Source organism: Triturus cristatus, chromosome 2_2 (genome assembly GCF_964204655.1).
Source record: "Triturus cristatus chromosome 2_2, aTriCri1.1, whole genome shotgun sequence".
NCBI classification, from domain to species: Eukaryota; Metazoa; Chordata; class Amphibia; order Caudata; family Salamandridae; genus Triturus; species Triturus cristatus.
In genome coordinates, this window is record NC_140582.1 from 967,219,190 (window position 1) to 968,258,413 (window position 1,039,224).

At 45.1% G+C, this 1,039,224-nt stretch overlaps 2 protein-coding genes and 1 pseudogene across 4 annotated transcripts; 1 reads left to right on the forward strand and 2 right to left on the reverse strand.

Moving 5' to 3' along the window:
• Positions 1–106,373: 106,373 nt before the first annotated feature.
• Positions 106,374–622,295, reverse strand: LOC146863010 (ADP-ribosyl cyclase/cyclic ADP-ribose hydrolase 1-like). Of its 2 annotated transcripts, XM_085642393.1 has the most exons (8): positions 621,961–622,295; positions 453,417–453,546; positions 385,325–385,460; positions 320,930–321,012; positions 263,491–263,567; positions 155,980–156,072; positions 122,670–122,756; positions 106,374–106,602 (listed from the first exon to the last, which is right to left on the reverse strand). In XM_085642393.1, the coding sequence occupies exons 1-8, from the start codon at positions 622,188–622,190 to the stop codon at positions 106,536–106,538; spliced, it is 903 nt and encodes a 300-aa protein (XP_085498519.1). In that variant the 5' UTR covers positions 622,191–622,295; the 3' UTR covers positions 106,374–106,535. The 2 variants fall into 2 exon arrangements, with proteins under 2 accessions (XP_085498519.1, XP_085498520.1); XM_085642394.1 differs by lacking the exon at positions 155,980–156,072.
• On the forward strand, positions 457,825–468,044 carry LOC146863011 (calcium-regulated heat-stable protein 1 pseudogene; annotated as a pseudogene). Its single transcript, XR_014978624.1, has 3 exons — positions 457,825–457,863; positions 459,988–460,015; positions 467,434–468,044. The product of XR_014978624.1 is annotated as a calcium-regulated heat-stable protein 1 pseudogene (transcript).
• Positions 622,296–651,323: 29,028 nt separating the features above from the next.
• On the reverse strand, positions 651,324–665,596 carry LOC146863012 (G2/M phase-specific E3 ubiquitin-protein ligase-like). The gene is made up of 3 exons (XM_085643330.1): positions 665,585–665,596; positions 664,393–664,565; positions 651,324–651,674 (listed from the first exon to the last, which is right to left on the reverse strand). The coding sequence occupies exons 1-3, from the start codon at positions 665,594–665,596 to the stop codon at positions 651,452–651,454; spliced, it is 408 nt and encodes a 135-aa protein (XP_085499456.1). The 3' UTR covers positions 651,324–651,451.
• Positions 665,597–1,039,224: the final 373,628 nt, after the last annotated feature.

Genomic DNA, 1,039,224 nt, shown 5'->3' on the forward strand with positions numbered 1-1,039,224 from the left:
ACGCGTTTTGGGACCCCCCCCTTTTTTCTCAGCCCCTGCTTGACGAATCACCCCGAGACTTTCAGGGTAGGAGCTGAGCAGAGCGCCCCATCAGTTTTGAAAATTTCACGAAGATAAGTCAACCAGCGCCAAAGTTATTCAAAATAGAATTTTCAGATTTCCTATGGGAACTCGGTCCTAACTATAACTATCTACTGGCGACCGCCAGTAGATAATATATATATATATATATACTCTATTGTATGCAAATCAATTATAAAGAGGATGATTGGCGAGCAATTGGAGTCTTAAAATCGAAGTGGATGTAACAGCTGTCTATTCCTCTATGACCTCAGTAAATTTGAAATTGCATCAATTTAACCCCTTCGGCGCTCATGACGGAACGGTTCCGTCATGAGCGTCGGTTGAGCTGTGCTCATGACGGAACCGTTCCGTCATGACCACGCCCGCGCAAGAAACGGTCAGCGCTGAGCGGGAATCGGCGCCGCATCGAAGGGGTTAATACTCTCTGGGGCATATTTACAAGCCCCTATTGGCAACACAATGTTACTTTTTCAGATGTTGTGGTGGTGATAGGGGCTTCACCTTATTTACAAGGCAGGATGCAGCTTTAAGCCACTTAGCGTGGCTTAACGCTGCCTTGTAAATAAGGCACCCTTTCAATCTACACTTAGCCTGAAAGGGTAGGGCAGTGGGTGTTGCGGTGGGCATTCCACCACAGCACCCATCGATTTTGATGCTTCCCCCGATGTGAAAGGGTGGTGTAAATAGGAGACAGCACAAAAATTAAGCCCAGGGAAAACTTGGGTGAAACAAAGACAAATGCTTTATTTCTCCTCGTTTTTGCTGTTTTTGTGTGTGCTGTATTGTGCAGCACACATAGAAACAGAAAAGCGCCATTGATTGTTTATGTGCAGGAGGGTGTCCCTTTACATATCAACAGTCTCATCATAGATGGGCAAATTCAGCTTACTCAACCAGTCATTATTGGCCTTCTCCTAGTGCACTTGCTGGCCAAAATGAATGAGTGTAGACGTAGTAGGTTCTGGGGCAGCATTCCAGTAACTGTGCAAGCCTTGTACCTCCTTTGAAACCGCACAGACTTGTTGGCTTGTCTGGGTGGTATGCAAAGGTTCACAGGCATGAGTTAGCATTTGCTGTAATGTTACATGACATTAACCTGCTTTTATTTTTCAAAGCTAATTTTCCATTGCAATAATTAGTGTTGCCGGACAACAGTTACACCCTTTCTTGGTTCTGCAGCGAGGATAGATAAACGCAGTACTGGTTGCTTGACAACATTTAAACCATTTCTTGGTGCTGCAACAAGGATTGATAGATGCAGCAGTGCTCACCCACCTTGCAGCTCCACTGTCACATGAAACAACTCCCATTGACCTATTATTGTGTTGACAACCAATTTTAAATAAAGTTTAAAGTGAGCCTGTCTTGGAGACCATTAAAAATGGAACTCCAGGCCTGCCATTGTAGCCTGTGTAAGCTGGTGCTAGTACCACTTACTAAAGATATAGGTTTCCTAATTCCATGGTCACTGCACTTAAAAACTATGTCACCCCTAGAGCAGGCCTTATCAATCCTGAAGGCAGGGTGCGTTTTCCTAAGTGTGAGGGTGCCCCTGCATGAGCAGGACACCCCTACAGCCTATGGAGTCCATTCTGCCAGGTTGTAAGTGAAGCAGCCATATACTATTTAGAGGGCATTGCGTAACCTGGCTGCAACAAATCCTATCATGTTTGGCATCAAACATGTTGGAATCATACCCCCACACCATAAACACTGTGGGAGGTATGATTCCAAGTGCAGGAAGAGCCCTCTGTTAGCCCTCCGTTAGGCTCTCAGTGTTCCTGATACCAGCCTTCTAGACCCGAATGTGTGTCCCGGGCTCACTGAGCCACTGGATTCAAGCTAGCCTGGCTGATGAGGGGTGATGCCCCAAAATCTGTCCTATGATGCTTGTTTCCGCTCCAGGGAGGACCTGGCTTGCAATTCGGGCTGGACTGTTCCCATGAGGCACAGGGTCAAGGCTGATTTGCATATTGTTGGGTCTGAACTGGGATCGCAAGGTGAGCATAAGAACGATGGATTTAACCCATATCTCTTAACTGTTGTTTGATTCGCTATGCATTCCATCCATCCTCTGTGTGTCTTTTGCTTTCTTGCCCTAAGTGTTCCGGGTATGCTCAGACATTAGTCCTGGGCACACTGTGCCATTGGATTCAGTTAAGGCGAACCACTCTCTCTCCCAGCCATCACTAGTATGCATGGGGGTCTCCCAAGGGTCCGCCCTATCCCCTATACTCCGCTGACATTCTCTTCCATATGTATGCAGATGATACGCAACTTTATCTGAAAATCTCATCCTCGAATAACCTCATAGCACTCAACTCTACCCTAATAAAGACTCAGAACAGGTTAACTGAGAACCACCTCTAACACCTCCAAAACAGAATTCCTTCTCTTCCCATTTCTCCCCCGAATCACATCCCCAAGATAGACCTCTGGATGAACCATCTCACTGCCTTTAACTGCTCCCCCCTCATTGTTGACTCAGCCAAATCTCTTGGACTCACCTTAGACAAGCATCTGAACATGAAATCTCATATCAGCAATGTGTGTAAGGGAGTGAATCACCTTATGAGGATACTCAGGAATCTCAAACCTTTCCTACCACAAGCTGACTTTAAGCAAGTGGTCCAAGCACTTGTTTTGCCAAGGCTAGACTATGGCAGTGCTACACTCTGTGGCCTCCCCAAATATACCTTGGCCCCACTAAGGGCTTCACATAATGCGGCGGCCAGATTAGTCACGGGTCCTAAAAGAAACAAGCACATCGCCCCAGACTTAAAATCCCTAAATTGGCTGCCCTATGAAGCTAGAATTCAGCTAAAGATTGCCTGTCTATCTCACAAAGCCCTCCACTTCAAAACTCCCAGTTATCTAGTGCAAAAGCTAGAATTATCAGGAGGGGGCAGACCTTCTCGGAGTGCTAAATCTCTCCTCCTGAAACCTCAGATCTTTCGCAAAAAGAGAACGTGCCACAGATCCTTTTCTGGCTCTGCGCCAAAGATCTGGAACTCTCTCCCACCGGAAATACGCAGAATCTCCTCCAAGGCTACCTTCAAATTGGAAGTAAAAAGATTCCTCATGAACAAGTTCCTACCTTAAAAGGGTCTCTGATCCTCTGCTCTAATGCTTGGACATACACCCTAAATACCGCGTTTGGTGTTATTCTGCTTTACTGTTCACTTGCTCCCCTCCCAGTTCACTAGGTTCCAGTTTTCTTTTCTTACCCTTACTGTCCCTTTCGATTGTAACCTCTTGTTTGATATGCATATGTGATTTGTCCAGGTTGGTACCCCCTCTGACAAGTGTACTGCTACTATTACCATCCTCTCCCCCAAAGTGTAAAGCGCTCTGATATCCTTCGGGATCATGTTCGTGCTATATAAAACTTTATAAATAAATAAATAAATTCAAGCTAGCCTGGCTGATGACGGGTGATGCCCCGAAACCGGTCCCAGGATGCTTGTTTCCGGACCATGGAGGACCTGGCTTGGGAATTCGGGATGGTCTGTTCCCATGAAGCACAGGGTCAAGACTGATTTGCATATGGCTGGGTCTGAACTGGGGTGGCATGGTGAGCAGGGATGATGGATTTAACCCAGATCTCTTGACTGAGGGTGAATGTTTGATTTGCTCTGCATTCCACCCATCATCTGTATGCCGTTTGCTTTCTAGACCCAGACAGCACCAAATGGTTGCTGCCGACCAGAGACACGATTCTGCACCTCTGCCGCTAAGCCAAGCTCGAGCAGGGGAGGGCGGGACAATAGGCATCCTGTCACAGGGCGGTGTGACCACCTCCCAAACAGGATTCAGTGTATTGGGACAGGGTGGGTGTGCTTGCCAGTGCCACTGAGTCTGCATAAGGGGCACATTTGGTGTGTCCATGCATAGTCCAGTTCAAACCAGCTCTTGGTCAGCATGGGACCAAGGGGAGGTACTGGCACATACAAGAATAACTGTCGACTAACATGGGCAGACAGAAACTACTTGCTCATCAACGTGGGAGGAGACATAGTACAGCTTAGTCAGTTAAAAACAGCCTGACAGTTACACTCTAAGACAGGTGTATTAAAGCAGCTACAGGCCTTTCTGAGCATGCGCAGTGCTCTCGCTCAGTACTGAAAGAGTTAACTATAGTTGATGACTCAAGCAGAATACAAAAGCAGTCAACAATAAAGACGGAAGAAGCACATGGCTAACACATGGCTAACTAAAATGGATGCCACGAACAAAATGGCTTCAGCTTATGCTAATGATAATGTCAACAAAAGAAAGGAAGATGCACTCTATTAAAAGTCATACAGGACCAATACTTGTAGTTGAAATAGTTTTCTTCTTTTTATTTGTAGTTGCTTGATAAAAAACAGGCACACAGCCAACGCGTTTCGTTCCCTAGTGCCTTGGGAACTTCGTCAGGGCTGTAATAATTATAAAAAACTCACATAAATACACATGTAAAATACATATATATATATCACATTATACAATACGTAAATAAATAGACACAAACAACAGAAATCAAAAAACATTAGCCCAGAATCAATACAAAAAACAGCAAAAAATAAACATATAACCACAGACCAAAATCTTTTAAAATCAGAATGTACATACACTATACAACATATAAAAGCAAGAACATACGTATGGTTTTATACAAATAGTATGGCAAATGACCATCGTGCAAAGTCTAAAGGCAAGAACATATATATTGCTTTATACAAATAGTGTAGCACAGGACCATCGTGCAAAGTCTAAAGGTGGAAAAAAATTATTTTATAAATAAAAAAGAGAAAAAGGAAAAGGAGAAAGCGATTAAGAGAAAAGAGGCTCATCTATGTCAGACATCTCCAATACTACAATCAAATCAAAATATAACCAAGAATAACCGGATGTGACAAAGACCAGAAACATAAAAAACTGATTCAGTAGAAACAACACAAGAGTACCAAGTCACCGATAAGATCCACAGTGCAGAGTGGTGAGACCGCCGTGCAAAGTAAAAGCATAATAGTAGAGTGATCAGAAAACTCCCAAAGAGTTTGGGATAAAGATCAATTAAAACGCCCATCTCACCTTGCTACAATAGCAAGTATATTCAGAAAGACCAAGCTAAGGTAAGTAGGTCCAGTAACGGTAATAGATCAAGAGTCTGATGTATTTTCAACTTCATAAATGCTTGAGGTTCTAAAAGGAATAGTAGAAATGAGGAACCAATTTCCAAGATATATCTACAATGTCATAATTTAGTCACCTAGGAAGCAGCTAACACCCGCACCAACTGAGATACACTCGTCATGGTAGACCATGAGATAATACCCCTATGGTAGATATGACTGCCATTAATTGGGTTCAATATCTGAATAGATGAGCATATATGATCATATTGTATAGGTCTTAAAAGGGGCGAAGGGAATACTATTCAAAGCGATGGTAAGCATGCCTTCCATCTATAAACCAGAAATTAAAGTTGAAAGGGGCTCACCTATGAAATTTCAAAAAAGGTATTCACAAGATAAGCCGTCAGGACATAGTATAGCGCTCCTAAATCAAAATGACGCTCAGGTGTAAATCAAACCCGCAGTCGATACCTGTAAGCAAGAGGAGGAAACAATATATTTCTCTTGAATACCCCACAAGGTGTACTTCTGTTTCAGGAGAGTATAACTATGCGCCGAGAGTCGCGTTACATAAATAATTATTATTTTTTTAAATTTAGAAAATCTAGCACAAAGTCTCACCTTAATAGATATGAGGCACGCATCCGATAAGCAGCTACTTCAATATTTTAGCAATCACAAGCATAAAGAAAAATTCCCATTAGATATCTGTCAATAAAAATAAAAAGAAAACATCTTAAGCACCCAGGGAAGATAATCGTGCGCAACTGTTGTTTCAAAAAGACTGAGAGTAACAAATACGAGTGAAGAATACCACTTAAATATAGCCTCATTGCAAAATCATCAGTAGCCACATTGCGATATTTCCATGTCTATAATATTCACGACATGTTATCAAAATCTGGTGTTAAATGCCACACAGTCCTATCAAGACTGGAAAAGCATAATCTAAATGCATTCCTTTTAATTGCGCATAAGTAAAAAAAAACAAATGGAAGGTTCCCACAGCGGAAATACACGCCGAACACTAACTGGCAGTCACATAAGGTAAATAGCTGACAGGCGACGCTTACCTCTATTCAGATGTGTGTCAGCCAAACAGTTTGATAACGGTTCTCTAGGTCGATATCAACCAATAGAGACACAAAATATTGCCGACGCGCTGAACAATCACGTGATCACGGGAAACGCCGTGCACATTTGAATAGACAATGAAAACGGGCAATATCTAATGAATAATGTCCCAAAGTGGCGGCCATATTGGAATATCCACAGCCAGTATCGAGACACAAAACTCTATAGGTACTGAAATTTCATTTGAAAAGTCACAACATTAAGGTCCTATATATAAAATAGTAGAAGACGGTGATAAGCAAAATTTAAATCACCCGTCAGATTTCACAAGATTCAATTTACCACGAAATACAATTCGTATCCCAGAGTATTTTAGGGCCCATGTAGATAGGATTTGCTATCCCACAGGCTAACTCACATGACGCCGTATATATATAAAAAATGGCATCAAAAGAGTAGTCGATTATTGTGTTATAGCCAGAAGTGGCGGCCATATCTGAGTGCCTGATGCTACTGTAGGTATATTGTAAATAGGCATCAAATGTGGCAAAGCATTATATATAATATTCTGCGATGGTCAAGTATCTAGTGCCTATATCCATACATATGGCTCAATAGGTACCATTTTATATAAATCAATAGTTAAGTCACAAATTAAAATCCCGTATGTCGACTACATCCAAGACGGTGATCCGCAAAGGTAAGTGCACCAGTCAAGTTTTTCAAATTCAAATTAGCACGAATAAGATTAATGTCTGAAAATTATCTATGTACCAGTGTAACTAAAAATTACCATCACACAGTCATACTCATGTTATCACATGGACTGAATTAACAGCCATGTTCAGGTATCTAAACAAGATATTGACATGAGTATCAACGTAAATCAAATTGTGGCTACATATCAAAGGCGCGTCTTAGAATAGAATCCTATGCCAGCCTTAAATATAAGGTTTGATCAAAATGGGTTACATCACCAAATGAGTTGACATAGTACTAATTGTCGCAAATATGAATAATTGTACTTGAGAAGAGAAAAGAGAGAAAAAAAAGAGAAAAAAATAGAAAAAAGGGGAAAAAAAATTGACAAAGAAGAAGAAAAACAGTTACAAACAATTCCCTAACACCGTAATGTCTCCAAATTAGTTGTTAAATCAGTATATACAGTTTTCAGGAACATCACAGACATTGTTTCGCTTTATATACTCATCATCTTACTTCTATCCAAGGAAGTAATGAAACTCCCTATCAGTATTATGGCCCATTTGTGTTGCCTTCAAGCGACAAATCCATCTCGCCTCCTTCTGCCTGACCTGTAACTCTTTATCACTGCCCCTAGCGTTGATGGGTACATGGTTAATTCCATGGAACCAAAGGGACATATCATCTGGTGAGTTTTCGTGTAGTGTTCACTTACGGGATAGTGGGTGTCCCCATTAAGTATAGCCCTGTAATGTTCCTGAATTCGAACCTTAAGAGGACGCACAGTGCTTCCTATGTAAATGATATTACAGTTATATCCAAATACATAGACAACGTGTGTTGTATTGAAGTTGATAAAATGTGCAATTGTATGCATTTTCAGCGTGTTGAAAGTAAACTTGGTCGTTTTATTTTTTCCAAGCGGGCAAATACTACAGGATCCGCAAGTGAAAAAACCTTTCGGTTTTGGAGGTAGCCACGTAGTCTGTACATTAGTCACATGACTAGAACACAAGATATCCCGTAAGGGCCTCCCCTTACGATAGGTGATAGCGGGTCTGTTAGGCAGGTATTCATCAAGACCTGGAGTATCCTTAAGAAGCCTCCAATTTTTTTCTTAGGATCTTATAGACTTTGCCACTGTTGCTGTTATACCGAGTAATGAACCTGACTGCCCTCTCTTTTTTTATTGATGTAGATATCATGGGTTTATCGCGAAGGGTATCTTTTCTCGTGAGTTGTTGTGCTCTATTCACAGCTTTGTCCAATAGCCCGCTATCATATCCTCGTTTTAGGAATCTTTTCTTAGACTCCAAAACCTTCTATTTATATATGTCCTCCTCACTACAATTTCTCCTTATCCTAGTCATCTCTCCAAAGGGGATATTATTGATGATCGAACGTGAGTGTGCACTGTCTGCATGTAAAACTGAATTACACGCCATTTCTTTTCTGTAGAGGGAGCTTTGTACGGTTCCATCTTTAAGGTAAAAGTCAATATCGAGGAAATTGATCTTCTCTTTGTTGTATGTCATAGCAAGCTTCACATTAAAAGGGTTAGCATTCAAATATGTGTGATATTCATGAAGTGATTCCATGGGTCCTGACCATAAAATGATAATATCGTCAATATACCTCCCCCAGAGCATGGTGTATTCTGTCCAGGGGGAGGCATGTCTGTGCCAGGCATACTCCCTCTCGAACCACCCCATAAAGAGGCAGGTGTAAGAGGGAGCAAATTTTGAACCCATGGCAGTCCCGAGTATCTGATGGAACCATGTAGTGTCATGTAAAAAGAAATTATTACTTAAAATGATATCTATCATCTCAAGTGTCATTTCATTAGATTCATAATGGTCAGCAGGTTCTCTATCTAGGAATGATCAAACAGCCAGAATTCCAAATTTCTTGTGGATACATGTATATAAACTTTCCACGTCCATTGTGACAAAGCATAATTCCTCAGACCACTGGAAGTTGTTAAATTTAGCCAAGATGTCTTTACTGTCCCTAATGTACGAGGGAAGATCTTGGACATATTTTTGAAGTCTGCAAACCACAAACTCAGAAAGTTTTTCTGTTGGGGAATCAATCCCCGAAATGATAGGGTGGACTGGAGGAAAGGCACCACCCTTATGTTTTTTAGGTAAAATGTAAATGCTGGGGTATTTAGTTTTGTCAATTTTCAAGTATCTAAACTCGTCCTTAGATAATAAACCAGTATCCCTCCATTCACATAATTTCATGTTGATCGTCAGAGTAATGTTCTTAATAGGATTCATTGGAATTCGCTGGTAACAGCGTGTGTCACTTAATTGCTGCGCAATTTCAGACATATAGTCACAATGGTTCATAACTACAACATTACCGCCCTTATCTGCCTCTTTAATGACAATGGTATTATCAAGTTTGAGTCTATTAAGCGCTTTTCATTCATTGGCGGTAATGTTGTGGTTAATTCGTGACACGGATCTATTTGGTGTTTCTAACTTATACAAGTCTTTATTCACTCTATCATACAAAACATCTATATTTGAATGGTAATTAAGAGCAGGTATAAATTTTGATCTGGGTTTAAGACCACTGTCTATGTCACAGTTTTGTTCAATGTCAAAGTGGTTAAGTAAAGTAGACATATCATGATTCTCATCGTCATCCAAACTGAGTAACAGTTGTATATTTCGAATATCAGCCACCGTGTTGTAGTATGTTGTAGTACCTTCTGATCTGATTGAAGGGATTACAGTTTTGGGTGTTTGTTGCGAGAAGGAAGCTCTAAGTTTCAAAACGCTTATAAATTTATACAATTCGATATGTACTTCAGTGAGATCCCCCCCCGGGTTGTAAAAAAACTCAAACCTTTGCTCAGGACTGTCAATTCGTCTTTATCAAGAATTTTATTAGTCAGATTAACAACCTTTAAATCACAAATATTATCTACATCGCTGCGTCCCATAATATTGGTGAGTACACTGTCATTCATAGGTACGATTTTGCTATTGCATTCTGTTTCCTGGTTGGTCCTCGATAATGTCAGTGGTTTCCACAGACGGTCCTTTTAGCATTAGCTGAAGACATCACTATGCAATAGAGGATACATGAAGATTATCTTCCATATTAATTAGCATTAACTGGCTAATCTCTTGATCAGTTACTAGTTGGGCATTTACTTTCGGCACATTACGTTTAACTGGTGCACTAGAGGTGCAAGTGGAAATACATAGGGAACAGAGCATTGATCCACATTGAATACACAGGCAGCAGGAACAAAGAATTACTATAAATATACATAAGGCGGATAATAATATCCAGCCCCAAGCAGAGAATAGTGTCCAAAACCAACCAGTCCAAGTCCATGTCCCTGAATCAGGGTGGATTTCAGTGGCTATTTTGTGTACTGTTGTGTAATTTAGAAATTGCTTCAAAAACAGAAGGGGCGTGGCATGGGATGTACACACAGCAGCTGCTCCAAATGATGTGGTATGCTCCACCATGGTCGGCTAGGATGACATCAAGGACCATCCTATTTCGGAGCGTCACAATTCTCGCAATCTGTAGTTCTTCCGTGATGTTTCCAAGTGCCATGTCTGTCTGATTGGTTACAGCCTCCACAACACGTGTCAAGATTTTTCTGCTGTTTAAGACCGCAGCAACAAAGAATAGCCCCAAATTGAAGGCAACATATTGCTGTAGTGCAGTATCAGTTTGATCCACCTCATCATGATTTATTGTCCTCTTATATCGGTTCTTAGAAATGTCATAGTGGTAGGATGCAGGAGCCAAAAACACGGGTGGTATCAAAAAGGACACATAGCAGCTACCTGACCGCCCCACAGGTAGGTGGTAATACCCTTTACTTGCGCAGATAAAGTAAGTATTATGTGATGACAAAAAACTACTGTTGTTTATTCCAGGAATGTTCAGTGTTTTGGTGCAATCACTTTTCCCCACAGGAATCCTACAAATACTTCTCACACATAGGTCTGCTCGAGCTCTAGTAACAGCTATAACAGGAGATCCATTTCCTTTGGTTGTTCGAGTGTTTGAGAAAACATAACGTGCAGTGGAGTTTCCTCGACGATACTGCTCCATTTCCCATACAGTTCCTTTAGCCTGTGGATCTCCTTCCTCATCAGGGTAACACACCTTATTGAGCTGAAAATGTTGTCTTCCTACATCAGCATAAGTAATATTAGCAACTTCAGATGCCCATAACAGGGCAAACCAAACCTGACAAGAACCATTGTGTGAGAACGGTAGAGGAATGAAAGGTGTTCCTCCCTTTTTCTGATGAGCTGGCATCATTCCACACACCCAACAGTTGGTGACGTTCATAGCATTATAGGTGTGATGCAACATTTGAAGAAACGTATTGTTGAGATAGGACTGTCGATGCTTCTGCTCATGATAAGGGAGAGTGTAATAATGATGTTCAACGGGGACAGGAGTAGTGACAGTCAGTAGATTTCGAGCAGGAGTTACTCTCTCTATAATTCATGTAATCGTAGCAATGATGATAATAATGGAAGTGAGTCCAACAATAAACATGGCCTTTCTGTCACAAACTCTCGCAGCAGTTGATCTCTTCTCTGCAGACATATTCACTTCAATGTTGAAAAACAAAACAGATGGAGTCCTAAGGTCCTGGGCAGCCATTGATTTCTTCACTGAGGGTTGAGATGGGTATCACTACAAGGCTCCCCCTCTTTGTATCTCAACCAACCCAGGGCTGCAACTCAACCAGTCTTTTTCAGCAATGCGGTCTTTGGTTTCCGGGGTCGCAGCTGATATCGAGATGCAGCAGGGATCATATGGTACGAGAAGACTTCCTCAGGTTCTGTAGGTGACGCAGCTTGGCCTCTCTTTGTGTCCAGGATGTTGCGATGATCGGTCAATGTAGCAGGTTCCAACAAGGCAGACGGCACCCTCTTGCAATGCGTGGAATGCACCCAGTTCTTCTGATTGGTCACTCGGACTGCAGTTCTGGTGGCCAGGAAGATTTGTTCAGGTCCTCGCCATCTGGGTTCTAGGCTGCTCGACCGCTGGAACACCTTGATCATCACATAGTCACCGGGTTGTAGATCATGACCATCACCTTGTGACCTGTCAGGAAGAACTTCTCGAACCTGTTGATGAATAGAAAGCAAGCTGTCAGTCAACTGAGAAAAATCAACACATAAGGTACATCATGTATAGGGTGTGGCTTTGGAATCCCCCAAATGTTCATTGGCCTCTCAAATACCACCTCATACGGTGTGAGGCCAGATCATGTACGTGATATCGATCTAATGGAGAGCAGAGCAAGAGGCAGTGCATCAGGCCATTTCAAAGAGGTGGAAGCCAGAAATTTAGCAAGTTTCAATTTCAACATGAAATTGTAACTTTCCACCAAACCTCATGACTACAGATGAAAAGCTGCATGATACATTTGCTTGAAACCACAATCCTTTCAAGACATACCCAACAACTTGCCCAATGAAATGAGGTCCGTTTTCACTCCACAGGACTCGGCAAACACCAAACCTGGGGAAGAACTTCTTTAGGAGCACCTTTGCTGTAGTAAGAGCTGTATTATCTTTCATAGTAAAAGCCTCGATCCACTTACTAAAGGCACAGAACACCACTAAGACATACTTCAGATTATTACAGCATTCTAGCTGGATGTAATCCATTTGCAGAACCTCAAAAGGTGCAGTTGGTGTGGCAAACCCTCCTGTTGGAGTTTGTGTTCCCTTTCCAGGATTATACTGGAGACAAATCAGACAAGACTGGGCTATCTTTTTAGCTATGCCGGCAATATCTGGGTGGTCCCAAACCTGCAGAAGTAGTTTTGCTATTGAGGATGGTCCAACATGTGCTGGCCCATGTGCCATGTGAATCATAGGATGTAAATAGGCTGTGGGCAATCGCTACTTAGTCATGTCTTTATTCCTCCAACTGCCCTCATCATCCAATGTTCCCTCCTTAGACCATTGGTCTAATTCTTCAGCAGAGGCAGATCTCTGCATGTCCAGCACCTCTTGCCTGGCATCACGCCAACGTTCAGCCTTTGACTTAACCACGTACATAGATGTAGTGATTCGCTGCATTGCAGTCTCACGGGCTGTATGATCCGCAAAGGCATTTCCCAGTCCTATTTTATCAGTCACTTTCTTGTGTGCGCTACACTTAACAATCGCTATTTTTCTAGGATATGTCAAAGCAGTCAGGAGATTATGCACTAGTTCTCCATGCACTATTTGTGTCCCGTGTGATGTAAGGAAGCCTCTTTCCTTCCAAAGTAGCCCATAATCATGAACCACTCCAAAAGCATACCGGCTGTCAGTATAGATATTAACAGACAGATCAGTGCTAAGCTCACATGCTCTTGTGAGCGCTATCAGTTCAGCTGCCTGAGCGGACTTCTGTGGAATGCGAGTTGTCTCAACTACAGTCTGAAGTGTCCTAATTGCATAAGCAGCAGATGTTGTGCTATCGGGTAATTTCAAGCAAGACCTGTCAACCCACAGTTCCCCATCAACACTAGAAAGGGGCGTATTTTGTAGGTCAGCACAACCCTTTGTTTGCTCTCCAGTGAGGAATATACAGTCATGTGACTCTTGTGACTGAGGCTGAGTAGCTGGAAATGGCAATAGTGTAGCAGGGTTTAGGGTCGAACATCTTTTCAATGTGATATGAGGGGCCAAAAGTGTCAATTCCTAACCTGTCAAACGAGCACTAGTTAAGTGTTGTGGTTTTGTTTGGTTCAAAAGGGCGTCAACTGCATGGGGCACTAACACAAGCAATCTTTGAGACAAGACTATTCCCTCACTCTGACTTATGGACACAGCTGTCGCCGTTACCGCTTGAAAACAACCAGGCAACGCACGAGCAACTGGATCAAGGACAGCTGAAAAATAGGCACAAGGCCACTGCTTATCACCGTGTGTCTGGGTTAGGACTGAGAGAGCGCAACCATCCCTCTCGTGTACGTAGAGTGTGAAGGCCTTAGTGTAGTCTGGAGTTCCTAACACTGGTGCAGAGCAAAGAGCGTAATGTAACTATTGAAAAGCATTCTGGCATTCAGTAGTCCATGGGAGAGGCATCGGGGTGTCTTTAGTCAAAAGGGGCAACAAGGGTTTAACAATGTGAGAAAAGCTAGGGATCCACTGCCTACAGAAAGAAGTAAGGCCAATCAGTGCACAAACATCCTTCTGAGTACAAGGCACAGGTGTGTCCAAAATAGCTTGAATGCGATCTGGTGTGAGGGCACGTCCCTCCTTAGACAGGAGGTGACCTAAGTAAGTAACCGGCTGTCTACAATTCTGCAATTTCTTTCGAGAAACCTTGTGATGATGGGATGCAAGAAATGAAAGCAATAACAGTGTTCCTTCTTCACACTGTTCAGGGGTATCAGCTGCCAACAAGATGTCATTGTCATATTGAATAAGAGCCACCCCTTACAGTACAGGGAAAGAATCAAGCTGTCCTTTCAATGCCTGGCTATAAATGCTAGGACTCTCTGTATACCCCTGTGGAGCTCTACAGATTCTGAAGGATCGATTATTCAAAGTGAAGCCGAACAAGTAACAGCTGTCAGGATGAATAGGTATCGAGAAGAAAGCATTCTTCTAATCGATCACACTGAATGTAGTTGCTGTAGGAGGAATCATAGTAAGAAGTGTTGTGATGTCAGAGACAACCGGGTATTGGGGCACTACAATCTTATTGACTTCTCGCGGGTCAATGATAAATCTATAAACCTTAGAATCAGTGTCCTTATTCAAAATGGGAAGAATAGGGCTATTAAAACTATTATAGGGGACTTCCTCCACAACCCCCACTCCAATCAATTCCTGCACAATGTGTATCAATGCTTCTTCACCTTCTTGAGAGATTTTATATTGGGGTAATTGAGGCAATGAAGCACCTTCTTTTACTTGAATATGCACTGGTGGGATGAGCATTTGTCTCACATCGGTTTCAGATGTAGCCCACAAAGTGCTAGGTAATGATGCCAGAGCAACATCCTCTTTAATGCGACAGAGGAGACCTAGGAACCAATTCTTTAGACAGAGCACTACGAGTAGCTCCTGTATCAACCAGAAAGCGATCAATAGAACCCAAGACATTTGCATCGGCATAGGGACCCCTCTGATCTACTGGGACTTCAACCGGTTCCTTACCCCATCCTAGGCATTCCTATGCATAATCCGAATCCTTAGGGCCATCAGCCAAATAATCAGGCATTTGGTATTGATTTCGTCTGTCAAAAGTATTAAAAGATTAGCTCCAGCTGGCTCATATCTGGTATGATTACCCATGCCTCCCCTGTTTCCTGTGTTCCCTGGGCGGCCTCTCATACTGCCTCTACCTCGCTGATACTGCTGACCTCGCAAAAGGGGGCACCCAGAACGCCAATGTCCAAACTCCTTACAATACACACATTGATCAGAAGACAAAGTTGTTTGAGGGAAAGGGGGTACACCAGGGTGATACATCGCACGTCCACCTCTCGTGCTACCTCTAAATGGTGGACCATAGACTTGAGCCAACATAACTTTCGTTTTCAAATCCTTACCCTTTTTATCCTCCTTGCCTTTTGCTTCCAATTCCTGATACTCATAATGCTGGGCCATGGTCAAAAGGGAGACGGGGGAGGACGTAGTCCAGGAACTCTCACTGGCCTTTAGGCGATTAGCTATTTCTGGCAACCCAGATGCTTACCTGCGTCATCTGTCAATGACTAAACAAGCAATAGAAGGAGTACACCCTCAAAGGTAACTCAATACCTCAGAGATAAGGAGAGGTGCACTAAAAGGATAGATTTGTCCTTTTTTATAGAAGACCCCTCACCCACCAACCTAGTTGGTGACATGCTTCATCATCGGGGTCCCACCCGGATAGCCGAGTGCCATCCGGGTGTGCTACGACACCTGATTACAGTGGAGCTGGTATTTTTTTCTTTTTTGTGCAAGTGCAGGAAGTGAATTAAAAATTGGTCAGATTTAACTCTCTATCAAAAATTATTTAATCCTGGAGCAACTGAACTATATTAAAAAAATTAGGAGATACCGTGTGAGGTTTAATTGACCTGAGGTATCGATAAAAAGTGAGGTGAAGTAAAAAGTGAAGTAGGTCTACATGTTTCAACCTTTAGGGAAAACTATCCAGGTTTTCATCAGGACCGATGTTCATAACCAGGGCGGTCTACACACGCTAAGGTGTACTCTACCCTTGGTTAGAATAAAAACCCCTCATGTACTTACAGTGGGGTAATCCTTACTTGAATTTCTTAAGTAAATGTACTAGCGTTGCGGTGAAAGCGTGCCTCGAGGATGCCGAGGTCAGGTTGCAAAATCCTACCACGATTTAGTGTAGACACTGCTCAGCTATTAAGCCTAATCCGTGACCCGCAACGGCGTCCCGTCAATGAGCGAGATGACGCAGGTGCTCTTTCGGCATTTATTCCCTCTAAATTCACCCAAGTATCACCATAAGCTACATTGTCATCTATCTTCCGAATTGATCTCCACATATCAGGGGGTAAAATAAGGCCAAAGAACATGTCAATATCAGGCAATGTCAAAGTGCAAGAACTAATAGCTCCTTCTACCTTTTCATAAAAAGCGGCTGGATTTTTGCGTGGATCAGGCAAAGCAGCTTTAAGAGCCATAACGTCTGCTCTACTCCAAGGGGTACAGACCAATTATAAATAAAATATCCCTTTGCGTTATCTGAAGTTTTATGGTCACTCGTCCCCCGCGCCCTTTGGAGGAACATTCAGAGGCGCAGCTTCACGCATCGGTTTTACAGTGACTACAGGATTACCAGTGTCTGTATCTGTCCTTGTAGCTCCTTTTTGGTGTACTGGGATCTTTGCTCAGCTGCTGCTTTCTCAGCTGCCTTTTTCTCCTCTCATAATCGAAATACATCAGCGTGCAACTTAACCACTCGCCTAATTAGATCGGACACTCATGAAGGAAGAAAGGCTCACATCAATAAACAGTTTATAATCAGAATTTATATCAGCAGGCTCCAGAGTATCGGAATATTTTCTAAATCTGGCTACTATTTCGCAAGTAAATGTCTCTGAAAAATATACCTGCTCTAGGTCTGACCATTGTTGAATCATTGCAAGAATCTCTGGAGCGTCATTCATGCCCATAAGCTGCTTACGGGCAGCGGATCTAAGAGTGGCCTTACGATCAGTGGTCAAAGTAGAGCGAGTTGCCCGCCCATGTAATATATCCTTATCTTTCTCATCCGCAGACCATTGCTCTTCATCAGAAACTTCATTCTCAGGGGCACTAGGAGATTTATACAGGGGCGGAGGTCTATATAACAAAATAGAATCATCTTGTGGTCTATTAAGCATGGGATAAAGGGGTGCCGACTAGGGTACTGGCCAGTTACCTCTAAATGACACTCCCTTTCTTCTTTCTCTTTAGTTTCCCTCATCTCTTTATTTTTCAATTCCAAGGCCTTCTGGAAGATTGTCCTGCTCTGTTCTTTTTCTGCTATAGCTTCTTCTCTCCTCACGCTCTCATTCACCTCTTTCATCCACATTTGTACACAATCAAACATAGCCTGACGGCTTTTCTTCTTTAACAAACACTGCTCAACATACTGAATCTTCTTAAAGTCAAACAACCCATTTACTTGCCATCATAGATCAGGATCCTTTTTGGTGTATTTGTTCCACAGTGTACTATACATTATGGAAGAAATGCCGTATTTAATGTACATGTACCTATTAGGTGTCCCCTCTAGGGTAGCCGGCTGAGTACTTTCTAAATCCATATTGGTACCACCAAAACAGCAACACATTCTACGAAGTGTGCTAGGAGCAGGCATGCCAAACATATTACAATGCAATATAAAGTTATAGTCAAATCGTATTTTTCCTGAGAATTATCAAAAAGTAGAGAAAAATCTCCTCATTACCTGCCATTATTTGCTGCAGCAAACAAACAAACAAACCAGAATCTTGGCCAAGCTAATCCAAAACAAGAGTGTCGCTACAGCGCCTTACCAAACCAAAGTCTCCAACCTCCTCCTGCTCAAGATACTCACACCAAAGGAGATCTCAGTCGGGACCGGCCATCACCTGGAGGGTCAGATCAGGAAAACCAGAGAAACACGTCGGTCTGCAAAGACAAAGGGTCTCCTCGTGCAGTGTACCTCCTCAGTGGATTCCTGCCCTGCGTCACGACCACACTTTCAGATGGCCGCGTCTCCGATGAGTCGCTGTTCGGGCACCAATTTGTGGAAGAAATAAGCCTTTTTAGGGGCTCACTGCTGCAGGGGTTCACCCTTATCAGTCCACTGGTCCTTAAACCAACAAGATAAAGATTGGCACAGAGGCTGGAATATAAAAACAATGTTTATTAATCACTCATGAGTGGGACTACGTGGATACAGCACCCTCGGGCTCTGTATGAGATAGTACAAGGAGTACAGAAACCAGGGGCCTTTTCTACCATATTTGTTGCAATGGGACCAAGGGGACCAAGGGGAGGTACTGGCACATTCAAGAATAACTATCGACTAACATGGGCAGACAGAAACTACTTGCTGGGCAACGTGGGAGGAGACATAGTACAGCTTAGTCAGTTAAAAATATCCTGACAGTTACACTCTATGACAGGTGTATTAAAGCAGCTACAGGCCTTTCTGAGCATGCGCAGTGCTCTGGCTCAGTACTGAAAGAGTTAACTATAGTTGATGACTCAAGCAGAATAAAAAAGCAGGCAACAATGAAGACGGAAGAAGCACATGGCTAACACATGGCTAACTAAAATGGATGCCACAAACAAAATGGGTTTAGCTTATGCTAACGATAATGTCAGCGGTTTCCACAAAAGGACTAGGGAGTTACCTCTCCCCTGTCCAGACTCTCCCGTGGGAGGATCCTATGAATTGTCCCAACCCTTTCCTTAGGGTACTTAAGGGCTTACCTGTGGGTGGGTCCCTACATCCGTCGTGGGACAAGATTCAGATCAGACACCACTGCTTCTTCTACCCTCTGGGCACTCGAGACTTCCCTGGACTTTGTTTGGACTCAACTTCATCTCCTTTCCAGTCTGCTGCATCGTCTGTGCCAGTGCACCATACAGGAATCTTCCAAGGCCTGTGGGCATCAAAGACACCTGAAGGAACCTTCCTTGAAGTGAAGGAGTCACTTCCCTGACTTCGTAGGCACCACAACTAAGTCGACCAGTCTGCTGATCCTGAGCTCCACCGGACTCCTAAAGGTTCTGCAACACAGGTGGTGGTTCTCAACAGCTCTCGAGGCCTGCCCTGCCCTCTCACCAAGTTTGAGGCCAGTATCTCTCGCGGGGGCTGCAATAACCGAACCCCTGTGCACTGCGTCAGCTTGCAGTTGCAAAGGCATGTTGGCTTCCTTCCAAGAAGATCTTCAGGCTCCATGTTCGGCCACCCGCATCGTTTTGCATCACAGCCTGCATCTTTTGGTGAGCTGCTTGAGGTCCTCTCGCTACTCCAGTGCCTCCTGCCTGTGGGTCCATTAGAGGGTGACCCTTGTTTCTTCTGGGCTCCCCTGATTGCTTGGGGCCTGCCCTGACTCCCCTGCTTGTGGTGAGTCCCCTGGATCTTACTGGTCCCGACATTGCACCTTCTTCGACATTTGCATGGGTTGCATTTGCCAAGGCTTGTTGGTGCTCCCGCCAGACAGGACCCCAGAGCATTCAACATCCGGCGTGGGACAGCTTGTGCACAGCTCCTGGTCTTCCTCAGCGTCGCCTGGTCCTCACTGCTGCAGAGTCAAGGTCCTTGTTAACTCTCCTGCAACACCCAACATTGGTGGGCATTCGTCTTCCAGATCTTCTAGTCACCCCTCTGCTTGCAAGTACCTCTCAACTAAAATCCACCTTCGGATTCCACTGGACACTTTTTCCTTCTGCAACAGCAGCACTTTCCTGAAGTCCTTAATTGGGTGTGGCTTCCCTGGTGTAGGTAACGAGAGTACTAGGGAATCTACGGGTGGGGTGGCTCTCCAACCTTTTGTCTTCCACAGATTTCTTCAGGGTCCACTGGGAAGGGTCCTTAATCTTTCAAATTCCAACCGCAACTTACACGTTGATTTGTACGGAGCACACGGTCGAGTTCTCACACTGCTCACGCTCTCCGTGGGGTCCCTATCTACTCACCATGGATGGTGCCTTGGGTTCTCAGCACTTCTACCTCCTCTCGATATTGTCTTGACCCTAGTCGTGGTTCTTACACAACTTTCTTAGTATATGGTTTGGTTCTCTCCCCCCCCCCCCCCGGGTCCACTGTGTATTCTGTGCAATTTACTGTATTCTTTGCAAAGTATTGTGTGCATTGTGTTTATCTCTGGGTGGGAGATATCTAAACATGTTAGAGAGTATTATGTAATAAATACATTTGTAATCTATACTATAAGATTGCATTCTGGTAAAACAAACTGCTTTACTCTCCTTCTGGACTAAGCCTGAAGGCTGCTCTCCACAGCTACCACTTAGAGAGCTATCTAAGGTTGTCTAAGACCTCTTAAATCACCATAAGGGTTGTCTGGACTGGTGCAGGAGGCCCACTTAAATTAGTGGACATCATATACCAGGCCAGCTTCTCACATGGACTATGAAAAAAAGGTATTTCTAGTGATGGGTTACATAAGCTTAACAAAGTCTGTTGGTAAACACTGCTGTTCAGGTGAAATATATATTAACGTTCTAATATTTTATTCTACACAAATTCTGGTACCGATGAGCACTAACTGCTGCAAAAAGCAAATGAAGACCAGTACTATGCCCCTAATAGTACATTTAAGCTAATAAGCACAAGTCAATCAAACAGCCCTACTTTGGCAGTGCATGTGATCCTGTCACTGGTGTTATTCCTTCTCATGATTCTGAGATCATCCAGAACATGCTAATGTTCCCCATTCACAAAATGTTGATAACTTTACAAGCCACAAACATTTGCTTACAATTTTCATGATGTTAGTTGCCAAAATCGGACATACACCAAAGTGTCTCACAATGTATATTATTTCTTTTTCTACTTTGAAAATCCGGTGTTTTGATCTCTGGAGTGGTTGAAACTTGCTGATCAGCCCTCTGTTTCATTTGTTCTTCTTAAAAATGATAAACAAAATTAGTTTAGAGGTGCCATATTTGTTGCATTGAAAAATCAACTGTAAGTGTGAAGATGTTTTGCACAGCTGTACAAAGACAAATATGGGAGTAAGAGTGAAGGAAAAGCTTTCCCCACCTATGTGAAACCCACTGTCTCTGCATCTGATTCCGTATCATTCAATATGTTACACTTTGTGTTCCATCGCCTTCTTTCTTTCATCTCTATATTATTTAATGCTTCTCTCAGAGCTGGCATTTTGCATGCTTCTTATGAATCTAAAGTTGCATACTTTTCTCAAAATACTATCACTTGATGCCTCCAATCTAAGTTTTGCCATATTTCTCACCTTCGTTTTCTATGACAATGTTTTGAGAATGTTTATTTTTTCCAACTAACTTCCCTTCTTCACTCCAACCATCTCGTTTCCCTTCTTTAATCCGATGTTGTCCTTTCTATTATACTTAAACTGATTCACTGTATGAATCAGGTTTTCTTCATCAGACATCTCAAAACAAGCTTTTTTGCTTCTTTATCAGATCTCTCTTACTCTTTTGACATGGTGAATCAATCTTCTCGTCTGAATTATCCTTTTTCATTCAGCATCCTGCGTTTTAGTTATGACTGGGATCAGTGTTTTTTTCTGATCATACATCCTCAATATCCTAGTAGGGTTGTATGTCTGCATCTCCTGCTCGATTTTCTGTCACTTAGGACTCTGTTATGGGTTCCTTGCTTTTCGGCCTCTATATGTTTCCACTATCTTCTATTATACCTTTTGAGTTTGAACCCCACTTTTATGTGTAAGACTCCCCAAATGTTCTTTACCATCTGCTATTCACTCTCTATGTGAGCTCTGGCTTCAGCTTGACTGCCTGATGTAGATATCTGGATGAATTTTCATTTTCTGAAACTCAATAACAAAAAAACTGAATTTTTTTACCTAATTCATTGCACACTCCTCACCCGCTTTCTATTTTTTTTGCCCCTCTTAGCTGTCTTCTTTTACCTTAACTTGCTACTTGAGATTAGAATTTGACTTATTTACCACTCTTCACCAAATCTCCTCTGCCTCTAAAATCTGTTATCTTCACCAATACAACATTCGGGAAACTGTCACTATTTTTTTTCTTTGCTTTGAAATACTTGCAGTTTGCTTGCCACACCCTCACAGCAGTTGCCAACTGCAGCCTCAAAGATGACGCTGGACTCCATATCTCAATCTCACAGTTCCCTGGAAATGAGGCATCACCCCGACTGTGCAACACATCCTTGATGCCGGAATTTTCAACACAAGCCCTCGTCGACGGGATCCTCAACGATGACGCAGGACCTGGTATCACATATTCGCCGTGGATGCTTGCAATGTTCCATAAAACAGGATGGAAGGTACATTATTCATCAGGCCAAACTTGGTCCCTGTAGCCGGCTTGTGCTCCATCATAGTTGGCCTGAACTTATGACTTTGTCCCTGTCTTGTGCGACCAGATGTCTACAGTTGGTGCTGTGTGCTTTTTGGTGCTGTAATCACTAAAATCTTTGAAACTGCATATCTCTGGTTCTACTGATTTGAGTTTTGTAGTTTTGGTCTTGTTTTAAATATTAAATGTTACTCTGTTTTTCCAGTGTAGTGTGGGATCCTTCTTGTGTGGTGGTTTCACTTAATTCCTGTTTGAAGTGTTGCACAAATACTTTACACATTGCCCCTAACTTAAGCCTCACAGCTCTAAGCCAAGCTACTAGAAGGTTGAGCACAGGTTAATTTAGGGTTCGCTTATGCCTCCCTCTGACTAGGATTGTGGTTGCTGCTTGACCAGGGCTCACATCCCAGTCAACCAACAACCCAAGCATCCACCAAATCACCAGCATGCGATCTTCTCTAGAAGCAGAAGTCCTTCTGCCCAAACCACTGATGGATAAATATAAAATAAACACTATTTGTTACTGCTGACAGTGACAAATACTTAAATATATCCACAAAACACTGATGTAGAGAATGATAACTCTCTCCAATTTATCCTAGCTGTTTTATCTCCCAAAATGGAATGTATGTCATTACATCACATACTAATACCACGCATGCCATTACAACGCGGGTATTACTACACAATGTCAATGAAAACGACATGCCAGTACATCGCAAACTATTACCACGACTATGCCTTTACCACACATGCCATTACAACGCAAAGGCATGCGTGGTAAAGCTATACTCGTGGTTAAAGTTTGCAAGGTAAGTAACTACCCTACCCCTACACAACCCTCCCCGACCCCCAGTCCTCTCCCTACAATAACACTACACTACCCTGCATGACCCCCCCGACACTACCCTAAAACACTACACTACACACACACTACAACACTACCCTAATGCACTATTCTACACAAACACTACAACAGTACCCTAAACCCAAAAGCGCTACACAAACACTACAACACTACCCTAAACCCTAAAACACTACACTACACAAACACTACAACACTACCCTTAAACCTAAACCACTACACTACACAAAAACTACAACACTACCCTAAACCCTAAAACACTACACAAACACTACAACGCCACCCTAAATCCTAATGCACTACACTACTCAAACACTACAACACCACAATAAACCCCAAAACACTACACTACACAAACACTACAACACTACCCTAAACCCTAAAACACTACACTACACAAACACTACAACACTACCCTAAACCCTAAAACACTACACTACACAAACACTACAACACTACCCTAAAACACTACATTACACAAACACTACAACACTATACTAAACCCTAACACACTGACACTACCCTAATACACTACACTACACAAACACAACAACACTACACTAAACCTTAAAACACTGACACTACCCTAAAACACTGCACTACACAACTACTACAACACTACACTAAACCCTAACACACTGACACTACCCTAATACACTACACTACACAAACACTACAACACTACACTAAACCCTAAACACTGACACTACCCTAAAACATTACACTACACAAACATTACAACACTATTCTAAACAATAAAACACTGACACTACCCTAAAACACTACACTACACAAAGACTACAACACTACACTAAACCCTAAAACACTGACACAACCCTAAAACACTACACTACACTACACAAACACCCTAAAAATACCCTAAAACGTAAAACACAACCCCACAGAACACAAACATTACAACACTACTTTGACACTACCCTAAACCCTACAAAAGTAACCCGCACCCCAAGCGCAAACCCCCTTACCTCTCTTACCTCATGGTTCCTCTCCAGCATCGCCATCTCTGCTCCCGGTTCCTGCTTCCTGCTTCCTGCTTCGATGGGCGGTGCATGTCGTTGAGAGGAAACAGCCCCAGTTTCCTCACAACGACTTGGATAGCCATTACATCGCATGCGTTAAAAAGCGCATGCAATGTAATGGTATGCGTAGTAAGCGCTACGCGTTGTTACATCGCCTGCGTTGTAACGCATGCGATGTAATAGCAACGCGTAGTAAAAGTTGCATTGAAATGGCTGTAACCCACCAAAATGAGTGTAACTCCATTATATTAGTATTTATTAATGGTGATCCTCCTGTATCAGAAATGTAAAATTATTATTTTGAAAGCATCATGCTTTAAACACTGAACCGCTATTGTGAACATAGTGAATTTCATATGGTTCTGGAATACTAAAGGGTGATCTTATATTATAATTCTTCCCAGGTATACCTATTATTAATTATTAAAACAATGATACTTTAAAAACAAATATCCATAAAGTACATATGCTTTCAAACACTGAAAAATTACATATTTGTTGTTGCTGTGAATTGAATGCAGGGGGATATTTGAACCCCTTTTTCATACCTCATTGAGACCTATCTTACTGCCAATGAACAATTTAATATTATGCTATTTTGAATGCTTAGCCAAACCTTACTCCGGTTGAGTTGAAATCTGCTTGGTTCCAACTCCCTTGAACTCAATATCGAATAATTCAATTTGTTGATTTTTTTTATAATGTTCTTGTGATTCTATTATTCCAATAGAATATTCAAACCCCTATTTTATCCCATAATAGAGTGTATCATTCCTTGACATGGAACTGTATGTAGAAAACAACACCGTGTTGACTAGGATATTTAAAAAGCCACCATCTTTTAACACAATTTTACATGCAAAATCAGCTCATGCGAAAGCAGAAAATAAATATCCCCTATGCGGAATTTTTACAGCCAAAAACAAATTGCAGTGTGCAGTCAGTACACAGACGAGGGGAAAACACTATAGTCAACAAATTCCTTGAGTGAGGTTACAAGTTGGAGACAGTTGAGAATGGTAAAAAGACAGCCACTACTGTGTCAAGTTTGGAATTGTTACAGATGACTTGATAGGATGGCGATGTGAAAAATATTTTATTACTATGTATAGTATGGACAACGATTTCAAAGGAGTTTTGTAAAACATTGAACATTACTTACTGTTGATGAAGATTACCTATGCATGAGCACCTACTTCTAAATCGATTTTAGGTTGTGGAGATATATTAGATATGCATTCAAAATAGGGATTCACCAATAGGATCATAATGGCTTCCATCTTTACCTAATGGTTGTTACAGATGTGGACAATGTAACTGTTGCAAGTTTGTATTAGATGGGAGCAAAGAGTTTTCAGATACTGATAACACCAAGATACTATTAGATGCTTTATTATTTGTAAAATCATAAAGCTGTATTTATCTTGTGATATGCAGTTGTGGGCTGCAATATGTTCAGATTGATAATTAGGAAACTAAAGGACAGATGGAGGGAACATCTGAGGACTATAAAACATGACGATGGGAGATACCCGACAACAAAAGACCAACAGTAGGAAGGTATTGTTAGACCTGTAAGCCTTAGGGTGGTTTTTCCCAATTTCATTACAAGACCGGAGGCTGCCATTATGCATTTTCTTTTAATGCAACTTCAAGTACAGCCACTTAAAAGTTACATCATAAAGTATGGTTCTAGAATAAACAAGAGTAACTAGGCAACAAAGATACAGAGATCAGCCTCTTTTAAATGCGGCTTCAAGACAGATAAGTTATGCCTTCCTCTCTTCCTGTCACTGTATTACCTTTTTACAGTTTTAAGTATTACCTTTTACAGTTTTAAGTACTTTTTTTCCTTATTATATGGATTATCTATGCCAGTACCACTAATACTATATTTCCGCTATTTTAAGACAGTCAATTTTACTGTATCGAAAATCTTTTCCATGCTATTTTCTGACCTTTCGCGCTTCATTTCCAGTCTATATGTTAAAGTATCTCTGTCAACTATTGTATCTCCAACATCCTACTGTGCTTGTACCGTCATGACCCACGATCTTTAATTCGTATCGCTACTTAGGAAATAACTCTATAACATACCCCTCGCCGGTCCTCTCGTCGGCGCTTGGATTCACACACGCTCGCCGCCTTCGGAGCGGTTCCCCACATGCACAACTTCGGCGCTCATGCCCCTTCTTCAACTACCGGCGCTCATGCCCCTTCCTCCACTACGGTTCCATTAACCGCCTTCACTTGCTCACGGTACGGCGCAGCTGCCCCTACGCAGTCCCAATGCTCGGTAAGCTGTCCGCACCTCCCCTTCCTCTCATCGCTAATAAAATAAATAAAAAATAAAAAAAGGAAATCAGGAAGTGAATTCTGCAGGGCTCTCTGGTTAGAGGAGAGACCCTTAGCAACGACATTTTCAACGCTTAACGCACGCTAAGCTTCTTCTGTTACTTAGCAACACACACAACAGCTGTTTTTGCTTCGTTGCTTAACTCGGACTTCGTTTTCCTCCGGTTTTTTTTGCTTCAAATTCGACACTTTGACCTCATACAGCAATTCTTTTAACACAAATCATTATTAATTATTATCCATTGCCAGAAACAAATTTTTCCACTATATTTAATACCCCCAAAAAAACAAAAAAACCCTACGTATCCTTTTAACATGTCTGACGGCGATTCAGATGAATCTCCAATCCAAATACCCCCTTCCTTTTCTAATGAGGAAACTATTAAGAAAATAATTCATAAGGAGTTACACTCCTGTATGAGAGAAACTATAAACAAAATTGTTGCAGGCAAGAGGTCGCTTTCAGACCCCACGGTCTACCCTTCTCATCACCTACTAAACAAACCTGAAGGTAAAAGAATTAAAAAATGCAACAATTTAGAAAAACTAAGCACTACTGGAGGTCCAAGCACCTCAAACATATTGGGAGGTCTACGCGCCTCAACTAACGAAGGAGGACTAAGCTCCTCAAGTAATACGAGAGGCCTACGCGCCCCAACTAGACTACCTGCCAACAATGGAATACCTCGTTCGGATGCCCCGAGCGGCTCACATCGTTTAAGTGCTTCAGATCCCCTCTTATCCAACAATCTAGATACTTCTAACGAATCCCTGGATGAATATATTTTGGACCTAGACCAAATTGATGACGGTATTAACCTTGACTTATCCGATGAAGAACTTCCCTCCTCCTCTAAAGAAATTATTTTTGACCCACTCGGTGGGGAAAGGTTTTCTCCTGAGAATTTACAACACCCAAGGAGCTCACAGTGGTGGCCACAAAAACATGTCTCTAAGTTTATTAAGAGGTGGATCAAGAAACCCTTGGAAAATGAGACAAGAAACATCTTGAGAGCCCTCGCCCCATCATTGAAGATACATTTTGCCTAACTCCTAACTTAGACCCTGAACTCATCAAGTTCTTATTCAAATTGGGCAGGGATCCTCGAAAGGTATGGAACGCTCTCTAAAAACCTGCCAAGACCGCATGCTCGATATGCTTGGACCATTGTGTTGTTTGATCGATCTAATCGAGGAGAGCTACACCAATGCCTCACATCCTAATATTGACCTCCTTTGAGGATGGAGCCAAAGAACTCTAATCCTCCTCGGAAACGCTAGCACAGCCTTAAATACCGAGAGAAGGAAGGTAGTCTTATCAAAAATCCACCCTAAACTATGCGACATGGTAGATAAAGAATCTTCATCCAATCCCAATGGCCTACTCTTTGGGGAAGATATGATCAAAAGCCTGGGAAAATATGTCTCCACTTTTACTGCCCTGGACAGGGCACAATCAAACATCCGAAGAGTTTTTAATCCTAGTGTTTTTGCAAGGGCCGGCAGAAGGGGTCGCTCTACCGGCCGATTCTTCCAAAGACCCTTCTCCAGACAAAGAGGTTCCGGTCGTCAGTTCCAAACGAACAAATCCTTCTTTCCTCAAGGAGGACGATCTTCCCGTTTCAGAGGTTTCTGGACCAGAGGAGCCATTCCATCCAACATCTCAAGTAAGTACACTTCCTCCTCCTCCTTCCTCTTCTACTCAGAGAGTAGGGGGTCGCCTAAAACACTTCCTACACGTATGGAAACAAATCACTCTCGATCCTTGGGTTTTAGAAACCGTCCAAGGATTCAAAATAGATTTCTCGGAAATACCCATGCAAGTTTCAACTCCACAAGTTTTAAACCTGTCTCTAGAACAACACTCCATAGTCGCGGAGGAGATAAATTCTATGCTAACCAAGGGCGCAATCATAGAAGTTCCTTGAGAACACAAGAACTTTGTGAGCAATATTTTCCTCGTGAAAAAAAAGGACAAAGGGTGGAGACTGGTAATAAATCTAAGAGAATTAAACAAAAATCTCACTTACAATCATTTCAAGATGGAAGGTATCCATCTCCTCAAGGACATGCTCTTAGAAAAAGACTGGCTAGTGAAACTAGACCTAAAAGACGCAAACTTCACCATTCCCATGGCAGAAGAGTCCCAATCCTTCCTTCAATTTGCGTGAAACAACCAACTCTATCAGTTCCAGGCCCTGCCCTTCAGCCTATTTCAGCCCCTTGGTGTTTCACCAAAGTAATGAAGGCGATTACCACGGCCCTTCGAGAAAGGGGTGTCCGTCTCATAATCTATTTAGACGACATCCTTAACATGTCCCAGGACCATTCTCAAATCCTGAAAGACCTGAACACCACGGTGAATTTAATAGAGAGTACCGGTTTTATTATAAACAAGGAAAAATCCCTCCTGATCCCATCGAGATCTCTAGAATTCCTAGGTTTCACGGTCGACACATTAAAATCAATGCTTTTACTTCCCCGAAAGAAGATTTCCAAAATCGGGAAGGAAATCCGTCACATCCTAAAATTAGATCTCATAACCTTAAGGGAACTAGCCAGACTTCTGGGCCTCCTTTCTTCTTCTATTCAAGCTATCTTTCCCGGTCCTTTATACTACCGAGCCCTTCAAAGAATCAAGGGCAAGGCCCTCCGCTCCGGACTTTGGTACGGAGACAAGATTTGCCTAGACGTGGAAGCCAGAGAGGAACTGACTTGGTGGCTAGAGAATCTAGATGTATGGAACGGGAAAACCATTTTTGGCTCTTCCCCAGATTATGTACTGGAATCAGATGCGAGCCTTCACGGCTGGGGTGCCTGTTTTCAAAATCAGAACACGGGAGGTTTATGTTCTTGTTCGGAGAGCTTACACCACATAAACTTTCTAGAGCTAACCGCAGGCCTTTACGCATTAATGAGCTTCAAGCATTCCCTCCAAGGGAGATCAGTCCTACTCAAGATGGACAACATGTCAGCCGTCGCTTATATCAATCGCCTAGGCGGTACCAGATCCCCAGACCTTGCCAAGAAACTTTGGATGTTCTGCCTGGAACATCAAATTTCCCTAAGAGCAGAATTTCTTCCCGGTCTAAAAAATGTCTATGCGGACTGGAATTCAAGGTTCCTGGTAGATCACACCGACTGGAAGTTAGACCCAAACGTATTAAACAGTCTGGACTATCTTTTGGGTCCCCTAGAAATATATCTCTTTGCCAGCAGACTCACTTCCCAACTTTCCAGTTACTTCAGCTGGATGCCCGACCCGGTGCTCTGGCAGTGAACGCCTTTCTCCAAGACTGGAAAAAAAATCGGGGATACACCTTTCCCCCCTTTGCGATGATTCAACGCGTCCTTCAGAAGTTGAGATCAGAACATTCCTCAATAGTCCTAGTGACCCCATTTTGGCCGTCCCAAGCGTGGTTCCCGACGACCTTGGAGTTATCTTACGAAATTCCCTTTCTACTTCCAGCTTCACCAGGCCTCCTAAAAGACATAAACGGTTTGGATCACCCACTTCTTCTGAACCTTCTTGAATGGAAGGTGTCAGGCGATCCAACGAAGTCTCCGGACTTTCGTCACAAGCTTCTTCTCTCCTCCAAGAATCTTGGGCCCCCGGCACACACTATAGATACAACGGCATCTGGAAAAGATGGGTTTGTTGGTGCCTGGAGAGGAACCTGGATTCCGTGGAGGTTCCTATCTTCCATATAGCCAATTTTCTTGTCGAACAGTTTGAAAGAGGTCTTTCATATAGATCAATTAACTGTTATAGGTCTGCCATTTCTGCGGGTCACTCACTCTTTAATGGTAGATCTATCGGCAAAAATTCCAAAATTTGCAGAATTATGAAGAGTATCAGACTTAAAAGACCCCCCAAACCTAAATACGACACCCTTTGGGACGTTAAGTTGCTTCTTGATCTATTTTGTAAGTGGCCAAGTAATAACTTGTTAGATAATAAGTCACTCTCCATCAATTTACATTCTCTCCTTTGCCTAATATCCTGCCGTAGAGTTTCGGACGCTAAAGCACTGGAGATTTCCAACAGGTACTATGATGCATTCGGCGTCACTTTCGAAATCATCAATAGAACTAAAACTATGTCTGACATGATTTTTTACCCTAGGTTTGATGCTTGTAAAAAATTGTGTGTAGTGGACTGCATGAAGGAATATGATTGCAGGATGGACCCCGTCGCACCACTGGTGTTAACCAACTCCTTATATCCTTTGTTAAGCCCTTCAAACCTGTTTCTTCTTCTACTATAGCTAGATGGGTTAAGCTATCGATGCAATTGGCTGGCATTGACCTCCATAGATTCCAAGCTCACTCTTTAAGAGGGGCTATGGCTAGTCAATCCTTTTGGAAAGGAGGTAAGTTAAATGACATCCTCAAAGCAGCAGACTGGTCAAATTCCTATACCTTTGCAAACCATTACTGCAAACCTGTTGAACACATGTCTGATGTAGTTCTTCTTGACTACCAACATGCATAATGGCAGCCCCCGGTCTTGTAATGAAATTGCGATTCTCCTATTATTACCAGAGAATCTGGATTTCATTAAAGACAAGGAGGCTGACATTATCCCATCCCTCCCTCCGGGAGTGGATTTTAATATCTTATCTTATTTTACCTTGTGTAATGCCTTGAATTGTTTAACTTACCATTCAGTTTTAACACTGTATTTTTTATTTTCAAGTTAAACATCATTTACTAAGTCTCTTTTTCCTCTACATAGGGTGTTATTTCTTATGCTAATACTTTTTCAGATAATTCATCTTGACTGCTTCATTTTCACGATATGTTGAAGTCTTTTCCAGACTCTTCGTCTTCCTTCTCAAGACTGATCTTCACCTCATGACTCCAGAGTTTTGGAATTCATTACCTTCACAGAAATTTTGATTGACTTTCATTGCATTTAAAAGAGGCTGATCTCTGTATCTTTGTTGCCTAGTTACTCTTGTTTATTCTCGAACCTTACTTTATGATGTAACTTTTAAGTGGCTGTACTTGAAGTTGCATTAAAAGATAATGCATAATGTCAGCCTCCGTGTCTTTAATGAAATCCTGAGTCTCTGGTCATGGTAATAGGAGAATCACAATTCTTTTACATTCACCCTCCTATTTTTCTGAATTCATTTTTCGTGACCTTAGGGTTCTGTGCACTTTACCACTACTAACCAATGCTAAAGTGCTTGTGTTCACTCCCTAAAACATGGTAAAATTAGCTTACACCTAATTGGTATATTTAATTTACTTATAAGTCCCTAGTAAAGTTGTGAAAATTAAATGCCACTAGTGGGTCTGAAGAGTATATTGTGCCACCCACTTAAGTAGCTCCTTAAATCATGTCTGCCATTGTAACCTGAATGAGGTTTTATACTGCCCAATCAACTTGGCAAAATAATCCCCTTTCCCCGTTACACATTGCCTTTAAGTTAAGCCTGACTGCTTTTGTGCCAAGCTACTAGAGGGTTAAGAACAGGTCAATTGAGAGACTTTTGTGGTTCACCCTGACAGGGATTGTGTCTGTTGCTTGACTAGTGTTAACACCCCACTTAACCAACAACCCAATTTCTCACCATTATATACACATTTTTGCATCAAATGGACTTTACAACAAACATTGATGTAAGAAATTGTATTATTGGTTGAGGAGGGGTGAAACCTTTCTCGAGCAACATCCACAATCCTAGTTATGCTAAACCACAAAAGTTACTAAATTAACCTGTGCTTAACCATCTAGTAGCGTGGCACAAAAGCTGTCAGGCTTAACATGGCAGCAAAATGTTTTTATTCACCCGTCAAACAGAAATAAAGTGAAGCACAACACAAACAATTTGCTCTGGTTAGGTATTGTGGACAGTTGCTGCTGGAGATTCGCATTGGCGGGCACCAGAGGCTGTCATTGCTGTTGTGCGAAGTGCAAATCTTGCATTGCCATTTGTCACTGGCGCTCGCTGTAGTGTGAATGGACCTAATCCGGGCACAAAGAGCCCAAAACTTCAGAACTATTTCTTTCTCTATCTTCAGCAAGGAGTGCACCCTGATCCCAGCCAGGGGTCGAGGACCTGAAAAGGCACCTCTTGGGGTTCAGGGATTCACTGTAGCAGTGGCCAGAAAGGTTCAGGCAGGTCCATTTGCAAGTTCAGTTGCCACAGCTCGGCTGGGCAGCAGCAAATAGACCGCTAGAGCTTTTTGTGTCTTTGTAGCTCATAACAGGAGGTAAGCCAACTGAACCTTGGAGTCATTCAGGTTAGCCTGGGATGAAGGGAGCATGTCCAGTCTTCCTTCACTAAGAGTAGAGCAGGATTCAAGCAGCAGGGCAGTCCTCTGAAGAACAAGGCACGCCTCATTCACAAGGCAAGTCCTCTAGGGACAAGACAGTCTATCGTCTGTAGTCTACCAGTGTTGGAGTGTACTGAAGAGGTGAGTCTCGTACTCGAGGACACATAAAGATATACGTACAGGAGATCGCCGATGATACATACGGCTACAGACCAAGATACGGGATCTGGTCGATGGACACACATAGAGACTACTTTACCTAAAGGCCGTGTGGGTTGGAATTATTACCACACTTGAAAAAGAAACCGAATACAGGAGACAGGAGCCTTGAAAAAGTGGCGGGGTAATCCCCTTGCTGCCGACGAAACAGGTGTTGGCATGTAACCTGTATTAACATACTGAAAAACAAGGAGAAAAGAGAAGAATAAAGAACACAAGAAACTTATTTTCCATTTTTGTGATACTTAATTGACTAACTGTGGCTACTGCTGTCATGACAAAATACTAATTGGATGTGTGCTGAGGTTTTTGTTGTACTGTACTGAAGAGGTGGGACAGGAGGTTCAATATTTACACCTGGGTTCTGACTTTGAAGTGGGGGGTGACATCCTGGCTACTACCACATAGTGTTCTGGTCAGTTCTTCACCTCCCCCGCCTAGGCTCCAAGTAGTCCTGGGGTTACAAAAGACTAGTGTCAGTTACCTTTGTGTGTGTGCTGGAGGCAGCCCTTTAAAATGTAAGTGGGCCATTGAATAGATCCACTTCAAACCATCCTGGCAGGATGGCCCATGGTGCCAACACCCAGTCCCCCTTTGTCTCACTTTCTTGGAGGAATACGCAAAGTCGACCTGCCAAGCTATGTGACCCAGAACACAAGCAGCAGGCACCAAATGGTTAGGACATGAAAATGGCAACTGTCTAAAAGTGCCATTTTCAGAATCTGAGTTTACCATTAACAAGAATTATTATGTGTGGGGGAGGAGTCAAAATCAAATATCCACAGTTAGCATTTAATCAGCACATCTGAGAAGAGAGATACAAAAATTATTTTTAGTGAGTTGCAGAGAGATAATGCAGTTAATTAAATAGAGGTTTTATGATATTCTTGCTGTGAAAGTTGAAATGCTATAATAGTTGTAAGAAATTAGGTTGCTTGTTGGGAGGGGTGAAACTCTTCCAACTCAAGCAGTATCTGAAATCCTTGTCAGGGTGAAGTCAAAAGCAAACCCGAAATTAACCTGTGCTTGACTCTCTGACAACTTGTCACAGTGCAGTTAGGCTTACATTAGAGACAATGAGTCAAGTATTTGGGCAACACTTCAAATAGTAATAACATGAAAACACAACAAGAAGAATCCCACACCAAATTAGAAAAATAGCGTAAGCTTTAATAAGTTAATCTAGACCATAACAACAAAAAATCAATCATCATAACCAGAGATGTGCAAGTTTGTAAACTTCTGTGAAAATGTGTTGTGCAGTAGCGGTTTCGGGGAGCTGCAATGTATGATGTCCTTGTGTAGAGATGTCTCATACAGTGGTGGTTCTGATGGCCTCTGAGTTGAGCAATACGATGTCCTTGCATGGAGATTTGTTGTCTACCAGTGGTTCCATTAGGCTGCATTTGACGAGTAAATTACCTTGTGTGGAGATGTTATGCTCAGTTGCGGTTCCCGTGGACTGGGATGGGTGATTCAAAGTCCTTGCGTTGGTGACCTTTGCACAGAGTTCCGAGGGTGATGTGTCGAACAGCTAATCAATGCACTGGTTCTGCTGCAGATGTGCCGCATCGTGGATGAGATGCATTGGTTATGCCCAATCCACAGAGCAGCTGGCAGAGAACCCTTACGCCCACTTCCAAGGGTCCAGGACTTGGGTGGCACCAGTTGGGAGGGCAGGCCTCACAGATGGCCACGTACTGAGTTCAAGGTTGTTGGAAGCCTGTCTTGTCCCTGAGGCTTCTGGTCAGGAGGCCAGCCAACTAGCCTTTGAAGTCACTCTGGGGTTGTGGGATTAGAGATGCAGATCCAGTCCTTCCCATCCAGGCAAGAGGGCAGCGGGCCAGCACAGTGGGGCAGCAGTCCTTCTGGGCAGCAATCCAACAGAGTGGCAGCCCTTTCAGCAGCACAGCAGTCCTTCATACTGGCAAATTCCACAGGTCCAGAAGTGTACTGAAGACTTGTGTGTATTTATAGCTGGTGCCCACTTTGAAGTACAGAAACCTTCTAAAGGTTTCCACCTCCAGGAGGAGTCAGGCATCACCCCTCCTCCCTGTCCGAGCCCCAACTTGTCTGGGATCATAAAAGACAGGTGTCAAACACTTTGTGAGAGCGGTCAGACAGAGCCTTTGTGATATGCAAGTGTGGTAGGTGACAGCTTCTCCCCCTCGTTAGGTCAGAGTTCCCATCCTGCCCGCACCTCTCTTCCCTTTGACTCACTGTCTGGGATCAATCTACAAAGACCAACTTCCAGCTACACCTAGTCATGAGACTCAGGAAAAGGCTCCAGGCACCAATGGTTAGGACAAGAAAATGCCAACTTCATAAAAGTGGCATTTTCAGAATTGTGACTAGAAATCCAACTTTACCATTAAAGAGGGCTATAATTTCAATTTGTGACTTGTCTACCTGCTTCCAGTTAAAAGTTACAGATTATTAAATGAAATAAGGTAACACCAACGTTATCCTATGGTAAAGGCAGGCCTTGCAGTCGTGAACAATTAATTTGGGGGTTTTCACTACCAGAACATTTAAAACCTAAAAGTATATGTCCAACTTTTTAAATACACCATGCCACGCGCTCTCGGTTGTTCAGGATCTACTCTAGGGGTGACCTATATGTATTAAAAATATTTTGCCAGGCTGCAATGCCAGTCTAAAACTGCCCACAGAGGCTGCAGTAGCAGGCCTGAGAAAGGTTAAAAGACTGCTATAGTGGGTGAGACAATAAGAGTTGCAGGCTTACTAGTAGCATTCAATTTACAGTCCCTGGGTACATGTAGTATCACTTTACTAGGGACATACAAGTAAATTAAATGTGCCAATTCTACCATGCTTTAATAAAAGAGCACAATCACTTTAGCAGCGGTTAGTATTGGTAAAGTGTGCAGAGTCCTAAAAGCCAACAGGACGGTAAAGGCAAAATGTTTGGTGATGATCCTGCAGAAAGGTTCAAGTTCAGCACTAGTAATGTATGGTGTTTGTCATTTTCTGACTGCAGATATTTTTGATGTTCAGAGAGAGAAGATTATCAAACAAATAAGGAGTTCATTTTGAATATTTAGACCCACATTGCCTACCTTTACATTTTATAGTGAGGGTCTATAGTATTTTTTCAAGATGCACTAAGTGCAATCCAATGAATGGGAGTTTTGTTAGGCATATAATCATTTTAAACTGTGGCTCAATTAATTTTCAGGATTGCAATATTTTTACAAATAGATTAAAAATTTACATAAGGTTTGAAACAATTTGAGATGCCCTGCAATATGATTTCCATTTATACTGTTTTGGATTAGAATCTCCAATACTTGGTCGTGTTGTATCCAGTTTTCAATATTGGAATGCCATGTTAAGTTGTCATGATCCAGGGGCCGACGGCGCGGTTCCGAGGAAGGAGGACTCCAAACCCCAGCAGTCCCCGCGGCCATCCGCCGGAAGTAGACATCCCGGCACCCCGGTCGCGCATAAAAGGTGCGGCAACATGGTAGGCGGGGCCAATGATTCCCGTTCAAACTTGCAATTCCCAACGGCTCCGAGCAGACTCCCGCATCGTCCATCATCCTGTCTCCTGACCAGCCGGCGACCCGGCGTGGATCTCTCGGCAGCAGACTACCCGACGATCCTCAGGAGGTAAGAGCGCCGCGGTTTCTACCAAGCGCCGCCAGAACCAGTACTGTTCCCTGAGGCCCGGACCTGCTTCGGGACTCGGTTCTCCTTGCGCTCCCCTGCAGATTCCTCAAGCGCTACCTACACCTACGGACCTCCCGGTGCTCCTCCGCCCCAGGGATTCCCGGGCGTGAGTGGCAGCACCACCCGCACCCTCAGACCTCCCGGCGCTCCTCCGCCTACAGGATTTCCCAGGCGTGAGTGGCAGCGCCACCTACATCTACGGACCTCCCAGTGCTCCTCCGCCCCAGGGATTCCCGGGCGTGAGTGGCAGCACCACCCGCATCCACAGACCTCCAGGCGCTCCTCCGCCTACAGGGGTTTTCCAGGCGTGAGTGGCAGCGCCGCCAGCATCTTCTACATTCACCGAAAGCAGCGGCGGCACCGGCGCTCCTCCGCCCCCGGAGTTCCTGGGCGTGAGTAGCAGCGCCTGAGACCGCGAGCCGCTTCGAGTCTTTCCCTTCGCCTCCCCGTGAAGCAACGAGGAGCGCGAGTGAGGAGAGCGCCTAAACACCATCCGCATCTGCAAACATTCCGAGCAGACTTCGACGGGGGAGTAGGACCCTCTCACTCTTCGTCCCCTCCGTGAGGTAACGGATCAGGGACAAGTAGAGAGGAGCCACATTGGACTCATCTACACCAGAGACCCCTCCAGCGTCCCAGAGAGGACCCTAGCCGACCTTTCACTGTAGGAGGGAAGGAACCCCAGGTAGGGGGAAGAACTAGTTGGGTGGTGTTGGGGAGATAGAGAGGAGCCTGTGGGTAATCCGTCTTCTTGTCTTTTCCAGGTCTCTCTCCCCGCTGTTCCTTCCCTGCCTTCCCTCACCCACCTATCTTCTCGTCCGAGGGTATTACACGTACACCGGACAGGGGACGGATGGGCGGGGGACCCACACATAGCATCGACGTCATCCTGAGGAGAGGAATTACTGGGACCACGACAGAATCATTGGCCCACGAATATTTCTCCTCCTGATCTCGTTGGTGCGGAAACATGGCCTCGCTGGACGATGTAATGGCCGCATTGACCCAGGTTCAGCTAGAACTAGCTGCGTCCAGAGCAGACTCAGTCGCCCTGCACGCTCGTCTAGACCGTCTGCAATGTAATCCCTTTGACGTAGGAATGCCACCTCAGTCAGCCACTCCGCAGGTTTTAGTGGAAATGCCGGCTCACGTCCCCTTGGCCCCCCCGGAGCGGTTCCACGGGGACATCCAGAAAGTGCAGGTCTTCCTAACACAGGTACAACTCCATTTCCACTGCAAACCAAAGCTGTTCCTCACAAACCAGGCCCGAGTAGCGTTTTTAATCTACTACTTAACCGGGGAAGCAGCACAATGGGCGGTCCCCATAGTACGGCGAGATGACGCCCTCCTATACGATTGGGACTCCTTTCGGCAGGAATTTGAGAGAACTTTCGACCGTAGAGCAGACACCTTCTCCGCCAACCGTGATCTTCTGGACCTACGGCAGACCTCCTCCGATTTCCTGGGGTACGTCAACAGCTTCCGCCGCTTGGTGGCCGAAACCGATTGGCCGGAGACGAAGCAGTCCGCAATCTTCTACAGAGGGCTCACGGAGGAGCTGAAGGACGTCATCGCCCAGATCGACCCCCAGCCGCTCACATGCTCGGCCATGATTGAATTGGCTTCCAGGCTCGAATATCGCCTTCGGGAACGAAAAGGCGAACATAGAAGAAAGGACAAGACATCCTCGCCGCACGAGCAACCCCGCTTGTCGGACGCAATGGCATCCAGGCTCGTCCCCATGGAGATAGGGACGGTGAGAGCATCCCTGACCCTTTCGGAGCGGGACCACAGACGAAAACAGGGCCTCTGCTTATACTGCGGGAAGAAGGGCCATTTCTTGCGCGAATGCCTGGTGCGCCCGAAGACCGGTAGGCCCCGAACGGGTCAAACCACTGCCAGCCTCGTTGAGGGACCGGCGGAAAACCCCCGGGCTTGAAGGAAGGGAAAGGGATGCCTTCAAGCTGTCAGTTCATCCCTTCACTGGAAGCCGACATCACCCAGGAACCAGACCATGTGTTTATCCCCGCACAAGTGACGGTTGACAACCGCCCTCTGGACGTTAGAGCCATGATCGACTCAGGGGCCACGGGTTGCTTCATGGATGTCGAAGAAGCGGAGAGACTGCGAATCCCCCTCTGTCTCAAAGACGTTCCCGAATCGGTGTATGCCGTCGATGGCAAAGAGTTGGAATCTGGTCCCATTCGGCAGGTCACTCCGTCCCTGTGGGTGGCAATAGGGAAAGGACACGGAGAGTGGCTCACCCTGAATATTATACAAGCCCCTCGATGCAGGATCATCCTGGGGTTGCCTTGGTTGCGACGGCATGAACCCCACATACATTGGGCGACGAACACGGTTACGTTCGATTCTCCGTTCTGCCAAACCCATTGCCGTCCCAGAAAAGAACCACTGGGGAAGGAAGGCGGAATCACGCACCATGTGGCCACGGCAGCAGAGAAGGAGGTGGTTCTCCCCGACTGCTATGCACCCTATACCGGGGTCTTTGATAAGCAAAAAGCCGAAGAGCTGCCACCTCATCGTGACTTCGATTGCCGCATTGATCTGGTCCCAGGAGCCAGCGTTCCGTGCAGCAGGGTGTATGCTCTTACCGGTCCGGAAACCTGCCATCTGAAAGAGTACTTAGAGAAGTACCTGAAGCTAGGATTTATACGCCCCTCCAGCTCTCCGGCGGCGTCCCCCCTGTTTTTTATCCCTAAGGCCAACGGCGAGCTACGCTGCTGCATCGACTACCGCTCCCTCAATGCGATGACCATCAGGAATCAGTACCCCTTGCCGCTCATCCCCGTCCTCTTGGAACAAGTCCGGGGAGCGCGGATCTACACGAAGTTGGACCTTCGAGGGGCGTACCACTTGGTTCGTATACGCGCGGGGGATGAGTGGAAAACCGCGTTTAAGACCCGATTCGGTTTGTTCGAGTACCTGGTGATGCCGTTCGGGCTCTGTAACGCCCCGGCCGCTTTCCTATACTTCCTCAACGAAGTATTGAGGGATTATTTGGACAAGTACGTCGTGGTCTATATCGACGATATTTTGTTCTTTTCGTCTGATCCCAAGGAACACGTCGGGCACGTACAAACAGTGCTGGGAGCCCTGGAACGAAACCGACTATTCTGCAAACTCACAAAGTGCGAGTTCCACGTTACCACCGTTGAGTTCCTCGGCGTCCTGCTCACCCCCGAAGGACAGATCATGGCCGACCGGAAGGTAAAAGCCGTGGCCACATGGCCACAACTGACCACGGTGAAGGAAATACAGAGCTTCCTCGGCTTTGCGAACTTTTACCGGAGGTCCATTCACCATTTCTCCCAAACGGTGACCCCACTTACCAAGTTAACCCGCAAGGGAACCCCCTTCCTGTGGTCTCCGGAAGCCCAGACCGCATTCGAGCAGCTCAAGAATGCGTTTACATCCGCTCCAGTCCTACGCCATGCCCAGCCCAGCCGGAGCTACCGTTCCTGGTGGAAGCCGACGCGTCCGACGAAGCGGTGGGAGCTGTTCTTTCTCAGCGACAGCCGGATACCGGGCTGCTCCATCCGGTGGCCTTTATGTCCAGAAAACTAAGCCCGGCCAAACTCAACTATACCATCTCGGAGAAAGAGCTGCTCGCCATACGTGAAGCCTTCTTGGAATGGAGGCACTGGTTGCTGGGGGCTCGTCATCAGGTGACCGTATACACGGACCATCGCAACCTACAATTTCTACGGTCCGCCCGCCACCTGTCACCAAGGCAAAAGAGATGGACGCTCTTCTTCGCAGAGTACCATTTTGTGGTGACTTATCGTCCCGGGGCGCTGAACAGAAAAGCCGACGCCCTCTCACGCCAATATCCTCCGTGTCTCCCTACAGGGACTCCCGAGCAATCCATTCTCGCTCCAGAACAAGTCATAGGCAGTCTGAAGACCGAATCCTTTCTACAGGGGATAAAGAAAGGAATCCAAACCTTCGCCTGGTCGTCTTGGTTACGAAGCCACAAGGAATGGCGGCTTCACCAGGGTCTCCCCTTGTGGGGGTCCCGGGTATTGGTTCCCACACTACGGCTCCGAAAGCTCGTCTTCTCATGGTGCCACGACGTACCCAGCGCGGGGCACATGGGAGGGACTAAAACCCTGGAAAGGGTGTTGAGACAGTTTTGGTGGTCTTCCGTTCGACCTGATGTGTTACTATGGGTGAAAAGATGTGCGGTATGTGCACAGATGAAATCAGACCATCAACGACAACAAGGACTGCTGATGCCGCTTCCTACCCCGATGAACCCCTGGGAACGGATCTCCATAGACTTCGTGGTGGGGCTGCCGAAGGACCAGGGATGTTCCGCCATCATTGTCGTCGTTGACTACCTCACCAAGATGGGACACTTTATCGCCTGCAAACAAGTCCTCTCGGCAGGGGTATTGGTGTCACTCCTGTTGAGACACGTGGTGCGTCTTCATGGACTCCCGGTGGGGATCGTCTCGGACAGGGGGTCGCAGTTCACCGCCTGGTTCTGGAAGGTGTGGTGCGAACAGCTCGGCATCCATTTATCCCTTTCCACGAGCTTCCACCCCCAGACGGATGGGCAGACAGAGCGACTCAACCAAACCCTTAAACAATATTTGCGTTGCTACGCCGACAAGGCAGCGGACTCTTGGGTTGATTTGCTCTGGGTGGCCGAGGTGGCTTATAACAACTCACAACACTCCTCAACACACCACACTCCCTTCTTTCTCGCCTCGGGGTTCCACCCCCAGTTTGTTCCCTTCCTTCTCCCTAGAGAAGCGGTGTCCCTTCCTGATTTGCAGACAAGACTTAGCACCATACACTCCTCCCTCAAACAGGCCAGGGCTAGCTTACAGATAGCGAAGACACGTTATAAAGCTCAGGCGGACAAACGGCGGAGACCCGCACCGGTGTACCGCAAGGGAGAGAAAGTGTGGTTGTCCACAAAAAACATCCGCTTCCGCAATCCCAGCGTTTTTCACCCAAAATACATAGGGCCATACCCTGTGGTAAGACATGTGAACCCGGTGGCGGTGCTACTGCGGTTGCCCCCGCATCTGCGCATCCATCCGGTGTTCCACGTGTCGCTGCTCAAACCCTCTCTGTGCCCGGTGAAGAAGCCCCCGGCACCGGTTTGGGTACACCACGAACAGGAGTACGTCGTTCGCCGTATCCTGGATTCTAAGCTGGTGAGGGGCAAGCTCTGGTACCTTTTGGCCTGGAAGGGATACGGTCCCGAGGAGAACTCGTGGGAGCCGGCTGCGGCGGTGCACGCGGCCCGAATGGTGGCGGCCTTCCACCGCCGTTCACCCTCCAAGCCCGGGGGCTCCGGCGGTTCGGTAGCCGGGGTGAAGAGGGGTGTGCTGTCATGATCCAGGGGCCGACGGCGCGGTTCCGAGGAAGGAGGACTCCAAACCCCAGCAGTCCCCGTGGCCATCCGCCGGAAGTAGACATCCCGGCACCCCGGTCGCGCATAAAAGGCGCGGCAACATGGTAGGCGGGGCCAATGATTCCCGTTCAAACTTGCAATTCCCAACGGCTCCGAGCAGACTCCCGCATCGTCCATCATCCTGTCTCCTGACCAGCCGGCGACCCGGCGTGGATCTCTCGGCAGCAGACTACACGACGATCCTCAGGAGGTAAGAGCGCCGCGGTTTCTACCAAGCACCGCCAGAACCAGTACTGTTCCCTGAGGCCCGGACCTGCTTCGGGACTCGGTTCTCCTTGCGCTCCCCTGCAGATTCCTCAAGCGCTACCTACACCTACGGACCTCCCGGTGCTCCTCCGCCCCAGGGATTCCCGGGCGTGAGTGGCAGCACCACCCGCACCCTCAGACCTCCCGGCGCTCCTCCGCCTACAGGATTTCCCAGGCGTGAGTGGCAGCGCCACCTACATCTACGGACCTCCCAGTGCTCCTCCGCCCCAGGGATTCCCGGGCGTGAGTGGCAGCACCACCCGCATCCACAGACCTCCAGGCGCTCCTCCGCCTACAGGGGTTTTCCAGGCGTGAGTGGCAGCGCCACCAGCATCTTCTACATTCACCGAAAGCAGCGGCGGCACCGGCGCTCCTCCGCCCCCGGAGTTCCTGGGCGTGAGTAGCAGCGCCTGAGACCGCGAGCCGCTTCGAGTCTTTCCCTTCGCCTCCCCGTGAAGCAATGAGGAGCGCGAGTGAGGAGAGAGCCTAAACACCATCCGCATCTGCAAACATTCCGAGCAGACTTCGACGGGGGAGTAGGACCCTCTCACTCTTCGTCCCCTCCGTGAGGTAACGGATCAGGGACCAGTAGAGAGGAGCCACATTGGACTCATCTACACCAGAGACCCCTCCAGCGTCCCAGAGAAGACCCTAGCCGACCTTCCACTGTAGGAGGGAAGGAACCCCAGGTAGGGGGAAGAACTAGTTGGGTGATGTTGGGGATATAGAGAGGAGCCTGTGGGTAATCCGTCTTCTTGTCTTTTCCAGGTCTCTCTCCCCGCTGTTCCTTCCCTGCCTTCCCTCACCCACCTATCTTCTCGTCCGAGGGTATTACACGTACACCGGACAGGGGATGGATGGGCGGGGGACCCACACATAGCATCAACGTCATCCTGAGAGAGGAATTACTGGGACCACGACATAAGGTCACTTGATGGAAAATGTAATCAGGATGATCAATGAGCATGTAATAAGAAAGCCCAGCTAAGAGGAGAAATTGTGTTATATTATTCAAATATATCCGTTTTTATTTTGATATATTTTGTATATTAAGATAAAGAACTAATTGTATTACTCAATTTGAGAATTTTATTTCTATATATATGAATCCCTACTTTCTGATAAGAAACAATAAGGTCCATTGTGAATTGATTGTAAATTGTGATCTTCACTGGAATTAGGAACTCTGTGTAGAACTGTAAAGTGTTGTTTTTTTGTGGGACTCATGTTTTTCTGGTTTAAATGGTTTTTCAAAGACCTCTTATAAGATAACACTTGCGCCGATTCACAGAACTAATCTGAAACAAAATCCTAAACTTTCTACTTGTGGTATTCACAGAAGGCATTTAGTAATAGTAAAGATAGGATTACTAACTTTACAACTACTAAACTGAGACAAAATCCTATTTTTACGACTTTCAGTATTCACAGAAGGGATTTAGTAGTAGTAAAGTTAGGATTCCCAATTTTACTACTACTAAATGCCTTTTGTGAACCCCAAAAGTAGCAAAGTTAGGATTTTATCTCAGTTTAGTAGTAGCAAAGTTAGGAATCCTAACTTTACTACTACTAAATTCATTCTCTGAATACCAAAAGTAGTAAGTTTAGGATTTTGTCTCAGATTACCTTTGTGAATCGGGCCCACTATTTTTAAATATGTTCACTTATCAACTCTATTTTAGGTCTGGCTTTACCGCACCACTGTGGCCCGACCTTATGTATTTAACAAAAAAATAGCTTTAAAGGGCAATACTGAGACAGGGGTTTTGGTTCCTCCCAAATGCTGACTTTATTGAGTACAGATTTTGAATGAGCATAAATTGTGTGTTTCCCTGAAAATGAGTGCTGGTATTGAACGTTTTGTCTTGTGGGAAAGCTTATGCTCATTACATTCGGACTTGGCTGGTTATGGTGGCCTGATCTGTATATTAGGAAAAGTTATGAGAAAGGCAGTGGTCCTTACATATTTATTCTGAGAAGCATGTATTAAAGACAATAAACCTATGAGAGTGAATTGTCATTACACTGTGTGGAAGCATGTAAAAAGACATTTTTGGAACAGGAAATGTCACAGATTACTACTGTAGGGAAGTGTTTCTGGTGTTGATTGTCCCATGCAACAAAACTTTCAGGGTAGATTTGCACTTTATGAAACTGTAATAAGTGCTGTGCTTCCAGAGAATTGGTTGTAATTATATTTATTCAATAAAAGAGCAGAGCCATAAGTACAAGTGTTGCTGTCCCAGAGCATCAGCTCCAACTGATCCACATCCAAAAGATTACACATCTACAGTCTCTTAAAGAACATTGCACGAGCCAATAGCAAAACTCCCATTGTTACATTACATTTAAAGAAAACCCAAGTTTCCACATATCTCCCCTCATTACAAATAAAGACAATATGTCAACATACATAGAAAGACAGAAGTAAAGAACAAAATAAAAGAACAACTAACACAGAGCAAACATAAAACAAAATCTGGAAAAAGGTTATGCACAATAGAAAATAAACACAGAACCTAGAGGGAATTTTCTTAACTGTGGGACTTCTGTGTAATACTAACTGATGGTTATACATCTCATGTCTATTTAGACCTCTTCCCTCTTGTTTGATTTGATCATACCAGGTTTGTTTGTCCTTAACAGTGTCATTTACATGCATGTTAGCTAAACAAGACATATTCCACAATTGTCCATTTGATACTCTTACAGCTTGTCCTCTAATCTCAATAATATAAATGGGATCTCTACATTTCAAAGCTCTTTTTTGCAACAATACATGATCCTCGATACGTACAGAGTCACCCACATTGAATGCAGCCTTCACATTACTTTTTCTTTAGATTTCATCACTCTCTCTCGCATTTCTTGAGATTATGCTTATTACTAGTGTACTTAGATTCATATAACACTTCTGATCCAGTGCCTTGATTTTCCAAAATGGACTTAATGATGATCAAATCCTACTACCTCACATAAGTTCAAACGGTATCTTCACCATTACAGAATGTGGAGTAGTTCTGAGTGCCCAAACCAATTCTCTGATGGCATTCTCGCAACCAACCTTTGACTTGATCGCTCTTTGAATACACTCTACCAGCACTCTGCTGAACCTCTCCACTATACCATTTGCCTCAGGATGATATAAGGGTGTGCGTAAGTCTCTTATCCCAAGTCTATTAAAAAGTTTAGTCATACTGGTAGAAGTAAATTGAACACCCTTGTCTGTTAACAGCTCTTCAGGAACGCCCTCCTTATTGAACACATCTTGGAACTAATTACTGCTTTGGTGTTAGGTTCAGATACTCCTTTTACCTCCATCCATCTGGAGAGATAATCTATAACACAATACCATAATTCATGTTATTTGGTAAGACATAAAAGAGACCTAAAAAGTCCACAGCAACTCTCTGTAAGAATGGCAGGAGGTGTAAACGTGATCAAATGTTTGTTACCGTTACATTATGCACACCCTCTCACCAGAATCTTCACCTCCAGATCCAAACCAGTTCACTAGAAATCATGTCTTATTTTTCGGTTGGTGGCAGTCACCCCTAAATGACATAAATGTGCAGTCTCCAATATTCTGTCTAAAACACTCTGGTGGAACGATTTTGTCCACTTTTATCAACAACCTGGGGAGAGAATGTAGCTTTACGGCTAGAGCGGTCGACCTCGAAGCTGGGAACCGGGTTCGAGTCTCGGCAACAACACTTAACATCTTGTGATTCTGGGCAAATCACTTAATCTCCCCGTGCCTAACAAAAATGAATGTGTCCTCATGTAACGAAACTGGTGCTCATGTAAAGCGCTCTGATACCTGATGTCTCGGGTCTAGTTTATATAAAGCTCTAAAAAAAATAAAAGTTATTCTCTATAGACAATTCATCAGCCACTTTGCAAAAAGGGTGCAACACAGTCTCAACAGACTTGTCTTTTGGCCAACCTATGGTCACCAGTTTTATAACCTGACTCAGCACAACATCTTCATTCAGAGCATCATGTCATGAATCCATGTTCGGACAAATTACATGATTTTCAACACTGGCTATAATATACTCCTCTATTTCATCATATGCATCCTTTTCATCAAATTCTGCCCCTTTTTTAAAAAATAATCCTCTAAAACATTCTGTGAGATCTGTAAAATTCTTAATGAACTTTGAGTAAAACTCGCATTGACCAATGAACAAACGTAACTCATCTTTGTAAGCAGGATGAGGTGCATGGCAATATCATCAACAATACTGGGCTTAGGTGCAATTGTTACCTCCAATAATAACTCTATTGGCTTGCAAAATAGATAAAACGCTCTGCACAGTTTTATCATGTGTTTCTCACTTATCAGCATGGATTAAAATATCATCGTGAAAAACAACAACATGAGTTATGTCTGCAACCACCCTAGACATAACTTTTTGAAAAACAGAGGGTAGTAAAGATGTCAGCTGTGTCTTCTTAGAATAAGACCTAGACACTTCTTAGAATAACACCTAGACACAATTTGATCAGCAATTAGTTGGGACGTGAATCCTTCAAACTCACAATAAGATGCTAATATTGTAGGAGCTGTAACATATGAATTCATGGACTAATCAGATTTGAATGCATGTAAAATTTGTATCTATGAACCACCAGATAAAATGTTCCTCCAAAGTATGCATCCAGTTGTGTCGCTGCAATTTGAAATTTATCAAGACCTTTATCATCAGTACAAACATATTCTGGTAAATGATCAAGCACAATCTGACCATCCACACCTAGATGGAAATAGAGTAAATTTTGTTTTCGGTCAGCCCTAAATTTGAGACCATCTAGTGCGGCCAGGTAGGCATTGAATGATCTGAACCATATATGTCATTTTAATGGAGGATACCTGTGGTTCTTGTAGAAAAAGACTTGGGGGCATATCAGCAAGCTGGCGATGAAAAATTATCGCCGCTTTAGCGTCCGTTTTCGGACAAAAAGTGGAGATAATTTTATTGCTTAATCATCAAGGTCACGCTAACGCGTGATTCCTTGCTTTAGCTCCCTTTCCCATAACGCCCACCTTTGCATCTCTAATGAGATGCAAAGTGGGCGTTCCGTCCCAAAATAATTGGAGAAATGTCACTAAGCGACATTTCTCCAATTATCAAGGGAATCGCTAACAGGCATAGCGATAAGAAAAGTAGCGCTAACTACAGTTAACGCTACTTTCCTTACGCCTGCTTTCACCCTGACTTAGCCATTATATCCAATGTAAGGTGGATATAATGGCTAAGTATGCCCTGCCTTATCAGCAAGCTAACGCCAAAATGTGTGAGATTATCGCTGGATTTCCAGCGATAATCTCACTTTTGGCTGTTAGCGCGAGGAATTTTATCGCTTTTGAAATAAGCATTGCTGATAGCACGCTATCCCAGCGATAAAATTCCACGCTAGCCGGCGATAATTATCCTAGCGCTAAGTGCGCTTTGTGATAATTATCGCCGGCCCTTGCTGATATGCCCCACAAGTGATCTAACTGCTTGCATTTTTACACTGTCTAATCAAAGCTAGAAATGTTTAGAAAAATCAAAAATACTGAAACAAACTGTGTGAAATATAAACAATGCCTAATACATTTTAACAAAGAAAACAGTAAAAGCTAACTCAATAATAATCCCTTTCCTTTGTTAGTTCCTTTATATCGTGCCTGTCACTGTTGATACTGCCACACATACTTTCTTTGTATAATCCTTTGAAGTGTGCCAATCACTGTTCACACTTCCATTGAGTAAAAGCAAATGATGTAAAACTAAAACAGTAGATAACAGTAGATGGTGTTGTTCCTTTAAATCAAAACCAGAAGAGAATTCAGCTCCACCAGGAAGTATGGCCTGTGATCAGGAAATGACTCCACCATCGAGAACTTCCACATTAGCAGATGAACCAAGGGGCATATTATCAAGACAGGCGATAAAATTATCGCCGCTTTAGTGGCAGAAAACTGCCGCTAAAACGGCGATAATGGGCTTGAAAATATGCTTTATGGAATTCCAATTGAAGCCCATGTTAGACGTCCTTCACATCTAACATGGGCTTCAATTGGAATTCCAAAGAGCATATTATCAAGCCCATTATCGCCGTTTTAGCTGCAGTTTTCTTCCGCCAAAGCGGCGATAATTTTATCGCCTGTCTTGATAATATGCCCCTAAGTTTCCAGAGATGCACTGAATGGGTAACTCAAACCTTGTGTATTTAGTCCTGCACGCAACAAACACAGACTCTGAATATGTCTGAGCCATGCAACAGAAGCTCTGTGCTCCCTCATCTCTAAGGCCGGGTGCTAGTGGTGTGCCACAAAGGTGAGCACACATGAATCCCCGCGTTCCACGAAGGCGAGTGCTCGCGTTGCAGCGAGGCTGGTAGCTCGTAGCAATGTAATCCTTTGAGGCAGACACAGCTCAGCGCTCACATACTTGTGGGGCTGAACATGCATGGACAATTACCACTAAACAATACAAGCCGTGAAATTTAGGTTAATCCAAATATTCATTCGTTCATAAAGGTATGCAGTTTGCTGCTGTTGCATGCACATTCAGGTTCTGCAGCCTCGGAAACAATCTCAGGGCCTCTAAACAAACACACAACAGTACCTTGAAAAGTAAAGTAAGCTTTAAATCCAAAAGACCAACTCGAACAACCCGTCGCCAATCTGAAATAAATGCTGTCCATCCGGATAAGTTGTGAAATCATGTTTATTCAATAAAAGAGCAGAGCCATAAGTACAATTATATGCGGTCGAAAGAATCAGCTCCAACTGAACCACATTCTTAAAAAGAACATTACCTGAGCCAATAGCAAACCCCCCATTGTTACATCACAGCAACATTTAAAGAAAACCCAAGTCACTGTAGAATCCTTCCTATGCTGTTTTAGGAAAGGCTGTATACTGTTTTACCAGCTGTAGGTTTGTACTTATTTGTAATTTCATGACTGTATACTGATTGTTGCTTTGTGGCACAGCTTGTGCTCAATACAGAAGGCCTGAGTTTTTCGTGGTGGCAAGTCAATAATAAAGTCTATAGACCTGAGTGACTCATTGAGAAAAGCTATGTCAGACGCCATAGGTTTGATCTGTTTTTATGAAAAGTTGTGACAGAAGTAGTAAGCCTGACTTATTTATTGTGAAAAGGAGATATTTAAGAGTGGATTGTTATCACAGTATGTTAAAGCCTGTAGATAAGTGTTGTGTTACATGAATTCTCATAGATTCCTATAATGGGCTATGTTTCTGTTGTTGATTACCTCTTTCACAAAGCTGTGGTGGTAGAAGCTTTGCACTGCGAGAATACTTATTCTGCCCTCTTATTGGGGTTGGACATTGGTTTGCAAACTCTAATTGAGTACATTTGTCTAATTTTCAGACTGTATACTTGATAGTTACCTTTCAGGAAAGCTTTTTCTTGATATAGTTGGCCTGAGCTGATTATGGTAATGAGCCAGTGACAAAAAGGGTATAGGCCTGATTGGTTTGTTAGGCAAAGTTATGTCAGATGCCATAGGTGCAATATGTTTAATATAAAAAAAAATACAACTAAGGCACTAGCCCTGCATTATTTATTGTGAACAACATATGCTAAAACCAATAGGCCTGATGGATTATTTTTACAATATGTTAATGCCTATAAACCTGCATTTTGTGACATGGAATCTAACAGATTACTGTATGTGTGCAAAATATTAGTGTTGGTTACGTCCTTTGACAAACCCTGAAGATGGAAGATTTACATTGTGAAACTCACTGAAAGACCCTCTTAGGTGGGCCTGGCAGGTATAGAAGTTTTCCTGGCCCTTGTAATAAATAATACAACTCTACATATAAATATATGCATGCATACATAGAGGTTTTTGGTTGAGTCCTCTCATGTCTGTTATCTGTTCCAGTGTCATTCACATTCTGCTTCTCAACATGATAGCATATTGTATGGGGTAGTGGTATAGCCCATTTCTGCTATTGGTTCTATTACCCTGTGTGAAACAGCACATCCAACCGAAAACAAGTGTGCTTCTATGTGCAGGCTAGTGGCAAGACCTTTAGTTTTACATTATTCCTTCCCAGACAGTCATACTAGTCTGCTTGCTTGCTGCTTATTTTATCTGCCATGTGCTGCTTCCTGTGCAGCTACCTTTTCTAAAGTGGTTGGAAACGTGAATGGTGTTATCAAGAGCATATCATCAATTTTCTCTTCCAAGATGGGCACCATATTTATAAGCATTATGATGTTCACCGTGGATCAGTACAACAGTGATACACTATTCACTCTACCATTCGAAAAAGGCTGCTCTCTGCGATGTTCACTGAGTGACTGTTTTGGAATGGTATTGTGTATAGTTTGTTTGTTTTTTTTGCTCCAGTTGCTTCTAAATATGGGAGTAATGCTGGAGCTTTACAACAATGATACACTATGTACAATGTCATTACAGTGTGGCTGTCTACTAGTGTCTTTAATTTTCTTGGTATTGCAAACACATGCCTACCATGTTTAAGTGATGGAATGTTTTTTTTATCTACTTTTCTTATTTTAATTTATCTTAATATGCTGATTGAGTTTGTGTCTGTTTTAAATCACATGAGTAAGTGGGTGAATGCAAGATTGAGTCAAAGGGTGGATGAGTGAATGAATAACAGAGTGTGCATATGTTGACTTAATGAGTGCTGAAACTCAGCAGTTGTGGAAATCTGGAATAATTTATGTTAGCATAAGCTGAAGCCATCTTGGTTGTGGCATCTATTTGTTGGCTTTGTAATTCTCCCATCCTCTGCTGCTCGTCTTTTTTCTTGCCTGTGCTGTCTATCTTAGTTGATTTCTTGACTCAGCTAAATGCAATAAGCATTCTAAGGGTTTGTAACTGCCAGAACACCTGGTCTCAGATTCAACTGTCAATCTCTTACTGCTGCCATGAGCACTCCTGCTCCCCCTCCCACTTTGCTGACTAAGTGATTTCCCATCTGCCCATGTTTGATGGTAACTATTCTTGTGTAGGCCAGTACCTTCTATTTATATCCACATGCTTACCCGTGCAGAAAAAGCTGTATACAAGGCCTGTGTTCTGTGACTTCAATGTACTACCTCAGGCAGCACTTGAGAGTGCTGTGCGGACGTAGTCCCACTCATGAGTGATTAATAAACTTGTTATTTGAATTCCAGCTTCAGTGCCAATCTCCATTTTGTTGGTCTAAGGACCCGTGGACAGAGTAGGGTGAGCCCTGCACCGGTGTGCTCATTAAAAGGCACATTTCCACACAGTGACTGAAGAGGCCAAACCTTTTGGTATTGTCAATGCTTGTTAGTTACTGTTCTTTATTTTCTTTATATATTCCCAATCATAGTTTTAGCTCTGCTACCTTGGATTTCCTACAGGACCCCAAAACAATTAGTTGTGCTTATTATCTCTTTTGGTCATTTGTTCTCCATTCTTGTGTTGTCATATAAGCTTCATTTATGTGATTGACAGCTGATAGCGGCAGTTTCATTTACACATTTGTACTGTACTATATTACCTTGTTTTGTTTCAGGTTGGGTGGTAAACTCTGCTCTGCCGGTGGAGTCCACCGAGTTCTGGAAAAATGTCACTACCCGCTGATTGGCGAAGTTTTTCTCTTGCATAGCTTTCCAACGTTGGCGAGTGAGAAAACCAAGCGCTAGGACGAGTCCCGGTGCAATTTCTCCATTAGGCAGTCACAACAGTTTGCAACACTGCTCGCATTAAGAAAGCTGCTGCTCATGGTGAGAAAGCTGCCGCTCAAGTAAAAAATCTACTTGAGTGGCATTAAGAAGTAGCGCCCTCTGGTGCACCGCATATTGCCTTTCGTGCTGATTTTACAGCACGGGACAAGCTTTGGTGCTACACAACAGAACGAGCAGAGCGAAGTACCGAAATGACGTCGCTCGTGGAACTCCACGAGTTCCACCCACCCATAGTTTCCAGAAAAGTGCTATAGAATATTGAAAGTGAAAAATATAAAGACAACTAAGTGGTTCTATTTTCATCTGACTAGGTATGTTATTTTAGAGATTTTTATTTGCTGTATTGTTGTTGTGATGTTTCACAAGTGCATTTTCCCAAGGAAAAATATCTATTTTTTAGGGAAGGAGGAGGAAGGAATTTGTCGCAGAAACTAGCTTCCCATTTAGGGGCAGAGTTTTTGGGTCTCGGTCATGGCTCACAAAAAGGGGGGCGGCCTCTCCCATTTTTGGTTTAACAATCTATACATTTCCAACACCTAAAAATGATTAAATCCTTTCCTGTACACCTCCTAAAAGTATGAGGGTGTTGGGAAATTTTTCACTTCCAGTTTGCAAACCTTTTTTGCATTTAATGCCACCAATTGTAAGTGCTTGCTTAAGGTGTGAAAAATATTGAGAATGTTTCCCATATTTCCAGTGGTCAAACTCTTTCTCCTCAAACGGGAATGACTAGGGTCCCACCCCAAATCTTAAACATAAGGTGCAGAAAATCTGCCCTTCTTTTATAATCTTTTTTTAATTTCTTTTTATTAGACAGTCAGAAACGTAACAATCCTTGTACTAAGGGTAGTCAGTCATCATGAAAGTTTGAAATTCTGAGTTAACAGTACATTCTGCATTTTCAACCAATATTAAAATATACATCTTTTAAATATTGATGTGTTGGACTACTTCAGGAAACACAATGATAGAGGTGGATCATTCCATATTATACACATAATAGCACATACCACTTAGATTAAAATGATAGAGCATAGATATAGCTTGGGGGGGGCTAAATCTCTGAGCCTGAACATGGTCGAAAGTAATGTCACAGTGGTATCACTACAGAAGATTTGATCCCTAGTATCGTCGGTCAGTTCTGCACAGCGGCGCCATCTGCCTTGGAAGTGTAATCTGTGTCACTTATATAGGTGCCACCTCAGCACGCTGATATCAGTTCTTTTCTTTCCCTACCAGCGCTGATCTGAAAAAAAAGCTACCCCTCAGTTTTTGAGAGGATTTTTGCGACATTTTGTAGATGTTTTTTGTTGTTTGTCCTCTTGGTATGTTGAGGATGTTATCGAGGAAAACAGATTTCAAACCCCGTAACGCCTGTCACTGTGCAATGTCAGTGACGGACCCACACCTTGTTTGTTTGTGGTGTCCAGAGCATCACCATAACTCCAAGTCGTGCTCCTTGAGGGAGCGGTCCCTGAAGCTCCCAGTTATCCGGCATGCAACTCCCCTGAAGTCATAGATTCAGTTGAGAGGAAGGTCCAGGGACCATTTCAGGAGTCTGAAGTCCTGTTTGTCCCACTCGAATGCATCAGGGCATTCAGGTAAGAGTAAAAAAAAATACAAGAAGTCAAAGCATCCATCATCCGACCCAACGAAGGAGCATCAGCGTTCAAAGCCTGGTTCCTGGGAACCTGCGCCTGGGCTGACACTGTGACTCCCTAGCATGCCGGGAGCATGAGGTGCATCTTATATTTGAGTGTCCTGACCCCTCCGGTGTGCCTTGGTGCAGGAACAGAGGGGACCCCATCTGGTTCCGTGTTGGCGGCTCAGACCTGGCTCCGATGGGCCCCCATGGATCTGGTCATGGATTCAGACCGGCGCTGGTCGTGCCACTCAGACCTTCCCTGACATAATGCAGAGGGTACCTATCATGCACCCCCTCAGTTAGTGTGCTCATATAACATATAAGTATCACAGACTGTGTGGGTGCCTTCTCCTCCGTTACGTCAGCCATGTTGGTGAAGGTGGGTGCAACAGTCTAGCAGGATGGCAGAGGATCTTGCTTGGACAACTCAGAACGAACATAAAATGGCTACCTGCACTTCCCTGTATGGAAAGGGGTTGGGAGTGCTCTCTCTACTGATGAAGCACAAAATCCAGAAACACATATATGGGCCTGAGTCACAAAGGGCCCACGCAATCCGACTACTCATACTGGTGATTCTGCCCCAAGTGCAAAGACTCCCTCGCGACTGAGGGGCTTCCACCATGGGTGCACAGGACCTTTGTGAATCTGGCCCTATGTGTGTAGGGATAAACAGCACTATCAGGAACCAAATTTGGTGAAACACTACAGTCATCTTAGATGGAAACGCATTTGGTGAACTGCTTGCACCATGATACAAAGGTGCAAACTGTGCCTGAATGTGATGTAGTATATTCCCAAACCCTCTTCCCTTCCCAAAGCAAAGTTTCTGACTTTTTTAAACAATTTCATTGCACTTTCTGCTTATAACCCTTTGGTTCCAGTCCATTTTTGGAATCTTCACCATGAGTGCATGCACCCTGTATGCGGAGCAGAGACTTCGTACGCGAAGTGAAGACTCTGCATATGGAGCAGAGACTCTGAAGTCAGGCTGGAACCCAACAATATCATACAGGAGATGACAAACAGGAAATAAACAGCAGGAAGTCCATAACAGGAAGCTGATGGCAGCCATTTTATAGTCATTCTGAGCCATCCTTATCTGCTAACAAGATCCTTTGCCATCCTTCTGTTCTGTGTACCACATCTGTCCCCAATATGGCTGAGGGACTAGATGACAAGGTACCCTCTTTCAGTGAGTCTGAATTAAACATCTTAGCTGAGGGGATGCTTATAAGTACACTCAACTTTATGGGGACCAAGAACCTCATCTGAGCATTGCAGCATGCCACTTATTTTGGCAAAACATTGCAGCACGTGTTTACCATCGGGGGGTCAAGATGGGTAAGAAGCGCTGGGAGGACCTGCGACGCTGGGCCCGGATAAAGGCCTAGCAGCTAATGGGCCTGACCTCCCAGCCACATGTACATTGGCCCTGCCTAAGTCCACTGTACCGGAGGGTCCTGAGAACAGCCTGTCCGACCGTCCTTGCTCAGCTGGAGGAACATGAGCAGCAGAGACCTGGCCAGCGCATGGACTGCTTTATGTGTATGGTAGTATGTTGTGACTAGTGAAGCTGATGTTACTTCATCATTATGTTTCATCTTTCGCCCAATGTGCAAATTGGTTACTGTATTTATGAGGTCTATGTTTCCTTAGATCAATTTTAAGGCTGATTTATGAGGGCATTCTTGGACTTGTAGTGTAGTAAACTAAACTTTGCAAAAATTCACTCAGAGTTGCATTTTAATCAAGAAATGCACGTGCAAAACCATGACTAGTCTACAAAGGACCACATAACTGTTGCATCCAATGGGGAAGAAAGGCCTTTCACAATGTCCAGTGTTGGTATGTGAGTAGTTTGGGTACCACATCTTCAATGCAGTGGTGTGTATGTTATTCAGAATTACTAGGCCGAGGTCCTGACTATGCACATGTGGTTACCAGTACACAGCATACCCAAAGCAGTCTTGGCCTGCTAAATGAGGCACTTGCCATGTACACTGTCTAATGTTCCATGAGGATACTCAAATACTTAGATTCACACATCTTTGATTAGGTCAAATTCAAGGCCTTGTTTTGATTTGTACACCCTATTTTGCAGGTATGTAGTGCTTATGTATGCTACACAACAGATGACATTTGACATTATGCCGATCACGATCCGGTAAAAACCGGGTACGAACCGTCGGTCGGAGCGTTTTCCCCGTCCGACTCGTACCCGGTCGTAAAACTTTACAAACATGGAATTACGATTCGCACGGAAACACCATTTCCGTACGAATCGTAAAAAACACCGACCGACGAAAATATACATACGAATGTGAGCCGGGAATGCTGCGACGTGACGTCGGGACGCTTTCAGGCAGCGTTTCACGAACCAGGAATCACGATTCGAACCGACAGCAGTCCGGACGGCAATATTTTCACGGCACCCAAAAAGTGCTGCAAAAGCGAAGTACGGCGCGAATCGACCAGAGTAGGTGGCCCGGTACACACCGTACCCCCCCAGCCCCCGTAGGTACGCGCCGACCCCCCCCAGCCCCCGTAGGTACGCACCGACCCCCCCCAGCCCCCGTAGGTACGCGCCGACCCCCCCCCCAGCCCCCGTAGGTACGCGCCGACCCCCCCCAGCCCCCGTAGGTACGCGCCGACCCCCCCCCAGCCCCCGTAGGTACGCGCCGACCCCCCCCCCCAGCCCCCGTAGGTACGCGCCGACCCCCCCAGCCCCCGTAGGTACGCGCCAACCCCCCCCAGCCCCCGTAGGTACGCGCCGACCCCCCCTGTGTGTACACCCGTGTACGTTCGAGTCGAACCCCCCGTGTACGTTCGAGTCGTACCCCCGTGTACGTTCGAGTCGAACCCCCCGTGTACGTTCGAGTCGTACCCCCCGTGTACGTTCGAGTCGTACCCCCGTGTACGTTCGAGTCGTACCCCCCGTGTACGTTCGAGTCGTACCCCCCCGTGTACGTTTGAGTCGTACCCCCGTGTACGTTCGAGTCGTACCCCCCCGTGTACGTTCGAGTCGTACCCCCCCGTGTACGTTCGAGTCGTACCCCCACCCGTGTACGTTCGAGTCGTACCCCCACCCGTGTACGTTCGAGTCGTACCCCCACCCGTGTACGTTTGAGTCGTACCCCCACCCGTGTACGTTCGAGTCGTACCCCCCGTGTACGTTCGAGTCGTACCCCCACCCGTGTACGTTCGAGTCGTACCCCCCGTGTACGTTCGAGTCGTACCCCCACCCCCCGTGTACGTTCGAGTCGTACCCCCACCTGTGTACGTTCGAGTCGTACCCCCGTGTACGTTCGAGTCGTACCCCCACCCGTGTACGTTCGAGTCGTACCCTCACCCGTGTACACGGGGGGGTACGACTCGAACGTACACGGGGGGGTACGACTCGAACGTACATGGGGGGTACGACTCGAACGTACACGGGGGGTTCGACTCGAACGTACACGGGTGTACACACAGGGGGGGTCGGCGCGTACCTACGGGGGCTGGGGGGGGTCGGCGCGTACCTACGGGGGCTGGGGGGGGGTCGGCGCGTACCTACGGGGGCTGGGGGGGGGGGTCAGCGCGTACCTACGGGGGCTGGGGGGGGGTCGGCGCGTACCTACGGGGGCTGGGGGGGGTCGGCGCGTACCTACGGGGGCTGGGGGGGGGTTGGCGCGTACCGGGCACCTGTTTGGACGTCTCCATGGTTGTTATGGGAGTTCGGTGCGGACGGTCTTTTCACCATACGGTTGTACATTCGGACGCCCGGGATGGATCGTGATTCCCCGGTCGGACTTCACCTTTCACGTTTGTACGGTGAATCGTCCGAGGACGTGTCGGACACATTTTCCGACCCGAGGACGTGTGGGGAAATATTCCCAATGCGGTTCGTATGGACTTTTTAACATGCAAATCGTGATTGCCAGTTCGTACGGCACTTGTACGATTCGTACGGTAAAAAGACCGGATACGAGTCGCACGGGGATATTTTTTACCGGATCGTGATCGGCAGTGTATGACTGTCTAGACTGCACATTACAGGGCCAGTGGCGGCTCCTTCGCGTAGTAGCGTCGCCCAATGCTTTGCAGCAGTGAAATAAAGGGAAAAAGTAATAATAACTCAAGGTTATTATCATTTTATTTTGTCCTGCTGTGGCAGCTTTGCAGGGCTAGGCTGGCTGCTCTGACGACAGGAGCGGGGGGAGTGGTGAGCACACGTTGTAAGTGTGCATGAATGTTTGGCTGGCCGTCTCGGGCCAGCCAAACATTTATGCGCACTTTGCATGTTCTCCACTAAGGCTGCATTACATCCTGGGTGGAGAATATACCCAGGTACCCATTCCCTGGCTGGGCGCCGAACCATGGCGCTCAGACCAATCACAACGCTGAATTGCAGCATTGTGATTGGCTTAGGGGAACCTGGATGTGCATCCTGTTCCACTGGTGCAGAGGGACGAGGAGGAGAGAAGGAGGTTAGATGTGGCAGTAAGTTTTGTTTTTCATATTTTAGATCCCCTTAACCCCTTCGCTGCCAGGCCTTTTCCCCTCCTGTGCCACGCCCTTTTTTGGCTATTTGGGGTAGTGCGCGCTGAGGCCCCTGTAACTTTTTGACCACATAAGGTATCCACGCCAAATTTGCGTCCTTTTCTTCCAACATCATGGGGATTCTAAAGGTACTCAGGGTTTGTGGATTCTCCTAGAGGGGTCACAGAAATGAGCCAAAAAACAGCAAATTTTGATTTTTTTCGGAAAAATGGGAAAAACGGACTGCAAATGAAAGCATCTGGGTTTTTCCCTGCAAATGTTATCAAAAAATGGTTTGTGGGGTTGAAATCACCATTTTCCCAGCTTTTCGGGGATACCAGACTTTTGTCAGAAACCCAACATTTTTTACACAGTTTTGGCATTTTTCTGGGACATAGCCTATTTTTGCTATTTTTTGTGCTTTTGACCTCCTTCCAGTTAATGGCAGAAATGGGTACAAAAGCAATAATGGATCCTGGAAAGCTATACATTTACGAGAAGAAGACAAAATTCTGAATTCAGCAAGGGGTCATTTGTGTAGATCCATCAAGGTTTTTTTTATAGAAACTAACAGTTAAATATAGGATACATTGAAAATTAGTTGAAAAAAACAGCCTTTTGTGTCAACGTTTTCACCTGTAACTTCTTCTAATTATGACAGCTCTTTGAAAGCAATATACCATTACATCCGCTGGACATTACTGGTTGTGGGGATATATAGGACTTGTAGGTTCACCAAGAACCCGACAAACCCAGAGCCAAAAACTGAGCAGCAACTTGCAATGGTTTTTTATTATGTACCGGGTGTATAGTAATTATTCTGTAAAAATGTGTACATGGAAAAATCGGTATGAAAGACACCTATGTATTTCTGAAATGGGAAAAAAATATAGAGTTTAGAAACAGTAGATATTTGCACATTTCTGAAATTGGGAATATTCATACTAGCATGAGAATTATCAGTCATTTTTTTAAATGACTTCTTTTTTACACAATATCTTTCATTTGGAAGGCAGAAATGCATCGAGAGGCAAAATGTCTAGCTGTAGTTTTGAACCCTAGCTCTGCAGGCACCTTGGGAAACCTAGCAAACCTATACATTTTTGAAAACTAGACACCCAGGGGAATCCAGGATGGGGTGACTTGACTGCCTCCCACCAGGGTCTGTTACCTAGAATCCCTTGCAAACCTAAACAATTGACAAAAAAAACACATTTTCCCCACATTTCTGTGGTGGAAAGTTCCGGAATCTGCGTGGATCCACAAATTTCTACCCACCCCACGTTCCCCAAAGTCTTACGAGAAAAACGGTACCTCACTTGTGTGGGTCGGCCTAGTGCCCGCGACAGGAAACGGCGCAAAAACGCAACGTGGTCACACCTCAATTTCGCAGTGAAAAATGACCCTTTTTTGGCAAAATGTCTAGCTGTAGCTTTTGAACCCTAGCTCTGCGGGCACCTTGGGAAACCTAGCAAACCTATACATTTTTTAAAACTAGACACCCAGGGGAATCCAGGATGGGGTGACTTGACTGCCTTCCACCAGGGTCTGTTACCCAAAATCCCTTGCAAACCTAAAACATTTACAAAAAAAACACATTTTACCCACATTTCTGTTATGAAAAGCTCCGGAATCTGCGTGGATCCACAAATTTTCACCCACCCCGCGTTCCCCAAAGTCTTACGAGAAAAACGGTACCTCACTTGTGTGGGTCGGCCTAGTGCCCACGACAGGAAACAGCGCAAAACGCAACGTGGTCACACCTCAATTTCGCAATGAAAAATTTCCCTTTTTTGGCAAAATGTCTAGCTATAGTTTTTTAACCCTAGCTCTGCGGGCACCTTGGGAAACCTAGCAAACCTATACATTTTTGAAAACTAGACACCCGTGTGCTTCCAGGGAGGCATGGCTTGCGTGGATCCCCCAATGTTTCCTTACCCAGAATCCCCTGCAAACCTCAATTTTAGCTGAAAAAATCACATTTTTCAAACATTTTTGTGTGGGAAAGTTGTGGCATCACCGGGCTCACTCAAATTTCCCACCACCCAGCGTCCCCCCGGGTCTCCCGGTAAAAATGGTGCCTCACTTGTGTGGGAGGCCCAAGTACCCGCGACAGGCAAGGGCCCAAAACGCAGTGAGGCGACATCAAAATTGCCTATCTCAAAACCGCCAGGTCGTTTTGATGTAGGAAATTTTCATGTCGCCTCAATATGTTTTGGGCCCTTGCCTGTCGCGGGTACTTGGGCCTCCCACACGAGTGAGGCACCATTTTTATAGGGAGACCCGGGGAAACGCTGGGTGGTAGGAAATTTGTGTCAGCCCGGTGATGCCACAACTTTCCCACACAAAAATGGGTGAAAAAGGTGATTTTTCAGCTACATTTGAGGTTTGCAGGGCATTCTGGGTATGGAAACGTTGGGGGATCCACGCAAGCCATACCTCCCTGGAATCCCCCGGGTGTCTAGTTTTCAGAAATGTGTGGGTTTGGTAGGTTCCCCTAGGTGGCCGCTGAGCACCGGCCAAAAACCCAGGTGACCCCCCTTGCAAAACCAGGTCGTTTTGATGTAGGCAATTTTCATGTCGCCTCAATGCGTTTTGGGCCCTTGCCTGTCACGGGTACTTGGGCCTCCCACACGAATGAGGCACCGTTTTTATCGAGAGACCCGGGGGAACGCTGGGTGGTAGGAAATTTGTGTCAGCCCGGTGATGCCACAACTTTCCCACACAAAAATGTGTGAAAAAGGTGATTTTTCAGCTAAATTTGAGGTTTGCAGGGCATTCTGGGTAAGGAAACGTTGGGGGATCCATGCAAGCCATACCTCCCTGGAGTCCCCCGGGTGTCTAGTTTTCAGAAATGTGTGGGTTTGGTAGTTTCCCCTAGGTGGCCGCCGAGCACCGGCCAAAAACCCAGGTGAAACCCCTTGCAAAACCAGGTCCTTTTGATGTAGGCAATTTTCATGTCGCCTCAATACGTTTTGGGCCCTTGCCTGTCGCGGGTACTTGGGCCTCCCACACGAGTGAGGCACCATTTTTATCGGGAGACCCGGGGGAACGCTGGGTGGTAGGAAATTTGTGTCAGCCCGGTGATGCCACAACTTTCCCACACAAAAATGTGTGAAAAAGGGGATTTTTCAGCTAAATGTGAGGTTTGCAGGGCATTCTGGGTAAGGAAAGTTTGGGGGATCCACGCAATCCATACCTCCCTGGAATCCCCCGGGTATCTAGTGATCAGAAATGTGTGGTTTTGGTAGGTTTCCCTAGGTGGCCGCCGAGCACCGGGCCAAAAACCCAAGTGACCCCCCTTGCAAAACCAGGTCGTTTTGAGTTAGGCAAATTTCATGTCGCCTCAATATGTTTTGGGCCCTTGCCTGTCGCGGGTACTTGGGCCTCCCACACGAGTGAGGCACCGTTTTTATCGGGAGACCCAGGGGAACGCTGGGTGGTAGGAAATTGTGTCAGCCCAGTGATGCCACAACTTTCCCACACAAAAATGTGTGAAAAAGGTGATTTTTCAGCTAAATTTGAGGTTTGCAGGGCATTCTGGGTAAGGAAACGTTGGGGGATCCACGCAAGCCATTCCTCCCTGGAATCCCCCGGGTGTCTAGTTTTCAGAAATGTGTGGGTTTGGTAGGTTTCCCTAGGTGGCCGCCGAGCACCGGGCCAAAAACCCAAGTGACCCCCCTTGCAAAACCAGGTCGTTTTGAGTTAGGCAAATTTCATGTCGCCTCAATCGTTTTGGGCCCTTGCCTGTCACGGGTACTTGGGCCTCCCACACGAATGAGGCACCGTTTTTATCGGGAGACCCGGGGGAACGCTGGGTGGTAGGAAATTTGTGTCAGCCCGGTGATGCCACAACTTTCCCACACAAAAATGTGTGAACAAGGTGATTTTTCAGCTAAATTTGAGGTTTGCAGGGCATTCTGGGTAAGGCAACGTTAGGGGATCCACGCAAGCCATACCTCCCTGGAATCCCCCGGGTGTCTAGTTTTCAGAAATGTGTGGGTTTGGTAGGTTTCCCTAGGTGGCCGCCGAGCACCGGGCCAAAAACCCAAGTGACCCCCCTTGCAAAACCAGGTCGTTTTGAGTTAGGCAAATTTCATGTCGCCTCTCTACGTTTTGGGCCCTTGCCTGTCGCGGGTACTTGGGCCTCCCACACGAGTGAGGCACCGTTTTTATCAGGAGACCCGGGGGAACGCTGAGTGGTAGAAAATTTGTGTCAGCCCGGTGATGCCACAACTTTCCCCCACAAAAATGTGTGAAAAAGGTGAATATTTCAGCTAAATTTGAGGTTTGCAGGGCATTCTGGGTAAGGAAACGTAGGGTGATCCATGCAAGCCATACCTCCCTGGAGTCCCCCGGGTGTCTAGTTTTCAGAAATGTGTGGGTTTGGTAGTTTCCCCTAGGTGGCCGCCGAGCACCGGCCAAAAACCCAGGTGAAACCCCTTGCAAAACCAGGTCCTTTTGATGTAGGCAATTTTCATGTCGCCTCAATACGTTTTGGGCCCTTGCCTGTCGCGGGTACTTGGGCCTCCCACACGAGTGAGGCACCATTTGTATCGGGAGACCCGGGGGAACGCTGGGTGGTAGGAAATTTGTGTCAGCCTGGTGATGCCACAACTTTCCCACACGAAAATGTGTGAAAAAGGTGATTTTTCAGCTAAATTTGAGGTTTGCAGGGCATTCTGGGTAAGGAAACTTTGGGGGATCCACGCAAGCCATACCTCCCTGGAATTCCCCGGGTGTCTAGTGTTCAGAAATGTGTGGGTTTGGTAGGTTTCCCTAGGTGGCCGCCGAGCACCGGGCCAAAAACCCAAGTGACCCCCCTTGCAAAACCAGGTCGTTTTGAGTTAGGCAAATTTCATGTCGCCTCTCTACGTTTTGGGCCCTTGCCTGTCGCGGGTACTTGGGCCTCCCACACAAGTGAGGCACCATTTTTATCAGGAGACCCGGGGGAACGCTGGGTGGTAGAAAATTTGTGTCAGCCCGGTGATGCCACAACTTTCCCCCACAAAAATGTGTGAAAAAGGTGATTTTTCCAACTAAATTTGAGGTTTGCAGGGCATTCTGGGTAAGGAAACGTTGGGGGATCCACGCAAGCCATACCTCCCTGGAATCCCCGGGTGTCTAGTTTTCAGAAATGTGTGGGTTTGGTAGGTTTCCGTAGATGGCCGCCAAGCCCGGGGCCAAAAAATCATGGGACCCCCTTCGCAAAGCCAGGTTGTTTTGTGATAGGCAATTTTGATGTCTCCTCAATAGGTTTTGGGCCCTTGCCTGATGCGGGCACTAGGTCTACCTACGCAAGTGAGGTACCATTTTTCTCTGAAGACTTTGGGGAACGCAGGGTGGGTGGAATTTTGTGGACCCACGCAGGTTCCAGAACTTTCCACCACAGAAATGTGAGGAAAATGTGTTATTTTGGACACATTTTTAGGTTTGCAATGGTTTCTGGGTAACAGAACCTGGTGAGAGCCAGTGAAGTCACCCTATCCTGGATTCCCCTCGGTGTCTAGTTTTCAAAAATTTACAGGTTTGCTAGGTTTGCCTACGTCCCAACTGCGCTAGGGCCCAAAATCCACAGGTATGCACATTGCTAAAAAATATTCGGAGCCCAGTGGGCTTTCTGCCGCCCTGGGGGGAATCGGGGAAGGGGGTTCATCCCGATATGCCCCTAAAGGGGCAGAAAGACTGTGGCTATTCTTTGTGGGGGTGGAGGCATTGGTATGACCATTTTGGGCAGCCCAAAATGGGAGCGGCTTACCACCCCGCGCCGGATGCACAGCTTTAATTTCCGTTGCACTTCACAAATGCCAATAAACTTCATAATTTTTTCTCCATACTCTTTTTATTTTTTGTTGTAGTCAAAAGTTTGCCATTTCTTCATGTTTTTGCGCAAATCACAAGAGCGGCGCTTACATCTTCACTGAATTCTAAATGGTGCAGAAATGCTAATCCAAGCCTTATCCTGCGCCACGATAGTGTACGTAAGTTTTTTCCACAAACATAAATCTTGTTTACCCAATGCATTTCGGGCCTACTGTCCGGCCCTTCGTCAGGGGTTTATTAATCTACAAATGCAAGACACAGTAGTTAGATTATGCTTAACCCAATCCCACTTGATAATTAATCTGCATAAACGTTCATAACGTTCCCCCTAATCAACGTTGTCCCGCTAAAAAAATAGCTTAATGCTACCCCTTAGCATAAATGTCTCCATTTTCTATTCATAATCTAGACTACCTCTCTCCCCTCGTGCCTCTCATCAAATGCAACCACTTTAATCAAAACATAACCCCCACATCAGTGACGTATTACTCCTCTCTCCCAATCCCTCTAGTTAAGTGCCACTTCTATGTTCATTACACCTATACCCCACTTTTCAAACATCAGTTCAACTTCCCTTAGTCAAACATCCTGACTACCTCATCGTTATTAGTCATCCATACCTTTCAAAAATGTAAGTGCTCCCGTTCTTTCAGCTCCTCTCTCATCAAACCGAAATCATCCTGATGTTTAACTCTCTAAAACATGCTTCTTATACCTCTGTTTATCTCCGCCCCTTCACTGCACCTGTTACCAATCCAACATTCTCCCATACGTCACCTTGCTTCGTTCTTTCCCTCCCAACTTAATACCTGCCTACAAATCCCACAATGCACTCAATGTGTTCGTCAGTGTGAGGCACAGTTACCCTTCTGACACTTACACTCCTAGCTTTAACCACGTCATGTAACGAGATATCCACCAACAATTCCCCGCCACCCACAGATGTCAAATCCAACGTTGATTCACCCCACAATATTCCAATCATCTACCCTAAACCAAACTATAATGCAACACTGAACTTTCCATATGCAAATTATATTACTTTGAGACTTTCAAACATTAATCATCCTCCACGTGTAATGCAACAGATCAAAATCTTGTGAAAAATGCTGTGAACAAATGTTTATACAATTGTCTCTCTTGTGACGTATTCAAATTTATCACGTTTTGTCGAGTTCTCCAGCGGGTGCTACTTGTCAGTTGGGCCGAAAGTATTAACTCCATTGCAAAACTGACAAAGTGCACACCTTGTTTTTAAGGATTGTATCTTTCGTTGTTCCTTGATGTTCTCTTCCGCGTGCTACCCGGAAAACGTGGCCAGCCCAAAACCACGCTGTAAAATGATGCACAAAATGGGAGCGGCTTACCACCCCGCGCCGGATGCACAGCTTTAATTTCCGTTGCACTTCACAAATGCCAATAAACTTCATAATTTTTTTTCCATACTCTTTTTTTTTTTTTTTCTTTTTGGGCTGACCACGTTTTACGGGTAGCACGCAGAAGAGAACATCAAGGAACAACGAAAGATACAATCCTTAAAAACAAGGTGTGCACTTTGTCATTTTTGCAATGGATTTAATACTTTCGGCCCATCTGACAAGTAGCACCCGCTGGAGAACTCGACAAAACGTGATAAATTTGAATACGTCACAAGAGAGACAATTGTATAAACATTTGTTCACAGCATTTTTCATAAGATTTGGATCTGATGCATTACACTTGGAGGATGATTAATGTTTGAAAGTCTCAAAGTAATATAATTTGCATATGGAAAGTTCAGTGTTGCATTATAGTTTGGTTTAGGGTAGATGATTGGAATATTGTGGGGTGAATCAACGTTGGATTTGACATCTGTGGGTGGCGGGGAATTGTTGGTGGATATCTCGTTACATGACGTGGTTAAAGCTAGGAGTGTAAGTGTCAGAAGGGTAACTGTGCCTCACACTGACGAACACATTGAGTGCATTGTGGGATTTGTAGGCAGGTATTAAGTTGGGAGGGAAAGAACGAAGCAGGGTGACGTATGGGAGAATGTTGGATTGGTAACAGGTGCAGTGAAGGGGCGAAGATAAACAGAGGTATAAGAAGCATGTTTTAGAGAGTTAAACATCAGGATGATTTCGGTTTGATGAGAGAGGAGCTGAAAGAATGGGAGCACCTACATTTTTGAAAGGTATGGATGACTAATAACGATGAGGTAGTCAGGATGTTTGACTAAGGGAAGTTGAACTGATGTTTGAAAAGTGGGGTATAGGTGTAATGAACATAGAAGTGGCACTTAATTAGAGGGATTGGGAGAGAGGAGTAATACGTCACTGATGTGGGGGTTATGTTTTGATTAAAGTGTTTGCATTTGATGAGAGGCACGAGGGGAGAGAGGTAGCCTAGATTATGAATAGAAAATGGAGACTCTTCAGACACTCACCTCCAGTCACAGATCTGGGTTGAATCCATCATCGTTCTTTAGCTCACTTCGCCACCCCAGTTGAGACACAGCTATGTGCAAATCAGTCTTGATCCTGTGCCTCATGGGAACAGTCCATCCCGAACTGCCAAGCCATGTCTTCCCTGGAACTGAAGCAAGCATCCTGGGACTGGTTTCGGGCTAACAGCCCTAATCAGCCAGGCTAGCTTGAATCCAGTGGCAAAGTGAATCATTCAGCATTCTGTCCATCATTTGTTGCAGTTACACTTTTCGCCCTAAGTGGGATGGGAATGCCCAGACGTGGGTCCTTTGCTCACTGTGCCACTGGATTCAAGCTAGCCTGGCTGATGAAGAGTGAGATACCCTGAAACCGGACCCAGGATGCTTGTTTACGGTCCAGGGAGGACCTGGCTTGGCAGTTCAGTCAGGACTGTTCCCATGAGGCACAGGGTCAAGACTCATTTGCATATGGCTGGGTCGAAACTGGGGTGGCGTAGTGGGCAAAAGAAGGATGGATTTAACTCAGATCTCTTGACTGGGGGAGAATGTCTGAAGGATTCAGCATTCCGTCCATCATTTGTTGCAGTTACACTTTTCTCCCTAAGTGGGATGGGTATGCCCAGACGTGAGTCCCTTGCTCAATGTGCCACTGTATTCAGGCTAGCCTGGCTGATGAAGGGTGACATACCCTGAAACCAGTCCCAGGATGCTTGTTTCCGGTCCAGGGGGGACCTGGCTTGGCAGTTCGGTCTGGACTGTTCCCATGAGGCAACGGGTCAACACTGATTTGCATATGGCTGGGTCAAAACTGGGGTGGCGTAGTGGGCAAAAGAATGATGGATTTTACCCAGATCTCTTGACTGGGGGAGAATGTCTGAATCATTCGGCATTTCGTCCATCATTTGTTGCAGTTACACTTTTCACCCTAAGTGGGATGGGTATGCCCAGACTGGGGTCCCTAGCTCATTGTGCCACTGGATTCAAGCTAGCTTGGCTAATTAATGGTGACATACCCTGAAACCGGTCCCAGGATGCTTGTTTCCGGTCAAGGGAGGACCTGGCTTTGTAGTTTGGTCTGGACTGTTCCCATGAGGCACAGGGTCAAGACTGATTTGCATATGGCTGGGTTCAAACTGGAATGGCATGATGAGCAGAAAAATGATGGATTTAGGCCCAGAAGTCTGTACTGGGGTGAATGTATGACATTGTTCTGCATTCTGCCCATCAACTGTTGTTTTTTCATTTGTCACCCAGAATGGTATGGGTATGGCCAGACGTGGGTCCCGTGCTCTCCATGCCACTGGAGTCAAGCAATCCTGGCTGAAGAGGGGTGAAAACCTAAAACCGGTCCTACCATGCTTGTTTCCAGTCCAGGGAGGACCTGGCTTGGCAGTTCGGGCTGGACTGTTCCTATGAGGCACAGGGTCAAGACTGATTTGCATATGGCTGGGTTCAAACTGGAATGGCATGGTGAGCAGAAACACAATTGATTTAAGCCCAGATCTCTGTACTGGGGTGAATGTATGACATTGTTCTGCATTCTGTCCATCAACTGTTGTTTTTGCATCTGTCTCCTCGAGTGGTACGGGTATGCCCAGACGTGGGTCCTGTGCTCTCCATGCCACTGGAATCAAGCTATCCTGGCTGAAGAGGGGTGAAACCCCGAAACCGGTCCTAGCATGCTTGTTTCCAGTCCAGGGAGGATCTGGCTTGGCAGTTCAGGCTGGACTGTTCCCATGAGGCACAGGGTCAAGACTGATTTGCATATGGCTGGGTTCAAACTGGAATGGCATGGTGAGCAAAAAAACGATGGATTTAGGCCCAGATCTCTGTACTGGGGTGAATGTATGACATTGTTCTGCATTCTGTCCATCAACTGTTGTTTTTGCCTTTGTCACCCCGAGTGGTGCGGGTATGCCCAGACATGGGTCCCGTGCTCTCCATGCCACTGGAATCAAGCTATCCTGGCTGAAGAGTGCTGTAACCCCGAAACTGGTCCTAGTATGCTTGTTTCCAGTCCAGGGAGGGCCTGGCTTGGCAGTTCGGGCTGGACTGTTCCCATGAGGCACATGGTCAAGAATGATTTGCATATATCTGGGTTCAAACTGGAATGGCATGGTGAGCAGTAAAACGAGGGATTTAGGCCCAGATCTCTGTACTGGGGTGAATGTATGACATTGTTTTGCATTCTGTCCATCAACTGTTGTTTTTGCATTTGTCACCCCAAGTGGTACGGGTATGCGAGGACGTGGGTCCCATGCTCTCCATGCCACTGGAATCAAGCTATCCTTGCTGAAGAGGGGTGAAACCCCGAAACCGGTCCTAGGATGCTTGTTACCAGTCCAGGGAGGACCTGGCTTGGCAGTTCGGGCTGGACTGTTACCATGAGGTACAGGGTCAAGACTCATTTGCATATGGCTGGGTTCAAACTGGATTGGCATGGTGAGCAGAACATCGATGGGTTTAGGCCCCGATCTCTGTACTGGGGTAAATGTATGACATTGTTCTGCATTCTGTCCATCAACTGTTGTTTTTGTAATGTTCACAAGGGCACCCGCTGGAACTAAAGGGATTCTCATGGCTCTCTAAGTTAGAACTTCATGGGGGGAGTGTCCTGTTCATCTGCACAGAGTGCTTCAGATGCTAATGAGTACCAGAGGAAAGGCGTTGGGCAATTTGAGAGATGTGGATGCACATGCATTGGACAGTTTTGTTTTGATTGTTCCGTTTACCCTCTCTACCACTCCTGACGCTTCTTGTGTGTAACTGCAATGAAATCTCTGGTCAATTCCTAGGATTATGCATAACAGCTTAATCACTTTGTTCTTGAAGTGACTCCCTTGATCTGTTTTGAGGTGAACTGGCATGCCAAATCAAGGGATCACCTACCTCAATTGCAGCTTTGCAACTATCAGATCTCCTGGTCAGATACGCCACAACCCAACGATGGAAAAATCAAACAATAACTAATTTATACCGTAGCTGGTTGCATCAAGCATCTCCAAGAAGTCAATCTGGAGAAGATTGAATGTAACTCATGGTCACCACAACTTTTTTGCTAACACTTTGTTTCTGGCATACGATGCACTGTTGGCACATGCTGTTTGCAAGATTTCAGAAATAGGGCTTGAACCAATAACGTTTGAAAATTAGAACCATACCATCTCTACCTACATTGGTTGGGCCATGCATGTGTCTCACCATGGCAGTAGCATGGAGTCAGGTAACACAGATTGTTCATCACTTGACACCCTAATGTCAATAGCATCTTTTATACAGCCTTCCTTTTTCCATTTCTCTTTCTCAATTGGATGGACTTAATGTTGCAACTCCCTCAATTCAGTGAAAGTTTGCACTATGTTTAGGAGCATATTCGCAACTGTCTGTCCCTCTCTACATGCTGTGCCAAAGTTGAATGTGCTGGTCTCAAGAGCACAGTAGCAGGTTATTTCGTCTGCATATCAGTTCCTTGGGTGACAAAATCCTCACCACTCTTATGCTCTGCACATTTCACCACAGCAATCTGTTATGGCAATTGCAATGTATTTAACAGAGCGGTACAAAAGGGGTTGGTGATGGACGGAGCATCAGAACCAATCACTCACACCCAGTCAACAGATCTGGGTTTGATCCATCACCGTTCCTTAGCCCACTCTGCCACCCCAGTTCAGACATGGCCATATGCAAATCAGTCTGACCCTGTGCCTCATGGGAACAGTCCAGCCCGAACTGCCAAGCCATGCCTTCCCTGGACCGGAAACAAGCTCCCTAGGACCAGTTTCTGGCATTTCAGCCGTCTTCAGCCTGGCTTGCTTGAATCCAGTGGCAAAGTGAGCAAGGGACTCACGTCTGAGCATACCCTGCCAACTTATGGCGAACAAAGCGGTACAAAAGGGGGTGGTGATGGACGGAGCATCAGAACCAATCAAACACTCACTCCCAGTCAACAGATCTGGGGTTGATCCATCAACGTTCTTTAGCCCACTGTGCCACCCCAGTTCAGACATGGCCATATGCAAATCAGTCTGACCCTGTGCCTCATGGGAACAGTCCAGCCCGAACTGCCAAGCCATGCCTTCCCTGGACCGGAAACAAGCTTCCTAGGACCGGTTTCTGGCATTTCAGCCGTCTTCAACCAGGCTTGCTTGAATCCATGTGGCAAAGTGAGCAAGGGACTCACGTCTGAGCATACCCTGCCAACTTATGGCGAACAAAGCGGTACAAAAGGGGGTAGTGATGGACAGAGCATCAGAACCAATCAAACACTCACACCCAGTCAACAGATCTGGGTTTGATCCATCACCGTTCTTTAGCCCACTCTGCCACCCCAGTTCAGACATGGCCATATGCAAATCAGTCTGACCCTGTGCCTCATGGGAAAAGTCTAGCCCGAACTGCCAAGCCATGCCTTCCCTGGACCGGAAACAAGCTTCCTAGGACCAGTTTCTGGCATTTCAGCCGTCTTCAGCCAGGCTTGCTTGAATCCAGTGGCAAAGTGAGCAAGAGACTCACGTCTGAGCATACCCTGCCAACTTATGGCGAACAAAGCGGTACAAAAGGGGGTGGTGATGGACGGAGCATCAGAACCAATCAAACACTCACACCCAGTCAACAGATCTGGGTTTGATCCATCACCGTTCTTTAGCCCACTCTGCCACCCCAGTTCAGACATGGCCATATGCAAATCAGTCTGACCCTGTGCCTCATGGGAACAGTCCAGCCCGAACTGCCAAGCCATGCCTTCCCTTGACCGGAAACAAGCTTCCTAGGACCGGTTTCTGGCATTTCAGCCGTCTTCAGCCAGGCTGGGCTAAAGAACGGTGATGGATCAAACCCAGATCTGTTGACTGGGTGTGGCTTGGCAGTTCGGGCTGGACTGTTCCCATGAGGCACAGGGTCAGACTGATTTGCATATGGCCATGTCTGAACTGGGGTGGCAGAGTGGGCTAAAGAACGGTGATGGATCAAACCCAGATCTGTTGACTGGGTGTGAGTGTTTGATTAGTTCTGATGCTCCGTCCATCACCAATGTATTTAACAGATTCAGGATATAAAATCTGTTCCTAATCCGTGAGCTAGATGAAGTTAAGAAACTCTCCGGAATGGCAATTGGCGGAATGCATGCACAACCCCGGAGCCTTTCTAGGGCTCCGTCTGTGAACTTGGCTGGTGCTGCTGCCCATTGGAGGGATTCCTTGGATTTTCATCCCAGCTTTTTTGAAATCAACACCGCGCCTCGCGGCCCCCGCTTCGCGGGAGCCGCTCGAGGGACCGGGACTCTGCTGCTGTCACTTGGGGCATTGTTGGTGTGCTGACCCTGCAAGAACCGGCGTATTCAGGACTGCGAGGACCAGGGTGCTGTGCACGAAGCAGATCAGCCGCACCTGGTCCTCTTCCTGACTCCTCCCCCAACACCTTAAACAAGCGGTGCAGCCCCCGCATTGTGGGCTCCGTCTGTGAACTTGGCTGGTGCTGCTGCCCATTGGAGGGATTCCTTGGATTTTCATCCCAGCTTTTTTGAAATCAACACCGCGCCTCGCGGCCCCCGCTTCGCGGGAGCCCCTCGAGGGACCGGGACTCTGCTGCTGTCACTTGGGGCATTGTTGATGTGCTGACCCTGCAAGAACCGGCGTATTCAGGACTGCGAGGACCAGGGTGCTGTGCACGAAGCAGATCAGCCGCACCTGGTCCTCTTCCTGACTCCTCCCCCAACACCTTAAACAAGCGGTGCAGCCCCCGCATTGTGGGCTCCGTCTGTGAACTTGGCTGGTGCTGCTGCTCATTGGAGGGATTCCTTGGATTTTCATCCCAGCTTTTTTTAAATCAACACCGCGCCTCGAGCGGCCCCCGCTTCGCGGGAGCCGCTCGAGGGACCGGGACTCTGCTGCTGTCACTTGGGGCATTGTTGGTGTGCTGACCCTGCAAGAACCGGCGTATTCAGGACTGCGAGGACCAGGGTGCTGTGCACGAAGCAGGTCAGCCGCACCTGGTCCTCTTCCTGACTCCTCCCCCAACACCTTAAACAAGCGGTGCAGCCCCCGCATTGTGGGCTCCGTCTGTGAACTTGGCTGGGGCTGCTGCCCATTGGAGGGATTCCTTTTATTTTCATCCCAGCTTTTTTGAAATCAACACCGCGCCAAGCGGCCCCCGCTTCGCGGGTGCCGCTCGAGGGACCGGGACTCTGCTGCTGTCACTTGGGGCATTGTTGGTGTGCTGACCCTGCAAGAACCGGCATATTCAGGACTGCGAGGACCAGGGTGCTGTGCACGAAGCAGATCAGCCGCACCTGGTCCTCTTCCTGACTCCTCCCCCAACACCGTTGCCCTCCATTATATGTACGTCTCCCTCCCTACACACGCTAGCGGGACGCGCGCGGGTCTCAGCACGGGGCTAAGACCGGGCAAAGAGCGGGCCGTTTGAGGCCGTTCGAGGTCAGCGAGGTCAGGTCGGGGCTACTCTCTCTTCATATTTATTACAACAGTTCTGTCGTACCTTAATTGTTAATCAGTCATTATTTTATATCCCCAGATTAGCCAGGGGGTTGCTGTTGTTGTGGTTGCCAAGCCATGTCTACAAGGCAAACACGGAGTAAGGCCGCAAACAACGGTCCCTCAATCAATGGTCCTATGGACGATTTTATTACTCGTACTAACACAGCTATAGACCATGAGATTTCTAAACTCCAGACTCGTGTTTCCCTGGAACTGGCATCCGCTAGGAGATTGTCCCAGGTAATCGATTTGTCAAAAAAATCTTCCCTGGGCCATATAGCCACCGCGGTTACCCCGGTGCGTTCAGCTATCCCCCATTGTGTAGTTACACAGGTTGACGTTCATCACACCCCGGTTCTCCCTACGCTACCCCCCACTTTAGAGCCGTTGACTCAGGATAGTACAATGAATCTTCGCAATACGCCTTTCAAGCAGGATGCTAGTTCTAACAATTCTATCCCTGCAATGTTTCCACCTAGGCGCTCTATTAGTAAAAATTATCAACCCAAAAAAAGATGCACCTCTCGGTCTGCTTACTGTCGCAAGAAGGCTAAAATTGTAGTTGCACAACACCCGAATTTGACTAGTGCTCCGGTTTTAAATTCTATAGAAGGGTGTGTGTCCAGGGAACAATCACATCATGTGGGAGTTAAAGAGGGTCCAGTTTCTGCCCCCTTGACTGCCCCTACGGTCATGGAGTCAGAGGTTGAGGGCTTACATGTAGAGAATGGGGAAAGGAATGAAGGAGAATTTATAGGTTTAGTTTGGGAAACCCTCAAGAAACTTCTTACCCCTCTCGATCTTAGACTCTCACGCATTGAGAATAATCTGCTCGAGATGGAAAAGAGCATTATTGCTCTGGCCACTCTCGGCCTGAGAAGTCTAGAAAATCAGGGTTTTCCTGTCGATGAGCCACCTCCTCATGGTTTAACCCCTCAAGTCCCGCAAACCTCCCCTCCTGTCCCAGCCATTGCACGTTTGATTCCTACATCAGGGACTGTGGGTGTGTATCATAGTAATACCGCCTCCATACCTAAGGCTCCAAAGCGCCCTATCCCCCAACCATCATCTAAACCCAATGTAGGTGCACCGCATAGTCCCCCTCTTAGTGAAGTGGCGCTACATCCATCTAAGAGCCCTCCTGCTAAGAACAACTTTAGAGGGGGTTACATTGATCTCCCTCCAGAGGCCAATGATCATGTGGTTGTGCTGACGGGTGTCCCCGAGTTAGGAAGCGGCCATTATGAGAACTATGAGTCTCTGAAGAACAAGACAATCCATTGGCTTAACGTGAATAGACCAATCCCTATTGGACAGAGAAGTAGAATTTTGATGGTACGCAGAACCCCCTGGGTGGGCCCTTCAAAGAAATCTAGTCCCGGGGACTGTATAGTGGTGACCTTTGATGACCCCCACACGGCACATTACATCTGCTCCTGGCCTACTGGTGAAGGTTCTCTTGTTACACCAAGGCCATTGCCCTTTTTTTACCCACCGTGTCCTAGATATACACGGGAAGAGGACTGGTCTTTAGTACACCACCATAACTGGAGGAGCCATCCCAAAAAATTTCAAGATCCCTGTATAAACTGGAATGGCTTCTCCACCTCGAATCGATTTGCTGGGCTTGAGGAGGTAGATTGACTCGTATGCCAACCTGTTCCCCAAGTCCTTTTACCACAGGTTTTGGGGCACAATGGCTCTTTTCTTGTGGTGACTGATCCTTCGGTTGTTAGCCCCCCAAGTCTAGAGGGAACGTTTTCTGTTTTACCTATAGAGGCGAGTTTGTATACACCATGCATTTCTGACCCCGAAGTAGTAACGGACCAACTGAATCCATCTTGTATGATCCCCGTGCCTCCAATTCAAAATGTTTCGCCAATCCAAAATGTTTCATCAATCAGGAGATTGACTGATGTAGCAATAGCTCCCTATTACCATCAGTTTGAGCCACTGCCTAGGCTAAATAGATCTACTGTGGAGGGGGTAGGACCTGCGTCCATTCTGGCCACAGTAGATAACTCTCCGAGGCAGATTATCCCAGACGTCCCCTTGTTAAAGATTATAAGTTGGAATGTAGCAGGGCTTGCCCGTAATTTTGAAATCCCTGAATGGAATGCCTTTTTGGACCCTTATAACATCTGTCTTTTGCAGGAAACGTGGTGCCTTGAACCTAAGCACCGAGTGGGCTTTACGACCTACTTTGTTCCAGCTTCCCATCCATATGGATGTAAAGGTCGCCCGTCAGATGGCCTTCTTATATGGGTTAATATTGCTTTAGGTTTAAATGTAACCGAAAAGCCTACGCATTCTCCTGATCTTCAGAGGATAACCATCCTATGCCCAGGGGGCAGGAAGCTGGAAGTCTTTAACCTCTATTTAAGGGGGGCCAGGGGCGGGTCTTCCACTCTATCCTCCACAGGATTAAGCAACGATTTAGCCGCCTGCTGTATTGATTCTTACATTCTTCTCGCAGGCGACTTTAATTGCTGTTTTGAGCCATTGGCCAGGGAGGATATTTTGGATACTTGGGATGAGGATATAAGGAGAGGAATCCCCACCCTGTCCCTAGACCCGATCCCTAAATGGTCCCAGAGTGCGGTAGACATCAATGCACTCTGTATGGAATATGACTTAAGACCAACCAATGGTCGATCTAAATCGGATCCTTTGGGTGCGCACACCTATAACAGGATGGGACACACTTCTAGAATAGATTATGTTGTGTTGAATTATAATCTGTGGTCACTCCATTATGAAATGGAGGTTATTGCGTCTTGCGATAGCGACCACAATCCCCTCTCCTTAACATTGTTTGCCCCTTGGCAGGCTGGGAACCCAGTTAAGATCCCCCATAAGTGGAAAACCTCCCATGAGCTTGCTCCTTCGCGCTGTGGCAGGCGCCTAAAGTGGGCTAAAGTAGCAGCGGACGAGGAAAGGATGGCACAGGCAGGGACCACTATGGCAGCATTGGGCCCGCGCCTTGAAGCCCTGGGTACCACCAGCCAATCTGTTTCACCATTATTCACAGAAACCATTGCGTTGTTAAGTGATTTGTTTATTATACCCCAATCCAGCGTGAATGTTTCTGCGAAAGGTGCTCCTAGGGCAAGAAACAAGTGGTATTCCTCTAAATGTCGGGTTGCAAAGGGGGAACTTATTTCCGCAGTGAAAAGTAAGGATACAGGCAACATTAGATGGGCGAGGAAACTTTATAAAAAAGTTGTGGCAGAGGCAAAGGAGGCCCATGATTATAGTTTCTGGTGGGATCTAGTGGAGGCAAGCACCAGGAAAGACTCCAAGGGGTTCTGGGAGCTGTTGAGAGCTAGGGACAAACCTCTTGATTCCCAGTTTACTTGTAATATTCCTGGTGATCTTTGGTTTGCCCACTTTTCTAAACTGTACTCTGTCCAAAGTGGGGTACCCCATCCTAACATGGGCCCCCTCGCCAGCTTAACAGCCGAGATCCCCATTAATGCCTGCCCCTTCAGCACTGAGGAAGGTGCAAGGGCAATTAGTTGTATTGTATCTAACAAGGCTGCCGGACCGGACGGAATCCCGGGTGACTTGCTGAAGAAATATCCATTACCCTGGAGTAGGTTAATTGCCTCACTTTTGAATGAGGTTGTATCGGGAGGTTCTCTCCCTGACTCATGGAGGGGTGCTGAGGTCGTCCCTATTTTTAAAAAAGGCTGTCGGGACGACCCAGCTAATTATCGCCCTATTAGCTTCCTTGATTCAACACAAAAGGTTGCGGGCAAAGTGGTACTAGGTAGGATCCTGCAGTGGGTCGAAGAAAATCAGGTTCTGTCAGACTTTCAGGCAGGTTTTAGATCAGGGATGGGTACCATCGAGCAGACGTTTCGCCTTTTAATGATATATTGGAAAGTGGTTGTGCTGGGTGGGGGCAGCTTGTATTTAGTCTTTATAGACTTGCGAACTGCCTTCGACCTGGTCCCACGAGTCCAATTGTGGAATGTCTTAGGCAAGTTGGGTTTACCTCCCTACTTGTTGGCCTTGCTTATAAAGTTCCACGAAAGCAACTTTGCCCAGATTAGGTGGGGTACCCAGGGGGAGAAAACATCTCGTATCTCCGTAGATGGGGCGTCCGCCAGGGATGTGTGCTTGCCCCCACTCTGTTTTCTCTTTATGTTAACGGAGTGGTGGAGCATCTGCTTCAACAGCCGTCAGACGCACCATCCCTGGCTGGCAGAAAAGTACCTACGCTCCTTTTCGCGGATGATACCCTCCTAATTTCAAAGTCACCAGTAGGTATCCAAAAGTTGCTTTCTAGTTTTAAGGCCTTTTGTGATACCAAGGGCCTGTCCATAAACATAAGCAAGACCAAATTCCTTGTTCTTAACCCTCCCAGGAAAGCGGCTGTTCCTCCTTCCTTGGACTCTGTTCCCCTTGATAGAGTTAACGAATTTGACTACCTAGGTATCCGTCTGTGTGCCAATATGAGCTGGAAGGCGCACCACCAAAAGGTGTTTTTGACCCATAAGAGGGTCACAGGGGCCCTGCTCAAGGAACAACGTGCCTCAGTTTTAAAACCTATTGGGGCACTTCTTGATATTTATAGGGCAAGGGTGGTGAGTGCAGCACTGTATGGTGCGGAACTATGGGGTATACAAAGAGTTGATATTTTGACACACCTCGAAAATAATTTTCATAAAGATCTTATGAAGATACCCCACAGTACCCCTTCAATTCCCCTCCTGCTAGATGCAGGCACACGCTCAATCAGTGAGCAAGCTAGGCTACGTCCCCTTTTGTTATGGGCCAGGATATGGAATGTCCCTGAATTGAGTAGTTATGCAGATGCTCTCAGCGAAATCTTATCCTCATCCGGCTGGTATAAAGTAATCTGGCTTAGGGAGGTTAAGCGACTTCTCTATGACCTGGGTTTAGGAGATGCTTGAGTCAATAGAACAGCACCCACAAAACAAATGCTCAAGAAGATCTATTGGCTCTGGGTGGATAATGAGAGGTTGTGTAACCCTAATCATTGTAAATCTGTCGCCCAGTTTTTGTTAGTTAAGGAGATCCCTTTTAGAGAACCTTATTTGGATGTAATCTTCAACCCAGGTGATAGAGCATTATACTTTAAATTCAGGGTGGGTGTTCTTCCCCTAGGATTCTTTACGTCTACCTGGAAACCTCCATACCAAACTGTCCCTTACTGTCCCTTTTGTAATCTAAGTGCCGAGTCCATAGCTCATTTGTTGTTTGAGTGCCATGCTTATTCTGTGCCTAGGTCGAGATGGCTGAAGCCTTTATGTAGGAGCCTAGGTACAAGATCATACTTGGAAGCTCTACGCATATTGCGCTCAGACGCTCGTCCCTTCTTTGCCTGTTGTATAGCTAAATTTCTGGGTTGGGCTTGGAGGATAAGAACTGCAAGGAAACAGCTGTTACAGTAATATCCTTTTTTAATAATTTTTAGACATTCGACAGTATATGGAATTTAATAATTATTTTATCGTGTAACTGTATTGTATTATGTCTTATTTATTGTGCGTTATGTGTTGTATTGTTGTGCTTTTATGACAAACTGTCGAAATAAAGCTTTTGAACTGAACAGATATCGATGTGGATGGTAACTCACAGTCTGTCAGAGGTACAACAGACTCGTGTAAGACCAATCAATTTGTCCACTTTAGCGAAGGCTAAATGACACAAGTGGGAAGCTTCTACAACACCATTCAAGGGTTATATGATAGAATATCGAAGTTTAAAATTTCATGTGGACAAAATATTGTGCAAAAATAGCAAGGGTCAAAATATCGAGACGTAAGTGGAAATAGGTAAGTATAGATTTACTATTCTTAACTTCACATCTACATACCTTGAAGATTTATATACATATATTCCCCGTGAAGGAGTCCTTTAAAGGGTACTCCTTCACTGTCATGCCTGTGTCATCGCCATTCTCTGATGCATTTAATCAGTTCCTTCATCTGCTTTCTCAAACCCTTTGGCTTCAGTGCACTTAAGTCCCTGTCACCGACTGTCATTCTGGCATTCCTTTGCAATTTCTTTCCCTGGCTCAGATCATGTGCACACTCATCTGCTAACGTCTCTGTCTTTGCATACACCTCCTGTGCCAATCTTGTAGCTTCTTTATCTAAGTGGATTAATTTGTTCTCAGTGGAGTGTCCTTGAATGTCTAATCCCACACAGGGCCAGCTCTAAGGTGGTGTGACGCTGACTTTGGGAGGGGGCATGTGTTTGCAAGTATATTATGGTTTGAAAAGCACCTGCTGCTGTGTTCCTGGCCTTTAGCAAGTTTCAGGCAACAATAAAAATGTCAAGTTAATTCTGGTGATTAATGTTCTTCCTAGAGAGAGATCAGAGTTTTGTCCAGTGGAAGTTTTGACTCATGGTAAGGTACCACAGTAGGTTAACATGCCTACTGCAAATAATGTGTACCATGCAGATCACAAAGTGCATATGATGGACATAGGTCAGTTGGTTACTGCTTTTGTCTGAGAGATCCTTTTGTTACTTGCAGTTAAAATTCTAACATAGAACAGAGAGCTATGAACTGTCATCAAAGAGCTGCATGCCAACTACAAGGTATAGATTAGAGAGTTATGATATTTGCCCCAGTCTTTCATTATCCTAATGTTGGAAAAGGGTTCATTTGGATTTAAAACAATTTTGATTATTAAAGGGAACCCCCAACCATGGTGTTACGGTTTAAATTCTGAGTGTGTGCTTCTCCAGACCAAGCACTATTAAACTATGCTGTTTACCAGTATGGATGACATGTGACTCCTACACCTTGTAATCCTCTGTCTTACGTAAGATTTGCTATACACTGATTTACACACCTATGATTGATTGTCTTTGTGTAGTGTGTGCAATGTAAAGTGCTCTGACAACCTACACTGATATGACTGGTGCTATAAAACTAAGTGAATCCATCTGAGGGATTGGTTATTGAGACTTGAGCGGCAATGTTAAAGGGTGGTAGTAAGGGAATCCGTGGCAGAGGTGGTCATTGGGGAGCACCAACAAACATTGTCGTAATTCTCGCCCCCAGCGCTAAAGTTGGTCCTGATACCACATTTCCCTTGAAAATCTCTTCAGTTTCAGTTTTCGGTTGGGTGATGTTTATTCTCTGTGGAACTGGTCCACTGGGTGCTGGGGTAGTTCTGGGAACTGTGGCCTGTACTGGTGTCCCTATGATTTCTCCTGTCAGATCTCTGGGAACTAAGACTTTTAGGGGCCCTGTGACTACCTGACTACTGGGAGGGCTGATCTTGAGGGGCAGTCATGGTTATAGGGACCGACAAGGAGCTTTACTATTCAGGGCTTAGGGTTGTGGCTGAAGGAGTACTCAGGACAAATGGGGTCTGTGTGCTTCCTGCTTCGGTGTGGCGCAGGGCGCACTCGCCTCAGTGGAGCTGGTAAATGAATTCTCTGAAGGGTTTTGGGGCGTATTTCCTGCTCCTGGGGTGGCATTATATGGGGTGGTCTGGACCTCAGGCGTTTGTCTATGAAAGTGTCCTCCTCATCACTCTCAGGGTGTGATGTCCGTCTGACATCACACACCTGTCGGTGTTGAGTCTTCCCTCAGATCTCCAGATCAGTGCTCCTCTCCTTGTCACTTCCCTCAATTGCTCTGTAGGACCACATGATCCTACAGCGTGAGCGTCCGGGGCAGCCGCATCACCTCGCAGCCATTTCTGAGACAGGATGACGCCACCCCACCTGGAAATCCACCCTACTCAGTGCTTAATTTGAGCAGGTGCCCAGCATCGGCGCTTAATTGGTTTCCAGGGCTGGCACCCGCACCTAATTGTCAACATCATACTTAGAACAGTCCCCCACATGGTGGCGCTCATCATCTTATTTAGAGATGAGCACAACTACGGTAGTTTAGGACTACAATATACATTAAAGTTGCTAACACCTGCCTTCCCAGCCATTCCTTTAGCTTTGGGGACCTGGAATAATCTGCACTGCCGCATTTATATGCGAGAGAGATGGTTAGGGGTTGTTTCGGCAGCGATGACAAGGGCGATGGGTGGTGCAAGCTGCAATGCTCTCCTGGTCAGACCCCTGACCCTTAATATTTTACAAATTAAGCACTGGCCCTACTTGTGAGCTTGCGGTGGCCTTTAAAGCATTTTCACATTTAAATCCTGATTTCATGAAATCAGATAAGGAACTGGGGGGCATATTAACAAGGGCTTTATCTCCACTTTTTTGGCTTTAAAAGCCAAAGAAGCAGAGATAAAAATATCGCCCTATCAACAACAGGGTGCTAACATGCAAAATCGCATGTTAGCACCCTTTTTCACTACGCTTCCCTTTGCATCTCTAATGAGATGCAAAGTGGGCGTTCCAGAGCAAAATAATAGGAGAAATGTCGCTAAGCAGTATTTCTCCTATTATCAAGCATCACGCTAACCCTGTTAGAGACAAAAAAAGCAACGCTAACCACGGTTAATGTTGCTTTTTTACGTCTGCTAATTTTCAGATTTAGCCATGCAATCCAATGGGAGGTGGATTACATGGCTAAATCCACCATGGGCTATCAACAAGGATATTCTATAACCTTCCAAAATGCCGCTGTTGCTGGATTTTTTATCGCCTAGGCGATTAGCGTTGTTAATACCGATATTATCCAGCAATAGCGGGCGTTAAAAAAATTAATGCTAAGCGCTCTTAGCGTTAATTTTCCCTGTTCCTTGTTAATATGCCCCTAGATATTTTGGTGGACAAACTTCTTGTGCAGGTGGCCTTATGACTTTTCGGCAATCGCTGCTTCTCTTTGATGAGAGGTTATGTAATGCCATGTTGTAATTCTCTTACTAGACACTGTAAACCTCAGGACGGATTTTAATAGTAATTGCTGTTCTAGTTCTCATAAAGAAATTTTAATTACGCTCCATATTATTACGCATCCTGAGCCCGAGGCCAGGGATTGACTTTAGGCGTGTTTCCAACTGTGAATGGTAGGACATTTGTTAATTTATCAGCTACATTTCATTTAATTGAACTGAAAAAACATCTTGCCGGTATTTTATCTGAACGTCTCCATGAACAATCAGGTATCCTGGAAAGGCACAAGTCACGAAACCTACAATATCCAGAAATTGTCTTCGAATACTGGGTTTTATGGTAAACTAAATAAAATCATTGCATAAAATCTATTGACAAGGTTATACAAGTATATTCCAGCAGAGACAAACGCTCGGGTATCGCCCTCTACTGGCCATTGTTGGAATCGCATGAGAATGGTTTTATAATTTCCAGTGTCAGTTGGGCAAAGTAAAAGGAGAAATTGTGGAACAATCAGACATACTTGTATTTCTCTCAATTGCCTTGGAGTAAGCAGTATGACTGTAATCTAAACAATTTCTTCATATTCTAGTGAACTTTGCTGATTCTTGATATAAATCTTTGTATTTACATTAGTAAAGAAATGTACTTTTGCTCTAGCTTCTTTATTCGAAAACTATTTAGGAATATTTCTGTGTTATATAATGGGCTATTGCATCTGTAGGTGGTCTTACAGGTATGGCAGGTGTATTTATGACGTGTGCCGAAATATTTTCTTTAAGATTGGAAGCATAAGGAGGAATTATATCCGGGGCATCGCCCTGATACAACGTTTGAGATTTTTGGTGCAAAGTTAGAGGCTGCAATGGCACTGCTCAGTATCGAGCTTGTAAACCTTTTCGGACACAGCTTTCAGCCTTAACTGGCATAACCGTTTAGGTTTATAGGAAAGACGTATTCGAAATCACTTTTATCATACAGCAATAAACAGGGCCTTGATGACGCCTGGTGCGGCAGACTTTTTTAGCACTACCTCTCCTTGACCTCCTTTTCAATGGAGTCCTGATAATAATAATTTCTTAATAATGATAGTTGTTAGACCTGGTATTATTGGCGTGGTTACCCCTGACTTTTTGCCTTCTGATGACCTGTTTTTGCTCACTTCGTTTTTGCTGGCAGTAGGAATATGGGCACTTTACAAATGCTAACTAGTGCTACATGTTATGGTGATTTATAAAAGCGCACGATTACCAAGTAGGTGTCCTGGCGCTGTCCACAACTCCATGATCCTTAAGCCAGAATTAATTACTGAAACAGCCAGGTTTTTAGTGCCTTCCTGAAATGCAATAGGTTCTCCATGCATCTCAGGTGGATTGGTAATTCGTTCCAGAGCCTGGCTGCCCCGTAGGAGAAGCTGCGGCCTCCCCAACGTGCTTCTTTTATGACTGGAACCGTAACAAGACTGGTTTCCACTGAACGAAGGCGTCGAGCAGGAACGTACCTGGTGAGTCGCTTAGTGAGGTATTCAGCACCTTCTCCATTCAGGGCCTTGAACACCAGGCACAGAGACTTAAACTGGACTCTGCTTCGAATTGGCAACCAATGTAGGTTGCGGATGGCCTTGGATATGGGTGAAAATTTCGGGATGCCAGTTAGTAGTCTAGCAGCCGCGTTCTGCAACAGCTGCAGTCTGTGCAGCAAATTTTCCTGTATATTCAAATACAGACTATTGCAGTAGTCAAGCCTGGAAGTTACAAGGGCCGTGACCACCGTTTGTCGGCTTTCATAAGGAAGCAAAAACAGGATGTTTCTCAACATTCTTAAAATGAAGCCAGTTTTGGAAACCACTGCCTTAACCTGTAGTGCCATGGTGAGTTTGTCATCCAGCACCATCGCGAGATTTTTTACTTTCTTGACCGGGCTGGGAAGGGCCCCCAATTCCTTCGGCCACCATGATGGGGTCCAAAAGCTGGGATTATTCCCAAACAGCATTACCTCGGTTTTATTAGAATTTAGCCTAAGGCAGTTACTAGCCATCCAGCGGGCCACTTCCGACAAGCAGGCTTGGAAATTATGATCCATTCCCAATTCACGGCCGGGGTATAGAGACACGACGATCTGCGTGTCATCTGCATATGAGGTGACACTAAAGCCGTGGCTCCTGATGATGGGAGCGAGAGAGGCTACATAGATGTTAAATAGTGTGGGACTTAGTGAGGACCCCTGCGGGACCCCACAAGGCAGAGAAAAAGGACGGGATGAGCATATTCCCAAGTCTACTGTTTGACTCCTTTCGGAAAGAAAGGAGTTCAGCAGTTCCCATGCTTTTTGCCGAACACCCCCTCTCCTTAGTCGGTCCATCAACAGTCCATGGTGGACCGTATCGAAAGCGGCCGAAAGATCCAGAAGGATCAAGGCTGCTCTGCCCCCCTGGTCCACCGCTGATCTGATCTGTTCTGTGGCCGCAATCAGAGCAGATTCAGTACTGTGCCCCTCCCTGTACCCATGCTGGGAAGCATCCAGCACAGAGGATTTCTTCACAAAAGCTGTGAGTTGAAGATTCATTGCCCTCTCCACTAGTTTGGCCGGCAGTGGGAGACGGGAAATGGGTCGAAAATTGTTTGGATCCGAAGGATCCAAGCTGGGTTTCTTCAACAAAGGAAGAATGGAGGCCTCCTTCCAGACTTTAGGAAAGGTTCCTTCTTGAAACATGCCGTTAAAAATGGGCATTAAGTGGCTAGCTATAGGCACCGGTGCCAGTTTAATGATCCTCAGCGGGCATGGGTCCAGCGGGGACCCAGAGTTGGCTTTAGCAGGGTAAGAGGACTGAACGCCTCCAGGGTGACCGATGACATGGCCCCCACAGAGCTCCCTTGCTCGGACTCCAGTTCAGATCTAATAGAGTCGCTGAGGCTAGAAAAAATGTTACTAACTTTACTAGCTAAAAACAATGCAATTTTTTCGAAAAGCTCAGTACTAGATGAGATGGGGGCCGATACCGCTGTGGTTATCTTGGTGATGGTGGAAAACAGCTCTTTCGAAGAATTTTTAGCTGCTAAAATCTGGGCTGAGTAAAATTTTTGCTTTGCTTCTCGTAGCATGCGTTTGTAAATTGCTAAGCTTGCCAAATATAGCCCTTTTTCCTCCATAGTGTAATCCCTTCTCCAGTTGCGCTCCAATCTTTTACAAATACTTTTTTGCAATTTGAGATCGCTTGAGTACCAGGGGGCTGATGGCCCCAACCTTTTAAACGTGACTTGTCTAGGGGGAGCGAGGTCAGCGCATGCCTGCGTGAGCCATTTGGTGTAGGTCAATGCAGCCTCCTCTGTATTAGTGGAAATGGGTATGGAAGCGGTGGTGAGGGCCTTTGAAAGCATCTCCGATTTTACCCTATTCCATGCTCTGACTTCTTTCCGATTAGTGTGGTGCTGCCCATTGGCTATATGGGGTGTTGGCCTAAGATTAAAGCAGACTCCCGCGTGGTCTGACCAGGCCAGCGGTAATAAAGCGTCAAAAGATAGCTCGGGTGTGTTAGAAAAAACCCCGTCGAGGGTGTGTCCCGCAAGATGCGAGGGGCCAATTACGTGCTGTACCAGCTCAGCTGTTTCCATGAAGTTTAAAAGCCGAGCCGTGTCAGGCTCGTCGGCCTGCTCTAGGTAGAAATTAAAATCTCCTAGTATGGTGTGTGAGTTCCCCTGAAGCGCATCTTCCACAAGTGTTCCTAGCGTGGGAAAAAATAAATGTTTGTCCCCAGGGGATCTGTAGATGAGAATACCTTTAAACGAGAAATGATTAGTTAATATGATATTAAAGGCGAGAGCTTCGCAGGCTGGTAAGGAAAGTGCTTTAAAAGTTCCCGAAAGTGTGTTATGATAAATGATAGCCAAGCCTCCACCCCTTTTATTCGGTTGATTGAGGACTTCACAATGATAACCTGGTGGGGTGGCTTTGATTTTATCTGGACCGGATGCGTCATCCGTCCAGGTTTCAGTGATAAAAGCAATTTTTATGTCGAGATCCATCAACAAATTAGCACATTCCGTGCTGTGCTTCACCAGAGATCTGGCATTTAACAGAATGCAGGCCACAGCCTTTCCCACATTGCAAGCCGCGATCGCTCTCTCAGTGCAGTCCTTGTTGGTTCCTAGATTAATAGGTGGAAAAGGAGCAGCGCAATTAGGGCAGGAGCCAGTGGGTTGTGAGTAACCAAAATCGACCGCCCACCTAGTACAATTTCCCATAGTGTCTCCTGGGTTTAGCCGCAGCAATGCGGTTCTCGAGTACTTAAGACGTGCCTGAGTACCTGAATGCAATCGGGCAGGGGTTTGTGCGCTGAGCGCGACCTGGGCGCGGACGGGCGCAGATGGGCTTGCCTTGGGCGCGCAAGCGGCGCGCAAGCGGCGCGGTCGCGGCATTGTCCCTGATGTAGGCGTCCCGAAAAAAGACTAGAGCGCCGAGCAGCGAATGGCCTTCCAAGATGGCCGACGCTGCGCAGCACGCCCGTTCCACAGGTGTAGCCTGTTTGGGTCCGTGCCGCGATGAAGGGAAGCGAAGCAGGTAGCAGTGACTGCTAGCGCTAGAAGCTAATTCCCAAAGCGTAAAATCAGATTAGTGCATATAGGCAAAATAACAGTGTGCAAAATATGCAAGGCTCACAATGTTTTTAAAAGCGTGCAACGATTAAAAATTGATAACCTTGGGCTACTAGTTACCGTCAGATGCCAGTGAAGTAATATGCGTTAATCCTGCTCCCGGCTCAAGCCTCAGGAGTGTGTGGACCTCAGGAGTACATGGCATGTGCTCTTTACTTAAAACATGGTGACATTGGTTTATCCACAATTGGTTTAATTGAGTTACTTATAAGTCCATAGCAAAGTGCACTACATTTGTCCAGGGCCTGTAACTCAAATGCCACTAATGGGCCTGTATCATTGATTGTGCGACCCACTGACTTAGCTCTTCAAACAGGTCTCGGGCCTGTCACTGCAGAGCCTGTATGTGCAGTTTTAAAGTGCCATGTCGACTTAGCAAGTTAACCTATTTGTGAGGCCCAAACCTTCCATTTTATCACATATAGGTCACCCTGAGGGTCAACCATGGGAAGGCCAAAGGTAGGGTGCAGTGTGTTTAAAAATTAGGAAATGTACTTTTAAGTTTTAAATGTCATGATAGTGAAATACTCTTAAATTCGGTTTTCACTACTGCAACGCCTATCTCTCCCACAGGATAACAAGTTTATAACTACCAGAGAGGTGTTTCACTGTTCTTGAAAAGAGCATTGGCTTCAAGGGAATCTTTATTGATGGACAATCCGATTGATTTGTGATTCAAGGTCCCATAAAAAAAAATGTATAATTCGAAAAAATGTTTTTCTTTTCCTCTGGTATATGAAAAAATAACTCTATGGACTGGGATTAATTTATGAAAAGCTTTAATGTCAGTCATAGTACATATGTTAGTTTTTGTATGTAATCTTTGAAGTATGTCCTAGTTATGTAAATTATTGTTTAGTGTATCTGTTTGGAAAGGTGTCGATATGTTCATGTCTACAGCATTGTCTCAAAATTTATAGCCGTGATCAGCAAAAAAGTTATATATTAAGGTGTGTCAGTATTGGCTTTTTGGTGGTATTTGCATAGTTTAAAGAGTCTTAGCCTAGCCTTGCTGACAATAAATGGGTACGGACCCCATTTGTCATTTTTTCACTTTTAGAAAGTTGGCATTTCCTTACTTAAACCATTTGATGCTGTGGTAACTGGGTTATGTAGTCTGTGTGATGTAACCTGGCAACAATGGTTCTGCTTGAGCATGGAACACAATGGTGTCACCTGAGGTGTAATGCTTGGGAGATAGAATGTGTTATGGTTTGATGGTTGGTCAGTTACTCCAGTGAGCTTCAGACTGCAGGATGGATGGGATCTTCTTTTGTAATAAAGCATCTTAATTGGGCAACTATTCAGCTCTCCTAAGAACCGCATTGAGCCGAGTCCTTCAATTACCTCACTGGCGTAATCAGCGTAATCAGAGAAGATCCCAACAGCAGTGGGTCCCTGTGTTGTTCTCACCCATCATCACTTTGTAAGGACTTGGAGCTTCTCATCAGGACCTCTGGATGAGATCTACCCCTCTGGGAATCCTATCTGCTTTGCAGGAGCTTCCTGCCTGTTCTCGTAGTTTGAACTCTTTCAATGTGTGCCTCAAGCGTCTTTCATTAGTTTAATTGAGACGAAGAGTGCCAGCTTTCCCTCCAACTTATTACCATATTTGGTATTGACTTGTTTCTTCTTTCCTGGAGCAGCATTAAGGGAGGGTGTGTTTTTGAGCATTCCCTGGAGGTGTACAAACTGTGATTGAGGTATCTCCATTTGCGTATGTTTGCCAGAGCTCCACCACATGCCTAACAAGTGCTGTGGATCCTGGCGGGCTCAAATTGGCGCAGTGAGCTACTAGCCTTTGTCCTGTGGGAGTTTCCTTGCACTGTTTTTCTGGAGCTGGGTGAAGAGAGAGTTACACACTTCTTCCCTATCCATTTGTTTCAACAGCCCTCCACCGCTTCCTTACAGAGCCGGGTAAATGCGGCTGTCTTCAAGCTGCACTGCGAGCTGCTTTGTGTATGCCTCATCTGCAACTACATGAAATATGGCTGGCTCGAGCGATGCTGTGAGCTACTTTGGGCAGGTGCACTTTGGAGGCGGGCTAACCAGTTTAGAGCCTGCTGTGTGTGAAAGGCTTCTCACTCTGTGGTTGCGGTCTGTTCCCTGCTGATTTTGCCCATGCGTGCCCTGGCATGCACTTTCAGTGACATGCACACTAGTATGTTAGTGGAGGATTGGCATTTTCTGGCTGGAGCCCAGATTAGTCAGTGTGTAACTTCTGTGATAGGCACACTAGAGTGCTAACCTGTATCTGAAGTTATAACAGGTTTTCCTAGGCACCCATTTGCTGTCTGCGACCAAAGAGAAGCCTTCTATCGGTCCCACAGTAGCGTGATTTTCCATGACCAGCATACTTTAGCACAACACAAAGTACATTTACTGTTTCTTGTAGTTCTCTCAGTTATGGCAGTAGTGGGATGCTTACAAGGTGGTTTCTATTAAAACTGCAGCAGCGTTCTCTTTCAGTGACATGCACACTACAGCAGCTTTCAAATTCACCTTTTGTTTCAGTGTCCCATATATGAATTTGTGAGTCAATACAGGAGCATTGTGGGGTTCCTTTGCAGTGCTCTTGGTTAATGCAGTGACCCACACACTTCAATCCAGGGTACTGTATGGTGCTTGTGACTTACTGCGTCATTTGTCAATTGGTTTACAGTAATAAACACAGTCTGGTCAGACCTTCTGTATCTCTTTTGGGGTATCCTGCTGTGTGAGAAAGTGCCATCTTTCTTGCATGGTATGCCCCCACTTTTTGCTGAATTGCTGAATGCACTTTGAATGTGCCCTGGACTCCTGCCAATCAGGTGCCCAGGGACTATGTTCCATCCCTAAAAACATCAAACTCGAATTGGCAAGCCCTGGCCACATGTCAGCCCCTAGTAAATGGTACCCTAGGTACCCAGGGCCTTGTGACCAGGGAAAGCCTCTAAGGGCTGCAACACTTATTGTGCCACCTTTAGAGGCCCTGTACCCTAGCACAAACACACTGTCTGGGTACAAGACGAAACAAAGAATCGACAGGGCACACATCCTTGTGTGCCATGCCCACAACCTACATTGCCCTGGCATACATCAGCCACCCCTCTAGCTGGGTGCCCTATGCCAGTGGTGTGGGCACAGGAGCATGAGCCCTGTGCCCCTATAGTACCCAGGTCCATTCCTGGGCACTGTAAGTGCAGTGCTGCCATTTAAGAGTACATGGTGCTGAGAGCTCATCAAACACGAACTCCACAGCACCATAATGGCAACACTGAAGACTGAGAAGTTTGGTATCAAACTTCTCAGTATGAAACCAAAAGAAGGAGTACAGTCCATTCAAAAACAAAAAATAGCGAACTAATGGTTATTGTGAAGGTGTGTACGAGATCCTGCGAATAGTTGAGGCACCCCTGCAGGAGATAGGAGTCCATCAGCCCACCCTTACTGGCGGAGCATCGTCATCTGGAACTCCGAGGAATCACTGTCTGAGCCCGAGATAGCAGATCGCCCAGGTGCACAGGCTAGTGAAACCCAGAAGGAAAATAAACTCCTGCCAGGGTGTATACCCAAATAGTCGAGGGCTCCTGTGAAGTGCAGTGCTAAGAGAGTGATGTGAGGTTAAAAATGAATACTTGATCAAAAATGAGTTTAATATGGATTAATCAAGTTTCATATCTAAAAGAACCTATAGTCTGGTATGAATTTTACAGGCTAATTTTTGGTTCGTGTGAAAAAAATATGGTCGACATGTTTCAGCCGGAGCGGTCACTTGACCCGGCTTTCTTCAGGACCTTGAAATTGAAAAAAAGCTACTGCTTAAAGTAATCACATAAAGTGAAAGAACAACAATAAATAAACCCATGCAAACCAATTGTGAATGTGGGATATGTATGTGGCGTGTGCCACCCTACCAGAACAGCTCAAGCATTGAGCGTGAGGACAATGTCTTCATTCCTAAAAATAGAATACACACATAAACCTCATGCACATCAAAACAAAACCATCAGTTGAAAAACAGCAGGGCTAGAGTTAGCCGTGCCTTGATTATCAAACAAACTCTTAGCGATGTTTGGAAATACAATTTGTATATCAAAATAGTGGAAGAAAACTAGCAAAAAAACTCACCCAGCTTTATGTGGGAGTAAAGCCTCACCTCACCCGGCTGACTACTCGGAGAAGGAGGCACCGCTCTGTTTGAATGTGGAGAAAGAACCCAGACAGATTGCTGATTGATACCTGTCTGCTTTGAGCTCAAAACACGTATTTCAAACATATTACAAAGAACCTACAATAATTAAAATGTCCAAAACCTTAAAAAACTCCTGACTCTCAAGATGTATTAATGGTATAAATCTCTGCAGACCCTTGTCATTCTGGGGTCATGTCTCTTAGTAAGCTAGTAACATAGTAGAAACCAGTGATAGGTAGAAACCAGTAAGTGGTGAAATTGTTTATGGTTATTGCCCATATAAACTAGGGGAATACTGGGAATTAGTGAAGGATAATTATAGTGGCTATAAGTGTCCACTAAGCTCTACTTGTTATATCTGGGAAGATAATTCGTTTCTAGAGCAAAAATAGAATGAGCTCCCAGCCTCCACCCTTACCTGTCCGTCGATACCTCTGACTGACTCACGAGCCGTCTGGGAGGTATCGACCGGAACGGGAAGGGGCTTTTTATAGCGCTCGCGTGTGAAATTATAGTCCGTGAACGGGATCAGCTGTGTGTCTCGATCGAGACAAGCGAGCGTGTCCATACTGGAGCGCATGCGCCTCAATAATATGCTAGCGGAGAAACAATTCTCCACAGCGCATGTGTCAGAGCTTTTGCATTGTGAAAATAAATCCCCGTTTGTCGGGAAACTGGCCGTTGTAACCGTGATCAGGCAATGCCGATCACCAACATGATAAAACCGCACGTAGTGAGTGTACGGGGAGCATATTAGATAACGCGCCTCTAGTGAAAACATTGTTCGTCTATCGCGCATGCGCGAGGAGTAGATGGCAGTCACCAGCGCATGCGTGCGCGTGAATCATAATGACAATGAAGCAGCTCTCGAAAACAACTGAAACCAAGAGCAGGGTATAGATGTTGACCCTGATTGCTTTAGCAATTAAAAAGATAATTCGTACTGTTTGCTCACAGCGGAGTCAATAGTTATGGCGCAGTGGCTTGGAATCCTAGAGCCAATGTCATGCAGAGTAGGTGAAGGTAAAGTAAGATAAAGTCACCATGCGAACACGATGCCGGCCAATCACTCCTGTTGGGAAGGCTAGTAGTTACAGCCCCTCTAGTGCCAGTTAGGTACAGGACTGACAGCCAGGTTGTCAATTTGGGGGTCGAGTTGGTAGTAATGCCCAAAAGAGTAATCCAGCACCCTAGTAGTATACTAGTAAATCGTGTTTAGCCTTTTATGGTATGGAATGACTAGGTCATCAAAACTGAAAACCCCAAAGAAGACGGACATGGAGAAGTTCAGCACGTCCAGATAAATAATCAATAGATATGAAAGGGTGTGTTTATTAGTGGAATGCGACCCAGTCATTTAACTGGATATGCACAATTAGAAATTGCAAGTGAACATTCAGTATGGCAGTAAGGCTGTCTTAAGTGTAAACGGAGGCCCATGGTATGTTATCATTCAGTCCTTGGGTGTCAGTCTTCAGCTTATAAACCCATTTTTGTTCTTTGGCAAATAAGAATTGGGAAACGTCCGTTAAATGTTGGGGAATAAATGGACGTTCCAAGACAATCCACCTGAGGTCCTCAGCTTTGTGTTTCTTAGTTAGGAAATGCTCAGTCAAACAAGTGGATTGTCTCATGCAGCGGATGGTGCTTTTGTGTTCGCTTATGCGAAGCTTGACTTTCCGTGTTGTGTACCCTATATAATGTAGGGAACAGGGGCAAGTGATTCTGTAGATTACGCAATCCGAATTACAATTCGTGTGGTTGCGTAATATCCAGGGGCGTTCTGTGCCTATGTCCACAGATATAGTTTTAATGGTCTGTGGACAGACACTACACATGCCACATGGGAAATGGCCCCGAACAGGTGGTAAGGACCACAAAGTACTGGTCTCACAGACAGGATGTGATAGTGGTCTTGTGTGGACCAGACTATCTCGCAAACTAGGGCCCTTCTTGAAAGCAAATAGGGGAGGCGAGATACTGCCCGACGCTATGTTCAATATCGGCCAATGCTTGCGTACTGTCTTCTGTATTTGGTTGGACACAGTGCAGAATGTAGTAACAAAAGTGAGTCTCTCGCTGGTAGTCCTTGACACAGCGGTATCCAGTAAGGCATCGCGATGGTTATTAGATGCCCGTTTCCAGGCTTTTCGTACTAGATGTTTAGGATACTGTCGCGATTGTAGTTGTGTTGCTAGTACTCCAGCATGTTTATCAAACAACTGTCTGGTGGAGCAGTTTCTGCGGATCCGCAGAAACTGGCCAACTGGAAGGTTCTCACGGAGTGCCCTTGGATGATGGCTGTTGAATAACAACAAAGAGTTTTTTGACATGGGTTTTTTGTATAGTTCCGAACTCAATGAGTTTTCATGAACAAAAATGGAGATATCAAGGAAAGCCAGACGATGTTTGCTGTATTCAATGGTGAAACGTAAAAACGCATTCTGTTGGTTTAACCAAGAATGAAAGGCTAGAATTTCGTCACCTGTGCCTCGCCATACCACCAGGATGTCGTCTATGTATCTCTTCCACAGCACCACATGATGACGATAAGGGTTGCTGTGGTTGAGTACATAGTTCTGTTCGAATAAGTGGACATATAGGTTGGCGAGGCTGGGCGCAAAAACGCTGCCCATTGAAGTACCAGATGTCTGGAGGAAGATCTGATCTTCAAACTTGAAATAGTTCTCCATCATGGCCAGTCTGGCGCATTCCATGATGAAAGGCACAGGGGTGATGCTATCCAAAGACCGTGCTTCTAAGAGTCCTCTGATTGCATCGAGGGTCTCAAGCTGCGGAATGCAGGTGTACAATGACTCTACATCCAGGCTGACTAATAGATCGGTATCGGAATTAAATTCAACCTCAGGTAAAATATGGAGGACATCAGCCGTATCTTTCAGATATGTAGGCATCTCGGTAACCATGGGTCTTAAAAACACGTCTACAAATTTAGACAAAGGTTCCAATAATGAACCAATCCCAGAGATAATGGGACGTCCAGGAGGTGGTCGTTGCTGTTTGTGAATTTTGGGGAGGCAGTAGAAATAGGGTATGACTGGGTTGTTGGTCACCAGAAATTTCGCCTCATGTGATGTAATCCATCCCTCTGCCTCCCCTTCCTCCACCAGCTGTCTAATCTCTAGGGAGAGTCTAGATGTAGGATCTGACTCTAAAGCCCGATAAGAATTAGCATCTGACAACTGTCTCAGACATTCAGCCCGGTAGATGACAGTATCTTGTAGGACCGTAGCCCCACCCTTGTCTGCTGGTTTTATGATGATCGACGTGTCCTTGATGAGATTTTTTAGGGCAGTTTGATCCTTCTTAGAAAAGTTACAGAAGGAGTGGGGGCGGGTGTCATACAATGTCATTAAATCATGAACCACCGCCTTTTCAAAAGTAAACACTTGTGGGGGGACCTGATGAGGAAGAGGACTAAACGTACTTTTAGGACGTAATCCAGTATTGACCACATTGATCTCGTTGCCAACGGTTGTGACTGTTGGATCTTTCTCTTTAAAGAAGAAATGCAGCCTGATCTTCCTGAAGAATTTCTCGATTTCACATCTCAGGGTAAATGGATCCCCTGAGTGTGTGGGAACAAAACCCAAACCCTTGTTGAGGACATTTTGTTCATCGGTCGTCAGGACTTTTGAACTCAGATTGACTACCAGGTCATTTACTCGCTGGTCGAGTTCGTGGGTGGTTGTTGATTGCCCCTCCTGCTCCGAGTGTTGGGAAATGTCTGGTCTGGTTGCCAGTGCACCGTTGGGGTTCCTCTCCGTTTGCCTCTGTTGCGTCCCTGACCTTGATCTAAAAAAGACTGGTTAGGGAAGAATTGCTGCTGAGGTGGATAGGTGTGCATGTGTGGCGGAAAGGGGGGTGGTTGGTAGCCCCAAGGTGCCGGTGGCCACCATTGGCTCTGATTGGGGTAAAAGTTCTGATTACCCCTCCTTCGGTTATATCTCCGAGATTGACCCCTCCCTCTTCCTTGTGGTGCCCCTGACGCACCTGAATCAGACTCGTCAGATCCTCCTTCGGACCCAGATGAAGAGTAATTGGAACCGTAGCGTCTCCCTTTGTTGTTAAATGTTGGGGCTACATATGTGTCGCTTGTGTAGGGGTATATCTTTTCCCATGAAAATCGGGCAAGATCCTTCTTAAATTTATCGATTTTGTTGATCAGGATGTTGTCCCTATATTCTTTATTGGTTTTATTAGTCTCATCCATCTGTTTTTTGAAGAGGGCTGCTGTGATGGTAGTTTTAATTTGCCCCTCCAGAGTTTGGATCTCAACTAAAACTTCTCAGCACATTAAACCCACATTGTTGCCAGTGAGGGATTTAATGTACAAAGCACTACCGAGGGCATCTTAGAGGTGCCCCTGAAGCCTAACCTACAATCCACGTCTGGTCTGGGAGGCTGCCTAGGCTGCCACACAGCAGAAATGTTGCTGGACCCCTGGGTAGGAGAGCCCCTGCTCTCCTTGGCCTGCAACAATGCACATCCTGGGCGAGGTGCTAGGTCTCCTCCCCCAGGATGGACAGGGGGAAGCTTCAAATGCATGCCGCCTCTGTGAGCTTCTCCAGGCCACTTGCTGTACCCAGCAAACTGGCCCCCACCGGTTCTAACCCCCACTCTGGCGGGAAGATTGGCCGGAAACCCCAAATAAGGACAGGGGATGTGCCAGCCTGCCAACCCCACCCCTCAGGTGAGGGAGGCGAGGTGAAGCACATCTCAGGGCGCTCGCCATCTTGAAGATGGGAGGCCCTGCCCAATCAGGACTGGGCTACTGCCCCCCTCCTGCAGGAGAGTGGCAGGATAGGGGGTGTACCCACCCCAGGGCAGGGACCCATTGATCCCTGCCCTTTACCTACCTGTAACACCCCTAAATCTAGTATTTAGGGGCACCCTGAACCTTCCTTCCTTAGATTCCAGATTCCAAAAAAGCCAAGAATAGCAAGAAGAAAGAAGACCTGCCGTGCAGCTGCTAAGAACAGGAAGACACCAACTGCTTTGGCCCCAGCCCTACCGGCCTGTCGACCCCGGAACCTGTTCCTGTTGAATCCCGGCACCTCTTGTGGCCAGCAACCTCACAAACCCCGGAGGACCTGGCTACCTTGTGACTCTGAGCACCTGGGACTCCCATGAGCAGTGGTTCTGCTCAAACCAAGTTTCTAACCCCTGGCATCAGCCCGGAACTGCGAACCCTGCACACTCTGCAACCGCCTAGCCTGGCCTGTGCCGGAGTAAACAAAGACCCTGAGGACGTCCCCCCGGTGACTTTAACCCCGAATCCGGCACCCAAGGACTCACCTCGACGCTCCTGACGACGCCTGCAGCCTCAGAACCAGGTATCCCCCCAACCGCGATCAACAGCGGGTAAGATTTCCCAACATCAAAAGGCACCCCTGCACCTGGCGCCCTGCGGCCCCCTGTGCCCAACTCCTGGGTACCTACCTATCCTCCAACTACCCAACTTACCTCTCGAAGTGGTGGTGGCACCTGAAGAATCTTCGTCCCTGAGCTTGCAGCCTTTGTTCATCCAGGAGCTTTACCATTGAAATCCATTGAGCACCCGAAGGCTGAAAAGCACCCTGCACCCAGCCCTGGAAGTGTAACCTCTACTCCTATCTACTTCCCCATTTGCCCTGAGCAAGTGACCAGGAGCCCAGCTCCCACAGCCGCATGGGCTGCTAGTCAGCAGCCACCAACCAAGGCCCCCCTGCCTCCCATAGGATAACATTGGGCCTAACTCACTCTGCACCCGGCTGCCCCTGTGCCGCTGAGGGTGTAACAACTGTACCTACCTCACCCTGGGAGACCCCTGAGTCTGTGCCCAGAACCTTAACTCTGCCAGTCGAGTACTTACCCAAAAGCCGATAATCCAGTTTTCCTCCATAGGGTAACATTGACTGGTTTCTTCTGAAATGTCTTCGGTGTGTGGAGTTTCTAAAACTTAAAATATTCACCTAAAATCAACCGAGTAACGAAAACGAAAATACTCACCTGTTATTAGGAGAGATCCCAGTGCTGGATCTTGGTGCCCAGCACTGACCCTAAAAAGTACTCACAACCGTACTTACCATTAACCCAATTTTCTTCCATAGGAAATCATTGACTGTTTTTCTGTGAAATTTCTTCGGTGTCGATTTTTGCAAACTACAAATATTCTTTAAAAATCGTACCAACTGTGAAAACGTAATTGCTTACCTGTTTTAGATAGAGGTCCCAGTACTGAGCCTAGGAGCCCAGTACTGGCTTACAAAAGTAACGAGAACATACCATACCTATAACTTGAATTTTCTCCCATAGGGAATCATTGACTGTTTTTCTATTAAATTTCTTCTAAGTGTCAACTTTTAAAATAGCAAAATATTGCCTAAAAATCACAACAGTAACTATGTCGACTTTACTCACTTGTTTCCAAGAACTGTCCCAGGACTGAATCTAGGATCCAGTCATGGAGTTAGAAAAGTAATCCTGAAAGTAATCTATTGCAAATAACTTAAAACTTCCATTGAGCTCAATGTATTATTGTGTTTGAAATTGTGTTGCCTATTGCAACCACCTGTAACTACTACCTACAAAAGTCAATTGCATATTGCAAAAGTATTTAACTAAAGCATCTCATTCTGAGAAAGTATATTTTAATACCTATTGTTGGTTCTAAAATAAAACAAACATATATTTTTTATATAAACCATTGGCCTAGAGTTAAGTTCTTGAGTGTGTGAGACCATTTGCTGACTGAGGGCCTCATGTAGGTAAATAAATTTTACCGGTTCTTAAATACCGAGCCGTACCGAATCGGTAAATTAGAATCGGTAAGTTATATGTAGGTAAAAATTCGGTAACAGTTACCGATTCGGTAACATTCGGTAATCACGAATCGGAATTCACCGAATCGGTAAATACCGAGGTGGTATTTACCGAATCGGAAAATACCGAGGTGGTATTTACCGAATCGGAAAATACCGAGGTGGTATTTACCGAATCGGAAAATACCGAATCGGTATGTACGGATTCGGTAATTAAAATCACATGACTTGACGAAACAGCTAATCCTGTGCAACGACAGCCCACCCAACCAGGAAGTGCCCACACCCAGGCAGGTGTACATAATTAGCCGAAGTGGCCACACCCAGGCAGGTGTACATAATTAGCCGACCCTGGAGAGGCTTGGAGTGCAGAGGAGAGGCAGGGAGCCGTTGCATGTGCGAGCGGGTAAACGAACAGCATGTCCAGCCAGAGAACACAGAAAGACGGAGGGGAAAGGAGGAGGAAGCTGAAATTTAGCCCCAAGGAACTCCAGGTGCTGGTGGAGGAGGTGGTGAAGCAGCACCAGAAGCTGTTTGGAAGGCAATCCCTGCAAGTGCCTGAGGCTGAAAAGCGCAACATATGGCTGGCCATCCAGGCGCAGGTCAATGCTGTGGGAGTGACCCACAGGGACATTGAGGTCCTCAAAAAGCGCTGGTATGACCTGAGGATTGTAACCAAGAGGAAGATGGGCGACATCCAGAAGGAGGCCAGCCAGACCGGAGGTGGAACCAACAGGGCACCTGCCCTCACCGAACTGGAGGAGCTGGTGGCGGCCACAATCGAGCAAGAGAGCGTCGTGGGTCTTGGGGACGCCGACAGCTCTGCCAGAGCCGCAACACACCAAGGTAAGACGAAAGCACAGCAATGTAGCCCCCCCTACCCCTATCCCACATCCCCCATTGTGAAACGAGAATCACACTGCAGTCCACACGTGTCAGTGCAGACAGGCAATACATTCCGGGAGATGTAGTCAGGGCAACACTAACCATGACGTAAATGTTACAGGGCAACAAGGCATGTCACGCACTCGAGGCACAAGGAGACAGAGGACATATTGGAATGTGAAATGATTTATTGTGACGCTTGCAATGCAGCCCTTCGGGGACACTGAGCCAATGTTGTATTTCTGTCCACAGATGTGACATCATGCAGGACAGGGCATGCTGCAGGAGAGACGGCACACCGGCCACAAATATCACCTCTAGCCAGCACAAGTTCAGACCAGGGAGCAGGCCCACTGGCAGCCGCACCACCAACACAGCCAGCCTCGCCGCACACAGAGCCAGCATCACCTCACCGAGAGCCAGCATCACCACCACCAGAGCCAGCATCGCCACTCATGTTCGAATCACCGGCCACATCTCCGCTTGCAGGTGTGAGAATGAGGAGGCGTCCAGCAGCCAGGCTACGAGCCTTAGACACCTCGTCAGACGACAGCATGGGCCCAGAAGACCGCACCAGGCCCCAGGAAGGGAGCCATGCCACTGTGCCCCACACCTCACAGGCAGCACAGACGGAAGCAAGAGGGCGCCGCAGGTCACGTGTCCAGAGTCCACCAGCACCCACTGACGGCCATGGTGTCTTCTTGGGGCTCGAGGGCCAAATGTTGAAACAACAGCGCCTGCAATCAAAGGCAGTCATGTCAGTCCAGAGGCACATGCGGGTGATGAAGACAACATTAGTCAACATGGACAATAACATTAGCGGCATGGCTGCGGGCATTCGGGACATGTCCCAGTCAATCCAGCAGTTGTGCAGCAAATTAGATGCTGACATCGAAGCACGGCGCCGGGAACGCCAGAGAAGGGACACTACCAGCAGGGCACTCAACCGTCTGGCAACTGCGACTTCTCTACTGTGCCGGCGCTCTGTGACGATGCAGGAGGGCCTAACACAGTGCTGCAGCGACCTGTCTCGGGGGATGGTGCAGGTGACAAGTGCACTAGGGGTGCTATTGACTAGTCAGGCGTCGACAACTGCTGCAGGGGATGCTGCGGAGAGCATCGACACCAGCAGCAGCATCACACCCCCCGTCCCAGAAGCACGCAGGAGCAGCAGGCGGCTTGGGGTTGGCTCTAGTGAGGATGCACAGGCCGTGCAATCCACCACTGCAGCGCGTATGCGCAAACATTGATGTAGCCCTGCTTAGCCACTTCCCAATGGGTGACGTAACCCTGGACATACTATAGATGGTATATTGCCAGATTGGCCTGTTCATGTGTGCATGGCGTGGTGCCACATTAAAACTACGTCAGGACTTCTCACAACTCGCTGTGTCCCCTTACTTACTCAGAAATAGTTGCATGTGATCTCTGCCCGTCTCTCTCTCCCATCGATTGCAGTTGGCACTCTAGCTGCGTTGCCCTCTGGCTGGCCTGACTCATCCTCGTTGTCCTCAAAATATGTTAGTTCCACATCTGTACCTTTTTTCGTGGCAAGGTTGTGCAGCATTGCACAAGTGGCAATAATCTTGCAGCAGGTGATGGGTTTGTACTGGCGTGCGCCTCCGCTCTTGTGCAGGCAGCGGAACCTGCTCTTCAGTAGTCCAAACGTGCGCTCCACCACATTGCGTGTTGTTTTGTGTGCCACGTTGTATCGTCTCTCACTCTGGGTTGCTGGGTGTAGGTAGGGAGTGAGGATGAATGACCGGCATGCATATGCACTGTCGCCTGGATGAGTAAAAGGGAACCATCAGTAACATGCCTCTATACACTATGATTTGCAGGTTTCAAGGGGCGTCACTGTTACTTACCTAGCAGGTATCCCTCTCCGAATTCTCCGGCACTCAGTCGTGTGTAGATCCCACTATTCTGGAAGATGTAAGAGTCGTGGGTGCTCCCAGGAAACTTTGCAACAATATCTGTGATGATGTTCCCTGCATCACAGATCACCTGCACATTGATGGAGTGGGTGGACTTCCTGTTCCTGTAGATGTGCTCTGTATCAGCTGGTGGACAGATTGGGATGTGTGTACCATCAATGCAGCCGATGACATGGGGGAACTGTGCCATGTGATAAAAGTCAGTTTTTGTTTTCTGCAGTGCAGCCTGTGTGTTTGGGAAGCTTATGTAGTGGTGCATTCTCTGCATCATGGCATCCAGGAACTTCCTGAAGAAACGTGACAGGCAACTCTGGGATACCCCACCCACCGCAGCTATCACCACCTGATAACTGCCGGATGCCAACAGATGTAGGCTGCAGAGCACCTGCACATGTGGGGGTATGGCGTGCGCCCTTCTTATTGGATGGTCCAGGAGTGGGTGTAGGTCCCTGATTAAGTCCATGATGGTTTCGGGGTCTAGCCTGTACCTCTCATGTATCTCTGCATCAGTCAGCTGGAATAGTGTGATGCGCTGTCTGTAGATTTGTTCCTCCCGTCGCCACACCCTCAGTCCTGCTGCCTGTAGACGTAGGCGCCTTGCAATGACGTACATAGCGGCCATGTTGTCCATGCTGTTGCATTTTGGGATTGCTTATATGCATTGTTGATGGTTACCACCTGCTTTCAATCCGTGTTAATTACCGACTCTTATTTACCGATTTTCCTGGATTTCTTAATTACCGAGTGCTCAAAAATGTCATTTTAATTTTTACCACTTCATATTTACCACTTCATGTTTACCGAATCGTTAATTATGTATTCGGTAAATCTGATTCGGTATTTTGGAATTCGGTAAATATGAATCGGTATTTACCGCCTCATATTTACCGAAAAGTGGTTTTTGGACTCCTACATCTCACTTGTCTGAATACCGGTCGGTAACGGCATATTTACCGAAAATCGGCCGTTACCGACCGGTATTTGGCTACCTACATGAGGCCCTGAGTGTGTACAACAAATGCTTTACACTGTCCTCTGATACTGCCTTACTTCTCGACCAAGCTACCACTTTAGAAAGTAAGGTTATATCTAACTTTAGCCTCTGCCAAACATCTGGGGACTGTGGACTCTGTATACACTGTACCTATTTGGGAACAGTATATACAGAGCCACTTTCTCACATGCAGTGATCTTTTATTCTCATTATCATCATGCAAAATATTTCAGCACCACCTTTCATTCATTCCTGCCCAGGTACTCCATCATTGTAGTGGAAAAAGTGAAAAAATGTTTTCAAGAGGTCTGCGAAGGTTATGGTGCATCTCTGGGTGCTGTGAGAGAAAAGCTTCTCTACTATTACACTGTTTAGCTTAAGAGGGGCAGGACATTTTTGACCACCTTCCACAGCCTTTGCAATCTGACTTGGAGAATTTCAATGAGTATGAATTGTGCATTAAGAAACTTGATGATCACTTCCTGCCAAAGGTCAGCACTATCCATGAACGTTACCATTTTGCTAGAAGGTTTCAGAAGGAAGGAGAATCAGTAGAGGGTTATGTTATTGAATTGCGCAGACTTGCTTCTTTGTGCAAATTTGGGGGCATGGTAGATGGACATATTCGTTACCAGTTCATGGAGAGCTGTGGAATTGAAAGGGTTAGAGATGAGCTGTGACTGAAGGATGAGCCCACTCTGGATGAGATGTTCATTGGAGCAAAATGTGTGGAGCATTCCATGGGCTGCATTGGTGTGATTAAGAAGGAGAAGGAAAAGGATCAGGGGGTGAGTGTGGTTAAGGAAAAAGTTAAGAAGAGTAATGTGAAATCTGATGAGAGTGGCAGTAAAGGCAAAGACACCAATCATAGATGTTACCGTTTTGACAGAAGTGACCATCTTGCTAATGATAAAAATTGCCCCGCACTATAAGCAACATGCGCTAATTGTAAGAAAAAGGCTCATCTTGTTGCAGTGAGCAAAAGGAAAATTTCTAAGCCCAAAGTGTGGGTGGCGAATGATCAAGAAGAGGATGATACTGATTTTGTGTGTAGGCAAATAGTCCAAGTTGAAGATGAAAGTAAAGTCAAAACCAGCCCTGTTGATACAATTTCCATGGGGGTCAAGGGGAGCTAAAATAACCATTATTTCAAACCACTTCTATCAAACTAAATTGCTGAACAAAGTCACATTATTCAAACAGGAAATCAGACTATATGCATATGGAGAGGAGGCCATAAAACTACATTGGTATTTCATTGGAGTGATTGAGTATAAACAACACCTTACATCTGGTACGATTTATGCATCAAGGAGGGGTAACAGCATCATTAGTTGGGCTCATCAGGGTGACTTGGGTGTTTTGTTGGATCCTAGCAGCACCTCTCCCATTTGTTTTAAGGAGAGGGTTGCCTGTTGTAGTGTTGATGCTGTTACTTAAGGATAATTGTTGGAACTCCTCAACGATGATTTTCCTGAAATGTTTAGAGAGGAGCTGGGGAGTTTGAAGTAGCATGAGATTCACCTGTTCGCAGAAGCACGTCCTGTCTCTTTTAAGGTTAGTAATATTCTTATTGCTTCATGTAAGGAAATGCAGGAAGAAATAAAGAAACTCAAGTATGGGAGAGTTCTTGAGGAAGTGGAATGTATTGAGTGGCTTGCACCCATTGTGGCTGCCACGAAGGCTAATGGAAGCCTAGGCTTATGTGTTGACTTGAGACATCTGAATAAATGCATGGTTGTGGAAAAGTCTCCCTTTCATAACATCACTGAGTTGGTTTGGTTTTGTTGCTGGGGGGAGCTACCATGTTTAGTACTGTAGAGCTCACCTCAGCTTAGCACCAGATTGAATTTAGGAAGTCCTCTAGCAATTTGACAGCGTTTGTAAGCCTGTTTGGTATTTTTAGGTTTGTCAAATTACCTTTTGGGTTAGTCTCGTGGCCTCAGTGTTTCAGCGTGTGATGGAAAAGGTCTTGCAGGGTGTTAAAGAGGTTTGTGTCTACCAGGGCGTCATTCTTGTGTATGGTAAAGATTGAAGAACATGAATCCCGTGTGAGAGAGGTCTTGAGGAGGCTGGCAAACTCTAATTTCACTGTAATGCCAGAAAAGTGCAAATTTGAGACCTGATCAATCAACTATTGGGTCATACCATTTCAGGTGAGGATGTGTTTCCCAAGGCGCAACTTGTCAACACCATTTCACGCATGAGCCCTCTTATGTCCCGAGAAGAACTTATGACATTTTTGGGTATGAATACATTTTCGGTGAAATGTATTAAGGATTTTGCTGATCTGAGTGCAAACATAAGAAGTCCCCTGAGGAAGGGTGTTGACTTCTCCTGGCATGACCTCTGTGAGAAAGAATTACATTTGTTGAAGAGGCATCTTAGTACAGAACCCAATATTATCACCACTACCGGGCTGTGTAATAAACCAAAAAAAATGTTGCGGGGATCGCAGTTTGTAATAAGAGCCGATCACAAACCTCTGATTGAAGCTTTCAAGAAAAAGATTTTATTTTGGGTCCCATCACAAAATTTGTCATCGCCTTACAAGAATTCGACATTGAATACTTGCCAGGGGTATGTAACACGGTGGCTGACACTCTTGCTAGATTAGTCCCCATAAAGAACATGCTCTTGATGAAACAGTGGATTCGGAATTTGTATGTGCAGTCAGTGTCATTACAGAGGAACAGCGGCGTGAGGAGTTGATCAAGGATGAGGTGCTCACGGAAGCGATAGAATTGGTGTGACAGGAGTTAAGGTCCCCTCCAGGGGACCCGTCTCAGAGGTTCAAATCAGGGGGTCTCCCAGTGTCAGCCGAATGCTGCCCTATATCACAATATTTAAGATAAAAAAAAAGATAAAAACAGACTGAAACAATAGTCCCACCTCTCCCCACCCCCTGCAAACCTAAAGTCGGCACCTCTCCTTTTATTCTGGGCTCCTCATCACAGATGGGGATGAGTGCACCCCTCTCGTGCAGCAAGCCCGCCTGTTGGCCTCCGCACTCCCAGTCCTCTGGCCAATCCAGGGAGTCACTGCAGTTACTTAGCTCTGCTCTGGTTGCACTCCCCAGGGCCCAGCGAAGCAGAGGTCCCCAGATTCCTCACCTGGGGGGGGGGGAGGACCAGAGCCACCATACTCCCTCAGATGGAGATGAGCTCACCCCAGTGTCCCTCCAAGGGCACTCTTCAGGGGCTCGAGTCGGCTTAGGCTCCCGATCGGGAAGAGTTTCCTGGAAGAGTTAAGCACAGTAGTGCTTCCCAGATAGTGGGACATATTTTTGTTGCTATGATTCATTCTATATGTGTTGTTTTGAACGACTTAAAAAGTAGAAAGCTTTCCTCCTTAGTTGATAAGGTTGCTACCAGCAATCTTGGAGCTTTGTTAGATATTGATACAAAATTGTTAGCCATAATGGTTAAAGATTTGAAAAATAGGCTTGCTGCAGATATTTTACTCACAAAAGGAAACAGAGTTTTCAAGATGCTGAAAGTGCAGCAGTGATGCACATACATTCCAGACAAGAGTAACGAGATCAGGAAGTATGTAAAGAATATTACTGGAGTGTCGAAGTACGTGTTTGTGTGATTTATTTATTTGCTATCGTGAATGGATTTAGATAGATAATGGGGGAAAAAACATCCACAGAGAGTAAGGGTACTAAAAAAAGAGGGAAGATCTAGAGTTGAAGGATGAGCAATGTAAGATTTATGATGAGTTGAGAGAGATGGGGAACTCCACGCTTAAACAACAATGGGTAACAAAGTTCTAATGCAGTCATGTGTCTTTAAATGTCTTATGTGATGGATATTGTAGCCATTCAAGGGGGGGGTCTGACACAGCAAGATATGTTTGTTTTATAATCTTGAATAATCATGTCAATCCATGTGTTAATGCAAGCTCTATGTGTATAAAGGAGCTCCATTTTGTATAAATGAAGTATAACCATTGTCTCAAAGTAGAATGATGTAACTGCGAGTAGACCTCAGCTGTTCAAAGCTTTTAACAGTTAAACAATGCTGATTTCGAAATGTACTTCCTAAATTCCTTTTTGTTGCAGGAGCAAGATAAGATAACAATGTTAGAAGAGGAGATTATTGTTTTCTTTTAGAGAGGGTTAGAGCAGATAACTTTAATTGAAAGGAGTGATTTACATCATGTGTTGGGATGGGAAGGTGCTTCCTGTACAATGCCATCTAGACTGATGAAACATCTAAGGTTGTGCAGCTGTGTGTTCTTTTGTTCGATGATGGGAACAAGAGGAGTTTACTGTTCCAAGAAGACGGCACAACCTGATTGGTCCCAGCTTTATAGAGTTAATGGGAAGAAGTTCCGTGGAGAAACAAAAAGTATTTAATTGTTTCTTAGAAAAGTTGTACGGAGATCTTGGCCTGACTTTGCTGAGGGAAGACCTTTCCCTAACTAAGCTGCTCTCTCCTCCCTGAGATTTTATATTATGGTTCTTGGGTTAGACTCTTGACTGCTTATGCTTTCCTTTCCCCTAATCCTTTACTTGCTTCACTTTAGACTGACGAGTTCCGCATAGGAATGTATCACCAGCAAAGTATGTGCCTATTGGCTTTTTCAATGCTTGTTGTATTCAGGAAGCTATTTAAATCTGACATAGATCTGTGGATACTGTATTTATTGCAGCACATAGGGTGTTAACAAGCAGGAAATGTACAACTCCTTCGGATTTCAAAGTATCAGTGCAGCAGAAATTCATGTAACAGCTGCAAACTACAATGAAAAACGCAAAGATTTAAAAAGACACCTCAAACACCTGCCACATGTGAACTGCAGGTGTACAAAATGTAGACATACATCATTATAATTATGACGTGAAAATGAGTTTTATTGCATACCAAATATCTGTGTCTTCCCCCAACTTCCAAGTTTGTTTTATATTATAGACCCCAGCACCTTCCTTGTGAACAAATATGAAGTTCCCTGAAATGTCTTCATGTACTGAAGCTTGAATCAGTTTTCTTTATCTGGTGTTCAACTTGCAGACACTATCATCTGGGGTCCTCACACATTGCAAAATATGCACTGGCCTGTGAAATGACATGTTAAATCAAAATTAGGAGTGCAAACAGATCACTGGTGGGAATAAAATCATCTTTATATCTGGTTACATTCCTAAAGCAGAGGCATATCATAAATACATAGGGGCATATTTACGAGGGTCTTGCATCATGCTTGCACCACGCAATGTGGTATATGCACGACGCAAAACTACAAGTCATATTTATGAAGCTATACAAAGCCTCTTTGCTTGGCTTTGAATGGCTTCATAAATATGGAGTAATGCAATTCAGCACAAATCGCAAAGATTCTTGCATTCATACCAGAACTTACAGCTGAACCAAAAGGTAGAGATATTCTAATATCGCAAAACGATATAGCAGAAAAACACTCAGTATCTGTTAACAAAATGCTCTTCAGGATAGTGTCTGCCTGGCCAATGCTGCTGCAATTATTCAAAAAGAAATGTTTCAACTTGAAGGAGATGGATTTAATGATCAGTTTGAGCAAAATTGCCAACAAAAGTCAGTAGGGACTGCTATGCTAAATCCAATGTTAATGATGATGGAAGATTGTAACATTTCAAATGACAGCACAGTAAATGATAGGAGGAGTACAACTTTGTCAGTCTCACAGCTTGTTCGGTATCATATCAGTAAGTGTAAGAAGGCAAATCCTAAAGAAAACATCAGCCACAAAACAAATAATAAAACTCCACTGCCACTTTATATTGGTTTAATGTTGCATGCTAAAACTCGAAAATAATACTTAGTTGACAAACTGCAGAAATTGGGCATATGCGTGTCATATGAGCATGTTTGAGAAGTGTCAGCAACAATAACTAGCAAACAATGTAAGTGATTCTTCAATGACAGGGTTGTATGTCCAACAGACCTTCAACTCTTCACTTTCACTTGTGCTGCAATAGACAATATTGATCACAATCCCTCGGCATCTTCATCCACTCAGTAATTCCATGGAACAGCCATATCTCTGATACAGAGAAAATCAGATGCACAGGGTATATCATCCTTCTTAAAAATTTAAGAAAATGAGTGGACCAAGAAATTTACTTCATCCCTACCAGAGTGGTATTTGCAGTTACCATGTACAATGACAAAAAAACAGCCAAATGTACCTCTAAGTAATATTAATGCCTTCCAGATTCCTCCTATTCATAATGGACCTATGTGAGATGAATTGCTGCAAATGATTCAAACTCTTGAACTCCATAATCTAACCAATAAAAGCCACACCAGTTGGGCTGTGTTCCACTCCAACCAAAGTGGTTCTGTCCCAGAAAGCCATAGAGTATTGCTATGTTTATTAAATGATTCAATACATTCTCATTCTAAGGTATGCCATTGCTTTGATATACTAAAGCGTACAAGGACCACAATTAATCCTAATCAGACTCCTGTGGTGACATGTGATCAACCAGTAAATGCAACAGCTAAACAATTTCAGTGGTTACTTCCAAAATTGTATGGGGAAGACAAAATGGTAGTCATGAAGGGAGCATTACACATTGCAATATCATTTATTGTAGTTTTAGGAGATTGGCTTGATGGTAGTGGCTGGGCCAATGTTTTAGTTGAAGCCAATGTTACCAGTTCCTAAATATCTCATGATCAGATGCATGAGCGTGTAACAAGGATAAAAAAAATCAGACGGTGGGGCAGTTGGTATTCTTGATAATCCTAGTACATTGATTAAACGGACCTTGTCTGGAGCTCTAATTGCCAACTTACTGGGACAATTCCATACAGCAATGGGATTCAGTGAAATTGAAAATAACTGAGCTTACCATGAAGACAACATCTCTTGCAACATTCTAATTAGAAATTAAGTTAAGGAACTTACAAAAGTGTTTTTGCATGATAACAGAAATTCTTATGCCTGTGATATTGGCGAAACTCTTATGACTATTGCATCCAACTTGAACATGAGTAATAATGCTAATACATCTGTGTGCATTACTGACGACGTGGGGGTACCTCAATATGGTTCGTTTGTTCAAGAATGCCTGGTACATTACGAAAAAACAATTTTTGAACCTATTCCTAGAAACAAGCTATGTGTATTTCACAAGGTAGTCCCAAAATCAGTGAACCAAAAAGTATCCATCTTAAAAAGCGACTGCTCACTTTTCACTAGACTGTATATTGGTTGTCAAGCTAGAAAAGGAGATTTCAAGGATTTTTTTGCCCATGAGAATCTTGATTATCCTCCATCACTTTCTGAGGGAGGCATGCTAAGAAAAGGGACACAGACTGACATCATCTCTTGTTTGGAAAAGCTTAATGGTACTGTAGATAGCATGAATAACATTACAGCACTGCAAGTTTTGTTATTATGGATGGATCAGCAATAATACATTTATAAAAACCCGACAACATATGCAGTATTCAAGACTGCATCACCTATATATTCCAGCCTTATGTAATGAACATACTTAACAAATTGAAATGAGTAGGCATAGTATTTGACTTTCACATAGAGGGGTCTCTGAAAAAGGAAGAAAGAAATAGGCGAGGTTTTGATCCACACTATTGTGTAAAAGGTCCAACAAATATACCAAAAAACTGGACAACTTTTCTACAAAATGTAGATAACAAAAATTATTTGTTCCAATTCTTGGCTTCTAACTTTGTGAGGCTTGAGATACCAGAGGGTAAAATTGTAGTACTGACAAAGGATGATAACATGGTGATTATTCCCTAAAATCGGAAGGTATCTGAACTTAGATCAAGTTAGCAGTTACCAGCAAAACATGCTAGTGAAAGTGGTCGGAAGTCTAGTACTATACATACTGTTGATTCCGATGTAGCATGTATTGCTCTTTATGCATTTAGCTGCTTAAATCTTTCAAATTTTTGGATTGATTTTGGTATTAGGAAACATCAAAAGCTACTGCCTAGCCAAGGGTATGATAATAAACTTGGCAAAAGTGTTTGTGATGGTATTTATATTTCCATATATTTACAGGTTGCAAAACTGTATCTGTATTTGCAGTTCGTGGCAAGAAAAAAGGTTGGGAAACGTGGCAACATTTTCAGGATGTCATGAAAACATTTATTGAGCTCTCTCATTGCCCACCAGATATTTCAAATAATAGTTTCAGTCAGCTTCAGCAATTTGTAATTAGATTCTACATAAAGAACATTAAAACAGATTCTGTTAGCAAGTGTTAAACAATGATGGTTACCAAGCGTAATCGCTCTATAGAAAATGTACCACCAAGTGAGGGTGCTCTTTTACAGCACAGCAAGAGAGATATTTTCCAAGAGGGTTATATGTGGCCTCCGTGGTAGAATAAGTATCCTGATATGCCTGATCCAGCTCAGTGAGGATGGCAGAGGGATTATTCAGGATATAAACCTCAGTGGTCACAATTGTCTCTTGCATGTACTAGTCTTTGTGTTTGTGATGGATAATGCAATCAGGAGGACATGTTTTAAATGACTGACTAAATTGTAACCTTTGAAGAAACATGACTAAACTAACAATATAATTTGTATTTTCATTCTTTTTCAATAAAAAATGTTTTGATGTTTAAATGTTACAAAATGTGTTTTTATATTATAACAGAAAATATAGCAAAAATATGAAGGGTGTCATTAAGAATGTTATAGTAGACTTTTGGTACATCCTGTATATGGGGCCCAAGTGCCCCTAAAATAGTAACAAAATAATCTAGACATTTTTTGATGCACCATGATTTTTGTTTGAAATTTCTATCTTTGTTGTATAAAAGTTAAGGAGGTGACCAAGGTACGTGAAACACCATGTATATCGACGATAGATCTACATACTTATCATAGTGTATTATGAGTCAATTAGATTGCAAAAACTTTTAAATCCTTGGCTAAAAAACCATTACATTTATGTGCTGGAAGACTAATATTACATTTATGATAATTTACTGGCCCTTGTGGTGGCCATTTTGTATTATGACATCATACGCCTAAAATAGGGGATCAGATTTCTGGGGTCTGAATCAAAAATCAATCTTCATATGACTACCTAACACTGTGCCAAGTGCCATATTAGTATCACATTTTACATGATTCTTGTGGTTTTTGACTCTAATCTACCTCACTATTAAACCGTTTAATACCAATGACACCTGTATAATTTCTACTGATTCCAACAATTCGGTCTGGGAGCCATGCTTATGCAGAGGCCGAGCAAGGGTTGTGAAGAAATCATTATGTTTGCTTCAAGGGCCTTCGGAGGTGTTGAGTCCATTTATTCTACGACAGAGAAGGAAGCATTTGGTTTGTGATGGGTTGTGCAGTATTTCAGGAACATTGTGTTTAGCAACAGTTTTATCTTAATAACAGATCATAAGCCATTGGTAATTCTATTTAGCACTAGTGAGGGTGGTAGAGCTACCCCTGTATTGCAGGAGCCCCAGTACAGGTTAGAGTATGCTGCTGGTGTAAGAATATTTTTGCTGACTGTTTGTCCAGGTTACGGTTGAGTGAGCCTTGATTCTAGTCATAGATGGCAGGTGACTTGGATATGATGTGTGTAGTGAGTTCCATTAATGCTGCCATGAATGGTGCTCTTTTGGAAAAGCAGTGGATAGAAGTTTTGGCCAGTGACAGCAAGATAAAATGTGTAATGAAGTTTACTACTAGCCAGTGGCCATCTTCTAAAGAGGATCAGGTGAGTTTGATTCCTTATTTGGGGGTCTCAGATTAGTAGACGATAGTGAATAGTGTTCTGAGCAGGTGTGGGTTGTTATCGGTCCCTTCTATGTTGTGCAACAGAGTTCTAACTTAAATTTGTGAAGCTCATGTAGGCATCCATGCCATGAAACACAGAAAACGTGAGGATTTCTGGTGGCGGGGGTTTATAGGGCTTTAGAAGATCATGTCCATGAGTGTAGTACATGCATCATGAGCGACAAGACCCAGGTGACTTGTCCTAGTCCCATTACCCCCATAACCACAGTGACTTTGCCATGGTATAAACTGACATTTCTGGACCATTTGGTGTTTTGGTGAGTACACAGAAGTATGTTTGTGTATTAAATTTACTATTTTACCAAGTAGCCAGAGATCAAATTTGTTGACACAGTGAATTCTCGCGTGAGTACTGATTTTCTCAAAGAGGTGTTCATGAGAGAAGGATATCATGAGGATTTTTAAAATGATAATGGCAGCCCGTTAGTGTCAAGGGAAATGGAAGAATTTTTAGAAATGGCTGACATGAAACACATCAGAACATCATTATATCATCCTTGCAATAATGTACTAGTTGAGAGAGTAAATCGAGTCATTAAAGATCAGCTTCAGTTGACACTGATGCATGGATTGGAATGGAAGTCTGTGATGATGAATATGATTTGATCTATGAGGACCACACCTCATGTAAGCACTGGAATGTCACCTTTCACCTTGTTTAGGGGGCAGTGTAGCTGGAATGAAATTGAATAAAGAATGGATGGAGCAGAAAGATGTTGATGTTGTGAAGATGAATGGTGTTGTTGATGTGAGACGTGAAGTGCAGAGGTAGTATAGTACTGCGGACAAGGATTGTAGCATATTACGTGCTAAGGCGGGTGATTGGGTTAAGATCAAGAAACCTAGCCTTGTCCAGAAAGGGTTATTGCAGGTTCTCAAGGCATTTGCTGGACGTGAAGGAGCATGTGATTGTCCTCAAGAATAGAAGGGTCTGAAACAAAAGTTTCATTTAATTTGTGACTTGCTTTAAATACATGTATGTGCGTGAGAGGATGGGTGAGGTAGCAGATGAGTATGTGCAAACCGAGCGTGACCAGCACCAACCTAAGATTCCACATAGAATTAGAACCTGTCTTGTGAAGTTCAAGGATCATGATATGAAAAAACTATGCATGGTCTTCCTTGATTCTTGGTTATTAGTTCTTCCATATTTCAGAGAATGTGTTCATATTTATTTCGTAGGATGCAAAATGTAAAAAAAGAAAATATTAAAAAAATTTCAGTTGTGTATGCATGTTGTTCTATTTTTGTGACGTGCCACTGTCATGTTCCTGTTCCACTTGTGGGTACATTGTTAGCTCTTGGTTTACTGTTAATTAAGCGATGTCACATTTATACCATCCCCTTGGTGTTCATTTGTTTTTATGTTTGATTGTTAAGGAAGTGGTGTATATAGGGCTGTGAATAGGGTTGTGTGCGTGCTCCATGCGTAGATTGCTCTGTTTATGGTGTTCTACATTCCGTGTCAGGGGTTTGGGAAAAGTCGGTTGCTGTCGAACTGCGGGGACTGACGGTTTGAACAATAAAAGCTGTAAATAGTCACAGATTTGTCTTCCTTTCAACTGAGTAGAAGCACGAGGACCTATGTAGCACAGCTCTTCCCTGAAGCACTTTACCGTCCTTCGCATTGAATCTTCCTTTATGGATAATTTTTAGGAGACTGAATTTTTGTCACCAACCACTCAATTGTCTGTTTTCATACATAAGATTGGAAGGAATTGTGTTGTCTTGTAACAATCTGAAGACTATATCGATTTTTTTTAACTAAGTATAAACACTTCATTGATTTTGTTTTTAATGATTTTATTGGAAATGTTCTGTTTAATGCTTCAGGCGGAAATGAAATTATTTTTTTAAATTTTTTTATTTTATTATATACCCAAAGAATCAATTCATATTTTCACAGTTACATACGAGTAAGACAGTGCATTGATTTTACATGAAATAAATACATCAAAGCTTATATAAAAGTTAAAAACAGGCTTAAAAGAATCGTATTATGTTATTATAAAGATAATGCTTACAGTACAGATCAAACAGAGCATAGGTTAGGCCAAACCAATTAATTACATATGTGGTATTAAGTAAAATCATTTCCTTTTAATCATGACTCACGAAATATCCCATATTCCTTCACTACTTCTCCTATCAGAGCAGCCCACATTCCTTTTCTACCTTGCAATGGGTGACCAAATTGCCCACTCCAGCTTCCTGGCCTCCCTACCCCTACACGCATATAATGCACTCTTATGATTGTAGACCCCCAGGAGGTGAGCTATCCACATTTGAAAGGTGGGAGGGTCCACATCCTTCCACCTTGCTGATATCAATAATCTAAAAACAGCTGTGCAGATAAAAAAGAAATATTTCTCCGTGGTATCCAGGGCTATGCCACTATCATAGCCCATAAGCATCAAATTGGGGGATAGGTTAATGCTACGACCTAGCAGCCCCTCCAGGAAGCTTACCACCTCATTTTTTCTAGACAGCAATCTGCTACAATCATAAAACATGTGCACTATAGTTGCAGGTCTTTGCCCACATCTTGGACAACTGTCATCAGCTCTCGTGCCCCAGCTAAAAAGTTTAGCGGGGTAAAATACAGGTTAAATATCTTATAGCGTTGCCTTTAAGTTTGTTGCCCGAAAAAGTTTACCCGCTAATAGCAGAGCCGTATACACGTCCACATCGGGGCCGTTCAATTTCTCAGCCCTTTTTGTTTGAGTTTCCTCCAGATCATCCTGGATGCTACCTTGCAATATGGTATAGATATTCCTCTCCCTGCAGTAACCTCGAGAAGGGGTATCTTTCCCCAGGAAAGCCTACTTTCTGACTGATAAGATATTCCCGTATTTGAATATATTTAAAATAATGTCTGGTCGGGATCCCGTAATCCTGCTGTAAGGCACCAAATGGACGTATCTGGTCTATATCATATATATCGCCTATCATTGTTAGGCTGAGTTGTTCCCATTGCCTACCCATGAAATCAAAAAAGGAATGCGGAAGAGCTTGAGATCGCCACAATGGGGTATAATAGTTGATTTTAGGGATTGACATAGCCTTACGCATCTTAGTCCATACTTCCCAGGCGCTATACATAACCTTAGAGCGAGTCTTCTTAAAATAGCTTGACTTCCCCTGACGTAGAAATAGCCCCCCAGCCTCACTCCCTATGATAAGTTCATATATAGTTGGGGTCTTGCACTTTCTTGACTCCTCTATTTCTGTGGTTGTAAAAGACACGCCCAATGATATAGTATAATATTAGGGAATGCAAGCCCACCCTGTGCCTGCGGAAGTGCCATATATATTTCAAAGACCGTCTAACTTTCCCATATTGCCAAATAAAGTGTGAGAAAACAGTTTCAAGCCTTTTGTAAAATATCCGCCTCTATTACAAGCGGAATAGAGCGAAACAGATAAAGCGTCAGAGGTCAGATGACGCATACGTCGGGCGACGGCATTTTCAATTTTGGTAGCGCGGGATAGGATTTGTGCTTCCTGAGAAGTTGGGCTCTGGCAGTGCTAGAGAGATATCGGCATTTTTTGACGTTCATGCTGTGCGCTCATACCCCGGAGGAAGAAGAGAGACTGACGGATGAGCGAGCTTGAAACCCCACCAGGGCTGACACCGACAGCTAAGGGCGAGTGAGCATGCCAGAGTGTTCCAAAGAACAACTAGAGCGCTAACAGTCCTACTTATGATAAACGTATGGCACACCTGAAGCCATCTTGGTTGGTGTTTGGGAGAGAATGAACGCTTCCTGATTCCATTGGATTGGAAACCCTGGACACGTGACCGCAACCGCGGAGTCCACGAAGAACCCGGAAGAGGAGAACACCTAGAGACCGCGACCGGCGAACCAAGTGAGGAAGGGAGACGCGAACCAAGGAGGAACCTGAACGCCTGGAGTAACCCTGATGACCTTGTAGATCGGAGAACAGAAGGACTGCATGGAGGCCACCGTCCCCGCTTTCCGCCGAGCCACACTCCTCCGGGTACGCTGCCGAGTGCCTGGCTGGGTTGGGAGGAGAGGAGGGAGGAGGAGTGACTGCGTAGCTTGTAAAACCGCTACCCGGTTGTAAATCACCGCCGTCTCAAGTACCCCCCCCCCTCACGAGCACTCCCCACACCTTCTGGTGAGTGGCAGAAGAAAGAACTGCTGTATTCCTCACCCCCTTTTCCTTATGTTTGTGAAGTAAGACATACCGAAGGGCTGATACTCGTTTTCTTTTGTTTTTCCCGGCATTTCCTTTTTAACCCGTTTTGGAGTCCACAACGCCTATCCAGGGGAACCCCCGTGCACCAAGCCTCAAGGTCTGAAATACTAAAGCTGGGACGAACCTCTCAGGAGCCCAGTGACGAAAAAGGGACCTGTATCCACAAAGGCTCTAAACTTTTGTTTCATTGTTTGTAGTTTACTTTCCACGGCCAACGGAAAACTACATCTCCCAGCAGCCTCTTCCCTGGGCGCTTGCCGCTGACGTCATCAGGCAGCGCCTGGGATACATACTTAAGGGACGCTGTTGCCCCGCGAAGCCCGGGCCAAGGCGGGCCCGTTTCTGACCGTTAGTGGCCATGTGAGGCCGGGCTGGGCCACCCTTCTTGGCTCTTTGTATTCGTACTTTGGTTATTTGCTATCTGTTATTTCAAATCAGGGTTTTTGCTTGTGTAATATCAGCGGTAAAAAGCTATAAAAGTTACATATATTCTGTTTATAGTGTTACATGCAGTCTGATATCATATCATAAGGATAAGGAATGGGGAAGCGCAACCCTGTAATACCTGTCCCTGCTCCAGTCCCAAAGCATAAAGAAGTTATAAAACCCCAGCTCCCTAGCTTAACCGCTATAGATCGCATGCTCCAAAAAAGTATAGGGGTGGTGGCCAATGCCATCGAAAGTACTGAGCGTCGTCTCTCGCTTCCTGCTGGCTCTGTGCCCCCCTTACTCCCTGCAAATGTATCGTTGTTCTCTACCAATTCCCAGGACTCGCTACTGGCACCGTTCTTTGTTGCTCTTCCAGGTGGTGGTTATCCCCTGATGTTACAAAATGTAACCCCTACGGCGGTCAACTCATCCCCAGAGACTCCCCCTTCCTTTGTTAGACTATCGTTGACCCCTCCCATTTTACAAACCCAGGCTACTGTTGATTCCTCATCCCAGGTTGGGGTTCCTATCGTTATTGGGAGTTGTAATACGCCTGTTAATACTAGTTCAGCTTCTGATTCGCAGTCAAGTGTAAGCAGTGATAGTCTTAGTGTAAGAACTAGAGGGCAGATGGCTAGGCGTAAGTCTAAATATGCTGCTAAAGATTGTCCGACTGCAAGAAGCTGTAAGGGGTTAACGGAGGGAACCAAGAAAAAGAAAGCGCCCGTTAGAAATTGTGCAATAAGGGGCAAGATTACTGAGAACAATGCAGCTAGGGATGCTGCGGCTGTTACTGAGGCCCAAGGTCTATTTCTTGATGCATGCTTTCAGGAAAGAATAGAGACTCCCCTGGATAAATCCCTTGATATCCAGGAATGCAACAATCATGTTAGTGGTAATACCATCTTACCGTGCCCCCCCCCCCATTTTTGAGAGGGACATGCCCCCGATTGCTTGCATTGAGCATATTATGAAGTCTTTTATCTTGCCTTTGACTGAGAGGTTGAAAGAGCTAACAGCAAGACTTGAGCACTTTGAACAGGGAACTTTGGACAACTTTTTTTCCATAAAGGCCTTAATCAAGCTACATTCTAAAAATAGCCCAGGAGTAGATGCTCAGAAACAATCTTCACTGGTAGCCCCTTCTGAAGTGGTCAAATGCTTATCTATAAAGCTGGATGGCGCCTTAGAGACCCCGAGTGGAACTAATCCCCCGGAGAGAAAGGCGCCAACGAGCAAAGCTCCAGCGATAGCCATAAAATCAAATAAGGCTAGTAATCCAACGCTCCAGTTACCATCCAAAGGGGATAAGGGGACACGTGATAGCGCACCTACCCAGGTGCAGAAGGACAATCAGAATTGTAGTAATATAGAGAGACAAGGCAATGATCAATCTTTAAATCTTGACCTAGCTCATAGTAGTGAAATTAACCCTCCATGCACTAATTTGCCTCCAGCTTGTATGCCCTATGTAGCTATATTGGTAGGAGTCCCTTGTTTAAAGCAGGGAAATATGGAATCATACACTGAACTTAAAAACAAAGTTACATTTTGGCTAAACAATAATAGGCCACTTCCGAGGGGCTTAGATGGCAGGATTATTCTTGTTAGGCGAGTTAGCTGGGTGGGAAGAAGGACTAAGGACATCCAAGGGGATTGTATTCTAGTTAATTTTAAAGACAGTAGAGTAGCAAGGACTATTTGCAGCCAGCAGAACATGCATGGTGAGGGTGGAATTAGCACCCGGGATTTGGGATATTTTTACCCGCGGCCACTAAGCTGGTATCAGAGACAGAGCATTGGCAACCAACTGTGGGGAGGGCAAGTTGATAACTTTGGATTCTACCCAAACCCTGCTTTTGCTAGAGGAGAAATTCACCTCGGAAACAATACCAGGTATTGACGCAGAGACTACTTGCCTTTGAATCTCTTGTCAGCCCCAAATGATAGCAGAAGGCCCAAAGGGTGCAGGTCCCCAATTACTTCTCCTGGGATTTCTCCTAAACACCTGTTTTCAGCCCAACCTGAGGTACTTTATAGGGGGGATAGACTCGAGTTAGTACCTCGAGTAGAGGCAACCAGTAATTGCATAGCAATTGTGGGGGAGTGTGCCAATTATTTTTCCTCCGGATTTGGTCTATCGCATTGCAACAATACATCTGTTACCCCCCTGGGGACTTCCATCTTTCCAGCAGTTACTTCTGTCCGGAAGAGCAAGGCTTCTTCATCGCATCCTCTTCCGCCATTATTTATGGCAACTGATTCTGGAGGTGAATCACCAACACCACTTAGTGATCACTTTATCTGTCTGCAGAATAAGGTGGAGGCTGCTTGGCCCGATCTGAGGATTATGAGCTGGAACATAGCAGGAATTGCTAAGAAAACAGCTCTTCCAGACTGGAATACCCTGGTGGAGTCTTACACTATATGCATTTTTCAGGAAACATGGAGCCTTGAACCTAACTATAAGGTCGGCTAGTTAACGTATTTTTTACCTGCAGTTTTGCCACCATCGGGGAGGGGTCGGCCTTCGGGGGGCCTCCTCATATGGGTGAGCATTTCCTTGGGCTGCAGCATAACCCAAAAACATAGTATCTCACCTGATATCCTTAGGATTTCACTGAGAGGATTAGACAACGGAGGTCTCTTGACATATTTAATGTATATGCCAGGGGCACCAAAGGTAGCTCTTTATCCCCCACAGTAGCACTGCTGGAAAAAGCTCTTGGTGATACCTGTGATGGTACACAAGTATTGATCGCGGGGGACTTTAACTGTACGTTTGAGCCGCTTGCGGCTGAAGACATCTTAGATGTCACTGAGGATGATTCCAAGAGGGGTATACCTATACTAGCGATCCAACCAATCAAAAGATGGACACAGAGGGCGATTCAGTTGAACGCTATGACCCTGGAGTATGGCTTACGAGCACTAAATGGCAGAGCTACTTCAGATCCTTTGGGCGCCCACACATACAATAGGGCGAATCATACGTCTAGGATTGATTACATTCTCCTTGACTTATCTCTTTGGCGATTTGTCCTAGATATGGTAGTAATACCCACTGTAGACAGCGATCACAACTTCCTGTCTTTAACTCTAAAGCATCTTTGGGTAAAACAAAATAGTTTAGCTTCACCATGCAAACTAAAGTCCACATCTGTAATTAGTCCATCTAATTGTGGAAGGCGCCTCAAATGGCGTAAAGTTGCCCTAGATGAGGCAAAAGTTCGGGTTATAGGACAACTTGTGGATGCCTCGCTAAATGAGATGGAGATGTACTCTTTAGAACATTCTGATCCCTCTAGAGTTACGTCACTGTTCCAGGAGACCCTAAAATCGGTAGGTAATCAATTTGTGGCGTATATACATGGGGGTAGGGTAACAGGGCGCCAGAGGCCCAATTTGAAGCAGGGATGGTATACATTCAAATGTAGACAGAAGAAATCTGCCCTTATTGAGGCTGTCAAGGCGAAGTCACAACCCCTGATCCAGCAAGCCAGGAAAGAATATAACTGGGTGGTTGCAAAAGCCAAAAAAGAGTGGGAGGATGCATATTGGTATACACTTAGAGAGGCCAGTGCTGGGCGGGATGCTGGTCGCTTTTGGAGCACTATAAGGGCAAGGAACAGGCCCGATAGCGAGCTCATTACTTGTAATATTACTGGGCAGACCTGGTTTGATCATTTTTCAAGTCTGTATTCTTGTCAGCTAGGAATCGCTATTACTTCCGCTCCTTGCAGCTCCCTAATACTACCTGAAGAAAACACCTCATTCCCATTTACAGTTAAGGAGGTTGAATACGCGATTAGCTGCATTGTCCCCCAAAAGGCAGCTGGCCCTGATGGCATCCCTGGGGATCTGCTTCGATCTAATCTGCCGGAATGGGGGAAGCTTATTCATACCCTACTCACTGCAATTGATAAAGGTGCCGCTATCCCCGAATCCTGGAAGGGGGCTGAGGTCGTCCCCATTTTTAAAAAGGGCCAGAGGGAGGACCCAGCCAATTATCGCCCTATAAGCTTATTATATTCGACCCAGAAGGTTGTGGGGAAGGTGCTGCTTGAGAGAATCCTTCAATGGGCTAATGATAATGAGATTCTCTCTGATTATCAAGCGGGTTTTAGGGCTGGCACCGGTACTATAGAGCAGGCTTTCAGGTTATAGTCGATTTATTGGAAAGTGGTTGTCATAGGCAAAGGCAGACTTTATCTTGCATTCATCGACTTAAAGACTGCCTTTGACCTTGTGCCCAGAGGACAACTATGGAGTGTGCTAGCAGATATGGGGATTCCACCTAATATCTTGTCTATTCTAGTGAGGCTACATGAAGGTAACTTCACGCAAGTGAGGTGGGGCACCGAGGGGCAGAAAACGAACAGGATACCGGTGGGGAGAGGGGTCCACCAGGGATGTGTTCTCACTATATATGAATGGGGTTGTTGAGCATCTACTCGAAAAACCATCAGATGCACCATCCCTGGCAGGGGAGCGAATCCCCACCATCTTATTCGCCGATGACACGCTCCTAATATCAAAGACTCCGGTAGGCCTCCAAGGCCTCCTAGATAATTTTCAGGCCTTTTGTGACCAACGTGGCCTTGTCATAAATACTGACAAGACCAAGTTTCTAGTGCTAAATCCCCCGAAAAAACTTGGGCGACCCCCCGTACTTAACAATGTATCCCTGGAGAGGGTCACTGTATTCGATTATTTAGGTATCCGTATCTCAGATACCATGCAGTGGACCCCTCATCTCCATAAAATGCTGCTAAAACATAAGAGGGTTACAGGGGCGCTGTATAAGGAGCAGCGATCTGCCACGACCCGACCTATTGCACCTGTTATTGACATTTATAAGGCTAAGGGTGTTAGTTCTGCCCTCTACGGTGCAGAGCTTTGGGGCACATCTAACACAGATCTATTGACAAGGTCTGAGAATACATTTTTGAGGGGCATTATGTCACTTCCGCAGAGAACCCCAATGATACCCCTGTTGCTTGACCTAGGTTGCCAACCCATCAATGATCTGGCAAAACTCCAGCCGTTGCTTCTATGGGCTAGACTGTGGCGAGTCCCAGAACTTGCCAAGTATACGAAGGGCCTAGCGGAAGTAATGTCAATGGTGGGATGGCATAAAATAAAATGGCTTAAAGATGTTAAACATCTCCTTGGTAAGCTAGGTCTTAGTGAAGCCTGGGATAGTCGGTCCTCTCCCCCGAAAGCGACTATAAAGACCCTCTATTGGAACTGGGTTACCAATAGAGTTAGTACTGACCCAACTCTTGGCAGGCTAACGGAAGAGTTCCTAAGACATAAGGATGTTCCATCTCGGGAACTCTACCTAGATCTGGTATGGAAATCCCATGATAGGGCCCTATATTTTAGATTTAGGTTAGGGTCTCTTCCAGTGCGCGCTTTAACTCCCCATTGGAAGCCCCCGTCCCAGACAAGTCCTTTTTGTCCCTTTTGTCAAATTAGTGTAGAGACTGTACCGCATATTCTGTTTGTCTGTTCGGCCTATGTGCGCCCAAGGCAAGCGTGGCTCAAACCTATATGTCGGTGTATGGGCACTAGGCACTCAAGCGAGACACTCTGTATTCTAACATCGGACACCCGGAGATTGTACGTTTGTGGTCTTTCAAAAATGTTATCGTGGACATGGTCCATTAGAGCCAAAAGGCTAGCATCAAATGTTTAATTTGCTTTTTAATTGAAGCATCAACTTTAAATCTTAAATTTTTAACTTTGTTTTTATTCTCTTTGATATGTTTTGGAAAAAAATTCCATAATTAATGGTTAATTTAAATTTGTTTTTGTATAAATGTCTTTTTGTGTTAATGTGATGCTTTTATGATTTGATTTATCGAAATAAAGCCTGTGACAAATGACAAATGGATAAAGCATTTTTGGCAACATTGTCATTTTAAGAACGTTTCCCCTCCCAACAACAGACAGATGCAATCCATTTATCCTCTTAAGATCTGTTGAGATTGTCTCCATCAAAGGATTAAAGTTAGTCTTGACTATTGTATCAACTTTTGGACTGATGCAGACCCCAAGGTAAATAGCATTCATCTTTGAAGTTTATGTTATCAGTGCATATTATCACTGCTTTCCCTTCGTTCGAGAATAGCCAGATGCCTGCCCAAATTCCTTGGCAATGGCCGTGACCTCCCTAATTGCGTCATCCGGGTCAGTAGTTAAAATAGCTATATCATCTGCGTACGCTGGTACCTTGGTTTCAAAGCCTCTAGAGATGATTGGTTTGATAGCCTGACTGCCTAGGAGTTTTTCCATCAGAGGGTTTATTTATAGGGTAAATAAAATAGGGGAGCATGGGCACCCCTGTCAAGGCAGGCGGAAATGAAATTGTAATGACTTTAATTAATTATACGATAAATATCTATCTATCTCTGAGAAAAAAAAATATTTGGCAATTAGGGTTCACCCAACACAGGGAAATAAAGGCTTCCTTTGTCTTTTATACCGCTAACTCTGAAACCAACATGCAGGCAAATAACACTAATTAATACCTGCATTAAAAGTATTCTGCCAGCATCTAATACCGGATGGAAAGTGTAGAGTTATAAAAGTGATTAGAAAACAACACTAACGTAATTAAAATTGCTTGCCAAGAACTATCCCTGATTCTAAATTAGTGATGTCAGTAAAAGCTTTATATTTACCGATAATTATCCACACAGGAAGATGAAATGTTCCGTTCCTTTAGGGTGTTTTGTAATTCTGTTTGGTTCGGACTACTGCACGAGTCTCTGAAAGTAGAACAACAAGTAATGGTGAGCACCATTAAGCACCAGTTCAACAGATATTATTATCGACGCATAAAACATTTCTGAGGCTAAAATCCAGTTGTGAAACATTCGTAGTTGTACCAAAATGCCAACTGCATGTTTTAAAAAAATAAGTATTGCTTCAATGTATGAGTTTAGGACTTCCCCTGCCCCCCCCCCTCCCCCCCAAAAAAACCCTTTAATTATGCACAAAAAGGGATCCCTTTAAAGAAGTCTGGAAAGAAAAGCAACGTGGATTAAATCATCCATTGGGGTCTTGTTTTAGAGCTTCGATTGTACACAGGCGGGAACATTTTGAAGTCTTATATAGGAGTATCGATGTATGGTGGTCTTCATCTTTGGATTTTATTCAGCTGCCCCTTCCAGCTGCTCTGACGTTTCCTTCCCTGGTGCTCACCATAGGGATAGAATTAAAAAATGTGGATGCTTAAAAATAAAATGCTGCCAGGAGTCATGCCTAAGCCCATTTTAAGGAGCGGAGTTCTCTCTTTGTGATGCGCAGCAGTGGCACTGCCCTTCCGGCATCCTGAATCATGGATAATTTGGGGACAGTCTGGCTGGATGCCACACAGTAGATTGGACCACTCCCTTTCCATTTCTATCCTCCGGTCAACAGGCCAAAGTCAGTGCCTTTGCTTCCATTGTAGGCACTGCAGCTCTTGGTATTCTTCTTCTGCGCTGTCACATGAATCCTATACAGTGATCTTCACACATTTACGATACGAGTTTCAATAATGTTGACCTTGATTGGCTTCTTGTACCATAACGGCTCAGAGAGCAAGGGAGGTGTATCCTTCCCTGTTATGTTATGTTACCAGTTTTATTAAGCGTGCTGCTATACCTGGACAGAAGTCGTTGCCCTAGAACAAGGCAGGAAAAGAGTGCCCAGAAGGGACTCATTTGGCCTGGAGCCAAGTCTTCACTGCCTTCGTAAAATGCAGTCGATTCTGCAAGGTGTGCCGGAATAGCAGGAGGGCGTTCCAAAGTTTAGCAGCAAGAACCTAAAGGGCTTTGCCTCCCATTTAGGAATGTTGGCTTCAAGGTACTTGAAAAGGGAAAGCTTCAATTGATCCATGGGGCAGAGTATGAGAAGCTGTTTTTAAGACAGGGCGGAGCCAGCAGATGGTAAGCACGGTGGACAGGCAGTGACTATGAGGTGATCCTCCTCTCCACTGGTCCCAGTGCAGGGCATCCAGTGCATTTTGTATGTATCGCTATTTCTTCAATACTCCAACTGAGGCTCCCAAACACAAGGAATTGCTCTAATCCAGACGACTCAAAAGGGGTGCCTGGACTACTATCCCATGGGCGGCCTACTCATGATGAACTTTAACAGCAGGCAGCACCTGACGCATTCCAAAATGGATGTTGCTTGTGTGTGCAATCGCTCTCTGACACCCACGCATGGTTCTGCTACCATGCACACTTTACAGAAAATGCATTCAGAAGATTAAACAAGTTGGGTCAGTAGACGCCAAACTCGTCAATCAGAGAAAAAGGGCTGCTTAGTGCCAGTAATATAACAGTGGTGCAATGCCACCAACCCAGGACATGGACAGTAATCACATGACAGATAGAAAGAACTCTTTGCACACCTCTCTAGTGCACCCTTCTCGGTCTCAGAACCAGATCCTGGACCTCTGGGTCAAAAGACAGGCCTATGTGTTAGTGCACAAATACTTTAAGCTGTGCCACAAAATATCAAATTGGCAGATACCACATGGCAGAGGTGTACTTACCTTTACAGTGCAAAGAACATTCCTATCCCAACAACATCCCTTCTGGCCTCTAATTAAATCATGTTCATTTTGGTCTGGGCTTCATCTGCCACAGGGCTCCCTATGCACAGTCTGAATCAGACAACACTCATCCTTGCTTTGCCAACAGGTGTGCACTCATGTTTGCACTTGTATTTATGAGCAACCTTTAACAGCTGCACAACACCTGGCCTTTTTTTAAGAGGCGAGCACTGGAAAATCACAGTTCAAAAACATTTTACTACGAGTATTGCAGAGGGTGAAACTTCATCGCGGATCCAAAAGCGAAAAATAAGCGGGATTCATGGATTCAAACCTAACCGATATTTAAATCCGTCAACTAACCTCTGCTATTCCCCTTCTACCAAGAATGATTCTCTCCATTCCTAAGAACCATGGTATAAAATCAGCAATCTGTTCAACAGCTGTCTCGGTTTTGTTGTGGCCAAGTATAGTTCCTTCCAGAAATAAAGCTATGCCATGCCTTGTGCGTCTTACAGCCTCGACCTTTTTAGGTCGAGCCAGAGCCAGCGCAAAAGCGCGGCTCTGAGGATGATCTGTGGTAGTTCAGTACTGGAGAGAACCCCCATCCACTCCCCCTCCCATACTTTTAATTGGCTTGTGTCTCAGTCCTTCCTAAATGCTGGCTTCTGATTCAAGTTCAAGTTCAAAACACTTTATTTGGATACAGCCATATCCATAGAAGCACAGCAGACATAACAATTTAAAAACACTGGTACATATCACAATAAAATTTCATTAGCATTAGGCATGGATACACAGTATATAAAACATATATTTTGAATAAAAACTCTTATGTAAATAGGAGGAAACTACTCATGGGTTGCACATCATATTGCGGACCCGCACGGCAATTCTCAAAAAAGTGCCGACGCGGAAAACTAACTCTTCATCTGACAATGTGAGCATCCTCCTGTAAGCATCTGCCAGACTGGTGGGCATGTTTTGTTTTTTTAACGGAATTAAGAGCCAATTATCATATTTTGCATAAAATGTACAAAAGAATAAAAAGTGTAAAATGGTTTGGCCACTCTGTCCGTCACACGGGCAGGGTAGGGAGTCTAGGTTTGTGTTATAGCCGGGAGGGGAACACAGCAAACATTTTTCAGTGCCTGCCATTAAGTGTGAGAGAAGGCTTCTCTCCCAATGATTCAGCTGCACTTGGGCTTAAGAAGAGCCTTCTTAAATTGACTCTGCATAGGCTCCGAATCACTCTAGACAGCCACGGGATGTCCTGCCCTTTTTCGCAGCCAATGCAACCATCCATGATCTCTGTTATGAGTGACCCTGCATCTTTTTTCCATATAGAGAGCCAAAATAGAGCAAGACGAGCCCTTATGAAGTCCTCTATATAGTTTAAATTAAGTTCTATATGGCAAATGTACTGGGCAGTGGAGATTGGTGCACCTAAAAGTTTCCTGCAAAATCTGTTTTCTTCTTGTTGGATGCTATGACTGTTAGCAATGCCCCAAACCTCTGCAGCATAAGTGGCAGTTGGTAAGCATTGAGATGTAAACAATTTTAAAATAGCTAAAATGGCACCTGTTCTCTTGGGCCGAGCGAGGCTAAGAATGGAATTGGAGGCCTTTGAGAACTTGCTCCTGCAGAACGCCATATGTTCAGACTAGGAGCCGCTCGCACCAAAGACCAACCCTAAGTAGGGAAAAGTGCTAGTGCTTTTTAATTTGAGATCTCCCTCAGATATAAAATTTAGTTGGTGTTTCCTTGGCCCGCAAGACATTATAAAAGATTTTTTTTAATTAGTGCTTAGGTCCAAGCTTGCCATAAAGTCAACAAAGCCCTGCCCTAGAATGCGGAGGGCATTAGGTATGCGGCCCATGAGGACCCCATCGTCTGCGTATAATAGCATGGGGAGTGTTTTACCCGTTACTTTAGGAACGTCGTAGGTGAATATGGATAGAGATTTATGCAGACCATTAATATAAATAATAAAAAGGAGAGGGGCTAGAACGCAACCTTGTCTGATCCCTCGATTTACTTTGATGTCCTTAGAGACTTCACCCCGCTGCTAATCCTGGCCCGGGCTTTTAGATCTTTATGTAAGTGCGCTAGGAAGTGCACCAATGCCTCGTCCAAGCCATAGGACAAGAGAATAGACCATAGTATTGACCTATTGACGAAATCAAAGGCAGAAGTCAGGTCCATAAAGGCCAGGTATATAGGCGAGTGTCGAGCTTTGGTATATTTGCCGACGATTAAATTGAGGTTTCGGCATTGTTCATTAGTGCCTACTTTGCTCCTAAAACCCAATTGACAGGGCTCTAAGGTGCCACTGACCTCAGCCCAAACTAACATTTTATTGTATAAAACTCTGTCCAGAATTTTTAAGGTATTATCTATTAGAGAAATAGACCTGTAGCAGTTGGGTTGGGAGCGATCGCCTTTTTTAAAAATAGGGACAATAATACTTGTTGACCATTTTTCGGGTATCGGGACATGCACTAAGTTAATAAAAACATTTAAAAGAAGACGTGCCCAAAAGGCTGGCTTGTGTTTGATAAGGTCGATAGGTAACCCATCTGGTCCCGGGGCGTTATTGCCCACACTCTGATGGATAGCTTCCTCCACCACGGGCAGTGTAACCTGGATCCTGTGTTTGAAATGATCTACTTCTTGAATAGGGGCAGTGTAGATCCTTTAAAAAGGATTTTCCTATGCTGTGCATGTTATGGTGCAACTTATGGGAGATAGTAACTGCCCAGTTGCCCTCAGGTCATGACAGCTGCCCAAAATATATTCCCCTTTTTAATGGTGGCAGCTCTGGTTAGTGCTTCCCATCAATCTTTTAATATTTCCCCTTTTCTTTAAATGGTCACTTGCTTATAGCTCTGCCTTGCTAGTTTTTACGTCTGAGATACACTTTGGATTAGTTGTCAATGCCTTTCGTAGCTGTCTATTGGCCTCAGAGCAATCATGATCAAACCATTTGGGTCTGCGTTGCACAGAGGGGATAGGCTTGTATAGTAAAGTTCTAAATGCCAGGCAAAGTTTGGTAAAATCATGAACAGCCTCAGGGAGCGGATCAAGGGCTGATAGGCAAGATACATGTTAGCCTTCACTAATGTCTGAAACAGTTCGCTGTTGTTAATACCCCACCAAATCAATCTTAGATTGTCAGTAGAGGGTGACAAATTCCTGGCACCACATTCTGCGGCAAACATGGGCCGGGGGATAATCTCAACACTGTTTTAATTGGGTTATGATCCCCGTGAATTGTGGCAATGACTTTCAGTAAGTAATCCTCAAGGAGAGGGGAAATGAAAACATAATCTATGGTCGATGCGCAGCCCCTCCTCCCTCTGAATGTCGGCTCAGGATGGTTATTGACTAATGTTAAGCCCGCAATTTCCATAACATTAATGAGATTATATGTGTTCAGGTGTGCTGCCAATTCCATGGCCCTGCGACAGATTTGCCCACTGCAGTCTGCCCCTTTACTATGTATCATGTCTGGTATTTTAGCATTAAAATCACCTCCTAGGCAAATGGCTGTTTTATTAAGTTCTTTATGACAATCTAGGTTAGTGATAAAATCAAATAGTTTAATAAAATTCCCATTAGGTATTGATGGAGTAAGGACTCGTATAAAAGAGACTTGCTTGGAAGCAATCCTCTCATATGACTCGTAACACTGTACTAATTATGTATTGTATAAAATTAATATGCACCACACTACATATTTTAGCAAAATGAAGCTTGTGAATGTGTTTTACTAACAAGTAACCCGAGTGTCGCGGGGTCAGGATGCCTGTGGAGGTATTACCCAGAACGATGGACTGGTGGGAGGCGCAACCTGATAAGACACTTCTCTTTTCCACACAGCAGGATGACTGGCTAGCAACATCACATGACGATAGCGAGAGTCCCGCTGCCCCTGAGTACTGTACCTTTAACTGGTACAAAGTGGTATTCGACTCCGCCCCCAACCGTGACGTGGCAGGCTTCGTACCAACAAGATATGACGAACCCCGGAAGAGGGTGTGTCTCTACACCGGAGGAAGAGAGGAGAGCGAGGAACGAAGGCGCGAAGAGAGTGAAAGCCGAATCGAACCGGTAGGAACAGAAGAACGAGGAGGAGCGCGAATACTAGCTGGCGGAGAAGACGTCGGGAGGCCGAAGGCGTCAGGAGAGCCGAGGAGGGGCCAGGACCGTGCTTCTCCCAGCCACGTTCCGGGAGGAGCGTGGCTAACCCAGGTACCCAAGCGGTTCCTGGGCTGGGTGGGGAGGCGGGGGAGACCGGACACCTAGGGGAAACACACTCTCGCCTGAGTCCTGCACTCGTCACTACCCCCTCCCCGCACTATCACTACCCTGTTTTTGAGCTGACGTCACTCGTTTGGAGGTGCTCCTTCACTACCCCGCCCCACCTCATTTACACTGACCACGAAACTCACCCGCTGCCTTTCCTTTTGTTTTCTATATATTACTCGAGTCACCATCTGTTGTGAACCAAGACCTGGACCCCTGAAGGCCGCGAGGGATGCCCAGACGACTGAAGAGGACAGCGGGAGCCAAGGACTTATCCCTTGTTGTTGTTGGTTCTGTGTAATCGTCCTGGTATCAAGAAAGACACTTGTATCGTGTGAATAAATCCTCCTTACAACCACAAAGAGTCGTGCCTGTTCCCATTGACCCGCTAACACCGAGTGAACGCTGAAAATGGCTGCTAACGCGGGAATCTATTTTGCGCATGTGTCAAATGCATCTACGCAGTATGACGAGTCTTTGCTTGGAAGGAAATTTCTGCACCTGCGCAGTCGCTCTAAAAATGGCCGCTTGAAAGCTCACATGCTAAGCATTTGCTTTGCTGAAACTAAACTAAAAGCTAAACTTTTTGACCTCTCTATTAATTCGTTTTTGGGCCTTTGAGAGAAGCCAAGGTCTGTACATCACGTTATGCCTAAGCACGCGCAATAATAACAAGCCAGAAACCATAATGTGATTCTTGAATCCTGTCCAGGGATGCCTTTGCAACATGTTCTGGGAACCTGCTGGATATCCTGAAAATTGAATGGAACAATTGTTATATGTATACTTTTTGTGTGATAAAGATGTGAATGCGGGTGGGAAATAAAGTCTAAGAATAAAAATTAAGGGGCGGGAACATTACACAAAGAACCAAAGAAATATATTAAAACTTAGCATGGTGTGATGGTCATACCCCCTCCAATCAGAATTAGGGGTTTCATGAAACTGAAACATTAAGTGGTGGTACATGCCATAGAAAGGTATAACTGAGGTAGTCTAGCTAATTAGTTAGAACAGAGAGACCGGAATGCTGCAGAGCTCGGGATGCTGTCGGAGTAACGATCGAAGGCTGAAGAAGAATCATATTGCGGACTTAGAAATAAGTCAATTAATTAGAAGAAGATCGTGGAAGAATCGAAGAGGGAAATAAGACACTTAATTAGAAGAAGATCGCAGAAGAATCGAGGAGGAAGATAGTGTCAGAGAGGGGTGCGACGAAGACGTCGGATCTAGAAGATATCATCTTTCCTGTCCTGAATCCTGTCCTGAAACCTGTCCTGAAGTCTTTGTCACCTGATCTATCCCAGGGGACCCTTCCAGCTCCTTGGCCAAGGGGTTGGTTTCCACACCATCCTAGGTAATTATACTTCTGTGTAATATGTCATTATACTGCTCTCTCTCTATCCTCTCCTCTCTGAGTACTGTCATTGTGAAACCTCGTTCTAATATAGGTGACTGATTATTGAATTCATTGACTTTTCCTTCCTTGGAGAAATGGAGTTCATACAGTATTTTGATTTTGGCTCACATGAATAAAACATTTAAACTTTCCCCGAGTCTGTGTTATTTTCAATATAGTAAGGAATTTGATTTAATGTCATTTCACCATCAGCTAGTTTCAACTAATAGATCCATTGACCAGAGGAAAGAACATTTTGATCAGTGAAATATTAGTCAAGAATGACAGGTAACTAATCTCATAAAAAGCAAAACATTTGATCCCCAGTGGTATTTACTAGCCTATGTGAATGTGTGTGTGTTTATGGGCCCAGGTGAGTAAATGGTGTTTGAGTACCCGAGGCTGGTAACCCGCTGGATCAGTTTCGAGTGGAAATCATTGTTATAAAAACTAATTAGGTAGAAAGAGATGCCCCTTTTATATAATAGTACTTGGAAATTGTTGCTTTTGGAGCATAGGGCTTTAATACTCCCGCCTGCGGTGGTATTTATCCAAATAGATAGGCCCCCTGAGGGCCGGCCAGACTTGGGAATGGGAGCTACGATATTATGGCATTCAAACCTGTCAATATATAGTTCCTGAGTTGCAATGTCTCTTGGAACATAACTACATCCTGCTGTCTTACCAATTCTAACCAGTCTGGGTCCCTCAACCTAGACTGGAGGCCTGCCATGTTCCAACTCAGGATACTCAAGTCTGTGTCAACCGAGACCTTAGCTGGCGCTTTTAAATTATCGGTCTCAGTTACATACGGAGGGAGCACAAGCTCATAGGGAGTGTTTGTGAGTTCAAAAGGGGTGATAGTCAATCCTGGGTATCTAGATTGGATAGGGCCTGAAACCTATTTTGTAAGATACGGGATACACGTTAGTTTGCAGGGGGCCCGAAGATTGGTTTATAAAAATAACCCAGCAGGAGGGAGGAAATGTTAGTGCTGTGGTTAGATATTGACTCACAGGCTCGCAATAAAGATCGCACCATGAGTGGCTTGCGAAAATTAATTACGATACAATCTCCATCTATATTCTTGGTGGGCGTGCCAACCCACCCGACTCTGCGAACCATAATGATCTTGTTCATATCTGACTGGTGGAACCTCCTATTCTTTGTTAACCAGTCTACACATTTGTTAAGTAGGTCAACCCAGGACTCCCTCTGATCCCTCTTAAGAGTTGGAACGCCAGCCAGCGCTAACACATATGGGCAGGTGGCCGGTGGCAGGCTCAAGACATCTAAATGGGGCCTTGAATGATTTTTGTGCTCCTACTGAGGTTGCCTGGCACTGTTCCAGCAATAATGCGGTCGGGGCTGTTGGTACACCTTCGGTTGTGGTCGGGGGAAAAGTTTATGACGGGGTCGTCTCTCTCTAAAGTCACTTTTCCCATGCTAAAAATGATGCAAAAGTGGCGCAAGGGGCTTGTAAATCTGCCCCCCTCTATTTAGATTAGGATTTGGTGCTACATTGTCCCTAAGTGGAGAACGATCCCTGACTCGTCTGCATGTAAGGCACACGTTATTGCAGAAAGAACTAACAAGTGAGGGGGTAGCGAAAGCAGGAACAATAGCAATGGTAGTTGGAATTTGGCTTATACTAGCAGTGGTACTAGCCCCCGGGACAATTGCGGGCTAAGCTTCCTCACAGCTGTGTCTAGATGGTTTATACGTTCCAAGAGGGGGATAAATTTAGAATCTAGAAGGTCATTGATTCGCTTGAATACGGTATCAATAACAAAATTAGCAATGGTATCTCCACCACCACCCCATTGTCCGGTTGTGACTCAGTTTGTGTACTGATGTGCAATGCAAGGTCCCATTTCGTCCTTCCTCAGAAGTGCCGGTGCTTAGAGATGACTGCATCCATGCAGACAAACAGTTACGGGACGCGCCTAATCTAGGTGGTTGTTTCCTTTTGTCGCAAACAGGTTTCCCAAACTTCCTCTTGCATTTGGCTGCATGGTTTTCCACTATTCTGAGAGTGTCAATTGTGGGTGGGGGCTTAAGTGTGTTACTGCCAATTAAACTCGCGTTGGCGTGCAGGGTGTTAGTGGTGCCAGGTTTATGGGGCTGCTGGGAGCCCTGTGCAATTGCCAGACCCGGGTCAGATGAGAGGACAGAGTTGGATGATGCCTCTCTGAGATGTAGATTAGTCAGTGGACCCTCATTGCCCAGGGACAAACAGCTCTTAGTAAGTTCGATTTCCCCTGATACGATGTTAACTACCCTTTCGAGCATACTATTGATGCTGCTGGTAATGGGGCGTCGAGTTGCAGTCCCAGTGCGCTTCCCCATAGTAATATGTTCAAGGTCACTTTGTGGCAGACAGGGTAATACAGAAGTTGATATTGGGTTAGTATTGAAAAGCGCTAACCTGGATGCTGTGGGTGACTTGAAAAGTGGGTGGCCCTGCCCTGCCTTTCCCTGTCGCTGACGGGCGCAGACGGGCATGCCCTTGGCCCGGGAACGCCTGCGTACGTCCTGAGCTGCAGCCTGCAGGGGCTGCGAGTTGGTTTTATGGGCCTCCGGGCACGAAAAACAGGCTTCGGCGGCTCCAGGCGCAAAGCGTTTTGGGGATTGAAGTCCCCTACAGGCAAGTGTGTGCTCCTGGCTGGAATTGCAAATACTTTTAAATGATCCCTGTGCCACCCCTCCCATGAGGACACTGGCTTCTCGTGGGACGGATGACATTTGTCTACCTCTTCCAGTGCCATGGCTGGGGCTCTCATGCAGGCACAGAGTGGCCTCTGCCATCCGGGCGAGCGCAGAGGATATACGGGTGAGTGTAAGGTGAAAGCCTGTGAGCAGAAGAGTCCCCCGCTTGGAAGGTGCCTGCGGAATCACACTATGTACCCCAGGCCTGAGCCCAGCCTGGAAGCCTGCAGAAGCCCTGGCGGCATCCTATACGTGGCCCGGTCCAGCTGCCAGCCGGGCACGTCCAGTGCCCTTGTGCAGCCGCTCGGAACAGATCGGGTGTGGGCAGAGCCGGCAGGATGTGCTGATCGCTGCTGCTGCTCACGACAGGACTCACGAAGAGGGCTTTTGTGGGCCTGAACGTGTTCCTGTATCGCTGCTGACAATGAAGCAGCTGGGCCCGGCAAAGCCAACAGTGCCCGTGTCTGTTCATTTGATGCTTTCCTCGCTGTGCCTACCATACCTGCAGACTGATGTTCAGTCCTAGCCGTGCCCTGCTCCTCTCAGTACTGGGAAGTGAGTCTCCGGCACTGTGCAGGATTTGCAGATTGGGAGAGCTCACGTGCAGGCGTGTGTATTTTTTTATGCCTCGTCTGATATTTAACACGTAAATAGCGTATCATTGATGGAGGGGGAAATAAAGCTAAGCTGGCTTCAGGTGATGGGCAGCCCACTTTGGGCTGCTTTGCTCGGTTGAATAAGGTGGAAGTCTGAAAGTGAACTAGGAAAGTGTAGTGGAAATAGTGAGGGAGGCGAGACAGATTTTGGGTTATCTCTGAGCCGTTTATTAATTACATGTGTAGTTACGGCCCACGAGGAGCAGCGGGAGCAACAACCGCCGGCTCGCGTCCTCGCGCTCTTTTTTCCGTCCCCCAAACCGCCCCCTGACGTCACAGCCATCCTCGACATCGGATTGGCCAGTGACATCAGGCGGCATCCAAGATGGAAAGAGGACTATGGTTTGCCCTGGCAGACTAGTACGTTACTTCACGTACAACATCTCCCTTTCTTAACAAATAGAGAATTATACATAACAATCATCTCATAACAAAATCTTCGAACCTTTTTGGCGCCCTGATATGCCTTGTAGGTCTGCGGGTAGTGACATGCAGGTTGGCCCCCCCGCCGCGGTTGCCCGTACCACCTTGGCTTGCACTCATCACATTATGACTGTCATTCCTCACTGACATGGGGCTGCTGTCACTATGACCTTCGGCATCCCCTAGGCCGTGGCATGTACTCACACCATCCTCAGTGGTACCGTCATTATCTTCTTGAACCTGCCACTCGTACATACTATCATCGCTCTCGGTCTCATGCACCTGGCTGCCTCTCATGATGATTTCCTCTTGACCTGCCTTGAGCCTGACAACGTCGTCCTTGCTACGCCATCCCCCTCCTTCCAAACAGACAGCTCCCTTAGTCACTCCTTGCACACGTGCAGGGGTCTGGAAAACAGACTCTCCCTTCAACACTTTGGTTGGTTTCTTCACCAACACCCAATCCCCCTGCGCTACCTCTTTAACTTTGGCTCTGTTCACCATATCAGCATACCGCTTGTTGCTTTCTTGTTTAGCCACAATTCTTTCTTTGACCCTCAACCTCTCATCGGATACATCTTCAGGTTCCTCCCTCATGTCATACCACCTATCAAGTTTGGGAGTAAGCTCACTCATACACCTTCTCCCTCTCATCAGGTAGAACGGAGTGTGCCCCGTGACTGCATTGGGCGTGTTGTGAAATGTGTGCACCTTGTCCGCCAGAAACGCTTTTACATCCAAGTTGGAGGCAACTGCCTGTTGCACACCCTCCTTCAAGAACCTATTCATTCGCTCGACCTGCCCATTGCTCTTAGGGCTGTAGAGCGGGGTCTTCTCCTGCTTGATTCCCAATCTGGACAGGAAGTCCTTCATCTGCCTGGAGACCAGCTGTGTGCCGTTGTCGGACATCAAAATCTTCGGCTGTCCTTCACTAGCAAAGACCCTCTTAAGCTCCTTGATCACTCGTTCAGTGGTAACCTCCCTGACGAACTTGTAGTGGATCCATTTGGAAAAGTAATTCGTGAGGACAATGAGATGTCTGCAGTCGTCAGGCAGCAGGGTAAACGGGCCCGCGAAGTCAATGGCGACCTTGATCCATGGGCCGGCAGGAATGTCCACCAGCTGCAGCGTACCTTTCGCCGTCTTCCAGTGCTTGTCGGCCCTCAAGCATGGTCCGCATCGGTCGATAAAACTGCCGACATCGCCGCACATCCCTGGCCACCAGTAGTATTGTTTGAGTAGGTTCCTTGTGGCGGTAGCGCCCGGGTGACCCTTGTGAGCTAGCCTGATTAGTTTATCTCTCAACCCTTCCGGCGGCACAAACAGCTCATGCCTTTTCACGAAGCCGCCCTCGATGGAGAGTTCGGGGCTAACCTGCTGGAAACTCCTGAGCGCACCGTTCAAGTTCCGGATCGGGGGCCAGCGAGCCATTATATGATCCATCACCCTACGCATAGTCATGTCGTTCTCTTGGGCCGCCATCCACTCTTCCTCCGAAATGGATCCTTCGCAAATGGCCGTAGCGTCCACCAGCGCCACTACGCACTCCGTGTCATCCATGGATCCGTCCCCCTCGCCGTTGACCGGCAAGCGCGACAAGCAATCCGCCCTGCAATTGAGGCCGCCCTTGATGTGTCTGATGACGAAATGATATTCCTGCAGCCTGGACATCAGCCGCAGAAGCCTCGAGCTGGCCTTCCCGTTGCCGCGGCCTTCGCCGTCCATCATGTAGATTAAGGGCTTGTGGTCCGTGACCAGTTCGAACTCCATGCCCCACAGATAGTTCCTCAGTTTCTCCACGGCCCATACGCATGCGAGCGTCTCCCTCTCGATGGTGCTGTAATGCTTCTCGGCGTCACTCAGTGACCGGGAAATGAAAGCAACCGTGTTCTCCGTCTTCCCGTGGAACTGGCAAAACACTGCACCGATACCCTTGGCGCTTGCGTCAACAGTGATCAAATTCCGGAATGCCCTGTTGTATGGCTGTAGCACGGGAGCTGCCACGATGGCCTGCTTGACAGCATCAAAAGCAGCCTGTTGGGCATGCGCCCACGTGAATTTTTCGTTCTTCCTCAGTAGCTTCCTTAGGGGCTCCACAATGGTCGCATATCCCTGCATGAATTTGGAGTAGTATTCGCTGAGCCCCAGGAACGATCGTAGGGCATCTTTGTCTCCGGGACACGGGGCATCACGTATGGCCTTCACCAAATCATCTTTAGGCGCAATGCCCTCCGCGGTCAGCACGTGCCCCAAGTAGTCGATCCTGCCCTCCATGAACTTGCACTTGTCCTTGGAGACTGTCATCCCTTTATCGCGCAGTACCCCCAGCACTTCTCCCAGCAGCTCCAGGTGCTCCTCTTCACCCGCCGTGTGGACTAGAATGTCGTCCTGGAAGGCTTCAACGCCCTTCATGTCACCGAAGAGCAGATCCATCAACCTTTGGAAGACACCGGAAGCTGAGGCGAGGCCGAACGGAAGACGGACGTACCTGTACGCTCCGAACGGGGTAACAAAGGTGGTCAGTGCCTTGGACTCCTCCGTGAGGCATACCTGGTGGTATGCGGACTTCAGGTCTATCAAGGTGAAAAACCGCGACCCAGATGTAGAAGACAGGATCTCTTGGATGTTGGGCAGAGGGTGGCAGTTCACCAGGATGTTTCTGTTCAAAGATCGCAGGTCCACACACAGCCGAATGTCCCCTGTCCTCTTCTTCTTGGACACCACGATTGCGGACACCCACTCTGATGCGCCTGCTTCCTCTATCACTCCCTCCGACTTCAGCCTATCTAGAACAGCCTTTAGCTCCCCCCTGACAGAGAGGGGAACTGACCTGACCTTGTGTTTTATTGGCACGGCACCCTCCTTCAATCTAATGGCGTGCACGAATCCCCTCACACACCCTACTTTGTTTTCAAAAACAGACTCAAATTTGCCGATGACCTCAGCCAAACCCTCAGGCAAGTCATCCGGCTGCACGTAGCTGACCCAATCATCCCTCAGAACTATGGGATCGTCCGCCCCCGGGACTAGCATCACCCCCAGCTTGGCCAGATCCTTCCACCCCACCAGGCTCCTCCCTTTCTCAGCCACATAGATCTTCGTTCTCACTGTTCGCCCCCTGAAGGTGAGGGAGTCCCAGAAGTACCCCATCATCTCTATGTCTTGCTCCCCAAAAGCCTTCGGATTCACATCCGTCTCATGCAATTTCACACCTTGCCACTTCAACTCATACGTGGTGTCAGAAATCAGGGTAATGGGGGAACCAGAATCAGCCGTAAATGGCAGCTCAACTGTACCAATCAGGACAGAGCCAATAGGCCCCTTCACTCTACCATCTTCGGCATCAATGGACAATACAATGTCCGCATCTGTATCAGCATCGCAGTCGCTCACCGAGCTCACTTTCATGCCCCCACCAGGTCTCCTGGCTTTGCATACTGCCGCGAAGTGGCCCACTTTCCTGCACTTAGAACAACTTTTGGACAGTGCCGGGCATGTCCTGCTATCCGCCAGGTGGTCCCTCGACCCACATCTAAAACAAGCGAGCGGCTTCCTGCCCCCCCCCTTTCTCGCTCGCCACCCTGTCTGGGGTTTTAGATGCACCTCTATGTTTGTCCTGCACACAGAACACATTAGAAGCCTGACTCGTGCTCGCACGTTCTTTCGTGGACACCATGGAACGTTCAACGGCCTTCGCAATGGCCACCACATCCTTCAGCGACGGGTTCCTGCAAGAAAGCAACCGTTCCTGCACCTTCTTGGAATGGCAGTACAACACCACCTGGTCCCTGAGGTAAGTATCAGTCATTTCCGCGAATTCACAGTCTTGTGCCAAAACACGTAGACAGGCAATATACTCCTCGATAGTCTCACCCTCCTCCTGCTTCCGCAATGCGAATTTATGGCGCCCCACCATGATATTACCCTCCTCAGAGTATTGCAGTTCGAGCCGCTTAACCGCCTCCTGGTACACATCCAGAGGGGCAAGGGCCCCCGGAGGGTCCACATAGACGGGCAAGCTGTCAAAAACCTCCTGGCCTGATTTCCCCAACAGTTCGAATAGAAGCGACTTCTTGCGTGCAGCGCTATACCCCTCACCATCAATGGAGACAATGTAATTCTCAAATGCGCGCAGCCACCCCTTCCACTTCATACATGGCTTACCAGGGGAGTCCAGAAAGAGGGGCGGCACACATATGTTGATGGGTTGCGCCATAGCAGGCGAGCAGGCACACGTGGGACAGCGGCGCAGATCCTGGGCAGTCCCCACCAGCTCGGAAGGACACCCCGGTTGCAGGGAGGCAGGAGTCAGACGCAGCAGCAAGCAACGCAGCCTCAGGAGATTGGGAGCATCTAGGACCAGCAGAGACAGCGCTCCCTCCACAGCAGCTCACCAGTGCAGCTCACAGGGTCGTCGGGGCAGAACAGCACTTCAGTACGGCAGGCAGCATCAAGCAGCACACCAGGATCCACCAGCAGGGCCACGCGTGCAGGAGGCAAGGGCAGGCAGAAGTAATTACCAGCATGGAATCTGGAGCACAGGAACCAGCGAGGAGAGATCAGCGCGTCGTCTCAGCACATCGGGACATCAGGCATCAATGGAAGCACTCGTGGGCCGTAACGATGTCTTTAACCCTCGTCGCCATTTGTAGTGGAAATAGTGCGGGAGGCGAGACAGATTTTGAGTTATCTCTGAGCCGTTTATTAATTACATGTGTAGTTACGGCCCACGAGGAGCAGCGGGAGCAACAACCGCCGGCTCGTGTCCTCGCGCTCTTTTTTCCGTCCCCCAAACCGCCCCCTGACGTCACAGCCATCCTCGACATCGGATTGGCCAGTGACGTCAGGCGGCATCCAAGATGGAAAGAGGACTATGGTTTGCCCTGGCAGACTAGTACGTTACTTCACGTACAACAGAAAGCTGCTTGTTTGGTTATGGCACTCTTGCTTTATGCATTGAGCCATGTCCTCTCTCATTTAGCCTTCCTGTAGCATTCTGTTATGATGTGCCTGTGACGCAACAGGCACAACACGTAAGGGTCATGTGACCATGTACCAATAAAGGGGGTCGCGCACGCACGTACGCCAGTAGGGCTATGGCAGCGTGACCAGTACACATACTAAATTTGGCTCCCGAGTTTTCATTGCCCACGTGAGGCCCACAGGTAGTCAGTCACCCCTCGTGTGTCCGCACCGGCCGTGTCCCCCGGTCCGGTACGCGAAACAGCACCTTCAGGCCTGTGGGCCCCCTTGTTACCCGCCCCGTGCTGTCTTTTGGGTCCCGACTCTGCCTTCTCTCTTCTGTCTTCCCTTTTCAGTTCTTTAGAGTGTCTTCAGCTGTCATTAGCGCTAAACCCACATCCACTGTGGCATGTAAAGTGTTGGAGTTTGGGTTTTGAAGATGTTTCTTCTGTAACTAAAAGCTTTCTATGATTTTTTAAAAATATTAAAAACTCCAGGGCCCTTAATAAGTTAAAAGTCAATACGTTCCCAGTTGTACATTGTGTTGTGCGGCACACACTTCCACCAGTCATTGCCGGACGCTCCTTCTGTACCTGGGTGGTCGGACGCGACGGTCAAACAGCTCCCGCATAGGATGGCCTCATCCCGGCCAGCAGGCACCAGTGGCGCCCAGTCATGGAAGGTGCTCTCCATGGGTCACTGCCTCCCAAGGAGAGGCAGAGCATAAGGAAAGGTTACTGCAGAGAGACAGACTGCTGCCTGGAGGAGCACCTGGTACCTCTAAATATAAACCGGTGACTGTTTACAATTCTATGCTACAGTCGAACAAGTTGTGAACAAACCTCACTTACAACGAAGAAAAGAAACTGAAAGAAATGATCCATCTGCTAGAATGTGCGAAAATGAATGACCTTCATATTTTAAATATTTTCTTTTTCTGAATTAGTACTTAGAGGCATAAATCAATTTATAGTACACAAGCCCGTATGACTATCACGTCTGCGTTCAGGGCGGACCAGTATGAACACAATAACAATCAAATAAAAAGTCTAAAAGATAATTTAAAATCAATGACTGGTATATCCTAATTGATTCGTTTATCATAATTATGGATGTTCAACACGCTTAGAGATGTAAAAGAATTTGAGCCATGAGTGCAAGTGACTGGATCGTATCCAAAGATTTCAAGACCTGCAGCAACCATATTGTGTTTCAGACCCACACGTAAAGAATAGGGACAATTTCTTCAAAATTGTATACTATTTGTGACCCTTAGTGACTTTCCAGAAGGAGATAAATGTTTTGTTTGGAAATTGTACATATGAAGATAACTTCATATGTTCAACAGATGACGTGCTGACACAGATTATTTTGGTACATCACTTCTACATAACTTCCACCGAGTGACTTCTGTTTACTGCCTTCATGCTGTTGAGCACAGGTTTTTTTTAAACTAAAATGTTACAAATTGTTCTTTTTTTGCCCCATGGTCACATTTCAGTAAGAATAACTAATTTGTGACGTGCCGTCTCTCTCCTGAGCATCATTTATAGTATAGTTATCGTTTGTGAAATAGATTTTGAAAAAAATGAAAACGTGTACAAACAAAACTTCGAAACCAAACATCCAAGCACGTACCTGCATGACTCATTGAGTATTCGTGTCATCATTTAGAAAAGTAAGCCTCAATGGGAGTGAGGCCGTCGTTGGACTTCTCTGATATTGTGGTTAATTGCTGCATGCGCTATATTCCCCAAAACACCATTGTACATTTGCACATTTCTGTGCTTCTCTCAGCCAAATATTCTTCTTTGGTGGTGTTGATGATCTCCAGGACATAGCTATTCGTTTTACTATTACCAGGGCTATGTGAGAATTAGCATTTGCATTTCATCCTTTCTGTATCTTTAGTAGGCTGGGCAGGTATACTTTCATTGCACAGTCATGCTGTTGAGGATTGTCAATACAGTAGTTTCTGAACCCATTGCTACCCTGGGCCCCTTTTTCAGGGGTCTGGCTTGTCCTAGCTATTAAAAAGGTTTACGTGCAGTGCTCGACATTGATGGAACATTTATCCATGTGTGTTAGCTATGCAGCATCCGATTCCTTATTCTGTATTTGAGTGGACGGAGCTTTAAAACAACAGGCTCCATTGTTTGTGTTAGTGACCGACAGCCTGACAATTCTTTTTGAGGGGTACTCCATCCTTGCCCTCCCCTTTTTAGGTCAACCCTAGCAGCGCCAATGCGCTACTTTACGCGGCATGCTGGATCCAGTGAATGGGCATTCAGCACCCCTTTTACTTTTAATTGGCCCTTTCATGTGCTTTTCAAAAATCCTTTGTTATTATTGGTTTGTAGCTCACATTTTTCCCTCCTTTTGCTGGTTTGGTCACGCCCTGGAGACTGCCCCTGTTACATGCATTATTTCATAATGGGCCATATAAATTACTGTGTCATGCACTACTTACTTGTTTTGTTAATTTCTTGCTCTACGGCGCGCACTCCCTGCAGCCTTGCTGTGAAGCAAGTCTGTGCCTTCGACAAGCTGGTTATTACCAGAAAGCTGCGCTAATGCGTCAAAGGTGGAGGGAAGTTTTATATCACAGTTGATGTTCCTTTCTGTTCACAATGCTCCCCAATCCTTAATCTTTTCCAGGGCACCCAGTGCATCACAGCTGCTAGGACAGGGGAAGCCTCTATCGTCTCTACGCACTGAACTCGTATGAAGTCAGCAGCTAGCTGCTGGTCCCCACCTCGTCTGCCTCCTACAAGTTCTTCATGGTTTGGGTTCTGGGCCTCTATAATGTTGGCCTCTGTTGCAGCCGCCCCCCGGTCCTAGCTTTTCCAGCTCCTCTACGTCTTCCTGCTGCACATTCCTAGTCCTGGCTGCAACGGCTGGTCGCTTCGTTATGGTACCTTTTTCTGTAGTGCTGCTAGCTGCTTCTCTTGCCCCTTCAACAATTCCTCATTCTGAGTCCTCTAGGCAGTGCTTCTAGTTGCTTCTCTGGTCCCAGTGGTAATTCCTCATTCTAAGACATCTATACTGTGCTTCTAGCTGCTTCTCTGGTCCCGTCGGTAACACCTCATTCTCAGTCCTCTACACAGTGCTGCTAGCTGCTTCTCTGGTCCTGTCGGTAACTCCTCATTCTAAGTCTTCTAGGCGTGCTGCAGCTGTGTTTCTGTTCCCAGTGGTAATGAACCATTCTCAGTCGTCTTGGCAGTGCTGCAGCTGTGTCTCTGTTCCCAGTAGTAATTTCTCATTCTTAGTTCTCTAGGCAGTGCTGCTAGCTGCTTTTCTGGTCCCGTCTGTAATTCCTCATTCTAAATCCTCTAGGAAGTGATACAGCTGCTTCTCTTGCCCCATTGGTAATTTCTCATTCTAAGACCTCAAGGCAGTGCTACTAGCTGCTTCTCTGGTCCCAGTGGTAATTCCTCATAAAAATAATTCCAGACAGTGCAGCTAGCTATCACTCTGGTCCCATCAGTAATTCCTCATTCTAATTCTTCTAGACAGTACTGCTTCTCTGGTCCAGTCGGTAATTCCTCATTTTAAATCCTCTAGACAGTGCTGCAGTTATGTCTCTGTTCATACATACACTACACTCAAAACCAAAACAAATAGGTAAAACGCCAAAAACTCTAATTCTAAAAAAATGCGAGACCTGTTCTATTGCAAATGCTTGTTCTTAGAATGCATATAATTTGGCCATTTCATAACGAATGTCATGGGAAGATACAACAGACATTAACATATCACATAGATTTGGCTTTTTTATGGACCCTACTCATTCAGTCCCCATGTGCACAATGACACAGGTCTATTTACGTGTTCATCTGAAGACATAAATGTGTTGTGTGAGTTAGCATGACTCACACAACACAGAACACCCACCCACATACATTCATTTACTAATTAAGCTGCAGATGAATGCACACGACTAGCCAAACAGACCTGCAGAACACATAAGGGCTGTAAGATGGAACAATTCATGCAATGACGACGCATGCCTTTATAATGTGGTCACTACCACGCATGATCCAGCACTATATGTAATTAGCACGCATATCATTACAACTCACATTTATAGGGGTACTGTATAAATGCCTTTAGCACAAGATTCGATGTTGTTTTAAGAAATAGGTAGCCCCATAGCATAAATAAAGGTATGTCAATTATGACATCAAAATAAACTCAGCACTGCGGCAGTAAATCAGACAAATTCTGGAAGGAAGATAGCCCAAAAAAGTGAAACACTGCCACCTGGCGACTCAAGTAAGTACCCACGCACGGGCTTGCAGTCGCATAGACGTTTTAATACAAAAAGAAATGTCCTCTGTGGTAAAGACTTGCGTGGTAAGGTTTAATTCGTGGTGATATAATATGTGGTAAAGGATTTGTTGTAAGTGTAATGCAAGTTTCTGACTATGTTGTAATGGGTATTTCCCCCCATAACAGTACAGACATCCATATCTCTGAGCAGTGATAGAAGTAGAGGCAGATTTTGTGACTGCCCTGTCCTCTTTCAGGCACTTTCAGCCAGGGTTGGCTTGGGACCATAAATAGGCCTGGCCAATCTTTAAAAAGTGGGCTATATTTGCGGCTTGCACCTTCATGCAAAACGCTGTTTCAGTGTTTTAAGTATTATGAAATGAAAGGGAGAGAGTTGTCTAAAAGAGGCATGTTTTCTTAACTTCATTAAGATGAAAGAAAATACAAATGCTGCCAGGACTGTTTGTGCATGGATTAGTTCACAATAGTGAACACCACCTGAATATAAGTGAGGCCACTTCTGCTCAGACCCCTTGCCCCTGCTCACTCTGCATATATTAATGGGCAGGCCCAGGAGAGACTGGGGCCGACACCTCTGCCTCCCTGGTAAAAGGGAGGTACTAGAGGCCCATCAGCCCCCATAAGGCAGCTTGGGCACCAACTGGGCTGCTGGCAGTATCTGAAGTGCACAGACAGTCCAAATCGGCCACCACGCTGCCCAAAAAAAGCAGCCCATAGATGCAACAGAGATACCGGCCCATCGCCCTTTGCCAGAGTGCTCGCCTTACCAATCCGACCCTGCTTCAAGCCTGTACTGTGACAGCCCTCCCCTTAAGAACCACGCTCCAGAGACATAGACCATCCCATGCACGCCCACACTTGAAATACATTGCCAATCCTGTGCCAGGCGTTATCCAGACACCCAATTCATCCTGTGGAAGGTCCCTTTCCTGCTAAAAGGAACAGTGTAAGAGACAATCCAGAGAGAACCAGTGCACCCAATCGGCATGAGCAAAGAGTGCAGGGCTTATGATTGCCACAGCTAATTCTATAGGTAGCAGTCCCTGGCCACCAGACCTTTATTCTTCTTGCCTTTCCAGGACTATGTAAGGGCCTATGTCTGTGACCACTTGAATCTCACACTGCCCAGCATATCAACACCATTTAAACATTCTATGTGCATCTTACCCACTTCAGAATGCTCCATCTCCACCATTGCGCGCACGTGCACACACACACACGCGCACACACACACACGCACACACACACACCAACAGTAAAACCACTGACTCCTTTGAATCCTTCTCATTTTATACAGCAAAAGCACAGAACACACACACAATCTCACCAATGCTTATTCCACAGTCATGCACACAGCACACATCTCAGACCTCATGACATCACGTGACTTCGATTACATTTTTATTACAGAATCCTGGTTCTCGACAGTCACTACCCACATCCTCAATGCTTTGCTCTCTGAAACTAAAGCATCTAGCACATTGATCAGCCCTATGGAACAGGATGAATTATTGTTGTTCACCAGTTGCCATAGCCTTGAATTACGCAGAAACAGCCAAAAAATAAATAAAAACACAAATACCCCGAACCACGACTAAAACACTACAAGCTGAGGAGTACAACTATCATCAATTTCTTCTACAGAAAGATAAACAAAATCCAACATAACCAGCAAACATGAAGCACTGAATATCACCTCAACTATTCCACATAGCAGCTAAACTAAATATGCTGCCTTGAACACCCTCTCAGCTGACTAACTGTTGACTGCTTCACTCCACAAAGACCACCACTATCATAACAGCTTCATGATATCATCTATTGTAAGTGACATGGGATAAATTCTTATGTCACTAATTAAAGTTGCAAACACTTTCCTCACCCAGGACACCTTCTTGGATTCCCCTTAGCCTGTTGAGACCCTGTTGTCCTTTTTGAAAATATCTAATATGGATCAGGATGTTCTCAAACAACATGGCCTTACTTGAAGATTGTGTCAAAGATTCGGATGGCCATCTCCAGCCATCAACATGAGATGATCAAGAACAACAACCTTCTCCAGTGCTAACAATGTGGGTTGATAAGACAATGCGGTATAAAGGCAACAACCATTTAAGTGGTCAGTGACACACTTAAGAACAAGGACATTGGCAGCCCATGTCTACAGTCACTTCTCAACATCTAGCCTAGTAGGTGGATTTCCAAGAATTGCACCAGAGGACCCATTAGTTTGCCCTTCAGGGTGGACAGATGGGATTCTGGGGGGACCCATAATTTGACAACAGTAATAATAATTAATTAAAGATTTGTATAATGCAAACTTATAGCACCCCTAAGACAATCCAGGCACTTTGGGACATTAAGCGAGCTATTGCCCAGAGTCACATGATGTCAGCGCCAGGGATCAAACCGTAAGGCCCCGATCCGGAGCCAGCCGCTCTTGTGGCTGAGCCACACCTTTGCCTCCAACAACGCTCCCTTGAATGATTTACTAGGGCCATTTGTACAGCGCACGTCTGCCTCTAGAAGAAGAGCCCCGGCGCTAGTAATAAAAAAACAAGCATTTGCAATGCAATAGGTCTCGCATTTACGTGAGTTTAATCTATTGGCATTGTAAAGGACAATGTGTTTTATTATGTTTCAAAAACCAAAACATAAATAAAAGACATTGTCATTTACAATGCCAATAGCTCAAACTCGCGTATATGCGAGACCTGTTGCATTGCAAATGCTTGTTTAGACTTGTATGCAATACGTGCATGGCAGTGACACTGACTGAGGTGTGCATCTCTGGCCATTTACTGCGCTGCGATATCGTCATCTGATAAACCTCTCGGTCACATTTTTTGGGAGGGTTCGTCCTCTTTGGACTCCCCTTCAACAAACGCACATTTCAATGGGATCACCAACCCGAAAACCTTCTTCGCCCTCCAAAATATATTTTATCTCCATTGACTTCAACTGGATCACCCTCCAAAGCTTCTCGAGCTCACATTCTCTGCAGACTCAAAGGCGGAGGGTTATGTCCCAGTCATATCTATGCTCGAAATAAAACGGGTCGGGACTCGGGAGTCATGTTACCCCAATGCTCTTGAGGATGTGATTTGCTTTTCATCAGTGGTATCTAGTGTTGATTAAGAGCGGGTAAAAATAGACGTGTTATTTTTTACACATCATTTCTGCCTGAGAATATAAACGGCTTATTGCTATTTTAATTTCAACTTCACATTCCAGAGAACTAAAAAATGAATGTTTATTTGTATACTTATGACAGAATACACTTTTAAGAGGACCAACAGAAGAACATTAAGGAAAACTGCAATGTTGATGGTGCAATTGATAACCATAAAACTCATTAGGACTACCTCAGTATAGAAGCCCACCTACTTTGAATTAACATTCTCATATATGTACGGCCAAAATCGCACAATTTGAAATATACAAAAGAATAAAAATCAAAACCTTATTTTTTCTTGTGCATGACTATTGCTAGAAAGAAGTGGAAGAACTATATTTTGAAGACCCTAACACATAGGATGAGCACCTTTCGCTGGATAAACAGCAGCGCAAATTAAAATACATTCTGCTGCAAGCTACTAGACAAAGATAATTTTCCAAGGAAGAATGTGCAAATATAGAGAATGGCTGCAAAAGAAAGAAAACCAGAGCCGGTGCTCTCTAAGAAGTAGAGCTATTTAAAATCAATGTTTGTCAACATTTGTATAATTTGTTGTCGCCCTGTTCAGAGAAAGTCATCACTTTAATTATCGTTTACAGCACCGCAGAGTGGCTTACAGACGTTGTCTGCATTATCTGTGTGACCTGCTTGCATACAGCATGCGTGAAATATGACAGCCAAATCACATTTCTGAATCGCGGACGACTTTGCAAATCCATTATCTGTCTGATAGAGTGTGGGCGGATGTGAAAAGAGACAGAATGCATGGCCACAGTTCAGCAGACATTTTAACTGCACTGAGGCCAGCGAACTTGAGTTTGTGCTCCCTTCGGAGTCTGTTTTGCAAATTGTGCTCGGCGTCTGTGAGGCTACAAATGCCATGTTCTCTCCTGAAAACCTTCCAACATTCACATTCTTTGAACAGATACCAGCAAAGGCTGCTCGAACAGTGCACTGTCTGCGAAGATATTAAATAGAGCTGAAAATATTCAACCATAATTCACATCGTCAGGCCACTGACCTGAGGGGCCCAGAAGTGCCTGCTTGATTGGGAAGATTTACTGCTCACATTCTGTTTCTGCCCTAATGCATGTCTATCGGCTGCGCATAGTTTACTTTCCCATTGCAGAACTCTTAACGAGGCAGGGGGCCGAGAAGTCATGGACTAAAGGAGGGGGGGGAGACCCAGAAAGAAAACAGTGTTGAACGTAAAGGGGCCAGTAGCCATGGAAGGATACAAATGACGACATGCTCGTCATAAGGAGGGACTAACAAGCCTAAAACCAATCGGAAGGCAGCATTTAGGACCTAAGCCAGTAAAAAAGAGGGGCGGAAAGTGGGCGGAGCTTCCACAAAGCTTCCAAGCTATACTGAATACTGCATGCCTCGCAAAGCAAGCAGCGCATGCGCTGCAACGCTAGGCTCGACCTAATAAAGTACACCCACATTAAGGAAAATAAAAGATGCCTGGTCAGCGACCGCAAAGCTAGATATAGTTAGTAAACAGATAGGTTTTAGTGCGTTCCCTGAAAATAGTCAAGTCGATTCAGCACAAAGGGTAATAGGCAGGGAGTTCCATGCCTTAGCTGTCATCATCACCAGGGTGTGATGGATCATTCCGTTTTTTAAAAAACTTTTTGAGTATTTTAATGAAGAAAGCATGTTTAAATCCTCAGAGCTAGCAAAGGTTGGTAGTAAGCGAACAGAGAAGTCATATAAGTGTCTTGGCCATTATTGTAAATTGTCTTGTGGCAGAGACAGAGTGCCTTAAAGAAACATCTGTTCAAAACTGGATGCCAATGGAGTTTGGCCAACTATATGAAAAAAGAGGTACACCTTCTTAGTCTCTGAATACTGTCTCCTGTATTTTGGAGTATTTCCAATCTTAGCAAGACAAACAGTAAAGAATCGCAATAAGCTAATTTTGGACAAGATGGGAGAATGAGTTACATCTTTTCTAGAAACAGATGGCAAGGGAGGGAGAGTTTTTCTGATACTATTTAGAAGGCAAAAGCAAGTGATACAGATCGACTTAATGTGTCCCATAAGGACAAATTGGCACTAATCGTCACTCCCAGATCCTTAGCTTGATGCGAGGGGGAGGGCAAATGTGCCAGTGTCTCTGGGCACTAGTCTTTTGTCCAGGTCGCAGCGGATGCAAGTTCAATTACTTCTGTTTACCCACTCTTCAGTGGTGGAGAGTTTGGCTTTATCCATCCAGAGATTTCATTGAGACAGTTTCTATAGTTGGCCGCGGACACTGGTGAACTGTTGTCTAGCCTGACGATTAGCTGTGTGTCATGGGCATATGCATAGATTGAAATGCTGAATCAAACAATGAGACGTGCAAGAGGAGCCACTCTACAGGTTAAACTGAGTGGGGTTCAATATAGAACCGTGAAGCACCGCAGTGAGAATAACTTTGGAAAAAGATCTGTAGTTAGCTAGTGTCACCATTTGAGTCAGGTCTTGCAAAAAGAGGAGAACGATTTGTGGGCTTCCCCCAAAATCAGAGCTGATGCTGGATGGTGAAGTAAGGTGGAGTGAGATATAATATCAAAAGCCACTGACAGATCTATTAAAATGAGGGCCACCACTCCAGCTACATCCATGATGCTCCTAATATTATCCATTACTTTAGCCAGTAACGTTTTGGTACATAGGCCTTTACAAAAACCCGACTGTATATTATAAAAGAGCTTAGAGTTTCCAAAAAAATGCATCAACTGTTTATTAAAAAAAGTTTTAGACAGCTTGGCAAACTGTGTTAGAGCCAAGTCCCTCCATTGCAAGCAAGGTATCTACTCCAAGTCTACAACATAGAAGTCAAAATATGGCTACCAATCTTGGCCATCCCTTGTTGGGCCAGCTTCAGAACTCTGCTAGGGTATGGCGCTCAGGAATCTCTATGATAGTACCAACTGGCAAAAACCAACAAGCAGATGAGGGGGCACTGTGCTGTGCCTGGAGCTATGTCGATGACACATACACAGATGAACTATATACATCTGGCCACTCCCTTAAGATACATAACCATAGACAGTTGTTATGCTTCCACTCATGGACTCAAGGACTCTTTTCTATTGTGTGTTTAAATGCCATCAGTCTTAAGATTTGCATGTGTTTCCTGCGCTACCAGCTCTTCATCTGCTTGCCTTCTTTCCATGGCACATTACCCCTAAAGATGAGCCAGTGTATTTGTGTACTACCTATATCCAGCCCTTCCCATATACTGTGACCTTGAAATAAGGATTCTGTCTTGTTGGCAATATTTCCAGTTTCCAGATCATGCATGTCATCCTCCTATCCCACTCAGGCAATGATCCAGGTTCACAGATTGTGCTACTTAATGGGACTCTGTGCTCTCTATCTTCTTCTGATAGTACTGAAACTGGTTGTATGCCAGATTCTATTTTGCTTTATTGGGATTTCTTTTGTAAAGTGCTGCATGCTAACTTGCGGTAACCTCATAGTGCTTGGAGTAAATCGAGAATAATTATGGAAGTAGAGGAACATTCAACCTGCCAGCAAAAGATTGAATCTGCTGTGTCTGGCCCTCATCCATGGTTGTCAGGGTACAATTCTAAAACCAAGAGGAAGATTCAATGAAGTGCAGCTAAGACTAGAGTATCGAAGGCTACGGGCGTTTAGAGGGCATGACAAGCAGGACAACAACATCAAGTGATAGTTGACCAACTAAACGTTATGGTAGAAAGACTGGGCTACTCATAAGATAAGTAGAAAAAGTGGGTTTTGATAGATATCCTGAAAATGAGAACGTTGTTTTCTAGTCTACTCTAAATATTTCCATAGGAAGGACTCCTGTCCATGAAAGGTTTTCTCTACAAAATGTATCATTGCATATTGGTTGTACGGACCTGAGACCTGTGTGTAGAGTGTACGGATTAAACAGCTTGGCTAGGTAGGCCAACCAATGACAATGTCCCACTTTGTTGATATGTCAAAGAGTTTTGAATTTCAGTCTTTCTAATGGTAGCCATTATTTTTAATGGCAATCAATGGAGGGATTTCAAGGCCTGTATGTTGCAATCATGCTAATTTATGCCAAATAGCAACTGAGAAGCCTCATTCTTGACTCCCATAAATTTGTGACAAATATTCATTTGTTAGATCTGAGTAGAGGCTGTTTAGTAAACAAGTCTGCACATAACCAATCGACAAACCACGGCAATTTCTTGAAGAAGTGAAGGAATGGCAAAACTCTTCACAGTAAATGTTTAAGTGGTAGGCAACTGATTTGTAATAATTTGTGCTTTGAATAAGAGATCCTGGCCAAACAGCAAACCCTGGCTACTGACTTTTTCCACTGGGGGGCATGACTGGAAGAGTGGCCAATATATCAGGCCAAGTCAAGGGAACGGAATAGGATTAACATGGCAGGGACAGTTTTTCTGCACCTGCACCTCAGTTTTTCTGCAATTCAGATAGGCAACTAAAAATGTATGTCAGGTTCTCATCTCCGTCTTTCAATTTGAGATGACAACGTGCAATTGGAACCAATGCTGTGGAAATCCAGAATGACAGATGTATCAGTAACTAGGGGGCGTAGAAAACCAAGCCCATTAAGAGTTGAACCCTGAGGTCTACTAACCAGGGAACCAGTAATTCTGAGTCCAGTTTCTAACCTTTTCTCTAAAGGGTGGGCTTGCATAGAATTGTCTATGTCTCCGTTTCTCATGTCGTCACAGACTTTTACAGAGTGATTTTGGCTTTGTCAGGAACTGAAATCTCCATGTGAAAGTAAAGAGATTTGTGGTGTTTTGTGGATTTCACAATTCTGATTGGATTACCAATTGCTGTTGCTGGCCCCATCAGAATTAAGATGCCACTAATAATGAAGGCCAACATGTATTAAGGTAATCAATCAATCAATCAATCAGGGGTTTGTAAAGCACACTACTCACCAGTTAGGGTCTCAAGGTGCTGGAGGGGTGCATATCCATTGGGGTGATCTGAAGATCCAGGTCTTGAGGTCTTTCCTGAACTGGAGCAGTGTAGGGCTTTGCTAAAGGTGGAGAGGGAGGTCGTTCCAGGTCTTGGCTTCAAGGTAGGAGAAGGACTTCCTCTAGAAGTGTGTGATGGTGGCCAGGGAGAGGTTGACTGAACAGAGTTTTCTATTGGGGCGTGGAAAGAGAGATGGTTGTGGAGGTACCAACCTTTGAGTGGACATTTTTATCCTTATTGACTTCTAGTCTCTGTGATTGAGCATTTTAATCAAGCTGAAGTTTAGGATCAGTTATGTTGCTGCCCATTTAGAAATTAACTAGTGAACAGTGTTCCCTGAAAGTTACAGTAGATGCAAGCATGAAAAGTATTGAACATCCTCTGACTTAGGCTATAAAAAGTCTATGTTTGCAGATGATGAGAAAATATACACAGTGTATATTTACTCACATGAAGTAAGCCACCTCTTGTGAATGTCAAAAGTAAAATTGGTTTTACACTTGTAAAAAGGTGGTTTGCACATGTAAACTACATTTATATGGAAAATAGGCTCTAACATAATTTCCTACATTACTGACCAATTGGGACCCCGAGTACATACCTCCACTGAGATAGCAGAAGCATTTGCAGTGTACTCCTGCCAGCTATATACATCGCCACTCGCGACCGGACCGAGAACAGGCCAAACCACTTCTTACTGAAATATCTCTCCCACAACGTATGAGATCTCAACGGGAAGACCTACATGCCCATCTAATGGCAGATGAAATAGGGGATGCGATACAAGACATGATAATGGGTGAGTCCCCAACCCAATGGCTTTCCTCTTGAATATTACTGTAAATTTCAGGGCATCATTACCTCACATCTACTTAAGCTATGCACAGAAGTGGCCGGATAGGGCTTTTCCCCACCTGAATTAGACTTGGCTATCAAAGTAGTACTTCCCAAACTAGGACAACCAGCAGATAAATGTGTCACTTACCTTCCTATTTCCCTGATCAATACTGACATAAAAATCTTTGCTAAAGCACTAGCAGATTGAGTACAAAGAGTCCTGGCTACTCTCATACACCCTGACCAATGTGGTTTTATGCCTCATTGTTGCATTTAACGTGTCAACACTGCCATCACCCGGGCTGAAGATATACCCCACTCCTTTGCAATCTTACTTGTAGATTTCGAAAATGTCTTTGGCACAGTTGACTGGTCCCACTCAGCACAAGCCCTCCAATACATAAGATTTTGGCCTAAATACCTCAGATATCTCAAACTCCTATATTGAGAGCCCTTAGCACAAGTCCTCATAAAAGGGATGCTCTTGAGCACCTTCCCGTTCAGGTGGGGACCAGACAAGGATGCCCACTGTCCCTTTTCCTCTTTGCCCTTGCCATTCAGTCTTTGGCCAGAATAATTTGTTGTGATGCATAGGTGCAGGGCTGAAACTTGGGAGGATTGCAGGAGTACAGGATTGCTCTTTTCACAGATGATGTGCTCCTCTTTCTCTCTAAATCCCGAGGCCTCTGGGCAGGTTGTGGAAATCGTGGAGGTGTATGAGGAGGCGAATGAGACACATTTCTCTTTATTCTCATAAAGCGAGAGACTGAAACTACCATCTGGCAGACAAATATTCCTATTTGTCACCTGAGCTTTAAGTATTTAGGGATGCACCTATCTGCAATGCCAGACCTTATCGGCAATCTCGACCTCCTTCCTTTCCTGCATAGAACCAAAGTAGACCACCATAATTGGTACAAACTCCTGTTAAACATACTGGGAAGAGCAGCCCTTGTGAAAATGAAGGTGATCCCACGTTTTCTATATGTATTGCAGAATTTTCCATTTTACATCCTTAACTACTGGTTCACCGGGGTGGCAGCACTGATCCGCTCTTTCCTTTGGAAGGGCAGAAGCCCGGGTATAGCTCTGGATAATTGTCATCAATTGGTTTCTGATGACGGGCTGGCGGCGGCAGATATTAAGATCTATTAGAACATTGGAATGGTGGAAGCTCCATTGAAAACAATGGAGTAGCTCCGGGCTTATAATGGCTGGTATAAGCCCCTCGCGCTCCCTAAAGCCTTTGTTTAATTTATTAGAGCATTCTGCCCTCTAGTGGCAGAATGTTCTAATAGCCTTTTAGCCCTTCGTAGCTGGGCTATACCAGCTATTAAAGTCCCGCTGCCTTGTTAAAGTCCCTCGCCTTCGGCTCGGGCCTTTAACGCTGCAGCGGGCCTTTAATAGCCGGTATAGCCCACAACGGCGGGCTATAAAGCTATATTACTGGGCTTCTCAACTCCTGGTTATTAATGATTGGCTGACTGGGGGCTGAATTGATCCAGCATCCCAACTAGGAATGAATCTTTTGGGATTTGTTAATGTAATGAGTTTTTTGTATATCAACCCATCCCATCTCATACTCTAGAGATCACAAGGACAGAGTTCTTGGCCTGGCGAGCAGCAAATAGATTCAGGAGGAAAAATTGGCACAACAAACCCTCTTATGGAATGACCACTGGCTGAGATAGACTGCCTGGCTGGAGGGCTTCGAGAAGTGGGACAAAATAGGGATTTCTACTCTGGGAGACATCTGGAGTGGCTGACGCATGAAATCATTTCAAAATATGCAACCCCACTTTCAACTATTGCACACTCAATTTCACAAATAGTTACAATTTCGACATGCGTTAGCAAGCTATCAAACACAGCTCGGCCACTTAGCAGAATTTAGCCCGATAGAGGTCAAGTTTCTCAGCTTTACCGCTCACTGGTCTGTAATTGCCCCCAAAGCATTTGAGTCTTAGACATAAGTGGGAACGATGTCTAGGTACCGTAGAGAACACAGAATGGTGGGAGGAATGTATGTCGCCTAGAGAAATCGCAAATTTCTTCCTGACTGGGGTTGATTAATTTACAGTATTTGCATATATGACATACATCTGCCACAGTGTGTTTGGCATGTTGGCATATTCAACGAACCTAAATGCGCACAGTGTATGCAATCTGAGGCAGGCTTCTTTCACATGGTGTGGCAGTGACCAAACATTGCTAACTACTGGAAGTGAATCGCCAACACCCTCATGCAGGTGCTGGAGAGAACGGATGAATTGTCAACCAAACTGGCTCTACTGCGCCTCTTGGAGGACCTGGGTAGTACTCGGGGGGACTATGTGCTTGTAAGTATGGCAACAATCATTGCTAAAAGGCACATTACTTGCAAATGGAACTCCCCCAACCTGCCCACACTATCCGAATGGACAGCAGAGATGGACTGCTGCGGTAAGCAAGACAATGCAAAATATATAGCAGGAGGCTGGCATAGAAACATCAAGGGATATGGGAAGATGGAGGGGAATTTACTGACCGACGAATATCTCAGGTACTATACTTTGTAATGCTGCGGGTTTCTCAGAGTGTATATGAATCTGAGAGTGTGGAACGGATGCATTGTTCTAAAGTTGTATTGATGTACATGTTTCTATCAAAACCAATAAAATGCGACTATATATTAAAAAAAAAATTAACACCGCTTTACCTAGTTTTTATATGAGTAGCGAATTTCTGAAGCCATGTTTTTTATAGCTCAGGTCTAGGAACAGTGACACAAATAATGCCCTTTTTATTTACCAGGAAGGAAAGACTAGGGGCCAGATGTACGAACCGCCAATTAGCGAGTCGCAAATTGCATCGCATTTGCGACTTACAATTTGCAACTTGCTAATTGGAATGCACAACAGTGTCTCAAACACTGTTTCTGATTCTTAATGGGGTCACAAATTGCATGCCTCATTAATACTAACGACCCTGGGGACCCCTCCCCTTTTGCGAGTGGTTTACCACCTACTTGAAGTAGGTGGTAAACTGCAAGTGTTTTGCGGCCCCAAATGCGGCCACTAAACATTAGTACATAGCATGTGGACTCGCTATTAGGAAGGGACGCCCCTCCCTAATAGCGAGAGTCGCAAATGCTATTTTGCTAGTCAGTGACTCGCAAAAGAGCATTTGTACATGCTATTGCCCTTTTTTGCGGCCGCAAACGGGAGGTTGGTCCATCGGACCGTCAACCTCATAATAAGAACCTTATGTAGACTGATTTAGGGGAAAAGAGTTTAAAATAAGTGCATCATAAGAAGTTGAGGATATGGATTCATAACCTCATTTGGAGGATTTGTTGTTGCTCTCTGTTCAATGCAAGAGGAATGAACCATATACATCGTTTTGGGGTTTTCAGTTATGGTCACTTGCAACTGTCATGAAGTATTGAACTGCAATTTTTTCGGTCTGTAGATAATACCAGATTGTCCTTCTGGTATTCTATAGGTTTTGTGAAAAACGATGCTGAATCAAAATTAATTATTTTTGTTTTATTGTATGTCGTCAAGGCACCCATCATACAATAAAGATTTTATGAATAAAGGAAGGGCCATGCAGAGATCAAGCTGGTGCAAATAATTTGGGGCGATGGCGACTTTGAACGCACTGTGGGTTTAATAGTAGGAATACTAATATTGAGGAGCTTTTCGGTACAAATAATGTAAATTGATAATAATACCTGTCAGGACCATCGATGTTATCCATAACCCAGATCTGTACTTCCGTTATTTTCAGTGGGTCTAAATTAGGAACCTCAACACTCCAAAATATGCTGCAAATATAAGAAATATATATGTAAGTAATCCAATGTTTTGGATAAGGAAACAAAACTTGCTTTTCTAAATGCAGATACATTGTATGGTTCAGTAATTAAATTATACATCAAGCTACTTTTGGGACAATTAAATTAGACATAACACAGATAAAAATTCAAATCATACTTCACTAGTTTGAACTGTAATCACAGGAAGTGATGTGCTTGTCATCGATTGCAGCATTTATTGCTGGATTTTAAAAAATTTCTCTGGGGGATTTTTTACACCCAGGTAAGATTTTTGGAAACAGGTTGACTTTCTCACACGCCAAAGTCATCACATTGATCTTTCACATCACACGATGGACTCTTGCTGTACCTCTGTTCCAGTACAGTAACTTGTCTGCCAGCCCTTTGTGGACATTTCCCTTGTCTGTCATACGGTTGCACGCTCGTCATCTAAAATCTTTCCTGTTAGCAGCTTCACTAACCTCAGGTGATCAGTAAGAAAAACGCAAAGTTGGTGTGAAGGCTCCTCCACAATGGCAGAAGAGCGTCGCCCCACTGGCTCAGAGCCAGCAGCTGTAAAATAAAACAATATTCTATAATCGTCTTATTTTTCAGCAGCTGGTTCAACCAGAGTGTGTAGGGAGGGGCGGGCCGGGGCCATGGGAGGGGGAGGATGACTGGTTTGTGCACTTCTAAGTTTGCATGTGTTGTGTTGGCCGGCTGTCTCAGTCCGGCCAAACACACATATACACTCAGGTTTCTCCAACGCGGCTGTATTGAAAAGCCGGGTTGGAGAAACAGCACAGACTCGCTGTCCTGAGCAGAGTGTCAAACCAACCAGCTTAGGCCAATCCTCGTGCTGCTCTCATAGCAAGAGAGCAGCATGGAGATTGCACAAGGAGTCTTTGATCCTGTCCTAGTGTCTGTTGGGACCAGGAAGTAGAACACAACGAGGTGTGACGCGGGAGGCGGTCGGCAGCTTAGGTAAGTCTTCTGTTTTAATAAAATTATTATTAAACCTCAGCCGCTCCCTCTCCTGCACTCCCCACCCCCATGCTCCACCCTCGCACCCCCTCCACTCGCCCACCACTTTTTCTATGTGGCGACCACCAGTGGAAACATCTTTCTCTAATGCTATTAACCCTCATAATCTAAGCTATTGTCTCTGAGACTGTTGGCCAAAGCTGTTGCAAGATACAACAAGTATTTACAATGCAACGGTCTCGGCATTGTTAAAGTTAGAGCTATTGGCATTGCTCATGACATTATTATTGTTTATGTTTTTGTTTTTAAAACATTTAAAGAAACGGCATTGTTATTTACAATGTCAATAGCTTAATCACCGCTGCAAGATGCAGCGATCGAAATCGTCGGGGGCGCAACAATCATTCAAGGGAGTCGCCATGAAAACCACCGCCTTTCTCCGAGGTCAAGCAGAAATGCCTCGGAGAAACGCAGTGTCGTTTTCGGAATCGGGGGCGTGTTTTACTTTCTCTCCTCTTGCCATTGGCTGAAATATTTACATTCCAGAGGACAGAAAGAATCGAAAAAACACGCCCCCGAATCCAAAAAGGACGGGGTTTGGTTGGAGAGACAAACCTCTTCTCCAATGGCTGACCAGCATTTAAGAGGCCAGCCAATGGAGAAGAGGTAAAAAAAAGGGGCGGGTTAAATCCCCACTCCTAAACATTAAATCTCGGGGCGAGACTGCGCAAGCGCAGCCTTCGAGCCGAGACCTAAAAATCTCGGAGCGAGACTGCGCAAGCGCAACCTTCGAGCCGAGACCTAAAAACCATTCGTAAAGCCAACAGGTCCCAAAGGCGAGACCTTTTGGGTTTGCCAATGCTTGTTTTCTATGGCATACAGATTATCGTTTTGAAAAGGCTTTGGCTGCTATACTTGACTGCTAAATGCTATATTTTAAACATGCCTTAGACAAGATTTAGGTTGGAGAGTCCCGATCATCATCTTTGAAGCCAAAAATATCTTCATTTGGGTGGTCTCACGCCTGAAATTGCCTCTCTTTCAATATAAGTAAAAGGGAAAAATATAGAGGCAGCCGCGGTCGGTAGTAGGAGTAACCGCAGGGCGATGACGTGGGGAGGAGGAGGGGCAGGGTGGGGGGTAGTAAACTATGGATTACGGAGATTTACAGGTAAGTTAACATATAAATTAATAAAAACGAATTTCGTTGCGTGCATTGCATCGCATTTGGGGATGCAGTGCACGCAACGAAATTCGTTTTATTAATTTATATGTTAACTTACCTGTAAACCTCCGTAATCCATAGTTTACTACCCCCACCCTGCCCAGCCCTCTCCCCACGTCACCGCCCTGCAGTTACTCCTACTACCGACCACGGCTGTATAGAGTCCTGATTACTTTTAAAATTCTCCCACTTTACTTTTCTAAAAATGTTGGCATTGACGATTTTTGCTTGCTCATGTTCTTCCATGGCTTTTGGTGACGCTTTTTGCATATGGCTGCGCTCTAAGTATACTTCCTCCGTACAGCTTCTAAGATGGCGGCCTGCTGTGTGGTTCCATCGCATTCCGGTGACGTCGTATCCGTAGCAGCATGGCAGCCTCCACCGGCACAGCGGCGCCGCTTTCTCTACGAGTGCTAGCGGAATGCCGAGTATCCAAAGCCCGGGCATGCGAGCTGCGATTGCCTCATGGGAAGGTACCTACGCCGGTTTTTATGCCCGTAGGCACACAGGGCACCATGAAAGGAGTCACGGCGCATCCGTTGCGGGCGCTTGGATGTTGCATCTGCCTCGGGAATGAGTACCATCTGGGCATGCGCCCGGTAAGTGAGTGAGCCTCTTCCAAAATTGACAGTGGTGAGAGGTAGTTATGAATAAAACTACAGCAGACGAATAACTGAGGAATGCATTTTTAGTACGAAACCACAATAAATGTATATTAAGTTTAGATGCGGTTTCAGCAGTAGTGTGTAAAAATAAAATAAAAGACTTATTTCCGCCTGTTAAAAAGACGAGTTCGGACAAAAATTGTAACTAGCCTTCATAATAGAATGATCAGTGGTATTGATTTCAATTGATTTTAGTTTTATGAGAACAAATCGTGAACACTTACGGGCACTAATAGTATGTTAGGAACAAGAGAGCGACTTATTACTAAAAAAAGAACCACCAAACCAGACAGAAAAATAACAATGAATGTTATTCCGTGAGTCAGTACTGATACTTGTGGCATAAGAGATTTCACTATTCCTCTGGTCACAGGTATGGATGCCTCCAAATTATCTGTTGAAAATCAATGGCCATAGTTTAAGCTAGGCACCGCTTATCAAATTGTTTAGCTCTAAGGAGAAAGTAACAAGCACACCACTGCCTTTCTCCGAGGTGAAGCAGAAATGCCTCGGAGAAACGCAGCGGCGGTTTCGGATTCGGGGGCGTGTTTTCTTTTTCTCTCCTCTTGCCATTGGCTGGAGGAGAGAAAAACACGCCCAGCGAAAAGTATCGAAAAAAAACCAGCCAGCCAATGGAGAAGAGGTAAAAAAAAAGGGGCGGGTTAAAGCCCCACTCCTAAACATTAAATCTCGGGGCGAGACCTAAAAAGAGTCTAAATCTGAGCTGAGCTCATTCAATAGAAGGCTTCTGGACTGGAAGCATGCGGTTTACGGTGATCTCTGAAGCAACATTGGCCTTACCAGCTCTTGCTTAGGCAGTACTCATTCTTTTAGCAGGTCACCAGACATTGTGTCTACTCACACTGTACAACCTGATAGAACAAGGCTTTGTCACACTACAAGCGAAAAAAAACATTTTATATGCACAACTGGATGTTGTAGTTCATTTTCAATAAGTTGTCTCATACATGATTTCAGTCTTAGTGTTATATCCTGGCAACTGGTTCCACTTTTGGATTCTAGAGTGTTGAAATTCCAGGACGCTTGAGAAGCTGGCAGTTACTAATCAGCTGGCATGTGATCGGGGTCATTGTATGCTGCCTAATTAACTTCTTAGGGCCAGATGTATGAAGAAAACGTTTTGCAATTCCATAATTGCGAATCCCTGTGATTCGCAACTAGGAAATCATAAAAAGGCATGTATGAAAGTGTTTTGAACACTTTCTGCGATTCCCAGTGGGTCGTAAATGACCTCCCTCATGAATATTAATGAGGTTCGCAATTTGAGACTCATCAGGAATCACAAAAAATAACAGGTATGGTGGCTTGCAGAGGTCAGCAGACCACCATGTCTGTGATTGCTTATATATAAAGCAATCTTTTTCTTTTTGTAAAGCAGCCCGTTTTCCTTAAAGGAAGTCTGAAGGGGTACTAATGTCTTTTGTGAAGAAAAAGTATATAATTGAAAGCACAGGGGGAGTCAAGAAGTGGGTATTACATCTGTTAGTTGGCAGTTTCTTCAGGAGAAGGGTGGTGACAGTAGAGTCTGCTGGATCTGTTGGAAGCGATCCGCCCCTTATCTGCGAGATCATTGCATAGCGAAACTGTGCTGAAAGGTAGTTAAAAATACAAACTAGAATGCCGACTTGGTGTAGGAGAACAGGTGGAGTATTGTGAGGCTAGAGCGCCAACCTCCCTCAGCCGCGCTGTGCTTTGAAAGTCGCGTTCACAGCTGTGGAAGGATATAAATAACAAAGTGCTTGTTGTTGGAGCCACGCCGAAGCCCATGGCTGTTCTGGGTGTTAATCCTAAAGAATCCAAATGAATTGCATCCACAGCGGTACGGTACTGTGTATTTGAAACTTGCCCCAGTGTTGGGGAAATATAGGGTGGAGAAACTGAGTGTGCGTGCTAATACTTGATATTTCCATTGTTATCTTCCACATTTATTTTCAGAAGCTTTATGTTGGCGTATAGTCTTTTTTTGTGCTGGAATAGGATTTAAGGGAACTGTAGAGCTGACTTGATAGTAAAGTGTAACTATCAATATTGAAGAGGTTAGAGCGGAGGTGAGTGAACACTATTGTGAAGTGTTGTTCATTCATGGTAACACAATCAATGCCAGCACTTCCAGTCTTTTTATAATATGCAGGGCTTCCATGTATGGAATGGGAAGACTGAGAGGAAACGTTTGAAACCTATTTGGAGGCTATAGGGGAAGATATTTTTGTTGCTAAAAGATAATTGAACAACGGTCCCTATCATGGGGGGATGATTTAACCACAAAACTGTAATCAGTGTTGGGTATATATTTGTCCCAATGGGACTTATTACATTTAATTTACTTATTCAATAAACATGAAAGAACATACAATAATATAGGGTGAGCAACAAGTGAAGGGGTTGTGGAAATCCAAAGATTTCCAGATCCCAGGTATGTAGTGATATAGTGACTTTTCAAATGATATAAAAAAATTCAGTAGTCACGATAAGGAGAACACATCTTGTACTCCACAACATTCAAGGATTAGAAATCAGAGTTACAGTGTAGTTGTCGACGACGTTTCAATCCCCAACAATGGTTATGGGATCATCATCAGGACAGGGCAATCAAGAATGCCTGAGAGATAGCCTTAATAAGGCTAGGGGTTAGGGTAAGGAGAGAGGGAAATCGAAGAGGAAAAACAGGGAGGGAGGGGAAAAAAAGGGGGATGGAGGTTAAGGAAGGCTCTGGAGTTTGTCCATATTCCAAAGATGAGAACTAAGAGTAGTAGGGAGTGAGAGAGGCAGTTTGCGATCTATCACCACGTACGTGCAAACTTATATAACAAGTACCGAAGTTGTAATCATGTGGCGGTGGTAGCATGCCGTTGCCTGCCTATATAATTGTCATGCATTGCGTGATGGGGGTTCCTACTAGCTGTGGGCTCAGTCTACTGCATTGCATGATAGTGGTTTCCTGCTAAGTGTGGGTGCAATCTACTATGAGGGGAGCTAACTTACTGTGTGTATATTTTGAAGACCATAAATCAGGTACAACAAGGGGACGAATTCCCGCATGTCCCGGATGGTGAACAAGGTCCCAGTAGATGGGGGCAATGCCCCTGCCGGTGGACCTCTGTCTACAAGGAGATGGGATGAGAAGTTGCTGAAAAGTGGAGGGGATGCAATTTACACAATGAAGGGAAGTTCTGCCTATACCACTTTAGATACGAGCACGCGGTACAGTGGGGGCTTACCTGCCTCCGATGGCAATGGGTGGAGGGGTAGTTCTAGGGCCTGGAGAAATATAACGTGGCATATTGCTACCTCCAGCATGGTCCACGGGCAGGGGTATTGCCCCCATCTACTGGTATTGTGTTTCGATTTAGATGCCCGTACATAGGTTCCCCTGAATCATGTCCTTATATAGGCACAATTCGCATTGCCTTTATTTAGGCATAGAATCCCAGTCCTTATTTAGGCATTAGCCATGCTGTCCAAATACAGGCATGGTCACCTACATCCGTCCATCCCACGTCACAACGAGTTCTTAGAAACTAGAACCTTAAGCCATCGGCACTTTCCCTAGCTCGGATTTTTGATTTCTCCAAGAACCCATCTATTATGCATAAACTACTAGTCCTTAGGGGTTCATCTATGACGTCTTCCTCTGCTCGACTTTACGTCAATGCTAGCATTCCTAAGCACCTTCCAGGTATAAATATACCTTCCCTTACCATGGCAAACCACGGCACGGCTCGGCAAAACTTGACTGCACGGTTCTAGTGACCTCTGAGTTAGCTGGCACACACAAGTAATTAAGCTTAATGTACTCGATAGGAGCATACTGACCTTAGTCCTATTGAAAAACTATAGTGTATATTATTCCAATCCGCAGAGCTTATAAGGGAAATAGGAACTACACTACATGGCGTCCAACGTTTGGTAAGGCACTAATTTAACGCTAGATACTGAAGTAACTCAGTTGTGCTTTTCTCAGGGACCCCTACTGATAATACTCTATAAGACGTCTGGAGTGGGTAGGGATAAAATCCGCCATAGCTGAGTAGGACGAGAATCCTATGTATTAGCTGTTTGGTTTGTTCAACGTTGAAGGATACAGTGTTTCAAAATATTGTGCACCTTATCTTTGTTTCCTTGAAACTTGTTCTGCATATTTCCCAAAAAAAACAATGTCCCAAAACGGGGATAATGATACCGTGACCGGTGAGGTTGCGACTAACAAAGTCGTAACAGCTTTAGTCTTACAGGTTTAAATGAAACCGATGTGGGTATTATACACATCCCACCAAATTTAAGGAGAGCCATCACTCTAAAACATTTAAAACATGGCCTAACACCAAGAGGTGTTAGAGCAGTTTTTGTGATAGAGGCACATGAATCTTTTCAGACAGAGGTATTCTATTCATGGATAGTATTCCCAGAATCAAATCCAGTAACAAAAGATTTCACTTCTATAAAGAAGATGAACCACCTGATGAATATATTACTTTCGAGGACGTTGAAATTCCACTCACATACCAGGAACATAATCTCTGGTTTAAAGGCGCCCTAAAACATTACAATCACATTACCAGGCTCGGTCCACTAGGTTGACCAGGAGCAACATGGCCGATTTTAACCGGCTACACATCTCATCCTGATATCGAAGAGATGTCAGACGATGAATTACTCACTCAACTAAAGGAGTTAATAAAAATTTACAGACAATTAGTACAATATGTCATGCGGTCTTTAACAGTTCAACCACCAATAACCATTCCAAATCAAACCCCTCATCAGGGGAATACACAAAGGATTACTCCACAGACTTTACACGCAGTCATGGGTAAAATGCCCACAAAACGTGAACAAATTGCATTCTTGATAGCTCAAAAAATTACTCACATCGAAGCATGGGGCACAGTCTTTGCTGCCATCTATACTAAAACACATGGCGTTCCGTCTATTGCGGTAATACCCGATGTCCTGAAACAAATTGAAACAAATTCAAATTCAAAATGAATACGGGGCAGAGCCTGCTCTGAAGTTAGGTATGAAATTACTAAAAAACTTCGACCAGGTCCTAACAATAATATTATCTAGTATTAAAGGGGAGGCAGCAGCAGGGGCGATCCGCCAACGATTAAGGGAATTTGATGTAACAGAACATCAACAAGAACTTCCCAGAATAATAGAAAAATCCTATGAAGAATTAGGCAGAGACAGTTTAGGTGGAGAACCAGTTAAACCACAACTGTCTGAAGGTCCTGGGAAGAACTAAATTAAACACAATCCTACATCTTCTAAAAAGAAGTGGGAAAACAACAAACAACTTTCAAAAGAGAAACGTTCTCAATCCCGAGGTAGGTCTCCTCAAAAGGAGCCCTCTGAAAGGAGGTATAACCTCAGGAATATGGATAATTTGAGAAAACCTGACAGGTATCAAGATACTGATACATGTTCCTCTAGTACCTTTCAGACATCTTCACAGACATCCGAAAGAAGAGGACGGTCAGATCACAAAGAAGAACGCGTGAAGTCCAGAGACGATCAACACGTTCAGAAAAACAAACCAAAACCTCAATTCACTAAGAAAAAGGTAGCAGGTCTGAAGATCAGACCTGCCGAGAATTCTGAGAACACAACTCAAGAACGGAGAATGGGCTCAGACAATGCTGGACAGTGCAGCAGAAGTAACAATAGCTCGCCAGGACCTGAAGGAACATCTGGAGATAGTGGACTTGAATTAGTACATCACAGTTGAGACTGTTGACACCAGGGTTAGTTCTCCACAAAAGTTATATGAAATAACACTCCGAATGGAGGGAGACATACCAAGAAAAGTGAAATCACTCTTTTGGGAAAAACGTTCAAGGGGTTATGACATACTTCTAGCAGAACAAGACTGGCCACCAAAATTTGTCAGGGAGTGTCCACATGGCAAAAACATCATTATGCCAGCCTTCTCCAACCATGTTCCTATAGATTTGAAATATACTTATGCTAGGAAATGGGCAGTTGCCTAGGCCCCAGCATTATGCAAAAATCATGTAGGATGGGATGATGACTCACCTCACCTTAAAATCCAATTAAAATGTCAACCTACTGCACAAAGACAGTGCCCAATTAAGCAAGAAGCCAAAAAACAGGTCAGGGAGATCATATATCAACTTGAATGCCAAGGGGTGATTGAAACATGTACCTCATTGATGAACAATCCTTTGTTTCCTATTTCCAAACCAGACAATACATATCGTCTAGTTTTGGATTACCGACACCTGAACACTTGTTCTAAAACATTTGCTGTGCAAAATGCACACTGTACAGCATTAATGAATAATATTGTGCGTAAAACATATAAAACCACATTAGACATTTCAAATGGTTTCTGTTGTCAAAACATAGCACCTGAAAGTAGGTACTTGACAGCTTTCTAAATTATGGGGACTCAGCGTCACTTTTGTCGACTCTCACAAGGGTTCAAGAACAGCCCAGGGTTATTCTCAGCAACAGTAACAGAGTTAATACAAATTAAGATGACGAGGCATTGTCATATGTCGATGATATCTATCTGACAGACGAGGACCTGGATAGGCACTTGAACATTATACTGGGCCTTGCCTCTGAGGGCTACAAATTCAATCTTACAAAATCAAGAATTGCCCATCTCAATGTCCTTTTCCTAGGATATGAGCTTTTAAGTGAAGGCAAAAGCCTGACAGCTAACGTTTTAGAAAAGTGTGCGCTGCTCCAACCTCCAAAAATGCTGAAAAATGTACAGTCGATTCAAGGTTTCCTGAATTTTGGAAGAACTTACATTCTAAATTACGCACAAAGGGTTAAACCTCTTGTTAGACCTGTCAGCCCTTTGGGTGGTCCCTCCTCATTATTATTTATTTTGTCCCACTTCTGCCTCAAACCCTGTTATAATTTTTCCTTTTTGGGAACCACCAGACTTTTTAGTGTTGATGCAGGGTCAGGGAGCCATTTTCCCTACCCCTGGAACTTCTGTCTGAGGGCCTGAGACACAAAATGGTGGCCACCCATTGTCACCTGTGACATCACCAGAACCCACCGGAGGTTTCTAGAACCTTCTGTAACATTCTAGAACCCTGTGACAGTGGGAGGCAGTTTAGAATGTTGGGAGGCCATCTCAGAGTGGCAGTTGGCAACTGACTGGAGAAGAGAGAGGACAGAGATAGAAGGAGGTCGGAGTAAGGCAGCAGGGGTGGAAACCAGTGCTTGGAGTGGGGTCCAGAAACCCACCCTTGATGCTAGTCCCTACTGACCAATCCCAGCCTAAAGCCCTGTGTGGGACCAAGACCAAAAGAACCATCTTAAGGAACTGAACATTTGAAACAGGCCTTAAAAAGGAAGAACAGCAAGTTCCTGACCTGTTCAGTGGTGTCCTCCTGGAATCCTGACGTCGAGAAGCCTGGAGACCTGGGGCCTGAGGTAGAGAAGCGGCGCTGACAGAAGGCAGACGTCGTACCCGGAGCCACCCGAGGTCGAGTGCGGGCGCCGACGGAGGTCGTGGAGAGGCGCCGGAGGTCAAGTGGAGATTCACCCGAGGTCGGAGTGAGGGCGCCGACGGAGGTCGTGGAGAGGCACCGGAGGTCGAGTGGAGATTCACCCGAGGTCGAGGTGAGGGCGCCGACGGAGGTCGTGGAGAGGCGCCGGAGGTCGAGTGGAGATTCCCCCGAGGTCGGGGTGAGGCGTCGACGGGGGAGTGAAGTCCGCCCACCGGAGTCGCCCGAAACTGAGGTGAAGCGCGCCGGAGGTCGGGAGTGGAGATCGCACTCCGGAGACACCCGGAAGCGGGGAGGTCGTGTCCCTGCGACGCCGGAAGACAACATCGAGTCGAGACCGCCCAGCGACATCGAGTCGAGACCGCCCAGCGACATAGAGTTGAGACCGCCCAGCGACATCGAGCCGGAGCCGCCTCACGACATCGACACAGCGCCGAGCGGAGCCGATCATCGTGAAAAGGGCAGTAAGTGGTAGAGGGGGCGTCTGAGGCCCCGTGGAGCCCTAAAAGACCATTCTAGGGGCTAGAGGGGTGTTAGAACCAGCCTGGGAGTGCCAGGGGTGAACTGAGACTGGTGCAGTGACATCTGTGAGGGGCTGTGTAGTTTGGAGGGCCAGATCTTTAGGTTACCCTGGTTCTGCCTCAGCTTAGGCCCCAGCCTTGACCAATCTAGGTGGGACACCCCCATGCCATCCAAATGACCACATGCTGTGTATGAGCAAAGTAAGACCAAGTTACCTCATGAAAGTGATCTGATCTATACTGTCATTGATTGCTTTTCCTTATTTATTGAAGGTGCTTTATTTATTGTCTTCCACTAATTTATTCCTGCACTGTATTTATTGTCTGACTGTATTTATTTGCCATCTGTATTTATTGCACATCTATTTATTCCTTGCTTAATGATGACCTGAACCTATTTATTGAAATTCCAAAGTAGCATTATTTATTTGGCCTGCTCTTTTGTAGAAAAATCCTATTGTATTGTATTTATGTGATGAAACCTGCAACTAAGAGAAAATAAGATAAAGACATATATATTTTCAACTTGACTTGCATAATTTTTACAGTGTAGTGTCGTTTTTGGAACGGATGAACTCATGGTTATTGTGAGGGTGTGACGTACGCTTAACACGGTGCCTGACCCCCAACCACTTGAGCCAAGCTACCACTGTGCTGGGAACCTGGTGACTGCTAACCCGGTTGCCCGGTTTCCAATATAAAATTGGTGTTCAGTGGTGGGATAGAGCTGTGCTTGCGTCTACTCGACAATAACTGTGGGTAGTCCATAGGCCTACACCGGGAGTTTTCTCCAAGCGGACTTCCTAATTTTGAGTTTTGTTTTTTCCAAATTTACTTCTGCTGGTGGGAGGAGGTATTACAAAAGGTACCCCCCTGCATAGCTTCTGTAAGCAACTGTCTTCTATCCTGAGTGGGAAAAATGGAGTTTGTGTTGGAGGATGTGGAAACTTACACTGTGGCCCAACTCAAAGAGTTTTGTGAGAGAGAGGGGGTGTATTGTCCCCCAGGTGCAAGGAAGGGTGAGCTCCAAACCAGCTTGAGGGCTTCGGGGGAGGCACGACGAGAAAGTAAGGCTGAACAGAAGGACAGGGATGGAGAGACTGACTACGAGGGGGCTGGTTTGTACCAACCTGAGGTGGGGAACCTAGTATAGGGGCCCAGAACACTTTCAAGGAAGGGCAGCAGTGTCTCTAGTGGCGGCTTATCAGAAGCAGTATTAACTGACCGGAGGGAGAAAAGACGGCTCACATGGGAGTTGGCGAAGCTGGAGAAAGAAAAGGAGGAACAGAGGATGGCTCACGAGTTGAGGCTCAAGGAGATAGATCTCCAGATCCTACGGGTCGGGGCACACACTGTTCCTAATGGTGGCAGCGAAGAAAGAGAAATCACCAGGGAACCCAAACCCTATCTGCCAAAAGACATAGTAGCCAGCTATAGTGCGGGAGATGATATCGCCAAGTGGCTAGCAGCCTATGAGGTCTCGTTAAGAGCCCATGGGGTTCCAGAGAAATATTGGGGAGGGGGATTGTATAAATACATGCCTCCAGCTGGCAGGGATACATTATTGGCCCTAGAGCAGGATGAGCAGACCCACTACCCCACCATGAAAGTGGCGCTCGTGAGGAAGTTTGGACTAACACCCGAGAAGTACAGACAGAAGTTCCGGGGTAGCCACAAACTGGGCACACAGAATTGGGTGGATTTCCTGGACTATGCAAAGAAGGCATTAGAGGGTTGGATACAGGGCAGTGAGGTGAGGGACTACAAGGGGTTGTTTGATTTGATGTTGAAGGAACACCTGCTTGAAAAATGTTTCTCTGACCTGCGTCAACACCTGGTGGATAGCAAGGTGACCAATCCCCGGAGGCTTGCTGAGGAGGCGGACATTTGGGCTAGTACCCGGGTGTCCACGAGGGGGACTGGAGGGGACTCTCAAAAGACCGGACAGGGTGCCCCCCAGAAGAAAGAGGGAGGGGAAAAGAAAACGGAGTTCTCTAAAGGCCCCCAAAATAGTTTCCAAGGGAAGGGAACAGGATTCACCCCTAGGGCTAACCCACCCAGAAACCCTAATCCTGGCCAGAGTCAGCAGCCAAGGGTTGTCCATTGCTACGAGTGCGGTGGTGTCGGACACTATAAGGGAGATGTGAAGTGCCCGAAAAGACCACCCCCTCCCATCGGAGGAAAGGCCCCCAGAGTAGCTAGTGTAGTGCTTGGGGAGGAGATGCCTTTAGATAAGGGAAGGGAGTGGGCGGGTGTCACTTTAGTGTCCCTGGGAGAACAGGAGATGGTTCCTAAGATCCAGGTGCCCGCAAATACCACAAAGTATGGGCAGTGGGTCACCATCAACGGCCAAAGAGGGGAGGCTCTGAGAGACACAGGAGCCAGTATGACTATGGTACGTAGTCAACTGGTGTCTCCAGAGCAGGTGATTCCCAATGTACTCCACCCTGCCGCGATGGCTGACGGCAGAATGGGTCACTATCCGGTGGCCGAGGTTCCATTTGAATGGGAAGGGGTTGCAGGTTTACTTCGAGTTGCCGTAAGCCCTGCCGTGCCAGTCGATTGTCTGCTGGGGAATGACATGGAGCATAATGCTTGGAAGGAGGTGGAATACCGGACTCATGCTGAGATGCTGGGTACACCTGACTGGGCCTGTGTCAGCACAGGGCCTGCGACTACCCGGAGGGGGAGTTCGTTTAGGTGGGAGCCTGGAACAAAGGCACCGCCGGCTGCCGACCAAGGGAAGAACCGAGGGCAGGAGGAGCCTGCCTCGGCATCCGCGCCCCGTGTGACGGATAGGCCACCGGAGGTGGTGGACCAGGAGTCCGCGGAGGGGGATGTTACCGAACTGGAGAACCTACCCATCCCGGCCGAGTGGCACGTGGAGGGAGGGCCGACCAGGGAGGAATTCTGCAAGGGCCAGAAGGAGTGTCCTACCCTTGAGGGACTGAGGCGACAGGCCGAAGCCCAGGCAGCAGGGAACGTTGAGGGGAACTACAATATTTACTGGGAGGATGGCCTCCTCTACAGTGAACCCAAGGCACCCATGCATGGATCGTCACGGGCCTTGGTTGTCCCTCAACGTTATCGAGCCTTCCTCTTGGAATTGGCTCATGAGATCCCCTTGGCAGGACACCTGGGGCAACACAAGACCTTTGCCCGGCTTGTCCCACACTTTTATTGGCCTCAAATGAAAGTGTCGTCCGACACCTATTGCCGGACGTGTGTGTCTTGTCAAGCCAGTGGGAAAACAGGGGTGAAGCTGAAAGCTCCCCTGGAACCACTTCCTGTCGTTAGCACCCCCTTTGAAAGGGTGGGCATCGACATTGTGGGTCCGTTAGATCCGCCTACTACAGCTGGTCACAGGTTTATCCTGGTTCTGGTTGATCATGCCACACGGTACCCAGAGGCTATACCTCTGAGGACCATTACGGCACCTGTTGTGGCCAGGGCCCTGATGGGAATCTTTACCCGAGTGGGTTTTCCCAAGGAAGTTGTGTCCGACAGGGGGACCAACTTCATGTCAGCATATATGCGGGCGATGTGGAAGGAGTGTGGAGTGACCTACCGGTTCACCACTCCTTACCACCCCCAGACCAATGGTCTGGTGGAGAGGTTCAATAAAACCTTGAAAGGCATGATCAGAAGTCTGCCTGAAAGCCTGCGGAGGAAATGGGACGTCCTCCTACCCTGTCTATTGTTTTCTTACAGGGAAGTGCCACAGAAGGGAGTGGGCTTCAGCCCCTTCGAGCTTCTGTATGGGCACCCTGTGCGTGGACCTCTCAGCCTGATGAGAGACGGATGGGAAAGAACTCCCAGAAAGCTTCCCCAGGATGTGGTGAGCTACATGCTGGCCTTCCGGAGCCAAATGGCTAAGTTGTGGAAGCAAGCTTCTGACAACTTGGAAGCCAGCCAAGCAGTAATGAAGGCGTGGTATGACCACAATGCTCACCCGGTGGAATTGGAGCCTGGCCAGAAGGTGTGGGTGATCGAACCAGGAGAGCTTAGCGCCCTCCAGGATCGCTGGTCAGGACCCTTTGAGGTGTTGGAGAAGAAGGGTAAGGCTACCTACTTGGTGGATCTGAAGACCCCTCGCCAGCCCCTACGGGTGCTCCATGCCAACCGCCGCAAACCCCACCATGAGAGGCCCGAAGTCATATTGCTGATGGTGACTGACAGAGCAGAGGACGTGGAAAGCGAGCCTCTCCCCGACTTATTTGCGTCTCAAGAGAAGGATGGGTTGGTGGAGGGAGTGATTCTCTCCCCGTCCCTAACTCCTGAACAGCAGGAGGACTGCCGCCAGGTCCTGGGGCAGTACTCTTCGTTGTTCTCCCTTGTTCCGGGTAGGACTCACCTGTGCGTCCATGACGTGGACACAGGAGACAGCCCACCTGTGAAGTCAAAGATCTACCGGATGACAGACAAGGTGAAGGCCAGCATTCACAGTGAAGTCACTAAGATGCTGGAGCTAGGAGTGATTGAACCTTCTAGCAGCCCCTGGTCCAGTCCGGTGGTATTAGTACCAAAAGCTGCACCACCGGGAGCCCAACCGGAACTGAGGTTCTGTGTGGACTACCGGGGGACTGAACTTAGTAACCAAGACTGATGCTCATCCGATTCCAAGAGCGGATGAATTGATTGACCGGCTGGGAGCTGCCCAATATCTGAGTACCTTTGACCTTACTTCCGGGTACTGGCAGATCTCTCTGACTGATGGAGCTAAGGAAAGGTCAGCCTTCTCCACGCCGAAGGGCCACTACCAGTTCTGCGTGATGCCCTTTGGGCTCAAGAACGTACCTGCCACGTTTCAGCGTCTGGTGAACCAGATCCTCACTGGAATGGAGAGTTTCTCTGCTGCTTATCTGGACGACATTGCCATCTTCAGTAACAGCTGGGAGGATCACTTGCGTCACCTGCAAGCTGTTCTCCAGGCCCTGAAACACGCTGGTTTAACGATCAAGGCCAGTAAATGCCAGATCGGGCAGGGGTCGGTAGTGTACCTTGGACACTTGGTGGGTAGGGGAGCGGTGCAACCCCTCCAGGCGAAAAGCGAGGCTATCATGGCCTGGGAACCCCCCAAGACTCAGACTGAGGTCCGAGCTTTTCTGGGCCTCACCGGATATTACCGCCGCTTCGTGAAGGGGTATGGGACCATTGTGGCCCCCCTCATGGAGCTTACGTCCAAGAAGCAACCTCGACGGGTAGTCTGGACGGAGGCTTGTCAGCAGGCCTTTGTGAAACTGAAGCAAGCCATGTGCGAGGCCCCGGTCTTAAGGGCCCCAGACTTTTCCAAGGAGTTCATTGTCCAGACAGATGCATCAGAACATGGCATTGGGGCAGTGTTATCGCAACTCAATGAAGAGGGTCTGGATCAACCCGTGGTCTTCCTATCCCAGAGACTACTTCCCAGGGAACAGAAGTGGAGTGCAATAGAGCGTGAAGCCTTTGCCGTGGTATGGGCTCTGAAGAAGTTGCGGCCATACCTGTTTGGCTCGCACTTCCTAGTTCAGACTGACCACAGACCCCTTCGGTGGCTGATGCAGATGAAGGGGGAGAATCCCAAGTTGCTAAGGTGGTCTATCTCCCTACAGGGAATGGACTTTCAGGTGGAACATCGGCCTGGAGTGGACCACGCCAATGCAGACGGTCTCTCAAGGTATTTCCGCCTTAGTGATGAGAACTCCCAAGGGGCTGGGTAGCTCTCCCCACTTTCAGCTGGGGGGGACGCGTGTTAGACCTGTCAGCCATTATTATTTATTTTGTCCCACTTCTGCCTCAAACCCTGTTATAACTTTTCCTTTTTGGGAACCACCAGACTTTTTAGTGTTGATGCAGGGTCAGGGAGCCATTTTCCCTACCCCTGGAACTTCTGTCTGAGGGCCTGAGACACAAAATGGTGGCCACCCATTGTCACCTGTGACATCACCAGAACCCACCGGAGGTTTCTAGAACCTTCTGTAACATTCTAGAACCCTGTGACAGTGGGAGGCAGTTTAGAATGTTGGGAGGCCATCTCAGAGTGGCAGTTGGCAACTGACTGGAGAAGAGAGAGGACAGAGATAGAAGGAGGTCGGAGTAAGGCAGCAGGGGTGGAAACCAGTGCTTGGAGTGGGGTCCAGAAACCCACCCTTGATGCTAGTCCCTACTGACCAAGCCCAGCCTAAAGCCCTGTGTGGGACCAAGACCAGAAGAACCATCTTAAGGAACTGAACATTTGAAACAGGCCTTAAAAAGGAAGAACAGCAAGTTCCTGACCTGTTCAGTGGTGTCCTCCTGGAATCCTGACGTCGAGAAGCCTGGAGACCTGGGGCCTGAGGTAGAGAAGCGGCGCTGACAGAAGGCAGACGTCGTACCCGGAGCCACCCGAGGTCGAGTGCGGGCGCCGACGGAGGTCGTGGAGAGGCGCCGGAGGTCGAGTGGAGATTCACCCGAGGTCGGAGTGAGGGCGCCGACGGAGGTCGTGGAGAGGCGCCGGAGGTCGAGTGGAGATTCACCCGAGGTCGAGGTGAGGGCGCCGACGGAGGTCGTGGAGAGGCGCCGGAGGTCGAGTGGAGATTCCCCCGAGGTCGGGGTGAGGCGTCGACGGGGGAGTGAAGTCCGCCCACCGGAGTCGCCGGAAACTGAGGTGAAGCGCGCCGGAGGTCGGGAGTGGAGATCGCACTCCGGAGACACCCGGAAGCGGGGAGGTCGTGTCCCTGCGACGCCGGAAGGCGACATCGAGTCGAGACCGCCCAGCGACATCGAGTCGAGACCGCCCAGCGACATAGAGTTGAGACCGCCCAGCGACATCGAGCCGGAGCCGCCTCACGACATCGACACGGCGCCGAGCGGAGCCGATCATCGTGAAACGGGAAGTAAGTGGTAGAGGGGGCATCTGAGGCCCCGTGGAGCCCTAAAAGACCATTCTAGGGGCTAGAGGGGTGTTAGAACCAGCCTGGGAGTGCCAGGGGTGAACTGAGACTGGTGCAGTGACATCTGTGAGGGGCTGTGTAGTTTGGAGGGCCAGATCTTTAGGTTACCCTGGTTCTGCCTCAGCTTAGGCCCCAGCCTTGACCAATCTAGGTGGGACACCCCCATGCCATCCAAATGACCACAAGCTGTGTATGGGCAAAGTAAGACCAAGTTACCTCATGAAAGTGATCTGATCTATACTGTCATTGATTGCTTTTCCTTATTTATTGAAGGTGCTTTATTTATTGTCTTCCACTAATTTATTCCTGCACTGTATTTATTGTCTGACTGTATTTATTTGCCATCTGTATTTATTGCACATCTATTTATTCCTTGCTTAATGATGACCTGAACCTATTTATTGAAATTCCAAAGTAGCATTATTTATTTGGCCTGCTCTTTTGTAGAAAAATCCTATTGTATTGTATTTATGTGATGAAACCTGCAACTAAGAGAAAATAAGATAAAGACATATATATTTTCAAATTGACTTGCATAATTTTTACGGTGTAGTGTCGTTTTTGGAACGGATGAACGCATGGTTATTGTGAGGGTGTGACGTACGCTTAACACGGTGCCTGACCCCCAACCGCTCGAGCCAAGCTACCACTGTGCTGGGAACCTGGTGACTGCTAACCCGGTTGCCCGGTTTCCAACACCTCTCTACGAATTAATCAAACCTGATTTAAAAAGCAAAGATTGGACACAGGAACACACAGAAATCCTGCGTTCACTACAAGCTGACATGTTAGCAACAAATCACTTACAAACACGCGTAAATACACACAATTTAGTGATCCGAATAATTTTGGGTCAATGCGGATTCACCTACTTAACTTTTAATAAAGGTGAAAAAGTACCAATTGCATACAAATCACATTTGTATACCCAAGCGGAAATGTGCTTCACTTCGACAGAAAAAATTCTGACAGCTGTTCAAACCGCTGTTGCAAAAGAAAGAGCTCTAGCTCAGGGGAAACGCATTATTGTTGTGACTCCGGTACCAGCCTTAGAGGCAGTTACGAAAGCAAGCATTCCAAATGCAAAAGCTTTACATCCAAGATGGATACAATGGGCTAATTCTCTTGTTGCAACAGATGTTGAATATGTTTTTGATCCTAATTTAAAAACACAAGCATTCCTGCAATACAAACATGAGTGTCCTCTGCCTACTGAGATTCTCCCTCTTGACCAGTATGATTTATAATTTATACTGACGGTTCAGCACAACCCTCTATGGGGAGTAAGCAAGCTTAGAGTGCAGCATGCTCGATCGTTAAAGGTCGTATGCGTATTGGTAAATTCCGACCGATGGTCACTAAACACAATATCTAGGAGATTGTACAGCTCAGCGAGCTGAACTACAAGCATTCAAATTGGCACTTGAAAATACGGATCGCGAATTCCTCACACTTATAGTGTGCGATTCTTTTTACTGTGTTCAATCATATAATTAATATTTACAGAACTGGCTTCAAAATGGTTTCAAAGATGCAAAAGGTGGTACAATCAAGCATAAAACGCTTTGGGAACAATTAGTTCAGTTGCAAGACGGACTACAAAACACTCACGTGATACACACGCTGAGTCATCAACGTGATAGCGTTCACGTTGCAGGGAATTAATTGGCTGCCGAAGCCGCAAAGGGGGCTGTACAAACGGCTTTCGTAGCTGCGATCACTCGTTCAAAAACGAAAAGAGACAGTGAGATATTGTTGGCTGTCAATGCTTCAAGCAAAGGCAGTGGTGCAGCGTTATCTAAAACATTTCCACTCAAATATTCGTATATAATTGATGCGAACAACGTTCCGTTTGCTGGAATCCCTGGAGTGGGGGATAGGGTAATTCCAAACATGGGACATAGAGCGGCTTTGATATATGAAGCACATCTGGGAGAGGGTCTGTCACATCAGGGGATCTCGAAAACAATATTAACATTAAAGGAGATGTACTGGTGGCCTGGAATGAATACTCATCTTTATTTCGACGTTATTTCAGCCATAAAAGATTTACAAGTTAAAACAGACATTGCAACACATAATATAAAATTGTCAATTCATAATATACAATAAAATTCCATAAAAACAGAAATATACAGTCACCCCTGGCTACTATTCGCAATTATGAACCATCTCTTGGACCACATGGCTATCAGAAACTTCGATAGTGCAAAGACGATATGCCCTGAGGTGTCGGTCTTAAGAATTCTCATAGCAACCGAGCATTTGTCAAAGCCCAAGTTCTTACATAAAGGTACTAACCAATACTTCCTAGCTTTACTATAAGCAGGACAAAAAAAGAGTATGTGGAGTTCATCCTCTTGAACGGCACTGCATCCTGGGCAAGATTCATTCAAAGAGGAGGGCCATTTGCTTGTAAAGGCCCTTAATGGTAGTGTACCATACCTCCATTGAATATAGAGCTGACCTTGCTGCTACTGGATAGATACCATTCAGGAAGTCCTCGAACACATAGGCAGTCTTGTTATTTAAAAATAGTTTTGTCATGGTGCCGACTCGAGAATCATGGAGCCATATGTTGCGTTTATAAACCCTGAAACCTCCCTGCACGCCTGTTCTGGTTCATACCACAGGGCAGGTAGTCCCATATTCTCCAGTTCCTGTTTCACAAAAACAAGCCAGGGAATTTTTGCTGCCTTACTATGGCTCAGTACGTCCTTCAATGCAAGCCTGTAATTTAAGAGTTCTGGCGTTATCCAGAGCCTCCGCCAGAACCTGAGAGGTTTTAGGGCTAGCTCATCCTGGATAGGACTTAGTCCTAGATCTAACCTTAATGGTAGGAGGGGTGTACTTTGGGGGAGGGCCAATAGCTGTCTCATAAATTTATTCTCCGCGTTTAGGATTTCGAGCCTGCAGGAGTGCCCCCAGAGTTCCCCCCATAGAGGGCCACTGCCCTTGCCTTAACTTTATAAATCTCAAGCGCGGGACTCACTGGCTTGAATGTTGATGCATTTGACATCTTAAGGATGCCCCCGTTAGTTGAGACAGTTTGAGTTGGGACTTAACCTGTTGGGGGCCCACAAACACCATGTAGAGGCTGCCACCCTCTACTGTGACCGTCCTCCAGTATAACAGAATTAAACGGAAGATCTGGTCCATGGTGGATGTGTTCCTCCTAAATCCGGCCTGAAATGGGCTAAGAATATCGTGCTCGTTAATCCACTCCTGTAAACGATCTAGGATTAGTCGAGAGAAGATTTTTTGGGGGACGTCGATGAGGCTGATGGGCCTGTAGTTAGCTGGGAGAAGAGGAGAGCCCTTCTTGAAAATCGGGATGATCTCTGCTCCCAGCCAAGTACCCGGCACCTCCATGCCTCCCAGGATTGCATTAAATAGGGTACAGAGGTAAGGAGCCCAAATCATTGGCTGATCCCTAAAAAGGTCGCCAGGGAGTTTATCAAAACCGGGAGCTTTTCCCGTAACCAATTTCCCTATGGCAATATAGACCTCCTCTGGTGTAAATTCCAGTTTATCAAACTCAGCAACTGGCAGTGTGTATAACTGTATGCTGTCTAGGCCAGTAGCTGCTGCAGATAAGGTCTTAAAATGGAGTTCCCAAACCCCTGCCTCAATATTGGGTTCAATCGCAGATCTGGGCTCACCTGACCCCGTACTGACTATTGCCCAGAATCTGCGCGTATCTCTCATGTCTAGGGAGGAGGAGAGATTTAACCATCTTTCCATGTCCCACTCTTTCTTCGCATGATTCATTGTTTTTTTATATAATAACTTTAAAGAGCGGATTTTTGGTTTATCTCTACCATCTTTTACAGCCTCCATGAGCTTCGTTTTTACCTTCCTGCAAGAAACATTATACCAGGAAGATACAGGCACCCTACTCCTCCTGCTAAGGCTAAGCGGGTTAAAAAATTCGAAAAGACAGTCTACCAAATCCTGATGCACGGTCAACATGTTTCCAAGGGAATCTAGTGCCAAGGGCTGAGCCACTATATCACTGGCCTTCGTGAGGAATGGTAAAATTGCGCTGTATAATTTAGCTAGTGCATCTTGGGAAGCCACCAATTTCCCCCACTTGACCCTACGTCTATTATTGGTGGTTATCAACCCATCTACCATATCTGGGGCAACTTCATTTTCATTCGCCCTTGGGCGTGGGAAGTCCATCCTCAGACTCAATGCATTATGGTCGCTGTCTGGCCTTGATATCACCTCAAAGTCAACATCCTTCGACCATAGGCGTGTCTCCACCATAATGTAATCCAATCGTGATTCTTGATCTCTCTTGTTAAAGGTGAACTTTGAGGGGAGATCAGAGGGCATCGGACCATTGCAAGGCTAGATTGAGTTGCTTAGTGTTAGGGTCGTAATCTGCATGGCCAGTGGGGACCAGGACTTTGCATAGGGAGACTGGCATGGTGGGATTCCCTAATATTCGTCCTCCCCCGTCAACGCTCCCTCATTCAGCCCTCGCGCGGCTCAAAGTGACAGTTTAAGTCACGAGCCACCATATAGTGTATCATTACTGAGGGAGTCAAGAAAAATTGACAGCTCCCCAATGGTACTAGACTCTTTGGCCACACTTATCGGGCAGGAGTAAACGTTCACGATTGCGAATTTATAAGAGGTTGGCCATGTCAGGAGGACACACAGGATGTCATCAGAGTTGGTCGGGATAGACTCACCCTTGCAGCCTAGATGTAACCCAACCCAGGTTGTAAGGCCCCCAGATGGTCGCCCCTTACCTCCCCTTCCCTCCCCAGCGGGCAGCAATGTTAAAGGCCGCAAAGCCTACTCTGCATTGGTCCTCCCTAGCCCAAGTCTCCTGGAATAAGCATATATCATTACTATCCACAAAAGAGCCCCACTCCGGACAAGCTAGTTTATTTGGGAGACCCGCCACATTCCATGACAAAATAAGCATATGCTTCGTATTAGCAAGATTTTGATGTGCTATAACTACAGGAGTGTTGTCACTCCCCATAGGGATATTGGCACCGGTGATTTCTAATGGTAGTGATGGTTTCTGATCCTGTGGTGTCCTCCCTATATCAAGCATAGCACGACTCATACTGCTCCCTTGTGGGGGATGATGGGCTCTTTGTAATACTGTCACTGAGTGGCTTCCCATTAGAACCTTAGTAGCCTCAGTATTATCATCCCGACTTGAGGTTTTACCTAGAGATTCCAGCCTGGTTACGTTCAGTCAATCAACCTGTTCCAGGAATGAATACACTGATTCACATCTTCATCAATAACTGCATAGACTGAAATAAAGATCGCAGTGCAGAACGCCACCAGACACCAGACTACGAAGTAGCCTGCCCAGTACAGACACCATTGTTGACAGCATTAGACTATCTACGTGCAGGCGTCCTTTTGGACAAATGCAATCCCACAAATACTAAATCAAGGTTCCCATGGATGTGGCCTCAGCGCTCGGCTTACGCTTGAACTGTTATAAAAGATTTGCGAGTCTTTATCGGCACATAAGCAATAGGCACGCTACACTCTGACCAGGGCCCTGCGTTTAGCTCTTGGGCTTACAAAGAAGCCATGTCCAGTCTGGGCGTTGCTTTGTTGTGGAAAGGAAAATCCGAGACATAACAGCTAGGGTATTAGGTTCGGGTGATGGGTGGGTCAAACATCTTTATGGGGTCCAACGCTCATTAAACAATTTCCCAAGAAGTTCTCTAGGAGGGGTCACTCCATATGCGGTCCTATTTAGGACAAGAATGTGGGTTCCTAATCTCAAATGTAAAGGCACAGTGGTGGAAAATAAACCATTTGATATCAAAGATCGTTTGGCTGTTTTACAGGACTTAAATGAACTAAGATCGAAACATAGCAACGTGTTCCTGAAGCCAACCATCATTGGGGAAAATCCAGCCGTCCCAGCAAGGCCTGTCTGGATCCCAAAGCTTGGGGATCTAGTCAGAGTGAAGATCGCGGACAAGAAGGAATTTGGGCCTTCTTACAGACAACCGGTACCTGTCCTAGCAATCCACGGATCAAGAACAGTACTTCTGCCTCCCCTTGCTTGTAAAAAGGAGCAAAGATTTGTGTCCATTAACCTCATCAAACCACACTATGTGGCCGATACTGAGCAGTAGGCCATGTGGACTCCGACCAAGTAGCTGACACACTCCTCTTGCTACTATCCAAGAGGTTCAAACTGAAAGACTCATCACCATTGAGAATCCAACAGTAAGAAATGAAGGACGAAGCAACAATGCTATGGAACTCATTCCTCTTGAAACCCAAATAACAGTTCGTCCTGATACACCTGTCTACACCAACGTAGCAGGTGATCCACTGGTTCCAGCAATTTCAACGAATTCTGATGCAATTTCAACCATTGACAGAACTGCCTCTGGCTATTTCATTAACTTTGATACATTTTCTGAGGATCCCAGCGAACCGGAAATGATGCCAGCCAAAAGAACTTTAAAAAACACTAGCTCAAGACTTTTTTCATCTCCTGGAAAAGACTTATCTGGTTTCACTATGGATTGAACTATGGATTATTTCTGGAATATTTTTCTTTCTACTTTGGCTAGCTTTAGTAATGACACTGAGCATGCTGATAAATGGAAGATATATTCATTTGGACACAGAAAGTAAAAATGTGAACTTACTTTTGACACCACACAAATCATCCCATCGTGAAGCAAGAGACTTGTCAGCAGTGAACATCACAGCCGTTCCTATACAAAATGGTATAGTTTGGGACAAAACGGATTATGATATATTCGGTCCGTTGGAACTTTTGAAGATTCCACACTTATTTAAGATATCATTAAGTGACTTTATTACCGTTAGTACCTATTCTGATGATTGTGACTTTGAGACTGTTAATAACATGATGTCTGATCTAGAAGGTCTGCTGCATTCTCTAACCATGAATACTTAGAGGGTTCAACAGACTATGAACAGCTTTATTGTTACAACCACTATGGTCATCATTTCTTGCATAAATCTGCAACACCTTGAAATGTATTGATGTATAACCAATGGGAACATTGTCCTACACCACCAAGGGGTAGCTCAAAAATGTTTGCAATGAAGTTTCCATAATTTTCAGGGTAAAATACATGCAATCCGGAAACGTTTTCCTTTAAAAATATGAACAAAACAGGAACAACAAATATGTTAACTAATACAAAACAGATTTATTCTGCAGCCTTTATTGCCCAACTGTCTAGACAGGGTTTTGACTTTTGGAAGACAGAATTGACACCAAGTATGTCTGGGGAACAAAAGATTGGCAAGTGCAGGGGATAGAAGCTTTGTTTAGAGCCTGCATCATCCCACAGCAGATAATGTTTATGAATGACACTTTCCAACAGACGTCTTGCCTTGGGTTACCCAAGATCAAAGACATGAACACACCATCCATACCTACACCTACAGCATACAGTGTAGGAAAACTATGCCTTGATTGGCTACAGACATCTACACTAGAGGATGTGAAACAACACTTATCTTTACTTAAAGAAGGTGCAAACCTTAGGGAATTCTTGCTAGGTCCAAGAAAACCACGTCAAAAACGTTTCATATATGCCGGCATCTATGCTGCTTATAATGAAATATGGAAGGTTACCCAAGCAGACGCTGCAGAAAGAATACGAGAAATTGATCCTATTAATTTAGAGAAATCTCTTGCTGTGGTTGACAATGGGTTAACGACTCTGTCATCCAGGATATATTCATTGGGCAACATTGTATCCTCTGCTATAGACATTGTGGAACAAATTTGGTCTTGCTGCGTCATGACCAGTCTCAATTACGTTCTATTCTGTTATTAGGATGGACGCTACAAAACTTGTGTACAGGCTATGTGCCTTGGCGTTTCATCAACACGTCTTCTCTGTTTACTGATTACAATCTCACTGATAAACAGATTGAACTGGCACAAAGGGGAGCAAAGTATACAATGCTGAGCATTGAAAAACTGGAAAAATTGCCATTTAAGGTAGCAGAAAAAACAGCTACAGAATGGATCATACATGGCAAAATAACTCTGCCTGTTACAGCTTTCCATTTTCAGTACTGTCTTAAACACATGCCAGTAGGCAGATATGAAAGGTTGGGTAAAGAATACATCAGGACATCCTGGGATTTACCTTACACACACAGATGTTGGAGTGGGGGGCGTGAAGTGTTCATTAGCGGTTCACACTGTGAAAATGCACCGAGCGATTCACTCATATGTTGGGATATTAGTTTATATATATCCTGCCACCTTCCAGACTCATCAGTCGCTGTGATTAATCCAACGTTTGGACAACTTTCAAATGGGAGTTACCTCATGTTGAGTGATCAGAGCTGTTGTGACATGTTGCCAGGTATCCCATATCTAGTAACGGTTACTTCCAGGGTCACTTGCTGTATGCAAGTCTTGTTCCTCCAAATAGACACAGTCAGGGAGTCGCCTTTATGGCCTTCACTAAACATCACTTCTATATGAATTGATACTTTAAGCAGAATAAAAAACATTCTTTTATAACAAGCAGTGACTTTGGCCTCGGCCAAAGAAACCTATGATCTACAAATTGCAAGGACTTCGGCTGAGATACAGGCTCTGTTAAGGACAAACTGCCCTACACATTTCTCAGAAATGTTGGGACTTATCTTAAACATGTCTGATATGAGCGGTTTTGTGCACCTTTTCAAGCAGTCCTCAGAATTATTCCAAACTTTGTGCACTCGGTGTTTGGTGGTCTGCCGCTAATTCTAGCAATCGTCGCAGGAATCCTATTTTTATTCCTACTGCTACAGTATGGCCAGCCACTCCACCAGCGTCACTCCCTGCGGCTTGGAGAATGCTCTCCTGGAAAGGAAGTGTCGTGAGCGCATAGTGCAACTATTGGGTTTCCTCGTCTACGAGAACTAAATACCACATGGTTTCTGTCGTTCAGACCAATCTGGCAAGATTGCATCTTACCTGTTCTACGCTGCCTGCTTTGCGGTGAAGAATGCGTGCTAGACATCTGTCTAACACTCCCATCAGTCATGCCAATGGATATCGATACTCTGCTGGACCCGATAACGGCCCATGCTCTGTGTTGTCCCCAGAGGCTACCGATCCTGATGACAGCATTAAATAAGATCTCACAGAAGCAAGATGCTACTGCTGAGGTACGAGATGGATCAACAGGCACACAGGTAACATTAGCAACAAACACTGCTACTGACGATGCATCACATCTATGTGCAGTTAGTCTTTTAAACGAGGTAATCGACCTTTCACCGACAACGGTAAACGAAGTTTTGTCTACAGGACTAGAGGATTTCATGTTTTCTCGAGCATCTTCAAATAACTTTTGATTTGGCTCACAGTGTACCATGTAATCTATGAATTCGGCCTTCAATTTTTTTTTCTCTTAAAAACGAAAGGCAAAATTTGGAACTTTCCTACGATCACTTTTGTGAATTTTGACTTTTCATTTATGGCTAACAACTCTGCTTACAGTAGAACTATTCATAGAGAACAGACTTCTTTGAAACATTTCCAGGGACACATTGTCACCTTTCTTCGCATTTATGTAACGATAACATGAAATGGCTCTGAACAATTTTTTACCTTTCTGTTAAACTAGACCATTTCATTAGATATATGTGTATATATTTCTGTTCATTCTCTTAGCATTCACTGTAAATATATTGCTTCAATATGTACAGCATCTTTGCATTTCATGTCTAGCTAAGTTTTTTAACTCAGACTTCTTTTAGTATGCTTTTACAATTGTTTTTAGTGAACATGTGATACTCAATTTTATGTGTTTAGCATGTTTAGCATTTAGCAATATCGATCATTTGTCAATGGAGTGTGTGTTGTGTTTCGATTTAGATGCCCGTACATAGGTTCCCCTGAATCATGTCCTTCTATAGGTCCTTATTTAGGCATTAGCCAGGCTATCCAAATACAGGCATGGTCACCTACATCTGTCCATCCCACATCACAACGAGTTCTTAGAAACCAGACCCTTAAGCCATCGGGACTTTCCCTAGCTAGGATTATTGATTTCTCCAAAAACTCATCTATTATGCATGAACTACTATTCCTTAGGGGTTCATCCATGACGTCTTCTTCTGCCCGACTTTACATCAATGCTAACATTCCTAAGCACCTTTCAGGTATAAATATACCTTCCCTTACCATGGCAAACCACGGCACGGCTCAGCACAACTTGACTGCACGGTTCGCCACGGCAAGTTCGGAAGAGACCACATCCCGTCCTGACGCACTGACCAGACGCTGTCATCCCTGCTCGCAGAGAATCCAGCTTCCAGTGTTCTGACTCCCTTCGCGGGGTGTTAGAGCTTGAGACCCGGAAAGAGATTCCCATCTCTGTCATTCTAAAGGTATGGAGCGGACTAGAACCTAGAGGGACTCTTGGCATACAATCTTAGTATATACCATACTATAGAAAACTGCACCTACTCTTACCTCGTATTACACTTAGGTTAGGTACACCGTCGTAGAACTATTTAGAAGCACCCGATGAGTATTCACTTTTTAGCCTGTGTTATTTATGTATGTATATATGAATATATGTCATAGCTAAAAAACAATGCTATTGCAGTATTGTTTCTTCTTTCTGCTTACGCTGTGCGTATTATATCTTGCTTACTGTCTAACGATTGTAACAGCTCATATCTCTTACACGAGAAACAAGACTGTTCAATAAATCCCTTTTATTGAAACGCCCATCTATCTATTTCTGTGTAACTCTGAAGAAACTAAGCATGCACGATTGACTGAGTGAAACTGTTATTTATTGTTTCCACGATTCTGAGACGCGTTCCGATTCTAAGGGAAACAACGTTGTCATGTTTATGCAGTTGTCAGAAACGAAGCCCTTCTTGTTTATTCAAGAAGTTTCTAGTGACCTCTGAGTTAGCTGGCACACACAAGTCATTAAGTTTAATGTACTCGATAGGAGCATACTGACCTTAGTCCTATGCAAAAACTATAGTGTATATTATTCCAATGCGCAGAGCCTATAAGGAAAATGGGAACTACACTACACTGGGACCTTGTTCTCCATCCGGGACGTGCGGAAATTCATCCCCTTGTTGTACCTGATTTATGTTCTACAAAATATACACTCAGTAAGTTAGCTCCCCTCATAGTAGACTGCGCCCACACTTAGCAGGAAACCACTATCACGCAATGCAGTAGACTGAGCCCATATCTAGTAGGGACTCCCATCACGCAATGCATGACACCGGCATGCTACCACCGCCACATGATTACAACTCCGGCACTTGTTATATAAGGTTGCACGTACGTGGTTATATATCGCAAACTGCCTCTCTCACTCCCCTACTACTCTTAGTTCTCATCTTTGGAATATGGACATACTCCGGAGCCTTCCTTAACCTCTCTCCCCCTTTTGTTCCCCTCCTTCCATGTTTTCCCTCTCCGATTTCCCTCTCTCCTTACCCTAACCCCTTGCCTTATTAAGGCTATCTCTCAGGCATTCTTGATTGCCCTGTCTTGATGATGATCCCATAACCTTGTTGGGGATCAAAACGTCGTCGACAACTACACCGTAACTCCAATTTCTAATCCTTGAATGTTGTGGAGTACAAGATGTGTTCTCCTTATCGTGACTACTGTATTTTTTTAAATCATTTGAAAAGCCACTTTATCACTACATGCCTAAGGTCAGGAAATCTTTTGATTTCCATAACCCCTTCACTTGTTGCTCACCCTATATTATTGTAAGTTCTTTCATGTTTATTGAATAAGTAAATTAAACGTAATAAGTACCACTGGGACAAATATATACCCGACGCTGATTACAGTTTTGTGGTTATAACCTCCTCCCCCCATGATAGGGACCGTTGTTTCTAGTAATACATTGGACCCTTGGTCCCTTCTGACTTACAGTGTTCCCTTGTGCCTTTTCACAGACAGCTAAAAGATAATTGGCAATTTTAAAACATAGTTTAGGGCTGGAAGGCAGAAAGGTTCTCAAGACTCTGCCAAGACCTGTAATGGAAGAACGAAATGCAGGCCTGATGTGGAGGAGGATGATGAGTACGAAATTGCGATGAAAGCGCTGGAAGAGAATTTAAGCAGGAAAATTAGCATTGTGGTCGAAAGACACAAGTTCTTTTCCTGTTCACAGGTGCAGGGGGAAACTGCTGAGCAGTATATGGCAGCTCTGTGAAGGTTGGCTGTTTCATGTAAATTTAGAGATGTCCTAGGTTAGATTATTATAGATCAGATGATTAACAAGAGAATCAATATTAGGATCCAGAAGAATCTGTGAGACTAAAAGACCCTACATTAAAAGACTATTGAAGAGGTTAGAAATATGGAGAAAACCTCCCGCTATGTCAAAGAATTGGGAGGTACTGCTGTTACGGGAGCAGGTGAATCGGAGAATGCATGTGGTTAACAAGGTGAAGAAATACTTGCAAATGGGGTAACAAAGGAGAGAAGAAAGAAGGGAAAACTGAAAAAGTTGAGAAAAAGAAAGTGCTATAGGAGTGGAAGTGAGCGGCACAAGGCTGAGGCAATAAATTGTCCTGCTGCTGAGAGTAGGTGTTTCAAATGTAAAAAAATGGGTCACTTCTTCAAAGCGTGCAAGAGGGTGGACAACATGAAGTCCAGGAGAGTGGTGAATTTAGCAAATGGGCAAGAAGTAACCAGGGGACGATATGGACTTGAAGTTGAGTAATGAGGGAGAGATTGAAGTGATGGTGATGAGTGAAAAGGAACCACAATCTATGGGTCAGTCAAGAGAGACTAGTGAGGAATATCGTCCACCTAAATGTGCAATAACGCTGAAGGAGGAACATGTTTGGGCTGATTCATGCTCACCGTTTGCCATCATTGATAAATTGACATGAAAAGGATTGGATACATGTGAATTGGGTTCCCCAGATGTTGAACCAAAAGGGTATTGTGGGGACAAATTGACAGTTTTAGGATATTTCCGGACAGAAGTGGAATTTCAGGATAGGAAGGCAATAGGAAAGATTTATATGGTTGAGAAGAGAAGATCTTTGTTGGGGTGGAAGGAACAATGATCATGGGGCATGAATTTGAACCCTAATCACCCGAAACAAGTGAATGAAACCCCATATCACCAATAGCCTTTCCTGAGCAAGAATGGACAAATTTAGCAATGGAAATATGTAGTGCCTTTAAGTGTTTGGGTATGGTTGAAAGGTATGCACTAGTGAGGATGGATTGTTTGCCGTAATGGCCAGAGGTGACATTTATGAGAGAAGTAAAGGCATCAGAGGTGGTTGCTTTTTGTGAGGATGTGTTCTGATGGGAGTTTTGTCCTGCCTCCATACTGACCGATAGTGGTTCCCAATTTATTTTTAGAGAGTTTGAGTTTTTCCTGAAGAAGAGGTGGATTAAGCATTGTAGGACAACGTTGTACCATTCAAGCGGAAAGAGTGTAATGGAGTGCTTTGACCACATGTTGAGAGGAAGCCTAGGTTGGTAGTGACAAGTTAGGTTTATTGGAGGAGTCAAGTTAAAGATGTGTTGTGGAACTTTCGGACCACACCGCACTCTTTGACAGGTGAGTCTCCATTTCACCTACTGAAAGGGAGAGTGCCCTGCACTTTGAAAGGGCCAGCAAGGAGGGTCAAGTCTAAGTATCTAGTGTTGGATGTTGAAAAATCGACTAAGAAAATGGAGAAGTGTCAAGCTCCATATGTTCAGAGACATAATGAAAGGAATGAAAAGAAAGAAAAGAAATTGGAGAACAGTGTGCATGAGTGGGTGTGTCCAGATAACAGGGTGATGGAAGGTTATGCCAAGTTGTTTGAACTGAGTAGAGTTGGTAAAGGGTGATGAAAGGTTATGTCAAGTTGTTCGAACCAAGGAGAGTTGTAGAGTTAGGAAATGCACCTGTTGAGTGGAGAGTAAGGCATAGACCTGTAAGGAGGAGCATGACACCTGTAGGTAGGTGAAGTCCAAAGCTTTTTAAAGTCAATGTATGCACTTAAAGTATGCACCTAAATGGTGAACAAATGTTTGCTGTTTTTCTAACTCTTGTATGTTGGTTATGAAGAGTTCAGTAGCTCTATAATTGATTTAGATGTATGAATATATTAATTATACTGCAGCAGCTATTAGAATTTTTGTTATTGTATTAAGGAAGCGGGATGTGTTGTGTCCTGGCAACTTGATGCTTCCACTGCTGTCTTCTAGAGTGTTGGACTCCAGGGGGCTTGAGAAGCTGGCAGTTTCTGAGGAGCTGAGATGACACAGCCGGGTCTAGTGGCTCAGTGGACTAATGTATCCATTAAAGGGGCCTGTGTTCAACCTCATGTTCACAGGTTCAAACCCTGGCATGTTCACTCAGCCTTTCATCCATCTGAGGTCGATAAAATAAGTACCATTGAGTTGGGTAACAATAAACATCTGTTATTCAGCGCCAAGATACCTCCAGCTGAATGTGTGCTTTACAAATACACCTGTTATGTCTAATAACATTCTTAATATCTATAATTGCCTGTGTCCTGCATCATTATACTAAGATTTGGCCTACCTCCAGTTACCATGTTAAAAGGTGGTAGCCATACTTTTTGAGGATCTTAGTAGGAAAGGAGAGCAGAGTTATTGATTAAAAGTTTGAATGGATGGAGAGGCCAGCGCTTATTTTTTTCAGCAAACTGCACAGGTGCCTGTCCTTGGTGTTTAAGGTACAAGAATTGTAATATTGTCACTGCTTGCTGGTTCTAAAGACAACCATTTTGTTTCTATAGATCAGATCAAGTTACATCATGTGGGTAATTTTAAACAGTAGTCCAGAGGAAATTACTCTGCAGCTTGTGAGCACCACCAAGGCTGTTTCTCCCCACCTGTGGGGGGGTGTATACCGCACTTCAGTTCATTCCCGCTGCCGCTACAAATTCCAGCCGCATGACTGAATTGAGGACTGTAGTTACTCCTGCGTCTTCTACAGATGACATTTATACTGATCCACCCCTCATGAAACCAACCAGCTCGTTAACTTCACCTGTGGCTTCTGTTTTTCGATTAGCTGCTTCTGGTTATTATGTGGGAACAGATGATTTTTTATCTGAATCTTGACAGTTCTTCCGTTCTAGATCAGGCCTATGTTTTCTTTTCATGGATGAAATGCACTTATCTGATCCCTTCTGGGATATTTGCTTGGATATTACTTTCCTTGGTTTTTCTATTCATTTGGATTGGATTTATGACTGTTTCCTTCTTGCCAATAAATGGCCATTATCTTCCAGAATACTCTGCCACAGAACTGGGTGTTATTTCTTCATAAACTAACCAGAGACCTGTGCCTTGGAACATTTCAACTGTCTCAGTAACTGATGGGATTGTTTCGGATAAGGTCCCCTATGATATCTTTGGTCCTACAGAAATACTGCAGATTCTTTATGATTTTAGGGTTTCTCTGGGTGGTAATATTGTACCTGGGTTACATTCTGATGATTGGGATGTTGAGACTGTAAACTCCATGCTCTCAGAGCTAGAATAGTATACTGTTTTCGAGAGTGAAGGCTTGTATCTAAATTCTGCTAATTACAGTGAAATGTTCTGTTACCATCATTATGGACATCGCAATTTACATTGAGGTTATGTTAAATGCACACTTTTTAATTTTACACAATGGGAACATTGCCCTACTCCCCCACAAGGGAGATCCAAAACATATAGGGATAAATTCACATATTTTTCTGTACACAATTAATTAGACCCGAAATCTTTTTATTTTACAATTGTCCCTACACCAACAAAGAAATATATGCTTACACAAACCAAGATAATATATACAGGCTTGTCAATTAGCATTGAAAGGCTATGATTATTGGAAGGATACCATTGACATGAAATCAATTTAGGATACCAAACCTTGACAAGTTTAGGGAACAGACACCTTGTTTCAAGCCTCCTTAATTCCAACACAGGTGATTTTCTGAATGATACAGTTCTGCAGACTACTTTTCTAGGACTGGCGAGAATTAAAGGCATGCTTTCACCAAATATTCCTTACATTGCCTGATTTAACAATTGGCAACATTTAATAAATTACAGTGAAGAACACCTCAATAGTTTGCTAAAGAATGGTACATTTGACTTCATACTTTCAGGTCCAAAAATGAGATTATTGTGGCCAGTGGAAACAAATGGTTGTGATGCTTATTTTTTTAATTAAACACCAGGGTTTAAGGCAAGCAGACCCAACCCTTATTAATCCCATTCGCAACACCCAGGTATAGTCACCACCTATTCAGTAAGGAAAGTGTGCCAAAAATGGTTGGAAGATTCCACACTGTATGAAACAACATATTCCTCTCCTTTCGGAAGGCGTGGACCTACCTGATTTTTTATTGGTTTCTAATTCTCCATGATCAAAAAGGAGTATTTATGCCACATATAATGACATTTGAAAACTATCACAAATGGAAGCTGCTACACGTTTATTTAGAATTATAAATATAATTGATAATTTATAATATTTATTTATAATTGATCATGATAATTTAGATAAAGTGCTTGCTGTTGCTAATAGTATTCATACGTTGTCTTCTCACATTTACAACTTGAATAACATTGTGTTGTCTGTTAACGATATTATGCAAAGTGACATTTCTTTATTGTACCTTGGGCAAAGTCAGCTTGGATCTATTATGCAGTTTAGTTGGACACCAGGTCCTCAAAGTGACATATAAACAACGACTCAGGGCCAAGAAGGACATCACTTACACAATGTTACATCTCGAGAAGTTAGAACATGTCCCATTCACAATAGCAGAGATACCCTCTGCAGTGTGGTTAACTCATGGCGTAATATATTTGCCAAATTTCAGCATTTCAGTCACAGCTTGCATGAAACATTTTCCGGGCAGTAGAAATGAAGCCATAGAAGGGAGCTTAATTCATAAGTAATGGTCTTTCCCATTCCCTCACTGATGAGAGCGGGCTGAGAAAGAGGTATTTCTTACTAGAAAGGAATGCAACTCTTCTATTGGTCACTCACTTGTCTGTAAACACATTACCATTCATGGCACATGCAATGCTTTGGAACAGGTATTTCTTCAATTGTCCCCCTCATTACTGTCCTTTCAAATGGAAGCAATTTGATTTCAAGCGACCAGGACTGTTTCGGAATGAAGGCTGGGATTCCATATATTTTATCGGTCTCCCAGATAATTACCTGCTGCAATAATGTGCTTTTTCTACCTACGCATACAGACTCTGATAGTTCCTTGTGGCCTTCAATTCCAAATTTGAATGCAGACTTTAACAAGCAAAGCCGACTCAAAGCCTTATTGTTTCAAAAAAATGTGGCATTAACCTCTGCCAGGGAAACATTTGAACTAAAGGTTGCAAGGACATCCAGTGAAATACAGTCTTTGTTGAACACAAATCTTCTATTACACTTCGGCGAGCTTGTGCACCGAATTTCGAATGCTTCCAAAACCGCTGGTATAGCACACTTTTTAAAATAATTGGGAATGACTTAGTCAGTACCTTCAGAATATCTTTGGAGTAATAATGGCCTTTATGCATTCTCTGTTTTCCAGTGTGTTCGGGGGCATACCCTTGCTATTATTCCTCATTTGTGGCATTTTAGTTCTATTTTTGCTGCTTTGCAATGGATGTTCTGTTGAAGCCCATTGGTAATGTGACTACCATCAGTCTAGCTGTGCCGTGAGCACATAATATAACTATTTAGGGCCCCTTTACTCCAGGAACTGAACAATGACTGATCATTGTCATTCTGACCCACCTGGTTCACCTGCGAACAACCTGTGTTTCATTGCTTGTGATGCCCCTTGGAATGGGCTCTGGATGTCTGCTTGGCTCTGCAATTCCCTGTTCCTGTGGACATGAACCTCCTGATGAGTCCAAAAATGACTCATTTTAGGAGTTGTCCCATGAACTTGCGGCTGCTTCAAGATGCATGGCACAAGCCACTCCCTCCGGGGGAGATGGGAGCTTCAGCACTAGGAATATTGAACTCTGGCTCTAATAGCACTGATGCAGGCCACCTGGCAATTTCCTCAGCACCAGCTGACAATGAGGATGATGTCTGTGCCTTAGAACTTTTAAATGGGCCAATTGCGGAATTATCGACCGTGGAGACGGAATCCGTTCTGGATTCTCTAAACATGAGAAACAGCCTTTGTGGCCCGAACCACGTTGTGCCTTTACAGTGTCATCCAAACCACAAGTAGGCCTTTACAATGCATTCCTTTCCCCAACGCAAGTCATTACAACTACTTACCTTAGGGGAAATGTTGTTGGACTTTTAAGTACAACACTTTCCCTCCTGTTGTGCAGACAGGAGTTAGAATAGTGTACAACACTTTCCCTCCTGTTGCGCAGACAGGAGTTGGAATAGTGAATCATACTATTCCAAAATCCAAGGCTTTCCCTAAGGCAAGATGTTGTAATGACTTGCGTGGAGTTCATGTGAGGCACTGTGACCTAGTCGTAGTTGAACCTATAGGTACTGACATGGTAAAGAGTCTCAGTCCCTACATTCTGACATCCTGTTATCCCAAGGTACAGTTCTGCTTCGCAGCAGAATCACTGCATCAGTGCTGATAACAGGGAAAGGTTGCAGAGGGGGCCTTGCACTTTCCCCCTGACTTGCTTCTTGTCTGGTGGTAGTACAGAGCCTACAGAACGCATCTGAGGCCATTTACATTTGTGGCAAATAAACGCAGGTGACAAGCCAGTCAATGGTCTTGTTTTGCCCCAAATGACCGTCATCATGAGTCAGACCCAGTAGGAAGGCCCAAAAGCACTGGGGTACCACCAACACATGTGTTGCACCAGGATCATGAACCTTAGGCTCATTATATAGGAGACCATTCTCCCAAGAAATCAGGTGCTTGCCAGAGGTATTACCAGGGAACTGAGTCTCAGCCTGCTGCTGAAGACCTACAACAGTAGGGCACTTCGGTGCTTTGGAGAATTCCTCCCTGGTGTGACCCCCGTCCTGCTACCAGTTGAGCAGCTCAAGCAGGTTCCCCAGTTCAGCCACATCCTCCCCTGTAGGCAGCAGGGTGTGAGGAAATATGAATTTTGTGATCAGTTATGTCCCCTATCGTAGACCCCAACGGCTCCATGTGCATGTTATAAGTACATGTATGTTCCCTCCTGCTCCAGTTTTGAAGACGCAAATATATGTGCGTCCACCGTCAACATGTCCTCTTTCAGATTCGCCATGAATGGGTCAGATATTCCATTCCTAAGTATGAAAGGCCACCGACTTTATGTGGTTCACTTTCCACATTTTACAGATTCAGGCGAGTAGGCCCCGAATTCTGTCATCAAGCCTTTTCCTGCCTTCTGCTTCTGAAAGCTTCAGTCTGAGCCTGCATCTGTATCCATGAACTTTGTCCTACTCCCTGCGCGGCTAACGGTGCCTGATCCAGCCTGTCGCCTGCCAAAAACTGTATTTCACCTTCAAGATTATCTACTCCGCTCCTCATCCGATGCATTCCTGTCTAGTAGTTTAGGTAAACATTCCTCCAGCTACCGTGCAAAGGGCCAGGCCTCGCTGTCCTCATGCAAGTAATTCATAGCCCCGTTACCATGGAATATTCCTACCCCCTCGCATCTAGTGTAGACACTTAGACGCTTGTACACGCACTAACAGTCAGTATAGAATAGATTCTATCCTAGAGACCTCTCCTTTTGGATAACACAGTTCTTTAAACATAGGATATTAGATATGATGTGGGATTAGGTTGACATGACCCCAGACTTCTGTCTCCACATGTAGAGCTAAATGTCAAATCCCCTTCACCCTCTAGTTGCACGTCAATCACACGTCATGCGGCTGCGCGCGCATCTCTGCCAAATATTTCTGCTGACATTGCAGGATTCTCTTATGGATCCACCCACTTGTGACATCATGTATGATGACGTTTATTAAATTACGCCCATACATCCGCCTCCATTAGTTACGTATGCACCTTTTATCTGTACTATCAGCTGTTACGCCTCTTGCATCTGTTTCATTGTAATGTATTTTCTATAAAACTGCCTATCTGTCAATAATGTATGCCCTTCCTTCCTGAACTTTCGTGGTGATGGAATAGAAAGCCTACAATTCGAATTGTATTCCTTTGTATAGGAATAAAGCCTTTTAAAACCTCTAATACCACGGATTCTGCCTCTTATATTTACTGAGTTATTCTTAATAGACTTTACCGCATAAAAATAGTACCGGTAATGAAATATTTACCTCATAAATTAGCGCCCGAATAGGGACACTTTCTCATCTCACGCGCCGGCGGTGCGTTGCAGGCCCGGTCTCCTGCCACAGCTGAACGGACAAAAACGCGTACCTGCAGGATTTCCTGTATCTCCCTCCGGCCAAGCGGGGACGACTGAGGCTGCGATCAACACCCAGACGAGGCGGTGAGAAGTGCAAAGTATCCCGACCAGAGCCTAGCTGAGAGAGCAAGATCCGAGGTATACAGAGGCCCACCAGGTTCCGAAGTTCCGAGTCCAGTCGAGTCGAGTCCAGTCCGGTCCAGTTTCAGTTCCGTTCCGAGGCCTTCCGTTCCGAGCTACCCGGTGAGTACCATTACCGGGGAGGCATTTAACGTGCACATAGTCTGTGCCGGTCAAGACGGGTTTGGGTACACAAATCCGGTCTGCACTGTTTTAGCAGTGTATCTGTACTGTTTAGCAGTATATATAGTATGTCTTGCATATAAATAAGTACTATCTAGTGTCAGTATTATGTCAGTAACTAGTTTTCTATTAGTTATCATTGTTCGTAAAACTGTTAAGTGTTAAATGTTTTAAATACGTTCTATATATTGTGGTGTGAATGACTGTTCATTATTGTGTTTTCTTGTATAAAGTGTGTTCTAGTAATAAGGTCTAAAAATGCCGCTCTTTTCGAAACTAAGACAGATCAAAACTAGAAAAGGTGTACTCGAAGAAGCTGTTCCCATCCCACCTAGGGACACTCCAGGGTACTTTATGTATCATAAGCATGGCCTAGATGCCGTATTATTTCTTGATTTATGGGTAGACTACACCAAAGAATTACCAGAGAGTCAGAGATGGCCCGCAGCGGGGACCTGGGATGCAGATTGCATCATGAGAGTAGAAGAAGAATTATGGAAAAAGAAAGCCAGACAGTCACAGAAAGATGCCATTGAATTATGGCGTAAAGAATCATATAGACGTACAGAAATATGCACTCAGACAGGAAGAGAAAGGTAGAGAGAATTCAAATAAAACCCGAGAAAATCTATTACTTGAGGAAGGTACCCGAGTAAAATCAGAACAAGTAGATAGACAAAGAAACACTCTTATGAATGGTATGTATCCTCTTCTGGCCGAAGGGTTACCTAAGGCTACCCCGGAAATACCAAAAGACTTAACTCCTCCATTGCTCCCGATAAAAGCACATCCCAAAACACATCCCAAAACAGCAAAGGACGTTTTCCTTTCCTCCTATTTAGATGACGCAGCTCCCGAGTATGCTAATGCCATACCACCCACACCGCTTGCCGATGGTGTTCAACACCAAGAGCATTCGTCTGTATCCCCGCAACTACAAACTCCTACACAAGTTCCAACAGGCCCGTCCGTTTCTACAGTCTTTCCCGCATCTACAATCTCTATCCTACGCCCAACGAATCCTTTCGTGCCTAGCACCTCAGATGGTGCTACAGGAGGTACGACAGACATGTTTGCCACACCGCCGCGAAATAAACAGACCCTTAGAGATTTAGCACTCCAACGTACACCCCAACTAGCGACATCCGACATGTTTAAAGAACAGCTTGTGGATTGTAGATACGACCCAGTACCAGGTAGACAGGATAAATTGCTCATATCATCACTACGTATAAGACGAGCTACATTATATTTAATGACGATACCAGGAATGGGTGAACACCTAGACGAAATATATCGCTTTGTCCAAACAGGGCGAGGTCCAGAAAGTATTAACGAAGCTATGGAATACCAGAAAGTGGATGTCCAAAGACAACTACTACGTTTTTTCATAAATTGTGTAATTAGGAATCAAGACAGGCCTGGGGCAGATCACGATACCATGCAAAGACTTGCCAAATGGGGTCAGAACATATCAGAAGAGAAACATGATAGACAGGCGTGTATAATCGCCATGTGTCGAAAGATCCGCAAGGAAGTAGAACGAATACATAAAGAAAGACGAGAAACAGACAGAGTAGAATCAGAAGAAGAGGAGGAGCAAGAATCAGAGCAATTAGAAACGATAGCTTATGTAGGTAGAGGAAGACCCCATAATAATACCAGAGGTTTTAACGACCCGATACGTCCGATACGTCCAGAATATAATAGACATTTTCCAAACCCTATGTTAAATACAAAATCCCCTGAACACCTATTCCAAGCCGCTGATAAATTACTCCGAGATCGAAGGGGGTACCACATGCTCGATTCCATGGACGAACAAGAATTAGCCAGGTCAGCAGTACAATGGGCTGACAGTCCCGGCGAATACAATGATGATGTACTTGCACACACGTTTCTGAATCTTGACCCATACGAACAGCGTTTAGCTAGTATATACATGATTCAACACCTCCTTATATTATATAAAAGCCAACACTCCGATCCAGGACCTTTACCTGACATATTGACAGAACTACTCACGAACATATGGAGAGGGTCAGGTACCGATTTGATTAAGGAAATTCTAGAATCCCGAAACCAATATTTAAATTTCGTATGCCCAGAACACGTTCCAGTTCCCATCATGGGAAGAAGAATGTATCACATAGATAGACAGAACCCGTTACGCGAAGTACACCCAATCAGAGGTGACGGTAATAATTTTACACGCGTGTTTGTGTACACGCCTATAACTAAACTGGAATTATTAGAAATGAAGAAAGTAGTACCCAGCCATGACAGGGACCCAGCAGGTTTCCACCGTGAAATAAAGGACATGTTACTCATGGGAGAGTATACCTACCCCGACATTATGAAAATATTAAAAGTCCTATTACCCGCCGGTGTTTACGAGAAACTCAAAGAAAAGGAATGGGAGGTGGGAGACCAAAAGATAGATTGGATAGCATTAGAAAACGAAGAAAGGGCCCGAGCTGCAGGAGCAGGGCTTGGGGAAAAGACTACAGCACTAGCAGGATTACTAATACAGGTACTGCCACGTTTATTAACTACGAAAAAGGAAGACTGGGGGGCAATCTCAGCCTGTAAACAAAAGCCAGATGAAGACACTAGTGATTTCTATTCCCGATTTGAAAAATGTTTTAGTATAAATAGTGGCATAAAAGCCAGTAGTGAGTCATATCCACATCTGTTTGTGACAAAATTAGTTGAGAATTCTCTGCTGCAAGTCAAGAATAGAGTATTGAAATTCGAAAGCACCTGGCAAGGTAATACCCCATCACAGATGTTACAGATGTTACAATATCACCACAATAGAATTAGAGAAGAACAAGAACACGAACAAAGACGTATGAAAGATACAAAAATGAAAATGCTTGTTGCACAGTCAGTTCCAGCCGAGGGTCATCAAAGGGGTGATTCCGCAGGTCCTGCGAAAGGGACATGCAACTATTGTAAACAACAAGGTCATTATATACACGATTGTCCAGTCCTGAAACATAATATTGCCACAGGTAGAACACAGGAGAGACCACGTCCACCTAGACAGGATCAGAATCAACAACAAATCCCTCAGCATGCACAACCTAGGTTAGCTCCGCAACAACTAGCTCCGCAACAGGCGGCTCCACAACAGATCGTAGCACCACCACAAGCGCAGCCTATTGCTGCAACACAAGCAACGACACAACAGATGTATCAGTACGCACAAACAGATTATCCCGATTATCAGCGATACTCATGAGATAGCCTAGAGAGGGAAGTTGGCTTACCCCTTATTGAGGTTCCTGTAGACCAAGAGGGACCTTATGTACATAGTGAACTATTAGGGGAAGACAGAAAGTTTTTACTTGATACAGGGGCAAGCAGAACAACTATAAGACGCAGTGAAGTTCCAGGGGCACCCCTCTCAGGCTCACAGAATATTTCCCTTGGATTCTCAGGAAAACCTATAATAAATGACGTAACACAACCTCTTCCACTTACGGTCGGTCCATTGACATGTACTACAGATTTATTGCTTACTAAATCATGTCCAGAAAACTTGTTAGGCATAAAAACATTGAAAGCTCTAGGAGCCATAATATGTTGTTCTCCGGAAGGAGTACGACTATTTTTACGTGACTTTAAAGGTCACTACGTGTCCAGAGACATGGATCACCGACTGCAGAATTTACCTACACATTTATGGGCACAAGGCCCCACTGATGTTGGTTGCATGAACATTACACCATATCGAGTCACACTGAAAACAGGAATAGTACTACCACGAATGCGACAATACAAGTTACCACCAGATGCTGTTGTGGCTTTACTGCAAATCATTGACGAGCTCATTGCACAAGGAGTGGTTGTCGAAACCGACTCCAATGTATGTAATTCCCCGATAATTCCGATTCTTAAAAGAACGGATCCAAAAGCACCACCAGTATATCGATTAGTTATTGATCTGCGCGAATTAAACAAATGTATTGTACCACAATACCCTGTGGTCCCAGATATCTCTTCATTACTAACAGCTATTGATTCAGAAGCAACGTTCTTCACTGTAATTGATCTTAAGAATGCTTTCTTTAGTGTCCCAATAGATCCGGAAAGTCAATATCTGTTCGGATTCAGTTTAAATGGACGAAGTTTTAAATTCACACGCGCACCTCAAGGATTTACAGAAAGCCCCAGCATCTATAGCCAAGCACTGAAACGAGAACTTGACAGTATCCACATGCCAGTTAACACTGCCTTGCTCCAATATGTCGATGATCTGCTGATCACCGCCCGAAGCGAACCTGAATGTGAGACAGCGTCACTGACGGTTTTGAAATTTCTGGCCGACAAGGGGCACAAGGTGTCCCCTTCTAAGCTGCAATTCTGTGTCCAGCGAGTTGTTTACCTTGGGCACTCGCTGTCCAAGGAGGGAAGGCAGCTTACACCCGACCGCATCCAGTTAATTGCTAACATGCCACCACCCAAGACACAAAAGGAGGTACGGGCTTTTATAGGCCTCACTTCATACTGTAGGCAGTGGATCCCTCAATATGCATTTCTAGCAAAACCACTCATCCAGTTGACAACACAGGAGGCAGCCACATCGACTGTCCTCCCTTGGACTCCAGAACATACACACGCCTTTGAAAGCTTAAAGAAAGCTTTATGCCGAGCACCTGTTTTAGCAACACCATGTTACAGTAAACAGTTTACACTTTTTGTTACAGAACGCGAAGGTACTGCCTTGTCAGTGCTCACTCAGGAACAAGCAGGATCACACAAACCATGTGCTTATTTCTCTAGTACATTAGATCCAGTAGCTCAGGCACTTCCTGCGTGCCTGAAATCGGTGGCAGCAACAGCTTTAGCCATCAGACAAAGCGATGCCATAGTGTTAGGACACCAATTGACAGTACAAGTACCACACGCAGTAGAGGTTCTCTTGAACCGCACACAAACACAACACTTGACTATAGCGAGACTCACCGGTTACGAATTAACATTGTTTCAGCCACATATAGAAATCAGACGTTGTAATACGTTAAATCCTGCCACACTGTTACCAGTAGGCGGAACAGATCCATTGGCACATGATTGTGTCGAAGTCATTACTATCACGACGAAACCCAGACAAGACTTGACAGATATCCCTTTGTCAGACCCAGACTTGACATTGTATGTAGATGGGTCATGTATGAGAACAAGTACAGGAGAGTTAGTGGCCGCTTACGCAGTTACAACAGACACTGAAGTCATTGAAACAAATTGTATTAACACTTTGTCAGCTCAAGCAGCAGAGCTCACCGCTCTGACACAAGCCTGTATTCAAGCCAAAAATAAGAAAGTCAATATATACACAGTTTCCCGTTATGCATTCGGAGTCGTCCATGACTTCGGCGTACTGTGGCGAGAGAGAGGTTATTTAACTTCTCACGGTGCCCACATCCAACACGGACCACTCATTCAAGCCCTATTAGACGCGATTCATCTACCTACTGTAATATCGATTATGAAATGCAAAGCCCACACAAAAGTTACCGATATCATTTCTCAGGGTAATGACCTAGCTGACAGAACAGCTAAACAGACTGCTCAGAATCAGACTCACACAACTGACACGACAAAGACAATAGTTCCGACACCAACACATTGCATGACAGTTAAGGATCCCGCCCTTGATGTAATTGACATACAGACACATGCTACACCAGAAGAAATAAAGAAATGGACTGAATTAGGAGGGATCCAAACGGATCAAGGATGGATGACGAAGGAAAAATCTATATGGTTTCTTCCCGACTCAATGGTTCAAGTCATCATTAACACTATACATAGTCCAGCGCACCTAGGAGAAAAAGCTATGCTAGACAGCATTCAACACATTTGGTTCAACAAACACTTGCGAGCAGCAGCTAAACAAAAAGTTCGTACCTGTATGATATGTTGTCAGTTTAATCCAGGTAAAAGCATCCCCGTAGAGCAGGGTGGATTTCAAACTCCCGATCATGCTTTTGAAGCCCTCCAGATGGATTATATCCAGATGGAACGATGTCGAGGATTCAAATATGTTCTCGTAGTTGTCTGTGCTCTTTCCCGTTGGACAGAAGCATACCCGGTTTCAGATTACACTGCCCCGACTACTGCCAAACAGTTAGTTCGAGAATTCTTCCCACGGTACGGTTTACCACGTGTTGTCTACTCAGATAATGGCCAGCCGTTCTCATCCGAACTAATGAAACATGTTTCCCTTCTGTTAGGCTACCAATGGAAATTCCACTGTGTCCGACATCCCGAGGCGGCAGGTCTCGTGGAACGCCATAATCAAACTCTGAAAATTAGATTGTCCAAAATATGTAGAGAAAAAGGAGTCGATTGGATAGTAGCCTTACCAGTTGCGCTCTTTTACATGAGAATGGTAGCACATTCTCGAACAGGGCTATCCCCGTACGAGGTGATCTTCGGTAGACCACCAAATATGTGGGGGACGCCTATACCTCGCAAAATCACTGATGTTGACTGTAATATGCTGACAGATTACCTGGCTTCCTTGATGTCTGCACTACAATCTTGTCGTTCACAGGTAGCCGCAGCTTTTCCCGACAATACTGAGGTGAAGCCCCATGACGTGGTTCCTGGCGACCTGGTTTTGATCAGGAATTTTGATCGAAAGACCCAACTGGAGCCTAGATGGACCTCGCCAAAATTGGTTCTACTTACTACAAGGACAGCCGTGAAGATTGAAGGACGCAAAGGGTGGTTGCACTCGAGTCATATCAAGAAATTTTATGGACTACCATCTAGTGTGAACGTTCAGCCCTGCATTCCCTCACAGACAGACTCAAAGCTCCCCTTGGCTGAATTAACAAATTCAGAACTTTACAAACTAAAATTAAGGTCTAGTAAGTCAGACAATTTGATTGTTTAAGTCCTCTCCAAGGTGAATCGGTTGAATTTGTCTCTGACATGTATCCTCTAGACCGGAATAGAGAAAGAAATCATCAGATGCAGCTTAAGAAGCATGCGTATTGTAAATCATTTCGTAGTCACTGCACAGTAACATTATTAATTTTGTTTTTTCTAAGTCTTCTGATCATCATTGTCAGCATACTATTGCACATGTATTACCCCATTCTTAAGCGTACTTACAATGTAACTGCAGAACATTCTTTTAGCGAATTACCTCCGCATGAGTTGTCCTATAGATTTGCGCTGCGCAACAACACATTCATTAGTATGTTACATCATTCCCATCAAACTAGCAATGCCACAAATTGTTGGATATGTGGCCGACTCCCTCCCTATCAGAACTATAAAGGAGTTTTGCCCCTCTTTCCCTATCCGTTCACACACAATGGCTCCTGTGGAGCATGGTTTGGTTTGATTAATTCCCTAGATTCAAATTCCGCAGTTTATCAAGACAACTGGGTATGGGGAAACCTGAACTTAGTTTTGCTTAAAGTCTGCTACCCTAACAATGAGGGACTTCCCAGAAGAACAGGAACTGATCTAGAAAATGAAGTATATGGATTAGGTAATTTTACACTTAACCTTATGATCCTGAACGTTGAATCTGAAGCTACACCAATCTTGCCCGCCATGTCAGTATTCCCAGTAAAAGGGGAATTATGTGTAAGAAAGAATGGTTCCATACACATGGGCCATAGTAAATGCACCACTGTAATAAAATTCAGTGATCAAGGCAAGTCTACATTTAGAGCTTCTCGCCATTCCTACTTTATATGTGGCCAGACCGCATATATACGTCTACCTCTAGATTGGGATGGTACCTGTTACATAGCATTCCTTCTACCACCTGTTTTCCTAGCTCCTCCTGATTATCATAGAAATACCCATTTAGTACACAATAGACAGCAGAGAGATCTCCCAATTGTCGATTACACTGAAACAGCATGGGAAAAATACACCGATTTCAATAAAGGTTTCTTTCCCTATATAGGTACAGTCACTAATAGTAAGCTGATACGTAGATTAACCAGAACCCTTGAAGCAGTAGTGAACGAAACTATTTCCGCCTTAGGCAATTTAACAGAAGAGCAGTCTGCTATGCGGATTGTTGTGCTTCAAAATCGTCTTGTCCTTGACGTCATCCTGGCCGATAGGGGCGGAGCTTGTAGGGTCATCGGATCAAGTTGCTGCATTTTCATACCAGAAAATTCGCCGTCAGTATATAAAGCCATAACTCGCCTTCATAAGATTGTAAGCCAGATACACCAGAGTCCAGGCACCTGGACTTGGTCCGGTTGGTTCTGGGGCGTGTTGTCAGCCTGGGGATGGAGAATCCTATCCTTCCTAGGTATTGGCTTTCTCATACTATTCAGTTGCTGCTTATGTCTACAATGTGGGCCAGCGATTTGTGGTCTGTGTGCCACCTCGTGTATCCCACATCCAAGTTTTCGTTCAAGATCCCGGAAGAAGAAAGAAGAACAAATGATGCTATATGAACAGATCGATGGATTGATGAAGATCGATATCTCCTGAGGGTCCGTAGGGGACAAGGAGGGAATGAGGAAATATGAATTTTGTGATCAGTTATGTCCCCTATCGTAGACCCCAACGGCTCCATGTGCATGCTATAAGTACATGTATGTTCCCTCCTGCTCCAGTTTTGAAGACGCAAATATATGTGCGTCCACCGTCAACATGTCCTCTTTCAGATTCGCCATGAATGGGTCAGATATTCCATTCCTAAGTATGAAAGGCCACCGACTTTATGTGGTTCACTTTCCACATTTTACAGATTCAGGCGAGTAGGCCCCGAATTCTGTCATCAAGCCTTTTCCTGCCTTCTGCTTCTGAAAGCTCCAGTCTGAGCCTGCATCTGTATCCATGAACTTTGTCCTACTCCCTGCGCGGCTAACGGTGCCTGATCCAGCCTGTCGCCTGCCAAAAACTGTATTTCACCTTCAAGATTATCTACTCCGCTCCTCATCCGATGCATTCCTGTCTAGTAGTTTAGGTAAACATTCCTCCAGCTACCGTGCAAAGGGCCAGGCCTCGCTGTCCTCATGCAAGTAATTCATAGCCCCGTTACCATGGAATATTCCTACCCCCTCGCATCTAGTGTAGACACTTAGACGCTTGTACACGCACTAACAGTCAGTATAGAATAGATTCTATCCTAGAGACCTCTCCTTTTGGATAACACAGTTCTTTAAACATAGAATATTAGATATGATGTGGGATTAGGTTGACATGACCCCAGACTTCTGTCTCCACATGTAGAGCTAAATGTCAAATCCCCTTCACCCTCTAGTTGCACGTCAATCACACGTCATGCGGCTGCGCGCGCATCTCTGCCAAATATTTCTGCTGACATTGCAGGATTCTCTTATGGATCCACCCACTTGTGACATCATGTATGATGACGTTTATTAAATTACGCCCATACATCCGCCTCCATTAGTTACGTATGCACCTTTTATCTGTACTATCAGCTGTTACGCCTCTTGCATCTGTTTCATTGTAATGTATTTTCTATAAAACTGCCTATCTGTCAATAATGTATGCCCTTCCTTCCTGAACTTTCGTGGTGATGGAATAGAAAGCCTACAATTCGAATTGTATTCCTTTGTATAGGAATAAAGCCTTTTAAAACCTCTAATACCACGGATTCTGCCTCTTATATTTACTGAGTTATTCTTAATAGACTTTACCGCATAAAAATAGTACCGGTAATGAAATATTTACCACAGGTGTCCCCCGCAGGGTCAGCCTCCTCCCAGACTGTGGGAGTTTTGGGAGCAGGTTTCGCACGCCCCTCTTATTGGCAATTACTTGAGCCATTCTTCCAGGCTTCCGGTCCTCCTGACCACCCTCTTGAGCTGCCATGGACTGTGTGGGCAGGCACTAACCACTCAGGCAACCCCAACCTCTCCAAGTGTGGCCTGAGGCCCACCTCCTTCTAAGCGGTAAGCTCCAGGTCATTACCAAACAGACAATCCACAGGCATCAGTGGACTCACAGCTACCCTCAAGAAACCTGAGACCCCGCCCATTTAAAGGGAACCAAAGCTACAAGGTAGAAGCTCTCATGGTTGTCAGCAGCAAATACTTGATGGAACACATTAGGGACTACCTGCTCTGAAAACACCAGATTACACCTGACTGTTGTAATGGTGGCTCCTATGTCTCTCAGAGCCTCCACCCTCTGCCCATTGATGGTGGCCTACTGATTGTACTTCCTATTAGTGTCAGGCATCTGGGTTCTCTTCACTCTCTCTCTGTCCCCCAGGGACACTAGAGTAACCTCTACTTTCCACAAAAGTATCTCATGAGGGGCTGTCGCCAGTTGGGACACTTGGCATCCCCCTTGCAGTGTACTTGGGACACTTGGCATCCCCCTTGTGGTGTCCTTTCTGTTGATACTCATAAAACTTAGGGGTTGCCTTTCCCGCTGACTTGCTGTCTGAGAACAACCTATTTTTCTTCGGAGCAGGGGGATGGGAATTCTGACCTGTGGAGTTAATTTGGGGCCCTTAATAGAGAGCTCCTTGCTTTTGTCCTCCCTCTGTTTTCTGGTGATGATCCTACCCACCCTTGTGGTCATCCCACCCCCAGATACCTTCTTATGGAACCAGGTACTGAACCAGCAGTCCGCCTCCTTAGCAAGCTCCATGGGGTCAGAGATCTTACTATCAATCTTACTTTCAATCAAGCGCAGATTGTAAAACAAAAATTAAACATGTGCTCTTTTGCAATCAAGTTATAAATCCCCTGATAATCTTTAACATCACTGCCCTTCACACAACCATCCAGTGCCTTGCAAAAAGAATCAACACAATCCATACAGGTCTGTAGGAATAGTTTCACACTGTCCCTAATCTTTTGCCTGAACGTCTCTGGGTTCAAACCATATTTCTTGAATAGAGCTTCTTTCATGGAGGGATACCTCCTCATGTCACTCCCCTCTAGGGCCAGTAGGGTGTCCCTCCCCTAAGTAGGGATATGCTTCCACAGACTAGCCCCCCCATCACTGTCAGGGAACTTGTGCATCTGCAAATCAATCTCATACGCCTCAAACCATCTATCTATGTCCGCTCCCACTCCATAATCAGGCACCAGACTCTTGAGTATGTGCACTCTCTTGTCGGAGGACACTGATGAAATGCTGCCAATAGTTTGGCTGGACTCAGCCCTCCTGGTCTCTTAGTCCAGCTCTCTCAAGCTCCTCTCATGAGCCAAGCGCTCGACAGTCATCTTCTCCTCCATTTTGAGCTTAGCCAGCTCCACTTTTAATTTTCACTCCGGTCCTCCAGCTCCTCTGGGGACAGGCCTCTGGATGATATACTGCTCCCTGTCCTGTTGGAGACCACTGCTCCTGGCAGGATGTTGCCCACATGCCCCACGGGCAGTCCCAGACTCTGCAGTGAATCCTGGTCCAGCTCCTCATCATCATCCAGTTCTGCGTCCTCCTCCTCTAGGTTCACAGGTACTCCATCGCAAGCTTCTATCCAGGCCCTCAGCGCCTTTTGCAGCTCCACCTTCCTGGTGAAGCCTTTGGTAGAAAGTCCTATATTCACCGTTGATCTCCAGAGGTTTTCTGGTTGAGAAAGGTATGTACCCTGTCCAAGCAGGAACCACAATCCTAGTTAGGGTAAGTCAGAGACACACTTTAAATTAACCTGTGCTCACCCTCTGGTAGCTTGGCACAGAGCAGTCAGGCTTGGCTTAAGAGGCAATGTGCAACATAAAGTAACACAGTAAAAACACCACAAAAAGACTCCACACCAACTTAGAAAATAAACAATATTTTAATAAATAAAACAAGCAAAAAACGACAAAATTCAATCACTAGAAGTCGAGACATGAATTTTAAAAGATTAAATGCAAAAGTAGCTCTTGAAAGCAAATATTGTCCAAGGAGTTAATTGGTCACACTTAACCAGGACAAAGTCAAGAGTTCTGGCCACCCGCGATGGAGCGCAGGCCGGCTACAGAACTCATGCAGCACCCGCTGAGCAAAAGCACCTTGATCCTTGTCGCAGCCCAAGATGTGTAGATGATTCCCACACAGTTGCTGTGTTGCACCGGATTTCTTCATGCAACTGCGGTGATGTCTCAATTCCGTTGAGCAGTGCACCAGTTCCGAGTGCAGCGGTTCCGAATAAGATGTTCCGGGGTAATCCACACTGCAGGGACGATGTATTGATTTTCTCCATGCAGTGGCAGCGATGCGCTGTTTCCGAAGCGGTGGTCCCGAAGGCAATGCAGAGGTTCTGAGTGCGATAGGCCGGTCTGGTCGCTGCAACAATGGTGATGCATTGATCCTGATCTCACAGCATGAAATGCATTGATTACAATCAGCGCAACGGCATTGATATGCAGGTTCTGGCAGATAAAGCAATTTAAACTTACTTCCAAGGTCCCTGGACTACATTGGCACCACTTGGCAGAGCCAGACTTAAAGCAAATAATATCCAGGTGCTGAGTTGAAGATGAAAGTAAAGTCTTTGATATCCCTGAGACTTCCGAAACTAGAGGCAAGCCAACAAACCCTTGGAGAGTACTTAAGTTCTAGGATATAGACATGCGGTCCAGTCTTTCTCATTCCCAGGCAAGATGCAACAGGCAGCAGGCCAACATAGCAAAGCAGTACCTCCTGACAGCACAGCAGTCCTTCTTTCTGGTAGAATGTCCTCAGTTTCAGAAGTGTTCTGTTTTGGCGGTGTCAGAGGCCCAGTACTTATACACACTTGGACCTTTGAAGTGGGCAGATTTCAATAAGATGCTCTCAAGTGCACAAGACTCTGCCTTTCCTGCCCTGGCTGCAGACTCACTCCAGGAGGGTATGCAATCCTTTATGTGGTGAAAGGATACATTCCTTTCAGGTGTAGAGTGTCAGCTCCTCCCTCCCATCGTGCTCAAGATAACCCAGAAACATGCAGATGGCTACTCAGTCAAATATACCTTTCCTGGTATCTGTCTATGGCTGTCTATGCAGGAATGCAAAAAGGAACAATTGATGGACAGAATGCAGAACAATGTCATACATTCATCCCAGTACAGAGATCTGGGCCTAAATCCATAGTTTTTTTGCTCACCATGCCATTCCAGTTTGAACCCAGCCATATGCAAATCAGTCTTGACCCTGCGCCCAATGGAAGCAGTCCAGCCCGAACTGCCAGGCCAGGCCAGGTCCTCCCTGGACTGGAAACAAGCATCCTAGGACCGATTTTGCGATTTCACCCCTCATCATCCAGGATAGCTTAACTCCTGTTGCAGTGAGAGCACGGGACCCACGTCTGGGCATACCTGTCCCAATCAGGGTGACAAATGCAAAAAGAACAATTGATGGACAGAATGCAGAACAATGTCATACATTCACCCCAGTACAGAGATCTGGGCCTAAATCCATCATTTTTTTTCTCACCAAGCCATTCCAGTTTGAACCCAGCCATATGCAAATCAGTCTTGACCCTGCACCCAATGGGACCAGTCCAGCCCGAACTGCCAGCCCAGGTCCTCCCTGGACTGGAAACAAGCATCCTAGGACCGGGTTTGGGGTTTCACCCCTCATCAGCCAGGATAGCTTGACTCCAGTGGCATGGAGAGCACAGGACCCACGTCTGGGCATACCCATCCCACTCGGGGTGACAAATGCAAAAAGAACAATTGATGGACAGAATGCAGAACACTATCATACATTCACCCCAGTACAGAGATCTGGGCCTAAATCCATTATTTTTTTGCTCACCATGCCATACCAGTTTGAACCCAGCTTAAGCAAATCAGTCTTGACCCTGCGCCCAATGGGAACTGCCCAGCCTGAACTGCCAGGCCAGGTCCTCCCTGGACTGGAAACAAGCATCCTAGGACCAGTTTAGAGTTTTCATCCCTCATCAGCCAGGATAGCTTGACTCCAGTGGCATGGAGAGCATGGGATCCACGTCTGGGCATACCTGTCCCACTCGGGGTGACAAATGTAAAAAGAACAATTGATGGACAGAATGCAGAACAATATAATACATTCACCCCAGTACAGAGATCTGGGCCTAAATCCATTGTTTCTTTTGCATATGTCTATGCAGGAAGCCAGCTGTCGCACATCCCAGACATGTATTGCAGAGACAGGCAGAAGGCACCAAATGGTTTCAGTAGGAAAATGTTATGTTTTAAAATTGTGAGTCCAGTGACACTGAATTTGGGTTTCCCATCTCTTTCCAATTGGAAATTACACTTATAAAATGTAATATAGCAATCCCAATGTTAACCTGTGGGAGAGATGGGCCTTGTAGTAGTGAAAATGTTTTAAAAGTGTATTGCACTACCAAGACATGTAAAACGTAAAAGTACATGTCCTACTTTTTTAAATACAGTTGACCCTGCCCATAGCCTACCTTAGGGGTGACCTATATGTAATAAAAAAGAAGGTTTGGGCTTGGCAAGTAACTTGCCAGTTTGAAATGGCAGTTTAAAACTGCATGCACAGGCTTTGCAGTCGCAGGTCTAAGACATGTTTAAAGTGCTACTAAAGTGGGTGCCACAATCTGTGCTGCAGGCCCACCAGTAACATTTAATATACATTCTCTGGGCACATGTAGTGCACTTTACTAGGGATTTATAAATACATAAAATATGTTAAATATGGATAAAACCAATGTTACCATGTTTAAAGTAATGAGCACATGCACTTTAGAACTGGTTAGCAGTCGTAAAGTGCTCAGATTCCTAAGGCCAGCAAAAATGAAGCCAGTAAAAACAATAGGTCAGAAAGCAAAAGGTCAGGGGAAACCACGCCAAGGATGGCAGGTCTAACACTCATATGCAAATAATGTGAATCAGTCCATAAAAATTGATGATTCTTCATTCAGTCCATTAATACGCAAGAGCCATGGTCTTGAGTCCCATATTATTATTATTATTATTATTATAACTTTATTTCGACCAATTTTGGCCATAAAAGTCACATATATACATTAAGAAATCAAACTGTTAACATAGCAACAATTTAAAAGAATAGTGCACAGAGAATGAATACCTTCTACAATTCATTTCATTTCAATTTTAAAAATATATAAAAATATTAAAAATGTATGAGTTATGTAAACATATACACATTTCCAACTCAAAGTACCTGTCCTTGTTTTTTACGAGTTATGTAGGCAGAGTATAGAAATTTACTTATGCTAAATACAATGTACTGGGTTGAATTACTTTTCATGATCCTAAAGGCTATAGTGCAGGACCTAGTTCCCAAAAGGTTACACATTGGTTTTAGCCATTTCTTTCTAGCATTCATGTAGGCGCTACAAACAAAAAACATATGAGCCTCATTCTCAGAACAGACATTGGAACACATGGGACAACACCCCTTTTTAACATTCACTTCTCCCAATCTTTTATGTGCCCATCTATCGGTGTTGTAATTAAGCATAAGTATCCCATATCTGAACTTTAAGTAAAGGGTTTTTGCAATGGGAGGCTCTATCTCGTCCAGGAATGGTTCAAAACGGAACTCATCCTTAAATGATAAAAAGAACTGGACTGCGGAGCCTACACTAATTCCATCCACTAAATTTCTATTCATGTGGGTCCAAAAAGCTCGCTTAACTAATAGTTTAGAAGAGGTGGGCAATTTGTCAGGAGCCTCCCACATGAAATATAAGCCCAAGAGTGTAAACCATTTTTTAATATGCACTAGCCATTGGATGGAATTAAAAGAATCTAGAGTCATCAGTTCATGTAGACCATTTCTATATTCTATCAATTCCGGGGTGGACCAAAGCCTAACCCAGAATATTAATGGTCTTAAAATAGCTAGATGGTCTGTTCTCTTAAAGTTCAGGTCCAGTTGGAGGGGTAAAAGAGGTGTACTATTAGGGACCCTTACAGAAGCACGCATGAATTTGTTGTCCAGATTTTGAAAGCTACTCTTGGCCCATGCGCCCCATATCTCTGCTCCATATAGCACAGCAGATTGTGTTTTAAATTTTAAAAGTTCTAAAACCGGGGTTACACTTTTACTCGTGCTAGTATTCATTTTACATAAAATTGGCTTAGCATTTTGGGCATATGTTATCTTGCTTTTCTCGATTTGGGCTTTCCAACTTAATTTGGAATCGAGCACAACACCCAGATAGGAGAAATTTTCCACAATATCTAGTTTTTTGCTATTCAGGGTTAAAGACCCTCTATCTGGCATACTGGGATTTAATAACATGCATTTTGTTTTGTCAGCATTGATTTCCAGGCCCTTTATCTGACAATAGCGACTGAAGGAATTAAGGAGTGCCTGGAGGCCCTTTTTTGTTTGAGATATAAGTAATGTATCATCTGCGAAAAGCAACGCAGGCACCCTTTCACCATTGAGCTGCGGCGAATCGTTAACACAGACATTCAAATAAGCAGGGACATCATTAATAAACAGCGAAAACAAGGTAGGGGCCAGGACACATCCCTGGCGAACCCCACGTTCAATGGGAATATTGCGTGTCAACTCGCCATTTGGGCCCCACCTGATGTTTGCAAATTTATCAGCGTGCAGCTCAACTATTTGGGCTAGGAGGCATCCCGGTAGACCCATTTCTCTTAGAGTTTTCCAAAGTAGACTGCGTGGGACAAGATCGAATGCCGCCCTCAGGTCAACGAAGGCAACATACAGGTGACCTTTTTTTATGTGCACATACTTCCAAATCAAACAACAAAATCGAAAAATTTGATCAATAGTGCTGGTCCTACTCCTAAAACCAGCTTGAAATTTGGAAATTATGTTCGAGTCTTCCAGCCAGTCGTTGATCCTGAATAGCAAGTGTTTAGCATATAATTTTTGGAGCGTGTCCATCAGACTAATAGGTCTGTAGTTAGAGGGTATCAATCTATCCCCCTTTTTAAATATTAACACAACCTCCGCTGCACGCCAACTATCAGGAAAGTTGCAGTTTGATGATAAAGCATTAAAAAGGCGGTTCACGTATGGGGCCCAGACGTCAACTTCATGTTTGTAAAGATCCCCCGGTATTTTATCAGGACCAGGGGCTTTGGTATTTTTAAGTTCGTTGATCGCCCTTACTGTCTCGTCCAGTGTAAAATTGAGGGGTTCAATAATGGGAGAATCAGTAAGGGGGGGGCACCATACACTCCCTTTACTATCGCCATCGTATTCTTTATAAAGATTTGTAAAATGAGTTACCCAGGTCATCTCATCCAGGAATACGTCTTTCACTACTCTCCCAGCATGCCCCCCATTAGCCACCAGCCTCCAGAAGCCAACATTATCGTTAATTTTTGCTGCAGCTAACATTTCAGCCCAAATTGATTCTTCCCATTGTCTTTTAGATGTTTTAAGTATACGTTTGTATTCAACCCTTGCAAGATTAACTTCTTCTTTTGCCTTGTTTTTAATGGCTAGCAATAAATTTCTTTTAGCAATCCTACACGAGCGGTCATACCATAACTTTCCGTGATTAGCCGTTCTTATAATTTGTTGTTTTTTCCTCGGCATATCTGATAGATACGTTTTTAGTTCTGAAAAGAAGATTTTGTGGAGATCAATGAAATGATCAAAATGTTCAGGTAAGAAGGCATGGTCAACTGTGTGTGCAAACGTTTGCTCAAAGAGAGAATATACCAACGCTAAGGCCTTACCATCCGCCAGAACACGTGGCCATCTTACTGCACGTCTGTTGTTGTTTATATGGACGTCCTCACACGTGCTTACAGTTGATGTTATGGTAGTATCACTAATCAAATTCATATTGATGTAAAGTTCCAAAGGATAGTGATCGCTTTCCCCCCTGCTTACTACTTTCAGATCGATCAAAAAATGCCAGATGCTAAGAGAAGCAAGTACAAAATCTAGATTGCTTTTAGCTTTAGAGAAGGTTGGTTGTTTTTGCAAGTCTGATGGGAGACGGCCATTTCCTGCTCTAAGGCCGTGGTCTGCGGTAAGTCTTAATAATTGGCTAGCCAATGTGGAGTATTTAACAGATTTTGAGGTACCAAGCTGGGGGATATTATACGCTTGGTCCTCATCTTCGAACACATCCAAGATGCCCGGAACAGGTTCGTAATTACAATTTAAGTCTCCTCCCAAGATAACCGGGATGTCTCCAACTACGTTTTTCAAGAGGAGATCTAGGGCTTCAAGTGTTGGTGAAACCTTGGAGTGGCCGATCGGTCTGTTATAAACATTAATGATGTAACATTTGTTTCCACGGGGTGGAGTAACCCTTAGGGCCAGGATATCGGGAGAGCCTGTGTCAACAAGATCAACATGCATAGCCAAGGTGATTTTTAGCCAAATTAATAGGCCCCCCGATGGTCTTCCTCGATCGGACTGTACTGCCTCAATACCATAAGTTTTAAATCCTACCCGATGTGGAACTTCTGTCGCCCAAGTTTCTTGTAGCAGGCAAATATCACAGATGTCAATATAGTCTGCCCAGTCAGGGTCTTTTAAGTTCTTATAAACACCTGCGATGTTCCAAGATAGAATTAGTAGACGAGGTGATAGATTCTGAGTGTCATGGGAGGGATTGACTACACACTGTTTAGATAAAATGCCTAGCTGAGGATTTAGCATGTCTTTCTCTGCATCCCTGACTCTTTCTTTCACTACGGTATTAGATCCCCCAACCGGACCACCCTTAGCTTTACTATAACATACATTTCCGGCTTTGTAAGATAATTCCACTTTCTGGGGATTTGAAATGGTCCTATACATCCTAACCTTGATGGTCTGACCTTCGTCATGCAAATGTAGGACATTTTTTAGTTTGGTGTTACCTTTGACCATGCTACAGAAGGTGTCATACAAATTAGAGATACAGTCAGGCATAGTGGCAAGTCAATCGACAGCGTCAAGGCAACTGAATCTATTGAAGGTGGTGATGCCAGACCACACATTATAATCACCATGTCTAGCCAAATTGGGAGCACTGCCATAATAATGGTTGACATGGTTCCACTTGGGGACATGATGGGTAGGTCTAGGTAAAGGATAAAAAAATGATAGGGGTCTAGCTTCGATGGGAGGATTCACACCATACGATTTCCAATTGCATATTAGTTCAGCACTTTGGGGTTCTTCGAAGGATATGACAATGCAGTCACCCGTGGTTGATTTGGCCGTTGGCCCTACCCATGGTACCCTCCTAACCATAAGGATCTTGCTTTTCATCTGGTTAGGAATGGGTTTATATTTGTCTAGCCAAAAAATCACTTTGTTTTTTAAAGATTGAAAATTTTCTTCATATTGGCTATCCAATTCTGGTACCCCTGTGAGGACGACTACAAATGGACTAGCGTCTGGGGGCAGATCTATATACCCTCCTCTAAAATTACTGTACATATGGCTAGACTGGTGATTTGACTTATGAGTGGTATTTATAGAAGATTTATCTGCCAGGGATTGATTACTTACAGAAGTAATATGGGAAAATGCAGGCGGATTAGATCGAGATTTATTTGGGACTAATACGCTCTGGTTGGAAGAGTGGGTAGAGGGAACAGTTGGCAATTGAGAAGTACCTGCTTTTTCTGTAAAGGTTTACTAGTAGCATTTACAGCAGTAGAAGATGAGGGAGTTGGATTAGGTTTATCTTTAATACTACTGGTTGGTTGTATGACATTAGTAATCCCTACTATCCCCTCCTTTTTTTGCTGCACAATCGATGAGTATGTGTTTATTGTTAAGACCGGGGCGGGAACTGGAGTTTGTTGGATGGCTCTAGGCACATCAGTACAGTTAAGGCTTAAACTTGACAAGGTGATAACACTTTTCTCAACTTCAAGTAGTTGGTTCTCAATGTCAGTAAGCCTGACTTCTAGTGGTTTGAGTAGTCTCTTTAGCGTCTCCCACACTATTTTTAAAAATTCTTCTCTTCCACCATCTTGTTCTGCCATATCAGACGGGACTCTTTGCCCCTCACTAGCTGAGTGATCAGACATGCTGATAGAGATTTGTTCATCCATGATAGCATTAGTATTTTCTACAATTACTGGGGCTACATCGTGTACAATGTCAGTTGTTACAATAGGCGTACTTGGTGTTCCCCCCGTGATATTATGGCTAAGGGCTACTTTTGCTTTTTTTCTAGCGAAAGCAGTTAGGTGTTTGCGTTTTCTTTTGTGCTTTAATGCAGCCTTGACAGATGACTTGCCTTTATTAGACTCTATCTCAGCTAGTAGCTGACAGGGCTCCTCATTTGCAATAACCTCAGCACTCTCCTTTGGAAAATTCAGCAGTGGTAGGCTTCCAGTTTCGGCTCTAGCAGAAGGCCCAGGAGGTTCTTGATAAATAAGAGAAGTTGTTTCATCTACTGTTGAGTGAACCTCGGCCGAAATTATAATTGGTTTTGTGCCAATAATGCGTTCAGGCGTTTTGGAGGTTGCAATGCTACCTAGAGAAGATTTTTTTCCAAGTGCAAATTCAGATGAGAGCCTCCTAGCACTCTCAAGTTCTATTGAGACTCTGTGCTGAAGTTTAGTTATTTCATTGTCAATTGAGAGATTGGTCCTCGTGATAAAATCATCTAGGGTGCCTGTGGCCTTTTTGGTGTTCTTAGTAGCCTTACTCCTAGTTTCACGCGAGAACATTGTGTGAGAGGGATTTTACGATTATATGTGAGTAGTGCAGGAAGTCCAGCTAATATAACACACAAATTAAAAGCCAAGAGGAATGGCCCGGTCCGGTCTTACACGGTCTCTAACGGCCTAAAACGGCCCTGTCTTTGCCCCGTCTTCGCCCGCGCTGCGGGAGTAGGATGTTGTTATGAAGCCTCAGGAGGGCGGGGGGCGGGCCAGCAGGGAGAGCGGACCGGAAGCTCTCCGTCGGTCTAGCAGGGGCTTCTGGTAATTGAAGTCCCCGCACACTCGCAGCCCCGCTGCAGCCACACGCCTGATGCCGCTCCTCCTCCCACTGCCTCGATGCTCCTCACAAACGCCAGGTGTGCAATCCCCTCCTCAGCACAGGCGAAGGGGCACCCGCGAAGCGGGTGCGCCGAGATGTGGAAGTGCGCCGAGATGAAAACGGGTAAGCTGCTGTAACACACTGGCTGTGTTTAAATCCTCCGTTTGGCATTAAATAAATTATAAAAGTGTCCCACACGCTGGGCTGCAGACTGATGCTATGAAGCCTCAGGAGGGCGGGGGGCGGGCCAGCAGGGAGAGCGGACCGGAAGCTCTCCGTCGGTCTAGCAGGGGCTTCTGGTAATTGAAGTCCCCGCACACTCGCAGCCCCGCTGCAGCCACACGCCTGATGCCGCTCCTCCTCCCACTGCCTCGATGCTCCTCACAAACGCCAGGTGTGCAATCCCCTCCTCAGCACAGGCGAAGGGGCACCCGCGAAGCGGGTGCGCCGAGATGTGGAAGTGCGCCGAGATGAAAACGGGTAAGCTGCTGTAACACACTGGCTGTGTTTAAATCCTCCGTTTGGCATTAAATAAATTATAAAAGTGTCAATAAGATGCTCTCAAGTGCACAAGACTCTGCCTTTCCTGCCCTGGCTGCAGACTCACTCCAGGAGGGTATGCAATCCTTTATGTGGTGAAAGGATACATTCCTTTCAGGTGTAGAGTGTCAGCTCCTCCCTCCCATCGTGCTCAAGATAACCCAGAAACATGCAGATGGCTACTCAGTCAAATATACCTTTCCTGGTATCTGTCTATGGCTGTCTATGCAGGAATGCAAAAAGGAACAATTGATGGACAGAATGCAGAACAATGTCATACATTCATCCCAGTACAGAGATCTGGGCCTAAATCCATAGTTTTTTTGCTCACCATGCCATTCCAGTTTGAACCCAGCCATATGCAAATCAGTCTTGACCCTGCGCCCAATGGAAGCAGTCCAGCCCGAACTGCCAGGCCAGGCCAGGTCCTCCCTGGACTGGAAACAAGCATCCTAGGACCGATTTTGCGATTTCACCCCTCATCATCCAGGATAGCTTAACTCCTGTTGCAGTGAGAGCACGGGACCCACGTCTGGGCATACCTGTCCCAATCAGGGTGACAAATGCAAAAAGAACAATTGATGGACAGAATGCAGAACAATGTCATACATTCACCCCAGTACAGAGATCTGGGCCTAAATCCATCATTTTTTTTCTCACCAAGCCATTCCAGTTTGAACCCAGCCATATGCAAATCAGTCTTGACCCTGCACCCAATGGGACCAGTCCAGCCCGAACTGCCAGCCCAGGTCCTCCCTGGACTGGAAACAAGCATCCTAGGACCGGTTTTGGGGTTTCACCCCTCATCAGCCAGGATAGCTTGACTCCAGTGGCATGGAGAGCACAGGACCCACGTCTGGGCATACCCATCCCACTCGGGGTGACAAATGCAAAAAGAACAATTGATGGACAGAATGCAGAACACTATCATACATTCACCCCAGTACAGAGATCTGGGCCTAAATCCATTATTTTGTTGCTCACCATGCCATACCAGTTTGAACCCAGCTTAAGCAAATCAGTCTTGACCCTGCGCCCAATGGGAACTGCCCAGCCTGAACTGCCAGGCCAGGTCCTCCCTGGACTGGAAACAAGCATCCTAGGACCAGTTTAGGGTTTTCATCCCTCATCAGCCAGGATAGCTTGACTCCAGTGGCATGGAGAGCATGGGATCCACGTCTGGGCATACCTGTCCCACTCGGGGTGACAAATGTAAAAAGAACAATTGATGGACAGAATGCAGAACAATACAATACATTCACCCAAGTACAGAGATCTGGCCTAAATCCATTGTTTCTTTTGCATATGTCTATGCAGGAAGCCAGCTGTCGCACATCCCAGACATGTATTGCAGAGACAGGCAGAAGGCACCAAATGGTTTCAGTAGGAAAATGTTATGTTTTAAAATTGTGAGTCCAGTGACACTGAATTTGGGTTTCCCATCTCTTTCCAATTGGAAATTACACTTATAAAATGTAATATAGCAATCCCAATGTTAACCTGTGGGAGAGATGGGCCTTGTAGTAGTGAAAATGTTTTAAAAGTGTATTGCACTACCAAGACATGTAAAACGTAAAAGTACATGTCCTACTTTTTTAAATACAGTTGACCCTGCCCATAGCCTACCTTAGGGGTGACCTATATGTAATAAAAAAGAAGGTTTGGGCTTGGCAAGTAACTTGCCAGTTTGAAATGGCAGTTTAAAACTGCATGCACAGGCTTTGCAGTCGCAGGTCTAAGACATGGTTAAAGTGCTACTAAAGTGGGTGCCACAATCTGTGCTGCAGGCCCACCAGTAACATTTAATATACATTCTCTGGGCACATGTAGTGCACTTTACTAGGGATTTATAAATACATAAAATATGTTAAATATGGATAAAACCAATGTTACCATGTTTAAAGTAATGAGCACATGCACTTTAGAACTGGTTAGCAGTCGTAAAGTGCTCAGATTCCTAAGGCCAGCAAAAATGAAGCCAGTAAAAACAAGAGGTCAGAAAGCAAAAGGTCAGGGGAAACCACGCCAAGGATGGCAGGTCTAACACTCATATGCAAATAATGTGAATCAGTCCATAAAAATTGATGATTCTTCATTCAGTCCATTAATACGCAAGAGCCATGGTCTTGAGTCCCATATTGTTATTCTTCAAATACCATGTTTTCAGTCCATCCAATATGTTTTGTTCTTTCCAAGAGTACTTCATCAGTCTTCATTGAGTCAAGATGGAATGGACCCTACCAAGTGATTTTGGTGACGAAGACCACTGTGAAGTGTGGGGGATTGCCATATTGTATCCAAGCATCTCACACCCGGTGAGTGTGTGCTGCTGATGAACAGATGGTGAAAGAAGCTGGTGATTCAAAAAAGAAAAATCAAGTTCGGTACAGAGCAGAGAGAAAAATAACCTAGAGCAACCCAGCAAATTCCAGCATTCCAAGAAGATGGAAGATTGAAGCAAGCTTATCTGTTTGAAGTTCATATGTCTGAATGTGAAAGAAAAAGAAAAAGAAGCAGAGCAGTACAAAGGGTTCCTAAACAAAGTGGTATGAAATCAACTGAAACGAGAAAAGGAGGAACTGAGAAAAATTTCTGATGTGAGCACTAGAGAATCACCGGAGGGGAGTATAACAACATCTGATGTGAGAAGAACATCAACAAAATAAAGAGAGTTCCAAAGAAGACGTACACAGCTCTGGAATCGGCATACCTGAAGAAGACTGAACTGGATGACGCAGACATTGACTTTAAAGATGTTGGCTTATTTTAGATTCCCAAACACTACAGTGAGGGATGTAAAAAGACTAAGGGTCTGATTTAGATCTCGGCAGACAGGTTACTCAGTCAGAAAAGGGATGGATATCCCCTCTGCCGAAATCTATATCCCATAGGATATTATGGGATTTATATTTCGGCGGACAGGATCTCCATCCCTGTTGTCATAGAGTAACTCGTCCACTGATATCTAAATCATGCCCTAAGAATTTATCAATTCTGAATGTGTTTTGATTAACAAGTGGCCTGTTATCTTGAAGTTTTTGAAAGACTGCGTTTCATTCTTCTGAGAATTTATGTTTTTTATAGGTTTGAATATTTCAAAACGAATTATACATTACTTTGATTTCTCATGACTTTTTTAACTTTGCCACATTTTAGCATTTTGAAGATTGAATTAAGATATTGATTGAAATGACAGAAGAAAATATCTTCAAGAGAGAATTTACATGGCTATTCAATTCATTTTAATAATTCTTATTTCAGCTGCACTTATTTGTGTGCTAGTATTTACATGTCGTCCTGGGGGTGGTCTCCCAAGCACTATAAATAGTTCAATATTTTGGACCGCTACTAAACATTAAAAGATATATATTTAACAGCAAATTAAAATAATGTGCGAGTAAGTGTTTCTTAGGGCCAGATGCATGAAACTTCCAGTTTGTATTTCCTAAATAGCGATTCCTAAGAAATTGCTATTTAGGAAATGCAAATCGCTATTCAGAAATCACTTTTTTGGAAATGCTAAACCATTTGTTACTATGGGCCTACAGGCAATAGGGAATGGCAAATTAGGGAATGCAAAACCAAGGGTGCCTATGGGCCTAAAGCCCCCCCCCCCACCCCCCCCCCCCCCTTGATGCACCCCCCAAAAAAGTGGCGCCCATGTAAAGTGCACAAATGCCCTAGGGGCATGTGCTCTACATTGCACTTTAAAAAATGCACTTTGGGTGTATCTTTTTTAATTGTGCATGGTTACCATCATATTGGAGTTGATGGTAGTAGCATAAATGCCCATTTTGCATTTAGGAAATGTTTTGTACATGTGCTTAGAAATCGCAGATAGAAAATCCCTATATGCGATTTCCTTGTTAGGGAACTGCAAAATGCGATTTCTACTGGGTAAAAATCACATTTTGTGACCACGTTTAGGCCTTTGTACATATTGAAAGTGAATAATGCATTTCTTTGCGATTCGGGCCATTAAGAAATGCAATTTCTTTTCATACATCTGCCCCTAAATGACTAATCTGCTTCATCAAAGTTCAGTTTCCTGCAGTTAGTTCTCATTCAGACAGCTACATTGACCATGCATTTGGATAAGTTGGCTCTGGTGTTGGTGGATTTGTTGGTCAGGGAGAGGATGAGCTGGGTGTCAGCAGTGTAGGATATGATGGACAAAGCCTTGGAATCTGATAATGTTAGTGAGCGGGGTCATGTAGTTGTTGAGAAGGGTTGGGCTCAACTATGGAACGGGGGGGGGGCTCTACAGATCAGATTCTTGGATTCTGATGTCTACAGTGGTATTCTGGCTGTGTTTTTGCTATGAGGAACGTGGTGATTGTTCACACCTCCACTTTTTTCCTTCTGAAAGCCCTTGTCTGTCGCAGATTCTTACCAATGACTGTGAAAACAAGCATTGGCATAGCCAATAGGTCTCGCCTTTGGGACCTTATAAGTGATTAGGCATGCAGTACATTAGCCTGGGTGCTTGGTCGCTAGGAACTGAAGAGCGAAACAATTGCTACACACTGGGTCATGCAGTCTGATTCAGGAATACATGTTGTATCTCATGTTAAAAATAGCTTGGTTCTCAAATGCCTAATATGGCAGATTCCAGACATGCAAAGTTTTCATGGCCTCACTCGTGAGGTGTGAAAACCTCACTCAGTTTTGTTTTTTCCTTTTGCATTCTAAAATTGGTAGCCCAGAGCAGTAATACATGTTATTGTTGCCCCATGTAATGTTCAAGGGGCAACAAGCCAGGCTCATGCTGCAATGTAGAGGCATGCTTTTTAACATTTAATGTTGACACCCCTAGTAGGTGGTTAAAGCCAGGAGATGGAAGAAGGCCACAGCTAAGATTCATGCTGCTTAATTGGACCCCTGTTGGATCAACGACAAAGAAAGGCTGAAATAACAAAGCACAAAGTATATGAACCATCAGCATGGTACCACAGCAACAGCTAGGTGGCAGGTGGAGACCCCTTACCCCAGAAATGCAACTGGCACCATGGGAGGGAACAGTTCAGTCTACTAACCATTCTAGAATGTTGGGCATCACCATCAGTGTGGAGGCATGCGATATCTCACAAGCGGATAAGAGCACAAAATATATAACATAACACATTCACCCATTATTGTACGTATGACATTAAAATGGGCCTACTGAGGGCGGGGCAGAATCCGCCATGGTCTCCTTTCCAGTGTGCAGAGGATATCATGGGAAAACGCCAGCCAAAGCACATCCTACACATTTCAGTGCAAGATTTAAGCCATATGCAAAATAGATAAGGTTGCAGTTATGGATAATGCAAAATGTAGCACTTTCCAACAACCTGCCTAATACAATGGTTGTATGGTATCATTTTCCAAATGCACATTCAAGAAAATGTCAGCTGTGTGCAGAGGATGCTCAACGCTCTAATGCACCAGCAAACTGTAAAAGAAATGTAGGGTTGGGTGAAATAGTACAACCCAACTTTAAGCTCAATGCAGGGTAGATGAGGGTTTAGATGTATGTAGCAGGCAGACAAGCAGGGAATGTAGGCATGTGAGGAATCTTGAAAGAAAGGAGAGGGTGATGACAAAGGACTTTAAGCTCGAAGGAGGAAGGATTATGGAAGATTATAGTGGCACCAACGTGGCAGGGACTAGAGTAGTGTGGGTGAGGGGAAGTAGTGCTCCTAAGAGAGAATGGCATTTGCCAGTCAAGCATAGATGTAGGCACAAGATTGCTAGTAATGGGTTTATTCGGAATAAAACAGTTTTGTAAACGCACCTGAAAAGCATTACGATCATCTTGAGCTGTGTGTGAAGCCACAATAATGGGATAATATGTGAGAGCATACAACCTATGTCACAAAATCAGTAGCCAACCAAAAATCATGCGCAATAGCGCTAAACCCATGTTTTGTGCTCCCCCACATGCACGCCTCCACAACACTTCATGTATGGCCATATGGGTATAATTATTGGACTGGTGACACTGAGGCGTCTTCACCTATCTGACTGCACCATAACTTTTAAGAAAGGCAAGTTTGTGGTCTGTTGTGGCTCTACTACGTGCCATGATACTAACAGACAGCATTCCTGCTATGTTAGCACGTCCCAACTGTTGACCCCTCCTCCACCACACACACTAAAGATTCTCACTGGCACCCTTTTGGTCAGCAGTTATAAATAAATTATAAACAATTCATTACGCTCGTTCAGATAATTATCACCACTTTGAAAGAAAAGTATCTGGGCATTTAAAAGACGCACCAGCGAGACTCTCTCTTAAACAGCAACATTGGCGGACTTGTAATTCCACATCCATCACTAGACAATGAACCCGCTTCTTCGATAGTTGAGGTGCCCACGGAGGTGCGCGCTGTACATTTGGTGCATGAAGCAGATCACTGGCGCAGTCGATGCTTTTCGATAAAAGAAAACTATAGCCTCAGTTCTAAATTTTCAGACGTTCTGCAGCGAAAGCAGAAATGAATGCGCCTAAATGACCCACAGGTAGTGAGGGATCCACGGCTCATTAGAGCACAGCCTAAGCCTCACCCTACCACAATAGTGGCCCTATCTGAAGAAATGTTAACAGACAAGAAGAGCACCTTTTCAAGCACGTCACGGTAAAACATCACTTCCCAGAAACAAAGGTTACTTTATCAGGCCAAGGAACAATCGCTCCACTGCCCCCGGACAACGCGCTCAATGTTTTTTACGCTGAGGGCATAGCGTCAAAATATGTTTTAGCCTTGGTGGCAAGAGTGGGACAAGGAGTGAACAGAAAAGCACACAAATTGAAGTATAATAGGGTGAGTTTGAGGGCCGGGTGGAATAGCCAGACGCAGAATATAGACATGGAGGGAAGTCGAATCCCAGATTACTTCTCACATTTGTTTTCTCATACAAGTTTTTTTTATATTATTCACAGAACAACTTTAATGCGCAAGGTCAACTCGTATTTATGTATCAAATGTGACATATTACTTCTATAAAAGAAACTTGTAACATTTCGCCGTAGAGAGTGTCAACATTGCTGTACAACAGATGGGCACGGGCAAGACTGTGTTGGTCATGCATTGGTTTGTTACACTACCACGAACTTAAAACACCTCAAGCTCTCAAACCTGCACTGGTAAAAAGAAACAAACGCGCGCGCCTCGCGCTGACAGCAGCGGGAGGGGAGAGAGGAGGGGGCCTGCGCCGGATTCCCTTGCGGGAGCGAGCAGCAAGGCGCCATAATTGCTAACATATGGCGCCGCTGCTCGCTCCGGCAAGGGAATCGCCAAACATGCACGTGTTGCCATTCAAGGCAATGCAGCGCGTGCACGTTTGTGACTGCAAAACTAAATCGATGGCTAAAGGTCTTTTTCCTATGCAGCGTAGGCGAGACCTAAAAATAGAATGTGCCTCAAAATATCTTTGTCAATTGATTGGGTTTGGCTATTATAAAAGCATTTTTAGAAGTAAAATGGAGAGAATGAAAGAAAAATAGAACGGAAAAAATAAACACAATTTTGACTTTGATAGAGGAGATTGAAATGTATTGCGTCCACATGGAATGTACCGACTGTCCTGTAAAGACAGTTCTAGTCACAATTAATCGTTGGTTGTAAGAAAGTTTCCTTTACATCACATTCAGAGTTCTTAGATAGCCTTGGTTGTGTTTTTGCTATCCTTAGTATTATGAAGGTCTTTGGATGATTTAGATGTAAATGTTAGCTTATGAAAACCACGCAACCTTATCAGCAATTGCTTAAAAAAGACATTTTAGGTGGCGCTGCTTCACCTTAGCCAATTTATGGCCCATTGTCCATTCACTGCAAATTTCTTAAAATATAAAATTACAAATATATATTCAAGGATTCATGCATGACCTTGGGACACACTATCCCCCAAAATAAGTTTTAATAACTATGTGCAATCAATTATGAACATAAGTGTCAATAGGCAGATCCACCCCATAGGAAATACTTTGCTATGCCTGATTTAATCTAGATAGAGCTGCATAAAGCATCTTTGTCGTTCAGAACAATTATTTGAATAGAAGACTACAGCTCTATTCACAATAATACCCAAACAAGCACTGGCAAAGCCAATAGATCTGGCTTTTATTAGACAAAGTGTTTGACAATAGATGAGCAACTTAGTTTGTGTTATCACCGACTGTCCTGGAAAGAAAATACCATAATGAAGCAGCATCTTGCAATACAGCAATTAGGACACTGGTGTTGGAGGCCCTTTAATGAAGAGACTCTAATAGCAGATTTCATCTGTACCCTCAAAAACGACTGTTATAGAAATAAGTCAGAAGATGAAGTTTTTGAAGTAAATCGTGAACTTGAAAGTCACTAAGTGACAAATGGCCAGTATTTTTGATGCACCTTTAATAAAGCCTATGCGCACCAATGTCTTTCCTTCGTGAATAAAAAAGCCAAAACTCCAAGGCAAAGTAAAACAAATTAACATGCAAGGTTGATTAGTGAATAATATTGTGTCTTAATGACAGACTAAGGCATCCAAAGAGCATGCATTCTCAAAACACCAATAAATTGGCAATACAAATGTAATTTTACCAGCAAAGTAAATACATCCTAGACCCCCACTGGGTTTCAATTACAAACTATATATAGTAATGCATTTACAGGCTGAAAAATAATTGATTGATTCCCCCATTACCTAATACTAAAGGGAACACAAATGGGACAATGCAGCCATCATTAACGTGCCAAAGCCTTTATGGAGAGTCTGTCAAAGAAATGACAAACCATGAAAAAACATGGAAGCCAATAAATCACGTTGGCCAACCGAAACAACACTTTAACAGCCCGTCTTCTAACTAAACATCCAGATTGATAAACTGTATGTAGCCAATCCCAGAAAGAGAGGCTGGGGAATGGATGGTAGTTCTTGTTTTTTAGGTCTCGCTGAGCCAAAGGCTCGAAGAGACATTTTATATGTGGGATTTTCAAAGTGCTACCCACAGTCTTTTGGCTGGCCTAAACCTTGAGTGCACGATCACATGCATGTGCACAGCTGCTCCTCTGCTCATTGCATTCCCCCCTCCCTTCTCACCCAGTCCTTTGATGCTCTGCTCGATTACTTTTACTTTCGCCGCTTTGACCCTTGCATTCCCCCCTCCCTTCTCACCCAGCCCTTTGATGCTCTGCTCGCATCTCCCTCCTCCCTGGGCTTGAAGGGAGACAGAGCCATCCTGCTTGTTTACTTTTGTGTTGTGGCTCTTAACCATACCTTTGATCCGCAAACTGGGCATCAACTTTACCCCTTGACCCTCATGCTAGAGAGGCAAAGCACCCCAAGGTTTACTCGGATACATTGTGTGCGATTTGAAACTTATAGCTCAATAAACCAAGCACTATCAGTCAATAAATCATTGTTCAGTCAGCTCTTTCACTTCTGCACAAAATACAATATGATCGGTAATAGAGGGCATTTCATGTAGCACACTGATCTCTCATGTAACAATCACATCTGTGGTTTCCCAAAAGCACCAGAACTAAGATCATTCTGGTGATTTGTCCCAGTGCAAACAAGCATTTTTAATGCATTAGGTCTCGCAATTGCGAGGGTTTGAGCTATTGCCATTGTAAATGACACTTCCTTTTATTTATGTGTTGGTATTTAAAACAGATAAATAAAAGGCATTGTCATATACAATGCCAATAGCTTAAACTCTCGAAAATGCGAGACCTATTGCATTGTAAATGCTTGTTATGTTTGCCATGGGTTATGAAGTGCCTTATGAAAAGTAAGGAAAAATTGATATCAATATATTATCAGAGAATAAAGCACATTTCAATAGAGCAAATAAAAGGGAAAAGTCAGAAAATACAAAGTGGTTGAAATAATTCTATTTGGAATGTAAATAATATAATCACCTGAATAGGCAGATAGAAATAAAAATTGTCTTTAATAATGCAATTAATGCTTAATGCAGACCTATCTTGATCAAGGAAGGACTAGTGAGTGTAGAACGATTTTGCCTAAAGCTGAGAACATTGGGTAAAGGTCAATTGTAAATAATTCCAGAGGTGAGAAAGGGGTGCTGAAAAGCTTAACCCCTTCCATGCTCATGACGGAACGGTTCCGTCATGAGCATCGGTTGAGCTGTGCTCATGACGGAACCGTTCCGTCATGGCCCCGCCCGCGCTCGAACCCTTCAGCACCGCGGAGGAATCCGCGCAGCGCTGAAGGGGTTAATCTGAATGTGTAGAAGATTGGGATGTTCAAACAAAATAGCCCGAAATCTGTATTTTTTAAAACAGGTAAGAAGCTTGCTCTATGGGAAGTTACTTACACTTTCTGCTCCAGACCTAGGCCAACTAATTTATGTACAAAGAAATGAGGCAGTGTCCTCAAAGAAACAAATGCCTTTTAAGAAAGGAGAAACACACAAAAGTGATGGGTGGAATGCTTGAATTATTGTTGGTCTAAACCTGAACACCAGTAACCCCAGACCAGTTTTGACCTATGTGGCCATCTTCAGTAGAGTGCTGCTGGGTTCCAGTGGCACAGTGAGAATGGGACACTGTTGTGGCATACCAGTCACACTTAAGGTGTCACACTGAAGAAAAAAAAAAAGTGATGAGTCAAATGCTTGAATTAATCTCAGGCTCTGAAAATTACTTGGAACTACATTCCAGTCCATCGTTTTTTGCACACCATGCGACGTCAGACAGTAACTAGCCATATGTAAGTCAACCTTGTGCCTCCTCCAAAAGAACCAGTCCAGCTGGAATAGCCAGATCAGGCTCCCTCCGACCTGCGAAACAAGCAACCCCAGCCTGGGTTCGGCCGAGTTTGTGTCTCTCTGGTAGGATGCAGCTTGGTTCCAATTGCACAGTGGGCACAGCACCCACGCCTGGGCAAACCCAGGGCACTTAGTGCTACACTGGAATGCGTCCCAAGCAATCACTAGTGGTTGACATTAAAAATCAATTAAAGCATTCCACCCATTAGCTAGTTCCTTGTTTAAAGTCATAGGATGGCACACAATCTTCCAGCCTCGAAAGTATCACAGGCTAAATCTAGATTTGTATTAACAACAAATGTGATATATTCAGTGTATCTATGTTACTTTCAATGGCAGAGACTGATCAGTAATACAATTTAGCTATTTCACCAAAGGAAAATGTGTATTTAAAATACCAAGGTCCCCACCTGGTGTCAAAATCCTGGGGTGGAGAACTGAGCCAGCCACTGTATTTAAAGTTTTAAAGTTTAGCGCCATGTCAGGTTTTTCTGCTGAAGATTTTCCCCATCGCGTGGCAGTAGTGATTGTGGTGAACAAAAGAAAACAACGATGGCAGCTCCACCATGCATTGACAGCTTGGTGAGCCTGTCAGTCCTTTCTAAATTTATAAAGAAAATGAATGTCCCTGAGGCGCCAGAAGTTTAAGCCAATGAGTGGGTGACATTTGATATTTTTTGCTGTCTGGTCCATCATGTACATGACTATCAAGAACAGGAACAAATCCGGCATATATGTCACGGGAAGGCCTGTCCTAAATAGGGTTTTCCTTACAGGTGAACCATTGTAGGCTTTACTTTTAGTCTGTGGTTGGAACAGGAACTTCCCATTCATCTTGTGGACCATGCACCACTGCTCTAATTTCCCTTTGTCTTCAGTGCACACAGCAATCATGCATGTATGCCGAGGACCTGTGGCAAAAAGAATGGAGGCCTAGAGCAGAGCACTGCTGTATAGAGTGGAACACCATATGAACCCCTACTTTTCTGAGAATGACTACTGTCCTCAGTGAGCTGAGGCGCGCTGGCAGTAGTGGCAACAATAGAGTAGAAGGTGCAGGCCTTTTTTACCTTTACTTTTCATGACAGGGGTGCCCAATGGCCTCTTCTGGCTAAATTAGTCTGCCAGTTCCTTTAAGCAAGGCCCTTCGCTCCATCCTCTTAGGATGGATGTGGAGGTACTTTTGCTCTGTACGTACGAGGCCCAGTGAACAAGGAGCATTAATTCTGTGTTAGACTGCGCAAAGACAGGATCCCATTTTGCAACTCCTGTAGGTGAATGGCTAACAAGATGGAGGATGGAGAGGGGTGTGACTTGAAAGAAGAACCCAGAATATGTGCGAGGCTCCTGTGAATAGAGGGATGGTGAAGTGCAAGGATAGCCCCTGCCACTTCTCATTTCATAATTCCCAGAGGTGAGCTATTGTTTTTCTCCTAATACTTTACAGTCCCTGATATGAAACATGTAGCTCCAACCCCTTCCTGCCAAATCTGCATGCCAAAGAGATATAGCTGGCCAACCTGTGTGAATATAAACCAATTCCCCTGAATCCTGATAGCACTTGCATCTGCCAGTAAGCTACAGATACTAGGTATAATTCTCAAGACATTATAACAATGGCAAGATATGCTACACCTAGCAGGTGACAACCAGCAGCATGCACAGAGATGTCTTCTGAGCTACAAAACTAGATTATTGGGCCACCTGCCTTCCTATCACACCAAGAACAGGCTTATAGAATCATAAACCTTGTTTGAAGTGCTGTTGGAGCCTGTTAAAAAGTGAGCTCCAGAAAGAAAGTGAAAGGGGGGCGTGGCTAGCGCCCGAGGAGAATGGCGGTGCCGGCGTGAGGGCTCCGTCCGAGACGGAGCGTACTGGCGGTTCGCGTGTCCTACACGAACCTTGAAGGGAAGCCTCCGATGCCTGAAGATGTCGGGAATGCCCTGAATCCACTTACGCCGCTGGGGCGGTATCATTTCTAACGTTGCTGTTCCTCTTAGTTTCGGTCGCGGCTCGGTAACGGCCACGGCCGCCATTTTGTTTATGCAGAATCAGGCTCTCTTCAGTAACGCGCTTCATCGCGCATTGGCATTCCGACTGTCTGGATGAATATACAATGCTTCCAGCTTTACCAGTGACGCGGATGGCACACTCTGGCATTTTTTTAGGTGACTTTCTTATCAAGTTATGGCTCTTCTGTGACTAAATGGTTATTTCCTACCCTCCTCAAGCTTGGCAGCCATTTTAGGAATTCACTTTGCTTTTCTCAGTTCCTGATATGTTTTGTCCCTGGCCTGGCATTTCTACCCATCAACTCCTTTTATCTGCCTCTTTTATTTTTATTTCTTTGCGCTCTTGGAATCCTGCAAAACGTCTGCTCTGCTTCAAGCTGTATTGTGTGCTCCCAGTGACCTGGTACTTTATAGTCGCGTCGATGGCTGAGTGTTCCACCAAAGTCCATAAGTGCAATTACATTAAGAACTCCAAGCTTTTTACGGAACTGGCCCATCTAGAAGCTTCTCATTCCCTTTCCTCCACTGAGATGACGACGCACATGGAACCCTCCTCGCAGCCTTCCGCGAAAACCATGCCTAAGAGGTTGAAAAAAGATCCACCTTCGCCTCCCAAGTCCTCTTCGACTATGTCGATGGAGTTACTCCTTGATGAGATACAGGCCTTGCGTCCTTTTATGGAGGAAACCAACGCCAAACTGCAGGTTCTTACTGACAGTTGGACTATGATGGATGAAAGAGTGTCGTCAGTGGAACGTGATGTCTCCTCCCTTCAAGACTCTGCTGCCAAGGTTACCCATCTACATGCGCAAGTCTCCTCTCTCCAGAAGCAGGTGGAGGACTTGGAAAACCGAAACAGATGCAACAATCTTCGCCTTTACGGCCTGGTGGAAGGTTGCGAGGGGAATGACTCTATCAATTTTTTCAAGTCCTTTCTTCCCAAGCTTTTGCACCTGCCCGAGGACACCACACTAAATATCCAGCGTGCCCACAGGCTTGGGCGAGTTCCTTCTTCTCTTCCTGCGCAAGCAAAGCCCAGAGGTGTAATAATGTATTTCCTGGAATACACAGATCTACTGAAAGTTCTCTCCTCAGCTAGAGCCTTTCCTCGTCTCACGTGGTCGGGCTCCACTCTATTTTTCGTGCAAGATTATGCCAGAGCCACTGCAACTCGCCGTAAGGCCTTCTTGGACATGAGACCTGACCTTCGCTCCATTGGCGCCAGATACGGTCTCTTCCATCCCTGCTTATTCAAAGTCACCTATAATAATAAAACTACGACATATGAAGAGCCCACACGACTTCGGAGCTTCCTGAACTCTTGCGGCCAGACCAACATGGAGCTCTCTGAACCCTCCTCTTCTCACCCACCGTGACTTTCTCCGAAGTTGTATCACAACATCCCAGTTGTGCTTGCTTGTTGATTTTTCTAACTCAAATGTTCTCAGACATATATATTCTCCTGATGAGTTTTTGCTGTTTATTGAATTACTTGTTGTTCGCGTTATAGTCTCTTGTTCCATTCTATCCATTGCTTATTTTGTGTTTTTGTAGTTTGTTCTCGCCTAACTTTGTTATCTTTCTTCCCCCATAGCTTATTGTCCTGCGTTCCGCCTTGTTCCTCTGCTCGGACGTCCCACCGACCCCGAGTGCCTTGCCTTCTTCAGTTGGCTCTACCTCCCTCCCCTCGTCTCCACGTGCGTCTTGTTTTGTTCCTGTTCCTGATCGTATCTCCCCTGGTTTACCCTTTGTAAGTATTCCTTTTACCTTTTTGGGAATGTTTGTTTTTGTAGGTTTATTGGTGTCAATACCTTTTTTACGACCTTTTTCCTCTTCTCTCTTACTTTACTCTTTTCTCTTCACCTTCCATTGGCTCCCTCGGTCATGCTTCCTTCTCATTATACACTCTGTTCCCTTGTCACTTCACTTCCTCTTTGACTTATATTTACTTTTCTCTCCCTTTGGCCGTTCTCTCTCTCATCCTGTTTCTTTATTGGTCTTTTTGCGCATGTTCCTTTTTCTCTTTCATTGGACCTTTACTAATATTATCTCCGGACTTTATTTTATCGTCTCATTGATCTTAGTAACACCTTGGCTTTCCTCTACCTTTATGGTATCTCTCAGTCTTCTCTTACTTTTCTTGTTCCTGTCCACTCCATTTCTTCTCTATTCTTTTTCTTTCTTTCTTTTTCCTACGTTTTTTGTTTTTCACGAGGCTTTCTCTCAATGTTTTATTCCCTCTTTGCACTATTCTTTTAATAATCTTTAATGTCAGTACACATTTTATCCTGGAACGTTAAAGGTCTTCACTCTCCCATTAAGAGGCAAAAAATTCTTTCTCATCTAGCCAAGTTGAATGTAGACATTGCCTTCTTGCAAGAAACGCATTTGTCTGATGTGGAAGCTGCTAAGCTCAAGAGAGGTTGGGTTGGTGATGTTTTCTCTGCTCCTGGGGATTGTAAAAGAAATGGTGTGGCTGTGTTAGTTCGCAAATCTCTCCCACATTCTCTCCTGTCTTCTGAGTCAGATCCCGAAGGTAGATGGTTGTATGTCAAACTTTCCTCGAAGGGTATTTCCATTTCCCTTTTCAACATTTACGCACCTACTGGCGGTGACCCCGCTTTTTGGCGCACAATGGCTTCTCGTATTTCCGAATACGTTGATGATAATTTTATTATGGCAGGAGATTGCAACTTACCTCATGACCCCTTTTTAGATAGGCATTCCAAAGCCTCCTATGTCCCTAATAAGTCTCACAAATTGTTTGTTCAGGCAATATCCCAGCACAAACTCATTGATGCCTGGCGTTTGTGCAATCCTACTACTATAGAATTTACCTTTTACTCCCCATCTCACCAATCACAGTCCCGTATTGATTACATTTTTCTTTCCCATCATATATCTCAGTCCCTCACTCACGCTGATATTGGCCCCATCTTGTTTTCTGATCATGCCCCTGTTCTGGCCAACATTGATGTCTTACCCAAGTCCACTGGGCCAAAGCGATGGCGCTTTAATAACACTCTCCTTCTTGATCCCAAATTCACAACCTCCTTCGTTGAATTTACCACAGAATTTTTTGCCATCAATGATACGCCCAATGAGAGGTTTCATCATTGATTTTGTGGCTAAAAAGCGTAAATCCGCTCGCAAGCGTACTTGTGATCTCCTCCTTACGATCAAAAAACTGGAGCACGCTTTTTATACCTCCCACTCGCAGGAAAGTTTGACTAATCTTGTTGAAGCTAAGATGCAATTTAACAAACAATCCACTGAAGATGCTTCGTTATATCTGTTGAAATGTAGCTCAAAATTTTATGGGGGTAAGAACAGAGCGGGGAAGGTTTTAGCCAATTATTTAAAAGTTAAGCACCATAAACTGAATATTGAATCCGTTTTTGATGATAATTCTGTTTTAAGGCACACAGATGCTGATATTTTAGAAGAAATTTCCCGCTTTTATGCCAAGCTTTATTCATCTGAAACTCACCCAACTCCCCAATCCCTCGCTACCTTCTTCTCCAGCATTCAGACTCCCCCCAATTTTCCTGTTGACTTATCCATTCTTGAAATGCCCATCTCCAGTTCTGAACTACACATTGCACTTCAGTCACTTAAGAAGGATAAAGCCCCGGGTCCGGACGGATTTACAGTTGAATTTTATTTGCAATTTTCTAAATTATTATTACCCAGATTACATTCTCTTATTGATTCTTTTGTCCTTAGTGGCACCTCCTCTGGCACTTTCTCAGATGCCCACATATGCATAATACCCAAAGAAGGAAAAGATACCCAGTATTGCAAAAATTACAGACCAATCTCTTTAGTTAACATTGATTATAAGATATACGCTAAGTCCCTTGCTATAAGACTAGACCCCTTTCTTCCCGAATTATTGGGCCCAGAGCAGTCCGGATTTGTTAAGGGTCGTTTCATCACAGACAATACTAGACTTCTGTTTAATGTCCTGTCCAAATCCTCACGATTTCAGGATTCGTTAGCAGCAATTGCTTTGGATGTAGAAAAAGCGTTTGACAGAGTAGAGTGGACTTTTCTTTTTTCCGCCCTCAGATGGTTTGGGTTTGATCCCAATTTTATTTCCCTTGTTTCTTTCCTTTATTCCAATCCCAGAGCGGCGGTCTGTGCTAATGGCCTGGTCTCTTCTTTCTTCACCCTAGGTAGAGGAGTTCGTCAGGGCTGTCCCCTTTCCCCATTCCTATTTAATCTGGCCTTAGAACCCTTCCTCTCAAAACTCCGCCAAAATCCTAATTTGCACGGTTTCCAATTTTCTCAAACGAATATTAAACTTGCTGCCTACGCAGATGACATCCTTCTCTTTATCTCCAACCCTGCCATCTCCATTCCTGCATTTCTAACTGAAGTTCATGAATACTCCCAAATTTCCGGTTACAAGTTGAATAACGACAAATGTGAAATTTTACCCCTTACAAAATTTACCTTCAAACCCGATTTTGTTACGTCCAATTTCACTTGGTGTACCTCACATATCAAATATCTTGGATTACACATTGCCCCCTCCCTTTCAGGCACTGTTTCGTTATGCCTTAGCAAATGCACCCAGAGATTGTCTGACCTTACTTCCCGGTGGCACCCGCTTTATCTTTCCTGGTGGGGTCACCTTGACACGATTAAAATGATGCTCTCCCCAATAGTTCTCTACACTATTTCCAATATCCCAGTCCCTATTCCAGCTAAATTTTTTAGGAAAATCAACACTATTCTTTCTTCCTTCCTCTGGTCCGGCAAAAAAGCGTGTATGTCCCTGTATAGATTACGACTCCCCAATCAGACGGTGGGGTCAATTTTCCAGATTTTCCCACCTATCACAAAGCTTTCCTTCTACGACAAGCTTCCCTTTGGTTGCGGGATCCTGCTGAATCTTCCCCTTTATGGCTTGTTATTGAGCGTCTTTCTCTATCCCCCTTTACTTTCGCTGAATATCTTTCATTTTCTCGTAAACCCCAGCTCACTTCCACTCCCATCCACAAATTTACCACCAAGCTTCTTCTTTCCACTTCCCCAAGCCCTCCTTCTTCTGTAGCCGATTTTCTCAACACCACTATTTGGTATAACAATAGCATCCTCATTAATCACAAGCCCTTCTATTGGAAATCTTGGAGACAAAAAGGATTGATCTGGGTATCCCACCTCTTTTCTGGCTCTGACTTCTTACCTTTCTCCGTTCTTTGCCATACTTTCAATCTACCCTCCTCCTTTGCCCGTAAGTACCTCGCGCTCAAGAATGCAGTTATGTCTACCTATACCCAACTTTCCAACTCTCCTGTCCAATCCGATCCTCCCAACCCTACTCTGCGCCTCCACTCCGTGCTTCGCACTCATAATACTGCTTCCTTCATTTACCACTCATTTCACAAGACTCTCACCCCCAGGCCAAAATCCACGGTAGAGGAACAATGGGAGTCTGATTTTGATATCTCTTGGCCCACCTCTCTTTGGGATAAAGTGTGGACCAAACTTTGCAAATCATCCAGGGCTGCATCCCTTACGCAAACCTTTTTTTTTAATCTACAATAGACTTCTTTTTTCACCCCATATGCTGAATAAGAGAGTTCCTTTAACTCCTGACCATTGTTGGTCCTGCTCGACACCCAAGGCCACTCTTTTTCACATGCCTTTTTTATGTACTGCTGTGAACAATTTTTGGAAACAAGTATGGGCTCAGATTAATGCCATTTTTCACACTACATTTCCCTTCTCCTTTGTTAATGTTTTTTTAGGAAGTCTCTCTTCCTGCTGGGCAGATGTTGATTTTAAAGTGCAGATTGTTGACTTGTTGCTAGCTGTTGCATTCCAGCAAATCACTGTAAATTGGAAAAACTTTGCTAATATCTCTTTTAAAGCATGGTGGTACAATGTATGCCACAATCACAGGCTAGATACCGTTTTTATCCATCCTCTTAGTTTGGCTAAAAAGCGACATGATCTTTGGCAACCTGTGACTTTGTACCTTGATGCTTGTGCTAAACGCTCATCTCATTTGCCTCCCTCTCAGCAGGAGGTTTCCAAGCCTCCCTGATTGACCTTTTTTTTGTTCCTTTGCATTTTCTATAATCCAGTTTATTGCTTATTATTTCCAGCACTGCTTTCTGTTCTATAGCCTCAATTATTTGTTATCTCTCAATTTCATGTTTATTTCCATTGAAATGTTTACTTTCCCTGCTATATTGGTGTTATGTTTTGGTTTTTCTTATGTATCGACACCTTTATTTCTCTAATAAAGATCTTTCAAACTTAAAAGAAAGAAAGTGAAAGAGATACCCATGCAGGAGAAGAGGTATTAAGAAGAGCAAGTATATTGCCCAGTGACTCGAGTTTAAAGGAAAGCTCTGCAGAGAGATTCAAGATCTGCACTGTTCTTAAGGTGCGGGGGGGGAGCAGTGCTGCAGGGCACTGTGGTTAGCTCTCTGCTATCCCTGAAAACCCCAGAGTATGTGCCACTGGTTGCCCCGTGGTTTACCTTGAAAAAAGACGTTTCGCAAAACACGATCAAGTTGGTTTTAATTAAACACAGTGGCTGGGAGAACATCAACAGAAGTTTGTGCCGGTAATATATACAGTTCTTGAGGTACAATAAAACAATTACACATTCTTGTAAAGCATGCAGATCTGGGCCTAGTCATGAACCATAAATATAACCAACTGATATGGGGAACACAGGTGGCTCTCAACCTTGTGGAGAGCGAGTGTGGGCCAGCGTGTATGTGTCCAGATGTCAGGCATGGGGAGCCCGTGATCATTTTGATGTGGTGTGCATGCTGTGTTCTGATTGGCTGAGTGTTCCTAACTACTTGTGGCATCCGGGAACGTGTGCCTTTGGCCAAATGTGTTCTACTGGGGCCAATCTTCTTGAACCTGTTTGTGGTATAACTGTCTATCTGTAGGATCTATCAGGGTTTTCTCTGTTTGCGCATTTGTCTTTGGGCTAAGTGTAACCTGTGATCTATCATTCGGTAGGCTTGGGTTTTGGTGGCAGGGCCTGTCTGACCATGTATCTCTGACTCTGAGTTGACAGGGAGCTCATCTAAGGTGAATTCACCGACAATGATACGAGTTTGGTACTACTTGTACATATAACATGGTGGTTATTGATATCATTTTTACTATCTCATTATTATTTGTCATAGCATCTATCGACGGATGTATGACGTTACAACGCATGCTATTACAACGCCTACCTTTACAACGCATTTTTTACAACGCAAACACTACTACAACGCAATACTTTACAACGAATACTGTTACAACGCCAAACTTATTAAAATACTTAAAAGTGCTTTTACAACGAAAACCATTACAACGCATACCATTACAACGCAAAAAAAATATATTTTTTATTAAAAAGTTCAATAAAATCTGGCACGGGATGCAGGGAAATTAGGGGTTTTAGGGTGGGGAAGTGTATTAAAATGTGGAGCAAAAATGAACGTAAATCTACTGAAATGCATTACAAAATGTATGCTAGAGTATTAAAATTAATACTCGAGTATTACAATTAATACTCCTATTTCCCAAAAAAATCAGTTTTCACACATTTCAAAGTTTTACACAAATAACGAAAAATTAAACAACATTTCATACACATTTAAATCATGAATATATCAGAAAATAAGTCAACGGATTAAAACAGAAGACACATACACATAGTCGCCATTTTATCCATCTCACTTCTAAAACTTGTCCTACAACACTTTCTATGAAAACAATAGCAAAAGACATGTTCCAAAATGGATGCCAAAACGGAGCAAATAAATGAAAACAATACATCTTTTAATGATTTTTTAAATTATCATTTTCCACAGCAAAATTAAATATACTAAAAAACCCAACGAACGCTGTTTTAAAAAAAATTAATAGTGACACTGACTAAAACTAATAAATACCAGGAAGACACCATTTTGCAATCAGTTGATTATCAACTACCAGAGAGACCAGACGTAAAAACCTGACCCTCTGACACCTAGACTGTGACCTCGACTGAGAGAACACTGCAATCCTTTGGAGAAGCATTGTTACTTTCCAACTACTAGTAAGTCACTAATATATTTTAACACCTTGTTTTGTCCTAAATCATGTTTTATTTCCATACAAAATGTGCTTTAAAAATATTTATATTAATTTATAAAATGTACTGTATCAAATGTTTTTTCTCTGAAGAAACTTTAATATATACCAACTTAAAACATCTACTTGTTTTTCCTAAAACAGAAAGTTGTTTTTCTATCAAAAGCAAGATATCGCTTGCCTAATTTTCCTTCACCTCAACGTAATCGACTCACCTTTGCTATTGTGAAGGTAAATGATTTATTTTTATTTTTTTAATTCTTTTTTAAAAAAAATATATTTTTAGCATTAGCAAAAGTGTTGTATGGTATAGGGGTAAATATTATATTTATTGAACATCCACGCTGCATCATAAACGAAATTGTGCGATGGTGCAGGGGTAACAATTACTAATATTACTGCACTTAGGTACATCAGTAGAGAAAGCGTTTGATGGTACAGAGGTAACTATTACTATTCTAAGTCCCGGAAGGTGCAGCAGTAGGGAAACTGAGGGATGGTGTAGGGGTATCCATTACTACTCTAAGTTCATAATGTATTGAAAGTGTAGTATGTGTTGGTGTACCAATTATTTTTCAATCTCAGGTGTGATGCAGCACCATGGAAAATATGATTTGTTATGTAGTTGCTCTGAAATAAAATATCAGACTTACAAACAATTTGTCACATTTGTTTTTTTTAAGCAACGTTGTCAAAGTTGTTTTAACTTTTATTTTTTATTTTCATTTTCACAGACAATCGGTTGCAACTTTGTGGATAAAATCTGTAAAACAAATAACTAAAACCACCAGCCAGCAGTCCAATTCCACAGCAGCAGCCAAACCAAGAAAAGAAACAGCTAAAGAAAAAGGTATTTTAAATTTACACTGTTATAAATCCAACAATGTAATAGTCATACCTATTACTATTGTAACTCCTTGAAGGTGTAGAAGTAGGTTAAGTGTTGGATGGTGTAGGGGTATAATTTACTATTCTAACTCCAGGAAGGTGCAGCAGTAGGGAAGGTGTTGGATGGTGTAGGGGTACAATTTACTATTCTAACTCCAGGAAGGTGCAGAAATAGGGAAAGTGTTGGATGGTGTAGGGGTACAATTTACTATTCTAAGTCCAGAAAGGTGCAGCAGTAGGGAAAGTGTTGGATGGTGTAGGGGTACAATTTACTATTCTTACTCCAGGAAGGTGCAGCAGTAGGGAAAGTGTTGGATGGTGTAGGGGTACAATTTACTATTCTAACTCCAGGAAGGTGCAGCAGTAGGGAAAGTGTTGGATGGTGTAGGGGTACAATTTACTATTCTAACTCCAAGAAGGTGCAGCAGTAGGGAAAGTGTTAGGGAAAGTGTTGGATGGTGTAGGGGTGCAATTTACTATTCTAACTCCAGGAAGGTGCAGCAGTAGGGAAAGTGTTGGATGGTGTAGGGGTACAATTTACTATTCTAACTCCAGGAAGGTGCAGCAGTAGGGAAAGTGTTGGATGGTGTAGGGGTACAATTTACTATTCTAACTCCAGGAAGGTGCAGCAGTAGGGAAAGTGTTGGATGGTGTAGGGGTATAATTTACTTTTCTAACTCCAGGAAGGTGCAGCAGTAGGGAAAGTGTTGGATGGTGTAGGGGTATATATTCTTAAGCTGCCAAAACAAATGAAGGACAATTTAGCACATAGACTTCAATGCAAAAGCGTGGGAATTTTTTAAAACTAAGTTCTATATTCTTATTTCATTATTTGTTTGTATTCATTTTATGTTTAGTTTATTTTTAATAACTCTATGATTATTTTAGATATAATATATTTTTAGTTTTAACATTTTTCATTTTTCTTATTTTAATACTCCAAATGTACTTTTTTTATTTTAAAATACATTTTTTCATTAATTTAATTTAAATTTTGTTGTCTAAAAATACTCAAGTATTAATTATTCATAATAATACTCATTTTTCTTATTTTAATACTCCAAAAGTACTTTTTCTTTTATAAAATACTATTTTTCATTAATTTAATTTTAATTTTGTTGTTTAAAAATACTCAAGTATTAATTTTTCATAATACTACTTACTTTTTAATTATTTGTTTTTGTTTTATTTTTTAATTTAAAAAACTCTTTTTGATTTTAATATTACTCAAGTATAAATTATTTTTAAAACTATCATATATTTTATTTTTTCATTATAAATTAAATAATTTATACACAATAATTAATTTTAAAATATAGCATTTAATATTATTTATAAAATATTAATTAATTATTTTTATCATAATCCAAAGGTACTTTTTATTTTTTGTAATATTTTATTATATAATTTACATTTTTATTAAGAAAGATAAAAATACTCAAGTATTAAACTCTCATAATACTACTCATTTTTAATTTCTTTTTAAAAATACTTTTTCAAATGTTAAAAGTACTCCAGTATTAATTTTTTAAAGTACTACTCATATTAATACTCAATAATTACTCTTTCATATTTTTCTATTATAGTATTAAATATAAATAATAAAATATTAATTAATATTATATTATATTAATTAATTAATTTATAAAAAATACGTTGTAATGGTATATGCGTTGTAAAAGTACTTACCATATAACAGCATGCGTTGTAAATGCATGCGTTGTAAAAGTTTTTGCGTTGTAATAGCATTACGTTGTAACAGTTGCGTTGTAAAGGTTGTTTCCCTCTATCGACATTGTTTTTACTGGTATTGAAATTGCTATGCGTGCATAAATTATGGCATACATTGACATCGCATTCACCGAGATTAACATTCCCCCGTCGAGTTGAATTTTCAATGATATAATTTTTCTCATATGTCATGACAGTCACATTATTCAAGACTGTGTGTGTTTCTGCAGTGTCTGCTATTCTTTCTCTAGCTATTTCCATACTAACTAATTTGAGGACTGCATTTTTACAACAGGAAACCCCCATTTGTAGGAAACAACACAACAGTACCACACAAGAGTAGTACAAAAATGATAACTGGAAGCAAAGACGTAAGCAGTTTGGACACTCAGAGCGGAAGCCAGGAAAAAATATTATGAAACCAGCCCTGCTCAGGGGCACCTCCCTCCTTCTTCACGTCAGCTTGTAGATGATGCAGTGCTTGGATGGCAAGAGTGAGAGTTCCATTTCTTCGATCCTTTCCAAGAATAAACAACAATAGGATGCACCAATATTGGCACACACTCCACTCTCCATCATGGTCATCAAGTCCAACACATAACGATGTTGCATCACCATGAGTCGGAAGGCTCTTAGTTCTTCCTTGATATCATTTAGGCCGAGCTGAGCTTTGATCAGCGGGCGTTCGCCTTCATTTCCAAGGTAAAGAAGGGTATGGACCCTATTGCATTTACTTGAGTTTCAACAGAGTTAGTTTACTTCTCTAACGGAGGTTGGGACAACTCACCAAGGATGACCAGGGTTGGGTTGTGTATGGTCACAAGGGTGTGGAGGCTCCACCATCCAGGGACGAGCTGGGTTTCGGCAAGCTTGCCATTCTGCTAGTAGATATCAATCCACATGGAGGTGCCCCATTGCAGGTCCGATATATACAGTATTGCTTCACAGTTCTCATTTGAACCAGCAGTATGGTTCCTTTGCCTCTGAAACACAAAAAATACAATGTAAGTTTCCGTACAATTAGGGGTTGCCCCTTCCCTTCCAACCATGTGTGCCTAATAATCTCTGTATCCCAGTTTCCTGGGATGTCTGTGCTTTCGTTTGGCCCCCCTCCCATTGGACTCATTTCCCCTATCATTCTCAAGGTGAATTGCCCTTCCATATCAGGGGTCCATTTGTCATTTAAAAAAGGTGGCCCCCTGGATAGGATCGCACTTGCCTTGGGCTTTAAGATTAATGTACACAAGTCACAAGCCCTCAAAATGTCTTTAGGGTCCGAGACTCTGGGGCTATTGCAGTGCACTTACCCAATCCAGTGGGCCCGCGATTCCATTTCCTACCTGGGGCTGCAGGTATCCGCTACTATCAAAGTCACCAGAACATTGAACTACACGATGATCCTGTGACACGTCCGTGATTCCCTCAGGAAATGGAGACCACACTCCATTTCATGGTTGGGCCGTATAGCAGCAGTGAAAATGGTGATACTGCCCCAAATTCTCTACCTGTTCCATATGCTTCTGCTGACGGGGGTCATACGTTCATTGTAACGTGACATTGAACGCTTTGTCTGGCGGGATCAGAAAGATCGGTTGCGTCGGGTACTTACCTATAGGGACCCGGAGGAGAGGGGGGCTGGGAATCCCCGACCTTCTAGCTTCCTGGCGGGCGGCTCAGATGAGGCGCTGGTGGAGTGGTCCCGCTCGGAATCTGAGAAACACTGGTTGTTTATGGATAGGTCCCTTGCTGGCCAGCCTTTATGGGGGGGTTCCCTTTCTCACGCACATGGGGCGACCTCGCAACTTACACCTCTCGGAGGTGACTCGTCCTACTTCGATAGCATGGGACAAGACTGCGACTTCTAGGGGGCGTATGATGTTCCCGTCCCCGATTACGCCTATAGCACAAAACCCTGATTTCACACCAGGCCTTGACCCCAGGGAGTTTCACAATTGGACTAAAGAGGCCTGCCGCTCCATAGGTCATCTCTTTGATCTTTCAGGACCCCGTTCTTTTTCTGCTCTCCGTACTGAACAAGGCATCCCGGAATCGGAGCGGTATCGCTACTTGCAGGTCTGACACTGGGTTCTCCATAGTAATGTGCAAGGGGGTGCGGAGAGACATCTCACCTCGTTCGAGAAGTGGTTGCTCACACGACATAGCGACGCACGATTGACATCGGACTTATACAAATTTGCACGCTACACTTCTGACACCAGGAAGTCCCCCGGCCAACTACGTTGGGAGGGGGAGTTGGGTAAGGCCCTTACACAGGAGGAATGGACTGATATCTATTAAAGGGCCCGACGCACAGCACACACTGTCGCCTCTATTGAGACTGCCACTAAAGTGGCCACCTATTGGTACCTAACCCCTGTAATAGTACATGGGGGTAACCCTTCCCACAGCCTGCAGTGCTGGCAGGCCTGTGGTTCACTGAGCACCCTTACCCACCTGCTGTGGGAGTGTCCATCCCCGGTGACATATTGGCTGCAAATCCTCGACGGCGTTGATTCCCACTTTGACACCCAGATTCCCAGATTCCCAGTCTATGTTCTTCTGGGGCCTATCAACGCCATCACCTTCCCCGTTAAATCCCGGAGGGGTAAGCAGATGGCATTATCCCAAGGAGCGGCGGTCCAAAATGTTCTGACGCACTGGGGTACTGAGACTTTCCCTACACGCCTAGGATGGCTTCATAGGTTGTGGGCCATTTTGGGATGTAAAAGATCTCTCTCTCCTTGACTTATCCTGGGGCCTCCTTTCACGATCTGTGCGCACCCTTTCTTACATTATTGACATCAGAGTTTACGGAGCTCCCCTCCCCCAAATACCTACAACTACTGAGACTTGCAGACCCTCCTAAACAGACTGCCCCCAACATTTTCACAAGTTAGTATGCTCTGGACGGTCCTTTCCTAGATTGTTCCTCATTCTCTCATCTAATAGGGGTGTGTTTTTTTTTTCAGGGAGGAGGGGGGAAGGAGGGATGTTTCTTCTTTCTTTCACTTTGTTTTTGATTGTCGAACATAGCAATATGACTACCGGGTTGTACCCCGATAACTATAGAGCACAATGGCTCATTCGTTCTTTCTCTATGTTGAAATTAGTATTTTTTTTTTGATAACCTGATTTATTAGCATTTGAGGAAAAAACTAAATCACAAAGACAGCAGAATCATGCACAATGTATCTGAGTCCATTGTCAGTAACAGCAGTGTCATAGACCTGAGCACAGGGCCCCAGAGTAGGCCACCTCATAGTCGTAGTAAGATGGAAGAAGGCATGCACAGCGATCAAAACAACAGGTTGAGCCTTTTGCCCCAGACCTTTTCAAACATTTCAGGACAGCCCCGGGCCTCAAAGAGAGGTTCCTCCTAGGCAGCGCACCAGTCCTCCGCCCTTCGCCACTTCCGTACAGTAGGGGGTTTGGCCTGAGACCAGGCAGCCCCAATGTCTCGTTTTGCCACCGCGACCGCAGTGCCCAAGAAACGCTTATCAGCTCGAGAGCCATCCAGTTCAACGAATACTCCCAGGAGGAGATGCAATGGGTCATTTGGGACCAACCAACCCAGGGTCTGTGTAAGCTACGATTCCACACCTGCCCAGAATGAGTTAAGGGTGGGCACTGCCAGACCATATGGTAAAAATCAGCTGGGGCATGGTCACACCGCGTACAGGCTGGGGAAGAGCGCAGCCGAGCTCTATACAGATGTGCAGGGGTAAGATACGCTGTGTGGAGATAGTAGAGTTGGATAAGGCGTAGTCTAGAGGAGGTCGTCAAAGTTTTGGGAGCCATGAGAGCGTCAAGACAGTCTACTTCCTCTAGGGGACCAAGCCATCCTTCCCAGCGAGCGCGCAGTGCATCCAGGGTCACAGGGCCATTGTTCACAAGGGAGCGATAGATCCGTGACACCCCTCCTCTGCTTAAATTCCCCATCATGACCTGGGCCTCTAGGGGGCTGAATTCGGGAAGGGAGGTGGCCGGTGGAATCTGCACCGTGAGAGCGCAGTGAAACTGCAAATACTTGTAAAATTGAGTGGTGTGAAGGGAGTGGCGCTGCTTCAGGTCCAAAAAGGCTCTGATGTGGTCTCCCACTCAAATGTCACAAAGGAGTGAAATCCCAATTTAATCCCACTGCCGAAAGCCCCGGAGGGTCAAAGTCTCACTTAGCCAGGTACCATGTGTTGAAGATAGAAAGTCTACAGGAGACCAGGTTGTGGTTCCAAGAAGTAACTTTGTTGAGGTTGAAGTTACAGAAGCTTTAGGTTATAGCCAAGATGATAAGTAGGCCAATAAGTACACCCCACCAGGAGCAGCCTCCTAGCTGCTCAGCCTGCTGACACCAACTGACCCACATCAGGCACCCAACATTCCATGACCTCATCAACATTCCACACATACTCAGGCTGAACAACAAGGGGAAAGAGGGAGCACAGAAAGAAGAGCAAAAGTACCACTACCACATATCCTCTTTTTTTACACTGAAAAAAAAAATTAAGTAAGAAGATATGCAAAGAAGTAAATACATCATTTGAGCAAATAAGTACAGAAAGAGATAAATCTAAAGTACAATATAACAATGGAACAATATCATAAAATGGGCAGAGAAGAGATAAGTACAATGGTAAAAATATAAAAATGACATGAAGAAAGTAGGTGCGAAATAAGAACAAACATAACAAAAATATAAAGAGAACCACACCCATCCCCTATTCTCACACAGAGAGGGCAGAAAAGTAAAGCGTATGCCACAAAAAGAGACCACTAGACAGGCAAAAACATAAGCACTGAGTAGTAAAGTAAGAGAAATAAGAAAAAAATGCAAGCACACATACCACAACACCCGAAGGGACGTAAGTCTCAGGTAAAACATGTGGAATGGCACAACGCACACAATGCAAATCCTGAAAATCAAAAAACAAGCACACAGTATCACAATGCAAACAAGTAACGGAAGTAAGCAAAAACATACCAGATATAACAGGTACCTGAAAGGACTAACAGTCTCAGGAAGTAAACAACACACATAAAACCTGTATGCCTGATGTCAAGGCACCCCTACGTTCTGTGAAAAGGAGCAGAAAGCGAACCAGCGCTGAAAACAGAAAGGGACCAGAACACAGAACGTAGACAAAAAGAACATGCGTGTAAAGTAGAAAGTAGGCAACCCTATGAAAAACACAAAAGAAGAATAGTACGCCTACACACAACCCGCAACTAAGGGGTAAAAAACTAAAATGTAAAAACTTCGCAGTGAGTAATGCAATACTAAAAAAACAACAAGAATACCAGAAATTAGGCCTATAAAAGAAAGGGTAACACACCCCAGTCACAGTAAAGTATATAAATATCACTGCATACAACACTTTCCACGAGAGTGGAAGAATTATTGGTATGCACCAATAAGCAATAATGAACAGGTTAACAGGAACTATCCGTAATGATGAGTAATCACACTTGCATAAAGGATAAAATCATCAGATATGAAGCAAATAAGAACGTTGACCCTAAGGAAATGAAGACTGAACATTAAAGCATTAATGTATTATAAACATTAGGAAATAAGTACTGTCTCAAGAAAACAATCAACTAAAATATATAAAGTAGTCACCGTAGTCATGCTCAAGCTTGGAAACGTGTGGAGCGCAAACATGGAAAAACAGTACCTTTGTTGAAGATGAATCACTGAAGAGCAGTGCGCAGTAGCAAAGGGCAGCAGAAATACAACTTCATTAAAATTAAACAGGAGACAAAAATTATTAGTCAACTGGGATCCAAGTACGTTCCAAAGACATCTGTGGTGAGACCCAATGCTCCGATAAGATTCGAAGCGTGAAAGATGTTGATGTATACGGAGGCAATATTGAAGTAGCGCCTTTAGGAAAGACGTCATCACGGTAGCACTCAACTGGCGGGTTTCCGCTTTAAGGAAAGGTACAAATGGTGTCGTGGTAATAATGGTTGCTTTAATTCATGTGTCACAACGTATGATAATTCTCATACTAAAGAATTGGATTAAAATGATGGTAAACATCGCTGTTACATATTTAACGGTTTGGCTAACAACTTTTTCAGGTGTCCCGATGCATTTCGGGACTCGCCCTTTGTCAGGGGGATGTTTCTACAAGAGAAAAAGGGAAAATAGGCATAGATCCAGGATGTAGGGTAACAATGTCATGTGGTGTGAATTAGTGTATAAAAAGAACCAAAACGTCAAGATTTGAGGGTAACGAAAAGGGTTTAAAGTCCAAACGTGCTGTTTGTTAAAACGCCGATTTGTGATAGGGTTATAAGTTGAAGGACGCCACTAGTGGACCGTAGACTAACTGAAAGAATGAAATCCGTAGATAAGACGGTACGCGTTGTAATTATACAAGAAAAATGAAATGTGACGGGGTTTACGCGGCTTAGTGCAGTGAAAAATAGAGTACGGAAGTACCCGAGTAAGGAACACGATAAGGTGAAAGGTATTAATTACATAAACCAGAAAAATGAAATGTGACGGGGTTTACGCGGCTTAGTGCAGTGAAAAATAGAGTACGAACACGATAAAGTGAAAGAGATTAATTGCATTAACCAGAATCCCGGTGAAAAACGTGAGAAAAAAAATTCATGATAGTCGCTGGTGAAATACCTGAGAGAACGCCAAAGCGCCAAGTGCGAAGTCTCATCGAAAGGGTGGTAAAGTTACCCAGGTGAACTGCAGAGTAAATATCCCGTGTAACCCGGAAGTGATACAGACGTAACGTGCGAGGTGTATCATGAGACTGAAGGAAAGTGAGAAAAGACTGAGGTTTATACAAAGAAGTCATGGAAACTCGAAGTTAAATCCGTGTGTAGGTGTATGTGAAAGAGAAGAGTGAGAAAGAAAGTACCAGGAAGGGTTCTAATGGAAGCGTAAGCACATGTAAAATACATTAAAGCTATTAAACAAAATACACAAGAGTATTCTAAGAGAAGCGTGAGCAAATGTAAAATAAGTTAAAGCTTTTAAACAAAATACACAAGTATATACAGAGTAATAAAGAGAACACAAAAAGGTTCAACCAAATTGTAAAAACGCAGGGGTCAAAAGATTTTTTGAAAAAAAGTTAAAAAACGAAACGTAAAAAAATAAATGTAACGGAACAGGTACAATGAAATAATAAAACATTTAAGGATTATAACATAACCAGATGGAACCTCGATATGACCCTTATAGGTAACAACTGTATTCGAGACGTTCGTTCAATCCGAAAGGATGAACGGAATTAAGTCTATTAATCCAGAACAGTTCTCGTTGCAGTAAAAAGGCGCTGTTGTCTCTTCCCCGTAGTACCGGGACTTGTTCTAGAATAAGAAATCTCAATTGGCTGCAATTGTGTCTATTCTCAAAAAAGTGTTTAGCAACTGTAGACTTGGTATTAACCCCTTCGGTGCTCATGACGGAACGGTTCCGTCATGAGCCACGGTTGAGCTGTGCTCATGACGGAACCGTTCCGTCATGACCACGCCCGCGCAGGAAAAGATCAGCACAGCAGGGGAATCCGCCCAGCATGGAAGGGGTTAAGGGTTCGTATGTTGCTTTTATGTTCGATGAGGTGAGTTTTCATTTTTCTTTCAGTTTTGCCTACATATGGGAGTCCACATGGGCATTTGAGAAGGTAAACTATGTTACTGGAATCACAAGTCGCCGTGACTTTGAGATTGATTGGAATACCTTTAGAGGGATGCATTAGTATGGTACCCTTAATGATGTTGTTACAGCCACCACAATTGTGGCAAGGGATAGTTCCTTTGTATGTTTTGTTAGATTCGGAGGAGGTCTTGTTCAAAAGTTGTTGTACGTTAGGTGTTCTTTGATAAGCAAAGATAGGCAATTGGTCGAAAATGCCTTTAAAATCTGGTTCCGACTGAAGTAGTGGCCAATATTTTCGGATCGTGTTTTTGATTTTGTAACTTTGTTTGGAAAACTTAGACACGAACACCAGTCGTTCATTAGGAGTCTTGCTAGTTTGTTTTTGTAGTAGATCTGATCTGTTTTTGGTTTCAGCTCGGTTTAAAGCATCTTGTAGAATGGAAGCAGGGTATGCTCTCTTCCTGAATTTGTCAATTAGGATACCACTTTGTTTTTGGTAAATCTCTTCTGTAGACGAAATCCTTTTAATTCTCAGAAGTTGAGAATAAGGAAGGTGTTTCTTCAAGGATTTTTGATGGAAGCTTGAAAAATGTAAAAGATTGTTGCGATCAGTGGTTTTGGTGAATACTGAGGTAATTAATTCGTTGTTTTGTACGGTAATGTCAACATCCAGAAATGTGATGTGATTGTGATTGATTTCATAGGTGAATTGAATGCGTTCATTGATGGTATTGAGGTGAGTAATCTCTGTGAGTAATTCAATTTGGGTGCCTTTCCAAATTAGGAAAATATCGTTAATGTATCTGTAGAACATTAGTAAATTTTTTGACCATGTTTCTTGTGATAAAATGTGGTCTAACTCGAAACGGTGCATAAAGAGGTTGGCATACGCCGGAGCAGCACAGTTGCCCATAGATGTTCCGGACAGTTGGATGTAGTAGTTGTCATTCCAAAGAAAATAGCTATGATATAAAGAAAAATGCATAAATTCAAGTAAAAAGACTTTCAAGTCATCATCCATGTCAGCATTGATGAGGAAAGATTCAATCGCTTGTATGCCCAAATCATGTGGGATGGAAGTATAAAGGGATTTGACGTCTATGGTACATAGTAGGATTTGACCATGATCTTCCACTTTGATTTGACTGAGTTTGATTAAGAAGTCTGTGGTATCCTTAAGGTATGTAGACATTGCTTGAACTATGGGTTGTAAGTGTTTATCAATGTATTTTCCGATGGGCTCATGAATTGAATTTCTTGTACTCACTATTGGTCTAAACGGTGGTTTCTCTAGATTCTTGTGAATCTTGGGTATCATGTATAGGTACGGTACGTTAGGATTGTCTGCAATGAGAAAACGTTTATCTCTGTCATTAATGGTGCCTTGTTCAAGCGCTTTATTGACAATCTTCAGTAAAACAGAAGAAAATTCTTGAGTGGGGTCTGATGACAATTTAGAATATGTATCTCGGTCATTAACATGTGCTTCAACGTTTTCTGTATAAAAAACAGTGTCCAATATGACAAGCGCTCCTCCTTTATCAGCCTTACTGAATGTGATATCTTTGTCCGTTGCCAACTGTTTGATGATCTTGCGTTCGTTGCGGGTCAAATTACTAGATTTAGCTAGTTGCTCTAGAAGTAAATTAGTGATCTCTTTTCCAACGATGACTTCAAAGGTGTCTAGAACTTTATGGCTCGTGGGAGCCATGAATTTGCTTTTTGGTCTTAGGTCCATTAATGTGCCATTGCCTTGTGTCGTGGATAGTTCAGCAATGTTAGTGAAGAAATGTTTTAAACGAAGATTGCGCATAAACTTAAATAAGCACACTTGAGTTTCCAAATCATTTGTGTTGTAAGTAGGTACAAATGAAGTGCCTTTCTGTAAGGTGTGAATTTGTTGTGGTGTTAAATGCTTTTGGGAAATATTAATGACTAGGTTCTCTGGCTCCGTGTTGACTTCGCTATGGGTGTATCCTTTGTTCTTAAGTTTTGCCCTCCTGGTTCGTCTGGGGTATTTCGGCCTATCCCTAAAAAAGGAGTTGCTTCATTGGTGCTCCCTGTGGAAGTTGAAGGTTGACTGTCAGTAGGGCCATCAGATGGTTTAGGTGTAGGTCTTCGGGGTTGAGTCTGTGAGTCATCGGATGAAGATGTTTCACCTTGTGTAGAACGATTATACCGTCTCTGTTGCCTGCGTGTAGCATATATGTCCGCCCATGTATACACCTCTCCAAGTTTGTAATCCACGGTGTCTCTTTTAAATTTGCGTAGTTTTCTGTCATTAATTTCTTTTTGGTATTTATCAAGTTGGCTGTTGATGTCATCAAGTGTTTTGGTCATTTCTTCTGGGGTCATTTTGCCGCTTAGATCTGTTTTTAACTGCGTGACTTCTTTTCCGAGTTCCTCTAAAGAATGGACAGTTCTTCCACAATAAGAAGGATGAGGTCCAGAGAACATTTGTTTAAGATAGCATACCAGCGTTCTGTGAATCTCGTGTTATTTTTGCATAGAGTAGACTTCAATGGAATACGTAATCCTCTGGGTATTCGTTGAACTTTGTGATAGCGGATCAGGGTACTTGCATGCAGTCTCTGATTAATCTCACGTTTGGCTGTGAATAATAATTGTTTGATGATTGATTGAGTTGAAGCGGTATTTGTGGTAAGACATTCTGTGTCCTGGATCAACGCATATATCCTGTTTGTTTCTTCTGTTGAAAAACCAAAGGTATCCGCTCTGTTCGCAGTGAGATTTGCAATGTCATCATAAGACATATTTGGGTGGGTGCAAACCGTGTAGGTTAGAGGGAGAATAAATGAAGTTCAAAATACGGTTGCACTCGCGAGTGTAGGATGGTTGTATTATTAGGTAATCCTTGTAAAAACAACTTTGGTGCTGGTGAGACCACCTCCTAACCATAGAGGTGTAAGTGAATCAATATTGAAGTAGCGCCTTTAGGAAAGACGTCATCACGGTAGCACTCAACTGGCGGGTTTCCGCTTTAAGGAAAGGTACAAACGTTGTCGTGGTAATTATGGTTGCTTTAATTCATGTGTCACAACGTATGATAATTCTCATAGTAAACAATTGGATTCAAATGATGGTAAACGTCGCTGTTACATATTTAACGGTTTGGCGAACAACTTTTTCAGGTGTCCCCGATGCATTTCGGGACTCGCCCTTCGTCAGGGGGATGTTTCTACAAGAGAAAAAGGGAAAATAGGCATAGATCCAGGATGTAGGGTAACAATGTCATGTGGTGTGAATTAGTGTGTAAAAAGAACCAAAACGTCAAGATTTGAGGGTAACGAAAAGGGTTTTAAGTCCAAACGTGCTGTTTGTTAAAACGCTGATTTGTGATAGGGTTATAAGTTGAAGGACGCCACTAGTGGACCGTAGACTAACTGAAAGAATGAAATCCGTAGATAAGACTGTACGCGTTGTAATTATACAAAAAAAAAATGAAATGTGACGGGGTTTACGCGGCTTAGTGCAGTGAAAAATAGAGTACGGAAGTACCCGAGTAAGGAACACGATAAGGTGAAAGTGATTAATTACATAAACCAGAAAAATGAAATGTGACGGGGTTTACGCAGCTTAGTGCAGTGAAAAATAGAGTACGAACACGATAAAGTGAAAGAGATTAATTGCATTAACCAGAATCCCGGTGAAAAACGTGAGAAAAAAAATTCATGATAGTCGCTGGTGAAATACCTGAGAGAACGCCAAAGCGCCAATAACATGAGCCATAAAGTTCTAGACACCTTTGAAGTCATCGTTGGAAAAGAGATCACTAATTTACTTCCACAGCAACCAGCTAAATCTAGTAATTTTACCCGCAACGAACGCAACATCATCAAACAGTTGGCAACGGACAAAGATATCACATTCAGTAAGGCTGATAAAGGAGGAGCTCTTGTCATATTGGACACTGTTTTTTATACAGAAAACGTTGAAGCACATGTTAATGACCGAGATACATATTCTAAATTGTCATCAGACCCCACTCAAGAATTTTCTTCTGTTTTACTGAAGATTGTCAATAAAGCGCTTGAACAAGGCACCATTAATGACAAAGATAAACGTTTTCTCATTGCAGACAATCCTAACGTACCGTACCTATACATGATACCCAAGATTCACAAGAATCTAGAGAAACCACCGTTTAGACCAATAGTGAGTACAAGAAATTCAATTCATGAGCCCATCGGAAAATACATTGATAAACACTTACAACCCATAGTTCAAGCAATGTCTACATACCTTAAGGATACCACAGACTTCTTAATCAAACTCAGTCAAATCAAAGTGGAAGATCATGGTCAAATCCTACTATGTACCATAGTCGTCAAATCCCTTTATACTTCCATCCCACATGATTTGGGCATACAAGCGATTGAATCTTTCCTCATCAATGCTGACATGGATGATGACTTGAAAGTCTTTTTACTTGAACTTATGCATTTTTCTTTATATCATAGCTATTTTCTTTGGAATGACAACTACTACAGCCAACTGTCCGGAACATCTATAGGCAACTGTGCTGCTCCGGCGTATGCCAACCTCTTTATGCACCGTTTCGAGTTAGACCACATTTTATCACAAGAAACATGGTCAAAAAATTTACTAATGTTCTACAGATACATTGACGATATTTTCCTAATTTGGAAAGGCACCCAAATTGAATTACTCACAGAGATTACTCACCTCAATACCATCAATGAACGCATTCAATTCACCTATGAAATCAATCACAATCACATCACATTTCTGGATGTTGACATTAACGTACAAAACAACGAGTTAATTACCTCAGTATTCACCAAAACCACTGATCGCAACAATCTTTTACATTTTTCAAGCTTCCATCAAAAATCCTTGAAGAAACACCTTCCTTATTCTCAACTTCTGAGAATTAAAAGGATTTCGTCTACAGAAGAGATTTACCAAAAACAAAGTGGTATCCTAATTGACAAATTCAGGAAGAGAGCATACCCTGCTTCCATTCTACAAGATGCTTTAAACCGAGCTGAAACCAAAAACAGATCAGATCTACTACAAAAACAAACTAGCAAGAGTCCTAATGAACGACTGGTGTTCGTGTCTAAGTTTTCCAAACAAAGTTCCAAAATCAAAAACACGATCCGAAAATATTGGCCACTACTTCAGTCGGAACCAGATTTTAAAGGCATTTTCGACCAATTGCCTATCTTTGCTTATCAAAGAACACGTAACCTACAACAACTTTTGAACAAGACCTCCTCCGAATCTAACAAAACATACAAAGGAACTATCCCTTGGCACAATTGTGGTGGCTGTAACAACATCATTAAGGGTACCATACTAATGCATCGTTCTAAAGGTATTCCAATCAATCTCAAAGTCACGGCGACTTGTGATTCCAGTAACATAGTTTACCTTCTCAAATGCCCATGTGGACTCCCATATGTAGGCAAAACTGAAAGAAAAATGAAAACTCGCCTCATTGAACATAAAAGCAACATACGAACCCTTAATACCAAGTCTACAGTTGCTAAACACTTTTTTGAGAATAGACACAATTGCAGCCAATTGAGATTTCTTATTCTAGAACAATTCCCGGTACTACGGGGAAGAGACAACAGCGCCTTTTTACTGCAACGAGAACTGTTCTGGATTAATAGACTTAATTCCGTTCATCCTTTCGGATTGAACGAACGTCTCGAATACAGTTGTTACCTATAAGGGTCGTATCCAGGTTCCACCTGGTTATGTTATAATCCTTAAATGTTTTATTATTTCATTGTACCTGTTCCTTTACATTTATTTTTTTACGTTTCGTTTTTTACCTTTTTTTCAAAAAATCTTTTGACCCCTGCGTTTTTACAATTTGGTTGAACCTTTTTGTGTTCTCTTTATTACTCTGTATATACTTGTGTATTTTGTTTAAAAGCTTTAACTTATTTTACATTTGCTCACGCTTCTCTTAGAATACTCTTGTGTATTTTGTTTAATAGCTTTAATGTATTTTACATGTGCTTACGCTTCCATTAGAACCCTTCCTGGTACTTCCTTTCTCACTCTTCTCTTTCACATACACCTACACACGTATTTAACTTCGAGTTTCCATGACTTCTTTGTATAAACCTCAGTCTTTTCTCACTTTCCTTCAGTCTCATGATACACCTCGCACGTTACGTCTGTATCACTTCCGGGTTACACAGGATATTTACTCCGCAGTTCACCTGGGTAACTTTACCACCCTTTCGATGAGACTTCGCACTTGGCGCTTTGGCGTTCTCTCAGGTATTTCACCAGCGACTATCATGAATTTTTTTTCTCACGTTTTTCACCGGGATTCTGGTTAATGCAATTAATCTCTTTCACTTTATCGCGTTCGTACTCTATTTTTCACTGCACTAAGCCGCGTAAACCCCGTCACATTTCATTTTTCTGGTTTATGTAATTAATCACTTTCACCTTATCGTGTTCCTTACTCGGGTACTTCCGTACTCTATTTTTCACTGCACTAAGCCGCGTAAACCCCGTCACATTTCATTTTTCTTGTATAATTACAACGCGTACCGTCTTATCTACGGATTTCATTCTTTCAGTTAGTCTACGGTCCACTAGTGGCGTCCTTCAACTTATAACCCTATCACAAATCGGCGTTTTAACAAACAGCACGTTTGGACTTAAAACCATTTTCGTTACCCTCAAATCTTGACGTTTTGGTTCTTTTTACACACTAATTCCCACCACATGACATTGTTACCCTACATCCTGGATCTATGTCTATTTTCCCTTTTTCTCTTGTAGAAACATCCCCCTGACGAAGGGCGAGTCCCGAAATGCATCGGGGACACCTGAAAAAGTTGTTCGCCAAACCGTTAAATATGTAACAGCGATGTTTACCATCATTTGAATCCAATTCTTTAGTATGAGAATTATCATACGTTGTGACACATGAATTAAAGCAACCATAATTACCACGACAACGTTTGTACCTTTCCTTAAAGCGGAAACCCGCCAGTTGAGTGCTACCGTGATGACGTCTTTCCTAAAGGCGCTACGTCAATATTGATTCACTTACACCTCTATGGTTAGGAGGTGGTCTCTCCAGCACCAGAGTTGTTTTTACAAGGATTACCTAATAATACAACCATCCTACACTCGCGAGTGCAACCGTATTTTGAACTTGATGTATACGGAGGCACAGCAGGGAGACCATGCAGGAGACTTGGTGGTTAACAAGAGACACTGGAAATCGATGAAGCACAGAAAAGGCTTGGTGCAGCAAATCTGAAGCTTTAATGTACTGAATGCAAAACCAAAATAACAAACATGGTTGGCAAAATCAACACAGTACAGAACTCGTGTACAAATCCAAACTGGCGGCACGCTAGTTGACGGCATGCCGGGTGGCTCAGGGCGCGTCTAGGGAGCAGGACGTCTATAAGCAGTCCTGAGTTGCTGGAATACACACGCGTCAGCCGGAGTCCATGGACCACTACTGCAGGGCTCAAGGACACACACAGGTAGGAGCATGCGCTGCGTCTGTTTGAAACTGCAGAGACAGCAGTTAAACTGTCAAAATAGCCAGCCAAATTGCAAGCGCCAAAGCTTTATGTAAATACAAAATATCGGCTAACCGTTAAGGTTAATGGCAACCGTGGAAGTCCCTTTCCTTAGTAAAGCAGGCAAAGATTTAAAAAAATGATTGCCCTTCCCTTTGAAATGTCTTTTTTCAAAAAAACGGGCTCTAGAAAGAATAAGGTACAAGAGTCACAGTATCCCACAGTCTCGCACAGCTCACTGATAGGAACAGTAGGGAAAAGGTCATTAACACATTTTACACTCTCCCGGACAGGTTCTGCTGGTGAAGACAGGGTCAAGATGCACAAGTTAACACTCCATTCACAAACTCTCTTTGTAAAGCCAGATGTAATGCCGGTGACCATAACTGAAATAATAATGCTGTGACAAACATTGAAGGTCACAAGTAAAGGTATAACCAATCGTTTAAGTATATTGCCAAATTCTGATGGTTGCCAGCCTTTGTGGTAATTGCGTGAAAGTATGCCAGTATTTGTTTTCATTGTTGACACTGGGTTGACACCATAAGTGGCTAAAAAAAAAAGCAGTGTCCACGAAACACAATGTACACATCTTTGGTTAGCCTCAAAATGGCACAGGAAGTGGAAAGTCAAGAAAAACAAGGTGCATGAGATTTTAATGCACTTGAAAGGCAGAGGCTGGTAGTAGCAAAGACGCTGGGCAGGTAATACAGCATAAAGCACAGACAGTACATAAGTCATCAAGCTTGAGTGAGGTGGAAAACTGGCACGCCCGAGTTGAGGCTGACCGGTGTCAAATGGTCACTGGTGGGGCTGCCACATTCTTTAAATGGAAAGAAGTAGGTACACAAGCTTGAGTTTCTGTAAGTTGCAGTATATTTTAGTTCCAGAAGTTGCAGTTTAAGCGTTCCTTGAAGATCACGCAGGTTTGAAGACCAAGTAGTCGCCAAAATGTTGAAGATAGAATCTCTACAGGAGACCAGGTTGTGGTTCCAAGAAGTAACTTTTTTCAGGTTGAAGTTACAGAAGCTTTAGGTTATAGCCAAGATGATAAGTAAGCCAATAAGTACACCCCACCAGGAGCAGCCTCCTAGCTGCTCAGCCTGCTGACACCAACTGATTCACATCAGGCACCCAACATTCCATGACCTCATCATCATTCCACACATACTCAGGCTGAACAACAAGGGGAAAGAGGGAGCACAGAAAGAGGAGGAAAAGTACCACTACCACACCATGCCACAAGGGTGTGTGCTGAGTGAGCTTCCTATCCCATCTCGTGTAGCGCAAGGCAGAGCGCCAAGCCGGTAAGACTGCTCTAGTGACAGGAGGGATGACTTGTGGTATGGGGGCCCCGTACAAGTAGGCTTGAAGCTTCAGAAAGTCCATAGTCCTGAGCTCGATCCAGTACGCTGGGTCGTACCAGCTGCCAGCGAACCAGTCATGAATGACAATGAGTCTAGTGGCCAATTAATAGAGGTGGAGATTAGTCACGCCCATGCCATCATCTTAGGGGGGGAATCCGATAGTGAGCCAGGACCATACGTGGCCTCCCACCCTGCCACAAGAACCGAGTGAGCAGACCATCAATTTCGCTGAACCAACTCCCCGGAAGGTGAAAAGTTATGTTTTGAAGAATATATAAAAAACGGGGGAGAATCATCATTTTAAAAAGCGCACCTCATCCTAGGGGTTGAGTGGGAGGGAGTGCCTGCGTTTGAGGTCAGCCTTAGCTTTCGTGACCAGGGGTGTAAGGTTGAGGGCCCACTCTAGCTCCGGGAGCAAGGTCATCCAAGTACTTGAATGATTGCCTGCGCAAAGGGATGGTCGACTTCCAATCAAAGCAGGCCCGCGATGGATGGAGGGGTCCAGGGTAGACTTTGTTGGGTTGAGCCGTAAGCCTGAGACCTTTTCAAAGTCGTGGAGGACTTCCAAGCAACGTGGGGCGGAGTTCTCTGGGTCGGCTAGGAAAAGTAGGACATCCTCCGAGTATAGGGCGATTTTATCTATGTGATGGGGAAGCCAAGTCCATCCGCGGATGTGGGGATCATTGCGCATGAGACAGCCCAGGGGCTCCATCGCCAGCGCGAATAAGAGCGGTGAGAGGGGGCAACCCTGGCGGGTGCCTCTCCAGATGGAAACGCCTCCGAGAAGGCACCGTTGGTCAGAACCCGCGCTTTAGGGTCGGAGTACAGGACGAGACGCCTATATGGGGGGCTGAATCCCATCATAGTGAGCAGTTCCAGTTCCACTCCGAGGGCCTCATTGATCTCCACATCCTGCAAAAAATAGGCGTTTGACTGCCAGACCGTACACACCCCACCGGAGGCATGTCCCAGACGGAGAGAGATAGGGCAGTGGTCCAAGATGCCACGTGGGAGGATAGTGACACCAGCTGGCAGTCAGTGGCCGGCAGTAGGACCAAATCAATGCGGGAGAGGGTATGGTGGGCCGCGGAAGTGTGTGTATATTGTTCTCAGCGGGGGTTCCAGAACCTCCAGGTGTCACGTAAACCCAGGGCAGAGGACCACTCCTAAAGCCATTTAGCAAATGTGAGGCGTGACTCAGAGGGAGTACCTGTTGTGTCAAGGGTTGGCTGCATAACCGCGCTGAAGTCACTCCCGATTATCGTCTGACCCTTAGGGAAAGTGGAGATTACCGTTGTGAGGTGATGAAGGGTAGAGGGCAGTGTGGCGGGAGGGATGTATGTAGATAGGAGGTTGAGAACCTGTCCTTCGAGCCTACCGGCCCTGTGCGTCAGTTGCCGCGTGTACCAGTGTGAAGGGGAGACCCCTACGAATCAATATGACCGCCCCCCGGGAGCCCCGCGTGAAACCGGAGTGCCATACCCTGTCAAACCCGTAGCGGGCGAGGAAAGTGCAATGGGTTCCCAGGAGGTGTGTCTCTTGAAGAAAATGGACATCAGGCATCTGGCGTTGGGCACTCCGAAGGACTGCGGCTCGTTTGATACGATCTAGTAGGCCGTTGACGTCCCACGACAGAACGTGGAGGGGTCTACCATGTGTAGGCATCTGAGGAGTAGGTGGCGCAGGTGTGAGTAAGTGTGGAGGGGCCTGGGTCCCGCAGCTAGAGTAAGAGGATATGGCCTGTGCGGTAGGTCTCCTGTCAATGGCAGTGGTGTGTGTGCGCGATGAGCTGTCATGGAAAACAAAAACCATTGGCTTGAACGAAGCCAAAAAATAAAAGATCCAGAGGGCAACAAACCTCCCACCCTCCCCCGACCCCCCCCAACATCCCACACCCTATACTTCTGGAAATGAAGCATCTGTCGCCCTGAAAAGGAAAAGTTAACAATAACAGTAACAGAAAGCTAATCTAAAACGTTTTGCTGGGTAGTTCGTGGCAATGATGGACCCCTCCATATAGACGGATATCTTCGTGTCACCAGCATATGTGAAAGGAAAATCAAGCAAAGAGTTTTGTCTCAAAAGCCAGTTCCTCAGGCCTCCGTCATCAGATTACCGCGTCGTCACTGGATCCCCGGAGTGCAGGACTGCGAGATAGGTCGGAGTCTGACAGGACGGGCGCATCATCTGAGACGTTTCAAGATCATGATTTAAGTCAATCAGGGAATTGCCTCGGGTTTGGCCGTCAGGTGCCAGGGGGGAATCAGAGGAAATCAGCAAATGGAAGCTTGCGCCCGGTGAGTGCGAAGGGCCTCTCTTGCGATCCCCTCTCTTGTGAGAGCGATGAGGCCGTCGCTGAGGCTAGGAAGGGGATGATTGCAACCGTGAAGATGTCGACAAGGCGGTGAGGGAGGGGGCACGGGTCCGTAGCGGGCGCTACGGGCGCTCCTCCATGAGCCAAGTCCAGGCTGCTTGCGGAGTATCAAAGAAAATGGCTTTGCCTTGAAAAACGACACAGAGACGGGCCATAAAGAGAAGTCCATATCGTAGCCCCAAGTTGCGGAGTTTCTGTTTAACCTCAGAGTAGGTGTGTCATTGGGCCTGCACTTCCCTCATATAGTCTGGAAAGACCATTATTGTATGGTTCTGATATTTCCGGGGGGCGTGGGCCCGCGCCTCCCAAAAGATTGCGTCTCTGTCTCGGAAGTTGAGGATCCGGATGATGAGGGGGCGAAATGGTGTCCCAGGAGGAGGTTTGGGCGCAAGGGAGTGATGGGTGCGCTCCACCGCGAACCACACAGAGAGAGCGTCTTTGGGCATCCAGGACTTCACCCAAGTCTCCAAAAAGGTGTCCATCCGGCCCTGATCAACACCCTCAGGGAAGGGGGGGGGGAAGGCCTCTTCCTGCCGCTCGGTGAGTGCAGCCGATCTGTCCCCAAACCCAGGTCCAACCACAAAATAGAGGCGGCTCGCACGACAATTCTCCCAGGCCAGTGTCCGGTGGATTCCAGCGGTTGTTCAGCGGGGGCCCACAGAGGGGAGCGACAAGGCCTCCAGGCAGGGGGGGAGGGGGCCAGTGCCGGGAGCCTCCTGTCGCTTGATGGGTGCGGCCGATAGCATCGGGCAGATGCCCACCCGCAGGGCGCCCCCGGGCCAGGACCCTAATCACTCGGCCAATGCCACCGCACCCCCACCAGAGTGTCTGTAGGTGGAAGGCAGGGGTAAGGGGGGTTCAGGGCAGAGGCCGCGTCCCAGTAGATCACAAGTGGAGTGGGGGGCACAGACAGCACCGGGAGTCCCCCTGCATGACCTCTGTTGCAGAAGCAAGCGACACCCACCTCCTTGTAGGGTTGTGGAATTCCAACAAAGTTCAGGCTTGAGGAGGAGTCGTCCACCTCCGTCCGGTCTCACCGCCACGGGGAAGCGCCACCTCCGGAGGCGAGGCGGTTTCAGCACCCAGAGGCAGTGGGCCTCGGGGCAATCGGGAGGACGGGGGAGCATCTCCGCAGCTCCACAGCACCAGCAGCTAGGCCTCTTAGTGACCAGCAAGCCCAGGGGCCCCCGGGAGGGGCGCTGCACAGTCAGGCCATGAAACGGAGCCGTTGCAGAGCACCAGGAAGGCTGATCCAGGCCAGGCAAAGGGGGGAGGGCAGCAAGGCCGCAGCGGCAACCCAGCAGGGCCCGACCGGGGAAGCAACCCCAAGAGGGCCCGGTCCGCAGTTGGGCCTCGGAGAACGGGCACCGCGGCCCTGAGGGTGCAGGAGCGTCTGGGATGCCAGGCTGAGGCCAGATGAAATGAAGGGCGGGGCCGCTTGTCGACAGGGGCCCAGGCAATCAGGCACTGCCACCCGAACTGGTGGCCGATACGGCCCTCAGGCGGCTGCACCCCCAGACGCACCCCCCGGTGTCACAAGGAGAACCGGAGGCAGCAGCAGGCCAGGCCAGGCAGAGAAAGGGGGCGACCCCCCGGTGACCCAGGTGCCTGTCTCGCTGGATGTGGGAGGTCCGCTAGTGTGTGCAGGTCGGCCGCAAGGCAGGCATCGGGACATCAAAGGAGGCCACGAAGGACCGCCGCCACCATCTTGCGGGAGAGGTGTTGGAGCAGCCGAGGCCAGAGGATTGATCACCAGGGCAGGTAGGGCGGCAGCAAGCATCTCGTTGGGAAGCATGAAGTAGGACAAAGGCTTCGGGAACTGGCGTTGAGGTATATCTTGTGCTGATGGCAGTAGATTGTTGCGCGGATGACACAAGGGGTCCAGAGCACTCTTAGAGTGCGACAGCCATCTTGACGCGCCAAGCCACGCCCCCAATAAAAGAAATGTAATCAAAAAAAGGTGGCCCCAAATATATTAAGGGCCACCCTGGGACCGATCGTGGTTTTCCCCGTTTGCGCATTTGTCTTCTGGTTAAGTGTAACCCCACCTGTGGCCCATCAATGGGAATGCCTGAGTTTTGGTGGCAGGGCTTGTCTAACCACATATCTCTGGGTTGATGGGGAGGTCATCTCGGGTGAATTAGACAGCAATGATATAAGTTTGTTATTATGTGTACATATAAAATGGCAGTCAATGATATCATATTTACCGACATTCTCATTATTATTTGTCATAGCGTACTTCAACATTGTTTTTACTGGTATTGACATTGCTATGTATGCATAGATTATGGTGTACATTGACATTGCATTTACTGGTATCGACGTTGTTATGCATGCATATATCACACCATACATTGACATTACATTCACTGTTATTAACATTTGTTTATCTGCTTTGGAGTTGCACTTCCAGCAAGATGTACTTTGAGAAGCCAACCCTATGTGGAACAGGGACATTATAAACAACTGAACAACTGTAGTGCTGTGACATGTTGCCCAATTATTTGCAACCTTCACCTTGCCCTCTAAGATCATGCATGTTCAGTGAAATCTACCAGGCCTAGGGATCCATGTTCATAGACACCGGTGGACATTTTTAATCTCCCAATGAGGATTCCCACTTACCAGTGCAGTCCCCTCCCCCAAGTAAATATGACTTGAGTTATGGTTGGTCTGCCATTCATTGCGATGGGGTATTTTGGGATCAGGAAGACGCATGAGGGCAAGCAGAATACTAGAGAAATTCTGTGAAGAAAGGATTGTGGCAAGCATAAGTCTGTGCCCATCTGATGGACATATCTCTCTGTCTCTCAGCTTGACTACCCATGACTCCTCCGTGTTGCTGTTAAAGTGTGCCTTTGTGCACTTGGACATCAGACTGCAAGATGACCTGAATAGAAGGACTATGCTAATACATGAAGTGCATAACCAACACTTACCAGAGACTAAAGATTCAGGAGGTTGTTCCTCATAGGGAAAAGAGATTCTCACAAAGATAGGTAGGGGAACGCAAAGGGTTGGAAGAATGCAAAGTGTTGCCTAAATAGACCTTTATTCTGAGGAAATAAAAATGTAATATCTACAAAAATGTGGAGTGTCAAGACCCATCAAAAGATTTGTCTCTTCCTGAGTGATTGGACACTTCAGTCTCCAAGGCCATACATTGGATAAAGTGTGAAGTGAATAAAGTATTGGAATTGTGAGTAAGAGAAATCATAGGGAAGGAGCTACCTCTAAGTTACTTTGTATGTCACGTGATCCCAGTTAGTCCATACTCATTAGAAACACTCTTACAACACTCAGGCGTTACCAATTGATGGGTGATAAACCTGAGCATGCCCTCAGAAACCTTAAGTGGGGCAGTTTATATTTGGTGGACCCACTGTGACTTTTGCTTTTTCCTTAAAAGCAGACCCCTAAGGTCTGATACGGAATTCATTGGGTGGGGCTGTCCTTAAGACGATGGCTTCTGTTGCAATATCACCCACACAATCTTCACAACAGTATTCCATATGGTGGAGCATACAACTGTACTGCCACGAGGAAAAATAAGTTCTGGCGAATTATGTACAGCACATCTCAACATTCTCTGAGGGTAACTAAATGATGGTAGATATGGACAGTCACTGAGGACTGCTGAGTGATGGAATAGAAATGTACTGTTGATTATCACTCAGTGGTAGCTACAATATGGAAGGCTGCATTTTAATTAGCTGTGCATTGATACAAATAGATAGTACAATACGGAACAGTAGGAGGGAGGTTCAGAACTAACAGTGGAATTTTTTTTCAATTAAGTAATGATGAATGTGTTCTTCAACCTAACAACTGCAGTAGTAGAAAAATAGTAAATGATATCTTTAATACTGTATATTGCAATATTGGAACAGTATTTCTTGTATCAAGAGCAAACAAGTAATGGGCCGACCAGATGGGATCCATAGTTTCTATCTACATCATTTCAGTATATACTTCAATGAGCCACCCCTCGTGTGTTAAGGCCCTTGGCAAAGTTATAATTTACTTTTTCATGAATAATATTGCTGCTAGAAGATAGAAGGATGAAGAAGTGTGCACACAGATAAATGCTTAGTATGCGCTAGATAGGGTTACGTTTCATGTCCACTTAATTATCTAGACCCTTTGAAGAGGAATTCATGTTGGAGATGGAGATAGTAAAAGTAATCTTAATGGCGTGTCAACAAACTTTCAATTGTTGGCCTCTACTTGGAGAAATCCCTTGAAAATGCAGTCTGCATGTGCATTGTATTCTCATCCTGTATGCCTGGCTTTGCTATAATCACTGACATTTAGGGCCCGATTATGACGTTTTGTCGTAGTCGGGCAAACCGCCACACCAAAGCTCCTCTGAAGGTCACCACCAACCTGCTGCCAGATTATGACTTTTCAGTAGTCTAGCAGGCGGGTGGCGTGGAGATTCCATGCCATTGCCTCTTTTAAAGGCCGCAGTGCCTTTGAAAAAAGGCACCACAATGGGCCCGCACTACAAGGTTCCTGCACAGCATAGATGTATGAATACAGGGGTGCACATGTTATGCACTCCATGTCCATCCATAACATGCGGTTGAGGCAGAGGAGCGCCATGTCGGGCCTCCTTTGTTTCCTCTCCTCCAAAGTTTACATGGTGGAAGAACCTCCATGTAAACCCTGGAGGAGAGGAAACTCGTAATATGCTTGGTGGGACCACTGTGGTCCGCCGAGCATATTGTGGCCTCTGACTGCCACTCCAACACCAGGGAATGGTGGTTCCCTGGTGGAGCCGGCGGTTCCAAGATGGTCTCACAGGTTAGCTCCTAATGGGGCGATCGGACAGCCGGTGCGGCGGTGGCTGAATCTGCCACCGCTGCGCCATCACGAGTCTGGTGGTTCTCAGACCGCCAGACTCCTAATAGGGTCCTTAGTGTTTGTATCTCTCTATGCTAGGGGCGTGTCAGATATAGGCTGCCAAATTCTCTATTTATATTGAACAACATGTACCTAGGCCAGGGCTTCCATTTTACAAAACATTGTTACGGATGTGTTAGTTCACTTAAACATGTATAAGATATTTCAGTCCCAGTTGCAAAATGTTATTAAATTATGGACATAATTGCTAACATAGACAACGATGGTTACTACTAGCGGCGTACCTGTTTGGCTGGATCGTTCCATTAGCCGTTGATCCGTTCAGCATCACATGCACCACGCCACAGGCCTGTTTTGCAAACTGATGAACAAAATTTGCACAGCTTACTTTGCAATCATTCAAATCAACTAAAGCTATATTTTCCTTTGATATTACTTTCAAACCATGGCAGTTAAACATTTTACAATAATCATTGCTGATCCTGTGGATTACCTTTCATCATGTTTTGCATGTACCGTTTACATTTGTATTGCATTCTCCACTAAGAGGGAACCGATAAAAAGGAAGGGATTGTTTAGGATTAATTTCAACTGTGTCTCTTATGTTGCATATATAGGTGCTTACATGCTTGTGACCATATACTTGACAGCACTTTGGAAATGAATCCATAAATTTGTTAACACAATCATATACCCAGATTTAGACTATTTTTTTTCTACTCAGATAATAGGAATTCAATCTTGGTGGATATGAGCTTCAGGTATGTGTCGAACATCCAAGTATGGATGAGAAGCAGGCAGTGGTTAAGATATTGAATGTCTGGAGCAGAGGCGGCTTTCGAGGAAAGTTGCATATCATTCAAATTTTGGGGAATTTGATGTTGTTACTGGTGAGTAGAGCTCTAGTGGGCTTAATGTTGAGACTGAAGTTTGACAGGGGACAATATTGAATCCTTGGGGACTCCACATTGGTTTAAATATTGGTTGACAAATGTTATAATTTCCTTCTGTTTCTGGTTCTTTTAGTTATCAGATGAATTTTTTGAGATCCAACAATTAAATACAGTTTTCCCCCAAAAAACACAGTATTTGTCTTTCAATGATCTGGAAACATGCCTTTTGTATTTGATTCTAAATTTTAAGAAACCTTCATGATTTCTACATTGAGTACTGTCTCGAGTTGATTTTCCTGATTGAATTTTATTCGTCCTCTGTGTAAATTATATGTTAAATGTAGGACTCTCGTCTGAAAACGACTCAGACACAACCCCAATCAATCAATCAGCCCCTTAATGCTGTAAAGTACGAACAGGTTTACCAGAAACTTGTTTATGATATTTTACAGCATATGCTATGCTGAACTATTTACAGCTCTCTACAGCTCTCTACGTGTAATGGCGGTATGATAGTTGAAATATGCAGCTGTGGTTTAGGAATATAGTTTGAAAGATCAAATGGCTGCTAATAGTTATGATAGCAATAGAGTGGTGACTATAGTGAATATCCCTCATCTGTCTGCAGATATCATATTATTTATAAAGGGAACTGGGTTCTGAAGAAGGAGCCAGGAGCTCCGAAATGCACAGAGAAATGTTCCTGGTATAAAGCAATTTGAAATGTTAAAGCTTATGCATTAATACAAAAAAAATGCATAACATACTTAGGGGCCAATTTTGATGTTGGTCGTAGTTGCCTCTGACCAACATCATCGCGGAATTAGGATTGACCAACCTCTGGTCAGCAGTCCGACCATATAATTACGATACGACCGCACATGGTACAGTCGCATACTCACATTTCCCTATGGGATCCTGTGCTGTGGCCATAAACCGGCCATAGCACATGCTTCCATAGGGAAATTGAAGATTGTGTTCATTCCTGCACTGCGTGGCAGGCACCTCAGGGTGGCTGCCACACAGTGCAAGGATCAACAGGGAGCACCATAGCACCTTAGACCCCACCTGAAGGCCGCAAGGAGAAGGGGGTCATGCTAGGTGACCCCAATCTCGCTTTCTCACAGGCTTTCCATGTCGGAAAGCCCAGCATTGAAAGCCTGTCGGAAACCGAGCATTGTAATCCCAACGGCGGAAACACCGTCCCTTGAGATTACGGGCCAGTCTCCGACTGACCAACTGGCTCCTTGAGCCCGTCGGAATCCAGCCTCAGTGACTGGCTGGTTTCAATTTCTACCGCCTACATTGAAATTAGGTCGTCGGAATCGAAACCGACGATGTCGGGTGTGAGGCCTCCGACCTGTGGTCAGAGGCTTTCCGACCGGCATCGAAATAGGCCCCTAAATGTTTGGAAGGATTTCTTTTTAACCATGTTTTGGACATACAATCTAAAATTAGTTCTAGAAGGTAAAGTGTTAATTTCATGTCATATTGCCTCACGTTTGGTAAGGTAAACCTTCCATACCACATGCCACATTTTTACAAGCTGGGTGGAGCTTTATTTGTGAGATGGAAGAAACTGGACAAAAAAAGAGAAATAAAATAGATTCAATTGAACAGATTTTATGTATTTAAATGAGAATGTGGAACAGACATTATGTAACAGTATGTTGTCCATGGAAAACATCAGTTTGTCTTCACCAGCAGCCATTTGTCTTCTTGTTATGTTTCAAAATAGTTTATTGGGTGCCATCAGAAGTTCGTGGTCAGCCGTTAACGGAGATTTAGAGGTGCCAGGCAGTCGCCTGAGAGGTGTCTCACATGTTGCTGAAAAGATGCATCCACAGGTCACTTGGACGATCAGGTTCAAATACAGCCACTTTACCTTGGCAATGAAGTCTGGCCTGATACAGTCCCTTTTGAATTCTTGGAACAGGAATCCAGTTGAATGCGTTCTCTGCATCCAGGGAAACGCTAATTTGCTGTCCATGTCGCCCCTCACCTGCTGCAGTATCTGAAGTAGTGCACACATGTTGGTCCTGGAAGAACCACCAGTGACAAACACCACCAGACTATGGTGGATGAAAGCTTATCCGCCAGTATCTTTGCCAAAGTTTTAATGTCTATATAGATCAATTGTGTCACACGAACGAGTGACGGCTGCCCTACAGACCTGTGTCCGCCTTATGTACTACAATTGGTCCCCACACAATTGCGACCCACCTTGTCTCACTTCTAAATTAAGTACTTAGTTAGGAGCACTTTCCAATAGTCTGGAAAAAAATCTCTGGTTCGCCCTATCTTGAAAAAAACGTCACAAGATCCTGCAGAGGTCAAAACCTATCGGCGTATTTCCTGCCTACCACTCCTTCTAAGATCTTAGAAAAAGACCTGATGGCCTTCCTGAAGGCAAATGATCAGTTGGATTGATTTCAGCACGGGCTTAGGCCACAGCATTGCACAAAATCAGCGTAAATTGCAGCTACAGAAGATATTTGACTGCAGATAGACAGGGGAGGGAAGGCGGCACTTATTTTGTTGGACCTCTCAGCCGCATTCGACACGATTAACCATGAAGTACTTGTCAACCGACAACAGAATTTGGAGATCAATGGTATGTCGCTGAGCCTACTCAGTTCTTTTTCGGCAAACAGAGAGCAGACTGTGGTGTTGGGAGGGCATGTATCAAACTCTTTTGCTCTTTTCTGTGGCTTGCCAAAGGGATCATCATTATTTCCAACACTATTCAACATCTATGTCACCCCACTGGCACATCTTATTGGATCTCACAGTTTCTCTGCAAATTCTTATGCAGATGATACACAGATAGTGGTATAATTTTCATCTGAGTCAGACGGTGTGGCCAAAGAATTTAACAACTGTGTGGCACCCATCACCAGTTAGATGCAGGAAAATTGTCTCATGCTGAATGCTGCGAAATCAGAGGTTTTACTCTTTGGAAACAACACCTTGTTCTGGAACGACTTGTATTGGCTGGTCGTCTGAGGGCCGTGCCCATCCCCAGTTTGAAAAGTAATACTTTTGGGAGTTATGTTTGATGATCAATTGTGTTTCTCAGAACAGATCAATCATATTACATCTTCGTGGTTTTATATCTTGAAGATTTAAAAAAAATCTTTCTATTCATTCCATTAGATTTACGAAAAATGGTTATAGTTGCATTGGTTCTATTGAAGATAGACTACTGTAATGCTCTCTATTTGGGAGCACAAAAGCATTTGCAGTCAAAGATTCAGTCTGTGCAGAAGGCGACAGCCCGCTTATTACTAAAATGTCCAAAATGTTATCCCATATCAAAGAACATTGGGGATCTACACTGTCTGCCTGTCCAGTCTTCCAGTCTAGGGTAAAATTTAAGGCCTAATTCATCGTACACAAGGCCCACTGTGGTTCTGGCCCTTCCATCTTTCAGAAGTCACTTAGGTGGCATGTCCCTTGACGTGACTTAAGATCATCCACCACCCGATTGGTGGTTATCCCTATGGTCAATGTTAGATTTGGGGGTCTCTAGTTGGCATAGGTAGGTACCTGTGACAAATAGGGACACTTGCGTCTAGTCAGGGTAAGGGGCTACACTCCTAAAATAACCCCTGCTCACCCCCTTGGTAGCTTGGCACGAGCAGGTAGGCTTATCTCAGAGGCAGTGTGTAACATACAGTAATACAGTGACAACACTACAAATGGACACCACACAGGTTGTATTATAAAAATTGGTGTTTTTATATAGACTTAACACAAGACCAGATGACAAAAATCCACAATACTGTACTCACAAATAGTTTCTTAAATGTTATAAAATAGCTCAGTTCTCTCCAGTTGTAACTGTGACACTTTACTTACAATGTACCTTAGATGCGTAGCGCAAAGAAAACAAAAGGGTTGCAGGGAAGGTGATGCGTCGGTTCCTTACACGCAGGGGAGTGGATGCGTTGGTTCCTTAATGCTGTGCAGGGGAGTTGATGCTCGCTTCCTTACTTTGTGGGGAGTTGACGCGTCGGTTTCTTACTGCTCTCCGGTGCGATGCGACACGGTGGCACCTCGATGCGATACTCTTCTCCGGTGCGATGCGACAAAATGGCATTTGGTTGCGATGCGACAACGTTGGTGTGATGCGACACGCCCGATGGCTGTGCGGCGACTCGATGGTCTTTGGAGCCATGACAGGCCCTGCGACGCGCTTCTCCGGTGATGCGACGATGACCTCTGTGGCAGCATCCCGCTTCTCCGGCGATGCGCCGCGCTTCGGCGATGCGATGATGACAGCGGCAGCGGTGGCTCGTTTCCTCTGCGATGCGATGACAGTGGCTGCGGAGGCGACACACTTCTTGTTGTTGTGTCGCACTTCCAGCTCCCAGCGACACGCAGTCTTTCAGAAGGCCCAGCACAACAGCAGGCACTTCAGTTCCCAGCAAGGGAATTCAAGGGGGAGCTGGTTGGTGAAGTCTTATTACCCTGAGACTTCAGGCAGGAGGCAAGCTCTAGTTCAAGCCCTTGGAGATTCTTCTTCAAGTTGATAGAAAGCACACTCAGTCCTTTTTTCCTCTCTTTGGAAATGAAGCAACCACTGCAGGCCAACCCCCAAGCACACAGCACAGGGGTAGTCTCCTCCTTCAGCTTCCTGGTTCTTCTCCTCAGCAAAGGTTCGTCTTGATTCCCAGAAGTGATCTAAAGTTCTTGGGTCTGGGTCCCAATATTTACACTCCTTTTCCCTTTGTTCTCTGAAGGCAGAGAAGTCTTTGCCTAGTCCAAACCAGTTCTGGTCAGTCCTGGAGCACTTTGTTGACATGTCTCCTTCTTTCCTTTCACAGTGCAGGGCAGAGACATCAGACCCACCACAGGAGGTGGAGCCAGCATTGTGGAGGGAAGGCACAGCCCTATTCCGGTCCCAGGTGCTACTTCTCCCACCCATCTAGATGCAGATCTCTTTATTCACCACTGGGCTACCTCACCCTGTCTCCTGGAATTCTCCAGCCCTGTCACTCAAACTCCAGACAAGGAATACACAGCCTAGCAGAGGCAGGTTTGAATGGTTAGACAAGAAAATGGCTACTTTCTAAAAGTGGCATTTTCAAACACAGAATGTTAAAACCAACTTCACTAAAAGATGTATTTTATCATTCAGGCATACTAAACTCGAATTTCTACCATGTTCTCTGAGTCAGTTAGGATTATAAAATGTAATAACCAAACTGCCCATTCTGGCCTATGGAGAACAGGTAGCCTTGCAATAGTGAAAAACGAAAATGGCTGTAATTCACTATTAGGATTTGTCACACACACCAGGGCATGTCCTACCTTTTACCTACACACCCTGCCCTTGGGCCTACCATAGGGGTGACTAATATGTATAAAAGGGAAGGTTTCGGGACTGGCAAGTGGGTGCACTTGCCCAGTCAGCATGGCAGTACCAGACTGCACACAGGCTCTGCAATGGCAGACCTGAGACACACTTTACAATCTGATCCGGTGGGTGGCACAATCAGCGCTGCAAGCCTACCAGCAGCATTGGTCACGAGCCCTGGGCACACGCAGTGCACTGTACTAGGGTCTGACAAGTAAACCAATCAAGCCAATCATGGAGTCACTAATCCATATATCAATTTACGATAGGAAGCACTTGCACTGTGGCACTGAACAGCAGTGGCACAGTGCCCAAAGCATCTATAACCAGCAAAAACACATGAGGCAACAGCAGAAAATGGAAGGGAGACCCATGCCAATGGTGCCAGGTCTAATAGTCAATAAGGCAAATTGGGGGACAGAAACTTTTTCTACTTGGCCTGTAAGATGTGGAACACCATGCCATTCTCATTGAGGTCTCTAACAAGAAGGCTGGTCTTCAGAAAATCCTTGAAGACTTGGCTCTTTGTTTCTAGTGTCTATAGTATGTCTCTCGGTCTCTTGATTAATGATAGCACTTATTAGCGCTAAGACGCCTTGGCATTCACACACTTTAGAAAAGTATTGCTTACTTACTTACTAGAAGTCGGGTTGCACTTATACACCCTATGCAACAATGATGGTAGCTTGGCCCTGTTGGATTTGTAAATCTCAATTGGGAAGCAATCTGCACCTAGTGCGTTCCCAGTTTGAATGTCACCAATCAACTTAGAAGTCTGTTACCAGTTTTCTGGTCCCCAATCACCTTTGATATCTCTTCCACAATGTTACTGCCCTCCAAGGTCTGTCAGGCTTCCAGAGTCAGGCAAGGATCATTGCATCTCCTCAACACAACCTAATTCAGTTGAAAGCATGTCTGCTCGGAGCCATTCTGCTGAAGGAAGAAAGATGCAGATTATATTTTTTGCTCACATGGAGCATGACACTTTTGACTGCATCATTGGGAAGTGTAGTTATACCAGTCAAAGATTCCTTCTGTTTTAGTTTGAGACGTGACAAAATGTATTGGTAAAAGGAGTGAAGAATGAGTTCAAGTTAAATGAATGCTTCTCCAAAGACCTCTGAAGGAATGGGTTTGGTAACACCAAGTAATTTTTTCTGAGACATGTAATGTTATTTTATTTTTTCATTAAGGTCTGAACCTCTTTGGCTTTCTGAACATTTTCATTGTGGGTCCTCTACGAACTGCCTTTCGGGTGGCTCACAATGTATGATCGGACATCACCGAACTAACATTACTGGTTTGTGGTAAATAATTCTTCCCCTGTGATCTATACTACTAATTGTTCATCAATCAATGCTTCATTGACTGTGAAATTCGTCTGGAGTCAAGAAGTAGCTCGCGAGGAGCCGATGAAAAATTGTACACTGCCCTGAAGTGTTAAGGAAAAAAAATGTATTAAGCATCCAGATATGCAACTGACAGGGAGAAAGTTCTGCAGCAACTGCCCTATATGTCATGGTTCTGGGCTGCGGCTCTAGGGGCATGGGCAGATGCTCATGCAAACTCTGTGTTAAGAGGCATGGCGCCACTCCCAAGCCCCGCTATTGGTGGTTCTGTTATCGTGCATTGCATTCTTAAGTTTGCATTGACTCAGTTGCTCGCAAACCCATACTGCAATTGTCTATGCTCCTTAAATGTCGTATGCTTCAAGTGCAACTGTGTTTCTATCAGTGCTTTAAATGGAAAAAGAAAAGTGCCGGTACTCACCAAATTGATTGGGGTGAGCCTGGGAGGGGCATGTCTGAGGCGTGGCTTCAAGGCAGCCTTGTACACTATCAGCATTTTCTTCTTCAATGTTCAAAGTGCCTTTGGCCAAGTTCTGCCCATAGCTGCAGGGTGTAATTGGTGTTTGTTGTAATTATATATAGCGTGAACTTAGCCCGAGGGCATTAACGTGAGATGCAGAAGTTTTATGCGAAAGCAGACTTTTTTTTTTTTTAAGGCACTTTGACAGACAATGGATCTGCAAAACATTCCCTATAACTGACAGCGCGACAGTTCCAATGTCGAGAGCTCTAGCTTAGAAAACCACAGGTGTCTTCCTGTCCTGTCGCGCTGTCAGGGTGTGAGCAGGGCCGGCCTGTTTTAACACCTCATTGCCCCTTTCTTCGCGCTCCTTTCACCATCTCACCCCTGTTGATACACACACCAAGAAACACATCACCGTGAGGCAGCTAAACTATCGGTGATTTAGGTGAGCTGGGGAGGTCCCGAGGCATTTTAGGTCAGGGGCAGTCAAGGCTCATCCAGGGACTGACCAGTCAACTCAAAAATGACCCCCTGCTGCCTCATTTCAGTCTCTATTAGCAAGGGCGCCAAATTTCTCTCCGCCTAAGGGGCTATCTTAACAAATGCCGGGCTGCAGCCGCAACCTAGCATCGCAATCCACTCGACATTAACGGTCAAGCGCCCATAACCTAGAGACTGACCACAGCATGCCACTAGGAGTACCGGTACTCTCTTAACACAAGGAGAAGTCACGGTACTCAATGGGAGAACACGGAGAAGTGCCGGTACTCAGTACAGGTGAGTACCGGCCCATTTAAAGCACGGGTTTCTATGCATTCCTTTAATCACAGTATTCGTTATGTAAGCACTGTTGCTTATTCTTTGTTTACAGGATGGCCTTATATTTATGCAAGCTCTGGTAGTAATGTTTTCTTGTGCATATTAGGGCCTGAAATGCAGCTGTCATGTTTCTGCTGCAACCGATCTATACATTGTCCTTGTACAAGCTTTTGTGTCCCTAATGTCGTGTTTGCCGGTAAAAGGTGAAGCCACGCCCCTTTTTACGTCATCTCGCTCCTGCGAGCGTGACACACACCTGTAGTCTGCAGGGCGGGCCCCGTCTATAAAAGCGGACCACGCCCGCATTCAACTGCTCACTCTTCCTCCGTTTGCCGCATCTTCATCGGATCAGCTGTTCCAGTCTCCCGGCGGCTAATGGAATAATGCGGTCAGCGTAAAGGCTTCGGAAATCCTGAAAGAAAACTCCTGCCAGAAAGCAGATGCTCCGGGGAAAACAGAGTGCATTAGGGGTAAAACGGTGATGCTCTTTCTTCTCGACAGAACAAGGGTAAGAAGCATCATTAATAACATTAAAGACACCGCAAACAAATGTTCTTGATTCTATTGAGGCTTTAGAAGTTGAAGAAATGATATTCTTTCTGTAAGAACAATCCTTAACTGGAAACTTGTCTGGAACCATTTTAAAAACCAGATTCTACAGAGACTCTTGTAAAACATTGCGTGGCAGGTCCAGCACAATAATTCGAATTGATATTTTTTTTTGAAGACAGAACTTTGTCAAAACTATAAGGAAAGGAGATTGGTGCGTATTACTTGGATTTCTTAAAAGTGATCATTACACTTTGCCCAGAACTGCCGTAGTAAATGAATAATCTTGTTTATTCTTTTCCTAGCTAGTCTACTCTCACTCGCAGATTAAGCACTCGCAGATTATGCAGTAGAGAAATACAGGTGAATATTTCTTACTATAAACCATCTTCACAGTCATTTTTTAATTGACGCATATTGCATTTTTTTTTACAGATCTCCTTCCCCGCTGTTCCTTTCCCTCACCTGGCCACTCTAATACTGTGTGTCATACCGACAATTCAGAGTTAGAGCTGCCTGGAGGTGGACCCTTATATCATCGTGCAAGCCCCGAGGAATAACGTCTTGACACTATAAGCTTTAAACATCAACACTCCACCATAACATTCCATTACATCATAGTAAGACCCAAACACCCACTCTCCAATATGCTAAAGGGCTTGTTATCCAGGAGGAAAGAGCCATACTTTGATGAGTGCATGATGTTACATATTGTCCCTTAAGAACCCCCTGTTATTCTTTGTAACTGCATAACACAGGCCCCCGCAGACCCCAAGCTCCACGGGGCCCCCTCGGCAGAGTACTCCGGCTGGAGAGCTCCTCCACGTACCTTGCTGGGGGGCCCCCTCAAGTTTTGTTACGCCACTACTCCTGGAGCTGTCCAGAACTTCAATCTACTGCATTCTTTCAATGTTCTGGAGATGTTTTAAAGAAAGTGAGACGTCATTATTGGCAGCTTAGACCTATCCCAACAATAGGCTGGTGTCCTGTGAGGAGAATGTGGTGAATACAAAGTATCCAGATGGATAGACCCTTGTTTGCTGCATACATATAGGTATGTAAACAGGATAGTTACAGCATTCTTCTTGAATGCAGACTAGACACAGGTAGAAGCAGGTGAAACATTGGGAGTGTAGAGAACGTTTCCCATCCAGTCTCTTTTTTAATGACTTCATTTAACAAACATCCTAAAAGCATGGCATAAGAGAAGGTGTCAATAACGAGCACAGATAATAAAAACAAGGAGGAGTCCACATAAAACCAACAACAATCCTTAGTCGATCAGATCATCTTCGGCTTCTACAGAGCCCTCCAATAACCCCCGGATGCCTGCCACGGCGTCCACACTTTCTCCCATTTCTTTATGCATCCTCTACTTTTATAGACTGTTTCCTCTGCTCTTTGGCACCAATCCATATCTTTTTCACAGTCAGTTACTGAAGGTGGGAGTGCCGCCCCCACCCCTAGCAATATTGCGTTTCGTGATCCCGGCCGCCAGGGTAAGCCAAATGGTGACATATTTGGGCCAAACTGTCACTCCCTTGATGATAACTAAGCACCATTTTGCGTCAAGCGGTGTGTCAGCACCCACCACTCTGACCATAATTGCTGAGACCCTAAGCCAAAACTGCCCAATTTTAGGACAATCCCATAGAATGTGGAGAAAAGTACCCTCACTCTAGCAGCCTCGGATATACTGTGCTGTTGGAGCTCAGCCAATCTTATACAGGAGTGTTGAAGGGTAGTAGGAGTGATGCAGAATCCATAGCTGGATTAAACGGAAACACATTCACATCCCTTGGGACCTGGAGCGCCTCTTGCCACTCCTCATTGTCTATACTGTCCAGGTGACCCTTAAGGCCGTCAGCTTGTCCGGCAGATTATTGATGAGCTTCCTGTATATTTTTGAAGTTGCTTTCTCAAGGCTAGGGATATTAATAATCAGTCCTCTAGGGGAGAGTAGTCAGGAAGAAAGGTGTCGCCCTTCAGCTGAGTCAGTGGTGCATGCCTCAATCTCAAGTAATTGAACCTCTGGGTCTCAGCCGAGTCAAACTCCCGCTGTAGGTCCTCAAACGAAAGTGGGGCTGGCCCCCTCCATGCATCCCCAAGTCTGTCTATTCCAATCGCCATCAGGCCGTGAACACCTAGAGCGAGGCTAGTTCTGTCAACTCTGCACTAGCCCACAGCGGCGTTCTGTTGGTCACTCCAGCACATCACAACAACTGCCACATGTGGGGGCCAACTGGGAACATTCTTTCGTGAATGCAACAAAGGCTCACAATCACCGCATACATCGCATCTCTGTCTACTCTAAATGCTGGCTCATCTCTGTCCGAGTATACCCAATCATATACTACTAGTAATTGCGATGCCCAATAGTAGAGACATATGTCTGGTACCGCCAGGCCTCCATCATATACTCCTCTCTGCAGCTTATTTAATGCTATTCTAGGCGTACCTGCCTGCCAGAGCAATTCCCGAGTAGCTTGGGCGATCTTCTTAAAAACCGTTGGCGGGACGGGACGGGATAGGGGGTATTCTGCAGAATATACAACAAGGGTGGCAGGGCAATCATCTTGAAGAGGGCCGCCCTGCCTGCTAAAGACAACGGCAGGAAATGCCACTGTAGTGTATCGCTATGGAGACCCTCCAGCTAGGGGTCAAGATTCTTTTCCAAAAACAACTTCTGATTTCGCACCACCTGAATTCCCAAATATTTAAAATCCTACGTAGCCACTAGAGCCGTACACCGCACCGGCAGTCTCGGGAGGGGGGGGAGGGGGGACTCCCAGCGGAAACACCACTGACTTTTCCCAATTGATAGTGTAACCCGAGTAGCTTCCAAACAAGTCAAAGAGATGAAGCACCCTGGCAATTAAGTGGTAGGGCCTCGTGAGATACAATAAAATATCATCCGCGGTGAGATCCTTCTTGAGCCCTTGTGCAACAGTAGCTCTTTAGCAACCAAGTGCTTTGTGCTAATAAAACCAGGACACTGGTCCAATGTAAAAAGGGGAGCAAAAGTGTTAGTGATCGGAAGGAAGTAAAGAAAAAAATGTGTTTAAAGATAGACATACGGATCTACGGAGTAATGAGGGTGTCTATGTGGAGGTATGTAGTTTATGAACATCATCATGCAGTGACTGGATAGCAAGAATGAGTGCAAAGCAATCCATTGGCAGCTGAGCCATTAGAGGACAACAGAGCAGACCTATTCCACAGTTCTCATGTTAAAGTAGTGAAGTTTTTCGAAGGTGATGTGGACTTGTCCTTGTCTTTGTCTGTGGAAGAGTGCCCTCCTCAGTTTCATCTTTTATCGCTCAGATAATATTGATCACTCAGCATCTGTCTGCAGTCAGTGGGAGGCAGGAGGTTTCCTGTTGAATCCTGGACCTCTTTCAATTCCTTGTTCTATCCAATATAGAGTCCATTGTCTGAGACTCAAATGATACAAAGATGTACTCCAAGTCAGAGTTTTTTTCTGATTCTTTATATATATTATCTAAAGTTACCTGTTTCTGGCTGATTCCAGCAGAACAACAAGCATTTACAATGCAATAGGTCTCGCATTCGTGAATCTTCGAGCCATTGGCACTGTAAATGGCAATGACTTTTATACAAAATTAAAAGGCATTGTCATTTACAATAGCAACAGCTCAAACCTTCGCAAAAGCAACACCTATTGCATTGCGGAGCGCTGTGTCCGTTAAGCCTTATCACTCTCAAATTTCTCCAGCACTCAATAGAGACAACATTGTTATTTCTACTCCTGCCCTCCAGTTTCAATTTCTTCCAGTTCATTTGATTCTCCTGCGCCTCTAGTTGTCATTTTGTGGAGTCAGAACAAATGAGCTTCGCTTCCTTCAAAACTTCAATCGTTTTGCCCATAAAAGTGGGCACAGAGGATGTTACTGGAGGCGAGTTCCCTCATCAAAGTTTCAAGAGCAATCATGCCATGACTTTGTAGGCTGCTTTGGATTTCATGCTTCCCACTGATGGCCTAAAAGAAGAGCAGCTGTTTTTCATATCTACTAGAAATTTTCATAAACATCATCAGCCATAGCTTTACCTGGCTGCACTGTCTAACTAAATTGTAGTATGCCAGATCATGTTACTTCACCACATACCTCTCTATTGGGCCTGCAGTCAGAAATCAATCATTCCGCTTGTCCACTCAGCAACTAGTCCGTGTGATCTGCCCTTCCTTATATCTAGCATTTCTGAAAAACCTTAGCCTACCTATGAATTTCTATGTAGAGGGAAGGGGGTACTCAGATCATATGTTGCTACTTCTGTACACTAACAGCTTTTGCTTCCTTTAAAGTTATATCTGAACAAGGTGAGATGGCCTTGTAGTAGTAACAGCATGCAGACTAAAGAAAGGGGAGAAACCCTCCTGTGCTTTAATTTTGCGACAATGGAGTGTCTAAAATAGAAGTATAGTGATTGAGCACACATTTCTTAACGTCTTTAACATTTCTTAAAGTATAATACTTTATAGACACACTATAAAGTATTAGTGCATTTATATTACTATGCAATCAGGCCTGGCTTGCATATAACATGTGCTTTGTATAAAAAGCCCTGCCACACACACCAGAGGTGCTCTCAACCCTTCAGTTAGTGATGTAACCACTTGAGGTCGAAAACATTGATATTGTGCAAAACAGTTTAAATCTTGCTGAGAGGATGCAACAAGTTGAGTGTGAAAGGATGAAACTAGTACAGACCGAAAATTAGTCAAGATGGTCACATGTATAAGAGGTAAGTTGTATCTACTCAACACAGAAAACAAGTAGGTATTAGGAACTGTTAAAAAGAAACACACCAATATATTCTAGTGATGAAACAAATGCTGAAATTAACGAGGATCAAGAAAACGCACCTTATTTTATACTATCGATAGGGAGAAGGTACAACTTCAATGTTTCCTCCGTATGCTACTGAGCAGGTTTGGAATCCTACAGACCCATCAAAAACAACAGCATCAGTGTGTAGTTGTGAAAGATCATCCAAACAACCACACAAGATATGAGTCTTAAAAGCACTCTGAAAAAAAAGGTATACCGTATGGAGCACTGCTAAGCTTTCATATGAAGTTAACATGTACTCACAGTTTCACCTTGAGCAGCAGAATCCTGTGATTCTTTGGATCTCTTTGGATCAATGCAGAGCTGACCAATCCCATTAGGATAATAGTTTAAGCTGAAAATAGCTAATGGAAGTGGTCTCTTGAAATAGAAGTTAAGAAAGACAAGCTACCAGCAAGGGATACAATTTGGTAATGCATGTTTTACTCTTGAGGCATTGAAACACAAGGAGCACTATATATAAGTGTACAAATCTTAAGCCTGATGAAAACAGTATATTTGTTTACACAGACTTTTCGAGGTCCCTTTCTATTAGAAGATGTGCTCTGAGCAACTGTGGACTTGTTTCAACTGAATCATACAGAGAAACTGAACTATTTACAGCTACATTTTTATTAAGCCAAATGCAGATATACAGAGCCCTTTTGAACCATTCGCCTAGGCTGGTACTATCCGGCAGGATACTGCCTCAGTCAATTTTTAGTGGCCTGGTGTTTACGTTCCTGATATTATAAGTGGAAAGAAATTAGTGGAAATGCACCCAGAAATATCAATTGTGTTTAAGGGGGAAGCAGATGCCTTTGGCACAGCCAGCTCAGCCACAACCCCTTCTTACAACACCAGAGAATATACCACAGTCCCCAGGGTAGCCTTAGAGCCTATGCTCCCACACGTGTCCCACTGTAGCCCTCCACTCACAATAAGCACCTTTCTGGGGCAGGTGGAAAATAGGGGCATGAAAGTCCCAAGAATCAGACCTGGTTAGTATTGTTCAAAAGATTATTCCTCATTCCAGGAACTTTTATTCATGATACCCAGTATTAGGGGTTGAGATACCACCAATAATCTATAACTAGGACAGCAGTATCACCTTCCCTTAAATCTCTCCCATCAGGAGCACCATAGTAAGTCTTTTAAATTCCAAATTTATTTGCATTACAGAAGTACATAAAATAGCCTTTTAGCCCACTGCAGCGGGCTATACCGGCTATTAAAGGCCCGAGCCGAAGGCGAGGGCTTTTAACAAGGGAGCAGGACTTTAATAGCCAGTATAGCCCAGCTACAAAGGGCTATAAGGCTATTAGAACATTCTGCCACTAAAGGGCAGAATGTTCTAACAAAAAAAACAAAGGCCTCTCGGAGCCCGAGGAAGTTTAAATCCTCTTGGGCTCCGAGAGGCCTTTGTGAAAACAACATAGGAATGTTGCTTTGCAGGCTTTCACCAGCCAGTAGAATCTTGGAGCACTCCATTGTATTCAATGGAGTGCACCACATTCCAATGTTCTAATATAATGTACAAATATACAAAAAATATGCATATAGCCTGCAACAACCTTCCCCTGCACCTCTGTACTGCCCCATTGCTCCAGCAATTTAGGAACAGACTTAAGACCTGGCTACTTGAATGAAAATATCACCATGCCGCAGCTAGGAACCCCAGCGCCTTGAGACCTGTAAAGACGCAGTCCATCACAAGAGAGTTGAAGCAGGAACCTTTATTCCAGTAACAGGTACACAGGTCTAACGGGCCCAGAGGATCAGCACCACCTGAAGTTGATGTTCTAATCCACTGTTCCCATACATTCTAATACAGCATTACACTAGGTAGAGGGACAGAATAAACCCAGCATTCTGTACCATAAAGAATACAACAGGGGGGAACACAGAAATACAATATGCAGCAATATACAGAACACCGCATACCTTCCCCCTTAAAAAAACAAGAAATAAAAAACAACAAAACAAAAATAACAAAAAGCGATGACAAAAACAGTGACTAATCACAAAGTTTGCTTGGAATTCTTCTTACCCTACAACTCCTCCGTAAATTAACATCAGAAGAAATTGTAAGCTGCAGACCAGAAGCATTACCATGCTGTGTGGCCTTGGACAGACGAGAAACATTCCACCATTGACCATCGTCAAGGCAAACAGCGTGGCCCTTAATCTCGGCAATGTAATGAGGTTCTCTGAATTTTGACTTCCCTTTTTGTAGTAACAAAGGGCCTTTCATCCTGACGAAGTTTCCTATAGTAAACTTAATCACTCTCCTTTTTCCTGAGTGACTAAGCTTTTCATTTTTAGAGTGATTGAAATTGTCAGAGGCAATCTTAGCCTTAGAGGCCTCAGCGAATACAGAACAATCACCTTTGATAGCATTGAGTTTCCAAAAGGGGCACAGAGAAGATAAAACCTTTCTACCTCTCATCAATTCAAAGGGAATAGTACCAGAAACAGTGTGGGGTGTGGTCCTATACGCCCAAATCATGTTTCTAAGAGCCGTCTCACAATCACCAATGCTATTGAGAGTCCTTTGCACACATTCAATTAGAACCCTATTAAACCTCTCAACTTTACCATTGGATTGAGGGTGATAAAGAGGAGTGCGTAGGTGTTTCACGCCCAATTTGGCCAAAAACTCTTGCATAGATACTGAGGTGAATTGCACTCCATTATCAGTTAAAAGCTCCTCTGGGACACCTTCTCTGGAGAAAACATCTTGCAGAAAACAGATGACAGCTTTAGAATTGGGATCAGAGACGCCTCTTACCTCCACCCACCTGGAAAGATAGTCAATGAGGACAATAAAATACCTCATGCAGTTGGGCAAAACGTGAAAAGGACCAAGAAAATCAACAGAAACTCTTTGCCAAACTCTAGCTGGACATGGGACAGGTTTGGATATAGGAGTGCAGGTGGTAAGATGCTTGTCACTGTAACAGCACTGCACACAATTCTTGACTAAGTTATCAATATCTCGGTCCATGCTGGGCCACCAGAAATCATTTCTAATCCTGCGCTTGGTGGCATTCATCCCCAAGTGACCAGAGTGAGCAGTTTCCATTATTCTCACTCTGAATATGTCTGGGGGAATGAGCTTGCTATCTCTAACTAACAAATCATTTTCAATGGAACGTTTGTTTGAAATTTTACAGTATGTTTGTAATTCAATGGGAAGGGATCTCTCCTTGGGCCAACCTTTGGCTACAACATCCATTATTTGCCTCAAGGTGGCGTAATTAAAAACAGCATCTTGCCAAAGTGACATGTCAGGACAAATGACAGTGTCATCAAAATTGGCAATGATAGAAAATTGATTAACAACATGGAAGACCCATTGCTAACCCTCAGCGAGAAGTGGAATGGGGACGGGTTAGAGCTGGATGATGAAGGTTGGCAGGAGGCGATTTCCTCCCCACGAGTAGTCGCAATCCAGGCCAGGCTAAGATTAGTGCAGCTCAAAATCCTGCATAGAATCTATGTCACGGGACCCAACCTGGTTCACATGGGACGGGCGGAAAGCGGAGAGTGTAGAAGGGGGTGCGGGGAATTGGGAACATTTATTCACATACTGTGAAACTGTCAACAGGTGCAGCTGTACTGGAGAGCCATCCACCGCACATTGCGGTCTGTGCAGGGGGTCGACATGCAGCCAGAAGCTAGGAGGTGCATATTGAATGTTTGGGAACCCACAGATCACAACACATACACCAAGCAATGGGCAACATTAGCATATATGATAGCACAACAAAACATTGCACAGCAGTGGGGTGCTAGTCAGCCGCCCCAATTGAGGAGGTGGTAGGAAGATTTAGACTGGTGCATGTACAGGGAGAAGTCGGTTTACATAGCTAGAGGATGCCCCGGGAAATGGCTTAAAGTATGGGGAGCTTGGAACAGATACAGAGGCGACATCTGTCTTCCACCTGGTCCGCAGCTAGATGCTGACGATCTTGATACCCCTTGATCTACGCAACTATGCAATATGATAACTGTAACAATCTTGTATAATATACGATGTCGCTGTAAGAGATGAAGTTGCCTGCTTGTATTCAATTGATGTGCTTTTGTTGAATTGTTCAATAGGAAGAAATATAAAAAAAAAAATTGCCAATGATACCCTCTTCAGTATCATCCGGAATGTCGGGAGTAGTTTGAGAATTGTCCATTGGAAGTCTGGATAGAAAGTCCGCCTTGACATTCTTTCCACCGGCTATGTGAAGCACATTAAAATTGAACTCCAGAAGTTTGGTGGACAACCTGGTCGGTTCTTAACCAAAACTTCCCTCCCCAAACGTAGGATTTACATTTTTCAATGCCCCACACACAAGCCAACATTTCTTTTTCTATTACAGAATACCTCAACTCAACGAGCTTGATTCACAGAACTAACTTAAGACAAAATCCTAAACGTACTACTTTTGGTATTCACAGAAGCTAAGATTTTGTCTTAAGACAACCTTAAGACAAACTTAAGACAGACTTAAGACAGGCTTAAGACAGGCTTAAGTTAGGATTTTGTCTTAAGTCTGTCTTAAGTCTGTCTTAAGACAAACAAAGACAAAATCCTATCTTCTGTGAATACCAAAAGTAGTAAGTTTAGGATCTTGTCTTAAGTTAGTTCTGTGAATTGGCCCCATTATCTCTCTGGGATAACACCGCACCCATACCATAGGCATTGGAGTCAACAGTGATAACCGTGTCATGGTCCTCCACGTAAGCTTGGAGAGCTGGAGCAGACAAAACACATTCTTTGATTAGAACAAAACGTTCCTGACATGTGGCTGTCCAAATGAAGTCCGAACCTTTTTTTTAACAGATTCCTAAAACACTCAGTAAGACTTGAAAAATTCTTAATGAACTTGGAATAGAATTCACACAGACCAAGGAAAGAGCGTAACTCGTCTTTATCGATGGGATGTGGAGCATTGACAATACCCTCAATGATATTGGGCTTAGCTTTGACACCATCCTTGGTAAGCACATGACCTAGGTATTCAATTCCATTCACTAAGAAAAAATACATTTATCTTCTCTCAAGGTGACACCATTGCTTTGGATAATTTGTAAAACAAGATCTAAAACCTGGTTATGTTCAAGTTCTAAGTTCTGTGTCCGTATGCACCAGAATATCGTCCTGAAAAATTACAACATTGGGAACATGCTGAAACATCATAGTCATTACTTTCTGGAACACAGAAGTTGCTGAGGCCAGTCCAAATGACATTCGGCAAAATTGAAATGCACCATCAGGTGTTACAAAAGCTGTAAGGTCGTGAGAATGTTCATCAAGAACTACCTGATGTTACGCTGAGCGCAAATCCAATTTGGAAACCATTTGGACTGACCCACAGCAGAAATTAGGTCATCAATGCAAGGTAACGGGAAGTTCTCCACCCAGATTGCTTTGTTGACTGATCTTAAATCAACACATAAGCAAAGTTCTCCAGTCCTCTTTTCAGCTGAAACGATGGGAGATAACCAGAGGGTGGCATTGACACGTTAAATTACATCATTAAGTATCATGTTAAGAATAATGGTAAGATCGCTTCTTATACTGTGAGGAACATTCCTTAATTTGTACTTAACTGGGGATACACACTCTTTGATCTTCATAGAGTGTGTGAAATCTTTGATTTTTCCAATCTTATTTTCAAAAATCTGTGCATATTTTTCTTTCCATTGAGAGGAATCGGAAATAGAACCAAATAAACCGGGATATTCTGACCAGGTCTAACGATCATTCCAAATTCAGCCTGGTGCCACCATCCTAGTACATTAATAACTTTAAGGGCAATATAAACTTTGCCATGGATGGTTTTGTTTTGGAAAGAGATATCGGCCCAAAACTAGCCAGCAAGATCAATCCTGCTACCCTCAAATGCAGTAGTGATGACATCAGGGGGTATTAAGACCATATGAAACCAGGATTGTTTATATTTATCAATGGAAATAATGGTAATTCTCGCACCCGAGTCGATGAGTAGCGGAATATCGTGGCATTGTATGGATACCTGGACAAAAGGATCGCCAATTTGTTTCTCTCTGTGTACATTATTTATGTCTAAATATTTAACAGAGACAACAGATAGGGACAATTATTTGACTTTCTTATCTAACTCCTCTGCAGTCCTTTTGGGAACTAGTTCTTGAATGCATCTAATAGGGAAACGTTTGCCCCCTCTGCACACCTTGCCAAAATGGCCAATTTTTTTTACATTTATACCACTCTTGGGCAATAGCAGGACAGTTTCTGAAATTCGAAAGGTGAGAAGACGAACCACATCTATAACAGTGGAAACCAGAGAGATTACGTACAGGAAGTGTGTTCTTATTGTTCCTATCTGGTAAGTCTTTACCCTTTTTAGGTCTCGCCCAGGCAGCACGCATGCAGTGTCTCTCCGAGACATCTAGTAATCTATATGTGTGGTGAAACTCCGTCTATTGCTGTGTAATTTCTCGCCGCTTGCCATTAGTTAACTTTTGCATTTGTTTTGTTAGTGGGCTTATTATTGGCTCTTCATCACATACGTAACTTCCGTTTATTCCGGAAGCAGCACCGCCTAACTGCAGTCTGCTAACGCTTACATGGATCCCACTCAGCAACTCTGGGCAATAGCTTGCTTAATCTCCACTTATGGCCCCAACAGCGCCGGGGATGCTTGTCTTCACCTTGGAGATGCCCAGTAGGGACCATCTCACAGGGAAAGCCAGGATGGGTTCCCCAGCGGTATACAGTGCCGGGACGCCCCGTTGCTGGGGCAGCTGTGCGCTTTACAAGTCTACAACATTTACATTTACAGCGTAATTGTTTTTTTTCAAAATAGTGCGCATTAACATGTGTGCGCTACCTTGCATTATATGCATGCGCCAAAACATTATCCCAGACGCCGAACGCACATTTCTACCACCCCGCACCACCCCCCGCATCACCCGCTTCTCCAACTCTCAGCTTGTAACAGCCCTGGGCTCTTTTCCCAAGCAGTCATCCGTTCCCTGGCGTGCATTCACAGAGCCCGGTATATGTTCTTGTTAACTTGCCCTAGATACATAAGGCATGTGGTATTAAGTCCACAGACCTCTCAGGATACCATCCCCCCCCCCCTTTCCCCGACCGAAGGCCGGCTCCGAGGCTGCCTCTGCGGCTGACACGTCCTTCAGCACTGACTGGCACACGAGATTCTGCTGCATCCCGTCGGCTCGAGATGTCTATAAAGGTAAGAGCCGCTGGGCTAAAACTGGACATCATTTCAATCAGATATGCACAGGTCTTGTTTACGGTGCAGTAACGGGAAATGAACGGCACTCAGTACAAAGGACAGGCATTGTCTGGTCTACATCAGGGGGCTGTGGGGCATCCCTCAGCCTGGAGGGGACTCCAGCAGGGCCTGTGGCCACTTCCCCTCTTTCCCTCGAGGACGGGTGTCTGTCTGTTACTGACACACTCCCCTCTGCAGGTACAGATGACAGTTCTACATCTTCAAGATCTTGGAGTGTGGTCTCTATTTCCTTCTTCCCCTGTCTGGTGTCTGCTGTGTGCCTTATATTTCATCGTACTTCTTTCTTATTCGGATGGAGGTGTCTGGATTTCCTGATATGTCTACCTATGCCTGGGAGAGATTTCTGTCTTGATCATGTTACTTCATTTTGTGCACAAGGGAGGTGTCTGACTTTCACAGTACTTCCAATGCCTGAGAGGGGTGTGTCTCCATTTCATGTTACCTCATTCTTCTGCTGAGAGGGGTATTTGTCTGTTTCATGTTCCTTCATCCTATGCTTGAGCGAGTGTCTGCTTCATTGTTATTTCATCTGATGCTGTGATGTATCCATTTGTTGCCACGTCATATTTCTAGGAGAGGCGTTTGTTTCATGTTATTTCTTTTGCTGTTTGGAAAATATGTCTGTTTTATGTTACTTGGCACTAATCCGACCAGCAAACCGGTGCAGCCTGAGTGAGCTCCGTGTCCGAGGGAGCCTTCGGCATTAATCCGACCAGCAATCCGGTGCAGAGCAGCACACATTTGCGGTGAGCATTGGTCCGGACACCAGCGGAGCAAATTGCGGTGCTCCGGGACTCCGAGGGAAGAGTGGCTGCCTCGATAGCTCGACGCTGGCGGGCCTGCCGGCCCCGTGGAAGACGGGACTTGGAGTGACTGACTGTCCGGAACCGCGTGGAGAGCGACGGCGCCGGCTTTGAAGCTGCAGCAATTGATGGGCGGGACCATTGGCAGGAGGCCACCGCGAGTGTTGTGCAGCCAGGCGGAACAAAACCAAACAGGCGGCCCACAGTGTCAAATGAGCTGAGCTGCGCCTACTGAGACGCTGCAGTTGGGGCTGGATGCCGTGAGCGCACTTGTTATTGTGACGCTGGGACGAACGCGGCGGAGTAGAGCCGCCAAAGGCATCGTGAGTACAGTGGCCCCACTTAGATATTGCATGGTGGTTGGCCCCTCCTGTGCCCCGTGAGGTACTAACTGACTGGCGGGAGCGAGCAAGAGAGAGGAGCGAGAGAGCAGCCAGGCTGGTGGCGGGCTACGGAGCTGCGGAGCCGCAGAAAACTACAGAGCGAGCAGAGCAGAGTGGGGTGAACGGGACAGGACGGATACGAATGGTGAGAGGTGGAGAGAAGTTGAAGTGCCCGTCTGGGCAAGCGCAAGCGAGGAAAACTTGCAGCGCTTACTGCCTCCCCCTCTGACTCTGCGCTACTCCGCCAAAAAACCTCGCCTGAGCCCTGCCTGACCCCGTAACCGACCACAGCCATCTGCTTGGTAAGGGAAAGACTTTGTTGTAGTCCACTGGAGGCAGAGGGTGCTTGTAGAAGCAGCCTGACAGGTGTGCAAGGCATCTGGCATCGCCCACGAGAGCCCGCTCAGAGCCTGACACCGCCAGCTCGAAAATGCCATCCTAGTGAGGTCCTCTCACGCTACATTGGGTGGGCAACCGGAACCCCCGGGGATTGCAAGGCAACACCCAGTGTACACGGTGGAGGAGGTGGAGGTGATCGTGGGAGGCTTGGGAGGCTTGTGCCTCTACGACCCGCGAGTGGTGTGTCGCTGCGCCCTTTTGGGTGCTGTGCGTATGCCCGTTACGCTTGCGGGGGGGTCGAGACGACTGCCTGACACAGAGGCTGAGTGGAGAGCACTGGGGGCCCGCTGCACGAAAGACAAAAGAGGCGCATTATTTAATTAATTAATTAATTAAGGACTCGAAGTCCCAGGAATCTTTTTTGCTGTACATACCTGCCCCTGGGATAGAGCAACGCCTCCCCTACTGACGCTATTTATTCCACCACCACTTCCGCTGCGTGTGAGAGCAGCCTGGGGAGAGGGCAGCCACTCCCCTTTTTGCCTGTGGCTCTAGAACTGTACTACATTGGCCACAGTAAGTACTGCTGGGGGTATCACTAATATGGCTGCTCGGGGAACAAGGAGCAATACAATGGCCAGTAGAGGGTTGGTTACTGGCACTTTAGACAATTTTATCACTAGAGCAAACTCAGTGATTGACCAGGGTATTATTCTCATGGAGCGCAGAGTATATCAGGACCTAGCAATGGCTAAAAGATCTTCCTTGGGCCACTTTGCCAATGCTAGGACACCTGTGCACAACAATCATACTAATACCACCTGCGCTCCAGCCCTGGTACATGCTCCCCAGGATGATGGCCACGCCTCTTCAACTATAGACTCCCCAATTCCAGAGGCAACTGTGGCAACTGTGGTACAAGAGGTCTCATCTTTGCCTACCTCGCCCGTGAAATCACCGGCAAATCCATCAAAGGGGGATCAAAGAGCGGCAAAATGCAAGAGGAAGCGGGCTGCCACTAAAGTGATTTGTCACAGGAAGATTAGAACAGTGAAGGGCCAGACAGGCAGTGTTACATCTTTAAAACCCAAGGGAGGTCCTACCTTGATTGGCTCGGACACTGACTTATCCCTGTCATCCCCAGCATCAAAAGGGCCCACGACTCTGGAGCAGGTTCAGCCCATGGGGGAGGCTAAGGGGGAGGACGATATCTTCATAGAGAGACTGGGGTCCTTATTAAAGATAGCGCTTGATCCGCTAGATCAGAGACTAGCTCGCATGGAATCTCAGCTCTCCCAGCTACAACAGGCTATGGCTGGGAATGGGGTAAAAAGAAATAAAAAATGCAGTCGGCGGAAACAGCCCAAACCAGTTCTGTGCCCACTGGGGTTGCGAGTCTTGTTCATTCTCCTACTGCCGGGTCTTCTATCACAGCTGCAAACATGACAGCTGCGGCCGCAGGAGTCGGTGCTGGGGTAGTACCGGCAGTTAATTTGAGACCTTAGACGTGATAGCACCAGAGGAGGGAGAGTCTCTATCTAATTTTACATCCCAGGTTGTGAAAAGAATTGATTTACCGCCTGAAACCAGCCCGTATGTAGTGGTATTGACAGGTATTCCTGAAATTAGCAATCCTTGTCAGGAATCATTTATGTCCCTAAAAAATAAAGTGACCCACTGGCTCAATCATAATAGGCCCTTACCCCACAATGTCAAAAGTGAAGTACTGATGCTACGTAGGATAGCTTGGGTGGGACGCAGTAGTAAAACCATCCCAGGCGATTGTGTTCTGGTTAACTTTAGGGACCCGCGCATAGTAGAACATATTTGTAATTGGACTCACGACAGTGCAGCCTCAAGGATCAAACCCTATCCCCTGTCCTTCTTTTACCCCCGACCTGTAACGCCAGTTTGCGCATCGGATTGGTCACTGGTGATGCAAAGGCGGGGTCAAAGGGTGAACAGGGGCGGTCACAGAGACCCAATCACCCATAATTACCCTGTGACCTATAATAGGTTTAGTTCCCTTGAAATGGTGGATTGACTCCATGGGGATAGGGAGCTGAGGATGGGTAACTCCCAGATTATGGATCCTAAAAAGTCTATTGAAAGCGCAGAGGAATTTGAGGGTGGTCTAGAAAGTGCGTTCTCAATTATCCAGACCCGGGCACCTAACACGGCAGAGGGACTTGTGACCCAAGAAAATGTGGTGCTACAGCACCAAGCTCAACCTGATTGTGGGGCACAGAGTATAGGTGAGACACTAGGAAGTGCTGTAGCAACCAAAGCTGCCATGGTACTGTCATCAATTAAAATACTGTCTTGGAACGTGGCGGGTATAACAAATAAGCTACATTGCACAGAGTGGGGTGCCCTGGGTGATCAGATGGATTTATGTTTGTTCCAGGAGACTTGGGCCAGGGAGGAACACTCAAGAGTGGGATTTTCAACTTATCATGTTCCTGTAAGGTGGGGAGGGAAAGGAAGACCTTCTGGGGGATTGGCTATATGGGTTGCTCTCCACTTGGGTTGCATGGTGGAAAATATGCACACTCATTCAGAGGACATGCAGTGTCTAGTGCTAAAATGGCCCAATGGGTATGGACTGGCGGTTGTGAATGTTTACTCGCGGCCAGCTTGGACAGGGTTGGAGTCACCCACAATTGATGATTTATCCCAAGTCTTGAATACATTGCCAGGGGATTCTAGGCTTTTGGTGGTAGGGGATGTGAATTGCCAATATGAGCCTTTTTTAGGTAGTAGCGAAGGTGCGCTTATGGGAGAGGACGATTACTGGGCGATCCCCCAATGTCAGTCCCCATGTCCTAAGGTGTGGTCCCCATTGGCTACTCAGATTACAGCCCTTGCATTAAATAATTCCCTTAGGGCTTGTAATGGCCGTTCAGCGTCCGAAAGCCCGTCAGTATGCACCTATAACAAGAAGGGGCAAGAGTCCTGAATCGATTACATCACGGTGGAAACCCAGATGTGGTCGATGCTCATTGATTTCAGGGTAGTTGAGAGGGCTGATAGTGACCACAACGTGTTATGCCTGGAGTTGGTGAATCCAGGGCAACAAGATACAGACTTACTTAATGCAGGAGGAGATGGCGAGGGTACTGGTCTGATCTTAACAAGTAACAGGCGTAGGGTAAAGTGGGGGAGAATAGTGGGTTCGGAAGAGAACTTAGCTAAAGTCTATAACATAGTTCTATCACGACTCCTGGAGGTCGAAACTTTAACCTCCCAAGATGCTCCCAGTGACTTCAATGGAGTACTTAGTGTAATCCATTCAGATTTGGCCAATAATTTGGCTGAAGTCTTCTACCCCCAGGCACCCACGAGAAGGCCAAGACAACCTGTCTCATCCTGGTATAATTCAGCATGCAGGAGAGCAAAGAGCAATCTTGTTACAGCAATTAAGGCAGGGCACAGCAAAATGGCGATTCGAGATTGCAGATTGCAGTACAAAGAGGTCATGGGGCATGCAAGAAAAGAATGGGATTTGGAAAGGTGGTTGAATTTAAAGCTAGCCCTGGACACAAAAGATGCGCGCAGATTTTGGTCACTTGTTAACTATGGTTCGGGTGACCCAAAATCTGCCATAGAACCGAAAATTGCGGCATCAGCATGGGAGGCCCATTTTAAAGGTTTATATGGGGGGGAAGCCGCGTTGTGTAGTTTGCCCGACTCACAAGTCCCAGAAGATCAGCAGGAGCCCCGGGAGTTTACCTTGGGGGAGGTGATAAGCGTAATAGGCAAACTTTCAGTGGGAAAGGCCCCGGGACTTGATAAACTACCAGGGGATCTCTTCAGACATCAACCTGGAATCTGGGGCCCCTATCTCCATGTCGTATTTAACGCTATCTCGAGAGGCATGGAAATTCCCAGTACTTGGCTGGGGGCAGAGATAGTCCCGATGTTTAAGAAGGGGTCACCTCTGCTCCCAGTCAACTATAGGCCAATCAGTTTAATTGACGTTCAAAAAAAATATTTGCAAGACTGGTCTTGGAGCATTTGTTGACGTGGATGGAGGATCACGACGTACTGAGCCCCTTCCAGGCGGGATTCAGAAGGAATACGTCCACTATGGACCAAATTTTCCGACTGATCCTATTGTACTGGAAGACGGAAAAGGTAGAGGGTGGCAGCCTCTATATGGTCTTCGTGGACCTCCGGTCCGCGTTTGACCTAGTTCCTATGGGGAGACTGTGGGCTGTCCTTCAGGATCTGGGCCTCCCCCATCAGATTTTAGTGCTACTCATGAGATTGCATGAGGGGAACTTCGCCCAGGTTCGTTGTGGTAAGAATGGGACGCTGTCACCAAGGTTCCCCGTTGCCAGAGGGGTGAGACAGGGTTGTGTCTTAGCACCGACCCTGTTCTGGCTTTATGTCAATGAGGTAATCTCACATCTGGACAGTGTCCCTGACAATGACGCACCAAGGCTGGCTGGTAGGAGGGTGCTGGCAATCATGTTCGCGGACGACACCCTCTTACTTTCCAAATCTCCCATGGGGATCGAGAGGATATTGAACGGCTTTGGGGAATTCTGTCGGAGCAGAGGCCTTGAGATCAACGCCGACAAGACCAAATTCATGATTTTCAACCCGCCAGTGTATACTCGCGCAAATCCATCACTGGGCGATGTATGTCTGGAAAGGGTTACAATTTCCAGTATCTGGGTGTTACAATTCATGAAAATTTGTCATGGGGTCCGCAAAAGGCCAAATCCCACATGAGACTGTTACAGCTGTCGGGTGCTATCTCAAAGGTTTTCAATTCATCTAGCTTTAGACCAGTGAGTCCAGCCCTGGAGGTCTACAAGACTCAAGCAAGGGCAACTGCTCTCTATGGGGGTGAGCTTTGGGGTCACAGTGCTGCCCCTGAAATCACTAAAGTTGAGTCCAAATTTGTAAGGCGATTACTATCGCTTCCTCAGAGTACTCCACTAACACCGCTGAGGTTAGACCTGGCATTGACGCCTATTGCAAACGAGCTAGCAGTAAAACCCCTAAGGTTCTGACACAGACTATGGACTACTCCAGGTCTTCTAAACTACAGGTATGAACTTAAACAGATTCTTAGTTTTAATTGTGTAAGTAAAATCCCGTGGCTTGCATTCATTAAGCGTGAACTTATAAGTCTAGGCCTACAATCCATGTGGGAAGACCCAGATAGGGCATGCAGCTGGATATCACGAAAGATGCTCCCCAAAATTTACAAAGGGCAAAAGCTGGAAGTTTTAATCACGGCCACCAATGCATGTTCCCTTACTAACTCTTTTTTAGAATTCAAAAATTCTTACTATTTTGAGGACTTCATGGATCTTGTCTTCCCGATTTTTAGCGCGTAAACTTTTTATCCAATGGCGCCATGGCACTTTACCCCTCAAGGCCGTCACAAGTAAGTGGACAGCCTCCTCTAATAAGTCTTGTCCGGGCTGTAGCTGTGACTTAGAGGATGAGCTTCATGTTCTCTTCTTCTGTCCAGCATATACCAAACCAAGAAAACACTGGTTGATACCATTGTGCAGAACTCTGGGTTTTAAACATTGCTTGAATGCTTTTAGAATTTTTAAAACCAATACATCGAGCCCTATTGTTTTTGCACTTTCTAAATTTTTGCTAGCTATGTGGTGCAAGCGGCGTAAATTAATTGATATTGATTGCTAGCTCTAATGTTTACGAATGAGCGTTTGGAACCTGATTTATTTTTAAATATTTTACAGATGAGAGGGTATTTCTGCCTGTACGAAAATATTGCCATGTGTATATAAATGAATTTTAAATGTTATTTGCCTTCCCTTCCCTCCTTTTTCCCTTTTGTCTTTTACTTTGTACTCTTTTATGGCCAAATTGGCCGAAATAAAGAATTTTTGAATTTGAATTTGTTACTTAATCCTGTGCCTAGCAGAGGTATTTGCCTGTTTCATATTCTTTCATTCCATGCCTGGGATAGATGCCTGTTTCGTCTTACTTCAGCCTATGCTAAGGAGAAGTGTCTGTTTCATGTTAATTTCTAATATGACTAGGAGAGATGTCTGTTTAATGTTACTTCATCCTACTTATGGAGTTGTCTGTCTGTGTTCTGTTACTTATACCTATTTCTGGGACAGGTGATTGTCTGTATCATGTTCCTTCACCTGTGCCCAAGAGTGGCGTCTATATGTTCCATGTTACTTTATTCCACACTTGAGAGAGATGTCTCTCTGATTCATGTCACTTCACTCTATGCCTTGGGAAAGTGTATGTTTCATGTTACTTCATCCTATGCCTGGGAGAAGTGTCTGTTTGATGTTAAGTCACCCTATAAAGAGTAGAGTTTTTTTCCTCCAATGTCATGCTGTACCGGGGAAAACATCTTTGTTTCCAGTGAATCCTCATATATTTTTTAGCACTGTATGTCTACTTAAACTACTTTTTCCTACCCGAGAGTCAGGTGCCTGCAGCTTTACCTCCCCTCACTCGAAGCTGCCTGTTTTCGCTTTTATTTGGAAGGACATGTGCCCGTTATTCCATCGTGTACCCCATGCGTAACGTGTGGATCCTTTTCTACTGTACCAGGACACTGCTGTTCCACCATTCATTCTGCACCTGTGTCTACCTCGTGTGCCTCGTCCTGCTGTCCCCAGCATGGGTCCCGTCGCTTTCAGTGTCTCTCATAGATAGAACAGATGTCTGCCTCAACATCCCTAACAAGCATTTGCAATTCAATAGGTATCACATTTACGCGAGTTTGAGCTTTTGGCATTGTAAATAATAATGCCTTTTATTTTTGATTCCGTTTTTAAAACATAAATAAAGGCATTGCCATTTACAATACCAATAGCTTAAACTTGCGTAAACTCGAGACCTATTGCAATGCAAATGCTTGTTTAACTTGACATCGATTACAGACTGACGAGTGCAGTGAGAAGAACTAGTGGCAGCAACCGTGGAGTAGGTATTAAGCTCCAATTATTTAGAATCCAACTCTTGAGCGTTTGATACTCTTTGCGATGTAAATCGCTTCATCGAGAGAAGAATTTTCGCAGGAGAGTAATTTCTGTTGGATTTTCTTGGAAAAACACCTGGAAACAATTTGGTCTTTTATTAACTGAGAAGTAAAGCCATCAAAGTCGCAATACCTAGCTAAAACCTTTAAAGCAGTGACATAAGTGTTGATAGATTCACTTGGAGCCTGAACACAAGTAAAAATGCATGCCTGTGCACAACCAAATTGACTTTGCCTTCGAAATACGTTCCAAGGGGCATATTCATATGCAGTTAACTCCAATTTATCTCCACCTTAACTCAGTAAAAGTGGAGATAAATTTAACATCCCATTCACAAGCTGGTGCAAACTGCAGACAACACCAGTATTCCCGCGATAACTGCCCCCAAATTTATCTCCACGGTGGACATCACCAACTAACACTAATGAGATGCAGAGTAGGTGTTCCCGTGCAAAAACACACGAGAAAACCACAACACCACATTTATAACGAACTGCCAGATCTGCGAAGTGAAACAAGAACAGGGCTAACCTGCGGTAGCACCAGGGATTTTACACCTCCCTTTTGCTGGTGCTAAGCAGGACGACTACTCACAGCATGAAAGGGAGCCCAGCCAAGAGCCACACCTGAGGACCCACAGATGCCATGGATGCAATGCTCATGCAGCTCCGATACCATGAGGGTCACAACACCCACCGCCACAACCCCCAGGCCCCCCACCATATTTGCCTTCTGTTGCCAACCAAATACACAAAGCCAGCCAGGGCAGACCCAGAAGGAGTAAACAAACAATGCTGTGCTCATTGGTGCATAGCTAGTACACGTTTAAAAACAGCTGCTTTATGTATTTGTTTTCAGGAAAACGGAATATTGATCCTTTTCAAATAACCTGCCAACCCCTCAGCAGTCACCCGTGAATGCATTTTCAACTATCACTTGTAGGTGCTGGCTGGCAGGTTCATTCAATGGAGCGGGGGTACAGAGGTCAGGGAAAGGGCCTCTGTTTACACAGCAATGCGATATCGCCTGGGTTGGGATGGGAGTTTTCTGGTGCTGATGTGGCGATCCACAGGTATCACCTGCTAACACAGGAATAGCTATCGCCATTGCGATGGTGTTGTCGCCTGTTTTCTCCGACGTTCACTGTTTTCATTGCCATGTAGCGCGGGCTTGAGAATACCACGCTAACATGGCGATGAAAAACAGGGTTAGGCGGCATTAACTTTTCTGGCTATGACTAACGTTGTCGATCGTTATCGCATGTGCTCGTAAATATACCCCTAAGTTGTTTAAGAGCTAGTTGGTATTCATCCATGTTCCCACTATCATCACCACTGTAAGTGGGTAAATAATCAAAAACATTTTGCCCCTCTACGCCTAAATAATAATATGGAAGACTGCGTTTTCTATCATGTTTGAACTTCATACCATGACTCCCAAATAAGCATTAAATGATCTGAACCATAACCGCCACTTTAATGGTGCTTCACCTGGATCCTGTAGCTGGGAGGGGTAACAGTTTGCATGGTGAAAAGGGAAAATGAACGAAGTGAAGGAGGAGAAACGTAGGAAAACAAAGAATAGAACATATGAGAAAAGGAGAGGAAAAGAGAAGATTTTTTTATTTAATTCACAAAAAATATGCATATATAGTTAATGTGATGATGTAGACCAAAAACAATATGTAGAAAGGTAAGTGAGTGAATCACTGAATTCACACGCACTGGAAACGCAGGTCAAGTAGAAGTATATTACTGAATCCACATGGTGAAAGCAACGTAAAGATGACAGGTCGTATTGCAGGACGAATTTGTGACTGTATACCAGGAATTCTGTGGATCACTGAATCCACAGGTTGTGGAGGTTGACATGCTACTGTTTGAAAAATGCACTTCCTTGTGCACAGGAAGTGAGACAACGATGTCAAGAAAAGGACCGGAGCTATGTCCCACAGTCACAGAGACGAGTTGGCAGTTACGGAAGCATCCAGAGCCTGAGAGAACGATGAGGTGTGCTGTAAGAGGTGAAATCAGGGAAAGGCTGGTTACACCAGGAACAATGGATAAAACAGCACGCAGTTCATAGTTGAGACAGGTGAAACGTCAGAGCCGGAGCGGTATCACACGGCTAGACGTGTGAGAGAAAGTCAATGCAAGAGCACAAATGCTGTGAAGAGGCATCCTAGGAGACCAGGAGTTGTGGCGTCAGCCAGCATGTCCCAGGAAACCCAGAGGAGTGACATTGGGGTAACCAGGCAGGGCGCATGAGAAAGCGCTTGAGCAGTGGCACGCAGAGTCATTTAAAAGTCAATACTAGAGCGTGTGAAAGCGCGTGCGGGGCTTCTTTTTAGCAAAATGCATGAAAGAAGGAGCGCAAGAGGAATATGAGTGCCAATCCCAGAAATGAGGAGCAAGGCAGTGCGAGCGGCACAGAGTCCTCCAGAAATAGTAAAGGGAGCAGGGTGGAAAAGTAGAAGAAAAAACGATCTCTGGGCCCGTTGGGGAAGCAAAGACAAAGCACAGTACATTAATAAAGCTGAACAAGTAGAACTTGAGCAGCAAAGCACTTTCCAGGCAGGACAGGTCCAGATCCCATGTCAGTTGCCAATTGTAAAGACGCAGTCCATCTAAGAGAGTTGAAACAGGAACCTTTATTCCAGTAAAGGTACACAGGTCTAACGGGCCCAGAGGATCAGTTCCCATACATTCTAATACAGCATTACACTAGGTAAAGGGGCAGAACAAACCCAGCATTCTGAACCATTAAGAATACAACAGAAGGGAACACGGAAATACAATATGCAGCAATATACAGAACACCACAAGACCCTCATCAGTGATTTGCCCCGCTTTACAAATACTTGATTGGTTATTAGTTTCCACATGAAATGCCCTTTTTGTATTACTTATACCGTTAACACTGTTTGACAAATCTCCACTAAACTTTCCCCAAAAGTGCCTGTTTTGTGCATGGAAAGGTTCAGGGTAATCTGTCAAGTGGGGCCCGGGAAAAAAGAAAAGGGAGTTATCAAAGTGCAAAATACCCAGCAATTTTCCATAGGCTTCTGTAGGCAGTGCTTCCGCAAAAGCTGCTGAACGGAATTACACCAAATTTGGCAGAAAGCTAGATCTTGGTTTGAGATTGTGCTTTTTGTAATTTTTTTGAGAAATTAAGGTTTAAAAATGTCTGTATAATTGGGGCCCTGTAATCGAAGTGCCCCGGGGGAGCAATGGGCGTTTTCGCCCGCTCTTCACGCCCCGGAGTACTTTGGTATTACAGAAGGGTCTGCAGAAGCTTGTGTGTCCCTGTCTGAAATACCGCACTGGCACACATAAAACAACAGTGCGATCTTCAGAGGGTGTTCCCTCATTTGCATGGGGGCATGGCCCCATGCAAATGAGGGAATCCCTTTGCCTCTGTGCCTGCGTCATATTACAGACGTGGGCGCAGAGGCAAAGAAGCTGTCAGGAGTTGCACTGACAGTGCGCCATCTAAAAGGTGGCACTTTGTTAGTGCATCCCCTGATGGTAGCCCTCTGGAGGGGGGAAAAGTCCATACATCCCCTTGCAGGTGGGTGCTGTCACTCACTGAACCCACCTGCAAGGGGATCTATATTCCTCCATCAAAGTACAGGCTGGTTACCGCCTGCACTGTAAAAACACAGAGCAGCTTCAAAGCAGCCATTCTATTTTTCACAAGAATGTGCTGACCCCAGGGCAACGCGAGTTCGCAGTTGCCCTGGGGTCAGCGCAATCACCATAATGTGGTGCATTTTCATTATTTGTGCCGGACGCACCTTTTAAAAGTTTTGCATAATACAGACCCTGGATGCTTAGGTTTGATGCACTCTCACAAAAGTCCCTCATACCCGATTTAAAAGAAATCAAGTTTTCTGATTGACCAAGGGAGTTTTTTTTACTTGGGTCACTTTGCTTCTATTGGAGACATGCTCCTGCAGGAGGGTGAACTCTTATTGGCTGTCAGCAACATTAGAAAAGTTTGCTGCCAGCCATTACAGGACTTGGGGACTCAGTCCTCTGTCCTGGGGCCACAATTAAAAAAACTCTGGAATTTTTGCCTCAATCCCTGCTATTTTATATTAACTATATGGGGAGAGGGCTGCAGTAGGGCCGTTCCTCCCACAGCCCTTGAAGGGCCCCAGGAACCCCATCCCTTGAAGCCAGGTAGATTTAATTAAGAAGAAAGGGCATGTGGGCCCCCTCCCCCAGCTGATGGTGGCCCTCAGGGTCCCCATCCCCAGAGAAGAATTTGCAAAAAAGGGCATAGGAGCTGCGGGCCCACCACCTCAAGCCTGTAAAGGCCCTAGGGACCCCATCCGCAGTGGTCACTTAAAAAAAAAAAAAAGAACTCCCTGCACCAACTTAGGCCCCCAGGACCCCATCCCCATGGCCAAAATGTATAAAAAATGAGATGTGGCCCAGTGTCATAAACAATATCCCCAAAAACTGGAATGTGTGGCCCCTCCCTGAGGCCTTAAAGACCCCAGGGCTGGCTCACTTACTGTGTTTTTTTGGGAGCTCACCCTTGGGACACAGTAGTTGACCTGCCGGCACTAGCACGGGCAGGAAAACATATTTGCTCACATCTAGCGGGAGATATCAAAATTCTCCACTGGCTAGGAGCAGGCTTGCAATCTGTTTCCTTGCATGCAATGATGTGGGCAGGGATACAAAACACATATTGTTCTCTCCTGGAGGGAGCATGCAAAAAGCAGCTGCTCCCTCCGGGTGGGAGCAATGCCAGCTCACGCACCATGTGGAGAGCCAGCTGGGATCGTGAGGGCCATGGGGCTCCCACCCCCCAGCCCCAAATGTGTTTTAGTTGGTGCGTGTCCGGGGTGGCCACCGGGGCACATGCCTATATTTAGGTAGGCCCCAGGGGATGGGGTCCCTGGGGCCCAGGATGGCTCCCCTCCATGTTTACAATAGAAGTAGCCCTGTGGGATGGGGTCCCCAGTGCTCAACGAGCATCAGGAAGGGGGCCATTTACCCCCTCTTCTTTTTCATTGTATTTGGCCCCGGGGGATGGGGTCCCTCTGGGGCCTATTAAGGCTTGGGGAGGGGGGGCTTCACACTCCCTCACCTTGATTTTGACCCCAGGGATGGTGTCCCTGAGGCCGACGAAGGCTTGGGAAGAGGGGCACACACCCGCCTCCCCTGTTTATTGGAACTTGCCCTGGGTGGTGGGGTCCCTGGGGCCAAATAAGGCTTGAATAAGCGGGTACCATGCCCCCTCACTCCTTTTAAAATAGATATGGCCCAGGGACTAATAAAGTTTAGGGGAGGACCACGTAGACCCCCTCCCCTTTTTCCATTGTATTTGGCTGAGCCTTATAGGGCTTGGGTAGGGGGGCTGAATGCCCCATTCCATTAGATTTTGACCATGGGAGATGAGGTCTCAGGGCCCAAGAAGGCTCAGAGAGGGAGGTCACGCATACCCTCTCTCCTTTTTTTAAAATCATATTTGGTCCAATGGTATGGGGTCTGTTGGGCCTAATAAGGCTTTGGGAGGGGACCACATGACCCCCTTTTTTAATTGTATTTTGCCCTGGGGATAGGGTCCAGAGGCCTACTAAGGCTCGGGAGGGATGCTGTATGCCCCCCCTTTGATTTTGGCCCCATGAGATGTGGTCCCTGGGGCCCAAGAAGGCTCAGGATGAGTGCCACACTTCTCTCCTCCCCTTTTTATTAAGTTTGGCTGTGGGGGATGGGGTCCACGGGGCCTAACAAGGCTTGGGGAGTGGGGCCACATGTCCCCTTCCCCTTTTTTTTATTGCATTTGACCCCAGGGGATGGGGTCCCCAAGGCCATTGAGTCTCGGGGAGGGGGGCAGCATTTCCCCTCCCCTTAGATTTTGGCCCCAGGGTAAGGGGTCACTGGGACTCAAAAAGGATCGGGGAGATGAGCTGCATGTCCCCCTCCCCTTTTTTATTAGGTTTAGCCCCAGTGGATGGAGTCCTCAGAGTCTATTAAGGCTCGAGGAGGGGGCCACTTTGCCCCCACCACATTTTTATTCTATTTGGCACTGGGGGATGGGGAGGTGTTATCAATGATTTCATAAATGTTGTCATAGAACATGTCATAAGTGATGTAATATGTGTTGCCATAAGCAATGCATGGCAGGCCGCAAGTTATAGGTAGCTGTGCTAACTCTACCTGGTGACCTTCTGTGGTTTTTTTAGTACAAAAAATGAATCCGATATTCACCTAACTATAACGTCACTTTATCCTTTGTTTTTTTGTGAGTTTCTAAGGTTTTTAAAAAAAACACTTGTTTGTATCACACCGAACTATAACATTACTTTAACTTTCATTTTTTCAGTGAAAACAAATACATATATATTACCTTCTGGTGGTTGCCAGTAGGTAGTTATAGTTATATTGTAGTTACCTTGGAAAAGCATTTTTTGTTTTGCTAATAACGTCAGCGGTGTTTGATGAATCTTAAACAAATGTTAAAAACGAATTTGCTGCTGTTTGGAAAGTGTTGTGGTGATTCGAAAAGCGGTGGCTTAGAAAAAGTGGGGGGTCCCAAAATGCCTTTTCCCCATTCAATTTCCCATAGGGATTTTGAATACGACTACATCCAGAACTGCTGAATGAAATTGCACCAAATTTGGCAGAAAGCTAGATCTTGGTCCAGAAAGAGTGTTCTTTGTAATTTGGTGTAAATCTGCTCAGTATGTTTGGAGTTATTAAAAATACTGATTTCTGCATATCTAGGGATGCGAAGCCTCCGCAGATCCAACAGATCTCATGCTTCAATCAGTAAGCAATGACAGCCATCTTGAGACTCACGACCGAATCCTAAAAAAGACACAAAAAAACCCTGAAGAGGGCAGAGTAGGAATGCCATTTGAGATGTCATCAGTGATGTCACTGACCATGTCATGAATGATGTCATATGTGACATCATCAGCAGTGGATTGCGGGTGCGCAAGATGTAGTTAGTACAACTAACTATATCAGAGGAATTTCAATGGTTTTGTTCTAGTGAAATGTCCAGCTAGCTATAACACCCCTAAAACCTATTGTTTTTTCAGTGAATTTCTAAGGTTTTTTAAATGCGAATTCCTCACTATATCAGGCCTGAAACCTATGGTTTTTTCAGTGAATTTCAAAGGTTTTTTAAATGCTAATTCCTAACTAAATCTGGCCTGGAACCTATGGTTTTTTCAGTGAATTTCAAAGGTTTTGTAAATGACAATTTTTAATGTATTAATTGTTATGCTGATTATTTTGATACTGATTTACTATATTTTGTAAACTGTTTATTTTTTAGATATTTTATTGTTTTAATTACATTATACATTACAATAAAAAGATATACTTTCTCAGAATGAATTACTTTAGTTTAAATACTTTGCAAATGGCAATAGACTTTTAAGTACAGTAGTTACAGTTGTTGCAATGGGCAACACAATTTCAAACACAATGCAACATTGAGCTCAATGTGAATTTCTAGTCAAATGCGATTAGTTACTTTATGGATTACTTTTCTAACCACAGGACTCAATCCTAGATTCTGTCCTTGGACATCTCCTGTAAACAGTTGAGTAAAAGCCTTTTGGTTACAGTAGTGATTTTTAAGGAATATTCTTGTATTTTAAATGTTGACACTTAGAAAACGTTTCACATAGAATAACCAATGTTATCCTATGGCTGAAAATTCACTTAGCAGGTAAGTAGTGTTATCGTTACTTTTTCTTACTCAGTAGTAGATCCTGGATCCAGCACTGGCCAATCTCCTGTAAACAGTTGAAAGAATGTGTTTAAGTCATACAGATGATTTTTTTGAATATTTTTAGTTTGTGAAAATAGACAGAAACTTTTCTGGTGAAAACCACACAATGGATTTCTAAGGAAGGAAATACAAGTTACTGGTAAGTACGCTTAGAATTACTTTTCAGGGTCAGTGCAGGGCTAAAAGATGCAGCCCTGGGTTTTCTCCTGATAACAGGTGAGTAAATCGGGATTCGTAGTTCAACTGATTTTAGAGGAATATTTGTACGTTTCAAAATTGGCCCCTCGAAACTTTTCTGGTGAAAACCACACAATGGATTCCTATGGAAGGAAATACAAGTTACTGGTAAGTACGCTTAGAATTACTTTTCAGCGTCAGTGCTGGGCTAAAAGATGCAGCCCTGGGTTCTCTCCTGATAACAGGTGAGTAAATCGGAATTCGCAGTTCGGCTGATTTTAGAGTAATATTTGTACGTTTCAAAAATGGACATTTAGAAACTTTTCTGGTGAAAACCACACAATGGATTCCTATGGAAGGAAATACAAGTTACTGGTAAGTACGCTTAGAATTAATTTTCAGGGTCAGTGCTGGGCTAAAAGATGCAGCCCTGGGTTCTCTCCTGATAACAGGTGAGTAAATCAGAATTCGTAGTTCGACTGATTTTAGAGGAATATTTGTAAGTTTCAAAAATGGACACAGAAACATTTCTGGTGAAAACCACACAATGATTCCTATGGAAGGAAATACAAGTTACTGGTAAGTACGTTTAGAATTAGTTTTCAGGGTCAGTGCTGGTCTAAAAGATGCAGCACTGGGTTCTCTCTTGATAACAGGTGAGTAAATCGGAATTCGTAGTTCGGCTGATTTTAGAGGAATATTTGTAAGTTTCAAAATTGGACACTAAGAAACTTTTCTGGTGAAAACCACACAATGAATTCCTATGGAAGGAAATACAAGTTACTGGTAAGTACGCTTAGAATTACTTTTCAGTGTCAGTGCTGGGCTAAAAGATGCAGCTCTGGGTTCTCTCTTGATAACAGTTGAGTAACTCAGAATTCGTAGTTTGGCTGATTTTAGAGGAATATTTGTACATTTCAAAATTGGACACTTAGAAACTTTTATGGTGAAAACCACACAATGGATTCCTAGGGAAGAAAATACAAGTTACTGGTAAGTACGCTTAGAGTTAATTTTTACGGTTAAGGCTGGGCTGAAAGATGCAGCCCTGGGTTCTCTCCTGATAACAGGTGAGTAAATCGGAATTCGTAGGTCGGCTGATTTTAGAGGAATATTTGAACGTTTCAAAATTGGACACTTAGAAACTTTTCTGGTGAAAACCACACAATGGATTCCTATGGAAGGAAATACAAGTTACTGGTAAGTACACTTAGAATTACTTTTCAGTGTCAGTGCTGGGCTAAAAGATGCAGCCCTGGGTTCTCTCTTGATAACAGTTGAGTAAATCAGAATTCGTAGTTCAACTGATTTTAGAGGAATATTTGTACGTTTCAAAATTGGCCCCTCAAAACTTTTCTGGTGAAAACCACACAATGGATTCCTATGGAAGGAAATACAAGTTACTGGTAAGTACGCTTAGAATTACTTTTCAGGGTCAGTGCTGGGCTAAAATATGCAGCCCTGGGTTCTCTCCTGATAACAGGCGAGTAAATCGGAATTCGTAGTTCGACTGATTTTAGAGGAATATTTGTACATTTCAAAATTGGACACTTAGAAACTTTTCTGGTGAAAACCACACAATGGATTCCTATGGAAGGAAATACAAGCTACTGGTAAGTACGCTTAGAATTACTTTTCAGGCTCAGTGCTGGGCTAAAAGATGCAGCCCTGGGTTCTCTCCTGATAACAGGTGAGTAAATCGGAATTCGTAGTTTGGCTGATTTTAGAGGAATATGTGTACGTTTCAAAATTGGACACTTAGAAACTTTTCTGGTGAAAACCACACAATGGATTCCTATGGAAGGAAATACAAGTTACTGGTAAGTACACTTAGAATCACTTTTCAGGGTCACTGTGCAAACACGCCCCGTGGCATGTTTTAAGTTGGGGGATTAAGTCCCCTTGAATCCTGAGGTCCCCTGGCGGCCAACTAGCCCACCAGGTACCTCCAGTATGCGCCAGGGAGCTGCATTGCAGAGAGGTGTTCAGAGACCGCGTGGCCCCCCTCCCACATTGAAAAGTTGCCCCGGGGGGTGGAGTATCCCGGGGCTGGGGGTCCTGAGAGCCCCCCATCTCAAATTATTTCAAGCCCCGGGGGTGGCATTCCCCAGGGCTGGGGGGGCTGCGAGCCCCCCCCACCCATTTTCAAGAAGCCCCAGGGGGTGGAGGTCCCCGGGGCTGCAAGGGGGGCCGTGAGCCCCCACTCCCTATACTATCTTTGAGCCCTGGGGGTGGTGGTCCCCGGGACAGTGTGGGGTGTTTGGGACCCCCCACACTTCTTTTTTTAAATCTGCCCCCAGGATTTGGCCCCCCGGGGGCCAATTACCAAAGGAGCGCGCCAAGTACCAAAGAAGCGCGATTCTTTTTTTAAAATTGGGTGCGCAAATCTCACAGATTTTAAAAAAAAATGCTTTTTTTGGCCCTGGGGGGTCCTTGTGTGTTTCTACCCTGCCCCCTTTTCCTGTTTTTCGCGTTTGTTTTCTAGGTTTCTTGTGCCTCAGTTCTACCGAGGCACAAGATGGCTGCCAACACTTCATGATTTGGAGTGTTGACAGCCAATTAGAATACAGCTCGTGCTCGGGAGGGTGCGGGGAGGGTGCACGGATCCTCTGAGGCCATAGATATATATGTACTTTTACCTCTAATTTTCTCAGGAACTACTGAACGGATTTACACCATTTAGGCACGAGTCTGAATTGAGGACTACCTCTTTGCCAAATTTGGTGTAATTCCTTTCAGCAGTTCGGGCTGTAGCTGCGTCAAAAGGTCCTATGGGAAAATGCATGGGGAAAACGCGTTTTGGGACCCCCCTTTTTCCTCGGCCCCCGCTTGACGAATCACCGTGAAATTTTCAGGAAAGGAGAGGACCGGAGCTGGCCAAAAGTTTTGAAAATTTCGCGAAGATTCGTCAATCGACACCAACGTTATTCTAAATAGATTCTAACTATAGCTAGCTATTGGCGACCGCCAGTAGGTAATATGAACATGGGGTCAGATTACCTCTATTCTGACCTCTTATGTTAGCATTTTCAGAAATATTCTGACACGAGGACCGTTCCTGAGCAATAAACTGGTGGCTGCAACTTTGTGTTCAGGTTCCATCCATCCAATCAGAGCATTCCCATTGGCGCATGCCTTCGCGATTCATCACAAAACCACCACAAAATATATGCGGCCAGAGATATCACTATAATTTTAAACTAACATTTCTCTACAACTACTGAAAGGATTTACACCAAAGATGCAAAAGGCACTTCCTTTAACAACTTTTACCTCCCTGTCAAATTTGGTGTAAGTTCATTCAGTGGTACGGACTGTAGCTAAAGGTTCCTATGGGAATTAACATTACAAACGCGCCCTTATTTCTCACCCCAAATTCTCAAGCTCCACTGTGTGGATCACCCCCAAACTTTCTATGATAACTAGAACTTACCTTGACACATTGAAGATTGGTCAAATGACGCCAAAGATATAGCCAAGTCAAAACATCGTTTTCCTATGAAAACTAGGTCCTAACTATAACTACCTACTGGCGAACGCTAGTAGGTAATATATATATATATATTTATATATTACCTACTGGCGGTCGCCAGTAGGTAGTTATAGTTAGGACCACGTTTCCATAGGAAAACCTCAACATTCTATTTTGAATAACTTTGGCGCCGGTCGACGAATCGTCGCGAATTTCTCAAAATAGGTGGGGCGCTATGCTCCGCTCCTACCCTGAAAGTCTCGGGGGGATCCGTCAAGCGGGGGCTGAGATAAAAGGGGGGTCCCAAAACGCGTTTTTCCCATGCATTTTTCCATAGGACCTTTAGAACGAGCTACAGCCCGAACGGCTGAACAGAATTACTCAAAATTTGGCAGAGAGGTAGTCCCTAGGTCAAGGAAGTGCCTTTTGTAGGTTTGGTGTAAATCTGTTCAGTAGATTCGGAGAAAATAGCCTTTAAATCAATATATATATCTGAGCCCGCTAACGGTACGCTTACCGTACGCTTACGGTAAGCGTACGGTGGCGTGCGCGAGCGCGATTCTGATTGGCTCTTAGATCTTAGTAAACATTCGAATCGGCCGAAACCAGGAAGCGGCGGCCGCCATTTTCTGTGTTTCACTCTGAAAAAAAAAGAGTGAAAACAAGAAAAGGGGGCAATGAGGAGAGTTACAGACCCCCTTACATTTGTGAGGGGGTCAAAGAAGGACTGTAAAGTACAAAACAAACATTTATTGATTTTTAAAAAAAATCACGGGGTACGCGTACGGTAAGCTTACGGTAAGCGTACGGAAGAAACATGGCGTGCGCGAAGGAGATTCTGATTGGCCCATAGATCTTAGTAAACATTCGAATCGGCCGAAACCAGGAAGCGGCGGCCGCCATTTTGTGTGTTTCACTCAGAAAAAAAACAGAGAAAACAAGGAAAGGGGGCAAGGAGGAGAGTTACAGACCCCCTAACATTTGTAAGGGGGTCAAAGAAGGACAGAAAAGTACAAAAAAAACATTTATTGATTTTAAAAAAAATCACGGGGTACGCGTACCGTAAGCTTACGGTAAGCGTACGGTAAAAAAAATAAAAATAAATAAATGAAAAGCAGATTTAAGAGTTTAGAAATTAGGGAGCTCTAAAAAGAGCTGTTGTGTTTATGAAGTCATTTTTTTTAGTGGTACCTACAAGTAAGTACCGATGCAGAGTCTAAGGTTCAAGAGGAAGACTCTGTTCCCTTCATCATTGAAGTGCACACCATCTCCTCTATAAATGTCTTGCATGTCATAACGCAAGTTGTTGTGGTAAATGGCACCCATACCATAGTCACGGAGGAAAGCAGAAACAGATTTGTTGACGTGCTTTCTTGCTTTGTCAATCTGCGGACAGAAATGATTGGACCAGTTCCATTTTTGCCTTTGGCATATGTTGGAAAACACAAAGGCAGTTTTAGGGAAAAGTGTAAACAGTTGTGCAAAGGTGTCCTTCATAAGCATTTCCAGACCTACCCCAGTCAAAGTGCCTAGGTCATTGCCACCACAGTGCACTATTATGAGGTCAGGGTGTTGGATTTGAATGAAGGATTTCACCAATGGCATCAATTGGTGCCACTTTAACCCTCTCTGACCAATCCATTTAATGTCTACATTTGGCAAAGCAAGGTCTCTCACCATACCTGTTTTCTCTGCAAACTTTTCACTCCAGAAGACATAGCTGTGCCCTACAATCCACACTGTGAACATCTTCAAAGGAGAACTGGATGCACTCAGGAGGTGTCTTTCAGTAGAATGGCAATATGAAAAGAAAGACAGTTTGGAAATGGAGGCATACATATTTTTTTCAAAACAAAAAGAACTGATTGGCTGTTTCATACCATTCTAGAATAAAAACTAGGCTGTATGTGTAAATTAATAGAAGCATGTTTTGTATAGGTACAAAAAAATGTGTAACCAAAGAACAGTACTATGGATTTGCTGTAAGGTTTGAAAAGTCAAGCACTCTTGCTCTGTGGAATTGAAACATTGTGTGTCGAACTTCTGACCTAACTCTACACAGCAGTGTTCCATGAGCTGTTGCTATGGTAGCAGGCAGAAGTCAAGTTGGGGGAAGGGTACTAGGCAGAAGTCAAGTTGGGGGAAGGGTACTTTTGGAAAAGGGTTGGTTTTCAACCAATAGAAATGTGTGATTACATTTGAAAAAAAGGGGGAAGCACTGAGATTTGAAACTTACATGTATATGTGTGGAAAAATAGAGGGAAAGTTTGCCATTATCTGGTTCTGCTGAGAGGAGAGAGGTGAACACAACAGAGATCCTGGCTCTGATAATCTGCTGTTTGAGTGTCACATTTCTTTCACAACTAACTAATTTTAAAGGTGAGTTTACAGTTTGAGAGGGGATGTATGTGGTAACTTAAGAAATGAATAATAGAAATGGGAATTGTTTTTGTTGTAGTTACACATGGTGGTTTCATAATGTGTCAGTCTGTAAAAGTGATTTACACTTGCCCCGAAAAAAAAAAGAGCAGTAAGTGTGCTTTCAAAATGGCAAAGAAATTTCGTTTTGGGACTAATGTGAAAACATGACTCTGTGTGCATAGAGGAATTATAGGCAGAGATTTATTGCGTCTTGCTCTGGTGATTTCACAGTTGCATTAGATGGAAAGGGGGGCGAATTTTTGGGGGAAGAAGCAGAGTCTTAGCACACACCCATGTGCTTGCCATGTATAGTCATGCACAGTATTTAGAAGCGAGTGGGGTTTTCAGGTTTAAGTCTGTAATGCAAATACATTCAGCATCACTAAGGCTGGTTGCCCTTGCTGGAGTGTAGGCAGTCACAGAGAATACACATGGTGGTGGTCTGAAAAAACAGCTTGGACATGTGCAATTAAATAAATTAAAAAAAAAGGTTTCATAATGTGTCAGTCTGTAAAAGTGATTTTCACTTGCCCCGAAAAAAAAAAGAGCAGTAAGTGTGCTTTAAAAATGGCAAAGAAATTTCGTTTTGGGACTAATGTGAAAACATGACTCTGTGTGCATAGAGGAATTATAGGCAGAGATTTATTGCGTCTTGCTCTGGTGATTTCACAGTTGCATTAGATGGAAAGGGGGGCGAATTTTGGGGGGAAGAAGCAGAGTCTTAGCACACACCCATGTGCTTGCCATGTATAGTCATGCACAGTATTTAGAAGCGAGTGGGGTTTTCAGGTTTAAGTCTGTAATGCAAATACATTCAGCATCACTAAGGCTGGTTGCCCTTGCTGGAGTGTAGGCAGTCACAGAGAATACACATGGTGGTGGTCTGAAAAAACAGCTTGGACATGTGCAATTAAATAAATTAAAAAAAAAGGTTTCATAATGTGTCAGTCTGTAAAAGTGATTTTCACTTGCCCCGAAAAAAAAAAGAGCAGTAAGTGTGCTTTAAAAATGGCAAAGAAATTTCGTTTTGGGACTAATGTGAAAACATGACTCTGTGTGCATAGAGGAATTATAGGCAGAGATTTATTGCGTCTTGCTCTGGTGATTTCACAGTTGCATTAGATGGAAAGGGGGAGCGAATTTTTGGGGGAAGAAGCAGAGTCTTAGCACACACCCATGTGCTTGCCATGTATAGTCATGCACAGTATTTAGAAGCGAGTGGGGTTTTCAGGTTTAAGTCTGTAATGCAAATACATTCAGCATCACTAAGGCTGGTTGCCCTTGCTGGAGTGTAGGCAGTCACAGAGAATACACATGGTGGTGGTCTGAAAAAACAGCTTGGACATGTGCATTTAAATAAATCAAAAAAAGTGGTTTCATAATGTGTCAGTCTGTAAAAGTGATTTCCAATTGTAAAAAGTGATTTTCACTTGGCCCGAAAAAAAAAGAGCAGTAAGTGTGCTTTAAAAATGGCAAAGAAATTTCGTTTTGGGACTAATGTGAAAACATGACTCTGTGTGCATAGAGGAATTATAGGCAGAGATTTATTGCGTCTTGCTCTGGTGATTTCACAGTTGCATTAGATGGAAAGGGGGAGCGAATTTTTGGGGGAAGAAGCAGAGTCTTAGCACACACCCATGTGCTTGCCATGTATAGTCATGCACAGTATTTAGAAGCGAGTGGGGTTTTCAGGTTTAAGTCTGTAATGCAAATACATTCAGCATCACTAAGGCTGGTTGCCCTTGCTGGAGTGTAGGCAGTCACAGAGAATACACATGGTGGTGGTCTGAAAAAACAGCTTGGACATGTGCATTTAAATAAATCAAAAAAAGTGGTTTTATAATGTGTCAGTCTGTAAAAGTGATTTCCAATTGTAAAAAGTGATTTTCACTTGGCCCGAAAAAAAAAGAGCAGTAAGTGTGCTTTCAAAATGGCAAAGAAATTTCGTTTTGGGACTAATGTGAAAAAATGACTCTGTGTGTATAGAGGAATTATAGGCAGAGATTTATTGCGTCTTGCTCTGGTGATTTCACAGTTGCATTAGATGGAAAGGGGGAGCGAATTTTTGGGGGAAGAAGCAGAGTCTTAGCACACACCCATGTGCTTGCCATGTATAGTCATGCACAGTATTTACAAGCGAGTGGGGTTTTCAGGTTTAAGTCTGTAATGCAAATACATTCAGCATCACTAAGGCTGGTTGCCCTTGCTGGAGTGTAGGCAGTCACCGCGAACACACATGGTGGTGGTCTGAAAAAAACAGCTTGGACAAGTGCAATTAAATAAATTAAAAAAAAAGGTTTCATGATGTGTCAGTCTGTAAAAGTGATTTTCACTTGCCCCGAAAAAAAAAAGAGCAGTAAGTGTGCTTTAAAAATGGCAAAGAAATTTCGTTTTGGGACTAATGTGAAAACATGACTCTATGTGCATAGAGGAATTATAGGCAGAGATTTATTGCGTCTTGCTCTGGTGATTTCACAGTTGCATTAGATGGAAAGGGGGAGTGAATTTTTGGGGGAAGAAGCAGAGTCTTAGCACACATCCATGTGCTTGCCGTGTATAGTCATGCACAGTATTTAGAAGCGAGTGGGGTTTTCAGGTTTCAGTCTGTAATGCAAATACATTGAGCTTCACTAAGGCTGGTTGCCCTTGCTGGAGTGTAGCACTCTGGACATGGGCTTTTTAAAAAATCTGAAAAGTGGTTTCATAATGTGACAGTTTGTAAAAGAGATTTTCACTTGCCCAAAAAAAAGAGCAGTTTGTGTGCATTCAAATTGGCAAAGAAATTTTGTTTTGTGACTATTGTGAAAAGAAATGTAGTAATATATTTAAATACAATAAAGGATTTTTTTTTAGTTTTTTTCAGGTATTGCTGAAGAACAGTGAACAAAATTTAAGATGCCTACAAAATCTCGAGTTCAAAAAACGCTAAAAAAAAAACTATATTTGAAGACAACTGGAGGACCAAAGTTAGTAGAAGATGCTCATGTTGGGAAAAAGAAAAAATCTTCTGGTAAGCAGAAAAAAGAATTTCTTAAAAAAATATTCAAAACAAAGAAAAATGTACAAAATGTCTGTCCTGGGAAGAATGTAACAAAACGAAGAGAACAGCAAAAAATTGAGAATTTAGTTAATGCAAATATACCTTCTGCAACTGAAAAGTTTTACATAAACAGAAAAACAGCGTTTAAAGAGATACGTAGAAAAATGTTTCAGAGAAGAGTTATGTCCAATTTGATAAAGGATGTGAAGAAATATAAGCAAAAGGCAAAATATTACAAGAGAAAAAAAGAAATTGAAGCCATTGCTGCAAAAGCATTAGAATTAAAAAGGAAACTATTCATATTAATTTTGAATAGGATGCGTACATTAGATAAAATGGTTAATGTACTGAAATCACAAAGCAAAAGCAAAAGAGTAGTGAACAGAACAAACTTTTGTAAAGTGTTTTTAGGAAAGTGGATGCATAGTTCAAGTAGTGAACCTTTTTTTAATGAAGAGAGCTATTTTCAAAGTAATAGTTTGCTGCATGCAGTTGACACCAGAGGTCGTTCATACGAAGTAAAAAATGGTTGCATAATGGAGAAGGAGATAATGGTTCCAAGAGATGAGGTACAAGTGATGGCAGATGAGGCAATGGGGAGACGTCCTAAAGCCCCAGTGTACACTTGGAATTGTAGTAGTATTTGCACTGTGCGTCAGGAATCTATTGACAGATTTCGAGAGTTTCTAAGAGAATATAGTAAAAAAAGTGTAAAACAGAAGATTAAGGTGCTTCAAAGTCTGGATCCATGCAGAGTGAGAGAGAATACTGGTTTGCAGGGTCATTCTCTGGCTTGTCTATCTAGAAAAGTGTGCAATAGTGTTTTCCATCATTTTAGGATGCTGGCTGTTCATCATACTGAAATGAGAAAGTTTGTGAGACGGTTGTATTTTGCCAAAAGTCCAGCAATAAAGTTAAATGAATTGAATAGGGCTCTGTTCCGAGGAACGGTATCAGATGTAGAGAAGGTTGTTGATGAAATTCAGTTTTGTTACTTTGGTCCTGAACAAAACAGTGCAGAGAAGGACACAGTAAATGAGGAAGAAGTGGAAGAGAATGTAGAACCTTCTGTAAGTAAGACATTTAATGATCACATAACAAAATTTGCAATAGTCTCTAATGAAAGACCAAATGTTACTTGTATTTGTTGCCGCAGAACTCATTATAGAAAACAAACTAGGAATGTTGATCTCTACAGAAAGAGTGAAAATGAAGATAATTATAAGTGGATGGATTTTGCCACATATATATTTCTTGAAAATTGTTTTGAATTGGGTGAAGATCAGCGTATTTGTAAATACTGTTACAACAAGTTAGAGGAAAATAGAATGCCGACCAGAGCTGTACATAATAATTTAGAATTGGATGCTATTCCTGCTGAACTTTCTGAATTAAATACATATGAGTCTATACTCATTCAATGTGTTCATCCGTTCCAGACCATAGTACGTATGGAGCCCAAAACTGGTAAATTACCTCCTTCAGATTTACTGAGAGGTTTAAAAGGTAGAGTGGTGTATTTGCCCTTGGATTTGAAAAAAAATATGGAAACTATTGATGCGGATACTTTGGAAACTGAACCATTAATTATTCTGGTTAATGGTGTACCTACAAAGAATAAGAAGATTTGGCAGGAGCTGGTAGATGTGCGGAAAGTACAAAGAGCAAATTTGTATTTGAAAAAAAATAACAAATGGTATGAATCAATTTATATAGAAGAAGAAGAAGAAGACGAAGATTTTCAAGAAGACACAGAAACACCAACTGGACAAATTGAAAAAGTGGACAAGACAAAGGAAGAAGAAATTTATGAACATTTTAGCATACATCCTCTTCATTCGAAAGAAGTTATGGGAGACAATATTGATCTCTTTCAGATGAAGAAAGCAAAAGGAACTCCTGTGAGTGTATGGGAGGAGAGCTTGGAAGCTCGATGTTTTCCCCAGCTGTTTCCTACGGGAAAAGGAGGACGATACGATGAACGTCCAGAACAGATTCCAGCTTCAGAGTATCGGACTACAAGACTATATGCTGAAGATCCCAGATTTCGACAAAGTATTCCTTATTTGTTTCATCTTTTATTTGAAAGCGACTTGTCTGCACTGTCTTATGCAGTAAATCACATTTTAAAAAGTGGAGTACATTTACAAAATGTGTCTGCTAAGGATTTTATGGAGAAAGTGCAGCACCGAGATGATCATTTGGAAACACAACTGATCAATCTGATGGCTTGTCAGCGTGGGACAAATGAATATTGGTACCGACGCCATGGTGAACTAAAATGCATGTTACGCAATTTAGGAACACCAACATGGTTCCTTACCCTAAGCTGTGCCGAGTACGCTTGGGATGATTTACTGGATTTTCTACGAGAGGCCAATTCAAACATTAAAAACATCGAATACAAGACAGCAGGAGAACTGTGCTCATTGGATCCGGTTAATGTTTGCAGATATTTCAATCATAGATTTGAGGCTATGATGTCCTTCATCTGCAATAAAAAAAATCCACCCCTTGGAGAAGTAGTGGATTTCTTTTGGAGAAAAGAGTACCAGGCAAGAGGTGCTCCTCATATTCATATGCTGTTGTGGATCAAGGATGCCCCAAAGTTTGGAACAGATACTAATGAAGCAGTGTTATCTTACATTGAAGAATATGCAACATGTGGTATACCAAAAAGCACAGAAGAGAACAAGTTAAAGGAGCAAGTTTTACGTTTCCAAAGTCATCGGTGTGGAAAATACTGTCGACGGAAATACAAGAGCAAAGAAAAATACTACACTAAATGTCGATTTGGATTTCCTAGACCTGTTCTTTCAAATGGAAGAGTAAACAGTTTTATGTCAGCTGTGAGACATACTATCACAAGAAAATCACCTAAGAATACCTACAACCTTAAAAGAAAAGAAGAATCAAAAAATATAAATGACTACAACCCAGTCATTTTATCCATGTGGAACGCTAACATGGATATACAGTATGTAGCTGACAATTCCATTGCTGTTGCACGATATGTAACGTCTTACATTACGAAATCAGAAAAAACAGAATTGAAGGAAATGTGGGAAGAGATTTCTCACGAGAAGACTGTCAGTAAGAAGCTGTACAGTTTCAGTTTGAAGATGTTATCGCATCGAGAAATTGGATCCTACGAATGTTCAGATAGGTTATCTTCTGCAAGTCTCTACTCGAAGTCAAGAAGAATAATTTGGGCAAGTTTAGGCCTTGCAGCAATGAGAAATCGGGTACTGAAATCTGTTGGAGAAATTGAATATTTGGCCGAGAATGACCCAGAAAGTACAGATATATTGAAAACAAACATGTTGGACACATATTATCCCAAGAGAAGTCATCATCTGGAGAACATGTGTCTCTATGAAGTGTTGCAGAACTACATTTATTCACGGAAAGCTGCAGAAGACATTAATAATGGAAAATATAAAGTTGTTGGTGAAGAAGGATGTTTGGTGAAGCAAACCAAAGGAAGTTTGATAAATCACCGGAAGCTGAGTTGCGACACTACCGACAAGAAAGAATTTTACTATTTGGCTCTTTTACAGTTGTTTAAACCATGGCGTACAGAGGATGAACTACTGGGAGAATTTCAAAGCTATGAGGATTCATTTAATGCTTGCAAAGACAGCATACAATGCAATACATTCACAACTTATCTGCAAATGTTAAATGAAGAAATTGAACAGGAAACTACAATTGCAGCAGAAATAGCTAGAGACAGTTCTCAGGACAGCCAAAGTTCAGGAACACACAGTCAAGATCCCCTAGGACAACCAATCGTTGAAAATGAAGCATCAATAGCCATGAATGAAGTGGAAACAGCTATGAATCAAGCTCAAGAAGAATTTATAGACTTAGAAAATTTGGAAAGACAACTGAATCAAGAGCAGCAACAAATTTATGAAGAGATCAAAAACAAAATTGATCACGGATTTCTACATGTAAAAAAAGAGTGCTCATGCACATCATTTCATCCAATCAGGATGTATGTAAGCGGACAAGCTGGCACTGGAAAAAGTTTCCTAATTAAAGTCATCAGAAGCTACCTAAAGCAAAAAACGGATTCTACTTTGTCTTGTGTGGTTACTGCTCCAACTGGGTTAGCAGCATATAACATAAAAGGAATCACCTTACATCGTTTGCTAATGTTACCAGTGGAGCATGAGAACAAAATACAATTCAACAAGCTAACTGGAGAAGCATCCTTGGAAGTTTCACGAGTATTGAAGAAGATGCAAGTTCTCATTATTGATGAGGTGAGCATGGTATCAAACTTAATGCTTGCCTTTGTGCATTTAAGAATGCAGCAAATTTTGAAGACAGACTATGACGTGTTATTTGGTGGAAAACACGTCATAGTTTTTGGGGATCTTTTGCAACTTACTCCAGTTAAAGGACAACCAGTGTTTAATACTGTGACACATGAAGACACGAAGAAGTCATTGGGAAGTATCGGTAATACAAATATTTGGTCCTTCTTTGAGTACAAGGAACTTACAACTAATATGAGGCAAGCAAACGATGAAGAATATGGAAGTATTCTGAAAGATATCAGGATTGGACTACTCACAGAAGCTGGCAAAAAAGCATTACAGACTCGGCTGCTACATAATTTATTTCCAAAGGAAGAAATAGTTGCAGAGAAGATATACAAGAACATTGCAGAAAACAAAAGTGTCATCTGCTTAATGCCTACTCTACGTGAATGCTCAATATTCAATGAGGAGCTTTTGAAATTGGAAAAGGAAGAGATCAGGAAATTGGAAGCAGTGGACAAAATTGAGGATGGAAGAATTACTGTCACAGTAACAGGCAAACTGAAAAATAAATTGGACTCACTAGAGAAGAACATCTCCAAAACAGCTGGATTAGAAAAAAATCTATATGTTTGCATGAACTGTAGAGTGTTTTTAAGGAGAAATTTGGATGTTGAGAAAGGTTTAGTTAATGGAGCGATGGGAAGAGTTGTGGGTTTTATTAATTATCAGAAAAAAGAAGGAATTGAATGTTTAAAAATAAAATTTGATCAGATAGATGAAGTTAAAGATATTTGTCGTTGTACAGTTCGTTTTATGCTTGTGAAAGACTTATATGTACGTAGGAAGCAGTTTCCGTTTTCTCTAGCATATGCTGTAACTATTAACAAGTCTCAAGGATTGACTGTAGATTGTGCATTTGTGAACATTGGTTCAACTGTGTTCAAAGAAGGTATGGCATATGTTGCTTTGTCACGAGTCAAAACATTATCAGGTTTATTCATGATAGACTTTGAAGAATCAAAAGTTAGTGCTGATACAAATTGTGTAAAGGAGTATAATAGATTAAGAAGAAGCTATGCTCCTCATTTAGGTCAGTATCCTGTGTTGGAGAAACGTGTAGTTTCTCGTAAAAGAAAAAATGAGAATATCTGTAGTGAAGATGTAGAGAAGAGGAAAAAAAAGAGGAGTGATGTAATTGCAAGCAAAAAGAAAAAGGAAAATGAAGAACAGGTTGTAGGATGTCATTTTGAAAATAGCTCTGGTGTCAACTGCTACGCAAATGTAGTGCTGAATGTTGCATTTTATCTGGAAAGTTTGCAAGAGCAGATAATAGTAAATCAGGGAAAAAGATTCTGTTCAGAGCTGAGTCTCCTTTTTCAAAAGTTGAGTAAAGATAAAACTCAAATAGAAAGTGCTACTGACATTAGAAAACTTTTAGATGTATGTTCAGGACGAACACAGTTTTCTCAAAATGAACAGCAAGATGCACATGAATTTTTGATGTATTTTCTTCAGGTAGTGGAAGAAGAAGGAGTTCCCATTGACATTTTTTTTGGTCTCTCTTATAAATGGGAACATAGTTGTGATAATTGTTATAATATATGTGGCTCTATTGTTGATAATGAAAGGTTTATTTATTTGACATTGCCAGAGAGTAAAACAGTCACTTTTGCAAAATTAGTTAAAGATGCTAATCATAGCATGAAATGTGGTGAGTGTAATTCTGACATGTTTTCAACATTAATTTTAAAGGAATACGGACAGTATGTAATTTTAATGATGCAACGATGTAGAGCTGATGGTTCAAAATTGGATACTTTAATAAAGAAGTTTACAGGACAGCAATTATCAATTTCAGGAAAAACTTTTGTAACTGTTGCAATAATTTTCCATGATGGACCTACTGTTACTTCTGGACATTACACAGTTTATCTAAAATGTGAAAAAGGCTGGACACTGTGTAATGATTCCCAATTGATTTTCAAACAACGTTTGCCTTTTGATTTAGCAAATTCCTATCTAATCTTCCTGAAACCTAAATTTTAGAGAGACTTGGCAAGATCTGGACAAAATAATTTTACCATTTTACTGGATTACCATTGCAATTTTGTAAAAAAAAAGATTTTTAAAATTATCATTTGGCCTAATGGAAAGATAACCAATTGTAATGTGGACTTTTTTAATTTTTAATGCAATTTTGAAAAACCAATAATTTAGAGATTATCGGTAACTTCTGCACATTTTAAATTTTGGAATGTTATTGGACTGCCATTGGAAATTTTTTCAAAAATGATTTAAAAAATTACTATTTGGCCATGTGGAAAAGTAACCAATTCTATTGTGGACTAAATAAATTATTCAAAAAATTTTCGTGAACCAAAATGTTACAGAGAATCGGTGAGATCTGGACAAATTAAACTTTAGAATTTTATTGGATTTCCGTTGGAAATTTATTCCAAAAAAAAAATTAAAATTACTATTTGGCCTAAAGGAAATGAAATCAGATGTATTTTGGAGTTATTTGAGATATAATATTGTGATTATAGTTCTGAAACAAACATATCAGACGGTATTTTAAAGAAATAAGTATTGGTATTAGATGATATTTTTTTACAATATTATGCATTTCTATAATGTTAAGTTTAATTAAAAAAAGAATCAGGGCTTTTTTAATACAATCTTTGTGATTGGTATTTTTTTTTGCCCGCTGTAAAATGATGAATGCAATTGCTTTCACAATTTATAGTGAAATGCAATATATTCTGAAAACAGCAAAAATAAGGCAAAAAGATTTTTTGGTAAAAAATGTAAATATGTGTACTGTATTATAAAATGTTTAAAAAATATTAATACTTTTTTCTTTTTTTCCAGATAGATATAGAAAATTTTCGAAAACTACAAACATTTTTAAAACTATTTTTAAAAAAAAGAAATGAATAAATATTTTTTCAGTGAGTATGGTAAGTCAATAATAATAATTGTAATCTCTCAAGGACAATGTAATGTGATAAATGATTTTTAGTGTTTTTTTTAAAAAATAAAAAAAAAGTACGCGCACCGTACGCGTACGGTAAAAAAAATAAAAAAAAGTTTTTAAAAACATATGTAAAAAAAAGATGAAAGATAAGGTTGGCTCTTAAAAGAACCGTTGTGTTCATGCAGGGACAGAGGAAAGGAAGCATGGGAAAATTATTCAAAGCGACAAATGTGCTGATCTATTTTGTTGTTCACTAGGGAAACACTGGTCTCCCTATGGCAAATTAGATCTTTACAAAATGTGCAATGAATATCAACCTTCCGAAATCGAGGGTTCATTTCCAGAGGGCCAGCAAAAGGAGATTCTCCCCCCACAGATGAAGGGCTCACCTGACCTGCAGAAGAAGGAGTAAGCCCTGCAGGTGATGGTCCAGGCTGAGCTGCTGTGGATGTACTGGCTCGTCTTTCTGAAGAGTTACCTCCAAAAAGATGACCATGTGTCCTTCTGTGTACATCCTGGAGGTGTCGCTTCATGGTGTGATTCCCAAAGGAATACTTCCTGTTAGGATTACCTCTAGAAAGTACACGCTGACACAGCTTGCAAGTAACTAAGGGTGCATTCACCTTTTGCTGGCCTTCTGGAAAAGTAAAATAATCCCAAACATAAGAAGGCTTTTGTTTCCTCGATCTCTGCCTCAAGACAGTGCTGCTAGTGCTAGCCTCACTCTCAGAAGAGCTCTGCTGTTCTGCCATCGTATCCCAAAGACAAACCAGCTCCTTCTCCCAAGGGATCACAAGCAGAAATGAGGGGAATGGGTGTGGTGTAGGAGAGTTCTAGAACTGAAAGTAGTTTCAACCAATCAAAAGTTGTGTTTCAAGATCACATGACCTACCGTACGCTTACGGTACGCTTACGGTACGCTTACGGCAAAAAGTACGCGTGCGCGTAAAAAAGACACGCGCTTGCGCGCATGCGCATAGCAGTCACTCCCCGGCACTTCCGCGTAACGTGCGCGTGTGGCGTAAGCGCGCACGCGTCCCACGCGCAGTACGCGCGGCTACGCAAAGTGCGTAACTATACGCAAGCAGCGTAGATAGATTACGGACGTTGCGTAAACCGTACGCTTACCGTGAGCTTACGGTACGCGTACCAAAAAAAAAAAAAAAAAAAAAAAAAAGAACTGGAAATAAATTTTACATGTTTATTTTAAAAAATATATTAAAAAAAAATATTTAAGGATTTTAAAAATTAAAGCATAGTCTTTATAAAAGGTAAGTAAATTAAATTAAAAATATGTTTGAAAAAATTGAAGAATAAAAAAAAAATTAGCATTTAAAAAACCTTGCAAATTCACTGAAAAAACCATGGGTTTCACACACGTTATAGTTAGGAATTAGCATTTAAAAAACCTTTGAAATTCAGTGAAAAAACCATAGGTTTCACACACGTTATAGTTAGGAATTAGCATTTAAAAAACCTTAGAAATTCAGTGAAAAAACCATAGGTTTCACACATGTTATAGTTAGCTGGACATTTTACTCGTAAAAAACCAATGAAATTGCCCCGTTATAGTTAGTTCAGCTAACTATAACTCGCGCGCCCGCAATGCACTGCTGATGACGTCACATATTACATCACTCATGACATGGTCAGTGACATCACTCATGACATCACTGATGACATCTCAAATGACATCACTGATGACATCATCCTTGTGATAGAGTGGCAGACCTCCTCTTCCCCTAATATAACCTTTGACACACACATTCAAAAATAGAAACTACAATGTTCAAAACAATGGACATACCAATACCAGTTAAAACAACCTTTTCAGTAATTCTAAGATCCACATACACATCCACTCATTCACCAACAGTCCAATTCAGTCACTCATACATGTACTCACTCATCATATGTACTCATACACCTATACATCCTGTTACACAATGCCACTCATCCATAGAGTTACTCACACACATAGTCACTCATGCTAACAAAGAATCAAACATACATTTACTTGCATATACAGTTATACACACACCACCACACTTACTTCTACGGAAACTTACACATACTTAGTCTTTTAAACAATCACTTATAGAAACACATACTTATTCATACAAGAACTCTTTCAATCTCTCACTCTCACATATACTCACATATATACACCAATAGTCACATATACTAGTTTAAAACATATGTAGTTACTCATAAAGACACTATTGAGACAGTCATTCACTCAATAACACATCCATGCACACACTCATCCACCCATACAGTCCTGCACACATGCTGTGTTCAACACATACAAACAGTGAGTCACTCATTCATACACCTATGCACTACGTAATACCCCCCACCGAACCATGCAGACACTCAGACTGATACTCAAAAAACCAACTAATAACCTATATAGACACCCATGTATCTACTCACCAACCCATGCAGCCACTTATACACAAAGTGAGAGACTGATACAGATATATACATATTTAAACATTGCTCACTAAAACATGTATTCACTATGATACACTTAATCAGTCAGTTAAACAATCAATTTTTCAAAAACAAATCATCCATTTAGACACTTATATACCCATTTATTCTTCCATTGACCTTGAGATATACATATATAAAACATATTTAATTTTCAGAAAAACCCACATTCACTGGATGATGTCATCAGTGATGTCATCAGTGATGTCATTTGAGATGTCATCAGTGATGTCATGAGTGATGTCACTGACCATGTCATGAGTGATGTAATATGTGACGTCATCAGCAGTGCATTGCGGGCGCGCGAGTTATAGTTAGCTGAACTAACTATAACGGGGCAATTTCATTGGTTTTTTACGAGTAAAATGTCCAGCTAACTATAACATGTGTGAAACCTATGGTTTTTTCACTGAATTTCTAAGGTTTTTTAAATGCTAATTCCTAACTATAACGTGTGTGAAACCTATGGTTTTTTCACTGAATATATATATAGATACATATAGAGATATACATATATATATTTATATATGGAGTAATGTAATGTTTTGTTTGATGTATTTGTTTAATTTGTGTTTTCATTTAAAATTTACAGCTGAATGTGTTATGCAGACAAAACTAAATGTCCCTGTCCAGTCATGATTACTTTTACGATTGACAAGGTAGAGTCACTGAACCTATAAATTACTATTCAGTACTGCTTACGGAAAAAGTCTCACACCCGATATCCCACAAACCTAGGGCCTATATTTCTTTACGCAAACTGTAAACTCAATCTTAAACAAGTAACCACCACAGAACAAGGGTACTCAAAACCAGTTTCATATGTTTTTGGCTACTATCAATAACATATTTTTAAGATAAATTGAGTTACCAAAATCTGCAAATAAATCAAAGAAAAGGAAAATGGGAGAAAGATCATTTGTGATCACTTCATTTTATTCAATATTGTTTGGGCAGCTCTACAAAATCACCAGCCCCACTTAGCGTCCCACTTACATGCTCAGATGCTGTTTTCCAGAAAACAGAAAGAGGATTGCTTTCACATTCATTTTTTGATGGGCACGATTGATAATTCAATTCTGTAACAAAATATTACATGTCTGTGAATTAGTTTTGATACTGAAGATGCAAACGTTTCTAGAAATTCATTTGGCAGCACACACATTCACATTTTAGCCAGTAAACACAGAAACACATGTATAATGAAAAAACAACATTTATGCACTGTATGTGCCATCAAAGTAGAACTACATTACTGTGCAAATGTTAATGTATTATAATTTAACAAGATATGCTGTCACTGTAAATACAAATTGCTCTAGATCAAGAATTTTATATTTGGAAGATAAACTCACAGTGGCGCACTAGTGGCGGTCCACTGTTTGCCAATTACGATTTTGTAGGTCGTAGCGGCGGTGGACCGCGCAGGAGCACCACAACACATTATGCTGAGCAGGGACTGACACAGTCTTGCTCAGCATATTTTGAGTTCCTGGACCGCCAGCCTTTTTAAAGCGGAGCTGCGCCATGAAAAAGCTGGTAGTGCAGGAACAAAGGGGCCCTACAGGGCCCCCATGTCCCCCCTGCCATGGGGATACATTCAGGGGGACACAACATATGCCCCCCTATCTGTATTCTCCCCGGTTCCAGCACAGCATGGACGTCATCGTCCATGCCGCGTTAGAACTTGTTGGTCGTTCCCATTGCGGTGCCTGTTTTCAAGGCACCACCATGGGACAGGCTAAAGGACCGTCGACCTTATTACGAGTTGTACTTTTACAACTTGTAATACGGCCAGCGGTCCTTGCGCAGATTTGGCGCAGCGCCAAACTTGTAATGGGGCCCTCAGTTTGAAGATGAAGGGAAATTTTCTGTAAATAAGTTTCAGAAAAATCAATACTGGGAATGATCACAGTATTTTGTTGTGTATTCCAGGAATTCTTTGATTTGTTTGAATCAAAAATATACTAGCCTTACACATTTTTTAGTGCTTCTTGTGATGGCGTAATTGTTGCAAGGGGGGGGATTTGACCATGTAGTGGTATGATTAGTGATGGGGTATTAGGTCCAGGAATGTGACTTCAATAGGACTAATTGCTTTGAAACTAGCTCAGCATTCTTGTGATGTTGTGGCTGTGCATGTTTTCCATAACTCCTCCTGATCAGATTCCTTAGTGCATTTTTCTAACAGTAGGGTTCTTAAATCACTGTGTAATCTGTTTCTTTTCTGCAGTCATACACTAAGGTACCGATTCCGATCCGTTAAAAAAAATTACCGTCCGACTGGTATCCGTATTTTTTTACGTACGAATCGTACAAGTCCCGTACAAACGGCGAAGTACCGTTCGTACGTGAAAAGTACATACGAATAGCGTCAGGAAAAGTGTACGAGAGGGAGCCGGACATTTTTACATGCAAATCGAAAAACACAAGTCCGAGCACGCAAGTACGATCCGTACCGCCCGTCCAAAAACACAACTGCATGTAAAAGGCCCCGTACGGAGCGAACGCTGTAGCACACATGTACACGGGTAAACTTGTGCCCGGATACGAGTCATACAGCCCCCCTCCCCTGACATATGTCAGCACCGTACCCCCGTATGTCAGCACCGTACCCCCCCTCTGCACCGTACCCCAGGACCGTACCCCAGCCCTGCACCTGTACGCACCGCACCCCAGGCCCGTCTCCCAGCCCCGCACCTGTATGCACCGTACCCCAGCCCCCCACCTGTACGCGTGGCACCCCAGCCACGTACCTGTACGCACGGTACCCCAGGACCGCACCCCAGCCCCGCACCTGTACGCGCCACACCCCAGGCCCGTCTCTCAGCCCTGTACCTGTACGCACCGTACCCCAGGCCCGTACCCCAGCCCCCCACCTGTACGCGCCGCATCCCAGGCCCGTATCCCAGCCCCGAATCTGTACGCACCGTGCCCCAGGACCGTAGTGCCTGTACACGCCACACCCCAGGCCCTTACCCCAGCCCCGTACCTGTACACACCATACCCCAACACCGTACCCCAGCCCCCCACCTGTACGTGCCGTACCCCAACACCGTACCCCAGCCCTGTACCTGTATGCACCATACCACAACACCGGACCCCAGCCCCCCACATGTAGGCGCCGCACCCCAGGCCCGTACCCCAGCCCCGTACCTGTACACACCGTACACCAACACCATACCCCGCACTTGTACGCACCGTACCCCAGGACTGTAGTGCCTGTACGCGCCGCACCCCAGGCCCGTACCTGTACGCGCCACACCCCAGGCCCCTATCCCAGCCCCGTACCTGTACGCACCATACCCCAACACCGTACCCCAGCCCCGCACCTGTACGCACCGTACCCCAACACCGTACCCCAGCACCCCACCTGTACGCGCCGCACCCCAGGCCTGTACTCCAGCCCCGTACCTGTAAGCACCGTACCCCAACACCGTACCCCAGCACCCTCACCCAGCATCGCGTATGTACGGACCTTACCTACACGAAAAAGACTCGTACAGGACCAGGGCACTGTAAAACAGCACAAGAGGGTCAATTCGACTCGCACAACACCACAAAACACGTCTACATGACAAAATACATCTCAATGACTGACCTGGCACATCCAAACAGGCAAACAGAGGCCCTAAATCACAACCACCTCTTATAACACACCCACCACAAATTCAAACCCAGCCACACCCGCAAATGGACCAATGAAAAGGGCCCACACACACAACCCATGAGCCTTTGCAACAGACCCACTGCTGCCAGACCCCAAAGACAAACAACTGCACCTTACTTACACCTTAACTACACCTTAACTTACACACCTTCACACAACCTCCTTCACAAACACCCCCTCTTCACATTTACACACACACCGTCACATTCACACCCACACACCCACAACCATCCACACCCACACCCCACACCATGCCCACAGACAAGAATCCAAAGTTCACAAGGGTGGAACTAGACCTCCTTGTCAACGAAGTCATCAGAGTCGAGCTGTTTGGAACATTGGTCAGACAGACCAGCATAGCCCAAAAAACTAGCCTGTGGCAGAGGATCGTCGATAAGGTGAATACTGTTGTGCCCATCCGAAGGACCAGGCATGAATGCCAAGACAGGTTGTACGATCTGCGCAGGGCAGTCAAGCGGAAAATGAACGAGGAATACGCCCAGAGCAACATCACTGCAGGTGGGCTGCCCCGCAGACCCGTACATTACCATCCCTGGGAGGAGAAGGTGATGGCCCTGCTTCCGCCGGTGGGAGTACACGGAGTCGAAGGAGTTCGAGAGCCTGGTGAGTACACAAACTACTTACGTAACATGGGGGCAATGGCATCCACACTCCAAATACACCAAATGCACGCAACTAGCCCCAAGCCCTCACCGGACACAACCACACTCAAAAACCACGCTCATGCCACTAACATGTCATGCCCCATTCACTAAGCAAGGCCATGCCTTATCCCAGGCTACACGAACCACAAACCCAAGACTGGATGTCCGGGATGCTGGGAGGGTGGGCCTCACAAAACACATTGTGACACTCAGAAGCAGACACCAATGCCCTCAGCCCATATGGCCTAGGTACATACCCATGCACCATGCCCAAGGCTCAGGGAAAGGCAAAGTACTGACAAGGTAGCTGACACTTGGCCCCGCTGTGTGCAGCACAAGGCCCTCCTATGACCACTGTACACTCAAACACTAACTCCACTAGCTCAGATATCTAGCACAGGAACTTACACTCACTGTCATGCCAGCATGCACCATGAGGGGACAGACACATCACCTGGGAGACCCAATGACAAATCACACTACACACAACAGCAGGCCCGGTCACAACCCCCCTACCTTACACAAGCACACACCCCTGGGGCAGGCAACGGATTCATCCACTCTCACAATGGACATGTGACACAACAAGATCAATCCATAGCCAAATAAGCATTCTAGCCACAATTCTACAGGTCAACCACTCAGGAGAACATATCAATGCGTCCCCCGCAACATACCCATACACAAGTGGACATTGAGAGGAATGCTAGGCACATCCAACTACCTGGAGGAACTGTGCCAACTTGAATATGTATGAAACATGGATGTCGCATGAAACAGCATTTATTTATTTATTTATTTTTCACATTTATAGAGCGCACTGTTACCCGGAGGTGTCCTGGCGCTGATTGCCAAAGTGTGAAGGCCGAGAGATTACTGTGTGAAGAGCCACGTCTTAAGCGGTCTCCTGAAAGACAGGAGGTCGGGGAGTTGTCTGAGGTTCAGTGGCAGTGCATTCCATGCCTTTGCTGCACCCAGGGAGAAGCTCCTACCTCCCCACCGAGCCTTCCTAACTCTGGGGACAACTGCCAGGCTCTGTTCAGCTGACCTCAACAATCTAGTCGGTCTGTGCCATTGGAAAAGTTGGGTCATGCAATGGGGCCCTAAGCCATGCAGAGCTTTAAATGTTACGCATAGAGATTTGAAAATAATTCTTTTGCGTACAGGTAGCCAATGTAGCTTCGCCAAATCCCGCGATACCGAGGCAGATTTGGGTGTGCCTGTAATCAGACGAGCTGCTGCATTTTGCAGAGTTTGGAGCCTATTGAGGAGCCCCTTTTGGGCATTCAGCAGTAGGCTGTTGCAATAGTCCAGACGGGACATCACCAATCCTGTCACCACTGTCTTCTTGTGCTCGTTGGCAAGAAACGGCAGCACTTTCCGGATGGTTTTTAGGACGAAATGGGTAGCCGAGGTGAGTGCATTGATATGAGGCCTAAAAAACAGTGAATCGTCCATTAGTACGCCCAGGTTTCTAACCTTCGAGACCGGAGCTGGGGGGGGGGGGGGGGCATTTCCTCCGGCCACCAACGTGGAGACCAGAAGTTGTCTCTGGATCCAAAGAGTAGCACCTCAGTTTTAGCTGTATTTAATTTAAGACAGTTTTCCGCCATCCAGTTACTGACTTCCCGCATACAGCCTCTGAACCTTTCTGCCGTACTGTCTGTTTCCCCCGGTAGCAGTGATACCACTATCTGAGTGTCATCTGCGTACCATGTTAAGTTGAAACCAAAGGATCTAATAATTGGTGCCAGGGTAGAGACACATACGTTGAAAAGAGTAGGGCTCAAGGAGGACCCCTGAGGGACTCCACAGGGGAGCACGAATGAGTCTGATTCAAAATCACCTAGTGCCACCTTCTGCGTCCTGCCGGAAAGGAAGGCGTGAAGGATTTTAAGCGCCTTTCCTTGAATCCCGCAAGCCCTTAGCCGGTCCACAAGTATCTTATGGTGGACCGTATCAAAGGCCGCTGACAGATCCAGCAGGATCAAGGCGGCTCTGCCCCCTGTATCCATCACAGTTCTTACATCTTCTGCTGATCTAATCAAAGCCGATTCAGTGCTGTGCCCTGCCCTGAATCCATGTTGAGATGTATCCAGGTTATGGCCTGTCCCCAAGAAGGCACTCAACTGAGTGTTCAGGATGCCTTCGAAGACTTTTGCCGGCAGGGGCAGCCTGGCGATAGGCTGAAAGTTGCACAGGTCCGTTACATCTAGTTATGGTTTCTTCAATAGTGGTAGAATGGAGGTTTGTTTCCAGCGCAGAGGAAACTCCCCGCAGGCCAGCATCATGTTGAACAGCGGGGTGAGTCCTGCGGCCATGGCCGCCGCGGCTAGTTTGGCTACGCTAGCCGGACAGGGGTCATTAGGGTAGCCAGATTTTATCCGTTGTAATCTGTTCTCGACCTCCTCCTCTCTAATGGGAAGGAAATTGAGTAACCTCGCAAGGTTCCTATCTGCCTCCAGGTTAGTTTCAGGAGCGGCAAACTTGACTTGGGAGTCAAGTGCCCGAAAGATGTTTTCTACCTTTTCCTGGAAGAATTTCGCCAGATCTTCGCATAATTTGCGACTGGGTGGTATCTCTGCTGGTTTAGGGGCAGCCAGGGATGATACTGTGCGAAATAATTCCTTGGAGGAATTACTGGCATCCTTGATGCGTTTCGTATAATGCTCCTGTTTGGCCTCTTGAATTACGAGTTTATACCTTTTCAACTCTGCATTGAGACGCTTTCTGTCCTCCTCTTTGTAGTTTTTTCGCCAGAGTCTTTCCAGCTTTTTGCAGAGCATTTTATGGTCCCTGATTTGTTCTGAGAACCAGGGAGCGGAGGGACTAGCGCATGTGGAATGATATGTTTTGGGGGGGGCTAGTTTGAAGCAAGCAGCCTCTAGCCAGTTCGTATATAAGGTGGCTGCATCTTCCACATTAACTGGGCAAGGCCCCATGGAGGATCTAAGCAGGTTCTCTAGAGCCTCTCCTTCTATATTTTCCCACTTCCTGATCGTTCTGGGAGGATTCGTGACCTTATTTAGTCTAGGAGGCGGATCCAGCCTAATATCAAATAGAATTGCCGAGTGGTCGGACCAGGAAACCGGCCGAACTACGGTAACTTCTAAATTAGGGAGGCTGGAGAAAATCCCATCAAGCGTGTGTCCTGCTCTGTGGGTCGGGCCGTTGACCCTTTGGTTTAGCTCGACCCCGTGCATCAGATCTATGAGATTCCGGGTGTCTGGGTCAGAGTCATTCTCTAGATGAAAGTTAAAATCTCCCAGCAATGTAAACGTCTTAGCGCAAAGTGCTTCCTCTAGTAGGCAGCAGAGTTCTGGGAGAAAGGGTGCTTTGGGCCCAGGGGGCCTATAGATAAGGGCGCCCTTAAGGGTTTGATGATCAGATAGGGTGAAGTTGTAAATGAGCGCTTCGAAAAGATCGGTGGTCCCCGACTGAAAGGAGCCTCTGATCGAGTTGTGATAGATAATGGCCAGACCTCCTCCCCTTTTATTTACTCTGTTCTGGACCGAACACTCGTACTCCGGAGGGATGGCTTTGACAATGTCAGGACCTGAGGCAGCATCTGTCCAGGATTCCGTTACGAATGTTATCAAAGCTTTGGTTTCCAAAATGAGGTCCGCTAACTCTATACTATGTCTTACCAGAGATCTGCCATTGTCTCTCTCTCACACACAGGGCAACGTCATGGATCTCCCCCAACAATGGGGGGGAACAATCACAGTCCCAGGCTCGGCGTGAAGATGATCCCACCGGCAGCGACGACTCTCACCACTCCGTGGATGACCCCGACCAACCTGGACCCTCTGGTGCCCAAGCCCCTGCAGCACCTGCTTCAGGTACATCTGTGCCAACCACCACCCCCATTCCTGCCACATCCCAGGAGACACCCAGGAGCCCTGCTCAAACTGAACAACACAGCCAGTCTGACCAGGAGGGACAAGGTTCTCCGGGCACCCAGGAGGAGGCAGGCAACCCCGCAAATGCCATCCCTCAGGGGTCCCGTAGACCCGATGTGCCCACAACGGCAGGCCAGGCTCGTGTGGGCAGGGGTGGTGGGAGTGGAGGCAGGCGGAGGCGCGAACCTGACCAGCCAGCTGAGGGAACCGGTATGTCACACATACGCCACATCCTGGATACATACCGGCATGACACCAGGGGCATCAGCCAGGTAGTGGGTAGCCTCACAGAGATGAAGGGGACCCTCGACGAGATGAAGAACCTGCAGGCCGAGCAACACGCCAGTCAACAACAACACCAAGTACGGATGGAGGCAAGACTGGGTGACCTCCTGGCGGTGCAAAGGGGCATAAGCCATTCACTCCGTCGGATCGCCGACAACATGGGCAACCCTCCCTGTGACACCAGGTGCAGACCAGCACCAGCCACAGGGAGGGAGGAGGAGGAGGAGGAGGAGGAGGATTCATCCAACGGAGTGTCCCAAACATCGTCAAGGCCTGCATCTGAGGGTCCCCGGAGGAAGGTGGGTCGTCCACGGAAAAGACCGTGAGAGGCAGCGGACAATCCACATCTCCCAGGTCACCTGGCCTGGCACATGGCCCTCTGGCGCAACAGCAGCACCACATCCAATGACATTCTCTGCCACATGGACTTGCTGGTCACAGTCTGACCAATGATGACCAACACTGTGGTCTGGACTCTGATGACTTCTAATGCCAAGGATACCATCTCCCCCTGTGAACTTTGGATTCCATGCACCCGGTAGAGCACCTCATTTTATCTACCAAAACACGTAGCCCACCGCAAATAATTTTTTTAAATTTGTATCATGAGATGTTGCAGTCATTTTGCATTAGTCCACAACATATGTGTATGCCTCAGTGTTGAACTAACTCCACCCATCCATACCCTTTGATCTGAGTCTGGTACAGGACACACATGGGTCACAATGTATCATTCAATGCAGACATGGAGCACAATACTCACCTGTGATGGCCTCAAGCTGCTGAGGGGGGGCTTGCAATACTGTGCGGACAAACCTATTTGGAAGAGTATCATTAAGGCGTAGAGGTCATGCCTCATTTGGAGGTTCCCGGGGAGAGAGTCTCAGGTATGTTTTCCCAGGTGGGAAAACTATGTCCTGCATGCTGGAGTACGGTGGATGTGAAGAATGGTGGCCAGGGCAAGGTTGGATGCACGGAGATGGCACAACGGGGTCTCGGATGACAGTGGTACGAGGTTGGTTTTGGGTCGGGCTTGTGGCCTGCCTCCTGAGTGTGGGTGGGGAGTCTGAAAGTCATCCTGCAGCACACAGTGATCCATTGAAGCTATCTCTGGTGGACGGTGATGTGGCTGGGGCACCGGATGTTGAAGCAGAGGTGTGCAGATGCACCCTGGATGTGTACTAGTTTCCAGGGAGTGTGGATGTACTTGCTCCGTAGAGGGCGGGGCAGTAGTTGACACGGCTGGTGTCGTGGGCCTGGGGGATGGTCTGTCTTTCCTTGGAGTGGATCTATCTGTGGATCATGTGCATAATGCAGAGGGTGTTGCAGCCTGAGGTACAGATGCTGGTGATTACCATGGCAAATGTGAGCGAGCAATACATGATGCACACCATCTTGTGTGCGTGCCCACTCGGTGCCTGTGCAGGGCTCTTGCGGGTGGGACACAAGCAGTTGTCCCAGCTGTAAGGGGACAATCCGCAGATGATTACCTCAGTCCTGTACAAGTCTAGCCTCGGGTGGCTGATATTCAGCCATCCATCAATGGATCTCATGCATTCTTGATTATTTGAACTGGCAATGTCGGCATCTTTGGTGAGGGTGAGGAGCACCTGGCTGTCAATGGCATACGAGATGATGATGAGGTGCTGTGCGCATGTGATGGTGGTGAGGGGGGTCCTGGACACATTGTAGATTGACACGCTGAGAGATGATACCTGTGCCATGTGCCAGATGACGACACCATACTACATGCCGAAGCCTTGAGTCCCACGCACATGGCCTTGCTGGGGTACAGAGCCGGTGGGGAGTAGGAGGGACACGACCTGGTTAGTGTAACAGGGCCTGGAAGGCGTGGCAGCGCTGTGTAGGCAGTCGGAGTTGCACACTGATCATGCAAAGGTGTTGTGTGTGCGCTTAGTGTATTCCTGAGAACAGCCGGTAGATATGCGGATGGACATTGCATGGAGGGTGGCTGCAACATCAGACTGTAGTGTGATGTGGGTCATGCAAGGACATGATGGTCATGCAATGTGCACGTTGCATGTGCAGACGGTCCAGCCTTTGGCACCGCGTGGCCGCAACAGTGGCACAGACAAGCTGATGCCAGCCAAATGAATGGGTGGAGGGAGGAAGGGAGGAGCATCTTTGAGGCGTGTGTGTTGCCACATCCGGAAACTCTGTGTGCCCTTGCTGCAGGGGCTGCAGCAGCAGGCGGCATGTCCTGGAAAATATGCCACAAGTTGCACACAAAGACAAGGATGTCAGAAAGTCCAACTGCAACAGGTGTATGTAAAGGAAGGAGTGTCCGGTTTTCAATGGCACACCCAGAGACAAAGGATGCACAATCACCAAAGATGACTGACACCGGATCATGAAACTGAAGGCCGAGCTGTGCACAGGAAACACACCCTCAGCAGGTGTTGAGGGCCCGTTGTGGGGACCAACATTGCCAAATACATATACAACCATGAACTTCATGCACAATAGAGATTCAAATCCATGAAGAACACCATGCATGTTGCTCATCTACACATAGACTCATATGCACAATCTTTGACAACTATGCCAGAGAGGCCGCATGCACAGTGGCAAGACTGCATTGACAGAGATGAGGCACCTTGGAGGGTGAGGAACACCTTTATTACTCAGGCCAGCAGTAAGGGAAATGCATCAATATGAACAGACTCACAGGTCATTTGGCTGAACATGTGGGACCTACACTGGATACCCCCTTCACACCACAGATGCTGTAAATCCATTGAACTGGCACACAAGTGAAGGGGGTGAGCCAAACAACCCCTGCTGCACACGGAGAGGCTGCAATTCCCCATTGAGCCTCTTATGTGGATGTCCCACAGTATGTCCACCCGTAGCCTCCCGTATGTTTCAGAGGGAAGTTTCACACACATTGATGCCTTCCTCACAATCCACAATTCCATTACAGATGACTGCCACGTTGGGTGACTATCAAGTCATGGGAGTCATGCTACATGTCAGGTGCCCCATGGTGAGTCGACATGTATGCATAGTAACAAAACATGCACAGGAGCAGTGCCCACACATTCCAAACAACTACCACACCCAAAATGCCTTGTTGCAATCCTACCCAAAGGAGAATTTTCACCATGTCCGTGCATGTAACGCTGATTCAGCACACGTTGCAATACTCATGAGGAATAGCAGGAGCCCAACGATGCCACGAGCAGACAGCATGCGCAAATACCTGGGGATGACAGACACACAAGAAGTCACTGAAAAGATACTCAACCGCATGCATGGTCATTGACTCTACAGAAATAAGGTTGTCACCATGCTAGTTTTAAATTTACTGTCTCATCCACAATGTGTGGAATGACATCATCACTCGAGTGACACATCAGAACACACCTCTAAGTAACTCAGCATACAGTCAGCTGGACACACACATCGCAACACATGTCACACAAGGCTAAAAGCGTGCACACTCAGACCCAGGGACTCACCATTATGAGAAGAAGTTGCGTATGAGCTGACTCCGGATGTCCTCCTCCTCCTCCTCTTCCTCCTCACTTGCCTCGTGACCAAGCCCTTCATCCTCCACGGGTGGATGTTCCTGCTCATCCAGATCAAGGATGAGTGGCACAGCTTTCTCCACTGCCATGTTGTGCAGCATGCAGCACACGATGAAGATTTTGCAGACCTTGACCGGTGCATATGGGAGGGATCCGCCTGTCTTATGAAGGCACCGGAAACGGCTCTTCGGGAGGCCAAAAGTACTCTCAATCACTTGCCTGGTCTGCCCATGGGTGTTGTTGTAACGGTGATCTGCAGCTGTTCTGGGGTTGCGGAGAGGCGTCATCAGCCATGGCATGTTGGGATAGCCAGAGTCCCCTACATGGAAACATCATGTACAGAAGTGGGTCAGGAGATGCTGTAAGATACAAAGATACAGCTAAATACAGGAAAAAAGTAAGTATACCCACCAACAAGACATGCTCGTTCGTTGTGCAGCCGCAGCATCATTTCTGGCACCCTGCTACGCCTCATGATGTAGGCATCGTGTGCTGACCCTGGAAAACGTGCACAGACATGGAAAATCAGCATGTTAGCAAGACACACCACAAGGGCATTAATGGAGTGATAATGTTTTCGGTTTCGATAGGCTACCTCCTGTGCCTGTGGTGGCACCAAAGCCACATGTGTCCCATCAATGGACCCAATTACATGGGGCATCCCTCCCAGGGCATAGAACTCACCCTTGACACCCGTCAACTGCTCACAAGTCGGAAAATGGATGAATTCATCCAGGTGCTCCAACATGGCTTCTAAAACATCATGCAGGACACAGCTGAACATGGTCTGGGACATGCCACCCACATCAGCTATGGTGAATTGAAAAGTACCGGTGGCAAAAAAATGTAGGGCTGCCATCACCTTCATCTTGGGGGTCAGCGCAGTAGGATAACTGTGTCGCGGTTGGAGGTGTGGTGCCAGCCTGTTTATCAGGTCCTCAATTAACTGTTGGGTGAATCTGTAATGGCGTATGCAGTCAAGTTCCCCCATGGCACCCAAGTCTGGCATTGGTCGGGGGAGAGGCGGTGCCCTGCAGAAATTTGGAAGGAATAACGAAGAGTGAGTACATCACAACACCAATGTCAATAAACTGAGCACATGTTCAACTGCTAATACACATCTGCGAAATACAGAGTCTGGTCTGTGCAATACATCCAGGACACGTGTGCCAGCCAGATGAGACTCCTACGAAGAGCCAGTTACAACCGTTGATTGTCAAGTTCAACATTACATGCCCTGAAACAAGCTGTGGACCAGTGTAAGTGAACAGCCAGAGACATCACAGGAGTGACATACATCCACATATCTGCATTTGAAGGATATCATCTCATACAGACAGCTGGCGGCAAGCTAGACGCACAGGGCACATGTCATTAAAAATTAGCAGCTCACACACATTGCAATGAAGGGGTACACGTGAAAAAAGAAAACACAGACATGGAGACGATGCAGATATGTCCTTATGTCAAAACAACATGTTCGAAGCATCCAGACACACGTAACGTGTGAATCCACATGTGGCATGTTGTGCGTATATGTGTGCCATGGCCATCTACGTACAGACACATGTTGGATGCAGCAACAGCAGATGCAGTTGACGGAACACCAACAGCAAGCTCATGGGAACACATGACACACGCGACATAGTCACATCGGGCCACTCTGGTAGTGAGATGTCAGGTGTCAGTGTCCCTGTCCCTGGCATCAGGGGACAGTTGCGGGTGTTGGTGACTGTGCCATACCAGTGATGCAGTGCTTGACACGTTTGTACTACATGCACACATGTGCAAAATGTGAAGGGGAAGTGTGCCACATAGTGCCCCATCACACATGCCATCTGTCCAGAGGTCTGCAAAAACAACAATTGATGGACAGAATGCAGAACAATGTCATACACTCACCCCAGTACAGAGATCTGGGCCTAAATCCATCGTTTTTTGCTCACCATGCTATTCCAGTTTGGACCCAGCCATATGCAAATCAGTCTTGACCCTGTGCCTCACGGGAACAGTCCAGCCCGAACTGTCAAGCCAGGTCCTCCCTGGACTGGAAACAAGCATCCTAGGACCGTTTTCTGGCATTTTAGCCATCTTCAGCCAGGCTTGCTTGATTTCCAGTGGCATGGAGAGCAAGGGACCCACTTCTGGGCATACACTTCCCACTCGGGGTGACAAATGCAAAAACAACAATTGATGGACAGAATGCAGAACAATGTCATACACTCACCCCAGTACAGAGATATGGGCCTAAACCCATCGTTTTTTTGCTCACCATGCCGTTCCAGTTTGAACCCAGCCATATGCAAATCAGTCTTGACCCTGTGCCTCATGGGAACAGTCCAGCCCAAACTGCCAAGCCAGGTCCTCCCTGGACTGGAAACAAGCATCCTAGGACCGGTTTCTGGCATTTGGCAGGGTATGCTCAGACGTGAGTCCCTTGCTCACTTTGCCACTGGATTCAAGCAAGCTTGGCTGAAGACGGCTGAAATGCCAGAAACCGGTCCCAGGAAGCTTGTTTCCGGTCCAGGGAAGACATGGCTTGGCAGTTCGGGCTGGACTGTTCCCATGAGGCACAGAGTCAGACTGATTTTGCATATAGCCATGTCTGAACTGGGGTGGCAGAGTGGGCTAAAGAACGGTGATGGATCAAACCCAGATCTGTTGACTGGGTGTGAGTGTTTGATTGGTTCTGATGCTCCGTCCATCACCACCCCCTTTTGTACCCCTTTGTTCGCCATAAGTTGGCAGGGTATGGTCAGACGTGAGTCCCTTGCTCACTTTGCCACTGGATTCAAGCAAGCTTGGCTGAAGACGGCTGAAATGCCAGAAACCGGTCCCAGGAAGCTTGTTTCCGGTCCAGGGAAGACATGGCTTGGCAGTTCGGGCTGGACTGTTCCCATGAGGCACAGGGTCAGACTGATTTGCATATGGCCATGTCTGAACTGGGGTGGCAGAGTGGGCTAAAGAATGGTGATGGATCAAACCCAGATCAGTTGACTGGGTGTGAGTGTTTGGTTCTGATGCTCCGTCCATCACCACCCCCTTTTGAACCGCTTTGTTCGCCATAAGTTGGCAGGGTATGCTCAGACGTGAGTCCCTTGCTCACTTTGCCACTGGATTCAAGCAAGCTTGGCTGAAGACGGCTGAAATGCCAGAAACCGGTCCCAGGAAGCTTGTTTCCGGTCCAGGGAAGACATGGCTTGGCAGTTCGGGCTGGACTGTTCCCATGAGGCACAGGGTCAGACTGATTTGCATATGGCCATGTCTGAACTGGGGTGGCAGAGTGGGCTAAAGAACGATGATGGATTAAACCCAGATCTGTTGACTGGGTGTGAGTGTTTGATTGGTTCTGATGCTCCGTCCATCACCACCCCCTTTTGTACCGCTTTGTTCGCCATAAGTTGGCAGGGTATGCTCAGACGTGAGTCCCTTGCTCACTTTGCCACTGGATTCAAGCAAGCTTGGCTGAAGACGGCTGAAATGCCAGAAACCGGTCCCAGGAAGCTTGTTTCCGGTCCAGGGAAGACATGGCTTGGCAGTTCGGGCTGGACTGTTCCCATGAGGCACAGGGTCAGACTGATTTGCATATGGCCATGTCTGAACTGGGGTGGCAGAGTGGGCTAAAGAACGGTGATGGATTAAACCCAGATCTGTTGACTGGGTGTGAGTGTTTGATTGGTTCTGATGCTCCGTCCATCACCACCCCCTTTTGTACCGCTTTGTTCGCCATAAGTTGGCAGGGTATGCTCAGACGTGAGTCCCTTGCTCACTTTGCCACTGGATTCAAGCAAGCCTGGCTGAAGACGGCTGAAATGCCAGAAACCGGTCCCAGGAAGCTTGTTTCCGGTCCAGGGAAGACATGGCTTGGCAGTTCGGGCTGGACTGTTCCCATTAGGCACAGGGTCAGACTGATTTGCATATGGCCATGTCTGAACTGGGGTGGCAGAGTGGGCTAAAGAACGGTGATGGATCAAACCCAGATCTGTTGACTGGGTGTGAGTTTTTGATTGGTTCTGATGCTCCGTCCATCACCACCCCCTTTTGCACCGCTTTGTTCGCCATAAGTTGGCAGGGTATGCTCAGACGTGAGTCCCTTGCTCACTTTGCCACTGAATTCAAGCAAGCCTGGCTGAAGACCGCTGAAATGCCAGAAACCGATCCCAGGAAGCTTGTTTCCAGTCCAGGGAATACATGGCTTGGCAGTTCGGGCTGGACTGTTCCCATGAGGCACAGGGTCAGACTGATTTGCATATGGCCATGTCTGAACTGGGGTGGCAGAGTGGGCTAAAGAATGGTGATGGATCAAACCCAGATCTGTTGACTGGGTGTGAGTGTTTGGTTCTGATGCTCCGTCCATCACCACCCCCTTTTGTACCGCTTTGTTCGCCATAAGTTGGCAGGGTATGCTCAGACGTGAGTCCCTTGCTCACTTTGCCACTGGATGCAAGCAAGCCTGGCTGAAGACGGCTGAAATTCCAGAAACCGGTCCCAGGAAGCTTGTTTCCGGTCCAGGGAAGACATGGCTTGGCAGTTTGGGCTGGACTGTTCCAATGAGGCACAGGGTCAGACTGATTTGCATATGGCCATGTCTGAACTGGGGTGGCAGAGTGGGCTAAAGAACGGTGATGGATCAAACCCAGATCTGTTGACTGGGTGTGAGTGTTTGATTGGTTCTGATGCTCCGTCCATCACCACCCCCTTTTGTACCGCATTGTTCGCCATAAGTTGGCAGGGTATGCTCAGACGTGAGTCCCTTGCTCACTTTGCCACTGGATTCAAGCAAGCCTGGCTGAAGACGGCTGAAATGCCAGAAACCGGTCCCAGGAAGCTTGTTTCCGGTCCAGGGAAGACATGGCTTGGCAGTTCGGGCTGGACTGTTCCCATGAGGCACAGGGTCAGACTGATTTGCATATGGCCATGTCTGAACTGGGGTGGCAGAGTGGGCTAAAGAACGGTGATGGATTAAACCCAGATCTGTTGACTGGGTGTGAGTGTTTGATTGGTTCTGATGCTCCGTCCATCACCACCCCCTTTTGTACCGCTTTGTTCGCCATAAGTTGGCAGGGTATGCTCAGACGTGAGTCCCTTGCTCACTTTGCCACTGGATTCAAGCAAGCCTGGCTGAAGACGGCTGAAATGCCAGAAACCGGTCCCAGGAAGCTTGTTTCCGGTCCAGGGAAGACATGGCTTGGCAGTTCGGGCTGGACTGTTCCCATTAGGCACAGGGTCAGACTGATTTGCATATGGCCATGTCTGAACTGGGGTGGCAGAGTGGGCTAAAGAACGGTGATGGATCAAACCCAGATCTGTTGACTGGGTGTGAGTGTTTGATTGGTTCTGATGCTCCGTCCATCACCACCCCCTTTTGTACCGCTTTGTTCGCCATAAGTTGGCAGGGTATGCTCAGACGTGAGTCCCTTGCTCACTTTGCCACTGGATTCAAGCAAGCCTGGCTGAAGACGGCTGAAATGCCAGAAACCGGTCCCAGGAAGCTTGTTTCCGGTCCAGGGAAGACATGGCTTGGCAGTTCGGGCTGGACTGTTCCCATTAGGCACAGGGTCAGACTGATTTGCATATGGCCATGTCTGAACTGGGGTGGCAGAGTGGGCTAAAGAACGGTGATGGATCAAACCCAGATCTGTTGACTGGGTGTGAGTGTTTGATTGGTTCTGATGCTCCGTCCATCACCACCCCCTTTTGCACCGCTTTGTTCGCCATAAGTTGGCAGGGTATGCTCAGACGTGAGTCCCTTGCTCACTTTGCCACTGAATTCAAGCAAGCCTGGCTGAAGACGGCTGAAATTCCAGAAACCGGTCCCAGGAAGCTTGTTTCCGGTCCAGGGAAGACATGGCTTGGCAGTTTGGGCTGGACTGTTCCAATGAGGCACAGGGTCAGACTGATTTGCATATGGCCATGTCTGAACTGGGGTGGCAGAGTGGGCTAAAGAACGGTGATGGATCAAACCCAGATCTGTTGACTGGGTGTGAGTGTTTGATTGGTTCTGATGCTCCGTCCATCACCACCCCCTTTTGTACCGCATTGTTCGCCATAAGTTGGCAGGGTATGCTCAGACGTGAGTCCCTTGCTCACTTTGCCACTGGATTCAAGCAAGCCTGGCTGAAGACGGCTGAAATGCCAGAAACCGGTCCCAGGAAGCTTGTTTCCGGTCCAGGGAAGACATGGCTTGGCAGTTCGGGCTGGACTGTTCCCATGAGGCACAGGGTCAGACTGATTTGCATATGGCCATGTCTGAACTGGGGTGGCAGAGTGGGCTAAAGAACGATGATGGATTAAACCCATATCTGTTGACTGGGTGTGAGTGTTTGATTGGTTCTGATGCTCCGTCCATCACCACCCCCTTTTGTACCGCTTTGTTCGCCATAAGTTGGCAGGGTATGCTCAGACGTGAGTCCCTTGCTCACTTTGCCACTGGATTCAAGCAAGCTTGGCTGAAGACGGCTGAAATGCCAGAAACCGGTCCCAGGAAGCTTGTTTCTGGTCCAGGGAAGACATGGCTTGGCAGTTCGGGCTGGACTGTTCCCATGAGGCACAGGGTCAGACTGATTTGCATATGGCCATGTCTGAACTGGGGTGGCAGAGTGGGCTAAAGAACGGTGATGGATTAAACCCAGATCTGTTGACTGGGTGTGAGTGTTTGATTGGTTCTGATGCTCCGTCCATCACCACCCCCTTTTGTACCGCTTTGTTCGCCATAAGTTGGCAGGGTATGCTCAGACGTGAGTCCCTTGCTCACTTTGCCACTGGATTCAAGCAAGCCTGGCTGAAGACGGCTGAAATGCCAGAAACCGGTCCCAGGAAGCTTGTTTCCGGTCCAGGGAAGACATGGCTTGGCAGTTCGGGCTGGACTGTTCCCATTAGGCACAGGGTCAGACTGATTTGCATATGGCCATGTCTGAACTGGGGTGGCAGAGTGGGCTAAAGAACGGTGATGGATCAAACCCAGATCTGTTGACTGGGTGTGAGTGTTTGATTGGTTCTGATGCTCCGTCCATCACCACCCCCTTTTGCACCGCTTTGTTCGCCATAAGTTGGCAGGGTATGCTCAGACGTGAGTCCCTTGCTCACTTTGCCACTGAATTCAAGCAAGCCTGGCTGAAGACCGCTGAAATGCCAGAAACCGATCCCAGGAAGCTTGTTTCCAGTCCAGGGAATACATGGCTTGGCAGTTCGGACTGGACTGTTCCCATGAGGCACAGGGTCAGACTGATTTGCATATGGCCATGTCTGAACTGGGGTGGCAGAGTGGGCTAAAGAACGGTGATGGATCAAACCCAGATCTGTTGACTGGGTGTGAGTGTTTGATTGGTTCTGATGCTCCGTCCATCACCACCCCCTTTTGTACCGCATTGTTCGCCATAAGTTGGCAGGGTATGCTCAGACGTGAGTCCCTTGCTCACTTTGCCACTGGATTCAAGCAAGCCTGGCTGAAGACGGCTGAAATGCCAGAAACCGGTCCCAGGAACCTTGTTTCCGGTCCAGGGAAGACATGGCTTGGCAGTTCGGGCTGGACTGTTCCCATGAGGCACAGGGTCAGACTGATTTGCATATGGCCATGTCTGAACTGGGGTGGCAGAGTGGGCTAAAGAACGGTGATGGATCAAACCCAGATCTGTTGACTGGGTGTGAGTGTTTGATTGGTTCTGATGCTCCGTCCATCACCACCCCCTTTTGTACCGCTTTGTTCGCCATAAGTTGGCAGGGTATGCTCAGACGTGAGTCCCTTGCTCACTTTGCCACTGGATTCAAGCAAGCCTGGCTGAAGACGGCTGAAATGCCAGAAACCGGTCCCAGGAAGCTTGTTTCCGGTCCAGGGAAGACATGGCTTGGCAGTTTGGGCTGGACTGTTCCCATGAGGCACATGGCCATATGCAAATCAGTCTGACCATGTCTGAACTGGGGTGGCAGAGTGGGCTAAAGAACGGTGATGGATCAAACCCAGATCTGTTGACTGGGTGTGAGTGTTTGATTGGTTCTGATGCTCCGTCCATCACCACCCCCTTTTGTACCATCTGTCCAGAGGTCATCACACATCTATTGTGTAATAACATGAGGAGAAAAGTGCCATATCACTGTCTGACACACACAGGCCCTGCACAAGAAGGACTGCACTGACAATGACTTGATGTTCAGCCTTGTGCGAGTGTGAGACCTCCATTCCTGTCCTGTGCACCTCCTATCACCAGTGGAAGATGTGAAACGCACCGTACACACGCTCTGAGGGCGTGTGTACGGTACAAATCACAATATTGGTGTTGGCGTAGGAGTACGTGTGTGTGTAAGGACCGTACACACATACGTGTACGACCAGTGTGTACACGTACGTGTACTACGGTAGTACACGTCCGTGTACACACTGGTTGTACACGTACTTGTACGACCAGTGTGTACAGCCCAGCAAGGCAGATATAAGGCAGCCAGAACCCATGACAGGGCACTTGCCTGCACAATACGTCATTGGACACCACTGCTGCTGTCATTGCTTCCTCTGTCACCATGTCCAAGTCTGTGGAGAGGGCCCAGCCATTCACCCAGGAGGAGAATGAGGCGTTGATGGACGTCATCCTCCCACAGTACCCCAGCCTGTATGGGAGACCAGGGGAGCAGATGAGTGCTGACTCCACTAGCTTTGACTGTGCCCCTTTTTTGTGACTGTCACTTTTGGCATTGTGTCCAGGTGTGACAGATTTGCAATGTTGTTTAGAGTGGGTCCCGGGGGGGGGGGGGAATGCCTTATGTCTCCCATGCAGAGCATGATGTAGTTCATGTCTGCACTCCTCACTTGCATTGTGCTTACTGTGACAATCACTGCATGGTGCATGGCACATTCAGCCTGGCTAATCCTCTTGGGCATTTTAGTTCTATAGTCCTGATGTGATTCTGTGGTCCCCCCGGTGTGACAGGTGACTGTACCCACAGATGTGTGTGAGTTGAGTGTAGCTGTGGTGAGAGTGTCCAAATGATGTGTACGCCCCCTGGACATTGATGTGTGTGAATGTTCCCTGTCATGTGGGTGAGTGTCTATGTGAAGTGTTGCACCACAGCTGCATGGATGAGGCATATGCTCTACCCATCTGATGTGAGAAGGAAGCCGTGCTGTGTGTCTGACGTGCTGAGCTAGCCCCACACCTGTGACACCCCCCAGTCAAGTGGTACATGTGCAGAGTGAGGTTTGTATCCGCTGTTGCCAATGGCAGGTGATTGATCTGTGCCTGTGTGTGTCTGTCTACTCTGCTGAGGTTGCGTCAGTGGCCTGGGGCATGTGACTGCTTTGAGGTGCTGTCCATCATCCTGGTGTTGCTTGTGATGCACAGTGTGAGCCATGATCAGTGAGTTTGTCGCACCCCTCATGCCACCTGTGTACTTTCAATGCCATGTAGTGCATTCGGGCTTCCCCAGAGGCTAATGTCCCTATGACAAAGGTGCTATTAGTTGGCTGCATACTATGTCCTGTTCAAAAAATCTAAGTTGTTCAAATGTGTGTCTCTGTGACATGGAGCAGGTGTAGTGATGTTGTCTCACTTTGTCATCCTCACAGGTAACCGCCTACCAGAAGGGGAGAATTTGGAAGCGGGCCGTCAGGGCCGTGATGTCGGGGGAGGGTCGGTGTCGGCGCCTACCCCAAGTGAGGAAACGCTGGCAGTACATCCGGTGCTGGACGAGGAGGATCACCCGGATCCTGCTGGGGGACTCACCTCCACGCCCCCACGGCGGGCATCGACGACTGACCCACCAAATGAAGCGTGTCCTGGCGGTGGTCTTCCCTGACATGGATAGGCGGTTACAGGAGAGACAGCAGCAAGGAGGGGGTAGGTACATGTGTGTTTGTTGTGTGTCACCAGCTTTTGGAAGTGCTCAGTCACCTGGATACACTGCCAGGGTTTATATGTGCATTGCATATCCTATTCCCCCAAGTCAACCGGTACTGTTCTTTCTCCCTTACCCTCCTTGACATGTGTTCCCTGGTCTGTGTGTAATCACTCTTGCACATGGTCATCTAGGCTGCCAGTTAATCCAAGTACACAATGCTTGCTGCATCATGTGTGGGGGTGGTCTGTGACATGTGTTGGTACCTTGCCTGTGCCCTGTCCTGTTCAGTCATTTGGGGGTCCATAATTGTTGGCACTGATGCTGAGTCTCAACATAGGAGTGTGAGGCTTAAAATGAACAGACTTGCAGCATGCATGACTGATGTAGTGGCCTCAGACATGATGTGCATGAGTGGGAGATAGGCATAGTGCCGGGACGGTTGCTCCTGTTGCAGTCAGATCATTCCAGGACCATGGAGCAGTGTTCCCACTTCAGTCCCCTGAGATACCTTTTCCTAGGAATCATGTGTTTCATCCAACACTGTGGACATTCTCGGTGTGTACAGCATAGGTTGGCCTCTGTGGCATTGTTCCCTGGTCTCATTTGTATTTACGTAAAGTGTGCTACATGTGTCTACTGTACAGGGTGACCCCATTTAGCTTGTGCATACTCACACTGGCCAGTGCCTGTGTGTCTATGTACAACTATCTGATGATGGTTGTTTGTCACTAATTTGTGTGGTCAGCCTCACGAGGTGTTGTTGAGTACATTTAGGAGTTCCTGATGCACATTTTAGTAAACCCAGATTAAGAGGTGTAAGTACTTGCTCTGTCTCAATCACATTGTCTCAGGTATGGGGGGTTTGTGCGGGCAAGGCCTACATGTCCAAACCTTATGTCTCCTTGCCAGGTCCGACCTGTGTGTGATAATTGTCTGGACAGACACTCAACATGCAGTGACCCAGTCATGTTGTGCAGGGTTTAATGTTTGTGCTTTGCAGCATGTGTCAAAAGTTAAAAGACATGGTTCCTGCTCATCCATTTTTGGCAATGGTGTGTGGTCCAGATTCTACGTAGTTTGGTCTGTGTGTGCTGACATCTGTGTGGACAATCTTGGTTCCCATGAGGGTGTCTCCTCAGTGCAGGTGCTCCTTGTTCAGACACAATTGCAGGGCCATTAGCTCGTGCATTGTCCTGTGTTTGGACATGTGTGCCACTACACATGACAGGTAGTGGGTCAGATGTGTTGCCAAATGTGTCATGATGTTACAGATGGCCATGTGACAGGTGGCATGATTCAAGTTGTTAGTCAAGCAGTCTTGGACGTTGGCACTCACTACACTTGTCAACATGTCTCAATAGTTGATATGCATGACTTTGATGTTTTGTGGTGAATGACAATAATGTGCCTGCATGACAGATGTCTCCCAAGGAATTGCACAAGACACCACCTTTACACTTTTCTTGGACACGCTGGCACATTAAAAACGAAGGCACAGATTCGAAAAATATTTGTTTACAGATTATACATATACATGTTCCCACTGTGTGGTTGTATTTGGGTAAGTCCTTGGTTGTTGATGATACCAACTTACGAGTGTCAAGTCATCCAGACCACCATGGTGCCATGTATATGTACTTACTGATACCCCATTTCTTCTTTACTGAGGATTATTTTATTTGGGCTGTCAGCTCATACAATGACTGTGTAAATGTAGTTTTCTGTGCACCTCCTTGTGTGACTTCTGTTATACAGGCACATGTGTGTTCTGATCAAAAAGTAGCACATTCACATATTCCAAACATGTTGATTGTGTAAAGTGTTGTGATTCCCAAGGGTTCACAATGTATTTATTTTGGCTTTCCTAATTACTCACAGGTCTCTGAGTGTGGGGACGCCTTCAGCATTGGCGTCAGTTATTTGCCCTTGGGTGCACCAATACTGTTTCTTCCACAGTTAACAAGAGGTGGCATGCTTTCATAGTCTGGCTGTGCTCAACAATTCCCAGACACCATATCCTCTGTCTAATTGGATATCGAGTTATTAGCTGTTGTGTCCGGATTTTCATTGTTTCCAAGGGGCATGATGGGTCAACCAACTGGGGAGTGCAGGGCTTACATATGTGCGGAGTATTGTAGATGTTACTCAGGATGCTTTTCATGATATGCACTGTGACCTATTTTGTTTGGACTCATGTGTCATATGTATACAGGTGTCTGATTATTTCCTGTCTCTTCACCTTGCCCACAGCATCGTCGGGGGACACCGAGGGAGACACCTGCACGGAAGTGGAGGAGGGATCCAGCACCGGTGCCACCAGTGCTGGCGAGTCTGGCGCAGCAAGTGGCACGGAGGGCGAGGGGAGTCAGGCAGAGGACTTGTCTAGTACCAACACCGACTATGACGCTGCCGGGCCCGAGGCTGAACTCCCAGAGGGGGCGGAGGCTGCTCCAACAGCTGGCAGCAGCACTACATCTATCACCGCCCCCTCCATTCCCATCACCGCCCTCCCAGTTGCTCCGGTCCCTTCTGTCCGTGTAGGGCAACAACATGTCTCCTTCCTGCCAGGCACCGCACCCCCTGCCCCTGTCTCCCCTGCTGCCCTCACTGCCGAGTCTGTGGACATTCAGCGGCAGTTGCAGATTGGACAGACATCGCTGCTGAGTGTCCTCCATAGCCACACCAGGCTGCTGACACAGATGGTGTCGTACATGGAGGGCATGTCATCAGCGATGTCTGACCAACGGATGTTGCTGAGGTCCATGGACTCGTCACTGACGGCAGCAGTGAGTCTCCTGCAGTGCTTCGCCCCCCCCTACCCCTGCACCATCCACACTTCCCACTCCCATGCCTGTCCCAAGCACACCCAGACGTTCCCAGGCACGCACCCCACCAGACACAGGCAGCACACCAACACGGAAGGGCAAGCGCACACCTCCTGTCACGCACACTCAGGGGGAAGAAGGCACACCCACTGGGTCTGGGGCACACAGGCAGACACGCAGCCACAGTCGGAGTCCGCATTCCTCACTCCCCAGTCCCTCCAATGTCACTCCCCTGTCCCACAATCTGAGAAGGACGCCTACTTGGCTGTGCTGGGCCTCAGCCCCACTGGTTCACCAGCCTGCAAACGGGCAAGGCACTCCACGGGTAGGGGAGTTGAGTCCCCCCCCTGTCCACCACCTCCCCCAGTAGCGCTGCAACCCATCCCTCCGACCCCCCCCCCTCCATGGGGCCTGTGGTTTCTTCGGGTGCAGGGGAGACGCTGGCCGAGCTTGCGGACGTGTGCAGCGCCCTGCTAACCACCACCTTTGGCGCTGCCCCACCCCCTGTGGTGGAGTCGTCCGTCCCTGCACCCACAACACCTACCCTTCCCCCTCCTGTCCCTGCGGTGCCGGGTCCTTCCCCACATGATGCCCCCCCCCCCCCCAGTGGATGAACATGAAGTTTCAAATGTGCAGGCAAGCTAGGGGAGACTCGTGGCCATGTGTCCCCCCCAGGACTTTGCATCTGGACTGGCCTATGGCCTTTTTAAATAGTGTCCTTTTATACCTTTTAATTTAATGCTGAATAAAGCATTTTGTTTTTCCTTTGCACACTATTGCTTTTCTGGTATTGATGTTGGTGCTGATGCTCCCTGAGTTGGGATGGTGATAATGTGTAAGGTGTCTGGGAAATGTTGTAGTGTGCTGCTCATGGGGTGGACCCTGGTATCTGCGTGCCATCACAAGGTCTCTGCAAATAATCTTTGGTCATGTATGCTCTTTGTGTTTTGAGACATTGTCCCAAGGAGTGTTCCTTCCTCTGTGGCACCTGACATCTTCCCTGCAGGGAGTTGCACAATTGTTGTGCTGACCTGTGTCTACATTTCCTTGGTGGGTGACGGATCCCTTCAACTATGGCCATGCCTGCTGAGCAATGTCTCCGCCTGCATTGTCTGTGCCATCCTTGGTAGTCACTGTACTTGTGTATAGAGTATGTTGCAATGCCTTCATGTAGAAATGGTCCCTTTTATGCACTATGCATGTGTGTACTCCCAGCCTAGCACACATATGTTACTTGTTCTGCATGGGATTTGGGCACCTGACTCACAATTGTGGGCATTGTATCTGTGGGAACTCCACCCTATTCCTTCCATGGGAGACAACAACTTGGTGGCTATCCCAGCAACTGTACATTCCTATCAGTCCTGGAATGTGCGTGACAGTGTGTGTTCCCTTTGGCTCTCTTAGTTTAGTAGGCTTTAACATGACTATACAGTCTTGTGGCATGATCTCAGTGTGTGTATTGTGCTGCATCCGCCAGGGGTGTGTATGCATGTGTCATTTGTCATCACACACACATGTGGTGTGTCATGCAGTGGGGGAAGGACATCCATCCTCATGGGAGTGGGACACTGCTGTCAGTGATGTGTTGTTATGGCACTCTCAACATAGTCGCACATTGTGGATGCGTTCATACACCCATGGAGTTGTGGTCATCTGAGGATGATTTACACACCCCCACTGCTGGGAGTGACAGGCACCCACCCCTCATATGTCTGGGCACTGCTGGGAGTGATAGGCACCCACCCCTCATATGTATGGGCACTGCTGGGAGTGATAGGCACCCACCCCTCACATATCTCTGTCCACTGCTCGGAGTGATATGCACCCACCCCTCATATATCTGGGCACTGCTGGGAGTGATAGGCACCCACCCCTCATATGTCTGGGCACTGCTGGGAGTGATATGCACCCACCCCTCACATATCTCTGTCCACTGCTGGGAGTGATAGGTACCCACCCCTCATATGTCTGGGCACTGCTGGGAGTGAAAGGCACCCACCCCTCATATGTCTGGGCACTGCTGGGAGTGATAGGCACCCACCCCTCATATGTCTGGGCACTGCTGGGAGTGATAGGCACCCACCCCTCATATGTCTGGGCACTGCTGGGAGTGATATGCACCCACCCCTCACATATCTCTGTCCACTGCTGGGAGTGATAGGCACCCACCCCTCATATGTCTGGGCACTGCTGGGAGTGATAGGCATTCACCCCTCATATGTCTGGGCACTGCTGGGAGTGATATGCACCCACCCCTCACATATCTCTGTCCACTGCTGGGACTGATAGGCACCCACCCCTCATATGTCTGGGCACTGCTGGGAGTGATAGGCACCCACCCCTCATATGTCAGGCACCCACCCCTCATATGTCTGGGCACTGCTGGGAGTGATAGACACCCACCCCTCATATGTCTGGGCACTGCTGGGAGTGATATGCACCCACCCCTCACATATCTCTGTCCACTACTGGGAGTGATAGGCACCCACCCCTCATATGTCTGGGCACTGCTGGGAGTGATAGGCACCCACCCCTCATATGTCTGGGCACTGCTGGGAGTGATAGGCACCCACCCCTCATATGTCTCTGTCCACTGCAGGTATTCCTCTGCACCCACCCCCATGTCTCTGTCCACTGCTAGGAGTGATAGGCACCTACCCCTCATATGTCTAGGCACTGCTGGGAGTGATATGCACCCGCCCCTCACATGTCTGGGCACTGCTGGGAGTGATAGGCACCCACCCCTCATATGTCTGGGCACTGCTGGGAGTGATAGGCGCCCACCCCTCATATGTCTCTGTCCACTGCAGGTATTCCTCTGCACCCACCCCCATGTCTCTGTCCACTGCTGGCAGTGATAGGCACCCACCCCTCATATGTCTGGGCACTGCTAGGAGTGATATGCACCCACCCCTCACATATCTCTGTCCACTGCTGGGAGTGATAGGCACCCACCCCTCATATGTCTGGGCACTGCTGGGAGTGATAGGCACCCACCCCTCATATGTCTGGGCACTGCTGGGAGTGATAGGCACCCACCCCTCATATGTCTGTGCACTGCTGGGAGTGATATGCACCCACCCATCACATATCTCTGTCCACTGCTGGGTGTGATAGGCACCCACCCCTCATATGTCTGGGCACTGCTGGGAGTGATAGGCACCCACCCCTCATATGTCTGGGCACTGCTGGGAGTGACATGCACCCACCCCTCATATGTCTCTGTCCACTGCAGGTATTCCTCTGCACCCACCCCCATGTCTCTGTCCACTGATGTGAATCCTAGGTAGACACCCACCCACCCGCCTGCACCCTTGGTGCAGTACCCTGCTCTCCTGGGCATACACCCCCCCCCAATACACTGGTTACATGCTGCACCAGGCCCTATGACTACATTTGTGGCGTGTGCACGCCTTGTATCACTGATGTGCTGGTGCCCTAGGGGTACGCTTGATGCGGTCCGTACCCACGCTCTGAGAGCGTGTGTACAGTCCGTATCCCTACATCACCACAACTATGGTGGTACGGGCTGTACCCACGCTCTGAGGGCATGAGTACGGCCCGTACCACTATTGTTGGGGTGACGTAGGGGTACGGCCCGTACCCACGCTCTGAGAGCGTGTGTACGGTCCGTACCCCTACATCACCACAACTATGGTGGTACGGCCCGTACCCACGCTCTGAGGGCGTGTGTACGGCCCGTACCACTATTGTTGGGGTGACGTAGGGGTACACCCCGTACCCACGCTCTGAGAGTGTGTGTACGGTCCGTACACCTACATCACCACAACTATGGTGGTACGGCCCGTACTCACGCTCTGAGGGCATGTGTACGGCCCGTACCACTGTTGTTAGGGTGACGTAGGGGTACTGCCCGTACCCATGCTCTGAGGGCGTGTGTACGGCGACGTAGGGGTACGGACCGTACCCACACTCTGAGGGCATGGGTATGGGCCGTACCACCATTGTTGGGGTGACGTAGGGGTACGGCCCGTACCCACGCTCTGAGGGCATGGGTACGGGTCGTACCACGCGTACCCCTACGTCACCCCAACAATGGTGGTATGAGCCGTACCCACGCCCCCAGAGCGTGGGTACGGGCCGTACCACCATTGTTGGGGTGATGTAGGGGTACGCGTGGTACGACCTGTACCCACACTCTGAGGGCGTGTGTACGGGCCGTACCACCATTGTTGGTGTGACGTAGGGGTACGGCCCGTACCCACGCTCTGAGGGCGTGGGTACGGGCCGTACCACCATTGTTGGGGTGACGTAGGGGTGCGGCCCGTACCCACGCTCTGAGGGCGTGGGTACGGGTTATACCACGAGTACCCCTACGTCACTCCAACAATGGTGCTATGGGCCGTACCCACGCCCCCAGAGCGTGGGTACGGGCCGTACCACCATTGTTGGGGTGACGTAGGGGTACGCGTGGTACGACCCATACCCACGCTCTGAGGTCGTGGGTACGGGCTGTACCACCATTGTTGTGATGACGGGACGCGTCCACGTCCACTTCCGTTGTGGTGGGATGCAGGACTTGGTGGACCGAAGTGACCAGACCCTGGAGGTACTGTATGTACATGATATGTGTGGTATAATTTGGGTAGGGGTTAAGTTGCATGCCCCTCGCCCCCCCTTTGATCATGGGTGTTGTTCTGACCTTCTGCGGCGTCTGTGGCGGTTTCTGTGCACCAGGTCGTAGGCTAGGAGGGCCGGGATTACACGTAGGATGGGGTCCATGGCTATCCGTCACGTACAGGTGCTCCTTCTTCATGTCGTCCTCAATTTCCCGGGAGTTTTTGGCTGCCGTAAAATTTTAGCCGTGCGGAGTGACGTAGGCACGAATTGTACTTGCTGGTCCGTAAAACGCTGCCTGACTCTGTCCGGACGTCACGTACGCGATGTCCCGGATCGGAATTGTGGGTATTTTTTAGCCGCACGTAGTTTTGTACGATTCGTACGGAAATGGTATTTCTGTACAAATCGTACTTGCTAATTTGTAAGGAGGATTTCCCGGGTACGAGTCGTAGGGAGAAAACGCTCCGTACGACCATCGGTACCCGGGTTTTAACAGATCAGAATCGGCACCTAAGGGTCTTATTACTATGTCGGGTGGAACTGCGTTTGCCGAACACTAATGCGAAAATGGAACTGACCGACCTCCGGTTGCGACTGCCTAATTACAATTTGACCGCACATGATGCAGTCGCATACTCACATTTCCCTATGGAAGCATGTGCTATGGCCGGAAACAGGCCGTAGCACAAGATCCCATAGGGAAATGGAAGGTTATGTTCATCACTGCGCTGAGTGGCAGGCACCTTAGGGTGGTGACTGAGGCCATTAACGCACTGAATGGTTCCAAGGCACCAGGACTCGACGGGTTCATGGGCTGCTACCATAAAAAGTACAAAAGCCTACTCACGCCTCATGTCATTGACCTGTACCAGGAGGTAATACAGATAGGAGAGCTCCCACCCACGTTGCGGGAGGCAGTCATAATCTTATTGCCCAAACCTGGTTAAAAAGGTTCAGAAAAGTGGCTCATACCGACCTCTTTCCCTCCTAAATTTTGATAATAAAATCTTAGCTAAGATACTGGCCACCAGGTTAGCCTTAATTGTTGAAAAGTTGATTTCTCCAGCGCAATGAGGTTTCATCCCCCATAAATCGGCGACTCTCAATCTCCGTATGCTGTTTGGTACACTACATCACATATCGCCACTGGTCCCGGCAGCCGCCGTTCTCCTAGATACTGAGAAAGCATTTGACTTCATTGAGTGGTCCTTTTTGTATGCCACTCTGGGGAGGCTGGGAGTACAGGAGTGATTCCTGGCAGCAGTCAGATTGTTATACACTGCCCAAATAGCGCCTATTCGTCTCAACGGTACCCTAACCAGTGCATTCCAGCTCTCACATGGAACGCGTCAGGGTTGCCCACTATCCCCCCTGTTGTTTGTAATTACGCTTGACCTCCTAGTGAGACATCTGTTGGAAAGGCAAAGCAACTGCAGGCTACAATTCAACACTGGGCCCCTATTACTTACTTTGTATGCCGACGATATTATTTTATACGTACATAACCCGGATGATAATCTGGCTTCTTTACTCCGGGAAGTGACTAGATATGGTACCAAATTGGGCCTGTGCATAAACTGGGAGAAGTCGGAAGTGTTTCAACTGACCGAGGCAAGCTGTTGTAGGGTGGGGGACAATCCACTGTCCTGGTGCGATGACTCCGTGAGATACCTAGGTGTCCATGGGAGGCGCTAGAGGGCGCAAAGCAAGATGGCCACTCCGTAGAGCAGCTCCACCGGCCGAGTCACCAATCCGCCCATTATCCTGATTACCTGGTGTAATCGACCCCTCATCTGCTGCAGCCAAGTGGTGGAGTGCTGTGGGTGACTTTTGGAGTGCTGAGACGTCCTGCTGGCAACCGGGGAGCCGAGAGAGAGGCTGGCAAACTTTTGGGCCTGCAGCACCAATATGGCGGTCCAGGACGGGCCCTAGATGGAGAATTGCGGTGAGTGCTGCACTGTACCGGCTGTGGCCTAAATCTTGTGAGGGGCGATTCTCGCCGCCTAGCCGGTGCCGAGTGGGCCACGTGGACTGTGCTGGTGGGTGTGGGTGCCCGGATGCGGTTTCCTTTACTGCCTGGGCCATGCCGACTTCTGGCTTAGCCCTGCGTGGCACCCTGGTTGCGGACTGGGACCGGCGGCATTACTCTCCTGCTGCTTGGTGCTTCGGCTCCGGTCTGTGGCGGTGCGGTCGTGGCATACTGCTATCTGTGCGATGGTACGCTGGGCACGCATTGCGGTGTGTGCCTACTCCGTTTCACGGCCACCCCGCTGCTGTTTCTTCCGGGCCCCTCTCCCCTATGTCGCTTGGGCTCTCGTTCCTGCTGACCCTGTAGCCTGCCATTTGCTTACCGGACGTGAAGACTCCTGCTGCATCCAGTCCTGCGTTCGCCTGTGGCCTGCAACGGATGCCAGGGTGGCGAGCTCTGCCTGGTGACTGGTTGTGCCTGACTGACCCTGTGGCCTTCCTGGGGGCCCCCCATACTCTCCTCCACTGGGCTGTGACATAAGGCGGGATCCTACGTTGGGCAACACTCCTGCACTCTAGGGCATCTGTCCTCGCCTACATCTAGAGGCTACTCCCTGCCCCATCCACCTGCTGTCACAAGATAGACTGTTGCCTCAATCTCCTGCTCATTGCCCTTGCATACTCTGGACATAGGCTCTGCTATATGAGGCACCTCTCCCCTGTGCTCTACTACAAGCCTGCTCCTCGCCTTTGCACTCTCTGTTCTTGACCACTTCTGGGCCTGGGTATCGGATTGACTGCCAGCGTACTGTCCCTGCATGTTTGGTATCCCATGTGGCGGCGGTTAATAGCTGCGGAGACGCCGTGCAAGTGATCGACCGAGTGAGAGCAAGGAGGCTCCTCTCCCTTACGGCCTCACCGCTCTGCTGTTGCCGCCGTTGTTGCCGGGGACCCACCGATCCATCGACTCTCATCTGAGCTCTTTTGGGGGGCTTCTCACTTTCTTTACGCTGAGCTCATTGTTGTTGCATTTTGGGTCTTGAACTGTTCTGGGTCTGTGTTGGAGTCTCTCTGCCCCAGTGGATTGGGTCGTTCTGTTGACTGGACTTGGTGTTTCTTTGGGGTATTAACGTCGGTGGGACTGCGAGGTCCAGCAGCCCGCATTCATTCTCACTCTCAGCTGTGCCTCTTCCCGCCCGCCTACCTGGACCAAGGGCGGGCTCGTTTAAGCTCGGAGGAGACCAGACCGGACCAGATCGGCCAACCCCCTTTTATCTGCTTCCCCGGGACCTAATCTGTAAGTACTTTCTCTACAAGGATTATTTACCTACATTATCATGGCCCGGAGGGAGAGCAGAGGCAGAGCGGTTAATGGAAACCTAACTGGGACTTTGGACAACTTTATCATTAGAGCTAACTCTGTAATAGCGGTACAAAAGGGGGTGGTGATGGACGGAGCATCAGAACCAATCAAACACTCACACCCAGTCAACAGATCTGGGTTTGATCCATCACCGTTCTTTAGCCCACTCTGCCACCTCAGTTCACACATGGCCATATGCAAATCAGTCTGACCCTGTGCCTCATGGGAACAGTCCAGCCCGAACTGCCAAGCCATGCCTTCCCTGGACCGGAAACAAGCTTCCTAGGACCGGTTTCTGGCATTTCAGCCGTCTTCAGCCAGGCTTGCTTGAATCCAGTGGCAAAGTGAGCAAGGAACTCATGTCTGAGCATACCCTGCCAACTTGTGGTGAACAAAGCGGTACAAAAGGGGGTGGTGATGGACGGAGCATCAGAACCAATCAAACACTCACACCCAGTCAACAGATCTGGGTTTGATCCATCACCGTTCTTTAGCCCACTCTGCCACCCCAGTTCACACATGGCCATATGCAAATCAGTCTGACCCTGTGCCTCATGGGAACAGTCCAGCCCGAACTGCCAAGCCATGCCTTCCCTGGACCGGAAACAAGCTTCCTAGGACCGGTATCTGGCATTTCAGCCGTCTTCAGCCAGGCTTGCTTGAATCCAGTGGCAAAGTGAGCAAGGGACTCACGTCTGAGCATACCCTGCCAACTTGTGGTGAACAAAGCTGTACAAAAGGGGGTGGTGATGGACGGAGCATCGGAACCAATCAAACACTTACACCCAGTCAACAAATCTGGGTTTGATCGATCACCGTTCTTTAGCCCACTCTGCCACCCCAGTTCACACATGGCCATATGCAAATCAGTCTGACCCTGTGCCTCATGGGAACAGTCCAGCCCGAACTGCCAAGCCATGCCTTCCCTGGACCGGAAACAATCTTCCTAGGACCGGTTTCTGGCATTTCAGCCGTCTTCAGCCAGGCTTGCTTGAATCCAGTGGCAAAGTGAGCAAGGGACTCACGTCTGACCATACCCTGTTGACTGGGTGTGAGTGTTTGATTGGTTCTGATGCTCTGTCCATCACCACCCGCTTTTGTACCGCTTTGTTCGCCATAAGTTGGCAGGGTATGCTCAGACGTGAGTCTCTTGCTCACTTTGCCACTGGATTCAAGCAAGCCTGGCTGAAATTCTTGCTATCCTTGAGAGCGATCGTAAGGCTGATTACATTGCGAAGGATTTTATATCTATTAATAAAGTCATTGAAAATAAATTTACTAAAACGGCCCCCGGAAATTAGCTCCCAGGAAAGGTTGGTTCGATCATGCCTGTACCGCAAAGCTATCAAAGCTTAAGCAGGGCTTGGCCGTCAGGCCAAGAGATATGAACGTTGTTAACTAACTCAGGCAGAATTACAAGATAGAGGTTAAACGGCGCAAGAAGGAGTTACAGCAAGAGGCTTGGGACAAATTGACACAGGCAGCTGAGACATCTAACTGTGCTCTATTTTGGGCAACAGTTAACTGCCCTTTTCTTAAAGATAATATGGTCCCAGAACTTAACTCTAATGTCAACAAGGCTACATGGGTAACTCATTTTTCCACCATTTTTAACACTAATATACCGCCGGATAATAGTAGTGGACCTTGGTCCTCTATCCCGTTGGATGTTACCACCGCAGAGGTTATATTGAGTATTAATGCTAGCAAAGGGGGCAAGGCACAGGGACCGGATGGGGTCCCTATTGATGTTTATAAATCTGTGCCTGAGATGTGGGGACCTCTGCTAGCCAATGTATTTAATGCTGCTGTAAGCGATGGGGTGCCACCAACCTGGGAGGAATCTGTTATAATTCCAATTTATAAAAAAGGTGATAGAGGGGATGTTAAGAACTACCGCCCTATCTCCCTACTAGACTCCTCGGTCAAAATTATGAGTAGGGTTCTATTGGTATGGCTGGAACAATGGGCAGAAGATAATGGGATTTTGGCTAGTACTCAATATGGTTTTAGGAAGGGGCGTGGAACCGTGGACCAGTGTTTAAATTTAAACCTCCTTATAGGGAAGTACACGCAGGCCAAAACGGGTTCCCTTTATCTCTGCTTTGCAGACTTAAGTAGTGCCTTCGATTTGGTTGATCATTCGATTCTTTGGGCCAAATTGTTAGAAATGGGCGCGCCAGAAGGAATCGTCTATTTTCTTGCCCAATTATATACCAATCTCCGAACTAGTATACGATATGGTACTAATGGGGAGTGTACGACGAAGTTTAGGCTTCGCCGTGGGATTAGACAAGGATGTGTTCTTGCCCCACTTCTTTTCACACTTTTCATTAACGAGGTAGATGTTGTTTTAAAGGGGGTGAGCGCTGATGTTCCTAAGATTAATGGCCTTGACGTACCGGTACTGTTATATGCAGACGATGCCGTGTTACTGGCAAGGACCCCTTTAGGGCTTCAACGTTTGATGGATAGTTTCTCTATTTTCATTGAGAATAGGAAACTACTCATCAACAAAACTAAAACTTTTATCATGACTTGTGGGGCAGGGTCTAGGAGACCTCAATCCTATTTTTTAGACGGGTACAAGGACCAACAAGTGGATAAATTCTGCTATGTGGGAATCATATTTGCAAAGGACAGTAGATGGACCCATGAAACCACCAATGTGCGGACAAAAATGGCAAAAAGTGCCCATGGAGTTTTTAAATTTGCGGCTAAATTAGGGGAAAGACGTATATGGGACATGCTACAAATTTATCAAGCACGTAGCGTGTCCACTGCCCTTTATGGAGCAGGGGTTTGGGGATATACATCGAACAGTACTTTGCAAGTGGAGGAAAATCTTTTCTTAAAAAGACTCCTGTGCTTGCCTAAGTTAGCCCCTAATGAATTAATTCATAGAGAGCTAGAGATCCACCATTTGTCCGATTTGATCTCCTTAAGGCCACTCATGCTGTGGCGATCTGTATGGTTGAAGGAAGAGACCTCTTTAAATAGAGCGGTTGTAACTGATTGTCTCTCCCTTGATAACTATCTCAACATCCCGTGGCTAAAATATGTTGTCTCCAGTTTCCGAGATATCTATGGTATAGATATTACTGTGGATTGCTATGCTGCTTCAGTTTTGTCAAAACCTGAGATGAAGAATATATTTATGACCTACCAGGGGGAGAAACGGAAGGAAAGCACTGGTCAACTAGTTACGCGTATATTTTATAACAAATTCGTGGATGGAGATGGCTATCAAATCTATCTCAGTAATGTAACTAGAGCATCTCACCGGTTTGTACTGACCAGATTAAGGTTGGGTATTGTACATAATCTGGTAGCCTTCCCCTCCTCTAAATTACATCCTGTTGGTCCCTGTCCCTGCGATGGCATCTCAGCACAAAGCACTTTACATCTACTTTTGATATGTAAATTGTACCATCATTTACAAACACATTTTTTAAAACCTATTTTTGTAAAATATGGTGTACGTACCGTGCACAATTCAATGAAACGGCTTTTTAATATGTATGAAGTAGATATTTGTTTTTTTACTGCTACCTACCTTCTTAAATGTATCCAAGTAAGGAAAAGCATGATGTTTTAATTATTCGGATGGCTCAGTTATATTATTGTACCCTGTAATTATTCTATATGGTGATGTTATGTAGTTTACATGTGCTTTTATGGTCATTTTTGCAATGTATCGAATAAAGCTTTATGACTGAGCTGTGGAGACCTCGCGATCGACTGTAGCGCACTTTGTGGGCCTGCTGACAGCCTCTTGGGCCGTTGCTGTGTGTGTCTCCTTGTTTTTCATGTTTATCCTCCCTTCCGCTCTTTGTCCCTGACTTCACAGCCTTTGACGCCGGGGACGAGTGCGTCCTCTGGGCTCTGGCACTTTCCACGCTAACCTGCGTCCTGCTCCAGGTGCAACATTATAGGGAAATCGGAGCACAGTCAACTGCGCCTCACCTTCGAGCCCCGCATATCCACCAAGACATCTCAGCAGGCCGCCTCAGACTCGTAGGTTGATGCACCTTGCGACCATTTGTCTAATATCGATAAAACTCTCCTCGCAGTTCAAACCGGTCTGCAGTCCATCGATGGGAAGATTGACAATTTGAATCTCCGCATGGATCATATGTCGCAGAAGCTGGATAAACACGGACTGAGTCTGGGGGAGGCAGAAACACGAATATCAGACGTGGAGGATGGCCTGCAGCAAGTGACCACGAAGACGACATTCATGGAGAAGGTGCTGGCCATAATACAAGCTCATAATGAGGACTGGAGGCCAGATCGAGACGCAATAATGTGCGCCTTACTGGTCTGCCGGAATCCACTAATATGGGCTGCCTTGAGACCTACATAGAGAACCTACTCTGTGAAATATTTGTCACGAAACACCTGTCTTAGGTGTTAATTGTAGAGTGGGCTCATAGATCTCTGGCTGCTTGCCCTCCTCCGGGCGAGCCACCAGGCCCCATTATTGCCCGTCTGTTAAATTACCGGGACCGAGATGCTATCCTCCGTAGGGCTCGTGAGAAAGGCACTATCACCCATGAGGGCAATACCCTTGCTTTTTATCCTGATTTCACAGCACCTGTACAGGAGGCTCGAAGAGAATGCCAGCCTGTTAAGAAACTTCTCATGTCGGCAAGGATACCCTATGCCATGCTCTACCCTGCGCGTATGCGCATCAATGATAATAGGAAGCCTAGGATCTTCACCACTCCTAAATCTGCTATGGATTTTGTGAAGTCTCTGACCAGGTGCAGCCGTTCCCCCACTGAGGCGGCGGGCGATGCCAGCGGATCTGCTGGAGAACTAGCAGATGAATGATGACATTATCAGGGCACGTGAGTAGAGGACTGACGTTCACCCCCCTGCTGAGCTTTGATTTGTTTTGGGGGTGCCCCTGCATATGTACTGTTGCGGGACTAGACAAGCGGGTTCTAGAACATTTATAGGGGCTTGACCTGTACTATTGTTAACGCCTTGTTTTCCACGGACTCTAATGTTACCATGTCGGTTACCTGTTTACTACTATTGAGATATTGTGTAATAATAGCCAGGTAACACTATCTCTCTTGCTCGGCCACCTCCCATCAGAAAGGGAGGGGTATTGTGCTCCGGCGCTCCCCCATGGGTGTTCCCCATTACTGTTTTCTGCTTTGGTATTGCATTTGAGGGCCAATTTGGGAGGTTCGGGATGGCTTTGGCATGTTGGGGTCGCTAAAGTGGGTGGGGGTGATGGGGGTCGGGGGTTTTCGAGGGGTTTGGTTCCGTGACTACCTTTATTGCTAATACTGTGATTACTGCAAATGTACCTTCATGCATCATCGTGCTTTCACGCTCATTGTATAATATGTTCCTGCATTGCATACTACTCACACTGTAGTCACCTGTCTCAACTGGTATGTATGGGGGCTCAATTCTCCAAAGAAAATTCGTCAAGTTCTGGTGTATTTGGATCGCCACGAGGTCGCAATTGCCCTGCTGAGGGAGACACATCTAATCCTGCAGTCGGACAACCAGGATGGGTCGAAGTGAGCTGTCTATGGCTTGGCGTCCTCCTACTCCTCCTATTCATGAGGTGACCTCACGTTAGTCAAGAAGCACCTTTCTTTCATCATGCTCAAAACCTGTATCGATGACGCTAGCCGATACGCCATAGTGCATGGGAAGTTAGCGGGCACTCTAATTACCATAGTGAACACTTATGGCCCAAATATAGACGACCTGGGTTTTTTCAGCGCATCACCTCCACACTACGCGGCCAGAGGCTGTGATACTGTGTGGGGGGGGTGATCTCAACACACATTTAGATCCTACCTGGGACAAGGCAAGTGGTAGAGGTGGTCAATCTCCTAGGGCGGAGCAGGTTATTAAGGAAGGAATGTCCGAGCTGGTTTTGATAGATGCCTGGCGACAGCGGAATTTGGCGGCGCGAGAGGGCACGCAGATTTCCACAATAACTGGTCTCGGCTAGATTACTGGCTTCTGAGTGAGACGGCTGGAGGTTGGGTATTCAGAACAGCAGGGTTGCCTCGCACACTTTCTGATCACAGCCCAGTTTGCATGACACTACAACTTTGAGGCGCCGCACACCGTGCTTTCACCTGGCGCCTCCGCACAGAGGCCCTCCTTGACCATCTCCCTGCCACCACCATTTGTGATGCCGTTACACAATACTTTACCCATAACAAGGGCTCGGTGGACAATGCGCGGAGCCACTGGGAGGCCTTCAAGGCCACTATCCGAGACACGTGCATTAGCACTTCAGCTGGTATTTTACAGAATTTGCGGGGACAGCTTACTAAACTTGAAAACACATTACACGATCTTGAACGTGATTATGAGGTTTCGCTTTTTACCCAGATACTGGCGTCGATTAAAGAGGTCACACTAGAATATGCTGAACTAGCTGAGAGGGAGGTTAAATATATTTCTCGGCGACATGTTGCCCGCGCATACGGGGAGGGTGGACGGCCGAGGTGGCATTTGGCTCACAACATCAGGGATTGCATGAACCAACATACTATTTCTAAGATCACTGATACCACTGGCCATGACCACTACACTACCCCGGAGATCTTAGAACAGTTTAGATCCACACACAAAACATTATACACTACACTGAGTGTGGCTGACAGTGATGAAATGGATGCATATTTCGCCGATATTGCCATCGCTTGGTTGAAGGATGGACAGAGGGAGTTTCTCTGTCAGCCGATTACGGAAGAGGATGTGCGCGCAGCCATTAAGGCTCTCCCAAACAACAAAGCCCCAGACCCTGATGGCTTCTCTAACGAATTCTACAAAGACGTACACAGAGGAGCTAACTCCCCATATTCTAGAAATGTACGCCGAGGCCTATGACTCTGGCCAATTGCCACCCACACTTCGGGAAGCTCTGATTATTACGTTACTTAAGTAGGATAAACCACCCCACCGCTGTGACTCATACCGGCCGCTCTCGCTTATTAATACAGACACCAAGATATTGGCCAAAATATTGGGCACCAGACTACACCCGCTAATGCAGGGCTTGGTCCTCCCGGACCAGTCTGGCTTTATTCCCACTCGTTCTACTTCGCACAACTTGTGTGCTCTCTTTGCTACATTTCACATACTTGATCCCGGGCTGCAGGCGTCAGCTGTCATGCTCGACGCCGCCAAGGCATTTGACTCTATAGAGTGGAGCTACTTGTTTTACATATTGAGACGTATGGGCTTCCCACATATGTTCATCCACTGGATAAGCCTGTTGTACACTAATCCAACGGCACGTGTCCGAGTGGAGGGCAGGACGTCGGATCCTATCTGCATTACCAGGGGGATGCATCAGGGATGTCCCCTTTCGCCTCTTCATTTTGCACTGACAATCGAACCTCTTGCCTGCATCATCAGACAGCGACATCGGGCCGCGGCCCTCTGCTTTGCCCACCGCCCAGTCAGCATTTCACTGTATGCGGACGACATGTTACTTTTCATACGAGAACCGCACACTTTCCTGGCATCAGTACTGTGGGAATATATTCGCTTCGGCTTGTTCTTAGGCCCACATATCAACTGGACTAAATCGGTGATAGTGCCACCTACGGAATGCACCTTGCCTCACGAATTAGAATACCCACTTGAGTGGTCCGTGGACCCAGTGAAATACTTGGGGATATGGGTACATAGAGACCCTGCAAAAATGTTGTAAGAAAGAACATCTTCTCACTAACGAGGGCGCACTTAATATACGATGAAACTCGCTGGTTTCTTCATCAGTTTTCTTTTATTATTCAAATTTTTTTAACTCCAAATGAATTTCAAAACTTTGTCAGTTCATATTGACAATCATATTCATCGTTCATTTCCAATCAGGTGAAAATAAATTTTCATGACAACCTTAGATGTCCACCCAATGCATTTCGGGTCAAATAAAGGTCTGACCCTTCTTCAGGGGTCTAAAAGTAAATGAGACAGGACCATTAGCTTCACTCAAGCATACAGTCTAATACATGTGAATTAATCATGAATTTTAAATGCATATAACCACAAATTAGATTACATTACACATGATCGTTAACTCTTAAGGTCTAACCGCTTAAAAATATAATAAAGAATGCCTAGTGGCTACAATTTTTTTTTTAAATGAAAGCAAAAAACAGGCGACATTGGTAGTGCAACAACCTTCATCTGGTAAGGAAACATCAGCGAAAATGGTGGTGACAACTATACTCAGCGAGATTATGACTAACAAGGTGTAGGGCAAAGAAACAAAATCTAAAGCACTAGAAACGATCACTAAATAAACTTACTCGGGACACAAAAGGTCTCTGTAGCTGTTGGAATTACACACTCGGCGTGTAGCTTTCATGCCGAGATAAGTGGCTAGTTAAATCATGCAGGATAGGTCTATTTATACCACATGGTGCAAAGATAAGAGTTACGCTGTCATTGGCTCCCAAATGAACCAATGAGAATAGGAGGCTGTGAATAAACCAATGGTTACGCGCACAAAATGTAAAGCTGTCATTGGCTCCCAAATGAACCAATGAAAATGAAAAGCTATGAGTGAACCAATAGTTACACGCACATTAGGTAACAAATGAACTGGGAATTCTGTGCTTACACGAAAAGTGTGTATGCGAAAAGTGAACAATAAAGTTAAACATACGAAAGAGAAAAAATTGAAAAAATTCGATAATACATATCAAACAGAGTTAACAGATCCATGTCAGTAGAAACATGATGTAAGGACCAAAGGGTGCCTATTACCAATGCTGAATAATGAGAATTCAAATTATAAAAAACACATATATTCAATACGATCGTTAATCCCAAAAGGATGGGAACAGTTCAATTTCTTAATCCAAAAATATTCAGCTCGTAGTCTTTGTTTAGTGGGATCCATGTCGCGGCGTTGTGGAATCGTTTCAAGTATAGTGAAGCGTAGTTGTGATATTTGGTGACCCGCTTCTGTCCAATGATTTGCTACAGATGATTTTAAATTCTTCATCCTGATATTGCTCTTATGTTCAGTAATACGAACTTTCACTTTACGCTCAGTTTGTCCAACGTATACTTTGCCACATGGGCATTTAATGGCGTAGACGCAATTCACTGTATCGCAAGTGCTTGTGTGATTGAGGGCTATGGGGTAACCCTTAGTGGGATGGGTGAATTCTTTACCAATAATGACATTGCCACAATGAATACAGTTTTGGCATTGAAGCATGCCACGCCAATTCTGTGTAGATTTCTTAGGGACACTCAACAGTTCTTTGAGATTTTTAGAGCGTTGAAAGGCAAAAGTGATTTTATCATCATATAGATTATTTAGATCTGGTTCCATTTGTATAATTCTCCAGTGTTTGGTGATGGCTTTCTGTATTTTTTGTGACTCAGTGGAGTATTTTAATACACATACTGTTTTCTTCGTTTCTTTAGAATTGGTGATGCGTTGTTGAAGAAGGTCATCTCTTGATTGCAACGATATTTTGTCAAGGGATGTTAATAAAACACTTTCAGGGTAACCTCTCATTCTGTATTTCATTGTTTGTTTCTCAAGGGTGGTTTTTAAATCTTCTTGATTAGATACAATACGTTTCATTATTATGAACTGGGAGGTAGGTAGATGTTTCTTCAGTGATTCTGGATGAAAACTTTGGAATAGTAGACTAGAGTTTTTGTCCGTTTTTTTAATATGAAGTTGGGTGGAGATTTGATTTTGATCAAGTTTCACAATGACATCCAAAAATGCAATAGATTTTTCTTCAATACAATGAGTGAATTTAATCCGATCATTATGCATATTCAAGTTGGTGATGTTATTTTCAAGTTGTGTACGAGATCCCTTCCAAATCACAAATAGGTCATCAATATACCTCTTGTATATTACAATGCCTTCTTTCCAACCAGAATTCTCAAGTATATGATCTGTCTCAAATTTACTCATGTAGATGTTAGCGTACGAGGGAGCCCCCCCGAATCCCATGGATGTACCACTGGCTTGATTATAAAAATTACCTTGCCATTCAAAATAGCTGCAGTATAGTGCAAACTGCATCAGTTCCAAAATTAACAATTTTTGAGAATCCTCTAAGTCACTCTTTAACCTCTTCGGTGCCCGTGACGAGCTGGACCCGTCATGGGCCGCGGTGGCGCTGTGCCCATGACGAGTCCAGCTCATCACAAACCCCGCCCGCTAATGTAACGGCCGGCACAGGGCGGGGAAAGGGGCGGGCACCGAAGGGGTTAATAAGCTCCACTCCAAGGCTTCCAAGCCTTCATTATGAGGTATTGAAGTGTACAACGCGATGACATCGATAGTACACAAAAAGTATGTCTCATTTTCATCAAGTACAGTTGATTTCAACAGATTCAAAAATGCCGTGGTATCTTTGATATAAGTGACACTTTTTTGTACAATGGGTTGTAGAAACTTATCTACGAATTTTCCAATGGGTTCTGAAATCGACCCACAAGCCGATACAATGGGTCTAAATGGTGGACAAGCCATGTCCTTGTGTATTTTAGGCAGCATGTACAATTGTGGCCTTCTGGGAAACTTAGTCACAAAAAATTATTTTGTTTTTTCGCAAATCCAATTAATTTCAAAAGCGTGTATTATAATTTTGTCAAGGATTTGTTGATATTCAGATGTAGGATCAGATTCTAAAGGAAGATAAATGTCTTGATTCACAACATGTTGATTAACACTCTTAATGTAAAATTCTGTGTCCATAACAACAAGGGCACCGCCTTTGTCGGCTTTTTGGAAAGTAAGTTGTTTTTGTGAACTTAGATTTTTGAGAGTGTTCCATTCTTTGGAGGATAGATTCATCTTTTTAGGTTTAGTGAACTTGATGTTTTGAATATCTGCTAATACTGATCGTTCAAAGGCTTCAATCGTTTTGTGAGTAAATGGCGCACAAAAGGTACTTTTTGGTTTGAAATCTTTATCCCAAGTTTCAATAAGTTTAGGTGGTTGTGAATCTTTGAAAAAGAATTTTAATTTTAAAGGCCTGAAAAATTTGAACAAAGCGATTTCAGTTTCTGCTAAGTTGGAGCGATAAGTGGGAACAAATGTGATGCCTTTATTTAACAGTTTGATTTCAGCTTTAGTTAAAGTTTTTGAGGAGATGTTTACTACGAGGTTGTTTTCGACATCTGGCTCCTGGTCCTTACCGCGATATTTTGATCTGTTTCTTTTGCCCCTTCGTGTGACTCTTCCACTGTTGGTGGAGAGTTTGCGGCAGGACTGATGTCTAAAAAAGATGATTGTTGGGTGATGGTGCTTGTGGACGGTTTTCTTGAAGACGTGGTAGATTTGTTAATTGGGCCTCTTGATGCTGAAATCTCCGAGTCAGATACTACGCTTTCTTGAGATGAGGGTGTTGTTGTCTTTTGTGTTTGTTCTTTTGGTTGCCATTTCCTTTGATTGTATACTTCTGCCCAAGAGTAAACTTCTTCAAGTTTATAGCCTAATGTATCTCTTCGATACTTTCGGATTTTTCTTTCATTCACTTCTTTGGCATATTTGTCCAATTTCAAGTTGATTTCTTCCAAAGTTTTAGTTAAGTCTGGGATTTTGTTAATTTCTGTTTGTAAAGTTTTGATTTCTTCTTCTAGTTCGATTAACGCTTTAGATAGTTCTTCCACAATCAGCAAAATCAAATCAAGTGAACATTTATTTAAAATCTGATACCATCTTTCAATGAATTTCTTGCTGTTTTTGCAAAGCATTGGTTTCAGGGCTATCCTGAGGCCCCTAGGTATTCTCTTGTTTTTGTGATAATGGATTAACGTGGTGGCATGCATCCTTTGATTAATCTCTTTTTTGCTCAAATATTCAAATTGTCGAAGTAACTGTGTTGTAGTAGTTTTTTGTGGAGTGAAACGTCTGGTCTCCTGAATCAGATCATAAATTTCTAAGGCTGCTTCAGGCGAAAAGCCAAGAGTCTCCGCTTTATTAGTGATAAGTTGAGCTATGTCGTCTAACTGCATTGTTTCAATTTGGTGCAATCAGGGATAAGGCGGACTGAAAATGCAAAATTATAACTGTGTGATCCCCGTGCACTCTAAGGTATGTGTCCACATACCTTAGAGTGCACGGGGATCACACAGTTATAATTTTACATAGAGACCCTGACACGGTGATTCATGAAAACTACGGTCCGGTGTGTGCAAAACTGGAGCGCCAGCTGGACAGTTGGGTGAGGCTTCCCCTGTCCCTGGCTGACCGTATCGCGTTAATTAAGATGATAGTGCTGCCACAACTTGTATATCTTTTAGTCAACATACCGATCCCGCTCACTCAACATTTATTTAAAACTGTGCGCTCCTAGCTCCTTAAACTCGTCTAGTGGGGGAAACAGGCCCGTGTGACCTGGGACACACTTACCCTGGACTACAAGCACGGGGGCTTTAGCGTTCCCGACTTATATTTGTATTACCTATGCGCTTACGCACAATATGCGCACTATTGGGTTGACGCGCATTAATTCATCCCGCATGTAGCGATAGAGGATGGGGATGGCCAACCTGTCCCCCTAAGCTCCATACTGACGCACTTTAAGAGACAGGCCCCCACGCACAGAAATCAACATGGTTGATACCACTATAAGGGCCTGGCATGCACTAGGTCGCATGGCTGGGAAACTATCACTGTACTCCCCTCTTCTACCACTTGCGTTTCACTCGGATCTGTCTGTGACACATGAGACAGGCGCCATGCGCGCTTTCCATCAGGTAGGGATCGTTAAAATGCAAGATTTGTTTCCGGAAGGCGTTTTTTTATTATCAGATAGCGATCTCAGTTACATACAGAATAAAGCGTGACTATTTACATTCCTCTTCCACAGTTCCACAGATTAAAAAAAGCGATACAAACCCACTATCACACCTTCCCTGCGTAACCCTTACCATTACAAACACTCCACACCTTGCTTATTAGTCCAACACAACGTAATCTTCTCACCAAACTGTATCACGCTGCTAGTGAGGAGAAGCCGCAGTCCCACAACAAAAGTTTAGAGACATGGAATGCTTGTTTGGACCCGCCTTCGACAATGCAGGATTGGGAATATTGCTGTCAACTCACAGGGGCCCTAACCTCCAATGGTAATCTTCGCATAATTCATTTTAAGTATCTACATCAAGTGTACTATACTCCACGTAGGTTATTCAAGTATGGGCTTCATGACACCACACATGTAAGAAATGTGGAGCTGCAGATTCCAACTTTTGGCACTTGTCCTTGGAGTGTCACGGAGTATCGCAGTTTTGGGAGTGATTCGAACATTGTCCACAATGGTTGATCTAGAATTGCAGTGTTCACCACATGTCTGCTTGTTGGGATTGGTGCCTTCTGTGAAAGGGGTCACAGGTAAACTGGTGAAAGTGGCTCTACTCATGGCCAAGAGACGGGTGGCGATGACGTGGGAGAGTACAGCTGTGCCAACGACTGCCTGGTGGTTCCAGGATCTGGCGAGCTGCCGGGATCGGTTGGTACTATATGCGGAGGAACTCCCTTCTTCCTCTAGACCTAACGATATATGGGAACCACTATTACAATACTTGCGATCTGCAGTGTAGGAAGAGCCCCCAGGTGGTACAGAACACTAAATGTATAATGAATATTTTGATAAGCATGATACCCTGTTACACTTTGCAGATTATTATCGCATGATTACTATTTGATATATTTGCCAGTGCCACGAGTTGTTGCATTGTTTATTCGATTTATATGTGCTCATTGATACTATCGCTGTACACTGCATATGCTTGATTAAAACTGCAATAAAAATAGAAATTAAAAAAAATACCTAGGTGGCCATATCCACGGAGACAAAGACCATATCCTTCAACTGAACTTTGGCCCAGTGATGGAAAAGTTGAAATGCAAAGTAGAATGTTGGCTAAAACTTCCCTTATCGATGGCTGGAAGAATAGCCTTCATTAAAATGGTGGTACTTCCACAATTTTTATATCTTTTCCAAAACATTCCTATTCCACTCTATAACAGCGTTCTCGCCCACCTGTGTACCTTGCTGATACGGCTGGTGTGGGGTGGCAAACAGCCCGCATTTGCTGGGAAACCTTGTTACTGCTGTATGAGAGGGGCGGGTTTGGGGTGCCAAACTTCCAAATGTATTACCTAGTGGTGCAGGCTAGCTTTGCCCGCCACTGGTACCATGCAGACAATGGGATCCCATATCATCGCCCGGAGGCTGACTTGGCATGTCTTGTGCCTCTCCACACATTGCTACCGTCAGGGTCCCCGCGAGATCCGCAAGTCATCCAGACACTGTCCACAACCAGTTGGGCATGGCATAAGCTATTACGAGTAACAGGATCTTGGGTTTTGTACTCCCCTGCGCTACCCCTTGCAGGAAATGGCTGGATGCCTATCCTTCAGGAGACTTTAGTGAGGCGCACACTGGCAAAATACTATCTCATAACATTTGGAGATTTGTTTCCGAACGGGCACATTTTCTCTCACACGGAAGACCCTTGTTTTAGAAACACCACCATAATGGACCAATTTGTATTGCTTAGGCTACAAAGGGCGCTGTGCGCATGCTTGAGCAGTTACCCCCTGGAACCTTCTGAATTCACCGTTCTTATGGGGGTGATTAAAGATGGGGACGGGAGTCATTTGATGGCCCGTATGTATAATGCGGTGGTTGTGCTACTTCCGCGTCATGATACGGATGTGCGCGTGGCATGGGAGCGTGATCTTGGTCACCCGCTTGCTGATGGGCAGTGGAGTCGCTGCTGTGCGCAGATACGTAGAGTGTCTCCTAATCATCGGCACAAGTTGCTCTATTTTAAATTTTTATGGAGGGCATATGCAACACCCAGCAAACTGCATCGCATTGACCCCACCTGGTCAAATGCCTGCCCAAGGTGTCATTCCCCGAGGGCCGACTTCGCACACATGACATGGACCTGTACCAGACTAGGGCGCTATTGGAGGTCGGTTTTTGGGGAACTATCCAGGATGGTTGAGATGGAGATTTCACCCTCACTCTTGATGGCCCTACTGGGGTACTAAAAGACCTATGCAAAAAGAACAATTGATGGACAGAATGCAGAACAATGTCATAAATTCACCCGAGTACAGAGATCTGGGCCTAAATCCATTGTTTTTTTGCTAACGATGCCATTCCAGTTTGGACCCAGCCATATGTAAATCAGTCTTGACCCTGCGCCCAATGGGAACAGTCCAGCCTGCACTGCCAGGCCAGATCCTCCCTAGACTGGAAACAAGCTTCCTAGGACCGGTTTCAGGCCTTCTACCCTCATCAGCCAGGATAGCTTGACTCCAGTGGCACGGAGAGCACGGGACCCACATCTGGGCATACCCGTCCCACTCGGGTGACAAATGCAAAAATAACAATTGATGGACAGAATGCAGAACAATGTCATACATTCACCCCAGTACAGAGATCTGGGCCTAAATCCATTGTTTTTTTGCTCAGCATGCCATTCCAGTTTGGACCCAGCCATATGCAAATCAGTCTTGACCCTGCACCCAATGGGAACAGTCCAGCTCGAACTGCCAGACCAGGTCTTTCCTGGACTGGAAAAAAGCATCCTATGACCAGTTTCGGGCTTTCAACCCTCATCAGCCAGGATAGCTTGACTCCAGTGGCATGGAGATCACGGGACCGACGTCTGGGCATACCCTGTCAAGAATCGCAAGGTTTTGGCACCTACATAGCCGCAAGGACTACATCATCCAGAAGGCTGAAGGAGGAGGGGCGAGCATCTACTTATTGACGAGACGCACGCTAGTGAAGCGTGCATAATTCTGAACACTTCACTGGCTCTCGGCTGAGAGCGGTTTCCGAATGGAGTGGGCTCTGTGAACGTTCATCATTGGATTATCCAGTTTCGCGGTCGCCACTGCTGATATGTGCTTGGCTGAGCACGTTTCGTATCCTGCTGGTTTCTGGAGGTTTTGTTTGGCGTCCCGCGGTAGGGATACTGGGTCCTGCGGGAATGCCGAGACACCGGACAAAGTATTGCTGCCTATACACTCTGCGGGCAGTGGAGTGAGTCGAAGACCAGCAGTGCGGGCTGCGGTGAGGTTAACCGCTTCTCACGTTACTATATGCTATTACTGAGGTAGGGATAAAACTGTCTTTTGTTCATGTCTGTTTTGTTTTTACAATGGAGGGAACAGCTCAATCAGGGCCATATTCACAAGGAGCTATCGCCAAATTAACGGCACTTTATCGCAGCCAAAGTCGTGATAAATTTACCTCCCTATTCACAAGCTGGTGCTAACAGTCCACAGCACCAGTTTGCCCGCGATAGCAGCCGCAAAAAACATCGCCACAGAGGATCCCCACAACTATCGCTAATGAGATGTAGAGTAGGCGTTCCCGTGCCAAAAGCCGTGACAACACCACACCTCAATATTCTCAACGACCAGTCCGATCGGCAATAAGAACACAAAACCGGCGATAAGGTGCGTTAGCACCAGGAAATCTACACCTGCTCTGACCTAGTGTTAAGTTGGACGGCAGGCAGCACCACAAAAGGGACACCAGCCCAGGGCCACATCGGAAGGGCAACAGATGCCATGGAGCAACACATCCTGCGGCCCGGACACCCAAGATGGCCATAACACCCACCGACACCACCCCCGGGACCACCCCTCCCTGGCACCCCCCCAGCAAAGACATGCCACATCAGCTACACAAAAACATGTACAAAATATTCTGCATGATGTCGCACAGTGACAAAAGTTGAAATGCATGTCATCACAGAAATGAGCATCACACGTTCACTTTCGAAGCAACAAATAAAACTTTATTGAAATGAACATCGAAATTAAATGAAGACACCTGGCCGCTAACCACAGGACAGTCCTTAGGTCACAACCTGCAAGACAAAAAACATGATGAGAAGGTGTGTCCTGTGCACATCAAAGGACAGAGAGAGAGTGAAGGAGAGAGAGAGAAGAAGAGAGGGAGAGAAAGAGAGAGAAGAAGAGAGAGAGAGAGAGAAGAAGAGAGAAAGAGAGAGAGAGAGAAGAAGAGAGAGAGAGAGAGAGAGAGAGAGAGAGAGAGAGACAGAGAAGAAAAGAGGGAGAGAGAGAGAGAGAGAGAGAGAGGGAGAGAGAGAGAGAGAGAGAGAGAAAGAGAGAGAGAACCGCCCCTGCACAACCAGCCCACACTGCTCACCTCCTGTCACCGGTATGTCTCCAACCACGCGCCGGTATGTATAGCAGTACACCAGGACACAGATCTGATTCAGAGCCGTCATCTGAAACAGAGTCCAGATACATGACTGGCACAGTACACACACTTGCACAATATAACATCGCCTACCTGCCCATGGACACCCAGGCAGAGGCATCACAAAGGCACCCGCCGCCCACAGAGCATGCCCGCCCATGCACACCCAGGCCTCACTGCTCACCTTCCGCCACCAGCGTGTAGACTGGGTGTCCCACCACATGCCGCTGCCAGCCACAAGCCCGGGCCCACAGACATGGCACCCTCCAAACCATGCAGCGACGCTCCTCAGGCCAACAGGTCTCACGTTTGGTGCTGTGCCTTGAATACTCCATGGCAGAGGACATACCAGTGCACCCGGCAACATGGCATGCTGCACACCCGCTCAGTTTTGATTTGTTCGGCATTACGTATATCAATTGTGTGTCTTTTGCAGACCCGATCAGCCCAATGGGTGCCACTAAGTCTGTGACCCGGAAGCGAGGCCACGTGGCGATAGGCCTGCGCCGCCTGCTGGCTCTGGCCTACACTGCGTTCCAGCAGGGCATACAAAACCTAAGTTGCCCAGACCGCCGGGACGGGGCATCATCGTAGGGTGCCCACCCACTCAGCAGCTTAAGGTGCCACTGACTCAGTGCACCCAAAGTCACCGTCCCGTGGCGGGGTGCCTGTGCCTGCCGCATTGCACAAGGTGCGACTAACCCTGTGCAACCCCAGTCAACGCCACATGGTGGTCTGCCCGTGCCGTACACAGGCCTGGGTTGAAACTAACCCTGTGCAACCCCAGTCAGCGCCACATGGTGGTTGGCCCGTGCCGTACACAGGCCTGGGTTCCCACTAACCCTGTACGCAACAAAACTCTTGTGCCCTTCATGATTGGGAACCATGGTGTCCGTAATCCAGCCACCATGGGCAGAGGAGAATGTGACATTGTCGGCCCCTTATGTTGGCGGAGTCACATGGCCTGTGATGCCTGTGGCTTCTGGTTGGCAGTGAGTTTCTCCTTGGTCTTCCGCTTGATGTCATTCCATCGCCTCTTGACCTCGTCTATTGTCCGCTTGTGCTCTCCAACGGCATTCACCTTGTCGACGATGTCCCCCCATATTGCAGTTTTGGTGCCCAGTGACACGTTGAAGGTGACGAAGAGTTGTTGATGGTTTTCCATCACCTCTGTGACTATGATCCTGTTCGCCTGCGGACTGAACTTAGTCTTCCTCGTCTTCTTGTCCTTGCCCTTCCCTGTCCCCGAGATCCCAGGCTGGTCGTCCGCGGTGCTTAAGGAGTTGCGCTCGTCCTCTGCACCTGCTCCGTCTGCCTCCATGGTGCTTGGGTGTAGGTCAGTTTGGGTGTGGGTGTTTGTTCTGCTTTTATGGAGATTTTTCCCACCTGCCAGGTGTGTGTTGCAGGACTGGCGCTGCTTACCGCTGATTTCCTCATCGCACTTTGGCCCATTGCAGGTTTTTTGGTGTTGTGGTTTGTGTTTTTATCTCCATCGAGGTAGTTTTATTGCAGACATTGTCCGCGGTTTTGGCAGACTATCGCATGCTACCACCTTGTTGTGAATCCCACGTTGTCACGGGGTTATATTCCCGCTATGGGCTGCGATATCGAAAGTTGTGTTACTCTACTCTTGCGATAGTTATCACACGTTTTTGTGAATATACCCCTCAGTGTTTTCAGCGTGATGTCAGTATCGAGAGATATGATCATTAGATCATTAAGACTCTGCTGTGTTCTCTTGAGGATAATTCATTCTGTTGAACTAAAACCGCTGGATTGAGACTCTGTATATCCTTTATATTTTCTTTTCACTTTTGGGTTGGACAAACTTACTTTCCCCATTATCCGTTTGAGAACTGGTACGGAAATGGGTTCACATGTATGGAGGATGCTGTGGTGTTGTATTGTCCGTATGGATTATAACTTGTTGGGAGATATTCTCAAGAACGTGTGATAACCACTGCAAATTTAGCTTAACGCAACTCTTCACATCGCAGTCTATCACGGGAAAATAACACCGTGGTAACGTGGTATTCCCAAGCCGGCGGTACCATGTGATAGGCGCATGATAAGGAGTCAAATGTCCGCGATAAAGTTAACACGACGCCGAAAAAATTTGAAACACAAACGTAAAAAAAGTTGCGATGAGGCCAATTGCGACACAAAAAACAGCGAAAACCAACCACAGGCCTGCAAATCTCACACATCCTGTGGGAAAATGCACTATAAAAGCAACTGAAATAAAAGGGAGGAAAAAAGAAACTGCGAAGCACCATGGATGCACCCGGACCAAGTGCAGAGGCCAACGTGAACCCCACAAGCCCCACAGACCACCAGCAAGGAACAACGGAGTTGGGGAAGGCCAAGGAGAAGAGTGAGAGGAAGATGGGTTGCAGCCCGCAAACCAGATCAGCGTCACGGAGGTGACAGAACACTACCATCAGCTGACACACAATTAGACCAACGTGAATGCACTTGGAGTGTCGACGAGGGCAATGGAGGAGGCACAGGAGGTGGGAGTCCTGTGCCACATGAGGAGCAGGAGGAAACGGGGGCCACATTCATCAGTGTGGAGACGGGGCAAGGAGGTGGGAGTCCGGACACGGCTCGAGAGGACCTGACACAACAGCAACAGGGTGAGGAACGACCAGGTACTTGGTGACCAGGGGAAGATGGGCACAATGGCACACATGCACAACGATGTGTAGAACACTGCACACCCACAATGACCCTGGATCATGTCCCTGATCCCCGTGGCACACTGCAGCACACACACATAGCAATCACAGCACATCCACATTGACAACAATGTGGTACAATGTGCAGATCCGACACTGCAGAACAGAGGACACAACTGGCCGCGCTCTTGCGCTGAAACAGGCCAACCACATCTAACAGAGCAGGAAACAGTGAGAAGGAAAGGTATGCGTACAACCTCACATCCGTCATGTAGTCCAAATGTCCACTGTCCCGCATCAAAATCCAGCACCTCCCAAACAGTCACAATGTACATAGTCATACAGTCTGCCTGTAAACAAGAACAATGCACCAACATACATGTCAACACAATGTCAACATGCACCTCCACTTCACATTGCATAGGGACAAACAACACCTCCAGCAGAGCAGACCAGACAACTCATCAGTGATGCTGGAGAGGACCACCACACCTTCGACATCAACGCCCCACAACAGCTCATGGACATCCCAGGCAACCCATCACCAGGACCAGGGCAGCCAAGCTACATAGAGGAGAACCCACCCCCTGCACAGACCACACAGCAGGAAGCACCCGCCAGCACAGCCGGCTCTTAACACCTCACCGAGCCACACATGGCATTCCAATGCCAGGTGTCAGCATGCCAAACGGAGGTGGCGGAACAGGTGCAGGTGGGGTCCAAACCCATGGAATACGAACTAGATCACATGTGTGGTTGTCTAATTACCCTCAGGGACCACCTACACCACACAAAGGAGATCCACACTGCGACAGAGACACATGCATTTGGACATTTCCAGTACTGAATCACGCCCAGAGGCACGCAATTATCATTCACACACCCAACCTGGACCTGCATACGACGGCCCAGTCCACTCCTCTTACGTATTGAGTTGGTGACGATAAAGCTACATGTCCAAGGTCTAACACGCTGCCTGCGGTGACATGTTTGCGTCCGCTGTACACAACAGAAATGTAATGTTGTCGGGCCCGGGGCCCTCATGCATTATGACCACACAGACACAGGCAGATAGTTTGTGGAACTGACTACGGGCATGTGCGCCTGGCCCCTTTATTAGCAGGGCCACATGTACAGTGACTCCTGTGCTGGATGTGTGTGGGGTGAGTGTGAGCCAGCCCTCACGGAGTGGTTGGTGCTGACAACAACTTGAACAGTGAACACCAGTAAAACGGAAAATGAAAACACCAGCATAACAGAGACAACTGCGGAGCATCATGGAGGTAGCTGGAGCAAGTACAGAGGTCACCCAATATACAAACAGAAGTGTCCGTGAGTTGCAGTGCACTGAGGTTGGGGCACCTGGAGTGCCGAGCACGGTATCAGGCAGATGATGGCATCCACCACAGGTGTGAGCAACTCTGTTAGTCTGCCAGTATGACCAGCCACAGCCCGTATAGGGCGTGTTAGCGGGGCGGTGACGTGGGACAGAGGAGGGGCAGGGTGGGGGTTGCAAAATACGGCATTAAGTTACGAAACAAATAAATAAAACGAATTTCGTTGCGCGCGCTGCATCGCATTTGGCGATGCAGCGCGCGCAAGGACATTAGTTTTATTTTATTTTTTCGTCACTTACCTGAAATCAGCCGTATGCCGCTTTTGCCACCAAGTCAGTATCACCAATATGATGGTGACGCAACCCCCAGTCCATGGACTCAGTCACCACCAAAGTTCAACCAGAAAGTGTCCATGATCTCGGGGAACAGACTTAGTGGCACTGGAGCTGAAAGGGTATGCTGTCTGCGATGAGGCCTGTACAATGACATCAAGTCTGCCATAAATAAATCAAGACTGAGTTTGAAATGTGTGACCTACTCAACCGCAGTGTAGGCCCAAGGCAGCGGTCAGCGCAGGCGAACCGCAGTTCAGCGAGCTCCTCCTGGAACTCTAACACATGATATTGACATGGCATTTGGGGGTGACTTGTGGTTCACGGAGATAAAAGTACCAGAGCTGAGCGGGTGTTCAGTCAGCGATGATGATGTTTCCTGCCTGGTACGGACTGGATTGGATTGGTGTGAGGCCTGCTGGACCACAGTGTAGGCCGAGGACATAGTCATCAAGGGCCTACAGACACGTGTGGTTGGGATGCTTTGCACATACTTGGTCTCACCACATCGAAGGACGTATAGTGATTGAAACTCTGCATTCATGTGTGTACTCAGACATTGTATAATCAAGACTCAGTCCCAAATGTGTGACATACTCGACCGCAGTGTAGGCCGGAGGCAGCGGTTAGCAGGGGCCCACAGCCACATGTTGTTGGCTTGCGATGCACAGAGTTAGTGACACCAGGGCAGTTGTTGGTAGTGTTCGATCACCTCCATAACGATGATCCTTTTTTCCTCCTGACTGAAACACGTCATCCTCTTACACCTCTCCTTGCATGCAATGATATGTACTCTGCCATTGAAAAATCAAGACTGAGTTCCAAATGTGTGACCTACTCAAGTGCAGTGTGGCCCGAGAAAAGTAGTCCGCGTGGGCCCACAGACACGTGTGGTTGGAATGCTATGCACAGACTTGGTTGAACCAAATCGAAGGGAGTATAGTGACATAAAATCAGCCATAAAGAATGTTCTCCACCATAGTGTAATGAAGACTCCAAATGTGTGACCTACTTGCCCGCTGTGTATGCCGGTGGAGTACGTCTACGAAAAGGGAGTACTGCGGGCCTGTGTCGCGAAGGCCGCGATGGTCTGAGGAGGCTGCCAAGGTCGCGGCACGCTGACTTGGAGCTTGCACCAGCACGTGGTGGGCCCTCTTTGACATATGCCGGTGTCAGCAGGTGTGCATTGACGCCAGGGTGCACAGGGCCAGGCAGAACTGGTACATGGACTAGCGGCCAGTGGTGCAGCAGGCGCACAAGATCGCAGGCAACACCGCTCACGGCAACGGCGTCGGCCTTGTGGCAGGGTGAGGGCACCGTACTGGCAGAGACGTTGGGCATTCCGGAAGAGAACCACACCCAGAGCTACGTGCTTTTTATTCACAGCCCTACACTGGCCTGGCATACGCCGGGCCAGCCCACTCTGCTCATGCTTACAGGGTGATAATAACAAGCTACATTTCTGGCATCTTCTCCACTGGCTGGGGTGACATGGTTGCTTCCACTGTCTACTACACTCCAAACACCAGCGGTGTATGTCGACATGGATATGTGGTTGGTCTGCATCCTGCAGTCTGGCCATCACATCCACGCCACACTTGGCATTGTGTACATTCTCATTCATCGGTCACTTGCCTCCTTTGCACCTGCCTGGTCCCCATCTCTTCCCACAATCTGCTATTGTGTGGCTCAGGTGCCATGCCGTTGATGGCTTATGTGCATGGCTGGCCCAGGTTGCCACAGTAAGTTGTGCTGTTGTGTCTGGTGGGTGGGCATGTTGTATGTGAGTTTGTGACATGTGCATTCCCAGTGTTGCATGATTGTGGAGTTGAGGTGTGTGGTGTGTTCATTTGGTACTTGCCAACGAGCAGTGCATTTCCATAGGTGCCAGCTTGGAAGCGCTGGTTGATGAAGGACTGTCGGAAGATGTAGGAATCATGCACTCTGCCTGGTTGGCGTCGACGTTGGTGGAAATTCCCTGGTGGTCCACTATTGCCTGCACATTGATGGAATACATTTGCTTTCGGTTGCGGATATTGTGTGCAGTGTTTCCAGGGGGCAGAAGTAGGACATGTGTGCAGTCAATTGCCCCCTGACACGTGTGGGAAGCCAGCTATGGTGTAGATGCCTAGCTTGGTCTCCAGCCGTTCCTGTGCAGTGTGGGGGAAGGATAGGTAGTGTGGTACCATGCTGATGATGGCATACAAGACAGTTGTGGGAAACTTGGATTGGGCTGGCTGTGAGACTCCTCCGACTCTGGCAGTTGTTGTTTAGAAGGTACCAGAGGCCAACAGATGCAGCACAGCCAGCAGCTTTGTCTGAGGTGGGATGTGGGTTGTCTGCTGTGTTGGTACCGTCCGCCTGTGGGCAGTAGTGGTCAGGATGCGTGGGATGGTTGTCCTTTTGAGCCTGTAGAGAGCAATGACATTCCCTGGTGTTGGGTCTGTGAGGTTGGTGCGTTTTCTGACGATCACTGTCTTTGTCTACGCTGCCTCAGTTTTGGTCCAGGAGGGGGGCAGGAGGGTCAGGGGGGTCCTGGGGGTGGTGGCGGTGGGTGTTGTGGCCCTGTTGGGGCTCCCAGCTGCATGATCAGTGGCTCCATGGAATCTGTTGCCCTTCAGGTGTGGCTGTGGTCTGGGGTCCCTTTTCTGGTGCCAGTTGTAGTCCGACTTTGCACCAGGTCAGAGCAGGTGTTAATTTCCTGCTGCTAACGCGCCTTATTGCCTGTTTTGTATTCTTATCGCAGATCAGGCTGGTCGTTGAGAATGTTGAGGTGTGGTGTTGTCGCGGCTTTTTGCTCGGGAACGCCTACTCTGCATCTCATTAGCTATAGTTGCCGAGGTCATCTGTGGCAATGTTTTTTGAGGATGCTATTGCCCGAAAATTGGTGATATCGGCTGTTTGCACCAGCTTGTGAATGGGGCGATACATTTATCGCCAATTTGGATCCAATAAAGTGACGATAACTTAGCGATAGATCCTTTATAATATGCCCTGTTGTGTTTTGTGCCTTGTCGAATTATCTGTTCATAGGACTGGTTCTTTCCTGGGGCAAGGAAACGCTTGGAAGTTTCACACAAGTAGAACAGGTAGTTAGTATACCAGTGAGAGTAGTATTGCATGTTTTGTGTACTCATGTTCATTGTTCTTTGTTTCATAGGTTCTCATCCCTGCTGTTCCCAACCTACCCTTCCCTCACTTGATCGCCCTAATACTCCGTACATTTCAGTTGGAGTTGGGGATGTCAAGGGGTGGACCCCTTATTGCATCATCTGGAACCTGAGGAGCGATAGATCTCTGGTGGACAGAGATCCTTGCATACCCGTCCCACTCGGGGTGACAAATGCAAAAATAACAATTGATGGACAGAATGCAGAACAGTGTCATACATTCACCCCAGTACAGAGATCTGGGCCTAACTCCATTGTTTTTTTGCTCACCATGCTATTCCAGTTTGGACCCAGCCATATGCAAATCAGTCTTGACCCTGCGCTGAATTGGAACAGTCCAGCCCGAATTGCCAGGCCAGGTCCTCCCTGGATTGGAAACAAGCATTCTAGGACCGGTTTCGGGCTTTCAGCCCTCATCAGCCAGGATAGCTTGACTCCAGTGGCATGGAGATCGTGGGACCCACGTCTGGGCATGCCCGTCCCACTCGGGGTGACAAATGCAAAAAGAACAATTGATGGACAGAATGCAGAACAATGTCATACATTCACCCCAGTACAGAGATCTGAGCCTAAATCCATTGTTTTTTTGCTCACCATGTCATTCCAGTTTGGACCCAGCCATATGCAAATCAGTCTTGGCCCTGCACCCAATGGGAACAGTCCAGCCCAAACTGCCAGGCCAGGTCCTCCCTGGACCGGAAACAAGCATCCTAGGACCGGTTTCAGACTTTCAGCCCTCATCAGCCAGAATAGCTTGAGACCGTCGGAAGCCAGTCGGAATGACTGATCGGATTCCTTTCCGACCGCCTCCATTGTAAAGAGGCGGTCTGAAAGGAATCCAGCCGACATATTACAATTCGGTCGAAGCCATTTTTGACCGCATCATAATAGGGCCCTATGTCGTTTTTCTGGAGCTTTTTCTCTCGACGTCGAGCAAGGCTCCTCTTCAGACCTGATTTGCGTGAAAGTCATTGGCTTGATTTTCTGCTAGGCCATGATTAGATCATGGAAGTCTGGAGCGCCAGAGCTTTCAATGGGACGAATCTGAAATCCAGGCTAGGTAGCGAGTGAAGGTAGCTGGCTTGATACTCGATGTTGAGTTGGTCACCTTATGGAGCTTTTGCCCCAAAAGTTCCCAAACTTCACCAAACTTCTGGATCTTGTTCCAGGACTTCTGCTTGAGGGTTCAAAGTGGCCAAAACACCAACCCAGGGGTTTAGAATCTCTGAGATAGGCGTTGAGATGTTTGGACTACAATTCCCACAATGCACCTGGCCAAAACCTGAAAAGACCACTGGACTCACTCCAGGATGGGGATTTCTTGATGGAGATGATGCAGGTTGGCTTAGTTAACCAGTGGCTTGTAGGTAATCCACTCCTTAATCCTTCTTAAACCAAGGCAAAGTCCTTAGGGCTGTAGTCCCTGAATGTGCAGCAAGTGCAGCCCTCCAGAGTGTAGACCTTTGGGGTGCAGATCAAGTTTCCAGCAGGGCAGTCCTCCTTCTCTTTGTAGTTTCAGGCAGGAAATCTGAGTTGCTAGGCAACTCTTCCATAGTTATGCAGGGTTACTGGGTGTCAAGCAGTGGGGTACCCCTGACCAATGGGTTACAGGGTGCCACCCAGATGTATGACCACTTCCTCCAAAGTGTGGCATATTCTTGCTCCAGAAAGCAGTATCCTTCTAAAATTCAAAATGGATACAATCTTTCCTTGGAGGTTAGATCAGGCTAAGCCAACCCACTGGCATGGCTAAGACTCCCTAACCCAACTGTTCAATTCCATTCCCTAATTAAAGGGGCTCCTGTGTTACTGGGGTTGCAGGATGTGAGGGTGAGCCTGGGCTGTCCCAAAGTGTCATCCTCCCTTTGAATACCAGTTTGGCTACAGTTCTCCTCCCACAGAAAATCCATTGTCTCTCTAGCAGGCTAATTCACACCTCATTGAGCAAGCTTGGTTTAGCCTGGCAGAGGCTAGCCAATCAGGAGAAGGCAGCTGGAAGGCTGGATTTTGGCTTCCAGAAAATAAACTTTAATAACTTCTTTTTTCTGATAGTTACCATGAATCTACAGTGGCAAGTTGTGGGATTTATCATAACTAACATTTTGATACCTTGAATGATATCTTTCTCTCACTCTTCCCAGTATTTATACTTAAATAAAATGTTCCAATGTTAGCCTATGGGGCTCATTATCTACAATGGGGAAAACGAAATTGGCAGTGTTTATCCCCACCAGGGCATATAAAACATCTTTATAATATCCTTGCTTATAGTTACATGCCTCCCTACCCCTGGGGCACCTAGTGGGGACGTTAGGTGTGACTTATATACACAAATAAGTTGGATTATTACTTTAGAAATATGTTTAAATACAAAGCTGGATTTGCATATAATTTAATTTTAAAGACAGCCTGCAAAACAGGGCTGCCTTTAAAATGACAGCAGGTACAACAGCAGTGTAGGAAATCTACTGGGGATCTAACCCTCTCTGCCTTAGTATATACTTTTAACTTACAGGTAGGTTGAATCCCCCTTGCCTTATTATATGCTATGGACCTACAAGGTTCTGTCATTGGCAATTGTAATAATACCTAACCACCATATACCTTTAAAGCAGAGCCCAGGGCACAATCGAAGTCAGTTACTACCAGTATCCATCAAAAAATGGGGATGATCTGGGCCAAAAGGATGACTTTCTGACAATGTCCTTACAGTGAGTAGCCCCTCAAAGCTATATTTCACTGTAGCAGGGTTGGCTGTTTCATTGGAAAGAACTGGGATGCAATATTTAAAAAAAAATAAAACACTGCATCTTGTTAATGTAAATAACTAAAAAAATAATGAAACAACTATTTCTAATAGTTATTTATTGCCAATTCAATGGTGAAGTCAGATTTTTTTTAAACTACAGAAAAGTAACGTTTAGAAATTACTTTGCCCTGCCTGAAGTTCCTGGAAGCAAAATCTGCACTTTTGCTCTCCCACATCGGCCAGCCAGTAATTAGTATTTAAATTGGCGTGAATGGGTTGTGAACGTGCTCCCAGGAGCAAACAGTAGATCGCCCTGAATAGGCAACGATGACCCATCTGAACCTGACAGAATATGCAGGGGAGGCTGTGAGGATCCTCTTGACATTAAAGTGTCAAGTCCTACTTCAATGTGACATCCTGCTTGACATGTCTGCTGAGGATTTTCAAATGACACTTGGGGCACACTTCAGATAGGTGTCCCTTGCCACAGGTAAGTGTTAGCCAACACTTGGGTAAGGCCCTTTGTTTGTACTCCCCTCCAGCCAATCAGGACCCAATCACAGTCTGCTGGGTTTACATTTAGCATTTGGGGCACACTTATAAGGAGGAAAATAGAATGCCAAAACAATGTGTGTATATCCACTGTCTGTTTGCTGAAAACAGATTTCTGTCCCTGAGTTTGCTTAGGGTACAAGGACTGCCTAAGCCAGGAGTTTATTGTTAGATGTGGGAGGGCTCTAAGATTACCTTGGTACACTCAGTGCACACACCCCTGCACTCAGAGCCCAGGTTTAGTGTGGCTAAAAATGTCAGTTATCTTGAAAATACCCAAAGTGGGAACGGGTATCCCCTGGAACCTTTACCTCATTGGTTAGTGTGTCTCAGGAGTCATTCCCACTCACTAACTTATGCCAGGCATAAATGTAGCATCTCCAGGCACCACTTCAGATCACTCCTGGACCTGAAGAAGTTAAGTTCAGAAGATGCCTTAACCTTCTGTCTGCAACCTGAGAAGAGCCCTGGAGGACTGAATCTGCCCTCTCGCTAATACCCAGGACAAAGAATCAGACTCCAAGGGTCATAAGGCTGACCATCTGTTAAAGATACAAAGTCACAACAAGATACAAAAGGTCTTTTCCTGCAACTGCCCAGTTGACCTGTGGCAACTGGACTTGCACTTGGGCCTGCTGTTTGCTCTCTGCCTGACACCTTGTGAGTCTCTAGGTGCCTCCCCTGAGCTCCTGCAGGGAGTAGGAGTTTAGAAGTGTACTCCTGTGGTGAATAAGAACTTAAAGGACTAAAGTCAGAAGGTAAAATCTTTCACCTGTTGGTGTATCTGACCCTGTCGTCATTCGTGGTCAGCGTCACATTGGGCTTATCGCTGTTCTATCGTAACCTTTGACTAGCATTAGCTCTTTGTGCTTCTTACCTTACAAAGGTTTCAAATTAAATAGACAACTGATGTATGTTCTTGTAAAAGGACACAGGCAGATGGTCATATGTTATGCTTTTCAGAAGCCAACTGATTGCTCTTGCGTGACTATAAGGTTCTCCTTTTTCCCATTTCTGTTTATAAGTCTTATATTCAAACATCCATTTTCACAGTCATGGATTGTGAATACAATTTAATGTACAATATAAGCAGATTTATTTGCATCATTCAGGCGAATTGGAGATGAAAGCAAAAACAGAGACTTGTGCCAGAAATAGCAATAAACTAATTAATAAATGTATGTTCATAATGTGGCTTGTCAAAGTAGAACACTGAAAATAATTTCATAGTGTAAGAAGTGACTATGCAGATATTTGAGAGAAGATTACTCAGGGATCAACTTCATTGTAGATATTCATGTGGAGCACATTTCAAAGTCTAAGATAATGAACAGCAAATTACTGCCTTCTTTACAGGCAGCAATATATTTAGGGATCTGATTCATACTTTTGAATGAAACAATGGATGTTCAAAGGTTTATTATATGTTTGTGTGTGATGTGAGTGGCGCATGGGATCTTGAACCCACTTTGGGCCTAGACAGAAGACAAGAATAGTGATTTCAAAATCAGTGTGCCGGTTGGGATGAAAGTCCCTGACAACATATGCAGCTGTGCCATCCTCTTAAACATTGAAAAGTCCACTGGCTTTTGCTTTTTGACAACTGTTTGTGGGGCCCTGGTCTTGAGGGACCCCTCAAACTGAGAACTGGTCTCCTGAGGGTAACGTTATTGGTTTTGACTAAAAGAGAGAGCCCTCCATTTCTGTATCCAACTAGTAGTCTGAAGAGTGTAGCACTACTGACCCCACCTGTACTATCCATTATCACCATCTGGTGACCTCATCGTGAGATTCGCTGTTTTTGAGGTGCATATTTGCACTGAAATCAGCTTCTTACTGGCCTTCCCTTTAAATTAAATCCAGACACTTGGGGTAAACGGGATCTCTTCATATTTATTAATTTTGTGGTTTGAGATGCTCAGGAGCATCATATTAATGACTTTTTCAGTAATAGACCGCTGTCACCTGATTAAGTGCACCCAGGAAATGCTATGCATATACTATTGATGCTCTGGCCAGCAGCAGTTCATGAACATTTATTTTTATAATCCCATCAGTTGCAATATGGAGAATGCATGCAACCCAACAAGGGCAATTCCACCCCCTATGTCTTCCTCTTTCAGTCTTTGTTTTCAAGGAAATTTCCGAGGGGGTGTGGAAGGTTATCTACAACTACCCATTCTGTGGAGAGCCCTTCGCAGACTTCTCTTTCAGGTGAAAACTGTGCTGCAGCCTGGCTGGTGCTGTAGTATAGAGCTACATCTATTTGAATCCCTTTGGAGGATGCACTGACTGATTGGTAGTGAGACTTTCCCAGCTACCTGTACCTGCCTATATAAATTAGGGTTTTCCTCTAGCTTGCTGAACAACTTTTGGGCGTTCAACTGCATGGACACTTCAGCTGTTGGTTTCCAGAGAATGGATATTAGTGATGCTTGGCCCTGTAGGATCTGATCTCCACCCCTGTCTTCTCCTCCCTGTGTTGATGCAGAGCTGTCTTGCAACAGTGAATCCTGCTGTTACTGTGACACATCATCTTGAAGACTCCACACAGACTCTATTGTGGTATCTGTCTGTCACCTACATTACTTGCACTGTAGAAGATACCAGAACATTGTAGAAGAGACTAGAAACGTGAAACCTACTAGTCACGAAGTTCTAGAATGTAGAGTGAGAAGCCTGCACCCTTCTGAACTACTGGCAGTTGGTATGCTGTGGCTGCGGTGTATGGAATACACCTGATGCTTCTCTTCCCACACATGCTTTTGTTCTTCCTCTCACCAATGTTGCAATGAGAGGAACGGCTCTCACCTGGTGTCCTATTTCTAGCTCTTAGCGTCTAATTGAAGTTAGCTAATGGTCTAGAGGAAGTGTACTTGTGGGAGTTCCTACCTACGGTTCCACATCTGACCTCTCACTAGCCTCCTACTTAATAAAATTATTCCTTATCATGTAGATAAATGAATCCTATTAATCTGCTATTTACAGTAAATTAAGAGCCTATTATACCTTTATTGATTATATTGTGGGTACGGAATAGTGAAGAAAAATTGACTTTGCAAAAATACCCCGACATTATTGAATGTTGATGAATAGCATGTTGGGGCTGACAACAGGGGAGTTATAAATGTTAAGTAGGCAGATGATGTTTGGATAATGTTTTCAAAAAGCCATCTTCAATTTTAAAATGTTACAAAGAACATAGGTGATCGCATACCATTTGATACCCCAAATTGGATAGGCTATTTTCTTAATTATTAAATTAGGTCATGATAATGATGGAATTCTGTATATGCTGGGCAACCAAAACAGGGAACCCCTCAGAACTCTAATGTGCATTATTGGTTGTGGGGCAACAGTAGACTAAAAATGCAACTTTGGGGCATATTATCAAGCGGCAGCGATAATTATCACTGGCCGCGCTTATCGTAAAATTGTTTTTCGCTGGAAATTATCGCCATGCTAGCGCTGTATTAACAACGCATAGCGCAATGGCGATAATTATTCCAGCGATAGCGATGTTTTCCATGGAACATCGCTGGTTTTCAGTTTTCCAGCGATGTTCCATGGAAAATGGCGATAACCTTGCTGATACAACCCTGTGGTCGTATCAGCATAATCCACCCCCCAATGTTAAGTATAGGTCAGCATTTTAGCACACCTTAGCCAAAAACTAACACCGCTAAAATGCGTGAGCCTTCTTGTAATTATCGCGATGTGCACATCAGTGATAATTTACATGCAGTACTGCCCAGTGATGCCCACTTTGCATCTCATTAGAGATGCAAAGCGAGGCGTCGGGAAAACGGGTGCTAACATGCGCTAATGCATGTTAGCACCCACTTGTAAATAGGGCGATAGTTTTATCTCCGCTATTTTGGCTTTTAAAGCCAAAAAAGCGGAGATAAGGCCCTTGATAATATGCCCCTTTGTCTCTTACAGTACACGTTAACAATATGAGTGCATCCAAAAACAATATAGCAGAGTAACAAACAAATATAAAAAATATGACTTGGGATTTATTTTTGCAGGTCTCTGATAAAATGTACTTTTTTAAAGTATTCTTCCCTTACACATGCCAAGTAGTTTAAATATACCTAAACCAATTTAATGAAATCTGTAGATGCTAAATTCTGTAACAGTTCATGTGCATAGATCATAATTATTTTTTTTTGCTTCATGAAACTTTAGTTTGTGTGTATTAACATTTGAATGTCAATTATAAAAAGTAAACATGCTCATCCTTCCACAGAAAGTCAGTTTTTGCAAGCAAAGAAGCTCAGTCGGTTGAGAGGTTGACACTGCGAAGATGCCCTTTTTAGAGGTCATGCGTTTCAGTCCTGGCATTGGAGACTCTGCTTTTATCCTTAAACGAAATAAAGCTGAAAAAGTGCTCTCTCATTTTCATGAGAACATTTACTTTTTATGTTTGTCTTAGTGTTTATCTGAGGGAAAAGAATACAATACGAGAAAAATAACACTAATATGGTTAAAAAACGTTTTTGGCAAAGTTTAGGGAATGGTTTGCCATACCCTTTTTTAAATATATGTCTATAATTGGCACACAATTCTTCTTTCACATTTTTCTTGTGCATATAAGGATAATATGCATGGCCCTGAAAAAATCTTTCCAGCACCAAAAATTGTTTTTACATTATCCTACCCATACCAACATTCTTATGATCATACCTGAAGTGTAGGATTTGCCACACCAGGAGAGGCCATTTGTGATGTATCCCAAGAGTGTGTCTTCCAAGGTGATTATGTTTTGTGCCGCATTCACATAACGATGCACTAGATCAGATGTCTTGCTCCAAAACAGTGACTGCAAGAATTAAAAATCGATTGTTATCATGGTAACTAATGTATAAGGACTTTAACACTTGTGTATGAAGATTTCGGATCAAATTACTTCTTAAAAGTGTGAAAAGATTCATCTCTATCATCCCATTTTGAGAAGCAGTAAATGCTGCATGTGAAACAGGGTATGCGCAGTGCCAGAACCCCTTTCAGAGGGTTACGGGACAAGAAGGGGTTACTGGGCCCAACTGTGGGATTGAGGCCTTTTTACTCCTGATTTACAGTGGTGGCTCCTCCGCTATGGCAGAGGAGCGTCGCCCCACTGCTTTTAAGCAGTGTCAAGTATAAACATAAAGGGGCTCATGACAATGTCGGGCGGAAAGCCTCTGCCCGACACCGACTCGGAATTGTGACTGACCGACTTGTGGTCTATGGTTCCGACCGCTGGATTACGATGCAACCGAACACTGCTCTCTCGGTCAGAGTGCCATTGTTCCCTCTGAGAGCTCGTGTTACACCCAACAAGTGGCCATAACACAGGCTCCTATGGGGAAATGGGGTGTTTGTGGGAAACCCTGCACCCTGTTGCAGTCACTCCATGGTGCCTGCCTGTTAGAAATGTGGGTCTCTAGTTGGCAAAGGTAGGTACCTTTGACTAAATAGGGACCCTTGCTTCTAGTCAAGATAAGGGGGAAACACACTGTTGATAACTTCTGCTCACCCCCTTGGTAGCTTGGGCCGAGCAGACAGGCTTATCTCCAAGGCAATGTGTAAAGTATTTGCACCAACACCCACAGTAACCCAGTGAAACACCACAAATGGACACCACACAGGTATTTATAAAAATATAAATATCTTTATCTGATTAGGCAAGACCAATAATGACAGAAATCCAACATGCATAAATAATCCTTCCTTCAAGAAGTGTTCTTTGGAATGCTCTTTGGAAAAATAAATGAACTTGTAAAAATAAAGGAACTTTTAGAGTTAGTATGGCTGTAAACTCTGTTTCCAACGTGGGGAAAGTCACTTTAAAAATGTGCTCCTCTCAACATTGGGCACTTGTACCTTGTGCGCAGGGCCTCTCTCACCCTTCGATCGGGTTTAGGCCAATTGTGGCATTCACAGCCGAAATGCTGCCTCAAAGGTTGTGGTTCTAACAACACTGGCCCGGCTGTACTTGTAGCCAAAAATGCTGCCTTTCAGGTTGCGTTTCTAGCAACAATATGCCCCCGCTGTAATTGTCTTCAAAATGCTGCCTTTCACAACCACGCGCACCCGCACAGTCACTTGCAGTCCCGTCGGCTCCCAACCCACTCCTAGCCTCACACAGACACCAGTGCGGCTAGGAGCGTATTACCTGGGGCTGCTCTTGCGGTGACGTCTACTTCCAGGTGATTCCCCGACGGAAGCCCTTCTCCTCCGGCGGTTACGCGTTGGCATGGACGGGACTTCCTTCCGGGCAGCCCTCCGCTCTGTGTAGTGGTGACGTGGGCGCTGGCATCCTGGTTTCTAGGCGTCCCTCTGTCTCCGCTCCAGCTGCAATGTGGCTCCTCTCCTCAGTGGACCCGGCCTCGGGCAGTCGGCTCGAGTAGCGGTGGTGAAGTAAAAGCAAGCACGCGGCATTTCTGGGAATCGGGGGCTGGTGGTGATGAAATACCAGCCTCAGTGCTTCTCTCCGGTTACGGGCCGGCGGCGGTGATACACGCAGTGTTCTCGATGCTTCTTGAGAGCAGATAGGCGTACAGGCAAGGCGGGCTTCACGGCGGCACCAGCGACATCCTGGGGGCACACAATTATCCCCAGAGGCAGTAGAAACAGCGGAGCACGGTGCAGGGGGTGTGAGCTTCAGGAGCTTTGGAGAAACCTTTGTATCCCTGAGTTTCTAACAGGAGGCCAGCTCTTCTCAGGCCCTTGGAGACAAGGCACACAGCACAGTTCCTCTTCAAGTAGGGGGACATAGCACACAGCAGAAAGTCCCTTAGTCCTCTTCCTCAGCAACAACAGCAACTGCAGGTCAGCCCCCAGACACACAGCAATGGCAGCACTTTTCCTCAGTCTTCTTCAGCTGTTCTTCTTTGGCAGGGATTCCTTCTTCATCACAAAGTTCCCTGGTCCAAAGTGTAGGGGTTTCAGCTCTGGTATTTATACCCCAAAAGTCTGTGTTCTTCATGTGTGAGGGGTCCTGGACCCAGTCCAAACCAGTTCTGGGTGCACTCTGCCAGTGCACATTTTCTTCCTTTGTGAGTGTGGGCCAGGGCCATCAGACGCACCGCATGAGGTGGAGCCAGCATTGTGGAAGGCTGGCACAGCCCTATTCAGACCCAGGTGCTACCCTTCCCACCACTCCAAATGCATATAGGTCTATTCAGCCTAGTGCTGACTCACCCAGCCTCCTGGAGCCACCCCAGCCCCTGTCACTCACAAACCAGACAGTCAATTCACAAATAGGCAGAGGCACACAGAAAGGTTGAGCACGAGAATAGCCACTTTCTAAAAGTGCTATTTCCAAACACTGAATTTAAAAACCATCCTCCCTAAAAGATGTGTTTTTAAATTCTGAGTTCAGGGATACAAGATTCCAAATTTCTATCTTGCTGTTATGGGAAGATATGCAGGTAAACATGTTACATGGCATTCCCCATTCTGTCCTATGGGCAAGTTAGCCTTTCAATAGTGAAAAAGGAAATTAGCAGTATTTCACTATCAGGACATGTTACCCACGCTAGTATATGTCCTACCTTTCACATACACTGCACCCTGCCCAGGGGGGTACCTTGGGCCTACCATAGGCCCAAGTTAACGTCCAGCTGTCCCAGTTTCTGGAATCTAACAATTTGCTGCGACGTTCCCAAACGGGGTTTCGCCCTGGCCAGGGTAAGGACACTGCCCTCCTCGCCGTCATCGAGGAGGCAAGGTGCATTTTGGATTTGGGGGGGTCAGTGGCAGTGATCCTCCTGGACCTTAGTGCAGACTTTGACACGGTGAATCACCGTGTCTTGCTCCACCGGCTGGCCAGGGCAGGACTCGGGGGCACTGCGTTGGCCTGGATAGAGTCATTTCTGTTGGGCCGTTCATTCCAGGTCTGGGATGGCAATTCCCGTTCTGACTCTCTTCCTTTGACAAGTGGAGTTCCCCAGGGTTCCTCACTTAGTCCCACTCTTTTTAACGCATATATGGCCCCTCTGGAGGATGTAGTTGCCCCCTTCGGCATCAAGATTGTGAGCTATGCGGACGACACGCAATTGGTCGTCTCTCTCTCACATCTTGATCAATGCCCAGATAATCTCCTGCACTGCCTCCAGAAAATCCATCTCTGGATGTGCGAGTCCTCACTCAAACTTAATGGGTCCAAAACAGAAGTTATGCTGATGGGCAAGAAGTGGTCAGCAATTCCATCATCTGTTTGGCCCGACATTATGGGTGAGGTACCCGCCCCCAAGAAAGAAATCAAGAGTCTTGGGGTCTGGCTTGAACCGGACTTATCAATGAAAACCCAGGCAACTAAAACAGCTGGAACCTGCTTTGGACTTATGCGGTCAGTCCGCAAGATCCTTCCTCTGCTTCCCCTTCAATCCAGGAAACTCCTGGTTCAAGGACTGGTCCTTGCACGATTGGACTACAGCAATGCTGTCTATTTAGGAGCCCCTGAAGCTACTCTGGGCAAGCTACAACGTACCCAAAATGCGGCTGCCCGGATGCTGATGGGTCTTTCTTCCAGAACCTCTGCCAGACCTGCGCTTAAGGCTCTCCACTGGTTGCCAGTGCGAGAGAGGATCGAGTTTAAGGCAATGTGCATCGCTCACAAGCTCCTCCATGGACAAGGCCCTTCGATCCTAGGAGATATGGTTACCCCGTACAAAGCTTCGAGATCTCTGCGCTCGGACAATGAGCGACTGGCAAATGTCCCCAAGTTTAGGAGGGTGCGTACTGGAGGCCGTCGCTTCTCTGTAAAGGCAGCCATACGCTGGAATTCGCTTCCCCGCAGTTTGCGGTTGGAACCCTGCTACTTGCGTTTTCGCAAGCAGCTCAAAACTCTGCTTTTCCCTAAATAAGTTTTTTCCTCCCCTCTTGGCCAATTTCAAGCTCTCACAGCGCGGGGATGCCTCCGGGTCACCAGGCGCTTTACAAATCTTTAAATAATAATAATAAATAATAGGGGTGTCCTATGTGTAAGAAAAAGGGAAGGGTCAGGCCTGGCAAGTGTGTACACCGGAAAGGTCAACATGGCCGTTAACAAACTGTGGGTGGCACAATCAGTGCTGCAGGCCCACTAATAGTATTTGAATTACCAGCCATGGCACACGCAGTGCACTTTACCAGGAACCTACTGGTAAAATAAATATGCCAATCATGGATAACCAATTACAATAATAATTTACACAGAGAGCATATGCACTTTAGCACTGATCAGAAGTGGTAAAGTGCCCAGAGTCCTATAGCCAACAACCACAGGTCAGGTAAAAACAAGGGAGGAAGAAGCAAAAAGTTTGGGGATAACCCTGCAACAAGGGCCATTTCCAACACTGCCACACAGTGCAGGGTTTCCCCCTCGGACATCAACCGTAGACCGCGGGCCAGTGGGGGACTTGCCAGGGGCCACAAAGTCACTTTCCAACAGCCTTTTCTTGTCGGACAGGCCAACATGAAAAGGCTGTTGTAAATCGGCATCATAATCCCGAGTGTGGAAACGCTTTCCATAGGGGTGTACTATGCAGTTCCGACCAGCAGGAATACTCTACGGGTTGCTTGGAACTGATTTGGAATGAACGCGCGGTTTAAATTCCGACCACGAACATCGTAATTGGGCAGTCGGAATATAAACCGATCGAGTTGGTCGGGAGGGCTACGACAGGGTAGAGGAGATTCCAACTGTCGGTAGGAGGCTTTCCGCCCGACATCGTAATGAGCCCCAAAATGATAATAGCTTAGAGTTATTCTCATTTCATGCTTCGTGTCCTGCTTTTTTGCAGGTGGGGGGGCTGCTCTGGGGGAGGTGTGGTTTGCCCACTCCCTCTCAGGCCGCCTAAACCAGTCATGCGCACTTTCCCCGTTTTCCATGCAAGCTGCATTACAGCCTGCATGGAGAACATGCCCACCCCTCCAGCCGCTGGCTGAGCGCTGTGTCATGGTGCTCAGACCAATTACACTGCATTGCACTGTTGTGATTAGCTTAGGGGAGGGAGCCTCGCTGCCTGCTTCCTGTTCCTGGAGTCAAGGGCAGGAGAGAAGGGGCAGAGACTCGGGACCCAGACTCAAGGTAAGTTTATTTTATTTTTTCTCCTGTGACCCCCCTGCAACACCCCCCTGCAGCCTCCTTCGCGAACCCCAGTGCACGCCCATCACCCGCGAGCCATGCCGGCCATCACTGCTCATGTACCGGGGCTCGACTTACTATGGATTCTGAGTAACTGGGCCAAGTACCCCTTCTGCACTTGACTCTCAGGATAGCAGGCCCAAGCTGTCTAAGGCTCAAAACTCAAAATGATTGGAGCAGCAGCAATGAATCAATGTGCAGAAAATGAATCGCTTTTATTAAAAAAGTGAGTTATTTTGTTTTCTACCACTACTAGTACAAAGGAAAAATATTAAATTCACAATCAATCACACAGTCCCCCTGAGGTTGGGGCTGTAGTGTTTCTTTGGCATTTCCTTGTCCCACTGCCTCCTTTTAGCAGTGCAAGTCTCAAGAGTAAACTTTAATTCTCAAATAAGTCAATATTGGGCCCTGCTACTAGTCCCCCTGGGGCCGACAGGTCTGAAATCAGTCTTACTCCCATCAGCAGGGGCCACGTCTGTGGACGCTCGTAGCAGCTGCAGCTGAGTTCAGGTTAATCTCCTGCACACGGCCCAGGCAACTGCACTCAGTGGGTGGAAACTCACTCACTCACAGTTGTGCTTTTCACGGGATTGGAGGTTCTCTGCAGCTCCTCCTGCAGGGTGTCTAGTTTGTCTCTCGGTGAGATACAGTTGCGATGACGCTGGTCCCCTGCCTAGGTGACTAGTTCAATGCAAAAAGAAATAAACTCTACCCTTTATATGAAAGAAGTACACAGTATCAATAAATATTTTTGAATGCAAGCTAGAGACACACAAAAGGAAAGGAACACAAAAATGTATGCATACATATGTACACAACCACTTCAATTAATATTTCATACAAATTATTTTTATTTCGTTAATTAGGATAATTGATATATACAAATTTAACACATTAGAAACATTTAGTACGACAAAAATCAGAGAAAACAGGTTCCCACTCGAAAAAAACAGAGAAAGAAAAAGATCTAATCACATATATATTCATTCACAACCAACACACACATTCATCGAAATTCATGCAACTGTACTGTTTATGCTGGAACTGAATAAGTGGTACATTTTGAAAGCTTCCACCCCAGGAGTCAGAAAGATGGGATCCCCTTCAGCCAATTTCTGCGTCTTCGCAGAAATTGCACTTCTGTTAAGGATTATCTCCTCCATGCGGAAACCATGAAGTTTAAGTTTATCAGCAGAGGGTATCCCCCAGGATGGTGAGAAATGCATCTAAAAGGGCACGTTTCTACAACCGCGATGCCATGTTTGAACCCAAACCGCAAAAAAAAGTAGACAAACTTGTTTGTGTCACAAAACACTCTCCATTCAATAACAAGTTAAGACAAATTATCAATTCAGAGTGGCACCTATTAAATCTAGGTGAACAAACTACCTCTATACCAAAACCAATTTTTGCATTTCGCAGAAATAAAAACCTCAGAAATCTTTTGGTGAGAGCAAAGGATTCAGATCAGAAAACCTGGGTGCAAAAATCCATTGACGGTCCATCTCCTGTAAGAGGCAACCATAAATGTGGCACTTGCCATGCATGCGCTAATGCTATTGTTGGCACCTCCATATGTATCAATGGATATACCGCTGATTTGAGGGAGATGACCAATTGCAGGACATCCAATTGCATATATGTTATTCAATGTCCCTGTTTGCTCAACTATGTAGGTGAAACCTCTAGAGAAGCCAGGGTTCGGATTGGGGAACATAAATCCAACATCAGACGTTCCACACATACTGCACCCATTGTGACCCATTGGATGGAGAAAAATCATAAAGATGATGAACTACGCTGGTCTATCCTTGAGAAAATCCGCCCCCAAAAGGGGTATAACCCAGACAGCATTCGCAAGAAACGCGAGGTGTTTTGGATTTTTATCATTAACACGAAGGAAAGGGGACTGAATGAATCCCTCCCATGGGAAAATGCACTTCTGTAATTATATTTGGCCTTTCTGCTGTTACTTATGACCTGTTCTTCATAAGTTTTTGGCATCTATCTGTACAGATATTTATTAGATTAGATAGATTAGTTTTTAGTTACTTTTTCTCCTCTGTGACCTTTACAATGTGGTATTCGTGCACCTCCCATTATGAGCGATTGTCAACGGTAATCTTCATCACTCACTATATTGAGGCTGTCCCTTTATCATTCTCTGGTATTCCTTTAGACCCTTATTTTTTATTTATTTATTTTATTTTTTCCCCCTTTTTTGAACTGTATCTAATTCGTTAACTATTAGATTGTCACTTATTTTTTTCTTCGTGTATTTCAGCGCGATGTGGTTATTTTATCTTATGCTTATGGGTTGCTTCTCCTTTAAATCTGACGGAACGGTCCTTCAACACACCCCCGATCGACGTTCATTCGATTGGAGGGTTTAAATAGCCTGACTAGAGCGGGCTTTTTTCTCGCAAGCGACCGCTTTTCCAGTACGCCACCTTCAATACGTCGGTTTATCTGTTCGGACGCTCTTTGAACATAAAAGGTATTGCTGCCCTCTCCTACCTCTCTGCTTTTGTTTAAAGTTACTTACTTGCGTTAGACGTATCTGTTTGTCGGCGCTTTGTTCATTATCCCACGCCCTTATCCTCTCCTTGTTTGTTTGTTTTTCCAGCTTATCCCCAGCTTTCTGCTGTCCCGCCCGGTCCTCTAATCATTCGACGAATCCGAGTCTTATCATTTGGCACTTCTGCCTTCTCTGACACCAATTATCTGGCGTTTTTCGTTCTTTTTGGATTGGGCATTGAAACTAGGTGAGTTCGATAATCTTTACCTCTTTCAAACTTGATCTTTCTATGTAAATCCTGTCTGATGTTTTAGACTTGAACATTTCCTTTGGTCTAAACTACTTCTTTCAATAGTTTGATTCTTTTCTCCCTTTCCTGCTCTACCTTTGTTTTCTTTGCATTAGCGGTGAATCTGCTGGAAGTGAGGTGTCCTCGCCGCTCCCCACCCGCAAAGATCGAATTTTTGGCGCTTGGGCTTCTCTCGGTGCAATAATTTTTGAGATTCCACTGCATTCGTATTTAATTTAGGTAAATTCCTTTGGAGATGCAATCGTATTATATTTAATGCTGGTCTATTTGTATATATATCCTTATACTACATCTATTATTTTTCTGTTGGTTTAGTATGGCATCCTTCGGCCGCATTGAAACATTTTAGAAGCTATTACGCTGAATTATTTCTCTCCTATTGATACAGGTAACTTAGAGTTTGAGTCCTAAATGATTTTCTGTCTATTATTCTTGGTCATACGAAGATTCGCCTTTGTTTTGTCTGTGCATATTTCCCTAATTTCTTTTCATTTTTTCATGTTTTCATTTTTCTTAATTTTAATTCTCCGTCATCTCTTGACACTTTTTCTGTTATTCTCCGGTGCGCACGATCAACCTCCTGAATTTAATGTTATTATATGTATCCGTCTCTTTGATGCAGCTGAGTTACACTTTGTGAAAATAACACATATGAATTTGTTTTTATTGGTCTGATACAGGTTTTCTTTTCATGTATATACGTTACTTCCCTCTTTGTTGGTTTCAGGTCCCTATTTTGATTTGTATGGTTCTGTTTCGCCCTGAAGAAGGTGGTACTCCGTCCTTCGGAGTTGTTTCACCGAAACGCGCGTCGGCGTTTTGCACAAGGGCCCCTCCCTCTTGAGTCTCCATACCGGATTTAACATCAAGTCAAACTGTTTTCCTTTGAAATCCCTATTCCACCAAGGCCCACATACTCACTTGTGGTCTTGAGTATTTTTGTGAAGACCCTTCTGAGGGTTGGGTTTCCCCTTGTACCACTTATTCAGTTCCAGCATAAACAGTACAGTTGCATGAATTTCGATGAATGTGTGTGTTGGTTGTGAATGAATGTATATGTGATTAGATCTTTTTCTTTTTCTTTTTCTGTTTTTTTCGAGTGGGAACCTGTTTTCTCTGATTTTTGTCGTACTAAATGTTTCTAATGTGTTAAATTTGTATATATCAATTATCCTAATTAACGAAATAAAAAGAATTTGTATGAAATATTAATTGAAGTGGTTGTGTACATATGTATGCATACATTTTTGTGTTCCTTTCCTTTTGTGTGTCTCTAGCTTGCATTCAAAAATATTTATTGATACTGTGTACTTCTTTCATATAAAGGGTAGAGTTTATTTCTTTTTGCATTGAACTAGTTTCCTCCCCATAGTCTCTACCTTTATTTTGATTTTGGGGCCCCCCTTTGTTTATTGGCCCCCTGCCTAGGTGATGCTGTGCAGGTGCTACCACAACATCTTCACTTCTCTGTCCGGAGATGGCGAGATCACAGTTCTTAATGCTCCTGGTGACCCCCTCTGGAATAACGTGTAACTGTGTCTTACAGCACACAGGCTCCACCCAGTAGGCAAAGTAAAATCTTTAGTGGCGGCCCCTCCAGCTCTCCTCTTCCTCACAGGGCACACTGGTTTTGGCAAGCAGGCAGGTGCTCCAGGTGCTAGGGCAGGTGACCTTGGAGTCCCTGGGTGATGTGTCTTCACCCTGCAGGGAGACTAGCAGGCCTTGGCCACCAGTCCTAGTCACAGGCAAAAGTCCTGAAGAGCTTCACCTTCTCACACAGCCCGTCTGGCTGCTTGGCAGATGACAATTTGTAGGCTCTCCTCTTCGTATAATCGATTTCCAGACACCATGGGCCTTATTACGACGGCGGTCGGAAAGCCTCTGATTATGAGTCGGTCGGAATTGAAATGGCAGGTCATTCTGGGTGCCTTACGACAGGTTCAAGAAGCCCGCCGGCCAGTTGGAGGCTGGCCCATAATCCCAAGCCGTTCTTTCATTCCTTGGGATTACGATGCTCGGTTTCCGGCAGGGATTCCATCCCGGCCTTTCCGACATGGAAACCTTGTTAGAAAGCGTGTTTGGGGGGCCCCATTGTGTATGCAGCCTCTAGTTAGGCCCTGTTAATCCCTGCACCCCGTGGCAGGCCCCTCAAGGAGCCTGCCACGGGGTCCAGGATAGCATCTCCCATTTCCCTATGGGAGCATGTACTACTGCTGGTTTACGGCCGCAACCCATGCTCCCATATGGAAATATCGGAATGCGACTGAACAGTGTTCGGTCACATCTAAATCAGACAGTCGGGACCGCTGACTGGAGGTCAGTTGGTACCGTTTACGAGACGTGTCCGGCAGACGAAGTTCGCCCAACATCGTGATTTAGGGTCGGAGTCTTTGAAGTTTACGTTGGAGTCTGCTTATTTTAAAGTGTCAGTGTTGAGATAAAATAACAAGCTTGAAAATATCAACTTGCAGAAATATTGAGTCAAAAGTATTGTGACATGGAAATATCGTCAGCAAGAATTTCGTTGCCAAAAATATCGATGTTAAGGTAAGTAATATCGATTTCTTAAAATATCAAAGTCATTAATATTGATAACAAAAATATAGCTGTTTATGATATAGTTTTTTAATTATTGTTATGTATTTTGGTATTTATTTTAGATGTATATGATATAATATTTTTGTATAATTATTGTTTATGTTTTTTTATGTATTTGTGAAATTTCTAGTAGTTTTTATATTTAATGTAAGCAATTTTTTTTATTTTTAGTACTGTAGCAGGTTGTGGGTGTTTTGGGGCACAGGGTGTGAAGTAGTTTAATTGTAATTATGTAATCATTCATTGTTAATTAATATTAACGCCCGTTTCTTCACTTCCGCACTTTGTATTTGTTTCCTGGCCTGAGGGAGACACACACTACCGGTCCCAGCCTTCAACGCAGCCAGAGACGCTCGTGTCAGTTTCCAGCCCCAGGAAGCGCTTTAAAGAGCACCCCACAGTGCGGGACACCCATTTCTTCACTGCCGCACTTTGTATTTGTTTCCTGGCTTGAGGGGGATACACACTACCGGTCCCAGCCTTTGACGCAGCCGGAGCTGCTCACGTCAGTTTCTAGCGCCTGGCGGCACTTTAAAGAGCAGCGCGGGCTCCTGCAGCATGGGACGCAGGCTCCCGCAGCACGGGACGTGCGCAGGCGTGCCCGGGCAAAGGGCAGCCCCGTCTGCGCTCGTCAGCGAACAAGGCCGGGCCGGGCCTATGAATGTTGGGGTTCCACAGGGCTCAATTTTGAGCCCAACTTTGTTCAATTTGTATATGGCCCCTCTTGCACTCCTCGCTGAGAAGTATGGTGCCAAAATAGTATCGTATGCGGATGACACTCAATTGTTGTTCACTTGCGAAAAGGGCGCTGAGTTCAAAAGCAATGCAATCAACACTTGTCTCTCAGAGGTTTTCTCTTGGCTTAGACATAACCAATAGAAGTGGAACTCTGAAAAGTCAGAGATTATCTTCTTCGGCTCAAGCCCTTGTGAAGCATGGCACAATTGGTGGCTGCATGACATGTCTACCCCCTCATCACCAGTTACTACTGTGAAAAATCTTGGGGTCAAATTGGACGCTGCCCTCTCCATGAAGTCTCAGATTCAATCGGTGGCCAGGACCTGTTTTGGGGTATTGAGAATGCTGAGAAATTTTCTGCCCCTGCTTCCAGTCTCTCACAGAAAAACGGTAGTCCAGGCCTTGGTGGTCTCGAGACTGGACTACGTAAACTCCCTGTATCTGGGCGTCCCGGATTACTTACTGAATCGTCTGCAGGTGGTCCAGAATGTGGTGGCCAGGGTCATCTTTTGTCAGGACACACACGACCAATCTTCTGTCTTCCTTACACTGGCTTCCGGTTCGGAAACAAATCCAATTCAAGGCATTGGTTTTGGTCTTTACAGCCTTTCAAAAGATAGGGGCCCCTTACCTCAGGGAAACATTTCAACACTATGCACCTCAACAAACCTTGAGGTCATCTGCTCAGCTCTTGACTTCTACTCCTAACGTCTTGTTGTCCCGGGTAGGGGGAAGATCTTTTCAAGTGGTGGCCTCTCGTTTGTGGAACAGCCTACCTCTCTTTCTTAGACAGGTGCAGGGCCTCCTCACCTTCAGGAGGAAATTAAAAACTTGGCTTTTCCAACTTTAGGTTCAGGCCGGCTTTTTGCTTTGGGTGTTTTTCTGTTAGCTGTTGCGTGTTTTTTTTCTTACCGCCGCGACACTCCTGGGAGTAGCCGTGCACTTTATAAATACCATATAACATAACATAACATTCTCTAAGTCCGTGGATAGCTAGACCTGGGAGAATTCCCCACTTCTGAAACAGTAGGTTAGCGCAGTCCTTGCTGTTTGGCTATTGGACACGGTCTGCATTCCTCTGACAAGCGGCGATTAACTGTCAAAAGCGGATATTCTACCTCGGACCATATGTGGCCACTGACCATTGTCTATTGACTGTGGACCTATTCACACATACTCAGCCGCGCTCGGGTTAACGATTTATCAGATTAATATTCTTGCTTAGTAATTTAACTTATTTGCTTGCTTGTTTGTTTTTTGTGCACGTGTAAGAATTTAGACCCGGATGCTTAGTCCACCTTTTCTTATAGTACCTATTGTGTTTTTTGGGAGGAGTCTAGGGATCTAAGAATGGGAAAGAGAAAGGCTTCCACTGTTCGCCCCCAATTTGCTAAAAAGGTAGTAGCAAAAACCCATCACATGCTAATGAGCTACCTCACGGGGGAAATGGGGGATATTGAGAAACAGATATCTACTGTGGAGGAGTCACTGATTACAAGACCACTAGGTGTAAAGGCTGTATTAAGTGATGAAGTCCCGGAAGTTTCCATAGTGGCCCCTTCAACGTCCCCACGAGATATCGTTCCTCAGAACAACTGCATTGTTAATACGTCAGATCATATAACACTCAGTGAAGTAGATTCCACCATTTAGCCGCCATTAAAGCACCACAAAATACCTACTGACGTAAGACAAGCACAATCCCAGATAAGGATGTGGTAATTAGCATGACACCTAGGCATATTTGATCTAATACACGCAAAAAAGCGCCCAAAGTTAGGTCGAAACGTATTCCGTCTGAAGCAGGAAACAGGGAGAAGCCTAAACCCCTGTCTCATAACATGGGCAACTTAACCTCTTTAGTGGAAAAATTAGATTTCTTCATACAAACCTCAATGACATCTCTGGAGCAACGAGTTGCCCAGATAGAAGTGCGAATGGCCAGTTGTTTAGTTAACCAAGGGTGGTCAATTAGAGAACACATCACAGTAATCCAGGGCAGGTACCTTGTTGCAACCAGAGGCCAGTAAACCATCCTGAATCTCATGTTGTATCGCAGACCGTAAAAGCTAGAGAGCTCAGTACTGCTAACTACCCCAGGACAGAACCAACGACGCTGGGAGCTATTACTACATCCTTTCTAAATAATCCCCAACTGAAAGAAAAGTCATAGAGGGAAAATAAGGACACCAATGCATGCGTAGGAAACTCAGGGCTGGTACAGAATAACTACAGCTCCGTACCCATACCCTCTAGGCCAGATGAAGCTGACCCGGTCTGCTTGGACTTGCCCCCAGCAGTAACACCATACACAGTCATCTTGGCAAATGTACCTAGACTGAGGTTACAAGAGACAGAAGCATGGGACACTTTAAGAAACAAATCCTTGCACTGGTTGGGAACAAACATAGGGCTTACGGAACAACTTTTTATGGAATTCAAGATGGCCTGTAGGGTTAATTGGATCGGTTTAGACCATAAAACCCTCCTCAGGAACTGCGTGATATTGACATTCAAGACCCCGCAGTTACTGGAGAATATTTTTTGGAGGGAAGGCAATGACACAATAACGCCAACTGGCATCAACATACTTCCTCTGGGCATCTTTTACCAGCCTCTATTTAGACATTGGAGGGACAAGCCAGAAAGAGCCACTAATGACCGTAACAGCTCTGTTTCAATGTGGCAGTGGAAAATCACTTTCAACTCCTCCCTTCTCTTGAATAAATAGACGGACTCACGCCTGCTAACGATAGACCGCATGATTATATAACATCAGCTCCGGGTACAACCGGTCCCAGTCCAAGGACTCTAAGAACTCTCGGAGCAGGCATTGAAAGTGGGGATATTAGCGCAGAAGCACCCATAGGGGACAGACATCCATATCTCAGGTAGGGATATAGGACCTTCTCCAGCAAATAACCTGAGAGATGAGGTTTCTGCCACAACCACATCGCAAGTTTTGGAAAATGGGGATTTTAATATACTCTATCTCCAAGAAACATGGTCTGTGGATCCACTTCACATAAACGGTTTTAAGACCTTCCACACACCTGCCACTCCGTCAAGTCACAGAAGGCCTAAGGGGGGTCTTAGCATCTATATTTCAAATATGTTGAGCACACACAAAACATTACTCTCGAAGTCAGAAACGCACTATCAAATTGTGATCTTAAAGTTGGATAACAGGAATTGTTTTGCGTTGATCAATTTCTATAATAATGTGCCAAGGAAAAGTGTGGTGGTTATTCTGAAACAACTCATGAATGATGTATATGAGATACAGAACAATCAGGCAGATGATGTTTTTATTGTTTGGGGGGGGATTTTAATATTGCACTGTGCTCATTGGTCAATGATATTACTTGTGGATTATTGGACGATAATCCTTGTAATCTACCTCATTTCCCACATTCTCCATATGGGGACTTTCAAAACAGAATGATATTTGCACTAGACCTGAATTTTGCTAATTTACTATGTTCACCATCGATTCCCTTCACTCAGACCTTCAATGGAAGAGGCCTGAGTTCCATTATAGATTTTATACTCATCCCAAATAGATATGCAAACAGACTTCTTGATTATAAAGTACACAAGAACGTTATGAGTGACCATTTTCCCCTGAGCACGATTATATCTAAACTCACCAAGTTGCGCTACTCTCAGAGAAAAAGGGTTTATGTGGTGATGCAGACACATCTAAGCAAACTTTAAAGTTTGCTTAGATGAGTCTGCATCACCCGAAGGAATCATGGAGTCTTACATGCAGATCGCGGAGACAATCAGAAGTACACTAAAGGTCAAGATCAAAGGTAAGGGTAAGACTCTAGGGTCGTTTGACCACAAAAGCATACTCAAATCTAAAAGAAGCCTTACATAAAACTAACAGGGACTATAAGGAAATTAGGGAGTGTAGAAGGGAATATAAGTATGCCCTGAAATTACGTAAAAGTGAACTTAAAGATAAGGCCTGGGCTGATTTACAAGAGGCTATTAAAAACAAGGACAGTACCGCCTTTTGGCGGGTTGTGAAATCCCCCTTTCTTGAAACCAATGAGAACTCATGTATACAAATTGCCATTGAGGAAGGACTTTGGGTGGAGCACTATTTTAGTATTTATAGACGGGCTGAGGAAGTGGAGGGCATGGATTCTAACCCTACTTTACAGGCCCTAACGCCACCGATAAATTTTCCCATAGCCCTGACCTTTACCCTGGAGGAAGTTCTCCACACAATAAATGTCAGCAAGGGAGGAAAGACACCAGATGGGGTACCCATAGATCACTTTAAGTCTAACACCAATCTATGGGGCCCACTTTTAACGCAAGTGCTTGCAGCTTGCTGTGAAACTGGCCTCATTAAAACCTGGACAGAATCCACGGTGGTCCCTATCTTCAAAAAAGGCGATAGGCAGAATCCAGCCTGCTATCGCCCTATTTCATTGCTTGATTCTCTGGCTAAAGTGGCAGGGCGGATAGTACTCAATCGGTTGCCAACGATGTTTTACCCGACCTGCAGTTTGGGTTTAGAGAGGGTCTGGGCACATTATTTTTGGCATATGTAGATCTCACGGCCGCTTTCGATTGTGTTGTCCATGAGAAGTTATGGTACATTTTAGCCAGCTTGGGAGTGGAGCAACCGCTAATCCAATTTTTGAGGCAGCTGTACACTAATGCGACTGCTAGGGTCCATTATGGGTCCAAGGACGAGTGTTCGGCATCCTTCAAGGTGGAGAGGGGGTTAGGCGTTTTGGCTCCCTTTTTGTTCACACTATACACTAATAGGTTCGAACAGGCGATGGTAGAAAAGTGCCGTGATCTACCACAAATAGGCAGCCGCCCCCTGCCTGCCCTCCTTTACGCAGCCGCAGCCGTAATAATGGCTCGCATACCGCTGGACCTAAAACGAGCCCTTGACATATATAACGAGTTTATGAAAAATCTGGGCCTGAGAGTGAATACCAATAAAACTTGTAGGAAAGGTAGTATGAAGACTAGAGACATCCACATCGATAGTAAAAAGGTAGAAACTACCACCACATACCCATACTTAGGAATTCTATTTGATTCTAAGGGATCTTGACGCCAGGCTATTAAAACCAGAAACCTGCACTTTATGAGAGCAACTTCAGCCTTGGTCAACTTTTCTAAACAATTCTGCAAAAAAACCACGGCTGAGTTGCTCCATATTTATAGAGCAAAATGTGTCAGTACAGCTAAATTTGGTGCAGGGATTTGGGGCTATTGTGATGTAAATTTAATCCAAAAGACTGAGAATGCATTTTTAAGATTGTTGTTGGCAATCCCACGTAGCACCTCGTCTTACATTTGCTACGCAGAATTGGAAGTCCCATATATAACTGATATAATAAAAGCACAACCGGTCCTCCTTTGGCATCGGATCTGGTCTACAGCCAATACAGCATTTAACCGTGAAATCTTAACAGACAGACTAAAATTAGATCATGCATTAGAAATACAATGGTTGGAATATATAAAAGATTTCATGAATGACTTCGGGCAACCGGGCTATTATGACGCCCTCTCTATGGGCTCTATCTCCAGAAAAACTTTCAGAAATTCATGTATGACTCATCTGGAGGCACTTAGACTCGCTGGGGAGGCTTCAAACCTAACGGTACTGTCAAACCAAATGCTGCTAAGTACTCCTGGTATCCAGTTATACTTAACTAATATACCAAGTGGGTACGACAGATTCGTTTTGGCCCGTTTTAGACTGAGTTCTTTTCACCACCTGGTCAGTTTCCCAACAACAAACGATTGGTCTGTAATTGTCCGTGTGATGACGTCTCCCAGGAAACCACAATGCTTGTTGTTCTTTTTTGTAAGTTTTACAAGGTAACAAGGAGGAGATGGATCATACCTATTTTAAGATTATGGGGCTTGAAGCAATGTCGTCTATTGCATTGCAGATTTTGGAAAATGAATGTGTTAAAAGAGAGATAGCTCTGTTCTTAAAAAGTATCATTAAATGTAGAAAAAATATTGAGAATTGTATCTATATGTTGTAAAATTATTTGATGTAGAATTAATTGATTTTAGTTTTTTAATATTACAACAAAATGACACATTTGTATTTATTCAATTCTGTATGCTTTTGTGATTTTTATGAAACAAAAATCAAATAAAGTTTGATTTGATTTAATTTGATTTAATATTAAGTATTTAATTGATAATTAATAATGTTAAAAGTGTTAAGTATTTTTATCAATATAAATGTTATGTTCGGGTTGTGGGGTTTATAGGGGTACAGAGTGGGAAGTAATTTAATGTTAATTAATTATTTTTTAATCGTTAATTAATATTAATTATTCTTTTAATTAATTCTGTTAATTGTGTAAAAAAATGTTTTATGTGTGTTGTGGTGTGTGTATGGGTACAGGGTGGGAAGTAAATTAAATGTAAGTAATTAATATTCATTTTTTTTAATAATGATTATTTAATTCATAATTAATTATGTTAATTGTGTAATTAAAATCTCTAACTAAAATTTTAGGTCTGTGTTTGGATTTTGTTGTGGTATATAGTATAAAGGAAACTCCATTTTAATTAGGTTAGAATACATATTATTATGTTAGTTGTGTAATTAATTTTTTATTACATTTTAAGATTGTGTTGTATATTTTGTGGGGGTATATTGGAGAAAGTAAATATATGTAATTAAATAATAATTAATTTTTATTTATTGATAATCAGTTTGATAATTATTTAAGTTAATACTGTGAATAATAAGTTTGTTGGGGTATATGGTGGGTGGTAACTAAAATTAATATATCATTTTTTATATGACAATTATGATTGGATTTACATTTTAATGATGTTTGTAAATATTTATGAGATATAGTTAACATTATAATATGTATTCATTGTAAATATATTTTTTATATGTAATATATTTGTGTATTTTTAATATTTATATCTTAATTTTTGTGTTTTGTTTTTTAAAATATCTTATTGTTTTGCAGAGAATTGTTTCTAATGTAGTACTAACTGCAGTGGGAATATTAGATTTGTTCCTTTCAAAATCCAACACTTTCCCTACTGTTGAACTGACTGGAGTGGGAATAGTAAATGTTACCCCTCGGCAATCCAACACTTCCCCTACTGTTACACCCAGTGGATTGTGAATAGTAAATTCTACCTCTTCGCAATCCAACAATTTCCCTACTGTTATACACAGCGGAGTGGGAATAGTACATTTTACCCCTCCGCAATCCAATACTTTCCCTATTTTTGCACTCATTAGAGTGGGAATAGTAAATTGTAATTCTCCGCAATCCAACACTTTCCCTACTGTTACACTCAGTGGAGTGGGAATGGTAAAGTTTACCTCCCCGCAATCTAACACTTTCCCTACTGTTACACTCAGTGGAGTGGGAATAGTAAAGTTTACCTCCCCGCAATCTAACACATTCCCTACTGTTGCACCTATTGGAGTGGTAACAGTAAATTTTCCCCCTGCTCAATGCACCATTTCCCTACTGTTGCATTGACTGGAGTGGGAATATTAAATTTGACCTCTCTACCATCCAACACTTTCCGTACTTTTGCACTCATTGGAGTGGAAATAGTCAATTGTATCCCTCTGCAATCTATCACTTTCCCTAGTGTTACACTCAGTGGAGTGGGAATAGTAAATTTTACCCCTCCGCTATTCAACACTTTTCCTACTGTTGCACTTAGTGGAGTGGGAATGGAAAATTATTTATCTCTGTAATCTAAAATGTATTTTAGTGTTGTATTAATAGTAGTGATGTGCAATGGTGGGCGTGGCCTGACTGAGGATAATGGCGTGGGCGGAGAGCTCCTTATCAGCCCACAATTTAGCCAGTCGTACCTGGCGGCCGGGACAAACTGAGAGGTGCCAAACTGTCCCCCGGGGCTTGTGAGGCATTCGTTTGCCCAGGGGGTGAATCTGAGATGGCTGAAGACCTCCAATGGGAGCGGCGTTCTGCTGTGCTGGGTGTGCTCCCGAGGCCTACATGAATGCAGCTGGGAAGTCTTGCAATGGCGCACTGAGGTGCCTGCGAGTGTGGGCCCGGGATCTGTGCGACTGACTGCAGCTGCCCATCTGCCTAGGATGTGGCTGGGAAAATCACGCAGCGAGAGGCACGGCGGAGGATCCAGAGTCACCGGTAGGAGCGGTGGCTTGGAGCCACGATCGAGAGCTGCGGGACCGGCGGAAGCGGGCCAAGCCTGACGGACCCGACAGACGGGTGAGAGGTGCGGCCTATGTTCTGCCCTGGTGAATCTGGTGGTCAAGACAACCCGGGATCTATCTCGAGGCCTCCTGGGACTGGTGTGGTGGCTGTGTGCCCCCAGGAGTGAAGCTGTGGTGGCTGGGCCCCGGGTGGGAGTGGCGGGCTGCTGTGTGGGGCGGGCCACGTTGGCCTGAAAGTGACAGAGCCTGGTTTGGCTTGTGGGTACGGGCTCAGCATCGGCGCTTGAGATTGTAGCTGCCCCCGGCCCTGGATTGCAGTCAACGCCAGTACACAGCGGGAGGAACAGTGGCACACCAGGAGAAGCCTGTGGGAGCAGTGGCTTGGTGCTGCGTAACAAGGACCAGAGAACAGGAGGCGCGGACCCGACCTGGTGGCACTAGAGAACAGGTGAGTGGCAAGCACGGAGTAGATCCGATAAGGGAAAGTCACAGACAGACGAGAGGAAAATATATTGAAAGTAGAGAATAAGGGCACCACTAGAGAGCTGCTGGTCCTTGCTGGGTCACCTGGAGGAGAGAGGAAAGGCTCAATGGTGGTTCTGTGCCAGGCCACATAGAAGTGAATGGACCGGGGGAAGTCTGCGACCATGGAACAGCTCGGACCCACCACGTAGGGAAACACAGTGGAAGCTGCACCTGTGGACCCTGAGGCACCTGAGAAGATAAAGAGATAGTCCTACCTGAAGGGGCCAAAGAAGGAGGCGGACATGGCCGAGGTGTGGTGGGCCAAACGGAGCATGGCTTGAAAGTGTGGAAGTCGAATTGGCACGGCAAACCGGAGCTGCCTGACATGTAGTGGTGCATCACAGGGGCACTACCTAGTGCAACGAGGTCGGCCTGTAAAGGGGGACTGGGGCCAAGTGGGAGCATTTTTGCCAGGTTGTGACGCAGTCCCGCAAGAGGAGCGAGAACCAAGACCAGTGCCAAGTATCGGCTGAGGTAGTGATGTACAGGTTAATACGAATCGCCAAAGCGCTTACTGGAGCAAGATCCCACTACCCTTGCAGTGAGTGAGACGGCGAGTGAGACCATGGGCAAGCACAGGACAAAATCTGTGGGAGCCCACACGCTACAAGAAGAGGACCCCATGGCCCCATAACAGCCGAACGGCCAATCTCACCCTTCAGTGGACCCGGTGCAGCAACAGCTTGCCAAAATCCTAGCGGGCATAGTGGACACTAAAGCTACTCTGCACCAGGATATTAGTTCTGTCTCGGTAGGTCTAGGGGCTACTTCGAAATGAGAACCATAAATTGTCTGAAAGGGTCAAAACAGTGGGAACAACAATAGCAGCCTTATCCCCGGCACAGACGGCGATGTTGCACCAAGTCCTGGACCTTGTAACAAGAGTGAACATGCTTGAACGCAGAGCAGAGGATGCCGAAGGACGTAATAGGAGGAATAATATACGCGTGGTTGGCCTGCCTGGAAGAGTGGAGGACGGGGATATGATCAGCTACCTGGAAGCTCGGCTCCAGATGGTGGTGGCCCCGGAGGGGCCTTCTAAATTATATACTCTAGAGAGAGCACACCGGGTACGTGGGAGACCGCCGGCCCCGGGCCACCCTCCGCGCCTGGTGGTGGCCAGGCTATTGCACAATAAAGACAGGGACCTGCTGCTGTGAAAGCTGAGATCGGATGGTCCGTTCACAGTCAATAATAGCAAGGTCTCCATATTTCCAGATTACACACTTGAAGTGCAGAGAAGGAGAGCGTCATATATGGAAGTAAAGAAAGCCCTGCGAGACGAAGGGATCCAGTATTCACTCATGTTTCCTGCTCACCTGCGCCTAGTACACAATGGACAATCCCACTTATGTGACGACCCCAAACTGGCCTGGGACTGGTTGGAAGGCTACAAAACGAAGAGGCCAATGGGAGAAAGAGGCCAGCCACAGAGGCCAACGGATGGAGATAAACAGAAACGACCTAGGAGAAGACCCAGACAAAAGCAACCGAAAAGACCAAGTCCTTCCAGAACTGAAAAAGAGAGATCAGCAGCATTGCAAGCAGTGGCGGAAATCGTGCATAGTGCAGACACACCTCCTGAGGCCTCTGGAGTGTGGCCATGCTGATAGTCACCCCGGGGACAGCATAGGAGATTATTTAACAAAGAGCTACCACGACGTCAGAAATTATTGGCTGCAAAGGAGGGCCTAACATATACTGACTCTCTGGAAGCAGACCCGGCCCGGAAGGGATGCTATAGACAGGTGCAACAGGGAGCAATGCTGAACTTACCTTAATGGCTGCACCCCCCCCCGATGGGGGGGCACCTTTCAGGTTCCTGCCCTACATTGGTGCCTACTGACTGAGTTATGGTTTGGGTGGTTGATCGTTGTCGAGCTGCTTCGGGATACAGGAGTTTTAAGTTATTGGGAGTTGTTGTGTTTTATTTTAAATGCTGATGCCTTTCCTGCCAATAGTGCGTGGTCATTTCACCATGGTAGGTGTTTGGGGGTCTGTGGGGAGCTGGGTGGGCGCAAGTCATTATCCACCATGACAGTTGACCCAGGTACCATTAAATTCCTCACTTGGAATTTGAGAGGATTAGGATCAATGATGAACCGATATACAATACATAGCTACCAGAGGAGAAGGGGGTCCAGATTGCCATGCTTCAGGAAACACACCTAACGCAGTGTAAAATTAAGAAGTCGCACAACGCATGGAGGGGGCAGATGTATGCAACGAGCTATTCAGTCTTTGTCAGGGGGGTCCTGGTGTGGGTAAGAGAAGGGGTACCCTTAGAAGTCACGAACGCTAAGATTGATAAGGAGGGAAGATACGTGCTATTAACCGGGAAACAAAGTTGTAAAGACATAGCTATTGGTAGTATTTATACCCCGAACCATGATCAGCTACCTCTCCTGAGGCAGCTATCGGCCCAATTGGCAGACCCGCCCCAGAATACTAGGTGGCGATTTTAACTGTGTCCAGGATATAATAATGGACCGCTCACACCCCCCCCCCACCCAGGAACACAGACACTCCGCACAGCAGCAGGTTTCCGAGATTGGATCAGTCACTGGGGCCTGGTTGATACTTGGAGGGTCCAACATGCAGCATATAGAGAATATTCCTTCTTCTCCCCCTCCACCAGCTACACACGAGCCTGGATGCCTTCTTCTGCTCCCCACTTTTAAACGAGACAGTTACTCACACCAAGTACCTGGGGCGTACATGTTCGGATCATAGCCCGCTGTTACTGTTTCATCGGCCCCGAGAACTAGGCCTCCGATTCCCATGTGGAGGTTCAGGCCCGATATGCTGGAGGATGGCCTCTTCAGGGAGTCACTAGCTGGTTGCATGAACACATATTTTGCCACAAATGAGCATTCTGCCTCGACGGAATTAATAGAATTGTAAGCTTTTAAGGTGGTGGTATGAGGGCACTGTCTGGGTCAATCGGTAGAAGTGCGTAGAATCTTATGTAGGGAACTAGACAAACTGGAGGCACGCCTTCGCACAATTGATCATAGGCAAGAAACAGACATGACAGTGCTGGTAGATCTAGCAGAGGTTAGAGCCCAGTATACTGAGGCACGGGAACGTCTCCGGAAGTTTCACTATAAAGGCTACCTGGCCAGGGCCCACGATGAGGAGGGTAAATCAGGCCAATTACTGGCACAGTTGATTAAACCAGAAATAAGAGGGCTTCACATAGCATACATTATTAATGAGATGGGCATGGTTTTGCACGATCCGGAGATCAACACCCTCTTCAGGGAATATTATGAAACTCTTTACGCTGCCCTACAGTCACCCCCACCAGATGTAATTAGGGAATTTCTGGAACGCCTACAGCTACCAAGCCTCAATAGAGAACACAGGGAAGAACTGGGAGGGCTGGAGACATTGACATAGATACGACAAGCCATAAAGTCAATGGCTACAGGGAAGACGCCAGGTCCGGACGGCCTACCAGCCGATTTCTACCCAACATTTGCTTCCCAGTTGGCACCCAGACTGGAACCTCTATATGCCACATGATTAGAGCTGGGGCACCTTCCTGTAATTCCACTCCTCAAGCCGACTCCCTCAGGGCCCCACGTTGGAGATTATCGGCCGTTATCTATGCTCAACATGGACTTTAAAATCCTGAGTAAGATATTAGCAATGAGACTGCTCCCATACATGCCCACGCTGATACATGTGGATCAAAATGGGTTTATCCCATCACGAAACACCTCGTACAATCTGAGGGGGCTATACTCCATCCTTTTCCACCCGGAGGCCAAATCCCTCGAACATGCTGCAATACTGTCGATAGACCTTGAAAAGGCTTTCGATATAGTTAGTTGGGACTATCTCTTCGCATACATGGAAAAGATGAGACTCGGGGAGGAGTGGATTACCTGGGTTAAAATGTTATATGCCCACCCGACAGCTAGAGTTAAAACAGGTGCAGTGGTTTCTACCCAACATGGGATATTCCAAGTCATGACGCAGGGTTGCCCGCTGTCGCCGGTGCTGTTTGCACTGGCGATGGAGCCCCTGGTGGGGCTTTTTTGCCAACGCGGGATGGGACTGAGACTGGCATTGGACTAAAGACTACATGTTGTTTCCTTATATGCAGACAACCTGCTGATTTACCTACAAGAGGCGGTGAGTGGGTCAGAGACGGCTCTGAAGCTCCTAGACAGCTTTGCTGCCCTGACGGAGCTACAAGTAAACAGAGCAAAGACTTCCCTTTTGCCACTGCCAAAACCGTCTGCGCTCCTGGGGGACCTTAATTGGGCACAAACCACGTTTAAGTATCTAGGCATACATGTTTATCACTCATTAGTGGATATGCATGAAAGTAATCTTGATAGAGCGCTCAGATCGCTTAGGTCTTGTGTGGCTTGTTGGAGCTCACTGAAGCTGCCGGTGATGGTGCGCATATCATTGGCCAAAATGGTAATGTTGCCCAGATTATTATATTATTTTGTGAACCTCCCTTTGGTGTTGCCCAGAAGTTGGTTTGCCCCACTAGATTCTTTAGTGCGGGACTTGATATAGGGTGAGGGGCGCAGAATTATCTCACTGACAACACTGCAACGTCTGGTCCAAAATAGGGGTCTGGGGGGGGGCCCAACTTTGAATTTTATTATTCGGCCTCTCAACTGCTGTGGTTGGCCCAATGGCTGGGGGGTGCCAATATGGAGGCATATTCATGGGCGAATTGAGTGCCCACTCCACTCAATTGTTGGCCAGGATACTAGATCACAAAGTGGTGACCAATTACAGGTCGACGCTACAGACCACGGCACTGCAGTTTTGGAATAAAAGACTAGCTAAGCTACCCGTGACCCCCTGGTACTCGCCAAGACTCACCCTGGTGGACCTCCCTCACGGAATCCCACGCAAAATATTCACTTCAGACCAGTTGTCAGAATGGGAGGAGGTGGGTCTCAGGACGTTTGGTGAAATCTACCAAGAAAGGACTATGATCCCCTTTGTGGAACTGGTGGAGCAATATGGGTTGCCAGTGGGTCAGTTTTTACAATATGCGGCCCTGGTCTGCACCTTTGGAGGAGGAGGAGAGGAACTGGATATACAGCCCTTACTCCATTCATTGCTTAACCTGGGAGCACTGGCCACCAGGTAAAGTCGCTATATAAGACACTGGTGGAGGCAACGTTGTCAATGTTACCTAAGATCAGAGAGCGCTGGGAGCAAATACTGAACAAACAACTCATAGATCGTGAATGGGGGAAAGTCTTGATGTCCCCCAAAATAATATCGTGTAACACCAGACTGTAGTATATTCAGTTCAACTACATTCATATGATGTACTTGACCCCATACAGAATCCGTAGGATCCATGGAGGAGAGGCGCGGACGAGTCTGAGATGCATCCAACAAGATGCAGACATTCTCCACGTGGTTTGGTCCTGCCCACTGCTGACCACCTTTTGGACTGAGGTGGTCCGGAGATCAGGGGCGACTTTGGATAGAAAATTAGACACCACTGTGGAGCTGTCCTTTTAGGCCTCTTTCCTCGCCCATCGAAACAGAAGGTAGGAAATAAATTAATTGACTTAGCCATGGCCCTCACACAAGGACGAGTATCAATGGCTTAGAAGTCCAGAACAGAAACGCGAATAGAAAGCTGGAATAGAGACCTCATGAACTGGGCTGAAGCAGAGTCGAGGGCACTCTTAAGGGAAGAAGCGAGGGGGATGCAAAGAAAGGGGGAACAACCTTTACAACGCAACTTTTACAACGCACTACCATTACAACGCATTTTTTACAACGCATAATCCATTACAACGCATGACATTACAACGCATGACACTACAACGCATTTTTAAAAACTACCTTTACAACGCATTCCATTACAACGCATACTACCATTACAACGCATACCATTACAACGCATAATATTACACTATACTATCCAACACTTACCCTACTGATGCACCCCCTGGAGTTAGAATAGTAATTTTTACCCCTACACTATCCAACACTTACCCTAATGTTGCACCCCCTGGAGTTAGAATAGTAATTTTTACCCCTACACTATCCAACACTTACCCTAATGTTGTACCCCCTGGAGTTAGAATAGTAATTTTTACCCCTATACTATCCAACACTTACCATACTGATGCACCCCCTGGAGTTAGAATAGTAATTTTTACCCCTATACTATCCAACACTTACCCTACTGATGCACCCCCTGGAGTTAGAATAGTAATTTTTACCCCTATACTATCCAACACTTACCCTACTGATGCACCCCCTGGAGTTAGAATAATAATTTTTACCCCTATACTATCCAACACTTACCCTACTGATGCACCCCCTGGAGTTAGAATAGTAATTTTTACCCCTATACTATCCAACACTTACCCTACTGATGCACCCCCTGGAGTTAGAATAGTAATGTTTACCCCTATACTATCCAACACTTACCCTACTGATGCACCCCCTGGAGTTAGAATAGTAATTTTTACCCCTATACTATCCAACACTTACCCTACTGATGCACCCCCTGGAGTTAGAATAGTTATTTTTACCCCTATACTATCCAACACTTACCCTACTGATGCACCCCCTGGAGTTAGAATAGTAATTTGTACCCCTATACTATCCAACACTTACCCTACTGATGCACCCCCTGGAGTTAGAATAGTAATTTTTACCCCTATACTATCCAACACTTACCCTACTGATGCACCCCCTGGAGTTAGAATAGTAATTTTTACCCCTACACTATCCAACACTTACCCTACTGTTGCACCCCCTGGAGTTAGAATAGTAATTTTTACCCCTACACTATCCAACACTTACCTTACTGTTGCACCCCCTGGAGTTAGAATAGTAATTTTTACCCCTATACTATCTAATACTTACCTTAAATGTAATTTAATATTATGCGTTGTAATGGTATGCGTTGTAAAGGTAGTATGCGTTGTAATGGTAATGCGTTGTAAAGGTATTTTTTAAAAATGCGTTGTAGTGTCCTGCGTTGTAAAGTCATGCGTTGTAATGGATTATGCGTTGTAAAAAATGCGTTGTAAGTGCATGCGTTGTAAAAGTGTGCGTTGTAACGTCATACATCCCAGGTTGAGAGGGAAGCATTGAACACATGGACCAAAACACCGGAACATACCCAGAGGACAGGAAGAAAGAGGCAATAAACAACAGGCTTTAAGAGGAGGGGGTGCACACATAGTGGCCTATTAGGATGGCGGGTGGAGGCACCACCACGGTGCTGGTGGAGACGGAAAATGCAATTTTCCGCATACCAGCAGCGGTCCTCACGCCCGCCATATTAGTATGGTCAAACATAGCCCATTTCCCGTCCGCTGCGGTGCGACGTGAACCACCATAAAAATGCGCCTGCCACCGCGGCGGTGGGAGCCAATAGAGACCCACCGCCGTGCGGAATGACGTCCCGACTGCCGTGCAAATCAGGATGCCCCAAACAGCCAATCACACCGCAGCGGAGAAACTGCCCAACCAGAGACAGCGGAAGCACGACTGCGGAGCACCAAACCACATTCCCGGTCCCTACCACCCGGTCCCGACCACTATGGATCCTGCTTTCAACATCTTCCCGGTGCTGTACTTGATACACTACCAGCAAGTTATGCACCGTCGCGGATGGCGCCGCAGGCAGGCAACCACACAACTCCGCACACAACCACAACACACAACTCCAGGGCTAATATATGGTTCCTGTCCACACCAGACACCCTGGTGGGGACAGGAACACATCCCCAAGTGTACCCACCCATGTCCTACCTGTCACTAAATCCCCCCTTTGCATCAAGGTCACCCATCTACCGTGATATCAATGCAATCTCCCGGTCATGTCACCGCAGCGGTGAAGACGCGGAAAAACATGCGCACAATGTAGAAGGCAGGGCCAGCACCAGGCATGGGCAGTCCACAAAGATCACACCTCCACCCTCCACACACAAGGCCCCCCACGCCCATTAAGGGACATGCTATGTGCCCCTCCTGTGCTCCCCCATGCGCAATAACAAGCCAGTTGAACCCACACCCTGCACCACACATCAAACAACAAGGGAGACTCAGCAGGTGGGGCTGCAGAGGAACACACAGCACACAAGCTCAGGGCCAGGGCAACCCTCACACCACACCCACTCTACACTCATGTCAAGCAGACTGAGTCCACTCCTGAGAGACGGGTCGGTCAGGGATCTGGTTTGAGACCGCACACTGCGAGCATTGTGTGCCCTGCCGGCAGGGGACCGCTACAAAGGAAATCTTTTCAAAGCAAAATGATTTTGTCACCTGTGTGACACATGGACTCAGCTGCCTCCGAGGCAAAGAGCGGCAACCTTCCCTTCAAGCTCACCAGCGTGTAGGTCAGGGGGCACATCTGGCAGAAAAGGGCTGTCAGCTGAATGACTTCATTGCGAAAAGCCCCTTCTCAGGAACACATTTCTGCAAATCGAATGAATACCTTTTCTTGTAGAGAGCGTGAAACTCTTTACGCTGCCCTACAGTCACCCCCACCAGATGTAATTAGGGAATTTCTGGAACGCCTACAGCTACCAAGCCTCAATAGAGAACACAGGGAAGAACTGGGAGGGCTGGAGACATTGACATAGATACGACAAGCCATAAAGTCAATGGCTACAGGGAAGACGCCAGGTCCGGACGGCCTACCAGCCGATTTCTACCCAACATTTGCTTCCCAGTTGGCACCCAGACTGGAACCTCTATATGCCACATGATTAGAGCTGGGGCACCTTCCTGTAATTCCACTCCTCAAGCCGACTCCCTCAGGGCCCCACGTTGGAGATTATCGGCCGTTATCTATGCTCAACATGGACTTTAAAATCCTGAGTAAGATATTAGCAATGAGACTGCTCCCATACATGCCCACGCTGATACATGTGGATCAAAATGGGTTTATCCCATCACGAAACACCTCGTACAATCTGAGGGGGCTATACTCCATCCTTTTCCACCCGGAGGCCAAATCCCTCGAACATGCTGCAATACTGTCGATAGACCTTGAAAAGGCTTTCGATATAGTTAGTTGGGACTATCTCTTCGCATACATGGAAAAGATGAGACTCGGGGAGGAGTGGATTACCTGGGTTAAAATGTTATATGCCCACCCGACAGCTAGAGTTAAAACAGGTGCAGTGGTTTCTACCCAACATGGGATATTCCAAGTCATGACGCAGGGTTGCCCGCTGTCGCCGGTGCTGTTTGCACTGGCGATGGAGCCCCTGGTGGGGCTTTTTTGCCAACGCGGGATGGGACTGAGACTGGCATTGGACTAAAGACTACATGTTGTTTCCTTATATGCAGACAACCTGCTGATTTACCTACAAGAGGCGGTGAGTGGGTCAGAGACGGCTCTGAAGCTCCTAGACAGCTTTGCTGCCCTGACGGAGCTACAAGTAAACAGAGCAAAGACTTCCCTTTTGCCACTGCCAAAACCGTCTGCGCTCCTGGGGGACCTTAATTGGGCACAAACCACGTTTAAGTATCTAGGCATACATGTTTATTACTCATTAGTGGATATGCATGAAAGTAATCTTGATAGAGCGCTCAGATCGCTTAGGTCTTGTGTGGCTTGTTGGAGCTCACTGAAGCTGCCGGTGATGGTGCGCATATCATTGGCCAAAATGGTAATGTTGCCCAGATTATTATATTATTTTGTGAACCTCCCTTTGGTGTTGCCCAGAAGTTGGTTTGCCCCACTAGATTCTTTAGTGCGGGACTTGATATAGGGTGAGGGGCGCAGAATTATCTCACTGACAACACTGCAACGTCTGGTCCAAAATAGGGGTCTGGGGGGGGGCCCAACTTTGAATTTTATTATTCGGCCTCTCAACTGCTGTGGTTGGCCCAATGGCTGGGGGGTGCCAATATGGAGGCATATTCATGGGCGAATTGAGTGCCCACTCCACTCAATTGTTGGCCAGGATACTAGATCACAAAGTGGTGACCAATTACAGGTCGACGCTACAGACCACGGCACTGCAGTTTTGGAATAAAAGACTAGCTAAGCTACCCGTGACCCCCTGGTACTCGCCAAGACTCACCCTGGTGGACCTCCCTCACGGAATCCCACGCAAAATATTCACTTCAGACCAGTTGTCAGAATGGGAGGAGGTGGGTCTCAGGACGTTTGGTGAAATCTACCAAGAAAGGACTATGATCCCCTTTGTGGAACTGGTGGAGCAATATGGGTTGCCAGTGGGTCAGTTTTTACAATATGCGGCCCTGGTCTGCACCTTTGGAGGAGGAGGAGAGGAACTGGATATACAGCCCTTACTCCATTCATTGCTTAACCTGGGAGCACTGGCCACCAGGTAAAGTCGCTATATAAGACACTGGTGGAGGCAACGTTGTCAATGTTACCTAAGATCAGAGAGCGCTGGGAGCAAATACTGAACAAACAACTCATAGATCGTGAATGGGGGAAAGTCTTGATGTCCCCCAAAATAATATCGTGTAACACCAGACTGTAGTATATTCAGTTCAACTACATTCATATGATGTACTTGACCCCATACAGAATCCGTAGGATCCATGGAGGAGAGGCGCGGACGAGTCTGAGATGCATCCAACAAGATGCAGACATTCTCCACGTGGTTTGGTCCTGCCCACTGCTGACCACCTTTTGGACTGAGGTGGTCCGGAGATCAGGGGCGACTTTGGATAGAAAATTAGACACCACTGTGGAGCTGTCCTTTTAGGCCTCTTTCCTCGCCCATCGAAACAGAAGGTAGGAAATAAATTAATTGACTTAGCCATGGCCCTCACACAAGGACGAGTATCAATGGCTTAGAAGTCCAGAACAGAAACGCGAATAGAAAGCTGGAATAGAGACCTCATGAACTGGGCTGAAGCAGAGTCGAGGGCACTCTTAAGGGAAGAAGCGAGGGGGATGCAAAGAAAGCCAATAGCAGACCAGTGGAGGGAGTTGGTGAGAGCCCGGAAAAGTTTGGATTTAGCAGCAGAGGAGACAGGTTGAGAGGGAAGCATTGAACACATGGACCAAAACACCGGAACATACCCAGAGGACAGGAAGAAAGAGGCAATAAACAACAGGCTTTAAGAGGAGGGGGTGCACACATAGTGGCCTATTAGGATGGCGGGTGGAGGCACCACCACGGTGCTGGTGGAGACGGAAAATGCAATTTTCCGCATACCAGCAGCGGTCCTCACGCCCGCCATATTAGTATGGTCAAACATAGCCCATTTCCCGTCCGCTGCGGTGCGACGTGAACCACCATAAAAATGCGCCTGCCACCGCGGCGGTGGGAGCCAATAGAGACCCACCGCCGTGCGGAATGACGTCCCGACTGCCGTGCAAATCAGGATGCCCCAAACAGCCAATCACACCGCAGCGGAGAAACTGCCCAACCAGAGACAGCGGAAGCACGACTGCGGAGCACCAAACCACATTCCCGGTCCCTACCACCCGGTCCCGACCACTATGGATCCTGCTTTCAACATCTTCCCGGTGCTGTACTTGATACACTACCAGCAAGTTATGCACCGTCGCGGATGGCGCCGCAGGCAGGCAACCACACAACTCCGCACACAACCACAACACACAACTCCAGGGCTAATATATGGTTCCTGTCCACACCAGACACCCTGGTGGGGACAGGAACACATCCCCAAGTGTACCCACCCATGTCCTACCTGTCACTAAATCCCCCCTTTGCATCAAGGTCACCCATCTACCGTGATATCAATGCAATCTCCCGGTCATGTCACCGCAGCGGTGAAGACGCGGAAAAACATGCGCACAATGTAGAAGGCAGGGCCAGCACCAGGCATGGGCAGTCCACAAAGATCACTCCTCCACCCTCCACACACAAGGCCCCCCACGCCCATTAAGGGACATGCTATGTGCCCCTCCTGTGCTCCCCCATGCGCAATAACAAGCCAGTTGAACCCACACCCTGCACCACACATCAAACAACAAGGGAGACTCAGCAGGTGGGGCTGCAGAGGAACACACAGCACACAAGCTCAGGGCCAGGGCAACCCTCACACCACACCCACTCTACACTCATGTCAAGCAGACTGAGTCCACTCCTGAGAGACGGGTCGGTCAGGGGTCTGGTTTGAGACCGCACACTGCGAGCATTGTGTGCCCTGCCGGCAGGGGACCGCTACAAAGGAAATCTTTTCAAAGCAAAATGATTTTGTCACCTGTGTGACACATGGACTCAGCTGCCTCCGAGGCAAAGAGCGGCAACCTTCCCTTCAAGCTCACCAGCGTGTAGGTCAGGGGGCACATCTGGCAGAAAAGGGCTGTCAGCTGAATGACTTCATTGCGAAAAGCCCCTTCTCAGGAACACATTTCTGCAAATCGAATGAATACCTTTTCTTGTAGAGAGCGGCGAGCGAAGCAGCGGGAGCCACAGATGCGGTGCAGCAGAGCTGCGGAAAGGAAACGGGCAAGTGGAACGAACATCGCTGGAGCAGAGATGAGCGGTGAGAGTCAGCGGGTGCCCGGGTGAGCGCAAGCGAGCGGAGAAATCTGCGGAGCTAAACGCCAACCGCTAACCGCCCCTCCCCCTCCCTCTCTCTCCGAATTCCGGCTCCATTCCACTCTGTTAAACCCCGCCAAACATAATCATTTACACTCAGCAGGTTTGCTGTTGAAAGACCCTTGCTGGACCCTCATTGGAAAGATCCTTGCTAGCAATTGCAGGAGACTGCTGGTGATTGTTACTGATTGTAGTTTACTATCGCCAGAATCCCCACCTGCCGCCTGAGAGTTTGGAATCTGTTGCCCGACGCCTGGATTTCTCCTTGTGACCACATCTAACGCTGCCAAGGTTGCTACGCTGTGTTCATCACAGGGGAAAGGGCGCTATTGACACTTGGGCCGCTGTGGGATTTTTGCGCACTCAGGACTGCGAGGACCAGGGTGCTGTGCGTATTGCTGACCAGCTGCACCTGGTCCTCTTCCCGACTCTTCCCCCAACACCTTCATTGCGACTCGCGGCGCCCGCTTCCCGGGTGCCGCTCGAGAGTTTGGAATATGTTGCCCGACGCCTGGATTTCTCCTTGTGACCTCATCTAACGCTGCCAAGGTTGCTACGCTGTGTTCATCACAGGGGAAAGGGCGCTATTGACACTTGGGCTGCTGTGGGATTATTGCGCACTCGGGACTGCGAGGACCAGGGTGCTGTGCGTATTGCTGACCAGCTGCACCTGGTCCTCCGCCCGACTCCTCCCTCATCTCCGTCCCCCTTCCTCGTTATCAACACACCGCCGCCCATACGTGCTAGCGGGACGCGCACAGGGCGAAGACCGGGCAAAGAGCGGGCCGTTTGAGGCCGTGCGAGGTAGGGCCTGGGCCCCCTTGGGTTGCTTGTAGTCGTTCCTATATTTCGGAGTTGTGTGTGAGATCATGACAACCAGAGAAACAAGGAGCAAGAGCGCGTTGGCAACCGGAAGGACTATCGGTACGCTGGACACGTACTTTGCCAAAGCTGGGTCCCTTCTCGTTGATGAGATCTCCATTCTTGAACGACGCATTTCCCAAGAAATTGACTGGGTGAGGAGATCTTCATTGGGTCCTCTTGCCCACGCCACTACTCCTGTAAAGTCACCTAACTGTATATTATCAACTGTAGGGGGGGGAAATGGTATGCATGTTACATCAACTTTACCTGACACTAACTGCTCTGTTAGCTTCTCAATTGACTGTGATAACTCAGGTAATGCAGAGCTTAGCATCCATCTGGTAAGGCTCCCACATCTCAGACCACTGTTGAAGGAGTTGTCTCTAATATGAATTTAAGTATTAACAGGGATTCGATGCATTTATTTCAGGGGGTGAAGGAGGGAGCTATCCCAAAAAAGCAAAAAAGGGCTTACACGACAGGGGGGAAAAAACGTAAAGTCTCTAAATCCAATTCCAGGTCCAGGGGAATCCAACAGGATCCAGCCAGTAAAGGGTCAAATTTATTTTGTAGATCCGGAGCCCTGCACCACCAAACCCCGCCCAAAATTCTTCCTAGTCAACATAGACCCGCAGGAGTGGAGGATCTCATCCTTTCAAGCCTCCGCACCCTACTGAGGGAACTGCTTACTCCCCTGGAAGATCGTCTTGTTAATATGGAAATTTGTTTAATGGATTTACGTAAGGGACTTTTAGGTTTAGCTTCAGGTACAAAAACCGGCATGCATGGACTAGCTGGGAATTCTGTAGGGACTTCCAATCTAGATATAAACCCTGTTACTCTGTCTTCCCCATCCTCCATAGCCATTCAACCAGAAAATATTATTCCAGTCCCCCTGTTAAAAGCTGTTCCTGTAATACCTTGCAGCCAACCACCTTCGATAGCAAATACCAGTAGGTTGAATCTAGCCGGCCTGGCTCCTACAACTGGCCAGGAGAAATTATCAAACGATGGAATTAACTCTCCAACTAGGCAAGCTAGCACTCAAAACTGGCGTAAAGTGGTAAATCTGCCCCCTGAGGCGGCAGCATATTCTGTCGTCTTGAAGGGAGTCCCCATGCTCCGTGGAAACACGGTGGAATCTTATGACTCCCTACACAACAAGGTCATCAGCTGGTTAAACATTCACAGGCCACTTCCACCTAGTCTTACTGGAGAAATCCTTATGGTTAGAAGGGTTCCATGGGTCGGTTCTACCGACAAGAAAAGTGCTGGGGATTGCATTATTGTAAACTTCAGGAATCCCAATATTGTACCTTACATCTGCAACTGGACTGGGCATATAGGAACTACATCTATCGAAGTGGTCCATCTGTCATACTTTTATCCTAACACTAGTAAATTATTTATGAACAATGATGACGGTTGGACCCGGGTTGGATCTGTTGTTCATGGGTCTAGATTCAGATCCATTTGTAATGCCCCTACCAACTATGGCAACTACATACACCCCAATATATATAGTTGTCTTGACCAGGTAGATTGACTCTACCAGGGACAGGGGTTCGCGAATGGCAAAACTGATAGCACTACTCAAGAACCCTGTGCCCTTCGATGGGAGAATTTGACATTCATTAACCCCCATGGTCAACCAACTGATCCACTTAAGTGTGTACCAGGCCTCATTAATAATAACATATTAACGCTAGCCCCACCCGCTTCTAAAGTTGGCTCTATTGCCCCATCGACCTTGGAAATACCTTTGCATGTGTCATTGGCCCCAAGGATGGATGCTGTACCAGAGAAAACTGGTGGGCATGGAGTAGAACTGCCTGATGATGTTCTAAAGGTTCTCTCTTGGAATGTTGCTGGCATCGCCAACAAATTAGATACAAGTGAATGGGATTCCTTAATAGGTAATAGTGATATTTGCCTATTCCAAGAGACTTGGGTGAGGGAGCCACTGTGTAGAGTGGGTTATGCAGTGTTCGAAATAAATGCGATCTGGTCTGGCAGAGGGAGGCCATCTGGAGGATTTGCCATTTGGGTAGGTAGTCACATTGGGTGTAACGCGGAGAGTCTACCGACTCTCTCGCAGGACATACAGTGTGTCCTACTCAAGTGGCCTAATGTCTTAAATCTAGCAATCATTAATGTGTATTCCCGCCCTACTGGTGTGGCCATGGAATCCCCCACATTAGATTATCTCACGTGCTTCTTGAGTCGCCTCCCCAATGATTATAAGGTAGTGTTGGGTGGCGATTTTAATTGCCACTTTGAGCCCCTGGAAGGTTTAAAGGAAGGTGCTCTTATGGCGGAAGATGATTCCTGGGGTGTTCCCCCATGTCAATCACCTCATGTCAAAGCTTGGTCCCCTCTGGCTGTCCAAATTATGTCCCTAACATTAAACTTTTCTCTAAGGGCATGTAATGGTCGTACCATTTCTGATACTCCCTCTACATGCACTTTTAATAGAAAGAATCATGAATCCAGGTTAGACTATATTTTTGTAGAAATTAGTCTTTGGCCTAAGATCTTGGATTTCAGAGTAATAGCAAGAACCGATAGTGATCATAACGCACTTATAATGGATATGGTGCACCCTATGGGTGCTGTTCGATCACTTACCGCTGAACCCAATTATGATCCTGGGAACTTGGTTCTTAGTTCTAATAGACGCAGGGTCAAATGGGGGAAATTGGCGACTTCAGAGGAGTCCATAAGTAAAATCTACCAGTTAGCACTCCCCAAGCTAAAAGAATTGGATATATTAACTATGCAGCCAAGAAACTTGGAATTTAATAAGAAGTTAGCTTCAATCCATGAAGATCTAGTGGATGTTTTGGGTGAGGTTTTCTATCCAGTGGCACCCCTGAGGAAAAAAAAAACCTGTATCCCAACCTGGTATAATTCACCCTGTAAAAAGATTAAGTCTGAACTAATAAACAGTGTTAAAATAGGTTCGGATAAGGGCAAAGTGGCTGAGCTCAGACGGAATTACAAGAAAGCCATGGCATTGGCGCGCTCAGAATGGGACTGGAATAGATGGCAAGATCTCACATCAGCACTTGAAGCGAAGGACCTGAGAAAAGTTTGGTCTCTGGTAAACATCGGTTCAACAGAACCCAAAGCCGCAATGGAGCCAAACATTGCAGCATCTGTATGGGAGGCCCATTTTGGCCAACTCTATCAAGAACCACCTCAAAATGATAATGATGGGGACACGTTTTCCACTGTTGTCTATGATCCAGCATTCAAATTGGAATTCACTCTTGTTGAGGTGCTCACTGCAATTCAGGGTTTGGCGAGGGGGAAGGCCCCTGGTCTTGATAGGTTGCCCGGCGATCTTTTTCGTCTCCATCCAGAGATATGGGGCCCTTACTTTCTCATCCTTTTTAATGCCATTTTGGGTGGGATGGAGATTCCCTGTACTTGGCTGGGGGCGGAGATAGTGCCTATTTTTAAAAAGGGCTCCCCTCTTCTCCCAGCCAACTACAGGCCGATAAGTCTCATAGACGTCCCCCAAAAAATGTATTCACGCCTCCTCCTGAACCACCTTACTCAGTGGATGGAGGAAAATAAAATCCTTAGTCCCCTTCAGGCTGGCTTCAGGAAAAACACGTCCACCATGGACCAGATCTTCCGTCTCGTTCTCCTTTACTGGAAAACTGTGAGTATCGAGAGGGGAAGGCTGTACATGGTGTTCGTGGATCTGAGGTCAGCCTTTGACCTGGTTCCCAGGAAGAAATTATGGGAGACTTTAAAGGAATTGGGTGTTCCGATCCATCTATTGAATGCCATCATCAGGCTCCACGAGAACAACTTTGCGCAGGTCAGGTATGGGAGGTTGGGAGCACTGACATCAAAATTTCCAGTCCTTAGAGGGGTCAGACAGTGTTGTGTCCTCGCGTCAACCCTGTTTTGCCTCTATGTTAACAAAGTCATAGAACATCTCGACATTGTCAAAGACAATGATGCCCCATCTCTGGCAAGCAGGAGGATACCCGCTATTATGTTTGCGGACGACACCCTCCTGCTGTCCAAATCTCCGATGGGGATACAATGGATTTTAGATGGATTTGGTCTTTTCTGTAGGCAATATGGCTTAGAACACAGGGAAGACCAAGTTAATGATATTTAATCCATCACCTAAAACCAGACCTAATCCAATTTTGAGCTCAGAAAGACTGGAGAGGGTGAAAACTTTCCAGTATTTGGGGGTAACTCTTCATGAGAATTTATCTTGGGAACCCCAGGTTATTAGAAGCCGGCTAAAGCTGTCCCAACTGACGGGGGGAATTTTGAAGGTGGCAAATTCCTCTACTTACAAACCTATCAGCCCTGCAGTTGAGATGTACAAAACCCAAGCGAAAGCAGCTACAACTTATGGAGGAGAACTCTGGGGGTATAAAGCGGGTGTAGGAATTGCCAATGTAGAAAATAATTTTCTAAGGCGCCTTTTGGCCCTCCCTCGTGGCACACCCCTTCTCCCCCTCAGATTAGATATGGGTCTACCCTCAATAAGAGATGACTTGGAACTAATGCCATTAAGATTCTGGCACAGGCTCTGGTCTACTGCTGACCTCATATATTATAGGCAAGAGCTCCTTCATGTTATGAAATTGAACCTTTGCAATAAAATCCCGTGGCTGGCCTCTATAAAGAAAGAATTTTATCGGCTGGGGCTCCCTGAGTTATGGGAGTCCCCTGAACAAGGCTGCCACAGGGTCTCACGCAAACGCCTTGTGGGTATATATAGGGAGAAATGCTTTGCTTCCCTGGTCTCTGCCTCCAACAAAGGTATTCTGACTGATCGATTCTTGGAATTCAAGGATTTTTATCAGTTTGAAGGGTTTATGGATATCATCTTCCCTATTTTAGCCAGAAAACTGTTTATCCAGTGGAGGCTAGGGACTCTCCCTATTAAAACCTTTACTTATAATTGGTCAAAAAGGGCTGATAAAATCTGCCCAGGTTGTTGTATCCACAATGAGGAAGAAACTCATATTTTGTTTTTTTGCTCAGCCTATAATAGACCTAGGAAATACTGGATAGTACCACTATGTAGAAACCTTGGCATAAGGAGTCATTTGCACTCGTTTAGAATACTGAAAACGAGCACTGCCCCCCACATAGTGTTTGCAGTTGCTAAATTTTTAATGGCTATGTGGCAGATTGGGTCTACTCAAAGTTTGACTTTTGTGGCAAGGAATTCAAATTTTCCCCTGTAATCTGATATTTTTTATATATTGCTTTTATTAATCTTATCCATGGTTTTTATTATAAGTGTCTGTTTTATGATGCTATTGTATATCTGTATCTTTTATGGCCTAATTGGCCGAAATAAAGAATCATTTGACTTTGACTGAGTCCAATCACAAAATGAACACTCACAATGAATATGAACAATCACCCAACTAGACACACCCCACACTGACACACAGTCACATACACAGACCAGAGGTCAGCAGCAATGGACAACAAGAAATGGGCAAAGCTAAAGTGAGGTGGACACAAATGTAAAGCCAAGGAGCTAGCCACAAAGCATGTGTACATCACATGCAAGAGAAGGAACATATAACAACACCCTTAGCCCATCAAATCACACATGACTGGTACTGTGAGTGAAATTAAACCGCAGTCACCTCTGCAACAACTCAGGGAGACAGCAAGGCAACCCATGCATAGGCACAGGGATGATAGGAAGTCTCTGAAGTCAAACAGTGATCAGCCACACATATGTATCCAACAACTTTACAGGTGTGTGTCATCAGCACAACACACAGGGCCCATTGTCACACTCCATGACTGTCAAACACAACTTGGATCCTTCACACATACCCCTCCCCTACCCACCTCACACCTACAACACTCAACACCAGTGTCAAACACACAGAATGGTGCCAATAATGTCCTGTAAAGACACTGACAAACAATCACACTCCATGGGGGGCATCCACAAACATCACACACACACACACTCAGGGATGCCTGAACCAATGCTGGCACAAAAACAACAGCCAAACACAAAACTCTCTAATAACATACACAGAGGTACAACAAGCCCAGACATGTGCAACAAAACAGTGGCAAGGCAATGGGAGCCTAGACAGAACAGGAGTACACAACATCGTCACTCAGGAACAATGCACAGACAACACATCCCAACACAGACAAGAAGTGCATCATCTCTAAACAATCATGTACACAAACTGGAAGCAATGGGCCAATAAGAAAACACTGACAGACATATCACACCACACATCAAGTCAACTTGGTGTCATAGTGTATCACATGCTTGCACATGTACAATCCTGAAAAGTGACAGGTCAAATATAAGAGGAGTAAACTCCAAGGATGCACTCAAAACAAGCCCAGGAACAAGAATAGCCCTAAGTGCATGTGACAGACACACAAGTAATGCACACTACACTTGCAACACACATCTGAATGTATCACAATGCACAAACAAATCACATCCGACATGCAAATAGAACATCACACACAGAGCATCTGTCAGCTGAGACAACACAGGCCAAACACTGCACACATCCACAGCAAACACACAACAGATGCACATGCCAATTCATCACATTGCAAACACAGCTGGACATCAGGGGATGCACACCAGGCAAGTACAAGGCAACATACACTCACAGCACTGCATGCACGACAGGCAGTGGGTGCACACCAAACATACCAGTTCCACACAGATATGAGTGCCACACCATGAACCCCCACAATACAAATCACCATAGCACACAGACAACATCACACGCAGGAAAGGGAAGAAGTACCTCAGCAAACACACATACAGCTCACCCATCACCCACAGATGCACAAGTCTGGGACACCCAGGTGAAAACAACATGACCAGAGGACTGTTCAGCACAAACAGTTGAACTGCATATGAGCAACCATGACTGCAAAACAGTACAAGAAAATCACATTTAACCAATTGGGAAACTGTCCTGAGTGGCACATTGGTCCTGTGCACAGATCAGCACCACAAAGTATAGTGTAACAAAGAAGTGGTGGGGAGGCACACACACAGGCAACCCAAGGGGATAGGTGACATGAGAGTGAAGTGGTGTGTACGTCAGTAGTGGACATGTTAGGAGTGCACCATACACAAATAGATGGAGTGCTCACTCACAATGAGTAGGGATCAGAAGCACAGATAGGGGATGTAATAACTCCACATCCCACATGCCATACTGGAGCCCAAAAAGCCTCAAGTGACAGCAATCCATGAGAAAACACACCCACAATGTCAGTGTAGCTGAGCAGGTCTGCACAGCGAGCACAAACTGTATCAAGACACATGGCTGATCAACAAAACACCACACTGACTTGCCAGTCACACACTCTGCATACTCACAATTGGCACCAACAACAAGTAGGTGTCACATAGAAGTGCAAGGACACACCAACACACTGCACGGTGCACAACCTACAACTCCCACATGTGCACACAATCACAAGCACAGGGCTGACCAATCCAACGAACAGGCACTCAAATCCAGGTTGACACATGTGTGCAGTTTCCATCACAGGGGCACACACACATCAACACTACTGACAAAGTCACCCCCTCACACTGCACACTTCCTGACTACCCAAGTGCACACATTGAAATCTGCCCATGTGACTGTGATGACTGGCCATCACAAGATGACCATACACCAACACTACTGGTCACACATCAAGAAAGATCACACAGACATGATGGACCCTGGCCAGCCTGCCTGCAATACTGTGGATAGAATTCCTCTCTGTGCTGGCAGTGCATCCAAACATGACGTGTACAATTTAGCTAACATCACCATATATTGATTAGGATAACAGTAGCTCATCACAAACAACCATCATTGCACCCCCAAGCCCCACAGTCAATAAGAACTGAAGTGCCTGTTACCTCTGTAAAACCCTGGAAAAAGGTAAAACAGCCATTGGCAATGTTAAAGTGGCATACAGAGCATGTGTCACATTAAAGCATGTCCACAGAAAAAACCCTTTATTTAGCAAGGACACAGACAAAGCAGACAATAGGAGTAACTGTCTTTATTCACATATGACACAGATAGGCATCAAAGATAGACAAGAGCAAGACCAGTGGCCAGTCCAAAGTGCAGAGTAGGTACATGAGAGGCTGCACAGGGAATGGGCAAACACAGCAAGGCCAGTGGCCAGTCCAAAGTGCAGAGTAGGTACATGAGAGGCTGCACAGGGAATGTACAAACACAGCAATGAACATCAAGGCCAGTGGCCAATACAAAGTGCAGAGTAGGTACATGAGAGGCTGCACAGGGAATGGGCAAACACAGCAAAGCCAGTGGCCAGTCCAAAGTGCAGAGTAGGTACATGATAGGCTGCACAGGGAACGGGCAAACACATCATGGCCAGTGGCCAGTCCAAAGTGCAGAGAAGGCACATGTGTGCATTAGATCCTGCACAGGGAATGGGTGAGACTGTACACTGCCATGGTCAGCAACACAGTTAGGGGGATAACACTGGGCAGTACAGGCACCACTGTGGGAGAGACAGGTGGGTGAGGGGGACTTTGACTCAGACTTGGCTATCAGTTGGACTGGGAGGTGGCTGAGTGTCGGGGCCAGTTGGAGGACTGGACCGGGGAGAAAGAGGACCAGCTGAGGTAGAGGCATCAGTGGCTTTGGAAGCCAGAGGGCTGCTTGGACCTGGTGGTGTGTTAGCACATGGAGGTGGAGTCATGCTGCCGTGAGACACATTGTGGGAGGGAGAATGTGGAGGGGTGCCTTTCCACTTCTTGGGGAGTCTAAATGGAGGTTTGTTCTTGAGGGGAGTGGTAGGTGTTGTGGCCACAATAGGTACACTCGCCACCAAAGCTGCACCAGGTGCAGCTGGTGGCCCACCCTCTGGGGACCTGCTGGATCCAGAGGTACGCTTGGCCTGGCCTTGCCGTTTCTCCCCCATCACCTGTTGAACAGGTGAACCCCCTACATGGACCACCTTCCCTTGCTTCACAGGGCTCTGATTGGGTTGTGGCTTAGCGGGCTTTTTCTGTGGACCCTTAGCTGGCAACAGCTTCGCAGCAGGAACGGGAACTGGCTGCTTTTCTTTACAAAACGCTTTTGGGACAGGAGAGTCCTTGGCTGGGGATGCCTGAGGCCTGCTTCTTGGCCTTATGCCTCTGGGTGTCGCCTGAAGGGCTTTTGCCTTTGAGATGTGGGGTGGCTTTAGTTTTTTGGGGGGATGGTGTCTGCGTCCTGGCCCGCTTGGGCTGCTGCTGTTGTGTGCTGCATGTGCTGTATCTTGAGCCTGAGGTCTGTGGTTTGTGGTCACTATCGTCAGATGTAGCCACTGGCAGGGGGTGGCCAAAGGGACTGAGGCTGGACTCTGAGACTGTGCCAGCTGAATGGCTGCCGTCACTGTGGAGGACAAAGCCTGGACAGTCCGGTGTAGCCCACCCACATCTGCATGAATGCCCTCCATGAAAGCAACTACCTCTGCCAACGTTTTGTTGTTGTCTAGGAAGGCGTTGATGAGAGGTGTCTGGCCCACATACAGCTGGCGCAAAAGGTCCACAGACTCAACACTGATGGCAGCAGGGAAGACAGGGGCAGTGGCAGCAGTGCCTGGGATGAAGGACACTCTTCACTTCATACTGGTGCGAACACGGGCAGCACTAGTTGAAGTAGCTGGGAGGGTGGGCACTGGACGCTGTGTGGTGGAAGAGGGGGCAGACATCCCGCTCCCTGTGCCTGGCAGCATAGATGTGTCACCGCTGGCGTCAGATGACGTTGAGGTTGGTGTCTCTGGCTGTGATACCTCAAGCAGACTCCTGTCCCCCTCCGAGGCGCTGGTCACATCAGTGTCAGTGTGCTCGTGCGTAGCAGTCATGCTTGATGCCTCACCACTGGTGTCAGTCCCCTGTCCTTCAGTGGCCACGGTAGATGCTGCAAGAGACAGAGATGTAGGGTCAGTTATGTGACATTAACACAACCATCATATGCAAGCAAAGCAAGAAACAAGATGATGATATCCCCATGTTGCACACCACCCTGTGCAGTAACACCGTGCAACCTCAATTCACAACTCGATTTTTGTGTGTCATCATGCAAACTTGGCATATGTGACCCATGAGATGTCCACACAGCCAAATAGCCTGTCGGTGGCTCCATGTAACCAGACACACAGATCCCTCTGAGCACACCTAGGGCCCTGAGGGGGGAAAAGATGTAACTCCCAACATGTTGCCACGGTCCCATCTGGAGGCAGCAGAAGGGGACAACACAGATACAGACTCCAACATATCAGTCCACAATGGCCATGAGCTCATGCCATCCACCATGTCGTAGTTTAGGGCACAACTACAGTTGCACATTGGTGTCAGATGTGTAGTCCTCACAATTCTGACGTCAGGCAAAGCACACATTGATGAAAGCACACTCAGATGATGCACACTGCCGTTCCCTTCCATGGGATGTCCCTGAATGCCCCAATTTAGACAATGCCAGAAGGCCACAACACCAACTGCAATGTCAAGGGCCATTACTCCAATGACATGAGAAAGTACAGGTAGGGAAAATGCATGACAGCTGCACCCAACACAGAGGCCACTTACATCACACTAGCAACATCACAGAGCCCAGCACTGGCCCAGGCTTGGAACACATGCAGCCACTCACAACCAAAGTCACCCTTCCCAGAATACTCACCCCCAGCTTGCTGCTGATGCTCCTTCAAACGTGCATCCAGCTCAGGCTGTGTCACATCTAAGATGTGGGTCTTTAGTGGTGTCATGCTCCTGCGCGCCAACCTACCAGTCCGAGTGAGCAGCCCCAGCGTCATCTCTGCCACGTTTTTGCTCAACCGGCAGATGTCATCCCACCTCTTGTGACAGTGTGTGCGTCGTCAGTTGGAGACACCCAGAGCCCGCACCTTGCGTGCAATGGCCCTCCACATGGCTTTACGCTGATGGACTTTGAGCTGCAGGCATGGGAGATAAGAGGGGGACAAATCAGTGACACAGGGTTATGTACCACTATCTCCCAGTACAGGAGCATGATACTAACTCAGCACTACTTCGCAGATATGTCTACCAGAGACAATACAGCATCTCACATAGTACATTAGCATGGGAGAATCATACAAAAATACATGCAGGTTTGAGGGTGGACACAGTACCTGCCCATCTCATACACATGCAGGATGCCAGCACAGAAAGCTATGTGTAGGCTGCCCACATCTGCTATCCAGTTTGTGGGTGAGCAAGACATACATTACATTGGAAATTATGTTTTGGGGCAGACTCACTGTGTCCAACACTGCGCAGCCCTCAATATCCTTGCCCTGTGAATGGCTCACTGTGTCATGGAGGTCACATTTAGGGACATGATCTCACAATCTCACACCCTTCTCACAAGGCCTGTTGTGTGCAATCTACAAGGCTGAGATGGCTCTTTGATGGATAGTCCAGCAGACAACCCAAATGTTTCACTCTTTACATTCAGTGATGTGCCCTTCCTCAGACTGGGCAGTGACTGTGCAGGGCAGGTGGGCTCACACTGTGGTCCAACGTGGGGCATCAAAAATGTCACATGAAGGGACAAATTGAGAGTGTAAACAGTGCCTACACATGTGAGTCAGTACACATGCTGGTGGAAATAGAAGGGGCTCTGTACAAAAGTACAACAATCTGCTGTGTCATAGGTGAATGACCACCAAGAGTGTCATCCTCTGGCATTTAAGTCCTGAGCATAGTGCTGACCTATACATGAGGTCAATTTTGAGTCAGACACACTTCCATCAGTACCCTCTTGGCGTAAACCCTTGGTAAGGCCACATATGAGCCTGTGAAGAACATCAGGGACCCACACATCCATTCACACAGACAATTTCTGTCCTGACTCCTGCATGACCAACTTGCTGCGTCAGTGTATGGCTGACAAAACAATACATGTCCCTCCAATTTTGATGTGCAGGCAGGGAAACATGCGAAATATGTTACACACCCCTTTCCCCTGGAAACAGCATGCTAGGCAGTGTATGACACAAACCCACACTCTCAGGCACATACTGCAGCAGATCAACTTCATGTGTGCACTCCCTGCACTCTCACTTCCACTCTGAAACACATACCATGGCATCTGGAGCACCATATAGCCTCCCATACTGTGCGAGCACCTCGTCCACCATGACCTCCAGATCCTTGGTGGTGAAGGGACAGGCCCGGATCTTCTCAGTCCTCACTATCACTGGGTCCAGGAGACAGGAGCAGCAGCAGTTGGTGGTGAGGGGTGTCAGGCAGCAGACTCTGGAAACAGGAGCAGCAGCAGCTGGTGGTGAGGGGTGTCAGGCAGCAGGCTCTGGAGACAGGAGCAGTAGCAGTCGGTGGTGAGGGGTGTCAGGCAGCAGGCTCTGGAGACAGGAGCAGCAGCATTCAGTGGTGAGGGGTGTCAGGCAGCAGGCTCTGGAGACAGGAGCAGCAGCAGTCGGTGGTGAGGGGTGTTAGGCAGCAGACTCTGGAAGCAGTGGAAATGTGAGGCTCCCTCCCACACATATATAGCCCCCTGGGGTAGTTTCAGTGGTTCCGAGCTCCTGCAATTGGTGTACCAGGTCAGCTTTTTTCAAATGCATCCAATGACCGGCTCCGCGGTGGCGGAGCATGCCTACTGCGATTTTCGAAATTGCATTAGGCTACCGCAATTGCGGTTCCCATTGCTGTAAGGGCTTGGGCATTGGCGGTGACACACCGCAGGGGCCAGGCGGTCACTACCGCAATCGTGCATTTTTCAATTGCATCCAATGACCGGCTCCGCGGTGGCGGAGCGCACCTAACGCAACTTTCAAAACTGCACCAGGCTACCGCGATTGCGATTCCCATTGGCTATAAGGGCTCGGGCATTGGCGGTGACACACTGCAGGGGCCAGGAGGTTGCTACTGCGCTATGGGTGCCATACATTGAAAAGAATGACTGTGATTTGTGTGGCGGAGCAAGCCAACTGCCATTTGACCATGAGTATATATCAATCACTACCGCAAGTGTGGCTTTAGCATTGGCAGTGACACACCGCTGGGGCCAGGCGGTCGCTACCACAATATGGCTGCTATACATTGGTGCCAGTGGTGCCAGTCACCGTGATTTGGGTGGTGGAGCATGCCAACCGCCATTTGACCATGAGTATATATCTATCATTACCACAAGTGTGGCTTTGGCATTGGCAGTGACACACCACTGGGGCCAAGTGGTCAATACCGAGCTATGGGTGCCATACATTGCAAAGAATGACCGTGATCTGTGTGGCGGAACATGCCAACCGCCATTTGACCATGAGTATATATCTATCACTACCGCGAGTGTGGCTTTGGCATTGGCAGTGACATACCGCAGAGGCCAGGCGGTCGCTACCGTGGTATGGCTGCTATACATTGGTGCTTAGGACCGTGATTTGGGTTGCGGAGCACTTTGACAGCACCTATGGACACATCATGCTGTGCGAATGGCCAATGGCCAGTTCTCAACAGTGCACAGTAGACACATGATTCATGGCACAAGATTGTGCACACAATGCCAATGTAACATTTACCCCATTGCTGAATGCAGATGCCATGTTAGTGTATATGATTGAAAACATTGGCATGTACTCCCTCACATGTCACTTGTAATATCGCTGGGCATGTACACAGAACAGTGTTGTGATGGACTTTCCAATGGGTACAAATGTCAATGTGTGATAGGGCTGAGCAACTCACAGTGATGAATGTCTGCCTACACATTATGCATATGTCACTGTCTACTTTTCTTTGCTCATGCACATACTTGTTGTTTACGCACAGACTGTGATCAGTGTGTTGTTGATGTGTGCCCTGGTCGACTTACGCAAGAAGGTGTGGCAGGTACAGCAGCTAGGTAGGAGACAGTAGTGTTGCAGTTTCACACATATGCTGTATTAACTACTCTCAGGGATGCTCATGCAAGATGTGGCCATATCCCTTTGGGCATTCACATGGTCAGATATTGTTTTGGAGGGGCTAGCTGTGTGAAAAGTGGAAAGGTGTCCAATGGGTGTAGCTGAAGGTGTCCCCACATGTAAGTTGGGCTGTAAGCTTAACAGTGATGCCAGTCATTATTGGCATTGTGTCAGTCAAAACGTAAGATGTCAGACACATCGCATGGTGGATTGCATTTACATGTGTCCCCTTTCATCTCACTTAGGAGGAGACCAAATGTGCATCGTCCCTTCACAGTGCTGGCAGACATGGAGGATGAGGAGGTCATACGGAAATTCCATCTGGATCGACCCACCCCACAAGACCTATGTCCTATGTTGGAGCCCCACCTGCGGCCTCTCAGAACATATCCAATGGCTTTCAACACCAACATCTAGGGTGATGGCGGCCCTGCATTTTTTGCCACTGAAACCTTCCAGTACACGGTGTCCAGCGCAGGTGGGATGTCGCAACATATGTTTAGCATGGTGCTACATGATGTCATGTCCGCTATGATGATCTACAAGGACAGATACATCCATTTCCCCAGAATGCATGAATTGGCAGGTATGAAGGGTGATGTTTATGCCCTTGGGTACATCCTCAATGTTGTTGGGGCCATTGACTGCACACATGTTGGACTTGTTCCACCACAGGCATGTGAGCACATCTACAGGAACAGGAAACATTTCTATTCCATCAATGAGCAAGTGGTGTGCCAGGCGGATATGATCATCTCACACGTCTGTGCCAAATTCCCTGGCTCGGCCCTTGACTCGTACATCATGCGTAACAGCATTGTGCCACAGCTGACGGCTAATCTGCTTCCGGAGCGTGCATGGATTGTGGGTGAGTATGCAGAGTCAAGTAGCGTGCTGTGTGTGTGACATGCTGTCCTCTGCCACAGTTATATTACAAAATTGGTCTGTGTATCTCACACCTAGGTGACTCTGCATATCCCAACCGTCCTTGGTTGCTGAGTCCACTGCGGAATCCCAGGACCCCAAGTGAAGTCCGCTACAATGATTAAGCACCGGGTGGGACTGAGAACTGAGCCTTGAGGAACCCCTCATTTCAGCTCTATATAGCTTGAGCTAAAGGGGGGTGTTGGACAGCCTGCATCCTATCTGTCAGAAAGGATTTAAGTAACTGATTGGCTGTGCTTGCTCCACCAGCCAGCTCCCAACATTCCAACAGAATACAGTGGGAAATGTTATTAAAATCAGCCGATAAATCTAAAAGAATCACAACAGCTTTCTTCCTCAGGTCAAGATTGTACTTTATAAACTCTGAGACCTCCAAATCCAAGGTGGAAGCCCGACTGCGAAGCATGCAAGATGTTGTTGCTCTTTATAAACGGGTAAAGCTGTTTGTTTATCAGTTTATCTAATATTTTTCCTAAAGCTGATAGCAGATACATTGTCCCAAAATTTCTCAAGATGGATGGGCTAGCATTTGGTTCTTCAAGAGATGCAGTCCTTGCACTGTTTTCCAATCAAGAGGCACCGTTTTTATCGGGAGACTCGGGGGAACACTGGGTGGTAGGAAATTTGTTTCAGCCCGGTGATGCCACAACTTTCCCACACAAAAATGTGTGAAAAAGGTGATTTTTTCAGCTAAATTTGAGGTTTGCAGGACATTCTGGGTAAGGTAACGTTGGGGGATCCACGCAAACCATACCTCCCTGGAATCCCCCAGGTGTCTAGTTTTCAGAAATGTGTGGGTTTGGTAGGTTCCCCTAGGTGGCCGCTGAGCACCGGGCCAAAAGCCCAGGTGACCCCCCTTGCAAAACCAGGTTGTTTTGAGGTAGGCAATTTTCATGTCGCCTCAATACGTTTTGGGCCCTTGCCTGTCACGGGTACATGGGTCTCCCACACGAGTGAGGCACTGTTTTTATTGGGAGTCACGGGGGAACGCTGGGTGGTAGGAAATTTGTTTCAGCCCGGTGATGCCACAACTTTCCCACACAAAAATGTGTGAAAAACGTGATTTTTTTCAGCTAAATGTGAGGTTTGCAGGGCATTCTGGGTAAGGAAACGTTGGGGGATCCACGCAAACCATACCTCCCTGGAATCCCCCGGGAGTCTAGTTTTCAGAAATGTGTGGGTTTGGTAGGTTCCCCTAGGTGGCCGCCGAGCACCGGGCCAAAAACCCAGGTGACCCCCCTTGCAAAACCAGGTCGTTTTGAAGTAGGCAATTTTTATGTCGCCTCACTACGTTGTGGGCCCTTGCCTGTCGCGGGTACTTGGGCCTCCCACACGAGTGAGGCACCGTTTTATCGGGAAACCCGGGGGAACGCTGGGTGGTAGGAAATTTGTGTCAGCCCGCTGATGCCACAACTTTCCCACACAAAAATGTGTGAAAAAGGTGAATTTTTTGGCTAAATTTGAGGTTTGCAGGGCATTCTGGGTAAGGAAATGTTGGGGGATCCACGCAAGCCATACCTCCCTGGAATCCCCCGGGTGTCTAGTTTTCAGAAATGTATGGGTTTGGTAGGTTCCCCTAGGTGGCCGCCGAGCACCGGTACAAAAACCCAGGTGACCCCCTTGCAAAACCAGGTTGTTTTGATGTAGGGAATTTTCATGTCGCCTCAATACGTTTTGGGCCCTTGCCTGTCGCGGGTACTTGGGCCTCCCACACAAGTGAGGCACCGTTTTTATCAGGAGACCCGGGGGAACGCTGGGTGGTAGGAAATTTGTGTCCGGTGATGCCACAACTTTCCCACACAAAAATGTGTGAAAAAGGTGATTTTTTCAGCTAAATTTGAGGTTTGCAGGGCATTCTGGGTAAGGAAACGTTGGGGGATCCACGCAAGCCCTACCTCCCTGGAATCCCCCGGGTGTCTAGTTTTCAGAAATATGTGGGTTTGGTAGGTTTCCGTAGGTGCCGGCAGAGCTAGGGTTCAAAAACTACAGCTAGGCACTTTGCCAAAAAAGGTTGATTTTTCACTGCAAAATTGAGGTGTGTCCACGATGCGTTTTGCGCCGTTTCCTGTCACGGGCACTAGGCGGACCCACACAAGTGAGGTACCATTTTTATCGGAAGACTTTGGGGAACACGGGGTAGGTGGAAATTTGTGGATCCACGCAGATTGCAGAACTTTCCACCACAGATGTGTGGGGAAAATGTGTATTTTTGGCAATTTTTTAGGTTTGCAAGGGATTCTGGGTAGCAGAACCTGGTGGGAGGCAGTCAAGTCACCCCATCCTGGATTCCCCTGGGTGTCTAGTTTTCAAAAATGTATAGGTTTGCCAGGTTTCTCTAGGTGCCGGCAGAGCTATGGTTCAAAAACTACAGCTAGGCACTTTGCCAAAAAAGGGTCATTTTTCACAGCGCAATTGAGGTGTTCCCACGTTGCGTTTTGCACCGTTTCCTGTCGCGGGCACTAGGCCGACCCACACAAGTGAGGTACCATTTTTCTCGGAAGACTTTGGGGAACGCGGGGTGGGTGGAAATTTGTAGGCCTGGGCGAAAATTTCGTTCCGTTCGCGGAAATTACGATAATTTGACATTTTCGCGTTCAGCGGAGAGCGCGAAAATGTCAAAAATTCCGGTTTCTGCAGCTTGGCGATAATTTGTTTCTTGCTCGCACTGTAAAATAATACATTCTCGCGCGCGCGCGATCGCCTTACCTGAATCCCTGCGTTCGCCGACAAGTTTTCTTCATCCGGTCGCGTTCTCCATGAGATGTTGTATTGTTTTTAGCCATTTGCGCTGTCTCGCGACAGTTCGCGCCCGCAGTAACGTCATGCGTCGCGCGATCACGTCTTTCTTCTCGCGATCATGCACCACGAGACAACTCAAAACAAGATGGCCGCGCCCGCAAGCAACCACATGGGTAAGTTGGCGACCCGCAACCATGCAGAAAATCTCGCGAACATGCCGGAAAAAAGCTTCTGCATCTTCGCGATATTTCCGCTTGTTTGCGATAATTTTAAACATTTTCGCGATAATTTGCGAAAGTTAATTTCGCAAATTCCGCCCACCCCTAGAAATTTGTGGATCCACGCAGATTCCAGAACTTTCCACCAGAGAAATGTGGAGAAAATGTGTTTTTTTTGGCAATTTTTTAGGTTTACAAGGGATTCTGGGTAACAGAACCTGGTGGGAGGTAGTCAAGTCACCCCATCCTGGATTCCCCTGGGTGTCTAGTTTTCAAAAATGTATAGGTTTGCTAGGTTTCCCTAGGTGACGGCAGAGCTATGGTTCAAAAAATTACAGCTAGGCACTTTGCCAAAAAAGGGTCATTTTTCGCTGTGAAATTGAGGTGTGTCCACGTTACGTTTTGCGCCGTTTCCTGTCGCGGGCACTAGGCCGACCCACAAAAGTGAGGTACCATTTTTCTCGGAAGACTTTGGGGAATGCGGGGTGGGTGGAAATTTGTGGATCCACGCAGATTCCAGAACTTTCCACCAGAGAAATGTGGGGAAAATGTGTTATTTGGCAATTTTTTAGGTTTGCAAGGGATTCTGGGTAACAGAACCTGGTGGGAGGCAGTCAAGTCACCCCATCCTCGATTCCCCTGGGTGTCTAGTTTTCAAAAATGTATTGGTTTGCTAGGTTTCCCTAGGTGCCGGCAGAGCTATGGTTCAATAACTACAGCTAGGCACTTTGCCAAAAAAGGGTAATTTTTCACAGCGAAATTGAGGTATGTCCACGTTGCGTTTTGCGCCGTTTCCTGTCGCGGGCACTAGGCTGACCCACACAAGTGAGGTACCATTTTTCTCGGAAGACTTTGGGGAACGCGGGGTGGGTGGAAATTTGTGGATACATGCAGATTCCAGAACTTTCCACCAGAGAAATGTGGGGAAAAAGTGTTTTTTTTGGCAATTTTTTAGGTTTGCAAGGGATTCGCATCAAGTCACCCCATCCTGGATTCCCCTGGGTGTCTAGTTTTCAAAAATGTATAGGTTTACTAGGTTTCCCTAGGTGCCGGCAGAGCTAGGGTTAAAAAGCTACAGCTAGGCACTTTGCTAAAAAAGTGTAATTTTGCATTGCGTTGTGTTTTGAGCCATTTCCTGTCGTGGGCACTATGCCTACCCCTACAAGTGAGGTACCATTTTTATCGGGAGACTTAGGGTAATTCAGATTTGTAAAGGACCTGTTATTACCTATTGGCTTTCGATGCATTTCTGCCTTCCAAATGAAAGACATTGTGTAAAAAAGAAGTCATTCTAAAAAATGACTGATAATTCTCATGCTAGTATGAGTATTCCCAAATTCGGAAATGTGCAAATATCTACTGTTTATAAACTCTATATTTTGTTCCCATTTCAGAAATACATAGGTGTCTTTCATACCGATTTTTCCATGTACACATTTTTACAGAATAATTACTATATACCCGGTACATAATAAAAAACCATTGCAAGTTGCTGCTCAGTTTTTGGCTCTGGGTTCGTCGGGTTCTTGGTGAACCTACAAGTCCTATATATGCCCACAACCAGTAATGTCCAGCGGATGTAACTGTACATTGCTTTCAAAGAGCTGTCATAATTAGAAGAAGTTACAGGTGGAAACGTTGACACAAAAAGCGCTTTTTTTCAACAAATTTTCAATTTATCCCATATTTAACTGTTAGTTTCTATAAAGAAACCTTGATGGATCTACACATATGACCCCTTGCTGAATTCAGAATTTTGGCTACGTCTCTCAAATGTATAGCTTTCCAGGATCCATTATTGCTTTTGTACCCATTTCTACCATTAACTGGAAGGAGGTCGAAAGCACAAAAAATAGCAAAAATAGGCTATGTCCCAGAAAAATGCCAAAACTGTGTAAAAAATGTTGGGTTTCTGACAAAAGTCTGGTATCCCCTAAAAGCTGGGAAAATGGTGATTTCAGCCGCAGAAACCCTTTTTTGATAACACTTGCAGGGAAAAACCCAGATGCTTTCATTCGCAGCCCATTTTTCCCATTTTCTCCCCAAAAAACTCAATTTTGCTGTATTTTGGCTCATTTCTGTGACCCCTCCAGGGGAATCCACAAACCCTGAGTACCTTAAGAATCTCCATGATGTTGGAAGAAAAGGATGCAAATTTGGCGTGGATACCTTATGTGGTCAAAAAGTTACAGGGGCCTCAGCGCGCACTACCCCAAATAGCCAAAAAAGGGCGTGGCACAGGAGGGGGAAAAGGCCTGGCAGCGAAGGGGTTAAACAATTACTTATAATAACAATAGCTGTAAGCCAGCAACAATCCTCATATATTTATTTAGAAAGCAATAACATAGAGAAATGGTTAGATAAGGCATCAATCCTAAATGGCTGTGCAGTTGTTTTGTCCCCAAAGGTATGTTAGTCTTCAGTCTTAAACTCTCGTATTTTATGCCTGATGATTTGCTACTCAATTCTTGATTTTATCCATCAAAATATTTTGTAATTTGTCATATATTATTATTTTTGTTGTTGTTGGCATCATCAGTTATAGCACTGGGTCCATTTCACATATTACCAATGCATTTGGAAATATATATGCCTCATCTGGATATTGCCAGAACAATATTCCTATTCATTTTGTCACATTTTCACCTAAAAACAATGTACAGCTATTAGCAGTTCATTAATATCCAATCCATTGTATGTGATAATGGATCACTGACAGAATATCAGAAAGGGAAATATTGTGTGGACATATTATCATGTAAAAAATATCAAGGACCACAATAACAAGAAAGTAAGAGGAAAAAGGTAAGTATAGATTAACTATTCTTAACTCCGCATCTACGTACCTTGAAGATATATATATATCATCACGGTACATAAATGTGGAATTAAATATATAAAACTTTGTTTACCTATAGAAACTTACCTTCACAATATTTTGTTCCACGATATTTATGTTTCCGATATTCTGTCTGATTACCTGTGATCATTAATAAACATACATCACATCCTTCCAATGTCTCATTTCTGATTCACAATGAAAACATGAATTCTGACAGTTTAGTCGTACAACAAAAATTGGTTTCAAAATAGACATGATCTTCTGCAGTTAATGCTTCCTATGCCTATTATACAAGACCTACCAGTGTGAAACAACATAGTCCTACTCCATTTTGGCATAGCTTCTCTAACTCAGGATTCCGCTATCGCTGTCTTACTAACCTTGTGCCGTTAACACCTTTTTTACACCTGACAGTGCCTTTTTTCTATCATAACCCAATTGTTCTCACTTCTTTCATGCCCATCGTTTCAAATCCTCATTCAAATTAGCCATTTCTTTCAAAGTTTACATTCACAGTGACCTTCTATCCCAAGCTCAAAATCATTAAGTATTACCACTGACCCGGACTGCTTCACCAAGAACATTGACAGCTAACAAATACAGACAGGTCCCAGCAGTGAAGTCAAGTAGTGTTTAATCTTATCTGCAAGAAGAACTGTGTCATCCAAAGTAGCAACTGGTGAACTTTGAATGTGTTGGAACATTAATTCCTTCTTTAAATCAAAGTAAACATGGAAAAAATTGCAGAAAAATATCTAAATAGAACATTGCATAGCACCATTTTTTATATAAATTGTGTAGAAAACTGGGGATTTTGATTGGACACTAAGAAATATTCCATTAAGTGTGTAGTTTGGCAGACAAACCTTATATTTTGCACTGTTGTCACTATTCCGAAAAAGGTTTGAAACATTGTTGGAAAAATTTGACTTTTTAAATGTCATCTCTCCAAATAGTTGGCTGAAGAATACATGTATCGGGCAATTAAACAAGTCTGATGTCCGAAATGCTTCTTACCATCAACATGAGTTTGTGTGTGAGGAACTACTACTACCCTGATAAGATTGGTACTGACGGCCTTTCAGCAAAGGGGAGCGATCACTGGATCCAAGATACATGTATGTTGGGAATTAGTAATGTCAGCCATCTTGGCTCTTCAGGTGTAGCTTACCTCATTGTGCTCAGCATCCTTGCTAAGCTAATTTACTACAGAGTTGCTGCAGCCCGACCTCACTGCATGGATGTTGTTTTTCAAGTATCAAGTCTTCCAGATTCCTAAGGACTTGATTATGGACATTGTAGATTTCAGCAAAGTATTCCGAAGTCATGTGTGATTTAAAATGAAATTAAACTATTTTTGCATGCTTGTTTGAATTCTAAAAGGCTGTGCTCTGGTATAGTTCTTGTGAACAACCAGGACTAATTGTAAGAGGACATTTCATATGAACATAAATATTAATAGACACAGTGTATAAGTATGCATATACATTGCTGTGTGTAGGGAATCATACGATGTTTATGATGTTTCTTAGTTTTCCAGTTTTGTAGTCAAGTAGAAATATTATACATCACAAACAAGCAGATACTGGCAAAGCTTGAGATATTTATTCTAAATATAGAGAGATGAGTAAGAATATATGTCTTTAGCAATGAATCTAAGTTTCTTTGTTTTTAGCTTTCTGGAATAGGCAGTAACCTGTCAAAACGAGTTAGTGATACAAAAATATCATTAAGGCATATCATTTCATATTTACAGTAGTTATGTTCAGTGTCCCAATGTCAAGTTACTTAAGGCATCTCTTTGTCTTGTAGAGATTCTCCACAATCGTCCAACCTCGTTGACTTCAGAAGTGACAAGATAGTGTGTGGAGGAACGTGTCTCTGTTTTCTCTATTATCCCATTTCCTTTTTCTCACTTGTAACTCTGGCTCTCATGTTCCAATATACGTGGTCATTAGTTGGGACAGTCTGATATAGAAAAGAGAATCTCTTCTATTGGATCTTGTGTACATGGTTAGTGCAAGGCCTGATAGATTGCAAAGCCCATGTTATCATTTAGCCCAAAAAATAGATTGCACACAACTGAAAGCCATAAACAAATTATAGGAAGATATCATTTTAAATTAAGACACTTTATTTAGACCTAGTAACTATTAAGCAGGGGATAGGCATCTTGTTGAAGACAGAGAAGAAAGCAGCAAGTCAAATTTTCCTGCCTGCAGCTGATAAAAGCTGGAGTTTATAAGCATTTGTTTTAACTTGGAAAGTAGTCTTAAATTAATGCAAAGTAGTGCTACATGCTACTTTGCTCTTCTGGTCAAGGGGGCATACATTGGGTGGTAGATAGGTGTTTCCCTGCACCCAAGCATGGGTTTTGGTGCAAAGCTCTATCAAAAAGGTATACAGGGCTTTGTGCTAAAGAGTTAAGCCTCCTCAAGACAGGCTGAGAAAGGTTTTCTTTTCTCCAAACATTTCCAATTTGAGGTCCCTGCCACACGGTGCAGGGATGTTTCAAAACATCCATTTTACAATGTCAGCTTCTGCTTCGGGCCTTTTCCGCCCTCCACACAAGCTAGCATTATAAAATGGATGTTTCCAACCACCTATAGGGCATTCACATCCTAATACTGAGGTCGGAGCTACCGACCCAAGGTTGGGCAGTTCCAGACCGCTACGTTACGTCCGCCTGACTTAGTAATGAGCCTGAGATTTGTTCAATTTAAAAGGAGCTATTAAGACTTGAGTTAAATAAGCACAATCAAATGATTGGTTATTAAGACTTTTTTTAAAAGAAGTAAGAAGAGAAAAGGGTGCCTCTAATTTAGCAAGCCAATTGTTGTGAATTAAAGTATGCCTTATCACAAGCGGTTAATCGTTTTACTAAGCTTATAGAAAAGTGATACAGTTGGATCATCATATGTCTGAACAGAAATGTCATATCAGAGGGCCCATATATAAAGAAGAATTAAATATAAGGTGTGTGATACGTGTGTGGGGCATAAGGGCTGGCCATTTTATAAAAGATTGCAAATGTAAATCTAATATCTTTAGAAGTCAGATGGTGTCAGTGCTGCCTACCATTGAGTTACAGATAGCAGTTAACTAGTATCCTTGAAAATGAATGAAGGTGCCTTGGTGAGTTAAGAGCTTAAGTCAGCTCGCAGGTGGGTTGTGAATACTATGCTGTCACCTGTGGCACAAATGAGAATTTCTATGAAGACGATTTTGTCAGAAGGTTAGGAAATGGTGATATTACAACTTTTCAATTCTGTAGATTCTGGAAATTATATGCATATAAAACTTGCACAATCTTAAAATAATCCAGCCTTTAAGAAAACAGTTCCTGAGGAGGCTGAGGTTGTGGGTGGTTCCTATTTAACCTCAGGTTTAGTGAGGTCTGCAACTCATGATTTCAATGGTTTGCTTTGGAACAGAATATCTCAGAAAGTATCTAGATGAAAATGTAGCTAATTGTTCTATTATATCTGCTCAGTTTCCATCATCTTCTGCAGTATTGTTCGTACCCAACAATGGGGGGAGGGTTGAGCATGTGTGCAAATTACAGAACCCTCAATAGAATTATAAATCATAAATGCAAAAATATCCAATAAGTTGAATTTAAATGGAAATTATCATTGAATCATGGTCTAAGAGGGTTCCACGTGGAAGATGGCTTTCTGTATTTCATTTTAATACTTCAACTACTAGGGACATACCTTTTGGGCTCTCCAATGTTCCTGCAGCATTTCAGTATTTTATTGATGTGATATTGAGGGGTCTCTTGGTTGAGTTTTGTGCTGTTTATATAAAAGATATTTTGATCTACTCTGATAACTTGGAAACTCATATATTACACATTAAAGCTGTATTGTACTTTTGCAATACATCCGGTAAAAAGAAATTGGGGGGGGGAGGGGGGAACTGACAAATGCATTTTCCACACCACTACTTTGAAGATTTAGGAACGCATTAGTACATCGAAGGGTATCACAATGGATGAAACAAATCTGCCATATTGCAATAGCCTGCACCCACTTCGGTTAAGGTATTTCAAAGGTAAGTTAGTAGAGAAAAGAGTAGGTTTCTTTGGTTATCTGAAACAGATTATGCATAGAGGGCCTTATTCACAAAGGTAAAGCTACACTTGAGGTGCAAGTTTACTATTTTTCTACTATTCACAAACTACATGTGTAATTTTACGTGAAGTAACTTTACAAATGTAGAGACTGTCCTATCCTTTTATGTGGTAAGTTTACAGCAGTTGTAAAGGTGCTACACGTAAAACCACACTTTTAGTTTGTGAAAGGCCAAAAAATAGTAAACTTACACCAAAAGTGTAAGTTTACCTTTGAGGATAAGGCCTTTAGTTTTTTGAAAGAATGTCTTTCAAGTGCTCTAATTTTGTCATACCTTAATATAGACTGCTTTTTCATTGTGTAGAGAAATGCTTCTTATCATGAATTGGAAGTGTTTTATTTCAGAGAATTTCAAATACTGGCCAGGTTCACCTTGTATAATATTTCTCTAAGAAACAGCAGATTTAAATTATACCATCCTTGACAAAGGAACTGTTGGCCGTAACAAGATCTTTTGAAGGTCCAAATCTATCCATTTTGCATTTTCTTATTTGCCTTGCATAACAAAGATGTCCTGCTTCATGTCCTATGCCAGTTGAGTTTAATTCAGAGAATGAGTATGAGTACAAGGATGTATGAGGGAAATTGCCATATTTGGTTTCTTAAAAGGTTTGTGGTCCTGAAGAAAGATCATGGGAACCACCTTCCAATCTTCATGCTAAACAACTGTTGAAAGACTGAGATGCAAGATATCATGATATACTAGGAGTCCCACTCCTGAGACACTGACCTTTGGTGTCGGGGTAGTACTGTCAGGATATCCAGCTGGCAGTGCTGCTCATTGTCAAGTCCGGTTCATGTGTGAAGAAGCAGTACCTTGAGACCATCTAAAATGGATCATGCTCACAAGCTTAGGGAAAAGCTTGACAATAAGCAAGAAACAGGGGAATAAATTAAATGTTATACAAATCTCACAATCAAAGGCCATAAACAGAAGAGGTAGACAAATCTTAGAGGCTTAGATGTCAATTTTGCTGCTCAGATGGAGACAGCAGACAAAGTACTCATGCCTTGCAAGCTCAGGGCTTAGACTGGAACGGTGATAAAAGCTTTCTCAACATAGATGATAAAAGGCCTCCAACCAGGTTATGAAAAGACAACTATGTCAGGAAGTGCCATTTAGTATTATGAAACAAAAATCAGCAATAATTCTCTTGAACGTAGCATTAATTATCACTCAAATGTCAGCTTAAAGTAGATTTCCCAAATGCAGTAATTTCTGAGAGAACAGGCATTTCAACACGAAATGCAACATCTTCATTTTGGATACATAAGCTCAATTCCCTCAAACAGAAGATTGTCGTTTACAAATAATAACTATATTTTTGCCCCTAAATACACATAACCATGTGTTGGCTAAATATGTTTTTGCTACCCAAATATCTACTTGTCATTTTTACAAAGTACCTGTATATTCTACTATCACATATGAAAAGATTCTGAAATGTGATGTCAACTTATCATTATTAAATACCAGGGAGCTTAATTATGCAGTAGAGCAGTTAGACACTATTATCCTAGGGTTAGTCAGATGTATATTTTACTCTGTTCAGGGGTCGCAGAGAACCATCAGATTGACTACCACCCTCAAACTCCTTCAGGTGACCCGACATTCCTCACCCAACTCCCTACCCTCAAGAGGTGCAGACTTCGGTGGCCAAGTTTAACCAAAGTGCATTCCCTACCACCCCCCAGACAGGCAATCTAAGAGGTTGGAGACTTTTAGGAAGCTAATTTCCTCCTTCACAAGACTGGTCTTGTAATTGGTGAACACCTCATGTCTACTGGCTAAACTAACCCACTGGGGCGGATCATTTACCTTAAAACTCCCCCTCCACCTCCTGCAAATTCCATTACCGGGCTTGTCATCTGGCTGGGGTTACAGGAAGAGGGGTAGGCCTGGCTGGCATTCCTTTGAAGCCCAGTTTGATTTACCCAGCCCCTGACCTGGCCTGTTCTTTGCAGCTGCAGAGCTCCTCCCACTAGATGACGTCTACTCTATGAAGGCCACTTATCACCTCATCAAAGCAGCTTGGCTAAGCCTGTTAAGGCTGAACAATCAGGGCAGGCTGTTAGAAGGCTGGATTTTGGCTCACAGTAAAGAAAGTTCTATAACTTCCTTTCTGTACTAGTTATAATAAATTCAACAGTGCAAGTTGTTGGATTTATCATTGCCAATCTTTCAAGTCCTCGATTGATATTTTAGCCTCTTCTTCGCAATATTTATACTTACATAGAATATTCCAATGTTAGCTTATGGAGCTTTTTTATCTACATTGGGGAAAAATTAAATTGGCTGTTTTTTTCCTCACCAGGGCATACAAAATACATTTTACAATGTCCCGGCTTATCGTAACATGGCACCATATGCCTGTGACACCTTATATGTAAAATTAATGTAAATTACCACTTTGAAAGTACCTTTAATTCCAAAGTCGAATTTTCATTTAATTTACTTTTAAAGACAGTCTGCAAATCAGGGCCTTTAAAAATGACAGCCAGCAACACAGTAGTGCACACTCCAGTGCAGGAAATGTACTGGGCCCCTAAACCCCCTGCCCTATTATATACTAGGTACTCATATGTAGTCGAATTCCCCCTTGCCTTTTTATATAATAGGGCCTTACAGGGGTCTATCATTGACAATTGTAATTATACCTAATTACCTTATAACTTTTTTGTCAGAGCACTGGCCCTGGGCCTAGTTAGCAGAGCCCAGGGCACAGTCAGAGTCAGTTACCACCAGTAGCAGTCAGAAAATGGGGGGAACAGGGCAAAAAGGAAGACTTTCTCACACTTTTGGGTTTGGGGGGCCACCTGGGAGAGGTGGAGATCAGATCAGAGGACTGGGGTCTCCTGCAGAGACCCAGCTCCACATTAACCTGTTGGAGCTAATGGCCACCCCCTGGGTGTTGACAAACTTCCTGCCATCCATCAAAGGGAGGCTGTTTTAGGAGTTCACGGAAAACACCACAGCCATGTGGTACTGCTACAAGCAGGGCATGATGTGGTCATGGACACTGTTCTAGGAGGCCCTGCGCCTCTGGACATTGCTGGTGGGATTTCTGAAAGCCTGGGCAGGAGATCTCAACCATCAAGCGGGCCTTGAATCACGTCTACATCGTCGCCATGGGCAAAAATGCGCAGTTTCAGCACTTCTTTGCACTGGAGATTCCAAAGTGGCTCTCGCTCGGAGATGCATTCCGCTTGGAGTAGATCTCGGGACTCTTGCACGTCTTCCCACTGACACCACACCTGCCCTGAGTGCTCAAGAAAATACGGACCGACCAGGCCCAAGTCATCTTAATGGCTACGACCTGGGCACAGAGAGTATGACATCCAGAATTCCTGAGCACAGAGAGTATGGCATCCAGAATTCCTGGGCACAAGCATCTGCCATCCAATCTTGCTGCCTCTGAGGGAAGACTCCTGTCACAGCAGAAGGGCAGGGCGCTGCATGCTGTACCTTCATGCTTGGAGATTGAGCGGGGACAGATGAGTGTTTTCGATCTTACGTTTGAGATTGATGATGTCATTTTGTTAGTCAAGTGTACTTTGACAACATCTGCATGCACCTGCTGTTGGGACAAGTTTGTGGCTTGGTGTTCAGCCAAGCATGTTGACTCATTTCAGGCCAAACTGTCTGGGCACTGTTAAGGGGTATTTGTCAATTTTCTCTGCCTTTCTGCAGTTGTTGGATCAGCCCTCACTGCTTAAGACACCTGTTGTGACTTGTTTCTTGAAAGGTGTCCAGCACATGTTTCCACCTTCCTCTTTCATTATGACCAGTGGGATTTGGATTTAAATTTAGTCTAACCTGTTCAATGTGCTCTCCCTTTCAACCCATGCATAGGTGTCATCACAGAATTCTGACTCCTTAGGTGGTCTTCTAGGTTGCCATTACATCTACACTGAGGGGAAAAAAGCTTCAGTCCCTTTACGTTAACCTTCCGTATACCAACATCTGCCCAGACAAACTGGTTCTTCAGACTTGTGCCTCCTTTCTTCCAAAGGTGGTGACTCTTTTTCACATCAGTCAGACCATCAACCTTCTGATGTTCTTTGGTCCCTCTCTACCTGCTAAAGAGCAGTAGAAACTCCAGATCCAGTCTGACTCTTGGGGATATTTCTAAGATGAGGAATCTGCTCTTAGACAGAGGGCCTGATTACATGTTTGCCAGTCCATTGGACTGCCAAACTCATGGTGGAGTTGGGGTCGTGGGCAGGGACCACCGCACCAGGGGTCCGACTACCGTATTACGATTACACGGGTGGAGCTTTTGGTTTCACCGCAACTGCCAGGGATCTGTGATCCCCGGTGGTGGCGTGGTGATCTAGGAAGCAATATGCATGGCAGTGCCGCTGCAGCACCACCATGCATATTACAAGTTTCCCCAATGCCTGCCTTTTCATGGAGGTGAGCCGGCCATGAAAAGGCCGCCAGAGAGGCCCCATGTTTTCCCTGTGCATGGGTGTGCAGGCAGGGGGGCACATGTTGTATCCCCCAGTGTGCACGCACCCCTGTTCATGCACAGCATGGACTGCTCAGTCCATGCCGTGCAGGAATGTGCATTCGCAGTCCCGCAGAGGTGCAGTTCTAAGGCTCACTAATGTGACTTTAGACTGCAACGCCACACAGCCTGCCCATCAGACAACTAATTAACACGTAATCTGGTGGGCGGTGGTCGGGTTTGGTGGTGTGGGAGCGGGCAGTGGCGTGGTGACCCACACCACCAAACTCATAATCAGGCCCTGAGTCTCTACCAGAAAAGTCATTACCGAAAGTCAGTAGCTTGTTCATCAAAACACAATTCCAGATTTGATAAGTATGCAATGTAAGACGTGAAGAATTGGAGTAATGTGGAAACTGGATATGCCAGATATTGTTTGGTACCTTCTGAAGTCTATTGAGTAACACATATGAAAAGACATACACAGGAGTGAATTAGGAAGCTTGCATAAGAAATGGCATCTCATGCTTGTTGGTCAGAAAATTGTTAGACTAACACACATGGCATTCCTTGTACAGAAAAAGGCCAGATTTCATCTGTCTGAGAGTTGCAATCTGTGTAATGGTATCATCTATAGGATGCAGTTGGAGGTTGGGAAAGAAAAAGGATTATGCTTAGAGTGGCATATGAATTTCTGGTGTTTTGTTAGAAAGTAGGGGACGTTTTGAAGTAAAATTTCAAGTTATAGGGTCTGCCACAAACATAAGAAAATAACTATTCGAGAATGTAGGAAGAAACATGGAATGGGACTTAGCAGTGCTTATAAAGTGAGGGCTCTAGCAGTGGTCATTATAGAGATGAAACCTTATTTTTCAGATAAAATAAATGAGTAGAAATCAATTTATATAATTGATAATCAATTAAGAAATATTATTTTAATTAATTATTACTTAGTTAATGTCCCACCCTATACCCCTACAAACCTTGCAACCCACAACTTAAAATATAACTAAAATAAATCAATATGAAATAATGTACTTAATTATCAATTAAATCATTAATTATAAATAAATAATCGATAACAAAGTATTACTTAATTAACTTCCTACCCTACATACCCACAAACCAAAAAGAATGCACCCAAAATGTAACTAATATCAAAAGTTATTACACAATTTACATAATTAATAATCAATAAAAAAAATCTTAATACATTCTGAATTAATAGTTACTCAATTATTACTAAATTAACTTCCCACCCTATACTTCTACAAACCCAACAGCTCACACCAAAAATATGACTAACATGTAACGTTTTTTACACAATTTAAATAATTAATAAACAATTAAATAATTAATAATACATTAATAGTTGATTAATTTAACTTTTCACACTATAACTCTACAAACCCAGGCACTCACATATAAAATATAACTAAAATAATTATTACACAATTTTTAATCAATTACATATTTAATAATATGCTAATAAATATTTGTTAATCAATTATTACTTAATTAGCTTCCCACCTTATACCCCTACAAACCTAGCAATCCACTACAACACTATAAATTAATATTAGCAATTAAAGTAAAAACTTATAAATCACTTAAAATTACAAACTATATTTAGAAATATTATCAACAAATATTCAAACAATAATAACACCTAAAATGTATATCTGAACTAAAACACATTTTAAGATAATTAAAAAACAATATTTTTTACAACTATATTATTGAAAATTATATTAAAACAACGATATTAAGAACAACAATACTACTGACCTGGAAAAAAATGATATTCTTGGCAACAATATTTCTGATTCACGATATTTGTGTATCCTGATATTTTTTGCATGATATTTCTGTATCCCGATATTTGCAACTCAATATTTTGTCCAAATACGGCAGTTGGAGCTGGGATGCTTATACAAGGGATACAATTAAATCCCACATAACACCCTCCAACAACCATTTACAAATCAGGAAATGGGTGGCATGACAAAGAGCAATATTAGGACACCACCAAAGTACACCTTATCAAACTTTCAAACAAAAGAGATAAAGAGACAGCTACTATAATCAACAGTGGTTATATACATTACTAGTAGAAAAATAAAACAGGTTATTGTTACTGTTTTGCATGAAGTATAATATTGTATTATAAGCTTTTGTCTATTTAATGACAACTGATAGAGCGCCATGTGATTTTGAGATTTGTAGGGGTGCATCATATTCACCGTTAGTCGGCACCCGCATATAATCGATGTATGTCTAGAAGCGTCATAGAAACGTATTTGCTATAACCATTTAACATAGAAGTGTTAGACATGTAATAACCTTTTGCGAAGTTTAACGTTGCAAGTTATCATGAATGTATTTGGAATAATGTAGATGATTAGGTTTCACAATTCATGTAATGGATTAAATGTGTGCCACGTTAGAATTAAAAAGTAGGTTGCTTATTTACAATATGATTATGTTGAATTAATGCTTAGAATGTGATTTCGTAGCATGTTTAAATTTGTTAGGCCTAACTGCATATGTAGAAGAGAAGGCCTGTTCATTTCTTATTTTAGCTATATTTTACAGGCTGACAGGGATTTCTTGGTTAAGGCTTGAGTTGCCGTGAAATGTAAAACTTCAAGATGGGAAGAGCTTTCCTTTTCGTTCCCATGTTTCTGTTGCAGGTGCAAGGACATTTAGCTTGTTAGTGAGAGTAAGTCTTTCTTTTAGGAGTTGAGATACGGCGAGAAGCCTACAGGGGAGTGCATTGGAATGTGCAACTGTAACTCTTAGTATGGAAGGTGCCTGGGACCCAAGGTCAACCTAACGGACGATGAAAGATGGAAGATGGACAGCTCTGGATGGAAATTCACCGCTGAAGAGGTGTGCCGAAGGGCGTGTTCCTGCGATTTTAGGGTTTTGCATTAGGGACAGACTCCCGTGGGTTGAGCAGATGAGGTTTAGGCGGGATGCTAGAAGGAGCATCATAGATCGAGCTCTCACTAAGTGAAGACTTCTTAGGAAGTTTCACTCCTGACACCTTTTCCATGATTCTCTGGTTTGGGAGGGAATGCTAAGGAGGGATGCCACTTTAGAATAGAGTAGGGACAGAAATGTTTTGACTAATGATTCCAAAAATTTATATCAGTATAACGATATCTCTTGTGCCTTGTATTGAGGTGCCTTTATGTTCAGATGTTTTTGCTCATAATAAAATCTCTGAAATTTTAGATCCTGAGTCCTCCATCCTTTAATGATGTCAACTTGCGGTAGTTATATTCTGATAATTGTGTTTACTCCCTCTACGCTATTTGGCAAGTAAAAAGATCCTGGCGACCTGAGAGGGTTCTTGCAGATAATTGGTTAGACAAGAATCCAACCACATATATCAATGTTTGCTCAACAAGTTCTGCATGTTTTCAAGTACTTTTCCCCAGTGATAAATCATCAGGTTTCATTTGCAAAACGTTTCTGGAGAAACACTGAAGTGTCTGTATATTCCTCGAACACTTGTAGTACGAATTTGAGAGGGAATTTTTTAATCAGGATTAATACTAAACTTGCAATATCAGACTTAGGAGGGCTTTGGCAGTAGACAAAAAGATTGTGTGATTCTGGGCAGATTACATTATCTGCAAGCCACATTTTCAATATGTGTCATACAATATCAGTGCATGTAAAGTGCTGCTTGAATTGCATGTCTTCCCCATCGCCCCCAGTACTTCCCACCCTCCCCCACCCTGATCTCTGTCCCTGGTATCCTGGTTTTAAGACTGCACACAATATTGTTCTATGTACAGAACCCTGGGCCCGAATTAGATCTTCGCGGGACTGGGTCTGCCATTGCTCTTTTGGCGGTTTTGTTGTCTGCCAGCTTGGCGGTCCGTCTGTCCTATTTAGATGTTGGCGATTCTATAAATGAAAGACCGCCATGGTCCCCCCAACTCTGCCAGGATTTCTGGAGAGCGTCGCTGGCTGCAGAGGCTGAAAAGGCTGGCGGCGGAACTTCAGGCAAGATTCCCACCAAGCTGATTGCGATCTGCATCCCTTTCCGGCCTCCCACTTCCGTTTCCTTCTTCTATGCCTTCGTCCAGGTCCACCCTTTTCTGCACTGACATCAACATCATGCCAAACGAGTCCGTTGTCACCAGTATTGAAGGTAAGCCACTCGTACATTATTCCTATGTATCGGATGGGGGGGTCAATCAGTAATGTGTGAATTATGTGTGAGCGGCATGCAAACTGTGACACAAAGGATCATACCACATTGCCTCCATATGCATTGCATGTTAACATGACACATGTATTTAGACCCATAAATAAGTTGTACTTACCTGTCTTCACTGCATCAGGACTTCACTCCACTGAGAGACCGCCACTCGCAGACTGCCAGCCCAGTGGGAACATCTAAATAGGGTTGGCGCGATCCCGCCTGATGGTGACAGAGTACTGTCAGCCAGCAGAGAAGACCGCGGTGGCAGGAAGCTTGCCATAGCCGTAACCTCTAAATACGGCAGCCAGACTACCATAGGCTTGATGAAGTACTTAGGACCACTGCGGCAGTGCGACGGCGACAGGACCGCCAAGACCTAAATCAGGCCTCCTGTGTTTGAAATCTTGTCACAGCAATGTTTATGATATATCAAGCACGTAAAATAATATTGGCTGCAAAATGAATATTATTTCGTAGAAAGAGGCATTGTTTATTTTAACCAGTTTTTAATATGTAAAGTAATAAGTGCAGGAATACCTAGTTTTATTTGGAGTCTGTTGCCAGCACTGCTCAACGCCTGGGTTGCTGAACATCAGAGCTTCCTGTTCTTGATTTCTCCTCATTCCACCACCCTATACTTCCTGTCTCTGTATCTCAGTGTAGCAGGTTATTCTTTCTGCCTGCTTTCTTCCTTAATATTTTTCTTATTTTAGTATTTCTCCTTCTTTCTCCCTATTGCTCTAGATCAAAGCCTGGTGGGGAAAATTGAGAGCTGGTTGCAAGTAGGGGCACAATTAGGCACTGATTTTAATTTTAAAAAGAAAATAAGCTTTCATATTTTCATATTTAAGTAACAAAATGTTAATGTAAATACAAGTAAATGTTACCCTGTTGCACAGGATGGGATAACTTGAGACTTCCATAAATTGTTGATAGTCTACAGCTGTAATATCACACTGATTCTTGTTCATCACTGACATTTCTAACATCTGTAACATTTTTCTGCAGTCCTTATTCCTGCAAAAAGTAAAGAAATATGATTACATTTAGCTTAAACTACTCAGAAACATATAGCAAGTGCATTTATTGCAGTACATAAAATATACCATTACATTTATACAAATAAAATGCTATATATAACCAAAGAGGGACATTAGAACGGAATTTGAAAAAAACAGATTAGTCACAGCACAAAGTAAACATGCAATGGTAATGCTTGTAATCCCATTGTGTTGGTAACTGTTACTGAATTCCTCTTTTAGAGCAGCTTGGTGCCTCTTGTTTTTGTACCTGCTGCTGGGAAAAAATGTTTGGAATGGGGCAAGCTGTCGGTGCATTGTGCATCTTTTACAAGTCTTTGAAAGTGGTCTCTCGATTATGCCATAACTAGCTGTGCGGTCAGGCTGTAGCGAGGTTAATTTCATCACACAACCAGAGGCTAATATGCATTTTCTTTTCTTACTGTTTATTGCACACAGCACTAAAATGAACTAAAATACCCACAATCCTGCAGACCTAGCAGGAAGTGACACAAAACATAACTAATCCAACACAGTATAAATAGCACCAATCCCCAAATGACTTCCTCTTTTCTTGCTGTTGAGATAGGTTTTGATGTTTTGCAATAAGAAGAAGACATCTTGAAGGTAGTACCTGGTTCAGAGACCTACTACTCAGGTCTTTTTCGAGAGGAAGGGGAGCTTGAATCTCCTTAACAAAGGTATCCCTCGCCTCTCTGTCTTTTAAAGTCATCACTGAAAAAGTCCTGCAATGTTTACAGTCCTTCGGCTTATGCTGAGGATGAAACCAGTATAGACATTCTTTGTGTGGGTCTTCAGAAAATAATTTTGGTTTATGGCATGATTTATATGGCCTAAAAAGTCTTTTCTCTGATATGATGGATAGTCAGCAATAAAAACCGCTTGCAGAACACATCTGAAGTCAAAAGGTCAAAAGTTGACTGGATCCACTTTAGAACCAGGGGTGGCTGGCAAGTTTATGCATCGGTGGGGTGGGCAACAAAGTGTTGGGTGGGTGCATGCATGCAGGCAAGGCGAGTGGCAAAAAATAAAGTAATTTACCTTGCCTGCTGCACGTCCAACGTCCTCCTCGGTCCCTCTTCTGGGCTCCAGCCTCCAGGAAATTCCATTAACCAATCCTGGCGCTACTCTCACCAACATGAGAGCAGCGCCAGGATTGGATGGAGCATCCTGGCTGGACGCTCCTTCAGGCCCTTTAGGCCTGTGCTTGGTCTCCACCCAGCTGTCTTATACAACTGGGTGGAGAGCTTCAAAGTGCACATGTCACTTTGGCCAGCACAAGTCAGCCGTCCAGAGTGACATGCCCAGTGTGGAGCGTCCAGTCAGCCCTGCTTCAGTCCTCCTCTGCTTCCAATCGGCAGCAGAGGAGAACACGCCCCTATTTTTCCCGGCTGGATCAGGCTGGCAGCTGCTGCATGCTTAATGTGAAAAATAAAATGCCAATGAAATCATTTGATTACCATTTTATTTTTCATGTTTAGCGCCGCTGCAGCGAGAGGTAGGGGCGACGCGCCCTGCCCTCATGAAGAAACCGCCACTGTTTAGAACTGAGCAGAGCTCAGGGAGACTCCCTCACACACATGATGTGTGGTTAGAAATCTGAAGGATAGTGGCCTTGCAGGGGAAGAGTGCTCAGGGAGCTGCGCTCTGATTGGCTGAATTTTGATTCTAGCAAAACAATGCAAACTGGTAAAAAATTCACTTCATTTTGGTGTTGCTTTCAATGCTTTTCTGTACAAAAGGGGGTGGTGATGGACGGAGCATCAGAACCAATCAAACACTCACACCCAGTCAACAGATCTGGGTTTGATCCATCACCATTCTTTAGCCCACTCTGCCACCCCAGTTCAGACATGGCCATATGCAAATCAGTCTGACCCTGTGCCTCATGGGAACAGTCCAGCCCGAACTGCCAAGCCATGCCTTCCCTGGACCGGAAACAAGCTTCCTAGGACCGGTTTCTGGCATTTCAGCCGTCTTCAGCCAGGCTTGCTTGAATCCAGTGGCAAAGTGAGCAAGGGACTCATGTCTGAGCATACCCTGCCAACTTATGGCGAACAAAGCGGTACAAAAGGGGGTGGTGATGGACGGAGCATCAGAACCAATCAAACACTCACACCCAGTCAACAGATCTGGGTTTGATCCATCACCATTCTTTAGCCCACTCTGCCACCCCAGTTCAGACATGGCCATATGCAAATCAGTCTGACCCTGTGCCTCATGGGAACAGTCCAGCCCGAACTGCCAAGCCATGCCTTCCCTGGACCGGAAACAAGCTTCCTAGGACCGGTCTCTGGCATTTCAGCCGTCTTCAGCCAGGCTTGCTTGAATCCAGTGGCAAAGTGAGCAAGGGACTCACGTCTGAGCATACCCTGCCAACTTATGGCGTACTGGGGTGAATGTATGACATTGTTCTGCATTCTGTCCATCAATTGTTTTTTTGCATTTGTCACCCCGAGTGGAAAGGGTATGCTCAGACGTGAGTCCCTTGCTCTCCATGCCACTGGAATCAAGCTATCCTGGCTGACGAGGGCTGAAAGCCCGAAACCGGTCCTAGGATGCTTGTTTCCAGTCCAGGGAGGACCTGGCTTGGCAGTTCGGGCTGGACTGTTCCCATGGGGCACAGGGTCAAGACTGATTTGCATATGGCTGGGTTCAAACTGGAATGGCATGGTGAGCAAAAAAACGATGGATTTAGGCCCAGATCTCTGTACTGGGGTGAATGTATGACATTGTTCTGCATTCTGTCCATCAATTGTTTTTTTGCATTTGTCACCCCGAGTGGAAAGGGTATGCTCAGACGTGAGTCCCTTGCTCTCCATGCCACTGGAATCAAGCTATCCTGGCTGACGAGGGCTGAAAGCCTGAAACCGGTCCTAGGATGCTTGTTTCCAGTCCAGGGAGGACCTGGCTTGGCAGTTCGGGCTGGACTGTTCCCATGGGGCACAGGGTCAAGACTGATTTGCATATGGCTGGGTTCAAACTGGAATGGCATGGTGAGCAAAAAAACGATGGATTTAGGCCCAGATCTCTGTACTGGGGTGAATGTATGACATTGTTCTGCATTCTGTCCATCAATTGTTTTTTTGCATTCAATGCTTTTCTGTGCACTACTTGTCTTTGTTACTATGGGACTCCGACGACGGGGAAGATTAAGAAATGTGAATCTACACAAGATATAAATACTGGAGAAGCACAGTGTACAGATAAGTCACTTGTTTTTTCCTAAATTAGTACCTCTGTTATGTCTAGTTGCTTTGAGAAGGGTGTCAGATGTCAGGCATTGGCTGTTACTGCCATGCAATTCACTCCAGGTGGTGTTCATTTTCATATTTTAAGGAAGACTAAGAATGCCTCCACATATGTGGAGCTTCCAAGTTTTTCATCACATCCAAAGCTATGTGTAGTGAGCTAACTCAAACAGTATATCCATCTAACAAAAGTGGTGAGGTCATCTGCACTACAGCTATTGAGAGCTCTAGGAAATCTTTTACCCCGATACCATCAACTTTGAGTAGTTGGGTGAAGGACATAATGTCCATGGCAGGTGTTGATACAGGACAATTGCAGATTCTCCTAGTCTGTTGTGAAGGAAAATCTGAATCTATTTAAGACAACATAGTCGAGGATTATCCCATCTGTATATTTCACCCTCCCAGAGAGTGGTTGGTAATAGCTTTATTTTGTTTGCTTATTTTCTATGACAGCTAATGAGGTGGCAGTCTGAGGTTTTCCACAATGATTGGACTACAAGAGTGGACCAAATGGACTCTGCCTTTGGGTTGTAAGAGAACATGCACAAGGCCAAGAGGACTTAATGTGGCTGCTACTGGGATTTCTACTGTTGTGTTTGATTTTTCACTTTATGCACGTACTTTGAACCATTCTCTTGTAAGGATCAAGAAAGGAAGAAGCCATGGGGGATTGGTCCTATTTATATTGTACATAGTAACAGTGTAAAAAGAAGTATACAATAGACAGTATGATATGTGAATGGTATAGCAGCAATTACACAAGAGATATAAAAAAAAGAGAAATACATAGTAAACGCATAAAAAGTGTACGATAGACAGTAGGATATGCCAACGCAGTAGTTCTGAGGTAAGGCGCTGCAAAGGTGGGGAGAGTAGAGTCACAGTTTTTCCCCAAGGCAGTGGTAGTAAAATTCAAATGTAAGGTGAGGGATAGGAGCATCAGGCCAATCGTATATCATAGAAATACATAGTAACCATATATAAAGAAGTATACGATAGACATGAGGGTAATGAAACGCAACAGTTCCGAGGTAGTTATGGTAAGGATGTACGAAGGTGGGGAGATTAGAGTCACAGTTTTCCCCCAAGGTGGTGGTACTCAAATTTAGATGGAGGGTGTGGCGTAGGTGAGTTTAGAAATACAGAGTGGCCTTATAAAAAGAAGTGTTCTATAGACAGTAGGATATGCAAATGCAATAGTCACAGTTTTTCCCTCAAATTTAGATGGAGGGTGTGGGGTAGGTAAGTTTACAAAAACAGAGTGGTTTTATAAAAAAGAAGTGTCCTATAGAGAGTAGGATATGCAAATGCAACAGTCACAGTTTCTCCCCATGGTAGTGGTACTCAAATATAGAGGAGTGAGGTGTGAGGTAGGCCGGCCAATCAGATCGTTTAGGGGAGAGGATTTAGGAATTTATTGAGAAGCAGTTTAAGTTTCTTTTGGAAATAAGGGAATGAGTGATTTTCACGTAAATCTTGAGGTAATGAGTTCCAGATTCTGGTAGCGTTCCTGGAAAAAGGAGCAGGTGCGTGATTTTTCTTTCTTCGGTTTTGGATCGTTTGTGTGCAAGGTAAACTGGTTTTCCACTGTGTAGAGCTTTGTGAGTTATGTAAGCAATTTTGAATATACATCTTGCCTCAACTAGTAGCCAGTTGAGTTTCCTAAGAGTGGGAGTGATTTGGCTGAAACAACTCTCTCCTGACAGTAGTCTGACCGCTGCATAGGGTGAAGCTTTAAAAGGAGCTACGTCTGTTTTTGAGAGTCCTGTGAGCCTTGCGTTACCATAGTCCAGATTGAAGAGGACTAAGGCTTGTATCACAATCTTTAGATTTTTGTTGGGGATGAAGGGTTTGATTTTATTTTAAGGTGTTTCAACGTGTAGCAGGCACTTTTAGCTGAGACATTAATATGCTCTTTTATGGTCAGGTTTTCATCAAATGTAATCCCCAGAGATTTTGCAGGGTTGGAGATGGATAGTTTGCAGTTTAATACAGTAAGGTCGTATAGCCAACTATCAAAGGAAAAGGGCTTTCCTTTTGGTTGGGCGAACACGATTTTGTTTTTTCTGCGGTTAAGCTTAAGATGTTAGTCAGCCAGGACTGAACCGTGGAGAGAGTGCTGTTTAGGTGCTGGATGTCATATGCATAGAGATGATAGGCAATTCTGGCTTGTATCATGACCATTGCAAGGGATTCCATATAGAGGTTGAATAGGGCAGGAGACAGGATTGACCCTTGAGCAACTCCTTGAGAGACTGGTGTTGCTTTTGATTAACAGTGAACGTTCGTTCAGGAAGGAAGCAACCCACCGAAGGACAGTTCCACTAATATCTGCACGATGTGAGAAGATGTTTAGGAGGATGTCATGGTTGACAGTATCAAAAGCAGCAGAGACGTCCAAGAGGACTACGAGGCAGTCCTGGCCTTCAGCCAGGGATCTGTGTAGGTCGTCTTTGATGTTCAGTATTGCAGTATCTGTACAGCAGCCCTTCCTGAGCTCATATTGGAAGTTGGTGTGCAGGTTGTATTTTTCAATGTGGTTGTTGAGTTGTGCCAGCACACATTTTTCAATGCTTTTGGCCTGGAGAGGGAGGTTAGTTTTAGGTCTGTAATTGTTCATGTTGTTCTGGTTGGTGTCTGGGTTTTGTTGAGGTGAAGACTTGGCCGAGTTTGATGGAGGCCAGCATGGAGCCGCTTGATGAGGGGGAGCTGATGATTTTGGTCCATGCAACTGAGATTTTTTACAAGCGCAGCAGGGAGGGGATGCAAGCAACTAGTTTGAGGACTTCTTCTTGCGGGATATAATCAAATTAGTTCCAATTTGTATCGTTTTTCAATTGCAAAGGGTTGAGGTTGGTGCTCTGGATTGCTGAGAGGGGGAGTTTGGGGAGACAGCCATTAGTAGGAGGTAAGGCTTTGGGTGGACCCTCCTTGTAAGGGGGATATCCATAGTGTAGGGTATGGAGGTGGGTTGGTCAAGAGAGAGTTCAATAGTTGCGAACTCTTCACAAAGATCAGTAGAGTCATTGATTGAGTGTTGTAGGAATGAGGAGGCTTGCTGTTTAATGATGTTGAAAAGGTCTTTAGGTCTGTTTCTAGACTGGTCAAGTTGGTCTCGGAAGATGGAGCTTTTTTTCTCTGAAAATTTGTTTTTTGTATTTTAGGCGTTCAGCTCGGAGGAACAAGAGATTGGTTAGGGAGGGTTTTTGTCTCTAGTTTCTTTTGACATATCGGAGTTGTCATCACTCATTGTTGAGGTCTTTATTAAACCAGGATCTGGAAGGGATACTAATTGTTGTCTTGAGTTTCAGAGGGGCGACTGTGTCAAGGAGTTCTGCCATTTTTGTGTTGTGGGCGGTGAGGTCCTGAACAGAGGTGAGGTCGAGTGGCGGTAGAATTTGGGAAATTACTAATGCTTCTAACTCTCCCCGGGGGATTTGATGTGTGTTCCTCACCTAGTGCTTGGAACAGATATTTGGGGGGGGGGGGGGCTTAGGTTGGATTGCATTGAGATTGAAAAGGATTAGATGGTGGTCAGTCCAATCAGAGGAGAGGATAGAGTGGAGAGATAATGTGTTATGCTTAGTGATGATTGCATCAAGGGTAGAGCCCTTGTCTTGAGTTGGTTTATTGCAGTGTTGGGTGAGATCATTCGCTTCCAAGAGGGTGGATAGGGCTTGTACTGTTGGATCATCTGCATTGTTCAGGTGCAGGTTCAGGTCACCTATTATGATGTCTGTGTTGCCTTTTAGGGAATTTTACGATATTAGGTCAGTTGAGTCTTCACGGAATTGTGAGTTTTCCCCTTTGGGGTGATAGATGAAATGACATTTGATGGGGCTGGGGCCTTTACAGGAGAGCTGCACTTCTAGATATTCAAAGGTAGGGTATTTGATAATTGGGAGGGAGTTGAGCAAAGATTGTTTTTGTGTAAAATGGCTAATCCACCACCCCTGCATCCTTGCTGTCGCAGCAGATGATTGAGAGGAGCTCCATGAAAGGGCATGAATGGTCATTTAGCCAGGTTTCAGTTTGAAAGTAGATGTCAATGTTGTGCCTTAGGATAGTTTCAGCTATATCAGTGGCATGTTTGACTGCTGACTGACAGTTTAGTAACATTCAGCAAAGCGTGGGTAGTGATCTTGGACCAGGCTGACTGGGTTGGATGGTAGTTAGTTGGGCAGGAGGCCTGGGGTGGCGAGGGGTGCTCCAGGTCCTGCTGCTGCCATAGATGACCGGGAACTTGCGATAGCAGAGTTGGCAAGGAGCATTATCACATGTGTTGCTAAGCATTTCAGCTTCTCGCTGCGTCAATCCAGACGTGCTGCATCACGGTTTCAGGTGGTGATGAATATAGGGGACAGTTTGCCTAGGAGTGAGGGATGGGTGGTCAGAGTGTATGTTTGTGGCAGAATCGGTGCTCACTGTAGATGTTTGAGGTCGGGGCAAGATGTAGTAATTGTATTGTATTGTAATTGCATTTATATAGCGCTTATTACCCCTGATGAGGCATAGAAGCATTTTTTCGGTGAATAGCACGCTACTCCGGAACCCAAGGAGGATTAGTGTTGAGTTAGTCTAGTGAAATATGAAAGTAATTTGAGTGGTGAATAGGTTAGTCAGTTATTTGGATTCAGAAGGATAGCGGAGGGATAGAAGAGGGAAAAAGGTTTGCATTTATTTAGTGCTTGTTACCCCTGATGGGGTGTTAAAGCACTTTTTTCGGCGAGTAGCACACTACTCCGGAACCCATAAACGATTAGTGGTGAATTAGTATAGTGCAATATGAAAGTAGCTTGAGCGGTGGATATTAGTCAGTTATTTGGATTGAGAAGGATAGCGGAAAAATAGAAGAGGGAAAAAAGGTTAGCATTTATATAGCGCTTGTTACCCATAATGGGGTGTTGAAGCACTTTCTTGGCGAGTAGCACTCTACTCCGGAACCCATAAGGATTAGTGGTGAATTAGTATAGTGAAATATGAAAGTAATTTCAGTGGTGGATATTAGTCAGTTATTTGGATTGAGAAGGTTAGCGGAGGAATAGAAGAGGGAAAAGGTTTGCATTTATATAGCCCTTGTTACCCCTGATGGGGTGTTGGAGCGCTTTTATTTTTGGCGAGTAGCATGCTACTCCGGAACCCATTAAAGGATTAGCGTTGAATTAGTATAGTGAAATATGAAAGTAATTTGAGTGGTCGATGTTAGTCAGTTATTTTGATTGAGAAGGGTAGCTGAGGGAAAGAAATGGGACAAAGGTTTGCATAGATATATATATATATATATATAGCGATTGTTACCTCTAATGGAGTGTTGAAGCACTTTTTTGGCGATTAACATGTGACTCCGGAACCCATAAAGGATTAGTGGTTAATTAGTATAGTGAAATATGAAATTTGAGAAGTGGACACGTTAGTCTGTTATTTCGATTGAAAAGGATAGTGGAGGGATAGAAGAGTGGAGGCTTTAGACTTTTTTTTGGAGGTCATAGCAATAGTGGAAAGGTTGGGATGACTAAAAAGGGATGTGGAGGGAAAGAGTCAGAGGGAAGAGTTTAGAAAGGCTTGTTTTGGGGGATCATAGCAGTGGTATGAGGTTTGAGATGAATGAGAGAGTGGAGGTAGTGGCTATATTGATAGAGGTATAGGGTGAGAAATTGGGTGAGAAATAGGCTAGTGCGTTGGAAAGAGTAGAAGAAAGAGGTTTGAGATGAGTCAGAGAGTTGAGGTAGACGATATATTGAGAGAGGTTTAGGGTGAAAATAGGGTAGTGCATTGGATATGCTGAATTAGAAGAAAGTAATAAATATATAGATCCATAAGTACATGGAAAGTGTTTAGATGCATAAAGGAAGGAAGTATATGTAGATTAAAGATATTGATAGAAGTGTAGGGTGAGAAATAGGGTAGTGCATATAATATAGTATATTTTTTGTAGGAAAGTACTAAATAAATAGATCCAAGTACATGGAAGGTATAGAGATGCATAAAGGAAGTAAGTATAAGTAGATTAAAGATGCATTTGATTAACTCTGGTTATGAAGTGCTGTACTTATTTTTTTTTTTTTTAACATAATTATTCTACATGTTAATACAAAGCAATACACATATATAGGTACATATCTATAGTAAAAATAAATGCTCATATGAAGAGGGATATGCTGTATATTTCTGTTTGCGTATGGTGCTTATGTGGGAAAGGGCCAATTCTTGAGTAGTTTTATGAAGATAAGGTGGTTGTCGGTGGATCTTATGTTGGGTGGTAAGGAGTTCCATATTTTGTGTGCTTGAACAGAGAAGGATGTGACACCCATGGTTGTTTTCTTGCATTTTGGGATTTTGAGGTGAGGTGCCACTCTAGAGAGGAGGTTCCTATGATGAATGTGTTTGGTGATTTTATTCCTGATGAAGAGCGGTCCCATTCCATGTATGGCTTTGAAGGTGATACAAAGCAGCTTGAACGTGGATCTTCTGGCAACCGGTAACCAATGCAGGGCTTTCAAGGCAGGGGAGATGTGGTCTCACGGTTTGAAATGCAAGAGTAGTCTGGCAGCCGAGTTCTGAATCCGTTGTAGTCTTTTCATGGTCGTTAAGGTTGATCCGTGGTAGAGGCTATTGGAGTAATTGAGTTTGGACAGAACAAGGGAGATGGTAGCTTGGACCTTGTGTGGGAATCCCAAATGAGGGAAGATTCGTCGCAGAGTTTTTATAGTAACAAAGTTTGATCTTGCTAGTTTGCCCACTTGGGCATTCATCGATAGCTTGGAGTCCATGGTCCTTCCGAGGTTTCTTACTTCCTTCGATACTTTAGGCTGTGATCCCAGTTCATCAAGCCAGGCGGCAAGCAGGTCATAATGTTTCCAATCACCACATGTGAGTGTTTCCGTTTTGGAAGCATTCAATTTGAGATGGCTCCAAGTCATCCATTGATCCACAGCTCTGAGACAACTGAAAATTGGTGAGTTTCCAATGTCTTTGGGGCATTCCAGTTGAGGAGTATTTGCGTGTCATCTACATAGTTATAGCACCTGAGTTGAAATTGATTGATCAGTACCGATAATGACTTCATGTAAATGTTGAAAAGCATGGGCGAGATGATAAAGCCTTGAGGGACCCCAGCTTTCGTGCAGTATGATTTGGATGAGAAAGGTGGGGTATGGATTACATTAGTTCTGTTTTGAAGGTAGGACGTGATCCAGTCTAAAGCAGTCCCCTCTAAGCCGGCTTCGTAGAGTCTTTGTATTAGAGTGTCATGGTCAACCGTGTCAAAGGCAGCCAAAAGGTCTAAGAGGAGTATTGCAGCAACCCCGTTGCGGTCAAGTATGTTCTTCAGGTCACCCCTGATGGCAAGGAGGGCAGATTCTGTGCCTCTTCCCGGACGAAATCCTGTTTGGAAGTCTGAAAGTATGGCATTCTGTTTAATGAATTGTGACATCTGGGCGAACGCTGCTCTTTCTATCAGTTTGCCCAAGAAAGGTACATTAGTAATGGGTCTGTAGTTGTCAGGGTTCAGTGCGTCCAAATTTGTTTTCTTCAGTAAAGGGCGTATGTATGACTTTTTGAGTTCTTCTGGAAAAATTTCAGTAGTTATAGGAATTGTTGATGATTCTTCTTACTTGAGTGGCAGCAGAGGTTCTTAGAAGAATACTCTTGAAGGTTTGCAGTGGACACGGGTCAGAAGAGCTGCCGGCAGGCCTGCTTGCTTTGAGCTGGTCCATAAATTCATCATGTGAAATGTGTTGGAAGGAACGGTTAGGCTCAGTTAGAGTATTCTTGGATTGTTGTTTTGTAAAAGGGTTAGTGCTTGTGCTTTGTCTCTGTTTTAAGCACGAGTCCAACGTGTCTGCTTTGTCTGTGTAATGATTTGCCAGTTTGTCAGTGAAATCTTGAGTAACAGGATGAGTTCCTTCTAAGGAATTTGGTTTACGATATGTATTGAGTATTTTATATAATTCTTTATTTGCACCTTTAGCATTTTGAATTCTATCTGAATAGTACTTTTGTCTTTGCTTTTTTGATAGCTGACTTGTATAATCTGTTAATTTTCTGTAGGTGAAGTTTTTCTTGTTTGTTTTTTGTTTTGAGCCAGGCACATTGCAGCTTTCTAATTTGTAGTTTTATGTCTTTTATCTCTGTATTTCTCCAAGGTGCTTGTTTTCTTATGTTCTGTTGTGTGATTTTGAGTGGTATCAGGATATCAAATGCTTTCTGTAGCCACTCATATCGTTTTTGAACAGAATTTATTGATTCCAGTTCTATACTGGATGTTAGTTGTGTTTCTAAGTGTTCCAAATTGAGTTTGTTCCACGGTCGATAGGTGGATGCACGTAGGGTGGTTTTTAGTGAGTCGCTTAGTGTTGTTTTATGTTTGAAGCAAGCATATGGTGGTCCAACCATGTGAAGGAAGTTATAGTTTGAAAGGTAACTAGTTCGATATTAGCAAAAATGACATCTAGGATATGTTCAGCGATGTGTGTGGGTTTGTGGACAATTTGATGCAGGTTCAGTGCGTCCAGGCCAGTGATTATTGTTTTTGGATGGGTCACATTGGATTTGTCAAACCAAATGTTGAGGTCACCCAGAACGGATAGGTTGGAGTGTATTGTTATCAGGTTTGAAACCGTGTCTAGAAGTGCGTCTGGGAATGTCGCCTTGCTAGGTGGAGGTCTGTAAAGGAGCAGGAAGTTACAGGAGGAAGACGGTGTAGGATTGCATCTTGCTAGAAGAGCCTCACAATTCTTTATGGAGATGTTGTCAACTTTAGTGACTTGTAATGTTTGCTTAAACACAACAGCTAGACCACCTCCTTTTTGCGTATTGAATTGGGGTGATCATTTGATAGCCTAGAGGAACAGCTTCATGCACGACTGGAGCCATGTCATCTCCCAACCATTATTCAGTTATGAATAGTATGTCTGGTTTTGCATCGGTGAGAAGGTCCTAGATGTGATGTATGTTTTTAGAGAGTGATCGAGCATTTATTAGTAGACAGTTTATAGAACGTGTTTTGCTGACAGTGAGACTTTGTTTTGTAGAAGAGTGATCAGTATTGTATGGGTTAGTAGCAGGTGTGTTTTTAGTGCTGGTATTAGCTGTATGAGGATAGCAATTGTGTAGCTGTTCTGTGATGTGTTCCTCGTCCAGTAGGCTAAGACAACATTTTGATGGGTCTGCGTGCGTAGGTGGGGGGTCAGTGTGTGAGAGTGAGTTGGTGTGCTGTGTTGTTTTTGTGGTGTAACCTTGTTGTGCTGTAGACATGGAGAAGCAAAGTTGTGATGTGTGGCATGTTGTTTATATTGTTTGCGTATGTGTAGGGCTGAAGGTGTATGAGTCAGTGGTGGTGGTTCAGCATGTGGGACATGTAGTAAGGTTCTAAATTGTCCAATGGATGAGAGGCGGTTGGAAGAGAGGTGCTGTGTTGTTTTATGTGTGTTAGGTGTGGTGGAAGAGAGAAAGCTTGGCATTAGAGTTTGTTCATTTGTGTAGTTTGAAAGGTGGGTTTATGATTGTATTTTGTGACTGTAAGTATTATGAGGTGTTGTGTTTGCGAGATTTTGTTGTGCTGATGTGCATGATATGTTTTGTTTTTGAGGAGTAGTGAAAAGAGGTGCTGATGTATTTGTTTCATCAGATGGATTTGTTTGTATAGTATTGTTTGTGAGTGGAAGTTGTAAGGTAAAGGGGGCGTTGATGGGTTTGTGAGTAGAGTGTATGTTGTGTGCAGGAGGGGATGAAGTAGATTTAAGACTGTTTGTTTTAGACCTGTTTGCTGCAAGAGTTAAAATGTGTGGTGCTGTGGCATGTAAGTGTTGTGTTATTGTGGTAGAACGAAGAGGCGGTGTTGGTTGGACAAATGATGGAAGGCTGAGTATTCGTTTGTTAATGATAAAAGATGGTCTGTTAGGATAATTAGAGTGGGGAGTGTGTGTCTGGATGGTTGTCATTAAGTATGGTATGGATTTTGGTTTTGTAGTAAGTGTGTGGTGTACATTTGGTGTGTGTGTGCTACTCTGTTTGTGAATGTGGATGGTGTGGGGTGGGTATTCCTGAATGAGTAAATGGGCAGCATTTCTGGCCCTAGTCCCGACCAGTCTAGAACAGGGTCAAACAGGCAACTGCCCTTGTCCTCTCCGCCATTAGCCTCGACACCCGGGCTGAGACGCCCTAAGCCTTGGCCTTTTATAGCCGTAGTAATCAGGTGACCCCTTCAGCCAATGGGAACCCTAGCCCTAACACTATCCAATCACAACACCAGCCCTTATATCTAGAACCAATATGAGACCAGGACCTTACAGTCAATCTGAGCCCTGGTCCAAGCACTCAATCAGGTTCAAAAACCCTAATCTCGATATCCAATAGAGCCCCTAGCCCTAGCAGTAGTCCTAACCCTGATCCTACCAACCAATAACACAGGAAACTCTAGTCCCTATTTCCAATAGAAAGCCCAACCCTTGTCTTAGTCCCACACCTAATCCAGCAACCAATCACATAAGGAGCCCTAATCGCTACTTCCAATAGAAAGCCTAACCCTAGCCCTAGTCCCAATCCTAGTCCCAGCAACCAATCACACAGGAAGCCCTAGTCCCTACTTCTAATATAAATCCTAACTCTAGATGAGACAGGAGGAGTCAGAGGACTGTCCTTACCCCAGCAACACAGTCAGGACGGCACCAGGGTAGTATGTTCAGCGCTCGGTGTAGAAAAGCGGGTGATAACTTCGGGGTCAGGCCAAGGTGTAACCACAAGTGTGTCTACTGAATCGACAACTGACATCCCTGCACAAGCAAATGGCTCTCCAGTGTCTTTCTCACCACCAGCACCACCAGGAAAGCTCCATCTGCCAGGGAACCACAGACCCAGGGTTCGCTCGCACTCACCCATGAGGGGGCTCCGCTTTCCCAGCCCAATACCTACCCGGCGGAACAGGACATTCTCCATGCCGATGCATGCGTCAGAAGGGCCAGTGTACAATGGTGTCTGCAAATGTTTCTGTCATTCCAAAGGTCATGGCTTTATCACTCCTGCAGATGGTGGACCTGATATATGCCTTCACATTTCAGACATCGAAGGTGAATATGTTCCAACAGAAGGGGATGAGGTCACCTACAAACTCTGTACTATTCCGCCCAAAAATGAGAAGATACAAGCCGTTGAAGTTGTGATCACTCACCTGGCCCCAGGAACAAAGCACGAGACATGGTCCGGACATATTATCAGCCCCTAAATCCCAATGATTCCTGATCCATGAGAGAGACTGTGGGCAGATTCAAAGATACTTGTAATTTGCCCTAAATACCTCCATTCCCCCCTACCCCTCCCCATGAATATTTGACACAGACTGCCTTTCACAAGGAGAATATATTGCATTTGTCTATCATTTTGTATAAGTGTGAGAGGGAAAAAATATTTTTAAAATAAGCCGAAATTTACAACATTAAAGAGCTTAAATCAAAAAAAATTCCTAACTCTGTAGCTATAGTCTCAACCCTACATTGATTGAGTTACAGACCCAGAAAACAATTTGAACCATCAAATAACCAACCAATGAGAACACTAACCCTAATCCAGTAGAAACACCGGATATAACCACCAATCAGTGCACACATGTACCAACCAATAGCAGACTATATAAGGTCCCAGCGACTTCAGACAAGGTTTGCTGGCCAGGGAGTTGGAAGCTGCTCCTCTATTCAGAATCTCCTAGGAGACAGACAGGCTCAGTTCACACTTTGAACTTCTGCAAGGCCTCACAAACGTTGTCCTCTAACAATACTGTTTGTATCAAACTTTAATCAGTCTCCTAGACAAAAAGCTAGTGCTCAATCCCTATAAAACACAGCTCAAACAGCTCACAGCAGATTACTGCTGTCTCAGAGCACCCTCTGCTCACTCTCTGATGAAGAATATCCCTGTTGCTACGGGGGCAAAGGGGGGGTTGGTTTCACTCACTTTCTAACAAGAAATGGGAGCTGGGGATGTAGTGCTCGACATACAGGTCTGAGCACAGAGCCAGGGAGAAATTAGGAGGGGAAACAGAGAGTCACAGGGAATGAGAGGGAACAACAACTATAAGGTATAAACTTTTAATAAATTTAAAAAAGAGACAGTGCTAGTCTGCCTCCTTACCACGTCCTGGACTTTGGTTCACTGCAATCTGGGGCACAGGGAAACTGCTTCCTTACACAGTGACACATTTTCATTCAGAACAGTGTTGATTTTGTGTTCTAGATGAGCTAGTATAGGGATCAGATTGGGTCAGTGGTGGGGTGTGAGTATGCTGGTGCTCACCAGAGTCTGGGGTGGGGGTTAGGGTTGAATCCTACCTGCTGAGGTTGATGGGCTGAGAGGATTTGGATGCGATAGATAAATAAAGCTGGGTAGTGGCGGTGCGCCTTGGAGAGGGGGAAAGTAATTCTGGTAATGAGACCAAAGTTCCCGGGCATCTGGATGTGGAAGATGCTGTGTGGGGGGTGGAGGTGTAGACAGTGCGAGGAGTACTAGGGGTAGACGGATCAGATAGTAGTGGAGGGGGTGGCTGGGTGAGTTCTCTGGGAGAGGGTGGAGAAGTGGTGGTGGGAGCGGATGGCATGGAGTCGCAAGTGGTGATCAAAAATGGATAGTTTTGTTCAGAGGATTGGATTAGAATGTTCCCATTTTTGTAGATTGTTATGGACAATTATCCGCTAAAGTTCTGGGATGGTGATATCGTTAGTTTAGATCCATAAGAGATGTTAGTAGTATTAGTTACATGAAGCTGTTTAAGGAAGTTCTCTTTCCATTTGGCAGGATTCTTGGTGTAGAAGATGAAGTCTGTTTTAAGGTCTCCATGTGTTGGATTGTAGAAGATGTCTGTTATTAGTGTCTCTTGATGTTCTCTGAGCACTTTGTGTTTGAAGTTTTTCGTGGCATGTTTGGAGAGGTTTTGTGAAAATGTAATGCAGTATGAGTTGGGACCGTACCTATTTCTGACTGCAGTGCTTTACATCTGACTGAGTTTGTACTAATGCCTTTGCAGTAATTTCTTGCCAGTTAGCCCAGTGATTCTTTCTGTTGTCGGATCTTTGATTTAAAATGTAAACGTTTTGGAAAGACTGGAAAGTCACTTAAATAAAGTATTTCACCAAATGCCCCAAAGTTGCAGGACAGAAGAAAGAAAATCAGGGAGCAGTTGACAGACTAGGGACTCTACTGTAGTTTCATCCCAGGAGAGACCAGAACGTCACTTTATTAAAATATTCCACCAGATGCCCCGGTGTTGCCGGGAGTGGCAGACCTGACCGCACTGACCCTGTGGACACAGTACCTTGTGGCTGGAACTAGTGCCCAGTACATCAGCGGGACATTTGCTTTTTGTATGTGATAGGAAGATCCAGCAGTGCTGTACAGAAGACTGGGCTTGTACTATGTCCTTTATGGTGATTTCCTCCAAGTTGGCCCAGCAGTGTCTTTCCATTCTGAACTTTGACTTAAAGGTCTAGGCAAAACTGGAATGGCACATTAACAAAGTTTTCCCCAAATGCAGTCTCGACCACGCGAATCCTATAGGCCCAGTACTTTGGGGCTGGAGCCCATGGCCAGTACTTCAAAGGCATTTTGCTGTTATATGTGATGAGAAAATCTAGTAGCGCTTTGCAGATGGTTGGGCTCATACTAGAGCCTTTCTGGTGGTTTTACCAAGCTACCCAAGACAACTCTTTCCGTTGTCAAACGATTATTTCAAGGACTATTGGGTTGTTTACAGGTCTATTAGGTGTAGGATTATTTCAGGGTATGTGGCTGAAACCAGTGGGCAGTACTTCTGAAGGCATTTTTCTTTTTTATGCGATGAGAAATCTAGTAGTGCTTTGTAGATGTATTGGACTCATACTAGAGCCTTTACGGTAATTTCCCTCTTTCCGTTGTCGAACACTTATTTCAGGTCTAGGGAAGACTAGAATGCCAAATTAACAAAGTATTCCCCCCAAAGCCCCGATGCCGCGGTAACCGGCAGTCCCAATACCTTGTGGCCAGAACCAGTGGCTAATACGTGTAGAGGAATTTTGCTTTTATGGTTTAAATCTGTTCTTCGTTTTTAATGCATAGATTAAACAGAAGCCACTACCTACATCCATTGGCCGGTGAGAAGTAATGGAAAATACGAACATCCTGGATGAGGTTAGGGAAAGGAAGGTAAAGAAATAAAAAAGATCAGAGGTCAGAAGCAAAAATCTAAGAATGGTCTATATCCCAATTGTGTGAGCATCAAACCCCAGGGGGAACAGACTGTTCTGCTTGGGTGCGTTCCTCTCTGAGGGGAGTCACAGTGGGGAGTCTGAGGACCCATAGTATGTTGGGCACGTGAGTTCCATGAATTCGGAGGATAGATATGCAATGGTGGTGCCCATGTTTTATCAAATCTGGGTAGTGTGTGGGAGAGGCCTGCCCTGATCTTCTCCATGCCCACCACCTCCCAGACCTTATGTAGCCAGTCCAACTTCATTGGGATCTCCTCCGTTCCCCATCTGGACAACAGCACTTGCTTAGTGGCGCCCAATGCTAAAGTAATCACTCCACCCCGGCAAGACTTCAGGGGATATGTAAGGGGGTTGGGGAGTCCCAGTAAAATATAACTGAGAAATCTGGGTATTTCTGTGTGATAAATGGTGTCAATGCCTGGCAAGATGGATTCCCAAAAGGTCTGTATCTTATGGCATTGCCATAGGATATGTGTGAGTGTGCCAGGTTGTCCACATCTACGCCAACAGAGGTCTTCCTCCCAGTTTTCCATCATGCGAGTCAGACAGGAGTGTAATACCAATAATGAGCTATGTTTAAGAACATTTATTTACCAGCAGTGCTACAGGAGGAAGGTCTTAGTGTTGTTCTTAGCCTTATTCAAAAAGGTGTAGATATCTGACAGTAGATGCTTGTCTGAACTACGGGTGATGCACCAGAGCTTAAATTTAGTGAGGGGGCAGCTTCCATGGGGGTATACCTGGGTTTGGGTCACCCAGTGACATAATGCCAGGTATTGCCAGTGCACGCCTATGGGGATCCCGAAGCCTAATACCAGTTGAGGGAAGTCAATGACCCCACCCACGCCACTCCCCCCACGCTGCTCCTCTATTTAAACGTCCCCCATGTGTCAGCGCAGCGGACGAGCGCAGCGGGCGCGTCGTAGGCTCGCCGGAGTCAAGCCAGAGTCCTGCCCGTCTGCGCCCGTCCGCGGCAGGCCGGGGCAGGGGGCTCTCCCTTATGCCCTCCCGCTGTCATACACTTCCTCTGTGCTTCTTTCTCACTGGATCCCTGGCACCATTAGTCCTACTGTGTCTAACACATTACAACATTTAAATCTCCTTACGAGCCCCCCCGCTGCACCCCCCGCCGTTATTCAAAGTTGTCTTCCTCGGCCTCGGGCCGCTGCGCCTACTCATCCCATCTTGCCTGTTCCCCACACGCCGTCCTATAATACCACTGCCACGCTCCTTAATACCAGATCTGTCGTTAGCCATCAGCATGAGCTACACGATTTTCTCGACAGCCACAACCCGGACCTCTTGTTCTTAACAGAGACCTGGCTTAAGGCAGACTCCCTCCCCAACGTCCTAGCCGCACTCCCTCCCTCTTACTCCATCATTCGTGCGGATCGCCCGGAGGGCAGGAGAGGCGGTGGAGTAGCCCTGATAACACATACTGACTCCCACTTTCAAATACTCCCCTCTCCTCTTATCCCTGAGGTAGACTGCCTAATAATTCGTGCTAGCTCTTACTCTACCCCCCTTACTGCTGTTCTCATCTATCGACCCCCTCACACAACTTCCAATTTTGTTTCCTGCCTTCAAGACATCCTCGCCACACTGGTTATTAACAACTCCTCAGTGTTGGTGTTGGGCGACTTCAATTTTTGGCCCAACGATCCCGCTGAAACCCCCCTTTCCAAAGAATTCACCAGCCTCATGACCAGTCTTAACTTTTGTCCCCTCGTTCACAGCCCCACCCATGCTCATGGCCACTCGCTCGACCAGGTTTGGACCCTAAATATCCCCACCACTTCTCCTGTCATCTCCCCCTGTTCTTGGTCGGACCATTTTTCAATCTCCTTCTCCCTCGCGCTAGCCCCAGTGCCTAAACCTCTTCTCCCAAAGAACACCTGGGCTAGAAAATGGGGTAAGGCAGACATGCCATCTTTTTGCTCATCCCTGGCCAATTCCTGCCCTGACCTCTCGGGCCTCGCCGCCCCGGACCAGCTGACTACCATCGATGGCTGGCTGACCCGGGCAGGCGACGATTTTGCTCCCCTGAGACGGATCACGGTGAAGCGTGCCCATGCTGCCAATCGCTGGTTTACCCCCGATCTCAAGGAGAGGAAATTAGCCGCACGCAGAGCAGAGCGCGCATGGAGAAGAGAATATAGTCCCGCCAAAAAAACCATCTACCTCTCTGTGCTCAAAGTATACAAACAAAGCATACTTGATGCCAAGACCCTGTTTTACTCAAACAGGATACTAGCAGCTGAATCTCAATCTAAAGAGATTTTTGCCACAGTACATGAGCTTGCCTCATCTAATAGAGCCACGGCCTCGATCCCCCCTTCTCAACCGCTTTGCGACTCCCTCAACGACTTCTTCGTTGATAAGGTCGCAACGATCAAGGCTAATATCTCCCCCCCTTCCCCCACCTTCACTAATCCCTCCCCCCCTGCCATCACTTCCAAACTCACTTCCTTCCCCCCTCTGACCACAGTTACACTTCCTTCCCTGCTCCAAAAGGTAAAGTCAGGTTCCCCCCTGGACTTTGCCCCTGCTCGTATCTTGCGAGAAGTCTTCCTACACTGCCCTACCCCTCCCCTTACACTTTTAAATGACTCACTCAAATCTGGAGTGGTCCCCACTGCCCATAAATTTGCGGCAGTCATTCCCATTCTAAAAAAACCCGGTGCCGACCCTTCATCCCCTTCCAATTACCGTCCCATTTCCCTATTACCCTACCTGGCCAAGGTTTTGGAGACCCATGTAACCAGCACCCTGAGCACCTATGTGGAAGCCAACCACTGCCTCTCCCCCCGGCAGGCGGGCTTTCGCCCCCTCCACTCGACGGAGAAGGTAGTGATCTCAGTGATGGACAGCCTACGCGAGGGCATTGATACCAACGTCCCCCAGGCCCTCATTCTTTTAGACCTATCCGCCGCATTTGACACGGTGGACCACTCCATCCTCCTCACCCGTGTCAAGGCGGCGGGTATAGAGGGCCTGGCCCTCACCTGGCTTAAGTCCTTCCTGAGTGACAGGGCTCAGGCAGTCCATCTTGCTGGTTTCACCGCTGCCTCTCGTAAGGTTGCATGTGGAGTTCCCCAAGGCTCTTCCCTCTCCCCTCTTTTGTTTAATTTATACATTTACCCCCTCATTTTTATGTTACAGCAGCTCGAGGTCACGGTGTTCAATTACGCCGATGACCTCCAGCTAATTTTTGACCTCTCCCACTCCTCTTCCTCTGCTTCAAATGTCCAATCCGTCATGCTGTTCATCCAGGATTGGATGAACTGCAACCACCTCAAACTCAACCCGGACAAGACGGAATTAGTCCTGACCAGAGGTGGTTGCAGTCCCTGGTCCCCTTCTCACTGGCCCTCCTCACTTGGTGTTCCCCCGCTCCCAGTTCCTAAGGTCAAGACCCTTGGCATCCTCCTGGATCCCTCACTTTCTGTTCACTCTCAGGTTAATTCAGTTGTTTCCTCCTGTTTCTTTTCCCTTCGAATCATCAGGAAGATTTCTCGTTTTTTTTCTTTACCCGCCCTAAAAATTATAGTGATGGCCATGGTGCTTTCGCGCCTCGATTATGGGAACATCATTTACAATGGCGCTCCAGCCTACGCCATTCGCCGTTTGCAGCTAGTGCAGAATCAGGCTGCCCGCCTGATTCACGGCCTGCCTAAATACCATAGAGCTACTCCCCTATTGCAGGCCTTGCACTGGCTGCCGGTGAAAGAGCGTGCTCTGTTCAAGCTTGGCTGCACCACTTTCCAGGCTAAAACAGGCACTGCCCCGGAATTTATCTGTTCTGCCATCACCCCCTACATACCGGGACGAGAGCTTAGGTCTACTCATCAGGCTTTGTTAACCATCCCCCGCTTCAGCAAGAAAAAGACTGGCGGTACGAAATTGGCAGTGCTTGCTCCTGCATTTTGGAACTCCCTCCCCCCGGAACTCCGTATGTCATCTTCCTACATTGAGTTCCGGAAGGGTCTTAAAACTTTTCTTTTTCCCCGAGCCTACAATGCTTAAACTCCCCTCTGCTCCTGCCTGCTTCTCACAATCTAACAGCGCCAAGAAACCGCATGGTAAAAGTGCGCTATAGAAATGTTTTTAAATTCAATTCAATTCCTTCTCATCGAAAAAGTCACCAATTCTTTTGCAGTTGGCCTCTTGCCATTTTAGATAATCATTCCCGTTGTTAGCTGTGGGGAAGTCCGGCTTGCCTATAAATAGAGTCAGGGGTGACATGGGAGTCGAATGCCCGCATGCCTCCTGTACTCTGTCCCACACCCCAAGGGTGGCCCTCAAAACCAGAGAGATATACACCCCGACCGCGTGGTGTCGTTTAGGAAGCCATGGTACTTTCCAAATGTGCATGCCTGCGATAGCACGATCAATAAAGCACCAGTGCTTCTCCAATTCCAGTTTGTACCATTCTGTCGTGTAGCGCAATTGCGCTGCCTGGAAGTATCACCCCAGGTGTGGGACCCCTAGATCCCCGTCTTCCTGCCTCAGGTACGTCTGGTGTCATGCCATGGTTGCGTTCTTCTCTCCCCATATAAAGCCCTCAATAAGTTGCTGTAGTTGGGCCACCAGTCTGGGCGGGGGATGCAACGGGAACGTCTGCATTACATGTAAAATGCGGGGTAGGAGAGTCATTTTAATAGCCGCCAGCCAACCCAGCCATGACATTGTATGCTTCTTCCAGTTAAGGAGCTCTCCCTGGACCTTGGTAAGAGCTCTGAGTAATTCACCTGAGCTATCTTCTCGATTGAGGGGAATATTTGTAGTCCCAGGTAAGTGATGCCCCTGGGAGCCTACGCGAATGAGAACTGCTTTGCCAGCTGTTGCTGGTCAGCCTTGGGAAGGGTTAAGCTGAGGGCCTGTGTCTTCCGGATGTTAATTTTGAAGCCCGAGACCAGGCTAAAGGCCTCTATTTCTTCTAAAAGGGGGGCAAGGAGCGTGACGACTATGTGAGGAAGAGTACCACATCATCTGCATAGAGCGAGATCCTGTGTTTGCTGTCTCTCATCCAAATCTCAGTGATGGTGGGATAGAGCGCGAAGAGAAGGGATGAAAGCGGACACCCCTGTCTAGTCCCCCTCCCAATCTGGACAGGTCGAGAAGCAACCCAGTTCACTCTGATAGGCACCTTTGTATATACAGTTCACCCAACGCAAGTATCGCTCCCCAATGTCGAATCTATACAGGACTTGACACCAATAGGGCCAATGGACCCGGTTGAACTCCTTCTCAGCGTCCACGACAGGAGCACTGCAGGTTACTGAGTGCGCTGGGTTTTATCTCGAAGGTGGCACAGTCGCCGAGTCCCATCACTGCAGTTACGTAATGGGATAAACCCCGACTGGTCTGGGTCCACCAATCCCTGCATAAAGGGAGCCTGACGAGCTCCTAGGATACTGGTAAAAATCTTTAGATCTACGTTTAAAAGGGATAGGGGATGATACGAAGCGCAGTCCAGTGGGTCTTTTCCCGGCTGGGGTATCACGACCACCTCCGCTATTGACATCGATGAGGCCAGACTACCAGTATCACTAAAGGTGTTGAACAGTTGGGCAAGTAGAGGGATGAGGTCAGAAGCAAAGACGTTATAAAAATCAGCAGAGAAACCGTCCTTTCCTCTAGCTCTCCCAAAGTCCCTAAATGGCCCGCAGAACCTCTTCAGGGCGGATATCCGCTTCAAGCTTGGTTGCATCCAAGGGGGAGGAGAGAGGACACCGGCACCCAGCGAGTGTATTCCTCAGCCACCGATGAGTATAATTGGTCCGCAGTGTAGAAGGTCTCAAATTCAGCTGCAATATCCTTGTCAGATCGAAGCATCTCTCCTCGAGAATTCCTAATCCCTGCAATGCGACGAGCATTTGTCTGGGATCGGAGCAGGTGTGCTAAGAGTTTCCCTGCTCCCCCTCCTTCTTAGTGCGCAGCAGGGCGTATAAGGCCCGATTGTGGTCTAGGGCCCGCAGTTGCTTTCTCGCTGTATTGAGTAGCCGTCGTGTCTGGACCGCACCCGTCTGGCAATGCACCCCCTCTAGTTCCCTGATCTGTGCTTCCAAGTGCTCCCGTTTGTCCCTGCTATCTTTATTCAGGCATGCTGCAATGGCCAGGAACTGCCCCGTTATGACAGCCTTTAGTGCATCCCACACCATGGAAGCGACAACCAAACCATAGTCATTGGTTGCTAAATAGGCTTGTATGGCAGTCTGTAGCTCGGTAACATTGGAATCGTATGTGAGAAGTTTGTGGTTCAATCTACAAACTCTCTGGTGTGGAGATACCCTGGGTAGAAGCAACGTAAGGGACATTGGGGATTGATCCGATCCTATCATGACATCCCCTGTAGCCCTCGTGACTCGCGGGGAGGTCCAAAACAAATCTATGCGTGCATAGGTTTGGTGCGCCACAGAAAAGAACATGTACTCCCGAGCCGTAGGATAGCGGTGTCTCCAAGCATCCGACAACCCAACCTCCCTGAATCTCTGTATCATGGAATCCGAGAGAAACCCGGAGTGTCCCACACATTGGACAGGTCTGTCCACCTGGGAATCCGGAACTATGTTTAAATCACCCCCCACCACTAAGTTCTCATCCGGGGATTCAAGGATAGAACTCAGCGATTCCCAGAAAAAGGTTTCTTGATGTTCGTTTCAACTGTAAACAGAGGCTATTGTGTATGTGTGAGTTCCCAGTGATACCCTCAGTGCTAGTTTCCTACCTGGTGTTTCTGCGTGCACACCCCGCACAGTCCCCTCAAACTGGGTGGCTAAAAGGATGGCAACCCCAGCCCTTTGCCTGGCCACAGAATACCTAAAACACTTCCAGTTGGCACGCATCAGATGAGTCTCTTGTAAAAGGCAGATATAGCATTTGGCGTCTCTTAGCATCGTAAGGATCGCCCTTCGTTTAATGGGTGAATTAAGTATCCGGACATTAAAACTCACAATCAATATTTAGGGAAAAGCCATGGGAAATCCCAAGTGGGCACCTGCGAATGTGAGTTGTCGCCCCATCCCGCCCCAAATTCCCCTCGGGACATGGCAAGTGGTCCTAACACAGCAACGAGGGCCCTTCTCCCCATCTACCCCATTTGCAGTCAGAGAGGGGGCGACAACCATGTACAAATATCCCTCCTGTGCATTTATGCTCAAGCAAAGCGACCTGGGATTACCATATTGTACTGAAAATTAACAGAATGCTAGAGAGGGCGGTGGGAGAAAAGCCTTTCCTACACCAAATTACTACATACCACTGTGTCTCCTTACTAAAATGGTGACACTGTGTGTGAAAATGGCTGGTTCAATCAATCAATCAATCAGGCTTTTTGAAGCGCGCCACTCACCCGTGAGATTCTCACAGCGCTGGGGGGGGAGGAGGACGTAGGTGGTTTGGGTAGCTCGGTGGTCATTCAAAGAGCCAAGTTTTGAGATCCTTTCTGAATAGTTGTACTGTTGGGCTGCATCTGATGCGGAGGGGGAGCTCGTACCAGGTCTTGGCCACGATGTAGGAGGAGGATCTGACCCCCGCTCTGGCCCTGTGGATGCAGGGGACCATGGCCAGGGCTAGGTCGGCAGAGCAGAGGTTTCTCTTGAGGGTGTGGAAGGAGATTCTTTTGTTGAGGTATTTTGGGGGGCTTTGTAGGCATGTGTGAGCAGTTTGAAGGTTATTCTTTTTTCTACGGGGAGCCAGTGGAGGTCGCCGAGGTGTTGGGTGATGTACTCATGTCATGGGATGTCAAGGACAAGTCCATTTTGGATGGTCTGGAGTTTGCGGTGGATTGTTTTGTTGATTCTGAGTAAAGCACGTTTCCATAGTCCAGTCTGCTGGTGATGAGTGCGTGGGTGACGGTCTTCCTGGAGTCGGGGGGATCCATTTGAAAGTCTTGCTGAGCATGCAGAGGGTGTTGAAGCATGTAGAGGATACAGCGTTGATCTGGCAGTTCATGGTGAGCAAAGAGTCGAGTATGATGCCGAGGTGGCAAGCGTGATTCGAAGGGTGGGTGGGTTTCCAAGGGCGGGGGGCCACCAGGTGTTGTGCCATGCAGAGGGGGTGGAACCGAGGATGAGGAATTCTGTTTTCTCTGAGTTGAGCTTCAGGCAGCTGCTGCTCATCCAGGTTGTGATTTCCTTCATCCCTTCTTGGAAGCTGTGCCTGTTGATGTCGGGTTCCTTGGTGGGGAAGAGGATGAGCTGGGTGAGGAAGAGGATGAGCTGGGTGTCATCTGTGTAAGAGACTATGTTGACCGTGTTTTCTGAAGATGGTTGCGGGGGGGCTACGTAGACATTGAAGAGCGTGGGGATGAGGAAGGATCCTTGGGGTACTCCGCATCTGATCTCTGTAGGTTCGGAGAGGAAGGACGGAAGTCTTATTCTTTGTGTTCTACCTGAGAGGAAAGATCAAATTCAGTGTAAGGCAGTTCCCTGGATGCTGGCGTCATGGGGTCTGGGGCTAGTGTGTGTTGGGAGACGGTGTTGAAGGTTTCTGAGAGGTTTAGGAGGATGAGGGCTGCTGTGTGACCTTGGTCGAGGAGGGAGCGGATCTCATGGTGCTGTGGTTGCTGCAGAATCTGCTTTGAGAGGTGTCGAGGATGTTGTTGGTTTCTATGAAGTGCGTTAAGTGGGTGTTGACGACTTTCTCAATGACTTTGGCGGGGAAGGGGAGAAGAGATATGGACCTAAAGTTCTTGAGGTCTGTTGGGTCTGCGGATGGCTTCTTGAGGAGGGGTTTGACTTCGGCACGTTTCCAGTCATCTGGGAATGTGGCAGTTATGAGGGAGCAGTTGATCATTCGTCGTAGTTCGGTTGCAATGGCGGTGGCGGCCCTGTGAAAGATGTGCGGCGGGCAGGGGTCAGTGGGTGCTACGGAGTGAATGCTTTTCATAGTGTTTGCGATGTCTTCTGTGGTGAGAGGGCTCCAGGTGAGGGGGGTCAGCTGGATGGCATCGCTGATGGAGAGGATATTGATTAAGTATTGGTCTACCAGCCCAAATTAGTTATAGCCCAAAAAGAGCACAATTAGGCCTGGGCTGCACCACTGGCCTAAAAACCCCAGGGGAGGCACACCTCCCTGTGATCGCTGCCCCCCCCAAAGCCCCATTCGCTCTGTAACAAAACCCATCTGCTTCATTTCTATACGCAGACCCAGAGAGTTGCGCAGTGCATTAAAAGAAAGAGCTTGTTTTTAGTGAAAAAAGCATTTCATGCAGAATGATATGAAGAAAGATAAAATAATATCAAAAACAGTAAAAAGTGTCTCAGTTTATAAACAGAGCTCAATTACATAATCATGCTGTGCACGACACATCCTCGGCTTGATTGTGAAATCCCTCCCTCTCTGATGTAAAATAAAATGCATATACATGGCGCCTGCATCCAGACACTGCTGCAGAGAGTGGCAGCAGGCAACTCTGGAGAATGGAAAGGACAGAAGGGTAAATTAGGATTTTTAAGGATGGCCACTGCGTGTATCTATTTACTAATTACTGCAGTAATAGTAGTGCCGATGCAACCAACGCCATCATAAAAGGTTGTTGGTGGTATTTACCAAGAAATAAAAGTTAATTCACAATGCTAAAAATGTAATTAAATATATTTCATAACTGTCAATTAAGCAAAATCGATTTACTTGATGATGACATCACCCTTCCAACAAGCCACTTCAAGTCTGCATTCAGAGCAGGATGGATGACAAGTGTACTTACAGTGAATCCAAAATGCTCCTATGGGCGAGTCAAACATAGAATGGGAGGAGAGCCAGCTATCAGAGCAAGGCGTCTGAGAGTGACAAAAAAGTCATATAATCTTCAGCAAAGATTGACTCTGTGGAGTACTGTACACAGTTCAGTCTGTGCGTAGAGCTGCCTGTAGAAGTACCAAAAACATGTACAGTTAAATATACAAATGCTGTATTCGCTACCTTCTTTACTTGCCACAGTTAATGTACCAAATCCGAGAATTCAGTCCCTTCTAGTGATGCTGTGTTATTGAGAACAGATAGACAACCAAGGCAGGCCTCCTTCAAGATACAAACCTTATTTTCCCATAATAGTGGCCTGAAATATTTATTTCTGTAGCGAACTAGAGCAGGACGGATGCAGACAGATGCACACTTTATGGGGAAAGATTGCTTTGTCTCAGCCACATAACGTCCTTATTACGAGTGTGCCAGAGTCCAACACTGCAGGGATCATAATTTATTGGGTGCAAGTAATAGCACCTATGACAAGTTTATCCTCAACAATGGGTACTAACAGGTGCATTTGGAGCTCCAGTTACATGTTCTGCCAATTCTACATGGCAATGACCACTTCTCTCCATTTCCTTGTTGCAGCCTGAAGCAGACACATTTCTACCTCATAACCAGTCTTATTATCATTTGGAAGTAATCAGTGGAGCGTAGCTTTCCCTTTAGAAGGAATGAACAGAGTACTTAAGACCTGCACCTCTTAACATTTCGACTTCTGTGAGCCCCCATTGAATCTCCACTGGAAGCTGGGTACTCCAGCCGAAGTAATTATTATGATTTGAACCTCAATGCAGTAGAAAAAAATAGGCATAAAATAAATTCGCAAACCTATACAAACATACCTTTTGATATTTTGTTCCTGAACATCTGGTTAGGATATTGTGACGCTTCAATATTCTGGGCACTATTATGTAAGTCAGAAAGCCCACAACCACAGGTAGGAGGCTTTCTGACTCGCATTGCTGGTTTAAAATCTGACAGCCTTATTACAATGAAGGCTGTCAGACTTGAAAACAGCCGGTTGGACCGGCTAGCTTCCGACGGGCTCAAGGAGTCAATCGGCCAGTTGGAGGCTGGTCATAATCCCCTATGTATGGTCTATATGCTGTGGGGATTATGATGTCGGTATACGACGGGCTTTTCATGCCTGGCTTTCCGACATGAAAAGCCTGTCGGAAAGCGACTTTGGGGGCCACTAGCAGGGCCCCCTTGCCACAGGGGCCTCCGGTTGGAGGCCTGGGGAGGACCATAAATGTTTCGAAGTCTTGTTATATCAGCTCTGCTTCTGGAACATTTGATTGCCAGAACATCCTACGCCTATTGGGGATTTTCCTATGTCCCATAGAGTCAGTCGAGACTTGGTCATGCTATTATCACAATTACCCAAAACAGGCTTATATTTTGTCTGCACTCATGGATTTATCTGATTTATTTAATTTGTGTTAACCTTCTCATGTGCACTCATATTCATTATCTTCCCTTTAAGGGAGGATGTTAGAAGATGTTACATCAACATCATGCCATATTTAGAGAGCCGTTAGTAGTTCACTCTGTTATATTTAAAGTTGAAAGAGTTTTGAATACAAGGTTTAAATAATAAACCCCATTTTCGAAGAATGACAAGCCACTACTGGTTCAAGTTGTTACCCCAAGAACTATCTTAGCTGTTGGGGGGAATTCATTCCCGTATGATTAAATGTTTGGCAGTGAATGTTGGAAAATGCACCTCTCTGAAGGGTCACCCCAAGCTTTTTGCCTCCGTTATCCTTTTTTTCTGACCTTGTTTCTGGTGGGTTTGGGACTCTGAACATGTTACCACTGCTAACCAGTGCTAAAGTGCCCATACTCTATCCCTAAATTGTGGTATCATTGGCTTAGCCACAGTTGGTATATTTAATTTTCCTATCAGTCCCTGGTAAAGTGCACTACATGTGCTCAGGGCCTGTAAATGAAATGCTAGTTGTGGGCCTGCAGCGCTGATTGTGCAACCATACAAATACCCCTTTAAACATGTCTCAGGCCTTCCACTGCAGAGCCTGTGTGTGCAGTTTCACTGCCACCTCGATTTGCCACTTAAAACCCTTTGCCAAGGGGGGCGTGGCTTCCCCAGCTGCGAAATGGCCGCGCACTAAAGCGGCTCCGCCGGCCGAGAAGAATCAATCCTTCATAAATCCGTCATTGCTGCCCTGGGTGGGTGCCCACTGATGTCCCATAGTCTGGTGGGTGCGGTGCCCTTCCTGGAGAAAGTTTGCGGGAGCGTTTGGTGCCAGTAAAGACAGCGATGCTTGAGAGGCCTGCGCGCGCCAGCAATCTGAGAAGCCGGGACCTCGAGTGCCTTCGCGTCCCCGAGTGGTGGCTAGGCGGAGCGGCCATGTACGAGCGGTTACGAAGAGCCTACATACGGAAGATCAGCAGGTGCCGGCTTCCGTCTAATTGAAGCAAGCGGGAGGCCGTGGAAAAGCCGGTACAGGAGCCGGGAGGAGCGGTGAACATCGTGTCCACGAGGAGGTAGCGGTGAGAACAGGGGCCAAGACGGGGCGCGCTTCAGAGGAGACCAGGGAGCATTGGTAACGGCCCACACACAGCACGGGTGGGGTGAAAGGAGTCCGCCCCCCGCTGTGGCAACTAAGAGTGGAGTTTGCTAGAAAAGATCCCCGCCGGGCCGCAAAACTATAGCTGGGCTGCACATGACTGTGGCTTGCCGACATTAGAGCACTCCCAGAGAGGGAAGCATTGCGCGGTGCCGGTGGACTGCTGTGTTGGTGGAGTGAGCTGGGGGAAACCGCGGTGAATGACTGGCCCGATCTAAGGCGGTGGCACATAGTCGTTTGGTGTGTGGGAAGACCAGCACTCAAATCAACGTGAGAGGCATAAAGAGCTGCATAAAGGGTTGTGGAGGAGTGGAAACTTGCTGTTGCTGACTGGTGGCTGCTCTCCTGTTGGAAGAGATCGAGGAGTGACTCAGCAATGGTGCAGACACTGTGATTGAGGGGGCCAGATACCACTGCGCGACGCTCCAGTGGGTCCAGGGGTGCGGCAGAGACGGCCCCCGCCTAGCATAGACATCGCTACACACTGCCTGAAACGGCTCGACAGTGTAAAGTTAGGCAGATAGCGGTTGTTCAGTGCCACGTCAGCAGAGGGAAGAGCTACGAAGGCAAAGTTGTGACGCCTGGCGTGCGTTCTATGGGGTAGCAGCGACGGAGATGAGCGTACATGCCCGGCTGATCTACTGAAGGGATAGCGGCGCAGGTCAGCCCAGGCTCACTTTCGACAAGAAAGCCAACAAAGCGACGGAAAGTGAGACCAGCCAACAGAGTCCGCGGGAGGAGGGTGCTACTTCGGTGCCACCAGCAGAGGGCATTCGATCAATGTTTAAGGACCTCAAGGCCAGCCTTCAGGCCCTGGATTAAAAAATGGACTCCCTTGCAGAGCGTATGAACCGGATAACACAGAGGATGGACAAGCAGGAGGGGCAAATGGGTGCGTTGGAAACTAGAGTCACGGAGACGGAAGTAGGGCAGATGGAACTAGCCAAGCAGCTACGTGAAATGGACGGAGTGCTGCAGGTAATTCGATTGAAGAATGAAGATTTAGAAGCAAGGTCGAGGAGAAACAACGTACGAATTACAGGCATATCGGAAACCACGGATATTCAGAACATGGAACGGTACGTGGCGGCCTTGATGAAAGACCTCTTTGGCCCTTCCTTGTCCCCCATGTTCCTAATAGAGCGGGCTCACAGAACATTAGGTCCACGGCCACGACCAGGTGCCCCACAGAGACCTATCCTGGCAAGAACCTTTAACTACAGGGATCGGGATGCGATCCTCAGAGCAGCGCGGGAGAAAGGAGATGTGCAATACAATGTAAACTCCATTGCCTTGTATCCGGACTTCAGGTTGCAGGCTCAAGCGGCCCGAAAAGAGTTCCTGCCAGCTAAGAAGATCTTTCAGCAGACAGGAACTAAGTACTCGCTAATATACCCAGCCAAGTTGAGGGTGCAAGGCCCTGGTAAACCGGCATTCTTCACTGACGCGAAGGCTGCGCTGGCGTATGCTAAACAGCTGGCTAAGCAAAGAGGCAAAAGCCACAGCCAGGGGACCCAAATGAGGCAAACAATCTGAGCGATAATGACTGAATGAACTGGAGTGCTACACCGTTTGGGCAGATAAGTCCATAACTTTGCGATATAGTGTTGTGATGGTTGAACTGAAAGGCGCGCTCACTGAATGTTGAATTTAATAGCTAGGTGTTATTGAGTTATCTGGTGTCGCTAGGGCTATAACAGTGCATGTGTGGATATAGACAAATAACCATAATGCAACTACTCTTGGGGCAGTAAGTGACAAGCTCGGCCACCCTGCCATGAGTCCAGGGGTGTCATGCCGGCGGACCTGCGTTGTCCATGGGATGATTCCCTTTGGGCTCCTTTTATGGGGTTACTGTTTACATGTTTTGGTAATGGGGGGGTAATCACAACCTGATTGGGGGGTTGGTGTGGGTGGGGAAGAGGAGAAAGGTTAAGCCAGTTTTGGGGTATCTGCCAAATGATAAATACACACTCAGAGGTCGATGTTGGTTGTTAAGAGACCGGTACAAAAGAGAGTGGTGACGGACAAAGCATCAGAACCAATCAAACACTCACACCCAGTCAACAGATCTGGGTTTGATCCATCACCGTTCTTTATCCCACTCTGCCACCCCAGTTCAGACATGGCCATATGCAAATCAGTCTGACCCTGTGCCTCATGGGAACAGTCCAGCCCAAACTGCCAAGCCATGCCTTCCCTGGACTGGAAACAAGCTTCCTAGGACCGGTTTCTGGCATTTCAGCCATCTTCAGCCAGGCTTGCTTGAATCCAGTGGCAAAGTGAGCATGGGACTCACGTCTGAGCATACCCTGCCAACTTATGGCAAACAAAGTGGTACAAAAGAGAGTGGTGATGGACGGAGCATCAGAACCAATCAAACACTCACACCCAGTCAACAGATCTGGGTTTGATCCATCACCGTTCTTTAGCCCACTCTGCCACCCCAGTTCAGACATGGCCATATGCAAATCAGTCTGACCCTGTGCCTCATGGGAACAGTCCAGCCCAAACTGCCAAGCCATGCCTTCCCTGGACCGGAAACAAGCTTCCTAGGACCGGTTTCTGGCATTTCAGCCGTCTTCAGCCAGGCTTGCTTGAATCCAGTGGCAAAGTGAGCAAGGGACTCACGTCTGAGCATACCCTGCCAACTTATGGCAAACAAAGTGGTACAAAAGAGAGTGGTGATGGACGGAGCATCAGAACCAATCAAACACTCACACCCAGTCAACAGATCTGGGTTTGATCCATCACCGTTCGTTAGCCCACTCTGCCACCCCAGTTCAGATATGCAAATCAGTCTGACCCTGTGCCTCATGGGAACAGTCCAGCCCAAACTGCCAAGCCATGCCTTCCCTGGACCGGAAACAAGCTTCCTAGGACCGGTTTCTGGCATTTCAGCCGTCTTCAACCAGGCTTGCTTGAATCCAGTGGCAAAGTGAGCAAGGGACTCACGTCTGAGCATACCCTGCCAACTTATGGCAAACAAAGCGTTACAAAAGAGAGTGGTGATGGACGGAGCATCAGAACCAATCAAACACTCACACCCAGTCAACAGATCTGGGTTTGATCCATCACTGTTCTTTAGCCCACTCTGCCACCCCAGTTCAGACATGGCCATATTGAAATCAGTCTGACCCTGTGCCTCATGGGAACAGTCCAGCCCAAACTGCCAAGCCATGCCTTCCCTGGACCGGAAACAAGTTCCTAGGACCGGTTTCTGGCATTTCAGCCGTCTTCAGCCAGGCTTGCTTGAATCCAGTGGCAAAGTGAGCAAGGGACTCACGTCTGAGCATACCCTGCCAACTTATGGCAAACAAAGCGGTACAAAAGAGAGTGGTGATGGACGGAGCATCAGAACCAATCAAACACTCACACCCAGTCAACAGATCTGGGTTTAAGACATCACTGTTCTTTAGCCCACTCTGCCACCCCAGTTCAGACATGGCCATATGCAAATCAGTCTGACCCTGTGCCTCATGGGAACAGTCCAGCCCAAACTGCCAAGCCATGCCTTCCCTGGACCGGAAACAAGCTTCCTAGGACCGGTTTCTGGCATTTCAGCCGTCTTCAGCCAGGCTTGCTTGAATCCAGTGGCAAAGTCAGCAAGGGACTCACGTCTGAGCATACCCTGCCAACTTATGGCAAACAAAGCGGTACAAAAGAGAGTGGTGATGGACGGAGCATCAGAACCAATCAAACACTCACACCCAGTCAACAGATCTGGGTTTGATCCATCACCGTTCTTTAGCCCACTCTGCCACCCCAGTTCAGACATGGCCATATGCAAATCAGTCTGACCCTGTGCCTCATGGGAACAGTCCAGCCCAAACTGCCAAGCCATGCCTTCCCTGGACCGGAAACAAGCTTCCTAGGACCGGTTTCTGGCATTTCAGCCGTCTTCAGCCAGGCTTGCTTGAATCCAGTGGCAAAGTCAGCAAGGGACTCACGTCCGAGCATGCCACTGCAATCAAGCTATCCTGGCTGAAGAGGGGTGAAACCCCGAAACCGGTCCTAGGATGCTTGTTTCCAGTCCAGGGAGGACCTGGCTTGGCAGTTCGGGCTGGACTGTTCCCATGAGGCACAGGTTCAAGACTGATTTGCATATGGCTGGGTTCAAACTGGAATGGCATGGTGAGCAAAAAAACGATGGATTTAGGCCCAGATCTCTGTACTGGGGTGAATGTATGACATTGTTCTGCATACTGTCCTTCAATTGTTGTTTTTGCATTTGTCACCCCGAGTGGGACGGGTATGCTCAGACGTGAGTCCCGTGCTCTCCATGCCACTGCAATCAAGCTATCCCGGCTGAAGAGGGGTGAAACCCCGAAACCGGTCCTAGGATGCTTGTTTCCAGTCCAGGGAGGACCTGGCTTGGCAGTTCGGGCTGGACAGTTCCCATGAGGCACAGGGTCAAGACTGATTTGCATATGGCTGGGTTCAAACTGGAATGGCATGGTGAGCAAAAAAACGATGGATTTAGGACCAGATCTCTGTACTGGGGTGAATGTATGACATTGTTCTGCATTCTGTCCATCAATTGTTGTTTTTGCGGTTGTTAAGAGACGGCGGGTCCGCATATGGGCACGACCTAGATGCTGGTGCAGAGTGAGTTGGACTGGGGATGCTTTGCGGGGGTGACCTGGAGGGCCCGGAGATTGTGGTGGGGTGTTGGTGTGCCTGGTCTTTAATGCAAAGATGTCACATTTAATATGTATTACTTGGAATGTGAGAGGTCTAAATGATCGTCGGAAGGTGAGGCTGGTCCATTCATATCTCGCTAGACACGATATAGACATATGTCTGCTGCAAGAAACACATCTGACGGACAGCACTGTGGGTATGCTTGGTCACAAAAGATGGGGGGAGACAGTGGCCGCGGGTTACTCTAACTACTCACATGGGGTAGCAATACTGATGCAGGGGTCTACAATGGCGTACTCATCGCTCAGGGATAGACAGGGAATGATGACACATTCTGCTGCAGGGTACATTATACAACACACCCACGATGATCATAAACACCAATGGCCCTAATACAGATGACCCAGACTTCTTTCGGCATATAGGGCACATGATGCAAGCAATTAATTACACGTCGGTCATATGGGGGGGGCAACTTTAATGCGGTCCTCTCGGACGTAGCCGACAGGCAGGGCACATCACATGAGCACCACCCGAGGGCAACGGCACTGCTGCACGACATTATAGCTGACATGCAACTAGTAGACTCTTGGAGATTGTTACACCTCACACTGAGAGAGGGCACCTGTGTGACACACTATCATAGCGCCTGGTCTACGCTTGACTTCTGGTTGTTGTCTAGGGATATGCACATGTGAGTAACAGAGATTGAACATCTCCCGCGTACATTATCAGACCAGGCACCTGTATAGCTGACATTCAAAGTGCCAGGTCCCTATATACCTCCGTTCAGCTGGAGATTTCCCTCTGGGGCATTGCAAGACCAGGTCTTCCGAGAAGAATTACGGGGGAAAATTGAGGATTACTTCGCACTGAATGAGGGCACCGTGGAATCACCTGCCACTGTATGGGAAGCATTCAAAGCTGTGATACGTGGTGACTGTATAGCACTCAAGACAGGGGTACTCAAAGACATACGAACCACATTGAGGAGATTTGAGATGGAGATTGGGGAGCTGGAGCGAATGCAGGGCTGCTTCCAGATCCTACTAATTTGGCGGAGATCCGGTCTAAAATGTCAGACTATCAGGTGGAAGCGGAGAGAGAAACAGCGTATCTATACAGAGCTGCACAGGCAAGGCGCTATGGAGAGGGAGACAGAGCAGAGAAAACATTGGCGGGACTACTTAGACCACCTAGGGGGGCGGATTACATAACTGAAATAACTACGGGAGACGGGGACTTGGTTAGGTCACCGCCAGAAATTTTGAATATGATGTTCCGGTATTATGAAACACTATATGCGTCTAAGACTAACCCTTCCCAGTCGGACATAGTGGACTACCTGGATACCATGGCATTGGCATGGTTTAGCAATAGTGCTAGACAGTACATGGAACTTCCCATAACGGTAGCAGATGTAAGGCAAGTAATAAGTAGTATGCCAGCTGGGAAGGCTCCGGGGGCTGATGGGCTAACGGCGGCCTTTTATAAAGAGTACTCAGATATTCTGGTGCCACGCCTGTTGCAGGTATAGCTAGAGGCCATGGACACAGGTATCATTCCCCCGACCCTTAGAGAAGCTACCATTATAACGCTGCTGAAACCTGATAAAGATCCTAAAGTGCCTGAATCGTACCGCCCGCTCTCCCTCATAAATTTGGATGCTAAAATCTATGTCAAACTCATAGCGAATAGGTTGCAGCCCATGTTGCCGCAGATAGCACTGCCAGACCAGTCTGGTTTCATACCGGGCCGCTCGACTGTCCACAATCTACGTACACTGTTTGGCATCCTGCACTATCTGGCCCCACATGTCCAGGCCGTTGCCGCATTGCTGGCCGCCACAAAGGCATTCGATTCGTTGGAATGGCGATTTCTTTTTGTCCTGCTGCCTCGTATGGGATTCAGCCCCTTGTTTATTAAGCAAATACAGCTGCTGTATAAGAACCCTGTGGCACGGGTACCAGTAAATGATCAGGTGTCGGCGCCCTTCACTATAACTAGAGGCATACGACAGGGCTGCCCACTGTCGCCAATGCTGTTCGCTATCGCTACAGAACCATTGGCGGCGCGGCTCTGCCAACACAACACGCAAAGAAGCATTGGGTTCACGTCCAGGGGACTGCTGATCTCAATGTACGCCGATGACATGACAATATATATCACAAATCCTAGTGACAATTTTGTGGAAGTTATGCAAGAGATTGTTCGTTATGGTGGCCTTACAGGCATTCATGTGAATTGGTCTAAGTTCGTGATGTTTCCGCTCACTGATGGCACCACCCAGTTTGACGCAGAATACCCCATACAGTGGGCAGGTGAGGAAGTCAAATACTTAGGAATATGGGTGAGCAGATCGGTGCAAGACGCATGGCTGGCAAGCTATGGGAGGGTGATGGACTGGATAGAGTGCAAAATACAGAAATGGAAACACCTGCCGTTGTCATTAATGAGGCGTATAGCCATCATCAAAATGGTGATTCTGCCTAAGCTCCTATATTTGGTCGTGAACATTCCAATGCCGTTAAACACACACTTTTTCAGAAAGCTAAGGTCCCACGTCCTTGATTTGGTATGGGCAGGTAAGCAGCCGAGAGCATCCTGGAAGCTGCTGACACTACCCTTCGCCCAGGGGGGTCTAGGGGCTCCCGACTTCGAACTATATGCTTATAGTGCTCAGGCGCAATATTTGGACTTTTGGCAGCACCCCACGCCTTTCCAACCTCATGTAGCGATAGAAACTGATAGAGTAGCTCCCACTCCGCTGAACACGGCGGTCTACCAGCCTTATAAAAGGCCTCATTTAGAAATTGATACGGTGGAAGCACTGAGGTGGGCATGGACAGGGATTGCTAAGAGGGCCAAACTCGAGGAATTATACGCACCATCTATGCCGCTGGAGGGAAATCCGCTCCTAACTCCACTAATGGACAAAGCAGTTACACTTCGAGCAATGGCACACGCACTGGTGAAGGGCGTGGATCTTTACCCGGACAATACCTTCCTTATGTTACAACAGATGTGTAAGGCCCAGGTACCCACTGCATCAGACACACTTTTGTATTATCAGCTTAGAGCCGCATGCCGCGCAAGATATGTGTCCTTCCCGCAGGCACCGCCCGCGCTACCTGCACTTGAGAATGTGTTGGCGAATCCGTCTCCTCGCAAACTGATTACACGTATATACAGTATAACACAAAAAGAATTGCCGATAATGGTGTGCACGGCCAGGGCAGAATGGGAGAAAGACTCAGGCGTGGACATCGCAGATAAACAGTGGCAATATTGCTGTTCACAGCTAGAACATTTATCACCTAATTATAGATTGCGGCTAATCCACTTTAATTTTTTTGCATAGACTATATCGCACGCCCTCCCAGTTGCACTGCATGGGCATTCACTCGGACACGAACTGATGGAGATGTGGGGCTCCTGGTGCCACATTCTCACATCTGGCATGGGACTGCAGCCCGATAGGAAGGTACTGGGAAGAAGTGTTTGAGCATGTCCGACAAATCACGAAACATGGGACACCTGCCCCTCCGCTGATAGCGTTTCTGGGGTTCATATTTGAAGTCCCAAAGACCTCTCATAAACTTACGGCCATGCTGTTGCTGCTGGCGAAGAGGCAGGTGGCAATTCACTGGAAAAAAAAACAGGCCCCTACCATAGCAGCATGGGTAAATGCAGTGGTTTACTGTAAAGACCAATTGTCGCACTATTGGGAGTTAATGCCCATCAGATCTAGGCCGGCGAATATCTGGAAACCATTTGTGGCCTGGCTGGAGGCGGGGGGCTCACACTTACAAAGGGGATAAGAAGGGGGGCACGGGTGGTGTCGTCATAGACTGGAGCCGAAGATCAATCCGGCGGAGTACATTGCAAATTGGGAGATTGAGGGGGAGAGCCTTGATGATTTCTGTAGTACTTGGGGGAACATGAAAGCCTAATGATTTACGACAACCACGTAGACTGCAAGACCAGCTGAGTAAGATCTTGGCTGATTAGTGTAAAGCAGAGGGAGTGGGGGGGAGTGGTAGTTGTTTTGGTTAAGTTAATTAAGTACAAATATGTGCCATAAGTTGTAATGAGACGACGAATAGATATAGCGGAAGTTGTAAAGCGGTTTTATTGCATCGCTGCCGGCCCGTTGGGTTGTAGGCATGTAAGTTGTACATGGATGGCAATGCTGAAGTCAAAAATTAGTTGCCGGCCTCCGTGTTGTGTGCAATAAGTTGTGTCAACCTACTTTTTCACAGTAAATAATAATATTATAAAAAAAACCTTTGCCAAGCCTCAAACTCCCCTTTTATTACAAATAAGTCGCCCCTAAGGTAGGCCCTATGGAGCCCATCGGGCACGGTGCTGTGTAAGTAAAAGGTAGGAGATGTACTTGTAGGTTTTGCATATCCTGGTAGTGAAAAACACCTACTTTAGTCTGACGCTGTAATTCATGATTAAAAAAGAGTAGCTGTGTCATATTTCACATCTTTGAAATGGTAATTATTAGTCTCTTTTGCTGGTAAAGTTGGATTTAACATTACTATTTTAGAAATGTCACTTTTAGAAAGTGGAAATTTCTTTTGTTCTTACTGCTCTATGTGCCGGCAGCCTGTCTCCAATAGAAGTCTGGGGTGGGTGACAGCTACACTTTGTGCATTCTCTCTAGAAAGCCACACACACAGGAAGGTTGGGTGTGTCTGAGTACTGATCTGCATTCTGATGGCTATTCCTGGCCAGGAATGGAGGGACGGGCTGACACTTACACCGGAACAGGCAGTGCCCTGTCCAGACACAAAGGGCTGTTTACCCCCTACTGATAGTCTGGAGCCAGGGCTTGGAAGAGAGGGCTTCTGTGCACTTCAATGCCCCTTCTTAGAAGTCACCCCCACTTCAGAGGCACAACTGGGTATAAATATTGGGGCTCTGAACCCACCAAATCAGACACTTCTGGACCTACGACTGGACTCTGTCAGAAGAACTGCTGTGCTGCATCAAGGACGGACACTCTGCTGGACTGCTGACCTTGACGGCGTGCTTTTCTGCTGTGCTGCCCTGCTGCCTGCTGTTCTCTGACCCTGTTGAGGGAAAGGTAGGCTCAGCTTTGCGCCCCAAAGTGTTCTCCAAGGGCTTGTTGGCTTGCCTCCTGTTGCTTGAGACTGAGGGATATCAAAGTCTCTAACCCTGCTCCTGTGCCTGGTTCACTGGAAGTTGACCAAAATACTTGCATCATGGAAATCGACGTATCTCCGTCTTCATGTAGCAGAACCAGTGATTCAACCTGGTTATGGGAGTACAATTGGTGCATTGCTCTCAGAACGCCTTGAGAGCCCAAATCATTGGAACTATGATTTGCCACGGCTGCAGTGTGGAGAGATTGACGCATCCTTTGACTGCATGGAGAAACCCAGTGCATTGCACTTCTGAACCAACGCATCTCGGCTCAACGCTTCATCTATGGAATCGATGCATTACCACCACTGTGGGATTGACATCAATGCATCGCTCTACTGCACCCTGCATCTCACTTTTGCGACCAGGGTAAGGTACTTTGTTCACAGGGGCCTGCGTGGTGTCCTGTAGCCAGCCTGTGCACCACCGCGGTCAGCCCAAACCATTAACTTCGTCCGGGGTAGTGCGACCAGATAACCCCCATTGGTGTTTATTGCTTCTAAGTGCTAGAACTCTTTTTATTCTTTAAAAATGTATAACTTAATTTCTATTTATTGGATTTCTGTCAATCTGATCTTGATTTATTTAAATAATTATTGTATATTTTTCCTAATCGGTGTTGAGTCTTTTTGTGGTGATTTTGTTGAGTTTTCATTGCGGTACTGTGTGTGTTGCACAAATACTCACATATTGCCTCTTTAGATAAGCCTGACTGCTCTGTGCCAAGCTATCATATGGTGAGCATAGGTTATCTTTTAGTGTGTATCTGACTTAATGTGACTAGGATTATGGTTCCTACTTTGACAGGATGCATACCTCTGCCAATCAGAAACCCAATTTCTAACAGTGACTCCCTCCATCAGACACTCGATGTTAGTTTTCTGTAGACAGGCAGGATTTCCAATTTGTTGTATCCAGCATCACTGTTCATTAGACACAATCACATATATCACTCAGCATCCTGTAACAACAAATTATTGCCCAAAATGCAACATATTTAATAATGTTTTGTATACTCATACAACTGATAACTTTTTCAGATATTGCCCAACGTCAGGTAGTTTAAACTATTTGTATAGAAATGTATAAACTTGAGGCTTCAAGAATGACAAGAGTCAGGAAATCTTCCCAGGTGACATCAAGCATTCTGTTTATGATGTCCTGGGTACCCCCTATGTAAAAGGGTAAGTTCCCAACATGACAATGAAAAAAGATGACAAAATATTTCACATTTTATAATGGATCTTCTAGTTGAAGGGTTTACCCTACTTATTTTTGGTACATTATAGATACAACGTATCTTAGTGTGGGTACATGGAGGTGTATGAACTTATCTTTAGAATTATTTTGTGTTAACTTTTCAATTTGTCATGGAGATTTTAGTGATTGTGCCTAATAGATTATTGGGTAATTTGAGAAAGGGGCCACTGTCAATAAGATGCATTTGCATTTCAATGGTGTACTCTGTCACCTTCGTTACCAAATTTCGGCATATAAAATGCCTAAATTTGGTATTAATGGTTTTATTGAGTCTTCTGTGACCATTGCGTAACCCGTTTTTACTGTCATATTATTGGTTTTATTGAGTCTTTTGTGGTCATTGCGTAACCTGTTTTTAATGTTATTTTCAATTTGCGATGTTCTATATTCTTCAATGTAGCTGAGTACGATAGAATTACATGACTACGGAGAGATTTTAAAGGTACAGAAGTGAACTTGGACTTCAGTCCACTGTTCCTACTGGCTTTGCCAGCTATTTTCTGGTCTGATAATAGCTGAAAAAAAACCCAGTTGTTTATTCTTTATTTTCTGTGAAAGAAGTCTATGTCTTGGATGTCCAGGAATAGAAAATGTAGTCCTTTATAAGCAAAGTACATGGTATTGTATCTTGTTTTCTTTGTTGCGAAATCAGTTTGAGCTTAATTTGAAAATGTATGCGCATATGTTCATTTTCAATGAATTAACATAAATACTTTCAGGTCACCAGTTAACAATGTTTTCTCAGATAGATTTATCTCAAAAATATTGTGCATGTATTTGCACATGCAGTGTTGTCATTATCAATATTGATGTATTGCATTAGGATCAACAAAAGCAACATACCTTCAAAACATGTTATATTCTACTATATGTGCCTTGTTTTGGGGTATATGAATTACATTTTTTGAAACCTACACCGGAATCTGAAGTGTGTTTGATTAATGTTCATATGTGGTTCTGTGGTAAGCTTTACAGCACTTCACAAAACTCCTTTGCAACGTATCTTATTAATAAAGTCTGGCACTGTGGCATGATTAGATGTTTTATGAAGTTGTATTTACAGCTGTCAGAAAATGTAGTTAAAAGCATGTTGCCCATATAGACCGCAGAAAGCTACAGAGAATGTAGAAAAATATTAGTGCAGTAATAAGTTCTTTTTTTTAAACTCTTTTAATTAAACAATTGCTTAGTAAACAGCAAATACAGTGGGGAAATCAATCATACAGTGTAAACGTTAAGCATAGCAGACCCTCTCACATACATGAAGGTAGCAGTTGTCATGAGCAGAATCTTCCCAATTTACAATGCCGCCCCTGCAGCTACAATTAGCCAAATAGTTTGGTAACTAGGCCATTTCTACTCGCCTGTAATATTCAGGAGGTGCCGTTTAGCAACTAAAGTAAGTGCAGTAATAAGTTGTACTAACTGGCATATTATGTGGAAGAATACATTGGAAATGATGGTATGCATTTAACCTGGGCCACATCGTGATAGACTGTGTCTGAATCCCCCGTGGAGAATGTTTGCTCATGGAGACCAACTAAAAAACTCACCCACTTTTAACAAACCTGAGGTGTTGTGAATGTATAACTGTGAGAATCTTTTTGAAATTTATTTAATTTATGATAACAGTCTTTGCTTGGTTTGGAGAAAATGGAAATCGGTGTTGCTGTTTAGAGAGAAGAAAATAGACTGCATTTGTTCTATGTTTCAACATTGCTTTTGCACATCTAATATTATACCACATGTTGACACAAATATGTTTATAGTCTTTTGTGTAGAGACTGATCCACTTCTTGGAAGGTACCGTGGTTATTTGACTAGAGCATTCGTTCTTAACCTTTTCCCCAAGGACCCTGGGGTTCGAAGAAGCCTTTTCATTACTCTTGTGATTGTTACACAAAATTAAATAAAATTCAAATTATGAAATTAAAATAAATAAAGTATGTAAGCCACTGGGTTATTGGTTGAGAGAGGTAAAAGTTCTACTTGAAGAACAACTGCAATCCTTGTCAGGTTGAACCACAAAAGTCACTAAATTAACCTGTGGTCAAAAGCAGTCAGGCTTAATTTAGAGGCACTGTGTAAAGTATTTATGCGGTACACCAACAGTAATGAAATAAAAACACAACACCATAAAATCCTAAATCAATTTAGAAAAGACTAACATTTAATAAATAAAACAATACCAAAACAAATTAAATTCATGCAGCAGAACTGGAGATATTGAATTTCAAGGTTTTCAGTAAGTATAGTGTCGAGAAGCACAAAGCACTAATCGAGGTTCTTTGGTCATGCTAGACCCGGGAAAGTCACAAGTTCCGGCTGTCAAGATGGCACGTAGGCCAGACACAGGGAAAATATTAGTCCCTCTGAAAAGGTTACCTTCTCAAAGTCTGGCCAACGAGTTCCATTTGTGATGGAGGATGCAGTAAGGAGCAGGGGGAGCGTCTTGGATGGTTGTTGCTGGAGCGCAAAAAGCAGACCGGACACCTTGGACTGTAGCACGAAGTGCAGGTCTCATGTTGCTGGTCGTCACTGGCTGTCACTGTAGCGTGAAGAGTTGGGTTCACTAGAGTTATCAGTTGGCATTTGTCGTGGACGGCAGAGTCTCGGTGCAAACGGGCGCATTCACAGTTGCAAAGAGCCCATAATTTCAGGATTAATCCTTTTCTTGAAGCGGAGTGCACTCTGATGCCTGCCAAGGGTCTAAGACCTGGGGAGTAATCATTTGTGGATGAGGGTCTCACTTTAGCAGAGGCCAGCAGGGCTCAGGCAGGTTCAGTTGCAGGTCCATGCAGATGCAGTTGCAGCAGGTCAACTGAGCAGGTTCGTGGAGGCCTCTGGAGCTTGTTGTGCTGCTGTGCCTCAGAAAAGATGATCATCCAACTGACCCTTGGAGTCACTCAGGATAGCCCGAGATGAAGGGGGAAGGTCCAGTCTTCCTTGTCAGACAGCAGGGTAGGCCTCAAGCAGAATGGTAGATCTCTGGGGAACAAGACAGGTCTCAAGCAGCAAGTCAGTCCACTGGTAACAGCAGGGCAGGTATCTGGGATATGAGGCAGGCCACAAGCAGCAGGGCAGTCCTCTGTGGCAACAAGGCAGTCCTTCTTCTGTAATGTCCACAGGTCCAGGAGTGCACTGAAGAAATGTTCTGAGTGTCTAATATTTATACCTGGTGCCCGCATTTAAATTAAGGTTATTTCATATGCTACTCCCAAATCTGGATCCAGAAAGATCTACCCTTCCCATGCCAAGGCTTCAAGAAGACTGGGGTGACAAAAGACTAGTGTCGGGTTTCTTGGTGTGCACTGGAGGCAAGCCCTTTGAAGTGCAAGTGGGGCATAGAACATCCCTGCTTCCAGTCACTCTGGCCGGACGGCCCATCCTGCTAACAGCTAGTCCCCTTTTGTCTCACTGTCTGTGAGGAATACATAAAGACCATAAGCAGAGATATTCGCACTCATGTGACACAAGACACCGGCAGTAGGCACCAAATGTTTAGGACAAGAAAATACCAGCTTTCTAAAAGTGTAGAACAACAATGTCTCAACCGGTATTATTGAGAGAGCTAATTCATAAGTATGTACAAGACATTACAAAGAAAAGAAATAGGGAGACTCGTTTTCAAAAGTGCTCAAAGCATCATGTATATTTGGAAAAGGAAACAATAGTTACAGAAGCAATAAGGAACAGTTGTATCAGCACTGTAATCAATAATTGCAGGGGCAACCTGAATACTTTGTGCACGCAAGTGCTCGTGACACTCAAAGGTGAACGGCACAGGTGACAAGTGTGAAAAAACCAGCGAAAGTTCAATAATACCGGTTGTGACGTTGTTGTTCTACACAGATCTGAACCTGGTCTATGGGTTTACTCCTGTCGTTTTTTTGCTAGCTTTCTAAAAGTGACATTTTCAGAATTAAAATCTAACATTAAAGACAATTTTAAAGTACAATTCATTTGAGTCCGAACTTGACATCACTATCTGTTCCCAATCAAAAGTTAGTACTCATTAAATGTCAGAAGGTAACTCAATGTTATCCAACGGGAGAGATAAGCCTTACAGCAGTGAAAAACTAAATTGTTTACTACTAGGACATGTAAAACCTTAGGGGTGAAGTATATGTATTAAATAAGGAGTTTAGGCCTGGCAAAATAATTATTTTGTCAGGGCATAATGACAGTTTAAAGCTGCACTGCAGCCTGTAATGGGGTTCTAAGAGATGTTTTAAAGGGTTACTTTAGTGGGTAGCACAATGAGTGATGCAGACCCATTTGTAGCATTTCATTTACAGGTCCTGGGTACATGTAGTACCGTATTCTAGGAACCTATAAATAAATTAAATGTGCAAATCAGGCCAATTTTATCATGTTTTTGAGACAGCACAATACCTTTAGCACTGGTTAGCAGTGGTAAAGTGCAGAGTCCTAATGCGCAAAACAAAAACGAATGCGTAAAACAGGAGGAAGGCAAAAAGTTTGGGTGGAGACAACACCAAGGATGTCAGGTCCAACAAAGTTTATACAATAAAGAAGAACTTTTCTATATTTGATTATGAAATAAACAAAATTTTCCAATATTTGAGCATTTGTTTGGTGTGTATTTATTTATATATTTCTGTGTATTGTTTTGAGGTTCAAATAAAAGAAATTGCTGAGACTAGGGTCCTCAGCTTCCAATTATGACTAAGACAGGGTCCTCAGATTCCAGTAAAGATTCAGTGGAGATCCACAAAAGTCAAAAGGTTAAGAAGAGCTGGACTAGAGAATTCAAGCCCTTGCAATCATATTCTAATGTTGTTCACTAGAGACCTTTACACTTTCAAATTTTGAACAATGAAGGGCATGGATTGTAAAGGATACTTAATAAGGTATAGATCTGTTCTGACAGTTTGCGGCACTTCAGTCTGTTACAATGATAGGATATCATAGATGGAATATGCGGGTGCCTTCAAAAGGTTGTTAGTGACTTTAAAACACTGATTTATCATTTTAAAGGATGCTAATAAATAAGCAACATTCCCTTAACCTGTTCATTCTCTTTCCATTTTCATGGATGTTGGAAAATGGCCCTCCATGAACGGTCACCCCAAATTTTTTGCTTTACTCCTCTCCTTTTTCTAACCTTGTTTTTGTTGGCTTTAGGACTCTGAGCACTTTACCACTGCTAACCAGTGCTAAAGTGCTTGTGCTCTCTCCCCGAAACATGGTAATCCAAATTGGCTTATTTAATTTACTTATAATTCCCTAGAAAAGTGCACAACGTCTGCCCAGGGCCTGTATATTAAATGCTACTAGTATGCCAGCCACTTAAGTAGCCCACTAACCATAACTCAGACCTGCCATTGCAGAGCCTGTATGTGTTCTTTTTACTCTGGCACTTTAATGTGGCAAGGTAAACCTCTTGTCAGGCCTATGTCTTCTCTTTTAATACATATGTCACTCCTGAGGTAGGCCCTGTCTAAGGCAGGACATATACTTTTAAGTTTTACATGTGTTGGTTGTGAAAAATTCCGGATTTCGTTTTTCACTACTGTACGGCCTATGTCGCTCCCATACAATAACATTGGGATTACCTTATTATATATTTTAAGTGCAATTCCCTATTGTGAAGAGAGAGACTTTTTAATTTTGGTGTCACTGGACTCCTAATTGAAAATCACAATTTAAGGATGAAGTTGGATTTTAAATTACAATTTAGCAAATGCCACTTTTAGAAAGTTGCCATTTACTTACTTTAGCCATTTGGTGCCTGCCTCTATTCAGTCTGGGATGAGTGAAAGCTGGGCTTTGTGTATTTCCTCTAGACTGCCACCCACAAAGGGAACTTAAGTGTGTCTTGATGGGCCTTCCTGGGAGAAGAGAGGGAGGAGTTGGGTGCAGCCTCACACCTACCCTGAATTGTCTGTGTCTTGTCCACACAAAGCAGCAAGCATTGTAACGGCTAATGGGTCTTGCCTTTGGGACCTTATAAGTGTTTTGCCATGCAGCACATTAACCATCTACCATTTCACATATCGCAGAATTTCAATATATATGTAGATGCGCTCTGTGAGCAAGTGATTTTTTTTCTTCCTTTTTTAAGGAGAGGGGCACAGAACAACATCTTATGTTCTGAAAATAAATGTTGCTTCCCTACTTCCTCAATGCTTACTCATTCAAAATATTCAGAGTGATCTGCATATGAAACATGGCTAGGTTAAGATAAATTAGCATATGATGTAAACAAAGAAAATTATGCTGTAAGTTCCCTTGAGGGCTGTGCTTATTATTGATTGGTTAAAAAAATATATATATAGCCACAGGGGAATGGAAAAATGCAACTCTAGAAATACAGGTAGTATTGGTATAAGGTGTGAGTGTGTCCTACATTTAATGAAAATAGATTTCAAAACAGCGAAAACAATGAAAATTCTAACACAATTTCCTGTATGAATTTAAAAGGTCACAGTCTAACATGCTTTGACTGTGGATGAACAATCATGACAAACTCTCTAGCTATTAGGTCACACGCCATGTAATTGGTGCATGACAATAATATATTTATCCCAAACCCACTAACTGTGTCAGCAATAGCATGCTGTAAGCATGTGTCCCGTTTTAGGAAAGTAAAGCTTTGAATGCCAAATCACATCTGCATTGTAAACTTGGTCAGCGTGATCACATAGCATGGTAATCGAAAAGGTGTTGCAAGTAAATAAGCAAACTCTCCGTATGTGAGATGTTTAAGGGGCGTATCTATCTAAACGAAAATGAAAAAAGACAAATACACCGAAAGCCATAAGAGTAGGTCTCCATTAACTGTCCGTGTTGAAATGGCCATGAAATAGTGAATTTTAGTTAAATGATTGAACAGAGAATAGGCATTTCTAAATCAAGTTAAAAAAAAACTGCCTGTAGCTAACTGAAAGTAAAACTAAGGAAATCTAAAAGACATAACAAAATATCACTGGTGGCACAGTCAGTTAAAAACACGAAACAATTCTATAAATAGCCACGTTTGATCCCTGTAAATACCAAATTCGAAGAGGCAACCTAATAAATGAAGAAAGACGAGCTACCTGAGTTTTCTGTGCGTGACATTAACCAAGCAAGCTGCAAGGGTGGGAGGTGTTGTGGGGGAAGAAGGCCCGGGAGACTAAATGAACTGAAAGGAGTGCCAGCAAGCAGCAGGGAGAGGGCAGAAAGAAAAAGTAGTGCTCTCAAACAAAACATATGACCACTAATAAAAGGATCCCTGTAGCAGGAGAAGAAGCCAGGGCGGTAACAAAACAGCCACAAGGTGGGACAAATGTACACTATTGACCAACAAAAGGAATGGAATTTGTGAAGGCAGACCAAGCAAACAATGAAAAAGCAGTGGGCATGTTCAAACTTCACAGAGGGAATACAGCATGCCTCGCAGAGCAGACATGCGCGCTGACTCTAGTCTTGACCTAAAAAGGAGGGGGGCTAGGAACCAATGAAGGTCCAGTACCAAGGTTCTGAAAGCAATAACCCATCCATGAACGGTCACCCCAAATTTTTTGCTTTACTCCTCTCCTTTTTCTAACCTTGTTTTTGTTGGCTTTAGGACTCTGAGCACTTTACCACTGCTAACCAGTGCTAAAGTGCTTGTGCTCTCTCCCCGAAACATGGTAATCCAAATTGGCTTATTTAATTTACTTATAATTCCCTAGAAAAGTGCACAACGTCTGCCCAGGGCCTGTATATTAAATGCTACTAGTATGCCAGCCACTTAAGTAGCCCACTAACCATAACTCAGACCTGCCATTGCAGAGCCTGTATGTGTTCTTTTTACTCTGGCACTTTAATGTGGCAAGGTAAACCTCTTGTCAGGCCTATGTCTTCTCTTTTAATACATATGTCACTCCTGAGGTAGGCCCTGTCTAAGGCAGGACATATACTTTTAAGTTTTACATGTGTTGGTTGTGAAAAATTCCGGATTTCGTTTTTCACTACTGTACGGCCTATGTCGCTCCCATACAATAACATTGGGATTACCTTATTATATATTTTAAGTGCAATTCCCTATTGTGAAGAGAGAGACTTTTTAATTTTGGTGTCACTGGACTCCTAATTGAAAATCACAATTTAAGGATGAAGTTGGATTTTAAATTACAATTTAGCAAATGCCACTTTTAGAAAGTTGCCATTTACTTACTTTAGCCATTTGGTGCCTGCCTCTATTCAGTCTGGGATGAGTGAAAGCTGGGCTTTGTGTATTTCCTCTAGACTGCCACCCACAAAGGGAACTTAAGTGTGTCTTGATGGGCCTTCCTGGGAGAAGAGAGGGAGGAGTTGGGTGCAGCCTCACACCTACCCTGAATTGTCTGTGTCTTGTCCACACAAAGCAGCAAGCATTGTAACGGCTAATGGGTCTTGCCTTTGGGACCTTATAAGTGTTTTGCCATGCAGCACATTAACCATCTACCATTTCACATATCGCAGAATTTCAATATATATGTAGATGCGCTCTGTGAGCAAGTGATTTTTTTTCTTCCTTTTTTAAGGAGAGGGGCACAGAACAACATCTTATGTTCTGAAAATAAATGTTGCTTCCCTACTTCCTCAATGCTTACTCATTCAAAATATTCAGAGTGATCTGCATATGAAACATGGCTAGGTTAAGATAAATTAGCATATGATGTAAACAAAGAAAATTATGCTGTAAGTTCCCTTGAGGGCTGTGCTTATTATTGATTGGTTAAAAAAATATATATATAGCCACAGGGGAATGGAAAAATGCAACTCTAGAAATACAGGTAGTATTGGTATAAGGTGTGAGTGTGTCCTACATTTAATGAAAATAGATTTCAAAACAGCGAAAACAATGAAAATTCTAACACAATTTCCTGTATGAATTTAAAAGGTCACAGTCTAACATGCTTTGACTGTGGATGAACAATCATGACAAACTCTCTAGCTATTAGGTCACACGCCATGTAACTGGTGCATGACAATAATATATTTATCCCAAACCCACTAACTGTGTCAGCAATAGCATGCTGTAAGCATGTGTCCCGTTTTAGGAAAGTAAAGCTTTGAATGCCAAATCACATCTGCATTGTAAACTTGGTCAGCGTGATCACATAGCATGGTAATCGAAAAGGTGTTGCAAGTAAATAAGCAAACTCTCCGTATGTGAGATGTTTAAGGGGCGTATCTATCTAAACGAAAATGAAAAAAGACAAATACACCGAAAGCCATAAGAGTAGGTCTCCATTAACTGTCCGTGTTGAAATGGCCATGAAATAGTGAATTTTAGTTAAATGATTGAACAGAGAATAGGCATTTCTAAATCAAGTTAAAAAAAAACTGCCTGTAGCTAACTGAAAGTAAAACTAAGGAAATCTAAAAGACATAACAAAATATCACTGGTGGCACAGTCAGTTAAAAACACGAAACAATTCTATAAATAGCCACGTTTGATCCCTGTAAATACCAAATTCGAAGAGGCAACCTAATAAATGAAGAAAGACGAGCTACCTGAGTTTTCTGTGCGTGACATTAACCAAGCAAGCTGCAAGGGTGGGAGGTGTTGTGGGGGAAGAAGGCCCGGGAGACTAAATGAACTGAAAGGAGTGCCAGCAAGCAGCAGGGAGAGGGCAGAAAGAAAAAGTAGTGCTCTCAAACAAAACATATGACCACTAATAAAAGGATCCCTGTAGCAGGAGAAGAAGCCAGGGCGGTAACAAAACAGCCACAAGGTGGGACAAATGTACACTATTGACCAACAAAAGGAATGGAATTTGTGAAGGCAGACCAAGCAAACAATGAAAAAGCAGTGGGCATGTTCAAACTTCACAGAGGGAATACAGCATGCCTCGCAGAGCAGACATGCGCGCTGACTCTAGTCTTGACCTAAAAAGGAGGGGGGCTAGGAACCAATGAAGGTCCAGTACCAAGGTTCTGAAAGCAATAACCCATCCATGAACGGTCACCCCAAATTTTTTGCTTTACTCCTCTCCTTTTTCTAACCTTGTTTTTGTTGGCTTTAGGACTCTGAGCACTTTACCACTGCTAACCAGTGCTAAAGTGCTTGTGCTCTCTCCCCGAAACATGGTAATCCAAATTGGCTTATTTAATTTACTTATAATTCCCTAGAAAAGTGCACAACGTCTGCCCAGGGCCTGTATATTAAATGCTACTAGTATGCCAGCCACTTAAGTAGCCCACTAACCATAACTCAGACCTGCCATTGCAGAGCCTGTATGTGTTCTTTTTACTCTGGCACTTTAATGTGGCAAGGTAAACCTCTTGTCAGGCCTATGTCTTCTCTTTTAATACATATGTCACTCCTGAGGTAGGCCCTGTCTAAGGCAGGACATATACTTTTAAGTTTTACATGTGTTGGTTGTGAAAAATTCCGGATTTCGTTTTTCACTACTGTACGGCCTATGTCGCTCCCATACAATAACATTGGGATTACCTTATTATATATTTTAAGTGCAATTCCCTATTGTGAAGAGAGAGACTTTTTAATTTTGGTGTCACTGGACTCCTAATTGAAAATCACAATTTAAGGATGAAGTTGGATTTTAAATTACAATTTAGCAAATGCCACTTTTAGAAAGTTGCCATTTACTTACTTTAGCCATTTGGTGCCTGCCTCTATTCAGTCTGGGATGAGTGAAAGCTGGGCTTTGTGTATTTCCTCTAGACTGCCACCCACAAAGGGAACTTAAGTGTGTCTTGATGGGCCTTCCTGGGAGAAGAGAGGGAGGAGTTGGGTGCAGCCTCACACCTACCCTGAATTGTCTGTGTCTTGTCCACACAAAGCAGCAAGCATTGTAACGGCTAATGGGTCTTGCCTTTGGGACCTTATAAGTGTTTTGCCATGCAGCACATTAACCATCTACCATTTCACATATCGCAGAATTTCAATATATATGTAGATGCGCTCTGTGAGCAAGTGATTTTTTTTCTTCCTTTTTTAAGGAGAGGGGCACAGAACAACATCTTATGTTCTGAAAATAAATGTTGCTTCCCTACTTCCTCAATGCTTACTCATTCAAAATATTCAGAGTGATCTGCATATGAAACATGGCTAGGTTAAGATAAATTAGCATATGATGTAAACAAAGAAAATTATGCTGTAAGTTCCCTTGAGGGCTGTGCTTATTATTGATTGGTTAAAAAAATATATATATAGCCACAGGGGAATGGAAAAATGCAACTCTAGAAATACAGGTAGTATTGGTATAAGGTGTGAGTGTGTCCTACATTTAATGAAAATAGATTTCAAAACAGCGAAAACAATGAAAATTCTAACACAATTTCCTGTATGAATTTAAAAGGTCACAGTCTAACATGCTTTGACTGTGGATGAACAATCATGACAAACTCTCTAGCTATTAGGTCACACGCCATGTAATTGGTGCATGACAATAATATATTTATCCCAAACCCACTAACTGTGTCAGCAATAGCATGCTGTAAGCATGTGTCCCGTTTTAGGAAAGTAAAGCTTTGAATGCCAAATCACATCTGCATTGTAAACTTGGTCAGCGTGATCACATAGCATGGTAATCGAAAAGGTGTTGCAAGTAAATAAGCAAACTCTCCGTATGTGAGATGTTTAAGGGGCGTATCTATCTAAACGAAAATGAAAAAAGACAAATACACCGAAAGCCATAAGAGTAGGTCTCCATTAACTGTCCGTGTTGAAATGGCCATGAAATAGTGAATTTTAGTTAAATGATTGAACAGAGAATAGGCATTTCTAAATCAAGTTAAAAAAAAAACTGCCTGTAGCTAACTGAAAGTAAAACTAAGGAAATCTAAAAGACATAACAAAATATCACTGGTGGCACAGTCAGTTAAAAACACGAAACAATTCTATAAATAGCCACGTTTGATCCCTGTAAATACCAAATTCGAAGAGGCAACCTAATAAATGAAGAAAGACGAGCTACCTGAGTTTTCTGTGCGTGACATTAACCAAGCAAGCTGCAAGGGTGGGAGGTGTTGTGGGGGAAGAAGGCCCGGGAGACTAAATGAACTGAAAGGAGTGCCAGCAAGCAGCAGGGAGAGGGCAGAAAGAAAAAGTAGTGCTCTCAAACAAAACATATGACCACTAATAAAAGGATCCCTGTAGCAGGAGAAGAAGCCAGGGCGGTAACAAAACAGCCACAAGGTGGGACAAATGTACACTATTGACCAACAAAAGGAATGGAATTTGTGAAGGCAGACCAAGCAAACAATGAAAAAGCAGTGGGCATGTTCAAACTTCACAGAGGGAATACAGCATGCCTCGCAGAGCAGACATGCGCGCTGACTCTAGTCTTGACCTAAAAAGGAGGGGGGCTAGGAACCAATGAAGGTCCAGTACCAAGGTTCTGAAAGCAATAACCCATCCTACAAGGAATGTACTGTTCCTATCAGAAAGAAAGGAAGTCAAAGCGGGGGCGAGACATGGGGTGGGAATCCTAAGGGTTATATCTTGGTGCCCTCACACATCCCTGGTGTTGTCATGCTTCATCTTTGAGCGTTGCTCTTCGTAGCCTAAAGGCCCCATGAAGGGTTGCTTTGGTGGAGATCTTTTATTGCTGTATGATGAAGGGTGCAAGTGAGAGGATGTCATGAATGTGTGGAGTGGAGTGATAGTTAATTTAGGAGTGAGGAAACACTAGATAAAACTGTCTGAGAGATACCAAGATTGTTTTAATGTGATGGTTCTCTTTTCAATCAATCATTAGGTCTTGTAGAGTGTGACTTGTCACCCCAGGGGGTTCTGCAGGCACTGGGGTTATGTGAGCCTCGGTCGGTTGGCCGTGAAAGTCAAATAGGCGGGTCTTGAGCTTCTTTATGAAGGAGATGTGCGTAGGTTAAGGTCGTTCCAGGACTAGGCGGCAAGGTAGAAGGAATTACCTCTGAAGCATCTTTGACGGATGCAGGTGATGTGGGCCAGGGCAAGGATTGAGGAGCAGAGCTCCCTGGTCGGTTGGTGGAACATCAGCCGGTTGTTGATGTAGACGGGTCTGAAATTGTGGAGGGCTATGAAGGCATGAGTGAGGAGTTTGAAGAGGCTTCTCTTCCAGATGGCAAGCCAGTAGAGAGCCGTGAGGTGAGGGGAGATGCTGGTTCTTCTGGGAAGCTCAAGGATGAGTCTTGCTGCTAAGTTCTGGATGGTCTGGAGGATATCAGGAGCTGTTTGGTAGTTCCAGCGTGGAGTGCATTGCCGTAGTCAAGTCAGCTGGAGACGAGGGCCCGGGTGACTGTCTTCCTGGTCGAGACAGTGATCCATTGGAAGATTTTGTGGAGCATGTGGAGGGTGTGGAAGAAGGCAGAGAAGACGGTGTTGATCTGCTGCTTCATGGTCAGTTGACTGTCCTGGATGATTCAGAGGTTACATGCGTGGAGGCTGGGGGTGGGTGAGGGGAGAGTGCAGTGGGCCACCATGTGTCATCCCAAGGGGAGGTCTTCTTCTGAAGATGAGGACCTCTGTTTTATCCAACTTGAGTTTTAGGCCTTCACCCAGGTGGCGATGTCGGTCATGGTGTTATGGAAGTTGGCTTTGGTGGTGTCAGCGTCTTCTGTGAGGGAGAGGACGAGCTGTGGATCATCGGCGTATGAGATAAAGTTGAGTCCATGGGTGCGGGCATCATATAGGTGTTGAAGAGGATGGGGCTGAGGGAGGATCTCTGGGGGACACTGAAGATTATATCTTTGGGTGCGTTGGCGAAGGAAGGTAGATGGATCCTCTGTGTTCGGCCGGAAAGGGAGGTGATTCAGTTGAGTGCGCTGCCTAGGATACCGATGTAGTGGAATCTGGTGACGAGGGTGTGTCGAAGGCTGCAGAGAGGTTGAGGAGGATGAGGGCAGCTGTTCCACCTATTTTGAGGAAGTGCCTGATGTCATCTGTTGCTGCAATCAGGGCAGTCTTGCTGCTGTGATTGGGCCGGAAGCCAGATTGGGAGGGGTTGAGCAGGTGTTTTCTTCGAGGTAGTCCATAAGTTGGCAGTTGATGGCTTTTTCCAAGACTTTGGTGGGGAAGGGGAAAAGCAAGATGGGACGATAGTTCTTGAGTTCATTGGCGTTGGTGGAAGGTTTCTTCAGGAGCGGCTTGGCTTCCGTGTGGTTCCAGGCATCAGGAACAGTGGCTGTGGTGATGGATGTATTGAGGATTTCCGTAAGGAGGCTGCTGACTACCTCCTTTCCTAGGTTGTAGATGTGGTGTGGGCAGGCGTACGTGGGGGCTCTGGAGTGGATGGAGTTCATGATGGAAATGGTGTCTTCGGTCATGAGTTTTTTCCAGTCGGTGGTCTGATGGGAGTGGGAGGCCTTGTTTTGGGTGCAGAGGTGGTTGAGGTCATGGGTTGGGGGTTGAAGTTGCTGTAGATGTTGGTGATCTTGAGGTGAATGTAGTCTGCCAGAGTGTCGCAGCGGGCTTGTGAGGGGTGGATCATGATTTCAAGAGCGGAGGAGCAGGAGAATTCTCTGATGATGCTGTGACCAGTTCCTTGGTGTGATTATGCATATTTATGTAAATGTCACTGATTTGCATTTCACGTCCATCATCCATGTGCTGCTCAGTGTTGGGATTAGTAAATTATTGCTAACGACTTGAATAATGAGTCTTTTGTCATTATTTTTTTGGTTTGACATTGAATAACACATCTTGGTTATCATGCATTTTTTTTATTTGTTGGGGGATTTCTGCTCTGTCATATGTTCTGGACACTTTTGGTGTTTCTGTAGTTATTCTCCTTGTTCTACCCGTTGGTCTTTTTATGTTTTTATGGCATAATTACTGTGGCCTCTTGTGAGCTGGTGTGTTCCTGTACAGTTTCAACAATACCATCTTAGTTGGTGGCTCTAACATAGCAAGCATTGTGATAATATTTAGTGCATTTCCAATGAGTCCTTTCCCTAGAAGTACCTTCTGTGCTATAGGCGTGTCCCCTATAACTTAATAATAGTTTCCCTTTTTATGATTTGATGTATGTTGTAGTTTCTAATATTATATCTACAGATTGCAGAACTATTAAGATACATGTATAATATATATTGTTTAAAAAACAAATCTAATTTTTTACATGATGTTTTGCATAATATGCTTAAATGTTTTGATATCTTTCTTAATTTTAAGGTTGTTTGTTCGGTGTTATTTGGAGGGCTGTTCATTTTCTTCTTGCTGTTTTTCATTTTAATGTTGAGAAACAGAAATATTTTAGTTACTGTTGTTTATTTAATGTTGATGTTTTATGCATCTTTGTAGTTTTTATTGAATTAAAAGAATGACATGGTCAGTGACATCACTGATGACTTCTCAAATGACATCACTGATGACATCACTGATGGCATCATCCACGTGAAAATCAGATACACCTCATCATACACTAGTATAACCTTTCATCACTCACTGTAAAATACAGAGTGCCAGATTTAAAACCATTGACACACCAATACAAGTTTCTAAACACCCACTCAGTGATTCCTAGATCTATACACACATCTAATCACTTACCTATAGATTCACTCATACAAGCTGTCAATGATCAATAGAACACTATCACTTATACACCTATATCGACATTACACACCAGCACACATCCTAATCACTTATGAATTCATCCTACTCACTTATGCAAACAATGGATCATACGTACTTTTACTTACCGATACACTTATAAAAACACCACTTCATCTATTCATATAGATAATAAATCATACTTAGTGTGTTATAAAAACACTTTTACAAGTATACAGTTATCCATACAGTCACTCATACAATCACTGAGTCATATATATACTTATTTATATACAACAACTGACACATACACTGGCTTTTATTTTCCTAGTTTGTTGGACATGTACCATTGAGACATGTATTGGCTCATCACCACACACATAAAGATATTCACTCACCCAAACAACTGTTATAACATGTAGTTTTAACTTCATATACCTACTGAATCAACTATTCACACATTTTTGGGCTGTCACCCCCCCACCGAACCACACACACATTCACTCTCCCATACAAATACTCAGATAACTAATCAATCAATAATATAGACTTTCACGTAGCTAGTAACCAACTGATGCAGCAGTTTACACAACAACTTACAAAGTGATACAGATATTCACACAGTTTAGTCACTACCCAATATATTTAGTGAGACACTATAAATTAGTCAAGTAAACAGTCAATCACACTGCTAGTAAATCCTCCATCCAGATATTTATATTTATATATCCACTCATTCTTCAATGCAAATTGCTATATATATATAATACATATTTAAATAACAAACCAAACCACATTCACTGGATGATGTCATCAGTGATGTCATCAGTGATGTCATTTGAGAAGTCATCAGTGATGTCACTGACCATGTCATGAATGATGTAATATGGGACATCATCAGCAGTGGATTGCGGGAGGGCGAGATGTAGTTAGTACAACTAACTATATTGGAGGAATTTCAATGGTTTTGTTGGAGTGAAATGTCCAGCTAACTATAACACCCCTAAAACCTATTGTTTTTTCAGTGAATTTCTAAGGGTTTTTAAATGCAAATTCCTAAACTATATCAGGCCTGAAACCTATGGTTTTTTCAGTGAATTTCAAAGGTTTTTTAAATGCTAATTCCTAACTATATCAGGCCTGAAACCAATGGTTTTTTCAGTGAATTTCAAAGGTTTTTTAAATGCTAATCCCTAACTATATCAGGCCTGAAACCTATGTTTTTTTCAGTGAATTTCAAAGGTTTTTTAAATGCTAATTCCTAACTATATCAGGACTGAAACCTATGGTTTTTTCAGTGAATTTCAAAGGTTTTGTAAATGACAATTTTTAATGTATTAATTGTTATACTGAAGTTTTTGATACTGATTTACTACATTTTTTAAACCATTTATTTTTAGATATATTGTTTTTAATTACATTATAATTACATTATACATTACAATACAAAATATACTTTCTCAGAATGAATTACTTTAGTTTAAATACTTGGCAAATAGGCAACAGACTTTTAAGTACAGTAGTTACAGTTGTTGCAATGGGCAACACAATTTCAAACACAAAGCAACATTGAGCTCAATGTGAATTTCTAGTTAAATGCAATTAGTTACTTTATGGATTACTTTTCTAACCACAGGACTGTATCATAGATTCAGTCCTTGGACATCTCCTGTAAACAGTTGAGTAAAAGTGTTTTGGTCACAGTAGTAATTTCTAAGGAATATTTATGTATTTTAAAAGTTGACACTTAGAAATGTTTTCATATAGAATCACCAATGTTATCCTATGACAAAAATTCACTTAGCAGGTAAGTATTGTTATCGTTACTTTTTCTTACTCAGTGGTGGATCCTGGATCCAGCACTGGCCAACCTCCTGTAAACAGTTGGAAGAATGTGTTTAAGTCATACAGACGATTTTTTAGGAATATTTTTAGTTTGTGAAAATAGACACTTAGAAACTTTTCTGCTGAAAACCACACAATGGATTCCTATGGAAGGAAATACAAGTTATTGGTAAGTACGCTTAGAATTATTTTTCAGGGTCAGTGCTGGGATAAAAGATGCAGCACTGGGTTCTCTCCTGATTACAGGTGAGTAAATCAGAATTCGTAGTTCGGCTGATTTTAGACGAATATTTGTACGTTATAAAAATGGACACTGAAAATTTTCTGGTGAAAACCACACAATGGATTCCTATGGAAGGGAATTCAAGTTACTGGTAAGTACGCTTACAATTACTTTTCAGAGTCAGTGCTGGGATAAAAGATGCAGCCCTGGGTTCTCTCCTGAGAACAGGTGAGTATATCGGAATTCGTAGTTCGGCTGATTTTAGAGGAATATTTGTATTTTTCAAAATTGGACACTTAGAAACTTTTCTGGTGAAAACCACAAAATGGATTCCTATGGAAGGAAATACAAGTTACTGGTAAGTACGCTTAGAATTATTTTTCAGGGTCAGTGCTGGGCTAAAAGATGCAGCACTGGGTTCTCTCCTGATTACAGGTGAGTAAATCAGAACTCGTAGTTCGGCTGATTTTAGACGAATATTTGTACGTTATAAAAATGGACACTGAAAATTTTCTAGTGAAAACCACACAATGGATTCCTATGGAAGGGAATTCAAGTTACTGGTAAGTACGCTTACAATTACTTTTCAGAGTCAGTGCTGGGATAAAAGATGCAGCCCTGGGTTCTCTCCTGATAACAGGTGAGTATATCGGAATTCGTAGTTCGGCTGATTTTAGAGGAATATTTGTACCTTTCAAAATTGGACTCTTAGAAACTTTTCTGGTGAAAACCACACAATGGATTCCTATGGAAGGAAATACAAGTTACTGGTAAGTACGCTTAGAATTACTTTTCAGGGTCAGTGCTGGGCTAAAAGATGCAGCACTGGGTTCTCTCCTGATTACGGGTGAGTAAATCGGAATTCGTAGTTCGGCTGATTTTAGAGTTATATTTGTACGTTTCAAAAATGGACACAGAAAATTTTCTGCTGAAAACCACACAATGGATTCCTATGGAAGGGAATTCAAGTTACTGGTAAGTACGCTTAAAATTACTTTTCAGGGTCAGTGCTGGGCTAAAAGATGCAGCACTGAGTTCTCTCCTGATTACAGGTGAGTAAATTGGAATTCGTACTTCGGCTGATTTTAGACGAATATTTGTACGTTATAAAAATGGAAACTGACAATTTCTGGTGAAAACCACACAATGGATTCCTACGGAAGGGAATTCAAGTTACTGGTAAGTACGCTTAGAATTACTTTACAGAGTCAGTACTGGGCTAAAAGATGCAGCATTGGGTTCTCTCCTGATAACAGGTGAGTAAATCGGAATTCGTAGTTCGGCTGATTTTAGAGTTATATTTGTACGTTTCTAAAATGGACACTTAGAAAATGTTCTGCTGAAAACCACACAATGGATTTCTATTGAAGGAAATACAACTTACTGGTAAGTACGCTTAGAATTACTTTTCAGGGTCAGTGCTGGGCTAAAGGATGCAGCACTGGGTTCTCTCCTGATTACAGGTGAGTAAATCGGAATTCGTAGTTCGGCTGGTTTTAGAGGAATATTTGTACGTTTCAAAAATGGACACTGAAAATGTTCTGGTGAAAACCACACAATGGATTCCTATGGAAAGGAATACAAGTTACTGGTAAGTACGCTTAGAATTACTGATTTTAGAGTTATATTTGTACAATGCTGAAGAAAGGGGGAAAGGCCTGAGCGTCCTGTGGTGCATTTTAAGTTGGGGAATTAATTAATCTTCAATCCTGAGGTCCCCTGGGGGCCAACTAGCCCACCAGGTACCTCCAGTATGCGCCAGGGAGCTGCATTGCAGAGAGGTGTTCAGAGGCCACAACCCTTTTTACAACACTCTGCAACGCAGCTCCGTGGTGCTTAGTGGAGGTACCTGGTGGGCTAGTTGTCCCCTAGGGGACCTCTGGATTGAAGAGCAATGAATTCCCCAACTTAGAACGCACCACAGGGCGTGTTTGCACAGTATCACCTCAGGCCCCGCCCCCTACCTTCACCACTGTGCAAATGCGCCCCCTGGCACGTTTTCAGTTGGGAGATTAAGTCCCCTTGAATCCTGAGGTCCCCTGGCGGCCAACTTGCCCACCAGGTACCTCCAGTAAGCACCACAGAGCTGCGCTGCAGAGAGGTGTAAAAAGGGGCGTGGCCTCATTACACCTCTCTGCCACGCAGCCCCCTGGTGCATACTGGAGGTTCCTGGTGGGCTAGTTGGCCCCCAGGGACCCCCAGTATTCAAGGGGAATTAGATCCCCCTCTGCAAATGCGCCAGGGGGCGTGTTTGCAGAGTGGTGTAAGGAGGGGGTGTGGCCTCTGGCCTGATCCCGGTCTTTTTTTTAGAAGGGGGGCTGTGTAGCCCCCTCTCTTTTTCTAATTTATTCGCCCTGGGGACCCCATCCCCCAGGGCCTGCCCCAATTTCTTTTTTTTTTAAATAAAAAAACAAAAATCGGGAAGGGGGCCATGTGGCCCCCCTCCCGAGGCCATATTTTGCCCCGGGGACCGCATTCCCAGGGGCCGTTTTATTTTTTTTAATAATTATTAAAAATTTTAGGAGGGGGGCCACGTGGCCCCCCTCCCGGGCCACTACTGGCCCCGGGAACCCCTTCCCCCAGAGCCTGGCCATCTCGTTGAGGACCGTGGGGGGGTCCCAATCCCCCCACGGTCCCGCTGGCTCCCTGCTTCCTGCGGGAGCCGGCATTGCTTTTCCACATGGGAAGCAGCTAACAGGCTGCTCCCCATGTGGAAAAGCAATCTGCTTTGCTTCATTGAAGCAAGAGCAGGTTTCCCTGCTCTCGCTTCAATGAAGCAAAGCAGTTTGCAATGGCAGGGTGGAAGCCGCGAGGCTCCTGCCCTGCCATTGCAAACAGCAGTGTCCACGGGGTGGGCACCCCGGGACACTGCAGGAGCCGGCCCTGGGGGGTGGCGGTCCCCAGGGCCATCATTGGCTCCAGAGGGGGCCGCGCGGCCCCCCTCCCACCTTTGTCAAAGCCCCGGGGGGTGGTGGTCCCCGGGGCTTGGGGGTCCGAAACAGACCCCCTATTTTAAATAATTAGCGCCCCAGGGAGGTGGCGGTCCCAGGGGCTTCAGGGGCCTTGAGCCCCACCGCAGACATTAACATAAAGCCCCGGGGGGTGGCGGTCCCCGGGACTGGGGGGCCCCTCTGGGCCCCCATTATAATATCATTTTGTCCCCGGGACATGGCCCCACCGGTGCCTAAATAAAAACGAAGCGCGGGGGCCGCGCTTCGTTTTTTTTTTCATCAGCGGGAAGCGCATCGTTTTTATTTAGCATCCCCCGATTTAAAAAAAAGAAAAATTATGATTTGGGCCTTGGGGGTCCTTGTGCAGGCCTAGGGGGTCAGGGTGTTTCTACCCTGCCCCCTTGTCGCATCTTGCACATTTTTTTTCGGTTTTCTTGTGCCTCGGTTCTACCGAGGCACAAGATGGCTGCCAACACTTCCTGATTCAGAGTGTTGGCAGCCAATTAGCATTCAGCTTGTGCACGGCAGGGTGCGCGCTGGGTGCGGCGAGAGTGCGCGGATCCTCCGAGGCCATAGATATCACTAACTTTTCTACCCTAATTTTCTCAGGAACTACTGAACGGATTTACACCATTTAAGCAAAAGGCACGAGTCTGAACTGAGGACTACCTCTTTGCCAAATTTGGTGTAATTCCGTTCAGCAGTTCGGGTTGTAGATGCGTCAACAGGTCCTATGGGAAAATGCATGGGGAAAACGCGTTTTGGGACCCCCCTTTTTTCTCAGTCCCCGCTTGACGAATCACCGTGAAATTTTCAGGATAGGAGCGGACTTTACTAATCCAAAGCACAGCATGGATGGAACTTGCCATGCCTATCCTTAAATAGCAAAAGGCTTTGTCGCTCTCTAGTTCAGCATGGATGGCACTTTGCTAATCCTATGGTTAATTTTTTTTCTAGGGAAACAGACATAGAGGGGAGCAGATTCAAAGTGTTGGTAGTGTTGTAGGGCATCCAGAGTTCCCTGCTTCCTTTTTTATACATATCTATACATATGTGCGTCTTTGTGTGTATATATATATATATATATATATATTCACTGAAAAAACCATAGGTTTCAGGGGTGTTATAGTTAGCTGGACTTTTCACTTGTACAAAACCATTGAAATTCCCCCGTTATAGTTAGTTCAGCTAACTATAACTCGCGCGCCCGCAATGCACTGCTGATGACGTCACATATTACATCACTCATGACATGGTCAGTGACATCACTCATGACATCACTGATGACATCTCAAATGACATCACTGATGACATCACTGATGACATCATCCAGTGAATGTGTGTTATTCTGAAAATTAAATATGTTTTATATATGTATATCTCAAGGTCGATGGAAGAATAAATGGGTATATAAGTGTCTAAATGGATGATTTGTTTTTGAAAAATTGATTGTGTAACTGACTGATTAAGTGTATCATAGTGAATACATGGCTTAGTGAGTAATGTTTAAATATGTAAATATCTGTATCAGTCTCTCACTTTGTGTATAAGTGGCTGCATGGGTTGGTGAGTAGCTACATGGGTGTCTATATAGGTTATTAGTTGGTTTTTTGAGTATCAGTCTGAGTGTCTGCATGGTTCGGTGGGGGTATTACGTAGTACATAGGTGCATGAATGAGTGACTCACTGTTTGTATGTGTTGAACACAGTATGTGTGCAGGACTGTATGGGTGGATGAGTGTGTGTATGGGTGTGTTAGTGAGTGAATGACAGTCTCAATAGTGTCTTTATGAGTAACTACATATGTTTTAAACTAGTATATGTGACTATTGGTGTATATATGTGAGTATATGTGAGAGTGAGAGATTGAAAGAGTTCCTGTATGAATAAGTATGTGTTTCTATAAGTGATTGTTTAAAAGACTAAGTATGTGTAAGTTTCCGTAGAAGTAAGTGTGGTGGTGTGTGTATAACTGTATATGCAAGTAAATGTATGTTTGATTCTTTATTAGCATGAGTGACTATGTGTGTGAGTAACTATGGATGAGTGGCATTGTGTAACAGGATGTATAGGTGTATGAGTACATATGATGAGTGAGTACATGTATGAGTGACTGTATTGGACTGTTGGTGAATGAGTGGATGTGTATGTGGATCTTAGAATTACTGAAGAGGTTGTTGTAACTGGTATTGGTATGTCCATTGTTTTGAAAATGTTAGTCTCTATTTTTGAATGTGTGTATCAAAGGTTATATTAGGGTGAGAGGAGGTCTGCCACTCTATCACAAGGATGATGTCATCAGTGATGTCATCAGTGATGTCATTTGAGATGTCATCAGTGATGTCATGAGTGATGTCACTGACCATGTCATGAGTGATGTAATATGTGACGTCATCAGCAGTGCATTGCGGGCGCGCAAGTTATAGTTAGCTGAACTAACTATAACGGGGGAATTTCAATGGTTTTGTACAAGTGAAAAGTCCAGCTAACTATAACACCCCTGAAACCTATGGTTTTTTCAGTGAATTTCTGAGGTTTTTTAAATGCTAATTCCTAACTATAACGTGCCTGAAACCTATGGTTTTTTCTGTTAATTTCAAAGGTTTTTTAAATGCTAATTTCTAACTATGCCTACAGAGATAGGACATGTGAAGAAAGAAGAAAAAATGCACAGAAAGAAACAAAAGAAGTGCAGAAAGAAGCAACAGAAGTCCTCAAATACGAAGATAAGTGCAGGAAGAAGGATAACGTGCAGAAAGAACAAAAAGAAGAGCAGAAAGAAGCCTTGTTGCAAAATCATCCTGTACCCTCAACTTTTTCAGACGGATACTGGTGGTAACTGAGTCTGACTAACCAGTCCTAGAGCCAGTGCTATGTTAAAAGACACTTAGAATACAGTGAAAACACCTACATACACTAGGGAACATTATGCGTTGGGGTCCCCCTGTGATTAGCCTTACCTCCTCTATAAGCCCCTAGTATATAATAGGGCATGGGGATTAAAACTACCTCTTAAAACAGGCCACAGGGCGTTTTTGCACACGTTAACTCAGGCCCCGTCCCCTCCTTTCACCATTGTGTAAACACGCCCTGTGTCCGTTTTTAGTTGGGAGATTAAGTTCATTTGAGTCCTGAGGGTCCCTAGGGTCCAACTAGCCCACTAGGTACCTCCAGTAAGTGCCACAGCGCGGCGTTGCAGAGAGGTGTAAAAAGTGGCACGGCCTGGACCACCTCTCTGCAATGCAGCTCAGTGGCGCTTACTGGAAGCACTTGGTGGGCTAGTTAGCCCCCAGGGGCCCTCAGTATTGAAGGGAAATTATATCCCCAATTTAAAACGTGCCATGGTGCGTGTTTGCACACGTCACCTCAGGCCCCGTCCCCTCCCTTCACCACGCGCCCTGTGGCTGTTCTAAGTTGAGAGATTAAGTCCCCTTGAATCCTAAGGGTCCCTAGGGTCACACTAGACCACTAGGTACCTCCAGTAAGCGCCACAGAGCTGCGTTGCAGAGAGGTGTAAAAAGGGGCTTGGCCTCAGAACACCTGTCTGCAGCGCAGCTCCCTGGCGCATACTGGAGATGCCTGTTGGGGGCGCGTTTGCAGAGTGCTGCATGGAGGGGGCATGGCCTCCGGCACGATGCCAGTCTTTTATTTATTTTATTTTTTTAAGAAGGGGGGCTGTGTGGTTCCCCTTCTTATTCTAATTTATTGGCCCTGATGACCCCATCCCCCAGGGCCTGTCTCCTAATTATATTTTTTTGACCCCAATCCCCAGGGCCGGCCACTGTTTTTTATTATTTTTAAAAAATATATATTTATAGACACACCTAGGACATGCTGGACAAACCGTACGTACCTATCACCATGACGATTTGCGTGATATTCATTAAAAGGCGACTATGCATGCAATTAATCCACGTGGAATGTATTTACACCACTAGTGAAGCTCTGACATGTCTGATGCTCTACCGTGCCTAATCCCGGTAGACACCCTTGTCGTTTATTTATACAAACATGGGTAGCTATTGACGGGCACATTTAATACACATGCACACCAAGCCATTCAAAGGGGATTCGACAAAAATTCGACCAAAACTATGCAAGAAACCCCCCTCACAGTTAATAAAACACACATCCACTGCCGGATGTGTAATACTTTTTATTTTACTCTCTGGAAAGGGGACGAACATCACTTGCGAGTCACAGCGCGCTCCTGACAGAGCCCAATGCTGTGTTACACCCACCATTGCCTGCCGAGTGCCACACACCTCTGTATTGTATTCCACTAGCTAGTGCATATGCTATGACACTCTCTAGCCCATGTGCACTGTAACACCACCCCGTGAAAATGTCATGCCACACTTGTCTTCGCACGGGTTATATTGCCCCATCTAACGTGCCTTCCTCGATGCCTATGTTATAACGCACAGTGCTATGCCATACATATTCCAATTTGGGATCCATATCTTTGTCACAGTGCATATGCAACGTTACACTCCCCAGCACATATTTTATATTACAACTTTAGAGACTAGTTAGGTTACACAACACTGCCCTGTGCATATTACACTCCAAGGCGCATATCGCATAGCACACGCTAGTGCCTGTGCTATCTCGCGCTCTCCAATGAATCTGTCATTGCGCAAAATGTATTGCATATTATATTTCACGCCTGGTTCATCTTATATCACACTTTTTGGTGCATAGTTTATACCATACACTATATCTAGTTTTCATTTTCAATCGTGCTCTCAGGACTATGTTCTATATAACACTGTGTTCACCTACCCTTTTCACGGGCATTACATTTTGCGATAGGGGGTGGAGGGTCAGGGGGTGTTTTTGCCAAGTGAGCCCGGAGTCACAGTCACTAACGTCTTCTTCTTCCTGAATAAAAGTGAGATTATGCTGCATACTTGTTCATATTTTAAGTAGTTTGCACAGACAAAATGTTTTAAAAACAATAAAGTTTCTAATACCCGCCTTCTCTGAACAGTTAGCTTGCTGCCCCATCCCCCTCCTCCCTATCCTCTGTTGTGTGAATCCATGGACTAGCCTCCTCCCTCCTGCCATGCATGGTCTGATGTGCTGCCACTGCCCTCAATTTAGTATGATGTACCAGTCCACTCCTCCTGCCCTCCATTGCCCAATTCTATGCCCCATCATTGACCTCCTGCTTAAACTCTGTGCTTAGCTTGCTGCCCCTATTCTCCTTCCCCCTGCCCTCCGATGTCTTTGTGCATGCCCCTGCTCCATCCTTTTTGCCCACCATGTCCCATGGACCTGCCACTCCTATCTACTCTGAGTGTTCTGTTGAGCTGCCACTCCCCTCCCACCTGCCTAGCATTGTCAGATGACTGTAACCTGTCCCTGCCACCTCCACCCTGCCTGTCCACATGCCATGCCTCTATCCTCTTCCTCCTATCCTACATGGTCCATTGTACTGCCACACCCTTCTGCCCTCCCTGGTCTGTTGTGCTGCAACTGCTCCTCCTGCCTGCCCCGTGTGGTCTGTTGTGAGGCCCCTTCCCCTGAACTTTCTTGTCTGTGCACAGTTCCTGACCCTCCCTTCAATCCTCCATCGTCCTTTGTGCATGCCCCTGCACCCTCCTTCTTGCCCATCATAGCCATTGTGCTGCCACTAACCCTCCCACTTGCCATGCATGGTCTTCTGTGCTGCCATGGCCCCTCCCACCTTCCCTGTGTGGTCAGTTAGCTGCCCCTGACCCCCTCCCACCTTCCCTCCATGGTCTGTGTGTATGCCATCACAGTCTCACTGTTGCTCTTCATGTTGTGTCTTGCTTCTAGTGCCCATCCTGCCTGACCTCCATGGCCATCTTGCTGCTCCTGCCCTGCCCCCTTGCCCCCAGCCCTCTGTTTACATGTGCAGACCCCTACTCCCTCCCTCCTGGCTTGTCTGTTCCATTGTAATGCCCCTGATCCGTCCCTCCTGCCCTTTATGGTCTGTTATGCTGCAGCCTTCTCTCCTGTCTGTCCATTATGGTCAGCTAGCTACCATTGCCTCTTGCCCCTCTGTTCTCTGTTGTCCATGTGCATGGTCCTGTCCCCTCCCTCTTGCTTTCTATGGATTGTTTTTTTTTTTTTTTTTTTTTTTTTTTTTTTTTTGAAAAAGTTTTTATTGAACAATAATTCGGTTACAAGTACGGGCCTACAACCACCCGGGCCGGCCGCTAGGTACAGAAGGAAATCTACACATATCAAGGCTGCAATCAGTTCCCAGGGCGCTGCCCCGCAGTGGCTCCAGATAGTTCTCGAGGAACAGGAAGCGTAAGTCCAACAATCACAAAAACAAAAGGAAAAACAATAAAAAACAAAAGGCGAGTTATGAGGGAAACCAGTGCGGATCAGGCTCCCCCCGGGAAACTCCCGTCAGGACAATTGAGCAATCCGCTAAAGAGAGGAGTACCGGGAGGCCGGGGACGGAGGGGGGGGGGAGGGGGTCAAGGGAGATGAACGTCCATATGTAGTTGTTCCAAAAGGCGCCAGGAGCCATCAAGGGTCAGGGGGACATGGCGATATCAGTGTCTACCAGGGGGGGCGTACAAATGCCTCCGCGATACGCGTTCCATTGCCCCCAAATGCTACCCCATGCCCCCGGCTTGCCACGGGCCACATACACTGTCTTCTCCCTAAACATACACCAGTCCATATTCTCCTTCCATACTGACACGGTGGGCGGCCGTTGAGCGCCCCAAAGTTGCGCTATGTCCCTCTTGGCAATCATGTTCCCTAGGGCCGCCCACCGAGTCTGAGCCGCGCTGTAGTCATTGGGCTCCCACACATTCAGGACACAGCGACGCACCTCCGGCAGCAGCACAACCCCAGTAACCTGTCCCATTACCGTGTGGACCCGGCGCCAGTAGTCCGCCACCTCGCGGCACTCCCAAAGGATATGAAGAAAGGTGGCGCTGAGCCCACAGCCTCGCTTACAGAGCCCGTCGTCGGAAAATCCCATCGAGACCAAGCGCGGACCCGTCACATACACCCGGTGGAGAATCTTGAGCTGTACCAACCGGAGACGAGCCGGAATGGCAACCTCCTTGGGGGACGACAGTGCAGACTGCCAATCTTCGTCGTCCAATTCCACCCCATCCCCAGTCCAAGCCTCCCGAAGGCGCACAAAAAGGTCCGCCCGGTGATTAATTAATTTTTTATAAATTAAAGAAATAGTACTATCAGGGACATGTCCGTCAAGTATGCGGTCCTCGAGGGGCGAGGAAACAGGGATCTTGGTCCCCTCCCCGAAGACCGAGAGCAGGGCGTGTCGAACCTGGGCGTAGCGGAAGAACTCCCTGTCGGTCAGCTCGTATTCTGCCTGGAGCACCGCGAAAGTCTTGACCGCGCCCTTGTGCCACAGGTCTCCCACTTTGCTGATACCAATCGTGTCCCACTGGTCAAACCCCTTCGCGGTCCACAAGCTGCCCAGGCGGTCGGAGGCAAACAAGGGAGTAGCACATGTTAATCGCTCACTCCAGCCCATGGCCGCCGTGGCAGCCCTCCAGGTCCGCACAGCAATCTTAGTAGGACCCGTAAGGGTCCGGCCAGCCAGGCGGGAATAAAGTGCCCTGTTGTAGTTCCCGCCGGGAAGCAGGAACTTGTCCATCTCATACGCCGGATTCAAGCCGGGCGCATACGTGGCGTGGTTAATGGCAGATAGCTGCGAGGCCCAATAGTACCTGCGAATGTCAGGAAGCGCGATGCCCCCGTCATACCAGGGGAGAGTGAGCTTGGCAAGAGCAATACGCGCCCGCCCGTCCCACACCAGTCTCCTCTGCAGGCTCTCCACCTCCCGAAAGTAGGCCACTGGGATAACGTCGAAGGAGTTCTGGAGTGCATAGAGGAACCTGGGAAGGGACATCATTTTGAACAGCGCGGCCCGACCCAGCGGGGACAGGGGCAGCCTGCACCACCGGGCCGTGTCCTCCCGCAGTCGCCGAAGTGGACGCAGGAGATTCTGCTCATAGCGAGCCGCCGGGTCCAGCGAAACGTATATCCCCAGGTACTTAAAGCCGCTCAGAGATATTTGAATCGGGAGCCGAGGCGGCAGGAGAGGAGGACCACCAGAGATGGGATAAACGCAGGATTTAGACCAATTGATCGTGAGACCCGAATTGTTCCCAAAGGAGGTCAGAACGTCAAAGAGGACGTTGAGCGACTGCCGTGGTGAGGTGAGATACAGGAGAATGTCGTCCGCATACAGCGAGACCCGATCTTCAAAGCCCGGGCCCCACCGGATCCCTCTAAGCGAGGGCTCCCAACGGAGCCAGGCAGCGAGTGGCTCCAGGGCGAGAGCAAAAAGCAACGGGGACAACGGGCACCCCTGCCTCGTGCCCCTGCCAAGGGCAAAGGGCCGAGAGACCCGCCCATTCACCACCACTTGAGCCATGGGTCCCGTGTAAAGGAGCCTCACCCAGCCAATAAATCCCTCTCCAAAGCCGAATTTATCCAAGACGGCCCAGAGGAATGGCCACTCAATAGTGTCAAAGGCCATCGTGGCATCCAAAGAAACCAGCACGGCCGGTTCGGAGAGGAACTCCGCCCTGGCAAGGGCACCGTGAAGACGCCGCAAGTTAAGAGCGGTGTTGCGGTGCGGGATAAAGCCGCATTGGTCCGGATGTATAAGGTCGCACACGACACTCAACAATCGATTGGCCAGGACTTTCGCCAGGATTTTAGGCTCCGCATTGAGCAGTGAAATAGGCCGGTAAGAAGTACAGCGGTCTCGCGGCTTGCCCTCCTTGGGGATAACGACTATAGTGGCCAAGCGCTGGTCGGCCGGAAGGGAACCCGCCGCAAGAGAGTCGCGAAACATGCGGCTGAGGAAGGGCGCAAGCTTATCAGGACGCAATTTGTATAGTTCAATGGGCAGACCGTTAGGACCCATAGCCTTGCCCGAGCGAAGGGAACGAATCGCGGTCGCTATTTCATCCGACGACAAGGGGGCGTCCAGCCGCTCTCGGTCCTCAACGGACAGGCCGGGCAGAGCTATATCTCTCAGTAAGAGGCGAGAGTCATCCTCATCCCTGTCAGTCACCGGGGAGTACACCGCCCGGAGGTGGTCGGCGAAACATTCCACAATCTCATCTGGCTCAGTCACACACACACCATCCGCAGCACGCAACTCGGGGACCACACGATTCACTCTCTCCTTTTTGTCCAGCCACGCAATCAACTTTCCCGCCTTGTCCCCCGCGTCATACAATCGGCCCTGCTGCTCCCTATACATAGTTTTGGCCGCGTCAGTGACCAGGGACCTATATTCGAACTGTTTCAGGCTAAGGGCATGTAGCCCGTCCGGAGTAACATTCGCCTCCAAGGCCGACTCCAGCCCCGAGATGTCAGTCTCCAGCTTCACCACCGCCTCGCTCCTAACCTTCTTGGCCACCACTATTTGGGCGAGGGCGTGTCCGCGTATCACAGTTTTAAAGGCTTCCCAAAGGGACAACGCAGACGACACCGACCCCTCGTTTTCACTGAAATATTGGTCCATGGCCTTAACCAGGCTGTCACGAGTCACAGGGTCCCGCAAGTACCAGGGGTTAATGGGCGCTATCCGCCCTGCGGACCGCGACCCGGTGTCAAAGAGAAGCCACAGCGGAGAATGGTCGGAGATACCACGCGCCAGGTGTCTGACCTCTCGAATCCTACCAGTCTGCGCCGCGGGCATAAGGAAGTAGTCTAACCTGGAGAGACTCCCATGCGCCCCCGAATGAAAGGTGAACTGACACTGGGTCGGATGCATTAGTCTCCAACTATCCACCAAGCCGAAGGTCTCCAACATCCCACCCAGCCATGACTGGGCAGCGGGGAGGGTCCTTGGTGGGTGACGATCCAGTTCACCCGAAACCACAGAATTAAAGTCCCCGCCCATGAGCAGGAGGCCGTCCGGAAGGTCAAGCAGCATTCGACCCAAGTCAATAAAGGTGGAGTTCTGGAGGCCCGGGGGGACGTAGACTGAAACCAGGGTAAGGGGCTGCCCCTCCCACCTCCCAATCAAACACACATAGCGCCCTCTGTCATCCGAGACTATCCTCGTGATCTCCACCGGAAGGGAGGTTCGCAGGAGAATGCCCACCCCCCTGGAGCCAGTTGTGAAACCAGAATGGGCTACGAGGCGGTATCCCCCCCTATTCATCGCATGGCAGACATTGCCGACCAAATGCGTCTCCTGGAGAAACACCACATCAGGAGTCAAACGACGCAAATATTGCAGTACAACACCCCGCTTAATACGGTCCCCCAACCCATTGACGTTCCATGACATAAGCCTCAACCCGTCTCCCCCCATCCCCTCCAATAGATCAAGAGGCCCCCAGCCCGCCGCACAGTTCCCAAATATGGACAAAAATCAATACCTCGCCCTGTAAACAAAAAACACACAACAAAACAACCCCTCTTCCCCCCCAACCCCACCCCAAGTCCAACTCCCCCCACCCTGCACCCCTGCGGGCCAAAGACCCCCCCCAACTTGCAGTGTGCCTGTCGCCCCACTAACCCCATTCTACAAAAAGACCCCGGAGGAGGAAAGGGACCCGAACCCGCCCGCACCCCTCACGGGTCCTGGTAAGACACAGTATGCAAAAGAGTAAGACCCAACTGTACAGTGCAAAACCGCAAAAGCAAGGACCAAATGTCAGTCTAAGGGGACCCGTCACCTGCGGTGCCCCCAGAGGGCCCGGGCCGGCCACCCCCGTCCGGCAGCGAGTCCAGCCAGTCACTTGCGGCCACAGGAGAGTCAAAAAAGGCTGTCCGCTCTCCATGCTCCACTCGTAGTTTCGCCGGGTAGATCATCGAATACTTCAGGCCTAGCTCGCGGAGACGGCGCTTCACCCCTTGGAATCCCATCCGCTGTTTCTGGACCAGTTGTGTGAAGTCCGGATAAAAATTGATGGTCGAGTTCTCGTAGCGGACCGGGCCACGGGTCCGTGAAGCCTGCAGAATAGCGTCGCGGTCCCTGTAGTGGAACAGTTTAGCCACGATAGGCCTCGGGGGGGCCCCCGGCCGCGGCCGGCCGCCCGGCACTCGATGGGCCCGCTCCACGGCGAAGAATTTGCTTAGGCCAGCCGGGGACAGCTGTTGCATGATAAGTTCCTCGACCACGAGGTCCACCGGGCAGCTGTCGGAGGACTCCGGTACACCAATGATGCGGATGTTGTTGCGTCGGGCCCGTCCCTCGAAGTCCTCAAGCCGCCGGGCCATATGGTCGTTGACCACTCTAATGTCCCCAAGCGCGGCCCGCAGATCCGACACCTCCGCACCCAGGGTGGAGGTCCGTGCATCAAGGGCCTGGACCCTCTCGTTAGTTTTGGAGAGGTCGGCCCGAATCAGGGTGACATCGATCGCGACAGTGTCGATCTTACGGGCCAGGGCCTCATATTGCGTCGCGATGGTTTCCCTGATGCCCTCGATGGCGCCCATAATGTCCTGCAGGGAAGGTTCCGCAGAGACGGTCGTGCCTCCCCCTGCAGCATCCGGGGAGAGGCCAGCAGCGCCAGGGGACCCCCTGCCCTGGGTGTAGCGGTCCATGTTGTTGCTCTGGACCGGCCCCCCGCGCAGAGAAGCCTTGGTCTTGCGCCCCTCCGGACCCCCTTTGCCCGCCATGTGAGCGCAGTCTCTCAATGGGACCTCCGATCAAGAGGTGTGCGGGCGCCAGCAAAAGGACCACAAACTGTCGGTGTAGGGGTCGGAGGCGTCAGGCCCACCAGTAGCAGAGGGAAGCAAGCCTCGGGCAGAGGCCCAGGAGGCACCTCGCCACCCTGAGCACGCACGCCAGCTGATCTCCTGAAGGCCAAAACCGAAACCGAAAGTGCTGAATCGGCAACTGGCACCGCGCTGAGGCCGCTGTTGTTCAATTGCAGCCCGGCCCCACGGGTCCCCTTCACCCCGGCCACCTCCGTCGGGTGGGTCCCAAAAGTTCCGACGACGACAACTCAGGATTCCCAGGTCCGATTAGAGTTTTAAAAAGAGATATAAGATCAGCTGGTCTTCATCTCCCAGATTCCATAAACCAAATCAGGATAGTCTCAGGATATATTCCGAGGAGCAGAAAGGGTCCGGGGAGCCCTGTGCTCACGCGACCATCTTGGATGCGCGCTAGGCTCCTCCTCCCTTTCTATGGATTGTTGTGCTGCACTCCCGTCCTGCATGCCCTGTGTGGTGTATTGTGCTGCTGCAGACCCTGATGCCTGCCCTGCAGGGTCAGTTTGGTGCACCTCTCCATGTCTCTCCTGTCCTCTCTTATCCAAGTCCATGTCCCTATCCCATTTCCTTCCATGATCCAATGTACCATACTTGCGAACATTTTGAACTTGGTAAGAGGGAGATTTTGAAAAAAAACTGGGGTATTGATTTTCCCCTTTGAGTTACATTGAAAAAGAGGATATTGTAGACAGGAGACAGATCAAATAAAGCCCATTTGAGCTTAAAAACATTGGACGTTTCCTGGCTGAATCGGGTCTGTTGGCATGTATGGTTGTACTACCATTGCCTCTTCCTTCTGCCCACAATGGTCTATTACATTGCCACAGCCTTGAAGGAGGGTAGATTTTGTATCACAGGGGGCCCCTGGCCCGTTCTGTCCACACCTGAAGTATGAGACCCTTGTCCTTGCCCTGCCAGCCGCATTTGTAGGCCGTATTAAATTGACCAGCGGGTCCTGTGTTGCTATATAATTATCCTGAGACATCCTTACCACTCAGCCAGCATAAAACCCCTGTGTAGGCCCTTCTGTTCAATATGTAGGCCTCTTTGTTAAATTGACCATAGCTCTGCAATTTTAGTGTATAGCAGTCTGAAGGCAGGTCTGCGAGGCCTTCTGCTCCAAACTAGTAGCCCCCACCCTACCCGAGTGCTCCGTGCTCGGTATCAAAGTTCAACATCCCCCTGAAGCTGTCGACATACAGTAGGCTGCATCCTGGACTGGTACTTGCTTCCTGGGCAGGTTTCCCGCTTTTAAGGAAGTGGCAACCGCAGAGCGTCAAGTTAGGAGAACTGAGGAGATTTTATACATGAATATATTGAATTCCTGTACAATACCCATTATTTTCTGCTTGCTCTATGGAACTTACGATAAGCGATTGGCCTGAGAGACTGACCTTTTCACCCAGTCCATTGTCAGCATTAAGTGGGTAAATGACGAAATGTCTGGTAAAATCTGCAGACGAAGCTTTTGGGTAGCATACGTAGGTAGATGTAGCGTGCAAAGGAGCCCACAAAATGATATAAAAAGGGAGCACCCACAGATATCGACGGACAACCTCGCCGTCTGTATGTAGGTTAACAGGCTGTGCAGGTTTTCCCCAAGAACTGGGAGCTCTTGTCTTCCTTTGCTTAAAATGTCTTGCTCGGCTTTGCTTGAAGTATCTTATTCTATTTTACCTATATGAAATGTCATGTTATGTTTAACCATTGTTCTCTTTACTTTTGCATTTAAAAGATGTTGTATTGTAATTGCAGGAATGCTTGCTCTAAGAGTAAATGTGAGTGTCCCTAGGTAACATTTTCCTTGGTGTAACTTGTTTCTCATGATGCATTTATAGATGTGTTTTCTCTCTCTCTCTGTCAGTCCGTTAATTGAGATACAGAGAATATCATGACAGCTGTATGATTATCTGGATTCTGTATTTTGTACTTTAGGTCTCTATTCTGCGGTTTCTTTGAAGTTGCATCTTCTCATTAAACTGGCATTGTATTCTGCCTCCAATTCCATGTCTCATATGTCTGTTTTCTTCATTTTTGGAGCAAGCGTTCCTAGGCACCCCGGCTCAAATTAAGGTGCCCCTTTTGTCCCTGACTCACTCTCCTGCTCAGTTCTGTGGTGGCTCCCGGGGCTCTGGGGACCGCCCCTAGCTTCCTTGACCCGTAATAGATCTTCCCTCCAACAGCCTCTCTTGCAAGTCCTGTATTGTTGGTTTGTTGCCCCTGCCCCCCTTTCCACTGCCCTCCATAGTCTGTTGTGCTTCCACGGCCCTTCCTGCCTGCTCAGTGTGGTTAAATTGTTGCCTTTGCACCCTCCTACCTGCCTTCAATTTTCAGAGTCCGTGCCCCTGGCCTCTGCCTCTCAACAGTATCCTAATGAACAACTAGATTGCTAACATTCTATATTTATTACAAAAGTGTGGAGCGCCTGACATCATCTTGATGTAATCAAAACTGTAATACCTAGAGCATTCCTTTAGAAATTACATATATGAGAGGGTCTTATTGGCATCAAAATTATGGTTAGTGCTCTAAAAGACTAAAATAAGGACATATTTTCTGAGTTTTCAAATAGCGACAAAGCACTTTTAAATTATTTGTTATCTTTATGTTTTTTTATCTAGTTGACAAATTGATTAAATGTTGCACTTAGGGGAGAGGATGTGGTGTTACTTCCAGAACTGCAGACTTTGCAACTGGGGAACCAGGTTGAAGTTTCTGCTTCAGCTCGACATTCTGTGATTCTGGTCAAATCACTTAGTGTCCCCATGTCTACAACCAAAATGAATTTGTTCTTGTGTGATGTAACCAATGCTCATGTAAAGCACTCCAATACCTGACAAGTCTGCACTATATAACACTGCAAAAACACAAAATAATAAGTGTTTTGCACACTTCTGTCATTGGGCTATATTTGGGCTATATCTGGGTGATTTTGGGCTACATTTGGGCTCTTTTGTCTCCGGTGGCCATCTTGGGAGATTTATTTGTTATGAAGTTTCCTAATTTCCTCATGTACTGCAGTCTCCTCAGTCGGAAATGCTTTCAGTTTTTTACTTTGATTCCATCATGAAGGTATTCAGATATGTCACACATTTGCCATGAATTCTGAATGTTAGCACTCTAGTTGCTCATTAGATCACTGTAGTAAAACTACTGCTCACCATGGAAGTCTGCTCCTGGTATTAAAAGTGCATGTTTCAGTCTGCATGTCAGAATTTTTTAATGAAATAGAAGAGGATTTGAGAAGTCACTCAAAATGTGCCCTCATTTTCTTTCTTCAGCATTAATCATAATTTCTATGGCAAAATGAACCCCCTCATTGTGTTCCTTTTTAAATTAAATGTTTTAAGTGTTACCAGTTTATTCCAATCAAGATGGCTTCAGGTGTGCCATACTTTTGTCATAATGAAGACAGTAAGTGCTCTAGTTGTTTTTATGGACATTCTGTCATTGGGCTATACTTGGGCTACATCTGGGTGATATTTGGGCTACATTTGGGCTCTTTTGTCTCTGGTGGCCATCTTGGGAGACTTATTTGTTATGAAGTTTCCTAATTTCCTCATTTACTGCAGTCTCCTCAGTAGGAAATACTTTCAGTTTTTTACTTTGATTCCATCAAGAAGGCATTCAAATGTGTCACACATTTGCCATAAAATCAGAATGTTAGCACTCTTTTTGCTCATTAGATCACTGTAGTAAAGCTACTGCTCACCAGGGAAAACTGCTGCTGGTATTGAAAGTGCATGTTTCAGTCTGCATGCCAGGATTTGAGAAGTCACTCAAAATGTGCCCTAATTTTTCTTTATGCAGCACTAATCATACTTTTTATGGAAAAATGAACCACCTCATTTTGTTCCTTTTTAAATTAAATGTTTTAAGAGTTACCACTTTAATCCAAGCAAGATGGCTTCAGGTGTGCCATACATTTATCATAAGTAGGACGGTTAGCGCTCTAGTAGTTCTTTGGAACACTCTGGAAAGCTGCAGTAGAACACAAAGGAATCAACTGACAGTCTCTGCCCTTGTTGGATGTACATGTTTTACTGAGAATGTCAGACTTCATTCTCACATGACTGAGAAAGATAATGTGAATTTACCGAAAATAAGCTCTCAGTTTAGCTTATAGATCACCTTCCAAACCTCTGTGGTAAAAGCATGAGAAAATATTTTTCTCTCAATCATGATATCCCAGCAGAAGGCTTTTTCACATGGTGAAATCACCTTAGAACATACCACAATTCCTAAAATGAGTATGGTACCATCAACAAATGATTTATAATGTAACTAAAGTCTTAAAATCTTCTATTAACTGCAATGCTTTTTAATGAGGTGCTATCATGTATATTGGTCCCAAGATGGCTGCCAACACTTCTTGGATGAAGTGCTGACAGCCAATCAGATCTCAGGATGAGATGTGTGGTTAGGCTCCGCCCACATATATATATTGATTTAAATGCTATTTTCTCAGGAACTACTGAACAGATTTACACCAGACCTACAAAAGGCACTTCCTTGACCTGAGGACTACCTCTCTGCCAAATTTCAAGTAACTCTGTTCAGCCGTTCGGGCTGTAGCTGTGTCTAAAGGTCCTATGGAAAAATGCATGGGAAAAACGCGTTTTGGGACCCCCCTTTTTTCTCAGCCCCCGCTTGACGAATCCCCCCGAGACTTTCAGGGTAGGAGCGGAGCGTAGCGCCCCACCTATTTTGAAAATTTCGCAAGGATTCATCGACCGGCGCCAAAGTTATTCCAAATAGAATGTTGCGGATTTCCTATGGAAACAGGGTCCTAACTATAACTATCTACTGGCGACCGCCAGTAGATAATATATATATATATATATATATATATATATATATTCACTGAAAAAAACATAGGTTTCAGGCCTCATATAGTTAGGAATTAGCATTTAAAAAACCTTTGAAATTCACTGAAAAAACCATAGGTTGCAGGCCTGATATAGTTAGGAATTAGCATTTAAAAAAATCTTAGAAATTCACTGAAAAAACAATAGGTTTTAGGGGTGTTATAGTTAGCTGGACATTTCACTCGAACAAAACCATTGAAATTCCTCCAATATAGTTAGTTGTACTAACTACATCACGCACGCCCGCAATCTACTGCTGCTGATGTCACATATTACATCATTCATGACATGGTCAGTGACATCACTGATGACATCTCAAATGACATCACTGATGACATCATCCAGTGAATGTGGTTTGGTTCGTTATTTAAATATGTATTATATATATATAGCAATTTGCATTGAAGAATGAGTGGATATATAAATATAAATATCTGGATGGAGGATTTAGTAGCAGTGTGATTGACTGTTTACTTGACTAATTTATAGTGTCTCACTAAATATATTGGTTAGTGACTAAACTGTGTGAATATCTGTATCACTTTGTAAGTTGTTGTGTAAACTGCTGCACCAGTTGGTTACTAGCTACGTGAAAGTCTATATTATTGATTGATTAGATAACTGAGTATTTGTATGGGAGAGTGAATGTGTGTGTGGTTCGGTGGGGGGGGTGACAGCCCAAAAATGTGTGAATAGTTGATTCAGTAGGTATATGAAGTTAAAACTACATGTTATAACAGTTGTTTGGGTGAGTGAATATCTTTATGGGTGTTGTGATGAGCCAATACATGTCTCAATGGTACATGTCCAACAAACTAGGAAAATAAAAGCCAGTGTATGTGTCAGTTGTTGTATATAAATAAGTATATATATGACGCAGTGATTGTATGAGTGACTGTATGGATAACTGTATACTTGTAAAAGTGTTTTTATAACACACTAAGTATGATTTATTATCTATATGAATAGATGAAGTGGTGTTTTTATAAGTGTATAGGTAAGTAAAAGTAAGTATGATCCATTGTTTGCATAAGTGAGTAGGATGAATTCATAAGTGATTAGGATGTGTGCTGGTGTGTAATGTCAATATAGGTGTATAAGTGATAGTGTTCTATTGATCATTGACAGCATGTATGAGTGAATCTATAGGTAAGTGATTAGATGTGTGTATAGATCTAGGAATCACTGAGTGGGTGTTTAGAAACTTGTATTGGTGTGTCAATGGTTTTAAATCTGGCACTCTGTATTTTACAGTGAGTGATGAAAGGTTATACTAGTGTATGATGAGGTGTATCTGATTGTCACGTGGATGATGCCATCAGTGATGTCATCAGTGATGTCATTTGAGAAGTCATCAGTGATGTCACTGACCATGTCATGAATGATGTAATATGGGACATCATCAGCAGTGGATTGCTGGCACGCGAGATATAGTTAGTACAACTAACTATATCGGAGGAATTTCAATGGCTTTGTTCGAGTGAAATGTCCAGCTAACTATAACACCCCTAAAACGTATTGTTTTTTCAGGGAATTTCTAAGGTTCTTTAAATGCTAATTCCTAACTATATCAGGCCTGAAACCTATGGTTTTTTCAGTGAATTTCAAAGGTTTTTTAAATGCTAATTCCTAACTATATCAGGCCTGAAACCTATGTTTTTTTTCAATGAATTTCAAAGGTTTTTTAAATGCTAATTCCTAACTATATCAGGACTGAAACCTATGGTTTTTTTCAGTGAATTTCAAAGGTTTTGTAAATGACAATTTTTAATGTATTAATTGTTATACTGAAGTTTTTGATACTGATTTACTACATTTTTTAAACTATTTATTTTTAGATATATTGTTTTTAATTACATTATAATTACATTATACATTACAATACAAAATATACTTTCTCAGAATGAATTACTTTAGTTTAAATACTTGGCAAATAGGCAACAGACTTTTAAGTACAGTAGTTACAGTTGTTGCAATGGGCAACACAATTTCAAACACAAAGCAACATTGAGCTCAATGTGAATTTCTAGTTAAATGCAATTAGTTACTTTATGGATTACTTTTCTAACCACAGGACTGTAGCCTAGATTCAGTCCTTGGACATCTCCTGTAAACAGTTGAGTAAAAGCGTTTTGGTTACAGTAGTAATTTCTAAGGAATATTTATGTATTTTAAAAGTTGACACTTAGAAATGTTTTCACGCAGAATTACCAATGTTATACTATGGCAAAAAATTCACTTAGCAGGTAAGTAGTATTATCGTTACTTTTTCTTACTCAGTGGTGGATCCTGGATCCAGCACTGGCCAACCTCCTGTAAACAGTTGGAAGAATGTGTTTAAGTCATACAGACGATTTTTTAGGAATATTTTTAGTTTGTGAAAATAGACACTTAGAAACTTTTCTGCTGAAAACCACACAATGGATTCCTATTGAAGGAAATACAAGTTACTGGTAAGTACGCTTAGAATTACTTTTCAGGGTCAGTGCTGGGCTAAAAGATGCAGCACTGGGTTCTCTCCTGATTACAGGTGAGTAAATCGGAATTCGTAGTTCGGCTGATTTTAGACGAATATTTGTACGTTATAAAAATGGACACTGAAAATTTTCTGGTGAAAACCACACAATGGATTCCTATGGAAGGGAATTCAAGTTACTGGTAAGTATGCTTAAAATTACTTTTCAGAGTCAGTGCTGGGCTAAAAGATGCAGCCCTGGGTTCTCTCCTGATAACAGGTGAGTATATCGGAATTCGTAGTTCGGCTGATTTTAGAGGAATATTTGTACCTTTCAAAATTGGACACTTAGAAACTTTTCTGGTGAAAACCACACAATGGATTTCTATGGAAGGAAATACAAGTTACCTGTAAGTATGCTTAGACTTACTTTTCAGAGTCAGTGGTGGGCTAAAAGATGCAGCCCTGGGTTCTCTCCTGATTACAGGTGATTAAATCGGAATTCGTAGTTCGGCTGATTTTAGAGTTATATTTGTACGTTTCAAAAATTGACACTTAGAAAATTTTCTGCTGAAAACCACACAATGGATTCCTATGGAAGGAAATAAAAGTTACTGGTAAGTAGGCTTAGAATTACTTTTCAGGGTCAGTGCTGGGCTAAAAGATTCAGCACTGGGTTCTCTCCTGTTTACAGGTGAGTAAATCGGAATTTGCAGTTCGGCTGATTTTAGAGTCATATTTGTACGTTTCAAAAATGGACACAGAAAATGTTCTGCTGAAAACCAGACAATGGATTCCTATGGAAGGAAATACAACTTACTGGTAAGTACGCTTAGAATTACTTTTCAGGGTCAGTGCTGGGCTAAAAGATGCAGTACTGGGTTCTCTCCTGATTACAGGTGAGTAAATCGGAATTCGTAGTTCGGCTGATTTTAGAGGAATATTTGTACATTTCAAAATTGGACACTGAAAATTTTCTGGTGAAAACCACACAATGGATTCCTATGGAAGGCAATACAACTTACTGGTAAGTACACTTAGAATTACTTTTCAGAGTCAGTGCAGGGCTAAAAGATGCAGCCCTGGGTTCTCTCCTGATTACAGCTGAGTAAATCGGAATTCGTACTTCGGCTGATTTTAGACGAATATTTGTACGTTATAAAAATGGACACTGAACATTTTCTGGTGAAAACCACACAATAGATTCCTATGGAAGGGAATACAAGTTACTGGTAAGTACGCTTAGAATTACTTTTCAGAGTCAGTGCAGGGCTAAAAGATGCAGCCCTGGGTTCTCTCCTGATAACAGGTGAGTAAATCGGAATTCGTAGTTCGGCTGATTTTAGAGTTATATTTGTAAGTTTCAAAAATTGACACTTAAATAATTTTCTGCTGAAAACCACACAATGGATTCCTATGGAAGGAAATAAAAGTTACTGGTAAGTACGCTTAGAATTACTGATCAGGGTCAGTGCTGGGCTAAAAGATGCAGCACTGGGTTCGCTCCTGATTACGAGTGAGTAAATCGGAATTCGTAGTTCGGCTGATTTTAGAGTTATATTTGTACGTTTCAAAAATGGACACAGAAAATGTTCTGCTGAAAACCACACAATGGATTCCTATGGAAGGAAATACAACTTACTGGTAAGTACGCTTAGAATTACTTTTCAGGGTCAGTGCTGGGCTAAAAGATGCAGTACTGGGTTCTCTCCTGATTACAGGTGAGTAAATCGGAATTCGTAGTTCGGCTGATTTTAGAGGAATATTTGTACATTTCAAAATTGGACACTGAAAATTTTCTGGTGAAAACCCCACAATGGATTCCTATGGAAGGGAATACAAGTTACTGGTAAGTACGCTTAGAATTACTTTTCAGAGTCAGTGCAGGGCTAAAAGATGCAGCCCTGGGTTCTCTCCTGATTACAGGTGAGTAAATCGGAATTCGTACTTCGGCTGATTTTAGACGAATATTTGTACGTTATAAAAATGGACACTGAAAATGTTCTGGTGAAAACTACACAATGGATTCCTATGGAAGGGAATACAAGTTACTGGTAAGTACGCTTAGAATTACTTTTCAGAGTCAGTGCAGGGCTAAAAGATGCAGCCCTGGGATCTCTCCTGATAACAGGTGAGTAAATCGGAATTCGTAGTTCGGCTGATTTTAGAGTTATATTTGTAAGTTTCAAAAATTGACACTTAAATGATTTGTTGCTGAAAACCACACAATGGATTCCTATGGAAGGAAATAAAAGTTACTGGTAAGTACGCTTAGAATTACTTTTCAGGGTCAGTGCTGGGCTAAAAGATGCAGCACTGGGTTCTCTCCTGATTACGAGTGAGTAAATCGGAATTCGTAATTCGGCTGATTTTAGAGTTATATTTGTACGTTTCAAAAATGGACACAGAAAATTTTCTGCTGAAATCCACACAATGGATTCCTATGGAAGGAAATACAACTTACTGGTAAGTACGCTTAGAATTACTTTTCAGGGTCAGTGCTGGGCTAAAAGATGCAGCACTGGGTTCTCTCCTGATTACAGGTGAGTAAATCGGAATTCGTAGTTCGGCTGGTTTTAGAGGAATATTTGTACATTTCAAAATTGGACACTGAAAATTTTCTGATGAAAACCACACAATGGATTCCTATGGAAGGGAATACAGGTTACTGGTAAGTACGCTTAGAATTACTTTATAGAGTCAGTGCAGGGCTAAAAGATGCAGCCCTGGGTTCTCTCCTGACTACAGGTGAGTAAATCGGAATTCGTACTTCGGCTGATTTTAGACGAATATTTGTACGTTATAAAAATGGACACTGAAAATTTTCTGGTGAAAACCACACAATGGATTTCTATGGAAGGAAATATAACTTACTGGTAAGTACGCTTTGAATTACTTTTCAGGGTCAGTGCTGGGCTAAAGGATGCAGCACTGGGTTCTCTCCTGATTACAGGTGAGTAAATCGGAATTCGTAGTTCGGCTGGTTTTAGAGGAATATTTGTACGTTTCAAAAATGGACACAGAAAATGTTCTGCTGAAAACCACACAATGGATTCCTATGGAAGGAAATACAACTTACTGGTAAGTACGCTTAGAATTACTTTTCAGGGTCAGTGCTGGGCTAAAAGATGCAGCACTGAGTTCTCTCCTGATTACAGGTGAGTAAATTGTAATTCGTACTTCGGCTGATTTTAGACGAATATTTGTACGTTATAAAAATGGAAACTGAAAATTTTCTGGTGAAAACCACACAATGGATTCCCATGGAAGGGAATTCAAGTTACTGGTAAGTATGCTTAGAATTACTTTATAGAGTCAGTGCAGGGCTAAAAGATGCAGCCCTGGGTTCTCTCCTGATTACAGGTGAGTAAATCGGAATTCGTACTTCGGATGATTTTAGACGAATATTTGTACGTTATAAAAATGGACACTGAAAATTTTCTGCTGAAAACCACACAATGGATTTCTATGGAAGGAAATACAACTTACTGGTAAGTACGCTTTGAATTACTTTTCAGGGTCAGTGCTGGGCTAAAGGATGCAGCACTGGGTTCTCTCCTGATTACAGGTGAGTAAATCGGAATTCGTAGTTCGGCTGGTTTTAGAGGAATATTTGTACATTTCAAAAATGGACACAGAAAATGTTCTGCTGAAAACCACACAATGGATTGCTATGGAAGGAAATACAACTTACTGGTAAGTACGCTTAGAATTACTTTTCAGGGTCAGTGCTGGGCTAAAAGATGCAGCACTGGGTTCTCTCCTGATTACAGATGAGTAAATCGGAATTCGTAGTTCGGCTGGTTTTAGAGGAATATTTGTACGTTTCAAAAATGGACACAGAAAATGTTCTGCTGAAAACCACACAATGGATTCCTAAGGAAGGAAATACAACTTACTGGTAAGTACGCTTATAATTACTTTTCAGGGTCAGTGCTGGGCTAAAAGATGCAGCACTGGGTTCTCTCCTGATAACAGGTGAGTATATCGGAATTCATAGTTCGGCTGACTTTAGAGGAATATTTGTACCTTTCAAAATTGGGCACTTAGAAACTTTTCTGGTGAAAACCACACAGTGGATTCCTATGGAAGGAAATACAAGTTACCGGTAAGTACGCTTAGAATTACTTTTCAGAGTCAGTGGTGGGATAAAAGATGCAGCCCTGGGTTCTCTCCTGATAACAGGTGAGTAAATCGGAATTCGTAGTTCGGCTGATTTTAGAGTTATATTTGTAAGTTTCAAAAATTGACACTTAAATAATTTTCTGCTGAAAACCACACAATGGATTCCTATGGAAGGAAATAAAAGTTACTGGTAAGTACGCTTACAATTACTTTTCAGGGTCAGTGCTGGGCTAAAAGATGCAGCACTGGGTTCTCTCCTGATTACGGGTGAGTAAATCGGAATTCGTAGTTCGGCTGATTTTAGAGTTATATTTGTACGTTTCAAAAATGGACACAGAAAATTTTCTGCTGAAAACCACACAATGGATTCCTATGGAAGGAAATACAACTTACTGGTAAGTACGCTTAGAATTACTTTTCAGGGTCAGTGCTGGGCTAAAAGATGCAGCAATGGGTGCTCTCCTGATTACGGGTGAGTAAATCGGAATTCGTTGTTCGGCTGATTTTAGAGTTATATTTGTACGTTTCAAAAATGGACACAGAAAATTTTCTGCTGAAAACCACACAATGGATTCCTATGGAAGGAAATACAACTTACTGGTAAGTACGCTTAGAATTACTTTTCAGGGTCAGTGCTGGGCTAAAAGATGCAGCACTGGGTTCTCTCCTGATTACAGGTGAGTAAATCGGAATTCGTAGTTCGGCTGGTTTTAGAGGAATATTTGTACATTTCAAAATTGGACACTGAAAATTTTCTGATGAAAACCACACAATGGATCCCTATGGAAGGGAATACAAGTTACTGGTAAGTACGCTTAGAATTACTTTTCAGAGTCAGTGCAGGGCTAAAAGATGCAGCCCTGGGTTCTCTCCTGATTACAGGTGAGTAAATCGGATTTCGTAGTTCGGCTGGTTTTAGAGGAATATTTGTACGTTTCAAAAATGGACACTGAAAATGTTCTGGTGAAAACCACACAATGGATTCCTATGGCAAGGAATACAAGTTACTGGTAAGTACGCTTAGAATTACTTTTCAGAGTCAGTGCTGGGCTAAAAGATGCAGCAATGGGTGCTCTCCTGATTACGGGTGAGTAAATCGGAATTCGTTGTTCGGCTGATTTTAGAGTTATATTTGTACGTTTCAAAAATGGACACAGAAAATTTTCTGCTGAAAACCACACAATGGATTCCTATGGAAGGAAATACAACTTACTGGTAAGTACGCTTAGAATTACTTTTCAGGGTCAGTGCTGGGCTAAAAGATGCAGCACTGGGTTCTCTCCTGATTACAGGTGAGTAAATCGGAATTCGTAGTTCGGCTGGTTTTAGAGGAATATTTGTACATTTCAAAATTGGACACTGAAAATTTTCTGATGAAAACCACACAATGGATCCCTATGGAAGGGAATACAAGTTACTGGTAAGTATGCTTAGAATTACTTTTCAGAGTCAGTGCAGGGCTAAAAGATGCAGCCCTGGGTTCTCTCCTGATTACAGGTGAGTAAATCGGAATTTGTAGTTCGGCTGGTTTTAGAGGAATATTTGTACGTTTCAAAAATGGACACTGAAAATGTTCTGGTGAAAACCACACAATGGATTTATGGCAAGGAATACAAGTTACTGGTAAGTACGCTTAGAATTACTTTTCAGAGTCAGTGCTGGGCTAAAAGATGCAGCCGTGGGTTCTCTCCTGATTACAGGTGAGTAAATTGGAATTCGTAGTTCGGCTGATTTTAGAGTTATATTTGTACGTTTCAAAAATGGACACTTAGAAAATTTTCTGCTGAAAACCACACAATGGATTTCTATGGAAGGAAATACAACTTACTGGTAAGTACGCTTAGAATTACTTTTCAGGGTCAGTGCTGGGCTAAAAGATGCAGCACTGGGTTCTCTCCTGATTACAGGTGAGTAAATCGGAATTCGTAGTTCGGCTGGTTTTAGAGGAATATTTGTACGTTTCAAAAATGGACACAGAAAATGTTCTGCTGAAAACCACAGAATGGATTCCTATGGAAGGAAATACAACTTACTGGTAAGTACGCTTAGAATTACTTTTCAGGGTCAGTGCTGGGCTAAAAGATGCAGCACTGGGTTCTCTCCTGATTACGGGTGAGTAAATCGGAATTCGTAGTTCGGCTGATTTTAGAGGAATATTTGTAAGTTTCAAAAATTGACACTTAAATAATTTGTTGCGGAAAACCACACAATGGATTCCTATGGAAGGAAATAAAAGTTACTGGTAAGTACGCTTAGAATTACTTTTCAGGGTCAGTGCTGGGCTAAAAGATGCAGCACTGGGTTCTCTCCTGATTACGAGTGAGTAAATCGGAATTCGTAATTCGGCTGATTTTAGAGTTATATTTGTACGTTTCAAAAATGGACACAGAAAATTTTCTGCTGAAATCCACACAATGGATTCCTATGGAAGGAAATACAACTTACTGGTAAGTACGCTTAGAATTACTTTTCAGGGTCAGTGCTGGGCTAAAAGATGCAGCACTGGGTTCTCTCCTGATTACAGGTGAGTAAATCGGAATTCGTAGTTCGGCTGGTTTTAGAGGAATATTTGTACATTTCAAAATTGGACACTGAAAATTTTCTGATGAAAACCACACAATGGATTCCTATGGAAGGGAATACAGGTTACTGGTAAGTACGCTTAGAATTACTTTATAGAGTCAGTGCAGGGCTAAAAGATGCAGCCCTGGGTTCTCTCCTGACTACAGGTGAGTAAATCGGAATTCGTACTTCGGCTGATTTTAGACGAATATTTGTACGTTATAAAAATGGACACTGAAAATTTTCTGGTGAAAACCACACAATGGATTTCTATGGAAGGAAATATAACTTACTGGTAAGTACGCTTTGAATTACTTTTCAGGGTCAGTGCTGGGCTAAAGGATGCAGCACTGGGTTCTCTCCTGATTACAGGTGAGTAAATCGGAATTCGTAGTTCGGCTGGTTTTAGAGGAATATTTGTACGTTTCAAAAATGGACACAGAAAATGTTCTGCTGAAAACCACACAATGGATTCCTATGGAAGGAAATACAACTTACTGGTAAGTACGCTTAGAATTACTTTTCAGGGTCAGTGCTGGGCTAAAAGATGCAGCACTGAGTTCTCTCCTGATTACAGGTGAGTAAATTGTAATTCGTACTTCGGCTGATTTTAGACGAATATTTGTACGTTATAAAAATGGAAACTGAAAATTTTCTGGTGAAAACCACACAATGGATTCCCATGGAAGGGAATTCAAGTTACTGGTAAGTATGCTTAGAATTACTTTATAGAGTCAGTGCAGGGCTAAAAGATGCAGCCCTGGGTTCTCTCCTGATTACAGGTGAGTAAATCGGAATTCGTACTTCGGCTGATTTTAGACGAATATTTGTACGTTATAAAAATGGACACTGAAAATTTTCTGCTGAAAACCACACAATGGATTTCTATGGAAGGAAATACAACTTACTGGTAAGTACGCTTTGAATTACTTTTCAGGGTCAGTGCTGGGCTAAAGGATGCAGCACTGGGTTCTCTCCTGATTACAGGTGAGTAAATCGGAATTCGTAGTTCGGCTGGTTTTAGAGGAATATTTGTACATTTCAAAAATGGACACAGAAAATGTTCTGCTGAAAACCACACAATGGATTGCTATGGAAGGAAATACAACTTACTGGTAAGTACGCTTAGAATTACTTTTCAGGGTCAGTGCTGGGCTAAAAGATGCAGCACTGGGTTCTCTCCTGATTACAGATGAGTAAATCGGAATTCGTAGTTCGGCTGGTTTTAGAGGAATATTTGTACGTTTCAAAAATGGACACAGAAAATGTTCTGCTGAAAACCACACAATGGATTCCTAAGGAAGGAAATACAACTTACTGGTAAGTACGCTTATAATTACTTTTCAGGGTCAGTGCTGGGCTAAAAGATGCAGCACTGGGTTCTCTCCTGATAACAGGTGAGTATATCGGAATTCATAGTTCGGCTGATTTTAGAGGAATATTTGTACCTTTCAAAATTGGGCACTTAGAAACTTTTCTGGTGAAAACCACACAGTGGATTCCTATGGAAGGAAATACAAGTTACCGGTAAGTACGCTTAGAATTACTTTTCAGAGTAGGTGCAGGGCTAAAAGATGCAGCCCTGGGTTCTCTCCTGATTACAGGTGAGTAAATCGGAATTCGTACTTCGGCTGATTTTAGACGAATATTTGTACGTTATAAAAATGGACACTGAAAATGTTCTGGTGAAAACTACACAATGGATTCCTATGGAAGGGAATACAAGTTACTGGTAAGTACGCTTAGAATTACTTTTCAGAGTCAGTGGTGGGATAAAAGATGCAGCCCTGGGTTCTCTCCTGATAACAGGTGAGTAAATCGGAATTCGTAGTTCGGCTGATTTTAGAGTTATATTTGTAAGTTTCAAAAATTGACACTTAAATAATTTTCTGCTGAAAACCACACAATGGATTCCTATGGAAGGAAATAAAAGTTACTGGTAAGTACGCTTACAATTACTTTTCAGGGTCAGTGCTGGGCTAAAAGATGCAGCACTGGGTTCTCTCCTGATTACGGGTGAGTAAATCGGAATTCGTAGTTCGGCTGATTTTAGAGTTATATTTGTACGTTTCAAAAATGGACACAGAAAATTTTCTGCTGAAAACCACACAATGGATTCCTAAGGAAGGAAATACAACTTACTGGTAAGTACGCTTATAATTACTTTTCAGGGTCAGTGCTGGGCTAAAAGATGCAGCACTGGGTTCTCTCCTGATAACAGGTGAGTATATCGGAATTCATAGTTCGGCTGATTTTAGAGGAATATTTGTACCTTTCAAAATTGGGCACTTAGAAACTTTTCTGGTGAAAACCACACAGTGGATTCCTATGGAAGGAAATACAAGTTACCGGTAAGTACGCTTAGAATTACTTTTCAGAGTCAGTGCAGGGCTAAAAGATGCAGCCCTGGGTTCTCTCCTGATTACAGGTGAGTAAATCGGAATTCGTACTTCGGCTGATTTTAGACGAATATTTGTACGTTATAAAAATGGACACTGAAAATGTTCTGGTGAAAACTACACAATGGATTCCTATGGAAGGGAATACAAGTTACTGGTAAGTACGCTTAGAATTACTTTTCAGAGTCAGTGGTGGGATAAAAGATGCAGCCCTGGGTTCTCTCCTGATAACAGGTGAGTAAATCGGAATTCGTAGTTCGGCTGATTTTAGAGTTATATTTGTAAGTTTCAAAAATTGACACTTAAATAATTTTCTGCTGAAAACCACACAATGGATTCCTATGGAAGGAAATAAAAGTTACTGGTAAGTACGCTTACAATTACTTTTCAGGGTCAGTGCTGGGCTAAAAGATGCAGCACTGGGTTCTCTCCTGATTACGGGTGAGTAAATCGGAATTCGTAGTTCGGCTGATTTTAGAGTTATATTTGTACGTTTCAAAAATGGACACAGAAAATTTTCTGCTGAAAACCACACAATGGATTCCTATGGAAGGAAATACAACTTACTGGTAAGTACGCTTAGAATTACTTTTCAGGGTCAGTGCTGGGCTAAAAGATGCAGCACTGGGTTCTCTCCTGATTACAGGTGAGTAAATCGGAATTCGTACTTCGGCTGATTTTAGACGAATATTTGTACGTTATAAAAATGGACACTGAAAATTTTCTGCTGAAAACCACACAATGGATTTCTATGGAAGGAAATACAACTTACTGGTAAGTACGCTTTGAATTACTTTTCAGGGTCAGTGCTGGGCTAAAAGATGCAGCACTGGGTTCTCTCCTGATTACAGGTGAGTAAATCGGAATTCGTAGTTCGGCTGGTTTTAGAGGAATATTTGTACATTTCAAAAATGGACACAGAAAATGTTCTGCTGAAAACCACACAATGGATTGCTATGGAAGGAAATACAACTTACTGGTAAGTACGCTTAGAATTACTTTTCAGGGTCAGTGCTGGGCTAAAAGATGCAGCACTGGGTTCTCTCCTGATTACAGATGAGTAAATCGGAATTCGTAGTTCGGCTGGTTTTAGAGGAATATTTGTACGTTTCAAAAATGGACACAGAAAATGTTCTGCTGAAAACCACACAATGGATTCCTAAGGAAGGAAATACAACTTACTGGTAAGTACGCTTATAATTACTTTTCAGGGTCAGTGCTGGGCTAAAAGATGCAGCACTGGGTTCTCTCCTGATAACAGGTGAGTATATCGGAATTCATAGTTCGGCTGATTTTAGAGGAATATTTGTACCTTTCAAAATTGGGCACTTAGAAACTTTTCTGGTGAAAACCACACAGTGGATTCCTATGGAAGGAAATACAAGTTACCGGTAAGTACGCTTAGAATTACTTTTCAGAGTCAGTGCAGGGCTAAAAGATGCAGCCCTGGGTTCTCTCCTGATTACAGGTGAGTAAATCGGAATTCGTACTTCGGCTGATTTTAGACGAATATTTGTACGTTATAAAAATGGACACTGAAAATGTTCTGGTGAAAACTACACAATGGATTCCTATGGAAGGGAATACAAGTTACTGGTAAGTACGCTTAGAATTACTTTTCAGAGTCAGTGGTGGGATAAAAGATGCAGCCCTGGGTTCTCTCCTGATAACAGGTGAGTAAATCGGAATTCGTAGTTCGGCTGATTTTAGAGTTATATTTGTAAGTTTCAAAAATTGACACTTAAATAATTTTCTGCTGAAAACCACACAATGGATTCCTATGGAAGGAAATAAAAGTTACTGGTAAGTACGCTTACAATTACTTTTCAGGGTCAGTGCTGGGCTAAAAGATGCAGCACTGGGTTCTCTCCTGATTACGGGTGAGTAAATCGGAATTCGTAGTTCGGCTGATTTTAGAGTTATATTTGTACGTTTCAAAAATGGACACAGAAAATTTTCTGCTGAAAACCACACAATGGATTCCTAAGGAAGGAAATACAACTTACTGGTAAGTACGCTTATAATTACTTTTCAGGGTCAGTGCTGGGCTAAAAGATGCAGCACTGGGTTCTCTCCTGATAACAGGTGAGTATATCGGAATTCATAGTTCGGCTGATTTTAGAGGAATATTTGTACCTTTCAAAATTGGGCACTTAGAAACTTTTCTGGTGAAAACCACACAGTGGATTCCTATGGAAGGAAATACAAGTTACCGGTAAGTACGCTTAGAATTACTTTTCAGAGTCAGTGCAGGGCTAAAAGATGCAGCCCTGGGTTCTCTCCTGATTACAGGTGAGTAAATCGGAATTCGTACTTCGGCTGATTTTAGACGAATATTTGTACGTTATAAAAATGGACACTGAAAATGTTCTGGTGAAAACTACACAATGGATTCCTATGGAAGGGAATACAAGTTACTGGTAAGTACGCTTAGAATTACTTTTCAGAGTCAGTGGTGGGATAAAAGATGCAGCCCTGGGTTCTCTCCTGATAACAGGTGAGTAAATCGGAATTCGTAGTTCGGCTGATTTTAGAGTTATATTTGTAAGTTTCAAAAATTGACACTTAAATAATTTTCTGCTGAAAACCACACAATGGATTCCTATGGAAGGAAATAAAAGTTACTGGTAAGTACGCTTACAATTACTTTTCAGGGTCAGTGCTGGGCTAAAAGATGCAGCACTGGGTTCTCTCCTGATTACGGGTGAGTAAATCGGAATTCGTAGTTCGGCTGATTTTAGAGTTATATTTGTACGTTTCAAAAATGGACACAGAAAATTTTCTGCTGAAAACCACACAATGGATTCCTATGGAAGGAAATACAACTTACTGGTAAGTACGCTTAGAATTACTTTTCAGGGTCAGTGCTGGGCTAAAAGATGCAGCAATGGGTGCTCTCCTGATTACGGGTGAGTAAATCGGAATTCGTTGTTCGGCTGATTTTAGAGTTATATTTGTACGTTTCAAAAATGGACACAGAAAATTTTCTGCTGAAAACCACACAATGGATTCCTATGGAAGGAAATACAACTTACTGGTAAGTACGCTTAGAATTACTTTTCAGGGTCAGTGCTGGGCTAAAAGATGCAGCACTGGGTTCTCTCCTGATTACAGGTGAGTAAATCGGAATTCGTAGTTCGGCTGGTTTTAGAGGAATATTTGTACATTTCAAAATTGGACACTGAAAATTTTCTGATGAAAACCACACAATGGATCCCTATGGAAGGGAATACAAGTTACTGGTAAGTACGCTTAGAATTACTTTTCAGAGTCAGTGCAGGGCTAAAAGATGCAGCCCTGGGTTCTCTCCTGATTACAGGTGAGTAAATCGGATTTCGTAGTTCGGCTGGTTTTAGAGGAATATTTGTACGTTTCAAAAATGGACACTGAAAATGTTCTGCTGAAAACCACACAATGGATTCCTATGGCAAGGAATACAAGTTACTGGTAAGTACGCTTAGAATTACTTTTCAGAGTCAGTGCTGGGCTAAAAGATGCAGCCGTGGGTTCTCTCCTGATTACAGGTGAGTAAATTGGAATTCGTAGTTCGGCTGATTTTAGAGTTATATTTGTACGTTTCAAAAATGGACACTTAGAAAATTTTCTGCTGAAAACCACACAATGGATTTCTATGGAAGGAAATACAACTTACTGGTAAGTACGCTTAGAATTACTTTTCAGGGTCAGTGCTGGGCTAAAAGATGCAGCAATGGGTGCTCTCCTGATTACGGGTGAGTAAATCGGAATTCGTAGTTCGGCTGGTTTTAGAGGAATATTTGTACATTTCAAAATTGGACACTGAAAATTTTCTGATGAAAACCACACAATGGATCCCTATGGAAGGGAATACAAGTTACTGGTAAGTACGCTTAGAATTACTTTTCAGAGTCAGTGCAGGGCTAAAAGATGCAGCCCTGGGTTCTCTCCTGATTACAGGTGAGTAAATCGGATTTCGTAGTTCGGCTGGTTTTAGAGGAATATTTGTACGTTTCAAAAATGGACACTGAAAATGTTCTGGTGAAAACCACACAATGGATTCCTATGGCAAGGAATACAAGTTACTGGTAAGTACGCTTAGAATTACTTTTCAGAGTCAGTGCTGGGCTAAAAGATGCAGCCGTGGGTTCTCTCCTGATTACGGGTGAGTAAATCGGAATTCGTAGTTCGGCTGATTTTAGAGTTATATTTGTACGTTTCAAAAATGGACACAGAAAATTTTCTGCTGAAAACCACACAATGGATTCCTAAGGAAGGAAATACAACTTACTGGTAAGTACGCTTATAATTACTTTTCAGGGTCAGTGCTGGGCTAAAAGATGCAGCACTGGGTTCTCTCCTGATAACAGGTGAGTATATCGGAATTCATAGTTCGGCTGATTTTAGAGGAATATTTGTACCTTTCAAAATTGGGCACTTAGAAACTTTTCTGGTGAAAACCACACAGTGGATTCCTATGGAAGGAAATACAAGTTACCGGTAAGTACGCTTAGAATTACTTTTCAGAGTCAGTGCAGGGCTAAAAGATGCAGCCCTGGGTTCTCTCCTGATTACAGGTGAGTAAATCGGAATTCGTACTTCGGCTGATTTTAGACGAATATTTGTACGTTATAAAAATGGACACTGAAAATGTTCTGGTGAAAACTACACAATGGATTCCTATGGAAGGGAATACAAGTTACTGGTAAGTACGCTTAGAATTACTTTTCAGAGTCAGTGGTGGGATAAAAGATGCAGCCCTGGGTTCTCTCCTGATAACAGGTGAGTAAATCGGAATTCGTAGTTCGGCTGATTTTAGAGTTATATTTGTAAGTTTCAAAAATTGACACTTAAATAATTTTCTGCTGAAAACCACACAATGGATTCCTATGGAAGGAAATAAAAGTTACTGGTAAGTACGCTTACAATTACTTTTCAGGGTCAGTGCTGGGCTAAAAGATGCAGCACTGGGTTCTCTCCTGATTACGGGTGAGTAAATCGGAATTCGTAGTTCGGCTGATTTTAGAGTTATATTTGTACGTTTCAAAAATGGACACAGAAAATTTTCTGCTGAAAACCACACAATGGATTCCTATGGAAGGAAATACAACTTACTGGTAAGTACGCTTAGAATTACTTTTCAGGGTCAGTGCTGGGCTAAAAGATGCAGCAATGGGTGCTCTCCTGATTACGGGTGAGTAAATCGGAATTCGTTGTTCGGCTGATTTTAGAGTTATATTTGTACGTTTCAAAAATGGACACAGAAAATTTTCTGCTGAAAACCACACAATGGATTCCTATGGAAGGAAATACAACTTACTGGTAAGTACGCTTAGAATTACTTTTCAGGGTCAGTGCTGGGCTAAAAGATGCAGCACTGGGTTCTCTCCTGATTACAGGTGAGTAAATCGGAATTCGTAGTTCGGCTGGTTTTAGAGGAATATTTGTACATTTCAAAATTGGACACTGAAAATTTTCTGATGAAAACCACACAATGGATCCCTATGGAAGGGAATACAAGTTACTGGTAAGTACGCTTAGAATTACTTTTCAGAGTCAGTGCAGGGCTAAAAGATGCAGCCCTGGGTTCTCTCCTGATTACAGGTGAGTAAATCGGATTTCGTAGTTCGGCTGGTTTTAGAGGAATATTTGTACGTTTCAAAAATGGACACTGAAAATGTTCTGCTGAAAACCACACAATGGATTCCTATGGCAAGGAATACAAGTTACTGGTAAGTACGCTTAGAATTACTTTTCAGAGTCAGTGCTGGGCTAAAAGATGCAGCCGTGGGTTCTCTCCTGATTACAGGTGAGTAAATTGGAATTCGTAGTTCGGCTGATTTTAGAGTTATATTTGTACGTTTCAAAAATGGACACTTAGAAAATTTTCTGCTGAAAACCACACAATGGATTTCTATGGAAGGAAATACAACTTACTGGTAAGTACGCTTAGAATTACTTTTCAGGGTCAGTGCTGGGCTAAAAGATGCAGCAATGGGTGCTCTCCTGATTACGGGTGAGTAAATCGGAATTCGTAGTTCGGCTGGTTTTAGAGGAATATTTGTACATTTCAAAATTGGACACTGAAAATTTTCTGATGAAAACCACACAATGGATCCCTATGGAAGGGAATACAAGTTACTGGTAAGTACGCTTAGAATTACTTTTCAGAGTCAGTGCAGGGCTAAAAGATGCAGCCCTGGGTTCTCTCCTGATTACAGGTGAGTAAATCGGATTTCGTAGTTCGGCTGGTTTTAGAGGAATATTTGTACGTTTCAAAAATGGACACTGAAAATGTTCTGGTGAAAACCACACAATGGATTCCTATGGCAAGGAATACAAGTTACTGGTAAGTACGCTTAGAATTACTTTTCAGAGTCAGTGCTGGGCTAAAAGATGCAGCCGTGGGTTCTCTCCTGATTACAGGTGAGTAAATTGGAATTCGTAGTTCGGCTGATTTTAGAGTTATATTTGTACGTTTCAAAAATGGACACTTAGAAAATTTTCTGCTGAAAACCACACAATGGATTTCTATGGAAGGAAATACAACTTACTGGTAAGTACGCTTAGAATTACTTTTCAGGGTCAGTGCTGGGCTAAAAGATGCAGCAATGGGTGCTCTCCTGATTACGGGTGAGTAAATCGGAATTCGTTGTTCGGCTGATTTTAGAGTTATATTTGTACGTTTCAAAAATGGACACAGAAAATTTTCTGCTGAAAACCACACAATGGATTCCTATGGAAGGAAATACAACTTACTGGTAAGTACGCTTAGAATTACTTTTCAGGGTCAGTGCTGGGCTAAAAGATGCAGCACTGGGTTCTCTCCTGATTACAGGTGAGTAAATCGGAATTCGTAGTTCGGCTGGTTTTAGAGGAATATTTGTACATTTCAAAATTGGACACTGAAAATTTTCTGATGAAAACCACACAATGGATCCCTATGGAAGGGAATACAAGTTACTGGTAAGTACGCTTAGAATTACTTTTCAGAGTCAGTGCAGGGCTAAAAGATGCAGCCCTGGGTTCTCTCCTGATTACAGGTGAGTAAATCGGATTTCGTAGTTCGGCTGGTTTTAGAGGAATATTTGTACGTTTCAAAAATGGACACTGAAAATGTTCTGCTGAAAACCACACAATGGATTCCTATGGCAAGGAATACAAGTTACTGGTAAGTACGCTTAGAATTACTTTTCAGAGTCAGTGCTGGGCTAAAAGATGCAGCCGTGGGTTCTCTCCTGATTACAGGTGAGTAAATTGGAATTCGTAGTTCGGCTGATTTTAGAGTTATATTTGTACGTTTCAAAAATGGACACTTAGAAAATTTTCTGCTGAAAACCACACAATGGATTTCTATGGAAGGAAATACAACTTACTGGTAAGTACGCTTAGAATTACTTTTCAGGGTCAGTGCTGGGCTAAAAGATGCAGCAATGGGTGCTCTCCTGATTACGGGTGAGTAAATCGGAATTCGTAGTTCGGCTGGTTTTAGAGGAATATTTGTACATTTCAAAATTGGACACTGAAAATTTTCTGATGAAAACCACACAATGGATCCCTATGGAAGGGAATACAAGTTACTGGTAAGTACGCTTAGAATTACTTTTCAGAGTCAGTGCAGGGCTAAAAGATGCAGCCCTGGGTTCTCTCCTGATTACAGGTGAGTAAATCGGATTTCGTAGTTCGGCTGGTTTTAGAGGAATATTTGTACGTTTCAAAAATGGACACTGAAAATGTTCTGGTGAAAACCACACAATGGATTCCTATGGCAAGGAATACAAGTTACTGGTAAGTACGCTTAGAATTACTTTTCAGAGTCAGTGCTGGGCTAAAAGATGCAGCCGTGGGTTCTCTCCTGATTACAGGTGAGTAAATTGGAATTCGTAGTTCGGCTGATTTTAGAGTTATATTTGTACGTTTCAAAAATGGACACTTAGAAAATTTTCTGCTGAAAACCACACAATGGATTTCTATGGAAGGAAATACAACTTACTGGTAAGTACGCTTAGAATTACTTTTCAGGGTCAGTGCTGGGCTAAAAGATGCAGCAATGGGTGCTCTCCTGATTACGGGTGAGTAAATCGGAATTCGTTGTTCGGCTGATTTTAGAGTTATATTTGTACGTTTCAAAAATGGACACAGAAAATTTTCTGCTGAAAACCACACAATGGATTCCTATGGAAGGAAATACAACTTACTGGTAAGTACGCTTAGAATTACTTTTCAGGGTCAGTGCTGGGCTAAAAGATGCAGCACTGGGTTCTCTCCTGATTACAGGTGAGTAAATCGGAATTCGTAGTTCGGCTGGTTTTAGAGGAATATTTGTACATTTCAAAATTGGACACTGAAAATTTTCTGATGAAAACCACACAATGGATCCCTATGGAAGGGAATACAAGTTACTGGTAAGTATGCTTAGAATTACTTTTCAGAGTCAGTGCAGGGCTAAAAGATGCAGCCCTGGGTTCTCTCCTGATTACAGGTGAGTAAATCGGAATTTGTAGTTCGGCTGGTTTTAGAGGAATATTTGTACGTTTCAAAAATGGACACTGAAAATGTTCTGGTGAAAACCACACAATGGATTTATGGCAAGGAATACAAGTTACTGGTAAGTACGCTTAGAATTACTTTTCAGAGTCAGTGCTGGGCTAAAAGATGCAGCCGTGGGTTCTCTCCTGATTACAGGTGAGTAAATTGGAATTCGTAGTTCGGCTGATTTTAGAGTTATATTTGTACGTTTCAAAAATGGACACAGAAAATGTTCTGCTGAAAACCACAGAATGGATTCCTATGGTAGGAAATACAACTTACTGGTAAGTACGCTTAGAATTACTTTTCAGGGTCAGTGCTGGGCTAAAAGATGCAGCACTGGGTTCTCTCCTGATTACGGGTGAGTAAATCGGAATTCGTAGTTCGGCTGATTTTAGAGGAATATTTGTAAGTTTCAAAAATTGACACTTAAATAATTTGTTGCTGAAAACCACACAATGGATTCCTATGGAAGGAAATAAAAGTTACTGGTAAGTACGCTTAGAATTACTTTTCAGGGTCAGTGCTGGGCTAAAAGATGCAGCACTGGGTTCTCTCCTGATTACGAGTGAGTAAATCGGAATTCGTAATTCGGCTGATTTTAGAGTTATATTTGTACGTTTCAAAAATGGACACAGAAAATTTTCTGCTGAAATCCACACAATGGATTCCTATGGAAGGAAATACAACTTACTGGTAAGTACGCTTAGAATTACTTTTCAGGGTCAGTGCTGGGCTAAAAGATGCAGCACTGGGTTCTCTCCTGATTACAGGTGAGTAAATCGGAATTCGTAGTTCGGCTGGTTTTAGAGGAATATTTGTACATTTCAAAATTGGACACTGAAAATTTTCTGATGAAAACCACACAATGGATTCCTATGGAAGGGAATACAGGTTACTGGTAAGTACGCTTAGAATTACTTTATAGAGTCAGTGCAGGGCTAAAAGATGCAGCCCTGGGTTCTCTCCTGACTACAGGTGAGTAAATCGGAATTCGTACTTCGGCTGATTTTAGACGAATATTTGTACGTTATAAAAATGGACACTGAAAATTTTCTGGTGAAAACCACACAATGGATTTCTATGGAAGGAAATATAACTTACTGGTAAGTACGCTTTGAATTACTTTTCAGGGTCAGTGCTGGGCTAAAGGATGCAGCACTGGGTTCTCTCCTGATTACAGGTGAGTAAATCGGAATTCGTAGTTCGGCTGGTTTTAGAGGAATATTTGTACGTTTCAAAAATGGACACAGAAAATGTTCTGCTGAAAACCACACAATGGATTCCTATGGAAGGAAATACAACTTACTGGTAAGTACGCTTAGAATTACTTTTCAGGGTCAGTGCTGGGCTAAAAGATGCAGCACTGAGTTCTCTCCTGATTACAGGTGAGTAAATTGTAATTCGTACTTCGGCTGATTTTAGACGAATATTTGTACGTTATAAAAATGGAAACTGAAAATTTTCTGGTGAAAACCACACAATGGATTCCCATGGAAGGGAATTCAAGTTACTGGTAAGTATGCTTAGAATTACTTTATAGAGTCAGTGCAGGGCTAAAAGATGCAGCCCTGGGTTCTCTCCTGATTACAGGTGAGTAAATCGGAATTCGTACTTCGGCTGATTTTAGACGAATATTTGTACGTTATAAAAATGGACACTGAAAATTTTCTGCTGAAAACCACACAATGGATTTCTATGGAAGGAAATACAACTTACTGGTAAGTACGCTTTGAATTACTTTTCAGGGTCAGTGCTGGGCTAAAGGATGCAGCACTGGGTTCTCTCCTGATTACAGGTGAGTAAATCGGAATTCGTAGTTCGGCTGGTTTTAGAGGAATATTTGTACATTTCAAAAATGGACACAGAAAATGTTCTGCTGAAAACCACACAATGGATTGCTATGGAAGGAAATACAACTTACTGGTAAGTACGCTTAGAATTACTTTTCAGGGTCAGTGCTGGGCTAAAAGATGCAGCACTGGGTTCTCTCCTGATTACAGATGAGTAAATCGGAATTCGTAGTTCGGCTGGTTTTAGAGGAATATTTGTACGTTTCAAAAATGGACACAGAAAATGTTCTGCTGAAAACCACACAATGGATTCCTAAGGAAGGAAATACAACTTACTGGTAAGTACGCTTATAATTACTTTTCAGGGTCAGTGCTGGGCTAAAAGATGCAGCACTGGGTTCTCTCCTGATAACAGGTGAGTATATCGGAATTCATAGTTCGGCTGATTTTAGAGGAATATTTGTACCTTTCAAAATTGGGCACTTAGAAACTTTTCTGGTGAAAACCACACAGTGGATTCCTATGGAAGGAAATACAAGTTACCGGTAAGTACGCTTAGAATTACTTTTCAGAGTCAGTGCAGGGCTAAAAGATGCAGCCCTGGGTTCTCTCCTGATTACAGGTGAGTAAATCGGAATTCGTACTTCGGCTGATTTTAGACGAATATTTGTACGTTATAAAAATGGACACTGAAAATGTTCTGGTGAAAACTACACAATGGATTCCTATGGAAGGGAATACAAGTTACTGGTAAGTACGCTTAGAATTACTTTTCAGAGTCAGTGGTGGGATAAAAGATGCAGCCCTGGGTTCTCTCCTGATAACAGGTGAGTAAATCGGAATTCGTAGTTCGGCTGATTTTAGAGTTATATTTGTAAGTTTCAAAAATTGACACTTAAATAATTTTCTGCTGAAAACCACACAATGGATTCCTATGGAAGGAAATAAAAGTTACTGGTAAGTACGCTTACAATTACTTTTCAGGGTCAGTGCTGGGCTAAAAGATGCAGCACTGGGTTCTCTCCTGATTACGGGTGAGTAAATCGGAATTCGTAGTTCGGCTGATTTTAGAGTTATATTTGTACGTTTCAAAAATGGACACAGAAAATTTTCTGCTGAAAACCACACAATGGATTCCTAAGGAAGGAAATACAACTTACTGGTAAGTACGCTTATAATTACTTTTCAGGGTCAGTGCTGGGCTAAAAGATGCAGCACTGGGTTCTCTCCTGATAACAGGTGAGTATATCGGAATTCATAGTTCGGCTGATTTTAGAGGAATATTTGTACCTTTCAAAATTGGGCACTTAGAAACTTTTCTGGTGAAAACCACACAGTGGATTCCTATGGAAGGAAATACAAGTTACCGGTAAGTACGCTTAGAATTACTTTTCAGAGTCAGTGCAGGGCTAAAAGATGCAGCCCTGGGTTCTCTCCTGATTACAGGTGAGTAAATCGGAATTCGTACTTCGGCTGATTTTAGACGAATATTTGTACGTTATAAAAATGGACACTGAAAATGTTCTGGTGAAAACTACACAATGGATTCCTATGGAAGGGAATACAAGTTACTGGTAAGTACGCTTAGAATTACTTTTCAGAGTCAGTGGTGGGATAAAAGATGCAGCCCTGGGTTCTCTCCTGATAACAGGTGAGTAAATCGGAATTCGTAGTTCGGCTGATTTTAGAGTTATATTTGTAAGTTTCAAAAATTGACACTTAAATAATTTTCTGCTGAAAACCACACAATGGATTCCTATGGAAGGAAATAAAAGTTACTGGTAAGTACGCTTACAATTACTTTTCAGGGTCAGTGCTGGGCTAAAAGATGCAGCACTGGGTTCTCTCCTGATTACGGGTGAGTAAATCGGAATTCGTAGTTCGGCTGATTTTAGAGTTATATTTGTACGTTTCAAAAATGGACACAGAAAATTTTCTGCTGAAAACCACACAATGGATTCCTATGGAAGGAAATACAACTTACTGGTAAGTACGCTTAGAATTACTTTTCAGGGTCAGTGCTGGGCTAAAAGATGCAGCAATGGGTGCTCTCCTGATTACGGGTGAGTAAATCGGAATTCGTTGTTCGGCTGATTTTAGAGTTATATTTGTACGTTTCAAAAATGGACACAGAAAATTTTCTGCTGAAAACCACACAATGGATTCCTATGGAAGGAAATACAACTTACTGGTAAGTACGCTTAGAATTACTTTTCAGGGTCAGTGCTGGGCTAAAAGATGCAGCACTGGGTTCTCTCCTGATTACAGGTGAGTAAATCGGAATTCGTAGTTCGGCTGGTTTTAGAGGAATATTTGTACATTTCAAAATTGGACACTGAAAATTTTCTGATGAAAACCACACAATGGATCCCTATGGAAGGGAATACAAGTTACTGGTAAGTACGCTTAGAATTACTTTTCAGAGTCAGTGCAGGGCTAAAAGATGCAGCCCTGGGTTCTCTCCTGATTACAGGTGAGTAAATCGGATTTCGTAGTTCGGCTGGTTTTAGAGGAATATTTGTACGTTTCAAAAATGGACACTGAAAATGTTCTGCTGAAAACCACACAATGGATTCCTATGGCAAGGAATACAAGTTACTGCTAAGTACGCTTAGAATTACTTTTCAGAGTCAGTGCTGGGCTAAAAGATGCAGCCGTGGGTTCTCTCCTGATTACAGGTGAGTAAATTGGAATTCGTAGTTCGGCTGATTTTAGAGTTATATTTGTACGTTTCAAAAATGGACACTTAGAAAATTTTCTGCTGAAAACCACACAATGGATTTCTATGGAAGGAAATACAACTTACTGGTAAGTACGCTTAGAATTACTTTTCAGGGTCAGTGCTGGGCTAAAAGATGCAGCAATGGGTGCTCTCCTGATTACGGGTGAGTAAATCGGAATTCGTAGTTCGGCTGGTTTTAGAGGAATATTTGTACATTTCAAAATTGGACACTGAAAATTTTCTGATGAAAACCACACAATGGATCCCTATGGAAGGGAATACAAGTTACTGGTAAGTACGCTTAGAATTACTTTTCAGAGTCAGTGCAGGGCTAAAAGATGCAGCCCTGGGTTCTCTCCTGATTACAGGTGAGTAAATCGGATTTCGTAGTTCGGCTGGTTTTAGAGGAATATTTGTACGTTTCAAAAATGGACACTGAAAATGTTCTGGTGAAAACCACACAATGGATTCCTATGGCAAGGAATACAAGTTACTGGTAAGTACGCTTAGAATTACTTTTCAGAGTCAGTGCTGGGCTAAAAGATGCAGCCGTGGGTTCTCTCCTGATTACGGGTGAGTAAATCGGAATTCGTAGTTCGGCTGATTTTAGAGTTATATTTGTACGTTTCAAAAATGGACACAGAAAATTTTCTGCTGAAAACCACACAATGGATTCCTAAGGAAGGAAATACAACTTACTGGTAAGTACGCTTATAATTACTTTTCAGGGTCAGTGCTGGGCTAAAAGATGCAGCACTGGGTTCTCTCCTGATAACAGGTGAGTATATCGGAATTCATAGTTCGGCTGATTTTAGAGGAATATTTGTACCTTTCAAAATTGGGCACTTAGAAACTTTTCTGGTGAAAACCACACAGTGGATTCCTATGGAAGGAAATACAAGTTACCGGTAAGTACGCTTAGAATTACTTTTCAGAGTCAGTGCAGGGCTAAAAGATGCAGCCCTGGGTTCTCTCCTGATTACAGGTGAGTAAATCGGAATTCGTACTTCGGCTGATTTTAGACGAATATTTGTACGTTATAAAAATGGACACTGAAAATGTTCTGGTGAAAACTACACAATGGATTCCTATGGAAGGGAATACAAGTTACTGGTAAGTACGCTTAGAATTACTTTTCAGAGTCAGTGGTGGGATAAAAGATGCAGCCCTGGGTTCTCTCCTGATAACAGGTGAGTAAATCGGAATTCGTAGTTCGGCTGATTTTAGAGTTATATTTGTAAGTTTCAAAAATTGACACTTAAATAATTTTCTGCTGAAAACCACACAATGGATTCCTATGGAAGGAAATAAAAGTTACTGGTAAGTACGCTTACAATTACTTTTCAGGGTCAGTGCTGGGCTAAAAGATGCAGCACTGGGTTCTCTCCTGATTACGGGTGAGTAAATCGGAATTCGTAGTTCGGCTGATTTTAGAGTTATATTTGTACGTTTCAAAAATGGACACAGAAAATTTTCTGCTGAAAACCACACAATGGATTCCTATGGAAGGAAATACAACTTACTGGTAAGTACGCTTAGAATTACTTTTCAGGGTCAGTGCTGGGCTAAAAGATGCAGCAATGGGTGCTCTCCTGATTACGGGTGAGTAAATCGGAATTCGTTGTTCGGCTGATTTTAGAGTTATATTTGTACGTTTCAAAAATGGACACAGAAAATTTTCTGCTGAAAACCACACAATGGATTCCTATGGAAGGAAATACAACTTACTGGTAAGTACGCTTAGAATTACTTTTCAGGGTCAGTGCTGGGCTAAAAGATGCAGCACTGGGTTCTCTCCTGATTACAGGTGAGTAAATCGGAATTCGTAGTTCGGCTGGTTTTAGAGGAATATTTGTACATTTCAAAATTGGACACTGAAAATTTTCTGATGAAAACCACACAATGGATCCCTATGGAAGGGAATACAAGTTACTGGTAAGTACGCTTAGAATTACTTTTCAGAGTCAGTGCAGGGCTAAAAGATGCAGCCCTGGGTTCTCTCCTGATTACAGGTGAGTAAATCGGATTTCGTAGTTCGGCTGGTTTTAGAGGAATATTTGTACGTTTCAAAAATGGACACTGAAAATGTTCTGCTGAAAACCACACAATGGATTCCTATGGCAAGGAATACAAGTTACTGGTAAGTACGCTTAGAATTACTTTTCAGAGTCAGTGCTGGGCTAAAAGATGCAGCCGTGGGTTCTCTCCTGATTACAGGTGAGTAAATTGGAATTCGTAGTTCGGCTGATTTTAGAGTTATATTTGTACGTTTCAAAAATGGACACTTAGAAAATTTTCTGCTGAAAACCACACAATGGATTTCTATGGAAGGAAATACAACTTACTGGTAAGTACGCTTAGAATTACTTTTCAGGGTCAGTGCTGGGCTAAAAGATGCAGCAATGGGTGCTCTCCTGATTACGGGTGAGTAAATCGGAATTCGTAGTTCGGCTGGTTTTAGAGGAATATTTGTACATTTCAAAATTGGACACTGAAAATTTTCTGATGAAAACCACACAATGGATCCCTATGGAAGGGAATACAAGTTACTGGTAAGTACGCTTAGAATTACTTTTCAGAGTCAGTGCAGGGCTAAAAGATGCAGCCCTGGGTTCTCTCCTGATTACAGGTGAGTAAATCGGATTTCGTAGTTCGGCTGGTTTTAGAGGAATATTTGTACGTTTCAAAAATGGACACTGAAAATGTTCTGGTGAAAACCACACAATGGATTCCTATGGCAAGGAATACAAGTTACTGGTAAGTACGCTTAGAATTACTTTTCAGAGTCAGTGCTGGGCTAAAAGATGCAGCCGTGGGTTCTCTCCTGATTACAGGTGAGTAAATTGGAATTCGTAGTTCGGCTGATTTTAGAGTTATATTTGTACGTTTCAAAAATGGACACTTAGAAAATTTTCTGCTGAAAACCACACAATGGATTTCTATGGAAGGAAATACAACTTACTGGTAAGTACGCTTAGAATTACTTTTCAGGGTCAGTGCTGGGCTAAAAGATGCAGCAATGGGTGCTCTCCTGATTACGGGTGAGTAAATCGGAATTCGTTGTTCGGCTGATTTTAGAGTTATATTTGTACGTTTCAAAAATGGACACAGAAAATTTTCTGCTGAAAACCACACAATGGATTCCTATGGAAGGAAATACAACTTACTGGTAAGTACGCTTAGAATTACTTTTCAGGGTCAGTGCTGGGCTAAAAGATGCAGCACTGGGTTCTCTCCTGATTACAGGTGAGTAAATCGGAATTCGTAGTTCGGCTGGTTTTAGAGGAATATTTGTACATTTCAAAATTGGACACTGAAAATTTTCTGATGAAAACCACACAATGGATCCCTATGGAAGGGAATACAAGTTACTGGTAAGTATGCTTAGAATTACTTTTCAGAGTCAGTGCAGGGCTAAAAGATGCAGCCCTGGGTTCTCTCCTGATTACAGGTGAGTAAATCGGAATTTGTAGTTCGGCTGGTTTTAGAGGAATATTTGTACGTTTCAAAAATGGACACTGAAAATGTTCTGGTGAAAACCACACAATGGATTTATGGCAAGGAATACAAGTTACTGGTAAGTACGCTTAGAATTACTTTTCAGAGTCAGTGCTGGGCTAAAAGATGCAGCCGTGGGTTCTCTCCTGATTACAGGTGAGTAAATTGGAATTCGTAGTTCGGCTGATTTTAGAGTTATATTTGTACGTTTCAAAAATGGACACAGAAAATGTTCTGCTGAAAACCACAGAATGGATTCCTATGGAAGGAAATACAACTTACTGGTAAGTACGCTTAGAATTACTTTTCAGGGTCAGTGCTGGGCTAAAAGATGCAGCACTGGGTTCTCTCCTGATTACGGGTGAGTAAATCGGAATTCGTAGTTCGGCTGATTTTAGAGGAATATTTGTAAGTTTCAAAAATTGACACTTAAATAATTTGTTGCTGAAAACCACACAATGGATTCCTATGGAAGGAAATAAAAGTTACTGGTAAGTACGCTTAGAATTACTTTTCAGGGTCAGTGCTGGGCTAAAAGATGCAGCACTGGGTTCTCTCCTGATTACGAGTGAGTAAATCGGAATTCGTAATTCGGCTGATTTTAGAGTTATATTTGTACGTTTCAAAAATGGACACAGAAAATTTTCTGCTGAAATCCACACAATGGATTCCTATGGAAGGAAATACAACTTACTGGTAAGTACGCTTAGAATTACTTTTCAGGGTCAGTGCTGGGCTAAAAGATGCAGCACTGGGTTCTCTCCTGATTACAGGTGAGTAAATCGGAATTCGTAGTTCGGCTGGTTTTAGAGGAATATTTGTACATTTCAAAATTGGACACTGAAAATTTTCTGATGAAAACCACACAATGGATTCCTATGGAAGGGAATACAGGTTACTGGTAAGTACGCTTAGAATTACTTTATAGAGTCAGTGCAGGGCTAAAAGATGCAGCCCTGGGTTCTCTCCTGACTACAGGTGAGTAAATCGGAATTCGTACTTCGGCTGATTTTAGACGAATATTTGTACGTTATAAAAATGGACACTGAAAATTTTCTGGTGAAAACCACACAATGGATTTCTATGGAAGGAAATATAACTTACTGGTAAGTACGCTTTGAATTACTTTTCAGGGTCAGTGCTGGGCTAAAGGATGCAGCACTGGGTTCTCTCCTGATTACAGGTGAGTAAATCGGAATTCGTAGTTCGGCTGGTTTTAGAGGAATATTTGTACGTTTCAAAAATGGACACAGAAAATGTTCTGCTGAAAACCACACAATGGATTCCTATGGAAGGAAATACAACTTACTGGTAAGTACGCTTAGAATTACTTTTCAGGGTCAGTGCTGGGCTAAAAGATGCAGCACTGAGTTCTCTCCTGATTACAGGTGAGTAAATTGTAATTCGTACTTCGGCTGATTTTAGACGAATATTTGTACGTTATAAAAATGGAAACTGAAAATTTTCTGGTGAAAACCACACAATGGATTCCCATGGAAGGGAATTCAAGTTACTGGTAAGTATGCTTAGAATTACTTTATAGAGTCAGTGCAGGGCTAAAAGATGCAGCCCTGGGTTCTCTCCTGATTACAGGTGAGTAAATCGGAATTCGTACTTCGGCTGATTTTAGACGAATATTTGTACGTTATAAAAATGGACACTGAAAATTTTCTGCTGAAAACCACACAATGGATTTCTATGGAAGGAAATACAACTTACTGGTAAGTACGCTTTGAATTACTTTTCAGGGTCAGTGCTGGGCTAAAGGATGCAGCACTGGGTTCTCTCCTGATTACAGGTGAGTAAATCGGAATTCGTAGTTCGGCTGGTTTTAGAGGAATATTTGTACATTTCAAAAATGGACACAGAAAATGTTCTGCTGAAAACCACACAATGGATTGCTATGGAAGGAAATACAACTTACTGGTAAGTACGCTTAGAATTACTTTTCAGGGTCAGTGCTGGGCTAAAAGATGCAGCACTGGGTTCTCTCCTGATTACAGATGAGTAAATCGGAATTCGTAGTTCGGCTGGTTTTAGAGGAATATTTGTACGTTTCAAAAATGGACACAGAAAATGTTCTGCTGAAAACCACACAATGGATTCCTAAGGAAGGAAATACAACTTACTGGTAAGTACGCTTATAATTACTTTTCAGGGTCAGTGCTGGGCTAAAAGATGCAGCACTGGGTTCTCTCCTGATAACAGGTGAGTATATCGGAATTCATAGTTCGGCTGATTTTAGAGGAATATTTGTACCTTTCAAAATTGGGCACTTAGAAACTTTTCTGGTGAAAACCACACAGTGGATTCCCATGGAAGGAAATACAAGTTACCGGTAAGTACGCTTAGAATTACTTTTCAGAGTCAGTGCAGGGCTAAAAGATGCAGCCCTGGGTTCTCTCCTGATTACAGGTGAGTAAATCGGAATTCGTACTTCGGCTGATTTTAGACGAATATTTGTACGTTATAAAAATGGACACTGAAAATGTTCTGGTGAAAACTACACAATGGATTCCTATGGAAGGGAATACAAGTTACTGGTAAGTACGCTTAGAATTACTTTTCAGAGTCAGTGGTGGGATAAAAGATGCAGCCCTGGGTTCTCTCCTGATAACAGGTGAGTAAATCGCAATTCGTAGTTCGGCTGATTTTAGAGTTATATTTGTAAGTTTCAAAAATTGACACTTAAATAATTTTCTGCTGAAAACCACACAATGGATTCCTATGGAAGGAAATAAAAGTTACTGGTAAGTACGCTTACAATTACTTTTCAGGGTCAGTGCTGGGCTAAAAGATGCAGCACTGGGTTCTCTCCTGATTACGGGTGAGTAAATCGGAATTCGTAGTTCGGCTGATTTTAGAGTTATATTTGTACGTTTCAAAAATGGACACAGAAAATTTTCTGCTGAAAACCACACAATGGATTCCTAAGGAAGGAAATACAACTTACTGGTAAGTACGCTTATAATTACTTTTCAGGGTCAGTGCTGGGCTAAAAGATGCAGCACTGGGTTCTCTCCTGATAACAGGTGAGTATATCGGAATTCATAGTTCGGCTGATTTTAGAGGAATATTTGTACCTTTCAAAATTGGGCACTTAGAAACTTTTCTGGTGAAAACCACACAGTGGATTCCTATGGAAGGAAATACAAGTTACCGGTAAGTACGCTTAGAATTACTTTTCAGAGTCAGTGCAGGGCTAAAAGATGCAGCCCTGGGTTCTCTCCTGATTACAGGTGAGTAAATCGGAATTCGTACTTCGGCTGATTTTAGACGAATATTTGTACGTTATAAAAATGGACACTGAAAATGTTCTGGTGAAAACTACACAATGGATTCCTATGGAAGGGAATACAAGTTACTGGTAAGTATGCTTAGAATTACTTTTCAGAGTCAGTGGTGGGATAAAAGATGCAGCCCTGGGTTCTCTCCTGATAACAGGTGAGTAAATCGGAATTCGTAGTTCGGCTGATTTTAGAGTTATATTTGTAAGTTTCAAAAATTGACACTTAAATAATTTTCTGCTGAAAACCACACAATGGATTCCTATGGAAGGAAATAAAAGTTACTGGTAAGTACGCTTACAATTACTTTTCAGGGTCAGTGCTGGGCTAAAAGATGCAGCACTGGGTTCTCTCCTGATTACGGGTGAGTAAATCGGAATTCGTAGTTCGGCTGATTTTAGAGTTATATTTGTACGTTTCAAAAATGGACACAGAAAATTTTCTGCTGAAAACCACACAATGGATTCCTATGGAAGGAAATACAACTTACTGGTAAGTACGCTTAGAATTACTTTTCAGGGTCAGTGCTGGGCTAAAAGATGCAGCACTGGGTTCTCTCCTGATTACAGGTGAGTAAATCGGAATTCGTACTTCGGCTGATTTTAGACGAATATTTGTACGTTATAAAAATGGACACTGAAAATTTTCTGCTGAAAACCACACAATGGATTTCTATGGAAGGAAATACAACTTACTGGTAAGTACGCTTTGAATTACTTTTCAGGGTCAGTGCTGGGCTAAAAGATGCAGCACTGGGTTCTCTCCTGATTACAGGTGAGTAAATCGGAATTCGTAGTTCGGCTGGTTTTAGAGGAATATTTGTACATTTCAAAAATGGACACAGAAAATGTTCTGCTGAAAACCACACAATGGATTGCTATGGAAGGAAATACAACTTACTGGTAAGTACGCTTAGAATTACTTTTCAGGGTCAGTGCTGGGCTAAAAGATGCAGCACTGGGTTCTCTCCTGATTACAGATGAGTAAATCGGAATTCGTAGTTCGGCTGGTTTTAGAGGAATATTTGTACGTTTCAAAAATGGACACAGAAAATGTTCTGCTGAAAACCACACAATGGATTCCTAAGGAAGGAAATACAACTTACTGGTAAGTACGCTTATAATTACTTTTCAGGGTCAGTGCTGGGCTAAAAGATGCAGCACTGGGTTCTCTCCTGATAACAGGTGAGTATATCGGAATTCATAGTTCGGCTGATTTTAGAGGAATATTTGTACCTTTCAAAATTGGGCACTTAGAAACTTTTCTGGTGAAAACCACACAGTGGATTCCTATGGAAGGGAATACAAGTTACTGGTAAGTACGCTTAGAATTACTTTTCAGAGTCAGTGGTGGGATAAAAGATGCAGCCCTGGGTTCTCTCCTGATAACAGGTGAGTAAATCGGAATTCGTAGTTCGGCTGATTTTAGAGTTATATTTGTAAGTTTCAAAAATTGACACTTAAATAATTTTCTGCTGAAAACCACACAATGGATTCCTATGGAAGGAAATAAAAGTTACTGGTAAGTACGCTTACAATTACTTTTCAGGGTCAGTGCTGGGCTAAAAGATGCAGCACTGGGTTCTCTCCTGATTACGGGTGAGTAAATCGGAATTCGTAGTTCGGCTGATTTTAGAGTTATATTTGTACGTTTCAAAAATGGACACAGAAAATTTTCTGCTGAAAACCACACAATGGATTCCTAAGGAAGGAAATACAACTTACTGGTAAGTACGCTTATAATTACTTTTCAGGGTCAGTGCTGGGCTAAAAGATGCAGCACTGGGTTCTCTCCTGATAACAGGTGAGTATATCGGAATTCATAGTTCGGCTGATTTTAGAGGAATATTTGTACCTTTCAAAATTGGGCACTTAGAAACTTTTCTGGTGAAAACCACACAGTGGATTCCTATGGAAGGAAATACAAGTTACCGGTAAGTACGCTTAGAATTACTTTTCAGAGTCAGTGCAGGGCTAAAAGATGCAGCCCTGGGTTCTCTCCTGATTACAGGTGAGTAAATCGGAATTCGTACTTCGGCTGATTTTAGACGAATATTTGTACGTTATAAAAATGGACACTGAAAATGTTCTGGTGAAAACTACACAATGGATTCCTATGGAAGGGAATACAAGTTACTGGTAAGTACGCTTAGAATTACTTTTCAGAGTCAGTGGTGGGATAAAAGATGCAGCCCTGGGTTCTCTCCTGATAACAGGTGAGTAAATCGGAATTCGTAGTTCGGCTGATTTTAGAGTTATATTTGTAAGTTTCAAAAATTGACACTTAAATAATTTTCTGCTGAAAACCACACAATGGATTCCTATGGAAGGAAATAAAAGTTACTGGTAAGTACGCTTACAATTACTTTTCAGGGTCAGTGCTGGGCTAAAAGATGCAGCACTGGGTTCTCTCCTGATTACGGGTGAGTAAATCGGAATTCGTAGTTCGGCTGATTTTAGAGTTATATTTGTACGTTTCAAAAATGGACACAGAAAATTTTCTGCTGAAAACCACACAATGGATTCCTATGGAAGGAAATACAACTTACTGGTAAGTACGCTTAGAATTACTTTTCAGGGTCAGTGCTGGGCTAAAAGATGCAGCAATGGGTGCTCTCCTGATTACGGGTGAGTAAATCGGAATTCGTTGTTCGGCTGATTTTAGAGTTATATTTGTACGTTTCAAAAATGGACACAGAAAATTTTCTGCTGAAAACCACACAATGGATTCCTATGGAAGGAAATACAACTTACTGGTAAGTATGCTTAGAATTACTTTTCAGGGTCAGTGCTGGGCTAAAAGATGCAGCACTGGGTTCTCTCCTGATTACAGGTGAGTAAATCGGAATTCGTAGTTCGGCTGGTTTTAGAGGAATATTTGTACATTTCAAAATTGGACACTGAAAATTTTCTGATGAAAACCACACAATGGATCCCTATGGAAGGGAATACAAGTTACTGGTAAGTACGCTTAGAATTACTTTTCAGAGTCAGTGCAGGGCTAAAAGATGCAGCCCTGGGTTCTCTCCTGATTACAGGTGAGTAAATCGGATTTCGTAGTTCGGCTGGTTTTAGAGGAATATTTGTACGTTTCAAAAATGGACACTGAAAATGTTCTGCTGAAAACCACACAATGGATTCCTATGGCAAGGAATACAAGTTACTGGTAAGTACGCTTAGAATTACTTTTCAGAGTCAGTGCTGGGCTAAAAGATGCAGCCGTGGGTTCTCTCCTGATTACAGGTGAGTAAATTGGAATTCGTAGTTCGGCTGATTTTAGAGTTATATTTGTACGTTTCAAAAATGGACACTTAGAAAATTTTCTGCTGAAAACCACACAATGGATTTCTATGGAAGGAAATACAACTTACTGGTAAGTACGCTTAGAATTACTTTTCAGGGTCAGTGCTGGGCTAAAAGATGCAGCAATGGGTGCTCTCCTGATTACGGGTGAGTAAATCGGAATTCGTTGTTCGGCTGATTTTAGAGTTATATTTGTACGTTTCAAAAATGGACACAGAAAATTTTCTGCTGAAAACCACACAATGGATTCCTATGGAAGGAAATACAACTTACTGGTAAGTACGCTTAGAATTACTTTTCAGGGTCAGTGCTGGGCTAAAAGATGCAGCACTGGGTTCTCTCCTGATTACAGGTGAGTAAATCGGAATTCGTAGTTCGGCTGGTTTTAGAGGAATATTTGTACATTTCAAAATTGGACACTGAAAATTTTCTGATGAAAACCACACAATGGATCCCTATGGAAGGGAATACAAGTTACTGGTAAGTACGCTTAGAATTACTTTTCAGAGTCAGTGCAGGGCTAAAAGATGCAGCCCTGGGTTCTCTCCTGATTACTGGTGAGTAAATCGGAATTTGTAGTTCGGCTGGTTTTAGAGGAATATTTGTACGTTTCAAAAATGGACACTGAAAATGTTCTGGTGAAAACCACACAATGGATTTATGGCAAGGAATACAAGTTACTGGTAAGTACGCTTAGAATTACTTTTCAGAGTCAGTGCTGGGCTAAAAGATGCAGCCGTGGGTTCTCTCCTGATTACAGGTGAGTAAATTGGAATTCGTAGTTCGGCTGATTTTAGAGTTATATTTGTACGTTTCAAAAATGGACACAGAAAATGTTCTGCTGAAAACCACAGAATGGATTCCTATGGAAGGAAATACAACTTACTGGTAAGTACGCTTAGAATTACTTTTCAGGGTCAGTGCTGGGCTAAAAGATGCAGCACTGGGTTCTCTCCTGATTACGGGTGAGTAAATCGGAATTCGTAGTTCGGCTGATTTTAGAGAAATATTTGTACCTTTCAAAATTGGGCACTTAGAAACTTTTCTGGTGAAAACCACACAGTGGATTCCTATGGAAGGAAATACAAGTTACCGGTAAGTACGCTTAGAATTACTTTTCAGAGTCAGTGGTGGGATAAAAGATGCAGCCCTGGGTTCTCTCCTGATAACAGGTGAGTAAATCGGAATTCGTAGTTCGGCTGATTTTAGAGTTATATTTGTAAGTTTCAAAAATTGACACTTAAATAATTTTCTGCTGAAAACCACACAATGGATTCCTATGGAAGGAAATAAAAGTTACTGGTAAGTACGCTTAGAATTACTTTTCAGGGTCAGTGCTGGGCTAAAAGATGCAGCACTGGGTTCTCTCCTGATTACGGGTGAGTAAATCGGAATTCGTAGTTCGGCTGATTTTAGAGTTATATTTGTACCTTTCAAAATTGGACACAGAAAATTTTCTGGTGAAAACCACACAATGGATTCCTATGGAAGGAAATACAAGTTACCGGTAAGTACGCTTAGAATTACTAATCAGAGTCAGTGGTGGGCTAAAAGATGCAGCCCTGGGTTCTCTCCTGATTACAGGTGAGTAAATCGGAATTCGTAGTTCGGCTGATTTTAGAGTTATATTTGTAAGTTTCAAAAATTGACACTTAAATAATTTTCTGCTGAAAACCACACAATGGATTCCTATGGAAGGAAATAAAAGTTACTGGTAAGTACGTTTAGAATTACTTTTCAGTGTCAGTGGTGGGCTAAAAGATGCAGCACTGGGTTCTCTCCTGATTACGGGTGAGTAAATCGGAATTCGTAGTTCGGCTGATTTTAGAGTTATATTTGTACGTTTCAAAAATGGACACAGAAAATTTACTGCTGAAAACCACACAATGGATTCCTATGGAAGGAAATACAACTTACTGGTAAGTACGCTTAGAATTACTTTTCAGGGTCAGTGCTGGGCTAAAAGATGCAGCACTGAGTTCTCTCCTGATTACAGGTGAGTAAATCGGAATTCGTAGTTCGGCTGGTTTTAGAGTTATATTTGTAAGTTTCAAAAATTGACACTTAAATAATTTTCTGCTGAAAACCACACAATGGATTCCTATGGAAGGAAATAAAAGTTACTGGTAAGTGCGCTTAGAATTACTTTTCAGGGTCAGTGCTGGGCTAAAAGATGCAGCACTGGGTTCTCTCCTGATTACGGGTGAGTTAATCGGAATTTGTAGTTCGGCTTATTTTAGAGTTATATTTGTACGTTTTAAAAATAGACAAAGAAAATTTTCTGCTGAAAACCACACAATGGATTCCTATGGAAGGAAATACAACTTACTGGTAAGTACGCTTAGAATTACTTTTCAGTGTCAGTGCTGGGCTAAAAGATGCAGCACTGGGTTCTCTCCTGATTACAGGTGAGTAAATCGGAATTCGTAGTTCGGCTGGTTTTAGAGGAATATTTGTACGTTTCAAAAATGGACACTGAAAATTTTCTGGTGAAAACCACACAATGGATTCCTATGGAAAGGGAATACAAGTTACTGGTAAGTACGCTTAGAATTACTTTTCAGAGTCAGTGCTGGGCTAAAAGATGCAGCCCATGGTTCTCTCCTGATAACAGGTGAGTTAATCGGAATTCGTAGATCGGCTGATTTTAGAGGAATATTTGTACATTTCCAAATTGGACACTGAACATTTTCTGGTGAAAACCACATAATGGATTCCAATGGAAGGAAATACAAGTTACTGGTAAGTACGCTTAGAATTACTTTTCAGAGTCAGTGGTGGGCTAAAAGATGCAGCCCTGTGTTCTCTCCTGATAACAGGTGAGTAAATCGGAATTCGTAGTTTGGCTGATTTTAGAGTTATATTTGTACGTTTCAAAAATGGACACTTAGAAAATTTTCTGCTGAAAACCACACAATGGATTCCTATGGAAGGAAATACAACTTACTGGTAAGTACGCTTTGAATTACTTTTCAGGGTCAGTGCTGGGCTAAAGGATGCAGCACTGGGTTCTCTCCTGATTACAGGTGAGTAAATTCGTAGTTCGGCTGATTTTAGAGGAATATTTGTACAATGCTGAAGGAAGGGGGCGGGGCCGGAGGTGAGGTGTGCAAACACGTCCTGTGGCGCGTTTTAAGTTGGGGAATTAATTCCTCTTCAATCCTGAGGTCCCCTGGGGGCCAACTAGCCCACCAGGTACCTCCAGTATGCGCCAGGGAGCTGCATTGCAGAGAGGTGTTCAGAGGCCACTGCCCTTTTTACAACACTCTGCAACGCAGCTCCGTGGCGCTTACTGGAGGTACCTGGTGGGCTAGTTAGTCCCCAGGGACCCTCAGGATTGAAGATGAATTAATTCCCCAACTCAAAACGTGCCACAGGGAGTGTTTGCACACATATCATCTCAGGCCCTGCCGCCTACCTTCACCACTGTTCAAACGCGCCCTCTGGGGTGCTTTAAGTTGGGGGATTAAGTGCCCTTGAATCCTGAGGTCCCCTGGCGGCCAACTAGCCCACCAGGTACCTCCAGTATGCGCCAGGGAGCTGCGTTGCAGAGAGGTGTTCAGAGGCCACACCCCTTTTTACAACACTCTGCAACGCAGCTCCGTGGTGCTTAGTGGAGGTACCTGGTGGGCTAGTTGTCCCCTAGGGGACCTCTGGATTGAAGAGCAATGAATTCCCCAACTTAGAACGCACCACAGGGCGTGTTTGCACAGTATCACCTCAGGCCCCGCCCCCTACCTTCACCACTGTGCAAACGCGCCCCCTGGTGTGTTTTAAGTTCGGAGATTAAGTCCCCTTGAATCCTGAGGTCCCCTGGTGGCCATCTAGCCCACCAGGTACCTCTAGTAAGCACCACGGAGCTGCGTTGCTGAGAATTGTAAAAAGGGTATGGCCTCATTACACCTCTCTGCAACGCAGCCCCCTGGTGCATACTAGAGGTTCCTGGTGGGCTAGTTGGCCCCCAGGGACCCCCAGTATTCAAGGGGAATTAGATCCCCCTCTGCAAATGTGCCAGGGGGGGTGTTTGCAGAGTGGTGTAAGGAAGAGGCGTGGCCTCTGGCCTGATCCCGGTCTTTTTTTTTAGAAGGGGAGCTGTGTAGCCCCCCTTCTTTTTCTAATTTACTGGCCCTGTGGACCCCATCCCCCAGGCCTGCCCCAATTTCTTTTTTTTAAATAAAAAAACCAAAAATCGGGAAGGGGGCCGCGTGGACCCCTCCCGAGGCCATATTTTGCCCCAGGGACCCCATTCCCAGGTGCCGTTTTTTTTTTTTTTAAATAATTTTTTACATTTTTAGGAGGGGGGCCACATGGCCCCCCTCCCGGGCCACTACTGGCCCCGGGAACCCCATCCCCCGGGGCCTGGCCATCTCATTGGGTACCGTGGGGGGGTCCCAATCCCCCCACGGTCCCGCCGGCTCCCCGCTTCCTGAGGGAGCCGGCATTGCTTTTCCACATGGGAAGCAGCTAACATGCTGCTCCCCATGTGGAAAAGCAATCTGCTTTGCTTCATTGAAGCAAGAGCAGGTTTCCCTGCTCTCGCTTCAATGAAGCAAAGCAGTGTGCAATGGCAGGGTGGAAGCCGCGAGGCTCCTGCCAAGCCATTGCAAACGGCAGTGTCCCCGGGGTGGGCACCCCGGGACACTGCAGGAGCCGGCCCTGGGGGGTGGCGGTCCCCAGGGCCATCATTGGCTCCAGGGGGGGCCGCGCGGCCCCCCTCCCACCTTAGTCAAAGCCCTGGGGGGTGGTGGTCCCCGGGGCTTGGGGGTCCGAAACGGACCCCCTATTTTAAATAATTAGCGCCCCGGGAAGGTGGCGGCCCCCGGGGCGTGTGGGGGGCTCGAGCCCCCCACACAGGTTTTTTTTGTTTTTTAAAATAAAACAAGCCCCGGGGTGGCGGTCCCCGGGGCTTGGGGGGCCTTTGAGCCCCCCGCTCATGTATATTAAAGCCCCGGGGTGGCAGTCCCCAGGGCTAGGGGGGGCTTAGAGCCCCCCATAATTCAGATCAGCCCCGGGGGTGGCGATCCCCGGGGCTGGGGGGCCCCTCTGGGCCCCCCATTATAATATCATTTTGCCCCCGGGACTTGGCCCCCCCGGGGGCTAAATAAAAACGAAGCGCGGGAGGTTCGTTTTTTTTTCATCAGCGGGAAGCGCATCGTTTTTATTTAGCATCCCGTGATTTAAAAAAAAAAAAAAAAGTGTTGGGCCTTGGGGGTCCTTGTGCAGGCCTAGGGGGTCAGGGTGTTTCTACCCTGCCCCCATGTCGCGTTTTGCACATTTTTTTTCGGTTTTCTTGTGCCTCGGTTCTACCGAGGCACAAGATGGCTGCCAACTCTTCCTGATTCAGAGTGTTGGCAGCCAATTAGCATTCAGCTCGTGCACGGCAGGGTGCGTGCTGGGTGCGGGGAGAGTGCGCGGATCCTCCGAGGCCATAGATATCACTAACTTTTTTACCCTAATTTTCTCTGGAACTACTGAAAGGATTTACACCATTTAAGCAAAAGGCACGAGTCTGAACTGAGGACTACCTCTTTGCCAAATTTGGTGTAATTCCGTTCAGCAGTTCGGGTTGCAGCTGCGTCAACAGGTCCTATGGGAAAATGCATGGGGAAAACACGTTTTGGGACCCCCCTTTTTTCTCAGCCCCCGATTGACGAATCACCCCGAGACTTTCAGGATAGGAGCTGAGCGCCATATTAGTTTTGAAAATTTCACGAAGATAAGTCAACCGGGGCCAAAGTTATTCAAAATAGAATTTTCAGATTTCCTATGGGAACTCGGTCCTAACTATAACTATCTAACAAACAACTAGAGCGCTAACAGTCTTACTTATAACAAAAGTATGGCACTCCTGAAAATATCTTGAATGGAATAAAGTGGTAACACTTAAAACATTTAATTTACAAAGGAGCACAATGAAGGGATTCATTTTGCCATAGAAATTATGATTAGTGCTGCAGAAAGAAAAATTTGGGCACATTTTGACTTCTCAAATCCTCTTCTATGTCATAAAAAAATTCTGACATGCAGACTGAAACATGCACTTTCAATACCAGCAGCAGACTTCCCTGGTGAGCAGTAGCTTTACTACAGTGATCTAATGAGCAACTAGAGTGCTAACATTCAGAATTTATGGCAAATGTGTGACACATCTGAATGCCTTCTTGATGGAACCAAGTAAAAAACTGAAAGCATTTCCTACTGAGGAGACATCAGTAAATGAGGAAATTAGGAAACTTCATAACAAATAAATCTCCCAAGATGGCCATCAGAGACAAAAGAGCCCAAATGTAGCCCAAATATCACCCAGATGTAGCCCAAGTATAGCCCAATGACAGAAGTGTGCAAAACACTTATTTTTTGTTTATTTGCAGTTTTATATAGTGCAGACTTGTCAGGTATTGGAATGCTTTACATGAGCATTGGTTACATCACACAAGATCAAATTCATTTTGGTTGTAGACATGGGGAGATTAAGTGATTTGACCACAATCACAGAATGTTGAGCTGAAGCAGAAACTCCAACCTGGTTCCCCAGTTGCAAAGTCTGCAGCTCTGGAAGTAACACCCCATCCTCTCGCCAAGGTGCAAAATTTAATCAAGTGGTCAACTGGATAAAAAAACATAAAGATTACAAATAATTTAAAAGTTCTTTGTCGCTATTTGAAAACTCAGAAAATATGTCCTCATTTTAGTTTTTTAGAGCACTAACCATAATGTTGATGCAAATAAGACCCTCTCATATGTACTTTCTAAAGGAAATACTCTAGGTATTACAGTTTTGATTACATCAAGATGACGTCAGGCGTTCCACACTTTTGTAATAAATATAGAATGTTAGCAATCTATTTGTTCATTGGGATACTGTTGAGAGGCAGAGGCCAGGGGCACGGACTCTGAAAATTGAAGGCAGGTAGGAGAGTGCAGAGGCAACAATTTGACCACACTGGGCAGGCAGGAAGGGCAGTGGCAGCACAACAGACTATGGAGGGCAGTGGAAAGGGGGGCAGGGGCAACAAACCAACAATACAGGACTGGCAAGAGAGGCTGTGGCAATATAATAGACCATTGTGGGCAGAAGGAAGAGGCAGTGGTAGTACAACCATACATGCCAACAGACCCGTTTCAGCCAGGAAACGTCCAATGTTTTTAAGCTCAAATGGGCTTTATTTGATCTGTCGCCTGTCTACAATCTCCTCTTTTTCAATGTAACTCAAAGGGGAAAATCAATACCCCAGTTTTTTTTCAAAATCTCCCTCTGACCAAGTTCAAAATGTTTGCAAGTATGGTACATTGAATCATGGTAGGCAGGAGGAATTGGGGTAGGGACATGGACTCGGATAACAGAGGACAGGAGGGACATGGAGAGGTGCACCAAACTGACCCTACAGGGCAGGCATCAGGGTTTGCAGCAGCACAATACACCACACAGCGCATGCGGGACGGGAGTGCAGCAAAAAAATCCATAGAAAGCAATAGGGAGGGGACAGGACCATGCACATGGACAACAGAGAACAGATGGGAAAGAGGCAATGGTAGCTAGCTGACCATAATGGACAGACAGGAGAGAAAGCTGCAGCATAACAGACCATAAAGGGCAGGAGGGATGGATCAGGGGCATTACAATGGAACAGAAAAGCCAGGAGGGAGGGAATAGGGGGTCTGCACATGGAAACAGAGGGCTGGGGGCAAGGTGGCAGGGCAGGAGAAGCAAGATGACCATTGAGGTCAGGCAGGATGGGCACTAGAAACAAGACACACCATGGAGAGCAACAATGAGACTATGGTGGCATACACACAGACCATGGAGGGAAGGTGGGAGGGGGTCAGGGGCAGCTAGCTGACCACACAGGGAAGGTGGGAGGGGCCATGGCAGCACAGAAGACCATGCATGGCAAGCGGGAGGGTTAGTGGGAGCTCAATGGCTATGATGGGCAAGAAGGAGGGTGCAGGGGCATGCACAAAGGACCATGGAGGATAGAAGGGAGGGTCAGGACCAAACTGACCCTAGAGGGCAGGCATCAGGGTTTGCAGCAGCACAATACACCACACAGCGCATGCGGGATGGGAGTGCAGCACAACAATCCATAGAAAGCAATAGGGAGGGGACAGGACCATGCACATGGACAACAGACACCAGAGGGGAACGAGGCAATGGTAGCTAGCTGACCATAATGGACAGACAGGAGAGAAAGCTGCAGCATAACAGACCATAAAGGGCAGGAGAGACGGATCAGGGGCATTACAATGGAACCGACAAGCCAGGAAGGAGGGAATAGAGGTCTGCACATGGAAACAGAGGGCTGGGGGCAAGGGGGCAGGGCAGGAGCAGCAAGATGACCATGGAGGTCAGGCAGGATGTGCACTAGAAACAAGACACACCATGGAGAGCAACAGTGAGACTGATGGCATACACAGAGACCATGGAGGGAAGGTGGGAGGGGGTCAGGAGCAGCTAGCTGACCACACAGGGAAGGTGGGAGGGGCCATGGCAGCACAGAAGACCATGCATGGCAAGCGGGAGGGTTAGTGGGAGCTCAATGGCTATGATGGGCAAGAAGGAGGGTGCAGGGGCATGCACAAAGGACCATGGAGGATAGAAGGGAGGGTCAGGACCAGGGCACAGACAAGAGAGTTCAGGGGAAGGGGCCTCACAATAGACCACGCGGGGCAGGCAGGAGGAGCAGTTGCAGCACAACAGATCAGGGAGGGCAGAAGGGTGTGGCAGTAAAATGGACCATGGAGAACAGGAGGAAGGGGATAGGGGCATGGCATGTGGACAGGCAGGGTGGAGGTGGCAGGGACAGGTTACAGTCATCCGACAATGCTAGGCAGGTGGGAGGGGAGTGGCAGCTCAACAGAACACTCAGAGTAGATAGGAGTGGCAGGTCCATGGAACATAGTGGGCAAAAAGGATGGAGCAGGGCCATGCACAAAGACATCGGAGGGCAGGGGTAAGGAGAATAGGGGCAGCAAGCTAAGCACAGAGGCTAAGCAGGAGGTCAATGATGGGCCATAGAATTGGGCAACGGAGGGCAGGAGTAGTGGACTAGTACATCATGCTAAATGGAGGGCAGTGGCAGCACATCAGACAATGCATGGCAGGAGGGAGGAGGCTAGTCCATGGATTCAGACAACAGAGGATAGGGAGGAGGTGGATGGGGCAGCAAGCTAACTGTTCAGAGAAGGTGGGTATTAGGAACTTTATTGTTTTTAAAATGTGTGTCTGTGTGAACTACTTAAAATATGAACAAGTATGCAGCATAATCTCACTTTTATTCAGGAAGAAGAGGACGTTTGTGACTGTGACTCCGAGCTCACTTGGCAGAAACACCCCCTGACCCTCCACCCCATCGCAAAATGTAATGCCCGTGAAAAGGGTAGGTGGACGCAGTGTTATGTAGAACATAGTCCTGAGAGCACGATTGAAAATGAAAACTAGATGTAGTATATGATATAAATGCACCAAAAAGTGTGATATAAGATGAACCAGGCGTGAAATATAATATGCAATACATTGTGCGCAATGACAGATTCATTGGAGAGCGCGAGATAGCACAGGCACTAGCGCGTGCTATGCGATATGCGCCTTGGAGTGTAATATGCACAGGGCAGTGTTGTGTAACATTACTAGTCTCTAAAGTTGTAATATAAAATATGTGCTGGGGAGTGTAACGTTGCATATGCACTGTGACAAAGATATAGATCCCAGATTGTAATATGTATGGCATAGCGCTGTGCGTTATAACATACACATCGAGGAAGGCACATTAGATGGGGCAATATAACCCGTGCGAAGGCAAGTGTGGCATGACATATTCACGGGGTGGTGCTACAGTGCACATGGGTTAGAGAGTGTCATAGCATACGCACTAGCTGGTGGAATACAACACAGAGGTGTGAGGCAATCGGCGGGCACTGGTGGGTGTAACACAGCATTGGGCTCAGCCAGGAGCACACTGTGACTCTCAAGTGAGGTTCGTCTCCTTTCCAGAGAGTAAAATAAAAAGTATTACACATCCGGCGGTGGATGTGTTTTTTATTAACCGTGAGGGGGGTTTCATGCATAGTTTGGTCGAATTTTTGTCGAATCCCCTTTGAATGGCTTGGTGTGCGTGTATATTAAATGTGCCCATCAATAGCTACCCATGTTTGTATAAATAAACGACAAGGGTGTCTACTCGGAGAGTACCCACCGGCGGGGGCGCCGGGATTAGGCACGGTAGGGCGTCAGACACGTCAGAGCTTCACTAGCGGTGTAAATACATTCCATGTGGATTCATTCTATGCAAAGTCGCCTTTTAATGAATATCACGCAAATCGTCATGGTGATAGGTACATAGGGTTTGTCCAGCATGTCCTAGGTGTTTCTATAAATATATATATTTTTAAAATATTAAAAAACAAAGGCCGGCCCCGGGGGATGGGGTCCCCGGAGCCGTAAGTGGCCTGAGGAGGGGGGCAACGCAGCCCCCTCCTAAAAAATTTTAATAAAAAAAAGGCCATGACCCAGGGGTTGGGGTCCCCGGGGCCGATTAAGGCCTTGGGAGGGCCAAATTATTTTTTTTCAACAAAAAAAGTAGGGTGCAGGCCCTGGGGGATGGGGTCCCCAGGGCCAGTAAATTAGAAAAAGAAGGGAGGCCACACAGCCCTCCTTCTTAAAAAAATAAAATAAATAAAAGACCGGCATCGCGCTGGAGGCCACGCCCCCTCCTTGCAGCACTCTGCAAACGCGCCCCCTGGCCAGTTGTAAGTTGGGGAATTAATTCCCCTTCAATACTGAGGGTCCCTGAGGGCCAACTAGCCCAACAGGTATCTCCAGTGTGCGCCAGGGAGCTGCGTTGCAGACAGGTGTTCTGAGGCCATGCCCCTTTTTACACCTCTATGCAACGCAGCTCTGTGGCGCTTACTGGAGGTACCTAGTGGGCTAGTTTGACCCTAGGGACCCTTAGGATTCAAGGGGACTTAATCTCTCAATTTAGAACGGCCACAGGGCGCGTTTACACAGTGGTGAAGGGAGGGGACGGGGCCTGAGGTGACGTGTGCAAACACGCCCTGAGGCGCGTTTTAAGTTGGGGAAATAATTCCCTTTCAATCCTGAGGGACCCTGGGAGCCAACTAGCCCACCAGGTGCTTCCAGTAAGTGCCACTGCTCTGCGTTGCAGAGAGGTGGTGCAGGCCGTGCCCCTTTTTACACCTCTCTGCAATGGCGCTTACTGGACGTACCTAGTGGGCTATTTTGCCCCTAGGGATCCTCAGGATTCAAGGGGACTTAATCTCCCAACTTAAATAACGGCCACAGGGCATGTTTACACAGTGGGGAAGGAAGGGGACGGGGCCTGAGGTGACGTGTGCAATCACGCCCTATGGTGCGTTTTAAGTTGGGGAAATAATTCCCCTTCAATCCTGAGGGCCCCTGGGGGCTAACTAGCCCACCAGGTGCTTCCAGTAAGCACCACTGAGCTGTGTTGCAGAGAGGTGGTCCAGGCCGTGCCACTTTTTACACCTCTCTGCAACGCAGCTCTGTGGCGCATACTGGAGGTACCTAGTGGGCTAGTTGGACCCTAGGGACCCTCAGGATTCAAATTAACTTAATCTCCCAACTAAAAATGGCCACAGGGCGTGTTTACACAGTGGTGAAGGGAGGGGACGGGCCTGAGTTAACGTGTCCAAACAAGCCCTGTGGCACGTTTTAAGTTGGAGAAATAATTCCCCTTCAATCCTGAGTGCCCCTGTGGGCTAACTAGCCCACCAGGTGCTTCCAGTAAGCGCCACTGAGCTGCGTTGCAGAGAGGTGGTCCAGGCCATGCCACTTTTTACACCTCTCTGCAACGCAGCTCTGTGGCGCATACTGGAGGTACCTAGTGGGTTAGTTGGACCCTAGGGACCCTCAGGATTCAAATGAACTTAATCTCCCAACTAAAAACGGCCACAGGGCGTGTTTACACAGTGGGGAAGGGAGGGGACAGGGCCTGAGTTAATGTGTGCAAACAAGCCCTGTGGCGCTTTTTAAGTTGGGGAAATAATTCCCCTTCAATCCTGAGGGTCCCTGGGGGCCAACTAGCCCACCATGTGCTTCCAGTAAGCACTACTCTGCTGCGTTGCAGAGAGGTGGTCTAGGCCGTGCCCCTTTTTACATCTCTCTGCAACGCAGCTCTGTGGCACTTACTGAAGGTACCAAGTGGTCTAGTTGGACCCTAGGGACCCTCAGGATTCAAGGGGACTTAATCTCCCAACTTAAAACGGCCACAGGGCGTGTTTACACAGTGGGGAAGTGAAGGGACGGGGCCTGAGGTGACGTGTGCAAACACGCCCTGTGGCGTGTTTTGAGAGGTAGCATTAATCCCCTGCCCTATTATATACTAGGGGCTTACAGAGGAGGTCATGCTGATCACAGGGGGACCCCAACGCATAGTGTTCCCTAGTGTATGTAGGTGTTTTCACTGTATTCTTTCTGAGTGTCTTTTAACATAGCACTGGCTCTAGGACTGGTTAGTCAGACTCAGTTACCACCAGTATCCGTCTGAAAAAGTTGAGGGTACAGGATGATTTTGCAACAAGGCTTCTTTCTGCTCTTCTGTTTGTTCTTTCTGCACGTTATCCTTCTTCCTGCACTTTTCTTCGTCTTTGAGGACTTCTGTTGCTTCTTTCTGCATTTCTTTTTTTTCTTTCTGTGCGTTTTTCTTCTTTCTTCACATGTCCTATCTCTGTAGGCATAGTTAGAAATTAGCATTTAAAAAACCTTAGAAATTCACTGAAAAAACCATAGGTTTCAGGGGTGTTATAGTTAGCTGGACTTTTCACTCGTACAAAACCATTGAAATTCCCCCGTTATAGTTAGTTCAGCTAACTATAACTCGCGCGCCCGCAATGCACTGCTGATGACGTCACATATTACATCACTCATGACATGGTCAGTGACATCACTCATGACATCACTGATGACATCTCAAATGACATATCTAATGACATCACTGATGACATCATCCTTGTGATAGAGTGGCAGACCTCCTCTTCCCCTAATATAACCTTTGATACACACATTCAAAAATAGAAACTACAATGTTCAAAACAATGGACATACCAATACCAGTTACAACCTATTCAGTAATTCTAAGATCCACATACACACATCCACTCATTCACCAATAGTCCTATACAGTCACTCATACATGTACTCACTCATCATATGTAGTCACACACCTATACATCCTGTTACACAATGCCACTCATCCATAGAGTTACTCACACACGTAGTCACTCATGCTAATAAATTGTAAATTGATACTTGTATAGCGCACTACTCACCCGCAAGGGTCTCAAGGCGCTTGTACGAATACCGCTGTGGAACCCATCCTGGCTTTCCCTGTGAGGCGTCCACTCCTAGGCACCCCCAAGGTGGAGGCCAGGCATCCTTAGCGTTGTGGGGGCCGTTGTGGAGATTAAGCAAGCTATTGCCCAGAGTTGCAGAGTGGGACTCCATGATTAGAATGGCACCGAGGCAAGAATTATCAGGTCCGTGGAATTTTTGAGCCCAAGACCCACCGAGGCGGGGAATTGAACCCTGGTCCCAGGCTAGACCTCTGCATCAGGGTCTGCCGCTCTAATCATTGAGCCACACTTCTCCACCTAATTCTAAACCTGATTCTAATAAAGAATCAAACATCCATTTACTTGCATATACAGTTATACACACACCACCACACTTACTTCTACAGAAACTTACACATACTTAGTCTTTTAAACAATCACTTATAGAAACACATACTTATTCATACAGGAACTCGTTCAATCTCTCACTCTCACATTTACTCACTTATATACACCAATAGTCACATATACTAGTTTAAAACATATGTAGTTACTCATAAAGACACTATTGATACAGTCTATTACTCACTAACACACCCATGCACACACTCATCCACCCATACAGTCCTGCACACATGCTGTCTTCAACACATACAAACAGTGAGTCAGTCATTCATGCACCTATGCACTACGTAATACCCCCACCGAACCATACAGACACTCAGACACTCATACTGATACTCAAAAAAACAACTAATAACCTATATAGACACTCATGTAGCTACTCACCAACCCATGCAGCCACTTATACACAAAGTGAGAGACTGATACAGATATTTACACATTTAAACATTACTCACTAAGCCATGTATTCACTAAGATACACTTAATCAGTCAGTTATACAATCAATTTTTCAAAAACAAATCATCCATTTAGACACTTATATACCCATTTATTCTTCCATCGACCTTGAGATATACATATATAAAACATATGTAATTTTCAGAAAAACACACATTCACTGGATGATGTCATCAGTGATGTCATCAGTGATGTCATGAGAGATGTCACTGACCATGTCATGAGTGATGTAATATGTGACGTCATCAGCAGTGCATTGCGGGCGCACGAGTTATAGTTAGCTGAACTAACTATAACGGGGGAATGTCAATGGTTTTGTACGAGTGAAAAGTCCAGCTAACTATAACGCCCCTGAAACCTATGGTTTTTTCAGTGAATTTCTAAGGTTTTTTAAATGCTTATTCCTAACTATAACGTGCCTGAAACCTACGGTTTTTTCAGTGAATATATATATAGACATATATATATTATCTACTGGCGGTCGCCAGTAGATAGTTATAGTTAGGACCGTGTTTCCATAGGAAATCTGCAACATTCTATTTGGAATAACATTGGCGCCGGTTGACGAATCCTCGCGAAATTTTCAAAATAGGTGGGGCGCTCCGCTCCGCTCCTACCCTGAAAGTCTCGCGGAGATTCGCCAAGCGGGGGCTGAGAAAAAAGGGGGGTCCCAAAATGTGTTTTCCCCATGCAATTTTCCATAGGGACCTTTAGTCCAAGGTACAGCCCGAACGGCTGAACAGAATTACTTGAAATTTGGCAAAGAGGTAGTCCTCAGCCCAGGGATGTGCCTTTTGCATATATGGAGTCAATCTGTTCAGTAGTTCCTGAGAAAATCAAAAGTAAAATCATATATATTATCATCACGACCTTGGAAACTGCAATACCTGGCATTAGCCGAGACTTAAGAAATCTTCGGGTTATCAAACCCTTGTCACTAAATACTGAATTACCTAACAACCCGCCCTGAGGAAGCCCCAGGCCTGATGGCCGATTAGGGGGCGAAACACGTGTTGGCTGTGCCATCCTTTTTCTTGCAGCTACCCAAAAAAGAATAAAAAATACTTATCTCACCCGGATCTGCATGTCGCAATTGGAATTTATTCCCAAAAACTGAAACTAAAACTCTAGCCCGGACACACCTTTTCAAAACCAGTTTCATTTTAGGGGGAAAGGGGTATCTCCCCCTGTCTCTGGGCAAGAACCATTACTTGAAAGCTTCATGCTTATTAGATGATGAGTAAGGGATGAGGATCTCTTTCCCCTCACACTCTTTCAATAAAATCATATATATATCTGGGTGGAGCCTAACCACACATCTCATCCTGAGATCTGATTGGCTGTCAGCACTTCATCCAAGAAGTGTTGGCAGCCATCTTGGGACCAATATACATGATAGCACCTCATTAAAAAGCATTGCGGTTAATAGAAGGTTTTAAGACTTGAGTTACATTATAAATCATTTGTTGATGGTACCATACTCATTTAAGGAATTGTGGTGTGTTCTAAGGTGATTTTACCATGTGAAAAAGCCTTCTGCTGTGATATCATGAACCATGTTTTAGAGAAAACTATTTTCTCATGCTTTTCCCACAGAGGTTTGGAAGGTGATCTATAAGCTAAACTGAGAGTATATTTTCTGTAAATTCACATTATCTTTCTCAGTCGTGTGAGAATTCTCAGTAAAACATGTACATCCAACAAGATGGCATACCTGAAGCCATCTTGATTGGAATAAACTGGTAACACTTAAAACATTTAATTTAAAAAGGAACACAATGGGGGGTTCATTTTGCCATAGAAATTATGATTAGTGCTGAAGAAAGAAAAATTAGAGCATATTTTGAGTGACTTCTCAAATCCTCTTCTATTTCATAAAAAAATTCTGATATGCAGACTGAAACATGCACTTCTAATACTAGCAGCCGACTTCCGTGGTGAGCAGTAGCTTTACTACAGTGATCTAATGAGCAACTAGAGTGCTAACATTCAGAATTCATGGCAAATGTGTGACATATCTGAATACCTTCTTGATGGAATCAAAGTAAAAAACTGAAAGCATTTCCTACTGAGGAGACTGCAGTAAATGAGGAAATTAGGAAACTTCATAACAAATAAATCTCCTAAAATGGCCACCAGAGACAAAAGAGCCCATATGTAGCCCAAATGTAGCCCAAATATCACCCAAATGTAGCCCAAATGTAGCCCAATGACTGAAGTGTGCAAAACACTTATTTTTTGTGTATTTGCAGTTTTATATTGTGCAGACTTGTCAGGTATTGGAGTGCTTTACATGAGCATTGGTTACATCACACAAGATCAAATTCATTTTGGTTGTAGACATGGGGAGATTAAGTGATTTGACCAGAATCACAGAATGTTGTGCTGAAGCAGAAACTCCAACCTGGTTCCCCAGTTGCAAAGTCTGCAGCTCTGTAAGTAACACCACACCCTCTCCCCTTGGATGCCACATTTAATCAAGTGGTCAACTGGATAAAAAAACTAAGATTACGAATAATTTAAAAGTTCTTTGTCGCTATTTGAAAACTCAGAAAATATGTCCTCATTTTAGTTTTTTAGAGCACTAACAATAATTTTGATGCAAATAAGACCATCTCATATATGTAATTTCTAAAGGAAATGCTCTAGGCATTACAGTTTTGATTACATCAAGATGGCGTCAGGCGTTCCACACTTTTGTAATAAATATAGAATGTTAGCAATCTAGTTGTTCATTGGGATACCGTTGAGAGGCAGAGGCAGAGGCCAGGGGCACGGACTCTGAAAATTGAAGGCAGGTAGGAGAGTGCAGAGGCAACAATTTGACCACACTAGGCAGGCAGGAAGGGCAGTGGCAGCACAACAGACTATGGAGGGCAGTGGAAAGGGGGGCAGGGGCTACAAACCAACAATACAGGACTGGCAAGAGAGGCTGTGGTGATGTAATAGACCATTGGGGGCAGAAGGAAGAGGCAGTGGTCATACAACCATACATGCCAACAGACCCGTTTCAGCCAGGAAACGTCCAATGTTTTTAAGCTCAAATGGGCTTTACTTGATCTGGTTCCTGTCTACAATCTTCTCTTTTTCAATGTAACTCAAAGGGGAAAATCAATACCCCAGATTTGTTTAAAAATCTCCCTCTTACCAAGTTCAAAATGTTCGCAAGTATGGTACATTGGATCATGGTAGGCAGGAGGAATTGGGGTTGGGACATGGACTCGGATAACAGAGGACAGGAGGGACATTGAGAGGTGCACCAAACTGACCCTAGAGGGCAGGCATCAGGGTTTGCAGCAGCACAATACACCACACAGCGCATGCGGGATGGGAGTGCAGCACAACAATCCATAGAAAGCAATAGGGAGGGGACAGGACCATGCACATGGACAACAGACACCAGAGGGGAAAGAGGCAATGGTAGCTAGCTGACCATAATGGACAGACAGGAGAGAAAGCTGCCGCATAACAGACCATAAAGGGCAGGAAAGACGGATCAGGGGCATTACAATGGAACCGACAAGCCAGGAAGGAGGGAATAGAGGTCTGCACATGGAAACAGAGGGCTGGGGGCAAGGGGGCAGGGCAGGAGCAGCAAGATGACCATGGAGGTCAGGCAGGATGGGCACTAGAAACAAGACACACCATGGAGAGCAACAGTGAGACTGATGGCATACACACAGACCATGGAGGGAAGGTGGGAGGGGGTCAGGAGCAGCTAGCTGACCACACAGGGAAGGTGGGAGGGGCCATGGCAGCACAGAAGACCATGCATGGCAAGTGGGAGGGTTAGTGGCAGCACAATGGCTATGATGGGCATGAAGGAGGGTGCAGGGGCATGCACAAAGGACCATGGAGGATAGAAGGGAGGGTCAGGACCTGGGCACAGACAAGAGAGTTCAGGGGAAGGGGCCTCACAACAGACCGCGCGGGGCAGGCAGGAGGAGCAGTTGCAGCACAACAGACCAGGGAGGGCAGAAGGTTGTGGCAGTAAAATGGACCATGAAGGACAGGAGGAAGGGGATAGGGGCATGGCATGTGGACAGGCAGGGTGGACATGGCAGGGACAGGTTACAGTCATCTGACAATGCTAGGCAGGTGGGAGGGGAGTGGCAGCTCAACAGAACACTCGGAGAAGATAGGAGTGGCAGGTCCATGGAACATGGTGGTCAAAAAGGATGGAGCAGGGGCATGCACAAAGACTTCGGAGGGCAGGGGGCAGGAGAATAGGGGCAGCAAGCTAAGCACAGAGGCTAAGCAGGAGGTTAATGATTGCCCATAGAATTGGGCAATGGAGGGCAGGAGGAGTGGACTGGTACATCATGCTAAATGGAGGGCAGTGGCAGCACATCAGACCATGCATGGCAGGAGGGAGGAGGCTAGTCCATGGATTCAGACAACAGAGGAAAGGGAGGAGGTGGATGGGGCAGCAAGCTAACTGTTCATAGAAGGTGGGTATTAGGAACTTTATTGTTTTTAAAATGTGTGTCTGTGCGAACTACTTAAAATATGAACAAGTATGCAGCATAATCTAACTTTTATTCAGGAAGAAGAGGACGTTTGGGACTGTGGCTCCGGGCTCACTTGGCAGAAACATCCCCTGACCTTCCACCCCCCATCGAAAAATGGAATGCCCGTGAAAAGGGTAGGTGGACGCAGTGTTATATAGAACATAGTCCTGAGAGCACGATTGAAAATGAAAACTATATATAGTATATGGTATAAACTATGCACCAAAAAGTGTGATATAAGATGAACCGGGGCGTGAAATATAATATGCAATACATTGTGCGCAATGACAGATTCATTGGAGAGCGCGAGATAGCACAGGCACTAGCGCTTGCTATGTGATATGCGCCTTGGAGTGTAATATGCACAGGGCAGTGTTGTGTAACCTAAGTAGTCTCTAAAGTTGTAATATAAAATATGTGCTGGGTAGTGTAACATTGCATATGCACTGTGACAAAGATATGGATCCCAGATTGTAATAAGTATGGCATAGCGCTGTGCTTTATAACCTAGGCATCGAGGAAGGCACGTTAGATGGGGCAATATAACCCGTGCGAAGGCAAGTGTGGCATGACATATTCACGGGGTGGTGTTACAGTGCACATGGGCTAGAGAGTGTCATAGCATAAGCACTAGATGGTGGAATACAACACAGAGGTGTGTGGCACTCGGCAGGCAATGGTGGGTGTAACACAGCATTGGGCTCAGCCAGGAGCACGCTGTGACTCTCAAGTGAGGTTTGTCTCCTTTCCAGAGAGTAAAATAAAAAGTATTACACATCCGGTGGTGGATGTGTGTTTTATTAACCGTGAGGGGGTTTCTTACATAGTTTGGTCGAATTTTTGTCGAATCCTCTTTGAATGGCTTGGTGTGCATGTGTATTAAATGTGCACGTCAATAGCTACCCATGTTTGTATAAATAAACAATGTATAAATAAACGACAAGGGTGTCTACTTGGAGAGTACCCACCAGCGGGGGTGCCGGGATTAGGCACGGTAGGGTGTCAGACATGTCAGAGCTTCACTAGCAGTGCGAATACATTCTACGTGGATTCATTGTATGCATACTCACCTTTTAATGAATATCACGCAAATCATCATGGTGATAGGTACATACGGTTTGTCCAGCAACACAGCCCCCCTCCTAAAGAATAATAAAAAAAAAAGGCCTTGACCCGGGGGTTGGGGTCCCCGGGGCCGATTAAGGCCTTGGGAGGGCCAAATTAATTTTTTTCAACAAAAAAAATTAGGGTGCAGGCCCTGGGGGATGGGGTCCCCAGGGCTAATAAATTAGAAAAAGAAAGGGGGCCACACAGCCCTCCTTCTTAAAAATAAATAAATAAAAGACCGGCATCGCGCCTGAGGCCATGCCCCCTTCTTGCAGCACTCTGCAAACGCGCCCCCTGGCCAGTTGTAAGTTGAGGAATTAATTCCCCTTCAATACTGAGGGTCCCTCAGGGCCAACTAGCCCAACAGGTATCTCCAGTATGCGCCAGGGAGCTGCGTTGCAGACAGGTGTTCTGAGGCCACGCCACTTTTTACACCATTCCATGCAACGCAGCTCTGTGGCGCTTACTGGAGGTACCTAGTGGGCTAGTTTGACCCTAGGGACCCTTAGGATTCAAGGGGACTTAATCTCTCAACTCAGAACGGCCACAGGGCGCGTTTACACAGTGGTGAAGGGAGGGGACGGGGCCTGAGGTGACGTGTGCAAACACGCCCTGTGGCACGTTTTTAAGTTGGAGAAATAATTCCCTTTCAATCCTGAGGGACCCTGGGGTCCAACTAGCCCACCAGGTGCTTCCAGTAAGCACCACTGCTCTGCGTTGCAGAGAGGTGGTGCAGGCCATGCCACTTTTTACACCTCTCTGCAACGCAGCTCTGTGGCGCTTACTGGAGGTACCTAGTGGTCTAGTTGGACACTAGGGACCCTCAGGATTCAAGGGGACTTAATCTCCCAACTTATGACCATGTCATGAGTGATGTAATATGTGACGTCATCAGCAGTGCATTGCGGGCGCGCGAGTTATAGTTAGCTGAACTAACTATAACAGGGGAATGTCAATGGTTTTGTACGAGTGAAAAGTCCAGCTAACTATATCGTCCCTGAAACCTATGGTTTTTTCAGTGAATTTCTAAGGTTTTTTAAATGCTAATTCCTAGCTATAAAGTCTATGGTTTTTTCAGTGAATATATATATATATATATATATATATATATATATATATATATATATATATATTATCTACTGGCGGTCGCCAGTAGATAGTTATAGTTAGGACCGTGTTTCCATAGGAAATCTCAAAATTCTATTTTGAATAACTTTGGCGCCGGTTGACGAATCTTCGCGAAATTTTCAAAACTAATGGGGTGCTCCGCTCAGCTCCTACCCTTAAAGTCTCGGGGTGATTCGTCAAGCGGGGGCTGAGAAAAAAAGGGGGTCCCAAAACACGTTTTCCCCATGCATTTTTCCATAGGACCTTTAGACACAGCTACAGCCCGAACGGCTGAACAGAATTACTTGAAATTTGGCAGAGAGGTAGCCATAAGGTCAAGGAAGTGCCTTTTGCAGATCTGGTGTAAATCTGTTCAGTATTTCCTGAGAAAATAGCATTTAAAAGCGTATCAATATCTATACGCGCGTAGGGTGCGCGCACCGTGCGAGCACCCTAACGTGCGCGAGCGTAATTCTGATTGGTGGTTACATGTTAGTCAACGTTCGAATCGGTCGAAATCAGGAAGTGTCGGCCGCCATTTTGTTTGTTTTCAGTGCGAGAGTTAAAAAGGAAGGTGGCGAACGTGAAAAGGGGGCAGGGTAGAGAGTTCCTGACCCTCTAGCCTTTGTCAGGGGGTCCCTGAAGGACCCCGAAGGGAGAAAAAATAAAAATAAAAATTAAATCGCGGGGGTGCGCGCACCGTGCGCGCACGGTGAAAAACCCCCCAAAAAAAAAAAATTATTATTTTTTTTTTTTGAATCGCGGGGGTGCGCAATCCACTGCTGATGACGTCACATATTACATCACTCATGACATGGTGAGTGACATCACTCATGACATCACTGATGACATCTCAAATGACATCACTGATGACATCACTGACATCACTAATATGTGACATCATCAGCAGTGGATTGCGGTCGCGCGAGTTATAGTTAGCTGAACTAACTATAACAAGGTAATTTCAATGGTTTTGTACGAGTGAAATGTCCAGCTAACTATAACATGTGTGAAACCTATGGTTTTTTCAGTGAATATATATATATATATAAAGTTAATTTGACCAAGTCCACTACAGATCACTTCAATTCATTATTTTATTAATGAGTTCATGCAAAAAACTCCACCCAATGTGTTTTGGCATAACTCCTTCCACTGGGCCTATCTCAATCATGGCGGCAACACATTAAGTAAAACAAAAGTCCTAATTCCATTTCAATCATATTCAGAACACAAGACCACATAGTTATTTTGCCCTTGGGACAACACTTACCCCCTTTTTATCATATATTGATCAAGACACCTTCAGTTAGTGTATATAAAGGATTCTGGATGAAATCCATTAATATAGTACTGTTTATAAATGTGAGTAATTTGCACCTATTCTCAATATCAATAAAGTATGAATTGAGTTTTTCTTCTCCCACATGATCTCTCCCATAGGATAAATAACATTTTTAAGAGTCATACAACAAAGCATTTTAAAACATGCTTGATTGATATCAAGCACAGCAGACTCAATTCACTTGATATGACTCCCGAAATGCAACAAAAAAAATCAGTTAAATAATTAAGGCCTCATTCACCAAAAGTGCCATAGTGCAAAGGATGATCAATTCAAAGGCTGTCCCAGGTCACATTTCTAGAGATACATAGAGTCAGTTCAATGGTCACTGTTAAAGTGCTAGATGCTAAAGTCCTGTGACAAAGTATATACAAGTAGCACATTCTAATTCTCTACAACAATCTCATTAGTTGACATCCATTTCTCAAGGTTGATATATATCATTTCAAACAAGGCCCACAGGCCCAATGGGAAAAACAAAAGGACTGGAACTGCTTAGAGTAACACCGTATTTGCATCCATTTATACCAATAAAGTGCTTAAGTGACTCCCATATCGCTTTAAAGAGTCCTGTAGTGCATAGGATGATCAGTTCAAAAGACTCTCCAAGGTTACAATTACAATTGTGAAAATCCATAAAGACAGTTTGATGGTCACTGTTAAAGTGTTAAATGCTAATGTGCCGTAGCTGAGTATATTTAAGTGGCACATTTTCATCTGTGTGACATCTATTTCTCACAATAGGTATATCACTTCAATCAAGGGCCACGTGTCAAATATAGGGGTGGGCGGACAATTCCGCTCTGCCGGAGGAGTTTGCAGTTTTACCCACTCCGTGCAACATGAGTATCGCAGAGCTCCAGCAAAACTCTGCCAAGCACAATGTGGCAGTGTTTTTTCTCATGTGTGGCTCGCCAACGTTAGGTTAGTGAGAGCGAGTGCGAATTTACGTCCCCTATTTTCAGGTGCTAGAAAGCTGCCTTGTGAGATTTTCTCAATGCAAGCAGTTGTGGCAGGTCATGACCGTTCACAATGAGAAAACTGCTGCTAAAGTAGAAAATCTAGTAGAGCATTAGAAAGAAGCACCAACCTCGTACTTATTTTACAGCGCGGAACAAGCTCCTGGTGCTAACAAGCAGCACAACATGCCAAATTCCACCCACTCGCAGACCTCCGAGGAATCTAGCTCAGTTTTTATGAAACTCCACAGAATTACACAGAGTGAAACTCCGTGAGCTCCACCCACCCCTAGCCAATTTTGAACCACAAAGGAACTGTATCTACTTAGAACATCCATGTGTTTGCATCCATTTACGTTAGGAAAGTGCCTAAGTGCTAAAGTGACTCTCATATACATTAAGATTTCCCAATTTTTAAATTAACCATCATTTTAGATTCTGGTATATACAAATGCGTAATGGAGAGAGCAAATCGTAATTAATTAGTCATCATCCAAACCTCTAAAATTTCAAACAATGAAACAGAAAAGGCATATAATTAATATGCTGTATAACCCAGACATATAATATAAACAAACAAAGTAACCATGTCACTGTTATAATTATCCTAAAGATTCACATGGAGCTCAGTGTCAAGATTGTGTCCTCAGGGATTTTCAGTTCTCAACAGTAATTTAATTTCAGATTCACTTTTCCTTAGTTCAAGTTCTCGATCACCAACTCTAGGGTGAATTTTCACATGCTTTATTGCTTCGGACCAGATTCACAAAGATAAAATTATACTGATGTGTATGTTTACGATTGTTTGCTATTCACAAAGGTATTTTATTAGTAGTATCTTTACCAGTGCAGAGTCTCCATACATAAAAAGATTGCACAACCCTATCTTTTTATGCACTGGGACCCCGCAGATGTAAAGATACTATCAGTAAAATACCTTTGTGAATAGCAAATAATCACAAACTTGCACAGAAGTGTAAGTTTACCTTTGTGAATCAGGCCCATAGTGTTCAAGACAATTAAGTGAACCTTCATGTTTCTCCATAAAGTACTTGTCACAGTTTCTTGTAGGTCTAGCATGCTGCAGAATTTTGATCCTGTTTTTTTTGGTCTTTCCCTCATATAATTTCCTGTAGCCACATTCAAGGACATAGACAATATATTCAATATTACATTTGGCTCTTTCTTCTTGTGTGATTCTTCGACCTTCCAGAATCTCATAATATTTTTTATTCATAGCAAACGTGTAAACTTTGCAAAAGCTGCATTTTACAAAACCTTTATTGTCGCTTTCTGACAAATTCCCTGATGTCTTGATGGAATTAAAGAAACTGCTTTTTAGGAGGTCATCCAGAGTAGGTGTTCTTTGATAGGTGATCCTTGGGATTGGGCCCAAATAATTCTCCAAAAGTAGATCATGGAGCATTGGATGGCAGTTTTTACGTAGGATGAGTTGTAATAACTTATACTCCATAAAGAATCTTCACATAACATCTTCTTGCTCACCTTTTTCCTTTCCTCTCCTTTCCATTGCACTTTCCTTATACAAGAGGGATGCTCTATCCTTCAATTTAACTCTATTCAAGACATCACTGAGAGCTCTAGTGGGGCAGCTATGATAAAATAATCTCTATCTAATCATTTGTGACTCATCCTTGAAGTCCTTGTGTTATATTCCATATAGGAACCATAATATAGGCACGGTAACTTCTTTACCCTTCATCTATATTCTTCCCTACATTACACTTGTAATGGTTTTACAGGGACTGACCTTTTACCTAGATACAACACTGCATTCAGAACGCGGGTTTTCCCTAGTTCGAAATCTCATACATTATGCATGAGTATTCTTGGAAGCACAGCAGGACAACCATCTCCTGTATAATATCTATGTATAAAGTTCATGCCCGACATCATCCTTAGGCCGACACAGAAATACAACGAGTTAGGACCCCTGGGGAGACCTATGGGTATATATACATCACATCTTGCTAAGATAGGACAAAGGAGACCGAGACTTTCCGGCAGACGTACTGACCAGAGATGCGGGGGTTCCTGCATGCAGACTCTCCAGCTCGCAGTGGTCTAACATCCCTCGCGGGGTGTCCAACTCAAGACCAGGATGGGGTCCCATAGTATCTAACTTCGGGTAATGGGGTTGACCAAATCCTAGAGGGATTCTTGGCTTAACACCTATACACATGCTAGGTACATTTAGGTACATCTAGTTAGGGAAGCATCGTAGGAGTACGCATCTTTTTTATCATGTATTTTATATACTCATATATATTCATGATTATTGTAAGATGGTAGAGCTATACCATCCCTTTAGCTTTTTAATACTGCTAATCATTTATATCTTATACTGACTTACGGTTGTTGCAGCTCATCTATTCTACACAAGGATAACAACTGTTCAATAAATACTTATTGAAAACGCCCAGCCTATTTATTTTGTGTATATATCTAAGACAGACTAAGTAACCACGAGAGACCGAGCGAAAAGTAGTATATTGTTTCGACGGTCGATGGTTGCTAAGAACTATTCTCTCCTTGATAAGAGGAGATTCTAGTGGCACTGTGAACGAATTGGTACAAAAGGCCAACATACCGGTGGGGGGGTTCAGAATCAGTCTGTCACCAATCCTACAGTGTATGTTGTCTAAACGCGCAGATCCTATATAGATATTATAGGAACTACACGACATGGCGCCCAATGTTGGTTGGGTACTTATTTAACAGTAGAATTGTGCTATTCTCAGAAACCTCTATTCACAAAACACCAGAGACGTGTGGAGTGGGTGGGCAAAACTCTGCCACAGCTCAGTAGGTAAAATATCCTATTTATTGGCTGTTGATTAATCAAGCTTGAAGGACACAGAGTTCCTAAAATTGTGCAAAACACCTTATCTTAGTTCCCTTGAAAAACTCTTCCTTCCCTTTTTAAAACAATGACAGAGGAAGGGGATAGAGTTGTGCAAGAGCTAAATCTCTCAGCAGATGAGCAAAATGCAGATGCAATTCACATTACAGAGAATGTTAGAAATGCAGTCACCGTGAAACTGCTTGCGCATGGTCTAACACCTTGGGGGGGCATAGCAGCTTTTGTAATTGAGGCACACGAATCATACAAAACAGAGGTATTTTATTCGTGGGTTACATTCCCAGCAGCAAACGCAAGAACAAAAACATTTAATTTCTACACAGAAGATGAACCACCAGCAGAATATTGTCTGCATGAGGACATTGAAGTTCCGCTCACGTACCAGGAACATTTATACTGGGTTAAAGACGCCCTTCCCCATACAAGAAGTACAGTAAGACTCAGTCCGCTCGGAAGAGAAGGAGCAACAAGGCCAATAGTAGCGGCCTATACACCACATCCTGACATCGAAAAAATGCCAGGAGGAGACTTACTGATAATTAACAAAGAATTAATACAAAATTACAGAAACATGGCACAGTTTGTCATGAGGACACTTACAGTCCAGCCGGCAGCAGTTACAACAAATACAACTTAAGTTCAAAGTACAGCAACTAAAATAACACCACAAAAGTTACAGGCAGTAATGGGCAAATTGCCTGCAAAACGTGAACAAATGCCTTTCTGGGTAGCTCAGAAAATAACACAGCTAGAAGCAGTATTTCTGAATAGTAGCCCATATGAAAAACACAGAATGCTGACAATCTGCTTGCCCATGGGGATAACACCAAAGATAGAGGATTGTACTTCTTGGGGTGCAGTTTTTGCTGCCATATACACCAGAACACATGGTATCCTGACATTAGTAGTAATACCAGATGTATAAAGAAAAATACAAACTGAGTATGGAGCAGAACCTGCTCTGAACTTAGGGATGAAATTATTAGGTAATTATGCCCAGGTATCAGCTTTAATATTAGCAAATAATAAAGGAGAGGCAGCATCAGTGGCTATCCGCCAACGCCTAAGGGAGTTCAGTCCTTTACAACAGGAGCACAAACTACCTAAAATAAATGAAACTGCATATGCAGAATTAAACTGGGACAGTTTGGGTGGAAAAGTATTAAAACCACAACTGATGGGTAGTCCCGAAAAGGAGACCTTCAAGCAGACACCTACTTCCTCAAAAAAGAAGTGGGACAATAACAAAAAACAAAAAGTTAAAGAAAACAGATCACAATCCAGAGGTAGATCTCCTCCACATGACCCCTCCGAGAGGAGGTATAACCTTAGGAATAGGGACAATATTAGGAAACCTGACAGGTATCAGGATACTGATATACGTTCCTCTCGTTTCTTTCAGGGTTCAATGAAAATCTCAGAGAGGGAAAGACGGTCAGACAGACAAGAAGAGCATACAAAGTCCAAGGAGAAGCAGCACGCTCAAGAATATGCTTCCAAAAAAGAAGATAAACCAAAACAAAAACCACAGTTCAAAAAGATGGCGGTTGCAGGTCTAAAAATCAGACATGCCCAGAATTCTGAGGACTCAACTGCTGAATGGGGAATGGGCTCTGACGATGCTAAACAGTGCTGCAGAAGTAACAATAGCTCGCCAGAACCTGATGGAATTTCTGGTGACAGCGGACTTGAATTATTATATCACGGTGGAAACACCTGATACTAGGGTAAGTGTCCCATATAAATTGTATGAAATAACACTCCAAATGGAGGGGGATAAATGCAGGACAGTTAGAGGTCTCTTTTGGGAGAACCTGATGTTTGGCTATGACATCTTTTTAGCTGAATAAGATTTGCCATCAACATTCGTCATGAACTAGGGGAGAAATTGTATTTTTACCAGCATTTTCAGACCATGTTCCCAAATATCTAAAATATACATATGCGCGGGAGTGGGTGGTAGCCCAAGCTCGGCAATATACAAAAACCATGTTGGATGGGATGAGGATTCAACCCACCACATAATTCCATTAAAAAATACTCCGGCTGCACAGAGGCAGTATCCAATAAAGCAAGAAGCTAAGAAAAAGGTCATGGAGATCTTAGATCAACTTGAATACCAAGGGGTGATTGAAACTCGCACCTCTCAAATGAATAACGCTTTGTTTCCTGTATCAAAACCTAACAACTCATATCGTCTAGTTTTGGATTACAGATATTTAAACACTTGCAAAAAGACATTTGCAGTACAAAATGCACACAGTGCTGCATTAATGAATACCATTGTGCGGAAAAAATACAAAACCACGCTTGATATCCCAAATGGATTTTTCTGCCAGAATATAGGGCCTGAGAGCAAGTATTTAACCGCATTCTCCGCATTAGGTTCTCAGCGACAATTTTGTAGACTCCCCCAAGGGTATAAGAACAGCACAGGGTTAACGTGATAGCTTCCAAACACTTACTGACACACGTAAACGTATGGAACCTGATGATCCATATAGTTGCAGGTCAATCAGGGTACACCTACCTACCATATAATGAAGGTGAGAGAGTATGAATAGCATACAAATCACATTTGTACACAAATGCTGAGATGCTCTTTGCATCAACAGAAACAATTCTGACAGCAGTACAGACTGCTGTAGTGAGAGAAAGAGCACTTACTCATGGAAAGCGTATAATAGTCGTTACCCCGGTTCCAGCCCTCGAAGCTGCAACAATGGCAAGCGTTCCCAATGCTAAAGCCTTACATCCAAAATGGGAACAATGGGCTAATTCTCCGACTGCAACAGATATAGAATACAGGTATGACCCAAATCTAAAAACACAAGCATTTCTACGAATATGAATATCCTCTACCAAATGAAATAATGCCTCTAGATCAGTATGAATACATAATTTACACTGACGGTTCTGATCAACTGGCCATAGGGAGTAAACAGCAATACAGCGCCACGTGTGCTATCGTTAAAGGGCGCATGCAGGATGGAAAGTTTCATCCGAGTTGTACCATAACCCAGTCTCTAGGAGACTGCACGGCACAGCATTTTCGGAATTAAAAGCACTGTTATTGGCACTGGTAAATACTGATCTAGAATTCCCCATACTAATCGTGTGTGATTCCTTTTACTGTGTGCAATCATACAATGAATATTTACATCACCGGGGACAAAATGAGTTTAAAGATGCACAAGGTGGAACAATTAAGCACAAAAACGCTATGGGAACAGGTAGTGGAGTTGAAAAACGAACTACCAAGGGCTCACGTGATACACACATTGAGTCATCAATGTGATGGCATTCACGTTGATGAAATTTCATTAGCTGACAAAGCCGTAAAGGGTGCTGTACGCCCGGCTTCCGTAGCTGCAATCACTCATTCCAAAACGAGAATAGATGCTGAGATTATGATTGCGATTATTGCCACACGCAATAACTCAGCAGTACCGAAAAGATTTACACTTGAGTACTCCTACAAGTTAGATGCATGCAACGTTCATTTGCTCAGATTCCTGGAGTGGGGGATAGAGTAATACCAAATAAGGATCGCAGGTTAGGTTTAATTCTAGCAGCATACAAGGGGATAGGTTCTGCACATGCAGGAGTTACAGAGACTGTTTCTCTATTGAAACAGCACTACTGGTGGCCAGGACTAAGAACGCAGACTAATGACTATCAGCCTCATGCATCAAGCCACAATCCAGTCGGTAAAATACCGAATCGCTAATAACACCCGTTAGCGAGTAAAAAAAACCGAATCCCAATGCATCAACCAAAACTGTGACCAAATAACGAATCGCTAAATGAAATCCGGTAAAATACCGAATCGCAATTAACCAACATGCAAAAATACAGAATCGCTAAATACTGATTAGCATTCACCGAAATCACTAATAGCTCCCGGCAAGTGCCAATGGCTAATAACGAATCGCTACCCAATGCAACAACAGTCGCAAATACCGAAAATCCCAAAAATCGCTTATTAGCATGAGCTAAATAAGGGGAATCAGAACCTGGAGGTAAAGTTAAAAAAAAAAAAACAGTGAATAAAAAAAAATGATTCCACAGGTGCAACTGATTGTGGTAATCACCAACCCCTTAAATGTGGCCAAGGAGACCCTGTTGGCAACCACAAAATGGCAGCCCTCTACGTGCTTGCAAGGAGGATGCGTATCAATGCGGCAGGACAGTGCAGGAGAAGGGTCCAGGAGAGAGTTTTCAGACTGCGCATCACCTTGCTCGGCCAGAATGAGGACGAGGTGTACGAGAAGTATCGACTCAATCGTGCCATGATCATGCGCCTCATTGCAGACCTGGAACCATTACTGCAGCACCAGACACACCGGACCAATGCAATCCCTGCGCACGTCCAGGTCCTATGCAGCCTGCACCTACTGGCCTCAGGAAGTTTCCAAGGGGTAATTGCGGTAGCCGGAGGCGTATCGCAAAGCACACTCTCACGCTTCTTCCAGAAATTCCTAGATGCCATGCTGACAATGCTACACTCCCACATCAGCTTCCCCACAACCCCACAGCAGTTGGACCGCAACAAACAGGCTTTCTACCAGGTGGCACAATTCCCCTATGTAATTGGATGCATCGACTGTACGCATATCGCCATATGTCCACCGGCAGCAAATGAGTACATATTCCGTAACCGCAAGTCATACCACTCAATCAACGTGCAGGTTGTGTGCGATGCCAATCACATCATAACGGACCTAGTGGCACAATTCCCAGGGAGCACACACGACTCCTACATATTCCGCAACAGTGGAATCCACAGGCGTCTACTCAATGGAGAATTTGGAGAGGGACTCCTGCTTGGTACGTACAAATCCCGCTTCCCAACATGAACACCACACATGTATGAACTACACCATTGCTAAGTCTTTGCTTCTATCTTCTAGGTGACAGTGCTTACGCCCTGCGTGATTTCATACTCACCCCATACATCAATCCAGCAACCCCACACGAGCAACGCTACAACGCAGCACACATTAGCACCAGGAATGTCATAGAGAGGACATTTGGGATACTGAAGAGTCGCTTTAGAATCCTACACAAGACTGGCGGCGCCATGCTATACAAACCAAAAACCTGCTGCCGGATTATTGCCGTATGTGCAATGCTGCACAACATTGCGACCAGAAGGGGGATACCCATAGAGGTGGACAGGAATGGGGACCACCGGGATGACCAACCACCCGCCCAACACCGACAGGCACACGTCCCTAACACAGCAGAGGGCCATAGGAGGCAGACATACATCATGCAACATCATTTCTGAATCAGGTGAGAATGATACATACCTAATTTGTTGGGGGTGCAACTGTTTAATGCACAGTAGCACTGCGGTATGTGCAACATAACAAGCAATGGAAATAATGCACCACATGTAAGAAGTTAAAACAAATGTGCGTTAAAGTCACGCCTGTGCAGACTCAGGAAGGGGAGGACCATGGTTGCCCCACCACGGTCAGGTAGGCCTGTAATTCTGTCTAGTGGCGCTTGCCACGTACACCAAGTCTCCGCTCAGGTGTCTCCGACGCCTCACCACACCCTGTCCCTGTGGAGGCCCGCGAACTGCGTCGCCTGGTGCTGGCCTCTGCCGCTGACACACTGCTGACACTCGAGGCAGCCTCACTGCCATCTTCCCCTCCCAATGCACCAGCACTGAATGTGCCGCTCTGTAGGTGTTCGACAGCAGCGGTCATCTGCCCTAGTGCCTTTGCTACATCCCCGCAAAAGTGCCCAAGGTCCACCTGCAAGGACACAGAGCGGTGTGCCAACACTGCGGTGCTGTTGCTGAGACGTGTGATGGCCTTTGTAGAGGCCGCGGACCGCAACAACTGCTGATGGTGCCTCCTTCTCTCGCACTCATGGCCCTCCCTCACGGCACGGGTGAGCTCTTGGATGTCCTCCCTGAGGTGCCCATTGCCCTCTGCCACCACAGTGGACATGTCCCTAACTGCCGCGCTCATGGCACGGATTTCACGAGCAAGGCACACGATATTAGAGCTAATTGTTGCCATGTGTCGTCCCTGCAGGCGCTGTACACGTAGCATCCTCTCCTCGATGGCAGAAGTGTGTGGGAGATCAAGGTCGCCTGAGGAGACAAACCTTGGCCGAGCCCTGCGCTGCTGTTGGGGTCTGGCGCGTCCAGGTGGTGCAGCAGGTGGTGTGATGGTGCGCAGACTTTGTCCCAATTGTGTGGAGGGTGTTTCCATCACCTGCAAGGGCGCTACTTGGGACCTGCGCCTCTGCGCTTTAGTGGCTGTTGTTGCTGCAGCTGGTGTGGATGGTGCAGGTGCTGGTGTGGCTGGTGCTGGTGGTGCTGGTGGTGCTGGTGGTGCTGGTGCTGGTGGTGGTGGGGTGGCAGGTGGAGGTGATGGATGCGCATCCTGCGCTGTCTCCATGTCGGAATCCACCGGTGTCTCAGATATGATCAGCTGGCTGCTGTCGTCCGATTCCCCAGGAGATGCATCTGTGTGTGAAGCAGTGCATGGTTAGTGGGATAGTTACACCTCCGTAGTGTTGTACACGTACATGTCCCTCTGTGATCCACTAAATAAACAGTCTATATCCATGTTCAACTGATGTGGTGATCCGTAATTGTATTTACGCCTGTACATGCACACTGGGCTGACTAGACTACAACTCCCATGATGCACTAGTGTTAAGAGTGAAACTGTGTGGCCCAATGCTGCATACACACTCAGGTCCTGCTGGGGGCATGGGAATGGATTTACCCTATGCTGGGTATGGGCACAGGCAGCATGCATCTTACCTTGGGCACTTGTGGCTGCGCCGGACGTGTCCATCTGGGTCACTCCCACGACGGCTTCCCGCTCGATCGTCCCTTCCACCAGGTCCTCCAGGGCAGTGTTGGATTGTACTGTTGAAGGCCCGCCTCCGGTCCTGCTCGCCTCTCGGAGCCTCTCCGCAATCCTCTCCTTGGCACGCTTCCGCAGGTCGTACCACCTTTTCTTGAGGTCGTCGATGCTGCGGGGCATTACACCAACTGCATTCACCCTCTCCCGGATGCGCAGCCATATGCGCCGCTTCTCCTGCTCAGGCACCTTGAGGGACAGCTTACCGAAGAGGCAGTCGTGCTTGCTGCTGACTCCCTCTATAAGGTACTCCAGCTCCCTGTCAGAGAACTTGCGCTAGCGCTTGCGTGCTGACTCAGCGCTGGATGGCACTTCCTTCTCCATGATGAATAAGTTTTGCGAATTTCCCAGTCGGTGTGGCTTCACTCTGCACAGGCAGTCTTCACTCACAGCTCCTGTTTGCTCCTCTGTCGAAGCAATGAGGGTGGGGCTGCAGTATTTCCTGGTTGGTGATGTCATCTGCACGTTCCCGGTGCGACGCGGTCAATTGCGATTTCGCTAATACCGAATTCGCTAATAGCAAATTCGGTATTACCGAACTCGCAAATAGCTATTCGGAGTTTGCATGCCCCGCTATTGATTATTCAGTAAATACAGCGATTTTTAAGGAATCGCTAATATTTACCGAATCTGTTGATGCATGCTCAAAAGCGATTCCTTAATAACGATTCCTTATTTCTCGCTATTAAGGAATCGCTTTTGGTTTGGTTGATGCATGTGCCCCTAAGTCTTGAAATGCGACATCTGCCAGTAGATGAAAGGCTTCACCGTAAAATGTCCAGTGCAGACAACATTGCCAATATCAGACAAATGACTAGCATGTGTTTATTTGGACCACTGCGGCCCCTTAAAAAAGTGATAGGGCTTAGAATTATATCATGGTTGCAGTGGATTCCTGCTCTAGATTTCTATGGATGTGGCCCCAGTGCTCGGCTGACGCTTGAACTGTTATAAAAGATTTAAAAGTCTTTTTAGGGACATATACCATAGGCACATTATATTCTGACCGTGGCCCCGCGTTTAGTTCTCTGGCTTACAAGGAAGCCATTGGAGTTTTGGGTGTAGCATTGTGGTACTCCTCTCCGTACCATCCTGAGGGAAATTTGGTTGTGGAGAGGAAAAACCAGGACTTAGAGCAATCTTTAGCAGCAAGAGTATTTGGCTCGGGTTGAAGTTGGTAAAACATCTGTAGGGAGTTCAAAAGGCATTGAATAACCAGCCAAAAAGTTCTCTAGGGGTATGACTCCTTATGAGGTCCTGTTTGGGACGAGAATGTGGGTACCTGATCTTGATTGTGAAGGCACAGTGGCGGATGAAAAACCTTTTGACATCCATAAATGTTTGGCTGTTTTACAGGATCTAAAAGAATCCAGGGCACTACAAAGTAACGTCCAGGTGAAACGGATTGCCACTGGGGAAATCAAGTCTGTCACGGCAAGACCTGTCTGGATCCCTAAAGTCAGGGACCTGGTCAGAGAAAAGATAGCGGGGAAAAAAGAATTTGGGCCATCATACAGAAAGCCTCTCCCTGGCCTGGCAGTTGAAGGAATGAGAACAGTACTTCTGCCGCCTTTTGCCGATAAAAAGCAGAAAAGATTTGTCTCAATAGACCTAACCAAACCACCATATGTGGCTGATACTGAGTAGTAGGCTGCGTGGACTCCGGAGTAACAGATACGCTCCTCTTGCAACTTTACAAAAAGTTCAAACAAAAAGACTCATCACATTTGAAGAGTCACCTGCAGGGAATGATGGACTATGCAACAATGCCATGAAACTCGTTCCTCTTGAAACTGAGGTTCAAAATCAGAACTCAAATTAAAGATAAATTTCATTTGGACCAAACACAGATATCTACGTCAACATGCCCCAACAAGAGCAAGCTACAGTTTCCTCAAGACCGGCGGAATTTCCGAAAATTGACCAAACTGCATCAGGCTATTTCATTGATTTTGATAAGTTTTCATTGGATCCAAGTGAACCTGAAATGATGCCAGCCCAAAAAACTCATCTACAGCGATTTAAAGACTTTCTGAACTTTCTGAAAAAAACATACCTATTATCATCCTGGGTAGAACTCTGGGTAATTACCGGGATACTGTTCTTTCTCTTCTGTATAGATTTAGTAACTGTCTTTAGTATGCTTATAAATGGAACTTATCTTCGTAAAAGCTCTGCAGCACAAACAGTGAATGTCATTCTGAAACCGCATCTATCATCACATCCTGAAAAAAGAGACCTATCATCAGTGAACATTACAACAGTTCCTATACCTGATGGTATAGTGTGGGACAAGGTTGATTACAATATATTTGGCCCGACTGAACTTTTAAAAATACCACATTTATTTAAAATTTCATTGAGTGATATAATTACCTCAAGTACATTTTCCGATGATTGGGATTATGAAACTGTAAATAACATTTTGTCTTATTTAGACAAATCTGCTGCTTTTTCTAATAATGAAATGTTGGAAGACACATCAGACTTTGAAACAATGTATTGCTATCAACATTATGGTCATCATTTTCTACATCAATCTGCTAATGCTAGAAATGTGTTCACATATCACCAATGGGAACATTGCCCAAATCCACTGAGAAGCAGTTCAAAAACATTTGCACAAAAGTTTCCATATTTTTCAGGGTTTAACACGTCTGACCCAGCCTCATATTATAATAAGGTTGCACCAACACCAGCACAGAAAAATATATTGACAAACACCCAACAGATTTACTTTACTTCTTTTATTGCCCATTTGTCTGAACAAGGTTTAGACTTATGGAAAGACATCATAGACTTAAAATCTGTCTGGGGTACTAGAGACTGGCAGGTCCAGGGAACATAGGCACTATTTAAAGCATGCCTTATTCCTCAGAAAATAATGTTTTTGAATGAAACAGTGCAACAAACGACTTGCCTTGGATTAGCCAAGAACAAAGATTTGAATACACCTCGGATGCCCACATCATCACACACTGAGGGTAACATAACATCACAAGAAGGGATTATGCTAGATGAGATCATGCAATATAATTGATCAGACCCCGATTGGAAGGGATGGTTGATTTGGCCCACAGACAGTCAGGAAAGATTCATGGGTAAAACCAAAGGATTTGGTATGAACAGGCCAGATCCATGCTATGTGCAAAGACAACACCCAGTGGTAGTGACATCATACAGTGTTGGGACGTTATGCCTCAATTGGCTGAAGACCTCAACACGTACACATATGAAACAACATGTATCCTTACTTACAGAGGATGTGGACCTACGGGATGTTTTATTAGGTCCTAGGAGCCAGGTTTCGATTATGCTTTCTATAATGAGATTTTAAAAATATCACAACAAGAGGCTGCGGAAAGATTATGAGAAATAGACCGTATAAACCTAGAGAAGGCTCTAGCAGTGGTCAACAATGGGTTAACAACACTAACCTCCAGGATATATTCACTGGGCAATATTGTATCTTCTGCCATTGATGTACTAGAACAGGATTTGTCCATATTACAACATGGACAATCACAATTGCGTTCTATTATGTTCTTAAGCTGGACGTTGCAATCTTTGCACGCAGGCTATGTGCCCTGGCGTTTCATAAACAGCATGTCTCTGTTTTCTTCGTACAATTTGACAGAAAAACAGATAGAAATGGCACAGAGGGGAGCAAAGTATACAATGCTGCATATTAAAAAACTGGACAGATTAGCATTTACAATGGTGGAGTTACCATCCACAGAATGGCTAATCCACGGCCACATCACTTTTCCGGTCGCAACTTTTCATTTCCAATATTGTCTTGAACAAATGCAGGCAGGCAGATATGAAGAAATGGATAGAGAATTCATCAAGGAATCTTGGGAATTACCGTACAGATTTCAATGCAGGAGAGGGGAAAAATAAGTGTTTCTTAGTGGTACAAACTGCGAGAATACATTAAGTGGATCCCTCATATGCCAGGATATAATGCTTCATGGGGCCTGTAACGGTTCGGTAGTGAACTTATCCTGTCACTTGAGGGGTGCCCCTGCTGCCGTGATCACTGCAGTGTTCAGGCTACTTTCGAATGGTAGTTACTTGATGCTGAACAATCAAGGCTGCTGTGGGATGCTTCCAGGCATCGCATATCTGGTAACCGTGAGCTCCAGGGTTACTTACTTGTTGTATGCAAGTATTGTTTCCGCCAACACATACAGTCAGGGAGGCGCCGTTATAGCCTTCACTAAATGTTTCATTAATACAGTTTGAAGCTTTGAGCAGAATGAAAGCCATGCTTGTACAGAAATCCTTTCCCTTCACCTCTGCTCGAGAAACTTTTGACCTTCAAGTCGCAAGGTCTTCGGCAGAGATACAGGCTCTCATACGTACAAAGTGCCCCTTCCATTTCGCAGAAATGGTGAATCGTATCTTTAACATGTCTGATACGACAGACATTGTCCATCTATTTAAGAGCTGAACTACTAAGCATCTTTCAGACGGTCCTCGGAGTGATACCAAACTTTATACACTCTGTATTTGGAAGCATATTTGTAGGGCTGCCGCTGATCCTGTTTCTAATAGCAGAGATCCTTATTGTCATTTTTCTGCTATGCAATGGACGTCCCAGTAATCAAGGAGATAGAAACAGTACTACTGGAGCAAAAATAACGTGATCGCATAGTACAACATTTGGCATACCTCGTCTAAGATAACTAAGTGCATCTTGGTTCTGTCATTTAGACCAGTCTGGATGGACTCCATCTTTACTGTCCTCCGATGCCTGTTTTGCGGAAAAGAATGCATGTTAGATCTCTGTCTGACACTCCCATCATGTGTGCAACCGGACATTGATGCTTTACTGGACCCGAAAACAGCCCATGTTCTGCAGTGTCCCCAGCGTGTTCCGATGTTGATGGCTGCATTCCTAGAGCCACCACAGGCAGTATCAGCTCCTGTTGGTATGGACATCGCCTCCTCCTTGTACGCTGGGTGTCAGACCCAGGCTTTGAATGGCGTACAAGCTGCCCCTTCACTGGCTGTGGACAGTACAAAAGATCATCTTTGCTCAATTGACATAATCTGCGAGGTGTTCAGGGACCGTCGTCTGCGGAGGCAGGCAACGAGAATGTTTCATCTACCAGCCAGGACACATAAACATTTGACTCATTTGACCTGTCGTGTGCTGGGAGAAATTCGACCTTTTATTTTGAGAAACAAACTGAAAATTGGAAATCCATACAAATGGACATTCTTTTGAGCATGCATGGCTTTCAAATGCTTATAGTAATTCGAACTATACCTTCGACATATTAGGGCTATTGCTTGAGTGACAATTTCCTTTAAAAAAAACTTTTAGAAGATATTTTAAAACTTCTAAACATTGTTTTTACAACAAAAAGAAACAAATGTTTTTTCACTATTGGCGTACCAGTATCTAGTCTGCCTAGTAGTACGTTTAGAATTTAACTATGTCGTCCAGTCGGAAGAGGAGTGGGTGTTATATTCCATATAAGTACCATAATATAGGCCCAGGTAACTTAATTACCCTTCACCTATATTCTTTCCTACATTACTGTAACGGTTTTACAGGGACTGACCTTTTACCTAGATACGACACTGCATTCAGAATGCGGGTTTTCCCTATTTTTTTGAAATCTCATACATTATGCATGAGGATTTTTGGAAGCACAGCAGGACGACCATCTCCTGTATAATATCTATGTATAAAGTTCATGCCCGACATCATCCTTAGGCCGACACAGTAATACAGCGAGGTAGGACCCCTGGGGAGACCTAGGGGTATATATACATCACATCTTGCTAAGATAGGACAAAGGAGACCGAGACTTCCCGGCCGACACACTGACCAGAGCCGCTGAGGTTCCTGCATGCAGACACCCCAGCTCGCAGTGGTCTAACATCCCTGGCGGGGTGTCCAACTCAGGACCAGGACGGGGTTCCATAGTCTCTCACTTCAGGTAATGTGGTTGACACCTATACACATACTAGGTACATTTAGGTACATCTAGTTAGGGAAGCATCGTAAGAGTACGCATCTTTTTTATCATGTGTTTTATATACTCATATATATTCATGATCATAGTAAGATGGTAGAGCTATACCATCCCTTAACCTTATTAATACTGCTAATCATTTATATCTTATACTGACTAACGGTTGTTGCAGCTCATCTATTCTACACAAGAATAACAACTGTTCAATAAATACTTATTGAAATCGCCCAGCCTGTTTATTCTGAGCATATCTCTGAGACAGACTAAGTAAGCACGAGGGACTGAGCAAAAAGTAGTATATTGTTTCCACGGTCCTGAGGGATCAAGGTTGTCATGTTCGATGGTTGCTAAGAACTAGTCTCTCCTTGATAAGAGGAGACTCTAGTGGCACTGTGAGCTAGTTGGTACAAAAGGCCAACATACCCGATGGGGGTGTTCAGAATCAGTCTTGCACCAATCCTACAGAGTATGTCGTCTAAATGCGCAGATCTTGTATAAATATTATACAAACTATACAACACTTTCCCACAGAACAAGTCCAGTGTGCCCTAAGAAGTTGCCCATATGGTATGCTCCACTTTAGAGCCTTGGGATAGCTACTATCTGTATGAACAATAGAGTTTGCCACTGTTGTTTATGCTTGTACCCTTGTTTGGAGTTCACTGTTTCCAACATATAGACTAACATCTAGGAATTCTGTAGAATCTTTACTTTGGAGTTCCAGAAATATAATGTTGAACTCATTGGTGTTAAGAGCCTCTAAATACTGTTGAAGAGTCACCCTATCTCCATCCCACAGAATAAAGTAATCAATGATTATTCTCATCCACATAATGACATGTTCCATAAAGTTGTCATTTGTCTCTGCCAAGGTGACCTCCTTCTTCCACCACCCAATAAACATATATTCACATGTGGGGGCAAATGAGGTCCTCCTGGCTGTACATTTTCTCTGTAATTGCAACTTGACCATTTGTGTATGCTCTAAAAAGTCAAGCGGTCTTGTTTTAAAGGTGTAGTAGCATTCTGTAAGAAAGCCCATGATCATGATTGCTAGATGTTTATAAAGAAACAACACCAAGAGTATAAATTAAATAGCTTGATTACCAAGGGATGTGATACATTTTCCACTGGTAAAATGTTGTGTCTTATATAAAGGATGTTAGATTAGTAACACAAGGAAAAAGGACAACATTTGAAACTAAGGTGTATTTGCCAAAGAGCCCCTACCAAACTAACAATATGTCTTCCAGGACCACGGTGCAGGCCTAATGAACCTTCAGTAGGAAGTATCAGGTTGAAATGTTAGCATTAGTCATTTTCAAATAACTGAATTCTTCCTGTTGCAATATGCCAGCCTCCATCTAATTCTAGAGCATACTATTGTATTCCTTTTTAGTAGCTTTCAAGGGATTTCTTTTCAACACCTAGTAATGTTCAGTTTTACTGAGCTTTTTATAGGCTTCAGTAAGATATGTTGTTTTGTCTAAGATGATTATCTTTCCTCCCTTTTCTAAATGTTTGATCACCAGAGATTCATTGTTTCTTGGGGCGTTAATGTCCATCCAATCTTTACTTGTGAAGTTGCCTCTATGCCAGCGTTTTTATTTCTGAGTCTGTTAATATCCTCTACTACCAACTCATAGAATACATCTATGGTATTACTTGGGGCTAATTGAGGGCAGTATTTACTATTCAATTTACATCCCCTTGGGACGCTAATATCTATTGTGACATCCATCCTTACAGTAGGACCAGTTTCATCTTTGGTGATCTGTTCCCCATATATCCCATATTTTATTTGCTCAGCTCATCTATAAACCTCAGATCAGGAATATACATAATAGTAAAACCAGAAGCTGCTTCTTGCATATGTGATCTATTCTGCCTGATTCATCTTGTACCAAAATATTTATTGAATCTTAATTTTCTTGTAAATTTGTATAGTTCAGTACATAAATTGGTATAGTCAGGGCTGGCAGTAGGACACATTTTCAAGCAATAACTGAGCAACTTTTTATGATTGGGAGATAGCCTCAGAGATGAGATTTAATTACCAACGTGCTTTTAGCCATTGGACATTTTGTGATACTCACACCATCCTTCATTTCTTCAACAGCCTTTTCTGCTTCCTCTGTTCCTTCTCGACCAATATTTTCGCTGGGCCGATTTCCCCATCCTCCTCTTGCTCCCTGCCACATAGTCATATTAAAGAGATACATTTAAAAAAAAAAACTTCTGAGCAGGTGCCTCATTAGCGGAAGAGCTGACTTCAGAGCTCTGATCAGTTTTACTATTTATTCCTGAGGGTAATTGATCAATCTTATCCTTCATCCAAAAGCCATCAAACTGTTTCACAAACCTTTAAACCCGACCATATTGATGTTTGAGTTTGTCACATGTAAAGGTCCTTGATTTCCTTTCACGAATGTCATTATAATTTCTCTCCAATCTCTTCCATTTTCAGCAGTAGGTCTTTGACCACCTCATCATCCTATGGGGCTCAAGTTCTTTTGTTAATTCATCAATATTTGCTGTCTGAGAGTTCATCTTCCATTTACCATGCTTTACCAGGGTGCCCATTAATTTAATTGAACATTTCTCAACATCAGTGCACCACTCCTTCATTAAATCAAGGCCAATTAAATCATGTGATGGCATTTTCATAATTCGTAGGTCCTGTGGTATTCTGCTGCATTTTCTATATTTCGTCAGGGAGGTCACCACTGCTTGCATTCCACTGTTCATGCTTTTTCCAATTTCTTTATGATCTGTGCATATGATCTTGTCAATGAGTTTGCACCTCCAGGATTACTTAATATAGGGTTGATCGAAAAACCTTGCTTTGTAGCTAGCTCCCATTTGCCATGTGTACTTGCCATTATCATATATCTCACTTTCAATGCCTCAAAAAGGACTAATCAAATCTCCAATAGAAGATGCATTAAACTATCATTTTACAACTTCCAAATAATTACGTGCCATATAATTATACTAATTCATATGGCCCCTTCTTAATATTGTTCCAGGACCCATATTTCTGAGCAGGCTATTGCCCCATTGGAATTAATATTAGAAATTCTAGATCCAATGGAACAATATGCTTATAAACAATATTTAGAACATAATTTATGAGTCAGGCGATATTTTTGCAAACAATATTTTGACACTCAGCCAAGAGAATGATTTATTGATTGTCCTGAACATATTTTATTTCAAAATTCACCCTAAATCTCTTTTATATCATAGATACTTCTCCCAAAGCAGCTGCTTTCTGAGGAGGGCATTAGGCATTTTGTAACTCTTGCAAGGTCTTATGTCTTGATTCGTTAAGTGTCTTCTCACGAAACAAGTACAAGATACAATTTTTAAATGTATAATATTGTTCTCCAGAACTTTCTGTTAATGGAAGAGGTGCTTCCTGGGGCTTTATAAAGTGAACACTGCATAAACTAAATATATGTTTTAGAACATAACTGCAATGAGAAGAATACATACATTTAATTACAACAATTGCATCCATGTAGGTGTGTAGAAGAGCATGGGAGGAAGAAGAGGAAATGGATGAACGGGCGTGAAGACCTTTTACCCCTGGCAGAGGTCTGACTCCACTTAACATCCCTGGTGCAGTTTTTCCTCTTAATTTATGGGGGTAGATAGACACATTGCTCCTTCCCTTCAGGGGTGAATAAAAGGCAATAGGCAGAAGGGTTTTAGTTAAATTGCATCACCAAGGGCATGAATATAAGCAGAAGGTGCACCATTGGAAAGCAGATACTCTCCTCTGTCCAAGGATAGCCCTTTAAAAAAGACATGAAGGTTACCAGCTTGGTTTTGCTGATGTGCGGCCCTATCTTGAATACAATGCTTAATTTGAGCCAGTGGTTTCCGATGCTCAGCACCAGCACTAAATTGTCAACACAGACACTTATTACAGGCGCTGTTTCTCCAATTTTGAGATGAGTCCAAAAACAGGTGTTTAGTAATTCAACATACATTAAAAATAACTAATACCTGGTGCTCAACTGTCCTTATAGCTTTGGGTGGCCTACAATAGTCTGAATTGTCACACTAGTAGGAGTGTGATGGTTAGTATTTGTGCTCGTAATGTCACTGGCAATGCTAGCAGGGGCAATGGGTGGTGCAAGATGCAGTGGTCACCTAATAAAGGCACTGGCACTTATTTTTTGCAAATTAAGCACTGCCTGAATACCCATGAAGTATTTTTGGACTTGACGCACACAACAATATTTTGTTTACACCAAAGTCTGCTGCAGGTATGATTATGACACATACACTGTGGTCTGTAAGAGTGTGCTGTCACTACAGTCCGCTCATCAAATTGGCCTAGACTAAAAGTAAAGGCATCCCTGATTTTAAGCTGCAGGATAAACGTTTCTTGTTACCGTTGGTGGCCTAGTGACTTACTAGTCTTGGGTGCTTAAACAGTCTTATTAGACGTTAGCATATGGAACCTTTGCCGTATCCAATATAAATGGATACTGCATATGTGCGCGGTGCTGTATATGCATAGCAGGATGTATCAAAGCAAATATATAATGGATGGCTATGGGCACAGTTGAATCCGGATAGGGTGTGAGAGGACTTACAATGGCAGCTATTTAGAAGCTCAGATGTGGCCCTTTGTCATGCCCTGTTCTTTATTCCTTTTGTGTTGTTGTCAGCATCAGGTTGATAGGTTATGTGAGAGGGCTGAATATTGTAATCTCCTTAAAAGTAAATGGATATCCTTTTGCCACGCCCTACTCTTTTGTTCCTTTAAGCTGTTACCCCCCCCTCCCCATTCAGGTTTATACATGGTGTTGAACGTCTCCAAACAGTGGCCTTTTTAGAAGTGCAGGTGTTGCTCTTTTGTTGCTTTCAGGAGTTACGCCCATCAGATTGACAGGTGGTATGGGCTGACTGGAGACAGTGGTATCTTTAGAAGTGCAGGAATGGCCATTTGACTTGTCCTGCCATTTTGTTCCTTTCAGGTGTTACCCCATAGGTTGACATATGGTGTGGGAGGACTAGTGACAGTAATTTCTTTAGAAGGGCAGATATTGCCTTTTGTCATGTCCTGTTCTTTTATTCCCAAAGAGGTGCTAGTTGGAAATGGCCTTCTTTTTATAGTGTATCCCCAGATGTTTGCCTTGACTGTTTTTGCTGGCTGCAGAACTCTGCTAACTGCTTTCTCCCTTCCTTCAGAATGAAATTGGCATACATCTGATGGACATATTTATCTTACCTGTTCGTCCTTGGTATATGGTACACAAGCGTCCTAGCTCCTGCAGTTTAAATGTCACTAGTGAACTGCAGTACCCATTGCATGATCCATTACAGTAATAGTGCAAACCTGACTGCAGGCCTGCCATTTGTAGCCTGACTGTGCGGGTTACAACTGCAAATCCGACCTGTCAAAATAACTCCTTTTGACAGGCCTAAACCCTCCTTTTAAATATTAATTGCTCATCCCTAAGTAGGCCTTACTGCCCACAAGGCATGAGATTTAAAAACAGAATATGTAGAAGTTTAATGTGAAACATGTCCCTGCATTGAAAAGGCCATAAATTACATGTTCACTGTAGCAAGATTAGCTGATCCATGGCAAAGCATTGGACTACAATATTAAATTTAATATTGCTATCACCAGCTAGGAAAGAGCCACAAAGTTTATGTTTGGACTTATTGAGATATTTATTACAAGGCCAATTAATTTGGAAAGGGTGCTTTTCGAAAAGTTAAATTGTTTCTGTCTAAAGCTTCTAGAGTCCCATTTATATGACCTGCAATTGCCACCCAGCAGCTGAATAGTTCCTTTGGTGAGATGTGAACTTGTTCCCAGAGCTAAGAAAATGGTATTGGGTGTGGGGAGGTGTTCAGTTCCTCAGGCAGGATGACCAACTGGGGATGTGCCCAGGAACTTAATTAACTTCAAAGTGGCCTACCATGTCACAGGCAGATGCAACTAACTCATGGGCCTTGTCCCTCTAGTCAGCCAGGCAACAATCCCAAAGGGAGAGGAGCTGGCCCCAATACTGGTTTTGAGTGGCCACTAGGAGGAGGCGCTCATTTTCCTGAACACATCTCTAAGATGGACACATAAGAAGGAAAGTTCTGCCATCTTTGTTTTGGGGAGAGAGGGGCACAGTAGGATTGTTTCCAGTAGAGAACATGGTAAATGTTGTAAAAATTGCACTCCCACCCACAGGTTGGTGGCAGGTATAAATGTGGCATCAAACACACAAATGATGATGGGAGGAATGCTTGCAATACGTCTAACCACTGGCAAACACTTGGGGTAGCAGTCCAGCCCATCAGGAATGGGCTAAACTGCAACTGGTGTGCAATCTGTGGAGGCATCTGAAAAGAACAAGACCTGGTGTCAGCACATCTTCAGCCAGGCAGCTGTGAGAGGAGACTACCTTCAATGGACTAAAGAGAGCAGATCAGAGATCTCAAGATGACATTGCCAGGGGCGTGGTCTGGCCACGACTGAAGATGCAGCATTCTGGAGGTCATAAAGTCAACGAGGAGCAGATGAGCCGGTTTTCTTCAGTATGAGTGACTTGGTTCCTGAGGAATGTAAACTGACACCGGAGCTCTGTGCTGAGAGGAACCCTGGACAACACTATTTCTAAACTGAAGCTTATTTCTGCCGACAACAATGCCTAAATAACTGTGCTCACTGATGTGAGACTTAAAGGAAACTACATGAATCTTTTCAGAGGATATGTGGATGCTTTTATTTTGGCGGGAACACTTCAGCCTCTGACAGAAGCCAGCTGCACCTGCTCTGATCTGTGGAAAGGCACCAACATTTCAGCCTCTGACAGAAGCCAGCTGCCCCTGCTCAAGGCCCTTGGAATGTGCAATGCAATTCTGAAGGAAGAGAAAAAAGCTGACTGGATTTTGAAAACAGAGTTTTGCTAATTCTGGAGGAAGAAAAAAGCTGACTGGATTTGAAATACAGAGTTTTGAAAGAGAAACACGGACTCCAGCTGACTTCAATTAAGGTAAAGTTCACTGGGAGTTCATATACTCGCTCTCTAAAATAATTACCTCAAGAAGCTGAGAGGGGCTCCAGCTGTAGTTATGCATGTGAAGTTTGCATTCTTCTGAGGAATTACATGTGGCTGTTTTGTGGTGCTGAGTTACGTAATTAAATTGAACAAAGGCTTTACCCTTTCATGAGGAAAATGTGTATAATCTGTGCACGGGCTGAAACAGTGTACACCAGGGCTTGTCCTTTTTTGCTGTGAAGGGTCTGATATGTCGACAGGAGTTCCTTGATGAGAGAGATGGTGGTGTCTTTTATCAAAATGAACAATCCCAGCTGAAATATAATTGACATTGGAGAAGTTTATGCGCTGTTTTGGAAAAGTGTCCTCTTCATCTTTAACTAAATTACAATAAGGATTTGTAATTGAACAAAGGCTCTACCCTTTCATGAGGAAAATGTGAATAATATCCGCACAGGCTGAAACATTGTACACCAGGGCTTGTCCTTTTTTGCTGTGAAGGGTCTGATATGTCGACAGGAGTTCCTTGATGAGAGAGATGGTGGTGTCTTTTATCAAAGTGAACAATCCCAGATGAAATATAATTGACATTGGAGAAGTTTATGCGCTGTTTTGGAAAAGTGTCCTCTCCAGCTTTAACTAATTTACAATAAGGATTTGTGAAGTTTATGTGGTGTTGGGAAGTCTGCCCTATGAGACTGAGCTGTAGTGTTGTTCAGCACACAGTTAAACTGTTTAAATGCACCAACTGTCTTTAAGGTAATTCTCTGGATATATGTGCAGGACGCAACTTTGTATAATAAGCCTTGCTTTTTAACTTATGTGCTGAAAGACTCTAGTCCTGTCAGCCAGCCTACAAACTTGAGCCTGGAGTTCCACAGCTTCCCGATCGCAACGTTCCACTGGTCACACCTGAGCTTCCTGGCTTTTCCTCATGCGCCTTGGTCTGTCCACCACACACGCTTATTAGCTGACAGCTGTGAAGTGATTTGAGGACACAAATTAAACCAAAATTTTCAAAAAACAACAGCTTTACAGCGGGTGAGTGCTTTGTTTGATATTAACTTCAGCACCCTGCTAATTCATTCTGGCTATTGCGAAGCGCTATTTCAGAGGGAATTTTGTTTTTGGGCGCATTAGGGCCTGCGCGTCACACACATTTGCTCATTGCCACTTGAGATATGTTTTCTTGGCCCGGTGTGGTCTGAATTTAAAAACATGGCAGCTTTGTAGCAGATAATTGCTGTATTTGCTGCTAGCTCTCATATTCTGCTTAGTTTTTTTATAACAACTGTGAAGCAACACTTCTAAGAAACTCTGAGAGACTTCAGGCTTGTGAGCCTACCTGCAACACCAAGCTCAGAGTTTGAAGGTATCCTGCGTGCAGTGTTCAATTTTTTACAATTTAACTTCCCGATCTCTCTGTAATATACCTGGGCTGTGCGCCACATAATTCTGACACTGGCAATTGTGTCATGTTTTGTTGGCCCAGTATAGTCTAAATCTTGCAGATTAGCAAATTAAAAGTGGAGCTTGTTTTACCGGATGGAGAGGAACCAATCCTTGATCGTCTACTTCATTTTATGTGACTGAGGTATATTGGAGTTCTTCTCTACATTATCTTGACACAGCTTGGACCTTTAATTTGAACTCTCTCCAGTGTGTTATAAAGAAAATACTCTAGTAAATCCTGGACATTGAGAGTCTGATAATTCAAGGAAATAAGACGCATATAACAACTTTTCTGCTTTGTGTTTCTACACTGCTATACTGACTCAACACATTGCTTTGCCATCTTTCTATAAAGCAGAAATCAAAATGTCTACTGCCAAGTATGGAGATAAACACTCTAAACAGCCTCTTTTTGTGGATGTAGTTCAGCAGTCACAAAATTCAGATGCCAACAGCTCTTCCTCTACAACAGACAATTCTCTACAAACTAACATTAAAATGCAAGGGCAAACTATGGACCGCATTCTACAAGAGATATCAGCAGTCAGTCATAGACTTGAAAGCATGGATTCCCATATTTCCTCATTAACAGCAGAAACTAAAACAATACGAGCAGACATTGCAGGATTTCACGCCAAGACAGAGGAGCTTGATCACAGGCTAATAAATGTAGAAACTCGCCTAGACTCAATACAAAACAGAGATCAAGAGCTGTTATTTCTATGAAGTAAGACGATAGATTTGGAAGATCGAAGCAGGAGGGATAATGTTCGCTTTTTCGGTTTTCCGGAAAGGATTGAAGGTTCAAATGCTAGAACATTCCTACAAAATATCCTTTAAAAAATTATGAACATCGCTTTTGACCCTCCATTGGAGATACAGTGCGCACATCAAATTGGTCCATTACACAAGGAATCTGCAACAAACTCACGTCCCCTCATTGCTTGTTTTTTAAGGCATGAGCAGACAAGGCAAATATTACTATCAGCACGTACTCATGGTCCGTTCTCATACAATGGGTATGAAATCCGTTTTACAGCTGATTTTTCCAGAGAAACTAACGAGAGACGCAAGGCCTTCCTTTCATTTAAACCTCAATTACATCAACTAGACATTAAATATGGTCTGCTTGATCCTGCTCGTTTCCGAATTTCTAAGGATGGAATATCCAAAGACTTTTATAACCCTGAGGATCTCCGTCTATTTTTAGACAATTGGAAACCGCAACAAATGGAAACTCAGCAGACCACTCCAGAACTATCACATCACAGTTCTTTTCCTCAAGCATCAAGCAATCCACGACATAATGTCAGCAGTCCTCGACAGAGAGGCAGGGATTTTGAAAGGACTATTCGTAGTCATGAGGACAAGAATGCTGCTCTTCAAAATGTATCCACCTTCACTAAGGCACAACATAGAGATAAATCCCGATCGCCATTAAATTCTACTTTGGATGCAGAATGTGGGTGATTCAGTACCTCTCTACAATTTTGATCACCATTAATCTATGCTCACACTTGCATCCTTTTAGATGATTAATCATCCTTAATGAACTCATAACATACAAGAAACGAAGATGATACCTCGCCTGTGGACAGATGAGTATTAAAATCTACTTAAGACGCAGAATGTGGATGATTTAATGTTTAAATATACTTTTGTTCAGATTTAGCTTTGTCTGCACACCCATTTTCTTTTAGGTGTTAGATCAAATTTAAAGAACTCATGATACAAATGGGGAACAGAAGGTATATCGTCATCAGTTTGTTTAATAATACAGTTATTGTACTGTTCTTTATTGTTATTGCTCTTCCTATCTTTTTTCTCCATTTTTTTTTCATCACATTTATTATATTAATTATATTGCCTTTAAACATTTGGTCTATCCCTCTCACTGTTTTACACATATTTGATTGACATTCTTGGTACTTATTAATTTACTTTAGGATTGTGACTGTTACAACTCTTCATGCTGACTATCTCAATCTCTTAATTCCTCACATATTACCTATTTATCTACAAGGTTACAACACCCTCTTCCCTTATTTCATCTTTATTTTATTTTTTATTTTCAATTCAATATTCTAATGGTTCAATAATATGTCTCACAATTATACTATGAAGTTATATTCTTTAATAATACTTTGATATGTCTTCATATGAATTATAATAATTTTCCTGCTTCTACATTTTACATTCGATACGTGAGACTTATGATTAATGATAGGTCTATATTGTTTAGTTCTTCTCTTTTATTGATTCCGTAATGTTAGTAATACTGTTTTTAAATCCAAATTTACTGTTATACCTTTTCCCATACATATAGTATATATTCTCTGAATGTATTAATGCTTTTTAAGATTGTTATTATTATACTTTTCAATCAAATAATTAATTTTAATCGTTAGTAGTGTTACTTTTTTATCTCTATGTATTATTTATTTATTTATTTTTTATAAGCATAGTAATCCTCCTTAATTCAAGAGATCATCCATAGCTTTTAATGTTACAATATTACAATATATTGTTATATTTCTTATTCATAATAAGAATATCTGTTATTATATACATTTTAAGGACATATTTGGATCTATATTTGTCAACCACTGTTTCACTCTCCTAATGGGGCCCCTCCTCGTGGCAGCAGTCCATTAGTGTTTGGACCCGTGGTTAAAAGTTCTGAGGTCCCTTGTGCCATTTTTTATATTTGGCACTCTTTCCTCCCTACCTCTCCCTTTGTCATTTATACTACATACTATTCTTTCTGTTGAACACACCACTAGTTATCTCCACACATATATTCTCTCATCATCAAACAGCATTACCCATGTGGTTCATTTATTATTTACCTGATCTTTGTTACGGTCCAAGGTCCTTTCTCTTTTTTTTTTTTTTTTTTCTTCTTCTCTCTTTATCCCTCTTTTTATCCCCTTACCTCTCTTTTCTTTTTCTTCTCCTTTCTTTCCCCTCTTCTATTTTCCTTTCCCTCCTTTTTCTTGTTTTTTCCTTTCTTCATATCTTATTTCACTCCTTTCACTTATACAGCAACATTATATCAATTTCTTAATTTACTATATCACATTCTGGCATCTTTATTAAATTCGTATCGCTAATCTTTCCTATTCTTATCTGACATGGCCACTTCACACGATCTCCGAGTAATAACATGGAATGTTCATGGATTGACACATTATATTAAAAGAAAAAAGACACTCTCTTATTTACAGTCCAAACATGTGGATATAGCTCTCCTTCAAGAAACCCACCTTGACGCTAAAGAGTCTGAAAAATTAAGAAGAGACTGGGTGGGAAAGGTTATACACAGCAGCATACAGAAGAGAACAGATCCAGATGCGACACCTACCCGCAAATGTGGAGTTGCGATTCTTATCCGTAAATCCTTACCAGTGATAGTCTTGAAATCCTGGATAGATCCAGATGGACGATATTTCTTTGCCAAACTTCGCATTGGTGAAACACATATATGTGTTGGCTCAATTTACGCTCCCACGGGGGCAAAACGATCATTTCTCCTTCAACTAAACCGCCATTTAACTGAAATAGGTGCTTCCCAGTTTCTCATCGGTGAAGATTGGAACCTAGTACGTGATCCAGTCCTTGACAAGACAGGCCCTCTAGATAAGACAAATGCGGCAGATAGAGCTCTAATGAACGATGTGGTGGCAGATAATGGTTTGGTAGACCATTGGCGACTTTCTCACCCGATGGATAAGGACTATACCTTCACTTCCCCTACGCATGGCACGCTCTCTCGTTTGGGCTACTTTTTAATCTCCCAGAATGTAGTTCAAATAACACAGGACTCTCAGATACTGGAGGCAGCGATCTCTGATCATTCTCCAGTTCTACTTTCCTTACAAACTGGTTTATCTAAGCCAGGTCGCAAACCCTGGCGTCTAAACATTCAACGTTATAGGATACCCAAAAACAAAATGTTATTACAATCCCATTTTCAAGACTTTATGTCAGTCAATCAAGGGTCCGTTGACTCCAACAGAACTCTTTGGGCGGCGGCAAAAGCTACTATACGCGGGCAGCTTATGAGAGATGCAGCGCTTAATCCAACGATCCCACATCGTAAATCACTGGAAAAAGCTCGTATGGCTTTAAATAACCTTTTTACCTCTAAGGCAGAATACGCCTTGCATAGAATGAAAGGGAGACATTATGAGCAGGGGGAAAAAGCAGGAAGATTAATAGCAGCCCAGCTACGTCAGCAGCAAGCAGCTATGGCCATACCGGCCATTAAGTCAATGAGCGGTGTTACTCTAACTAAACCCCAAGATATTGTTAACGAATTTGCCCAGTATTATCAGTCTCTTTACACTGCTGAAACTCAACTTGATAGTGACAAATTGGATTCTTTTCTTACAAACGTAAACTTACCCTGTTTGTCAGATGAAGGTAGAATCTTATTGGAAGGTGAAATTACCAGGGAAGAAATATCGCATGCAATTGCTGGATTGCCATCTCATAAGGCCCCAGGAGAGGATGGCTTTCCTGCAGAGTTTTATCGTTGGGCAGGAGTGCATGTGCTTGACTCTCTTTTACTCGCGTTCCAAGAGGCAGAGGGTGAGGCCTCCTTGGGCCTTATATCTAATAAAGCTATTATTGCTGTGTTACCTAAACCTGGCAAAGACCCTTTATTATGTAGCAGCTATCGTCCCATATCGTTATTGAATTGTGACATCAAAATTCTAGCTAGCATTCTGGCCTCTCGCTTGCGTAAGGGTATCCCATCTCTCATACATCATACCCAAGTAGGATTGGTTCCGGGGCGTTCCTCTAGGAACCATCTTCGCACTCTTGCCCACACACTATGGTATGCCAAGAATCTTCCGGATGACGCTTTGGCCGTGTCGCTTGACACGGAAAAGGCGTTTGATCGAATTGAATGGGATTATCTTTTTAAGGTGTTACAAAAATTCGGCCTGGGAGATCAATTCATAAACAAAATACGCTTGTTGTACAAAAATCCTTCGGCACAGGTAAATTGTGGGGGCTTTATCTCAGATCCATTCTCTATCAATCGAGGTACTCATCAGGGTTGCCCCCTCTCCCCGTTACTCTTTCTTCTAGCCATGGAACCGTTGGCTGCCTCCTTAAGACAATGTACTTATATTAAGGGCATTTCTCTTCCGACAGGAGAATCTAAAATGTATCTCTATGCAGATGATATACTCCTTACACTCACAGATCTCTCCATCTCTTTACCATCTGTGTTAAAAATAATAGATGACTTCTCCATTTCTGGGTACAAAATTAATTGGAACAAAAGCGAAGCACTGCCCATCTCGAATGGGACCACAATAGCGGCCATTCAAGGTTTTCCTTTTCAATGGAAATCTTCTCATCTCAAGTATTTGGGCATACTAGTGAACAAAGGCCTAGAGAGTATGGTTACGGATAATCTCAATCCTCTCATCGCTCAAATGCAATGTGATTTTGAAAAATGGAAGGCACTGGGTCTCTCAATGTGGGGAAGGGTTCAAGCTGTGAAAATGGTTACTCTTTCCCGTTTTCTTTATGTCCTCTGGATGCTTCCTATTCAAATCCCTTTAACCACGCTACGTTCAATTGATTCTAAGATAAAATCCTTTATATGGAACTCTGCCAAACCCCGTGTCTCAGCTTCAAAACTAAAGGCTCATCGCTTCTATGGAGGAATAGGTCTACCCTCAGTGGAGCATTATGCTTTGGCATTACAGCTTTCTCAAATGTCATATATGCTTTCACATTCATCGGATACACCACAGTGAGTACATCTTGAACGCCACCTTTCATTAACAAACGCAGGTCTTTCTGTTTTATACGGCTCGGAATTTCGTCCCCGAGACTCCACCACTAATCCTATTTTGTCGGCTATGCGTGCTGCTTGGCAAAGGGCACACCGCTTACTGAGCTCACATCCTCGTCTTCATAGAAAAGCCCCATTATGGAATAATTCTGCAATTCGTATTAATAGACAATCAATATCTTGGCCTATTTGGGAAACAGCAGGTGTTTCCACCTTAGATCAACTTTTTTCAAACGGAGATATTAAATCATTTGCTCAACTGCAGGAAGAATTCCATTTGCCTGATATACAAGTCTCAAAATACAACCAGTTACGACAATCCTTACGGAGGAGTCTAGGACCTCCACCATGGCTCTTGCCTGACTCACCAATTGTAACATATCTCCACACTTGGGGTAAGATGAAAGGAGCTACATCTGGCTTTTACCAAACTCTCACTTCGCATCTTTTTTCTCAACCCTTATCGCAAACTTTACGTACTAAATGGCAAACCTTATTATCAGTCTCTTATACTGATAATGAATGGTCTGACATTCTTAACAATCTCAACAAGGGTGCACGTGAAGCACGATTGAAATTTTGCTTATTCAAGATCTTACATGATTGGCACTGGTCACCAACAAAACTGCATAAAGCTGGCTTGCTTCCCCATTCAAACTGCTGGAGATGTGATAGTACGTCTTGTAACATTTCTCATATCATTTGCGGATGTCCAGTGATCCAACCCTTTTGGAATTATATAGGTAAAACCTTACATTCCACCATGCCTCTACAAACTCCACTTTCGCATGCTACCATTCTTCTGCATGATACACGTCAATCACAATCACTCTCTAAACCACAAGCCCGACTCTTACACACAGCCTTAGCTACAGCCAAAATTTGTATACTACGGCAATGGAAGTCACCTCAACCACCATCACAAGAAATATGGATGGTGGCCATGATTCAAACAGCTTCCTACGAACGTATTATATACAACATACAGGATCAATCTGATCTCTTTCTTTGAGTATGGTCACCTTTTCTAACTTTAAATACCGATGCTAATATTAATGACCCATCTACGCAGTAATTTAATTCTTATCCCTTTTCATTCTCATTCATCATTCATTATTGGTGGTTAATAAATCTTAATACATATTGTGTCTACCTATTATTTGTTGTTGTTTTTAATAGCTACTCACCAGAACACTTACATATAATTCTGTATCTTTTAATATATATATTTATACATCAAGTGAAATTATTATCCCTTATATTCATCTTTTCTCTATTCTTATTGGTTTTCTAGAGTGTCTTCTTTTCTCAGGAACATATTTATATAGCTTTATATAGCATTATGTCTTATATTTGTGTACATTTTCATTTATCGTTTTCTTTTGTGTTCCCTTCTTTACCTTCCCTTTCTTTCTCCCCCCCCCCCCCTTCCCGTAATTCCATCTTTTATGGCCTCAATATAAAGTCAAATATTTGTTTTTGCATGGATCTGTTTATGTATTTATTAAATTATATAATATGATTAATTATTCAGAAAGTTTTATTATATGCTTATATATAACAATGTTCTTATATATTTATTGTATGATAATGCAAACAGTTATTATACTATATGTATTCTTTTGTAAATTTCAATAAAAAATTGAAACACAAAAAAAGATGACATTGCCCTTTGGTTTCAGAGAGACATTAGAGACATGGGGCATAGCTAGGCACTTCAGATTTTGCCATGAGAATACTGCAGACACACGAGTGAGCATCAGCGTCTTATTGAATGACTGGTTGTGCAATAGGGAATGAGCCAACAGAATTTGCTCTTGGCCACATTACATAAATAGTATTGCATAGGGGCAGAAATTATTAACATACTTGTTAAACAAATACACAGGATATATATGAAACATTGAGTATTGACAAACTGTTATAAAAACGTAACCAACTGCTTTTTGACTATTTATGATTCATGCATAACAAGAAACACACCAAATCAATTTTTCCCTTAGCTCATTACACATTTTTCACCTTTCAAATTTAAAAAATGCAGACAACTGTGTTTGTTTCATTGGCTGCAGAATGAACGCGGTGAAAAGGATGCAGATGCAATTCGCTCCAGTTTTCTGTGGTGCACACATTTTGAAATGGGCTCAATTTCACATCTGTTCTCCATTAACGCGTATGCAAGCAGCAAGTACGGTGCAAAAGGCCATTTGCTCTATATTATGCTCCTCTCTACAATTCATGTAAACTGGCCCATAGATTCTAAAATGGCACCAGCTAAAAGCATTAACATATGTGACAGAAACTCTAGTTATTTACAGTGCTTGGAAACTGCAGACGTGTGCTCTGAGGCTCGCGATATAAAATATTCTCGTCATTGCTATGGACACACTCATCAGCGGCCATCATCATCATTTTTATCATCATAAGCACCAACATATGTGCTCTGCTCTCCTGTCGGTCTCGCGGATACTGCGATGGTACTCACCCGGCGTCAGGGTTTATCATTGTGATGTATTCGTAGCATCTGCCCAGAAAAATCTCGTACAGGTTTTCAGTGGTTCCATTTCCCTGCCAGGTTTCTGGTGTCCGAGACGTGTGGTGGTTTTTGGCGAGCAGGAAGGCGAGCACAACGACTCCAATTAAGAAAACGACGGCAGACAGCACAGCTATCATCCGGCGGTTCTGAGTGCACACCACGGCGTTCTGACAGGCCATCTTTTCGCAGCGGTGTTTTTGTGAAGAGTAAAAGAGAAGTGCGGAGTGAGCCAGGCCTGGGACCACTCTGAAGAGATTCTGCTTTCTAGTGTATCTCCTTGTCCCGCCCCCTTCTTCCGTTCTTTCCTCTTTTGTGATGTATCGTTATGACTAAGCAGCTGCTAGCTCGAAATAGTTTTGCTGCCAAGATCGAAAGCAAAGCGACAGAGCCCGTTTGTTCTGGAGAGGAGATTGTGCCTGGTCAGGAGTTGCACAGAAAATGTGCTGTAGACGTGTTTGCGCCTTACTACTGTCATTCCATCTTGGTATAAGTTGGAAAAATACATCGACATAGATGGCGTGTTACATGAAAGGAGGAATCCGATGTCACATGGAAGAATCCATTTTCTTACAAGGATTTGAAAAATCTAAAAAAGGGAGAAAATGTAATAAATATATATATTTTTTTTAAAAGGATTTGAAAAATCTAATATTCTGTACAGAGTCATGCAATTTTCAAACACATCAACCCTCCTAAGATATTGAGGAAGAAAATATAAAATGCAGAACACAATTCTATGTTTTAAACGTTCGCAAAGTTTATAAATAACATAACATACAAAACTCGGGGTTAACACAGACTGTCATGGTTTTTGTTTTAACACATAAAAATGTGACCAGCTGAGTGGCCTACCAGCTTAGAAGTCTGTAGCGCTTGCGCGGGGTCTTTACCTTCCTCAGTGAAGTTCCAGTTTGTCCTGTCTTCACAGCCTCTTTGCTATCTGTAGAGTCAGTCTGGGGTCCATGCTGGAGCTGCTGGGCCCTGTCGTGACCTAGAACTTACTGTCACAGGTCAGTAATACCAGTGTGGCCCTGCCTTCTCTCAGCAGGCCCATGCATTCAGTTTACACTTTACTTCTGTGTTTACTGCATTGCAGGACTGCAGAACCAAGTCACTTCTTGAACCTAAAGCAGTGATGCAATCCTGTCATAATGGGGTAGGGTATTTATACCACTTATAATTATCAGAACTGTCTCTGTCGTGCGTAAGCGGACAATCAACACATTAATTCATAGAATAGGATGAAATGCATCGCGGTTATTGTAAGAAATTGGGGTTATCGTTAAAGGGGTTGAGCACTCACCACAAATAATAACCACAATCCTTTGTCAGGGTGAACACCTACAGTCACTAAATGAACCTGAACTCAACCTTATGGTACAGAGGAGACAGAGGCAATGTGTAAAGTATTTATCTAGTACTCAAATAGAAATCAAGTCAAAATATAATACACAAAAATCCCAAATTAATTTTGAAAAGTAGAATGCATTTTAATAGATAAAATGACACATAACCCACAAAAAAATCCAATAATGGGAATCAGAGTTATGATTTTTTAAAGTTTAAGGTTTAAATGGCACCCAAAAATGTTAAGCGCGAACTACAGTAATCTAGTTGCTCTTGACCAATACCTAGGCGCGAGTAGAGGTCGATCACAATGAATCGCGGGTCAGATACAGAATGCATTTTCGACCCGGTTGGAAGTTTTACCTTCGGACTTAGCCTCTGTATTGGAAGTCAAAAGTCTTTTGTGAGGTAAGGCAGCAGGCTGTAGCCAAGGAGGGCTCCACATCATCGGATATCCACTTTGGGAAGCAGCTGAATATTAGTGGGATAGCTGCAAGTGGAGGAAATTTTAATTGCACAGGTAGAGAAGGCCCCTGACCGGTTAGATACTTTTCACGCTTTTGCCCGCTGATTTCTACCTTTGTACTTAGGGCTTGAGGTGACAGATATTTCATCCGCTGTATTAATTGTGCCAAAGGTTATAATGCACTTGTAAAACGACAGATGGGATATCCGTCACATTTGTGACAGAGTATCCCATCCACCAAAATCATGCTCCCAGTCACTTTTTGCAGCTTAGATTCTTCCAGCTAGGCAAAGCTGCAGGCTGTAGTCGAGAGTTTCATGAGGCTGAATAACTTGTTCGCGAGATCACGTTGGAAAGTAGTTGCTGCTGAGTAGAAGAATGTAGCGGGTAGTACGGGGATCTTTGGCCCAATGGCAATGCACACTTGGCGGATTGGCTTGGCAAGTTGGTACCGGTCCCCCACCAGTTCACAGGGCAAGAATTTGGGACACAGAGTCCCAGATTTAAGGAGTTTTTTTAGGAGGAATACACTTTCATACCAGCCAAGGGTGCAGTACTTTGGGTACAATACTTGGGGGTCAAGACTCAGTCCAGCATAGGCTAGCAGCAGTGTCCAGAGCCTGTCCAGTGGAAATTGGTCAGCTGGGAATGCAGGAAAAGTGCAGATTGAAGCATGTTGAGTCCCTGTAGCTCAGGCAGGAGGTCAGCCTTTTGACGCTTGGAGTCCACTTCTTTGTGCAGGGTAAACGATGGAGAGCAGGTCCAATCTTCAGAACTTTTCTCAGGTTACTGGCATCAGATCTAGCCTCCACTCTACCACATGAACAGAAAGTGTTCTTAGAAGGGTAGTGTGGATGCCACATTTATGCTTGGCACTGGCCTGCGAGTGGGGGAAACTCCTTTCCACTTCCTAACCAATGGGGTAAAAGTTCCTAGGGATAACCCTACTCACTTTTGTAGCACAACCGGTGTGTCCTACTGCAAACAATCTCACTGTGCGATCTCAGCCCAAACCAATATGGCAGAACCTTCTTTCCTCTGTGCAGAGCTCTTGTGTCCACCCTAGAAGTGTAGTCAGGGGTCGACTTTACCAACGTATTAGGATTATAATAAATAGTTTAAAAAGTCCAAGAATTAATGTTTTAGCTGATTCCTAGACGCAGATAACAATATTAAAGGTAATGGTGTTTCCCAACGCTTTCCTATGAAATAGCCACCCTTGCTACATTGAAAATAACCTTTTGGGGCTTTTCACTGTAAGAACATGTTTTACACTAAATTTCATCATGTTCTACTTTTATATACTATCCACCAGCCTTATGGGCTGCATGGCCTACTTTCTAATGACAATAATATTTAGAAGGAGCATTTAGGCCTGTCAAAAGATGCTATTTTCACAGGACAAATGTGCAGTTAAAACCTGCTCCTTAGTTTGCACGTGGCAGGCCTGCAGTCAAGGTTACATTGTCCCAACAGTTGGTGGAACAATAGGAGTTGCAGCCCACTGGAGAGATTTAACTTACAGGCCCTAGGTCTAATTTGGGTTCCATATACTAGAGACTTAGAGGTAAACTAAATATGCCAATTAGGGGTGCATCAATTTAATCATGTTGAAAGGGGAGGGGGCACAATCATTTTACTACTGGTTAGAAGGGGTAAAGTACACAGAGTTCCAGAGGCAACAAAAAAGCTAAGGCAAAACTCTTTTGAGGGATACACCATGCAAAAGATGGCTATACCAACAGTTATGTTTGAAAAGAGTGCACTGTTGGCAGCCATTTGTCCATGCCTCCTGGAAGCATCTGTATTTCCATATTTCCACTAAAACTCGGTTTAGAGACAAAAATATTACCTAATATTCAAGGGCAGGTTGATTTATTCTTCTAATCCAGTCCTCAAATGTTTGTAGAAATTGTTTGTGGGCAGTGCCATTCTTTCAGCAAATGGGGAGATTGAAAAAACACATGCATAAGCCTGCGTTTGGCACTCATATTACACCTTTTATCCCCACACTGTTGTGGGCCATTGTCTGGATGCTGTTTCTGTGATTTTCCCTGCTGTCCCTGTGAGTCATATCACATCATTCTGCACATTCATCCTGGTTGTTAGGTGCCATTGCTGGCATGGAATGGGAGTTTGTGACCTGACACCTACAGTCTACACATGTTGTTTTGATTAGTGCGTCTATTTTCAAGATGTGTGTATGCTTTGTGATGGTCACTTCTGCTCTTGTGTCATTGTACACTGTATGCATTGTCAGCCCCCATGTGTGGTGTTGTCTGCACGTGGCCGAGAGTATGTTTTGTTTTCACAGCACTGTTAGCATCACCACATCTCTGTGGGTATGGGACACAACCACTAGTTTGTGTTTCATGTGTTGGGAGCAGGAATCATACATGCTGTTTGACATTTGCAGCTTTGACCATGATGACACTTACCTTTTGGTCACTGTGATGAGGGGGGGTTTATACCCCATCACCACAATGCTTGACATTTACTGCAGTTTGGAACCCCACTCTTAACTTTTGTTCTACACAGTGAGGGGTGTTAGTTTTACATTGACACAGTGCTATAGTGATGCTTGCCTTGTGTAGGCCACACTCATTTGTTGGTCACATGTGTTCTGTTAGTTACATTGTATGTTCGAAGTCATAATCACTGTTGTGGGAATTTGTCACAGACTACACACTGTTGTCATGATGTTAGGGGGGATGTATTTTGCTGACATACCTAATGTTGGAGTATGATGGATGTGTGGTGCATCACCCATCCTATGGGTGGGGGTGGCAGGGGTGATGTGCAACAGGTCCCCTATGGGTTGGGGTGGCAGGGGTGACAGGCAACAGGTCCCCTGTGGGTGGGGGTGGCAGTAGTGATGGGCAACAGGTCCCCTATGAGTGGGGGTGGCAGGGGTGATGGGCAACATAAGCCCAATGGGTGGGGGTGGCAGTAGTGATGGGCAACAGGTCCCCTATGTGTGGGGGTGGCAGAGGTGGTGGGCAACAGGTCCCCTATGAGTGGGGGTGGCAGGGGTGATGGGCAACAGGTCCCCTATGTGTGGGGGTGGCAGGGGTGATGGGCAATATAAGCCCTATGGGTGGGGGTGGCAGGGGTGATGGGTAACATATGCCCTATGGGTGGGGGTGGCAGTAGTGATGGGCAACAGGTCCCCTATGTGTGGGGGTGGCAGGGGTGATGGGCAACAGGTGCCCTATGAGTAGGGGTGGCAGGGGTGATGGGCAACAGGTCCCCTATGTGTGGGGGTGGCAGGGGTGATGGGCAACATAAGCCCTATGGGTGGGGGTGGCAGGGGTGATGGGCAACATAAGCCCTATGGGTGGGGGTGGCAGGGGTGATGGGCAACAGGTCCCCTATGTGTGGGGGTGGCAAGGGTGATGGGCAACACGTCCCCAATGAGTGGGGGTGGCAGGGGTGATGGGCAACTGGTCCCCTATGTGTGGGGGTGGCAGGGGTGATAGGCAACATAAGCCCTATGGGTGGGGGTGGCAGGGGTGATGGGCAACAGGTCCCCTATGAGTGGGGGTGGCAGGGTTGATAGGCAACATAAGCCCTATGGTGGCCTGTTAGTGACCAGGACGTGGATCCCCTGTGTGTGTGTCCCATTTTGCGGGTACGTGTCGTTTGTTTGTGTGGTAGGTGTCCGACTTACCGTCTGCGCCGTCCGCGTCTGTTCCTGATCCGGTCATAGATGTAGAGTACTGGTATGACCTGCGCGATGGGATTCATGATGTGTTCATCTCGTACACGCTGCTTGTTGCTCCGGCTCGTACCCGTTGCAAGCTGGTCCTTCTCGTAGCCGTAGATTGAGTTGTGGTGCGAATCGTAGCTGATATGCTTCTTTTCCGGATGCTGTGGCGAGCCGTCTGGCATGTAGGAAGTACGCATCGTACTTGTCAGGGTGGAAACTGCTATGGATGCTGATTCTGGGGGACTCGGTTCGGCGTTCGGGGTTACGGCTCGGACGGAGAATGAAGCTTGAATCACATCCTACATGTCGGTCGGGTTTTTGGCAGTTATGCGCATCGTACTTCATCAACAGGACTGACCGGCTACGGTACGTGTCGGTCGCACGGTAAGGCTGCGGACAGCTCTCAGAGAGCTGTCGGATCCGGATCGGAATCGACCCCTTAGTGGACAATAGGAATAATACACATTCTGAATTGGATAAAAGGTATACCAAGATGTATGGCAACTACGCTGAAATTATTATGACTGTTGCTGAAAAGAATACAACAAGATCTCAAGTGAATATAAACCTTAATGAAATTATATAGACTGGTGATAAAATGAATATGATACACAACGGAACGAATATGGCACATGTTAAATTGAATTTGACACTCTTTAAAATGACTGTGACACACATGAAATGAATGTCAGACGTACAGCAATGAATACAAGATGAGGTGAAATAATTATGACTAGTGTCAGAATGAATATGACTAACACTGAACTGAATATGAAACATTAATAAAAATGTGATTCCAGTTGTAATAAATTTGGTGTGCAATTTAAATGAATATGGACCACACTGAAATGAATAAGAGAAGCTTTAAACTGAATATAACATGCATTGGAATCAATGAAACATGGCAGAATAAACATACTATCCATTGGACAATATGAATAATACACATTGAATTGGATATAAGATAAACCGAGACATATAGCAACTACGCTGAAAGAAATATGACTGTTGCTGAAAAGAATGCAACAAGATCTCAAGTGAATATAAACCTTAATGAAATTATATAGACTGGTGATGAAATTAATATGTCCCACATCGGAACAAATATGGCACACATTAAATTAAATTTGACACTCTTAAAAATGACAGTGACACACATAAAATTAATGTCAGACATCCAGCAATGAATACAAGCCATGTTCAAATGAATAAAACACATGTTCAAATGAATACAAGATAAGGTGAAATAATTATGACTAGTGTCAGAATGAATATGACTAACACTGAACTGAATACAACACGTTAATATAAATAGGATTCCAGTTGAAATACATTTGGTGTGCAATTTAAATGAATATGGCCCACACTGATATGAATATGAGGAGCTTTGAACTGAATATCACATCCATTGGAATCGAGATGGTACATATTACATTGAATGTGACATGTTTTCAAATGACTGTTAAAATAATATGACCTAGGCTTGGATGAATATGGCCTGGTTTAAGATTAACATGACACACATTAAATAGGATGCCTTGAAATAAATATGACCTAATTGGAAATGAGTATGACACATTTTGAAATTATTATGACCTACATTAACATCAGTTTGACACATCTTAGAATTAGTATATCACACTCCAAAAAAATAATAAAGTCAAATGAAGTAAATTAAATCTGGTCTGACATGATTATAGCATGGACTGAAATTAATGTGTAGTTCACCTAATTGACTATGACATCCTATGATAAATATGATATGCACATAAAATAAAAGGGACTGCTACAGTTAACCAACAACTGCCTAGATAAATATATATTACTGAGGTGCCTGATTCAGTAGCACTGGAAGGCACATGGCATTGTGGCCCAATCAAAATGCAGGACAAGTCAAATAGGAAAACCAACTTCTGAAAATGCTCAGTCCTTGAGTTTTTATCCCTTAGTGAGCATGGCTTTAACAAATGCCTCTACATTTAATTTTTTGCTCATTTTACTTGTTTGTTTCTTAAATGAGGCATTATCAGATGATCTTGTAGACTATCTCACCTCTTTAAAATCATGTTTTTTTGCTTTAGATAGAGCTTTGTTGTGTGTTGATATTAATTGTTTGGAACACCTGCAGAGAAAACTGGAGAGCCATTTGGAAATTTTAATTGCCATATTAACGGCCTACAATCTTTCTGGAAGTGCGACCATCACTGTGAGCTTCATTTTGGAAGAGTTGTGTAGGCTCACTTCTGTTTCCATTACAAACATTGAAAACAAGATCACCAGTTTGTCAACTGTTTCTGCGAGTACTTTCCATACACCTGCAGCAAATCAAGGTGTAGGAAGGCCAAGTTCAATTTAATTATTTCAGTCACACTGTTTTGCAACTGGCTTTTCACAGTCTATTATTTTAATTCTGTTTCTGCAGGTTTCTTGTTTCAAAAGAAAATATGGAGTACCCATGGGAGATTGGATTTTCATGGGCATCGATTGCATCATGTGTGAACATAAGTTCCTCAACTCTTTACAGACGAAGAGTTGAAATGGGTTTGTGCACACCTTCTGAAAATAGATTTACCAATATAAGTGATGCAGAGCTTGATCAACAAATCATAAACATTCTAAGTTCAATGCCTGATTCGGGAGAAAGTTATGTATGTGGAAGCTTGAGAGGTAGAGGACCAAGAATTCAAAGATGGAGAGTGAGAAATAGACTTCATCTTCCTGACCCTGTTGGTAGAGCAATTGGACAACATAATAATCCACATTTGTAAAGCGCGAACAATCACCCATAAGGGTCTCTAGGCGCTGGGGGCCGTCGGGAAGATTAAGCAAGCTATTGGCCAGAGTTACATACAGCTATTCGACGAAGGGTGTACCATGTGCAAGGTCATTTATGGTAAAGCATTCCTATCTATCTATCTATCTATCTATCTATCTATCTATCTATCTATCTATCTATCTATCTATCTATCTATCTATCTATCTATCTATCTATCTATCTATCTATCTATCTATCTATCTATCTATCTATCTATCTATCTATCTATCTATCTATCTATCTATCTATCTATCTATCTATCTATCTATCTATCTATCTATCTATCTATCTATCTATCATGTATAGGTTACTTCTCTCTCTAAGAGTGTCAGTGATTCCCTTTAACAATGTTTGATAAGTGATATATTTAGGCCAAAACTAGAATATGCTATCCAAACTCTTTGCCCTTCAGCAACAACTATGAGCTTCAGACCATGCCCTGTGTCCAGAGATTTTGCACTAAGGCCATATGCCCCTAGTAATTTCTAAAATCCTCCAAACCTATTGCACATGGCTGTGTTGAGTGTTGTTTAACAGTATTGAATTGTGTAGTATTAATGTTTTCTGTTGTGTTCGTGTAGTTTTGTTCGGTGTAGTGTTGCTGTGTTGTTATGTTTGCTGTTTTGCTTTTATTTTGTATTTTTGTGCCCTCTAGAGCTTTTGTTGTTTTCTGCGGTGTTGCTGGTTTTCGCTGTGTTCTTGTGTGGTTCAATTGTTTTTATATTTTGAGACTATTCAAATGGATGGGTCTGGTCAAAGGCACCACTCCTGCAAACCAAAGTGAGGTTTTTCAAAGTTGAAGGCAATTTCCAGTAGGCACTCAGGCTTTGAGGACTGGCTGTACACTGGGGCCCAGATTTACTTTTCTTTCACAGAACGCTGACACAAAGACAATTTTCTGCACTGCGTTGTGCGAAAGGGAGAAAAAAAAATGCTCGGTATTTACAAAGATATGGAGTATAAACCCCTTGAGCTTCCAGCCCCACTTGCAACCTATGCACCCCAACTTCCTTTATTCCACAAATCACTTCATTCATTGATGGTGCAAAAGGCCACAGCTGTAATACATATTGTCATATACAAACATCATAACATTTCAATCAATCATGTAATTCCTGCCTCCTTGCTTCAATTTTGACAGCACAACCCTTTTTTGACAGTGCCCTGAGCGAAAGCCTTTTTTATTGCGGCCTCTAGGCTACACCTTGCTGGCAAGTGTTTAAGGGCGGCCCTCATGCCTGACCCGGGCTGCAAATGCCATGTCCGCCCTCTGCTGCCCCATGCTCCCTGTGCCCCTGCCGTAAGACATCCCAAGGACACTGGTTTGAGCAGCTCCTCTTTGGCTATTCAGCTTTGACTGCTGTCCCTCTGTGCAACTCCGCCCTGCCTGAGCCCTACATCTGCCTGTGGCTGTGACGCCCGCATTTCAGGTGTGGGTGGGTGGATCAACGGCAAATGCACATGTTCTTGGTGCATCCCAGGGGGCTCCCTAAACCTCTCACTGCCCCTCCCTAAACTCCTCCCTAATCCCTCCTCTTTAGTAGTAAGTATGCTGTTCTCTCCATCCACTTCCCTGTCCCTTTCAAATTTACAACTAAAAGTTATACTTACCTGTGCGGAGACTTCACTCTCAGGATGGAGATCTATGCTCAGAAAAGTTAAGAGCAGTAGAGGTGGAAACTATGCACAGAGGTTTGTGAATACCATTGTCAGTATGCTAGTAGTGCTACTGTAGTACTACAAAATGCAGTTAATGACTAGCGCTCAGGGCAGTGGCTTAACCCAGGCTCCCGCAGCCCCGTGGGGGACCCCCTCAGCACAGTGCTCAGGCCTGAGAGCTCTGGGTTAAATTCGGAGAGTGGGCCCATCCATGTACCTTGCACGGGGGCCCCTCAACCTTTGTTACGCCACTGCCTCCGGGTGTCTAACATAGCTGAATCTAGATAATTATTTGTAAACCCTTTGAGAGAGGATCACCTCACATACCTATCCTGTTAGATATAATTTTGAAATTAGGATTTTGAGTTTTTTTTTAAGGCATTAAAAGATGGAATAATTCCCATAGAGGGGGATTAAGTTTCATACTCTAGCACCACTCTCTGAGAAAGCCTGGGTGAGACTTCTGGTTTTCTTGAAGGCTAGAGTTTACAGTAGGAGAGAGTCTGCACTCTGTAGTATACTTGATCGCCAGAGATTACCAAATTGTCGGCTAGATAGCTGGGTGGATGTGTTGAGTATAGACTTATGGATAATGAGGGCCATTTTGTAAATACTTTTGTTTTCTACGTAAATCTGTTTTAGTGATGTGGTATGATCAGACATCAACCAATCTTCAGTGTTGACGGCTGCTTTTAATAGAGAAAGGTGAATTATCAAAATTCAGAAAGTAAGGAAAGATTATAAGAAACTCTCGAGAGGACAAAGGTTTGCATCACAGATCTAATGGTATTTTGTGGAATGATGGATTTAATGCCTCCTACGAGTCTGTTTTGGTGGTTAGCGTTTTGAGCTTGGGCATCGATGTGATCCTTTAGTGCCTTTATTTCAAGGGTCAAGCAATCATTACAATTGTTTGCAGTCCTGCATGTTTAGTTTCATCTAACCATGTTTTCACTGGAGTGGTGCATGTCAGTGTAGAGAAGAAGCGGAGCTAAATGTTTGTAGGGGTGACAAAATGACTTAAGGAAATTTAGGGTCTCACCCACTTCAAATAATATCTTCTAGTGAGGAGACTCTCAGACAGCAACCCGGAAGTAGTTCCTAGCTGTTCCGTTAATCACCATAATAAAGCCCTTCCCTCTTTAAGGGAACAGGGCTTGACAATCACTTCACTGCACCTGAAGCGGATGGTATTCCCCGCTGGAGACGCACACGTTACGAAGAAGCCTTGAGCCGAAGGACCTGCAGCGGCAACACCAGCACGCCGACAGCACCGTGCGGAACGTCTCATTACCGCTAATGGACCCAGAAAGAGATCTGCCAACGTGTCCCGCCAAGAACTCCCCTCCGGTTCCAGAGTCGTGAGTAGTGCACGAATATCGTTTCCCTGTTGTACCCCGTTCCCCTTGCTACCGCACAGACTCCCAGCACTAGAGACACTTGTCGGTGCTCGGACCAGCGCTTATCTATTTTCATCCTCGTTTGTATCCTTCCTCAAGGACTCCAGGTTCTAGACACTCTCGCCTATATATTCCAGTTCTTGTGAACCGTAAAGACTCCAAGTACCCAGAAGGTGGGGATATTCCCGGACTGCGCCGCAACAGTGTGGGGTAGTCTTCCCGCCTAAATTCCCGAAGAGCATTGCCACGCACAACCCTTGAGCCACCATCAAAGAACCCTTGCATTCCTAATCCTGAACTTCATTGCGTGTGCTGCTACTGTTCCTTGTAAGTATCTGGTGCTGTGGGGGTCGGGAACATAACCTGGAGAGCCTGAATAGAGAGGGGGTGGGAAGTGCTAACTTACCGCTCTGTTATTTGTCTCCCCTCTATAGTTCCCTGGGAAGTTCCTCTGCCGTTCCGCAGAATCCTAATTCAGACGCAGGACCAGAGATACCTTACCACTCAGCAGCCTTTTCTTATTTTCTCCACTTCCCTTTTCCCAGGGGGGCTTTCCCACGCAGTAGCGTTTCCATTGCTCTGCGGGGGTCTGCGCCTCAGGGTCGAGGGGGGATAAGCCACGTTCCATCGCTCCCAACGGCTTCCTTCCGAGGTTAGTGGAAATATTGTGCACATAGCCACTAACGTCACGACAGCTGACAGTGCCGACGGTTCAACTAAGGTCCAAGCACAGGCAACACTGCCAACTCGTAATACGGCGGATGGACCGCCGCCTTCAGACTGCCACCACCAGCTCAGAAGTCTACGGACCACCAAACTCGTAATCAGGCCCTAAGTTTTTTTACAGGAAGTTTACTAGTTTTATTCTCAGGGATCAGTTTTTCTTAGGGTTGGGGCACAGAGTCCCAACCACTGTTCAAATGTTTTCAAAAGGATGGCATGATTTACTATATTAGGTAACTCTGACTATGATAAACTGGGAAGAATGAGTAAACATCATTAGAGTAGGATTTTGACAGCATCATCTACTATTTGTACCATAGCAGTTGTTGAGTTACAGCCTGCAAGGAATGTTGATTGAAGATCATAGAGGAGCTGGTTTGTGTTTCATTGCTAAAAAGCATTGATTATTTCATGATGTAGCTTTCCAAAACTTATCTAGGAAAGGTAGTTTGAAAAATGGTCAGAAATTATCTTGATTTTCTTAATCGGATCACTGTTTTCTGAGCAGAAGAATGACTTAGCTGATTTTTAAATTGTCCTGGCACTATGAGCTGCCTCCGGGAGGAATTGGCAAAGATTGTTATGTATGGAATGGATTATATGCTTTATTCGCCTCACTGGCATGTAGTGGCAGAAGTGACAGGAGGGTCTTAGATTAGCAACAGTCTTTGTCAATACTGCCTGGTTTATCTTATTTTATAAAACAAAGATCAAATCTGTGCGGACTTACAGACTAGTAGGAATGGGAGTATCTCAGGAGTGTCAACTATGAGAGTTCTACTTCTCTTATTTTGTACTGGAAGAAGGTAGATACTTTTTCACACTGTCTCTTGGATTCTTTGATGGCATGTAACAACAGTTGGGGTTTTCTATTGTTTTTAACAATTTCAAAAAGTTTCTTGCATTAATGTTTTACAATATAGATCCCTTATTAATAAAGAAGGTGTTGGTCTCCAATATGTGAATATAGTATACCTTCCATTTTTATCTTACCTTTTCCTATTTAAAGTGGAAGTGTATCTCCTTCATATTCTGTCTGTTGTGCTAAGAATTTTCCTTTCTTCATATTCAAATTAGTACAAAGAAGAGGGATTATTTTGCCTTTTTTTAAGTGAAACAATTTCACCTGCCATGTCAATCATGGTTTCATTATAATGTGCTGTGAAACAAGTAATGTTGGGTTCATTTATGTTGTTGGCTAATTTTGTAATGATCTTCTATTCAAGATAGAGCAGTTTGTGTCCCTGCAATTTTTCGTTCAGATCATCTGTTTGTTTAATTGACCCATGACATACGATTTGGTACATAAAAAGGTGAAAGATAGTGGGAGGTGAAGAGAGCAGTCAAGCGCCATTGGGTTTTCGCTTTTGATGCAGACTTTTTTGACTATTGGGAAGTTGATTGTCAAATTTTCACATGAGTTTGTGCTGAACAAAAAGGAATGAGTTGTATGTTGTGTTGCCAAGTATTTCTAATGTGCACGTACACCAAAAAGATTTCATGGCGCTGGGGCAAAAGAGGCAAGGGACTCGGAGCTTATCCATAAGCCTGTCTAAAGAGCCATGTTTTTAGCGAGGTCCTAAAGCTTCCATGGGAAGTTGTGACTCTAATGAGTCGGGGAAGAGAATTCCACATGTGTGGAGCAGTTACAGCAAACCTTAGGCACTCAGTCTCTTTTTGTTGTACATTACGTTTGGGGGTATAGTCCTGGATTCTGGAGTTCGCAAAGGTAGGATAATCACCATTATGCGATTTAAAAATAATGCACCCAGTTTTAAATAAGGACCTTTGGCCAGTGTAATTTTGCCATCAGAGGTTTAGTGTGGAGCCATACGAGCCTGGTTTGGAACCAGCTGCAGCTTCTGTCTCAGTCCCTTAGGAAGTCCCAGATAGAGTGAGTTTGCATAGTTGATGGGGACATGACCAAGGCGATTATAATCTGAGTAATAGCCTCGAGTGATAAGATTAAGTTACTGCACTTACCTGAGGCTTCATAGATAGATTTTCGTCTATCATGACCCCAAGGCTCTTGACCGCTTTTTTAGGGAAGGAGGTTCACCCATCTTCACTAGCCAAATGGAAGGATTTCAGCTATGCATTTCGTTTTCAGGCGTCACAATTTCAGTCTTATCTGAATTCAACTTTAACTCATTACAACTCATTCAGTCACAAATGTATAACATGGTGCTTCAGAAACATTCTGCAGATTCTGTTGTGTCATCGATGTTGAAAAGCAACTGCATATCATCGGCGTACTTGTATATGTTCACCATCTGTTCCTTTAGGGTGCGGACTAGGGGGCGAATACCGAGGTTGAAAAGATGGGGGGACAAAGAGGACCCCTGTAATACTCCTCAGTTAAGTTCTACCTTTGATGAGGAAAAAGGAGTGAGATGTGCTGATTTTGAACATCCAGAATGGAAGGACTTTATCCAGTTTAATGCCGACTCCTGCACACTTGTGACCCTGACATATTCGATTAAGATGTTGTGCGCTCTACTGTGTCAAAGGCCGCAGATATGTCTAACAGGACCAGTGCCTGGGTCACTCCTGTGTCTGTTTCTTCTTTCATATCACTAATTACGGAGAGAATAACAGAGTCTCTGGCATGGGCAGGGCAAAACCCTGACTGATGGTGATTGAGAAAAGAGAAGTCCTCTAAGAATGTGCTTAAAGGTTGGGTAATGTGTGCCTTTAGTAACCTGGCTAAGTAAGGGAGGAGTAAAATGGGCTGTAGTTTTTCAATATGGAGGGATCGTCCTCAGCTTTTTTTTAAAGTGGGATGACTACTGCCTCCTTGAAGGTATGGGTGACAATGCCTTGACTTAGGGATAAGTTGAGCAGAAAGATCACAGGATCGGGAACATGTGAGAAGAGTTCTTTGAGGATCCGTGGGGGACAGGTGTCTTTTGGAGAGCCCGATTTGACCTTAGTCATCAATTTCCACTTATCATCTTTAGAGATGGCCGGTAAAACTTGGAGCGTTATAAAATTCACATCTTCCGAGCCAGTAGTGCTAGTTAGGAGGCTGGAGGAATACTGTCTTTAATCAACTGTGTTTTGTCAATGAAACAGAAGCCCAAGTAGTCATACTTGAGCGATCAGGGTTAGAAAGTTTGCTGACAGTATCAAGTATTTCTTTCATTTTGTTGCCAGAATTTAGGATTTTATTTGATAAATAGGCATATTTAGCCCCCCAAATTGATTTCTTGTAGGCTTTTAGATGCACCATGAAAATGTCCTTATTCTCCGGAGTAGATGTTTTCTGAAATTTTCGCTATAACTGACATTGCTCAAGTTCAGCTTTTGTTAATTCCTCTGTGTACCATTTTGATGGTTCATGGCGGTGAATTGGTTTTGTTTTCTGTTTCAAGGCATATACGTTCCTGGCTTCCTTGAGCCAGGAGGATAGGGGTGAATCTAGTTTAATGGTAATGTTCTCTACCGTTAAAATTGGTAGGGGAGTAAGTTTGGTAAAATATAGTGAGTCACTTAAAATGTTTCATTTGTATCTCTCTACTTGTGACTGAAGCTACCTATGAAGATGTATTTTGCTGTTGAATGGATTCAGCCCCCTCTTTTCCGTAAACATCTTTTCACCTCTGAGCCTTCCCTGTCTTCAAAAACATTTCTTCCTATTGGAGAAGTTATAAAAGGAGAAGGTTTGATTTGATTTCACCTTTACTCATGTCATGTTGATAATCAGCAATCAGTGTTTCCAGTAATTGTTTATGGGAATTAAAACACATAATCATTGATTTTGGTATGGGGATAGTGGCCACAAGAGAAGATCCAACCCTTAGATATGCACCTAAATCCGTTCAATTCATAATGACGGTCTTAGTGCTGTGTTTTTGCTTTACACTAATGTATGAAATATTTATTCACCATTATAAAGTTTTTTTGTTTTATTTATCAGGCATATTGACAGTAATCACAAGGCACTCTACTCAGCATCTTGACGCTCGCATTGCTGCCAGCGCTATCTTTTTAATAACGACCCTGTTTGTATTTGTTTAGTTATTTTCTTCGTTTTTCCTGTTTTTTAAATTGTACTTGGGTGCTAGTGGGCTGCCAAATTCCCCCCCCCCCTCTCACCGCATATAATTTTGTTGTTTCACCGCCGCTTTGGTGGGTCCGGGTCACGGGGATTCCCGGGGTGGACGCCATCTTGGATTGGGCAGTCGATCTCTGTGGCGGGCGCCATTTTGAGCGATACAGCGCTCGGGTTTGCATCGCCGGAAGCCTATTTAAGGCGGATTTCTCCTTGGAATCATTAGACAAGGCACTCTACTCAGCATCTTGACGCTCGCATTGCTGCCAGCGCTATCTTTTTAATAACGACCCTGTTTGTATTTGTTTAATTATTTTCTTCGTTTTTCCTGTTTTTTAAATTGTGCTTGGGTGCTAGTGGGCTGCCAAATTCCCCCCCCCCTCTCACCGCATATAATTTTGTTGTTTCACCGCCGCTTTGGTGGGTCCGGGTCACGGGGATTCTCGGGGTGGACGCCATCTTGGATTGGGCAGTCGATCTCTGTGGCGGGCGCCATTTTGAGCGATACAGCGCTCGGGTTTGCATCGCCGGAAGCCTATTTAAGGCGGATTTCTCCTTGGAATCATTAGACAAGGCACTCTACTCAGCATCTTGACGCTCGCATTGCTGCCAGCGCTATCTTTTTAATAACGACCCTGTTTGTATTTGTTTAGTTATTTTCTTCGTTTTTCCTGTTTTTTAAATTGTGCTTGGGTGCTAGTGGGCTGCCAAATTCCCCCCCCCTCTCACCGCATATAATTTTGTTGTTTCATCGCCGCTTTGGTGGGTCCGGGTCACGGGGATTCCCGGGGTGGACGCCATCTTGGATTGGGCAGTCGATCTCTGTGGCGGGCGCCATTTTGAGCGATACAGCGCTCGGGTTTGCATCGCCGGAAGCCTATTTAAGGCGGATTTCTCCTTGGAATCATTAGACAAGGCACTCTACTCAGCATCTTGACGCTCGCATTGCTGCCAGCGTTATCTTTTTAATAACGACCCTGTTTGTATTTGTTTAGTTATTTTCTTCGTTTTTCCTGTTTTTTAAATTGTGCTTGGGTGCTAGTGGGCTGACAAATTCCCCCCCCCCCCTCTCACCGCATATAATTTTGTTGTTTCACCGCCGCTTTGGTGGGTCCGGGTCACGGGGATTCCCGGGGTGGACGCCATCTTGGATTGGGCAGTCGATCTCTGTGGCGGGCGCCATTTTGAGCGATACAGCGCTCGGGTTTGCATCGCCGGAAGCCTATTTAAAGCCGCTTCCTCCCGCGCAGCGGTTCCGCGCAGTGGGACGCCGTCGCTTAGCCGGAGTCGTGCCAGAGTCCTGCCCGTCTGCGCTCGTCCGCGCAAAGGCCGCGCGGGACGTGACGGGCTCAGGCTCGGGTCCGTGAGAGTTGAACAACGTGTCTGTGGCCATGCTGACATATTCTAGGGAGAGTTTGTTGTCCATCAACCAGGTGAGTCGTTGCTGTGCACGCCCGCCTGTCCATCCTCTCTGTGGTCCGTACCGTTGTCAATGCAATGGCCTGATGCTTGACCCCCCAATGCCTCTCCCGCGGAAACCTCCCTCTGTTTCCCATCATAGCAGGGTTTCCTCTTCCTCTTTGCGGATAATGAACCTGAATGTGAGGTCGATTGTGAAACATCAGCAAAATCTGTACGATCTCATTGAGGATGAAGTCCCGGACATTCTGGCTTTAACTGAAACATGGCTTCAGGAAGCTGACACTGCCATTCTCAATCTGGCATGCCCCTCTGGCTATTCGATGTACACCTTGAATAGAGCATCTCGAGGGGGGGGGAATAGCGCTGATAGTCAGGTCTTGTTTTCCCTGTGTGTGGAATAGCCTTAAGATCGCTGGCTGTGAAAGCGCCTCTTTCAAAGTCTCTGTCAATCCTGAGTTCACACTATCTGGGATGGTGGTATATCGTCCGCCAGGCAGTGATATGTTGTTTAGAAATGCTTTTTCGGATATTGTCGGCACTTTGACCTCTGACTGCGCCAATTTTTCTATACTGGGCGATTTAAATCTGCATTTCGACACACTGTCCAGTTTGACAGCTCGTGCCATCGCTTTGGACCTAGAGGCTTTTCAATTGTTCCAGCTGGTTTCACAGCCTACGCACATCGGGGGACATACTTTGGACCCTTTCTTCACCAACTTGACTGAGGCCAAAGTCACTGCAGTGACCCCAGTAGAATGGTCTGACCATTTCCTGGTGTCCATTCAGTGTCCCGTATCAGTGACTCTTCCCATTTCTTCAGCTAGACGGGTACTCAGGAGATCTTGGAACAAACTCAGGTTGGAAGACTTTCACCATCTTTTGTTGGTGGAGCCCTTGGGCCCATTGAACAATGTGGATGAAGGGTACGATCTCTTCTGTTCCTGGCTGACTAGGGCTCTGGATGCTTTGATACCTATTGTATCAACTAAGATCAACCCTCGCGAGTCTAGTCCTTGGTATGACGGGGCCTTACGCGCCTTGAAGGGAGCCTGTAGACGGGCGGAGAGGGCCTGGCGGAAGACATATGGGGCTGATTTAAAAGCCGCATATGCTGCTTCGGTAAAGCTCTATCACCGGGCCATATGTCGTGCACGTGCGGCCTTCTATGCCGAAGAATTCCGGAACAGCACCAACCCGTCGAAGGCCATCTTCAAGGCGGTTAAAGATCTTATGGCCAAACGGACTATCTCTTTAGCCGAGAGCTCTGTTTCCCATTGTGAATCCCTGGCTTCCTATTTTTTGGGAAAGGTCCAAGCCATTTATCGGGCTTTCCCTAGCATTGGGGTTCTGCTGGGAAGTTCCAATGAGGCACTACGTCAGGTCGACCTGCCCTCATTTCCCCCTTTTACCTCGGACGGGTTTGACAAACTTGCTTTGCAAGTTAAATCAGGATCTCCATCTGATCCGGTAAAGCCTGCTCTCTTTCGAGACCAGACTTTCGTGGGGCGCCCTGTAGTGCGCTCCCTTGTCAACCTCTCTCTAGAGTCGGGGGTAGTTCCAACTAAATGGAAGCAGGCGGTAGTGTCTCCGATCATTAAAAAACCCTCCTTAGACCCGTCTAAGCCTGAAAGCTTCCGCCCCATCTCGCTGTTGCCTTGGCCGGCAAAGTTGGCAGAGGCCCATGTCAACCTGGCCCTGTCGGAACACCTAGCCCGGACCAACGCTCTGGACCCCACACAGAACGGTTTTCGTGCTGGTCACAGCACGGAGACCGCCCTCCTCGCAATGGTGGAATATCTGCGTGCTAGGTTGGATGCGGGTCAGACGGCGGCGCTGATATTGTTAGATCTCAGCGCCGCCTTCGACACTGTATCTCATGGCATCCTCCTGCATAGGCTTGAGGAGATCGGTGTCAGTGGTCTGGCGCTGCAGTGGTTCCGCTCCTTCCTGGACAATCGTTCCTTCTGTGTGGCCATCCCTCCCTTTTCGTCCAGTTTCCAGCCTCTGGCCATGGGGGTTCCGCAAGGGTCTTTGCTAAGTCCCACGTTGTTCAATCTTTACGTGAGACCGCTGGCTGATGTCGCGAGGCAGTGGGGCCTTACTTTGGTCTCATATGCCGATGACACTCAGCTGGGGGTTACCCTTAGCGGTGATGTCCATCTAGATGCCCCCAGGTTTCAGTCCGGACTGAAGGCGGTGGCTTGCTGGTTGACAGAAAACTGTCTCCAGCTTAATGCCACTAAAACAGAGGTGATGGTTGTTGGGAAGGGAGTGGAGCTCTGGGGCGATCAGTGGTGGCCTTCTGAGCTGGGCCCCACTCCGACCCCAGTGTCGGAGGTGAAAAATCTTGGGGTCTGGTTGGACGCTGGCCTTACCTTCATAGGACATACTAAAAAAACGGCAGCCTGTGGTTTTGGTCTATTAAGAGGTCTTAGACCAGTCCTTAAATATTTTGATGCCCCTACCAGACAGCTTGTAGTCCAGGCTACTATCATCTCTCGCCTGGACTACGCTAGCTCTCTTCTGGCTGGGCCTAATCAGGCTGAGTTAACTCGCCTACAGCGGGTTCAAAATGCTGCGGCCAGAGCCATTGTTGGCCTCCCCAGATTTTGCCCGGTGGCGAATGTCCTTCGCTCTCTGCATTGGCTCCCTGTAAGGAAACGTATTCTTTTCAAGGTCCTTTGCTTGACTTTTAAGATTTTAAGAGGTATAGGCCCTGAAATCCTGTCCAATCTTATTTCTTTCTATGTCCCCACTCGTAGCCTCCGATCTCAGGGCCAGGCCCTTGCTGTGGTCCCTAGACTTAGACTCTGTCGGATGGGGGGTCGTTCCTTCAGCGTGAAAGCTGCATTAATTTGGAACACCCTCACAGTTGAAATCCGTCAGTTAGAGGATCTGCTTTCCTTCCGGAGAGCCATTAAGACCTTTCTGTTTTAGTTGTCCATCTTAGGCGTTCCCGTTTCTGTTGTGTTGTGTTTCTCCTTGTCTTTGCGCCGGGACGCTCCTTGGCTGGAGTAGCTGTGCGCATAATAAATCAATTTAACATAACATAACATAACATATGGTGGAGGTTTGTCTTCCTTGGCTGCATCGATAGCTTCAGTAGAGCAATTATATATGTGAAATATTGCACCAACAATCGTGCAGGCATTGTTCTTAAACTTTTCAGTGATGGAATATCCAGATTTGGACTGCCATTGAGGGTTAGAGGCGACATTGGTGTTGAAAATGTTGATGTTGCACATTACATGATATGTAGAAGAGGATTAAACAGAGGCAGTTTTATTTGTGGTTGAAGTGTTCACAATCAACGTATTGAGCGATTGTGGCCAGAGTTAAACAGAGTTGTTGTTCGTTACTTCAAGGATTTGTTCTTTTGGATGGAACAAAATGGAATATTAGATATTCGAAATGAAGTACATCTTTTTGCACTGCACTTTATTTACCTAAAAATACTAAATAAAGCAGTTGCTGAGTTTGTGAACCAATGGAATAATCACCATTTGCGTACAGAAGGGCACTTAACTCCTTTACAGTTATGGACTGGTGGTATGCTCTGTGCCACCTACATATTAGACACCTTTTGTGTAGGAGATGATTATGGTATTGATAACTATGGGTACACGTTTACTGCTGAAGTAAACGATTCTGTACAGGTCCCTTAAAATGTTTTAATTTTAAGAGAAGAAGACGGGGTGGCACTAGAGAATTCAATGGACCCAGACACAAATAATTCTAATCATACAGTAGCACATGTAATTTATTGCAAATCTAATTACCAATGTAGACAATGCTTAAATTCTAAGTAGTTCGTTTTGCTCTCCGATATGCTCCAATGTTTTGTTTTCTTAAAAAAAATACTTTTCCTATTTTTATGCATCATTGAGCAAGGTATATAGCAATTTCTTTACTAATGTAAAAATGACATATTTTGTACAAAACTTAAGTATTTGTTATGTCAGTGGTTGCATTCCACACTGTGGACTTACAATTACTGGAGCAAAAAATATATTTTCATTAAACATGGCCTTTGTTGGTCTCATTATTTAAAATAATAAACTGTGGGAACCCTGAGCTGGACAGCAAGTGGAAACTGTTTTAAACTTTAAAGTGTTGGTGCTAGTTGCAATTGTGTGTTTCAATGACCACTAAACACGCAGTAATTTTAAATATGTTCTGAATGCAAAATCAGTTTCAGAATATTGTCAGCAGAGGATGTAAATTAAACATATGCCTTTTATGATAAAATGAGCGATGACACATTCTACCCTTGCAGAGGTAAATTTAAATAGATTAAAATGAGTGCTACATAAATCATTAAAACTACTAGGATAATGTTCAGGCACTGTAAGTTAAAATAAAATACACAAACATACAAATATCATAGTGAACATTAATAGCTTAATGTATTGGCTTAAAAGGACAGGATTTGATATAGTTATACCATGGAACATATGGAAAAAAAGCAAATTCTTGGTGAAAGATTAGAGGCACATACAGGATATATGAGCACATAGACAGTTGGAATTATTTCTCTTTTCCTCATGGTTGATTTTAGAAACTGGTGTTTGTAGGCTCAGTTGCAGAGATTATGTTGTTTGGATACATATTCATACTTCCAAATTGTCAGCAGTGGAGCATAGATTCAGAGCTTTACTTTTGTAAGGTTATGTTCGTATTACACTATACTTGAAATTATTTTTTTCTGATTGTTTCCTTGTTAATTGTTGTCAGAAATGCCCATCTTAAGTGTAAGTGATACCTTGTTTTGGCCTCTCCAAAATGAGAAGACGCTTCGCGCACAATACCCATCAGCCAAGAAGACACTGTTTACCGTTACCTATGAAAAAACACATATACCAACATTATCCATATACCCATTGTTACACATTTGTAATTTACATGACTGTCTATCTTCATTGGTATCATTTAGGTGATTGCTTTTATTTGCTGCCTGATACAGTGAAAGAACACATTGTTAATACTTTATACTGGGACTGAACTGGAAAAAACATTAAAAGCAGTGGTCGAGTGATCATCAACTAAGGTGACACTTTCAGCAATGTCCTCATAAAGTGCTTACATGTGCATTAGTGTACCTAGAGTGTTCAAATTCTCATTTTGCTGCAAGAAAAAGTCTCTTGCAACTCTTCTCCTTGAGTCAAATGAATATCTGATCTGAATCAGTGACCAACATGGTCCTTATTAACGTTGTTGTAGACGACAGGGAATGAAATAAATTAGCCCTTGGTCCAAAGACGTACGACTTTTACGAGATGCATCCTCCGTGGCCGGCAGACTTGACTCAAGAAGAAGAGTTGTATTTGAGGAACTCAAGCCTCAAACTGTGCTGTCTACATCTACCATTTAGCCTTGAGAAAGACCCGCCTTGACATCTATGAATTCGTCTGTCTTCAGGGTCGAAACGTCGGCGTTACATTTTGGTTCAGCAATATCGAGTCTCCTGGTTTTGAATAATGAGCATTCTTGCCTGTCGCTAGAGACACCGATTATTTTTTGTTCTGGCCACTGTTGTTGTCAATTTATTGTGAATATTTGTACATATTTTATCTGCACCTGTATATAATGCATTCACCACACCACAGTCACTGAGCACCTATTTCACTTGACTATATGTCACTGTTTATTCTTGACAGCCTGAGAAATGTAACTAAATAAATATTATGATTGAATTTGGCATAAAGAAAAAAGCTTTGAATGTGTTCCTTTTGGATGTTTACATCAAGTGTATAATGTTTTAAAGAAATCAGCTTGCACCCGATGGACCCACTGTAATTTTGTGGCATCTTAAACAGGGCCAGGCTTTTCTTTCACAGGTGATTAGGCCAAAAGAACAAAAGGAAGATGTCTGTCTCGTTCTTCAATGACAGTAGAAACAGAACCGAGACCAAATTCTTCCCACATTTTCACATATAGAAAAAGAAAAATGCCTCTTTGACGGGTTTTTCTGTAGGATCCTGCACATAACAGTACTGGCTGTAATGCAGGTACTCTTTTAGCATGAAGCAAGGGTGCCTGCATTGTTGCTAAACAGCAACAAGTGTGCTAGCACCGGAACAGAGTGCCATATATTTTAAATATGGCTCTTCTGAGCTCTATCCCATTCATGTAATGCACCACAGAAACTTGCCTTGCTGCACTGCGTTCATGTATTCTTACTAAATTTCTCCCTAGACGTGAGGCTGCTGATCTCGTGGCACAGCTGTGTCTTCCCCTTGTCAACCCTGGATTTTGGGGTGTGATGCTGTTTGCAAGGTGCACCCTATTATCTAGATCCGTGTTGGGTCCCATGACATTTTTGTTTGCAATCTACTTGCAAGGTCACACAGCCTACAGCTTAGCCTACGGCAATTTATTTAATAGGTATTGCAGACAGTTTCGAGGGGTGACTATGGGAGTATTCTGTTACTTTAGCCTCCAGCATTCAATTTAGCATGTAGTATCTGTATGCTTGTGCTACATCATCCATTCAGTCCTTTTCCCTACAAAGCCTTGACCCCTTTTATTTGTCTATTCCCCCACCTTTTTGCACACTTCAATGTACCATTTCTCCTTAGATCCCATTCCAACCTGGATTCATTTCCTGAATTTAGTGTACTCCATCCTGGTGTTCTCATCTCATCCCACCTCAACAGGGCATGAACTATAGTAGACTTCTCTTCCTGGCCTACTCTTAATATTGTGTAAATTCTTTCTTCCACATACTCGGAGTATCCCATGCAGTCTGTTTTTTTCCTTTCCTTTCTTTATTCTTTGCTTGTGCCATTTTCCGCCCTATTTACATTCATGCTTTGTTCTTTCTTTGCTGTGTTTTTGTGACTGGACTCCTAGACACGTTCATGCTTCCTACCTTCCTTTTGCACAATAATGCAATTTTCATCACTTGGTCCCAATCAGATCTTACCTCCCTATCTATCTCTCCCCTGCCACACCCATCTACTTGTGCAATTGCCTACCTCGTCCCTCTAACCATTGCGGTCTGTTTCTCACAAGAAGTCTCTTACATTCGGTAATGCTTTATCTGGTAGAGACTCTATCTAGCTGCAGATTCCTAACCATAGAATATTCCCCAGGAGTCAGACTAGATCCAGAAGTTTTCAAGCAGTTCGCTTGAGATGGCCTCGTCCGGCTCTGTATTGTGGGGTCTACGCCGGCAATGCAATGCGTGTTGCCTAAATAAATGCCACCCTGAAGCCTGATGTTAGTTCCTTTTGCGACTTTCCATGTCAAGCACGCAGCCATGATGAAGACTGACAACTGAACTGAAATTCTAAGGCCCTTAGAATGGTGAGCCTTACACTGTGATCAGTTCTGCGAGCATGGAGGATGGAATGACCAGTAAGCAATCTGCGTCTACATAGGTACTCAACCAGATAAGGCATTACCAAAGGTAAGTGACTTGTTCATCTGATAAGAGACTTCTAGCTGCATATTCCTTATCTTAGAATACTAAACCCAAGCAAAGCCTCCCAAGAGGTGGGCATGCGAAGCTGATTTAAACCAGGAAGTCCTACAAGACTGAGTGAACCAAGTGCCCGTCATGACGGACCTAACTGTTCAGGCAGTAGTGTTCGGTAGACATCTGCAGAGATGCCCATGTTGCTGCTTAACAGATAAACAGGACAGGGACTCCTTACGCTAATGCAATGATCATAGCCTTGGCTCTGGTGGATGAGCAAGCAAGCCCTCAAGAGGTTGCTTCTTGCCCAATACGTATCAGTTATTTATGCTGAGCACTATACGTCTTGAGATGGTCCATTTCTGCACAGCATTCCCTTTCTTAGCCCCTTTGTACACCACAAAGACTTGATCATACACCCGGAACTCTTTTGTGTGATCAAGTTAGAAACAACAACTCTTTTTGGTTCCAGACAATGGAGTCTCTCTTCCTCCTTTGAAGTGTGAGGTAGAGAAAAAAAGTTAGGCAATGTGATGCTCTGGCCTACATGGAAAGGAGTCACAACCTTCGGGAGTAAGGAGGCATGTGTCCGGAGTACGAGATTGTCCGGATAGAAGATGGTGTAGGGAGGGTTTACATAGAGTGGCTGCAATTCGCAGACCATTCTGGCCGATGTAATGTGCACTAAAAAAGCAGTCTTGATGGTTAATCAGTGACCGGAGCAATTATGCAAAGGCTCAAAGTGTGCACACAATAAGACACAATGAAGCATGCTAAATGGCCTGGAAGGAAATGTATGTTGCAAACCTTTGAGGAATCTAGCCACAAAAGGTGTCTTGAACAAAGAAGATTGTCTGCCAACCAAAAAATGGCTGAAATGGCCTGAAAGTAATTGTGCCGAAAGCAGGGCCAGGCAGAGACAAGAATAGACCAAACAGGAGAAACTGAGAAAGAGGAGAAGTTAGAGGACTAATGTTTCTAGATAAACACCATGCAACAAATGTATCCCAGTGGGCTGGTGTATACCCAATTGGTGGAGGTACGCCTGGGTGCCAGAATAACATCACATACTTTGTGAGAAAGTTTGAAAACTGTCAGCTGTTAAAGCTCAATCTTCAAACCTAAAGGTGAAGGGTGTGCAGGTTCGAGTGTAGGACCCTGCCATTGCTGCAAAAGAAGGTTCTCTCGATGAGACAGCCTGATCGGGGGACCGATCATTCAAGTCCAGAAGCGGGTTCATAGATAGCCGAAGGCCTGTGTCTTCACTGGAGTCCATACTTCTCCAAGTACAGCGGCGGAGGCCCTCGGCTGCTACCTGCTGTGTCCTCAGCTAAAATGTTGGAACCCCCTGTCAGCATGTCAGCTCTGGGAAGAGGGAGCAGCATGTCATGGGAACTGACATGCACGGCAGGGCTTTCTTTTCTGAAGACGCATGCATGTTTCTCAGTAGAGTGTGTACCTGCTAGGCTTAGTGTCTAGAAAACGAATGCTTTGAATGGTGATAATACTTAACAGAGTGTGCAAGATGGTTATATTATTTTTCAAGCAGTTAGGTTTTACTTACACCAACAAAAATAACAGCAACACAGCATATGAAACTTCCATTCAGCTGTTCAAAGAGCAATGTGTTAGAAGCAGCATTACAAGGTCATTCAACCCAGGAAGGAGCAACTTTAGAGGCATTTTTCGATACATTTGCTTACCGTTCATACATGCTTCTAACTGAGGCATTGTTTGTTCTGTGATACAGATACGTCAGACTTAACAACAACTTCCACAAACATTTCCAAAGAGAATTATTGATGAGAAAGTTGTAAACAGACCTACAAATTTGGGAGAGGAAGACAAGAGGACTGATTGCTTGGGGGAAATGCTGGTGTCCAACTACAAGCTTCAAATGTATTCAGTGGTATGATATGAATTGGCGTAAAATAATTAGGGACAACACTACTCACACACCAATATAATAACTGTAAAACTGCTAATATTTTCAATATAGGCTGTAGGTATGGTTTAAGCTAATTCATTACCAATAGTATGGAAGTGCAATAAAAAATATGTTTTTGGTTTTTCTAATGTTCTTTTTATTTGATAGTATGAGTACTAGAATTATTATAATTTATTTGCCATATTCTGATACACAAGGTTTTTAGGTGCACATTGTCCATATTGCCTATTCTATTATTTAAAAACACCAATAGTTGTGATGTTGCTTGCTTTCAGGTTGAGGCTCCACACATCTACAAAGACTCTTTGGGCGCAGGGTCAAGACTGATTTGCATATGGTTGGGTCCAAACTGGAATGCATTGTGAGCAAAAAAATGATAGAGTTAGGCCCAGAGCTCTGTACTGGGGTGAATGTATTACGTTGTTCTGCATTCTGTCCATCAATTGTTCTTTTTGCATCTGACCACTCGTGGTGGGATGAACCAAGTTCACTCGGTTGGAAACTTGTCACACGGGTCTTCTTGAGACCATTCAAAATGATAATCAGCACCTACCCTTGTTACTGGCACTAGAGAGCTCAAACCCAGAAGGATGGGAACACCTGGGAGAGGAGGACTAGGACACAAGGCACAGTAGCTAAGTAAAGAAATTGTAGCTATAGCCTGTTCTGTGAAGCATTAAGTTTTACATTTGTATAAAGTTATTTTTCATAAGCAAAGTAAAGCTATGGGTTAGACGATCAGTTACTGCTTTGTAGGCCAATGGATGACTTCTGAGTTTACGACCCTCACACTACCTCACTGAGAAGCGTGCAACTGCTTGCCATTGCTACAACTGAGTGAAGTGTTAAAGAGATTGTACATAGCCCAGTTTGCACAGCCAAAGGTTCACTGTACCCCTTTACATCAGAGGTACATTACCACAGGCCTCAGGCCCAGTAGCCCCTGCTTGCCCAGTGGCCATCGAAACAGGGTCTGACACAAGACACACTAAAAACATGAAACCAAGAACTCCGTCAATCCGAAGAACTTCTAATTATTGACAACCAATGTAGATTTATTGGTAAAGATAGTTTAGAAAAAAACTTTTTTCATCATTGCAACAAGTTTCAGGAAAAATATTTTTTTCAATAGAATTTTCTAATATGCCATGATAAAGAAGACAGGAAGGGAAAGAAATGTTCTATTCTCAAGGCACAGAGAACTGCCCTGTGGCTATCACGTGATTTTACAAAAGCCTAATGCCCTTGCATTTCTTAAGCTGCCACAAGACTCACACCTTCCGCGACAACAGCATGATCAATCCTTTGTATCCATAACTACTTTGTTATATATGTATACATTATACCCCTCATTTCAATATGATCATTAGGCTCATCCAAATCCTGGAGAATTCAGTATCCCAAAGTCCATGTTTGTTTCAAATTCTTCATAAGATATTGAAAGGGGGAGGCGCAACACATTTCCACAGGTGTTTGCTTCTGGAAACATAGACATTTCAACTTGGCCATCGCATGCATGTAGAAAATCTATTGATGGTTGAGGATTAAAGCCAAGTGGTGGAACTGTGTTAGCACCAGTCACAAAACACAGAATGTCCTTTAATTTGGCTTCACATGCAAGCTCTAAAAGAAAAAAATATGTATGAGTCAAACTAGTAAAATTGTGATAACTGCAATGATTGTGATTGTTTTTTATTTCATCTGCTAAATGAATGCTTCAGTAGTGGTTGACATGTGAATAATAAAACCCCTGATGATTTGCTGTGCTTCATTTCACCAAAAACTCATCAAATCGAGATTATCTGTTGCTAACAACAGATAACACTTCGAGATCTGGTGTGAGGGTATTTTACTATTTCCACAATCCTGCTCGCCTTACTCTTCCTTTAATAGAAGTCTTCCCATTGTTCAACATGGAGTAAGCATAGGTATTCCATGCTGGTAGACCTGCATCTGACACTCTCTCTGAGTCTTCACACACACACACCACTGTTTATACAAACAATGCCGATAAGCCAATAACCTTATCTTAAAGGCTTGGGGCTGGAGGTAGCTGCAATCTCCACTGTGCAAAGGCTTTACTCTGTTAGAGACCCTCACAGCAGACCCAATCATGCTCCATATCGATTTGTATTACTTTTCCATGATGCAGTACATGAAGCATCATTCTAATGGGGTAGCTACCATTTTACTCCCAGGACACTACAATTAAGCTTGAACAACATTAATAATAGACATATCGTGCAAAATGAAGATTGAAATAAAGCAGGCAATTTTTGATGCATTATCCTTTTGTTCTTATTATAGATTTTACTCTGTGCAAATAAAACAGGTTGGTATGTCCCTCCATAACTCTCTTTCTCTACAGTATCTTTCGGAAGTCTTTGACACCATGTTTGTCATAATAGGCTGGTTTAAATTATAGTTTCAACAGATGTGGCTCATCAATAGTTGAGCTATAACATAATGAAACAATTTCACTTGCCTTCACAATCTTGGAGGTAATCTCTCCAGTAACCAATGATGTGTTCTTCCTGTAACCGATGGTTACTGCCTGATGAACTGAATTTAATGTTAAACATTCCATTAATGATATCAGTGGTGATTTCGTGTTCCATCAAAATGAATGCCTCTTCACAAAGTTGTTTATGAATTTCCATGGCCTGAAGTACTTCCAGAGTTGTTAACCCCTCCTTTAATCTGCAATAAAGAATAAAGAATACCTAACCATGAATAGTCAGACTATTGGTCAAATTATAATGTAAAAGTTATTATAAAATTAATATATGTCTATGACGCATCTAAAGGTCCTTCAGTGCCCTATGTTCAAACTGTTCGTAAAACGTTCAGTATAAATAGAAAATTCTGAAGCTAGCTGTTGAAGACCACTGACAAAGGCTAATTCTGTTTCTCCTGTGGTCTTGTGATGATTTTCTAGCAGCAAGGTAGCACACGACCTGCAGCTTTTTTAAAAAAAACGTAACCAAACCCAGCAAGTACATTATTAGAGGGCAAACTGTTGATTATCGGAGCTTTTTGGCTGCCAATTGTTGACTTCAAACTGCTGACCCGGTGGAGAGTGTGAATGGGACCTTAGATACTGTGCTTGGACTTTTAGCAAGGCCTGGCCAACCCTGCATAATAAATTGTTATTTTATGCATTAGATGAAAAGACCACCTGGGCAAGGTGATTTGTAGCTGTTGATGTCTGCAGGCTTCACGCTCACATCAACCGTGGGAGTTCCCTGGAAGGTAGGGGGCTGGAGGTGGCAGTAGAAGTCAAAGAATAGATTTTGACTCTTAATTCATAAGCCATCTACTTTATGAGGAGTAGAAAGGGTTGTATTTCCAAAAATGTTTTTCAACAAACTGTAAAAATGTTATCTAGAATGATGAAATCTAAAATATAGTCAAGGTAACCATATACAGGCAAGCGCAAATTTACTATTCTTAGCTATGCATCGAATTACCTAGACAACTTCTATTTATTGATATTTTTGCAGTTGGATAAAGAAAATACTCGTTAGATTGATAGAACACCTTACAGAGTTTGCTAAGCAAATGTTTGAGGCAAACAAGCACTGCGATACCGATAGCAAATTCTGTTTTTGAACATTAGAGAATGGCCTCAATGAACACTTATTAGGGCAATTGCACAAATCATTGGCAGCAAAACACTAGTCACAATTTGTGATCATTACATTTATGATTTTCTGATCTATATGTTGGTTTTTAAAATTCCACTTTGGAGTGGGTCTTAATTCGACCTACATCATGACTATTAAGGAGTTAAATTGAAAACTGCAACTTATTACAGTATGTAGCTGTCAAACCATGTCTCTGATCACCTTTAACTAAAATAAACTTTAAAAAAAATAGCAGCCCATTTTCACTAAAGGAACAGGTAAGTTATAAAAAGGGTTAGTTTTTTCAAAGTCTCTTCGAGATTTAGCAGTTGATCTTCAGCCCACAGTCTACTCTAGAGCAAACCTTTTTTTAACTTTCACAAAGGTAATGGAGTATTCCCTTTTGTGAATAAAATGCTACCTCTATTTAGGAGCCAATAATGTCTCAATGCTTTAAACATGATTTTAGTCATAAAATGTTGAATTATCTCATATTGATTCAGTATTTTTGAAGTGACACCTACAATACACTCCTTCAAAATATCTAATTTGTATGGAGTCACAAAACCATTTTTGGAACTTTTACAGACTGTTTTATGATATTGTAAACAGTCACTCAGACAGTTTGTGACCATAAAAAATGTACATCTTACTTTTGGTTAGTAGAGAAGCATTCAAAATAATCAACACAGATTTTATAGTATTTTAACCATATAATTGAAATTAAATCAAAGTAAATTCGAAGGGATGGGTTTGGCATTTTAGCCAAATGAACATGAGCCTCTGTGGGCCTAAACTCATCTGCATGTTTTTGGGAAGCGACTAAGACTACCAGCGTTTGAACTGACTCCATCAAGGATTGGCAAAAGCAAAGGGTTCGTGAATGTATCTGGATCGAGAACGATGACACATTGATGGTGAAGAACCGGAGCAGGACACACCATATCGTATTAAAAATGGCGGCCGCCACAGAGAGAGTGCCTCACTAAGCAACATTATAATGCAGCCAGAGCATGGACAGCACCTTAATACCTGGCCTTCATTCTGCTGACAAGTGATAGTTAGTCACCCTGTCTACTGCTGGAAGGGGGGACAAGGTGAAAATACCTCAGCTGTAGGCTGCCTATCTCCGACCCTGGTAAGATGGCACCCTGTGGCTGAGTAATGCAGAAGGCTCTCTGAGGCAGTATGCAGGGGAGAGCCTGTTGCTCATTAGAGACGCTTGGTGGATTGAGGGGACAGATATTTAGCATGGCTGGGATCAGTAGTGACCCGAATTGGCTGAGCAAAGATGTTGTGATGAGGCAAGACAGCATGGCACAGTGATTGCCCTGAATTAAATCTACAAATTCGTGCCTGCCTGATGCTCCCCTGTAAACAGAACGTACACATTTTAATGAAGACATCTGCTTCTGGTGCTGGAGCAAGGGCTTCCCCTTAAACACAAGCACAGACTGGGATCCGTTTTGTACGCTGAACTCCCTGAGATTGCGGACCGACAAGGGATAGCTAATCAGTGGAGAGTTAACACACCTGTCTTCAAATATAGAACCGCTTGCCACCTATTAAGGCAATTAAAGAGCTTAAAATGCACATGACCGGGGGGCGTGGCCAAGCCGAGCACCAAGATGGCCGCCTAATCTGTCGGCTCCGCCGACCGAGCTCTACATCCAATTAACTATCCGCTCATTACTCCCCCAACTGCAGCGAAATTGCCACAGTTAGTCTCCAGAGGGGCCAAGCTGCCGACTGATGCCAATTGCGGTCCGGACGAGGCTGCGGTGACTTGGCAACGCTAACTGCGACAACAGACCGCGTGAGCGGCCGTGCAGCCAGCCGGCAGGGAGCACTTTCGGTGGCGGAGACCCTCGACGCAACTGGAGGGCTGAGGAACATTGGAGACTCCCTTACTAAGACTGGCGTGAGACCCTGAACTGCGGCTACTGCTCGCTGCGACCCTCACCGGGCCGTGTGTGTGGCGCTGAAGATCCTTTGACTGAGGCGGCCTGGAGTCCGGAGAGGCATGTGGGAGCATCTGGGCAATATCGGCGGAAGCGCCAGCTGTGGCCCCCATCATCGTGGCCGTGGAGAGAGCGGAGTGAGGTGGGTGCCCTGCCTTGAGCCGGCTGGGGGTGCGGTGCGACGCTGGGCCGTGCTCCCGATTTCCTTGGGGACCTCGCGTGGCCCCATGCAACCGAAGTGGTGAGGAGTCGGAACCGTGACCAGCGGCATTGATCCCAGCCTGTGCTGCATGCCCGTGCCAGTTGGGCAGTGGCTGGTGTTGCACGCCTCTCTCTGGCCTGGAGCCCACTGCGTGACTGGAGAGTGAGTTGAGGTGCTGGGGAACTCGCCGTGACTGTTTGGCAAAATCATGCTGCGATCAGTGTCCATTGGCTGCTGCTGAACAGCTCCTGTCGTGTTGACCTCATCTCCCCCGGAGCTACCGCTGGTGCGTGGCCGCGGTGCATACCTTGTGCGGCCCGGACGTTGGCTTGCACACGCTCTGGGGCTGGAGAGACGTCGCAGAGTGGCATTAGCGACCAAACCCCATTTCAAATGGACCAACTAGCGCGAAGGCAGAGTACCAGTCACTTTGTTCCCAGCCATTACGGGCTGTTATTCACGTCAGGGGGTGTGGTATGGAAGACCTGCACCCAAAATGGCGGGGGGTCACAGCTCAAAAGCAGCCCTCCTGACCAAACTAACTAAATTAGCATAGGACGGAGGTCCCGGCTCTAGCCCAAAAGGAGGGACCGCCACGTCCGACAGATCTGAGCCTGGAGGTAAGAAAAAGAACCAGATGTTACAGGACATTCTTGATGCCATTACTACCGTCCGCACGTCCCTGGAGTCACAGATAGACATCGTCTCCACCGAGGTGTCCCTCATCAGGGAGGATATGCGCACCATGAACTCCTGATTGAAAGACGTCGAAATCAAGGCGACCTCCCTGGCGGAAGATGCGTCCGAGCTGCAGAAGAAGGTGGAGGACCTGCAAACACATGCCACAACGTTTGAGGCATAGTTGGATGACTACGAAGGGCGCTCCAGGCGCAACAACGTCTGCATAATTGGAGTGCCGGAACGCATGGAGGGGCCATCTGCAGTCCTCTTCGTGGAAGACTTGATCACTAACCATCTTAAGCCACGTGGGCTCTCCAACTTTTTTCGGTGGAGCGGGCGCACAGGGTGCCCGGGGGCCGACCGAGACCTGGAGCTCTCCCACGACCGCTCCTTGTGCGGATCTTTAACTACCGCGACAGGAATGTTATCCTGCAATGTGCCCGCTCGGCCCCGCCAGTGGAATTCCAGAACAGCCGCATCACTTTTTTTTCAGACTTCACCATCAAGGTGCAGCGGCAGCGACGCAGTTTCCTGGAAGTCAAGAAGGCGCTCTGAGATAAGGATGTGAAGTATGGATGATGTTCCCGGCCAGGTGAAAGGTGGAATCGGAAGGGAAATCCTGGTTCTTCACCACACCGGAGGAAACCTGGGACTGGCTTGAGGGATGGCAGCCACCATGCCTGGGGTGCGAGGATGGACGATGATGCCCGGGCTTCCAGTGGTGGCTCGCCGCAGGCGGACTTGCTGGATGCCGCGGCTGGTGTTGAGTAAATGGTCTGTACTCCTTTGGGGGGTGTAATGACTCTAAATGGGGTCTGATCTACCCGCTCATATTGCATCTGACGCCCTTTAACCGGATAGGGACTGTCATAGCTGTTCTAGTTAGTCTGAACTCTTTGAGCCTTTCCTGTCTCCTTGATGCTCATGTATGGGGATGTGGGATGTGTGTTTGGCCCTTATCAATACTCCTACTAGAAACATGTCTGGCTATTCTGATTTAATTTTGGGACAGAATTTGATTCTTTGGGGAGGTGTGCTTGGCTTGGCCATATGGTCCAGTAAGTTTTTGGAAGGGTGGGCGATAGGCACTCTGCTAGTTTGGGGGATGGGAGGTTGTGTTACCGCCGAGCAGGGAGGCAGGGTGGGGGGGTTTGGGGAGGATACGTTGGGGATGTGGGGAGGGTGGGGGGGTTTCGGGGTGTTTCTGTTTTTGTTTTGTTCTACACCGGTACACAATATTGTTCACCTCTCCTCTCTCATGCTCCATTCATTTGTCATTGACGTAAGGGGCATCCACCTAGGCTGTTCACACCCCTGCTTGACTATCTGTCACTGCTCGATTCTCACCTGGCGATTGAGATGACACGCGGTCTGACGCTTAATATGTCCACTTGGAATGTTAATGTATTGGGTGACAAAATTAAGAGGGGCATTGTGTTGCAGTACGTTAAGCATAACGAGCTTGACCTGGTGTTATTACAGGAGACGCACCTGATTGGGACCTCTTGTAGCGCTCTGAACAGGAAAGGGTACAAAATGGTTGTCCACTCCGGCTTTACATCGTGCTCCAGGGGGTGGGGGTTTTGCTTCGGAGGCGTTGTCCCTACATCATTCTTAACTCCTGGACTGACCCCCAGGGCAGGTACGCTGTGGTTTCGGGCTCCTGGCAAGGGCGCATTGTTAACGTCATCTCTGTTTATGCCCCCCCAGGACTGCAGCGCCTGACGCTACGTGACTTCGGGACCCTGCTACTGGACCTGCCACTCAGGGTGTTGGTGTTGGGAGGGGATTTCAATCTCATGATGGATGGTTCTCTAGACCGCCTTCCGCCCCGAGGGGACCCATCGAGGAGATCACAATTGTCTGAGTTTGCGAATGCTTTGGGGGTGGTGGATGTCTGGCGGTGGTTCAACCCGTCATACACCCGCTTTACGTTCCAATCCGGGGTACATGGCAGTCAGTCGAGGATCGATTATCTTTTCACTCATGCCCAAGATGTTCAGCTTTTCACGAGGTCCGGTTGCCTGGCCCGTGGGATATTTACGACCACTCCCCCGTCCTGGCGACTCTGGGTTCTCGCAGTGGGGGACGCCCCTGCTCCATTTCCGTACACCCATGGGCATTGAAAATTCCACATATCAGGGACGCTCTCCGTAAGGACACTGAATATTATTTCACAGAAAATGTTGGCTCAGTCGAATCCGCAGTGATGTTGTGGGGGGCCTTTGGGGCGGTCATTAAGAGCAGGGCTTTGTCGCTCATGGTGGGACACAGAGCTGAGCGCACCAAGAGAGTATTGGAATTGGAGGCTGAGGTCTCGAGTTTGGAGGAGTCGGTCGCTCGGGATCCCGACCTCGTCACTCGTCACAGTCTTGCACTCAAGAGGCAGGACTACCTTCAGCTTCTCTTTGAAGATGGGGCGACGCGTTCGCTAGCCTCCCGACACAGTCTTTATGGGCAGGGGGAACGGACAGGTAAGCTTTTGGCGTGGCTTGAGCGACGGGAACAGGCTGCTCGATGTGTCCGCGTGATAGCGAGCTCGGAGGGTACCATTGTTACCGATCCCCAACACATAGCTGACATATTTGCTAGTTATTACGAGGAGGTATACACTAGTTCTCCCACGTCTCAGGCCTCCTTGTCCGCTGACCTTTTGGTTGCGCTCGATATTCCTACTATTTCTCTGCAAGACAGTGAGACCTTGGAGGCAGACATCATGGTGGCGGAGGTTCAAAAGGCAATACAAGATGTCCGCTCCGGGAAGGCCATTGGCCCTAACGGGCTTCCCATCGAGCTATTCAAGCCTATGCCAACACTATTGGCTCCCCATTTGCTAAATCTATACGCTGAATGCTTTGAGTCGGGCGTTCTGCCCGTAGAGATCCGCACTGCCGCTATTGTGGTCAGACATAAGCCGGGCAAGCCTGTCGAGGAGTGCAAATCGTATTGCCCCATATCCCTTTTGACAGTTGAGGCTAAGATTCTGGCAAAACTCCTCGCGAATCGCCTCCTCCACTATATTGCTGACCTGGTCCATCCAGACTAATCCAGGTTTATGCTGGGGAGGAACACGGCCCGGAACGTACGTCGGGTACACGGGGTCCTCTGCAGACTTCACACCATCGAGGAAGACGCGATTCTTTTGTCGTTGGATGCCTCAATGGCTTTCAACACCATTGAGTGGGACTTTCTCTTCGCTGTCTTGGCCCGTCTGGGTTTCGGAAAAAAGAGAGAATTCCCTTGATTCAACAAATTGAAGAGCATAAAGTATTATGTCAAAAGAAGGGGGGGGGTTTCTATGTGAAATTCTTTTATTAAAAAACATGTTTCTCATTATAAAACATACAAAATCGCAAGACATTTTATGGTACATCAAATCAAATTGTTAAAAACCTCATACAGTACATATCAGTTCAATCCCAATCACATAAAACAGTATAATACGATTATGACCAGCATAACATGGAGACAGACACAAAATGTAAGATCCAATTCTTCTTCTTTACAGATGCACATCACAATGAACTCTAAAATACAGCTTATTATACATGGATGAATCAGTATATTGTTTATCTGTATTGGTCCTTTGATTGTGCTTGTCCACAGCGTCGCCGCGTTTCGATGGCTTAAACTGATAATACCATCTTTGTCAAGACCACATAATTCTGTCTCCTACCACAATTAGTGTTTTTCCTTTGGATAGGGTGACGTTTATGTGTGCTCCTGGCTCTCTAGATAGAGAGATTTGCACAAACTTTCCTTCTACTGCCTTCGCAGTTTACTGGGTAGCGTGTTACACCTTATCTTTACGTGATTTTGGGGGGCTTCTTTGCTATGAATTGCTTCTTCCTTTAAATTTAGTCAGAAGTTCCCACACCACGAGGCTAAAATCCTTTTCTTGTTTGCAGCGGATCTATATTCCGCTGTTTTCCCTCCGTCGTGTGTATTTCCGGATCGGAGCAAAATCCTAAACTTATTCGTAGGATTCGGCTATTGTACACTCACCCTACGGCTCATAATCATCGCTCTGCCACTTTCTCGCTTCATCGGGGCACGAGGCAAGGCTGCCCCTTGTCACCACTACTTTTCGCCCTTGTCTTGGAACCACTTGCGGTGTGGGTTCGGGGTGATCCGGAGATACGGGGCTTAAATGGACGGCATGTCACGAGGATCGCATCTCGCTGTATGCCGATGATATCTGCTTATACTTGGCCTCCCCTGAGCGGTCGCTGCGACGGGTGCTCCATATTTTTCACATTTTCTGCACCCACTCTGGGTATCAGATAAACTGGTCTAAGTCCCATATGTATGCGCTATGGGGTTACCCCCCCCAGCGAGTCCTCTGGGCTTTAATATCCCGGTTGCCCCAAGGGGTTTCCGATACTTGGGCATTTTCGTCCCTCCTGACCTCAACCTCTTTTTCTAACACAACTTACTCGGACCTCTCCAGCGCTTCAAATCCACTCAAATATAGCTCTCTCCCTCTCACTATTCTTGGACGTGCGTCCCTGTTCAAAATGTAAGCACTCCCGCGCTTTCTCTATGCCCTACAGAATACCCATATCCCGATCCCAGATTCTTATTTTTCCCAAATTGACGAGGTATTGCAGGGACTGCTATGGGAGGGTTGTAAGCCGCGCATCGCAATGAACAACCTCACCATGGGCTGGTATGACGGGGGCATCGGTTTACCGGATCTCAGACTATATTACCAGGCGTCCCAGTTGGTTGTAGTCAATTGCTGGGTGTTTGAGTCTCACGATGAGCTCAATTTCCGTACGGATTATTGGCTCCTGGGACGAGGCAGGTACAACAGAGCACTCTACGCCAACCCCAGCAAGCTTAACTTAACAGGCCCCATGGCGCGCACGGTCAAGATTTGGCATGAAGTTACCAGAAAATTAGGATGGCGCAAGCGCCTGACAAAGGTGACCCCCCTATGGGAGCCCGATATTTTAGGTCATCTCAGCAGTTGTCCAGGGTTTGACAAGTGGGATTTAATCGGTATCTCCATGGTTCGGTACATCTGGGTTAAGGGGAGACTAGCATTGTTTCCGAAGCTCCAGGCCAAATATCAGCTAGCTCCATCGGAGACGTTCAGGTACCTGCAAATTCATGATGCGGTGTCCTCCGCCCTGCCAAGGGATAGTCCTCTCCCTGACTTGTCCCCTCTGGAAGACCGCCTGTTGTTGGATCCCATGGACCATAAGGCCATCTCACTCACCTACAAGAAGCTGGTCAACAATCGCCCCGACCCAATGTTGAAACTTAGAGAGGGGTGGGAGAGAGATGTGGGAGAGATGGAGAATGACATGTGGCGGGACGCTCTAGCTTCACCCCGAGAAATAGCCATCCCCATGCAACTTCTCCAGCTCAAGATCCTCCACCGAGCATATTTTGATGCCAAACAACTGTTCAGGCTTGGCAGACGCCCCGATCCACTCTGGCTCCTGCATTGCAATCAGGAGGGTACTTTTTTTCACATCTTATGGGACTGCCCACATATTCAAGTCTACTGGGTGACAATCGGTCGTCAACTTGAGAGGGCGGGAGGCAAATCCCTGAGTTATCCCCCCAACTCTGCTTACTTAATATTTGGGGGGTGGCCGATCTCACACAGGCTGAACAGACATGGGCCTCCATGGGCTTTGTTATAGCCAAGCGGACTATCGCACGACACTGGGGGGTGGCGACGGTCCTGTGCCTGGTTGACTGGGCAAAAGACATGGATACCACCATGGTGGCTGCAAAGTCCATATTCAAAGGACAAGATTGCCCCAAGAAATAGGACCAGAAGTGGGGGAAATGGAATAAGTACAGAGGGGACATCTGCATCTCCCCTACAGTGGAACTCCGGAGAGAGAGACCGTTGCTGATGGCCCAGTTGATGGTGGAGGTGCTGGCTTCTCCCTCTATGGAGTGGCGTTCTCGATCTCTCCATCCCCCGCTCCCTGTTGCTATCTGTTTGTCTTTTATGTACACTTGGGTCTCTTATTATTGCCTGGGGAACGTATAATTACTATTGCTCTTTGTGGACCCCCACTACACCACGGGGTGAACGGCACTATGACAATGCATGTATGTACTGGAGGGGGGATTTTTTACAGTGACTTTACCTTGTATGTATCGGTCTTTGGTTGGTGTTAAAATGCAATAAAAAGTTTATAAAATAAAAAAATGCATTACAAGTGATTTCTTTAAGACATACTCAGCGGTGTTGGTACCAGACTTCACAACCTTATTTAATAGTATCCCACAAAATAGAAAACTTTCAAAAACAATGAGTGAAGCCCTAATTATAGTAACACCTTAACCAAAGAAATCTCACCAGCTCTGCTTCCTACAGACCGATACCCTTGTTAAATCTTGATGTTAAACTTTGATCTTGAATTCCAGCAGTAAAGCTGACTAGCACTGTTTCACAGCCCAGTCAGTATTTTTCTAATTAAGACAGACATATGATAACAGCTGCTGGAAAATGTCAACATAAATAAGATCCTGGTCATATAGTGGCCTTGGACACGAGAAAGCTTTCGACTGGGTGGACTGGGTCTTCCTCATGAGGACTATAGAGAGGTTTGGTCCCAGATTTACAGCACTGGTTTGGCTGAATTACAATAATCCTACGTCACACATCCTAGTGAATTGCAGAAGAAAGAGAGGGGACCAATGGGTAGAGAGACAAAGAAGGGCTACCCACTCTCACTGCTTCTTTATGCTCTTAGCATAGAACCCTGTGAAGCACATTAGAGCCGACAAGGAGGTCGGAAGCATAACCTTTGGGTAGGAGTTTCATAAAGCATTCTTGTTCGCTGATGATGTCCTCTAATCATTTACTGATCCCTCAAGATTTTTCCCTTGAATTCAACACCTTCTTACTCGCTTTGAGGGAGTATCAGGCTTCATTGAAAACACAGCAAAGTCAAGAATTTTCAGGCCTACACTATCTTGCGGAAAGGTTGTGGAACTACCACTAAACACCCAGTACCAATGGACAAATAAGGCAGGCACATACCTGGGTGTTATATTAACTCCTAAGATTGAGGACCTTTACAAAGCTAACTTTCCACCGCTTCTTCAGGTTATATGAGAGGACTATCGGAGGTGGTCCTCTCTTTACCTATCTTCATTGTGGAGGCTCAATTCCATTAAGATAAACTTGTTTCTCTAGTTCTCTTTCTTTTCCAGGCACTCGCTATAATGGTCTGCAGGAAACTGTTGGCCTCCCTTAATCAGTTGAACAGTTGGTTTATTTCGCAGGCAGAAAGGGCTACACTCTCCGATAAACATACATGACTATCGAACCATGGGGGGTGACTTGCCCTACCCGGACTTGCCCTTATACTACAGGGTAGCCCAAATGCGGGCGATAGTATACTGGTTGCTCTGAGAAACAAAGAAGCATTGGCCACATATGGATAGGTTTGTGATAGGATGCTACATTTGGGACCTGCTCTGGAAGTCAAAATCTGATCAACCCTTGAAGGCTTACTTAAGCACCCCCACAAAGACAACTTTCACAGTCTAGACATGGTTATTAAGAAATCTGCATTGACAACATTCCACTCTCCAACCACGCCATTGATTTTAATACATCATTTAAACCTGCACTAGAACCAGGTCCCTTTAAAAACCGGTGGGAGAGAGGGGCTGCTACACTCGATGATCTAATTGGTCTCTCAAACCCTGAACAAATAAACAGCTTCCAGAGATTTAAAGATCTCCTTCCAGTTAAAATGTCTGTGCAGGAGGGCTTATGGTTAGGATCACATTTCTAAATAATATGCTACTTACCTCGGTCCCAACTCATACTCTGCCTCTGCAAGCATTTTAAGATAACATTGAGGGCCTTAGATGGTATTGCACCGGTGTACCCAATGGCGCAATTCCCAAACAATCTTGCACACGCTAGCAGGAAGGGAAGCTCATTAGAATGTGATATTTGATTGAGATCTATATCCTCCTAAGTTTGAAAAATAGGGCAACACTCTTTGTGGGGAGTTTGTGGATTATTATGAGGCTTTAAACTCATATGGTGGGAAACTCATCATGTCCCCCGTTCCTCGAAATCATTACAGAATTTAAAGTAATACTTGGATAGACCAGGTTTTGCTTTGTTGGGACTATGCTGTAACTTGTTAAAATATCAAACAATTGCTGATCAATTGAATATGTGGAATTGTTTGGGGACAGATAAAACAACACGGCGGCGGATCGGAATGAAGTGGACCCTCCACCAGTGTCAATGTGACATCTCAGACTATTCGGACAACCGTGAGACTGTTGATTGTCCTGGTGGATGCATTTAAAAACGTTGAGGAAATGTGTGGCCTGCTGATCAAGTTTTTATTCACGGGGCTGCCATTACTTTTCTATCCCACACACATGCAAGCCCTGAATCTGTTACATTTTTAGAACTCCTTTTGGGCTGCCAAGACTTGAATATGAGAAGTCCAATTCCTCTGATGTTCTGCTGTTTATGCTGATGCCCATTGTGACTATGAAGGGAAGGTAGTTGTTGCATAATTTTTTGTGCAATTTCTATTTGGGGAAGTTGGGGCGGTGGGAAGGCCTTTCTTTTTTTAATTCTTCTTGTTTGTTTTCTCTATTTTGATTTGTGTTGCATGGGCTGAACCTATAGGATTGTTGGGATTCCTGTAATTTTTGTTAGCCTTCTATTTATGCCCCCTAGAGGAAGGACTGCACAAGTTGTAATGTAAAATGCCAATAAAAAACTGAAACAAACTAAATTAAAAATATATTTGAGAACCATGATGTGCTTGATTTCACATTCTGTCACTGGGACATTTCTGACAGTGTGAATATGTATGATACCATTAGGATGTACAGTGATTTACAGTAACTACTTTTTAAAAATAGACATACATGTATTGCAAAGTCAAAATTATATTGTTTTATAATGCATATGCACATAAATATCACTGTACCTAACTAGTGAAGGAACAGTCAACCCCACAATGTACCAATTGATGATATCTTCCAATAGTTCTTTTTTGTCATTCAGAGATTTTAATGGACGGAAACAACCTGCTACACTTAGAATTGTGCTGTTTTTTTTTATCAATCCTTGAAGAGTTTCAAGAGACGAAGCATCCTCAATCTATGGAAAAATTAAGATTGTGATATTTTGATTAAATAGAAACAAAAAACATTTTAACTGTAACAAAAAAAACTGTAATTAAACCATGATGATGCAGAATAATTTGTCTTGGCCATCTGCTAAATAAACATATTTGTTCAGTAGGTTTAATGTTTATAAAGGTTTAAAAGACAATGGACTAAAACAGTATCAACTGCTACTGTAGTTAATGCCTCTGTAGTTTTACACTAGCTACACTCTCTCGCTGAATGGAACACCAACTGGGAAAGAGTGCGAGAGAATTAGACAAAGATGACTGGCAAAATGGCCTAATGTACCTGAAAGTGTTTGGCAGTAGGTTTTCTGTTACTTCAATTGCAAAATTCCACACTGAGTGTATTAATCCAGAATACAGATATTTAGGTCCTCTCCTATAACACATTGTTTGCAGAAACATGGTCAGGAAGGACCCTTCTATTATGTTATTAGTCAGTGTTGAAAAACTGTAGCAATTCCAGGGGAGTCTCATGGGGCAACTACAAGTGGTAGATGGTATGACTGTAGTTATGTGCCTGAAACTTTGTCGTCTTGTAATATGAAGACTCTGACATATCAAGAACATATCACATACTTTTGATTTGGTGGTATCACCAAGACATAGAGATCAAAATTGGGTTAATAGTAGGATGTTCTTGATTGATCACTGGTGCAAGAATGTGGATTTGTGTATGGCAGGTGAGAGAGTAGCAAATACGTAGAGGTTGCTCTGGAAACTTTAAAAAAGTGTGGAGGCCCGGGAATAGACATTCAGGATTGACCCAATTCCATGTCAAATAGATGAGTGTCATTTCTTTTCATATTCCTTTATAGTACATATGGCAATTATACATAAATCCAAGATACATAAATAACTATTAACCACAAAATTAAACCCAAATGATTTGCATGTTTTTGTCTAACAGACCCTCAACTAAGTGAAAACAAAATAATAAAAATTGGTAAAGATTCATCAGCACAAATGTTTAGTATCTATTGCTTACCTCTTGCAACATGTATCGTGTATCTGGATCTACCTCATCTACCAAACTGCAATTCACATTTTTTTCATCAGAACCTAAACATCGATACAAAACAGGAGACACAAAATTTGGAGCAGGCCCCCCGTGAATTAGGGAAACAGCCAGGGCTTGGCCAGCAAGGTAATAGTCATCATTTCGTATACCTTAAACAAGAAAAAAGAAATTAAACGTAATGTGTTCTGCTTATCTATAAAACATTTATTATACACTAAATAAACTAAATTTATTGCAAAAAATCTAGAAAACATATTCTCCAAGAATGTACAGCCCGATTCACGAAGGTACTTACGTGCAGTAAAGTCAAGCATGCAGAGTCTCGGCATTCGTAGAGGAGCCTTCGCACTCGGGGCTTAATCACTGTACTTGGGACAGAGTCTCCGTAAACTGTGCAGAATCTCCACACTGCAGTTCACAGTGCGGAAATTCCGCCCAAGTACAAGATTCCGCACTCTTAACAGTACCTTTATAAATCAGGACCCCAATATATTTAAGAGAGACTAAGATATTTAGACGGATGGCCTGATTACGCGTTTACCCATTTAAGCACCTGATAAATAATTTTACCACAGGGTACTTTAAATATTGGTTGTGATAAATAACACTTATTGCTAGTTTGTGGAGAATAGCATCCAGATCTTGGTGTTTAAAGTACCATAATCTGAATGATACAGTAAATACCCTGTTTTTCTCTCCCATTATCTTTCGACAGGTTTCGCATGCCAAAATGTAATGAAGGTTGAGTTTTTTTTTATATCCAATAATGATCAAATGCAAGATCCTGAAGAAAGACTGCTCCACCTGCCCCACTCGTCAGCATCCACAAAAGCTCCCTCCGCATGACAACCACTGACTTGGACGACGCCTCGCCCCCATGGAACACATCCACTTCCAGACCAACCCCAGAATAACGCTCCGCGGAACCCTCGCCTACAGACTGCCTGGCTGCATTCACCAATGTCATTGCTGACCTCATCACATTCCACGCACTCGCCTCCACAGACTACATACTAGTTGGAGAACTAAACTTCCACCTGGATAACCACCACGACCCCAACACCACCGCCCACCTAGAGAACCTGAGCAACATAGGTCTGAAGCAACTTGCCTCTGCCCCCACTCACACAGCAGTACACAAACTTGACCCTGTCTTCGCAGGAGGAAATAGCAGCTTCCTCTGGCACATCACGGAACTGCTCACGGCTGACCACCATTGCATCCACTTCTCCTTTAGAAAACCCACAACACACAAGCACACGCGTCCCCTCCCATGCAGAATCTGGAAGAAAGTCTCAGAAGAACACATCATCTCCACCTTCACCTGCACTCCATCCCTAACTACAACAGATGCCAACACTGTGGCAAGCAACCTCCACCAATGGATTGCCAACTGAACCAACACACTCGCTCCCCTCCAGAAGACTACAAGACGATACAACAAGAAAGCAAACTGGTTTACCACAGCACTCCAAGAATCCAAGCACGCCTGCCGATGACTGGAAATGACTTGGAGAAACAGCAAAACTCCAGAAACAAACACCACCTACAAAACAGCCACCACGGCATACCACCAACTCATTAAATCCACAAAGAAGAATTTTCTACAGGACAGAATCCTCTCCAACACCCACAACTCCAAGGACCTCTTCTCCATCATAGAGGAATTTGCTAAACCCAACAGCGAAACAACAGACGCCCCTCACTCCCAAGACCTCTGCAACAGACTCAGCTCCTTCTTTCACCTCAAGATCAAGACGCTCTATTACAACTTGGACGACCAAGACCTCTTCACCGCCTCAACCCCCACCCCCAGCGATGCCACCCAACAGACCCTACTTACTTGGACCCCACTCACGACAGAGGACACCCTGAACACCATGAAGAACATCCACTCTGGAGCCCCTTCAGACCCTTGCCCGCCACACATCTTACACAGGGCTGCCACAGCCATCGCATCTGAGCTACATTGAACCATCAACTACTCCATCGTGACTGTCACATTCACCGACAAATGGATGCGCACCTAAGTCAACCCCCTCCTAATGAAATCCTCCGCAGACCCGACGGACGGGAAGAACTTCAGGCCCATCTTGCTGCTTCCTTTCGCAGCCAAGGTCCTCGGAAAGGCCATCAACACCCAGCTAACATACTTCATTGAAGCCAACAACATCCTAGACATCTCCCAATCCGGATTCTGCAGCAACCACAGCACCAAGACCACCCTCCACACCGCAAAAGATGACATCCGCGCACTCCTTGACCAAGACCAAACTGCAGCCCTCATCCACCTGGACCTATCCGCAGCCTTCGACACTGTCTCCCAATGTACACTAACCACCAGACTCCACGACGCCGGCATCCAAGGAAAGGCCTTAGACTGGATACGCTCATTCCTCATAGGCAGAACACAAAGAATAAGACTTCTTTCTTTCCTTTCAGAACTGACAAAGACCAGATGCGGAGTACCCCAAGGATCCTGCCTTAGCCCGACCATCTTCAAAGTCTACATGGCCCCCCTCGCAAGCATCATCAGAAGCCATGGGTTCAACATCGTCTACTACGCTGATGACACCCAACCCATGCTCTCCCTCACCAAGGAACCCGACATCACCAAGCACAACTTCCAATAAGGGATGAAAGCTGGCAAAGTTATATTCCTTGGAGGATGAATGTTGGGGACATGTCTTAATAACCCAGATTAAATGTCTCCACCTTGTGGTTATATATGTAGTACCTGATTAAAATGTACAACTCATTCCTGCCCAAAGAGATTTACAACAGGGTGTTTAACCAGGAATAGAATATTACATACCATTTTTGGACCTTCCAGCTGTTTCTTTCTTTAAGCTGCAACATATTCGGAACTTTACCATAAGTAAGTTGCTGTACCCAAAACGTTCTGCTTTTTCAACACTCCTAGAAGATGTCTTGATGGGCTCCAGTGGAGGAAAGAGTCTATCTTAAGAACTTGTTTTTTAAGATCTGCATCTACAATGGACCGGAAGACTTTAATTTCTACGTACAACAGGAACTCCTACCGTTATGACCCGACCAGTGTCTCAAGTCTCATGTATCAAACTAACCCACACAGTGGGTTATTGCCTGTGATATTCGGGCCTAAGCAGGATGCATCTGAACAGTTTGGGTGATTATTTCATACATACTGCTGTACCAGAGCATCAACTAAGATTACCTAATGCAGAATCTCTAAAGTTAGCCATTATTTTAAGTACTTGTCAGAGGATTTTTCTCTAAATTGATAACAGTAACTACAGCAGGAAAACCTTAGCCCCTCATTTAATGTAAAGCACACATAAAATATATAATGGAGTACATGCTAGCAAGGTTGTTTTACAGGCTACAAGGGATATATTCAGTGGGTGGAATTGAATCCAGTCTGCTCTTGCTGCATAAATGAATAGTATAGTGCAGTATTCCCTTCACTATTCCACTTTTAGTTAAAATTCTTTGAGAATTCCTGATCAGTGGTATCAAACAAACTTTGAAGAAGTCAGTAATATAATATAAACATTATTTACACTTCAAATAATTATTCTATCCCTCCTCTAGAATTTGAGCAGTTTAGGAAGGTTGGAACATAATAAATGTAAGGTACCTTGGGCATCACAACTGAGTGTCTTCCTGTTTTCGGGTCCCTCAAAGAGTTTGCTGTGTTGTAAATGATGCATTATCAATCGCAAAAAATCCCGTGTTGGACCACCAAAATCAACAGCTCTTTCAGAGTTACCAGAGGAATCAGTAAACATAACAGATATACGGTTGGTTGCTTCATAGGTTTTGCAAAGGAAGGCACGACGTGCTCCATCCCAAATGTTTCGCCGATTTATGTTGAACTTGGATGTCTTTTCAGAGTCAATTTGTAAAGCAAGGTTTGATAGTAGATCCTTCAAAGGTATATCATGGCTCTCACTCAAATACAGGAAATAAAGCTAAGCTATCAAATGTAGCAGTTCAAAATTAAACGTATAAATTCTGAATTAAACCTTATAAAATTAACTTTCGTGCGCCTCATTTTGTTCAGCAATATTGATATTTGAGGTATCAAACTCTTCATCGTCAGGAATGTGCACATTATCAACCAACAGTTCAGTGTAGCATCTCAAACAGTAAGAATATTGTCAACTATTACTATGTTAAAAAAACAACCAATGTATCATTCTATAGCTTCCTGTTACAAGTCAACTTTAAACATGACTTATAGGGCTACATGTATGAAAGTTAGAAATAGCTATTTCATAATTGCGATTCCCTGTGAATCACAATTAGGAAATCGCTATTCCTAAATGGACGTCTTTTGAGTATAATTACTGATTTGTAGTGGGTTGAGGTAGGTCGCAATTTGCAGCCCATTAGGAATCATTGCCATCACAGGGATGGTGGCCTGTTGGCGTCAGCAGACAACCATGTCTGTGATTGCATTTAAATAAAGAAACTATTGGTTTTTTTCTAAACGCAGCCCATTTTCCTTGAAGGAAAACAGGATGAGTTTAAAAAAGAAATACATGAAACTTGAAAGTTTCAGTTTTTAAGAGCAGGCCAGTGGTCCCTTGTATATTTTTTCAACCATTCTCAGAGGTGAAGGGCTCTCTTGGGGACCTCTTCACATTTGTGAATGGGTTACCAATTGGTGGTAATTTGCTAATGTTTTTGCCACCGTATTTCAGTCGCAAAACATTCGTACATACCATTCCAATTTGTTATTAGGAAGGGATGCCCTCCTCATGCCCCTTCCTAATACAGAATCACAGAACCTAAATTGCCATTCTATAAAAGCATTTTTGCGGACGCAAACGGCCCGACTCTGTGAATAGGGAGGTTTGTGACTACATGCACATGTTCCTAGGTTTGGATTATGAACGTTTTACCAAATTAAACAACAATCATGACTAGAGAACTCATTATCTAATTTGTGCACTCAAGGTATGATCATGTAACCAACCTGAGTATGTTTAATGATTAATTATGCTTAATTGTGTAAGCCAATTACTTTAGACTTGTAGAAATTGCCAGTCTTGTCTTTGTCCTACACATTTATTTAGCATAGTAGTGCAGATTACAATATTACCATCAATGCATTTTAATAGACAGAACATGGGTTAGTGGTAGCATATAGTTAAGACCCATACAATATGTAAAACAAGAACAAACTACTAGCGCCATGCCACACACCAAGGGTGTTATAGTTCAGAAGTACTTACCAGTGGTACTCCATATTGACTACTAGGTCCCTAGACATTTGGTTTTACATTTGTTAAATTAAGAATTTTGTAATTCTGTCTACATGCTAAGATGCCATGGCCACCACACTACATTATGCCACACAACTACTGCTTGGGATTGTACATTTTACATTGTTGTATTCCTGCATCATTTCAGTGACTGCTGTAGATACCATTACCTGCCTTGATATACGGACTATTTTTTCTTTAAAGTATTTGACCACTTCAGATGCATTGTACATTAACTGCATGATACAATAGCCTTACATCACGGGAAAGAGCTGGGAAAACAGTTCTTCATGGTCCTGCATTAATGGGCTGGTCATGACAAAACTTGCAAGAGAATAGCTTTCTTTATTAAAGCCAAATACTTTCAAAATGATATGACAATATCTAAAAAACAAGCAAATCTCAAATTGAGTATCTGGGTTGAGAAAAGTGGTACTGATAATGGTCATCAAATCCTTCGCTAATGACAGTGGGAGAGGGCGATATCTGAAATGTATGTTCTTCTGTCGTGTTAGCAGAAATTGGATTTGCTGTAATGTTGTCAACTTTCAATGCATCTGAACTACTCAGGTATTCTGTTTCAGCAGAATTATTGCTGAAAGGTTCTTCACTTTCCAGCCACATCACCATGTCCGTTTTTTCATCTATGCCTTTATCCTATAAAAACATCAATGGCACATCAAATGAATCTTTATGAAGATTTACAAGAAATGTTAGTAATCAAACAATTTACAAATAGCCAGTGTGTAGTAGCCAGGCAAGAACTACTCCTTCAGGACAGCATCACACTAGCATTTCCAGTGCTCACTGGCAGCTGACCATACACAAATCCTACTCCTATAAGTTGATTTAAACTGCCTACCAGATCATCCATAGCACAACTCCATATTTTTCAAATATAAATTCCGACATTACATGTGTAATAGAACTCTCAGCTGAAGGCACTTACCATTTACTGACCATCTTGTACTTAATGGAGGCTTGAAAAAATGGGACCCCTTATTTTCTTCACACACAATATATGAAACATAGTCAAATGTAATTGAGGAAGGCAATAATAACCAGACTATTCTGAAACAGATGCCATCCTTTCCTTAAAGTAAAGCCAGCACACCTGCATTCCAAAAAGAATATGACCCACTCACAAGACATTAGGCATGAACAAAGGCACATATATTTCTCACTATTCTTTTCTGACCTCCCTGTAAGAGCATCTTCAGAATCAGCACAATATGGTAATAATTCTTCTCTGGTCATCACCCACTATTCCAAAGCTCTTGCCACACAGGCTACCAACCTAACCCATTTGTAGATTTCTGTATTTTACTAAATATGTGTAGTGATTACACTTAAACGAAGTAGATGTAGAAGTATAATTTATTGAATACTCAACCGGACATATGCATCCTGTCCGTAGTTCAATTCCCGTTACAAATGCCTTAATGTACACTACGCTTTGAACACAAACATCAGTTTCCCAACAGCTGTATCCTCGTGAAAACATCCATGAGCTTGTTCTATTTAATCGTAAACATGCTCTTGTTCTGCTTTGTCCTCGTGATGACCAACTACAGCACCACGCGACAAAACAGAACGAAGCATGCAACACTACACATCTCCTCCTTTATATACAACAAAACGAATTAATCACATACATAGTCTTTCAGAGAAACAGGACGTTTGATGACTCTTTTTGCTCTAGTGTTGATGTCCCCACTTTCTGACGAAACAAGCTGACCACTTATTTTCTTATCAGTGTGAGGTTGACACGTATCTTCATCAAAGTCAACCTTCACGCTGGATTGAGCAGTCATTGAACTGTTAACCTTGGGTGCATTACATATTGCAAATCTCTTCAGGTTCCAACACCTACCATCCTCTAAGACCACAGCATTTTTTTTAAAGCAAGTACTCGCTGAGGAAGAAAGAATTTGCTGACACCTTTCTTTGTAAAACCAGGTTTCCTGATCCTGACCCATTGACCCACCAAGATTTTGACATCCTTGGTGCTATGTCTAGAGTCATAGAATTTTTTATACTTATCATGTTTAATAGCTAAATTCTTCTTAACCTCCCCAGAAGACCAAAACACTTCGCCAGAATTTTTAAACCAACCCGGGTACCACTTAGCCCTTGGTTTCCTGCCCCTCATGAGCTCAAAAGGGGAACATTTTGTCGAATCAGCAATAGCAACTCTGTATGCCCATAGTGTTTTGAAGACTTGAATTTCCCATGGAACATTGTTTTGAGATGCCAACTGGATTGCACCTTTTAAAACCCTGTTATACCTTTCAACCAGACCATTCCCACTTGGATTATATAAAGAAGTGGTTTTGTGTGCAATACCACACTTAGATAAATATTGAGTCATAGTTCCTGAAGTAAACTGTACTCCATTGTCGCTGATAATGCTTGCCGGAGTACCCTCCGAAGTGAAAACTTCATCAAAGAATGTGATTACAGTCTCTGTATCTATTCTTTTTATAATCTTGAGCCCAGGCCATTTTGAAAACACATCCATCATGGAGATGATATATTTTTCAGGACTACCAATAGGGCCCATGATATCTACCGCAACACTCTCCCAAGGTGCATTGGGGCATAAAAAATCACTCATAGGGGGTCTGAAAGTTTTAAGGGTCTTGTCAGCAGTAGAACAAAGATTGCAATCCCTTACTAACCTCTCAACAGAGATATCTAACCCCGGCCACCAGAATCTGCTTTTCACTATGCACTTTGTTTTTGAAATGCCCAAATGTTCCTCGTGGCACAATGTGAGAATCTTGTCTCTCAATGCTGAAGGAGGAACGACCTTATCACCTCTCATTAGGATTCCCTCTGAATTAGACAACTCATTTCTGACTTCCCAAAAAGGTTTAATGTCACAAAGATCTAACTTACGGGGCCATCCACTGGTGACACATTCCAAAACTTTCTTTAAGCAATCATCAGAGGACAGGGCCTGATCCCATTCATCTTTCCCAAATGAATCTGTACCGTGATCCCACAGAAGTGCAACTTGCACACTGTCCATAAGATCATCCTGGTTCTCAGTCATTTGGACAGGCAATCGCGACAGAAAGTCTGCGACTGCATTTTTTCTTCCAGGAAGGTATTCAATATTATATACAAAGTCTAAAAGTCTCATAGATATCCTAGCTAACCTGGAAGACACATTTATCATTTTAAAACTTTGACCAAAGGTTTGTGATCGCACTTGACAGTAACCTCATTTCCCCAAACGAACTTTCGGAAATGTTCTAGTGCCCAGGCACAAGCAAGTGCTTCTCGTTCGATCACTGCGTACCTGGTTTCAGCTGGAGACAACGATCTTGAAGCATATGCTACAATGGATTCTACCCCACTATGGTTCACTTGTGTGAAAACAGCACCTATACCTGTACCACTAGCATCTGTGGTGATTATGTTTTTTCCCTGAGGATCAAATCCTTGAAGTGCATGAGCTGAAATTATCGCATTTTTTAAATCAGTGAATTCTTCTTGGCACTGACTACACCATGTGAAACTCTTCTTTGTTTTTAAGAGTTCTCTAATATGGAATGTTCTCTTTGAAACATTTTCTACAAATTTAGAAAAAAACTCCACCAATCCCAAAAAGATTTGACCTCATCTTTGTTCTTTGGACTAGGAGCATCAGTTATTGCAGAGACTAGTTTGGTCTTGGGGAGAATCCCAGAGGCGCTAATTTCATGTCCTAAATAAGTTACAGTATTGGCAGCAAACTTACACGTGGACGGTTCAATGGTTAGACCATACTTTTGTAGCAAAGACAGTACAATAAATAACTTTTCTTTGTGCTCTTGATTGTCCCTAGCCATGATCAAAATGTCATCTTGAAATATTAACACATACTTTAAATGACCAAATATCTTGAACATTAAGCGTTGGAATACTGCAGCCACAGAGGCTAATCCGAAAGGCATCCTAGTGTACTGGAAACATCCTATGTGAAATAAAAGCTGTTAAATGTTTACATAAATCTGCCAACGGAATCTGATGGTAAGCTTGAGATAAATCAATTGTAGAAAAAACTTTCATCCCTTTACACTTTGTAATCATTTCATTAATCTTTGGTAAGGGAAACTTATCAATCAAAATATTATCATTTAAATGTCTCAAATCAATGCATAACCTGAGTTTTCCATTGGATTTCCTGGCTGCGACCAATGGAGAAACCCACTGAGAGGCTTCAACCGGTTCAATTACACCTTTTCCTACCAAGTTTCCAAGTTCCTTCTCCACTTCTTCCCTAACTGAAAAAGGTATATTGCGTACCTTGTGAACCTTTGGAGACGCATCAGGTTTGAGACGAATAAGGTGTTCAAAACCTTCTAATTTCCCAAGCTTGCCTGAACACACATCAGGAAACTTTTTATATAACATTTTTTTAAGAGATTCCCCTTCATTCACAACAAGAACCTGTTCAGTTCTATTGGGGTCTAAAATGATATCAAGTTTCCTTTGGTCCTTCGATCCTAACACCGAAGTACCCTTTTTTGATACATAGAGTTTACACAGGGCACTTCTGTTCTTAAATCTGAAAATCAAATCTCTGCAACCCAAAAGCTCAATTGGTTCACCGTTGTAACTTAAAGGTGTAATATCAGCTTGATATAAATTAGAACCCAACTTCATAACAAATTTTTCTGACCACACTGATTCGTTCACTATGGTGAAGGGAGAACCTGAATCAGCTGCGATGTATACGTTTACACCGCCTAACCAGATATGACACATAGGTTTGCTAGAAACACTGTCATGGATGATGTTAAGTACCACATTACTCATGGGGTTCAGAGAATCATCTTCACTATCATCCTTATTGGAAGAAGGGTAACTTTCTTCAATACATTTAACCTGTTCCCTTTTAAAATTTCTAGCATGACAAACTTTGCTGAAATGACCTACTTTTTTACAAATAGAGCATCTTTGCTTAATAGCAGTACAACTTTTGTCGTTAGCTAGGTGATTCTTGCTATCACAACGATAACATTTGAAATTTTTGTCCTTTCTAGACATTATCAGTTTGTTTTTTACCGAGGCTTTGGATGACTTCTCTTGACTCCGATTATAAACAATTTTTGCTACAGTTTCTTGCTGAGAGCTATCAGTACACTCTTTTTTAAGTGCTTTAGCACATCTTCCTGACAATTCTGCTTTCCTAGCAATGGCTAGAACATCCTTAAGATCATTATCACCGTTAACCCACAGCCTATCTTGAATAGAGGAATCATAGGCATGCATCACTACCTGGTCTCTAATTAACTCCTCTTCAATAGCCCCAAATCTACAATCAATGGCTAACTTTTGGAGAGCGGTTACAAAATCATCAAATGTTTCATCTTTAAGTTGTTTTCTCTTAAAAAATTTAAAACGCGTGACACCAATGCAAACTTTTGGGGAGAAATAATTGTCGAGTTGTCTGATAGCCTGGTTAAACACATTATCATCCCCTGCCACAATTTCCTTATTTAACTTATTGTATATCCTTAAACCTTCAGGGCCTAAACTGTGCATCAATAAACCCTTTTTCCTGTCCGCAGACAATTTGTTAGCATGGTCAATGGTGAATAAGTAATTGATGAAGTATTCCTTCCATTGTAACCATGGAACAGGAGGATCACCAGGAACACATAAGAACTCTTTTGGTGGGTTAACTGTTATATTGGTGACTGGAGTAGCCATGACAGCACAGCCTTAAGAAGTTTACCCTTTGAACCTGTTGAAAAAAATGTTACACAGACAACAACCACATATAATTACTGTATGAATCTTAGGACATGTACTAATTATTAACTTAAAGTCTAGTTCGTAAATATTGCTCATTAAGATCTTGTGGGACTGTTCATAGAGTTTCCAGGCTATAACATGAAGGTTTGCAGTGCGATCTTGTAGGCTGAGTTGTTAACAATCTTGTGATTGTGAATGAAATTAACTTTGAATAGATGAGCACTGAAATTGTCTCTAATATCTACATAAAAATAGCATAAAAACTGTTGAATATACTACTGGAGTGTTCTGGATTATATTGCTTCCAATATTAGTCATTCAGAGAAGTGTAATCCTACCCTTTTAAGTTCCACCAATGCGCTTTGAAATCAAGTACTCTGACATACGCGCACGCTTGCAAAAATACGCCACTTGTAAGGCAACCAACAACAAATCCAAACAGTGGTACAGTCAGCTGCGCTCTCAGTAATGCGCGCGTTTGAAACGATATCAATAGTGCTTAGACGAATGTTGAAAGGAATTCCACTATTCGGGTGATACTGTTCAAACCCCTCGTACAATGAAATGCCTCTTACCGCTTCCTCCGTGTGAAAGTTGAATAGTAATCTCTTCACCATAAGCGTGAAAGTGTTGGAGGAACACGTCAGAGGAAAGGAAAATCGATCCGCCGGCCAAAACCGCTTCAGCTTCACTCCTGTGATTGACGAGATGCAAATCCGACTGGTTGCAGACGAACAGGAAGTGAAACAATGCGTGGAGATTGGCCAGTTGACTCGTACCAACCCGGAATGAATTTCGTAGAAAAAAGGCGGGTCTTTATTGCAGAACCAATCAGGTTGGGACGCACAGACGGCACCACCGAAGAGAACAGGATGCAAATACTTCCTCTGGGCTGGAACATGAAAGTGACGAAAATGAAGAAAACGAAGAAATACGCGTGGTTCAGCTCCGGTTGAGTCCCAAGTCGCCAAAATGTATGTGTAGTGATTACACTTAAACAAAGTAGATGTAGAAGTATAATTTATTGAATACTCAACCGGACATATGCATCCTGTCCGTAGTTCAATTCCCGTTACAAATGCCTTAACGTACACTACGCTTTGAACACAAACATCAGTTTCCCAACAGCTGTATCCTCGTGAAAACATCCACGAGCTTGTTCTATTTAATCGTAAACATGCTCTCGTTCTGCTTTGTCCTCGCGATGACCAACTACAGCACCACGCGACAAAACAGAACGAGGCATGCAACACTACACAAACCATACTTGTGTCGATGTGCCGTTGTATTTAATTCATCCCTAACTCCATGACTTTGGTCAAATTCACCTCTGCATCTTATACACACATACAGACTTTAACTCACTCACACACTCCATATAGGCAATAAATTGTTCACATTTGTTGGCAGTCACTCCATATAGAGTAAGAGAGAATCGCATAGGCTGGTGATACATAGCTTTATGAATATAGTTAAATATTGGACTATACTGTTTAATGCCCAAATTAAAACAAAGTGGATCATATTGAATTATGTTAAAAAGTAAAGTTGTATATTCCTATCTAAATATTAAGTAATGTTCCTCCTTTTTATTTTCGGTAACAACATAGTACAGTATTTTACTTCCTGCTTTAGATAAATATTGCTATGCTATAAAAATATTTTTCTATCTAACTGCACTAGAAAGAAGATGCACTATAACAAATATTATGGGAATATGGAAATGCATGCATATTTATTAATAGACCTGTTTCCTATACCTTTCAAAAGAAACCACAGAGCATACTTTATGCAAGTATTACTTACAGGCACCTGTGAATCAGGAAGTTGAAGAATTTGCCTTGATGGTTGTAAATAGACTGATTTCTGTTTGAAGAGTTTTGAGATTATAAAACCTGACAGACTCTGTTTGTCCATTAGCAATGGCTACACTAATTTGCTATGGCATGGCATCAGAGATTTTATGCTATAAAAACAAAAAGTGGAGAGTTAGTTTAACTACACATGAACTTTAAAATTATACATTTCAACATATCTCAAAATATCAGAAATGTTAAATCTGTATCACTCAGAATATCATCCATGAAGGGAGAAGTAAACCTGTTTGTCAATAAGCTGACCAACTTTTATCAATGCTGACAATCTGTTATACCTGCAAGCCTTAGAGTGGTCTTCCCCCAGACTTTTTGCTTATTTACATACACTTTTTAATGATTGTTTTTGTTGGACTTACGACTCTGACCACTGCTGACCAGGGCGTAAGTGTGTCTGTGCTTCTGCCATGAACCTGGTTTATCCACAATTGGTATTTTTAATTTACTTGTAGGTGCATTGCAAAATGGTATTCCATATACCCAGGGCCTGCAAATTAAATGCTACTAGTGGATCTATAGCACTGATAGTGCAACCCACTCAAGTAGCCTATCAGACCTGTCTTAGGCCTGCCACTGCAGGGCTTGTGTGTGCAGTTTCCTGCCACTCCGACTTGACATTTAAAATCCAAGCCTTAAATTTCCCTTTTATTACAAATATGTCACCCCTAATATAGGTCCTAGGTAGCCCATAGACCTGTAACAAAACTCTGTCAGAAGGACTGCTGTGAGGCTTCAAGGACTGTCACTGTTCTGGACTGCTGATCTTGAAAACCTGATTTTCTGCTGTGCTGCCCTTCTGCCTGCTGCTCACTGGCCCTGCTGAATGACAGCTGGACTCTGCCTTGCGACCAAAGTGTTCTCCAAGGGCTTATTTGATTTCCTCCTGTTGCTTGCGACTCAGCGATATCAAAGTCTATAACCTTGCTCCTGTGACTGGTCCATTGGAAGTGGACCCAGATACCAGAGAAACGATGCATCCTTTGCTTGTATGAAGCAGAACCTGATGCATCGTACCTGTGACAGGAGTAGAATTGGCATATTGCTTCAGAACCAATGCAACGCCTGTGCAGACTGATGTTCGGAACATCGCACTCAAAACCAACGCATCTTGTTTTTGGCACTTCATCTTCGGAACCAATGCATCGCCACCCTTGGGGAATCGACATGCCGCTCCCCTGCACTCCGCATCTTGCTGTTGCGCCTAGGATCAATGTACTATGTTCACTGGACCTGCTTGGCTCTTGTCCCTGGTCTCTGATCTATCACGTCGGCCTGAACTGTTGACTTTGCCCCAGTCCAACGTGACCAGATAACCCCAATTGGTGCATATTGCTTATAAAGACTAGTCCTCTTTTTATTATTTATACATTCATAACTCCATTTCTATTCTTTCAATTTATGTTGGTTTGTTCTAGATTAATTTATAATATTATTGCCTGTTTTTCAAAACCTATGTGGAGTATTTCTGTTGTGTTTTCATAGTGTTATTGTGTGTTGTGTAGCACAAATGCTGTACACATTGACTATTTTGATTCGCCTGACTGCTCTGTGCCAAGCTACCAGAGGTTGAGCATAGGTAATCTTTTAGTGTGTATCTGAGATACCCTTAATAGGATTGTGGTTCCTGCTTAGACATGGTGTATGTCTTTGCCAACCAGAAACCAGGGTCTTATTTACAAGTCCCTTGCGGCACAACTGCGCTGCCGGAGCATCACTTTTGTGACCTTCCAGAGGCGCCATGTTCAGATCTAGCTCTACGAGACCATTAGAAGCCACTTTACATGGCTTTTCATGGATGGCTTCGTAGATATGGAGTAAATCAAAGAAGCGCAAGTTGCTGTCTTGCCTTACTCTGTATCAAAGAGACAGTTCATTCTCTAGAGCATGCGTAATGAGGAGAAATGTTGACATTTTTTCCACTTTGCATGTGTGCTGCATTCTGCAGCAAACATAGAACAAGGAAAATGCCTCTAATAATTGTTTTTATCCAGGAAAGTCCCCCTTTCTGCACCAAAAAAATCACACTAATAACGCAGACACCCTTGCACCATGATGCGAGGGTGCCTGCGTTGGTTTATAGCTGTAAAGTGTGTGCCGGCGTGGGCTGAAAGGACAGGATATTCACTGTTTCTTGCAAATACAGGGCATTTCCTGCCCTTTCGAATTGTCGTAGGGCAGTGCAGCAAAATGACTTGCGGCACTGCCCTACTCCTAATCTTTAAAAATATGCCCCGCAGCTTCAAACACCATCTATATATTGGATGGGAGGTAGCGCTGTGGATAAGAATTGAACAGATGGAACTGCTTATCTTACAGCATTCTAATTGTCACTATATTGATTGTACAATGTGCTATGCTTTTCATTCACGTCAGTGGTCCCGTGTCCTCCGGATCTGAATGTAGTGATGATACGCATCTATATTTAAGATCACTAGCTCAATTATTAAATTATTTGTACTCCTCCTTTTAAGAACATCACTCCATTAACTATTGTGATCTGTGTAAAAAAGGAGTTATTATTAATTGACACCTGCAGTTAGTTTCTTTCCCCCGTCTATCTGACCATTGACACTCATTATTTCTTAAATTTCTATGTATTAATATGTTATTTTCCATACACATAACCAAAAATCTCTTAATACATTGAAAGTATATGGCTTTGATTTACAAAATAGATTAAATGCAAGACTGTTACCTAATTAAGTGGAAACAGATAACAATTCCATATACAACTTGCTGATATTTTTAAAATAGTATTGCATAAAAATATGCGAAATGAAAATTGTCTTACTCAATATTGTCAATTTCGGGGCTAAAAGCCACACGGAGTTGGTCCTGCACCTCATGGTTAGTCCATAATTTGTTAGACTCAAATGTTGTGATGATATGTCCACTTTCATAAAGAAATTGCTTTGTTCCTTGCTTCACAACAATCTCATCTTGAGGACCAGATAAAATATTTACTTCCTTAGTGAATGTAGGAGGCCCACGAAAATGCCTGAAATGCAAAGTCATGTCCAGATGTCAATTATATATTTAGAAATTGAATATAATTCTACACTTTGTACTATATCACAATTCAAGAACCAGTTGCTGTGAAGGACCAAGAAAAAACTCTCATTAGATCAGAAAAAAGGAACATTTGATTGGCACAATTGTCCTGAAAGAGCAAAGCGTTCATAAAAGCATAAAATAACAAGTTTAAGATCTTATTTTTAGAACTGTTGCACCACCTCTTGCCTAATCAGGGTGCGTGTTTATTGAGTAAAACATTTTTGGGGAGTTCTTATATATATATATATTGATCTTCTGCATGCATGGACGCACCGCCCAAAGACCAAAGAAGGGCCCGCAAGGGAGGTAAAGAATCCTCTCTGGATGGGAACATCAGGACTGTACTTTTAAACATGCAGGGGTTTGTCCTGGGGCCCACCGGAGGGCTGTAAAACAATGTGTCCTGGATCAAACAGCAGAAATCAACCCACCAAAGGGCGAAAAAGTGCATAAATTAACTACACCTCCCAGCATGCATTTAGAGGATCAATACAGGCACACCGGAGGACAATTGTAGAATGAAGACATGCGGAAGGGAGAGGTAGCTGCAGGAAAATGATTCTCTGCTACGGGCCTCTGACGAGAAGTGCAAATGCTTCGAAACGTACGTAAGGCCAAGGACTCAATAACTGGGATGAAAAACTGCGTGTTTTTAAAATAAATGGTCTTTGACTAACCTGATGTGGAGTGCGGCCTCAAATCGGAGCAATCTGTGGGGGTATGTATATATATATATATCTATCTATATATATATATATATATATATATATATATATATATATATAGATATTACCTACTGGCAGACGCCAGTAGGTAGTTATAGTTAGGACCTATTTTCCATAGGAAATCCGCAACATTCTATTTGGAATATTTGGAATAACGTTGGCGTCGATTGATGAATCTTTGCGAAATTTTCCAAACTTTTGGCCAGCTCCGGTCTGCTCCTATCCTGAAAATTTCACGGTGATTCGTCAAGAGGGGGCCGAGAAAAAAGGGGGTCCCAAAACGCGTTTTCCCGATGCATTTTCCCATAGGACCTGTTGACACAGCTACAGCCCGAAGTGCTGAACGGAATTACACCAAATTTGGCAAAGAGGTAGTCCTCAGTTCAGACTCGTGCCTTTTGCTTAAATGGTGTAAATCCGTTCAGGAATTCCTGAGAAAATCTAAACTAAAATCACATATATATCTGGGCAGAGCCTAACCACACATCTCATCGTGAGATCTGATTGGCTGTCAGCACTTCATCCAATATGTTGCCATCTTGGGACCAATATACATGATAGCACCTCATTAAAAAGCATTGCAGTTAATAGAAGGTGTTAAGACTTTAGTTACATTGTAAATCATTTGTTGATGGTACTATACTCATTTTAGGAATTGTGGTGTGTTCTAAGGTGATTTTACCATGTGAAAAAGCCTTCTGCTGTGATTTCATGAATCATGTTTGAGAGAAAACTATTTTCTCATGCTTTTCCCACAGAGGTTTGGAAGGTGATCTATAAGCTAAACTGAGAGCATATTTTCTGTAATTTCACATTATCTTTCTCAGTCATGTGAGAATGAAGTCTGACATTCTCAGTAAAACATGTACATCCAACAAGGGCAGAGACTGTCAGTTGATTCCTTTGTGTTCTACTGCAGCTTGCCAGAGTGTTCTAAAGAACAACTAGAGCGCTAACAGTCCTACTTATGACAAACGTATGGCACACCTGAAGCCATCTTGGTTGGAATAAAGTGGTAACTCTTAAAACATTTAATTTAAAAAGGAACAACATGAAGGGTTTCATTTTGCCATAGAAATTATGATTAGTGCTGAAGAAAGAAAAATTAGGGAACATTTTGAGTGACTTCTCAAATCCTCTTCTATTTCATTGAAAAATTCTGATATGCAGACTGAAACATGCACTTTTAATACCAGCAGCAGACTTCCGTGGTGAGCAGTAGCTTTACTACAGTGATCTAATGAGCAACTAGAGTGCTAACATACAGAATTTATGGCAAATGTGTGACATATCTGAATACCTTCTTGATGGAATCAAAGTAAAAAACTGAAAACATTTCCTACTGAGGAGACTGCAGTAAATGAGGAAATTAGGAAACTTGATAACAAATAAATCTCTCAAGGTGGCCACCAGAGACAAAAGAGCCCAAATGCAGCACAAATATCACCCAGATGTAGCCCACATGTAGCCCAATGACAGAAGTGTGCAAAACACTTATTTTTTGTGTATTTGCAGTTTTATACAGTGCAGACTTGTCAGGTATTGGAGTGCTTTACATGAGCATTGGTTGCATCACACAAGATCAAATTCATTTTGGTTGTAGACATGGGGAGTTTAAGTGATTTGACCAGAATCACAGAATGTTTAGCTGAAGCAGAAACTCCAACCTGGTTCCCCAGTTGCAAAGTCTGCAGCTCTGGAAGTAACACCACATCCTCTCCCCTAGGTGCAACATTTAATCAAGTGGTCAACTGGCTAAAAAAAACATAAAGATTACAAATAATTTAAAAGTTCTTTGTCGCTATTTGAAAACTCAGAAAATATGTCCTCATTTTAGTTTTTTAGAGCACTAACCATAATTTTGATGCAAATAAGACCCTCTCATATATGTAATTTCTAAAGGAAATACTCTAGGTATTACAGTTTTGATTACATCAAGATGACTTCAGGCGTTCCACACTTTTGCAATAAATATAGAATGTTAGCAATCTAGTTGTTCATTGGGATACTGTTGAGAGGCAGAGGCCAGGGACACGGACTCTGAAAATTGAAGGCAGGTAGGAGAGTGCAGATGCAACAATTTGACCACTCTGGGCAGGCAGGAAGGGCAGTGGCAGCACAACAGACTATGGAGGGCAGTGGAAAGGGGGGCAGGGGCAACAAACCAGCAATACAGGACTGGCAAAAGAGGCTGTGGCAATATAATAGACCATTGTGGGCAGAAGGAAGAGGCAGTGGTAGTACAACCATACATGCCAACAGACCCATTTCAGCCAGGAAACGTCCAATGTTTTTAAGCTCAAATGGGCTTTATTTGATCTGTCTCCTATCTACAATCTCCTCTTTTTCAATGTAACTCAAAGGGGAAAATCAATACCCCAGTTTTTTTTCAAAATCTCCCTATTACCAAGTTCAAAATGTTCGCAAGTATGGTACATTGGATCATGGTAGGCAGGAGGAATTGGGGTAGGGACATGGACTCGGATAACAGAGGACAGGAGGGACATGGAGAGGTGCACCAAACTGACCCTACAGGGCAGGCATCAGGGGTTGCAGCAGCACAATACACCACACAGCGCATGCGGGACGGGAGTGCAGCACAACAATCCATAGAAAGCAATAGGACAATGCACATGGACAACAGAGAACAGAGGGGAAAGAGGCAATGGTAGCTAGCTGACCATAATGGGCAGACAGGAGAGAAAGCTGCAGCATAACAGCCCATAAAGGGCAGGAGGGACGGATCAGGGGCATTACAATGGAACAGACAAGCCAGGAGGGAGGGAATAGGGGTCTGCACATGGAAACAGAGGGCTGGGGGCAAGGGGGCAGGGCAGGAGCAGCAAGATGACCATGGAGGTCAGGCAGGATGGGCACTAGAAACAAGACACACCATGGAGAGCAACAATGAGACTATGATGGCATACACACAGACCATGGAGGGAAGGTGGGAGGGGGTCAGGGGCAGCTAGCTGACCACACAGGGAAGGTGGGAGGGGCCATGTCAGCACAGAAGACCATGCATGGCAAGCGGGAGGGTTAGTGGCAGCACAATGGCTATGATGGGCAAGAAGGAGGGTGCAGGGGCATGCACAAAGGACCATGGAGGATAGAAGGGAGGGTCAGAGCCTGGGCACAGACAAGAGAGTTCAGGGGAAGGGGCCTCACAACACACCGCGCGGGGCAGGCAGGAGGAGCAGTTGCAGGACAACAGACCAGGGAGGGCAGAAGGGTGTGGCAGTAAAATGGACCATGGAGGACAGGAGGAAGGGGATAGGGGCATGGCATGTGGACAGGGAGGGTGGAGGTGGCAGGGACAGGTTACAGTCATCTGACAATGCTAGGCAGGTGGGAGGGTTGTGGCAGCTCAACAGAACACTCAGAGTAGATAGGAGTGGTAGGTCCATGGAACATGGTGGGCAAAAAGGATGGAGCAGGGGCATGCACAAAGACATCAGAGGGCAGGGGGAAGGAGATTAGGGGCAGCAAGCTACGCACAGAGGCTAAGCAGGTGGTCAATGATGGGCCATAGAATTGGGCAATGAAGGGCAGGAGGAGTGGACTGGTACATCATGCTAAATGGAGGGCAGTGGCAGCACATCAGACCATGCATGGCAGGAGGGAGGAGGCTAGTCCATGGATTCAGACAACAGAGGATAGGGAGGAGGTGGATGGGGCAGCAAGCTAACTGTTCAGAGAAGGTGGGTAGTAGGAACTTTATTGTTTTTAAAATGTGTGTCTGTGCGAACTACTTAAAATATGAACAAGTATGCAGCATAATCTCACTTTTATTCAGGAAGATGAGGACGTTTGTGACTGTGACTCCGGGCTCACTTGGCAGAAACACCCCCTGACCCTCCACCCCCATCGCAAAATGTAATGCCCGTGAAAAGGGTAGGTGGACGCAGTGTTATCTAGAACATAGTCCTGAGAGCACGATTTAAAATGAAAACTAGATATAGTATATGGTATAAACTATGCACCAAAAAGTGTGATATAAGATGAAATATAATATGCAATACATTGTGCGCAATGACAGATTCATTGGAGAGCGCGAGATAGCATAGGCACTAGCGCGTGCTATGCGATATGCGCCTTGGAGTGTAATATGCACAGGGCAGTGTTGTGTAACCTAACTAGTCTCTAAAGTTGTAATATGAAATATGTGCTGGGGAGTGTAACGTTGCATATGCACTGTGACAAAGATATGGATCCCAGATTGTAATATGTATGTCATAGCGCTGTGCGTTATACCATAGGCATTGAGGAAGGCACATTAGATGGGGCAATATAACCCGTGCGAAGGCAAGTGTGGCATGACATATTCACTGGGTGGTGTTACAGTGCACATGGGCTAGAGAGTGTCATAGCATACGCACTAGCTGGTGGAATACAACACAGAGGTGTGAGGCACTCGGCGGGCACTGGTGGGTGTAACACAGCATTGGGCTCAGCCAGGAGCACGCTGTGACTCTCAAGTGAGGTTCGTCTCCTTTACAGAGAGTAAAATAAAAAGTATTACACATCCGGCGGTGGATGTGTGTTTTATTAACCGTGACGGGGGTTTCTTGCATAGTTTGGTCGAATTTCTGTCGAATCCCCTTTGAATGTCTTGGTGTGCGTGTATATAAAATGTGCCCGTCAATAGCTACCCTTCTTTGTATAAATAAACGACAAGGGTGTCTACTTGAAGAGTACCCACCGGCGGGGGCGCCGGGATTAGGCACGGTAGGGCGCCAGCCACGTCAGAGCTTCACTAGCGGTGTAAAAACATTCCATGTAGATTCATTCTATGAATAGTCGCCTTTTAATGAATATCACGCAAATCGTCATGGTGATAGGTACACAGTGGTTTGTCCAGCATGTCCTAGGTTTTTCTCTAAATATATATTTTTTTAAAATAATAAAAAACAAAGGCTGGCCCTGGGGGATGGGGTCCCTGGGGCCATAAGTGGCCTGAGGAGGGGGGCAACGCAGCCCCCTCCTAAAGACTTAAAAAAAAAAAGGCCATGACCCGGGGGTTGGGGTCCCCGGGGCCGATTAAGGCCTTGGGAGGGCCACATTTATCTTTTTTCAACAACAAAAAATTAGGGTGCAGGCCCTGGGGGATGGGGTTCCCAGGGCCAGTAAATTAGAAAAAGAAGGGGGGACACACAGCCCTCCTTCTCAAAAAAATTAAATAAATAAAAGACCGGCATCGCGCCAGAGGCCACGCCCCCTCCTTGCAGCACTCTGCAAACGTGCCCCCTGGCCAGTTGTAAGTTGGGGAATTAATTCCCCTTCAATACTGAGGGTCCCTGAGGGCCAACTAGCCCAACAGGTATCTCCAGTATGCGCCAGGGAGCTGTGTTGCAGACTGGTGTTCTGAGGCCACGCCCCTTTTTACACCTCTATGCAACGCAGCTCTGTGGTGCTTAATGGAGGTACCTAGTGGGCTAGTTTGACCCTAGGGACCCTTAGGATTCAAGGGGACTTAATCTCTCAACTTACAACGGTCACAGGGCGCGTTTACACAGTGGTGAAGGGAGGGGACGGGGCCTGAGGTGACGTGTGCAAACACGCCCTGTGGCGCGTTTTAAGTTGGGGAAATAATTCCCTTTCAATCCTGAGGGACCGTGGGGGCCAACTAGCCCACCAGGTGCTTCCAGTAAGCGCCACTGCTCTGCGTTGCAGAGAGGTGGAGCAGGCGGTGCCCCTTTTTACACCTCTCTGCAATGGCGCTTACTGGACGTACCTAGTGGGCTATTTTGCCCCTAGGGATCCTCAGGATTCAAGGATTTGCAGAGTGATGAAAGGAGGGAGCGTGGCCTCCTCCCAATCCCGTTTTTTTTGTGTCTTTTTAAGAAGGGGGGCTGTGTAGCTCCCCTTCTTTTTCTTATTTTTTGGCCCTGGGGACCCCATCCCCCAGGGCCTGTCACCTATTTTTTTTTTTAAACTGTGGAGGGGGCTGCCTTGCCCCCCTCCTGTGGCCTCTTTTGGCCCCGGGGACCCCATCCCCCGGGGCCTGCCATCCGTTGGGGACCGTGGGGGGGTCCCCAATGCCCCCACAGCCCCGCCGGCTCCCCGCCTCCTGCAGGAGCTGGCATTGCTTTTCCACATGGGGAGCAGCTAACATGCAGCTCCCCATGTGGAAAAGCAATCTGCTTTGCTATTTGGAAGAGAGAGCAGGTTTCCCTGCTCTCTCTTTCAAATAGCAAAGCAGTTTGTAATGGCAGGGTGGGAGCTGCGAGGCTCCTGCCCTGCCATTGCAAACAGCAGTGTCCCGGGGGTGGGCACCCCGGGACACTGCAGGAGCCGGCCTTGGGGGGCGGCGGTCTCCAGGGCCATGACAGGCTCCAGGAGGGGGGCCGCGGGGCCCCCCTCCCACTTAAGTTAAATTCCCGGGGGGGTGGTGGTCCCCGGGGCTTGGGGGTCTGTAACGGACTCCCTACTTTAAATATGCAGTGCCCCCGGGAGGTGGCGGTCCCCGGGGCATGTGGGGGGCTCGAGCCCGCCCACACAGGTTTAAAAAAAAAAAAAAACAAGCCCTGGGGGGTGGCGGTCCCCGGGGCTGGGGGGCCCCCCATAACTATGAAAAATTCCCCCCCCACGGGGGATAATTGTGAACGAAGCGCGGGAGCTTCGTTATTTTTTTTCCTCAGCGGGAGGCGCATCCCGCGATTTTTTTTTTTTTTTTTAAATTTATTTTTGGGACCTTGGGGTTCCTTGTGGGACCCCCTGAGCAGGCCTAGGGGGTCAGGGTGTTTCTACCCTGCCCCCTTTTAGCGTTTTGCGATGTTTTTTGGGGGGCTTCTTGTGCCTCGGTTCTACCGAGGCACAAGATGGCTGCCAACACTTCCTGATCTGGAGTGTTGACAGCCAATTAGCATTCAGCTCGTGCACGGCAGGGTGCGCGCTGGGTGCGGGGAGGGTCCGCGGATTCTCCTCGGCCATAGATATCACTAACTTTTAACTCTAATTTTCTCAAGAACTACTGAACGGATTTACACCATTTAAGCAAAAGGCACAAGTCTGAACTGAGGACGACCTCTTTGCCAAATTTGCTGTAATTCCGTTCAGCAGTTCGGGCTGTAGCTGCGACAACAGGTCCTATGGGAAATTGCATGGGGAAAATGTGTTTTGGGACCCCCCTTTTTTCTCGGCCCCCGCTTGACGGATCACCGCAAAACTTTCAGGGTAGGAGTGGAGCAGAGCTGGCCAAAAGTTTGGAAAATTTCACGAAGGTTCGTCAATCGGCGCCAGACTTATTGGGAATAGAATGTTGCGGATTTCCTATGGAAAATAGGTCCTAACTATAACTATCTACTGGCGACCGCCAGTAGATAATATATATAGATTTAGATATAAATAGATATATACACTCTTATATATATATATATAATATACACTATATGTGTGTGTGTGTACATATAAATATATAAATTAAAAAAAAAAAAATAAGAAACCACAAATTCAAGTGTTTCTTTCAAATAAAACAAAAAAATACTGTACGGTAACTATTGCATAGCACCCCATTGCATTTTTGCCAAATGTGCTCCTCTTCAGTAAGCTCTTTTTGCAAATTATCACTGACACAACAATAAACTCTACATTTGGCAAGTGAGACATTCTGGGTCTGAGGAAGGAGAGCAGCCACCACCCCAGTGGTTTGTAGGCCACACACCCAATTTAAAGTGAAACTCATAGTGAAATTTATGTGAACAAAATTATTTGGGAGACAATGAAGGCAATGAAATAGTATATCATATGTAATCTAACCTCCGAGTATATTTTGGCTGTTACATCCTTTCACCATTCTGTCTTCAAAAGTTGCGTGTAAAGTGAAATATTGGCGATTGTGTCATAGAACTTTGCACACGTGTTTCTGACTGTTCTTGGGCTGATTTAACAGATTCCATTGGGTTTGAAGAACACCTTCGTCTCGAAAAAACGTGTCTTACTTCTTCGTCCACCTCTTGTCCTCTGTTTCTGTATCGTGTATTGTAGTTTGACCTAGATATGCTTAGACTGTTAGTATTGGCATTACTACTTCCCGAAAAGGTTTGATTGGACCTAACATGGGTCTGAGGATTCCTTGATATATCTAGAGTTTGGCTTATTGCCTCTAAAATTGATGGCTGAGCTAAAAGGCTATCAACAAGGTCACACACTACCTTTGGCTCAGCAGCCATCTTTTTAGTGAGATCTGGAAAAAAGAACATATCAGTTTGTAATAACACTGTAAAAAACTCATATCATCTGACAAATAGCAAGCTAGATAAGGTATGGACATTACCCCACCCAAAAGGATTTTCCCTGCACAATTTTCGCCAAGTATATTAACCTGGCAAAATTTGTGCAAGAGATAAGTACAAATATTTTGAGGTTTGAACATGTAATGTGGGAAAACACATGGTATTGCCTTCCTTCATTCACCATTGAGAGGCGTGGGACTTAGAAAGATGCAGTTATACTGCACCCTTCATAAAATAAACACTGCATTCTCCAGAATTCCATGTGTATTCAAAATGTATACATTTAATACAAGAATTAAAGTGCGGCCCTCCATCTGTCAAAAAATACTGTAGGGACACCTTTAAGGAATCCACTTTATTCACATCTTGTTTCCTAGCAAAGCAATTCAGAATGGCTGTGAATAAACCTGAAATAAATATTGAACCTGCTAACAATACTCTGTGGAGAAATGTGCTGTACTGCGCTGCACATTTTGAATTTATTTGAAAAAAGTCTAAGTAAGCAGTTGCTTCCATTTATTTTTTTCTTTTATATTATTGTGACTTAGGTGCACTGCATATTACTGGAAATGTAGGTAGTAGACAATCACTTGCTTTGAAAAATAAGAAAGAGGAATTACAATGTGAAGAATTGTAACTACTAGCTTTTCAATTGGCTGTATCATAAGTGTCATGGTTCAGAAATAAAGGCTATTTACCCTCTCCACCATTTTCTTTAACTGTCATCAGCTTTTTTCATTAGTTTGACCCTGGCAGAAAGCAAGCATTGCCTTTGTCAATGTATCGTTTGACGTTTGGCATTTGATCTAATATGCAATATACACCCATTGTTTTATGAGCTTACATAATGACAAAGTAACATATCAAGTTAGAACCTATTTCATAGAAGCCTGGAGTGGGGTTGCTTGGGAAGTACCCAGAGTTCCTTGCTTCCTTTTTTGGCATGAATTATCTGGCACTCTAAGCATGAAAGGCTATTTTTTGCCTTATACTGGGTGTTCCCTTGAATCTGGATAAAGTTATACCTTTCTGAAGAGCTCATAGTAAGAGCTGAACATGTGTTCAGGGTTTGCTTTTATTAATTCCAGGTTGGCTTGGGAAGTATTTTACCAATCCAAATCTGTAGTACTGTACCTGGAGTGGTAAACGACTTTGGCCATTTTGGATCTTGGATGGCAAAAGCTAATCCTATGCTTAAAGACTTTGCTGTAAAAATGGCAAAAGACTTTGTCACTTTCTAGCTTGGCGTGTGTGGTACTGTGCTAAACCTATGCCTAAAAAAATTGATAGAAAAACTGACATTTGAGGTGATCAGATTCAGTGTTGCTGGTATTGTCAGGTACACTATATAGGGGCTGCACTCCAGCTAATCTTTGGAATTACCGATAATTCCCATTTTGCACATATAATACACACACACACATATACATATATACATATATATAATCTACTGTCGATAGCCAGTAGGTAGTTATAGTTAGGACCAAACTTTCTATAGGAAAAGCGTAATTTGTTTTACCAATAACTTTGGCGCACCTTCACAAATCTTCGCAAAATGTTTAGAAAAATTCACATTTTGGTTCAGCTGGCGTGTTGAAAGTTTCGTGGTGATCTGTCAAGCGGGGGCCAAGAAAAACAGGGGTCCAAAATGCATTTTCCCAATGTTCTGTCGATGGGGATTTTTCATTTTTTGAACACGACTACAGCCCAAAACGACAAACGGAATTACACCAAATTTGGCAAAAAGCTAGATGTTGGTGCAGAAAGTGTGCCTTTTCTGATTTGGTCTAAATCCGTTCAATCGTTTCAGAGAAATTTAAGTGAAAAAAATATAGATATCTGGGGACCCAAGTCCATGCAGTAGACTCGCAGAGCCTACTAAAATTTGATTGGCTGCCAACCCTTCAACCAGGAAGGGTTGGCAGCCATCTTGGGACTGACTTGAAGCTGAGTCCCACAAACAAAGTAAAAAATATTGAAAAAGGGGCAGGGTAGGAATACTCTGACCTCCCAGATATGGTGGGGGGTCCCACAGGGACCCCGCTGGGAGTTCAATGTGGTCCTGAGTTTGAAACTGGGGAGCAATGGTCAACCCTCTGCATCTGTTCAAAATGTTATGATTTTGGGTAAATCACTTAATCATCCCTTTGCCTATAAAAAGTGTGCACTGTAACTGGTACTAATGAATAAAGCTCTAAATTTGCGCTATATGAAAAATGATGCAAATGCACTGAGGTAAACACAAAGCTTTGAAATAACGAACGACAAATAGATTTCCATTTACTGGCTGATTTGCATGAAGTAAATCCAGAAAATCTGGATAAACCGCGGCTTCCACGCTTAAACTCTGTGATGTTAGGCAAATATTTTCTTTTACTAAAACTTTTTTTCTTCATACTACTTTTATTTACATATAGACAACACCTCCTTCATATTTTAAGCAAAGGAGAAAGGATATGGCATTACAGATACAGCCATTGCTTCAAAGCTGGGGGACCTGGGTTCGAGTCTCGGCGTCAGCTCAACATCCTCTGACTCTGAGCAAATCACTTAATCTCTCAGTTTAAACAATACATGTGTACGTGTGTAATGCAGCTTGTATAATGTGATTTCAATCTATATTTCACAGCAATACTTATGTTATTGTAAAAGGAACCTACAGGTTATCGTGCTTATTTTAATAACAGAAGCATTCAGGTTTAGATTTTGTACAAAAATGAAACAGATTTAACTTTCAATATGGAAACGTGATGGCAGAGAGAAACAGTGAGCCATCTAATCATTATATAGTGCAAAAAACGGACCAAATATTTGTGAAATGAATGACACTTGACTAGCCTGCTTAAAGGGGCGCTGAGAGTTCCTTCCCTTAGTTATTGGTCTCTCCGCTGAAGGCTTGTCTGATAAAAAAGACAACAGAAGTGCCAGTTCCAGAGCTCTCAAGTTTCGCAAGAAACTCACAGAGACCAGGAGTTTTCATCACCGGATCTGTAGCCCTGTTTTATCCTCTATAAAATCGGAACCACGATTCTAGAATGCAGAACCAAGACTGGGACTAGATGAGCGCCTCATAAGTGGACCTGAGAAACATGAGCGCTCTTCACTAGCAATTGTGTATGCATGTGAACTGAGAGGGTGGAGGGGGCGGGGCGGACTCTACTGTTCAGCATTACGAGTTCTCAGCACACTGGGTTTTGTAAACAGCAAACTTTTTGAAAGGACGTTGCAGGATTAGGCATAATCTAGAATGGCAAGCAGGAAGCAAGTTTTTGAAGGATAGTGGGGAATGGCTGGAGTAGGAAAGGAGTAGATACGGGGTTGCTGATGGGTCTGTATCCTAAGTCAATGAATGTCAAAAGAAATGAAGGTGTCTGTCAGCCGTGTCCACTCTGCAGCATCTCTCCCTGTGATCGGGTTGGAGACTATAAATGCTCATGGGGACAGCATTTTCTTGGCTTGTAGTAGGACCTATGGCAGCCTAAATAGGCCCCAAAACATTCTGCACTTTATTACAATTGGCCTGAAATAATACTTAATAATTATCTGTCCCACCCCTGCCTACAACAGCCCCTGGAATTACTGGTCTAGGCTGCTCCTAATTCAAGGGCTTGGCGGAATGACAGAAATTTCCCACGACAGTGAAAAGCAGTGCCTATAGACCTACTATCAAAAGTAGGATTCCCCTTTAACTCTCCCACAAGTCTGGATTCAATTGAGGGCATCGCTTTAAATAGACAGGCATAGCTGGTACTAAGTATACCTGCACTTCTTTCATTCCTTCATTTGGAAGAGATGGCACCGGCACTTCTCATCACTGCTACAATGCTTTTAATGGGTGAGTACTGGCACTTCTCAGCATCAAACAAGTATTTCTGCACAGATTGAGGGCCAAGAGCTTCTTGCTGAATGGCAGTTTCTTTCATTTCTGTGTGGCCTGGACAAATTATGTGAGTTCTCAAGTAAGGTTTTGAAGTTAGTGTATGACTGGAAGGATCCAGGGGCCTAGTGGGCAAAGGCTAGCTAAGGCAGGAATTAATTTAATTGTTTTTCAGCTGGACTGCTCAGTTACACTACCAGGAGGCTGAGAAGAAAATGTTGTTGGGGCCTCACATCCTGTTTGGGCTGGGTCCCACGTGGGACAGAGAGGCCCTGGAGTACACAGTGTCAGTCTAATGCCCTGCAGCTTTAAGATCTTCTTAGAGTTTCTTGTTGCTTAAATCGGTGTCATTCCTGATATTTATATGTTTCCCTCATCTTCATTGCTGGATTTTCCTCGCGAGAAAGTCTCACTCATAGTCATTGAAATGTCACTCATAATAACACTGAAATTATGAAAATGTCACACATAGCAATCTGAAACCTTGGCAGCTATGCAGCCCCTGGACACCACAGGCCGGAACCGGGGCCTCCCTCTAGATGTGCCCATGGAAGCCGGCCTCCCTTCGCTACGTGTCCAGGAATGCCGCGAACACCTCAAGGCACCAGCACAATGCCGTAACTCACCGCGAGGGAGGAGGGGTTGACAGGGGCTCACGATGTCTGCCCTGCATGGGGGGGCAGGGAGCACGCACTGCGGCCACATCTCCGGCCGAGAGGCAGCACTCATCTCAGCAATGCAGCCCGGCTGGGCGCCTGGCCCCTCCCCTCCATGTCCCAATGCTCACAACTCACCCGAGCCCCCGTGCAGACTACACAAGAGTTCAAAGGCTCACCAATAGCTCCCCGCCATGTCCCAATAACTCACCCAAGGGTTTCGGACACTTGCACACCACACACCCTGCTGCATGTGGTGCCGCTCCACCCCCACGAAAGGACCAGGCTGCATTGCCCCTTAGTTGAACGATGGGGCCTCCCGGGGTGGAGAAGGCCGAGGTGGGGAGGGGATCCGCACATGGAGCCACCCCAGCGACTCACCGTCGAGTCCTGAGCGGTGGTGCACAGCCCGCCAGTGTTGCCCGCCCGAACGAGGAGCACAGCAGGTCACTTGGGGAGGGCCACGCAACCGACCTTCCCCGAGCGACAGGGGTAAGGGCTCTTAGGCAGCAGGCCCGCGGCCCTCCAACTGGCCCCCCCACAGGACTGCGCCGCTAGGCCCCTGGCAAACGGCTGATCTGCCGAACTGTGTCCCTTGCGGTTGGAGGACCCGTGACCCTGGCGCCACTGGGATCATGATCAGTGATCATGTGCACTCGCAAGCAAGAACCCAGGGACTCCGGCAAGGAAGCCAGTGCACCAATGGCTGACCCACTCGCGCACATCGCGGAGAGCAGGGAGCCACGCCACCTGGGTAACGCTGTGCCGGCTCACCGCATGGCAGCTGAGGCCGACCTCCAGTTGCGAGTCTACCCCTAGCGATTGGGCCAACTGCGCTGCTTGCTGCCCCCACAGCATCGCCTCTGGAGCCCTCAGGGCCTGATGCGGAAAGGGGGGTTGTGCGTGGAGGATAGTAAGAGGAGCCAGCAATGCTCCTCTGCCTGCGGCTGACCGGGCAGGCCTGCGCAGCGGAAAGACAGATCATTGGATATAAACAAATTGTCTGACCACAAAGACAGGTATTAAAGTCAGAGCTGGAATTTATTTGTTAGGGGACCCCACTACCCCCACACACACACTTAGCACTGCGCCCCTGCTCAAGGGCTGTATACCATCTATACAGTGCTTAATTTGTAAAATAAGAAGTGCCGGGGCTCTCGTCAGGAGGGGACCGCAGCTTCCACCACACATTGTCCTGCTATGCTACAAATGATAGTAACAACAAAACTACTAACAGTCACACTCCTACAAGTGTGACAATTCGGACTATTTGATGCCCCCAAAGCTAGAAGAATGGCTTGGGTGGCAGGTAGTAGTCATTTTGAATGAATATAGCATTAATATTTAACTGTTGTTATGGTTATCTCTAAATTAGCTAGACAGCGCCACCTTGTGGCAGTCTGTCACAAGCAGCGGGGCTGACAATTTAATGCTGGTGCAGAGCACCGGAAAACACCGGCTCAAATGAAGCACTGCAACCCACCCAGGGCAGAACCAAGGAAGCAATCCACTCAGGGCAGAACCAAGGAAGCAACCCACCCACGGCAGAACCAAGGAAGCAACCCACCCAGGACAGAACCATGGAAGCAACCCACCCAGGGCAGAACGAAGACCACAATCCACTCAGGGTAGAACCTAGGAAGCAACCCACCCATGGCAGAACCAAGGAAGCAACCCACCATGGGGAGCACCAAGGAAGCAACCCACCCAGGGCAGCACCAAGGAAGCAACCCACCCAGGGCAGAACCAAGGCCGACAACCACCCAGGAAAGAACCAAAGAAGCAACCCACCCAGGGCAGAACCAATGAAGCAATCCACCCAGGGCAGAACCAAGGAAGCAACCCACCCAGGGCAGCACCAAGGAAGCAACCCACCCAGAGAAGAACCAAGGCAGCAACACACCCAGGGTAGCACCAAGGAAGCAACCCACCCACAGCAGCACCAATAATGCAACCCCACCCAGGGCAGAACCAAGGAAGTAATCCACACAGGGCAGCACCAACTATGCAACCCACCCAGGGCAGCACCAAGGTGGCAAAGAACACATGAAAATACTATGAAGGCAACACAGGAAAACAACATCCACCGAAATAGTACCAAGGACGCAACCCACCCGCACCAGTACCTAATAAGCAATCTCAAGTGTGCATTAGTTTAGCAGCAGGCCACTCCCGCCGTGTGGGTGCAGAAGACAGACGTCCTGCCCTCTCCTTCCTCCATCCCTTCCCTTCCTCCATCCTGGCCCCCTCATGAATCTAAACGACACCTCATTTCTAACACGCACAAGCGCTTTCTCTTCTAGGCGCTGACAGGCCCTGTCTCCCCGGACAGCACCCCCAAATGATGAATAGAGGGGCCATCCTCAGCTCGGAGCGTCGATGCACTTCTGAACCCCCCCTGCCTGGTGGGGGCTCAGGCATGACGCAGCTTCAAAGGTGGGCGTCTAAGGCCCGGACAAGGGGTGGTGCAGCACAGATGTGCAGCACACCAGCCAGCTGTGCAAACCACGGAATGATAATGGTGAACGTTCATACCATCCCCAGTTCCCCACCACAAACTGAGTGATCTATCAGCACTTTACATGAGGTGTTATTGATCCGAAATTAAGTAAAACTGACGCCGAGCTTTGCAGCTGAAATGCTGCTTTCTGCTGTAGCTTCGGGTAAGGGGCTGCCCCTTGGCCAGTATGGCAGGTATCATTTCATACGTAGGTATGCTACGGCTAATAAACACTAAAAACCATACCACAGATATAGCAAATCACCGTCACCCCTCAGCACAGACAACGACCAGTCCCTGCGTCCGTCCGTCCGTCCGTCCGTCCGTCCGTCCGTCTGTCTATCTATCTATCTATCTATCTATCTATCTATCTATCTATCTATCTATCTATCTATCTATCTATCTATCTATCTATCTATCTATCTATCTATCTATCTATCTATCTATCTATCTATCTATCTGTCTGTCTGTCTGTCTATCTGCCTCTCTGTCTCTCTTTTTTGTCTATATATTTAATTACTGACCCCTTCTAAAGGGGGACCAACGTGTCTATAGCCCCATACACCGGGCTTTAAGTGGGAAAACAACTGGGGGTGCTCTAAAAGGGGCGGGGCAAACCTCTTAAAGGGGTGTGGCCTATCCAAGTAGGGCATGGCCTAAATCAAGATAACTAGCATTGTGTGCTTAAGAAAATCTCCTCCAATTATCCTACCTTCGGAAAACACTCTCTTTAAAGGATTTAACTTCCTCCTACAATGTGGCTCACCTAGCATGACATCTCCACAAAATGAGCACGCTCTCGCTGCAGTCCAATAAAACAAACAAAGAAAACAGACTACCTTTGCGAGGCTCGAAAATAGAGCCCGATAGAGACCTGTTTCGAGGCCCCCCGAAAATAACTGCCGGTGCTCAGACCCGGTCCACTTAAAGCCCTGCATACATCCATCCTAAGCACTGCGCCATCCAATCATCTTTCAATCCATCCATACATTCCTACCTACATACATACATACATCTGTTCCTGCAACTGTCCTAAGCATCTATCAGTCCACCTGCCTATCCTAAGTACTGGTCCATTCATCCTTCCATCCTTCCATCCATCCATTCATCGAGCCAGCAATCCATTCATTCATTCATCCATCCAGCCATCCAGCCATCCATCCATACATACATGTGTCCCAGAACTTATCTTAAGCATCTATCAGCCCACCCGCCTATCCTAAGCACTGTGCCATCCATCCATTTATCCTTCCATCCATCCATCCATCTAGCTATCCATTCATCCATCTGGCCATCCATCCACTCGCCCTTTATTCACCTATCCGTCCTTCTTTCCGTGCACCCTCCGCACGTTCCTAAACACCCCGTATTATACTCATCGACCCAGCCTCTTAATGGGCCGAAAAGGCTGGTGATAACCATTGACAGGCAGATGTTTCTGATAAAGGACAAGGAAGCTTTCAGTTGCTCTTTGTGGACCATAGTTCACCCCCCTTCTCTGGTGGTGTTTTAAACAAAGGTTGATCTAGCGAAAGAAATGTAACCCAGCTTTTCAGTGTAAGACGCTAATTCAGAAACATAAACTTTTGTCCATTTCTATATAGGAACACTGCTTTAAATTGGCCGTGACTGACAGATACTGAAAACCTGTAGTTCTTACATTTTAGAGAGTATACCAAACAGCTAATTTGGGGTGGTGAGAACCTGCCCTTCTATATTTCCATGTGAAGCACAGTATAGGAATATAAAGGTAATTCCAACGCTACTATCTTCATATTAAAGAGGGGTGTGAGAACTAAGTGAGCTGGGCAAAGCGTGTGTTTTCGTAGCACTAAAACAAGTCACTGTGAAAGGTCAGAGCAGGGTCGGCTGCCTGTGGTCGTCTCCAGAGGCGCAACTAGAGCCAAATTTCGGGGGAGGCTAATTCTCTCAGCAATAGGCAGAGTGGGGATGCAGGGGCTCTAAAAAGGGGTGAAAAACAACAGAGCCTCATTTACAAGCAAATGGTCTTTTAAAGACCTGTGAAGTACTCGGGTGCGTGTGTGCCCGGGAAGCTGTCTCAGCCCGGGGCAATGGGCGTTGCGCGCCTGGTCGTCTCTCTCCTAAACACCCCACAATGATGTTGCTCCTGCGCTGCAAAAAGAGAAGGGAAGAGAAATCCTGAGAGAAAATGGCTCTCTTTAAAGGATTTCCCTTCCCCTACAACGCGGCTCACCTGTCATGACGTCTCCACTTCTCAGTAGTGAGCGATGTGCATGCTCTCACTGCACTCCATCCATTTATCCTTCCATCCATCCATCTAGCCATCCATCCACTCGCCCTTTATTCACCTATCCGTCCTTCTTTCCGTGCACCCTCCGCACGATCCTAAACACCCCGTATTATACTCATCGACCCAGCCTCTTAATGGGCCGAAAAGGCTGGTGATAACCATTGACAGGTAGATGTTTCTGATAAAGGACAAGGAAGTTTTCAGTTGCTCTTTGTGGACCATAGTTCACCCCCCTTCTCTGGTGGTGTTTTAAACAAAGGTTGATCCAGCGAAAGAAATGTAAACCAGCTTTTCAGTGTAAGACGCTAATTCAGAAACATAAACTTTTGTCCATTTCTATATAGGAACACTGCTTTAAATTGGCCGTGACTGACAGATACTGAAAACCTGTAGTTCTTACATTTTAGAGAGTATACCAAACAGCTAATTTGGGGTGGTGAGAACCTGCCCTTCTATATTTCCATGTGAAGCACAGTATAGGAATATAAAGGTAATTCCAACGCTACTATCTTCATATTAAAGAGGGGTGTGAGAACTAAGTGAGCCGGGCAAAGCGTGTGTTTTCGTAGCACTAAAACAAGACACAGTGAAAGGTCAGAGCAGGGTCGGCTGCCTGTGGTCGTCTCCAGAGGCGCAACTAGAGCCAAATTTCGGGGGAGGCTAATTCTCTCAGCAATAGGCAGAGTGGGGATGCAGGGGCTCTAAAAAGGGGTGAAAAACAACAGAGCCTCATTTACAAGCAAATGGTCTTTTAAAGACCTGTGAAGTACTCAGGTGCGGCTGTGTGTGTGCCCGGGAAGCTGTCTCAGCCCGGGGCAATGGGCGTTGCGCGCCTGGTCGTCTCTCTCCTAAACACCCCACAATGATGTTGCTCCTGCGCTGCAAAAAGAGAAGTGAAGGGAAATCCTGAGAGAAAATGGCTCTCTTTAAAGGATTTCCCTTCCCCTACAACGCGGCTCACCTGGCATGACGTCTCCACTTCTCAGTAGTGAGCGATGTGCATGCTTTCACTGCACTCCAATTTAAAAAAAAAAAAACGGACTACCTTTGAGAAGCCCGAAAATAGGGCCCGATAGAGACCCGTTTCGAGGCCCCCTGAAAATAACTGCCGGTGCTCAGACCCGGCCCACACCGCTTGGTTGCCCATGTCACATACAGCCATGAGGTGTACATGCGTCATCAGTTATGGGAGCAAGTAATACCGACTTGTGACGGTCTTGATCCAAACACCCACAGGGTTGGCTACCTAACGACGCCGGTGACCTGCTACAACATGAAAGGCGGTTCAGCTGCCAAACCTAAGCATCCCTGGGCACCTGCAGGGGAGCGCCAGGCCTGCGCTGAGTTTGAAGTACACTGGGATTATTTACCCAATAACATAAGGGAGGTGTGGGCTCTAGCGGATAATTTATAGTCCGAGTTTGGAATTTCTCTGCATTGAGAAGACCCATGATGTATACAATTTATTGAACCCCTGGGGCTCTTTCGTTTTTAGTGTCATACGCCCGTGTTAGAATCCAGCCTAGGTCCAGTCCTCTTTAATTAGCTCTGGGGCAAGTGAAGAGCATTTCAGTTTGGCTATAACAAGGAGTTTCGCACTCCCAAACAACCCTGGGTGGTTCTAACCAATCGGAGAGCTCAATATGGACTTCTCAGTCCCATACTCTGTACAGTAGAGGGAGTGATATGAGCAGCCGCGGTCGGTAGTAGGAGTTCCTGCAGGGCGGTGACATGGGGAGGGGAAGGGGCAGGGTGGGGGGTAGTAAACTATGGATTACGGAGGTTTACAGGTAAGTAAACATATAAATTAATAAAACGAATTTCGTTGCGTGCACTGCATCCCCAAATGCGATGCAGTGCACGCAACGAAATTCGTTTTATTAATTTATATGTTTACTTACCTGTAAACCTCCGTAATCCATAGTTTACTACCCCTCACCCTGCCCCTCCCCCTCCCCACGTCACCGCCCTGCAGGAACTCCTACTACCGACCGCGGCTGGATATGAGCTTGGCCACCCGGGTGCAACAGCTTATTCCTATCATTGTTACTTGAATTTCCAAATGGCATTGCTTATTTTAGGGACCAACGCCCACTTCATCACGCTACCGGGCAGAGCGAGCGTCACACGTGGATCCAGTACTTACTGGACTTTTTGCCCCCACTCTCCTTCAAAACATAACATTGGAGTTTGAGCTGGAAACGTAATAGATCTTTACACATTTAAAATGCATTGCAATTGTACAAGTTCCTTAACCTTATTTTCAAACCCCATTAATTTTACTGAGCAGCATATAGGATGTATATGTGTTGCGCAGTGCATGTTAATGAGGCCTCGCTGTTGTTTCACCCCTTCAGCTCCACTCTGCCTATTGCTTAAAGATTCAGCCCCCCCCTGAAATTTTTTCTTAGCCCCCCCCGTAATTTGGCTCTTGTTGCGCCCCTGTTGCGCACACATACAGTGAAAGATTCACATTTGTAAATGGCAAAGGTAGGTATTCAAGGTGATAAGAAATGGTCACTTCCCTGGGGTCATCTTTACATATAATACACACATTTTCCCAAGTAACAGAACATGAAATCGGAGGGGGTAAAGACAAGCGCTCACCAGCATTCACTGCCTAAGTGTTAATATTTCTTTGTAAAATAGTATTTCTCTTAGTTTGGGCTGCGGTGCTGAATCATCATTTTTTCTTCGACCCTATCCCCCACACAACACACAAACCACGCTCTTGGCCTTTGTGCTGAGTTGCAGAAGGTAATATTTGCTTGCCTCAGGGAATAAAAGTTCTTTGTCAAGCCAGGGTGCCCGTTTATTTTGAAATCTGTATATCCAGTGTACGATACAGTGACTTCGAAATATATAATCGTGGTTCAGGTAATAGTGCATAAAGAAAACATGGCTTTTAATGCAAGTATACGTGTTATGTTATTTCGAAATGTACATTGTCTTGCATTCTCTAGTTCCAGGTACTGAAATACTCTCCCTTTAGGAATAATCGGCGTTTATTCAAACACAGATGGCGCCCAGGGCTTTCTTTCTCACCGACCTGTTTCACCCCAGTAGTCTCACGTTAAAACATGTAAAAGAAACCGATTCACTCCGCCCGAGGTGGGCTGACAACAAATGCATATTTTTATAAAAACAACTGGCGAAAAGCAGGGTTTGTTCACTGAGAGGGCTCCGTGGCTTGATGCTTCCTCCCACAAGAGGAAGGGAAAACCTCCTGGCTCCCGGTCATCGAATATTGAAATGCCATGAGCCGAGGTTCCTATTTATTACGAGTGTATAATTCACTGCACTGCCGACCTTGGTGCTGGAAACTAGGGTTCGAGCCTCGAGGTCGCGTCCACATCCTGTGATTCTGAGCAAATCACTTAATCTCCCCGTGCCTGAATATGTAATGTAAATATGGTGCTCATTTACAGCGCTCCAATACCTTCGGGTCGAGTTTGCGCTATATAAAAGATGCACACAAAAAACCCGATAAACTCCGCAGGAAAAGCATGCGAGGAGCGCAGCTTTATGGCCAGCCACCCTTATCGCTATAATGACCTTTCGGTCAAGAAAGAGGGTCATAACTCACTTCATCGCGAGGGCCTTAAATATATCGCCGGCCCTCCCCTGCCTCTCTGCCTCACCCGCCCAGACTCACTTGCGCAGGCACCGGTCCTCTTCTTCGAGAGCCACCGGAGGGACCTGCAACAGAAGTTCGGCGGTGGCCGGGAGCAGGATGGCGCTTTCGGCGCTGTCCAGTCGAACCAAAATCCAGCTCAAATCAGTGTCCCACGGCCCGCCCACCGGCATGTGGCAACATTGACTGAACTAAGGGCCACGGCCGCCATCAGCAAATAATATTTAATTTATATGAATTAATCTCCTCTTGGGCTCAGGGCAGGCTAAGTGACAAAGGGGCATATGTATGAAACTAATTTTTATTTGCAAACGCTGCGAATCGCAAAAAACAGCATTTGCGAATAAAAATTCGCTATTTGAGATGTATAAGACACATTTGCAGTGCAAATCAAGAAATCGCAAAAATAGCAATTTCTAATACTGCAAAACCAAAATTCTGCGAATATCCTTTCTAATTCCTAAATAGCGATTTTTTCAGTTTGCAAAACTCGCAAACAGGGTATCGCAATCTAAGAAATCGCAAGGACATATATGAAAAATTCACAAATTGCGAAATTAATAAATTCTCAAATTAAGAAATCGCAATTAACACTGAGTGCATGCAGGTGGTAACCAGGTGCAAGGTACTTAAACCAGCCCACAATCCAACAGATCCTTCCACAATGGCAGCATTGTTCGTGATAGCCAGGAGGCTGCGTATTCGGGCTCTTGCACAGAGGAGAATGAGACAGGAACGTATCTTCAGGCTGCGCATCACTCTGTTCCAGCAGACTGAAGAGGACATCCATGACAAGTACAGGCTGCACCCACAGACCATCTTGGACCTGATTGAGGAGCTGAAACCCTATTTGGAACACGCAGGACACAAACAATTCCCACCCATGTGCAGGTCATGTGCTCCCTGCACCTCCTGGCCTCAGGGAGTTTTCAAGGGGTCATAGCGGAGCTTAGCGGGGTGTCACAGAGTGCCCTGTCGCACTTTTTCCATGCCTTTCTAGATGCAATTCTACAGAGGCTATCACATCACATATACTTCCCCAGCACCCAACAGGCATTACAGCAAACAAAACTTGACTTCTACCAGATTGCACGTTTCCCCCACGTCATTGGCTGCATTGATGGGGCCCATGTGGCCATCACACCCCCACCAGCAACTGAATATGTCTACAGAAACCGTAAATGCTACCATTCCCTGAATATACAGATTGTGTGCAATGCTAAGTATATCATCAATGACATTGTACCCAAATACCCTGGCAGTACACACAACTCTTTCATCTTTAGACATAGTGGGATACACAGACGTCTGAGTGCTGGAGAGTTTGGCGAGGGATACCTGCTAGGTAAATACATCGCACGCATCCATACATCCACTACATTTCCTGAGGGGGGGGGGACATTGACTTACCTATTGTGTCTATCCCTGCAGGTGACAGTGCCTATGCAGCGCAGGACTTCATCCTGACCCCGTACCTGGATCCAGCCAATGCAAGTGAGAGGAGATACAACAGGGCACACAGATCTGCACGCTGCGTCATAGAACGTACGTTTGGAATCCTAAAGAGCCGGGTCCGGTGCCTGTATAAAAGTGGAGGTGCACTGCAATACAGCCCTGAGACCTGCTGTAAAATCGTGGCAAGCTGTGCAATGCTCCATAACATGGCTATGAGGAAAGGCACCACAATTGATGTGACCGATACAGACACATCGGATGATGATTGCCCTGCTCCCCCTCGCAGACAAGCATCAGGAGTTGGGGCAGCTGCTGGACGTCAGAGACGGACTGAGATCACGCAAAACTATTTCTAGGAGTAATGATGACATGAGCCAAAATAATGATTGAAATCTGTGCTGTGTTTATTCACACTTCAAGAGCATTCACTGTTGCTGTGCCCAGCACATGTTATGCACACAGTGCAGGTAGTTCCCAAGAAAGTGTTCAATATGCATTGCTGGGTTGCATCACCCATTGACGCAAATGTTTCACTGTACAGTTCACCTCCTCCGGTGACGGATTGGTGCTGTTCGGTATCCAGGCCCTCCGTGGGGTTCCTAGGTACTGCACCCTGTCTGCCACTGTGCCTTCTTGCTTCAGGCAATGTAGGTGTGATGCTACTCCTACTTGAGGTCTCCTCGCTCTCCCCAGAAACCATGAGTGCGGTGCCACCTGAGTTGGCCGTCTGCATTTGCTCAACTGCACTGGTGACCTGTTCCAGCCCTCTTGCAATGTCCTGGCAGCAGTGTGACATTTCCAACTGCATGGTAATGCTGTGACGTGTCAAATTGCTGGTGGTGGTGCAGAGACGGTTCACCGCCTTTGTGTAGTTATGCAGCCGTGCGTTGGCACGTTGGGCAGCCCTGTCACTGGCGTCTTGGTTTTGCTTCAGGGTGTCACAGAGGTCACGTATAGCACATGCCATGGCCATGATGCCCTCCCCCATGTAGCGCTGATTCCTGTTGAGTGTGCTGAGCGGCCTATTAATGGAGCGCAATGATTTATGTTGCAGGCGCTGTACCTGCAGCATGCTGTTTTCAAGACCTGCAAATACTGTGTGCTCCTCATCGGTGGCAGTGCTGCTCCTGGGCCTTGACCTGCATGTTTCCGTTGCTGCCACACTCATTCGTGGGGTTTCCTGCCTCCCCATGTGTGACACACCCTGCCTTGCCTCTCTTTGCTCTCTCTCCTCCCCTGTGGCCTCTATGTCATCCTCCAATGGAGGCAGTGGGGGCACATGTGTGCGCTTACTGCGCATGATTGTTGTGTGCTCTGGCGCCTCACTTGAGTCCCCATCATCATGCTGGTCCTCAGGATTTGCAAGGTCATCTCCCTCTGCACTGTCATCAAGTGCCCTGGATTGTGCTGTGGATGTAAAGGGGAATACATGAGTTTGTGTCATTGTCTGCATTTTGCACTCAATAAAGTTTCTACAGTTTGTCTTGGCTAACTTCTGACACTGTCTTATTCTCTTATCACTGAACCACATGTTGCATTTGATTTCCTATGTGTCATGGACACACTATCATACATCTTACTACAACTCCCATGATGCATTGTTGGGTGTGCTATAAGAAGTGGACCGGAGTGACATGTGTTGTGTCTATTTTGCGCATTCCTGAAAGTGTACATGGGATGGGGATCTGGGCAGATATATTTGACATGCATCTTACCTTGGCTGCTGGATGCAGGGTCTGAGCTGTCAATCTCAGTCACACCACTGACGCTCTCAGGCAGGAGGGTGGACTCCACCAGCTCCTCATGGGGTGTTGGCTCTGCTGATGTGGATGATCCTCCCCCCGTCTTGTTGGCCTCCTTGAGTCTGGCTGTCACCCTCTCCTTCGACCTTTGTCATACCACCGTTTGCGCAATTCTTCTACAGTGGGATGAGTAACACCCACAGCATTGACTTTCTCTTGAATGTCCAGCCAAATCTTTCTTTTCCTTGATTCAGGGTCTCTCAGTGCCTTTTTCCCAAAGAGGAGCTCATGGCTGCATACCATCTCCTCTAGGAGCACCTCCTGTTCCTTGTCAGAGAATTTGTGTTTTCTCTTCCTCTTTTCACCCTCCTTGCTCTCATGTTGCTTCTGGGACTCCATTGGGGATTTTTCTCTGCTGTGCTGACTCCTCACACTCTCCAAACAGCCTCTGACTGTGCCTCAGGCAATCAGGTGCAGCAAATCACTCCCACTTCCTGGTTGTGATGTCATCAGGCTGCACCTTTATAGCAGATTCCCGCTTTTGCGATTTCTTAATTTGCGAATTTCGCAATTAAGGAATCGCAAACCATGTTTCTGAGAATTTTTTGCGAATTTTAGGTAATCGCTAATCATTAGCGATTTTTTAAATACATCCCGAATTGCGAATCTCAAACTGCAAATCGCAAAATATTGCATTTTGAGATTCGCTAAACGGGATGTTCATACATATGCCCCTAACGACCATATGTATCAAGCCTTTTTCCCGTTTGCAAATGGGCTGATTCTCAGAATCAGCCCATTTGCGAATTGGAAAAAGCCTTTTGGGATGTATCATCCCAAAAGGCCATCGCAAAATAGGGAATTGCAAAATTTGCGATTCTCTATTTTGCGAATGCTATTAAGGAATTACAAATTGCGATTCCTTAAATTCAATTCTGGAAGCACCTGAAATTTGCTATTTGGCCTTAAGGAATTGCAAATTACCACCAACTTCAAGTTGGTGGCAATTTGCGATTTTCTTTAAAAAAGCACTTTTTTTTAAAAAGTGCCATATGTCGCACATACATGCCCTTAGGGCATGGGTGTGCGCAAAATATGCACACATGCATATTTCAGGGGTGCAACAGGGTGTCCTTTTGGCACCCTTACAACCCTGAAATTGTATTCTCAATTTGCGATTCTCTAATTGGTAATCGCAAATTGAGCATGTCTTCCCGTTCATTCCTATGGGCCTCCTAGCCCATAGGAATAAATGGGAAGGTATTCCTTATTTGCGAATCTCAATTTGCGATTCGCTAATAAGGAATATGTAGGATTCGCAAAATTTTTAGCAAATCCTACATACATTGCATTTTGCGATTCTCTAATTGCGATTCGCTAAAAATCATAATTAGAGAATCGCAAAACTCTTTTTTGATACATATGACCCTAAGTCTCACAGCTGCAACACTGTTAACCGCCGTGACTCACTCGAGAGACGTGAAAAACACGCTGAGGCTGCACTGAGTACAGAAGTAAGGTAAATTAAAAAATACATAAATGCAATATGTGACGGGAGCAGCAGATGCGTGTAGACCCGGCCAAATTAAGCTCTGTGTCTACATACCCGTTGCTTGCAGTCAGAATTTCTGTTCTTGCTGCTGTGACGGAGCACCGGGGCTGCAGGGCTCAGAAGTCAGGGTGGGGCTGGGTTTGTTGGCTGGAGTGGCTGTTGGGCACTGGCACGCAGTTGATCAGTGCCAGTGCCAAATTCGACCAAAAGCCTCTGCACAATTAGCGAGGCCTACAGCTTCAGCTTCAGCAACGAAACTCGTGCTGCATGCACAGAGAAGGCCTGCAAAGAATTATGGGAAGGAGTGCAAGGGTGGGGGCAGGACCACATACAAGGCCATCATTGGTAGGGCTTGCCCCTCTAGGAGATTGACTGCTCTGTGACACAAACAGCACAGGAAAGAAGGGTGTGACTGGGCTTTGTGCTACTGTTTCTGCACATTTTATTCAATGTGCTCCTGTCCACAACCCCTCCTCTTGCTCAACACCCTGTTCAGTGTCCAAAGTGAGCTCTGCAACTTGCATTAAAGTCCACTGTGATTGGCTGTCAGTGTTATTTGCTTTTCAGTACATGTTATACACAGAGCTCACCATATCCAATTCATTCACGTCCTTATCCAGTTCATTCAGTACTCTATGCAACTCAATGTGATTCATATCCTATTTCAGTGATGCCCATATTAATGTTGACAACAGTATTATTTGCTTCATTGTTAGTTATATCAATTTCAAGATTTGTCATATTTAAACCATTTGTAACAAAAATGTTTTAATTCATTTTTAAATTAGCTTTTGTGTTATATCAACTGTATGCAAAACAGTACACTTTCCTGTAGTAAATGACAGCACCTTAACACATGGGACAGCATGTAATTTAATACATTAACAGTCCAGCAGGATCCTTCTTTTCCCAGAACATCTTTTTCACACATAAGGATGGCACATCCAAAGCACAGTGGCATTAATCAAAGCTGTAATGGGGCCAAGATGGCGCATTGGCTACTATTACATTTAGAGCTTTTATCCAGGAATCAATGTGTGTGTACATTCCCATCACGCATCCATCCCTCCCCCATTCTGCATGTTGGGCAACATTTTTAACGGGTTTCGATGAAATTGATTTCATGAGTTAACAAGTAAGCTTGCAATGGGCCCCAAATGTTGTTGGGTTGGACTCAATGGAGAATAGTGGAAGATTAGAGTTCCAGTTGGTCATTGTAGTATATCATATCATGCAACCAGGTCCTCACAGTAGGTATGTGATCCCTACCCATCATACATGACACACGCCTCTTTGCCAACAGTAGTGCCATCAATGTGAACCGTCACACGGCATGACCTTAGTATAGCTCCTAGAACATGAAATACTTTGCCCCAGTAGCTAGCCAGCAGTGGGCATGCTCAGTTCAGGTGCAGGAAGCCCACTTATAGTGCATTACATCTTACACACCTGGAGTGGCCTGTAATTTGTGAGTAATCAGTTTGAGGAGAGTATGGAATGTCCGATGTAAATATGCCGATGGAGATAGCTCCTAAATTTTGCTACAACAGTAAGGCCACTCCTTATCCGTAATTAGATCTCCCAGGTCCACATCCCACCGCACCTTGGTACTAGGACTTAGTGTTGAGAGCTCGGCCTGTATGGAGGAGTAGAGCTTGGTTACCAGTTGTCTAGCCGTCTGTGCATTTAAGACAGGGGCGCAACTAGACCCAAACTTTGGGGGAGCTAAGACTCCCAGCCAGGGCCAGCTCAAGCACTGGTGGCGCCCGTTACCACAGGCTTTTTTGGTGCTCTCCTATAACATCCTACTCAATGTATTCCCTCACTACCACTCTCCAATACTGCACTTCATCTCTCATTAGCCTTTCTCTGATTTTTATAGTGTTACTCACAGTTCACTCACACCCAGTTGTGTGAGCTGCATGGTACACATTATTTGCAGCAGGCACATTAACCCTCTGTGCTACTTTTACAGTGAGTCAAAACAGCCACTAGACAAAAAATTCAGCGCCCCCACCAGAGTTAACGCCAGGTGCGGATGCACTAGTCGCTTCGCCCTAACCCCAGTCCTGACCCCAGCAATGGTGCAGGACAAGCATTTCCAGAAATGGGGTCAGAGTTAACCTCTAAGCCATTATATGAGGAAAAAGATCTATGTAACTGGTGAGGTGTGATACTTTCCCCAAATTCCAGTAAGCAAGAACAAGTCAACAGATTTCTTGTAGATGATTTAAGGGAGAGTAGATTTCTCCTCTGAGAATGTTTGTGAAATGTTTGGGATAAAATTTGCTAAAACGCCACAGACCCATATAGGGCATTCATGAAATATTCCAGTACTTTCATGGTGCAGCAGGGAAACCTGCCTTTCCTCATAGCAGATCACATTTTTTTCAACTGTCTTAAGTTATGTTATGTTACATTATGTTATATTAAATTTGTATAGCGCACGTACACCGGATTGGTTTCTTGGCGCTTCTTGGGTAGGTGAGGGAGGTAATATGAGTCAATGGTTTAATCGAAAGCTTGTTTGAAAAGCCATGTTTTTTGCAATCTACGGAAGATCGTGAGATCTGTACAGCTTTTGATCTCTAGGGGCAGAGAATTCCAGTATCTCGGGCACAGGAGGGCGAACCTAGAGCCGGCGAACCGTTTCTGTTTAATAGAGGGTATTGTCAGAAGATGCAAGTGAGTAGATCTCAAGTTTCGATTTGGGATGCATCTGGTAATTAAACTATCGATGAATTTAGGGTTTTTGCCATTTATAGATTTGAATATGATGCAGCCCATCTAAAAGGCGCACCTTTGTGATATAGGAAACCAATGTAGTCTTCTGAGAAGGGGGGAGACGTGTTGGCGTTTGTTTTCCAGCAGGATCAATCTAGCTGCTTGGTTCTGTATCAGTTGTAAACGGTAGGTGAGATAAGCTGGGATGCCGAAGTATAAGGAGTTGGCATAATCTATGTGCGAGATCACCATGGCGAGGATAGCTTGTAATTTTGCTTCCTGTGTTAGGAACCGGCTAATTTTCTTTATTTTCCTTAGTTGGAAGAAGCATGTCGAGGACACTGATCCTATTTGGGTTTTCATGGAAAGATCGTTACAGATTGTAACTCCTAGAGTTTTGGCATGCTTGGAGGGAATTGGTGGTTGTCCCAATTCATTAGGCCAGAATTGGGGGCTCCAATGGTTTAATGAACCACCTGTGAGGATCAGCTCAGTTTTATCTGGGTTTAGTTTCAATTGGTTGCTGTTCATCCAGTCGCGTATGAACCGCATAGTGGTTTGGAATTCGAGGATGGATGCTGGAGAGTCTTTTAAAGGAAATATCAATTGAAAGTCGTCTGCATAATTAAAGGTTTGGATATTTCTTTCTTTTAGTGCATGGATCAAGGGGAGAAGATATAGGTTAAAGAGATGAGGAGATAGAGAGGATCCCTGGGGGACTCCGCATGTATTTTTAATCATAGGAGTTGAGAAGCCGCCAAGGTGTACAGCCTGTGATCGGTTTGTCAGGAAGGATCTAGTCCACTCTAGGGCTGTTCCTTCAATGCCCGCATCTCTGACACGGTCGATCAGGATGTTATAGTCGACCGTGTCGAAGGCAGCAGAGAGATCCAGCAACACCAATGCTTGGGGGGAGCCCTTGTCAGCCTTTTCTCTCAGGGTGTCCAACACAGCTAATACTACTGACTCTGTGGAGTGGGCTGGGCGGAAACCTGCTTGATGGGCGTCCAGGTAATCAGAATGCTCCAGGAAGGCGGACAGATTTTTGGCTACGTGTGCTTCGAGCACTTTGGCCAGGTAGGGAAGCAGCGAGATCGGGTGATAATTAGTCAGCGTTTTAGGGTCTGCTCCTGGTTTTTTTAGGAGAGGGATGACAACCGCTTCCTTAAACATCTCTGGTACTTGACCCTGAGTTAGTGATTTATTTAAAAGAGTCATGGCTGGGCCAGGGAAAATGGTAAATGCCTCCTTTAGGATCCAGGGGGGGCAGCAGTCCTATGGAGACCCAGACTTGACTTTAGCCATTAGGTCATTGAAAATTTCCTGATTTATTATAGGAAATTGGTCCAGCTTGTGTGGATTCATAGATTTTTTAGGGTGTGCAGGGTTCGGACAGTAGGGGATATTTGATTTAATAATTTTGATTTTCTCAAGAAAGAAATTATTTAGGGAGTCACAAAGGGACTGAGAGGGGGAGGGTTTAATCGTTACTCTGTCTGGATTGGATAGTTCATTGATGATTGAAAAGATTTCTTTGGAATGATTAGTGGAGTTAACGATTTTGGACGAGAAATATTCGGCTTTGGAAGCCAAAATAGCCTTTTTATAACATCCACGTGCAATTAAATAGGTGCTTTTATCATTAGGTGAGTATTTGTTCCTCCACTTCCTTTCTGCGTGCCGCAGGGCTAGTTTTAAGTTCTTTAATTCTGGGGAGAACCATTTCTGGGCCTCGTGATATTTATTGCTGGCTTTCAGCAGCCAGTTTGAGAGGGCTTTCTCGCTGAGCTCGATGGAGGTTTGGTCAGTAGGAATGGTGTTGGCCAGTGACTCCAGAAATAGATCTTTATCTATAGTCCTCCAGCTCCTGCGTGCTACGAGGTCGAGTAGCGTCGATTTGGGCAAGGTGGGGATATTTATGAAAAATTTGATGAGGTAGTGGTCAGACCAAATGCAGGGGGTGACTTCTAAATTGGCTAAGGATAAATTGCTGGACCATACCTGGACATGCTGACTTAAGTTAAGTCCGGTAAGTAGGTCCGTTAGGTCCACTGAATGTGGTCCCTCTGCTGGGTCGTTGGCCCAGTAGTTGAAATCCCCAGCCATCAGTACTTTGGCATGGTTGGTTGCCAGATAAGTCATTTGTTCACTCAGTAGTTTAGGGAACTGGAGCGTGTTCTGTGGTCGTCTATAAAGTAATATAACGACTAAGGGGGTGAGTGGAGACACTAATTTCAGTACTAGGTTATCTGTTTGAGCTATATCTAATGAAGTCAGTGTAGTGAATTTAAGATGTTGGTGGATTATGGCTGCTACTCCCCCTCCCTTTTTTCCCTGTGGGTGATTGGCTTGGAGAATATAATAGTCGTTTTGTAGTGCTGCTAGGATAACGGGGGTGGAATCTTGTGTTAACCAAGTTCCGGTTAAAAGTAGAATATGTGGATGTTCAGAATTCAACAAATTGAATATATCTAGTTGATGTTTTGACAGGGAGCGGGTATTCAGGTAGATGACAGAGAGAGACGTTACTTTGTTTCTTGCTTGAGGTTTAGTGAGTGTCCCATTATCTATGGGGTGCTTGAATTCAGCGAAGGATGATCTTGTTTCCCTTAATCCGGTCCTACTTAGTCGATCCAGCGTGCGCTGATTAATTTCGAACGCCGTGCAGTGGATCGTTTTTAGTTCATCAGATGAGTAAGTTATACGTTGGGCATAATGAAGAGCCCCTAGCCCCTGTCGTTCGCGGACGGGCGCAGACAGGCTTGCCTTTAGCGCGCCTTCGGCGCGCTGTCAGAGCGCCCGCTGCACGTGGCCACTGCGCTCCCTCGCTGCTACCGGCATTAGTAGCCGCAGTCAGCCTTGGCTCCTCCCCCCACTTCCCTGATTGGCGCTCAACAGTGGCGTGTACACCAGGAGGTGAGTCGGGCCAGCGAATAAGGTGAGGTTGTCAGCGCGGGGAGATTGCTTTGAACTAGTAATTTTAAAAGTAAGTGCAACACAGATAACAGTGCGAATTCTATTCAATTTCAGTTTTTAAAACAATTTAACAGCGTGCGCAGCAGATGTAGCAGGTAGCGTCACTTTACCAAGTAGTTACTCCCTTGCTGCTACCGGCATTAGTAGCCGTAGTCAGCCTTGGCTCCTCCCCCCACTTCCCTGATTGGCGCTCAACAGTGGCGTGTACACCAGGAGGTGAGTCGGGCCAGCGAATACGGTGAGGTTGTCAGCGCGGCAAGATTGCTTTGAACCAGTAATTTTAAAAGTAAGTGCAACACAGATAACAGTGCGAATTCTATTCAATTTCAGTTTTTAAAACAATTTAACAGCGTGCGCAGCAGATGTAGCAGGTAGCGTACTTTCCAAAGTCAGAAATTACTTCCACTATACCAAGGTCATCATTATTTCATGGGTGAACCCCTTATGCCAAGGAGTACTTTCAATATGACAGTGACAGAATTTCATGTCATGTCAGGGGTATCCCATATGCTAAGAATCACATGCATCATGTCGAGGTCTTCAGCCAGGTGTGGCGGCTTGTTTTCTGTGTCCCAGCCGCTGGCTATGACTGGGCTAGTGGCTTTCTCAGTTATACAGTTCAAGTCCCCTCAGACAATGATGGTGTCTTAATAGAAGCATGTCAGGGCCTGCAGTTTGCCATAGGTAACACCTCCCATGCATATGCTGTTAGTGCCCTTGTCAATAAGGCAAGAATAATCTCCAGAAGCACACTTGCACACATAACACATATACACTCACACACACATTCTCATTCTATGTCTTGCACTCTCTTCTACATATGTACTCTGTCACACTCACACACAGACACACTGCCACTCACACTTCCATTAGTCAATCTGCTATTATTGTGTTAGATAAGCTTGCTCGGCTGCTTCTACTATACCTGCCTTTCCTTTAAGTGAAGCATAATAAAAACATATTCTCTACACGCTATCCAAAAATAATAATATATTGCCTTGTCAATTTTTGTTACAAGTATGATGTGAATGAAAAGTGCACTTCCTTAAAATAGCTGCACGGGACTTATATTTGGTTTCACGTGTGGATCAAACAGTTACAGTATTGGAAAATAACTAATCTACATTCTAACATGTAATATCACAGCATCCAACTGATCTAATAAAATGCTTGAATTCTTCAGCAACCATGGATTTTATCCAGTAACACTTTGCATTTTGGGTTTTTGAGACCCAACGTACAATGTAAAGAAACACCACATGTCCCAGAATGAAGCATTGTGGTGAATGGAAAGCCAGGAATGGCTGTAGGTGTCTCATGAACCTTAATTACACCTCAAAGCCTCCCATTGTAGGGCTGAGGCTTTGGGATATGGTGCTGGATTGAGGATTGTGTGCCAAACCTTGTGCCATCCCACATTCTCAGTCCGCTCTCCCCTCTTGCACCAGCCCCGTTGTTGCAGATGGAATTTAGTAGGCATTTAGTACTTTGGAAAGAGCAGGTATTCTGTGGGTGCCTTTGTAAAATATGTTTATATTCTTGAGAGTTGTGTCATTTTTATATGTGCAGAATAAGAGGTATGTTCATTTAAGTGCTGGGTGATGGTGAATAGTATGAGGGAGTGCAGCGTGAGTGGTGCGAGTGCAGGGTAAAAAATGAGCCAATGTGAGCGTTGGGTGAGCTAAATGCAATGTTAGAGGAGTTCCCATGTGAGTGTCGGATGAGAGGAGTGCGTGCAGAGTGATAGGAGTGAATGCCGGGTGGTATGAACAGTTTAAATGCAGGGTGAGTGGTGTACATGTGTGTGGTTCAGGGTGAGCGGTGAAAATGAAGGGTGGTCTGTGAGAGTGACGGGTGAGTGCATGGTGAGAGGTGTTACTGCGGAGTGAGGGGTGTGTGCAGGCAGGATGAACAGATTGCCTATATGGAATGCAGGCTGAGAGGTTTGTCTGTGTGAGTGCAGGATGAGAAGAGGAAGTGCAGGGTGAGTGGTGTGAGTGCAGAGTGAGTGCTGTGCTTATTTGCATGGTGTGAGTGCAGGGTGAGTGCTGTGCCCATGTGAGGGAACGGTGAGCTGCGTGAATGAAAGGAGTACCTATCAGTGCACAGTGAGCGATGTGACAGTGTGAGAAGAGGGTGAGAGGACTGACTGCAGGGTGAGTGATGTGTCAGATGAGTTTAGGTGCAGGTGAAAGAACAGAGTGAGAGGAATTAATGTATAGTGATTGATGTGCTTGTTTGAGTAAGATTGCAGAGTGAGCCAGGAGAGTGACAGGTGAGTGAAGTGTCAAATGAGTGCAAGGTGAGTAGTGTGATCGTGTAAGTGCAGGCTGAAAAGCATGAGTAATTGGTGAGTGGCATGAGTGCAGTGTGTTCACTGTGAATGCAGGGTGAGCAGTGTGCTCATGTGACCGCAGGGTAAGTGGAGGGAGGACGGCTTGAGTTAAAAGCAAGAAGAATGAGTGCAGTGTGGTCGCTGTGAGTGCAGGGTGAGCAGGTTGCCTGTGTGATTGAAGGGTAAGAGAAGGGTGAACAGCATGAGTGCAGGGTAACATCGTGAGTGCAGTGTGATCTCTATGAGTGTAGGGTGAGCAGTGAAAGTTACAGGTGAGTGGAGTGTTATATGTGTGCAGGGTGAGCGGTGTGCAAGTGTGAGTGCAGGGTAGGAGGAGGGTGAATGGTATGAGTGCAGGGTAACAGCATGAGTGCAGTGTGATCGCTGTGAGTGTAGAGTGAGCAGTGAAAGTTACAAGTGAGTGGAGTGTCATGTGCATGAAGGGTGAGCGGTGTGCAAGTGTGAGTGCAGGGTAGGAGGAGGGTGAAGGAGTTTAAGTGCCTGGTGAGCAGTGTGAGTGCTGTGTGACTGCTGTGATTGCAGGGTGATCATAAAAGTGAAGGGTGAGAATGAGGAGTGAGTTGTCTGAATGCAGGATGTAATCCCAGCAGCTGGAGTAACTCACCATTGAATTGACGGCTGCCGTAGGGTTTCAGATATAAGCTAACTATTGCTATTATGGCATCAATCAGGGATTGAAAGTGGAGTAAATAAATGAAGTGCTGATCCTGCAACAAACTTTCAGTCTCCTGATTCGGGTAGCCAACTGACAGGATTTCTACCGGCAGCACCAGTATTTTAATGTCCCAACCAGTACAGAAATAAGTGGAATCACCTAAAGCCGGTACTTCTAGCACTTATCTGCCCCAGCAGCTGGAGCTGCAGCAGCCCGGGCTGAGGCACACGAAAGGGGGGGGCCTAAAGCCCTTCTAGCCCTACAGACATTGCACGCCTGATTTAAGAACATGGTTAATATCTTGGATTCAGCAGCTCCTCAGGAAACAGATGATAGTGCTCTCCGCTCAATGCACGAAAGCAAAACTAGGTGAATGTGCCCATCAGGGGCAAATCAGCTTTTGGGCAGCCTAAAAATTGGATGGTATGGAATAGCTTACTTAGTCAGTGGATCCCCCATTTAGTCAACCTCTACAGGACAACTTTGTCTTTAGTCAGCAGTATTAAAGTGAAGTGATATAAGGATTGTTCAGTGGAGTAAAGTATTGGGCAACCCAGCCTTCTGCAGATCTTCTCCCATGGCAACTGTGTGCATGCCACAGACTCTCTCCCTACTTGGCTGCAGCGTGGGTCCGGCCGAGCAAGGCCCCCAATGGATTGGGGTGTGCGATTGTTGGATGGTGGTTTGGTAGTAGGTGCAAGTAGGTATCTACTGCTAGTATCAACACCACAATCACAATATAAGGCCCAGTCAAGGTCTTGATAAGTTATTCCCCTGCTCAACCCTTGGTAGCCGGCTACGAGCAGGCAAAGTTATCTTAGGAGACAGGTGTGTAAAGCATTTAAAAACACCAATACACTATATAAGAAAGACACAACAGACAATAAAAATCCAACACCAATTTATTAAAATAGGAAATATTGTTATGATTAAAATGACACCAAAATGACAAAGATCCAATGTGGGGAACCAGGAGACATACATTTTCAAAGATTAAATGTAAAACTGTGCTTTCTAGCGCCAAAAAGTTAAAAGTGCCAACTGAAGCTATGTGGATGCACCAGACCAGGACCAAGTCAAAATTCAGGCCCACCGTGATGAAGAGCGGATCAGATGCACTTGGGGGTTTGGGCCGGTCAAAACATTACCTTTGGACGTAGTCACTTTTTTGGTTCTTTTTCTCTCAACGTCATGCGGGTTTCGTCAGCAGGCGATGTTTGGTGTCGATGACGGTGGCTTGGTCCAGCGGGGCCCCTCAGTGAACTCCTGGAGGTCTCGTTGACGATGCAGAGCTCCGGAGTTTCTGCCATAATAATTTTAACATGGGTCATATCCATTTCAACATAGGTCACATTAATTTCAATAGAGGCAAAATTGTTTTTGATGTGTATCATATTCATTTTAAAGCATACCATATTCATTTTGCAAGTTTCATTATAATTTCAGCATGGGTCATATTCATTTTAAGGCATGCTGAATTAATTTCAAAGGGGCTCATATTCATTTCAATGCGTGTCATATTCATCTTAGCATGTGTCATATTCCTTTCAATGGATGTTTCATTCATATTAACACATCTTAGATTAATTTTAACATGAATCATAACCATTTCAACACATATTATGATCGTGTCAATACGTATCATATTACTTTCAATGCAATCCGTATTCATTTTGATAAATGTCAAGTTTATTTTAACTTTACTTATATTCATTTTAAAACATGTCAAATTCATTTCAATAAAGTTTATATTCATTTCAACGTATATTATATTCATTTTAATATGTGTTATATTCCTTTTAACTCATGCCATATTCATTTCAGTGGATGTAATATTAATAATACAACTTGTCATATTAATTTTAACATGAGTCATATCCATTTTAAAATATGTGATATTAATTTCAATGCTTATCATATTCATTTCAAAGCATGTCATATTTATTTTGCCGGAGGCCAGTTTAATTTCAGCATTGGTCATATTCATTTTCAAGCAAGTTGCATTTATTCAAATGAGACTCATATTAATTTCAACACATGTCACATTCATCTTAGCATGTGACATATTCCTTTCACTGGATGTCACATTCATATGAATACTTCTTATTTTAATGTTAACATGAGTCATATCCATTTCAACACATATCATATTCAATTTAATGTGAATCATACTTTTTTTCAATGCAAGCCATATTCATTGTGATAAATGTCATGTTTATTGCAACATTACTCATATTCATTTTAAATCATGTCAAATTTGTTTTAATAAAGCGTGTATTTATATTAACACATGCCATATTCATTGTAATGTGTCCTATTCCTTTCAATCAATGTTATATTTATTTCAATGGATGTCATATTCATATTAATATTTGTCATGTTCATTTTAAGATGCAATTTACCCTTTTCAATATATATTATATTCATTTGAATATATATCATATTAATTTCAAGGCATACCATATTAATTTTTATGGATGTCATGAGAATTTCAGCTTTGGTCATACTCATTTTAAGGCTTACCAATTTCAATTCAATAGGGCTTATATTTATTAAAACACAAGCCATATTTATTTTAAATCATCTCCTATTCATTTCTGTATCTCTCATATTCATTGCAATCTGGGTAACATTAATTTCAAAGCAATTCATATTCATTGCAACATGTGTAATGTTAATTTCTGTGTATGTTATATTATTTTCAATGTGCATAATATTATTTTCAGAATATAACATATTCATTTCGGTAACTTATATTCATTTCAATCTGTAATATACATTTCAATGTACGTCATGTTCATCTTGGCATATGTACGTCATTTCAAGAAATGTCCAATTCTTCTTGATGCTTATTGCATTCGCTTCAGTGATTGCTATATTATTTACAGTGAGGGCCATATTCATTTTAGTTTGACTGATATATATTTCAGTATATCTCTTATTCAATTCGGAGTGTGTGTTATTCATATTAATCACTAAGTAGCACATTCACTCTGCCAGGTTTCATATTTGTTTAGACACATGTTACATTCATATTGGTGTGTGTGAAATTTATTTTGGAGCACTCTATGCATTTCAGGAAGTGTCTTATATGGGGATTTGTAATTTTGACATGAACGGCTTCCCACACGATTCTCCAATTAATGTTACTGAATTGTCTGCTCCTGCTACATTTTATAATCAGAACTTTACTTTTGGAAACATTTATCTTTAGATATTGTGCCATTGTATATATCTGCAGAGACGCCAACTTCTTTTTCAGCCAATTGGAGTCAGATCCAGGATTGCAATATCATCTGCATACATGAGACATGCAAAAGGGCAACAACCTACCTTTGGTGCATCTCCTTCTAGGGTAGAAAATCATTCAGGTAAATCTGCCACATACAGAGAAAAGAGTAATGGGGCAAGAAGACAGCCTTTCTTCATGCCCTTTTCAGTGGAAATAACTGCTGATAGGCCCTGATTTGCCCCTATTAGCACCTGACACCACATTCACGTGTGCAGGGCAATATTTAGTGATAACAGGGGGGCAGGCACCCCCATTTTTTACAAGTTTTTTCCAATGCAATGGCTCGTATTTAATGCAAGGCTTCAGTCAGTCTGAAGTAGGTTATTGGGTCTGGAGTTTGTGGACCTGATAATTACATGTCCAGAGACACTTGGAATTGCAAGTGGAGGTACTACACCTATAGTTATCTCTCCAGGTGGAATACTACAGATCATAATAAGAGAGGATGTCTGAAATACATTAACATGCACACTGTAGATTGAGAAAAACACCTTTTCCAATTCCCCAAGAAAGTGTTCGGGGCAATTTGTAATAAGTGCCTGAATAGGTTAGCCAATCTCAAGACTTAAAACAACAAGAGATGTTGCTGAACGAAATTCTGAGAAAGGCAGTATATTGGAATTAATAAATATGTGATGATGTTATATAGAGCATGGATTCAAGGTAGGGTCACATTGCACATGTTTGTGTGTGATGTTGGTGGTGACACCTTATAGACTGCATTTCTATTTACATTTCCTGTTCTAATAAAAGTGTGATTTTTTTTCTCTTTAGGAAGCACCGGGACTAGAGAAGGTTGAAGAAATGACTCTGGCTCGCAGGGCCTGTGCACATGGACGTCATTTGGGGGCCGCCAGGGGTCACAACTGCAACACCTAGCAGCTCCCCTGGAACCCGTAGCAATGCCCTTGTGACTCCTGGCCTCTAAGGGGAAAAGACAGCAGCAGGAACAGAAGAACTGTGATATTTTACGGAGTAAAATGCTCCCGAGTTTAGAAAATGAGTTTCTTGTGGGAGAAGCTAACTTGAGAGTTTAACAGTTTTGCAAATTGCAACTAGTACAATTTAGCTTGAAAAGTGGAGGTATCGCCTAGCAACACACCCCTTGGGGTTGACTGTTACAAGCATGGAGTTCCGTTTTCAGGGTTTTGGACAGACAATTGATGTCCTTGTACAAACATACTGAAATGCCACAGTTTCTGTCAACAGCCACAGTCAGTCCTAAATTTGAGCCGGTGGTTCCAGGTTGGGCCCACCGGCACTCATTTTTGGGGATCAAAACGTATTTTTCATCATGAGACTTTGGCCCAGAATAATAGCAGGAAGGGCAGAAAAGGGGAAAATAAAAAAGAGAAAGACGTAAAAAGAGTGAGGATGGGCAAAAGCAGGGGGAAAAAAAAGCAATTTGCGAGAGTTTGATAAAGTGGCAGGGAGTGTCTGGTGGTGGATAAAAGAGGCACGGGTGAGATCAAGACTACACAGCCTTGGTATTCCGCAAGTCAGACATTTTGCAGCACTGGTTGTATACTACTGAGGAGTACTTTGGGCACCAACACTTATTATTTGACATATTAATTTACAAATTGAGCACTGGCCATAGACTGTTGTAGCTTTCATTACGTTACTTCTGTTTACGTTACTTCTGTTTAAATCAGTGCATGTTTAGTTTGCCACTGCTAGAGCATATTTTTTTTTTAAACACTATAGTTCATCAGTGGTGTAGCAATTGTTCAAAGGACCCTAGTGCAGGCAAGTAAAATGGGCCCTCTAACTGCTGGATGAGTGGTAAGGTACATCAGTAATCAGGCTCATGAGCCCCCTTAGTCCTCTGGAACCTTGTGCCACTGCACCAGCAGCACCATAGATAGCTATGCTATTTTCGTTCACTTCTTCCCTCTCTCCAACTGAGAGAGTGGTGCCTATGACTCACACTATCACAGAATGCAGAATCTGTCCATTCCACTTACAAGACCTCTGCTAGTCATACTTGTACAGGTCGTCATGCAAGTCTGGTTCTATGAAGTGAAAGTCTAGCTTTCAAAGTGACTTATGTCATCCTGCAAAGGACTGTGTAAGAAATCTTGAGAAGACGTAGTGTAGATATCAGGTTTATTATCAGTGACTCAGCAACAAGCAGCCACACAGACTGTGGATGCAAGACCAACTGCCCTATCTCTTTCGGCATTCCATGAGAGGGTTCTCATGGAATGCAGGGACCAGAGAAAAGTAAACATGGCACGTGCATGGCAATAAAGCCAAAATACAACGCATCTCCCTTCCTTAACAAAGACCCAAAAGCAACAAAGAAAGAGAGAAATAAAGATAGAAAGATAGAAAGAAAGAAAAAAGAAAAAAAGAAAGAAAGAAAGAAAGAAAGAAACAAAGAAAGAAAGAAAGAAAGAAAGAAAGAAAGAAAGAAAGAAAGAAAGAAAGAAAGAAAGAAAAAGGCAACAAAAAAACATGGCAGGAGGACAAAGTAGACAGAGCAAGCAAACAAGGAAAAGAAAACAAGAGAGAAAGAGAGAAAGAGAGAAGACAGGTAATAACAACTAGGTAAAATTTATATAAGTTACTTAACAAAGTCAGCGAATCATTTGGGGGCAGTACGATTCCTAAGAGCTTCCTTGACATGGCAATCAAAAGTGTTTTCACACAATTCAGGTACCACGGGGAATCCAAATGAACATCCGCCCGATGACTGGTGGCACCCAGACCCTTGAATCTCACCAAGAAATCACTACAACACCCATTACCATTCATGCCTCCCTGGGCATGATCTGCAGGTTTGTTGCACTTGGAAACCTTCCTAGCATTCCACACCTTGCCATCTTGAGTTATGATAGAATTGGGGAAAACCTTCTGTATCTTCATGGCTTTACCAAATCTAGGCACACTCTTGCCTTTGTAGATGGGTTTTTCGCACTCTCACCCAATCTCCAACAACAATCCCAAGGGGTGTAGCTCTCCAATTCTTATCATACCACTCCTTGGTCTTGTTTTGCTGCCTATTGACTCTCCCAGATACATCTGTCACATTACACTCCTCACCGAGACAACTGCATTTCTTCTTGAACCACCAAGGGCACAAACTGGATGCAGGATTCCTACCCTTTAACACTTTGAAAGAGCTAAAGTTTGTGCATGTGTGTGGAGTAATCCTATACATCCACAGTTTCTCTCTCAAGACACTCCTCTATTCATTTCCAGAGGCATGTGCCTCCATCACAAATCCATTTATAACTTTATTAAACCTTTCAACTTGACTGGTCTTATGGGGTTCGTACAAGGATGTGGTAACATGCTTTATATTATAGTGTTTGAGAAATGATTCCATATCATTGGACGTTAACTGAACCCCGTTATCAGTCACAAGGGTGGAGGGACAGCCCTCCTTAGGAAACACCTCTTTGAGAAACTCAATTACAGCGCTCGTCGTGGCTTGTGGAACAAATTTGACTTCAGTCCATTTGGAATGATGATCCATTAAAACCAAAGCAAAACGGAGGTCCACTGGTAGAAAATTAAAAGGCCCAGATATATCAAAGGCCATTTTCTGCCATGGCAACGCTGGCCATTCCACAATCTTCAAAGGTGGAACATTGACTTTCATCCTCTTTCACTCAATGCGCACACTTCACATTCTCTCACAACCCGATCAGCCATCCTGTCCATGCCTGGCCACTAAAAATGGACCCCCACCAACTGCTTCATAGCTGACATACCCAGATGCTCCTTATGAGCTAATTTAAGAATGACTTCACAAATTCCTCTCAGAGGCACACACTTACCACCTTTGAATAATAAGTTATCCTTCACTTCAAGCTCCTCGGCTACCTTGTACATGGCCTCCAACTCAGGTTTCACCTCATTTTTCTTAGGCCAGCCTTCAACCACAAATCTCTCGCACTGTCCCTACAATACCGCCAAGATTCCAGCAAACTCACCATCAAAAAGATCCTTAATACTGGCAACCATATCCACCTCACCAACTCTGAAACCATCACCAAGTTGACATGGCAACCACGACAGGCAGTCCGCTGTCACGTTCCTCTTGTCAGGCACACATTCGGCACTGAAGGTGTACTCTTGGAGCTTTGAAGACAACCTGGTGATGCGTGCCGTAGAATTCTACCTACCACCAGGAGCTAAAATGTTGACTAACGGCTTATGGTCAGACCTAAGCACAAATCTACTGCCCACACATAGTTCCTGAAATGTTCAACCGCCCCCACACAGGCAAACAGCCCCCTTTCAATGACCACATACCTGCGCTCCGTCTCATCCTGCACTCCGTTTGGTTCAAGGTGCGAGAAGCAAAGGACACATTCCATTCCTCCTTACCAGACTTCTGAGATAACACTGCTCCAACACCATACAAACTGGCATCTACAGTGATCACACACAACTTCCACATACAGAATCGTTTTAGGGTGGGTGCCTTCACTATGTCACTCTTTATGTTGTCAAAAGCCCGTTGTTGAGCCTCGGCCCACTCAAATGAGGGCTCGAAACTTTGCGCCTCACAAAGCCCTCAAGGGCTCCATTTTGGTAGCAACGTTGTCTATAAGATTTGCTGTAATATTCACACATCCCTGCAAAAGACAATAAATGTTCTTTGTTGGTGGGGACATTCAATTTTTTTGGCACCACCCATCCCCCAAAAGCGTGTGACCCAAATATTCCGCAGATCTTTTAAACAACTTGCACTTATGACCCTTGAGCATCAGCCCATAAAGCTCTACCTACTACACACTTCTGAGTGCACAAGTTGTGGCTAGGTTGTAATTGCGCAAAATCAAAGCTCAAGTATATCACAAATCAAAGGGTCAAAGAAAGAGTGCTCAAGGGAACAGGGGGAAGCAATCACAAAGAATCCCCAGATCTTCAATTAAACAAATTAATTGACGATAAACATGTAAAATAAGGTTTGTTCCCGAGCATAGGTAAAGTCAAATTGTCCAGTGTAAGTGAAACAATCGACAAAATCAAGTCCAATCCTTTTGTGTGAGGATTTATCCTTTCTTTATTTCCTTAGTTGTCCTGATCACATATTCAACAGCATCACGCCAAAGGAGCATGCGGCCTACACACTTCTATGAGATGGTCCATATGCTCAAATATCAAAATGTCATCTTGAAAACCCTTGACAAAGTAATCAACGTCCCTAAAAATATGGAACATAGCTCTTTGGATAACCGAAGCGGCAGAAGCCAAGCCGAACGGCATCCTAGTAAACCGGTACAAGCCTTGTGGAGTGATGAAAGGGGTAAGCTGTTTGGACTCCTCTGATAGTTCGATCTGGTGATACGCAGATCTGAGGTTCAATGTTGAGAAAATGTTGGCCCCCTCTAACATTGAAACCATCTCGTTGATATTGGGAAGTGGGTAACAGTCGATAAGAATGTTAGCATTTAATGCCCTAAAATCAACACACAATCTCAATTGTTGATCTGTCTTGCGTGCCAAAACAATTGGAGAAACCCATTCAGCAGGATCAATTGCCTCGATTATGCCCTCATTCGCAAGACCATCCAGCATCTCTTTCAGTTCCCATCTCACATTAATGGGAACACCACACAATTTTTGCTTCACTGGAACAGTATTGTCCTTAAGTTTATTTTTATGAGTGAAATCACATAACTTCCCCAAACTTTCCGTGAACATACACTTGAAACGTTGTATCACTTTCTCTCCCCATGCACTCCCATCTACAGACAAAACCTGCAAGGCTTCCTCGCACAATTGGAAGGAATCATCAGCGTGCGGATTAAGTATAATCCCTAATTTCCACTGGTCCTTCCAATCCAAAACATTCACTCCTTTCTCTACCACACACAACTTGACCTGGGCGCTCCAGCTCATAAAAACCTAGAGAACTCTCACAAAACCATCCAACTCAATGCTGGAACCATTGAAACTCTCAGCTACCACATCCGGAGGTTCCAATTGTCCTAAACTAAAGACACTTCGGAACTTCTCAACGAAATACTCATGAGTCTCAATGGTCCAAGGAGACCCACAATCCGCCATAAGGATCAACTCTATACCAGATACAGTTACCACACATTTGGGAAAAGGACTTGATGGGCCATTCTAAGGAGGCAGCAACAACACCACCTTGCTGAATGGACAACACAATGCCTTTGTTGGTATCACTACCAGTGACACACTCGCATCCAGATTTACAAACAGCAGACGCCATAGTTTACTAAACTCTACCAAAAACCTGACTGGCATTCTTCCTAGTATTTTTGCACACACATGCAAAATGACCAATGCGACCACATTTAACACATTCTTTGTTAATCCCGAGGCAACCAGCGTACAAAGCCAAATGGGAACTACTACCACACCTGTAACACATATGTAGACTGGGCCTGTCAGTTCTATCCCATCTCCTTAGACTGCCCCGCCATTAGCTTGCATACCACTGGCATTCATACTCCACTTGTCCGAACAGGACTCATCTACCCACCTCCCAATCTAAGCACATTTTAGCGCACACACATCTTGGTCCTCCCTTACATGTTGCTTAACATTTTTTACAGTAGACATCCACTTCACTGATTGCTCCAACACTTTTGCAATAGAGCTATCCTCCTCAATTTGGGATCATCCATAACCCACAGTTGCTCTTGCATTTTCTTATTCATTACATGTACAATTATTTGATCTCTTATCATTTCATCTGACATAGGACCAAAGTTACAATGTTATGTTATGTGGTCTTGTAAAGCGCTCAGCTGCCCCAGCATATGGGCGTCCCGGCGCTGATGGCAGAAAACTGCATAGCCTCTAACAGGGAAAAGGCCTACAACGGAGGGAAGAGGAACGTTTTGATTGCTTTACGAAATGCCAAATAATTCTTCAAACTGCAGATGGAAAGAGGGAGCGCGCTCCAAAGTTTGGATGCCAAAGTACGTAAGGAACGCCCCCCGGCACGGACCCTACTCACCCGAGGGATAGCCGCCAAATGCTGCCCCATCGACCGAAGTTGGCGGGAGTGGGTGTATGGTGCAAGCAGATTGGCCAGAATACCTGGGGATGAACAGTTCAAGATTTTAAACGAAATACAAAGGGACTTGAACTCTATACAACTTTATACAATGCATGGATAAACCCCTCAAAGCTTTAAGGAACTCATCAAATGACTGCTCCTTTTGAACCCTGCTATAGAACTTGAGTCTGTTAAGCGCAACACTTGTGGTAGGTTTAAACCTCAGTTCCATCCTTAACATGGCCTCCTTGCACACGCCCATATCGCCTTGCCCACTTGGAAGTGTAGCTTGAGGAAAAGCTCTGAAAACCACTGGACCCTCAGATCCTAAACAATGCAATAATACGCTCTTCTTACGTTCTGCACCCATCCGTTTTCCGTCTATGGCCTTCATGTATGTGGAAAACTCTTCCTTCCATCTTGTCTATGGAACAGGAGGTTCCTCCTTACTTTGAAGAAATTTTGCAGGAGGGTCAAATTGTATTACTACAGTGTCACACTCAGAATCCCCTCTGAGTGAATCTGAATGGAAAATAAGGAACTCGATATTATCTGAACATAGTAACACTATCCAATTAAGTGGTACTAGGCAAGTCGATCAGGAATATACAAAATGTCAAATATTCCCTTAAAACCAAAACACATGACCCACAGATACCAACTTACTGTCAATCATGGTAAACGCCCTGAGAAAATTGGCTCAAAGATGCTAAAAAACAAAAATACAGCCATTAGTAATGTAACGGCGTGATGTGAGAGGGCTGAAAACCTTTGCCGGTAAAACACGTTGGTCCGATGAGAAAACAGGCAGCAGACTTACCGTGACATCAAATCCGGCAAGCAACTTCACCAAGATGTCCGCCACGACGTGTTCATGCAGCGTAAGCACATACACTACGGCGGCCTGCATGGCACACACAGAAGGAAACAAGCAGAATACATGCCGAAGTGGTGATGAAGAGTCCAGTGACGTGGCAGCAGAACTGTGAAAAATCCTTTGCTTCACAGTCAGCTGAGAGGAATATGAAGGCAGCCTTAATTCCAGTTCCAAGTACAATGGTGAGTGCTAGGCAACCAAGCAGGATTTATTTTGAAAAATAAATCCAACTGTCGAAATGGCATAGCACAGAGAAAGATGAAAAAAAACACACAATGGGTCAAACTTCCCAGGCAAACTCCAAAATAGATCCAGGCGAACTCCGAGAATGTATACCCTCCTCCACAGTCAAAAAGCAAAGACAGGAGAGAGGTAATTAACTGAACAAATCCTCCAAAGTGTAAACATGTGGGTAAAGGAAACAATACGTTCCTGAGTGGAAGCGATGACAGGAGGTTTCCTTTTCAACTCGTTGCCAGTGTAAGGAATTTTGGAAAGACATAGGGGCTCATTACGATGGCTAAGGGACCGCCACCGCCAGCAGTGTGGTGGCGGGCCCTCGCCATCTGAATACCTATTTCTCCCGCCACATTAGGATGGTGGGGGGAATCAGTCCACAAGCGTGGCGGGCGCAAAGACCGCCTGCCACAGGCAATTGTTGAGATTGCCTGGCAGAGCGGAAAGGAGATTGTAAATGGTGGCGGTGCCTAGCAGGCACCGTCTGCCAGATTACAATGCTGCCTACTGCCAGCCTTTCCATGGCGGTGCAACCGCCATGGAAAGGCTGGCGGCGATTGGATTCTGGGGCCCATTGCGGGCCCCCTCTGTTTTGGGGGGGCAGTGTACTGGATGGGGTACACATGGTACCCCCCAAGATTTCCCAATACTAAGTGGCAGGCACCGCGTGGTGCCTGCTACGTAGGGCAGGGAAATGCAGTGCATGCTATATTAACATTGCGAACGGTGCTGCAACCAGCAGCACCATCCACAATGTTAAAGGCCCTGGATGCATCCGCCAGTATGGCGGGCACATCGTAATTGCAGTGGTGGGACTGCCGCATGTCTGGCAGGTGGTCCCAAACACCGCAACGATGGCGGACGGACTCAGGTCCACACGCCATTGTAATGAGCCCCACAGTGTAGATATCAGGTTTATTATCAGCAACTCAGCAGCAAGCAGCCACACAAGTCGTGGATACAAGCTAAAGTGCCCTGGCTCCTTCAGCATTCCGTAAGTGAGTGTCTGACAGCTGTCAGCCTCTGAATGCAGAGAATCCTGTTTATGCAAGTTTAGGTACTAGAGAAAATTCATTAATTCAAGGCCAGTTATAGGGCAGAGTGCTTAAGTAATACATTATATTGTTTTATTTTTGGCAAAGATTAGTGTCTCGTGCATTAGTGGTGAGGGTCAATGAATAGTCTGGAGAGGCGAACAAACTGAGTCATTGAGAGGGAGATGGGACTCTGGCAACAAAAGCTCACCAAGGCTGAGTTTTAGTCTGAGGCACTCATAGGAATCCACCAATGTTCCTTCCATGCCATCTCACTCTCGTTTCCGGACTGCAATACTCTCCACAACTTCATGTGTTAAAAACACAAGTTGTTTGTCAGTGCATAAGTGACTAAAAGTGATTACAAAAGTCATCAGTTCACTTTTATTTGCATTGTTGATTGTTAAGAGCAGTTTATTCCTTAACGGAGCCGCAACCAACAGCACCCTCCCCCTATGCTTACCCGTATACTAAGTAACCTAATTATGTAAAGTACCGGTATCTGCCAGTTGAGGCATTTTAGACAACCCACCATACTTGCAAAAATGGTAAGAAAAACGACATCATCCTGAATGCAAGAAAACAATACTGTCCGATAATGTCAAATAATGAGGTCACTTGACAGCTATGAAAAACAATAGCTTGTTCACCTTGTCAGCACTTAAAGATGCTGTACTAACTGCCAGAATCATTTTTCGTAGCAGATAGTACAAGCTTTTGGCCAAACATTTTGGCTCAACTGATATCATTTGCTATAAAACTGATTGTATACTTGAAATTGTTCCAAAAATATACATTTCATCATTTTGGGAAAGTATCTTACTTGACTGATAATTTCTCAGTAAAAATCTTCTTTAGCGAATGTCACAATAAAATAATTGTACTCACTTCTAAAATGCATGACACTAACCATGTATCTGTCGGTGGGGGGGGGGGACTTGAACAATTATAGTGGTTATGGTTATGAAGTCTTACAGGTCAAGTCATGAATTCTGGCCACAAATTGTGCCGCGTTGTAGTGAGTGCTCTATATTTGTTGCATTTTTGCACTAGACTTCAAAACCTCGTACACTTTCATTTAGTAGAATTTTATTTAGTGTTACACTTTGCACCATTTTTTAAATGTTGCCATGAGTAACTAGATCGAAAACTTCTAGCAGAAACATAGACATTCAGGCATTTAATGTGTTCTGTTTTTTTGGTCATGCTGATTTAGGAACCATTGACATAACTTCCAATAACGTGCAGCATATGTGTACCGCACTTTCAGCCTGCCTGCCTTTTAAGCCAATAACACATTCAATTATGGGACTTGTATTTTCACATTGGTATTGGACATAACATTCAACTTTAATAAACTAAGGGACAGCCACCAAAAGACTTTGTATAGTGTTTTTTGCAGCATCACAATCAGGTTCTGACTGGGACAGAAAATAGGCCAGGGCACCAAAAGAAAAGTGGCCCGATTTGTGAATTAGATAGCTAAAAAAGGAAGTTCTTGTTTGCAAATTGGGGCTGTTTTGAACCAGTAAAGACACGCTGCATAAGTGCTCCCTAGGTATGGAAAACTGCATGAGTTTGAGCTTGCTGCAGGCAATGTTTGTTTTTGATATCAGGGAAATCAATTGTAAAAACCTGCCCAGCAGACCATAAAACAGGCCCATTAACAGCCAAATGCCATCTCACACATTGACCCATCCAATCAGCTCTTTGGGAAATGCCTGATTGCCCCATATGCAGTCTAACCCATATCACACATGTTTCCAGTACAATCATGCTACAAAAACAAAATTGGTAAGCAATATTAAATAAGCACTTCAGGAGAATCAGAGGTGTTTCAAGGTTATTTCAAGACCATAATGTTGTATAAACAGCAGCAATTTCATATTTATTTGATTACCTGGATGTAACTTCTGTGTTCTACTCACAATAAAGTGTCAAAATGTTACATAGAGGGGATTGAAAGTCACAAAGAAGTGCACGGAATATATGGAAACATCACACATAGATGAAATGGAAACTTGGGAGGTATGTGAATGGGGACTACACATCTTCCTTTGGTCTTACAACTGGAAGAACAGTGTTGATTGCTGCATGTCGAGACTCAGAAGTATTAGAGCTGCTTTTAGGTCCCAGTACTATCAGAGCAGTGGTTGGGGAGGGAGGGAGGGATATTGTAGAGCTAATGGGGCATCCTAGTATGGGCAGAAACATTGATGATTGTTATGTACAAGTAACTAGGTATATGGACGACCTACATGTGCATCCCATTTTGGAAGAGCAGAGTTGGACACAAATGGCACAACTGAGATGTATGGATACATGTGGGTCCCTGTACTCAAAGAACAGTGGTGTGTGTGTTTTTTAGGTCATGAGTGAGGAGTATGACAACATGAACCAGTACATAAGTACAGAAGTATTAGCATTGAGTACTACAGGTCAGATGTCAGGTGCCAGTACTGGAAGACTTGGGCCGGGTGCTTCACATGAGGCTTAAGCTCTAACAGCAGAGATGCATGTTGGTGCATGTATGTTATAGAATAAGGTGAAGGTAGGGCTACCTGTGACCCCCAACACTAAAAGATAAGTGGTTGTTGTTTCAGGCCAGGAGGCACATGGAATAGATGCACATAGGTTCCAAAATGGGAATAGCAGTTGGTGGGGGCTGGAGGTCAAAATGTGCATGGCAATGCTGCATGTGGGTTCCAGTACCACAGGAGTGTCTATGTTAGGATATGCAAAAAGAAAGGCAACTACAGGTTTATTTAAGTTCGTATTGATTGACTTCTATACCCAGCTCCTTTCTATTTTATTATTTCAAGTATATCTGTCAGGTAAGTCTGAATGGGCATTATATTTATAAAGATGTTTGCATTCTGGATTACTAGCTCTGAGAAATAAAGATATTGCCCATTCTGCGTCTACCTCTCTTTCATCGGTGTAAACAGCCTGTACATTATGTAGAACTAGATTGCAGCCTACGCACTGTACAGCGTCACTACCATCACTTTATTTGATAACCAGCAGCTGTGGTAAAGACACTCTGATTCTACTACTGCGGAGATTCCCTTCAGGCTGACAATGCACTTGTTGCTGGTATGAAGATTTTACAAATTAGACCAGAATTTATCAACATCTTTAGATGTTAATTTTTAGTTCTGTATGTACTTTTATCTTCTTATCTTAGAGTCATTTGTTAACAATTTGATATGAATTATAGTTAACTGTGTTTATTTTGCTGTGTTGCAGGTGCGCCAATTAAATTTCAAAGTGTTTTAATTAATTTAGCATAGCATTTGATCTACGAAGTCACCTTCTGCAATGTCCAGTGTTTCAAGTAGGCATCATGTCACTTCTTCTATCAAAATATCAAAGTCAAAGGACATGTGATGTCACTTCCTGAGCTGTCATTAGGATAAAGTGATGTCATTTCCTGTGATGTCACAGAGCGTCAAAGAAAACATGATGTCGCTTCCAGTACCCCAGGCATTTTGAAGACTCAACGCCCATGCCTGTGCATCCTCAGTAGTGGCAGATTGAAGTTCTCAAGACCCATCAAAGGTCGGACCGCAATGCCCTGCTTTACCATGGAATTCACTACATGGACTTTCAGAGGGTAATTGTTTGAGATCAACTTGTAGATTCCCAGATGGTTTGGAAACACTCCTGCCCCGAAAAGTACAGTTAGTGGCATTGTGATTATCAGAATCCAACTCCTTATAAGATTGATGTCTTGTAGGAGAGTTTCGATACAGAAGATAGTGTTTTTGAGTGAAATAGCTTTCCTCAAACATAAACTGTGGGGCACAAGGTTTTATTCTGGAGGGGTGTGATCAGGGAGTGGGGCATGGGCAATAGTTACTATTAGGTGGTATCACTTCGCTCTAGTGAGCATTGCCAAAATTAGGATTATATTTTGTAAGCTGCAAGAATTTATGATAACCAAAAAACGTTAAAAATAACTCCACCGGAATAGGAATAGCATCTGACCGACAGACATTACCTTGGAAATCAGTTTGTGTGAGCATATTTCTGTGGCACAATACATTTCATGTGCATATTGTGCAGCACAGCATTTTCCAAATATTACCCAGAATTACATCATTTACAGTTCTTCCCTCAGGAAATGGCTTTTGTAGGCACATCATTGATGGTAAGCTCACCAGTAATATAGAGCACTATGCCTAATTGAACTGCATAGCCAGGCGCTGTTGGCAGTATTCTTGGCGGGTGCAATCTGTAAAGGCGCAGTATTGATGAAAGGCATCGTTAAGCCAGTGAGTGGCACGATGCTTCAGACAGCCACTAACCCTCCTTTGCACTTGCAATAATCTGTTGAGAATTCTGACTTTTTGGTGGGTAAAAAATATTTTCATGGCCACATGCAGGTACTTCTTCTTCAGTATTTATAAACGTAATGAACGGGTGGCATTTAAGAAAATACACATGCAAAGGGTTGGTTTAAAATGACCCATTTTCCCCCATTTGAAAAAAATAAATAACTGGAGGTCAAATGCATTGCAAACCTTGGCTCAAATGCTGTATTTGCTCATTCAGGAGCAGGGAAAATATTGTTATGTTATATTAATATAACTTATAAAGCGCACAATTACCCGGGGTGTCTTGGTGCTGAACCTGACCGCACGCCCTGAAGGAAGGAGGGGAATCAATTTAATTTACAAATAACCAGGTTTTCAATTCTTTTCTAAAAGAGGCTCGGGAATTGGCAGCTCTTATATTCACCGGGAGCGTATTCCACAGTTTAGCTGCGCCATGACAAATGCTTCTACCTCCCCATGTCGAGGTTCGAATCCTTGGTACCCACATCAATCTGGCATTAGTAGACCTAAGCTATCTGCAAGGGTGGGACCAGGAGAAAAGGCTTTTCAGAGCAGCAGGTCCTAAATTGTTCAGTGCTTTGTAGGTCAGGCACAGTGCAGCTCAATGAGGTAGAGCCGTATATAGAGCTCCCGATCAGCCACAACAACAGCTCTATTTGAATTTACAGAAATGCATTTTTTTTTTTTTTTTTTTTAATTTTTTAAAAACCTTTATTCAAAGAGTCAAGGTACACAGCAGAGAGCCTACAACCCTTATGGGCCGGCCCTGTAAATATCTCACATTTGGCTCGAATCACACAGCCCTTTGCCGTCAACCCGGAGGTACGGCCGCGTTGAAGGATGCAGGTGTACCAAGATGAAACCAGAATGTGGCAGGTCTAGTGTCCTTCAGAACATCCACAGAGATATGGGCATAGCGCCCCAATTTGCATTAATGTGCCAAACAATCAAACTCCCCCTCCCTCCCACCCCTTAACTACGGTCAACACTACGCTCATCTCACGTGTCCAAGGCCGGGGGCTGCAGCCGCCGCCCCCTTCCCTGCACCCTAACCGCATCATCAGTATACTAGACATCTCCAGGGTCTTCCTGCGTGGTGGCAGGGGGTTCGCAAATGCCGCCCCTGAAATCGTTCCACTTGGTCCATACCTCAACCCATTTGCGAGGGCACCCTCTCGCCACATACACAGTTCTTTCTTGCAGCATGCACCAGTCCATATCGTTGGTCCAATCTGATAGTTTTGGTGGAACAGCGCTTCCCCAGAGCCTAGCAATGTTCCGCTTAGCAACCATATGACCAAGCGTGACCCAGAGCCTCCCTTTTGGCGGCAGGTCGGTTGGTTCCCATATATTAAGGATGCACTTTTTAGCCTCCGGGCGAATCTCCACTTCCCACACCTCCTCCATGCATCTCACCACTCTTTTCCAATACCTCTGAATCTTCGGGCAGCCCCACAATATGTGGAAAAAGGTCCCCGTGTCCCCACAACCCCTCCTGCAGCACGCTGTGTCCGCCCTCCCCATCACTTGTAGTCTCGTGCAAGAGATATAGACTCTGTGGAGAATCTTCAGTTGAACGAGCCGCAATCTGGCCGATATCGCGACTTCACGGGGGGAAGCCAGGGCATACAGCCACTCCTCATCAACCCTTCCGCGACCCATTTTTCTTTTAGGGGGAGAAGCATATCTGGGGGGTTATTGATCAGTTTTTTGTAGGTGAGGGAGATGGCGTGCTCCGCGAGATGTCCGTCCAGCAGCCTGTCTTCGTGGCCTCCTACAGAAATGCATTCTTTAAGAATATGATGCCTCCATCACCACTCAGACTGGCCAGGCAGGGAGTGCTCTGCTGTGGCTCTCTCACATACCAGCGCCTTTGTGTTTGGGTGTAAAACAAACAAGTTACTTGTTACTGTGTGTACTCGGAATTACAAGAAGCGCTCTAGCAAACTGGGCACACTGGAGTTTTTTGTCTTTTCCAACCAGCTGAGAGAGCACTTAACACAGTCCCTTGTTTACTGCTGTTCTATTGTTTGGAGAATAAGTGAGTGGAGCTATTATTGGGAGCAGAAATTCTCTCTGTACATTTCACTGCCGCACTGTGCACAGGAATTATCATATAAAACAAGTTCAAAGCTGGTACCCGCCAATTGGGAAAGCCTTTGACTTACAAGATGGAATAGTGTGCTTTGTACACTAAACTGATGTACGTGAGCGTTTGCCTGCTCGAGAGGACAGAGGTAAGTAAATAACAAACATGCACACTCTTTTTCTACATGGTTCTAATCTCGGTAAAGCTAAGGTATTTTCATCCTTAGACGTGAGTGTTCATCACAAATGACCTCTTCATCCTCATAAATAATGCAGCCGATATTAATTCGAGGAAAGTGTTGTCGGGTGCATTTTGCTGATCATGCCTGTCCTCCAGTGTCAGATATATTTATTTGTTTTGCGCAGCATTCTTTGAGATGAAGAACAGGCGACCTTTTTCCAAGATAGTATTTTATGTTACACAGACAATGGGGGCTCCTGGGGGTGGCAATCGCAGATTGTCCACCCCCGGGTTGCTTCGGGCAATGGTATGCCCAGACAGGTGGCGCGCGCTGCTCGCTTGGTTTCAGGTTAGCGCGAGCAAGTGGTGACGTAATAATCGTCACACACTGCCGCTGAGGAGCGCTGAGGCAGGCGGTGGCGTTTTTTGGCGGGGAGCGGAAAACTTGATAAGTACAAGGATGGAGGGAGATATGAACGCAGCCGCTTCAGTACGGGAAGCGCTGCGCACGCTGTGAGGCGGGGCGCGAGGACCTAATTATGCCGGGTGTTCTGTCTCAGGCATGGGTGGGCTTAGAGAGGAAGACGCGCGGGGCGGCAGGTGGTGCCTGTCGAGCGAGAGCTCCCCTGCTCATTCAATCGAGGGCAGGTGTTTAAGGGATAAGATTTTACCTCAGGCGGGGGGCGCTTCACTTATTCAGGCTCCTGGAGATGTCTCTTCACCGGCACTGCTGAAGAGAGGGAGGGGCAGGCCGCGCACGCGCGCTTCCAAAGTTTTGCTGCCACAGCAACAAGACACGACAATAAAGGGCCCGGTTTCCCTACAAGCAGCAGAAGTTGTTTTAGGAAAGGAAAATACGCCATCTGGTGGTTTGAGGCAGGAATTGCAGGTGGTACAGGCTGACAAAAAAGCATTGGCAGCACACAAGCATGACATTTTCATATTCAGGCAGAAAAGATTGAGTGGTTCCGGTGGGGGTAAAAAATTTTCAGGTGATCGAAGTTTATCACCGTTTTTTTCCAGTGCGGGGGGTGATTCATTGGCTTGCCCAGCGCAGGGTCATGGCGCCCCGGACATAGGTGAAGCTATGAAAGGACAGGTGAATGTAGGGCATTTGCTGGTATCTGAAAAGGCTGGGGTGGCAAGGGGAGGGGGGGGGGCCGCCAGGGTTGGTGTTGGGAACTGGGAGGGCGCTCAGGTGTACGATGATGTTGTCGATTCACCAGAAGGCCGTTGGGTTTGGATGCCTACAGAAATAAAGGACTCGGCGCGGCTTTCACCGTTTCAAGTTGGGGGAGCACCAGCAGCTGCGGGGTCGAGCGCCTTGCAGCCCTCCGGGGGCAAAACGCTGCCATGCACAAAAAAGGGCAGTGGGAGTTCTACGACCAGGTTTTTGGCATCCTGCAACGAACGAAACAGAGAGGAGGGGGATTTTTGGGCGAAATTTCCCACGCCATTGGATCCCAAGAAGGCGGCTCGTTTTGCGCCACAGATAAAATGGACTGTGTACGATGGGGGTGTTGGGGACGGGGAGTTGCCGGGTTGTAGTACAAGGGGTGGTAGGGTAGGTGAAGAAGGGGTTTTGAGGCGCAAGCAGGTAGAAGTTGATACCGTTTCTTTGGAAGAAGGGGAACTTGGGGACGAAGATAACCCGGCGCAGGATTTTCCCTTTTCTTTTGGGAAGATGGGGGGGTCTACTAAAGACTTTTCCAGAAGTTATTTTTCACAGGGAAAAGAAAAGGTGGAGACAAATACAGGGAGCAAGTCACGACCGGAAACTACAGGGAGGAAGAGAAGAGTATTTTCGGAAGACAAGCAGGCCATACCAGCAGGTGAGGCACTTACGAAATCACGTTGCAAGATTTCATGTGTGGAGAAGGGTGTGGGCATGGAGGGAGGCGAGGTCAAGTCAACACGAACAGCAGCCAGTCAGGTAACTGCGTATAATAGCAGTTCAGGCAAACAGCATCAGGAGACTACAGGTAAAGAAGAGGGGACAAAAACGGAGGTTGGCACAACACAATCATCTGTTTTAAAGCGCTTACGTATATGGGTTTCTCGATGCCATTGGGCGCTCATTTGTCCAAATCCACGAAAGAAAAGATTTGGAAAGGGGATTTCGTGGATGTGTTTAAGCTATTGCACAGGGAGGTCCAGGAAAAGGAGGGTTCCAAAGAAGAGGCGTGGGAGTTGTCCAGAAGGCCTAGGGTACCCACCAATATTGATTCCTGGACCTCGGCGTTTCTTATCTTTGCAAGCATATATTGTGAACATTTTCCAGACAGGTCAGTGGCTATTTTTAAATATATGGACACCATCAGGAAAGCGGCCGTTGAGTTTGGTGGGTAGGCATGGCTGCGGTATGATGAGGAATTCAGAGCACGGTTGGTTCTTTTACCTGAAAAACCATGGGGTGAGGTGGACAATGAGCTTTGGGTACAATTGATGTATCCACAAAGGCCTCCACCAACCAACTATACAGCGAGTGGTTTAGCAGTACATAATCGGCCCTTTCAAAGCAAACCCACCCTGGGGGGGTGGGTAGTTGGAACAAACAGCAAATTGCCATTTCCGGTGCTTGTTGGAACTTCAACAAAGGGTTTTGCAACAAATACCCATGTAAATACAAACATGAATGTTCACGTTGTGGAGGGAAACATGCCGTTACTCAATGCTTCGGGGAGCAGTGGCAGTGGGGGGGGAGCAGCTTGCCAGGTAGAGGTAGGGGCGGGGGCCCGCAATCTGGTGTCAAAGGCTTCTACACCAATTAACATTGAAAGGTTGACTGCATATTTGGCATATTACCCTGACATACACGAAACTTCTCTACTCGCATGGGGTTTTCAGGAAGGTTTCAAGCTAGGCTATCAAGGACCCAGGCGTCGCCGTTTTGCAAAAAATTTAAGGTCTGCAGAGGAGTTCCCACAGGTGGTGAAGAAGAAACTGTTGACAGAGGTAGCTGAGGGTAGGATGGCAGGCCCCTTCTGTACATGGCCGTTGGAAGATCTTATTGTGTCCCCACTGGGGGTGGTACCCAAAAAGGCGGAAGGCGAGTTCCGTATGATCCAGCATCTTTCCTGGCCTCATGGGGAATCCATCAATGACTTCATTGCCAGGGAGGACTCCATGGTAAGGTTTGCTTCTGTGGACACGGCTTTAGGTTTGATAAGGCTTTCGGGGCAAGATTCAGAGCTGGCGAAATGCGATATCAAGTCGGCTTTTCGGCTATTGCCGGTTCACCCCTCAGATTTTTCCTTACTAGGCATACATTTTGAGGGACAATTTTTTGTGGATAAGGCCCTTCCCATGGGCTGTGCAACGTCTTGCAGGCTCTTCGAAGCTTTCAGCACATTTTTGCAATGGTGTTTTTCATGGGTATCAGGCCATACGGGAGTGACACACTATTTGGATGATTTCCTGTATATAGGTGCGGCAGGTTACCTGCAATGTGCTAAAGCATTGGCAGATTTTAAATCCTTTGCACAGGAGATGGGTGTTCCCTTAGCGCCAGAAAAAACTGAGGGGCCGAGCTGTTGTTTAACATACCTAGGTATCGAATTGGACACCCATAAGATGGAGGCCAGATTACCGAAGAGAAAGGTGATTGAGATCACCGTAATTCTGGATCATGCCATAGGAGCTAACAAGTTGAAGTTGTGTGAGGTACAGTGCTTACTGGGCCATTAGAACTTTGCTTGTAGGGTGGTCCGGGCAGGGAGGTCATTCTGCAGAAGGTTGGGGTTTGCCATGTCGGGCATTCAGCTGCCCCATCACAGGATCAGAGTTACTGCCAATATAAGGGCGGATTTGGTAGTATGGTTACACTTCCTGAAAGATTTCAACGTTGTCACAATCTGGTCGTTGGATGTGGATTTCAACTGGGAAATACAATTGTATTCTGATGCATCTGGCGCAAATGGTTTTGGCATATTTTGGGAGGGGAAGTGGTGTTCAGAACGGTGGCCACAGGCAGGATGGCTGGAAAAAGGAGCATAGCTTATCTAGAATTTTTCCCGCTTATAGTGGCATTGGCTATCTGGGGTCCACAGTTAGCCAACAGAGCAGTGGTTTTTAACGTAGACAACAGAACTGTGGTTGATATAGTTAATGGGCAGAAGGTCAGGGACACAAAGCTGTTAAAATTATTGCAAAATTTTATGCTAAGATGTTTGCAATTTAATATGATTTTCAAAGCCAAACATATTGCGGGAGTGGCAAATAACATCGCAGATGCCCTCTCTCGTTTCCAGTGGACGAGATGCCTTGGTTTGGCGCCCGGAGCAGACTGTCAGAAGACACCGGTCCCTCGGGAGGTGTGGGATCTAGCGAATTGACCACGCATCATCTCATCGAGAGCTCCTTAGCTACCAGCACCAAGTTGGCTTACAGACGTGCTTGGCTGGAATTTTTAGATTCAGGAGCTAAGTATAGATCTCCTAACTGGGCAGGTTTCAGGCAGCGTAATGATGACATCATTAGATTTATAATGGATAACATCCGCAGGAGCATATCTTCCACTACAATAGCCGGGAAGTTGGCCGGGGTGTCTTTTTATGGAAAATTCTTTTGGGGTTCTGAACCTTCAGCGGGGGAGATGGGTCGGAGAGTACTGCAGGGTTGGGCGAAAATGAAAAAGAGGGGTCAGTATAAAAGAGAACCCATATCACTCAGATTGTTATACAACATCATATGTGTTCTGGGCGGGGTTTGCTTTTCCCAATTTGAATGTCAATTGTTGAAACTATGCATGATTTGGCTTTTCTTTGGGGCATTTCGTATTTCGGAATTGTTGGGTACAGCTAATGTCGAGGGACTAAAAGTACATAATGTGTCCATTTCTCTCTCCTCTATTTCCATTTTCTTGGAGCAGTCTAAAACAGATCAGGTTGTTAAAGGGTCAACTGTGGTTTTACAAGCGATGAAGGGCCATCTATGCCCCTTGAGGGCATGGTCAGAGTTCATATCAGCTGGAGGGGCAACATCAAGGTTCGTTTTCAGGCATCAGGATGGTTCCAGGTTAACGGCCTACCAAACATTGGCGATCCTGCGCAGAGCGTTTGAAAGGGTGGGGGAGGACCCCTATCAATTTGGGACTCATTCCTTCCGCATAGGAGCGGCTTCAGAGGCCGCCAGGTGGGGTTTTTCTATCAGTGATGTAAAAAAGCTGGCCCGATGGACTTCTGATTGCTGCTTATGCTACATTCGACATTTAGAGAGTGATGTTTCCTAAGTTATGATACTAATTGCCCTTTCTTTTCAGGTCCTTGCGCCAGTGACGCATTGTCTCAACGCCGGGTATGGATCATTGGACATTCGTTTATTAAGTGGGCCGCTAAGCAAGCGGAGAAAAGGCAGTTTGGGAGGAACTTAGGCTTCCGTTCTGAGGAGATCCTGTTGTCATGGTTTGGTAAGAGCGGCATGAGGTGGGGTCAGCTTTTGCCTCTTATCAGCGAACTGTCTTGTAGAAGTAAACCGGTGATGTTGCTGATTCACCTTGGGGAAAATGATATCATTCAATTGTCAGGTCTTGGTTTAATTATAGACATGAAAGCAGATCTCAAAATCCTCTTAAAGACATGGCCCGAAACACATTTGGTTTTAACAGCATTAATGCCACGAAGAGTTTGGAAAGGAGCAGGAAAGTTTACGGCAGTCGAGAGGGCAAGACGGAAAGCAAATAGAGACCTTCATCGCTTTTGTCACGAGGCTGGAAGAGATTGGTTGTCTCATGACTCCATTACAAAGGACGACTATCAATTTTTTAGACACGATGGTGTCCACTTATTCTTCATAGGTAATGAAATCTATTTGCTGAATATAAGGGAAAAGGTTTCGAAGAAGTTTCAGATTAACACATGGTGTTAGTTACGATGTTTGGCTACATTCGTTTTAACTGCATAAAATGAAATGTGTTGTGGGGGAAGTTTTTGGTTAAGACATGTGCCTTTTCTTTAATGTACGGTTACGCAGCATTTAATGATCACAAACATTTTTCTCTTCCCCTCCCCCCTCCCTACTCTTGTCCACCCCCGGGTTGCTTCGGACAATGGCATGCCCAGACAGGTGGCGCGCGCTGCATGCTTGGTTTCAGGTTAGCGCGAGCAAGTGGTGACGTAATAACCGTCGCACACTGCCGCTGAGGAGCGCTGAGGCAGGCGGTGGCGTTTTTTGGCCCACCCGCCCTCCCCATGTGCACATGAGCAAAAAAACCTTTTTGGGTGGTTGTCGCTTGGCCAGGTGGCAGAGTTGGAGGAGAGCAAGACAGGCAGGAAGGGTTGGGGGCATCAGGAAGAGTTTCGGACAGAGGGAATCAAGGGAGTGAGGTTGGAGGCAAGGGGTAGGCAGGAGAGGTAGATAGGGGTTTGGGGAGGAGGATTAGGCACGACAACGTTAGGGGAAGACGGTTGTTGGGGAAATTTGGTAGGGGTGGGGGGTGATAGTTAGGAATATGTATTTGTGATATTGTTGTATTATTTGCCACCTGTCCAATAAAGTGGCCTTTTACCCCACTTACTGGCCCAGGGCCATTATTATTGCCCGAGGCCCAGTCTCGTTTGAGAGCGCCTGAAAGGGCGCTCAGAGGCTTCAGTGGAAGCTCTGATGTTGAAACGAGTGTACTTCGAAAGCAAGCTTATGCATACCTTTCATGGGCATACATATATCGAGGCACCGTCCTTCTAGAAGTGTCAGTGTCTGGGTGTATGCTCATCGGAGGAACAAGCTTTTCGTATTTCTTTCTCACTCTCCAGATTTATTTGCGATTCACATCTGGATATATGATAAGGAAATCTGTTTGTATAATGTTTATACTGAGGATCTAAAATATATTTCTGCTGGCCCTTCAAATGTTCTAACACACCGGCTCAGTGTGCCAACTATAGTGATTAATAATCGTTCCAGGGTTCTTTCTACCCATCCAGGTTCCTCTGTTTCTCCATGTATCCCAGAAGTGTCTGTATTTTAATGCTTCTTCTGACACTCGTGAACAGGCATACAAATATTGCCAAATATTCGAGGACAGAATTATTTATTATTCTAGCGCCTGTCCTCGAATGTTGGGGAAAGTTTCTGTTAGCATTACTTGCTTTCTGCAAACAGGGAGATCAAAAATACACGCATGGCAGTGCTTTTGGCTCTCATTAAGAGTTGGCTGGAATTTAGGGTGGGGATTCTGGAGCACAGCAGGTGAGAATTTCTGATTCCCACCACTATTCCCACATCATGTTATGGCTCTGGGTTTTCTACCCAGAATGGCAAATAACCACAAGCACTTGCCTTTATCATCTGGGTTTCCATGATTCTGTGGAGAAAACCGTTGACATTTTACACCTCCTCTCAACATTTGAAAAGTGTCAGCAGAAGAGCTGTTGGGGTTCGGGATGGATTGGGGGAGCAGGTGTGCAGGTCAGGCTTGAGCCTTTCTGGGATATCCCTGTCTGATCCTCTCGGACCACTGCATGGGCTTTCCCTTTGTCAAGCAATACTGCTGCTTGGAACGCCTTCAGCATCTGGAAGGCTTCAGTGATTCTAGGCCTAGAATTATCGCTTCCAGAGTTTGTGAACCTATAATTGCAGACCCCCAGATGCTTGGAATTGCAATTTCCGACATTTTACCAGGAGTATTCTCCGGGTGTAATACTACAACTGGGAATGAACCTTGAGAAGCTCCAGGTTTTCACAATGACTAATGGTCAGGGTACTATTCTACCAAAATTGTCCTTAACGTACCCATGCCAGGCCCCATATAGGTCTTCTTCTGATTTACTATGATAATACCATCCTTTCTGCTCAATTAGAGAGTCTCTTAGTGGGTGTTAGAAATGGGGGTCTCTGTTTGGCAGTGGTATGCACCATGTCCAAGTAGAGACCCTCCTTCTAGTCAGGGTAAGGGAGTTACACACCGAAGATAACCCTTGTTTACCCCCTGTGTAGCTTAGCACGAGCAGTCAGGCAATGTGTAGGTATTTGTAGATAACACACACAGTACCACAGTGAAAACACTACAAATGGACCCCACACAAGTTTAGAAAAATACCAAATGACAAAAACACAACACACATAACTCAAAATATCACTTTTTAAAGTCTTCAGCAATTCTGTCCGTAGAACTCCATGGATGCAGTGATTTTACATGGTTCACTGACACAACATTGATGTAAAAAATATCGATGTCAAAAAAGATCGAATAAAAAATATAGAAAACAAAAATATTGACTCCTATACTTAAACAGGTAAGTACATAAATATTGACTCAAACATATCGATGTAAAAAATATAGATGTATAAAATATAGATGTATACAATTTTGACTTTTACATAAAATAAATTAATGTATATTAAATACATTAAATATTAAATATAGTAACAACAACAAAATGGGTATACATTTTCATAACATATAACAAATAAAATTAAACTAAACACACAAACATAATAATTTATACATATATATTTACTTTCAAACAATTAATAAACTATTATATTTAATTTATGTTAAAAGTTTAAAACAACACAAAAAATACAAATACATAATAATGATTTAAAATATAAAAAAACTAAATTCTATGATAAAATAAAACATTAAACTATTAGAAAAATATTTAAACTTAAATTTCACAATACAATCAGTGCAACAGTAGGTAAAGTGTTGGATAGCATAGGGGTAAAAATAACTATTCCCACTCCAGTGAGTGCAAAACTCGGGTAAGTGTTGGATAGCGGAGGAATTAAATTTACTATTCCAACTCCAATGAGTGTAACGTAGGGAAGTGTTGGATAGCGGAGGGGAAAAATATACTATTTCCACTCCACTGAGTGCAACAGTAGTATAAGTGTTGTATAGTGGAGAGGTAAAAATTACTATTCCCACTCCAGTGAGTGAAACCGTAGGGAAAGTGCTGGATAGCGGAGGGGTAAAAATTACTATTCCAACTGCAGTGAGTGCAACAGTAGGGAAAGTGTGGGATAGCGGAGAGGTAAAATGTACTATTCCCACTCCAGTGAGAGGAACAGCAGGGAAAGTGCTGGATAGCAGAAGAGCAAAAGTTACTATTCCCACTCCAAAGAGTGTAACAGTAGGGAAAGTGCTAATTAGCGAAGGGCTAATAAAAATTATTCCCACTCTGGTGAGTGCAACAGTAGAGAAAGTGTTGGATAGCGGAGGGGTAACAATTACTATTCCCACTCCACTGAACACAACAGTAGGATAAGTGTTTGATAGCGGAGTGGTAAACATTTGTATTCCCACTCCAGTGGGTGCAACAGTAGGGAAAGTGTTGGATAGCGGAGGGGTAAAAATTACTATTCCTACTCCAAACAGTGCAACTGTAGGGAAAGTGTTGGATAGCGGAGTGGCAAAAATGACTATTCCGCTGAATGCAACAGTAGGATAAGTGTTTGATAGTGGAGGGGGAAAATGTTTTATTCCAACTCCGGTGAGTGCAACAGTAGAGGAAGTGTTAGATAGTGGAGGGGTAAAAATTACTATTTCCACACCAGAGAGTGCAACAGTAGGGAAAGTGTTGGATAGCGGAGGGGTAAAAACATTTATTCCCACCCCGGTGAGTGCAACAGTAGAGAAAGTGTTGGATAGTGGAGGTGTAAAAATTACTATTCCCACTCCAGTGAGAGCAACAGTAGGGAAAGCGGTGGCTAGCGGAGAGGTAAAAATTACTATTCCCACTCCAGTGAGTGCAACAGTAGGGTAAGCGCGGGATAGCAGAGGGGTAAAAATTACTATTCTGACTCCAGTGAATGCAAAAGTAGGAAAAGTGCTGGATAGCAAAGAGGTAAAAATTACTATTCCCACTCCAGTGAATGCAACATTAGGGAAAGTGTTGGATAACGGAGAAAATAAAGTTACTATTCACACTCAGTTTAAAAAAAATATTAAAATTAAAGAAATAAATAAAATCATTTTAAAAATAGAATATATTAAACACATAAAAACCTGTATTATAATATTAATTACATATAACCACAACCTACAAATATTATATAAAATAAAATAATAAATACTTTTATTAAAAAAATGTAAACTAAAAAATGTTTACAAACAAAAAATAAAATGTTTCTCTTTTCCCCGTGGGTAGCAGCTCCAGCTCCTTAAATTTGTTACACAATGTGGTTGCTAAAGGTTGTCCTAGTAGCTGCTCCGTTTGTTAACTAAGACTGGTGTTATAATGTTTGGATAAATGTATCACGCTTCATGTATTGTTTGTTATATCACATTGTTTCATCACAAAGGTTGTGTCTTTGTTTAATATGTATAATTTGTTCTTGATTGAAACAGTAAAGTGCACAGAACGAAGTGGCATATAAATGCTTATACTCCGCATCAATTGAATTGATGGCCTTTAGTCTGTTAAATTGGTTTAGCAGCATTTGAATGTGACGGCTAGGATAAACCCCTCTCCCCCTTTCTCTTAGTTTACTACGGCCCTGTCCAGCCGGCTTGGCCAAACCCCTTGCTGCTATTATACCTTCTAAAAGTGGCATTTTCAAACACACAATTTAAAGACCACCCTTCCTATAAGATGTGCTTTTAAATTTTAAACTCAGAGAGCTCAAACTCCAAATCTCTAGCTCTTCCCAATTGATAACTATGGGAGAGCCAGTCCTTGCAATAGTGAAAAACGAAATTGGCAGTATTTTACTATCAGGACATGTAAAACACACCAATATGTGTCCTACATTTCATGTACTGCACCCTGCCCATAGGGGTACCTTGGGCCTACCTACCTTAGGGGTGCCTTACATGTAGTATAATGGAAGGTTTGGGCCTGGCAAGTGGGTGCGCTATCCAGGTCGACATGGCAGTTTAAAACTACACACACAGACACTGTAATGGCAGGTTTACAGGGATACTCATGTGGGTGGCACGTCCAATGCTGAAGGCCCAGTAGTATCATTTTATATACAGGCCATGGGCACACACAGTGCACCTTACTAGGGACGTACCACTAAATCAAATATGCCATTCATGGATAATCAATCATGATCACCACTTACACAGGGAGCACTAGCACCTTAGCACTGATCAGCAGTGGTACAGTGCCCAGAGTACACAAACCAGCAAAAACGTAGTCCAGCACATAATCCAAAATACAGGAGGTAGAGGCAGAAAGACAGGAGAAAACACACCAAGGATGCCAGATCTAAATAATTCTAATAACTAAATTGTTAATAAACTACCAACCAATATGCTGTACAACTGAATCGTTGTTTGTGGGAAACTTATTGGTCTGCCTTGAGGAAATGTGTTTATGATGGACAGAAAACTAAAAATGCCTCATCAACATGGGGTCTGTATTTGCCTAGTAAAAATAATTACCATAGTGCCATTTCGACAACTTTGCTGGTGTGTAATGGAAAGCATCTCATTAGCTCCTTTTATGCAGCCAAGCTATGGAGTCAGTCAAATCTAAGGTCCTGATTCCGAGTTGGTCGGAGGTTTCCAACCCCTGTACAAACCCTCTTTGCATAGAGATCGGAATTTGAGGTGGTATTTTTTACTTAAGGTAAGTACCAGCTGCAGAAAATAGCTCACACTTTGTCGTACCTGCTGAAATTAAACAAGGGGAAAAATTGAGACATGTCTGCATGTTTCAGGCCCAATATCTTTGAACTCGCTTTTAATATGGCTTATTAAACTCATTTGGCCTCCATATCCCCAATCGGTTTCTGGACTTCACCTTGGGCTTTAAATCTACATTTAACTGTTTTTATTGGTTTTTGAGTAACACACACCATTCCATACAACCAACCAGGCAGAATTAGTTCAAAATAGTTAATAAAAGGCCTTACAATCTTCTAAAAATGTAACTTCCTCTTAGTCCCCATTTTCTCTTCGCAGAGTGTATATGTAAGTTTAGATGCACAAGGTAGAATATATTTATAAAATCCCAAAGGAAATCTATATGGATGCTATGGTCTTTCCTGCCTTATCACTACTGCTTTTAACTACTGCTTGCAAATTGGGATATGTCTTCTAGAATTATTTGCAGCTCTTGGAGATACCATGAACATAGAACCCCCATAAATACTGTCGAAATAAAGGTAAGGAGAAGTGACCAATCTATGTCTATGGCTTTGAGGTTGTGACTTAGTATGTCCCAAAGCTTGTATAACCACAGGGCTAGTATGGCTTCTATTACTAATGTTAACATAAGAGTTAGCTGTTTATCTTTCAGGGTTTTGTTTCATATATTGCCCATAAAGAGCAGATCTAGAATCATTACTCTTGGGTCTCACTGGCCATGTACCTCAAACATAGTGCCTACTTCATGTAGGGTGTCATCCCAATATCTGCAAATTTTTGACAATGTCATAGAAAGTGTGTAAGCGTGCCGATCACCTCACATCCTTTCCATTAGTTATATACCCTTTTTTGATCCCCATTTCCCTCTTCTTTCTGGGTTAGGAATGGGTTTCCCTTACTTTCACTTTACAAATGGCTGTGTGTGCTATCACATAAAGTTTTGCCCATTTCTTCTCTGTCTATTTCTCTCCCTAGCTCCTTTGTCCATCTTTTTTGTCAGCGGCTTCTGTCTGCTGGTGTTGCTACCTGCACTAGCTCGCACAATGCTGAAATTGTGTTTCTGATGGTTCAATCATTCGGTCAACATTCAAATCCATGATGTTCTGAAGGTCTTGGATTTAATCCCTGGTTGCACCGGTGTCTGTTGTCTCGCCTGCATTTAGTGGAATCGCCATACTCCCTTTGAATTTCATCATAGGATTTTGTATGTCCCCATTTTAAACAGTGATCACTCTCTTAAGCGTTTAGCACATTTCTATGTTTTGAACCCCATTTCATCAACCTCGTGTGTGGAATCTGCGTTATTGTATGCTGGTGAGAATGGTGATGAATAAGAGGTAAACCGCAGGTGCTTTGTTTTGTCTCTCTTGTATAGCCAAGGGAGGAGAGGGGCATCACGACTTACTCAAGGCTTCACCCTTTCATAGGTTATGGCCCCTCCCCACACTCAAAAACGTCAATAGATAGAATATTACACTCTGCACATCTGTTAATGTTTAAAAACCGAAAAACCTCTAAATTCACCAGTTATAGTTTATGAGCTGATAACAACTTGCGCCCCTGCAATGCACTGCTTATCGCCTCACATATTACAATACTCATGACATGGTGAAAGACATCACTGATGAAATTATATAATCTTTGTGATACCGCCCTATAGGGTTTGTGAACTTGTAGGAATTCAACATGCTACTTCTGTGGACAACTTTCTATTCACCTTAATGGGATTTGCCTCTTAAAGATTTCACATAACCTGCAATTTTAAGTGAGGAGGCTGACAAGTATACACTTGCCGCAGTAAAGCTACCTTCTGTCAGGCCCCGTGGACAATGCTTCATAATTTAGTAAAATACACTACACACAATTCTGAGAGTGGCTTATTTGCTTACAACCTTTGAGCCATACTTACAACACAAGTATGAGATAAACCACTTCAAAGTGAGATGCTCCTATATTCAATTATCTGCAATGCCTCAGTCTGGTAATAAACATGCAAAGCTTAGAGGATTTGTTTATAATACTGTATTTTAACGATTTAACACGAGGACGCTCCCAGATATCCACTGGTGGTTAATGGATTGTCAATTGCAGCTTTGGCCTTCCTCACATATTTTTAGAACATACATTGTCTTTAAGCCACAACCTACTTTCAAACATACCACTGAAACCGACATCAGGTGCTCTCAGCCTTTACCTTGTTTAACACAGAGTACTACTTCCACCCCAAACTTTAGTGATTTGGATATGGTGCACTATATAACTTTGAAATGCAAAAGGTACACTTGTTTCCAAGGCTATTTCCATGCTATCGACCCACACATGTACACTCAATAACTCTATGCTGTGCTGTTATCACTAACGGATCACTGACAGAATATCGAGGAGAAGAATATCGAGCTGCCGCAATATCGAGGTAAAAATATCGAGTGACAGAATATCGACTTCATATCTACAAACAGGTAAGTACAAAAGTATCGAATCCTAAATATCGTTGGTAATAATATAGTTTGCTAAAATATCAAGTTTTTTAAATGTCTTAAAAGTAATATAACATTAATTAAATAATAAATATAATTAAGTAAAACATGCTTAAAAATGATTAAAAACGTTAAAATTAATAAATAAAGAAAGTAATGTAAAGAAAATAAACATGCATTTTTTATATATATATTAACTTAGTAATAGTAAAAAATAATTATTATTTTTAATTGTAAAGGTGCCGATTCCGACCCGGGAAAACCCGGGTACGAATGGTCGTACGGAGCGTATTCTCCGTCCGACTCGTACCCAGGAAAACCACCTTACAAACCTGCAAGTACGATTCGTACAGAAATACAATTTCCGTACGAGTCGTACAAAACACCGACCGGCAAAAAAATACCCACAATTCCGATCCGGAACATCGCGTACGTGACGTCCGGACGGAGTCAGGCAGCGTTTTACGGACCAGCAAGTACGATCCGTGCCCACGTCACTCCGCACCGCTCATTTTTTACGGCAGCCAAAAACTCCCAGGAAATCGAGGACGACGCGAAGAAGGAGCACCGGTATGTGACGGACAGCCATGGACCCCATCCTACGTGTCATCCCGGCCCTCCTAGCCTACGACCTGGTGCACAGAAACTGACGCAGATGCCTCAGAAGGTCAGAACAACCCCCAGGGGCAAAGGGGGGGGGGGGGGCAGGGGCAGCAAACATAACCCCCACCCAAGTAAAAATGTGAATATGTCCTGTACATACCTGACCTCCAGGGTCTGGTCACTTAGGGGGGGGCGTGTCCACCAACCCCCACGTACCGTCACAACGGAAGTGGACGTGGACGCGCACCCGTCACCACTCCAATGGTGGTACAGACCGTACCCACGCCCCCAGAGCGTGGGTAGGGCCCCTACCACCATTGGAGTGTTGATGTAGGGGTACGCGCCATACCCACACCCTCAGAGCGTGGGTACGGCCCGTACCACCATTGGAGTGTTGATGTAGGGGTACGCGCCATACCCACGACCTCAGAGCGTGGGTACGGCCCGTACCACCATTGGAGTGTTGATGTAGGGGTACGTGTCGTACCCACGCCCCAGAGTGTGGGTACGGCCCGCACCACCATTGGAGTGGTGACGTAGGGGTATGCGCAACGGAAGTGGATGTGGACGCGTAGCCGTCACCACGATAATGGTGGTACGGGCCGTACCCATACACTAGGGCGTGGGTACGGCACGTACCCCTACATCAACACTCCAATGGTGGTACGGGCCGTACCCACGCTCTGGGGGCATGGGTACGGTCCGTACCACCATTGGAGTGGGGATGTAGGGGTACGCGTGGTACGGACTGTACACACGCCCCCATAGCGTGGGTACAGCTCATACACACCATGAATGTGGGGGTACGGTCTGTCCCACCAGTACCCCTACGGCACTAGTACAGAATGGATACAAGGCGTACACATGCCACGAATGTTGGCTTAGGGCCTGGTGCAGCCTATAAGCAGTATATTGGTGTGTGTGTATGCACAGGACAGCAGTGTACTGCACCAAGGGGGCGGGTGGGTGGGCGGTTGGCTGGGTGGCTGCAGAGGACTCCCAGCAGTGGACAGAGACATGTGAGGGATGGGTGCCTATCACTCCCAGCAGTGCCCAGACATATGAGGGGTGGGTGCAGAGGAACACCCAGTAGTGGACAGAGACATGTGAGGGGTGGGTGCCTATCACTCCAAGCAGTGCCCAGACATAAGAGGGGTGGGTGCAGAGGAACACCCAGTAGTGGACAGAGACATGTGAGGGGTGGGTGCCTATCACTCCCAGCAGTGCCCAGACATTTGAGGGGTGGGTGCCCAGGACTCCCAGCAGTGGACAGAGACATGTCAGGGGTGGGTGCCTATCACTCCCAGCAGTGCCCAGACATATGAGGGGTGGGTGCAGAGGAACACCAGTAGTGGACAGAGACATGGGGGTGGGTGCAGAGGATTCCCAGCATAGTCCTAACATATGAGTGGTGGGTGCATCATCCTCAGATGACCACACCTCCATGGGTTCATTAACGCATCCCCAATGTGTGAAAATGTTGAGAGTGCCATATCAACACATCACTGACAGCACTGTCCCACTCCCATGAGGATGGACGTCTTTCCCCCACGGCATGACACACCACATGTGGGTGTGAGGACAAATGACACACGCATACCCACCCCTGGCGGATGCAGCACAATACACACACTGAGAACATGTCACAAGACTGCATAGTTATGTGAAAGCCCACTAAACTAAGAGAGCCAAAGGGAATACACACTGTCAGACACATTCCAGGACTGATAGGAATGTACAGGTGCTGGCACAGCCACCAAGTAGTTGTCTCCCATGGAATGAATAGGGTGGACTTCCCACAGATACAATGACCACAATTGTCAGTCAGGTGACCAAATACCCTGCAGAACAAGTACCAATTTTGTGCTAGGCTGGGAGTACACACATGCATAGTGCGGAAAAGTGACAATTTCCACATGGAGGCATGGCAACATACTCTATACACAAGTACAGTGACTACCAAGGATGGCACAGACGATGCAGCCGGAGACATTGCTGAGCAGGCATGGGCCTAGTTGAAGTGATCCGTCTGCCACCAAGGAAATGTAGACACAGGTCAGCACAACAATTGTGCAACTCCCTGCAGGGAAGATGTCAGGTGCCACAGAGGAAGGAACACTTCTTTGGACAATGTCTCCAATCACAAAGAGCATACACGAGCAAAGAATCTTTGCAGAGACCTTGTGATGGCACGCAGATACCAGGGTCCACCCCATGAGCACCATACTACTACATTTCCCAGACACCTAACACATGATCACCACCTCAACTCATGGAGCATCAGCACCAACATCAATACCTGAAAAGCAATTGTGTTCAAAGGGAAAAAAAATGCTTTATTCAGCAGTAACATAAAATGTATGAAAGGACACTATGTACAAAGACCATAGGCCAGTCCAGATGCAATGTCCTGGGGGGGGGGACACGTGTCCATGCATCTCCCCTAGCTTGCCTGCACATTCGAAACCTCTGGTTTATCGACTGGGGTGGGGGCATCATGTGGGGAAGGACCAGGCACCGCAGGGACAGGAGGGGGAAGGGTAGGTATTGTGGGTGCAGGGACGGACGACTCCACCACAGGGGGTGGGGCAGCGGCAAAGGTGGAGGTTAGTATGTTGCTGCACACGTCTGCAAGCTCTGCCAGCGTCTCCCCGGCACCCGAATGAACCACAGGCCCCAAGGAGTGGGGGGGGCGGAGGGATGGGTTTCAGCGCTACTGGGGGAGGTGGTGGACAGGGGGGGACTCAACTCCCCTACCTGTGGAGTGCTTTGCCCGTTTGCGCGATGGTGAAGCTGTGGGGCTGAGGCCCAGCACAGCCAAGTAGGCCTCCTTCTCAGACTGTGGGGCAGGGGAGCCGAGGGGAGTGACATTGGAGGGACTGGGGAGTGAGGCATGCGGACTCCGACTGTGGCTGCGTGTCTGCCTGTGTGCCCTAGACCCAGTGGGTGTGCCTTCTACCCCCTGAGTGTGCGTGACTGGAGGTGTGCGCTTGCCCTTCCCTGTTGGTGTGCTGGCTTTGTCTGGTGTGGTGCCTGCCTGGGAATGTGTATGTGTGCTTTGGACAGGCATGGGAGTGGGAAGTGTGGATGGTGCAGGGGTAGGTGGGGGGACCAAGCACTGCAGGAGACCCACTGCTGCCGTCAGTGACGAGTCCATGGAACTCAGCAACATCCGTTGGTCAGACATCGCTGATGACATGCCCTCCATGTACGACACCATCTGTGTCAGCAGTGTGGTGTGGCCATGGAGAACAGTCAGGATCGATGTCTGCCCAACCTGCAACTGCCGCTGAATGTCCACAGACTCGGAAGTGGGGGCAGCAGGGGAGACAGGGGCAGGGGGTGCGGTGCCTGGCACGAAGGAGACACGTTTTTGCCATACACGGACAGAAGGGACCGGAGCAACTGGGAGGGCGGTGATGGGAATGGAGGGGGCGGTGACAGTTGTAGTGCTGCTGCCAGCTGTTGGAGCAGCCTCCGCCCCCTCAGGGAGTTCAGCCATGGACCCGTCAGCGTCGTAGTTTGTGTTGGTACTACCCAGGTCCTCCGCTGCACTCCCCTCGCACTCCGTGCCACTTGATGCTGCCAACTCGCCAGGAGTGGTGGCACTGGTGCTGGATCCCTCCTCCACGTACGTGCAGGTGTCTCCCTCGGTGTCCCCCAATGATGCTGTGGGCAAGGTGAAGAGACAGGAAATAATCAGTCACCTGTGTACATCTGACACATGAGTCCAAACATAATAGGTCACAGTGAATAACATGAAATGCATCATGAGTAACATCTAGATGACTCCGCACATATGTAAGCCCTGCACTCCCCAGTTGGTTCACCCACCATGCCACCTTAAATAATGAAAATCAGGACACAACAGCAAATGACTGGAGATCAAATTATACAGAGAAGCTAGTGTCTGTGAACAGTGGAGCACAGCCAGACTATGAAGGCATGCCACCCATTGCTCACTGTGAACGAAACAGTATTGGTGCACCCAATGCCAAATTACATACACCAATGCTGAAGGTGTACCCACACTCAGAGACCTGTGAGTACTTTAGAAAATCCAAAGAAATACTTTCTGATGCATTGGGAATCACAAAACATCACAAAATTGACAAGTTTGGAATGTGTGAATGTTCCACTTGTGGAACTGAACACACATGTGCATGAATATCAGAAGTCACCCAAGGAGGTGCACACAAAACTACATTTACACAGTCATTGTATGAGCTGCCAGCCTAATGCCAAGAAGCCATTGTTAAGAAGAAATGTGGTATCAGGAAGTACATATACATGGCACCACGGTGGTCCGGATGACTGCACACTGGTAAGTTGGCATCAGCAACAACCAAGGACTACCCCTAATGCAAACACACTGTGGGAACATGGACATGTATAATTCCAGAACAAAATTTGGACAGAACTGTGCCTTTGTGTGAAATGTGCCAGCGTGTTCCCCAAAGTGTAAAGGTGGTTTCTTGTGCACTTCCTTGGGAGACATCTGTCATGCAGGCACATTATTGCCCTTCACAATGATCTGACTGTAACTGGAGCAACCGTCCCGGCCCTATGCATATCTCCCACTCATGCACATCATGTCTGAGGCCACTACATTGGTCATGCATGCTGCAAGGGTGTGTATTTAAAACCACACACTCCTATGTGGAGCCTCAGGACAGTGCCAACAATTAAGGACCCCCAAATGAGTGGACAGGACAGGGCACAGGCAAGGTACCAACACATGTCACAGACCACCTCCACACATGATGCAGAAAGCATTGTGCACCGTGATGAACTTGCAGCCTAGATGACCCTGTGCAATAATGATTACACACAGACCAGGGAACACATGTCAAGGAGGGGAAGGGAGGAAGAACAGCAGCGGTTGACTAGGGGGAACAGGAGATGCACTGCACATATAAACCCTGGCAGTGTATCCATGCAACTGAGCATTTCCAAAAGCTTGTGACACACAACAGACACACATGTACCTACCCCCTTGCTGCTGCTGCTTCTCCTGTAACCGCCTATCCATGTCAGGGAAGACCACCGCCAGGACACGCTTCATTTGGTGGCTCAGGCGCCGGCGCCCGCCGTGTTTTCGTGCTGGTGAGTCCCCCAGCAGGACCCGGGCGATCCTCCTGGTCCAGCACCGGATGTCCTGCCAGCGTTTCCTCACCTGGGCCAGGCGCCGACTGCGACCCTCCACGGAGATCACGGCCCTGACGGCCCGCTTCCATATCTTCCCCTTCTCGTAGGCGGTTACCTGTGAGGATGACAAAGTGAGAATAGATCACTACACCTGCTCCATGTCACAGAGACACACATTAGAACATCTTTGATTTGTTGAACAGGGCATAGCATGCTGCAAACGAATACCAACTTCGTCATAGGGAATTTCGCCTCTGTGTAAGCCCCAATGCACTACATGGCATTGAAAGTACACAGGTGGCATGAGGGGTGCAACACACTCCGTGATCATGGCACACACTGTACATCACAAGCAACACAAGGCTGATGGACAGCACCTCCAAGCAGTCACATGCCCCAGGCCCCTGACCCACCCTCAGCAGAGTACACAGACACACACAGGAACAGATAAATCACCTGCCAGTGGCAACAGCGGATACAAACCTCACTCTGCACATGTGCCACTTGCCTGGGGGGTGTCACAGGCATGGGGCTAGCCCAGCTAGTCAGACACACAGCACAGCTTACTACTTACATCAAATGGTTTGGGCAGTTGCCTCCTCCATGCAGCTGTGGTGCAACACTCCACATAGACACTCACCCACATGACAAGGAACATTCACACACATCAATGTCCAGGGGGCATACACTTCATTTGGTCACTCTCACCACAGCTCCACGAAACTCACACACATCTGTGGGTACAGTCACCTGTCACACCGGGGGGAACACTGAATCACCTCAGGACTATAGAACAAGAATGGCCAAGAGGATTAGGCATGCAGAATGTGCCATGCACCATGCAGTGAATGTCACAGTAAGCAGAATGCAAGTGAGGAGTGCACACATGAACCACATCATGCTCTGCATGACACACCTAAGCCATTCCTCCTCCCCCGGGACCCACTCTAAACAACATTGCATGTCTGTCACACCTGGACACAATGCCAGAAGTGCCAGTCACAAAAAGAAGGGGCACAGTCAAAGGGAGCGGAGTCAGCATTCACCTGCTGCCCTGGTATACCATACAGGCTGGGGAACTGTGGGAGGATGACGCTCAGCAACGCCTCATTCCCCTCCTGGGTGAAAGGCTGGGCCCTCTCCACAGTCCTTGACATGGTGCCAGGGGAAGCCAAACTGCAGCAGTGGTGTCGATGAAAGGTTGTGCAGGCAAGTGCCCTCTCATGGGTTCTGGCTGACTTATATCTGCCTTGCTGGGCTATTTCCTTTACAGGAGTACCGAGTGATTGGTCAGACTCATTAGCATCCTACGTTTCCTCCAATCCCTTTGAATATACACCAGTGACAGCATTAGCATTTTTTCAAATTTGATGGATCATGTCAAGTCAACAACCACTTTACAACAATGTATAAGCCAACTGCTTTTTCCAGGCCACATGATGGAAAATTTTGATCTTGAAACTGGGTATCCATGACAACCAGCATGCATTTAGGCCCTAATACTTGTCCCTTATGTGTCCCCATTGTGATTTTCAAAGTCCCACACCGGTACGGTGCGTTTCACACGTACCCCTAGGGCACCACTACTCTAGTGATACGGGCCGTACACGCGTGTGTAGGGGTCCTATCCCTATGGTAGTGTTGCCGTAGGCGTACGCCATTGAGATACGGCCCGTACACGCGTGTGTAGGGGCCCTATCCCTATGGTAGTGTTGCCGTAGGCGTACGCCATAGTGATACGGCCCGTACACGCGTGTGTACGGGGCGTATCTCTATGGTGTACGCCTACGGCAACACTACCATAGGGATAGGACCCCTACACACGCGTGTATGGGCCGTATCTCTATGGTGTACGCCTACGGCAACACTACCATAGGGATAGGACCCCTACACACGCGTGTACGGGCCGTATCTCTATGGCGTACGCCTACGGCAACACTACCATAGGGATAGGACCAGTGTGTACACGTACGTGTGTACGGTCCGTACACACACGCGTACTCCTGCCCAACCCCTATATAGTGATACGAACGTACACACGCACTCAGAGCGTGTGTACGGTGCGTTTCATAGCTTACACTGGTGATAGGAGATGCACAGGAAGGGAATGGAGGTGTCAGACTCGCACAGGAATGGACATCAAGTCATTGTCAGTGCAATCCTTCATGTGTAGGGCCTAGGTGTGTCAGGCTGTGAAGTGGCACATGTCTCCTCATGTTTTAAGCCAATAGTTGTGTGATGACCTGTGTACACATGTCCTGTGTGATGGGGCACTATGTGGCACACTTCCCCTTCACACCTTTTACATGTGTGCATGTAGTGCAAACTTGTCAAGCACTGCATCACTGGCATGACACAGTCACCAACACCTGCAACTGTCCCCTGATGCCAGGTGCACGGATGATGACACCTGACATCTAACTACCAGCGTGCCACAATGTGACTATGTCATGTGTGTGTCATGTGTTCCCATGAGCTTGCTGTTGGTGTTCTGTCAACTGCATCTGCTGTAGCTGCATCCAACATGTGTCTGTGTGTAGATGCCCATGTCACACTATTATGCACACCAGGCCACGTGTGGAATCACACATAACGTGTGTCTGTATGCATTGAACAGGGACTTGCGAGCTGAGGACATATCTGCGTAGTCTCAATGTCTGTGTGATCAGTTTTGACATGTACCCCTTCATGGCAAGGTGTGTGGTCTGCCCTTTTTCAATGACATGTGACCTGTGCGTCTAGCTTGCCGCCAGCTGTCTGTATGAGATAACATCCTTCAAATGCACATATGTGGATGTATGTCACTCCTGTAATGTGTCTGGCTGTTCACTCACACTGGCCCACAGCTACTTTCATGGCATGTCATGTAGACCTTGACAATCCACGTTTGTAGCTGGCTCTTGGTAGGAGTATCACCTGGCTGGCATACGTGTGCAGGATGTATTGCACAGACCAGACTCTGTATGTAGCATATGTGTATTAGCTGTTGAACATGTGCTCAGTTCATTGACATTGGTGTAGTAATGTACTCAATCTTCGTTATTCCTTCCAAATTTCTGCAGGGCACCGCCTCTCCCCCGACCAATGCCAGACTTGGCTGCCATGAGGGAACGTGACTGCATACGCCGCTACAGATACCCCCAACAGTTAATTGAGGACCTGACAAACAGGCTGGCACCACACCTCCAACCGCGACACAGTTATCCCACTGCGCTGACCCCCAAGATGAAGGTGATGTCAGCCCTACATTTCTTTGCCACCGGTACGTTTCAATTCACCATAGCTGATGTGGGTGGCATGTCCCAGACCATGTTCAGCCGTGTCCTGCATGATGTTTTAGAAGCCATGTTGGAGCACCTGGATGAATTCATCCATTTTCCAACTCGTGAGCAGTTGACAGGTATCAAGGGTGAGTTCTATGCCCTGGGAGGGATGCCCCATGTAATTGGGTCCATTGATGGGACACATGTGGCTTTGGTACCACCACAGGCACAGGAGGTAGCCTATCGAAACCGTAAACATTATCACTCCATTAATTCCCTTGTGGTGTGTCTTGCTAACATGCTGATTCCTATTATGGCTTAAGGTTGCTTAGAAAAATCCTTCCCTACCTGCCTATTTCTCAGCGCAGAACCCTAGTACAGGCGATGGTCGTTAGCCGTTTAGACTATGGGAATGCCTTGCTGGCTGAAGTGGGTCAAATCCATCTGGCAAAACTACAGGTTATTCAGAACACGGCAGCACAGCTTATTTTGAACCGCCCTGCTGGCTCAGCTTCAACCCCCCTGTTGAGGGAGCTGCACTGGCTAAATATAAGGAACAGATCCTTTTTTAAGATCTGTTGCATGACCTATAATGCTATGAGGGGAAGAGGTCCTCTCTACATTCGAAAGAAATTAGTCAAATACTCTCCAGACAGGAAACTCAGATCCAGCGCCTTAGACCTCCTTCAAGTCCCCAGAATTCTTCTCACGCATACAGGAGGCAGAGCTTTTTCATATCTACCCCCGAGCTTTTGGAACAAGCTTCCTATAGCGGTTCGTAAAATCCCTTCACTGACTACCTTTAGGAAACATCTAAAAGCTTTCCTGTTTTAATCTATTCATTCGGAGCTAGCCTGTTCCTTCCCCTCAGCTCAGTTCTCCCAGTTAGCGCCTAGATGCCCCAGGGTGAGTTGTGCGCTCTATAAGAAATCCATAACATAACATAACATAACATAACATAACATAACATAACATGTCTGTGCACGTTTTCCAGGGTCAGCACACGATGCCTACATCATGAGGCGTAGCAGGGTGCCAGAAATGATGCTGCAGCTGCACAACGAACGAGCATGTCTTGTTGGTGGGTAGACTCTGTCCAGTATTTAGCGGTATCTTAGTATGTGACGGCATCTCCTGACCCACTTCTTTACATGATGTTTCCATGTAGGGGACTCTGGCTATCCCAACATGCCATGGCTGGTGACGCCTCTCCGCAACCCGAGAACAGCTGCAGATCACCATTACAACAACGCCCATGGGCAGACCAGGCGAGTGATTGAGAGGACGTTTGGCCTCCTGAAGAGCCTATTCCGTTGCCTCCACAAGACAGGCGGGTCCCTCCCATATGCACCGGTGAAGGTCTGCAAAATCTTCCTCGTGTGCTGCATGCTGCATTACATGGCAGTGGAGAAAGCTGTGCCACTCATCCTGGATCCCGATGAGCAGGAACATCCACCCGTGGAGGATGACGGCCTTGGTCACGAGGCAAGTGAGGAGGAGGAGGAGGCGGAGGACATCCGGAGTCAGCTCATATGCAACTTCTTCTCATAATGGTGAGTCCCTGGGTCTGAGTGTGCACGCTTGGAGCCTTGTGTGGCATGTGTTGCAATGTGTGTGTCCAGCTGACTGTATGCTAAGTGACTTTGAGGTGTGTTCTGATGTGTCACTCGAGTGCTGATGTCATTCCACACATTTTAGCTGACACACTCAATTGACAATCAGCATGGTGTCAACCTTAGTCATGTAGAGTACATGACCATGCATACAGATGACTATGTTTTTCCTGACTTCTTGTGTGTCTCTCATCCCCAGGTAGTTGCGCATGCTGTCTGCTCGTGGCATCGTTGTGCTCCTGCTATTCCTCATGAGTAATGCAACATGTGCTGAATCAGCGTTACATGCACGGACATGGTGAAAAGTCTCCTTTGGGTAAGGATTGCAGCAAGCCATTTTGGGTGTGGTAGTTGTTTGTAATGTGTGGGCACTGCTCCTGTGCATGTTTTGTTACTATGCATACATGTCGACTCACCATGGGGCACATGACATGTAGCATGACTCACATGAATTGATAGTCACACTTCGTGACAGTCATCTGTTATGGGATTGTGGATTTTGATGAAGGCATCAATGTGTGTACAACTTCCCTCGGAAACATACAGGAGGCTACGGGTGGACATATTGCGGGACATCCCCATAAGAGGCTCATTGGGGAATTGCAGCCTCTCCGTGTGCAGCAGGGGATGTTTGGCTCACCCCCTTCACTTGTGTGCCACTCCAATGGATTTACAGCATCTGTGGTGCGAAGGGGGTGTCCAGTGTAGGTCCCACATGTTAATCCAAAAGCCCTGTGAGTCTGTTAATATTGATGCATTTCCATAGGTGTGAGCCTGAGTAATATAGGTGTTCCTCAGCCTCCAAGGTGCCTCATCTCTGTCAATGCAGGTCTCTTGCCACTGTGCATGCGCCATCTCTGGCATGGTTGTCAAGGATTGTGCATATGAGTCTATGTGTATGTTAGAAGGCGACCTCAGAGGAGCCCGGAGGGGGCCCTGGCTATCCTGAGACCAACCCTCGAGGTATCGTAGCCGGGCACTTGCGGGAGACTCCTCAGGGGAGGAATCTCGTATCTAGGATCGTACACTCGGCACCACACGACAAAGAGACACCACACCAGGAGTTCTTAAGAGCAAATCTTTATCAGATCGGAGTTGTAGGATCTTTATGATCAGCAAGGCAAATATATACAAGTGGAGCGCGGGCTCGCAGAGTCTTGGAGGGGGGTAGGAGGTAGCGGGACAGTCTTTGGGGATATGGATCAAATGCAGGAGGGTACCCGGCGCACAGCTCACAATCCTCGAGCTGGGGGATACGCTGGTTGTCGTCGGGGTCCGGCGGGACCAAGAGAGTCTGTGGGAGCCGCGAGTCACTCAGCAGGGCTCAAGCACAAGTCGGAGGTCTTACGATCTTTCGGGGAGTCGCGAGTCACTCAGCAGGGCTCAAGCACAAGTTCGGAGGTCTTACGATCTTCAGGGAGCCGCGAGTCACTCAGCAGGGCTCAAGCACAGGTTCGGAGGTCTTACGATCTTCAGGGAGCCGCGAGTCACTCAGCAGGGCTCAGGTGTTTCCGAAGGCGAATCTCCCGGACAGTCCCAGAGCACCCCTTGTTATAGGACGACTCCTCTTTGATGTCCGGAGTCTGTGCAGGCGGGTGTCTTGTCACTGGGGGTCGCTTGTCGGGGTTTCCTGCCATTGTCTTTTGATCCTTTCAGGGCCGGGTCGGGAGGAGTCCCAGACACCCAGCAGGCGTGGAGCCAGCCCTCGGGGAGGCCGGAGGGCCGATCGAAACCCACCTTCCCAGGGGAGCTCAGAGGTGCGATGATAACTGCTCCTCCCTCTCTCATCCCAATGGGAGCGCGATGTCCTCCAGCCGGAGTGGCGCCTCTAGGCCAGGGTCGCGCTGGGGCCGGGCGGCCATCATGGTGCATGGAGTGGGCACGCGGGCCCGGTGTGGCCGAAGGGAGGAAGGGAAGTCCGGGTCGGGTGTGTGTGTGTTCTGGTGGGAAGGATCGGCTAGGCCGTGGGCTCGGGGGCTGTGTGAGGTGCAGGGGTCAGGTTATGTGGTGTGAGGACAGGGATGGCTATGTTACGAGGGCCAGGTCTAACACGCGTCCCCCCCAGCTGAAAGCCGGAGAGAACTACCCATCCTCTTGGGGGTTCTCTTCGCTGAGGCGGAAGAACCGGGAGAGGCCATCGGCGTTGGCGTGGTCAGTACCAGGGCGATGCTCCACGGTGAAATCCATCTCCTGGAGGGAGATTGACCACCGCAGTAGCTTGGGGTTTTCTCCTCGCATCTGCATGAGCCACCGCAAGGGGCGATGGTCGGTTTGGACCTTGAAATGGGTGCCGAACAGGTAAGGGCGTAACTTCTTGAGGGCCCAGACTACGGCGAACACCTCGTGCTCGATGGTGCTCCATCTCTGTTCTCTGGGCAACAGCCTTCGGCTGAGGAAGGCTACGGGCTGGTCTAGGCCTTGGTCATTCACCTGGGACAGGACGGCCCCAATTCCATGCTCGGAGGCGTCCGTTTGGACCACAAACTCCTTGGAGTAGTCGGGGGCCTGGAGGACGGGGGCAGTGCACATGGCCGCTTTTAGGGCATCGAACGCCTCTTGGCAGGCAGGGGTCCACTGCACTTTCTTGGGCTGTTTCTTGGACGTGAGTCCCGTGAGGGGGCCGACGAGGCTGCCGTACCCCCGGATGAATCTCCGGTAGTAGCCCGTGAGGCCCAGAAAGGCTCAGACCTCCGTTTGGGTAGTGGGGGGTTCCCAGGCTAGGATGGCGTCGATTTTGGGCTGTAGAGGGGCGACCTGGCCGCTTCCGACCTGGTGCCCCAGGTAGGTTACCGAACCTTGCCCAATCTGGCACTTGCTGGCTTTCACGGTGAGGCTTGCCTGGCGCAGGGCGGTTAGCACCCTCCGGAGGTGCTGGAGGTGCTCACTCCATTCGGAACTAAAAACTGCGATATCGTCTAGATAGGCAGCGCTGAATTTTTCCAGCCCGGCCAGGACTCTATTTACCAGTCGCTGGAAGGTGGCCGGGGCATTTTTCATCCCGAAGGGCATCACGCGAAAGCGATAGTGCCCATCCGGGGTGGAGAAGACGGACCGCTCCTTGGCTCCTTCTGTGAGCGCAATTTTGTAGCCGCAGGTGAGATCGAAGGTGCTGAGGAACCGAGCAGCCCCGAGCCGGTCAATGAGCTCGTCGGCTCGGGGAATGGGGTGGGCATCGGCTCGGGTGACTTCATTGAGTCCCCGGTAGTCCACGCAGAAGCGGAGTTCTGGGGCGACACCGGGGGCAGCTGCTTTCGGGACCAGAACCACGGGGCTGGCCCAGGGACTGTCTGAGGGTTCGATCACTCCTAAGGTCAACATCTTCGAGACCTCGGCTTGAATGCAGGACCGGACCCGATCAGGGACTCGGTAGGCTCGGTGTTTCACCGGCGGGCTGTCTCCGGTGTCCACGTCATGGACACACCAGTCGGTGACTTTGGGGACCAGGGAGAAGAGGTCGGAAAACTGCCCTAGGAGCTGGCGGCAATCCTCACGTTGCTGGGAAGTGAGGGATGGGGAGAGGTTCACTCCCTCTACGGAGCCGTCCTTCTCTTTGGTGCACAGGAGATCAGGGAGGGGATCCGACTCCTACTCGGACCCGTCATCAGTGGCCAGCAGGAGGCTCAGCTCCGTCCGCACAAAGTGGGGCTTGAGGCGGTTCACATGGAGGACCCGGAGGGGGTCCCGTGGGGACTGGACGTCCACCAAGTACGTGACCTGGCTCTTCCGCTCAACCACTTTGAAGGGCCCGGTCCATTTATCCTGGAGGGCGCAGGGCTTCACGGGGGCCATGACCCATACTTGCTGGCCCGGCTGAAACTCGACCAGAGTTGCATTCTGGTCGTACCAGCGCTTCATCTCTTCCTGGCTCGCCTCCAGGTTGGCCTCGGCCATCTCTCGGAACTTCCTAGTCTGGTTTCGGAGAGTCAGGACGTATCGGAACACATCTCGGGGTGGCCTCGGGGCGCCGCCTCCCACCCTTCCTTGACCAGGCTGAGGGGCCCCCGGACGGGATGCCCGTAGAGTAACTCAAAGGGGCTGAACCCCAAGGATTTCTGGGGAACTTCTCGGTAGGCGAACAGGAGGCAGGGGAGCAGGACGTCCCACTTACGCCAGAGGGGCTCTTCCAGGCCCGCGATCATCCCCTTCAGAGTCTGGTTAAACCGCTCCACCAGGCCGTTTCCTTGGGGGTGGTATGGGGTAGTGAATTTATAGGACACTCCGCATTGTTGCCACAAGGACATCATGTATCTGGAGATGAAGTTCGTACCGCGATCGCTCACGACCTCGCGGGGAAAACCCATACGGGAGAAGATTCCCATCAACGCCCGGCCCACCACGGGGGCTGTGACGGTGCGCAGGGGTATGGCTTCAGGGTATCGGGTGGCATGATCCACCAGGACGAGGATAAAGCGGTGCCCTTGGGAGGTTGGGGGGTCCAGAGGCCCCACGATGTCGATCCCGACCCACTCAAAAGGGGTACTGATGACAGGGAAGGGTTGGAGGGGAGCCTTGCGCTTTCCTCCGCTCTTCCCACTGGCCTGGCACGTGGGACAGGACTTGCAGTGGGCTTCTACATCTGCTTTCATTCTGGGCCAGTAGAAGTGAGTCACGAGGCGACTGTAGGTTTTGTCCTTGCCCAAGTGGCCTGCGAGGGGAACGTCGTGGGCCAAGCCCAGGAGGAGGTCTCGGAAGCATAGGGGTACCACCAGCACCCGGGCGGATCCCAGCTCCACCGACTTCTGCTCGCTGTACAAAAGGTCATTCTCCCAATACACCCGGTGCGTTCCAGTTTGGACGCCCGCGGCCTGGGCCTCTGCCTGTTGCCGGGGCCCGACCAGGGAAGGACAGGTAGCCTGCTCTCGGCAGAACTCCTCTCTGGAGGGGCCCCCCTTGTGGCGCCACTGGGCCAATTCGGGTAGATCGCCTAACTCGGTGACCTGTGCGGAGTCGGAAGGTGGGGGTTCGTCACTGGCAACCGACCCTTCTTGTGGGGGATGTGGGGACCCTCGGCGGAGACCATCCTATCTTCAGTGGTCGGGGCTTCGTGAACTTCCCCAAGGGGGGTCAGTCGGGCCGCCATGGATCGGGTGGTGGCGCACACCCACTCAGGGAGACCCATCATCCCTAGGTGGGTCTTGCGCTCAACTTGTTTCCAGGGGGAACTTTCCAGGTCGTTCCCCAGGAGACAGTCGACTGGCTGGGAGGTTCTCACTGCGACTTTCAGTTTACCGACCACCCCTCCCCATTCAAAAGGCACCAGGGCTACTTTACACAAACTTTCCGTGTTGTCAGCGGAAATGACCGGGCAAAAGACGTTGGGGAGGACCTGGTCTTCGTTGACCAAATGACTGAGGACACCGGTGATGCTGGCCCCGGTGTCACGGAGGGCTTCTACTTGGTGGCCATTGATCGTTACGAGCTTCCCATATTTCTTCGTGTTGGAGGGCAGGAGGCTTCCAGGGACCATTTCTCTATCTCCTAAGGATACTAGGGCCATGGCTGCGGGTTCCCACTCTACGGTCTCCTCAACCTCCTCCCCCAGTGCTACATTGGCTATCTGTCTAGCGGGGGTGCTACTTGGGTGGTGTGTGGGGCCATGGGGCATTCAGGGTCGTTGGCGTAATGCCCGGGCTTCTGACAACGGAAACAAGTGATGGTCACCCGGTGCCCCCGTCTCAGGGGAGGGGGCCGGATACAGCTGGTGGGGGTGCCGGGAAAGGCGGAGGTTGGGTCTTCGGGGGACTGGACTGGGACTCTCTCTGCCCTCCCTGGTTCCCCCCCCTCTCTGGCGGGGTGGTCCCTGACTGGCTCGGGGGTACTCTCCTACAGGGCCCCGGGAGACCCGGGTGTTGGTCCCGCGATCCGCCTCGACAGTCAGCTTTCTCGGATCCGTGAGCTTGCTGTCGAGCAGATGCTGGTGCAGTTCCACAAAGCAGTTCACAGCCAGGTGTTCCCACAACATGAGGTTGGTTAGTTCTTCTAGGGTGGTTACCTTGCTGCCCTTGATCCACCCATCGAATGCGCGGCTGAAGAAGTTTACATACTCCACCCAGGTGGTGCCCGGGATCTTCCTGCAGTCCCGGAACCGCTGGCGGTACATCTCCGGGGTGAGGCCGTACCTTGTGATGAGGGCCTCTTTCATGTGGTCATAGGAGGTCTGCATGGAGGTTGGTAAGTCGAGCAGGGTGTCTCTCCCTTCGCTCAGGAATCGTCCCCACAACCCGGCCCCCCAATCCTTCTGCGGGACCCGATGGGAGGTCATGGTGACCTCGTAGGCCCTGAACCACTGTTGAATGTCATCGTTTTTGTAATATTCTTTGACCACATCCTTGGGGATGTGGACCTTCTGCTCCGCCGGGGAGGCCGCCTCTCGGTTCCCCGGGGGCCGCGCTTCTTCGCTTTTTGCTTTTAGCTCCATTTCCTTCAAGCTGCGTTCGTGCTCCAGTTGAAGTCTTCTTCCTTCGTGTTCCCGTTGGAGTTTCTTCTCTTCTAGTTCTCCTTGCACCCGCATCTGTTCCACTGCTAGCTTTTTCTCAGCTAATTTCAACTCGCCCTCGATTTTGAGTTTGGCTAATTCGAGTTCGTGATGGCGACTTCTTTCTCTGTCTGCGAGTTCCTCCGGGGATAGGCCCCCGTCTGGTACGAAGCTTCGCACCTGGTTGCTGCTGCGTTCTCCTTGGGAGGGTCCAGCTTCGTCGTGGGGCTCCACCGATCCTTCTGGGCGGGGAGCTCCAGAATCCACCCAAGCTTTTAGTGCCTTCTGCATATCTTCTTTGGTGTTGAGACCAGTGGTAGCGATTTTGAGTTCCTTGCAGAATTGCTTCAATTCTCTGTGTGTGTACTCCTCCAGTTGTTCCGCCTGGAACACGGTACTGGTGTCGTTTTCTGTGAGAACCACGGCTTTTCCTTCTGCCATCTTTGTCGGTAGTGCGTCAGCCGTTCACGGTACGATCTCTAGATTATGTGCCCGAATCCCGTCGCTTGCCACCAATGTTAGAAGCCGACCTCAGAGGAGCCCGGAGGGGGCCCTGGCTATCCTGCGACCAACCCTTGAGGTATCGTAGCCGGGCACTGGCGGGAGACTCCTCAGGGGAGGAATCTCGTATCTAGGATCGTACACTCGGCACCACACGACAAAGAGACACCACACCGGGAGTTCTTAAGAGCAAATCTTTATCAGATCGGAGTTGTAGGATCTTTATGATCAGCAAGGCAAATATATACAAGTGGAGCGCGGGCTTGCAGAGTCTTGGAGGGGGGTAGGAGGTAGCGGGACAGTCTTTGGGGATATGGATCAAATGCAGGAGCGTACCCGGCGCACAGCTCACAATCCTCGAGCTGGGGGATACGCTGGTCGTCGTTGGGGTCCGGCGGGACCAAGAGAGTCTGTGGGAGCCGCGAGTCACTAAGCAGGGCTCAAGCACAAGTCGGAGGTCTTACGATCTTTCGGGGAGCCGCGAGTCACTCAGCAGGGCTCAAGCACAAGTTCGGAGGTCTTACAATCTTCAGGGAGCCGCGAGTCACTCAGCAGGGCTCAAGCACAGGTTCGGAGGTCTTACGATCTTCAGGGAGCCGCAAGTCACTCAGCAGGGCTCAGGTGTTTCCGAAGGCGAATCTCCCGGACAGTCCCAGAGCACCCCTTGTTATAGGACGACTCCTCTTTGATGTCCGGAGTCTGTGCAGGCGGGGGTCTTGTCACCTGGGGGTCGCTTGTCGGGGTTTCCTGCCATTGTCTTTTGATCCTTTCAGGGCCGGGTCGGGAGGAGTCCCAGACACCCAGCAGGCGTGGAGCCAGCCCTCGGGGAGGCCGGAGGGCCGATCGAAACCCACCTTCCCAGGGGAGCTCAGAGGTGCGATGGAAACTGCTCCTCCCTCTCTCATCCCAATGGGAGCGCGATGTCCTCCAGCCGGAGTGGCGCCTCTAGGCCAGGGTCGCGCTGGGGCCGGGCGGCCATCATGGTGCATGGAGTGGGCACGCGGGCCCGGTGTGGCCGAAGGGAGGAAGGCCACGGACAGGGAAGTCCGGGTCGGGTGTGTGTGTGTTCTGGTGGGAAGGATCGGCTAGGCCGTGGGCTCGGGGGCTGCGTGAGGTGTAGGGGTCAGGTTATGTGGTGCGAGGACAGGGATTGCTATGTTACGAGGGCCGGGTCTAACAGTGTAGATTAGCAACCTGCATGCTGTTCTTCATGTATTTGATTATCTATTGTGCATGAAGTCCATGGCTGTGTATGTGTTTTGGTATGTTGGTCTCCACAATGGGCAGTCAACACCTTCTGGGGTGTGTTTCCTGTGCGCAGCTCGGCCTTCAGTTTCATGATCCGGTGTCAGTCATCTTTGGTGATTGTGCATCCTTTGTCTCTGGGTGTGCCATTGAAAACCGGTCACTCCTTCCTTGACATACACCTGTTGCAGTAGTCCTTTCTGACATCCTAGTCTTTGTGTGGAACTTGTGGCATAGTTCCCAGGACATGCCGCCTGCTGTTGCAGCCACTGCAGCAAGGGCACACGAAGTTTCCGGATTTGGCAACACACACACATCAAAGATGCTCCTCCCTTCCTCCCTCAACCCATTCATTTGGTTGTCATCAGCTTGTCTGTGCCACAGTTGCGGCCACGCGGTGCCAAAGGCTGGACCGCCTGCACATGCAACGTGCACATTGCACGAGCCTCATGTCCTTGCATGACCCACATCACACTACAGTCTGATGTTGCAGGCACACTCCAAGCAATGTCCATCCACACATCTCCCACCAGCTCTCAGGCATACACTAAGCGCACACACAACACCTTTGCATGATGAGTGTGCAACTCTGACTGCCTACACAGCGCTGCCACGCCTTCCAGGCCCTGTCACACCCACCAGGTCATGTCCCTCCTACACCCACCGGCTCTGTACCCCGGCAAGGCCATGGGAGTGGGACTCAAGGCTTCTGCATGTAGTATGCTGTAGTCGTGAGGCACATGGCACAGGTATCATCTCTCAGCGTGTCAATCTACAATGTGTCCAGGACTCCCCTCTCCACCATCACATGCGCACACAACCTCATCATCAACTCGTATGCCATTGACAGCCAGGTGCTCCTCACCCTCACCAAGGATGCAGACATTGCCAGTTCCAATATTCAAGATTGCATGAGCTCCATTGATGAATGGCAGAACAGCAGCCATCTGAGGCTGGACTTGTACAGGACTGAGGTCAACATCTGAGGATTGTCCCCTTACAGCTGGGTCAACTGCTTGTGTCCCACCCGCAGAAGCACCGCACAAGCACCCAGTGTCCACGCACACAAGATGGTGTGCATCATGGATTGCTTGCTCACATTTGCCATAGTAATCACCAGCATCTGTACCTCAGACTGCAACACCCTCTGCATTATGCACATGATCTCCAGATAGATCCACTCCAAGGAAAGACGGACCATCCCCCAGGTCCACGACAACATCCGTGTCAAATACTGCCCTGCCCTCTACGGGGCAGCCCCATCCAAACTCCCGGGACACTTGTCCACATCCAGGCTGCATCTGCACACCTCAGCTGCAACATCCCACGCCCCAGCCACATCACCGTCCAGCAGAGATAGCTGCAATGGATCACTGTGTGCTGCCGGATGACCTTCAGACTCCCCACCCACACTCAGGAGGCAACCCCGACCCAACACCAACCTTGTACCATCATCCGAGACCCCGTAGTGCCATCTCCGTGCATCCAACCTTGACCTGGCCACCATTCTTCAGATCCACCGTACTCCAGCATGCAGGACATAGTTCTCCCAGCTGGGAACACATGCCTGGGACTCCCTCCCCGGGAACCTTCAAATGAGACATGACCTCTACGCCTTAATGATACTCTTCCAAATAGATCTGTCCGTACAGTATTGCAAGCACCCCCTCAGCAGCTTGAGGCCATCACAGGTGAGTATTGTGCTCCACGTCTGCATTGACTGATAAATTGTGACCCATGTGTGTCCTGTACCAGACTCAGATCCCAGGGAATGGATGGCTGGAGTTAGTTCAACACTCAGGCATAGTTTGACATTTACACACACATATGTTGTGGACTAATGCCAAATGACAGCAACATCTCATGACAAAAAAAAGATTTTATTTTTGGTGAGGTAAGTATTTTGGTAGATGTACTAAGGTGCTCTACCGGGTGCATAGAATCCAAAGTTCACAGGGGGAGATGGCATCCTTGTCAGTTGGAGTCATCAGAGTCCAGACCACAGTGCTGGTCATCATTGGTCAGACTGTGACCAGCAAGTCCATGTGGCAGAGAATGTCATTGGGTGAGGTGCTGCTGTTGCGCCAGTGGGCCAGGTGCCAGGCCAGGTGACCTGGGAGATGTGGATGGTCCGCTGACTCTCATGGTCTTTTCCGTGGACGACCCACCTTCCCGGGGGGACCCTCAATGTCTGTGATGCTCCGTTGGACGAATCCTCCTCCTCCTCCCTCACTGTGGCTGGTGGTGGTCTTCGCCTGGTGTCACAGGGAGGGTTGCCCATGTTGTCGGCGATCCGACGGAGTGAACGGCTCATGTCCGTTTGCACCGCCAGGAACTCAGCCAGTCTTGCCTCCATCCGTCCTTGGTGTTGTTTTTGACTGGCATGTTGCTCAGCCTGCAGGTTCTTCATCTCGTCGTGGGTCCCCTTCATCTCTGTGAGGCTCGACACTACCTGGCTGATGCCCCTGGTGTCACGCCGGTAGTTGTCCAGGATGTGGCGTATGTGTGACATACCGGTTCCCTCAGCTGGCTGGTCAGGTTCTCGCCTCCGCCTGCCTCCACTCCCACCACCCCTGCCCACACGAGCCGGCCCTGCCGTTGTGGGCACATCGGGTCTACGGGACCCCTGAGGGATGGCATTATCGGGGTTGTCTGCCTCCACCTGGGTGCCCGGAGAACCTTGTCCCTCCTGGTCAGACTGGCTGTGTTGTTCAGTGCGAGCAGGGCTCCTGGGTGACTCCTGGGATGTGGCAGGAATGGGGGTGGTGGTTGGCACAGATGTACCTGACGCAGGTGCTGCAGGGGCTTGGGCACCAGAGGGGCCAGGTTGGTCGGGGTCATCCACGGAGTGGTGAGAGTCGTTGCTGCCGGTAGGATCATCTTCACGCTGAGCCTGGGACTGTGATTGTTCCCCCCCCATTGTTGGGGGGGAGTCAATGACGTTCCCCTGTGTGTGAGAGAGAGACTATGTTCATGCTGTTTAATGCCACATCCATGTTTCATACATATTCAAGTTGTCACAGATCCTCCAGGTAGTTGGATGTGCCTAGCATTCCTCTCAATGTACACTTGGGGATGGGTATGTTGCGGGGGACAGATTGGTATGTTCTCCTGAGTGTTTGACCAGTAGAATTTTGGCTCGGATGCTTATTCGGCGATGGATTGGTCTTGTTGTGTCACATGTCCATTGTGAGAGTGGGTAAATCCATTGCCTGCCCTGGTGGTGTGTGCTTGTGTGAGGGGGGTGGTTGACCGGGCCTGCTGTTGGGTGTAGTGTGATTTGTCATTGGGTCTCCCGGGTGATGTGTCTGTCCCCTCATGGTGCATGCTGGCATTACAGTGAGTTTGAGTTCCTGTGCTAGATATCTGAGATTGTGGAGTAGGTGTTTGAGTGTACAGTAGTAACAGGAGGGCCTTGTGCTGCATACAGCAGGGCCAAGTGTCAGCTACCTTGTCAGTACTTTGCCAGTCCCTGTGCATTGGGCATGGTGCATGGGTATGTACCTAGGCCATATGGGCTGAGGGAATTGGTGTCTGCTTCGGAGTTGCACAATGTGTTGTGTGAGCCCCACCCTCCCAGCATCCCGGACATCCAGTCTTGGGTTTGTGGTTGGTGTGGCCTGGGACATGGCATTGCCTTTATTTGTGAATGGGGCATGGAGACGTTAGTGGCATGAGCGTGGTTTTTGAGTGTGGTTGTGTGCGGTGAGGGCTTGGGGGAAGTTGCGTGCATTTTGTGTATTTGTAGTGTGGATGCCATTCCCCCCATGTTATGTGAGTTGTTTGTGTACTCACCAGGCTCTGCGACTCCTTCGACTCCGTGTACTCCCACCGGCAGAAGCATGGCCATCACCTTCTCCTCCCAGGGATGGTAATGTACGGGTCTGCGGTGCAGCCCACCTCCAATGATGTTACTCTGGGCGTATTCCTCGTTCATTTTCCTCTTGACTGCCCTGCGCAGATCGTACCACCTGGCTTGGCATTCATGCCTGGTCCTTCGGATGGGCGCAACAGCATTCACCTTATTGACGATCCTCTGCCACAGGCTTGTTTTTTGGGTTATGCTGGTCTGTCTGACCAATGTTCCAAACAGCTGTGGCTCGACTCTGATGACTTTGTTGACAAGGAGGTCCAGCTCCGCCCTTGTGAACTTTGGATTCTTGTCTGTGGGCATGGTGTGGGGTGTGGGTGTGGATGGTTGTGGGTGTGTGGGTGTGAATGTGACGGTGTGTGTGTGAATGTGAAGAGGGGTGTTTGTGAAGGAGGTTGTGTGAAGGTGTGTAAGTTAAGGTGTAGTTAAGGTGTAAGTAAGGTGCAGTTGTTTGTCTGTGGGGTCTGTCAGCAGTGGGTCTGTTGCAAAGGCTCATGGGTTGTGTGTTTGGGCCCTTTTTATTGGTCCATTTGTGGGTGTGGCTGGGTTTGAATTTGTGGTGGGTGTGTTATAAGAGGTGGTTGTGATTTAGGGCCTCTGTTTGCCTGTTTGGATGTGCCAGGTCAGTCATAGAGATGTATTTTGTCATGTAGACGTGTTTTGTGGTGTTCTGAGAGTCGAATTGACCCTCCTTGTGCTGTTTTACAGTGTCCTGGTTCTGTACGAGTATTTTTCACGTAGGTAAGGTCCGTACATGCGCGATGCTGGGTGAGGGTGCTGGGGTACGGTGTTGGGGTACGGTGCGTACAGGTACGGGGCTGGGGTACGAGCCTGGGGTGCGGCACGTACAGGTGTGGGGCTGTGCTACGGTGTTGGGGTACGGTGCGTACAGGTGCGGGGCTGTGCTACAGTGTTGGGGTATGGTGCGGGCCTGTGCTACGGTGTTGGGGTACGGTGCGTACAGGTGCGGGGCTGTGCTACGGTGTTGGGGTACGGTGCATACAGGTGTGGAGCTGTGCTACGGTGTTGGGGTACGGTGCGTACAGGTACGGGTCTGGGCTACGGTGTTGGGGTACGGTGCGTACAGGTACGGGGCTGGGCTATGGTGTTGGTGTACGGTGCGTACAGGTTCGGGGCTGGGAGACGGGCCTGGGGTGTGGCGCGTACAGGTGGCGGGCTGGGGTACGGTCCTGGGGTATGGTGCGTACAGGTGCGGGGCTGGGAGACGGGCCTGGGGTGCAGCGCGTACAGGTGCGGGGCTGGGGTACGGTCCTGGGGTACGGTGCGGAGGGGAGGGTACGGTGCTGACATACGCAGGTACGGTGCTGACATATGCGGGGTGAGGGGGGGCTGTACGACTCGTATCCGGGCAGAAGTTTACCCGTGTACATGTGTGCTATAGCGTTTGCTCCGTACGGGGCCTTTTACATGTGGTTGTGTATTCGGACGGGCGGTACGGATCGTACTTGCGCGCTCGGACTTCTGCTTTACGATTTGCACGTAAAAATGTCCGGCTCCCTATCGTACACTTTTCCCGACGCTATTCGGACGTAAAAATTTCCGCTCCCTCTCGGACCATTTTCCCGACGCAATTCGTAGGTATTTTTCACGTACGAATCGTACTTCGCAGTTTGTACGGTACTTGTACGATTTGTACGTGAAAATATACGGATACGAGTCGTACCCAAATTTTTTTTCCCGGATCGGAATAGGCACCAAAATGTTAAAATCATAATTTAAAATATAACTACATATATATATAAATAAACCTATAATATAAATATAAAAATAAATTATATATAATAAGTTAAAACATTAAAATAAATATTTAAAAAAAAATATATATTTTACACTACATTAAATATAGCAATACTGAAAACTTTGCATAGCGTAGGGGATAATATTACTATTCCCACTCCAGCGAGTGGTACATTAGGTAAAGTGTTGGATAGCAGATGGATAAAAATTACTTCCCACTCCAGCGAATGGAACAGTAGGGAAAATGTTGGATAGCGGGTGGGTAAAAATTACTAATCCCACTCCAGCGAGTGCAACAGTAGGGAAAGTGTTGGATAGCGTGTGGGTAAAAATTACTATTCCCACTCCAGTGAGTGCAACAGTGGGGAAAGTGTTGGATAGCGGGTGGATAAAAATTACTATTCCCACTCCAGTGAGTGCAACAGTAGGGTAAGTGTTGGATAGCGGGAGGGTAAAAATTACAATTCCCACTCCAGTGAGTGCAACAGTAGGGAAAGTGTTGGATAGCGGTTGGGTAAAAATTACTATTCCCACTACAGTGAGTGCAACATTAGGGAAAGTGTTGGATAGCGGGTGGAAATAATGTACTATTCCAACTCCACCAAGTGTAACAGTAGAGAAAGTGTTGGATAGCGGGAGGGTAAAACTTACTATTCCCACTGCAGCAAATGGAACAGTAGGGAAAGTTTCTGATAGAGGAAGGGTAAAAATTACTATTCCCACTCCATCAAGTGCAACAGTAGGGAAAGTGTTGGATAGCGGGTTGGAATAATGTACTATTCCAACTCCACCAAGTGTAACAGGAGAAAAAGTGTTGGATAGCGGGAGGGTAAAAATTACTATTCCCACTCCAGCGAGTGGAACAGTAGGGAAAGTTTTGGATAGCAGGTGGGTAAAAATTACTATTCCCACTACAGTGAGTGCACCAGTAGGGAAAGTGTTGGATAGCGGGTGGGTAAAAGTCACTATTCCCACTCCAGTGAATGCAACAGTAGGGAAAGTGTTGGATAGCAGGAGGGTAAAAATTACTATTCCCACTCCAGCGAATGCAACAGTAGGGAAAGTGTTGGATAGCGAGTGGGAATAATTTAATATTCCTACTCCACCAAGTGTAACAGTAGGGAAAGTGACGGATAGCTTAGGGGAATAATTTAGTATACCCACTCCTGCAACATAATTAACATTAATTAACAAGTAATTATTTTTTCAAACCTAATTTACCTCCCACCATTTTCCCCTATAAAAGTATAAATATTGTAAATTATTAAAAAATTCACATAATTACTTAACAATTAATCAATTAACTAATAACAATTAACAATAAAATTAATAACCATCAAATCTAAATTAATTCACACAATTAACACTATAAAATAACTAAATTATATAAATAATAATAAAAATTACATTAAAACTAAAGTTCTTCCTACCCTATTCCCCTATCAACCCTCAACCCACTCCTAAAAAAGTACAAAATTAAAATAATAATAAAAAGATTTAGAAATTAATTATTAATAATTAATATCTACTTAATTACCACAATTAACATAATTACCAATTAATTATTAATTGTTATTAATCAATTTATAAGTAATTAATAATAAAATAATTAACTTAATTAACATTCTAAATTATTAAATACTAAATTTTGAATTACTAAAATAATTAATTAATTAATTTCAATTGAATTACTTCCCACCCTATTCCCCTGTAAACCCACAACCTGCTACAGAATAAAATTACGCAAAAAGTAATTAACATAAAATTAATGAATTCTAAATAATTCAAAAAAATATATTATAATCAAATTACTTCCCACCCTATTCCCCTATACACCCACAACCCGCTACGGAATTAAATTACGCAAAACTTACCTGCATGTCGATATTCTTAACCACTATATTTTTGCAGGTCGATATCCTGTCCACTCGATATTCAAAGCTCGATATTTTGTGAGCTCGATATTTTAACTTCGATATTATGACTGGTTACCATCACTAACAATATCAGTGATTTAATCGGTTATGTTATTTTAGAAGGCATCTGTGATGTCATCAATTATGTCATTTAACATGCATGAGAGATATAACATGCTGTCATAAGCTGTTCGTGGTTCAGTGCAAGTTATAGTTAGTTCAGTAAATTATAATATGTACATTTTTGAGGTTTTATGTTTTTTAAATGTTAGTTCTTAGAATTTTTTTACACTAATTATATAGCCACTCAGCATTTTTTTCCAGTTATTTTAGTTTTTCTTTTAATGTAAGCTAAGATCATGGTATACATAACTATAATGTCAATGTAACCTTTATTTTGGTATATATATTACTTTTTTCACACAAAAAAAAGTTCCTGCAGCTCCCTGACCAGCACCTAGACCACCAGTTCCACGCAGAGGCCGTGGAGAACGGGTCTCAACTAAATAACATTAGAATACAGGGGGCCCCCACAGCGGCAGAGGAAGGAGATATCGCTACATATATCAGAGCCCTTTTTGCCAGCATTTTGGGTGATGTACCGGAGGCCGACATCTGGTTGGACAGAGTTCGTAGGGAGGGGCCGCACACCCTAGCGGTCACCAGGCTGCAGATATTCTGCCACATGTACATAATTTTCCCCAAAAGAAAAGAATCTTGCATATGTCAAAAGACCTCCAACCATTGCTTTTCAGGGGTCATACCCTCCAGTTATACCAAGACCTTGCAACAATCATGCTCCAGAAATGGTGAGATTTAACCTTGTGACTACCTTTCTTTGGAAATAAGGAGTTTCTTACTCATGGGGTCACTCTTTTTGCACTATATTCTGATGGGGAGGCAAGCTCCATCAGATTCGCTCCTAGACAGAAGCCTGCAAACTCCTGCAAATCGAGCACACAGAGGGTGGGACCCATGAATGGAAAGTTGTTCAGCAGAGTGCCTCAAGTTGTTCCCACTGTTGTAGAATTCAAAGAAACCCAGTGGTCACAGTCCCGATCCTGTGACGATGGCACAAGAGTAAAAAGCAGTGTTGGAGAACCTCTCTTGCGACTCACTATGCCAGGAGCTACAGATAGTTGTGGCGACATAACCACAGTTTCTTACAAAAAGGCGGGCTGGTCAGTGGAGGAGCAGGGGGAAGGGAAGAATCTGAGGCTGCACTACCATGGACCCCACTCCTTACTCTCCAACTAGTGAGTGGCTGGTATTATCCAGCATTGGCTCTCTCAGAGCGATATTGACTATGTTTCAGTTTCAGTTTAGGGTTGTTTCTAAGGGATGCTCACATACATTTTCTGCACAGATCATACTGCAGGTACATGAAGCACAAGATGGTCCTCTGATGAATACACTCCCGGCCACACACCGAGGGGTTTGGTTTCCTGGGCTTCTTGGGGTGGTTGATTATTGATATTGATGCCAGACATTACTTTGAGGGTTGTTACCCTTAGCGTGAAAGAGCTTAATAACCCTGTTGAGCGGCAAACTATTCTTTCCTATCTATAACACACTAAAGCTGACCTCTGTCTTTTACAGGTGACCCACTTGGTCGCTAAGGATTGGCATAGATTAAAAACAAAGGTCTTTTCTCAACAATTTTTCTCCTCCATGGCTACCAAGACGGCACGGGTGGCAATCTTTGAGTCAAGATCCTGCTAGAGAAAAATAAGACCTGTAACTGCAGAAATGTGGGCCTCCTCCCAGCCCATAGGATACTCCTTGACTCCCACTCATTGATGTTGGATTCCCTTTATGCCCCAAACGCGGTCAAGACCAGTTCCAACATAGAGTGGTGGCAGCGACCATGACTGCACAGGATCACGTGGTTCTGCTAGGGGGGGATCTGAACCTGTTTTTTTTATAAAACGTTCTCCCTTGCACACAAGACTTATGCTCGTCTCAACCATTTTCTAAGGACTAAAGAACTAGTGACCACCTCAAAAGATTTCGAACCAAGTGCGCTCTACAATCACTCAGCAGTCACCATTGACACATCTACCCCAGCATACATCCTCCTGCTGCCCGTGGCGCTTGAAGGAAACCCTTCTTCAGTGGAGGGCAGTGGTCCAACAGATCCAACAAGCTATCACAGATTTGATAAAGTGATTCTCTGGGCGCCCAGTTGCGATGGTATGGGATGCCCTGAAGACTATCAGCAGGGGCAAATTTATAGCTTTATCCACAGTGGGAAATAGATTGAGGAAGGAGAAGAGGGAGCAACTGCAGCAACAAGGGTGGGAGTTTGAGCTTATGCATCACTGCAATGGAGCAGCCAGTGTGCAGAGCAAGCTGGAGGCTGCTAGGAAGCAATTAGCAGGCTTGGACCTATACAGGGCAGAATACTATGTGTTGCATCTAAAACACTCCTTTTATGTGGGGGGAACAAATGTGGGAGGCTTATGACAAACAAACTCCAAGCAGCGAATTTTGAGTCCCTGCTGACAGATACAGGGGACGCTCTCATTGCCTCTAAATTTCGTGACTTTCATGAGAATCTTTACTTGTCCCAAGCCTTACCTGTGGATAACCCTGCCCATTATCTGCAAAAGGTCAACACCTCCCGCCTCACTGAAGAGCAAGCAGAACAGCTTGGGAGCCTGTTATGCATTGAGGAGGTGATCTCCGTTGTCTTCCAAAAGCGGCAATGTGCCAACAACACTAAACGGATCCTTCACTTTATTGATAAAGTGGGCCATTCCAGAAGGGAGTTAATGCTGCTCACCATCGATGCCGAAAAGGCGTTTGATCGCCTCCACTGGCCTCTACTAGAGGATAGCCTGACGCACTTTGGCTTTCACTGTTGATTACACTCATGGATCCTAAGCAACTATGGCACCCCATGGACAACGGTGCGAGTCAATGGTATGGATTTGGCACATTTTTCTATCTGTTGAGGCATGTGGCAGGATTGCCCTTTGTCACCCTTGCTGTTTGCTCTCTAGATGGAGCCATTTGCCCAAAGAATGTGGGATCACCCGCAGATTACTGGAGTCTGCTTTGGTAGTGGCGATTATGTTATCTGCTCATACGCGGATTATATCATAGTGGCTCTTGACAATCCGACGGAGGCCCTACCAGCCTTCTTGAAAGAGATGGAGGAGTTTGGGGATGCCTTGGGATTTCATTTGAACATTCCAAAGTCACAGTCTCACAATCTCATGGTCCCCTCAGCAACTTTGACTCTCCTAGCACAAAGATTCCCCATACAATGGACCTCTGAGTCTATTCACTACTTGAGGATTCAGCTGGCGCGATGATAATTGCAATTAGGACCCTTAACTATCAGCTGCTTCACACAGTTGAAGTGAAGGCCGTCCTGGCCCACTGGACTCTCTCCCCTCTCCCTCCTGGGCTGCGTAGCCACCCTCAAAATGATTATCCTACCGATAATTCTTTTCCTCTTTCATACTCTCCCACTGGAACCTCCACCAGAAAAGCTCCAGACACTTCACATAGCTATGCGGTGCTTCGTTTGGGTGGCTGGATGCTTAGTTGGCACCCACCCAGCCAGGGTGGAGTTGGAATACTGAGCTTAGTGTACTATCATCATGCAACTCAGCTGTGCTATCTTGTGGAATGGTCCAGGCTGGAGTCAGAAAAATGCTGGCTCTTCATGGACCGGGCAGTTGCCAGATCCTCGCTGTGGAAGCTCCCCTTCCTATCCAGCACACATAGACCGTGGGGACTTTATTCATCCCCGATCACTCGGCCAACCATGAAGGCCTAGGGTGGTCAGGCGGTGTGGGACAGTTTTACAACCTTTCTTTTGTCGCTAACACCGATGGTGAGCAATGCTGAGCTCACACAAGGCCTAGATGGAACAGCCTTCCGGGTATGGCAAGAGGCAGGGTATCACTTTGCTGGACACTTCTTTGATGAGGAGGGTCCCCTTCCTTTCGATCAGCTGTGGGTGGACTTTGCCCTCCCTGAAACTGAACAGCTCTGCTCTCTACAAATTCAACACTGGCTCATGCAACTGCTGGTCCGGAAGGGGACACAATGCCAGCTGAACCAGTTTGAAAGATGACTTTTTAGTCCTCCTGGAAGCATCTCACAGCAGACCTCTATAGCATGCTGCTGTACGAGACTCCATGCGAGAAATGTGTGGCACAGAATTGATGAGAATTAGAGCTGTGGAGACAGCTCTCCCCGGTAGAATAGCACAATATTTAATATAGAGCATGACACTCTGCCAGAAACACTGCTACTATAGAGACAGCCACTAATTTAGTCACATACTGGTATCTTACCCCCACGCAATGGCATAGAGGAAACCCTAAGAGAACTGCTGAATGCTGGAGGAGATGTGGCTACACAGGGTCCTTACTACACATTCTCTGGGACTGCCCCAAATTGACACAATTTTGGCACGAGGTCCTCACAGACATTGACAAACACCTGGCCACCTGGCCACCCAGCTCCCTAGATTCCCGTAGTACACCATCTTGGGGCTTTCCAAACCCCTCTCCTACCTACTCAAGTCGCGCAGAAGTAGGCACATTAGTTTGGCGCTTGGAATGGCACATCAAACGATTCTGGCATACTGGGGCCCGAGCAAGTTGCCACACACCTGGAGTGGCTCCATCATCTCTGGCATATTTTGGGCATGGAGAGACTCACTCTAATCTTCCCCTTGCAAGGGGATTTCTATCACACCCTTTGGCAGCCCTTCATTTCCATCCTCTCTCAGGAGTTCTGAGAGTTGATGTGCCCTAAATACCTTAAACCTCTTCGATTGTCCCACTCATGCAGGACTCACACAATTAGCTTCACCTGTACCGATTATATGCATCTGTAATTCTGTTTGGTAGTGAGGTGGGGGGTGGCTTTGGGTGGATTGGGGTTTGTTGCAATGGTTGAAATGGTTACATATATTCAGCGATATTCATGCTTACGGATGCTTTTTCTGCCTTTCACAGTTGTCTAATGCCTCTTCTCATTGTGAACCAATAAAAACAAATTTGAACCATAACAAAAGATTGAAGTGGAGTTATACGTATGTCTTCTAATAATAAGGAACCTACTGTTTTAAAGCCAACAAAACACTAAAATTCACGAGCTAAATGCAACTGACAGAAATATAACGTGAAACCTTGTAAGACGTAATATGTGGTGCCTTAAGCAGTGGCAGTGCATCATAGCGATGCAAGCTGGCAATTTTACAGAGCAGCATTAAAAGTTTGAAGACCCCTAGTATAAAGCACCCTCTTTAATTCCTTCTCACCTCTTGAGGTCTAGACCTCGCTATATAAAACTGAAATTAAATAAATTACACCTACAGTGAATTAGATGGTGCTGTAAGAAGCAGGAGATTGGAAATTGGAGCAGGCAGGTGATGCTCAATTTGGTTTGGGCCTTGAGGATGTTGAGCACTGGGCCTTGATGATGGTGAGACTGCCTGTGACTGTGCTTCGTAGTAATGGATCCAGACAGGCTGGGTAGGCTGTTTGTGTGGCACATTGACCCACGTTTTTTACCGCGATACAGGGATAGAACTGCATACATCCCCACCCATAGTCTGGATGGGGGAAGATATTTCCCGCACATTCATGTCCTGGTTGTAATCCTACAGAAATGGCAGTGTTTTTGCCTGCTTCTATGATTCTCTGGTGACATCTTCAGGATAGGCCTTGTGAAAAATGTTTTTGTGTACCAAGAGAAATCAAGTAATTTATATAATATATTATTGCCACTGGGATGCCACACAGCTAATTATGTGTGCAGGCCCAATCCGGACTTTATACATTGGTGGATGGTTCTTTGCATCTTTCTCAGTCCTGAAACCAAGACCTGACAAGGTTTCAGTCACAAAGTCAAAGGTGGAACCCCTGGAATCTGCCTCTGGAGATAAGAACTTGGCCCTCTGCAAAGTATAGACAGCATTAGAGGGCTACAATGAGCAGTTTGAAACAATCTCCTCCGAGCAGATCATAACAAACTTGTTGATAAAGTCACTGCGGCCTTCAGTGTGTGAGCTACAAATGCATGTGAAAGATCTATCTGATGTGGTGTGCAGTCTAGAAGACAAGGATAAAGACTCAGAGACCCGATCTTGTTGAAATTATACCTGTATCACAGGACTAGCCGAAAGACAGGAGGCCAGAACACAGAGCTGTTCCTGAAATATGGGTGCTGACTAATGTTTTTGACGGATTTGCTACACCTTTTTTGTGGTTTAGACTGACTTTAGAGGGTGCATAGAGTCCAGGGTCGCCCACCGCTCCCTCGGGTTCCTAGCCCGATGGTGGTTTGTCTTCTTCATTGCAGGGACAGTGACTGGATTCTGGAGGTGGCCCAGCCACATGGCAAAAAAGGCAGTGGAGGAGAGCTGTGATAATTTATTCCCAGATTATACCACCAGGGTGGGCGGAATTTGCGAAATTCACTTTCGCAAACTATCGCGAAAATGTTAAAAATCTCCGCAAACACGCGGAAATATCGCGAAGACGCAGACGTTTTTTTCCCGCCCGTTCGCGGTATTTACTGCGTGATCGCAGCTCGCCAACTTACCCATGCGGTTGCTCACGGGTGCGGCCATCTTGTTTTCACTTGTCCCGCCTGCCCGCGTTCGATATGACGTGCCCGCGTCCTCACGCTCTCGCTCGCGGTGGAGAATGACGTGTCCGAAATCTCAATCATTTCATACTCTCGTGGTGCATGATCGCGAGAAGAAAGACGTGATCGCGCGACGAATGACGTGATCGCGCGATGAATGACGTTAATGCGGGTGCGAGACAGCGCAAATGGCTACCAACAATCCAACATCTCGTGGAGAACGCGACCGGATCGGGAAAACTTGTCAGCGAACGCGAGGATTCAGGTAAGGCGATCGCGCGCACGCGAGAATGTATTTTTTTACAGCGCGAGCAAGAAAAAAAATTCCGGTAAGATGCGGATTGCGGAAATTTTGACATTTTCGCGCTCTCCGCGGAACGCGAAAATGTCAAAGCGAGCGAGCAGAATGGAATTTTCGCCCAGGCCTAGTGCAGACATGACAAAACTCTTTTCTGGGGGTCAAGACTAAGCTGAGGCAGCTGGATACTAACTATGCATTGCTGTTTTCCAACCAAGCTGTGGGTGATGAAAGAAAATGCTGTGCATCTGTTTGAGGCTGCATCTGCTGTTTGGGACTAGTTGGAGTACAATGGCATTTTCCTCGTGGACAGGGTTGAATGGACAGAGTCTAATAGACAAAGATACCAGCCTCTGCCTCATAGGGCCCACAGGATTAAAGCTCACCAGTCTCACTGGCACATAGAGAAGACAGGCAAGGGCAGTGGCGGAACAGTAGAGTCAGTCACAGCATCACAGACTGGAACACAGCCCTCAAACTGAAACTACAGGCTCAGTGTCTGATACAGAAGACTCACTGAGTCCTTTGGGGGTGACTATGATGACAGTAGATACTCTTACATGAAACTGTAAGATCTGTGGGTGATTTGTGGGCGAGTGTGAGTCTACTCATGAGTGCACGTTTTCCATGCAAGAGGTGGTTATAACTTGCAGTGTGATGGCATATTTCATGAGTTTTAGTCCTAGGGGCATAGGTGCTGTTGCAATTGTGTAGCAAGTGTATACTTCTGAAGATGCAGCTCATGCATTGGTCCACTTAGGACAGTTTGCTATTTATGTGGTTTGAAAGTGATGGTATTTTCCATTTGATTATGCTTTGTGAGTTGAAATAAAAGCTGTGGGTGCTTTATGCTGGATACTGAATATCCTCCTCTTGGCAGTGATACAGACTGAAAATTTGGATATTTGGTGGTGAGTGTTTCTTTTGCTCCTAATTGGGTGAAATTTCAGGAGTGGTTGAAGCCAGGATGGGATGCTAGTAACATTTATTAATGCCAAATGTCTATAAATGTGTCTCATTGAAAGTGAAAGTTATGCTGTGCTTTCAGGAAACCCATTTTTTGTGAACTGATTTGGAAGTTTTGTGATGCAGTTAAGGTCTGGTTAATGCAAGGTACTCTCTATTCTTTGCTAGCGAAGGCTACGCTATGCTTCTGGAGTGCCTTTTGTCAATGTGGAACCATAGTACCAATGGCACCTTTGAAGGGATGCCCTTCTCAGTTGTTAACAGATATGCCCCTAACATGGCACAGATACGGTTCTTCGACTCCCTCAATATGATTGTCATTTCAGTATAGGGAGTGAAGGGGTCTCTGGGGAGTTGATTATAGTATAGTACTTGATATCAAGCTTGATAATTCTGTGCCTCAGCTAAGAGGCGCTCAAAGCACAATATTAACCTAGACCTCCTAGCTGCATCAGTTGTAGCTAGTGGACATTAGGCTGGCACTCCCATGAGTTCTCATATTACTCTGACTTGCATTGTTTGTATACACGCCCAGATATGTGTCTTTAACCCCTTCGGTGCTCATGACGGAATGGTTCCGTCATGACCCACGGTTGAGCTGTGCTCATGACGGAACCATTCCGTCATGACCCCGCCCGCGCAAGATTCCGTCAGCACAGCGGCGGAATCTGCGCAGCATCGAAGGGGTTAAACAGGGGGAATAGAGAGGCTGGTTCAGGGGATGGAATTTTTGGCTCATTAAGTCTTGGACCATAGTCCTGTTCGGTTGGCACTAAGGTGAGGGTAAGTTGCTCTGAACGTTGCAATTTTTCACCTAGAACTGGAGGTACTACATGATTCACCCTTTCATGAAACGATCGCAGGGCACATTGGTCATTATTCTGAGTCTAATACGGGTTGTGCATCATCTACAGCGCAATAGAAAGGGATGCCTTTAAGGCAGTGATCAAGGGGCTCTGAATTAAGATCATCTATTTGGTAAAGATTTCTCTGCTTGACGAAATACAAAGAGTGGAGGACCAGATGCTTCTATTAGAATGTCAGGTGGTAACATATAGCACTTTGGTGACAATCAAACGAAAATATGCTGATGTGACAGACATATGGTGCAGGGTTGAGTATAAAGAGCATTTCGTTAGGATTCACAGGGACAGAGATAGTTCGGAACGCCTCCTTGCGTGATTGAGTGTAGGCCACGCTGTTCCATTCTCCCAGATACTGGAGGGGTTAGATCTTCACAAGCAGTGATTAATTAGATTTTTCAGCAATATGACCATATGTTGTATTTGATACTTGAGGAGACAGACTAATTCATAATATCAGAATATTTTGGCGTGATCCACCTGCAGCGGTTGACAGAGGGTTAAGCGGTTCTTTAGGATCTTCTGATCTCAGCGGAAGAGATTGGGAAGGCCATAACTCAGATGGCGAATGATAAGAATCCTGGCCTTGCTGGATTTTATGAGGTCTTTCAGAAGAATTTTGTTTCTAACCCCTATAATTATACACCAAAGCATATGAAGTGGGGGTGCTCCCTCCAAAGTCTAGGGAATATTCATTGATTGTAATGTTGAAATCTGACCCATTGGGCATATGGCCCTACAGATCCCTTTCCCTTCTCACTATTGAAAATATTATCCTGGTGAAGGTATAAAAGCAATAAATCACTAATGTTAAATTAGCTTCACCCAGTGACAAGGAAGTGAGAAAGTTTCCCCTGTTACCTTCTCTAATGTGCAAGGGAGTAGCCAGATAATATAATAACCCCACTTTGCCCCTATATAAAATGGAGGGGCAGATTAACAAGCCCCCTGCATCACTTTTGCACCGTCATTGTGATGCAGATTGGGGTGTACAAATTCTCCCTACTTCCACGGATAGAGTAATTTCACAGTTACACGCACATACACTCATCATACACTAGGGCCCATTTCACTAACATACACTCATATACTCTACCAGCACTGAACCTGTGGAAAGAAAACTCCTAAACACCCCACATCTACACTGAGGTCGATAAGACCTAGTTATTGTAATTGTCCTGAGTCATAATCTAAACAATCTATACAACAATAATCAAATAGAGTACTCAATAATTGACAAGAAATAATCATCAACACCGTATTTAAAATTATGGTTCTTTATCTAAAATCAGTCAAAGGAAATCAATCAGAATAAATCATTTTTTCATAATTACCTATTCTAGCTAAATGTTAGAATGGGTTATCAGGACAAGTCTCTCAGTAGAAGTCTCCCGAGTCACCGTCCTCACAGCATCGATCCTCACCAACGCAGGTTTGGGAAGAAGTGGCAAAGTGGCCTTAAACAACGCAGGTTTGGGAAGAAGTGGCAAAGTGGCCTTAAACCCTCTCTAGGCTAACAATATTTATAGGGAAACTTGCAATATTATAGAAACATAAAATGTTCTAAACGTCCGCTGAACCGCTGAGCAGAGCGAGCAGGAAAGGATGTAGCATCGCTACATTTGGAAAATCTCCGCTCAGAAAAAATCACAAAAATAAAAAAACAGAACAGGAACTAAAAAAAAGTATCTTTTGACATCCACATTTCCTCGGAACTAACATGATGACTTCAGAGTCCATTCAGTTCATTCATTATGGCTCCTTTGTCCTCCAAGGCTATTCGGATGTTTCTTGGAGACTTGCCCAGCACTGCTGCTGTCCTCACGGAAAATTTTAACCAGGCGAAGACTGTGGTCAGAGGACTTCGACCATATTCAGCAAGGCCCTCTCATCACAAATCTCTCACTCGAGGCCAGGCTGCAAACGGCAGCCATTTTATTCTAGGCCAAAATAGACCATCTTAATTAAAAGAGACAAAAACAACGTTACCACAGCATAGTGATTAAACAGTGTTAACCCCACTAATACCCTTATGTGTATGTAATTATCTAGCCTTTGCAACACAGAAAAGCATTAATTCAAAAGCGTTTCATGCTTTTAAATAAACAGCACTCAGCAGCGTTTATTTAATAAAACATGCACATTATCAATAAGCAAACAAAAGCATTCCCACGTGTCGGTTTTCTTCTCATTAGTACGTGTTGGTAAGTTTAAAACATTTACACAAAACAAATATTTAATAATTAATAATTAATAATTTTAATTATGACAAATAGACAAACCAGAGCTTAAAAACCCAATAGATTTTCATCAGAAAACTCTGCTCCAGCAATCCCCCCTTTGGTGATATTATCACCAAATAAACAACCCAAAAAAAAAATTTAGTGAAATTTAGTCCCATTTTAGGAGAAATTGGAAATGTCTTTTTCTCCTTACACAACGCTACACACCAGACACTCTTTCATCATCCCTCTTTGTTTCTAAATAGACACTCTCCCTTAATTCTTCTAATTCAATTTCTTGTGGTTCTCTTTTCAACCTTTTATTTCTCTTTTCATTGTTTCTTTTAATTAATTTCTTTTTCCCTCCCCTGTTTTTACAACACAAACACACCAATCTCAATATCAATAAAGCAACAATTATACAAGTCAAAGGAAACAATATCTTACCTATAATAGTACTACCTATTTTTGCAATAAAATTCTTAACAGCAACTATTTTATTAACTATTTTAGTCCAAATACTTTCAGCTTCAAGTGGTACTAATTCTTCATGCAAATCAGTAATATTTTTTATAGAGACCTTCAGGTCTTTGCTTTCATCTGGAATGTAAGTGCAACAATGTTGAACTTTCAGCATTCCACAAACTCCACCCTCCTTAGCTAATAGAATATCAAGGGCAAGTCTATTTTGCATAGACATGGCACGTACGGCAATTAGTTCCGTATTCACCAAAAGAAACCCTCCAGCGGTATTTGTCGATAAGCGATCCACCACTGTTGACAGTTTCCGAATCCCATAAGCATTCAAATAAATTCCCACTGCTGGAATTAAAGCTCCAAAAATGTCACCCACTATTTCAGACCAAGTTTCCCTCTTGAAGCGCATTAGTAAATTAATATGTTCTACATCTTCTATTCTATCTATATGAAAGATCTTTGGAAAGACCAGGCCCACATAACACGTGCCATACCAATGGTCAGGCAACTTGTAATAAGCCTTGTTCCCACAAACATAATACACTCCTGGAAAAATTGTATCTTCTCCACCTCTGAAACCCCATCCTGTTGCAATGAAGTATGTATCATGACATTCACTAGTCCCAACAAAATATGTATCATATTGGGATTTCCCTCTTGTAATGCACAGCTTACCCTTCTGTGGTGCATCTAGAGCTAAAGTTGGACTAACCCCATTTCTTAATTCTTTTCCCATCTCAATGTCCCAAATTGTCTCACTCACTTTATATTTCCCTGCCTTTTCATGCATGCTCAATCTCCTTTCCTCCACCATATTTAGGAAAGCTTTCTCCTCTTCTTCCAAACTGCAAGTTAAATTATTCTTAAAAATGTAATCTAATGTTAATTCTTCTTTTTCAATGAAAATCTCACCAAAAACGTTAGCTTCTTTAGCTGGATTCAGCTTTTTGTTCATTGGCAATTGCCCAAAAATACTATCTTTGTTAGACATCTTATAATCTATTTTCCCTAACAAATAAAAAACACTACTTAATACACTACAAGAAATTCCATACGTAGCTGGTAAATGGTGATAAGTAACACCCTCTGAAACGGATGCAGGTAATTGCATGCAAACGTAGCAATCCCTAACTTCCATTGTTTTCACATATTCGTATAACAACTTTGAAAAAACATTACTAGAAAAATCACTAATTGACCTATCTTTATGCATGTAAGTATTACTAATTCTAGTTGGAACTACTTTTTGCGAACTCTTCTCCGCATTTGTCACATTCTCTATATGCATCTCAAATGTACCTATTGTAACTCTAAATGTAACTAATAAAGCTAAAACACCCCATAGTAGCATTAATAATCCAGTACAGCAGCAGCACATTCTACACCATCTTCTTAAGAAGGCACATCTACTTTGGTTATTCTCTATGTTAGCCATTTTACTACTTTGACCTTGTCTTTTGACTTAGCCTCTACTACTCCACTACTGAAATTTCTCGAACTTTGGATTACTTCAGACAGCTGAATGTCAGACTTTCTCCTTTTCACTTTTCTCCAAGTGATTTCTTTTGTTCACTCAATTTGGATATTCATCACTTTTCACTCCTTCTTCTTCAGCAACATCAAATTGTATCAGATCATCAACAACATCCTGTGCATCCGACTCTTCTCCAATGTCAGTCAGGATAACTTTTAAGATTCCAACAGATTTTTCCTTTTCCTCAACCACTTTTCTCAAGATCCCCTCCGGATTGTCTCGATTCACTGTTTCTTCTTCTCCTTCTTCAGACAGTGCCACATAAGACCATTCCGGTGATCTGTACTTTTGGTTGGGCTTTCTAATTCTCTTTATCTCCTCAGGTTCTCTTGACTCCTTTTGTTCCTTTCTTTTTACTTCATTTTGACTCGACACCTCATTCACTTGTTCAGCTTTCGATGTATTCCCTCTTATCAGTCTGTATCTCAGCCTCTTTACTCTGTTGTTAGGCCAAAAATCTCCTCTTACGACCTTTTCCGGTCTCGTTTCTGTATTATTTCTTTCTCCAATCCAAGTTCTCTTTCTCAGAACTCGACCTTCTGATTTTCCATTCTCACTTTCATCCGATTCTGTTTCAAATGCCTCTTGTTCTTCAGCAGTTTTCTTTCGCTCCACAGTCTTTTTCACCACTATTTGAGACTTCCCTACTTCTTTCCCTCCTCGGGTCTCCGACACGCAATCTTCTTGCTGTCTACTTGTCCCTTCACCTAGCTTGTCAAGAATGTTCCCTACACCTCCTCGGGGGTCTTCCGCAATCTGTCCCTCTCTATCTTCTTCTGACCCTACTTCTTCAGGTATAATCTCAAGTGGTTCCTCAATCTCCTCCTCTTCTGATTCAGGAGTAATTTCTGTGGAACTGCTCTTTTCTTTTCTTTTTCCTCCACTGCTTTTTGGAACTTCAGGCTCTCTTACAGAATCTGATCTCCTTTCTGAGATTCTCAATGGTTCTCTTGAAACCTTTTCTGCTTCTTTTCCTGAACTTTGATTTTTTCTCACTGGTTCTGGGTCTTCATCATCACTGGAATCTGACTCTTCAAAATACTCTCTACCAGTCCCATCTTTTGGGTTTGGAACTCTCAGAGTATGACTCGCATGTACCCAGTTTTTCACACCAGCACACTTCACTGCAGTTGTCGTAGTTAGAATGACTTGTCTTGGTCTTCCCCACCTTGGAACCAAGCAATTTCTTCTTCTGTGTACTTTAATCCTTACCCAGTCCCCTGGACTCAGATCATGAGCTTGCTTCTTCTCAAGTGTGGTAGCTTCTTCTCCAATCTGGTGAAACACAGAATGAACTGTGTCAGCCTGGCCTTTACAGTAATCCAAAATCATGTCATCAGTTATTGTCATCAACTTATTGACAGGTACATATGCATGTCGCATTGCACGTCCCATTATGATTTCGTGCGGACTTAAACCAGTAGTTCTATCTGGAGTAGATCTAATAGTCATTAGCACTAGAGGCAAGACATCGGGCCATTTCATACCAGTGGCTAAACACATCTTACCAATCCTGTTCTTGATTGTGCCGTTTATCTGCTCAACAACACCAGAAGCCTCTGGTCTGTATGCACAATGTAGCTTCTGCTGTATGCTTAATGCTTCACAAATCAAACTCATGAGTTCATTATAGAAGTGTCCACCTCTATCAGACTCAATCGTTACTGGAAATCCGTACCTAGGAATCAACTCTCTTAACAGTAACTTTGCCACTGTTACTCCATCATTTCTCCTAGTCGGATAGGCCTCAACCCATCTTGAAAACAAACAGACTACCACTAGTACATACCTTAATCTGTTTACTTGGGGCATTTCAATGAAATCAATCTGCATTCTTGTAAAAGGACCTCCTTCTCTGCCTATTGTTCCCAGACTCACCACTGTCTTTTTCCCAGTGTTAAATTGCTGGCAAATCAAACATCTTTGACAGATACTTTCTGCAATTGTCCTGAACTTTGCATTGTACCAGGTTTGTTTAAAAGACCTGATCATCGCATCCCTTCCCAAATGTCCCTGGCCATGATACATCCTTGCCATTGTCGACAGCATGGAGTTCGGCATTACTGGTCTGCCATCTCTATAGACCCAAACTTGATCTGTCTCTCTTGGGGCACAACCTGCCTTGATCCAATCTTTCTTTTCTTCCTCCCCTGCCTCATTCTGCAACTGTTTCACTTCATCCCACGTCTCTAAGACATTAGTAAACATCACAGAACAAAAAGACATTTCACCTTCTCGTTCCCGATTAATTGACTGGTTATTTTTAGCGCAATATTGAGCAATGTCATTTGCGTATCGATTGCCAACTGTCACAAAATCATCTCCTTGTCCATGAGCAGCACATTTCACAACTGCTAATTCTTTAGGCAGCTGTATCGCCTCAAGTAATTTTCCAATCACTTCAGCATTCTTTATTGGAGTCCCACTCGACGTCAAGAAACCTCTTTGTAGCCAAAGTTGGCCAAAGTCATGCACAACTCCAAATCCATACTGACTATCAGTCATCACAGTCGTTCTCAAATCTTTCCCAATTTCACAAGCTTTTGTCAATGCCACTAATTCAGCAACTTGCGCAGATTTCACTCCTTTCAATGGTGATGCTTCCATTACTTCTGAAACTTTGCACACTGCATATGCTGCACATAGCACACCCTCATCATTCCGCAGGCATGATCCATCCACAAACAACACATGATCACTCTCATGCAAGGGAAGATCCCTTATGTCTGGTCTCGGTTTTGTACAGTAATCAAGCACATCCAAACAATTGTGATCATCTTCTGTTTTCACACCCACATTTTCAATATCCGGCAACAATGTCGCTGGATTCACATTCACACATCTCTCCAAAGTCACATTTGATGCTCCCATAATGACTTTCTCATATTTAGTCAACCGACTATGTGACATGTATTGAGTTCTGCTTCTTGTCAAAAGAATTGCCACATTATGAGGTACGAATACCCTTACAGGATATCCCATTATGATTCCCTCACTCTGTTCCAGGCTTCTGCATGTTGCAGCCACAGATTTCAGACATCCTGGTAAACCTACAGCTACAGGGTCAAGTGTCGATGAGAAGTACGCAATAGGCCTTCTCAGTAATCCATGCTTCTGAATTAACACTGAAAGTGCACATCCATTCCTCTCACTGCAGTACAATTCAAACTCCTTTTCATAGTCTGGCATACCCAAAGCAGGGGCTTCACACATTCTGCTTTTCAACTCTTCAAATGCTGCCATTTGTTCCCCATCTAGTTCCAATGGGTCTGTCATCTCACTTTTTGTCAGCTTAATCAGTGGCTTTGCTATCAGCGAGAAATTAATTATCCACTGACGACAATAACCCACCATTCCCAGGAACATTCTCACTTCCCTCTGGGTCTTTGGGGCCTTCATTTCCCTGATGATTTTGATCCTGTCATCAGTCACTTTTCTCAGACCTTTTTCAATATTGTGTCCAAGATAATGCACCTCTTTCTTGCAGAATTGCAATTTGGCTGGAGATACTTTTAACCCTCCATCTGCCAGATGATTCAGTAAAGCTATAGTATCTACTTCACAAGCTTCATGTGTCTTTGATGCCACAAGTAGGTCATCAATATACTGCACTAGTACTGAGTTTTCAGGCATGATCAAACTCTCCAATGACTTTTTCAATAACTGATTGAATATCGAAGGACTCTCTGTATACCCCTGTGGGATACGACACCATGCTAAAATACGCTGGCCAAATCTAAATGCAAAAATCGGCTGGCTGTCATGATGCAATGGAATTGAAAAGAAAGCATGACACAAATCAATCACTGTATACCACTCAGCATCATGTGGAATCTGATACAAAATCACTGATGGATTTGGCACAATAGGACAACATGCCACCACAATTTGGTTAACTTTTCTCAAATCTTGTACAATCCTGAACTTCCCATTAGGCTTCTTTAGCCCCATTATCGGTGAATTACACGGACTACTCAGTAGTTCTCTCAGAACTCCCTGCTGAATCATTTTCTCAATTATAGGAGTTATTCCCTCAATTATTTCTGGTGTCATTTTATACTGAGGAATGTTAGGATAAGTAATTCCCTCTTTCACTGAAATTTTCACAGGATCTACATTATTCATCAATCCCACATCCTCTCCAGTAAAATCCCAAACTGTCCTTTTCACTGTGTCTCTCAGCTCTTGAGGCAAATCCTCCGGATCAAACACAGCATATGCACCAATTAACTCACTCTCTCTATTTTCTAGAGTAATTCGGTACAAAACATCCTCATCTGGTGTTTCAAAAGCTATTCCATCCGGTGTACAAAAAATTGTACAATTCATTTTACATAACAAATTCCTACCTAACAGGTTCACTGGACTTGTGTCACAGACGATAAATCTGTGCATGTCTGAAAATTTCCCTATTTGTACTCTTACTGGTTCAGTAAGACGTGTCCTGATTTGTGTATTGGCTACACCAACTACTTGGATTGCTTCATCCGAGAGAGGAAGATTTCTAATATCTGTTGACCTGACAGTTGATCTTGTCGCACCTGTGTCTACCAAAAAAGTAACACTTTCTTCATTTATTTTCCCATCTACAAATGGTCCTGCCTGGTCTATTTCTAGAGTTGCACCAAGTATGCACTCTTCCTCCTCTCTTCGGCACTGTCAATAATCACCCTCAGACTCACTCCCTTCATTCTTTAACAAGTACTGTTGTACCTGGTTAGAACGCCTTGGTTTGTTTACCTGCTCATCATTGTAGAATCCCGAATCCGGATTATACTTTTGTGATCCTCTATTCTGCGGCAAGGGCGGTTTTGGCTCTTGACTCTGCTGTCTCACAACTTTCTGTTGTTGCTGCTGTTGATTATTCCCTTCGTTCTGCACCTGTTGATTTAAGGATTTTCCCTCATTATTCACTAATGGTGGATTGGTACACTCAGATCTCCAATGTCCCAGTTGGCCACAGTTGTGACATGGGAACTTTTTTTTAGCTTCCTCAAGATTCCCCTTTCCTTTCCCTGCATACCTAGGTCTATTCCCTGCATTATTTCCTGTATTATTCGCCTGTTCCACCAACTGTGCTTCCTGTCTTTCCGCAACTTTCACTTGTGCCCACATTGCTTTCTCTTTCAGCTTTCTCTGTTTTGCTTCAATTTCATCACTGAAGTATTTTGCATGTCTCAGAATCTCATCTATTTTCTTACTCTGCCAATCCACAGTATGCTCACGAATTCTTTCACTAATCTCAGGTCTCAGGCCATATACAAATCTGTATACAAAATGACTCAAATCCTTGTCACCCAGGTGTTCATCTCCACTGAATTGCTTAAACGCCAGTATCAGCCTCTCGTAAAAAGCATGAACTGATTCTTTTGCTTCCTGATGTGTTCGATCTATTTTAACCCAGTCTGTCTCTTTTGGAGGTACTTTATTTTTCAGGTATACGATCACCTGCTCATACTTTCTCATTACTTCTGGATCTGGTGCTCCTGTTCTCTGATCTCTTGGATATTCCTCAGTAGGCCAACTTACAACTATTTTACACTCAGCCCACAAGTCTGCTGGAACAATTATATCAAACAGACTATTCAGGTCAATCCACAGCACTTTTGACAATTTCACAAACCTGTCTACCTGCCTATACCACTCGACGGGCTTTTCTCTCAATCGAGGGAAATCATTTGTAAATGATAAAATATCCTGTCTGGTCCATGGAACATGTACATATCCTCCTCCAGGTATTTCTCTCATAGGATAAGCAACAGTGGATGCTTTCTCTTTTTCTCTCACAGGAAATGCTGAATAAGTTCTATCTCCTGATTCTTCCCTCTTCTTGTACCACCTATCCTTCCACTTCTCAACATCACCCCATTTTCGCAATAAAGCGATCATCTCTTTAATCTGTCCTGTTCTACCAGTACCATTCAAATTTTCAATATCTTTATCTGTGAAATCCATCCTGTAAGACTTCTGCAAAACTTTCACTTTATCAATGTCAACTCCATAGTCAAAAAAGACCTTTATTCGAATTACTTGAATTCATAAAAGTACAGACATAAAAACAATTCATCATTACAATATACACAACACAATATCTCTAAAAATTATAAGGAACTAAAACAACAGTCTTTCAGGGATTTTCCATCATATTGCGTACACGAATTATTAATCTTAAAAAGGTGCTAGTGCGAAAAATCAGTTCCTTAGAGTCCAGAGAGAGTAGCATTTGACAAGACTCCATAACAGAGAGGGGTCTGTGTTTCCTAAAATAGGGTGTTAAAAACCAGTTAATGTATTTTAAATAAAATTTACAAAAGAATAAAAAGTGTAACTCATTCTGCTTACTGGTGCTATCACAGGGGCACGGGTTACGGTCAATAGTTGAGTTGTAGCCCAAAGGGAAACCCAACATGAATTTTATGGAACCTGCCCTTAATCGAAATAACAAAGACCTCTCCCAACTAGTCATAGGAAGGGTAAGATAAAGTGGGAGAGGTTGCCTGGGCAGGTCATTCTCAATATATCTAATAACCGTGGCTTTCAATGTTTCCCTTTCCAACCGTTCTGCCTCATAAAGTGCATATAGTGCTTGTTTGACCTCTACCTTATCTTGGCATCCAATACTGGAGGGATCTACAAAGAGGTCACCTTTATTCACGGCGCTTAATGATTTTAAAACTCCAGCTAACCATGGGATTAAAAGCCCGTGATCACATTTAAGACAGTCTTTGATTATGTCTTGTGTTAGTGAGGCTGCGTTATTCCTCCAAATTCTCAACCAGAATAAAACTGGTCTGCTTCTAATGAAATCACAGACGTAAGGGAGGTTTAGCTCTTTGTGGCAGATAAATTCAGAGGTCGAAATTGGGGCACCCAAAACTTTTCTGCAGAAACGTGTCTCTTCTCGTTGGATGCCGGGATTTTTAGCAGTAGCCCAAACTTCGGCCCCATAGGTGGCAACAGGAACACACTGTAATTTAAAAAAATTTAAAATAGCACTGGTTGCACCTAATTTCTTAGGGCGTGGGAGACTCAGTATTGAGTTGATGGCCTTCGAGAACTTGCTCGTGGCGTGGGCAGAATGCCCGCTCCACGAGTTGTTCGCAGCGAAGGCCACCCCTAGGTATATAAAAGAATTTACGGAGTCAAGTTTATCAGACCCGATATGGATGGTGTTAAGTTTCCGTTTACCAGGTCCGCATGACATAACAAAGGATTTTTTAAAGTTCACACGCAGGTCTAAGCCCTCCATATGGTGTACAAAATTGTCCACAAGCACACGGAGGGCATTAGGGGTGCGGCCCATAAGGACCGCATCATCTGCGTATAGTAGGACTGGCAAGGGGTGCCCCTGAACAGTTGGGACATCTCTGGTTACTTGTTTTAAAGCCTTTGCTATGCCGTTGATATAAACAATGAACAACAGGGGTGCTAAGACGCACCCCTGTCTGAACCCCCTGCCGATTTTTATAGCACCAGAAACTTCTCCACCTGACCCAATCCTGACTTGTGCCCTGAGATCGGTGTGGAGATATGCCAAGAAGTGTACTAAGGGCTCGTCCAGTCCATAACTGAGAAGCATTGACCACAGTTTTGATCTGTTTACCAGATCAAATGCGGATGAGAGATCCATGAAAGCGAGATATATGGGAGAGGATCGGGCAACGGTATACTTGTCAATTATTAATTTTAAATTCAAGCATTGCTCGACCGTGCCCACCCCACTCCTGAATCCCATCTGACATGGGTCCAGTAGGTCAGAATCTTCAGCCCACTCTACCACCCTATTGTAAATAACTCGCCCAAGTATTTTTAGAGTATTATCCAGAAGCGAAATTGGTCGGTAGTTTGCTGGATCTGACCTGTCGCCCTTTTTATAAATTGGAACAATAATACTAAGGGACCACGTCTCGGGGATGGACGCTCTTGACAAACTATTAAAAACATTATATAAAATTGGTGCCCATAAATCTGTGCTGTGTTTTATAAAATCTATAGGTAGGCCATCTGGTCCAGGGGCCTTGTTACCAAGGCTCTCTCTAATGGCTGTCGCCACCTCAGGGAGATCAAACCGTAAGTCTCCCAACTGTTTCAGATCCAAGGTGATTATTTCTTCAGCGGGAGCAGCATAAATGTTGGAGAAGTGGGCTTCCCAGGTAGGGCCAGTTATATTACAACCAATAGGGGATACATTTTTACCCATATCGCGCATTTTCCTAACAGCGGGCCAAAATTGCCCGCTGCTCTTCAAATTGGCGCTATCAACCAGGGACTCCCACTGTTCCATCAAAAGTGCCGCCTTCCTTTCAGCTATTTTTTGTTTATAAAATTTCCTAGCTGTTTGTACCTCCGCTGTGTTCCTTGGTTTGGTGGTTAATGCCCTGCGTAATTCCCTATTTGCCGTAGAGCAAGCTGAATCGAACCATCTAGGGTCCTTCGTCTCGGCGGGTATGGGGACTAACAAATAGTTTTTAATTGCCACGCATAATTTGCCAAAATCGGCAACTATTCTGTGACAATCCTCATCCATTAATAGACAGGAGTTTACCAATGCTAGGTGGTCGTTCTTTACGCGGTCAAGTAGGGCTTCACAGTCAATTCTCCTCCATTTAAGACGGAGGCCGTCACCCGATGGCGTGATATCTCTAGCGCCATTGAATTTAACATATACTGGGCTAGGGCCCAAATACAAGGTGACTGTAAGGGGATTATGGTCTCCATATAGGGTCTCTACCACATTTGAATCAGTGACACAGTCTGTTAAGTGGGGGGATGTAAAAATAAAATCAATCGTCGATTTTGAATCTCTCCCTCTAAACGTGGGTACGCGGGTCAGTCCTGGGGATTGGCTTGCTTCCATAACATTGCTGAGAATGTGTTCATTTAAAATCTTAACAAGCTCAATACCTCTGCGATCTACTAGATCGGGGCAACTTTTGTCCTCTGATTGGTATTTATCTGAGATTTTTGCATTAAAGTCACCCCCAATGAGGATCCCTGACTTCTCGCCTGGGCCTATGTTCATGTTTGCATCAAGGTGTACCAATAAATTAGAAAGTGCTGCATAATTCCTATTTGGTATCGAATTAAAATCATTATTATAAAAATTGATTAAATAAATCAAGGTCTTTCGTTTATATTCGAGAACCTGGATATTTGGGTTCCCGAATGATAGATCCTTAAAAGTGCCACCAGCCAATATTCTGATCCCAATAAAGAGTCCTCCCATTGCTCGACCGTGAGCGGGCTTAGAGGCGGGTACACTAAAACAATGATAGCCCTCTAAGTACACATTCCCTATAGCCCAGGTCTCTTGAAACATAATGACATCTTTGCCGTCCAATAGCTGGACCCATTGGGGGTCAGACAATCTTGATTCAATGCCTGCAACGTTCCAGCTAAGGATGGACAGATCATAACCACTTTGCCTGCCTAGATGTTTAACAATGGTGGTCTGCCTGTAATTAGGTTGTGGCATTAATGTTACGTCCTCGCATACAGCTGGGGATTTAACAGTAATAGGCTGTGTGGCCATAGGTTGAAATGGGATAACATTAAAAAGTGTGGTTCCAGGCCCCACTGAAATCGGGGATGCTAACGTAATGCTAACAGTGGTGGCCGGTAAATCAAAAGGTCTGCCACAGACATTCTCCACCAATGATGTGTCGATCAAAGTTCCAAGAGCATTGGTAACTTTAGTAACATTATGGGCCAATAAATTATCCAAGACATTCCGATTGTTCAATGGCTCGTCCAATTCAACAGCAGTCGAGGTAGATAACTTAGGAGAACTGCAAGCACCACAATCCACAGCCATTGGTTTATCACTAGGGAGTCAATCGACCCCATCCAAGCCATTCAGGCAATTAAAGCGATTAAAATGGAAGTAGGGCCTGTCTTGCACCTGAAAGTTTGGACGTTTTGCATAATCCCTATATCTATGTCTATGTTCCACCCTCACCCACTCATCTGATGTCGGGATATGATGCATATGGGTAGGGGGGAAGAAAAAGGATACTGGCATGGTCTGGATAGTAGAATCCGGTGACCTGTTTATTCCTTTGCAAATGTGTCGCACAGTGCCCGGATCCTTAAAGCTTGTCAGGATGCAGTCCCCTATTATTGATTTCCTAGTTTTACCTAACCAGGAGACCCTTCTTACCATAATAATCTCATTGTTAAAATGGGATGGTAGGGGTCGATTCCAATTCAGCCATTTAATGACCTTATATTTTAGTGATTGGTAATCCTCATTCTCCCCTAGTCTTAAGCGGGGGACACCTGCCAAGACCACCGTTAGACTGTTAGCCTCTGGTGGCAAGTCTGGTCTCCGTGGACTTGGAGCCAGCCGACCCGGGGATGGTAGAGAGATACCACCAGCTTCTAGGTTGCCGACAATAATCCCCGAATGGGAACTTTGAGAGGCAGAATTCAGTGTCTCTCTGGGCCTATTGGGTACATTGCAGCGCGGTGCATGGTCTAAAACAGCCATCAATGGTTGTAAAGGAGGGGCAGTAGTCGCTCTCTGAGGGGCAGTAGTCGCTCTCTGGGTGGAGACTTTGTTATTACCCTTCGTACTTCCCTTTTTAGTAAGGTTTCCTGCGGGGGGATAGGATCCCATATTATTGGATTGCTCACTAACTAAGGTATTCAGATTAGTAAGAGCTGTTTCCAATAGGGTGAGCCTGCTCTCTACTTTTATCAGACTATCGCTAATGGGCTGTAAAAGAGAACGCAGTAGCGATTCTAAGCTCCCTATAGCTGTAAGAGGGTTCGGTATAACAGCCACTGGGGTGTTTAGAATGGGGGCTCTAGTTGGACTAGAGACCTTTGAGAGAAGAGCAGTGGGAGCGTTCTTATTATCCCTCCCAGGTTCGGGTACAAGTGTGTGCTTTTTACCGAAATCTAGATGCGACGGTTTAATTTTCCCCCTGCCCCCCGTTGACTTTTTACTGCGTTTGCTCGGTGGGGGCCTGTGCAACTCTACCTCAACTCTTTGTTTTTGTTTAGGCTTGCTTTTCTTGGCTGCATGCGAAGGTGGGGTTTGGGTGACCAGGTTAACAAGAGTAGGACAAGTCCCAGAAGGGGTTATATCTGGGAGTTTTCCATGGGCCAGCTCAGGGGAAGTGGGGATGTCCCGCAATAAGAGAGGAAAGTCCTCAGGGGTTAGAGGTTTTAAGCTAGGTGGGGGCGTGTCATCCTCTTGGGTAATAGGATACGGGATGATCTCTGGCAGGGGCGTATTCTTCAAGGAGTCAATGGAGCGCCGCCGATCAGCCCTTCGTTTCTCCAGTGATTTTTCCTTACCTACGTCATCTTTAGTAGGTTTAAAGTACTTATCCAGTGTCCCTGCATTGCAGCCCCCTTCCCTGGCAGTCGATTTGCAAAGTCCTGGAGAGGACATCCTCCTGGACAGATTATGTTTGGGAAGAAAGGGATATGGCCCGGCCCGGCCTCCTTCGGCCCCTGACGGCCACAGACGGCCCGCCCTTTGCCCGGGCTTAGCCCGCGCGCGTCCCGCGAGGCGGGAGGCTCGAGGAGCTAATATCCGTGCCCCGGTGTCAGGGGGCGTGTCCTCTGGTGTCAGCACGGCTCGTGGGCTCCTGGGACAGGTAGTGCAGTCCTGAATGCCTGTGCGCTCACCCCCACAGCAAACGAAGCGTCTCCCGCGAAGCGGGAGGCGCGAGGAGCTAATATCCGTGCCCCGGTGTCAGGGGGCGTGTCCTCTGGTGTCAGCACGGCTCGTGGGCTCCTGGGACAGGTAGTGCAGTCCTGAATGCCTGTGCGCTCACCCCCACAGCAAACGAAGCGTCTCCCGCGAAGCGGGAGGCGCGAGGAGCTAATATCCGTGCCCCGGTGTCAGGGGGCGTGTCCTCTGGTGTCAGCACGGCTCGTGGGCTCCTGGGACAGGTAGTGCAGTCCTGAATGCCTGTGCGCTCACCCCCACAGCAAACGAAGCGTTTGTATCAGCAGACGACACGCTGCAATCTAGCCGGCACAGCGACAGAAGGTGACCTAGATTAGACGACATTGTGCGCTCGCGCCAAGTGCTCCGGTTGAATGGCAGCTGTTCCCGGCTCCGGCGCATTCATATTCAGATTCACCACCAGCCTCAAATCACCAAAATCACGGGGTGGGCCGCTCCAGACAGACAGACTGCCGGCCGCCGCGCGCCCCTGGCCGGGGCGTGGACAAATCCTCGCGTGCGTCCCCAGCTGCGCCCACTTAGCGCTTTCTGGTGGCGCACACTTAACTCCAGCAGACAAAAGCGCCCAGCAAAGCAGCACGTGCCTTTCTTTTCCATAGTCATTTGCTATTGCTCTTAATCTGTCATGTGTATTTTTAGTTCTCCAGGTGATGTTTTTACACATAAATAACAATTCACCATCATGATGATTTTTTAGAATTTCTGTAGGAACTGTCCCTACAACAAGCTCTTCTAATTCTACACGTAACCTAGCCACATCAATTGCTTGTGAATCTTTATCCCTCTTTTGAAGAACTTTCATCCAATCATTCAAATCTTCAGCTGTTATTTCAGTAGATTTTTTCACTGGAACCACTTTCTTCTGCGGTTCTAAAATCGGCATCCCTGAACAACTAGCTTCACCGGCATCCAATCCTGAATTAGACTGTACCTCTAATCCTTCACTACATGTGTCATGTCTGGATTGCCTCAGATCACTACTTTCTGTCCTTCTTCCTGAATCTCCTGAGGGACCAGCTAAACTTGTTATCTTATTCCCAACATATGGAATCACCAAACCATTCTCACCCGTCCTCTGCTTATCAAAAACAGGCATAATCGGACCTATAGTTACGGGCACCGTAACAGCGTCTAGATTCTTTGTCAGCTCTTTGATCTTTTCAGTCAATTCCGATGTAGTTCTGGCTAATTCTCTCGTATTTTCGCCACTGCTTCTATTCTCTCTTTCCCTGAAAGGATTACCACTTCTTAACTCAGGTGTCACATTTTCTGTCTCAATGATACGCACTGTATCTCTTATCGGAGAAACAACTGGTGTACTCTCTTCTGGTTCTGGTCTATATGGAGGTGGTCTTTTGTAAATCATGTCATTCAAGACCTCATCCTCATATTCATTAACTCCATATCTCCTCACTTCTGCCTCAGGAACCCTTTCTGTTCCCTCTTCAACTGTTCTCATAGGATATAATCCCTCTGACATACTAGCAGCTCGCCATCTCGTCATTCGATCATGATGAGTTTCACGACCATGTCTCCTCCCAAACATATACCTATAGTTTCCCCCAGACCTCTGTTTCTCTCGCTCATGTACTTCCTCTTCCCATTCCACTAAAGCCTCAAACTGTGTCGGCCTTGGTCTTGGGTCAAGACATAACATCTTTTCCCGTAAATTTTTCAACACGGCCAGATTAAATGAACCATGTTCTGGAAATGCTAAAACACCATCTTCCTTTGTATACCTAACCCAATTCTCCAACCATATACAGGTATGATACCCATATCTCGCAGCCATGAAGGATGCAGGCGTTTTCGATGGAGGTAACAATTCACCCCCTCTCGTTTTAACATCTTTATCCTTGTCTAACCACTTTCTGATTTTTCCGAACAATGTTTTTTTCTTTTTCTCTTCTTGGTAATACATTTTAACGTTTACCAAACTTTCTAATCCCTTCCGTAATACAACTTAATAGTACGATGTTTTATCCAATAACAGCGCGACTCACACTAACGCACCAATCCTAGAGCGTCTACGTCACTAGAATAGCTCTACCAATCCTTGCGCGGCTCACACCAAGGCACCAATCTCAGCGCGAGCACTGTTCTGATCTAATATCCAATCAGAGCGCGGTCTGTTTGACGTCAGCAGTCGCTGCAGTCGCTTCTGTCTCCTGTCTCTTGTCACTCATCTACCCCTCCTTTACAAAATTTCGCAGTAGACTCTGTGTCAAATTTCTCCAAAATCTATTAGTTACAACATATAAACATCTCCATTGTCTGCTTCGCTAACCACAGAATAGTAAAGAAAATCTATCTCACAAGAATCCCGTTGACAGAGTAGCACATCCCTCTACTCTGCCCTTCTAACATACATTCATTAATTGTTTCCTCTAGGACTTGTCCAAAGAGTCTTACAATCAACTAAATATATGAGCATTCACGCACATTCATACAAGGAAATGTAGTACATACACACAGAATCCTGCTTTCCCGAGAACAGCGAACAATCTGCTCCACTACAGAATTATAACAAACGTTAACCAAGCAGCTTACCTCTGCCCAGTTTCTCAAACAAGCTCAGAGAATACCTATTACTTCTCCCGCGATAAGCTTTAACGGTGAACCTTACGGATCCCAGGGACTTAAGACCAGAGTTTCACAGATAACCTTCACTACCATACGCACTCCTTATATACCAGAAATATTTCTAATAGTAACATACGACAATGTCACTGATTCCGAACCCAGACAATGTGACGCACAACTTCAATTGTCACACGTTTTTCCTACCATCCCGTCTTTCCCGAGAGCAGCATATACTTCCCTCTGCCCTACTACGGAACTGCTACTAGCTCCCAAGTTCCAGAAGCACTACATATAACTCAACATGACGACTCCAACATATAGTATTAGTACATATACCAACATCAATCAATAATCAATAATCAATAAGCTAATGTACAAGCAATCTAATCAGATCAAGACAATCATCAATAACCATCCTCACTCTGCTACCAGGAAATTGATGCAGTTTGGGGTGTACAAAATCTCCCTACTTCCACGGATAGAGTAATTTCACAGTTACACGCACATACACTCATCATACACTAGGGCCCATTTCACTAACATACACTCAAATACTCTACCAGCACTGAACCTGTGGAAAGAAAACTCCTAAACACCCCACATCTACACTGAGGTCGATAAGACCTAGTTATTGTAATTGTCCTGAGTCATAATCTAAACAATCTATACAACAATAATCAAATAGAGTACTCAATAATTGACAAGAAATAATCATCAACACCGTATTTAAAATTATGGTTCTTTATCTAAAATCAGTCAAAGGAAATCAATCAGAATAAATCATTTTTTCACAATTACCTATTCTAGCTAAATGTTAGAATGGGTTATCAGGACAAGTCTCTCAGTAGAAGTCTCCCGAGTCACCGTCGTCACAGCATCGATCCTCACCAACGCAGGTTTGGGAAGAAGTGGCAAAGTGGCCTTAAACAACGCAGGTTTGGGAAGAAGTGGCAAAGTGGCCTTAAACCCTCTCTAAGCTAACAATATTTTAGGGGAAACTTGCAATATTATAGAAACATAAAATGTTCTAAACGTCCGCTGAACCGCTGAGCAGAGCGAGCAGGAAAGGATGTAGCATCGCTACATTTGGAAAATCTCCGCTCAGAAAAAATCACAAAAATAAAAAAACAGAACAGGAACTAAAAAAAAGTATCTTTTGACATCCACATTTCCTCGGAACTAACATGATGACTTCAGAGTCCATTCAGTTCATTCATTATGGCTCCTTTGTCCTCCAAGGCTATTCGGATGTTTCTTGGAGACTTGCCCAGCACTGCTGCTGTCCTCACAGAAAATTTTAACCAGGCGAAGACTGTGGTCAGATGACTTCGACCATATTCAGCAAGGCCCTCTCATCACAAATCTCTCACTCGAGGCCAGGCTGCAAACAGCGGCCATTTTATTCTAGGCCAAAATAGACCATCTTAATTAAAAGAGACAAAAACAACGTTACCACAGCATAGTGATTAAACAGTGTTAACCCCACTAATACCCTTATGTGTATGTAATTATCTAGCCTTTGCAACACAGAAAAGCATTAATTCAAAAGCGTTTCGTGCTTTTAAATAAACAGCACTCAGCAACGTTTATTTAATAAAACATGCACATTATCAATAAGCAAACGAAAGCATTCCCACGTGTCGGTTTTCTTCTCATTAGTACGTGTTGGTAAGTTTAAAACATTTACACAAAACAAATAATTAGTCATTAATAATTAATAATTTTAATTATGACAAATAGACAAACCAGAGCTTAAAAACCCAATAGATTTTCATCAGAAAACTCTGCTCCAGCAGTTGCGTCACTTTTGTGACGCAGCGACAGCGTAAAAGTTGCGGCCCATTTGCAACGTGGCGCATCTAGGGAGATGCGTCATGTTGTGAAGCTCTGCACCACACTAAACCTGCGTCAGGTTTAATGTATGCAGGGTGGGCGTTCTGTCGCAAGAAGCCCCGTAAAAGTGACGCAGTGAAATCTACAAGATTTCACTGAGTCACTTTCATGTCCATGCTGCGTCAAAACCCTGCGCCTGCTTGAAGCAGGCGTAAGGAGTGACGCAGCATGTTAGGCATAGGGTGCCCCTAAGCATTGCTGGAGTTGCGTCGTGCTTGCGACACGACTCCAGCAATGCGTTACTTTTCGTCAACAGATTGTGAGAAAGTGCTATCTTTCTTGCATGGTATACCCCCACTTTTTGCTGAATTGCTGAATGTACTTTGACTGAGTGTGCCCTGGACTCCTGCCAATCACGTGCCCAGGGCCTATGTTCCTTCCCTAAACAAAAACCTCCAAATTGGCAAACCCTGTCCACATGTCAGCCCCTGGTAAATGGTACCCTAGGTACCCAGGGCATTGTGACTAGGGAAGGCCTCTAAGGGCTGCAGCACTCATTGTGCCGCCTTTAAAGGCCCTGTACCCTAACACCCACACACTGCCCTTGCAGGCTGTGTGTCTGGGTACAAGACAAAACAAAGAGTCGACATGGCACACATCCCTGTGTACCATGCCCACCACCTACACTGCGCTGGCATACATCAGCCACCCCTCTAGCTGGGTGCCCTATGCCAGTGGTGTGGGCACAGGAGCATGAGCCCTGTGCTCTACAGTACCCAGGTCCATTCCTGGGCACTGTAAGTTCAGTGCTGCCATTTAAGAGTACATGGTGCTGAGAGCTCGTCAAACACGAACTCCACAGCACCATACTGGCAACACTGAAGACTGAGAAGTTTGGTATCAAACTTCTCAGCACATTAAACCCACACTGATGCCAGTGTGGGATTTAAATTACCAAGCACCACAGAGGGCATCTTAGAGATGCCCCCTGAAACCTAACCTACAATCCATGTCTGGTCTGAGAGGCTGCCTAGGCTACCACACAGCACACATGTTGCTGGACCCCTGGGTAGGAGAGTCCCTGCTCTCCTGGGTCTGCAACAATGCACATCCTGGGCGAGGTGCTAGGTCTCCTTCCCCAGGATGGACAGGGGAAAGTTCAAAGGCATGCCGCCTCTGTGAGCTTCCCCAGGCCACTTGCAACCCCCACTCCGGCGGGAAGCCTGGCCGGAAACCCCAAATAAGGACAGGGTATGTGCCAGCCTGCCAACCCCACCCCTCAGGTGGGGGAGGCGAGGTGAAGCACATCTCCGGGCGCTCGCCATCTTGAAGATGGGAGGCCCTACCCAATCAGGACTAGGCTACTGCCCCCTCCCACAGGGGAGTGGCAGAATAGGGGACGTACCCACCCCAGGACAGGGACCCATTGGTCCCTGCCCTTTACCTACCTGTAACGCCCCTAAATCTAGTATTTAGGGGCACCCTGAACCTTCCTTTTCAGATTCAGAAATACAAAGAAGAGCAAGAAGAAGACCTGCCCTGCAGCTGCTATGAAGAGGAAGACACCAACTGCTTTGGCCCCAGCCCTACCGGCCTGTTGACCCTCGAACCTGCTCCTGCTACAACCCGGTACCTCTTGTGGCCAGCAACCTCACAAACCCCGGAGGACCTGGCTACCTTCTGGCTCTAAGCACCTGGGACTCCCATGAGCAGAGGCTCTGCTCAAACTCAGCATCTAATCCCTGGCATCAGCCCGGAACCGCAAACCCTGCACACTCTGCACCCGCCAAGCCTGGCCTGTGCCGGAGTGAACAAAGACCACGAGGACGACCCCCTGGCAACTGTGACCCTAAGTCAGGCACCCAAGGACTTCCCTCGACGCTCCTGACGATGCCTGCAGCCTCGGAACCAGGTACCCCCCCCAACCGCGATCAACAGAGGGTAAGATTTCCCGACACCAAAAGGCACCCCTGCACCCGGGCGCCCTGCGGCCCCCTGTGCCCAACTCCTGGGTACCTACCTGTCCTCCAGCTACCCAACTTACCTCTTGAAGTGATGGTGGCACCTGAAGAATCTTCGTCCCCGAGCTTGCAGTCTTTTTCTAAACTGGAGCTTTCCCATTGAAATCAATTGAGCGCCCGAAGGCTCAAAAGCACCCTGCACCCAGCCGCCCGAGTGGCCCAGGCAGTGTAACCTTTGCACCTATCTATTTCCCCATTTGCCCTGAGCAAGTGACCAGGAGCCCAGCTCCCACAGCCACATGGCCTGCTAGTCAGCAGCCACCAGCCAAGGCCCCCCTGCCTCCCATAGGATAACATTGGGCCTAACTCTCTCTGCCCTTGGCTGCCCCGGTGCCGCTGAGGGTGTAACTACTGTACCTACCTGACCCTAGGAGACCCCTAAGTCTGTGCCCGGAACCTTAACTTTGCCAGTCGAGTACTTACCTTAAAGCCGATAACTCAATTTTCTCCATAGGGTAACATTGACTGGTTTCTTCTGAAATTTCTTCTGTGTGAAGTTTTCAAAACTTAAAATATTCACCAAAAATCAGCCGAGTAACGAAAATGAAAATACTCACCTGCTATTAGGAGAGCTCCCAGTGCTGGATCTTGGTGCCCAGCACTGACCCTGAAAAATATTCATAACCGTACTTACTAGTAACCCAAATTTCTTCCATAGGAAATCATTGATTGTTTTTTCTGTGAAATTTCTTCTGTGTCGATTTTTGCAAACTTTAAATATTCCTTAAAAATCGTATAAATTGTAAAAATGTAATTACTTACCTGTTTTGGATAAAGGTTCCAGTACTGAGTCTAGGCACCCAGTACTGGATTACAAAAGTAACGAGAACATACTATACCTGCAACTTGCATTTTCTTCCATAGCGAATCATTGACGTTTTCTATGAAATTTCTTCTGTCAACTTTTAAAATAGCAAAATATTACTTAAAAATCCTTGTAGTAACTAAGTCGACTTTTATCACTTGTTTCTAAGAACTGTCCCAGGACTAAATCTAGGATCCAGTCCTGGAATTACAAAAGTTATCCTGAAAGCAATCTATTGCAAAGAATCTGAAACTTCGATTTAACTCAATGCATTATTGTGTTTAAACTGTGTTGCCTATTGCAACAACTTGTAAATATCTACAAAAGCCAATTGCATATTGAAAAAGTATTTACCTAAAGCATCTCATTCTGAGAAAGTATATTTTAATACCTGTTGTTGGTTCCAAAATAAAACAAGCATATATTTTTTATATATAAACCATTGGCCTAGAGTTGCCTTCATACTACATATTTATTATTACATACTTATTTCTCTCCTTTCCATCTTCTTTCTTTCCTTTTATGCTGTTTTCCTCCCATCTTTCCATCATCAGTCTTTTGTTTTATGCATCTTTCATTCTTGATTTCGATCTTTCTTTCCTTCTGTCTGTTCTCTCGTTCCATCTGTCATTTCTTCTAGCTCTCTGGCCTTGTTAATATCAATGTTGTGTGTCCCCCATTGGGCTCACTGTGGTTTTCCCTTATGTTAGTCCAACTGCAAACGCTGCACATGTTGTAGGCTACTTTTGCTTTGCACACAGTATGAAATAACATGCTTGTTTTTGTGCCACACTATTATTTTAGAAATAGACAGCACATGTTTTATTTTTCTGGTTTTCGGCTGAGAATCAGTCTGAACATTTAGTACAAGCGCTAACAACATTCTGACCTGTTCTTCTCTGTGATCAGGCACTAACACCTAGACACAATAGAAGAAGCCCAACTGCTATTTACGAACAGAGCATTTCATATAATATAAGCAGAGGATTGCCGTTTTGAAAATAGAGAGGAGGATTTCTAGCAGAGAAGAGGTCCTGGAACCAGAGTGCCAGCTTTGCAAAATCTGAGATACAGAGCAGCTAATGGCAAATGCCATGTATGGGGCCCATTACCTTCCCACACATCTTTATTATATTATTGCAAGGCTAGGCTTAGGCAGATACACCAATAAACATGATAGGGCTTTTCATTGTCTACAGTTTATTGGTGATGCTAATTACATTACTAAGTTTTGTATGTTTTCTAATTACAGCACAGTTGATTCATTACAGAGCATAGTAGTGTCAATAGATATTGTAAAGTATTTTTTTGTCTTGCTTCTGTGTATTGTGAAGATGCATGAGAACGAAAGGTGATGACCTGCTAACGTGGTTCCCTAAGGGGACTAGAGCATTGTTTTCTGAGGTGTCTACTTACCTGCTACTCTGGGAAGGTTAAGAGTGCAGGAGAGGCACTGTGAGCTAGTCTGGATTGGGGTGCATAGGTACTGGTGTGGTATGCTGACTCAGTCCTTACATACTGATGTTCTGTGAGCCCAGGTATAGTTCTGTTGCGAAACGAGAATCCCTGAAACATCACTTTAGTATTAGCATGCACCTGTCATTCCTTCACATCTTTTACATCTTTTCTTTTCGTACTCCTTCCTAGTGTTGCTTCTTTTTTTCTCTTCTTTCCTTTAATCCCCCATCCTTTCATCACATTTCGTCTGTTATGTTATGTGCATTTATAAAGCACACTATCACCTGGAAGGACATCGTCATTGTTATTCAGTGATATTTTTCAGTTATTTTTCTTTCTCTATGGTAATGTTTCTTGTGTATTTCTTTGTTCCTTCACTTTCTTTCAACCTTTGTCCTTTCTTTTCTTCCTTCCTTTTTCATCTTTTACATTTTTTCCTTATTTCCTATGTTCTTTTATAGCCATTTTTTCTTCATGCTTCTTTTTTCCTTCGTTCTTTATTGCACTATTTTCATTGTACTTTGTTTCCTATGCACCGTCTCGCTTCATTTGCCTCTAACTTATTTTTTCTTTATCACATTATTAATTTTTCTTTCTGTCACCTTTTTGGGCTTTTGCTTTGTCCCCACCACACAGCTGTGTTATTGTATTTTATTTCTGCACAATGTATTAGTTTCTCCTTCTTTTTGTGAAAAAAGAACCAATGGCAAGCTAGTTCAAAAACAACATCTAATCTGAGTGAAACCAATCAGTGACCATAAATAGTGATATTATAAAAGATATGAGAAACCACATATCTTTAGAAAAATATATTTTCAATGTATTATTTTTCTTAAACAATATAAATGTACAAAAGTGTATATATCATTATGGATTATCAATGATTTATCACACTGTATTTTTTTTTCTCTCAAAATATGCAATTTTTTACAGTAAAAAATCAATAGACAATAAACATAGTGTCCTGATATCATGTATCTTGCTCGTAATCATGCTTTGGATTATTGACCAAGTTCATAATCGATGATAATTAGATGAAAGCAAGCGGTCGATGGAACTACGCGTGTTTCTGCACTACTGCCTTCATCAGGAAACCGTCCATTGCAAAAGAACTAGATTAGATAACAACAAAAATGCACACTGATGGTTAATTATTAATAAATCTCTACATACCTAGATCATATATGATATATCATTATATAGGTTCAATCCTAATGATACATTTCATACAAGTCACGACATTTCAGTTTTCATTAGACATCATATATTATTTCCATTGAGACTTGATCATTGTTCTATATTGGAATTATTACATTTTGATATTCATATTTCTCAAAAAGAAATTCAGGATCATTTTATTCTACACTCAATATGACCCCTGTATATGTTTACAAAGCATGACTACATATAGATTGTTTTATAGTGCCCTAACACACGTATCCCGTGAAATATAAAAACAAAAAGAAAAAGATTATAGTAAGAAATAAAAGAATACTGAAGTAAGATAAAAAAGCAGAAAAACATATGTATACAAATAAGGCCCATGTCAATCAAATCAGCATCATTAACCCTATCTTTATAGTCATCATTTAGGTTTAGTTGGTAATAATGACGACATCTCATATTACCATTGTCATGGTGCACATTACCAGTGTTATAAGAGTTTAGAGCCCTCATTTCATAAGTGTCATATGGTATTATTAAAGAGCTTGATTTTATCCAAATAGGATATATTATATCTCTTTGTGATCTATACTTACAAGGATGTTTTAATCTTCACAGTTGTTATATGGTGTTGACTTTTTCAAAGAAGTAAAGTAAAAAAACTGAAACACAAAGGATAACGCAACCTTAGTTTAGATTATTGCCCTGATTGCATAATTGCATTAATATTAAAAATCAAGACACTTACTTTAATGAAACGGATATCTAAGGATTAGATAGATGATAATAGTGTGAGATCCTACGACGTAGATGCCTGTCAATGGATCAGAAACTCTTAATTGTATACACTGTATGAAGCAATGGGACAACCTCTTAGTTATATTCCTAACTTAGGTATAAAACATTTTATACATAGTATAGACAAGGATACATACTTAGATGGCGAGCTCATGTTCTTAGATCATATTTATACTGAAGTATCGGGCTGTATTTTCTTGTTATTGAAATGATCTAAAAAAGTAAAAAATTTAAAATTAGGAACGTAATGTTGGGGAACAATATCCATAATGGTGCTTCAAATGGCAGTTTTCATGATAAGTCTGAACGTACTTCTTTATGCTTTATGTAGTTAAAACATACATATTAGAGACGCAATATATAAAGAGCTCGCAATTAAATAAATATAAAAATATAGCAATGAGTTTAATACTATATGATGGTGCTGAGAAAATGTAATCAGTACACTAACAATATCCTGCGTATGTTGTAAATAAGAATACCGTATTAAGAGATTGAATTATTTGTTAGGCTATGTCAAAATGGCGCCCACAGTTCTAGACACTAGTCTATCTATTTTACATGCAATTTGCCTTTAAGTAAAAACGCGCATATTTGGGCAGCTTTAAATAAGAGCGTGTATTCACGCAACGTAAAGATGGTGTTTTAAAATCAAGACGAATCTCGTCTCCACCATGCCCGGGACATGTAAATTAACATCCAGGTAACTGCCACTACTTTTAACAGCGACATCTCAAAGTAAATCTCTTAGTCCTAAATATCATATTGATTGTATATTATTTACATCTAGCCTTAAGATTATAAATCTTGACGTGCTGTGAACTATTGCTGCATGATAATACGCTGCCACTATCAATTTAAGGTAACTGCTAAATGCGATATACTTTGTAAGATTAAAATGTTTAAGTTACTGTTTAAACCATCTTCGCGTTTTTCACTATCTAGTGACAAATACCTCTTTTTCTATTTAAGTTAGTATTCCGCACTAAACGTCAACTACCTCATCATCTAGATTCTGTATTGGATATACCCACTAGGTTGTGAGAACAATAAACCTTTTCTTTCTGCTTAAGTTAGTATCCCGCAACATCATGACTATTGGTCACTGGGGTACCTAAACATTAACTACCTCATTATCTAGATCATCTAGATTCTGTACTGGATGCACTCACTAGGCTGTGGGAACAATAAACCTTTTCTGTGCCCGAGCATAAAGAAGTGCGTTCATACTTATCATGAAAACTGCCATTTGAAGCACCATTATGGATATTGTTCCCCAACATTATGATCCTAATTTTAAATTTTCGACTTTTTTAGATCATTTCGATAACATGAAAATACAGCCGATACTTCAGTATAAATATGATCTAAGAACATGAGCTCACCATCTAAGTATGTATCCTTGTCTATGCTATGTATCAAATGTTTTATACCTAAGTTAGGAATATAACCAAGAGGTTGTCACATAGGTGACCATATATTTTAAAAGTAAGACATGTCCCGGAGGGGAAAACCCCCCACAATGTCGTTTTTCAATGTAGCAAGACTGGCTCTCAAATGGAAAGCACTGGGTTACATTATAACACCTTATAATGCTTAACTTCATTTTGGGAGTAGCTGGGAGAATGATTCAAGTTCTCAATAATATAGTAATCTTACAATGGAATTGTTTTCACCGTTTCCTGTCATCACATTATTTAATTTTCTTTCCGAAAATAGAGATTCAAACAATCTTACTAAAGACCATACCAAACTTCCTAACTAAAAAAAACACTATACATTGTGCTGAAAGTACCTTTGTCATTACTATATAAAGTGCTGGAAAATGTGCATTATCTTAAATTCTCCTTTCTAACATACAATCCACCCATTTCACAAATAGATTTCAAATTCCAAAAAGTGTTTCTATACAGTGCTCTCAGCTCTTCCTCCCAAAAGTGCTTCCCATATAATGAATAAAACATTTCCAAACTTTTAAAAACGTTCTACTCCTCCCCACCCTCTTGGCATATAGGTATTCTTTGTTATAAACTATAAGCAACTTATTCAAACATATTTAAAATTGAGGCAGATCCCTTGATTTCCGGTGATTAGCTATCACTGACTGAGCTATTAAGATTATTACGTATCACCAAGTTTGCATGTTTTTATTCTTTATACCCAGATGCCTAGAGCATCTTAAAAGTTTTGCTTTAGCATCCTGTATAAGTGAAGGTCATAGGAGCTTCTGAACATATGTTAAAATATCTTCCCTGAATCCAAATACTTTCAGACAGCTCCAAATCATATGTTCTCATGTACCCAATAGGTTACATCTAGGACAGCTGTTCAGAATGTTTATTTTCAATAATATACTAACCACAATAAGTACATCTACATCCGTTTGAAGTTAGGTTCCCTCATCATCTGGGTATTGAAGACCAACATGTCTGATTCAGCCACATTTCCTCCCACCTCCTTCCCCCTCTTTGCTCGAGCAATACAAAACACATTATCAGCTTCTTTGTGAAAAATCTGAAAGATTTTTTTGAGTGTATTTTTATGATTTTATATCACTATTGCTCCCTCTCTTAATTCCTCTATTTAAAACAGCAGGAGGAAATTCTTGCGCACACTTTGTGTTTGAAGATATTCCAGGATATTGGAGACCTGGGCTGAGGGAGATCTCGTCTGCCTTTCTTTCCAGGAAATATTTTTGTTATAATTATTTAGCCAATCTCCTACTCTCCCCAAATGGACCCTTTACCACTTAATTACTGTTTGCTGTAACTCTAAGGTACATAAGAATTGTAGGGGAAGAGCTGCATGAATCTGTGGGATGCCAAGATAGTTATGCTTCTGCTTAAATTATGACATCTAACCAGCTTGGGGATTCTCTCATAGGGTGTGAAAAAAGTTTTTTATGGTGGTACCTCTTTCATCATCTTCTCCATACATAAACTATCTACCATTGACACCTTCGATATATTGTGGATTCTAGAATGCCTATCCAAAGATGACACCAAATAATATGCTTTCGAATCTGGAAGTGCCATCCGGCCTTCTTCGCAGCGAAGATTTAGTTTTGGTAGACTTATAGAGAACCTCACCAACATAGGACTGAAGCAACTTGTCTCTGCCCCCACTCACACAACAGGACACACACTCGACCCTGTCTTCATAGGAGGAAACAGCATCTGCTTCAGCCACACCACGTAACTTCTCTGGACTGACCATCCTTGCATTCATTTCTCTTTCATAAAACCCACTGCACACAAGCATGCGTGACGCCTCCCAATCAGAAACTGGAACAAAATCACTGAAGAACACCTCACATCTGCCCTCACCAGCACTCCACCACCAACCACGCCAGACGCCAACACCGCAGCAAGCAACCTCCATCGAATGATCACCAAATGTGTCGACACACTGGCCACCCTCCGGAAGGCCAGAGTGTGACACAACAAGAAAGCAAGCTGGTTCACCACGGCCCTCCAAGAATCCAAGCACTCCTGCAGATGGCTTGAGAAGACTTGGAGAAAGAGCAAAACCTGGAAACATGCACCACCTGCATACCACCAACTCATCGAAGCCACAAAGAAGAACTTTCTCCAAAACATAAACCTGCCCACAACACCAAGGAGCTCTTCTCCATAATACAGGAATTTGCCAAACCAGAAAGCAAAACAACAGATGTCCCACCCTCCCATGACCTCTGCAACAGACTCAGCTCCTTCTTTCACCTCAAGATCAAGACACTCTATGACAACTTCAACGACCACGACCTTTTCGCTTCCCCTACTCCCACCCTCAGCAACGCCACCCAACAGACCCTACTCATCTGGTCCCCACTCACAATAGAAGACACCTTAAAGACTATGAAGAGCATCCACTCTGGAGCACCCTCAGACCCTTGTCCGCCCCACATCTTCCACAGGGCCGTCGTTGCACCCAAGCTACGTCGAACGATCAACTGCTCCTTCAAGACCGTCACATTCCCCGATGACCCGATGGACCTCAAGAACTTCAGGCCCATCTTGCTGCTTCCATTCGCAGCCAAAGTCATCGGAAATGCCATCAACACCCAGCTAGCATACTTCATTTAAACCAACAACATCCTAGACATCTCCCAATCTGGATTTCAAAGAAACCACACACTGAGACCGCCCTCCTCGCCGCCACTGTGACATCCGTGCCCTCCTCATGCAGGGCCAAACTGCAGCCCTCATCCTCCTGGACCTATCAGCAGCCTTCAACACCTTCTCCCACTGCACACTAGCCACCAGACTCCAAGACGCTGGAATCCGAGGAAAGGCCTTAGACTGGAAGCGCTTATTCCTCACAGGCAGAACACAGAGAGTCAGACTCCAGCCCTACCTCTCAGAACCAACTGAGACCAGATGTGGAGTACCCTAAGTATCCTCCCTCAGCCTGACCCACCCTTTTCAACATCTACATGGCTCCCCTCGCTGCCATCGTCAGAAACCATGGGATCAACATCGTCTCCTACGCCGATGACACCCAGCTCATACTCTCCCTCACCAAAAAACTCAACATCATCAGACACAGCTTCACAGAAGTGATGAAAGCAGTCGCAACCTGGATGAAGAACAGCTGTTTGAAACTCAACTCAGAGAAAACAGAAGTTCTCATCCTCAGCTCCATCCTGTCAGCTTGGGACAACACCTGGTGGCCCCCCGGCCTCGGAACCCACCCACCCCAACAGACCACGCACGTAACCTTGGCATCATACTGGACTCCTTGCTCATGATGAACTACTAGATCAACGCCGTCTCCTCAGCCTGTTTCAACACCCTCCGTGTACTCCATAAAACATTCAAATGGATCTCCTCCAAAGCCAGAAAAATAGTCACACATGCCCTCATCACCAGCAGACTAGACAACGGCAAAGGCACTAGCCGGAATCAACAAAATATTCCTCCGTAAGCTCCAGACCATCCAGAATGCCGCAGCCCGGCTAATCCTTGACATACCCAGGCACAACCACATCACACAACACCTCCCCATCAAAGGAAGGATAACTTTCAAGCTGCTCATGCACGCGTACAAGGCCCTCCACAACATCTGACCACAATACCTCAACAACCAGCTCTCCTTACACGCCCCAGGAGAAACCTCTGTTTAGCCAACCTTGCCCTGGCCACCATCCCATGCTTCTACAGGAACAGAGCAGGTGGAAGGTCCTTCTCCTACCTCGCAGCCAAGACCTGGAACGACCTCCGCATCCACCTCTGGCAAAGCCCCACACTGCTCCAGTTCAGGGAAGACCTCAAGACTTGGCTCTTCAAATTACCCCAACAGAACTGCACACACCTCCCCCCAGCGCCTTGAGACCCTAACGGGTGAGTAGTGTGCTTTACAAACCCTTGATTGATTGATTGATTTGTGGATTGGCTTTATTCCATATAGATTCTGAAATCCTCACATTAAGTTTTGAGATTCAATAAGGGCAAAATATGCATGTTAATCACTGTGACCTTGCCAACAATCAAAATTGGTAGCTTCTGCCACCTGTCTTATTTATCCCTGATCTTCCTTACTAAGGAAATATAATTCAAAGTATAAAGATCATTAAGGTCCTCTTTAACCTTAATCTCCATACACATAACGGGACTGTTTCTATAGACCTTCTGAAGAACTTCATGCAGCTTCTTCATGTCACTGTTGAAGGGCAGCACCTCTATCTTTGCAGTATGTATTGTATACCCTGCAAAAGATGAAACATTACCTAAAAGTTTGAACACTTTCTTAATAGCTGCAGGGCCTTCCATCCAACTCAGGGCACATGCAAGGGGTTCAATGAAAGCTGCAAACAATAAAGGTGACAATGGACACCCTTGCCTTGTGCCCAGAGAAATATTTTAGGGGGTTGAGATTTTCCTGTTTAATGCCAGTTGTGCCTCCAATCCCTGATATATTTTTGCAATTGTCCTAGGAAGTTGACAAGGAAATAACATTTTTCCAAAGGTCTAAATAAAAACTTCACCAAATCAAAAGTGTTTTCAGCATCCACAAACAAGACTACTGCTGGAATCTGGTTAGCCTCATAGTAATCCATTGCTTCAATTAGGAAAAGTATTGTGTCAGCACAAACCCATTGTGATCTACTGTCACTAGATCAGCTATTACTTCGGATAGTCTCCTAGCAAGGATACTCATGTAAATCTTGTAATCCTAATTAGGAAAAGTGATAGGGTAGTAAGAATGCATCTGCTCCGGGCTCTTTTCCTTCTTAGGAAAGCAAATTACGATTCCTTTCTTAAGTAAAGGAAGCATGCCCCCCCTTTTAAAATATGGTTTAATAGCTCTGTAAGTGGATTATTTAGGTATTTAATCATCAATGAGCATCATTCAGAGGGGTAGCCATCCTCCTCTGGAGCTTTACATCTTGGAAGTTCCTTTACCACCTCTACCACTTCCTCTATTTCTATCAGGGCAATCAGATTGCCTGCAGCTTTCATTGCCATTGTGGGAATTTGAGACAAGTTAACAAAAATGTACAATATCTTCATCTGAAGGATCAATGTATTCTTCATACATTTTATGAAAGTCTGTGCTGAAAACAGACTCTATTCCGTCTATATCCCTTTCAATTTTCCCTGTAGTGGGGTCTTCTATTTTGGTGAAATTATTCTCAACCCTTCAAGACCGAATGTGCCATGTCAACAATCTACCACTAACCTCACATAGCAGTTGGCCATAGACCTGGGAGTTTATAATCTCACTCTCCAACAAGAAAGTCTGTAGTTCCTTCTTGGCCTCTTTTCTAGCTAAGTATTGCCGCTTGTCTGGTACCTGCTGCAGCCTGATTTAGGCACTTTGGAGTGCCTTTAAGAGACTTAATAGTTTATCATTCTTTATTTGTCTCTGGGTGCTTTATTAAGCAATAACCACACCCCAAATGTTTTCTGGTGATGCAGAACTTCTGTTCTCCAAAAAAAAGAGTTGAGTCGAGTTTGTTATCCCATCTCTTTCAACAAATCCTACTTTGAAAGTAGGGCTTTATTAAAACATCATCTATACATAAGAGTAGTTATAGAGAGCATCGGCACTTCCAAGCAGTCTACTGTATGATCTGAAAAACAGCTAAGAACATGAGAGACTCCTACATTAAGCAAGGAATTGGAAGTAAAACAAAAAATCAATCCTTGAAGCCATCTGAAACTGGACAGAGAAACATGTATTCTATTTCAGGATGGGGTTCGATATACGCCAGGGATCAAAAACACCTAGCTCATCCATTAACCTAATTATGTCTTGCACCACTCTTGGTTTCCTTTGTTTAGCCTTGGGGTTACTCTGATCCTGCTCTGGCATTTAGGCCCAGTTAAAATCGCCCCAGTTACAATTTTTCCAAAAATTGAGCAAGATGAAGAATCAAATCATTCCTCAATAACCAAGTGTAATATAGCAATCAATGTAATTGGCAGATGCTCAATTAACGCCTCTACAATCTTCCATCTCTCTTTCTCATCTGTCAATGATTTAATATTGTCACTGCTAAACCTCCTGCTTGCTAAAACTGCAACCCCTCTGTGCGCTGTTGAAGCTGTGGAATGCAACAAAAGTTGAAATGGCCCTCATGTGCCGTCTTTCTCCTTAATAATATGAGTCTTCTGTAAAAAGACAAAAGTTGTTTCTTTTTTTCCAGCCAATAAAAATGACCTTGCATTTTCTCCAGTTATTGAGCCCATTCACATTCATAGACATGCTAAGCTTATACCCATCCACAGAGCTCTGCTATTTGAATCATATTACCATATTGCCCTGATGGTCCCCCTTTCCAATATTCTGTTTCTTCCTACTACCCGCATTCTGTTTCTGAAAAACAATATTCTGATTCTGGAAACTGTCTTTTTTAATTTAGGCAGCAGCTCTACTAAAAAGCTATTAGTCCTCCTCCCAACCGCACCTTCCTTTCCCTACTTCGATGCCCCCCCCACAAACAATCCACCCGCTGTCCCTCTTTTAGGTACTCATGCACCTTCTTCACCTTCTTGATGTCCTACCCACCCTTCAAGTGCAGCGACTGCACTCAGTGCCCTAGTTCCAGCTACGCCACTCCCCACACCCACAGCCAGTCAGTGTGTTGAAAGACAAAAAGAACAATCTCCCCCTTTCAGTGTGTTGAAAGATAAAAAGACCAATCCCTCCGCCATCATATAACACAGAAAGTCAGAAATGCAATAGACTTAATTACAGTGACCTATTATCTGTGAAGTTCTAGCAGATATTTTCTTGCTGCCTTTGCCTCCAAAGTCATATCAGGAAAGACCTGAAAACTGAAACCCTCTAGAGACTTGAAGCTCTGTTTTATTATTGTCTGTGAAAGAACCTTCTCTCGAACTTAAAGTCTCCAAAGTTCACTAGCAGTGTCTGTGGTTGTGCGGCACTATCATACTCCATGAAAGGGATACAATGCGCTCTCATGCCTGTGACGTCTTCTTTAAACTCCGCAAGAGCATGGGTTTTAATTAAGCCTTCTACAACTTCTACTGGTGAAGATACCAATTCTTTTCTTTTGGGGATACCCACAAAATGCATATTCGATCTACTTAAGTGGTTATTCTGGTCTTCCAGTTGGAGTTTAATATGTATTTGCTGACTTGAACTCTCCCTGGTTTTCATCCAAAGCCGACACTTGTATTTTCACTTTCTCCAATTGAGCCAATGAGGAGTCAATCTTCTTATCAATTTCAGCAAATCCTGTTCATCAGTCTTTCACCAAAGAGTTATTCAATTTCGTGGAACTCCTGTTGGCTCCAAAAAAGAGACTGAGTCTTAAGGAAGTATTAGTTACTGCGACTTCGTTCAGTGGCTCTCCGATGACGACACTCCCTCCTTGTACACCGACTGCAGATTTGCCCTACTGAATTTCACCTTCTCAGAAAAATGTTCTTTTAAATTTCTTCCAAGTCCGAAGGTAAGCACCAACCAGGCTCAATGCACTTTTTTTGTCCGACTAGCTCTCCATCGTGGTTGACTATATTTTTCGACTTTGACCAGTGGATGGTGCTTTGATCTTTTGGTAGCTAGTTATGCCTTAAAATTAAAAACAATTCATAACTCTGGTTTTACTGAATAGATTATAGTCATTTTGAAGTCTAAATTGGTGTGTGATTTTTTTGTGTTGTGTTTTCACTTTATTGCTGTTTGTGTGTTGTATAAATGCTTGACACATTGCCTCTAAGCTAAGCTAAGCCGGACTTCTTTTGTGCCAAGGTAGCAAAGGGTTAAGCAAAGACTAATTTAGTAACTTTTGAAATTCCCCCTGACAAGAATTGTGACTGTTGCTCGAGCATTGTTAACACCCCACTCAACCAACAGCCCAATTTCTCACATTGGTGGCAGCAGTGGTATCCAGCAATTTTGTGTGTGCAGTACCATACAGTGATTTGTGTCCCTGCAAAAATGCCATAAAAATTATTTGACACAAGAGTTAACCTTTTTTTAAATTCTTTCTAATTTTTTATTGGCGGTTTCCTACCTTTTCTAAATTTAAGTTCCCATTAAGTGTGCTATGGAGATGGATCTGATCAACTTTGACACCATTCCCAGCACTGAGTGCAGAGGCTTTGGAAAGCCTTGGGACTGAAGGCAAGCAAGGCTACCAAGTTGGATCCCCAGTCAGCCCTCAGAGCCTATGAGGAGGTACAGAGGTGCAGGCTACCCCAAAATAAAACCCTGAGGAGGAGGGAGAAAATCTGAATGGTGAGGTGGAGGGGGACCCAGACCTGGGTCATGAGCTGCAATTTAGAGCACAACCCACCACCAGAGGATGCCCAGCATGGGGCATTAGACGGTGTGTTTGTCCAGGGCCTGTCCCAAGAGGAGCTGGAGGACAGAAAGGCAGAGAGGGAGCTCGGACTACAGCTGGCCAGGATGATTCTGGAGGCAGAAGACAGGAAGACTGAGGCTGAGAGAGCCTTGTTGAGGGAGATAATGGCCATGGAGGAAAGGAGGATGGGCCATGAGATCAGTCTCAAGCATCTGGACATCAGAGCTAAGCAGGCAGAGTAGAGCTATACCATTTGCAGAATTACACCAGTGTTCACTGGAGAAAAGAGATGCAACATTCCAAAAGATCTGGTGCCTAAGTTTGTTGTGGGAGATAATATAGACAACTGGTTAGAGGCCAATGAGATTGGCTTAGAGATGCATCATGTCACTGAAAAAGATGGGGGCGGGTAGCGAATGGAGGCACATTCCCAATGAAAAAATGGATGCCCTGTTAGTCCTAGGGAAAGGATACAGGATGAGGTATCTCCTCATGAAAGTGGCCCTGACCAGGAAAAATAGGCTCACCCCAGAGAGATACAAGCAAATGTTTAGGGACAGCCAAAAGCTGCCCCAGCTGACCTGAATGGATTGTGTAGATCATTTTTGCAAGACACTGAATGGTTGGGTGAAGGGCAGTAAAGTAGGTTGTTTTCTAGCAATTCGATTGCTAGAGAACATATATTCAGCATTCGTTTTATAGGGCTACACCACCACCTTGTGAATAGTAAGCTTGCTGGCCCCAAGGAGTTAGCTAAGAAGGTGTACTGCTGTATCAGCAACCGGGTCCACAAGAAGGTATCTGGGGGTACTCCCAAAAGGATGGTCAGGATTCCCACTAGAAGGAGGGGGAGACACAAATAGGAAGGAGTTCTCCCAAGGACTCAAAAAAGTTCTCAGGGGAAATCATCCCAGCCCCAATCTGACCAAGTGGCCAAAGATGGCACAGCCCACCAATGATGGGCAGATCCTGGGTTGGCATGTGTAGCACTTGGGGAGGAGATGGTCCTAGTTAATGTGTGGGAAACAGCTGAGTTTACTCTGGTTTCCCTGTGTGATAGAGGGATGATGCCAAAAGCCCACATGCCTTTTAATACTTCTAAGTACAGGGAGTAGGTCACCATCTATGGGCAGAGAATGGATGCTCTTATGGACACAGGAGCCAATATGACTACTATCAGGTGTCATCTCGAGTCTGCAAATCTTGTGAAACCCAATACATTGCACCATATTATGAAAGCAAAAACAAACTTTAAATTGGGGGATCTCAGGTTCTCTTAGTGTAGTTGTGAGCCCTGCCATGCATATGGATTGTTTGCTAGGGAATGGCTTGGAGCAAACTGCCTTGAAGGAAGTGGCATTCAGGTCACATCTGGAAGTGTTGAGGTCATCTGAGTGAGTCTGTGTCACCACAAGTCCATGGCTGCCCAGGAGGAGAGTAAATGAAGCCTGGAGGAATGGCCAGGCAGCTGTCAAGAAATGTCAGGTCAAGGGGCATGTGAAACCTGTCCCCGAAACTCCCATGGTACGGGTATATGGGGTGCCAAAGGAGGCTGACCTGCAGCCTACCAGGGATGGCATTGCCTCCCATGGTGACCTGCCTGAACTCACTGTATGGCAAGTTGAGGGAAAGCCCACCAGGAGGGCATGAGACGTCATGCTGATGCCCAGGCAGCTGCTGGTACCACTGGAGATCACCTCATTTATTGGGAAAATTACCTCCTGTACCCTAACTGAGGGGGCCAAAGAGAGGTCAGCGTTCTCTAGCCCAAAGGGCCACCTTCAATTTAGAGTGATGCTCTTTAAATTGAAGAATGCCCCTGCCACCTTCCAGAGGTCGGTGAACCATGACTTAGCTGGGATGGAAGCCTTCAGTGCTGCTTATCTGGATGGCATAGCTGTCTTCATTAGCAGCTGGGAGGACTGATTGTTGTGTAGTGACCTGCAGGAAGTACTTCAGGCCCTGCAACAGGCAGGTCTAACTATCAAATCCAGTCAGTGTACTTGAGACACCTTATGGGCGGGGTAAGGTGCAACCCCTCCAGAACAAAATAGAGACTATCCTGGCCTGTCAGCCAACCAAACCCAGACAGTAATGAGGGCTTTCCTGGGCCACATTAGTCACTACAGGAGGTTTTTCAAGGGATATGATACCATTGTTGCCCCCTTAACTGAGCTGAATTCCAAGATGCAGCCAAAGAAAGTGATCTGGACAGAGGCCTGTCTGAAAGCCTTTGACACCCTCAAACAGGCCATGTGCAAGGACGCTGATATTTCCCAGGAATTCATTGAATAGACTGATGCCTTGGAGCATGGCCTAGGGGACATCTTATCACAGCTGAATGAAGAGGGCCTAGATCAACATGTGGTTTTTATCTACTAGGAGGGTACTCCCCCAGGAACAGAGGTGGAGTGCTATTGAAAGGGCAGTCTTCGCTGTGGCCTGGCCACTGAAGGTGCTGAGCCCATACCTGTGGTGGCTCACTTCCAGGTTCAGACAGACCACAGGCCCCTCAGCTGGCTCATGCAGTTTAAGGGTCAGAATTAAAAACTGTTGAGGTGGTCCATTTTATGGTGAAACACTGTCCTGGGTCAGTCCACTCTAATTCTAATGGTCTGTTCAGGTTCTTCCACGTTAGTGATGAGAACTACCAGGGGGTTTGGTAGTTTTACTTACTTTCAGCTGAACCTGTCAGACTTACGGTGGTCATCCCGCCAAATGTACTTTGGATGGTGCCCCAATAAGTACTGACACTATCAAACACCAAGTTTTCAACCTTAAATAGTCAAAACTTAACAAAGAGAAATTGAATGATTCCTTAGCCTCAGCTAAACCAACTTTAGGTGACCACCCTGTGCCTGCCAATATTACATTTGAAGAATGGATTAAACAATCTCTTGACTAAATCATTCCAATCACCTTGAACAAAAGAGGTCAAAAAGAAAAACCCACTCCTTTATTTACCTCTCACCTTGTATCCTTAATACAAGAATGCAAAAGACTAGAGAAGAAATGGAGGAAAAATTATAAGGACCACCATAAAAACTCCTATCTTCTTGCAATTACGCACTTGAAATTAAAAAGGACCCAAGCGTCCTACTATGAAGCCAAAATTGATAAGGCAGCAAAATCCCCAAGGGAGCTATTCTGAATCATCAAATCCCTCACCACACCAAAGTTGGGAAACACCCTCCCAGTCCAAACAGTAGCAAGTTGTAACAAAAAGTCTCTGATATTTACTGCACACTACATTAGACTAAAAATGCCATCAATCTCTCCTCAGAGAAGCATTTGCCTAACTTGTAGTCTAATTGCCTTTTACATTTTCCCCCAATTCAAGGGAAGTACTCCCAGCACTATTCAGCCCTCTCCTGACTGGACTACAGGAAATCCCTATATATAGGTTAGCCTAAATACATTACCAAAAGACTCCAGGTAGCCCAAAATGCAGCAGCAAGGACTCTACTGGAGACTCCTAATCATGCCTTGGCTAAAATGCCTTGGCCGCCCTCTAGTGGCTACCTGTCAAGGAATGAATAAAATTCAAAACACTATGTCTAGCACATAGAGGGCTCAATTTCAAATGACCCTCCTTGTTCAGAGCACTTTTGACACTATGTATTCGTAGTTGGACATTAAGATCCTCTAATGCCCGACTCCTGAAGGTGCCTTGAATCCAAAGGACTAGATAGGGTGGAGTACCCTTCTCACATCTTATCCCTAAGCCGTGGAACACAATTCCCTTAGAATTAAAAAACTAAGACAAAATTAGATGGTTTAGGAAACAGCTCAAAGTCTGGCTGTACCCCCACAAAGCATTTCATCCTTATATGGTACCCTGCAAGTTTAGGTGACATGCCATGACTCATCAAGTGCTGGGAAGCCTTCAGTGAGCTATGTGCTTTAGAAATATGCACAGCTTTGCATAACCTAGCATAACCTTACATCGTTACCAATTTGTGTTGAAACAGATTTTTGATGGTTCAAGGACTCTTTGCACTTTCTGTTGCCAGCCAGAGATAGAGTCATTGTGCTCTCCCCTTTAAACATGGAAAAAGCGGCTTACCCCTGATTGGCATATTTAGTTACTCATAAGTCCCTTGTAGAGTGGTATGCTATGTACCAAGGGCCTGTAAATTGAATGCTAGTAGTGGGCCTGTAGCACTTATTATGCCACCCACTCAAGTAGCCCTACAAACATGTCCCAGGCCTGCCATTGCAGCCTGGCTGCAGTTTTTAACTGGCAATTTGACTTAGCAACAGGGGCGTCACTAGGGGGGTGCGGGGGGTGCGGACCGCACCAGGTGACACCGTCACATGGGGTGACACCGTGACACCTCCGTGAGGCCAGCTTCGTCTGTCCCAAATACACTTCAGTGAGTTTACTTGTTAGTATAGTTTGACAGAGGGAATTTGTTGTTCTAAAACGAAGAACTCTTTTAATTTAAAAAATATTTTATTGAATTTTGAAGAAAAGATCTAAAAGTGCAACTACAATCCAACGATAGCTATAATAAAATAATAAACGACCGCTTGTGAACCCAAAAATAAATGGAGAAGCACGAGGTTAACAGAGGCGCGAGAGAGCATACTGACAAATGAAAGACCGTGGTACAAATATGGGAAATTTCAAACTACACATTTGGCTAGAACCCAAAAGGCGACCTGGGTCTTGGATGCGTAATATTAGAAACGGCGATTCTTTCATTGTCTCTGCTTCTTTTTAGGTCTCGTCTGAGACAGCGCTTTAGCGCTGCTCTGGCGAGACTTATAGTAAGCGAGTTTTGGAAGTGCAAACAGTGGCTTTTCAGGCCTCCAAATACAGTGCATGTGCCCTGGGCGCGCGCACCATTTGGCAGCCTGAAAAGCACTGCCTGATCACTTGCTTTGATGTCCTCAGTGAGCCGCGCGGCCACTGAGGACATCAAAGTGCACACCATTTGCCACCCCCTTGTTTTTTCCTTTGATCCCTATCTTTCCCTTCCTCAATCTCACCCTCTCCCTGCCTTTTACAACTGCGGCCCGCACCACTTCACCCGCCCCACTCCCCCCTCCCACTCCCTCCTCGTCAGCTTCAGTGCCTCTTGTTATATCCTGTATTCAAGATTCGTCTACCGGGATGTTGTTACTTTCGATATTCCATAGTAGATCCTTGAAGAACTGAAACGTCATAGCTCCTAAACAGCTTTCCCTCACTTTCCATAACGTTCGACACTTCCACAACCTTTCAACTCCATTGAATGAATTTCAAGTCAGCCAGGAATGATTCAGCCACTGTTTGGCTTTGTCAGCCACCGTGCTCAGCGAGAAAGGCTTGACAGTTAAAGTTATCGTTTGAAAGAAAACGTTTCTGCAGCAGCTAAACATTTGTTTTCTTTACTTGTTCATTGCTGTGCCAGCGTGGGCGTTCAATGAATGTAAATATCGCGCGGGGATACTGTGAGCATTGAGCGCGTACCCAAGCTGAGACTTGCCAGGTATAAGATAAGAACCCAGCGCGTGCGCGAGCCTGTACTTTACTTCTCACCTATAAAGTAACATGATTCCAGAGCGTACTCGAGCTACGACATTACATTACTATCATTACTATAATGTAAGAATGCAGCTCATGCTCCAGCCTGGACTTTGCTTCCCAGGTATAAGAAAATGACCCGGCGCATGCCAAAGTCACTACTTTATTCTCAGGCATAAAGTAACAATACATCGTGTGCCCGACCCAGGCTTTACTTACCAGATATAATGTAAGTATCAGGCGCGTGCTCGTACTTCCCAGGTATAAGGTAAGAACCAAGCCGGTGCCCGGGACAGGACTTTAATTAGGGGGGGAAAGAACCTGCCTTGGTGCACAGAGTTCACATTCTGAGAAACCGAAGCACGGGCGGTGCTTTTTCTGACTTTGTCTATCTCTTCCTGTATTTTTCCTTCTCTTGCTGTCTATCTCACTCGCTGTCTCTCACCATCGCTCCATGTCCCTCTTTGACTTTGTGTTTTAGTATATTTTTCCTTCTCTTGCTGTCTCTCACACGCTTTCTCTCCCCATCGCTTTATGTTTTTCTTTGACTTTGTCTGTGTATTCCTACATGTTTCCTTCTCTGGCTGTTTATCAGCCGGTTGCTTCTAATTTCTTGGGCAGACTACAAATGTTGGGGTGCTCCGGCGCGCGCAGACTGAACCCCTTCATCTCTGGGGGGCTGTGAATGCCCTGGTCCATGGAACTGCAAGGCGTCAGGACCAGAGCCTTACGTTGTTGTTAACTGCAGAATGCAATTGGAAAAGTTTTGGCCGTGAAATGCAGTCAGTAGCGTTAACCGTCCTGGGTGTTTGTTTGTTTTCGATGCCCTCTTTCCCCACACCTGCGAGGAAAGTGTAATTTTTGAGCATATATCATTCTTTAACATCACATCTTCAATGAAGTGCCTGGCTCGGCATTTTCTTGTACGTTCAGGAGAAATGCGTGCCTTCTAGACATCTAGACCAGTGGAAAGGTCTGCCGCCCAGTAGAATTAGTTCCTTTAACATATGATGACGATTTACAAAACATAAAGAGAACAGAGAGTGTAAGAGGGGCAGATATTTAAGATGCATTATTCATTTAGGTATTGCAATTCACACCGTTGAGCAAAGTGTTCTGGGCTCCAGTCACATGCTGTGACTGTTTGCCACCTTCACACAGTTCCAGGCAAAGCCCTTCTTATTAAGGGTGCCATCGATTTCCCACTCACTTAATATGCGCTTTCAAACCACAGTTAGGCGCACCCTTTCACCATTGCTACACGTATTCTTACAAACCCCTTCCATTTACTAACACCACGTTGGATTTAACTTCACTTACATTTTTTTTAAAAACAACTACGGCATATTACTTGAAGTTCATGTATTTCTTTTACTAAACACAATGTCTATACTTCTGTAATTACAAATATAGGTACGGTAGGTAGCCTTTGTTGATCAGAACCAGTAAATACCTTGGCTCAACACTTCTAACGCGGCACCAGATGCAGCTCACGTCTGCAAAAGGTTTCTAAGCAGACGGACGGAGGGGTCATAAAATACCCGCCCCCCACTCCACTTCAAAAGCAAACCCAAGGAATTCTTCTGGTCGACCAAAGGGAGCCCCATAACACTTGTGCTTATCTCAAGGAAGCACATTCCTCAAACGCTCGCAAAAAACAGGCAGAAAGAACAGTGAGGCCCCAGCAACAACACAGGTCATTCGTTAGCTATTACTAGGGCTCTCATACATATTAAACAATGCACTACAAGGGGGAAACATGCAACAGTTTGCATTCTCTATAGCCGTCCAAACATTCAGTTTAAATGCACAGCATTTAATGTTTATAAAGCAACAGTTCACAACTACCCTATCGAGGTGCCTCAAACACGCACTAACACGTGGAACAATGCTACATTCACCATTTCGCATTGGTAGCGTCACCTCAGCACTTTTTACCACAGTGACACAGCCTCGTCTTTTTGACACCTTTCATTAGCCCTGCAATGAGCTCTCTGCCCGCTCCGCTCCGAATTGCCAGCCCTGGCGCAGAGCCTGCAAAAACAGCAATGCAGCGCGGCAAGCGAGAACCAGGAAATGGTGGTTTGCAAACGAAAATAGAACGTTCGTGCAGCTTGTTCGTCTGGCATCGAAATAACAGGAAACAATGGCTGTGATGTTAGAATAGCATCCAGTATGCATGTCCTCATATCTTAAAAAAAGCATTTGCTATGCAATAGGTCTCGCAGTTATACGAGTTTGAGCTATTGGCATTATAAATGACAGTGCCTTTTATTTATGTTTTAAAAAAACAAACTTAAATAAAAAGCATTGTCATTTACAATGCCAATAGCTCAAACTCCTATAAATGCGAGACCTATTGCATTGCAAATGCTTGTTGTCCCTTGCGCTCATGTGCTTAAAGACGATTACAATAAACACGAACTCTCTCCGCACCATTTTTCCACAAACTGTATTGGAAAACACAAAGTTCACAATTTGTCAATGAGACCTTACTTAGTAATAAAATGTAGGCCCTTCTAATTGCAATGTTTGACTATTTCTGCAAGGCCTGGCCGTAGAAATCTTTCTGTCTACGAGCCGCAATATTGCACATCTTCGTATGTAGCAACAACCTACTAACATGACCCATGCTAAGTCCCCGTCACAGGGGCGTAACACAAGCCCCTGAAGCCCCTGCAGGCAAAGGAGTCCCAAACCTTCCGAAGCTCCATTCATCCCCTGCCCCCCTGCCCAAGGCCAGTTTACATCTGTGAGACATCACCAACGGGAGACTCCTCTGCCCCTATCACATTCCGCTGAGTGCAGTAGAAGGGCATCGTTTTGCATTACGGCGCAGCTGTGCTGTTTACCATTTTCTGAACAGCACCAACGTTTTGCAGGTTGTTGATGCTACTGCATCAATAAAAAATAAAGCCCTCCTTGCACTAGGGGGCGGCAAAACCAGGGACATTAATCTTGTAGCATTTATTTATGACTGGTTGTCTGGAATTCTTTTATTTTCTCACACTGTCCATAATCCGGGAATGCCCGCCCGTTCTGAAGCTACACTAATCATGTTTGTTTTCAGCGAAAGGAAAATATTTGAAAATATTCAAATCCATGAATATTTTAACTTCAGGGCAGTTGTGACAAGCGCACTTATTTACAAATATAATTACTCATCTGGTATGCTGTAGTCCTGAGTGGATGCATAGCATCTTTAGAGGCATCACAGATTTTGGACTGCTTTCAAATCTACATCAAAATGTTTTTCTACTTCACCGAAGAGAGGCAACCTACATTTAAATGAACACACACTCTCTTCAGGCGCTTCCTCCTACTAAATATTTACCTTGTCTCCATGTGTCAATGTCCATCATGGGGTAAGTCGTGAGGGGGTGACACCATGAGTTACGCACTGGGTGACACCAACCCTAGTGACGCCGCTGCTTAGCAATATAACCCCTTTCAAAAACTTTAAACTCCTCTTTTATTGCATATAAATCACACTTAACTTAGGCCCTCGGAAGTCCATAAGACAGGGAGCATTGTAATTAAAAGTTTGGGCATGTACTTTTAAGTTTTACATGTCCTGATATTGAAAAACTTCTACATTTGTTTTTCACTCCTGTGAGGCCTACCTCTACTATAGGATAACATTAAGTTGCCTTATTACATTTAATAAGTGCTTACGTTTGATTAGGAACAGGTAACACTTCATGTTTGGTGTCTGAGAAATTTCAATTAAAACTCCTCTTTAGTGATACAGTCGGATTTTATGTTACAATTTTGAAACTGACACTTTCAGAAAGTTTTTTGCTTCTTCCATCAGACTTAAATATTTATTTTGAAATACTCCCTATGCATTTATGTCAGACACTGCTGGGTTACATTTTCCATCTACATTTTATCCATCACCAAGCATCCATCATCAAGCATGATGTCTAAAGATCTCTAAGAAATGATATCTTTTGAAAATGTGATATTGACAGAAATGTACTTGTTTTTCATACATGTGTTAATCACAACCTGACAAAATCTCAAAATACAGCATTGAAATTCCTATCAAAATGCAGATATATTGAAATTAAACCTGCAGATAAGGGTGGCAGCATCATAGTACAAGACAAGCTTGAATATGATAATGAAGTATTGAGACAGTTAAAAAACCTAGTACTCTCCAAAAAACTTACAAGGGATCCCACAACTACAATGAAAAAAGAAATCCTTGCATTAACTCCTATGGGCCTCAACAGAATGTGGCTTAGCAGAAAAGAGTTTGATTATCTAATTAAGAAAGCTATAAGATTCCAGCATTTTATACACTCCCTACAATACACAAGATTGACAGAAAACCACTAGGTCAATGAATTGTTGCTGGTTGTCAGCCAATTTTGCAACCGCTGGCAGAATAAGTAGACTTCTTCACCAAACCTTTTGTCTCTTGACCAAATCATATGCTAGGGACAGTCTGTCAGTGATCACACAAATTGAAGGTGAATTTTGTGATGAAAACATAGATATCCTTGTGACCATGGATATAGAAAGTCTTTCCACAAGCATTCCACAATCTGAAGCTTTAGAAGCAATAGATTGTGTCCTTGAGACTCGTCCCAGACCACAACGGATACCTACAAGTTTTATCACTTGAATGCGCTAAAATAGCATTGGAGCGTAATTATTTTATCTTTAATGGAGATTTGTATGCTCATAAAGGAGTATTGATGGGAGTACTTTTTGCTCCGGACATAGTCAAACTTTATATGGCTACATTTGAGAATAGAATAATTTATAATGCATCTAATCCATATAAAGCTAATATATTTTTTAAATATCTTTGTTATTTAAAAGTTAAGACCTGGCACCCCGTTTTCTGATATGAACTCGCAGTCAAAAGTTAAGACCTGGTACCCCACTTTCTGATATGAACTCGCAGTTCGATTCGGGCTCTGTAGATCTGATGACTTTGGCACAATCTGTGCAAGTCAATGACCTAGTGAGTGACCCCATGCTCCCAGACCCAACTAGTATCACAGCAATTTCCTGGAATGTAGCAGGGTTGCACAGTAAGCTCAATTTACCAAAGTGGCTAAATTTTATAAACAATGTTTCTATTGTCTGTTTACAAGAAACCTGGGTTATCAATACCTGTCATCTCAATGGCTTCAAAACTTACAACTTGCCGGCTATTCCATCTTGTCATGGTAGAAATAGGGGCGGTCTCGGTACTTATGTATCGAATAAACAATCTTCTTCTTCTGTAAAACTTAGGACCACTAGTTCTTTTTATCAAATTGTGAGCATTGATCTCTCTGGACTGCTCATGGTGTGTTTAGGTAATTTTTATAATAATGCCTGTGGTTCTGTTATATTGGTCATACTGTCCTCTCTTGAAAACGAACTGGAAGCCATTCTCTTGCAGGGGACTGGGGAGAAAATAATAATCTGGGTGGGGGATTTTAATATCCAATATGTAAATTGCCATCAAAATATATTTGTGGTCTGATTTCACCAACAAATGGGGATACTACCCCCTTTCTATATTCAGAGTATGATAGGAAGCTCAATGAGCTTATCTCTAAATAGGATGTAGGCTTTTGCAATGAGCTTGGCCTTTGACGGCACCGTGGGTAAAGGTGTTCTAGATTTTTTACTTTTTCCAATTCGTTATTCAACATATATTAGTAATTTTACTTTACATGATTGCGTCCTAAATGATCATCACCCCCAGAGCCTAATGGTAAACTTTGGATAAGTAAACAACCAGAGGGACCCCTCCCGTACCTTTGCCGTGGAGAACTTAGAGCTCTCCCGAATTAATGGGTTTACATCACACTGGCCGATGGTCAACCCAACTGTCTTTTTAGAGAAATTAATTCAGAAGTTTTAAAGTGCCTTTAATGTATGTCTGGATATTTCAAAGGAGGCTCCCGCTATTACGGAATCCTTCGGCCAAATAACCAGCGCCATTAAGACAGGGCTAACATCACAGCAGAAGGCAAGTTCAGAAAACAGGAAGGGATGGTTCGATCATGCATGCAGCAAGACCCATAAAAAACTTATAGGAGCATTGGAAAAAAAACTAGAAACACTGAGGAGATTCAGCTTTGGAGGTGGGAATATAAAAAAGCGTAAGAAGATATTAAAATAGATGTGATAGATACTGCATGAGTTCCAGCCGAATAATGGTACCACTGCATTTTGGCGTGTGGTTAACTCCTATTCATCAGTAATACTGACATACCTAAAATAGAGATTACAGTGACTAAGGAAGATTGGGTAACACACTTCTCTGCCCTCTATCTATCTACTGCAAACAGTGCAAATTACCATCCAGCGTTAAGTCCCGAGGTTGCCCCGCAGTTGATTGCTCCCGTACCGGATTGGTCTGCTTTAAATTTTACGCTGGAAGAAGTTTCCCTTGCTATAAGTTCAAGTAGGGGAGACAAAGCTCTTGGGTCAGACGGCGTTCCAATCGACCTATTTAAAGCAAATTTTGATCTCTGGGCTCCCCTTCTTACCAATGTCTTCAGATCTTCCCAATGTACGGGGTTCCCTTTGACTTGGGCAGAGTCTCAAATTGTGCCTATATTTAAAAAAAGTGATCGAAATTGTCCATCGCACTATAGACCGATCTCCCTACTTGACTCATTAGTCAAGGTGGTGAGTCGTATACCTCTAGCCAGGTTACAAAGCTGGGCGGACAGTAATAATAAGATCTCAGACCTACAATATGAATTCCGCCAGGGAATTGGCACCACGGAGCAAGCTATTAATTTGAACTTGCTACTGGGTAAATATGCACATGTTAAAAAGTGCAATTTGTAAAGGGTATTCGTTGACTTATCGTCAGCATTTGATTGTGTTATTCATGAGAAACTGTTGTAAGTGAGAGGTTCAATTGGTATCAACAGTACTATTATTGATCTTTTAAGACATCTGTACGCAAATAGCTATAAAGGGTTCGGTTTGGTATCAAAGGAGAGTGCACCCGCCTGTTTAGAATAGAAAAAGGGGTCCGCCAAGGGTGTGTGCTCACCCCCTTTCTATTCAATCTTTATATACACAACCTGGGTAATACTCTGGCTAGCTCATGTGCAGATCTGCCACAAGTAAAACAATGGCCATTTCCTGTTTTACTTTATGCGGACGACGCCATGCTTATGGCGCGCACTCCTTTAGCTCTGTAATGTCTTCTTGATAGGAGACGAGTTGGCCTAACTGCTAGGACAGTCGACCTTGAATCTGGGGAACTGGGTTCAAGTCTCGGCAATGATGCTGAACTCCTGTGATTCTGGGCAAATCCCTTAATCTCCCCGTGCCTAACAAAAATGAATATGTCCTTATGTAATGCAACTGGTGCTATGTAAAGCGCTCTGATACCTGATTCGGGTCAAGTTCTCGCTGCATAGAACTCTGTAAAATAAAAATAAATAGTTTTACCCTATTTATGGGAAATTTAGGGCTTCGGATCAATAAAAGTAAGACATTTGTTTTGAAAGTGGGTGGGGGGAACCAAGTGTCACAATATTAACTTAGGGAATGAAATCTTACCTCAAACCCGAGCATTTTCTTACTCTGGTATTTTATTTGACAGTTAAGGTACATGGAAAAGTGCAATCGAATATCAAGAAGATTGCACTTTTTAAGATGTATTGTGGCACTTCGCAATTTCGCTAGAAAACTGGGGAACGTCCAACTAAAAGAAATGTTATCGATTTATTCTGCAAAATGTAGAACAATTGCAATGTATGGCTTGGACATTTGAGGATATGCGAACGTAGAATCGCTGCAGGCGGTGGAAAATGCCATTTTCAAAAACCTTTTAGCACTTCCCTTCAGTTGGTCAAATCATTTATGTCACTCTGAACTGGGGACCAATTACCTAATAGACTTGGTGAGGATTCATTATGGCACAAAATATGGACATCAGAACATATGCTGTGACTCTGAAATGGCCATAAAGATTCCCTGGTTAAAGTTTATCAAGAATTCCCTGACAGATATGGGCCGCCTGGAATTTTATGACCAACCAGAATTCTCGTTAAATATTTCAAGGAAAGGATTAAAAACAGAGTGTCTAAATCATCAGGAGGATTTGCGATTATGTGTGGAACTGGCCAAACCAACAGTGAAACATAACCAAATGGTCTTGACCACTTTTTCCATGCAACCATATCTTTTTAATGTTCTTAATGCTCATCATAGATTTGTTTTAACACGTTTTAGACTAAATACTTTCCACCACCTGATAAGTTTTCCAATCCTCAACGATTGGTCAAACAATTTACAACATTGCCCATGTGTCAATGTATCCAATCAATCAACCATGCCCATTGCACTTTTCCGTAAATTTTATATGGATTTGAGAAGTTCTTTTATTGTACCTTTATTGAAATCACTCAATTTTAAACAATTCAGGCCGGCTTTTATACCTGCAACTGCTTCCAAACCTTTACACATGTGTGGTACTTGTAAGGTTCCTTAGGGCGACTCAAGTAAGAAGAAAATCGATACTAGCAATATGTTGATTCATGAATCCTCAGTTAAAACGTGAACTGAATTTCTGGACCTTTGATGCTAATGTATTTTATCTGTTTGTATCGGTTTTAATGAGATTTTAACCTTTATGTTCTTTTTTATGATGCACTTTGTGTGAATGGAATGAAGATAAATTGAATTGCTAATTTTTTTTTAATGGCTTTGTTATTTTAATGATATCTTTTTGATCTGGAACTGTCCCATTTTTTAATTGTTTGAATTTTATCAATGGCTGAAAAATCAGAAAAGTAATTTGCAGATCACTTTGGAACATAACAAGTCAAATAACTTTTTAGATCTCAAGATTACAAACGACTCAGGTACCTTATATATATGTCTTTGCACTAAACCTACAGCAAGAAACACTTTTCTCAAATACAATAGCCATCATCCCAGTAGCTTGAGAGATAACCTTCCATGTGGCCTATTTTTACGTGTTAGACGGAATTGCATGAAGAAGGGAGACTATTTGGCGGAATCAAAAATTCTATCATCTAAGTTGATCACTAAAGGGTACCCTTATAATTTTGTAAAATCTTTTTTTTTTTTTTTTATTAAGCATTTTTAGTAACGTTTAGACATGCATAATACAAAGTTACAGTTTGACAGATTCAAGGCATCAATACAAAGAAGGACACAATTAGCAGTGGTACAGTGATCTTACATTGCTGTAGTAGCATAGTCCCAGGCAGTCCCGGAATGACAAGACCAGGAAACAGGGCAGCAGCCCATGAAGGTAAACATAAAAAGGGTTGTGTGCCAGCTTCAATCCAGACATCAATCATTATTAAGTGAGAGCAAATATGATGTAAGCGGCCCCCAGATATCTCTTGATCTGGAGGTTGCCGGTAGCTCCTCCGCATAGCATGTAAGCTGATCACGGCAGTACGCTAGGTCCTGCAACCACAAGGTGGCTGTGGGAGCCAATCGGCTCTCCCAACAGAGAGAAATATGTCGCTTAGCCATGAGCAGGGCAATGGATACTAGTTTTTTTTTAAAAGGGCGCACCACAGCTCCAACCCCCAACAGGCACAATCGCGGATGGCAGTCCAGCGGCTCCTCAATCATCAGTCCAAGCACTCTAATCACCTCACCCCAATACGCAAATATCTTTGGACAGTCCGATGCCAGATGATAAAAGTCTGCCCCAGATGCACCACATCGCTTACAGGCATCAGACTGGCGGAGCCCGAATTTACTCATTTGTGCTGGTGTGTAGTACATCTGATGCAGATACTTGAAATGCACCAATCGCAGGTTGCCATTCGGCGTCAAGCGGCCCGTCAAGCTGCAGCTATCCAACCATTCCCCCTCCGTGAGAGGTTCCGGAAGCACCTTGTTCCAATTGTCCAGGGCCTTTGACCCCACTGAGCTCCCATCCCTCTGGGACTCCTTGTAGAGCTTGGTCACCAGCCGCGCTGTAGAGGTAGTCGTGTAAATCAACTGCAGTGCCCCAAGTGTCGGCGGCTCAGATGGGAAGTGCGGCTTAAATGCACGCATGGCAGACCGCAACCTCGCATAGACAAAGCGCTGCATGGCCGATACCTCGCCATGGGCCGCTAGATCTGCTGAGGTTATAAATTGCCCTCCCGGGTAAACGTCCGACATGACGCTGAGTCCCATCTCCGCCAGCGTTCGTAGTGTCCCGTCTCCTGAGTCACCGATAGATCGGAATGATGGAGCAACGGCATATTTGGAGCATAGAGCGGCAATCTGCCCGCACTCTGCCCCAATGCCCGCCAGGTGCCGGCGGTAGTCTGCACGGTGTCAAACTCCCCTTTCTCGTATATCGTGTATGTGTTGACAATCATCGCTTTAAGGGGCAGAGGATGGGCCGCCCCCGCCTCCACAGCCACATGTGGGATGTAGGCCGGGTCATGTTGCCAATAATAGGCATATTGCGCCTGGGCGCAGAGGTAATAGAGATAAAAATCCGGCGCCGCAAATCCACCCTGGGCGTATGGCAAGGTGAGAGCCCCCCAGCAAAGGCGGGACTTCTTCCCTCCCCACGCCAGTGTAATCAGGAGGGAGCGGAGAGTGTCAAAATAGGACTTGCTAAGCCGTACTGGATGTTACAAAAATAATATAGAAGGCGCGGGAGCACTTTCATTTTCATCAAGGCTATACGATCTGCAAAGGAGAACGGTAGTTTGATCCAACGGGTCACCTGTTCCTCCAATTTGGTAACTGCTGTACCAAAATTTGCTTGTATAACCGTTTGTGAGTCTCTATGCAGCCACACCCCCAAGTACTTAACAGCCTCCAATCCCCACACCAACGGGTACTCCATATCAAAAGGCTGGGTGCTATCAGTAAGAGGCAATACAGTGGACTTAGTCCAATTGATCCCCAGGCCAGAGAAACGCTCAAACCGGACATATTCACGGATAAGCGGCGCCGGATACTGCTCCGGCTCACGGACATACAGCACCATGTCGTCCGCATACATGGAAACAGCCAGCGGTCGCTGCAAAAAGCTCAATGCCGACGCGGCATGTCGCTGTCGCACCATGCAAGCCAGAGGCTCCAGCACAAGCGCAAACAGCAGGGGCGACAACGGGCAGCCCTGCCGCGTACCTCGGTGAATCGCAAACTTGTCAGATAGATGCCCATTAATTCGCACTCTGGCCTCCGGCTTAGCATACAGCAACCTGATCCAGTTCGTAAATACAAACGGGACCCCCATACGATGAAGGACTGCTATCATGTAGGACCATGCTATAGAATCGAACGCTTTGGTAGCGTCAAGTAGCACCGCCACTGCTGGGAGCGCAGGGGTCAATACATGCATAACAGCAAATATGGTACGAAGATTGTGAGATGTGGAGCGAGCGGGAAGAAACCCCGACTGGTCCGGTAGAACCATAACCGGAAGTAGGAGTTGGAGCCTCGTGGCCAGCACCTTTGCCAATATTTTGACGTCCATTTTTATTAGCGACAATGGGCGGTACGAATCGCACTGATCAGATAGCTTATCAGGCTTTAGAAGGGCGAACACCAGCGCCTCCCAAAGGGTCGGCGGCAAGCACCGAGTCTCATACGCTTCCTCATAAAGTTGCAACAGGCATGGTGCCAATTGGTCCGCATATTCTTTATAAAATTCAGCCGGCAGCCCATCGGTGCCCGCCGCTTTACCACCAGGAAGCGCCTTGATAGCATCTTGTATCTCCCCAAGTGCAGGTGGTGCATCAAAAACTCTTGTTGCCTACGCGACAACCACACTAGCGCGATATCATCTAAATATTGTTCTAATTCATCCGGCTCATCCGTAGGCCGGTGACCATACATGTCAGTGTAATAGTCCGTAAATGCTCTCAGAATACCGCCAGCATCATGCCGGACCTCCTCATCCACCTTAATGCCTTGTACCACATGCGCCCTATGTTGCGGATCAAGAATGTGAGAAGCAAGTGATCTCCCTGGCCTTCTGCCCTCCCCATAATATCGCGCCCTGCTGCGCCAGGAGAGATGCTTAATCTCTTGGTCTGCAGTATCATTATACGCTGACATTTTTTCCTTTATTTGCGCCAGGACAGTTGGGCTGGGCCGAACGCTATAGGAGTGTTCCAGATCCTTCAGTTCCCTCTCTAGTGCCTCCATCGTGCGACGGAGAGACTTCAAGACACCAGCCTGCAGGCCAATGCATTCCCCTCGAATGGTCACCTTAAAGGCTTCCCACAGTGTCTCCATTGTTGTAACCGACCCTGCATTTACTGTGAAGTAATCCGTTATGGCATTTCGAACCCCTTCCTTGAACACTGGATCTAACAATGATGTGGACTGCATACGCCACTGGAAGGGGGCGGGACTCACGCAGGCACCACCATATCTAGCGCCACTGGAGAGTGATCAGACAGTGTTCTAGGCAAGTGCCCTACCTGCACCACCCAACTACAAACATCCGATGTTACCAGCCAATAATCTATACGGGACCAGGCCTGCCTTGCATATGAGTGACATGTTCCCTCCATGGCCTGAGGGTGTCTCTGTCGCCAAATGTCGACTAGTCCCAAGGATCCCATTCCCTCCCGCACTGCGCCTGGAGCCCTCCAGGAAGGGCAGACCACTATGGTTTTTCTATCCAGCACAGGGTTCAATACCGCATTGAAGTCCCCACCACATATAACAGTCGCACATGGGCTATTGGCAAGCTTACTCCAGAGAGCATCAAAGAAACCCGGGTCATCTGTATTTGGACCGTATATATTAACAATAGTCAACGGCATATTATAGAGCGTGCCCTGAGCTATGATGTACCTGCCGTCTGTATCAGCATCCACCAGTTGGGGCACATAGGGAACATTTTTCTTGATCAGTATCATAACCCCCGAGCATACAAGGAGTAGGATGCAGCCAGCCTCACCCCCGCCCATCCAGCCGCTACCTTCTGGGCGGATTGCTGCGTGAGATGCGTCTCCTGTAGCAGCGCAATCTGCACATTATGCCTGTCCAAATAGGCGACTGCCTCACCTTCCTAGCATTGTTAAGCCCCCGGACATTCCAACTCAGCCATTTAAGGGTTGACCTGCTATCTGTCATCACAGCAGTGTATTTTGGGATATAAACACGCAGCTGAAAAGTAGCCACAGCTGCAGTACCATGCATTATGTAGCCTAAGAATCTGCATCACATCAACATATTGAAGCATAAATCCCCAACCACCCCATCCCCCCACTGAGGCTAGCAGCCGCTGCCGCACATTTTCCCTAGTATGAACTAAACCAAAATAGGGCAACTGCAATCTCGTAATACACAATAAACAGAGATCGAGGAACATCAATGCCCCAACAGTGACGCCAACCTGGCATCTACAAATACCCAAAACTGTGTGGGAAGTTCCCATGTGAGGGGTCACCAGCGGCTCCTGGCCCCCCGCAGAAGCAGGGTGGGTCGAGCTGGAAGAAGAGCGGCAGCCATTGGGTGAACTCGACAAGAATAAGAAGGAGGAGTGTGCACAACATGGCTAAAGCCACCCGGCACCACCAATATGCGCAGCCAAGCCTCCTAAGAATGTCCCCCTTCACCACCCTGAGGTTGCCCCCACCAATCTGTTTATAATAAATGGCATTAGCATATTAGTAAATACATACAATAAGGAACCATGAAACATTAGAATAGCAGTAGATAGCTCAGATATCCTGGCGCCCCATGCTCAGTCCTCTGAGTCCGAATGTCTATTGCTCCTGCCAGTCGGCTCCTGTCGCTCCAACCGACGGGCATACAACATTGCCTCCTTTGGTGCCATAAAGATGTGTGCCTTCCCCTCGTGTTGTATCCGCAGCCGGGCAGGATACAGCATGGCATATTGGATTTTTAGGGATTGCAGCTTTCTCTTCACAGTTTGAAATTCACGACGAGCCTGCTGCACCGCTATGGTGAAGTCTGGGAACAGTTCTATTTTCATTCCCTGATATTCAAGCCTCCCCTTCTCTCTGGCCAGACGGAGAGCCACATCCCTGTCCCTATAATTGAGGAGCCTGGCAATTATCGATCTGAGCACCCGGGACGGGTCTAGGAGCCAGGGAACGGTGAGCGCGTTCTACAATAAACACCTTAGAGAAGTGTTCAGCACCCAACAACGTTGTGAGCAGCGACTCCACATACAGTTCCATGGGACCAGTGTTGGTAGTCTCGGCCACCCCAGTTATGCGCAGATGTTTCTCCGGGAACGGGCTTCAAAATCCTCACTTCTGGCCTTGATAACTTCAAGCACTTTCTCCATAGCAGTGCATGATGTACCCATCACCTCCATTCGGTCCTCTGCCACTGAGATGCGGGTCTCCGCTTCTACAATTTGCGCACCATGTTTGTCAAGTCTTGAGGCCATACTGTTCATTCGGAGATTTAGACCGTCGATTTTTGCGTCTAAAGTTTGAAGGCTTTGCTGCATAGTGAGCATCATTTGCTCCAGCCGTGTGGTCGGGCATTGCTCCAGCTCTGGTTCCGGATTAGGGGCAGCAGGAGCAGGAGCTCTAGTGTTTGCTTTAGCTTCGAACTGCAGCTTGCTCTGTTGCTTATCTGTGCGGCCCATGTCTGCAACGTCTCTCTCCGAGAGATGGAGGGTCGTCACCGAATCCCTCGCCCGCCGGTACACTAGGTTCTGGGGCAGAGTCACAGCAGAGTTTGTGTAAAGCAAGCCGGCAATCCACATGAGGGCAGGCCGCACTGGACTCGACAATGGCGCACACACTCCCAATCCAGACTGCGATCGCCCGGCCCCACCGGGGAGCAGCCAATGTCTAGTTACCACAGCGGGGTCAAACACCCCAACGGAGCCAGAGCATGCGTCCCCCGCCGGCCAAATAAACCAGAATCTCCCAGAAGGCCGCAAAAGTGTCCAAAGGGGCCCCCTCAGGCTGTGCCGCCCGCCACCTCACCCCGGGAGCAGTGCGCCCTCGATGTCCCTAGGCAGCACCCACTCACCAGTGCACCAGGCCGGGCCACATCGCTCAGGTCCGCCGCCAGGATCCGGCCCCACCACAGGTTCTTCTGGTCCATCCAGGCGCGTCGGCGGCGACGGGAAGTTCCAACTTGCTGGGCCTTGTAAAAAAATCTTTGAAACGGGCATTGTAGTATGATAGAGATTCACTTCCTAAAGTCAAAGGAAGAAATAATCAGTCTTGTTTGGCATATGTTACTACCTTTGATACAGAATCTAAAATTAAAAAGATCGTTCTAAAAAACTGGCATCTTTTGGACTCTGTGAGTTACAGATGAGAAAAACCATTGTTCTCTTTTAAGAGAGCCAGAAATTTAAGAGACAGACTGGTTAGAGCATATACAGAACCTGAAACTACTTCGCTGATTTAACGATGGGGCCTTGAACCTGTTATTAGGCACCACCCATGTGGTAACTGTGCAGCATGCTCAACCAAAAAATTCATCAAATCATGTAAGTTAAATGGGAGAACATGAGATTTGAAACAATTAGCAAATTGTGGCCCTATGAATGTTATTTGTTGTACTGAATGTCCTTTCACCCTTCAATTTATTGGCAAAACCACTCAAGAATTCAGTAAACGGATTTTGCAACATCAATCTAGAATTCTGTGTAATGTTCTCAATGCCCCACTTGTTCATTATTTAAAACATTGTTACATGCCCCAAATGAAACAAAATGGTTTGCACTAGAGGCTGTCAAATGCTCCAAGAGAAGACAAGATTTGGATTGCTTGCTCTGGAGATCAAGGGCAGGCAGGCAGGCAGAATCCAGCAGTGTTGGTGGTGGCATAGTTGCAGTTCCTGATGAAGGCAAAAGGATTCATATACTCAAGGATTTGGGGCCCAGTTATGTGATGGGAGATGACATTGATGAGTGAATTTCTGCTTATGAGATTGCACTGAAGGTACACAGGGTTACTGAGGAGCACTGGGGGTGGATTATGGAAACACGTTTCTGACATTAGAGGTTGAGGACAAAACCATGTATGCTCCCATGGAGACCATTTTGTTTGCCAGATTTGGACTGACCCCTGAGAAGGATCGCCAAAGATTCAGGGATAGTCAGAAGCCCCCCAAACAATCTTGGGTAGATTTTGTTGATTACTCCAGTAAGGTGCTGGATGGTTGGGTGAGAGGCAAGAAGGTTAGTGATTTCAATGAGTTGTACCATTTAATCATAAGAGAGCACATGCTCAGTATCTGTTTTCGTGAGTTGCTCCAGCACCTAGTGGACAGCAAGCTGACTGACCCCAGGAAGCTTGCTGAGGAGGCAGACCGCTGGACTAGCACCAGAGTGTCTAAAAAGGTATCTGGGGGGACACCCACAAAAGTGGTCAGGCTGACCAACAGACGAAAGAGGGGGCAGAAAAAGTTAAAAACAGGGAGTACTCAAAAGGCCCCAAAAATAATTCATAAGGAGTAGTCATAACCAGTCCCTGTCTGATCCTAAGAAGAAAGGGTTCTTTGATCATAAGGCCAGGAGGTTTGTACTCCAATGTATAGAGTGCTATAAGTATGATCACTCTAAGGGTGACTCCAAATGTCCGAAGAGGGAAGGCCCCCTACCGGTGGGCAGACACCTGGGTTGCCAAGTGCAGCGCTCGGGAAAGAGGTAGTGTCAGTCAGTTTGGGGAACAGATAGAGAAGGTCCTACTATCCCTGTGGGATAGAGAAATGGTGTTAAAAGCCACATGCCTGCAAATACTTTAAAGAATAGGCAGTTGGTCACTGTTAATGGCTATGCAAGATCCAGGAGCCAGCATGGGAACTGACAGGTTTTTAGCTGGTGTCTGCAGAGCAGATCCTACTGAACACATTCCACCACGTCATAGTTGTCAACAATCATGAGAGACATCTAGCAGTGGCTCTGGATCCCTTTGAGTGGGAAGCGATCTCAGGTTCTCAGAAAGATGCTGTGAGCCCTGCCATGCCGGTTGATTGTCTGTTAGGCAATGACTTGGTGCACACTACCTGAAGGGAGGTAGAGCTTAGGTCTTACTTGGAGATGATGGGATTGCCTGATTAGCTGCCCAGAAAGGGATTCAATGATGTTTGGAGAGGGAACAATGGCCCAGATAGCTGCCAACGAGAGGGTCAAGAGGCACAAGAAACCAGTCTCTGAAGTTCCCACAGTGGAGGTTGACGGGATCCCTGAGGAAGAGGTCCAGAATTAATCAGACAAGACATAGCCATCCTAGGTGACCTACCTGAGCTTGCCAGCTCACATGTTGAGGGTGGGTCCTCCAGGGAGGAATTGTGCCAAGCGCAGAAGGAGTGTCCCACTCTGAAGGGCTTGCGGAGCCAGGCCTCAGCCCATGCAGCAGGTAAAGCATCTGGGGATCACCTAATCTACTGGCAGAACAATCTCCTTTATTGTGAGCCTAAGGTTCCTGGTGCTGGTAGTCCCCAATGCTACCAGACCTTCCTCTTGGGTTTGGCTCATGACATACCTCTGGCAGGATATGTGTGAACACAAGACATTTACTAGGTTTGTCTCCCACTTCTATTTGCCCCCAATGAAGACAACATCATATATATTCTGCAGGTCCTGTCCCACCTGCCAGGCCATTGGGAAATCAGGGAAAAAACACAAAGCTCCCCTGAGCCCATTACCCAATTACCCATCATTGCTACCCCCTTTGAAAGGGTGGGCATCAATGTCATTGGACCTTTTGACCCCAAGACAGCCTTAGGCAACAGGTTTGTCCTGGTCTTGGTGAACCATGCCACACGCTACCCAAAGGCAATCCCTGTGAGGTCAGTGACCAGAACTGTGGTGACAGGGCTCTGATAGGGATCTTTACCCGTGTTGGATTTCCCAAGGAGGAAGTGTCAGAAAGAGGCCCTAACTTTATGTGGGGTGAGTGTGGTATGACTTACAAGTTTACCACACCCCATCACCCCATCACCCCATAACCAATAGTTTAGTTGGAAGATTAAACAAGACCTTCAAGGGCAAGATTATGGACCTGCCTGAGCCCATGAGGCATAAGTGGAAAGTTCTCTTGCCTTGCCTTCTCTTTACCTAAGGGGGTGCCACAGAAAGAGGTAGGATTCAGTCGCTTTGAACTCCTCTATTGACACCCCGTAGGTGACCTCTTAGCCTTCTTAAGTAGGGGTGGGAGAAAGCTCCTGAGAAACTCCCCCAGGATGTGGTCAGCTATATACAGGCCCTCTGCAACCAGATGCACTGCTTCTGGAAAAAGGCAAAAAATAACCTAGAGGCCAGCCAAGAAGTTATAAAACTCTGGTATGACCAGAAGGTCACACAGGTGGAGTTCAATCCTGGCCAGAAAGTATGGGTCGTGTGACCAGTTGACCCCAGGACTCTCCAGGACTTCTGGTTGGGTCCATACAAGATCAATTAGCAGAAGGGTGAGGCCACTTACCTGATGAACCTCCAGGCCCCTAGGGACACATAAACAGATCGTAGCCTCACTTTGAGAGATCTGAAGTGAGCATGCTCCTCGTAACAGATTAGGGAGTGGAAGAGAAGAGTGAACTTCTCCCAGACAATCTCTCTGCAATGGAACATGATGGGTCAGTCAAGGGTGTCAACCTCTCTACCACACTGACACCAGAACAGCAAGGTGACAGTTACCAGTAATTAAGACAGTTTGCCCCACTGTTTTACCTCACCCATGGACTCACACATCTGTGCATTCATGATGTAGAGACTGGAGACAATAACATTTGCAGATTGCCTGACAGGGTGAGAGTCAGCATCAGGGAGGAAGTCTCCAAGATGTTGGCATGAGGGGTGAATGAGCCCTGAAACAGTCCTTGGTCTAACCATGTGGTATTGGTACCAAATGCTGCCCCACCGGGCGCCACATCTGAGGACTGAACCCAGTCACCAGGACTGAAGCCCACCCCATCCCCAGAGCAGATGAGTTTATGGACAGGCCTGGCCTGCCAATATCCTCAGTACTTTTGACTTGATGTCAGGGTCCTGGCAGATAGCTCTGACTGAGGGGCCCAAAGAGATGTCAGCATTTTTTACCCCAGAGGGTCATTGCCAATTCTGGGTGATGCTCTTTGGTTTGAAAAATGTTCCTGTTACTTTCCAAGGGTTGGTTAAAAAAGGTCCTGGCTTGCAAGGAGGCTTTCTGATCTATCTACTTAGATGACATTGCTGTTTATAGTACCATCTGGGAGGAACACCGGCATCACCTCCATGAGGTACTTCAGGCCATGCAACAGACAGGCCTGACAATAAAGGCTGGCAAGAGCCAGATTGGGCAGGGCTCCGTGGTATATTTGGGGCACCTGGTAGGTGGAGGCAAGGTGCAGCCCTTCCAGGCCAAGATTGAAACTATCATGGCCTAGCAGCCAACTAAAACCCAAACAGAAGTGATAGCCTTCCTAAGCTTCACTGGCTATTTCATAATATTTTTTAAGGGCTATGGCACTGTGGTAAATAATTTAATTACCGGGACTTAATTTGATACAGAAACATAATAAAATAGCTCAGTAAATAAGAGGCAGAATCCGTGGTATTAGAGGTTCGGAATGGGCTTTATTCCAATGGTCGATTATAATCGGTTGCTCCAAGTTCCATCACCACGAAGGTTCAGGAAGTGAAGTACATACATTATTGACAAGAAATCGCTTTTATAGAACATACATTACAATGAAACAAATGCGGGAGGCGTAACAATTGATAAGGAAGATAATAATTCACATGCGTAACCGGAAATGGGCGTAATGAGGAGTAAAAAGGAACATAATTGGTTATGACGTCATATATAGGTGGATCTATAAGATTATACTTGGCATAGATGCGCGCGCAGCAGCATGACGTGTGATTGACGTGCAACTAGGGGGTGAAGGGGACTTGACATTTAGCTCTACATGTGGCGACAGAAGTCTGGAGGGTCGAGTCAACCTAATCCCAAATCATATCTAACATCCTGTGTTTAAAGAACTAAGTTATCCAAAAGAGAGGTCTCTTCGAGTAGAATCTTATTCTATACTGACTATACTGACCATTAGTGCGTGTACAAGCGTCTAAGTGTCTACACTGTATGCGAGGGCGGAAATCTTCCATAGCAAATAGGGCTATGAATTACTTTCATAAAGACAGAGAAGCCGAGCCTTTGCTCGGTAGCTAGAAGAATGTTTACTTAAACTACTAGACAGGAATGCATCGGGCAGGGAACGGAGCAGATAATTTCGGAGGTGAAATACAGTTTTTGGCAAGCAGCAGGCTTCGTGAGCCGCGCAGAGAATGAGACAAAGTTCATGGTCACAGATGCAGGCTCAGACTGGAGCTTTCAGAGGCAGAAGGCAAGAAGAGTTCGATGACAGAATCAGGGCCTACTTGCCTGGACTGTAAAAATGGCATAAGTGAACCATATAAAACCGGTGGCCTTTCATACTTAGGAATGGAATATCCGGCCTATTCATGGCGGATCTGACAGAGGACATGTTGACGGTGGATGCACATGTGTTTGCGTCTTCATAACTGGAACTGGAGGGAACATACATGTATTTGTGATTCATACATGAAACCGTTGGGGTCCAAGATAGGGGACATAACTGATCAGAAAAATCCATATTTCCACATTCCCTCCTTGTCCCCTACTTGCCCGTTAAGAGATATCAATCTTCATCAATCCATTGATCTGTTCATATAACATCATTTGTTCTTCTTTCTTCTTCCGTGACGAATGAAATCTTGGTGGTGGAATACACGATGTGGCACACAGACCACAGATCGCTGGTCCACATTGAAGACATAGACAGCAACTGAATAGTATGAGAAGGCCAATACCTAGGAAAGATAGGACCTTCCATCCAAAGGTAGATAACACACTCCAAAACCAACCGGACCAAGTCCAGGTGCCTGGGTTCTGGTGTATCTGGCTTACAATCTTATGAAGGCGAGTTATGGCTTTATATACAGATGGCGAATTTTCTGGTATGAAAATGCAACAGCTTGATCCGATGACCCTACAAGCTCCGCCCCTATCGGCTAGGATGACGTCAAGGACAAGACGATTTTGAAGCACAACAATCCGCATAGCAGACTGCTCTTCTGTTAAATTGCCTAAGGCGGAAATAGTTTCATTCACTACTGCTTCAAGGGTTCTAGTTAATCTACGTATCAGTTTACTATTAGTAACGGTACCTATATAGGGAAAGAGACCTTTATTGAAATCTGTGTATTTTTCCCATGCTGTTTCAGTGTAATCGACTATTGGGAGATCTCTCCTTACTCTATTATTTACTAAATGAGTGTTTCTGTGATAATCAGGAGGAGCTAGAAAAACAGGTGGCAAAAGGAATCCAATATAGCAAGTACCATCCCAATCTAGAGGCAAACGTACATATGCCGTCTGACCACATATGAAATAGGAATGGCAAGAAGCTCTAAATGTAGACTTGCCTTGATCACTAAATTCTACTACAGTGGTGCATCTACTATGGCCCATATGTATGGAACCATTCTTTCTTATACATAATTCCCCTTTTACTGGGAATACGGACATGGCGAGCAAGATTGGAGTAGCTTCGGACTCGACATTTAGGATCATAAGATTAAGTGTAAAATTACCTAATCCATACACTTCATTTTCTAGATCCGTTCCTGTTCTCTGGGGAAGTCCCTCCTTGTTAGGGTAGCAGACCTTAAGCAAAACTAGGTTCAAATTTCCCCATACCCAGTTATCTTGGTAAACTGCAGAATTCGAATCTAGAGAATTAATTAAACTAAACCATGCTCCACAGGAGCCGTTGTGTGTGAACGGGTATGGAAAGAGAGGTAGAATTCCTTTATAATTCTGATAGGGAGGGAGTCGGCCACATATCCAACAATTGGTAGCATTGCTAACCTGATGGGAATGATGTAACATACTTATAAACGTGTTATTGCGCAGCGCAAATCTATAAGACAACTCAAGCGGAGGTAATTCACTAAAAGAATGTTCAGCAGTAACATTATAAACATGTCTAGAAATAGGATAATATATGTGCAGCAATATACTTGCAGTAATTATTAAAAGACTTAAGAAAAACAAGATTAATAATGTCACTATGCAATGACTACGCAGTGATTTACAGTACGCCTGTCGTTTCAACATTTTCCGGGTGTTTTCTCTACTCAGGTCCAAGGGATACATGTCAGAGACAATTCAACCGCTTCACCTTGGAGAGGACTTAAACAATCAAATTGCTTGACTGATTGGGCCTAAGCTTTAGTTTATAGTGTTCGGAATTACTTTGTTCAACAAAAGGAAGTTTTGAGTCAATGGGTGAAGTCACACAAGGTGTGGTATTCACTTCTGATTGTGGTCCATGAAATTTCTTGATATGACTTGAATGAATCCAGCCTTTCCTGCCCTCGATCTTCACGGCTGTCCTTGTGGTGAGCAACACCAACTGGGGCGACTTCCACCTAGGTTCCAGCTGAGTCTTTCGATCAAAGTTCCTCACGAGGACCAAGTCTCCCGGAACTACGTCATGGGGTTTGACCTCAGTGTTGTCAGGAAAAGCTGCAGCTACCTGTGAACGACAAGATTGTAGTGCAGACATCAAGGAAGCCAAGTAATCTGTCAGCATATTACAGTCAACATCAGTTATTTTGCGTGGTATAGGCGTCCCCCACATATTTGGTGGTCTGCCGAAGATCACTTCATACGGGGATAGCCCTGTTCGAGAATGTGCTACCATTCTCATGTAAAAGAGTGCAACGGGTAACGCTACTACCCAGTCGACACCTTTCTCTCTGCATATTTTGGACAATCTGATTTTCAGTATCTGATTATGTCTTTCTACGAGACCTGCTGCCTCGGGGTGTCGGACACAGTGGAATTTCCACTGATAGCCTAACAAAAGTGAAACATGTTTCATTAATTCGGATGAGAACGGCTGGCCGTTATCTGAGTGAACAACACGTGGTAAACCGTATCGTGGGAAGAATTCTCGAACCAACTGTTTGGCAGTAGTCGGGGCAGTGTAATCTGAAACCGGGTATGCCTCCGTCCAACGGGAAAGAGCGCAAACAACTACGAGAACATATTTGAATCCTCGACATCGTTCCATCTGGATATAATCCATCTGGAGGACTTCAAAAGGGTGATCAGGAGGATGAAATCCACCCTGTTCTACGGGAACGCTTTTTCCTGGGTTGAACTGGCAACAGATCATACAGGTACGAACTTTTTGTTTGGCTGCTGCTCGCAAATGTTTATTGAACCAAATGTGTTGAATGCTGTCTAGCATAGCTTTTTCTCCTAGATGTGCTGGACTATGTATAGTGTTAATTATAACTTGGACCATTGAATCAGGAAGGAACCACACAGACTTTTCCTTCATCATCCATCCTTGGTCCGTTTGGATCCCTCCTAATTCGGTCCATTTCTTTATTTCATCTGGTGTAGCATGTGTCTGTATGTCAATTACGTCAAGAGTAGGATCTTTAACTGTCATACAATGTGTCAGCGTCGGAACTATTGTCTTTGTCATGTCGGATGTTTGAGTTTGAGCGGTCTGTTTAGCTGTTCTGTCGGCTAGATCATTGCCTTGAGAAATGACATCAGTAACTTTCGTATGAGCCTTACATTTCATAATTGATATTGCAGTGGGTAGATGTATTGCATCTAATAAGGCATGGATAAGGGGTCCGTGCTGAATGTGGGCACCGTGGGAAGTTAAATAACCTCTCTCTCGCCACAGCACGCCGAAGTCATGTACCACTCCGAATGCATAACGTGAATCAGTGTATATGTTGACTTTTTTATTTGTGGCTTGAATACAGGCCTGTGTCAGAGCGATGAGCTCTGCGGCTTGAGCTGACAAGGTATTTATGCGATTAGTTTCAATGACTTCAGTATCTGTTGTGACTGCGTAAGCGGCCACTAACTCTCCTGTACTAGTTCTCATACATGAACCATCTACATACAACGTCAGGTCTGGGTCTGACAATGGGACATCGGTTAAGTCTTGTCTAGGTTTCGTCGTTATTGTAATAACTTCAATACAGTCATGTGCTAGTGGGTCTGTTCCAATCACAGGTAAAAGTGTGGCAGGATTCAATGTGTTACAACGTCTGATTTCTATATGTGGCTGAAACAATGTCAGTTCGTACCCAGTGAGTCGCGCAATAGTTAAGTGTTGTGTTTGTGTTCTATTCACAAGAACCTCTACTGCATGTGGTACTTGAGCTGTCAATGGATGTCCTAACACTATGGCATCGCTTTGTCTGATTGCTAAAGCTGTCGCTGCCACTGATTTCAGACACGCAGGCAAAGCCTGAGCTACGGGATCTAATGTACTAGAAAAATAAGCACATGGTTTGTGTGCTCCTGCTTGTTCCTGTGTGAGTACTGACAAGGCAGTACCTTCGCGTTCTGTAACAAAGAGTGTAAACTGTTTATTGTAACATGGCGTTGCTAAAACAGGTGCTTGACATAAAGCTTTCTTTAAGCTTTCAAAAGCTTGTGTATGTTCCTGAGTCCAAGGGAGAACAGTCGATGTGGCTGCCTCCTGTGTTGTCAACTGAATTAGTGGTTTTGCTAGAAATGCATACTGAGGGATCCACTGCCTACAATATGAAGTGAGGCCTATGAAAGCCCGTACCTCCTTTTGTGTCTTGGGTATTGGCATGTTAGCTATTAACTGAATGCGGTCAGGTGTAAGCTGCCTTCCCTCCTTGGACAGCGAGTGTCCAAGATAAACAACTCGCTGGACACAGAATTGCAGCTTAGAAGGGGACACCTTGTGCCCCTTTTCGGCTAGAAATTGTAAAACTGTCAGTGATGCTTTCTCACATTCGGGTTCGCTTCTCGCGGTGATCAGCAGATCATCGACATATTGAAGCAGAGCAGTGTTAACTGGCATGTGGATACTGTCGAGTTCTCGTTTCAGTGCTTGGCTATAGATGCTGGGGCTTTCTGTAAATCCTTGAGGTGCGCGTGAGAATTTAAAGCTACGTCCATTTAAACTAAATCCGAACAAATATTGGCTTTCCGGATCTATTGGGACGCTGAAAAAGGCATTCTTGAGATCAATTACAGTAAAGAATGTTGCCTCGGAATCAATAGCTGTCAGTAATGACGAGATATCTGGGACCACAGGGAATTGTGGCAAAATGCATTTGTTTAATTCGCGCAGATCAATAACCAGTCGATATACTGGCGGGGCCTTCGGATCTGTTCGTTTAAGAATCGGAATTATCGGTGAATTACATACATTGGAGTCTGTTTCCACAACCACTCCTTGGGCAATGAGCTCGTCAATGATTTGTAGTAAAGCCACTACAGCATCTGGTGGTAACTTGTATTGTCGCATTCGTGGTAGTACCACTCCTGCCTTTAGTGTGACTCGATATGGTGTAATGTTCATGCAACCAACATCCGTAGGGCCTTGTGCCCATAGATGTGTAGGTAAAGTCTGCAGTCGGGGATCCATGTCTCTAGACACATAGTGACCTTTGAAATCACGTAAAAACAATCTTACTCCTTCCGGAGAGCAACATATTATAGCTCCTAGAGCTTTCAGTGTTTTTATTCCTAACAAATTTTCTGGACATGATTTAGTAAGCAATAAATCTGTAGTTCGGGTCAAAGGTCCTATCGTAAGTGGAAGAGGCTGTGACACTTCATTAACAATAGGTTTTCCTGAAAAACCAAGGGAAATATTCTGAGAGCCTGAGAGGGGTGCCCCTGGAACTTCACTACGTTTTATGGTTGTTCGACTTGCCCCTGTATCGAGTAAAAATTTTCTGTCTTGGCCTAATAATTCACTATGTACATAAGGTCCTTCTTGATCTACAGGGATCTCGATAAGGGGTAAGTCAACTTCCCTCTCTAGGCTGGTTCATGCGTATCGCTGGTAATCAGGATAGTCGTACTGTGCGGTCTGGTACAGTTGTCGTGTCGTGGTTTGTGTGGCAGCAACGGGCAGCGCTGGTGCAGCTGGCACAAACTGTATAGACTGTGGTGGAGCTGGCATGGACTGTGCATGCTGCGGGGTTCCTTGTTCATTCTGATCCTGTCTAGGTGGCCGTGGTCTTTCTTTTGTATTACCTATGGCGATATTATGTTTCAAAACTGGACAATCGTGTACGTAATGACCTGGCTTTTTACAATAATTGCATGTCCCTTTTACAGGTCCTGTTGGATCACTGGAATGTGTCGTACCCTTTTTATGTCCTTCAGCTGGAACTGTCTGGGAAACTAGCATTTTCATTTTCGTGTCTTTCATACGTCTATGTTCATGTTCTTGTTCCTCTCTAATTCTATTGTGATGGTACTGTAACATTTGTAACATTTGTGATGGGGTGTTACCTTGCCAGGTACTCTCGAATTTTAATACTCTGTTCTTCACTTGAGGCAGGGCATTTTCTACTAATTTTGTTACAAACAGATGTGGGTATGATTCGCTACTTGCTTTTATGCCACTATTTATACCAAAACATTTTTCAAATCGGGCATAGTAATCGCTAGTGTCTTCATCTTGCTTCTGTTTACAGGCTGAAATTGTACCCCAGTCTTCCTTTTTCGTAGTTAATAAACGTGGCAGTACCTGTACTAATAAACCTGGTAGTGCTTTAGTTTTATCCCCAAGTCCTGCTCCTGCAGTTCGGGCCTTTTCTTCTGCTTCTAATACTGACCATTCTATCTTTTGGTCTCCTACCTCCCACTCTTTTTCCCTGAGTTTCTCATAAATGCCAGCAGGCATTAATACCTTTAATATTGTCATGATGTCGGGATAGGTATACTCTCCCATGAGTAACATGTCTTTAATTTCTCGGTGAAAACCCGCTGGATCTTTGTCATGACTGGGTACCACTTTCTTCATTTCTAACAATTCTATTTTCGATATGGGCGTATATACAAATACGCGTTTAAACTCATTGTCCTCGCCTTTTATTGGGTGCACTTCTCGTAAGGGATTCTGTCTATCCATGTAATACGTGGTTCTTTCCTTGATGGGCAATGAGACATGTTCTGAACATACAAAAAGAATATACTGCTTTCTTGATTCTAGAATTTCTTTAATTAATTTAGTACCTGAACCTCTCCATCTATTCATGAGCAATTCAGTCAATATGTCAGGTAAGGGACCAGGGTCCGAATGCTGACTCTGATATAGTATAAGGAGTTGTTGAATCATATAAATCCCAGCTAAACGCTGTTCATCTGGGGTGAGATTCAAAAATGTGCGTGCTACTGTATCGTCACTATACTTTCCGGGACTGTCAACCCAATGGACAGCTGACCTGGCTAATTCTTGTTCATCCATAGAATCGAGAAAATGATAACCCCTTCGTTCTCGGAGTAATTTGTCAGCTGCTTGGAATGACTGCTCGTTAGACCTTATATTAATTATAGGTGTTTGGAAATTCCTGTTATTATCTGGACATATCGGACGTATCGGGTCAATAAGACATCTATTACTATTACGAGATCTTCCTCTACCCACATAGGCTATGGTGTCTGACTGTCCTGTGGACAGTCCTGATCCTTCTTCCTCGTTTTGTTCGGACTGGTCTACCGCTAATCTCTCTTCATGTGAACATTCTATTTCTTTACGGATCTTTCGGCACATGGCTACTATACAATTTTGCTTATCATGTCTACCTTCTGATATATTCTGGCTCCATCTAGTAAGAATTTGCATTGCTTCCGGGTCTACCCCCGGTCGGTCTTGATTTCTGATCACACAATTTATGAGGAAACGTAACAGTTCCCCCTGTATCTCCACTTTCTGGTATTCCATAGCTCTGTTAATACATTCAGAATCTCGCCCTGTTTGGACAAAATGGTATATATTATCTAGATGCGCAGTCATTCCTGGTAACTTCCCTAAATACACTGCGGCTCGTCTGATACGTAATGATGCCATGATCATTTCGTCCTCTTTGCCGGGCACAGGGTCATATCTACAATCTACAAGAAGTTCCTTAAGCGTACGGGCATTTATGAGTTTGGGGGTACGTGAATGTGCTGACTCTTGAAAGGTAAGTTTATTTATTCTGGGTGGCGTAGAAAAAATGTTGCTAGTACCTCCCGTAGCCCCGTCTGGGGTATCGGGCGTGAAAGGATTCGTTGAACGCGACACAGCAACTATAGGTGTGGACACAGCTATAGAAGTAGCAGTAGGAACAGATGCAGAAACAGATGTGCTTGCCGGAATTTGTTGCTGTAGAGATACGGGTACTGGATTTTGGCGTTGAACCTCCCTGGCAGGCGGTCTATGTGGGGCGGAATTAGCATACTCGGGAGCTGCGTCATCTAAATATGAGGAAAGAAAAACATCTTCTGCGGTTCTAGGATGCCCCTTAGGATATACCTTTATTGGAAATAATGGGGTTGGCAAGTCTTTTGGTATCTCTGGAGTAGCCTTAGGTAATCCTTCGGCCAGAAGGGGATACATACCATTCATAAGGGTATTTCTTTGTCTGTCTACTTGTTCTGATTTCACTCGGATACCTTCTTCAATTAATAGATTTTCTCGAACTTTATTTGAATTCTCTCTATTTCTCTCTGCCTGTCGGAGGGCTTTTTCTGTACGTCTATGAGATTCTTTACGCCATAACTCAACGGCGTCTTTCTGTGACTGTCTGACTTTCCTTTTCCATAACTCTTCCTCTACTTTCATGATGCACTCTGCATCCCAGGTCCCCGCTGTGGGCCACCTCTGACTTTCTGGTAATTCCTTGGTGTAGTCTACCCATAAATCAAGAAATAATATAGCGTCTAAGCCATGTTTATGATACATGAAGTACCCTGGAGTGTCCCTAGGAGGAATAGGAACGGCTTCTTCGAGTACCCCTTTTCTTGTTGTGATCTGTCTTAATTTTGAAAAGAGCGGCATATTGAAAACTGATCTGATACTTGATTCTAAACAAACTTAATACAGTAAACACGATAATGAACAGTCATTCACACCACAATATGCAGAACGTACTTAAAACATTTAACATTTAACATTTACCTGAACAATCAATAATGGTGACGATCTAAGGAAAACTTAATCACTAAACATAATACTCGACATTAACTGAATCATTCTGAATTATATACTTGATATACTAGATATACTGCTAAACAGTACAGATACACTGCTAAAACAGTGCAGACCGGATTTGTGTACCCAAACCCGTCTTGACCGGCACAACCTATGTGCACGTCAGAATGCCTCCCCAGTAATGGTACTCACCGGGTAGCTCGGAAACGGAAGGCCTCGGAAACTGAACTGAACTTGAACCGGACTGGACTCGACTCGAACACTGCGGAGACTGGACTCGACTTGGGACTTCGGAAACTGGTGGGCCTCTGTATACCTCGGATCTTGCTCTCTCAGCTAGGCTCTGGTCGGGATACTTCGCACTTCTCACCGCCTCGTCTGGGTGTTGATCGCAGCCTCAGTCGCCCCCGCTTGACCGGAGGGAGATACAGGAAATCCTGCTGGTACGCGTTATTGTCCGTCCAGCTGTGGCAGGAGACCGGGCCTGCAACTCACAGGCCCATGAGGCATAAGTGGAAAGTTCTCTTGCCTTGCCTTCTCTTTACCTAAGGGGGTGCCACAGAAAGAGGTAGGATTCAGTCGCTTTGAACTCCTCTATTGACACCCCGTAGGTGACCTCTTAGCCTTCTTAAGTAGGGGTGGGAGAAAGCTCCTGAGAAACCCCCCCAGGATGTGGTCAGCTATATACAGGCCCTCTGCAACCAGATGCACTGCTTCTGGAAAAAGGCAAAAAATAACCTAGAGGCCAGCCAAGAAGTTATAAAACTCTGGTATGACCAGAAGGTCACACAGGTGGAGTTCAATCCTGGCCAGAAAGTATGGGTCGTGTGACCAGTTGACCCCAGGACTCTCCAGGACTTCTGGTTGGGTCCATACAAGATCAATTAGCAGAAGGGTGAGGCCACTTACCTGATGAACCTCCAGGCCCCTAGGGACACATAAACAGATCGTAGCCTCACTTTGAGAGATCTGAAGTGAGCATGCTCCTCGTAACAGATTAGGGAGTGGAAGAGAAGAGTGAACTTCTCCCAGACAATCTCTCTGCAATGGAACATGATGGGTCAGTCAAGGGTGTCAACCTCTCTACCACACTGACACCAGAACAGCAAGGTGACAGTTACCAGTAATTAAGACAGTTTGCCCCACTGTTTTACCTCACCCATGGACTCACACATCTGTGCATTCATGATGTAGAGACTGGAGACAATAACATTTGCAGATTGCCTGACAGGGTGAGAGTCAGCATCAGGGAGGAAGTCTCCAAGATGTTGGCATGAGGGGTGAATGAGCCCTGAAACAGTCCTTGGTCTAACCATGTGGTATTGGTACCAAATGCTGCCCCACCGGGCGCCACATCTGAGGACTGAACCCAGTCACCAGGACTGAAGCCCACCCCATCCCCAGAGCAGATGAGTTTATGGACAGGCCTGGCCTGCCAATATCCTCAGTACTTTTGACTTGATGTCAGGGTCCTGGCAGATAGCTCTGACTGAGGGGCCCAAAGAGATGTCAGCATTTTTTACCCCAGAGGGTCATTGCCAATTCTGGGTGATGCTCTTTGGTTTGAAAAATGTTCCTGTTACTTTCCAAGGGTTGGTTAAAAAAGGTCCTGGCTTGCAAGGAGGCTTTCTGATCTATCTACTTAGATGACATTGCTGTTTATAGTACCATCTGGGAGGAACACCGGCATCACCTCCATGGGGTACTTCAGGCCATGCAACAGACAGGCCTGACAATAAAGGCTGGCAAGAGCCAGATTGGGCAGGGCTCCGTGGTATATTTGGGGCACCTGGTAGGTGGAGGCAAGGTGCAGCCCTTCCAGGCCAAGATTGAAACTATCATGGCCTAGCAGCCAACTAAAACCCAAACAGAAGTGATAGCCTTCCTAAGCTTCACTGGCTATTTCATAATATTTTTTAAGGGCTATGGCACTCTTAACTGAGTTGACTTCTAAGAAGCAGCCCAGATTTATGCTCTGGACAGAGGCTTATCAAAAAGCCTTTGACTCTCTCACGGAAGCCCTGTGCACAACACTTCTGCTTAGGGCCACTGACTCATCCAAGGAATACATCATGCAAATGGACGATTCACAGCATGGCAGAGGGCAGTGCTTGCACAGCCAAATGAGGAGGGCCTAGACCAACCGTTAACCTTTAATAGTAGGAGGTTACCTCCACTGGAACAGAGGTAGAGTGCCATTGAAAGAAAAGCTTTTGCTGTGGTCTGGGCACTGAAGACGTTAAGACCATACCGATTTGGAACTCACTTCCTGGTATAGACAGACCACAGGCCCCACAGATGGCTCATGAGGGGTGAAAATCCCAAACTGTTGAGGTAGTACATCTTCCTACATGGATTGGACTTTAAGGTGGAACATCGCCAGAGGACTGACCAGGCCATTGCTGATACTCTCTCCAGATTTTTTCGCCATAGCGAAGAGAACTCCCAAGTGGTTGGGTAGATCTTCTCCCCACTTTCAGCGGGGTGGGATACATGTTAAACCACCTGGCAACATTAGGGTGGTTTTCCCCCATCTTTTTGCCTGCCTCCCTCCAATTTGTGTGACCTAGTTTTTGCTGGCTTTAGGACTCTGTGCACTTTACCACTGCTAATCAATGCTGAAGTGCTTATACTCTCTCCCCTAAACATGGTAACATTGTCTGAACCCCAATTGACATATTTAATTTACTTAATATAGTAAAGTGCACTACATGTGCCTTGTAAATTAAATGCTACTAGTGGACCAGCAGCACTTTTGTGCCACCCACTTAAGTGGCCCTCTATCCATGGCTCAGGTTTGCCACTGTAGGGTCTGAATGTGCTGTTTTATGCCACTTCGACCTGGCAAGATAAACCTCTTGCCAGGCCTATACCTTACTTTTTTATACATAGAAGCCATCCCTAAGGAATGCCCTGTCTAAACCTCAGGGCAAGGTGCAATGTATTTAAAAGGCAGGATATGGACATTTAAGATTTACATTTTTTGGTAGTGAAAAGCCCTCAATTTCGTTGTTCACTATTACAAGGCCTATGTTACCCCTGGAATAACATTAGGATTATGTTATTACATCTTTTTAGTGTAATTCCCAATTGTGAAGAGATCGACTTTTCAAGTTTCATGTCACTGGACTCCCAATTTAAAATCGTAACATATGGTGAAGTTGGATTTTAAATTCCAGTTTAGTAAATGCCAATTTTAGAAGGTTGGCATTTACTTACTTTAGCAATTTGGTGCCTGCTGCCTGTCTCTATTCAGTCTGTGTTGGGTGACAGCTGGACTATGTGTATTCCCTCTAGACAGACACACACAAAGAGCTCTTGGGTGTGACTGCTGAATCTTCCTGAGAAGTTGGGAGGGAGGAGCTGGGCACAGCCTCACCCTTGTAACTGAATAACCTGTGCCCTGCCCACACACAAAGGGCTGCCTACCCCCTGTAGTGAGTCTGGAGGCAGGGCAGGAACTGGGGACCTCTGTGTACTTCAAAGCTTTCCTTGAAGTCTCCCCCAATTCAAAGACACAACTGGGTAGAAGTACTGGACCCTGACACCATAACATCAGTACACTTCTGGACCTGTGAACACTCTGCAAGGAAGAGGATCTGCTGTGCTGCTCAAGGACTTCCACTCTACTGGACTTGCTGAATTTCTACCTTGCTGTATTGCACTGCTGCCTGCCGTTCTTTCTTGCCCGCATGAGAAGGACTGGACCGGCATCGCTTGAACCCAGAGTGACTCCAAGTGTTTGCTGGCTTGAGGCCTGTTTTTAAGTCTCGGGGACACAAAAGACATACCACCCTCCTATTCCAACACTTGGACTCTACTGCTTGTGTGTCTGTCCTGCAAAGTGGTGCCACCCCAGTCCTGGATCCTTGGAAGTGGAACAAGGGATTTGCTCCAGTGGAACCGATGCATCTTCTGCTGCACAAGCAGAATTGATACATCGCCGCTGTTGCGAGAACCGGACTGGCACATCGGATTTGGAACTGCCACATCGCACTCAGAACTGCTGCTTCAGAACCAATGCATCGCTGCCACCACGTGGAGAAGATCGACGCATCGCCTCTACAGAATGGAGAAACCCAGTGCATCGAATCCGGAACCGCTACACTTCAGAATTGATGCCACGCTCCCTGGACAGTTGCATCACTGCCGTTGCGTGGAGAAATCCGGCGCATCACTCCAATTGCATGGAGATCACTGATGCATCACTCGGTTGTACCCCGCATCTGTGTCAATGCAAACCAAGAGTCAAGGTACTTTTGTTCAGCGAGCCTTAGTGGGTCCCTGTATCTGGCCCATGCTACATCGCAAACGGTCTAATCTCTTGACTATGTCTGTGTCCGGCACAACCAATTAACCCTTTAGGCGCACCTTGCATCTTAGCTCTATTTTGCATTTAATCTTTAATAATTCATTTCTTGACATCTACACATTGGACTTTTCTTGTTTTGGTCTTTTTTATGTGTTGAATTAAGTTCTATTATTTTTCTAAATTGGTGTGGATCCTTTTTGTGTGGTGTTTTCACAGTTTTACTGTTTAAGTTTTGCACAAATACTTTACACATTGCCTCTTAAATTAATCCTGATTGCACTGTGCCACGCTACCAGAGGGATAGCACAGGATAATTTTGGTTGTGTAGTGACTTACCCTGACCAGGGTTGTGGTTCCTGCTTGGATAGGGTGCATACCTTTGCCAACCAGAAACCCAGTTTCTAACAGGGACCAAACCACAGCAAAGCTTTCCTCTCAATGGCAATCCAACGCTTGCTGATATAGGCAACTGGTTGATCCTGGCCCTCATTATTTGTGTATGCCAACACTTCCCTAATCCCATGTTAAGGAGCATCTATTTGTACAATGGACTCCTTTCCATAGTCAGGTGCCTTAAGTACAGGTAATGAGCACATAGCCTCCTTAAGGGTGTCAAAGGCCTTTTGGCATCCTGTGGTCCAGATGATCTTCTCAGTGTGTTTCATGAAGGTAAGTTAAGTGAGTGGGGTCACAATGGTCCCACAACCCTTCACAAACAGTCTGTAGTCCCCAGTCACGCAAAGGAAGGCCCTTACTTGAGTCTGGGTCTTGGGACATTCCCACACCAGAGTAGTCTGCCTCTTGGAGCAGAGAGGTTGGACATGGCCTCCACCTACAAGGTGATCCAAGTACAGAACAGACCTCTGCCATATCTGACGCTTACTGGTCTTGATAGTTAGGCCTGCTTGATGCAGAGCCTGTAAAACATCCTTCAGGCAAACCAGTTAATCCTCAGAGGTTTTACTAAAGATAGCTATATCATCTAGATATGCTGCACTAAAGTTTTCCCGGCCTGAAAGAACTCTATTCACCAACCTTTGAAAAGTGGCATGTGCATTCTTCAGCCCAAAAGGCATCACTTTAAATTGGTAGTGGCCTTCTGGGGTCGAAAATGCTGAACTCTCCTTTACGCCCTGAGTTAGTCCAATCTGCCTGATGTTAAATCAAAAATATTTAAGAAGCTGGCTGCACCCAGATTGTCACTTAGTTTACCTGCTCTTAGGATAGGGTGGGCATCAGTTTTAGTGACTGCCTTTAAACCTCTGCAATCCACACAGAACCTCATTTCAGGTTTCCCACCTTTGGAGTGAGGCTTGGGTACCGGTACCACTGGGACTGTCAGAGGGTTCAATCATCCTTAGCTCTAGCATCTTGCTGACCACAGTCTTAATGCAAGCTTTGACTTGGTCTGACAATCTGTATATTTTGTTCTTGACAGAGAGGCTTTCATTAGTGTCCACATTTTTAGTACACAATGTTGTTTGACCAGGACCTAAGACATGCCTGCAGTCAGATTGCTGTTGTGCAGTGAAAGTGTTAGACAAAATAACACCCTCAACTGATGCATCCTGTAGGTTATTTGACAATAGGTCAGGGAGGGGTCAATTTCCTCTTCTTGGCCTCTACCAGTGACCATGAGCATGGTCATGTTAGCTATGTCAAGATCTGGTAGGGTTTTAGGCGATTGACATGGAGAACCCTATGAGGACTCCTAGAGGTGCCTAAGTCAAGCAAGTCGGTGACTTCCCCTTTCTTCTCCAGGATTGGATAAGGCACAGCCTATTTGTCCTGGAGAACCCTGGCTGCCACAGGCTCCAATACCCACACCAGATGATCTGGTTGGTACTCTGCCAGTGCTGACTTTTGGTCAAACCAGTCCTTAATAAGCTCCTGGCTGGCCTCTAGATGCCTATTTGCCTTTTCCATGTACTCAGCCACAGCTTAAGGCAGGCCCAGTACATAGTCCACTATGTCCTGCTTGGGCTCTTTGAGAGGTGGTTCCCATCCTTCCCTCACCTGACTAGATTCAGAGGACTCTTTGCAGAATACCCAAACAAATGTTCAAAAGGGCTGAATCCAAAGCCCTTTTATGGGACATCTCTGCATGCACAGTAACAGGACCTCCCATTTCCTGCTGACTTTTTCAGGGAGGCCCATTATCATGCCTTTCATGGTTTTGTGGAACCTTTTAACCAAACCATTTGTCTTAGGGCGATGGGGGTGGTGAACTTGTAGCTCACTCCACAATCATCCCACATAGCCTCAAGATATGCAGACATGACGTTAGCTCCTCTATCAGAGACCACCTCTTTGAGGATCCCAATACTGGTGAAGATACCAAGGAGGGCCTTTGCCGCTGCAGGGGCTGTGACAACCCCGAAGGGAATTGCCTCTGGGTATCTAGTGGCATGGTCCACCACCAATAGGATAACTCTGTTCCCAGATGCTGTTTGAGGGTCAAGGGGACCAGCAATGCCAATTCATACCCTCTCAAAGGGAATCCAAACCATTGGAGGGAGTCTTTGACTGTGTGTCTGTCTTGCCGCTGTCTTGTCAAGTCACACAGGAATGCCAAACCCCTTCACTTTTTCAGACATCTGGGGTCAATAAAAATGGGCAACCACCCTGTTGTAGGTTTTGGTTTGTCCCAGATGTCCGGTTAAGGGGATTTCATGTGCCAAGGTCAGAATGAACTTTCTGTACATTTGGGGATGACCATTTTCCTGGCATTCCCTTGTTTGGGGTCACTGGCCTCAGTGTACAGAAGCCCATCTTCTCAGTAGACCCTGTGGGTACCAATGACATCACCCTCTCTTGCCTTGCAGCTTTCTGCCTAAGGCCTTCAAGAGTTAGGCACTGCATTTGCACTTGGCATAGGTCCTCTCTAGAGGATCCCCCTGCACTTAAGAGTTCTGCGAGGTCAGGCAGTCAGGCGAGGCTCAGTCAGCTGCAGATCCCTCCTCAGGCACCAGGGCAAATCCCTCAAGAGAACCCTCCCCCTGGTCCTGTGACCTCTAAGAAGTTGTGTTTAAGGAAAAGTATGCAGTTCCTAAGGGCATGTGGATATGGGCATGCACTCATTTCAGGTCTGCTCATCTAGTTGCTCCTCCTCTATTCGCGCATCTGCTTATGGGGTTCCCCAGGGGTCCACGTTAAGCCCTATGCTTTTTAACATCTACGTGCGACCCCTGGCCTCGATTGTGGAGGATGCGGGGCTATCCCTCTATTCTTATGCGGACGACACGCAGATTATTTTTTCTTTATCCTCAAACAAAGAGTGTTCCTTTTCTACTTTACAGGAGGGACTTGGTCACGTGGCAGAATGTATGCAGGCGAATCTACTAAAACTTAACGGCGATAAAACCGAGGTAGTTATATTGGGCAAGGATAAACATCTCTGGGGCCCGAATCACTGGCCCTTGGCAATGGGCCCGCTACCCCAACCGGTTACGCATGTACGCAATCTGGGCTTCCTGCTGGACGATTCTCTATCCATGCGTCAACAAGTGGTCAGCATTGCAGCCACCTTTTTTACCATCTTAAGGTGGCTTCGAAAAAACCTCTGGCTGCTTCCCGTTTCAACTAGACGTACTGTGGTCCAGGCACTTGTCACCTCTCGCCTTGACTATGGTAATGTACTTTATCTGGGTAGTAGCCAGGAGGTACAAAAGAAGCTCCAGTTCGTGCAAAATTCTGCCGCCCGGCTCCTTTGCAAGGTCCCTAAGAGATCTTCCATCTCTCCCTGTCTGCGGGACTTACATTGGCTGCGTATAGAGAGCCGTATTAAATTCAAGGCTCTCTGCTTTATGTTTAAAATGAAACAAGGCCTGGCACCTCTGTATCTGCGATCACTTGTTTATCCCTATGCCCCTTCCCGGTCCCTTAGATCAGCTTCTCAGGGTAACTATGTGATCCCCAGATTTAGACTGGTTAGAATGGGCGGGCGCTCCTTCTCTCACCTTGCCCCTAAGCTTTGGAACTCTCTTCCTGTCTCTTTAAAACTGGAACCCACTTTTACACAGTTCCGTAGGGGCCTGAAAACTTGGCTCTTCCCTCAATAAACAGCTATCTCAGTTCTGGCCTTTTCCATCCTTGGCGGTAGGAGACCCCATGGCGGGTAGCTGTGCGCCGTTATAAATGTAATTACAATACAATACAATACAATATACAAGGTAAGGGGGGTTCTAGGTTCAAAGTGCAGGAGCACATATGAATGTCCTGTGATTAAGGCGAGGGGGAAGACCCTCTTCAGAACTAGAGCCCTCACACACCCAGCAAGCTAGGTGTCATGCTTCATCATTAGAGCTTGCTCCTCGTCGGGCCGGCGCTGCAATGCCTGACGGGCTCCCATAAATGGGGCTCTTTATCGGAGATCTTTTGTTCCTGCCGGTTGGTGCAGTGGGGGTGAGGGGCCTATTAGTGTAGATGTGATGTGAGTGAATTAAAACATGTCAGTCAATCCTGGAACTGTCTTTATTCTGGTAGGTAGTCTGCCTGATTAAAATATGTGGAGTGGCGTAAACCTAAGAGTAATGTGCCTAGATATTTACGTCCTACTCTCAGTAGGTCGACATGTTTCTTGCCTTTATTGTCAGGAGGATCAGTGGCAATTCTTCAGGACCAAATATAAGAAATTGCTATCTACACACAGTGAGAGGGGAAACCTACCTCCCACATCATGGTAAAGTGGGCAATGTCCCACTGTTGTCACAGAACCTAGATTGAAAATGGAGTAAAAAACATTATATACATTGTGGACCCCATGTATTTCGCAACGTATATCTAATATGCCTTGTGAACATTGCACACAAAGTGTTAAAAAAGGGGGGGTACATTCCGTGGTGATGGCTCACACAATATATAGTGTCTAGGTGCAGAATCCGGTGCAGGACCATGCACTCAATGACTAACAACAATTAAAAACATAAAAACCATTAGAAAGCAGTAGTCGAGCGTAATGCGGTGTAATGCTCACCTAATGGCCTAGTTAGTTAAGCCTCATCAATCTCCGGTGCGATAAAAAGGAACACCAGTAGTTAGTGTCCTGTCAGGGATATCAAAAATTATGTATAAATTGGCCGGTGAGTCGCCAGTGCCAATCTGGTAACTCACAAAAGAACAACGCTTCATAACATAAAAGAGGAGTAAATGTGATCTCAAAAGTGCATAGATATTGCTCCCCCACGCATCTCTCACTGCGTCTGACTCCCATATAATCAGGACACCACCAAATGCCTAGGGCGAACACAACGTGGTAAGGGTATGCGTTCCACCCGGGCAAACAGCAGAGCAATCTTACCATGGGAGCACCGGATCAGTGTAGTGGCACGCAGTTGGGCTCACCACTCTCAGTAGGTTATCAAACATTTCGTAACTCGCTCCAATATTGTCATGCTGCATCGAGCGACGTGAGCTCCATTAACAGTCTTCATTCTTACTTACCGCACTCCTGTGTGTGCATGCAATCTCACCTACCCTCGCCACCGGAACTGGGTAGTAGTGGACCGCCGTGTTCATCCGTAGTTATACACTCCGATCTCCGTGCGTACAGGGTGGGCCGGGCTTGGTGACGCATGTTTGTGATGGTAGTGAGATAGAAGACAGACTTTACACAAAAGACAAGCGGCCATCCTTGCCTAGTCAAGATCATTAAAGGAGGCTTGAACACATATAGTGGAATATGGTGATTCAATGGCTGTGTATAGTATGGCCAAATAATCTAGAGAATGTTGCATGAACCATCTTTTGGGGGCCACTATTGCGCTCCTCTAAATCTCGGTACAGTTAGGTACTGATTAATGATTGAGTATCAGACATATGTTAAGTCTCTTATAATCGGTGTGAATCAGTGGCTATGCATTATAAGGCCAACTGAATCTAAGTAGTAGACCTTTCTGTCCATCAAGTGACTAACATTTTTTAACTGACTCACCTGGAGGTATAGTCAATACATTGATGGTACATATTATATCTCCTGTGTGCGATGGATAGACTATCGCATATCATGTGTTGGTCAGAGAAGCCCAGGGAATATCATCATTCAGTCCCTTACTGTCAGTTGATAATCTATGTATCCATCTCTGTTCAATCCTGAACAGAGCCTTTTGTGTAATCTGTGGATGTGCCTCTAAGATCAACCATTTCATGGACTTGGGAGAGTGATTATAGTCTCTGAAGTGTGTGTACATCTTAGTGGTGACCCTCTGGCAGCGGATGTTGGTCCTATGCTCTGTGATGCGAGCTTTGGCCATGCGTAGTGTCATGCCTATGTATTGAAGGCCGCAGGGATAGATGATAATGTAAATACAATGGGTAGTGTTGCAGTGGGGGTGTTTGGTTAATTTCCACTTAAATGTTTCTGACAGGGACACTTCCTTGACAGTGGAGGTGAATTGGCATACAGTGCATGTGCCGCATGGGTGGTGGCCAATGACTGAGGGCAGGTCCCAAAGTTGTCTTTGGTCTGTGCGGTGTTTTTTTTGGGGTCTGGTGTGGATCAGGATATCTTTGAGATTACTAGTGCGTCTGAATGCAAACCTTGGTGCGGGGATCTGAAGGTCACCCGTGTTTAATATGTTCCAATGTTTTTTTACGCTTTTTATCCTGTTTGATGGGGTGAATGATGTCACGCAAGTGAGAGTGTCAACAGAGGTTTTAGTGTTTATCTCTAGAAGGGCTTCTCATGGGTTGTTCCTTGCTCTCTTCATAGCGGTGTTGATCTGTCGTTCTGGATACCCCCGTTCTCTCAGGTTAGAAGCTAAAGTCTGAGCTTCTGATTTGTAATCTGTAATAGTGCTAGAGTTGCGTCTGATGCGGAGGAACTGGCCCACAGGTACGTTTTCTCTGAGTGTTTTAGGGTGGTAACTGCTGTATAGCAAGAAACTATTTCGGTCTGTAGGTTTCCTATACAAGGTGGTGCTGAGTGAGCCTTCAGTCAATCTAATCTTCAAGTCAAGAAAAGGAACGTCTGTGGCTGAGACAGTGTGGGTAAATCTCAGGTATTCATCTTGGGTGTTTACCCATAAAACAAAGTCCTCACAGGTTGATACATCCCCTTTCCAAAGAATGAGGATGTCATTGATAAAATGTTTCCATAGTAATAGATTGTTTACATATGGATTGCTATTGTTCCAGATGACTTCTTCCTCAAATGCTGCCATATACAGACAGGCCACACTAGGGGCGAAGGTACTCCCCATCGATGTACCTTGTGACTCTAAGCAGTTGCCTTTGATGACGTCTTGTTCTTCCTCTTGCTTTGGGTATCTTGGTCCATTACTTCAGGATCAAACCTCCCATGACTTCCCTGATGTGCTGCGGGTGCTCTTGTGGTAACACGCACCTACTCAGAGATTCAGCATTTCTGCTTGAACCTTCCTTTCAACTTCTGCACATGCAGAAGTCTGCAGATCATTTCCCAACAGATACTCCACTGGAATGGCAGGGGAGACAACCACCTTCTTTGGGCACGTAATCCCTCACCATTCTAAGCTTACCAAGGCCATTGGATGAAACTTGGTCTCATTGTCAGCATTGGTTACTTGGTGACTAACACGAGGTATCATTTGGCGGGGGGGAACCAGTCTAGCAGCCACCATAGTGACACTGGCACCTATATCCCTCAGAGCTTCTACCTGGGTCCAATGTGCATTCTTTGGTGTCTCCAGAGTACACTTCCACCCCTACTCCTATGCTAGCCAATCCCTTGGATTTTCCACCACTGGGGGACTTTTTGGAGAAGGCTGCATCTCCTTTCTTATGGCCTGCCTGAAAACAATTATGGCACAACCCAGAAGCCTTTGCTGGATCCCAGTTTCTACCCTGGTAACCTTCTGTTACAGTTTGTTGTAACAACCATGCTCAGACTCAATTAGAAGATCCCTGACTTGATACAGCTACAGATTATAAGATTTAGATCACGACCATGACAATGTGTTTAATCTGTTTGTATTGTATTATTTTCTCCCAAATGTTTTTGCCAATGTTTGTTTAAGAAAAGATATGTAAGAATCACGCTGTTTCTAGCTTCAGATAGTATCATGTGAATCAGCACGTTCTCAAAGCACGTTTCTGTTTAGTACAAAGCAATGGCAGCATTGTCACGTTGTTTTTCAGTAATTATGCACGTTGTAAACATGCCCGTGTTAGGCAGTTGGAAGTCACGTTCGTAGCAGCTGCATTCAACGCGAGTGTCATGCACGTGTGCTCTTGCTCCCTCCCGGTGAGAACCCCACCCTCGCTATTTAAACCCCAGACTTGCAAGGAATCATGCTTGCGCTCGTTTATTCTTCACTTACCTGACGGCGGAATTCAAGCTCCTGCATCTCGGATCCAGTCATCACTTCCGCATCGGTGATTTCAGTCCGGCCTTCAACTCCTTCCCTCGTAGCCCAGGAAACCCCTCACGATTCCTTCCGGAGTTACAGCTAAACAGTTCCCCGCTTCAAGAAGGGAAACAAAACAGAAGAAAGACATGTCAGTGAGTAATTGGCAGACTATGCACATTTACCAAAAGTAAGTTCATTTTATTTTACCAGTTTGGCGCACTAGAACTAAAGAGCAGATCAAGCTTGCATAAGTAATTAATAATAATCTACGAGCAGAAAAAGACTTAGCTTGTTTTTTCTTCTGGGATCTTCAGCTTGGCACGGCATTTTTCATTGTAAAGACTCTGTGGAACAAAAAGGATTTGTTTTAAAACGAAGAGACATAAACATTTTTGAACATTTACAGACAATCTCTTAGGAAGTGTATATGCAAAGAAAAAATCGTTAATTCTTCAATCTAAGAGAAAGGTTTCACAAGCAAGACTTTTAAAATCGATATTTATTGTCATTGCAGAATCTTAACATGTGTAAAGATATTCAGGTGACGACTCAACCTGAGTAAAAGAAAGGTACACTTTCACTGGTCTGATTTGTAAACAATAATTGTCACGACAAGTTTTTATTAGTAAGCTAATGTTTCTTTTGTCTTTTCCGTTTTACATATAGACGCTATCAGGACGAAGCAGACAGCATATTTTTAGAAGCAAAAACAAGAGCCGGTGTGTCTTTCTGTTTATTATTTTGTCCCATTTCCCCCTTCCCTTAAGAGTTTAACTTGGGCAGGCTGTTTGCATATTCAGTCAAGTCCGAAGGAGATTCTTGGGGGAAGTCGGGAATAATCTACACATCTCTCAAGTTGAACATCCTGCTTTTCAGGTGAGTGAAGGTTTAACAGAAGCGCAAGCCTTCACAATAATTAGGTTCTCCTTGAGAGATATGGATTTAGAAAACGATACTATTGATGGCCAAGCAATGGCGCAGGCATTGACAGAAGATCTGGAAAGAAAGAAATCCATGTCAGACATGTTGCAAAAAATGCAATTAGAAATTGACACACTAAAACATGAGAATACAATTTTAAGGCAAGAAGTCCTTCGTTATAAGCCAAGGGACTCATTATGGGGAAATCCTGTTTCAGCCTTTGAGTCAGATTCTTTAAATTTTGGTAATAAGTCTAAAACTTCTAAAGTATTCACGAGTTCAGATACTAATTCTTCTCCAGTGCAAGTCACGGTAGCTGTCCCTAATGTTGTTCCCTTGGCAGCCCCAGAACGCTTCTCTGGCGATTCGGGTAAATTTGATGTGTTTCTTAGCCAATGTCAGTTGCATTTCATATGCAAACCACAATTGTTTCCTACTGACGCGACTAAGGTGGCGTTTGTACTCTCTTATTTGGGAGGTACAGCAGCAAATTGGTCTATACCCTATGTTAATAGAGATGACCCCATTTTACATAATTGGCCACAATTTAAAACTACCATGGCAAAATTGTTTGCGAAGCATACTTACGTCCAAGCTAGTGACAATGAGTTACTAAATCTAAAACAAGGTAAACAAGATTTGTTAACCTATGTAACTATGTTTAACAGACTTTTAACTGAAACCCAGTGGCCAGAGGAAAAACGTACATCTCTGTTTTATAGAGGTCTGCGCAATGACTTAAAGGATGCTTTGGCTCATATTGTAGACCTTCCGGAAGAATACTCAGAATTTGTGGATTTAGTTGTAAAACTAGATCATCGCTTAGGAGAAAGAAAAGGTGAAAAAGTACGATTTGAGCCAAGGTTCTCTGTACCAAAAAGTGATAAGAAGGAAACTGATACGAAAATGTCAGAGGCTGAACCTATGCAGATTGGAACTATTAAAGGCCCGTTATCAACAGAGGAGAAGGATAGAAGGAGGAAGTTGAACCTCTGTTTATATTGTGCCAGGTCCGGGCATTTTGCGAAAGAGTGTCCTATCAAACCAAAAGGACCAAAGAAAATAAGTTCGGTCATAACAAATTCTACAGAGCAGGAAAACTAAATAACTCGTCAAGAAGGGGGGTCTCTTGTACGAGTAAGAACTCTTTAATGACCTCCGATATCGCGACTAATGTAGTACCCAGAATTCCACGACATTTTCTAATACAGGTAGTTTTGATTATTAATACCCATGTGCGTCATTCAGTTTCAGTCTTATTAGATTGTGGAGCCACTGGGAACTTTATGGACATTAAAATGGCTGAAAGATTACAGATACCCATTGAGTGGAAGGCTCAACCTGAAGCTGTTTGTGCAGTGGATGGTTCGGCCTTATCTTCAGGAATGATAACGAAGAAAACTAGTCCTTTGATTATGGTATGTCAAAATGGTCATACCGAACAAATTTGCTTTGACTTAATTGATACACCAACATTTGGTCTTATTCTAGGGGTACCATGGTTAACTTTGCATAACCCTAGAATTAATTGGACCTTACGAACAGTTACCTTAGATTCCACTTATTGTCGAGAATCTTGTTATCAGGAAGCGTTAAATGACGCAATGACAACCTTACATTGTGCCTCTACAAATACAGGTGTGGTGAACTTACCATGTGAGTATCAAGATTTTAAAGATGTATTTGATCCTGTGAAGGCTGGTTCTTTACCACCACATAGATCATATGATTGTCGAATAGATTTAATACCCGGAGCTACCTTGCCTAACACTAGAGTGTGTGCCCTCACAGAAGAGGAAACTAAGTATTTGAGAACGTATCTTGATGAGTTATTAGCGTCAGGTTTTATAAGACATTCCACCTCTCCAGTATCCTCGCCACTGTTTTTTATTCCTAAACCTGATGGAAGTCTCCGCGCTTGCATTGACTATCGCGGATTAAACAAGGCCACGATAAAAAACAAATATCCATTGCCTTTGATTCCTGTTCTTCTTGACCAATTACGTCATTCCACTATTTACACAAAATTGGATCTGAGAGGTGCATATCACCTTGTCAGAGTGAAAGAAAATGATGAGTGGAAAACTGCTTTCAAAACCAAGTTTGGATTATTTGAATACACAGTCATGCCATTTGGTTTATGCAATGCACCGGCAGCATTTCAATTTTTTATCAATGAGGTGTTGCATGAATTTCTTGACGTTTGCGTAATTGTATATATTGATGATATACTTATTTATTCAAAAACTCGAGAAGAACATGTACATCAAGTTAGAGCGGTATTACAAAAATTGTTAACAAATCATTTGTTTGCTAAGCTTGAAAAATGTATTTTTAATACAGACACAGTTGACTTCCTTGGATATTGTTTATCTCCAGCAGGAATAATGATGAATGTAAAAAAGGTGAATGCAATTAAGGATTGGCCTGAACCCACAACAGTAAAAGAAATACAAAAGGTTTTGGGTTTTGCCAACTTTTACAGGCGTTTTATTCCTCATTTTGCTGAAACTGTAGTACCTTTAACTAAACTGTTACACAAAGGGCAGAAATTCGTATGGTCAGAGCAAGCAGCTCATGCGTTTGAATCACTCAAGGAAAAATTCACTTCTGCACCTTTGCTAAAGCATCCAGACCCCGATCTTCCTTTTTTTGTTGAGGCAGATGCGTCACAGGTGGCGGTGGGAGCTGTGCTTTCTCAAAGAGATATTCAGGATGGACAACTTCATCCTGTAGCTTATTATTCGAAAAAACTGTTGCCAGCTGAGCAGAATTACACCGTAGCCGAGAGGGAGCTCTTGGCAATAAAGTTGGCATTTACCGAATGGAGGCATCATTTAATGGGCACAAAATTTCCTGTCACAATATTTAGTGATCACAAAAATTTGCAGTTTTTTAGTTCTGTAAGAGCGTTAACACCCAGGCAAATGCGGTGGTTAAACTTCTTTAGTGCCTTTGATTTTGTTATAACTTACCGACCAGGAGCACAACAAATCCAGTCAGATGTACTATCAAGATATGGGTACACCACAGATCTCAGAAAAGAAGGATCAGGTCCTCCCATAATTCCTCCACAAAAAATGTTGGCACCAATTGCTCAACAGGATTTTTTTAAAACTATCAGAGAAGAGCATCTAAAATTAATGACCCAAGATTGGCTAAAAAATCCTCTCCATTATATACAGGATGGTTTATTTTATCATGATGCTTTACTGTATGTGCCAACCAAGGAGTTACAAGAAAAGGTAATGGCCTGGCATCATGACTCAAGTTTAGCTGGTCATCCAGGTTCACAAAAGACTCTGGACAGTTGTAAGAAACATTTTTGGTGGCATTCAATGATTTCAGATATTAAGGAGTATGTTAATGCTTGTCCAATTTGTGCCAGGAATAAATCTCTGCACAAAGCACCTATGGGTTTGTTACGACCATTACCCACTCCTCCAAATCCTTGGCATACAATTAGTTTGGACTTTATAACTAATTTACCTAAGTCTAACACCTATACGACTATTTTAGTGGTAGTGGATTATCTGTCAAAAATGGCACACTTCATTCCTTTAACTAAACTACCTACGGCAGCAGAGTTGACTGACATGTTCATTAAATAAATTGTGAGATTACATGGTTTACCAACCAAGATCCTTTCGGACAGGGGGAGTCAATTTACCTCTAAATTCTGGACAAATTTAGGAAAAAGTCTTAAAATGGAAATAGCTCTTTCAACGGCCTTTCATCCCGAAACTGACGGCCAAACAGAAAGAGTAAATCAAACATTATTACAAACACTGCGTTGTTTAATGGCAGAGTTTACCACTGAATGGGATAAGGTATTACCTGTTGCAGAGTTTATTTATATCAATAATGTACATTCTGCAACAAAGTGTACTCCTTTTTATTTTATGCAGGGCTATCATCCACAAGCATTACCTATGACAGTCACTCCTTCCCTAAACCCAGGAGTCATGGAACGATTATCCACACTAGTAGACATACAAGAAAAGGCTATTAAACATTTAAACAAGTATAAGGAATCAATGAAACAACAAGCAGATAAGCACAGGATAGATACCCCCAAATATCAAGTAGGAGATAAGGTGTGGCTTTCTACAAAAAATTTAAAGTTGACAGGCTCAAGAAAATTGTCACCAAAATACATAGGACCATTTGCTATAAACAAAATCATTAATCCAGTAACAGTACAATTAGAACTCCCTTTAGAATATCCAGTACACCCTGCTTTTCATGTATCCTTGTTGAAACCATATAATTCATATACTAGGCCAGAACCTCCACCTCCTCCCATTCAGATTGATGGGCATTTAGAATATGAAGTGCGAAAAATCTTGGATGCAAAAAGGGTACAGGGCAAACTGTATTATTTGATAGCCTGGAAGGGTTTTGATGATACAGAAAATTCATGGGAACCAGCATCGTTTGTTCATGCCCCTCGGCTACTAAGGCAATTTTACTTGCGTTACCCTCTCAAGCCTCGCCCCGTGGGGCGGCCTTTGAGGGGAGCGACTGTTACAGTTTGTTGTAACAACCATGCTCAGACTCAATTAGAAGATCCCTGACTTGATAAAGCTACAGATTATAAGATTTAGATCACGACCATGACAATGTGTTTAATCTGTTTGTATTGTATTATTTTCTCCCAAATGTTTTTGCCAATGTTTGTTTAAGAAAAGATATGTAAGAATCACTCTGTTTCTAGCTTCAGATAGTATCATGTGAATCAGCACGTTCTCAAAGCACGTTTCTGTTTAGTACAAAGCAATGGCAGCATTGTCACGTTGTTTTTCAGTAATTATGCACGTTGTAAACATGCCCGTGTTAGGCAGTTGGAAGTCACGTTCGTAGCAGCTGCATTCAATGCTAGTGTCATGCACGTGCGCTCTTGCTCCCTCCCGGTGAGAACCCCACCCTCCCGCAAGCTATTTAAACCCCAGACTTGCAAGGAATCATGCTTGCGCTCGTTTATTCTTCACTTACCTGACGGCGGAATTCAAGCTCCTGCATCTCGGATCCAGTCATCACTTCCGCATCGGTGATTTCAGTCCGGCCTTCAACTCCTTCCCTCGTAGCCCAGGAAACCCCTCACGATTCCTTCCGGAGTTACAGCTAAACAGTTCCCCGCTTCAAGAAGGGAAACAAAACAGAAGAAAGACATGTCAGTGAGTAATTGGCAGACTATGCACATTTACCAAAAGTAAGTTCATTTTATTTTACCAGTTTGGCGCACTAGAACTAAAGAGCAGATCAAGCTTGCATAAGTAATTAATAATAATCTACGAGCAGAAAAAGACTTAGCTTGTTTTTTCTTCTGGGATCTTCAACTTGGCACGGCATTTTTCATTGTAAAGACTCTGTGGAACAAAAAGGATTTGTTTTAAAACGAAGAGACATAAACATTTTTGAACATTTACAGACAATCTCTTAGGAAGTGTATATGCAAAGAAAAAATCGTCAATTCTTCAATCTAAGAGAAAGGTTTCACAAGCAAGACTTTTAAAATCGATATTTATTGTCATTGCAGAATCTTAACATGTGTAAAGATATTCAGGTGACGACTCAACCTGAGTAAAAGAAAGGTACACTTTCACTGGTCTGATTTGTAAACAATAATTGTCACGACAAGTTTTTATTAGTAAGCTAATGTTTCTTTTGTCTTTTCCGTTTTGCATATAGACGCTATCAGGACGAAGCAGACAGCATATTTTTAGAAGCAAAAACAAGAGCCGGTGTGTCTTTCTGTTTATTATTTTGTCCCATTTCCCCCTTCCCTTAAGAGTTTAACTTGGGCAGGCTGTTTGCATATTCAGTCAAGTCCGAAGGAGATTCTTGGGGGAAGTCGGGAATAATCTACACATCTCTCAAGTTGAACATCCTGCTTTTCAGGTGAGTGAAGGTTTAACACCTTCACCTTTAGACTGGAAAAACTTCTTTTTTTATCCTGTTTGTTGCTCACCTCCTTCCACGATTAGAAGTTTGAGCACCTTTTTCTGGTCACTCCCACCATGTGTCTTCTTGGGTATCCTGGTTCTGACCCACTTCTCAGCTATTCTCCCAAGCACTCTGGGGGAAGACAACTTGGAATCCACCAAATGCTTATGCAATTTTTGTGTGGTATAAATAAGTTAAACTGTGCTCCTTTACAATTAAATAATACAGCTCCCTTGAATAAGGACACAAACCCTGATTAGTGGTTCGAACCAAGCCACCTTGTACCACCCACATAAGTAAAAACTAGTCATTAGGTCATGTAATATTGCCAGGGTTAAAAATAAATTGGGGAATGCAGAATAGTTAAATATGATAAAATATCGTAATTAGTATGCCTGCAGTAAACCTGGCAGGTGGAGGGTTTCCATATAGAAGAATATACCTCCATCATTACACCAGATATATCTTCAAATAATGGAAGGGCAAAGGGAGGACTAGCTGTATTAATCTTTACTGTAGTTTCATTAACCCTAAAGAAGTCCTACACCAGTTTACCCTATTTTCAGATCTTACATTTTCAGACTGATTAAAAATATATTGTTTTAATACATTTCTATAATAACATATTTGATGGCACAAGAGGCAGAGTAATTGTTGACCTCAGAAGGGAGTGGGAATCCTTTGCAAGTTGCAATGAGGCTGATTGTATCTACAACTGGGCAGGGAATTTTAGTACTAGCAAATGAAACGCTTTCGCTGGAAAGACCTGTAGATACACGATCTGGGAATGATCAATCTCATTTTCCACATGATTCTTATGGGGCGGCGATAAATGAGATGATTTTTAGATACAATCTAGAGCTGATGGAGCAGATTCATGATTTAAAAGGGCCCCAATCCCAACTTTCCAGGGAAATGGTCACATCTCATAATTGGGTTTCAGAAAACGCCTGGGGTTGATTAAATCCTTTGAGGCTGTTCTAAGCTCTTTTAGTGGCCACCAACCATTATTGTTAGTTTGTAATATTACGACTGAGCATGAGGATGGGGTGCAATTAGCAGCACACATTGAAACCCAGGGCAATAATGGTGTAAGCCTTAAGTTGACGGGCATAAACAAATGTTTTCCTAGAAAGAGTGGTAAACGATAACATTACTAAATGTATTATTTGCACCGATTGGAACTACTCTATGCCAAACTATATCTGCCTTTTGTAAAATAACTGCAGTGATTGCTGGTAATTCAAGATCCACCAGCAAGGCCTCTGACAAAAAGAATACTGGCTTTTTTGACCATCACTGTTCATATGCGAATCGCAACCTCAAGAAATCAATACTTATATATAGGGAAGAGTTTAAAATGTTGAAATGTACTTATAATCAGGCCTTGGGCAAGAGGAAAGCGGAATTACAAGAAAGGGCCTGGGTCAATCTGGAACAGGCGATTAGAATGAAAGAAACTACATTGTTTTGGAAAACAATTAATCAGCCTCTTCTTAAGGACTCAACAGCATTCAGGGTTGAGGCTTGTGCTCAACAGTCAGATGGTTAAGACATTATGGTGGGATTTCTAACCCTAATGATGAGGGTGCAGATGTACCCATTGATGATATATATCATGCTGGGTCTTCCCACCTAAAATCACTCAGTCTAGATGAGGTAACTGTTGCCTTGGAAACGTGTGCCAATGGGAAGTACCCTTAGATACTTTTAAATCATATATTTTTCTCTGGGCACCCATATTGACGCAAGTATGTAATGCAGCAACTTGTGGTTATTTGCTTGTAATTTGAACTGAGAGCATAATAGTACCAATTTTCAAAAAGGGGGAGGGAGGGAGGGATGCAAGGTGCTACCATCCAATATGCCTTCTGGACTCAACTGCCAAATTAATGGCCATAGTTCCTTTGGTAATGTTGGAGTTTTGGGCTACTGATAACCAGGTGCCTATTGACTCGCAGTATGGGTTCAGGAGGGATGTCGGCAGCATGGTGCAATGTGTTAACTTACACCTTCTCATCAGTAAATGTACACCAGCCAAAGAGGGTTATATTCATCCATGTTTTGCAGATCTGAATAGTGCATTAAATCTGGTAACCCACACAAAGTTGTGGCAGACATTGGAAAAAATGGGCGCCCCATCAGAGATTATTGCATTCCTGTTGCAACTGTCTACACATTTGACTGCCCATGCTTGATATGGGCAAAGGGGGGAATGCACGCCACAATTTAGGGTTACACATGGGATCCGACAAGGCTGTATTCTCACCCCTTTTATATTTTTGCTGCATATTATTGGGGTGGATGAGACATTGTAAAAAGTGAATGCTGATGCCCATTCCTCCTATATGCAAATGATGCAGTTCTGATATCTAGAACCTCTAACAGCTTAAATCCCCTGATTGACAACTTTGTCTCATGTTTGGATGAGAAAGATCTGAAACTAAACCTTAAGAAAACCTACACAATGGTATGTGGGAAAGGAAAAGCTAAAAATAGACCAGAATTTCATCAAAGGCTGAAACTCAAAGTTTTACGTATTTGTCCTTGCAATTCTCTAGTAGTGGACATTGGGGCTCCCAGTTGAAAATTGGGAAACTGAAATTTCTAAGATCTGCAGAAGCCCTTTTTAGATTTGCAACCAAAATTGGGAAAAAGCCTATCAAGGAATTACTGATGTTGTATAGAAGCAAATCTTTAACTAGCGTCAGCTATGGGGCTCCCTTGTGGGGCATGCTAAATAGTTCACCCCTACAGGCTCTTTATGCAGACTCTTGGCAGTGCCCAGCTCAACTTCTACTTATAATATACATAATGAATCGGCTGTCCCTTATCTAGAAGGAGCACAACAAGCACCACGCTTACAAAAGAGATTATAGCAGATTGCTTATTACTTGAGCAAGAGAGAAAATTCCATGACTGGTGTATCTGAATAGTCTTTTAAAGGAGGTGGATGGGAATATTAGTATCAAAGATCCTGTTAGAGTGTTATTTTATAGTAAGAAAGAATTGAAAGCAATTCTTATAAGAAACAGAGAGGCTGAAAGGGAAAATAGAGAAAGCCCCAAGTTGACTGCACATAATTACTGCTCAGGTTATGTTCAACAATAGATTCAAAGATACATGTTAATCATTCCAAATACGCAAAACTGATTTAATTTTACAAGAATATGAATAGGCACTCTGCACTTTATGATAGCTTTCCCTAAATTGGGGGCTTGGGCTTCTCAGTTACCGAGATGTCCATGTGTTGGTAAATCTTCTCAGTCAGGACAGCATTTTATTCTTTTTGCAAGTTTTACAGGGATATAAGAAAACAAGTTTTACAACTGATGATTACATCTGAAAGATTTATCCATTATCAGGATGTTTTTAATTTTGTTTGCAAACATGATAATGTGGGCTTATGTTAAGCAGTTTCTGTTTTTATTTTAACTGCCATCAATAGGAGGAAATCTTATTGACAATTAGAGTATATGAGGCAGAATAATGAAGCAGGTTTGATTGTGTCCTGTATACATACACCAGTGTTTTTATTAGTGACTGTTGATTTTATTCCTGTATCTTATTTCAAATTTAGTCAAATTCACTTTCGCAATATTGCAAATGCCCTGTCCTCTTGATGTCACCCTTGGATTTCGAAGGTTTCTATAGATTGCAACTACTGCACGTCTCATTATTTTGCCCAACATATAGATACCTATCCTCAGATGAATCTTGACTCTTGAGAGTACTGATGCTGCTTATTTTAACCTTTTTTTATATTTATGAGGATTTATTATGATATTGAGATGTTTCTTACTGTAGTTTATCTTGTGATTCTTTTTTGGATTTTTATCCGAATAAAGATTAATATGATGAAATTGTACAGCCCATCATAAGTGTCCAACTCATTTCATTTAATCCAGTGCTTTGACTAGAGTCCACAAAGTCCACTCATGTTTGTTTTTGACCTTTATGGGTGTCCCTAAACTTCAATCTGTATTTCTCTGTGGTGAGTCTAAATCCTTCTATCAAGGTTTCCTTCATATGTTGATAGTACTCAGCAACTTCCTCATTAAACGTCAGAAGTCTATCTCTGCCCTTTACTGAGAATAACTCCCAAGGTAGAGAGCCCAAGTGTTGCTGACCTATCCTTCTCATTTTGCAGGCCCTTTCAAAGACTGCAAACCATTTATCAACACCATCATCATCACTGTGTTTGGGGACAATCCCTATGGGGATTTTAGGATAGAAAGATTTCCCTTTCCTTATTTAAGTTGCTGCCACCATTTGCTTTGGGCTTCAAGCCAATCTTGACACTTCTTTCTTCAAGGATAGTCCCCTTTCCTCAATTTCAAGCTTTGTCTCCTCAAGGTTTCCTACCACCTCACCAATGTTATGTCTACTAGAGGGACTCCTGTCAGTTCCCAATGGTGAAGGAGGTCTAGGAAAGGGTGGAGAGTTGTGGTCACCTTCGTCCCCCTCATCTTTAGTTTGGGCAGGGCCTCTTCAGGGTCTTCTTCTGTGGAATAGACCTCCCTCTCTAGTTTTGCTCTCTCATAGGAGCTGAGGGCTTTTTCAAGTTCCTCCCTTTTAGCTATAACTCTATAGCTATTGCCCCTTGTTTTGCATAAGACCCTTAGAGTACTGATCTTCACAGCTGGTATGACTGACACATCGAGAACCTTAACAGTCTCCATTGTGCCTACCGTTTTCATTTGAAGTTGGGATTATTTTTTAATAAAAAAAACTTTTAAGTAACTATTTCTTAACTTACTTAGACTTTTTAAAAGTACTATTTGAAAGGAGATCTACACAGGGCCCTAACAATTCAATTAAAATAAAATCTGAAAATAATTGAAAAATTATTTCTGAGTCTAAAGTCAATTAGGTGGATTTCTCGTGCATTAATCACTTATGACCAATTGATACTACGAAACACAAGTTCAGGAACCCACCACTGTAATACCAATGTAGGAAGGTAGAGTATTATGTGGTGTGGGGGTGAAGACTCACCATGTAACACTATCACGATACCCCAAATATGATCCTTGGATTCACAATAATAAACCCTTAGCTTAGTCCTGGCAGATTGGCAAAGAGCAGTCAGGCTTTACTAGAGGAATATGTGTTAAGCATTTCAAAGCAGCAACATGGACGATAAGTATTTGACACAACTCAATAGAGATCCTACACCAATTTAAAAAAATAAAGTGTATTTTTATTTTGATGTAGATACCAAAATGAACTAGATTGCATACATATAATCAGAGTGAGGAATTTTAGAAGAAAATATAAATCACTGCAAATCAGTACTGCATAGAGTTTGCATTGTGGTCAATAGGAAAAAGTAATAGTGACAACTGGTCACACGCAGTTTGAGTTGCATGGAACCCATAGGGGTAAAGGTCATCTGGGTTCTTGGACCAGGCCACGTAAGTCAGAATTTTACCTGGTCAGTAGTGTCCAGGGGCAGAGTTGTCCTGGCTGTCCTTGGTGCTGAACAGGAGCCACGGGGGAGCTGCTTTACCGCTTACACGGTGCTGCGGGTAAACAAGATGCAAACACACAACAATTGCGTCACCCCTGATGTCGTAAGAAGGTCGGATGGTGTTCCCTCCAGATGCAGCGCAGAGTGAATGGGGTCGGTTGTCGGACTGGAGACCAACAATCCTTGGCAGCAGGAAGCACAGCAGATGGTGATTTCGATGTCCGGTGGTCCTGGGTCCCTCTGTCTGGGGGAACCAAGCTTCAGCCCACTGCCACAAGGACTGGGTGTCCCTTTTTTGGTTTGCTTTATTGCATAGTCCTGTTGTCGCAGACACAAATCTCTTCTTTGTCCTCTTCGATGCCAGTAGATTTAAGAACTGAGGCTCTGGAGTCAGGGGTGTCCCTTAAATCCTAGATTAAGCGGAGTTAGGGGTGTGGGAGCTAGTATCCAATAGACTGCTAGTCCTTGTAGCTAACCTGCCCCTGAGGTGACCGAATCCAGAGGTGCAGGTCACATTTTCTACTAGAACCCACTATTTCTATCACTTTTAAAAATAGCAGACATCTTCCTTAGCTGGACAGACCAGACAGCCCACCCTAGAGGCACGGCTAGCCTTCTGGGGGTGTACACCTCCTGCATACCTAATTTCCCACCTCCCCATGTGCAAATGTGCCTGGGGAAGGGGGAGGGCTGTTTCCTCCATTGGGAGTCAGCCATGATGCATATTAGAGGTGGTATAGCTTTTGAAGCTCACCACCTTGATTTGCCACTTCACTAGCCTGCCTGGGAGGTTTGAGATGGGACCTCCTTCCTGCCCAAGCCTTTGTTCCTGACTCCTGGGAGTGATCACACTGCCAAACAGGAGTTCAGAATCCTGTCTTGACAGCAGCAAGCGCAGGCTTGCTAGTCAGAGCACAGAGAAGCTGAGGCAACCTCTAAGGTAGCTAAAAGGGTGCATGCCACATCGCCCTCAACACGATATTTGTGTCAGGAGTAAGGAGGCATGTTGTTTGATACTGAACTCGACATATTAGGCAGTACCATAATGGAGCTCAGGTGCACGCCCATGTTATCCTATGGACAACCTATTACCTATAGTGTACATGAACATATAAGCTTCCTCTTCTATACCCACAGCTTTAATATAAGGCCCCTTGCCTCCTGGGCTCATGAGGACTTCTCTAGTGGTGACTGACATATTAAAAACAGTGCATTGACTTTTCCACACATGGTGAGGGCAAAGTCAAAATGGAGCAGTTTACAGTGTTCCTGCAGCCTGAGGTCTGCAATGGCAAGCCTTCTGTCAGTAGTTTAATTGGGTCTCTTAGGGTGGCACAAACAGTCCTACAAGCTCTGGAGACCCCTTTCCTACCCATGCCCTGGGTACCACTGGTACCATATACTAGGGACTTATAAGGGGGTTAAGTCCTTGTCAATTGGGGTTGCCAATTTACCCATAACAGTTTTAGGGAGCGAGCAGTGGCACTAAGGTCTGGCCAGCAGACTGCATTGCACTATGACAGTCATGACCATCAGCATTGGAGAAAACTGTGTGTGTGGGGGGTGACTATACAAAAATGGCACTTTCCTACAGCATTCTTCTGTTGTTTTTTTCTGTCTGGCAAGTTGGCAACCTCACTTGTGGTGAACGGGACGAGAACAACAGGACCAAGATTAATGAAGATTACAGGTAATTAATTAGACATTAACAACTTCTTCAGAAGCAATATAAACAAAGTCCAGCAGAACGAAGAACTGTCAGAATCACTGAATATCACCCCAGTTATCCTACATTGCATCCTAGCCAAATGTGCTGCCTTTAGCACTCTCTTAGCTGACTACCTTATAACTCTGCTCCACTTCATGAAGACCACCTCGTATCAAAAAAAGCATCATGCTATCATCCATAGTAAGTGACATGTGGTAAATTCTTATGTTGTTAATTAATTTTTGTCAATACATTTCTCACAAAATAGCATCTTCTCAAACTGCCTGAAAACTGATCACACCTTGTCTCTTTCTGACAATACACAATGTGGACCATAATGTGAGTAATTATGCCATTCCTGCAAAAGATTAATAAGGGCACCTTCAACCAGCTACATGAGCAGATCAAGAACAATGGCTTTCTCTAATACTACCAATGTGGTTTGGACCACAATGCAACATAGAAACAATAGAAACAACAACCATTTAAGTGATCAATGATACACATAAGAACAAGGACTGCCCATATCTCCGTCACTTCTCAACAGAGGCAACATCCAGTTGGTGGTATTCCAAGAATACCACCTGACACCTCATTAGAGTGTGCTTCAGAACAGTCAGGTAGGATTCTGGGATGATCCATAGTTGTCCAATAAGTTCATGATCTTATGGGGTGATTTGTAACACTCTTAACAGCAGCCGCATCATTGTCAGGCAGGAGGGTACAATAAGACAGAAGAACTTCTCTTGCTATATATTGAAGAACTCCATTTTTTTTATGCTTTGGTAAACGTTATTCCTTCTCTACAGCTCAAAGAAAATGAAGACTCATTTCTTCAAGTAATATCATAACTGTACACAGCGTCTCCATGTATCTGAGTCCCATTGAATAAACTATTTTACCTCCTTTTCCCAAGTCCTCTCTTCAACTCAATCTTTTATGTTCTAGAGTATTCCCTGTGGCTTCTTTCTGTACCGTTCCTCCTCCATCTTATCCTTTCTGTTAATGTCATATTAAGGTCATTCATTCCGTCATGTATGTAACCTACCACTGTTGCTTTGTAGCTAGGTTTGAACTCTATAAATATGCTACAGTTATGCATTGATAAATGTTAGCTGAGCGAAAGCTGCTAAGTGCACTATATTATTATGTCACTGGGTTCCTTCAAAGAGTAGCTAGAGACACCACTGGTGTATCCCAACCATCCATCTTCAAGGTGCTCTAGAAGACATGGATGCACTCAGACTTTATGTGTCACTCTATGTCTCCTTTACATAGACATCATGGCAGACAAATAAGTACAAAGGGAAACCTCCTTCCCTACCACACCATGTGCCTTCCTAATTGCACTGTATACTTAAACCAGCACAGTGGTGGGTGGGTGGGGGGGGGGGGAGCCCTTTTGCACATACAGTTTTACTGTATGTGCAAAAGGGCTTCGGCACCATTAGTGGCTTCTTCCTCCCCATGTGAGTCATTACTTGAACACATCCCACTACTAAAAACCTACACAGATATTTCTTTCGGACCTATCAATGGAAAGGATCAGCTCAGCCACTCATGCCTTTGATACTTGACACACACGTATATCTCACCAGATATTCTGAATATTTCTGGAATTCCTGTAGTGATAAAGTAATTCTGGATACCAATAGAGCTTTGGCACAATTTCAAATAATCATGTTTAGGAACTATATCCTACTCGGTAAGTTGTGAATACACCCCTTCATGACTCAGAATCTCTTTAGGCTACTCCATACATTCATAGCTCTCTACTTCCAACCTCTAGCAAAAGCTGCTATATATTGAGAAACAGAGGATGGCACTCTACCAGTCCATAACCCAAGTCTAGTGACCAGAAGAAATACAATAAAGCACATGTTCACACATGAGGCACTATGATGTAAAGTGAGGCAACACAGTTCTCAGATAGACATTGACCTGCCTTCTTCATGGAATCTGTCAGAACCAATTCCAACCATTGCAATCAAGGTATCTGCTGTGAATCAACAACATGGATGTAAAGAGATGACAACCAAGTTGCATCTCCTGATTAGGAGATGTCCCCCTTTGCACAGCTATGCGTCCCAACGAATGGGTAAGAGTTTGTAACAATAAAGTAATCTTCCCAGTGTGGTTTCTTGAGAATTGATGATTATTCACATCAGTCAATAAAGTTGACTCATTTCAATGACATCCTTGATTCGTAAACGAAACTCCATTTAAATATATATGTTTTTTTCTACTTCAATCCCGATGCATTTCGGGCAACGGTGTGTCCTTCGTCAGGGAAAAACATCTGAAAATAAGGCCAGAAAAGACAGCGCTTACATAAAGAACGCACCCATTACGGGTGTATAATAATGTCATGCAAGTGAAATATAACCTAGTCTCCCACGTGTGCGAGAAACAACAGTGAAAAAATAGAGTTATAGCAACCGATGTGGTAGGTCATAGCACCGGAAAATAAACGCTGAAAGAACAATGCTCATGGAAGAAGAATACATGCGATCATCAAAAACACAAACGGTACAACGCTACGTAAATGGGCAAAGTGCGTCTCAAAGCTGCTGGCATAAACGTGGTTAGATCAACCAGTGCGTGTGCCCACGTTGACGTGAGCCGAGACTCATCCAGAATGGCAGAAACACGGAGAACAATAGTGTGCCTTAATAGGAGAAAACAGACTCAAACGAACACCAGCGTTCACCAAGTATAATGCGAGCTTGTACAAAAAACTCACTATATATCAAGTAGTCAAGTGATAAAGCTACCAAACCATATGCAGATCGTTTCCTGTGCCTCATTTGAAATTACGTATGTCCTCATTTTTTGGGCACTATTTGCCATTTAAGTAGAGCATTCTTGGCCTCTTGCTCATTAGAAAAAAGTAAGCCTGCCCGTCTTTTATCACTTTAAGGTGGGCTAGATCCTGCAGATACACCTGTGTACCAGCTGCTTTAAAAGTATCCATCAGTTTTCTAAGTTGCCATCTTCTATTCATTGTAGGTTTGCAGAGGTCAGGGCGGACAAAAATGGACATTGTATCGTATTGAACAGGAGCTGTTGGTCGAGCTTTATAAAAAATAGCCTGCCTAAGTAGAAAATTCCCTATATAAACCAACATTGGCCGTAAGAAACTAGGGTTTCTTTGATTAGTCACATATAAGGGAAGTCTGTGTGCCCACTGGATTTGAGTATCCATGTCCCAATCAGACAAATCAGCGAAGGCTTTTTGGAACAAACCAACGATGAAAGCCCGTGGGTCCGATCCTTCCCTACCTTCAGGGACCCCAAACACCCTCAAGTTCTGGTGTCTTTGCCTATTTTCTAGGTCTTCAATCTTGATTTGCAAGGCTGTCATCTGAAGATCATGGGCCTTAACTGAGTTGCACGTTAAGACGTTAGCTTCCTCCACTTCGGCCACCCGTTGCTGGAGGTCCGAGACCTCAAGTGAAAGATTCGAGACCTTAGTAGTCACCTCAGTGAGGGCCTGTTTGATCTCTTGGCTATCTGCTTTAGCCTGCTGGAAGAAGCTCTGTGCCTCTTCATGGTGCGTAGCTAAAACTTGTAAAACAGTAGATAATGTGGGTTCATCCTGAAGGATATATTTAGTTTGTTTAGTTTGGTAACCCTCATTACTACTGTTCGCGGGGTCCCCATTGGCAGAGATAGAGGAGGCTGAAGATAGCAGAGGAGGCAAAGATACGTGCGAGACATTTGAAGTACCTAGTACCGATGTAGTTGCTTGAGTGGGTGCAGTATTGCAAGGACCAACAAATAAAATAAAAGGGGAGGTCAATTCAGCCACATGAGTAGTGAGTTTTTCCGGGGATATATGAAAATTGTCACTTAAATCATGTATGGCTTTGACGGCAGTTGCCACGTTTGTTATTTTAACAGAGACGTTAGCGGTATCCATAACTGGACTTACACTAGAGTTATTTAGGTCAGAATCAATTGCCTCAACCGCCGTTAAAGTTAAGGCTGACCCTTGTCGGTCTAAGTGTATTAGAGATTTCGAATGACTAGATGTTCCTCCGATATTAGATAAACGGGCTACCAATATTTTTACCTCACCCTTTGACGACACCCACTTACGCAACGGGCTCGCTCCTAGATCAGTTTTAGAAGTAGTTGTGGGAGTTTTAGTAGTTCCTTTAGCCCCTGCTGCACCTGATACTAGGGCCTTAGTTCCTCCGCCCAAACTGCGGCCTTTGCCTCCTTTACCAACAGAGTTTTTTGTCCCTTTACTTTTGATTGCTTTTTCAACCTCGGGCACATCCTCATTAGATTTGATAAAGCCTCCTTTAATTCTGTTCCGCTTATCACGTGACTCAAGGCACACAGTAGTTGGTACATGTTCCAAGTTATTCCTCATTGCTAGTTTTTGATTGCCCCCGCTGACACTCTCTGCACTGCCCATAAGCCCTAAGTTGCCGTTTGTAAAAGTAACACTTGGATCACTGAATGCACTTATCGAACCAGCCGACGCTACCTCCTCATCTCGGTCGTCCTCCGCTAAGCGTTCGCCTGTGTTTGGGGCAGCCGTCAGACTTAGATTCATTGCCGTGGAGGTATTGGCTGCTGGTCGTCAGGCCGCCCCATTCCGCACTCAATTACGGCATTCAGCGCTTCAGCTAATTGTAGACCCAGGATGGATGGCTCTGAGCCGATAGCATGGAGGAGCGTCGAAGCTTTACCAGACCCGAGGAAGTTCAAAATAGGTTTGCCCATTTGAGATGTATTATGATTATAATTATCAATACCGGTACTGGTAGACTCCGTCCCGTAAGCACTATCACCGCTATTAGCTACCAAAGCCAATTGTTGAGCACCTTCCGCGTCGTCCATTACTTCCGCCACACTGCTGTTAACGGTTACGGTTTCAAGTCCTTCGGTTTGTACAACCCGTTCACGCCGAATGTTTCGCGGCGGGGCCATTATTGAGTCAAGGTTCCACAGTTCTTTTTCTTCTTTTCGCAGCCCCTTAGCGCTGCCGGTGTTCTGTTGGCGCTCGAGTGTCAGGAGTGTGCGCACAAGGCCAGCGCTTAGACCTAGGCTGCAGCTAGAAAGACGGCTGCCGTAAACCGCACCGCTAATTTGCACGATGCGGCACATCTGGAGAAAAGTGGGAGGTGCAGGGTCTCCCTTAGACGAAGAAAGAAAATCCAAAAGCTAAGTCCATTTCAGCCCTTCAAATAAGCATATGAGGCAACCAGGTTCCTCTATTTTCTGCTGGAATTCAAATACGAGTGTGGAGTGGTCGGGCCGGTGATGAAAGCCCCCGGGAGAGGAGTAGCACTAAGGAGCGTCCTTCAGCAGCGGAGTCAAGTCCGCCATCTTCCTTTTCCAGCAGCTCCAAGCTCGTCATCATCGGTTTCCTTGTGTTGCACTACGTTCTCGAAATAGTTTCTTAGGTGTAGGTTTCTCATGAGTTTGAAAAAGCTGATCTCTAGTTCCAGGATGTTGGTGAATGTGGTAGCAACAAAAGATTGACCTTTCTGTAAAGTGCGAATTTCACTAGTAGTCAGTTGATAGGATGAGCTATTGATGACTAAATTGTCGGCATCTACTACTTCTTCCCTCTGCCCTTCCTGCTGGTGTTCGGTGGATTCTTCACGCCCGCAGGGTCTTTTTCTCTTTCTTTGGCTCCTGCTGGGTCGTCCCGATCTCCTGCGCCTTCGTCCAAAAAATGCACCGCAGCTGTTTGCGAGGAATCAATACTGTTAGTAGGCAAGGTTGGTGCACCGGTGGTTTGTGATATTCGGGAGTGTGTATCGCTGTCGGATGACGAGGTTTCCATTTCAGTGTTGGGATTGTAGGGTCTATTTTTCTGTAGTGGGCATGCACTTCTGCCCAAGAGTACACCTCTCCTAATTTATAGTCAATCGTATCGCGTTTTTATTTGCGAATCCTTCTTTCCTATATCTCTTGTGTATATTTATTCAATTGTATGTTGATGTCATCAAGCATTTTAGTGAAGTCTTCTGCTTCCATCATATTAGTCAATTCAGTTTTGATTTGTGCAATTTCTTTAGTTAGCTCGTCAAGAAATTTGGAAAGTTCCTCTATAATCAACAATATTAAGTCGAGGGAACATTTCTTGAGAATGTTGTACCACTTTTCTATGAAACGTTGATGGTTTTTGCATAAAAGTGGTTTCAGTGGTATTCTCAATCCTCTAGGGATCCCCTGAGCACGATGATACCTGATTAAAGTACTGGCGTGTAGCCTTTGATTTGATTCCTTTTTGGTTAGGTAAAGTAACTGTCTTATACTGCTTTCCTTGTTTTTCTTGTTGGAAAGAGGGGTGATGTCTTCATCAATTAGCGCGTAAATTTTTGTCGCATCCATATCAGCGAATGCAAATGTGTAGGCTCTTAGTTCTGTCAAATTGGAGATGTCTTCATAGCCCATGGTGATGAACGGAACTGAGCTATTCAGTGTGCCGTGTCTTAAGGATAGACAATTGAAACAACAAAAAGATTGAGACACGCACTCCCGGTGTAGTTAAAAAAATTGATACCAATGTAGCGTGCTACTGGGGATTCACTTTCTAATCCTCAGAGTGTGGAATATGTAAAACAACCGAGTTGCATCTCTTGATTAGGAGATGTCCCCCTGTGTGCAGCTATGCGTCCCAACAAATGGGTAAGAGTTTGAAACAATAAAGTAATTTTCCCAGTGTGGTTTCTTGAGAATTGATGTTTATTCACATCAGTCAATAAAGTTGACTCATTTCAATGACGTCCTTGATTCGAAAAGGAAAACTCCATTTAAATATATATGCTTTTTTCTACATCAATCCCAATGCATTTCGGGCAATGGTGTGCCCTTTACCAGGGGGAAACATCGGAAAATAAGGTCAGAAAAGACAGCGCTTTCATGAAGAACGCACCCATTATGGGTGTATAATAATGTCATGCAAATGAAATATGACCTAGTCTCCCATGTGTGCGCGAAACATAAGTGAAAAAATAGAGTTATAGCAACCGATGTGGTAGGTCATAGCTCCGGAAAATACACGCTGAAAGAACAGTGCTCATGGAAGCAGAATGCATGCGATTATTAAAAACACAAACGTTACAACGCTAGATATCACAAGTAAATGGGCAAAGTGCGTCTCAAAGATACTGGTATAAACGTGCTTAGATCAACAAGTGCGTGTGCCCAGGGTGACGTGAACCTAGACTCATCCAGATTGGCTGAAACACGGAGAACGATAGTGTGCCTTAATAGGAGAAAATAGACTCAAACGACCACCAGCATGCACCAAGTATAATGCGAGCTTGTACAAAAAACTCACTGAGTCATCGCTCACGAATGTTAGTAGCCCCCTAAATGGACAACAAACAAAGGTTAATAAAAGTGACTACCGGCAAAACAAGATTCCAAAGGTGAATCCAACTAGCTGAGTGGTACTTACAAATGTTTGTTCACGCAATCTGTGAAAGACGGCCAAAACCAGTCATCCAAGTGAGAAAGTGTGTGAACGGTGCATACAGCGTCTTATGCATTCGGCGGTCATGTGACCCGGACATGATTATACGTGAAGGTGAAAGGTGATGGGTGAACGGGTACCATCTTGGAGTGGAGGGCAGGTGAGGTAACACATTACCCAGATCTATGGAACATCATGCGAGTAGATCCAGTGAAAATGAAATAAAAGTGCAATACTAACAATTAACACAACTGTATAAATGAGCAAACGTAATCACCTAATGAACAAGCAATAAAACATCCAATGAAACATTAAACAAGGTACATGTGACATACAAAACTTAAACGGCAAAAGTATAAAAAATTTGAAGCAAGGATATGCAAACAGTATAAGGATAACCAAAACAGTTTACAGATAACACAGGAATTCCATCCTGTCATTCAGTTCATTTAGCTCCATCGTGTTCAAAAAACGGATCCAGTGGTTCTCTCTCTGCATTAATCTATTATTATTGTCAATACCTTCTCTTTTGTCCACCACTTCAAGGACCAGACATTTTAGTTGGCAGATATTATGTTGTTTATCTAGGAAATGTGCAGCCACCACTGACTTGATGTTCTGGGTACGTATACTGCTTTTGTGTTCCAAGATGCGGGTTCTGATCTTTCTCTCAATCTTTCCTACATAGCTCAGGCCACAAGAGTATTTCAACAGGCAGATGACATTGGATGTATTGCACGTAGCATTTACCTTTAACTTGATCTTGGTGCCTTTCATGGGGTGCGTCATGGTAGAACCCTGTATTGTGTTGGGACAATTACTGCAGTTGTGACAGGGTCGCAAACCTTTGTAAATCATAGAAAGTGTGCTATCTGATGGTCTAGTCAATATTTCCTTCAAATAACGCCCTCTGTATAGGCGAAAATAGGTTCATACACGAATAATCCCTTCAAGTCTGGTTCCAGAGTTAGAATTGGCCAGTGTTTCATTATGATGTTTCTGAAGCGTTGACTCATTGTAGAGTATTTTGATACCACTACCATTCGGTCCTGAGATTGCTTGTCCTTGATTTTCAGGAGGTCCATTCTATTCCAGTTGGTGCATCTTGACCTGGCTTGTTCCAGGATTTCAACAGGATAACCACGTTCTTTAAATCTGGTGAGCATGGCTTCAGTTTGTTGTGTACACTGATCGGGATCTGATACGATGCGTTTTACTCGCAAGAGCTCTGAATACGGTAAATTGTTTTTCAAGTTGGATCTGTGACAACTGTTGAAATGTAGAAAACTGTTCCTATCGGTGACTTTACAGTAAATGTTGGTGACCAGTTTATCCTGAACTCTTTGTATTTGTACATCCAAGAAGGTTATAGTGTCTTGTTGAACTTCAAAGGTGAATTGAATGCGATCATGAATGTGATTAAGATTCTCAAGGGCATGTTGCAATTCAGTGTGTGAGCCAGTCCAAATAATAAAAATGGCATCAATGTATCGTGTGAAACTTTTTGCGTGTTCCTGCCAAGTGCTGGAGTTCAAGATATGTTGCTACTCGAAGTGGTGCATGTAGATGTTAGCATACGATGGGGGTGCGCAATTGCCTATCGAAGTTCTGGACAGTTTAAGAACCATATATCATCCCATTTGAAGTAACTTTGATATAAGGTAAACTGCAAAAAGCTCCATAAGGAAAACTTGGAGATCTGTATCCAGTGTTGAGTGTAACAGAACATGTTCGATGGCTTCTGTACCAAGGTCATGTGGGATACAGGTGTATAATACTTTTACATCCACTGTGCAGAGCAAAAGTTCTTCCTCAGGAAAAATGGTCAGTTGGTTGATTTTAGTGATGAAATCTGTAGTGTCTCTGATGTACGTATTGATACTGGTAACAAATGGTTGTAGATGCTTATCTATGAACTTGTCAACCGGTTCGTGAATACTTTCCTTGGTGGAAACTATTGGTCTGAAAGGCGGTCGGTACAAATCCTTGTCCACCTTAGGTAGCATATAAAAAGATGGTGATCTGGGATTGTCTTGCATTAAGAACCTTTTAACCTTTTCAGTGATCATGCCATTGTCAACAGCTTGTTGGACGATATTTTTCAGAATTGTCAAAAACTGGTTAGTGGGATTATGATCAAGTAAGGAATATGTGTTGGTGTCCGTTACGTGAGCTGTGACTTGTTCCTTGTAAAAATTCCTGTCCATTACAACGAGAGCACCGCCCTTATCAGCGTTTTGACAAATGATGGATTTATTGTTGGCCAATTTTTTAAGAATGTTCATCTCCTTGAAGGTGAGGTTGGTATGTTTTGATTTGTGCTGAAATTTTAAAGAGAGTAATTCATGTTTGACTACGTTTTCAAAGATATCCAGGCTTTTGTGACTCACGGGGGCTAAAAACTTACTCCTGGGTCTCAACCCTTTTAGAAGAGTGAAATTCGCACTTTACAGAAAGGTCGATCTTTTGTTCCTACCACGATCACCATCACCCTGGAAGCAGAGATCAGCTTTTTCAAACTCATGAGAAACCTACGCCTAAGAAACTATTTTGAGTACGTAGTGCAACACAAGGAAACTGATGATGACACTCTTCTAAAAAGGTTTAGACTCAGGAGTACGTTTTAAGCCCCCGTGAGTCACAGAAGCCTGGATACCTTTGAAAACTTAGTCAAACGCAAATTACTCTCTTTAAAATTTCAGCACAAATCAAAACATACCAACATCACCGTCAAGGAGATGAAGATTCTTAAAAAATTGGCCAACAACAAATCGATCATTTGTCAAAACGCTGATAAGGGCGGTGCTCTCGTTGTAATGGACAGTCATTTTTACAAGGAACAAGTCACCGCTCATGTAATAGACACCAACACCTATTTCTTACTTGATCATAATCCCACTAACCAGCTTTTGACAATCCTGAAAAATATCGTCCAGAGAGCTGTTGACAATGGCGTGATCACTGAAAAGGTTAAACGGTTCTTGATACAAGACAATCCCAGATCTCTATCTTTGTATATGCTACCTAAGGTGCACAAGGATTTGTACTGACCACCTTTCAGACCAATAGTTTCCAGCAAGGGAAGTATCCACAAACTAATTGGCAAGTTCATAGATAAGCATCTACAACCATTTGTTACCAGTATCAATACGTACATCAGAGACACTACATATTTCATCACTAAAATCAACCAACTGACCATTTCTCCTGAGGAAGAACTTTGGCTCTGAGCAGTGGATGTAAAAGCATTATACACCTCTATCCCACATGACCTTGGTACAGAAGCCATTGAACATGTTCTGTTACACTCGACACTGGATACAGATCTACAAGTGTTTCTTATGGAGCTGTTGCAGTTTACCTTATGTCAAAGTTACTTCAAATGGGATGATAGATGGTTCTTACAACTGTCCGGAACTTCGATGGGCAATTGCGCAGCCCCATCGTATGCTCACATCTTCATGCACCACTTTGAGGAGCAACATATCGTGAACTCCAGCACTTGGCAGGAACACGCAAACATTTTCATACGATACATTGATGACATTTTCATTATTTGGACTGGCTCACACACTGAATTGCAACACACCACTGAGAATCTTAATCACATTCATGATAGCATTCAATTCACCTTTGAATTTTAACAAGACTCTATAACATTCTTGGATGTACAAATACAAAGAGTTCAGGATAAACTGGTCACCAACTGTTGGACCCGGCCCTTCTGGCAGGTTCACCCCGAAACTTTTTGCTTTTTATGGGTGACTTGGTGTAATGGATTTTGGGTTTCTGCGCACTTTACCGCTGTGTCCCAGGGTAAAGTGCGTGCGTGTTGTGAGGTTGGCCTGCCCTCCCATAGGAATGCATGGGGGAATGTATGTGTCCCGGTAGTTCCTGATGCGTGGGGTGTGCAGGCCCGTGTTTGGTATGTGCGGACTCGTGGGAGTGAATGCTGCGCGTTGATGTGTGCAGCGTGCATGTACCTAGTGTGGAAGTGCCACTTCTAGAAGTGGGCACTTCAGTGTGCAGTCTGAAATGTGTGGCTTGTCTGGCGATTGGCTGGTGAGGTCAGGTGACGGACTAGGGAATTCCCCAGAGTCAGGAGGAGTCACCCAGTGGTGAATGGGGAGTTAGCATGTTGATGGCTGGGGAGGAGTGTACCTGGGTCCTGAATAGGACAGGGCTTCCCCCACACAATGCTGGTGCCGGCCCCTGTGGTGCGTCTAATGACCCTAGCCCTGCCAGTGAATAGGGAGAGGGGCTGAGCAAAACAAAATGCTCAGGAACCAGATGTAACTGGTTCGCCCCTTCCCTGCACCTTAGACAAAGACTTGTATAGTATAAAAAGGGGCTGTGTCCCCTTACATTGTGTGTTCTCTTGCAGGATCCACTTGAGGGGGGGCCTGCTGCTGCTGGGCGCCAGGAGAGACCGCCACTGGGGACTGCCTCCCTGCTGGAGGGCCCTGTGAGCTGGCTCTGGGCCCAGCCTTTGCCCCCTGCTCTCTGAAGGACCCTTTTTGTTGCTGAACACTGCTGGTAGCGCCTGGGAGCGCTTTCTGGACTTTATAGCGCTGGGCGCGCTGTTTTCCTGGACTGGCTGTCTCTCAGAGCCTGGGAGCGCTCTGAGGATCCTTTGTAGCGCTGCGAGCGCTGGCTCACTTTAGAGCGCTGTGTGCGCTGTGATTCAGCTTGCGGGTGCCCACCCCGCTTATTTGCTTATTGTAGCGGCGGGTGCCTACCCCGCCGAAGATCGCATTCACGGAGGGAGCCCACCCCTCTAATCACGTAAATCACCGCTGCAACCCGGGCCGGGACATCCCGGAAGTCAGGCGGGCCGGGGGCGGGCCGCCGGGACAACCAGGACAGGAAGTTGGAGGGCGGGAGCCTACCCCGCCTCCTTCCCGAGACTCGCGCTGAATCTGAAGCCCGGAGCAGGCAGGAGCCTACCCTGCGCCCCGGGGCCCCGAGAAGAGCAGCGCCGCAGTGGTCGAGGCAGCGCGGAGACGAGGTCTTCTCACGTCCCGGTGAGTGGGGGCCGCATTGGGGTTGTCCAAGTGCCGACGCTCCCCCGAAGGGGGCCGTGCTCCTCGAGCCTAGAGGGGCTCCAGCAGCGGGGAAAAGGGCTGATCACGAGTCCCCCCGAGCGGGACTCCAACGAGGAGGGCGATCCTTGTCTGTGAGCCCTGTGAGGCTCTAAGTGCTTTGCTGACTTGCTCTCGAGCCCCGAGAGGGCTCCAACGTTCTAGAGGGCATTTGTTTAGAGCGCTAGACGCTCCAACGGTTGGGGGCATTGTCTGGTGTTCAGAGCGCCCGGAGCGCTCCAACGAAGGGGAGCACGATTGTTTCACGAGCCCAGTGAGGCTCCAACGTTGTGCTGAGCCACGAAGGCTCCAGAGGGCACATTTTTAATGATCAGAGCCCAGAGGGGCTCCAGAGGCACGCAGAGTGCCTGAAGTTCGTTTTCCAGCTGCCCAGCACTTAGTGGGCAGCTGCCACGTTTAGGTGGGGGACCATTCTTGTTCTAGTCTGCGCAGCTGGCGCAGCTTAACTTTGTTGAACGCAGGGCGTCCTAGCCCCTTCCAGGCCAGTTGGCCCAGGGACTGCCACAGGTGGTGGCATAGGAGTTTTGCGCAATTGTGTTCCTTCCTTGCACCTCTGAATGCGTGTTGATGCATCATGTGCCATTACTTTTACACCTCTGAATGTTTTATGCATCATGTGTGTTCTTTACTTGCACCTCTGAATGTGTGTTGATGCATCATGTGCCATTGCTTTTACACCTCTGAATGTTTTTAGGCATCATGTGTTTTCCTTCCATACACCTCTGAATGTGATGCATCATGTGTAACGTTCTATTACCCCTACAGGTGTTGTGATACGTAGGTGGTTGTTGCTTTCTCCTAGTACAGGTGGTGCTAGTGAGGTTCTAGTTCCCTGCGTGACAGTCTCCTAAAGTAGTTAGGGTTACGCAGGTGGTACTTCCCCGATACCAGTAAGTACTGGTTGTGTGCTATACAGTTTATTTTTGTGCTACAGTGATTTTATATATTTATGTGCTAAATATCTAAAAGTACCAATTCCTGACAGTGGTCCAGGTGGCCCTGTCTTGTACATAATCCCTTGTAAATTCTGCCGTGCCTGTTGGCACATTGTAAAGTGTGTGTTTTTATCTAATGTGTTGTGTATAATACAAAGGTTATTTTTATAGAATACCTTGTGTGGAGTTTCCTTTGTGGTGGGCCTTGGGTGTTGTTGCTGGGTGCGCGCGCAAACGCTTTACACATCGCCTCAGAGATAAGCCTGACTGCTCGTGCCAAGCTACCAAGGGGGTGAGCAGGGGTTATCTTTGGCGTGTAACTTCCTTGCCCTGACTAGAGTGGTGGTTTCTGCCTGACTTTGGCGCAAGCCTTAGCCAACCAGAAATCCCATTTCTAACATTGGTGATCAGCGGTGGGATTTGGACTTGCGTTTGCGCTGTACCGCAGCAGCGACTGGCTACACCACAAAACTCTGCATTAGATAAATCACATTTTAGGGATTATTGTTTTTGAGTTCCATTATTTCCTCTCCTAAAGGTGTCCTTTTTGAATCATGTACTCCTGTGTTAGCTCAGACACTCAGGTTCCTTGTGTTAAACTCTTCTCAGGAACGTCCGCCAAAATGGAGCCAGCTTTTAGTTTCTGTAGTCTGTTTAGGTACAGTAGGTTGGAGCTGGTAAGGTTCTGTGAGGAGAGGGGCATAGAGGTGGGTGAGTTAGATACCCAGTCCAAACTGAGGGACAACCTGATCACTTGGCAAAAGGTTGAGTGGGAGCGAGAGCGCAGCGAGGAAGATAGGGCCCGGGCCGCACGCCGAGAGGGTGGAGGGTCTGGGGGGAACCCTGAAGATTCAGAAGAGGAGGAAGGTTACCTGACAGGGACGCCAGTAGAAAGTGAAGACCCCATAGATAGGGGGTCCCTTGCTGGGTCCAGTGTCAGGAGCAGCACCCCATCCCTTTACCTGTCCCCAGAGGAGTGGATAGATAGGAGGGAAGAGAGGGAGCATCAGCTGGCCATGGAGAAGCTCAGGTTAGAGCATGCCAAGGAGATGGCGCAGCTGGGTGTGGAGGAGAGGATGGCGGAGGCTGAGAGGGCCTTCGCCAGGGAGAGATTAGCTCTGGAGGGTAAGTTGTCCCCAGAGCGCAGTGGTAGTTTTCTGGATTCACCAGTGAGGGTAGAGTCCAGTGGTGGCAGCGATAGAGAGCCCAGTGCAGAGAGTCCCAGTCCCAGTTCCCCCAGTCTGGTACCTGTGTCCCCAGAAGAGGAGTATAGGTTGAAGTTCAGGGGCAGTAGGAAGCTGCCTCACCAGGATTGGGGAGAGTTTGTGGATGAATGTGATGATGCACTGTGCGATTGGGAGAGGGTTAACAGGGAACGTGATGTTAGGAATCTGTTTAATCTGGTTCTCAAGGAGCAGGTGCTCAGGAGTTGTTGTCCCGAGTTGCGCCAACACCTGTTGGAGTATGGGTTTGCTAGTCCAGGGGACCTTGCGAAAGAAGCGGACCGTTGGGAAAGGGCCCAAGGTTCTGATGAGGTATGGGAGAGTGCTTCCAACAGCAGTGGCTCAGGGATCTTCCCGTCTTGGATGGGGGTAGAGGTTCAGAGTAGCCCAGCTAGGTCCCAGAGTAGTGAGAGGGGTGTAGGGGCTCACGGCCTATCTCAGCGGAGTAGGAGTGAGCGGGTGACTTTGAGTCCCCAGAGGCCCGAAACCCAGTCTCAGAACCTGGATGGTTTCTTCAGGGAACACCAGGTAGGGGGCCTAGGCTGTCCTGTTAGGCCACTTGAGGAGGATCGCCCAGAGTATGGAGAACCTGGAGTCTCTGTAAATAGAGCTCCAGTGGTTCTGGTGTCAGGCAGTACCGCTCCAGTAGGGAGGGTGCGGAAGTCCAGCGAGAGGAGTGGCATGGGGCTGTGTTCCCCAGTGAAGGAGCCAGTGGGTCAGGGACCAGCCGGTAGGGCTGAGTCTCCTAGAAGTGACCATGGCGACTACACGTCTGTCCTGGGGGATCTTCGCGCACTGTCAGTTGGACAGGGGACGGGAGATCTGCGCCAGGCAGACGGTCATGCAACATATGAGGCATATGTTACTCTTGGGGGGATACTGTGTGAGTCCCCAGAAGTCCTGGAGTGCCAGGCAAGTATTCCACCGAAGGTTCTAGACCAGAGGTTGGGAGGCCAGGTTCAGGGTCAGCCTGACCTGAAGGGCAGGACGACTGTAACCAGTGTCCTGACCAGTGCTTCTCCCAGAGGTACCGCCCCAGTTGGTAGGGAGCAGGACTCTGGAAGGGGGTGCAGAGGGTGGGAGAGCCCATCTCTGACCCCGGTGCAACCTGGGGGGTTAAACCCTAGGTTGGTAGACCAGTTCTCAGGGAGAGGTCCTGAGCTGGTGGGAAAGTTGATTTCTGAGGGTGCCTCTCAGAGGAGAAGAGGACGGAACCCTAGAAGAAGAGGTAGGGGGAGGAGAGCCTCGCCCGTGACTTATGGTCAGCTTGAGGGTACAGACCCTGGGCTGGAAGATAAGTGGATGTTTAGAACCGCCCTGATGAGGGGTAGAGTGGAGAATGGCTGCTATGTGCCAGGGGTTACTACCCCCCACTCTGTGGTTAGGCAAGGATCAGTGGCACCTGGATGGCCTAGGGCCTGGTCCTGGCCGCGGACAGCTGAGGAGTACCAGTGGGGTAGCCCATTTGGTCCGCCGAGTTCTTTTAGAAGGAATTCCATGGGTTCAGAGTGGCGTAAAACCGGAGAGTGTCCCTGCCGTTGCGGGCCTGCGTCCGTGTTTTGTCGCCCAAAGCAGGGAAGACCTTCACGGTGGTGATTGGTCTACCCTGCGTTTTGGCTGGAAGGGGGTTGTGTTGGACCCGGCCCTTCTGGCAGGTTCACCCCGAAACTTTTTGCTTTTTATGGGTGACTTGGTGTAATGGATTTTGGGTTTCTGCGCACTTTACCGCTGTGTCCCAGGGTAAAGTGCGTGCGTGTTGTGAGGTTGGCCTGCCCTCCCATAGGAATGCATGGGGGAATGTATGTGTCCCGGTAGTTCCTGATGCGTGGGGTGTGCAGGCCCGTGTTTGGTATGTGCGGACTCGTGGGAGTGAATGCTGCGCGTTGATGTGTGCAGCGTGCATGTACCTAGTGTGGAAGTGCCACTTCTAGAAGTGGGCACTTCAGTGTGCAGTCTGAAATGTGTGGCTTGTCTGGCGATTGGCTGGTGAGGTCAGGTGACGGACTAGGGAATTCCCCAGAGTCAGGAGGAGTCACCCAGTGGTGAATGGGGAGTTAGCATGTTGATGGCTGGGGAGGAGTGTACCTGGGTCCTGAATAGGACAGGGCTTCCCCCACACAATGCTGGTGCCGGCCCCTGTGGTGCGTCTAATGACCCTAGCCCTGCCAGTGAATAGGGAGAGGGGCTGAGCAAAACAAAGTGCTCAGGAACCAGATGTAACTGGTTCGCCCCTTCCCTGCACCTTAGACAAAGACTTGTATAGTATAAAAAGGGGCTGTGTCCCCTTACATTGTGTGTTCTCTTGCAGGATCCACTTGAGGGGGGGCCTGCTGCTGCTGGGCGCCAGGAGAGACCGCCACTGGGGACTGCCTCCCTGCTGGAGGGCCCTGTGAGCTGGCTCTGGGCCCAGCCTTTGCCCCCTGCTCTCTGAAGGACCCTTTTTGTTGCTGAACACTGCTGGTAGCGCCTGGGAGCGCTTTCTGGACTTTATAGCGCTGGGCGCGCTGTTTTCCTGGACTGGCTGTCTCTCAGAGCCTGGGAGCGCTCTGAGGATCCTTTGTAGCGCTGCGAGCGCTGGCTCACTTTAGAGCGCTGTGTGCGCTGTGATTCAGCTTGCGGGTGCCCACCCCGCTTATTTGCTTATTGTAGCGGCGGGTGCCTACCCCGCCGAAGATCGCATTCACGGAGGGAGCCCACCCCTCTAATCACGTAAATCACCGCTGCAACCCGGGCCGGGACATCCCGGAAGTCAGGCGGGCCGGGGGCGGGCCGCCGGGACAACCAGGACAGGAAGTTGGAGGGCGGGAGCCTACCCCGCCTCCTTCCCGAGACTCGCGCTGAATCTGAAGCCCGGAGCAGGCAGGAGCCTACCCTGCGCCCCGGGGCCCCGAGAAGAGCAGCGCCGCAGTGGTCGAGGCAGCGCGGAGACGAGGTCTTCTCACGTCCCGGTGAGTGGGGGCCGCATTGGGGTTGTCCAAGTGCCGACGCTCCCCCGAAGGGGGCCGTGCTCCTCGAGCCTAGAGGGGCTCCAGCAGCGGGGAAAAGGGCTGATCACGAGTCCCCCCGAGCGGGACTCCAACGAGGAGGGCGATCCTTGTCTGTGAGCCCTGTGAGGCTCTAAGTGCTTTGCTGACTTGCTCTCGAGCCCCGAGAGGGCTCCAACGTTCTAGAGGGCATTTGTTTAGAGCGCTAGACGCTCCAACGGTTGGGGGCATTGTCTGGTGTTCAGAGCGCCCGGAGCGCTCCAACGAAGGGGAGCACGATTGTTTCTCGAGCCCAGTGAGGCTCCAACGTTGTGCTGAGCCACGAAGGCTCCAGAGGGCACATTTTTAATGATCAGAGCCCAGAGGGGCTCCAGAGGCACGCAGAGTGCCTGAAGTTCGTTTTCCAGCTGCCCAGCACTTAGTGGGCAGCTGCCACGTTTAGGTGGGGGACCATTCTTGTTCTAGTCTGCGCAGCTGGCGCAGCTTAACTTTGTTGAACGCAGGGCGTCCTAGCCCCTTCCAGGCCAGTTGGCCCAGGGACTGCCACAGGTGGTGGCATAGGAGTTTTGCGCAATTGTGTTCCTTCCTTGCACCTCTGAATGCGTGTTGATGCATCATGTGCCATTACTTTTACACCTCTGAATGTTTTATGCATCATGTGTGTTCTTTACTTGCACCTCTGAATGTGTGTTGATGCATCATGTGCCATTGCTTTTACACCTCTGAATGTTTTTAGGCATCATGTGTTTTCCTTCCATACACCTCTGAATGTGATGCATCATGTGTAACGTTCTATTACCCCTACAGGTGTTGTGATACGTAGGTGGTTGTTGCTTTCTCCTAGTACAGGTGGTGCTAGTGAGGTTCTAGTTCCCTGCGTGACAGTCTCCTAAAGTAGTTAGGGTTACGCAGGTGGTACTTCCCCGATACCAGTAAGTACTGGTTGTGTGCTATACAGTTTATTTTTGTGCTACAGTGATTTTATATATTTATGTGCTAAATATCTAAAAGTACCAATTCCTGACAGTGGTCCAGGTGGCCCTGTCTTGTACATAATCCCTTGTAAATTCTGCCGTGCCTGTTGGCACATTGTAAAGTGTGTGTTTTTATCTAATGTGTTGTGTATAATACAAAGGTTATTTTTATAGAATACCTTGTGTGGAGTTTCCTTTGTGGTGGGCCTTGGGTGTTGTTGCTGGGTGCGCGCGCAAACGCTTTACACATCGCCTCAGAGATAAGCCTGACTGCTCGTGCCAAGCTACCAAGGGGGTGAGCAGGGGTTATCTTTGGCGTGTAACTTCCTTGCCCTGACTAGAGTGGTGGTTTCTGCCTGACTTTGGCGCAAGCCTTAGCCAACCAGAAATCCCATTTCTAACACCAACATTTACCGTAAAGCCACCCACAGGAACAGTATTCTACATTTCAACAGTTGTCACAGATCCAACTTGAAAAACAATTTACCGTTTTCACAGCTCTTGCGAATAAAATGCATTGTATCAGATCCCAATCAATGTACACAACAAACTGAAGCCATGCTCACCAGATTTAAAAAATGTGGTTATCCTGTTGAAATCCTGGAACAAGCAAGATCAAGATGCACCAACAGGAATAGAATGGACCACTTGAGAATCAAGGAAAAGCAATCTCAGGATCGAATGGTAGTGGTAGCAAAATACTCTACGATGAGTCAACGGTTCAGAAACATCATAATGAAACACTGGCCAATTCTTACTCTGGAACCAGACTTCAAGGGATTATTCGTGAATAAACCTATTTTCGCCTATACAAGAGGGCGTAATTTGAAGGAAATATTGACTAGATCATCAGATAGCACACTTCCTATGATTTACAAATGTTTGCAACCCTGTCACAACTGCAGTAATTGTCACAACACAAAACAGGGTTCTACCATGACACACCCCATGAAAGGCATCAAGATCAAGCTAAAGGTAAATGCTACGTGCAATACATCAAATGTCATCTACCTGTTGAAATGCCCGTGTGGCTTGAGCTATGTAGGAAAGACTGAGAGAAAGATCAGAACCCGCATCTTGGAACACAAAAGCAGTATACGTACCCAGAACATCAAGTCAGTGGTGGCTGCACATTTCCTAGATAAACAACATAATATCTGCCAACTAAAATTTCTAGTCCTTGAATTGGTGGACAAAAGAGAAGGTATTGACAATAATAATAGATTATTGTTGAGATAGAACCACTGGATCTGTTTTTTGAACACGATGAAGCTGAATGGACTGAATGACAGGATAGAATTCCTGTGTATTGTATTGTATTTGTTTATTGTTTCAATTAACTAAAATTGCTAACAAAAGAAAAAAGGCTGGTTGGAGCGAACTCCGTCCAGACACTTTTTTGAGTTTAGATAAAACATGGTCATTTCATTTAACAAAACTGTTAATCATATATTAGACATAATCATTTCTTTAAAACATTCTGGTAGTTGCTACTTTAAGAAAAGGTGGGACCGCAAGATCAAGACTACAGTTTGTCTCTAGTCTTTAACTGAGTCGTTATGTAACAGAACTTTCACCTTGTGGGCAAATTTCGCTAATCTTACTAGTTCCATTGGGATCTCCAGCTTGAAGAGAAGTTTCATGGCGTCTGTGCAGGTGCGTATCTCATATTTTAAAAACAAGGGTTTCAATAAAGTGCGACGTGCATGATTCAAACGGTGACATGTGCAGACCATGTGGGCCATGGATTCCTCATGCTGGTGGCACAATCTGCAAGTAGTGACTACCTCTAATTATTTCCAACGGCTGTTGATGTCTTTTATCGGTAGTACCATCAATCTCACAGACAGAATTTGCTTTAAAATTGACTTGTTCAAGGCGGAGTCAAGGTATGGCTGTCTCAGTTTATCGTGGAAGGAACTGGCTAATAGCCTGATGTTGCTGCTGGAGGACTCTAGTTCCTTCAAGTCCTCTTCCTTTGATAGCAATCTAACTTGTTTCTTTAAAATGCTTTTTAAAATTCCGGGTTGACAAATAAACTCCTGCCAATTGGACAAGTCAAGGTGCAATTCAGTGCAAGCAGTTAGAAGGCCATTTGCCCACGGTTGTAATTTTTCACTAAACTTTCCTTTAAGATTGCCTTCATTGTGTTTGGGGGGCAGCACAAACTCCTCGATAATACCGAACAAACGATGCCCAATGTTCATAGCGCTGTTTATTTAGCCCAAATTCAAGACGTACCAAGGTGTTCCGAGCATGGGCGGGGATATGAAAGATCTGTTTAAATGCCCGGCAATTGGCACGTTCCAGGATGTTGATTGATGCCGCAGGAAATGCTAGTTGGCCGTTTGTAATTGATGGGAGTAGTTTGGCTCTTATAACCTTTCTAATGGGTCCAGTTGTCGGACTACTTAGTTTGGAGTTTAGTTTGCACAGGGCATACATCACTGCCTTAGCTTTTGATTCAATAGATGCAGTGTGTGCTGCAGACTTCCCCCTGCTCACAATCCAAACCCCTAAGTAATTGTATTTAGTTGTTGTTGCTATTTTCAGGTTACCCATTTGTTATTGTTTTTTTAGTTTGTTCGCACACTTCCCAAAATTACTACTTTTGTTTTCCCTACATTTACTCTTAGGTCATTTTCATTATTATAGATGTTTAATGCATCCAGTATTCGTTGCATACCCATTTTGGTATGGTCCATGAGCACCATGTCGTCTGCACACTGCAGTTAAAAACAGTCCGATAGACCCAATTTTCAGGGGTAACAGATTGGCTTTGGAAATTGTTTTGCCAAGGTCTGCAGTGTAGAAAATTCCTGTGTTATCTGTAAACTGTTTTGGTTATCCTTATACTGTTCGCATACCCTTACTTCCAATTTTTTATACTTTTGCCATTTAAGTTTTGTATGTCACTATGTACCTTGTTTAATGTTTCATTGGATGTTTTATTGCTTTTTCATTAGGTGATTACGTTTGCTCATTTATACAGTTGTTGTGTTATTTGTTAGTATTTCTCTTTTATTTCATTTTCACTTGGTCTACTCGCATGATGTTCGATAGATCTGGGTAATGTGTTACCTTACCTGCCATCCACTCCAAGATGGTGCCCATTCACCCATCACCTTTCACCTTCACATATAATCATGTCCAGTTCACATGACCACCGAATGCGTAAGACGCCGTATGCACCGTTCACACACTTTTTCACTTGGATGACTGGTTACGGTCGTCTTTCACAGATCGCGTGAACAAAGTTCATACATTTGTAAGTACCACTCAGCTAGTTGGATTCACCTTTGGAATCTTGTTGTTTTGCCAGTAGTCACTTTTATTAACCTTTGTTCGTTGTCCACTTAGGGGGCTACTAACATTCGTGAGCGATGACTCAGTGAGTTTTTTGTGTAAGCTCGTATTATACTTGGTGCACGCTGGTGGTCGTTTGAGTCTGTTTTCTCCTATTAAGGCACACTATCGTTCTCCGTGTTTTAGCCAATCTGGATGAGTCTAGGTTCACGTCACCCTGGGCACACGCACTTGTTGATCTAAGCATGTTTATACCAGCATCTTTGAGACGCACTTTGCCCATTTACGTGTGATATCTAGCATTGTAACGTTTGTGTTTTTAATGATCGCATGCATTCTGCTTCCATGAGCACTGTTCTTTCACCGTTTATTTTCCGGAGCTATGACCTACCACATCGGTTGCTATAAGTCTATTTTTTCACTTTTGTTTCTCGCACACGTGGGAGACTAGGTTATATTTCATTTGCATGAAATTATTATACACCCGTAATGGGTGCATTCTTCATGTAAGCACTGTCTTTTCGGGCCTTATTTTCAGATGTTTTCTCCTGACGAAGAGCACACCATTGCCGAAAATGCATCGGGATTGATATAGAAAAAAGTATATATATTCAAATGGAGTTTCATTTACGAATCAAGGAAGTCATTGAAATGAGTCAACTTTATTGATTAATGTGAATAAACATCAATTCTCAAGAAACCACACTGGGAAGATTACTTTATTGTTTCAAACTCTTACCCATTCGTTGGGAAGCATAGCTGTGCACAGGGGGACATCTCCTAATCAGGAGATGCAACTTGGTTGTTTTACATGTTCCACACTCTGAGGATTAGAATGTGAATCTCCAGTAGCACGCTACATTGGTATCAGTTTTTTTAACTACACCAGGAGTGTGTGTCTCAATCTTTTTGTAAAGAGATGACTACAAATCTTGGGCATCCCTTGTTGGGGAAAGCTTTAGAACTATGCTACTGTGTAGCACTCGGGAATTTCTGTGAAAACACATCTGAGGAAAGCCACCAAGCAGATGAGGCGGATGGGGGCACTGTCAATGGGGCTATGGCAATGAAATATACACACATGAACAATACATCTGGCTATCCACTTCAGATACATGACCATAGGCTATGGTAATGCATCCACTCATGGACTCAAGTACTTTTTTCTCTTGTGTGCTTAACTGCCATAAGTTTTGAGTGGTGCATTTGTTTCATGTGCTACCAACTCTCCATCTGCTTACCTTCTTCTCAATGTACAGTACTCCTAGAAATGACCCAGTGTTTTGGTGTACTGTTCATCTCCAGCCCTTCTCATATAATCTTAGACCTTGAAATTACAAATCAGTTTCATTGGCCATATTGCTAGTTTACAGATCACGCTCATACTCCTGTTCTGCACTCAGGCAACCAATACCATCTCAAGACGCTGATCCAGGATCCCAGCCAAATTACTGTCCTGCTTAATGGTACTCTGTTCCCACATGGATGAAGTTAAAACTAGTAGCATGCCTGATCTTAGTTTGTTTTATTGGGAGTTTTTGTAAAGAGGGGCACTCTGGTAGCTTACATGGGAGTCAATAAACAATTATGGAGGTGGAAGAACATTCAACCAGCCAGCAAAGGATGGCAACTGCTTGCTATGACCTTCATCCATGGTTGTTAAAGTACAGTGTTAAAGCCAAGAGGAAGATTCAATCAATTACAGGCGGAACTATAACAGTGAAGGCTACGAACATTCAGAGGGGTCTGACATGGAGAACAGCAAGATCAAGTGATAGGTGGTCAATTATAAATAATTGTAGGAAGGTTAAGCTACCCATATGTTAGATTGAAGAGGTACGTTTTTAGAGATGTCCTTACATTGAGAAAGTTGTTTTATAGACCTTAGACTTTTGTGTTGAATGTAAGGAGTAAACAGCTTGTCCAAGGAGGCCAATGTTTTCAATGGTAGGCAATGGAGGGATTTCAATGCCTGTTTAATGTAATCATGATGTTTCAATCCAAATACTAGATGAACAGCATGACTTTTTACTCTAAAGTTGTGGTAATAGTTCATTTGTGAGACGTGAGAAGAGGCTGTTTTAAAACAGTAGTCAGCACACAAGCAACGCAAAGACTATGGCAATTTATTTGGAGAAGTGGAGGATTGGCAAACCAATGAAACTGAGTTAATTTGTAGGTTTTTTTTGCAGAGTTTTATATAGCGCGAACTTGACCCGAAGGTATCAGGCATTAGAGCACTTTACATGAGCACCAGTTGTGTTACATGAGGACACATTTGTTTTTTTTGTTTTTTTGTTAGGCACAGAGGGCCCGATTCACAGAACTAACTTAAGACAAAATCCTAAACTTACTACCATATACTCATTTTGGTATTCACAGAAGGCGCTTACTCATTTTGGTATTCACAGAGGACATTTACTCATTGATGAGTAAGTGTCTTCTGTGAATACCAAAATGAGTAAGTGCACCTACTCATTTTGGTATTCACAGAAGGCACTTACTCATCAATGTGTAAGTGCCTTTTTTGAATACCAAAATGAGTAAGTGCCTTCTGTGAATACCAAAATGGTAGTAATTTTAGGATTGTGTCTTAAATTAGTTCTGTGAATCGGGCCCAGAGAGATTAAGTGATTTGCCCTGAATTACAGGATGTTACACGTCCTTGCCGAGACTCAAACCCAGTTCCCCAGATTTGAGGTCGATCGCCCTAGCCGTTAGGCCAAGAGGACACTCACACACCATGATTAATGTCTTTTTCCACTTGATGGTTGGCTGTCTGAGAAGTGGCATGGTCAATAAATCCGGCCAAATCATGGGAAGTAGAGGAGGTTAACATTGCATGGTCAATAATTCCACATAGAATTATGTGCTTAAAGTAGGCAATCAGACATGTATGTCAGGTTCTCTTTGTCATCTAACATGGAACTTATCAATTGGAACTAATGTTGTGAAAACCCAGGATGACGGATGTATCAGTAACTCCCCATAATTTCACAGAGTGATTTTGGCTTTTTCAGCAACTGAAATCTCCATGTGAAAGTAAAGAGATCTGCAGTGTTCTTACGGATCTCATAACTCCGATGAGATCGATCACTGCTGTCTCTGGCCCCATTAGCGTTAAGATGCCACAAGTAATGAGGGCCAAGATGTATTTGGCAATTTTGTGCCCATTATTTAACTAGCAGTATAGCTGCAGGCCAGGTCCAGCTGTCAATAAAATGTTAATGATCCGGCAGTTTATTTATTTGAAAAACCTGCAGCTAACAAAAATCTGCAACCAAATGAATAAAATGAATATTCATATCCATATTGGCAACAAGTCTCTATGAATGAGAACTTTAATCAGACTGTAGTTTGAGATCAGTTACGGAGTTGGGGATACAGTAATTAAGACTGTAAACAGTCTCCACTGGAATCTACAGGGGAAGAAAGTGTAAGTGTAGAATAATTGTACACAGAGAGTACATTTACTCACTTTAAGAACTTTATGAGCAAAACCATCCATTATGAATGTCAAAGGTAAATGATCTTTAGACTGGTAAAAAGGGAGTTTGCACAAGTAAGCTAAATTTACATACGCTAATATCTTTGTAAATTGGATTCTCAGCCTTTACAAATGTTTGAGCTAATATGAGCTCAGCAACCTGAATATTGCTGCCTTAGCCTGTTACATAAGTGTAACATAAGGCATGGTTTCACTATTTGAAGACTCATAAAATGATATCTGTTTAACCAGATGAGCAACTCTGTCTAACACATTAGTCTGTAAGATTTCTGTAATGCATGGAATACTCTAGCTTCCCAAAGATTGAGAGATCTGGGTAGCACTGGGTATTTTTGCCTGCTGAAGTATGAACCTGTATCACAGTCTCTGTTACCCAAGGGACAGCTTTGAGGTCTGAACCCATAATATTTTGAAGAGTAATTCCTATAAGATATATGCAACCAGACAGATAATTTTACTGCATGCATCTTGAGTGAGTATTCTGGTCTATGTAACCTGGCAGAATTATCGACTGTCTAAAACTTAAAACTGTATAGCTTTTGTAAACTGGGTTGAGGGTTTTTCTTCATTGTAAAAGTCAAATATTTCTTTGCTGACCCCACCTAAATTTAATACTGAAACTGTCTGCCGAGATATTGAACTGAAAACTTCCATAATAGATGGATGCTGCCACTGAGAAAAAACGAAGGTTTAAGTGATGTGATAGTTGTGAATTGTTATAATCGCTTACTTTATAATAAAAAGGAACCCTTAGAAATTCACAGAAAAAATCAATTGTTAAAGGGATGTTATAGTTAGTTTAAAATGAAAATGTCAGTTTACATATACTGTTTTAAACTATGACTTGCCCCCCCTTGCACAGTGTTGTTATGAAATATGTCATTTCAGAGATTACAGTGATGTCATAGAACGTGTCATAAGTGGTGTAATATGTGAGGTAATTAGCAGCGCATGGCGAGGGTGCGAGTTATAGTTACTTTAAGGCACTAGTTTTCGTTAACTGAGATAACTACAACTGGTGAATCTCAGTGGTTTTGTTTGTTTAAACCAGTATGTTCCATCTGACATGTTCACATAATTATAACGTAGCTTCAGCCTTCGGTTTTCTAATAACAGTCTAAGGTTTTTTTAAATTATGAATTAAGATATTAGTACAATTGCTAAATGTAATGTCACTTTAACCTTTCTTTCTTTCAGTGAATTTCTATGGGTTTTTTTAACATAAAGGAACATGTCTATCCTCATGCACGATGTGGGATTGAGTGCCCATGTGGGGTTAGGCACAGAGCCTAGCCTGTGGATAGGCCCTGCAGCCAAACCACAGCCGGTGCCCTACTCCCTGCAGCACATTGCCTTCTGCTGTGCGTAGTGGGTAGTTGCGGGCAGGGACTAGCACACAATTCCTGTTTTACACTTTTTAACAGTTCTGTGAATCCTCCACAACACTCAGCACAACACCCCTGGGAAATCGCTCTGGATCTATGAACCCACCGCAAAGCCCCAGGGGGGCCATGGTGAGTGTCATGGTAGAAAGTGATTCTGGGCAAATCACGTAATCTCCCCGTGCCTAACAAAACAAAAATGAATGTGTCCTCATGTAATGCAACTGGTGCTATGTAAAGCGCTCTGATACCCGATTCGGGTCAAGTTCGCGCTATATAAAACTCTGTAAAAAAAAAAACGTGTAGCCACGGAACCCCCCCCCCAAAAAAAAAATACATTACACATTAGATGGGTGCCTCTGGGAATTCAACAAGACCCAGGGGTCAGTGTAACCCATACTGCACCCCTTATACCTTATTTTGTTTTCTTTTTTAGGACTTGGGACCAAGTTAGGCTGAGTACATGAGTCCTAAGATGGTGGCCACAACTTTTCTTTCAGGGTGCGTCCCAACCACAAAGTATGTTGAATATATACAACACTTTTCGCCTTAAAAACTACAGAACAGTACTAAATCTCGAGAAGCACGCTTTCTGGACCAAGATTTAGCTTTCTGCCTAATCTGGTTTACTTCGGTTTGGCCTGTTTGGCTGTAGCTGTGTCTAATATTCCTATGAAAAAATGAATGGGAAAAATGCATTTTGGAACACCCCCTTTTTCTTGGTCCCCACTTAATGAATCACCCCGAAACGTTTCAGAAAGGAGCTGCGGTGGATGAGAGTTTTTTTGGGCAAGTTTCGAAAAGATTTGGCAAATGGAACCAAAGTTATTAGCAAACCAAAAGATGCTTTTCCTATGGAAATGTGGTCCTAAATATAACTAACCAGTGAAGACCACCACTGGTTAATATTGATATTGAAAGGAAAGAAATAAACATTAACAATTCTACCTGAAAAAGGTTTAGGGCATTCTCTTTGTTCATTAAATGTATGAGAGGCATGTAATGTTGGCAGTTCATATTTTTTGTTGTTTTTTTTATATTTTTTTTTTTAATTTGTTATCATTCCTTAATACCAAAATCGAGCAATACATCATTCTAATTAGTACAGTCATTGGTTAACATCACATACATCGCACCATCCATTTACAGTCTTCAGTATAGATTGAAATACGGTCAGATCAACTCTCTTATAATACAGTTCGCACAATGTATTCCTCCCCTCTCAAAGGGACCCCCAGTGGGTATCTCATCGCAAATTTAGTCGGCAGTTCATATTTTACTGAAATGCAGGATACTAAGCATGGCTTATAGCTGACATTCTGTTCTTTTTACGATCTCCATTCATGGCATTCTATTGTGTCTTCCATGTGTGTGTGTGTATTTTGCCAAACCAATGGCAAAATTCATGCCATATAAATATGTAACAGTAGATAACAGCACTTTCGCTCATCTTTTTACACTGAAGCCAATATTGGTTCAGATCTAGGAACAGTGAATCAAATATTGAACTTTTTTACAAGGAAGGAAAGACTTGTGCAGACTGATTTGGGGGAGTTCAAAACAAGTGCAGATGAAGCTGAGGATCTGGATGGATCTATGGAGGATTTGTTCTTGCTGTCTGCGCAATGCAAAAGGAATAAACTAGGGGTGGACATAACTGGCATAATATTCTCTAGCGAAATGATTTGTAATTACAGTAAAATTATTCGCTATTATGAATGCATATTAATGTGAGAAGCATAACCCAGCACTTAACGCTATTTCCTTAGTGCAAAATGCATCCTTGTGTCCAAAATAGGCCGGAAGATGCATTTTGAGCTACGAAAACAGCACTAAATGATACAGGACATGAACAGCAATAGCCAGCAGCCACTCGCTGTCTCTTAGATCATTGTTCCTGTGCTCCTGCGGTAGGGTTTTTGCCCCAAATTACTCTTAGTTACTCAAGCTGGCGTAATTTCTCAGCACAAGAGTAATGTGCAATTACTAAAATTACTCTGATTACTCTGGCGTAATTTAAAGTTCGCCTAGGCCTAGAATAAACCACACATATTGTTTGGAGTGTTTCAGTTATGGTCACTTGAAAATGGCATGAAGTAAGGGACAGCATTTTATGGTCTTCAGATAATGTATTATTTTTTTAATTCAGATTTTCCTTCTGGCATCAATAGGGTTTGTGAACAACTGGATCGAATCAACCTTTTTATTTCTGTGTTTCTTATTGTCAGGTCAGCCGTCAGTATATGAAGGTTTTACAAATCAAGGTAGGGTCATGCAGAGATGTAACTAGTGGGACTCCTTTAGGTTTTTGGCGATTTATAGCGCATTGTGGGTTTAATAGAAGACCACTTAACCTTCAAAATGTACGGTGCGCAGTACAGTTTTGTACTTTTCAATCATTATAAATTTAGGGCCAGATATACTTACGTTTTTTGCGGGTGCAAATGAGGTTTAGACTCATTTGCAACTGCAAAAAACTTGTGGCCCATGTACTAATCCTATTTTGAGATTTGCAAATCAATTTGCAACTTGCAAAATTGGATTAGCGACTCACTATTAGGAAGGGGCGTTCCTTCCTAATAGCACTCCTGAAGCTATGTTTGACTGTTTTGTGACTGCAATTGCGTTCGCAAAACAGTCACAGTTTACCACCCTTCACCCTTACCATCCTTCACAGAAGGGTGGTAAACCACTGGCAAACAGGAAGGGGTCCCCAGGGGACCCCTTCCCTTTTGTGAGAGGCGCAAAAAATATATTTTAAGGGCAGGCAGTGGTAGCCTGCCCTTAAAAAATGAATCTGAAAAGTTTCCTTTTTATTTTTTAAATGCATCCCGTTTTCCTTTAAGGAAAACGGGATGCATTGTTTTGAAAAAAAATGATTTATTTAAAAGTTGTCCCAGACATGGTGGTCTGCTGACCCCAGCTGGCCACCATCCCTGGGAGTGCCAGCCATTCCCATTTGGGTTGCAAATATGCATGAGTCATGCAATTTGCGACCCCATTGGGAATCGCAAAAAGTGTCTCTGACACTGTTGTGCATCCCAATTTAGGGGTCGCAAATTGTGAGTCGCAAATGCAACGCAATTTGCGACTCGCAAATCGGTGAGTCGTACATCTGGCCCTTAGTATATTAAAAAATATTATTATTGCGGAGCAAGTCCATACAAATGATAATGTAAATTGAGGATAATACCTGCCAGGACCCTCGATATTATCCATAATCCAAATCTTTACTTCTGTTACTCTCAGTGGTCTCGATTAGGAACCTCAATGGTTCTAAATATGTTGCAAATAAAAGAAATGTATGTAAGTAAGAACCCAATCTGTTGGAAAAGTTTCTAACAGGAAACAACACAACCTTTTGTTTAGAAAACGTCCCTCTAACAGTTACCTTTCTAAATGCAGATCTGCCATACAGTGTAGCTCAGTTGGTAAGTAATTGAACTATATATCTTGCTAGACTTGTGACAATTAAGTAATACATATACAGATACTACAAATCCCACTTCTTTTGACTGATCTGAAATTACAGGAAGTTATGCGTTTGCTATCAATTGCATCATTCATTTGCGGATTTCTAAAATCTCTTTCACTAGATGATTTTTGTTACCCCCAGTTAGGATTTTCGGGGGCAGTTTTTTTTAAACTGTCTTTATTGGATTTTACATGTTTAGCATTGAGTGACTCAGTTTATCAGTTACAAATAGTTCTCATGTTGTTATACGCACATCTCATATATCCAATTAATGTTATATGTTGCCTTTAGGTAAACCAGTCATTCACTTAAAGGCACAGATCATGAGTATCGGAAACAAAAATATCTTGTGCACAGAATATTGTGTCAAAATATTCAAGGTCCAAGATATATATATCATCAAGGTACATATATGTTTAGTTATATATAGTAAAACGTTGCTTACCTATAGAAACTTACCTTCACAATATTTTTGCCCTCAATATTCTTGACACAATATTGCTGTTTCCGATATTCTGTCTAAACACTGCATATCACATGCCCTAATGGGTCATTAAAGCGTTGTAACATTTCTACTAAATAATAAACCAACAAACATCCCCGGCTTCCATCTTAGGTGAATCTAGTCCGTCCTGTAGGCCATGGAGTGTGTTGCGGTACTCTGTGTGTGTCTATCTAGAACCATTGTCGTGGCTCAGGGGCTGTCACATCTAGCCACTTTGGCACAGACAATCTGTCCATACTTTAGAAGGATCCGCTCCATTGCCCCACTGCCTCCATAAAACCCGTCACTTCATCCGTCCATTGGCCAGCAAGGAGCTTCTTGCGGAACACTCTATGTTACATTTTCTGAGGCAGGTTGAATTTCTCACACACCAAAACCTTCACGGGAGAGCTAGGTTGGTCTTTCTCCATCGCAAAGTTAATTCCTGTTCTATCTATGTCCCAATGCAGATAACCTGTCTGTCAACCCTTTAACCAATATGAATGTGCCTCTTCATCTAAAACTTTACCAACTAGCATATTTTTTAACCTCTGGTTATCAGTCAACATAGCAAAGTTGGGGGACCACCTATCCCTAATGCGGTTATTAACCCTCATAATTGAAGCTATCCTATGTTGGCCAAAGCTGAGGCAAGATAAAGGGGAGCCTAGATCTGATCTCTCTTTCAATGGAAGGATTCTGGACCGAAGCAACATTGCCTCACCAGCTCATGTTTATGCAGGACTCAACCTTTCAACAGGGAACCAGGCATTTTGTCTACTAACATTGTACAACCTGTTATAATAAGGCCTTATTCACACTAAAACACAGTACTAGGGAGAGAAAAAAACATGTTATAGGCACAATTGAGCCTTGCAGTTCATTTTCGATAATTTGTCCGGTACATGACTGTAAATTCGTCCTTCCAGTGCCTTCAGCAGTAGACATCTTTCTTCCTTTCATGCTCTCTTCACTTATCTTCACTCATCTACTGTTATCAATCAAGCTGCCCGACAGCAATATTTTGCACTATGGAAATACCGCAGATTAATTCAGGTCATTATGATATATAGGCATGCACATTATATCACAATTTGCGTAGACAATGTAATTACACGTTAATGTGGTTCCCTTCCTGTAATGGTGCTCTGTCTGTTGCCAGCCTCTTCCGCCTCCTGGCCAGAGATCTAAGCACACCAGACTCCTGAGCTGCTCCACATAGCCTAGCACCTTAAGTGCTGGTGTGCTCCCTGCATGATCCCACACTGTAGCCACCACTGACTGAGCAACAGACCCTCACCCAACAGACCACGCAAGGACACACTTCTGGTTCACATCCACTTTTGCACCAGTTTCTGCTCTTCTGGTCAGAGTTTTCAGAGAACCTTACTCAACCTGAACTTGTATAAACACTAAAGCAATGGTCGTATGTCCTACGACAGAAGTTACTCCCACCCTCTGATTCTTCGGCTGCCATTGTGGCCCATATCACACAACAAAGCCCATTTACCAGATTGCACTCCGGGATTGGTTATGATCATTTTCCATCATTGTCTGGCTGGTAGACTTTTATAGTCCTCACTTCCATGGTGAATCACTTTTTCTCATCTACTTCAACTGAGTTCCAGGGCAGAGTTTGAAGCATTTTGCTTTTTTCCAACATGTAGAAACCATAATATTCATGACATAGAATAAAAGATACAGCAGAGATAACTAGACTATGGGGACACATATACAAAATCAGCTTGGGTGACAACGTCTCTATGGATTAACAAATAGGTAAACACAGAGGGATGGATATTAAATTGGGAAGAATGGAGTAAAATAGATCTCAATCATGTTTATGGCTTAATGGAAGGGGAATCACAATGTCATTTTACCAACTTGAGTCAAATTTTGAATTATTCAATACAGACTTCTTATGTTTTGCTTACAGCAAAAAAGAAAAACCCCGCAAAGATATCAAATATCATAAACGTTTTAAATGATATGTTCAAACATCCATAGCATAGTTATCATTTCCCAGTTCAAAACTTTGACAAAACTGTAAGAAGGATTAGAAACCAAAAGACAATTATGCTCAGAACAAATTCAGTGGCGGGCTTCTTCAGGTTGATATTCAAAATGTAATTACCTACAAAGTTTGTCGTGCCTTGTGGGGATTTCTAAAGCCGTCATTGCAACTACAAAATTGTGCATGAGAAAGAAATGTTAGCCCCCATGAGCCACCACCAGGCAGAAGATGTCATTCTGACTATCCTATGAGGATTTGGTGATGTTTCTTTAAACTTTCTACTGGCTCACATCATACTAACTAATATTTTACATTAAGGAGAGCTTTGGTTCATGCCTTTTACTAACTCTCCAAGATAAGTTCAATATTTTCATGAGGTTACACAAGTAAATATTTAAGAGCTGTCTGGATTACTGGGGCAGATAAGAACAATTTGGGATTCATTTAATACGTGTTAAGTGAGAGAATGTGAGAGGGTAAGAATGGTACTCACTCATCTTTTATGAGGATCAGCCTTGAGGAAATTGTGAATGGTTAAGAGTGATAAGCTGAAGAACAGGGGTAGAAAGGTGGATTGGTTCCTTGCATTTCAAACATAGGTGTGACTTTTCCCGCAACTCAGACAATTATTTGAATAAGTAGATTATTAGAAAAATTAACATTATATTTTCCACTGTAGTATCCACTATGTTATGTTATGTTATGTTAAAAGGGTTTTATAAAGCGCTCATACACCGGTTGGTTTCATGGCGCTTATACTAGGAGATGCCGAACCTGGAGCCGTTCATTCGTAGGCCTGGATGTACAGCCATGTTTTGAGGGATTTTCTGAATCTCAATAAATCAGTGCTTGACCTGATTTTCAGGGGGCTGGAATTCCACAGTGTGGTAGCTAGAGTTGCAAACCTGCAACCCCCTTGACGTTTCTGCTTGAAGGTAGGGATTGCCAAAAGTTGGAGATAAGCCGAGCGGAGGTTGCGTGAGGGGGTGTACCGTGATATAAGGCGGTCTATGAATTTAGGGCTCTGGCCATTCAGGGATTTAAACACCAGACAGCCAATTTTGAATGCACAGCGTTGGGGAATAAGAAGCCAGTGTAGCTTCCTCAGGAGGGGGAGGCGTGTTGCCACCTGGGCTGTTTGTAAATCAGTCTGGCCGCTTGATTCTGTACCATCTGTAACTGTCTTGTGAGGCAGAGTGGCATACCGAGATAGACTGCGTTGGCGTAGTCTAGATGCGATAGGTCCATGGCTATCAAGACCTGTATCAAAGCTGCTTGGGTAAGTAGCCTGCTCATCTTCTTAATCTTACGCAGCTGAAAAAAGCAGGTGGAGATCACAGAGCCTACATGTGCTTTTATAGATAGGTCATTGTTTAATGAGACCCCAAGGCTTTTGACCAAGGAGGAGGGGGTTGGGGGCAGTCCTAATTCGTTTGGCCAATAATGTGGGCCCCAAAAGTTGTGACTGCCACCCGTCAGGGCTAGTTCGGTCTTGCCTGGATTTAGTTTTAGGTGATTGCAGTCCATCCAAAGATGGATGAACCGCATGGTAGACTGAAAGTCAGATATTGACTGGGGAGAGTTGTCTATTGTGAACAATAGTTGTAGGTCATCGGCATAATTGAAGGTGGCCACTTTCCTTGCATTCAGAGACCTGATCAACGGCAGAAGGTAAATGTTGAACAAGTGCGGGGAGAGCGAAGAGCCCTGTGGCACCCCACACATGGTTTTTAATTTGGGAGCCGTAAACTGGCCAATACGGACTGCCTGGGAGCGGTCTTCGAAGAAGGAGTTGATCCAGCTGAGGGCTGAGCCCTGAATGCCTGCCTCCCTGACACGGTCTGCCAAGATACCATGGTCGACAGTGTCAAAGGTGCTCGATAGGTCTACCAGCAACAGGGCCTGGGGAGAACCTCTGTCAGCCTTTTCCCGTAGGGAGTCCAATACAGCCAGTATTACCATTTCCGTGGAGTGAGCTGGACGGAATCCAGCTTGGTGTGGGTTGAGAAAATTAGTTTGTTCCATGAATTCAGACAGACTTTTCGCCACGTGGGCCTCCAGCACCTTGGCTAGGTACAGGAGCAAGGAGATAGGGCGGTAGTTTGACAACGTCTGGGGTCAGCCCCAGGTTTCTTCAAGAGGGGGACCACTGTTGCCTCTTTGAAGGCTTTAGGGACACAGCCCTGGATTAAGGAGTCATTCAGGAGAGCGAGGGCAGGGCCTGGAAGGGCAGTAAAAGCAACTTTTAAGAAGTGTGGAGGACAACGGTCCATGGGGGATCCAGATCTGACTTTGGACAGAAGATTGTGAAAGGTCTGGGTATCAATGGACGGAAAGGAAAGAAAAGGATATACCGGATTTATCATTATGAGTCACAGCTTGTGTGTATATAATTCAAATCCACAAGTGTGCATGCTTTTCCTATCTGTTCCACGTGACACCATTTACCCTTCTCATCTTCACTCAGTCCAGGGCCTCGATTTGTGTTTTTCCTATTGAGGCTGTCGGATTCCCCTAGACCACGTTGGAACCCAACCGCCCGACTCGGTTGGAATCCAATCCACCCGACCAATTACAATTTTCACGGTGGGAAGTGTAACCTTGGAAATTTCAAATCAGTTCCGACCGGCTCTAGGAGAATCTGTGTCACTCGGAGCTGATTCGTACAGCTCTATGGACAGCGTTTCGGTCTGACCGATTATGATGTCGGGTTCCAACAGCCTTTCTGACTTAGTCTGTCCGACACGAAAAGGCTGTCCAAAACTGACTTTGGGGTCTCCTAGCAAGCGCCCCTTCATCCTGAGGCCTCCGGATGGGGGCCATAGGGGTACCCAAGGGACCTCTTTCACAACCATGCACTGTGTAGCACGCACAATGGGGTGCCTGTGACAGAGTGCAGGGTTTTCCACAGACAGCCATTTTCCCCATAGGAGCCGGTGTTGTCAGTGTTCGGAGACATCGCGATCGATGTGCGGAACCGCCGACCACAAGTTGGTTGGATCCCAATTCTGAGACGGTGTTGTACTGAAAGTTTCCGCCCGACATCATAATCAGGCCCTTAGTTGTAGCTGTGTGGATAATTTAATTCCACACAGTTACTGAATACTTTCATGCCACAGTACAGGAAAACAAGAATTTAGTGGGAGCTTTACATACATTACTAAACGTTAGTGCACAATGAATTGGTATAGTTGCTCTCACTGGGAGCAAAAAGGCATAACACATTTGCAACATGGCACAGTCCTCAGTGCATGCTCACCATCATTGTCAAAGTCTACATCAAAACATTAATGTTGGATGGTAATAATGTAGTTGGTGTTCCTCTCTTTTTCTACTACATCACTGCTCCACATTTCCATGCATACTCCACTCAAACCTTTGCCTTCTTCATCTAAAGCAGCTTAAGCCATCGGCTGTTTTTCATGGGTATAGTGGCAGGTTCCCTTCTCATGTCTGAAACTCACATGACACCAACTGCTCCCACTCCTGTGCTTCAGTGCCTCCAGCACAGAGGCCTCGGAGCAGCTTGCTTCACTCCAATTATTCAACATAGCTAGAAAACTAATGGATTTTCTTGTTATATAGCAAAGGCAAAATAGAGCTGGATGAATATCATCTTACTGGTAACACAAACTTTACATGGTTTCTGAGCTCATCATTCTTGATGAATGGCTATCTGTTAAGGACAGCATAAGTAAACTCACATAAATAAAGTGTAGACTTTCATTTAGACTAATTTCCAGGTCTATAAACCAACTACAAGCCATATCACAGGGAAAAGAGGTTCTACTACAGACTTCAGCTTCACCTTCATTTTGTTATTTTGTTATTTTTGAATTTCTGTATAGCAGTGTAAGTTCAGAATGTCTGTCATGAAACACCCTATTTTGACAGTGAAAGAATCATGTTTCAGATTGAGTAAGTCTTCTATAGGTCCATTGTCAGTTTTACAGTCCAGCAAACAATAATATATTAACTTATGTGTATGCGAGTTACTACTCATGAAATGTTATCCTTACCTGTGCCTTTCTAGTGCTTTGTGAACATTGTCTATACATTGCTACACTCATGTATCAGTGGAATTAAGCAACACCAACTACCCTTAGGATTATTTTGAGCTACTCGCTAAATCGCCAAAAACTACCTGAATCTTTTGCCAGTGTCTAAAAGAGTCTGAGGCTGAGAACCTTCTACTCTCAATTTAAATACCCTTAATATAAAGATTCTTTCTCAGCTACAACATCAATCAATCAGGAAATTGTAAGCACGCTACTCACCCGTGAGTGTCTCAAGGCGCTATGGGGTGGTCCGCAGATCTGTTTAGCCAAAGAGCCAGGTCTTGAGGGTCTTCCTGAAGGTGTTCAGGGAGGGGGCGCGTCTGTTGTCTGCCGGTAGCTCGTTCCAGGTCTTTGCTGCAATGTGAGAGAAGGATCGTCCGCCTGCTCTGGCTCGGTGGATGCGCGAGGTTTCGGCCAGTGCGAGGTTGGAAGATCGGATGTTTCTTTTGGGTAAGTGGAAGTTGATTCTTTCGTTGAGGTATTTGGGTCCGTTGTTGTGTAGGCATTTGTAGGCGTGAGTGAGGATTTTGAAAGTGACTCTTTTCTCCACAGGGAGCCAGTGGAGACTTCGTAGGTGTTGACTGATGTGTTTGTGTTGGGGGATGCTGAGGACGACTCTGGTGGCGGTGTTCTGTATTGTCTGGAGTTTGTGGAGTAGGAACTTGTTGATGCCGGCGTAGAGTGTGTTTCCATAGTCCAGTCTGCTGGTGATGAGTGCGTGGGTGACTGTCTTCCTTGACTCAGGGGGGATCCACTTGAAGGTCTTGCAGAGAATGCGGAGGGTGTTGCAGCAGCTGGAGGTGACAGCGTAAACCTGTCGGTTCATGGTGAGTGATGAGTCGAGTACGATGCCGAGGTTCTTGGCGTGGTCTGAGGGGATAGGTGGGCTTCCGAGGGCGGTCGGCTACCAGGTGCTGTCCCATGCAGAAGGGGTGGTACCGAGGACGAGGACTTCTGTCTTCTCGGTGTTGAGCTTCAGGCAGCTGTTGGTCATCCAGACTGCGACGTCTTGCATTCCTTTCTGGAAGTTGAGTTTGACAGTGGTGGGGTCTTTGGTGAGGGAGAGGATGAACTGGGTGTCGTCGGCGTAGGATACAATGTTGAGGCTGTGTTGTCGGACGATGGCTGCGAGGGGGGCCATGTAGATGTTGAAGAGGGTAGAGATCAGGGATGTGCCCTGTGGGACTCCGCAGGTGATTTTCGTGGGGTCGGAGAGGAAGGGTGGGAGTCTGATCCTTTGGCTTCTTCCGGTGAGGAATGATCGGATCCAGTCCAGGGCTGTTCCTTGTATGCCTGTGTCGTGTAGTCTGGCGACTAGTGTGCGGTGGGAGACAGTGTCGAAGGCCCCTGATAGGTCAATTAGGATGCGGGCTGCGGAGTGGCCTTGGTCCAGGAGGGTGCAGATGTCATCTGTGGCGGCAAGTAGAGCGGTCTCTGTGCTGTGGTTGCTTCGGAATCCGGATTGGCATGGGTCGAGGACGGCGTTCTCTTCAATGAATCGTGTCAGTTTCCTGTTGACTGTTTTCTCTGCAACTTTGGCTGCGAAGGGGGGAGTGAGATGGGCCGATAGTTCTCGAGGTCGGTGGGGTCAGCTGTGGGCTTCTTGAGCAGAGGTCTGACTTCTGCGTGCTTCCAGTAATCTGGGAAGGTGCCTGTTTTGAAGGTGGTGTTGATGGTGCGTTGTAGTTTGGGTGCAATGGCAGCCACCGCTCTGTGGTAGATGTGAGGGGGGCAGGGGTTGGTGGGGGCCCCCGAGTGGATGCTTTTCATGTCTGTGATCGGTGTCCAGTTGGAGATGGTGGGCGGGGAGTCATCTGTGGTGCCTGGTGGATGGTCGATGAAGTTGTCGTAGAGGTTTTTGATCTTGAGGTGGAAATCGGTTCCAAGCTTGTCACAAAGGTCTTGGGATGGGGTGATGTCTGTGGCTTTGCTGCGTGGGTTGGTGAATTCTTGAATGACACTGAAAAGTTCCTTGAAGTTGGTTGAGTTGGCCAGAATTTTGTTGTGGATGAAGTTCCTCTTAGTGGCTCTGATCTGGTTGTGGTAGTCATGGCGTCCTTGTTAGTGGTGTGGTTTTCGGTTGTTGTGGTGTTTCTCCAGTTCTTCTCCAGGCGTCTGCAGGTGCGTCTGGCTTCTTGGAGAGCGGTGGTGAACCAGGCGGCTTTCCTAGGGGGTTGTCTGTAGGGTTTGCATAGCGGGGCGAGCTCGTCTGCGTGGTCGGAGATCCAGGTGTGGATTTCTCTGGCTGCGTTGTTTGCGTCGGGTGCCCAGGTGTGGTTGTCTCGGGTGAGGGTGGAGTTAAGTTGCTCATCAGTAACCTTGCTCCAGTTCCTTTGTGGTGGGCGTGGGGCTGGTTTGGGTGCCTTGTGTTTGTTGATGGCGAAGATTATGCAGTGGTGGTTGGTCTATGGCGGCTGCGTTATGTGGCTAAATTGGATGCTGTTTCCTGCCGCGAAGATGGGGTTGAGGGTGTGTCCGGCTCTGTGGGTCGGCGTGTTGACGAGTTGTTTAAGTCCGATGCTGGCGAGGTTGTCACGAAGGATAGTGGAGTTGGGGTAGCTGGGGTTGTCAAGGTGGAAGTTCAGGTCTGAAATGAGTATGTGGTTTGTTGAGGCGATGGTGTGGGGTGCGATGAAGTCAGTGAAGGTGGTGGCGAAGGGTGTTCGTAGGATCTGTAGACGAGGGTTCCTCGGAGTGTGGCTTTAGGGGTGGTCTGGATCTGGAAGTGCACGTGTTCGGCGGAGGGGAAGGTTTCGTTGAAGGTGATGAGGCGGAGGGTGCTCTTGTGAGCGATGGCGAGGCCCCCTCCTCGGTGGTTGGGGCGGTCTTTCCTCTGGATTTTGTATCTATCTGGGATAGCGGTGCTGATGTCGGGGGCGGAGAATACGTTGGTCCAGGTCTCTGTGACGAAGGCAATGTCGGGCGATAGAGAGTCGAGTAGGTTCCAGATTTCCATGGCGTGTTTGTGTACGGAGAGTACGTTGAGGAGGATGCATTTTAGGGTGTCGGCGGTGTTGGTGGCCGGGGTGGTGGTGATGGTCTGGTGGCAGTGGAGGCAGGAGAACTGGCCGTGGGTCATTTTCAGCGAGGCCTGTTGGCATAAATCTTCCAGGTTTGAGTGCGAGGAGGGTGGTGGTGTCGTAGCGATGGGTTGTGGGAGGCCCAGGGTTCCTGGCGCTCTCCGCGGACGGGTGCAGACGGGCTTGCCTTTGGAGAGACTTCGGCGCGCCAACGGAGCGCCTGCTACACTCGTTCACTGAGTGGCTGCCATTAAGTAGGGGAAGTGGAAGGGAAGAGAGGCTGGGAGGCGGGAGCAGGGGAATTCCGGGGGGGGGATTCCGGGGGGGAATTCAGGGGGGAGGGGCCGCAGGGGCAGCAGCGGCGAAAGGTGAAAGGAACAGGCAGGCACGAGAAAATAAAAACAGAGGTGAAATTCGAGCAAGACACAGATGGGCACAATTACAGTGGCACAACAGGGAAAACTTAAGAAAAAAAGACGGCTGAGAAAGGTTATGGTGGTTGCAGGCAGTCTGGTCCCAATTGGAGCGGGCAGCAGGAGCGGACAGCAGCCTCAAACCTCCCAAGGAGGAGGTCGGGGTCTGGAGGCAAGAGACGGCACAGCAGAGCTGCAGGGAGAGAGTGGACCTAGACCGGAGGTCTTACAACATCATCCAACTAATGTAAGCCTTTAGGTGTTAAATGTGGTGATTGTTTACATCTTCACTTCTTTCCTCTTACAAGCTCTTGTCTGCCACAGATACTTACCAATGACTATGACTACAAAACTGTTCCTCAAAAAACCGTTGTCAATTGACTGCTTTTGGATTTGGTTTTTATACAAGAATGTTTGGCATTACTGGCTTTTTTGCAATAAAAGTAGTACATTTCTAAGAAAATGGTTGTTAAGACAAATAAAAGAGAGGGGGAAGTGAAAGAAAAATAAAAAGGAAAAGACAAGCACAGTTTTGACATGCATAGAGGAGATTAGAAAGTATTGAGTCCTTGTGGAACGTACCATCTCTTTTTTAAAGTCAGTTCCACTTTGGATTCATCTTTGGTGGCTAGCTATTTTCCTTGGCACATCCAAAGTTCTCAGGTGACCTTGGTTGTGTTTTTGAAATCCGTAGTATCATGGAGATCTTTAGGTAATTTAGATTGACATTTCTGCTTGAAGACATCCCTGAACATGATCTCCTTTCCTGCTATGATGTATTGAGCAGCTGATTTGAAAATACATTTTAGGTGGCTCTGCTTTACCTAAGCCAATGCATGGCCCTGTGACCAGGAACTGCACAGTATTGCTGGATGTTGGGACTCCCTAACCCCCCAAAAACAAATTTAAATCACTATGTGCTGTCAGTTATGAGCATAAGTGTCAGAAGACAGATCTGCTCCAAGAACATAATTTGCTAAGCCTGGTTCAAACTGGATAGAGTGGGATAAAGCAGCTCCGCCATTATAAATGCAGCTCCGCCATTATAAATGATTATTTCAATTGGAGACTACAGCTCTCTTCAGAATTATGCTCAAACAAGTGCTAGCAAAGCAAATAGAGCTGATGTTTGTTAGCGGAAGTGTTTGAAAATAGTTAGGGAACTTAGGGTCACATGTATCAAATAATTTTGCATTCGCAAATGGTGCGAATCAGTAATTTTGGCCATTTGCAAATCGAAAACTGCTTTTCAAGATGTACGAAAGGCTTTGTAGTTGCAATTTTAAGTAATCGCAAAAATAGTAATTACCTAAAATTGCAACTAAAATAGGGAATTGCAATTTGCGAATCCCTTAGCACATGTACCAAGCATTTTCTACCTGCAAACTGTGCATTTATGAAAATGCTATTACCATCGACTCCAAGTTGTTGGTAACCATGTGAAGAATTCATTTTTCAAAGTGCCATGTAGCGCACACATGCCCCTGGGGCATGTGTGCGCTTTAAATGTGCACATTTCGTTTTGTGGTGTTTCAGGGAGGCCTTAGGCCCCCGGGCACCTTTGGCTTTGCATTACCTAATTTGCGATTACGAATAAGGTCATCGCAAATTAGCCAATGCAAAACCATTCCCATCTATTAGGCCATAGGAACGAATGGAGGTAGTATTACCTAAGAACCATTACCTATTTACCGAATCGCTATTTGGCATTATTAATAAATTGCTAAATCTTTGGAAATTCCTGACATACATAGCATTTTGCGATTACCAAATAGCGATTTGGTAAAAATCTCTATTTGGTAATTTCAAAATGATTCTTTTAAATGTGTGGCCCTTCGTGTGTGTTATCCTCAGCTGTCCTGGAAAGAAAATACCACAATGAAGCAGCAACTTGCACTACAACAAGTAGGACACTAGAGTTAGAGGCACTTTAGTAAGGAGACTACAATAAGAGATTTAAACTGTGCCCTTAGAGAAAATTGTTCTGAAAAGGAGTCCAAAATTGAGTTTTTGCACCAAATGTGAACTTAAAAGGAATACACTGCAAAATATTGCATAGTACATTTTTCTGACAAATGGACAGTATTTTGTTGTCCATTTAAGAAAGACTATGTGCAAAATGTCTACTTTGTGAATAAAAAAGCTGGAAGACGAAGGCAAAGTAAAACAAATGATTATGCAAGGGTGAATAATGAATAACATTGGGGCATATTATCAAGGACGGCGTTAAAAATTATCGCCGGTGTAGCGGCAGAAAACTGCCGCTAAAGCGGAGATAATGGGCTTGATAATATGCTCTTGAGAATTCCAATAGAAGTCCATGTTCTGGTGTCAACATGGGCTTCTATTGGAAATCTCCAAAGCGGTTTTCTGCTGCTAAATCGGCGATAATTTTAACGCTGTCCTTGCTAATATGACCCGTGGTTTCTTAACCGTGGCGTAGCTAGGCACTTTGCTGCCCTTGGGGGTCCCTGTCTTTGCCCCTGCGACGGTCGTGCCGAAGAGCGGGGGAGTGGGGGTTATGGCGATGATTCCTTTGTTTGCCACCCCCGCGACAAACTCATGCAAGAGCGGGGTCGAGGCCGCCGCCCCCAAAATTTGTGCCGCCCAGGACGGACCGCCCCCCCTTGCTACATCACTGTTTATCAATGACAGACAAAGCCAGTATGCACTCTGAACGAAAATCTGTAAATCAGCAATAAATATGTAATTTTACCAGCAAAGTAAGTACATTATAGAGCACACAATGTGTTACAGTTTCAAACTACATATAATATTGTATCTACAGGCTAACAAAAGAAGCATTAAATTCCCCATCACCTAAATCTAACGGAAACCCAAATGGGACTATGCAACCATCGGTGAAGTGTCATGGCCTTCATTGACAGCCAATCAAAGGAATGAGAAACCATGGAAAACAAGCATTTACAATGCAATAGGTCTCGCACTGACATTATTTTGAGCTATTGACATTGTAAATGACATTGTTTTTTGTTTCTTTTGTAAAACATAAATAAAATGCATTGTAATTTAATATGGCAATAGCTAAAAAAAAGTTTAAATGCGAAACCTGTTGCATTTACATCAGTGTACATATAGTGCTTTGTCTACCATAACCCTGGTGCATCTCTTTTCTTGGGAGGTGAAACAGATCAAATGTTAGTCTAGGCTATCTTCTAACAAACAACAACATGTAAATATCCAAAAATGAACTGTCAAATTGTTCAAAATAAATTAACAGGAAAGCACAAATGAAGTGTTTTTGCAAATTCTGAAGTGTGACAGAAACGTTTGTAAGCAGATCAACAAAAAAAAATCAAAGCACGTTACTTGATGACGTGCAAATTACAAATATTCATTAAGACCCAATTTCTGGGCATGGCTCATTTGTGGCACTTGTTCCTTGTGCAAGGCTTGGATTTTTTTCAATCCCTGTGATATCAGTGATGTAACATTGTAGGCAGCACACCCAAGTGTGAATATTGTTCCAGAACCACTGGGAGGGTAGAGGGTTTGCGAGAAGTGAGGGGAGAGGGACAGAGAGGAATGGAGAGAAGAGAAGGTGGGATGGGGAGAGGAGGGTTGAGAGATATGAATGATGTGGAGGGGACAAGAAAAGAAAAGTTGAGAAAACAGAGAGAGGGGGGAGCAGGGTGCGAAAATGACATGAGGCGGGGAGAAGAGGTTGCGGGCATAAGAGAGGTGGATGTGTGAAGAGAAGAAAAAAGAAGAGAAGAGGGATTTGGAGATGAGGGGAGGGTAGATGAGAAGTGAGGGGGAGAGGGAAAAAGGAGTGAGTGTGGAGAGGTAAAAGAGGATGAGAAAGATGGGTGGAAAGAAGAGGCAGTGGAGAGAGAAGAGGATCAGGGTTGGAACGTAAGGAGAGAGATTGGAAAGGGGAGAGGAGGTTTGGGTTTGACAGGATGTGAAGGGGAGATGGGAAGAGGAGCAGGGATATGTTAAAACATGAGGGAGAGAAGGGGTGGGGGTGGGGTGTGGAGATGATGGAGGGAATCAAAGGAGAGTGAGGAGCTGGGAAGAGTGGGAAATTGAGAGAGGGTGCGAGGTGAGAAGAGAGGGTGGAGGATGGGGAGATGAGGAGAGACCTGGGTGGGGAGGCTGGAGAGAGACAATGAAGGGGGCGCTTGCAGGTAAACGGGTGGGAGAACAAGGGAAGCACGTGCAAGCATGGCGAGGTGGCTAGTCTGGGTGGAGAGAGTGGAGGATGAGGAGATGAAAAGAGGCAATGAGGTGGGAAGAGGAAGATGTAGAGGAGGGAGGGAGAGGAACAAAGAGGGGAGAGCTGAGGAGAGATGGAAGGAGGGACGGCGTAGGGTTGAACAGAAGAGAGGGAAAAGAGGCGAAAGTTAGAGAAAATGATGGATGGATGAAGAGACCTGTGGGTGGAGAGAAAGAGGAAAAGGCACGGCAAGGTAAACGGATGAGAGAGAAGCACCTCAAGCTCTGGGGACCCAGAGAAAGGGCGACGGATGGGGTGGGGTAAGAGAGGAGTGTAAAACAGGAGAGTGGGGAGGGCAGAGGTTGGAAGAGAGCGAGGGCCCAGAAATGTGCTGGGAATATTAAAGAGAAGACGAGGGCAAGAGAGAGTTTGAAAGAACGAGTGGAGGAGAGGAGAAAGACAGAGCTGCAACAAGAGAGGGAAAAGATAGAGGCGAGGGAGAGAGAAAGAGGAGTAGAGAGAGGAGAAAGGGAGAACTGCAACAAGAGAGGGAAAAGAGAGAGGCAAAGGGAAGAGAGAGAGAGGCGGTAAAGCGAGGGAGAGAGGGTGTGCTGGGAGATGGATGGTAGGACTGTAAGACCGAGACGTCAGTGAGGTGGTGGAAGGGTGTGAGCGGAATGATGGCGCGTGAATCAGAGTTCCTGGAAGCATTCAGGTTGGCACACGTCCCACCTACCCCACCCCGTAGGCATATCCTAAGGCCTGCATCGCCTACGCAGCCGTCTCCTGTGACTCAAGGAATGCCCGCGCGCCTGGGAGGTGGCCGCACGCAGCACTCCGATGATCTAGAAGTCTTATTTTTTGTTGCTACTTTCTAAAGAATGAAAGATTTTTAGGTCTCGCCTGACCCAGCGCATGCGCTGGTCTGGCGAGACTTATTGAGAGGGCTCCAAAAAGTGCTACCAGGCCAGCCTAGAGCTTCAGTGCATGTGCGCGGGCGCGCGCGCCGCACTTTACAGCAATTACTTTCACTTTCGCGGCTGTAGGGCCGCTTTGATGTTTGATCGTGATCACATTAACTTTCACGGCCGCTTTGCATAGCCAATAGGTCTCGCTTTTGGGACCTTATAAGTATATAGTTTATGCAACTGTTGCATGGCTAAACACTTATAAGGTCCCAAAGGCATGACCTATTGGCTATGCCAATGCTTGTTTCCAGTTGGCAACACGAGAAGCAACGGTTCCCCAAGTTCACATTAGTTCATTTACCACCCTCGGCTATCTGCATCTGTGTATTTAATTGCTGATGATTGATTCTTGGTGATAAATCACTTTATATCGAGGAGGGAGTAGCGAGCCCTTGAAAATGAGGGCATGATACCGTCAGCTGGTAGGCATTGATGTGAATCGCATAGCTGTGCAACAAAAGCCTGCCCGGATGTGCTCGCTGCACAAACAGGCCGTTGTTTCCAGCAGTGTCATTTTTAGGTCTCGCCTGAGACAGCGCTTTAGCGCTGCTCTGGCGAGACTTATAGTAAGCACTTTTGGAAGTGCAAACGAGTGCTTTCAGGCCGCCAACTACTGTGCATGTGTGCCGGGCGCGCGCACCATTTGGCAGCCTGAAAGCACTCGTTGTCTTTCACTTTCTCGGCCGCTTTGATGTTTCCGCTTCAGTGCGCTCTTGTTGTTATTCGGCCGCGACTGCTTCCACCCCCCCCCCTTTGCTCCTCAGACCGGCTGGATCTTGCAGGCTGATCTCGCTTCTTTATCAGAAATGTTATCGCTTGTCAGGATCACACTCTTGTTGTTATTCGGCCGCGACTGCTTCCACCCCCCCACTCCCCCCCTTTGCTCCTCAGACCGGCTGGATCTTGCAGGCTGATCTCGCTTCTTTATCAGAAATGTTATCGCTTGTCAGGATCACAGTATTGCTTGTTCCTACTGCAGGCACGACGTACTTTTGTTTACATTCAACTTTCCAAACAGCCTATCACGGTAGAGCGCTATTCCAAACTGAGCCTTCCTTTTCCCCAGCGAGCGCATTGCTCATCTGACCCCCCCCTACTGATTTTTTCACACATAGTTTTGCCTTAATTCCAGCACACTAAAATGAAATCACTCGGGCGAACTCTTTCACAGTGAGTTACATTTTTCTTTCCATCAGAGCTGTCAGCGCTTTCCTGTTTGCTTCCCAGTGGATATTCGGTCCATTGTGATCAGCGCGGCACGTCCCTTCTTGTTTACAAATCACCCCTCCCTATCTCCTAAGCAAACTTGGAGTTCCTCTTTGTTCAAATTACAGGGGCTCCTTGCATGTCACTTCCCAGGCTAGTTTTTTGGGGCAGCTTCAGCTGCATACAAAAATGGGGACTGCACATGCATTTTTTAAAACTTTTAATCAGCCCGACTAGGGCCAGGCTTTATCTTTGGCAGCCGCATGCTTTTGCTGCCTGTTAAATCTTTATAGAGAAAGCACGCTTCTTTAAAGATAACCCTTCCCTGGGAGCACAACACCCGATCCCCCGTCGCAGGCTCCCTGTGCGTTTACCTCCAGTGGAGAGACATGTGCAGAATTGTTTGTCGTGTCAAGATCTGGTGCCGCGTACTTTGATTGTGGTATGAGCGCCTCAACAAACTTAGTTTTTTAAATATATTTTAATATATTCGTTAAACATCAGGCACGCCTTTTTCATTTCATGCACCTGCTGTTTGAGCAGTGCTACAGGGAGAGGGCGGGTATATGGACACTATTTATTTGTTGTAACTCCCTCGGGCCGTCCCACTGCTCAGTCAGTGCTTGTGTTTTTTTTTTTTGGTTTAACAACATGGCACATCCACAACAATGGCGCCTGCTGCCCGCAGCCCACTCTGGTCCCGGGCGCCATGCGTTATTTAGGTTTCAGGCCCGCTTTTACAAGAACATTTGATTTCAGGACTACTTTGTTTGTTCGAGCACTTAAACGGAGCACCTATAAAGAAAAGCGCTTGTATTTTGCGAATCCAGATCTCAACAATACTGAGCGCTCCACTACCCCTTCCCGCCCCCCCTCCCCCACTGCCTCTGCAGGCTTCAATAACAGTAAGACATGCCCTGTCTGCTGCCATGCGCTTTTGTGGTTTAATGAGTGCCCGTTTGTTAAGTGATTGTGAAATAATGCCAAATCTGTTAAAATAGTAGGTGTAGTAAGTAAGACCATCCAACAATTCTCCATCAGTTGGCAAGTAAGGGGCCATGCTGGAATGGTAAACTCCAATTCCGGACTACTTAACTATTGGCCTGCCCACTGTTTAATCTGGGAAAGATGGTGCTTGCGTGTGCCTGTGGAGAAGGGAAAAAATAATCAAAAATGTATGTTCGCGCGGCTCTTAAGTATGCACCAATAATAATTTTCATACAATTTTTAAGACCTAAATGTTCCGCTAAGGCACTTCGCATATGCTATTTGTACCCTCAAAGGTCCTTAGGCCCTGAGAAGTGAAAGGTGATTGGTGAGAGCAAGTTCTGCTAAAACATTTATCATTTATGGAGACCGCTGTCCTACTCATACTAGTTTGGGCTTATGTGGATGTTTTTGGGGAGCATGGACCAAATTGGCGGCCCAATGTACTACCCTAAGGTCACTGGTTCGAGGCCCTGTGGTTCCAATCAATCTTCAGTTTGTAAATGCTCAGTCACTACTGGTAAATAAATATTTGAGTGCGTAGACTTTAGCATGTGTACTGCCAGAGCCGCGAAGAAATGGAAAACAGGAGTGAGGATAGTATTTAATGTTCTTTGCGGCTCTTGTTCTGTGAGATTTCATGCAGCTGAAAGCAGCCCCGTCCTGTACATTTTTTCTAGGTGTCAGAAGCAGACCTGCTGGCTGAGACCCTCTTGGTTACTCAGCGAGTCTGTTTCATTTTTGAAACATTTCTTCCACCAGCCTGTTAATTTGTAAATGCATGAAGACAGGGGGAAGGTAAGATTCTTTCTGTTTCTCTTGTAAGCCATGGGCCGGACATTGGAGGAGGGGGAGGGTTAGAGCCGGCCACGGTATTCGAAACAAGAATAATCTTACCTCCCCCCTTGTCTTCATGCATTTACGAATTAACAGGCTGAAAGACAAAATGTTGCAAAAATGAAACAGACTCGCTAAGTAACCAAGAGTGTCTCAGTCAGCAGGTCTGCTTCTGACACCTCTGGAAACTTTCAAGGCAGCTCTAATCACTGTGCCTCCTGCAGAGCCCGGAACTTGCACAGTAATTATCTACCGAGTGCGGGAAGCACGAGTCACCTACAAAGCATTGTGAGGGAAGCCGTTAACAACAAGCATTTGCAATGCAATAGGTCTCGCAGTTATACGAGTTAAAGCTATTGGCATTGTAAATGACAATGCCAATAGGCATTGTTATTTGCAATGTCAATAGCTCAAACTCGCGTAAATGCGAGACCTAATGCATTGCAAATGCTTGTTCTATTAGTGTCTTGAGGAATACAATTGTATTAGTATGCGAGAAAGGCACAGTCAGTCTCTGACGTCGGACTCTTGTATACTTCCTTCATCGCTCTCTTAGCAATCCTTCATACCATCCCCGAGCCCCTGCTGTACATTAGGTGCAATAATTCGCTACGGATGTTAAACGTATATTTAATTTAAACAAATATTAAACACTGCAACAGTTTAATAGTACAGAGGGGCTGCGTAAGAGGTGCAACCTGATATTTAGATATATTTTGGCCTATTTCAGTTTTTTTTTTTTACTTTTAGAAATTCACACAACATAAAAGTTTCTGTTTTTTGCCAAGGTCGGGGGAGCGTGACGTTGCCGCCTGAACCCAGGGATTTCAGTGGCCCATTGTACCTAAATGATGGGTCGTTTTTGTATCTAATCAGCGGCTCCGGGGGAGGATTTGTCCGTCCTAGAAAAGGGGTCTTGGTGCTAGAAAAGTAAGGGAATGGTGTCTGTTGTGGGCTTAGGCACAGTTAAGCTGGCATTACGGCTCAGTGAGATAAAAGTGCGCCAGTGAGCTGCTTGGTGGTTGATGCCCTGAGTCTGAACCTGCCAAGGCCAATGTAGCTGCCTAGCCTTCCGTGGTGGTCAATACATTGAGTGCCATGTATTGCTTAATAATAACACTTACCATGGGCCCCACTTGCAAACACCGGGTCAAATTAAGCACTGCACCATCCTAAAGCATGCTTGCACAGTGTGTCAAATTCAGTGCTTTGCCTAGTTTGCAAAACACTATAGTGTACCAAACGTGGCGTGTGTGTGTGTGTGTGCGTGCGCACACACACACACATAATACCCTTAGCTGCTGCTGTAAAATCGTTATTTCGGCATAATAGCCATAAAAGAAGAACATATATAAAATAAACCCCCAAACTAGTTATAATATTAAAAACAGTTAAAAATGTGGAAAAGAAACTGTACATCCAGTTTAACGATTTATGCAGTTTTCAGTAGTTCTCGTCGCTTAAACCACATAGTAGCCAGGAATTTTGAAACAGCGAATACAGTAGATCTCGTCACATCTGATTTGAGTATTCGGAATGCATATATGCAATGAGCGAACCCCAGATTTTTACACAAAGGTACGAGCCAATACCTTCTAGGCTTACTATAAGCCGGGCAAAAAAACTAAAACATGAAGTTAATTTTCATTATCACAATTGTAACCGGGACAATTCATTGGAGGAGAGGTAGACCACCTAGTCGTAAAGGCTCTAAGCGGTAGGGTTCCATATCTCCATTGCAGATACAGTTTCCTGGCTAAAATGGGGTAGATATCATCTAAAAAAAGTTCAAAGTTATATACATTTTTAATCTTTAAAAAAGATTCTGTGAGAGTGCCCACCTCTTGATTATGGAGGAGAGAATCCAACTTACTATCATAAAACAATCTAGAGAGGTGTTTGCGAGAGATCGCGTTAAAGCTATTCAAAGGGTCATCCCATAAAGCAGGTATGCCCAACCTACCACATTCGCTCTTGACATACATAAGCCAGGGTATTTTCCATATCTTGGGCATACAAAGTATTTCTGCCAATTCCAGCCTGTAATTTAATAACTCAGGAGTTGCCCAGAGCCTACGCCAAAACCTTAAGGGTTTGACGCCAAGCTCATGGGCGATCGGTCTTATACACAGATCTAACCTCAATGGGGGGAGTGGAGTGCTGGATGGTAGGGCCAATAGTTTTCTTAGGAATTTATTTTCAGTCATGCTAATGTCATGCTTACAAACATGACCCCATAGTTCACCCCCATACATCACCGCACCCCTGGCTTGTGTTTTATAAATCTCTAATGGTGGTCCTATTGGCTTTATGGTCGACTTGTTAGCAAGCTTTAGAATGCCCCCTGCCAGCTGTGCCAATTTCAGTTGGGACTTGGTTTGCTGGGGGGCCACGTCATACTCTCATTGATAGTTACCCCTAAGTAATCAAATATCTGGACCCTCTCCAGTCTTGTAGTGCCTATTTTTGGACTGGGGCGAGTAGTCGCTGGTGGATTGAAAATCATAAATTTAGTTTTTAGTGCATTGATCTCCAATCCCCGCTCAAGGCAAAAGGACTCAAATCCGTCCAGTATGCGTTGAATCCCCATTGGGGATTTTGAGAGCAGGAGGGTGTCGTCTGCAAACATAATTGCAGGCACCCAATTCCCTGCCAGCTTTGGGGCATCAGTGTTTCGAACCGTATTCAAATGAGTGATCACTCCGTTGACATAGAGGCAGAACAGGGTCGTTGCCAGAACGCACCCCTGCCTTACCCCCCTGTCAACAGAGAATCGTGTTGTCAAGGCTCCATCCTTCCCACACCTTACCCGGGCAAAATTTGCTTCATGGAGCCTCATCAAAATGTGCAAAAGATGATGCGGTATACCCAACTCATAGAGCACAGACCACAATTTCTGGCGTGGGACCAGATTGAAGGTGGCGCGTAGGTCCACAAACACCATGTAGAGGCTGCCGCCCTCCAGCGTAAACGTCTTCCAGAATAAAAGAGATAGACGGAAGATCTGATCCATGGTGGACGTGTTTTTCCTAAATCCCGCCTGGAATGGGCTCATTACCGAATGCTCATCAATCCACTCCTGCAGATTAATTAAAATTAACCTCGCAAAGATCTTTTGCAGGACATCTATAAGGCTGATGGGCCTGTAGTTGGCTGGGAGCAGAGGAGAGCCCCTCTTAAATATAGGGACTATCTCTGCGCCCAGCCAAGAACAGGGCACCTCCATGCCTCTCAGGATGGCATTGTACAAGATGCACAAATATGGGGCCCATATCCTTGGTTCGTATCTAAAGAGGTCACCCGGGAGTTTGTCCAATCCCGGAGCTTTACCAGGTATAACTTTACCAATTGCTTCATGGACCTCTTCTAGCGTAAATTCGAACACCACCTCGGATGAGGTGGATATAAACATGTTCCTATCAATCCCCCCAGATTCAAAGGCCTCAACTGAGCTGTACAGGCTCCGGAAATGCTCCTCCCAAACCTCCGCTGCTATATTAGGTTTGATTGCCGACACCGGCTCCCCAGAACCAGTGTTGACAATGGACCAAAATTCCCGGTGGTTTCTAGTTGCGAGGGCAACTGTCAAGTTTGTCCATTTATCATGGTCCCACTCAGTCTTTGCACACTCAAGCAGTCGTCTATATTCTACTCTCCTTTCTTTTATTAAGAGTTTATTATTGTTCTGCTTGAGTGCCTGTATAAGCTTTGATTTAGACTTTCTGCAAGAGGCATTGTACCAGGAGGACGGATAAGCCCTCTTGGTCCGTCTAGGTACCGGAGGGTTCAACACTTCAGGCAGGATACTTACTAGGGCAGCATGGAGTGCCTGGAGTTTAAGGTGGTAATCAGTGGGGCAAGGTTGAGCAATTAAGGTGCTTACCTCATCAAATACGGGAACTATCCCTAAATATAGATTGTATAGTTCTTCCGGGTGGGCTACCAAATTATCCCACCTGACTCTGTGCCTGTTGTTAGAAATGGTCAGCCTAGTGCCTAAGTCCACAGGGCACGTGCGAATTTCGTTCTGAAAACCAGCCAAGCTTAACTCCAGAATCAGGACGTTGTGGTCGCTCTCAATTCTGGGGGAAACAGCAAAATCGATAACCCTGGGCCACAGCCTTGTTTCAACCAGGATGTATTCCAGGCGAGACTCGTGGCCCACTTTGTTAAATGTACACTTTGCTGGCATGTCCGAAGACGTGCGGCCATTGCAAGCCCTGATTGAGTGATTCAGGGTTAGAGAAGTAATTTGAATGGCTAAGGGAGACCATGACCCCGATACTAGGGCCTGGGGTAACGGAAGAAGCAAACCCCCTACGTAGCTGATTATCTCGGGCCCATGTCTCCTAGAAGACGCATACGTCGCTCTTATCAATAAAGGACCCCCATTCCGGGCACATCACTTTATTAGGCAGCCCCGCTACATTCCAAGACAGTATTCTGAGTAAAGAACATGAAGTGTCCCGGGGGGAGCTAAGAATCCCTACCCCTTCCCCAATGCTCCCTTGGGTCATAGCTTCTCCTGCCGGAACAACGCTTGAGTCGGGTGTTTTATCGACTGGGAATAGATCACTAGAGTCCAGATTAACATATAATGGTGGAGTTTCCAGAGATGTAGAGTTTGTGATCTCTCTACTAAGGCCCATATAGCTGCCTGCTCGATTGTATCCTAATGGTCCTTTATGTGAAGTTGATAGTTTGGACCCTCCATTATTGCACCCGAGCCCCGCACTGACCCCCTGGTTGGGGTACAGTCAGTCCACCAAATCCAGGCAGCTGTACCGATTGAAAGTCGAAATGTGGGGAAATGTATGTGGTTGGGTCAACCCAACCCTGTTATTCTTAGCCTTACCTCTATATACCACTCCCGTCCGATCAGAATCCCACCCGTAGTTGTGACATACGGAGTTAGAAGGGTAAAAATAGGTCAAGGGAAATGGTTGTATGGTGGTGACGGTATCACTATGGGCCCAACCACATATGTGGGATACTGTACGGGGGTCCCTAAAGTTTACCAAAACACAGTCACCTTTGATGGTCTTTGGACTATGACCCACCCAGGAAACCCTGCGGACCATGATTATCTCGCTACTAGCATAAGGTGGAAGCGGTCTCTTCTTATTTAGCCAGTCCGCAACTTTATTTTTGAGCGAATTTAAAGATTCCCCGTTTGAGTCTATTAACTCGGGTACCCCAGTAAGAACAACTACATAGGGACTGGATTCCGGAGGTAGATCCATTCTGATCTTATGAATTAGGGCCGAACCCTGAGCAGGATGGAATAGCTCTTGTGATTTGTCCTTAATAGTCGTAGTCGTAACTGCACCCTTGTGATTATGATTATGATTGGAAACACAAGTATCCCGACTACCTACCTCTATTGGGAGGGGCGGGGGTGGTGGCGCTAGATGGTTTGGTGTTGGTAGCCCTCCCTTGGTATTGCTTGATGTAGCACCCTTATCCACAGGAATGATAGTTTTTGGGCAGTTTACTTTTACTGAGGTTGCCTTCTCAATATTCCCTAGTCTAAGCTCTATCTGGTGAAGTCTCGACTCGAGGGGGTGAATAATGGACCTAAGAAGATCCCCCATTTTTTGGATGAGTAAGTCCTCCCTAGCTGGTGCGGCTACGGGGGAGGTCCCTTCTCTTAGATTAGATGTAAGTATGGTGTCTGGTGCATTGATGTCAGGGGTGGTGGGAGCCTCCATATCCTTATCCAAGACAGAATGATCACTAGTATTGGAATGTTTAGGAAGCTTAGACAGCCGTCCACCACCCTTTTGTGGACCACGTTTTCTCTTAGGGACCGCCCCCTCCCGGTTCCCCCGTGCCTGTCGTGTGATAGGCCTGGGTGGAATATCCGAAACCATCATGTCCCAATTGACTATAACTGGGCTGGACTCAAGAACAGTTGGTAAAAGTTTTGCACCAGTCATTATTGATATGACCAAATTCGGCAAGGGTTCCGAGCATTGGGGGGTGCCCATGGTATCAATGATGTCAGTAGCCAGCGTGTTACATGTACGGTCCGGTGAGCGTACATTTGCAATATGGCCCAGTGAGGATCTTTTGGCTGCGGCAATGTCCAAAGAAAGCCAACGCTCCATCAAAGTTATTTCGTGGCCTAGCAAAGAGTTGGCTCTAATTATAAAATTGTCCAAGGTCCCTGTCACATGACCACCTGAAGTAGTGGCCATGCTCCTTCTTTCTCGTGCTGCCATTGGGAAAAAAATAAAAAATAAATAACAGACAAACAGGCAATTGAAACACCTGCTAAATACCACTGGCGACTCGTGATACAGGGATGCGGGATGCGGGGACTGTATGCTAAAGGGTACCCAGTCCGGTCTCCTCCGGTCTGGAACAGGGCTAAAACGGAACCTTGGCAGCGCATAAAATCAGTGTGTCTCAATAAGCTACAGCCGGAGAGCGGGAAGAGAAACCAGCTGGGGGTAATTATCAGGCTGCTGATCCTCGCAGTCCCGGTCTCAATCGCAACACAAAGAACAGAGGAAAACAAAACACCAATCACCACCAGGGCAATCCGTAACCAGTTTGTCGCCGCTAGCAGGAGGCCGAGGCTGAGGCAGGTCACGAAAAAGAGCGCGATCTCGTACCCCCCTACAAGACACACACCAAGCCGACCTCAAGGGTCAGCCGGGTCAGCCGGGCAAATGGAACGCAAGCCAGCACGCAGTGGCAGCGGGTCCACAGCAACCTGCAGCAACAGGAAAGGGGAGGCACCACTCGCAACAGAACACTGCAGGGCCTCCCAACAAGCCACAGTGATCACTGGAACTCACTCACCGGCGGTGGTACAGGCAGTCCAAAGAACGCACCCCCCCCCCGCATATCCCTAAGCATCGGACCACAGAAGATCTCCAGGTCAACCAATATCAGTCCACAGACAGTCTATGCTGCCACTGTCAATCCCCAGGAACACAGGTGGTCAACGAGCGCTGGTAGGTGCATGCAGAGCGCAGCTGCGTCAGACCATGAAAAAGCAGATCCAAAGGATGCTTCATCTGGAGGGCCCCCTCGTGGAAATATAGTAATACAGCCGTGCTCCCCAGCAGGCCCCCGGGTCAACCGATGTCCACTACAACGTCTCCTTGTGGTCTCAGGGCCTACCCTTAGCTATCTCAGTACACTAGGCCAAATCCGCAACAAGACCATGGAACCGGAGTCTATTAAATGAAACGAAATATTATAACGGTTATAAATAACTAAGGGCCTCATGTAGGTAAATAAATTTTACCGGTTCATAAATACCGAGCCGTACCGACTCGGTAAATTAGAACCGGTAAGTTATATGTAGGTAAAAATTCGGTAACAGTTACCGATTCGGTAACATTCGGTAAATACGAATCGGAAGTCACCGAATCGGTAAATACCGAGGTGGTATCCACCGAATCGGTAAATACCGAGGTGGTATTTAGCGAATCGGAAAATACCGAGGTGGTATCTAGCGAATCGGAAAATACCGAGGACACTACCACCTTCCCTTAACTAAGTAGCCAATATCACAATCATGTCATTATAGAAGCTCTCTCAGGCTTGAATAGGGGACCCCATACCTCAAAGATCAGCTTAGTGAAATCACATCACAGGAGCATCAGGAGTCTCCTCGCAGGAAGGCTCGTCTGCGGTCTGAATAATAAACATGACGTCTGAGATATGAAAAGCACCAACTGTCAGGTATGTGCAGCTGCGCGTGTGCCATGGCTAAATCGTGGGTCGAACAACCTAGAGTGGAAAACATGCATTGTGTAAAATTCCAGACTGTGTGTCACAGCATGTACAGACCAAGGTCGCTGCGCAGAGCTTGGGATGGGAACAACAGAATGCACTCGTCTGAAGGAAGTCTCGAGTCAGCAGTTTATTCAAGAAAGAACATGTAAACGCAGTGTCGTGTGCAAAGACACAAATATGGCTACAAAACATTCAACGTGGTAATGCCAACTGAACAATGCATGTACGTATTCAGGGAGAACTCACTACACGCCCCCTTGAGCGAAGCAATATGTAATAGGCAAGAAAAGAGAGAACGCAGAGTTCAGTTTCGTCAGAGCAGAACAGGGCGTAACCAATGCAGCGCCAAAGTCCTACAGTCCAATTAATTGCAGCATACAATTCCAAAAACACAATGCAAGTATAGTAAAAAACTCAAGCAGACCATCAGGAAGAGAAAAACGAGAACTAAAAGAAATAAATGTTGCGCCAGGGTGCTGTCCAGTAGCACAGGCGCAATGGACGACAATCCAGTTAATCCATGAATGTATAGGCGGCATATGTGGCCACGGCTTCCAACAAGCAATCGTTTTCAGGGCCACTAAAAGTCTCAGCCATCCAATTGAGTAAAGAAAAGGAACATACGTGTTCTCCAACCAACGGAGCCTCTAGCACAATCAGAGGGCACCCGGAATGTTCCTCCAAATAGCTCATGGACAAGAAGTCGTAGGCTGCCGCTGAGATGTCCCAATTACCCAGGATACCATGCGCCGCTCCACACGCCATGATCCGGACACCAGAACAGGACAACTCGTGAGACACTAAGGGCCTCATCAGTCGATCGAAATCCGGCACCGGAGACACCATGTTGGTCAAGCACAAATCCAGAGGCCATTCAAAGGGACAATCCAGGCAGTGTAATACAGGTTGTACGCAGGTGAAGTAGGAATACCTGAAGGATAATCCATAAGCCAGGCTCAAAGTCGCCAATGGCAAGGTACCATAGAAGTCAAGCATCCTATCACGAAGAAGATGCAGACGGGACAGGTGCTCGTGTGGCACAGAAGGAGCAGCCATTCCGTAGTATGAAAAGTAAAAGCAGCACACCTGCCACCAGCGCCAGAAGCACGGACTCTACCTGGGCGGCTGCCTTGGTGTGAGCTCTCTGTGGCGGTGGATGGTGATTGCCTACTTTGCACTATTGACTAGCGCTATTTTAAAAACTGGATTTTATTGTTTTATCGTTTTTAATTCTTTGGTGTATCTTATGTGAAGTGTATTGAAGTGTATTTATTCTGCCTTTACTGCTGCACCTTCTCTCCTGAGGCGCAAAGCCGGGAGATCTTTCCTATACTCTCGCTGTGTTTTGGGGGCTTAGGGGACTCTCTTCTTACCTGGGGCAGCGGAGCGAAGTCGCTTTCACCGGTGTCGGCTCCTCGCTGCTCCGCGCTCTCCTCCTTCCTGCTGTGCTCTCTGGGCGCCCCTCTCGCTGGTCAGTGGACAGCGGGATAGCCGCACGGGGACGGCGGCCATCTTGAGTGAGGCTGGCTCGCTGGTCGGCGGACTAGGCTTGCTGCCTCACGGGCGGGAACTATAAAACTAGCTTCCCTGCCCTGCCCCGATCAGACCTTTGCCACGGACTCTACCTGGGCGGCTGCCTTGGTGTGAGCTCTCTGTGGCGGTGGATGGTGATTGCCTACTTTGCACTATTGACTAGCGCTATTTTAAAAACTGGATTTTATTGTTTTATCGTTTTTAATTCTTTGGTGTATCTTATGTGAAGTGTATTGAAGTGTATTTATTCTGCCTTTACTGCTGCACCTTCTCTCCTGAGGCGCAAAGCCGGGAGATCTTTCCTATACTCTCGCTGTGTTTTGGGGGCTTAGGGGACTCTCTTCTTACCTGGGGCAGCGGAGCGAAGTCGCTTTCACCGGTGTCGGCTCCTCGCTGCTCCGCGCTCTCCTCCTTCCTGCTGTGCTCTCTGGGCGCCCCTCTCGCTGGTCAGTGGACAGCGGGATAGCCGCACGGGGACGGCGGCCATCTTGAGTGAGGCTGGCTCGCTGGTCGGCGGACTAGGCTTGCTGCCTCACGGGCGGGAACTATAAAACTAGCTTCCCTGCCCTGCCCCGATCAGACCTTTGCCACGGACTCTACCTGGGCGGCTGCCTTGGTGTGAGCTCTCTGTGGCGGTGGATGGTGATTGCCTACTTTGCACTATTGACTAGCGCTATTTTAAAAACTGGATTTTATTGTTTTATCGTTTTTAATTCTTTGGTGTATCTTATGTGAAGTGTATTGAAGTGTATTTATTCTGCCTTTACTGCTGCACCTTCTCTCCTGAGGCGCAAAGCCGGGAGATCTTTCCTATACTCTCGCTGTGTTTTGGGGGCTTAGGGGACTCTCTTCTTACCTGGGGCAGCGGAGCGAAGTCGCTTTCACCGGTGTCGGCTCCTCGCTGCTCCGCGCTCTCCTCCTTCCTGCTGTGCTCTCTGGGCGCCCCTCTCGCTGGTCAGTGGACAGCGGGATAGTCGCACGGGGACGGCGGCCATCTTGAGTGAAGCTGGCTCGCTGGTCGGCGGACTAGGCTTGCTGCCTCACGGGCGGGAACTATAAAACTAGAAGGTGATGACTCCGCGCAGCGGACGCGCATTGCGGAGGCGCCTTTCCCGCGCCAAAGGAGCGCCTAAGGAAAGCCCGTCTGCGCCCGTCAGCGTCCCGGATGCGGACGGGTGCGGAATAGTGGAGTACACTGGCCCTCAGCTGCGTGCTTTAAGAACTGACCTGCACAGCAACTGTGGGGTATGTGACCTTGGTACAGGGGAGAATCTGAGCTGTCCAGGGTGCGGGTGGTCCTTGAGATGGGACTGGGTGAAGCCCATGGCTCCCAAGCTTAGTCGGCAGTTAACCTTTACGACGACTCATAACTCGGACGACCGGTCTTTCAATTGTGCTCTTTTAAACACTCGTTCGGCTTGCAAGCATGCTCAAGATCTGTTCAGTTTCCTGACCGATTTCAAGCCAGCCTGTCTATTTCTTACTGAAACATGGCTTGATGATACGTCGGGCCCAGATATTGCTAATGCCTTGCCCCCCAACTATTACATACTTAGAAAGGACAGGATGAACAGAAAGGGTGGGGGTGTAGCATTGCTGATAGATAGACAGTACGAATGCTCCATTATCCCCACGAATGAAATCCACGGGGTTGAAGCATTGGGTTTTTGCCTTTCCTTTTCGCCGGCTCAATCCTGTGCCGGTCTGCTGATTTATCGACCGCCAGGCCCCTTGGGATCTTTTAGCGAAGAGCTTGTTACTATAATATCTACTCTGAGCATTCAATTTAAACATTTTATCCTATTGGGCGATTTTAACATACATTTTGATACTCTGGCTGCCACTGACACTATCCAGATACTTGATATCACTGCTCCCTTGGGCCTTCTACCCTACGTGATATCGCCGACCCACGATAAAGGCCACACATTGGACCAGATCTTCTCCACCTCTCCCATCTCTGTTGCACCCCCTCTTCCCGTCTTATGGTCGGACCATTCGTTACTAACTTTTAAGATTCAGTCCCTGTTCGCGGGGACGGGTAGGCCTGTCGGATGTCAGTCCCGCCTGTCACGCCCCTTTCATCTAGTCACACCTGAGATGATTGAGCACTATAGGCTATCTCACCCCTGTTCTCTCACCGGGGACTTAGAACTGGACCTCCTTCGCTTTCAAACATGGCTAGCACAGTGTTTGGAGGACTTAGCCCCGCCTAAGCGTTCCCTTAAGAAATCCTCACGTGCCTCTGGCCCCTGGTTCACACACGCTCTCAATACCAGTAGAAGGCTTTGTAAGAAGGCCGAGAGAGCTTGGCGTGCCAACTATTTAGATTCACTAAAGGAGGCCTATAGGTCCTGTATTAAGGCTTATCATAAAGAAATTTATGTAGCCAAAAAAATGTACTTCACCCATAGGATTGAAGAAGCTGCGAACACTAGCAAGGAAATTTTTGCTATTGTTAAAGAATTTACCTCTCCTGCCGCCAGCTCCCTCAAATGTTCCTTTTCTGAGACGTGGGTTTCTCAATTAGCCAGCTTCTTCTCCAATAAAATCAGGAGTATTCAGGCTACTTTTTCCTCTCTCGACCTGGGAGGACTGTCCTGGCCCAATACCCCGTCTGAGGTGCCTAAGCAGGGGCAACCCAGCCTGATGAGTTTCCCTCCTCTCCAACCTCTTGACTCTCTGGAATTACTCTTAAAAATAAGATCGGGCTCTCCGTTGGACCCTTGCCCTGCCAAGCTGTTGGCTAAAGTGGCCCATGTGCTAAACCCGATGGTGAACCCCATTATAAACCGCTCCTTAGAAACAGGCACAGTTCCTTCCATCTGGAAGCAAGCGATGGTCGTACCACTGCTGAAGAAGCCGTCCTTAGACCCCACTACTCATGCCAACTATCGACCTATCTCCTTGCTCCCAGCCTTGGCAAAAGTTGCGGAAAAGCACGTGCAGTCTGTCCTCTCGCTCTTCGTTGAGTCCCATGGTATTCTGCACCACACTCAATCCGGTTTCCGTGCCAACATGAGCACGGAGACGGCCCTGTTGGAGGTGACTGAGGCCATTAAGGAAGTCCTGGACTCTGGGGGGAAGGCAATGCTGATTTTGCTTGATCTCTCGGCGGCATTTGACACCGTCCCCCATGGCCGCCTTCTAGCGCGCCTTGAGGAGATCGGTATTGGTGGTACGGTACTCAACTGGTTTTCGTCTTTTCTGTCCAACCGCCAACAAACAGTCTGGGCACCCCCACACTCCGCGGTAGTGCCACCCATGGAGGTGGGTGTGCCTCAGGGATCAATCCTGAGTCCTACTCTTTTTAATATCTATATTTCCCCTCTGGCGGCACTTGCGGAGTCTTTCGGTGCCCAGATTGTCTCTTATGCTGATGATACTCAGCTCCTTTTCTCATGCGAGAAAGATATGGACTTCGATGGTGCTCTCATCAAAGGCTGTCTGGAGGCAGTCTTTAATTGGCTTCAAATGAATCAACTCAAATGCAACTCGGAAAAATCCGAGGTTCTCTTTTTTGGCTGTCCCCCTGATACGTGTTGGAAATCCTGGTGGCCGCTGGACATGTCCCCCCCCTCTAATGCAACACCGGTGGCAAAAAATCTTGGGGTTAAGCTGGACACCTCCCTCTCTCTGAAACCACAAATTATGAGTCTGGTTGGCCAGTGTTTTGGGGTCTTGAAAGCACTTAGAAAATTCCTTCCCCTCCTCCCCATTGCCCACAGGAAGACGACAGTGCAGGCCCTAATAGGATCCAGGCTTGATTATGCCAATGTCCTTTATCTGGGCCTCCCGAAGTCTCTCCTCTCGCGCCTGCAGATTGTGCAAAATTCGGCCGCTCGTGCGATTTTTGGTCTTGGTCATCGCGCCCATGCGTCTGGCCTGTTGCAAACCCTTCATTGGCTGCCGATCCAGAGGCGCATTGAGTTTAAAACGCTCACCCTTGCTTTTAAAACCCTTCATGGCATGGGCCCTAGTTATCTCAGAAAGAGGTTCATCCTCTATAAACCAGCCAGAGCTTTGCGCTCAGCGTCTCTATCTCTCTCCACGGTCCCAGCAATTAGGCGCTCCCGCATTGGTGGACGCTCCTTCAAGTACCTTGCGCCCCGGGCTTGGAATGCCCTCCCACTCTCTTTACGGATGAGTGAGAGCTTGCTGTCCTTCAGAAAAGAGCTCAAGACTTGGCTCTTTAGCCAATAAGCCCCCCCCCCCCCCCTGTTTAGAGCTCTGTGGCTTCGGGTCTGATAGCGCCGGGACACTCTGCTTGAGTAGCTGAGCGCTTAACAAAACCCCGTTTAACATAACATAACATAACAAGCAGCGGAACACCTCCAAAGATGCTCGAGAACAGTGAATGAACAAATGCCGGAATTACACCACAAATTGTTTGGAAAGAGGTCACGAGACCCGAGCCCCACATGTTAGAAAAAATTGAGCCAGGCCCGTTGTGGACGAGGCATTGATAATACTTTGGATCAAAGAGCCGAAATGCAGGGGGAGGTCAGTATTCAGAGGCGCCTGTTCCTCAGTGCGCGTAGTAGCAACGTGAAGGACAAATATTTTAACGAGAGGAAGTCAAAGGCACCTCTTTGTGGGACAATGGCGCTCTATTCTGCTCAACTTGTTGGACTCTGCTTTCAAGGTTGGAATCGAAGGCCAGATGGAAACATCCCGCCGCCCATGCGGGGGTGGAAAAAGAACAGTATTGCAGCAGACAACTTCATGCGAGACAGTTATGTACGGGATTACCACTCACATCCCGCAGCAAACTTCATTAATCATTATTACATGAATACCGTTTGCAAGCACAGTGAATGAAGGTGTAATCACAGGCACTGGGATACCTCGTAGGACGCACGCCAAAATCGGGGCTTGTACATTGCATGCGCCGTGTACTTGCATGTGCCTATTGTCTCATGTATGAATCCTAGAAGTGAGAGTGCTAGAGCTAATATCTATAACGGCTTAGGCCTTCTCCATGTTTGCTTGGTCAATAGCTCTCAGTCTGGAAGCCGCCTCACTGTGCGACAACTTGCAGACCTCGTTGTAAATAGCATACGCGCACCTTTTGGTTCTGCCACCCACGGGACCATTCACAATATCATTCCATTCGGTATGCACATTGATGGAGTGGGTGGACTTCCTGATCCTGTAGATGTGCTCTGTGTCAGCTGGTGGACAGAGTGGGATGTGTGTCCCATCAATGCAGCCAATATAATGGGGGAAGTAATTCCTGAAGGAACGGGACAGGCAACTCTGGGATACACCACCCACCGCAGCTGTCACCACCTGAGAAATGCCGGATGCCAGCAGATGTGGGCTGCAGAGCACCTGCACATGTGGGGGTATGGCGTGCGCCCTTCTCATTGGCTGGTCCAGGAGTGGGTGCGGGTCCCTGATTGAGTCCATGATGGTTTCGGGGTGTAGCCTGTACCTCTCATGTATCTCTGCATCAGTCAGCTGGAATAGTGTGATGCGCTGTCTGTGGATGCGTTCCTTCCGTCGCCAAACCCTCAGTCCTGCTGCCTCTAGACGTAGGCGCATTGCAATGACGTACATAGCTGCCAGGGTGTCCACGCTGTTGCATTTTGGGATTGCTTGGCTGCACTGTTGTTGGTTACCACCTGCTTTCACTCCGTGTTAATTACCGACTCTTATTTACCGATTTTCTTGGATTTCTTAATTACCGAGTGCTCCTACATGTCATTTTAACTTTTTACCACTTCATATTTACCACTTCATATTTACCGATTCGTTAATTATGTATTCGGTAAGTATGAATCGGTATTTACCGCCTCATATTTACCGAAAAGTGGTTTTTGGTCTCCTACATCTCACTTGTCTGAATACCGGTAGGTAACGGAATGTTTACCGAAATTGGGCCGTTACCGACCGGTATTTCGCTACCTACATGAGGCCCTAAGTCAGGAATATGGCTCTGTTAGGTTTTGAATTTGTGCCAGAATTGTGTGTGTCCGGGCTTAACGCATGTGGCACATTCCCAGCATTAGCAGCGTGTCCTATCTTTTCTCACCAGAAAATTGCCACATTCCTGGATTTTCTGTGCCCACGGGACGTGCTGTAATAGGCGCTGATATAAACTCAAACATAAAACAGATTTCTCTCGCCCGGCCCGAAGTAGCTGTAATGAGGTAAAGATGAAAGGCGGAGGGGGTTATTGGGGATTTCGCGACGCTGGCCGGCGGCATCTTTAAGTGTTAAACTGATACTGTACGCTCTGTCCTGGGATATCAGCCCCGCGGAGCTACACTCGCCATGCCAACTGCCGTGTCCTGCCATGAAATGTCACTCACGTTTACTGTACTGTTTATCTCGATTCCGTCTCCCATCCAGTTATCCGTAGATTATTTTTTTAGTTCGGGTGGAGCCTCAAACCCAGGCTGCTCATAAAAGTTTAAACGGGCAAGCCAATCGTTTTATAAACCAGGCAGCACTTGATCGCCTTTGCAATTCCCCCACAGACCCACATCTACCTAGGGCCAAATCCCATCAGGAAACAAGCATTGGCCGTGTGAGCGGCCGCGAGACGTGATCTATGGAGGGAGGAGGGGAGGGGGGAGAAGCGGGAGAACTGTGCATAAGAAAACTGGTGTGAAATGGGAAGGGGGCGGAGAGGAGGCTATGAGGGAGAGCGACGTAAAGCCATATGGCTGCTTTGCGCGCGTGCACGCCTCGCGCACTGTAGCTCTATGCCAGCGGTAGTACTTTGAAAAGTCCCTTAAAAAATGTCTCTCCGAGCCAGCGCATGCGCTGGGCACAGTGAGACCTAAAAAACAGGAACGCCAACCTGAATGTGTCTGAAGATAGGGATGGTCAAACATAAGAGTCCGAAATTTGCATTGTTTAAATCAGGCAAAGTATTGCTGTTAGACCTGACATCCTTGGCGTGGGTTTTTCCCCTATCTTTTGCCTCTGCTACATGGATTTGTGATGCTGTGCTGGATTTCGTTTTGCTGGTTTAGATGCTTTGGACACTCTGCCACTGCTAATCAGTGCCAGAGTGTAAGTGCTCCCTGTGTAAAATATCGTATTGATTGGATATACCTGATTGGCATATCTGTATCACCATGAAGTCCCTAGTAAAGTGCACTGTGTGTGCCAGGGCTGGTGATGACAGATGCTACTAGTGGGTCTGCAGCGCTGATTGCGCCACCCACCTGTGTAGCCCTAAAACAGTGTCTCAGGCCTGCCGCCGCAGGCCTGCCTGCAGTCCCCGGACTGCCATGTCCTCCTGGCCAGTGTCCACACTGACCGGGCCTAACCCTTCCCTTTTTGTACACGTCAGTCATCCCTATGGAAGGCCCAAGGTACCCCCCTGGGCAGGGTGCAGTGTATGTAGAAGGTAGAGCATGTACTAGTGCAGGTAACATGTTCTGGTAGTGAACACCGGCCATTTTGTGTGTTCACTACTGCAAGGTTATCTTGTTCCATAGGCTAACATGGGGGAGGCGGGTGCCAATGGCTATCCGCCTATCTTCTCATAGGAACAAGATAAGACATGAGTGTTTGATGTCCCTGAGCTCAGCATTTAATAACACATCTTTTAGGAGAGGTTGTTTTTAAATCCTGAGTTGGAGAATAGTACTTTTTAGAGAGTAGCTGTTCTCGTGTCTGACCTTTCTGTGTGCTTGGGCGCGCTTGTGGATTGACTGTCTGGTTTGAGAGTGACAGGGGCTGGGGATCCCCCGGGAGGTTGGCTGAGTCAGCCCTCTGCTGAATGGCGACATTTGCAAGGAGAGTGGAGGGAGGAGATAGCACCTGGGATTGAATAGGGCTGTGCCTGCCTGCCACTCTACTGGCTCCACCTCCTGCTGGGCGGCTGACGACTCTGCCCCTCGCTCTGAAAAGAATGTAGAGGCCAGGAAAACAAAGTGCTCCAGCAACTCCCAGAACTGGATCAGACCGGGCTCAGGACCCACTTGCACAAAGACTTCAAAGACTTTTAGGGGTATAAGTATACGACCCCTGACAACAGATTTTCAGATTCGACCATCGAGAGGAACCTCTGCTGAAAGACGGACCGCTGAAGAACTAAAGGAAGATTGCCGTGCTGTGTGCTCTAAAGGCTGACCTGTTCTGGCGTACAACTGAAGCTAAGGAGAAGAAGGGGTCCTGCTGTGTGCTGACCCTATCCACTTGACCAAACAAGACTTTGCTGTGTGCTGTGTCTTCAACTGAATCTCCAAGGGCCTGAGAAGAGCTGGCCTCCTGTTTCGCAACCCAGGGATAGAAAGGTTGCCAAGAACTCAAGACTCTGCTGTGTCCCACCTGCGCTGCTGTGTGCCGCAGGGACCGTGGACTGTTCTACCAAGCTTCTCAACATCTGCCTGTGAGGTGGGCTGGCTGCTCTCTGTCTTGCTGGAGAGTACCGCACCAAGCCGGGCCTGACACCGGTTGCCGCATCAAGAAGATCGACGTGCTCATCGGCACGTGCCTTGCCGCGACCCGGCAGCCTGAAGCAGATCGAGAGTCGTATTTCCCTGCTCTACGAAGCCGCGCTGTGAGTGGCTGACTCCGGTGACGTCGACATCGTCACTGGGGACTTGTCGAGGGAGTTGTGGAATCCTTGCACCGAACAGCCCGAGGAGCGCTTGTACAACGAGCGCAGCGACACTGCCGGAGCACCGGAGCTGCCTAAAACATCGAGAGCCTACAAAGTGATTCATTCTCAGTGAGTATCGAATCACTCCAGAGACGAGAGACTATCATCTTACGATCCCGACCAACCAAGAAAGCGAATATTGTGTAAACCTGTGATGCTTGCCTTCAACTGCGGAAACTAGATAAAGATATATTATTTTTGATATAACTCACCTGTGTGGTCTAAGTTTGTGGTGTGCGGAGGGGGGATCATTGTGGTGTCTACGTGCAAATACCTTACACATTGCCTTGGGGATAAGCCTGTCTGCTCGAGCCAAGCTACCTAGAGGGTGAGCAGGGGTTATCTACCGTGTGTGTCCCTGTACCCTGACTAGAAGCAAGGGTCCCTATTTGGTCTAAGGTGTATACCTCTGCCAACTAGAGACCCCCAGATCTAACATTGGTGGTCAGCGGTGCGGATTAGAACCAGTATTTGCACTTGACCTGCAGTGATTCGTCGTACATCACTAATCTAGTAAGCAGTTGCATTGCATGAAGTTTTTGCGTACACTATTCTTGGAGGATCGACGAAGCATCATGTCTGAGTAGGTGAGGAGTCGGAATTGCAATTCGAAGTGAAAAAGTTGCTCGAGTATAAGAAGGAGCAACTAAAGCAATTCTGCAAGCAGCTTGGATGCCCAGCGAAGGGCAGCGCCAACAAGACGGAGCTACAGAAAGCTCTAAGGGCCTGGTGGGAGGCCAAGAATGGCGCAACCGAGGAAACTACTGAAGGGGATGGCACACCGGAGCACGGATTTGGATCCGATGATCTGCCAGTGAATAGGCCAGCGTCTAGGGCTGGCAGCGCCCATTCCAGTAGGAGCCTCTCTCCAGAGGAGCTGGAGGAAAACCAGAGGGTTAGAGCCCATGAGATTGAACTTTTTAAGCTCAAAGCTCAAGCGGAAGAAAGGAAACTGCGCCTTGACAGTGAGAAAGAGGCGGAGGAGAGGAGGAATGCTCTCGCTTTGGAAGAGAAGAAACTCCAGTTGGCTCATGAGTTGAGCATGAGGGAGCTGGACATTAAAGCCAAACAAGTGGAGTCCAGTCCGAATGGTGGCAGCGCACAACCAGTACAGGCGGGTAAAGTATACATACCGAAAGATTTGGTGCAGAATTATCAGAGGGGTGAGGATATCTATGCATGGTTTAGATCCTATGAGCTTGCCTTGAAGATGAATGAAGTGCCTGAGAAGAGTTGGGGAGCAGGTTTGTGGAAGCATTTTGAGGCCTCTGGGAGGGATGTCTTAGCACCCTTAGAAGCAGCAGGGACCTTAACCTACCCCACGATGAAGGAGGCCTTATGCCTCAGGTATGGGCTTACACCAGAACAGTACCGCCAGAAGTTTAGGAACTTCAAGAAACTTGATTCAAGTACGTGGGTGGAGTGTGTGAGTATGTACACGCGTGCACTGGAAGGTTGGATAAAGGGCAGCAAAGTTACTGATTATGTGGGGTTGTGTCACTTGATTAGTTGGGAGCACTTGAGTAGTCTATGTGTTCCAGAGCTGCGCCAGCATCTTTTAGACAGCAAGTTAACTGATCCCAGTGAGCTTGCTAAAGAGGCAGACCGCTGGACTAGCACCAGGGTCAACAAAGGGGTGGTAAGTATGCCAGCCAAGGGTGGACAGGGTCCCCAGCAGAAAGGTGGGGAGGACAAGGGTAACAGTAAGGAGTTCTCTAAAGGGCCCCAAAACAGTTCCCAGGAGAAGGAGTCCCAAGCCCCCAAGCCGAAGAGGTCTTGGCCCCCTAAGGGCAACAGACCACCGCCTACTTGCTATGCTTGTAGGGAAGTGGGGCACATCGCCCCTAAATGTCCCAAGAAACCCCCAGCACCAGCTGCTGCTCCAGTCCCAGGGTTAGCTAGTGTAGCTTTGGGAGGGGATTTGATTTCCAGTGGGGAAGAGGGATTAGCTATGATGACCCTTGTCTCGTTAGGAGACCAAGAGATGGTCCAGGATACCTTGATACCCACTAACACTAAGAAATACGGGCAAAAGGTGACCATCAATGGGAGGGAGATAGAGGCTCTGAGAGACACCAGGGCTAGTGTGACATCTGTCAGGTGTCAGTGGGTGTCTGAAGAGCAAGTCATTCCCAATGTGCTCCGCCCAGTAGTGGCAGCTGACACTTCAGTTCGCCTCTGCAAGATGGCGCGTGTTCCCTTTACATGGGGGGGAGTCTCTGGTACCTTGGAAGTCTGTGTCAGTGATGCCTTGCCGGTAGATTGTCTGTTGGGTAACGACCTGGATAGTTCTCCATGGAAGGACGTAGAGCACAGAACTCACTTGGAGATGTTAGGACTGCCAGCGTGGATCTGTGTATCCACACGTGCCATGACAGCCAGTAAGGGTGGATTAGTAGAACTGGATCCTGGAACGATGGCCCAGGAACCTGCCAGGAGAGGAAGGGGCAGAGGGCGCGGGAAACCAGCCCCCGCTGTTCCTACGGTCCAGGAGGACGCAGAACCTGAGGGGGATGCCCTGGAACCTACAGGGGAGCAGGTGGCCGAACTGGGGGAGTTGTCTGAGCTGACCCATTGGCAGCAAGAGGGTGGCCCCTCCAGGGAGGAATTCTGCCAGGCTCAGAAGGAGTGCCCTTCTCTCGTCGGTGTGCGGCAGCAGGCTGCAGACCAGGCAGCAGGCCTAGGGTCCAAGGAACATTTGATTTACTGGGAGGATGACTTACTGTATAGTGAGCCTAAGTTCGCTGAGCCCGGTGCAGCCCGTGTGCTGGTGGTACCCGAGGGCTTCAGGAACTTCTTACTGGGTCTGGCTCACGACGTGCCTCTCGCAGGACATCTGGGGCAAGACAAGACCTATCACAGGCTTGTCACCCACTTCTACTGGCCCCAGATGAAGAAGCACGTCGGTACCTTTTGTAAGTCTTGCCAAACCTGTCAAGCCAGTGGTAAGAGCGGAGGGAAGTGCGTGGCGCCCCTCAAGCCGTTTCCTGTAGTGAGCACCCCTTTCGAGCAGGTGGGCATTGATATCGTAGGGCCCCTGGATCCCAAGACCGCCTTAGGCAACAGGTTTATCCTGGTCTTGGTGGATCACGCCACTCGGTACCCGGAAGCAGTCCCTCTCAGGACAATCACAGCACCCGTGGTGGGCCGTGCATTGATGGGGATCTTTTCCCGCGTGGGGTTCCCCCGAGAGGTGGTCTCCGACCGGGGTACCAACTTCATCTCTAGGTATATGAAGTCTCTGTGGGAGGAGTGTGGAGTAACTTATAAGTTCACCACTCCTTACCACCCTCAAGGAAATGGGTTGGTTGAAAGGTTCAACCGCACCCTGAAAGGTATGACTATGGGCCTAGCGGAGCCCATGAGACGGAAGTGGGACGTCTTGTTACCATGCCTGTTGTTTGCCTACAGGGAGGTGCCTCAGAAGTCCTTAGGGTTCAGCCCCTTTGAACTGCTGTATGGCCACCCTGTTAGAGGACCTCTCAAACTGGTGAAGGAGGGGTGGGAGAAATCCCGTGGGAAAACCCCCCAGGATGTGTTCAGCTATGTGCTGGCCATCCGCAACCAAACGCAGTGCTTCAGGAAGCTCGCTCAGGAGAACCTAGAAGCCAGCCAGGAGGAGATGAAAAGATGGTACGACCAGAATACCACTCTGGTAGAATTTCATCCCGGGCAGAAAGTGTGGGTGATGGCGCCGGTGGAGCCTTGTGCGCTCCGTGACAAGTGGACCGGGCCATATGAGGTGGTAGAGCGCAAGAGTGAGGTGACCTACCTGATCAACATGAAGACTCCTAGGCAGCCCCTTAGAGTCTTGCATGTGAACCGCCTCAAACCCCACTTCGAGAGGACTGAAGTGACGATGCTCATGGCTACAGACGACGGTGGGGAGGAGGATAGTGATCCTCTCCCTGACCTCCTGGCAACCAAGGAGCAAGACGGGTCAGTGGATGGTGTGGTCCTCTCGCCCACCCTGACCCCAGAGCAGCAGAGAGACTGTCGCCAGGTGTTGGGTCAGTTTGCCTCACTGTTCTCCCTGACACCAGGTGTCACCAATTGGTGCGTCCATGATGTGGACACTGGAGATAGCCTGCCTGTGAAACAGAAGTTTTACAGAGTAGCTGACAAGGTCAGGGCCAGCATCAAGGAAGAAGTTTCCAAGATGTTGGCGTTAGGGGTAATTGAGCCCTCTAGCAGTCCCTGGGCTAGCCCAGTGGTCCTCGTTCCCAAGAAATCTGCTACACCCGGTGGCCCATCAGAACTTCGGTTTTGCGTGGACTACCGCGGGCTCAATGCGGTCACCAAGACTGACGCGCACCCCATCCCCAGAGCTGATGAGCTCGTGGATCGGTTAGGAGCTGCCCGGTACCTCAGCACCTTCGATTTGACTTCAGGGTACTGGCAGATTGCCTTAACTGACGGGGCAAAGGAGAGGTCGGCATTTTCAACGCCAGAGGGGCACTTCCAGTTTCGAGTCATGCCCTTTGGATTGAAAAATGCCCCTGCCACCTTCCAGAGACTGGTCAACCGGGTACTGACCGGGCTGGAGCAATCCAGCGCCGCGTACCTGGATGACATTGCTGTGTTCAGCTCCACTTGGGAGGAACACTTGCAACACCTCTGTGAAGTGTTGAGGGCGCTGCAGAAGGCAGGCCTCACTATCAAGGCCAGTAAGTGCCAGATAGGGCAGGGATCAGTGGTGTATTTGGGACACCAGGTGGGGAGCGGCGAGGTGGCGCCCCTACAGGCGAAGGTCGATACCATTCTGGCTTGGGAACCCCCCAAGACGCAGACAGAGGTGAGAGCCTTCCTAGGACTCACCGGGTATTACAGACGGTTCATCAAGGGATACGGCACCATTGTTGCCCCCTTGACGGAACTAACCTCTAGAAATCAGCCCAGGAAAGTGAATTGGACCGAGGCCTGTCAAACTGCTTTTGATGCCCTGAAAACTGCAATGTGCACAGCACCGGTGCTTAAGGCGCCTGACTTTTCGAGTGAGTTCGTAGTGCAGACAGACGCTTCAGAGCAAGGCGTGGGAGCAGTACTCTCACAGATGGACGACGAGGGCGGGGACCAACCCGTAGCTTTCATTAGTAGGAGGCTACTTCCCAGGGAACAGAGGTGGAGCGCTATTGAAAGGGAAGCATTTGCTGTGGTCTGGGCCCTGAAGAAGCTGAGGCCCTACCTGTTTGGGACTCACTTCCGTGTTCAGACCGACCACAGGCCCCTCAGATGGTTAATGCAGATGAGGGGTGAGAATCCAAAACTGTTGAGGTGGTCCATCTCCCTACAGGGAATGGACTTTACGGTGGAACACCGTCCCGGTACAGAGCACGCCAATGCTGATGGTCTGTCCAGGTTTTTCCGCCTTAGCGATGAGAACTCCCAAGAGGGTGGGTAGTTCTCCCCGCTTTCAGCTGGAGGGGACACGTGTTAGACCTGACATCCTTGGCGTGGGTTTTTCCCCTATCTTTTGCCTCTGCTACATGGATTTTTGATGCTGTGCTGGATTTCGTTTTGCTGGTTTAGATGCTTTGGACACTCTGCCACTGCTAATCAGTGCCAGAGTGTAAGTGCTCCCTGTGTAAAATATCGTATTGATTGGATATACCTGATTGGCATATCTGTATCACCATGAAGTCCCTAGTAAAGTGCACTGTGTGTGCCAGGGCTGGTGATGACAGATGCTACTAGTGGGTCTGCAGCGCTGATTGCGCCACCCACCTGTGTAGCCCTAAAACAGTGTCTCAGGCCTGCCGCCGCAGGCCTGCCTGCAGTCCCCGGACTGCCATGTCCTCCTGGCCAGTGTCCACACTGACCGGGCCTAACCCTTCCCTTTTCGTACACGTCAGTCATCCCTATGGAAGGCCCAAGGTACCCCCCTGGGCAGGGTGCAGTGTATGTAGAAGGTAGAGCATGTACTAGTGCAGGTAACATGTTCTGGTAGTGAACACCGGCCATTTTGTGTGTTCACTACTGCAAGGTTATCTTGTTCCATAGGCTAACATGGGGGAGGCGGGTGCCAATGGCTATCCGCCTATCTTCTCATAGGAACAAGATAAGACATGAGTGTTTGATGTCCCTGAGCTCAGCATTTAATAACACATCTTTTAGGAGAGGTTGTTTTTAAATCCTGAGTTGGAGAATAGTACTTTTTAGAGAGTAGCTGTTCTCGTGTCTGACCTTTCTGTGTGCTTGGGCGCGCTTGTGGATTGACTGTCTGGTTTGAGAGTGACAGGGGCTGGGGATCCCCTGGGAGGTTGGCTGAGTCAGCCCTCTGCTGAATGGCGACATTTGCAAGGAGAGTGGAGGGAGGAGATAGCACCTGGGATTGAATAGGGCTGTGCCTGCCTGCCACTCTACTGGCTCCACCTCCTGCTGGGCGGCTGACGACTCTGCCCCTCGCTCTGAAAAGAATGTAGAGGCCAGGAAAACAAAGTGCTCCAGCAACACCCAGAACTGGATCAGACCGGGCTCAGGACCCACTTGCACAAAGACTTCAAAGACTTTTAGGGGTATAAGTATACGACCCCTGACAACAGATTTTCAGATTCGACCATCGAGAGGAACCTCTGCTGAAAGACGAACCGCTGAAGAACTAAAGGAAGATTGCCGTGCTGTGTGCTCTAAAGGCTGACCTGTTCTGGCGTACAACTGAAGCTAAGGAGAAGAAGGGGTCCTGCTGTGTGCTTACCCTATCCACTTGACCAAACAAGACTTTGCTGTGTGCTGTGTCTTCAACTGAATCTCCAAGGGCCTGAGAAGAGCTGGCCTCCTGTTTCGCAACCCAGGGATAGAAAGGTTGCCAAGAACTCAAGACTCTGCTGTGTCCCACCTGCGCTGCTGTGTGCCGCAGGGACCGTGGACTGTTCTACCAAGCTTCTCAACATCTGCCTGTGAGGTGGGCTGGCTGCTCTCTGTCTTGCTGGAGAGTACCGCACCGAGCCGGGCCTGACACCGGTTGCCGCATCAAGAAGATCGACGTGCTCATCGGCACGTGCCTTGCCGCGACCCGGAGGCCTGAAGCAGATCGAGAGTCGTATTTCCCTGCTCTACGAAGCCGCGCTGTGAGTGGCTGACTCCGGTGACGTCAACATCGTCACTGGGGACTCGTCGAGGGAGTTGTGGAATCCTTGCACCGAACAGCCCGAGGAGCGCTTGTACAACGAGCGCAGCGACACTGCCGGAGCACCGTAGCTGCCTAAAACATCGAGAGCCTACAAAGTGATTCATTCTCAGTGAGTATCGAATCACTCCAGAGACTAGAGACTATCATCTTACGATCCCGACAAACCAAGAAAGCGAATATTGTGTAAACCTGTGATGCTTGCCTTCAACTGCGGAAACTAGATAAAGATATATTATTTTTGATATAACTCACCTGTGTGGTCTAAGTTTGTGGTGTGCGGAGGGGGGATCATTGTGGTGTCTACGTGCAAATACCTTACACATTGCCTTGGGGATAAGCCTGTCTGCTCGAGCCAAGCTACCTAGAGGGTGAGCAGGGGTTATCTACCGTGTGTGTCCCTGTACCCTGACTAGAAGCAAGGGTCCCTATTTGGTCTAAGGTGTATACCTCTGCCAACTAGAGACCCCCAGATCTAACAATTGCTATATGGAACGCTACTTGAATGTTCTGGTCCGGGCTGTAAAGTGAAACCTAAAGTGCGGGGCAACTAGTTTGACGTACAAAGAAATGAGACAGTATCTTCAAACAAAAAAATGACATTTAATGAAAGGGGAAAACAAAAAAGTGAGGAGTGGAAAGCTTGAATTAATGTTGCTCCAATCTGAAACACAAGCAACCCCAGACCGGTTTTCGCCTTTTGGGTGACTTCAATAGGGTGCAGTTTGGTTCCAGTGCATAATGAGAATGGGACCCTGTTTGGGCATACAAGTGACACTGAATGCTTGAATCTCAACCTCTGGTAATTACTCAGGGCTGCATTCCAATCATAGTTTTTTTGCCCACCATGCCACCTCAGATAGCCAAATGCAAATCAGCCTTGGTCCTTCTCCAAAACAAACAGTTCTGCCCAAATTGCCAGATCCGGTTCACTATGAACTGGAACACAAGAACCCCAGGCTGGTTCCAGCCAGGAAACAGCCTTTACAACAAAACTGTTACAATGCATGCCTTTACATCGCATGTCGTTGCAACGCAAAAGGTGTGCAGCAGTGGGAAGAAGGTGTTGGATTTAACTCCAACACCTTCCCTACTGTTGCACACACTGGAGTTGGAAAAGAAAATTAATCTATTCCAACTTCCAGCGCCCTCTCCCCCCGACAGAAAGTCATAGTAAGAGTTTGCGTTGCAACGGCATGCGATGTAATAGCATGTGCTGTAACGTCACCTATTCATTCCAGCCTATTTGGCACTCTTCAGAAGGGTGCAGCTTTGTTGCAGTGACACAGTGAGTACAGCACTCCTGGGCACACTCAATGCACTTAGGGGCTTAACATGAGGAAAACAAGTGATGGGTAGAATGCTCACATTAATCTCACTCACTGTTAATCACTCAGGGCTGTTTTTCAGGCCATACTTGTTTATCCACCATGTCCCATATGACAGGAACCAGCCATATCCTAATCAGCCATGGGCAATTGACTGTAATGCAGCCCGAGCAATTGCCAGTGGCTGACATTAATTCAAGTTCAATTAAAGCATTCCATTCATCACCTGCTTGCTTGTTTAAAGGAAGGAGGGCAGAGAATGTGCGGTGACACGGTCACAATGATGAGACAGGAGACATACCGTGTTCAAGTCTTCAGTTTATTGGCCACAGCATCCACAGTCCAGAAGCAACTTAAGTGTAGAACATAACTCGACCTCAAACCGCACATCACATTCCACATTCCAGAGGGGCAGTTCTGGAATGTGGAATGTGTAAGAAATGACATCACCACAATATCTCCCTTCCTTACACATGTTACAGAAAGAAGCAATAAAAGTATACTAACATAAAGAATGAAAAAGAATAAAAAAACAAAAGAACTAAGTGGTAAGCAAATGAAACTGAAGACTAACATAAGCACATAGAAACAATTACAGAAACTGACTAATCTCACAAGTTGAATCCCTCAGGCAGGCTAAGGATGAAAAAGGTTAATCACGAATCCTGATGAGCTTGGTAATAGTGCGACTACTGCTCCTCTGTTTGGGAAGATGAGCAGCACCAGAGAAAAACCTGACATCAACCTTATCACCAAAGGAAACAGCAGGTTCCACGTGTGCTGGTAAAGAATTGTCATAATTCACCTTCACCACTTTGCCCTTGTTCCACCATTCATCCCCCTCCGTGCGGACAGCATTCCTGGTGACAACTTTCACTCTTACGGGGGGTCTGAATTTGGATCTCCCTTTTGCAACATGAGTAGGATCTTTCACGTGCACCCAATCGCCTACACGCAAATCTGACCTATTGGGTTGGACCCTGTGCACCGCATCCTACTGACTTTTCATTTTGGTTCGAAACTTCTCATGTCTGGGTCTCACAATCTTATCTACACACATCATCTTATCACTTTTAGCTTGACACTCCCTCAACCATGCAGGACATAGCCTAGAGGCAGGCACACGCCACCACATGATTTCAAAAGGAGACAGACCAGAAACAGCGTTGGGATAAGACCTCTGTGACCACAGCATGTCCTTCACAGCTTGGCACAACTCCACCTTGTTCTGCAAAGCCCACTGTATGCATTCCACCAGGGTGCGGTTAATTTTTTCTACGAGTCTGTTGGCCTGGGGGTGATACAAAGCAACTTGTTTGTGTCTTATGGCATTGCTGTCCAGAAAATCCTTCATTTCCCTCGATACAAACTGGACTCTGTTGTCAGAGACAATCTCTTACGGACACCCTTCTCTTAAAAACAGATTTTTTAGAAATGTAACAACACCGGAGGTGTTGGGCTCCTCCACAATCCTCACCTCCTACCATTTGCTGTAGTAGTCTACAACTGCAATAGTGAATTTGAATTTGTGTGGCAATGTACTGAAAGGACCGATGAAGTCAATTGCCAGTTTGGACCACACACACTCAGGCAGACTGACAGGTTGGAGAGGGACGGCTTCAGTTTTGAGGCCTTTATCGCTGGTGGCACACATGACACAAGCGCGAACGCTGGCGATGATAGCAGCATCCATGCCAGGCCGCCAATAACTGTCTCTGATCTTCCTCTTTGTGATGGTCTGACCTAAGTGTCCCTCGTGACCACACAGGATGATTCTACCTCTCTGACCAACTTGGGGCACAAACATGTCACCCTGTACCAGCATCCCTTTTTTCTCAATCGAAAGTTCGTCAGTAACCTTAAAGTAAGCCTGCAAACCATAGTGCAAAGCTTTTTCCTTGGGCCAACCCCCATAAAAAATGTATTGGTGCATTCAAGTTCCTCACCTTTCGCAGATTCATCAACCCATTCCGGTTCTGTGAAAGAGGTATCATGACAAACATCAGTACTAGCAATTATCACCCTTCATCCACATTCACAGGATAATCAGAAACGAGACAGATAGTCCGCCCTCGTGTTCTTCCCACCTGGGATGTATTCTACACTGAAGTTATACTGCAAAAGTCTCTAGCTTAACCTAGCCAACCTGAGAGTATGATTTTAATGACAGTACCCCCAAGAATGCTGACTAAAGGTTTATGGTAAGTCCTGAGAGTAAACTTTCTCCCTCAAATTAAACATTTGAAGCATTCTACCGCCAAACATCCCAAAAGCTCTTTTTCAATGACCAAGAATACTTTTTCATTTATTCTCAAAGATCTGGAAGCAAACCTAATAGTCAATTCAGATGAACCCTTCAGCTGAGCAGTGGTGGCACCTGAGCCGTCGTTGCTGGCATCTACAGTAATAATACACTCTTTCGAGGGGTCAAATGGTGCCAGAACACCTGCCGAGACAATGTAGTTCTTCAAAGCTTGAAACTCGTCCTGGCACAAATCCCCCCACTAAAATGTTTTGTTCTTCTTTAACAGTTCTCTTAAATGGACAGTTTTTGCTGAAAAGTTTTTAATGAACTTGGAGTAGAATTCACAGAGTCCTAGGAACAACGCCACATATTCCTTACTCTTGGAAGTAGGCGCCTTAGTGATTGCTTCTACTGACCGAGGCATGGGCTTGACGCCCATCTCAGAGATTATCTGTCCCAAATACTTAATATTTATCTTAGTGAATTCACATATTTTGAGGTTGGCGACAACCCCGAACTTTTGCAGACTCTCCAACACAGCATGCATGCGTCTATCGTGACTGTCAATATCTTTACCAGTGACAAGTATATCGTCCTGGAATGACACAACCCCATCAATCCCTTTTAAAACATTCTCAAGCACTGGAAAACAGAAGCCGCTGACGCCAAACCAAAAGGCATCCTCTTGAATTCAAATGTGCCTACTGGCGACACGAAAGCTGTGAGGTGACGCGAAGATTCATCAAGCTCCACCTGATGGTAGGCGGACGCCAGATCAATCTTTAAAAATAACTTGGCGTCTGCAAAAGTGCTGATGATGTCATCAATGCAAAATAGGGGATGGGAATCTACCCAAATGGCTTTGTTAAGGCTGCTGAGGTCTATGCAGACTCTCAATTGACAAGGGGACGCACGCTTTCTGAAACAGTTGTAGTCTATGGAGCGTGACCCTGATGAGCGCAATGTTGCGCCTCCCGATTACAATTTGGGTGTGTTCCACTCACTGCCTCTGTCAGACACTACCTGTTTAGGGAATCCCACACTGTTACAAATACCCATTAGGGAGTTGGCCACCGCAGGTACAGTCACCGACCTCTGAGGAATGGCCTCTGGGTAGCGAATGACTTTGTCCACCAAGACCAGGAGGAACCTGTTTCCTAAAGCTGTCTTGGGGTCCAAGGGACCAGCAATGTTGATGCCTACCTTCTCAAGGGAGTGCCAGTGACAGGTAGTGGGGTCAGAGGAGCTATGAGATTTTTATTTTCCCTGACTTCTCACTGCATAGCAGGTGGGACAGTAACTACAGAATGCATCTGAGACTGTCTTCATCCAAAGCCAATAGATGTGGGCAACAAGCCTAGAAAAGGTCTTGTCTTGCCCCAGCTGTCCTAAAAGAGGGATATCATGAGCCAAACCTAGTAGGAAGGTGCTGTAACACTGGGAGGTGATCAGTACACATGCTGCCCCAAGTCTTTGAACCTTCAGCTCACTGTACAGGAGGTCATTCTCCCAATAGAGAAGGTGATCTCTAGAGTTATCACCTGTAGCCTGGGCCTCAACTTGCTGCCTTAAGCCCTCTAAAGTGGCACACTCTTTCTCCACCTTGCAGAATTCCTCCCTGGTAGACCCACCCTCAACTTGCCTTCCAGCAAGCTCATGTAGGTCACCCAGGGTGGCAATGCACTGCATGGTAGGCTCAGGAGCATCCTATCAACCTGGACTGTGGGGACTTTCATGGGCTGGTTTCCTGCATCCCTTACCCTTACTCTTCTTAGAAGGTGTCTGGGCCATTAAACCAGGCTCCAGGGGCCCTTAACTCCTCTCTCGGGCAGCCATTGACTTTGTGGTCATACAGACCAATCCAGGTAATCCCAACATCTCCCTCCAGATAGTGTGCTCCAGGTTCTTGTCTAACAGATGATCTACAGGCATGACAGGGCTCACAACTACTTTTAGAGAATGGGAGACCCGCTCCAGGGAATCTGAGCCACCAGACGATAACTCTCACTGTCAATTTTGACTATGAATATGTTGAATGTGCTAGGGAGGACCTGCCTTGGGGACACTAGATGATACCTTATAGTGGTCATGCTGGATCCTGTGTGCCTCAGAACCTCCACCCATTGCCCATTGATGGTGACGTACTGCCTATACTTGGCACCATCTCCTTATCCCCCAGGGACACTAAGCTTACTTTTATCTGCTCTCCAAAGCTAACAAGGACCACCTCCTCCTCAAACGCTACACTCACGAACCCAGGTGCCTGCTCATCAGTGGAGGGGTGTGCCTTATTGGGACATTTGGTGTCTCCCTTGGAGTGCCTATATTTGTAACACTCAGTAAATTAGTGGGCAAACCTCCCTGTCTGTTAATCAAAGAATCCCCTTTTCTTTGGTTCAGATTGGGACTGGTTACCACAGTTCCCTTGGGAATTATTTTTGGAGCCTTTTGAGAACTCACTTTTAAGTTTTTCTCCCGCCTCTTTTTTCTGTTGAGACCCCCGACCACCCTTTTGGAAGTTCCCCTCAGATGCCTTTTTGGACACTCTGGTGCTGACCCAGAAGCCCACCTCTTAAGCAAGCTTCCTGGGGTCAGTCCACTTACTGTCTAGTAGGTGCTGGTGCAGCTCTGTAAAACAAATATCAAGCATGTGCTCCTTGAGAATCAAGTTGTACAGCCCATTGTAATCATCAACTTTGCTGTCCCTCGCCCAGCCAGGACATTCACCCAGGACCTATTGGGCAGTTTGTGGCTGTCACTGACAGAGGTCAGCTCAAATTTATCTAGAAGGATGGCTTTCATGGGAGTGTACCTGGTTTGGTCTTCTACTTCTAGGGTCAGAAGAGTGCCCCTCCTCATTGGAGGCATATGCTTGCACAGCCCATCTGCCTTCTTTGCTTTCAGTTCCAGCTCTTTAAGGCTCCTTTCATGGGCCATTTCCTTCAACACGGGCTCTTTCCTGAGTTTGGTCATCAGTAGCCTGAACTCTCTCGCTGCCTTCCTATTTGCCAGCATCTCTGGGGGCAGGCCTTGTGAGGATACACTGCTTCCTGCTCTGGCAGGGAGTTCCAACTCAGGGGATGGATCTCCCCTTTCCCTAAAGGCTGCATTTCAGGGCTGATGTCCACATTGAGTTAAGAGTTGTGTTCACTGATCTGTATCTGCGCTTCCCCCCAAAGAAACCTTGACTGCTTGTCGCTCCCCAACCGAGAGTCAGGTACAGATGGGGTGCTTGGCCCAATTGAGCGCGGTCCATATTATTTGGAACATTGAGAGTAAAAGACGTCAACCATCAGGGTTGGGTCCAGTAACTCCTGCTTGGCTCGTGTCCCTCTGAATGGGGTTCTGACACAAGATTAGAAAAATAGAGTAATTTTTAATAAACAAAACAAGACCAAATGACAAAAATCCAGCAGTAGAATTATAGATATGCAAGTTTTATGACTTCAGTAAAAATAGTACCAAAGAGCACGAAACGCCAACTGTGGAAATCTAGTCGTGCTGGACCGGGACAAAGTGACATGTTCAGAGAAAAGGCGATGGAGTGTGAGCAAGCTACCGGGACCCAGTTAGGCCCGCTAGGCCTAGCCAGTAAGGCTTAAATTGGGCGTTACGAGGATCCGCCTAAACAATGTGTTGTGCAGCCGAGGCGATGTATCGGTTCCTAGGAGTGGCAAGGCTGCAATGTGAGGCCCTGTGTGAACATTGAGGATCTCCTCAATGAGGGCTTGCGATTCAAAGTCTGGTATATGCATCACACAGTCATGGCGATATCTTGGTTATGAGGAGCTATGAGGCTGAAATGCAGATTTTGACATAGTCGTCAAGGCTGAAGTCGACAAGAGATGAAAAAGGCCTGTGCTGAGAATCCGGTGTTTCCGAGAAGGTGACGGGCTGTAGTACAATGCAGGTCTTTGTGATGGAATCGATCCATGCAGCAGCAGCAGCGATGCATCGGTACTGCTCCACATTGCGCCGCAAGCAGACGGGATGGGTCAGTTCCACTGAATTCACAGAGGCTGGCAGAGCACCTTAGACCCAATCCTAAGGGTCCAGGAGTGGGGTGGCACCCCTTGGCAGGGTAGACTCACATATGTCCAGGTGCTGGGCTCAAGGTTGTTGGAGCCTTCTGTCCCTGAGGCTCAAGTCAAGAGGCCAGCCAACTAGCACTTGGAGTCACTTTGGTTCACCAGAAGCAGGTCCAGTCCTTCTCACCCAGGCAAGAGAGCAGCAGGTCAACACAGCACGACAGCTTCCTTCAGAGCAGCAGTCCAGCCGAGTAGCAGTCCTTTTCAGCAGCACAGCAGTCCTTTTTCCTGGCAGAGTATCCACAGGTCCAGAAGTGTGCTGAAGAGGTGGTGTCTGTGAATCAATACATATACCTTTTACCCTTCCTCTGGAAGGTGGGAGAAGGTTCTAGAGGCTTCTCCTTGAAGTCCCCAATCATCTGCCTTCCCTCTCCTGGCTCCACACTAACTACAGGGGGTATGCAGCCCTTTGTGTGGAGGCAGGACACAGCCTATTCAAGTGTAGGTAGGGCTGTGCCCAGCTCCGCAGTCCCATCCCAACAGTGATGGTCTATCCAGGCACACCTAATATCTCTATTGTGTGTGGCTTTCTAGTAATAACACACAAAGCCCAACTGCCAGCTACACCCAGTCATTTGACCCAGGGATAGGCAACTGACACTAAATGGCTAAGGCAGGAAAATGTCAACTTTCTAAAGGTTTACTGACAAGGGGGGGGGGGTCGGGTGTTGGCCCTTGTACAGACAACTAATTAGGGCCTATAAAATTAGAAAACATTGTATCTAGCTGTCACATTAAGCACTGTTTTTTACTTGAACAGACTCACACCAATCACTAATTACATTCGTCTGTAATGTTTATTTTATCATTATTCATATGTTTTATAAACCACTTACTTTTTATCTTTTGTGTCAGAGACAGGGAAAACACTGTTTGTTTTCACAATAAACATACATTCAAGTTTAAATCAGAATTCAACGTAAAACATGTTACAAACAATGCATATACACAATAATTTAGTGGAAAAAATGAATTACAGTTTTGAACCAGTCATGCTGCCCACCGGGAACCATTCTTACGACTCTTAAGGTTAGGAATTTTCAAACCATTCCCCTAGAGTAGATTTTGATCAGCCATGTATGTTTCCCAAGTGGTAAATAATGCTGACGCTTTCAAGCCCCAATGTTATTCTTGGGTTCTCCTCAGGGCTATGACTGAGTACAATCTTGTTCGTTCATGCAGGGGGAGTCCACTAGGTTGACGTCACAGGAGAGTAGGATCTGCTTCACATGTTTACCCCCACTTTTTGCTGGTGTTTCACTGTTTTTCGACTTTAGTCTAGCTGGGACCCTGCTATTCAGGGCCCCAGCCTATCTGCTTCCTCTCTACATTGATTGCATGTACTTTAGGTACACTCCAGATTGGATTCTGAGGTACCCTTGTGAGTCCCTATTATATGGTATACTATCTACCCAGGGCATAGGTACCCCAGAGGGCTACCAGGGGCTGAAGCATGTATTGTGACACCCCTGGAAAGCCTTCCAAAATGACACCACAGGTCTGCTACTGCAGCCTGGTTCAGGTGGTGCATGCACCCCTTACTGAGGTATAGATTCACTATACCTCACCTATCACTGCACATAGTAACCTATCAGTCACCCCATGGCAGGCCTTATCAATACTGAAGGCAGGGTGCTTGGTTATATGTGAGGGGGTGCCCATGCATGAGCTGAGCCCCTCTGCAGCCTTCGGAATCTCTTCTCCGGGGTTGTCAGTGGTGCAGCCTGACCATATACTCTTAAGTTAATGCTAACTTTGGACTGACTGCACAGAAACATGTTGTGTTTGGTGTCAAACACCTTGGAATCATACCCCCACATCAGTTCTTGATGTGAGGATATGATCCCACCCTTCTAGAGGGAGGGATATGGCAGTACTGGTATACCCGGTAGAAATCTAATAGAGCCCTGTTATCCCATAATGGATGCTGCAGCCACAGACACAGGTCAAGCCTCCTGCTGCTGACCGAAACTTTGGCAGGGGAGGCCTGGACAATAGGTTTCCTGTCACAGGGAGGTGTAACCACCTCCCAGACAGGCTTATGTGTATTGGAGCTGGGTGGGAGCACTCTCTGAGTGCTTTGATGTCCTGCACTGGGGGCACATTTGGTGTCCCTGTGCATAGTCCAGCTCAAACCGTTTCTGGGGCTTCCAGCCCCTGCTCTGGCATGAAACTGGACAAAAGAAATGGCTGTAGCCACCCCTCTTTCCAAACCCTCCCATAGGTGGGTCCCCAGAGTTAGTCCAACCCCTTCCTTAGGTATAAGTAAGAAACCTCTGTAACCAGAACTTTAGATATCCCTGGATGAAACTCTGAAGCTGAATCCTGGACCTTTGACACTCTAAGTAAGACTAGAGGACTGAAGAAATCTCCCTTGCGGTCAAGGAGTGACTCTCCTGCTTGACTGGCACCAACGAAGCATTTTGCCTGTCTGCATCTCCGAAGCTTCCACCAGACTCCAAAGTATTTGCAGCCCAGGAAGAGGATTTCCAGACATCTCAGAGGCCGACCCGAGTCTCCAGCAAAGCTGAGACCTGCAACCCTCCTTGTCGTACTTTAATCTCTGGGACCGCGTAGGGGACAGGGCCCCACCCCTGTCTATCCTGGAATTAGCGAACCGCAAATGGTTAAAACGGTATGTACAAGTGCTTTGTATAACGTTCTAGCCATGAATGCACTGCGTACCCGTTATTCTGCACCACTACGCGGGTTCCATTTTAGAAGCGGTGGCCATCTTGTGATTGCCCTCACATAGGCTATAGTGAAGCAAATACGGGCCTCACAGTACATGTGCTTTCCTTTGACTTCTCTGTGACCTGGGCAGCTGGCTCTGCTGCCCCAGGTCAGTCCGGTCTCACGAGCACCCCTTCCTCCGGCCACCTGTGATTAGCATCAGGGCTTGACACGCCATAAAGTCCTCGCATCCCACACAAGCCTCCGGCTAATCTCTTCCACACCTGACTGTTCCTGCTTTATGACTTGTTTCTATCAACAGGAGCTGCCCGTGTTTTATTGGGGCCTATCAATATCTGATGTGGGATCTGAACCTTGCTGTGTAAATAATTGTGGGCTGGCTTAACTGGAATGTGGGATGGTCATCATGACTCTACCCTTTCGTTTGAAATGTACACTTGTATATAAACCTAGGAATGTATGCCTGAAGCAGGAAAAAGTGTATTTAAGAAGAAGTCCGTTTCTATGATTTTTGGCAGTCTCCTGAGAACATACACGCTGTTGTACTTCTAAGATACCTGTAATTGGTCTGCAGCCAATAAATGAATCTTTGACTTCACCCAGAAGACTCTGTGTTTCTGTAAGTCTGGAACAGGGAGAACCCAGAAGTCATAGGGTGTGTGTCCCTGCACCGCTGGGTCTAAAATACCCAGTACTTCAGTTTAGCGCCCAACTCGGGACGATTTCAGCGGTACCAGTCCAAGCCAGAGGTTCGTGAGGAGCTTCGTGTGGAAATTCCGGAGGAAGGCCGCCACTTCATCGACCCCTGCATGTCGAAGTGGTCCGAAAGTCTTTTCTGCGAGGTTCTCCGCGTCCCGACGGCTACGAAGGACTGCTGCCCTGATTAATCGACCTGTTTTGGACCCTTGACGAGTTTTGATAGAGCGAAACAATCGAGAGAGTCTTCTGGTGACGCCATCGATCATCAATAGTCAGTTAAGTATAAGTGGAGCGTCTCCCATTTGTTTGGTATCCCTCGGGATCATTTTGATTTGTAAATTTGGAGTTTGCAAACGCCAAAACCAGAGGACTCGTGTATTCACGAGACCATCGTAATCGATAATCCTTTGACGTTTTGATCTAGACTAGTGAGCGAAGATGCCTGGTTCTAGAATATTTGGTAGATTGTTTTGTTTGGGTTGTGGAAGAGATTTCCAGCTGGAGGAATCATGTCCGGTTCCTCCGGTTGGAACTCCAACTTATGAGCTTTATGTCAAACATGGCGTAGGTCCCATTGCATATAACGAAGTATGGATCCACTACACCAGAAAAGACGGTGTTTTAAAATGGCCCCAAAATGGTAGTTTCGATACCGATATTTTAGATAATTTGGAAATTAAATTGTTTAAAAAGAAAGCCCGGCCGGCGATGTTTGATTCTTTCCGCTTATGGCGGAAGGAAGCCAAACAGAAGGAAATTAAGCTAGCGAAAAAGAATAAGAGAGAGAAAGGTATGACGGTAATGCAAGCAGCTGTACGATTCAAGGACAATGAGGAGGAACAGATGAATGAGCAATTGCACAGACAGCATAAGTTAGGGATCGACAAATGTTACCCAGCTTTACCACACTCTAAGCAGAATGAGCCCGAAGAAAAGGAGAAAGATCCCCTGATGTCGCATTTGTTGAGTTCGCCACCCCCGTATGCTCAAAATGCCACGGCGCCTCCCCAGCTTGTGAATATGCTACCTCCAGTTAATATACTGCAAGCCTTGCCGCTACCGCCAGCTGCTTCACAGCCGGCTCCTATCCCTATAGCGCAGCCCTCTCAAGGGCCGCCAGTTGTGTTTCCAACTGCCCCCGCGCTTCCTGCGACTTTGTCTAATTCAGCAGCTGCCTCCCCTGACACTCTTCCTTGCACCACTCCAGTACCTGTTTCTACATCCTCTTTTCTCCCCTCTGTTTATCCCCCTGTTTTTGCCTCAACTTCTCCTTCAGCGCGACAACGTTTAGCTAATGTGGTTACTACGTTAATGTCGCCTCTCTTTGAGTCATCCGGTGCGACTCCTGGCTTACAGCGTAAGCAATTGCGCAGTCAATTGCCTAACCCCGATGAGAAAAAGGTAATAGATCGCATGGCGCGTAGATGGATTGTTTTCCCTTCACTGTATGATGTGGAATCAGTTGTCAACGTTTTCCATCAATGGGATGCCCCAAAACAGAGGTATGTCTTTGAGAAAATGTGCGAAATTCTCTGTGAGGAATTGGATGATAGTGGTAAAGACCCAAGCCCGCAGGAGTTGTGTCGAGTGAGATTTGATTTTGGAACTGGTACCATTGTGGATCGCGATGTAGATAAAGCAGTTGCGGTTGTATTATCCTTCAGGAATGATGATTGTCAACAGTCATTGTTTGAAACTGATGTCCCTGTGGGAAAAAGGATAAAAGCACGCCAATATCCGATGCGTGAGGTTCCCCCAGTTTGGATACCTGCTGATCCAAATTCTAATCCACCTGTCGTAGCACATTTTCAGCGTATTTGGGTACATGTTCCATGGAAAAGATCAGAGGTGTTAGCACTTAAGCAGACATTGCCTGATCCCCGTAAAAACCCTACCGGTTATTATAAGGAGTTGTCACAAACTGCAGAATCCTGTGTAATGAATCTGGCTGATATAGATATGCTGTTTGGGAATGTGGTTCCACAGCCTTTGTGGGGATCCATTCGTAATACGGATCATGCTGCAGAACTAGGGGACACATGGGCTAACATCATCGCTGCTGACGCTAGACAGATTGGTGGCGCGAAACCAGAGCCTTTAATAGCAGAACTCCCTGGTAGAATCATCACGTATATGAAGACAATAATGCCCGCGATGCGCGTAAATTGGGACAAGCTATCTGCATGCAAGCAGAAGAAAGATGAGACAGTGTCAGACTTCTTTACCAGGTTTGAAGAAACGTTTATTGACCACAGTGGGCAAGATATGAGTACTGAGGGTGGCCAACGGTTATTTGTGGATAAGTTTGTGCAGAATTTACTTCCTGACCTGTGTAAAAAGTTAAAAGATTCAGAAAGTTCTTGGGCTGTTTCTTCTTCAGCGCAAATACTGGCTACTGCACAGTATTATGAAAACAGAGATAAAGACGAGAAAGATAGAACAGAAAAGAAAACGAAAGAACTAAAAACAAAGGTCCTTTTACAGCAGGCCTATCCGCCACGTGGAGGTCAGAATAATTATAGGCAACCCCAAGGTGTCTATCACCAACCCCAACAATTTCAGAACAATCAGCAAATGAATGGGTATTATCAACCACGTGTCCCTGTAGGTCCCAACCAATGTTCATACTGTAAAGAGGAAGGTCATTTTAAAAATAGTTGCCCTAAATTGATGCAGCGTAACGACAATATGTATGGCGCAAGAGGGAGGGGTGGTCAGCAAGCTCCTAGAGGCAGAGAGCGGGGGAATGTTCCCCAGAACGCGCGTCCTCTTCCGCCTCAAAATACCATCAATAGCTTTGATCAGCAAGCCAACGCGATTAGTAATACAGCTCAGTATTACAATAATGATTATTACGCAGAGGACGGCGATGCAGAAAATAATGATTACTAGGACAGCCGTAGACAGAGAGAGGGAGTTGTTTCAGTGCCAGTGGATCAGAGCGGACCATATGTTGAGGTGACTACAGCAAATGTAACGGAGCCCTTTCTGCTAGACACTGGTGCTGCAAAGAGTTCAATCATGCATTCAAAACTCCCTGGCGCACCTTTGTCTGGCGATATAAATGTTTCAGTAGGTTTTTCTGGCGCCCCAGTTAGAAACCCGATTTCTAGTCCCATGTCACTTTCTATTGGGCCTTGCGAGCTAAAAGCACCCCTGATCCTAACAACAGGTTGTGGTGAAAATTTGCTAGGGTTAGATTTGTTAAAAAGATTGCATGCTACACTGTATTGTTCACCGTCAGGAGTACAACTTACATTAGGCAGGAAAGTGATTTCCCCGATGTACTTGTCTAAAAATACAATGCCGCCTGAATTGTCATCCCTTCCGGATGTCCTTTGGGCTACTGGTCCCAATGATGTGGGCCTCTTGGAGATACCGCCATATGTGGTGACTTTAAAGGCTAATGTCAAACTGCCACGTATTCCCCAGTACAAGATCTCTAATGAAGGCCAGAAAGCATTGTTAGACATTGTCAGTGACTTGATTAATAAGGGTGTAATTGAAGAGACAAGAGGCAACGTTTGCAATAGTCCGATTTTGCCTGTCTTAAAACGAACGGACCCTTCACAGCCACCTGTTTACAGATTTGTGATTGATCTTAGAGAGGTTAATAAGATTGTTGTGCCACAGTTTCCAGTTGTCCCTGATATAACTGCCTTGTTAACGATGATTCCAGCCTCTGCTGCATGGTTTTCAGTGATCGATTTAAAGAATGCTTTCTTTAGCATCCCCATTGCAGAGGAGAGTAGAGACATTTTTGGCTTCAGTCTGGGAGGCCGAAGCTTTCGCTTCAAACGCACTCCCCAGGGCTACTGTGAAAGTCCATCAATATACAGCCAAGCTTTGAAAGCGCAGCTTGATGCACTTGTTTTACCTAATGGCGCTATCCTGATTCAGTACGTTGACGATTTACTAATTGCCGCGGATACTGAGAAGATCTGCAAAAAAGCCACATTATTATTGTTGCGTCATTTATCTGCTTTCCATCACAAAGTGTCTCTCTCAAAGCTGCAATATTGTCGACAAGAAGTGACCTACTTAGGTCATCTCTTGTCGAAGGAGGGAAGGAAGCTGACCCCAGAGAGAATTCAGGCCATTGCACAGTTGAGTGTGCCAAGAACACAGAGAGAAGTGCGTGCTTTCTTGGGCATTACTTCATACTGTAGGCACTGGATCCCAAATTTTTCCTTGTTGGCAAAACCTTTGTTAGCATTAACATGCAAAGACACACCGAATCCTATCCCGTGGTCTGAAGAGTGCCAGAAAAGTTTTGTGGAATTGCGCAATGCATTATGTTCAGCTCCTGTGTTGGGTACCCCTGACTACAGCAAGCCTTTTACATTGTATGTTCACGAGAAAGATGGTTGTGCGTTATCAGTGTTAACACAGCCTTTTGGCGACAGACCGCGCCCATGCGCATATTTTTCATCAACCTTGGACCCTGTAGCGAGGGCATTGCCAAGCTGTCTGAGAGCGACAGCTGCTGCAGCTATGTCGATCCGACAATCTGCTGGTCTGGTAATGGACAACACATTGATCGTTATGGTTCCACATGCTGTAGACACATTATTAAACAGGACCAAGACACAACACTTGACTAGTGCGCGATTATCAGGCTATGAGCTCACACTGTTAGCAAATCACATACACATAAAGAGATGCAACACGCTGAATCCAGCTACGTTATTGCCAATTCCAGCAGACCTAGATGAGACTGAGCAACATGATTGTCTGTTCAGAACAGAGGAAGAGACGAAAGGGAGAGTAGATCTAAAAGATACTCCCCTGACTGAGTGTGATGGTACTTTATGGGTGGATGGTTCGTGTTTCAAGCTCCCTAATGGTGACACGACTGCTGCATATGCTATCACGACTTTACACACAGTTGTGGAAACTGCACGAGTGCCACATAATTCGGCCCAAGCAGCAGAATTAATCGCCCTCACAAGAGCATGTGTATTGTCTGAAGGAATGAGAGTGAATATATACACCGATAGCCAGTACGCCTTTGGCGTGGCTCATAGTTTTGGGCGATTGTGGAAAGAACGTGGGTTCCTGACGTCGCATGGAGCTAAAATTCAGAATGGCAAGTTGGTGAATGATCTCCTTGAGTCACTGACCCTACCGTTGCAAGTTGCGATCATGAAATGCAGTGCGCACAGGAAGGTCACCGATGATGTTGGACGTGGGAATGCATTTGCTGATGAGATCGCGAAAGAAACAGCACAGAATGTAAAGACTGGAATGTATGTTGCAGGCCCCGCAAGATGGGTTGATGATGTTGGAATGTGTGAAAACACGATAGAGAGCGTGAAGTCCCTTCAAGCTGAAGCCACAGAGAAAGAATTAAGCAAGTGGAGAGAAAGTGTGGGTAAGTTGGATGAGAATGGTTGTTGGATTGATCTGACAGAACATAGGCGATGGTTGTTGCCTGATGCATATGTGCTTCCAGTAGTTACAATGGCACATGGAATGGCACATATCAGTACGAAAGGAATTTGTAAGTTGTTGGCTCCAGTATGGCAGAATGCTGGGATTCCCAAGTGTGCAGAGAATGTGGTCAAGAATTGTATGGTATGTTTGAAATACAACCCTGGTAGGGGAACCCCAACTCCAGCTGGTCATTTTGCACCCCCATCATATCCATTTGAAGTTTTGCAGCTGGACTTCATCCACATGGAAAGGTGCAACAACCTGAAATATGTATTGGTGGTTGTTTGCGCTTTTTCAAAATGGGTAGAGGCCTATCCTCTAAAGGATAACACTGCCCTATCCACAGCCAAAGCTCTTGTGAAAGAATTCTTCCCTAGGTTTGGAATGCCAAGAATGATGTGGTGTGATAACGGAAGTGAGTTTGTGGGTAAAGTGATGAAGAATGTGTGTGAGGGGCTAGGTATTAGGCAGAAGTTCCACGCTGCAAATCACCCCCAATCAGCTGGATTAGTAGAGCGCTACAACGGCGCTCTAAAACTTAAACTGGCCAAAATCCAGGCGAGCACCGGTCTTAAATTGCCTGATGCTCTGCCTTTAGCACTCCTGTCCACCAGAATGACCGTACACTCACGAGTGGGACTTAGTCCTTACGAAGTGGTTTTCGGCCGCCCGGCCAACGTATGGGGTGTACCAAGGCCTACGAAATTCAGTGAGATTGAGCATCCAGTACTACTCGATTACTTGTATGATTTGACTGTTAAACTACGTGTTTTACATCAACAGGTGCATGATACTCTTCCCCAAGCTTCTGAAACTCCTGGACACCCTATCGATCCTGGCACATGGGTGCTGATTAGAAATTTCCAGCGCAAGAGCAACGACGAGCCTCGGTGGATCGGCCCCCACCTTGTACTTCTGTCAACGAGATCAGCGGTTCGAGTGAAAGGGAGAAAGAATTGGGTCCATGGCACCCACTGCAAGGTAGTCCCCTTGCCCCTGCCATATGACCAGTGGGTCCAGGAGGGTATCGCCGACTCTGAAGCAGACACTGTACCTCGTTTTGTACCATTCAGTGACGCGCGCATAAAAGGCACAGCTTCAGACCAAGAGAGTAACGATATTTTGCAAGAAGCTGTGCCACCATCAAGTCGATTGGACACTACAGAGCCTGAACTTTTGTTCCAGGATCAAACAGCACCTGGCCGTCTCCGCTATAATTTGAGACCAAGGCCTATGGACAAATAAAGATTTCCTTACTACTTTTCCCCCTTTTTGACATTATAAGCTCTCCCATCTGAAGGACTTTCTTGATTTTTGTTTTTCGAACCACCATCCGGGTTCAGCAGCAGGGTCGCGGTGCCAAGACTTTGGGGTACAGGCCGAAGACGTTAGGTCAACGGTTCTGGTTGGTCTAGGGCGTTTCCCTGGACTGACAGGCGTACTCCTTAGCAGAAGAAACTCATCCGCCGCGAGCGGCCCGATTAGAGGATGGAGTTTTTTAAGATGGAGAGACCCGTTGAGGAAATGAACTTTAAAGCAAAAATGTGTAAAACTATAAAGAGTAAATGTTTTGTATTCTTGTGCCTATTTATACTATGTAGTATGATAATGTTCATCGTTGGATTTGTATTTTTCTCCTCTCAAAAGCCCATTGCACCCACTGTACAGCCTATACCTCTTTCTACTGCCTCCTCACACTCTTTTCACCCTCTGCCTGAACATGAACAAACCAGACGATCAGAGTTTGTAAATAACTCGTTTATTCAGCTCCTGCACCAACACCAACTAGTAATGAATACAACCAATTGCTGGGTGTGTGGGTTAATGCCACATACCATTAATAAGGGTATTCCCTATTTGGTGCTGCCATTTAGTTACAATGGATCGTCATGGGCATTCCAGACCATGTTTCTCTATGCTCTAGGTACGTACTCCCCTCGACAACCGCGTTCCATCAGACCTATCACCAATAATAAGGCTTTGATGAAAGGAGTTGCCGATATGAGCAGAGATATCGATGCATACTCGTCCATACCCAAGGAAGAATTGAGACCTTATGTAGGATGGAACGCAACGGGGTATAGTATTAGTCTGGGTGAAAGACAGCGAAAAATCTCATCCCCAATTTGGGTCGTACCCCACATAGGTCGGTTCTGCTTACAAGGTAATGGTCAGAATCCTAGAGCTCAACTGGGGAGAAGTGACTGTACTGAAACGTACACTTTCCCATCACAGTTTTCTCCTGCGTTTTTGGCTGCCAAGGGCACATATTTCATCTGCAATGACCGAGCATATACATGGTTGCCCCCTGATTTCTTGGGCACATGTTATATTGCGAACTTACTACCGCCAACATTTACTGCTGCCTCTGACTCTCACAAGACTAGAGTTGTGAGGGGCGTAATTAGTAAGGAGGATACTGCCGGTCAGGAAGCGGGAGACTTCTTCTTGGGTTTTCTGCCGTTTTGGGGACCTATGGTAAATAGTAGGAACCTGAGACAATTGACTCGTGTGGTTGAATCCACTGTCAATGTAACGGCTGGTGCCCTCGGTAATCTGACTGCTGAGCTCCAAGCGGATCGCCTTATGACTTTGCAGAACTGCATGGTTCTAGACGTTATACTTGCAGACCGAGGTGGGGTATGTAAGGTTATCCAATCCAGTTGTTGCATTTTCATACCAGATAACGCTCCAACAGTCTATCAAGCCATCTCCAAACTGCATAAAATATCTGAGTCCATACACGTGGATAAAGGAGATTGGTCACTGGTGGGGTGGTTCTGGGAACTGATATCTGCCTGGGGTTGGAAAGTTCTGATGGTCATTGGAATGATCTTAGCGATTCCTTTCCTGTTCTGTCTGTGTATACAGTGTGCTCCTGCGATATGTGGCCTCTGTGCTACATTATGTGTAAGGAAACCTGTATCGAGGGACGAGCTCAGTAGTAGAATGATGCTACAGCAACATCTCCATGACTTCGTGAACATTGACCTAGACTCGGACTGAGATGAGTATAGTAATTGCCTATGTAAGGGCAAAAGGAGGGTCTGTCGTACTTTAATCTCTGGGACCGCGTAGGGGACAGGGCCCAACCCCTGTCTATCCTGGAATTAGCGAACCGCAAATGGTTAAAACGGTATGTACAAGTGCTTTGTATAACGTTCTAGCCATGAATGCACTGCGTACCCGTTATTCTGCACCACTACGCGGGTTCCATTTTAGTAGCGGTGGCCATCTTGTGATTGCCCTCACATAGGCTATAGTGAAGCAAATACGGGCCTCACAGTACATGTGCTTTCCTTTGACTTCTCTGTGACCTGGGCAGCTGGCTCTGCTGCCCCAGGTCAGTCCGGTCTCACGAGCACCCCTTCCTCCGGCCACCTGTGATTAGCATCAGGGCTTGACACGCCATAAAGTCCTCGCATCCCACACAAGCCTCCGGCTAATCTCTTCCACACCTGACTGTTCCTGCTTTATGACTTGTTTCTATCAACAGGAGCTGCCCGTGTTTTATTGGGGCCTATCAATATCTGATGTGGGATCTGAACCTTGCTGTGTAAATAATTGTGGGCTGGCTTAACTGGAATGTGGGATGGTCATCATGACTCTACCCTTTCGTTTGAAATGTACACTTGTATATTGCCGTATCATAAACCTAGGAATGTATGCCTGAAGCAGGAAAAAGTGTATTTAAGAAGAAGTCCGTTTCTATGATTTTTGGCAGTCTCCTGAGAACATACACGCTGTTGTACTTCTAGGATACCTGTAATTGGTCTGCAGCCAATAAATGAATCTTTGACTTCACCCAGAAGACTCTGTGTTTCTGTAGGTCTGGAACAGGGAGAACCCAGAAGTCATAGGGTGTGTGTCCCTGCACCGCTGGGTCTAAAATACCCAGTACTTCATCCTGAGTAGCGTGGAACCAGAACTCCTGGTCATCATGCACTTTTGCAAGTACATTGACTTCTCGACGTCTCCTGAAGTCGTGCTTGGGGTTACTTGTAGTCCCCACCTCGAGCAGAAGATCCACTGAAGATTGTTGGCCTAGTCACTCCGAGTGACCCATGGGCCGCCATTTTGTGTTTCCTCTGGATGTCCCTTCACGATCCCTGGTCTGTCGACTGGAGGGTCCCTGAGGGGGTAACTTTGATATTCCTTGGGCTTCCCTGGATGCTCCAGACGTGCCCTGACTCCCAACCAAGTGGTGAGTCCCTCAGACCTTGCTGGTCTGCACCGAAGCATCTTTCTCCTTTCTGCGTGGGTTGCTGTTGCCAAGGCTTGTTGTGTCCAATCCGGACACTGCAAAACTCGACATCCTTTGTGAGTCAGATAGAATCCAGCTCCTGGTTGTCCTCAACGCCTCCTGGTCCTCGTGGCTGAACAGTCAAGCTTTACCTCCTTCACCTGAAATCACCTGACATCGGTGGCTTCTGCCTATCGTCCTCCTGGTCACTGGCTAGTGACCCAGACTCTGTCCCCTCTGCTTTCAGGTTCTTCTTGACTCCGATCCAGGCTTGGATCTCTTCGGACACTTCGCATCTTCCCGGCAGCAGCACTTCTGTGCCAGCTCCTATTTTAATCGACGACGCGACCCGACACCATTTGACATCTATGCACCTGGCTTTCCTGGGTGAGGTAACACGAGTACTCCAGTGCTCCCGTGAGTGTTGACCCTAGAACTTCCTAAGTCCCAAAGGGTTTGGTTCTGACTCGTTTCTAAGTGTCCCTAATCTTTAAAAATCTAACCGCGACTTTCCCCATAGAAGCTAATGGGAGCTCGCGGCTGTGTTCACACACTGCACATGGTCCCCGTGGGTCCCCTGTGTCACTACCTTGGGTGGTTCCTTGGGGTCCCAGCGATTCTACAGGCTCTAGGCCTTGTGTCTAGTTAAGTTGTGGTTCTTATACCACTATATATGGTTTGGCTCGCCCCTAGGGCCTGACGTGTATTTGTGCTTATTACTGTGATATTTGAAGTGTAACTTATGTGTTTTGACCTCTAGCCTCATAAAGAGTCTAGAAGGATGTGTTTAGAAATAAATACATATATTTTATATATATACCTGGTGAGGTTGTATTTCATTTAGGCACTCAAGAGATTATAGACTGGTAAAACAAGCTGCTTTACATTACTTCAAGACTTAGCCTGAAGTCTGCTCTCCATAGCTACCACTAGGATAGCTTTCAATAAAGGTTGTCTTTAACCTATAACCAATAAGGGGTTGTTTGGACTGGTACAGGGTGCCCACTATAACTAGTGGACAGCATATACCAGGCCAACTTCTCACACCTTCCACCACTTGACAACATCATCAAACCTCAACAGGGACAGCTGCCATATATTGTCATTTTGATCCTCGGCTGGGTAGACATATGTAAACAAGCATTGGCAATGTTTTGGACTTGCCCCTTGTTTTTTCAGGGTCATCCCTGAACTTTTTGCCTTCCTCCTAGCCTTTTTTCTGACATGATATTGGTGGTTTTAGGACTCTGGGCACTTGAGCGCTGCTGTCCAGTGTAAAGTGTGTGTGCTCTCTGTGGTAAACATGGTAAGATTGGTCTACACCTGTTTGGCGTATTCAATTTACCTGTCAGTCCCTTGTAAGGTGGTATCTCAGATACTCAAGGCCAGTAAATTAAATACTATTGGTGGGCTTGCAGCGCTGATTCCGCCACCCACCAAAGTAGCCATTCAAACCTGTCTCTGACCTCTGCCATTGCAGGGCCTGTGCACACAGTGTTACTGCCGCTGTGATGTGACACCTAAAGTGTGTGTCACGTCTGTGACCCCCCTTTTACTGCATGTCTGTCACCCCTAAGGTAGGCTCTAGCTAGCCCTATGGGCAGGGTGCATTGTAGGTGGAAGGTAGGACATGTACCTTAAGTGTGTGACATGTCCTGGTAGTGACAAACAGCCATTTTGGTTTCTCACTGCTGTGAGGCTGCCCTCTCATAGAATGCATTATGGATTCCCTGATAAGTGTTTCAGTGGTAATTCCTAATATGAGAAGAGCAGCGTGGTCAGGTTTGGTAAGTTTGGTATACAATGGTGTGCGCAGATTTATTTTCACTATTTTAGAAATGCCACTTTTAGAAGTTGGCATTTCGAGGTGCTATGTGTCTGCCTGCCTGACGTGTATTGCATGTCTGGCTCTGGAGTGACAGGGGCTGGTGAGGTGTGTGGCTCCAAGGAGGGCAGGGTAAGTCAGCACTAGGCTGAATAGGAGATCTGCATTTGTAGTAGTGAGAGGAGTAGTCCCCTGACCCTAAATAGGTCTGTGCCTACCTGGGTGAATGCTGGTTCCACCCCCTGTGGTGTGTCTGATGACCAAGCCCCCACCTGACAAAGGCGGGTGTGAGCACTGTACACAAATTGCTCCAGTATCCCCCAGAACCAGTTGAGACTGGTTCCCCAAGCCCTGTGCCAGGGCAGAACAAAGAGAAAGGGTGTATAAATATTGGGGTTGTGACCCCATGTTGGTGTGCTATGTGGGTGCTTACTTGTGCCTGCTGGGCCCCAGGAGGAACCGCCACGAGGGACTGCTCCTCTGCTGGAGGGCCCTGTGAGCTGGCCTGCTTGGGCCCAGCTTTGCATTTTTGGGACTCTGATTCTAGCGCCTCGTGAGCACTGCACCTTTTTCTTGCTGCTCCAGGACAGGAGGAGTGCTGGTGCCCTGCAGCGCTGGGCTGCAAAGTTTCCTGACGGGAATCCCGGCGTGGGGATTCCCTCGTGATCCAGGGGTGAAGCGGGAGCCTACCCCACCTTTTTGTGTTTCACGGAACAGAGCGGGAGCCCACCCCGCATCGTTGTGCTCCAGGGGTGAATCGGGAGCCTACCCCAAATTTTGGTTTGCCAACAAGCAGAGCGGGAGCCCACCCCACATTTGTGTGCTGCCGAGGGGCCGGCGCCTCACGAGCAGCTCCCTGGAAGAAGCTTGGCCACAAAGGAAGCCTGGCGGCTGTGCCTGGTTGGGGGCGTGACTGGGCGGCAGGAAGGAAGTCGCCGGAAGCCAGACCGAGCATGCCTGGAGGAAGGCGGGGCCCCCGTGTGCCGGTGGGAGCCCCGCGTATGGCCAAAAGAGTGGGAACCTTGCAGGCTCCATCTCATGGAGCAGAAGCCAGGGAGGAGCCTACCCCGAGCTAGCAAGTGGCTGAAGGACGACCAAGACTTCGCCCGTGAGTAGAAGGCGGGAGAGGAGCACCGTCGGTGCCTTCAGATACCCGCGAAGTTATTGGCCAGAGGAGGCCCGGTGAGGGGGGCTCCACGAAGCATTGTGGGTGCCAGGAGTGGCACCAGAAGAGCCCTGTGAGTAGGGCTGAATTTGGGGCATTGATGGTGCCTCGGCGTGGCACCGGAAGAGCCCCAGTGAAGGGGGGCACTTTGTTCCCAGAGTCTCAGAGTGAGACTTGAGAGGCATGGTGGTGCCAGTGCTCATTTTGCATCAGCTGCACAGCAAGAGCGCGGCCAGCTACAATGAAGGGGTATTTGTGTTTGGAAGTCCCGAAGTGGGGCTTCAGAGACACCGTAGTGCCAAGGCTCATTTCTCCAGCTGTACCGCGAGAGCGCGGGCAGCTGCTATGAGGGGGTATTTCTTCTTGGGGCAACAAAGAAACAAGGGTGAGTTGCACCCTAGCCCCATTTGGCGCCCTGACTTTTGGGACTTTGGGCATTTGGGCACCACAGGAAGGCCGGGGTCATTTTGTGTCCTGATGTACTGGTAGGGGGCAAGGCACTAACGTGAGGCATACTGTGTTTATGCCTAAAGGTGATGCCTAATGCTAATGCATAATGTGGTTGTGCAAAATGTCATGCTATGATGTTCATGCTTAGGATGATGCCTAATGTGATGCAGACATAATGCGTTTATGTTGCTGATGCTGAGGACAGTATTTGGCCAGTAGTTACTGGTTGTGGTTTTTTACTTGTGCTTTCTGATGGTTCTGACAGTGGCCCGATTGGCCCAGTCATGTATATAATCCCCTGTAAATTACGTTAAAACAAAAACACAGGTGCACCACACAACAACAAATAGGTCAGTAGGAACAATGATACAGTTCGAATCCAGTCGACAAAAAGAAGAGAATTCCTTAGTTTAATCTCTTTATTCCATTTTCTTGTTATGTCGAAATAGACACAGAACACAGCCGACGCGTTTCGTCCTAGTACACGATTAGATCTAATTTATACACCTCTCGACCCGCAGGTATAGCGTCCAAATTTTCCACCATTTAGATACTAGTGAGGAATACAGTTAAATCTCCAATCTACTTCCTCCGACAAGACGTCTTGCTACTGCTTTTTTTGCCAATCGTGACCATCGTATTGCGACCCTGGCTTTTCCGTCTTATTCGACTTTTTGGAAAATACTGTTACTTTATATTCCGGTCATCTGGACATAGATTGGAGATTTGACTGTATTCCTCATCAGTAACTAAACGGTGGAGAATTTGGACGCTATACCTGCGGGTCGAGAGGTGTATAACTTAGATCTAATCGTGGTTTACAACTGGACGGCCTCGAAATTCTTGCTTAGCTATTTTGCCGGATGGGAATAGGACCTTGGGAACATCATTTCTCTTATATCCTCCTCTACTTGTGGAGGCACGTTGATTTTCTGATCCAGTGCCCTGAAGAAGTCCTGTACTAGGACGAAAAGCGTCAGCTGTGTTGTGTCTATTTCGACGTAACAAGAAAATGGAATAAAAAGATTAAGGAATTCTCTTCTTTTTGTCGACTGGATTTGGACTCTATAATTGTTCCTACTGACCTATTTGTTGTTGTGTGGTGCACCTGTGTTTTTGTTTTAAATTATTGAGTTCCTGAAGGAACAAGCACTGTGATGGTGGGTGCTGTTCGGTGTGCACATGTATCCTTGCAAGTACAAAAGGGATAGAATTTTGGAGCAATAGTAGATTAGGTGCTGGCAGTGAGAAGGTTCCACTGTTATTTCTAGGTCTTTTTCCCCTGTAAATTACTACCTGGTGTCAGTTGGCACAGTGTATATGTGTGATTAGGATTCTAATGTGTTTTGGATAATACAAAGGCTATTTTTAATATAACCTTGTGTGGAGTTTCTTTTGTGGTGAGCCTAGTGTGTTGCTGCTGTGCATGTGTTGCGCAAATGCTTTACACATTGCCTCTGAGATAAGCCTGACTACTCGTGCCAAGCTTCCCTGGGGGTGAGCAGGGGTTATCTTCAGTGTGTAACTCCCTTGCCCTGACTAGAGTGGTGGTTTCTGCCTGGCTTTGGTGCATGCCCTAGCCAACCAGAAATACCATTTCTAACACAAAGCCAATAGGTCTCGTCTAGGCAACAGCTATTGGCTTGGCCAATATGTTTTAGCCGTGTTATAAACCAGCGTAGCTGCTGTTCGCGATGGATAAAAGTTAGTGGTGTAGAGGAGAGTGGAGTGTCATAAAGTGGAGTAGTGTGGAGTGTTATGGAGTGGCGTAGAGAGCTGAGGAGTGGCGTGAAGTGGGGTAGCCAGCCAGGCTCGACCTACCCTCCCCAGACAGCATCAGCAGCTCCCCCCCCCCTCCCTGCTCACCCCTCCCTTAGTGAAATTTCACCAGAGCAGACCCATAAACCCCCTGTCGATCAAGAGTCAGAGAACAGAGAACAGCTGTCAGAGCAAAGCGTGTGTCCTGCTGGAGAAGCCACTGTGCGCGCCTCTGCTCACGCCTGCGGCAATAATCAATGAGAGTGAACAATTTCAAAAAGGTGGAACACACACCCAACATTAGCCATCTGTAAAGCCACGCTTTTAAAAAGACACACAAAAAGCCAATCCAAAAGCGTGGGAGGAGTCAGACCACACAAAGTAACTACAACAGATCGCCTGACAGCGCAAGCGCTGTAGGCTCGATCTGAAAAGACATGTATTCACTCTGTAGTACCATCTTGGGTGTGCATATTTTGGGAAATGGTGCCATGCCTTTTCCAGAGGAAAGAAATTACAGGCAGAATTAGGACTACACATGTAAACTCTGTTTCAATAGCCATAAAACATGAAAGGGAACAGATGCTGAACAGACAGATGTTCTGGAAAAGAAAACTAAGATTATGGCTTAAAAAATGAATTGTCTTTTGATTTTAAAAGTGTTCTGAATCCTTCCAAGTCAATGGGTTCATTCATGGGGTTATGAATAGAATTAAAATTCAAACATTTGGAAAGGCGATACTGTGGACCAATTGGTATTGCCAGTACTTCAGTCAGTCTTTTCTCTTTTTAGTATGTTGGCTGCACTGATTGCCACTCATAACCTATATATAACACTTTCCCAAACTGGAATAATCTGCATGGTGTCGGAGAGAGGCACCTAAGAGTTTAGCGTTCTGGATTAGGTTTCCATTTAACAATACAAAATTATATGCTTTGAGTTTGGCGCCACTTGCTGGCCACTTTTGGTAAAGGTCACAGTGAGAAACAGAAACCCCGTGTAAAAAAACATATTCTAACCTGGCAAATGTATGAAGATATTCCGCAGTTCAGACTGACCCGTTCGGCACTGATATAAAATGCAGTTGTTAATGTAGTGCTTAGATCGTTTTCATAGCAGACGGCCGCGCAGCGCTGCATCCTGAACAACAAGCATGCGCAGGCTTTTCTTTGCGTGAGTTAAACAACTGACAAAAAATACCATTAATCGTTCAACACACGCTGGGCTCTGCAACTTTGGGGCATATTTAGAAGCCCCTTGCGCCACTTTTACGTCACTTTTCCATGTTAAAAGTGGCGCAAAAGTGGCGCAAGGGGCTTGTAAATCTGCCCCTTTTGACTCAAAGCGATTACTAGCCTATTCAAGTAGAACTGACACTGCCGACTCAGAAAAACAGATTGATGTGTGTTTGTTGGTCTAGTGCTTGGAATAGCCCGGAATTCCAAAAAGTGCGCTATGAACCCCCTCTGCAGCACTCAAATGTGAGTGCCTGAACAACTCAAACACTGTACACAGATGCATTTGCCCTCATTACATATATCACAATGACAATTGTGGCACTAATTATTCTCTATTATGTTGGTCTAGACTACCAAAAACAGTGGTGACTGCCTTAATTATTTTTTTTTCCCTTGAATGCCTTAATTATTTTCACTCAGTTTATAATCCACATTGTGTAAATATAACCAATATCACTTAAAAAATACACATATTGTCTAGGTACATATATGTGGAATTAACAATAGTGAACCTATGCTTACCTATATATATTTACTTCACAATATATATATATTTTTTTCTTGCTATATTTTTATACCATGATATTCTGCAGCATATTTCAGTAATGTACTGAGTGAACATCATCAAGTCATGGATACCCACACATAAGGTAGGAATTATATCCAGTACGCCAAGGAGAGCATAATGTGAGAGATTTGGCACATCTTGCCATGGACTCCCGCGATATTCCAGGAATCACTACCCTTTATGCCAGGGGCAGCAGTGACGTAGGAGTGGGTACTGTGAGGTTGTGAAACTCCTCAACTTGCCAAGATCCACCATCATGGCAGCCCCACCATTACAACAGGCATGGGCACCATTATGCCATGGATGTCTACAATATGTCAGGAATTACCACCAATAACCAGGGACAGAAGCAAACCAGGAGTTGGCACTATCATGTTACTATCATGTAATGAAATCTCTCAACATGCCACCAATTACCAACATTATGGCAGCCCCAGCATTATTCCTGCTGTGGTCACCATCATGATATGGATTCCCCCTAAATGCCAGGGCTTTCACCATTATGTGACTGAAAGGAAGAGCTTCGCAGGAAAAGTGACAGTCTTTTTAGGTCTCGCCTACGCAGTGCGCATGCACTGCATAGGAGACCTTTAGCCGTCGTACAGCTCTTTTCAAAGCACATACTCGTGGCCTTGCGGGAGTGCGCAGCGGCGCGCCACAAGCACAAGTATGCGCTTTGAAAAAGAGCAGGCTGCGCACGCACGCATACACGCACGCACCACTCCGGGGCCAGCAAACACACGATTGCGGCCGCGGGCCCGCGCTTGTGTTTTAGAGCTTGTGTTAATTGCATGCTTCATGCTAGTGTCAGTTCTCAATGGACATCTGGGTCGACCCCATCCCCACCCCCACCCGCTCTCTGTGTCGTTCCCCCACCACCACTCACCCGCCGCTCTTGGTTCTCTAACATACCACTCGCGGGCTCCATTTCCATTAACGCGCGTGCACCACCCTGCATTCTTTATCGCTTAGTCTTTTATCGCCAGCTCTTTCCTTCCGGCCCCCCTCTCATCTGTCGGTCCCTTCTCCCTCTCTCTTCTCCTGTCTCCATCTTTCTCCTGTCTCTTGCTCTCTCTCTCTGGGTCTCTTGGTCTTTCTCGTTCACTTGCTCTCTTTCACCCTCTGCTCTTCCTGAGCTGTATCGAGACATCATCTTCCGCCACAGAACTGTCATTGAAACAGTCTGCCAAACCCTGACCGAGATGCAGGATTCATTGATAAAATCTTATAACACAAGTTACGCTGCTGCATCTAGCTAGCAACACTTTGTTGCACAACCAACTCAACCCTTCACTTTTAGAATATCAGTCAAGAGCAGGCTGCAGCACACACACAGCAGTTATTCACCGTAATGCACAATGTAAGTAGGAAAAGCTTCCAGACTTACGGGGGGGCTGAGATGAACTAAAGAGGGGAGTGCACCCTCCCGTGTTTTAACACTGCTTTACCACAAAGTACTCCCCACTACCGACTCGCTAATGAGTGATTGGATGCATTTGAACAATCCTGGAATTCTGATAGTGTGGAGATCCCTATGTGAAGTCACTATAGGACACCACTATTGAGTGGGAAAGGAGGCAAATCCTTTTGTTTTATATTCCCTCACACACCCTAGTGGTGTCATGCTTCATCATAGGGGCACCCCGACGCCTAGAAGTCAGGGTGGGCTCAACCGTCTTTCAGGGAGCTCTTAGGAAGATATTTTTGGCCAGGGGGATAAAGATTAAAAGCCCACCAACAGATCCCAGTTTCCCTTTATTCTTGGATCTGCTGGGGGTGATAATAAAATACAAAGTAAGGGTCAGTAGGGATATTATGGTCCTAAGACCCTATAGCCAACATGTTTCAGTCCTTGTAAGCCCCATAAAGGGTGCTGGACTTTCTTCAGGGCGGAGTAATGTGCCCCCTGGTATGAGTAATAAAGAGAATTTCCCTATACTACTTGTTATAAGGGCAGCTAGTGCTCCTTATTGATTTTTTAAGACAAATTAGTCTCACGTAATCACTCCATCTAGGAAGAGAAAAAGAAAAGAAAAGAAAAAATATACCACACATTGTTGTATATAGAGTTCTAGATTGTTCATATCTACATGCGTTCGTGTTCACTGAACTGTGGTGAACAGTTTTCCCACCACACACGCGGAGGTGGCGAGTGAAAACACACTTCGTTTATCAAATGCTCGTGTTTGTATTATGCCCATTGTAGTGGCGGCATTATGCCGCATCCTATCACCTTTCACTCTTAGGTGTGCGTTGTTGATATTGATCCAACACCCATGTCATTCCCTCATGATCAAACTTGTAGCTTTAAAAATCGCCATATCTTTCGGAAGTGTAATAACGTATTCGCATGCGCTCACTTCATGCTCATTCGTATATATATCTTTCACTCTCTCTCTCATTCATCCTTACCCCGTTTTGGAAGGGGTTTCAACTCCTAGTGGAGAACCAACGCTCTTCGGGGTAGCCCTGTAGTCAAACACTGTGTGTTTACAGGAGCACAATCACCAAGTTTAAGAGATAAATCAATTTTCGAGTCACCCGAACCGTCGGCCCACAGTTGTGATGGGGGAGACAAAACAAAACAAAAAAAATGTTCCCCCTTCTTCGGTGATGCCCCAGAAGTAATAGCTTTTGAAGAGGCGGTGTCAAATGAGATTGAGAATTTACCCATCGGAAGGGTTACTTTCGATAACATGAGTAAAAAAGGACGTCAGGCCCTTAGAGAATTAAGCACGAGATCAGATATTGTTATAAAACCAGCAGACAAAGGTGGAGCTACGGTGATACACAGCACCACAGCCTACAGAACTGCCTGCATCAACTTGCTGTCAGACACCAAATACTACAAACCTATCTCTAGAGACCCTACTTCTCGTCTTAGAAAAACTATAAACATTCTGACCATAGAAGCACTGGACCAGGGATGGATAAATAAAAAGGAACATGAGTTCTTGAGTTGTGAAGACCCGAGGACGCCGGTCTTCTACACAATACCTAAAATTCATAAAGGAAAAGTTCCACCACCAGGGAGGCCTATTGTATCCGAGATTGGTTCCCTTCTGGAACCCTTATCGAACTACACTGACTGGTTCCTCCGTCCCTTGGTTACTCGCATCAGGTCTTACATACAAGACACCAAACATCTATTGAATGTCCTACAGGATGTTACATACGATCCAAGACACAATGTCTTTGTATGTTTGGATGTAGAAGCGTTATACACCAGCATTCCGCAGGACGAAAGCATTAGAATAATCGAAACACTCTTACACCGGGAGGAATGGACCTGGGATGCTCCAGTCAGTTGGGTTGTCACACTGATGAGCCTAGCATTAAAAGAGAACTTCTTGAGGTTCGAGGATCAGTTGTACCTACAGGTACACAGTACATCGATGGGCAGCACATTCGCGCCAAGCATAGCGTGTTTGTATGTGGGGCAACTAGAAGAAGAACATGTTTGGACCACGAATCCTTATACTGACAACATCAAGGGGTGGTGGCGCTACATAGATGACATCCTGGTAATTTGGGAGGGTGACACAGCCACTTTGACCAACTTTCATACGTGGATTAACCAACTCAACCCACACCTGAAGTTCACTATGACATTTAACCAGGAACAGGTGTCATTTCTAGATGTCAAACTGAGTGCAAAGAATGGAGGGGTTACCAGTTCCCTTTTTTCTAAACCAACAGACAAAAATAGCTTATTACATTTTAATAGTGCTCATCCCCGTGCTCTTAGAGAGAACCTCCCGGTGGGCCAATTCTTACGAATCCGAAGAAATTGTGCGGACCTCAAAGAATACAAAGTGAAAGCAGAAAATCTGGCAAAGAAACTAGAAGAAAGATCTTATCCCAAGAAGATCATTGATAAAGCTAAGAAACGGTCCCGCAATACACCTAGAGAGGCCCTACTGGAAACACATCAGAAAGAGGAGCAGGACACACTTATATGTGTAACAACTTTTAATGCATCATCGAATGCAATTAAGAAAATCATCAACAAAAAGTGGACAGTCTTAACCTCAAATCAATTGAAATTTGAGAAACCAATGTTCTCTTTCAAACGAAACCGGAGTCTTAAGGACTCCCTTAAACACACTGATTTCAGGAAGACTAAAATGCAAACTACACACCAATTGACACTATGGAACCTACCAGGGGTCACTGGCCACTACCCATGTGGCTCATGTGTGGTTTGCCCCCTAACTGAACACACCAAAGAAATAGACCTAGGCATGCAGTATGCATGGGAACAACGTTCACACACAAACTGTAACACCGATAAGGTGATTTACCTCATCAAATGCCGCTGCCAACTCATGTATGTGGGGATGACAGGGAGAAAAGTTAAAGTGCGTATTAGTGAGATTAGAAGCACAATCAGAAGGGCTATTACATCAACTAAACTCACCGCTCACTATATAGAGAAAAAACACACGGACACAGACTTGTGGTGGACAATTATCGAGAAGGTGAAGGGTGATGGTGACATGTCCAAAACCCTACTCGAACGTGAACAGCGATGGGTGTATAGACTTAAAACCCACATTGTTGGACTGAATGATTCGATACCGTGGAATCAACTCAATAAAAGGTAATTGAATGTATATCTACATCTCTTGATAGAGAGGGAGTACCTTTATCAATTCAGGGAATCGCTACCCTTAAAGTATCCCTCTCCCAACAACACATCTATCTAGGACGAATCAATAATGTAATGTTTCCAAAATCATGTGAATGTAGTTACCTAATTGTGTCACTACTGGGGCTGTGAATGTGTAATTGATAATTACAAATCTTAAGTACAACGCATTTCATTACAACCCATTCCACAAATATCACCCTATCTCCCACGCCCCTGAGATCATGGTAGGTCACAGGCAGGATCGGATTATTCAGATACTAAGACCGTGATGCAATTATATACAAGTCCAGCCCCTTCACTATGAATACTGAGGCGAACATTGAAAAACATCTAAATGTTCATTATGGCGGAATTTTCGCCATTAGTGTATTGATAATGCAAAATCGTATAATATGATTGGGTATCTCCAGCCCTACAGTCCCAATAAGTTGAGTATTCACACATCTAATAGAACGAGAAAACAAAATGATATCTTCATAACCTGATATACCGCTGGGAGTGGCTGAGACTCCTATTCCACATTATAAACATGACTTTTATAATTTCCATTGAATATTCATAGCGCAATCGGAGCGGTCCTATTTTAGAACCGTAACACCCATGATTCATGCTAGTGTCACGTTGACATACGTTTCACGACCATGAATAGGCAGGACACTACCAGCATTACTTTGTTGATTCCACATTATAAACGGAGCTGTTCGAGTGTAGAACTACAATACCCATAATTCCTGCTAGAGTCACTGTGACGTCCATTACGCAACCCGGAAATGGGCGTGACACCATCCAATAGACATCGATACATTTATAGCGGGAGATCGACGTAACTCAGAACCCCAAGCAGTGGAACCACCTCCAAATAGGACGGGACGAGGGGCAGGACCCTTGATGGCGTGAGTAAATATGAAGCCAAGTCACAAACATAAGGTATGAGAAGAGAGTTGGCTCCCTCGGGGTCCAGCCTCCAGCACTGTTCTCATGGATATTGTCCTTTGTTTTGTTTTGTTTTGTCTCCCCCATCACAACTGTGGGACGATAGTTCGGGTGACTCGAAAATTGATTTATCTCTTAAACTTGGTGATTGTGCTCCTGTAAACACACAGTGTTTGACTACAGGGCTACCCCGAAGAGCGTTGGTTCTCCACTAGGAGTTGAAACCCCATCCAAAACGGGGTAAGGATGAATGAGAGAGAGAGTGAAAGGTATATATACGAATGAGCATGAAGTGAGAGCATGCAAATACGTTATTACACTTCCGAAAGATATGGCGATTTTTAAAGCTACAAGTTTGATCATGAGGGAATGACACGGGTGTTGGATCAATATCAACAATGCACACCTAAGAGTGAAAGGTGATAGGATGCGGCATAATGCCGCCACTACAATGGGCATAATACAAACACGAGCGTTTGATAAACGAAGTGTGTTTTCACTCGCCACCTCCGCGTGTGTGGTGGGAAAACTGTTCACCACAGTTCAGTGAACACGAACGCATGTAGATATGAACAATTTAGAACTCTATATACAACAATGTGTGGTATATTTTTTCTTTTCTTTTCTTTTTCTCTTCCTAGATGGAGTGATTACGTGAGACTAGTTTGTCTTAATAAATCAATAAGGAGCACTAGCTGCCCTTATAACAAGTAGTATAGGGAAATTCTCTTTATTACTCATACCAGGGGGCACATTACTCCGCCCTGAAGAAAGTCCAGCACCCTTTATGGGGCTTACAAGGACTGAAACATGTTGGCTATAGGGTCTTAGGACCATAATATCCCTACTGACCCTTACTTTGTATTTTATTATCACCCCCAGCAGATCCAAGAATAAAGGGAAACTGGGATCTGTTGGTGGGCTTTTAATCTTTATCCCCCTGGCCAAAAATATCTTCCTAAGAGCTCCCTGAAAGACGGTTGAGCCCACCCTGACTTCTAGGCGTCGGGGTGTCCCTATGATGAAGCATGACACCACTAGGGTGTGTGAGGGAATATAAAACAAAAGGATTTGCCTCCTTCCCCACTCAATAGTGGTGTCCTATAGTGACTTCACGTAGGGATCTCCACACTATCAGAATTCCAGGATTGTTCAAATGGATCCAACCACTCATTAGCGAGTCGGTAGTGGGGAGTACTTTGTGGTAAAGCAGTGTGGAAGGAACCGGCCTTAATACAGGCTACCGTGACCACCGACTCCTGACGGCAACGTGTGATGTGTCTTTTGTTCGGCGATCATTCACCCCCAAGATTTCCTTTCCACCAGTGCTGTAGAAAGCTACCCAACTCAAGACAACCAACGCACCAAAAATAATAGGCATAACATGATTCTAAATGTCATATCAGAAGGGGCAAAAGAGATGACTGCCACAAAAAAACAAGCATTGGAATAGCCAATAGGTCTAGTTTTTGGGACATTCTAAGTATTTAGTTATGAAGCACAATATTCTTGGTGCAACAACAACTGTTGCATGGCTAAACACTTAAAAGGTCCCAAAGGCCAGACCGATTGACTATGCCATTGCTTGTTTTATTTAAGCCAGCAGGAACATCGAGGCCACCTCTTCATCCAACAACCGTCACTCCCTCACTCCATTCCAGGACTCCTAAACACATTCCACACCTGAGACCCAGCACGCGACAGTAACCTAACACATCTTCTTCTTATACGATAACATATAAACATAGATACAGAACTGTTCCAATTAGAATTTGAAAAACATAACCATAGTTCACAAATGGTGTATAAATGTATGGAACTCATAAAAATTAATATAAAACAAACTGTGACAATATTGTTGAATTAATACAAAATAGACACTTAAACTTGGCATAATAAAATACAATTAATGCATAATATATTTTTGAAATTCTAATGGCAACCTAGAAATCCTGGAAGAAGGTACACGGGCAATGGTCTCATGGTGCACCTCTGTGTGAACAGCTAGGGACCCCTGAGACCCGTCTTCCCCGGACACATTACCTTGACATGACCTAGGCACTGTGATTTTACTTTTGTTTCACCATCTGCCATCGTCCAATTTGACTGCACTCTTATTGGGGTTCCCACTACAGTCTTAAGTTCAGAGAATTTAGACTTCCTCTTAGAAACAATTCTAGAAAATGTATTTGACCCTCACTCGATCACCAACACATACTCTTAGCTCTATGGTCCTTGGTTGAACATATTTGTTCTGAGCTTCAACTCTCTTACTATTTGCCTCCTTTATTTTTTCGGTACAAAAGCAGGTGGTGATGGACGGAGCATCAGAACCAATCAAACACTCACACCCAGTCAACAGATCTGGGTTTGATCCATCACCGTTCTTTAGCCCACTCTGCCACCCCAGTTCAGACATGGCCATATGCAAATCAGTCTGACCCTGTGCCTCATGGGAACACTCCAGCCCGAACTGCCAAGCCATGCCTTCCCTGGACCGGAAACAAGCTTCCTAGGACCGGTTTCTGGCATTTCAGCCGTCTTCAGCCAGGCTTGCTTGAATCCAGTGGCAAAGTGAGCAAGGGACTCACGTCTGAGCATACCCTGCCAACTTATGGCGAACAAAGCGGTACAAAAGCAGGTGGTGATGGACGGAGCATCAGAACCAATCAAACACTCACACCCAGTCAACAGATCTGGGTTTGATCCATCACCGTTCTTTAGCCCACTCTGCCACCCTAGTTCAGACATGGCCATATGCAAATCAGTCTGACCCTGTGCCTCATGGGAACAGTCCAGCCCGAACTGCCAAGCCATGCCTTCCCTGGACCGGAAACAAGCTTCCTAGGACCGGTTTCTGGCATTTCAGCCGTCTTCAGCCAGGCTTGCTTGAATCCAGTGGCAAAGTGAGCAAGGGACTCACGTCTGAGCATACCCTGCCAACTTATGGCGAACAAAGCGGTACAAAAGCAGGTGGTGATGGACGGAGCATCAGAACCAATCAAACACTCACACCCAGTCAACAGATCTGGGTTTGATCCATCACCGTTCTTTAGCCCACTCTGCCACCCCAGTTCAGACATGGCCATATGCAAATCAGTCTGACCCTGTGCCTCATGGGAACAGTCCAGCCCGAACTGCCAAGCCATGCCTTCCCTGGACCGGAAACAAGCTTCCTAGGACCGGTTTCTGGCATTTCAGCCATCTTCAGCCAGGCTTGCTTGAATCCAGTGGCAAAGTGAGCAAGGGACCCACATCTGAGCATACCCTGCCAACTTATGGCGAACAAAGCGGTACAAAAGCAGGTGGTGATGGACGGAGCATCAGAACCAATCAAACACTCACACCCAGTCAACAGATCTGGGTTTGATCCATCACCGAACTTGAGGTTATCCCTCCTATAGATCAATCGAGGTTCGCAGAATTGATGAACCGAGTAACGTCCGGGTCTCCCAACGACCCCTGTCCCCCGCACATACTGAAGGAAGTTTATTCTACACTACCCCATGGAATACTTCCCCTCCTGAATGAGTCCCTGTTACAGGGAATAGTCCCCAACTCTTTCAAAAACGCTACGCTGGTCCCACTAATTAAAAAACCTGGTGCTGACCCTTCCAATCTATCGAACTACCGACCCATATCACTCCTCCCTTTCGGTGCAAAGATTCTAGAAGCCCATGTGGCCAGCTGTATCTCTAGTTTTATACAGACATCTGACTTTCTAGAGCCCAATCAAGCCGGCTTTCGCCAGGCCCACTCTACCGAGGCGGTGATCCTAGCTGTCCTGGACACAATGAGGTCTAATGCCGATAAGGGCATACATCAGGCCTTGGTGCTTCTGGACTTGTCGGCAGCGTTCGACACGGTGGATCATACTATCTTACTACACCGTGTCGAACAGGCCGGCCTGCGAGGCACGGCTCTCGGATGGGTCAAGTCCTTTCTGAATGACCGATTCCAGGCTGTCAAGCTTGAGAACTTCACGGCACCCAAACTCTCCACCACCTGCGGCGTTCCGCAGGGCTCGTCATTGTCCCCCCTCCTGTTCAAACTGTACCTCAAACCGTTGTTGTACTCTTTGAAAAACAGGAAGGTTACAATATACAACTATGCGGACGACCTGCAGCTCATATTCCCACTAAACTCCACAGACTCCGTTGAGGAATTCCAGGCCACTATGTTGCACATTCAAGGGTGGATGGAGATGAACCATCTAAAACTCAACCCTGGAAAGACCGAGCTGGTACTCCCGGGTAAAAGTGCAACCAGCTGGAGCCCTCATTTTTGGCCGCCCTCAATGGGATCTCCCCCGCCTCCCTCCCCATCGGTAAAAAGTCTCGGGATCACCCTTAACATCGATCTCTCTTTAAAAAGTCAGGTGGGAACTGTGATCTCTTCATGCTTCTTCCAGCTACGGAAGATTAAGAAGATTGCTCAACTGCTCACGCACTATGCCCTCATCCAGGTGGTAATTGCCTTGGTCTTCTCCCGCTTAGATTTCTCTAACTCCATTTATCTAGGCATCCCCTCGGCTCTCTATAATCGCTTACAGATTGTGCAAAATCAAGCGGCCAGACTAATATTTAAATGCAATGGTAGGAGTTCGGCGAAACCACTGCTAGCCACTCTTAATTGGCTACCTATAGCCCAACGGGTAACCTTTAAAGTGGGCTGCCTGGCCTTTAAGGCTCTTCATGGAAAAAGCCCCAAGTTTTTAAACCATCTCATAAAGAAACATGAACCGACTCGCAATCTCCGCTCTGCCCACCTGTCCCTTCTCACCTTGCCCCTCTTTAAAAAGAAACGCCTCGGCGGATGCCGATTTGCCTATTGGGCCCCAAAGATCTGGAACTCGCTTCCCTTATCACTCCGGAGTTGCACGAATCTAATGAATTTCAGGGGTGCACTAAAGACCTGGTTGTTCAAACAAGCACATGGTTAGGATATTGCTTACCATCTTCTCTCTTCTCTAGCGCCATGAAACCTCTGGGTGCCCGTGCGCTTTACAAATCACGAATAACATAACATAACATAACATAACATAACATAACCATTCTTTAGCCCACTCTGCCACCCAAGTTCTGACATGGCCATATGCAAATCAGTCTGACCCTGTGCCTCATGGGAACAGTCCAGCCCGAACTGCCAAGCCATGCCTTCCCTGGACCGGAAACAAGCTTCCTAGGACCGGTTTCTGGCATTTCAGCTGTCTTAAGCCAGGCTTGCTTGAATCCAGTGGCAAAGTGAGCAAGGGACTCACGTCTGAGCATACCCTGCCAACTTATGGCGAACAAAGCAAAAACCAAAGGAAATGATGGACGGAGTGTTGAACATTGCAAGCACTCACCCCCAGTCAACTGATCTGGGTTTAATCCACCCCCGTTCTTTAGCCCACTCTGCCACCCCAGTTCAGACATGGCCATATGCAAATCAGTCTGACCCTGTGCCTCGTGGGAACAGTCCAGCCCGAACTGCCAAGCCATGTCTTCCCTTGACCGGAAACAGTATCAGCGTTGGCAGTGGTGTGCACTGCCCACACCAGTTTCTTTAGTGCTTGCTTACAATTTAAACCTTTGGCTTTTGACAGTTCTACATTATCCTTGATCTTCCTATTGAACCTCTCCACGAGGCCATTTCTCCTAGGGTGATAAAGAGACGTCCTAGTGTGTTTTATGCCCATAAATTCCACAAACTCTTTACATTGTGTTGAAGTAATCTGACAACCATTGTCAGAAAGTACCTCATCAGGAATCCCTTCTCTTGCAGACAATAAATCAAGAAACTTGATGATACAAACAGTTGTAGGTGTTTTCACAAAATTTACCTCAGGCCAGCAACTGTAGTAGTCTACAAGAACTACACCATACTCGGGAACACCACTGACAGACAAAGACATGGGACCTATGATGTCAATGGCAAGTTTTGACCAAGCTTTAGTGGGCACCTCAATCGCTTCTACTGGACTGGGCACTGTCACCTGTGACTTATCGCTAATGGCACAATACATACAATCCCTCACAAAGTATTCTACCTGCCGGTCCAAACCAGGCCACTAGAAATTTTCGCTGATTCTCCTCTTTATGGCACGCATGCCAATGTGACCCTCGTGAGCCCGCGCCAGAACGTTATTGCGCATGGCCTCAGGGACTACAAGCAAAGAAGTTTGATTCAAGAATCCATTTACAATGGATAACTCTTCAAAAACATGTTTCAACTTATTGAGAGAGTCGTCCCTTGAATAGGTTCCAGACCAACCTATGTGCACTAGACTCATGACTTTTCCTCATCTGTCTCATAAGCACTCCTTGACTCCTGTTCCAACAAAGCAACATTGGAATTGCACATGGTATGGCAGATAATCATAGAATCAAAATTCCTTTCATCTTCCCCACCACCTGTTTCTTCACAACTGGGTAATCTAAACAGACAATCTGCTAACAGATTTTTCTTGCCAGGAACATATTTAACCTTGAAATTGTGCTCTAAAAGTCTGTATTGCCACTTGGTAATCCTTGGGGTCGTCTTAACACCTCCCTTTGTGATGAAAAGATGAACTAAAGGCTTGTGATCCACCTTCACTGTACATTTTGAACCCCATAGGTAATGTTTGAAATGGACAATGCCCCACCAGCAGGATAATGTCTCGTGTTCCACAACAGAATACATTGCTTCTGCATCTCTTAACCCTCTAGACACAAAAGCTATTACTTCATCCTGTCCCTCTCTGTGTTGCATAAGCACAGCACCCAAACCTTTCTGACTGGCATCAGTCATCATTATAGTATGACACTTGGTATCAACCGGTTTTAAGGGAATGGCATGTGCAATCTCTCTTTTAATCAAAATAAATTCTTCTGTACACTCATTACTCCACTTGAACATGGAGTTCTTCTTGAGAAGGTTCCTCATGTGGTAAGTTTTTGCAGCACATTTAGGTATGAATCTTGCATAAAACTCAAAGAGACCCATAAAGGATCTTCAAGTGATCTTTGTCCTCAGGTGTGCTGAAATTTTCTATCGCCTTGACTAAACTGGCCTTGGGCTCCACCCCCTCAGTGGACAATTTGTAGCCTTAATACTCCACGGTGGACCTATTCAACTTGCATTTGTTGAGGCTCAGAGTGACTCCTTTACTTTCTAGAATAGACAATACAGAGTGCAACCTTTCATTGTGTTGTTCTTGACTGTTACCAAACACCAAAACGTCCTCCTGAAAAGACATCACCCCGGACATACCCTTGAACATGTTCTCCACAATTCTCTGAAACACTGCAGAGGCAGAAGCAAGTCCAAAGGGCATGGGTTTAAATTGGAATAAACCTTCCGGGGTGATGAAGGCCGTGTAATGCCTAGAGTCAGGGTGCAAATCGATTTGGTGATAGGCTGAAGTCATGTCCAGTAAACTGAACCACTTTCCACCCTTGAGAGTGGATGTCATTTCAACAATATTAGGTAAAGGGTGTTGATCTACCCATATGTGCTGGTTTAGATCGTGTAAATCAACATACAGGCAAAGAGCCCCATTTGCTTTTTTGGCTAGGACATTCGGGGAAACTAAATCGATAGGTTCAATTGCGTTGCTGGCACATAACTTATTAAATTTTTTTCTTCAATTCGTCACGTAAAACCAAAGGTACCCTACAAACCTTCTGCACAACAACTTCTTCCCCATCGACCAACCTTATTTTGTGCTTAAATCCCTTAAACATGTTAGAATAAAAATTATGTTTTCGCACGGTTTTATGTAAGTTAGCATTCACCGCGCCATTTTGTGCATAGGCGCCATTTTGTATTGTGATCGAAACTAATTCTTTTCGTTATTTCCAAGAAATTGCCTTCTCTGGGTTATGTTTCTTTGGAGCTGAGTTCTGCCACACTAATGAATGCACTGTTCTTATTAGTGCAAACCTTTCTCCTTAGATGTAGGCCTTCTCCCACTTGTCTAGTGGCGGGCACAGGCAGAGTGACCTTGAATGATAGATAATGTGTGCTCGGCCTCAGAATCGAAACTTACTCTTCATTTGAAATGGAAGGCGGAGAGGTGGTCTTGTGTGCCCCAGGTGACCCGAATCGTGTCATTTCCTTCAAACAGACCTAGTTCCCTTTTGAAAACTTCTGGATACTTTGTCTCCCATGATTCTTCTTTGATTGTTTGAATACAAATACATTCTTTTTCAATATTACCTGATGGCAATTATTACACAGGTTTTATAAACATAAGAATTCTTTATATAGACTTAACACAAGACCACAAACGACAAAAATCCACAATACTGTACTCAAAATTGACTTAGAGATGGTAGAAGTAACTTAGTTCAAGTTGATGGTAAATGCGACAAAGTTCTCACAAAAGTACCTGGATGCGTAACGCAAAATAAACAAAAGGCTCAAAGCGTTGGAGATGCGTTGGTTCCTTGCTTCGGGGGAGAGGATGCATCACGCCTCAATGCTTGCGCAGAGTAGGGGATGCGTCTTGAGCCTTACCGGAGAGGAGGTGATGCGTAGATTCTCGTACTGCGGCCCGGTTGCGATGCGGCAAGATGGCGCCTTGATGCGATGCGACAATCCAGTGCGATGCGATAAGATGGCACCCTTGATGCGACTACGTGTAGACGATGTGTGCACACCCGGCGGCCGTGCAGTGACTCTGTAACTTGGGAGCCACAACAGGCCCTGCGACACGCTTCCCCGGTGATGCGACAGTGACCTCTGCGGCGGCATCACGCTTCTCCGGTGATGCTTCGTGTAACAGCTTTGACAAACACACTTCTCTGGTGATGTGGCGGCGACCTTTGCGGCGGTGACACATTTCTCCGGCGGCGATGCGACGGCAACAGCTGCGACGCGCTTCTTCTCGTTGAGTCGCGCTTACAGCTCCCAGCAACACGCAGGCTTCTGCAGACAGAATTCCCAGCATGGAAATTCAGAGGGGAGCTGGTGGTGAAGTCTTTTGTCCCTGAGACTTCAGCAGGAGGCAAGCACAAGTTCAAGCCCTTGGAGTAATATTCTGCAAGATGATGAAAGTCCTTTGAAAGGTCCTTCTCCTCTCCTTGGCACTGAAGACACCACTGTAAGCCAACCCAGCAACACAGCACACTGGCAGGGGGGCAGTACAACTCCTACAGCTTTGGTTCTTCTCCTTGGCAGAGGTTTGTCTTGTTGTTCCAGAAGTGATCTAAAGTTCTGGGGTCTGGGTCCCCTCTTTTATACTCATTTTCCCTTTGTTCTCTGAAGGCAGAGAGGCCTTTGCCTAGACCAAACCAGTTCTGGTCAGTCCTGGAGCACTTTGTTGACAAGACTCATTCTTTCCTTTCACAGTGTAGGCCAGGGACATCAGAAGCACCACAGGAGGTGGAGCCAGCATTGTGGAGGGAAGGCACAGCCCTATTCAGGTCCCAGGTGCAGCTCCTCCCACCCACCTACATGCAGATCTCTCTATTCAGCCCTGTGCTGACTCACCCTGTCTCCTGGAATCCCCCAGCCCCTGTCACTCACAAAACCAGACACTCAATACACAACCTAGCAGAGGCAGGCTTAGACAGTTAGGCAAGAAAATACCTACTTTCTAAAAGTGGTATTTTCAAACACAGAATGTTAAAACCAACTTCAATAAAAGATGTATTTTCTCATTCTGAGTTCAGGCATACTAAATTCGAATTTCCACCATGTTCCTTGGGTCAGTTAGGATTATAGGATGTAATAATCAAACTGCCCATTCTGGCCTATGGGGAACAGGTAGCCTTGCAATAGTGAAAAACGAAAGTGGCTGTAATTCACTATTAGGACGTGCCACACACACCAGGGCATGTCCTACCTTATACTTACAATGCACCCTGCCCTTGGGCCTACCTTAGGGGTGTCTGATATGAAGATAATGGAAGGTTTAGGGACTGGCAAGTGGTTGCACTTACCAAGTCGACATGGCAGTCACAGACTGCACACAGGCTCTGCAATGGCAGGCCTGAGACATATTTTACAAGCTGCTTCTGTGGGTGGCACAACCAGTGCTGCAAGCCCACCAACAGCATTTGATTTACAAGCCCTGGGCACACATGATGCACTAGATTGGGTCTGACAAGTAAACCAAATAACCCAATCATGGAGTCAGTAATCAATATATCAATTTACCATATGGAGCACTTGCACTGTGGCACTGAATAACAGTGGCACAGTGCCCAAAGCATCTAAAACCAGCAAACAGAGGAGGCAATCAGAAAAAAGGGAGACTCACGCCAATGGTACCAGGTCTAACAGTCCACAATATGCCAGAAGTTACCACCATTATGCAAGAGGCGGCATTATACCAAGGAGGCCATAGTCATTCCATGGATGCCTACAAAACATTTCGAATTACTAACTTTTTACCTTGGGTAACATTATAACATGCAATGTAGGTATCAAGCTGGTTTATTTATATATGTTGAAGCCAAGGTACAACAGGTTAATGTTCGTATGTTACACTAAATAGTAGTCCAGGAATCCCCCCTGGCTACACCCTACCAAGAAGCATCAGTCCATTCAGGAATGAGTTCTTCTACCTGGTAGATGTGACAAGGTATACAAGACATAACACAATGCCCACCCTCCCACAGATCAATGTTACTTTCAAATTAATAAGAAGGTGCATTTGGAACTCTTTATGACAACTACAGCTATAATATTACAAGGTGTTTGAAAGAGAACTTGCCTTTATCCAAAACATTTAATTGTTCAAGAGGGCTTTGGGATGCTATGGGGACTAGGACGAGGTTTGCCTGGCTAGTCTGAAGAGAGAGTAGCACAGGTGACCAAGAGAATCCTGCTCCTACTGCCCACAGCTTGATGTGCATTGAGTCCATTACAGGGAGATATGAGTGTGAATGTGATGATTCCCCTTGTCACCTTGGACCATTCTCTGGAGAGGTAATTTCCAGAGGATGATCCCACTTCTTGTGCTGTGTTGTGGGATTGTAGAAAGCTCCCACATATGTAACGTGATAGAGATAAAGAAGGCATAGGTACTCAGTTATGACGCCTTTGGCTTTTTGGAAAGAGGGAGAGATGCATGCCCTATTTCTGCATTTGGTCAGTCAACAAGTGGAGGTATTTTGTGGTTTTGTAAGATTAAAGGACTGCACTCAAGGGGGGAGTGCTGCAGAGGACGCCGTGAATGATGTCAAATCCTCTCTAGGCTCCAATTGGGAGCAGAGAAAGGATTTCCCCCACCCCTGTCGGATAAAGCCAACTTTGTGCATTTTTGTGAGCTGGGAGCTGCTCCAACAACAGAGAAGGACTCCGGCAGTGGCACTTAGGAGAGAGAGCCTGCACTGCCGGGTGCTGCGCCGTGGGCCGTGAGCAGCATGCCTTTCCCAAACTGAGCAGGACTCGTGGGTGCTCGTTCCGAGGGCACCTGCTGCTCCACCATACTCCTTTGTGCTGCGAGAGTGAGTAAGATGAGAAATGGGCCATTTGGGCCACAGGGGACTCATTGCTAATGATTTTGCGCCACCACAGATGCTTTGGATTAAAATCCAGAGGAGTCAAAGGGGAACACTTGAGTAAGGCCTCAAAGTGCACAGTCCTTCGATGTGGCTAACAATGAGTGGATAATAACTCCAAACACATTACACAAAGGAGAGTGGAACAGGGATTGGGCTGACAACTTCAATAGCCCCAACCTCAAGGGGGATTGTGTTGTTGCTTCTGAAGGTCGTATACGTTTGCATGTGTAGAGTTAGAAATAAAATGCTTCTTTTGTTCATATAAAAGCAAGTATTTGACTGGATATTGATTTATTAATTGTACTGTGTGCCCTTTGAGTTATGTTTACTATCCTGTATCTGCATTCTTCCTGAGAAAGGCTTGACTGCTTGACCACATCCAGCTACCGCTGAGAGTCAAGTGCAGAAAGGGTACTTGGCCCAGTTACTCCGGATTCATAGTAGGTTCGGCCCCTGGACATCAGGAGTAAAAGGCCTCAAGCACCATGGATAGGTCCAGTAACCCTTGCATGCCCCTTGGCCTTCTGAAAGGGGTTCTGACAGCTACTTATTTGCTTAGTTAGACCTTTAAGGACCAAATAATATATGTTAATGCCATCAAGTCTATGTTTTATAAATACTTGTGTCTGTGTATTTTAGTTTATGAGTGGGTTGGCTTGGTGGGTGCTTTACGCTTTGGTTTGTTGTTGCAAAAGGAATTGTTCTGTGGTCAATTTGTATTGGCATTCTCTTTTACTTGTGTTGTAATGTCTGTGCATCTGAAGAAGTCTGTATGTGTGTGGTCTGGTTGTGTGATAGTGTCTCAGTCTCTGATGCTGTCTCACCTGCATGTTTGGAAATTGGTTTATCTGAGTGGAAGCATGGATATATTTATATTTTACTGTGTATGGTGTTTTGTATGTCTGTGTGTGTGGTTTGTGTGTGTGTGTGCCCGTGTGTGTAATGTATGCTGTACATGGGGACCTGTTGTAGTCACAAAAATGGACAGACGCGTCATTGAACAGCTCTAAAGTGAATATAAAGGGAGTCTAACCCTACTTTCTTGCTCCCCCTTTCCCGCTCTCTCTACCCACCCCCACCCTGTTATGCACCTCACTGACCCAGGGATGTAGTTGAGTGTATATCGCACCTGTTTATTGCAAATAAAAAGAATTAAACCATAAAATGAATATAAACTGAGCAAGCCAGGGAACGTTTGTAGTCAGTGTGTTCCCAGCAGAATCATCTGCTTTCCCTCACCACAGCCCTGAATCACAGCTCTGACATTACCTCTTCCACTTACGTCCTCTTTCTACAAAGCTGCAAGATGTTTAGAGCATTTCTTTTGTACCCAACGGCTCTTCCGCAAGAAGAAACCATTGCCGCAGGTGTGTGCGGTCCGAGTGGCTACCAATCAAAACTGCACGTTGTCCTTGTGTCAAGATCACTTGCTCTTTTGAAGAGGCAATCTGAATTTTTTATTGGGCTGACACATCATTTCCCCATCGCTCTCAAACACAGACACAAAAGTACCCAGTTCAGCAGCGTCCCAAGTATAAGGAATGTGGCGATAGATTGTCAAATATGACAGTAGACTAAAACAAAACTCCTCAAACCTGGCCTCTACTGCGATTGAAAGGTATTAAGGCTGTTTAAACCTCCATCACGAGCAATGACCACACTGGGTATTTCTGTTATCACTAGGACCTGAAATGATACGGTTAGTGCGAGTCCTGCAATGTCAAATAAGTTCCTAGACCTGGAACATTGGAATTCTCAATTCGTTAAAATCCATGTAATTTGAAAACCATTCAGAAACAAATCCAAACTTTTTGACCATCAGGGCTGCCGAGAAACTGAGAAAAGTCCGGTTCAGTGGACGGGAACTGCAGGTACTTGCTGAGTAGGTGGTAGACGTGGAGCCCTGTCTCCTGGAACATCTCCCCCACAAAACGAGTGCAAAAGTCTGATAAAAACAATATGGCTGAATGAGAATTCTGCCATTTCCCACTCTCACTCCATTGGGAGCTGCAAAAAGCAGTGTGTGTGCCCTTCCACCCAACCACCAGCGTGAGGAGGACCTTGCATCCTTTGGGGGGATCAGCTCCAGACTTCGAGCTGACTGCATAGGTGGGAGCAGTGTGCAGCATCACCCGCTCAGCTCAGCAACTTGGAGGGGCTAGAAGATGAAGTCAAAGCTCTCTTTGTGGAGGTGCCTGGTGAGTGGCCATAACACCGTTAGAACACATGCAACTGCATCCACACAGCACAGACACTCAGGAAAGATGCCGTGTGCATTCGGTGACATTAACAAACTATTTGGCTTTATAAGTGTTAGGATATTACTCCCTATATATCAATACAATAGAAATGAATACCCAATGGGGTAACTTTGTGATATGTTATTCTACAATGTAGAATGGACACAATGGAGGTTGTGTGACTGTTTATTCTATTTTCTTCTGAAGTGTGGGGACCTGGCCTGACAAGCAGGCATAACAAGCAAGATCAGCCCTCTGTGTGGGGATCTAACAGAAATCCATGGTCAACATTGGCCTACTTTAGCCACTAGAGTTCTTGTGTATTCTGTAGCATTGTTGGGATTATGGTTTCTCCAATGAAGAAGATTATGATCCAGTGGGTAAAGGTGTAATCTGGGCCATGGACTCGCTATCACAGAAGCTGCCATTGTGCCTTGCACCCAAGGCCAGTCCCGTGCTGCTCTCTTCCGGATTTCCAGCGCGGTGGACAGGCTTAGCATCACTCATTGCTTTCTTGCAGCAGGGAGGAACACGCAACCCAGATTCATATGGAAGAAAGCTCAAATGAATCGCAGACTTTGAGTTGGAATCAGGTGAGACTTTTACAGGTTGAGTAGAAAGCCATGTGACAGGAGAGTGTTGCAATCCTTTTGAACATCCTTCCACCCCTTGGAAAAAGAAGAGGGTCCGATTAACCAGTATTCTAATATGTATAGTATGGTTACCCCAAGATAATAGAATTCTCACCAATAGTGCAAGGATCTTTGTGAAGACCCAAGGGACAAAGGTTACACCAAATGAGAGTATTTAAAATTAAAAAGTTCCTCCAGGACAATGAATATTGAGATCCTGAGAAACCTGATAGATTGGCACTTGCAAGTACACATACAGCTGGCAGATGGTCTAGTGAGGCTAGACAGTCGACGCCCTAGCGTTATCTTTGGTATTATAGTTTGTAGCATCACCATGTCGAGTCCAGAACTGGATGAAAATTCCCCAAAGGTTTCTGAACAAAGAAAAGGACAGAGTAACAACCTTGCCCATTCTTTCTTGCTTGTTTCATTAGCGACAGGTTTGTCTGTTAGATCCCAAACTCCTTCACTGTGGGTCTGATGTCAGTGAGGGCAACACGAGGCTGAGAAAGGTTACATTGGAGGTTCTTCAAATGGGTTTGGTAGTCTGACCTTGTGACTTAAAATATCCACTTGTCTGATAATGTGGAACTCCAGGCAGTGAAAACGACTTCTAAGTCAACCCCTATCTTCTGATGTACCCTCATGATGTAGCCAGGTAATGCAGGGAGGACAGGCCTGTTTAGTAAAAACCTATCTGTATTTTCCAAAGGTAGGGACACCCAATTAATGGCACCATCCCCGAAATGGTTTAGACCATCTGGCAGCAGAAATCTTTTATAATTAAAACCCCCTCCTCTGCTTGAAGGATGCACAGTAGCCATGAGTTGAAGGAGTTCCTCAACTGATTTAACTGATTTTTAGGTTTTTCCTGACCCAGCGCATGCGCTGGTCTGGCGAGACTTATTGAGAGGGCTCCAAAATGTGCTACCAGGCCAGCCTAGAGCTACAGTGCATGTGCGCGGGCACGCGCGCCGCGCTTTATCGCGATTACTTTCGGCCGCTTTGATGTTTGATCATGATCGCGATCACTTTCACTTTCGCGGCCGCATGGCCGCTTTGCATAGCCAATAGGTCTCGCTTTTGGGACCTTATAAGTATTTAGTTATGCAACTGTTGCATGGCTAAACACTTATAAGGTCCCAAAGGCGAGACCTATTGGCTATGCCAATGCTTGTTTACACTTTCATCTAATTAGGGACCAAATAACTATGATCACTGGGAAGGAAGGTACATAAGGAGAGCCTTTTGTAGACAGTCTATCTTCTAGGCCCATAGCCAGATATGTCTCCGAGCTGTAATCGAGGCACCAGAAGTTACAGCTACTTCACAAAACCTATAGAAGAAAATATTAAGCAAGAAGCATACTTGTTCCATCATTGATAGAGCCACTGAATAGTTTGTTCCCTGCTGCAATTGTTCAGAAAATGTAAGAAAGCATCTTAGCAAAGACTGCACCATATAACTGGTATAGGTATTAGTCCGTATGGCAATTCATAGCTGAGAAGAGTGATTTACTGTTATCTCCATTTTGTCCTTCACAGGATGTGATAAAGGTAAATCGACTGAGATGATAGTACCCTGTAAAGGATAAACCGGCCATTCAATCAATCAAGCAGGGTTTATAAAGTGCGGCTTGTCACCTGTGAAGGTCTCAGGGTGCTGAGGGGACAAGAGGGAGGGTTGCTGATCTGTCTGAGAGCTTGGGTTCAGTCGATGAGCCAGGTCTTGAGGTCCTTTGGGAATTGGGTCAGCAACAGGGATTGTCTGAGGTGGAGAGGTCTTGGTGGCTAGGTAGGAGAAGGATGTTCCTCTGGTTATAGTCTTGTGGGTACAAGGGATGGTGGTTAGGGCCAGCAGGGCGTAGCTGGGGATTCTGGTGGGTACATGGAATGAGAGGCAGTGGTTCAGGTATGCTGGTCCTGCTTTGTGGAGGGCTTTGTAGGCATGCATGAGGAGCTTGGAAGTGATTCTTCTGTTGACTGTTAGCCAGTGGAGCTCTTTGATATATTCAGTGATATGGCTGCAGTAGGGGATGTCGAGAACCAGTCTGGCTGCAGCATTTTGGACGTTCTGTAGTTACCTGACGAGTTTTTGGGTGGCGCCAGCATAGAGTGCATTGCCGTAGTCGGGTCTCCTGATGATTAGTGCGTGGATGACCATTTTTCTGGATTCGGTGTTAAGCCATCTGAATGTCTTTTGAAGCAGGTGGAGCATGTGGAAGCATGATGAGGAGATGACGTTGATCTGACGGTTCATTGTGAGAGAGGATTCCAATTTCAAGCAAGCACTAGCAATGTCAATAGGTCTCGCTGCATAGTGGAGTTTAGTACCTGGATATTTTTGAAGAGTAATCTTAGGTTAAAGTGTTGAAAATTGTTTTTGAGGGAGTGTAGTGTTATAGAGTCGATTATAGTATTAGAATTTAGTAGGAAGGCTAGTGGTTAGAGGTAGAAATATAGCATTAAGTATTTAGGTATTGGGAGGGCTGGAGAAAGCGGAACAGGGAAAAATAGGGAAACAAGGGCACAGTACTTTCTATGTGTACTAAGTGTTTATGACTATCCCAGAAGATTCCCATTTTATGCCAATTTTAGATGTTTTCCCACAAACTATCAAGCCCTATAAAAGAGTACCACAGGAGTACTAACTTACATACTCTAGAAAGCTCATGTGAATAGACCTGGTAGTCTTGTGTGTGTTGGTAGGGGCAGGGTCAGATGGTCTTAAGTCACCAGTGCACTTGAACACCATAGATTTACAGAAATTATGTTCAGATTGTGTGGACAGCATTAGTTGCATATCAATATGAAGCCACAAAAAACATGGTTGCATACAAAATGCAATAGATCTATAATATAAAACAAACCAATCGTTTAGGGCCTAGACTGCGTTCTTAAGATCACACCATTGCAGTTACAAATACACAATATATGTTGCCTTATGCAACATGAATATATTGGAGGATGCTTTTTACTATAGGGAGTAGGTTTTGTAAAAGGGCATTATTTTTAAAACAACTTTAGAGTGCCTCATTTTTTGATTAGTTTTAAGTTAACTCTAAAATTGCCAAGGTGCTTTTAAAACTGGCAACTGGGTGGGGGTGGATAACGGGAGGGATGGTGGGGGTAGAGAACGGGTGGGTGGTGGCGGTTAACAGGAGGCACTTACTGTCTGCTTACTTTTCACTACCTGTTGCAAAATGCATTCTTGCACTTGTGCATGCAATGATCAAGATCAGGCACTTCCTGTCTGCAGGCTCTACATTGTTCAGGCCCTTTGCTACCTGTTGTGGGGTGCGTTGTAGCAGAAAGGAGAGGGGACTGCATATACACCATTAGCAGGACACTGGTGGAAGCAGCCCTCCTCTAATTCACGCTTTCTAATAGTGAGTGAAGGATGCCATTTATTGGTTTGTATAGTCAAGCACTAAATACACCCTTACCTATATAAACAAATTACTGTCTGTGGCATTATGATTTTTGTACTTAATACACATTTACTTAACATTTGATGTAGGAAGAATTCACAATGACCATATTATGTTTCTCCAATAAATACAGCATGTGGTATTTATATTGCACAAACCTAGCTGAAAGGCTTAGGAGCCTAGGACAAGGTAGAAGACAGAGGCCAACAGTGAGTGATAGGTGCTGAGAAGAGGCCTGCGCTATTTACGGCTTCACTTTGTATATTTGAAAAGGACATACTGCTCTTTTGCTGTTATGTAAACGTAGTGAATACCAGGGGACTGACTGCCACCTAATGGAACAGTGCATCAGTCAAACGGACTTAGTCAGCCGAGCTGGGATTCTAACATATGTGATGCAGATCACACTATGCAACATGGAGCGATTAACTCGCTCTCAAGCCTGCAGGGCGAGGAACTGGCGAATTCCAAGGCACCAGAGAAGCCTTAAACGGGATACAATTACATTTTAAACAAATAATAAAAAATGAAATCCGCGGCAGAGGTTTTGACACTTGCCAAAGTAGGCTCGTTTAGTGCTGGAGTTCTCAGAACATCCTCAAGCAGGCTGTGGCGAATGGACCTGAACACAAACAAACTAATATGTGTGAAAACATCCCTGCTCACTGAGAGAATCAGCATGAACAGCAAACTGCGGTGAGCTGAGGCCACACGGGTGAAAGGGTCCCTGCTTTCAATCATCACGTGACGGTGAGGAGTAGCAGATGCTAGCAGAGGAGACATGCAGACAGTCTAACCCCTCACACCAGGTTACTATGTGATGCCCTGTCACAATTGTGAAGTCTTATGCGAGCCTTAGGACTAAAGAACCATGTTCGAGTTTCAGCAACAGGCTCACCACAGTGTGACTCTGGACAAATCTGTTTATCTTAACATTCCTGAACAAAGAAAAATTAAAGTGTCCTTTTGTAATGTAATTGGTGCTCATGTAAAACGCTGCAATACCTTAGTGTCCAGTGCATTCTATGTAGAACAAGCATTGGCATAGCCAATAGGTCTCGCTTTTGGGACCTTATAAGTGTTTAACTATGCAACAGTTGCATAACTAAATACTTATAAGGTCCCAAAAGCGAGACCTATTGGCTATGCCAATGCTTGTTTTTTGGTAGGCACGAAGAGCCACCCTCCCCCGTGTAATGCCAGCTGCTGCAACAGGGGGAGGGACGGACTCTGAGGAGAGAGAGCAGAGGAGGAAAGAGCAACAGAGAACCAGTCTGCCAAGTAGGTGCGAACGTTAAAGTGAAAGTAATCATTTCGCGGGCGCTTTGATGTTCGCAGTGGCCGCGCGGCTCACTGAGAACATCAAAGCGCCCGCGAAATATACACGCAGGCTGCCAAATGGTGCGCGCGCCCGGCGCACATGCACTGTAGTTGGGGGCCTGAAAAGCACTCGTTTGCACTTCCAAATCCCCGTTTTCTATAGCTCTCGCCAGAGCAGCGCTAAAGCGCTGGCTCAGGCGAGACCTAAAAAGCAACAACAAGAGAAAGGGAGCGAGGGAGAACTGGCCCTGGAAACGCCCTGCTGGTTTTTTACGTCGAGCCTGAGTCAGCGTGCAAGGGCTGCTCTGCGAGACTTGTTGAAGTGGAGTAGGAAAGAAGCCCCGCCCACTCTCCACCCATATTTGCCATTAGCTTGTGTCATTGCCCTTCCTAAATGCTGGCTTCTGATTCATAAATAGGCTTGTTAGTCCCTATAGTACCGCCTAGTCTTCATTTGTCACCTCCCATGGCGACTGGCCCTTTTACTTCGGTTGTTACACTCTGCCTGTTAATTAGAGTGTAAGCACTATTTTCTTTAATGAAGTCCTCTTACTGCAGGCACGACATGCGCTGCTTCAGCTGGAACAGCTTGTTTGATATTGCTGTAGCAGGCATGGCACGTTCTGTTTTTAAAGTGCATTGTAACGCTGCTTTCACTTTAAATTCAACTAGCGCTTAGCAGTGCACCTTTCTCTAGTTCTTTTCCACGGTGCTGCTTTAAATCGAAATGTAAGGAGTGGCAGAGATGAGCACTGCGGTTTATCACACAGCATGGCCTCGGGCCTTTATTAGGTCTCGCCTGAGCCAGCGCTTTAGCGCTGCTCTGGCGAGAGCTATAGAAAACGGGGATTTGGAAGTGCAAACGAGTGCTTTTCAGGCCCCCAACTACAGTGCATGTGCGCCGGGCGCGCGCACCATTTGGCAGCCTGCGTATACATTCCGCGGGCGCTTTGATGTTTTCAGTGAGCCGCGCGGCCACTGCGAACATCAAAGCGCCCGCGAAATGATTACTTTCACTTTAGCGGCCGCACAAGTGAAACATACCCTCTAATTCTTCTTTGCGCCACACCTAACCAACCCTTTCATCCTTACAATCTAACGTTCGCACCTACTTGGCAGACAAGGGAACATTAGCACCCCATCTCTACCTCACGTACATGTTTTTTTAACTAAGGCCATGTGCTATACTTTTGTGATTTAAAATAGGGTTCCCTTTTTTAAAAACTATTTCGGTACTTAAATGGAACAGAACAAGCTTTTGTAATTACTTCTTGATCCAATGCCATACCTAGACATCGCCAACTCTAAAAGTTTCACTACTTTCGCTGCAAACAAACACGGTAAGTTTTTTAAAGTACAGAGCTACATCTCCTATTTGTGCCATTTTTAAGGTTGCCTAAGTATTTATCCGAATTGTGAAACAATGCCTTTTAATATAATTCCTTAAACAGCTTTTTTTGCTTTGCTTTTATAATATGTTCTTTTTACAAAATGGTAGCTTATTGCTTATACATCGCGTTTGCTTATTTGCTCATCAGTAGAGCTAACAACTGGCAACGTATAGTCTTTTTACTAAAAACAAAGCTTTGTATGTATCATAATCACTTGCCTATGGACTGGATTTTAACTATACAGTTACGTTAACTAATAATCTTTTTGGGGAACGGAAACTGTAGGTAACATCTAACGCATTAAAATATATATAATACGCTTAGGTATAGTAATAGTAAAGTAGACACAAGCGTTAATGAGGCACAGAGTATTTGCAGCTACAGCGTTCTAGAAGCGCGCCAGAATTCGCGCCCCTGATGCTCTTACTTATTTATTACATTAATTTAACGCAAAGCAAAAGGGAGTCTTTTACAGCCGCCTTCTCTGTATGTGCAATTTTTAGTATAATACAATCCTACGCACTACATACTCCTAATATACAAACTAGCTTTCGCGCTGGGCCTGTACATGCTACTACCATAGCTTGTATAAGCGCCAGCCTTCAACATGTTGCGGATTAAACATCGAAGTGGTGCCTTCCCTTATTTAGACATTTTGGCCCAGCAGCTACTTTAACCGCACTGCTGGCTTCTTTTATTTCTGAGGCCCATCTTCTTTCTTACAGTTCGCTAGGCTGCAGTGTAAGCTCGTACAGTTAGTGTTAATTTCTTTATATACAGGAATAAAATACTGCATGCATTTAAAATAGTGACTACACTTACAGGCTCATATACATCATTGTTTCACACACACGCTACTTTGAAGAGCACTTTGCATTACTTTTTAATTTGCGCACTAAATGTCACTGCGCTTGCAAGTGTGAGATCGATATCACTGTAGATATAGGTGTGATATCACTATTACTGCAGATGTAAGTGTGGAATATCTATTATAGCAAATATTGGTGTGAGATTGCCATCACTGCAGATATTGGTGTGAGATCACTATTGCTGCAGATATAGGCCTGACATCACTATCACTGCAAATATAGGTGTCAAATCACAACAAGCATTGGCATAGCCAATAGGTCTCGCCTTTGGGACCTTATAAGTGTTTAGCCATGCAAAAGTTGCATAACTAAATACTTATAAGGTCCCAAAAGCGAGACCTATTGGCTATGCCGATGCTTGTTATTTATTTGTGAGCGGTGCCGCTTCCACTTTAGACGTGCCTTTAATTGTTTGTGAACTGCGCTGCTTTTACTTTAAACGCGCCTTTAATTGTTTGTGAACGGCACCGCTTTCACTTTGTGAATGGTGCTGCTTTCACTTTAAGCGCGCCTCTTTCCTCCACAAACCACTATTGGGTATTTTAATTTTTCCTCTCTAAGGAGCAGCGGCCTTCTCCAATATATGGCTTCTTCAGACAACCTTATTTTTAAGAGACTAATTTGTAGAGATAATCTTTGTCTCTCCCCTCTCTACACAGGAGGGCAAACTAGCAATCACAGACCACTTACAATATAGCAGGCATGCACGCGGTCCGGTTCTCATTTTAAAGTGCATTTTAACTTATTCCTTACTATTAATGAAAAAAAACTATTTAATAATGCATCCCTAAACGGGTCTGCATGCGTTGCAATTTTTTTTGGGGGGGAAAAGTATGCACACACTTCATGAAGGTTTTTATAGGATTTGTCTAGAAATAATCCCAAACACTGCGAGACTGAGACGCCCCCACCCCCCTTCCCGCCTTGTCTCTCCACCTCCACAGATGTCGATCTGTGCCTGAGCAAATGCATTGCAAATGCTTGTATTGGAAAGGGTTTAGAGCCGTAGTACTCATAGTACGACCCGCGGGCCGCCAGCGGCCCGGCAGGCCTTCAATGGCGGCCCACGTACCTTGTCAGTTTCCACGGCCGGCAGTAAACACAGACGATGACCACAGGAGCATGCGTAGTGAATACGTATTAAATAGGTATTCACTACGTATGCTCCCGTGGCCATCTTCTGTGTTTACTGCCAGCCTCTGTGACGTCAGGGCACCTTTGGAAAGGTTCCCAAAAGGCCCTTTAAAAGTCAGCTGTAAGCCTTTCACAGCTGACTTTTAAAAGGGCGTTTTGGAAAGCTTCCTATTGGGACACAGACAGATAGAGACAGAGGCAGAGAGACCGAGGGAGACAGAGACAGAGGGAGACGGAGACAGGGAGAGGGAGAGAGAGGGAGACAAGAGGGAGACAGAGGGAGGGAGACACAGGGAGACAGACAGAGGCGGACAGAGAGAGACGGAGGGAGACAGAGGGAGACTGACGGAGGTAGACAGACAGAGGGAGACAGAGTGAGGGAGACAGAGGGAGACAGAGGGAGGGAGACAGAGGGAGGGAGAGAGGGGAAGAGAAAGAGAGAGAGAGGGAGGAAGACAGAGAGACAGAGAGGGAGGGAGACAGCGAGAGAGAGAGAGGGAGACAGAAAGAGAGGGAGACAGAGACAGAGGGAGACAGGCAGACAGAGAGAGGGAGACAGGCAGACAGAGAGAGAGAGGGAGACAGACGGAGGGAGACAGAGGGAGGCAGGGAGACAGAATAAGGGAGACAGAGGGAGACAGACAGACAGAGGGAGACACAGTGAGACAGACAGAGGGAGACAGACAAAGGGAGACAGAGGGAGACAGACGGAGGGAGACAGAAGGAGGGAGACAGAAGGAGGGAGACAGAGGGCGACAGAATGGAGGAGAGACAGAGGTGAGAGAGACAGAGAGAGGGAGGGAGACAGAGGGTGGGAGACAGAGAGAGGGAGAGAGAGGGAGGGAGACAGAGGGAGACAGAGAGAGAGAGAGAGAGGGAGGGAGACAGAGGGAGACAGAGAGGGAGACAGAGGGAGACAGAGAGAGAGAGAGAGACAGAGGGAGGGAGAAGGAGGGAGACAGAAGGAGAAAGACAGAGGGAGGAGGGAGACAAAAGGAGGGAGGGAGACAGAGGGAGAAAGAGAGGGAGGGAGACAGACAGAGGGAAGAGGGAGATAGAGGGAGGAGGGAGACAGAGGAAGGGAGACAGAGGGAGACAGAGCGAGACAAATGGAGACCGAGGGAGGGAGACAAACAGACAGAGGGGGGAGAGAGAGAGGGAGACAGAGTGGTCTGGGGTCTCTGTGGACAAATGCGTCCATTGCAGGGGCCTGTGCACTAGACCCGCACCCCTCCCTCACTGACCCCACCCCCACCGGTGCGGCCCCTGGCCACAAACCACACTGTAAATTTGGCCCCGAGAGAAAGTTTGTGAGTACCCATGGTTTAGAGGGTTGGAAAGGGAGTTGGTTAATTTGTTTCTAGTCTGGAAGAGAGACGAAACCAGGAGGAGGGAGGGGGCTGAATAGTTCCTAGTTGTGTTGTGAAAGGAGAGGCATAGCTGTGAAGATTGCCATCGCTCTCCTGAACTGCATATGGGTCTTGTTTGGGAACATCAACGTTCAGTGAATTGCCGTAAATCACAGGATGGGAAGCTTCCCACCGAGACATGACCCTTTTTTATAAGCTGCAAATAAGTTTGGTATTTATAAACCAACAGCTGGTGTTTTTTACGTATATTTTAGTCTCTCCGAAATCAAAATGTACAACAGTAGAAAAAAATGACAAATGGTGCCATGATGCATGTTTAATGTAAAAGTTTAAAATATACAAGCAGATACTTTTAGCAAAGGCACAGACGCGACTTTGAATGAAAAGAGTAAAAGTATCTGCTTGCATTTTTAAACATTCACATTTCGCAGTGCATTTGTGCAAATTAAAAGGCAGCTATACGTTTACATTTGGTATAAACGCGATCTAGAATGAAAATGCTGTGAGTTTAGCAAACGAAACAGAGAGGCGTGTTATCGGTGACTTTGTGCAAGTTGTAAGGCAGGATATCTTTCTGTTTGCTAAACTATTACAGTCTTTGCATTCTACGTCACGTTTATACCCATTGAAAAAGTATTGGCTTGTTTCTTTAAACCTTCACGTTTATAGGTGCGTTTGTGCGCATTAAACGGCTGCCTGTCTCTCTTCTGATAGTTTTTTGGGGGAATGTGCTTTACAGGCATCTGACAAGCAGCCTGTCTTTTCGTTCTTATTTACATTTTTAAAAAGCAAACCTTACATATGTAGGCATAATGTTTACAACAATGTGTTTAGTTACATACGCTAGGTTTGCAATTTAAACATGTAAATAAGACTGAAAAGACACGCAGCTTTTCAGATGCCCCTAAAACACATTCCCAAAAAACAATTATAAAAGAGACACTCAGCTTTCAACTGGAACCATTCACTTAGCCCTTGAGCGACCTGGTTTGCGCGATAGAAACAAACATGCATAAATACGATACATGAAATGGGTTTGCTTTAACCAGCATAGCCACACGTTTGTAGATTGGGCCTATCATTGAAACATCTGGTTGGAAATTTGTCTTCATAAGTCAAAGGCTTATGCTTTTTGGCCTCATATCAATTCTCCCCCTTGTCTGACTACCTCGACTATGAATTAGGGACACTTATAAATCGCCTGTCTTATGTTGCATGTTTACTTAATCACCATATGGCATCTGGGATCCATATTCTGTTTAAATAATGCCTTTCTTTTTTAGGTTGAGCCTAGCGGCAGCGCACATGCGCTGCTCGCTCTGCAAGGCAAGCTGTATTGGAGTATGCACTGGAAGCCCCGCCCATATTTTTCATTGGCTTGTGTCATTGTCCTTCATAAATGCTGGCTTCTGATTTGTAAATAGGCTTGTTAGTCCCTCCTTGGTACCTCCTTGTCTGCATTTGTTACCTCCCATAACAACTGGACCTTTTACTTGGCTTGTTACACGAGCTGCATTATAAGTCGGTGAGCACTATTTTGTTTCTTGACACGGATGGGGACAATGGCGGCTGCTTTTTGATCTCTTGACTGGGGGAGAATGTCTGCATTGTCAGCATTCTGTCCATCAATTGTTTGTTGTAACGCTTTTCGCCCTAAGTGGGATGGGTATTCCCAGACGTGGGACCCGTGCTCACTACGCCACTGGAGTCAAGCTATCCTGGCTGATGACGGCTGATAGCCAGAAACCGGTCCTAGGATGCTTGATTCCGGTCCAGGGAAGACATGGCTTGGCAGTTCGGGCTGGACTGTTCCCATGAGGCACAGGGTCAAGACTGATTTGCATATGGCCATGTCTAAACTGGGGTGGTGTAGTGGGCAAAAGAACAATGGATTTAACCCAGATCTCTTGACTGGGGAAGAATGTCTGCATTGTCAGCATTCCGTCCATCAATTGTTTGTTGTAACGCTTTTCGCCCTAAGTGGGATGGGTATTCCCAGACGTGGGACCCGTGCTCACTACGCCACTGGAGTCAAGCTATCCTGGCTGATGACGGCTGATAGCCAGAAACCGGTCCTAGGATGCTTGATTCCGGTCCAGGGAAGACATGGCTTGGCAGTTCGGGCTGGACTGTTCCCACGAGGCACAGGGTCAAGACTGATTTGCATATGGCCATGTCTAAACTGGGGTGGTGTAGTGGGCAAAAGAACGATGGATTTAACCCAGATCTCTTGACTGGGGGAGAATATCTGCATTGTCAGCATTCCGTCCATCAATTGTTTGTTGTAACGCTTTTCGCCCTAAGTGGGATGGGTATTCCCAGACGTGGGACCCGTGCTCACTACGCCACTGGAGTCAAGCTATCCTGGCTGATGACGGCTGATAGCCAGAAACCGGTCCTAGGATGCTTGATTCCGGTCCAGGGAAGACATGGCTTGGCAGTTCGGGCTGGACTGTTCCCATGAGGCACAGGGTCAAGACTGATTTGCATATGGCCAAGTCTAAACTGGGGTGGTGTAGTGGGCAAAAGAACAATGGATTTAACCCAGATCTCTTGACTGGGGGAGAATGTCTGCATTGTCAGCATTCCGTCCATCAATTGTTTGTTGTAACGCTTTTCGCCCTAAGTGGGATGGGTATTCCCAGACGTGGGACCCGTGCTCACTACGCCACTGGAGTCAAGCTATCCTGGCTGATGACGGCTGATAGCCAGAAACCGGTCCTAGGATGCTTGATTCCGGTCCAGGGAAGACATGGCTTGGCAGTTCGGGCTGGACTGTTCCCACGAGGCACAGGGTCAAGACTGATTTGCATATGGCCATGTCTAAACTGGGGTGGTGTAGTGGGCAAAAGAACGATGGATTTAACCCAGATCTCTTGACTGGGGGAGAATGTCTGCATTGTCAGCATTCCGTCCATCAATTGTTTGTTGTAACGCTTTTCGCCCTAAGTGGGATGGGTATTCCCAGACGTGGGACCCGTGCTCACTATGCCACTGGAGTCAAGCTATCCTGGCTGATGACGGCTGATAGCCAGAAACCGGTCCTAGGATGCTTGATTCCGGTCCAGGGAAGACATGGCTTGGCAGTTCGGGCTGGACTGTTCCCATGAGGCACAGGGCCAAGACTGATTTGCATATGGCCATGTCTAAACTGGGGTTGTGTAGTGGGCAAAAGAACGATGGATTTAACCCAGATCTCTTGACTGGGGGAGAATGTCTGCATTGTCAGCATTCCGTCCATCAATTGTTTGTTGTAACGCTTTTCGCCCTAAGTGGGATGGGTATTCCCAGACGTGGGACCCGTGCTCACTACGCCACTGGAGTCAAGCTATCCTGGCTGATGACGGCTGATAGCCAGAAACCGGTCCTAGGATGCTTGATTCCGGTCCAGGGAAGACATGGCTTGGCAGTTCGGGCTGGACTGTTCCCATGAGGCACAGGGCCAAGACTGATTTGCATATGGCCATGTCTAAACTGGGGTGGTGTAGTGGGCAAAAGAACGATGGATTTAACCCAGATCTCTTGACTGGGGGAGAATGTCTGCATTGTCAGCATTCCGTCCATCAATTGTTTGTTGTAATGCTTTTCGCCCTAAGTGGGATGGGTATTCCCAGACGTGGGACCCGTGCTCACTACGCCACTGGAGTCAAGCTATCCTGGCTGATGACGGCTGATAGCCAGAAACCGGTCCTAGGATGCTTGATTCCGGTCCAGGGAAGACATGGCTTGGCAGTTCGGGCTGGACTGTTCCCATGAGGCACAGGGTCAAGACTGATTTGCATATGGCCATGTCGAAACTGGGGTGGTGTAGTGGGCAAAAGAACGATGGATTTAACCCAGATCTCTTGACTGGGGGAGAATGTCTGCATTGTCAGCATTCCGTCCATCAATTGTTTGTTGTAACGCTTTTCGCCCTAAGTCGGATGGGTATTCCCAGACGTGGGACTCGTGCTCACTACGCCACTGGAGTCAAGCTATCCTGGCTGATGGCGGCTGATAGCCAGAAACCGGTCCTAGGATGCTTGATTCCGGTCCAGGGAAGACATGGCTTGGCAGTTCGGGCTGGACTGTTCCCATGAGGCACAGGGTCAAGACTGATTTGCATATGGCCATGTCTAAACTGGGGTGGTGTAGTGGGCAAAAGAACGATGGATTTAACCCAGATCTCTTGACTGGGGTAGAATGGCTGCATTGTCAGCATTCCGTCCATCAATTGTTTGTTGTAATTCTTTTTGTATTTGCAGCGCACCCACACAGGACAATAGCGGCCGCCTTTCTTACCGAGCGCTATGCCCCTCTAACATGCATGTTGAGTGTTGCATCCGCTTTAGGGACACCGCGCTCAGTTTCAATTTTTTTTTTTACTTGCACGCTGAGGGCGTTGCCTGCTTTAGGGACACCGCACTCAGTTTCATTTTCTTTTAAACTTTCATGTTCAGCGCGGCGCCCGCTTCAGGGACACCGCGCTCTACTTTATTCTTTTTTTAAAAAACGTTAATACTGAGCAGGGGGCCCGCATCAGGGACACCGCGCTCTGTTTCATTTTATTTTATTCTATTTTTAACTTTAATAGTGAGCGCGGCACCCACTGCATGGACACCGTGCTCTGCAATACAATAGGTTTCAATTTTGCAAAAGTTTGAACTATTGGTATTGTAAATGACAATGCCGTTTAATATTGCCTGCAGATGCATTGGTACATTGTTTTCCTCATCCATGACTTGTTCACAGCCCTTCCTTGCCTTGCTTACAAATTGAAGAGCTTTTACTGCGTTTTAATAATGTATTTGGGAAAGTAACCTGTTTTTCTGAGCGTATTTGTTGTTGAGAAGGCAGCTTGGCTATTTAATTTCTTATTTAGGTTTGAAGGGTTTCTTTGTTTTTAATATGGCGCACAAATAACTTACCGTCTACATGCAAACAACCTTCACATATGCCAGTCACAGCAATCATAACGCATCACCAGCACAGCATCACCTGAATACTACTAAACCACCACCTTGCACAAGCACACCACCACCTCAGTGTCACTCAGTACCACTTCAGCACCAGTGCAGCACCACCCCAGCATCAGCATATCATCAATGCAGCACCAACTCAGCCCCACCACAGCATTAGCACTGCTGCAGCGCAGCATCACCTAAGTAGCAACTTATCACAAATGCAGCAACCCTTCAGCATTAGCAATGCACCACCTCAGAATTAGCATGGCACCACCTCAGCACCAGCTCCACATTACTCAGAGCACCACTTGAACACCAGCACAGCACCACTTAAACACCAACACTTTCTCAGCATCACTCAGCATCACCTCAGTATCATTCACCACCACCACAGAATCACTCAGCACTACTACAGCATCACCCAGCAGCACCTCCGCATCACTCAGCACCATCTCAGCATCCTTACAGCACCACCGGAGCACCACCACAGCACCACATGAGCACCACCTCAAAATCAGAAGAGCACCATCCCAGCATCAGCCAGTAGCACCTCCTCATCAGTGCATCACCACCAGTGTAGCACCAACTCAGCATCCGATAGGCACTACCTCAGTTCCAGTGCAGCACCACCTCAACATCAGCACAGCACCATCTCAGCATTAGCACAGCACCCCCTCCACGTCTGTGCACCACCACCAATGCAGCCCCACCTCAGCACAGCCCCAACTCAGCAGCAATTCAGAACCAACGCAGCACCACTTCAGCATCAGTGCAGCACTACCTCAGCACAGCACCAACTCAGCATCACTTAGCACCAGCTCAGCACCACCTGAGCACCAGTGCAGCTCCACCACCTCATCAAGACTCATCACCACAGCATCACTCAGCACCATCTCAGCATCACTCAGGATCTCCTGAGCATCACCTCCACCCAGCTCACCCCACCTCAGCATCACTCCACACTACCTCAGTCTGCTCTCGGAATCTGGCATGTTTTGATTCTCCCCTTGTGTCCCTCCACTGCTCCTATTGTAATTAAGGTACAATTTCCCAACCCCCACCCTCCTGTTGTCTATGCCCCCCCCATAACAAAAACACACTTTAACAAACACGCATTAGGACAGGCAGGGGAAAGTTGCCAGCATTGCATGGACAAAAAAACTATAACACATTTTTTTTTTGTTAAATCTGTTTTTAACCCCTTCCCTGCTCATGACGGAACCGTTCCGTCATGAGCCACGGTTGCCGTGTGCTCATGACGGAACGGTTCCGTCATGACAATCCTGTTGGCGGCCGCTCCGCCTGCGCGGCGCTGTTTCCCCGCCTGTGCGGGGGGACAACGCAAATGGGCGGAGTCATGACGGAACCGTTCCGTCATGAGCACAGCCCAACCGTGGCTCATGACGGAGCGGCTCCGTCATGAGCACAGCGCCACCGCGCTGCCCCCCCGCACCCCCCAGCACCGCGGCGGAATTCCCGCCGCGGTGAAAGGGTTAAGAGGTCGTTCAGTTGCATATAATGTTTTCTTGGTTATATATAAGGTGCCAAAATGCATATAACACTTTTTTAATAATAACTTTTCAATATGCTGCACAACATTCACAGTGCTCTACAACATAGCTTAAAGACATTGACAAAGCCAATAGTTAAGTCTAAACACTTATAAGGTCCCAAAGGCGAGACATATTGGTTATGCCATTGCTTGTTTTTATTTGCAGAGCGAGCAGTGGGGGAAGGGAGACCTAGAAGCATACATCAGAGCCAGTCACACGTTTAAGAACTGGAAGGTTATATTCACGAACTGTAAAATGACAGTTACGACTACAAACACCTCAGTTCATGAAGCCAACAGTATGGGGCGTGGCTTGGACGCCGAGGGAAGATGGCGGATCTCCATTAGCTCCGCTTGGACGCGGTGCTATGTAGCTGTGTGGAAGGCTTCCCAGCGAGCTGCGGTTGCTGTCTCCAGAAGAATCTGCCAGCGGAACATGTCGTGATTCGGAATTGCCCTTCGTCGGCTGTTTTCATCATTCCTATCACCCGGAGACGTGGCGGTCTGAATTCCTGAGGTAATCCTCGACGGCGGCCATTTTGTATCGAGGCGCCCGTATCTTATTCCTGCAGCACCGTGCACGAATTTTCTGGATCCAGTCATGCCTTGATGCTTTAATGCTTCATTTTTCTCCGAGAGGGAGTCTGTTCTAAGTTCAACAGTTGCCAATATCCCCTGGCCATGCTTGTTCTGTACCGTTTTTCTCTCAGGAGAAGGTCTCATAATTTTGTCTTTTCTTCAGAGGAGCCGTGATTAACCCCTATGTTCCGGTATTTTCAGAGCTACAGGCTGGATGTGATACAGCTTTATTTTATTTGTTCTAAGGTGATGCTGTAATGGCTTTATGAGACTCTTCGTCAAATTTTACAGCGTATGAGAGAATTCCGCATATTTTTTCCCGCCAAGAAGGTGTCTAGTCAAATTGCCAAGATGTCTAGTGACTCCCATCCTCCAAGTAAACCGTCTTTTTCTGGCGCAAAGCCCAAAAGGCAGAAGAATGACCCGCCTTCACCTATTCTTTCGTCACAAAGTCCAGTTCTAGATAATATACTAGAGGAAGTGCGTGGTCTTCAACCCTTTATGGTCGCCACTAACGAAAAATTGCAACAAATAGAGGACCGATGGATTGTCATGGAAGGTAGGGTGACTGAGTTAGAACAGCGCGTCAGTGACGTTCAGGATGTTGCCACAAAAATACCGTTATTGGAACAAGAGATTCACAAACTAAAGCTCCATACTGAGGACTTGGAGAATCGTAATCGAAGGAATAACCTCCGTCTTTTTGGCTTGCCAGAGAATATTGAGGGTCCTGATATGGTGCTTTTCCTTCGAAAATTCCTTCATGATCTCTTGGGCCTTCAGTCATCTACACCCTTGAATATACAGAGAGCTCACCGCTTAGGTCGCCTTCAACCGAATTCCACCAAACCCCGTGGTATTATCATGCTTTTTCTGGAGTTCACAGAACTTATGACTGTACTTAAAGCAGCTAAACTTAAACGTCACCTATCGTGGTCTGGTCACAATATCTTTATCTCACAAGATGTCTCCAATGCGACCAACGCTTGACGAATTCCTTGCACTGCGTCCACAAATGAGACACTTGAACGTCCAGTATGGCATTCTCCATCCCTCCATCTGCAAGATCACCCACGACGGCCAGACAAGATCCTTTGATGACCCGGGAAAATTGAAACTGTTTCTTAATAACATCTCCTCTCGGAATATGGACACTAATCATTGAGTGCTTCTTCTTATTGCTGCTTTAGTGTGGTGTTCTCAACAGCTTTTTTCTGGTTACCTTAGATACTTCGTATATATAGCTTTCCATATGCTCTATTACGTATTGTATGTTTGTTAATCACGTTTCTTCTTCTTCGTTATTGGCTCTTCCTGTTCAATTCTTTCTTCTTTCCCTCATATCGTCTTTTCTTTGCTCCTTTCTTACAAGTACCAGGTTTATTCCTGCTTCCAATCTTATCCATGTGGTTTATACCGCTGTCTTCTCTCCGGTCTCATCACGCTCCAACTTCACTTTTTTATTGATGTCTTTCAGGTCTGGACTCTTTTCCTTGACCTGTTTTCTTTCTCTGCTTTCCTATACTCTCTACGTCTGCTTACCTTCTTTCCTTCCCCTGTTCTTTCTCACACTTTCTTACTTCAGTCTTCCTTTGGTTGGTGCGTCACTCTTTTCCTCTTTCGAGATTTCCCATGTTTCCTTTTTGCTTTTTTCCCTTCATTTCTCCTCGGTTGTGACGCTTTTAGACCTCTCTTTATTTATTACATTGCTAAAGGCTTGTTGATTTTTCTTAGTAATGTGGTTTTATGTTATGTTGCTTCCTTTTGTAACCTCTATGCGCATTTTGTCTTCCAGTGTCGTTTTGTCTTTGAAGTATTTCCACACCATGTGTATCACATTCCCCTGACCCTCGCGTATGTGTAATTTTGTTAAGTGGAACGTCCGTGGTCTTGGAAATCCTGTTAAAAGACAAAAGGTAATTTCTCATTTATCTAAACTCAACTCTCAAATTTCCTTTCTTCAAGAAACTCATTGTAATGATGTCGAGTCGCCGAAATTAAAAAGGCAGTGGGTAGGCCAAGTCGTTTTTTCCCCTGCTGTTAACAAAAAAGGGGGGGTTGCCATATTGTTCCATAGAACTTTACCTGTGCAAATTATTTCTTCTCAAAATGATGATGCAGGTCGATGGGTAATGGCCAAGATTGTTTTATACAATAAAACGCTAGTTTTGTTAAACATTTATGGCCCTGTGAAACCGGATCCAAAATTCTGGAATGATATCAAAATTCTCCTCTCCACCGCTGATTGTCCTAATATTATTGTAGCAGGCGACTTTAATCAGTGGTTGGATCCTTTTTCGGATCGCTTATCAAAGTACAAATTTCAACCGGATAAGACCCATAAATCCTTTCAATCGGCCATTGCCTCTCACCCAATGTATGATGTCTGGAGAACCTGTAACCCTGATTTGTTGGAATATACGTTCTTTTCTAATGTACACCAAACCCGATCCAGAATTGATTACATCTTGGTTAGCAAATCCCTTCTTCCATCTATCCAAAAATCTGAAATTGGCTCTATCTTTATCTCAGATCATGCCCCTGTCTATGCTGTTTTTGACCTTTCACTTACCTCCACCAAATTTAATCGCTGGAAGTTTAACACTCACCTGTTATCGGATACAGTTTTTCTTAAAGAAGTCACCTCCTTTATTAATGAATTTTTTACCTTTAACAACCCATCAGACACTTCCATTCCTAACAACTGGGATGCTTTTAAGGCGGCTCTCCGTGCTTTCACTATTTCCTTTGTGTCCCGGAAAAAGAAGGCCAATGTGAAAAAGTATGAGGACCAATTACAACAGCTGAAAAAATTAGAGCATGATTATTTCTCCTCCAAAAATGCTGACTCACTTAAGAATTTAATTACAGCCAAAACCAACCTTAACAAAATTGCGACTGTTGATGCCTGCAATGTTTTACTTCGAATTAAGTCTAAATTTCACGGAGGGCAAAATAAAGCAGGTAAAATGCTAGCGAATTACTTAAAAATTCGCTCTGAACGTAAGACCATTGGTCCGATCATTGATGAATCCACCAATAATCTGGTGTCCTCTGATGAAGAAATTGCAGCGGTCTTTCATGACTATTATCGATCTCTTTATTCAGATGACACATTCCCCTCCTCTCACAACCTTGATAAGTTTTTTTCCGGACTCCCTGCTCCCCCGTCTCTGAATGCTGAGTTTTCCGCTTTAGAGGCGGATATTACTTTACAAGAGATACTTACTGCTCTACAAGCTTTAAAGAAGTCAAAAGCCCCTGGTCCGGACGGATTACCGGTGGAGGTTTATTGTACTTTCAAATCTTTGTTTGCCCCTAAATTATTGCAGCTGTTTAATTCCTTCATTACTGATGCGAAAGCATCTGGCTCCTTTATGGATGCCTTGATCGTCATTATCCCTAAGCCTGATAAGGACCACTCTTTTTGTAAAACTTTTCGCCCAATCTCCCTAATCAATTACGACTGCAAGATCTTCGCTAAGATTATTGCGTCTCGGCTTGATTCTATCATACCCCTTCTGATCAAGACTGACCAGGTGGGTTTTGTCAAAGGTAGACTGGCTTCCGATAATGCTAGAATGTTCATGAACATCCTGTCCCATGGTAAAAATTATAAAGATCCTCTGGCTGCTTTGTCTCTGGACGCTGAAAAAGCATTCGATCGTATAAATTGGCAGTTTATGTTTCATACACTACAATGGTTTGGTTTTGGCCCTAATTTTATTTCTTTTATCAAACTGTTATACTCTTGTCCGAGGGCTAGTATTTTTGTTAATAACCAATTTTCTCAATTTTTTCCCCTATCTAGAGGCACCAGACAAGGTTGTCCTCTCTCCCCATTACTTTTTATCCTGTGTTTGGAACCCTTCCTTGAGCGTATTAGAACCAATCCCAAAATTAAAGGTTTTGCCTCTGCTTCTGTTGAAACTAAATTATCTGCCTACGCGGATGATATATTGGTATACATGTCCAATCCAAGTGAATCCCTTCCCCCTTTTTTAGAGGAAGTCCGCCTTTACTCTTCCATTTCTGGGTACAAACTTAACCTATCTAAAACAGAGGTTCTCCCTTTAAACTCGATATGTTATCAATTTATGTTTGCGGATACTGCCTTTGCATGGTGTCCCTCCAAAATTAAATACCTTGGCATTTGGTTTGCCTCTAATATAGCGGATACTATCAAATTTACTTTTAACGCACTAATGAATAAATTGAACTCTCTTCTCCTCGTGTGGTCCCCTTTATTTTTATCATGGTGGGGTAGACTAGATACTATTAAGATGATGGTCACTCCTCATATCCTTTACACGGTTTCTATGCTCCCTGTCAAAATCCCTAACACATTCTTTTCCCAATTAAACTCTCTATGTATTAAATTTTTATGGAACAATAAGCACTCCCGCATTGCTTTGAACAAACTTATTCGCCCCAAAGAAGAGGGGGGAGTGCGCTTCCCTAATTTTAAAGTATACCACTCTGCTTTCTTGATTAAACAATCTTTCTCATTGGCCTTCGATTTCGGGGATACGCCTATTCCTCGTTGGATTATCTTTGAGCGGTCGCTTCTAAAAGAGTTTCAGTTTCAGCATGTTACATTTATGTCCAACTGCACCTTTTTGTCTAAAAGCCCTGTATTAAAATACTCCCGTGAATTGCTGTACAATACATTTCTTAAAGATCTATCCCCTATCCAATGTTTTTTAATCTCCATCCTATGGTATAACAAATTTCTTAAATATAAAGGTAGATCTTTCTATTACAAATACTGGAAGGAAAAGGAGATCTTTTTTGTGCATCAGTTTTTGAATGGGTTTTCTATCATCTCCTTCCAAGAACTACAGACACGATATCAGCTCCCTGACTCCTTTTACAAGGAATACATTATTATTTCTAATGCTATACAAACCCAATTAGCTACTTACTCTCTCCCATCAGTTTCGCCCCCTTTAATACCCTCTTCACCATTATATTCTCTATTCCCGGCGCTTAAACTTAAGGCTGCCACTGTTTATAAGTTATTGTTATCTAATGCCAATGTTCGCTCCAAATCCAACATTGAAAGTGCATGGGAAATGGACCTATCCATCTCTCTTTCTATTGATAGTTGGGACAAATTATGGTCGAAATTATTTAAAGTTTCGGCTGCAGCCAGGATAACCCAATCTCTGTTTTTTCTGTATCATAGAGCCATTATTACTCCTGTTGCTATTTGTAAGTTTTCCCCTACATCCTCTCCCCTTTACTGGTCCTGCTCTACCGAAACTGGTACATTAGTTCATCAGCTATATGAATGTGCATCTGTTCTATCTTTTTGGAATTCAATTTGGAATGTATGCATGTCAGTTTTCAACTTTAATGCAACCTTAACTTTTGTAAATATCTTTTTAGGTTCTTTAGCTCCTGATATGGAAACTGTTTTACCTAGTTCTAGGCTATTTGATCTTTTTATTGCATTAGCATTTAAAGTGATCCTGTCTGCATGGAAAGACAATTCTAAACTGTCGTCAATTACTTGGTGGAATTTTATTTGTGACGAACATAGGATTGCTTCCGTTTCCTCCTCTTCTGTTTCCCAAAAAATCAAAGCTGATCTTCTTTGGCTCCCTTTTACTACTTATCTCTCCTCGCACCCTCCCATGTGATAATTCATTTTCTTTTCATTTTCTTCTCTCTCTGGCTTTCTCTTTTCTCTTTCCCTCTCCTCTCTTTGGTCTTTTCTCTTTTCTTCCCCCCTTTTCCTCCTATCCCATTTATCAGTGCCTTTTCCTTAAATTGCCCTATTATTGATCCTTTTTTGTCTGCCCAGTTATTGTAAACCAACTTCGTTTATATACTATCTCTTTATGGCGCTATATTGGAATATTTGTTTATTGTATCATTTGTTTTTCTTTTTCTTTTTCTCTGAAAATTCAATAAAAACTTCTTAAACAAAAAAAAAAAAAAAAAAAAAAAAAAAAATGAAGCCAACAGTATAGACATCTATACTTATTTTTTAATCTTAACGAATTCTACTTACTGCACTTCCACCAAAGGAAACTATGGGTTAAAGCTAGGAAAACAACTAGCTTTGTGATAGATTTAGTGTACTTCTGTGAAAAATGATTTCCAGTGGCTGGCAAAATTCTTCAATTAAAAAGCAAGATTTGCAAAATCCACCTATGTACACATTTCATTCTAGGAATTATTTCTCAGTTTGTTCATGAATCTGTTCTGCTGGATGAATGTCATGCTTTTCAAGCAATGTCATCCACCTATGAAGTAGCGAACATCATGCCCGAAGCGATGTAAACTGGCAAAAACTGGTGAGAACTGCCAACATTTCATGGAGGCGAAACAATGCTAAATGTGGATCTTTGCAATATTTTCACCTCTCTGTTCTGAAAATGAAAATGCCCAGGCCTAGTAAAGAGCATTCGTTTCCAAATGAATCTGATAATATGCACTTTTAAAACTGCCCCGAACTAACCGGCTCTTTCTTTACTTACACATACCGAAATGCATTAATACCTACATGCATAGAGACGTGCCGGAGAAGAGACATTCAATAAATGGAACACGACATTCCAAAAGTGCGTGCATGGTGGTGGCTGCCTACCTTCATCTGTGTATATTCTGCTTTCCCGGAGGCTTGCAGGTTGAAACACTCATTGACTAACGTGAGACTAAATCAGAGCCATTCACAAACACGCTCAAAAGCAATTGTTTAAAGAGAAATGAGGGCGACGTACGGGGCTGCAGCAAGGTAGGGGCTACGGCCTAAATTCAAGGGCATAAACGACACCTACACTCTGGGTTACTTTGTTGGCCGAAGGTCACGTGCGACCTGGGACCCATTTATTTATACCCTTGGACCGAGCCCGGTCACGAGGGGTGGTGTGCTGGCTACACTGTATCGTAGCGGCCGGATGGCCCTCTACATCTCTCCTTTCCTTTAGATAAGGAATAGCTGAAACATGAAAAGAAAGAGGAAAGTAAAATCAAAACAAAAGTATTAATTAAACCATACATCAGGATGCTGCGGTCTTGGCAGAGGTTGCCCACAACCAGGCGCGCAACACCCATTGGACTCAAAGGGCTTCGCCCCCCCCCCCGTCGTGTGTGGCAGCCCGGGATGAGACACCTTCCCGAGCAAAAAAGCAGCCGCACCCGAGCACTTCACAGGTCTTTAAAAAAGACCATTTGCACGTTAATGAGGCCTCGCTGTTGTTTCACCCCTTCTAAGAGCCCCTGCAGCTCCACTCTTCCTATTGCTTAAAGTTCAGCCCCCCCCGAAATTTTTGCTCAGCCCCCCCCCCCCGAAATTTGGCTCTAGTTGCGCCTCTGCCCACAACCAGCTCTTCAACATACAAAGTCTCTTAGCTTCTGGCTGGGTGTGGAATTGGGTTGAAGCAGGTACCGTTGACTACGAGAGGGCGGTTCACCCGTATCCGCCACAGTCTTCCCTGGGGATCCCTCCATCTCTCCACACCGTGGTGAGTCTCTGGGGCTTTCCTCTTGATCACTTGTCGCATCATCTCTGGGTGTCAGCGCAGGACTCGCACTCGGACTTCCTGCAGGTCTCATGGACCCAGCCGGTGGTTCCTCATCGTCATCAGGTGACACCCTGCTGGTGTGCGGGGCTTCTGGGGCTTCTTTGAACCAGGTTACGTTTCGCACTACCGTGTGGTGGCCACGCTGAGACGTGACCATGGTGTCAGCCACCCGGGTGACTGTCCACACCTTCAGTTCAAAGGGTGTGTGAAACTTCCATCTGGGGTGGCAATCTTTGAGGACCACCCGGGATCCTACACACACAGCTGGAGTCTGAGCTCCTCGGCTCACCATTGCCTTTTCATTGGTGGTTCTCTGTTTCTGCTGGGTTGGCTCATCATCCAGACTTGGCGTGTCCATTCAGGGTGTTCGGGCATGAGGTCCTGTGGGGAGCGCTTCAACAGGAGCGTGACCAAGGCACATCCCGTTGTTGAGTGAGGTGTCTGCGATAAGTGAGCAGGAATGGTGGGGGCACGTCTCCAGATCTTGTTGCTGATCCACACCGATTCGAAGGGCTCTGCTGAGTGTCCTCATGAACCGATTGACCTCACCGTTGGGTGTGATCTGGTGGTGTCGAATGGCTCGACGTTCTAGGAAGTCGTGGAAGTTCTGACCCTCGAAGGGGGGGGTCCGTTGTAGGACTTTACTTCTTCCGGCAGTCCAAAGATGGCAAAGATCTTCTCCAGGTCCAGTTGAACGTGTGTAAATGCCATTGATAGCACCAACTCCACCACCGGGAATTTAGAGAAAGAGTCCATGACAACCATGGTATGTCGCCCGTCCGGGAAACTCCCTCATACTACACTGATTTTGGCCCAGGGTGTGTAGCACAGTTCTACTGTGATCACGGGAGCGGGCTCTCCACCAGTTATAGTGCAGGGATGGCACTTCCTGACTTCCTCGTCCACCAGGTTGTCCATGCCGGGGAACCACACCTTTGCCTGGAGTCGTGCCTTTGTCTTGGCAGTGCCCTGATGACCTTGATGAGCCAGGGTAACCATCCATTGGTGCAGGTCTTTGGACACCATGATCCTTTGCCCTCTTAGGACCAGTCCAGATCCACTAATGTTGAGTTTGTGTCGTACTCTCCATATTTGTCGCCGGGAATTCTGTTCCTCCGCAGTGAGTAGAGATATACCGTCCTGGAGTTGATGCCACTGCCCCATTTTGAGGGCCTCTTTGATTCTTTTCATAGTGTCATCTGCCTCTAATGCGTTGCACAGATCGTCCTTGGTGACTGCTAGGGGGCAGGTCTTGTCTTCGACCATGCAGATGAAGGCATCGGTGTATGCAGAGTCATCCGGGACTGGGTCTCTCTCCTTTGCCATGGGGTGTCTTGACAGAAAGTCAGCTGGGTTGTCTACCCCAGGTCAGTATAGCAGCTGGAATGAATACGCCTAGAGCTGGACGGCCCACCTTTCGATCCTTGGGAACGCTAGGCTCGTGGACCCGCTGAATAGCGGTATGAGGAGCTTGTGGTCCGTTATCATTCTAAAAGGGTGGCCGCACAGGTAAAAATATAAATGCTGGCATGTCCATCGTATAGCGAGAGCCTCTCGCTGCATCTGCGCAACCTTGTTTCCATCGGGGACTGTGCGCGGCTGGCATAGGCCACTGGGACACAGGTTCCTTTGGTGTCTTCTTGCAGTAGGACCGCCCCTAGTCCCACCAAGCTGGCATCAACGACAAGCTCAGTCTTCCTTTTGGGGTGAAAGGAGGCCATCGTCGTGCTTTCTTGATGCCTTGAAACGCCGCTTTCTCTCGGGGCTTCCATTCCCAGGGTGTTCCAGTCTTGGTCAATTGCCAAAGTGGTTCCGATATGGTGGCAAGGTTCGGGAGAAACGTTCCACAATATGTCACCATCCCTAGGAAGCTTCTTATTTCTGTGGGATTCTGCAGCACTGGGGAGCTGCGGATGGCTTCGCCTTGCTAGTATCAACGTGAAGCCCCTCTCTCTCGAAGACAAAGCCGAAGAAGTCTATCGGCCCTTGATAAAAGGCGCAATTTTTCTTGTGGAGAGTGAGCCCACAGTCTGCTAGCCTCTGTAGCGTGGCTCTCACTTGGGCATGGTGCTCTCCAGGCTCTGTGAGTAGATCAAGATGTCGTTACTTAGGTTGATCACCCCCAAGAGGCCGGAGAGGGCTTCCTTGATGACATTCTGGAACACCTCTGCCGCTGACGACACCCCAAAGCCGAGTCGGGTGTATATTCGAAGTCCCACATGCATGGAGAAGGTGGTAATGCTCTACGGCGCCAACTCCAGCTGGTGGTATCCGGTAATCAGATCGAGTTTCGAGAACCATTGGGCACCGTTAAGGTCCGCTACAATATCATCCATCGTCGGGGTCATATGCCTCTCCCTGCGGATGGCCTGGTTGGGGAGCCTCATATCTACACACAACCGGATCGCCCCAGGTTGCTTCAGTTGGGTGCCACCACTAGCGGGGATACCCACGGAGTTGACCCCAACACCTTTTCTATTACGCCCATCTCTTCGAGGTTCGGTAATTCTTGCTCCACTAGGGGGCGGAGGTGGAATGATATGCGCCGATGTCGGAGTGCACGCGGCTGGACAGCCTGGTCGATGTGACGTTTCACTTGGCACCCTCGGAGCTTGCCCAACCCTTGGAAGAATTGCAGAAATTCCTTCATCATGTCTTCGGCGTGATTCTAATGGACCTGCTTGGCAAAGAACACCAGCTCCAAGTCTTCTGCCATGTGGCAGCTCAGTAGCATTCCTTTCTTACCTTCGGTTACATGACATTTAGTTTTCACTGAATATTTGGAGTTCGAGACCTCGACTTCCATCATCCCTCACAGTGGTATCAGCTTGGTGCCTCCATATGTGTAAATCTTGAATGTGCTGGACATTAGCTTTGGTTTGGGAGACAGCCTTTCATATTGGTCTGAATCCATTACATTAACAGATGCCCTGGTGTCAATAAGGGCTTGTACAGCGGTTCCGTTGACCTTGATGCTGCACATTGGAGACTCCCCTGGCGACCCGGTATACCGGCGAAGGACATGACAAACGTGTCGTCGTCATCCTCATAGTAAGTGGTTGCGCCTTGTTCGGGTGGAGCTTCAGGGTTTTCACGTTCCTCTAGTGTGAGGTTCCTAAGGGTTGTCAATCGCCCTCTAGTCATACCGCCACGGGATCTCCCTCCGCTGCTGTGGCAGACAATGGCGTAGTGGTTTGCTTTGCCACATTTCGAGCATGTTTGTCCTCTGGCGGGACACCGTTCCTGTTCCTTGTGATTGAACCCGCAGTACCCGCACTTGCCGCTGGACCGGCTCCCTGTGGTTCGCCTCAGGTTTGGTGCTGGTTGCCTCTGCATGACCTCTACTGGCACTTCTTTCACGTGCTCTACTTTCTTTGTCAACGCAGCCAGAGTATTCCTGACTCGAACTGCTTCCATCTCTTCTGCCTGCTCGTCTGACAGCTCGTTGGAGCGGAGGAGGACTAGGACCCCGTCTAGTGAAATCTCTGGTTGTCGAAGTATCTGGCTCCGCAGGGCGACAGACTTACATCCCTGTAGGATTTGCGCCCTAATCTCTTCGTTCTGGTCTATGCCTGTGCACATCCGTGCCAGCTTCCGGAGTCGGGCGTAAAAACATATCCACTGTTTCCGATTCCGTCTGTCGAGCCTGGCGCAACTTGAACCGCTCGTAGTCTGGTGTTAGACATGGCACCATTGGTGTGGGTCTCCCTTCCATTTTTCGCTGTTATCGCCTCTGTTTTTGCTGGTATTAGATGCTCTGGGCGCTGTGCCACTGCCATTCAGTGCCACAGCGCGAATGCTCCCTGTGTAAATATGACATGTGAATTGGTATATCCATAATAGGCTTATTTGGTTTACCTGTTAGTCCCTAGTAGTGTGGCCTGTGTGTGCCCAGGGCTGGTAAACCAAATGCTGCTGGTGGGCCTGCAGCGCTGGTTTGCGCCACCCACAGAAGCAGCTTGTAAAGTGTGTCTCAGACCTGCCACTGCAGAGTCTGCGTGCAGTCCAGAACTGCCATCTTGGCTGTGAAGTGCCCCCACTTCCCAACCCCTGAACCTTCCCTTAGCATCATGTGAGTCACCCCTATGATAGTTTACATTGTATGTGTAAGGTAGGACATGCTCTGATGTGTGTAACATGTCCTGGTAGTGAATTACACCCAATTCCGTTTTTCACTACTGTAAGGCTACCTGTTCTCCATAGGCCAGAATGGAAGGTTTGACTATTACATTCTCTAGCCCTAACTGACCCAAAGAACATGGTAGAAAAAAGGGGTTTGTATGCCTGAGCTCAGAATATTAAAATACATATTTTTGTGAAGTTTATTTTTATATTCTGTGTTTGAAAATACCACATTTAGAAAGTAGGTATTTTCTTGCCTAAGCCTTCCAGTGTGCTCTGCTGTTATGTGTATTGGCTGTCTGGTTTTGGAGGGACAGGACAGGCTGAGTCAGACCTGGGTTGAATAGAGAGATCTGTATTGGAGTATGGGGAGTGGTAGCTCCTTGACCTGAATAGGGCTGTGCCTGGCAAGGTGAATGCTGGCTCCACCTCCCACTGTGCATCTGAGGCAGACCCCTCTTTCTGAAAGGAAGGATGCACCCTGGTAAACAAAGTGCTCCAGGACTGAACAGAACTGGTTCTGGCTGGGTTCAGTAACTCTTAGCTTCTTAGAACAAAGACTTTTGGGGTATAAATACCTGTGCTCAAACCCCTACAATTTGTATTGCTCCTGGACAACAAGAAGAACCTCTGTCCGTGTAACTGAAGGAATCTGCAGGAGGTGACTGTCCTTGTGCTTTTGTGCTGTTTCTTGGATTGGCCTGCAGTGGTTATTACTGGACTTGGAAGAAGAGGAAAAGGACTTTGACTGAACTTTTATTTTATCTTGCTAAAGCAATCACCAAGGACTAGAAGAGAGCTAGCCCCCTGCTGGAGTCTCAGGCACTTCAGACTCCACCACCAGCCTCCTGTTTCCTCCCAGCGAGGATTTCTATCTGCAGGTGAGGCTCCTGTGAGTTCCAGGGCCTCTAGTTCTACTACAGAGAAAAGAGTGCTGAAAATCGTCACTAACGCCCGTTTGCGAGCCGCCGCAGCTGAAGCACGTACGAAAAATCATCGTGCTGCTGCCGCTGAGTGCTCGCTACCGGAGATCATTGCTTCACACGTTTGCGGGCTGCCAAGGGCTCGCTAACCTCAAGATTATTGCATCGCACGGTTGCGGGCTGCCAACTGCTCGCTAACCCAAAGATTATCGCATCGCATGTATGCGGGCCTCCAAGTGCTCGCTAATCAAAGATCATCGCATCGAGTTCATCGCTTCAAGACATCGCAGCGCGGACGCCGGACATCCACCATTTTCATCGCATTGCATCAGGATCGTCGCTCCCTCGTGGAGCGCCATTTCTTTTAATCGCAACAAGATCGCACACGCAACAGGCTCGGCGCATCATCCTCCCTTGCGGCAAGGATTTCAACGCATCGCCGGCTTAGCGTGGAGAAGTTTGTCGCTTTGTCCTGCACACAGACCAGCGCATCATCCTCCATTGCGGCAAGGATTCAACGCATCACTGGTCACGCGTGAGGGAAATCATCGCTACAGCTCCTTAGCGACATTTTAGTTGTTTTGCTACAGAATCCAGGTACTTTGTAAGTAAAAGGGTCGCAAGACCACTGCTTTGAACTGAACTCCTCTTTTCACACTTTGACCAATTTTTGCAGCATTTCAAGAGTGACCCTATTTTTCTAGTATTGTGGCTTTTTTACTGTTATTGGTCTTGTGTTAAGTCTATATATAAAGATACTTATTTTTTATAACTACTTGTGTGGTGTCCCTTTGTAGTGTTCCTCACTGTGTTACTGTGTATGGTCATCAATGCTTCACACACTGCCTCTGAGATAAGCCTAGCTGCTCGTGCTACGTTACCACAGGGTTGAGCAGGGGTTATCAAAGGGTGTAGCCCGCTTACTCTGACTTAGAAAGAAGTATCCCTACTTGGACAGTGGCCAGCCATTGCCAACTAGAGACCCCCATTTCTAACATCGGGTTCATGACGAAATATCGGTTTAGGGCAGTAATTGCTGCGTCATACTCATGCGCCGCCCCCGTGTCTGGTAGTGTCTGAAAGAGCTCATAGAGCTCGTCTCCCCCGAAGTACATGAGTAGGGAGCGTTTCACTGTCCCATTGGTCTCTCGTGTCCCAGTGAAGTAGTGATTCAGGCGGTCTACACAGAGCTTCCATCTGGGTACAGCGGTAGTGGGGTCCGCCAGTTGGCTGAATGGCGGTATTGGCGTCACTGACGCATGTGAATATGGCGCTAGTGGTGCTTGCGCCTGTTGCTGGGGTGGCGGGGGATCTCCCATGACGAGCTCAGAGTTCCTTTCCCTTTTCTGACGGCTGCCTTGTTGCGCATGACGCATGTGTCGGTGCTGCCGTTCTCCTACTCTTGGGTGTGGTGTCTCCCCTGTCTTGTGCGCCCAACGTGTCTCTTTTGTGACTCTCCTGACCTTCTCCTTTTCCTTTGGCTTGTGTAATACCCTGAGCTGTCTTGCCCTCTGTGACTTCCTTCTTGGGCCTTCCCCCGATGATCTCCAGTCCGGCTGCCTATCCCTCTTTCCTTTTCTCCTTGATTGATTTTTCTTTCCTTTTTTTATTTTTTCTGGTGTGTGCTTAAATGCGTGAGGCAGTACCTGCTAATGTGGCCGCTGATCAGGCCTCTTTGCCCTGAGCACCTTTCTTTCTTATGCTTCGTGCGCCCCTCCTCGGGGAAAACTCCCTCGTCAGGCCTGGAGGTCCGCCATTGTGTAGAGTCACACACGCGGCGGGTCCCGGCGCTGCTCCGGCAAGAGCCTCTCACACGCCCCTGCAGCTGGAGCAGCACTCCGCAGACTGTGGTGACTCACCGCACACTTGCAAACTCGCGGTGGGAGTCGGGCAGCACCGATGACGCTGTGGTGTGTGCCGATTGGTACCCAGGCAGCGCCCATCACAGTGAGGCGAGCGGCAGCGAGATCCTCTGGCAGACCGTGCCACAGACGGTCCGCGGGGCAGCAGCTACGCAGCGCGGGAAGGACGCGGGGTCTACAGTGCCCCCTCGTCGCCAGTGTAAGGGGCTGCAGCAAGGTAGGGGCTGAGGCCTAAATTCAAGGGCATAAATGACACGTACACTCTGGGTTACTTTGTCGGCCGAAGGTCACGTGCGATCTGGGGCCCATTTATTTATACCCTCGGACTGAGCCCGGTCACTAGGGGTGGTGTGCTGGCTACACTGTATCGTAGCGGCCGGATGGCCCTCTACAGGCTACACCAAAATTAGCAGTGAGGAATGATTGGAAAAGGACCCTGGAGAATGGCAAGTCCTGACACCGCTTCTCAACCTCCACGGAAATTCAGATCTATTTCAGCAGAAATCAGTAAAAGATGTAACAAAACAAAAAACAAGCACGATCTCCGTGCTGTCATAAATTGAAATGATAGCAGAACTGAGTCACGGAGCACTGGGATGGCAGACCATCTGCTGTTTAGTGAGGAGATAGCTCGTGATTTGGCTCTACCATTATTTCAATTTACGACTTTAAATCTTCGCAGCATTCCTCACTGTGTGTGTGTGTGGGGGGGGGGGGGTAGGCAGGGCTGAGAGCTTTGAAGTTGAAGACCTGCAAAAACACAAGCAGGGCAGGCAAACTAAAACAATTTACAGAGCAAGGAGGAAGGGCCATCACACGCTGTACAGTGTGATGGCCAACTAAAATGTTCTCCGAGTGAAATCGCCAGGGAGGGAGCTAAGAACATAAAGGAGGGACTTTTATACAAATGCACCAATATCAAGCCAGCATTTTTGGATGTCACAGATAAAAACCAATGGCAATCGGTGGGTGTGCCAGAACCCACACAGAAAAGAAAAAACAGGTCGATTGAAGCTCGACCTAGTCTACTTCTACCTGCTCCGTTACTGCCTGATGTTGTTAAGCCTCATCTATAATTTGTTTCTTAGTAATGGTGATTCTGCTCTTTATACTCTGGAGAGTGCCATTAGTACTTTTAGTTTCTGGAGCCCGTCCCTCAAGATCTTCATCATCACTTTTCTTAGTAATCGCTTCTCCCAACATAGTCCTCTGAGGGGCATAGATATCATAGGTAATCCTACATTAACAGACAAATCAGTCTTCTCCTCAGTACACCTCCTTACTGCTCCCTCGCCCATTAGCTGATGTTTAGTACTCATGTCCTGAGAATTTCCAGTTTGAGGCTCCAAGGCTCCATTGTTGTGTGCCACTTCAGGGGTTCCAATAGGAGATTTGACTAGGACGTCTGCAGTGGGCAGAGATTTCTTTAGAAACTTCGCCATCGCGCTAACAGAGTTCACAGCTGCAGCCATTTTTATGTCCCCTGTCATTGCAGGCATTTCAGAGACACAGACATCTTCACCTCGGTTTGCCCTGATTTTCGAAGTCCGGCCTTTGCTCTCAGCATCCGACTGAAGCCGCAAGTCCCCAGGGGTCTTGGGAGGCATTTCCGTGCTTCCACGCACAGAGCGGTGTCCAGCCTTCAGAGATGCCCAGCAAACTGCTCCAAAAACCAGCAGCCACACAGTGCATTCCGCCAGCATCACACCCTTCACCGTGTGTTGCCTTCCAGCCCGTGAGAAGCAGGGCGGCCAGCCTCCGAGCATCCTTCAGCTCCATCAGCGTGCAGGGAAGGGGTAGGAGCCCAGAAAGGGTGGAGCGCAGAATGGCTGTGATCGCACAGCCGCATCTTCCCCCAAAATAATTGCTTTCAAAGTATGTATTTTAGTAACATCACAATGTATGTAGTGCATAATTTTTCTTCAGTGTCTATAAGAAGGACACACTCTATACCTCATCTGGTAATACCCTTACATTACCTTGCAAAAAGAATACATCTTTGTCACTGTGAAGCTTCATGTGACTCCATCGATTAAAGTCTATAATGGCTTTCAAGAAGTATTTACATTTGCTGATTAACCAATTTGACACCATTACATTTCTTTCCAGTAGTAAGAACTCTTGCAAGAAGTGGTGCTGTTTCTTCTGTAACTCAGTAGATGTCAGTGGCCCTGCGCTAAGTTGGATTTAGTCCTTTCTGCAAGCTAGAGAGCATGCGCTAAGTTGGATTTAGTCCTTTCTGCAAGCTAGAGAGCATGTAGGTTGGATTGTGCCCTATTCTTCGGACAGTAAATTGCTAAATTATGGGCCGCCGCAGGGCTCTTCCTTGAGTCCCACGCTGTTTAAGCCCTACAAGGCTCCCCTGGCTCTTGTAGTTGATTCCTTTGATTTCAACATTGTATCATATGTTGATTAAACGCAGCTGATCATGTCAATTGAAAAAGGGAAGGCAACGGTTCAGGAAACCTTTAAAGCCTGTCCATCTAGGACACCTGACTGGATGCAGCAAAGCAATCTTAAATGCAATTCAGACAAGACTGAAATATCTTCTGTATTGGTCTCTAGAAGACAATTGGAGGGAGCATTATTGGTCTGCTTCTTTGCCTTCCCTCACCTCACCCTACCACAATAGCAAATAATTTAACAGTAACATTTTATAATTAGCTTTCCTTCCAGTCCCAAGTTTCTTCAGTGGTGGGTACCTGTTATTCTGTACTCCGGTGTCTAAAAAATCCCTTACCTTCTTCCTCTCAAGACTCAGAAACCAATGGTTCATGCCCTGATCACATTGAGATTAGACTATGCAAATATTCTCTATCTTGGCCTTCCTGGTTACTTGGTTAAACGCCTTCAATCTTTTCGGAATGCAGCAGAGCGCCTTATTCTGAGGTTCCTCTGCAGTGCTTCTGTCTCGTATCATCTTAAAGAGCTTCATTGGCTGCCACTCAAGATGAGGATTGTTTCTAAAGGTCTTTTATTGGTGCACAGAGCTTTTTAATGCTCTGATCCCAAACACTTTTTGGACTGGTTTGTACATTATTCTCCTTTAACTCATCATTCTTCGCAGGCTCTTCTGGTTGCTACGGCTTGGTTCAGGCACACCAGGAAAGGAGGCCCCTCCTTTTTCTTTCTGGCTACCCAAGCTGGGAATAAGGTGCTGATGAGTTTCCGAGGTATGAAAAATGTGCTCTATTTTCAAAATCTTCTTAAGATGTGGCTTGCTAATTGGCAATGGTTGCGGTTCCCTGTGGTCTTTGCAGCACCGGGCAACTGTTCACTGTACAAGCCCAGTTCATTCATTCATTTTTTCATCAGTTTCTGTGAACAAGATCTACACAAAATCTTCCTGTGCTCGCTAAGAGCAGAGTGCTGAAGACATTTAAGAGGTAATTTCGCACCTAAATCAGGACTGCTAGAGCAGAACCCTTGAGGGATAGCACCTACTATACCCAAGGCACTCTAAAATAAAAAAAGATCTCCCAGCTTGCCAACTAAAGGTCAACGAGGAAGAATAGACAACCCCATGGATGCCAATAATATATACATAAGATTGTTTTAGCAGTGCACAAACAAAGTTATTTAGTGTAATCTTGCCTTTGTATTAGAGATAAGCAAAATTCTTAGCTACAAAATAAAAACAAGCATTTGCAATGCAATAGGTCTCACATTTACTTGAGTTTGAGCTATTGACATTGCAAATAACAGTGCCTTTTATTTTTGTTTCGTTTTTAAAACATAAATAAAAGGCATTGTCATTACAATGCCAATAGCTTAAACTTGCGTAAATGCGAGACCTATTGCATTGCAAATGCTTGTTGTACAGAGGCATCGGCTTTTGAATTGGACCGCTGCTCTGTTTTAACTCAAAAGAGCTTTTTAAAGGGAAACTGGCATTTGGGCACATAGACTATGTCCAGCAGGCCCTGTAGGATCAGACATCCACATTATGTGCCTTTCAGGAAGATCAGAGTTGATAGCCAGGAAGGCTTGTCCACACTGCCTTTGCGCAACTACAGTTTGATTCATAAGGAGGCCCACTGCTGTTGAATGAAGGGTTAAAGCACGTATGGCTTTACGAGGTCTCTTCTGATAGTAAGCTTCAAGCTTGCTGCGCTGACCCGGAACTTCATGCTGTTGTCACTTTGCTGGTAGACACCTACATTCATATGCACTGGGCATAGGCAACAGGGTGGCAGGCTTAAGATGGGGTGGGAATAGAGGTCAGCAGGAGTCTGGGTTATAGAAGGCGGACTTCCACTAGCATAACCCAATAGTAGCGCCTATCATTTCCCAATCTAGTAACCAAGATACAGAGGTTCCCTGAAGATACGGAAGCAAAAACGCACCTATCTTG

Coding starts and splice junctions, on each gene's coding strand:
- LOC146863010 (XM_085642393.1), bottom strand. CDS start 622,190: ATGGCCTGTCAGAACGCCGTGGTGTGCACTCAGAACCGCCGGATGATA. Junction 321,013..385,324: donor TGGCAAATCCTACACTTCAG/GTATGATCATAA, acceptor ATTTTGTTACAG/AATTGAATTATCAATCGTGC. Junction 122,757..155,979: donor AACATCGATGGTCCTGACAG/GTATTATTATCA, acceptor TTCTACTTTCAG/AGACTCGTGCAGTAGTCCGA.
- LOC146863012 (XM_085643330.1), bottom strand. Junction 651,675..664,392: donor ACTGTTCCTTCACTAGTTAG/GTACAGTGATAT, acceptor TCTTTATTGCAG/ATTAAAGGAGGGGTTAACAA.